At 44.2% G+C, this 1,153,433-nt stretch overlaps 2 protein-coding genes and 3 pseudogenes across 2 annotated transcripts; 2 read left to right on the top strand and 3 right to left on the bottom strand.

Annotated features, from left to right (window-relative positions):
• The first annotated feature begins 262,300 nt into the window (after positions 1 to 262,300).
• On the top strand, positions 262,301 to 262,418 carry LOC126428682 (5S ribosomal RNA; annotated as a pseudogene).
• A 10,540-nt stretch (positions 262,419 to 272,958) lies between these two features.
• Positions 272,959 to 273,076, top strand: LOC126428524 (5S ribosomal RNA; annotated as a pseudogene).
• A 20,561-nt stretch (positions 273,077 to 293,637) lies between these two features.
• On the bottom strand, positions 293,638 to 1,030,939 carry LOC126428287 (acetylcholine receptor subunit alpha-like). The gene is made up of 10 exons (XM_050090204.1): positions 1,030,812 to 1,030,939; positions 719,702 to 719,746; positions 626,724 to 626,833; positions 574,953 to 575,133; positions 419,438 to 419,553; positions 385,035 to 385,203; positions 349,316 to 349,452; positions 332,835 to 332,981; positions 305,933 to 306,221; positions 293,638 to 295,677 (listed from the first exon to the last, which is right to left on the bottom strand). The coding sequence occupies exons 2-10, from the start codon at positions 719,726 to 719,728 to the stop codon at positions 295,486 to 295,488; spliced, it is 1,368 nt and encodes a 455-aa protein (XP_049946161.1). The 5' UTR covers positions 719,729 to 719,746; positions 1,030,812 to 1,030,939; the 3' UTR covers positions 293,638 to 295,485.
• Positions 853,025 to 853,142, bottom strand: LOC126428593 (5S ribosomal RNA; annotated as a pseudogene).
• A 24,581-nt stretch (positions 1,030,940 to 1,055,520) lies between the features above and the next one.
• On the bottom strand, positions 1,055,521 to 1,132,743 carry LOC126427955 (proline-rich protein HaeIII subfamily 1-like). The gene is made up of 3 exons (XM_050089844.1): positions 1,132,635 to 1,132,743; positions 1,084,214 to 1,084,452; positions 1,055,521 to 1,055,565 (listed from the first exon to the last, which is right to left on the bottom strand). The coding sequence occupies exons 1-3, from the start codon at positions 1,132,741 to 1,132,743 to the stop codon at positions 1,055,521 to 1,055,523; spliced, it is 393 nt and encodes a 130-aa protein (XP_049945801.1).
• Positions 1,132,744 to 1,153,433: the final 20,690 nt, after the last annotated feature.

Here is a 1,153,433-nt window from a genome sequence, read left to right as displayed (position 1 = left end):
AACTTCTGAGGTCATCAGTCCCCTAGAACTTAGAACTACTTAAACCTAACTAACCTGAGGACATCACACACATCCATGCCCGAGGCAGGATTCGAACCTGTGACCGTAGCGGTCGCGCGGTTCCTGACTGTAGCGCCCAGAGCCGCTCGGCCACATCGGCCGTCACTTAGGAGACAATCTGAGCAACCGTCTTAGGTTGTTGCAGATGATGCTATCGTTTATCTCTAGTAAATTCGTAAGAAGATCAAAACAAATTGCAAAATGATTTAAAAAAGATATCTGTATGGTGCGTAAATTGGTAATTGACTCCAAATAATGAAAGGTGTCAGGTCATCCAGCTGAGTGGTAGAAGGTATCAGTTAAACTTCGGTTGTACGGTAAATCAGTCAAATTTAAAGCCCGTAAATCCAGTTAACTACCTAGGAATGAATATTACGTACAATTTAAATTGAAAAGAACACACAGAAAATGTTGTGGGGAAGGTAAATCAAAGGCTGCGACTTATTCGCAGAAAACTGAGAAGATGCAACAGATCTACTAGAAAGATTGACTACATTATGCTTGTCTGTCCTCTTTTGGAGTACTGCTGCGCTGTGTGGGATCCTTTCCAGTTAGGATTGACAGAGTACGTCGAGAAAATTCAAAGAAGGGCAACACGTCGTGTGCTATCACGAAATAGGGGAGAGAGTTTCACTCAAATGAGACAGGATTTGGGGTGAATATCATTAAAATGAAGGCGTTTTTCGTTGCGGCGGTATCTTCTCACCAAATTTCGATCACGAACTTTCTCCCGCGTATGCGACAATATTTTGTGGACGCCTACCCATACAGGGAGAAATGAGAATAAGGGATATCAGAGCTCACATGGAAAGGTGTAGGTGTTCGTTTTATCCACGCGCTGTACGGGATTGGGATAATAGAGAATTATTGTGAAGGTGACTCGATGAACCCTCTGCCAGGCACTTAAGTGTGATTTGCGGGCTGTGCTCAAAATATGTACAGACTGCGGAGAGCGCTATGAAAGTGTAGGTGTGACCCTTTCCCAAAGAAGATTTTAGCGTGTGATGAAACTGCGGTTCAAAATGGCGAGCCCGAGTCCAAAAGACAACGGAAGCACAAGAGTTCACCTATTGAAAGAAATTCAGAACTCAAGCATTAGCGAGGAAAGTGATGTCGACCGTGTTTTGGGATGCCACAGGTGTCGTCTTTTGAGGATTATTTGGAGGCTCAGCGTACAGTATGCAGTGCAGTCCACTCACACATGCTGAAGGGCAAAGTAAAGCCAGCAATGAGAGAAAAAGGTCGCGGATGTAGCAGAAAAGGCGTGGTATCGTTACAAGAAAATTCTCGCCCACAAAACTCTCAGGTGATTCAAGAAACCATGGGAAAAATGGGTTGCGAGACTCTACGCCATCCTCCCTATACTCCAGATTTGGCTTTCTCGTTCTTTCGCTTTATATATTCCTGACACTGTGCAGAATGAGGCTGTCTGCAGTGTAATAAACTCATAAGAAATACTTCAAAAAACCAACCTCGCTAGCAAGGCACTTATTTTCACCTGTTTGGTCCACTCAAGGAGAAATCACGTGGAAAAAAGGTTCAGTGACAACGAGGAGATCTAACAATTTCTGTTTCACAAAGAGTGACTTGTGGCATTAGGCACTTACTTAATTTGCATTTATTGGGAATCTCTCACTCTGCAGGGCTCCAAAATTACAGCAAAAAACCGCAGGTTACTCTTGTATACAACTGTCTCCGTAAGAGCTTGCAAAAATTTAACAGGACTAATCGAATGCTCCACTGAACAATTTAAGGTAGGGAACCTGTGGTCGAAGAAGCCACCTTAAGGAGATACGGAAATAAAGTTGCTTACCGCTTTGTATAGCATTACTATTTTCCAGCTTATTAACAACTAACATGGGTACAACTTCACACGTACAGTGCTGCATATTTACACTACTGGCCATTAAAATTGCTACACCAAGAAGAAATGCAAATGATAAACTGGTATTCATTGGACAAATATATTATACTATAACTAACATGGGAGTACATTTTCACGCAATTTGGTTGCATAGATCCTGAGAAATCAGTACCCAGAACAACCACTTCTGGCCGTAATAACGGCCTTGATACGCCTGGGAGCCGGCCGCGGTGGCCGAGCGGTTCTAGGCGCTTCAGTCCGGAACCGCGCGACTGATACGGTCGCAAGTTCGAATCCTGCCTTGGGCATGGATGTGTGTGATGTCCTTAGGTTAGTTCGGTTTAAGTAGTTCTAAGTTCTAGGGGACTGATGACCTCAGATGTTAACTCCCATAGTGCTCAGAGCCATCAGAACCATCTGATACGCCTGGGCATTGAGTCAGACAGAGCTTGGATGGCGTGTACAGGTACAGCTGCCCATGCAGCTTCAACACGATACCACAGTTCATCAAGAGTAGTGACTGGCGTATTGTGACGAGCCAGTTGCTCGGCTACCACTGACCAGACGTTTCCAATTGGTGAGAGATCTGGAGAATGTGCTGGCCAGGGCAGCAGTCGAACATTTTCTGTATCCAGAAAGGCCCGTACAGGACTTGCAGCATGCGGTCGTGCATTATCCTGCTGAAATGTAGGGTTTCGCAGGGATCGAATGAAGGGTAAAGCCACGGGTCGTAACACTTCTGAAATGTAACGTCCACTGTTCAATGTGCCGCCAATGCGACAAGAGGTGACCAAGACGTGAAACCAGTGGCAGCCTATACCATCACGTTGGGTGATACGCCATTATGGCGATGACGAATAACCGCTTCCAGTGAGCGTTCACCACGATGTCGCTAAACACAGATGCGACCATCGTGATGCTGTAAACAGAACCTGGATTCATCCGAAAAAATAACGTTTTGCCATTCGTGCACCCAGGTTCGTCGTTGAGTACACCAACGCAGGCGCTCCTGTCTGTGATGCAGCGTCAAGGGTAACCGCAGCCGTGGTCTCCGAGCTGATAGTCCATGCTGCTGCAAACGTCGTCGAACTGTTCGTGCAGATGGTTGTTGTCTTGCAAACGTTCCCATCTGTTGACTCAGGGATCGAGACGTGGCTGCACGATCCGTTTCAGCCATGCGCATAAGACGACTGTCACCTCGGCTGTTAGTGACACGAGGCCGTTTGGATCCAGCACGGCGTTCCGTATTACCCTCCTGAACCCACCGATTCCATATTCTGCTAACAGTCATTGGATCTCGATCAACGTGAGGAGCAATGTCACGATACGATAAACCGCAGTCGCGATAGGCTACAATCAGACCTTTATCAAAGTCGGAAATGTGATGGTACGCATTTCTCCTCCTTACACGAGGCATCACAACAACGTTTCACCAGGCAACGCCGGTCAACTGCTGTTTGTGTATGAGAAATCGGTTGGAAACTTTCCTCACGTCAGCACGTTGCAGGTTTCACCACCGGCGCCAATCTTGTGTGAATGCTCTGAAAAGCTAATAATTTGTATATCACAGCATCTTCTTCCTGTCGGTTAAATTTCGCTTCTGTAGCACGTCATCTTCGTGGTGCAGCAATTTTAGTGGTCAGTAGTGTATATGTACAATTTTTATTTCCTGCGAGGGAACAAGGACGAGAAGTCAGGGTTATCAGGATGTCATTATGCAAGTTTTGTTTACTTGCCCATAAGGTGGCTATGTTGTTCAAATCTAATGTTCAAATGTGTGTGAAATCTTATGGGGACATAACTGCTAAGGTTATCAGGCCCTAAGCTTACACACTACTTAACCTAAATTATCCTAAGGACAAACGCACCACCCATGCCCGAGGGAGGACTCGAACCTCCGCCGGGACCGGCCGCACTGTCCCACCGCTTTAGACCGCTCGGCTGATCCTGGGTATGTTGTATCGGGTATACACTGTCCCGTACAGAACGTGCTATGAATCAGCGAGAGACACATTCATTACTCACTGCTATTCACAGTACAATACGGCACAGTTTCGCAAAACTCACTAACTTGCACCTTGGGTATGGGGAAGCGCGTTGAAAAGCACTCACTGCTGAAACGCTGTACAGGAAATGATTTCGTAACAGGCATAGTCAGTGTTTAGATTATTTCTCTCGATTGACGAATGTGGGAGACCGGTTCACTGGAAAGAAGAAACGGGGGACCTGGCAACATGAGGACCACTCGCACAACCGATTTAGAAGAGGAGGTGCTGGAACGTGTTGCAGCGGATCCCACTACAAGTACTCGTCGTATAGCACGTGAAAGGGGTGGCACTGCACATATTATCGTGTGGCGAGTACTCCACTAAGAACTACTACACCTGTATCACCTACAACGAGTCCATGGAATGCTTCTGACTAACTTTCCACCAAGGGCCGCATTGTGTCAATGCCTGCGCCAACAATGGATTCATCGACCAGATTTCCTCCAAATCGTGCTGTTTACTGACGAGGCCTCGTTTGATCGTGCTGGTATTTCGAACGATAGGAACAGCCATGTCTGTGATGAGGAAAACACTCACGCTGAAGTAGAGCCTCATCATCAAGTACAATTTGCTGTGAATATATGGGGCGGCAATACAGACGACAATCTAGTTGGATCTTCTACCTGGCCGTCTGAATGGCCACCTGTACTTGAGATTCGTGCAAAGAGTTCCACCCGAGTTGTTGGCGGACGTACCCTTGACTGTGAGAGGATCTGGATACAACATGGCGATGCATAGCATTACTTCAATGTGGATGTGCGCAGTGGTATCAATGCTGTATATCCTTGTCGCTGGATTGGATGGGGAGGTCCTATTCCATGGCCTTCAAGGTCACCTGTTCTGAATCCCCTTGATTATTTCCTATGGGTATATCTAAAGTCACTTATGTTTGCGACCTCAATGGATACGGAGATGGAATTAGTTACTAGAATTGTAACTGACTCTGATGTGATTCAAAACATTTGTCAGGCTGCGTCAGAATCTTGTCCGCCTGTGTCGTACTTGCATTGAGGATTCCCTGATTAATCTGTCAAACAGGTTCCAGGTGCTGTCTGTGGCTGACACTGTCGCTGAGCCACATGTCCTGTTTCAGAGGAAACCTCTCAGCCTGCAAGATCTGCACAGTCACAGAGGGTGGGATTATTGATAATTGGGAGCTCCAATGTTAGACGCGTTATGGGACCCCTTAGGGTAATGGCTGCCAATGAGGAGAAGAAAGCCCATGTACACTGGATGGAGTCATTCCAGATGTGGAGTGGGTCCTTCTGGATGCCATGAAGAGTGTAGGCAGCAGCCAACTGCAGGTGGTGGCTCATGTCAGTACCAACGAACTGTGTCGCTTTGGATTGAAAGAGATTCTCTCTGGTTTCGAGTGGCTAACAGAAGTGGTAAAGGGTGCCAGTCTTGCTTTCGAGATGAAAGCAGAGCTGACCATTTGCAGCATAGTCAACACGACCGATTGCGGACCCTGGTACAGAGACGAGTGGAGGGTCTGAATCAGAGGCTCAGATAGTTTTGCGATCATGTAGGCTGCAGATTCCTCGACTTGCGCCAAAAGGTGGTTGGGTTTCGGGTTCCACTAAATACGCCACGAGTCCGCTATATGCAAGAGGCCGCTACACGGGTAGCAGGGGCTGTGTGCCGTGGACTGGGAGGTTTTTTAAGTTAGAGGGTATCGGGAAAATACAAGAAGGCCTTCAGTCTCAAATGGTGCAGGCCAAACATAGGAAGAACGTAGATACAGGAACCATCGGTATAACAGCTGCAAATTGCCGTACCTGTGTAAGGAAAGTACCATAGCTCCTAATAGAAAGCACTGATATGCAAATCGTTATAGGCACTGAAAGCTGGCTAAATCCACAGAAAAGTTGAGCCCAAATGTTTACGAAAAACCTAACGGTGTTCAGAAAGGATAAACTAAACACAGTTGGCGGTAGCGAAATTGAAGCAGATAGTTCCTGTGAGTTAGTACAGGCAGAAGTCATTCTTGGCAATCTGAATAAAATAATTGGATCCTTTTGCCGACCTCCAAACTCAGATGATACAATGGCTGAAAGGTTCAACGAAAACTTGAGTTTTAGTTTCAAACACATACCCAACTCATACAATTATAATTGGTGGTGATTTTAATTTACCCTCGATATGTTGCCGAAAATACGTGTCTAAATCTGTAGGCACACATACGACATCATCCAAAATTGATCCAAATGCATTCTCTGAAAATTATTTCGAGCAGTTAGTTCAATAGCCCAGGCGAATAGGAAACGCTTGTGAAAACATACCTGACCTCTTAGCAACAAATAATCCTGAGTTAATAACGAGCATCAAAACGGATACAGGGATTACTGAACACATGGTTGTCGCAGCGAGATTGAATATTATAACCCCCAAATCCTCCAAAAATAAATGTGCGACCCCCTCAGAAGACTTCCGCCGCCTGCTACGCCCCAGGGCAACCTTCCACTTGACCATGGGTGAGTGGTCAGCCTCAGTGCGAGCAGTAACTGGGCTGATCACCGGTGTGGACTGATCGGCGGACTCATCTGCTGGACGTCTGCTGGATTTGCACAGCCAGCCGACAACAGTGATGCCAATCCACTGCAGCTTCAAGCTGTGTAACCGAAGCCATCACAGCCTGGAGCTGAGAGCAAAGTGTCACCAACTCGCCTTGCATCTGTACACAGCCATCACAGTCCCTATGCATACTAAAGACCGAGGACAACTACACTATACATACAAAAATAACAATCGATTCACCCTGCGGAACTCTACAATAGACATGAAGGAAAACGCAAGAACTGTGTCCCCCCCATGAACCATGGACCTTGCCGTTGGCGTGCCTCAGCGATACAGATAGCTGTACCGTAGGTCCAACCACAATGGAGGGGTATCTGTAGAAAGGCCAGACAAACATGTGGCTCCCGAAGAGGGGCAGCAGCCTTTTCAGTAGTTGCAGGGGCAACAGTCTGGATGATTCACCGATCTGGCCTTGTAACACTAACCAAAACGGCCTTGCTGTGCTGGTACTGCGAACGGCTGAAAGCAAGGGGAAACTACGGCCGTAATTTTTCTGAGGGCATGCAGCTTTACTGTATGGTTAAATGATGATGGCGTCCTCTTGGGTAAAACATTCCGGAGGTAAAATAGTACCCCATTCGGATATCCGGGCAGGGACTACTCAAGAGGATGTCGTTATCAGGAGAAAGAAAACTGGTGTTCTACGGATCAGAGTGTGCAATGTCAGATCCCATAATCGGGCAGGTAGGTTAGAAAATTTAAAAAGTGAAATGGATAGGTTAAAGTTAGATATAGTGGGAATTAGTGAAGTTCGGTGGCAGGAGGAACAAGAATTCTGGTCAGGTGACTACAGGGTCATAAACACAAAATCAAATAGGGGTAATGCAGGAGTAGGTTTAATAATGAATAGGAAAATAGGAGTGCGGGTTAGCTACTACAAACAGCATAGTGAACGCATTATTGTGGCCAAGATAGATACGAAGCCTACGCCTACCACAGTAGTACAAGTTTATATGCCTACTAGCTCAGCAGATGACGAAGAAATTGATGAAATGTATGATGAAATAAAAGAAATTATTCAGATAGTGAAGGGAGACGAAAATTTAATAATCATGGGTGACTGGAATTCGTCAGTAGGAAAAGGGAGAGAAGGAAACGTAGTAGGTGAATATGGATTGGGGCTAAGAAACGAAAGAGGATGCCGCCTCGTAGAATTTTGCACAGAACACAACCTAATCACTGCTAACACTTGGTTCAAGAATCATAAAAGAAGATTGTATATATGGAAGAAGCCTGGAGATACTGACAGGTTTCAGATAGATTATATAATGGTAAGACAGAGATTTAGGAACAAGGTTTTAAATTGTAAGACATTTCCAGGTGCAGATGTGGACTCTGATCACAATCTATTGGTTATGAACTGTAGATTCAAACTGAAGAGACTGCAAAAAGGTGGGAATTTAAGGAGATGGGACCTGGATAAACTGAAAGAACCAGAGGTTGTACAGAGTTTCAGGGAGAGCATAAAGGAACAATTGACAGGAATGGGGGAAAGAAATACAGTTGAAGAAGAATGGGTAGCTTTGAGGGATGAAGTGGTGAAGGCAGCAGAGGATCAAGTAGGTAAAAAGACGAGGACTAGTAGAAATCCTTGGGTAACAGAAGAAATATTGAATTTAATTGATGAAAGGAGAAAATATAAAAATGTAGTAAATAAAGCAGGCGAAAAGGAATACAAACGTCTCAAAAATGAGATCGACTGAAAGTGCAAAATGGCTAAGCAGGGATGGCTAGAGGATAAATGTAAGGATGTAGAGGCTTATCTCACTAGGGGTAAGATAGATACTGCCTACAGGAAAATTAAAGAGACCTTTGCAGAAAAGAGAACCACTTGTATGAATATCAAGAGCTCAGATGGAAACCCAGTTCTAAGCAAAGAAGGGAAAGCAGACAGGTGGAAGGAGTATATAGAGGGTCTATACAATGGCGATGTACTAGAGGACAATATTGTGGAAATGGAAGAGGATGTAGATGAAGATGAAATGGGAAATACGATCCTGCGTGAAGAGTTTGACAGTGCACTGAAAGGCCTGAGTCGAAACAAAGCTCCAGGAGTAGACATCATTCCATTAGAACTACTGACAGCCTTGGGAGAGCCAGTCCTGACAAAACTCTACCATTTGGTGAGCAAGATGTATGAGACAGGCGAAATACCCTCAGACTTCAAGAAGAATATAATAATTCCAATCCCAAAGAAAGTACGTGTTGACAGACGTGAAAATTACCGAACTATCAGTTTAATAAGTCACGGCTGCAAAATACTAACTCGAATTCTTTACAGACGAATGGAAAAACTAGTAGAAGCTGACCTCGGGGAAGATCAGTTTGGATTCCGTAGAAATGTTGGAACACGTGAGGCAATACTGACCCTACGACTTATCTTAGAAGCTACATTAAGGAAGGGCAAACCTACGTTTCTAGCATTTGTAGACTTAGAGAAAGCTTTTGACAATGTTGACTGGAATACTCTCTTTCAAATTCTGAAGGTGGCAGGGGTAAAATACAGGGAGCGAAAAGCTATTTACAATTTGTACAGAAACCAGATGGCAGTTCTAAGAGTCGAGGGACATGAAAGGGAAGCAGTGGTTGGGAAGGGAGTAAGACAGGGTTGTAGCCTCTCCCCGATGTTGTTCAATCTGTATATTGAGCAAGCAGTAAAGGAAACAAAAGAAAAATTCGGAGTAGGTATTAAAATTCATGGAGAAGAAATAAAAACTTTGAGGTTCGCCGATGACATTGTAATTCTGTCAGAGACAACAAAGGACTTGGAAGAGCAGTTGAATGGAATGGACAGTGTCTTGAAAGGAGGATATAAGATGAACATCAACAAAAGCAAAACAAGGATAATGGAATGTAGTCGAATTAAATCGGGTGATGCTGAGAGAATTAGATTAGGACATGAGACACTTAAAGTAGTAAAGGAGTTTTGCTGTTTGGGGAGCAAAATAACTGATGATGGTCGAAGTAGAGAGGACATAAAATGTAGACTGGCAGTGGCAAGGAAAGCATTTGTAAAGACGAGGAATTTGTTAACATCGAGTATAGATTTAAGTGTCAGGAAGTCGTTTCTGAAAGTATTTGTATGGAGTGTAGCCATGTATGGAAGTGAAACATGGACGATAAATAGTTTGGACAAGAAGAGAATAGAAGCTTTCGAAATGTGGTGCTACAGAAGAATGCTGAAGATTAGATGGGTAGATCACATAACTAATAAGGAGGTATTAAATAGGATTGGGGAGAAGAAGTTGACTAGAAGAAGGGATCGGTTGGTAGGACATGTTCTGAGGCATCAAGGGATCACCTGTTTAGTATTGGAGGGCAGCGTGGAGGGTAAAAATCGTAGAGGGAGACCAAGAGATGAATAGACTAAGCAGATTCAGAAGGATGTAGGTTGCAGTAGGTACTGGGAGATGAAGAAGCTTGCACGGTATAGAGTAGCATGGAGAGCTGCATCAAACCAGTCTCAGGACTGAAGACCACAACAACAACAACAGTGTCCAATAAATTAGTTTAATACACAGAGATTCAAAAACGGAACTACCAAAGTACTCGGTGAGGCTAAATAATTTGCGCCTGATTAGGAACTTGCAACATGTCACAAAATCGATTTACTTTCCGACGCTAACGAGAACACAACAACTGAGTCTATCAGATATTAAATTAACATGCAGAAACTGAAGAAACGAAACTACCAAAGCACACAGGTGAAAGTGTAATATTTGCTCGGGGTTAGGAACTAGTCAAATGTCATAAAATCTTTTACCTCCCTGTGACTGCTTGTGTCTCGACCAGTTGCTGCTACCTTGCACTTGTCACTGATAATGTTATGAGCTGTGCCAACAACAACTGCAACGCCATTTTATGTATTTTCGACTGCATCACGTCGGTAGCACGTGCGGGTTTTAAGCGATGTAATCGACACTTTTTCTTGGTTCAAATGGCTCTGAGCTCTATGGGACTTAACATCTTTGGTCATCAGTCCCCTAGAACTTAGAACTACTTAAACCTAACTAACCTAAGGGCATCACACATCACCCATGCCCGAGGCAGGATTCGAGCCTTCGACCATAGCGGTCACGCGGTTCCAGACTGAAGCGCCTAGAACCGCACGGCCACACCGGGCGGCGATGACGTTTCTCATCAGTCAGTGAGGGTGCACTCTTCTAGGCACTCACCAAAAATTTCCATCGTTCGCACAGCTTGGACCATACTGCAAAATCGTTAGAGGAAATACGAGGGCGGTTCAGAAAGTAACCTCCGATTGGTCACAGTGCGGGTTGTGGGGGGTGTAGCGACGCCATCTGTGCGTTCACGCACTCAACAGGTCAGTCGGCATCAAGCCGTCGTCGAGTGAACGTCGTACCTGCGCTAGTTTAGTTTTTGTGCCAGTTTGAAATGTGTGCTGCAATAGAAAATCCCGCCAAATGTGAAGTGCGTGCTGTCATAAGGTTTTTTACAGCCAAAGGATATTCTGCGGCAGCTATTCATCGTGAGCTTTGTGCCGTGTACGGACCAAGAGTTATGAGTGAAGGACTTGTCCGTGAATGGGTACGTTTATTTAAAAGTGGACGAGAAAACGTTCATGATGAAGAGAGGAGTGGTAGACCATCATTGGTGACTGACGAACTCGTTCAGACAGTTGATGCAAAAGTTCGTGAAAATCGACGTTTCTCAATGTCGGAGTTGTCTACTGGTTTTCCACAGATTTCTAAGACTCTCTTGTACGAGATAGTGACAGCAAGATTAGGTTACCGTAAGTTCTGTGCACGATGGGTGCCCAAAATTCTTACCGACCACCACAAAACTCAAAGAATGGCCTCTGCATTAGACTTTCTGTCACGTTATGAGGACGAAGGAGAACCATTGTTAAACAGAATCGTGACCGGTGACGAAACCTGGATTAAGTACGTGAACCCTGAGACAAAAGAACAGTCAAAGATGTGGGCACATTCAAATTCGCCTACCAAACCAAGAAAAGCCTCGCAAGATTTTTCTGCCAGAAAACTGATGGCAACGGTGTTTTGGGATGCCAAAGGGGTGTTGTTGGTTGAATTCATGGAACGTGGTACGACCATTAATCAAGACGTGTACTGTGAAACAATAAAAAAGTTACGACGGGCTATACAGAACAAACGCCGTGGTATGCTGACTTCCGGTATCGTTTTTTTGCACGATAACGCCCGTCCTCACTCTGCTCGCAGAACAACGGCCCTTCTTGAGTCCTTCAAGTGGGACGTTATCAACCATCCACCTTACAGCCCAGACCTGGCGCCAAGTGATTATCACCTCTTCATGCATTTGAAGAAATGGCTCGGGTCACAGCGGTTTGATGACGACGAAGAGCTCAAAGATGCGGTCACAGGCTGGCTCCAGGCACAAGCGGGTGATTTTTATGCAGAAGGAATTTCAAAGCTTGTGAAGAGATACGATAAGTGCCTCAATCGCTATGGAGACTGTGTAGAAAAATAGTGCAAAGATGTAGTTGTAAGATGTATATATTAAATTATTTTTATTTAACTTGGTGTATTTTTTTAAATCAACCAGAGGTTACTTTCTGAACGGCCCTCGTATTTTAGCCTATTTTAGCCTTCAGAAAGCAAAAAGACGGATCGCTGAACGTTGCTCAGCTAATTTGGAAACTTCAACCAGACACCCCATTGTTAAAAGCAATACTGAGATTAGAAACAAAACAATTTTTGTTGGTTAGTTTCTCTCAGATCGTCCCAGTGATGCCATGAAAGTACAAACTCCTACAAACTATATCATTTCTATGTCAGTTTGCCTCTGTAAGTATGCCAGATGAACGAAATATGCAACGAACACAACTCTCCTAAGCTGCTAAACTGCTAAAACGTTGGCCATTTTCAGTTGCAGGCTGCCTACCTGACGGCTGCCAGGGGCATCAAAAATTTGTTTTCAGCATCACATTTAAAAATACTGAAATAGCGGATAAATTCTAGTGTCCGCTACCACTCGTTGGCTTTGACTAATGACGTCATACGTAAGGCAAAGATGCTGCAATGGACAATCTACGAATGGAACGTATCATACTCGTAAACAAACGAATGTAGCATGCCATATAATAATAAATTTAACGCGACTATTATTTACGCGCGAATTTCATTTAAACGTGTTGAAGATGACCGAAATAAATAAGAACACGAGAGCAATTACTAGAGCATATATTACATTATATTTTGCACACGTACTGTAAAAACGATCTAAATGATGAACCGTCGCACAGTTGGAATCGGTAACTAGAAGTAACCTATGTAGGAGGTTATTTCTAGTTACCGATTCTAAAAATCTTATAACATATCAGAAACGTGCTGAAAAAATGATCTTGTTAGTGAACTACAGAATACGACTAGACATTCAAAAAATGAAAATCTTTACACATATTACTGCACACGCAAAGAAATAAAACGCAAAAATGACCAAACCTTCCAACCGGTAACTATACCACCTATACGAAAGTTACACCAGCTACAGTAGCTCCAAATAACACTCAGTAAAATCGATACACCAGGAGTGACAGTAAAAATAAGAGAAGTGTAGCAGAAACGTCAAGAAGGAAAACATAAAAGTGGTTACATAAAAGGAAACTTACCGCATATGAACTTCCAAAGGAGTCAAAGATCGAGGCTGACAAGAACGAAATAAAGACATAACAAGAAATAATAACGTTAGGTCAAACTGTAACGAAAGAAGCAAAATCCAGAATAAAAAATGAAAAAACAGTAACAAACACAAACTGCCAGGCACGAATTAGGTACCACCCAAATGAGCTGTTCCCTACCACCCGCCCTCAATCAGACGCAAAATTTTAAAATAATGAAAAAAAAAAAAAATGAAACCACGAGTCAATCATTAAACCCTCCGGCAAAGACACAGCAATACCCCTCTGCCTACCATTGTAACCAGAAAATATTAAAATGACAGAAAAACCTTCCTCCAGAGAAACCAAAAAAGTAGCACTCGCACAATACAGTGTCATAAAAAAACGCAACGTAAAACAAGAAAAAAATATCAGACCCACCAACAACTAACTAACAAAACGAGGCTTGTACATTTTGCTGACAACTTTCATAAATGCAAGAAATAAACAATAACCTTCAGGAATACTCTTCCTCCAACAGTATTCATCTAAATGGCCGAGCAAAACTGAAATCCTTCTCTTTCCCCGCCCGACAACACATTTTACAGTCCCGCAATACATCTACATCTTCATCCACATTTATACTCAGCAAGCCACCCAACGGTGTGGCGGAGGGCACTTCACGTGCCACTGTCATTACCTCCCTTTTCTGTTCCAGTCGCGTATGGTTCGCGGGAAGAACGACTGTCTGAAAGCCTCCGTGCGCGCTCGAATCTCTCTAATTTTACATTCGCGATCTCCTCGGGAGGTATTAGTAGCGGGGAAGCAATATATTCGATACCTCATCCAGAAACGCACCCTCTCGAAACCTGGCGAGCAAGCTACACCGCGATAGTATTAGTACATGCCCCCGTCTTATAATCTTTAAACCGAATATTGCGATTCACGACTAAATGATGATAACCCCTTTCACCCAACCCTTTGTACGAAACAAACTCATCCGATATGACTACAGAACCTTCTTCCACATATTCTTCCATTAAAGATGTCAAGACTTCCTTTGTCCGATTTGGTACAACCATAAATACAACATCAGCACAATCTCCTCCCGAAACTATTACTCCAAAAACCCAAAACCTAATAACCTCGTGCCCACTTTAGTACTTTCTCTTTCCAAAATGTGACTCATCTACTTCAACTATAGCCCCTGACTCCCCAGATGACCCCCTATACTTTATAAATTCCCCGCAGACTTCTCTACAAAACGAGAATCAGTCGACTACAGTGACACACTAAACCCCTGCTTCGTGCAAGACACATTTGCAAGAATATTCATAGTAAAAATAGTAGGTTAGCATGACAATTACTTCTAAATTCAGCCTCGATCTTTCGAACCACGTCCCCCTGCGTGTGGATGTCCATATGTTATTTTTTCTGCGCCTCCACGTGTATTCGTCGGAAGTTCGTGATGACCCAACCTTCGTCAAAGCCATATAATTTCCACAGACAGTGCACTTGCAAAATTCAGCAATTACACCCAATGACTGCAAAAAATTTGTAGTTTATTTACGGTCACTCATTTTCTGAAGAAGAATTTTCGCAGTAAAAACAACTGACTCATCCACAACGAACAGCGTGAGAAATCAAGACCTTATAAATCACGACTATTTATAAATCACGACTACTTTCATTAACAAAAGATGCCGAAAAGAAATTACGAGACGAAAACTAAACGATCTACATCGAATTTTTAATACACGCGCGTAACGAGGAAATCCAGAGAAATCATTTGACGTTCATCGACAGCAATCTGCGGCACAAACAAAATAACATCGCACATTACGTCATTGGTCAAAGCCGACGGGTGGTATCGGACACTAGAATTGACCCGAAATGGCCATCGTCGTCTGCTTTCCCAGGATTAGGCCGCTGCATGGTCCGAACTCTCAAACAAAATTGTTCCCACGTCCGAGGACTTTCAATATCTCTTCTTGTAACATTATGTGATTTCCCTACCATTTTAAATAATTCACTAAGCGAGCAGTCGCTCGGCAATAGCTATAGTTAGCAAATAACGTTGTAAAAAAAAAAAGAACTTCCTATGACGTGACGTGTTTATTGTGACAGGGCCGTCAGAGATGCTGTGAGCTATTGACTTTGAAAGCCGCTGCACGAAACCCGGACAAACGAACATTTTTTACACATTCTTTTGTTGTACGAGACATTCTCGATTAACAGTTAGTCACTCTACTGTCTCTTGTAATTTGTGTCGGACACGCATGTCTTGCCACCGTATTATTATTGTTTAAAAATATTATTTTAGTGTAATGTGAAAGTGCCATAGTGCATAGCAGTATATTTATGTGAGAAGCTATATTGTGCGACGTGTATCTGGAAGTGTCAAAGCATGTAAGTTCGTTATCTATTGACTGCCATAAATTCAAAGTTAAATGGAACTTGTGTATGGACTAATTATTTAGTATAGAACCTACGTCTCACAACTTCATGACCATACGTATTTAATTTTCTTTAATGTCTCTGCAAAGTTTGATGGTTCACAGTCACGAATTGTGTCGTCGAAATCGGACGGAAGTTGCTTACGGCGAAATACACTCCTGGAAATTGAAATAAGAACACCGTGAATTCATTGTCCCAGGAAGGGGAAACTTTATTGACACATTCCTGGGGTCAGATACATCACATGATCACACTGACAGAACCACAGGCACATAGACACAGGCAACAGAGCATGCACAATGTCGGCACTAGTACAGTGTATATCCACCTTTCGCAGCAATGCAGGCTGCTATTCTCCCATGGAGACGATCGTAGAGATGCTGCATGTAGTCCTGTGGAACGGCTTGCCATGCCATTTCCACCTGGCGCCTCAGTTGGACCAGCGTTCGTGCTGGACATGCAGACCGCGTGAGACGACGCTTCATCCAGTCCCAAACATGCTCAATGGGGGACAGATCCGGAGATCTTGCTGGCCAGGGTAGTTGACGTACACCTTCTAGAGCACGTTGGGTGGCACGGGATACATGCGGACGTGCATTGTCCTGTTGGAACAGCAAGTTCCCTTGCCGGTCTAGGAATGGCAGAACGATGGGTTCGATGACGGTTTGGATGTACCGTGCACTATTCAGTGTCCCCTCGACGATCACCAGTGGTGTACGGCCAGTGTAGGAGATCGCTCCCCACACCATGATGCCGGGTGTTGGCCCTGTGTGCCTCGGTCGTATGCAGTCCTAATTGTGGCGCTCACCTGCACGGCGCCAAACACGCATACGACCATCATTGGCACCAAGGCAGAAGCGAGTCTCATCGCTGAAGACGACACGTCTCCATTCGTCCCTCCATTCCCGCCTGTCGCGACACCACTGGAGGCGGGCTGCATGATGTTGGGGCGTGAGCGGAAGACGGCCTAACGGTGTGCGGGACCGTAGCCCAGCTTCATGGACACGGTTGCGAATGGTCCTCGCCGATATCCCAGGAGCAACAGTGTCCCTAATTTGCTGGGAAGTGGCGGTGCGGTCCCCTACGGCACTGCGTAGGATCCTACGGTCTTGGCGTGCATCCGTGCGTCGCTGCGGTCCGGTCCCAGGTCGACGGGCACGTGCACCTTCCGCCGACCACTGGCGACAACATCGATGTACTGTGGAGACCTCACGCCCCACGTGTTGAGCAATTCGGCGGTACGTCCACCCGGCCTCCCGCATGCCCACTATACGCCTTCGCTCAAAGTCCGTCAACTGCACATACGGTTCACGTCCACGCTGTCGCGGCATGCTACCAGTGTTAAAGACTGCGATGGAGCTCCGTGTGCCACGGCAAACTGGCTGACACTGACGGCGGCGGTGCACAAATGCTGCGCAGCTAGCGCCATTCGACGGCCAACACCGCGGTTCCTGGTGTGTCCGCTGTGCCGTGCGTGTGATCATCGCTTGTACAGCCCTCTCGCAGTGTCCGGAGCAAGTATGGTGGGTCCGACACACCGGTGTCAATGTGTTCTTTTTTCCATTTCCAGGAGTGTATTTTCTCCGTACCTTATTCTACTGGTGAATGCATGATAAACTTCGGTCCCTTAGGAAATTCATGTTGAGCTATCGAAAAACAATTATATTTCCAATAGCCACTTCCGACTGATCAGACGATTCAACAAGAAACAACCGCAGACAGCAGAAAACACAGGCACGGTAACTGATGTTAAAATTTTATCCAAGTATTGCAGATGAGAAAATAGAATGACCAACAATCATGATGCTGATTACCTAGCTAACTACTCTGGAGTAAGTGGAGGAATGGAGGTAAAAGGTGTTGTGAAAATGTTCCAAGAATCGCTGCCGAAATAGTGCGGTAGAAGTATTATTTAGGAGACTGGGACATTGCTTCTTACCCTAAGGTTTGTGAGGCCAAACCATATGGTCCAGACTTCTCAATTGAGAAATTGGAATGTTGCGGTCACGTCCAGAAGCGGATGGGTAGTCACCTCAAGAAATTGAAACAGAAACTTAGGAAAACAAAACTTTCTGACAGGAAAACCATCGGGGTCGTGGCCGCCTTACTGGTGAGGCTACAAATCAATTACAACTATATTATGGTCTAGCTATGAGAAGAAATAAAACAAAAACTAAAGGACATGTAGGCAGCGGTCTGGGCAGAATTTTTACATTTGACAGCTACCAACGAAGACTATCTGGACACGGACTATGCCCCAAAGGTGAGACAAGCTGGTGCAAATTCCGAAAAGCCCAAGAGAAAAATGAACCTTATGACCACAATAACCACACTCATTTTCCTTTCGCTGTCATGGAACAAATGAAACCCATACTTAGAGACTTGGCCCATCCTGACCTCTTGCGTAAGTGTCTACATGATGGAACGCAAAATCCGTCAGAGTCGTTCAACAATGTTGTATGGTACCAAAAGCTACTTTTATTTTGATGACTATATTTCAGTTGGGAATGTACTATTACGAGTTTCAACGAAGGAAATTTAGCAAAGTGTAAAATTTTGAGTCATCTAGACATATCTCCAGGCAACAACTGTGTCAAGTTTTTGAAAAAGGACGACGAACTTCGGATTTAAAAAGCGGACAAAGCTGTCACAGAAATTGAGAAAAAGTGTCGCCAGGCCATACAGCAAGCAGGAAGAAAGATTGGGGACCAGTTTGAAGAACTAGAAGATCCAGATAGACCTTCATATGAAGCTGGAATGTACTAAAGAAAGAATAAAATCATTGTTTAATAGTCTTATCTTTATTTGCGTTTCCCCAACAATTGTGTTTAGGAACATTTTTCTTGGCTTCTATTAATGTTATCAACATGATTTTTTATTTGTTAGTTGTTGTATTAAACTGAGGAAACATGAAAATCTTTTAAAGAACTACGGTATAAATTTAATTAAAGTAAAAAATTGCAGTTTTCAGGGCTACTTTAAAAAATATTTTTTAAAATATAAGTTTTTATTATTTTTAAGACTTATCAGTTTAAAATGAAGATAAAGATATAATGAACACAACAAAAAATCATGATAATATGTCAGTTGGTTAGGGAGAAAAATGTTCCTAAAGTCATGTAATTTAACATGGCCGAGATGGAACGATCCGACTCCCCTTAAAACAATATTTAGCGTATATCTGTCCTGAGTAGAGTATCGTGTACAAATCTTAAGTAAATCTATGAATAACTTTTCGAGATTTTGACCAACAGCGTTGCCTTTTTTATTTTTGTATAGATTAATCTGTACCTTCGTCAGTTTTCAGTATTTGTTAAGTGTAATACCAATAGCTGTTTCAAGTGTGAATAGATAGGACGAGAATATTAAAAATATATGTCGCTTCACAAAAGCATTTAAATTAAATACGCTGTTTTGGCGGTTACCTTACTTCACTTTTGATTGGAGCGGTGGAAGGCGGCTCGGGAATGGTGTAACGTATTGTGTGTGTGTGTGTGTGTGTGTGTGTGTGTGTGTGTGTATTGTCCAGCATTTACTGTCTAATAGTGAAATACTCCAGATAAAAAACACTTCACAAATCTTTTTCGTAACTCTATCTAATTCCTTTTGCTATGAACTAGGGTAACAGGGTATAATAAAAGTGAAAGTAAAGGATAAATGCAAAAACAAAATAAGGAGTGTAAGTGTGACTACTCGTACAGCATAAAAGATGGCAAGTAATCGCATTGTATTACTATTCTTTACAAGAATCTTGCAGCACACTTAGAAGCTCTTCAGACTGTTTCTTACCACCTTGGACAAAGGGTACTAGTAAAGTTATGCAATACGACGCAACAATAAGTCGCAGGAGGCTGATTGTTGCTGTGTGTTCTGAGAATACTTCGTATCTGCATTGTAGTCGCATAGCCGAGTCTGTGGGCACAGTCGTTGACTATGAGATTGGTTAGTTTTGCGGTACAACCCACAGTCTATGTGGGTTCAACATAGACCAGTGCTTTGCAGAAATGACTCTTGCATTCGGTGATGTGTGTCCACATCGTACAACTGCATTCGGGTGGTACAGAGAATTCCAAAGAGAAAATTTCACTCTGCAGGACATTGAGAGGATGAGAAGGCCATGATCATCTGTTGCGGAGGAAAACGTTGATGCTGTGAGAAAGATGCTAGACGAAGACAGGCGAGTGACCTATAAGCAGATAGAGGATACCTTTCTGCTAAATGTACCAACAATTCTTTAGATTTTTCTTGATCATTTACAAGTAAAGAAACTTTGTTTTCTGTGGGTGCCACATAGACTGACAGAAGAACAGATGACACGACGTGTAACTTGGTGCTGGGAGATGTTAAAGAAGTTCGTGATGTGAATAACATCACGACAGGTGAATGGACTCGGCTGTATTATTATGACGTGCCGCTAAGACTCTTGAAAATGACGAGACACCAGTAACTGCCGGAATTTTTTTTTCTTTTCTTTTTTAATGGAGTGGAATTATGGAGCGTGTTGTTTCGGACACACAGAAGACATTCACAACTAAGTGGTACACTGAGCAGTGCCTGTCCAAAGTTATTTATTCTTTGAAGAACCTACGACTGAAGTCAAGAATGAACCCTTGGTTCATCGAGCACAACACGCCAAAGCATGCACCGAATATTTGCGGTGTACAGGACTGAAACTTTTAGAGCATTCCCCTTCAAGTCCATACCTTGCTCTCTGTGAATTTTTTATATTTTTGAGGGAAAAGGTTTATCATATGCACGTATATATCACCCTCTCTCACGCTGCCTCTCTTTTTTAACTTGCCGTAAAGCACTGATATACAACACAAACTGGAGTATACATATCACCAAAGGATAGCCCCACCCCTAGTTGTACGTGAAGACATCTCAATCAATGGGTATGCCAAAAATGTCGATTACATTCTAGCCTGTCATGTCGACAATCATTGCGACTATATTCATGTTGGCTTACTTACAAGGGAACCTCCCCATAGCACCCCCCTCAGATTTAGTTATAAGTTGGCACAGTGGATAGGCCTTGAAAAACTGAACACAGATCAATCAAGAAAACAGGAAGAAGTTGTGTGGAACTATGAAAAAAATAAGCAAAATATACAAACTGAGTAGTGCATGCACAACATAGGCAACATCAAGGAGAGTGTGAGTTCAGCAGCGCCGTGGTCCCGTGGTTAGCGTGAGCAGCTGCGGAACGACAGGTCCTTGGTTCAAGTCTTCCCTCGAGTGAAAAGTTTAATTTTTTATTTTCAGACAATTATTATCTGTACGTCCGTCCGATGCGAGGTAACTGCGCCGTAGTATGGGGACGCCACACCTAAACAAACATCGAAACACACAACGTCAGTCGACTACAGCGCACGGAAGAGAGAGTATTCCTGTTAACAAGGCTCCCTGGCTGGCAGTCGACTGTTCGCTACTTTGGACGAGAGTGCATTAAATTCGTGAGATGTGTTCCGTGGGCAATATGAATCCAGCAAATATAGCTCGCGACTTCAATAACAAGGTCAATGAATATTTTCAAAACTGTAAGTTTGCGGTGCGGTCGCAAAACACAGACATAACTTCGCAGTTGCTCACGATAACCACGGGACCACGGCGCTCCTGAGCTCACACTATCCTTGATGTTGCCTATCTTGCACATGGACTACTCAGTTTGTATATTTTGCTTATGTTTTTCATAGTTCCACACAACTTCTTCCTGTTTTCTCGATTCATCTGTGTTCAGTTTTTCAACGCCTATCCACTGTGCCAACTTATAACTAAATCTGAGGGGGGTGCGATGGGGAGACTCCCTAGTTAGATGTTTCGTATTATAACGTTCGGTATGACGTTTCAAGGAGACAGCGTATTGAAATGTATAGACATGGCACCCCTATCATTCAATTTCATTTAATAACCCATCAACAAGACGATCATTGCGTGAAGAAGCCATAGCGCAACGGTTAACGTACTGGGTTACAGAGTTAGGGAATGCAGTTTCGCATCCTGTAGTGTCAGATGCATTGCGTTGCATTTCTTTTCTTTTCCATTTTAGCGTTGTTGACACATTCTGGGAGTTTCTTATGAATTTAATACAGGTATGTTCTGCAATATTCGATGTCATTTAACATTTCACTTTGATTACAGAACTAAGGGTGATATAAAAAATCGGTTGTTTATTCCAGAATATGTGGCGATTTCCGAGTCTGTGGTTTATGTAGGAACCTAAGAGGACAGCTTTAAGTTGTTTCTAGGGAAACGGTGCGCAATAACATCCATTTCCTTGTCAGAAATATTTCACGCGTGTCATCTCACAAGACTTCTTGCGAAGCAGTGGCACGTCCGGTTGTTGTACAGGGCGCTCGGAAATTCTCGCTACAGACTTTTAGTACTTGTAGAGGGGAGTGAGTACATCGTATTTTGAATAGGAACCCATGTCCGGAAACGTCATCTAACTAGGCTACAGAGCGTCAAAGTTATAGGCGCGGGCGTCTGTAAATGTACGTATACACGGAGTGACTCCGTGATGACGTTACAGACTTTCTAGGATGATGGAGAACGATAAATGTATTAATTTGAACTGAGGATCCCTGTACCGGAAACGAACGAGTCGAAAGTTATAAACGAAAACCGTTCTGATACCTCTCTCTGACAGTTGAATACATGTACCGGTTGTTGTGTTGCGAAGTGTGGGGTTGGTAACTTTAAGTGGTGGTAGTGTGGATAAAAACGAGAAAATGTCCAATAAACGTGGGCTCTAAATTGCATACCTGAGGCGCTATGACCATTTGTTCATGTGTTCATAGCTGTTAATGTACGCACTTTAGAGCCCACGTTTATTGGATATTTTTCTCGTATTTGTCCACACCACCACCACTTAAAAGTTACCAACCGTACACTCTTCGCAACACAACAACCGGTACATGGATGCAACTGTCAGAGAGAGGTATCGGAACGGTTTTCGTTTATAGCTTTCGACTCGTTCGTTTCTGGTACAGGGATCCTTAGTTCAAATTAATACATTTATCGTTGTCCATCATCCTTGAAACTCTCTAACATTATCACGGAATCGCCCCGTGTATAAGTACATTTACAGACTCCCGCGCCTATATCTTTGACGCTCTGTAGTCTAGTTAGATGACGTTTCCGGACATGGGTTCCTATTCAAAATACGATGTACTCACTCCCCCCTGTAAGTCCTAGAAGTCTGTAACGGGAATTTTCGAACACGCTGTGTTTCGCCAAAAACCAAGCTGATCTCTCCCAAGGTCGAATTCTACCGGTTTCTAGATTCTTCTGTAAATAATTAATTATTTTGCAACCACTACGTATTAAAGGAAATACGATATTCCAGAGCCTGTGTAATTCCGAATGACGATGCAGAGTTCCTTTGGGCGTGCATGGGCGTCCAAAGGAACTTTCCATCGTCATTCGGGATAACATAAGACTGAAAATATGTATGGATGTCCGCAGCTCGTGGTCTTGCGGTAGCGTTCTCGCTTCCCGCGCGCGCAGTCCCAGGTTCAATTCCCGGCCGGGTCAGGGATTTTCTCTGCCTCTTGATGACTGGGTGTTCAGTGTCTTTCATCATTTCATCATTGACTAGCAAGTCGCCGAAGTGGCGTCAACTAAAGAGGAAGTGCAATACGGCGGCCGAACTTCCCCGCATGGGGTCTCCCGGCCAACAATGCTATACGATCATTTCATTTTTTTATGCATGGACGTCCGAAGGAATTTTGCATCGTCATTCGGATAGCACAGGCTCTGCAATATCCTATTTATTCGCCTACACCGATCTAGCGACTTTCAAATAAAATATCTGGCCTGTGCGGGAATGCATGTGGTAGATGTATGAGAACCTGTTGTAGATGCATGTTTGACGAAATGTGGAAATATGGAAATCGTGCACGGATAGCCAAATTGTGGGGCGGCAGGTGGAAATTAAAGTTATTATATACAGGGTGTTTCAAAAATGACCAGTATATTTGAAACGGCAATAAAAACTAAACGAGCAGCGATAGAAATACACCGTTTGTTGCAATATGCTTGGGACAACAGTACATTTTCAGGCGGACAAACTTTCGAAATTACAGTAGTTACAATTTTCAACAACAGATGGCGCTGCAAGCGATGTGAAAGATATAGAAGACAACGCAGTCTGTGGGTGTGCCATTCTGTACGTCGTCTTTCTGCTGTAAGCGTGTGCTGTTCACAACGTGCAAGTGTGCTGTGGACAACATTTTTTATTCCTTAGAACAGAGGATTTTTCTGGTGTTGGAATTCCACCGCCTAGAACACAGTATTGTTGCAACAAGACGAAGTTTTCAACGGAGGTTTAATGTAACCAAAGGACCGAAAAGCGATACAATAAAGGATCTGTTTGAAAAATTTCAACTGACTGGGAACGTGACGGATGAACATGCTGGAAAGGTAGGGCGACCGCGTACGGCAACCACAGAGGGCAACGCGCAGCTAGTGCAGCAGGTGATCCAACAGCGGCCTCGGGTTTCCGTTCGCCGTGTTGCAGCTGCGGTCCAAATGACGCCAACGTCCACGTATCGTCTCATCCGCCAGAGTTTACACCTCTATCCATACAAAATTCAAACGCGGCAACCCCTCAACGCCGCTACCATTGCTGCACGAGAGACATTCGCTAACGATATAGTGCACAGGATTGATGACGGCGATATACATGTGGGCAGCATTTGGTTTACTGACGAAGCTTATTTTTACCTGGACGGCTTCGTCAATAAACAGAACTGGCGAATATGGGGAACCGAAAAGCCCCATGTTGCAGTCCCATCGTCCCTGCATCCTCAAAAAGGTCTGATCTGGGCCGCCATTTCTTCCAAAGGAATCATTGGCCCATTTTTCAGATCCGAAACGATTACTGCATCACGCTATCTGGACATTCTTCGTGAATTTGTGGTGGTACAAACTGCCTTAGACGACACTGCGAACACCTCGTGGTTTATGCAAGACGGTGCCCGGCCACATCGCACGGCCAACGTCTTTAATTTCCTGAATGAATATTTCGATGATCGTGTGATTGCTTTGGGCTATCAGAAACATACAGGAGGCGGCGTGGATTGGCCTCCCTATTCGCCAGACATGAACCCCTGTGACTTCTTTCTGTGGGGACACTTGAAAGACCAGGTGTACCGCCAGAATCCAGAAACAATTGAACAGCTGAAGCAGTACATCTCATCTGCATGTGAAGCCATTCCGCCAGACACGTTGTCAAAGGTTTCGGGTAATTTCATTCAGAGACTACGCCATATTATTGCTACGCATGGTGGATATGTGGAAAATATCGTACTATAGAGTTTCCCAGACCGCAGCGCCATCTGTTGTTGACAATTGTAACTACTGTAATTTCGAAAGTTTGTCTGCCTGAAAATGTACTGTTGTCCCAAGCATATTGCAACAAACGGTGTACTTCTATCGCTGCTCGTTTAGTTTTTATTGCCGTTTCAAATATACCGGTCATTTTTGAAGCACCCTGTACTTTTATTATTTGTTTGCCGTTCTCAACACAGGCTCTCTAACTACAATGTTGGCAACCAGAAAGTGATTAGGAAAAACGTGATGCCTGTAATTAGAGTTCACTGTGCCCAAAGTTGTTGATTATTGAAGTTCATTACTCTGAGGATTTAGGATGATGTCTGGGATTAATAGAAAATGCAGTTTACTATAATCATTTTTAATATATTCTGAAAACGATAAAACGTAAAATTCCGTACGAATAATTACCCATATCAGCTATTGTACTATCACAGCTGTTCAGTCTATTGCGTGGATCGAACAAATAAATAATAAATAACTCATCTCGACAGCAGTTACTGCGGTTGCCAATATTGCGTGTCAGTGCGTTAAACCGTCAAGAAGAAAGGACCAATGAAAAATTTTTGCGACTGTTTGCATTCCTTTTCACTGAAAAGGTGTGATACGTCCATATTAATTAATTAAAAACCATTTTAATCTTAAGACCGCTGCGCCTGCCTCACTCCGCGTCATCGTCCTGCTGCTGCCAGTGCCAGGGTAGCAGACGACACGAAGAGGTAGCCAGTCGCCACTAGCGCAGGTGCCGACGACCGCGCCACCTCCTCGCCTCGGCTGTCTCCCTGGTAACGACAGCAGCAGGAGGATGTGGCCAACCGCCACTAGTGCCGCAGCGCTGCACTCGCACAGCCACCTCCTCGCCTCGGCTGTCACCCTGGTAACGACAGCAGCAGGAGGATGTGGCCAACCGCCACTAGTGCCGCAACGCTGCACTCGCACAGCCACCGCGCCATCTCCTCGCCTCGGCTGTCACCCTGGTCACAACAGCAGCAGGGGGATGTGGCCAACCACCGCAAGCCCCGGCTGCGCTGCGCTCGAAAAGCGACCGCGCCACCTCCTCGCGTCGGCTGCCACCCTGGTCACGACAGAAGCAGGCAGAGGCTACGGCGGCAGCACCAATCGCCCCCCCCCCCCCCCCCCCAGATTTTTTTCTAAGCCAAAGGCGGATATTTTTATTCGAATATGACACTATAAACTGATCAACGAACCTACTACGGTGTCGTAGCAGGCGGAGAGGTGATACTCCGATGTGGCGCGTCCCAGGTGGCGGATAGGGGGTCCTCACCGGTTTACCGGCGGACTTGAGCGAAATAAAATAGTTCTCGCGGACCAAACACTAAACAACCTCTACGGCTAACAACCGTAGTTGTAACTCGGAGCTTGCTCCATACAAGGTTGACTACCTTTGAAAGTCAAACATGGAAGGAAATCTTTCAAGGAATAATCCACCGCTTGGCAATAACCAAGGAAGACTGCACTCGGATACGGTGGGCAGTCACCTGAAAGATAACTTGGATGAGTCGGAGCATCTGAAAATACCCAAAACGGACAGACGACCAAAACTCAAGACAGGACAAATAAACTGCATTGCGACACACAATATAAATTCCCTCATACAACCAGGCAAACTCGAAATTCTGAAGGATGAAATGGATTGCAAGGGGATTCTCATAACCGGACTTCAAGAAATGAGAAATACTGATCAGGAGCCAATAGAATCACAAGGATATAGGATTTATAAGGGAATACCAGGGAAAAGAGTCATGAAACAGTGTCCACAATTTGGAACAGGATTCGTGGTGAGTCTGAAAATAATAGAGTCCATAATAGAATTTAAAGCACAATTTCCCAGGCTCTCAACATTAACTCTAAAAGCTGCAAATAAAATGTACACAATAATAAATGCCCATGCCCCAACAAATGATAAAAATAATTAAAAAAAACACAAAGAGGTAGAAAAATTTTGGGAGCTCTTAGATCAAACGACGAATAACATTAATAAAAATCACATCAAAATTTTAATTGGAGACTTCAGTGCCCAGTTAGGAAGGGAAAAGAGATATAGAGACATAATAGGGAAATGGACAGCACAAAGAAGAACAAACAAAAATGGCATAAGACTAGTGGAATTTTGCAGAAACCATGACATGATCTCAAAGTCGACGTATTTTAAGAGAAGACCAAGTAAACTAAAAACTTGGAAACATCCAGACTGGAAAAAAGGAGAATGGCAACTGGACCATGTCTGCATGGATAAGAATTACCACAAGGAAATTTACAATGTGAAAGTACTGAGAGGGACAGATACCGGATCAGATCATTACATGATAAAAATTAAAATTAAATTAACCCCATTAACAAAGAAAAAATCCCACCAGAAGAAGAAGAGAACCTATGACCCTCATAAACTGATACAAAATGAGGATTATGAAGCACAAACCAGGGATATAAAAATAACAGATGATCTGGAAGAAATAATTCCCAAATTGAAACAAATAGCTGAACAAGTTGCCCCTATAAATCCAAGGAAAAAACACCAGTGGTGGAACGATGAATGTGATGAAGCAGTGTTGGATCGACACCAAGCCTGGTTAAGGCATCAAAATGAAAAACCAGAAAAATCATATTTGGAACTCACAAGACAAAGGAAGACAACACAAAAAATAATAAGGAGAGTTAAACGTCAGTACCAAAAAGATATACTTCTAATGATAGAAACAAATAGTGAAAAAACAAACTCAAGAGACTATTACAAAATATTTGGCAGGCAATTACAAAGATATGATCCTCCAACATTAATGTTAAAAGATAAAGATAATAACCTAGCCCATTGCAATAGTAAAAATACAGAAATTCTAGCAGAAACATTTAACAAGTTACTAAATTGTGAAGATCCCCCAGAACTTCTTCAGATAAACACAGAAACCCCAATTAAAACACCAGCAGAAAATATAAATCCACCTACAATTAATCAGGTCTACAGAGCTTTGAAAGAACTCAAAAACCACAAAGCAAGTGGAGAAGATCAAATGTTTGCTGAACTTTGGAAATATGCAGCAGAACCAGTAAAGATAGCATTACACCAATGCATAGTAAAAATCTGCAATGAAGAGAAATTACCAGAAAATTGGACTACTGCTATAATACATCCATTACATCAGAAAGGAGAAAAATCAAATCCAGACAACTATAGAGGAATTTCCCTTTTGGACTGCACGTATAAGATCATGTCAAGAATACTATACAACCGCTGTAAAGATCAATTAGAACTGGAACTGGGAGAATATCAAGAAGGATTTAGATCCTGGAGAAGCTGCCCAGAACAGATCATCACCTTGAAGTTAGTTATAGATGTCTACAAAAGAAGGCAAAAACAACTAGTCATAACCTTTGTAGATTTCAAAAAGGCGTATGATTGCATCCATAGATCTTCAATGATGAAAATATTAAGGAATTTTGGACTTCATCCTAAATTAATAAAAATGACACAGTTAACCTTAACAAACACCAAATCCAAAGTAAAATTTAGAGGAGAAATATCTGAACCATTTACGATTAAAACAGGGTTGAGACAGGGAGATTGCTTATCACCATTGCTATTCAGTTGTGCTCTTGAATATGTAATGAGAGAATGGTACAAGGAAAATCCTATGAATATTAAAATTGGAACTAAGAAAGATAAAATAAACCTAAATTGCTTGGGATTTGCTGATGACCTAGCATTACTAGCTAAGCCACGAAAGCCGTATGCCGTGTCCGGCACAGACCGCACGCATAATGTTACATTTCGTTCAACTCCCTAAAACAGGCAAGCTATGGTATTCAGTGCACATACATGGAGCTGGTATCGGCGAGCTCTGCGAAAGTCGCACTACGTTTCGATTTTACTTTTATGTGCGACAACAAATTATTAAGATATTACAGACAGTATAAGAACATGCATCTTCTTGTGATGTTACCGAATTTTGGACATGCTGGGAATATTTTTGTTATTTAAGTTAGGCAAATGTATTGTTGTTGTTGTTGTTGTGGTCTTCAGTCCAGAGACTGGTTTGATGCAGCTCTCCATGCTACTCTATCATGTGCAAGCTTCTTCGTCTCCCAGTGCCCACTGCAACCTACATCCTTCTGAATCTGCTTAGTGTATTCATCTCTTGGTCTCCCTCTACGATTTTTACCCTTCGCGCTGCCCTCAAATACCAAACTGGTGATCCCTTGATGTCTCAGAATATGCCCTACCAACCGATCCCTTCTTCAAGTCAAGGTGTGCCACAAATTTCTCTTCTCTCCAATTCTATTCAATACCTCCTCATTAGTTATGTTATCTACCCATCTAATCTTCAGCATTTTTCTGTAGCACCACATTTCGAAAGCTTCTAATCTCTTCTTGTCTAAACTATTTATCGTCCACGTTTCACTTCCATACATGGATACATGGCTACACTCCATACAAATACTTTCAGAAACGACTTCCTGACACTTAAATCTATTCTCGATGTTAACAAATTTATCTTCTTCAGAAACGCTTTCCTTGCCATAGCCAGCCTACATTTTATATCCTCTCTACTACGACCATCATCAGGTATTTTGCTCCCCAAATAGCAAAACTCCTTTACTACTTTAAGCGTCTCATTCCCTAATCTAATTCCCTCAGCATCACCCAATTTAATTCGACTACATTCCATTATCCTCATTTTGGTTTTGTTGATTTTCATCTTATATCCTCCTTTCAAGACACTCTCCATTCCGTTCAGCTGCTCCTCCAGGTCATTTGCTGTCTCTGACAGAATTACAATGTCATCGGCGAACCTCAAAGTTTTTATTTCTTCTCCATGGACTGTAATTCCTACTCCGAATCTTTCTTTTGTTTTCTTTACTGCTTGCTCAATATACAGATTAAATTACATCGGGGAGAGGCTACAACCCTGTCTCACTCCCTTCCCAACCACTGCTTCCATTTCATGCCCCTCGACTCTTATAACTGCCATCTGGTTTCTGTACAAATTGTAAACAGCCTTTCGCTCCCTGTATTTTATTCCTGCCACCTTCAGAATTTGAAAGAGAGTATTTCCGTCATTATTATCAAAAGCTTTCTCTAAGTCTACAAATGCTAGAAACGTAGGTTTGCCTTTCCTTAATCCAAGATAAGTCGTAGGGACAGTATTGCCTCACGTGTTCCAACATTTCTACGGAATCCAAACTGATCTTCGCCGAGGTCGGCTTCTACCAGTTTATCCATTCGTCTGTTAAGAATTCGTGTTAGTGTTTAGCAGCCGTGACTTATTAAACTGATAATCCGGTAATTTTCACATCTGTCAACACCTGCTTTCTTTGGGATTGGAATTACTATATTCTTCTTGAAGTCCGAGGGTATTTGTCCAGTCTCATACATCTTGCTCACCAGATGGTAGAGTTTTATCAGGACTGGCTCTCCCAAGGCTGTCAGTAGTTCTAATGGAATGTTGTCTCCTCCGGGGGCCTTGTTTCCACTTAGGTCTTTCAGCGCTCTGTCAAACTCTTCACGCAGTATCGTATCTCCCATTTCATCTTCATCTACATCCTCTTCCATTTCCATAATATTGTCCTCAAGAACATCGCCCTTGTATAGACCCTCTATATACTCCTTCCACCTTTCTACTTTCCCTTCTTTGCTTAGAACTGTGTTTCCATCTGAGCTCTTGATATTTATGCAAGCGGTTCTCTTTTCTCCAAAGGTCTCTTTAGTTTTCCCGAAATCTTAAAATTACATGATATTTTCAAACTGGAACTCTGTAATAGTTTTCTAAAACGAGAAACTTTTGGTTAAATACGACGCACACTGGCCTGCTCGCGTGTCAAGTACGTAAGACGTCACCTGCGCTAGCGCTTCCGAGAAACAGATCGCTAGGTTTGTAATAAACCAGCTAGTAATTTTTCTGGCCTGCCTACGTATTCCTAAAAGAACAATATATAAGATTTATGCTGTGAGATGACGTGTTGATGAACATATGGAAATGATAGTAACACAGATGTTTGGTGCGTACCCAAACCTTCCCGTAAATCAGTCTGAAAAGTTGGATCTGCTAGCAACAAAAGTGTTTTAAGTTTCACCTCGCTTGAAAGGTCACCCCCCCCCCCCCCCCCTCTTCTTTCATCATTTTCTGGAAGGAAGTCCGCCTTCCAAGCGTAAATTCTGCCAGTTCTACCAAGAAGTCGGAAAACAGCCGAAGCTGAATACGCTAAGCTCGAAGTATGCTACAGAGCTCACATCATAAAACTGAGGATGTTCTTCGCTTGTGAGAAGCCCTTCTAATTTTATTCATATGAAGTCGGAGAACGTTCAGTGTTTTCAGCGATTTCGACCACCCTTCCACTTAACACTGAGAACATTTACGGGCGAAGTACATTCTCTGTCTCGCGTCATTTATACGAATCCTGGGAATGGTCTTCGAAATTTTCAGTATACAGTATATTCTCCGTTTTATTCATACATTGTCTCACAAAATACTGTCAGCTATGTAGGTAACGTTGGCTGCATCCATAAACAAATGACTGTCTACGAAGCCTGTCGACTTCTACCGATTTTCTGTCGTAAACTGGCATTGGTCCGTATTTATTTAATTATTCAGTTTTGGTCCTGTTACATCTTGTACAGATATAGGACAGGTCAATTAATGATACAGAAAGTTTAAAAATTACACACACACATACATATATATAATAAGTTCAATCCAATGCTGTGGGCTACAAATATCTACATTAATACAACATTACGCCGGCCGGAGTGTCCGAGCGGTTCTAGGCGCTACAGTCCGGAACCGCGCGACCCCTACGGTCGCAGGTTCGAATCCTGCCTCGGGCATGGATGTGTGTGATGTCCTTAGGTTAGTTAGGTTTAACTAGTTCTAAGTTCTAGGGGACTGATGACCTCAGAAGTTAAGTCTCATAGTGCTCAGAGCCATTTGAACCATTTGAACAACATTACATGTACAACTAGTACACTTTAATAAACAAATAATTGTCATAAATAATTTATTAATTTAACGTTATAAAATTCTGTTTCATTCTGAGAGGTATTCATTTACAGAGTAGAAACTGTGGTCCATCAGAAATGACTTCAGCTTTTTTTTGAACAAGCCATTTTGCTTTATCAACTTGATGTTCTTAGGTAGGTGGTTATACAATTGTGTGCCTCCATGAAGGACACTTTTCTGGTAGGCTGATGTCCTGCCATATGAGACATAATTTTATTTTGCCATTTCTTGTTGTGTAATTGTGCAGAGAGCTGTTCAGCTGATAGGCATTGGAGGTTCTTAAATATTCTCTTACAAAGACTACTGTTTCAAATATATATGGAAGGTCCAGTGTCTCTAGAGTAGGAGAAATAGAGAGACACGAACCTTGCCTCTTTATGTTGCAGATGATTCTGATAATTCGTTTCTGGGTTTTGAAAACAGATTGACTACAGGTTGCATTCCCCCAAAATATTATTCCATGTCGGATTGCTGACTGGAAATGTGCATGATGTGCCTGTATTACTATTTCTCTATTACAGCTTGTGCTTAGTATCTGTAGCACGTAACAGATTGATGATAGCTTGGTTGTAAGAGCTTTAATGTGTGTATTCTACTTGAGATCACTCTACAGATATATTCCTAGGAACTTAACACCATCAACTAATTTTACAATTTTGTTGTTTATTTTCAATCATGTTCATTTTGTTGTTTATAGTGGGATGTACGAAAATTCATGGCCACCGTTTTCCCAGTGTTAATTATAATTTTTTTTTTTTTTTCAAACCAGTGTGTTAGCTCCAGAAATGATGCATCCGTAGATAATTGAAGCTCTTTTTGGTCTGACCCTGTAATCAAAATACTGGTATCATCTGCAAATAAAGTTTTCTGTTTGGCATGGACAGTGTCAGTCAGGTCATCAATACACAAAAGAAAGAGGATAGGACCTAATGTTGATCGTTGTGGGACACCATATTTGATGGTAGTTTTTTCTGGTGTGTATGTTGTTCTTCTTGAAAAGTTTTCAGTTATTGTGTCATGTTTGAGAACAACTTTTTGTTGCTGGCTAGTAAGATATGATCTAATCCATTCATTTGGAATACCTCTAATTCCCTTTCTTTCCAACTTACGTAGTAGGATACCGTGATCTAAAATGCCAAATGCTTTGGATAGGTCCAAGAATATTCCAACAGCCATTTCCTTTCATCTACAGGTTGTAGAATGGATTGCAAATATTCATAGACTGCTGTGGTTGTGGATCTAGATTGCTTGAAGCCATAACTGTAGTGACGTGTACCTAAATTTTGGCTCCTTTTTGCAAAATGTATTGATGGGTTTCCGATCTTTTTGTAGAACGTAGGGACTTTTTGTCCAAGAAAGAAGAATTACAAAATAAGAAACTAAAAAAGTTGCGAAACTGTATACATTTTGGACATGGCATATATCTGTCACCACTGTGGACGGTCTATAAGGGACTACCTCAAGGACGAAACGAGTGGCAGAAGGGAACCATTTTTGGTCAGTAACTGGAGAGGGTACGTGGCAGGGGAAATGCTGACGTCTTTGTTGCTTAGCGCTCCTCGTGCCGATGAGGTTCCAAAGCAACAAATTTCACACGGAAGTGACATAGATTCGGGAATGTGCATTACGAGACAAAAGTTTTCAAACGCGTTACTTATTTGTAGCAAAGAAATTGAATTAAACTAAAGTAGTTTGCAGTATAACGCAATGGTTAGAAGAAAAATTGGCACTGTTGAGGACACACTGACGCTAACACCACTCGTGTATAGAAGACAATCAACTCACAGCGCTACGAATGGGGCCGACATGCGGCGACTGAAACCTGGGGCCCATCAGGAAATTTTTTAGAGCGTCTATTGTAATTTGTTAACATCGAGTATAGATTTAAGTGTCAGGAAGTCGTTTCTGAAAGTATTTGTATGGAGTGTAGGCATGTATGGAAGTGAAACGTGGACGATAAATAGTTTGGACAAGAAGAGAATAGAAGCTTTCGAAATGTGGTGCTACAGAAGAATACTGAAGATTAGATGGGTAGATCACGTAACTAATGATGAAGTATTGAATAGAATTGGGGAAAAGAGGAGTATGTGGCACAACTTGACAAAAAGAAGGGACCGGTTGGTAGGACATGTTCTGAGGCATCAAGGGATCACAAATTTAGCATTGGAGGGCAGCGTGGAGGGTAAAAATCGTAGAGGGAGACCAAGAGATGAATACACTAAGCAGATTCAGAAGAATGTAGGTTGCAGTAGGTACTCGGAGATGAAGAAGCTTGCACAGGATAGAGTAGCATGGAGAGCTGCATCAAACCAGTCTCAGGACTGAAGACCACAACAACAACATTGTAATTTCTGCACCATTGTTACTTTCACAATTATATTCTTAACTTCGCGCCGGCGATTGTGATTCTGTCTTTGTTGCGTGTTCACATACTGAAAATAAAGGATAAACAGCTCACGTTGATCATGCATGAGTAACTCTAGTATCAGTATTTTTTTATTATTATTGCTTCAGCACCGAAAATGAAAAGAGAGTTACAAAACAGTGATAGTCAAACCTGCAAACTGAAATTAAGGTTAAGTGTGGTAAGAGGAAGAACTGTGTAAAAGGTGGTTCACTTCAGATCCCAAGGACAGTTATCTGCGGGGCGTTCGATATTAGTTCTTGTGCTGGAAGAAGTGAACTCTTGAAACACGCAAATCGCGATTCGCACAAAAGTCTAGTGAAACGGTGTAGTAAACAACCAATGCTTTGCCGATAAAATTCTTCTGGGTTTGGATCCGCATTGTCAACTTTAAAATTCCGACGTCTCGGAGACTATAACCTTCCTCAGGGCGTATTGCTAACTGCTGAATGAATACAACCTGAGGAAGACGTCTTGCAATAGTCGCCGAGACGTCGGTTTTTTATAGTTGACAATGCGGCCCCAAACCCAGACCAAATTTTATCGACTGTGACAATGGTCGCGGAAGCCTAAGTTTACAACCTGTGCTTTCATTATTAGTGCATCGACCTGCTACACTACTGGCCATTAAAATTGCTACACCACGAAGATGACGTGCTACAGACCCGAAATTTAACCGACAGGAAGAAGATGCTGTGATATGCAAATGATTAGCTTTTCAGAGCATTCACACAAGGTTGGCGCCGGTGGCGACACCTACAACGTGCTGCCATGAGGAAAGTTTCCAACCGATTTCTCATACACAAACAGCAGTTGACCGGCGTTGTCTGGTGAAACGTTGTAATGATGCCTCATCTAAGGAGGAGAAAAGCGTACCATCAAATTACCGACTTTGATAAAGGTCGGATTGTAGCCTATCGCGATTGCCGTTTATCGTATGGCGACATTGCTGCTCGCGTTGGTCGAGATCCAATGACTGTAAACAGAATAGGGAATAGGTGGGTTCAGGAGGGTAATACGGAACGCCGTGCTGGATCCCAACGGCCTCGTATCACTAGCAGTCGAGATGACAGGCATCTTATCCGCATGGCTGAAACGGATCGTCCAGCCACGTCTCGATCCCTGAGTCAACAGATGGGGACGTTTGTAAGACAACAACCATCTGCACGAACAGTTCGACGACGTTTGCAGCAGCATGGACTATCACCTCCGTGACAATGTGTGTGGTTACCCTGCATCACAGACAGGAGCGCCTGAGATGGTGTACTCGACGACGAACCTGGGTGCACGAATGGCAAAACGTCATTTTTTTTTGGGTGAATCCAGTTTCTGTTTACAGCATCATGATGGTCGCATCCGTGTTTGGCGACATCGCGGTGAACGCACATTGGAAGCCTGTATTCGTCATCGCCATGCTGGCATATCACCCGGCGTGATGGTATGGGGTGCCATTGGTTACACGTCTCGGTCACTTCTTGTTCGCATTGACGGCACTTTGAACAGTGGACGTTACATTTCAGAAGTGTTACGACCCGTGGCTCTACCCTTCATTCGATCCCTGCGAAATCTTACATTTCAGCAGGATAATGCACGACCGCATGTTGCAGCTCCTGTATGGGCCTTTCTGGATACAAAAAATGTTCGACTGCTGCCCTGGCCAGCACATTCTCCAGATCTCTCACCAATTGAAAACGTCTGGTTTATGGTGGCCGAGCAACTGGCTTGTTACAATACTCCAGTCACTACTCTTGATGAACTGTGGTGAAGTGTTGAAGCTGAGTCGGCAGCTGTACCTGTACACGCCATCCACGCTCTGTTTGACTCAATGCCCAGGCGTATCAAGACCGTTATTACGGCCAGAGGTGGTTGTTCTGGATACTGATTTCTCAGGATCTATGCACCCAAATTTCGCGAAAATGTAATCACATGTCAGTTCTAGCATAATATATTTGTCCAATGAATACCCGTTTATCATCTGCATTTCTTGTTGGTGTAGCAATTTTAATGGCCAGTAGTGTACAAGCGGTGCTAGTCTTAAGCTCGAAGAGGACACCAAAGCTGTGATATAAAACTGTCGACAGCATTTTCTGAGCACTCACTATCCTTGTCAACAATGCGTGATATAGGTGAGGCCATGACAGACATTTTCGTCGATTCTGAAATTGCCTAAACCACTAACAGCAGCAACCTTCCCAATTACCACCGTGAATATTTTGTTTGAAAACAATGATCATTCAATGTACGAAATTGTTAATAAAAGGGAAATGCAACTACACAATACGTGATTAGCAATTTTTTTATCATCACTCTAGAACATATTTCGTCCGTAGAGACTTTCGATGTGAACGTAGGGACTTTTCACATGCCATGTACGGACGTGGTCGAGAATCAGTTTGCAACATTGATTTGGCCGTCGTCGGTTCAGGTCTAGGGAGATGATCGACCAACTTAAAGATGAGACTCGAAACGGCCGTTGAGTGCAAGTTTTTTTAGGACTTATAGCTGCATTTTTAAGGTCAATTAATTTTACAAGAGTGCCACTTAACTCGTGTAATGAACAGACTATATTGTGCGAAATACACTGAAGCGCCAAAGAAACTGATGTAGGCATGCGCATTCAAATACCGAGATATGTAAACAGCCAGAATATGGCGCTGCGGTCGGCAATGCCCATATAAGACAACAAGTGTCTGGCACAGTTGTTAGAACGGTTATCTCTGCTACAATGGCAGGTTATCAAGATTTAAGTGAGTTTGATTGTGGTGTTATATTCAGCGCACGAGTGATGGGACACTGCATATCTGAGGTAGCGATGAACTGGGGATTTTCTCGTACGACCATTTCACGAGTGTACCGTGAATATCATGAATCCGGTAAAACATCAAATCTCCAACATCGCTATGGCTGGAAAAAGATCCTGCAAAAGTGGGACCATCGACGGCTGAAGAGAATCGTTCAACGCGACAGAAGTGCAATCTTTTGCGCAAATTGCTGCAGATTTCAATGCTGGGCCATCAACAAGTATCAGCCTGTGAACCATTCAATGAAACATCATCGACATGGGCTTTTGGAGCCGAAGGCCCACTCGTGTACCCTTGATGACTGCATGACACAGAGCTTTACACCTCGCCTGGGCCTGCCAATACCAACATTGGACTGTTGATGACTGGAAACATGTTGCCTGGTTGGACGAGTCTCATTTCAAATTGTATCGAGTGGATGGACGCATACGGGTATGGGGACAACCATATGATTCCATGGACTCTGTGTGTCAGCAGGGGATTGTTCAAGCTAGTGGAGGCTCTTTAATGGTGTGGGGCGTGGGCAGCTTGAGTGATATGGTACCCCTGATACGCCTAAATACGACTGACAGGTGACACATACGTAAGTATCGTGTCTGTTCACCTGCATCCATTCATGTCCATTGTGCATTGCGACGGACTTGGGCAATTCCAGCAGGACAATGTGACACCCCACACGTCCAGAATTGCTACACAGAATTGCTAATACTTCTGCTGACCACCAAACTCCCCAGGCGTGAATAATGTGGACTATAACTGTGATGCCCTGCAACATGCTGTAGAGAAGAGATCTCCACCCCCTCGTACTCTTATGGATTTGTGGACAGCCCAGCAGGATTCATGGTGTCAGTTCCCCGCAGCGCCGCTTCAGCCATTGGTCGAGTCCATCCCACGTCGAGTTGTGGCACTTATATGCGTTTGCGGGGACTACACGATATTAGGCAGGTGTACCAGTTTCTTTGTCTCTTCAGTGTATAATCTGTTCCAGTGTAATTGGTATTTTATGTACCGATCCAGATAAGGTTTAAACAGGAGCCGGGTTTGAACAAAAAAAATTTTGACAATCCACCCCAAATCGCGATACGTAGGAACCCTGACCGTTCCCCACAGAAAAGGGTGAAGAAGTGTGTGACATCACTGAGTGGAAAAGTTCATGTAACTGACGTAATCGACAGGAACTGTGTTTCATTCGACTGAAAAAATCGGTTGAACGAAAAATAGATTGGCCAGTCGTTTGTTGAAAACAGTCAGTTATCCCATCACTATACAGGGAGAATCACCTAAAACTTGCACTGCAAGTACTGCGAAAATGGAAAGTGGTATTGATATGCGGTTTTCACAGAATGGATTGGTTGTCAGGGGCTCGTATTGTTAGGCAGTCAACAGATTGTAATATACATACTTAGAAAGTGTATTTTTTGTACAAAGATGCACTTTTTTGAAAGGAACAATGCCTATTGACAAGAACGACCTAAAAATATGGTTAATTAGAATGTCGGTGGTGTTTGTTGCAGGATTATAATGCGAGTCGCTTACGAGATATTGTATTTTGAAAAGTTTCATTTCTATACTTGTTTGTGAAATTTATCGCAGTTGCCAGGTACGATGTTGTTATATTTTCTTTCAGTGTGCTTGTGTGTTCCTTGAGTGGAATGCGACTTGTTAGTCAGTTAGTGCGCGATAGTCCAAGCAGTAGGTCGTGGGTAAACGATGGGATCTACCAGTGCAGAAAAAGCCGACAGGCTCATGGTCTATGGAGAGTATACAAAGAATGCAGTTCGTTCTTGTACGGTGTATACGGCAAGATATCCCACTAGAAAACCACCTCGGCAATTACACTCCTGGAAATGGAAAAAAGAACACATTGACACCGGTGTGTCAGACCTACCATACTTGCTCCGGACACTGCGAGAGGGCTGTACAAGCAATGATCACACGCACGGCACAGCAGACACACCAGGAACCGCGGTGTTGGCCGTCGAATGGCGCTAGCTGCGCAGCATTTGTGCACCGCCGCCGTCAGTGTCAGCCAGTTTGCCGTGGCATACGGAGCTCCATCGCAGTCTTTAACACTGGTAGCATGCCGCGACAGCGTGGACGTGAACCGTATGTGCAGTTGACGGACTTTGAGCGAGGGCGTATAGTGGGCATGCGGGAGGCCGGGTGGACGTACCGCCGAATTGCTCAACACGTGGGGCGTGAGGTCTCCACAGTACATCGATGTTGTCGCCAGTGGTCGGCGGAAGGTACACGTGCCCGTCGACCTGGGACCGGACCGCAGCGACGCACGGATGCACGCCAAGACCGTAGGATCCTACGCAGTGCCGTAGGGGACCGCACCGCCACTTCCCAGCAAATTAGGGACACTGTTGCTCCTGGGGTATCGGCGAGGACCATTCGCAACCGTCTCCATGAAGCTGGGCTACGGTCCCGCACACCGTTAGGCCGTCTTCCGCTCACGCCCCAACATCGTGCAGCCCGCCTCCAGTGGTGTCGCGACAGGCGTGAATGGAGGGACGAATGGAGACGTGTCGTCTTCAGCGATGAGAGTCGCTTCTGCCTTGGTGCCAATGATGGTCGTATGCGTGTTTGGCGCCGTGCAGGTGAGCGCCACAATCAGGACTGCATACGACCGAGGCACACAGGGCCAACACCCGGCATCATGGTGTGGGGAGCGATCTCCTACACTGGCCGTAAACCACTGGTGATCGTCGAGGGGACACTGAATAGTGCACGGTACATCCAAACCGTCATCGAACCCATCGTTCTACCATTCCTAGACCGGCAAGGGAACTTGCTGTTCCAACAGGACAATGCACGTCCGCATGTATCCCGTGCCACCCAACGTGCTCTAGAAGGTGTACGTCAACTACCCTGGCCAGCAAGATCTCCGGATCTGTCCCCCATTGAGCATGTTTGGGACTGGATGAAGCGTCGTCTCACGCGGTCTGCACGTCCAGCACGAACGCTGGTCCAACTGAGGCGCCAGGTGGAAATGGCATGGCAAGCCGTTCCACAGGACTACATCCAGCATCTCTACGATCGTCTCCATGGGAGAATAGCAGCCTGCATTGCTGCGAAAGGTGGATATACACTGTACTAGTGCCGACATTGTGCATGCTCTGTTGCCTGTGTCTATGTGCCTGTGGTTCTGTCAGTGTGATCATGTGATGTATCTGACCCCAGGAATGTGTCAATAAAGTTTCCCCTTCCTGGGACAATGAATTCACGGTGTTCTTATTTCAATTTCCAGGAGTGTATTTATCAGCCTCGTCAACCAGTTACGTGAAAGTGGTAGTGTAACACGTGGACAACGTAACAGAAGGGAACAAGTGACAACAGAAAAGGGGGAAATTAATGTTCTTGCTGCTGTTGCGATCGATGCGCACGTTAGATCCCGCGCAATGACACGAGGAGAGCATATGGACTATCAGACCAATTGTGCGATTGGTTTGAAGAGTTCTTAGATAACAGAACGCAGCATGTCGTTCCCAATGGAGAGAAGTCTTCCGAAGTAAGAGCGATTTCAGGTGTGCCACAGGGGAGTGTCATAGGACCTTTGCTATTCACAATATATGTAAATGACCTTGTGGATAACATCAGAAGTTCACTGAAACATTTTGCAGATGATGCTGTAGTATATCGAGAGGAGCATCTGCAACGAATTGACGCATGGTGCAGGGAATGGCAATTGAATCTCAATGTAGACAAGTGTAATGTGCTGCTAATACATAGAAAAAAAGAGCCTTTATCATTTAGCTACAATATAGCAGGTCAGCAACTGGAAGCAGTTAATTCCATAAATTATCGGGGAGTAGGCATTAGGAATGATTTAAAATGGAATGACCATATAAAATTAATCGTCGGTAAAGCAGATGCCAGACTGAGTTCATTGGAAGAATCCTAAGGAAATGCAGTCCAAAAACAAACGAAGTAGGTTACAGTACACTTGTTCACCCACTACTTGAATACTGTTCACCAGTGTGGGATCCGTACTAGATAGGGTTGATAGAAGAGATAGAGAAGATCCAACGGAGAGCAGCGCGCTTCGTTACAGGATGATTTAGTAATCGCGAAAGCGTTACAGAGATGACAGATAAACTCTAGTGGAAGACTCTGCAAGAGAGGCGCTCAGTAGCTCGGTACGGGCTTTTGTCGAAGTTCCGAGAACATACCTTCAGCGAGGAGTCAAGCAGTATACAGGGTGAGTCACCTACATTACCGCTGGATGTATTTCGTAAACCACATCAAATACTGACGAATCGATTCCACAGACCGAACGCGAGGAGAGGGGCTAGTGTAATTGGTTAATACAAACCATAAAAAAGTGCACGGAAGTATGTTTTTTAATACAAACCTACGTTTTTTAAATGGAACCACGTTAGTTTTGTTAGCACATCTGAACATATAAGCAAATACGTAATCAGTGCCGTTTGTTGCATTATAAAATGTTAATTACATCCGGAGATATTGTAACCTAAAGTTGACGCTTGAGTACCACTCCTCCGCTGTTCGATCGTGTGTATCGGAGAGCACCGAATTACGTAGGCATCCAAAGGGAACGGTGATGGACCTTAGGTACAGAAGAGACTGGAACAGCACATTACGTCCACATGCTAACACCTTTTTATTGGTCTTTTTCACTGACGCACATGCACATTACCATGAGGGGTGAGGTACACGTACACACGTGGTTTCCGTTTTCAATTACGGAGTGGAATAGAGCGTGTCCCGACATGTCAGGCCAATAGATGTTCAATGTGGTGGCCATCATTTGCTGCACACAATTGCAATCTCTGGCGTAATGAATGTCGTACACACCCCAGTACATCCGGTGTAATGTCGCCGCGGGCTGCCACAATACGTTGTTTCATATCCTCTGGGGTTGTAGGCACGTCAAGGTACACATCTCTCCTTTAACGTACCCCACAGAAAGAAGTCCAGAGGTGTAAGATCAGGAGAAACACGGTCGTCATCGTAAACATGTCCCTGCAGATGCTGCTCTCCGACCGTGGCCCGTGTTTGTTACAACACGCAACTGAACGTCGGAGGTTTCAAGCGTCAACTTTAGGTTATAATATCTCCGGATGTAATTAACATTTTACAATGCAACAAACGGCACTGATCACGTAGTTGTTTATATGTCCAGATGTGCTTACAAAACTAACGTGGTTCCATTTAAAAAAACGTAGGTTTGTGTTAAAAAACATACTTCCTTGCATTTTTGTATGGTTTGTATTAAACAATTACACTAGCCCCTCTCCTCACGTTCGGTCTGTGGAATCGGTTCGTCAGTATTTGATGTGGTTTACGAAATATATCCAGCGGTAACGTTAGGTGACTCACCCTGTATTTCTCCCTCCTACGTATATCTCGCGGAGACCATGAGGAGAAAATCAGAGAGATTGGAGCCCACACAGAGGCATACCGACAATCTTTCTTTCTACGAACAATACAAGACTAGAATAGAAAGGAGAACTGATAGAGGTACTCAAGATAGCCTCCGCCACATACCGTCAGGTGGTTTGCGGAGTATGGATGTAGGTGCAGATGTAGAAGAGGTGGCATGAGCCAGGCAAATGTCCTATGCATTCTCCACCGACAAAGGTTCCATCCGTATCACTTCTCTCTCCATCAAGAGCTGCATGGAAATGATGGTGAGAATTATGTTAACTTATGTATAAGGGCATTAAACAGGATATTCCAGAAGTACCATGTATTTTGTTCAGTGATGAAGCCACATTCACCACTCACGGCCAGGTAAACCTCCGAAACATGCACTACTAGTCTGATAACAATCTCCGTCAGCTTCGTCAGGTGGAATGTCCGCGTCCATGGAGAGTAAACATGTGTTGAGGGATAGTCAACCATGAGTTCATAGGCCGATTTCTCATAGACGGAACACTGAACGTGCAGAAGTAACACAGCCTCGTAACAAACCATCTTCCATGGATACTAGAAAGTAGAAGACTGGGAGGAACCTGTGGTACAACATGACAGCTCTCCAGCCCGTAGTGCACAAATTACTGCAGCATGTCTTCACTAGTTTTTTCCCATTCATGAGACTGGAGGCGCAGAGGATCTGTACCTTCGGTGGCCCATTACCCAGATTTGACGACTCCGGCTTTTTTATGTTAGAAAGCTATAAGACGCTGTCTGCAAGGACATACTAACTACACCTGATGATATGCAACAACTTATTACTGCAGCCTGATCAGACATTTCTGCTGAAATGCTAGCACGTGTGCAGCAGTCGTCACATACAAGACTGGAGTGTGTATCGTCACTGCCGGTTGTCATTTTGAACACAACTGAATGCACATAGCAACGAGGGGCGTTTGTAAAGTCCGTAAAGAGTCCGAGAGATGGCACCACCGGCGCGTATCGACATCATGTTTAGTTAGTAGCATCTTTGGAAAGAACACACACCAAGTTTCAGCCATACTGGTCTATTTCTTTGTGTTTGGCATTCGAGTGAATCAAGGAAGTCGAGTGATTGTCAAAAAATGAACGAAAAAGTATTTCGTATGATGATTAAACATTACTTTATGAAAGGCAAAACGCCTCAGGAGACTAAAGAGAAGCTTGGTAAACATTACGGTGACTCTGCACCTTCGATTAGAACAGTTTATAAGTGGTTTCAAAATTTTCGGAGTGGCAATATGGGCACAAGTGGTGCTGAACGTTCTGGACGCCCTGTGCACGTTATGACTCTAGAAATCATTGATAAAGTCCATGATGACAGAAAAGTTAAGGTGCACGAGATTGCTAGTGCTGTGGACATCTCGAATGAACGGGTACAGAATATTTTGCATGAACATTTGGACATGAGAAACCTTTCCGCAAGATGGGTTCCGCGATTGCTCAAGCTTGACCAAAAACGGAATCGTGTGAAGTGTTGCAAGGATGGTTTGCAGCTGTTCAGGAAGAATCCGTAGGACTTTAAGCGTCGTTTCGTCACTGTGGAAGAAACATGGATACATTACTATCCTCCTGAGACCAAACAACAATCTAAACAATGGGTTACCAAGGGAGAACTGCACCACAAAAGGCGAAGATCAGTCCTTCGCGGTTCTTGGTGCTACAGTCTGGAACCGCTCGACCGCTGTGGTCGCAGGTTCGGATCCTGCCTCGGGCATGGATGTGTGTGATGTCCTAAGGTTAATTAGGTTTAATTAGTTCTAAGTTCTAGGACACTGATGACCTCAGAAGTTAAGTCCCATAGTGCTCAGAGCCATTAAAACCATTTGAACCAGTCCTTCGGCTGGAAATGTTATGACGACTGTCATTTGAGATTCGCAAGGGATAACCCTCATCGACTATCTGGAAAAGGATAAAACTGTTACAGGTGCATATTATTCATCGTTATTGGACCGTTGAAAAACCGAGCTGCAAGAAAAACGTCCGCGATTGGATCGCAAAAAAGTCCTTTTCCATCACGACAATGCACCAGCACACACCTCAGCAGCTGTGGGCGCAAAATTAATGGAAATAGGATTCCAACTCGTTTCACATCCCCCCTATTCTCCAGACGTGGCTCCATCGGACTACTATTTGCTCCTGAGTTTGAAGAAATGGTTGGCGGGACAAAGATTGTATTCAAATAAGGTGATTGCAGCAACTAATAGCTATTTTGCAGCCTTCGACAGTTCCTATTATTCGGAAGGCATCAACAAATTAGAACGGCGTTGGACGAAGTGTATAAGTCTAAAAGGAGACTATGTCGAAAAATAAAAAAAGGTTTATCCCAAACACGTAAATAGTTTTTTTTTGCACGGACTTCTCAAACGCTCCTCTTAGTGTATGCACTTGTGTAGTTCTTCAGTGCGTACTGTCACAGATGGCGTACAAGTGTCGGTATGGGAATTTTTCAAAATACGATATCTCCTAAACGACTCGCACTAGAATCATGAAACAAACAACATTAACATTTCAATTTACTCTCCGTTTAGTCTGTTAATGTCAGTTGGCATTGTTCGATTTAAAAAAGCGTATGTTTTTACAAAAATACACTTTCTAAGTATTACTTCAACTTGTTGATTGGTAACAATAGATTCTTTGAAAACTGCAAATCAATAGCACTTTCGACTTCTACAATATTTGCGGTGCAAGTTTTAGTTGGTTTATCCAGTATACAGGGTATGAGAGAGACCTCTCCAACTGATGAATCTGCAAGGATAGAGTCTTCATTGACGTTATTTTGCAAAGTTTTTATCTGTGAGTGGTTGGTATTACAAAGTTTCGGGCGATTGCATAGTATTCAGACCATAAGCCACGAACACAGCTTTCCTAATGAAAAGGTTTTCTGTTAACACCGACTGAGAGGAAGACAACAAAATGGCGCATTGTTGTGTAGACAAAGTTCTTTAAAACTGTATATCTGGAGAAACAATATACAAGGCATCTCAGCAGAAGGAATGTTCAATATTCAGGAATAAGACTCGAACGAACATTCAAACGTCTGTAGTCTGCTCCACGAACGATGGCGGTCTACGAAAGTCGAGACAATGACGGGGATTGTATTGTTGTCGGTTCCAAGCGACAGTTGTGGTACGCGCATACACGTACTATGTGAAACTTCCTGGCAGATTTAAACTGTGTGCCGGACCGAGACTCGAACTCGGGACCTTTGCCTTTCGCGGGCAAGTGGTCTACCAACTGAGCTACCCAAGCACGACTGACGCCTCATCCTCACAGCTTTACTTCTGCCAGTACCACGTCTCCTACTTTCGAGAAGAAAAGGTGTGAGGACGGGGCGTGAGTCATGCTTGGGTAGCTCTCTTGTAGAGCACTTGCCCGCGAAAGGCAAAGATCCCGAGTTCGAGTCTCGGTCTGGCATACAGTTTTAATCTGCCAGGAAGTTTCATATCAGCGCACACTCCGCTGCAGAGGGAAAATCTCTTTCTACGTACTATGTGCTTTGTAAAAGCGCGCATCTCGCAAATTATGTCTCTCGATTGCTTCCGTGGAATTTGACGCTTACCACGACCATCAGCCGTGACAACCCGCAACAAATGGAATAAAAATCCACTGAGTACCTGGCTACGATCACGTTAAACGGTCGCCCAGCATACAACATTCACAGCAGAACGTTCAGTGCATTTCTGCTCTTTTGAACACTCGTTGGTTGTCGGAGAATGCGTAACGTAGACAAGCAGAACAAGCCTAAACTCGATTGTCAACGTTCGTGCTTCCAACTACTGTAAAATTGGACTCTAAAATGCACGCTATGGGCATTTGTTCAACTTCGCTACTGTGGAACACGTCTCTTCTACTGAGCAAATGCTAATAGCTTTTAAGATATGCGTCTTAGAGGCCATGTTTGCTATACTACAAGGGTAATCCCCAAAAGTAAGGTGTCCTATTTTTTTTTTATAGGTACAGAACTCTGTTTGTGTGACAGTTGGTCACACTGTTATGAAGAGTGCTTCATGCGCACTGAGGCACTCAGTCTTGGCTTGGCAGCCGTTGAGAATGGAGCTCGCGTTGGATGTTACCGCCAAGTGCGAATTGCGCGCAGTTATTCGGCTTTTGAACGCAAAGGGCACTGCGCCGATTGAAATCCATCGCCAATTGACGGAAGTGTGTGGTGAGTCGTGCATGTATGTCAAAAATGTTCGTAAGTGGTGTAGAGAGTTTGCAGCTGGTCGGACCGAAATTCACGACGAACAGCATGGCGGCGAGCTGGTATGCCATGGGCATACAAAAACTGCCACACCGTCTACAAAAATGCATCGACAGAAATGGTGATCATGTCGAACAATATCTAATAGCTGTAAACTGATGTAAACCATTGTAGAAATAAACAGGTCTATGTACTTATAAAAAAATTAGAAGACCCTACCTACTTCTGGGGGTTACCCTCTCACCATTTCATGTACCTCCTCGCAAAATATCATCAGCAAACACCTTCCTGGAGAACAGATTTGTTTCACAGCATCGAAGATTAATAATTGGTCATAGCCCTCAAGGCACGCATTTTACAGCCCTTAGTTACTACACTTTTTTCCTTCGAATAATCGCTCCTGTCAAATCCCTGAATATCGGCTATTCCTCCTGGGACGCCCTGTATATGACAGAAACAATTTGTCGGACGGCTGAAACGCCCTGCTATCGTAGTTAAAACAGTCTGCGAGAAAGAAAACGAAGCCACACATTTTTATAGCACAGCATGCGATTTTCGTAGTCGCAATCCGTTTTAACAAAGAACCTGTATCCACATCTACATCTGTACTCTGAAAAACATCCCGAGATACATCGCAGAGGATACATCCGATTCTACTAGCTACTAGGGTTCCTTCCTGTTCCATTCACATGATCAGCGAGGAAAGAATGATTGTTTGAATGCCTCTGTGCACGCGGTAATTAATTTTATCCTCACGATCCCTATGTGAGTGATATGTAGGGGGGTTGCAGTATATTCCTAGAGTCATCATTTAAAGCCAGTTCTTAAAACTTTGTCAGTAGACTTGTTCATGAGAGTTTCTGTCTATCTTCATGAGTCTTCCAGTTCAGTCCCTTCAGTATCTCTGTGACGCTCTCCCACGGATTAAACACACCTCTGGCCATTCGTACTGTCCTTCTCTGTATATGTTCAATATCCCCTGATAGTCCTATCTGGTATGAGTTCCACACACTTGTGCAACATTTTAGATTCGGTCACACGAGTAACTTGTCAGCAATCTCTTTTGTAGACTGATTGTAGTTCCCCAGTATTCTACCAATAAACCGAAGGCTACCACCAACATTACACACAACTGAACCTATGTGGTCATTGCATTTCATATCCCTACAAAGTGTTACACTCAGTTATTCGTGTCAGTTGGCCGATTCCAACAGTGACTCATTGATATTATACACTCATCATCATCATCATCAGTTATCTGCTATATTAGCAGGTCCTTTGCCTCTCCATTTTCTGCGATCCATTGCTTCCTTCTTAAGGCTGCTGTATGTTGTACCATCCATCATGTCATACAGTATCTGGAATCTCTTCCTTCCTCGCTTCCTTTTCCCTTCTACATAACCTTCTAAAACTGTTTTTATCAGTCCGTCATTCTTTCTTAATATATGCCCAATCCAATTTCTTTTTCTTCTCTTTATTACATCTAGTAACTGTCTTTTCTCTCCCACTCTTCTCAGTACCTCTTCATTTTTTACTCTGTCCATCCAACTTATTCTTTCCATCTTCCGCCATGTCCAGATCTCAAAAGCCTCCAGCCTTTCTCTTTTTTCCTCATAGTCCATGTTTCAGCGCCATATAGAAGAACACTCCATACAAGACATTTTATGAGTCTCTTTCTGAGTTCTCTGTCCAGACCGCTGCAGAATATTCTCCTTTTCTTATAAAACGCCTCTTTTGCCATTGCTATCCCTGTTTTAATTTCTGTGGTGCACTTCCAGTCGGTGTCTATCCTGCTTCCAAGATACTTAAAATTTTGCACCTGTTCTAGTGCTTCTCCATTCAGCACAATTTTTATTTCCTTATTCCCTCCTATTGCCAATACTTTTGTTTTATTTGTGTTAATTTTCATTCCATATTTTTTTCTGTTATTTGCAATGGTGTCCACCAAATCCTGTAATTCTTTTTCCCCTGTGGCTAGAAGGACCATGTCATCAGCAAATCTCAAGCACCCTACTCTTCTTCCTCCAATTTCTACTCCTTTGTCATCTAATGAGCATTGGTCAATCATATTTTCCAAGTACAGGTTGAAAAGAGTAGGTGATAAACAGCATCCTTGTCTTACTCCTTTCCCTAGTCTGATCCAGTTTGTACTTTCTCCTCTCACTTTAACTGAAACTTTTTGATTAAGGTACAATGAGTTTATAAGTCTTCTGGTTTTCCAGTCCACTCTCTTTTCCCTCATAATAGTCGCCAGCTTGTCCCAAACCACATTGTCAAATGCCTTTTCTAAATCGATGAAGCACATATATAGGTCTCTTCCTTTTTCAATAAACCTTTCTCCCAAGATTCGTAGGAGCCCTATTGCATCTCTGGTGTCCGTATTCCATCTAAATCCAAACTGCTCCTCGCCGAGATTCTCCTCTATTACTTTCTCAAGTCTTTTATTAATTATTCTTAACATCACTTTGGCTGCATGTGAAATGAGGCTGATTGTCCTGTGCTCGCTACATTTCTTGGTTCCTTGTTTTTTCGGTAATGGAATCATTACTGTTGTCAAAAAGTCCTCAGGCCATTCACCACTGTCATATATTTTATTACATAACCTCAATATTTCTCTTATTCCATTGTGGTTCAAGCATTTTAGTATTTCTCCCGGTATTGTATCTGTACCTACTGCTTTGCCATTTTTCATTGCGGCAATGGCAGACTTTACTTCTTCCATTATGATGGTCGGTCCTTTCTCTTCATCACTTACACTGTTGTGTGATTCAAGTTCCAGAGTTTCTGGTTTGCTATTTGTGTCATATAGCTCTTTTATATATTCTTCCCATCTCTGGAGGACATCGTCACGATCTTTGTACACTACCTCTTGTCATAGTCTTTACTCTGTTGTATAGTAAGTCGTATCTTCCCTTCCTGTCCAGTTCTTCAATTTCATCACATTCCTCTTTTAGCCATTTTTTCCTAGCCTGCTCTGTTTCTCTTCGCAGTTTGTTATTTAACCTTCGGTATATCTTTCTTGCATCTTCAGTGTTCTTGTTTTTCAATTTTCTTCTCTCCTCCATCTTGGAAATCATTTCTTGTGTGACCCATGGCTTTTTTGGCCTTTTCCCTTTTACATATCCTATATTTTGCTGTCCTGCTTTAATGATTCCTTCTTTCAGCATATTCCAGTACTCGTTGGCATTATCAGGTGCTTCTTTGTCTCGTAATACGTTTAGAAAGTACCGAGACAGCATTTCTGTAATTTGTTCTTTGTTGGACCTTATCTTCTCTAGATCCCACTTCTTCACCATTGTCGCCTTTTTCAGTTTTTTCATTCTTATTTCTATTTCTGCCATAAGTAAGTTGTGGTCACTATTAATATCTGCACCTGGTAATGTGTGCACCTTCTTGATTCCATTCCTGTATCTTTCTTCTACCAGTATAAAATCGATTTGGTTTCTATATTTATCCCCTGGTGATTTCCAAGTGTAGAGCCTCCTCCTAAGGTTCTTGAACCATGTGTTTGCCGCTATCAGCTGCCTTTCCCTGCAGAAGTCAATTAACCATTCACCTCTGTCATTTCTCTTTCCAAGGCCATGACTGCCTACTATGTTTCTCTCTTTCCCTTCTCTCACAATGGCGTTCCAGTCTCCCATTACTATTTTGCAGCATTTTTTATTTTCATCCATTATTCTCTCTATTACATTGTACGTTTCCTCTACAATTTGGTCATCATGTTCTGAAGTTGGCATATACACCTGGACAATCAGTAAATCTTTTTGTGCTCCTTTCAGCCTTACACCAATAACCCGGTCATTTGCATAGTCTACATATTCCACACATTTAGCAAATTCCTTTGTCGTAATCATTCCTACTCCATTAATTCCTATTACTTCTCCTCCTGAGTAGTAGAATACATATTCATCTGACTGCAACTCTCCATGTCCATTCCATCTTACCTCAGCAACCCCTACGAGGTCCATATGATTCTTTTCCATCTCTCTTTTAAGGTTTTCTAGTTTTCCTGCTTGTAGCAGAGTTCTGACATTCCAGGGGGACTATTTTACCTCTGGACACTGATTTAACATGAGAGGAAGCCATTTTTGTGCATAAAATGGAGACTGCATTATGCAGGGAAGATAATATGCGATGGTATTCCGTTGCCTTCCGCAGTTCTGGAGGCCGCCCCCAACATGGGATACAGACGCCTTTCGCAGTCGCCCGCTCTGGGTCAGACGCCGCATGAGAAGTATAGGCTGGAAAATGAAAGACCCCTAGCCCTCGAAACCTAATAGCGTCAGGGTCGGAAAAGAACAAGAGCTGGCCGAGGGTGGCCAGATAGGAAAGATAAAAGTGAGGAGCCTGGCATAAGTAAGTGGAAGCAATGCCAGGACTCAGCTCGGGGCCCCGTGGTCGCCAGCCACGTATCACTAGGTGTGACTCCCTGAGGACTACTGGCCATTAAAATTGCTACACCAAGAAGAAATGCAGATGATAAATGGGTATTCATTGGACAAATATATTATACTAGAACCGACATCTACATCTACATTTATACTCCGCAAGCCACCCAACGGTGTGTGGCGGAGGGCACTTTACGTGCCACTGTCATTACCTCCCTTTTCTGTTCCAGTCGCGTATGGTTCGCGGGAAGAACGACTGTCTGAAAGTCTCCGTGCGCGCTCGAATCTCTCTAATTTTACATTCGTGATCTCCTCGGGAGGTATAAGTAGGGGGAAATAACATATACGATACCTCATCCAGAAACGCACCCTCTCGAAACCAGGTGAGCAAGCTACACCGCGATGCAGAGAGCCTCTCTTGCAGAGTCTGCCACTTGAGTTTGCTAAACATCTCCGTAACACTATCACGGTTACCAAATAACCCTGTGACGAAACGCGCCGCTCTTCTTTGGATCTTCTCTATCTCCTCCGTCAACCAGATCTGGTACGGATCCCACACAGATGAGCAATACTCAAGTATAGGTCGAACGAGTGTCTTGTAAGCCACCTCCTTTGTTGATAGACTACATTTTCTAAGGACTCTACCAATGAATCTCAACCTGGTACCCACCTTACCAACAATTAATTTTATATAATCATTCCACCTCAAATCGTTCCACACGCATACTCCCAGATATTTTACAGAAGTAACTGCTACCAGTGTTTTTCCCGCTATCATATAATCATACAATAAAGGATCCTTCTTTCTATGTATTCGCAATACATTACATTTGTCTATGTTAAGGGCCAGTTGCCACTCCCTGCACCAAGTGCCTATCCGCTGCAGATCTTCCTGCATTTCGCTACAATTTTCTAATGCTGCAACTTCTCTGTATACTACAGCATCATCCGCGAAAAGCCGCATGGAACTTCCGACACTATCTACTAGGTCATTTATATATAATGTGAAAAGCAATGGTCCCATAACACTCCCCTCTGGCACGCCAGAGGTTACTTTAACGTCTGTAGACGTCTCTCCATTGATAACAACATGCTGTGTTCTGTTTGCTAAAAGCTCTTCAATCCAGCCACACAGCTGGTCTGATATTCCGTAGGCTCTTACTTTGTTTATCAGGCGACAGTGCGGAACTGTATCGAACGCCTTCCGGAAGTCAAGGAAAATAGCATCTACCTGGAAGCCTGTATCTAATATTTTCTGGGTCTCGTGAACAAATAAAGCGAGTTGGGTCTCACACGATCGCTGTTTCCGGAATCCATGTTGATTCCTACAGAGTAGATTCTGGGTTTCCAAAAACGACATGATACTCAAGCAAAAAACATGTTCTAAAATTCTACAACAGATCGTCAGAGATATAAGTCTATAGTTTTGCGCATCTGCTCGACGACCCTTCTTGAAGACTGGGACTACCTGTGCTCTTTTCCAATCATTTGGAACCTTCCGTTCCTCTAGAGACTTGCGGTACACGGCTGTCAGAAGGTGGGCAAGTTCTTTCACGTACTCTGTGTAGAAACGAATTGGTATCCCTGCAGGTCCAGTGGACTTTACTCTGTTGAGTGATTCCAGTTGCTTTCCTATTCCTTGGACACTTATTTCGATGTCAGCCATTTTTTCGTTTGTGCGAGGATTTAGAGAAGGAACTGCAGTGCGGTCTTCCTCTGTGAAACACCTTTGGAAAAAGGTGTTTGGTATTTCAGCTTTACGCGTGTCATCCTCTGTTTCAATGCCATCATCATCCCTGGGTGTCTGGATATGCTGTTTCGAGCCACTTACTTTTTTAACGTAAGACCAGAACTTCCTAGGATTTTCTGTTAAGTCGGTACATAGAATTTTACTTTCGAATTCACTGAAGGCTTCACGCATAGCCCTCCTTACGCTAACTTTGACATCGTGTAGGTTCTGTTTGTCTGAGAGGTTTTGGCTGCGTTTAAATTTGGAGTGAAGCTCTCTTTGCTTTCGGAGTAGCTTCCTAACTTTGTTGTTGAACCACGGTGGGCTTTTCCCGTCCCTCGCAGTTTTACTCGGCACGTACCTGTCTAAAACGCATTTTACAATTGCCTTAAAGTTTTTCCATAAACACTCAACATTGTCAGTGTCGGAACAGAAATTTTCGTTTTGATCTGTTAGGTAGTCTGAAATCGGCCTTCTATTACTCTTGCTAAACAGATAAACCTTCCTCCCTTTTTTTATATTCCTATTAACTTCCATATTCAGGGATGCTGCAACGGCCTTATGATCACTGATTCCCTGTTCTGCACTTACATAGTCGAAAAGTTCGGGTCTGTTTGTTATCAGTAGGTCCAAGATGTTATCTCCACGAGTCGGTTCTCTGTTTAATTGCTCGAGGTAATTTTCGGATAGTGCACTCAGCATAATGTCACTCGATGCTCTGTCCCTACCACCTGTCCTAAACATCTGAGTGTCCCAGTCTATATCTGGTAAATTGAAATCTCCACCTAAGACTATAATATGCTGAGAAAATTTATGTGCAATGTATTCCAAATTTTCTCTCAGTTGTTCTGCAACTAATGCTGCTGAGTCGGAAGGTCGGTAAAAGGAGCCAATTATTAACCTAGCTCGGTTGTTGAGTGTAACCTCCACCCATACTATTTCACAGGAATCATCCACTTCTACTACACTACAGGATAAACTACTACTAACAGCGACAAACACGCCACCACCGATTGCATGCAATCTATCCTTTCTAAACACCATCTGTGCCTTTGTAAAAATTTCGGCTGAATTTGTCTCAGGCTTCAGCCAGCTTTCTGTACCTATAACGATTTAAGCTTGGGTGCTTTCTATCAGCGCTTGAAGTTCCGGTACTTTACCAATGCAGCTTCGACAGTTTACAATTACAATACCGATTGCTGCTTGGTCCCCGCATGTCCTGACTTTGCCCCGCACCCTTTGAGGCTATTGCCCTTTCTGTACTTGCTCGAGGCCATCTAACCTAAAAAGCCGCCCAGCCCACGCCACACAACCCCTGCTACCCGTGTAGCCGCTTGCTGCGTGTAGTGGACTCCTGATCTATCCAGTGGAACCCGAAACCCGACCACCCTATGGCGCAAGTCGAGGACATGTGATTACATTTTCATGCGATTTGGGTGCATAGATCCTGAGAAATCAGCACCCAGAACAACCACCTCTGGCCGTAATAACGGCCTTGATACGCCTGGGCATTGAGTCAAACAGAGCTTGGATGGCGTGTACAGGTACAGCTGCCCGTGCAGCTTCAACATGATACCACAGTTCATCAAGAGTAGTGACTGGCGTATTGTGACGAGCCAGTTGCTCGGCCACCATTGACCAGACGTTTTCAGTTGGTGGGAGATCTGGAGAATGTGCTGGCCAGGGCAGCAGTCGAACATTTTCTGTATCCAGAAAGGCCCGTACAGGACCTGCAACATGCGGTCGTGCATTATCCTGCTGAAATGTACGGTTTCACAGGGATCGAATGAAGGGTAGAGCCACGGGTCGTAACACTTCTGAAATGTAACGTCCACTGTTCAAAGTGCCGTCAATGCGAACAAGAAGTGACCGAGACGTGTAACCAATGGCACCCCATACCATCACGCCGGGTGATATGCCAGCATGGCGATGACGAATACAGGCTTCCAATGTGCGTTCACCGCGATGTCGCCAAACACGGATGCGACCATCATGATGCTGTAAACAGAACCTGGATTCACCCAAAAAAAAAATGACGTTTTGCCATTCGTGCACCCAGGTTCGTTGTTGAGTACACCATCACAGGTGCTCCTGTCTGTGATGCAGGGTCAAGGGCAACTGCAGCCACAGTCTCCGAGCTGATAGTCCATGCTGCTCCAAACGTCATCGAACTGTTCATGCAGATGGTTGTTGTCTTGCAAACGTCCCCATCTGTTGACTCAGGGATCGAGACATGGCTGCACAATCCATTATCTTCTGTATGCACATCAGTTTTTTTATTTTAAATCTTACAATTAGTAAAACTTTAGAGTCACAAATCTTCAGGCCTATATGTATGGGTTTATATATATGCAGTTGTTGAATAAACACTTTATTTTTTTCAAGTGCACTGCTCCAGAAGAATAAAGACAACAAATTGTGAAATTATGAGTAATAATCTAACATTCTTTTCTTCAGCTGACCATAATGAGAGATGCTTCTAAAGGCAAAACTAACCATACTCAGCTTCTTGATTAGTTTATACTGAGGTGATAAAAGTCCTGGATAACTCCAAATATTGTGTCAGACCACCTTTTGGCCAGTCTAGTGCAACAGCTTGATGTGGAATGGACCCAACGAGTTGGAAGTTCCTTGCACAAATACTGAGCCATGGTACCTCTATAGCCATCCATAATTGCAAAAACGCTGCCATTGTAGGGTTTTGTGCATAAACTGACCTCTGAACTATGTCCCATAAATGGTTGATGGGATTCATATGGGTGGCTAGATCATTCACTTGAACTCTCCATAATGTTCTTCTAACCAATCACAAGCAAGCCTGCTGACTTGGCACATTGACATTGATAGAAAGTCCATCAGTGTTTCGGAAACACTGCATATGGTCTCAAAGTAACCAATCATAACCGTTTCCAGTCAATGATCAGTTCAGTTGGACCATAGGAGCCAGTCCATTCCATGCAAAACAGTCCACACCATTATGGAGCCACCATCAGCTTGCACAGTGCCCTGTTGACAACTTGGGCCCATGCATTTGTGCAGTCTGCACCACACTTGAATCCTACTATCAGCTCTTGCCAACTGAAATTGAGACTCAGCTAACCAGGTCACAGTTTTCCAGTCATTTAATGTCCAACCGATATGGTCACGAGCCCACAAGAAGCGCTGCAGGCAATGTCACGCTGTTAGCAAAGACACTTGTCTCTCTCTCATCTGCTGCTATAACCCATAACACCAAATTTCACCACTCCGTCCTACCAGGTATGTTTGTTGCATGTCCCACATTGATTTCTGTTGTTATTTCATACAGTGTTTCTTGTCTGTTAGCACTGACAACTCTACGCATACTCTGCTGCTCTCAGTCATTAAGTGAAGGCCGTCGGCCACTTTGTCGTCTGTGGTGAGAGGTAAAACCTGAAATTTGGTATTCTAGGTACACTTTTGACACTATGGATCTTGGAATACTGAATTCCCTAATGATTTCCTAAACTGAATGTCCCATCCATCCAACTAAAACTACAATTCCACGCTCTAAGTTTTTTAATTCCTGTTGTGCGATCATAACCACATCTGAAAATTTGTGTATGTATCACCTGAGTACAGATGACAGTTCTGCCAACGCAATGCCATTTTATCTCTTGTGTACACAATACCACCAGCATCTGTATATGTGCATACCACTATTTCATGACTTTTGTCATGTCAGTGTATTTGCGTGTTGACTCTATAGTAACTTATTATCCTGATGGACCCAAGAAGTTTTTCATAATGTACTTCACTTTTTTGTAAGACCATTAATGACTACTTCTGATGTCAGCAGGTTATTTTTGCTTGTTTGCAACCACATAATTTGAGTCTTCATGAGATTCGGACGAACTGTCTATTGTGAATTGGCTACGGGATTGTTCAGCTATCGTCTGCTAAGAATGACTTTGAATCATTATCACAAGCAAACATTAGTTTTAGAAATGCCCTTTCACATACCACAAAATGGGGTGACTTTGAACATTTTAAATTCATTTTTGTAAATTAAACAGAAACTTCTCAAGATATTGACATGAAACGTTTTGGGAAGTTGCAAGAGGTGCTACTGAATATGATAAAGCATATTATACATTTTTATCCTCAATGCTTAGTTTATTTTTTTTAATTTTTTCACTGTTCAGCTTCACCCCATGGGTTGAGTTCACTTTGAACATGGAAACATTTGAATATTCTATGGGAGTCATGTCAATTACTGTTAAGTGACACCCCTATCATATGAAACAGCATAATATTTTGTATATAAATATACACTTCTGGAAATTCAAATAAGAACAGCGTGAATTCATTGTCCCAGGAAGGGGAAACTTTATTGACACATTCCTGGGGTCAGATACATCACATGATCACACTGACAGAACCACAGGCACATAGACACAGGCAACAGAGCATGCACAATGTCGGCACTAGTACAGTGTATATCCACCTTTCGCAGCAATGCAGGCTGCTATTCTCCCATGGAGACGATCGTAGAGATGCTGGATGTAGTCCTGTGGAACGGCTTGCCATACCATTTCCACCTGGCGCCTCAGTTGGACCATCGTTCGTGCTGGACGTGCAGACCGCGTGAGACGACGCTTCATCCAGTCCCAAACATGCTCAATGGGGGACAGATCCGGAGATCTTGCTGGCCAGGGTAGTTGACTTACACCTTCTAGAGCACGTTGGGTGGCACGGGATACATGTGGATGTGCATTGTCCTGTTGGAACAGCAAGTTCCCTTGCCAGTCTAGGAATGGTAGAACGATGGGTTCGATGACGGTTTGGATTTACCGTGCACTATTCAGTGTCCCCTCGACGATCACCAGTGGTGTACGGCCAGTGTAGGAGATCGCTCCCCACACCATGATGCCGGGTGTTGGCCCTGTGTGCCTCGGTCGTATGCAGTCCTGATTGTGGCGCTCACCTGCACGGCGCCAAACACGCATACGACCATCATTGGCACCAAGGCAGAAGCGACTCTCATCGCTGAAGACGACACGTCTCCATTCGTCCCCCCATTCACGACTGTCGCGACACCACTGGAGGCGGGCTGCACGATGTTGGGGCGTGAGCGGAAGACGGCCTAACGGTGTGTGGGCCCGTAGCCCAGCTTCATGGAGACGGTTGCGAATGGTTCTCGCCGATACCCCAGGAGCAACAGTGTCCCTAATTTGCTGGGAAGTGGCGGTGCGGTCCCCTACGGCACTGCGTAGGATCCTACGGTCTTGGCGTGCATCCGTGCGTCGCTGCGGTCCGGTCCCAGGTCAACGGGCACGTGCACCTTCCGCCGACCGCTGGCGACAACATCGATGTACTGTGGAGACCTCACGCCCCACGTGTTGAGCAATTCGGCGGTACGTCCACCCGGCCTCCCGCATGCCCACTATACGTCCTCGCTCAAAGTCCGTCAACTGCACATACGGTTCACGTCCACGCTGTCGCGGCATGCTACCAGTGTTAAAGACTGCGATGGAGCTCCGTATGCCACGGCAAACTGGCTGACACTGACGGCGGCGGTGCACAAATGCTGCGCAGCTAGCGCCATTCGACGGCCAACAACGCGGTTCCTGGTGTGTCCGCCGTGCCGTGCATGTGATCATTGCTTGTACAGCCCTCTCGCAGTGTCCGGAGCAAGTATGGTGGGTCTGACACACCGGTGTCAATGTGTTCTTTTTTCCATTTCCAGGAGTGTAGTTTTGAAAGTAACTTATTTAGAAAAAAAAAACAGTGTATTTATGTTTTTTTAATCACCTGAAACTGTTTGTATGAATATGAGTTAATTTTGCTAATAATGGAAATGGGTGCTGAGCTAGTTATGAAATAAGAAAATTATTTAGAAACATATCTTTTCAAACCAGTCTGTATGACTCTAATAAAAGTAATGAAAAAAAGTTATTGCATTTTAAAGAAATACATCTGTAAACACTTTACAGGAAAGGAAGTTGCCATGAAAGAGTGTCCAATCTAGCAGATGCCATAGACATCAAATTTAAACTCAAAATGAAGCCTTCCCCTTCTATCTACCTTTGAATCAGGTAAAATCCTACAAATGTCATATTTCTCAAAACCTGACACATTGGTAACATTAGGCCACATGAAAAAACATCATCTGATTCCACCTTGGAGTGCCATTTCCTCAGAAGTGTAATTTCATCATCAGTGATAACATGTCAAACACATATTTTACATTTTTCTTTGAAGGAAACTTCACTAAAACATGTTTTCCATGGTGCTGATGTTTCAAAGAATACGGAAGGTGCTGTTCAAAGTCGCCCTTTGAAAGCAAGCCTTCACATTTTATTTTTTTACGTCAACAAAGAATAAATTTTAACATTTTATGCTTTCTGTAAATGTTCATTCAAGTGTTAACCTTGCCCATAAAAACTCGTTTCAAATTCTAAACTCAAAAATGTCTAATTATAGGCAAATGTCTTTGCAGTTGCAAAGGAACTTACATTTCCAGAAAATGATTTAATTTTGTGGTATTGGTATGTCATATTGACTGTCATATCATCAGAAAATATCAGTTATTGGCGAAATTTAACAACCTTGACCTTAGTACCATATTTACATACTAGAGTGGAGCATTTACTTCAAGAAGACGCTAAATTGCTGTTCAAAGTCACCCCACTTTATGGTAATCTAAAAATCATAAGAGTAGGATCCCACATGTTATGTTCTTCTGTTCTGAGGTTTGTTTCATCCCTGTAACAAGTCTGTGTGATTCTCTGCTTCCCGTGTGGAAGGTATGAACCCATGCATGGAGGAAGTGCATCATTAGAACCATAAATTTTAGTTTGCGGAATACAATTTTGTTATCCACAAACTCAAAGGCTTTGGCAAGGTCCCATAGCATACCATTGTGATAATTTGATATTTATCTATGACAGAACTTCATTTCTGAAGACTTGTACTGCTTCTTCTGTGGACAGACTTTTACTACATGCTATCTGAGAGGCAGTTGACAAGTTTTGCTCTGTTAAATGAGTGAATATTCTGCCATAGGTTACTTTCCCAAACAATTTTGAAAAGACCGGAAGGAACTGAATGGCTCTGTAATTATAAGTGGTTTGCTCATCTCCAGTTTTATAGATGGGTATTACTACAGAATATTGAGACCTGCTTCTGAGTCACTGATAGATACCTTAAGAGTAAACCTATCAAAGCCACCCTCAAATTTTAACATTTTATGAGAAACACAATTGTTTCCAGAATGAGATTTTCACTCTAAGCCTCAGTGCCCAAATATGTCACTGACCATGTGTATAGAGTTGTGTGTGTTTTTCTAAATCTGATGGCCTGCATTGCATAGCTTAGTGTATTTTGAAATATGCCTGTATGCTGCTCAGCATCTTCTCTATGTGCAGAGTAGCAGCCCATTATAAACCACATTGTAGTTACACAACTTGGCAACATGCTTATGGAAGAAACAGAGTTTTCAGTGACGAGAGAACTGGCTTTGTAAGAAGAGAAAGAGTTCATGTGAAGCACAGGCAGCAAGTGCAGATAACAGCAAAACTCGTTTCACATGACGAAGGCAGCTCAGGCAGTCATAAATGTACTGTATAGAAAATGGAAACAAATCAGAAGATCACCTTCAAACACATATTATCTTGAAATTTGTTTATGGCAGCAACCTGTAATAATTTTTTGAAATTGTATTATATTTTTGTACCAAACTTTGAATTTGTTTTGTCTCAACATTTTTTAATATTTTTGGGAGAGACTGTAGTTTTATGTATATTGTTTTGAGCCTCTTTTTTTGGGTGGTGGTTTTATTATAGCATACTTCACAGAGTCTGGAAGAACACTTCTTCAAAGGACTGATGAGCTATTGTGGATAGCGGCTGCACAATTATTTTAGAGATTTTTTTACACCTTCATTGACATTCCATCCCATCCTGCTGACGTTTTACTTTTTAATAATAGTATTGGATTTTCTGTGTCTTTTGGTGTAGTCTTGCTGAATTACTCACCTTCAGATTGCTCCGTGCCAAAGAAATTAATTACTTCAGCTGTGTAATTTTCGGTATTAATGTTTGTTTTGTTTAACATTAAATGTAAAATTTATAGATTTTATAAAAAATAATTAAAAAATTCTGAGATTGGAGCAGGATTTACAATTGTTTGTCTCATTTTATGAGACCAGTGCTCTACCACAGAGCTAAGAACCCAGCAGCTTTCCATTTGTGGGATTGTCATGTGATCATGCTGAATCTTACAAGCTACAATCACATACTGAATTAGGACAGAGATGTCCACATCATCATTTTTCAGCTCTCTTGACCATTTCATCCCCATCATCCATGTCAAGTGTGAGCAGAAATATCATGGCCTTTAGTTAGAAGCCCTGTTTCAGATGTGATCACTAACCATACTGCCTCTATGATTTGTTTCCACCATGTAAAACAAACATTTTTGAATCATTTTTGCTGTCTTTACAACGCTCTTAAAAATATCATAATTTTTTTTATGTAGGTACTGAAGTCAGGACTTCTGTTGTAATTTAGTTCCCTGTGAATCTGTCTTTTTCCAGCACCAGGAGCTTTTATTCCTTTGGTAATCTACTCTATTTGTTACTTTTTTATGGTCTTCAGTGAGAGGGAAAGTTTTATTAAAATGTGCAAAAAGTTTCCCAAGAATGGGTTCTCATGGTAGCTGTGGGTTTCCTTGCTTTTCTGATGTGCACTCTCTCTCATGTGGAATGGAGTGGGGAGGGGGCATATAATAATTTATTGTTGTCCATATATCATATTTTACAGTGATATCTGACACATCATTTTGCACACTGTATACAGAATAAACAATATTCTTTGTACAAATTAATCAGCTGACACAGAAAAACAAAATGTTCTACATAATAATAATAGTAATTATTATTATTAACATAGTAATGAAAAATTGGAAAACCACACTTAATATCCAAACAAATTCAAATAATATCACATCACAGCCAATACACATTAAGTGTGGAATATACCAAGGAGACTCATTAAGTCCTTTCTGGTTCTGCCTTGCTCTGAACCCACTATCCAACATGCTAAATAATACAAATTATGGATACAACATTAAAGGAACATACCCACACAAAATCACACATTTGCTATACATGGATGATCTAAAACTACTGGCAGCAACAAATCAACAACTCAACCAATTACTAAAGATAACAGAAGTATTCAGCAATGATATAAATATGGCTTTTGGAACAGACAAATGTAAGAAAAATAGCACAGTCAAGGGAAAACACACTAAACAAGAAGATTACATATTGCATAACCACAGCGACTGCATAGAAGCGATGGAAAAAAAACAGATGCCTATAAATATCTAGAATACAGAGAAAAAATAGGAATAGATAATACAAATATTAAAGAAGAACTAAAAGAAAAATATAGACAAAGACTAACAAGAATACTGAAAACAGAATTGACAGCAAGAAACAAGACAAAAGCTATAAATACTTATGCTATGCCAATACTGACCTACTCATTTGGAGTAGTGAAATGGAGTAACACCTAGAAGCACTCAATACACTTACATGATCACAATGCCACAAATATAGAATACATCACATACATTCAGCAACAGAAAGATTCACATTAAGCAGAATGGAAGGAGGAAGGGGATTTATCGACATAAAAAACCTACATTATGGACAGGTAGACAATTTAAGAAAATTCTTTCTAGAACAAGCAGAAACTAGCAAAATACACAAAGCAATCACTCATATAAATACATCGGCTACACCACTGCAATTTCATAACCACTTATACAACCCTTTAGATCACATAATATCAACAGATACAAAGAAAGTAAATTGGAAAAAGAAAACACTACATGGCAATCACCCGTACCATCTAACACAGCCACACATCGATCAAGACGCATCCAACACATGGCTAAGAAAAGGCAATATATACAGTGAGATGGAAGGATTCATGATTGCAATACAGGATCAAACAATAAACACCAGATATTACAGCAAGCATATTATTAAAGATCCCAATGCCACAACAGATAAATGCAGACTTTGCAAACAACAAATAGAAACAGTAGATCACATCACAAGCGGATGTACAATACTAGCAAATACAGAATACCCCAGAAGACACGACAATGTAGCAAAAATAATACATCAACAGCTTGCCTTACAACATAAACTTATAAAACAACACGTTCCCACATACAAGTATGCACCACAAAATGTACTGAAGAATGATGAATACAAATTATACTGGAACAGAACCATTATAACAGATAAAACAACACCACATAACAAACCTGACATCATACTTACCAATAAAAAGAAGAAATTAACACAACTAATCGAAATATCCATACCCAATACAACAAATATACAAAAGAAAACAGGAGAAAAAATTGAAAAATACATCCAACTGGCTGAGGAAGTCAAGGACATGTGGCATCAGGATAAAGTTGACATTATACCAATTATACTATCAACTACAGGAGTCATACCACACAATATCCACCAGTACATCAATGCAATACAGCTACATCCAAACTTATACATACAACTACAGAAATCTGTAATTATTGACACTTGTTCAATTACCCGAAAGTTCCTAAATGCAATGTAACATATACCGTACAGTTAAAAGGAAGTCACACTTGATCAAGGTCCGCATCACTTTCCATTTTTGACCAGACATAACATCTGAGAAAAGAAAGAAATAATAATAATTATAGTAGTAGTAGCAGTAGTAACAACAACAACACAGAACTACTAGTAACCAGATGTTGTAGATATAACAAAGAGAAAGAGAAAAAGAAAAAACAAAATTTTTAGCAATATATAAGGGTGATTCACACAACAATCTTGCAGACACAAGAAAAGGAGAGGAAGCTGCCATAATGCAGAAAAATACTAAACATTTATACAAGCTGAAAAACTATTTTAAAAATCATGTTTGCACAAAACCATAGGATCAGGAACACAATTTTTCGCATAATCTATACATCTTCTTCTGTATTTTCAGTACAACATCTGGTCATTTTTTTCCCTCCTCAGGAACTTAGTTATTACAAGAAGCGGTAGTGTTCTACATTAATTTTAAATTTACATTTGTTGAATGAATTTACCTGCAAGTATTGGTTCAACTTTACCAACATCCTGAGATGAGGTGTTTGTTCAGTTTTCTTCTGGAGGTGCTCAGTTCCTTTATGCTAGGTAGCAATCCATTAAAAAATAAGTTTCCAGTATTGCTAGGGTCCTTATTGCCATTTTCAGCCTTCTGGAGCAGATACCGTAATTTTCTCTAGTTCTTGTGTTGTGGTCATGAAAATCTGTTGAAAGGTCTATACAAAGTGTTATTGAAATAAGTGTTGTCTCACATATATACAGACTTCATACAGTTCATATTTTAAATTGTTTTGTTTCTGCAGGATTCCTGTTATGTTAATTTCTCTATGTGTCTGATGGTTTTCTTTTTAAGTTTTAAAATTATCTAAATGTGTATGTCTGCTGCTTCTCTCTGTACAGGTATGCAGTAAAATATGTATGGGAAGGATAAGTCCCTAGTATATTTTTAGCAAGATTTCTGTGTCTACTCCATAGGACATTTTCTCCATTAAGTATATATTTGCAATTTTTTGCAGAGATCTTATCAATGTGATTTTTGCGTATCAAAAATTTGTCTACCTCTATTCCCAGAATACACTATTACAGTTCCCTTCTTCTAGGTCTGCATCCCTGAAGCTTAAAAAAAAAGAACCTCTGAGATGTCAGTTGTTTTTGTTTGAAATTGAAATTTTATACATGTTGTTTTCCCCTGTTGATCAATAGATTACGAGGGGGGGGGGGGGGGGAAGAAAGAAAAACTGGTCTGTCCTGGGCAGAGTTAAGGATGTAAAAGAAAGGACCCAGGTTTTCAACTTACCTGGCAGCTTCAAAATAGTTTAAACCAAAACATCTTGACATATTTGCACTATTTGATGAGGGTGAGTCGAATGAAAACCTTAAATATTATTTATTGTGCAGAAGTGATACAAAGCTGTATCACTTTTCAATATAATCTCCTCCATGCTCAATGCATGACCTCCAGCACTCGATGCAAGTCCTCCAGCACTTACAAAGTGCATAAATTCCTTTAGAAAAAAATTATTTTGGTGGTCCGCGCAACTAATCATTCACCGCGTGGCATACCTCTTCATCAGAATAGAACTTCTTTCTTCCCATTGCATCTTTGAGTGGTCCAAACATATGGATATCACTTGGGGCAAGGTCTGGTGAGTATGGTGGATGAGAAAGTGGTTGGTGGAAGTGAACCCAGGTTTCATCCACAGTAACGATTCTTGCAAGGAAACCATCACCTTCTCATTCCATGTGCCGAAGTTGTTCTTCAGAACAACATCTGGTCCTTTTTCCCGTCCTGAGGAACTCAGTTGTTATAAAAAGCAATAGTGTTCTGCACACATCGTTCCCTCATTTCAGGAGCCAGCTGCCATGGCACCCATCTTGCAGACACTTTGTGAAACTGGAGCACATGATGCACAATATGATGTGCTGACCCATAACTAATCTGTAAACAGGCTGCAATGTCATTCAGTGTCACTCAGCAGTTTTCCTACAGTGTGGCTTCAACTGCTGCAATGTTCTGTGGAGTCACAACTAATTGTGTCTGACCTGGACAAGGAGCATCTTCCACTGAAGTCACACCATTTGTGAACTTCTTACTCCATTTGTTAGACTTGCTGTTGTGACAAACATGCATCACCACACTGAACCTTCATTCGTTGATAAATTTCAATAGGTTTCACACCTCCACTACACAAAAACCAAATAATAGAGTGCTGTTCTTCCCTGGTGCAAGTCGCAAGTGGAGCGGCCGTCTTTATACTGATATTTTGCGCAATGGTATGTATGCATCTGCACTATGATGCCACCTACAGGCCATTCTGCACGCTGTTTGTAGCACGCTTACCTACTTACAGGACAACAGCGTAAAATTTTGATTTGTTATTACGAATTTAAGGTTTTCATTTGACTCACCCTTGTACTTGAGTATTCGTACCCATGTCATGTAATATAATGCATCATATGAAGTAAAATAACATGATATACGATGTCATGTCATATGACATGACACATGGCATCATGTCAATCAATATGAAGTCTGTCATGTTGTGCAATATGACAACATTTAGGATGCATGCATGCCTTCTCTGTGATACTTCCTATCAACGGTGAAGAATTTAGTGGACTATTATATAATGACGTACACAGCGTGATATATGGAATTTTGGGTCAGTCCAGGGAGTGTACACAGATAGCCACAGTGGTGAAGGTGACTGCTTGCTATAAGAGGGAAATCCAGGTTTGAAACCTGCACTGACACAAATTTTCATCTGTCACTGTTTGGTAATAAATCTGCACCTAATACAGCTGAGTGTGGGGAAGGGAGTGTTGAGCAGGCAGAAAATTTTGTCATGCTGCCAACTGTAGTAATCTACACTGCATACTTTGGCTTTTTATGAATGTGTGCCATGTTCAAACAGCAGTTTGTCTGAATACATTTGTAATCAGGATCGAACTGACTTGAGAACTGGACAAATACTCAACAATATCATGCATTTCTGCAGCAGAGGCTAAAAGTCTATACCGGAGCTGGTGGTGTACATATGTGTTTCGTGCAGCAATGTTAACAATGTGCACCATGAGGTATGACAGGAACAGTAGGGAGTGTGTCAGCTGCTGATACTCTACAGCCTATGGGGGAGTGATGGGCAGATAATATGTTGGGAAACACGAGACATTGTATCGTTCTTATGTCAATATACAGCTGCATTCTCAGGTATCAACCTAACCACAATCTCACAAATAGCAATATGTTCAGAAGAAACAGCCAAATATTTGTGACAGTGAAATTATATCTTTGACAGCTGTCCTGTTAGTATGGTGAATATGATGATTAAAAATAGTGATACCACAGATGACAGGGTAAGTAAACGGAATAGGCAAGGAAGATCAAAATTAATGCAAACGGTTTCTTTTCGTTTATTTATCCTTATGTTATCAGAATGTAGACAATAAATAAGCGGCATAAGTTTAGAATATGTGTAATGTTAACTTTTTAGTTAATATTACACATATCAGCAAAAGTTTGTGAATTTTAAAGTCAGAATATGTTAAAAATTAAGTCTTTCTCATGGAGCCACTCAAAAAGAAGGGGGACATCTTATATTCAGAGACATCTTATACTTGGGTAAATATGGTAACTAAACTGAAAATCATTTAGCTTCTTTAAATGCTGAGTAAGTGTAGTTGGTTTTGGAAAAGTTTAAAATAGTGACAGTAAAACATAGAAGAAGATATCCTGCTGACTAAACAGCAATGTAATTGACATGTTGACCATCTGAAGGCTAACATGATAGCCTGAAAGTGTTTATAGCATTGAAATAGACCAATTTAAAAGTATTTGTAGCTGGTTGTGTTGTTGTTGTTGTGGTCTTCAGTCCTGAGACTGGTTTGATGCAGCCCTCCATGCTACTCTATCCTGTGCAAGCCTTTTCATCTCCCAGTACCTACTGCAACCCACATCCTTCTGAATCTGCTTAGTGTATTCATCTCTTGGTCTCCCTCCACGATTTTTACCCTCCACGCTGCCCTCCAATGCTAAATTGGTGATCCCTTGATGCCTCAGAACATGTCCTACCAACCGATCCCTTCTTCTGGTCAAGTTGTGCCACAAACTTCTCTTCTCCCCAATCCTATTCAATACTTCCTCATTAGTTATGTGATCTACCCATCTAATCTTCAGCATTCTTCTGTAGCACCACATTTCGAAAGCTTCTATTCTCTTCTTGTCCAAACTATTTATCGTCCATGTTTCACTTGCATACATGGCTACACTCCATACGAATACTTTCAGAAATGACTTCCTGACACTTAAATCTATACTCGATGTTAACAAATTTCTCTTCTTCAGAAACGCTTTCCTTGCCATTGCCAGCCTACATTTTATATCCTCTCTACTTTGACCATCATCAGTTATTTTGCTCCCCAAATAGCAAAACTCCTTTACTACTTTAAGTGCCTCATTTCCTAATCTAATTCCCTCAGCATCACCCGACTTAATTAGGCTACATTCCATTATCCTTGTTTTGCTTTTGTTGATGTTCATCTTATATCCTCCTTTCAAGACACTGTCCATTCCATTCAACTGCTCTTCCAAGTCCTTTGCTGTCTCTGACAGAATTACAATGTCATCGGCAAACCTCAAAGTTTTTATTTCTTCTCCTTGAATTTTAATACCTACTCCGAATTTTTCTTTTGTTTCCTTTACTGCTTGCTCAATGTACAGATTGAACAACATCGGGGAGAGGCTACAACCCTGTCTTACTCCCTTCCCAACCACTGCTTCCCTTTCATGTCCCTCGACTCTTATAACTGCCATCTGGTTTCTGTACAAATTGTAAATAGCCTTTCGCTCCCTGTATTTTACCCCTGCCACCTTTAGAATTTGAAAGAGAGTATTCCAGTCAACATTGTCAAAAGCTTTCTCTAAGTCTACAAATGCTAGAAACGTAGGTTTGCCTTTCCTTAATCTTTCTTCTAAGATAAGTCGTAAGGTCAGTATTGCCTCACGTGTTCCAGTGTTTCTACGGAATCCAAACTGATCTTCCCCGAGGTTGGCTTCTACTAGTTTTTCCATTCGTCTGTAAAGAATTCGTGTTAGTATTTTGCAGCTGTGACTTATTAAGCTGATAGTTCGGTAATTTTCACATCTGTCAACACCTGCTTTCTTTGGGATTGTGTTATTCACTAATAACTGGCTCAACTCCACAATTGTAGAGGTTCCCCTCCCCATTGGAATCTTAAAAAAACAATGCTCAAATGAATGATATTTTGAGGTGTTCATTGATACATTAGTGTCACTTACATAACATCATATTACTTCTTAGTAGTTTGATACAAAAACTGATTGGTAACTTACTTCAAAAGTCAGGGAGGTGTTAATGAATACTTACCCATTACCTTTCTTACCTGGCAGTTCACACCCAAGTACCCCAGAGTACTAGTCGGATATAAAAACAAGAGTAGTTGGTAACTTACTGTACAATTCAGACAGTTGTTAATGAATACTTACCCCTTTACCTTCCTCACCTGGCAGTTCATGACACAGTGCACCACAGCTTTTATCAGGTGCAAATCCAAACAGGGGGGGGGGGGGGGCAGTCTTTGCAGCCTCCCCCCCCCCCCCCCCAAACATTTTAATAAACAAGTTGCTATTTTTACATATATTAACTTCTGTTTTCCTGATCCATGACATCAGGTTACAGCTGGTAGTGTTTGAGGGCACTCCAATGTCACAACAATACCTCTCATGTGACAGTATAGCGATCCCATTTTTTCAATAAGACAGAGCTCATCCACACACGATGTGTCTTTATGAGCTGTTGGCAGGATGATGAGGTATTCTCACAGTTAGCAAGATCTCCATTTCTGACCTGATAGAACGTGTGGGACCAACTCGTACATCAACTCCATTGCTGTGCCAGTATCTGGGATATGAAGGCTGGCTTGCCTCAGGTGAAGATACAATAGCTTATACACCTTCTCCAACCAAATTTGTGCACACATCCATGCAGGAGGTGGTTTAACGTTATACAGGTAAGTGGGCTCATAATGGCAAATTCTTTACAAATTTGACTTGATTTTGTAATCACTGCAATGACATCACATACACTCTCAGCCTGTGAACTTCCATTTCATTTCCCCCTCCACTTCTGGATGTTTCACTTTGTCAGACAGTGTATATGTAATCCCCCCCTCCCTCCATAAACTGAACCCTATATGATCTACGTTTGACCCATACAGTGAACATTAGCAGCAATATGATCTGCAATTTCACACTCTGCCCCATTGCTCTGAATATACAGTGGTAGCCCCACCATGTGTGCAGGTTTTCCTCCTTTCTTCCCCCCCCCCTCCCCCCCCCCCCTCTCTCTCTCTCTACATATGCAGTATTATGTCTAGGTTTCATCTTCATGTCATCTAGAACACAACCTTGCATATTTTGCAAGAACTTCAATTAAGCTGTTTGTATATTAGTTATTTCCTTTAGAGGAAATCCATACATTACTGTAAGAAATGCCACAGTCTTGTGAAGTTTTAGCAGTGCATTCTTTCCAATTGTATTCCATTTTTTCAGTATACTGTGTCACATATATAGGGGATAGGTAACGTAATGTGAACAATGTTGGTAATGGGATGGTTGTCTTCGACAGTCAACAATGCAGGTAAGGCACATGTCGCGCTCGATTGTGTATGTTCAGTATGGACTAGACATCAGTGCAGGTTGTTTACGAGTAGTGCACACTCTGTATATGCATTCAGAGGCCGAGTCGACATGCAGTGAAAGGTTTACAGAATTCCAAAGAGGGCAGATTGTGGTGGCTTGCTTAGCTGGAGCATCAGTAGCCAAGACAGCCAACATATTGAATGTTTCAAGAGCAACTGTTTCAACAGTCATGACAGCCTACACAAAACAGAAAAAGACATCATCGTGAAAATGTAATAGTGGGTGCAAATCAAAAATACATGACAGAGATCATTATATGCTAATACAAATTGTGTCAAAACGATGCAAAACTGCGGCTGCTACAGTGTCTGCAGAGTTCAATAGCTATCTTTGAGACCCTGTATCTATCTTTTCTGCCAAGAACTCCATAAAGCAAATATTCATGGACAAGCTGTTATACTGAAACCATTAGTGGTGGCAACCGATGCAAAGAAGCGTAAAAAATGGTGTCAGAAGCATAAATCATGGACAGCTGATCAGTTGAAACATGTCATATGGTCTGATGAGTCAACATGTTTGTTATTTCCAACATCAGGCTGGGTTTATGTCTGGAGAACGCCAAAAGAAGCCTACAATCCCGATTGCTTGATTCCAACAGGCATGGAGGTGGAAGTGTGATGGTGTGGACAGTCATGTCATGGTATTCTGCTGGTCACATCATTACTTTCAAAGGCTGTGTTACAGGCAATGGTTATGTGAACATTTTAGATCATCAGGTGCACCCCATGATGCAATGATAGGTCAATAATGCACCCATTAACACAGCCAGGACAGTACAATTGTGGTATGAGGAGCATGATGCTGAACTGCTGTGTCTTCACTGGCCAGCACAGGCCCCGGACTTTAACATCATTGAACCATTGTGGGCGGTATTGAGTTAGAAGAGGTTCTGGTTGAAGAGTGGCATAACATTCCACTGGAGACTAGACAATCATTATACACCAATATTCCAAGAAGAATCACAGCTGTATTACTGGAAAATGGTGGTCCAACCCTTTATTAATAAACCATTCCCAAGTAAGTACAGGGGTTCACATTATTTTGCCTATTCCCTGTACATGGAAATTTATATATCTTATGTTGCTGCTTTCATTCCAGATTATGTCAAATGTAAGATAAATGAGCAGTTACACTTAGCGAAGGGCAGTCAACTGGTTTTTACAAACGATTCGTTAATCAATAGTTTTCTTGCTGAAGCTATTTTTTCAGTCGAATGAAACAACCATACGAAACTAGGCTATGTGACCATGTTGACTATATGTATGTTCATTTTCTACCCATGTGTGAGTGGTTTCACTTCTGTTAATGTAACATTACCAAGTGGCTGTTACATCTGTTATATGAATGTTTTCACTGGGTATCTCTGTAGTACTTTCATTAGCTGAATTAAAGCAGAGGTATAAAATTGGAGTTTACAAAACCACTGAGGGTAACACTAGCCCTGGAGGGGTGGTGGAGAGGGGGTGGGGGGCACACTAAACTTTTTTTGTATCATTTAAAACAATATATACAGGGTGATTCAAAAATGCAAACATCCTTTACAGCTCATAACTACAATACCTTTGCTTTCTTTTTCAGGTATGATGGCCTGGAAAAGGGCTGAAAGCAGGCTGAACCTTGAGCAACAAAAGTTGATTCTGATGTGCTACTGAAGGACTGAGAGTGTATGTGAAATGCAAAGACAGTTCAGAATGAAGCTTCAGTGAGATAAATGGGTTCTGACCATAATTTATTGGTCATGTGGTGACCAAACAATCAATTGCAACAAATTACTTCAACTGGGAAGTGTGTCATCTTTTTTATGCTTTTGATCTTTGATGTTCTCCTGGGATTTAGCACCTTTTTCTGTTGACGTTCAGAATTTGTGCTCTTGTAATTGACTGTAACTGAAGGTATGTAATACTATCCAGAGTTTTGTATCGAGGTAGCCACTGCACTAAAGCATTCATATAGTTACAAACTGCAGACTGAAATTGTAAAAAGGATGGAAATTAAGGATATGGGACCTGTATAAATTGTAGGAAGAAGGTATTGTTGAGAGTTTCAATGGGAGTACTGGGCAATAATTAAATGAAATAAGGATAAGAACATGATAGGAGGTGGATGGGTCACCTTGAGAGATGAACGACTGAAGGCAGCAGAGGATCAAACAGGTAAAAAGACACAGCTCAGTAGAAATCCTTGGATAACACAGTAAATATTGAAATTAATGTATGAAAAGAGAAAATATAAAAAAGTCATGGTTGACAAAAACAAAATGGAATACTATTATCTCAAAAACGAGACTGATAGAAATTTTTAGAGGGCAAAGATGAGGCTATAGAAACATGCATAACTAGGAACAAGATGCCACCTACAAGAAAATTAGAGAGACCTTTGGAGAAAAGAGAAGCACCTGTATTTGCATCAAAATCTCAGATGGGAAGCCAGATCTAAGTAAAGAAGCATGAAAATGAACTTGAAGGCAGTATGATAGAAAGATTGGAGGAAGTAGATGAAGATGATATGAAAGACATGATACTTTGAGAATAATTTGACAGAACACAGAAAGACCTAAGCTGAAACTGGGCCCCTTGGAAAGACTATATTTCCTCAGACTGATTGAGATCCTTTGGAAAGCTTACCATGACAAATTTATTCCATCTGGTGAGCAAGATAATAAGACAGGTCAAATACTCTTGTATTTCAGGAAGAATGTAGTAATTCCAGTTGCAAAAAAGGCAGATGCTGACATATTTGAATTTTACTGAACTATCACTTTATTAAAGTCATGGGTGCAAATTACTGACACAATAGAGTAGAAAAACTGTTAGAAGCTACCCTCAGGGATGAACCATTTGGATTCCACAGAAATGTAGGAACATGTGAGGCAATAGTGATCCGATGACTTACGTTAAGACGATAAATTGAAGAAAGACAAACTAATGTTAATAGCATTTGTAGTTTTAGAGGAAGAGTCTTGTCAGTGTTGACTGGAATACACTCTTTGACAGAAACATGGATAAACTATAGGGATCAAAACGTTATTAGCAACTCATACTGAAACAAAACTACAGCTGTAAGAATCAAAGGACATGAAAGAGAAGCAATAATTGAGAAGGAAGTGGGGCAGGCTTGTAGTCTCTCCCCGATGTTATTGAATCTGTATATTGAGCAAGCAGTAAAGAAACCAAACAAATTTTGAAAGGGAATTAAAATCCAGAGAGATGAAATAAAAACTTTGCTATTTGCCAGTGACATTATAATTTTTCTGAGATGTCATAGAACTTGGAAGGACAACCGAATGGAAGATGAGTATTAACAAAAGTAAGACAAAGGAAACGGAATGTATCTGAATTAAATTAAACCAGGCGATGCTGAGGGAGACCATAATAAAGTAGAAGGGTTGGAACTTAAATAATGGCAACTATTTATTCACAGCTGATACAAAAGAGTTACATGTTTGCTTTTTTTCTGAGGGGGGGTTAGGGCACAAAGCATCTAAGGTCATAAGCGCCCAGTATAGAATCATAGAATGCTGGGACCATGAGGGTAAAAAAACTGTTTCGGGACAAAAAAAAAAAAAAAATAAATAAATAAATAAAAAACTGAACCGTCAAGACATTATGGAAGAGTGTCTAAGAGACGTCGACAAGACACTGGAGCCACCAGGTAGAAATCAAATCTCTTGTCATATTACTGCTTTTTAAAATACTTAAAACACGAGCCACAGCTCGCACATCATCTGCTAAAATGTCCGGCAAAGCGGGCGGCAACCTGATCCAGAGACGTAAGTGGCTAAAATAAGGGCAGAGGATCAGGAAATCTCTGACTGTTAATGGCTGGCTGCAGAAAGGACAGCTGGGTGCAGGGTTGCCACTCAATAAGTCATGGTGACTAAAGTGGCAGTGCCATATTTGCAACTGAGCTAACATTACTTCCTCACGGTGAGATGGCCAGGAGGAAGTCGACCAGGCTGTTGGGAGAGATTTGACTTCTTTGAGTTTTTTTCCGTGAAGGGAGTATCAATGTTCATGCCAAAGTGACATGATACATTGATAGAGAAAATTATGAATATCTTGTGAGGGAACAGAGTAAGAGGCGGGCCGAATGAGATGGACTGCGGCCTTGCTGCTGCATCAGCAGCGTCATTCCCAGGCACACCAACATGGCCAGGAACCCACATGAATTTCACTTGGGCTCCCTCATCCGGGAACAAATGGAGGCAGTCCTGGATCCGTCGAATGATGGGTTGGACTGGATCTAGGTCATCCATACTCCGAAGGGCACTGAGGGAGTCAGAGCATCATGATACATTTTGCCATGCCGACTACACCGTTCCCTGGTCCAAACAGGAGGCAGTGACTAAAGAGATAAGAAAAATGCTCAAATTGGAGATAATCAAACCATCTTTATCCCCATATAGTAGTCCACTAGTTGCAGTAGCAAAAGCGGATGGTGGCATGTGACTTGTACTCGATGCACGGGATATCAATAAAAGAATATTTCAGAACCTAGCGAGGACGTGTAGTTTGTCAGAAAGTGAAACATATCAATCTGTCCACTGTAAGCAAACTTCATCCTATTGTACCCAACAAACTGTTACGAGTGGTTTCAATGGATATCCAAGGACCACTACCCATTGGGAGAGGAGGTGTAAAATATATCTTTGCAGTGTATGATTCTTTTTTCAAATTCTTAAAGTTATACCCAGTGAAAACTTCAACTGATACACCTCTCATTCAAAAGTTATGAACTGACTACTTTATAAAAATTGGTAAACCACCTATCATTGTATCAGACAATGCTACATACTTTACCGGTATGAAATGGAAAACTTTTCTGCCAGAACAGGGTGTTAAACACATTTTTGTATCTCACTTTTATCCAGAAAGTAGTCTGGTTGAATGTACATTTAAGGAACTGAACCAGTTCATGTGAACCTATATTCCTAATCGCCATACCAATTGGGTAGAGTACGTTTCGGCTTTTGAGGAGCTGCATAATAAGTTACCACACTCCCCCACTGAGTACACTCCGACAGAAGTCATGTTTAGTAAAAATGAGACTGATGGCTGGCTATCACCATTGCCAACTTTACCTCTGCAAGCTACACAACATGACCAAATAATAACTGAGACTTTCTGTAACCTAATGAGGTGTGCAGAAAAGAGGAAAGAGAAACATGACAATAAAATTAAAAAAGTAACGTTATATCAACCTGGTGACGTGGTGTTACTGAAGACCCACCCCCAGTCTTTTATGTTAGCTAAGAGAAATAAGAAATGGCAACCGGTATATGCCGGACCTTATAAAATAATAGACATACCTCATGGGTGTAGTTATTTGTGGGCGATGTCCAATCAGAGGAAGTAAAAGGACTACATCCGTATAAAGGTCTGAAAAGATTTTCCCAATAGAGCAGTGTTCAAATTTGTAAGTAGTAGATTAAGTTTGTAGTATATTTTTCATATGTAAATGTCATTTATTTCAATGTAGTATGTAAGAAAAGTTATGCACAAAGCTTTGTGTCATACATTTCTGTAGAGCTTAAAAATACCATTACCATGAAAATAATTTCAATTTTGAAGGAATAGTAAATATAGGTTAAAGAATGTTTTAAAATCGTATTCAAGAATATGAACAGTATACAAAAGCTGAATGAATTTCTATAGTGTGTATAAAACATTTTAATTGTAATAGTAATGAGGCTTGTAGAAGCAAATATTGTATATTGTGTTCTCAGTAATTATGTGTGTTCCAAACTTGAGACACAAATTGATCCTAATTTGCTATACAACATGGGTGTAAGATGTTTTAACACCAAAGGTTCCTCATGTTTGTGAGCAAAGAATAACTTATAATTAGTAAACGCGAGTAATTCTAGGCCCTGCTAAGTGCAGAGGTATTTTCGTGAGTTTATCGAGTAATTTCAATTCATAAGCAGCTGACAGCCTAGGAACTTGCACGTTAGGCCTAGGTTGCAAAATGAATAAATAATAACTTAGGCAAAGTTTTTGTAAAGTCAAGCCTGGCTCTGGAAGGCAAGTAGGCAATCTATAAGCAGACATGACATGGGACTTACCTCAGATCAGATGCAAATACAATGGTATTGTCAAGAATCTGATTGAAAGTATGAATATGTAAATGAAAGTTTGACTTGTGTATTTGGTGAAAGAAACTGGTAGAACACAGTATGAACTAAAAACCAGTTTGAACTAAGCTAAGTGTGTTAGTGCTTGTAAGCTAGCCGAGACCATTACTTTTGAACACTGTAAAATTGTGAAAGTGAAATTTTGATAACGGACAGTGAAGTGCAGATATTGAATGTTCAATAGTTGTGAACACACAAAACGACAATATTGTGCACAAGAAACTGTGAGTGTTATTATAAATGTGTAAATTTTTGACGCACAATGTGTCCACAACCCATGTTTTTTAGACAGACTGTTTTTTCATTAAGTCTAACAATATGAGTTCGGTATGCTATGTGCGGACTGCTATAAACACAGCGAACTCAGATGCAAAAAATATCTATGCAAAGAAGCGTACTCGTATTTGGATGCCCAAAAGTACCTGTGAGTGCAATGGAGAAATTAAAGTGATCTTAACAGAACCAAAGTTATGTGTAACCAAAACTGTGTCACATATAAACTGCATTTTAAGAGAAAGAGCCATGTCATGTTTTTCTGCTAAATAGTGCTTACTTGATACTCCAAAACTGGTGAAAACTTCACATCACCAGCCGAACTAATGAACTTTCCTATCCCACTAGCCATAACAGCTGCAGCAGGAAAGGAATATTACGTTGTGCCTGTATGTTGTTTCATGTACAATGCTGGAGATGTATTGCTGAGCAGAATCTTGTCAAGGAGGGGGGGGGGGGGGGGTCCTCATCCCACCCCAGCTGCTGACAAATGCGCATTGCCAGCTGTTCAGTGGATCAGCTGATCCCAATGTCCAATGCCTGCGGGTACCACGCCTACGCCATGTGGGCGTCGACCTCTCCATCGCCAGGTGGACGCAGACTACACCTACCAACACCATTGGGAGCTGAATGTCGTGGCATTGAACAACAACCATCACCACCACAACAAATGAAAACCAAATTGATAACAACCTACTGATCGATAGCAACATAAACTGTTGTAAAAAACAAACTGTCGTTTGCACAAAATATTGGTATGGTTTACCAACCGTCATTCTAACATACAACTCTCTTGCATGTTTTAACAAGCAATCACTAATTAACATACACATTTCACTGCTTTGCAGAGGTCATACAACAAGTATGAGAATGCGTCAAATGAAAACCTTAAATATTTTTTAAAAATATTATTTATTGTGCAGAAGTGGTACAAAGCTGTATCACTTTTCAACATAATCTTCCCCACACTCAACACAAGTCCTCCAGCACTTACAAAGAGTAAAATTACTTTAGAAAAGAATTCTTTTGGTAGTCTGTGCAATCACTCATGCACCACGTGGCATACCTCTTCATCAGAACAGAACTTCTTTCCTCCCATTGCGTCTTTGAGTGGTCCAAACATATGGAAATCACTTGGGGCAAGGTCTGGTGAGTATGGTGGATGAGGAAGACACTCAAAATGCAGGTCTGTGATTGTTGCAACTTTTGTACAGGCAATGTGGGGCATTGCATTTGTAACCTCCCCCTCACTTATCGACCTTAATGACAGTGAAAAATTAAACCGTGTGTACCTAATGGAAATTTGGGAAAAGCAATCGTCACCGAAGTTAATCTATCGGTAAAGAGGGAGGAAAGGGTTACATCTAAATGAAAGGAAAAATGCAAATGAAACTGGTGGAAATTAATTTTGAAAAGGGGTAAAGTTAATAAAGAAAGTAAATGTGCGGCCGTTACGTTAACAATTAACTAGCGGTAATTAGATATTTGAGATTTGGGGGAAACCACGGTCGCCAGTCCTAAGGACAATTACTATAGTAACTGAAAAAGAAAGGTTATTACACATATAATTAACACTAGAAGCGTGGTAACTGAAGGTTGACACGTGTAGTGTGAAAACTGAAAGTTTGTCAGAAGTAATAAATTTCACTACACTCTGACTTAATTTAGCAAAAGAATTAATAAAACTGGAAAATCGAAAGTTAATTTAGTGACTTAAGTTAATAGTGAGCTTTCTTTCTGAAGCACGTCGAAATTCAGTAAAATAAGGTTAGTCTTGGACTACCTCAACAATCATTTCAAAAGCTACTTGAATCTACGCAATTTAGAAATAAGAGAATTAACTTTGAACTTGAATTAAATGATTCTGAACAATTAACAATAGTAAAATTTAGTACGTACCAAGCTAAGCTGCAGTCACAGGTAACTAAAATACGGTAACAAAACTCGCACTCTTAATTTGTGCTTGTGCAATCTAAATATTGTAGCCAGCTGAACTTTGAAATTAAAGCAGTGAAATCGAATGGTGCTGGCGTTTGAATTTCAACGACCCTCGGGCTCATTTCGGAAAAGGAAGGGACCCTGCTTGGCAATGCAATTGGGACAATGGGCAACAAAGGTTCATGCTAAGTTGCTGTAATTTTGCGAGGCAAATGGAACAATTTGAAAAGCTGAGGTCTGCCATACAGTTCTGAAACTTTACGTGCTTTTAGTCTTCCTTGTTGGTTGATTGAAGGTTTGAAGCCGTCGATCGAGGAGGTGGCGACAGTCACTCATTGTCGGCCGTCGCTGTTGCAGAAGCTGGATGTTGGCGTGCTTTCTTCTCGACACGGTCACCAGGCGAAACGGGCTCTTGATGTGCGCCAGCTAATGCTTCCCGTCCGCGACACCTTGTCAGAAACTATCATCGCGAGTCGAGCGCAATTACATGCTGCCAAACCCCGAAAGCGCGGCAACTCGCGGGAGCGTCACACCACACACCTGCTCCACTCGCTACTCCAGCCAGACCCCCTCTTCTGCCCGCGCTCCACGCGGCAGAGTTAACACTACCAAAGATCCTACACACTTTGATTCTTTACATGACCTATCGATGTAATCGTTCGATAGCAGTTTTCCCTAGGCAAGACCCAGCGTAAAAATACAAATAATCTTTACGAAACAAACCAATTATACATCGACATAAGTGCATAAATATATATATATCCAAACAGTAAAGCAATTACAATATATAAAGAGACAGAAATGTCATATCTTGAGGTAGCAAAACAAGGAAAAAAATAATAGTACAATAGATGGAAATAGGAGGATATGCATTTCCGGCGTTACGCATTGCCATGTTGCAAAAGGACACCTGCTGACAGCAATCCACGTTGCTTTGATTTGATTGCAGGCTGCAAATGATTTTTTAGGAGATCTGTGTATGATGCACTGGTGACAGTGGTCCCTCTAGGCGTGTAATGCTCCAAAATGATGCCTTTTTTGTCCCAGAAGAGTCAGCATATCCTTCCCTGCTGATGGTTCTGTTCGAAACTTCTTTGGTTTTGGTGATGAGGAATGGCACCATTCCTTGCTTGCTCTCTTCATTTCCAGTTGGTGGAAGTGAACCCAGGTTTCGTCCCCAGTAATGATTCTTGCAAGGAAGCCATCACCTTCTCGTTCGAAGCACCAAAGAAGTTCTTCACAAGCATCAACACGTCATTCTCTCATTTCAGGAGTCAGCTGCCATGGCACCCATTTTGCAGACACTTTGTGAAACTGGAGCACATCATGGACAATGTCATTCAGTGTCAATCGGCAGCTTTCCTTCGCTATGGCTTCAACTGCTGCAATGTTCTGTGGAGTCACAACTCGTTGCGCCTGACCTGGACGAGGAGCATCTTCCACTGAAGTCACACCATTTGCGAACTTCCTACTCCATTCATTCATAGACTTGCTGCTGTGACAAAAATGCACCACCGTACTGAACCTTCATTTGCTGATGAATTTCAATAGGTTTCACACCTTCACTACACAAAAACCGAATAACAGAACGCTGTTCTTACCTGGTGCAAGTCGCAAGGGGGGCGGCCATCTTTACTTACAGGATAATGGCGTGAAATTTCGATTTGTTATTACAAATTTAAGGTTTTCACTTGACTCATCCTCATAATTAATTGAGGATAGTCAAAGTGAGTTAGTCTATCACTCCGCCTAGGTTTTCACCTGGTGTTTTCCTCTGGCCTTGCCGAGTGGAGAGCGAACAGCTAATATCCCTGGACTTTATAAATTTTCAACTAACCCATAATTGATTGCCTCCAAGCACCAAACAAGCTGCAACAGTCAAAAGCAAGCAACCAAAGCTACAGTATGACCTCTGTATAGCAATACAGCCTACACAGTGTTTGAAATTCCATGTTATAAAATGTCAGTTCAATGGCATACTATTTCCATTTGTACATGACTTCATTTGTATTGTTTTGTTGACCAACAACATAACTTAATGAAATTTTTGAGAATGATGATGATGTATGTGCAAAAGAAAGTGATCAGTCTATGTGATGCAGTGTTTAAATATATTTCGGTGGGCATTATGCCATCCCCAGTGAAAATATTGAAAAAACTTAAACACAAATATTAAAAAGATTTAATATGGACAAGAACTTTTATCTCAGTGCAAAATATTACACTGAGTGCAATACTGGCTGCACAGGTGCCATAATTTTTCTCATTTGTATTATTATTGTGTAAAATGTTAATGTCAATATTTGAGTGCAAAGATTACTAATTATGCACAATATAATCTGTGTAAGTTTAATGTGAGCACAATATAATCTGTGTAAGTTTAATGTGAAGAAGAACAGCAGTTAGTTCTACTTTTTTTTCCCTCTCTTGGCTGATGTGGTAGAGGTTGGTATGTTTGTTAATTGCTGACAAATGTAAACTCATTTCTGAGATTAATTCAACAATATAATAGTTTAAAGTTATTGTTCCCCTTTATTTGTAGAAAGTGAGCCCTGTGTCATGTTTATTTCCCTTTAAAATCGGTATTCTGAGTAATTTTCAGTTTAACAGTTGCAGCCTCCACTGCAGCAACAGACGCCAAGATGCCATTATGTGGCATTTTTAATTCACGAATTTAGCAGAAGCAAAGAGATTGCCCACTCGAAACATAAATATTTTTTCCACAGCCGCCTGATGCAGCAGAAGAAAACATAGTTTTTAAGATTTTTATTTTCAGTTACTCACCAAGATCTAGAGCCACAACTCGGAATTCAATTATTTGTTAACAGTGGTAAGAACAATTCTCTCACATGTGTGGGCAGTTGCAAATTATAAGAAAGAACTCATGCTTGTTAAAAATATTACCCTAGGCAAATACAAAAATATTATTTCAGTTTTCAATTTAAATGCAATGTGATTCTAGACTGGTTCATACTAAAGTAACTTTAACAAGAACAAAAAGTTTGCTCCTCTTAATCTTTATTGGGTTGGGTTGTTTTGGGGAAGGAGACCAGACAGCGAGGTCATCGGTCTCATCGGATTAGGGAAGGAAGTCGGCCGTGCCCTTTCAAAGGAACCATCCCGGCATTTGCTTGGAGCGATTTAGGGAAATCATGGAAAACCTAAATCAGGATGGCTGGACGCGGGATTGAACCATCATCCTCCCGAATGTGAGTCCAGTGTGCTAACCACTGCGCCACCTCGCTCGGTAAATCTTTATTAATCAGCCAGTTATTAAAAGCATTAACTCAAAAGTATAAATAAAATCTCAAAAATAATTTCAATTCAATTCAAATTCAAATCCAAATCACAATCATTGAAAAGTCTCACAGCCACACATTTTAAGGCATTGGAAACATGTGACAGCTGATGAAGAGGGAGGCTGTTTTAAGTTCTAAATGATAGAAAAACTTGACATATTCCTGATCCCTCATGTATTACTAAAAGACATGCACTATTGAAAAGGCAGTTTTATGTTTCTTTTGTCCCTACAACAATGGTGGAGCTCCACGAGTAAAAAATATAAAAGAAGCAACTCCGATACATGTGAATTTGCTTTCCCTCATGAACCATGTCAACAAATTTGCATTGTGCTGCTGAATTCAAACAAGTTCATTCGAAATGGAGAAAAATGAAGAACAAATGACAAATTGGTCAACAATTATAATCAGGGGTTCTGGAGTTCCAGACAAGCAATATGGACATACAATCTCATGAATCACATGAATCTATTGCACACTAAATTGTCAAGTGTAAAGGTAAAACCAGCAGATGTAAATGAAGGTGTACTTCAAGTAATTATCAAATTTATTGCAATGAAGTGTCATCACAAGAAAGCTTTTCAAACCATATATGCAGATTTTAAAACATTGCCAAGTTTCCACATCAAAATGTGTTTATCAGCCCTATGATCTGCCAGTTTTCAAGTTCGGGGAACTGCATGTTCCTGAATACAAGGAGGGGCAATCAGTGATGCCAAGTGGTGAGATTTGAGGATAAACAAACAATCAAACTTCGCTCAAACATACATGGGCCTATTAGAATTTGCCACAAATAACTGAGCCATTTTATGCAGAAAAGTGGGAAATAGTGAAGAAAGCATTGTTGCTGAAGAATAAGAGCAACCAGTGAGACAGAGATTCATCAAGCTGGCAAATGATACTAAAATGGTACTTATAAATGTGCCGGATGTCATATGAGTCCATTATTTCAACTGCTAATGGATTTGAAAAATTATTTCTATAGGCTGTTTGTACAATGGGTACCACTTTACTTGGAGGATGAATTTTGTGATGAACATAACAAATACAACGCCCTGTTTAAGATGTGACAAGATATCTGCTAATCTGTGTAGTAAGCATAGAATTAAAATTCGCCCCACCAGCCACTTGTAATAATTTGTGCTGTCACTGTCATACCTGGCACTAGGCAGAGCTTACTTTTGTAAATAATGCTTCAGAGGAAATCAGCTGTGTGAGAGACTTATTCAGATGAATGGTAAAGCTGAAATCAGTACCCGTTTTTCAGACTGACATTAAAGCTACCATGAGAATGTCACAAAACTTTATATTTTAAAATGGCACTGAACATATTAACATTTAGCATTTCTTCATTCAAAAAAGTGATAGAAGGAAACTTTATTGTTTAGTATGTATCAAAATTAGATCAATTAGCATAAAACATGAGGAAATCACTGACAGGACTGCTGTTTTTAAGTGATAAAGTTGGTCCCTCTTCAATGAGCCACATTAAATGTCTTTAATTACAGCTATTCCTTGTTCTCATAAAAACTCTTCCAAATATTATATGTAACATTTCCTGTAAGTAATAGAAGTAGTATATTTGTTTCATGTAATTCTCACAATTAAATCACTTCAGTAGACATATATGTAATTTTTGTTGAAATATAAAAGTTTATGGAACTTCAAAATCTCCACCACGGAAAAGAGGCTTGTTTTTATGAGGGACTGGTGACTAGGTGTTTCCACATGACAGTGATGCAGAAATGTTAAGCAAAGTACAAGTGTGGGGAGAGAAGAAGGTTGTCGCAGCCAGCTTATGATGACAATGTGCCGGTGGTCGAGCTGTCGGGATGTATCAAGTTGGTGTCCAGGGCTGATGTTAAAAGATAGAACAGGAAATTAGATCAAATGAAGAGAATATATTTCAATCTATGGGACACACAGGTTGCATGTAGGGTAGGAAGCTATCAGGCGAAGGCCAGTCTAGATTAAAACAACTAAAGTGAGCAATTGGTAGGGAGGCAGATCGTGCTAAGATAAGTTGGTGGCTGGCCGTTGGGCATAGAGCCAGAGACTCTTCCTCCAAAGAAACATGTCCTATTCAAGACCTGGTTCACAGGAGAAGCAACTGTGTTGTTCTCTGCAAAACCCTCCAGCATCCACATAAGTGACCTGTCTCCCACACAAGTTATTTGCCAAGATGACGGTGTGAATTCACTAGCAGTTTCAGCAGAAAGCTGGAGGTGTCTCTTGTCAGCAGCTTTAACAGGACAGAACAGCCTCAGTTCTGTTAAGGCAGGCAGCTTGTGTCAAGTAGGGAAGCTGAAGTTACTCTGGGAGATAACTTGTAACGAGTGGACTGTGGCCTTTGAAATACAATTTTTTTAAACCAATTCCATAAAATACTACTCGACTGGCTACCACCTTTTACAGCAAATTGTAATATTTTTTAATCACAGTTTTGTGTGAGAAACAGAACACTTTCTCTTCTGTTTCAGCAGGAATCCTAAAATTCTGTTTGTGTTCAGTATCTTTTATTGTGTTTCCCAAAACAGGAAAACATAACACCACATGACTACAATATCAATGAATTACAATTGGAAACAGTTAACTCGTACAAATACTTGGTTGTAAGAATAGAATGGGGTAACCTCATATGCTCAGCTGTAAGTAGAGCATGAGGCAAACACTCTGGTCCACTGGTAGGATCCTGGAGAAGTCAAATCCGTGGGGAAGGAGGTGTGCTTCCAGCACAAAGGCAATAACCATAAGTGGGTTGGGATCTTCCCTCACCATCTTGCTAGATCCTGCATATGACTGTAGCTCAGGCTTGGCAGTTAAATACTGCACAGTACCATGATGGTAGACTTATTGATAACATATATAGAAAATTGTAAACTTTCACATCCAGAAATGCCACAATTAATGAAATGTTCTGGGCTATTACCCGTGGTTAAATGGATTTCACATTAAAACCTAACTTTTCATTCCCATCTGTGGAGGATGTTTTCAAGGAGGACTGTAGCTTCTTTGAGTGTGTTTCGCACCCTGTAATTTAAGTCAGTGTTTTAATTTTTGATCCAATGGACCTATAGTGTAGAAGATATTTCTTAGAGACATATAATAAAATTGATAATGTCCTGGGACAAGAGCCACAATCTAGGATGTGAAAATACAATAATAGGCCCATATATAGAAAAGTTCACAGGCTTTACACATAAAGTATACATGTGAGAGTGGTTACTAGATGAAAAATAAAAACCAACCAAAATCTATTGTAGTTGGGGAACTATATGAGAAGGAAGTAGATATTTTTGTAGACACAAGCAGTGTGATTTCACAAGAGCTATTACAAATGATGAGAAATAAAAATCAGTATTCTACACTGTCTTTTACAAGTGTATGTATCTTAGGGATTGCTGGAAGTAAAGATGAGTTAATTAAATAGTAAGTAGTAATAATAATTATAGGAAATAGTCAATTTATGCAAACTTTACTAATAGTACCAAATGCTAATTTAAAAATATTATTTGCTGTATATTGGTTACTGAAATATAAAGTAACTTTAGATTTTGATGCAGAATTATTGTTCTGGGAAACTGATGGGTGCCTGACAGTAGTGCCCTTTAAGATGCATTCTGCAATGCGACACATTGGTCACAATATACACTTAACTGCAAATGCAAGGTTGATGAGCCAGGAAGAATCTAAAATTAGTATACAGATTGAAAACAACCAAATATATAGTACAGTTTATGACTATTTTCTTAGTGAATAAGCAGAAAAAAGAGTTCTGCAATACCCTATGGTAATATAGATCAGCATTTTCCAATGGACTATGATTAATAGGTGATTACTTTTGTCAATTTAAAATAAAAGATGAGAGTCCTTTCTTTTGTAAACTCTATCCGGAAGTTACTGAACACTGCGTGTCTACAACAATCCGTTGTTAGCAAAAGAGAGAGAGAGAGAGAGAGAGAGAGAGAGAGAGAGAGAGAGACAGGTGGAGTGCACCTGCTCTTTCGACACATGTATTCTAAAGAAGATAGCGGCCTATGTACATTGATGTATTGCACTCTAAGGTCTGAACCAGCCAAATATTTCAGTTCAGTGGCTCTGGTAGATGGATACAGGCAAGTAAAATTACATGAAAATTCGAACAATTATACAGCTTTCTTGTTTGATGGAAACTCCTGCAAATTTCAAGTGCAACCTTCTGGCTGAAGCAGTTCCAGTATTTATCAAAGCCTTAGAGGAAGCTTTAGGGAGATGATTATTGCAGAAAGTAATTATTTGTGTAGCTGACATCTTATTAGTATTTAAAACAGCGGAAGAGCATTGCACCTTATTAAAAAAATTCTACAGAAGTTTTATGAGAAAGGTACTACTATTGAGTTCTGGCAGGAAGGAACTCTAGTTCTTAGGATGCCTTGTAGGAATACATGGCATTGAACAAGATAGGAAAGAATAAGAACTGCATATAGCTGTCCAGAACCTCAGAACATAACACAATTACTCTCGTTCCTCTGGATAGCTGTATTTTATCACTGATACTAGGAGGTTCAGCTAATGAATGACCCTCAATTGTTATCATTATTAAAACAAAGATCTAAATGAATATGGGATGAAGAGGCAACAGAAGTTTTTTTAAGAATATTAAGTAAAACGCTAGTGCGAGTGCCTGTCTAAACTGAATTAGCCTTTGATGTATGAGTCATTAAGTTAGCAACAGATGCTTCAGGATATGGTGCTGGGATAGAATTATTGCAAAGACAATGGAATCCAGAAAATGGTGAACGTAAGTGTATCACTATCACAGATAGAAGCTTTAATGAGTAAAAATTAAATTATACAGCTACAGAGAAGGAGCTGCTAGCTACTGTTTGCAGCATACAAAAATTCCAGATGTTAATTTGGAAATTAAAATTGATTATCTATACTGACCATGAAGTATTACAATTACAGATTGGAAGTAGACTATTGCATAATGCTCTAATGAGGTGGGAATTGTTTTTAAAAAAATTCCAAAAGGAAATAAACTTACATAAAGTGTTCCAGTGTATTGACAAGCACTGGCATGAAGATGAAGATCACAAGATCAAAGAAGGCAGGGAGGCGATGTCAGCCAATAGCCCACCGACAAGGACCACACCACGACAGGAGCACCCTTTAGCCGAAGAGAAAATAGGTGCTACTCCTGCCAGCCTCAGCCACACAGTACTAGGACTGTATTCGCACAGGTCTAGGAGAGCACTATGATAGCAGTGACATGTCATCCATATCAATTGCTTACATGGATCTTGTAAACATCAAAGGGCTGTTTGCATGTCGCCCATTGCTTACTACACCATTGTAATTGAAGTTAAGTATTGTCAATTCTCTTATTTGTAATAAAAAAACTATTAATGTGATTTTGTTTTAATTGTTGTATAGCATTCCAAGGACACAGTGTCCTTTAATAATAAGTTTATTGCAGCCAACTAGCCATACAGATTCAATGTACAGTGATAATAATAAGATAAACTAGAAATTTCACATATTGTGGTTTGCATAGTCACTTATTGTTTGTGACCTTTTGGTACAGAGCTCTATATGGTAACGTTTGCAAATTTGGTGACACAGTTTACACTCACACATTTCGTTTGGTTCATGATATGACGTGTTGTTGCAAATAAGGTGATGGAAACCATGGACTGCCAATCTGGTGATCACGTGTCTCATTTCAGAGTTTCCCTTTGTCCATGTTCGGTCAATCAGGGCACCTGTGCTGTAAAATTCTAGAGGTATGTCTTCCCTTTTTTCCTTCAATGTTTTAAGTAGACTTTCCAAGGCGCTGCTATTGGGTAGCATCAGGATTGTCCGAAGGTCTTCAATGAGGAAGGGTTCCCTCGCCAGCAAGTATACAAGTCTCGATCGTGTTGTTTTGGACACTCCTATTGCTTTCTTTATATAGGTCGCCTTCACTCTTTCTAGTGTTGTTAGGTTGTTCACTGTAACATGTGGTCCAATAATTTATATGCCGTATGTCAGTAATGGGATGATTTTGTCTCTGAATAGTGCCATTGCTGTCTCTGGGCTAAGGGATCTGATGTATTGTATTTCACGTACTGCCATTATTGCTTGCATTGCTTTCTCTGTTACATGTTTTGTGGAACATTTTGCAGTTGTTTGTATTGTGACCCCTAGGTACTTGTAGTCCAGTACAATCTTCAGTTTTCTCTCTCATATGAAGATCTCAGCTGATGCAGGTGTTCTTCCTCCATTTCTGAGTACCATCATTTCTGTTTTCGCCACATTTATTTCGAAGCCGTGTTCGACACACCAATCTTCCATTTCGTTTATCGCTTCTTGTAACGTTGCAATATTCTTTGCACCTATTACAATATCATCTGCATATGCATACGAGACTACACCCTCCCTTTGGGGTATCCTTACAATTTCTTCCAGTGCAAGGATAAATAACAGAGGACTCAGTGGGTCTCCCTGTAGTATGCCATTTGATTGGAGTATCGGCTCTGATAGGGAGAGATTATCTGATATTCTTACTTTGTTCCATTGCAGTGTCCTTTAGGCACCCAATATGAGCCAAGTGGGCAGGATCCCACATAAATGGTTCTCAGAATCAAGTTCCTGATTGTTGTCGAGATTACCTTTAGATGTGAATTAATTGAAAGTAGTGGGAGACCTGAAGTCTTTTTTGCTTAATTTTTTAATTTTAAGTTATACCAATAATAATATAAGGATCATAGCTTTAAGAATAAAGCAAGGAACAAAGACAGCTGAATAATTGGGCATCAAATTCTTCATTGTACACATTCACAAATGGTACAGGAATTATGGTGAGCAGGAATTATCGATGGTTATTGATGAAATTTTGTTTTGGAGATTAAACAACACTGCACATAGTTGGAAACTATGCATACCTCAGAGTGAGGAAGAAAATCTAACATGGTTTATCTGTAAGGGATATGGACATTTCAGTATCCACAAGTGCATTAAGCACATGAGCAAATTTTATTACTTAAAGAATTTAACTAAGAAAATAGTAAACTTACTGCAAATACTGATAACAGCCATCTACAGTATAAGTTCTATCCTATAATACCAAAAGGATTACATGATTTTAACTGCTACTGGTTTTTTGGACAGTTAACTACAGGTCAAAGTGTGGTAACTTACATCTTGATAATACTGGAGTACTGGTTGTAGTACATCAAACTTTACCCTACTAAACAAGCCAACACGGATATAGTAACAAAATGTTTAAGATACTATTTTAAAGATGTGGGTAAACCTTAAGGCTCTTTACTGCAAATGGGTCACAACTTACTACTAATAATTTCAAGCCATTTTTAGCATTGAAATGTGTAGAACATGTAGCAATCTCAAAATATCGTTTGCAATCAAACCCTTGTGAATGTGTAATGAAGGAAATTGAATGTCTATGTAAAATTAATTGTTCTAAGAGACTATGTGGGCTAAATTGATTCCTGAGTTCCAGACTATAGTCAATGAATGTCCACAGGTCTAGCCCCAGCAGAAATTATGAACAGAGTTTTTATTTGTGAACCACTGTTAAAGCTGTTTAACTGGCTGCCTTCAGAATCTACGGAAGCAGAACAACTACAGAATATCATGAAAGGAAACTTATGGAAACAAGGAGAAAATTTCCATCAAACCTCATGGTGGCTTCTTCCACCATTGCTCTGCATTACACATTAACAGAATTTGTGACATTGTGACATGACATGCCATGTTTGTGTGTGACCCATAACTGAGCTGTAACAGGCAGTAAGTGTGGCAACACTGTAGTGGTAAGTGCCATACATTAACTATCAAGTAACTTTAATCAGACTATAGGATAGAAATCTGTAACTAATACTAAATCATTAATCAGCAATGCAGGTAATAATTGCTTTTTCACTGCATGTTAACAACAAATGCAGAGTGTGCTCAACGGAACATGAGAAATTACTAGATAATATATACAGTGGGTCTTGCTTTAGAGAAGTTAAGAACATAATATGTTATCATTAAAATGTCAGCTCCAAACGAATTTTCTTAGCAGGATCACAGTGTGACTGCTTCAATAATACAGTGCTCAGCCAGAACATTATGACTATTGACCTACTATCAATGTAAAATCAACTAGATGATAGCATCATCTGGTGAGGAATGACTGCTTAATCAGACACATGCACAATGCACGTATTATCAATGAGCATGCTGTCCATGTGTAGAATGGGTAAGGCATGCAATCGGAGTTTGACCGAGGGCAGATTGTTACGGTGTGGAAGCTCAGCACAAGCATTTCAGAAATAGCATGACTTGTCGGGTCTTTGAGGAATGCTGTGGTGAGTGTCTCCAATACTTGGTGAAGCCACATCCAGATGTCACGGGGTTGGGCGGGCACTCCTCATTATGGAACTCAGACATCATAGGTTGGGCAGACTGGTAAAACAGGACAGGCAGTGAACTTTGGTAGAACTAAAATCAGACATTAATGCTGTGCAGAGTACAAGTGTGTCTGAACACACAGTACACTGATCACTCCTAATGATGAGGTTCTGTGGCCAATGATTTGCATATGCCAATGTTAACACCATGACATCGGCAACTACTACTGAAATGGCACATGATCACCAGCACTGAACACTGGCATAGTGGTAGAGCATTGCATGGTCTGATGAATCCTGATACCTTCTTCATCATGCCAATGAGAGGCCACAATCTGTCGTCTATCAGGGAAACACTTCCCTGACAAATTTATTGTGGGATGCAAGCAAGCTGGTGGTAGCTCCATTATACTCTCGGGAACCTTCACATGGTCATCCACGGGTCCAGTTGATCTTGAGCAAGGCACCATGACAGCCATGTCACAATGTGTGGATGGATATGAGTGTGTGTGTGCGCGAGTGAATACCTGTCCTTTTTTTCCCCTCAGGTAAGTCTTTCCGCTCCCGGGATTGGAATGCCTCCTTACCCTCTCTCTTAAAACCCACATCCTTTTGTCTCTCCCTCTCCTTCCCTCTTACCTGATGAAGCAACCTTGGGTTGCGAAAGCTTGAAATTTGTGTGTGTATGTTTGTGTGTGTTTTATTGTCTCTATCAACATACCAATGCTTTCTTGTTTGGTATATATAAAAATAGAGGAAGACATTCCATGTGGGAAAAATATATCTAAAAACAAAGATGATGTGACTTACCAAACGAAAGCGCTGGCAGGTTGATAAACACACAAACAAACACAAACACACACACAAAATTCAAGCTTTCGCAACCAACGGTTGCTTCATCAGGAAAGAGGGAAGGAGAGGCAAAGACGAAAGGATGTGGGTTTTAAGGGAGAGGGTAAGGAGTCATTCCAATCCCGGGAGTGGAAAGACTTACCTTAGGGGGAATAAAGGAGAGGTATACACTCGCACACACACACACACACACACACACACACAAAACACACACACACACACACACACACACACACACACATATCCATCCAGATATATAACAGTAAAACTGGAGATATTGTTTCGAAGTGTCTCCAATGAACATCAAAAAGTAATAAGACTATTAGGTTTCCACGCATATCAGAAACTCAACTGGACAAGTCACACAGGAAAATAGTACTCAAAACTTGGAGTAATTTTTCTGCTTTACAAACTATGTAGTAATGTAAGCGAAAACCTACTAGTATATGTATATTTAGCATTTTTGCATTCCCATCTTACCTATGGAACTCTTCTATGGGGTAATTTCTCCAGCTCAAAAACTGTATTCAAGTGAAAAAAAGAAAAAAAAAATGTTGTGAGATGTACAGCAGCGGTGGATCCAAGAAAATCCTGTGAAGATCACTTCAAACAGCTCAATATTATTACAGTCCCAAGCTTTTATACGTATAGTTGCCTTCTCAGTGTTAAACAGAATTTAAATAATTTTAATCTTAAGATATCTGTACATGATCACAACACAGTATATGGACAATCAGTTGATATACCCTCATTAGGCTATCTAAGGTTCACAACAGTCACAAATGTCTGGGCCCCAGAGTTTTCAATAGACTCCCAAAAGCTCCCCATTCTGTTCCCTATAATACATTTAAGAATGTTCTAGCAGGCTGGCTTAAGAAGGAAGCATACTATTCCATAAAAGAGTATGAGGGATCAGATTTAAGTGTCATGAAGTTCTGACTACTGTCATATTAAGTAGTAATAAATTATTGGTTACATGTTTCCTGTTTATATAATTTTCACCTTATATGTAACAATATGTCACTTATGTAAATACATTTTCATGTTTTTATGTATCTTAGCTTTATATGTAAATAATTACACCAATAACATGTAAAATGTTTGAAGGTGAATAAATTCAGTCACCTTAAAAGACTCAGAGATAAATAACGTGAATTAACGTGCAGTATGTGTGGCACTTGAGATAGCATTATCAGACCTCATTATCATCACAATAATTTATATATTTCAATTGCCTCTCATGTAAAAATGATTGTGTCCAAGTGTTTCCTTATAATGCTTGGACAAATAAAAAAGGTGGCATCTCATTCTCTTAAGACTTGGAATGTAATTGTGATGCAAATACTAGGTGTGATGTCGTCAGTCATACGACCACACCGCCGCCTGAGAGAGCGATTTGCCGGATGTGATTCTCTCAATAAGCAGAACAGAAGAACGGCTGTGTTAGCCAAAGAGTACACAGCCAGTGGCAGTACTTACACTCGCCGCGGGGTGCCACGAGGCTGCTTCATGTGCAGCATGAGAGTAGTGCAGTTGTGCCAGTCTACAGTTCGTAGCCATGCTCAGTGATCAGCCAGTGCCGATGTTAGTCATCGTCTGCAGCTCAGTCATTGTTGCCATCAAGTCTTTGTAGCTCCATTCCAACTTAGTCTTCAAATTCACTGGAATCGACAATCAAGATTACGAGAGATTAATTTGTCACTGCAAGATTTGTGACTTGTAAATTATGTCATTCTACAGACACTTAGTCTGGTCACGTCTTCTATAATTGTCAACCAACTGATCATGGACTACAGCAAAGTTAAGTAATAAATACTTTCTTATTTTGTACTCCTGCTAATTAATTGTGTTTTCCTGTTGTAACTACCAAGCAGTCTTGGCATAGTAGAACCCACGTTCCCACCTCCTTGGCTACCTCATATTTGCCACCTCATGTTGTGGACTCGATTATGGTGGAAGATCAAGAGCCATCACTAGCAATCCCACAAACCTCCCTGATTAAACCAGCACTTTAGGAACCATGATCTACAGAGAAGAATTCCAGTGGGGACAATGCAACAGCTACAGTAGGTAAAAGGTAAGCAGGCCTCTGCTTAAATAACCAGTGAAACATCAAGTGCACACAATTATTGCAGGTTGTTACATGTAGTCCTCCACATGCAACTTCCTGTAAAGGTCAACTCAGAGAGAGAGAGAGAGAGAGAGAGAGAGAGAGAGAGAGAGAGAGAGAGAGAGAGAGAGAGAGATACAATGGTCATCATCAATGTTTGTATACCAGATAACTGGGTCTTGCAAACAGTAATGACTGCCCTGATCTGCTAGTATCCCTATAGAATTAACAAAAAATTATCAATAGACAATAAACACTGGTTCATTTTGGTGACACACACACACACCTGCTGAAACTAAACCCAATTTTCCATTACACAACAAATTTAGTACCACTGCCATCTCTTCTGTGCCGTTGTTGCTTCATCATATTTCAGACTCAGTATAGGCAGGAAACAGGTACTATTTTGCAAACCTACTGCTGAGAACACAATCAATGCTTCAGTGCCACAGTTCGTGTTGAGTACAATACCTGGTGCGTTCCACATGCACTTTTAGCAGAGAGGAATGTTTGTGAGTAACTGGTACAGATGTGTGGTCTGCACCAGCAACTGGGTTTCTCCAGCTATGTACAGGTAAAATTGTAGATGTATAGACCGTTCGACATTCAGCTGATGGCAGAATTTGATGCACTGCTGTAATCACCTGCAATAGATTAGGCTGTAAAGTGTACAGATGATGCATGCATATCAGTCATGTTACAGAACTAATGATGTACAAACTAATAGAAAGCCAAAATCTTGAATCTGGTATGTAAGTGTCAAGGGATAAACTCGAAACTTTGATACCACCCATTGACTCCGACCACTGACGTCATCACAAACTCCAAAATACAACACAAACCTAACTTCAAAATGGAGATCATCATATTAACTAAATGAGACACTTTTTTCACCATGTCTCGCAAACTTTATTATTACTGTAAATGTCATCTTTTCAATCTATTGATTCTTGGCTTAAATTAAAGATGTTACCTCTGATGACAATTCTGATGAATCACATATTTATTTACAGAATTTGTTAGGAAAGCATTTTCAATAGCTACGATTAAACATACATTGGAATAGAGCTATTGCAGAGGTATCGAATTTTTTGTTATGTGTGTGTGAAGGCACCTGGATTCTGCTATGTAGGGGTTGCAATGTTGTCTGAAAGGGGTGAATAATTGAACTGGGTTTGTTCATTCAATAATAAATTTGGGGTACAACATATCTGTTCCTCAATTACTAAAATTTCTAACTGAGTGAGTTTTGCATCCTTTCCCTCTATGAGCAGAACCTGTACCTCTATCACTATGAGGGTAAGTCAATTATTATATGCAAAGTAGTTATAAAATTTCGTTGTAATCAAATAAGAAACTTACAAGAACATAATTTTTCGACATAGTCTCCTTGCATTTCAATGCACTTGGTCCATCATTGTACAAGCTTCCTGATGCCCTCATAAAAGAAGGTTCTATGCTAAGCTGCGAGCCAAGAATGCACCACTTCTTTCACTGCTTCGTCTGAGGCAAATCATTGGCCCCTCAATGCCTGTTTGAGTGGATCAAACAAGTGATAGTCAGAAGGGGCAAGATTGGGACTATATGGAGGATGATCCAGTACTTCAAATTTGAGTTTCTGGAGCGTTTCAGCAGTGTGGGCAGCAGTATGTGGATGGGCATTGTCGTGCAACAACACAACACCTTTTGACAACAATACTCGGCATTTGCTTCGAATTGCAGGCTTTAGCCTGGCAGTAAGCATCCCACTGTAACATAAACTGTTTATTGTTGTGCCCCTTTCCCCATAATGTTTCAGAACTGGACCTTGTGCGTCCGAAAAAATGGTAAGCATCAATGTTCCTGTGGACAGTTGGACATTTAACTTTTTTTTGCATGGTGAATTTGGACGTTTCCATTGCAAACTCTGCCGTTTACTCTTCAGCTCAAAATGATGGATAAATGTTTCATCACCAGTACTGATACTGTCTCAGAAGTTGTCCCCTTCATTGCGATAGTGATCCAAATGTTTTTTTGCAGATGTCCATGCGTTTTTTTGGGACCCATCTGTTGTGGATGATTTCACATGCAGAACCATGACTAATTTGCAGATGATGTGCCACTCCATCAATAGTTAATAATCTAAGAGAATCATTTCACGTGGTTTCTTCATTTGTGGTGGTAAACAGCTGTCTGGCTCCTTCATCGTGTGTAACACTTGTGGGACCATTTCGGAATTTTTCAATCCATTTGTACATACTCCATTGTGGCAAAACACTGTTACCGTACTGTACCAAAAGTCTTCGATGAATTTCAGCCCTTGATATGCCTTATAACAAAAAATATGTATCACTAAACGGTGATCTTTGGTGCAAATAGACAGTGGGGCAGCCATGATTAACAGCATGGCAACAATAACAAAACTAACCTAGCAGCTTGAAAATTGCAAAGATATAACAACAAATAAACAAAGCATGTGTCATCAACGTAAAACAACAGTACTACCATAATAAAAAAAAAATATAACTAAATTGCGGATAATAATTGACTTACCACCGTATATGTGGTTTTCATTTATTCAATTTCAACAAAGGCTGAATATGGGTTCTTTAACCCTTTCACTGCTGTGGAAGTGTATACATGTCCAGAGACACTGTTCCTCACATGTTGTGGATATGTATACATGCACTGCTTAGATTTTTCTACAGTGCTACGGATTTTTTTCAGTACATCCATTGTAGATGAGAAACTGTGACTCCTTTAAATTGGTGATTTATCTGGTAATAAATATGCAACATGTTTTTGAGCCACTGCAGGCTATGTTCACAAATGTCTAAATACTTTGTATATTTGTGCACATAGCTTGATAATGTACATTACAGGAGCAGATTTGATACGGATATCACAAGGTGGCACACTCAGCATGAGCACAGCATCTACCTACTGCACTTGGTCCACACATAATGTTCTTGTTAACACCTCCACCTGATACTGAGGCTGCAGTGGCTCAAAAACATGTTTATGGCAGAGTAAATCATATAAAAACCTAAAAAAGTGACACATTGCATGTTAGTTACTAGAGTAAATTGCCAAAGTGCTATGGGTACCTCAATGCGCCCTGAGACGTTGGCTGCTCACTGCTGTGGATGAGTTTCTTCTATATGTCAGTGAATAAAACGTTTTGAGTAGTTCTCATACACCATATGTGCCAAATTGCATGCTATCATTTGTAAAAAACCTTGTTTCAATATCTTCAATAATTTATGAGATACAATAATTGTTATGACCACATAGTTCACGATGAACAAGGATGTGAAAGGGTATGTTGTGTGTGATCGTCCTTCGGATATAAAACCCAGTAACTTGAGAATGAAATGAGATCATCTTGCTCTAATTTTTAAATTTTCAGTTTGCTGAGCTAAAAATCAACCAAATGCAAAGCTTATGCAATGCGATTGTACCTCTGAAAATTCTTTAAAATTTCATGGAATATTTTGCTCAATTTGATTCTGTACAGTAAAAATGGTGGATAATGAAAAGAAATTCAAAATTGGATGGTAAGTATCCCTTATTGACTGGAATGTTATCTCTCAGCAAAGGCACCAATATTTTGACAAGCAGTACAGCCATAACGAAAGCCATCTCAGCATGGAATATAAAGAACACATATGTGACAGCAAAAGGTTTAATATGCAAAAAACTGGTGATATCTCAAAATGGAGAACAATCAAGAATTGGGGGTTGCAAGGTTTGGTCTTGGGTCCTCTGCTGTTCTTAATATATATTAATGTCTTGCCATTCTATATTCACGAAGATGCAAAGCTGGTACTTTTTGCCAATGATATAAGTATAGCTATCACACCCAACAGACAAGAATTAACTGATGAAATTGTAAACGATGTTTTTCAGAAAATCATTAAGTGGTTCTATGCAAATGGGTTCTCATTAAACTTTGACAAAACACAGTATATACAGTTCCACACAGTAAATGGAATGACACCATTAATAAATATAGACTTTGATCAGAAATCAGTAGCTAAGGTAGAATATTCAAAATTTCTAGGTGATGAGGGGTTGAACTGGAAAAACACATTGAAGATCTGCTGAAATGTTAGACTTCAGCCACTTATGCTATTAGGGTCATTGCAAATTTTAACGATATACACCTCAGTAAATTAGCTTACCAGCCCTATTTTCATTCTCTGCTTTCATATGGCATCATATTCTGGGATATCTTATCATTGAGCAATAGAGCGTTCATTGTACAAAAGCGTGTAATCAGAATAATTGCTGGAGCCAATCCAAGATCATCCTGCAGACACTTATTTGAAGAGCTAGAGATCTTCACTGTAGCCTTCAACCCATTACATGCAATCTCCCATCCTTCATCAAAGACACCAACCACTTTCTCGAACACCTGGAATCCCTACCCAGTCTGTTACCCCCGGAAACCATCCTTGTAACCACTGATGCCACTTGCTTATACACAAATACCCTGCACGTCCAGGGCCTCGCTGCGATGGAGCACTTCCTTTCACGCCAATCACCTGCCACCCTACCTAAAACCTCTTTCCTCATTACCTTAGCCAGCTTCATCCTGACCCACAACTTCTTCACTTTCGAAGGCCAGACATACCAACAATTAAAGGGAACAGCCATGGGCACCAGGATGGCCCCCTCATACGCCAACCTATTCATGGGTCGCTTAGAGGAAGCCTTCTTGGTTACCCAGGCCTGCCAACCCAAAGTTTGGTACAGATTTATTGATGAGATCTTCATGGTCTGGACTCACAGTGAAGAAGAACTCCAGAATTTCCTCTCCAACCTGAACTCCTTTGGTTCCGTCAGATTCACCTGGTCCTACTCCCATGCCACTTTCCTTAACGTTAACTTCCACCTTTCCAATGGCCAGCTTCACACGTCCGTCCACATCAAACCCACCAACAAGCATCAGTACCTCCATTATGACAGCTGCCACCCATTCCACATCAAACGGTCCCTTCCCTACAGCCTAGGTCTTCGTGGCAAACGAATCTGCTCCAGTCCGGAATCCCTGAACCATTACATCAACAACCTGAAAACGGCTTTCGCATCCTGCAACTACCCTCCCGACCTGGTACAGAAGCAAATAACCAGAGCCACTTCCTCGTCTCCTCAAACCCAGAACCTCCCACAGAAGAACCCCAAAAGTGCCCCACTTGTGACAGGATACTTTCCGGGACTGGATCAGACACTGAATGTGGCTCTCCAGCAGGGATACGACTTCCTCAAATCCTGCCCTGAAATGAGATCCATCCTTCATGAAATCCTCCCCACTCCACCAAGAGTGTCTTTCCGCCGTCCACCTAACCTTCGTAACCTCTTAGTTCATTCCTATGAAATCCCCAAACCACCTTCCCTACCCTCTGGCTCCTACCCTTGTAGCTGCCCCCGGTGTAAAACCTGTCCCATGCACCCTCCCACCACCACCTACTCCAGTCCTGTAACCCGGAAGGTGTACACGATCAAAGGCAGAGCCACGTGTGAAAGCACCCACGTGATTTACCAACTGACCTGCCTACACTGTGAAGCTTTCTATGTGGGAATGACCAGCAACAAACTGTCTATTCGCATGAATGGACACAGGCAGACAGTGTTTGTTGGTAATGAGGATCACCCTGTGGCTAAACATGCCCTGGTGCACGGCCAGCACATCTTGGCACAGTGTTACACCGTCCAGGTTATCTGGATACTTCCCACTAACACCAACCTATCAAAACTCCAGAGATGGGAACTTGCCCTTCATTAATCCTCTCTTCTCGTTATCCGCCAGGCCTCAATCTCCGCTAATTTCAATTTGCCGCCGCTCATACGTCACCTGTCTTTCAACAACATCTTTGCCTCTACTTCCGCCTCGACTGACATCTCTGCCCAAACTCTTTGCCTTTACAAATGTCTGCTTGTGTCTGTGTATGTGCGGATGGATATGTGTGTGTGTGCATGAGTGTATACCTGTTTTTTTTTTCCCCCAAGGTAAGTCTTCCCACTCCCGGTATTGGAATGACTCCTTACCCTCTTCCTTAAAACCCACATCCTTTCGTCTTTCTCTCTCCTTCCCTCTTTCCTGATGAAGCAACAGTTTGTTGCGAAAGCTTGAATTTCGAGTGTATGTTTGTGTGTCAATCAATCTGCCAGCACTTTCGTTCGGTAAGCCACATCATCTTTGTTTTTAGATATAAATTATTTAACAGTTACATTGCAGACCCATACACAGTCCCTGATACACTTACACATGGAATAACGTATCTGAAACCTAAAGATCATGCAGACACAGCAAACCCAGCAAAATATCGCCCCATAACATGCCTACCAAAAATATACAAAATATTAACTTCAGTCATTACACAGAAATTAATGACACATACAACACAGGACAAAATTATAAATGAAGAACAAAAAGGCTGTTGCAAAGGAGCACAAGGAAGTATAAAGCAACTGATAATAGATGCAGAGGTGACATATCAAGCTAAAACTAAACAAAAGTTGCTACACTAGGCATACATTGATTACCAAAAAGCTTTTAATAGTTTACCCCACTCATGGTCACTACAAATATTGGAAATATACAAAGTAGATCCTAAATTGATGCAGTTCCTAAACATAGTAATGAAAAATTGGAAAACCACACTTAATATCCAAACAAATTCAAATAATATCACATCACAGCCAATACAGATTAAGCAAGGAATATACCAAGGAGACTCATTAAGTCCTTTCTGGTTCTGCCTTGCTCTGAACCCACTATCCAACATGCTAAATAATACAAATTATGGATACAATATTACTGGAACATACCCACACAAAATCACACATTTCCTATACATGGATGATCTAAAACTACTGGCAGCAACAAATCAACAACTCAACCAATTATTAAAGATAACAGAAGTATTCAGCAATGATATAAATATGGCTTTTGGAACAGACAAATGTAAGAAAAATAGCATAGTCAAGGGAAAACACACTAAACAAGTAGATTACATCTTGGATAACCACAGCAACTGCATAGAAGCGATGGAAAAAACAGATGCCTTTAAATATCTACGATACAGACAAACAATAGGAATAGATAATACAAATGTTAAAGAACAACTAAAAGAAAAATATAGACAAAGACTAACAAAAATACTGGAAACAGAATTGACAGCAAGGAACAAGACAAAAGCTATAAATACTTATGCTATACCAATATTGACCTACTCATTTGGAGCAGTGAAATGGAGTAACACAGACCTAGAAGCACTCAATACATTTACACGATCACAATGCCACAAATATAGAATACATCACATACATTCAGCAACAGAAAGATTCACATTAAGCAGCAAGGAAGGAGGAAGGGGATTTATCGACATAAAAAACCAACATTATGGACATATCTAAAAACAAAGATGAATGTAACTTACCAAGTGAAAGTGTTTGCATGTTGATGGACACACAAACAAACACAAACATACACACAAAATTCAAACTTTCGCAGCCAACGGTTGCTTCGTCAGGAAAGGGGGAAGGAGAGGGAAAGATGAAAGGATGTGACACACACACACACACACACACACACACACACACACACACACACACACGCACACACACACATACATACAGACACAAGCAGACAAACTCTTTGCCTTTAAAAATGTCTGCTTGTGTCTGTATATGTGTGGATGGATATATGTGTGTGTGCGTGTGTGTGTGCGCGCGCGCGTGCGCGCGCGCGTGCGCGCGCGCGTGCGCGCGCGCGTGCGCGCGCGCGTGCGCGTGCGCGTGCGCGTGCGCGTGTGTGTGTGTGTGTGTATACCTGTCCTTTTTTCCCCCTAAGGTAAGTCTTTCCGCTCCCGGGATTGGAATGACTCCTTACCCTCTCCCTTAAAACCCACATCCTTTCGTCTTTCCCTCTTTCCTGATGAAGCAACTGTTGGTTGCGAAAGCTTGAATTTTGTGTGTGTGTCTATCAACATGCCAACGCTTTCTTTGTTTTTAGATATATTTTTCCCTCATGGAATGTTTCCCTATATTATATTCACTACATTATGGACAGGTAGACAATTTAAGAAAATTCTTTATAGAATGAGCAGAAACTAGCAAAATACACAAAGCAATCACTCACATAAATACATCAGCTACACCACTGCTATTTCATAACCACTTCTACAACCCTTTGGATCACATAACATCAATAGATATGAAGAAAGTAAATTGGAAAAAGAAAACACTACATGGCAAGCATCCGTATCATCTAACACAGCCACACATCGATCAAGATGCATCCAACACATGGCTAAGAAAAGGCAATATATACAGTGAGATGGAATTAGTCACGATTGCAATACAGGATCAAACAATAAACACCAGATATTACAGCAAGCATATTATTAAAGATCCCAATACCACAACAAATAAATGCAAACTTTGCAAACAACAAATAAAAACAGTAGACCACATCACAAGCGGATGTACAATACTAGCAAATACAGAATACCCCAGCAGACACGACAATGTAGCAAAAATAATACATCAACAACTTGCCATACAACATAAACTAATAAAACAACACGTTCCCACATACAAGTATGCGCCATAAAATGCACTGGAGAATGATGAATACAAATTATACTGGAACAGAACCATTATAACAGATAAAACAACAACACATAACAAACCTGACATCATACTCACCAATAAAAAGAAGAAATTGACACAACTAATCAAAATATCCATACCCAATACAACAAATATACAGAAGAAACCAGGAGAAAAAATTGAAAAATACATCCAACTGGCTGAGGCAGTCAAGGGCATGTGGCATCAGGATAAAGTTGACATTATACCAATTATACTATCAACTACAGGAGTCATACCACACAATATCCACCAGTACATCAACGCAATACAGCTACATCCAAATGTATATATACAACTACAGAAATCTGTAATTATTGATACATGTTCAATTACCCGAAAGTTCCTAAATGCAATGTAACATATAACGTACAGTTAAAAGGAAGTCATGCTTGATCAAGGTCCGCGTCACTTTCCATTTTTATCAGACATAACATATGAGAAAGAAAAGAAATAGAAATAAAACTTAATTTATAACAGGCATGAGCCTGGGGATGGAGAGCCTCTGTCATTACTTAACTGCATTTTGGAGAAAGTAGTATGAGAATGGAGACAAAGGAACAGAAGGTAAGGGAATAAATAAAGTGCAACTTGGAAGAAAGAGAAAAAAACCTCAAAACTGACTGCTTAGCTTTCGTTGTTGATTTAGAAATCCTTATCATAGAACCTACAAGAAGCAACAGAACTGTTTTAACATTCTGCATGAGGTAGCAGAAAAAAATTGATTACACATTTTCTATGAAGTAATTGTGACAAGGCCAACACTAAGGGTGCTGTCAAAACAATGGGAATCAGAATCAGGAAAAATAAAGGTTCAAAATTTGAATATGTAGAAGAAATTATTCAGCCAAATACTCTGAAGAAAGCGCGTAACATAAATACAGCCTTAGAAATGGAAATGGCATTCCACTTAACAGAGAACATGTAGAATAACAACTCCTATGAATTAATACAAAATTGAGGAATTAAAATGTGGTGATTAAAACTGGGTGTCTTTATGCCTCATCAGTCAAACAGTCACATAATTTGGAGAGGGAAGAAAGAAGAATAATTCAAAACATTTTGGGTCCATACTATGAAAATGAAATATGAAAACTTAGAAGCAACAAGCAGGTATATGAAAAAACTGAATATATGAGGTTTATGGAGAAATCACAAGATTGCATGCTATGGGGAAGGACACCAAGATTAATGGTTTATAGAAAGATATACAGGAGTTGGGAATAACAGACAAAGACATAGAAAACTGACATGAATTCGGGGAAAAAGATACAAGAATTCAGAGGTTTAAGAAGAAAACACAAAAGAAGAGAGGAGGTACATGGAGAGAGGCAAGAATTCTAAAAAGCAAGAATGAAGAATAATTGGGAACTAAAATAAAGGAAAAGTATCAGCTATTTCATCTGATCCTGAACTGGGCAAATTCTAACAATAACAAACAATGTTATGCACAAACCAAACAACCAGAATCTCCCCCACCACTTAACAAATAACAATAAAAATAAGAACGAGAATAAATTTGAAATATAAAGTAGTAAATATAAATCAAAACATAAAATACAAATAATGAAATAAGATACAAAACCCAAATCCACCCACTTTTGTTTGCTATTTGTTCAAAACATCTTGAAATATGTGTCCCTTGCTCCGGATTGGCTGAAATCTGTAGATGTCTGTCCACTTTGTACTAAATCTCTTTTGTATCCATATGGCCATCCAAAATTGGTGCTCCAATGCCATGCCAAAACATATGCACACACTTGTAGTACCAGCACTTTGTGAGGAAAGCACAAACGTTCCTCCTGAAGAGTCATTGTCCAGCCGCTGTCAACATATTGGGTTTCAGTGAGTGGAACAGAAAAATGATCAAAATGTTGTGAAACAAAGCAAATCCAGCTTACATAGTAGTGCAACCATCTGCAATACATTAAAAAAATAAGATTGCTAACATTCATTTTGTACATAACAAGTGTCACAGAAGTTTTGTAACAAAGATAATAGATTAAAATCACCTCGCTTCTCACACTAGACTGACCTCCACAAATTGTCACAGTGAAATCTTCACATATCACCATCGAATGACTGCTTTGAAAAAAATTTTGGTAGGTGCGTATTATCCCCACAGATAGAACATTAAAATATTCTCCAGTTACACCAGACATCAACAAGAATTTTACAGCTGACTTGAGCCTCCACCTCTTGCCACAACATATAACTGTTATACTTAGTAGAAGGCTCCATTTAGCAAAGAGAGGAAAAAACTGCACTGACTGAGATAATACTACTCAAATCAGACGTGTGGTATCAAAAACTGAAGCTGAGCTAAACCAGCTGCACTATGGGGGCCACCTGCAAAACAAAAAGGCCATTCAGTGTAATAGCAATGTATGTATCTCTCACACGTGATAGAATCATTGCCACAAGTTTCCAAAGTGATATTCCATGATGTCCAGAGATAGCTTCAGTATTTTTCCCTATTAAATTTTGTGGTCTGAGGGATAAATAAACAGATGCATTGACAAAAAAATGTAGGGACTTTATGAATATGTTGCTGACTCTCATTATGGATGAACACCAAGTTATTGTCTCCTTTACAGGATTTATGATCTGAAAGGTGCATAAAACAGTAAGGTATGTAAATAAAAGGTATTTTTAGTTAAAGGATTTCTGTGTTTATTAATGAGTTAACTCAAACTTCAAATTAGCAGCAAGTTTTTGCTCCTCACCCACGCAGGATTTATGAACTTTCTAGGTGAGGTAATATGTCAGACTGGAAAAGAAACACAAAAGGAATATTTTGTATAACATTAAAATTCCAAAAATAAAAGGATGACACTGGAATACATACAGTGACATGCCAAACAATACTCAGTATTTTGTCAAACAATAAGGAGTCCAATAAACAATTAAAACCAATAAATGAAAACCCCTTTGTGAAAGAAGCAATCTTTTCATCAATTCAACTCAGTTCAGTGGCCCTCTTGACCAGTATCCATGACTTTTTGGCCTTCCATTCGTTAAGTTTCTGGGCCATGGACCTTTGTCTAGCTCTCTTGGTTTCTTCGTCACCTTCACATCATGTCTGCTTCAATGCTTCGCCATATCGAACTTGAGTGTTACTATAGTCGAGAATCAGTCTTTAAAATCTTGAACATGGTGGAAGTCAGCAACTGCAGAATTATGGGAACCGTACAGGTAAGTAGTTCCGTGTCAAAAGTTTATTCAAACCTTTACCTAGTTTTCGACAGATATAAACCTATTTTTCTCAGAAGAAGTAATATATGCCACATATTGCATGGAAAGAGGAACCATGTCATAAGGATTCGTCAAAAATGAAATGATCCTTATAAATGCTATAGCATGACAATAAGGCTTAGTCACCAGTAAAAAAAAATCCCCGTAAAATCAAAGGCAGACATGTGGCATACACACAAATTTACCTATTTGTATTTGGTCCGAGCATGGGGCTCACAACCCGAACTACACACCACTGTTAAGCACTAATGAAGGACTGGGTCCCTTACTTCGATTGCACATAATTCATTAAGGTCAATCCAACACATTTATTGCAAGTAACATAAATGAGGCTACATTTGAATCTGTCTGACATTAAATAGGAATTAAAAAAATAATGATTTCAATATCAGCTGATTTAGTGCATGAAGTGTGAGTTCAGCCAATAACCAGATAAACTAAACAATTCAAAAGAAAGAGAAAAACAAAACTGAATCGATACACCCCACTGACAAATATCCAAAAAACCTTACAATACTACTCAAAAGAATACACTGAAGTGGGGAGCAGTCATTCACCCAACAGAACACTTCAAAATGAGTCAATAACACAGCTGTGTGCCGAGAAAACTGCAAGACATTAAATACACTTCATTTGAAGAATAACAAATACTCATTAACATTATGCCACTCCTGTTTGAACTGCAATGTCCTAAAGAAACAGGCACTTATTCTGAAAGAACAATTTTTTTATATGTTTAAATTACAGCCTTAAGGAATTCCAAAAGATGTCCCCGTTTCTAGGCGGAGGCTGAGCCAGAAACACAGAATGCCACAAAAACACAGTTTTGCTGTGAAATCTTACAGGACACCCAGAAGCAGTAACAGACAAGGGGTCGGCACCCACAAATAACACAGGCTGGGAGCACATCCTACAAGAACTTGTTCACATTATGCTCACCACAAACTGTAGACATTCCAGTTGAACATCCACTTGCGGTGGCTGCCAGAAGGATGAAGCAACCAACAGGCCCACGCTCTGCTTCTCACACAGGCACCTCAATTTGTAGAAACATCTAGGCCAACACCAACTCCGGACTCCCCTCTCACTGCGAGGCTCGGCACAGTTTATACGAAATGCCTTCCAGGCAACCAGTAACTTCTGCAGGAGTTTCACGAATAGCAAACAGCCCCAGCGTAACAGACATCATACATGTGCTTAGCTCGAGCCACAACTCCGCCAGTCTCACCGGCCGCCTCAAACCGACTGCCTCTTGCCGTCCCATGCGCCCCAGCCAAAAACGCAAAGATGCTCATGCCCAGGGATGCGCCAAAGATAACAAGCCGATTGCTGATGATCGACCTGTGATCTGGCTCAGCCTGCCCCCCTTAACGTAAAACCCCCAGGATGAGGTTACACAAGCAGGAACTTTGGCAACTACCCAACATTGCTATGCTGGATTTGTGATATGTGCACTCTTTTTTCCTGGCCATACTGTTGATACCGTACACGGTAGGTCACCGGGGTGAGGACTTGAAGAACCTGATAGGGGCCCTCAAAGCAAGGCTCAAATTTAGATGACGCTTTATATCCTTTCCCCCGTCCTGGCACATGCGTAACAAAAACCAGGTCGCCCCCTCTGATGTCAGCAGGACGATGCCTCTTGTTGTATCGTGCCTCCTCCCTCTTGTGGGCGAGATCTATATTGGCCCTTGCTCTCTGCCAATTCTCGTGGATAATTTCTGCTGATATCTCCTCTGGCCACAGGTCTGAGATCATCCACAAGTTAGCAAGCAGAGAATTTACACAATAGGCCAACAGTAAAGCGGCCGGGATGGTTTGATGCGAGTCATGGCGGGCAGAATTGATGGTCAAATTGAGTCACGGGAGGGATCTATCCCATTTGGTCTGGCTCTTCTCGTGATAAATTATCAAGGCTGATCTAAGGTTTTGGTTAAAATGCCCGGTCAATGAGGGCTGCGAATAATAGTGTGTCCTCGTGACATGAGTCACGGCTTGATGAAAACAAAACCTTCGACACTCTTCTGAAACAAAGCCATGCACATTATTGCTAACCAAAACCTTGGGCAGACCAAAAAAGGAGAAAATCCTCTTGAGATGAGCAATAGTATTCTTGGCCGTGACTCTGGTGCTCCGAAACATCCAGACAAATTGAGTGAAAGCATCAACCGCCAGCAAAATATATTTGTACCCAGCCTGGGTATGAGGCTGTTGGCACGTCAAGGATTCTCTAATCTTACTAATAGTTTTAAAGACCCCCAGATGTCCTCCAAGAACCGAACAGTGATAATACCTAAAGGTGGCTGGGATCAAGGATTTAGGCAAGCAAATCTTAAACCTCTGATCATGGAGAGAACAAAAACACAAAATTCCTCTCCTAAGCTCGTAACCCAAGATAGTATCTCCAGCTTCCAGCCACTCCCTGATCCTGGCCAACTCTGTGTCCTGATGCTGCTCCTCTTCCCCTAATACAGCAGCTACCAGAGCTTCTTCTCGCATGCCTGGTGGGAAACGTAGTTGATCCTTGTTAGCCTCTTCATCGGATTCCTCAAACATGCGGCTCAAGGTGTCGGGTAGCATATTTTTGGTCCCCTTGACATGCCAAACTACGAACTTAAAGGCTGACAAATGCACAGACCAACAGGCAATCCGACCCATTTTCCACGGTCATGCCAAAACCCAAGTGAGAGCCTGATTATCAGACTCTACAAGAAACTCACGATGCTCAAGTTAGAACTTGAATCGTTCGGTGGTGAAGAGCACCGCTAACATGTCCAACTCATAGGTGGAATACTTCATCTCAGTGGCAGTAAGGGCATGTGAGGCATAACCGATCGGTCGGCGCTCTCCGTCCTGTTCCTGAAGCAACACGGCTGCAATACCGGAGCCCGAAGCATCTGTTTGAAGAATGAAGGGCAAATCAAAATTCGGAATGGCCAGAATTGGGGCATTACTCAATGCAGTTTTAAGAGCATCAAAGGCATCTTGCTGGCTTTCAGTCCAATTGAAGGGCACCCCTTTCTTCCTCAGAAAGTTCAACGGAACTGCATGCTCCGCAAAACGGGAAAGAATTTCCTAAAAAAATTTACCATACCCACGAACCTAGCCACCCCCTTTTTACTCTTACATGGTCGACAGTCATGGATGGCATGGGTCCTCGAGTGATCAACCTTGATGCCAGTGCAGGACACCACATGGCCCAGAAGGTTTAACAGTTAACCCTGCCTGTTCCAAACGAGCTAGCATTCTATCAATATGTCCTAAATGCTCTTTGAAGGTCTTACTATAGATGACCAAGTCACCCAAGTAATTAAAAACAAACTGAAACTTTATGTCCCCCAAAACAGAGTCAAGAAAGTCTAGAGAGAACTGCGGCTCCGGTCGCTAAACCAAAGGGCATGTGGTTAAATTCGTATAGATTCTAATCTGTCGTGAATGCAGTAAGGGGCGTAGACTCCTCAGCCAGCGGAATCTGGTGGTAGGCTTGATTGAGATCCAATACAGTGAAGTAATGTGATCCCGAAGACCAAGTAAAGCTGTTGTGCAAATCAGGAAGTGGGACCGGTTCCAAGACCACCTTTTTGTTTAAGGCCCAATAGTCAACCATTGGCCTGTAGCCACCTCCATTACTTTTAGGAACCAAGAATATTGGGGAAGTGTAAGGCGAAGTAGACGGCCGAATAACCCCCTTTTCAAGCATGTCGTCAACTATCTGCCTCAACACCTACATCTTAGGAGGCGACAACCTATACGGTGCTTGCCTCACCGGTTGATTATTAGAGACACGGATACAGTACTGAATTTTATTGGTGAGCCCCAGCTCGTCCGTTAACACACGAGGGAACTTCTCCAAGACTTGCAATAACTGCACGGCTTGCTGCTTGGTAAGATGACTCAAGCTACAACCAGAGGCATTACTACTAGCACTACACACCCGAAAATCCCTTGTATAATGGTTACAAAACTGAAACTTGGTAACTGGAGAAAATCGAAAATAGAACACACCTCCCATGTAATGCAATACCAGGCCAGTAAGCTCTATAAAGTTACACCCCAATAGGATATCCATTCCCAAATCCCTCACTACACATACCTAAACAGGCCAAGAAAAATCGCCAACTCTGCACCCCACCTTCATTTCGCCAACCACATTGAAACGCTGGCCATTCACACCCCGATAGATTACCGAAACACTCCGCAGCACTGGGAACTTACAAATGGACTTACATCTTTGATACCACCGATAGTCGAGAAGAGATATATTACTGCCAGATTCAATCAGAGCACACACTGGCTCATTGTTCAAACTTATGCAAACGAATGGTAATCTAGCTTTCGACACCTCCCGGACTCTATTGCAGGCCCTAGGCATGGGACCGTGGCGACCTTGCCTGCATGCCAGCTGGTGTCAGATGTTCGACATTGCTCCCCCCTCGACCCTGCACTCATGTGAGAAATGTCCCAGTTGGTTACAACGGTAGCACACGACCTTAGCGGGAATGCTACTTGCAGGCTGGTAATTCCTTCCCTTTTCCTTATACCCACTGCTACCGGAAATTCCTTCGCATTCCTGCATGTCATCTGCTCGCAAAACCCTCCCACTTTCATGAACTAACTGTTCCAGGTCTGCGTGAGAAGTCGGTCTTTCACCGAACAATACACGACTCCAATCTTCCGGTTTCAACCACCGCACTATACTTGAAACATCTTCATGCTCCAGGAGGCGAGTGTGAAAGGCCAGCACTGCTGTTCGTACATCAATTATGTAGTCAGTCAGGGACTCCTGCTTCCTCTGTACTCTGAATACATATTTATTCACTAGGTGGCTTTTGTCCCAAGTGGTTAACCTCTCCTGCACGATATTTATTTGCAACCCACTCAAACTATCGTCACTCTCAAGAATGTATGCTACTAATTGAGTCAAGGAACCACTGGTCAAAGGAGAGAGCAACTGACACACCACCCTTCTGGTGCATTTAACACATCAGAAATCCTCTCCAACTTAACTAAAAACCACAAAAAGTGAACTAAATGCTCCTTGGATTCAATCGACAAGGACTCAACTCCTTGAAATATGGACACGAAGGGGTTTGGAAGTTTAGCAAAATAATTATCCCCACTAGTCTGATCTCGGGATCCGGTGCCAGAGGACTCCATTGGCAATTTCTACGAAGCGTCACCTCCCTGTTCACCCTCCACTGCAGCGCTTTCCCATTCCAAAGCACTCAACTGAACTTGCAATTTCAAAACCCGCTCCCACAACTCATTTGCCTTATCCTTGAAACCCGGGTGACAGCCACCTGAACAAGATCACTAAATCGGTTAATGAAGTGAGTGATTTGTACCTGCAGATGGTATACTTGTTAGTGGGAGGGAGAACAACCCATTAAGAAATCTAACTGAATCTGATCCAGTGAGGTGGCACAAGACAACAAGGCATCACCCACCTGACCTACGCGCTCCGCCGATACCTGGACTGGGAGTGCCATCGTGTCTCGCAGCCGTGCAGACAGCTCACTCATGCCACCATCATCAGGCTGCCCTCTAATCCATAACTTGTATTGCAATTGGTCCTTCTTCAGGCACCAACTCCCCATGACCAAACGTGCCAACATGACAATTCTGTAAAATACGAACAGCACACAGCAGAACAACAAATTTACGATTTAAAGACAATATCCATTAATTAAAACATGAACCATGTACAATAGCAGTAACCACAGAGCAACCACGCTCTGCTACCAGAACTGGTCTGAGCACGGGGCTCACAACCCAAACTACACGCCACTGTGAAGCACCACTGAAGGACTGGGTCCCTTACTTCGATTGCACATAATTCATTAAGGTCAATACAACACACATTTATTTCAAATAACATAAATGAGGCTACATTTAAATCTGTCTGACATTAAACAGGAATTTAAAAAATAATAATTTCAATATCAGCTGATTTAGTGCATGAAGTGTGAGTTAAGCCAATAAACAGATAAACTAAACAATTCTTTATAATTCAAAATCAAGAGAAAAACAAAATTGAATCAATACACCCCACTGACAAATATCCAAAAAACCTTACAATACTACTCAAAAGAATACACTGAAGTGGGGAGCAGTCTTTCACCCGACAGAACACTTCAAAATGAGTCAATAACACAGCTGCGTGCCCGAGAAACCTGCAAGACATTAAATACACTTCATTTGACGAATAACAAATACTCATTAACATTACGCCACTCCTGTTTGAACTGCAGTGTCCCAAAGAAACAGGCACTTATTCTGAAAGAACAATTTTTTTTTATATGTTTAAATTACAGCCTTAAGGAATTCCAAAAGATGTCCAATCCCTTTCTAGGTGGAGGCTGAGCCAGAAACACAGAATGCCACAAAAACACAGTTTTGCTGTGAAATCTTACAGGACACCCAGAAGCAGTAACAGAGAAGGGGTCGGCACCCACAAATAACACAGGCTAAGAGTCAGGCTGAGAGCACATCCTACGAGATCTTGTTCACACTATGCTCACCACAAACTGTAGACATTCTGGCTGAGCATCTGCTTGCGGCGGCTCCCAGAAGGACGAAGCAACCAACAGGCCCACGCCGTGCTTCTCACACAGGCACCTCAATTTGTACAAACATTTAGGCCAACACCAACTCCGGACTCCCCTCTCACTGAGAGGCTCGGCACAGTTTATGTGAAGTGCTTTCCAGGCAACCAGTAACTTCTGCAGGAGTTTCACAATTCGCAAACAGCCCAAGCATAACAGACATCACACATGTGCTTATGCCTGAGCCACAACTCCGCCTGCCAGTCTCACCGGCTGCCCCAGACCGACTGCCTCTCTCCGTCCCGTGCACCCCTGCCAAAAACACAAAGGTGCTCATGCCTGGGGACGCGCTAAAGATAACAAGCCGATCGCTGATGATTGATCAGCGATCTGCCTCAGTATTATTACTTCTTCTTAGGAAGGCAGGATTATACCAGTCAAAAGCTAGGTAAAAGTTTATTCAAATTTCTGATGTACTGCCGATCAGCTTTAACATTAACAAGAGAATGATCTTGGATAGAATGGGAATCAATTTTGAAGACACTGCACGGACAGACTCGGCCTGTGGGCAGATCGTGGAGACTACGTCTCATGGTCGGGACCTTAATGAGAAACAGCAAGCCTCAGATTCGTGAGCCATATCACCAGAGATAACCATGGAACTAGGCCACAGTTCTGGCCTGTTGCGGAAACCCACACATGTGTGGCCAGCTATTCATGCCCACTGTCATGAGTCAACCAGTGAGTTGATGAAATGAGACTGTGCACATCAGTCCATCCAACAGATAACTTTGGGAATACTGTTGAGATTCAAAATCAATCCTCACACCTCGCTGCCGCTCTGACAAAAGCTGCTAAGTGGTAGGAATTATGGAATAGGGATGGGGTTCATGGTATCCAGCAGCTACTAGGCTGCATTCAGCCAGCGACGATGCACGGAGTCTCCATAGACAAACCATTTCATCAGTTGAGCCAACAATGAGATTTTCCAGTTCTCCCCCCCACCCCCCCCTCTTCCCACCCCCACCCCCCCTTTCTTGACACATTTGAAATTCCCTGAGTTCCAGAATTTGTGGCAGCTCTGATATTCATACTGGGAAAGTCAAATTTGTAATTTTGTGTAAGTGTCAAGTGCTAAAATTGCTTGTATTTTACTGAAAGCTTTAGGCAAAATACAAATGCGGTTTTCACACTGTGTGTCCCATGATTTCTTCTATTATATCACTATGGTCTATGTCCATGTAAAGAAGAAAATGTCTGGTCTGTAGCGAAAGTCTGTGACAGGGCTACTGGCCTGCCTGCAGGCAGAATTCAACCTTCCTTCGCGACGTCACTAGAATGTGGTGGGTGGCAGGTTCATTGTCCTAGCCACCTTTTACCCTTAGAAAGGAAACCACAGTACTCATTTAATAGCAGGCTGAGTGAGTCTGGAGTTACCTTGGAGGGACTGGAACGAGGAAGAACTCCCAATCTTACTTGGGACCTATTTGGTCAGGACGAGTACCCTACCAGCTAGTACATCACAGCCAACTATGTCCCTGTACAGAATGAAATCATTATTTTTTTTATTTTGTTGTTTTATTTTTTACTAGCTGTACCCAGCCACATGTTGCCATGGCTTAGTCTGGTTAAATGAAGAAATTGCTAAATATTTATGGGAATTGGATATACATCATAATCTCCTCCTGCCCCCCCCCCCCCCCCCTCGTCTGAGTCCATCTCCTCCTGACCACTTCCTCTCTCTGTTCATCTCCTCCCCCCTCCCGCCCCTCTGTTCATCTCCACCTTTCCATTCCCTAGGTCCATCTCCCTCCCCCCTACCCCACCTCACTTTCTCTCTGACAGAGTCTTGTTTATTGTTACTGCAATTTCATGTTCTGTAGTAGTATTCTAATCATATACCAATAAGGCATAAATGCAAATTTCCTGTATGCTAACAATGTTTCACCATTACATATCTGAAATACATAATCTAAGTGTGTCCAAATAGTTATTACAGTAACATGTAAAACTGTGAAGTCAAATCAGTTGAGTACTTATGACATTTCTGGTAACAATGTTCCCCCTTTATATATTACATCTAAACATGTGTAAATTTTAAAGGTACACTACTGGCCATTAAAATTGCTACACCACAAAGATGACATGCAACAGACACGAAATTTAGCTGACAGGAAGAAGATGCTGTGATATGCAAATGATTAGCTTTTCAGAGCATTCACACAAGGTTGGCGCTGGTGGCGACATACAATGTGCTGACATGAGGAAAGTTTCCAACCGATTTCTCACACACAAACAGCAGTTGACCGGCGTTGCCTGGTGAAACGTTGTTGTGATGCCTCGTGTAAGGAGGAGAAATGCGTACCATCACGTTTCCGACTTTGATAAAGGTCGGATTGTAGCCTATTGCAATTGCGGTTTATAGTATCACGACATTGCTGCTCCCGTTGGTCGAGATGTAATGACTGTTACCAGAACATGGAATTGGTGGGTTCAGGAGGGTAATACTGAATGCTGTGCTGGATCCCAATGGCCTCGTATCACTAGCTGTCATGATGACAGGCATCTTATCCACATGGCTGTAACGGATCGTGCAGCCACGTCTTGATTCCCGAGTCAACAAATGTTTGCAAGACAACAACCATCTGCATGAACAGTTTGATGATGTCTGCAACGGCATGGACTATCAGCTCGGAGACCATGGCTGCGGTTACCCTCAATGCTGCATCACAGACAGGAGCACCTGCGATGGTGTACTCAACGACGAACCTGGGTGTACGAATGGAAAAACGTCATTTTTTCGTATGAATCCAGGTTCTGTTTACAGCATCATGATGGTCGCATCCGTGTTTGGCGACATCGTGGTGAATGCACATTGGAAGTGTGTATTCGTCATTGCCATACTGATGTATCACCCAGCGTGATGGTATGGGGTGCCATTGGTTACATGTCTCGGTCACCTCTTGTTCGCATTGTCGGCACTTTGAAAAGTGGATGTTACATTTCAGATGTGTTACGACCAGTGGCTCTACCCTTCATTCGATCCCTGCGAAACCCTACATTTCAGCAGGATAATGCATGACCGCATGTTGCAGGTCCTGTACGGGCCTTTCAGGATACAGAAAATGTTCGACTGCTGCCCTGGCCAGCACATTCTTCAGATCTCTCACCAATTGAAAACATCTGGTCACTAGTGGCTGAGAAACTGGCTCATCACAATACGCCAGTCACTACTCTTGATGAACTGTGGTATCGTCTTGAAGCTGCATGGGCAGCTGTACCTGTACATGCTATCCAAGCTGTGTTTGACTCAATGCCCAGGCGTATCAAGGCCGTTATTACGGCCAGAGGTGGTTGTTCTGGGTACTGATTTCTCAGGATCTATGCATCCAAATTGCATGAAAATGTAATCACATATCAGTTCTAGTATGATATATTTGTCCAATGAATACCTGTTTATCATCTGCATTTCTTCTTGGTGTTGCAATTTTAATAGCCAGTAGCATGTATAACAAAGAATATATAGTGCACGTCCATCTGGAAGTTCAAAATTTTTTAGTAAATCTGTCAAGAATATATATACAAAACATTTATTCAAATGTGTTGTGTCAAAACTTCAAATTCATCGACCAACTTCTTTTTGAGTTTTGCAGGCTTGAAGGTGCACACATTGAGTTTCTATGAACGAATATTTTTAAACATCTGGTTCCATAGGATGAAATTCAGAAGCAGATGTCCATGATCTTGGAACAAGTCAGTACATAAAATTAACATCAGAAAAGCTAATAGCAAAAAAAATAAAAAGTACTCAAATCCTATGCAGACAAACTATTGAATATACGCTAGCAGAATAAACAATGTGACACAGGAATTTCATTAATTTTTTTCCCTGGAACTCCCCAACAGAATAGAAATCATGAGCCATGAGGAAATACTTCAGTTTAGACTTGAAAGTGTATGGACTACTGGTAACATATTTTAGTTCTTGTGGTAGGCTACTGAAAATGTGTGCAGCAGAATACACCTTTCTGCATGTTAGTTAAGGAGGTACGATCCAAATGAGGACCGGTTCTCTGATTAGTATTAACTGTGTTAAAGCTGCTAAATTTATTATTTTATTGGAGATACTGTTCTAATGGTAAATATTGTGTCGTTCAATTTTTGAACAAGGTCCTGAACATGAGCTTTCTACGACAGCTCACCACCTATCTCAACACCCAGGAATTTGAATTTTTCGGACTCGCTAATTGTATACTCATTCTGTATAAGCAAAATGTCTGTTTTATTGAACTGGTGTTAGAAACTGTAAAACTAAGGTTTACTGTGGTTTAACATCAATTTATTTTATGCAGACCATGAACTTACACCCTGAACTGCTAAATTTGATGCACTGCCTATGGTGCACTCACCTCCTTGTATATCAAGCTTGTGTCATCAGCAAACAGAAATATTTTACAGTCATCTGTCATATTAGAAGGCATATCATTTTTGTGCCAGCACCTCCCTTTCAATCATGCCCCAATCAGACTGTTCCACATCATAACCATTCTCATAATGGTGAAGAAATACTTTTCCTGCCTGTTCATAAAGTATGAGATGAACCAATTGTGCACTACTTCTGTTATTCCATAGTAGTCAACTTCTGCAGTAATATTTTATGACTACCACCATGAAATGCCCTAGGTAAGTCAAAGGAGACACACAGCATTCGTAATTTTTTGTTTAAATCATCCATAGCCTAAAAAAGGAGAGACAATACAGTTTACTGAGGACAAATATAAATTAAACAGTGAAACATATCCTATTAATCCTGTCTGTATCTATGTACATGCTCTGCAGGCCAACATGTGGTGTGTCGAGAGGGTACCTTTTACCATTACTAGTCCTTTCCTGTTCCACTCGCAAACAGAGCAAAGGGAAAATGACTCTACATGTCTCTGTACAGGCCCTAAGCTTACTAATCTTCATCTTCATAGTGCTTACACAATACGTACATTGGAAGCAATAGAATTGCTTTGAAATCACAGCCTCAAATGCTGGTTTTCTAACTTTCTCAACAGCACAGCTCGAAAAGAATGTCACCTTACATTTGAGTTCACGAAGCATCTCCATAATACAGTACCTGCATGCTGTCTGACCCCACCAGTAACAAATCTAGCAGACCACCCTTGGACTGCTTCAATGTCTTCCTTTAATCCACCCTGGTGCAGATCACAAACACTAACAGTACTCAACAGTGGATCACACTAGTGTCCATTGTGCACTTTCCTTTACAGATGAACCACACTTCCCTTAAATTCTCCCAATAAACGAATGTTGTCTACATATTTCACTGACGTGATTGTGCCAAGCAGCACAGTACTAATGCTATAGTCAAACATAATGGGTTTGTTTTTTCCTACTGACCTGCATTGACTTACAGTATTATACAGAGTGAAAAGTATTTAAACTCTGGGAGGTTTTAGGGGACATCAAAACACATATTTTCTCCTAATGTCATTTTTTTCATATGGGGATTTTTTAAACTGGTGGAGGCCGTATTACACTCTTGAGTTGTTGGATGCCATATTACGATCTTCAGTTGTAGGCAACTGCTGTCCACCAGTGTAGTAGTGCATTGTCTCTGTTTATTAATGGAGCGATACACCTGGAGTGAGTACACTTACATGGTTGGTGCGTACTACATAGCGCACCACAACGGACTAGCTGCACAGTGGGTTTATCAACAACAATATCCTAATTGCCGTATCTTGCATCATACGGCCTTTGGTGCTGTGTACCAACATCTGCATGAGACCGGGTCATTTAGCAGATTACCTGGACAGGGGCACCATCGCACGGTAAGAACGCTGCAATTTGAGGAAGTTGTCTTGCAGCATGTGGAACGGGATCCTTCAATCAGCACTCATGCAACTGAACGTAATATGGGAACGAATCAGACAAATGTAAGAACAGTCCTTCAAGAGCAGTTGTTACGTCCATTTCACTTACAGTGTGTCCACAACCTGGAACCAGTTGATTATCCACCCAGAGCACAGTTTTTGCAGTGGTACCTGGAACAGTGTGAAATGCATCCTACATTTCCATCCTCTGTGTTGTTTACCGATGAAGCAACGTTAGGCTGTGATGGTATCTTCAACATGCACAATTCATATGTTTGGAGTGAGGATAACCCACATATCACAGTTACTAGTGCTCATCAAGTGCGGTTCTTCGTTAATGTGTGGGTCAGTGTTGTTGGAGACTTTACTTAGGCCGTATCTGCTACCTAGGCCATTAAATGGCAGGCACTATTACAATTTTCTCGCCAGAGCACTGCCAGAATTGCTGGAAGACGTCCCGCTCCCTACAAGACCACGCATGTGTTTCCAACATGATGGGGTGCCAGCACATTTCAGTCATTGTGTGCGTCGATTCCTGGACTGACAGTTCCCAGAAATATGGATTGGCAGAGGTGGTCCTGTACCACGGCCTGCTTGATCCCCAGATATGTCCCCTCTGGACTTTTTTTGTGTGGGGAGAGATGTGCAACCTCGTTTACACAACTCCTGTTACATCAGAAGAGGATCTGGTTGCCCAGATAGCAGCAGCAGCAGGAACAATTCAGGATACTCTTGGGGTTTTTTGCCCGTGACAGACAGAACATGATCTGACGGTGTAAGCTTTGTTTACATGTCAATGAAGGCATTTTTGAAAATCTACTGTAATTGAAATTGGGTTGTGTTAATATGTTGCCTCTTGGTCATAAAAAATTGGAAAAGTGTTTGTTGGTTTAATTAATTTGCCACCGGAGAACTCTTCCTCTACCGGTTTAAATACACCTCATGGGAAAAAATGACATTAGGGAAAAATATTTGTTTTGATGTCGCCTACAACCTCCCAGAGTTTGTCAGTTTAAATACTTTTCACCCTGTACTTTTAGAGCTAGCTGCCATTCGTCACACCAACTAGAAACTTTGTCTAAGTCATCTTGTATTGTCCTACAATCATTCAACAACAACACCTACCCATACACCACAGCATCACCAGCAAGCAATTTCAGACTGCTACCTACTCTGCTTGCCAGATCACTTACGTATATAGAAAATAACAGCAGCCCTATCACACTTCCTTGGGGCACACTTGACGATACCTTTGTCTCTGACGAATACTCGCTCTCTCTCCAACTGCAAAAATTGAGTCAGTGTAAGACAATCCCTGACAGCTGCAGTGGGCTCAGTGTACCTGCTTTGGCTGTCTATCTCAGTCAATCATGTAATGCAACTTTGTATACATCTCTATGGCAATGCCTCAGCATTATTGAGCTCTATTACAGTCTCCTAAAGTTTTCACATGCAGCCATCTGTGCTTCACAGATGAAAGCTGGCAACAGTGCAGCTTTCATCTGGTGACTCCACTATGAATCACATTTCTCTTGTCGCAAAATATGTATCATGTTACTGATTGAAAACTATGGAAATCAAAGTGCATACATCACACTATTCACAACTACATACTCAAACACTGACAAGCCTGGAGAAGGCAGGAAGGGGGAGAAAATGCATTGAATACTGGACATGACACATTGCAAAACAAACTATTCAATTCAGAAACAAACCCAACAATTAAGGCCTACAAGAGACAGCAGAAATCAAGATCTATTAATTCAATGGCACAACCTGTGACTGTACATGAAGGTGACAACTATATTTGACACAATATAGTTATTTGCTCAATGAGCAAGTTAACAGTACAAAGGAAGCCTCTTAATGAACTTACTGAATGGATACCAGATTGAGTGAATCAGTGATAAATATTAGTTGCCAAGGTTAGCTAGGAAGAAACAGAAAAAGTTGTCAAAGAACTAAAGAATACATATTGAGCAAGATGTTGCATCGTGTGACAGGGGTGTACAATCAACCTCCACACCTACGAAGAAAATCTTCACAAATTGAACACGTCATGGCCCAGTAGACAGGCAGATGCATCACTTTGAAGAAAGCAACATAAAATGGATATTAATAAGTAACAAGTGTACTCAGAGTCCAAAAATCTCAAAATTATTTAGACTTTCACTGCAATGGTAGCATGAGTTGCCCCCTTGCCTAGTTCAGGTCTTAGGTATGCTCTTGTCTCTCCCTCCAAAATATAATTTAGTTCATTATCACCAGGAAAATAAACAACACTCAAGAAAAGCTACCGTAATGAAATACCATTGTTTTATAATATGAAAACCATTAATGGTAAAAAAAAAGAGGGGGAGGGGGGAGTGTAGCAACTGTTTCATGGGTTAATTAAAGGATAGTTGTGAGTAACTGGAAGACAAAACACAGTATTGGATAATTACTAGACAATTATGAGACAAAGAGATTTAAAAGGTATGAACTTTTAAAACAGAAGTAGTATTTCAGAACCACACTTCATAGTTTTTGACATTACTGTAGAGTTATTTCACATCATCAACAGTTTTGCCATGAAAGGAATTAGGCCCTAACTGACTGTCTTGATTGCCCCAAACGACAAGGCAGATTAATACATGGCAGATTAATACAGGAGAATGGAAGGAATAATATGGAAATAAATGTGTGGGGTTGATGAGCAAAAACATTGCAGGGCAATGTTAGAATCCTGTTGAGGAGAAAGATGTCCCTCGAAACAGCACAAGTCTGATATTCTGGGTATACTATGTTACAGATATTGTCATATGCCTGAAGACCTCAGCAGTGAAAGGAAGAGAGAGAAGAAAAATACAAGGCAGTGGGAAGAAATTGCTGAGAAATAGTACTGGAATGAAGAAGATAGAAGGATTAACTAGGGAATTAGTGAAGAGGAACCATTACCAGACAGGACAGAGGAACTGAGGCTTAGATGGTACGAACGTAACAAGCAAATGGAGAAGAGGATCCTCTGGAAGATAAATGAAATGAAATGCAAGGGAAGAAAGACCAAGAGGGCAGAAAGATGCGACGGGCTGTATGTGAAATAATGGATGAAACTGGATCTGAGTGAAGACAGAGAGATGGGGAGACAGAAGTTGATGGAGCGAGCTGTGTTCCAAACAGACCCAACCAGTGGCTGGAAACTGAAAGAAGATGACGATTTCAACTTTCATCAGACACTTCAATGAACCACCTTCATGCTTTCTCTCTACCGTTCCACTCTCGAACGACACGCGGGAAAAACGAGCACTTAAATTTTTCTGTGCGACCCCTAATTTCTCTTATTTTATCGTGATGATCATTTCTCCCTATGTAGGTGGGTGCCAACAGAACGTTTTCGCAATCGTAGGAGAAAACTGGTGATTGAAATTTCATGAGAAGATCCCATTGCAACGAATAACGCCTTTGTTTTAATGATTGTCACTCCAATTCACGTCTGTGACACTGTCTCCCCTATGTCGCGATAATACAAAACGAGCTGCCCTTCTTTGTACTTTTTCGATTTCATCCGTCAGTCCCACCTGATGTGGATCCCACACCACACAGCAATACTACAGAATAGGGCGGATAAGCGTAGTGTAAGTACTCTCTTTAGTAGACCTGTTGCACCTTCTAAATGTTCTGACAATGAATTGCAGTCTTTGGTTTGCCCTACCCACAATATTATCTACGTGATCGTTGGAATTTAGGTTACTGGTAATTGTAATCCCTAAGTATTTAATTGAATTTACAGCCTTCAGATTTGTGTGACTTATCGCGTAATAGAAATTTAGCTGAATTCTTTTAGTACTCATGTGAATAACTTCACACTTGCCCTTATTCAGGGTCAATTGCCACTTTTCGCACCATACAGATATCTAAATCATTTTGCAAGTCGTTTTGATCATCTGATGACTTTACAAGACGGTAAATGACAGCATCATATGCAAACAATCTAAGACAGCTACTCAGATTGTTTCTTATGTCGTCAATATACACTCCTGGAAATTGAAATAAGAACACCGTGAATTCATTGTCCCAGGAAGGGGAAACTTTATTGACACATTCCTGGGGTCAGATACATCACATGATCACACTGACAGAACCACAGGCACATAGACACAGGCAACATAGCATGCACAATGTCGGCACTAGTACAGTGTATATCCACCTTTCGCAGCAATGCAGGCTGCTATTCTCCCATGGAGACGATCGTAGAGATGCTGGATGTAGTCCTGTGGAACGGCTTGCCATGCCATTTCCACCTGGCGCCTCAGTTGGACCAGCGTTCGTGCTGGACGTGCAGACCGCGTGAGACGACGCTTCATCCAGTCCCAAACATGCTCAATGGAGGACATATCCGGAGATCTTGCTGGCCAGGGTAGTTGACTTACACCTTCTAGAGCACGTTGGGTGGCACGGGATACATGTGGACGTGCATTGTCCTGTTGGAACAGCAAGTTCCCTTGCCGGTCTAGGAATGGTAGAACGATGGGTTCGATGACGGTTTGGATGTACCGTGCACTATTCAGTGTCCCCTCGACGATCACCAGTGGTGTACGGCCAGTGTAGGAGATCGCTCCCCACACCATGATGCCGGGTGTTGGCCCTGTGTGCCTCGGTCGTATGCAGTCCTGATTGTGGCGCTCACCTGCACGGCGCCAAACACGCATACGGCCATCATTGGCACCAAGGCAGAAGCGACTCTCATCACTGAAGACGACACGTCTCCATTCGTCCCTCCATTCACGCCTGTCGCGACACCACTGGAGGCGCGCTGCACGATGTTGGGGCGTGAGCGGAAGACGGCCTAACGGTGTGCAGGACCGTAGCCCAGCTTCATGGAGACGGTTGCGAATGGTCCTCGCCGATACCTCAGGAGCAACAGTGTCTCTAATTTGCTGGGAAGTGGCGGTGCGGTACCCTACGGCACTGCGTAGGATCCTACGGTCTTGGCGTGCATCCGTGCGTCGCTGCGGTCCGGTCCCAGGTCGACGGGCACGTGCACCTTCCGCCGACCACTGGCGATAACATCGATGTACTGTGGAGACCTCACGCCCCACGTGTTGAGCAATTCGGCGGTACGTCCACCCGGCCTCCCGCATGCCCACTATACGCCCTCGCTCAAAGTCCGTCAACTGCACATACGGTTCACGTCCACGCTGTCGCGGCATGCTACCAGTGTTAAAGACTGCGATAGAGCTCGGTATGCCACGGCAAACTGGCTGACACTGACGGCGGCGGTGCACAAATGCTGCGCAGCTAGCGCCATTCGACGGCCAACACCGCGGTTCCTGGTGTGTCCGCTGTGCCGTGCGTGTGATCATTGCTTATACAGCCCTCTCGCAGTGTCCGGAGCAAGTATGGTGGGTCTGACACACCGGTGTCAATGTGTTCTTTTTTCCATTTCCAGGAGTGTAGATCAGGAACAATAGAGGGCCTATAACACTTCCTTGGGGAACGCCGGATGTTAATTCTGTTTTACTCGATGACTTTCCGTCTATCACAACGAACTGTGACCTTTCTGACAGAAAATCACGAATCCAGTCACACAACTGAGGCGATACTCCGTAGGCACACAGTTCGGTTAGAAGACGCTTGTGAGGAATGGTGTCGAAAGTCTTCTGTAAATCTAAAAATATGGAATAAATTTGACATCCCCTGTCGATAGCACTTATTACTTAATGAGTATAAGAACGATATTTTTTGGATCCGTGCTGACTACGTGTCAATAACTCGTTTTCTTCGAGGTACTTCATAATGTTCGAATACAGTATATGTTCCAAAACCCTACTGCAAATCGACGTTAGTGATATAGACCTGTAATTCAGCGGATTACTCCTTCCATTTTGGGGTATTGGTGTGACTTGAGCAATTTTCCAGTCTCTAGGTACGGATCTTTCTGTGAGCGAGTGGTTGTATATACAATCATAACGCCAGACTTCCTTTCATTCAGCTTCGCTCACGGGACAAGTTCGTATTATTAACGATCTGAAGAGTTGTCTCTACTTCGTGATCGTCCGTCAATAGGACATCTACGTCGTCTGCATAGGCATTACAAGCAATGTTGTTTCCATTGATGGTTAAGCCTCGTAAACGTTGGGTCAGCATGGTAAGTGAAGGTTCAATGACGATTGCAAACAGTGCCATGGACATCGGACAACCCTGTCTCACTGTTACTGAGAATTCCATGTATTAAGTTGGCAAAACTGTAGTGGAAAACCTTATAGCACGCATGGTGCTTTTAATATACTAGTCATTATCTCTGTCGAATGCCTTTGCAAAATCAATTGTGCTTTAGTATCACTTGATCTTGCAAGCATCTGCAGTGGCAATGACATCTCTGTCCTGAAAGAAGTTGTGGATGATGTTTCTGGCAATACCGAAGCGCCAAAGTAACTGTTATAAGCATGCGTATTGAAATACAGATATGTAAACAGGCATAATATGGCGCTGCGGTCGGCAACGCCTATATAAGAACAAGTGTCTGGCGCAGTTGTTGCGCATCTCCTCCTTTTCCTCGAACAGATACGGATCCTCTACAACTCCTGTAACTTGATCCCATGCACCCGCTTGTCTCTCCCATCCTTTCCCACCCCACCTGCTCTCCATCTCTGCACTCTCCATACCCTCGCCCAAGGTGGCTTCCACCAACTCCCCCTCCCTGATGATGCTCTCATCCCCTCCATCCACCCCTCCTACCAACTTTGATCCTCCGCTTCCACACCCTGTGTTTTTTCCTTAGGGCACTCTCTTTCCCTTCTCTCCCTCCTCCCTTCCTCCCCCCTCTACCCCCAGGGCTTCCCCTAGTCACTACCTTCTTTCCTCCCATCTCGTCTGCCACTGGAATCTATATCCCCCCTCTCCCTCCTCCCCAACCTATCACCTTTTGGCAGGTCCCTGGACTCGTACATGTAAAGTGGAAAAGTGGACATTCGCGCACCGGAGATCGTAACCAGTGTTTTGTGTGTGCCATCGTGTTAGTGATTCAGTGTTTCGTCATTCACGTGTGCTCTTTCTGTCGTCTCTGTTAGTAACCGAGGGCTGAACGTTTTTTCTTTGGATGCTGCACTTGTGAACGACTTCATGTATTTTTAAATTTGTGTGTCTACTGTTGTCTATTCACGGTGTTGTTTCGTTTTTCGATGTCTCCACTTGTAATACGATGTGCATTCAAGTTCTAAGGCGTCCGACATTTTTTTCTCCAGACTGGAAAGAGATAGAAACATGCGCATTGTTTTAAAATGAGGCCGCGTTCATTGTCAATACGTCCCAGAGGTGGCAGCACTGTACAGCAGATGGAATTTTACCGCCAGCAGCGAGAATGAGAACTGTTTTAAATACTTAAAATGGCGACGTTTTTCTTACTTGAACAGCGTGCAATCATTCGTTTTCTGAATTTATGTGGTGTGAAACCAATTGAAATTCATCGACAGTTGAAGGAGACATGTGGTGATGGAGTTATGGATATGTCGAAAGTGCGTTCGTGGGTGCGACAGTTTAATGAAGGCAGAACATCGTGTGACAACAAACCGAAACAACATCGGGCTCGCACAAGCTGGTTTGATGACACGATCGAGAAAGTGGAGAGAATTGTTTTGGGGGATCGCCAAATTACTGTTGAACAGATCGCCTCCAGAGTTGGCATTTCTGTGGGTTCTGTGCACACAATCCTGCATGACGACCTGAAAATGCGAAAAGTGTCATCCAGGTGGGTGCCACGAATGCTGACGGACGACCACACGGCTGCCCGTGTGGCATGTTGCCGAGCAATTTTGACGCGCAACGACAGCATGAATGGGACTTTCTTTTCGTCGGTTGTGACAATGGATGAGACGTGGATGCCATTTTTCAATCCAGAAACAAAGCGCCAGTCAGCTCAATGGAAGCACACAGATTCACCGCCACCGACAAAATTTCGGGTAACCGCCAGTGCTGAAAAAATGACGGTGTCCATGTTCTGGGACAGCGAGGGCGTAAACCTTACCCACTGCGTTGCAAAGGGCACTACGGTGACAGGTGCATCCTACGAAAATGTTTTGAAGAACAAATTCATTCCTGCACTGCAACAAAAACGTCCGGGAAGGGCTGCGCGTGTGCTGTTTCACCAAGACAACGCACCCGCACATCGAGCTAACGTTACGCAACAGTTTCTACGTGATAACAACTTTGAAGTGATTCCTCATGCTCCCTACTCACCTGACCTGGCTCCTAGTGACTTTTGGCTTTTTCCAACAATGAAAGACACTCTCCGTGGCCGCACAATCACCAGCCGTGCTGCTATTGCCTCAGCGATTTTCCAGAGGTCAAAACAGACTCCTAAAGAAGCCTTCGCCTCTGCCATGAAATCATGGCGTCAGCGTTGTGAAAAAAGTGTACGTCTGCAGGGCGATTACGTCGCGAAGCAACGCCAGTTTCATCGATTTCGGGTGAGTAGTTAATTAGAAAAAAATCGGTGGCCTTAGAACTCGAATGCACCTCGTAAGTGTATTATCTGTGGCCGAAGAGCGGCGTAGTATTGCCGCTGCCGGCATAGCTCTGTATAAGGTGTCAAAAAAACAATAAAGGAAAAAAAGGGCAGTTGTTAGATCTGTTGCTGCTGCTACAATGGCAGGTTATCAAGATTTAAGTGAGTTTGAACGTGGTGTTACAGTCGGCGTACTAGCGATGCGACACAGCATCTCTGAGGTAGCTATGAAGGGGGATTTCTTGCACGACAATTTCACGAGTGTACTGTGAATATCGGGAATCCGATAAAATATCCAATCTCCGACATCGCTGCGTCCAGAGAAAGATCCTGCAAGAACGGGACCAATGATGACTAACGAGAATCGTCAGTGTAACAGAAGTGCAACCCTTCCGCAGATTGCTGCAAATTTCAATGCTGGGCCATCAACAACGGTCAGCGTGCGAACCATTCAACCATTCTTTGTTTGCCACCGACCGATTATTGTATGCTGCAATGTTTAAGATCTGTAGGAGATTATCTGTGCCATTATTTTATAGTCCCTGTTCAGTAACGTAAGCGGTCTAAAATCATCAGTAAAACTGCTTGCTGGGTATTTTAACCCCTGAACAGCGGTACCATTCGTCATCTCTTGGGGGACATAAAAATTCTGTTGCAGTAATTCACTATACATAGGCTTACATAGTAACTTGGGCTTCAGTTGATCTTGAGAGACATAATAAAATTCTGCAGCGAGGCCGTCGGGTCCTGGTGATTTATTTTCAGGCCTTAGTGATAAGGCACATTCAAGGTCCTCTTCACCGATTTCCTGCAAGAGGTCTTCGACTTCAGCAGCGCTTGATTTTCTGTGGTTGTTTTGCAGTAATTCTTGCTGTATTCCGTCGTCGGTATGTTTCACCACCAGCAGTTCTTCTAGATGTTGATGGATGGCGATTTTGATTTCCTTTTGCTGCAAGAGCGTGGTGCCATCACTTAGCTTGATGTGTGTTTTAATTTTCCTCTTCCCTCTCTTATTTTCACGGCTTATGTGTTGATTCTTCTTGCACTATCACATTCTGCAACCTCGACCTTATTTGGTAGCTTTTCGACTACTGTTACCTGAGTTTTAGTTTTTTTTGTCTGTAGGTAACTTTCTACTACCGATACACCCAATCTGTATAGATCTCTGAGACAAGTAAAATAAAATTCGGTTGTGTTCTTTTCCTATGAATACTTTTCCCTTGCGTTAATCTCGAACGTTTTCGTTATTTTTTTGGCATATTTTAGTTAAGATTCCGTTCCCGAGCTGTATTGTGCGGCTTTATTTTCGTATTCTCTCCAAGAGTATATTGTATGTCAGTAGAATAGATAATTCACAGGATGAAACTAAAAACATATGGCCAGTTGTGAAGGAAGTGTCTGGTCAGCAGTACAAGGTCGACGATGTAAAGTCAGTTCGCAGTAAAATTATTTCTGTTACTGCTAAGTCAGATGTATGTACAGTATTTAACAATCATTTTCTGAGCTGGTGAGTTAAATAAAAACAGTTTCTACAGGGAATCAGAACTCTCTTGGAAAATGCCTTGAGATTCATTGGGAGATGCTTAGAAAATGTAGTCCATCAACAAAGGAGGTGGCTTACAAAACACTCGTTCGACCTATACTTGAGTATTGCTCATCAGTGTGGGATCCGTACCAGATCGGTCTGACGGAGGAGATAGAGAAGATCCAAAGAAGAGCGGCGCGTTTCGTCACAGGGTTATTTGGTAACCGTGATAGCGTTACAGATATGTTTAATAAACTCAAGTGGCAGACTCTGCAAGAGAGGTGCTCTGCATCGCGGTGTAGCTTGCTCGCCAGGTTTCGAGAGGGTGCGTTTCTGGATGAGGTATCGAATATATTGCTTCCCCCTACTTATACCTCCCGAGGAGATCACGAATGTAAAATTAGAGAGATTAGAGCGCGCACGGAGGCTTTCAGACATTCTTCCCGCGAACCATACGCGACTGGAACAGGAAAGGGTGGTAATGACAGTGGCACGTAAAGTGCCCTCCGCCACACACTGTTGGGTGGCTTGCGGAGTATAAATGTAGATGTAGACTGATGTCTGAGGGAGATTGAGTCAATAATCAAATCACTGAAGAAATGTGCAGATGTGTGTGAATTCCTAAGGGACCAAATTGCTGAGGTTACCGGTCCCTAGACTTACACACTACTTACACTAACCTATGCTACGAACAACACGACCCATGCTTATGATGGGGTGCCTAGCATAATATTAAAGTACTGTGCTGCACATGTTAGCCCTGTATTTAACCATATTTGTAATTTTTCCTTTAGGAATGGTAAATTTCCTGTACGAAATGCTCAGTAGTAAAGCCGCTTTATGAAAAGGGAGAAAGGGATAATGTAGACAATTTTAGATCTACTTCTATGCCACTAGTGTTTGCTAAAGTTTTGAAAAGGCTGTGTATATAAGGTTAATTGATAATTTTACATCACACGATTTGCTGTCAAATGTACAGTTCGGCTTTAGAAGTTGTTTAACAACTTAAAATGCTATATTCTCTTTTCTCTGTGAGGTACTGGATGAGTTAAACAAAAGGTTTCGAACGCTAGGAATATTTTTTATTTAACTAAGGCGTTTGATTGTGTTGATCACAAAATATTGCTCCAGAAGTTGGACCATTATGGAATACAGGGAGTTGCTCAGAATTGGTTCACCTCTTACTTTAGCAACAGATAGCAAAACGTCATTATTCACCGTGTTGAGAATGGCTATGATGTAGGGTCTGAGTGGGGTACGGTAGAGGGGGGGGGGGGGGGTGCCCAAGGGATCAGTGTTGGGGCCGCGTCTGTTTCTTATTTATATAAGTGATGTGCTCTCTAGTATTATGGGTGACTCTAAAATATTTCTGTTTGCTGATGACACTAGCTTGGTAGTAAAGGATGTTGCGTGCAACATTGGCTCTGTTTCAAATAGTGCAGTTTATGACCTATGTTCATGGCTTGTAGAAAATAAACTAATGCTAAATCACAGTAAGACTCAGTTTTTTTCAGTTTCTAACACACAATTCAACAAAACCTGACGTTTTAATTTCACAGAATGGGCATATGATTAGTGAAACTGAACAGTTCAAATTTCTAAGTGTTCAGATGAATAGTCAACTGTCGTGGAAAGCCCACGTTCAGGATCTTGTTCAAAGACTTAATGCTGCTATTTTTACTATTAGAACGGTATCTGAAGTGAGTGATCGTCCGACACGAAAATTAGTCTGTTTAGATTATTATCATTCGGTTATGTCATATTGTGTTATGTTCTGGGGTAACTCTTCCCATTCTAAAAGGAGATTTTTGGCTCAGAAACGGGAGGTTTGGGCAATAAGTGGTGTAAGTTAAAAAAAAAAAAATTATATATATTTTCCTTACTGTCATTTCTTCTTAACAGTATTAGCTTATTCCCAAGAATAAGCAGATTTCACTCAGTTAGTACTCGGCAGACATCAAACCTGCATTTGGATCGGATTCCTTAACTCTTGTGCAGAAAGGTGTGCACTATATTGCAGCATCCATTTTCATTAAGATACCACTAGAATTTAAAAAAAATCTTAGGAGTAATTCACGCCCTTTCAAATCGAAACTGAAGAGTTTCCTAATGGGTCACACTTTCTATTCTGTCTAGGAGTTCCTTGAAAAGATGAGTTGATTCTTATTGTATTGCTGATAGCGTATACTAAAACTTATGGACAGACTTTTTTCAGGTTCATGGACATTTATTTTTATCTGTTATTACTTTTATGTTGTAATTTATTGTACCTACACGTTCCATGACCTTGGATATTCACTCCACAATTTGGTCCTACGGAACTTTATGTGCAATTAATAAAAATAAATAATAATAAATGTCGCAGTAATTACATTACTGGTCATTAAAATTGCTACACCACGAAGATGACGTGCTACAGACGTGAAATTTAATCGACAGGAAGAAGATGCTGTGATATGCAAATGATTAGCTTTTCAGAGCATTCACACAGGGTTGTCGCCGGTGGCGTTACCTACAATGTGCTGACACGACGAAAGTTTCCAACCGATTCCTCAGACACAAACAGCAGTTGACCGGCGTTGCCTGCTGAAACGTTGTTGTGATGCCTCGTGTAAGGAGGAGAAATGCGTACCATCACGTTTCCGACTTTGATAAAGGTTGGATTGTAGCCTATCGCGATTGCGGTTTATCGTATCGCGACCTTGCTGCTCGCGTTGGTCGAGATCCAATGACTGTTAGCAGAATATGGAATCGGTGGGTTCAGGAGGCTAATACGGAACGCCGTGCTAGATCCCGACGGCCACGTGTCACTAGCAGTCGAGATGACAGGCATCTTATAAGCATGGCTGTAACTGATCGTGCAGCCACGTCACGGTCCCTGAGTCAACAGATAGGGACGTCTGCAGTACAACAACCATCTGCACGAACAGTTCGACGACGTTTGCAGCAGAATGGACTATCAGCTCAGAGGCCGTGGCTGCGGTTACCCTTGACGCTGCATCACAGATAGGAGCTCCTGCGATGGTGTACACAACGACGAACCTGGGTGCACGAATGGCAAAACGTCATTTTTTCGGATGAATCCAGGTTCTGTTTACAGCATCATGATGGTCGCATCCGTGTTTGGCGACATTGTGGTGAACGCACATTGGAAGCGCGTATTCGTCATCGCCATACTGGTGTATAACCCAGCGTGATGGTATGGGGTGCCATTGGTTACACGTCTCGGTCACCTCTTGTTCGCATTCAACAGTGCACGTTACATTTCAGATGTGTTACGACCCGTCGCTCTATCCTTCATTCGATCCCTACGAAACCCCACATTTCAGCAGGATAATGCACGACCGCATGTTCCAGGACCTATACGGGCCTTTGTGGATACAGAAAATGTTCGACTGCTGTCCTGGTCAGCACATTCTCCAAATCTCTCACCAATTGAAAACGTCTAGAATGAGATTTTCACTCTGCAGCGGAGTGTGCGCTGATATGAAATTTCCTGGCAGATTAAAACTGTGTGCCCGACCGAGACTCGAAATCGGGACCTTTGCCTTTCGCGGGCAAGTGCTCTACCATCTGAGCTACCGAAGCACGACTCACGCCCGGTAGTCACAGCTTTACTTCTGCCAGTACCTCGTCTCCTACCTTCCAAACTTTACAGAAGCTCTCCTGCGAAACTTGCAGAACTAGCACTCCTGAAAGAAAGGATATTGCGGAGACACGGCTTAGCCACAGCCTGGGGGATGTTTCCAGAATGAGATTTTCACTCTGCAGCGGAGGCAAAGGTCCCGAGTTTGAGTCTCGGTCGGGCACACAGTTTTAATTTGCCAGGAAGTTTCAAGAAAACGTCTAGTCAATGGCGGCCGAGCAACTGGCTCGTCACAATACGCCAGTCACTACTCTTGATGAACTGTGGTATCGCGTTGAAGCTGCATGGGCAGCTGTACCTGTACACGCCATCCAAGCTCTGTTTGAGTCAATGCCCAGGTGTACCAAGGCCGTTATTACGGCCAGAGGTGGTTGTTCTGGGTACTGATTTCTCAGGATATATCGACCCAAACTGCGTGAAAATGTTATCACATGTCAGCTGTAGTATAATATATTTGTCCAATGAATACCCAATTATCATCTGCATTTCTTCTTGGTGTAGCAATTTTAATGGCCAATAGTGTATTACTATTAACGAAATGGCGGGTACATCATCGTTACATGACATATGAAGTTGTAAGTGAAGAAAAAACATTTTTTGTTTTTACCGAATAGCTTCTGTAAAATGGTTTGAGAAAGATTGCAGGGCATACGCCTCGGTTCTGCCATAACTGACAGGCCGAAACTTGTCGGCCTTTCCTTCCGAACATACAAATGAACTCAGTCAGCGCTTTGGACAAAAACTGATCTGTGTGCATCAGCCACCGTATACTGCATGGACTCTACCACGAATTTTCCTTAGTGGGAGGGCGGGTACGAGCTGCATTCAGCTCCCGTAGGGCCAACTGAGGACCTGCTGCACCGATGAGTTGTGGTTCCGAGGCGAAGAAACCCAACAATGGACGGGAGAGTGCGGTGTGCTGACCACAAGCACTTCCGTACTCATCGAATGACGTCATTCGCTTAAGGTGACACGGCGGTCAGTCGGAGTACCCGGAACTTTACCTTACCTTCATGAGCAATCACGGTGTGACAAAGTAATGAGACTGCTGTGAAAAAAAAATTTGCTTACCGTTTTAGTCAAGTTTAGTGTTGTCTCCTTCCAAGTAGTTCCCTTCTGATTGCACACACTTTTCCCAGCGCTTCTGCCATTGATGGTAACATTTCTGGGAGTCATCTGTAATATCCTCCAAGACCCTCGTTACAGCTTTTTGGACATCTTGTGTTGTTTGAAAATGGTGTCACTTGACCGCCGTTTTGACTCTTGGAAACAGAAAAAAGTCGCACGGAGCGACACCTGGTGATGGTTCAAATGGCTCTGAGCACTACGGGACTCAACATCTGAGGTTATCAGTCCCCTAGAACTTAGAACTAATTTAACTAACCTAACGACGTCACACACATCCATGGCCGAGGCAGGATTCGAACCTGCGACCATAGCGGTCACGCAGTTCCAAACTGAAGCGCCTAGAACTGCACGGCCACACCGGCTGGCTCATCTGGTGAATGAGGTGACTGTGGTAGTACTGAAATTTGTTTTGAGATTAAAAATTCCTGTACTGACATAGCAGTATGGGATGGCACATTGTCGTGATGCAGAATCCAATTATCAGCAACGTTGGCACGGACATGAAGAACTCTTATGCGAAGTCTTTTTAAAATTTCTTTGTAGTAATATTGGTTAACTGTTTGTCCAAGAGGCACCCACTCTTTATGAACAATTCCCTTGGAATCAAACGAGCACACAAGCATACATTTCACTTTTGACTTTGACATGCGAGGTTTTTTGGTCTGGGTGATCCCTTTTGAGCACCTTTGCGAACTTTGGCGTTTTGCCTCTGGATCGTACTGTAAAAACCAACTTTCATCACCAGTAATAACACGCCTCAACAATTCTGGATTGATTTCCGTTTGCTCTAAGAGATCGGCTGCCACATTTTTCCGTGTTTCTTGCTGTTGTGGGGAGAGATTTTTGGGGACCATTTTTGCACTAATCTTTCTCATACCAAGATATTAAGTTGTTATTATTAGACAAACCGTTTCTCGATTGATGTTCCGTTCTTTTGCACTCATTCTCACAGATAATCTTCGATCAAATCGTACGAGTTCATGTATCCTAGCCAAGTTGACATCCGTCCGTGAGGTTGATGGTCGTCCACTGCGGTCTACATCTTCAACATTCGTTCTGCCTTCACTAAACATTTTATGTCAACGAAAAACTTGAGCTCTTGACATAACCTCCTATCCAAAAGCCTTCTGAAACTTACCATAAGTTGTCGTCGCATTTTCACCCAATCTAACGGAAACAGAAATGGCATACTGTTGTGCAATATTAAGCGGTTCCATTTCCGTGACGAGAAACACAAACACATGTTAACAACTCACGACTGAGCAGTATCATCGATGCGCTGCTTGAACTAGAAGCAGCTTATAGACCAAGGTCAAAGATATTGTGCCTACGCAAGTCTGCAGGGTTGCCACATCTTGCAAAGAAAATGAGTCTCATTACTTTATTGTTGCATCTCGTATACCTCCTGAAGAGTGGATTATGGCAGCTATTAAAATTTTTAAAATTTAGTAAATAAAAGGCATTAAAAATCAGTTTTTTGTATTTTCTGGAAGCCGTTAGATTGGTAACCTCCAACTGGGACCATGCAACATGCACCAGGTCAGCCGTTTGGTACTGTAGATGTTCCTCGTTGCACATCTGCAGAAGGCCATAGCTTTTGTTCCCTCGATGTTTATGTCCGTCCTTATTTCTCGGGTATAATCTGTGTAAGTAGCCTGTTTATATATTCGCATGTTGGCAGCGCTTTAGAGTGCTTTAATGTCACTGACATCACTGTGTGCCCTGTGTTAGGGACTCTGTGGCTGGTCGGACTCACAGCTGGAAGGTAAGTACACTCATTCTCATAAATTATGGTTCAAATGGCTCTGAGCACTATGGGGCTTAACATCTGTGGTCATCAGCCCCTATAACTTAGAACTACTTAAACCTAACTAACCTAAGAACATCACACACATCCATGCCCGAAGCAGGATTCGAACCTGTGACCGTAGTGGTCACGTGGTTCCACACTGAAGCGCCTAGAACTGCACGGCCACACCGGCCGGCCATAAATTGTGCATAATTGCTGAATGTGGTGCCACACAACCTGGCACTACACCAAAACGGGTGCTAATAGCTTAGGCACGTAGGGAACACACACGACACACATCTGTAAGTCCCCGGTCTTGGTGGTAAGTTGAGTGAGCCGTCCCAAAACACATGTACTACAAAACACCACTGTTTCCTGCACATGTGCCCTGACATCAATATGGGAGATGATCACCACACACACGTACACAGGCCGCACAACGGGTTGGCATACTCTGGATCAGGTGGTCGAGCAGTTGCTGGGGTATAGCCTCCAATTCTTGCACCAGTGCCTGTCAGAGCTCCTGAAGTGTCCTACAGGTTTTAAGACGTGCAGCGATACGTCGACCGAGTGCATCCCAGACGTGCTCGATGGGGTTTAGATCTGGAGAACAGGCAGGCCGCTGCATTCGCCTGGTATCTTGTGTTTCAAGGTACTCCTCCACAATGGCAGCTCAGTGGGGCCGTGTGTTGTCATCCATCAGGAGGAAGGTGGGACCCACTGCACCCCTGAAAATGCGAACATGCTGGTGCAAAATGACGTCCCAATACACCTGACCTATTTCAGTTCCTCTGTCAAAGACATGCAGGGGTGTACGTGCACCAATCATAATCCCACCCCACACCATCAAACTGCGACCTCCATACAGGTCCCTTTCAAGGACATTAAGGGGTTGGTATATGGTTCCTGGTTCACGCCAGATGAAAACCCGGGGAGAATCACTGTTCAGACTATACCTGGATTCGTCCGTGAACATAACCTGGAACCACTGTTCCAATGACCATGTACTGTGTCCTTGACACCAGATTTTACGGGCTCACTTCACTGCACCTTGCAGGTCTCTGGGCGAATAAACCATGTCTCTTCAGTCGTCTGTAGACTGTGTGTCTGGACACAACTGTTCCTGTGGCTGTGATAAGATCCCGAGCAAGGCTACCTGCAGTACTCCGTTGCTGTCTGCAGGCACTGATGGTGAGACATCGGTCTACTTGTGGTGTTGTACACTGTGGACGTCCCGTACTGTAGCACCTGGACATGCTTCCTGTCTGCTGGAATCGTTGCCATAATCTTGAGATCACACTTTGTGGCACACGGAGGGCCCGTGCTACGACCTGCTGTGTTTGACCAGCCTCCAGTCGCCCTAGTATTCTACCCCTCATAACGTCATCAATATGTGTTCTTTGAGTCATTTTCAACACACAGTCACCATTAACACGTCTGAACACTTACTCGCTGCATCATACTCTGATATGCACCAACACACGTCTGCGTATGTGGACTGCTGCCAGCGCCACTGTGCGACGACCGCAGGTCAAATGCACCGCATGGTCAAACCCCGAGGTGATTTAAACCCGGAAATCGCCCACCTCAGCACTGTTTCAACATGTATCAGCATTATCCTTAATTTTTGAGCAGGAGTGTAGTTAGCAGTGATGGACGTTAGAAACAGTGTTAGCGCGAGCGGACAGTCTGAACGTGTGTCCGCCATGGAGATTTAATATTGGTTGGACATGGATTGTAAAATGTGGGTAATGGAATTGTTGACGATTATTTAATTTTTTGAACTGGTTGTCACATGATTAACGTAAAATTGCTAAAAACATTGTTTGTTTTGCAACAAAATCTTCCCTTTGCTAACCACATGCCTATTAGTAGTTAGAGCCTGCAGTAGTTAGAATATTTTTATTTAGCTGGCTGTATGCTTTCTGTATTTGCTGTAGTTCGTGTCATGAAGATTTTCTGTAAGGTAAGTGACTTATGAAATGTATGGGTTGTTGTTAGGATTTATTCTAATTCAGTGCCATTATTTTGTGTTGATTAATAGTCAGATTGCATTGTCCTTGTATGTTGTGGGTCATAAATGAATAGAACAAGTGTGAGCAGTATTTTTCTGGGAAAATACTGTAGGTCAGTGTTGAAATGATAAGGATATGCAATGTGACAGTACTTCAGTTTCACTTAGCAGTTTAAGAAGGCTCACATGCGTGCAGTCTCACGTAGCAGTTTCAGAATTAAATAAAGAAGTTTCATCTGTAAATTGTTTGCCGAGTGCTGCATGTCATCCCCTGGAGAAAGTAAAGCATCAGGCTTTGTTTCCGTTGATCTGAATGAAATCGTGTGGCATTTGTCCCCATTCTTGAGTGATTTTATTCTTAAAAATAACAAAAAAGAGTGTTGAAAAGATCGCACCTCTGTCGGGGTCCAGGATGTATTCTGCCTGACTCTGGTATTTTGTGCTCTCTCTCGACATGGGTAAATTTGTTTATCGACATCTACTAGAATCTGTGTTCACGTTATCTAAAACTGTTATGAAGTCGACAAAGGCAATATGTGTCTCTTGATGCCGTGGAGACTTGCGTCATACCAGTCTTCAAGATGACGACTACAACAACAACTACCATCTGCTCTAAATAAAACTAAGAAAAAATATTTCATGAAGTTGTGTGGCAACGAAACCTCGCTGCAACACGAAGGAAAATAACAGTAGCAGAGGTCATTTGTAAAGGAATCGTATAAAATACACATGGGCAATTGACATTTTTTGTCCGCGTTACTACTGTGGCTTCGTTATGTTTCCGACAACCGATGCGTGTTTCATGTAAATGAACGTTTGTGGGATGAAGAATTGAAATGCTAATTCGTTATCCGTGCGGCAAAAAATATGTAAAATGGGGGAGAGTAAAAGAGACGTATATATAGAGACGGCTTTTCATGCGAGGAATAATTACGAGCGACAACGCATTGATTTAAAAATGGAAATAACACGACAACGAAGCTGACCGGATTATTTACATTAGATGTAATGCGCAAGCAAAAGCTTGAGTACCAGATAGGAACGCGGCTGGTGCTAACAGGAGATTTACATGTTGGGAAATCTATCACATGATAAACTTGAGCCTGTGATTTAATTTTATTGAATTTGAAACGTCCCATTTGGAAAATTAATGAATTACTGTGCTGATAAACCTCTTACGTTATTTGATTTTCAAACAGCTGAGCAAAACTGAACGTACTCAGACATTTCTCTCTTTGCTTATTCTGATCAACACTAAATTGACACACAATATTTTTAGCGCAACGCAATCTGACTTTCAATAATCCCTACAAAAGAATGGCCCTGACTAACATTAACCTATACCTTTCACGAATCACTTACCTCACAAAAATCTTCGTTACTCGAACTACTGCAAAACAGCGAGCGCCACTACTGCCAGCTAAATAAAAGATGCTAACTACTGAAGGCACTAACTACTGATAGGTATACTTAGCAAATGAAAGATTTTGATAGAGAACAGACAATGTATTTACCTTAATAGTGTTCAAAAGTCATCATATATATATCAGTTCATGATATCCAGTATTACAAATTTACTCTTTCTGGCGGACACACGTCCAGATCATCCGCACTCAAAACTCCGCCATCTCTCTCTCTCCCCACATCCACCACTGCTGGCGGGTCACCTTCAACTGAGCAACGCTACGCGCTGTTCACATCCAAGTGCCCAACACTACAATAGCGAATATTACAACAATGCCAACCAGCCACAGACTTCACACAGCACAGAGCGCTACGTGGCGTTACCAACAAAAAAACCTAAACAGCCTACTTACAAATTCTCTGCACTTTTTGTGAATCAGAGTTCGATTGCGAGGACGCGATCAATAGCAAATCGATTGCTTCAAAACGGAAGCACATTATTCATCACAACCAATTTTTTTTTTTTGTTTGGTAAATGTCGATTTTGGAGTAACAGTTCACTACTGTAGTGCACGAAGTTGCCTCAAACTAAACGTCTCTTTCCAAATATATCTTTGTTCATGCGTTTATCAACTTTATTCGTAGGATTCAAGTTTTCGTATTTGATTTCTGTTTAAAAAATTATCAGCAGCATTACTGCCATTTATTGCAAATCAGCCATTGACGGATCCACAACCATGCTCTTGCACTTCCTCATGACTGAAATCGACGTCATCGCATATCTTTCTTCAGGTCGCCAAAGATATGAAAACCAAACGGTCAGAGACCTTGATGGTATGGAGGATGCTGCAATGTTTCCCGACTAAATCGCTGAAGTGTAGCCTTCGTCCGACTGGCAGTGTGGGATGATTCCATCTGACAGCATTGCTGGACGTTTTGTTTTTAAGGCAAGTCACGAAGTGTCTTCAAACCATTGGGCATTGATTGTGGTTCAATGCTCCAGGAACTTGACGAGCAGAGAGTCTCTGCAGTCGAAGGAGGTCATCATGACGTCGGACCTTGTGTGAACAGCTTCGGACTTCTTTGGCGAGGGAGATGTGGGATGTTTCCACTGTTGGCTTTGCCGTTTTTATCTCAGGTGGGTGGAATGCTGTTAGACTGAATTACCCAGTTGCACGATAACGCATGCTCCAGCATGCTAATTGGATGAAGGCTATGCCTCAGCGAATTGATTGGGAAACATTGCAAAGACTGGAAAGTTGCACAGGTCACACCAATATTCAAGAAAGGTAGTAGGAGTAATCCACTGAATTACAGGCCCATATCGTTAACGTCAATATGCAGCAGCATTTTGGAACATATATTGTGTTCGAACGTAATGAATTACCTCAAACGGTCTATTGACACACAATCAACATGGGTTTAGAAAACATCGTTCTTGTGAAACACAACTAGCTCTTTATTCACATGAAGTGCTGAGTGCTATTGACAAGGGATTTCAGATCGATTCCGTATTTCTGGATATCCGGTAGGCTTTTGCCACTGTACCACACAAGCGGCTCGTAGTGAAATTGCGTGCTCTAATATCGTCTCAGTTGGGACTGGATCTGTGATTTCCTGTCGGAGAGGTCACAATTCGTTGTAATTGACGGAAAGTCATTCAGTAAAACAGAAGTGATTTCTGCGGTTCCCCAAGGTAGTTCTACAGGCCCTTTGCTGTTCCTTATCTATATAAACGATTTGGGAGACATACCGAGCAGCCGTCTTCCGTTGTTTGCAGATGACGCTGTCGTTTATCCACTAACAGAGTCATCAGAAGATCAAAATAAACTGCAAAACGATTTAGAAGAAATATCGAAATGGTGTGAAAATTGGCAGTTGGTTGGTTGGTTGTTTTGGGGAAGGAGACCAGACAGCGAGGTCATCGGTCTCATCGGATTAGGGGAGGATGGGGAAGGAAGTCGGCCGTGCCCTTTTAGAGGAACCATCCCAGCAAAAATTGGCAGTTGACCTTAAATAACGAAAAGTGTGAGGTCATCCACATGAGTGCTAAAAAGAACGCGTTAAACTTCGGTTACACAATAAGTCAGTCTAATCTAAAAGCGGTAAATTCAACTAAATACCTAGGAATTACAATTAAGAACAATGTAAATTGGAAGGAACACACAGAAAATGTTGTGGGGAGGGCTAACCAAAGACTGTGTTTTATTGGCAGGACACTTAGAAAATGTAACAGACCTACTAAGGAGACTGCCTACACTACGCTTGTCCGTCCTCTTTTAGAATACTGTTGCGTGGTGTGGGATCCTTACGGGATAGGACTGAGTACATCGAAAAAATTCAGAGACAGGCAGAACGTTTTGTATTATCGCGAAATATGGGAGAGAGTGTCGCAGAAATGATACAGGATTTTGGATGGACATCATTAAAAGAAAGGCGTTTTCCGTTGCGACGGAATCTTCTCACGAAATTCCAATCACCAACTTTCTCCTCAGAATGCGAAAATATTTTGTTGACTCCGACTTACATAGGGATGAACGATCACCACGATAAAACAAGGGAAATCAGAGCTCATACGGAAAGATATAGTTGTTCATTCTTCCCGCTCGTTATACGAGATTGGAATAATAGAGAATTGTGAAGGTGGTACGATGAACCCTCTGCCAGGCACTTACATGTGATTTGTAGAGTATCCGTGCAGATGTAGATGTAGATGTAGAACGTGCAGATCTTCCAGTGTGTTATTTTCACATCTTTGGTGATCCGAAGAAAGACAGGCGTGAATGTTGGTTTCAACCAGGAGAGAAGGTGAGGTTGTGGAGCTGTCAGTGGGTGACTGAATTCCGCAAAACATGAATTGATCGTCTCGTCGCCCAATAGGATAATTGGTTGAACGTGTGTGGTGATTACTTTTGAATGGGACCATTCCATGGCGCTGTTGTGGCTGCTGTTCATTTCTCATTTGACTGCCCTTCATAATCAACTAAACTACCTCCTCTGCAGTAAAGAAAATGCATAACGTTCAGTTCACCCTAAGTGAAGCGAGTGCTGTTTTGACCATCGTGTTCGCCTCACATGTTCTGAGCCAAACAATCACAAAGGCCAATAGACACCTCTTGCCATCTTTGATACAACATGTGACATCAAAATGATGTCACAGTTACCTCATGTGCTGTGAACTGTGGCCTGTGTGAAATATGGGCCCCTGTAATGGAACTTGTGACGTCACATTAATTGCCTTGCCTGAGGTACATCGCGAACACAGTACTACTTATGGAGCCAAGAGGGAAATTAGTATTTGAATTAAAAGATACCCACTAAAGTCCTTAACTTTTTCATTTTTATCGCGAGCTTGTCTGTATTTAAACTAGCGGCTACAAAATATTAAATTGTTGTGAAACAGTAAGTCGTTCCCCTGAAGAAATAGCCACCACAGCTCGTATGACCTGTTGTGTCACTTGCTATGACACACGCCACTTGGGCTGTATATCTCGTTCTCCCCATTGTTAACCTGGCGTCAGACTGTCGCCACACGGAACGAGAGAGTGAATGCTGAAGTGCACGCAGACTAGATTTCCAGCTACACAACACACTGCAATGTCGGCACATGGCACGAGCTGGTTAACGTGATTTTGCTCTCTCAGCGCTCTCCAGTGGCAGTTGTCTGCTTTATTTGCCTCCCAAACCTCACAGTTCAAAAAAATGGTTCAAATGGCTCTGAGCACTATGCGACTTAACTTCTGAGGTCATCAGTCGCCTAGAACTGAGAACTAATTAAACCTAACTAACGTAAGGACATCACACACATCCATGCCCGAGGCAGGATTCGAACCTGCGACCATAGCGGTCACGCGGTTACAGACTGAAGCGCCTTTAACCGCACGGCCACACCGGCCGGCCCTCACAGTTCGTTCACGAAAATCAACGCTCAAAGAATTCCTATGCTGGCTCTATTAAAACGGACATTTCTTGTCTTGACCATATGCTAGTCGTGTTGTGCTGTCTCACATAAATAAAAGTTCAATATAAGTGAACGTGTAATAGGACAAAAATGAAAGGAACATATACACTATGTACGAGCATCAGCTTATAAGAGTTCAGCAGATCAAACAAACTCATTTGCTCTGCCTTGCCAACCGTATCCGCCTTCCTTTCCCCACACGGTTCCTGTATGACCTCATCCCCTTCCCCCACCTCCTCCTTTTCCTCCAACTTCTCCACAGGCTTGATCCCCACCCCCTGGTTTCCACCTGCCCCCCAACCATTGCCGCACCTCTATCGCTGTATCTCTCCATCTCCACACCCTCCATCTCCATCATCAGTGCAATTTCAAGCACCTCGCCCTCCCAGATGTTGAACTTTACTGTGGACATTAGTATTCGAATTAAAAGATACCCAATAAAGTCCTTAACTTTTTCATTTGTTATTGCAAGCTTGTCTGTATTAAAGTGTTGTGAAACAGTAAGTCGTTCCCCAGGTTATCCTAGCCTTCCAGAATGAAGTTTGGAAGGTAGGAGATGAGGTACTGGCAGAAGTAAAGCTGTGAGAACGGAGAGTGAGTCGTGCTTGGGTAGCTCAGTTGGTAGAGCACTTGCCCACGAAAGGCAAAGGTCACGAGTTCGAGTCTCGGTCCGGTACACAGTTTTAATCTGCCAGGAAGTTTCTTATCCTGGCCTTGTGCCCCGCCCCCCTGCCCAGGGCCCCCCCCCCTTTTCCTCTCCCACCTTCTCCCAGAGCGGATTTTCCTCCTTCCTCCCCCCTGAGTCCCTATACCCCATCCTCGCCTCTTTCCCTCCTATGTACCCTCCCCGGCCATCTTCGGCGCGCCCCATGACCGTCCCCCCTTCTCTTCCCCTTCCTCCCTTTTTTCCTTCTCCCTCATATGCTTGCACCTGGCAGATCTCGGTCCGGTACACAGTTCTAATCTGCCAGGAGGTTTCTTATCCTGGCCTTGTGCCCCGCCCCCCTGCCCAGGCCCCCCCCCTATTCCTCTCCCTCCTTCTCCCAGAGCGGATTTTCCTCCTTCCTCCCCCCCTGAGTCCCTATACCCCGTCCTCGCCTCTTTCCCTCCTATGTACCCTCCCCGGCCCTCTTCGGTGCGCCCCATGACCGTCTCCCCTTCTCTTCCCCTTCCTCCCTTTTTTCCTTCTCCCTCATATGCTTGCACCTGGCAGATCTCAGTCTGGTACACAGTTTTAATCTGCCAGGAGGTTTCTTATCCTGGCCTTGTGCCCCGCCCCCCTGCCCAGGGCCCCCCCTTTTCCTCTCCCCCCTTCTCCCAGAGCGGATTTTCCTCCTTCCTCCCCCCTGAGTCCCTATACCCCATCCTCGCCTCTTTCCCTTCTACATACCCTCCCCAGCCCTCTTCTGTGCGCCCCATGACCGTCCCCCCCTTCTCTTCCCCTCCCTCCCTTTTTTCCTTCTCCCTCATATGCTTGCACCTGACAGATCCTCATTTTTCCTCGTCGTCATCAGTGTGCTATGTCAGTGTTGGGTTTGGTGCTGTTCTCCTGTGTGTCGAGGGGTGTGATTTTAATTGTGTGCTGGACTTGTACATAGTGTTCCTGTCAGAAATTGTTATGTAGCACGCCGCCCGCTGATACTTTTATGTTTCGGTCATACTTCGCCATGTTTTCCTTTAATTGTCACAGTGTGTCGTTTTTTGTGTGCGCCACTTTTTTCGGTTTTTATCTCCATTTTACAGTCGCCACTTTTGTCTATTGTCTTCCACAATGTTCCCCCTTTTTTATATCTATGTACACCATGTTATCTCCTTTATGTTATTCTTAAATGTCTTCTATTGTTTGTTCTATGTCTTTCGGCTGAAGAGCAATGCATATGCTGCTGCTAGCCCGCACCGATGGCGAATTGAAATACAATAAAGAAAAAAAAACGAAAAAAACTCATTCCTGACAGAGAGCACACACTTATATTTACGTAACATCAAATATTACAGATATTATTTCTATTAATTTTATAGAAAACTCCTACAATACATAGGAAAACGCAAAGGTGGAAAAAAAGGCTTTTACAACAACATGGAAACCTTCGACCCATTGATCCTCAGTTCTGGAACGTCTCAACCAACTACGCTGTGCTGAAACTGAGCTTCTAGCAATCTCATGTTGTATACAGTCTTCTAAAGGTTTTAATCGCCAACATGTTATAGCCATTTATTCATAAAAAATCCTAATAAGAAAGACGCGTTTTCATAAATCTTCAATGGGTCGTTGCCTTAAAACGGCCTACTCTCATAACACGCGTAGTAACGAGAAAGTAACTAAATACAAAAATTCTTTAACCACCAGTATGACGTTTTCCATCATTCTATTACAACAGATCGTACGGACAGGGGCCAATCCGTTATCGGTTGTATCTTTTTTTCTACACCATTTTAACCCCAGTGTTAAAACTTCTCACAATTAGCAGTTCCCGAAATATTTGATTTTCGATTTTTTAAAGTCCTATTGTTCACTATAATAAACGCAGAAATGGAACAAAAATTGAAAAATTTTAACTCACCTCCAAGACAAATAGAATCAAAATATTAAATTAAGTTGGCGAAAAAAGCTTAGTCCATCCACCATTTGCTGCTTTTCTCGAAGAATGGTAAGTCGTTGAATAACACAAAAAAAATCACCGCTATTCTACTGTTGATTCTAATGTTTTGAAACTGCTAAAAAATCACATTGTAATCGGGGATCGCACCACTATTTGGGCACTGCTAAAGACTGAAAGCTGATGTTAAAGATATCTGTTTCTCGAATCAATTTGTCCGTTTTCATGTGTCACAAGCAGATAAGGTCATATTATGTAGACACAGGAAGCAGATCAGTTACTATCTATTTTACAGTATACTAAAACTGCTCGAAATAAGCTGTTTCTGAAATAACCTATGTACAGTTTTTGTTATGTTCATAATTTATCACTGTTACCACAGTTTCCTTTCTCATTTGTATGCCCCCCCCCCCCCCCCCCCCCCCCGTCACGAACCTAGGACCTTGCCGCTGGTGGGGAGGCTTGCGTGCCTCAGCGATACAGATAGCTGTACCGTAGGTGCAACCACAACGGAGGGGTATCTGTTGAGAGGCCAGACAAACGTGTGGTTCCTGAAGAGGGGCAGCAGCCTTTTCAGTAGTTGCAAGGGCAACAGTCTGGATGATTGACTGATCTGGCCTTGTAACAATAACCAAAACGGCCTTGGTACTGCGAACGGCTGAAAGCAAGGGGAAACTACAGCCGTAATTTTTCCCGAGGGCATGCAGCTTTACTGTATGGTTAATGATGATGGCGTCCTCTTGGGTAAAATATTCCAGAGGTAAAATATTCCAGAGGTAAAATATTCCAGAGGTAAAATAGTCCCCCATTCGGATCTCCGGGCGGGGACTACTCAAGAGGACGTCGTTATCAGGAGAAAGAAAACTGGCGTTCTACGGATCGGAGCGTGGAATGTCAGATCCGTTAATCAGGCAGGTAGATTAGAAAAATTAAAAAGAGAAATGGATGGGTTAAAGTTAGATATAGTAGGAATTAGTGAAGTTCGGTGGCAGGAGTAACGAGACTTCTGGTCAGGTGAATGCAGGGTTATAAATACAAAATCATATAGGAGTAATGCAGGAGCAGGTTTAATAATGAATAGGAAAACAGGAATGCGGGTAAGCTACTACAAACAGCATAGTGAACGCATTATTGTGGCCAAGATAGATACAAAGCCCACGCCTACCACAGTAGTACAAGTTTATATGCCAACTAGCTCTGCAGATGACGAAGAGATTGAAGAAATGTATGATGAGATGAAAGCAATTATTCAGATAGTGAAGGCAGACGAAAATTTAATAGTCATGGGGGACTGGAATTCAATAGTAGGGAAAGGAAGAGAAGGAAAAGTATTAAGTGAATATGGACTGGGGTAAGGAATGAAAGAGAATTTCGCTCACAGCGTAACTTATTCATAGCTAACACTTAGTTTAAGGATCATGAAAAAAGATTGTATACATGGAGGATACCTGGACACAATAGGGGATTTCAGATTGATTATATAATGGTAAGACAGATTTAGGAACCAGGTTTAAAATTTTAAGACATTTCCAGGGCCAGATGTGGACTCTGACCACAATCTATTGGTTATGAACTGTAGATTAAATCTGAAGAAACAGCAAAAAGGTGGGAATTAAAGGAGCTGGGACCCGGATAACCTGAAAGAACTAGAGGTTGTACAGAGTTTCAGAGGAGCATTAGGGAACGATTGACAAATAAAGGAGAAAGAAATACAGTAGAAGAAGAAAGGGGAGCTTTGGGAGATGAAATAGTAAAGGCGGCCGAGGATCAAGTAGGGAAAAAGACGAGGGCTACTAGAAATCCTTGGGAAACCGAAGAGATACTGAATTTAACTGATGAAAGAAGAAAATATAAAAATGCAGCAAACGAAGCAGGCGAAAAGGAATACAAATGTCTCAAAAATGAGATCGACAGGAAGTGCAAAATGGCTAAGCAAGGATGGATAGAGGACAAATGTAAGGATGTAGAGGTATATATCACTAGGGGGTAAGATAGATACTGCTCACACGAAAATCAGAGAGACGTTTGGAGAAAAGAGAACCACCTGTATGAATATCAAGAGCCCATATGGAAAACCAGTCCTAAGCAAAGAAGAAAAAGGAGAACGATGGAAGGAATATGTAGAGGGTCTAGACAAGGGCGATGTACTTGAGGGCAGTATTATGGAAATGGAAAAGGACATGGAAGAAAAGGAAACGGGGGATATGATACTGCATGAAGAATATTACAGAGCACTGAAAAGGCCCCGGGAGTGGACAACATTCCATTAGAACTACTGATAGCCTTTGGAGAGAAAGCCACGACGAGACTCTACCACGTGGTGAGCAAGATGTATGAGACAGGCGAAATACCCCCAGACTTCAAGAAGAATATAATAATTCCAATTCAAAATAAAGTAGGTGTCGGCAGGAGTGAAAATTACCGAACTATCAGTTTAATGGCACGAGTGCAAAATACTAACACGACTTCTTTAAAGACAAATGGAAAAATTGGTGGAAGCCGACCTCGGGGAAGATCAGTTTGGATTCCGTAGAAACGTTGGAACATGTGAGGCAATACTGACCCTACGACTTATCTTAGAAGAAAGATTAAGGAAAGGCAAACCTACGATTCTAGCATTAGTCGACTTACAGAAAGCTTTTGACAATGTGGACTGGAATACTCTCTTTCAAATTCTGAAGGTGGTAGGGGTAAAATACAGGGAGCGAAAGGCTATTTACAATTTGTATAGAAACCAGAAGGCAGTTATAAGAGTCGATGGGCACGAAAGGGAAGCAGTGGTTGGGAGGGGAGTGAGACAGAGTTGTAGCCTATCCTCGATGTTATGGAGCCGGTGCACTGAGCAAGCAGTAAAAGAAACAAAAGAAAATTTTGGAGTCGGGGTTAAAATCCATGGAAAAGAAATAAAAACTTTGAGGTTCGCCGATGACATTGTAATTCTGCCAGAAACAGCAAAGGACCTAGAAGAGCAGTTGAACGGAATGGACAGTGTCTTGAAAGGAGGATATGAGGTCAACATCAACAAAAGCAAAACGGGGATAATGGAATGTAGTCGAATTAAACCGGACGATGCTGAGGGAATTAGATTAGGAAATGAGACAAAGTAGTAGATGAGTTTTGCTATTTGGGGAGGAAAATAACTGATGATGGTCAAAGTAGAGAGGCTATAAAATGTAGACTGGCTATGAAAAAGAAAGTGTTTCTGAAGACGAGAAATTTATTAACATCGAGTATAGATTTAAGTGTGAGGACGTCTTTTCTGAAAGAATTTGAATGGAGTGAAGCCATGTATGGAAATAGTTTAGACAATAAAAACTTATGAAACGTGGCGCTACAGTAGAATGCCGAAGATTAGATGGGTAGTTCACGTAAGTAAAGAGGAGAAACTGAATAGAATTGGGGAGAAATTCGTGGCACAACTTGACTAGAAGAAGGGATGGGTTGGTAGGACATGTTCTGAGGCATCAAGGGATCACGCACCAGTTTAGTATTTGGAGGAAGCATGGAGGGTAAAAATCGTAGAGGGAGACCAGGAGATGAATACACTAAAGAGATTGACAAGGTTGCAGTAGTCAGAGAGGAAGAAGCTTGCATAGGATAGAGTAGCATGGAGAGGTGCATCAAACTAGTCTCTGGACTGAAGACAATAACAACAACAACAACAACAACAGAAATGGCAGACAAATCTTTAATCTCTTAAGCAAATGAAGCATTGTATTTCATTGCTATATCAGAATGCGGAAAGTGTGATTCTGCAGTACAATGGAGGTCTGGTCGGCGCAATTCTTGCAAAATGCACGTCCAAGCGTACCGTAAAATAAGTCACAACACACGGTAACAGTGGCATTGTTGTCCCAGCAACGCTGTACCAAGACATATTCTATTTCCTTGTTGATTGTTTCTGTCGGCATTGTTACTAAAATATAACTCATCACTTTTCTGGATTTTCTATAACAAAATAACCCAGTATTTCAAACCGATGCAATTTTTTCGAATAAAAATTACTCCTTTCTTAAGAAAAAGTTTATTTAAGAACGAAAAATTTCGCACTACTGCTATTGTTAATGTTATTAGAAAAACATTTAAACAGTCACGCTTTGCAACTGAGACCAAACAAATAGCTAGCTTATTCAGAACTACAAGGGTGACCCCAAAAGTACAATAAGATTTTCAGTTTTCTTAACAAGTATAAAGAAACATTATTTACAACAAATTGCGCATACTTTTGAGGCTCGAACATTTTCCTGTTTTCTCCAAATAATTGTCATTTCGATCGATGCATATTTGTAGGTGCTGTAGGAGTTTTTGTATGTCCACTTCATATCAGCCAACCGCCATGCTACTGAAGAAGCGCCGTCCGTATCTTTCACCTCATCGACGTCATTCAAACGCCTTCCAGCCAATTGTTCTTTCAACGTGGGAAACAAGTGGTAGTTACTGAGCGCTCCGGACTATACAGGGTGGTTCATTGATAGTGACCGGGCCAAATATCTCACGAAATAAGCGTGAAACGAAAAAACTACAAAGGACGAAACTTGTCTAGCTTGAAGGGAGGAATCAGATGGCGCTATGCTTGGCCCGCTAGATGGCGCTGCCATAGGTCAAACGGAATTCAATTGCGTTTCTTTTAAAAATAGGAACCCCCATTTTTTGTTACATATTCGTGTAGTGATATCAGATAGTGAAGGGAGACGAAAATTTAATAGTCATGGGTGACTGAAATTCGAGTGTAGGAAAAGGGAGAGAAGGAAACGTAGTAGGTGAATATGGATTGGGGCTAAGAAATGAAAGAGGAAGCCGCCTGGTAGAATTTTGCACAGAGCACAACTTAATCATAGCTAACACTTGGTTTAAGAATCATGATATAAGGTTGTATACATGGAAGAACCCTGGAGATACTAAAAGGTATCAGATAGATTATATAATGGTAAGACGGAGATTTAGGAACCAGGTTTTAAATTGTAAGACATTTCCAGGGGCAGATGTGGACTCTGACCACAATCTATTGGTTATGACCTGTAGATTGAAAGTGAAGAAACTGCAAAAAAGGTGGGAATTTAAGGAGATGGGACCTGGATAAGCTGAAAGAACCAGAGGTTGTACAGAGTTTCAGGTAGAGCATAAGGGAACAATTGACAGGAATGGGGGAAAGAAATACAGTAGAAGAAGAATGGGTAGCTTTGAGGGATGAAGTAGTGAAGGCAGCAGAGGATCAAGTAGGTAAAAAGACGAGGGCTAGTAGAAATCCTTGGGTAACAGAAGAAATATTGAATTTAATTGATGAAAGGAGAAAATATAAAAATGCAGTAAATGAAGCAGGCAAAAAGGAATACAAACGTCTCAAAAAAGAAATCGACAGGAAGTGCAAAATGGCTAAGCAGGGATGGCTACAGGACAAGTGAAAGGATGTAGAGGCTTATCTCACTAGGGGTAAGATCGATACAGGAAAATTAAAGAGACCTTTGGAGATAAGAGAACCACTTGTATGAACATCAAGAGCTCAGATGGAAACCCAGTTCTAAGCAAAGAAGGGAAAGCAGAAAGGTGGAAGGAGTATATAGAGGGTCTATACAAGGGCGATGTACTTGAGGACAATATTATGGAAATGGAAGAGGATGTAGATGAAGATGAAATAGGAGATACGATACTGCGTGAAGAGTTTGACAGAGCACTGAAAGACCTGAGTCGAAACAAGGCCCCCGGAGTAGACAACATTCCATTAGAACTGCTGACGGCCTTGGGAGAGCCAGTCCTGACAAACCTCTACCATCTGGTGAGCAAGATGTATGAAACAGGCGAAATACCCTCAGACTTCAAGAAGAATATAATAATTCCATTCCCAAAGAAAGCAGGTGTGGCCAGATGTGAAAATTACCGAACAATCAGTTTAATAAGCCACAGCTGCAAAATACTAACACGAATTCTTTACAGACGCATGGAAAAACTAGTAGAAGCCGACCTCGGGGAAGATCAGTTTGGATTCCGTAGAAATACTGGAACACGTGAGGCAATACTGACCTTACGACTTATCTTAGAAGAAAGATTAAGGAAAGGCAAACCTACGTTTCTAGCATTTGTAGACTTAGAGAAAGCTTTTGACAATGTTGACTAGAATACTCTCTTTCAAATTCTGAAGGTGGCAGGGGTAAAATACAGGGAGCGAAAAGCTATTTACAATTTGTACAGAAACCAGATGGCAATTATAAGAGTCGAGGGACATGAAAGGGAAGCAGTGGTTGGGAAGGGAGTAAGACAGGGTTGTAGCCTCTCCCCGATGTTGTTCAATCTATATATTGAGCAAGCAGTAAAGGAAACAAAAGAAAAATTCGGGGTAGGTATTAAAATTCATGGAGAAGAAATAAAAACTTTGAGGTTCGCCGATGACATTGTAATTCTGTCAGAGACAGCAAAAGACTTGGAAGAGCAGTTGAATGGAATGGACAGTGTCTTGAAAGGAGGATACAAGATGAATATCAACAAATGCAAAACAAGGATAATGGAATGTAGTCAGATTAAGTAGGGTGATGCTGCGGGAATTAGATTAGGAAATGAGACACTTAAAGTAGTAAAGGAGTTTTGCTATTTGGGGAGCAAAATAACTGATGATGGTCGAAGTAGAGAGGAAATAAAATGTAGACTGGCAATGGCAAGGAAAGCGTTTGAAGAAGAGGAATTAGTTAACATCGAGTATAGATTTAAGTGTCAGGAAGTCGTTTCTGAAAGTATTTGTATGGAGTATTTCCATGTATGGAAGCGAAACATGGACGATAAATAGTTTGAACAAGAAGAGAATAGAAGCTTTCGAAATGGGGTGCTACAGAAGAATGCTGAAGATTAGATGGGTAGATCACATAACTAATGAGGAGGTATTGAATAGGATTGGGGAGAAGAGAAGTTTATGGCACAACTTGACTAGAAAAAGGGATCAGTTGGTAGGACATGTTCTGAGGCATCAAGGGATCACCAATTTAGTATTGGAGGTCAGCGTGGAGGGTAAAAATCGTAGAGGGAGACCAAGAGATGAATACACTAAACAGATTCAGAAGGATGTAGGTTGCAGTAGGTACTGGGAGATGAAGAAGCTTGCGCAGGATAGAGTAGCATGGAGAGCTGCATCAAACCAGTCTCAGGACTGAAGACCACAACAACAACATATCTCACTGACATGTGTTCGCCATCTTTTCAGTAGCAAAAACCGCGTTGTAGCACTCGTGTCCTAGCGGAGCGCCAGTGTGGTACCAACACCACCATTGTGAGTTAAAACCATACCTATTTCGTACATACAAAAGATTCTAGCCTAAGCTAACCACCTTGACCCCGCCAAAAGGTGACGAGGGAGATCGGACGCATTGTGACCAAGTTTTCGGCCGATGTTATGAGGCGATCTCAGGCGGCGGCGTCTGACGACGGTTTTCTGCGCCAATGTGAACGCAGCGGCAAGCCGTTGGCACACGGGATGAGGCAGCTGATGTCCACATGCACGCAGGCGGGATATCCCACGTCACGACACTAAGCGCTACCGCCATACGACACGAGCTGGTTGAGGCGAATTTGCGCTCTCCGTCGGTGGTTGCCGGATTTATTTGGCTCGCAAACTATACGGTTTGTTCAAGAAAATGGATGCGCGTAGAATCCTGCCTTAGCTCTACTGAAACGAACATTTCCTTTCCTGGCCGTGTGCCAGCCATGTTGTTCGCTCTGTGGTACACATAAAAAATTTAATATCTGTGATCGTGTAATAAGACAAAAATGAAATATACATGTCCACTCAGGAAAGACATCAGCTTATAAAAGTTCACCAAATTAAAAGCCGTCACATCTGACGGAGAGCACACTCATATTTAGACTACTGGCCATTAAAATTGCTACACCACGAAGATGGCGTGCTACAGACGCGAAATTTAACCGACAGGAAGAAGATGCTGTGATACGCAAATTATTAGCTTTTCAGAGCATTCTCACAAGGTTGGCGCCGGTGGCGACACCTACAACGTGCTGACATGAGGAAAGTTTCAAACCGATTTCTCATACACAAACAGCAGCTGACCGGCGTTGCCATGTGAAACGTTGTTGTGATGCCTTGTGTAAGGAGGAGGAATGCGTACCATCACGTTTCCGACTTTGATAAAGGTCGGATTGTAGCCTACCGCGATTGCGGTTTATCGTATCGCGACATTGCTGCTCGCGTTGGTCGAGATCCAATGACTGTTAGCAGAATATGGAATCGGTGGGTTCAGGAGGGTGATATGGAATGCCGTGCTGGATCCCAATGGCCTCGTATCACTAGCAGTCGAGATGACAGGCATCTTATCCACATGGCTGTAACGGATCGTGCAGCCACGTCTCGGTCCCCGAGTCAACAGTTGGGGACGTTTGCAAGACAACAACCATCTGCATTAACAGTTCGACGACGTTTGAAGCAGCATGGACTATCAGCTCGGAGACCACGGCTGCAGTCACCCTTGACGCTGCATCACAGACAGGAGCTCCTGCGGTGGTGTACTCAACGATGAACCTGGGTGCACGGATGACAAAACCTCATTTTTTCGGATGAATCCAGGTACTGTTTCCAGCATCATGGTGGTCGCATCCGTATTTGGCCACATCGCGGTGAACGCACATTGGAAGCGTGTATTCGTCATCGCCATACTGGCGTATCACCCGGCGTCATGGTATGAGTTGCCATTGGTTACATGTCTCGGTCACCTCTTGTTCGCATTGACGGCACTTTGAACAGTGGACGTTACATTTCAGATGTGTTACGACCCATGGCTCTACCTTTCAATCGATCCCTGCGAAACCGTACATTTCAGCAGGATAATGCACGACCGCATGTTGCAGGTCCTGTACGGGCCTTTCTGGATACAGAAAATGTTCGACTGCTGCCCTGGCCAGCACATTCTCCAGATCTCTCACCAATTGAAAACGTCTGGTCAATGGTGGCCGAGCAACTGGCTCGTCACAATACGCCAGTCACTACTCTTGATGAAGTGTGGTATCGTGTTGAAGCTGCATGGGCAGCTGTACCTGTACACGCCATCCAAGCTCTGTTTGACTCAATGCCCAGGCGTATCAAGGCCGTTATTACGGCCAGAGGCGCGTTGTTCTGGGTACTGATTTCATAGGATCTATGCACCCAAATTGAGTGAAAATGTAATCACATGTCAGTTCTCGTATATATATTTTTCACTGAATACCCGTTTATCATCTGCATTTCTCCCTGGTGTAGCAATTTTTATGGCTATTAGTGTAATACAGTTCCATAACCAACTACGTTTTCTTTTCCATAAATGGTCATTGTATTTGTTCGAGGCGAATATCCCACGATGCTTGTTCAAGTTCATCGTTGATCCATTAAGTCAGTTTTTATTTATTACAGAGGGCACCTAACCCTCTGACTGAACACGGTGAGCTACCGTGCCGGCTAGGCTAAACTAACGTCCACCTAAGTCGCTGCCTCTTGTTATATTTTACTCTCCAAAATAGTATTGATTATTAGTTATGTAATAAATCTTAATAAGAACGACATGTTTTCATGAATCTTAAATGGGCCGTTGCTTTAAAAAGGCTTACTCTCACTACATCGAAATATAACGAGAAAATAACTAAATATTAAAATTCTTTAACCAGGAATGTGACTTTTCCAGTCGTTTTATAACCATTAACGACTCAGAATTTGACAGAGCACTGAAAGACCTAAGTTGAAACAAGACCCCAGGAGTAGACAACATTCCATGAGAACTACGGATAGCATCAGGTGAGCCAGTCATTAAAAAAAAAACTTCCATTTGGTGAGGAGGATGTATGAGACAGGTGAAGTACCATCAGACTTCAAGAAAAATATAATAATTCCAATCCCAAAGAAAGCAGGTGTTGACAGCTGTGGAAAGTTACCGAACTATCAGTTTAATAAGTCACGGTTGCAAAATACTAACACAAATTCTTTGCACACGAACCGAAAAAGGGATGGAAGCCGACCTCGGGGAAGATCAGTTTGGATTCCACAGAAGTGTTGGAACACGTGAGGCAATACTGACCCTACGACGTATCGTAGAAAATAGATTAAAGAAAGGCAAACCTACGTTTGTAGGCACAACTTGGCTAGAAGAAGGGATCGGTTGGTAGGACATGTTCTGAGGCATCAAGGGATCACCAATTTAGTATTAGAGGGCAGCGTGGAGGGTAAAAATCGTAGAGGGAGACCATGAGATGAATACACTAAGCAGATGCAGAAGGATGTACGCTGCAGCAGGTACTGGGAGATGAAGTTGCACAGGATAGAGTAACATGGAGAGCTGCATCAAACCAGTGTCTGCACTGAAGATCACAACAACAAAAACGAGTCACCTGCAGACATGCAACGTATTGGTGCTTAGAAATAGCATATAAAACCCATCGAACATGGGTTTCTGTTAAGCACGACAAGTACAATATGACATCTTACTTTTTGCTTCCTATTGGTTGTACTTTACGTGGCACGTTGCCGAAATATCGCAGAATTTGCTTCAGTTGCCAGAGGCTGTGATCATAAGTGTGTGATTTGCGTTTGCGTGAGCGTGTGTGTGTCTGTCGTTTATTTTTGACGAAGGCCGAAAGTTTATTTTGTGTCAGTCTTTTTGTTGTGCCTATCTGCTACTCAGCATCTCCGCTGTATGGTGAGTAGCTACTATCCTATTCACAATATTATTACATTTCAGCCTTGATTTTCCATTCTTTGATTTTGCAGAGCCTATTTAGTGTCTCGTGAAGAAATGGCTGCTCAAAGAGAAATAGCAGGAAATGACGTCATAAAACTCGAGTGCCTCGCCATCTTTAGCTAACACGTCCCGTGTGCAGACCATGGAGGTAAAAATAAGAGTTGTCATCACGTCACAAAATTGAAGCCGACCCATGTGAAGATCCGTCATGTTAGCTACCCCAAAACATTCGCTTCTGGTGTTTTGATTCCGTGTAGTCGTGAAGTGTTTTAATAAAAAATGCCGGCTTGCGTCGCTTATGGGTGTATAAATTGTTCTGATTGTAGTCTAAAGTTTAAACAAATCACATTTCATTCGTAAGTGGACTTATTTAAGCGCAATTTTCTTATATATACTTGAAATTTTGATGCACTGTAAAGCTTTACAATATGGTTTTATTTCTGTGATTTGACTTTAGATTTCCTATCAATCCAACGCGAAGAGCTCTCAGGAGGTGAGCAATACACTTGGTTTTCATTTTTTGTCTATTCCCAAGGAACTGAAAAGTCCTGGCAAGAAATATCCTGGATATGGGGTCTAATATTTTAAAATGCGATAATTTAATACAAAAGTAATGTAACTACATGTAGTTAATTAAATATTCAGTACTTAAAGCAAAGTTCCATATCTATGTCTAGGCTATTTAGACCATTATATTAACCACTGTGTTGTTGTGTTACCCTGTAAATTGCTGTTATCTGCCACACTCAATGTCACATGGTAGGTACGATTTGAAAACAAAGCAGATGTGTAAACTACAATGGGCCTGACAACCTTAAATTCCGTTCTTTATCTTCGTAATTTAACGAATCTTTCACTTTGTTGACATGACAGCTGGCTTGTTTATATCATTCCTGCATACGTCTATGGGACACCAAAGGAAATAAGGCAAGTTCTTAGCAAACTTGAACATTTAAAACTTGCATTTGACTTGAAAATGTAACGAACACAAATTGGTACCTCTAAACTATCATTGCGTTTGGAGTTGTGGCTTTATCAATTATCTTCACAAACTCAGTGAAAGTGGAAATGGATTACGAAAGCACGCTTTTCATAGCACATACTTCTCTTCTCGGTTATTCGAAGTGTATAAACAAAAAGGAATTATAGTACTGAGGCCAGAAGCGTCATATTTTCGTGTCGTATTACTGTATTGAATATGCGTTTAAGACCAGAAAAACGCTTTAAGTTGCGTTCCTTATGCTGTGTTGCTCACTAAAACAGTGTAACATTTACTATATTAAACAAATATTGCGTGCAACGACAGAAATATTTTGTGTTCAGACATAATGACTTTTCGAGACTCTGAGAAGCTCATCTGCAGAAACCAGCGCGGTTTTAGGAAACAGCGGTCATGCGAGACACAGCTGGCCCTCTTTGTGCATGATATACGAAGGCTCTAGATACCGGCTCCCAGGTTGATGCCATATTTCTCGAGTTTCGAAAGGCGTTCGACTCAGTTCCGCACTGTCGCTTGCTACAAAAAGAGCGCGCTTACAGCCTATCCAATGACATATGCAGTTGGATAGAAAGTTTTCTAACAGACAGGGAGCAGTATGTCGCCCTGAATGGGGTAACTTTAACATAAACAAGAGTAACTTCAGGTGTGCCCCAGGGCAGCGTAATAGGTCCTCTGCTTTTTACGATTTACATAAACGATCTGGTTGATGGTATTGGCAGCGGCCTTAGACTGTTTGCCGATGATGCTGTAATCTACAGGCAAGTAGTATCACACGAAAGTTGTGAACAAAACAATGAGGATTTGCAGAAAATAAATGCGTGGTGTAATGACTGGCAGTTATCTCTCAATATTAGTAAGTGAAACCAACTGCGTATAACAAGGCGAAAATCCCCATTAATGTATGAGTACAAAATAAATGCCCAGTCTTTGGAAGCTGTAACATCCGTCAAGTGTCCGGGTGTGACTATTCGAAATGATCTCAAATGGAATGATCAGGTTACACAAGTAACGTGCAAGGAGAACTCTAGATTGCGGTTTATTGGTAGAGTCCTGAAGCGATGCAGTCCTTCAACAAAGGAAATAGCTTACAATACATTAGTTCGTCCAGTCTTAAGAGTATTGTTCGCCTGTGTAGGACCCTTACCAGTTGGGTCTGATTCAAGATATGGAGAAGGTCCAAAGAAGAGCGGCAAAATTCGTGACTGGTACATTTAGCCATCGCGAGAGCGTAACAAATCTCATAGAAAGTTTGAATTGGGACACACTTGCAGATAGATGGGGCACTAAACAGAAGGATCTGCTCACTAAATTCCGAAATCCAGTTTTCGCCGAGGATGTAGTGCATTTATTATTACCACCAACTTTCGAATCGTGTAACGATCATCATTCAAAGATAATGGAAATAAGAGCTCGTACTGAGGCGTTCACAGAGTCTTTTTTCCCTCTCGCTATCCGCGAGTGGAACAGAGGGGGGGAAATATGACTCCGGCGCGAAATGTGCACTCCGCCACACACCGCTTGGTGGCTAGCGGAGTATACAGGGTGTTACAAAAAGGTACGGCCAAACTTTCAGGAAACATTCCTCACACACAAATAAAGAAAAGATGTTATGTGGACATGTGTCCGGAAACGCTTAATTTCCATGTTAGAGCTCATTTTAGTTTCGTCAGTATGCACTGTACTTCCTCGATTCACCGCCAGTTGGCCCAATTGAAGGAAGGTAATGTTGACTTCGGTGCTTGTGTTGACATGCGACTCATTGCTCTACATTACTAGCATTAAGCACATCACTACGTAGCATCAACAGGTTATCAAGGACGTGGTTTTGCAGTCAGTGCAATGTTTACAAATGCGGAGTTGGCAGATGCCCATTTGATGTATGGATTAGCACGGGGCAATAGCCGTGGCGCGGTACGTTTGTATCGAGACGGATTTCCAGAACGAAGGTGTCCCGACTGGAAGACGTTCGAAGCAATTGATCGGCGTCTTAGGGAGCACGGAACATTCCAGCCTATGACTCGCGAGTGGGGAAGACCTAGAACGACGAGGACACCTGCAATGGACGAGCCAATTCTTCGTGCAGTTGACGATAACCCTAATGTCAGCGTCAGAGAAGTTGCTGCTGTACAAGGTAACGTTGACCACGTCACTGTATGGAGAGTGCTACGGGAGAACCAGTTGTTTCCGTACCATGTACGGCGTGTGCAGGCACTATCAGCAGCTGATTGGCCTCCACGGTACACTTCTGCGAATGGTTCATCCGACAATGTGTCAATCCTCATTTCAGTGCAAATGTTCTCTTTACGGATGTTTCTCTTTACGTGATCAAATTGTAAATTTTCACAATCAACACGTGTGGGCTGACGAGAATCCGCACACAATTGTGCAATCACGTCAACACAGATTTTCTGTGAACGTTTGGGCAGGCATTGTTGATGATGTCTTGATTGGGCCCCATGTTCTTCGACCTACGCTCAATGGAGCACGTTATCATGATTTCACACGGGATACTCTACCTGTGCTGCTAGAACATGTGCCTTTACAAGTACGACACAACATGTGGTTCATGCACGATGGAGCTCCTGCACATTTCGGTCTAAGTGTTAGTACGCTTCTCAACAACAGATTCGGTGACCGATGGATTGGTAGAGGCGGACCAATTCCATGGCCTCCACGCTCTCCTGACCTCAACCCTCTTAACTTTCATTTATGGGGGCATTTGAAAGCTCTTGTCTACGCAACCCCGGTACCAAATGTAGAGATTCTTCGTGCTCGTATTGTGGACGGCTGTGATACAATACGCCATTCTCCAGGGCTGCATCAGCGCATCAGGGATTCCATGCGACGGGGGGTGGATGCATGTATCCTCGCTAACGGAAGACATTTTGAACATTTCCTGTAACAAAGTGTTTGAAGTCACGCTCGTACGTTCTGTTGCTGTGTGTTTCCATTCCATGATTAATGTGATTAGAAGTAATAAAATGAGCTCTAACATGGAAAGTAAGCATTTCTGGACACATGTCCACATAACATATTTTCTTTCTGTGTGTGTGAGGAATGCTTCCTGAAAGTTTGGCCGTACCTGTTTGTAACACCCTGTATATGTAGGTGCAGAAATAACGAACAAGAAGCAATTGGAAACAATCGTCTGCTAATGTTTTGGGGGATCCAAGATGGCGGCAGGCGCCGTCCACTGTCATGAAAACAACGTACAGCTTAAGTCTGTAGCGCCATCTCCCCCTCTTCTACGGGTAGCATTCATTTCACGCTAAGTGAGGAGAGCCCTACGTCATAGTGATGTAGGCACGCGTTACGTTTCTCGAGTTGTGCGATCGACTGTTGTTTGTATGCTGTATACATCGATTGTTGTGTGCCCTTTGATCTGCATTGCTATTTGTTTGTGTGGTTTCATTGTCCTCTTATACGGTGTTGCTTGCGGGGCGTCGTTCTGAACAACGTTTCTGCTCACATGAATTGTATACAATTAATTGGCTTTTATAAAAATACGAAACATTTTAATTTCTCCCTATTTCACGTTATTATCCACATGATTTACGCACGATTAACCGAATTTAAAGAAATGACGAGACACTTTTCTTAACTTTGGTTAAGTTTATGATTCCTTTATTCAGATATTCGTTGTGTTCGTGAAAGACATTAGTTTCTTTGGATTGCAGCTTAATACTTAATTATTTCTCGTTTCTGTCCACAAGATTTATGCACGATCCATCGGATTAAAAAAAAAGTCTTCTTTACGTTATGGTTCCTTCCCTCAGTCATTTATTATGTTCATGAAACACACACGTTTCTGAACACACAATTTTCATACTTTCGTTATGGTTCCTTCGTTCTGACATTCATTCAACTCGGATAAGCATATCACATAACTCCTGTCACTTCGATTGTACACATGTATTTACATTTAACTTTGACGTTATCGGTACAACTGCAAAGATCGATATACGTACTCATGTAGTCGATTTAGGTTATTTACGTCACGATGACGCGTACCTACGTCACTATGACGTAGGGCTCTCCTCACCTTGCGTGAAATGAATGCACCCCTATTCTACCTCCATGGTGCAGACGGCATTGCCCGCAGCCGTCACTGCGAACAGCTGAGCGCCGAACAAGACAGGTGACGGTGCGATGCGACGCCCGCGCCCCTGGCGGCCGCCGGCGAAAGCGCATCGGCGCGCGCTCCGCATGGCAGGCTGTGTAGCGAGGCAGCGCTGGTGCCGCTGCGAACAGCTGCTGCTGCTGCTGCGACAGGACGCGGCCTCGCTCCCCTGTGCCCGACTATCGATCCAGCGCGACGCCGCAGCATCCGCCGGTCCCTGACCCACATACAGAGGCGGGGCACACTGTCCAAGCACGCGGCGTTACTCTCCCCTCACTGCCTGTCTCTCTGGGCTCTCAAACTCCTCAGCATACTGTCCGTGGAGATTAAGTATTCTACACTACTGGCCATTAAAATTGCTACACCACGAAGATGACGCGAAATTTAACCGACAGGAAGAAAATGCTGTGATATGCAAATGATTAGCGTTTCAGAGTATTCACACAAGGTTGGCGCCGGTGGCGACACCTACAACGTGCTGACATGAGGAAAGTATCCAACCGATTTCTCATACAAAAACAGCAGTGGACCGGCGTTGCCTGGTGGAACGTTGTTGTGAAGTCTCGTGTAAAAAGGAGAAATGCGTACCATCACGTTTCCGACTTTGATAAAGGTCGGATTGTAGCCTATCGCGATTGCGGTTTATCGTACCGCGACATTGCTGCTCGCGTTGGTCGAGGTCCAATGTTAGCACAATATGGAATCGGTGGGTTCAGGAGGGTAATACGGAACGCCGTGCTGGATCCCAACGGCCTCGTATCACTAGCAGTCGAGATGACACGCGTCTTATCCGCATGGCTGTAACTTATCTTTCAGCCACGTCTCGAGCCCTGAGTCAACAGATGGGGACGTTTGCAAGACAACAACCATCTGCACGAACAGTTCGACGACGTTTGCAGCAGCATGGACTATCAGCTCGGAGACTGTGGCTGCGGTTGCCCTTGACGCTGCATCACAGACAGGAGCGCTTGCGATGGTGTACTCGATGACGACCTGCGTGCACGAATCGCGGAACGTCATTTTTTCGGATGAATCCTGTTTCTGTTTACAGCATCATGATGGTCGCATCCGTGTTTGGCGACATCGCGGTGAACGCACATTGGAAGCGTGTATTCGTCATCGCCATACTGGCGTATCACCTGGCGTGATGGTATGGGGTGTCATCGGTTACAGGTCTCGGTCACCTCTTGTTCGCATTGGCGGCACTTTGAACAGTGGACGTTACATTTCAGATGTGTTACGACCCGTGGCTCTACCCTTCATTCGATCCCTGCGAAACCCTACGTTTCAGCAGGATAATGCACGACCGCATGTTGCAGGTCCTGTACGGGCCATTCTGGATGCAGAAAATATTCGACTGCTGCCATGGACAGCACATTCTCCAGATCTCTCACCAATTGAAAACGTCTGTTCAATGCTGGCCGAGCAACTGGCTCGTCACAATACGCCAGTCACTCCTCTTGATCAAATGTGATATCGTGTTGAAGCTGCATGGACAACTGTGCCTGTACACGCCATGCAAGCTCTGTTTGACTCAATGGCAAGGCGTATCATGGCCGTTATTACGACCAGAGGTGCTTGTTCTGGGTACTGATTTCTCAGGATCTATGCACCCAAATTGCGTGAAAATGTAATCACATGTCAGTTCTAGTATAATATATTTTTCAATGAATACCCGTTTATCATCTGCATTTGTTCTTGGTGTAACAATTTTAATGGCCAGTAGTGTAAGTTTACCTAACCGAAGAAGAAGCACTCTAGAACTACGGCACCAGCTGTGAAAAAGAACGTGTTTTGGAGACTGTGAAGAAAGGGGGTATTTAAGAGGAAGATCGAATCGATAAAATGATGAGATGCATTAAACGCAAAATGCGGATTCAAGGAAAGTTTGCAAGGGTTGAGAAAGGAGCAAAAAAACTACGTTGTGATTCCTGCAAGAACTAAGATACGGAACATTTCCTGAACTTAGAGTAGTACGTATCTCTAAGTTCAAGGAAGTAGTTCATAACTGTGGTACAATTGGTGTACCCTTTGGTACAAAGTAGGAAAGCAGATTCCTAATTTGTACCACTTGCAGTATCTCTTTCCAACTATTTTTGCGATTTTATGCAAAATTTTGGTCTTCATTGTTCTCCGCTAGTACCCTTCATTATCCATTAGATGTACAGCAGTATTATCTCTGCCGCCGTCTCATTTCCATCTGTCTTGAAATAAAAGAAAACACTGAGATGCAAATGTTATTTGTCTCCCCCTGGGAGTTGTAAAGCTAATGGACCCAAAGAGAGGCGCGATGTCGCGTTTGCAATAGATATGCCAAAATAAAGGGTGACTCGTATTTATGTTCAAGAAGGAAGGACAAACAGGCCGTATTCAACAGAGCAAGGAAAACATTTCTTCCACCAGTCTCAGTTGAAAGTACTGTAAGCGGCAGTCAAATGAAAACGAGAAAGATGGGAAAGAAGTACATAAACTGTTTTTTCAAAAGTAATCGCCGTAACTGTTAATATATTCATCCCTCTGTGAGACTAGACGGTCAGTGCCTTCAAGGAGAAATGTTCGCGGTTGCCTACTTAATCATGACTGTAGCCAGGCGTGTGGAACGCCCGCTAAACCCGCTGGACAGAACAGGCGATTAGGATTGTGGAAAGGGCCAAGTAAGGTTGGGGTCAGTTTCACCTTAAAATTATAATTTATTGTACTTTAATAACACATTTGCAACCAAAGCGGCACGTAGCCGAACTTTTACAACTAAGAGTTTCAAACTCCAAATCTTTCATGGCTGAAAGCCTCCAAACAAGAAATCTTCAAAATCAACAAGGTAAATTTCAAGTGACTGAAGACACGCAGTTACAATTACAAATAAAATAATTAATATATCACAGCTAGGGTGATAGCCACAAGGCAAGGGTGGATAGACAAACATAAACAAGATGCAATACAAACGGCTGAAGAACCACAATAAAAATTTCAAGATTTTAAGGTAAATTACCATAATCTTTCAAAGGCAGAAGGCCGCAATGTTTAAGCTTGAAAGGTAATTTTAAGAGTGAGGTTCCAAGACTGGAGGCCACCAATTAATTTTCCAAAATAAAAAAACTAACCATAAGCCGTAAGTTTTAAGTAGATAAACCTGGACTAGAAGAAAAGACAACACAACGGCAATAACCTTTCAGCAAATATCCACTTGCCGCAATTCAAACTTTCTTATATAAAGCACAATAAAACCAAGAATTTTTTAATCATTGGCTATGACAGATTATAAACAGACAATTAAACACCGGTGAGAAAAACAGCAAAGACAACAGCACTCAGAAGCCTCCAGGGGGTCGGTTGTAATATTAGTAATTTTCGCCTCACAAACATTAATATACGCTCAATAGTAAACGCCTGATGGCCTAAAGTTATCGAACAATTGTAAAGTAAAAGAAATGAACCATCGCATAGCAGCGACAGAACTAATTATTCTTTATCTTTGCTGTTCTTGCGCGGTGCCTGTAAATCTCTATGTACATGTATCGATTAATGGTATAAAAAAGAATTCTGTTGTTTCAAGACAAATGAGGCTTTTGGCGCCTCACCTTTTACTGTTTGTATTCTATGAAAGGCGGACGCGGAGTTGCTGCGTTCCGCAACTGTATTTTATATTCTATGTGAAAATATTGAGTGAATATGCTAAATGTTATTTTTTTTAATCAGAAAAACATATAGTTTCTTGGAACCGATTACGAACAGACAGCATCAAGAGGACATTTTGACTGTTTGTATAAAGTATTTAACCACAACAGTCATCTATTTTAATTTAATATGAAAAGGTACGTAGAATTAAAAAAAAACTTGTGTTAAAGATAAGTGTGCTTATTTTAGTAAATTAACCTTGATGACTTCCATCTCCTCATTTACTTCAGTGTTAATTATTTTGTGTTAGTTCATCACCAGAAATTACGGTCACGGTGATGGGCCGAACGCAGCATGAGGCAGAAGGAACATTATCGTTTTCCTATTATTTCTGAACCAACTTTTATTGTGTAGTGTTGCATTTCTTTTAAAGTCTATAAATCTTCTGGTCCTTTAGTGTTGATCTGGGTATGACTACATCGCGACTATAAAAATGCACAGAAATGATAATGTTTCTTCCGAACGATCTCAAATATATATATATATATATATATATATTGGCAACAGAATCAGGGATTGATTACACTATTATAATAACATACGTTGAGCATTAAATACCTGAATAAGAGCAGCATATTTATATATATATATATATATATATATATATATATATGCTGCTCTTATTCAGGTATTTAATGCTCAACGTATGTTATTATAATAGTGTAATCAATCCCTGATTCTGTTGCCAAGTGGCCCACAAAAATATTCACTTTTTCGACATTTTTTTAAAAAAATACATATATAAAATAACAATTCTTTTTCTTTTCGTCCCCCAAGAGCAACGCTTCACGGTCTGCCCTCGTTCACTTAGGTGAGACAGGTAGTGAGCCCAACTACACTTGGTCCGTCGGAACCCAACCAAAGGACAGCCAGGGACCGACCGACAAACGACTTGCTTGCCACCAATCGGTACAGGAGAATTCGAACACAAAATGTTACAGGCGTGATCATACACTATCGAATATGTACATTTATTAAGCTGCCAAAACTACACACTGGGTTGGACAGTAACAACAGGTGAGGAAAGGACACTGCCTGAAATTATGTTAGCGGCCAGGGCAGGTTACCGGAACACTAACGGCCACAATTCCGCTGGTGCACTTGAATTGTAGTCAACCAATATAAATTCCACCGCATGGCGGCTAAATTTCAACAATAGAAACACTTTGTGTTGCTAACAGGAAAACGTTCCCAACAGCGAACCACCGAAACGAACCCCACAACATGAATGGACGTGGCTTAGGTACTTAAAACACCACTCAACTTTGACGTCCTGGGTCGGTGAACTACGAAGCTCGTAGCGACCGGACAGCTCCACACACGCTCCGACACTGCGCAGGGACCGCCAGCAGACCCAGCCGACTGCACCGCACGGAAATATCCTCTCTGGTCCGCACCACCAACTGCCCGCAGAATGCCGACAACATCTGAAATAGTCGTCAGTGGAAATAGCGCCAGCTACACACACAACCTGACAAACACTTGCTCGAAGACCCGAACGATACCCAACAGTAACTAAGCACGCACGAAGACAAATCGGGAGTCGATGCACACATACACAGACGACTCGTGAACGATCGGCGAGCCAAAACGCGTCGTCCGGTAGGACGACCGACCGACGATCCACCAAGACCGTGGCCCGGCTCAAGTGATGCGTGGCGGCAATGGTCGAGCGAGCCAGGTCGACGCAGACCTCACTGCTGCTCCAACCCGACTGCACTAGTGCCGCATTGCAACTCCCCGACTGGCAGGTCCGGACTGCGCTCCAGACACGATCCAACTGACTGGTAGACCCGAACTCGCGACCCACACTGCCCTACAACGACCGGGAAGTAATAGCAGTCGAGCAAAGACACTACAACAGGGGATACGTCGATACACCCTGCCTGACGCCGTTCACGGTCAGGCAAAGCAGCCGCTCAGTGACAGTAGGAATTTAAATTAACGTAGTGGGCTGCAAGTACGTTAAAAACAGGGTGTACAATACATGATGGCGGGAACACGAGCCACGCACGGCTCAGCGTGCACCTGTTCTTCCTAAGCAAATTGACGGCTATGAATGTCTTTCTCCAGAGCTCCAAAAATATGGAAAAGGCATGTGGAGAGATCGGGACTGTATGGAGGACGTGTTAAGGGGTTCTGCAGCGTAGTCGAAACCACCATGGTGACATGTTGGCGGACATTTCATTGCAACCGAATGCTGTCCCCGACAACATTCCCGGGCGTTAGGATTTGATGGAGCGCTTCAATTTTTGCGAAGTGTCCACGAGCCGCTGCGCCTTAATTCTGGCGTCGCGTTCCAGTATGTCAACCAGCAGCGAGTTTCGCTAGTTAAAGCGAAAGGTCATCATGACTTTCCTGGAACTGGCGTGCCCATCGTCTCGACTACGATGCCGCAGATAACATCCTCCATGGAGTGCCGATCTCTGCGGTTTCCATATTTTTGGAGCCCTGGCGAAATACATCCGGGGCCATCGATTTGCTTAGGACTATGAGGTGCTCGCTTGGGTACAATAATGGTTTCGTAGTCAACTGCAAACGTTTTTCCATGAGGACACTGACTGTCTTGTCTCACCGAGGGATAAATATATTAACAATTATGGTGATTACTTTTGAAATGGCTTGTTTATTTACTCTATCTCCATCTGTCTTTTTTTCATTTGACTGCCCCTAATGCACCATGTGTGTTATAGCTTGAGACAACTAAACGTCTGGTAAACCACGCATTGTACGAAAAACAAAGTAAATAAATAAATAAATGTGTAGGTGAAAAGTTAATATTAATAAGAGGCACATCTGTATGTGCTACAATTGGTCACCTCCTAACTACCGCTCTTGCGTGGGCGGGGTCAACTTTGTATTTTCAAATGTGAATGCCACATTTTCTCCATAATGCCGCCCTGAAGGAGGTGATAAGAAACGCAGATTTTCTGAAAAGGGGAACGATCTTCTATAAATCAGTCCAGATACTAGCCTATGCAGACGACACAAATGTAATAGCGAGAGCCCAAAATGCAATAGAAGAGACATTTGCAGCTCTCGAACAGGCTAGTAGGAGCATGGGGTTAATTATTAACGAACAAAAACAAAATATGTGGCAGCTGGAAAAGCACATAAAGGAAATATGCCAAATGCAACAACAATGGGCAATTATACGTTTGAGAGAGTTGAACATTTCAAGTACCTGGGCTAGACAGTTACATATCTAAATGTACCTCCTATGAAATCGAGCAGAGATTAATACTAGCCAATAGAGCCTATTTAGCCCTAACAAGACTTCTATCCTCAAGGCTCCTGACTTGTACCACTAAATTCACGATCTACAGAAAACCCTATATGACCAATGCTTACATATGCCTCTGAAGCCTGGACATTAACAACTAAAGATATTGAAATACTGGATGCATTTGAAAGAAAGGTACTTAGACGAATTATCGGCCCAGTCTGTGAAAGAGGAAGATGAAGGAGGAGATACAAACATGAGAAGTATACCATATACAAAGACCAACCCATCATAAGGTTAGTGAAATCAACCAGAGGTGGGTGGGACATGTGGCTCGCATCAATGTTACAAAAGTACCAAACAGAATATTACTTGGAAATCCAGGAGGCCAGAGAGGATGTGGTCAACCAAGAGCCAGATGGGAATATGGAGTAATCGAAGATCTTAGGAAGATGGGCTATAGAACCTGGAGGGTATTGGCAAAGGACCGAGAGAAATGGAAGGAAACTGTAGAAGAGGTGAAGCCTCATCATGAGCTGTAGAACCAAGAAAGAAGAAGAATGTGAATGCTACATTTTTGTTGCATATTCGGAGTCTACGCCAAAAAATATGTACGCTGTACTCAAAAGAATGTTCTCTATTCCTGGTACATGGCGCTGTAATCGAGAGTTATTAAGTGTGCCTGTTTTTGCAGTTTGATTCTACATTTCATTTACAATATAAATGTAAAAATTATCTTCTGACAGTTGATATTTATGTTCGAAATGTGCTTTAGCGCTGCAAATTTTATTGTACAGTACAATATCTTTAGCAATTTCAATGTTTAGCTTGACCTAGGAACTACAACGTAATTTTAATAGTTTTCTGTTCCCATCGTGATGTCTGATTTTGGTGAGTCCCCTTACCGCTCGGCATTTGTGTGCTTGATTTTGGTGAGTCCTGGCCTCTCGCTCTTGGTGTGCTTGATTTTGGTGAGTCATCTTCCCTCTCACGAGTGATGTGCTTGATTTCAGTAAATGCTCTTGCCTCTCACCATTGGCGTGCTTGTTTGCTGTGAGTCCCCTTGCCTCTCACCATTTGTGTGCTTCATGTCGGTGAGTCCCCTTGCTCTCACCGTTTCTGTGCTTGATGTTGGTGAGTATCCTTGCTCTCACCGTTTGTGTGCTTGATGTCGGTGAGCTCCCTTGCCTCTCACCGTTTGTGTGCTTGATGTCGGTGAGTTCCCTTGCCTCTTACCGATTGTGTGCTTGATGTCGGTGAGTTCCCTTGCCTCTCACTGTTTGTGTGCTTTATGTCGGTGAGTTCGCTTGATGTCGATGAGTTCGTTTGCCTCTTACTGTTTGTGTGCTTGATGTCGGTGAGTTCCCTTGCCTCTCACCGTTTGTGTGCTTGATGTCGGTGAGTTACCTTGCCTCTTACTGTTTGTGTGCTTGATGTTGGTGAGTTCCCTTGCCTGTCACTGTTTGTGTGCTTGATGTCAGTGAGTTCACTTGATGTCAGTGAGTTCGTTTGTCTCTTACTGTTTGTGTTCCCTTGCCTCTCACCGTTTGTGTGCTTGATGTCGGTGAGTTCCCTTGCGACTTACTATTTGTGTGCTTGATGTCAGTGAGTTCCCTTGCCTCTCACTGTTTGTGTGATTGATGTCGGTGAGTTCCCTTGCCTCTCCCCGTTTGTGTGCTTGATGTCAGTGAGTTCCCTTGCCTCTCACCGTTTGTGTGCATGATGTCGGTGAGTTCGTTTGCCTCTTACTGTTTGTGTGCTTGATGTCGGTGAGTTCCCTTGCCTCTCACTGCTTGTGTGATTGATGTCGGTGGGTTCCCTTGCCTCTTACCGTTTGTGTGCTTGATGTTGGTGAGTTCCCTTTCTCTCTCTGTTTGTGTGCTTGATGTCGGTGAGTCCCCTTGCTCTCACTGTTTGTGTGCTTGATGTCTGTGAGTTCCCTTGCCCCTCACCATTGCTGTGCTTGATGTCGGTGAGTTCCCTTGCCTCTCACCATTTGTGTGCTTGATGTCGGTGAGTCCCCTTGCTCTCACTGTGTGTGCTTGATGTCGGTGAGTTCTCTTGCCTCTCACCGTTTGTGTGCTTGATTCAGTGAGCTGCCTTACCCTTCACTGTTTGTGTGCTTGATGTCGGTGAGTCTCCTTGCTCTCACAGTTTTGTCTGCTTGATATCGGTGAGTTCCCTTTTCTCTTACCGTTTGTGTGCTTGATGTCAGTGAGTTCCCTTGCCTCTCGCTGTTTGTGTGCTTGATGTCGGTGAGTCCCCTTGCTCTCACTGTTTGTGTGCTTGATGTTGGTGGGTTCCCTTGCCTCTCATCGTTTGTGTGCTTGATGTCTGTGAGTTGCCTTGCCTCTCATCATTTGTGTGCTTGATGTCTGTGAGTTGCCTTGCCTCTCATCATTTGTGCGCTTGATGTCTATGAGGCCCGTTGCTCTCACCACTGTGTGCTTGATTTCGGTGTGTCCTTACCTCTCACCATGGGTGTGGTTGATTTTGTTAAGTCTCTTTTCGTCTCAACAGTAATGTGCTTCATTTTGGTGGATATTCATGGCAGGTGCACCTGTCACGTCTTGGACACTGTACCTTATTACAATCGTCGTGGTTTGTATTACACCAGTACCCACGCAGCGGCCAGGGCAAGAGTTACGGTAGTTGGATTGAAAAACACACCGAATTGAGTCACCCAGTTGATGGGGTTCGAGGGTGGCCACTGAAATCAAGCATTCTGATGGTTTGGGGACTCACCACTATCAAAATCACATGTAAGTCAACTAAATTACCATACAACGTGCTTATATGCCAGGAATATCGGCGTCTAGCCGTATTGCATGTACTGTACAATCTCATTTCCGACACTCAAGTAAAATTTAAACATCAGTGTCCACCGTTACAACACAAAGATTTACATTTACATCATAAATGAAATGTAGAATCAAATGCATCGTGTCTTAACTGCAAAAACAAGGACACTTGGTATTTGTCGATTACATCGCTATCTATAGGAAAATGCTGAAGATTCGAGGGGTAGATGGAGTAAGTAATCAGGAGCTACTGAATGAAACTGGAGAAAAATTATGGCAAACATGACTACAATAAAACTTCCTGGCAGATTAAAACTGTGTGCCGGACGAAGACTCGAACTCGGGACATTTGCCTTTCGGGGGCAAGTGCTCTACCATCTGAGCTACACAAGCACGACTCACGCCCCGTCCTCACAGCTTTACTTCCGCCAGTACCTCGTCTCCTACCTTCCAAACTTTACAGAAGCTCTCAGGCGAACCTTGCAGTACTAGCACTCCTGAAAGAAAGGATATTGCGGAGACGTGGCTTAGCCACAGCCCGGGGGGTGTTTCCAGAATGAGATTTTCACCCTGCAGCGGAGTGTGCACTGATATGAAACTTGGCAGATTAAAACTGCGTGCTGGACCAAGACTCGAACTCGGGACCTTTGCCATTCGGACGATTACAATAAGTGAACGGTTGACAGAAGAATCGTGTATTTGGTAATGAAAGGAAGAATGTGGAGGGTTAACATTGTAGAAGAGACCAAGAGATGAATATAGTAAGCTGGTTCAAATGGTTGTGGGCTGCAGTAGCTATGCAGATAGGGTTTGCACAGGGCAGACTACCGTGGACCGCTACACCAAAGCAGTCTTACCACTGGAGACCGTAACAGCAACAACATCTCGTTACATAAACAGAAGTGCATGGTAGAATACAGTTACTATGGTACATCATGTGAAGCTTTTTTCCCGTTCCAACTGTGTACAGATCGCAGGAAGAATAACTCCTTGAATGCCTCTGTGAGTGTTCTAATTAGTCCAATACTGTCTTGGTGATCCCTACATGAGCGATACGTAAGACGGTCAGTAACACTTCCAAATTCTAACTTTTTCACAGCATAACTAAAGTCTACCTTCAAGTGTCGCCTACTGTGCCAGTTTGGATTTTTCAACAGCTGCCTGACCTTCTCCTGCAATCCAAACCACCCTATGACAGTTTGTGCCGTCGTACTTTGTATACGTTCCTTATCCGCCGGTAATTGATACGTGACACACACACTGTGCGATATGGTAATACGAGGGGCGTTTGAAAAGTCCGTGCAAAGTCCGAGAGGTGGCACCACCGGCGCGTATCGAGGTCATGTTTAGTTAGTAGCATCTTTGGAAAGAAAGCACGCCAAGTTTCAGCCATATTGGTCTATTTCTTTGTGTTTGGCATTTGTGTGAATCAATGAAGTCGAGTGATTGTCAAAAAATGGACGAAAATGAATTTAGTGTGAGGATTAAACATTACTTTATGAAAGGCAAAACGCCTCAGGAGACTAAAGAGAAACTTAATAAACATTTGGGCGACACTGCGCCTTCGGTAAAGAACAGTTTATAAATGGTTACAAAATTTTTGGAGTGGCGATATGGGGACAAGCGATGCTGGACGTTCTGGACGGCCTGTGGAGATTACGACTCCAGAAAACATTGATAAATTCCATGATATGGTGAAGGATGACAGAAGAGTTAAGGTGCGTGAGATTGCTAGTGCGGTGGGCATCTGGAATGAACGGGTACATATTATTTTGCACAAACATTTGGACATGAGAAAGCTATCCTCAAGATGGGTTCCGCAATTGCTCACGCTTGACCAAAAACGGAATCGCGTGAAGTGTTGCAATGATTGTTTGCAGCTGTTCAGGACGAATCCGCAATACTTTAAGCATCGTTTCGTGACTGTGGATGAAATATGGATACATTACTATACTCCTGAGACCAAACAACAATCTATACAATGGGTTACCAACGGTGAGTCTGCACCAAACAAGGCGAAGACCATTCCTTCGGCCGGAAAGGTTATGGCGACTGTCTTTTGGGATTCGCAAGGGATAAACCTCATTGACTATCTGGAAAAGGGCAAAACTATTATAGGTGCATATTATTCATCGTTACTGGACCTTTTGAAAACCAGTGCTTACATATGCCTGTGAAGCCTGGACATTAACAACTAAAGATATTGAAACACTGGAGCATTTGAAAGAAAGGTACTTAGACGAATTATCGGCCAAGTCTGTGAAAGAGGAAGATGAAGGAGGAGATACAACCATGAGTTGTATACCATATACAAGACCAACCCATCATAAGGTTAGTGAAATCAACCAGAGGTGGGTGGGACATGTGGCTCGCATCAATGTTACAAAAGTACCAAACAGAATATTACATGGAAAGCCAGGAGGGCAGAGAGGACGTGGTCAACCAAGAGCCAGATGGGAAGATGGAGTAATCGAAGATCTTAGGAAGATGGGCTATAGAACCTGGAGGGTATTGGCAAAGGACCGAGAGAAATGGAAGGAAACTGTAGAAGAGGTGAAGGCTCATCATGAGCTGTAGAACCAAGAAAGAAGAAGAATGTGAATGCTACATTTTTGTTGCATATTCGGAGTCTACGCCAAAAAATATGTACGCTGTACTCAAAAGAATGTTCCCTATTCCTGGTACAAGGCGCTGTAATCGAGAGATATTAAGTGTGCCTGTGTTTGCAGTTTAATTCTACACTTCATTTACAATATAAATGTAAAAATTATCTTCTGACAGTTGATATTTATGTTCGAAATGTGCTTTAGCGCTGCAAATTTTATTGTACAGTACAATATCTTTAGCAATTTCAATGTTTAGCTTGACCTAGGAACTACAACGTAATTTTAATAGTTTTCTTTTCCCATCGTGATGTCTGATCTTGGTGAGTCCCCTTACCGCTCGGCTTTTGTGTGCTTGATTTTGGTGAGTCCTGGCCTCTCGCTCTTGGTGTGCTTGATTTTGGTGAGTCATCTTCCCTCTCACGAGTGATGTGCTTGATTTCAGTAAATGCTCTTGCCTCTCACCATTGGTGTGCTTGTTTGCTGTGAGTCCCCTTGCCTCTCACCATTTGTGTGCTTCATGTCGGTGAGTCCCCTTGCTTTCACCGTTTCTGTGCTTGATGTTGGTGAGTATCTTTACTCACACCGTTTGTGTGCTTGATGTCAGTGAGTCCCTTGCTCTCACTGTTTGTGTGCTTGATGTCTGTGAGTTCCCTTGCCCCTCACCATTTCTTTGCTTGATATCGGTGAGTTCCCTTGCCCCTCACCATTTGTGTGCTTCATGTCGGTGAGTTCCCTTGCCTGTCACTGTTTGTGTGCTCGATGTTGGTGAGTTCGCTTGATGTCGGTGAGTTCGTTTGCCTCTCACTGTTTGTGTGCTTGATGTCGGTGAGTTCCCTTGCCTCTCACTGTTTGTGTGCTTGATGTCGATGAGTTCCCTTGCCTCTCACTGTTTGTGTGCTTGATGTCAGTGAGTTCCCTTGCCTCTCACTGTTTGTGTGCTTGATGTCGGTGAGTTCCCTTGCGTCTCACCACTGTGTGCTTGATGTCGGTGAGTCCTCTTGCTCTCACCGTTTGTATGCTTGATGTTGGTGAGTTCCCTTGCCTCTCACCGTTTGTGTGCTTGATGTCGGTGAGTCCCCTTGCTCTCACTGTTTGTGTGCTTGATGTCGGTGAGTTCCCTTGCCTCTCACCATTTGTGTGCTTGATGTCGGTGATTCCCTTGCTCTCACTGTTTGTGTGCTTGATGTCTGTGAGTTCCCTTGCCTCTCACCATCTGTGTGCTTGATGTCAGTGAGTTCCCTTGCCTCTTACTGTTTGTGTGCTTGATGTCGGTGAGTTCCCTTGCCTCTCACTGCTTGTGTGCTTGATGTCAGTGAGTCCTCTTGCTCTCACTGTTTGTGTGCTTGATGTCGGTGAGTTCCCTTGCCTCTCACCGTTGTGTGCTTGATGTCGGTGAGTCCCCTTGCTCTCACTGTTTGTGTGCTTGATGTCGGTGAGTTCCCTTGCCTCTCACCATTTGTGTGCTTGATGACGGTGATTCCCTTGCTCTCACTGTTTGTGTGCTTGATGTCTGTGAGTTCCCTTGCCTCTCACCATCTGTGTGCTTGATGTCAGTGAGTTCCCTTGCCTCATACCGTTTGTGTGCTTGATGTCGGTGAGTTCCCTTGCCTCTCACTGTTTGTGCTTGATGTCAGTGAGTCCCCTTGCTCTCACTGTTTGTGTGCTTGATGTTGGTGGGTTCCCTTGCCTCTCATCGTTTGTGTGCTTGATGTCTGTGAGTTGCCTTGCCTCTCATCATTTGTGTGCTTGATGTCTGTGAGTTGCCTTGCCTCTCATCATTTGTGTGCTTGATGTCTATGAGGCCCGTTGCTCTCACCACTGTGTGCTTGATTTCGGTGTGTCCTTACCTCTCACCATGGGTGTGGTTGATTTCGTTAAGTCCCTTTTCATCTCAACAGTAATGTGCTTCATTTTGGTGGGTATTCATGGCAGGTGCACCTGTCACGTCTTGGACACTGTACCTTATTACAATCGTCGTGGTTTGTATTACACCAGTACCCACACAGCGGCCAGGGCAAGAGTTACTGTGTTGGATTGAAAAACACACCGAATTGAGTCACCCAGTTAATGGGGTTCGAGGGTGGCCACTGAAATCAAGCATTCTGATGGTTTGGGGACTCACCACTATCAAACTCACATGTAAGTCAACTAAATTACCATACAACGTGCTTATATGCCAGGAATATCGGCGTCTAGCCGTATTGCGTGTACTGTACAATCTCATTTCCGACACTCAAGTAAAATTTAAACATCAGTGTCCACCGTTACAACACAAAGATTTACATTTACATCATAAATGAAATGTAGAATCAAATGCACCGTGTCTTAACTGCAAAAACAGGGACACTTGGTATTTGTCGATTACATCGCTATCTATAGGAAAATGCTGAAGATTCGAGGGGTAGATGGAGTAAGTAATCAGGAGCTACTGAATGAAACTGGAGAAAAATTATGGCAAACATGACTACAATAAAACTTCCTGGCAGATTAAAACTGTGTGCCGGACGAAGACTCGAACTCGGGACATTTGCCTTTCGGGGGCAAGTGCTCTACCATCTGAGCTACACAAGCACGACTCACGCCCCGTCCTCACAGCTTTACTTCCGCCAGTACCTCGTCTCCTACCTTCCAAACTTTACAGAAGCTCTCAGGCGAACCTTGCAGTACTAGCACTCCTGAAAGAAAGGATATTGCGGAGACGTGGCTTAGCCACAGCCCGGGGGGTGTTTCCAGAATGAGATTTTCACCCTGCAGCGGAGTGTGCACTGATATGAAACTTGGCAGATTAAAACTGCGTGCTGGACCAAGACTCGAACTCGGGACCTTTGCCATTCGGACGATTACAATAAGTGAACGGTTGACAGAAGAATCGTGTATTTGGTAATGAAAGGAAGAATGTGGAGGGTTAACATTGTAGAAGAGACCAAGAGATGAATATAGTAAGCTGGTTCAAATGGTTGTGGGCTGCAGTAGCTATGCAGATAGGGTTTGCACAGGGCAGACTACCGTGGACCGCTACACCAAAGCAGTCTTACCACTGGAGACCGTAACAGCAACAACATCTCGTTACATAAACAGAAGTGCATGGTAGAATACAGTTACTATGGTACATCATGTGAAGCTTTTTTCCCGTTCCAACTGTGTACAGATCGCAGGAAGAATGACTCCTTGAATGCCTCTGTGAGTGTTCTAATTAGTCCAATACTGTCTTGGTGATCCCTACATGAGCGATACGTAAGACGGTCAGTAACACTTCCAAATTCTAACTTTTTCACAGCATAACTAACGTCTACCTTCAAGTGTCGCCTACTGTGCCAGTTTGGATTTTTCAACAGCTGCCTGACCTTCTCCTGCAATCCAAACCACCCTATGACAGTTTGTGCCGTCGTACTTTGTATACGTTCCTTATCCGCCGGTAATTGATACGTGACACACACACTGTGCGATATGGTAATACGAGGGGCGTTTGAAAAGTCCGTGCAAAGTCCGAGAGGTGGCACCACTGGCGCGTATCGAGGTCATGTTTAGTTAGTAGCATCTTTGGAAAGAAAGCACGCCAAGTTTCAGCCATATTGGTCTATTTCTTTGTGTTTGGCATTTGTGTGAATCAATGAAGTCGAGTGATTGTCAAAAAATGGACGAAAATGAATTTAGTGTGAGGATTAAACATTACTTTATGAAAGGCAAAACGCCTCAGGAGACTAAAGAGAAACTTAATAAACATTTGGGCGACTCTGCGCCTTCGGTAAAGAACAGTTTATAAATGGTTACAAAATTTTTGGAGTGGCGATATGGGGACAAGCGATGCTGGACGTTCTGGACGGCCTGTGGAGATTACGACTCCAGAAAACATTGATAAATTCCATGATATGGTGAAGGATGACAGAAGAGTTAAGGTGCGTGAGATTGCTAGTGCGGTGGGCATCTGGAATGAACGGGGACATATTATTTTGCACAAACATTTGGACATGAGAAAGCTATCCTCAAGATGGGTACCGCAATTGCTCACGCTTGACCAAAAACGGAATCGCGTGAAGTGTTGCAATGATTGTTTGCAGCTGTTCAGGACGAATCCGCAATACTTTAAGCATCGTTTCGTGACTGTGGATGAAATATGGATACATTACTATACTCCTGAGACCAAACAACAATCTATACAATGGGTTACCAACGGTGAGTCTGCACCAAACAAGGCGAAGACCATTCCTTCGGCCGGAAAGGTTATGGCGACTGTCTTTTGGGATTCGCAAGGGATAAACCTCATTGACTATCTGGAAAAGGGCAAAACTATTATAGGTGCATATTATTCATCGTTACTGGACCTTTTGAAAACCAGTGCTTACATATGCCTGTGAAGCCTGGACATTAACAACTAAAGATATTGAAACACTGGAGCATTTGAAAGAAAGGTACTTAGACGAATTATCGGCCAAGTCTGTGAAAGAGGAAGATGAAGGAGGAGATACAACCATGAGTTGTATACCATATACAAGACCAACCCATCATAAGGTTAGTGAAATCAACCAGAGGTGGGTGGGACATGTGGCTCGCATCAATGTTACAAAAGTACCAAACAGAATATTACATGGAAAGCCAGGAGGGCAGAGAGGACGTGGTCAACCAAGAGCCAGATGGGAAGATGGAGTAATCGAAGATCTTAGGAAGATGGGCTATAGAACCTGGAGGGTATTGGCAAAGGACCGAGAGAAATGGAAGGAAACTGTAGAAGAGGTGAAGGCTCATCATGAGCTGTAGAACCAAGAAAGAAGAAGAATGTGAATGCTACATTTTTGTTGCATATTCGGAGTCTACGCCAAAAAATATGTATGCTGTACTCAAAAGAATGTTCCCTATTCCTGGTACAAGGCGCTGTAATCGAGAGATATTAAGTGTGCCTGTGTTTGCAGTTTAATTCTACACTTCATTTACAATATAAATGTAAAAATTATCTTCTGACAGTTGATATTTATGTTCGAAATGTGCTTTAGCGCTGCAAATTTTATTGTACAGTACAATATCTTTAGCAATTTCAATGTTTAGCTTGACCTAGGAACTACAACGTAATTTTAATAGTTTTCTTTTCCCATCGTGATGTCTGATCTTGGTGAGTCCCCTTACCGCTCGGCTTTTGTGTGCTTGATTTTGGTGAGTCCTGGCCTCTCGCTCTTGGTGTGCTTGATTTTGGTGAGTCATCTTCCCTCTCACGAGTGATGTGCTTGATTTCAGTAAATGCTCTTGCCTCTCACCATTGGTGTGCTTGTTTGCTGTGAGTCCCCTTGCCTCTCACCATTTGTGTGCTTCATGTCGGTGAGTCCCCTTGCTTTCACCGTTTCTGTGCTTGATGTTGGTGAGTATCTTTACTCACACCGTTTGTGTGCTTGATGTCGGTGAGTTCCCTTGCCTCTCACCGTTTGTGTGCTTGATGTCGGTGAGTTCCCTTGCCTCTCACCGTTTGTGTGCTTGATGTCGGAGAGTTCCTTTGCCTCTCACTGTTTGTGTGCTTGATTTCGGTGAGTCCACTTTCTCTCACTGTTTGTGTGCTTGATGTCAGTGAGTCCCTTGCTCTCACTGTTTGTGTGCTTGATGTCTGTGAGTTCCCTTGCCCCTCACCATTTCTTTGCTTGATATCGGTGAGTTCCCTTGCCCCTCACCATTTGTGTGCTTCATGTCGGTGAGTTCCCTTGCCTGTCACTGTTTGTGTGCTCGATGTTGGTGAGTTCGCTTGATGTCGGTGAGTTCGTTTGCCTCTCACTGTTTGTGTGCTTGATGTTGGTGAGTTCCCTTGCCTCTCACTGTTTGTGTGCTTGATGTCGGTGAGTTCCCTTGCCTCTCACTGTTTGTGTGCTTGATGTCAGTGAGTTCCCTTGCCTCTCACTGTTTGTGTGCTTGATGTCGGTGAGTTCCCTTGCGTCTCACCACTGTGTGCTGGATGTCGGTGAGTCCTCTTGCTCTCACCGTTTGTATGCTTGATGTCGGTTAGTTCCCTTGCCTCTCACCGTTTGTGTGCTTGATGTCGGTGAGTCCCCTTGCTCTCACTGTTTGTGTGCTTGATGTCGGTGAGTTCCCTTGCCTCTCACCATTTGTGTGCTTGATGTCGGTGATTCCCTTGCTCTCACTGTTTGTGTGCTTGATGTCTGTGAGTTCCCTTGCCTCTCACCATCTGTGTGCTTGATGTCAGTGAGTTCCCTTGCCTCTTACTGTTTGTGTGCTTGATGTCGGTGAGTTCCCTTGCCTCTCACTGTTTGTGTGCTTGATGTCAGTGAGTCCTCTTGCTCTCACTGTTTGTGTGCTTGATGTCGGTGAGTTCCCTTGCCTCTCACCGTTTGTGTGCTTGATGTCGGTGAGTCCCCTTGCTCTCACTGTTTGTGTGCTTGATGTCGGTGAGTTCCCTTGCCTCTCACCATTTGTGTGCTTGATGTCGGTGATTCCCTTGCTCTCACTGTTTGTGTGCTTGATGTCTGTGAGTTCCCTTGCCTCTCACCATCTGTGTGCTTGATGTCAGTGAGTTCCCTTGCCTCATACCGTTTGTGTGCTTGATGTCGGTGAGTTCCCTTGCCTCTCACTGTTTGTGCTTGATGTCAGTGAGTCCCCTTGCTCTCACTGTTTGTGTGCTTGATGTTGGTGGGTTCCCTTGCCTCTCATCGTTTGTGTGCTTGATGTCTGTGAGTTGCCTTGCCTCTCATCATTTGTGTGCTTGATGTCTGTGAGTTGCCTTGCCTCTCATCATTTGTGTGCTTGATGTCTATGAGGCCCGTTGCTCTCACCACTGTGTGCTTGATTTCGGTGTGTCCTTACCTCTCACCATGGGTGTGGTTGATTTCGTTAAGTCCCTTTTCGTCTCAACAGTAATGTGCTTCATTTTGGTGGGTATTCATGGCAGGTGCACCTGTCACGTCTTGGACACTGTACCTTATTACAATCGTCGTGGTTTGTATTACACCAGTACCCACACAGCGGCCAGGGCAAGAGTTACTGTGTTGGATTGAAAAACACACCGAATTGAGTCACCCAGTTAATGGGGTTCGAGGGTGGCCACTGAAATCAAGCATTCTGATGGTTTGGGGACTCACCACTATCAAACTCACATGTAAGTCAACTAAATTACCATACAACGTGCTTATATGCCAGGAATATCGGCGTCTAGCCGTATTGCGTGTACTGTACAATCTCATTTCCGACACTCAAGTAAAATTTAAACATCAGTGTCCACCGTTACAACACAAAGATTTACATTTACATCATAAATGAAATGTAGAATCAAATGCACCGTGTCTTAACTGCAAAAACAGGGACACTTGGTATTTGTCGATTACATCGCTATCTATAGGAAAATGCTGAAGATTCGAGGGTAGATCGAGTAATTAATCAGGAGATACTGAATGAAACTGGAGAAAAATTATGGCAAACATGACTACAATAAAACTTCCTGGCAGATTAAAACTGTGTGCCGGACGAAGACTCGAACTCGGGACATTTGCCTTTCGGGGGCAAGTGCTCTACCATCTGAGCTACACAAGCACGACTCACGCCCCGTCCTCACAGCTTTACTTCCGCCAGTACCTCGTCTCCGACCTTCCAAACTTTACAGAAGCTCTCGGGCGAACCTTGAAGTACTAGCACTCCTGAAAGAAAGGATATTGCGGAGACGTGGCTTAGCCACAGCCCGGGGGAGGTTTCCAGTATGAGATTTTCACCCTGCAGCGGAGTGTGCACTGATATGAAACTTCGTGGCGGATTAAAACTGCGTGCTGGACCAAGACTCGAACTCGGGACCTTTGCCATTCGGACGATTACAATAAGTGAACGGTTGACAGAAGAATCGTGTATTTGGTAATGAAAGGAAGAATGTGGAGGGTTAACATTGTAGAAGAGACCAAGAGATGAATATAGTAAGCTGGTTCAAATGGTTGTGGGCTGCAGTAGCTATGCAGATAGGGTTTGCACAGGGCAGACTACCGTGGACCGCTACACCAAAGCAGTCTTACCACTGGAGACCGTAACAGCAACAACATCTCGTTACATAAACAGAAGTGCATGGTAGAATACAGTTACTATGGTACGTCATGTGAAGCTTTTTTCCCGTTCCAACTGTGTACAGATCGCAGGAAGAATGACTCCTTGAATGCCTCTGTGAGTGTCCTAATTAGTCCAATACTGTCTTGGTGATCCCTACATGAGCGATACGTAAGACGGTCAGTAACACTTCCAAATTCTAACTTTTTCACAGCATAACTAACGTCTACCTTCAAGTGTCGCCTACTGTGCCAGTTTGGATTTTTCAACAGCTGCCTGACCTTCTCCTGCAATCCAAACCACCCTATGACAGTTTGTGCCGTCGTACTTTGTATACGTTCCTTATCCGCCGGTAATTGATACGTGACACACACACTGTGCGATATGGTAATACGAGGGGCGTTTGAAAAGTCCGTGCAAAGTCCGAGAGGTGGCACCACCGGCGCGTATCGAGGTCATGTTTAGTTAGTAGCATCTTTGGAAAGAAAGCACACCAAGTTTCAGCCATATTGGTCTATTTCTTTGTGTGAATCAATGAAGTCAAGTGATTGTCAAAAAATGGACGAAAATGAATTTAGTGTGAGGATTAAACATTACTTTATGAAAGGCAAAACGCCTCAGGAGACTAAAGAGACGCTTGGTAAACATTACGGTGACTCTGCGCCTTCGATTAGAACAGTTTATAAATGGTTATAAAATTTTTGGAGTGGCCATATGGGGACAAGCGATGCTGGACGTTCTGGACGCCCTGTGGAGGTTACGACTCCAGAAAACATTGATAAATTCCATGATATGGTGAAGGATGACAGAAGAGTTAAGATGCGTGAGACTGCTAGTGCTGTGGGCATCTGGAATGAACGGGTACATAATATTTTGCACAAACATTTGGACATGAGAAAGCTATCCTCAAGATGGGTTCCGCGATTGCTCACGCTTGACCAAAAACGGAATCGCGTGAATTGTTGCAAGGATTGTTTGCAGCTGTTCAGGAAGAATCCGCAGGACTTTAAGCATCGTTTCGTTACTGTGGATGAAACATGGATACATTACTATACTCCTGAGACCAAACAACAATCTAAACAATGGTTTACCAACGGAGAGTCTGCACCAAAAAAGGCGAAGACCATTCCTTCGGCCGGAAAGGTTATGGCGACTGTCTTTTGGGATTCGCAAGGGATAATCCTCATTGACTATCTGGAAAAGGGCAAAACTATTATAGGTGCATATTATTCATCGTTACTGGACCTTTTGAAAACCGAGCTGCAAGGAAAACGCCGGCGATTGGACCGGAAAAAAAGTTCTTTTCCATCACTACAATGCACCAGCACACACCTCAGCAGTTTTGGTCGCAAAATTATTGGAAATAGGATTCCAACTCGTTTCACATCCCCCCTATTCTCCAGACCTGGCTCCCTCGGACTACTATTTGTTTCCCAATTTGAAGAAATGGCTGGCTGGACAAAGATTTTATTCAAAGAAGGAGGTGATTGGAGCAACTAATAGCTACTTCGCAGACTTTGACAATTCGTGCTATTCGGAAGGGATCGACAAATTGGAACAGCGTTGGACGAAGTGTACAAGTCTAAAAGAAGACTATGTTGAAAAATAAAGAAGGTTTACCACAAACACGTAAGTAGTTTTTATTTTTGCACGGACTTTTGAAACGCCCCTCGTATGTCGTCTTAGCAATGCATTATGGACTGCGACGGACAGAGCGAATCTGTGGTGGTTGTATATCAAAGCTGTTTACACTGACGTGTATTGTCCGTGTGAGCGTGGTGTAAATGTAAATGATTTTGTTGTTGTGGTGTTTGCCGGTGGCGGTTGCTGGTAACCTGTTGGAAGTGGTTCATTGATCTGTTAGTGGTAAGTAGACTCCAGTCCAGTGGTATGAACTCAGAATCTTTCTTGAAAGTACTGTGACATGGCCGTCACATATTGCCAAGCGATATGATTTTTTCTTCTCATTTGTTGGATATTTCTGAGGGGAGTACAGGGCTTAATAATGGGAAGAAGATTTCATATTATCTTGTTAAGAAACCAGTAGCCCCAGCTGTTCCTCCTCTGGTCTGACTGGACCACTGGAGGTCAGTCGCAGAGGCTCTACAGAAGGAAGTGGGTCTCTAGGACACTCCATCTCACGCAAGTGGTTGCAGGAAGTCCCCGATCCACACTTCGTCGGAAGACGCCATTTTCTCCTTCCAAGGCAGCTGCGGCCGACCCACTTGAAGCCCCTAGAGCAAGTCTGGCCAAACAGCACTCTGAGTTCGAGCGCTCCGACCCCGCTCTGCCTAGCACTCTGAATGCCGTGTGCGATTTGCATGGGGGGACGGAGGGGATTTCCCCCCCCCCCCCCCCTCTGCATCAGACCATCCCCTCCTCTGACTTTAGTTTATGCATCCCAACCTGGGATGTTTATTTCCCACGCACTGGAGTAAAACTTTACATATAATTTAAATTTGTGGAGCCGAACACTGAAAGTTTTTAATACAGTCTTACTATTCATACAATTAATATGTTTGCTTATTAATATGGAAAAAGTGTTATGTAGTAGTTAAGCATTTCAAAACATTTAGAACTAAATCACCATTCTCATGTTGTCATTGTTGCTTTCGTCTAAGGTCCGTCATCCGTTTACTTGCGAGGGAAGTAGTGTGGCAGTCATACCACAGCAGTCGTAACGCAGAGTTGGGTGAGCTGGGGGCTGAAAGTCCCACCCCGGGCCCTGACACAGGGTGGCGACCGGCCCTGTACCTGTGCGAACATTCACCGTTCGGCCACCTTTTGGCAACGGTATGGCGCGGAGTAACGCGCCTCGGACGAAAGCACACATTACTAAATAGCGCACCATCGTCTGCTTCTAATTCCTAGGATACTATTTCGTGGACCTTCTTTAAATACTCTTCTCTCCTCTTCCACCATCGTTTTCTTTTCCTTTGTATTTCATTTCCGTTGTTAGCTGCATGTGCAAGTACCAAGTACTGCCGCCGCGATACTTTATCATCCTTTATACTGCAATATCGACACAAGTGTGGCACAAATTCTGTTGCTTTGGTATAAATTAACCTGCCGCATGCAACATACGCCGCAAGATGTTGCCTGTTGTAGCATGCTACAAGACGACGCACGCCACATTTCCGTAGCATGCCACAATGTTGCAAGACGCCGCCCCAGCGTAAACGAGGCTTTAGAGCCAGGTCTGTATTGTATGGTGGATGTGACGTGTTGCGTACGAAACTAAAACCTGCAATCAGATCCAAACGTCGTGGAAAACTGTGAAGAGGTGTCATCCTGCAGCAAGATAACGCTCACCCACATTCTGCCAAACGGACAGCCGTCGCAATAAAGGAGTTGAGATTCGAGGTGCTGGAGCATCCACCATACAGTACAGACCTGGCTCCAAGTGATTTTCACATGTTTGGACCCTTAACGGAAGCACTACAGGGAAGAAGATTTGAAAGTGATGAAGGCGTCATTGCTGCGGTGCAAAATTGGTTACAGATGCAACCGAAAAACGTATTTTCTGATAAAATTAAAAAAAAACTCGTAAAACGTCGGGAAAACTGTATTGAAGTCCAGGGAGGTTACGTACAAAAATAACGCATGTTTCAGTTTTCTATCATCAGAATAAGTGCAGCTTTTCACAAATGTGCTTTACTTTTTGAATTCCCATCGTATACCTGTATGTTGATGATTTTGTGAATAAACTTTACCAATAATGTACTTTTAAAGATATAACAAGCGATAGCTTTTCTGATAGTGCACACGCGTGAATAGTGAGTTTCGGCATTAACATCTATTTATAAATAACTGTTTAACCATGGGTAACGCCACGGTCCAAGCTAGTAACATATATAATTATACTAACCCCCTAAGACATACCCCCCCCTCGCCCCCCCCCCCCCCCCACACTGGTAAAAGCACAAATCGCACACTGCTCTGAATGCAGTGGCGAATGTCGAGGGTTGAGGAGGAAGAGGGAAGCGAATGCCACATCCGGACGCCATTAGAACGAAGCATTAATCTTGTCAGGCGGCCACCCCTTACAATTAACCATGCCAAATCAGTACTTCATCCTGCCGACCATCCGCACAATGCGAGATGAAGGCGGTAACGAAAGAACTTAAATGTAACTCCAGTATTTAGTATGTGCTTATACATGTGTGTGGGTGCGTTGACGCGAGCGCCCCAGCCAATCACAGCGCTCGTGAATGGGGAGACTGGATGGGAGCATCGTTTCCGGAGAGGACGCGAGGTACTTCTGGAGAGTATGGCACAGCACACGGAAGGTGCTGGACGGCGCGACGGACGCGCAGTGGCGGGAAAGACTTGGAGTGGAGCAGTTTGCGCGTGGTCGCGAGAGACAGGAATATTTCTTAGTCCTGGCTTGTGCACTTGTGAGATTTCCGTGGCTTCTACAGTGACGACGTAGTGTGCGTTTTAAAGTGAATATCTCGCGAGCTGTGTTGTTCATAATTAATTACGTGCTGTAGGAATCTATTGTTTCCCTGCTATTCAACTTATATTTTATTTAATTGCTGGACCATCCACACCAATAAGTGTCACAAGATGCGAGATCGTCGCGAAAAAACAGTGACCCATGTATGTAATAAGTTTCCTTTAATTTACGTCTATGGTCACAAACTTTTTGTTAACAGATTACCGGTTTCTGTTGTTAATTACCATCATCAGATCTTGCAGGAAAAAAGGGAAAAAACATAAATACACTCGCAAACTGTCTACAGCTTAAGAACAATACATAGACCATAATGTAAAGTAGTACTGACAAAATTTACATTTGTGTGCTTTAAATATGAAGAGGCATACCTGTTTCATAAAAACAAAGTCCTAATGTGCTGCAGCCATAGTGGCATCGTCAAATGTTAAATGCGGAATCAGCACCAGCATCGTCAAATACACATAAATAACATCACATCCCTTCCCACGCCCGGGTTCCCGGGTTCGATTCCCGGCGGGGTCAGGGATTTTCTCTGCCTCGTGATGGCTGGGTGTTGTGTGCTGTCCTTAGGTTAGTTAGGTTTAAGTAGTTCTAAGTTCTAGGGGACTTATGACCACAGCAGTTGAGTCCCATAGTGCTCAGAGCCATTTGAGCCACATTACATCCACGAGTCATGTTTTCAGTAGCACTACTGTTCAAAACAAGCTGCCGTACAGAAGCCTTAAGATGTTTGCGTTGTTTATGTTATGTCCCCGCAAATAGAAAAATGTTTTAAAAAGTCCGATGTCAGATGTGGCTTTCAGGTTAATAATACCATAAAACTGCGAATAAAACATAAACTGAAAGGGAACTGTGATAAATTTGATGGCTCTGGAGTTCACGGGATTGACTGCAGTAACTGTGACAAATATTATATCTGTCAAACAGGCCGCTCTTATGAATTAATATTTAAAGAACACTCACAGCCACTGAACAGAACTGCTTTGGGACAGCATTTATCTGATACTGGTCATTCCATAGGGAGCTTTGAGAATTGTATGCGTATTCTTCACAGAGTGGAAAAAGGCCGTGTGCTTAATTTGTTAGGGGAGCATGAAATTTATAAAGCAAAAAATAAGGAACCAACTAAACTCCTTAACTGGCAAAATGACTTTGTGCTCAATCCCTACTTTACTTTAGTTGACAATGTTTTACACTAATCACTGCTTTTTTTCTTTATTGTGATTTCATTCCCCTGCCCCATATGGGCAGGGGAGGGCTGTCAGCGGCACAACCCGCCGCTCTTCAGCCGAGTGGCATGACAACTAAAAGAAGAAGAAATTGTTACATATATAAGGTGATAAAAAAAGGGGAACATAAAGTAATGGGAGAAAATGGAGGTAAAAATACACTAACATGGAGATATTCATGGTGGACAGTTAAAAAAGTCACCAGTAAGTTAAAAAACACAGTTGGCGATTCTTAAAACACAAAGAAGACACTAAATGCACATGCACAGGTTAAAAGTCGGTCACAGTATTAAAGACACTCCAGCACAATACACTTAAAACCCACTTGGAGCACACACGATGAAGAATAAAACTGCCAGATGGGACCTGCCGAAGGAAAGGTCAGAGAGGATGGAAAATGAGGGGATAGCAAAGAGCAGCAGGGGAGGTGACGGGATGAAGAGAGTGGGTACACTAAGAATCAGGAGACACGTGGGGGCAAGAGATGAAGAGGGAAGACAAGGCAGGAGGGAGTGCAGAGACACTGAAAGGAGGCACAAGAGAGGGAAGGGGAGTAGGAGGGGGAAGCCGCTCAGGAGGAGGGAGGGGGAGGGGAGGGAGCCCTGAGGAGTTGGTAGGGAGATGGGGTTAGAGTTGGTAGGAAGGGTAGATGTCAGGGCGAAGCTCATCATCTGGGAGGGGTAGATGTTGGAAGTTGCGTTGCGAAAGAAGGTGGAGGGTGTGGAGATGGAGAGAGGGTGGGACACAACGGTAAAGGTGCTGCAACGGGTTGGGGGTGGAGAGGAAGGGAGACACCAGGGGGTGAGGGGGTCAATGCGGTGGACAATATATAGTGTGCGGATGTGATCAAGGAAAAGGAGAAGGTTGGGAAAGGGGATGAGGTTGTAGAGGATGCGCATGGGGGACAGAAGGCGTATATGGAAGGCGAGGCGGAGTGCATGGCGTTCGAGGATTTGGAGGGCTTTATAGAACTGGGGAGGGGCAGAACTAATCACTACACGCCTCTGGTATATATAGTGTGTTGATTATTTCACCTAGTATTGAGTGCCTCACATATTTACTTCGTTTTCATACGTTTTACGCATGACTCTAGTATTTTCTTGTTCCTTCTCTACTCATTTCATAGACTGCATTAATCGGATAATGTGGGTCATCCACTGTTTCGAATTTTATCATTCTTTTCTTGCAATGGAGTGCTGCAGGGTAGGAGGAGCCCTCTGGCGGTCACGTTTCTTCAGCCACTTCCCGCCTGTGCGGAATTCTGGCGTTAGCGATAACAGAGGGCGCTGATTATGTGCAGTACTGTGTTTTCTTTCATCTTGGCTCTCTCAGCGATTTGTTTTATGGTTTTTTAATATTGACCGGTGCACTATCAACGGTGTTAAATACTTATGTCATTATCTAGAATATTGGCACTAGAGCACATGTCAACCACTGTTTCTTAACTCTTCCTCTTTTTAACAATCTCACTTTTGTTGTGTTCCTTTTATTGCTTTTTGTGACTGTAATGTCTTTTATACGTTACTGACGCCTCTGTCCCTCCCCTCGCACCTGGTTTCCAGTACTTGGACAACAGTGCACACACCAAACTCAATGCCTCTACCACTACACAGGATCTCATCGCTACACTCCGCACGAAACGCAACACCGCTCCTGGTCATGATCACGTCATCTATCGCCACCTTCGTGAAGCTCCTGCCTCTTTCCTCTCCACCCTGACCAGGCTCTACAATGTAGTCCAGTCCACCAGCTACTACCCCAACCTCTGGAAAACCTCCCGTATCCTGATGTTCCTTAAACCCGGTAAACCACCGTCCGCTGTCTCCTCCTACCGTCCTATCAGCCTTACCTCGGTCTTCAGCAAGGTCCTGGAATCCATCCTCATCTGATGCATCCACCAGCATCTCCACCATGCACTGCCTCCTTCCCGTTACCCAGCTTTCGGCCGTCATTCTCATCCGCTGACCTTCTCCTTCACCTCACTCATCTCCTCTCCAAACAGCTTAATTCCCGTCACTCTGCTATCTTCCTCTTCCTTGACCTTGAACGAGCCTATTACTGCGTGTGGCATTCCGGTCTCCTCCAAACCTTCGCCCTTCCTATTAACTACATCCGTCTGATCAGCTCCTTTCTTTCCCAATGTCCTTCCTATGTCACCATCCACAACACGGATTCCTACACCTTTTTCCTCTCCGCTGGTGTGCCCCAAGGTTCCGTCCTCTCCCCTCTTCTGTACCTTTTGTATACGGCAGACATGCCGAGGCCTTCACCCCCCCCCATCCACCTTCTCCACTACGCCGATGACACTGACTTCCTTGCCCTTGCCCCCACCCTGCAGCACTCCCAACACCTTCTCCAATCCCATCTTGACCGGTTCACCACTTGGTGCAACCAGTGGTTACTTAAGGTCAATCCTTCCAAAACCCGGGCGATCATTGTAGGCAAAACCACTCCTTTCTTCCGCCTCCTCGATTTCTACATCTATGGCCGTCCTATCGCCCTCACCCCCACCCTTAAGTACCTTGGTGTCACCCTAGTCCGTCGTCTCTCCTGGACCCCCCCATCTCCGGACGATCCAAGCCAAGGCATGCTCCTGACTGTCTCCTCAAGCTCCTTTCCGGCCGTACACGGAGTCTGGTCCCCTCCACCATCCTCCATACCTATAAATCCCTCATTCGCCCTATCCTTTGCTACACCCACCCTATATCGATCTCCGCTTCCCCTACCTTTTGCAAATCTCTTCAGATCCTAGAATGCCATGCTCTTCGCCTCGTCTATCGCATCCGTCCCCCCTCCCGCACGCGGATCCTGTATGACCTTATTCCCTTCCCCCACCTCCTTCTTTTCCTCGAACGGATACAGATGCTCTACACCTCCTGTAAACTTGATCCTCCTCATCTGCTGGTCTCTCCCATGCTCTCCCACCCCCGTCCGCTGCCGCGCCTGTATTCCCATGTCCCACCTGCTCTCCATCTTTCCACTCTCCATACCTTCTCTCAAGGTGGCTTCCGCCAGCTCCCCCTCCCTGATGATGCCCTCCTCCCCTCCATCTACCCCTCCTACCGACTTTGATTCTCCCTCCCTCTTCCTGTGTTTGTTCCTATGGGCACCCTCTCTCCCTTCTCTCCCCCTTCCCTCCCTCCTCCCTTCCTCCTCACTCCTCCCCCGTGCTTCCCCTACCACCATACCTCCATTCCTCCTCCCATCTCCTCTGCCGTCGGCATCTTTGCTCTCCCCTCTCCCTCCCCCTCCCCCTTCTACTCCTCTTGGCAGGTCCCCGGACTCGCACACGCTACATGGACATTCGCGCGCTGGAGATCATCGCCATCACTTTCTCGTGTGTGTGCCATCGTGTTTGTGTTTAGTGTTCGCCGTCACGCTCCAACGTTCACCTGTGCCGTCGAAGTCGTCAGTATTTGTGCGCCGTGCCGACAGTTTTTCGTGTGTTTCTCGTCGAGTGTGAACGGCTTCGTCTTTTTTGTATTCTGTGTCTACTGTTTTCTGCCCACCATTTTGTTCAGTCTATGTGTCTTCTTAATAGTTTTCGTTGTCAATCCTGAGGCTGAAGAGCAGCGTAGGATGCTGCTACCAGCCCGCCTGATGTACAGGTGTTTAAAATAACAATAAAGAAAAAAAAATTTATACGTTATTAGCTTATTACAGACTTCAACTATTGTATCACCCTTTATTTTCGCTGTTTCACTTAATTATCGAAAACTAGTGTATGCCGACATTAGCGACATCCGGTGGACATAAAACACAAACATCTTGTGGCTACTGTACGGCAGCTCGTTTTAAACAGTAGTGCTACTGACAGCATGACTCTTGCACATGACGTTATTTATATGTATTTGACGATGCTGGTGCCGATTCGGCATTTAACATTTGAAGATGCCGCTATGGCTGCAGCACATTAGGACTTTGTTTTTATAAAACAGATATGCCTCTTCATATTTAAAGCACACAAATGTAAATTTTGTCAGTACTATTTTTCATTATGGTCTATGTATTGTTCTTAAGCTGTAGACAGTTTGCAAGTGTATTTATGGTTTTTCCCATTTTTGCTGCAGATCTGATGATGGTCATTAAAGACCGAAACTGGTAATCTGTTAACAAAAAGTTTGTGACCATAGACGTAAATTAAAGGAAACTTACCAATAAGTGTTTTGCAGAAATGTACGGCATTCTCAAAAGTACTTCTGCTATCGTACTCGCCATTTAAAAGTCGTTAAAGTAGTACCTGCAGATTTTATTTAATTGCAATTTTTCATTTATAAATGTATATGTTACATTCATAATTCGCAATTGTCGAGTGATAGGAACCTTTGATCATTCGATTCATGTGTCTATTCATATTGTATACTGTAGTTTCAGCAGTATTTGGCCTGTAATGCGGCAACTACGTATCCCAGCCCCTATACAACGAAACCAGCCCAAACTTTTAATATTTCAACTCCGAGTCGAAGGGTGCGTAGTTGAGGGCCACCTCATTTCATCATTGTTGGAAAGCCCGCAGCCTTATTGCAGTCCACTTTCTGAGCAGCTCAGTTTTCGGGATTTGCGACGCAACTCGTGTTGCCTGGTAAATTGTATTGTTTAGTGGGACTTGGACTCGTTTACTTTGCATTTGCGAGCTGTAGAGATTAGGAAAGCTTGTAACGTTTCCCAGGCAGTCTTCCATGTAATTGAGACACTTCCCCCAGTGCTAGCGTGGCATTCGTAATTAAACTGAGTTCTAGAGAGCTTTTGTGTTTCAGTGTTCTATGTGACTCTGCGCTCAATGTGTTGGAGCAATTCTTCAGCCAGTATTACGAGACTTTATGTTAATTTCATTCGAAACTTCTTCTCTGTCATTTTAACGTGGTATGTGACGAGATCTTAGAGTAAATAAATGTCTTACTAATCTCGAACTTGATCTGAATCTCACAACCAAACCATTGTCCTACAATTGATCCTGGCTAGCCGGACCTCTAAAAACAAATATGGCCCTTGCATTTCTATTTGTTTGTCTCACTCCGATGGCGTTCTATTGCAAACCAGGAGCTGACCCTTTCTGTATAAGTATTACATACAAAAGTATTTTGATCCGTGGTAATGACTTACGATTTACAAGCATTGTACTGAGCTTGTCAAAGATTTACTAAAAACAGGTTAGAGAGACCAAGTGCGATACCTCCTTCCGTGTTTGGGACATCATGGTTTGATGCAAATGGTCTACTACTAAATGAGGAAAAGACCCAGAATATGTGGTTCAGTCTGTCAAAGACTACAAAAATAGAAAAACAAAAGGCAAAGTTTTTAGGTATCATACTTGACAACAAACTAACATGGAACTCTCATCTGTATCACATACTGGTCAGTTTGTCAAGAGTTATATATTTGTTGAAGATACTGATGTGTTGTGTGGCATTTGAGTACGTGAGGACAGCGTACTTTGCATTTTTTCAATCTGTTTTAAGGTATGGGTTAATACTCGGGGAAACAGCAGAAAAATAAATGAAATTTTGCTGATCCAGAAGAAAGCAATCAGAGTAATGGCTAAGGTAGATAATAGGACACATTGTAAACCATTGTTCATTAAATACAGAGTTTTAACAGTTATTAATTTATATATTCTTTACATCGTTAACTACATACTTGCTGAACTACTTAATTTAAGTGTAACAAATCAAAGGCATGACTACTTTACAAGAACCTGTACTTTTCTGCTGTTGCCACAAAATGGATTAGCTAAAACTAACATCTGTCACACGTATATGGCAATTAAAATATATAACAAATTGTCTAAGAATGCGTCAATCAAGCATGACAAATTATTTAAAGAAAATGTACATAATTTCTTGTTAACTAATCCATTCTATTCGTTAGAAGAACTTTTAGAAATGTCCAATATGAACTTAAATATGTAAAAATTTATTTTGTAAAATTAGTAGGTTAAGTGAACTGACGAAGTCTATTGCATGTAATAATGCTGAATGACCAATAAAGAATTTGAAAACCATCCCTAAAGTTAAAGATGGGCAATTCACTCAAAATTGATGAATTCAACAGATAATTCTTAACTGAGCGTTTTTCATCATGTATGGCATCGGCAAATGCATACTTTCCCAGAAATCGAAGAAAGGAACAGTAACAACAAGAGGGCCAATAAGCTAAGTAAATCAATAAGGAATAATAATAAGGCAGGCAAATAAATTTCTCAGGCCGCAGCTCGTGGTCGTGCGGTAGCGTTCTCGCTTCTCGCGCCCGGGATCCCGGGTTCGATTCCCGGCGGGGTCAGGGATTTTCTCTGCCTCGTGATGCCTGGGTGTTGTGTGATGTCCTTAGGTTGGTTAGGTTTAAGTAGTTCTAAGTTCTAGGGGACTGATGACCATAGCTGTTAAGTCCCATAGTGCTCAGAGCCATTTGAACCATTTTTTTAAATTTCTCAAACGATTTGGATATGAAAAGAATTAAAAGTTAGATCCACGTTGCATGGAAAGAATCCCAGGTAGAGTGCGGGGAAGGATATCTCTCGGTGCACGGTATCGCATAAGGAAGAAAAACGAACCTTTATCAAAGGTGGTTGTATACAGAAAATAATGCACTCGTATACGGCGCGGTGTTTCGTTACAGTGCATGGATAATCGTTGCCTAAAATTTTCCCGTGACTGGAAAAAACTAATGATTATTTTGGGCATGGGTTACAGAAGAGACCAATCGCTTAACCGACTCGTTAAGAAATGTTTACATCTCTTGCTGCAAACCTGGTAAATCGGTAAACTTACAAAACATATCTTGAGAACGTTTTAAAACCATATATCGCATGTGAGGTCCCCACGTCAGTCCAGTGGGCCGCGGCGTATAGCGAGGGGTAGTGACTTCGCGGTCGACACGAGAGCAACAGAAGTCAAACCACGACGTCAGTCTGGCCGGTGCGAGCAGCGACGCCGTGAGACGGGAGATCGGCGCGCCTTCCTGCGTCCGTTGAAGCGGCTGGCAGCGGACGGTTCGAGAGAGCGATTTGGGGGTGCTGCGCCAGGGCTTCTCGAGAAATCGCAGTTTATTAGAAGTTAAGTGTTTGGTGATATGTTGTGTGATTTACTGTTGTTAAATTCTACTTTTTTTTTCTTGGTGAGGTCACCAGGCGTTTTGCTTTGGGGTCGTCCCACCATTCTCCGTTTGCCCACCCTCGGGAAGGTGGTTCTTTGTAAATTGGGTGGTCCGTTTTTCCCTTGGGGAGTAGGGGCGAGTTAGAGCAACCTGCGGTTCGGGTTGTTCGGTAATCTCCCTGTCAAAGTACTGTACGTTAGTAGCTGCCTCTGTCAAGTTTGTCGGATTTGGTGTGTTAACGAATTTATTCAATGGTTCAAATGGCTCTGAGCACTATGGGACTTAACATCTATGGTCATCAGTCCCATAGAACTTAGAACTACTTAAACCTAACTAACCTAAGGACATCACACAACACCCAGCCATCACGAGGCAAAGAAAATCCCTGACCCCGCCGGGAATCGAACCCGGGAACCCGGGCGTGGGAAGCGAGAACGCTACCGCACGACCACGTGATGCGGGCTAACGAATTTATTGCTTGGAGTGTAACGGCCTAGTACCTGAAATATGTTTTGATCTTTGGAAACTTTGATATTATTGCCTATCATCTTGAGAGGCGGTATCTGTGTACTGTAGAGCATTTTAACTATTGTTTAGCCAACCTTATAGAATTTTATGTAAGATTGCATTTCATGGGCTTTTATTTAAATTATCATTTTAGTATATAAAGTTTCCACCCTTTCACCGTAACACTTTTCTTAGAAGTTAAAATCCAGTTGCACCTTCTGTGGCAAGATTAATATTTTAATTTTTAGTGTTTTGTACCATTTCCATCCCTCCTATGGAGGTGCAGAGTTTGTATGCTTGTGTAAATTGTTAAAACTCTTAGTTTAAAGTAATCTGGTGTGTTGCAGATTTGCACTAGTGTAGTCTTTCAGAGGCTGTTGTGAGCGATCGTAACTACGGCCGTTTCAAAAGGGAGCGGCAAGTTCTCTGCCCGAAAGCTCTTACAGTCAAAACTTGTTTCTTTCTGCCTATGAATAAATTGTAACAGTGATATTTAGAGGGTGCTTTCTGATTATAATTTTAAATCTGTTTCTTTAAAAAAAATGCTTGTAGGCACTATTAAAGTGAATAAAATTTCCATTCGTTAAAAGGAATTTGGTTATGATTTCATCAGTTACTCCCTGGCAACTACTTCCATGTTTACATAGTGTGATTAAATGCGTTAATGTTCTTGATGAACATTAGACAATGTTGTCGTATGCGTGGTATGCATCACAACTAATTCCCGAAAAAATTTTTTTTTTCAATATAAACCAAGTATGCTTTTCGCCAAATCTTCGAAAGCAAGGACATAACTGCGAAGATCGCATTCATTAGATGTTCTGTGTGCTGCGAGTACATTTGAATCGAATGTTTATATGAAAAGTACCACACATCTAGTCGTTCGCAAAAAATGGAGGACAGGTAACAATATGTGAAAGAGGCACTGCAAAGCAATCAGGACTACATTTTTATTTCTTTATTAATCAAAGTCATTTGAGAAATTTGTCTTTTTATTATTCCTTTTTCATTTACTTACCATATTAACCCTAGTATTTCTACCAGTCTCGAAATCGACAAAATACAAATTAAAAAATGCATGTCGGAATTGAACACAGGTTCTGTCCTCCCTAGCTAGACCCTAAGTCGCTATGGCAGCGGCGTTTTCGTTGCACAACGTTTAGTTTATGGGTACGTAACAGGAAATCTAAATTTCTGTCCTCGCTTTATAGAAAAACTAGGTTACCGCCCCCTGCTTCGCTCGCGCGGGCTGTACGGCCCGCGAAGATATTTTTGCTTTTCTTTAGTAGGATTTTCATGTTATTCACAAACTGCGACACATTCTAAACTTTTCACGCTAACAAAGGCCATACAAGCATGGTCTTTGCCGTACGCACTTCTGATAAAGAAGTGATTCTTATAGCTGAAGCCCAAGGTTTTTGTTAGTCATGGCTTTTGCGTTCTTGTGGCGATGTTTCCATGGAAAATATTATCCCGTAACATATTTTTTCGTTTCTGACCGAGAAGTAGAACATAAATTTTCATAGATTTATCTTTAAAATTTTTTTAGTGTAGTCAAATATTTTCTTAAAAATTTTCATATACTTTCTCACTCTGTTAGGTGTTGAATTTCGAAAAAGAGTGAAAAACAAATTTTTTATTTCTAATAGAGAAATTAAAGCATAGATTTAACTTTGTAAATGATTTCATAATGAAATAATTTTATAAAACTTTTCATTCCCTATTTCACTCCCTTAGGGGATTGAATTTCCAAAACCAAATCCAATAAAACATGTATAATATTTATTTTTAACTGAGAAGTCATTTACCAATTTTCACAGACGTAGCTTTAAATAATATTTTAGTTGTTCATTAATAATGATTTTTTTTTTAAAAAAACTTTCACCCATCAATTTACCTCCTTAGTGACCGAATTTACAAAAATGCTGAAACAAGAATTTCTTTTTTTAATTTCTGACTGAGAAAGCAAATACCAATTTTCGTATTTCTAGCTTCAAAATTGCCTTAATAGCGACATATTTTCAAAAAAACTTTCATTCCCTATTTCACCCCTTTAGAAGTGGAATTTCGAACAATCCCTTCTGAAGGTGCCTGCATAATATGGTCCACACCCTCTCCATTTCTTTTTTAGTTTTTATTCTTGGTGGTTTGGGCTGTGCAATGATGAATCTTGAATCATTCTGGCCCTATTTCATTTGAATTTCCAAAAACTGTAAAACACATATTTTTTTCATTCGCAACTGAGAAGACAAATACTAGTTTTCATAGATTTAGCTTTAAAAGTGTTTTCACACTGAAATCGTAAAATATTTCACCCCCTTATGACTGAATGTTCTAATACAATGAAATGTGTATTTTTTTATTTCTAACAGAGAAGCCAAATTTAAATTTTCATATATTTAGCTTTAAAAATGATTCCATACTGAAATACTTAATAAAACGGTTTCGTCCTCTATTTCACTCCCTTATGGGCTGACTTCCGAAAAACCCAGGAACACGTATTATTTTGGTTGTAACCGAGACGTGAAATACCAAGTTTCATGGATGTAGCTTCAAAAGTACGTCAATAGTTTTTTAATATTTATTCGGAAAAAGCTTTCACCCACCGTTTCACCCGCCCCCCCCCCCTTTCCGAAGGGGTTATATTTCCAAAAATGCTGAAATGTGTGTATATTTCTGACCGAGAAACCAAATTCCAACTTTCTAGCTTGAAAACTGCTTTAATGGCGACCTATTTTCACCCTAAGGGTGAGATTTCGAAAAGTTCCTTCTTGAACGATGTCTCCAGACTGACGCCCTCTCCAAATTTCAAGTTTCTATCCTTAGCGTTTTTGGTTGGATGAGTCAGTCAGGACATCGTCTTCGATATACATAGAGATACGCGTTTGCGCACCCCATATAGGATATCAGATGGTCAGTTTTTAATCATCTATCGACCCCGTGAAATCTGATTCGACTTCTCGTCATGAATTTTAGAGTTGGTTTCCTCAAAACCGGAAGAATGTTTTCCACTTTACGCTGTACACAAGTGAACTGCCAAATGCGATCGGAATCGTTTGGCCGTATCTGAGGTATTTCCCTTGCAAGCAGTTACACTTTCCCTAAAAGCTCCCCTACACGATCAAGTTGTTAATCAAGTTCTCACTTTTGGATCCAAGGCTTTGTCAAACAAGCCCGTCCATATCCCAACAAAGTTTCTCAATTTACCCTGACTTTTGAAACAGAGGCTCTTTGTGTCGCGAAGTATTTGGACGCTACTGGGAATGGATACCAATGCAGAGAGCGTTTTTAGCGTTAACATCAGCACTGTGTTTAAAGAAGAAGAAGAAGAAGAAGAAGAAGAAGAAGAAAACGAGATACTGATCCAGGGAAAGGCTGACATTGAGGGGTAAATATACGAATGAAAATCTGGTAAAGATAATATTACGCTAAAAGTTGATGATTGGTCTGAAGTGACAAAAGTCATGGAATACCTCCGAATATAGTGCCAGGCCTCATATTACACAGCATAGTGCAGCAAATCGACATGGCAAGGACTCAACAAGCGTTCGAAGTCCCCTGCAGAAATAAACTACTGGCCATTAAAATTGCTACACAACGAAGATGACGTGCTACAGACGCGAAATTTAACCGACAGGAAGAGGATGCTGTGATATGCAAATGATTAGCTTTTCAGAGCATTCACACAAGGCTGGCGCTGGTGGCGACACCAACAACGTGCTGACATGAGGGAAGTTTCCAACCGATTTCTCATACACAAACAGCAGTTGACCGGCGTTGCCTGGTGAAACGTTGTTGTGATGCCTCGTGTAAGGAGGAGAAATGCGTACCATCACCTTTCCGACTTTGATAAAGGTCGGATTGTAGCCTATCGCGATTGCAGTTTATCGCATCACAACATTGCTGCTCGCGTTGGTCGATATCCGATGACTGTTAGCAGAATATGGAATTGGTGGGTTCAGGAGGGTAATACGGAACGCCGTGCTGGATCCCAACGGCCTCGTATCACTAGCAGTCGAGATGACAGGCATCTTATCCGCATGGCTGTAACGGATCGTGCAGGCACGTCTCGATCCCGGAGTCAACAGATGGGGACGTTTGCAAGACAATAACCATCTGCACGAACAGTTCGACGACGTTTGCAGCAGCATGGACTATCAGCTCGGAGACCACGGCTGCAGTTACCCTTGACGCTGCATCACAGACAGGAGCGTCTGCAATGGTGTACTCTACGACGAACCTGGGTGCACGAATGGCAAAACGTCATATTTTCGGATGAAGCCAGGTTCTGTTTACAGCATCATGATGGTCTCACATCCGTGTTTGGCGACATCGCGGTGAACGCACGTTGGAAGCGTGTATTCGTCCTCGCCATACTGGTGTATCACCCGGCGTGATGGTATGGGGTGCCATTGGTTACACGTCTCGATCACCTCTTGTTCTTATCGACGGCACTTTGAACAGTGGACGTTACATTTCAGATGTGTTACGACTCGTGGCTCTACCCTTCATTCGATCCCTGCGAAACCCTACATTTAAGCAGGATAATGCACGACACCATGTTACAGTACGGGCCTTTCTGGGTACAGGAAACGTTCGACTGGTGCCCTGGTTAGCGCTTTCTCTAGATCTCTCACCAATTGAAAACGTCTGGTGGCCGAGCAACTGGCTCGCCACAATACCCCATAATTCCAATTGTGCGGTTACAATCACGTCGGAAACCTTTTCACATGAATCACCTGAGTACAAATGACAACCCCGCGGTACCACCACGTGCGTATATCGGTATCCGATGTCTCTTGCCGGCTCAGTGTACATCATCTTTGTCCGAATTGTCAGTCAAAGTTTTATTAATTGAGCGACTTTGCCGTCATGTTGAGAAGGAGAGGCCACTACTTTGAGATCACAAATTGACTTCAAACTTTGCACACCTTTAGTAGTCCATTAAAACAACATAATGTGCAAGTAGTGAGGTGTACTATTCTGGCAGTTCCGAGAAAATCGCAAGAGAAGTTTTACGCGTCTATTGCATAATTGATGTCCCTGGACGTAGGGGCCGAACGTTAGAAGTTAGCGGTGGTCAAGTTGTTAGCATTAGAGATACGTAAGAGGAACGGTACGAGGCGAACTTTCGACTCCCGCTCAAACCTTCAGTTTTGTACTACAAGTGTAAATTCTGTAATATTCAAAAAAATTTGCACTTATACTATTCGTTCTTGCTTCACACAGTTTGACTGCCAAATGGGGCTGATGCTGAGTCTGCAACGCGAAGCTTCGATGTGCAAAGTAGTTCCGGATACCTTACCAGACTGCATGTACAAGGGATTTCGCATATCACGACAGCCACATATTTTCAGGAAAGCTCTATACGTTTTTTCATTTACTTGTTGATCATCATCATCATCATCATCATTATTAGTGTTCTGCCAATAGGTAGGTTTTCACATGGTAGTTCTCCAGGCTGTCCGGTCTTCTGCCATCCTCTTCAGGTCTGCATAATTTCCTCTTCCCTTTATGTCGTCTATCATCTTGTATCTCCTTCTTCCTCTCAGTCTTCTCCCACAAATCAAAGCATCTGCTAGCAAGCACTCCCTTCTCAATGAATGTCCCAACCAGTTCTTTTTCCTTTCTCTTACAACCTTCAGCAGGTATCTTCTCTCACCAACCCTTTCCAATAGCCGGCCGCGGTGACCTTGCGGTTCTAGGCGCTGCAGTCCGGAACCGCGGGACTGCTACGGTCACAGGTTCGAATCCTGCCTCGGGCATGGATGTGTGTGATGTCATTAGGTTAGTTAGGTTTAAGTAGTTCTAAGTTCTAGGGGACTGATGACCTCAGAAGTTAAGTCCCATAGTGCTCAGAGCCATTTGAACCTTTCCAACACTCTTTCATTAGTCGCTCTGTCCATCCAGGTTATTCTCTCCATTCTCCTCCACATCCACATCGCAATTGCTTGTAACCTTTTTTCATCCTCTCGTCTCAGCGTCCATGTTTCTGCCCCATATAGTGCCACACTCCAGACAAAACATTTGCCAAGCCTTTTCCTTTATCTAATTTGCCACATAAGAATCTCCTCTGTCTGTTGAATGCCTCCTTCGCTATGGAAATTCGAGTTTTCACCTCCTGGTGACATCTCAAGTCTTCAGTTATTGTGCTTCCAAGATATTTAAATTCACTTACTTGGCTAATGGTAGATTGCCCTATTTTAAGATTGGACAGTCTGCGTCTTGTACTGATGACCATACTCTTTGTTTTTGCTATGTTTATTTGCATCCCATATTCCACACAAGCTTCATTCAGATCTTTGAGCATGTTATTCACTGCCCGCTCACTTTCTGCCACTAATACCATGTCATCAGCAAATCTTATACATTCTATTCTCTCTCCACCAATACATATTCCTCTTTTCCCATCTAAGCCTTTCGCAATAATCTCTTCAAGGTATACGTTAAACAACAGTGGGGAAAGGCAACAGCCTTGTCTTACACCTTGTCCAATGCTGCTTTCTTCTGACATTTCATTTCCTGTCCTTATCTTTCTGGTGTAAATATAGATTCTGTATCAGTCGTCTCTCTTTCCAATATACCCCTTTCCTCTTCAAAATATCCACCAGCTTGTTCCATTGAACTCTGTCAAAAGCCTTTTCTAAATCTATAAAAACAGCAAAGATTTCTCTACCTCTTTCCATATATCTTTCCCCTATAGTTCTTAACAGGCGAATAGCATCTCTTGTTCCTTTTCCTCTTCTAAATCCGAACTGCTCCTCTGTAATCCCTGTATCCAGCTTGCCATGTAGCCTATTTAACACTCTCAGCAAGACTTTAGCTGGTTGAGAATTTAGACTGATGGTCCGGTGCTCTTCACATTTTTAGTGTGTCTCTTTTTCTCTATTTCTCTGTTGGTATCATAACTGCTGCTAGGAAGTCCTCAGGCCATTTCCCTTTGTCGTATATCTAGTTACAGAGGCAGACTATTTCTTTTCTTGCCTTGTTTCCGAGAATCTTCAACAGTTCTGCTGCCAAATCATCAATATGTGCCGGAAGATGGAAAGGGATTCACAATGTTGGAAGCAGAAGTAGAAGTAGAAAAGGCGCTGAAGGAGATGAATAGGAAGATATGTGGAATTGATGATACCTGCCGGTAGTTACAAAAATGTTTAATCTAAGAATTAAATTTAATTAAAAACAGTAAGTAGTCAATTAACAATAATTCACGAACACTTTGTGGAAATACGAATGATTTTTTAATTCTATTACCTGTCAAGTGTCATCTAAATTAAATAATATGACCAGCGATGAAAAACATACAGATTGAAACTCAATTTTTAGCAGGTGTAGAACAGTCGCCTCATACATATTCGTTTTACGTAGCTCGAACGCTAACCACTCTTTTTTTCCATTTTGTACGTTATTGTTTCGTTGTATTTGTTCGGGGCGGACGTCCCATGACGCTTGTTCAAGTTCGTTGTTGATCGATTAACTCAGTTTTTTTGTTACAGAGGGCAGCTAACCCTCTGAACCCGCTGAGCTATCGTGCCGGCAACCACTTCAAAAAACACCGTGAATTCTAACGTCCGGCAGCTACGCACAGATACACCTGTTACATAATACACGCGTAAAACTTTGCAGTTTTCTCAGAATTGCCAGAGTAAATTACAATGAAATGAATACCCTTAGCTGCATACAGGCGTTGATATAAGTCAACGGGGACAGTTGAAAATGTGTGCCGCGGCCGGGACTCGAACCCGAGATCTCCTGCTCACATGGCAGACGTTCTATCCATCTGAGCCACCGAGGACAGAGAGGGTACGACTGCAGCGACTTACCTCTCGCACGCCTCCCGTGAGACCCACATTCGCAACTTATTGTCCCGCACTATATTCGTAGTGCCCCTGCCCATCTTACTTTACCGCCGATTCCCGTAAGAGTTCGGGCACAGTTTGTGCATCCGCACAGAATAAGATGGTCAAATGGCCGATGAGCCTTAACTAATATACAGGGTGATACAAAAAGTAACGGCCAAACTTTCAGGAAACGTTCCTCACACACAAAGAAAGAAAATATGTTATGTGGACATGTGTCCGGAAACGCTTATTTTCCATGTTAGAGCTCATTTTATTACTTCTCTTCAAATCACATTAATCATGGAATGGAAACACACAGCAATAGAACGTACCAGCGTGACTTCAAACACTTTGTTACAGGAAATGTTCAAAACGTCCTCCGTTAGCGAGGATACATGCATCCACCCTCTGTCGCATGGAATCCCTGATGCGCTGATGCAACCCTGGAGAATGGCGTATTGTATTACTGCCGTCCACAATACGAGCACAAAGAGTCTCTACATTTGGTACCGGGGTTGCGTAGACAAGAGCTTTCAAATGCCCACATAAATGAAAGTCAAGAGGGTTGAGGTCAGGAGAGCGTGCAGGCCATGGAATTGGTCCGCCTCTACCAATCCATCGGTCACCGAATCTGTTGTTGAGGAGCGTACGAACACTTCGACTGAAATGTGCAGGAGCTCCATCGTGCATGAGCCACATGTTGTGTCGTACTTGTAAAGAAACATGTTCTAGCAGCACAGGTAGAGTATCCCATATGAAATCATGATAACGTGCTCCATTGAGCGTAGGTGGAAGAACATGGGGCCCAATCAAGACATCACCAACAATGCCTGCCCAAACGTTCACAGAAAATCTGTGTTGATGACGCGATTGCACAATTGCGTGCGGATTCTCGTCAGCCCACACATGTTGATTGTGAAAATTTACAATATGGTCACGTTGGAATGAAGCTTCATCCGTAAAGAGAACATTTGCACTGAAATGAGTATTGACACATTGTTGGATGAACCATTCGCAGAAGTGTACCCGTGGAGGCCAATCAGCTGCTGATAGTGCCTGCACACGCTGTACATGGTACGGAAACAACTGGTTCTCCCGTAGCACTCTCCACACAGTGACGTGGTCAACGTTACCTTGTACAGCAGCAACTTCTCTGACGCTGACATTAGGGTTATCGTCAACTGCACGAAGAATTGCCTCGTCCATTGCAGGTATCCTCGTCGTTCTAGGTCTTCCCCAGTCGCGAGTCATAGGTTGGAATGTTCCGTGCTCCCTAAGACGCCGATCAATTGCTTCGAACGTCTTCCTGTCGGGACACCTTCGTTCTGGAAATCTGTCTCGATACAAACGTACCACGCCACGTCTATTGCCCCGTGCTAATCCATACATCAAATGGGCATCTGCCAACTCCGCATTTGTAAACATTGCACTGACTGCAAAACCACGTCCGTGATAACCTGTTGATGCTACGTAGTGATGTGCTTGATGCTGGTACTGTAGAGCAATGAGTCGCATGTCAACACAAGTACCGAAGTCAGCATTACCTTCCTTCAATTGGGCCAACTGGCGGTGAATCGATGAAGTACAGGTCATACTGACGAAACTAAAATCAGCACTAACATGGAAATTAGGCGTTTCCGGACACATGTCCACATAACATCTTTTCTTTATTTGTGTGTGAGGAACGTTTCCTGAAAGTTTGGCCGTACCTTCTTGTAACACCCTGTATATTATTGCCAGAGCAGTGCACCTTACTTCTTGCACATTACGTTGTTTTGATGGCCTGCCCGTCAGTTGTTGGCTTAGGCACATTCTTCACTGAAGCGCCAAAGAGCCTGGTATAGGCATACATATTCAAATACAGAGATATGTAAAGATGTAGAATAAGTCGCTGTGGTCGGCAACGCCTATATAAGACAACAAGTGTCTGGCGCAGTTGTTAGATCGGTTACTGCTGTTACAATGGCAGGTTATCAAGATTAAACTGAGTTTGAATGTAGTGTTATAGTCGGCGCACAGTAAAACCTAACAATGATAAGCAATGGGTAACTAAAGGCACAAAAATTTCCAGTGAGAGAAACAGATTTTTGGAGTACTGTTGCAAGAAATATAGAGTAACCCAAGAATTCGCAGATTATTCAAAAGCCTACAAAAAATCTATGGTAGAATAGTCAAAGAGGCAAAAATTATGTGGAATGACAATTTGATAAGAAACTCATCTAACAAAATGAGATCCACGTAAAGAGTTGTAAAGAAACAAACTTGTAGTTCAGCGCCAAAGAAAAAGAATGTGTCATTAACACTAGAAGGCTCAAAAGTCACAGATCCAAATTCAATTGTGGAAAAATTCAATGAATACTTCACCTCACTAGCTGAAGACCTCATTCAAGTACACTGTCAAGAACTAGTCCCAAGTTTCTCCAGCAAGTCGGTGATCTCGACTGCTTCTGTGTATGTTTATGAAACAAACCCCAATGGAATTACAAATAAAATTAAATCATTAAGCAATAAAATGTCAAGTGGTATTGATGAAGTACCTGATTTCATAATAAAAGCATGTGCTCACCACATAGCAAATCTCTTGGCAAATATTTTCAACCTCTCTTTAAAAACTGGTGTTTTTCCAGATATTTTTAAAGTAGCAAATGTTTCACCACTGCTAAAAAAAGGTTGTTCTGAAAAAAAATGAAACTACCGACCCATGTCAAAATTAAGCTCCTTCTCAAAAATTCAAGAAAAACTCTTCTATGACAGGCTTTTAAGTTTCATAAATAAATATGCACCTCTTACAGTACAATAACATAGTTTTAGAAAGTCTAAATCTATACAGACAGCAATTTTCGAATTCTTATACTGCATTTTAAAATCCCTTGATCAACATGAATTAGCTGCAGGTATTTTTTTAGATCTATCAAAAGCCTTTGACGTCCTCGACCATAACATTCTGCTCGAAAAATGAGGAAGACGAGGAGTTAGAGGTGTAGGACATACCTAAAAAAACCACAGGCAGAAAGTATCACTTCCGTATGAATTCAACAAAATGAATAGAACAAGAAACAACTTCTTTCTAGCGAATTACCAATAAAATATGGTATACCACAGGGCTCAATCTTAGGTCCACTACTCTTCTTGATTTATGTGGACGACTTTGTTGAATATATGAGTCCCACAAAAACTATCTTGTTTGCCGATGACACCAGCATATTGCTTACTGGATCCAGTCCAAAAACTTTGCAGTCCACAGCAGAAAGTTCTATGAAAATACTTTCTGAGAGGTTCACAAAAAACAAACTCATTATAAATATTGAAGAAACTGTATGTCGATTTTCATTTAATTCCTCCAACTAATCAAATGTCATTTCAAGTAGAATTAAAAAATGATCCCCTAGAAAATGTACATCACAAAATTTTTGGGTCTGTGGGTTCAGGAAGACTTAAAGCGGGACATACATATAAATAACTTGTGTAGAAAACTATCATCTGTGTGCTATGGCCTAAGAATTTTAAAGGCTACAACAAATAAAACAACAGTACTGCAGGCATACTATGCACAGTTCCACTCACTAGTCTGATATGGGATCGTTTTCTGGGGATACTCAACTCACAGTGTAAAGGTTTCTAGAATGCAAAAAAGAGCTCTAAGAATAATTTGTGGCCTTAAAAAAATGGAGTCCTGTAAATCCCATTTTACTGAGCTCTAAATGTTCCAAGTTTATTCATTTATGACACTATCTTGTTCACTAGGGACTACCTCCTGAAAACAGGCAAACTGCTACAGAACAAAAATGTACACAACTGTAGTACCAGAGGGAAATCAAATATACATCCAAAATATTACAGAAGAACCACCTATCAGAGGAGCGTAATTCACATTGGTGTAATACTACACAATATGATACCAGAGGAAATAAAAAATGCTACTCATCCAATATTTAAAGCTAAACTAAAGGCATATCTAATAAAGCACTGTTTCTATTCTGTCAGAGAATTTCTGAATACGTAACAAAATTAATTGTAATAGGTATCTATTTTTAATTTGCCTACTATTTTGCTAATTCTATGTATTATTGTAACTTATCTTTGATCTGTCCAATATCAATTGTACAATTTGTGCTGTATGATAAAACTGGACCAATAAAAAATCAAATCAAATCGAATCAAAGCGATGGGACACAGCATCTCCGAGGTGGTGATAAGTGGGGATCACACTAAATTTCTGACATCTCTGCTGTCGGAAAAATATCCTCCAAGAACGGGACCAACGACGACTGCAGAGAATTCATCAACGTGTCAGAAGTGCAGCCCTTCATTCAATGAAACATCATCCATATGGGCTTTCGTAGCCGAAGTTCCAGTCGTTTACCCTTGACGACTGCAGGACACAAAGCTTTACACTTCACCTGGGCCCATCAACGCCGACATTGGACTGCTGCTGACTCGAAACATGTTGCCTGGTCGGACGAGTCTCGTTTCAAATTGCATCTAGCGGATGGACGTGTACGGTATGGAGACAACCTCATGAATCCATGTCAGCAGGGGACTGTTGAAGCTGGTGGAGGCTCTGTAGTGGTGTGGGGTTTGTGCAGTTGGAGTAATACGGGACCACTGATACGTCTGGATACAGCTCTGAAAGGTGATTCACTAAGTGATCAAAAGTATACGGACAACCCCAAAAACATACGTTTTATATATTAGGTGCATTGTTCTGCCACCTACTGCCACGTACTCCATATCAGCGACTAGAGTAGTCATTAGACACCGTGGGAGAGCAGAATGGGGCGCTCCGCGGATCTCACGGACTTCGAACGTGGTCAGGTGACTGGTTGTGTCATACGTCTGTACGCGAGATTTCCTCACTCCTAAACATCCCAAGGTCTTCTGCCTCCGATGTGATAATGAAGTGGAAACGTGAAGGGACACGTGCAGCACAAAAGCGTACAGGTCGACCTCGTCTGTTGACTGACAGAGACCGCCGACAGTTGAAGAGGGTCGTAATGTGTAATAGGTAGACATCTATCCATACCATCGTACAGAAATTCCAAAATGCATCAGGATCCACTGCAAGTACCATGACAGGCGGGAACTGGGGAAACTTGGATTTCATGGTCGAGCGGCTGCTCATAAGCCACACATCACGCCGGTAAATGCAAAACGACACCTTGCTTGGTGTAAGGAGCGTAAACATAGGACAGTGGAAAAACGTTGTGTGGAGTGACGAATCACAGAACACAATGTGGCAATCCGATGGCAGCGTGTTTGTGTGGCGAATTCTCGGTGAACATCTACCAGCGTATGTAGTGCCAAAAGTAAAATTCGGAGGCGGTGGTGTTTTAGTGTGGTCGTGTTTTTCAAGGAGGGGGCTTGCATCCCTTGTTGTTTTGCGTGGCACTATCACAGCACAGGCCTACATCGATATTTTAAGCACCTTCTTCCTTCCCACTGTTGAAGACTTCAATGCGATATGCTTGCAATCGTTTCCACAACGAAACTTCGTCCCGAAACCTGGCAGAAATTCCAAATACACTCCTGGAAATGGAAAAAAGAACACATTGACACCGGTGTGTCAGACCCACCATACTTGCTCCGGACACTGCGAGAGGGCTGTACAAGCAATGATCACACGCACGGCACAGCGGACACACCAGGAACCGCGGTGTTGGCCGTCGAATGGCGCTAGCTGCGCAGCATTTGTGCACCGCCGCCGTCAGTGTCAGCCAGTTTGCCGTGGCATACGGAGCTCCATCGCAGTCTTTAACACTGGTAGCATGCCTCGACAGCGTGGACGTGAACCGTATGTGCAGTTGACGGACTTTGAGCGAGAGCGTATAGTGGGCATGCGGGAGGCCGGGTGGACGTACCGCCGAATTGCTCAACACGTGGGGCGTGAGGTCTCCACAGTACATCGATGTTGTCGCCAGTGGTCGGCGGAAGGTGCGCGTGCCCGTCGACCTGGGACCGGACCGCAGCGACGCACGGATGCACGCCAAGACCGTAGAATCCTACGCAGTGCCGTAGGGGACCGCACCGCCACTTCCCAGCAAATTAGGGACACTGTTGCTCCTGGGGTATCGGCGAGGACCATTCGCAACCGTCTCCATGAAGCTGGGCTACGGTCCCGCACACCGTTAGGCCGTCTTCCACTCACGCCCCAACATCGTGCAGCCCGCCTCCAGTGTGTCGCGACAGGCGTGAATGGAGGGACGAATGGAGACGTGTCGTCATCAGCGATGAGAGTCGCTTCTGCCTTGGTGCCAATGATGGTCGTATGCGTGTTTGGCGCCGTGCAGGTGAGCGCCACAATCAGGACTGCATACGACCGAGGCACACAGGGCCAACACCCGGCATCATGGTGTGGGGAGCGATCTCCTACACTGGCCGTACACCACTGGTGATCGTCGAGGGGACACTGAATAGTGCACGATACATCCAAACCGTCATCGAACCCATCGTTCTACCATTCCTAGACCGGCAAGGGAACTTGCTGTTCCAACAGGACAATGCACGTCCGCATGTATCCCGTGCCACCCAACGTGCTCTAGAAGGTGTAAGTCAACTACCCTGGCCAGCAAGATCTCCGGATCTGTCCCCCATTGAGCATGTTTGGGACTGGATGAAGTGTCGTCTCACGCGATCTGCACGCCCAGCACGAACGCTGGTCCAACTGAGGTGCCAGGTGGAAATGGCATGGCAAGCCGTTCCACAGGACTATATCCAGCATCTCTACGATCGTCTCCATGGGAGAATAGCAGCCTGCATTGCTGCGAAAGGTGGATATACACTGTACTAGTGCCGACATTGTGCATGCTCTGTTGCCTGTGTCTATGTGCCTGTGGTTCTGTCAGTGTGATCATGTGATGTATCTGACCCCAGGAATGTGTCAATAAAGTTTCCCCTTCCTGGGACAATGAATTCACGGTGTTCTTATTTCAATTTCCAGGAGTGTAGATTCTGCTCGCATGTGAAGTATGTTAGCAGCAAGAAACAATCAACACTTCCTCTGCGCGACAGCAATGAAGATGCTATCGAAGACAGTTCTGCCAAAGCAGAGTTACTAAACACAGCCTTCCGAAATGCGTTTACAATAGAAGACGAAGTAAATATTCCCGAATTCGAATCAAGAACAGCTGCCAACATGACTAAAGTGGAATATCCTAGGAGTAGTGAATCAAATTAAATCACTTAATGAAAGCAAGTCCTCTGGTCCAGACTGTATACCAATTAGGTGCCTTTCAGAGTATGCTGATACATTAGCTCCATACGTAACAATCATATACAACCGTTCGATAGACGAAAGATCCGTAGCCAAAGACTGGAAAGCTGCACAGGTCACACCAATATTCAAGAAAGGTAATAGGAGCAATCCACTAAATTACAGGCCCATATCATTGACGTCGATATGCAGCAGAGTTTTGGAAAATATATTGTGTTCGAACATTATGAATTACCTCGAAGAAATCCGTCTATTGTTCTTGTGAAATACTAGCTTTTTATTCGCATGAAGTGTTGAGTACTATTGACAAGGAATTTCAGAGTGATTCCGTATTTCTGGATTTCCGGAAGGCTTTTGACACTGTACCACACAAGCGGCTCGTAGTGAAATTGCGTGCTTATGGAATATCGTCTCAGTTATGTGACTGGATTTGCGATTTCCTGTCAGAGAGGTCACAGTTCGTAGTAAATGAGGGAAAGTCATCGAGTAAAACAGAAGTGATTTCTGGCGTTCCCCAAGGTAGTGTTATAGGCCCTTTGCTGTTCCTTATCAACATAAACGATTTGGGAGAAATCTGAGCAGCCGTCTTAGGTTGTTTGCAGATGACGTTGTCGTTTATCGACTGATAAAGTCATCAGAAAATCAAAACAAATTGAAAAACGATTTAGAAAAGATATGTGAATGGTGCGAAAACTGGCAGTTGACACTAAATAACGAAAAGGGAGAGGTCATCCACATGAGTGCTAAAAGGAATGCGTTAAACTTCGGTTACACGATAAATCAGTCAAATCTAAAGGCTGTAAATTCAACTAAATACCTAGGAATTACAATTCCGAACAACTTAAATGGGAAGGAACTCATAGAAAATGTCGTGGGGAAGGCTAAGTCAAGATTGCGTTTTATTGGCAGGACACTTAGAAAATGTAACAGACCTACTAAGGAGACTGCCTACACTACACTTGACCGTCCTCATTTAGGATACTGCTGCGCGGTGTGGGATCCTTACCAGATAGGACTGACGGAGTAAATCGAAAAAGTTCAAAGAAAGGTAGCACGTTTTATATTATCGCGAAATATGGGAGAGAGTGTCACAGAAATGATACAGGATTTGGGATGGACATCATTAAAAGAAAGGCGTTTTTCGTTGCGACGGAATCTTCTCACGGAATTCCAATCACCAACTTTCTCCTCTGAACGTGAAAATATTTTGTCGATACCGAACTACATAGGGAGAAACGATTACCACGATAAAATAAGGAAAATCAGAGCGCGTGCAGAAAGATATAGGTTTTCGATCTTTCCTGCTCTATACGAGATTGTAATAATAGAGAATTATGGAGGTGGTTCGATGAACCCTCTGCGTGGCACTTAAATGTGATTTGCAGAGTATCCATGTTATTGTAGATGTAGAAGAGCAATTCGGGGATGGTGATTGCATCTTTCAAAACGATCGGCCTGTGGTGGAGTGGTTACACGACAGTAACATCCTTGTAATGGACTGGCCTGCACAGAGTCCTGACCTGAATCCTATAGAACACCTCTGGGATGTTTTGGAACGCTGACTTCTTGCCAGGCCTCACCGACCGACATCGATACCTCTCCTCAGTGCAGTGAATGGGCTGCGATTCCCCAAGAATCCTTCCAGCACCTAACTGAAGTGCCTGCAAGTGTGGAAGCTATAATCAAGGCTAAGGGTGGGCCGACATCATATTGAATTCCAGCATTACCGATGGAGGGCGCCACGAAGATTTAAGTCATTTTCGGCCAGGTGTCCGGATACTTTTGATCACAGAGTGTACGTACGTAAGCATCCTGTCTGATCACATCCATCCATTCATGTCTATTGTGCATCGCGACGGACTTGAGCAATTCCAGCAGGACAATGAACCGCTACACAGTGGCTCCAGGAAAACTCTTATGAGTTTCGCTGACCATCAAACTGTCCAGACATGAACATTATTGAGCGTATCTGGGAAGCCTTGCTATGTGCTGTTCAGAAGAGATCTCCACTCCTCGTACACTCTACGAATTTATGGTCAGCCCTGCAGGATTGATGGTGTCAGATCCCTCCGGCACTACTTCACACATTGATCGAGTCCATGCCACGTCGTGTTGCGGAACTTCTGGGTGCTCGCGGGGTCCCCACACGATATTAGGCATGTGTAGCAGTTTCTTTGGCTCTTCAGTGTATATGCGCACACGTTCGTTTAATCCTTGGTCCTCATTTAGCTGTACTATTACGTCTTAATGTCTAAATGGAATTTATCTGCTCTCCACTTCCCATAACGCATTTCTGTGCCACACTGTAAATACCAAATCATTAAATGATTAATCATTTAGGATAACCTCATTAGAAAATCCACATCATTTCTAAAGATTACTTTGCACTATACACTAAACGTGTTTCTTAAGCTTCTCAAATTTTTTTATTTGAGCCGTTACAATATCGAAAACTCATAATGGTACGTTGTAGGCTAGGCTGCCACTTAGTTCTAGTAAATTTCCTACAAAGGAAACAACGAATACAGATTCGTGACCGTCTGGTAATTATTATTTCATGTATATTTACCCATAAATAGAACATTGTCTTAGCACTTACCTTAGAACAGTAATGCTGTTCCGTACTTGTATTTACAAGACCAATAACAAAATCAATGTTGTCTTCACAGTTTCTACTCCGAAATAAACAGAAGTTATAGCTGGCAATATGGCGCCAAGAAACAAATGGTTCCCACTGAACTTGCTGAATGTCCCGTAGTACAGGTAGTACTAATTTGATAGCAGTGCTACAGATTAGGAGGAGCCGTTGCGATGTAACTCTCTCCTACAAGCGAGAAAAGTAAAAACTAAAGAAGATCGAGGCTATGCGTCTCTTCAGCGGACGATGCACGCTTTATGCTCCCAGGTACTGATACCAAGTAGAAGGAAATAAATTTTCGCGTATTTGTGACTTCTGTCTCACAAGGAAAGGCTACGACGTTGGGATCATAGATTTATTTTAATCTTTGTACAACTGAGATAGGGCTACAAGTATACATAAAAGAAATATCGTCGAATCTGATGGAAATGTTGAATGTTTAAGTAGAAGTTGAAGGCATAGGCAAGGTGGCTGTGAGCTGACGGGTAGCCCAAGCAAAGGAGAAGAAACCTGGAACTACAGCTTCAATTGTGAAAAGGCAGGGTTGTGGAGACACCACTATGGGGATCGGGGGTATTTGCGAGGAAGGTTGAATGGATAAAATCATCGGATGCATGAAAGGGAAAGTGTGGATGCAAGGAAAGTCTGCAAGGGTGGAAGAAGGAACGAAAAACTGCATTATGATACCCGCAAATAGTTATCTAAGAACTAAGGTATGAAGCATTATCTTAAATTTAGAGTACTACATTTCTTCAAGCTCAGGGACATACACTACTGGCCATTAAAATTGCTACACCAAGAAGAAATACGGATGGTAAACGTGTATTCATTGGACAAATATATTATACTAGAACTGACATGTGATTACATTTTCACGCAATTTGGGGGATAGATCCTGAGAAATCAGTACCCAGAACAACCACCTCTGGCCGTAATAACGGCCTTGATACGCCTGGGCATTGAGTCAAATAGAGCTTGGATGGCGTGTACAGGTACAGCTGCGCATGCAGCTTCAACACGATACCACAGTTCATCAAGAATAGTGACTGGCGTATTGTGAAGAGCCAGTTGCTCGACCGCCATTGACCAGACGTTTTCAATTGGTGAGAGTCTGGAGAATGTGCTGGCCAGGGCAGCAGTCGAACATTTCCTGTATCCAGAAAGACCCGTACAGGAGCTGCAACATGCGGTCGTGCATTATCCTGCAGAAATGTGGGGTTTTGCAGGGATCGAATGAAGGGTAGAGCCACAGGTGGTAACACATCTGAAATGTAACGTCTACTGTTCAAAATACCGTCAATGCGAACAAGAGGTGACCCAGACGTGTCACGCCAGGTGATACGCCAGTATGGAGATGACGAATACACGCTTCTAGTGTGCGTTCACCGCGATGTCGCCAAACACGGATGCGACCATCATGATGCTGTAAACAGAACCTGGATTCATCCGAAAAACTGACGTTTTGCCATTCATGCACCCAGGTTCGTCGTCGAGTACACCATCGCAGGCGCTTCTGTTTGTGATTCAGCGTCAAGGGTAACCGCAGCCACGGTCTCCGAGCTGATAGTCTGTGCTGCTGCAAACGTCGTCGAACTGTTCGTGCAGATGGTTGTTGTCTTGCAAACGTCCCCATCTGTTGACTCAGGGATCGAGACGTGGTTGCACGATCCGTTACAGCCATGCGGATAAGATGCCTGTCATTTCGACTGCTAGTGATACGAGGCCGTTGGGATCCAGCACGGTGTTCCGTATTACCCTCCTGAACCCACCGATTCCATATTCTGCTAACAGTCATTGGATCTCGACCAACGCGAGTAGCAATGTCGCGATACAATAAACCGCAATCGCGATAGGCTACAATCCGACCTATATCAAAGTCGCAAACGTGATAGTACGCATTTCTCCTCCTTACACGAGGCATCACAACAACGTTTCACCAGGCAACGCCGGTCAACTGCTGTTTGTGTATGAGAAATCGGCGGGAAACTTTCCTCATGTCAGCACGTTGTAGGTGTCGCCACCGGCGCCAACCTTGTGTCAATGCTCTGAAAAGCTAATAATTTGCATATCACAGCATCTTCTTCCTGTCGGTTAAATTTCGCGTCTGTAGCACGTCATCTTCGTGGTGTAGCAATTTTAATGGCGAATAGTGTAGTTTATAAGGGCGGTATAATTTATGCACTGACTGATACGAATTAGGAAACCAGATCCCTTGTACCGCTTGAACACGTGTAGAAAATTAAGTATGGTGTGTCTACTTTACTCAGAATTTCCATTTTTAAAATTATATACCAAGAAGAACATGCTGCATTTGAGGATAGCGATATTTAAGTAATTTTATAACTTACTGTTTTGGCTGCAATAAACACATCTGAGAAGTGTTGAACTATAGGCAACTCTACGAGGTGTTATCAAAAAGCGACGGGAATTCTTTAATTTCGCGAACTTTAGACATTAATTTTCAACCCGCCAGGGTAGCCGAGAGCGCTGACGTGCTGGTTGCAGGAGTCGGGGAGGCGTACCGGACCCCGATCGAATCCGCCCGGCGGATTAACGAGGGCCCGTGTGCTGGCCAGCCTGGACGTGGTTTTTAGGCGGTTTTCCATATCCCGTTAGGTGAATACCGGCCTGGTCCCCATGTTCCGCCTCAGTTACACGGCTCGCAGACATGTGAACACATTCGCACTATTCCATGGATTATACTAGACTCAGACAGTTGGGGTACACTAATTCCTTCCTGGGGAGGTACGGGGTGGCGGCAGGAAGGGCATCCAGCCACCCCTTAAACATTAACATGCCACATCCGATTACCAACAGACGACCCTGCAAGTCGCGATAAATGCTTGGAAAGAGAGAGAGACATTAATTTTCAACTTTCTTATATTGTTGGTACACATGAACCTAATGTAAGTTTGCATTTTCAGCCGTTTGGAATATTTGGTTTATTGTTGACAGTCCAGAACGTTATACGTCTTTTCGAGAGCTCGGCGAATTTTTGCTTTGGAAAAATATGGATCAAGAATTTCCATTAAATTGTGCTTGTAAAAAAAAATGAAATAAAGTGCAACACCGCATGCGAAATGTTGACTGTGGCTTTTGGCCCATCTACTATGAGTAAGAAAGGACTTCACGAGTGGTACAAACGTTCAAAGAGGGTCCAGAAGAAACTGAAGACGACGGCTGCACTGGGCGTTCTAGCACCTCAGTTACTGAAGACAATGTGGAAGAGGTAAAGAAATTGCTTCTGGAAAATCGCCATGAGAGACTTTGCTGATGTTGTCGGTGTATCCTTTGGCTCATGACAAGCAATTTTTATCGGATGTTTTGGGCATGAAACGTGTAGCAGCAAAGTTTTTTAGAAAATTGTTGAATCTCGACCAATAACGACGTCTCGTAGACATCGCTCAGGAATTGCTGAATGAAGACGACAACGATCCAGAACGAAAGAAGTTTATAACAGGTGACGAAACATACAGGGTGGCGCACGAAATGTGTTACCATTTTGTTTTTGAATATAAACTTTGTCAATACAATCTGAAAGGAACGTATACTACAATGAAGAGCCGTCCATGGAGATTTGTTCTAACTCAGCACATGCTCACTCTGTCCACCATTTCGTTTCCTAACTTTCTTCAAACGAACACTGAAGTTAGTGATTACCCTACGCCACATGTCTTCCGTAATTTCACTGCAAGTTTGAAGAATAAGTCTTTTGAGCTCCAGTAAATTCCAAAGCTTCTTTCTACTGCCTTGCCCTTCAACACGCAGTGGTTCATGCAAGATGGAGCAAGGCCACATACTGCAAACACTGTGCTAAAGTTTTTCACGAGCATTTCGACATGCTGATCATTTCACTCAGGTTTCCGTCGCTTCAATGACGGACAAAATTGGTCCCTCAGTAGTCCAGACCTCAATCCATGTGACTTTTTTCTTTAGGGGTATCTAAAGGAAAATTTTTTCCCGAAACCTCCACGTGATTTAATGGAGCTCAGAAGACTTATTCTTCAAGCTTGCAGTGAAATTACGGAAGACATGTTCCGTAGGGTAATCACTAACTTCAGTGTTCGTTTGAAGGAAGTTAGGAAACGAAATGGTGGATATATTGAGCATGTGCTGAGTTAGAACAAATCTCCATGGACGGCTCTTCGTTGTAGTATATGTTCCTTTCAGATTATATTGACAATAAAGTTTATATTCAAAAACAAAATGGTAACACATTTCGTGTGCCACCCTGTAGGTATACGGGTATGACGTCGAAACCATGGCCTAGCCGTCCCAACGGAAACTACCTGAAGAGCCAACACGGAAAAAAATTTTAGGAGTCCGACCACATGTTAAGGTTCTTCTCACGGTTTTCTTCGATTACAGTGGGATAGTGCATTACGAGTTTCTGCCTTGTGGTCGTACGGTCCATATGAAATACTGCATGGAATTCATGCGCCGTTTTCATAAAGAATTGCAGCATAACCAGTCGTGGAAATCGCATCACGATTATGCTTCCGCTCATAACTCAATGCTTGTTCGGGCCTTTTTGGCAAGAAACAAAACTGTTACGTTGCCTCATACGTAGAATTCGCTGAACACTGCGACTTCTTTGTATTCACGAGGAGTAGGATTACCATGAAAGAACGTCGTTTTGTCACCATTGACGACATAAAAACATAATTGCTGAAGAAGCTGAACAACATAACGACGGGTAAGTTCTTCCAAGACTGGATAAAGCTCTGTCGCAAGTGAGTTACTGAAACGCCATGCAGGACAGGTAGTTTAAATTGTGGAAAAGGGCCAAAATAGTCGGCTGTCAGTTACACTCGAACATAAAACTTTATTTATTTGACCAAACATTACAAGAGCCAAGAAAATTAAAAAAAAATCAGTATTAATCTTAGGAACTTAATTACTGTCTGAATGCGCCATACAACCTCATGCCTTAAGGCCAAGACCACTTTAATTTAAAATCGGCTGAAAGCCAATAACATAGGACTGAAACCAAAATCAGAACTTTTAAAGGCAAAGGGCCTTATCTTAAAACAGTTCTTTAATTAGGCTGAAGGCCCAAACAATCTTACGCCTTAAGGGCAAAACAACCTTAATTTAAAATTCGGCTAGAAGCAATACAAATACAAACGACAAGAACAAACAAGAAAAGGCAATACAGGCAACGGCGCTCAGAAGTTTCTGAGGATCGGCCTGGAAAACAAACACCAGCGCTCGCTTAGGTGAGACAGGCAGTCGGCCCAACGATTCTCGATCCCACGGCAACCCAACCAACAGACAGTCAACGGACCCACCGACGAGGTAACTTCCGCTCCACCCGACCAGCACACAACAGGCAGTTCAATGGAACAACATAGAAAGTATTGGCGCCCACAACCAATTATACATTGAGCGACAAAACGATGAGGAAACTACACTGGCTGCATTTTCGTCAACGGCCAGGGCAGGTAATCGGAACGTTAACGGCTACAAGGCAGAAGATTCCGCTGGTGCACTTCAATTCAAAATAACCAAGTACAGTTTAACTCCACCGGAGGGTGGTTAAAATTTGCCAACTTGAAAACACACGTTGTTGCTCGCAGGAATGTCCCGACAGCCGATAACCGACACGATTTGAACAGTCTTGACTTGCTGGTAGATTAAGTCAAAACTCAACTTTCGTGTCCAGGATCGGTGATCCACGGACCTCGTAGCAATGGGAACAGCACCACACACTCCGACTGCGCGTGGACGCCGCCAGTGACCGCGGCCAAACTACGCGCCACGGAGAATTCCTCGCTGCTCCACGCCAACCGACCAACTGGTCGCACACACCACAGCCGGAAACTATAAGCGCCAGGCCAAAGATAGTACAAGGTGCGAATATCGATACACACGGCTGCTGCCACTCGCGGAGAGAGAGGATAACAGCATAATCGCAATAACCGCGGGAGACTAAACACAGAATATCAATCAAGGTTTAATCCAATGCATTACAATGAGCCAGCCACGGCTTAACCTCCCCCACTCAAACTTAACACAGGGAGGGGGTGATTCAACCTCTGAGCTATCTGAACTTAACTTGGCTAAGGTGAACCCGATATTGCTTACCTGAACTATTCTCCTTGACCAACAGGTTTACCGGGTCTAAAATACGCACGATAGTGCAAAGCCCCAGAAAACGAGGAGTAAATTTACTAAGATTCGCGCCAGGCACCTACCTCCCAGGAAATTGCGGACATAAACTTGATCCCCTGGCCTGCCCTTAAAGGTTTGTCGAATACGATTATAACGCTCAGTGTGGTGTCACCGCCAGACACCACACTTGCTAGGTGGTAGCCTTTAAATCGGCCGCGGTCCGGTAGTATACGTCGGACCCGCGTGTCGCCACTGTCAGTGATTGCAGACCGAGCGCCACCACACGGCAGGTCTAGAGAGACGTCCTAGCACTCGCCCCAGTTGTACAGCCGACTTTGCTAGCGATGCTACATTGACAAATACGCTCTCATTTGCCGAGACGACAGTTTAGCATAGCCTTCAGCTACGTCATTTGCTACGACCTAGCAAGGCGCCATTACCAGTTTATATTGAGATTGTAATTATGTATCATCAAGAGCGATGTTCTCCAATTATGGATTAAAGTTAAGTATTCCAAGAGCTTCGTACTTTATTTATTAGACTCAACTCCTTTAATTGTTCCAGACCTCACGCCAGTCTGCGTGAGCGTAAACGCGTGCATTTCGGCCTCCTCTAGCAACACGGCTCTTCTGCCAACACATCACTCAGCTTGTTTATTATGGGCTCTGAGTATATTACACCTGGTCCAGTTCCAGGTTTCCTTGATAACACGAGGACTAATATCGGCTGGAATAAGATCTTGAATTCCCCACAAGTTCGATAGAAGGGAATTAACCGGATAGGAAAGGATCAAGGAGGCGGGTGTAGTTCACAGGGCTTCATGACTGGCGGTATTAAAGACAAAACTAAGCCAGGGAAGACTGGAGTTCCATTTACCAGGGGTTTTCTGATGATAAATAATCAAGATGGACTTAAGATTTCGGTTAACTCTCTTCGCAAAGGACCCCTGAGGATAATACGGGGTGGTCGTGATACGCTTGACACCTTTCTGAAAACAGAAGGCCTTGAAAGGAAGCCGGTCGGTGTGGCCGAGCGGTTCTAGGCGCTTCAGTCTGGAACCGCGCGACCGCTACGGTCGCATGTTCGAATCCTGCCTCGGGCATGGATGTGTGTGATGTCCTTAGGTTAGTTAGGTTTATGTAGTTCTAAGTTCTAGGGGACTGATGACCACAGATGTTAAGTCCCACAGTGCTCAGAGCCAGTTTTTGAATCTTGAAAGGTGCCGAATGAAAAGCAGGATCATTATCGCTAACAAGCTGATTGGTTGGGCCAAAAACACTGAAGGCATTAATTAAATGATAAATAGTGGCGGCAGCGGTAATGTTATGGCTCAAGAGAAGCCAAGTAAATCTGGAGAACGAATCGATAATAACTAGTTCATATCGATGGCCCTTCTTAGTACGAGGTAAAGGTCCTAAATAACGAATATAGAGGAGCATAGGGCAGCACTCTCGTTCAGAACTCAACAAACCCTGTTGAAGAGCATTCTTGGGTTTGGCTGCATTACACAAGCGGCATTGTGATATCATCTCTCTGACAATGCAGTCCAAGGAGGGCCAAGTTAAATGCTGCTTGATTTTTTGGAGAGTCTTACTGAAGTGGACTGACAAGGCAGCCAGTCCACAGTGACGGGTAGCCGAAAGAAAGGCACGCTTACACACACACGCCGACGGGCGTCAAGTACTGGAACAGGCTACGTAATTAATGCTATGAAGAAAAGTACGTAGCTGGATTAATACTTATCTTTAATCAATCATTGTGGTACATCGCTCTTGACTATACACAGGAGACTTTAATTACAATCACTGTAAGGCTAATGGCGCCTTGCTAGTTCGTAGCCATTAACTTAGCTGAAGGCTATTCTGTCTCTCGGCTAATGAGAGAGAAAGGCTTCGTACATCTAGTCGCTAGCTAGGTCGTCCGTCCAACTGGGGCGTGTGCTTGTTCGTATCACGAGACCTGCCTTGTGGTGGCGCTAGGTCTGCGATCACACAGTGGCGACACGCGGGTCCGACATGTACTAAATGGACCGCGGCCGATTTAATCTACCACCTAGCAAGTGTGGTGTCTGGCGGTGACACCACACTTACAAATACCAGGTAGATTAAGTAAAAGCACCACACACTCCGACCGCGCGTGGACGCCGCCAGCAGCCCTGGCCAAACTACGCGCCGCGGAGACTTCCTCGCTGCTCCACGCCAACCGACCGACTGGTCGCACACAGCACAGCCGGATACTATAAGCGCCAGGCCAAAGATAGTACAAGGTGCGAATATCGATACACACCGCTGCTGCTACTCGCGGAGAGACAGGATAACAGCATAATAGCGATAACCGCCGAAGACTAAACACAGAATAACAATCAAGGTTTAATCCAACGCATTACATGAACCTGCTACGTCTCACAAGGGAACCTCCCCAACGCACCCCCCCTCAGATTTAGTTATAAGTTGGCACAGTGGATAGGCCTTGAAAAACTGAACACAGATAACTCGAGAAAACAGGAAGAAGTTGTGTGGAACTATGAAAAAAATAAGCAAAATATACAAACTGAGTAGTCCATGCACAACATCAAGGATAGTGTGAGCTCAGGAGCGCCGTGGTCCCGTGGTTAGCGTGAGCAGTTGCGGAACGACAGGTCCTCGTTTCAAGTCTTCCCACGAGTGAAAAGTTTAATTTTTTATTTTCAGACAATTATTATCTGTCCGTCCGTCCGATGCGAGTGATGGGAGTCATTATCACAGTCACAAGAAAACCTACATCGAGCAAGGTAGAAGAATCTTTTTACCCATTCGCCATACTTGTTACAAGTCACTGATGTAGTTGCGAGAGGCTAACGATGGCAGACCAATGCGATTAGGAAATAAGGCGCCCAATAGCATAGCGTTACCGTCAAGCACACGGCTGTATCCACGCCACAACACCTAGGCACGTCAGTCCACAACAGTCCCGAGCCGGCACAGTGCGACAGCATATCTGGTAGCTATGGGACGGCCATCGACTTGTGTCAACAACTTCAATGTAAGACGAGGACCCACAGTCCAATATACTTTTAATTCTGTTTTACTCTATGGATTTCCCAACTATTTGTGATGGTATTTTGTCTTTTTAGTCCGTTTAATTTCATGACATAGACTTTACAACCTGATGATGAGAGCATTGTCTCTTGAAACGCGTTGTTAAAATATATGTATAAGAATCGCGGTTGAATGCTAACAGTGATAACCAACATATTCCTGTCATGTGACGCACATGCCGTCACCAGTGTCGTATAGAATATATCAGACGTGTTTTCCTGTGGAGGAATCGGTTGACCTATGACCTTGCGATCAAATGTTTTCGGTTCCCATTGGAGAGGCACGTCCTTTCGTCTACTAATCGCACGGTTTTGCGCTGCGGTCGCAAAACACGGACACTAAACTTATTACAGTGAACAGAGACGTCAATGAACGAACAGACAGATCATAACTTTGCGAAAATAAAGAAAGTAAACTTTTCACTCGAGGGAAGACCTGAACCAAGAATCTCTTGTTCCGAAGCTGCTCACGCTAACCACGGGACCACGGAGCTCCTGAGCTCACAGTATCCGTGATGTTGCCTATCTTACGCATGGACTACTCAGTTTGTATATTTTGCTTATTTTTTTCAAAGCTCCACACAACTTCTTCCTGTTTTCTCGGGTGATCTGCGTTGTTTTTCAAGGCCCATCCACTGTGCCAACTTATAACTAAATCTGAGGGCGGTGCGATGGGGAGGTTCCCTTGTCAGTTAGATCTGAGGAGAAATACTATGAAGAGATGAAGTCGGCTTTGATGAATGAGTAAAAGTTCCTTAAGAAAAACAAAAATTTCCGTACTTTTTGATCACACCTCATTTAAGCTTTGGATGAAAGACGTAATACCTCTTCCATTTCGGTAATTGCCACTACTGTTTTGTTCTTATCCTTGATCACAGTTTGCACTTTTGTCAAAACCCGATGCAGTAAGATAATCTGTATTAATACTCTCTCAAACACGTCATTCACGCACTGTGTTTGACAAACGCGTCAAACAGCGCCGTACAGTGTCAAATGTATGTAGCAAATTTCTCTCAAATACGTCATTCACGCACTGTGTTTGACAAACGCGTCAAACAGCGCCGTACAGTGTCAGATGTACGTAGCAAATTTCTCTCAAATACGTCAAACACGCACCATGTTTGACAAACGCGTCAAACATCGCCGTACAGTGTCAAATATACGTAGCAAATTTCACTCAAACACGTCAAACACGCACTGTGTTTGACAAACACGTCAAACAGCGCCGTAAAATGTCAAATATACGTAACAAATTTCTCTCAAACACGTAAAACACGCACTGTGTTTCACAAACGCGTCAAACAGCGCCGTACAGTGTCAAATATACGTAGCAAATTTCTCTCAGACACGTCAAACACGCACTGTGTTAGACAAACGCGTCAAACAGCGCCGTGCAGTGTCAGATGTACGTAGCAAGTTCCTCGCCTTCGCAGATAGCAGAAATCCTGTTCCCCCACCCGTCCCCTCTCGACGCTCTCCTCGCTCGTCAGCTGTTCCGTGCATCCTGACGGTGTCAGCAGACGTTTCCGCCAGCACTTCCCCCGCTACACATCCGCCGGCCACAGGCGGAATGGATAGGCAACTGGGTCAGCGCCCCGGGAGACTCCCCCCCCCCAACCACTCCCTTCACTCCTCACCCCCTCCCCCCACCCACAGCTCTCCCTCCGCCACCCCATTCAGAGTCGCACGTCTCCAGGGATCGATCCCTGAGCCTCACACCGCCGCCCACAAACGATGTCTGCGCCCATCGAAAGTAATGCGGTGCCCGCTTGGCACCCAGCTACACGGCTCTCGTCTCTCGTCTCTCCTATCCACCAGGCCACAGAAGAACCACCACAGTGATCAATTATTTTTGGAAAAATGGCTGTTCTTCAGGAGATTCTTTGTACACTTAAAATTTTCATTGACGCAGTCACTAAGACAGTCTTTTTGCAAAAATTTCCGTCTGCAGGTTCTCGCCTGATGCTATGGCTCACTTTATTAATATTTATAATACAGAGTCATATCACCAACTACAGATACATTTTCAGCAAGTGCACTAATATCTTTCATACATACACTCCTGGAAATGGAAAAAAGAACACATTGACACCGGTGTGTCAGACCCACCATACTTGCTCCGGACACTGCGAGAGGGCTGTACAAGCAATGATCACACGCACGGCGCAGCGGACACACCAGGAACCGCGGTGTTGGCCGTCGAATGGCGCTAGCTGCGCAGCATTTGTGCACCGCCGCCGTCAGTGTCAGCCAGTTTTCCGTGGCATACGGAGCTCCATCGCAGTCTTTAACACTGGTAGCATGCCGCGACAGCGTGGACGTGAACCGTATGTGCAGTTGACGGACTTTGAGCGAGGGCGTATAGTGGGCATGCGGGAGGCCGGGTGGACGTACCGCCGAACATCGTGCAGCCCGCCTCCAGTGGTGTCGCGACAGGCGTGAATGGAGGGACGAATGGAGACGTGTCGTCATCAGCGTGAGGTCTCCACAGTACATCGATGTTGTCGCCAGTGGTCGGCGGAAGGTGCACGTGCCCGTCGACCTGGGACCGGACCGCAGCGACGCACGGATGCACGCCAAGACCGTAGGATCCTACGCAGTGCCGTAGGGGACCGCACCGCCACTTCCCAGCAAATTAGGGACACTGTTGCTCCTGGGGTATCGGCGAGGACCATTCGCAACCGTCTCCATGAAGCTGGGCTACGGTCCCGCACACCGTTAGGCCGTCTTCCGCTCACGCCCCAACATCGTGCAGCCCGCCTCCAGTGGTGTCGTGACAGGCGTGAATGGAGGGACGAATGGAGACGTGTCGTCATCAGCGATGAGAGTCGCTTCTGCCTTGGTGCCAATGATGGTCGTATGCGTGTTTGGCGCCGTGCAGGTGAGCGCCACAATCAGGACTGCATTCCACCGAGGCACACAGGGCCAACACCCGGCATCATGGTGTGGGGAGCGATCTCCTACACTGGCCGTACACCACTGGTGATAGTCGAGGGGACACTGAATAGTGCACGATACATCCAAACCGTCATCGAACCCATCGTTCTACCATTCCTAGACCGGCAAGGGAACTTGCTGTTCCAACTGGACAATGCACGTCCGCATGTATCCCGTGCCACCCAACGTGCTCTAGAAGGTGTAAGTCAACTACCCTGGCCAGCAAGATCTCCGGATCTGTCCCCCATTGAGCATGTTTGGGACTGGATGAAGCGTCGTCTCACGCGGTCTGCACGTCCAGCACGAACGCTGGTCCAACTGAGGCGCCAGGTGGAAATGGCATGGCAAGCCGTTCCACAGGACTACATCCAGCATCTCTACGATCGTCTCCATGGGAGAATAGCAGCCTGCATTGCTGCGAAAGGTGGATATTCACTGTACTAGTGCCGACATTGTGCATGCTGTGTTGCCTGTGTATGTGCCTGTGGTTCTGTCAGTGTGATCATGTGATGTATCTGACCCCAGGAATGTGTCAATAAAGTTTCCCCTTCCTGGGACAATGAATTCACGGTGTTCTTATTTCAATTTCCAGGAGTGTAGATTCTGGTCGTATGTGAAGTATGTCAGCGGCAAGAAACAATCAACACTTCCTCTGCGCGACAGCAATGAAGATGCTATCGAAGACAGTGCTGCCAAAGCAGAGTTACTAAACACAGCCTTCCGAAATGCCTTTACAATAGAAGACGAAGTAAATATTCCCGAATTCGAATCAAGAACAGCTGCCAACATGACTAAAGTGGAATATCCTAGGAGTAGTGAATCAACTTAAACCACTTAATGAAAGCAAGTCCTCTGGTCCAGACTGTATACCAATTAGGTGCCTTTCAGAGTATGCTGATACATTAGCTCCATACGTAACAATCATATACAACCGTTCGATACACGTAAGATCCGTACCCAAAGACTGGAAAGCTGCACAGGTCACACCAATATTCAAGAAAGGTAATAGGAGCAATCCACTAAATTACAGGCCCATATCATTGACGTCGATATGCAGCAGAGTTTTGGAAAATATATTGTGTTCGAACATTATGAATTACCTCGAAGAAATCCGTCTATTGACATACAGTCAACATGGATTTAAGGAACATTGTTCTTGTGAAATACTAGCTTTTTATTCGCATGAAGTGTTGAGTGCTATTGACAAGGAATTTCAGAGTTATTCCGTATTTCTGGATTTCCGGAAGGCTTTTGACACTGTACCACACAAGCGGCTCGTAGTGAAATTGCGTGCTTATGGAATATCGTCTCAGTTATGTGACTGGATTTGCTATTTCCTGTCAGAGAGGTCACAGTTCGTAGTAAATGACGGAAAGTCATCGAGTAAAACAGAAGTGATTTCTGGCGTTCCCCAAGGTAGTGTTATAGGCCCTTTGCTGTTCCTTATCAACATAAACGATTTGGGAGACAATCTGAGCAACCGTCTTAGGTTGTTTGCAGATGACGTTGTCGTTTATCGACTGATAAAGTCATCAGAAAATCAAAACAAATTGAAAAACGATTTAGAAAAGATATGTGAATGGTGCGAAAACTGGCAGTTGACACTAAATAACGAAAAGGGAGAGGTCATCCATATGAGTGCTAAAAGGAATGCGTTAAACTTCGGTTACACGATAAATCAGTCAAATCTAAAGGCTGTAAATTCAACTAAATACCTAGGAATTACAATTCCGAACAACTTAAATGGGAAGGAACTCATAGAAAATGTCGTGGGGAAAGCTAAGTCAAGATTGCGTTTTATTGGCAGGACACTTAGAAAATGTAACAGACCTACTAAGGAGACTGCCTACACTACACTTGTCCGTCCTCATTTAGGATACTGCTGCGCGGTGTGGGATCCTTACCAGATAGGACTGACGGAGTACATAGAAAAAGTTCAAAGAAAGGCAGCACGTTTTATATTATCGCGAAATATGGGATAGAGTGTCACAGAAATGATACAGGATTTGGGATGGATATCATTAAAAGAAAGGCGTTTTTCGTTGCGACGGAATCTTCTCACGGAATTCCAATCACCAACTTTCTCCTCTGAACGTGAAAATATTTTGTCGATACCGAACTACATAGGGAGAAACGATCACCACGATAAAATAAGGAAAATCAGAGCGCGTGCGGAAAGATATAGGTTTTCAATTTTTCCTGCTCTATACGAGCTTGTAATAATAGAGAATTACGGAGGTGGTTCGATGAACCCTCTGCGTGGCATTTAAATGTGATTTGCAGAGTATCCGTGTTGTTGTAGATGTAGAAGAGCAATTCGGGGATGGCGATTGCATCTTTCAAAACGATCGGCCTGTGGCGGAGTGGTTACACGACAGTAACATCCTTGTAATGGACTGGCCTGCACAGAGTCCTGACCTAAATCCTATAGAACACCTCTGGGATGTTTTGGAACGCTGACTTCTTGCCAGGCCTCACCGACCGACATCGATACCTCTCCTCAGTGCAGTGAATGGGCTGCGATTCCCCAAGAACCCTTCCAGCACCTAACTGAAGTGCCTGCAAGTGTGGAAGCTATAATCAAGGGTAAGGGTGGGCCGACATCATATTGAATTCCAGCATTACCGATGGAGGGCGCCACGAAGATTTAAGTCATTTTCGGCCAGGTGTCCGGATACTTTTGATCACAGAGTGTACGTACGTAAGCATCCTGTCTGATCACATCCATCCGTTCATGTCTATTGTGCATCGCGACGGACTTGAGCAATTCCAGCAGGACAATGAACCGCTACACAGTGGCTCCAGGAAAACTCTTATGGGTTTCGCTGACCATCAAACTGTCCAGACATGAACATTATTGAGCGTATCTGGGAAGCCTTGCTACGTGCTGTTCAGAAGAGATCTCCACTCCTCGTACACTCTACGAATTTATGGTCAGCCCTGCAGGATTGATGGTGTCAGTTCCCTCCAGCACTACTTCACACATTGGTCGAATCCATGCCACGTCGTGTTGCGGAACTTCTGGGTGCTCGCGGGGTCCCCACACGATATTAGGCATGTGTAGCAGTTTCTTTGGCTCTTCAGTGTATATGCGCACACGTTCGTTTAATCCTTGGTCCTCATTTAGCTGTACTATTACGTCTTAATGTCTAAATGGAATTTATCTGCTCTCCACTTCCCATAACGCATTTCTGTGCCACACTGTAAATACCAAATCATTAAATGATTAATCATTTAGGATAACCTCATTAGAAAATCCACATCATTTCTAAAGATTACTTTGCACTATATACTAAACGTGTTTCTTAAGCTTCTCAAATTTTTTTGTTTGAGCCGTTACAATATCGAAAACTCATAATGGTACGTTGTAGGCAAGGCTGCCACGTAGTTCTAGTAAATTTCCTACAAAGGAAACAACGAATACAGATTCGTGACCGTCTGGTAATTATTATTTCATGTATATTTACCCATAAATAGAACATTGTCTTAGCACTTACCTTAGAACAGTAATGCTGTTCCGTACTTGTATTTACAAGACCGATAACAAAATCAATGTTGTCTTCACAGTTTCTACTCCGAAACAAACAGAAGTTATAGCTGGCAATATGGCGCCAAGAAACAAATGGTTCCCACTGAACTTGCTGAATGTCCCGTAGTACAGATGGTACTAATTTGATAGCAGTGCTACAGATTAGGAGGAGCCGTTGCGATGTAAGTCTCTCCTACAAGCGAGAAGAGTAAAAACTAAAGAAGATCGAGGCTATGCGTCTCTTCAGCGGACGATGCACGCTATATGCTCCCAGGTACTGATACCAAGCAGAAGGAAATAAATTTTCGCATATTTGTGACTTCTGTCTCACAAGGAAAGGACACGACGTTGGGATCATAGATTTATTTTAATCTTTGTACAGCTGAAATAGGGCTACAAGTATACATAAAAGAAATGTCGTCGTATCTGATGGAAATGTTGGATGTTTAAGTAGAAGTTGAAGGCATAGGCAAGGTGGCTGTGAGCTGACGGGTAGCCCAAGCAAAGGAGAAGAAACCTGGAACTACAGCTTCAATTGTGAAAAGGCAGGGTTGTGGAGACACCACTATGGGGATCGGGGGTATTTGCGAGGAAGGTTGGATGGATAAAATCATCGGATGCATGAAAGGGAAAGTGTGGATGCAAGGAAAGTCTGCAAGGGTGGAAGAAGGAACAAAAAACTGCATTATAATACCCACAAATAGTTATCTAAGAACTAAGGTATGAAGCATTATCCTAAATTTAGAATAGTACATTTCTTCAAGCACAGGGACATGCACTACTGGCCATTAAAATTGCTACACCAAGAAGAAATACGGATGATAAATGTGTATTCATTGGACAAATATATTATACTAGAACAGACATGTGATTACATTTTCAATCAATTTGGGGGCATAGATCCTGAGAAATCAGTACCCAGAACAACCACCTCTGGCCGTAATAAGGCCTTGATACGCCTGGGCATTGAGTCAAACAGAGCTTGGATGGCGTGTACAGGTACAGCTGCCCATGCAGCTTCAACACGATACCACAGTTCATCAAGAATAGTGACTGGCGTATTGCGAAGAGCCAATTGCTCGACCGCTATTGACCAGACTTTTCAATTGGTGAGACATCTGGAGAATGTGCTGGCCAGGGCAGCAGTCGAACATTTCCTATATCCAGAAAGACCCGTACAGGACCTGCAACATGCGGTCGTGCATTATCCTGCTTAAATGTAGGGTTTTGCAGGGATCGAATGAAGGGTAGGGCCACGGGTGGTAACACGTCTGAAATGTAACGTCTACTGTTCAAAATACCGTCAATACGAACCACACGTGACCGAGACGTGTAACCAATGGCACCCCATACCATCACGCCGGGTGATACGCCAGTATGGAGATGACGAATACACGCTTCCAGTGTGCGTTCACCGCGATGTCGCCAAACACGGATGCGACCATCATGATGCTGTAAACAGAACCTGAATTCATACGAAAAACTTACGTTTTGTCATTCATGCATCCAGGTTCGTCGTTGAGTACACCATCGCAGGCTCTCCTGTCTGTGATTCAGCGTCAAGGGTAACCGCAGCCATGGTCTCTGAGGTGATAGTCTGTGCTGCTGTAAACGTCGTCGAACTGTTCGTGCAAATGGTTATTGTCTTGCAAACGTCCCCATCTGTTGACTCAGGGATCGAGATGTGGTTGCACGATCCGTTACAGCCATGCGGATAAGATGCCTGTCATCTTGACTGCTAGTGATACGAGGCCGTTGGGATCCATCACGGTGTTCCGTATTACCCTCCTGAACCCACCGATTCCATATTCTGCTAACAGTCATTGGATCTCGACCAACGCGAGTTGCAATGTCGCGATACAATAAACCGCAATCGCGATAGGCTACAATCCGACATTTATCAAAGTCGCAAACGTGATGGTACGCATTTCTCCTCCTTACACGAGGCATCGCAACAACGTTTCACCAGGCAACGCCGGTCAACTGCTGTTTGTGTATGAGAAATCGGTTCGAAACTTTCCTCATGTCAGCACGTTGTAGGTGTCGCCACCGGCGCCAACCTTGTGTCAATGCTCTGAGAAGCTAATAATTTGCATATCACAGCATCTTCTTCCTGTCGGTTAAATTTCGCGTCTGTAGCACGTCATCTTCGTGGTGTAGCAATTTTAATGGCCAGTAGTGTAGTTTATAAGGGCGGTATAATTTATGCACTGACTGATACGAATTAGGAAACCAGATCCCTTGTACCGCTTGAACACGTGTAGAAAATTAAGTATGGTGTGTCTACTTTGCTCAGAATTTCCATTTTTAAAATTATATACCAAGAAGAACATGCTGCATTTGAGGATAGCGATATTTAAGTAATTTTATAACTTACTGTTTTGGCTGCAATAAACACATCTGAGAAGTGTTGAACTATAGGCAACTCTACGAGGTGTTATCAAAAATCAACGGGAATTCTTTAATACCGCGAACTTTAGACATTAATTTTCAACCCGCCAGGGTAGCCGAGAGCGCTGACGTGCTGGTTGCAGGAGTCGGGGAGGCGTACCGGACCCCGATCGAATCCGCCCGGCGGATTAACGAGGGCCGGTGTGCTGACCAGCCTGGACGTGGTTTTTAGGCGGTTTTCCACATCCCGTTAGGTGAATACCGGCCTGGTCCCCACGTTCCGCCTCAGTTACACGGCTCGCAGACATGTGAACACATTCGCACTATTCCATGGATTATACTAGACTCAGACAGTTGGGGTACACTAATTCCTTCCTGGGGAGGTACGGGGTGGCGGCAGGAAGGGCATCCAGCCACCCCTTAAACATTAACATGCCACATCCGATTACCAGCAGACGACCCTGCAAGTCGCGATAAATGCTTGGAAAGAGAGAGAGACATTAATTTTCAACTTTCTTATATTGTTGGTACACATGAACCTGATGTAAGTTTGCATTTTCAGCCGTTTGGAATATTTGGTTTATTGTTGACAGTCTAGAACGTTATACGTCTTTTCGAGAGCTCGGCGAATTTTTGCTTTGGAAAAATATGGATCAAGAATTTCCATTAAATTGTGCTTGTAAAAAAAATGAAATAAAGTGCAACACCGCATGCGAAATGTTGACTGTGGCTTTTGGCCCATCTACTATGAGTAAGACAGGACTTCACGAGTGGTACAAACGTTCAAAGAGGGTCCAGAAGAAACTGAAGACGACGGCTGCACTGGGCGTTCTAGCACCTCAGTTACTGAAGACAATGTGGAAGAGGTAAAGAAATTGCTTCTGGAAAATCGCCATGAGAGACTTTGCTGATGTTGTCGGTATATCCTTTGGCTCATGACAAGCAATTTTTATCCGATGTTTTGGGTATGAAACGTGTAGCAGCAAAGTTTTTTAGAAAATTGTTGAATCTCGACCAATAACGACGTCTCGTAGACATCGCTCAGGAATTGCTGAATGAAGACGACAACGATCCAGAACGAAAGAAGGTTATAACAGGTGACGAAACATACAGGGTGGCGCACGAAATGTGTTACCATTTTGTTTTTGAATATAAACTTTATTGTCAATACAATCTGAAAGGAACGTACACTACAATGAATAGCCGTCCATGGAGATTTGTTCTAACTCAGCACATGCGCCATATGTCCACCATTTCGTTTCCTAACTTCCTTCAAACGAACACTGAAGTTAGTGATTACCCTACGCCACATGTCTTCCGTAATTTCACTGCAAGTTTGAAGAATAAGTCTTTTGAGCTCCATTAAATTCCAAAGCTTCTTGCTACTGCCTTGCCCTTCAACACGCAGTGGTTCATGCAAGATGGCGCAAGGCCACATACTGCAAACACTGTGCTAAAGTTTTTCACGAGCATTTCGACATGCGGATCATTTCACTCAGGCTTCCAGGTCGCTTCAATGACGGACAAAATTGGTCCCTCAATAGTCCAGACCTCAATCCATGTGACTTTTTTCTTTAGGGGTATCTAAAGGAAAATTTTTTCCCGAAACCTCCACGTGATTTAATGGAGCTCAGAAGACTTATTCTTCAAGCTTGCAGTGAAATTACGGAAGACATGTTCCGTAGGGTAATCACTAACTTCAGTGTTCGTTTGAAGGAAGTTAGGAAACGAAATGGTGGATATATTGAGCATGTGCTGAGTTAGAACAAATCTCCATGGACGGCTCTTCATTGTAGTATACGTTCCTTTCACATTGTATTGACAAAGTTTATATTCAAAGACAAAATGGTAACACATTTCGTGTGCCACCCTGTAGGTATACGGGTATGACGTCGAAACCATGGCCTAGCCGTCCCAACGGAAACTACCTGAAGAGCCAACACGGAAAAAAATTTTAGGAGTCCGACCACATGTTAAGGTTCTTCTCACGGTTTTCTTCGATTACAGTGGGATAGTGCATTACGAGTTTCTGCCTTGTGGTCGTACGGTCCATATGAAATACTGCATGGAATTCATGCGCCGTTTTCATAAAGAATTGCAGCATAACCAGTCGTGGAAATTGTATCACGATTATGCTTCCCCTCATAACTCAGTGCTTGTTCGGGCCTTTTTCGCAAGAAACAAAACTGTTACGTTGCCTCATCCGTAGAATTCGCTGAACACTGCGACTTCTTTGTATTCACGAGGAGTAGGATTACCATGAAAGAACATCGTTTTGTCACCATTGACGAAATAAAAACAGAATTGCTGAAGGAGCTGAACAACATAACGAAGGGTAAGTTCCAGAAGTTCTTCCAAGACTGGATAAAGCTCTGTCGCAAGTGAGTTACTGAAACGCCATGCAGGGCAGGTAGTTTAAATTGTGGAAAAGGGCCAAAATAGGCGGCTGTCAGTTACACTCGAACATAAAACTTTATTTATTTGACCAAACATTACAAGAGCCAAGAAAATTAAAAAAAACTCAGTATTAATCTATGGAACTTAATTACTGTCTGAATGCGCCATACAATCTCATGCCTTAAGGCCAAGACCACTTTAATTTAAAATCGGCTGAAAGCCAATAACATAGGACTCAAACCAAAATCAGAACTTTTAAAGGCAAAGGGCCTTATCTTAAAACAGTTCTTTAATTAGGCTGAAGGCCCAAGCAATCTTACGCCTTAAGGGCAAAACAACCTTAATTTAAAAATCGGCTAGAAGCCATACAAATACAAACGACAAGAACAAATAAGAAAAGGCAATATAGGCAACGGCGCTCAGAAGTTTCTGAGGATCGGCCTGGAAAACAAACACCAACGCTCGCTTAGGTGAGACAGGCAGTCGGCCCAACCAATCTCGATCCGACGGCAACCCAACCGACAGTCAACGGACCACCCGACCAGCACACAACAGGCAGTTCAATGGAACAACATAGAAAGTATTGGCGCCCACAACCAATTATACATTGAGCGACAAAACGATGAGGAAACTACACTGGCTGCATTTTCGTCAACGGCCAGGGCAGGTAATCGGAACGTTAACGGCTACAAGGCAGAAGATTCCGCTGGTGCACTTCAATTCAAAATAACCAAGTACAGTTTAACTCCACCGGAGGGTGGTTAAAATTTGCCAACTTGAAAACACACGTTGTTGCTCGCAGGAATGTCCCGACAGCCGATAACCGACACGATTTGAACAGTCTTGACTTGCTGGTAGATTAAGTCAAAACTCAACTTTCGTGTCCAGGATCGGTGATCCACGGACCTCGTAGCAATGGGAACAGCACCACACACTCCGACTGCGCGTGGACGCCGCCAGCGACCGCGGCCAAACTACGCGCCACGGAGAATTCCTCGCTGCTCCACGCCAACCGACCAGCTGGTCGCACACACCACAGCCGGAAACTACACTCCTGGAAATGGAAAAAAGAACACATTGACACCGGTGTGTCAGACCCACCATACTTGCTCCGGACACTGCGAGAGGGCTGTACAAGCAATGATCACACGCACGGCACAGCGGACACACCAGGAACCGCGGTGTTGGCCGTCGAATGGCGCTAGCTGCGCAGCATTTGTGCACCGCCGCCGTCAGTGTCAGCCAGTTTGCCGTGGCATACGGAGCTCCATCGCAGTCTTTAACACTGGTAGCATGCCGCGACAGCATGGACGTGAACCGTATGTGCAGTTGACGGACTTTGAGCGAGGGCGCATAGTGGGCATGCGGGAGGCCGGGTGGACGTACCGCCGAATTGCTCAACACGTGGGGCGTGAGGTCTCCACAGTACATCGATGTTGTCGCCAGTGGTCGGCGGAAGGTGCACGTGCCCGTCGACCTGGGACCGGACCGCAGCGACGCACGGATGCACGCCAAGACCGTAGGATCCTACGCAGTGCCGTAGGGGACCGCACCGCCACTTCCCAGCAAATTAGGGACACTGTTGCTCCTGGGGTATCGGCGAGGACCATTCGCAACCGTCTCCATGAAGCTGGGCTACGGTCCCGCACACCGTTAGGCCGTCTTCCGCTCACGCCCCAACATCGTGCAGCCCGCCTCCAGTGGTGTCGCGACAGGCGTGAATGGAGGGACGAATGGAGACGTGTCGTCTTCAGCGATGAGAATCGCTTCTGCCTTGGTGCCAATGATGGTCGTATGCGTGTTTGGCGCCGTGCAGGTGAGCGCCACAATCAGGACTGCATACGACCGAGGCACACAGGGCCAACACCCGGCATCATGGTGTGGGGAGCGATCTCCTACACTGGCCGTACACCACTGGTGATCGTCGAGGGGACACTGAATAGTGCACGGTACATCCAAACCGTCATCGAACCCATCGTTCTACCATTCCTAGACCGGCAAGGGAACTTGCTGTTCCAACAGGACAATGCACGTCCGCATGTATCCCGTGCCACCCAACGTGCTCTAGAAGGTGTACGTCAACTACCCTGGCCAGCAAGATCTCCGGATCTGTCCCCCACTGAGCATGTTTGGGACTGGATGAAGCGTCGTCTCACGCGGTCTGCACGTCCAGCACGAACGCTGGTCCAACTGAGGCGCCAGGTGGAAATGGCATGGCAAGCCGTTCCGCAGGACTACATCCAGCATCTCTACGATCGTCTCCATGGGAGAATAGCAGCCTGCATTGCTGCGAAAGGTGGATATACACTGTACTAGTGCCGACATTGTGCATGCTCTGTTGCCCGTGTCTATGTGCCTGTGGTTCTGTCAGTGTGATCATGTGATGTATCTGACACCAGGAATGTGTCAATAAAGTTTCCCCTTCCTGGGACAATGAATTCACGGTGTTCTTATTTCAATTTCCAGGAGTGTATAAGCGCCAGGCCAAAGATAGTACAAGGTGCGAATATCGATAAACACCGCTGCTGCCACTCGCGGAGAGAGAGGATAACAGCATAATCGCAATAACCGCGGGAGACTAAACACAGAATATCAATCAAGGTTTAATCCAATGCATTACAATGAGCCAGCCACGGCTTAACCTCCCCCACTCAAACTTAACACAGGGAGAGGGTGATTCAACCCCTGAGCTATCTGAACTTAACTTGGCTAAGGTGAACCCGATATTGCTTACCTGAACTATTCTCCTTGACCAACAGGTTTACCGGGCCTAAAATACGCACGATAGTGCAAAGCCCCAGAAAACGAGGAGTAAATTTACTAAGATTCGCGCCAGGCACCTACCTCCCAGGAAATTGCGGACATAAACTTGATCCCCTGGCCTGCCCTTAAAGGTTTGTCGAATACGATTATAACGCTCAGTGTGATGTCACCGCCAGACACCACACTTGCTAGGTGGTAGCCTTTAAATCGGCCGCGGTCCGGTAGTATACGTCGGACCCGCGTGTCGCCACTGTCAGTGATTGCAGACCGAGCGCCACCACACGGCAGGTCTAGAGAGACGTCCTAGCACTCGCCCCAGTTGTACAGCCGACTTTGCTAGCGATGCTACACTGACAAATACGCTCTCATTTGCCGAGACGACAGTTTAGCATAGCCTTCAGCTACGTCATTTGCTACGACCTAGCAAGGCGCCATTACCAGTTTATATTGAGATTGTAATTATGTATCATCAAGAGCGATGTTCTCCAATTATGGATTAAAGTTAAGTATTCCAAGAGCTTCGTACTTTATTTATTAGACTCAACTCCTTTAATTGTTCCAGACCTCACGCCAGTCTGCGTGAGCGTAAACGCGTGCATTTCGGCCTCCTCTAGCAACACGGTGTTGGCTCTTCTGCCAACACATCACTCAGCTTGTTTATTATGGGCTCTGAGTATATTACACCTGGTCCAGTTCCAGGTTTCCATGATAACACGAGGACTAATATCGGCTGGAATAAGATCTTGAATTCCCCACAAGTCCGAAAGAGGGGAATTAACCGGATAGGAAAGGATCAAGGAGGCGGGTGTAGTTCGCAAGGCTTCATGACTGGCGGTATTAAAGACAAAACTAAGCCAGGGAAGACTGGAGTTCCATTTACTAGGGGTTTTCTGATGATGAATAATCAAGACAAGATTTCGGTTAACTCTCTTCGCAAAGGACCCCTGAGGATAATACGGGGTGGTCGTGATACGCTTGACACCTTTCTGAAAACAGAAGGCCTTGAAAGGAAGCCGGTCGGTGTGGCCGAGCGGTTCTAGGCGCTTCAGTCTGGAACCGCGCGACCGCTACGGTCGCAGGTTCGAATCCTGCCTCGGACATGGATGTGTGTGATGTCCTTAGGTTAGTTAGGTTTAAGTAGTTCTAAGTTCTAGGGGACTGATGACCTCAGATGTTAAGTCCCACAGTGCTCAGAGCCAGTTTTTGAATCTTGAAAGGTGCCGAATGAAAAGCAGGATCATTATCGCTAACAAGCTGATTGGTTGGGGCAAAAACACTGAAGGCATTAATTAAATGATAAATAGTGGCGGCAGCGGTAATGTTATGGCTCAAGAGAAGCCAAGTAAATCTGGAGAACGAATCGATAATAACTAGTTCATATCGATGGCCCTTCTTAGTACGAGGTAAAGGTCCTAAATAACGAATATAGAGGAGCATAGGGCAGCACTCTCGTTCAGAACTCAACAAACCCTGTTGAAGAGCATTCTTGGGTTTGGCTGCATTACACAAGCGGCATTGTGATATCGTCTCTCTGACAATCCAGTCCAAGGAGGGCCAAGTTAAATGCTGCTTGATTTTTTGGAGAGTCTTACTGAAGTGGACTGACAAGGCAGCCAGTCCACAGTGACGGGTAGCCGAAAGAAAGGCACGCTTACACACACACGCCGACGGGCGTCAAGTACTGGAACAGGCTACGTAATTAATGCTATGAAGAAAAGTACGTAGCTGGATTAATACTTATCTTTAATCAATCATTGTGGTACATCGCTCTTGACTATACACAGGAGACTTTAATTACAATCATTGTAAGGCTAATGGCGCCTTGCTAGTTCGTAGCCATTAACTTAGCTGAAGGCTATTCTGTCTCTCGGCTAATGAGAGTGAAAGGCTTCGTACATCTAGTCGCTAGCTAGGTCGTCCGTCCAACCGGGGCGCGTGCTTGTTCGTATCACGAGACCTGCCTTGTGGTGGCGCTATGTCTGCGATCACACAGTGGCGACACGCGGGTCCGACATGTACTAAATGGACCGCGGCCGATTTAATCTACCACCTAGCAAGTGTGGTGTCTGGCAGTGACACCACACTTACAAATACCAGGTAGATTAAGTAAAAGCACCACACACTCCGACCGCGCGTGGACGCCGCCAGCAGCCCTGGCCAAACTACGCGCCGCGGAGACTTCCTCGCTGCTCCACGCCAACCGACCGACTGGTCGCACACAGCACAGCCGGATACTATAAGCGCCAGGCTAAAGATAGTACAAGGTGCGAATATCGATACACACCGCTGCTGCTACTCGCGGAGAGACAGGATAACAGCATAATAGCGATAACCGCCGAAGACTAAACACAGAATAACAATCAAGGTTTAATCCAACGCATTACATGAACCTGCTACACCTCACAAGGGAACCTCCCCAACGCACCCCCCCTCAGATTTAGTTATAAGTTGGCACAGTGGATAGGCCTTGAAAAACTGAACACAGATAACTCGAGAAAACAGGAAGAAGTTGTGTGGAACTATGAAAAAAAATAAGCAAAATATACAAACTGAGTAGTCCATGCACAACATCAAGGATAGTGTGAGCTCAGGAGCGCCGTGGTCCCGTGGTTAGCGTGAGCAGTTGCGGAACGACAGGTCCTCGTTTCAAGTCTTCCCACGAGTGAAAAGTTTAATTTTTTATTTTCAGACTATTATCTGTCCGTCCGTCCGATGCGAGTGATGGGAGTCATTATCACAGTCACAAGAAAACCTACATCGAGCAAGGTAGAAGAATCTTTTTACCCATTCGCCAAGTGTACAAGTTAGGTTCGTCGACAACATATTCCTGTTTAATATAATCCATTATGGAGTCGAAGTAGCAGTTGTCGTTATACTGATTATCACTGTTAGCATTCAACCGCGATTCTTATACATATATTTTAACAACGCGTTTCAAGAGACAATGCTCTCATCATCAGGTTGTAAAGTCTGTCATGAAATTAAACGAACTAAAGACAAAATACCATCACAAATAGTTGGGAAATCCATAGAGTAAAACAGAATTAAAAGTATATTGGACTGTGGGTCCTCGTCTTACATTGAAGTTGTTGACACAAGTCGATGGCCGTCCCATAGCTACCAAATATGCTGTCGCACTGTGCCGGCTCGGGACTTGTTACAAGTCACTGACGGAGTTGCGAGAGGCTAACGATGGCAGACTAATGCAATAAGGAAATAAGGTGCCCAATAGCATATCGTTACCGTCAAGCACACGGCTGTAACCACGCCACAACACCTAGGCACGTCAGTCCACAACAGTCCCGAGCCGGCACAGTGCGACAGCATATCTGGTAGCTATGGGACGACCATCGACTTGTGTCAACAACTTCAATGTAAGACGAGGACCCACAGTCCAATATACTTTTAATTCTGTTTTACTCTATGGATTTCCCAACTATTTATGATGGTATTTTGTCTTTTTAGTCCGTTTAATTTCATGACATAGACTTTACAACCTGATGATGAGAGCATTGTCTCTTGAAACGCGTTGTTAAAATATATGTATAAGAATCGTGGTTGAATGCTAACAGTGATAACCAACATATTCCTGTCATGTGACGCACATGCCGTCACCAGTGTCGTATAGAATATATCAGACGTGTTTTCCTGTGGAGGAATCGGTTGACCTATGACCTTGCGATCAAATGTTTTCGGTTCCCATTGGAGAGGCACGTCCTTTCGTCTACTAATCGCACGGTTTTGCGCTGCGGTCGCAAAACACGGACACTAAACTTATTACAGTGAACAGAGACGTCAATGAACGAACAGACTGATCATAACTTTGCGAAAATAAAGAAAGTAAACTTTTCACTCGAGGGAAGACCTGAACCAAGAATCTCTTGTTCCGAAGCTGCTCACGCTAACCACGGGACCATGGAGCTCCTGAGCTCACAGTATCCTTGATGTTGCCTATCTTACGCATGGACTACTCAGTTTGTATATTTTGCTTATTTTTTTCATAGCTCCATACAACTTCTTACTGTTTTCTCGGGTGATCTGCGTTGTTTTTCAAGGCCCATCCACTGTGCCAACTTATAACTAAATCTGAGAGGGGTGCGATGGGGAAGTTTCCTTGTCAGTTAGATCTGAGGAGAAATACTATGAAGAGATGAAGTCGGCTTTGATGAATGAGTAAAAGTTCCTTAAGAAAAACAAAAATTTCCGTACTTTTTGATCACACCTCATTTAAGCTTTGGATGAAAGACGTAATACCTCTTCCATTTCGGTAATTGCCACTACTGTTTTGTTCTTATCCTTGATCACAGTTTGCACTTTTGTGAAAACCCGATGCAGTAAGATAATCTGTATTAATACTCTTTCTCGTCAGCGGCGAAACAATACACACAACGTCCATCTTGTCAAATCTGCCGTCGATCAAAATTTCTCTCAAACACGTCATTCACGCACTGTGTTTGACAAACGCGTCAAACAGCGCCGTACAGTGTCAAATGTATGTAGCAAATTTCTCTCAAATACGTCATTCACGCACTGTGTTTGACAAACGCGTCAAACAGCGCCGTACAGTGTCAAATATACGTAGCAAATTCCACTCAAACACGTCAAACACGCACTGTGTTTGACAAACACGTCAAACAGCGCCGTAAAATGTCAAATATACGTAGCAAATTTCTCTCAAACACGTCAAACACGCACTGTGTTAGACAAACGCGTCAAACGGCGCCGTGCAGTGTCAGATGTACGTAGCAAGTTCCTCGCCTTCGCAGACAGCAGAAATCCTTTTCCCCACCCGTCCCCTCTCGACGCGCGCCTCGCTCGTCAGCTGTTCCGTGCATCCTGACGGTGTCAGCAGACGTTTCCGCCAGCACTTCCCCCGCTACACATCCGCCGGCCACAGGCGGAATGGATAGGCAACTGGGTCAGCGCCCCGGGAGACTCCCCCCCCCCCCCCATCCACGCCCTTCACTTCTCACCCCCTCCCCCCTCCCACAGCTCTCCCTCCGCCGCCCCATTCAGAGTCGCACGTCTCCAGGGATCGATCCCAGAGCCTCACACCGCCGCCCACAGACGATGTCTGCGCCCATCGAAAGTAATGCTGTGCCCGCTCGCTACCCAGCTACACGGCTCTCGTCTCTCCTATCCACCAGGCCGCAGAAGAACCACCACAGTGATCAAATATTTTTGGAAAAGTGGCAGTTCTTCAGGAGATTCTTTGTACACTTACAATTTTCATTGACGCAGTCACTAAGATAGTCTTTTTGCAAAAATTTCCGTCTGCAGGTTCTCGGCTGATGCTATGGCTCACTTTATTAATATTTATAATACAGAGTCATATCACCAACTACAGATACATTTTCAGCAAGTGCACTAATATCTTTCATACATAGATGAATGTTTTCATCATTACTAACTTTTCTACGGGAACGGGTACACAGAGTAAAAGGCATATTACTATAAACATAACTAGGTCTACTAGAGTTCTTCAGGTCGATTCCACAATGCCAAGTCTTGTAGGCGATGACATCTCGGTCGACGAGTCCAGGTAGCGAAGCGTTTTCACGGCGGACAATGGCGAGTGTAAACCACCCAGTGCCAGCTGCTCCGGTAGCGACATCAAGTGTGAAATTAATTCGACAACCACGAAAGAATATAGGTCCATTCAGAATAACAGACTGTGCAGTGCCATTTGTGCCGAGTTTATTTTCAAGACTGAGAATATGTATGTAGACTGGATGCGGTGGCGGCGTTGACGATACACACGTCGACGAGGCATAGTGCTTCAGTGCTGTTGCAGATAGAGCTAACAGCGGAATGGTTCCACTGGCGTGCACTGCCCGCTTATATAGAGAACGGGTGATCTTGGTTACCGTCTGATCCATGGCATAGGATACCTGTACCACTTATAACGCGCCAAAAGTATGGCATTCCTATGTCAAATATAATTTGTGATGTCAGTTTAACAAAAACTTCAGTACAATCTTCTTGGTTTACAAGCCGCGTTACTTCAAACAAAACACTTGAGCTTTCGATAGCTGTCTTTGCCTTTGTCGTCAGGAGTTAAAGTCACCGACTACCGCCACTGGGGCTGTGTTCTTCTTATATACTTGTAGATGCTACGGCAGTGTCTGGAACCTTCCAGAGAGGACTGAGATGATGCATGCGTAAATAATACACTCAGTCTTTCGATAGCTGGCTCCGCCATCATCATTGAAACGCCCGCTAAATCACGCAGGGCTAACAGGTAATTAATATTGTAGAAAGGGCCAAGAGAGTTGCAGTCGGATTCATTTCACAATTGTAATTTATCATCATTTAGTTCCCAAATACACTTTTGAAAGAATTAAATTTGCTTCGGGGCTGAAGGCCTCGAAACAAATGGTTTAGAATAAGTTCAATTTTGAAAAGACATGAAACACAGTTAAATTACGAGTAAGATAAATCGTATACATGTATGAGATCAGCATGCGGAGCGGCTGAAGGCCTCCGGATTAAATCTTCAAAATTCCATATAAACCGGGTGATCACAAAGTCAGTATAAATTTGAATACTGAATAAATCACGGAATAATGTAGAGAGAGATGTACAAATTGACATACATGCTTGGAATGATATGGGGTTTTATTAGAACCAAAAAAGTACAAAAGTTCGGAAATGTCCGACAGATGGCGTTTCATCTGATGAGAATAGCAATAATTAACGTAACATAGTAAGACAAAGCAAAGATGATGTTCTTTACAGAAAATGGTCAATATTTCCACCATCATTCCTCAACAATAGCTGTAGTCAAGGAATAATGTTGTGAACAGCACTGTAAAGCATGTCCGGAGTTATGGTGAGGCATTGGCGTCGGATGTTGTCTTTCAGCATCCCTAGAGATGTCGGTCGATCCGATACACTTGCGACTTCAGGTAACCCCAAAGCCAATAATCGCACGGACTGAGGTCTGGCGGCCTGGGAGGCCAAGCACGACGAAAGTGGCGGCTGAGCACACGATCATCACCGAACGACTCATGCAAGAGATCTTTCACGCATCTAGCAATATTTTTTTTTTTGGTTCTAATAAAACCCCATGTCATTCCAACATGTGTGTCAATTTTTACCTCTCTATCTACATTATTCCGTGGTTTATTAAGTTTTCACATTTATACTGACTTTTTGATCACCTGGTACTATATCGATTTCTGAAGGCAGAAGGCCATAGTGTTTTAAGATGCTAACAGGGCTGATATCCTACAAGGGGCACAGAAAGAGATAATCAAACGCAATAAGATGGCTGAAGGCCGCAAAGTTAAATTCTGCAAATTAAGTTAGAACTAATTAAACCTAACTAACCTAAGGACATCACACACATCCATGCCCGAGGCAGGATTGGAACATGCGACCGTAGCGGTCACGCGGTTCCAGACTGTAGCGCCTAGAACCGCACGGCCACACCGGTAGGCTGTAAATTAAGGAAATGTATATATTGCAACAATCGGTAAAACAATACATTAAGTTTAAAAATTTCCTTTCTGCAACACCAACGGCGGAAAGGCCACAATAATTTGTAAAATCTTTCAGAGGAAATTACAATTACCTTTCAGGAGCAGAAGGCGCTAATGTTTGGACTTGAAGGGAACTCTGAGAAAATGTTTTCACGGCTGAAGGCTCACAACTAACCTTGCCAAATTGAAAACATAAAATACAGTTAAATTACAACAACATTAAGACTGCCAAAAGGATAATTAGGAGACCGGCAGTCAGGAGTCTCCAGTGGATCGGTTTGCCCTCGTTCACTTAGGCGAGACAGGTGGTGAGTCCAACTACACTTAAATCATGCGAACCCAACTAGGGGACTGTCACGGACTGACCGACCAACCGCTTGCTCGGAGAACACGAGAATTCAAGGCATCCCAAAAAAATTAGAAGTATCACTATCTCCAAACAAACTCGTATGTGAACTGAGCTATCAAACCTACACACCATGTTGGGCAGCAACAAGAGGTGAGGAAAAGACACTGCCTAAAAACTACGTTTGCGGCCAGGGCAGGTAACCAGAACACTAACGGCCACAAGGCAGAAAATTCCGCTGGTAGACTTGACTATGGGTAAATTAATTTGACCAATTCGACCTGACGGCGGCTATCTCTAATACCTCACTCGTTGTTGCTCACAGGAAAACCTCCACAACAGCAACGCCGGAACCAACAACGTTATATTCAAAACCACTCAACCTTCACGTCCTGGGTCGGCGAGCGACGATGCTCGTACCGATCGGACAGCTCCAGACAGACTCCGACACTGCGCAGAGACCGCCAGCGGACCCAGTCAACCACGCCGCACAGAGATGTCCTCGGACGAACTGACCGACCAACAATCCACCAAAAGTCAGGCCCGGCTTAAGGGGCTCCGGAAAGGCTCAAAATCATGAAAAGTTCAATTTTTAGTTTTTTGCGTTTTCTGAATCTGCAGACTATTGTTTTTAGTAGATAAGGACCTGAGTCGAAACAAGGCCCCCGGAGTAGACAAAATTCCATTGGAACTACTGACGGCCTTGGGAGAGCCAGTCCTGACAAAACTCTACCATCTGGTGAGCAAGATGTACGAAACAGTCGAAATACCCTCAGACTTCAAGAATAATATAATAATTCCAATCCCAAAGAAAGCAGGTGTTGACAGATGTGAAAATTACCGAACCATCAGTTTAATAAGCCACAGCTGCAAAGTACTAACACGAATTCTTTACAGACGAATGGAAAAACTAGTAGAAGCCGACCTCGGGGAAGATCAGTTTGGATTCCGTAGAAATACTGGAACACGTGAGGCAATACTGACCTTACGACTTATCTTAGAAGAAAGATTAAGGAAAGGCAAACCTACGTTTTTAGCATTTGTAGACTTAGAGAAAGCTTTTGACAATGTTGACTGGAATACTCTCTTTCAAATTCTAAAGGTGGCAGGGGTAAAATACAGGGAGCGAAAGGCTATTTACAACTTGTACAGAAACCAGATGGCAGTTATAAGTGTTGAGGGACATGAAAGGGAAGCAGTGGTTGGGAAGGGAGTAAGACAGGGTTGTAGCCTCTCCCCGATGTTATTCAATCTCTATATTGAGCAAGCAGTAAAGGAAACAAAAGAAAAATTTGGAGTAGGTATTAAAATCCATGGAGAAGAAATAAAAACTTTGAGGTTCGCCGATGACATTGTAATTTTGTCAGAGACAGCAAAGGACTTGGAAGAGCAGTTGAACGGAATGGATGGCGTCTTGAAGGGAGGATATAAGATGAACATCAACAAAAACAAAACAAGGATAATGGAATGTAGTCGAATTAAGTCGGGTGATGCTGAGGGTATTAGATTAGGAAATGAGACACTTAAAGTAGTAAAGGAGTTTTGCTATTTGGGGAGCAAAATAACTGATGATGGACGAAGTAGAGAGGATATAAAATGTAGACTGGCAATGGCAAGGAAAGCGTTTCTGAAGAAGAGAAATTTGTTAACATCGAGTATAGATTTAAGTGTCTGGAAGTTATTTCTGAAAGTATTTGTATGGAGTGTAGCCATGTATGGAAGTGAAACATGGACGGTAAATAGTTTGGACAAGAAGAGAATAGAAGCTTTTGAAATGTGGTGCTACAGAAGAATGCTGAAGATTAGATGGGTAGATCACATAACTAATGATGAAGTATTGAATAGGATTGGGGAGAAGAGAAGTTTGTGGCACAACTTGACCAGAAGAAGGGATCGGTTGGTAGGACATGTTCTGAGGCATCAAGGGATCACCAATTTAGTATTGGAGGGCAGCGTGGAGGGTAAAAATCATAGGGGGAGACCAAGAGATGAATACACTAAGCAGATTCAGAAGGATGTAGGTTGCAGTAGGTACTGGGAGATGAAGAAGCTTGCACAGGATAGAGTAGCATGGAGAGCTGCATCAAACCAGTCTCCGGACTGAAGACCACAACAACAACAACAACATAATTTATTCAATTCCGAAGACTACAACTATTTTTAAATTTTTTTTGAAATGTGTTCTACATGGGCGTGACCCACTGTGGCGCTGTCAAACTGCTGTTAAATGGTGTTATTATTAACGTCCGTGTTCATCAGGTACATTTTAGACTGCCTCATGCAATAATGGAGGTGATAAAACCTATTTTCAGAGACTTAGCAGCACCTGAACTGTTGAAAAAGTGTATTCACGGAAAAACTCAAAACCCCAATGAAAGTGTAAATAGTGTTATATGGTCGAGAATCCCCAAGACTGTATTTGTTGCAATAGAAACACTTCACTTTGGTGCGTATGATGCTGTTGCGACTTTCAGTGATGGCAACATTGTAAGGTGCAATGTATTTAGAAATATGGGAATGAAGATAGGTTCTAACATGGTACGAACGATGCTTGCTTTAGACAAGGAACCCCTTCGGGCTGCAGACAGGGCTGTAAAGAGTCTAGAAATACAAGCAAGAGTAAACAGGAGGAGGAACAAGAGGAAGCTGGAGGAGGAGTTTGCAGAGGTTGAAGATAATCCATCCTATGGACCTGGAATGCACTAAAAAGTTAATCCAATCTTTGTCGCTCGATTCCCAAAACTTTTATTTTCTCATACTAATTACATGTTTTCTAAGGATCTTCCAAACATATTTGTTTCAAACTTTCAGTAAATGTTACACAGTACCTTCTGCATAATATAACACAGCCTTTTTCCAAAAAACTGTATATTTTTGAATATATAAATAAAAAATTGCAAAAAATGTTGTGAATTTACATTACAATTGAAAAAAAAATCATCTTTAATAACTGAACTAAAATTTTGTAAAATCCCTGTGTTGAGTTGTAGCCCATATTCCAATAAATAATCTGTAAAAAGTTCAACTTCCTACCTCAAATACTTTGTGAGGAAAGTTGTAATTTATAAGCGTTATTTTAACATTGCAAGTATAGGGCGTTCCGGAGCCCCTTAAGTGATGCGTGGCGGCAACGGTCGGGCGGGCCACGTCCACGCAGGGCTGACTGCTGCTGCAAGCCGGCGACTGGCTGGCCCGGGCTGCGCTCCAGACGCGCTGCAACTGACTGCCAGGGCCCAACTCACGATCCGAACTGCCGCCGTGAACTCTCCTCCTCGCACGATCCGACTCACCTCACGATGATGACAACCGGGAAGTCATAGCAGCCGAGCAAAGGTCCTGTCAGATGGGATATATCGATACCAGCTACTAGCGCCGATGACGTCAGGCAAAACAGTAACTCAGTAACGCCAGTAATTTAAATCAACGTGGTGACATGGAAATACGTTAAAAGTGGGTTTAAAATACCAAATGGTGGGACGGCGAGCCACGCACGGCTCAATCATCAGGAGATAGAATCACTCACTGCCTTGGGTGACAGTGTTCTGCTTATTAAGATGCAGTGGGAACCTGTCAGAGTGGGCTGGGAAGCTGCATGTGCAGAGGTCAAGTTGGGCAGTTTCTAGCACCTTCGTTTCACTGTGGGACTGGATACCGCAGGTGTTACGAGTGACAGCCGTCTCTGACAGGCAACAAGTAACTATTTCAAACGAGTTAAATAATTATTAACTTCGCATTTAAATGCACGTACACTCACGACAACACACGACGAGGTTAAGACTGTAAATAGGCTGTTTATGTTTTTATGTTGGTAATATGTACGTAGGCTGTTTAGGCCGGTATTACACTATCAAATTTCTTTGTCAAAGATTTGATCAAAGATGTGATCCAATATTCCGTCCAATATATTTGACAAAGATCTTTGACGTAGCGCTAGAATGGGTACACTGTCATCACATTTTTCGTCAAAGTTCAAGATGGCTGACAACAACTTGTTATTAACCGCAGCAGTTGTACGTACTCCAATTGTATTGTGTGCACATGCGGAAAAGAAGTGGGGGAAAAAATGGAACCATACATACGAGGTTGACAGTCTTAAAAGTCCTGGGATTACAACTTGATAATAAATTCAGTTGGGAGGAGCACACCACAGAACTGCAGAAAGGCCTTAACAAATCTGTATTTGCAATTCGAGTGTTAGCAGACATAGGCAACATAAAAATGAAGAAGCTTGCATACTTTGCCTACTTTCATTCCATAATGTCATATGGGATAATATTTTGGGGTAAATCTTGAAGTCAAACAAAAGTTTTCAGAGTCCAAACGCGCGTAATACGTATTATTTGTGGAGTAAATTCACGGACGTCCTGCAGAAACCTCTTCAAAGAACTGGGTATACTAACTACTGCCTCTCAGAATATTTACTTCTTAATGAAATTTGTCGTAAATAATATATCTCTTTTTCCAACAAACAACTCAGTTCATACATACAATACGAGGAACAAAAATGATCTGCACAAGAAACAATAGTTTGCCAGCATACATAAAAAAGCACTTACTTTAGTTCAAAAAGGGGTCCACTACTCAGGAACACTCATCTTCAATAATTTGCCAGGAAACATAAAAAATTTAGTTAGAAATAAAGATCACTTTAAAAGGAGCCTGAAAGACTTACTACTGGCCAACTCCTTCTACTCCATTGGCGAAATTTTTAATAGAAACAAATGATGTATTGTATTTATTCACACTATTAGTATTGTTATTTCAGCTTTTAAAAAAATCGACATGTTCCACATCCACGAGGATCTCCTCAGCACGGATCTATGGAACGAAAAACTAATCTAATCTGGGTGAAGCCATGGGTTTTACGACGACACGATAAAAGCATTCAACAAAACTTGTTACGTGAGCTTACAGTGGAAGACGTCAAGTCGTACATCAATTACTTAAGAATGGATGAGCATACATTTCTGTATGTGCTCAATGAAGTGTATCCTCATATCACAAAGCACAATATTCACTTAAGAACTGCTACATCTTCAGAAGACAGGCTCACTGTAACACTCCGATTCCTTGCTACAGGAGAGGGTTATGTTATGTTAGGTTAGGTTAGGTTAGGTCAGGTCAGGTCTCCAATCTTCTTATTCTATTTTTATGTTCAAGGTGACTCACGTTGTAAAGCGCCTCATCAGCTTCAGACATCTCTATTAATTTTGTAGTTGTCGGCAGACACCAATTGTATTTACCGGCAATGGTTATAAAAACACTATAGACGACAGAACGCTGCAGCGATGCTAGCGCTCCATGTGGTAACATGTCACATTGCAGTGATCAGAAGACAAGCGGTTTCTTTGATCAATTATACAACGAGGCCCTAGATTTGATCAAATATTGGACGACATTTGACAAAGTCCCTATTACACTATCAAATATCTTTGACAAAGATATTGGACAAAGAAATTTGATAGTGTAATACCGGCCTTAGGTTTTTATGTTAGTAACGCCACGTAGTGCTCTGTATGAAAATCGCTGACTGCGCTGTGTGCAGTCTGTGGCTGGCTGGACTCATTTTTGGAATATTCGCTCGTGTAGTGCTGGGCGGTTGGATGTGAACAGCGCGTACCGTTGCGCAGTTGGAGGTGAGCCGCCAGCAGTGGTGGATCTGGGCAGAGAAATGCCCGAGTTTTGAGAGGTTACTGTAAGCGGACGATCTGGACGTGTGTCCGCCAGAAAAAGAAAATTTGTAAAGTTGGATTATATATATAACTACTGGCCATTAAAATTGCTACACCAAGAAGAAATGCAGATGATAAACGGGTATTCACTGGACAAATACAGGGTGATTCAAAAAGAATACCACAACTTCAGGAATTTAAAACTCTGCAACGACAAAAGGCAGAGCTAAGAACTATCTGTCGGCGAATTAAGGGAGGTATAAAGTTTCATTTAGTTGTACATTTGTTCGCTTGAGGCGTCAGCGTCAGTTGATGCTAAGATGGCGACCGCTCAACAGAAAGCTTTTTGTGTTATTGAGTACGGCAGAAGAGAATCGACGACAGTTGTTCAGCGTATGTTAAGGAAATGGTGTTTCGGCCACATCTCCCAGCCACCATTGATGATTTTAAACGAGAAATAACAGCAGCTATCCAAACTGTTACGCCTGATATGCTACAGAGAGTGTGGAACAAGTTGAAGTATCGGGTTGATATTGCTCGTGTGTGTGGAGGGCGCCATATTGAACATCTCTGAACTTGTTTTTGAGTGAAAAAAAACCTTTTTAAATACTCTTTGTAATGATGTATAACAGAAGTTTATATTATGTTTCTTTCATTAAATACACATTTTTAAAGTTGTGGTATTCTTTTTGAATCACCCTGTATATTATACTAGAAAACTGACATGTGATTACATTTTACGCATTTCGGGTGCATAGATCCTGAAAAATCGGTACCCAGAACAACCACCTCTGGCCGTAATAACGGCCTTGATACGCCTGGGCATTGAGTCAAATGGAGCTTGGATGGCGTGTACAGGTACAGCTGCCCATGCAGCTTCAACACGATACCACAGTTCATCAAGAGTAGTGACTGGCGTATTGTGACGAGCCAGTTGCTCGGCCACCATTGACCAGACGTTTTCAATTGGTGAGAGATCTGGAGAATGTGCTGGCTAGGGCAGCAGTCGAAAATTTTCTGTATCCAGAAAGACCCGTACAGGACCTTCAACATGCGGTCGTGCATTATCCTGCTGAAATGTAGGGTTTTGCAGGGATCGAATGAAGGGTAGAGACATGGGTCGTAACACATCTGAAATGTAACGTCTACTGTTCAAAGTGCCGTCAATGCGAACAAGAGGTGACCGAGACGTGTAACCAATGGCACCCCATAACAACACGCCGGGTAATACGCCAGTATGGCGATGACGAATACACGCTTCCAATTTGCGTTCACCGCGATGTCGCCAAACACGGATGCGACCATCATGATGCTGTAAACAGAACAAGGATTCATCCAAAAAAAATGACGTTTTGCCATTCGTGCACCCAGGTTCGTCGTTGAGTACACCATCGCAGGCGCTCCTGTCTGTGATGCAGCGTCAAGGGTAACCGCAGCCACGGTCTCCGAGCTGATAGTCCATGCTGCTGCAAACGTCGTCGAACTGTTCGTGCAGATGGTTGTTGTCTTGCAAACGTCCCCATCTGTTGACTCAGGGCTCGAGACGTGGCTGAAAGATAAGTTACAGCCATGCGGATAAGACGCCTGTCATCTCGACTGCTAGTGATACGAGGCCGTTGGGATCCAGCACGGTGTTCCGTATTACCCTCCTGAACCCACCGATTCCATATTCTGCTGACAGTCATTGGATCTCGACCAACGCGAGCAACAATGTCGCGATACGATAAAGTCGGAAACGGTACGCATTTCTCCTCCTTGCACGAAGCATCACAACAACGTTTTACCAGGTAACGCCGGTCAACTGCTATTTGTGTATGAGAAATCGGTTGGATACTTTCCTCATGTCAGCACGTTTTAGGTGTCGGCACCGGCGCCAACCTTGTGTGAATGCTCTGAAAAGCTAATCATTTGCTTGTCACAGCATCGTCTTGCTGTCGGTTAAATTTCGCGTCTGTAGCACGTGATCTTCGTGGTGTAGCAATTTTAATGGCCAGTAGTGTATTTACAGTACGTGTTTCAATTCGCGTTTGAATCTTTAGATTCTTCGAAATAATATTGATACACAAAAATTGTGGATGGGGCAGCTGTGTGTTCCTCACCAAAAGGACCCGAATCTGTCAGCTGATTTCAAATTCAGTTATGACGTGTCAATCATCCTTTGTTTCGAGCGCTAAATGGCAGCTCACTACTCGTGGCGTACTTAGGATTTTCCGTATTGTAATGTGTTATACATTCTGATGAATCCCGATACCGTCTTCATCATGCCGATGACAGGGTGCGAATCGGTCTTTTTCCAGGGGAACAGTCCTTGAGAGGGGCGGAGACAAGCCGACGGCGGCTCCATTATGCTCTGGGGAATATGGATGTCCATCCGTGGATCCAGTGGATCTCGTGCAAGGCACCATGATCGTGAAGGAGTGCCGTACACTGGTTGTAGGTCACGCGCACCCCTACATGGCGATAATGTTTCCCGACGGCAGTGGCATTTTTCAGCAAGACAATGCGTCATGTCTGAAGGCCAAGAGTATGATGGAGTGGTTCGAGGAATACAGTGGCGAGTTCCAGTTGATGTGCTGGGCCCCTAACTCGCCCGATCGGGACCAGAGCGATGACATCTGGGATGTGATTGGACGTTGCCTCAAAACTCATCGCTCCCTCCCCGTAATTTACGGGAATTACTGTTTCCCGATGGCAGTGGCATTTTTCAACAAGACAATGCGCCATGTCTGAAGGCCAAGAGTATGATGGAGTGGTTCGAGGAACACAGTGGCGAGTTCCAGTTGATGTGCTGGACCCCTAACACCCCCGATCTGGACCAGAGCTAAGACATCTGGAATGTGATTCGACGTTGCCTCAGAACTCATCGTCCCCAACCCAGAATTTACGGGAATTAGGTGACTTGTGTGTACACGCGGTGCCAACTCCCTCCAGCGACCTACTAAAGTCTCAATGCTTCCATGCCAGGACGCGTCGCCGCTTTTATCTGTGCAACAGTTGGACATACCGTCTATTAGGTAGGCGGTCATAATGTTGTGGTTGATTAGTATGAATATCAAGCATAGTACGCTTTGCTTTCTCGAGAGGTCTCTCAACATGACAGATTCTACAGAACGAGTCCAGACTGTTTCTGCCATGTTGAGCAACTACACTCGTGCTCATAAATTAAGGATAATGCTGATACATAGTGAAACTACGCTCTGGTGGGTAGTTTGCCGGTTTAAATCATCTCCAGCGATGACCATGCGGTGCATGTGACCTGCGGTCGTCGCACGGTGGCGCTGGCAGCAGTCCACATACGCAGAGGTGTGTTGGTGCATGTCAGAGTACGGTGTAGCGAGTAAGTGTGCAGACGTTTTCAGATGTTCTAATGGTGACTGTGTATTGAAAATGGCTGAAAGAACACATATTGATGACGTTATGAGGAGTAGAATACTAGGGCGACTGGAGGCTGGTCAAACACAGCAGGTCGTAGACGGGCCCTCCGTCTGCCACAAAGTGTGATCTCAAGACAATGGCAACGATTCCAGCAGACAGGAAACGTGTCCAGGCGCTACAGTACGGGACGTCCACAGTGTACAACACCACAAGAAGACCGATATCTCATCATCAGTGCTCGCAGACGGCCGCAGAGTACTGCAGGTAGCCTTGTTCGAGACCTTACCGCAGCCACTGGAACAGTTGTCTCCAGACACGCAATGACCTGGCTGTCTGCTCTCCTCCCCCAGACAACCCAAACCCCAAACGAAACCGCTCTCAACGTCGATATGCAGCAATATGCAGCAGGATTTTGGAACATATATTGTGTTCGAACATTAAGAATTACCTCGAAGAAAACTGCCTATTGACACACAGCCAACATGGGTTTAGAAAACATCGTTCCTGTGAAACATATGGTTCAAATGGCTCTGAGCACTATGGGACTTAACATCTATGGTCATCAGTCCCCTAGAACTTAGAACTACTTAAACCTAACTAACCTAAGGACATCAAACAACAGCCAGTCATCACGAGGCAGAGAAAATCCCTGACCCCGCCGGGAATCGAATCCGGGAACCCGGGCGCGGGAAGCGAGAACGCTACCGCACGACCACGAGCTGCGGACTGTGAAACATAACTACCTCTTTATTCACACGCAGTGTTGAGTGCTATTGGCTAGGGATTTCAGATCGATTCTGTATTTCTGGATTTCCGGAAGGCTTTTGACACTGTACCACACAAGCGGCTCGTAGTGAAATTGCGAGCTTATGTAAAATCGTCTTAGTTATGTGATTGGATTTGTGATTTCCTGTCAGAGCGGTCACAGATCGTAGTAATTGACAGAAAGTCATCGAGTAAAACAGAAATAATTTCTGGCGTTCCCCAAGGTAGTGTTATAGGCCCTTTGCTGTTCCTTATCGATATTAACGATTTTGGAGACAATCTGAGCAGCCGTCTTCGGATGTTTGCAGATGACGCTGTCGTTTATCGACTAATAAAGTCATCAGAAGACCAAAGCAAACTGCAAAACGATTTAGTAAAGATATCTCAATGGTGCGAAAAGCAGGAGTTGACCCCAAATAACGAAAAGTGTGAGGTCATCCACAAGAGTGCTAAAAGAAACTCGCTAAACTTCGGTTACACGATAAATGTATAATCTAAAAGCCGTATATTCAACTAAAAAGGTATTACATTTACGAACAACTTAAATTGGAAGGAACACATGGAAAATGTTATGCAGGAAGGCTAACCAAAGACTGCGTTTTATTGGCAGAACACTTAGAAAATGTAACAGACCTACTAAGGAGACTGCCTACACTACGCTTGTCCGTCCTCTTTTAGAATACTGTTGCGCGGTGTGGGATCCTTACCAGACAGGACTGACGAAGTACATCGAAAAAGTTCAAAGAAAGGCAGCATGTTTTGTATTATCGCGAAATATGGGAGAGAGTGTCACAGAAATGATACAGGATCTGGGCTGGAAATCATTAAAAGAAAGTCCTTTTTCGTTGCGACGGAATCTTGTCACCAAATTCTAATCACCAACTTTCTCCTCCGAATGCGAAAATATATTGTTGACACCGACCTACATAGGGAGGAACGATCACTACGATGAAATAAGGAAAATCAGAGCTCGTACGGAAAGATACAGGTGTTCATTCTTTCCGCGCGCTATACGAGATTGGAATAATAGAGAATTGTGAAGGTGGTTCGATAAACCCTCTACCAGGCACTTAAATCTGATTTGCAAGGTATCCATGTAGATGTAGGTGTAGAAGAGCTTTAAAACCTTGTTGAAAACATTTCGTTCCTTTAAAAAACACATTTTCTTCAATATTTCGGTTTATACGAGCTGTAGATGGATTAAACATGTTACGAAATTACCTGCCCCCGTCGTACGTATCCTTATATCCAAAACCTCGTTTCTGTTCCTCGAAATGAAAGGGGTGTAAGTATTACGTGGTCCTCCTTGTGTAGCCCACGAGTTGTGTGAGTCTTGTTCGGCAGGAGATATGAAGACGTAAGCAAAGCCTGTACCGGAGTGAATATGCAAATAAACTCGACATATGGTGCGAAAAAGAGAAGCGCACAGAGTCACAAATTAAAGTCCGTCAAAGCAGAGGGGAAGAGGCGTATGAATATTTTGAGAGAACCGCACTCCATCAAAGCCGGGAACATCAGGAGTCGTGTGTTGTGTGTGCTCGCTTTGACCGGCAATGGCATCCGAGGGCCGAAGTAATTAACACTCGAGTTTCGTCTTACAGGCAGCCGCTGAAGAGCCACTGCTGCAGGGAGCGTAAGATGGGCAGTGGCCGCGATGTTATTCTGTCTGTAAATTGAACAAATAGTATAGGCAACCAAGGACAAATTTAGAAAGGAAGTTGTGAGAGACAAAATAAAAAAATAAAAAATAGAAGTTTGTAGCTGTCTCAATTCTGTCACAGATGGTCTCTGAGGTTCAGCAAAACGGAATGGATGATATTTTGAAAACACATGTGCCCTCGGAGTATTTGGCAGAGGTATGTCTGAATCTGTATATTGAGCAAGCAGTAAAGAAAACAAAAGAAAAATTCGGAGTAGGTATTAAAATCCATGGAGAAGAAATAAAAACTTTGAGGTTCGCCGATGACATTGTAATTCTGTCAGACACAGCAAAGGACTTGGAAGAGCAGTTGAACGGAATGGACAGTGTCTAGAAAGGTAGATATAAGATTAACATCAACAAAAGCAAAACGAGGATAATGGGATGTAGTCGAATTAAGTCGGGTGATGCTGAGGGAATTAGATTAGGAAATGAGACACTTAAAGTAGTAAAGGAGTTTTGCTATTTGGGGAGCAAAATAACTGATGATGGTCGAAGTAGAGAGGATATAAAATGTAGACTGGCAATGGCAAGGAAAGCGTTTCTGAAGAAGAAAAATTTGTAACATCGAGTACAGAATTAAATGTCAGGAAGTCGTTTCTGAAAGTATTTGTATGGAGTGTAGCCATGTATGGAAGTGAAACGTGGACGATAAATAGTTTAGACAAGAAGAGAATAGAAGTTTTCGGAATGTGGTGCTACAGAAGAATACTGAAGATTAGATGGATAGATCACATAACTAATGAGGAGGTATTGAATAGAATTGGGTAGAATTGGGGAGAAGAAGAGCTTGTGGCTCTACTTGACTGGAAGAAGGGATGGTTGTTAGGACATGTTCTGAGACATCGAGGGATCACCAGTTTAGTATTGGAGGGTAAAAATCGTAGAGGGAGACCAAGAGATGAATACACTAAGCAGATTCAGAAGGATGTAGGCTGCAGTAGGTTCTGGGTGATGAAGAAGGTTGCACAGGAGAGAGTAGCATGGAGAGCTGCATCAAACCAGTCTGAGGACTGAAGACCACAACAACAACAACATGGACATTATCATTTTCCGTTCGTTCTAAATTTGAGGTTGAACATAATGTTGCACTGGGGACACGCCCATCTGTCAGTTTGAAGTGCTGCTTTGTGAAGTGATGCTTTATTTTGTCCTTCCATTTTCTCTGTCGTTAGTTACGGGTCGTTAACAAAGGTGTATTCTAGTAGGCACTGACTCTCGGAACCAAAGTACAGGCATGTCTAGAAGGCTTTGGTTCGAATGCAAACAAAGATCTGATAATATATGATTTCGGAATTTCATACGCATGTGGTTTTGTAGTTATTGTGTGTTGTTTTGTTTCTGTGTGTGTGTTTTCTGTGCTACAAATGCCGAGAGTAAAGAAATTTAGCCCCAAACGAAAGTTTTGTGGCAACCAGTTCCAAACAGAACCGAATAATACACATCAGAAGCTTCAAAAGTCGCCCACGGAAACTGTGTCCACAGGCAGTGCTTCTAGACACAAACTTTCTGAATGTAGTGAGAACAAGTCTAGTAGTATTGTGAGCAGAAATTACGACTGAAATGTTATTGTGAATCTAAATATGCTGTCAAGACTTTCGGAGAGTGCTGTGAAGTGTTAAGTACTGCAATTGTGAAGGTAGTATTGACGTTTCTGAGGGCATTTCAGCAAGGAAGGATATTTCAAGTCGGTTAGTGATTGCCTGTAACTTGTGTAAGATGCACAGTGATACTATGACATCGCCAGTAACTGATAGTCGACGTTACAGTGTAAATATCCAGCTTGCTTATGCAATGCGATGTATTGGAAGGGGAAGGAGAGCTGCCCAGAGTTTTAGTGCAGTGATGGATTTGCCTCCACCTCCACTGAGATTTGACAGATACATTCAATGAAAAGAGCAGCAGAAGAAGCAGTAGCCTTGCCTGAGAATGTATACATTGTAGTGGCATTTGATGGATCTCGGCAGAAGAGAGGTCATACTTCTCTGAATGGGGTTGTAAATCCCACGTTTCTTGAAACTGGTAAGATACTAGATTATGAATGTCTAACGAAGCACTGCAAAGGTTGTTCAAGTAAATTTATTGGCACCCATATTTGTGTAAAGAACCTTGATGGCCGAAGTGGAAACATGGAAACATTTTTAAGAGATCAGTCGTGGTGTGAGGCATGTAGGCTACCTTGGAGATGGAGACTGTAAAGGACACACTACTGTTGTTAATGAAAGATCGTATGGGGGACACTCTGATAGAAAAGCTTGAATGTGTTGGGCATGTACAAAAAAGAATGGAAGCTCTGCTGAGAAAATTATGTAAAGACTTCAGTGCAAAAGAACTGTCTGACGGCAAACACGTTGGTGGTATGTGGTCCAGGTCGTCTTACAAAAAGTGAAATTGATTCTTTGACTCAATATTATGGGCTAGCAATAAGGAAAATGGAAATGAGCGTTTGGCGTCATTGGCCTTGCGGGGCAGGTCCGGCCGCCTTGGTGCAGGTCTTATTACATTCGACGCCACATTGGGCGACCTGCGCGCCGGATGGGGATAAAATGAAGATAAAGACAACGCAACACCCAGTCCCTGAGCGGAGAAAATCCCCGACCCAGCTGGGAATCATACCCGGGCCCATAGGACTGCAATCCGTCATGCTGACCACACAGCAATTGGGGCGGACAGCAATTAGAAGAAATGCAGGAGAGTTGGAGAACATGAGACGAGCTGTTTTGGCAAGATGGTTTCACAGAGCGTCAACAGACGAAATCGCACAGCATGGTTTCTGTCCAAAAGGGAAAGATTCGTTGCGCAAGTACTGGTTGAGAAATGCTACAGGCTTAGAATATGCCAACAAGCACTCCTTACCACTTGCTGTGATGGAGGCAATTAGGCGTATATATAGGAATCTGGCAAATAAAACTCTACTTAGGAAGTGTACGCATCGTCTCTCTCAGAATGCAAATGAAAGCTTCAACAGCTGTATATGGGAGAGAATACCCAAAACTGTATTTGATGGGCTGACAGTGCTGAAGATTGATGTAATGGATGCAATAATAACATTCAATGATGGTGCAATTACAAGGATCAATGTTATGCAGAAATTGAACATCCAACTCTAACTGCTATTAATAAGTGGCGGGTAGCCGAAGCAGAGACAGCTGCAGAAGCTGCTACCAAGGAGTCAAGGGTAAAGAAAGGAAGGAAGAGAAAGAGTGTGGGGATAAGGAAATAGGACAACTGGAGTATGCAGCTGGAATGTTCTAAGCGAGCATAGTGGTAAGTTAATAAATCTGTAAATCTTATTTTGCGATTTAATGAAAACTTGACTTTTCATCATTCAGGTACACTTTTTTCCTAAATGAGTAAACTCACAAAAATTATGGTAATTTTGTCTGTACTCTGACTCTTTTTTCAAGCAATGCAGTCAGTGGTTCCAGAGAAAATTGTAGCGCAGTGAAGCATGTTCCGTTTTTTATACTATTATAAATATAGTTGTCAGGACCAAAATGTAATAAATATCACAATGATTTTTTGGGAAATGCTTTGACCGATGACCTAATTGTGTGAGTCACAGTTGCACTATGAGGGTGAAGATAATGGTAAAAATGCAGCCCAATCAGGGGTGTGCACCCTTAAAGGCTATTAGGTGCTCTAGGGAAGGTTGCTGCTTATGTTGTTGGCCGACGCCCTTAAATTGCCTCAGCGACTTCTGGCGACCACCAAGGAACTATCTGTTCAAATGGTTCAAATGGCTCTGAGCACTATGGGACTCAACTGCTGAGGTCATTAGTCCCCTAGAACTTAGAACTAGTTAAACCTAACGAACCTAAGGACATCACAAACATCCATGCCCGAGGCAGGATTCGAACCTGCGACCGTAGCGGTCCTGCGGTTCCAGACTGCAGCGCCTTTAACCGCACGGCCACGTCGGCCGGCGAACTATCTGTTGCCGGGGTCACCCTAAAGAACGAGGAATCGAGTTTTCGCTTCAGAAACGACGGTTGTAGTGACCTGCTCAACGACAAAATCGATGGTACCATGTGGGGGAGATTCAACGGTGACAGCAGAGGTGAAGACTTCCCAGTCTGCCTTGTCTAAATCCTATCTGGGTAGGCGTCCATGGGCATGACGCTGGGGGAGTGACATGAAGATAGGGAAGTGGTCACTACCACACAGGTCATCATGTGCTCTCCAGTGGGTAGATAGGAGGAGTTCTGGGCTGCAAATTGATAAATCAATGGCCGATTAACTACCATGAGCCACACTGAAATGTGTGGTGGCCCCAGTAATTAAGAGGCAGAGGTCGAGTTAGGAAAGTAAATTTTCGACCTCCCTACCTCGGCCAGTAAGCATGGCGCCACTCCACAAGGGGTTATGAGCGTTAAAATCTCCCAAAAGTAGGAAAGGTTTAGGGAGCTGATCAAATAGTGTAGCCAATAAGTTTAGGGGTACTGCACCATCTGGAGGAAGATATACATTGCAGACAGCTATTTCCTGCGTCGTTCTTATTCTGACAACCACAGCTTAAGGAGGAGTTTGAAGGGGCACAGGTTTATTACATACTGAGTTCAGGAAATAGACGCAAACTCCACCTGACACAGTATTATATTCGCTAAAGTTCTGTAGCTGCAAAGGGCAGGGGTCCACATTGCTAGGAACCAGGTTTCCTGGAGGGCAATGCAGAAATCAGGTGTTAAGCTTAACAGTTGCCGTAGCTGAGCCAGGTGGTGGACAAACCGCCGCAATTCCACTGGAGGATTACGTGATTGTGATACTGGGAAGGCATGGAACACTCAATGAGTCAGCCCACGCCTCAGGGTCACCTGCTGCCACCGACTTATTGCCTGAGTAGTCTATATCCATTGTGTCTGAGGATCCAGTGAGATCTAGGTCCTCAGTGGACGCCAGAATCGCAACCTCATCCGCAGACGCCGAGCTTGTAGGTAGTGGTGGTGTGGGTGCTTTCACAGTGCCTTGGTTCTTGGGGGTCTTTTTATATTTAGGTTTCTCTTGCTACCCCTTAGGTTTGTGTGGCTGGGAGGGCTTCAGTGACTCAGTCTCCAGGACTGAGGATGATCGTGAAGCCCTACGATCGTCTGCTTTTGGACACTTCAGCCACTGGTGGGTGTCATCTTACCCACTAGCAGAAACCTGGGAGTGACCCAACGGGCCCCTTCCTAGTTAGAAGACTTATGCTCCAGCTGAGAAGTGGGGACTCGTGTCCCCAGTGGCTGGGGGACAGTGCTCCCAAGGTAGGTGGTGCTGGAGCATCAGGGAGGGAAGTGGCCCTCACCATCAAGGGGGCAGGTGTAGCTTTCCACCTCTGAGAGCCGACTGGAACTCGGGGATCTGATGGGGCTACAACTGTTCTCGTTTTTTTTATATTTTTTTTGGTCATCAGTCTACTGACTGGTTTGATGCGGCCCGCCACGAATTCCTTTCCTGTGCTAACCTCTTCATCTCAGAGTAGCACTTGCAACCTACGTCCTCAATTATTTGCTTGACGTATTCCAATGTAGTCGAGTTAAGTCGGGTGATGCTGAGGGTATTAGATTAGGAAATGAGACACTTAAAGTAGTAAAGGAGTTTTGCTATTTGGGGAGCAAAATAACTGATGATGGAAGAAGTAGAGAGGATATAAAATGTAGACTGGCAACGGCAAGGAAAGCGTTTCTGAAGAAGAGAAATTTGTTAACATCGAGGATAGATTTATGTGTCAGGAAGTTATTTCTGAAAGTATTCGTATGGAGTGTAGCCATGTATGGAAGTGAAACATGGACGGTAAATAGTTTGGACAAGAAGAGAATAGAAGCTTTTGAAATGTGGTGCTACAGAAGAATGCTGAAGATTAGATGGGTAGATCACATAACTAATGAGGAAGTATTGAATAGGATTGGGGAGAAGAGAAGTTTGTGGCACAACTTGACCAGAAGAAGGGATCGGTTGGTGGGACATGTTCTGAGGCATCAAGGGATCACCAATTTAGTATTGGAGGGCAGCGTGGAGGGTAAAAATCATAGGGGGAGACCAAGAGATGAATACACTAAGCAGATTCAGAAGGATGTAGGTTACAGTAGGTACTGGGAGATGAAGAAGCTTGCACAGGATAGAGTAGCATGGAGAGCTGCATCAAACCAGTCTCAGGACTGAAGACCACAACAACAACAACAACATTCCAATCTCTATCTTCCTCTACAGTTTTTGCCCTCTACAGCTCCCTCTAGTACCATGGAAGTCATTCCCTCATGTCTTAGCAGATGTCCTCTCATCCTGTCCCTTCTCCTTATCAGTGTTTTCCACATATTCCTCTCCTCTCCGATTCTGCATAGAACCTCCTCATTCCTTACCTTATCAGTCCACCTAATTTTCAACATTCGTCTATAGCACCACATCTCAAATGCTTCGATTCTCTTCTGTTCCGGTTTTCCCACAGTCCATGTTTCACTACCATACAATGCTGTATTCCAGACGTGCATTCTCAGAAATTTCTTTCTCAAATTAAGGCCGGTATTTTATATTAGTAGACTTCTCTTGGCCAGAAATGCCTTTTTTGCCATAGCGAGTCTGCTTTTGATGTCCTCCTTGCTCCGTCCGTCATTGGTTATTTTACTGCCTTGGTAGCAGAATTCCTTAACTTCATTGACTTCGTGACCATCAATCCTGATGATAAGTTTCTCGCTGTTCTCATTTCTACTACTTCTCATTACCTTCGTATTTCTCCGATTTACTCTCAAACCATACTGTGTACTCATTAGACTGTTCATTCCGTTGAGCAGATCATTTAATTCTTCTTCACTTTCACTCAGGATAGCAATGTCATCAGCGAATCATATCATTGATATCCTTTCACCTTGTATTTTAATTCCACTCCTGAACCTTTCTTTTATTTCCATTATTGCTTCCTCGATGTACAGATTGAAGAGTAGGGGCGAAAGGCTACAGGCTTGTCTTACACCCTTCTTAATACGAGCACTTCGTTCTTGATCGTCCACTCTTATTATTCCCTCTTGGTTGTTGTACATATTGTATATGACCCGTCTCTCCCTATAGCTTACCCCCACTTTTTTCAGAATCTCGAACAGCTTGCACCATTTTATATTGTCGAACGCTTTTTCCAGGTCGACAAATCCTATGAAAGTGTCTTGATTTTTCTTTAGCCTTGCTTCCATTATTAGCCGTAACGTCAGAATTGCCTCTCTCGTCCCATTACTTTTCCTAAAGCCAAACTGATCGTCACCTAGCGCATTCTCAATTTTCTTTTCCATTCCTCTGTATATTATTCTTGTAAGCAGCTTCGATGCATGAGCTGTTAAGCTGATTGTGCGATAATTCTCGCACTTGTCAGCTCTTGCCATCTTCGGAATTGTGTGGATGATGCTTTTCCGAAAGTCAGATGGTATGTCGCCAGACTCATATATTCTACACACCAACGTGAATAGTGTTTTTTTGCCACTTCCCCCAATGATTTTAGACATTCTGATGGAATGTTATCTATCCCTTCTGCCTTATTTGACCGTAAGTCCTCCAAAGCTCTTTTAAATTCCTATTCTAATACTGGATCCCCTATCTCTTCTAAATCGACTCCTGTTTCTTCTTCTATCACATCAGACAAATCTTCACCGTCATAGAGGCTTTCAATGTATTCTTTCCACCTATCTGCTCTCTCCTCTGCATTTAACAGTGGAATTCCCGTTGCACCCTTAATGTTACCACCGTTGCTGTTAATGTCACCAAAGGTTGTTTTGACTTTCCTTTATGCTGAGTCTGTCCTTCCGACAATCATATCTTTTTCGATGTCTTCACATTTTTCCTGCAGCCATTTCGTCTTAACTTCCCTGCACTTCCTATTTATTTCATTCCTCAGCGACTTGTATTTCTGTATTCCAGAGTTTCCCGGAACATGTTTGTACTTCCTCCTTTCATCAATCAACTGAAGTATTTCTTCTGTTACCCATGGTTTCTTCGCAGCTAACTTCTTTGTACCTATGTTTTCCTTCCCAACTTCTGTGATGGCCCTTTTTAGAGATGTCCATTCCTCTTCAACTGTACTGCCTACTGCGCTATTCCTTATTGCTGTATCTATAGCGTTAGAGAACTTCAAACGTATCTCGTCATTCCTTAGTACTTCCGTATCCCACTTCTTTGCATATTGATTCTTCCTGACTAATGTCTTGAACTTCAGCCTACTCTTCATAGCACTTCCGCCCTTTTTCGAGTCCGGATCCGCCACAAATGTTCACTGCCGTGATTCCATTCTATAACTGATGGCAGTCCTTATTCGCAAATGCGAATACGTTTGATACGTGACAGAGTGGGAAGTGCCCTTGTAAAGCAACCAGGATTAAATTTTTCTAATCCACGTTGTTTGAGAAATTGATTTCCCTACCTTGTTATTACTTCTCTTATTAACCTTCTTATTGCTGCCAAAGAAAAAAATATACATGGAAACATAAAAAAAACGTGCAGGATGCACCAGAGAATCGAACACAGGTCCCAGTCAGATGAGTGGCTCATTCGTTGAACGGCGTTTAGCTTATGGGTGCATTCATTGAGGGACAACGGCCTTGCCGTAGTGGTAACACCGGTTCCCGTCAGATCACCGTAGTTAAGCACTGCCGGGCTGGGCTAGCACTTGGATGGGTGACCATCCGGTCTGCCGAGCGCTGTTGGCAAGCGGGTTGCACTCAGGCCTTGTGAGGCAAACTGAGGAGCTGCTTGATTGAAAAGTAGCGGCTCCGGTCTCGGAAACTGACGTACGGCCGGGAGAGCGGTGTGCTGACCACATGCCCCTTCATATCCGCATCCAGTGACGCCTGTGGGCTGAGGATGACATGGCAGCCGGTCGGTACCTTTGGGCCTTCATGGCCTGCGCGGAAGGTGTAAGGTTTGGTTTTTTTTTCTTTTTTACGTTCACTGAGGTGACAAACAGTCATCGGATAGTGATATGTATATTCTCATGGCGGCTGTATCATGTACGTAAGGTATGAAAACGCAGTTCTTGGGCGTAGCTGTCTTTTGTACTCAGGTGATCCATGTGAAAAGGTCTCCGACCTGATTATGGCCGCACGACGGGAATTAACAGATTTTGGACGTAGACTGGATGTTGGAGCTATATGTGTGGGACACTCCATTTCGGAAATAATTATGGTATTCAATGTTCCGAGAACCATAGTGTCAAGACTGACGAGAATACTAAATTTCAGGCACTACCTGTCACCACAGAGAACGCAGTGGTCAATAGTCTTCACTTAACGACCGAGAGCAGCGGCGTCTGCTAGAGTTGTCAGTACTAACAGACAAGCAACACTGTATGAAATAACAGCAGAAATCAATGTGGGATGTACGACGAACGTATCCGTTAGGGCAGAGCGACGAAATTTGACATTAGTGGGCTATGGCAGCAGACGACCGACGTGAGTGCCTTTACTAACAGCACGACTCGACGGCAGCGCCTCTCCAGGGATCGTGACTATATCGGTTGGACCATAGACGACCGCAAAACCGTGACCTGGTCAGATGTTAACCAAAGAATAGCATGTCACTGGGCCACAACTGTTCGCAATTGGTTTGAAGAACTTTCTGGAGAATTTGAGCGAAAGATTTGCCCACCCAGATGACCCGATATGACTCGCATCGAACACTTGGGGGACATAATTGAGGCCGGTTCGCGCACAGAATCCTGTGCTTCGGCAACTCTTTCGCATTTACGAACTGCTACAGAGACAGCACGGCTCAATACTTCAGCAGGGGGATTCTACATCTACATCTACATCTACATCTACATCTACACACAACGGTGTGTGGTGGAGGGCACTTTACGTGCCACTGTCATTACCTCCCTTTCCTCTTCCAGTCGCGTATGGTTCGCGGGAAGAACGACTGTCTGAAAGCCTCCATGCGCGCTCTAATCTTTCTAATTTTACATTCGTGATCTCCTCGGTAGGTATAAGTAGGGGGAAGCAATGTATTCGATACCTCATCCAGAAAAGCACCCTCTCGAAACATGGCGAGCAAGCTACACCGCGATACAGAGCGCCTCTCTTGCAGAGTCGGCCACTTGTGTTTGCTAAACATCTCCGTAACGCTATCACGGTTACCAAATAACCCTGTGACGAAATGCGCCACTCTTCTTTGGATCTTCTCTATCAACCCGATCTGGTACGGATCCCACACTGATGAGCAATACTCAAGTATAGGTCGAACGAGTGTTTTGTAAGCCACCTCCTTTGTTGATGGACTACATTTTCTAAGGACTCTCCCAATGAATCTCAACATGGTACCCGCCTTACCAACAATTAATTTTATATGATCATTCCACTTCAAATCGTTCCGCACGCATACTCCTAGATATTTTACAGAAGTAACCGCTACCAGTGTTTGTTCCGCTATCATATAATCATACAATAAAGAATCCTTCTTTCTGTGTATTCGCAATACATTACATTTGTCTATGTTAAGGGTCAGTTGCCACTCCCTGCACCAAGTGCCTATCCGCTGCAGATCTTCCTTCATTTCGCTACAATTTTCTAATGCTGCAACTTCTCTGTATACTACAGCATCATCCGCGAAAAGCCCGCCGAAGTGGCCTTGTGGTTAAAGGCGCTGCAGTCTGGAACCGCAAGACCGCTACGGTCGCAGGTTCGAATCCTGCCTCGGGCATGGATGTTTGTGATGTCCTTAGGTTAGTTAGGTTTAACTAGTTCTAAGTTCTAGGGGAGTAATGACCTCAGCAGTTGAGTCCCATAGTGCTCAGAGCCAGAGCCATCCGCGAAAAGCCGCATGGAACTTCCGACACTACTAGGTCATTTATATATATTGTGAAAAGCAATGGTCCCATAACACTCCCCTGTGGCACGCCAGAGGTTACTTTAACGTCTGTAGACGTCTCTCCATTGATAACAACATGCTGTGTTCTGTTTGCTAAAAATTCTTCAATCCAGCCACACAGCTGGTCTGATATTCCGTAGGCTCTTACTTTGTTTATCAGGCGACAGTGCGGAACTGTATCGAACGCCTTCCGGAAGTCAAGGAAAATAGCACCTACCTGGGAGCCTGTATCTAATATTTTCTGGGTCTCATGAACAAATAAAGCGAGATGGGTCTCACACGATCGCTGTTTCCGGAATCCATGTTTCCGGATTCCAACGACTAGTGTAGTTTCGACACAGCGGCCAATAAACGAAGGTACGACATGTAACACAAACACAAACACAAACAGCCTGCCAAATATCAGCACAATCGGTTGCGCGTGTGGGGTCTTCACCTTGTGAACGTAGAAACTCCGATGGGGGGAGCCGCGCGAACCGTGGCAAGATTCCTAAGACCGCGCGGCTAATTCGCGTGGCGCAGCAACCTTTAATGACGTTGCAGGTATCAGGAATCATTTTGACATCCAAAAAACTGCGATCAATCTATACACGGTCAAGTATATGTTCATGTCTTGAAATAAGTTTCTTTCTTGCTTTCTTTCTTTCTTTCTTTCACTGGTGCCTTATTCCGCAGTTTCGCAGGGTAGGTGTGGTTAGGAACGGATTTGGCAAGGTTAGTTTAAGGGGTGGCCGGATTCCCTTTGTACCACCACCTTGTACCTCCCGGGATGTAAGTAGTGTACCCAAGCTGTCTGCATCTACTGTAATCCATGGAATAGTGGGAACGTGTTCAGATGTCTTCAAGTCGTGTAACTGAGCGGAATGTGTGGACCAGCCCGGTATTCACCTAGTGGGATGTGGAAAACCGCCTAAAAATGACATCCAGGTACAACGGCCGACGTCGTTAATCGATCCAGGGCTGGCGCGCCTACCTGAGTCCAGGAAGCAGCGCATTAGCGCTCTCGGCTAACCCGGCGGGTCTCTTGAAATAAGACAGTCTTGGTTGTAAATTATTTTATCTGTCTATTGGCAGTGACTCATTTCTCTCTTGTGGGGCATCTGCCAGTTAATCGAGGGGTGGAAAATAAGGTTAAGAGGTGTAACTCCATTGATGATGAGTCGTTAGCGTAGTACAAAGCAAAGTTCCAGGCATGCAGCCGTTTCTATAGCTGGCAATAGACGGCCCTACACACGCGCCAATCGATTGACCATCACATTGGACGTAGCTGTTTTGACTGACTGACTGGCAAAGTTCCCGGGATATTGGGTGGTAGGACCACACAACAACCTATCGTTCCCGCCCGCCTTCCCCCATCCCACCCCCGTGGCCGCCCTACACTTTCATCCGACAAATTGCGCCGCGTGTATTGATGCCGTGCTAATAGTCCGACAAAAATCCCTCTTTTACCATTAAGTGCGGGCGAAATATCAACAGAGATTCTCAAGAAATTCAAAGACTGAAGACGTTTGTGTGTGTTGTGTACGTAGTTCCGCGTAGTCAGCGTGTACACAACTTTCCCACTAGAGCGCCCCCCGCTAAGCACAACAGCGCAGGCGCAGCGCTCGTCCGTTCTGTGCACTACGAGATGGCGCTGCCATAGAGACGGACCAAATTCTGCTTTCGCCGATCCGCGTATTAATATGTAATGCAGCCAATGAGATTGCTGCTAACGTAGAACCTTTTCTCCTCACGGATCACACTCTCACACTGATACATGAACGCGCGAGGTATTATAACGAGTGTACAGACCTCCGATTACTCTGTACCAGTCTGCATTAGTCTGCACCAGTCTGCATTAGTCTGTACCAGCCTGTATGAGTTCTACATTTGTCTGTACCAGTCTATAGTCAAGTTTCAGTCTGCGCCTAGTACGATTACCATATTCCTGTACATAGCCATGAAGATAAATGTATAAACACTTTTGTCAAGTATCAGAGATATATGTGAGAATAAGATTAACATACCAATACCAAAGGAACTTCAGACTGTCAATTGTAAATAGCATCCAGAACCAAGTTAAGTAGTTTTTAGACTTGTTATTATTTTAATAAATGTGTGTGAAAATTAATTAAGTTCTGTTTAAAGTTGGTCACCGTCAATCTGCTACTCTAAGTGTGCAAGTGGCATTTCTATCGTCTAACTTAACGGCAGAAGATAAACACGCCACAATAAGACCACGAGACATATTGCTGACACTCGCCTATTTCATTAGAGTGACAAGTCAAATAATCTGATGGTGTGTGTACTGAAGGTCCTACAGTACGCACACCACAGTGTGACATATCGAGCGAGGAGTGTAGCAACAGAGATTCAACAAATGAAGCACCTGTAACATTTTCTGTAACTGGATCATAATGGTTTATGTGGAAAATAGAGTAAAAGATGTATATCTCTTGAATGAAAGTCTGTCGACCTTGTGTGTTTTGGTTTTCGGTTGGTTTATTTGCGGTAGGCGACCAACCCAGTGACGTCATCGGTCCCATCGGATTAGGGAAGCATGGGGAAGAAAGTTGGCTGTGCCCTTTCACACGAACCATCACGGCATATGGTTCTAAAGGCTCTGAGCACTATGGAACGTAACATCTGAGGTCATCAGTCCTCTAGAACTTAGAACTACTTAAACCTAACTAAGGACATCACACACATCCAAGCCAGAGGCAGGATTCGAACCTGTGACCGTAGCGATCGCGCGGTTTCAGACTGAAGCGCCTAGAACCGCTCGTCCACTCCGGCCGGGCCCGGCATATGCCTGAAGCGATTTAGGGAAAGCACAGAAAACCTAAACCAGGATGGCCGGACGCGGGTTTGAACCTTCGTCCTGCCGAAAGAGAGTCCAGTGTGCTAACGACTGCATCACCTCGCCCTGTTCGGTTTATAGTATTTCCATTTCCGATATGTATTGGAATTAAATCTTAAAAACCGAAATATACGAAAGCAATAGACGTTCATTCACACAAAGCTTACTTGCTTCACTGTTACAAGTTTTAAAACAGAAGTCCAACCTATATCCAAGCGTTCGGCTGTGAAGAGCAAAGCGTGGTTTTTTTTTTTTTTACAGCTTTAACAGGCTCTGAATGCTTTATTTCATATATATCTGTTTTGTTTACTAGATGATGAGCACCATCATTTGTAGTCTTTCTTCTTCTCATTTGAAATGAATTTCTTAAATTTACAGAGCCATCTTTTATGCTACATACATAAACAAATTAATAAAGTTTTCATAAACATCTTTTGTTTTATTTATTTTGCTTTCCTACGACGTATTTCCTTAGACAACTGTAAATTTTTACATTTCTAACTTACGATAAGGACAACACACACACCCATGCCCGAGGGAGGACTCGAATCTCCGACGGGGGGAGGGGGGGGGAACCGCGCGAACCGTGGCAAGATGCCTAAGACCGCGGGGCTACCCCGCTTGGCGGCAACTGTAAATCACGTTGCAAGTATCAGGAATCATTTTGATTAATTGTGGAGATACAATAGCAAAGATTTTCAGGTCCTCTTAACTTCTGCCAGTGGTTGCAAACCGCAAAGTAACTAACAGCCTCTCCTGGCAATTTACAGCCCATCTCATGACTAAATTCTTTTTCGTTAAGAACGTTTTGATGATGCTCAGCAATTCCGAAAAGCGTGTTTTATCCGTTTTTAGATAATTATGAAAATCATCGGCTCCCGGCTCCTTCGGTAAGAGAATATGCACGAATTTCTTTCCTCGTATTAGCCACCTATTTGCCCACAGCTTACTCTCACCTTTTATTGGCCTTGTTACCTCTAAAACTGCCAAGGCAAATACGTACGAATTTTTGTTTCTGTGCAAAACCAAAGGGGATTTCATAAAACCTAAGCACAATGAATTTAAAATAAACAAGTAACAACAACAGGGTGGAGCCGTAATCGGAGAGTGCTGACACGGAAAGGGACGGTCGGTCGGTCGGTCGGTAGGTCGGTCGGCTGATAAACTAATACATCTGTAGCAGCCTTAACTGAACTTACGTAGGAAGTAGAGAGGTGATCGAACATCCATCCTCTAATGTCAGAGTATGGAATTAATACAAGACTTACAACGAAACATCGTCCTATCGCCATTAGGAGAATAAAAGCATAAGGCACCTGAAACTCGGCATAAAGTACCAGAGTATAAATACGGTACCTAGTGGAAAGCGAAACTATGGAAAACCAAAAAAAAATATTTATTAGCTTACATAAGACGGAGCCAACCGCCTTCCGGCGTACACAGCATGAAGCGTTGCGTGCAGCGGACGAAACGTAAATGTAATGCGATCGAGAACACGAGGTAAGTCAGACCTTGCAGCCGGCCACACAAACATATAGGCGTAGAGACAAGGTCATACAACCGTAATAACAGACATCAAGGGTAGATGGCGTTGCTTAACCAACGTACTCACGAAAAGCGTTTTCACGGCTAAATTAGATATGAGGAAAAAAATAAATTAGATAAACAGATTTTTTTTTTTTTTTTTTTTTTGAGTACCATGGAAGTCATTCCCTCATGTCTTAGCAGATGTCCTATCATACCGTCCCTTCTCCTTATCAGTGTTTTCCACATATTCCTTTCCTCTCCGATTCTGTGTAGAACCTCCTTATCAGTCCACCTAACTTTCAACATTCGTCTATAGCAACACATCTCAAATGCTTCGATACTCTTCTGTTCCGGTTTTCCCACAGTCCATGTTTCACTACCATACAATGCTGTACTCCAGACGTACATCCTCAAATTAAGGCCGGTATTTGATATTAGTAGACTTCTCTTGGCCAGAAATGCCTTTTTTGCCATAGCGAGTCTGCTTTTGATGTCCTCCTTGCTCCGTCCGTCATTGGTTGTTTTACTGCCTAGGTAGCAGAATTCCTTAACTTCATTGACTTCGTGACCATCAATCCTGATGTTAAGTTTCTCGCTGTTCTCATTTCTACTACTTCTCATTACCTTCGTCCTTCTCCGATTTACTCTCAAACCATACTGTGTACTCAATAGACTGTTCATTCCGTTCAGCAGATCATTTAATTCTTCTTCACTTTCACTCAGGATAGCAATGTCATCAGCGAATCGTATCATTGATATCCTTTCACCTTGTATTTTAATTTCACTCGTGAACCTTTCTTTTATTTCCATCATTGCTTCCTCAATGTACAGATTGAAGAGTAGGGGGCGAAAGGCTACAGCCTTGTCTTGCACCCTTCTTAATACGAGCACTTCGTTCTTAATCGTCCACTCTTATTATTCCCTCTTGGTTGTTGTGCATATTGCATATGACCTGTCTCTCCCTATAGCTTACCCCTACTTTTTTCAGAATCTCGAACAGCTTGCACCATTTTATATTGTCGAACGCTTTTTCCAGGTCGACAAATCCTATGAAAGTGTCTTGATTTTTCTTTAGCCTTGCTTCCATTATTAACCGTAACGTCAGAATTGCCTCTCTCGTCCCTTTACTTTTCCTAAAGCCAAACTGATCATCACCTAGCGCATTCTCAATTTTCTTTTCCATTCTTCTGTATATTATTCTTGTAAGCAGCTTCGATGCATGAGCTGTTAAGCTGATTGTGCGATAATTCTCGCACTTGTCAGCTCTTGCCATCTTCGGAATTGTGTGGATGATGCTTTTCCGAAAGTCAGATGGTATGTCGCCAGACTCATATATTCTACACACCAACGTGAATAGTCGTTTTTTTGCCACTTCCCCCAATGATTTTAGACATTCTGATGGAATGTTATCTATCCCTTCTGCCTTATTTGACCGTAAGTCCTCCAAAGCTCTTTTAAATTCCTATTCTAATACTGGATCCCCTATCTCTTCTAAATCGACTCCTGTTTCTTCTTCTATCACATGAGACAAATCTTCACCCTCATAGAGGCTTTCAATGTATTCTTTCCACCTATCTGCTCTCTCCTCTGCATTTAACAGTGGAATTCCCGTTGCACTCTTAATGTTACCAACGTTGCTTTTAATGTCACCAAAGGTTGTTTTGACTTTCCTGTATGCTGAGTCTGTCCTTCCGACAATCATATCTTTTTCGATGTCTTCACATTTTTCCTGCAGCCATTTTGTCTTAGCTTCCCTGCACTTCCTATTTATTTCATTCCTCAGCGACTTGTATTTCTGTATTCCAGAGTTTCCCGGAACATGTTTGTACTTCCTCCTTTCATCAATCAACTGAAGTATTTCTTCTGTTACCCATGGTTTCTTCGCAGCTACCTTCTTTGTACCTATGTTTTCCTTCCCAACTTCTGTGATGGCCCTTTTTAGAGATGTCCATTCCTCTTCAACTGTACTGCCTACTGCGCTATTCCTTATTGCTGTATCTATAGCGTTAGAGAACTTCAAACGTATCTCGTCATTCCTTAGTACTTCCGTATCCCACTTCTTTGCATATTGATTCTTCCTGACTAATGTCTTGAACTTCAGCCTACTCTTCATCACTACTATATTGTGATCTGATTCTATATCTGCTCCTGGGTACGCCTTACAATCCAGTATCTGATTTGGGAATCTCTGTCTGACCATGATGTAATCTAATTGAAATCTTCCCGTATCTCCCGGCCTTTTCCAAGTATGCCTCCTCCTCTTGTGATTCTTGAACAGGGTATTGGCTATTACTAGCTGAAACTTGTTACAGAACTCAATTAGTCTTTCTCCTCTTTCATTCCTCGTCCCAAGCCCATATTCTTCTGTAACCTTTTCTTCTACTCCTTCCCCTACAACTGCATTCCAGTCGCCCATGACTATTAGATTTTCGTCCCCCTTTACATACTGCATTACCCTTTCAATATCCTCATCACCAGATTTGGCTTCAATACAACGTATACGGGTCATAACCGGACGAGCGTCATCCACAAACAGCATTAACCGTCCCTGTATTGGACCGACCAATTGCAACAGGCATAGAACTCCAGCCCACAATCTGACATCCGGCATATCTGTAACACAGTACATTCACACTAGCATGCTTGGATTCAACATTATGGCGGTTACACCGGTTGTTAATGCAACAATATTTAAGGGGAGGTTTACTATCTTTTCGTTCAAAAAATCTATTTTTTTTTAAATCGCATTTTTTTAATCCATAAAAGTGTTTAGAATCCACCCCTGGAACGGTTTTTCCGAATACGGAACGGAAAGCGGCCTTTCCTCCCACCAGTTTTTTTCTTTCGGAGGACGAGTTATTATACCGGTGCTTGGGAGGAAACATACAAAATTCAAATGGAAGTTTGAACGTGTGTGTTTGGAAGTTAGCCCCCAATCATTTGCTTTCTGGTGCAAAGACTGTGGAGATTGCGACTTTCCTGGCAGTGAGCAGCTTCAAGGAAGCTAAGGACCATGACAATTATGGAAGCCACCCTGGGACTGTATTCGACGCAGTTCGCTAAGCATTCGGACGACCACCGGATTCAAGCGGCCGAAAACCGCTTGTCACCGGCCGTACGAGCGGCTCTGGAGCAGTTCAGGATGGCCCAGATCGAGCAGAAGGCCCTCTATGAGGAAGAGGAAGGACTAGTTTATGGACGCGGAATAGCAGATTGAACCTACGTTGCATAATATTAGATTTATATGTAGTCAAAACTTCAAACGTGTTTGTCTCGAAATGACTTTTTTTTGTCGCGCGGTGTGGTAACTTCAAATCTACTGAACCGATTGGCATGATACTTTGTTTCCGACGAAGCTAACTAAATTGTCTAGGAGTTTTACCACTTTTATTCCGTTCCATCAACTATAAATATTTTTACTTGGCCGACGAAGTCGAAAAATCGATGAAAAAACCCTATTTTTTTCAAATAGCCGCCATTTTGTTTCCTATGGTCTAAATAAGCGAGGTACAACTCCGAAAGAGTCTTATATACTTCGCTGACGTCAACTCAATTTTGATTTCAGACGAGCCCGCTGACCTGTGGCATACCGCGCGAGGAGGTCTACATTAAAATTTAGTTTCGTTCCAACGGCACTTCCGCCATTTTTCGTGTCCGGATCCGCCACAAATTTTCACTGTCGTGATTCCATTCTATAACTGATGGCAGTCCTTATTCGCAAATGCGAATACGTTTGATACGTGACAGAGTGGGAAGTGCCCTTGTAAAGCAACCAGGATTAAATCTTTAATTCTTTTCTAATCCACGCTGTTTGAGAAATTGATTTCCCTACCTTGTTATTACTTCCTTCTCTTATTAACCTTCTTATTGCTGCCAAAGAAAAAAATATACATGGAAACATAAAAAAACGTGCAGGATGCACCAGAGAATCGAACACAGGTCCCAGACAGATGAGTTGTTCACTGAACCAGTGGCTGATTCGTTGAACGCCATTTACCTTATGGGTACATTCACTGAGGGGCAACGGCCTTGCCGCAGCGGTAACATCGATTCCCGTCAGATCACCGAAGTTAAGCGCTGTCGGGCTGGGTTAGCACTTGGATGGGTGACCATCCGGTCTGCCGAGCGCTGTTGGCAAACGGGTTGCACTCAGCCCTTGTGAGGCGAACTGAGGAGCTACTTGATTGAAAAGTAGCGGCTCCGGTCTCGGAAACTGACGTACGGCCGGGAGAGCGGTATGCTTCATATCCGCATCCAGTGATGCCTGTGGGCTGAGGATGACACGGCGGCCGGTCGGTACCTTTGGGCCTTCATGGCCTGCTCGGAAGGAGTTTACATTCACTGAGGTGACAAACAGTCATCGGATAGCCATATGTACATTCTGGTGGCGGCAGTATCATGCACGCAAAGTATGAAAACGTAGTGCTTGGCCGAAGCTGTCGTTTGTACTCAGGTGACCCATATGGAAAGGTTTCCGACGTGATTATGGCGGCACGACGGGAATCAACAGATTCTGAACGCGGGATGGATGTTGGTGCTAGACGCATGGGAAATTCCATTTAGGAAATAATTACAGAATTCAACGTTCCGAGAACTACAGCGACAAGACTGACGAGAATTCCAAATTTCAGGCATTACCTCGCACCATGGGGAACGCAGTGGTCAATAGTCTTCTCTTAACGACCGAGCGCAGCGGCGTTTGCGTGGAGTTGTCAGTACTAACAGACAAACAATACTGTATGAAATAACAGCAGAAATCAACGTGGGACGTACGACGAACGTCTCCGTTAGGGCAGTGCGACCAAATTTGACGTTAGTGGGCTATAGTAGCAGACGAACGACGGGAGTGCTTTTATTAACAGCACGACATCGATGGCAGCGCCTCTCCAGGGCTCGTGACCATAGCGGTTGGACCCTCGACGACTCGAAAAAGGTGGCCAGGTCAGATAGCATGTCACTGGGCCACAATTGTTCGCAATTGGTTTGAAGAATCTGAGCGAAAGATTTGCCCACCCAGGTGGCCCGATATGAATCCCATCGAACATTTATGGGACATAATTGAGGCCAGTTCGCGCACAGAATCCTGTGCTTCGTCAACTCTTTCGCAATTACGAACTGCTACAAAGACTGTACGGCTCAATACTTCTGCAGGGGGATTCCAAGGACTCGTGTAGTTTCGACACTGCAGCCAACAAGCGAAGGTACGACATGATACCAGGAGGCATCCCCTGCCTTTTGTGGCCTCAGTGTAATGTGGCAGTTGTAGAAGTTTCTTTTCTCGATTTATAGGAGAAGCGTTGCAGAACGCATGTAAGATGACGAAAAATGATGTTTTAACTGTCTTTAGATTCCGTCAGTTTGAAGTCTATCGGGCATCATGAACCTAAGGGGTGGTTTTGTCAAAAACATGGGTGTACTGAGCTGAAATATCTTAGCCTTTCGTTGCAGACTGTACACAAACAACCTGCCAAATATCAGCCCAATCGATTGGGCGCATGTGGGGTCTTCACCCTGTGAGCGTAGAAATTCCGATGGGGGGAGCCGCGCGAACCGTGGCAAGATGCCTAAGACCGTGCTGCTACCCCGCGCGGTGGCAACCTTAAATCACGTTGCAGGTATCAGGAATCATTTTGATATCCAAAAAACTGCGATCAATCTACACACGGTCAACGATATGTTCATTTCTTGAAATAAGACAGTTTCTTTCTTTCTTTCTTTCGTTCTTTCACTGGTGCCTTATCCAGAGGTTTCGCAGGGTCGGCATGGTTAGGAACGGATTTGGCAAGGTTAGTTTAAGGAGTGGCTGGAAGCCCCTCCTGCCATCACCCCATACCCCCTGGGATGGAAGTAGTATAACCCAACTGTCTGCATCTAGTGTAATCCATGGAATAGTGCGGACGTGTTCTGACGCCTGCGAGTCATGTAACTGAGATGGAACGTAGCGACCAGCCCGGTATTCACCTAGTGGGATGTGGAAAACCGCCTAAAAACCACACCCAGGCTGGCCGCTACACCGGCCAACGTCGGTAACCCGTCAGGCGGATTCGATCTGGGGCCGCCACGCCTACCCGAGTCCAGGAAGCAGCGCATTAGCGCTCTCGGCTAACCCAGCGGGTCTATTGAAATAAAACATTCCCGGTTGCAAATTATTTTATCTGTATATTGGCAGTGACTCATTTCTCCCATCTGGGGCATCTTCCAGTTAATCGAGGGGTGTAAAATAACGTTGCGAGGCGTAACTACATTGAAAACGAGTGGTTAGAGTAGTACAAGGCAAAGTTCCAGGCGTGTAGCCGTTTCTATAGCTGGCAACAATCGGCCCTGCACACGCGCTAATCGATCGACCGTCATATTGAACGTACGTTGGTACTTTGACCGACTGAATGGCGAAGTTCCCGGGATATTGGGTGGGTAGGACCACACGACAGACAATCGTCCCCCCCCCCGCCCCCTCGCTCCCCTCCCCCATGGCCACTCTACACTTTCATCCAACAAACTGCGCCGTGTGCAGTGATGCCGCGCCAATAGCCCGACAAAAATCCGTCTTTTACCATTAAGTGCGGGCGAAATATCAACAGAGTTTCCGAAGAAATTCAAAGACTGAAGAAGTTTGTGTGACATGTCGAGCGAAAACAACAGAGATCTAACAAATTAAGCACCTGTTTCATTTTCTGTAACGGATCCATAATGCTTTATGTGGAAAATAGAGTAAAATATGTATATCTCTTGAATGAAAGTCTGTCGACCTTGTGTATTTTGGCTTTCGGTTGGTTGATTTGCGGTATGGGACCAACCCAGTAACATGATCGGTCCCATCGGATTAGGTAAGCATGGGGCAGGAAGTTGGCTGTGCCCTTTCACACGAACCATCCCGGCATATCGTTCAAATCTGATTTTCACAGATTCAACCTCCGGCTGCAATGCAACTCGATGAAAGGTGACCTAGATCACTGATCATCACGAACAAACAAGGATCAACAGAGACAGAATGTCTGTGCAGCACTTTCTACTCCAAGTCCACAGACATCTACTCATTGTTATCGGCAGTTGACAGTTCAAAATGGTTCAAATGGCTCTAAGCACTATGGGACTTAACATCGGAGGTCAGCAGTCCCCTAGAACTTAGAGCTACTTAAACCTAACTAACCTAAGGACATCACACACATCCATGCCCGAGGCAGGATTCGAACATGCGACCGTAGCGGTCGCGCGGTTCCAGACTGAAGCGCCTAGAACCGCTCGGCCACTCCGGCCAGCCCCGGCATATGCCCGAAATGATTTAGGGAAAGCACAGAAAACCTAAACCAGGATGGCCGGACGCGGGTTTGAACCTTCGTCTGCCGAAAGAGAGTCAAGTGTGCTAACGACTGCGTCACCTCGCCCTGTTCGGTTTTTAGTATTTCCATTTCCGATATGTATTGGAAGTAAATCTTAAAAACTGAAATACACGAAATCAATAGACGTTTATTCACAAATCTTACTTGCTTCACTGTTACAAGTTTTAAAACAGAAGTCCAACCTATATCCAAGCTTTCTGCTGTGAAGAACAAAGCGTGGATTTTTTTTTTACAGCTCTAACAGGCTCTGAATGCTTTATTTCATATATATCTGTTGGATTTACTAGATGATGAGCACCATCATTTGTAGTCTTTCTTCTTCTCATTTGAAATGAGTTTCTTAAATTTACAGAGCCATCTTTTACGGTACATACATAAACAAATTAATAAAGTTTTCATGACGTGTTTCCTCAGACAACTGTGAATTTTTACATTTCGTAAATTTGTGGTAAGTTCCTGTGGGACCAAACTGCTGACGTCATCGGTCCCTTGGCTTACACACTACTTAATCTGACTGAAACTAACTTACGCTAAGGACAACACACACACCCATGCCCGAGGGAGGACTCGAATCTCCGATGGGGGGATGGGGGGGGGGGGCGGGGGGGTGAGCCGCGCGAACCGTGGCAAGATGCCTAAGACCGCGGGGCTACCCAGCGTGGCGGCAACTGTAAATCACGTTGCAAGTATCAGGAATCATTTTGATTAATTGTGGGGATACAATAGCAAAGATTTTCAGGTCCTCTTAACTTCTGCCGGTGGTTGCAAACCGCAAAGTAACTAACAGCCTCTCCTGGCAATTTACAGCCCATCTCATGACTACATTCTTTTTCGTTAAGAACGTTTTGATGATGCTCAGCAGTTCCGAAAAGTGTGTTTCATCCGTTTTTAGATAATTAAGAAAATCATCGCCTCCCGGCTCCTTCGGTAAGAGAATGTGCACGAATTTCTTTCCTCGTATTAGCCACTTATTTGCCCACAGCTTACTCTCAGCTTTTATTGGCCTTGTTACCTCTAAAACTGCCAAGGCAAATACGGACGAATTTTTGTTTCTGTGTAAAACCAAAGGGGATTTCCTAAAACATAAACACATCATCATCATCATCATCATCATCATCATCATCATCATCATCATTTAAGACTGATTATGCCTTTCAGCGTTCAGTCTGGAGCATAGTCCCCCTTATAAAATTCCTCCATGATCCCCTATTCAGTGCTAACATTGGTGCCTCTTCTGATCTTAAGCCTATTACTTCAAAATCATTCTTAACCGAATCCAGGTACCTTCTCCTCGGTCTGCCCCGACTCCTCCTACCCTCTACTGCTGAACCCATGAGTCTCTTGGGTAACCTTGCTTCTCCCATGCGTGTAACACGACCCCCCATCTAAGCCTGTTCGCCCTGACTGCTACATCTATAGAGTTCATTCCCAGTTTTTCTATGATTTCCTCATTGTGGACACCCTCCTGCCATTGTTCCCATCTACTAGTACCTGCAATCATGCTAGCTACTTTCATATCCGTAACCTCAACCTTATTGGTAAGGCAACCTGAATCCCCCGAGCTTTCGCTCCCATACAACAAAGTTGGTCGAAAGATTGAACGGTGCACAGATAACTTAGTCTTGGTACTGACTTCCTTCTTGCAGAAGAGAGTAGATCGTAGCTGAGAACTCACTGCGTTAGCTTTGCTACACCTCGCTTCCAGTTCTTTCACTATATTGCCATCCTGTGAGAATATGCATCCTAAGTACTTGAAACTGTCCACCTGTTCTAACTTTGTTCCTCCTATTTGGCACTAAATCTGTTTATATCTCTTTTCCACTGACATTACTTTCGTTTTGGAAATGCTAATCTTCATACCATAGTCCTCACATTTCTGATCTTGCTCTGAAATATTACTTTGCAAACTTTCAATCGAATCTGCCACCACAACTAAGTCATCCGCATATGCGAGACTGCTTATTTTGTGTTCACATATCCTAATCTCACCCAGCCAGTCTATTGTTTCCAACATATGATCCATAAATAATATGAACAACAGTGGAGACAGGTTGCAGCCTTGTCTTACCCCTGAAACTACTCTGAACCATGAACTCAATTTACCGTCAACTCTAACTGCTGCCTGACTATCTATGTAATGACCTTTAGTTGCTTGCAAAAGTTTGCCTCCTATTCCATAATCTCGTAGAACAGACAATAACTTGCTCCTAGGAACCTGGTCATATGCCTTTTCTAGATCTATAAAACATAGATACAATTCCCTGTTCCACTCGTAACACTTCTCCATTATTTGCTGTAAGCTAAAGATCTGGTCCTGACAACCTCTAAGAGGCCTGGCAACAATCACGTAAACACAATGAATTTAAAATAAACAAGTAACAACAACAGGGTGGAGCTGTAATCGGAGAGTGCTGACACGGAAATAGTCGGTCGGTCGGTCGGTCGGTCGATCGGCTGATAAACTAATACATCTGTAGCGGCCTTAACTGAACTGACGTAGGAAGTAGAGAGGTGATCGAACATCCATGCTCTAACGTCAGAGGATGGAATTAATACAAGACTTACAACGAAACCTCGTCCTATCGCCATTAGGAGAATAAAAGCATAAGGCATCTGAAACTCGGTATAAAGTACCAGAGTATAACTACGGTACCTAGTGGAGAGAGCAACTATGGAAAACGAAGAAAAAATATTTAATAGCTTACATAAGACGGAGCCAACCGCATTCCGGCGTACACAGCGCGAAGCGTTGCGTGCAGCGGACGAAACGTAAACGGTTGAGAACACGAGGTAAGTCAGACCTTGCAGCCGGCCACACAAACATAGAGGCGTAGAGACAAGGTCATACAACCGTAATAACAGACATCAAGGGTAGACGGCGTTGCTTAACCAGCGTACTTACGAAGAGCGTTTTCACGGCTAAATTAGATATGAGGAAAAAAGTAAATTAGATAAACAGTAAAATTATTAAAATTAAGTTAGTGCAGCTTGTGTCTTGGCACTTATTTTATCACTGTACCTGCACTAATTTAATTTTAATAATTTGACTGTTTATCTATGTTTCCCCCATATGAAATTTAGCTGTGTAACCGCTTTTCCTAAATGCTCACGCCTCTCAATGTTGTTTTACATCACTAGCTTAATCTGAATATGCCCCACAACGGTGAAACGCGACACTGCCGAAAAATAGACAACACAATTTGCAACCTGCCGGCCACTGTGGCCGAGCGTTCTATGCGCTTCAGTCCGGAACCTCGCGACTGCTACGGTCGCAGCTTCGAATCCTTCCTAGGGCATGGATGTGTGTTATGTCCTTAGGTTAGTCAGGTTTAAGTAGTTCTAAGTTCTAGGGGACTGATGACCTCAAATTTTAAGTCCCATAGTGCTCAGAGCCATTTTTTTTTGCAAGCAAGTCCGTCTTATCTAAAGAAATTCATAACCGTTTAATGTACCAGGCGTCCAGCCTAAAACTGAACCAGTTGTATTCCTTTATTTATTTCTGATTGCAAACTTTTCCTCGTTGACTGTAATTGTGTCTTGAAGCAGGTACCTGTCAGATCAGCACAACATTCAAAAATTTTACTAGAAGACGCCTTAATTACCACTGTAAATCCTTCATGCGCATAAGCTACGACTTTCACAATCTGTCATGTGGATGTTCCCCAGCAAAGGTAAAAGAAACGATATTGGTCCAGAAATACACTCTAAAGGAAAAAAAGACGCACCGCGAACGGAATTATCCGAATGGAACGGAAATCAGTAGATGTGTTGTACACGTACAGACAAGCTAACGATTACAGTTTCATGTTAACAGAATCTTCCGTCAGTTCTTGGTAGAACAACATTATAATAAAGATATAATAAAATAGATAGATACAATAAAATAATAAAGATACAATAAAATTTATTGCCACAGCCAATGGCTACAATCCAGTTCCTATTGACCATATCTTGCACAGGAAACAAAAACGGAAAATTATACCCCTTCTGTATGCCCCACACGCTTCCCCATCCTCCGCCTGCAAGAAATGGTGTACTCTACCATTTCTGGGTGAGGTATCACAGATTGTAGCCAAAGCACTGAAATCCTGGAGGTATAGGCTTTTCTACTATGTCAGGAACACGACAGCCCACTGTGTTTTTAATAGCAAAGACAAGATCCAGTTATTAGCCAACAGTGGGGTATAAAAAATCACCTTTTGTGATTGTGACAAATTTTACATCGGTCAGTCTGTCAGAGACATAGCAACTAGGCTGGCTGAACATGAACGCAGCTGGAGGTTGCAGAATTCTGACTCCGCATTTGCTGAGCATGTACTGAGTGAGGGTCACAACTACCAGCCACTGTCCCGTGTACTTCACTTAGCAAACAAAGGCCATAAACTCAGCCTGCTGGAAGCCCTGGAAATTAACAAACATCTAGCTCACAATCCAGATCTGACCCTAAATGAGCAGACACTACTCAACACTTCCTCTCACCTAAACTTCATATAATAATCTCTGTTGTTCTTTACTTCCCACGCTATTTGTCGATATACATTCCCATTTTCCTGTATTCATTAAGTTCTTTTGTTTGTTGAAGTTGTCTTCGTATTCCATATAGACTGTAGTTTCAATAGTTAAGGCTTTCTTTTAACTGGTACTTGTATTACTGTCCATGTTTAACACCCCTTGTAGTTGTATCATCAAATATTGTTCATATTTTACTTTGTTCATTTATTTAATGCAAACTGTTACACAGCCACTGTTTTGATTACAATGTTAATGTTAAAATGCAGTACCACCACACTCTCAAAGATTACATTTACTGTAGGTTCCCTCAAACGCTTCCATTTTCCTGCATTTACTTATTTCTGTTTACGTTATTGATATTGGTTAAGTTCCTTATGTATTCTGTAGTTACATTGATAATTGTCTCTTCTTTTAATTGGTTTCAGTATCACTCTCCATGTTTCATACCTCCTGATGTAGCCTTGTCCAGTGCTGATTTTATTCTATTTTATTAGTTTTGTTTATTAATAGAAACTGTTATGTAGGCACGCTATTCCTATTTTGTGTTAAAGGTTTTCCAGTCCACACCATCGTTATTTATGTACTGTTCAATTTTTACTTTTTCATTGTATTACCACCACACTGTCAAAGATGTTTCTTACTGTATGTTTCTACTTCAATCTAGACATGTTACTTCTCTCCCATTTTGTTTTTAAACATTGTAACTTCTTTGGTGATAATACTCAATAGACGTCTGAAGATGGCCGTGTAAGCCGAAAATCGGTTAACAGTAAAAGTAATATTGTAGAACAAAAGCAAACTAGTGCTTTCCATTTATGATTACAATTTCAGAAAAACTGGTGATGTATTCAAGTGATGGTGCTTAACAAATTGAGCAAGTAAATAACGCATTGGTCGACATCCAGATCTTGTGTAATCAGTTATTCGGCTTGTCACCGGTTGATGGAGTTGTTGGATGTCCTCGTGAGGAATACTGCGCCAAATTCTGTCCAACTGGCACTTTGGGTCGTCAAAATCCCGAACAGGTTGGAGGGCCATGTCCTTGATGCTCCAAACGTTCCCTAGCGGTGTGAGAACTGGCGACCTTCCTGGACAAGGTAGGGACTGCTAAGCACGAGGACAAGCAATAGAAACTCTCGCTATGTGCTAGCGGACATTATCTTGCTGAAATATAAGGCCAGGATGACTTGCTATGAAGAGTAGCTTAGTGGGGCGATGTGTTGAGCAGCGCCTATTAGATGGAGGGGGGTCCGACAGCCGATCAGTTCCAGTCATTCCACCAGGAAGGAGGTACATGGCTCTTGTTGTCTGAAGTTCAACCATGCCTAGATGGTCAATACTGCTGTTCGATCGTGTGGTGTGCGTACTGTAAGACGCTCGGTACACACACCATCAGATTATTTGACTTGTCGCTCTAACGAAGTAGGCGAGTGTCAGCAATATGTCTCGTGGTCTTATCGTGGCGTGTTTATCTTCTGCCATTAGGACAGACGATAGAATTGCCACTTGCACGCTTAGAGTAGCAGATTGACGGTGACCAACTTTGAACAGAACTTGATTAATTTTCACACACATTTATTAAAATAATAAAAAGCATAGACAGTACATAACTTGATTCTGGATGCTGTTTACAATTGACAATGTGAAGTTCCTTTGGTCTTGGTACGTTAATCTTATTCTCACATATCTCTGATACTTGACAAAGTGTCTATTCATTTATCTTCATGGCTATGTACAGAAATATGATAATCTTCTTAGGTGCAGACTGAAACTTGACTATAGACTGGTACAGACTGGTGCAGACAAATGCAGACTGACTAATTGGAGGTCTGTACACTCGTTATAATACCTCGCGTCTTCAGGTATCACTGTGTGAGTGTGATCCGCGAGGAGAAAAGGTTCTACGTTAGCAGCAATCTCACTGGCTGCGTTACGTATTAATATGTGGATTGGCGGAAGCAGAATTTGGTCCTTCTCTAAGGCAGCGCCATCTCGTAGAGCGGAGACGGACGAGCGCTGCGCCTGTGCTGTTGTGCTTAGCGGGGCGCGCTCTAGTGGGAAAGTTGTGTACGCGCTGACTATGCGGAACTATGTGCAAAACAGATCGTGTCCACATTGTTACTCTGTGACACGAAGGGCTCTCAACAAAGGAAGTGTCCAGGCGTCTTGGAGTGAACCAAAGAGATGTTTTTTGAACATGGAGGAATACAGAGAGACAGGAACTGTCTGTGACATGCCGCAGTCATGCCGCCCAAGGGCTACTACTGCAGTGGATGACCGCTACCTACGGATTAAGGCTCGGAGGAACCCTGACAGCAACGAAACCATGTTGAATAATGCATTTCGTGCAGCCACAGGACGTCGTGTTACTATTTAAACTGTGCGGAATTGCTGCATGATCCGCAACTTCACTCCTGATGTCCATGGCGAAGTCCATCTTTGCAACCACGACACCATGCAGCGCAGTACGGATTGGCCCAACAACATGCCAAATGGACCACTGAGTATTGGCATCAAGTTCTCTTGACTGATGAGTGTCGCATATGCCTCAACATCAGAGACGTGTTTGGTGGCAACCTGGTCAGACTGAACGCCTTAGACACACTGTACAGCGAGTGCAGCAAGGTGGAGGTTCCCTGCTGCTTTGGGGTGGCTTTACGTGGGGCCAACGTGCGCCACTGGTGGCCATGGAAGGTGCCGTAATGGTTCTACGATACGTGAATGCCTTACTCTGGCTGATTGTAAGAGTGTCGTGGATGGCAGCTACAGGAGCCCTGCTGTAAAAAGAAATAGCACCCGCGGCACCCCAGACCATTACAACTGGTTCTCGGAACATATGGCGGGCGACAGTCAGCTTGCTTTCCCACTACTGTATGGGCAGTCTCAAAACAAGACTTCACTGGTTGACGGGGTGGAAATCAAAGCGGGGCTCATGACTGAAGACAATTCAATCAACGAGATTTCAGGCCGAATGTGCGTGTAAGGGATTGCGTGAACTCAAACCCCTATCTGTGAGCCGCCTATTAATAATCCTTGTGGTCGCTGAAGGACCAAATGCACGTCGGGTTGATAATAATGACAAACCGGGGGCTTCGAGTGCCTCTCTGACGATTGCTCGGTTCTCATGTTCTGTCACCCCTCTAGGTCGGCCGTTCCCATCTCGACCCTGTCTTCGGCCATGTTTCACCAATTTCTGCCAGCATCGTCGAATGCTGCGATCGTTCCTACTCGAATGTCGAGCGATTCGCCGGTTGCCCCACCGGCGTCTTTGAGCCCAACTACACGTCCCCTCTCAAATGCTCACATCTGCGTATATTGTTCATGCGGCAGTTGGCATGGCAAAGTTGCTGTCGAACTGAGTACACCGAATGAAATTCGCGAAGGCTTTATGCCCAGGTATGGACACGTCCACCATTTACAGTCCATACCAGCTGCGCGATGAAATTGCGCTGCAGTGTCACACATTCACCTATCGCCTGTCAATGTTTGCACGCTTGCATTCAAATCCTGCAGTTGACAACTGTTATTCATGTACCAGTACTTCACACTTGCAATTGTTGATGTAATGCTTACAAAAACCAGTGATCTCGCAATGTTTATCACTTCAATATGTTACTTAGACAAATGTGGCCAGAAATTTGATTACTATACTTTACTTCTTTTTGTTGTTTTTTCCGTCGGTGTATACAGGGTGGTCCATTGATCGTGACCGGCCAAATATCTCACGAAATAAGCATCAAACGAGAAAATTACAAAGAACGAAACTCGTCTAGCTTGAAGGGGGAAACCAGATGGCGCTATGGTTCGCCCCCTAGATGGCGCTGCCATAGGACAAACGGATATCAACTACGTTTTTTAAAAATAGGAACCCCCATTTTTAATTACATATTCGTGTAGTACGTAAAGAAATATGAATGTTTTAGTTGGACCACTTTTTTTGCTTTGTGATAGATGGCGCTGTAATAGTCGCAAACATATGGCTCACAATTTTAGATGAACAGTTGGTAACAGGTAGGTTTTTAAATTAAAATACAGAACGTAGGTACGTTTAAACATTTTATTTCGGTTGTTCCAACGTGATACATGTACCTTTGTGAACGTATCATTTCTGAGAACACATGTTATTACAGCGTGATTACGTGTAAATACCACATTAATGCAATAAATGCTTAAAATGATGTCCGTCAACCTCAATGCATTTGGCAATACATCTAACGATATTCCTCTCAACAGCGAGTAGGTCGCCTTCCGTAATGTTCGCACATGCATCGACAATGCGCTGACGCACGTTGTCAGTCGTTGTCGGTGGATCACGATAGCAAATATCCTTCAACTTTCCCCACAGAAAGAAATCCGGGGACGTCAGATCCGGATAACGTGCGGGCCATGGTATGGTGCTTCGACGACCAATCCACCTGCCCTGAAATATGCTATTCAATACCTCTTCAACCGCACGCTAGCTATGTGCCGGACGTCCATCATGTTCGAAGTACATCGCCATTCTCTCATGCAGTGAAACATCTTCTAGTAACATCGGCAGAACATTACGTAGGAAATCGCCATTTAGATTGCCATCGATAAAATGGGGGTCAATTATCCTTCCTCCCATAATGCCGCACCATATATTAACACGCCAAGGTCGCTGATGTTCCACTTGTCGCAGCCATCGTGGATTTTCCGTTGCCCAATAGTGCATATTATACCGGTTTACGTTATCGCTGTTGGTGAATAACGCTTCGTCGCTAAATAGAACGCGTGCAAAAAATCTGTCATCGTCCAGTAATTTCTCTTGTGCCCAGTGGCAGAACTGTACACAACGTTCAAAGTCGTCGCCATGCAATTCCTGGTATATAGAAATATGGTACGGGTGCAATCGATGTTGATGTAGCATTCTCAACACCGACGTTTTTGAGATTCCCGATTCTCACACAATTTGTCTGCTACTGATATGCGGATTAGCCGCGACAGCTGCTAAAACACCTACTTGGGGATCATCATTTGTTGCAGGTGTTAGTTGACGTTTCACATGTGGTTGAACACTTCCTGTTTCCTTAAATAACGTAACTATCCGGCGAACGGTCCGGACACTTGGATGATGTCGTCCAGGATACCGAGCAGCATACATAGCACACTCCCACTGGGCATTTGGGTCACAATAGCCATACATCAACACGATATCAACCTTTTCCGCAATTGGTAAACGGTCCATTTTAACAGGGGTAATGTATCAAGAAGCCAACACTGTCCGCACTGGCGGAATACTACATGATACCATGTACTTATACATTTGTGGCTATTACAGCGCCATCTATCACAAAGCGAAAAAAGTGGTCCAACTAAAACATTCATATTTCTCTACGTACTACACGAATATGTAATAAAAAAATGGGGGTTCCTATTTACAAAAACGCAGTTGACATTCGTTTGACCTATGGCAGCGCCATCTAGCGGGCCAACCATAGCGCCATCTGGTTTCCCCCTTCAAGCTAGACGAGTTTCGTTCTTTGTAGTTTTTTCGTTTGATGCTTATTTTGTGAGATATTTATATATGGTATGTGTGTGTGTGTGCGTATGTGATGTATATTGCTAACATGGGACGTGCTCCTACGAGCTGAAATCTTTTGGAGAACTCAATCTTCCTAGTACCAAGCCCATACTCTCCCGTAATCATTTCTTACAATCCTTCCCATCAACCGCACTACAGTCCCCCTTGACTCTTAGATTGTTCTCATGTTACGCACTGAATCGTCATGTAAATTCTCTATCCCTTCAAGTTCGGCTTATGACGTCGGCATCTATACTTGAACCACCGCTGTCGGTGTTGCTTTGCTGTGGATTCTGATGAGACCAATCATATCACTGTACTGTTCACAGTAACTCTCTATTCATAACCAATCCTACTCCCGTTACATTATTTTATGCTGCTGTTGGTATTACCCTGTACCAGAAATCCTTATCTTCTGTCCAATTCACTTCACTGCCCCCCCCCCCCCCATTTATCTTGGCTGAGCCTCAGCATTTCCCCTTTCAGTTTTCTAACTTCCCTACCCCAGTCAAACTTCTCACATTCCACACACCGACTCATAGAACGTAACTCTCTCGTTGAGTATTCAATCTTTTTCTCATGGTCATCTCCCACTAGGCAGTCTCCTCCCAGAGATCTTAATGGGGGACTAGTCCAGAGTCTTTTGCCAGTGGAGAGATCATCATGACACATTTTTCAGTTGCAGGCCACTTGTGGATAAACATTATGTGTCTTTAATGAAGTGATTTCTGTTGTCTTCTGCATTCACACGCCGCTGATCATCACTGATTCTTCAGCCTTTAGCGTCAGTTTTCCACTCCAAGGGCAAAAGAGTGCCCTAAACCTTTTTCCACTCCTCTGCCCTATTTGACAAGGCTGTTTGGTGAATGAGGGGACCATGCCGGAAGTCTTTGCCCACCATTGCTGATGATTCTTATTCATAACTTAAGCAGTGATGGGGTTCGACCCCAGGTCTGAGGACGTTTTGGTTACTAATGAAAGAGCTACTCCTAGACCATGGGTGCAGGCTAAATAATGGACCATAACTTCAATTTCCACGAAGCTTGAGACAAGAGTGGTATAATAATAATAATAATCGAACAGTGCACAAGAGCTTTCTTCATGCCAACAACAAACCATGGGAAGTTGATCTTCCCCATAAGACATGGATTACACGAGCCAGGATACAGACCAACCATGGGAGATTCAGTAACCTGTTACACAGTTGGGATTTCCAAGAGACTGTCAGACACATTATGGAGGACTGTTCCAAAATTCTTACTCTGCAAACTCCTCAGACTTCATGGATACTACAGCAGATGCCACAAATTACACATATATAAAAAAGTTTTGCATCACCTCTGTTCCGAGAGTTGGAATAGAGATCAACATAAACATCTTTTCCACCCTTTTCATCACTCATAGAAACCATACATTGCATGTTGTACCACCATACAGCGAGACCTTCAGAGGTGGTGGTGCAGATGGCTGTTCACACTGGAACTTCTAATACCCAGCAGCACATCCTCCTGCATTGATGGATGCCTGTATTCCTAATGGCATACTATCCACAAGTTCATCAAGGCACTGTTGGTTCAGATAGTCCCACTCCTCAATGCCGATTCGGCGTAGATCCCTCAGAGTGGTTGGAGGGTCACGTTCGTCCATTAACAGACCTTTTCAATCTTTCCCAGGCATGTTCGATAGGGTTCAAGTCTGGAGAACATGCTGGCCACTCTAGTCGAGCGATATCGTTTGTCTTGAATGAAATCATCCACAAGATGTGAACGACAGGGGCGCGAATTGAATTGTCGTCCATGGAGACAAAAGCCTCGCCAGTATGCTGCCGATATGGTTGCCCTATTAGCCAGAATATGGCATTCACGTATCGTACAGCCATTACGACATCTTCCATGGTTACCAGTGGCGTACATCGGCCCCACATAATGCCACCCCACAGCAGCAAGGAACCTCCACTTTGCTGCACTCGCTGGACAGTGTATCTAAGGCGCTCTGTCTGACCGGGTTGCCCTCAAACACGTCTCTGGCGCCGGCCGAAGTGGCCGTGCGGTTAAAGGCGCTGCAGTCTGGAACCGCAAGACCGCTACGGTTGCAGGTTCGAATCCTGCCTCGGGCATGGATGTTTGTGATGTCCTTAGGTTAGTTAGGTTTAACTAGTTCTAAGTTCTAGGGGACTAATGACCTCAGCAGTTGAGTCCCATAGTGCTCAGAGCCATTTGAACCATTTTTGAACGTCTCTGGCGATTGTCTGGTTGAAGGCATATACGACACTCATCAGTGAAGAGAACTTGATGCCAGTTCTAAGCGGTCCATTTGGCATGTTGTTGGGCCCATCTGTACACCGCTGCATGATGTCGTGGGTGCGAAGGTGGATCTCGCCATGGACATCAGGAGTGAAGTTGCGCATCATGCAGGCTATTACACACAGTTTAAGTCGTAACACGATGTCCTGTGGCTGCACGAAAAGTATTATTCAACATGGTGGCGTTGCTATCAGGGTTCCTTCGAGCCATAATCCGTAGGTAGCGGTCATCCACTGCAGTAGTAGCCCTTGGGCGGTATGACTGAGGCATGTCATCGACAGTTCCTGTCTCTCTGTATTCCTCCTTGTCCAGACAACATCTCTTCGGTTCACTCCGAGACAACTGGACACTTCCTTTGTTGAGAGCCCTTCCTGTCACAAAGTAACACTGTGTACATGATCGAATTGCGGTATCGACCGTCTAGGCATGGTTGAACTACAGACAACACGAGCCATGTACCTCCTTCCTGGTGGAATGACTGGAACTGATCAGCTGTCAGATCCCCCTCCATCTAAGAGGCGCTGCTCATGCATGGTTGTTTACATCTTTGGGTGGGTTTAGCGACATCTCTGAATAGTCAAAGGGACTATGTCAGTGATACAATATCCACAGTCAAAGTCTATCTTCAGGAGTTCTGGGAACTGTGACAATGTAAAACTTTTTTTGTTGTGTGTATATAAATAATATGCTTGAAAATTTGTAAATTATGTATGTATGTATTCTATTTGTATTTCTAAAGTGATGAGTTATTGTCATACAATTTGTAATAATGTGGCTCTCAACATGTGGTGCACTGTTGATAATAATAAACGTATATTTCAGAAATTGTGGTCTGTGCAAAAGAACATGACTTCATAACCTTCATGTGCCACCTTTTATTGTAGTGAATGCTATCTGACTAATTAGCATCTACATGAAAGGAATATAGCATAATCCTGCTCTCATATTTAGAGTGAGGTGAAACATTTTTGCATTATTTTCTGGACTATTCACACATCATTTCGCACTAACCTACAATATATTACAGTAATATAAATGAGATTGTAGTTGCTACTCAATTTCAAAACTAAGATGACTAAGCACGATGAATTTAGTCACAATTGTTTCACTGTAGGTGTTTTGTTTTCATTCTTTATTCATTTTATTTGTCCACAGTTGGTAGTACCAAAAGGCTTCACAAGCAGATCTGAAAAATATTTTGTCACTTGACTAGTTGGTAACATTGGAAGTACCATATAATGTGGACCATTGTCATATGTGAGAAATTAACAACAAAAGGTAGTAAGTATGAAGTATGAAAATAATTTTTAGTAACAAGAAACAGAAAGAAATGAGTCATCATTTAAAATTTTTAAACATTGTTTGCATAAAATAGTGACCTTCTCGTATCTGGCAGATGTCAAAAGCCACATAAGCTGTTGTCAGATGTTATCTACCTTATGGAATGCTGTATTAATTTCATATGTTGAAAGGGAAACATATCAGCATAAGAATAAGTTTCCACATTTCCCTCTGATATATCACCAGACAAAATCTTCATGCTTGACACAAAGCAACAGACTGAATAATTTTACACACTTTCTGTTAGGGTGTAAATTAGGTATTTAAATAATTTGATTTATTTTACAGAAATGGTATGATTTAAACAAAATTTAAATATATTTAATCATAATTTTATTGTGAATTATTTACTTGCATGTTTATATTTCTACATTCTAATACAAGCCACACAGACACCAATAGAGTTAACCATAATTATTTTTCAACATTTTATTACTGAAATGTAATATTATAAAATCAAGCAACAATAACAATTATATCTATCACTTTCTCTGCTTCATAAAATCCTTAACAAATATTATTGTGAACTATTATTTGAACAAAATTCAGTTTTTTGTTCTATGAGTAAATACATCTTGCTTAAAATTATTTTGTTCCACTCTAAATGTTCTTTTACTTCAAAATAACGATTTTCTATTTTATGAAGTGAATTTTACGTTGAGGTTGTACTTCAAAATAAATTTAATGAAAGACCATAATATCAAAATTTAAAATAATAAATTTTCAGTAATGTAATTTTGGAAAACACTAGCTTAATTAATGAAACAGTATTTCATCAGTAACAAATTGTATTCATTACTATAAAATGTAGTTCAAATTACGCTGAATGTGCTTATGGCAAAATAACAGCTGCACACATAAAGCAAGATTTATTTATTCAGTAAACTTTAATGTCAGTAATTATGTTATTTTCTTTAGTATGCTACTAATTTTAACTAAATACTATCTCATAGACTATACAATCATGATTCCAAATGAAACAACATATTATATCATACAAAGTTTTCTTTTATCTTGACATGTAAACAAGTTGGAATTCTATATTACTTGTATAAATATCTGTTTGCTCCCTAGACATTTGTATGTACAAATATATAAACAATATAATTTGTATCTGACTCTGTCTTCATACCAGTAACATATATAAAGTAGTAAACAAATCTTATTTTTGTGCTTGAACTGTGCTATTCTTAGAAGTATATGTTTAAAATATGCTTTCTTGGTTGGAATAAAATGGCAGATGTCTGTTACTCATGATTATGAGAAATACTGCATCTATTTCACACATAATAGATACTGAGTTCCTGTGCTTCAGTGTCATTTCTTTGCTGATTTAGTGTATTTAACTCATTGAATAGAAACTCAACATGAGAAGTAATTGTAAGTGGCCCTGCTTACAGCTAAAATTTACACAAAATCTACGAAAGATGAACTTATTCATAAAAAAGGTAACATGTTAATTTTATCATGTAACATAAATGGTTCACACTAACATTCATTAGTCTTTATAAAACCATAGTTAGTTGACATCAAAAATGAAAGAATACAAATATTTCACTAACAAAATTCCATTCACAAGTCATTCACCTTCCTAGTTTTGTTTATAACTTTATGATAGTTGTATCACAGTATGAATCTACTACAAATTCCTTATTAAACATGTTCGTTTTCTTTGTAATTTCATGCTTCACGACTTTAATCAGTGTGATATTGCATTTTCCAGTGTTCGATTTTAGGACTCTTTTTTATTTCAGAGCAAATGGAGGTCTGTTTTTTGTAAACAAAATTTGTTTATTGGATTATCATATCCAGTACAAAAGTAGTGATGCTGAATAACTACTCTGGACCACTCTGGACTTAGATTCAGTTCAAATAACAAAAACTTAATCGAAAATACGCTAGTTATTCCTGTTTTTTATTGCATATTTTCAAAATAAATCTGTTTGTGTAGGGAAATGACATATAGGGAAATGTTTCAAGTTTAACACCCATAAGACAAATGTCACACAGAAATTTACAGAATGTTTTGAGATGTAGAAAATTCTGTCAGCAGTAAATTTTTTAAACTCTTAACCATTGTTAAGTTTAGATGCCATTGTGTATTACTAAGCCAGTTGGAGAAAAAGAAAGAAAATCTAAACAGTAAATGAATTTTTAACAGTTATAAGCATGAGTACATTACACATGCTTCACCATGTGTGTAAAACTATAAGGAATTTACTTCTGTTACTTCTAAACATTTAAATGATTCGTCACATGCACAATGGGCATCTGCTGGTCTACCATTCACACTTAACTGAAGCTGAGCAAACTGAGAGGTCAGAACTTTGATGCTGGATCCAGGAATTTACTAGCTGCAAAGATCCATTCTCCATCAGAGGGAACACTATCCAATTCTCAGTAGATATTAGGCCATTATTGAGAAATTTTCTTCTTTTCCTCTAAATAATTTGCCAAATACAAGCCTCAGAGGAACAACTATGCCAGAAGAAAGAAGTCAGTTTCGAAGACTGTGTTCACCCATCTGTTGCATGGATAGAGATCTCACAGTCCTACTTGCTAATATCCTTAGCTGTACCATGAAATGTGTGCAATTTCACCAATAGTGCCTTTAGTTAAGGTATTCCATAACAGACACTTTCCCCTGTAAGAAAATATCGTATTTTAGTTCAGCATCATTCAATTCATGCCAAAACATGCACATTTTTCTATGCTCTGTTTTCCTTTGTTGCCTTTCAATTTTGCATGCCAAATTCGTTATTTTAGTGCTACTCATTGCTGACTAAGTCATGCAATGGCTCAGCAAAATGTCCTGTTGCTTGTTCTTTTCCAGCACACTACATGCTCAGCTATAGTCATAGAAAGCACAGTGCAAAATATTAATAAGCTCAAGAATAAAAATAATGATACAGCCAATGACAATCTACATACCAATATTAATATTCTTTAAATGATTGGTATTATTAAGTACATAAAACCAATTTGGTAAATACTTTTGGGAGTTAGAAAAAAATTTTTAGTGCTAACCAAACTTATTAGTATTACATTTTATTTTGTTCACTTACTCATTGTTGTTGTTTTAAAACCATTTTGATGCTGAAATGAGTTTAGTAGCTACATCTGTTCATGCATATTAAAATTTTACATCGCCAGTAACTGGGATAGTATTTTGGTAACAGATTTCCACAAATCAGCATTTCATATTTTGCTTTGTTTTATGTATGTTGCTTCAAAAGTCATGTCTTTAGTTGTATTTATTTAATTAGTTTTTATATCATAATTTATTCACATATTTGGTATACATTCGATTTCTTTTACTTCAATCTGATTTTACAGTGGAATCAGAAATTATTCATAAAGTAATCACATACAATTTTACGTGCGTGAACTGACTACATTAACATAATATTTAATTTATGTTGTCTATATGTTGTTATTTAATGAAAATTATTAGACAAACTTGTATGAAGTCTAAACCAGAAGACAATGTTCATTTTAGTACATAATTATTGCTTGAATAGTTAAAATATTTGTATTTCTCTCTCTAATTATGCATTTTTATATTATTGCTTTAAGAGTAACACATAAATCATACTAAAATATAGGCTTAGTTGCCCAATGGAAGACACATGCTCAAAAAATGGAAGTAAATATCTGTATATGATAACATAGAACAACTGTACAACTAATATTACATAATTGACTAGAACACCAATGAATGTATATTTTCTGATGACTGACATTGTTGAATGTTAGTGGTTTGTATGAATATAATGTTCTTATATTTCTCATGTCATTTCAACTGATCACATGTAACATACCCCAAAACCAGTGTGAACAAGCAAGCAAGAAATTATAGAAGGCATTACTTATTCCTTCAAACTCGTGTTCATTTCTTATGCACATAGCTCTGTTACATACATGAAGAATGGTGTAAAAGCTTGCAGCTATGAAATATTGGGAAATAAAGGCACATTTTAAATATGTCTTGTAATGTTAACCAAATGGAGATGTGGGTAAATTTAACAAGCTTATAGTAATTGCTATAAACTGAATATGATTTTGTTGGAGTTGGCAACAAAATAAGAAATCTTATGGTAATGAGAATTCCTGTACCTCTTTTCCATGTAAAATTCACTGGTGATTGATTGCAAATACTTGTGATTATTTCTGAATGTAGTCTGCATAGTTGTCTAATTAGTTTGAATTATACTATGTAAAAAGGAAAGTTTTGGTTTTAATATTTGTAACTTAATCGTGCATACATTCCTCCACTGTCACTGTTACTAAACAGCTCTATTACTACAAATCTAAATACCATGGCTAAGGATGATTATTAGATAGATCACAGATTCACTAAAACAGCACATCACTTTCAACAATGCTCACTACATAAAACTAAGACACACAATAATTTGCCTACTTATCAACCCAGATAGCCAATAAATTATCTAATAGTTTGAGACTTGTCACTGAAATAACTTTGTATATTTTTTTGTAACTTTGATTTTACCCTGAGTTACAAGCATTATTTTCTTATTAAATGTGTCTTTATGTCAAGTAGCTGATGTAAGTTAAAGAAGCTGCAGAACAGTATGGTTTTTGTGATTTTATGTCTAATTAAAAAGTGCAACATAACGGGAATTGATGAAGGGTATGGGTACATGCCCTTTTCGGGTGTGAGTGTTCTGACTGATATTGTACATGAAGAAGCTTGACAGATATGCGGAGTAAGTCAGAAAAAATTGTCAAGTAAAGATCATATATTTGGATACTGAATATAAAATATATGACAATATATGTAAAATATTGTGTAAGTGAGAGGAAAATTAACTGAAGATGGAATTTCCAGAAAAATAAAAGATAATATATTTAGCAGAGTATTTTTATCAGTTTCTTGCAATCTACAAAATTTTTGTTACAGAAATATGTAGCATGAAATAGTGAAGTGTTGCCGACTGTGTTGTTCATAATAGAATGAAAGCAAGGTATGAATTTGTAAAGAAGAGGTGAATGAGTGGAAATATTGGAAGAATATTGGACTGGTTGACTATTGTGGTACAGTGCCAGAAAAACAGCGTCATTTTCTTGAAATGTCTGAGTACTGATAGTACCCATGGCTTTCTGATGAGCCTGCCAGTTGTGAATTTGGAGGAAGGTATGACATTTAAAGCATAGTGACCTACATCCCAGAAACTTGTCTTCAGTTGGAGGTTCTAATAAATTGTTAAACTTATAGGAATGTGGAGGCTGCTTTCAGACCCCTAACGAAGCCGTAGTCTTCGAATGAACCTAATAGCCGATAACAATGCCGATGAAGGACATGGGGGCGTTAGCGATGCTACTAAAAAGTCGTCTGCAGAATCAAGTAAACCGTTGGAGCTCTGCGCGTTGCACCTGCGTGTCGGGAGCAGGGATCGGGTACAATGCACGAGCCCAGCTGGCACAGTGTTCCGTGGCCTTCGTGGACGGGAGTATCGCAGGGAGAGGTAGGAGGGAGGCGGCCACCTACTGAGGAGGGCAGCGTACCACGGTGGTCGTGGCGAACTCGCTGAACTTCTTGTCGATGGGCACGCGGTCGTCGTAGAGCGTGGGGGCCTGAAGGATGATGCCTGCTGTGCCCACCAGCACGGCCAGTGTGAAGATCCACAGGAACAGCCGGTCGAGCACCATCGCCACGTACTTCCAGTCCTCCTTCACCTGTAACCAGTGGTAAACCACGTTGATCTTTCTATGCTGCTTAGCTGGAAGTGAACGACACGACCATTAACGTGGAAAGGATGAAAACACATGGAAACTATCACTCCTGTGCCACTGTCACGCACTTCCAATCCTCCATCGCCTGCAACCAACAGTAGACCACATTTAGCTGCCTAAGTGTGAGTTCATGGGCAAGAACAGCTGGAGGCAAAGGAAATGACCATCAATGTGAAAGGAATGAAGACTACTACTACTACGAGGCGCATTCAAGTTCTAAGGCCTCCGATTTTTTTTCTAATTAACTTCTCACCCGAAATCGATGAAACTGGCGTTACTACTCGACGTAATCGCCCTGCAGACGTACACTTTTTTCACAACGCTGACGCCATGATTCCATGGCAGCGGCGAAGGCTTCTTTTGGAGTCTGTTTTGACCACTGGAAAATCGCTGAGGCAATAGCAGCACGGCTGGTGAATGTGCGGTCACGGAGAGTGTCTTTCATTGTTGGAAAAAGCCAAAAGTCACTAGGAGCCAGGTCAGGTGAGTAGGGAGCATCAGGAATCACTTCAAAGTTGTTATCACGAAGAAACTGTTGCGTAACGTTAGCTCGATGTGTGGGTGCGTTGTCTCGGTGAAACAGCACACGTGCAGCCCTTCCCGGTCGTTTTTGTTGCAGTGCAGGAAGGAATTTATTCTTCAAAACATTTTCGTTGGATGCACCTGTTACCGTAGTGCCCTTTGGAACGCAATGGGTAAGGATTACGCCCTCGCTGTCCCAGAACATGGACACCATCATTTTTTCAGCACTGGCGGTTACCCGAAATTTTTTTGGTGGCGGTGAATCTGTGTGCTTCCATGAGCTGACTGGCGCTTTGTTTCTGGATTGAAAAATCGCATCCACGTCTCATCAATTATCACAACCGACGAAAAGAAAGTCCCATTCGTGCTGTCGTTGCACGTCAACATTGCTCGGCAACATGCCACACGGGCAGCCGTGTGGTCGTCCGTCAGCATTCGTGGCACCCACCTGGATGACACTTTTCGCATTTTCAGGTCGTCATGCAGGATTGTGTGCGCACAATCCACAGAAATGCCAACTCTGGAGGCGATCTGTTCAACAGTCATTCGACGATCCCCCAAAACAATTCTCTCCACTTTCTCGATCATGTCGTCAGACCGGCTTGTGCAAGCCCGAGGTTGTTTCGGTTTGTTGTCACACGATGTTCTGTGTTCATTAAACTGTCGCACCCACGAACGCACTTTCGACACATCCCCAACTCCATCACCACATGTCTCCTTCAACTGTCGATGAATTTCAATTGGTTTCACACCACGCAAATTCAGAAAACGAATGATTGCACGCTGTTCAAGTAAGGAAAACGTCGTCATTTTAAGTATTTAAAACAGTTCTCATTCTCGCCGCTGGCGGTAAAATTCCATCTGCCGTACGGTGCTGCCATCTCTGGGATGTATTGACAATGAACGCGGCCTCATTTTAAAACAATGCGAATGTTTCTATCTCTTTCCAGTCCGGTGAAAAGAATCGGAGGCCTTAGAACTTGAATGCAGCTCGCACCACTACTACTACTACTACTACTACTACTCCTACTACTAAGTGATCAGGCCCTGTGGACCGCACGCATCTACAAGTTTCCTCCTCCACTGTATTCTGTCCATTGTTGCTATCCGCCATTCGTCCACATCTATTGACACTTTGTTTAAATCTTCATGGAGTCCATCCCTCCAATGCTTCTTGGGTCTCCCTCGCGGTCTCTTTCTTGTAGGTGTGAAATCCAGGAGCTTTAGAGGCCATCTGTGATCCTCCATCTGGGCCACATGGCCGGCACACTGCATTCGTTTGGCCTTGACAGTTTCTGCTCTGTTGGGCTGTTGGTATAGTTCCTCAAGCTCTTGGTTGTATCTGATCCTCCATTCCCCTGTATCTGCATCCAGAACCGGACCGAAGATCTTCCGAAGCACTTTTCTCTCAAAAAGTCCTGTTTCCGGATACTCCATGTCTCACAGCCATCAGGCTGGATCAGGGTTTTGTACAGTCGAATCTTGAACTGTCTGGAGAGATATGTGGACTGAAGCAGTTGTGCTAGGCTGTGGTAAGATCGGTTTCCTGCTTGTATTCTGGCATTGATCTCTGCTTCACATGACGAGTCCTCAGTGAAAAGTGCCCCTAGTATTTGAGTTCTTGCACACTCTTGTAGGAATGGTGCCCAACCTGCAATGATTGTAGATGATCAGCAGTCTGTCAATGACCACGTGTCATAACGAGGTACACTTCGTTTATGGTTCAAATGGCTCTGAGCACTATGGGACTTGACATCTGAGGTCATCAGTCGCCTAGAACTTAAAACTAATTAAACCTAGCTAACCTAAGGACATCACACACGTCCATGGCCGAGGCAGGATTCGAAATTGCGACCGTAGCGGTCACGCGGTTCCAGACTGAAGCGCTCCTTTAGTGCTTTGGTCATTCACTCCAACTCCTCTTCCGACCTAGAGAGTAAACAGATGTCGTCTGCATAGGCTAAGTATGTCAGTCTCTTTCCTTCAATTTCAAACTTTTTTCTCTTGGAATGTCTCGCATACGATCTTCTCGAGGGCAAAGTTGAACAGGATAGGGGATAACCCATCTACTTGCCTGAGTCCTGTCACAATTTCAAACTCCTCAGTTATGCGATTTCCCATCTTTACCTTTCCACGTGTTTCGTTCAGACATATCTTTATCAGATTGATGAGTTTCTCTGCTGTGCCAAACTCCCTTAAACAGTTGAGCAGGCTCTTGCGATGTATGCAGTAATAGGCCTTCTTAAAATCAACGAATAAAATATGCAAATCTTTACTATATTCACACAGTTTCTCAGTGAGCTGCTGGAGACTGAAGATGTGATCTACTGTTGACTGTCCTGTCCGGAAACCTCCCTGGTACTCCCCAATCACCGATTCTGCTACTGGCTGAGTTATATGTATGAGGCAATTTGACAGGATCTTATACCAGACGTTAAGCAGGGCGAATCCTCGATAGTTGTTACATTTCAGTTTGTCGCCCTTCTTATGTATTGGACAAATCAGAGCTGTTTTCCATTCTCCTGGTAGTTCTTCTTTGGTCCATATTGCCTGTATCAGTTGGTGTATTTTTTCTGCAAGTTTCTCTCCTCCTGCCTGGATCATTTCAACCTGTATCCCATCTTCACCTGGACTCATATTCTGTTTAAGGTGTCTGATTCTGGTTTTTATCTCATCCAGGGGGTAATTGGGGGATAGTCTGCATCGGCTGTAATTGGGTACTGGAAATCAAACTGCAGTTCGGGTTCATCACAATTCAGCAGCTATCGAAAGTAATCTTTCCATCTCTCAGCTATGTCCCTATCGTTTGTCAGGATCTTATCACGGGAATCGTTGACAAATTTCTGCTTGGCCTGGTGACCTTTGCAGAGGTACTTCACCCTCAGAAACATTTCCCTAACCTTTTGTCCTCTGAAGTCTGTTTCTGGTTCAATGATGATATTCCTTATGTATTTGCTCTTCTCAGAATTGTTTGTGTAGTCTTTCGGACCTCCTCAAATTGTGCTTTGGCCTGTGCCAGATTTGTCCCCTTCAGCCACTTGTTCCTGGCTTCCTTTCTCCTTTCCAGGGCATCTGCACATTCCTTTCCAAACCAGATCTTCTTGCCCACTGGGTTTCCCATGAGTGTTTCCTTTGCTGTATTCCTAACTGAGCTCTAGATGTTTCCCCACATTACACATGGAAATAATCGCCTGAGCCTTATTACCACATATTTCCATTCCGCCTCCACCTGCAACTACCAGTACAAGTCATTCAGCTGTCATCCACTTAGTTTGGAGACGAGCTACATAATCAACAATGTGGATGAGGATAAAGACACATGAAAACAGACATGAATACCATTGCCATGTTAGAGTAGATAAAATCCTCATTTACCTACAATGATCAGTACGCTGTATTTAACTGTGATCAGGAGGTCACGCCAGACAAAACCTTTTGAAGGTCAGCAACATAACCAGCAACGTGGCAGTAGTGAAAACCCATGGAAACGTACCTCTAGTAATGCGTTACCTACAACCACTATCACACCAGACTGAACTACTGTTTAGTGGTTTGATGGATGAACAACTTAACTGCAGGGTGAGCTAAATGAACATCATCAACTTCACTGTGAAGATTTGCAGGAACATTCCGCTGAGCACCATCACCACATGCATACAGTCGCAAATCTGCAACCACCAGCAAGCAACATTTTGCACCCGATTCAGTAACCAGCCACGTGGGTGTTCAACTTAGCTGGAGTATGAGCTACACGACCACCACCCATGTGGTGTGGGTGAAGATTAATCAGAACAATGAGCACAGCATCACCATATATCTCAAAGCATGCTTGACATGCAGCTACGAACTGTCAGTGGGGAAATGGTCGAAAAATGCAGTTGAAGGATAAACTACTCACCACCTTGAACAGGTGAGGAATGAAAGAGACAATGACCATCAACACTGCTTTCTATTCACAGGTTTGTTATCGATAGTTAAGAATTTATTTACGTATTTAATGAGTCCCATGTTTATATGTTATATAGATAAAGCGGAATGTATGTGTGTATGACTGAATGTCCAGTATCTTTTTCGCAAACCCCTGGATCGATATCAAATAAATTTGGCACACAGACAGTCGGCCTCTTGAGTATCAGCATTGCGGGTTTTATAACATTCTATTTTCAATAAGAGTGGAGATGGGGAAAACGTTCTTTTTACAGTCTCTGGCGTATAGGCTGCCCTGAACAACAGACAAATGTGTGGGAATCGTATTAGCCTTCCAAATCTTACTACTTTTCTGGGCAGCCAACATGTCAGGGGCAAGAAATAGTTTATTGGGCTCTAACATGTAGACTGCCTGCATATGAGTGTGTTATGGTACAGTAGTATTGACCTTCTTCATCGGTCTGCTTTGCATGACAGCCTATATGTCAGGGGTAAATAAATGATTTTCAAGCCCCTGATGTGTGGCATTACATGTATGTTGTGGGATTAGTATCAGCTTGCTTCACTGGACTGCCCAGCATGGGCTACATGTGGAGATGGGCATGTCTACGGAGGGGAGAGGTGGAGATGGATAGATAAGGGGATGAACAGAGTGAGAGGGGACGTGGACAGAGAGAGGGGAAGACGGGGAGATGTGTGAGGCAGATGTAAGGTGTAGAGCGAGCGGTAGTGGGCAGGTGGAAAAGAAAGAGGATGAGGTGGAGATGGAAAGAGAGAAGGGGTGGAGGATATGGTCAAAAGGGGGGGGGCTAGACAGACATGAAAAAGATTATTTTTCGATTTCTTCACATTTTTGATCCAGCCATGTCGCCTAGTTTCCCTGCACTTCCTATGTATTTCATTCCTGAGTGACTAATATTTCAGTATTATTGAATTTCCCTGAACATTTTTGTACTTCCTTCTTTCATCGATCAACTTTAGTATTTCTTCTGTTACCCTTGGTTTGTTTGCATTTACCTTCTCTATACCTATATCTTTTTTCCAACTTCTATGACTGCCCTCTTTAGAGATCACTGTGGCTTTAGGAAAAGTGAAGGCACTGGGGAAGCAGTTCTGACGTTGCAGTTGATAATGGAAGCAAGATCAAAGAAAAATCAAAACATGTTCATAGGATTTGTCGACCTGGTAAAAGCGTTCGACTATTTAAAATGGTACAAGATGTTCTGAGAAAGGTAGAGATAAGCTGTGGGAAAAGACGAATAATATACAATATTTACAAGAGTTGAGAGGGAACAATAAGAGTGGAAAACCAAGATCGAAGTACTTGGATTGAAAATGGTGTAAAACAGGGATGTAGTGTTTTACTCCTACTGTTCAGTTTATACATCGAATAAGGAATGATGGAAATAAAAGAAAGATTCAAGAGTGGAACCAAAATTCAAAGTGAAAGGGTATCAATGAGAAAATTCGCTGATGATGTTGCAATCCTCAGTGGAAGTGAAGAAGAATTACAGGCTCTGCTGAATGGAATGAACAGTCTAATGAGTACATAATATGGAGTGAGAGTAAATCGAAGGAAGACGAAAGTAATGAGAAGTAGAGGACATGCGAACAGCGAGAAACATAACATCGAAACTGGCATTCACGAAGTAGATGAATTTTGCTACGTGGGTAGCAGAATAACCCATGATGGACGGAGCAAGGAGGACATAAAAAGGAAACTAGCTCTGGCGAAAAGGGCATTCCTGGCCAAGAGAAGTCTAGTAGTATCGAACATAGCCCTATATTTCAGGAAGAAATTTCTGAGATCGTATGTTTGGAGAACAGCATTGTACGGACGTGAAACATGGACTGTGGGAAAACCGGAACAGAAGAGAATCAAACAATTTGAGAAGTAGTGCTACAGAAGGATGCCGACTTGCAAGGTAAGGGGTTGGGTTGTTTGTGGGAAGAGACCAAACTGCGAGGTCATCGGTCTCGTCGGATCAGGGGAGGATGGTGAAGGAAGTCGGCCGTGCCCTTTCAGGGGAACCACCCCGGCATTTGCCTGGAGTGATTTAGGGAAATCATGGAAAACTTAAATCAAGAGGGCCAGTAGCGGGACTGAACCGTCGTCCTCCCGAATGCGAGTCCAGTGTGCTAACCACTGCGCCACCTCGATCGGTGCAAGGTAAGGAATGAGGAGGATCTCGGCAGAACCGGCGAAGAAAGAACATTATGGAAAATGTTGATAAGAAGAAGGGACAGGATGGTAGAACATGTGTTACAACATCAGGAAAAAATCTCCATGGTACTAGATGGTGCTGTAGAGGGCAAAAACTAGAGAGGTAGACTGAGACTGGAATATAGCCAGCAAATAACTGAAGACGTAGGTTGCGAGAGCTACTGTGAGATGATGAAGTTGGTACGGGAGAAAATTCGTGGCAGGCTCAGTCATATCAGCCAGAAGAGTGACATCAAAAAGAGCTGTACATTGCTCATATACAATATTTAACGGTTTTAAAAAAGCGAGCAGGCTCCATGCTGTGTGTACCTTCCGTCTCATAACGTACGTTACTACATGATTTGGATCTTTTATAGGCTATTTGTCTCCTGATTCCTTTTCCATCTTATTCTACATCTCTTCCATCAAGTTGCACACAAAATATTTCATTATTCCTTCATTACACATAAGTACTGAACTTTGTTGGACATATGTTTTCCTGAACTCGAATGTTATGAAGTATCTCGAAAAGCAGAACCTGCTCGACGCCAACCAAAATGAATTCTGCATACAGTGCCCAGTTTGAGCTTTCCTCACATGGCGTTCTGAATGCGTCGGCAGTCAGTTGGACGCAGTATTTCTTGACTCCCGAAAAGCATTTGAGTCGGCATCACATCCACGTTTACAGTCGGAAGTACAGTCATATCGGATATCAGAAGAAATTTGTGAGTAAACTCAGGACGTCTTTGTAGCGAGGATGCTGCGTGTTATCTCGGCTAGACAATCATTTACAGATGTAGAAATAACTTTAGCCGTGATCCAGGAAAGTGTGTCAGGCGCTAGCTGTTCCTGTTGTATATTAATAACCTAGCAGACACTATTAATGATAACTTCAGAAGATGATGCTCTAACCTATAAAGAAGTAAGGAGTGCTAGTTCTGCAAGGTTCGCAGGAGAGCTTGTGTTAAGTTTGGACGGTTGGAGACGAGGTACTGCCAGAAGGAAGCTGTGAGGACGGGGCATGAGTCGCGCTTGGGTAGCTCAGTTGGTAGAGCACTTGCCCGCGAAGGCAAAGGTCCCGAGTTCGAGTCTCGGTCCGGCACACACTTTTAATCTGCCAGGAAGTTTCATATCAGCGCACACTCCGCTGCAGAGTGAAAATCTCCTTCTATAAAGAAGTACTCTCTGAAAACAGCTGGAGTTTTGTTCACTTAGATGTTGATAAAACCACAGGACTTAACAACAAAATTGGTCTTGATATGTATTCTAACTGCTGGAAAGAATGTAACTTTCTATAAGTATACAAGAATGTAAAATTATGCACCCCTCAAAGTCGCGAAAAAGAGTTTCTGTGACTACAATTTCCATAATGTGGAAGTGAGATCATCCACCACATACAAATATCTGGGTGTAACAGGCTCAGACATAGATAAAGCAAGTGGTAGACTTTGGCTTAGTGGTAGAATACTACGCAAATGTTATCAATCTGCAAAGGAGATTGCTTTGCCGGCCGGAGTGGACGAGCGGTTCTAGGCGCTACAGTCTGGAACCGCGCTGCTGTTACGATCGAGGTTTGAATCCTGCCTCGGGCATGGATGTGTGTGCTGCCCTTTGGTTAGTTTGGTTTAAGTACTAAGTTCTAGGGGACTGATGACCTGAGAAGTTGAGTCCCATAGTGCTCAGAGTCATTTGAACCATTTTAAGCACTAGTATATTGCACAAATTTGGGGGACCGACACCAAATATAACTAGCAGGCGATATCCGCCAAGTATAAATGAGGCAAGTACAATTGGTCATAAGTTTGTTTGACCCACAGGAGAGCATCAGGGAAAGAATCCTGTTCCGGCAGCTGTTTGAAGAAGGACGCCAAATATCATATGAAAGCCTACATATAAGCTTTCAAGGACCAGTATTAATTGAAGAATCTAGTAGTACTTGAACCTGCTATTTACTGGTCTCATAGGACTGTAAAGACAAAATTAGATTAACTATAGCAAATACATAAGATCACCAGTTGCCAGAAAACCACTCAGGGTAATGTAGCATAGAATTTACTGAAAGGCTGCTGACAATCTACATCTACATCTACATATATACTCCTCTAGCCACCAAGCGGTGTGTGGCGGAGGGCACAATTCGCGCCATAGTCATATTTCCCCCTCTTTTCCACTAGAGGATCGCGCGAGGGAAAAACGACTGTCTGAACGCCTCAGTACGAGCTCTTCTTTCCCTTATATTTGAATGATGATCATTACGCGACTTGAAAGTTGGTGGTAATAATATATGCTCTACATCATCGGTGAAGATTGGATTTCGGAATTTAGTGAGCAGCCCCTTCTGTTTAGAGCGTCGTCTATCTGCAAGTGTATCCCACTTCAAACTTTCTATGAGATTTGTAACGCTCTCGCGATGGTTAAATGTACCAGTCACGAATTTTGCCGCTCTTCTTTGGACCTTCTCAGTCTCCTGAATCAGACCGAACTGGTAAGGGTCCCATACAGACGATCAATACTCCAAGACTGGAAAAACTAACGTATATTGTAAGCTATTTCCTTCGTCGAAGGACTGCATCGCTTCAGGATTCTACCAATAAACCGCAATCTAGAGTTCGTCTTACCCGTTACTTCTGAAATCTGATCATTCCATTTGAGATCATTTCTAATAGTCACACCCAGATACTTGACTGATGTTACCGCTTCCAAAGACTGATTATTTATTTTATACATTAATGGGGATTTTCGCCTTGTTATACGCAGTAGGTTACACTTGCTAATATTGAGAGATAACTGCCAGTCATTACACCACGCATTTATTTCCTGCAAATCCTCATTGATTTGCTCACAACTTTCGTGTGATACTACTTTCCTGTAGACCACAGCATCATCGGCAAACAGTCTAAGGCCGCTGTCAATACCATCAACCAGATCGTTTAGGTAAATCGTAAAAAGCAGACGAGTTATTACGCTGCCCTGGGGCACACCTGAAGTTACTCTTGTTTCTGTTGAAGTTACCCAGTTCAGGACGACTGTCTGTTAGAAAACTTTCTATCCAACCGCATATGTCATCGGACAGACCGTAAGCGCGCTCTTTTTGTAGCAAGCGACAGTGCGGCACTGAGTCGAACGCCTTTCGAAAGTCGAGAAATATGGCATCAACCTGGGAGCCGGTATCTAGAGCCTGTTGTATATCATGCACAAAGAGGGCCAGCTGTGTCTCGCATGACCGCTGTTTCCTAAAAACGTGCTGGTTTCTGCAGATGAGCTACTCAGAGTCTAGAAAGATCATTAAGTCTGAACACAAAATATGTTCCATGATTCTACAACAAATCGATGTAAGTGAAATTGGCCAGTAATGATGTGGTCATAGAGTGTTTACTGACATTAGCAGAGCCTTCAAGTACATGCATGTACTCGGTGATGAAGAGCGTGCTGTGGATGACGGGTGAAGATGATTTATTAACCTTACTGTAGGTCTGCTATAGATGACGGACAGTAACTTTACTGGAGTGCTACTGTTAATGCGTTTATCAAAGACTGGTGGCTCACCTTGGTGGAGTCCTCGAGCATGCGCGTGTGCTCAGCGATGAAGCGGACACAGAAGCAGGAGCGGTGCACCTCCGGGGGACAGCGAGAGTGGGGGAAGGCTGGGGGACTCCTCAGCGCCCCTTGGGGGTGTGGGGGCGCCGCCAGCCCCAGGCCCAGTGGAGGCAGTGGCGGCAGCGGGGGCGGGCTCTTGCACGCCTCCTCTGCGTCGGACAGTCTCTCTGCCTCCAGTGCCGCTCCCAGGGGGCCGTGCACCTGGCAGCTGCCACCCAGCAGCCCGCCGTCCAGCAGGCTGTGCAACACACCGGCACACTCACCACACTCCGCATACTCTCCGTTTCTACATCATGCGTCAACACATTTATCACTCTCCAAATATCTTACAGCGCTATGGGACACACCAACATAATCATTATACTCCACATCTCCTCCATTCTCACACAACACAGCAACACATTCATCACACTCCAAACCTCTTCCAGCGCTACAGCACACACCAACATAATTACTCCACATCTGTTCCATTCCCACACAACACAGCAACATAGTCACCACATTCCACATCTTCTCCATTTCCACAGAGAATAGCAACACACTCATCACACTCCGAATCTATATACTTCACACACCAACACACGCACTACCCTCCACATTATCTTTGTCTTCACACTACACACCAACAGGTTTGTCACATATCACATATCCTACATCTCCATACCACACACCAAGACTCCACATCTCCTCCATTCCCACACTTACAGCAACATACTCACCACATTCCACATCTTCTCTATTTCCACACAGCATAGCAACACACTCACCACAATCCAAATCTACATATCCACTTCACACACCAACACACACACCACCCTCCACATCATATTCGCCTTTACACTACACACCAACAGGTTCGTCACATGTCACATATCATAGATCTCCATACCACACGCCAAGACACCACAGTCTAGGTCTCCTCCATTCCCACACAACACATCAACACATTCATCATACCCCAAATCTCTTACACACCAACATAATCACAAACTCCACATCTCCTCCATTCCCACACATACAGCAACATACTCACCACATTCCACATCTTCTCCATTTCCACAGAGCATAGCGACGCACTCACCACAGTCCGAATCTACATATCCACTTCACACACCAACACACACACCACCTTTCGCATCATCATGATCATCATCTTTACACTACACACCAACAGGTTCGTCACATATCACATATTCTACATCACCATATCACACACTCAGACACCACACTCCAGGTCTCCTTCATTTCCACACAACACATCGATACATTCCACCACACTCTACAAATTCTCCAGTTCTACACCTCATACACAATCGCTGATCACACTCCACATTTCATCACACGACAATACACTCACCAAACTCCACAGTCCATCCATTTGTACACAACGGAGCACCACACTTACCAGACTGCACATCTTCTCCACCCACACATCACTGACCAACACACGCATCACACTGAGAGTGGCTATAGTTATCAAGCTGTTTGAATTAAAAATAATATAATGATATCATCATCATTCGATGTCTGGATAAACAGTAACTAATGACATGAGACGCATCATAGAAGCAAATGAAACAGTATGTTTTCCACATTATGTACAGAATGTGAAGCAATATTTTGTACTGTTACGTTTCTCCCCAACTGGTTCTATTGGGAAACAGACCTCGTTAACATTACATAAGAACTCTTCACATAATAACATTGGCAAAACACATAATTTATGTAACAAACGCCACTGGCACAGTCTAAGTACCAGGGGTACTGTAACTCGTCCACCTGCTGAAGCGATAGTTTCACAGTAAACAAATGGAAACATAGGGAAAATGCATATCAGTGAATCAATCAATGGTGTTCAGTTGAAGATGGTGTGGGTAGAGCGCACATCACTGGAGAGAAGGTAGAAATTCTACTCATCTATGAAGAACGTAAGCTAAAAAAACAGTAACTGCAATAATGTTTCCTTCTTTTCAACAGAGATACATACAATACAATACAGTAATACATTTCAACGCTATGCTGTGTACAGTATATTTTCGGAACGAACAAAGTTAAAAGAAAGACAATCATGCAAGTTAATGTCCCACTAGTACCTGAACAACATATGCTTGATACATTGTTTATCTTGCTTCTGGGCAAAAAGTTGTTTGGCGTGGCCAAGATAAACGGAACAAACACCCTTATGTTATGGTCCGTTTTCGTCTCATCTGCTGTCACAGTCGGCGTTATCAGAAACGTTTTCATTTGCTGAAAACTTGTCTATTAAGTACATTGGAGATGACTGTTAACCACTTGGTAAGGTATTTTTCGAAAAGAGTTGACGTTCATTGACAACGACAGATACGCTGTCTTCCTCTACGATTTTTACCCTCCTCGCTGCCGTCCAATGCTAAATTGGTGATCCCATGATGCTGATGAGAGACCAGATCAGCCAATCATCCAGACTGTTGCCCCTGCAACTACTGAAAAGGCTGCTGCCCCAATCCAGGAACCACACTTTTGTCTGGCCTGTCAACAGATACCCCTCCGTTGTGGTTGCACCTACGGTACTGCTATCTGTATCGATGAGGCACGCAAGCCTCCCCACCAACGGTAAGGTCCTTGGTTCATGGGGGAGAGGGGGGAGGAATATGCTGATGGAAAAAAATTGCAACACGAAGGAGGAGTTGTGTAACATAAACGAAAGTTGGTAGACGTGTTTCTACATTTGAAAGATGACGTATATTAAAATTTCATACCAGGTTCGCCGATGACATTGTAATTCTGTCAGAGACAGCAAAGGACTTGGAAGAGCAGTTGAACGGAATGGACAATGTCTTGAAAGGAGGGTATAAGATGAACATCAACAAAAGCAAAACGAGGATAATGGAACGTAGTCGAATTAAGTCGGGTGATGCTGAGGGAATTAGATTAGGAAATGAGACACTTAAGGGGCTCTGGAACGCCCTATACTTGCAATGTTAAAATAACGCTTAAAAATTACATCTTTCCTCACAAAGTATTTGAGGTAGGAAGTTGAACTTTTTACAGATTATTTATTGGAATATGGGCTACAACTTAACACAGGGATTTTACAAAATTTTAGTTCAGTTATTAAAGATGATTTTTTTTCAATTGTAATGAAAATTCACAACATTTTTTTGCAATTTTTTATTTATATATTCAAAAATATACAGTTTTTTGGAAAAAGGCTGTGTTAAATTATGCAGAAGGTACTGTGTAACATTTACTGAAAGTTTGAAACAAATATGTTTGGAAGATCCTTAGAAAACATGTAATTAGTATGAGAAAATAAAAGTTTTGGGACTCGAGCGACAAAGATTGGATTAACTTTTTAGTGCATTCCAGGTCCATAGGATGGATTATCTTCATCCTCTGCAAACTCCTCCTCCAGCTTCCTTTTGTTCCTCCTCCTGTTTACTCTTGCTTGTATTTCTAGACTCTTTACAGCCCTGTCTGCAGCCCGAAGGCGTTCCTTGTCTAAAGCAAGCATCGCTCGTTGCTGTGTTCGTAGATTTTGCTACCTTTTTCTTCAGTTGCAGTTACTGCAACACTGTTCCAAAAGGTGGTCATGTATGAACACTTATCACATTTCAGTTGTATTTCACTAGCAAGTCCTACGTGCTTTACTATGCAGAGTTCCAGACCAACTTCACTACAATGAATACATCTTACACAGTTTGAAAAAATTCCTTTGAGAACCGACATATCAAATATTTCATTCACATCCGATTCGCCCATAAGACATTCATAGTTTTCACTCATTGAACCAAGCTTCTTCTGTGAAGTATTTTCTTTCCCACTTTGACTGCTATGGGCAGGTGTATTTGAGAGGTTAGGTTCACTCACTTGGTTATCGTCTTTATTGTTTACAGTAATAACACATACCTTTGGCTTTCCAACATTTCTCCTTTTCTTAAAAGCCTTCAGAGGATTTCTAATAACTTTACTTTTACTCATTATTATACTTCAACAAAACAGAGACTCAAGAAACAGAATTAATTACGAATATTTTCGAGATAACGACAGAGTAAATAAACATGAAACAATCGACAATCACATCAGCGATATATATTGAACCATCACAGGTTAGCCACAACACATACTTTATCTCACATCACTAAAATGTCCCTGATGAACACGGACGTTAATAATAACACCATTTGACAGCAGTTTATCAGCGCCACAGTGGGTCACGCCCATGTAGAACACATTTCAAAATTTTTTTAAAAATAGTTGTAGTCTTCGGAATTGAATAAATTATATATCTATTAAAAGGTAATAGTCTGCAGATTCAGAAAACGCAAAAAAGTAATAATTGAACTTTTCATGATTTTGAGCCTTTCCGGAGCCCCTTAAAGTAGTAAAGGTGTTTTGCTATTTGGGGAGCAAAATAACTGATTATGGTCGAAGTAGAGAGGATATAAAATGTAGACTGGCAAAGGCAAGGAAAGCGTTTCTGAAGAAGAGAAATTTGTTAACATCGAGTATAGATTTAAGTGTCAGGAAGTCGTTTCTGAAAGTATTTGTATGGAGTGTAGCCATGTATGGAAGTGAAACATGGACGATAAATAGTTTGGCCAAGAAGAGAACAGAAGCTTTTGAAATGTGGTGCTACAGAAGAATGCTAAAGATTAGATGGGTAGATCATATAACTAACGAGGAGGTATTGAACAGAATTGGAGAGAAGAGGAGTTTGTGGCACAACTTGACCAGAAGAAGGGATCGGTTGGTAGGACAAGTTCTGAGGCATCAAGGGATCACAAATTTAGCATTGGAGGGGAGCGTGGAGGGTAAAAATCGTAGAGGGAGACCAAGAGATGAATACACCAAGCAGATTCAGAAGGATGTAGGTTGCAGTAAGTACAGGGAGACCAAGAAGCTTGCACAGGATAGAGTAGCATGGAGAGCTGCATCAAACCAGTCTCAGGACTGAAGACCACAACAACAACAACAACAACAACAACAACAACCAGTCACGTAAGAGTGGGACTGGTAGTGTCACTATGAGGATGAAAATCCGGGAGCTCCATGTTCAAATGTGTGTGAAATCTTATGGGACTTAACTGCAAAGGTCATCAGTCCCTAAGCTTACACAATACTTAATCTAAATTATCCTAAGGACAAACACACACCCATGCCCGAGGGAGGACTCGAACCTCCACCGGGACCAGCCGCACAGTCCATGACTGCAGCGCCTAAGACCGCTCGGCTAATCCCGCGCTGGTTTGGTTTAAATACACCCTGCAACGGTCGCGAGCGATAGTTTCCTTTGGGACTGGAAATTTTGAGTTGGTCAACAATGTCTTTAAGGCGATAAAGATGGCAATATCAGTGCCTCACTGAGTTTGATCAGACTCGTGTGGTAGGGCTGCGAGAAGTTGGATATTCCTTCTGCGATAGTGCAGAAAGACTTGGCAGGAATGTAGCCACTGTACATGATTGTTGCCAGCAGTGGTCACGGAAATGTAAGGTAACAAGAAGACTGGACCCCGGTCGGCTACAGGGCACTACCAAGGAGGAGGACCTTCGTGTTCGGCATATGGCTCTGGCGCATCATACAGCATCTGCTGCAGCAATTTGAGCACCAGTTGGTACCACAGCGCCACAACGAACTGTTACGAATCTATTACTTCAAGCCAGATGCTCCGTAAGCGTGCATTGCACTGACCCCAAACCACTGCCAATTGCGACTTCAGTAGTATCAAGCGAAAGTTTATTTGACGGGAGGGGGGAGATTTGTTATGTTTTCTGATGAAATCTAGATCTGTCTCGGTGTCCGTGATGACCGTGTACTGGTTAGGAGGAGGAAAACTGAGGCCCTGCCTGACACACCGGACCTACACTTGGAGTTATGGTCGGGGGTGGAATTTCCTATGACAGCAGGAGCACTCTCATGATTATCCCATGCAAATTTGTAAGTTCATCTGGTCTTGTGACTAGGGCCTCCCGTCGGGTAGACCGTTTGATAGGTGCAAGTCTTTCGATTTGACGCCACTTCGGCGACTTGCGCGTCGGTAGGGATGAAATGATGGTGGTGAGGAGAACACAACACCCAGTCCCTGAGCGGAGAAAATGTCCGACCCAGACGGGAATCGAACTGGGCCCTTAGGATTGACATTCTTTCGCGCTGAGCAGTCAGCTACCGGGGCCAGACAGTCCATCTGGTGATTCGATGTGTTGTGTTGCCATTCATGAACAGCGTTCGAGGGGGTGTTTCCAAACAGGATAACGCTAGCTCATACACCGCTGTTGCAACATAGTACGTTGTACAGAGCGTCGACACGTTGCCTTAGCCTTTTAGATCATCAGATCTGTCTCCAATCGAGCACGTATGGAACCTCATCGGACAACATCATCCACAAGCATCATTAACAATCCCTGTATTGATTGACCAAGACCAAAGGCATGGAAAGCCGTTCCACCAACAGACATCTGTCACCTGTGCAACGCAATGTATACACGTTTGCATGCTTGCATTCAACATTCTGACCGTCACAGCTGTTATTAATGTACCAGCATTTCACATTTACAGTAGCTTATCTCGCGCTTGCATTAACCTGTGATACTGCTGTGTTAATCACTTGTATACTCCTATATTACCTAGACAAATGTATTCCCGAAATTTTATTTTCTACATTGATGGTGTAGTGATTTTTTTCGTCAGAGGAATATAAGGTAAATAATTTAAAATTTATGTAGAAAAGTTGAGGCAAAATACACTCCTGGAAATGGAAAAAAGAACACATTAACACCGGTGTGTCAGACCCACCATACTTGCTCCGGACACTGCGAGAGGGCTGTACAAGCAATGATCACACGCACGGCACAGCGGACACACCAGGAACCGCGGTGTTGGCCGTCGAATGGCGCTAGCTGCGCAGCATTTGTGCACCGCCGCCGTCAGTGTCAGCCAGTTTGCCGTGGCATACGGAGCTCCATCGCAGTCTTTAACACTGGTAGCATGCCGCGACAGCGTGGACGTGAACCGTATGTGCAGTTGACGGACTTTGAGCGAGGGCGTATAGTAGGCATGCGGGAGGCCGGGTGGACGTACCGCCGAATTGCTCAACACGTGGGGCGTGAGGTCTCCACAGTACATCGATGTTGTCGCCAGTGGTCGGCGGAAGGTGCACGTGCCCGTCGACCTGGGACCGGACCGCAGCGACGCACGGATGCACGCCAAGACCGTAGGATCCTACGCAGTGCCGTAGGGGACCGCACCGCCACTTCCCAGCAAATTAGGGACACTGTTGCTCCTGGGGTATCGGCGAGGACCATTCGCAACCGTCTCCATGAAGCTGGGCTACGGTCCAGCACACCGTTAGGCCGTCTTCCGCTCACGCCCCAACATCGTGCAGCCCGCCTCCAGTGGTGTCGCGACAGGCGTGAATGGAGGGACGAATGGAGACGTGTCGTCTTCAGCGATGAGAGTCGCTTCTGCCTTGGTGCCAATGATGGTCGTATGCGTGTTTGGCGCCGTGCAGGTGAGCGCCACAATCAGGACTGCATACGACCGAGGCACACAGGGCCAACACCCGGCATCATGGTGTGGGGAGCGATCTCCTACACTGGCCGTACACCACTGGTGATCGTCGAGGGGACACTGAATAGTGCACGGTACATCCAAACCGTCATCGAACCCATCGTTCTACCATTCCTAGACCGGCAAGGGAACTTGCTGTTCCAACAGGACAATGCACGTCCGCATGTATCCCGTGCCACCCAACGTGCTCTAGAAGGTGTAAGTCAACTACCCTGGCCAGCAAGATCTCCGGTTCTGTCCCCCACTGAGCATGTTTGGGACTGGATGAAGCGTCGTCTCACGCGGTCTGCACGTCCAGCACGAACGCTGGTCCAACTGAGGCGCCAGGTGGAAATGGCATGGCAAGCGGTTCCACAGGACTACATCCAGCATCTCTACGATCGTCTCCATGGGACAATAGCAGCCTGCATTGCTGCGAAAGGTGGATGATGTACACTGTACTAGTGCCGACATTGTGCATGCTCTGTTGCCTGTGTCTATGTGCCTGTGGTTCTGTCAGTGTGATCATGTGATGTATCTGACCCCAGGAATGTGTCAATAAAGTTTCCCCTTCCTGGGACAATGAATTCACAGTGTTCTTATTTCAATTTCCAGGAGTGTACATGGTGGTAGGGATCGAGGTGATCCCTTCTTAAAGATGTTCGACAATGCGTTCAACATTAAGGACTCCCTTATTTCTGCTGCGGAAACACGGAGAAAGGTGGCACGTAGAACTCAAAAAAGAATTTGGAGAATTGTAGGACACAGGGATACTACTGGAGTGGATGACCGCTACCTGCGGATTATGGCCCGGAGGAACCGTGACAGCAACGCCACCACGTTGAATAATGCCTTTCCTGCAGCCACAGGACGTCGTGTTACGACTCAAAATGTGTGTAATAGACTGCGCGATGCGCAGCTTCTCTCCGACGTCCATGGCGATGTCCATCTTTGCAACCACGACACCATGCAGCGCGGTACAGATGGGCCAAACAACATGCCGAATGGACCGCTCAGGATTGGCATCGCGTTCTCTTCACCGACTAGTGTTGTATATGTCTTCAACCAGACAATCGTAGGGGACGTGTTTAGAGGCAAGCCGGTGAGACAGTATTACTTACACACACGCTCCAGCGAGTGCAGCAAACTGGATGTTCCCTCCTGTTTTGGGGTGGCATTATGTGGGGCCGACGTACGCCGCTGGTGGTCATGGAAGGCGCCGTAACGGCTGTACGATACGTGAATGCCATCCTCCGACCTATAGTGCAACCATATCGGCAGTATATTGGCGAGACATTCGTGTTCGTGGACGACAATTCGTGCCTCCATCGTGCACATCTTGTGAATGACTTCCTTCAGGATAGTGATACCGCTCGACTAGGGTGGTCAGCATGTTCTACTGACATGAACCCTATGCCTGGAACAGATTGAAAAGGGCTGTTTATGGACGACGTGATCCACCAACCACTCTGAGGGATCTATGTCGAATTGCCGTTGGGAAGTGGGCCAGTCTGGACCAACAGTGCCTTGATGAACTTGTGCACAGTATGCCACGACGAATACAGGCATGCATTAATGCAGGACGACAGTGCTACTGGGTATTAGAGGTACCGGTGTGAACAGCAATTTGGAGCACCACCTCTGAAGGCTTCACTGTATGGTGGTACAACATGCACTGAGGGATTTTCACGAGCAATAAAAATGGCGGTAATGATGTTTATGTTGACCTGTATTCGTATTTTCTGTACAGGTTTCGGGAGTCTCGGATCCGAGGTAATGCAAAACTTTTCTGATGTGTGTATGAATGGCGATCCAACGTATCATGAACCACTATCGTTCGCGATCGGTTTGAAGAACATTCTGGACAGTTCGAGCGAATTGTTTGTGCTATGTCTCTCGTACTTAGATCATTGAGAAATAACACGTTCCAAATCAACAAGAGAAAGATTTATAACAACATGACTGGATATTAGCTAAACAAAAAACTACTTCGTACAAAAGATAATATCAGCTCTCGCAGAAATCGGTGAGGTGCTCTCCTAGACAACAACAAAGTTAATTAAGATGAAAGGACGCAAAGGCTACTCTAACGAAGTTTCCTACTCGAAGGGAGCAGGGTGTACCAGCCAGCAGCTGGCCAAAGATACTTATCGGAGGCGACGTTGGAGAGGTCCAACGTCGCGCTGCGATGGTTCCAACCGAGCTCTGATTGTGGAGTTACTATTAGCGGGGACAATAGTTGGCCGAGAGCGTCAGAGGAGAACTACCGACGAGTGGAGTTGCACCGCTGTAAATAGCGGCTGCGCTGCGGCATCCTTCTGGATATACTTCCTCACACGTGACTCAGCGGAGGGAAGTACGAGGGTTATTCCAAAAGTAAGGTCCGATCGGTCGCGAAATGGAAACGACTATGAAAATCCGATAAAGCTTTGCACAGATGTGTTGGGTAGTGTCTCTAGTATAACCCCAGTTAGCATCACGTCGCTCTTCTCATTTCTGAGCTCGCAGTGAGTGCGTAAAGATGTCTAGAAAATAGTGTCTGCCGCCAAGTACGAGGGCCTGGTGAGAAATTTCGCCTGAAGCTATGCAGCCAACATTACATAACTGTCGTGCTGTTTCGTCTTCACGACAATTCTCAGCCGCATTCTGCAGGGGCAATGAAGATGCTCCTGCATCGTTTTCAAATGGAAATGTTAGATTACCCACAATACAGTCCGCAATTGTCTCCCCCTGAGTTTCATCTCTGGTCACATGAACCGCTGTCTTTGAAGACAACATTTTGACACAGACAACGAGGTGTAGGCCAGCGTGGAGAATTGGCGGAAAGCACTGGCGGCTCCCTTCTATGATGAGGCTATTGAAAAGTTGGTACAACGCTATGACAAAAGTCTAAGTCAGAACGGCGACTACGTAGAGAAGTAGCTGAAAGGTGTAGCTAATTGTTACAAGTAAAACATTTCTGATGTTCACTGTGGTTTTAATTTGGCAATCAATCGGACCTTACTTTTGGAATAACCCTCGTGGATCTCTAGCGAGGATGCCCCCACCCCCTCCCCCCGTTGTGTTAGCCCCGCTGTCTCGCTATGACGCGCGCCGGGCGCCGGAGCCCTTGTAGGAGACGCCTTACAGGTACGCATGTCCGCGATACTTTCCTGTAAGCCGGGTTGCCTGTGTGTCAGGCGTACTGCTGGTATATGACAGCTTGGCTACGCTGATCTCCCGACATGAATCCCATCGAACATTTCATGGGATATAATCGAGAGGTCAGTTCGTGCACAAAAGCTTGCACTGGCAACACTTTCGAGATTAAGGCGGCTGTATAGGAAACATGGCTAAATATTTCTGCAGTAGACTTCCAGCGACTTGTTGCGTCCATGCAACGTCGAGGAGGTCCGACACGATATTCATGCAGCTGGCACATCTAATCATTCTGTCTGATATTGATTGCAAATACCGTAATGTAGTTCAATTTTTTACATTAAATAAATGTAATATAATTGACAGTTAATGGTCCATCTCATATCATAACGTCTATCTCTTTCTTATACTTGTCAGAGCTGCCTGCACACTTCCCCTTGTTACACAGTCCTTTATTGAAAATTCTGTCTTTATTACTTCAATCTTCTTGTCTTTCATTATCTCTTCAGATTCATATGGCAGTAAACACGGCTGCAAATGTTCTAAAGTAATCAATATTTTTGTTGTTCTTAATGCCATAAATTATCGTCACTATTACTACTAGCATCATTGTAATTATTATTGTTATTGTTTTTATTATTATTACTGACAATTATTACTGTTCCATGTTAAGTGTGTGTGAATGGTTTTGTATGCATTGTTCCTGACTCCACGTAGGAGAAAGCTTCAAGGCCCTGAACCTGTTAGGCTAAACTATAAATAAATAAACTTATTAGTAGGATGAATAACGTAACAAAAGAATTAGTGCTAACAAATTTATAGAGCGAGGTTAAGAAAATGCTCTCTGAATGAATTGGCTTCACAAAGTGTGTCCCGACTTACTGCAAATTACAGCGTCTGTAAGTTGACTAGCGGGACTGTTGAAAGATGATGTTTAAGAAGTTATCATCCACAACAGTGAACGAACTTCTCTGTTTTTACCATCTCTGCTAGAAGTCAGCTGTTTAGTTTTATCTTATGATGCACCTACCAGTAGCCTGGACCATGGATCACTTTCATTTATTCGATAACTGCCACTTTAAGTAAAAATTACGCCTTACTAGATGCCTGGATTACTTCTGTGTCCATCCTCTGCTCATTTGCTGTGCTTCATGAAAGCGTATGAAACTGTCGACAACTGATATGTCTTTATGATTTAATTCAATCTGTTATAGTCACACCAATACCAATGAAAGGAAAAGGGAGAGATACGCTGAATTACAGAGCCACATCACAAATATCTGGAGCGCCGTCCGATGTCGTTTCTGAACACGGATTCCTACCTTCCGTTTCTTCCTGGAGACACCCTCTACAACTTCTCAAACTTTGTCGCAACATTTTTGGGGCACCTGGCACATTCCACATTATGTACGAATGTTTACTCGAGCATTGACAAGCACTTGCATGTCTCAAAGAATGCGTAGCTACTCTTCCATCTACTAGAGTAGCTTTGTCATTAGCTGAGCACATAGAGTATAAATATCCATGGAGCGAGCATAGTCTACTGCGCATGTTCTCAACATCAAACCGGGCCAGTCACGTGGTAATGGGACGTCGCCTCTTGTCCGCAATTTGTGGTAACGGCGAACCTTTAATATTACACGTATTCACCTGTTTTTACATACGTTTCTACACGTTTTAGAAGTAATAGCAGCCATGGTGCAGTATTGTTGTTGCTACGGATGTGAAGAGAAGTACGTCAAAGCAGGGCCAGTTACTTTAGACAGGTACGTACAACAAATCTCTAATAGTGCGTATCATATTGATGTGAGACGCTTTATATGTTTAAATATATCGAGACGCGTTATTGTAGTGTCTTGTATTGTAGAGCAAATTTCAGCGATTTTTTTCTGTCGATGTGTTCGTGAGAGAAATGCTAGATAAATTTGCAACTGTGTTTAAGCTGCCTGTCAGTGTTTACGTATTCGTGCTATGTCATCTACAGATCAAATTTATAAGAGAGAGTGTGATTAATTTCCTCCAGTTTATTCAGGTGAATAAGTGCAATAGAAAACCTAAAAAAATATTGTTGGGTGTCAAATAAGCAGGTGGTGTAAATTGCTTATTTATACCAAGAATTTCATTGCTACAAATGAGTTTTTACTCTCCTTCCTGTGATGCATCGGCGCCCAACACAGTGTCATTGTGATGCAATTAATTAGAATGGAGATTCGACAACATGAATAAGTGCAATAGAAAACCTAAAAAGGTAATCTTCGCTTAGAGTGACCATACGTCCCGATTAATCGGGATTGTCCCGTTTTTTGAGGCTCCAAAATCTGTCCCGACTTCTTTTTAAAAACAAGCAATTTGTCCAGATTTTCAAGGATTATTTTCAGACATTTACAAAGTGGTTAAAATATTTTCTGAGTGTCGATTTTATAAACTATCAATTGAAACTGACATTCCGTACGTTGGTACCCCCTGATAATGTACAGCTTAAGCACTATAATTGTTGCGTACTCTTATATTCTTTGCTTTTGCTTGCCATTGTTGTCAGTACTCAGTTTCGTGAAGTGCTAGCACGTCGTGGCGATGCCGAAACGAAAATCAAGTTTTCGGAAGAGCTTCAGAGGAAATTTCCTTGCTTCACTGCTACAGACAATGGCTGTTCAACAAAATGTAACGTATGTAACTGTGCTGTATCCGCGTCTCATGGTGGTGCTGCAGATCTCAAGCATCATATGGGATCAAAGAAACACAGGAAGAATCTTCGATCGGCAGGTTCCTCTCCAAAAATGACGAGATATTTGTAATTTCAAATACACAGGAACAGAAAACCTAGCTGCAGCAGAAGGAACCCTGTCATTCCATGTTGTTAAACACCACCAAAGCTATTGTTCTAATGACTGCAATGTTCAACTAAACGATTCCTGATTCTAAGATTGCAGAAAATTTTTCGTGTAGAACAACAAAGTGTGAAGCAATTATCAACAATATTATAGCTCCGCATTCCCAGAAACAGGTAATAGCTGCTGTAAACAGTGCAAAATACTTTTCAATATCTACTGATGCTAGCAACCATGGGCATCAGAAAATTTTTCCTGTGATAGTTCATTATTTTTCTGTAAGCGAGGGTGGACTGCAGACGAAATTGCTTGATCTTCATGAATTGCAGAACGATAAGTCCGAAACAATTTCCAATTATCTTTCTCATGTTATACAGTCATTCAGTATCATCTCAAAGTGTGTTGCATTTGGTGCAGACAATACAAACTGTAATTTTGGGGGGTTAATGAAGAAAGAGGGTAATAATGTTCACACACATCTGAAAAAAAAATTAAAAAGCTCTAACATTGTTGGCATAGGTTGTCCAGCACATGCTGCTCATAACAAACTTCAAAGTGCTTGTGATGTTTTACCTGTTGACATTGGCTGCATTGTCATGAAGTTGTACAACCATTTTCATATTTTTTCTATTCGTGTTGCAGAACTCACTGAATTCTGTGAATTTGTTGGTGTCACTAACAAAAATTTACTTTCCTTTTCCAAAACAAGGTGGCTTTCATTGTTGCCAGCCATAGAAAGGATCTTGAAAATGTATGAACCTTTGAAATCTTACTTTTTGTCACAGTCTAACTCAATGTGCCCTGCAATCTTAAAGAGTTTTTTACTGATCCTATAAATGAATGTTATTTAGTTTTTGTACATTCACAAATGAGTGTTTTCCAACAATCCATTCTGAGCATTGAGAAACAGAATAATTCCATATGTGAAGTATTAGAAGTCTTAAATAAAGCTTTGACAAGTCTAAATTCAAGGAAACATGAACATTTTGTACCACTAAGAGTAAAAAACTGCTGAATTATTGTGATGACCAGTCTGACATGGCAATATCATGATGCTTCAGTAGGATATTTATCCTCATGGTTACAGAGATAGCTGAGTTTTCTGTATTCTCATGGATGATGCTCGCAGAACCACCAGAATGGTTAGTAGTTGAAAATACTTTAATGTGGCTAAATGAAAAGGGCATTATAATAAATGACAGCCTCTTATTTGATGAAATAGTTCATATAGAGTCATTTGTAAAACAACAAGTGGAAACAAACAGTGAACAATGGAATCAGTTGATGGCACATGAAAAATAGTGTAGGTTTTTCAGATCTTGCCAGTGTAATGAACAGTTCAGAGAATCGCCTAATATAGCGCAGTACTTCTTTTCACTCCCTGCCCGCAATGCAAATGTTGAAAGAGTTTTCAGCTTATTATCGTCACAGTGGACAGATGAGAGGAATTGATTTACGGTGAGGAGCGTCAAGTGTATTTTACTGACCTGTTTAAACTTCACTAAATACAGCTGCACTGACTTCTATTCACGCCTATGAGGCAAACCTGAATTGCTGAATGAAATTTCATCTTCGAAGAAATATGATTGCAGTGTGGAATCCACAAAACCCTAAATTTCATGTGTTCACTAAGAACTTTTTTTTGTAGTGATTGTTACTGTATGTCTTTCTACATTCTGTGTTATAAATGTTACATTTCTTAATAAGTAAATTTCTGAAAACTTGAAATGTACTTCTTTCCAGTCTTTCCATTCTTTATTTGGTTTTGTACACACACACACACACACACACACACACACACACACACACACACACACACACACACATATCAATGAAGGCTATATTTGCAGAGGAAGAAGAAATGTTAGCATTAAAAGTGATATTTAACGAGAAATAAAAGTTGTCCAACTTTTTGGCCAAGAAAATGTGTGAAAGTCCCACTTTGTCCGAAGAAAATATGGTCACACTATCATCGCTGTCACTTCTTTTCTCGCATCCGAAAAAAACGTAAGTAAAGTGGAAGTGAGCTACGATACTGTAGCGAAAAAGAACAATACCCTTGCCCTTCACAGCTTTAAAACTATTTAAGTTCCAGGTATAAAATTGTTGAGATGTCTATAAAATGCATATACAGAGTTTCAGGATACTATCTGTCTGTTCTAGCGAAGTAATAACACTCAAAATACGCCAAACGCTATAAGGACAAACATCGTCGTCCCAATACCACGTGACTTGAGCAGCAGTAGAAGTTGCGGACAGCTTTCTTGTTCTGCGCATCCGAATGCTCATTCCATAGATACTTACACTCTATAGCTGAGAAGTATAAAAGCATGTCCTGAACAAGGCCCTCAAACAGATTAGCCAGTCAATCGTGTCGCCTGACACGGAGGGTCAGTCAGCAAAACTCCACGGCTTGTGGACAAAGACACGCCTCTTCGCTTCCCTGTTTGGTCGTGCCGGACTCAATAGTACAGACGCTTTGCGGTGTCGGATTGAAGTGCGCACACTGAACTGGCGTCGTCCAGCACTATGGTAACATGGTTACTTATTTCAGCAGTCTTTGCTTAGTTATACGTTGAGTCGTTTTTCAGATTTATTCACGCGAGGTACTTTGAAATCGCAATCTATGTGAGGATGCTAGTTCTTTGCCTGGTTTCACAACTTAGTTGGAACTCATGGAAATCAATATCCATTTTCTGTTCAGTCATATGGGTCTGCAAGTTGTTTATGCCATTGTTTTTCCTCTCATTAAATAATTTTACTGGCGTTAATATAATTATAGCGTTATTTTTCTGCCTTTTGTAAATACACTCCTGGAAATTGAAATAAGAACACCGTGAATTCATTGTCCCAGGAAGGGGAAACTTTATTGACACATTCCTGGGGTCATATACATCACATGATCACACTGACAGAACCACAGGCACATAGACACAGGCAACAGAGCATGCACAATGTCGGCACTAGTACAGTGTATATCCACCTTTCGCAGCAATGCAGGCTGCTATTCTCCCATGGAGACGATCGTAGAGATGCTGGATGTAGTCCTGTGGAACGGCTTGCCATGCCATTTCCACCTGGCGCCTCAGTTGGACCAGCGTTCGTGCTGGACGTGCAGACCGCGTGAGACGACGCTTCATCCAGTCCCAAACATGCTCAATGGGGGACAGATCCGGAGATCTTGCTGGCCAGGGTAGTTGACTTACACCTTCTAGAGCACGTTGGGTGGCACGGGATACATGCGGACGTGCATTGTCCTGTTGGAACAGCAAGTTCCCTTGCCGGTCTAGGAATGGTAGAACGATGGGTTCGATGACGGTTTGGATGTACCGTGCACTATTCAGTGTCCCCTCGACGATCACCAGTGGTGTACGGCCAGTGTAGGAGATCGCTCCCCACACCATGATGCCGGGTGTTGGCCCTGTGTGCCTCGGTCGTATGCAGTCCTGATTGTGGCGCTCACCTGCACGGCGCCAAACACGCATACGACAATCATTGGCACCAAGGCAGAAGCGACTCTCACCGCTGAAGACGACACGTCTCCATTCGTCCCTCCATTCACGCCTGTCGCGACACCACTGGAGGCGGGCTGCACGATGTTGGGGCGTGAGCGGAAGACGGCCTAACGGTGTGCGGGACCGTAGCCCAGCTTCATGGAGACGGTTGCGAATGGTCCTCGCCAATACCCCAGGAGCAACAGTGTCCCTAATTTGCTGGGAAGTGGCGGTGCGGTCCCCTACGGCACTGCGTAGGATCCTACGGTCTTGGCGTGCATCCGTGCGTCGCTGCGGTCCGGTCCCAGGTCGACGGGCACGTGCACCTTCCGCCGACCACTGGCGACAACATCGATGTACTGTGGAGACCTCACGCCCCACGTGTTGAGCAATTCGGCGGTACGTCCACCCGGCCTCCCGCATGCCCACTATACGCCCTCGCTCAAAGTCCGTCAACTGCACATACGGTTCACGTCCACGCTGTCGCGGTATGCTACCAGTGTTAAAGACTGCGATGGAGCTCCGTATGCCACGGCAAACTGGCTGACACTGACGGCAGCGGTGCACAAATGCTGCGCAGATAGCGCCATTCGACGGCCAACACCGCGGTTCCTGGTGTGTCCGCTGTGCCGTGCGTGTGATCATTGCTTGTACAGCCCTCTCGGAGTGTCCGGAGCAAGTATGGTGGGTCTGACACACCGGTGTCAATGTGTTCGTTTTTCCATTTCCAGGAGTGTATGTGGTCATGTAAGGTCACGAGTTCATTTAAGGACACTTGTCGGAAAGATATGACTATTTCTACTCTATTTCTATTCATTATCTTCACAGTATACAGGCTGGCGGTCGCAGCGCCGTTGTACACCACTGTAGTGGTGGGAGACGCTCACTGACCTGCCGGGGGAGAGGTCGTCCTTGGAGGTGGGCGTGCGCAGGCTGTCGCTGGAGGAGGCGCGCAGCCGCGCCAGCCCGCCCACGCCCACGCCGCCCCCGGCGCCGCCCCCGCCGCCCCCGCCGGGGTCGTCGCCGCAGGGCGCGCGCTCCTGGTAGGGGTAGAAGCAGGCGTGCGCCTGGCCCACCCCTTCCTTCCGCAGCGCCCCTATCGGCCGCACCAGGACGCGGCCGCACGCGAACCTGCAACACGACGAAGCGCCGGTCACCACACTGCCATCACGTGACACCCCGCTGGCAGGCAGCAGCACTGCGTTGCTTGGCACTTGCTGTGGAAGACTGCTACGGAACACCCTACCAGTGATACACTACTGGCCATTAAAATTGCTACACTAAGAAGAAATTCAGGTGATAAACGGGTATTCATTGGACAAATATATTATAGTAGCACTGACATATGATTACATTTTCACGCAATTTGGATGCATAGATTCTCAGAAATCAGTACACAGAACAACCATCTTTGGCCGTAATAACGGCCTTGATACGCCTGGGCATTGAGTCAGAGCTTGGTTGGCATGTACCGGTACAGCTGCCCAAGCAGCTTCAACACGATACTACAGTTCATCAAGAGTAGTGACTGGCGTATTGTGACGAGCCAGTTGCTCGGCCTCCATTGACCAGACGTTTTCAATTGGTGACAGATCTGGAGAATGTGCTGGCCAGGGCAGCTCTCGAACATTTTCTGTATCCAGAAAGGCCCATACAGGACCTGCAATTTGCGGTCGTGCATTATCCTGCTGAAATGTAGGGTTTCGCAGGGATCGAATGAAGGGTAGAGCCACGGGTCGTAACACATCTGAAATGTAACGTCCACTGTTCAAAGTGCCGTCAATGCGAACAAGAGGTGACCGAGACGTGTAACCAATGCCACCCCATACCATCACGCCGGGTGATACGCCAGTATGGCGATGACGAATACACGCTTCCAATGTGCGCTCACCGTGATGTCGCCAAACACGGATGCCACCATCGTGATGCTGTAAACAGAACCTGGATTCACCCGAAAAAATGACGTTTTGCCATTCGTGCACCCAGGTTCGTCGTTGAGTACACCATCGTAGGCGCTCCTGTCTGTGATGCAGCGTCAAGGGTGAAAGCAGTCACGGTCGCCTAGCTGATAATCCATGTTGCTGCAAATGTCGTCGATCTGTTCGGGCAGATGGTTGTTGTGTTGCAAAGGTCCCCATCTGTTGACTCAGGGATCGAGACGTGGCTGCACGATCCGTTACAGCCATGCGCATAAGATGCCTGTCATCTCGACTGCTAATGATACGAGGCCGCTGGGATCCAGCACGGTGTTCCGTATTACGCTCCTGAACCCACCGATTCCATATTCTGCTAACAGTCATTGGATCTCGACCAACGCGAGCAGCAATGTCGCGATACGATAAACCGCAATCGCGATAGGCTACAATCCGACTTTTATCAAAGTCGGAAACGTGATGGTAAGCGTTTCTCCTCCTTACGCGAGGCATCACAACAACGTTTCACCAGGCAACGCCGGTCAACTGCTGTTTGTGTATGACAAATCGGTTGGAAACTTTCCGCATGTCAGCACGTTGTAGGTGTGGCCACCGGCGCCAGCCTTGTGTGGATGCTCTGAAAAGCTAATCATTTGCATATCACAGCATCTTCTTCCTGTCGGCACCGTAACCTTATGAGGTTGTTTCGAACGAGACGGGTCTGTATTACTAAATGTGTAGCGATACTGCTATCGCGGTTCCTTAACAATAAACTGCCTGAAAAAATGCAACTCCCTCAACGTCAACATCATTTTACAAGATACTGTAGTGCATGCCTTTCGAAGGAATATGCAGTGCTGCGATTACGGCGGTTATGAAATGCATGAAACGTATTTGCACTTGCGGATACGGACACCCTTCAACTGCATAATGGAATGAGGACATTGATATTTTATGTAGATCATTTTACAGACAGGCTATGTGACAGGTAATCCATTATTGTAGGCGTGTAGGATAACAAATTCAGCCCAAATGAAACACTCATGTTGCGGTGAAGCCTGTCCAAAGAGACGCATTAATACGCAGCGCATCTCCCCCTGGCGACAACACGCGCGTTTATTCTCCCATGCAAACGATTACAAAAGTGTGATCCTTGAAGTTTTGCCGGCGTACTGAATATTCTATGAGGTTTCGGAATCGTAGACGGATCATGTTGACTTCTTGCTTCAATGTTTCGGCTGGCAGCCGTTCAGCCATCTTCAGGTGAGTCCCCGTCACCGTAGACTAGCAGTCTACTGTGGCGGACACTCACCTGAAGATGGGTGAACGGTTGTCACTGAGTGGCAGAGAAACCTACGCAACACGGAATTTCTACCACCTCGGCTGTATGGATTACCTAAGATCTATAACAACAACGTTCCACTAAGATCGAGTGTTAGCGCCCCTGGCTCACCGACGTATTAACTGGCAAAACACATGGCCTCTCTGCTCCAGCCACAAGTTGGGAAGACCGAAACATACGAGGGCCGTTCAAAAAGTAACCTCCGGTTGATTTAAAAAAAAATACACCAAGTTAAATAAAAATATTTTAATATATACATCTTACAACTACATCTTTGCACTATTTTTCTACATAGTCTCCATAGCGATTGAGGCACTTATCGTATCTCTTCACAAGCTTTGAAATTCATTCTGCATAAAAATCACCCGCTTGTGCCTGGAGCCAGCCTGTGACCGCATCTTTGAGCTCTTCGTCGTCATCAAACCGCTGTGACCCGAGCCATTTCTTCAAATGCATGAAGAGGTGATAATCACTTGGCGCCAGGTCTGGGCTGTAAGGTCGATGGTTGATAACGTCCCACTTGAAGGACTCAAGAAGGGCCGTTGTTCTGCGAGCAGAGTGAGGACGGGCGTTATCGTGCAAAAAACGATACCGGAAGTCAGCATACCACGGCGTTTGTTCTGTATAGCCCGTCGTAACTTTTTTATTGTTTCACAGTACACGTCTTGATTAATGGTCGTACCACGTTCCATGAATTCAACCAACAACACCCCTTTGGCATCCCAAAACACCGTTGTCATCAGTTTTCTGGCAGAAAAATCTTGCGAGGCTTTTCTTGGTTTGGTAGGCGAATTTGAATGTGCCCACATCTTTGATTGTTCTTTTGTCTCAGGGTTCACGTACTTAATCCAGGTTTCGTCACCGGTCACGATTCTGTTTAACAATGGTTCTCCTTCGTCCTCATAACGTGACAGAAAGTCTAATGCAGAGGCCATTCTTTGAGTTTTGTGGTGGTCGGTAAGAATTTTGGGCACCCGTCGTGCACAGAACTTACGGTAACCCAATCTTGCTGTCACTGTCTCGTACAAGAGAGTCTTAGAAATCTGTGGAAAACCAGTAGACAACTCCGACATTGAGAAACGTCGATTTTCACGAACTTTTGCATCAACTGTCTGAACGAGTTCGTCAGTCACCAATGATGGTCTACCACTCCTCTCTTCATCATGAACGTTTTCTCGTCCACTTTTAAATAAACGTACCCATTCACGGACAACTTCTTCACTCATAACTCTTGGTCTGTACACGGCACAAAGCTCACGATGAATAGCTGCTGCAGAATATCCTTTGGCTGTAAAAAACCTTATGACAGCACGCACTTCACATTTGGCAGGGTTTTCTATTGCAGCACACATTTCAAACTGCCACAAAAACTAAACTAGCGCAGGTACGACGTTCACTCGACCACGGCTTGATGCCGACTGACCTGTTGAGTGCGTGAACGCACAGATGGCGTCGCTACTCCCCCCACAACCCGCACTGTGACCAATCGGAGGCTACTTTCTGAACCGCCCTCGTACATAAAGGGCTCAGGACATTTCATTGAGAAGCTGAAGAAACGTAATCCTCGTCAGCTTTGATATCGTTTCCTTGTTTACGAAAGTGCCACTCAGTGACGCGCTGGAGTACATCGGTTCCATTTTCCCGCAAGACATGACAAAGCATGTCTCACCACGAGCTATTTCACGTGGAATGGCGATTTCTACGAACAGCTGGAAGGCGTCGCCATGGGTAGTCCAGTGGTGGCCAACTTCTTCATGGAACATTTCGAAGCACAGGCACTGGACTCGGCGACTTGTAAGCATAAGGTGTGGCGCAGATACGTTGATGATACTTTCGTTGTGTGGAGCCATGGCGAAGAACATCTCGGTGACTTCCTAACACACTTCAACAGCCTCCACGCCAACATGGAATTTACTGTGGAAGTACGAGGGTGAGTCAAATGAAAACCTTAAATTTGTAATAATAAATCAAAATTTCGCGCCGTTATCCTGTAAGTTGGTAAGCGTGCTACAAACAGAGTGCAGAATGGCCTGTAGGTGTCAGCATAGTGCAGATGCACACATCCCGTCGCAGTATCAGTATAAAGATGGCCGCCCCACTTGCGACTTGCACCAGTGAAGAACAGCGTTCTGTTATTCGGTTTTTGCGTAGTGAAGGTGTGAAACCTATTGAAATTCATCGATGAATGAAGGTTCAGTACGGTGATGCATGTTTGTCACAGCAGCAAGTCTACGAATGGAGTAGGAAGTTCGCAAATGGTGTGACTTCAGTGGAAGATGCTCCTCGTCCAGGTCAGGCACAACGAATTGTGACTCCACAGAACATTGCAGCAGTTGAAGTCATAGTGAAGGAAAATCGCCGAGTGGCACTGAATGACATTGCGGCATGTTTACAGATTAGTCATGAGTCAGCACACCACATTGTGCATGTTGTGCTCCAGTTTCACATAGTGGCTGCAAGATGGGTGCCGCGACAGCTGACTCCTGAAATGAGAGAGCGACTTCTTGATGCTTGTGAAGAACTTCTTCGGCGCTTTGAACGAGAAGGTGATGGCTTCCTTGCAAGAATCGTTACTGGGGACGAAACCTGGGTTCACTTCCACCAGCCGAAAACAAAGAGAGCGAGCATGGAATGGCGCCATTCCTCATCACCAAAACCAAAGAAGTTTCGAACAGAACCATCAGCAGGGAAGGTTATGCCGACTCTCTTTTGGGACGAAAAATGCGTCATTTTGAAGCATTACGTGCCGAGAGGGACCATTGTCACCACTGCATCATATACAGATCTCCTAAAGAATCATCTGCAGCCTGCAATCAAATCAAAGCGACGTGGATTGCTGTCAGCAGGTGTCCTTTTGCAACATGACAATGCAAAGCCCCACACTGCTCGTACAACAGTTGCAGTTTGCATTTTGCATTTTGAGTGTCTTCCTCATCTACCATACATGGACCACCAAAAGACGCAATGGGAGGAAAGAAGTTCCGTTCTGATGAAGAGGTACGCCACGCAGTGCATGAGTGGTTGCGCGGTCTACCAAAAGAAATTTTTTCTAAAGGAATTTATGCACTTTGCAAGCGCTGGAGGACTTGCACTGAGCGTGGTGGAGATTATGTTGAAAAGTGATACAGCTTTGTGCCACTTCGGCACAATAAATAATATTTAAAAAACGTAAGGTTTTCATTTGACTCACCCTCGAGGAAAAGGACAAAACAATCTACCATTTCTAGATGTGCTGGTCACAAAGGATGGCGAAAATCTGGGATATATCGAAACCCGACACAGACGGACCGATACTTGGACAAACTGTCAAGCCACCACCCGAGCCAGAAAAGAGGCACGATCCATACACTCGTAACGCGGGGCAGGACGAAAATGTGACGTGAGCCGCAGCACTTCAAACGCGAAATGCAACACCTGGAAAGTGTTCTGAGGAGCAATGGGTACTCCACAAATTATATTAGAATTGTAACAGAGCCAAACATTCGGCGAAGTAAGGAACCAGAAAAAGAAATGTCAGGTACTGCCTTTCTGACATATATTCCCAGAGAGTGTGACAAAATCGGCCGTATATTGCACGAACACGGCTTGAAGACAATTTTCAAACCGACAAGGGAGATCAAAGACTGTCTTAGATCGGCAAAGGATAAAAGCGACCCACTTGCAATGTCGGGAATATACCGCATACCATGCACATTCGGAAAAGTTAACGTCGGAATGACTGGACGATCAATCAAAACCAGGATCAAAGAACATGAGCGACATTGCAGGTTGGGGCAGGTGGAGTAATCGGCCGTGGCAGAGCACGCGCTGAGTGAGACCGACCACGTAATAAAATTCGCCGACACGGAAGTTCTGGCTGTAGAGAAGCACTATCACACCCGCTTATTTAGAGAAGCTGTAGAAATACACAAACACGTGAATAGCTACAACAAGGAAGAAGAAAGCCTTAAGGTAAACGGATCCTGGCTTCCCGTACTGCAGCGAACGACCGTCGCACGTAGCAAGAGGAGAACCGCAACGGAAATGACAGCGGAGAAGCCCTCGGACGTTGGCGCGCCAGGTACATATAGTCTGCGGCCGCGAGCTCGGCTCCAGTTCACCAACGGCAACGGGGGGTGAAGCTTTGACAACGCCAGCCACTCGTGCTGGCGAAACGTCAGAAAGATCATCAGACAAACGTCGGCCGAAGAGCCTGAGACAGAAGCAAATAAGCAAAACTATAAAACTGTGTCTTGTATAACGTGGAATTGGTATACAAAAAAACTTTTGCTTATTGTCTGGTGTTGAGATGACAAAACGGAGGTGGGGGTGGGGTAGGGGGAAAGGTTGACGACAGCATTGAAGGTCATGAGAACCCAGGGGGAAAATGGCTTGGGCGGTATTAATATAGAACTGATTAAACTTGGGGTACAAGTTGAACACAAAGTTCTGTTACACTTTTCAAGTATACGGAGTAGTCCATTGACCGCAACCGGGCCAAATATCTCACGAAATAAGCTCCAAACGAAAAAACTACAAAGAAAGAAACTTGTCCAGCTTGAAGGGGGAAACCAGATGGCGCTATGGTTGGCCGGCTAGATGTCGCTGCCATAGGTCAAACGGATATCAACTGCGATTTTTTAAATAGGAACCCCTATTTTTTATTACATATTCGTGTTGCACGTAAAGAAATATGAATGTTTTTGTTGGGCCACTTTTTCCCCTTTGTGATAGATGGCGCTGTAATAGACACAAGCATATGGCTCACAATTTTAGACGAACAGTTGGTAATGGGAATGTTTTTTAAATTAAAATACAGGACGTAGGTACGTTTGACCATTTTATTTCGGTTGTTCCAATGTGATAATGTGCCTTTGTGAACGTATCATTTCTGAGAACGCATGCTGTTACAGCGTGATTGCCTGTAAATGCCACATTAATGCAATAAATGCTCAAAATGATGTCCATCAATCTCAATGCATTTGGCAATACGTGTAACGACATTCCTCTCAACAGCGAGTAGGTCGCCTTCCGTAATGTTCGCACATGCATTGACAATACGCTGACGCATGTTGCCAGGCGTTGTCGGTGGATCACGATAGCAAATATCCTTCAACTTTCCCCACAGAAAGAAATCCAAGGATGTCAGATGCGGTGAACGTGCGGGTCACGGTATGGTGCTTCGACGACCAATCCACCTGTCACGAAATATGCTATTCAATGCCGCTTCAACAGCACGCGAGCTATGTGCCGGATATCCATCATGTTGGAAGTACACCGCCATTCTGTGATGCAGTAAAACATCTTGTAGTAACATCGGTAGAACATTACGTAGGAAATCAGCATACACTGCACCATTTAGATTGCCATCGATAAAATGGGGCCAATTATCCTTCCTCCCATAATGCCCCACCATACATTAACCCGTCAAGGTCGCTGATGTTCCACTTGACGCAGCCATCATGGATTTTCCGTTACCTAATAGTGCACGTTATGCCGGTTTATGTTACCGCTGTTGGTGAATGACGCTTCGTCGCTAAATAGAACGCGTGCTAAAAATCTGTCATCGTCCCGTAATTTCTCTTGTGTCCAGTGGCAGAACTGTACACGACGTTCAAAGTCGTCACCATGCAATTCCTGGTGCATAGAAATATGGTAAGGGTGCAATCGGTGTTGATGTAGCTTTCTCAACACCGACGTTTTTGAGATTCCAGATTCTCGCGCAATTTGTCTGCTACTGCTGTGCGGATTAGCCTCGACAGCAGCTAAAACACCTACCTGGGCATCATCATTTGTTGCAGGTCGTAGTTGACGTTTCAGATGTGGCTGAACACTTGCTGTTTCCTTAAATAACGTAACTATCTGGCGAACGGTCTGGACACTTGGATGATGTCGTCGAGGATACCGAGCAGCATACATAGCACACGCCCGTTGGTCATTTTGATCACAATAGCCATGCATCAACACGATATCGACCTTTTCCGCAATTTGTAAACGCTCCATTTTACGAAACAAATACCGTCCGCACTGGCGGAATGTTACGTGATACCACGTACATATACGTTTGTGTCTATTACATTGCCATCTATCACAAATCGAAAAAAGTGGTCCAACTAAAACATTCATATTTCTTTACGTACTACACGAATATGTAATAAGAAATGGGGGTTCCTATTTTTAAAAACGCAATTGATATCCATTTGACCTATGGCAGCGCCATCTAGCGGGCCAACCATAGCGCCATCTGGTTTCCCTCTTAAAGCTAGACGAGTTTCATTCTTTGTAGTTTTCTCATTTGATGCTTATTTCGTGAGATATTTGGCCCAGTCACTATCAATGGAGCACCCTGTATACTTGGAACTGAACAGGATGCACAGCACTTATCTTTCATGGAGTACCTCAGCAATGGAGGGACCAATGGTCACCTGGTACCAATGTATACACTATCTACAGCGATACACGGCGACCAATGGCTTCACTTAAGACGCTAACCAATATTTCGTAAATTTACACTGGAAACACCGTGAAGGAAGCAGTGGGACAGGTGTTGGAGTGTGGGAACTGTCACTCATGGGGGTATAGTGTAGGGCAGGACATAAAGATGGCTGGAATGGCCAGGGGCGTTCACTCACCTGGTGGCCTCGAACTGGTACTGCGGCCGGCGCATCACCAGCAGGCGGGGCAGGATGTGGATGAAGACGCGCTTCACCCAGGGCGCCATCTTGTGCGTCTGCGGCGACCGGAAGTGCACGTTGAGCACCACCACCGTCACGCAGATGCTGCGGCACACACACAGACACGGGAGGCCGCCATTAGTTGCCGGCCCTGCAACGCAGTCCCACTTCGGGAGTAATGAGTTCGGGGAAACAGACCTTCCAGTGGCAGCAGACAGCAAGTGACCTGATGTCGGTCACTGAACAAAATGCCCAGAATCTACACCATCTGACCAGAAGTATCAATGGATATTAATATGGGGTGTGTCCATTCTTCACCTTGATGGAGGCTTGAATTGTCTGAATGTCTGGACAGATGGCAGCCCATTTCTCCTCAAGAGCCGAGAACAGATAATGTTGGACGCTGGGGCCTGATGTCAGTCACTGAATGAAATGCCCAGAATCTACACCATCTGACCAGATGTATCAATGGACATTAATATGGGGTGTTTCCATTCTTCACCTTCATGGTGGCTTGAATTGTCTGAATATCTGAACGGATGGCAGCCCATTTCTCCTCAAGAGCCGAGAACAGATAATGTTGGACGCTGGGGCCTGATGTCAGTCACTGAATGAAATGTCCAGAATCTACACCATCTGACGAGAAGTATCAATGGACATTAATATGGGGTGTGTCCATTCTTCACCTTGATGGAGGCTTGAATTGTCTGAATGTCTGCATGGATGGCAGCCCATTTCTCCTCCAGAGCCGAATACAGATAATGCTGGACGCTGGGGCCTGATGTCAGTCACTGAATGAAATGCCCAGAATCTACACCATCTGACCAGAAGTATCAATGGACATTAATATGGGGTGTGTCCATTCTTCACCTTGATGGAGGCTTGAATTGTCTGAATGTCTGCATGGATGGCAGCCCATTTCTCCTCAAGAGCTGAATACAGATAATGCTGGACACTGGGGCCTGATGTCAGTCACTGAATGAAATGCCCTGAATCTACACCATCTGACCAGATGTATCAATGGATATTAATATGGGGTGTGCCCATTCTTCACCTTCATGGTGGCTTGAATTGTCTGAATGTCTGGACGGATGGTAGCCCATTTCTCCTCAAGAGCCGAGAACAGATAATGTTGGACGCTGGGACCTGATGTCAGTCACTGAATGAAATGCCCAGAACCTACACCATCTGACCAGATGTATCAATGGACATTAATATGGGGTGTTTCCATTCTTCACCTTCATGGTGGCTTGAATTGTCTGAATGTCTGGACGGATGGCAGCCCATTTCTCCTCAAGAGCCGAGAACAGATAATGTTGGACGCTGGGGCCTGATGTCAGTCACTGAATGAAATGCCCAGAATCTACACCATCTGACCAGAAGTATCAATGGATATTAATATGGGGTGTGTCCATTCTTCACCTTGATGGTGGATTGAATTGTCTGAATGTCTGCATGGATGGCAGCCCATTTCTCCTCAAGAGCCGAATACAGATAATGCTGGACGCTCGGGCCTGATGTCAGTCACTGAATGAAATGCCGATAATCTACACCATCTGACCAGAAGTATCAATAGACATTAATATGGGGTGTGTCCATTCTTCACCTTTATGGTGGCTTGAATTGTGTGAATGTCTGGACAGATGGCAGCCCATTTCTCCTCAAGAGCCAAAAACAGAGAAGATAATGTTGGACACAGTGGTCTGGGGCGAAGTCGAGGTTCTAACTCATCACGAAGGTGTTTCATTGGGATCAGGTCGGCACTCTGGACAGGTCAGTCCTTTTCAGGAATGCTTCTGTCCACAAACCATTGCCCCACACCTGCTGCTCTATGACAGGGTCCTGATACAGTCATCATCTCCGAGGTGTTCCCCTACAGCACGCAGTACATAATCCTGCAAAATGTGTTTATACTTTTCTACGAGGGGGAGTTCAAAATAAATGTGGGCAGAGTTGTGTGATATGGCGACAGACGACACGGCAGGTGAACGCGCACTTGCAAGACACCGATACATCACTGGGTACAGGTCGACCGCGATCAAGCAGATGGCGCTGTAGCAGTGCCTGCACAAAGCGGAGGCCAGCCGCTCACTCAGTCTTTTCCTGGAGCTATGGAGAGAAGGTGCGTTTTGGAGTCGGGGTCACAGGCGGAAGTGAGAGCTGATATCCGGTACGAATGGGCAGGTGGAGTATCAGGTACAGAAATTCATAACCGCCTTGTTGAGGTGTATGGGTCAGGTGTGATGTCGAGGCAAATGGTGCGGAGATGGTGCCAGCAATTCAATGATGGACGTCAGCAAGTGCAGGATATACCGAAAACTGGACAGACGCACGCGGCCACTACAGATGCAAATGTCAGAAAGGTGGATGACACGATTAAAGCGAACAGTCGTATCACCATTGATGGAGTGGCGGCAGAACTTGGAATCAGACATGAGCGAGCTGACGAGATCATCCACGACATTCTTCGATACAGGAAAGTATCAGCACGATGTGTGCCCCACCAGCTGACCCCAACACACATGGAACAACGCATGGCGTTCAACCTGGAACAGTTCGTGCGTTACCACGAATTTGGCAATGACCTTCTGTTTCGCACTGTGACGGGGGATGAAACGTGGGTCCACTATTACACGCCCGAATCGAAGGCCGCCTCCATGGAGCGGAAACATCCGTCATCATCTGTCCGAAAGAAGTTCAGAAGCACTCCGTCAGCAGGTAAAGTGCTACTCACCGTTTTCTGGGACGCCAAAGGAGATTTGCTGCTGGACTTTCTGCAGGATGCAACCATCAATGCTGTGCGGTACTGTCCCACTCTGTCGAAATTGAAAGAGGTGATTCGGAAAAAGCGGCCTGGCCCGGGCTATCCAGAAAGGCCCGTACAGGACCTGCAACATGCGGTCGTGGATTATCCTGCTGAATGTAGGGTTTCGCAGGGATCGAATGAAAGGTAGAGCCACGGGTCGTAACACATCTGAAATGTAACGTCTACTGTTCAAAGTGCCGTCAATGCGAACAAGAGGTGACCGAGACGTATAACCAATGGCACCCCATACCATCACGCTGGGTGATACGCCAGTATGGCGATGACGAATACACGCTTCCAATGTGCGCTCACCGCGATGTCGCCAAACACGGATGCGACCATCATGGTGCTGCAAACAGAACCTGAATTCATCCGAAACAATGACGTTTTGCCATTCGTGAACCCAGGTTAGACGTTGAGTACACCATCGCAGGCTCTCCCGTCTGTGATGCAGCGTCAACGGTAACTGCAGCCGTGGTCTCCGAGCTGATAGTCCATGCTGCTGCTAACGTCGTCGAACTGTTCGTGCAGATGGTTGTTGTCTTGCATACATCCCCATCTGTTGACTCATGGATCGAGACGTGGCTGCACGATCCGTTACAGCCATGTGTATAAGCTGCCTGTCATCTCCACTGCTAGTGATACGAGGCCGTTGGGATCCAGCACGGCGTTCCGTATTACCCTCCTGAACCCACCGATTCCATATTCTGCTAACAGTCATCGGATCTCGACCAACGCGAGTAGCAACGTCGCGATACGATAAACCGCAATGGTGATGGGCTATAATCCGACCTTTATCCAAGTCGGAAACGTGATAATACGCATTTCTCCTCCTTACACGAGGCATCACAACAACGTTACACCAGGCAACGCCGGTCAACTGCTGTTTGTGTATGAGAAATCGTTTGGAAACGTTCCTCATGTCAGCACGTTGTAGGTGTCGCCACCGGCGCCAACCTTGTGTGAATGCTCTGAAAAGCTAATCATTTGCCTATCACAGCATCTTCTTCGTGTCGGTTAAATTTCGCGTCTGTAGCACGTCATCTTCGTGTTGTAGCAATTTTAATGGCCAGTATTGTACACTCCTGGAAATGGAAAAAAGAACACATTGACATCGGTGTGTCAGACCCACCATACTTGCTCCAGACACTGCGAGAGGGCTGTACAAGCAATGATCACACGCACGGCACAGCGGACACACCAGGAACCGCGGTGTTGGCCGTCGAATGGCGCTAGCTGCGCAGAATTTGTGCACCGCCACCGTCAGTGTCAGCCAGTTTGCCGTGGCATACGGAGCTCCATCGCAGTCTTTAACACTGGTAGCATGCCGCGACAGCGTGGACGTGAACCGTATGTGCAGTTGACGGACTTTGAGCGAGGGCGTATAGTGGGCATGCGGGAGGCCGGGTGGACGTACCGCCGAATTGCTCAACACGTGGGGCGTGAGGTCTCCACAGTACATCGATGTTGTCGCCAGTGGTCGGCGGAAGGTGCACGTGCCCGTCGACCTGGGACCGGACCGCAGCGACGCACGGATGCACGCCAAGACCCTAGGATCCTACGCAGTGCCGTAGGGGACCGCACCGCCACTTCCCAGCAAATTAGGGACACTGTTGCTCCTGGGGTATCGGCGAGGACCATTCGCAACCGTCTCCATGAAGCTGGGCTACGGTCCCGCTCACCGTTAGGCCGTCTTCCGCTCACGCCCCAACATCGTGCAGCCCGCCTCCAGTGGTGTCGCGACAGGCGTGAATGGAGGGACGAATGGAGACGTGTCGTCTTCAGCGATGAGAGTCGCTTCTGCCTTGGTGCCAATGATGGTCGTATGCGTGTTTAGCGCCGTGCGGGTGAGCGCCACAATCAGGACTGCATACGACCGAGGCACACAGGGCCAACACCCGGCATAATGGTGTGGGGAGCGATCTCCTACACTGGCCGTACACCACTGGTGATCGTCGAGGGGACACTGAATAGTGCACGGTACATCCAAACCGTCATCGAACCCATCGTTCTACCATTCCTAGACCGGCAAGGGAACTTGCTGTTCCAACAGGACAATGCACGTCCGCATGCATCCCGTGCCACCCAACGTGCTCTAGAAGGTGTAAGTCAACTACCCTGGCCAGCAAGATCTCCGGATCTGTCCCCCATTGAGCATGTTTGGGACTGGATGAAGCGTCGTCTCACGCGGTCTGCACGTCCAGCACGAACGCTGGTCCAACTGAGGCGCCAGGTGGAAATGGTATGGCAAGCCGTTCCACAGGACTACATCCAGCATCTCTACGATCGTCTCCATGGGAGAATAACAGCCTGCATTGTTGCGAAAGGTGGATATACACTGTACTAGTGCCGACATTGTGCATGATCTGTTGCCTGTGTCTATGTGCTTGCGGTTCTGTTAGTGTGATCATGTGATGTATCTGACCCCAGGAATGTGTCAATAAAGTTTCCCCTTCCTGGGACAATGAATTCACGGTGTTCTTATTTCAATTTCCAGGAGTGTATATCTTATCTTTAATGTTTCATTCTCTTTTTTCCTTTTCACACACAACTCTCCACAGTCGACACGGGAAACTTATTTTCCTAGTCCCCCACGTACATTAAGCATTTCTTAAGCACAGTAAGACGAAGACATCCTAACCAAGAAAATTGGCCGCCAATACCGAACCCCACCTCCCTCATATTTCACTGTTGGCACCAGACTTGATGGCAGGTATTGTTCTCCAGGTACTGGCCTATCTAAACCTTGCCATCTGATTTTCACTGGCTATAGCGTGATTCATCAAACCACTCCTTTACAGTAATCCACTGTCCAGTGATGTAGCTCTTTACATCACCTTATCGGAACTTAGCACTGAGTACAGAAATGTATGACCTATGACCTCGACCATTGTACACAACGCATTTTGGGTCCCTACTCACAGTCACTGTGCTACATTCACTGCTGCCACAACTTTCGAACTCACGATTTCATACGATTTTTTTACAACCACCCTCCACGATGCTAGACGATCCCTGTCCGTCGTTTTAGTTTAGCTGCGGCTGTTCCTCCGCTTTTTCGTTTCGCAATCAAATCACGAACTGTCGACTTAGGAGGTTCTAGAAGGGTAGAAATGTGCCAGATGGATTTGCTTCTCAGATGACATCTAATGATTCGTCACTGAGCACTGCTGACTTATTCCCATGTTACAGCGTGTCTACTGACAACGCAATCCTACCTGCCTCCTTTAATACCCTCGGGTCTGCCTCTCGTGACATCAGATTGCATTACCATCGAGGTGTTCAGACGCTTTTGGTCAGATAATGTAGATCTAAATCCATATTCTGCAAGCCCCTGTCATGTACTTGGAACTGTATGATGACGACCGCCCTTCGTGGATGGATTACAAGAAAGCTGATTCAATGTTTGTGGTGAAATGAGTCTAGCGCTGTCTTTGTCGTATCTACAGGAGCAGTATATAGGGGACGCTAGACTGTTCCTTGATTTCTCATTCGGTATTGCTATTTAAACTTTGTAAGTAGGAATGATATTTTGACTCTGCAGTGGAGCGTGCGCTGATATGAAACTTCCAGGCAGATCAAAACTGTGTGCCGGACCGAGACTCGAAATCGGGACCTTTGCCTTTCGCGAGCAAGTGCTCTACCAACTGAGCTACCCAAGCACGACTCACGACCCGTCCTCACAGCTTTACTTCTGCCAGTACCTCGTCTCCTACCTTCCAAACTTTACAGAAGCCTTCGCAAGAGATCAATCTGTATATTGAGCAAACAGTAAAGGAAACAAAAGATAAATTCGGAGTAGGTATTAATATCCATGGAGAAGAAATAAAAACTTCGAGGTTCGCCGATGACACTGTAATTCTGTCAGGGACAGCGTAGGACCTGGAAGAGCAGCTGAACGGAATGGACAGTGCTTGAAATAGGGTATAAGATGAACATCAACAAAAGCAAAACAAGGATAATGGAATGTAGTCGAATTAAATCGGGTGATGCTGCGAGAATTAGATTAGGAAATGAGACACTTAAAGCAGTAAATGAGTTTTGCTATTTGGGGAGCAAAATAACTGATGACGGACGAAGTAGAGAGGATATAAAATGCAGACTGTAAATGGCAAGGAAAACGTTTGTGAAGAAGGGAAATTTGTTAATATCGAGTATAGATTTAAGTGTCAGGAAGTCATTTCTGGAAGTATTTGTATGGAGTGTTGCCATGTATGGAAGCGAAACGTGGACGATAAATAGTTTAGAGAATAGAAGCTTTCGAAATGTAGTGCTACAGAAGAATGCTGAGGATTAGATGGGTAGATCACGTAACTAATGAGGAAGTATTGAATAGAACTGGAGAGAAGAGACATTTGTGGCACAACTTGACTAGAAGAAGGTATCAGTTGGTAGGACATGTTCTAAGGCATAAAGGGATCTCCAATTTAGTAATGGATGGCAGCGTGGAGGAAAAAATTCGTAGAGGGAGACCAAGAGATGAATACACTAAACACATTCAGAGGGATGCAGGTTGCAGTAGGTACTAGGAGATGAAGAATCTTGCACAGGATAGAGTAGCATGGAGAGCTGCATCAAACCAGTCTCTGGACTGAAGACCAGAACAACAACATATTTATTGAACAAGATGCCGCACTGCGGACATAGACAGGTGTTGTTGAGCGTTAGTAGAGATAACCGAGTTCACAGGGTTGTAGACCTTTACTTTTATTTGTATGTAGACTTTAATCAGTCTGTCAGCGGGGAGGGGGCGGGGAGGGGAGAGTAACTGGCACCACCCCTATTGTTGCTTTTTTGCATAATATAATCTTATATTTTATATAAATAATATAATGAAAATGACAAATGTGTAAAATATACGTGGATCATCAAATATAAAAGTTAAAAACATACATGTAAATAAAATAATTATGCGTATAAAAATACAAAATATAACAAATATAAATATAAAAACTCCAAATGCAAAAACATAAACAACGTAATGTAATGTAATATACTTTCCCCCACGAAAACAGTGAAGTACCCACAAACCATGTGCAACTGCTTCAGGTACATGTCATTGGCGGATATGTGAGTGTTAAGAACTGCAATTCTCTGTGACTGATCGAATGGCCGGCAGAGATCATTAGATCTTTGTACGTCCAACCTTGTAATGGTTTCAAGGACTTCGGCTGTTCAATATGAAATGACAATTAGAACACCAGCAGCCGTCCTCTTGTATTTACTTTTTTAATATCTTCAACATTTTGCGGCCCTGTCAGCAACTGTATAAATATTAATTTTTAATTAACAACAGCCCCAGTTGCAATGTTTACCTAGATTTACCTTGGTTTCAGTTGGGATAACCCAACCTTCTTCAGAATAAAAGGACAAATCGTAGTTCCTCCTATTCTGAAGAACGTTGGGTTATCCCAACTGAAACCTAGGTAAATCTAAGTAAACATTGCAAGTGAGGCTGTTGTTCATTTAAAATTAATATTTAATTTTTTTTACGGAGTCAGTTTGGGACGGTGGGATGATAGAGATAACGTCATGTAAACCAGAGATCTGCAGACTCTAGTTGTGTAATATTGGCTCCTGTTCTGACTGCACACCAGACTGGGTCCCTCTCAGTTTACGTTGGTCAAGGATTGGCAAGATTGTGTAATGGAACATCGAAATCTGATGCGTAAATAAATTAAACGCAAAAGTGACGGCTGGAAGTGTTTGATTTTCATTTCAGAGTTCATTAGTGTTACCAGGACGGGTAGGATACATAAGGGGTATGAGCAGCGTTCTGTGATCACTATGTAGGATAAAGAAATGTGGCGTACTCGTACGAGGCAGCCTTATCAGCACATGACAATTTTAAGCGACCTTCCTTATAGTGGGTCTCCATTTCACCGACTGATGGTATCATGGGGCATTCGAATGTCGCAGTGGCCCGATGTTGGACTTAATGGATATGTGAGGGTATGCCTAATATTTTGGTCTGTCCAACAGAACGGAGGATCGCCATATTGTGCCCACAAGCTGACCCCTTCACATTTGCGCCTGCCTCCCAAGAACAAGTAATGGACTCCCTAATCTAGCCTGCATCGTTCCACTCAACTGGTCGGCAGCATGTGGACTGGGGAATTCCCGTCCAGCGCGTAGGCTGGCGCTAACGCCACAACACGAATGGCAGCATGTTGAGTGGTGCTGGGACAGGGAGGCACAGCCACTGATGAATGGCGTTGCATCGTGTTCAATGATGAATCGAAGCTCTGCACTACCCTGGATGACAATCATTGCGGCGACCTTGGGAGAGATGCCATCCTACTAACAATACTTTGGAGAGGGGCAGCGATGTTACTCGTGGGATCACGGTGGGATGTGACATCAGCTATGACTTCAGGTGATATCTAGTAGTATTAGAGGGAACTCTGACAGCACAAAAAATGGTTCAAATGGCTATGAGCACTATGGGATTTAACTTCTGAGGTCATCAGTCCCCTAGAACTTAGAACTACTTAAACCTAACGACATCACAAACATCCATGAACGAGGCAGGAGTCGAACATGAGACTGTGGCGGTCGCGCGGTTCCAGACTGTAGCGCCTAGAACCGCTCGGCCACCAAGGCCGGCTCTGACAGCACAATGGTACGTCACGGACATAATTTGTGTTACCTTTCATGCGACACTATTGTGGTGCCAGTTTTCAACATGACAACTCTCGCCAAAAATATCATATATCTCTATGAATTAACGGCGTGATGATGAGGTACTCTTATGGCCAGCATACGACTCCAACATAATATGTGTGGTGTCACCGCCAGACACCACACTTGCTAGGTGGTAGCTTTAAATCGGCCGCGGTCCATTAGTACATGTTGGACCCGCGTGTCGCCACTGTCAGTGATCGAAGACCGAGCGCCACCACACGGCAGGTCTCGAGAGACATACTAGCACTCGCCCCAGTTGTACGGACGACTTAGCTAGCGACGCAACACTGTTGAAGCCTCGCTCCTGTGCAGAGCAGATAGTTAGAATAGCCTTCAGCTAAGTCAATGGCTACGACCTAGCAAGGCGCCATTAGCATTACATTGCATGTATCTACAGAGTCTCACTTGTATCGTCAAGAGCGATGTACAACAATGATGGATTAAAGTTAAGTATTCCAGCAGCTACGTACTTTTCTTTATAGCATTCATTACGTATCCTGGTTCAGACCTCACGCCATCCTGCGTGAGCTTATAGCGTGCATTTCGGCCTTCTCTAGCTATACAACAATATGTGCACAACAGCACTGACGTGAACTCCGTCTTAGAATCAGTACACTGAATATCAAGGAAGAGTTACAACAGTAGTGTGCCGATTTGCCTCAGGAGACGATACGATGGCTTTATGGCTGAAATACACTCATGTTCTGAAAAAAAATAAAAATGATAGAACTAGAGATACCACGTTCATGTTCACAGGACGAGTACATTAGTATGTTCTGAAGAAATTATTACCATTTGAACCACGCCAGCCCGCGGATTCAAGGTCAACATCGTTATTGCGGGGCAACACGTCCCACCGGTAAAAAGTGCCTGCGGCTGTCGTTGTCGCTATAAATCGAACGTAACGGATCAGGGTGACTTAGCAGACGTATGCGCGAAACGTAACGTTAAATCAGTTAGTTTGAAAGAGGTCTCATTATTGGCATGAGAGAATGTGATGCATCCACCTGGGGAACTGCTGGGACAAAGTGTTTCGGCAGTGCAATGGGTGTGTGGAGAACCGTTCATGGAGGGTCGTAGAGCACGACGAAATGGGTCAGGACTCACCACCCAGACCACTCCTCGAGATCGACACCGCATCCGAACGGCTTTGCAGGACGATCTACGTCCCCCTCGGCTCTGGCCGAACAGTGGGACATGTCGCACTCTATCAGGGGATGACAGTCTGTAGCCGTTTATTAAGGCACGGGTTACATGCGCTTCGACCACTTCTCTGCCTACCTTTGACGAATGTGGAGAAACATGCTGGAGCGCAATGGTGTGTGGAACAATGACAGGGGGGACAGGTATGGCATCAGTTAATGTTTTCCGACGAATCCACGTTCTGTTTTTTTTGAAAATGATGCCGCATTTCGGCTCGCCATATACAGTGCCAACTTTAGGCCATATGGTATGACGTGTTACTGGACACAACCACAAATTCACAGCTCTTGCGTGTGCAGGGCACTGTAACCTGAGTGATATACATGTATGACATCCTGCGACCCGTAGCCATACCCTTTCTGCGCAACACAACAGCCGCAACTTTCCAGCATGACAATGCATGACCACTTGTTGTTGCACGAATATGTGCCTTCTTGGTGTCACTAGATGGCAGCCTTTTGCACTGGCCAGCCAGATCACCAGACCAGTGCCAGTCACTACAGATGTACTTTGGAACCAGGTGAATGCACCATGGATGGCTATACCACAGGATGCCGTTCGCGACTTATACGCGTCGTGCCATCACGCATGGAGCAGCTTATCAAGGTCCATGGCAGACGCTGTGTCTACTAGGCAACTGAACAAATGCTGAACCGAGGTGACTGAAATGCTAATTATTTCTGCAGAATGTAGCAATGTACATGTCCTGTGAATACGAACGTCCTATGTCTAGTCATTCAAGGTGTTTAGTTCTTTCTGAGCATGAGTTTGGTGTGTCATATCTGTCAACCTATGAAGTTTTCTGGAACCACGCGACCGCTACGGTCGCAAGTTCGAATCCAGCCTCGGGCATGGATGTCTGTGATGTCTTTAGGTTACTTAGGCTTAAGTAGTTCTAAGTTCTAGGGGACTGATGACATCAGAAGTTAAGTCCGATAGTGCTCCGAGCCATTTTTTGTTGTTGTGAAGTTTAACTACGTTCCCTCCTCCTTTTCTGGGTGCCTCACTTTTGCCGTTAGGCAGTGTAAAAATAACATAAAGAAAATATTTATACTGAAGACGTTTCTATACAGAGTACAGCTGAGAAGTGTCGAGATGTAGATGATGGGTTCAAATGGCCCTGAGCACTACGGGACTTAACATCTGAGGTCATCAGTCCACTAGAACGTAGAACTACTTAAACCTAACTAACCTAAGGACATCACACACATCCATGCCCGAGGCAGGATTCGAACCTGTGACCGTAGCAGTCGCGCGCTTCCAGACTGAAGCGCCTACAACTGCTCGGCCACACCACCTGGCTGGAGGTGATGATTTTTCTTCTGGCTGATACGAAGTGGACATGGTTCTGCATGAAGGTCAGCTCAGGGAACTGTGGCAAGGGTGGGAAGAGAGGTTGGATAGATTTGGACCAATGCGGATGTGTGACTACACGGGGTGTGTCAGGATGCGGATGGGTGTTCACTGGAAAGAGCTTGAGGATCAGTCACCAGATGGCAGAAAGAACAAGGCGGTGCAATGGTTGGGCTGTGCTCAGCGAAACGTCTCAAGTGCTGTGCTTCGTGGCGCACCATTAACATGAAGAGAGAGCTGCTGTCAGCAACTCAGATACGAGGGTCACTCCATAAAAATTGCACACCATTTTTTAAAAATCCATATTTTATTCTACATGTTTGAAAGTTTTACAATGTAGAGATATGTCCTTTAGGAACAATATTTTCATTTTCCCACATAATTTCCATCCCTCTCAACTGCCTTACGCCATCTTGGAACCAGCGCCTGTATACCCAAACGGTAATATTCTGGACCAACCTGTTGGAGCCACTGTTTGGCAGCGTGCACAAGGGAGTCATCACCTTCAAATCTTGTTCCACGAAGAGAGTCTTTCAATTTCCCAAAGAGATGATACTCACATGGACCCAGGTCAGGACTGTAAGGCGGGTGTTTCAGTGTTGTCCATCCGAGTTTTGTGATCGCTTCTACGGTTTTTTACTGACATATGGCCGTGCAACAGCAAAACATCGTGCTTTTGCCGATGTAGTCGAACACGACTCAGTCGAGCTTGGAGTTTCGTGAGTGTCTTCACATATGCATCAGAATTTATAACGGTTCCACTTGGCATGATGTCCGCAAACAAGAGTCCTTCAGAATCGAAGAACACCGAGCCATAACTTTTCCTGCAGAAGGTGTGGTTTTGAATTTGTTTTTCTTGGGTGAATTTGCATGATGGCATTCCTTTGTCTCTGGTGAAAAGTGGTGGAGCCATGTTTCATAATCTGTCACAATTCTTCGAAGAAATTCATCTCCACCATTCTCGTACTGTTTCAAAAGTTCGCTGCATACCGTTTTTCTTGTTTCTTTGTGAGCCACTGTCAATATCCTGGGAAACCACCTGGCACAAACCCTTTTCAACGCCAACACTTTCAGTATCCTGCAGACACTTCCTTCCCCTATCCCAAAGTAGCGTGACAATTCGTTCACTGTGATGCGTCTGTCAGCAGTCACCAATTCGTTAACTCTCTGCACATCGTCTGGAGTGTGTGCAGTACGAGGCCTGCCGCTGCGACGACAATCCTCAGTATTGCCGTGCCCGCTTTCATCACGTAACCTGCTTGCCCACCGACTAAATGTACTGCGACCGACAGCAGCCGTGTACCGCAAGTCTCTAGAGGAACGGAAGGTTCCAAATGATTGGAAAAGAGCACAGGTAGTCCCAGTCTTCAAGAAGGGTCGTCGAGCAGATGCGCAAAACTACAGACCTATATCTCTGACGTCGATCTGTTGTAGAATTTTAGAACATGTTTTTTGCTCGAGTATCATGTCGTTTTTGGAAACCCAGTATCTACTCTGTAGGAATCAACATGGATTCCGGAAACAGCGATCGTGTGAGACCCAACTCGCTTTATTTGTTCATGAGACCAAGAAAATATTAGATACAGGCTCCCAGGTAGATGCTATTTCCTTGACTTTCGGAAGGCGTTCGATACAGTTCCGCACTGTCGCCTGATAAACAAAGTAAGAGCCTACGGAATATCAGACCAGCTGTGTGGCTGGATTGAAGAATTTTTAGCAAACGGAACACAGCATGTTGTTATCAATGGAGAGACGTCCACAGACGTTAAAGTAACCTCTGGCGTGCCACAGGGGAGTGTTATGGGACCATTACTTTTCACAATATATATATAAATGACCTAGTAGATAGTGTCGGAAGTTCCATGCGGCTTTTCGCGGATGATGCTGTAGTATACAGAGAAGTTGCAGCATTAGAAAATTGTAGCGAAATGCAGGAAGATCTGCAGCGGATAGGCACTTGGTGCAGGGAGTGGCAACTGACCCTTAACATAGACAAATGTAATGTATTGCGAATACATAGAAAGAAGGATCCTTTATCGTATGATTACATGATAGTGGAACAAACAGTGGTAGCAATTACTTCTGTAAAATATCTGGGAGTATGCGTTCGGAACGATTTGAAGTGGAATGATCATATAAAATTAATTGTTGATAAGGCGGGTGCCAGGTTGAGATTCATTGGGAGAGTCATTAGAAAATGTAGTCCATCAACAGAGGAGGTGGCTTACAAAACACTCGTTCGACCTATACTTGAGTATTGCTCATCAGTGTGGGATCCGTGCCAGATCGGGTTGACGGAAGAGATAGAGAAGATCCAAAGAAGAGCGGCGCGTTTCGTCACAGGGTTATTTGGTAAGCGTAATAGTGTTACGGAGATGTTTAATAAACTCAAGTGGCAGACTCTGCAAGAGAGGCGCTCTGCATTGCGGTGTAGCTTGCTGTCCAGGTTTCGAGAGGGTGCGTTTCTGGATGAGGTATCGAATATATTGCTTCCCCCTACTTATACCTCCCGAGGAGATCACGAATGTAAAATTAGAGAGATTCGAGCGCGCACAGAGGCTTTGAGACAGCCGTTCTTCCCGCGAACCATACGCGACTGGAACAGAAAAGGGAGGTAATGACAGTGACACGTAAAGTGCCCTCCGCCACACACCGTTGGGTGGCTTGCGGAGTATAAATGTAGATGTAGATATACCTTTTTCAACCTCTTGTGGATCTTTCCCACTGTCTCGTTTCCACAGGACAGGAATTCTAGGACAGCACGTTGCTTGTGACGAACGACAAGTGTAACAGCCGTCTTGAAGACATGCTGTGACGGCGCGGGAAGGATGTACACTCTTGGAAACATATTGACACCGGTGTGTCAGACCCACCATACTTGCTCTGGACACTGCGAGAGGGCTGTACAAGCAATGATCACACGCACGGCACAGCGGACACACCAGGAACCGCGGTGTTGGCCGTCGAATGGCGCTAGCTGCGCAGCATTTGTGCACCGCCGCCGTCAGTGTCAGCCAGTTTGCCGTGGCATACGGAGCTCCATCGCAGTCTTTAACACTGGTAGCATGCCGCGACAGCGTGGACGTGAACCGTATGTGCAGTTGACGGACTTTGAGCGAGGGCGTATAGTGGGCATGCGGGAGGCCGGGTGGACGTACCGCCGAATTGCTCAACACGTGGGGCGTGAGGTCTCCACAGTACATCGATGTTGTCGCCAGTGGTCGGCGGAAGGTGAACGTGCCCGTCGACCTGGGACCGGACCGCAGCGACACACGGATGCACGCCAAGACCGTAGGATCCTACGCAGTGCCGTAGGGGACCGCACCGCCACTTCCCAGTAAATTAGGGACACTGTTGCTCCTGGGGTATCGGCGAGGACCATTCGCAACCGTCTCCATGAAGCTGGGCTACGGTCCCGCACACCGTTAGGCCGTCTTCCGCTCACGCCCCAACATCGTGCAGCCCGCCTCCAGTGGTGTCGCGACAGGCATGAATGGAGGGACGAATGGAGACGTGTCGTCTTCAGCGATGAGATTCGCTTCTGCCTTGGTGCCAATGATGGTCGTATGCGTGTTTGGCGCCGTGCAGGTGAGCGCCACAATCAGGACTGCATACGACTGAGGCACACAGGGCCAACACCCGGCATCATGGTGTGGGGAGCGATCTCCTACACTGGCCGTACACCACTGGTGATCGTCGAGGGGACACTGAATAGTGCACGGTACATCCAAACCGTCATCGAACCCATCGTTCTACCATTCCTAGACCGGCAAGGGAACTTGCTGTTCCAACAGGACAATTCACGTCCACATGTATCCCGTGCCACCCAACGTGCTCTAGAAGGTGTAAGTCAACTACCCTGGCCAGCAAGATCTCCGGATCTGTCCCCCATTGAGCATGTTTGAGACTGGATGAAGCGTCGTCTCACGCGGTCTGCACGTCCAGCACGAACGCTGGTCCAACTGAGGCGCCAGGTGGAAATGGCATGGCAAGCCGTTCCACAGGACTACATCCAGCATCTCTACGATCGTCTCCATGGGAGAATAGCAGCCTGCATTGCTGCGAAAGGTGGATATACACTGTACTAGTGCCGACATTGTGCATGCTCTGTTGCCTGTGTCTATGTGCCTGTGGTTCTGTCAGTGTGATCATGTGATGTATCTGACCCCAGGAATGTGTCAATAAAGTTTCCCCTTCCTGGGGCAATGAATTCACGGTGTTCTTATTTCAATTTCCAGGAGCGTGTCTACACACTGTAAAATTGTCACACATGCAGACTGAAAACTGTATTTTTACAAAAGTAGTGTGCATTTCTTTTGTAGTGACCCTCGTACATGGTGTTGGTGCGCCCAAACCGTCGGGCAAAGTAAGCAAGAGCGCGCGGCGTACCCACCTGATGGAGACGAGGATCATGGCGAAGATGAGGTACTTGCCGAGTAGCGGCACCACGAGCGACGTGGGCGGGATGATCTCGACCACCAGCAGGAAGAACACGTGCAGGCTAATCAGGATCGAGATGGACAGCGTCACCTGCGGCACACGATCACACCCATCATCAACTTCCCAGCGAGACGTGAGGAGGGACTGTTCCAAGACGAAGGTATTTTTGCTCCACAACAGACACCATGTGCAGAATGAGGGTTAATATTCAGCTCACAAAACGTAATGTTTTCCAAACAAGGCGTGAATAAAAATCCAATGTTTGACACCGTAATCAGAAAACCGACAATAAACAACATTAACTTTTACGCATCAGGTGTAGTGCCTTTTGGAAAGACAGTGTTGTTGTTGTTGTGGTCTTCAGTGCTGAGACTGGTTTGATGCAGCTCTCCATGCTACTCTGTCCTGTGCAAGCTTCTTCATATCCCAGTACCTACTGCAGCCTACATCCTTCTGAATCTGCTTAGTGTGTTTATCTCTTGGTCTCCCTCTACGATTTTGACCCTCCACGTTGCCCTCCAATACTAAATTGGTGATCCCTTGATGCCTCAGAACATGTCCTACCAACCGATCCCTTCTTCTAGTCAAGTTGTGCCACAAACTCCTCTGTTCCCCAATTCTATTCAGTACCTCCTCGTTAGTTATGTGATGTACCCATCTAATCTTCAGCATTCTTCTGTAGCACCACATTTCGAAGGTTCTAGTCCTTCTTGTCCATAGTATTTATCGTCCACGTTTCACTTCCATACATGGCTACACTCCATACAAATACTTCCAGAAACGACTTCCTGACACTTAAATCAATACTCGATGTTAACAAATTTCTCTTCTTCAGAAACGCTTTCCTTGCCATTGCCAGTCTACATTTTATATCCTCTCTACTTCGAACATCATCAGTTATTTTGCTCCCCAAATAGCAAAACTCCTTTACTACTTTAAGTGCCTCATTTCCTAATCTAATTCCCTCAGCATCACCCGATTCAACTCGATTACATTCCACTATCCTCGTTTTGCTTTTGTTGATGTTCATCTTATGTCCTCCTTTCAAGACAGTGACCCTTGCATAAAAAGTATTTATGTGCAGGGTGAGCTCAAAGTTATTCCTTGCCAACAAAAAACTGTGTTTAAAGAACTACGAGGGTAATCCCGTCTGTACTTAGAGAGCGCTCCCTTTCCAAAGAACAAGAATGCTTTTCTGGTTAACGGTGTTTTCGCGAGTGCGCACACACGTGATGAGGGCTTTTAGCGGTGAGAAGGTTTATTGTTTCTGAGACGTATGTTGACAGCAGGACGTCACCATTTCCAGGAAGGGAACACGTGGTGTCCCGTTAGGACCATCAGGAAGAATGCATTCGGTGTTATTCTGGGCTATTTTCGTACACACATCTTGTTAGGTCAGGAATTTCCATGCAGGCAAGCTGAGAGATTGCGAAAGCTCCTACAAAAGCGACAGTTAACTATTTCTGCAGTAGTTTACGAATTCTGGGAAGGGACTGAGTGCCTAGGTGAACACGTATTTCGACATTTCTCGGGTGCCAAGTGTTAAAGGGATGCCGCCCCCTCATTCTTGTGGGACCCGAACTGACACCTGCACGTGGTTCGGCAGCTGACGGCCACGTTGAAAGGTAAGTGGCCAACCTTGCCACATGGGAGAAAGACAGTGGTAGTGATGACTCAGTAGTATGTGGGCCCAGCTGACTGAATTGATGGCTCACCTACTCCCAACTGACATCCATCACAAATGGCTGCTGAGTTCTGTGGCCCAGGCCATGTAACTGAGGTGGCAACAAATCCAGAAGACACTACAGCTGGCACCCGTACAAATGTTCTGCCATACTGCAGCCGTTGACTGGTGTCGTCCTGTACATAGCCAGAAAACTTGACGACAGTCACTGTCTGTGGCAGTGGGTCTTAACATATCCACAAAGTAGATGTAGCTCATTTGAAGTTTATGGCACATTATGAAGTTTTGTGGAGAGCAAATTCTTCCTCTGTGAAGCCACCATGTAGGTGACTTTGCAACTTAATACTAAAAAAGAAATGTACCCAATTTCTTTTCTTCATTTGATTACTTTGTCAGTGTCCCTTTCAGAGAGTATTATTATTATTATTTTTCTTTGGTTTGATTTTTCATTATCAAAGGAAGTTAACTGATTTTGCACACTCATCTATTGGTCACTGGTATTCTGGAGACCAAACTGTTTTGCCGGCCGGTGTGGCCGAGTGGTTGTAGGCGCATCAGTCTGGAAACGCGCGACTGCTGCGGTCGCAGGTTCGAATCCTGCCTCGGGCATGGATGTATGTAATGTCCTTAGGTTAGTTAGGTTTAAGTAGTTCTAAGTTCTAGAGGACTGATGACCTCAGAAGTTAAGTCCCATAGTGCTCAGAGCCATTTGAACCAAACTGTTTGTTTTTGATTACTCTAGGTATGGTACGAAATGAAATGTCGTGTGGCTAGGGCCTCCCGTCGGGTAGACCATTCGCCTGGTGCAGGTCTTTCGAGTTGACGCCACTTTGGCGACCTGCGCGTCGATGGGGATGAAATGATGATGATTAGGACAACACAACACCCAGTCCCTGAGGAGAGAAAATCTCCGACCCAGCCGGGAATCGAACCCGAGCCCTTAGGATTGACAGTCTGTCACGCTGACCACTCAGCTACCGGGGGCAGACTTTAGATATGGTGAGAAGTAGTTTGTTCACTTCACATAATAAGTCTGATTGTGCTTGGTTAACCTTGTGAAATTACAAAATACACTGATGGAAAAAAATCACAAAACCAAGTAGGATTTGTGTAAAATAAATGAAGTTTGGTAGACACGTTTCTATATCTGAAAGATGATGTCTGTTCAGGTATCATACCCGTCACATAAGAGTGGCAATAGTAATGCCTCTAAAATGATGCAAATCAGGTTTGCTTTAGATACAAGTTGTAATGGACATGAGCACTAATTGCCCTTGGGATTAGACTTGGTGAGTCAAGAACCCTGTAAGATGACAAAGATGTTATTATCAACATGTCATTGAGCTTGATAAGGTCATGTAGTTGGACTATGAGAAGCTCTAAGTTCTTTCTGTGATACTGCAGAAAGGATTGGCAAGAATGTAGCCACTGTACATCAATGCTGACAGCGGTGGTCACGAGAACGTACAGTGGCAAGAAGACTGGGCTCCAAACAGTCACGTGGCACTACCAAGAGGGAAGATCATCGTGCTCAGCATATGACTGTGTCTGCAGCATCAATTTCAGTAGTAGCTGGCACGATAGTAACACAACGAACTGTTACAAATCGGTTACTTCACGTACAACTTTGAGCCAGATGCCCTGCAGCATACATTACACTGACCCAAACCACCGCCATTTGTAAGTTCAGTGTGAAAGGTATGTGCTGAGATTCGATCAGGATAGAGCCAGTGAAAAATGTCGATAGTTTCCCAACCGCAAGGTTGGACGAGTAGTACGTCTTCGAGTAGTAAGATCTTTGACAGCTAACAGAGCTAGGTGCACGCAGTAAAAGTTTGAGTAGTGGTGAGGAGATGCGCAGAGACAGCAGACGTGTTTCGAGTCGGAGCTAGATGCCTGCAGGAGGCAGCCGGGTCGTGACAGCATCAAAGTAAGAATTGGTTCTACGCACATAATAAGCTATATATTGAGCGAAACTCGGCACATACCCCTGGGGAAACTAGAAAGAATAATTAATAAAATAGGTTTTCTTTGGTTAAATAATGTCTAAAAGCTAGATAGAAATCCCATTGTTGATGCAATAAGCGTTTTGTGAAACTTTCTCGTAAATACATGATATAGAAGTTGTTTTTTAGTTTTTCACATGTGCCTTAAAAGTTTGAACAATAAATATTTTTTAGATAAAATTAGAGTTTCATCTCACACCTTATGTCGTTCTCCACATCCTGTGCTTGCATTGAACCAAAAGGTGCATTAAAGAAAAGTTCCCACGAGTAAAGCTAATAATTTCATTTATCAGAGCAAAATAATCGATATGCCATTGCACAGTTGGCAAATTATTCAGGACAGAATTTTTATTAAGTAACAAACAGGGCCAAAATGAGTAAAGTTATCTAGAATGACAATTTTATGCCATTGCACTACGGCTGAGTTGAATGTATGTTTTATTATCGGCTAAACGGGAAGGAGTGCACGAGCTAAGTCCGCAGGCGCAGTCAGATGCAGGTTGGTGACTTTCATTTATTTTTACCACTAAACTTTCATGCAGTCAGATGTGTCTTTTTGAGTATTAATTTTCCAACAATACAGGGTGATTCAAAAATAATACCACAACTTTAGGAATTTAAAACTCTGCAACGACAAAAGGCAGAGCTAAGCACTATCTGTCGGCGAATTAAGGGAGCTATAAAGTTTCATTTAGTTGTACATTTGTTCGCCATTTCAGCCAATAAAGTTTTTGGACCCTTTTTCTTCGAAGGTGCTACTGTAACTGGACTAGTGTATCTGGAGATGTTAGAGAATTGGCTGTTCCCTCAGCTCGAACAAGAAGCACAACAATTCATATTTCAGCAGGATGGAGCGCCACCGCATTGGTACTTATCTGTCCGTAACTACCTGAACGTCAACTACCCGAGGCGATGGATCGGCCGCCAGGCAGCCCGTGACAGAGCACGTCATCACTGGCCTCCAAGAAGCCCTGATCTTACCCCCTGCGATTTTTTCTTATGGGTGTATGTTAAGGATATGGTGTTTTGGCCACCTCTCCCAGCCACCATTGATGATTTGAAACGAGAAATAACAGCAGCTATCCAAACTGTTACGCCTGATATGCTACAGAGAGTGTGGAACGAGTTGGAGTATCAGGTTGATATTGCTCGTGTGTCTGGAGCGGGCCATATTGAACATCTCTAAACTTGTTTTTGAGTGAAAAAAAAACCTTTTTAAGTACTCTTTGTAATGATGTATAACAGAAGGTTATATTATGTTTCTTTCATTTACACATTTTTAAAGTTGTGGTATTCTTTTTGAATCGCCCTGGAACTAGGCCTAAGCACAATGAGAAACTCAGACAGGAGAGTACTGCAAATGTTAGAATAAGGAAAGATTCTCAGAAAAGTATAATTAAAAATAATGTAAGTATATTTCATCAAAATATTGGGAGTTTAAAGAATAAAGTAGATGAGCTTCTGGTTTGTTTAGAAGATTTAGAAGCTGAGAATGAAATAGATGTACTATGCCTGTCTGAGCATCACATTGTTACTGATATGGATAAGGTAAATGTAAGTGGATATAAGCTCTCTGCACATGTAATGAGAGAAAATATGGAGAAAGGAGGAGTTGCCATATATGTCAAAAGTTATCATTGTGCAAAAAGTATAGAAACAAAAAAGTTTTGTGTAGAGAAACATATAGAAGCATGTGCCTGTGAGCTTAAATTAAATAAAGGCACATTTATAATTGTAACTGTATATAGGTCCCCATCAGGAAATTTTCATCTATTTCTGAAAATTTTGGACTCCTTGTTGTGCTATCTGTCAGACAGGGGGAAGCAAATTATTATTTGTGGGGACTTCAATGTAGATTCTCTGAAAGAGGGTAATAGGAAAAATGACCTTGAAGTATTACTCGGTTCTTTCAATTTGACACCCGTTATTGATTTTCCTACTCGGGTGGTAAAGGATAGCAGCTCACTGATAGATAACTTCTTTATAGACCAAGATAAGTTTAACCAGATAAATGCTCAACCTGTTGAGAATGGTCTTTCTGATCATGGTGCACAGCTAGTTACAATAGATGACATAGCTCCATTCATCAATACCAAACAGTCCTCCAAAGTAGTGCGTTCAGTCAACGATTTAACAATTGCAAATTTCAGGGAAAGCCTACTGCAGATAGACTGGGATGAGGTGTACCATGAACCTGATGCCAATTTAAAATATAATTTATTTCATGACATTTTTGTAAATGCATTTGAAAACTGCTTCCCCAAGAAAATAGTTAAATATACTCGTAAGAAACCTTGTAACAAACCATGGCTTACTAAGGGTATAAAAATATCTTGTAACCGGAAAAGGGAAATGTATCTGACAGCAAGAAAGAGTAGTGACCCAGAAACTATCAAAAATTATAAAAACTACTGTGTTATATTAAGAAAAGTTATTAAAAAATCCAGGAGTATGTGTATCATGTCTGAAATCAGCAACTCTGATAATAAAATTAAAACAATTTGGAATATTATTAAAAGAGAAACAGGTCAACCAAGAGCAGAGGAAGACAGTATTACCATCAAATTGAATGAAAACTTTACGAACAAAAAGTCAGAAGTTGAAAATATTTTTAATAATCATCTTCTAAATGTTGTGGGTATAGTAGGATCCAGGTGTTCATTAGAAGATGCTACGCTGTTAATGGAAGAGGCCATACCTATGCAATTTGATACAATTGAAATCTCACCCACTTCTCCCTCTGAAATTAGGAAAATAATAAACTTGCTTAAAAGCACAAACTCACATGGAATTGATGGCATTTCCAGCAAAATACTAAAAGCTTGTTCTCAACAGATAAGTAAGATTCTCAGCCACCTGTGTAATAGCTCTCTGGAACAGGGCATTTTCCCTGATAGACTGAAATATGCTATTGTTATACCTTTGCATAAAAAGGGGGATAGATCTGATGTCAACAATTACCGTCCAATCTCCCTTCTAACAGCTTTATCCAAAATTTTTGAGAAAGTAATGTATTCAAGAGTAGCTTCACATATCTGTAAAAATGAAGTACTAACAAAATGTCAGTTTGGTTTCCAGAAAGGTTTTTCAACAGAAAATGCCATATATGCTTTCACCAGTCAAATTTTGAATGATCTGAATAACCGAACACCACCCATTGGGATTTTTTGTGATCTCTCAAAGGCTTTTGATTGTGTAAATCATGAAATTCTGCTAGACAAGCTCAAGTATTGTGGCATGAGTGGGACAGTGCACAAATGGTTTAATTCGTACCTAACTGGAAGAGTGCAGAAAGTTGAAATAAGTAGTTCTCGTAACATGCAAAGATCAGCACATTCCTCAAACTGGGGAACTATCAAGAATGGGGTTCCACAAGGATCAGTCTTAGGTCCTTTGTTGTTCTTATTATATATTAATGACTTGCCATTCTATATTCATGAAGAGGCAAAGTTAGTTCTCTTTGCTGATGATACAAGTATAGTAATCACGCCTGACAAACAAGAATTAACTGTTGAAATTGTCAATACTGTCTTTCAGAAAATTACTAAGTGGTTCCTTGTAAACGGACTCTCACTGAATTTTGATAAGACACAGTACATACAGTTCCGTACAGTCAATGGTATGACGCCATTAATAAATATAGACCTTAATCAGAAGCATATAGCTAAGGTAGAATATTCCAAATTTTTAGGTGTTTCCATTGATGAGAGATTAAACTGGAAGAAACACATTGATTCTCTGCTGAAACGTTTGAGTTCAGCTACTTATGCAATAAGGGTCATTGCAAATTTTGGTGATAAACATCTTAGTAAATTAGCTTACTACGCCTATTTTCACTCATTGCTTTCATATGGCATCATATTTTGGGGTAATTCATCACTGAGGAATAAAGTATTTATTGCACAAAAGCGTGTAATCAGAATAATAGCTGGAGTCCACCCAAGATCATCCTGCAGACATTTATTTAAGGATCTAGGGATATTCACAGTAGCTTCTCAGTATATATATTCTCTTATGAAATTTGTTATTAACAACCAAACCCAATTCAAAAGTAATAGCAGTGTGCATAACTACAATACTAGGTGAAAGGATGATCTTCGCTATTCAAGATTAAATCTAACTTTGGCACAGAAAGGGGTGAATTATACTGGCACTAAAGTCTTTGGTCACTTACCAAATAGTATCAAAAGTCTGACAGATAACCAACAAGTATTTAAGAAGAAATTAAAAGAATTTCTGAATGACAACTCCTTCTACTCCATAGAGGAATTTTTAGATATAAATTAAGGAAAAAAAGAAAAAAATATTTAAAAAAATAAAAAAATAAAAAAATAAAGTTGTTATATTAACTTAAGTATGTTGTTAAATTAACCTAATTATGTCATGTATTGGAAAATTTGACTCGTTCCACATCATTACGAAATATCGTATTCATGATCCATGGAACTAGTATTAATCTAATCTAATCTAATCTAATCATGCAGTCAGATAAAGTTCAGTTCAGCTAAATACGCAGTCAGATGCAAGTTTTATTAAAGACTAAAGCAGTCACATGCAGTTCACTCTAGTTCAAATAGAGAAGTTTTATTAACAACACTTTCAACTTTTACACTTCAGGTGTTTTGCCTTATGGAAAGACAGTGACCCTTTCATAAAAAATATTTATGTGCAGGATGAGCTCAAAGTTGTTCCTTCCTAACAGAAAATATTATCTAAAGAACTACGCTACGAGGATAATCCCAAAAGTAAGGTCTCCTCTTTTTTTATAAGTACAGTTGGTCACACTGTTATGAAGAGTGCTTTAGGTGCTGTGTGTAAACATGTGCACGCCACGCTGAGGCGCTCAGTCTTGGCTTGGCAGCCGTTGAGAATGGAGCTCCCGTTGGATGTTACGCCAAGTGCGAATTGTGCGCAGTTATTCAGTTTTTGAACGCAAAGAGCACTGCGCCGATTGAAACCCATCGCCAATTGACGGAAATGTGTGATAAGTCGTGCATGGATGTGAAAATGTTCGTAAGTGGTGTACAGAGTTTGCAGTTGGTCGGACCGAAATTCACGACGAACAAAGGAGCGGGAGACCGTCAGTTTCTGAAGAGACAGTGTTCAAGGTTGAGCAAAGCATGCGTGATGATCGGCGGATCATCCTGGATGATTCTGCACGTCGGTTCCTGAGATTTCCCGAAGCACTGCTCGCAGAATTGAACTACCGGAAGGTGTGCGCAAGATGGGTGCCACGCATGCTCACTCAGGACCACATGTGGCAACGAGTTGATGCTTCCCGCGCATTTCTTCACCGCCTTGCTGCCGAGCAGGACAACTTTCTGGACTCAATTGTCACGGGTGACGAAACCTGGGCATACCACTTTACACTTGGGACCTAGCAACAATCACGCCAGGGGCGGCATCCTTCTTCGCCAAAGCAGCGGAAATTCAAACAAACACAGTCTACTGGTAAAGTCATGGCAACCGTTTTTTGGGATCGGAAAGGGATATTGTTGGTCGACTTTATGCCCACTTGGACCACAATTAACGCTGACAGGTACTGTGAGACTCTGAAAAAACTCAAACCGGCAATTCAGAACCGGAAAATAGAAATGTTGAGCAAGGGCATACACATTCTCCATGACAACGCTCGCCCACATATCATTCAGCAAACCGTTGCTCTCCTGCAAACAATTTCAGTGGAACATAATCACCCACCCACCCTATAGTCCTGAGTTGGCGCCCAGTGACTATCACCTGTACCTTAGGTTAAAAGAACGTTTGGCCAGAAAGCGATTCAGCTCTGACGACGAGGTGAAAGAAGAGGTTCATAACTTTCTGAACAGCATGGCGGCGGGCTGGTATGACATGGGCATACAAAGACTGCCTCAGCGTCTACAAAAATGCACTGACAGAAGTGGTGATTATGTCGAAAAATAGCTAAATTTTCCAACTGTAAACTGATGTAAACCATTTTAGAAATGAACACGTCTATGTACTTATAAAAAATAGAAGACTTTACTTTTGGGATTACCTTCCTACAACCATGTATGCGTCTTGTTGCAAATGGTGGCTTAACTCATGTACTTTTTATGTGGATACTTCGGAACTTTATGTTGCACCTCAGTAAGAGTAACTTCAAGCAGGGGTCGTTGTTCCAACAGGTTGGTGCATGCACCATCACACAGGGGGTTACCTGTTTATACATTCTTAAATGGAGCTTTTCTGGACACATGGATTGCTAAAGTCGGCCAAACCTTCTCGTTCATCGGTCGTATGCTGTCTTGAACTTGTTTTGCTGAGTTGCGTTAATAATGACGTGCTCCGTTCACCAGCATTATACAGCAACTCGCCAACTGAAGATCGAAAGTCCCGATATCATTTAATGCACAAACCATTGGCGGAACTGAATATGTACAGATTGACTTGCAGGGTTCAACTGATATATCAGGATAAAGCTACAAGCCTTCTTTTTATATATAGTTGCGATATGGCGATCTTTTAACGACTAACTGCACAGGTGATAGTAATTACAATTATATGAGGAAAAGTACCAGCACAGCTGTATCTTGAGAATGTCTTTATTCTATCACACAACTAGTTTCGGTGGCACATTGCCGCCATCCTCAGGTCCCGTTTACTAAAGAACAGTATCACAATGCCAGTGCTTGAAAACAAAGCAACTATAAACCAACAATCAGCAGCAGCAGCATGGCCGAGACAGACGCCGCAACAAGTAACTGATTTTGTGACTTTTACGAGTTCTTAATCAGGAGCGAATTTTGTAATATCATCTGTGTGCTTTAATAGAATACTTTCTTGATTCTGCATGTTAATTTACTATCTAATACCCACAGTTCTCGCATCTTTGTTTCCGTCGGAAAGCAAACCGATTTTGTGACATATTACGAGTCCCTAATCAGGGGCGAATTATCTAGTTTCACCTGAATGCCTCGGTATCTCTGATTCTCTGTATATTAATCTAATTTATTAGACAGAGCTCCTGCGTTTTCATCTGTGTCTACAGTAAAGTTCCACAGCACTTGCTGACAGTCCTTTTATCTGGATAGTTTAGTTTACCACCCTCTTTAGTGTGGACAGGGACTGTGATTATTGTGTGCAGATGGTGACACTTCGCTCTCAGCTCCAGGCTGTGATGACTTCAGTTACACAGCTTGAAGCTGCAGTGGATGGGCACCACTGTTGTGGGCCTGCCATTGTGATCCAACGGATGTCCAGTATGTCCCAGTACTCCGATAGATCCTCACCAGTGGCCAGTCCAGTTACTGCTCACACTGAGGTTGACCCCTCACCTGCAGTCGAGTGGGAGGTAGCCCTGGGGCGCAGCAGGCGGCGAAAGACTTCCCAGGAGGCTGCACGTGAGGCCTGCCCAGTTAGTCGGACAAACAGGTTCCAGGTGCTGTCTGTGGCTGACACTGTCACTGAGCCAGATGCTGTCTACATCTACATCCATAGCGCGCAAGCCACCTGACGGTGTATGGTGGAGGGTACCTTGAGTACCTCTATCGGTTCTCCCTTCGATTCCAGTCTCGTATTGCTCGTGGAAAGAAAGATTGTCGGTATGCCTCTGTGTGGGTTCTGATCTCTCTGATTTTATCCTTATGGTCCCTTCGCGAGATATACGTAGGAGGGAGCAATATACTGCTTGACCCCTCGGTGAAGCTATGTTCTCGAAACTTCAACAACAGCCCGTACCGAGATACTTAGCGTCACTCTTGCAGAGCCTTCCACTTGAGTTTATCTATCATCTCCGTAACACTTTCTCGATTACTAAATGATCGTATAACGAAGTGCGTGCTCTCTGTTGGATCTTCTCTATCCCTCCCACTGTCATCTACACTCCTGGAAATTGAAATAAGAACACCGTGAAATCATTGTCCCAGGAAGGGGAAACTTTATTGACACATTCCTGGGGTCAGATACATCACATGATCACACTGACAGAACCACAGGCACATAGACACAGGCAACAGAGCATGCACAATGTCGGCACTAGTACAGTGTATATCCACCTTTCGCAGCAATGCAGGCTGCTATTCTCCCATGGAGACGATCGTAGAGATGCTGGATGTAGTCCTGTGGAACGGCTTGCCATGCCATTTCCACCTGGCGCCTCAGTTGGACCAGCGTTCGTGCTGGACGTGCAGACCGCGTGAGACGACGCTTCATCCAGTCCCAAACATGCTCAATGGGGGACAGATCCGGAGATCTTGCTGGCCAGGGTAGTTGACTTACACCTTCTAGAGCACGTTGGGTGGCACGGGATACATGCGGACGTGCATTGCCCTGTTGGAACAGCAAGTTCCCTTGCCGGTCTAGGAATGGTAGAACGATGGGTTCGATGACGGTTTGGATGTACCGTGCACTATTCAGTGTCCCCTCGACGATCACCAGTGGTGTACGGCCAGTGTAGGAGATCGCTCCCCACACCATGATGCCGGGTGTTGGCCCTGTGTGCCTCGGTCGTATGCAGTCCTGATTGTGGCGCTCACCTGCACGGCGCCAAACACGCATACGACCATCATTGGCACCAAGGCAGAAGCGACTCTCATCGCTGAAGACGACACGTTTCCATTCGTCCCTCCATTCACGCCTGTCGCGACACCACTGGAGGCGGGCTGCACGATGTTGGGGCGTGAGCGGAAGACGGCCTAAGGGTGTGCGGGACCGTAGCCCAGCTTCATGGAGACGGTTGCGAATGATCCTCGCCGATACCCCAGGAGCAACAGTGTACCTAATTTGCTGGGAAGTGGCGGTGCGGTCCCCTACGGCACTGCGTAGGATCCTACGGTCTTGGCGTGCATCCGTGCGTCGCTGCGGTCCGGTCCCAGGTCGACGGGCACGTGCACCTTCCGCCGACCACTGGCGACAACATCGATGTACTGTGGAGACCTCACGCCCCACGTGTTGAGCAATTCGGCGGTACGTCCACCCGGCCTCCCGCATGCCCACTATACGCCCTCGCTCAAAGTCCGTCAACTGCACATCCGGTTCACGTCCACACTGTCGCGGCATGCTACCAGTGTTAAAGACTGCGATGGAGCTCCGTATGCCACGGAAAACTGGCTGACACTGACGGCGGCGGTGCACAAATGCTGCGCAGCTAGCGCCATTCGACGGCCAACACCGCGGTTCCTGGTGTGTCCGCTGTGCCGTGCGTGTGATCATTGCTTGTACAGCCCTCTCGCAGTGTCCGGAGCAAGTATGGTGGGTCTGACACACCGGTGTCAATGTGTTCTTTTTTCCATTTCCAGGAGTGTATTTCGATATCTACCACTTTGTCATCTGTGCGACAATCTAAAGAAGGAACTACAGTTCAGTCTTTCTCTGTGAAACAGCTTTGGAAAAAGAGATTTAGTATTTCGGCCTTTAGACTGTCATCCTCTGTTTCAGTACCATTTTGGTCACAGAGTGTCTGGACAGATTGTTTCGATCCACCTACCGCTTTGACATAAGATCAAAATTTCTTAGGATTTTCTGTCAAGTCAGCACATATAAATTTACTTTCGAATTCATTGAACGCCTCTCCTGTCCTGTTTAGAGGAAACATCTCAGCCTGTAAGATCCGGGGAATCACAGAGGGTGGGATTATTGATAGTTAGGCACATCATAGGGCTCTTTAGGGACATGGCTGTCAAGAAAGGAAAGAGAACTAGTGTGCACTCCGTGTGCATACCAGGTGGTTTAATTCCAGACGTGGAACGGGTACTCACGGATGCCATGAAGAGCACAGGGTACAGCCAACAGCAGGTGGTTGCTCACTTCGGTACCAATGATATGTCTCACTTTGGACCGGAAGAGACTCTCTGGTTTCGAGCGGCTATCAGAAGTGGTAAAGGCTGCCAGTCTTGCTTGTGAGATGAAAGCAGAGCTGACCAATTGTAGCATAGTCGAAAGGACCGATTGCGGACTTCTGTTACAGAGCTGAATGGAAGATTTTCCAGGCGGTTCTGCGACAGTGTAAGCTGCAGATTCCTCGACTTGCGCCAAAGGGTAGTTGGGTTTCGGGTTCTGCTGAATAGGTCAGGTGTGCACTATACGCAGGAGGCGGCTACACGGGTAGCAGGGGCTGTGTGGTGTGGAGTGGGCGGTTTTTTAGGTTAGAGGGTCTCGGGAGAACACAAAAAGGGCTTTAGCCACAAAGGGTGCAGGCCGAACACAGGAAGAACGTAGAGACAGTGACCATCGGTGTAACAGTTGTAAACTGTCGTAGCTGTGTTGGGAAAGTACCAGAGCTCCAAGCGCTAATAGAAAGCTCTGATGCTCAAATCGTTATAGGCACTGAAAGCTGGCTAAAGCCGGATATAAGCTCAGCCGAAATTTTTGCAAAGAACCTAACGGTGTCCCGAAAGGATACACTAAACACGGGTGGCGGTGGGGTGTTTGCTGCTGTCAGAAATAGTTTATCTTGTCACTAAATTGAAGTAGATACTTCCTGTGAGTTAGCAAGGGCAGAGGTCATTGTTGGCAACCGAAAGAAAATAATAATTTGATCCTGTTACCGACCTCCCAATTCAGATGATACAGTTGCTAAAAGGTTCAAAGAAAACTTGACTTTGATTTCAAACACGTACCCGACTCATACGATTTTAGTTGGTGGTGACTTTAATTTACCCTCGATATGTTGGCGGAAATACTTGTTTAATTCCGGAGGCACACATAAAACATCATCCGAAATTGTTTTAAACGCATTCTCTGAAAATTATTTCGAGCAGTTAGTTCACGAGCCCACGCGAATAGTAAACGGTTGTGAAAACACACTTGACCTCTTAGCAACAAATAATCCTGAGTTAATAACAAGCATCAAAACAGATACAGCGATTAGTCAACTCAGGGTTGTCATAGCGAGATTGAATATTGTAACCCCAAAATCCTCCAGAAATAAAGGAAAATATACCTATTCAAAAACGCAGATAAAAATTCACTTGACGCCTTCCTGAGAGACAGTCTACACCTCTTCCAAATGAACAATATAAATGTAGACCAGATGTGGCTTGAATTCAAAGAAATAAAATCGACAGCAATTGAGAGATTTATACCAAATAAATTAACAAACGACGGAGCTGATCGTCCTTGGTACACAAAAGGGGCCAGAAAACTGTTGCAGAAACAACGAATAAAACATGCCAAATTTAAACAGAGTCAAAATCCCCAAGATTGGCGACCTTTAACAGAAGCTCGAAAATTGGCGCTGACTTTAATGCGAGATGCTTATAACAGCTTCCGCAACGAAACTTTGCCTCGAAACCTGACAGAAAATCCAAAGAGATTCTGGTCGTATGTGAAGCATGCTAGCAAACACAGTCTTCCGAAATGCCTTCACAAAAGAAGACGAAGTAAATATTCCAGAATTCGAATCAAGAACAGCTGCCAATATGAGTAACGTAGAAGTAAATATCCTTGGAGTAGTCAAACAGCTTAAACGACTTAATTGAAGCAAGTTTTCAGGTCCACACTGTATACCAATCAGGTTTCTTTCAGAGTATGCTGAGGCAGTAGCTCCATACGTAAGAACCATCTACAACCGTTCGCTTGATGAAAGATCCGTATCCAAAGAATGGAAAGTTGCACAGGTCACACCAATATTATTCGAACATTATGAATTACTGCGAAGAAAACGGTGTACTGACAGACGGTCAACACGGATTTAGAAAATATCGTTCTTGTGTAACACATCTAGCTCTTTATTCGCATGAAGTGTTGAGTGCTACTGACGGGGGATTTCAGATTGATTCCGTATTTCTGGATTTCCGGACACTGTACCACACAAGCAGCTTGTAGTGAAATTGCGTGCTTATGGAATATTGGCTCAGTTATGTGACTGGATTCGTGGTTTCCTGTCAGGGAGGTCACAGATCGTAGTAATTGACGAAAAGTCATCGAGTAAAGGAGAAGTGCTTTCTGGCGTTCCCCAAGGTAATGCTACAAGCCCTTTTCTGTTCATTATCTATATAAACGATTTGGGAGACAATCTGAGCAGCCGTCTTAGGTTGTTTGCAGATGACGCTGTCATTTATCGACTAACAAAGTCATCAGAAGAGCAAAAAATTTGCAAAATCATTTAGAAAAGATATCTGTGTGGTGCGAAAATTGGCAGTTGACCCTAAATAACGAAAAGTCTGAGGTCATCCACGTGAGTGCTGAAAGGAATCCGTTAAACTACGATTATGCGATAAATAAGCCAAATCTAAAGGCCGTAAATTCAACCAAATACCTAGGAATTACAATTACGAACAACTTAAATTGGAAGGAACACACAGAAAATATTGTGGGGAAGGCTAACCAAAGACTGCGTTTTATTGGCAGGACACACAGAAAATGTAAAAGACCTACTAAGGAGACTGCCTACACTAAGCTTGTCCGTCCTCTTTTAGAATACTGTTGAGCGTTGTGGGTTCCTTACCAGATAGGACAGACGGAGTACATCGAAAAAGTTCAAAGAAGGGCAGCACGTTTTGTATTATCGCGAAATATTGGAGAGAGTGTCACTGAGATGATATAGGATTTGGGGTGGACAAAGGCTTTTTCGTTGCGGCGGAATCTTCTCAGGAAATTCCAATCACCAACTTTCTCTCCGAATGCGATATTTTGTTGACACCGACCTACATAGGGAGAAGTGATTACGTGATAAAATAAGGGAAATCAAAGCTCATACGGAAAGATATAGGTGTTCGTTCTTTCCGCGCGCTATACGAGATTGAAATAATAGACAATTGTGAAGATGGTTTGATGAACTCTCTTCCAGGCACTTAAATGTGATTCGCAGAGTATCCATGTAGATGTATACTTGAAATAATATGGTAGAGAACCATAATTTTGTGTGTTCCTTGTTGTATAGTTGTTTAGCTTTCAAATATTGGCAATGTGTTATTGCTCCTTGGTAAGCAGGGCCTGAGGATGGCGGTAATAGTTCGTCAAACTAGTTGTGTGATAAAATACAGGAATTCACAAGATACAGCTGGAACGGTACTTTTTCTAATATGTATCATCAGCTGAACTCCCTCGTCCATGCAAGAAGATGGACAGCCAGAAGTTGCAATTGTGGTTGAACTGTTCTGGAGGGCCGGCCGGTGTGGCCGAGCGGTTCTAGGCGCTTCAGTCTGGAACCGCGCGACCGCAGGTTCGAAACCTGCCTCGGGCACGGATGTGTGTGATGTCCTTAGGTTAGTTAGGTTTAAGTTGTTCTAAGTTCTACGGGACTGATGACCTCCGATGTTAAGTCACATAGTGCTCAGAGTCATTTTTGAGCCTGTTCTGGAGGCTATCTCGTTGCAGTTAGATTTCGAATGATTTTTTTTTCATAATAATCACTTTTGTAATGACGTTCAGGAAATATGCTTCTGGCCATTCGACATAAAAATTTTTGAGAATCGTAGAGCGTCATGATGTAAAAAACTATGCTGGGCAAAGTAACGTTTCGGCGACGCTGTAGTCGTGGTCAAAACGTTGGTTTGTCCAGCACAGTATTTTACATTATGACGCAGTACAATATTCAAACTTTTATGTCAACTTAATCTGGCTGCGGAAGCCTATATAATTATACCTCTGTGGCCAGTTTTATTTTGGAGATCCCTTGCAATACCTATGTTAGGAGCACAAGTTGGGATTTGCGTCACAGTTTTTCGAAACCTATGCTGCTCTCCACGAACAAGACCACATCTTTCCGGGTGGGTCGTTATTTTTACGCTTCTTGTGTAGTCATGATTTTGATTCTCCTCGAAAAGCACCAATTTGCATGACAACCTTCATACATCACCCACCTGATGAACCGAGCGAAAAAGAGTCTTATACAGGGTGGTCCATTGATCTTGACCGGGCCAAATATCTCACGAAATAAGCGTCAAACGAAAAAACTACAAAGGACGAAACTCGTCTAGCTTGAAGGGGGAAACCAGATGGCGCTATTGTTGGGCCGCTAGATGGCGCTGCCATAGATCAAACGGATATCAACTGCGTTTTTTTAAAAATAGGAACCCCCACTTTTTTATTACATATTCGTGTAGTACGTAAAGAAATATGAATGTTTTAGTTGGATCACTTTTTTCGTTTTGTTATGGGTGGCGCATTAATAGTCACAAACATGTGGCTCACAATTTTAGACGAACAGTTGGTAACAGGTAGGATTTTTGAATTAAAATACAGCACGTAGGTACTTTTGAACATTTTATTTTGGTTGTTCCAATTTGATAAGCATGCTGTTACAGTGTGATTACCTAAGTACCACATTAATGCAATAAATGCTCAAAATGATGTCTGTCAGCCTCAATGCATTTGGCAATACGTGTAACGACATTCCTCTCAACAGAGTGTAGTTCGCCTTCCGTAATGTTCGCACATGCATTGACAATGCGCTGACGCATGTTGTCAGGCGTTGTCGGTGGATCACGATAGCAAATATCCTTCAACTTTCCCCACAGAAACAAATCCGGGGACATCAGATGCGGTGAACGACCAATCCACCTGTCATGAAATATGCTATTCAATACCGCTTCAACTGCACGCGAGCTATCTGCCGGACTTACATCATGTTGGAAGTACATCGCCACTCTGTCATGCAGCGAAAATCTTGTAGTAACGTCGGTAGAACATTACGTAGGAAATCAGCATACGTTGCACCATTTGGATTGCCATCGATGAAATGGGGGCCAATTGTCCTTCCTCCCATAATACCGCACCATACATTAACCCGCCAAGGTCGCTGATGTTCCACTTGTCGGAGCCGTCGTGGGTTTTCCGTTGCCCAATAGTGCGTATTATGCCGGTTTACTTTACCGCTGTTGGTGAATGACGCTTCGTCGCTAAACAGACCGCGTGCAAAAAATCTGTCATCGTCCCGTAATTTCTCTTTTGCTCAGTGGCAGAACTGTACACGACGTTCAAAGTCGTCGCCATGCAATTCCTGGTGCATAGAAATATGGTACGGGTGCAATCGATATTGCTGTAGCATTGTCAACACCGACGTTTTTGAGGTTCCCGATTCTCGCGCAATTTGTCTGCTACTGATGTGCGGATTAGCCGCGACAGCAGCTGAAACACGTACTTGGGCATCATCGTTTGTTGCAAGTCGTAGTTGACGTTTCAAATGTGGCTGAACACTTCCCGTTTCCTTAAATAACGTAACTATCCGGCGATCGGTCCGGACACTTGGATGATGTCGTCCAGGATACCGAGCAGCATACATAGCACAGCCCCGTTTGGCATGTTGATCACAAGAGCCATACATCAACACGATATCGAGCTTTTCCGCAATTGGTAAACGGTCCATTTTAACACGGGTAATGCATCACGAAGCAAATACCGTCCGCAATGGCGGAATGTTACGTGATACCACGTACTTATACGTTTGTGATTATTGTAGAGCCATCTATCAGAAAGCGAAAAAAGTGGTCCAACTATAAGATTCATATTTCCTAACGTACTACACGAATATGTAATAAAAATGTGGGTTCCTATTTAAAAAAAAAGCCGTTGATATCCGTTTGACCTATGACAGCGCCATCTAGCGGGCCAGCCATAGCGCCATCTGATTTCCCCCTTCAAGCTAGACGAGTTTCGTTCTTTGTAGTTTTTCCGTTTGATGCTTATTTCGTGAGATATTTGTCCCGGTCACAATCAATGGACCACCCTGTACATGTGAGGTGAAAGTCTCCATAGAGAGATTCGGTACGTGCCATGTGACATCATTCGGATATGATGCTGGAGGGGAATGTGCTCAGCACACTGCTCCTCCTCCCCCCCTCCCCCCTCCCCCTCAACTGGCCACTGCCAGCTTCTTCCTCGAGTAGCGCCTTAGTTGGCATGATGGCATGACACTATGTACACCCTGTCCCAGTCCTACCACCAAGGAAAAGCTGCCACGGTACCGGGACTTGAACCCGGGTCCTCCTCCCATGACAGGCAGGCGCACCAACCACTCAGCTACGAAGACGGAGAGGTTTAGTATCTGAGACAGTTTCGGCGCTATAAAGCAACTCTCCTCCCTCGACTAGCCGAATTTGTTTCACTACAGGGATTTAAATCAGTTACCGCGCAGTAACACTGCACTGTTTCATCCCGATCTGGCGATCTCAAACACTTACACGTGCGCCTATCTGTATATTGAACAATATTCTTTCCGAAAAAAAAGCAAATCACATGACGCTCTAAGGAATGCATATAGTTCATTTATATTCATGGAACCTATCTCAAAGCAATTTGCAGCTAAAACTCACCCCAGCATGGGAACGTAGGACAGCAAACAAAAAGTCTCCAGACCCATCCTATATAAACAGTACAATTTTGTCTTTTAGAAGTGCTGGCATCGGATAAGGTAGAAACGTGATTGGATTTTGTGTAAATTTTAAAGAAACGTTAAAAAGGTCGCCGGTGGTGCTATATACACTACTGGCCATGAAAATTCCTACACCACGAAAATGACGTGGTACAGGCGCGAAATTTAACCGACAGGAAGAAGATGCTGTGATATGCAAATTATTGGTTTTTCAGAGCATTCACACAAGGTTGGCAACGGTGGCGACACGTACAACGTGCTGACAAGAGGAAAGTTCCCAACCGATTTCTCATACACAAACAGCAGTTGACCGGCGTTGCCTGGTGAAGCGTTGTTGTTATGCCTCGTGTAAAGTGGAGAAATGCGTACCATCACGTTTCCGACTTTGATAAAGGTCGGATTGTAGCCTGTCGCGATTGCGGTTTATCGTATAGCGACATTGCTGCTCGCATTGGTCGAGATCCAACGACTGTTAGCAGAATATGGAATTGGTGGGTTCAGGAGGCTAATACGGAACGCCGTGCTGGATCCCAACGGCCTCGTATCACTAGCAGTCGAGATGACAGGCATCTTATCCGCATTGCTGTAACGGATATAGCAGCCACGTCACGATCCCTGAGTCAACAGATGGCGACGTTAGCAAGACAACAACCATCTGCACGAACAGTTAGACGACGTTTGCAGCAGCACGGACTATCAGCTCGGAGACCGTGGCTGCGGTTACCCTTGGGGCTGCATCACAGACAGGAGCGTCATTTTTTCGGATGAATCCAGGTTATGATTACAGCATCATGATGGTCGCATCCGTGTTTGGCGACATCGCGGTGAACGCACTTTGGAAGCGTGTATTCGTCCTCGCCATACTGTCGTATCACCCGGCGTGATGGTATGGGTTGCCATTGGTTACACGTCTCGGTCACCTGTTGTTCGCATTCACGGCACTTTGAACAGTGGACGTTACTTTTCAGATGTGTTACGACCCGTGGCTCTACCCTTCATTCGATCCATGCGAAACCCTACAATTCAGCAGGATAATGCACGACCGCATGTTGCAGGTCCTGTACGGGCCGTTCTGTATACTGAAAATGTTCGACTGCTACCCTGGCCAGCACATTCTCCATATCTCTCACCAATTGAAAACGTCTGGTCAATGGTGGCCGAGCAACTGGCTCGTCACAATACGCCAGTCACTACTCTTGATGAACTGTGGTATCGTGTTGAAGCTGCATGGGCAGATGTACCTGTACACGCCATCCAAGCTCTGTTTGACTCAATGCGCAGGCGTATCAAGGCCGTTATTACGGCCAGAGGTGGTTGTTCTGGGTACTGATTTCTCAGGATGTATGCGCCCAAATTGCGTGAAAATGTAATCACACGTCAGTTCTAGTATATTTGTCCAATGAATACCCGTTTATCATCTGCATTTCTTCTTGGTGTAGCAGTTTTAAAGGCCAGTAGTGGACAAATACACTGCCTGACAGGAAAATAGTAAGCACCCAGAAAACGTGTTAGAATGTCAGCGTAACTACACTTACACGCCATCGGCAGACACGTGAGTGATTTTAGTGGTAATTCTTTAGGACAGGTAGAACGGCAACCAGGGAGCATTTATAAAGTCCATGTTTTGTGTTAGTGTGTAAGCGGCGTCAGATGTTGAGTGATCACTGAGGAACACGGAAATACCGCGTAGTCGTGTGAGACAGCGTTATCAGCTCCTGCCAGAGCTTGAGAGAGGCCTCATTGTGCCCTGCCATTTGGTAGGATGGCCGAATGGTGCAGTATCTAAATTTCTGACAGTGTATTTGAATGTGACAGTGACCCGATGCTGGACTCTGTGGGAATGGAAGTGCAGATATCCTCGTCATCAATGTTCCGGTCGAATGCACCTGTCCAGCACAGGGGACGATCACTGTAGTGTGACCGTCCACATCATAAGCCCTTCACATCCGCGCCTGCCATCCGAGAACAAGTAACGGACTCCCTGAAGGTTTCTGTGCAATCCTGCAGGCTAGCGACTCCCGGGCTAGGGAATTACCGTTCCATATGTAGGCTGTCGTCAACACCACAACACAGTCGGCGGCGTTTTGTGCGGCTCTGTGTCCACGAAACGTGGACTGCTGATGAAGGGAGTTGGATCGTGTCAGCGATGAATCTCAGTTCCGTTCTATGCTGGGTGACAATCGTCAGCAAGTAGGGTGCCATCTCAGGCATAGGTCCCATCCTTCCATTGTTTTGGAGAGGGATCGTGTAGTCACTCCTGACGTCGCGTATGGCGAGCCATCAGATACGCCTTTAGGTCACGGCTGCTAGTCTGAGGGAACTCTGAGGACACAGCTGTACATCACAGGCATCCTGCGACCTCATATGTTACCCGTCATGCTACAGCACTCTGGTGCCATTTTTCAACAGGACAACGCTCGTTCACGAGTGGCGCATGTCCCTATGAACTGTTTGCATGATGTTGAGGCACTCCTGTGGCCAGCAGGATCCCCAGGTCTCTCCCCGACAGAGCATGCCTGGATCCACTCCCTCTCAGTGCCTCAGCAGAGGACAAGACTGCTTTATGCCACGCTTTCCAACCCAATGACTGCTTGCAGCCAGGACAGCGGGGCTGCAGCGTAGCACAGGTAAGTGGGCTCATTCCGCCAGGTTCCCTGTAAATTTGAGTCGATTCTATAATCACTAAAATCACATCATATACCTTCTCAAACCGTCACTTTTCATATCGTTTCCTCTTTTCTTTCCGGATGATACACTCCTTTTGTGCGGGATCTAAACAACATATGCTATGCAAGTAAAGTTACACTCTAAGAGAAAAAATGACGTACCAAGAAGGAATTACCAAATGGGACGAAAATCGATGAATGTGATGTACTTTACAGACAAAAAGATTAAAATTTCAGAAAATAGTCGAAACAAGGCCCAGGGAGTAGACAACGTTCCATTAGAACTACTGACAGCCTTGGGAGAGCCAGCCATGACAAAACTGTACCATGTGGTGAGGAAGATGTATGAGACAGCCGAAATACCCTCAGACTTCAAGAAGAATATAATAATTCCAATCCCAAATAAAGCAAGTGTTGACAGATGTGAAAATTACCGAACTATCAGTTTAACAAGGCACGGCTGCAAAAAAACTAACGCGAATTCTTTACAGACGAATGGAAAAACTGGTAGAAGCCGACCTCGGGGAGGATCATTTTGGATTCCGTAGAAATGGAACATGTGAGGCAATACTGACTCTACGACTTATCTTAGAAGAAAGACTAAGGAAAGGCAAACCTACGTTTCTAGCATCTGAGGACTTAGAGAAAGCTTTCGACAGTGTTGACTGGAATACTCTTTTTCAAATTCTGAAGGTAAAATACAGGGAGCGAAAGGCCATTTACAATTTGTATAGAAACCAAATGGTAGTTATAAGAGAAGAGGGCCATGGAACGGAAGCAGCGGTTGTGAAGGGAGTGAGACAGGGTTGTAGCCTCTCCCCGATGTTATTCAATCTGTATATTGAGCAAGCAGTAAAGGAAACAAAAGAAAAATTCGGAGTAGCTATTAAAATCCATGGAGAAGAAATAAAAACTTTGAGGTTCACCCATGTCATTGTAATTGTGTCAGAGACAGCAAAGGATCTGGAAGAGCAGCTGAATTGAATGGACAGTGTCTTGAAAGAAGGATATAAGATGAACGTCTACAAAAGCAAAACATGGATAATGGAATGTAGTCGAATTAAATCGGGTGATGATGAGGGAATTAGATTAGGAAATGAGACGCTTAAAGTAGTAAATAAGTTTTGCTATTTGGGGAGCAAAATAACTGATGATCGTCGAAGTAAAGAGGATATAAAATGTAGACTGGCAATGGCAAGGAAAGCATTTCTGGGAAAGAGAAATTTGTTGACATTGAGTACAGATGTGAGTGTTAGCAAGTCCTTTCTGAAAGTATTTGTATGGAGTATAGCCATGTATGGAAGCGAAACGATAAAAATTTTAGACAAGAAGAGAATAGAACTTTCGAAATGTGGTGATACAGAAGAATGCTGAAGATTAGATGGGTAGATCACATAACTAATGAGGAGGTTTTGAATAGAATTAGGGAGAAGAGAAGTTTGTGGCACAACTTGACTAGAAGAAGGGATCGGTTGCTAGGACATATTCTGAGGCATCAAGGGATCACCAATTTAGTACTGGAGGGCAGCATGGAGGGTAAAAATCGTAGAGGGAGACCAAGAGATGAATACACTAAAGAGGTTCAGAAGGATGTAGGCTGCAGTAGTTACTGGGAGATGAAGAAGCTTGCACAGGATAGAGGAGCATGGAGAGCTGCATCAAACCAGTCTCTGGACTGAAGACTACAACAACAAGATGATTCATTCAAGTGAAAGAGCTTCACAAACTCAGTAAGTCAATGACAGGTTGTTCCTCCTCAAGCCATTATGCAAGCAGTTATTCTTTTTCGTATTGGTTAACAGAGTTTTTGGATGTCTTCCTTAGCGATAAAGTGCCAAATTCTGACGGGCACATTAAATGATCAAAATTTCGAGCTCGTTGGAGGGCCCCGCCCATAATGGTGCAAACGTTCTCAGTTGAGGAGTGATCCGGCAACCTTGCTGGCCAAGGTAGGGTTTGGCAAACATGAAGATAAGCAGTAGAAACTCTCGCGGTGTGCTGGCGGGCATTATCTTGCTGAAATGTAAGCCCAGGGCGTGGAATACCGTCGACGTAGAGATTTGCTGTACGTTTGGTGAGCAAGACAACCAAAGGAGTACTGCACCCGAGACCACCACTCGTACTTATCGGGATGTACGATGGGCTTCAGTCAGACTGGCACCCCACTGCTGTCCAGGGCTTCTCTAGTCACTTCTCCATCCTGGAATCTCATTGACTGGAGCAGAATTGTCTTGAGTGATGACTGTCGCTTCGAAATGAGCCCCGATGACCAGTGAAGACGTCTGGAGATTCCCCGGACAGTGGTGGGACACCAACATGACAGTAATCCGCTACAGGGCCCGAGAAGCAGGACTGATGATCTGAGACACCATCTCTTTCCATAGCCGGACCACTTTGGTTGTGATCCGCTGCATCATCACAGCGCAGCGGTACGCCTACGATATTTTACATCCCGTTTTGTTGCCCTTCCTGGCGAGCCACCCTGGACTTTAATTTCAGCAAGACAATGCGCTTCCGCACATGGCAAGAGTTTCTACTTCATGTTTCCGTGCTTGCGAAGCACTACCTCGGCCAGCTTGGTCAACGGATCTATTCCCAACTGAAAACTTTTGAAGTTTGTGGGCAGGGCTTTCCAATCTGCTCGGGATTTTGACGCTCTAATGCGCCAACTCGACAGAATTTGGTACGATATCACTCAGGAGGACACACAGTCAGCCTACGCCAAGACGAAAAATTTCCTGCATAACAGCCAGCTGTGGACGAATGTGTGAGTTGCACAATTTGAAACCTCTTTATCTTCAATAAATCATCCAGTTTTTCTGAAATTTTAAACATTTGATCGTCTGTAAAAGTACATCACATGTACCGATTTCCTTTCCATTCGGACAATTGCTTCGTAGTCCGTCGTTTGTCTTTTGTCTTAGCGTGTACTTGAATGTGCTAAATAAGGCTAACGTAATGCTCGTAAACAGGCTGAAAGATCTTAGACCGTTTGACTACTCCGTTGGAGCCCCTTCACTGGAGTCAGTAATAACCATTAAGCATCCGGGAGTAATGGGCAGCGAAGATGAGAGGGATGGGGTGGCGGATGGGTGTGGTTAGGGTTAATGAATAATGCAATAATCTAGCTCTCATCAGCGTAGGTGCCAGTCTGTTTTTATTCGAGGAGTGGTAAAGAATTATAACTGCTCACGAAAGAGGTGGCTTAAAGTCATTTGTTTAGTTAATTATGGCACTGACATGCTAGAAAACTTGTCACAAAAGCTTGATTTTACAGGGCATGTGAAAAAAGCTTTTGTGTGAAGTCTAAAGGAGTTTTCGTTATTCGCTGAAGCGCCAAAGAAACTGGCGTGGGCATACGTATTCACGTGCAGATATATATATATATATATATATATATATATACAGGCAGAATACGGCCCTGCCGTGGGCAACGCCTATACAGGGTGTAGATTTTAAGTTGACAGACCAGAATAAATCGAAAAATAAGCATCATACGAAAAAATGTGTAGAATCCAAAGTTGATTATTTTCGAGGGGGACATCTGCTGGTGCTAAAATTAGCCCGCCACCCCAGCCCAATGGGAGTGGGGCGGGAGGCAACTTTAAAATTTCAAATCGGGACCCCCATTTTTTATTGCAGAATCAGATTCTACATTAAAAACTACGTACATTTTGTCTTAAGCATTTGTTTTGATTCTTGGTAGTTGGCACTGCAATTCAAGAAAATCCATGTTCTCATTTTTTCGTGGAAAATGGTTACAGATAAATAAAAAGTACATATTCACTTCGTAAACTTTGATTCGCTAAAACTAAAACTGTCGCTCTCCCCCATAGGTTGGGTGTGAGAGAGAGGAATGTTGACCCAAATACTGTATTAATTTTTTCCTCAGATTCGGATAAGTTTTGTTTGTTTCGCGGTCATGAGGCCGCACAACTTTTAATTGTCAAACAAAACATCTGACTAGCTAACTAACTAAAAATCCTACTTGTTATTTATCCGTAACCATTTTCCATGCAAAAATGGTAAAAACACAGTAATCATAAATGTACAACATAATGATATCATCAGTATCTCATATTAGGTCTGGTAGAACAAAATGTATGCCATTTTCGGAATGAGTAGCACCAAAATACCTAGAACCAATTCAAAAATTTCGTGGATTACGAAAACATTTTTTGCTGTTCTCCAGTGTTACTTGTAGGATATATTCCGATGTTCTTCTCCTAAAGTTTTTACCCTCAACCATGAGACTTATTCCGTGATAAATTTGAAAGCTTAATGATCTGACGTATGAGAAGCAGAGCAAGTACGCTCAAGTCAGCGATATACTATAAATAAATGAATGACGAATGTTTAAAAAGAAAGCAAAGAATTATTTTATCGAAGTTCAATGACGCAAAGTTTACTTTTTACGTAATGTTTTGAAAGGTAACATTGGAATTACAGTAAAAAAAATTAACAATCATAAACCAATACGCAAAGATTTACTTACGAAGGAATTCTGATTGTACTAAATCACGACTATATTTAAACTTTATTAGCAGACGTATCTCTAATCAGAGTATGTAAATAACTGTTTTTTGTTTCCATAGTAACCAATACATCTTTGGCCTGCGACGACAACTGCTTTATAAAAATAATTCACTGAATAACCTTTTACACATTTTGGAATGCGTAAGTGCTGTAATTAAGAAGTATGGTTAATTAACTAAATAATTTAATGCCAAGTACAACGTTTTCATTATTCGAGTAACGAGTTAAATGGTGTCGGTATTACGTCGTACGTACGTTAACCTCACTTATGTATCCTTTGTGGATTCACATTTTAATGTGCATCTGAAGATGGGTCACATGTCCTGAAAACGGGTTGTACTTTCTTTTTTAGAGGTAAATAACTTTTAGAACTGTAGCGGATTTTATCATTGGCTCTAGCATGGCTCAGACAAACGGTTTTTAAACAATCCCCTTTGTAGAGTGACTGCATTACCCCAGTATTCTACCAATGTAAGTTTTACCTACGCCTGAGCCTATGTAATCCATACATTTCGTATTTTTACAGATTGTTACATCCAGTGTCCACGCGTTGACGATTCTAGTTGCGACACACTATTATTTTCTACATCTACATCTACATCAATATGGTTACTCTGCAATTCACACATAAGTGCCTGGCAGGGGGTTCATCGAACCATTTTCGTACTACTTCTCTACCATTCCACTCCAGAATGGCGCGTGGGAAAAAGGAACACCTAAATCTTTCAGTTCGAGGTCTGAGTTCAATTATTTCATTATGATGATCATTTCTCCCTACGCAGGTTGGTGTCAACAAAAAATTTTCCTATTCGGAAGAGAAAGTTGGTGATTGAAATTTCGTAAATAGATCTCGCCGCAAAGAAAACCCACCGTCTCTATTTGAGTGACTGTCACCCTAATTTGCGTATCATATTAGTGACACTCTCACCCCCATTGCACGATAACACGAAACGAGCTGCCCCTCTTTGCACTTTTTCGATGTCCTTCGTCAATCCTACCTGGTAAGGGTCCCACACCGCGCAGCAATATTGCAGCAGAGGACGGACAAGTGTAATGTAGGCTCTGTCTCTAGTGGGTTTGTGGCATCTTCTAAGTGTCCTGCCAACAAAGCGCAGTCTTTGTTTCGCCCTCCCCACAATATTATCTATGTGGTCTTTCGAATTTAAGTTGCTCGTAATTGTAATTCTTAGGTATTTAGTTGAATTAACAGCCCTTAGATTTGTCCGATTTATCGCATATCCGAAATTTATCGGATTTCTTTTAGTACCCATGTGGATGACCTCGCACTTCGTTTAGTGCCAATTTCGCACCATACAGAAATTCTCTCTAGATCATTTCGTAATTGGAATTGATCGTCTGACGATTTTACGAGACTTTAAATTACAGCGTCATCTGCAAACAATCTAAGGGGGCTGCTCTGATTATCACTTAAATCATTTATGTAAATCAGGAACAACAGAGGGCCTATGACACTACCTTGCGAAACGCCAGATATCACTTCTGTTCTACTCGATGATTTACCGTCTATGACTACGAACTGTGACCTCTATGAGATGAAATCACGAATCCAGACACACAACTGAGACGATACTCCATATGCACGCAATTTGATTAATAGTCGCTTGTGAGGAACGGTATCAAAAGCCTTCTGGAAATTTAGGAATATGGAATCGATCTGAGATCCCTCGTCGACAGCACTCATTACTTCATGGGAATAAAGAGCTACTTGTGTTGCACAAGAACGATACTTTCTGAATCCGTGTTGGTTATGTATCAATAAGTCATTTTCTTCAAGGTGATTCATAATGTAATTCATAATGTAATGTAATTCATAATGTAATTCTCGAAAATCCTACTGCAAATTGAGTTCAGTGATATGGGTCTATAATTCAATAGGTTACACCTATTTCCTTTCTTGAATATTGGTGTGACCTGTGCTACTTCGCAGTCTTTAGGAACAGACCTTTATTCAAATGAGCGGTTGTATATGACTGCTAAGAAAGGCGCTATTGTGTCTGCATACTCTGAAAGGAACCTGATTGGTATACCATCTGGACCGGAAGACTTGCCTTTCTTAAGTGATTTGTTTCCCAACACCTAAGATATCTACTTTTATGTCACTCATGATAACAGCTGTTCTGGTTTCGAATTCTGGAATATTTGCTTCGTCTTCTTTCGTGAAGGAATTACGGAAAACTGCATTTTAGTCAATTGTTTCTTCTTTGTTTCGTTTCTTAAAGTGCGCAGTTTTATTTCTCTTTAAAGAAAATTGTCCATCTTCGGAACATTTTAAAATTTTGTAACGATCTAATTGAATATTGATACAACTTGAAGTTTGCAAGAATAGGCTAACTGATAGGAGACGCAGAATTGGCTCTATTAACATCGCTACGAGGGCCATTCGGAAAGCAATGCACTGTTTGCTTATTTTCGTTTATATTTTACAAGAAAAGTAAAAGCTTTATATACAGGGTTTAAACGGTATAAGGCGCCAAAATTATACAGATGGTACATCTCGGAGTGCTTGACAAAAAAGTCTAATGACATTTTCTTTACTTTTGTATTATTAAAACCCAGTGTTCGTAGGATAGATAGTATATGCATTTCTGTTTACGTGGTCAACCGACAGTACACGGCATACCGAGCTTATTGCGTACAAATGACGGGGCGGCCAGAGAAAGGCAACGAGCCGACCAGAGGATTGAGATCATTAGACGTGTACAACGACGTGGTGTGATAATCAGGTGATACCGAAAAAAAAAAATGTAAACGGTTTTCGGGTCGTCAAGAATGTGTAATTTGCTTTACGTGGATTGAATACAACCAGTCTGTCTCTCAACAAGTCGATAACGAAGGTCGTAGTAGTAATGACAAGCTAATATCAAACCCAATGTATTACCGTTAGTACAAATTCAATCAATCACCAAGTAGATAGTTGTGCATTAATTACAATCAACTGTTTCACCTTTTTACGGCAATGCCATAACGAATACTAAATTCACCTTATTTTCCTTCTGTACAACAACATCGCAACGAAAAGAAAACCCATTACTTCGTTTCCTCTTACACCAATACTACAATAAATGTTCGAAATGACCACCATTCGCTTCTACACATGCTTCATTACGGCGAACCCAGTTTCGTCGCACTCGTTCACACACATGCACATTGGCCTCTATGGTATTGGCAGCATCTAAAATTTTCTGCGTCAATTTTTCGACATTATTTACTGGTTCAGCATAAACAGGTTCCTTCATATGGCCCCAAAAGTAAAAATCCAGTGGATTTAAATCAGGGCTGCGTGCTGGCCATCGACGTGGACCCGAACGCCCGATCCATCGTCCTGGAAATAGACTATCCAAAAATCTGCGTACTCTGTGACCAATGTGGGGTGGAGCACCACGGTGGAGGAGCCACATGTTGTGACGTAGGCCTAACGGAATGTCTTCCAACAACGTTGGTAACAATGTTTCCTCTAGAAACGTTCGGTAATACACTCCTGGAAATTGAAATAAGAACACCGTGAATTCATTGTCCCAGGAAGGGGAAACTTTATTGACACATTCCTGGGGTCAGATACATCACATGATCACACTGACAGAACCACAGGCACATAGACACAGGCAACAGAGCATGCACAATGTCGGCACTAGTACAGTGTATATCCACCTTTCGCAGCAATGCAGGCTGCTATTCTCCCATGGAGACGATCGTAGAGATGCTGGATGTAGTCCTGTGGAACGGCTTGCCATGCCATTTCCACCTGGCGCCTCAGTTGGACCAGCGTTCGTGCTGGACGCGCAGACCGCGTGAGACGACGCTTCATCCAGTCCCAAACATGCTCAATGGGGGACAGATCCGGAGATCTTGCTGGCCAGGGTAGTTGACTTACACCTTCTAGAGCACGTTGGGTGGCACGGGATACATGCGGACGTGCATTGTCCTGTTGGAACAGCAAGTTCCCTTGCCGGTCTAGGAATGGTAGAACGATGGGTTCGATGACGGTTTGGATGTACCGTGCACTATTCAGTGTCCCCTCGACGATCACCAGTGGTTTACGGCCAGTGTAGGAGATCGCTCCCCACACCATGATGCCGGGTGTTGGCCCTGTGTGCCTCGGTCGTATGCAGTCCTGATTGTGGCGCTCACCTGCACGGCGCCAAACACGCATACGAGCATCATTGGCACCAAGGCAGAAGCGACTCTCATCGCTGAAGACTACACGTCTCCATTCGTCCCTCCATTCACGCCTGTCGCGACACCACTGGAGGCGGGCTGCACGATGTTGGGGCGTGAGCGGAAGACGGCCTAACGGTGTGCGGGACCGTAGCCCAGCTTCATGGAGACGGTTGCGAATGGTCCTCGCCGATACCCCAGGAGCAACAGTGTCCCTAATTTGCTGGGAAGTGGCGGTGCGGTCCCCTACGGCACTGCGTAGGATCCTACGGTCTTGACGTGCATCCGTGCGTCGCTGCGGTCCGGTCCCAGGTCGACGGGCACGTGCACCTTCCGCCGACCACTGGCGACAACATCGATGTACTGTGGAGACCTCACGCCCCACGTGTTGAGCAATTCGGCGGTACGTCCACCCGGCCTCCCGCATGCCCACTATACGCCCTCGCTCAAAGTCCGTCAACTGCACATACGGTTCACGTCCACGCTGTCGCGGCATGCTACCAGTGTTAAAGACTGCGATGGAGCTCCGTATGCCACGGCAAACTGGCTGACACTGACGGCGGCGGTGCACAAATGCTGCGCAGCTAGCGCCATTCGACGGCCAACACCGCGGTTTCTGGTGTGTCTGCTGTGCCGTGCGTGTGATCATTGCTTGTACAGCCCTCTCGCAGTGTCCGGAGCAAGTATGGTGGGTCTGACACACCGGTGTCAATGTGTTCTTTTTTCCATTTCCAGGAGTGTAGTTACCAGTCAAACGCGCAGGTAAAACATAGGGGCCGATAATGTAATTATCGAGCATACCCGCCCACAGATTTACGGAAAATCGTCGCTGAAAATGTGTTGCCACTACGTGGCGAGGATTATGTACACTCCACGTGTGCATGTTATGGAAATTAGTTATTCCGTCGCGAGTGAAACACGCTTCATCTGTGACGAGTATTTTGTTGACAAAATCGTGCTGCGCACTGTGTAACAAAAACCGCTCTGAGAATTCACGTCGTGGAGGGAAATCTTGTTCTTCAAATGCTTGTAAGCGTTGAATGTGGTAAGGCCGGAGACGCTCCTCTTGCAAAGTGCGATGAACGACAGTGTGCGATATACCCACGTAGCGGGCGATGCTTCTAGTACTCTGAGAAGGATCCTCCTGGATGCGGTCCAGAATTCCTTCATCAGCTTCCAATGTATGATCGGCGCGTTGTGGGCCTCTGCCTTCTGTGCGGGGCAGTAAAGAGCCAGTATCTCTCAATCTAAGGAAATTAAATACGTACTCGGCAGTTGTATTCTGTCATGATGTAACAAAAACGGAAAGCATATCAGAACAGAAGATACGTTTCGCATACGGACGAAAATTTACAAAGATGCAGATAACTACTGTACTTTATTAAGATGTAAATGCATAATAATCGCATACAAGTAGAGAATTACAATGACACGAACCTTTGGTGCACAGCAGCAAATGTCTTTCGTGCAGGAAGTCGTCGTTGTGGGAAGCGTTCTCGATAAATTTCGTACAGCTGCCCTCGCAACACCTTTTGCCTCGCCATAAATTAAATGCATATCGCATAGTTCAGCTATAGGAAATCTCCTTTCAATCCTAACAGTTAACAGAGTTGCAATAACATCTGCACAGGTTACTCGCCTACTGTCGTCGCTCGGTGTATTACAATGACGCAGCCACTCAGGCCGCAGTTGCCTATGTGTTTACGATTTACGCTCGCGATGTCAATACGTGCAGCGGGCAATAACAGGAACCGTACGTGCACGGCTAAGTATCTACTTTTCCAAAACCATTATCCTGAGACGAACTGTTTTTCTCTGGGACAATCGTAGGAAATACGCAAACATCTTGCTAGACTTTTTTGTGAAGCATTGCGAGATGTTCCATCTGTATAATTTTGGCGCCTTATATCGTTTACACCCTGTATAGGATGACAGCTACAAGTTTCCAGATTAAATTTTCCATTTATCACTTTAACAACCATCTACGCCTGCACTTCTTTTCCTTGAAACAAGAGGTGTGTGGTGAAAATAATGATCCTGCTTCCTATGCCACTAGCGCACAGACTTTCAAGGTCTCAACGACTTTGATGTCTATGTTCAGAATGAAGAAATTCCGATATCTGCCACTTTCGAGCAGATTTCGTTGGTAAAAAGTAAAAAATTCGAACGCGGGACTTCTGCTTGCTAGGCATATGAGTTAACGATGTACGACAACTTAACACAGTGGTTAGACAGAACTGCACGGACTACCCAAGAACACCTCCCTCTTTACTGCAAATTCCTATTTGCTGCACACTATCGAGGTAGCTTCCCCTACCCCTTTTCCCTTATTTTGGTCGTCGCATCATATGAAATCCCGCACGAGGTCTGGCGAAGATTGCTCTGCACTGCACCACTGAATGATCACTTCAGCTTTCGTGGTGCATATTAACCTACACTGCTGGCCAATAAAATTGCTACGCCGCGAAGATGACGTGCTACAGACGCAAAATTTAACCGACAGGAAGAAGATGCTGTGATGTGCAAATGATTAGCTCTTCAGAGCATTCACACAAGGTTGGCGCCGGTGGCAACGTGCTGACATGAGGAAAGTTTCCAACCGATTTCTCATACACAAACAGCAGTTGACCGGCGTTGCTTGGTGAAACGTTGTTGTGATGCCTCGTGTAAGGAGGAGAAATGCGTACCATCACGTTTCCGACTTTGATAAAGGTCGGATTGTAGCTTATCGCGATTGCGGTTTATCGTATCGCGACATTGCTGCTCGCGTTGGTCGACAACAAATGACTGTTAGCAGAATATGGAATCGGTCGGTTCAGGAGGGTAATACGGAACGCCGTGCTGGATCCCAACGGCCTCGTATCACTAACAGTCGAGATGACAGGCGTCTTATCCGCATGGCTGTAAAGGGTCGTGGAGCAACGTCTCGATCCTTAAGTCAACAGATGGGAACGTTTGCAAGACAGCAACCATCTGCACGAACAGTTCGACGACGTTTCCAGCAGCATGGACTATCAGCTCGGAGACCATGACTGTGGTTACCCTTGACGCTGCATTGGAGACAGGAGCGCCTGCGATGGTGTACTCACCAACGAACCTGGGTGCACGAATGGCAAAACGCAATTTTTTCGGATGAATCGAGGTTCTGTTTACAGCATCATGATGGTCGCATCCGTGTTAGGCGACATCGCGGTGAACGCTCATTGGAAGCGTGTATTCGTCATCACTATACTGGCGTACCACCCGGCATGATGGTATGGGGTGCCATTGTTTACACGTCTCCGTCACCTCTTGTTCGCACTGACGGCACTTTGAACAGCGGATGTTACATTTCAGATGTGTTACGAGCTATGGCTCTACCTTCATTCGATCCCTGCGTAACCCTACATTTCAGCAGGATAATGCACGACTGCATGTTGCAGGTCCTGTACGGGTCTTTCTGGATACAGAAAATGTTCGACTGCTGCCCTGACCAGCACATTCTCCAGATCTCTCATCAATTCAAAACGTATCGTCAGTGGTGGACGAGTAACTGGCTCGTCACAATACGCCAGTCACTACTCTTGATGAACTGTGGTATCGTGTTGAAGCTGCATGGGCAGCTATACCTGTACACGCCATCCAAACTCTTTTTCTCAATGCCCATGACTATCAAGGCCGTTATTACGGTCAGAGGTGGTTGTTCTGGGTACTGATTTCTCAGGTTCTATGCACCCAAATTGCGTGAAAATGTAATCACATGTCAGATCTAGTGTAATGTATTTGTCCAATGAATACCCGTTTATCATCTGCATTTCTTCTTGGTGTAGCAATTTTAATAGCCAGTAGTGTATATGAGTGGTGCCTATTCTCTCGGACATGTGCGAAAGAACAGACACCACTCTTATAGGTTGAGATGGAAGTCTGGTGGGGCAATGGTGGATGATTCGATCTCCATGCTGGATGTTGTGTGACGTCACTGCAGTCGCTGTCTGGGCACTCCGCTTCCAGTTGAAAACACCCATATTGCTAAGGTGCTGACGTCCACCGTAACGTCTCCAAACACCTTGTTCAGCGTTTCATGAACACAATTGACCGTTTCACCTTCTGAAGTAAGAAATTCTACTGCTGAACGCTGTTTTATACATACGTCAATTTTGGTTATTTTTTAAACATGAACAGTGCTGTCAACCGTTGATGTAGGACGCTGTTACAAGAGTGGGTTGTAGAAGAAAGTTTCCGAAAGTGGGCCAGATTCGGGAATCCTGAATTACCATGAGGGAGAAATAGGGTAGGAGAAATTACTTTCTGACTAGCGCTTGCTGCTGCTGTTGGTTTTTTTTAACACTTACCTTCTCCCCGCTGTCGGAGGGCAGGTAGAAGGTGAGCACGGTGAGGAACGAGATGCCCATGCAGGGGATGATGATGTTCACCGTGTAGAAGAGCGTCTTGCGGCGCATCGTGATGTTGAACGTGATGTCGAGGTACGGCTCGTCGCAGCACGTGTAGAACTTCTCGTTCCTGTAAGCGAACAGTCGATGTCACGGTCAGAAGTGCGCGGGGCCCAGTAGTTGGCAGGTGCCCATTTCGTGGCACTGAAACTACTGCTAATATTTGCAACAAATCTTAGTTGTGGTATGGCCGAAAAAGACCGCACAGAGTAAATGGGACAAGATGTTCCGTGTGCGTCATAATATGAAGATTGGAATATTACTAGTGGCAACACTGCCATACAGACGCAAGGCGATAAAATGTCGCTTACATTACATATTAATTTCATGTACCTACCTTATCTCTGTGCAAATGGGCCTTCCCTTTCCAGATCAGCCGCACGGAGTGGCCGAGAGGTCTAGGGCGCCATGTCACGGATTGCGTGGCCCCTCCCGCCGGAGGTTCGAGTCCTTCGTAGGGCATGGGCATGTGGGTTCTTCTTAGCATAAGTTAGTGTTAGTTTAAGTTGTGTGTAAGTCTAGGGACCGATGACCTCAGCAGTTTGGTCCCTTAGGTATTCACACACACTTCGTCCCACAGTAGGCGTATGCGAAGTTATGAGAAGAAAATCGATGGTTCAAATGGCTCAGAGCGCTATGGGACTTAACATCTGAGGTCATCAGTCCCCTAGAACTTAGAACTACTTAAACCTAACTAACCTAAGTACATCACACACATCCATGCCCAAGGCAGGACTCGAACCAGCGACTGTAGCAGCAGCGCAATTCCGGACTGAAGCGCCTATAACCGCTCGGCCACCGCGGCCGGCACGAGAGACAGGCCGTGTGGCGCACGTCACAGCATGTGACTTTACGGGTCTTATGACTGCTAGAAGCCGTGTCTGGCTGCGAGCAAGTAACTATTTCAGACGAATTTAGTAGTTCTTGTGTAAGACGTCTTTGTCTCCTGACGTTCATAGCAGACAGCGTTCGCCGGAGTGAAAGGAGGAACGACCCCGCTTTCGGCTTAAAAGCAAATTCCGCTACATTGTGTGGGAGCGGCCAGCCTACGCATTCTTTACAAACATAGCACACAGTTCAGAGATTTTCACAGGGAGACAGCAAACGCCAAACGCCGATACTACAGATTTCCAGATTGGTTGCCCTAAATGAAACGTCATTCTCCCGTTTTAGAAGAGCAATGCTGATTGGCAGACTATATTTCTGACACCTTGAGCTGAGGCAGTGATGAAAGGGACCGAAAGATATGCCCCTTCAAGTCTGGCGTGTAGAGATTCCGTTCCGTTGTCGCTCTTGGAGCGAGGAGCAAGTCTCTCCTCAGTACTTCACTGGGAGAGCACCTCTGTCGAGTGCGACTATATATTGAGTCCTTGCGATTAAGCGTTGTTTACTGTGTTGGCTGACACACTTATTGTGCGGTGTGAATGGACAGAGTTATAGTTAAACGCCTGCGAGCGAATTTTTGAGTGGCATCTCGGTGGACTGGTTATCTGACTGGTGTAGTGCGCCAATAGTTAGACGAGGGGTGAATAGGAATCCCTGACTTCATCAAGGCGTAGGGAGTGTTTGATTGGCGAAGGTCAATCCAGATAGAACGAGAGTTATCTTATTTGTCAGCAGCAAGCGGCGCAGACAGCAGTCATCACAGCTTACGGTATTGTGCGCTACAGCTATTGCGAGCTCCATATTGCCTCCACAACAGTACACTTCACTGCATTTCACACGCGACAGCCTCAAACGTACCTAGCAACATTCTAAAGGATAATTATTCAAGCTGAGTAGGTGCGCCTCTCAGCTATTCTGCCAAGCCAATGACCATCTTAAGCTTTGTATAGAAATTTCATTAGCTTCGCGATAATACAAAACGGGCTGCCCTACTTTGAACTCTTTCGATGTCCGGCGTCAGTCCTATCTGGTAAGGGTCCCATACAGCACAGCAGTACTCTAGCAGAGGACGGACAAGCGTAGTGTGGGCAGTCTCTATCTTTCGCCTCATCAAAACTGAGATCATTAGCTTCGATTCTCCGTGGCGCTTGTCTACTGGAAAGTCTGATTTCGCTCACAGACTGCACTGGAAGCTCTAGCAGCTTTCTGTCCTCGTCAGTCAGTTATTGAGCTGAAAATGGACGGAATTAGGCTAGAAACAGGGAATTGGAAGTTGTAACAACTGGCTGGACTTCAGACAGATGTATCGAGCAAAACAGCTCTATTTCAATATGGAGAAACTTTGGTGCGGAACCATGTATGATATGTAAGTACAAGGTCGATTTTGTTTAAGGGGAGTTAGAACGAAAAAAATTTTTTTTTACATTTTCGAATTTTTATCTCATTATAAAATTTGCAATTTTTCGAATAAAATTGTATATCTATCATAAACTCATATGGAAAGTATTGTATACAATTTTTAAATATTATTTACACCGGTTGAAAATGTTAAGAGGAGACTCAAAAGCACATAACAGTGTAGTAGCCGCTGAGCCTTATGGTGACAAGATTATCACAAAAGTGGATTGTGTTGGTCATGTCCAGAAGAGGATGGGCACCAGGTTGAGGAAGCTGAAACAAAGTTTGAGAGACAAGAAACTTTCTGATGGTGAAATCATAAGAGGCAGGCTGACAGGCAAAATGATTCATGAACTACAGCAGTATTATGAGATGGCCATTAGATATAATACTGAGAATTTGTTGAAAATGAAGCAGGCAGTATGGGCTACATTCTTCCACAGACTGTCAACTGATGAAAAACCGGTACACCACCTTTACCCTCCTGGACCTGATTCATGGTGCAATTACCTCAATGCCCAGTACTCAAACAGTTCACACAGTCATAAAAATTCCATACCAGCAGCAGTCATGGATATCATAAAAGCTATTTACAGAGACCTGGCAAATCCTGAATTACTGAAGAAATGTCTGCATGGTCAGACTCAATATGCCAATGAGTCGTTCAATAATCTTATATGGACTCGCTTACAAAGAAATGTTTTTGTTGGAATGCAGTCACTAAAGTGGGTGGTCAGTGAGGCTGTTCTTGCTTTTACTGATGGCAACATTGGTAGGGTGAAAGCGCTACAGCATATGAGAATTAATCCTGGAAAGAACTGCATCAGAGAACGAACGGATGCACAAGGTTCGCATCGATAAAGCAGAGTATGCAGCACAGTTGGCCACTAAGGAGTCCAGAAAGAAGAAAAGAAGAAAAAAAGATCAAGAGGATGATATACAGTATGGTGCAGGGTGCTTCTGAGTCACTAAAAATATAAAAAAAAAATTGATCATGTATTGAGTTACAGTCTTTTGAAATTTTAGGGGCCGTTCCTGAATATTTACATTTTCTGTTGCATTTTGCCATAAATCTCAGAAACCACTTCGAGTAGGGAATTCAAATTTTCAGGGAGTAATAACATACATGTACTGAGTCTACTGAACTAAAAGAAGAACATAATGTTATGAATAATTAAAATTATTTAGGATAAAATTTTAACCGGTTAATAAATAAATGGTATTTCCGCAAGCAGTGGCTGAAATGCAATTATTGTGGTTCAGTAGACTCAGAACATACATTTTAATGTACTGTAAAAGTTTCATGTCGATGGCTACAGTGGTTCCTGAAATACAAGGAAGCCAAGTCACTAAATTTAACATTATCGACATAGGGCGTTCCAACTCCCCTTTAATGTACTCGTATCTTTAGACTTTTCTATTAACTTCCTGCATGTTGGGTAATGAAACAGGAAACGACAGACATATAATTGCATCCACAGGGTTGCAATACAGGACAAAAGTGAAACCGAAGTTTTAAATGTCGTGTTAAAAATCATTCACGCAGGATGATCGTACTGAGTCTGAGCTCCAGACTAGTTCCCGTATGAAGAACACAGAAATTTAGGTGTCCCTGGCGTTGAGAAGTAGTTGAAAGAGTTAAAAGCAAATATGTCTCAAAGTCTGGTTGAGATCCCATTTCGGTTTCAGAATGTGTGCCCTTCCGCAATGGCTCCTTAATTATCTCGCAAATGTCGTGAGTCTCTCACCTAGGGGGAAGACCCAAGCGACTGGAAAAATGCACAGCGGCGTTGCTAATGAAAGAAAAGTAAAACAACTGATCCGATATTACAGACAACGCCTTTAACTTCGGTTTCAAAAAATGGTTCAAATGGCTCTGAGCACTATGGGACTTAACACCTGAGGTCATCAGTCCCCTAGAACTTAGAACTACTTAAACCTAAGTAACCTAAGGACATCACACACATCCATGCCCGAGGCAGGATTCGAACCAACGACCGTAGCTATCGCGCGGTTCCAGATTGTAGCGCCTAGAGCCGCTCGGCCACCCCGGCCGGCTAACTGCGGTTTGCTGGACATATCTCCAGCCTGTTCTACGTACGAATATAATAAATTACCTTAAGGGAGAAAAGATTATATCCACGAATTGATAAGGATTTAGAAAGCATCGCTCGTGCGACTTACCTTTTTGTCACATTTCATCGTGTGAACCTTGAATGAAGAATAACCAGATCTCAATTCCAAGATTTCCGGAAAACATTTGACATAGTGCCGTACTGCAGGCTGTTAAGCAAGATCCGAGCGTACAGAATAGGTTCTCAGATACGTAAGTAGCTTGAAGACTTTTCAAATAATAGAACGAAGTGTGTTGTCCTGGATGGCTAGTGTTCGTCAGAGACAGGGGTATCTCCAGGAGTCTCCCAAGGCACGGATCTCTGTATATATAAGTAATCATACCGGTAGACTGAACTGCAACCTGCTGATGAAGTTGTAGCGTACGGGAAAGCGTCCTGTTTCAGTGACTGTGGGCGGATACAGGCTGACTTGGTTCAAATGGCTCTGAGTACTATGGGACGGCATCTGAGGTCATCACTCCCCTAGACTTAGAACTACTAAAACCTACCTAACCTAAGGACATCACACACACCCATGCCCGAGGCAGGATTCGAACCTGCGACCGTAGCGGTCGCGCGGTTCCAGACTGTAGCGCCTAGAACCGCTCGGCCACTAAGACCGGCTCAGTATGGTGTTGGCCCACCCTTAGCCTTGATGACAGCTTCCACTCTCGCAGAAATACGTTCACTCAGGTGCTGGAACGTTTCTTGGGGAATGGCAGCCCATTCTTCACGGAGTGCTACACTGAGGAGAGGTATCGATGTCGGTCGGTGAGGCCTGGCACGAAGTCGGCGTTCCAAAACATCCCAAAGGTCGTCTGTAGGATTCAGGTCAGGATTCTGTGCAAGCCAGTCCATTACAGGAATGTTATTGTCATGTAACTACACCACCAAAGGACGTGCATTATGAACAGGTGCTCGATCGTGTTGAAAGATGCAATCGCCATCCCCGAATTGCCCTTCAACAGTGGGAAGCAAGAAGGTGCTTAAAACATTAATGTAGGCCTGTGCTGTGATATTGCCACCCAAAAAAACAAGGGGCGCAAGCCCCCTCCATGAAAAACACGACCACACCGTAACATCACCGCACCCGATTTTACTGTTAGCACTATACGCGCTGGCAGTTGACGTTCACCGGGCATTCGCCATACCCACACCCTGGCATCGGATCGGTACATTGTGTACCGTGATTCGTCACTCCACACAACGGGTTTCCACTGTTCAATCGTCCTTACGCCAAGCGAGGCGTCGTTTGGCATTTACCGGCGTGCTGTGTGGCTTACGAGCAGCCTCTCGACCATGAAATTCAAGTTTTCTCACCTCCCGCCTAACTACTTGCAGTGGATCCTGACGCAGTTGGGAACTCCTGTGTGATGGTCAGGATAGATGTCTGCCTATTACACATTACGGCCCTCTTCTACTGTCGGAGGTCTCTCTCAGTCAACAGACGAGGTCGGCCTGTGCGCTTTTGTGCTGTACGTGTCCCTTCACGTCTCCACTTCACTATCACATCGGAAACAGTGGACCTAGCGTTGTTTAGGAATGTGGAAATCTCGCGTACATACGTATGACACAAGTGACACGCAATCACCTGACCACGTTCGAAGTCCGTGAGTTCCGCGGAGCGCCCCATTCTGCTGCCTCGCGATGTCTAATGACTACTGAGGTCGCTGATATGGAGTACCTGGCAGTAGGTGGCAGCGCAATGCACCTGTCTGGGGGTGTCCAGATACTTTTGATCACAGAGTGTTCTTGGCGCGAAACACTGTTTGGAAAGATCAGAGAAGCAGTATTTGCAGCAGACTGCAGAACGATTTTACTGTCACCGACATGTTCGTCGCATAAGGGCCGCGAAGCCGAAACAAGAGAAATCAGGGACTGTATTGAAGTATATAGACAGTAATTTTTCCCTCGCTACGTTTGCGATAGGAACAGAAACCGGACGACCAGTAGTGGCTACTGATACAGGGTACGCCCCCCACCCTCCCCACATCCCCTGCCCCACCATGCACCGCACGGTGACTTATGGGCTTCTGGAGTACGTAAGTAGGTGCATGAACAGTTAAGAATAATTATCATACCATTGTTGTCTGGAACATACTGAGGGATCGATCCTGACAGCTAATCGAAGAATTTCCACAATGTCCTATATACACCAGCTGCGTCATCACGAGTGATGTCTTCTATGTCGGACATGTCCAGTAGAACGGACACTGAAGATTAAGACCGTGTGCCGCACCGAGACTCGAACTCGGGACCTTTGTCTTTCGCTGGCAAGTGCTCTAGCAGCTGAGCTACCCAAGCACGACTCACCTCCGTCCTCAAAGCTTTACTTCTGCCAGTATGTCGTCTCCTACCTTCCAAACTTTATAGAAGCTGTCCTGCGAACCTTGCAGAACTAGCACTCTTGAAAGAAAGGATATTCTGGAAACATCCCCCAGGCTGTGGCTAAGCCATGTCTCCGCAATATCCTTTCTTTCAGGATTGCTAGTTCTGTTAGGTTCGCAGGAGAGCTTCTGCAAAGTTTTGAAGATAGGAGACGAGGTACTGGCAGAAGTAAAGTTGTGAGGACGGGGCGTGAGTCGTGCTTGGGCAGCTCAGTTGGTAGAGCGCTTGCCCGCGAAAGGCAAAAGTCCCGAGTTCGAGTCTCGGTCCGGCACACAGTTTTAATCTGCCAGGAAGTTTCGGTAATACTGTGCATTGACGGTCTGGCGTGGAAGAACTTAATGCGTTAGGATAACATCATCACAGTCGAACAAGAGAATCACCATAACTTTAACTGGGGCTCCGACGCACTTTCGACTTTCGCGGCGATCCATAGTGACGCCATTCGTTAGATTGGCGTTTCAGTGTTGGCTCGTACGATGTGGCCCATGTCTCACCCAGTGTTACGATACGGCTTAAAAAAGCCTCTTCTTCGCGCTCATAGCGCTCCAAGTGCGTCTGAACAGAGTCGTAACGCACCCATTTCTGCATTTCCGTCGACTGATACACTCGCACACACGCACATATCCATCCACACATACAGACACAAGCAGACATGTCTGCTTGTGTCTGTATGTGTGGATGGATATGTGCGTGTGTGCGAGTGTATACCTGTCCTTTTTTCCCCCTAAGGTAAGTCTTTCCGCTCCCGGGATTGGAATGACTCCTTACCCTCTCCCTTAAAACCCACTTCCTTTCGTCTTCCCCTCTCCTTCCCTCTTTCCTGATGAGGCAACAGTTTGTTGCGAAAGCTTGAATTTTGTGTGTATGTTTGTGTTTGTTTGTGTGTCTATCGACCTGCCAGCGCTTTTGTTCGGTAAGTCACCTCATCTTTGTTTTTATATATATATATATGTATATATATATATATATACATATATATATATATATAAATGAATTATGTATGTTTGTCTACTATGCGCTCACAAACCATTCATCCGATTGCAGTGAAACTTTGGTGAGTTGTTCTCCGAACGCCCGAAAAGAGTAATGGACAATGTTTTAACAGTTAGGTCACTGTAGCATGCGTCAGTAGCGAGCCAGTGGGTGTGTTGGACCTTCCATCGAGCTACGGACCCCCTTGAAGATGTCTCCCGCAGTCGGAGACGAAACATTGGGAATTGACACAGAATTCAACCGACCACGGAATAACATCCCGGGCAATTATAATGGACACGTAGCTTAATTGTTTGCACATTCGTCTCTATACGCTAATTGGCCTCTGTAATAAAAAACTGAGTGGGAGGATCAACAAACGGACTTTAACGGATGTCATGTGACGTCCGCAACGACCAAACACATCCATCAACATCGAACAAAAATGAAGGAAAAGAAATTGTTTAGGTAAAGGCTTGCTATGCAGCGGACCCGGGGTCAATTCCCACTGCTCGCAATTTTTTATTTAATTTCGTTCCCCGCAATGTTAAACAATTAATTGTAAAATATAAATATACTTAAACAGGTCATATTACGTAACTGTCAGTCTCTCTATATATAAATGAATGTATGTATGTCTGCCCTTTGTGCGTTCCCAAACCATTCATCCGATTGCGATAAAATTTTGGTGATTTGTTCTCCGTACGCCCAGGAATGTTCCTAGCCGAAAAAAAAGTCACATTCTTGAGGAGATATGACGTCATAAACAATGAGATGCCATCGCGGGAAAATACACAAAAAATGGTTCAAATGGCTCTGAGCACTATGGGACTTAACATCTTAGGTCATCAGTCCCCTAGAACTTAGAACTACTTAAACCTAACTAATCTAAGGACATTACACACATCCATGCCCGAGGCAGGATTCTAACCTGCGACCGTAGCAGTCCCGCGGTTCCGGACTGAAGCACCTAGAACCGCACGGCCACCGCGGCCGGCGAAAATACACAGATTTATGCATCCACCATCTGAGAATGAGGGAACTTAGCGACTAGCAACAAACGTTACATACAATTTCAAACCTTTACGAAAATTTTTCTCGCTGACACCCCCCACAAAATAATGAAAGGAAAAAAGGTTGTCGCTTACTACATTTTCTCAGTACATACCGTAAATCTTCCGCAGTAGGCATGACGTTTTAATGTATCATTTCGTTACTATTAACTCCAATCGCAACAAATTTCACATACAGTGTCCACATACATCAGTAAATGCGCCGGCAAATTTATGTCTCTTTACGACATATAATTCAAGAGATATGACGTGGTAAAAATCGAGATGCGTGGAAAACTGCCGCGTCAGGCATGACGTTTTGTTCCATTATTTCCTCACTACTAACACTAATCGCAAACATGTTAAAAAAAGTATATAAAACCACGGGCGTATTCCTAAAAACCTCCCGAGATGAGCCAGCAACTGCCTCTTCACTCAATTTGATAATGTTTAGCACAACTGCACAATAAAAACACGCAGAACAGTACAGCGCAAAACTATAACGAAGCAGACGACATTGGCTGCCTTGTACAACACAGTCAGCTACGTAATGTTGGCAGCAGTCGAAACTGTACCGAAGCCTCCCGACGTTTACCGACTTCTACCGATTCAGGATTAGCGAGAGGTCTGCCATCTAAAAGTTTACACACTGTAAAGTGGAATGAGCACAGATAACAGATCGTAGGGAAAGTATATGCTAGGTTCAGATTCATTAGAAGAATCTCAAGGAAACGTAATCCGTCCACAAAAGCAGAAGCTTGCAAAACTTTCGCAGGTAGGACCGATGGAAGGGACGTGCAAGTAAGCGCTGCACAGGATCGTTTAGTCGGTGCGAGACCATTACGGAGACGATTGACGAACTTCGGTGGCAGCTGCTGTAAGAGATGCGTCGCGCATCGAGGAGAGGTTTACTGCTAATAATTTTTTCATAATGCGGGGCCACAGTCATAATATATTTCTTTAAAGTCAGTACCACCATTAGGCTGTTGGCCCGCATCTCGTGGTCGTGCGGTAGCGTATTCGCTTCCCACGCCCGGGTTCCCGGGTTCGATTCCCGGCAGGGTCAGGGATTTTCTCTGCCTCGTGATGGCTGGGTGTTGTGTGATGTCCTTAGGTTAGTTAGTTTTAAGTAGTTCTAAGTTCTAGGGGACTGATGACCTAAGATGTTAAGTCCCATAGTTCTCAGAGCCATTTGAACCATTAGGCTGTTGTTTATTTAATGTGTTACATTTACGCTTACACAATCATGAATTCGGTTTCAAAGTGTATTTTAATACGACAGTATGCCATCTTAGACAATTTATAACAGTCAAAACACTTGCTAATGGCACTTTGAAGCCGAATTCATGATTGTGTAAATGTAACACTGTAAACAAACAGCACTCTAATGGAGGTACTGACTTTAAAGTTTACTGTTAAAATTGCGGTAGCGTAAGTTCCAGACACACATACAGCACTTAACGTTTCCTCTAACATGCATGCGTCTCTAGGAATGATCACGACGATAGCATAGGAGCAATTAGAGCTCTTGCCGAGCTTTACCGACAGTCCGTCTCGAGAAGAACATGGAAAGAACCGTCCTCCAGACACCGCAAGGAGGGTTACGGAGTGTAGATACTGATGTGTATGGAAATTTAGAAGAGCAAAGTAAAAGCCACCCAGAACAGGAGTAAAGTAAAGTGTAATTAACATATAGACAGTAAAACTATATAAATGAAGTTACACTATTGGCCATTAAAACTGCTACACAAAGACGAAATGCAGATGATAAACTAGTATTCTTTGGATAAATATATTATACTAGAACTGACACGTGATTACATTTTCACGCAATTTGGGTGCATAGAGCCTGAGAAATGAGTACCCAGAACAACCACCTCTTGCCGTAATAACGGCCTTGATACCCCTGGGCATTGTTGAGTCAGATAGAGCTTGGATGGCGTGTACAGGTACACCTGCCCATGCAGCTTCAACACGATACCACAGTTCATCAAGAGTAGTGACTGGCGTATTGTGAGGAGCCAGTTGCTCGGCCACCATTGACCAGACGTTTTCAATTGGTGAGAGATCTATAGAATGTGCTGGCCAGGGCAGCAGTCGAACATTTTCTGTATCCATAAAGGCCCATACAGGATCTGCAACATGCGGACGTGCATTATCCTGCTGAAATGTAGGGTTTCGCAGGGATCGAATGAAGGGTAGAGCCACGGGTCGTAACGAAACTGAAATGTAAGTCCACTGTTCAAAGTGCCGTCAATGCGAACAAGAGGTGCCCGAGACGTGTAACCAATCGCACCCCATACCATCACGTCGGGTGATACGCCAGTATGGCGATGACGAATACACGCTTCCAATGTGCGTTCACCACGATGTCGCCAAACACGGATGCGACAATCATGATGCTGTAAACAGAACCTGAATTCATCCGAAAAAATGACGTTTTACCATTCGTGCACCCAGGTTCGTCGTTGAGTACACCATCGCAGGCGCTCCTGTCTGTGTTGCAGCGTCAAGGGTAACCGCAGCCATCGTCTCCGAGTTGATAGTCCATGCTGTTGCAAACGTCGTCGAACTGTTCGTGCAGATGGTTGTTGTCTTGCAAACGTCCCCATCTGTTGACTCAGGGATAGAGACGTGGTTGCACGATCCGTTACAGTCATGCGGTTAAGATGCCCGTCATCTCGACTGCTTGTGATACGAGGCCGTTGGGATCCAGCACGACGTTCCGTATTACCCTCCTGAACCCACCGATTCCATATTCTGCTAACTGTCATTGGATATCGACCAACGCGAGCAGCAATGTCGCGATACGATACACCGCAATCGCGACAGGGTACAATCCGACGTTTATCAAAGTCGGAAACGTGATGGTACGCATTTATCCTCCTTACACGAGGCATCACAACAACGTTTCACCAGGCAACCCCGGTCAACTGCTGTTTGTGAATGAGAAATCGGTTGGAAACTTTCCTCATGCCAGCACGTTGTAGGTGTCGCCACTGGCGCCATCCTTATGTGAATGCTCTGAAAAGCTAATCATTTGCATATCACAGCATCTTGTTCCTGTCGGTTAAATTTCGCGTCTGTTCGTTGTGTAGCAATTTTAATTGCCAGTACTGTATATTCAGTTGATAGACTGTTGCATTTGAAGTCGCTAAAGACAGTTGTTGGACGGATAGCGAAATAAATAAGTTCAGGGTATAATTGCTTGATTGCTTTTGGTAATCTAAAATGTATTTTGATTGCTTATACTGAACTATGTGATACTGTGTGTTGTTCAGAGTGAAACGGAGGGACATATGTGGGGAATTGTTAGCAGAGACACAAAGATAGGCTAAAGCCCAGGGAAGAGGATGGGGTGGAAGATGTAATTACGACTGTAATGAAAATTAGCTGTACGTTGCTTGGAAATGTAGAGAGGCGAATGGTTTCACCGAGGGAGTTCTTTGTTAGAGCCACAGAGACGGGAAAATACCAAACGATGACCTAATGGGTAACGCATACATGGCATCAGAGGACATGCAGGAGCAAAGCAACATAGATTAGCATAAATGTAAAAGCCCATACGAGGGCTATTTTGAGCTGTAGGTGCCGAGTGGCTGATTTTGATGGTGATGGTGACGATGATGATGAAGATGACGACGATGTAGTTAACATAAATTAACAGTTCAGCAAAATTACAAAATAGCCAAGCTAAGCCTGCAAGGTGTATTTACGTGTTTTGGTGAATGGACTTATACTTAAACCGCAACATGACTTAAATATGTGTGCACGTGAATGCTGTAACGCCCCAAGGACAGAAAACCCCAATTAACAAACTTTGTGGAAACTTAAAGTAGCGAAGTGAGTCAACTTGACAGTGACGGCAACTATTGACGATAAAATCTACACTGGTATTATTTTGATTAACACCTATATCATTCAAATACTGAGAATAGAGGAGATAAAAGAAAAGGATGATCCTAGATCCTTTATCAAACATCTATAGAATAAATTCAAAATCATATGAACGATGGTTAAATCCAAGAAAGTAATTCAGTAAAAGATAACGTTTACCATGGAAGAGAGTTCTATTCGCATCGAAAAGGAAATTCAATGCGACTAAAATGCAAAAGAAAAAAAAATGGTTCAAATGGCTCTGAGCACTATGGGACTTAACTGCTGAGGTCATCAGTCCCCTAGAACTTAGAACTACTTGAACCTAACTAACCTAAGGACATCACACACATCCATGCCCGAGGCAGGATTCGAACCTGCGACCGTAGCGGTCGCGCGGTTCCAGATTGTAGCGCCTAGAACTAAAATGCAACTCGAATTTGGAAATGGTCAGTTAGTTAGATGCTCTTGAGTCGCTCTAGAGTACTTTTGCGATAGTTGCCTGGACCCAAAAGCTATTAGATTCTTTCTGTTCTGTAAGTTAGATAATTCGTGAGATAGAGACTGAAGTTTTGCTCGGTCATTCGACTAATGAAAGTTAATCTTTACCGTTTCCAACGCGACGGTATAGTAAGACGTGTGTTAGACTTGGATTGAGTGATATTGGTTTATCGGACTTAGCCTTCGTTCTGATGAACAGTTACAAACCTTGAGAGCAATGGATCAACGACAGAAAAACAATTCGTAGTCTTGAGTAGGACACAATAAAACGAAGACACGAAGAAAGACAAGTACGCCGATTAGTCAAAAGTTGTCGTCAGCTTCACGATTACTGAACTGAACAGAAGTTAGTCTTGAATGACACATCGGTGAGCGTCTGTTGTAGGGACAAACAATTAATTGCAGAAAGAATAATAAAATCGGAGTCAAAAGGTAAATCTTACGTGTCATCTAACTCTTTAAACATTTTAAGTGACTAAGTGAGTACCTGAATAATGGAAAGTCAAGAGTGATTAGTTTAAACCAGTATTACGGCGTATAAAAAAAAAGAAAAAAAAACATTTACTCCGACGTACGTTATCTCTGGAGTTACGTCGGACCGTTGTTCAAATGATTCAAATGGCTCTGAGCACTATGGGACTTAACATCTATGGCCATCAGTCCCCTAGAACCTAGAACTACTTAAACCTAACGACATCACACAACACCCAGTCATCACAAGGCAGAGAAAATCCCTGACCCTGCCGGGAATCGAACCCGTGAACCCGGGTGCGGGAAGCGAGAACGCTACCGCACGACCACGAGCTGCGGACGGTCCGGTGTTAATAACTTGACGTAGCAACGGAATAGCAGACAGCAAATTCTCATCCTCGCTATGTATGATGTGAAAAACGACCGTAATGATGAAATCAAGAATCGAGATTTTATTTCATCACGGAACTAACCGGCCATAAAAATAAAAATAAACGACTGCAGTTTACCAGTGCGCACAAGCCGAGAAGACTGTTGCGGACAGATAACAGAATATTTGTAAACCACGCGAGGAGTTGTGTTCTTACGAAAGCTACAGTTTTGCTGTTCCACGTCATACCGACGGGGACGAACATCGTTACGAGTGGCGTCTCCTCTCGGCGAGTGAAGGAGGAGGGAAGGGACGTCACAATGCGGACGGCAAATATGACAGTCAGGTAGGGTGAAACATTGTTTGCTACATCCTGATGAACGTAGTGGACGCAATTGTGCTGTGAAGCAATATAAAAAAATGGCCAGTTGCGAGTAGACCTCATGCTCTGAGAGTTCTGTAAAAACTTTATTATGTATATTGACTGTCCGTCCATCCCGGAAATCGAGAAACTTGACAATTTTTGCCTATTACGATACTGATACAGGCAAAGTATCTGTTCGGGGGCAATCCGGAGCTTTTGACAATGTTTTAATTTTAAGTTTGAAGTCGGATGAGAAATAAAAAGACGAATTTTTTTTCGTATGATATAATTACAAATTAATAATTTTCTGACTTTATTCCTTTGCTTGTACTGTGAAACCTGGGTTCTTGCCAAATTTCACGATTCAACCTCAACGAGATGTAGCCTATAGGTTTTGAGGAGTCAGTTTTACAAGTATCAATAAATGTGACGTACGAGGGCGAGTCAAATGAAAATCTTAAATTTGTAATAACAAACGGAAATTTCGCGCCGTTATCCTGTAAGTTGGTAAGCGTGCTACAAACAGCGTGCAGAATGGCCTGTAGGTGGCAGCATAGTGCAGATGCACACATACCGTCGCAGTATCAGTATAAAGATGGCCACCCCACTTGCGGCTTGCATCAGGGAAGAACAGCGTTCTGTTATTTGGTTTTTGCGTAGTGAAGGTGTGAAACCTACTGAAATTAATCGACAAATAAAGATTCAGTACGGTGATGCATGTTTGTCACAGCAGCAAGTCTACGAATGGAGCAGTAAGTTCGCAAATGGTGTGACTTCAGTGGAAGATGCTCCTCGTCCAGGTCAGGCACAACGAGTTGTGACTCCACAGAACATTGCAGCAGTTGAAGCCATAGAGAAGGAAAACCGCCGAGTGACACTGAATGACACTGCAGCATGTTTACAGATTAGTCGTGGGTCAACACACCACATTGTGGATGATGTGCTCCAGTTTCACAAAGTGTCTGCAAGATGGGTGCCACTGCAGCTGTCTCCTGAAATGAGAGAACGACGTGTTGATGCTTGTGAAGACCTTCTATGGCGGTTTGAACGAGAAGGTGATGGCTTCCTTGCAAGAATCGTTACTGGGGACGAAACCAGGGTTCACTTCCACCAACTGGAAACGAAGAGAGCGAGCAAGGATTGGCGCCATTCCTCATCACCAAAACCAAAGAAGTTTGGAACAGAACCATCAACAGGGTAGGTTATGCTGACTCTCTTTTGGGACGAAAAAGGCGTCATTTTGGAGCATTAAGTGCCTAGAGGGACCACTGTCACCAGTGCATCGTACACAGATCTCCTAAAAAAATCATCTGTGGCCTGCAATCAAATGAAAGAGACCTGGATTGCTCTCAGCAGGTGTCCTTTTGCAACATGACAATGCAAGGCCCCACACTGCTGGTACGTTGCAACAATCACAGACCTGCATTTTGAGTGTCTTCCTCATCCACCATACTCACCAGATCTTGCCCCAAGTGATTTCCATATGTTTGGGCCACTCAAAGACGCAATGGGAGGAAAGAAGTTCCGTTCTGATGAAGAGGTACGCCACGCGGTGCACGACTGGTTGCGCGGACTACCAAAAGAATTTTTTTCTGAAGGAATTTATGCACTTTGCAAGCGCTGGAGGACTTGCATTGAGCGTGGGGGAGATTATGTCGAAAAGTGACACAGCATTGTTCCACTTCTGCACAATAAACAATATTTTTAAAAAATGTAAGGTTTTCATTTGACACACCCTCGCAAATAGCCGTATCTTTTGTCTGTACTGACTCAGAAGCCTCAATTTCATACACCGGCATGTAACTATAGGCCTCAACATGTGACATAAATTTGAACTTGACACGTACACCAGTTTCTGAGAAAAAAGCATTTTTCAAAGTAGAACAGACAGACAGACAGGAAGACAGACAAAGAAGTGATCCTATAACGCTTCCTTACGGTCGCAGGTTCGAATCCTGCCTCGGGCATGGATGTGTGTGATGTTCTTAGGTTAGTTAGGTTTAAGTAGTTCTAAGTTCTAGGGGACTGACGACCTCAGCAGTTAAGTCCCATAGTACTCAGAGCCATTTGAACAATTTTTTTTATATAACGCTTCCATTTTTACCAATTAAGGGGCGGAACCGTAAAAACATCGAAATTTCTCTCAGAGTATGGGAAATCGTGTTGTGTACGTGAGATATTTTTGTGAAAATGAGCAGAACGCAAGACGTGAGCGGAAAATGCGTGGGAGAAACGACTTCTCGGAGACAGGTGTCGGAACATTGGGGATTAGAAACAACAGAGTTAACGCCGTCATTGCTCACAAATATACACTCTGACGCGTCAAAAAAACTAAAAAACCGAAACTGGATAGCACTAAGTTAACCCGTAATTAAGGAAAATTTTTCACATCCAAGATACGCTTTTAGTCGGATCCACGGACGACAGCTAACATAATGTATGATTTGATTCAAATTTGTCATCATCTGACGTTTGAGGTCCAAAGTAGCGACGTTGTGCCCTAGTTGGCTACTATCTGCTGGCGGTCGCCACAGCACTGCACTCTCCGCTACGAAAGGAAATCACTTTAAATTCTTTTGTGTCTGTTAAGAAGACCACGTAAAAAAAATGAAATTCAACGTCGGTGTTGATCTCTACAGCCCATTTAAGCATTACAAAAATCTCATTAAAATATTTCTCTGTGCACTGTCGTGTCATCTTATAAAAGTTCTTAAAATGATACAGTTACTAAAATAACCGATTCTTCGCCCATTTTGTAGCGGTCATGTTCTGAGCAAAGAATAATTACTCGGAGAGTGGGTGTTTCAGTGCGTTGCGTTCCTAATGGTATCATAAGACCTCTGACGTACATTTCTTCCAATTGATTTGCCTAAAATAGCACTGGTCGGTCTTAGGAGAGAGGGAGAGCGTAAATGTCAGACTAGACCAGTCGTTCCCAACCGGGGGTAATTACCACCTGAGATGTAAAATGAAGTTTTCTGGGGGGTAAGAACTAAACGATAAGATTCTGTTTCATTCACGAAACTAAATTATTTTTTAAAGATCATTACTACTATCAGAATTTAGTAAGACCCTAATACTTATTATATATGTGGTCAATAATTACTTTTTCTGAATCAATAGCATTAATGCGCTGGATGTTACAGGTTTCTCACATAATCTGCCCACTGCATTGCTGTAGATTGCTGATGATAAAAGTGAGACATATACGTAACAAATATCTGAAGAAAATGTTTTCTCCAAATTGCATGTCCTACCTGAAATAGTCCAGAAATTGCTTCATTACTCGCTTCGAAAGAGAGAAATGAATTAGTTGTGCACCCTGACACAGCAGTAGCTACATAAGGGCTACTATAGTTCTGCACACCGTATTATTATTATTATTATTATTATTATTGTTACTATTACTGACTCTGGTCAGACCCAAAACATTACTAGCCTGAAGTCTTCCAGTTTCTGCCAGTTTAGAAGTAAAGACTGTAGCAATCAAGTGATTCACCAACAGTAATTATAGTGCACAAATTTGAACTTGGTTGATTTTAAATGGGGTTGCAGTGTGCAGGTCAAGTAAGTGCCATAATGGAGAGAATGTAATGCTGGGGAAGCGTGTTCTGTAACACGTGTCATCCCTCATTACGGATAGTTAGCTTTCTTATCTGAGAAGGAGTTGTGGGTAGCACTTGCGATGCACCACAAATTCTTTCACCATTCATTGTAACACACACACACACGCACACACACACACACACACACACACACACACAAGCTAAATATCATTCATCTTTCATCATTTTAAAAATAAACTTTTTCCAAGCATAGTCTTTTATTCTACAATTTAGTTACGTGCTGAAGTTAATGATAATGTTGGGGATGGGGGGGGGGGGGACAGCAGACGGCATGGGGGGGGGGGTGAGAGGGTGGTTTCTACCTAATGTCTGATACACTCCTGGAAAATGAAATAAGAACACCGTGAATTCATTGTCCCAGGAAGGGGAAACTTTATTGACACATTCCTGGGGTCAGATACATCACATGATCACACTGACAGAACCACAGGCACATAGACACAGGCAACAGAGCATGCACAATGTCGGCACTAGTACAGTGTATATTCACCTTTCGCAGCAATGCAGGCTGCTATTCTCCCATGGAGACGATCGTAGAGATGCTGGATGTAGTCCTGTGGAACGGCTTGCCATGCCATTTCCACCTGGCGCCTCAGTTGGACCAGCGTTCGTGCTGGACGTGCAGACCGCGTGAGACGACGCTTCATCCAGTCCCAAACATGGTCAATGGGGAACAGATCCGGAGATCTTGCTGGCCAGGGTAGTTGACTTACACCTTCTAGAGCACGTTGGGTGGCACGGGATACATGCGGACGTGCATTGTCCTGTTGGAACAGCAAGTTCCCTTGCCGGTCTAGGAATGGTAGAACGATGGGTTCGATGACGGTTTGGATGTACCGTGCACTATTCAGTGTCCCCTCGACGATCACCAGTGGTGTACGGCCAGTGTAGGAGATCGCTCCCCACACCATGATGCCGGGTGTTGGCCCTGTGTGCCTCGGTCGTATGCAGTCCTGATTGTGGCGCTCACCTGCACGGCGCCAAACACGCATACGACCATCATTGGCACCAAGGCAGAAGCGACTCTCATCGCTGAAGACGACACGTCTCCATTCGTCCCTCCATTCACGCCTGTCGCGACACCACTGGAGGCGGGCTGCACGATGTTGGGGCGTGAGCGGAAGACGGCCTAACGGTGTGCGGGACCGTAACCCAGCTTCATGGAGACGGTTGCGAATGGTCCTCGCCGATACTCCAGGAGCAACAGTGTCCCTAATTTGCTGGGAAGTGGCGGTGCGGTCCCCTACGGCACTGCGTAGGATCCTACGGTCTTGGCGTGCATCCGTGCGTCGCTGCGGTCCGGTCCCAGGTCGACGGGCACGTGCACCTTCCACCGACCACTGGCGACAACATCGATGTACTGTGGAGACCTCACGCCCCACGTGTTGAGCAATTCGGCGGTACGTCCACCCGGCCTCCCGCATGCCCACTATACGCCCTCGCTCAAAGTCCGTCAACTGCACATACGGTTCACGTCCACGCTGTCGTGGCATGCTACCAGTGTTAAAGACTGCGATGGAGCTCCGTATGCCACGGCAAACTGGCTGACACTGACGGCGGCGGTGCACAAATGCTGCGCAGCTAGCGCCATTCGACGGCCAACACCGCGGTTCCTGGTGTGTCCGCTGTGCCGTGCGTGTGATCATTGCTTGTACAGCCCTCTCGCAGTGTCCGGAGCAAGTATGGTGGGTCTGACACACCGGTGTCAATGTGTTCTTTTTTCCATTTCCAGGAGTGTATAACGAAGGAGTAATTATCTATGAAAGGTTTGGAACCACTGGACTAGACTGTTTGTGGATTGCACGGCTTCTTGGCAACTGGTACTTCTCTATGAATTAACCAGACACTGAACAAATGCAGCATGTGATAATCGGATGTCTCCTCTCGCCTACAGCACCAGACATCTTGATGCATGCATTTGAATAGTAGCCTTCAACTCCACAGAGTTCTACCCACGCTGTTGGTTGCGATACGTGCACGACCTGTTTCATCGGTTTGGCTGCATTGAAAAGCAGAGCTGCGTGAATTTTATCAGCATATTAAGAATGTGCACAAGAAAATCCACACCACGCTGGAACAGGGAAGTAACGGCGCAGTTATGATACTGCACGCGGAGGACCACCGAGCTCCCAATGGGAAACTAGGACACAATTTGTGTGCCGGAAACGCGTCCGCACATTATCCGGTACCTAAACGCCGAGTTCCACCACAATCCGTCTCAGAAATTTTGGTCTTATGTCAGAGCGGTAGGTGAAGTGGACTGACAAGGCAGCCAGTCCACAGTGACGGGTAGCCGATAGAAAGGCACGCGTACACACTCACGCCGACGGGCGTCAATTCTGGAACAGGATAACTATTGAATGGTAGCAAGAAAAGTACGTAGCTGCTTTATACTTAACTTTATTATTTGATGACTACAGCATTCTTCTTGAGACATTTATACTATAACTCTCAAAGTAGGTAAGGCTAATGGCGCCTTGCTAGGTCGTAGCCATGGACTTAGCAGAAGGCTATTCTAACTGGCTCTCGGCAAATGAGAGGAAGGCTTCGTCCGTATGGTCGCTAGCAATCTCCTCGTACAACTGGGGCGAGTGCTATATCGTCTCTCGAGACCTGCCTTGTGGTGGCGCTAGGTCTGCGATCACACAGTGGCGACACGCGGGTCCGACATGTACTAAATGGACCGCGGCCGATTTAAGCTACCACCTAGCAAGTGTGGTGTCTGGCGGTGACACCACAGTAGGTGAATCAAAACAAAATGTCCAGACACTCTGTGACCAAAATGGTACTGAAACAGAGGATGAGAAAGGTCGAAATACTAAACGTCTTTTTCCAAAGCTGTTCCACTGAGGAAGACTGCACTGTAGTTCCTTCTCTAGATTGTACCACAGATGACAAAATGGTAGATATCGAAATGAAGACAGAGGGATAGAAAAAAAATTAAAATCGATCAAAAGAGGAAAGGCCGCAGGACCTGATGGGATACCAGTACGATTTTACACAGAGTACGAGAAGGAACTTGCCCCCCTTCTTGCAGCGGTGTACCGTAGGTCTCTAGAAGAGCGTAGCGTTCCAAAGGATTGGAAAAAGGGTACAGGTCATCCCCGTTTTCAAGAAGGGACATCGAACACATGTGCAGACTTATACACCTCTATCTCTAACGTCGATCAGTTGTAGAATTCTGGAACACGTATTATGTTCGAGTATAATGACTTTTCTGGAGACTAGAAATCTACTCTGCAGGAATCAGCATGGGTTTCGAAAAAGACGATCGTGTGAAACCCAGTTCGCGCAATTCGTCCACGAGACTCAGAGGGTCATAGACACGGGTTCCCAGGTAGATGCCGTGTTTCTTGACTTCCGCGAGGCGTTCGATACAGTTCCCCACAGTCGTTTAATGAACAAAGTAAGAGCATATGGACTATCAGACCAATTGTGTGATTGGATTGAAGAGTTCCTAGATAACAGAACGCGCCATGTCATTCTCAATGGAGAGAAGTCTTCCGAAGTAAGAGTGATTTCAGGTGTGCCGCAGGGGAGTGTCATAGGACCGTTGCTATTCACAATATATATAAATGACCTTGTGAATAACATCGGAAGTTCACTGAGGCTTTTTGCGGATGATGCTGTAGTACAGGGTGATTCAAAAAGAATACCACAACTTTAGGAATTTAAAACTCTGCAACGACAAAAGACAGAGCTAGGCACTATCTGTCGGAGAATTAAGGGAGCTATAAAGTTTCATTTAGTTGTACATTTGTTCGCAATTTCAGCCAATAAAGTTTTTGGTCCCTTTTTCTTCGAAGGTGCTACTGTAACTGGACTACAGTATCTAGAGATGTTAGGGAATTGGCTGTTCCCTCAGCTTGAACAAGAAGCACAACAATTTATATTTCAGCAGGATGGAGCGCCACCACATTGGAACTTATCTGTCCGTAACTACCTGAACGTCAACTACCCGAGGCGATGGATCGGCCGCCAGGCAGCCCGTGACAGAGCACTTCATCACTGGCCTCCAAGAAGCCCTAATCTTACCCCCTGTGATTTTTTCTTATGGGGGTATGTTAAGGATATGGTGTTTCGGCCACCTCTCCCAGCCACCATTGATGATTTGAAACGAGAAATAACAGCAGCTATCCAAACTGTTACGCCTGATATGCTACAGAGAGTGTGGAACGAGTTGGAGTATCGGGTTGATATTGCTCGTGTGTCTGGAGGGGGCCATATTGAACATCTCTGAACTTGTTTTTGAGTAAAAAAAAACCTTTTTAAATACTCTTTGTAATGATGTATAACAGAAGGTTATATTATGTTTCTTTCATTAAATACACATTTTTAAAGTTGTGGTATTCTTTTTGAATCACCCTGTATATCGAGAGGTTGTAACAACGGAAAACTGTACTGAAATGCAGGACGATCTGCAGCGAATTGACGCATGGTGCAGGGAATGGCAATTGAATCTGAATGTAGACAAGTGTAATGTGCTGCGAATACATAGAAAGGAAGACCCTTTATCATTTAGCTACAATATAGCAGGTCAGCAACTGGGAGCAGTTAATTCTATAAAATATCTTGGAGTAGGCATTAGGAGTGATTTAAAATGGAATGATCATATAAGGTTGTCAGACTGAGATTAATTGGAAGAATCCTAAAGAAATGCAATCCGAAAACAAAGGAAGTAGGTTACAGTACACTTGTTCGCCCACTGCTTGAATACTGCTCACCAGTGTGGCATCCATACCATATAGGGTTGATAGAACCGATATAGAAGATCCAACGGAGAGCAGCGCGCTGCGTCACAGGATCATTTAGTAATCGGGAAAGCGTTACGGAGATGATAGATAGACTCCAGTGGAAGACACAGTGAGACATATCATTGGTACCGAAGTGAGCAACCACCTGCTGTTGGCTGCACCCTATGCTCTTCATGGCATCCGTGAGTACCCGTTCCACGTCTGGAATTAAACCACCCGGTATGCACACGGAGTGCACACTAGTTTTCTTTCCTTTCTTGACAGCCATGTCCCTAAGGAGCCCTGTAATGGGCCTAACTATCAATAATCCCACCCTCTGTGATTGCCCGGATCTTACAGGCTGAGATGTTTCCTCTAAACACGACAGGAGAGACGTTCAATGAATTCGAAAGTAAAGTTCTATATGCTGACTTGGCAGAAAATCCTAAGAAATTTTGGTCTTATGTCAAAGTGGTAAGTGGATCGAAACAAAACGTCCAGACACTCTGTGACCAAAATGGTACTGAAACAGAGGATGATAGACTAAAGGCCGAAATACTAAATGTCTTTTTCCAAAGCTGTTTCACAGAGGAAGACTGCACTGTAGTTCCTTCTCTAGATGGTCGCACAGATGGCAAAATGGTAGATATCGAAATAGATGACAGAGGGATAGATAGGGTTGATAGAAGAGATAGAGAAGATCCAACGGAGAGCAGCGCACTTCGTTATACGATCATTTGGTAATCGCGAAAGTGTTACGGAGATGATAGATAAACTCCAGTGGAAGGCTCTGCAGGAGAGACGCTCAGTAGCTCGGTACGGGCTTTTGTTGAAGTTTCGAGAACATACCTTTGCCGAGGAGTCAAGCAGTATATCGCTCCCTCCTACGTATATCACGCGAAGAGACCATGAGGATAAAATCAGAGAGATTAGAGCCCACGCAGAGGCATACCGACAATCCTTCTTTCCACGAACAATACGAGACTGGAATGGAGAACCGATAGAGGTACCCAAAGTACCCTCTGCCACACACTGTCATGTGGCTTGCGGAGTAAGGATGTAGATGTAGATGTAGAAGTGTTTCGTGCTACGAACGCTGACGGGTTCAGAGACAAAACCGAGAACTGAAAGAGCTGGATAACACTTTGCGAGACAACAAATACGACAATAAATGGGCAATAGGAGCCAGTAAGTTTAATAGGACAGCAGATACAAAGAATGAGATAAGAGAACAGTGCTAGCAGTGGTGAACTTACCATAGGTCAGTGGTATCAGTCATCGGGTAGACAATACGCTTCGCCGAGGACTCTTTTGCGTCCTTCTGGGCATAGGCAGAACACGCTTTATGACAGTGATACAGAGATCATGATCAAACAGGCGGTTTCCGTGGTCGATGACGGCGGAATTCACGAAGTGGACGGCGATCCAGAGTGTAGTGATAGTCGTCGTAAGCGTTTGGAAACAGTAAAGGGAGAGATGCGAATCAGGCAAGGCTAATCACTCTAGTGTTAATGGCACGCGTGGAAGGCTTCCTGCAGCACTCCGAACTGCGGGACAAATGCGGGCTGACAGTGTTTACGGACTCTGTCGCTTCGGTGGACCGGCCCACGTGACGTGCCTGCAACAAGCTGTGGCCGTGCTATGGAGTCATGAGACTCTCTGGATCTTTCCTGAATATGGATACTCGATCTGGGAGGGGAATCCGAATGATTGTCCAATTCTAAAGAGGCATCAATGCAGCTTTCCAAAGTGGCTGCGATATTCAGGATTGCGTAGTGTCCATTAAGAAAGCAGCAAAAGTCATCGACGATACGGGAGGTTTCGAGATACAGTCTGAGTTTGGTATCGCCTATACTGGGGAAACCGTAACGTCTGTTAACACATGCCGTGAGTTCAGCTGGAGTAGCAGGACCGATCCACACTAGCAGAGCACCATTCCGATTGAGGACCAGCTATAGACATCCAACAAACCCGACTCGTGCCGGGTGGTTTGGCCGAGCGGTCCTAGGCGCTTCAGTCTGGAACCGCGCGATCGCTACGGTCGCAGGTTCGAATCCTGCTTTGGGTATGGATGTGTGTGACGTCCTTAGGTTTGTTAGGTTTGAGTAGTTCTAAGTTCTAGGGGACTGATGACCTCAGATCTTAAGTCCCTTAGTGCTCAAAGCCATTTGAACCACTTGAACCCGACTGCGTGCGAGATAGCCGTGGGTATGCACATAAGAGACGCAGTCGAAATCCTGAAGCACCCTGAAAACATCCAACAGGCAACGTGACGTCCTGTTTGCCAGCGAACCAGATAGTATTTTCTTTTTCTGTCATCAGTTTCTGACTGCTTCGATGCTGCCCGCCACGAATTCGTCTCCTGTGTTTGTGCTGACCTCTTCATCTCAGAGTAGCACTTGCAACCTACGTCCTCAATTATTTGCCGGATGTATTGCAATCTCTGTCTTCCTCTACAGTTTTTGGCCTTTACAGCTCCCTCTAGTACCATGGAAGTCATTCCACGATGTCCTAACAGATGTCCTATCATTCTGTCCCTTGTCCTTACCAGTGCTTTCCACATATTCCTTTCCTCTCCGATTCTGCGTAGACTCCTCATCCCTTACCTTATCAGTCCACGTAATTTTCAACATTCGTATGATTCTCTTCCGTTTCGGTTTTCCCAAAGTCCACATTTCACTACCATACAATGCTGTACTCCAGACGTACATCCTCAGAAATTTCTTCCTCAAATTAAGGCCGATATTTGATACTAGCAGACTTCTCTTGGCCAGTAATGCCTTTTTTGCCATAGCTAGTCTGCTTTTGATGTCCTCCTTTCTCCGTCCGTCATTGGTTATTTTGTTGCCCATGTAGCAGAATGCCTTAACTTCATCTACTTCGTGACCATAAATCCAGATGTTAAGTTTCTCACTGTCTTCATTTCTACTACTTCTCATTACCTTCGTCTTCCTCCGATTTACTCTCAAATCATACTGTGTACTCATTAGACTGTTCATTCCGTTCAGCAGATCATTTAATTCTTCTTCACTTTCACTCAGGATAGCAATGTCATCAGCGAATCGTATCAGTGATATCCTTTCACCTCGTATTTTAATTCCACTCCTGAACCTTTTATTTCCATCATTGCTTCCTCGATGTACAGATTGAATAGTAGGGGCGAAAGGCTACATCCTTGTCTTACACCATTTTTAATACGAGCACTTCGTTCTTGGTCATCTACCCTTGGCTGTTGCACATACCGTATGTGACCCGTCTCTAGCTATAGCTTACCCCCGCTTTTTTTTTCAGAATTCCAAACATGTTGCACCATCTTACATTGTCGAACGCTTTTTCCAGGTCGACAAATCCTATGAACGTGTCTTGATTTTTCTTTAGTCTTGCTTCCATTATTAACCGCGACGTCAGAATTGCCTCTCTCGTGCCTTTACCGTTCCTAAAGCCAAACTGATCGTTATCTAACGCACCCTCAATTTTCTTTTCCATTCTTCTGTATATTATTCTTGTAAGCAACTTGGATGCATGAACTGTTTTAAGCTGATTGTGCGATAATTCTCGCACTTGTCAGCTCTTGCCGTCTTCGAAATTGTGTGGATGATGCTTTTCCGAAAGTCAAATGGGATGTCGCCATACTCATACATTCTACACACCAACATGAATAGTCGTTTTGTTGCGATTTCCCCCAATGATTTTAGCAATTCTGATGGAGTGTCATCGATCCCTGCTGCCTTATTTGACCTTAAGTCCTTCATAGCTGTTTTAAATTCTGATTCTAGTACTGGACTCGCAACCTCTTTTAAATCGACTCTTGTTTCTTGTTCTATCACATCAGACAAATCTTTCCCATCGTAGAGGCTTTCAATGTATTCTTTCCACCTATCCGCTCTCTCCTCTGTATTTAACAGTGGAATTTCCGCTGCACTCTGAACGTTACCACCCTTGCTTTTAATGTCACCGAAGGTTGTTTTGACTTTCCTGTATGCTGAGTCTGTCCTTCCGACAATCATTTCTTTTTCGATGTCTTCACATTTTTCCTGCAGCCATTTCGTCTTAGCTTCCCTGCACTTCCTATTTACTTCATTCGTCATAGACTTGTATTTCTGTATTCCTGGGTTTCTTGGAACATTTTTGTATTTCTTCCTTTCAACGATCAGTTGAAGTATTTATTCTGATACCCATGGTTTCTTTGCGGTTACCTTCTTTGTACCTGCTTTTCGTTTCCCAACTCCTGTGATGGCCCTTTTTAGAGATGTCCATTCCTTTTCAAATGTGCTGCCTACTGGACTAGTCCTTATTGCTGTGTGTATAGCTTTAGAGAAGTTCAACTATATCTCGTCATTGCTCAGTACATTCGTATCACACTTGTTTGCGTATTGATACTTCCTGACTAATGTCTTAAACTTCAGCCTACTATTCATCACTACTGTATTGTGATCTGAGTCTATATCTGCTCCTGGGTACGCCTTACAATCCAGTATCTACTTTCAGCATCTCTGTCTCACCATGATGTAATGTAACAGAAATCTTCCCGTATCACCTGGCCTTTTCCAAGTATACCTCCGCCTCTTGTGATTTTGGAACAGGGTATTCGCTATTACTAGCTGAAACTTGTTACAGAACTCAGTTAGCCTTTATCCTCTCTCATTCCTTGTCCCAGGCCCATATTCTCCTGTAACCTTTTCTTCTACTCCTTCCCCTACAACTGCATTCCAGTCCCCCTTTACATACTGCATTACCCTTTCAATATCCTCATACACTTTCTCTATGTGTTCATCTTCAGCTTGCGACGTCGGCATGTATACCTGAACTATCGTTGTTGGTGTTGGTTTGCTGTCGATTCTGATAAGAACAACCCCATCACTGAACTATTCACAGAAACAGATTCTCTGTCCTACCTTCCTATTCACAACGAATCCTACTCCTGCTATACCATTTTCTGCTGCTGTTAATATTACCCTATACCCATCTGACCAGAAATCCTTGTCTTCTTTCCACTTAACTTCAGTGACCCCTACTATATCTAGGCTGAGCCTTTGCATTTCCCTTTTCAGATTTTCTAGTTCCCTACCACGTTCAAGCTTCTGACGTTCCACGCCCCGATGCGTATAAACTTATCCTTCCTTTGATTCTTCAATCTTTTTCTCATGGTAATCTCCAACTTGGCAGTCCCCTCCAAGAGGTCCGATGGTATAGTCTGAGTGAAACCCGGTTGACAGGTGACGTCTGTCACTTGCCGCTACAGTGTTGCAACATCGTCTATCGGCTATCGCTCGAGTTCAGGCGACACACCTACACAGAGGGTCACTTCACAAATTCGGTACAATGTTGGAAGCGGCTGCCGAAAGATGTGTGGGAAATGCGAGGTTTTTCTGTCTACAGCTCATTTTAAGCGACCAATGACCGAACTGCCACAGACGATTCGTTTTATGGCCATGAATTTAAACTCCTGCCCAGAGATAACCACAACCTCGTGACGTGGTATACATCCGAGGAAACGGCGGTAACAAGCCGCAGCAGAACTGAAACCACTATTGCTTTGTTCACGATGGTTAAAACTAACCTCTATGAGTAAACTGAAGACAGAGAGAATTTAATTTCAGTGCTATAAACTTACTATAATTTCTTGCTGTCATTTATTCGTCACCTGCGACTGTCCTCATACTGATTACACCAACTGCCATGTTACCAACTGATGAGCAGTTATGGTTGGCATTTGGTCGCAGGAAGATTACACCCAAAAAAAGAACGATAGGAAGAAAAATAAATAAGAGGAAATACGAGGGCAGTTCAATAAGTAATGCAACACATTTTTTTTCTGAAACAGGGGTTGTTTTATTCAGCATTGAAATACACCAGGTTATTCCCCAATCTTTTAGCTACACAACACTATTTTTCAACGTAATCTCCATTCAATGCTACGGCCTTACGCCACCTTGATATGAGGGCTTGTATGCCTGCACGGTACCATTCCACTGGTCGATGTCGGAGCCAACGTCGTACCGCATCAATAACTTCTTCATCATCTGCGTAGTGCCTCCCACGGATTGCGTCCTTCATTGGGCCAAACATATGGAAATCCGATGGTGCGAGATTGGGGCTGTAGGGTGCATGAGGAAGAACAGTCCACTGAAGTTTTGTGAGCTCCTCTCGGGTGCGAAGACTTGTGTGAGGTCTTGCGTTGTCATGAAGAAGGAGAAGTTCGTTCAGATTTTTGTGCCTACGAACACGCTGAAGTCGTTTCTTCAATTTCTGAAGAGTAGCACAATACACTTCAGAGTTGATCGTTTGACCATGGGGAAGGACATCGAACAGAATAACCCCTTCAGCGTCCTAGAAGACTGTAACCATGACTTTACCGGCTGAGGGTATGGCTTTAAACTTTTTCTTGGTAGGGGAGTGGGTGTGGCGCCACTCCATTGATTGCCGTTTTGTTTCAGGTTCGAATTGATGAACCCATGTTTCATCGCCTGTAACAATCTTTGACAAGAAATTGTCACCCTCAGCCACATGACGAGCAAGCAATTCCGCACAGATGGTTCTCCTTTGCTCTTTATGGTGTTCGGTTAGACAACGAGGGCCCGGCGGGAACAAACCTTTGAATATCCCAACTGGTGAACAATTGTGACAGCACTACCAACAGAGATGTCAAGTTGAGCACTGAGTTGTTTGATGGTGATCCGTCGATCATCTCGAACGAGTGTGTTCGCACGCTCCGCCATTGCAGGAGTCACAGCCGGCCTGCACGCGGGAGATCAGACAGTCTTGCCTGACCTTGCGGCGATGATGACACACGCTTTGCCCAACGACTCACCGTGCTTTTGTCCACTACCAGATCACCGTAGACATTCTGCAAGCGCCTATGAATATCTGAGATGCCCTGGTTTTCCGCCAAAAGAAACTCGATCACTGCCCGTTGTTTGCAACTCACATCCGTTACAGACGCCATTTTAACAGCTCCGTACAGCACTGCCACCTGTCGGAAGTCAATGAAACTATACGAGACGAAGCGGGAATGTTTGAAAATATTCCACAAGAAATTTCCGGTTTTTTCAACCAAAATTGGCCGAGAAAAAAAATGTGTTGCATTACTTATTGAACTGCCCTCGTAAAAAGGGCAGTACGATGGTGAAAATAAAATTAGAAATAAAAAATTATGAGGGTAAGCCAATTATTATCCGCAAAGTAATTATAAAATTTTATTATAATCAAATAGGAAACTTACAAGAACTTTATCGGCATAGTCTCCTTGCATTTCAACGCACTTATTCCATCGTTGTACAAGCTTGCTGATGCCCTCATAAAAGAAGGTTCTCGGTTGAGCTGCGAGCCAGGAATGCACCGCTTCTTTCACTGCTTCGTCCGAGGCAAATCGACGGCCCCTTAATGCCTGTTTGAGTGGACCAAACAAGTTATAGTCAGAAGGGGCCAGTAACTTCAAAATTGAGTTTCTGGAGGGTTGCAGCAGTGTTGGCAGCAGTATGCGAACGGGCATTTTCGTGCAACAACACAACACCTTTTGATAGCAATCCTCGGCGTTTGCTTCGAATTTCAGGCTTTAGCCTGGCAGTAAGCATCTCACTGTAACTTACACTGTTTATTGTTGTGCCCCTTTCCCCATAAATGTTCCAGTACTGGACCTTGTGCGTCCCAAAAACCAATAAGAATCAGTATTCCTGAGGACGGTTGCGTCTTGAACTTTATCTTGCACGACGAATTTGGATGTTTCCATTCCATACTCTGCCGTTTACTCTCCGGCTTGTAATGATGGATCCATGTTTCGTCACCAGTAATGATCCTGTCTAAGAGGTTGTCCCCTTCGTTACCATATCGATCCAAATGTTTTTTTTGCGCGTTTTTTAGTGCAACTGTGTGAGTTGTTTTGGGACCCATCTTGCGCGAACTGTTGTGGATGATTTCGTAGGTGGAACCGTGACTAGTATGCAGACGATGTGCCACTTCGTCAATAGTTAATCGTCTATCCAAGAGAATCATTTCACGTGAACGCTGAATCGTTTCTTCATCGGTGATTGCTTGTACAGAGACGCGCGTGATGGATACTATATAGAGAGCAGTTTTTGGCTTTTTGGCTTGAAATTCTGCAGATAGACTTGTGAAAATCGTGAAATATGCAATACAGATTTTGACGGCTGTCGGGCGATCGTAAGGTAGTCAGACAGTTGTTCACGATTATGATTGAATACTGCACTACAGGCCGCAGTATCGGTTTGAAATTTTGAAAATACAGTTATGATCATCCGAAATTCAACGTATAAATTTAGGCAACCACTGATCTATCGTAATCCACCCACCGAGTTAGTCGAGAGCGTTAATGCGCTGTTTCCTGGACGCGGGCAGGCGCGCCAGCCCCGGATCGAATCCGCCCGGCGAATTAATGTTGAGGGTCAGCCTGGATGTGATTTTTAGGCGGTTTTCCACATCCCACTAGGCGAATACTGGGCTGGTCCCTACATCCCGCCGCAGTTACAACCTCACCGACTTTTGAAACACGTTCACACTATTTCCTGATTTACACTAGATGCAGACAGCTGGGGTACACTGATTCCATCCACGGGGGTACGGGGCGGAAGCAGGAAGGGCATCCGGCCTCCCCTTCCAATTAACCTTGCCAAATCCGATTGTAACCACGCCGAACCTGCGAAAACTGTGGGACAAAGGCATAAGTAAAAGAAATATTGGTCGATCCTAAGGTAGCCAAAGCTTGATTACGAGCATGATTGCATACCTTGCTACAGACCGCAAACATGCGTCTTTTCTTTTTAAATTTTCAAAATAGACTTGTAAACCATCCGAAGGTTCTTGCATAGATTTTTGACAGCTATCGGGCGATCATAAGGTGGCACAATTTCTGTTCACGAGTATGAGTGCGCCTCACGCGACAGGCCGCAGTTTTTGATGTTTTGGTTTCAAATTTTGAAAACATCCATTGCAGTGCAGATTTTGACAAGTACCATAAAATATCGATATGGGAATTACTGGATGCCACACTACAGCCTAAATGAGGCACTATGAATTTGCTGTAAGATTTGGACGATCTTAGGGTAGCTAAATGACTCTTCATGTGCAAGAATGCTGCTGTGAATCACTCGGAACTGGCTGTAAGGATTTTGGCGACGATTGAACTATCTTAAGGTAGCCAAATACCATGGCTCGAGGGTGACGGGTATAATCTTGTGGCTTCGTCATCGTTTCCCTCAGTCATTTTGTACTATAAATGTTAATACATCATATATTCTCGAATTACCGTGACAAAATGTTCGGCACAGACCCGTTTATAAATAACACCAAGTGTTTCACGAGTCTAGGTGGAACAAAGTACACTGATAAGTCAGAACATTATGAAGCACTCCATCTTCGGGCCACAAGTGGCCTCCGGGACCATCCGACCGCCGTGTCATCCTCAATGAGGATGCGGATAGGAGGGGCGTGTGGTCAGAACACCACTCTCCCGGTCGTTATGATGGTTTTCTTTGACGGGAGCCGCTACTGTTCGGTCCAGTAGCTCCTCAATTGGTATCACGAGGCTGAGTGCACCCCGAAAAATGGCAACAGCTCATGGCGGCCCGGATGGTCATCCAGCAAAGAGCCGGCCACGCCCGACAGCGCTTAGCTTCGGTGATGTGACGGGAACCAGTGTATCCACTGCGGCAAGGCCGTTGCCCAGAACATTACGACCATCTATCTAATAACCGGAATGTCCACTTTTGGCATGGATAACAATGGCGACACGTCACGGCCTGGAAGCAATGAGGCCTTGGAAGATTGCTGGAGAGAGCTGGCATCGCATCTGCACTCCCAAGTCACCTACTTCCTGTAAATTCCGGGCAGGGGGACGATCTCTGATGCCACGTTCAACCACATTACAGGTGTGTTGGACTGGGTTCAGATATGGCGAGTTCGGCGGCCAGCACATCAGCTGGAACTCACCACTGTGTTCCTCGAACCGCTGCAACACACTCCAGGCCTTGTGACATGGCGCATTATCTTGCTGAAAAATGCCACTGCCATCGCAGAACATGATCGTCATGAAAGGAGATACGTGGTCTGGAACCAATGTACGATACGAGCTCCGGCCGCCCTTGGTGGGCGAGCGGTTCTAGGCGCTTCAGTCTGGTGCCGCGCGACCGATACGGTCGCAGGTTCGAATCCTGCCTCGGGCATGGATGTGTGTAATGTCCTTAGGTTAGTTAAGTTTAAGTAGTTCTAAGTTCTAGGGGACTGATGACCGCAGATGTTAAGTATCATAGTGCTCAGAGCCATTTGAACCATTTACCTGAGGGTTGTATTGGACAAAATTTATCGTGCATCCCTGCACCAAGAAATCGATCAAAACTACATCCTCTGCATCCCACGATACTGTAGAAACAATTTTTTCCGCCAAACGCACAGTTTGGAACTTTTTCTTCTTCAGTCAGTTCGTGTGATGCCATTTCACTGACAGGTGCTACAATTCTGGTTAAAAAAAACCTCATGTTTCGTCCCCGGTTACAATTTTTTCCAGATACTCCTCTTCCCCTAAACGGCACAACGGCACCGCTGGGAGGGGTTAACATTCTTGGTAGCCAACCAGCACAAACCTTTGAGTACCATTATTGTTGAAAACTGGTCATCGTCCAGCCTTTACTGAGAGAGAGAATGCGACAAAAATCATCTGCAGCCACCCGGCAGTCAGCACGAATGATGTCTTCGACTCGCCGAATGTCTTGTGGAGTCACTGCTGTCACTGACCTGCCGCTCCACAGTTCGTCAGCCAAGGGGGCAACAACAGAAAGTACTTACAAAGACACAGAGAAACAAAATAAAAGAGTTAGATCGTTTTGGGCAGGTTCGTCAGTGTAATAAAACGAAGGCCACGAGCAGCTGCTCGAGCATCATCAGCTAACGTAGGACAACACGAGACTGAATAAAATGGGGACGGGACAACAAAATATGGTGCACCGTCAATGGATGACCACAGGGGCACTGCAGGGCGGAGTCACCGGACAACAGGTGGCGGTGGCTAAATCGGCAATGCCCAATCCGCAACCTGGCCAAAATGACCTCCTCTCGCCGGGAAGGGCGCGAGGACGTCGTCCGAGCCGTCGGGATCGGTTTGATGGCCCTAAACTTATTTTCATGGAGAGAGGACCAAGCCTCACGCCACAAAGATGAAAAGCGCCGACAAAGAACCCCACTAACATCAGTTGATGGGACAAAAAAGGAAGCTGTCCGAGGCAGGAGGACAGCAGCCTTCTCCGCAGCATCAGCAGCTTCGTTCCCAGGCTGTCTACTACGAACACCGATGTCGGCCATTTGGAAGTGACACTGGTACTGGTATTTGCTGATGCAGAAGGTTACTACTGAAGTGGTCTGGAGAAGAAACTTTGCCGAATAACGCAAAATTGAAATTTTTCACTTTTTCAATTAAGGAGAAAAAACTGGAGGCCCAGCTTTTTGACTGACCCTCGTTCTACCCCTCCTGTTTTGGTAAAAGAATGAATGTTCAACAGAGCAGAGTAGAGTGTGTGGAACGACTGTAATGTAACAACTTACTGACCTGACTGCAGGCACCTCCAGGATGTCCCACTCGACGGACATGTAGAACTCGGACAGGTCGACGCCCACTTCCACGACGTTGGAGCCCGCCTGCTCGTCCATGTGCCGCAGGTCCACCTGCGGAAAGGAAGGAGCCAGGCCGTCAGCGCGCTCGTCGCTACTCACACTGACGCAGACGCCGCGCGGGCTGGCGCAGCCGCCCGGGACCCTAGGATGCCCAGCTGGTGCACAGAGGATCCCTCGCTGGTTTCACTGGAACGCGTCTGTCGAAATGCCTCGTGGAGAGGTGGTAGACGGAAGCTCCAATACTGTACTCTGGTTGGGGTTGGGTTGTTTGGGGAAAGAGACCAAACAGCGAGGTCATCAGCTCATCGGATTACGGAAGGACGGGGAAGGAAGTCGGCTGTGCCCTTTCAAAGGAACCATCCTGGAAAGATTTAGGGAAATCACGGAAAACCTAAATCAGGATGGCCGGATGCGGAATTGAACCGTCGTCCTCCCGAATGAGAATCCAGTGTGCTAACCACTGCGCCACGTCGCTCAGTTACTGTACTCTGATGGAGGCCTACTTCACACAGACCCAATAATGCCAACCTGCGGCTTCTGATGCGCTGTCGACTGTCTTGCAGCAACATAATCGAAGACACATTGTTGACAAGTCGTTGGTAGCCCAGCCTTTTTCAGATGTATGGATAAATGAGCATGTTAAAATCCCTGAAATTGCTATAATGTCCTCAAGTTTATTCTTGGCATGTGTCTCACTGACAGACAAAAGAAGTGAATCACCATGAAGAAACAGTCGAGTGACAATGTCAGTACACAAACTCATCATTGGCGGCAATGTAAATGATTAGCGCTGCAGATCTCTGAAACAGGTAGAAGGGCCACTGGAGTGCATTCGTGTTGTTCCCCTTCAGTGTCTTTACTGGGCCTGGCAATATATACAACAGGTGTGATCACTCTGAAGGACTTGGACATGCCGCATAATTTTATGAGACAGAGTTGCCAACACTTGACAGCATCTGAAATGGGCCTCATTGTGGAACTCAATTTTGCCTGCTGCTCAAATCGTGGAATATCCACATCAGACTGAATGAGAACGTGAGGGTAGCCATACTTGCTGTCGAAGTTCTGGTCCACCACGCCTGAGCATCACAAGGGAGGGTCATCGCATTGTGCCATAAGCACATCGTAACCCTTTCACATCCAACAGCAAGTAATGAACTCCATACGATATTCTGTCTCATCCTGCACCATTGTTCAGACACTACCTGCAGCCAATTACTGTCCTATGTCCAGCCTGGCGTTAACACCACAAAACTGGTGGCTGTGTTTGGAGTGAGTGTTTAGTGACGAATCGCGGTTTTCTCCACGCAAAATGACCATCGGTGACGAGTATAGTCTTGTGGCAACCTTGGGAGAGGTCCTATTCTTCCAAAGTTTTCGAGAGAGGTGATGGTGTTACTCCTGGCGACGTGCGGGGAGCCATTGGGTATTACCTCACGTTACAGATGGTGATTTTTTAACAGGACAACGCTCGTCCACACATGGGGCATGTGTCTATGAACTGTCTGCATCATATTGAGGTACCCTTGTGGCCAGAAAAATACCCACCTCTGTCCCCATTAGAAGACATGCAGTACCACCTCAGACGTCAACCCTACTCCAGTGCTAGTACTGACCATGTCAAACACACTTACAACAGCGGTGGGCCAGCTTGCCACAGGAGAGGAAACAATGGCTACACCGTGTGTAGGTGTGTGCATCCAATCATGACTCAGGAACTGATAATACGATTTGCTTCACTTATCGCTTAATACCAGCAGAACATTGCAATGAGATGAGGCACACTTAGCGCCCCTTTTTGTGGGGACATTGGTGGGAAATTGTTGACACATTAGCATATGCCTGGTAAGTGTATAACTTACTATCTGAGAAAACATTCTTAGGGGGTTTCTGGAGCATGATCGAGGTGAAATGCGAAAATAATTGAATATGGACCATATTAGGATCGAATCCACAGTTTCTGGGGGTTACTGGTTTGATTGGTGACAGTCACGATGTGATTTCACTCTAAGAGATGACTTGGGGTTGGGTTGGGCTGAACTGAACCACAACTGGGACATGTGCTTGTTAAATGAATGAATCAAGTTAGCCGCATGGGGAAGGAGTGTGGCCACATGTAGCTGGCGAACCAAAGAGTGTAAGCAGCAAAGCAAATGTATTTTCAGACTGAAGCTGAGAAAAGAAGCTGAAGATCAAGTTTAATGTCTTATAAGCTGTTTTCTGTCTTTTAAAACTGAGAAATATGCTAGAGAAGGTTGCTGCCTTTCAGCTACTCTGTTTAATGCTGATATCTTTTAGTTCAAAATTTCTTTCAACGTAAGAGTGGTGTGACAGTAGGAGTAAGGACAGAAAAATGTATAAGGCTTGCTGTTGACATGGTATTACTAAGTGAACCTGAAATATCAATAAATAGTGTGTCATAAGAGGAGGACACTTGCTGCGAGGAGTATGGAAAGATGGTAAATATTAAAAACCTAAGGAAATGATTTTTGCGAGGCAATCAAGAAAGGTAAGGGAAAATTTGTAATGGGTTAGTGGGGCAGTGCAAATTAATCATCAATATTACCTGAATTCAAGAAACAGTGTTGAAAAAATAATGTTATACAGAGAGTTTATCATTTTCAGTGGTTTATTAAATAAAAAATTGAAGAGGAGACTGGTGTTTAGTATGGGGTGTGGATCTGAAGAAGAATGGAAGATCAAGCGGACACACAAAACAAGGACTGAGGTTCTGTTGTACAAGATGAACGAGAAAAGACAAATACTGGAACCAGTTAAGGCAGAGGAAAAGAAATTGGTTAAGAAACTGATTGAGAATTGACTGCATAATGAGGACGCACAAGAAGGAATGGTGACTGGGAAGAGGACTAGAGGAGGAAGAAGAAGATAGCATCCAACAAAACGAATGCTATTTTAACCACAGTTTTGGATTTAGCTTTACATATTAAACTCTCTGTAAAGTTTTCGAAAAGTATTTTTAAAATCTCTTTGACATCATGGTTGCTTCATTGTCATTTGTAGAGCATTCTACCATTTCGATTGCGTAAGTAGATTGCACACTGATGTCGGTAACATTAGATTTTAGTTTGTTGTAGGAAACTCGATGCTTCCGATCCGAAACTGATCGGTGTGACTATGTAGAACATATTACAATCTGCCTACCTGCTGTCGTTTCGCAGCTAATATCATTATGAAAGTAATGTAAGTAAGGTGGAGAGTTACTACCCACCTTCCCAACGGAGCACGTCCATATCTCACCACTGACTTCTAGTATCAGCCGCACGCAGTTGACGTCAACAAGTGTTGGGCCGAAGATGACGTTGTTACAACGTTGAAACTAGTTGCAAACATAAAATCGACACCTTAAATATCGTGCGAGAACGACACGAACATCCAGCTGGATTCCCGAATATCCAAGATGTCAAAAGATCACCGGGAAAGCATGAAGAATTACACCTTAAATACAGCTGGAGGAATTTCTTCATTTTTAGTATAAATTTATACCAGCTGACGTCCCACGGTCATCCATTTCAACTATGCATGTTCGAAGATGCCATCTAGATTGTGGCAACACTTAACAAATAACAACCATCTCTGACCTGTATCCACATGACAGTGATCCCGTCAACTAAGCGAAAGACGTTTTTCCATGGGCATTGAGACGGTGTCACGCACTGATCTGTTCAAAAGTCCACTCGAAATCCTATGAAACATCTTTGAATTATTCTGGAGACCAGCATCTTTTTACACCCAGAAAATGGGCATCCGCCACGCAACTAGTGCAGCGGAAACAGCGTACTAGGGATTCATGGGAGAAACTGTTCCCAACGAAGTATGCTGATGAAGGAAGGATCGTTTTGTTTTTAGCTACTTTGATGCGACCCTCCACCAGCCCCCCCCCCCCCCTCCCCCGATGAATTGGTCCCCAGCGCCAACTTTTTCATTTCAGAATAGCGCTTGCAACCTACGCATCAATTATTTGCTGGATTTATTCCAATCTCTCTCTGCCCCTACCGTTTTCGACCTCTACAACTCCCTCTAGTACCATGGAAGTCATTCTGTGATGCCTTTGGAGATGTCCCATCATACTGTCCCTTTTTCTTGTCATTGCTGTTTTCCACACATTCCTTTCCTCGCCCATTCTGCGGAGCACATCCTCATCCTTTACCAGTTCACCTAATTTTCAACAGTCTCCTGTAGCAGAACATCTCAAATTCTTCGATTTCTTCTGTTCCAGTTTTCCGACAGTCCATGGATGACTATCGTATACTGCTATGGTCCAAACGTACGTTCTCAGAAATTTCTTCCTCAAATTAAGCTCTATGTTTGATACTATTAGATCTGTTTTGCCCAGGAATGCCCTCTTTGCGAGTGGTGTTCAGCTCTTTACGTCGTCCTTGCTCTGCTGTCAACATAACAGAGTTCTACTTCGTGTTCATCAATTCTGACAAGTTTCTCGCAGTTCTCATCTCTGCTATTTTTCATTGTCTTCGTCTTTCTTCGATTTACACTCAAAACATGTACTTTATCCAGTAGACAGTCCATTCCATTCAACAGATGCTGTAATCCTTCTTCACTTTCATTGAGGATAGACATGTTATCAGTAATTCTTATCATTGATAGCCTTTCACCTTGAATTTTAGTTCCACTCTTAAGCCTTTCTTTTATTTCCGTCATTGCTTCTTCGATTATTATTATTATCGTATGCATCAATTACAGTAATACACATTTGGAAAAACAAAGAAATAAAAAAAATGAACATATGAAATTATATATCGTACACAAGTTTTAAAACGCCTCAGACTACACTCGGATGTTGATGGACTCGATCCAGCGGAGTGCCTCGTGGGATGCTTGACGGAGCTTCTCAATGCCACCAGGGAAGCGTCTGATTGGACAGTCATTCACAATGTGGCTCATTGTTTGGGTGTCACCACAGCCACACAAACTGTCACTTGAAAAGCCCCACTTGTGCATGTTGTATTTGCACCTACCCTCTTCAGTTCGATATCTGTTTAACTGCACCCACAACTCCCCTGGTTGCTGGAAGCCTGGAACTGGAACTGTTGAACTGTATACAAGTTCGTGATTTCGGGTTCTTGTAGCTTGCCACTCACGTTTCCACTCTGCGTCCTGGTCGAATCCTGTGGATAGCATTTGGACTCCCATTTCATATGCTGGTCTTCTTCGATGTATAGACTGAACAGTGGGCATGAAAGACTACATCCCTGTCTTGCATCCTTTTTAATCCTACCACTTCATTCTTGGTCTTCGAGTCTTATTGTTCCCTTTTAGCTCACGTGTGTATTTTGTACTACCCATCTTTCTCTATAGGTTATCTGTAATTCTCTCAGGGTTTCGAACATTGTCCAATAGTTTTTCCAGGCCGACATATGCTATGAACGTGTCTTGATTTTTCTTCAGTCTTGCTTCCACCATGAACCACTATGTAAGAACTACCTCTCTGGTGCCTTTACCTTTCCTAAAGCCAAATTGACTGTCGTCTAGTAATTTTCAATTTTCTTTTCCATTCTTCTCAACACCGGTCAGCCAGAACATTATGACCACCGACCTGCTATCGAAATAAACACTTCCAGGCTAGAGCAGCGTCACCTGGCGAGGAATGACTGCTAGTCAGAGACAACGGTGCATGTAGTACCACTGAGCATGCAGTCCGTGTGTAGAATGGGGAAGGCGCGAGCTCTATCTGAGTTTGATCGAGGGCAGATTCTAATGGCACGGAGGCTCGACACGAGCATTTCGGAAATTTCGCGATTTGTCGGGTGCTGTGGTGAGGATCTTCAGCGTAGCAAAAGCAAGATGGAACCATTCCCAGACGTAGTTGAGTTTGACGACCACCCTTCATTACAGCTGTCGGACGTCGTAGGCTGGGCAGACTGATAAAACTGGACAGGCGGCGAATTGTGGCGGTGTTAACATCAAACTTCAATGCTGGATGGAGTACAAGTGTGTCTGAAGACACAGTGCACCGAACACAACGTTGGGTGTCCCCAGCCGACAACCCATGCATGCGCCAGTGTTGACAGCACGACACAGCTAACTACTACGACTGAAGTTCCTTGACGTCCGGAAAGCGTTTGACTCGGTGCCCCACTGCAGACTCCTAACTAAGGTACGAGCATATGGGATTGGTTCCCAAATATGTGAGTGACTCGAAGACTTCTTAAGTAATAGAACCCATTACGTTGTCCTCGATGGTGAGTGTTCATCGGGGGTGAGGGTATCATCTGGAGTGCCCCGGGGAAGTGTGGTAGGTCCGCTGTTGTTTTCTATCTATATAAATGATCTTTTGGATAGGGTGGATAGCAATGTGCGGCTGTTTGCTGATGATGCTGTGGTGTACTGGAAGGTGTCGTCGTTGAGTGACTGTAGGAGGATACAAGATGACTTGGACAGGATTTGTGTCTGGTGTAAAGAATGGCAGCTAATTCTAAACATAGATAAATGTAAATTAATGGAGATGAATATGAAAAAGAATCCCGTAATATTTGAATACCCCATTAGTAGTGTAGCGCTTGACACAGTCACGTCGATTAAATATTTGGGCGTAACACTGCAGAGCGATATGAAGTGGGACAAGCATGTAATGGCAGTTGTGGTTCATTGGTTGAATATTGGGGAAGATGTGGTTCATCTGTAAAGGAGACCGCTTATGAAACACTAATACGATCTATTCCTGAGTACTGCTCGAGCGTTTGGGACCCCTATCAGGTCGGATTGAGGGAGGACATAGAAGCAATTCAGAGGCGGGCTGCTAGATTTGTTACTGGTAGGTTTGATCATCACGCGAGTGTTACGGAAATGCTTCAGGAACTCGGGTGGGAGTCTCTGGAGGAAAGGAGGCGTTCTTTTCGTGAATCGCTACTGAGGAAACGGAGAGAACCGGCATTTGAGACTGACTGCAGTACAATTTTACTGCTGCCAACTTATATTTCGCGGAAAGACTACAAACATAAGATAAGAGAGATTAGAGCTCGTACAGAGGCAGTCATTTTACCCTCGTTCTGTTTGGGAGTGGAACAGGGAGAGAAGATGCTAGTTGTGGTACGAGGTACCCTCCACCACGCACCGTATGGTGGATTGCGGAGTATGTATGTAGATGTAGATGAAATGAGAACGTGAGCTTCCGCACAGGACGTTGGTGCAGTGTCAGAGCATTGCAAGGTCTGTTGAATCCCGATACCTTCTTCAACACGCCAATGAGAGGGTGCAAATCCATCGTCTTTCAGGGGAACAGCTACTTGGCATGTGCACTGCGAGATGGAGACAGCTGGTGGCTGCTCTATTATGCTCTGGGGAACATTCATGTGGGCATCCATGGGCTCAGTGAAGCCCGTGCAAGGCACATGTCGGCCAAGAAGACTCGTACATTGGCTGCAGACCATGACAATCATGACAATCGTGTTTCGCGACGGCAGTTGCATTTTTCAACAAGATAATGCACTGTGTCACAAGGCCAGGAGTGTGATGGAGTAGTTCGAATAACACAGACGCGAGATCCATTTGATGTGCTGGTCCCCTAACTCGACAGATCTGAACCCGGTCGAATACATCTGGAATGAGATTGAACGCAGCGTTAGAGATCATGCCCCCGCCCCCCCCCCCCTATCCATAATTTACGGGCATTAGGTGAGTCATGTGTAGGTGTGGTGCCAGTTCCCTCCAGCGACGTACCAGTGCTTTATTGCTTTCATGCCATGATTCGTTGCTGCTGTTATCCATGCCAAAGATATACATAACGGTTATTAGGTAGATGGTGATAATATTCTGGCTGATCAGTGCATATTATTCCTGCCAGCAAATTAGATGCATGAGCTGTTAAGCTGATTGCACGATATTTGTCGCGACTTGTCGGCTCTTGCAACCTTCGGAATTGTGTGGATGATGGATGCCTATAAAGTTTTAATCATCACTTCCAAAAAATAAAATTCGTTAATAATTTTTTGTTTCAAGTGCTCTAGAAGACAAGGTACTGGCAGAAGTAAAGCTGTGAGGACGGGGCGTGAGTCGTGCTTGGGTAGCTCAGTTGGTAGAGCGCTTGTCCGCGAAAGGCAAAGGTCCCGAGTTCGAGTCTCGGTCGGGCACACAGTTTTAATCTGCCAGGAAGTTTCATATCAGCGCACACTCCGCTGCAGAGTGAAAATCTCATTCTGGGAACATCCCCCAGCCTGTGGCTAAGCCATGTCTCCGCAATATCCTCCTTTTTTTCACGTGTGATAGTGCTGCAAGGTCCGCAGGAGAGCTTCTGTTAAGTTTGGGAGGTAGGAGACGAGGTACTGGCAGAAGTAAAGCTGTGAGGAGGGGGCGTGAGTCGTGCTTGGGTAGCTCAGTTGTTGGAGCACTTGCCCTCGAAAGGCAAAGGTCCCGAGTTAGAGTCTCGGTCCGGTACATAGATTTAATGTGCGAGGAAATTTCATATCAGCGCACACTCCACTGCAGAGTGAAAATCCCATTCTGGAAACATCCCCCAGCCTGTGGCTAAGCCACGTCTCCGCAATATTCTTTCTTTCACGAAAGCTAGTTCCTAAAGGTTCGTAGGAGAGCTTATGTAAAGTTTGGAAGGTAGGAGACGAAGTACTGGCAGAAGTAAAGCTGTGAGGACTGGGCGTGAATCGTGCTTGGGTAGCTCAGTTGGTAGAGCAGTTGCCCGCGAAAGGCAAAGGCCCCGAGTTTGAGTCTCGGTCTGCCAGGAAGTTTCATATCAGCGCACACTCCGCTGCAGAGTGAAAATCACATTATTGAAAGAATTTTTTGTTTGTTTGGAGATACATGTCTGTAATCCCGTTACATATCGAATTCCCCACGCTACAGTACCTCGATACGCCGCTAGAAGAGCCAAAACAAAGTGGTACAACACGTTGTATACTGGAGTACCTTCTGGTATTTCGTCTCGTGCATTTGGACGAGAACAACGCCGGCAATAATCCGTGCCGAGTGGGTGCGAGTGTACGCAGACGGTGCACCAGTAAGTGACATAGTGATTAGGTTGCACAGAGGCTTCCAGTGTGGGCAGGCTGATTTACAAAGAACGACGTGGCAAACTTTGTCTCTTCCGAATGACCAGGAATCTTAAGAGCAGTGGAGGTCCTGGTGCTCCATGCCTGGCGAATGACAATCGAGACGATAGTGGAGAGAGTGGAGAAGTTGCACAATATTTTGAATGTGACCGCCTACTGTGTTCTAGGCTGCAATGGAAATAGTGTCGCAATATCAGCTTAATCCAGATGATCTCTTCAGTCGCTTCACAACAGATGAAACAGAGGAGCGAAGCAAGCTGTTCAGTCATATGAATTCACCACTGCAGCCACCATCTGGCCATGTGATGGTGAGCATTTTTTGAGACTGCTGCGGTTTGGGGTGCCATGTTACAAGTTTACGCTCATAAGAGGAAAACCTTCACAGGAACATACTACCAAAATCTCTTGATGAAGTTGCGTGAAACTGTAGAGATCAAGCTCCAAGAAAACAGTCTGGTGGTGTGTTTTTGATCCACGAAACTGCCCCAGCTCATTCTGAACTGGGTAGTCACACAGGCTGCTCCTTTAGGCTGTGAAATTTTGACTCAACCCTGTATTTTTCTGACATTGCACCTAGTTCCAAAAGATTGGAAATGGGCACAGGTCATCCCCGTTTTCAAGAAGGCACGTCGGACAGATGTGCAGAACTATAGACCTATATCTCTAACGTCGATCAGTTGTAGAATTTTGGAACACGTATTATGTTCGAGTATTACGACTCTTCTGGAGACTAGAAATCTACTCTGTAGGAATCAGCATGGGCTTCGAAAAAGACGATCGTGTGAAACTCAGCTCGCGCTATTCGTCCACGAGACTCAGAGGGCCATAGACCAGAGTTCCCAGATAGATGTCGTGTTTCTTGACTTCCTCAAAGCGTTTGATACAATTCCATACAGTCGTTTAATGAACAAAGTAAGAACATATGGACTATCAGACTACTTGTGTGATTGGATTGAAGAGCTGCTAGACAACCGAACGCACCATGTCATTCTCAATGGACTGAAGTCTTTCGAAGTAAGAGTGATTTCAGGCGTGCTGCAGGGGATTGTCGTAGAACCGTTCCTATTCACAATATATATATAAATGACCTTGTGGACAACATCGGAAGCACTGAGACTTTTTGTGGATGATGCTGTAGTACACCTAGAGGTTGTAACAATGGAAAATTGTACAGAAATGCAGGAGGATCTGCAACGAATTGACGCATGGTGCAGGGAATGGCAACTGAATCTCCATGTAGACAAGTGTAATGTGCTGCGATTACATAAAAAGAAGGATCCTTTATCACTTAGCTACAATATATCAGGTCAGCAACTAGCAGCAGTTAATTCCATAAATTACCTGGGAGTAGGCATTTGGAGTGATCTAAAATGTAATGACCATATAAAATTCATCGTCGGTAAAGCAGATGCCACACTGAGATTCATTGGAATAATCCTAAGGAAATGCAGTCCGAAAACAAAGGAAGTAGGTTACAGTACACTTGTTCGCCCACTGCTTGAATACTGCTCACCGGTGTGGGATCCGTACCATATGGGCTCGACAGAAGAGATAGAGAAGATCCAACGGAGAGCAGCGCGCTTCGTTACAGGATTATTTAGCAATCGCGAAAGCGTTACGGAGATGATAGATAAACTCCAGTGGAAGACTGCAAGGGAGACGGTCAGTAGCTCGGTACGGGCTTTTGTTGAAGTTTCGAGAAGATACCTTCACCGAGGAGTCAAGCAATATATTGCTCCCTCCCACGTATATCTCGCGAAGGGAACATGAGGATAAAATCAGAGAGATTAGAGCCCACAGAGAGGCATACCGACTACCTCTTTCCACGAACTATGCGAGTCTGGAATAGAAGGCATAACCGATAGAGGTACTCAAGGTACCCTCCGCCACACACCGTCAGGTGGCTTGCGGAATATGGCTGTAGATGTAGATGTAGTTGCTTCTTTCTCTTTCGTTTTCGCATTTCCAGAATGACTAAACTATGGTTCTCGAGGTGGGATGTGTTGTCAACAGGCAAAATGCAGAATTTCACAATCAAGTTCTTCGCAAAATCATCCATCATTAGGAAAGACGTTGCGGCTTCAGGGGTGAAAATGAAGTGTGACAATAGCAGCTTGACTTTTTCGACGTTAATAATTAATACAAGTGGCAGTCAAATGAAAACCGAACGCCCACCACAATGGGATCATGGAATACTTCCAGTCAAAAGTATTAAATCTCTATCCCAGCGGGACAAGAGGCGGTAAGTTCCCGATTCGTAGAACAGTTGATGGATCCACAACTACACGCTCACTTGCAGTTCCTCGTCCGACTGAAACCGACGTACAAGCACCTCTTTCTTCGGGTCGCCAACAGTGTGAAAATCACAAGTTAAAAGATCCAGGCTCTATGGAGGATTCTGCAGGTATTTACCAACCAAATTGCTGCCGCATACTCTTAGTTCGACTGGCAATGTTGGGGCGGGCGTTATCGTGCAACAAAATCATTCCGTCCAAAAGCATTATTACGAGTTTTAACTTCATGGCGAGCCACAGTTTCTGAAGTGTCCTCATGGCGGAGCGCATTGATTGTGGACACACTCTCGAGGAACTCGATGAACAAAGTGCCCTGCACCGAAGAATGAGGTCGTCGTGACCTTACTGGAACTTGAGTGAACAGCTTTGGATTCCTTTGGCGATGGAGATTTTGGATGGTTCCACTGTTGGCTTTGCCATTTGTGCTCGGCTGTCAGAGGGAATTATCCTGTTGCATGATAATGCCTGCATGCCCCCACACTGCCAACCAGAGAAATGCTACACTGGATCGATTTGGTTCACAATCACAGCAACGTCCTCCATACAGCCTGGATGTCCAACTGTGTGACTTTCACACCGTTGCCCACCTGAAGAATGACAAGAATGGATGTCAATTTCATCTGGATGAGGAAGTGCAATAGTGAATGCGGTTGTTGATCCGTCAGTGACAGAGAGAGTTCGACGAAACAGAAACTGATCATCTTCTTTCCCAGTGGGATACATGTCTTAATGTGTTTAGTGATTTAATATAATCGATTATGGAGTCGAGGTAGCAGTTGTCGTTATACTAGTCATTACTGTTAGCATTCAACCACGATTCTTATACATATATTTTAACAACGCGTTTCAAGAGACAATGCTCTCATCATCAGGTTGTAAAATCTATGTCATGAAATTAAACGGATTAAAAAGACAAAATATCATCACCAATAGTTGGGAAGTCCATAGAGTAAAACAGAATTAAAAGTATATTGGACTGTGGGTCCCCGTCTTACATTGAAGTTGTTGACACAAGTCAATGGCCGTCCCATAGCTACCAAATATGCTGTCGCACTGTGCCGGCTCGGGAGCTGTTGTGGACTGACGTGCCTAGGTGTTGTGGCGTGGTCACTGCCGTGTGCATGACGGTAACGTTATGCTATTGGGCGCCTCATTTCCTTATTGCATTGGTCTGCCATCGTTAGCCTCTCGCAACTCCGTCATTGACATGCTACAAGTTTAAAGTCGCATGTCTGCCCTAAAATAATTCTAAAAACCCGCTAAAAAATCTCATTTCTTTAAAGTTATCTTGTACATTTAGGATATTGCTTTGTTTCTTTTCATGGATAGCTATCTCGAATCCCTCTAGTAAATCAAGTTTCCTCCCTTTCTTTTCTACATGCAATATTTCTACGTTGTCTTCTATGCTATTAAGGGGATGGCCTGTTTCATATATATGGTTCGCAACAGCTGATTTGTCATAATTCCATAACCTGAACGCATCTTTATGTTCTTTATACCGGATGGCGAATGATCTTCCTGTCTGCCCTATATATTTTGCATTTAGTGATTAATTTTGATTGGAACCATTCAATGATCGAGTTGTGGCAAGTGTTTTGTTTTCATGTAACTGTCCTTCGTACTTTAGAACTACCCCCATCATGTTGGCAGGGGAAGACGTCCTGTACACTGCTAGTTACATGTTTGATGTCCATGGAACGAACGTAAGTTGTCGGAGTCCGAACAAGTTTGAATTCGAAGTATTTATCTTACGATTACAATGCGTTAATTGATGTCGCTGTGCTCCAGCCGGGGCGATGTAGGGTCCCGGTCAGCTGAGCGCGTTTTGTAGACGTATGGTACTTACCAGCAAGTGCATCCAGAACACGAGTCAGATAGTAGCTGCAGGGTGTTCTTCCTTGAGCAGGATCAGTCCTCGCCACCTTACCATATACGTCGCAGACGACGAGTTGGCTTCAAATTCACCACTTGAGCTAAATTAAGCCTTGAATACAATTTCTGTCATTCACAGAACATGACATGTAACGCCACATAGACGTTCAGTTTAACCATACACACACACACACACACACACACACACACACACACACACACACACACACACACATATGCTGATCCGCACACCCCTTGGAGTCTTCAGGGAAACAAATATCATTTTCGTAAAACCGATCTTTTATTGCGCGTGTAGATTACTTTAATTTTTCAAAATCATCGGTTTTGGTTCAGCATGCAGCATCCTCGGATTCCTGGATAAAAGTAAAATAACTAATAAACAGGTACTCTAAGGAAATCAGTCTTGCTATTACACATCACCATCAAATATCAAATACAACAGAACATAGCTCATTGTATGGATTACATCAGTAACCTATCAAACTTACTGGTCGGAAATTTTACATTCTACATCATATGCAAATAATAACTGAGGTAATCCACATCGTTCATATAGCCCACAAAGCAACTACCAACAAGTCCATGTTGTAAATGTGTCACATATAAATGAAAAACATATGCCCAACAGGAATTAATAATAATTTCTCTTTGTTTGATGAGAATACATTTTGGAACAGTTGACTAAAATTTGTGGTTTGTTAGGGCTAAAAAATTTGAATGGTAGAGTTCACCTGTACAAGACAGAATTCTCAACGAACTAACAAATATTATTATTAATTCAGTTTGGATACATATTTTTCATTCATATGTGACAAATATACGAGACGTCATTTGTTGGCAATTGCCTTGTGGGCTATACGTACATTGGGGAATTTACCAAACCACAATTTTCTCTTGTGACATAGCAAGTAAATTTTTCTGATAAATTTGACGGGTTAGTGTTGTAAGCAATACTATCAGGCACGTTCTGGTACACTTGATGTTCGTTGGTAGTAGCCACGTCGAAATTCGTAGAGTTCATGTTGAATAGTTCATTTATTTTTATCTATGGATTCGAGGACGCTTGATACTGAACCGAAGCGGAGCATTTTAAAAATTAGAGCAATCAAAAATGTCAATAAAAATGTGTTTTACAACAAGTGACTGCGGATCATATGCGAGGACATTATGCCAATTTTTGGAAAATCCTTTTCGCCCCAGCACGTTCTCTGCTGTCGGCTACCCACCTTCCACCAACAACTCCGTCGACTTCTTCGTATCTCTTGAAATCCAGCAGAACAACTTCCTGCAACTCAATACCCCACTCCGTTCCCCACCCATATGCATTACATTTCCGTTGAAGTCGTAACTACTTCATCCACTGTAGCCAGTTTCCAGTTCTGCATGTTTATTCTTCTCTCTTACCCAGTAGTTCGCACCGTCCATCACTCCATTTCTCGCGGACTAACCATTAGTTTTCGAACGGTCTTTACATCAGAAGTTCATCTTTGACCGTCGTAAGTCAGATGCGAAAGCATAGGCGACGACGCTCCATCTTTTTCTGTACAAGACAGTCGCACATGCCGCTTCTTTTGACTACCGAATTTTGAATGTTATGAACCGCACTGGCTGTAAAATACATCTGATTAAATGTCACGACCAGTTTCGCGTCAACTGAAGACACTTCCTCAGTAATGTATAACATTAGTAAGGAAAATTTCTTTTACAAAGAATCCTCAACAATCCCCCGAAGAATAAACGGTTACGGAAAAGTAATATAATATAGCAGTACTTGAAGAGTACTCAAAGGGATTCTTTTTAACAAATCAAAGCAGCAAAGTAAATGCTTTAGAACCATTACTCATCATTCACGTCACGTGATGTTTACACGTCGGTCACCTGATGATACGTTTTCAGTTGACGCAACTCCGGTCGTGACTTTTAATGAGAAGAAATTTACAGTCAGCGTGATTTAGCATCATTCAAAATTTGGAAATTTGGCTGCTGTTGCCCTCAACTTAAAACAACATTTCTGATTTTGCCTCAGCGCCTGTGTTCTTCTGATGTGGTGCCCAGCTACGTCTTCCTCTTTGCTCAGATGAAGAAACTGTTGGGTGCTAAGCATCCCGAATGACAACGACGTATTTTAGGGGGTACGTAATCTCAACAGCAAAAATGCGGACTTCTGCAGTCAAGGTGTTTGCCACGTCACTCGTCATTGGAAAAATGCGTCTCATTCAAGGGTGAATATGTACAGAATAACTAATGCCACCACCAGATTTCAAGATCACAGATTGATCCTTTTCGAGGTGACAGTTCAAACTTTAGGTGTACCCCGCTTTTCTTTCCAGTATATTGACTGCATATTCGGTTTACTCTTATTCTAATTTTCAGATTCTGAGATTAAAAAAAGGCAAGCATTTCTCTGACGTTGCGACGAGAACCACAATCCTAGCAGTCAGGCTGGCAACACCGCAAGCCACTACGGCACATTCCTCAGACAGGTGGACTCTCCGGGTTTAGCCGAAAATATTAATAAACTAGTCATCTCAGAGAGGAGTCCAAGAAAATCGTTGCGCCACTTAACACTTAAAACTGCTAGCAGAACTGGGCAACAAAACTCGCCCTGAAATCTTCCAAAGTAAAGTTAATGCATCGACTGACCAATTCAGAGTTGCTCGACATCAGTAACGTAATGGCTGTTGCGCGGCTCACGTTGGAGAGGTTGATACATAAATACTCTTCTTTCTTCTGGTGAGCATGGCTGCGTTTACTGGGACATTGAGTCACATGTCGTGAAGAGCAGATGAGGTATTCACTGATGCACTACCACAAGGAGTGAGGGTTGACACTGCTGTGTGATGGGAAAACATCAAAGTTGCATTGCAGTCCTATCTGCATCACAGATTGCCAGGTACCTGCGGACTCAACAAGTACATCCATTGTGAAAAGTGAAATGTTGTGACGGTCTGGAACTCCAGTGTGGGTTTATGGCTTTATCACGGACAGTTGGTTCAACTATTACACTATCTGACTGCGCATCAAGTTCTGACACAAATCTTCATTGTAAATGATGTCTCCCGCTGTTATTTCTGAAAACTGCACCCATTGGTTCTTGCAAGGGGTAAGTAAGATGGAGGATGGAGTCTGTGGATGTCGCTGCATTACCCTGCTGTAGAGATATCCTGATAGACTAATAGACTACAACCGAGAGGTAATAGATCCATGTTCCAGGACAAATTTACGTTCGTCACGACATATTCATTACCTTGGGGGTTCAATAAACTGACTGACAAAAACATGAACCACCCAGAAGATGTGATCAGACAACAATGTAACTATATACATGTGCATTCAAGCGGCGAGCATGTAAATAATTAGAGTTGAAGTTCTCTGTGACGGGTAGAATTGCCACCAAATGGATTACAGCTGTTTGAGTTTTGCATTGTTAATAGGCCTAATAGGGTATAGAATCGGAGTGAACAGGTCAGATGTTGAGTGAACACAGTGTAGAGCATGGAGATTCCGTGTACTAGTGTGAGATGGACCTGAGGTCTCCTTTTGGCAGGTTCGACTGTCGAGACATGTAGGGCATTTGGATGTGATAGTGACCTGATGTTGGAGTACATAGGAACGTGAGGGCAACCATACTCGTCATCAAGGTTCTGGTCATGCACATTTGACCACAGCAAGGTAGGATCGCCATACGGTGCAACGAGCACATCGTAGCACCTGCCTATCTGCAACTGCCATTCAGGAACAAATAATGGCCTCCCTACAACATTGTCAACCTGCACCATTGGTTGGAGACCAACAGCAGCTGGACTGGGGAATTACCATCTCATACACAGGCTGCCATTAACACAAAACCAACAGATGCTGTGGGAGTGGAGCCATGACCGGGAACCATGGACTGCTGTTGAATGTCGTCGCACGGTTTCCGATTCAAAATCGTAGTTCTGTTTTATCCTGGATGACCATCGCTGGCGAGTATGGTGGCGATCTGTAGACTGGTTCCATCCTTACTTTGTATTGAAAGGCACGGACTTGTTACTCCTCGCGTCATGATGAGGGGAACCATCGGAAATGACTCCATACCAGTGTGGGAAGCCATTGAGTATGACTTCAAAAAAATGGCTCTGAGCACTATGAGACTTAACTTCTAAGGTCATCAGTCCCCTAGAACTTAGACCTACTTAAACCTAAATAACCTAAGGACATCACACACATCCATGCCCGAGGCAGGATTCGAACCTGCGACCATAGCGGTCGCGGGGTTCCAGACTGCAGCGCCTAGAACCGGTCGGCCACTCCGGCCGGCTGAGTATGACTTCAGACCACAACTGCTAGTGACTGAAAGATCTCAGACGGTACATCACATGGATACTGCGTCCTCGTGCGTTACCCCTATGCGAACGTAAGACAATACCATTTTTCAAGCTGCACGATGTTAAGATGACCAGCAAGATCTGTTGCCAATAGAGTATATGTGAGACCAGCTCGGGCATCTGCTCTGTGTGAATGCCGTTATCCAGGATGTCTCGGACCAGTTACACCAGTTGTGGTCCAGGTTGCCACAGGAAAAGATACAACGACTTTACGACATCCTTCTGAATAGTGCATGCATCCAGGTCAGATGGGGTGCAACGCCGTACCGATAAGCAGTCTCCTACTGCCAACTTCATGGTACATTTGACAGAGTTTTGTAATCACTGTAGGGACTGATGACCTTAGCAGTGAAGTCCCATAAGATTTTACAAACATTTTTTTTTGTTGTAATCATTGAAATAACATCGCGTATTCTCTCAACTCGTGAAGTTTCATTTCATTTCCTCCTCCACTTCTGGGTTCTTCCATCTCCTGATCAGGCAGTGTAATTTCATAATTTCATGGCATTCCATCATTATGTATTTAATTTCCACTGACTGCTTTCATTTCACTTCAGTCAACTTAATAAATTTAATCGAAAAGGTGTTTTCGCTAGCAGCTTCCTTTCAGATAAGAGCCTGTGTGCTTTACCAAGACTTGAACCCAGTACCTTTGCCTTTCCTAGTTCGTGCCCATACAGACTGAGCTATCCAGGCAGGCCTCACGCTCCACTCTCACAGCCCTACTTCCCCTGTACGTCGTTTCCCAGCATCTCCAAAATGTTCAGATGTGTGTGTGAAATCTTATGGGACTTAACTGCTAGGGTCATCAGTCCCTAAACTTACACACTACTTAACCTAAATTATCCTAAGGAGAAACACACACACTCATGCCCGAGGGAGGACTCGAACCTCTGCCGGGACTAGCCGCACAGTCCATGACTGCAGCGCCCTAGACCGCTCGGCTAATCCCGCGTGGCCCCAGCATCTGAAACTTGCTGGATTAGCACTCTTGGAAGGAAGAGTATGATGGACAAACGGCTTGCAGAATTAATCTTTCACTAAGTAGTGAAGTCGTGAATATTACTGATGAGCCCAAAACATTAGAAATAGTGTGTTGGTGCCCCGTAAATTACGACCTGGTACTTTGTTGGTGGAAAGGTGGTGACCAATAACATTTAAAATGCCCAACATTAGGCCAATCTGGTGGCCAACACAAGAACGTGAGTTTACTTGTATGCTTGTAGAAACATGTGTAGCATGATCACTGCCCAATGACGCAGTTTTCCTGAAGGAAGATGTCACGCCACTGCATAAAACATGAAGCACGAACAGATGCAAGTGTTTCCCTGAATTTTGCTTTAGTGCCAAGTTGTCGTGGTGTCTTCGATTACTACCTGAAGTCCAATGGAAGCTATGGTGACTGTCAAACATAGCGTAAAACCGAGCGAGGTGGCGCAGTGGTTAGACACTGGACTCGCATTCGGGAGGACGACGGTTCAATCCCGCGTCCGGCCATCCTGATTTAGGTTTTCCGTGATTTCCCTAAATCACTCCAGGCAAATGCCGGGATGGTTCCTCTGAAAGGGCACGGCCGACTTCCTTCCCTAATCCGATGAGACCGATGACCACGCTGTCTGGTCTTCTTCACCAAAAACAACACAACACAACAAACATAGCATAATGGTGTCTCCACCGGCCTGCGTGATGATGAAAGTTCCAAACAGCCATTTGCCTTGAAAACGGCATATTCAGACACGATCATCGATCTTGTGCAACAAGAGACATAATTCATCCATCCAGGCGACACGTTCCCATTGATGACTGTTCCCACTGGAATCGTAATTTACGATATTATTGGGTCAACACGGGAACGCTTAACAGTCGTCTGCTGTGGAGACCCACATTCCGCGACGCGCGCTGAAGGACGTGGTCTGAAACACTTGTGCCTGCACCAGCGCTGAACTTTGTCATCAGATTTGCTACAAGTCGCCGCCTAATTTACAACCGTCACTCCAAATGAAATGCACACAATTTTTGGAAAAAAATACAGTTTTCATTCTGCATGTGTGAAAGTTTTACAGTGTGTAGATACATCCTTCACGCTTGTTTTCAAACATAGTTCAACCTGTTCCCGTGAGTGGCGCCGTCACAGCATGTCTTCAAGATGTCTGCTACACTTGACGTTCGTCAGAAGCAGCGTGCTGTCATAGAATCCCTGTGCTGTGAAAACGAGACAGTGGGAAACATCCAAGAGAGGTTGAAAAAGATGTATGGATATGCTGCTGTCGGTCGCAGTACAGTTAGTCGGTGGGCAAGCAGGTTACGTGATGAAAGCGGGCACGGCAGTATTGAGGATTGTCCTCGCAGCGGCAGGCCTCGTACTGCACACACTCCAGACAATGTGCAGAGAGTTAACGAATTGGTGACTGCTGACAGACGCATCACACTGAACCAATTGTCACGCTACGTCGGGATTGGGGAAGGAAGGGTTTGCAGAATACTGAAAGTGTTGGCGTTAAAAAAGGTTTGTGCCAGGTGGGTTCCCAGGATGTTGACAGTGGCTCACAAAGAGACAAGAAAAACGGTATGCAGTGAACTTTTGGAACAGTACGAGAATGGTGGAGATGAATTTCTTGGTCGTGCGGTAGCGCTTTCGCTTCCCGCGCCCGGGTTCCCGGGTTCGATTCCCGGTGGGGTCAGGGATCTTCTCTGCCTCGTGATGACTGGGTGTTGTGTGCTGTCCTTAGTTAGGTTTAAGTTGTTCTAAGTTCTAGGGGACCGATGACCATAGATGTTAAGTCCCATAGTGCTCAGAGCCATTTGAACCATTTTGAATTTCTTGGAAGAATTGTGACAGGTGATGAAACATGGCTCCGTCATATTTCACTAGAGACGAAGAGGCAATCAATGGATTTCAATCATGCAAATTCACCCAAGAAAAAAATTCAAAACCACACCTTCTACTGGAAAAGTTATGGCTACGATGTTTTAAAATTCCGAAGGACTCTTGCTTGTGGACATCATGCCAAGTGGAACCACCATAAATTCTGATGCATATATGACGACACTAAAGAAACTTCAAGCTCGACTGAGTCGTATTAGACCACATCGGCAAAAGCAGGATGTTTTGCTGTTGCACGACAGTCACATGTCAGTCAAAAAACCATGGAAGAGCTCACAAAACGCGGATGGACAACACTGAAACACCCTCCTTACAGTCCTGACCTGGCTCAATGTGACTAACATCTCTTTGGGAAACTGGAAGACTCTCTTCGTGGAACAAGGTTTGAAGATGATGACTCCCTTGTGCACGCTGCCAAGCAGTGGCTCCAACAGGTTGGTCCAGAATTTTACTGTGCGGGTATAAACGCGCTGGTTCCAAGATGGCGTAATGCAGTTGAGAGGGATGGAAATTATGTGGAGAAATGAAAATATTGTTTCTAAAGGATGTATCTGGCAACGGCCTTACCGCAGTGGATACACCGGTTCCCGTCAGATCACCGAAGTTAAGCGCTGTCGGGCGTGGCCGTCACTTGGATGAGTGACCATCCAGCTGCCATGCACTGTTGCTATTTTTAGTGGTGCACTCAGCCTCGTGATGCCAATTGAGGAGCTACTCGACCGAATAGTAGCGGCTCCGGTCAAAGAAAACCATCATAACGACCGGGAGAGCGGTGTGCTGACCACATGCTCCTCCTATCTGCATTCTCAACTGAGGATGACACGGCGGTCGGATGGTCCCGATGGGCCACTTGTGGCCTGAAGACGAGGTGCTTAAAGGATGTATCCACACACTGTAAAACTGTCAAACATGTAGAATAAAAGATGGATTTAAAAAAAATAGTGTGCATTTCTTTTGGAGTGACCCTCGTAGTTTACAGACGGAACTAGCTTCTGGCCTGCAAGTTGCGTGATGAGGACTAGACTCCCAACACCCTGTCGCTGAGTCTTGGTTTCACCATGTTTGAACCACTTTATGTAGATCCTAAACACAGCAGTACACGAACAGCCGAATAGGTCCCCGTTTCCGAGACGCTGTATTCCAGGCGCCCTATCGTCGCTGGAATAATTCCGTCTTCCTCTTTGGTGCACACATAGGTTTCCTGTACCTTGTCACGTGTCCGTAACGTAACCAGGCGGCATTCAGTATTGTGGTGGGCAGTGGCCATTGTATGTACTCTGCAGTTGGTTTTCTGTTTCGTACCATTTGTGGTACCTTTCAACCCTCCAGAGACGCCTTGCTGTTTGTCATCTAGTGGTCTGTGGGATTTTTCATGCCTGCCGATACTTTGTTCTGCAGCTGATAACGTTGCTTTTTCCGCAGTGGCAAGGGATTTTCTAGACGTAAGATGTGCTTTGACAGGTCCCTAAAAGCTTGCTAACTTTTCGTCGCATATGGAAAGGCATTAAGGTTTTACATTAATCAGCTTGCCTGGTGACAGGTTCAAAAAACGAAAAGACTGCAAGTCCAATAGTTCGCAACTCATTGACGACACGAATCTTCCGCAGTGAGAATCAAAGATTCATCACCAACACTTAGCTGTTGCACAAGGTGTGGTTTTATTTACACTGCCGAGCGGTCTGAGGCGCTGCAGTCATGGACTGTGCGGCAGGTCCCGGCGGAGGTTCGAGACCTCCCTCGGGCATGGGAGTGTGTGTTTGTCCTTAGGATAATTTAGGTTAAGTAGTGTGTAAGCTTAGGGACTGATGAACTTAGCAGTTAAGTCCAATAAGATTAAAATCACATTTTTTTATTAACACTAGTTGCCATTAAAATTGCTACACCAAGAGGAAATGCAGATGATAAACGGGTATTCATTGGACAAATATATTATACTAGAACTGATAAGTGATCACTGTTTCACGCAATTTGAGTGAATAGATCCTGAGAAATCAGTACCCAGAACAACCACCTCTGACCATAATAACGGGCTTGATACGCCTGGGCATTGAGTCAAACAGAGATTGGATGGCGTGTACAGGTACAGCTGCCCGTGCAGCTTCAACACGATACCACAGTCCATCAAGAGTAGTGACTGGCGTATTGTGACGAGCCAGTTGCTCGGCCACCATTGACCAGACGTTTTCAATTGGTGAGAGATCTGGAGAATGTACTGGCCAGGGAAGCAGTCGAACATTTTCTGTACCCAGAAAGGCCCATACAGGACCTGCAACATGCGGTCGTGCATTATCCTGCTGAAACGTAGGGTTTCGCAGGGATCGAATGAAGGGTAGAGCCACGGGTCGTAACACAGCTGAAATGTAACGTCTACTGTTCAAAGTGCCGTCAGTGCGAACTAGAGGTGACCGAGACGTGTAACCAATGGCACCTCATACCATCACGCCGGGTGATACGCCAGTATAGTGAAGACGAATACACGCTTCCAATGTGCGTTCACCGCGATGTCGTCAAACACGGATGCAACCGTCATGATGCTGTAAACAGATCCTGGATTCGTCCGAAAAAATGACGTTTTGCCATTCGTGTACCCAAGTTCGTCGTCGAGCACACCATCGCAGGCGCTCTTGTCTGTGATGCAGCGTCAAGGGTAACCGCAGCCACGGTCTCCGAGTTGATAGTCCATGCTGCTGCAAACGTCGAACTGTTCGTGCAGATGGTTGTTGACTTACAAACGTCCCCAGCTGTTGACTCAGGGATCGAGAAGTGACTGCACGATCCATTACGGCCATGCGGATAAGATGCATATCATCTCGACTGCTAGCTAGGCCGTTGGGATCCAGCACGGCGTTCCCTATTACACTCCTGAACCCACTGATTCCACATTCTGCTAGCAGTTATTGGATCTCGACCAACACGAGCAGCAGTGTCGTGATACGATAAATCGCAACCGCAATAGGCTACAATCCGACCTTTATCAAAGTCGGAAACTATATGGTACGCATTTCTCCTCCTTACACGGGGCATCACAACGAGGTTTCACCGGGCAACGCCGGTCAACTGCTGTTTGTGTATGACAAATCGGTTGGAAACTTTCCTCATGTCAGTACGTTGTAGGTGTCGCCACCGGCGCCAACCTTGTGTGAATGTTCTGAGAAGCTAATCATTTGCATATCACAGCATCTTCTTCTTGTCGGTTAAATTTCGCGTCTGTAGCACGTCATCTTCGTGGTGTAGCAATTTTAATGGCCAGTAGTGTCGTTCCTCTATGCTGTAGCAAAGCTTGGATGACTGCTCTGAATAAAACCCACAGGCAGTATTTTTAAGACATGACGGGTCTACCACACTATCAGCGGAAATCTACGCCATATCTCAAGCTTCTGCTGCTGCTCGTCAAGCAACACAGTGCTGCCCAGACTACGAGGAGCCAAAGTAAACCACGGATTCCTTTAACAAAAACAGAAAATATCTTTGGCCAGGCTCAAACTTTGTTAGGGGAGAGGACCAAGCATTGTTACTTGGCTGACATGTCACCCTGTGCTACGTAGTGTGATTCAGACGCGGCGTGAAAGGGCATATCGTCATCTGCTCTTTCCGTCGCCGTCGTCGTTCGAGATACTGGAGCCTCTACTCTCTATTGCAGTACCTCCGCAGTTGTCTTCAGAATTAGAATCACAAAATATACTGCTTGCGAAAAAAGGGGAACTCCCAGAAGGGGAGCAGTAAACGACACGAAACTTTCTCAGGCAGAGACAATATGTGATGATGATTTAGTGATTGCAAAATCAAGTCAAATTTACAGAGAACTTTCAGCCCCTCTGGCCTGTATGTTCACTAGCTGACAAGAGTATCATAAGGTCATTGTACCCGCCGTGGTCCTTGCTGCCCTGGATAAAGACACTACAAGGGAGTCGACATCCGAGCTGGTCACACAGATGTCTTGTCAGGACAGATTTGGCGATCTTGCAGGCCCATAGAGTACCTCAAACTCACGCAGACTGTTCATAGGCATGTCCTGTTGAAAAATGGCACTACGATGCTGTCACATGAGACGTAACATGTAAGGACACAGGCTATCAATGATGCACCGTTAAGCTATCTGAGTTCCGTAAAATAGTCATCACCTAGTCATAAGTCAAATCTGACGGCTGCCCAACCCATGACCACAGGAATAACACCGCTGTACCGCTCCAGAACACCGGAGGATGAGATATCTTTCCAGATTTTCACCATACCATGGTCACCTACGGTTGAAAAGAAGTGTGATCGATTGCTGAATATAATGCAACACCTTTCACCAGCAGCCCATGCTAGCTTGTCACGGTACCATTCCAAATGCAGCTGTATGTTTTATGATGTTAACACCAGCCTGTGCACGGGACGGTCCCATTGGTGCTAGTACTCGACCAATGGTGTGGGGTGACACAGAATATTGAAGGGTGCCTGGTACTTGTTCTCAAATGGCAAGCATCAATACGAAGTGTTTACAGTGCTCGGTGCGAAATGTGGGGATCGTTCACTGTGGTTATCAGATATAATCGACCAGAACGTAGACGACAAGTGTCCCTGCCCCCAAATTCGCATCGAGCCACTATCACATCCGAATGACACACAGATGTGGATATCACATAATTAGATCAGTTGGCCAAAAGAAGACCCACAATAAGACCCATTTCAAGCTCTGTCAGGTGTTGACAATACTGTCTCACACGAGTTCACCACAGCATCTAAGTGTCTGCCATAGTGATCAGTCAACATCTGAAGCTATTCACGCCCTGTACGTACCCTACTATATCTGGAAACGGTATTAAACAGAGCAATAGAAATGCACTCTAGTGGTCTTTGCTAACCTGTCACACGTAATTGTAATGGTAATCATTTACATACCTGTGTACATGTACGAAGTTACATTGACAATCAAACATGTCTTCTGGACGCTTCAATTTTTTTCCAGGAAGAATAGGCGAAGCAATTCTGCAACGTTCGAACCAGAAGAAGAAGACTACCATGGGCAAAAAGGGCATTCCTCACAAAAAGAAGTTTACTACTATCGAATGTAGTTTTGAATTTGGAAAAGACTTCATAGATTGTAGAAAAATTAGAAAGGAACAGATGTAGCGATGCAGAAGGATTGTAAAAATTAGGTTAACTGATAAGAAATGAAGAGGAATTCCACAGAATCAGCGAGAGTAGAAACATGTGGGAACACTGACAACAAAGAGGGTCAAGTGATAGGACATGTATTAAGGCATCCGTGAATAACTGCTATGGTACTGGAGGGTGCCACATATGGTAAACGTCTTGGGAAACTCAGAGATTGGGATGAAGATGATGATGACGACGTCCCATGCTCCGAGGAGCGTAGGGGGCGATGCGGGAGACCCGCACCGCCGACCAGGCAAGGTCGTAGCGGTGGTGGTTTGCCATTCCCTTAATTGGGATAGATCCAACAAATAATTGAGGATGGTGGGTGTTTATGCTACTGCAAGATGAGTAGCAAATCGTGGCAGATCGCATGAAACCAGTCAGGAGACTGATGAACCAAAACAATTACCTGTCTTTGGAATCAGTTACGAAGGACTGCATGATACAAGGGAGCAAACTTGAAACTTCCAGTTCACGTCTCAGTTACAACACGATATAAGCCATCAAGTAGTGGAATGTTGACTTAATTTTTCAGTTGCTCATATTTTTATGAAATTAACACCAAACACACTAAATTGTGCACCTATGTCATACGTCTTCATCTTGCAGAAGTGATCGCTGATTGTACAGATCCAAAGTCCTCAATACATCTTTCCGTTTACATCCTGATTCTACATTAATGGGTGCAGTTAAGTGCCGAGCAATCACGATTTTGTAAACAGCTTATGTAGCTCCCTCCTTTGTAAATATGAGCTCCTTTTAGGGCATCTGTCTACTAACTGGTGTGATACTTCCAGCCGGACCTTTCTATTTTGTGCTGCTCTTTCATCTTAGAGTAGCAGTTGCGACCTACATCCTCAGTTATCTATTGAATGTATTCTAGTCTCTACGGAAAAATCTTCTTGGGCTGACAGCCGAATCAATGCGTTGGTCACCGACAGCGTTTCAGCACGTTTCTTACTTGCCATCTTCAGGCGAAGTGTATCCTTGATGTCTCAACACACATTCTACCATTATGTCACTTTTTCTTCCAGTGATTTCCGCATAATATTTCCCTCAACAGGTCTTTGTGGACCGCCCCATTACTTGTCTGGTCAGTCCACGTAACTTTCAACATTCGTCTACAGAAATACAATTCAAGCACTACGATTCACTTCTTCACTGGATCCCTTAAAGTCAGTTATTCACTATATCATGCAATGCTTTTCCCAAAACGTACGTTCTGGGAAACTTATAATTTATTTCTCAAATTACGGCCTATACTTGGTAGCAGTAGATTCTTTTGACCAGGAATGCCCTCTCTGCCTGTACTAGTTTTCTTTTTATAACCTCCTGGCGTCACCCATCATGCATAATTTTGCTTCCAAGGCAGCAAAGCGCCTTCAATTTGCGTACATATTAGTTCCCAGTTGATTTGTTAAGTTAAATGCTAATCTCATTTCTGCTCCTCCTCATTACTTTCGTCTCCCTTCGGTTTATTCTCAATCTGTAGGGCGTGTTCATTAGACTGTCCAACTCTTCCTCACTTTCGCTGCAGACAGCGAATTTTATCACTGATATCACTTCACATTGAATTTGAATCTCCTTCCTGAAACTTTCTGTCGCTTCCGTCTTTGCTTCTTAGATGTATAGATTGAACAGTGGGGGTGAAAGGCTGTATTTCCGTCTTAAATCTTTTTCAATCCGAACACTTCGTTCGTTCTTATTTCTTATTATAGTCTTATTTTCACCTTTTGGATCTCATCTGTACTGCATATTACACAAATTTCCCTATAGCTCACACGTATTTTTCTCATAATTTCGAATACACTCCACCGTTTTACTTTTTCTAAGACTTTTCTAGGAGACAAATTCTCTGAACGTTTCTTGATTTTTCTTAAGTCTTGATTTCATTATGAAGTGCATGGTCAGAATTGACTCCCAAGTACCTTTACCTTTCCTAAAGCGAAACTGATCGTCATATAACACATCATCGATTTACAAATATCCACAGAATAATTAAACAATCCATGTCAGATTCAAATGTGTTTGCTATCATTTCTAATAATCGTCAAGAGACTGTCGCAATGTTCAGAATACTCAAGAACGTACATATATGTAAACTGTGGCTAAGACAGAAGCTGTTCTTTGGTCATTATAACACAGTACTGAGACAAGCACACAAGTAATTTCGGGTACGCATCTGTAAACGAAACACAAAAAATCGCATTATGGCCGGTGTTGTTTGCATGAGTGGGTGCAACATCTGAATGCACACTATTAGTCTTGATGAATGGAACTTCGTCGACAGGTGAACTAAAAAGTAACTGAATTCATAGTATCCGCTGACGAAGCTATTTTCAAACTCAGTCCCATCAAGAACAACCATTGCTCATGTTGGTGATGTGACAGAGAGCACGGTGAAATGCTATATTTTAAGTAAAACTTCTCCACAGATGCGATCGACTGCCTCCCACAAATGATAAAACTGTCATCATAACAAAACTGCAATGTGAAGTACTTTATTACTTTTTGTCAAGTCTTTGCTTACCCTGTAAAGTTTAGTATTTAGCTCACTCCTAGCACACTTCACACAAGGTGCTAATTTCTCCCACTGATTTCTGCATCAGATAGATGGCTGGTTGTCCATGTCATGGTCATTATGACATACACTGCAGCTTCACCTGCGTATGCATTTGATGCATATACTGTACACATCTCCTCCTCTCACTCACAATGACTACCTCATCCTCCCTCCTCTATTTGTCTCTTCATTTCACATCTCATCCTCTAACCTCTATCTGTCTCTCTACCTTATCCTCCCACCTCTATCTATCTGTTCACCTCATGTGTCATCCTCTATCTGCTATCTGCTTCTCTCTACACTCTCTGTCTCTCCTCCTCCTCCTCCTCCTCCTCCTCTCTATTTGTCCATGTCCTTCAATCCCTCTCTCTCATCACATCTTCCTTCCCCTCTCTCTGACCATATCGTATTCTCCCTTTCTCTTTCCTTCTCTACCTCCCCTCTCCTTTTTCCATATACCCACTACCCTCCACACTTGCTTCATGTATCTCCCATTTCTCCCCACTTTATATCCATAACCTCCTCACCTTCACTCTGTGAACCTTTCTCAATCTATCTCAGGTGACTCCCAATCATGCTCACTGGCACATATAGCATCTGCAATACAGTTCAATAAAGCAAGCTGATACTACTCCTACAACACACCTGTCATCCCTGCAAACTATCTTGCACCTGACATGGAGGCTGCCCTACAAAACAGGTTTAGTTGGCGGTTTGATTCTGTTCCTGCACAACATGGTTGTTATGCAAGATAGCCTATACAGCAGGGGTTGGGAAAACACATTTTGCCTGCATCTCCATTCCTGTTCAAGCCAGGAGACTGTAAACACCACAGTGCTGTTAATCTCGAGGCCTGCTGTTTTTCTGACATATCTGGTTAAAATCAGTTTGGGAGGTGATCGTGGACATACAAACACTCTGCTTTATACATTGTGTGTGTATGTATGTATGTGTGTGTGTGTGTGTGTGTGTGTGTGTGTGTGTGCGTGTGTATGTGTGTGGTGACGAAAATATGGACAGCACTATGCGATGCTACCTTTTTAGTACAGTTTCTCCACAGATACACGATAGGTATTTTACACCCTGATATATATGTGTGGTGATTTCGCTAGGTTGGAACAAACAACAGGAAACCATTGCTCAGAGAATAGGTGATCAACACTCAAAAAAAAAAGTCATCACACTGGAACCTCACTGCGAAGTATTCTATTATTTTTGTCAAGTCTCTCGTTAACCTCTCCAATTTTGCATGTAGCCCACTGCCTGTACTCTGAAGACAAGTTGGAGATACTGGAATTTTCCTACATGGAGACAAACTGCAGGAAAAGATTCTTGAGGAAGAAATCGCAAAGAAACTGATATGGCCATATGGCTCAAAATGTACCCAAGGGAGGTAAAACCACTTGAAGATGGAGATAAAATACATTCGACAGTGATTCCAATATCAGCTCCAAGCAGGTGGCCCACTAGCAAGGAGTAAGCCACTGGCCACATGCAACATTCTCCATGACAACTGCTGCTATCCATGTCACTTACAACATGTACGGGTCTTACTACTATGGGCTTGGTGCTACAATGACAGTTTTCTCGATGGTTCGTCGAAAACGTCACTATGGCATTTGAATTTCTGCCATCCATCCTATTCATACATGTTGCTACCTTACTGACGTGTGGGCTATGGAAAATCCCCATAGAATTGTGGCAGTACTTATCCAGCCTCAGTGTGTGGATGGGGATTATTGGCAACTGCCTCGTGAGATCAGTCATCCTTCAATGACATGTCACTGAGAGGCATATCTGCACTTTTTATGGGTGAACCCTCCTTCCCTGCTGGAAGATGTGCCTTTGATAGTACAAAGGTCAGTGTGAATACTGCATGATACTACTCCAGTTCATTTCCCTTTTGAGTGTGGAACTAAAACATGTACAAACAAAACATTCCCATTTGTCTGGTATTTTCTCTTATGTGCTTTCAATCACTGAAGACCACATTGTCAATTTTACCTCCACCTTCAAGTGGGTGTACCTTCCATGGAAAGCCTTTCTGGGCATATGCCCATTGCTCTTTTTTTCTTCTTATCTTCTGAGCTATGGTTTCCTGTTGTTTGTTCCAACTTATCGAAATCACCACACATATACATGGTTGTCCATTGATAGTGACCAGTCCAAATATATCACGGAATAAGCACCAAACGAAAGAACTACAAAGAACGAAACTCGTCTAGCTTGAAGGGGGAAACCAGATGGCGCTATGGTTGGCCCGCTAGATGGCGCTGCCGTAGATCTAACGGATATCAACTGCGATTTCATAAATACGAACCCCCATTTTTATTACATATTCGTGAAGTACGTAAAGAAATATGAATGTCTTAGTTGGACAACTTTTCTTGCTTTGTGATAGATGGCGCTGTAATAGTCACAAACATATGGCTCACAAATTTAGACGAACAGTTGGTAACAGGTACGTTTATTAAATTAAAATACAGAACATTTTATTACGGTTGTTCCAATGTGATACATGTACCTTTGTGAACTTACCATTTCTGAGAACGCATGCTGTTACAGCGTGATTACCTGTAAATACCACATTAATGCAATAAATGCTCAAAATGATGTCCGTCAACCTCACTGCATTTGGCAATACGTGTAACGACATTCCTCTTAACAGCGAGTAGTTCGTCTTCCATAATGTTCGAACATGCATTGACAATGCGCTGACGCATGTTGTCAGGCGTTGTCGGTAGAGTATGATAGCACATATCCTTCAACTTTCCCCACAGAAAGAAATCCGGGGACGTCAGATCCGGTGAATGTGCGGGCCATGGTATGGTGCTTCGACGACGTATAAGTACGTGGTATCACGTAACATTCCGCCAGTGGCGGATACATTACCCGTGTTAAAATGGACCGTTTACCAATTGCGGAAAAGGTCGATATCGTGTTGATGTATGGCTATTGTGATCAAAATGCCCAACGGGCATGTGCTATGTATGCTGCTCGGTATCGTGGACGACTTCATCCAAGTGTCCGGACCGTTCGCCGGATAGTTACGTTATTTAAGGAAACAGGAAGTGTTCAGCCACATGTGAAACGTCATCAACGACCTCCAACAAATGATGATGCCCAAGTAGGTGTTTTAGTTGCTGTCGCGGCTAATCCGCACATCAGTAGCAGACAATTTGCGCGAGAATCGGGAATACCAAAAACGTCGGTTTGAGAATGCTACATCAACATCGATTGCACCAGTACCATATTCCTATGCACCAAGAATTGCATGGCGACGACTTTGAACGTCTTGCACAGTTCTGCCATTGGGCACTAGAGAAATTACGGAACGATGACAGATTTTTTTGCACGCGTTCTATTTAGCGACGAAGCGTCATTCACCAACATCGGTAACGTAAACCGGCATAATATGCAGTACTGAGCAACTGAAATCGACGATGGCTGCGACAAATGGAACATCAGCGACCTTGGCGGGTTAATGTATGGTGCGGCATTATGGGAGGAAGGATAATTGGCCCCCATTTTATCGATGGTAATCTAAATGGTGCAATGTATGCTGACTTCCTACGTAATGTTCTACCGATGTTACAACAAGATGTTTCACTGCATGACAGAATGGCGATGTACTTCCAACATGATTGATGTCCGGCACACAGCTTGCGTGCGGTTGAAGCGGTATTGAATAGCATATTTCATGGCAGGTGGATAGGTCGTCGAAGCACCATACCATGGCCCGTACGTTCACCGGATCTGACGTCCCAGGATTTCTATCTGTGGGGAAAGTTGAAGGATATTTGCCATCATAATCCCCCGACAACGCCTGACTACATGCGTCAGCGCATTGTCAATGCATGTGCGAACATTACGGAAGGCGAACTACTCGCTGTTGAGAGGAATGTCGTTACACGTATTGCCAAATGCAGTGTGATTGACGGACATCATTTTGAGCATTTATTACATTATGTGGTATTTACAGGTAATCTCGCGGTAACAGCATGCGTTCTCAGAAATGATAAGTTCACAAAGGTACATGTATCACATTGGAACAACCGAAGTAAAATGTTCAAAGGTACCTGCGTTCTGTATTTTAATTTTAAAAAACCTACCTGTTACCAACTGTTCGTCTAAATTTGTGAGCCGTATGTTTGTGACTATTACAGCGCCATCTATCACAAAGCGAAAAAAGTGGTCCAACTAAAACATTCATATTTCTTTACGTAATACACGAGTATGTAATAAAAATCGTGGTTCCTATTTTAAAAAACGAAGTTGATATGCGTTTGACCTATGGCAGCGCCATCTAGCGGGCCAACCATAGCGGAATCTGGTTTCCCCTTCAAGCTAGACAAGTTTCTGAATTTGTAGTTTTCTCGTTTGACGCTTATTTCGTGAGACATTTGGCCCGGTCACGATCAATGGACCACCCTATATATCAGGGTGTAAAATACCTATGTATACATAATTTCAAATTCCACTGAGAAGATAAAAAAATAAACTTTTCTAATGTGACAAAAATAACACAGGTGCTGCATTTCACCACTAGAGGTCAATGGGGGTTTTGATGATAATGATGTTAAGTTACAGTGTTCAAAATGCTGTGTGATGAATATTCTTTCAGAGATGTTGCTGAAAATAACTGACACTTGTGAGCTAATTATTGTCTAACATACACAAAACAGCCAGATCTTTTATGAACAAGCAGCTCTTCTGGAGTATCTGTTAGAGCCACATACATCAAACACTTCATCTCGCCCCCCCCCCCCCCCCCGCCCCCCCACTCCGTCCACAAAAACCAATCCATAGGAGTGAGATTAGAAGAATTCGGTGGCCACACTTCTGACCCACCCCTCCAATGCAACCTTCAAGGGAAACATTTTCTACATGTTCTCTTACATCAATGGAAATTTGCGGTGGGTCCCAACCATGCTGGAACCATATTCATTGCCTGACTACTAGCGAGACATTCTCCTCCAGTGGTTCATTGCTATAAGAGTGTTGGGCAGGAGATATAGTCCAGTCAGGTGATTGTGAACTGTATCAGTCTACAAATTATGATAAATGGTGCAACATGCGAGTTTTCTTAGGATTTTACACCTCCCAGACATGGTTATTGTGGCTGTGGAATACTTCTTCTCGTTGTCAAAACAGCCTTGTCAGTGAACAAAACACTCAAAACACACTTTTGGAAATCAGGTATGTTTATAATTTCGTGTAGATACCAATGGCTGTCGACTATATGTTGGAAAAAGCCATCAGCTGATAAGTCTTAAACCTTTTGATACCTGAATGGTTGCATGCCCATCTTGTGTTGGAGGACATTCCACACACTGACACTAGAGGATTGTGGGCTGATGCTGGGTTTGTTCTCAATTTGTTGTGACGTAGCTTTCTCAAACTGAACAGTTCACACACTGGTGTGATTTCACAGCTATGGCCACCAACTCTGTGAATACGACATTATTTGGTAAATCCTCTGTGGAAATCGTTCTGCACACAGATGCCTTGCTGCTCGACTAATCAGCCATCAAAAACCTGTGAACATTACCAGAAACTGTCATGTAAAGACAACATAACATGAACAATAATAACGTAATTGTTTATCCAGGGACGTGAACAGTGCTAGCAATGATGAAAACTTACCCTTCCAAGCAGTATGATGTAACTGTATTGCGAATCACATTGCAGTGTGATAGTTGTTACATATGAAGCTGTCGAAAGAACTGTGAGCTTTGCCAAAGGGAAGTTCAGACTCAAAGCCTTGAAGGACTCGTGGCAAGGAAACTGTGCACCTGCGACATTTGTGTCACATAACAAAAGAATTTCTTTTTTTTACCTACAAAAACTCCACATGTTTGTACACCTAGCTTTTTACACCATGTACAAACAGGGTGTCCATAATTAATATTAAAGAATGATACATGCAAAAATACAGGATGAAAGAAGAAAATACATTCAAGTAAACATGGGTCCACAATAGAACCTTTTGTCAGATAATTGCAGATGTTTGGTTATGAACGCTGCAGACTTCAGTATGAAATGTTGCCTTAGCAAGTGTATTTGAAATGGAAATTTTCGATTAAGACGTATCTTCAGGCTGAGATTTCAGCCATGACCTACTTTAACAGATCATGTAACACTAATATAATTTACTGTACATTCGTACTTGTTAGGAGAAGTTCAACATGTTGTCCTCCCCTTTAAATGCAATACTTACAAATTCTTTCAGACAGCTCCAGATCACCTTCTATAGCTTGACAATGCTCTACAATTCGCTGCTCTGGTTGATCAACCATATCAACACAAGTGTTTCTGCTTCACTTTTGATGTGTACTCTGTCAGTAAAATACAGAGAACTGAGGTCATGTGACCCTGGAGGCTGTGGTACAGGCCCTGCTTGACCTGTCCATGGTGGACCAGACTCCCAAATTACATGTCATTTTACATCAGCAACAAAATGTGTTAATGACCCATCATCAATCATGCATCTATCACATTCAGCAACCATGAGTTAAGTGCAAAGTTTGAATGCAGTTGGACGAGAACTTGACCCAGCCAGATGTGGCTTCACGAGTATCAGCACTATATTCTATAACATCCAAGAAGAGCAGAGATACAGGCAAAAACGTGTTTTTTCATCCTATGGCATGTAGACTGCCCTGCATGACTGGTGGATTGTGTGGAAATAGTATCAGCCTGCCTTATCGACCTGATTTGCATGGCAGACTGTATGTCAGCAGCAAAAAAACTGTTTACAAACCCCTGAAGTGTATGCTGCTCTCCACAACAGGAGTATTGTATTGGTGTAGTATTGGCCAGCTTTATCGACTTGTTTTGCAGGAGCTGCATGTATGGATGGGCATGGCTAGTTGAATGCTGAGATGGCGAAATGAGGGATGGATAGAGAAAGGGTTGGGTAAGGGATGGGCAGAGGGAGAGGAGGAGATGTACAGAGAAAGGTGGAGCTGTACCAGAGTGGTAGGAGATGGAGATGCAGGAGGAAGGTGTAAGCGGTTAGTGGGCATGTACGAAAAGGAAAGGGCCAGGAGATGATGAACAGAGAGAGGGAATGGGGAGGAAGTTATGGTGATTTCTGTTATGCGTATCATTCACACAAAGCAGACAAAAATAGGAAAACAGTACAATGCAACGCTTCACCAAGCTTAACATGGTATAGGAAAACCATTCGCATTCAAACAGCTTCCAGTCATGTCGGAATGGATAAATATTGCGGTGAACGCACATTGGAAGCTTGTATTCGTCATCGCCATACAGGCGTATCACCTGGCGTGGTGGTATGGGGTGCCATTGGTTACACGTCTCCGTCACCTCTTGTTCGCATTGACGGCACTTTGAACAGTGGACGATACATTTCAGATGTGTTACGACCCGTGGCTCCACCCTTCATTCGATCGCTGCGAAACCCTACATTTCAGCAGGATGATGCACGACCGCATGTTGCAGGTCCTGTACAGGCCTTTCTGGATACAGAAAATGTTCGACTGCTGCCCTGGCCAGCACATTCTCCTGATCTCTCACCAACTTAAAAAGACTGGTCAATGGTGGCCGAGCAACTGGCTCTTCACAATACGCCAGTCAGTACTCTTGATGAACTGCGGTATCGTGTTGAAGCTGCATGGGCAGCTGTACCTGTACATGCCATCCAAGCTCTGTTTGACTCAATGCCCAGGCGTATCAAGGCCGTTACTACAGCCAGAGGTGGTTGTTCTGGGTACTGATTTCTCAGGATCTATGCACCCAATTTGCGTGAAAATGTAATCACACGTCAGTTCTAGTATAATATATTTGTCCAATGGAAACCCGTTTATCATCTGCATTTCTGCTCGGTGTAGCAATTTTAATGGCCAGTAGTGTACATAGCACACTGCTCTGGCCATGAATTACTCTTACAACGTGTTTATGGCATTTCATACGTGGCGTCTGTGCTCAAATAAAGAGCACAACCTGCATGCGTGGTTAGCATCTGCATTATATTCACGCACGCAGTTCCTGCGGGTTCGCCAGATTTTTATCCAACTCCTGCAGATGGCAGGATCGATGCATCCACTGATAATTGGACGCCTGTTTACACAAACTTTTTTCCACATTACCACCTCCTGAAATACTTACCAGTCCTTACCCAGACACACTGTGTATTATGGCTTCGAAGTTTCTCCACAGCAGCATCGATGCACAAATTTTTCTCCGGTGTTCAAGTCACATCATATTTGAATTAAAACTAGCTGTCAATGTTATCTATCGTCTCCTTCGTCAGGAGGCCACCTGGCTGACTGTTGGGACCAATGTGTGTGCCTCTCATATGGTAGAGGTCCAGCCTAGTAATGATGGAGAGACTGTAATCTCTTTTTTCACCTAGAAAATGTTTTGGGATTCTGTAGACCATAGTATTTTCTTTAGCTCATTAATCATCAAACTACAGGCATCAATTTTGCTTTAAATAGAATAGCAGAACTGAATAGAAAATGTTAGTGATGAAACTTCATTAAAAGTGTTTGCTGAACTGAGACATGAAATCAGGACCTTTGTCTTTCCTGAGTGAGTGCTCTACCAACTGAGCTATCCATCCACGACTCGAGATCCGTCCTCACAGCTTTACTCTTTCCAGCACATCATCTCCTACCGTGCAGTCTTCACAGAAGTACTCCCACCGCCTTTGCGGGACTAGCACTTCTGGAAGAAAGGATATTGCGGAGAAATGGCTTAACCACAGCCTGGGAGATATTTTCAGAATGAATTTTCACTCTGGAGTGGAGAGTGCGCTGATACGAAACTTCCCATGATTAAACGTGATTAAAACAGGTCTGGCGTAGAGTTCTAATCTGGTAAGAAGTTTTGTTTCAGCTCACACTCCGCTGCAAAATGAAAATTCATTCAGGAATATCAGTGATATAGCTCCTTGCACAGTATTTATGTTATAAGCACATGGGTCAAAATACACTAATCCAATAAATACAATAAATACACTAATACAAAAAGTAAATAAAAAAGCGGAAACTACGCACCATGAAGGAATTATCCGTATAAGCCAGAAATAGGTAGACGCGACACACTTGCAGAGACAAACAAATGGTAACAATTTCAGAAAAAATGGATAATTTATTCAAAAGAAAGAGCTTCACATATTGAGCAAATCAGTAATGTATTGGTCCACTTCTGGCACTTAGCATTCCGTCAGCAGGCCAGATGTGGCCCACCGGGATCATCCGACCGCCGTGTCATCCTCATATGAGGATACGGATAGGAGGGGTGTGTGGTCAGCACACTGCTCTCCCGGTCGTTATGATGGTTTTCTTTGACCATAACCGCTACTATTCGGTCGAGTAGCTCCTCAATTGGCATCACGAGGCTGAGTGCACCCTGAGAAATGGCAACAGCACATGGTGGCCAGGATGGTCACCCATCCAAGTGCCGGCCACACCCAATAGAGCTGAAGTTCGGTGATCTAACGGGAACCGGTGTATCCACAGCAGCAAGGCCGTTGCCTACTTCTGGCACAACCAGTTATTGGACTTGGCATTGATTAACAGAGTGTTGGATGTCCTCCTGAGGGATATCATGCCAAATTCTTCCCAAATGGCGCGTCAGACCATCAAAATTCCGAGATGGTTGGAGGCTGCTGCCCAAAACGCTTGAAACGTTGTCAACTGGGACGAGATCCGACGACCTTGCTGGCTGACGTAGAGTTTGGCAAACACGAGAACAAGCGTCAGAAACTCTCACCGTGTGCAGGCAGGCATTATCTTGCTGAAATGTAAGCCCAGGATGGCCTGCCATGAAGGGCAACAAAACGGTGTATGGAATATCGTCGACGAACCGCTGTGCTGTGACGGTGCCATGGATGACAACCAAAGGGGTCCTGCTACGAAATGAAATGGCACCTCAGACCAACATTCCTGGTTGTCAGGTTGTATGGCAGGGTCATGTTGGAATCCCACTGCTGTCCAGGCACGTCCATGCTGGTCATCTGGGTTCAGTTCGAAGCAGGACTCATCAGTGACAACAATTCTACTCCAGTCAATGCGATTCCATTCAGCTGATGACTGGTGAAGTGGACACATGGTTCGTCGACGACATTCAACCCCCTATTTTCTTGCCCTTCATGGCGATCGACCCTGGGCTGAAATTTCAGCAATATAATGCCCACCCACAAACGGCGAGAGTTTCTGATGCTTGTCCATTCTTGGCCAGCAAGGTCGCAAGATTTCTGACCAATTGAGAACATTTTGAGCATTATGGGTAGGACCCTCCAACCAACTCGGGATCTAACACGCCAGTTGGACATAATTTGGCACGATATCCCTCAGGAGAATGTCCAATAACTCTATCCATTAATGCCAAGCCGTACAGCTACTTGCGTAACGGGCAGAGACGAACCGACACGTTACTGACATGCTGAATTTGAGAAGCTGTTTCTCTTGGATTCTTTCTTTCTTTTGCTACTGCCTTGATCCTGCAATGTGCACAGGGTCGGCAGGGTGAAGTACGGAATTGGCATGGTTAATATTAGGGGGTGGCCGGATGCCCTTCCTGCCGCCACCCCGTACCCCCCTGGAAGGAAATAGTGTCCCCCAGCTGTATGCGTCTAGTATAAATCGTGAAATAGTGTGAATGTGTCGCAAATGTCTGCGAGTCGTGTAACTGAGGCGGGACGTGGGGATGAGCCCGGTATTCACCTAGTAGTATGTGAGAAACCACCTAAAAACCACATCCAGGCTGGCCGGCACACTGGCCATCGTCGTTAATCCACCGGGCAGATTCGATCCGGGGCCAGCGCGTCTACCCGAGTCCAGGAAGCAGCGCGTTAGTGCTCTCGGCTATCCTGGCGGGTAAGCTGTTTCTCTTGGATAAATCATCCAATTTTTCTGAAACTGTAATCATTTATTTATCTGTATATGTACATCACATCTACGGATTTCCAACCCTTTTAGGTAATTCCTCCATGGTTTGCTTTTTTCTTGGAGTATTGTCAAAAGTTACTTGAAGTGAAAAAGCTAGGCACCTCATTGTATACAGTCGCTTCACCAACACCAGTCTTCTACTATATGAGGGATACACGTCTATCCTGGAAGGCAGTCCGTCTCTAGACGAAGAAGAGGGAGAATATCCTGGAAAGTTCGAATATTAAATATGATGTGGCTTGGAGACAGAGAATATTTTACACACATTGTGCGCTGCTGACGGGAAAAGGAGCCGATGGAGGGTCGGCTAGGTTCCCACTGTCGAGCAGCAGTGAGGCAGCATTTCAGCCTACAACACTTTGCAAAATCGTATGAAAAACGAAGGAAAAAAAATCTGCAGTTTCTCACAAGCAGCCCAATCTCATCGTCCCTGGAACGTGAATCAATGACCGAGGTAACTTTTAAAAATTCGACATGATGATGAAATGGTTACCCAGATCCGAGGCAGCACCTGTAATCTGGAACAGCGGTACGTTCTTCGGCGCTGCAGTGTGTGGAGTACAGGGGAGAAACCCGTCTCCAGAGACTTTTCCATGGTGATACCTGTAGCGATGTGGTCGCAGCGAGAAGGTCCCTGTGGGGCAGCTACTCAGCTGACCGTGGCATCTCCACATACCAACACCACAACACGTCAACAGCGACTGCACGGTCTCGCATCGTGCTCATTACACCTTCGCGAGAATTAATGACGGCAGAGTGTGGAGAACAAGTCAAAAATCACCGGGGGCGCAAGAACGTCTGGGAATAGCCTCGTCTCTTGGCACGAGAGACTTTTTTTTATGTGTTCTCCCAAAAGCTGCTGTTAAACACAACTTTATTTTACTGCGATTAATTTCGACTATGTCTGATCATCTAGCAAACTTTACAACTTTAACTGGTACAATCCAGCAGGCCAGGTTCACACGGAGTTTAACTCAGTTATATAATCGCTACTGTGGATGCAAGTGGGCCGGGTGTATGGCATGACATCATCCAACACAAACAGATATGTAAACTGAGGCTCAATGCTCAGATTACTTATGTCTTGGACAGATTACGAAGAACTACCAATGTGCATAACATGAAGCACAGTAGTTCATAGGCTGAACACTAAACATATATCGTTGTTTATATTACTACGAAATCTTAGTACAGCACAGTGTATCAGAAGTGAAATTAGAGTGTCATAACACATTATATAATTTATGTAGTTAAATAAAATAAACCATATTAATAGTGGCCCATAAACTCTTAAATGTCACGCTGTAAAATCTACCAGCTGTAAAACCTACTTGTGTTCTTGTAAGAACCTTCTTCACAAAAAACTGGGCACAACCACTAGTTTCTGGTAACGCAAACACTGAAGTACATGACGTAAGAAGCATGATATCTTCGGCTGTTCAATCTTATCGTACATGGCTAGTGTTAGTGTTATCATAAGGACTTTCAGAGAATAATTAACCGTGCAAGGTATTATGATAATGCTAACACTAGACATGTATTGTAGCGGTGACCTTATCTAGATAAAATGCTTCTTACCTAATATGGTGTCATATTTACGACACAGTCTACTAATACACAGCAGGATAAAGTAATGGTAGTGTCAGGGTTTCTTAAAGAAAGTTTTCATAAGAAGATTGGTGCCTGGTAGATTTTATAGCAGCATATTTTAAATTCCATGTCATACAACTTTTAAACGAATTTTTTATTTAAAATCGTAAATATTACAAGAAGATAGGTGGCTAGAAGATTTTACAACATGATACTTTAAAATATATGTCAAACTGTTTTTGCAGTGAGTTTTTTGAAATCATACATTGTATCATATATTACAGCAGTCTAATCTCCATTCTGAAATATCACACAGTGAAACTATGCTGATATGATCAACGAAATATGTTTAGTATTGAGCATATTACCTTCAGTGCTACATGTAGTACACAAGTAGTTCTATATAATCTGTGCAAGACATAAATATTCGGAACATCGAGCCCCAATTCACTTTTATTTTGTTACTGCATGATATGGTGCCATATACCTTACCAACTTGCTTCTTCTGTGATAATTCTGTAACTGAGCTACATTATAATCATACACTCATTGTTGGCACCACTTTGATCTGTAAAGTCTGCCAGATGATCACGATAACTCGAAATAGGTCGGAGGAAAACAGTGCTTCAATTAACAGCAGCTTTTGAAGGCATGTATGAAAAAGTTCTTTCATACAACATATCAAAGTATATATTTAAGACATAAAGTATATATTTAGCGGAGACAAATCTTCAGATGTAAAAGTAACTCTATCAGGCAATTGTTGTTTAACTACCAGGGAACATTAACTAGTTTGACTGCCATTCTTGTCACTTTGTTTCATTGCCGATATTCAGACTCCGATAAGTTTTTTGAAACATCACCCTATATTTTTTTATTCTGTAATCCACTTCCCCTCCTCAAGACCTGTTCAAAAACGTATCACAGTTAGCATCGAGGTAATCATAACGTTGTTAGTAAAGTAACGCAGAACTGATTTTCACTTTCTTGTACACAGGTCAGGTATCCGGCGTAAAGTAACTCGTCCAAATGCTAAAGCTGACAATAAACAAATGGAAACACAAGAGAAGACCACAACGGTCATTCAATCAACGTCATGATCGCGTGGGACAGAGTACGTTCACTGTACCTTTACGAAATTTCAACAAGTTCTTAGTAATAGGGATTGCAACATGAATCTGAGTCCGATTCATAAAATGGTCCTTCCTTCCGAATAGAATGGGAGGCTGAACGTTAACAGTCTGCATCAGTAAAAATATGCAGGTATTTAAAAAGTGCAGCTATTGTCGTTCCCTCAAAATACTATGGACAATGCTGCCTGCGAGAGAAGAAAAAAAAACAAATAATCAATCTCGGTTGCAGAGATGTATTTATTATTTATTTACCAACGACGCTTTTCGCCTGATTCAGGCATCTTCACGGTTTTAGGTACATGCGATACAGAGCATAGAGATGGTCCCATATGCGTAACACCATCTAATATTCATCCAACCTGAAGATGCCTGAGTCAGGACAAAAGCGTCATTGGTAAGCAAATAATAAACAAAAAAATGGTTCAAATGGCTCTGAGCACTATGGGACTTAACATCTCAGGTCATCAGTCCCCTAGAACTTAGAACTACTTAAACCTGACTAACCTAAGGACATCACACACATCCATGCCCGAGGCAGGATTCGAACCTGCGACCGTAGCGGTCGCGCGGTTCCAGACTGAAGCTCCTAGAACCGCTCGGCCACCAGCGGCCGGCAAATAATAAACACATCCCTGCAACCAAGACTGTCTGTTTGTTTCTTCATCGTATATTTCTGGTTGTTGTACTATCCCTACCATGTGCCGGAAAACATTTTACAGATGAAGAAGTTATGTGTCATTTACACAAAAACCGTCTCTTCCACTCAGAATGAGAAAAATTACTCTTTGGGACATCTACTGACAAATTCGAAGTATCAACCACTAAATCTGATCATTGAAGGGAAATTAAAAAAAAAAATCTTGAAGAAACGAAAGAAAAAGAAAGTTGTGTCCTAAAACACACGGCAATGGAGAGGGTACTTGCTATTTTCAAGCAATGGATAGGCATCAAAAAGGAAGAAGAAGAAGAAGAAGAAGAAATTGAAACTTGTAGCTAAAGTATAAGAGAAATGAGCTAAAATTCAAAGGTAGGGCAACAGGAATTTGCTCACCTACATCTACGCACTGGAAGGCACCTTAGGGTATGTGGTGGAGTGTACTTTGTGTACCACTGCATCCGCCCCCCCCCCTTTTCTTTTCTGGTCGCGGGAAGGAGGATTGCCGGTAAGCCTCCGCGTGGGCTTCAATCTCTTTGATTTTATCTTCATAGTCTTCTCGCGAGCTATAGGAAGGAGGAAGCAATATATTGATTCACAGTTATATGAATATATGCTCTCGCAATGTTTATAGTTAATCATATCGTGATGCGGAACGCCTCTCTCGCAGCGTCTAGACACTGGACTTCGCTAAGCACCTCCATTAAGCTTGAATTCTTACTAAGTGGACCTGTAAAGAAACGAGCTGCTCTTCTTTGGATCTCTTCTATTTCCTCTATCAGTTGTATCTGTTAAGGCTCCCAGATTTACGAGCAATACTCAAGTACTTCTCGGACGAGAGTTTTGGAAGCTGCCTCCTCTGTGGATGGTCTGCGCCTTATGAAGATCTTCCAGTGGATCTCAGCGTGGAATCTACCTTGCCTGTGATTAGTTCTGTGTGGTCGTTTCACTTTAACTCGTTCTGCACACATATCTTAGATATTTTACGGATGTGACTGCCCCCAGTGACTGTTCTGAAATAGAGTAAACTCTCTCCTCCCGCACAGGCTATGAAAGCCCAAAGCAACCGACTGGCCGCCGTGTCATCCTCAGCCCACAGGCGCCACTGGATGCGGACATGGAGGGGCATGTGGTCAGTACACCGCTCTCCCGGTCGTAAATCAGTTTCCGAGACCGGAGCCGCTACTTCTCAATCAAGTAGCTCCTCAGTTTGCCTCACAAGGGCTGAGTGCACCCCGCGTGTCAACAGCGCTCGGCAGAGTGCATGGTCACCTATCCAAGTGCCAACCCAGCCCGACAGCGCTTAACTTCGGTGATCTGACGGGAACCGGTGTTACCACTGCGGCAAGGCCGTTGGAAGAAATCGAGTAATCTTACAATAATTAGTCTTTCTGCTTATTTATGCACAACATATTGATTTCTTTACGCTGAAGATCAACTGCTGATCATTGCACCAAGCATCGATCCGGTGCAGGTCTACCTGCATTTCGCTACAATTTTCTATCCTTGTGATAAATAGCAAATGATAATGGCGCCTTGCTAGGTCGTAGCAAATGACGTAGCTGAAGGCTATGCTAACTATCGTCTCGGCAAATGAGAACGTATTTTGTCAGTAAACCATCGCTAGCAAAGTCGGCTGTACAACTGGGGCGAGTGCTAGGGAGTCTCTCTAGACTAGACCTGCCGTGTGGCGGCGCTCGGTCTGCAATCACCGACAGTGGCGACACGCGGGTCCGACGTATACTACCGGACCGCGACCGATTTAAAGGCTACCACCTAGTAAGTGTGGTGTCTGGCGGTGACACCACATTAATTATCTCAATTTTACCACAGTTTTTAATAGGTTTGGAAAATTCTAGAGTGTCATACACCTTTAAGTATGGTTTGTATGCTGTGCAAAATTCATCGAAGAATCTCTCTTACTTATGAAGAAAAGTGTACCTATAGCAACAAATGCAGCCAATGGTAAGTGAAAAAAGGTGAAATACAAATGTCAAAAAAATAAATTATTTTCTGATATTTTTGAACTTCCACCATTATAAGTGTAAATCCTGAATCTTTTCTGGTCACTCTGACAAAGTTTTATGAATTTATTTTTAAAAGTATAGACAGTGGAAATTAAAATGCCCTGTGGTGTCTCTCCTGCTCCAAGTCGTCCCGTTTGACGTCCTACCCCCTTAAATACATTGTGGAAAGTAATGACCCTGTAACACTGTTTTGACGTACACCCAAAGTTCATTTTGCGTCTGAAGACTTAGCTCTGTTAAAATGAGATGACGGGTTCTTTCTGCTGGAAACTCTCCAGCTCAATCACACAGATTCTGTGATATTCCGTACGCTCGTATTCTGATCATTATGCCGAAATACGGAACCTTATAGAACGCAATTGGAATTCAAGCAGCACAACATCAACTTGCAAAGATCGCTTTTGGAGGTCTCATGCTGCTATTCGTCGTTCTTATGCGCCATATCTCAAGTATAAGGGCGTACATGCACGTTAAATTATTTTTGAAATCCCCATCCGATATGGTAAACGTTAATATACAAGGTGTGGGGGGTATAAATACAGATATTTCCATTAGTGTACTGATCAACATTATATCAGTATTTACGTCATATGTGCGCTAATATTATAGCTATTACAAGTCACATGTTTTTAGGTTGGGTAGTACCTCTAAGTACAGGGTGATTATAATTAAAGTTAAACTTTCAAAACGCTGTAGAAATAACATCACTGGTCAGAATGACGTCAAACTGCAACGGAATATTATCGGAGAAGGGGGAAAACGCATTGCGGAAGAAAAATAAATAGTGTAAGAATTGATCAATAGATGGAGCTGTATGTGTCAGAATACGTAAACGAAAACACCTGTCATGGTTGGTTCAAATGGCTCTGAGCACTATGGGACTTAACATTCGAGGTCCTCAGTCCCCTAGAACTTAGAACTACTTAAACACAACTTACCTAAGGACATCACACAACTCCATGGCCGGCCAGAGTGGCCGAGCGGTTCTAGGCGCTATAGTCTGGAACGGCGCGATTGCTACGGTCGCAGGTTCGAATCCTGCCTCGGGCATGGATGTGTGTCATGTCCTTAGGTTAGTTCGGCTTAAGTAGTTCTAAGTTCTAGGGGACTGATGACCTCAGCTGGTAAATCCCATAGTGCTCAGAGCCATTTGAATCATTTGAACACCTCCATGCCCGAGGCAGGATTCGAACCTACGACCGCTACGGTCGCGCGGTTCCAGACTGAAGCGCCTAGAACCGCTCGGCCACATCGGCCGGCACCTGTCATGCGCACGGCCCATTGAAGTTGGTATAAACACGCCGGGTACACGGCTTTTCCTCTTTTCGTGTCTGCGATGTTCGCCACGACTGTCTCTCCTTATAAAACTGTATTACAAGAATGATCACTGTGCACACGCCGTTGTGCAGAAGTTCCGGACACTGAAGTGTTTGAAAAAAGCTGTTGGTCCTATGACTGCCGTGGGTCTGGAGAAAATGGTTCGGAAATTCGAAAAGAGGAGTACTTTTGGTGTGCAACCTGGTAGAGAGAGAAAACGAAGTGATTCGACGTCAGTGGAAGCAGTGGTCACAGCAATGCAGGAGGAGACGAGTGGTGGTGTGCAATCTTGTAGTGCTCGGATAATTGCCGGAACATTCGACATACCCGTGAGCACGGTGCGTAAAATCCTACGGAAAATTCTTCTTAGCTATACATTCCAAATTAATCATGTGCACGAGTTGCTTCCTGTTGACCTGCCAGCAAGAGAGACCTTTGCTTTAGAATTTCTTGCTCGCATGGAAGTGGACAATGATTGGCAGTGGAAGATTTTGTGGACAGGCGAAGCCCACTTCAATCTGACAGGATATGTCAATACACAAAGTCATGTCCATTATAATTATTCGGGCTGTTATGCCGTGGTTGGTTGATGAATTCTGTGTCGATTCCCAACGTTTCGTCTCCGACTGCGGAAGACATCTTTAAGGGGGTCCGTAGCTCGATGGAAGTTCCAACACACCCACTGGCTCGCTACTGACTGCCGCTAAATTCCGTGTCCGCGCCGTGGCGTGACGTCACGTGTTTTGAAAACGTCAGTGCAATTGGCCGCTGTCCGTCGCCGTCGATCGCCGTTGCCATCACCCAGCATTGGACGGGTGGTACACATCTTCTTTAACACCGGCATCCATTTGCCGTTTAATTTCACGCCCTCCTCCTTTCGGTTGAAATTATTTGGGTGTTTAGCCATTTCGATTGCCTCCCTGTAGAGCCTTCCGTAATATCCGCTTGTGGCCGCTAGTACTTGCGTCTCCTCGAAACGAATATTGTGGTTCCCTGGCTGGAAAGCATGCTCCGCAACAGCTGATCGTTCCGTTTCTCCTCTTCTACAATTTCCCTTGTGCTCTTCCAAACGTTTAGAAACCGTTCTTTTAGTGGTACCGACATAAACATCACCACAGCTGCATGGGATCCTATACACTCCAGCTTTTTCCAATGGTTTGCGAGCGTCCTTGGTAGGCTTAAGGTATTCCTGTATCTTCCTGGTGGGCTTGTAAATTTCGGTAATATTCCGCTTCGTCAAGATCCTCCCTATTCTTTCCGTTACATTTTTAAAAAACGGCAGGAAAACCTTAGATGTTGCAGTAGCCTGTACGTCAGTATGATTTCTGCGTGGCTGCCTCAACGCACGTTTTATTTCGGTGGACGAATATCCGTTCTTCATTAGTGCATTGTGGAGATGTTCCATCTCAGCGTCGAGCAACTCAGGTTCAAAAATATTTCTAGCTCTGTCCGCTAACGTCTTGATAACACCCCGCATCTGTTGTGGGTGGTGGTTCGAATCCCGGTGCAAATAACGGTCCGTGTGCATGGGTTTGCGGTATACTGAGTGGCCCAAACTACCATTTTCGTTTCTAAAAACAAGCACATCGAGGAAATGTAGTTTGCCGTCTACCTCCTCCTCCATTGTAAACTGAATTCTCGTGTTTATACTGTTCAGGTGTTCGTGGAACCGGCTTAGTTCCTCCCTACCATGTCTCCACAGCACAAACGTGTCATCCACGTATCGGAACCATACATTTGGTTTTCTGCTGGCAGTACCTAAGGCCTGTTCTTCGAATTTCTCCATAAAGAAGTTTGCAATTACGGGACTTAGGGGGCTTCCCATAGCCACGCCATCCGTTTGCTCATAAAACTGTCCATTCCACTTGAAATATGTGGTCGTCAAACAACACTTATACAGTTCTGAAAAATTCGATCCAGCTGTTCCAATACATCATTAAGTGGAACCGTGGTAAACAGCGATTCCACATCGAAGCTGACCAATATGTCCTCCGGCTGGACCACTATGCCATTCAATCTGCTGATGAAATGTGTCGAATTCTTTATATACGAGTCCGAACGGCCCACGTGTGGTTTTAGCAGCGTAGTCAAAAACTTGGCTAACGAGTAGGTGGGCGAACCAATGGCACTTAGTATCGGTCTTAACGGCACAATTTCTTTATGAATTTTGGGCAATCCATAAAGCCTCGGTGGTAGCGCAACCGAATTGCAGAGACCTTTCTGTACACTCTCTTCAATGTAGGACTTTTTTATTAACCGCGGCACAGTTCTGAGAACGTTGTTAGTGGGGTCCTTCATTTTACACTCCTGGACATTGAAATAAGAACACCGTGAAATCATTGTCCCAGGAAGGGGAAACTTTATTGACACATTCCTGGGGTCAGATACATCACATGATCACACTGACAGAACCATAGGCACATAGACACAGGCAACAGAGCATGCACAATGTCGGCACTAGTACAGTGTATATCCACCTTTCGCAGCAATGCAGGCTGCTATTCTCCCATGGAGACGATCGTAGAGATGCTGGATGTAGTCCTGTGGAACGGCTTGCCATGCCATTTCCACCTGGCGCCTCAGTTGGACCAGCGTTCGTGCTGGACGTGCAGACCGCGTGAGACGACGCTTCGTCCAGTCCCAAACATGCTCAATGGGGGACAGATCCGGAGATCTTGCTGGCCAGGGTAGTTGACTTACACCTTCTAGAGCACGTTGGGTGGCACGGGATACATGCGGACGTGCATTGTCCTGTTGGAACAGCAAGTTCCCTTGCCGGTCTAGGAATGATAGAACGATGGGTTCGATGACGGTTTGGATGTACCGTGCACTATTCAGTGTCCCCTCGACGATCACCAGTGGTGTACGGCCAGTGTAGGAGATCGCTCCCCACACCATGATGCCGGGTGTTGGCCCTGTGTGCCCCGGTCGTATGCAGTCCTGATTGTGGCGCTCACCTGCACGGCGTCAAACACGCATACGACCATCATTGGCACCAAGGCAGAAGCGACTCTCATCGCTGAAGACGACACGTCTCCATTCGTCCCTCCATTCACGCCTGTCGCGACACCACTGGAGGCGGGCTGCACGATGTTGGGGCGTGAGCGGAAGACGGCCTAACGGTGTGCGGGACCGTAGCCCAGCTTCATGGAGACGGTTGCGAATGGTCCTCGCCGATACCCCAGGAGCAACAGTGTCCCTAATTTGCTGGGAAGTGGCGGTGCGGTCCCCTACGGCACTGCGTAGGATCCTACGGTCGTGGCGTCCATCCGTGCGTCGCTGCGGTCCGGTCCCAGGTCGACGGGCACGTGCACCTTCCGCCGACCACTGGCGACAACACCGATGTACTGTGGAGACCTCACGCCCCACGTGTTGAGCAATTCGGCGGTACGTCCACCCGGCCTCCCGCATGCCCACTATACGCCCTCGCTCAAAGTCCGTCAACTGCACATACGGTTCACGTCCACGCTGTCGCGGCATGCTACCAGTGTTAAAGACTGCGATGGAGCTCCGTATGCGACGGCAAACTGTCTGACACTGACGGCGGCGGTGCACAAATGCTGCGCAGCTAGCGCCATTCGACGGCCAACACCGCGGTTCCTGGTGTGTCCGCTGTGCCGTCCGTGCGTGTGATCATTGCTTGTACAGCCCTCTCGCAGTGTCCGGAGCAAGTATTGTGGGTCTGACACACCGGTGTCAATGTGTTCTTTTTTCCATTTCCAGGAGTGTAGTATAATACACAAAGTGTCGAATATCGGTAACGGGAGGTCCACACGCAAATCAACCAGTACCACTTCATCCTGAAAAGGTCGCTATGTGGCACGGACTTATGGCGTGATTTATCATAGGGCCATATTTTTTCGATGAAACATGTGCTCCCGATCCTGCGACCTCTACTGTCACTAGTAAGCGCTATGAGTGTCTTTTGCGCAACCTGGTCATTCCAGTACTCCAACAGCGTGAATGTGTGGGTGGGATCATTTTTATGCAAGATGGCGCACCTTTGCACATTTCAAATCCAGTTAAGCATCTGCTGAACCGCCATTTCGGAAATGCTAGACTTATCAGCCGCCATTTCCCTACAGCCTGGCCGTCCCGATCACCTGATCTTAATCCGTGCGACTTCTGGCAGTGGGGTTATATGAAAGATGTTATCTTCAGTGTCCCGACTGCAAACTTAGCTGCATTGAAGGCACACACTGCGCAGCACATTTTGAACACGACCCCGGAAACACTTTCATCTTTTGTGGGACATGCTGTTCCTCGATTTCAACTTGTTGCAGAAAACGGTGGACGGCATATTGAACATGTTTTCCGCCAATCACACTGAAATTAATAATCTGATTTGATTTTGCTTTAAGCTTTTTATGCGGGTTTTGCCCTCAGGACAGTTAAAACCGATGTGACTGATGTTTTTATGCGGTGTTTGGCCTCAGGACAATTAAAAACCGATTTTACCATCCAATGTGATATGACCTTGCCATGGTGTATGGACTTACGTAACTAACAGTATCACACCTGTACACCTATACACACTGAGTACTACAGTTTATTTAACGTCAAACGTACACCTTAGACATTGTTGTATGATTCATTTGTCACTTGTAGTCGACCATATTAAATTCTGATGCATACAACGCCATCTGTTGCTATATTTTGCATCTATTTATTTTCCTTCTGCCATACGTTTTCCCGTTTCTCCGATAATATTCCGTTGCAATTTGACGTAATTCTGAGCAGTGGTATTATTTCTACAGCGGTGTGAAAGTTTAATTATAATCACCCCTTATATGTGGTAGAAAGAAGCCATTACAGTTCGTTTTCCCCCAGGGCAGCAGGTCACGTACTGAATTGTGGATGAATGGGTGCTAAATGAGTAGTCTATACTGCCAGGCGTCATTCACTTTGCAGCCCAGCTATGGCCATGCAGAAAATATGAGATGGTAAAGTTTGTGAGGTGTTTGTTTGAAAACTATTCAACACAGAGTGGAAACAACCAACACACTGATGTGGATACATATCAAGGTATGACACACAAAAATATCTACACTTATACCCGTTACACTTACATATTTTCACATACAAAAGTCGTAGCAGCCTTGTATCTCTAACGTATGATACGGGGGAAAGAGAAAAATGTTTACCGTTAGTGGTTTTGCCCCTTTACTTCGATTCCCTTTACTCGTACCTATTTTACGGCTTAGACTGTTTATAGTGAAGAATCACCTACTTCTAATCGGGCGTGGTTCTAAGGCTCATAGTTGAAGTGTTACACTATGGATTCAATGGTATGCGCTTCCATGCTCGGCCACTTCTAGGATTTTTATTTGTCCCGTATCACTTCTTTTACCCATGAAAGTGTTGGTTAATGTGAAAAATGCCGAGTTGCACTGTGGGGTCACCGCCAGACACCACACTTGCTAGGTGGTAGCCTTTAAATCGACCGCGGTCCGTTAGTATACGTCGGACCCGCGTGTCGCCACTATCAGTGATTGCAGACCGAGCGCCGCCACACGGCAGGTCTAGTCTAGAGAGACTCCCTAGCACTCGCCCCAGTTGTACAGCCGACTTTGCTAGCAATGGTTCACTGTCTACATACGCCCTCATTTGCAGGGAAGACAGTTTAGCATAGCCTTCAGCTACGTCATTTGCTACGACCTACCAAGGCGCCATATTCAATTACTATTGACATTGTAAATCATGTACCTTCAAGAGCGACGTTCATCATTAATGGATTAAAGTTAAGTACCAAACTAGCTACGTCCGCTTTCTGAATTCTAATTCCTTGTCATGTTCCAGACCTCACGTCAGTATAGTCCTCCCTCCTCACGCCAGCCTGCGTGAGCTGAAACGCGTGCATTTCGGCCTCCACTAGTAACACGGTGTTGGCTCTTCTGCCAATACAACATGCACCGCGATTTGGTATTCACGTTAAATAATGAGTCCGCATATACACTCATGCTCATAAATTAAGGATAATGCTGATACATGGTGAAACAACGCTCTGGTGGGCGATTTGCGGGTTTAAATCACCTCAGGGTATGACCATGCGGTGCATTTGACCTGCGGTCGTCGCACGGTGGCGCTGGCAGCAGTCCACATACGCAGAGGTGTGTTGGTGCATGTCAGGGTACGGTGCAGAGAGTAAGTGTGCAGACGTTTTCAGGCGTGCTAATGGTGACTATGTGTTGAAAATGGCTCAAAGAACACATATTGATGACGTTATGAGGGGATGAATGTTAGGGTGACTGGAGGCTGATCAAATACAGCAGGTCGTAGCACGGGCCCTCCGTGTGCCACAAAGTGTGATCTCTAGATTATGGAAACGATTCCAGCAGACAGGAAACGTGTCCAGGCGCTACAGTACGGGAGGTCCACAGTGTACAACACCACAAGAAGACCGATATCTCACCATCAGTGCCCGCAGACGGCCACGGAGTACTGCAGGTAGCCTTGCTCGGGACCTTACCGCAGCAACTGGAGCAGTTATCTCCAGACACTCTGTCTATAGACGACTGAACAGACGCGGTTTATTCGCCCAGAGACCTGCAAGGTGCATTCCACTGACTCCTGGTCACATGAGAGACCGTAAAGCCGGGTGTCAAGAACGCAGTACATGGTCATTGAAACAGTGGTCCCACGTTAAGTTCACGGACGAGTCCAGGTACAGTCTGAACAGAGATTCTCGCCGGGTTTTTATCTGGTGTGAATCAGGAACCAGACACCAATCCCTTAATGTCCTGGAAACGGACGTGTATGTAGGTCGTGGTCTGATGGTGTGAGGTGGGATTATGATTGCTGCACGTACCCCCTGCATGTCCAGAGGAACTGTAACAGGTTACGTGTATCGGGACGTCATTTTGCACCCGTATGTCCGCCTTTTCAGGGATGCAGCGGGTCCAGCCTTCCTTCTGATGGTTGATAGCGCACGGACCCACCGAGCTGCCGTCGTGGAGGAGTACATTGAAACAGAAGGTATCAGGCGAATGGAATGGCCTGATTATTCTCCAGACCTAAACCCCATCGTGCACGTCTGAGATGCTCTCGGTCGAAGTATCGCTGCACGTCTTCAAACCCCTACGACACTTGCAGGAGCTCCGACAGGCACTGGTGCAAGAATGGGAGGCTATACCACAGCAGCTGTTCGACCACCTGATCCAGAGTATGCCAAGCCGTCATGCGGCCTGTGTACGTGTGCATGGTGATCATATCCCATGTTGATGTCGGGGTACATGCGCAAGAAAAAGAGGCGTTTTGTAGCACATGTGTTTCCGGACGGTTTTCTCAACTTATCACCGATACTGAGGACTTACAGATGTGTGTCGTGTGTGTTCCCTAGGTGACTATGCTATTAGCGCCAGTTTTGTGTAGTGCCATGTTGTGTGTCATCACATTCTGCAATTATCCTTTATTTATGAGCATGAGTGTAGATGGTTGGGTTAGTCATTTCGGAGGTTCGATGAAGGAAATGTCATATCACCTTCAGTAGGACCATGTCTAGTAGAACAACGTGTTTAAACCTAGCTTTTTCTTGCCTGCTTTACCTTTTTCTAGCGTGATAGAACAGTAATGGGTTTCTCCGGCTATTCATGCTCAGTTGAGTGATGATTTTCTGATCGAGGAGCTAAATAATTGTCTCTGAGAGTAAGAGAGAGAGTATAAAATGCAGACTGACAATAGTAAGAAAAACGGTTGGGGAAAAGTGAAATCTGCTGATGTCCAAAATATACTAATTATCGTTGTACGGAAGTGAAACGTGGACGATGAAAAGTTCACACAAGAAGAGAACAGAAGCTTTTGAACGGTGCTGCTACAGAAGAATGCTGAATATTAGATGAGTAGGTCGAATAACTACTGAGGACGAACTGAACAGAACAGGAGGAGAAAGAAATTTGTGGCACAATTTGACTAAACAGTAAGAAGTGGGTTGATGACACACATCCTGAGGCATTAAAGGACAGGCAGTTTGCTAATGGACGGAAGTGTGGGATGCAATTATAGTGAAGGCAGTCCACAGCTTGGTTACAGTAAGCAGGTTCAAACTGATTTATGTTGCAGCAGTTGTCAGGAGAAGAAGAAGCTTGCACAGGATAGACTAGAGTGAAGAGCTGCATCAAACCAGTCTTCAGACTGAAGTCAACAACAACAACAACAACAACAACAACTTTACATTTATTTATGCTTGGGGGTCAAATGTCAGTCCCTGCGCTTATTGTCGATTCTCTATTTTTCATACTCTTTCTTTAATGCACTAACTATTCTTACAGGCATTGGATGTAAATGTGAGTTATTCTGATAAATATCTTTTTAACGTGCTCACCGTCCTGTGCTGGGTTTAGATTTCACAGGTACAGTTCCTTGTCCATTTACTAAATGTTCATCTGCTTATCTCGGTGAGAATTCATTTGCTTATGCTTTATTGTAATAAACCTGATTGTTACAGTGACCACTTGTTTTTGGTATAGATGGATGATCTCTCCTCTTATTAATATACCCATATTTTCATGCTTGTTTGGGCCACCCCTATCAGTTATCACTCAATAATACATTTCCATTTATGCGAAAATATCATTTCCTTAAAATTTCTGTGATATTATGGGGAGTTTCCCTATAGGTCACCAGAGATTGGAGTCATAGCATCCTAGCGGTATGCTAAACAGCTCAATCAGCACACCAAAATAACGAGCTATTGTTGCATTATGCGAACATGGATTCTCAGGTTAAAATACACGGAAAGAATTATCCCATTATCTGGATCAGAGCCTCTTATCTGTAGGATATCCCTTCTCCAGAACTCCTGAAACTGTGTGATCTTCACAGAACTGCACTGGATAAGTATATTAACGTGCAAAGAAAAAAGTACCTAAAGCACAGGGGAGAAGTTGAAGCTGTGTGCAACCCGTTGCACTACTCCCACAAAGCAAAAATGCCTGGCAATACTAGGAACGGAACCTAGGTACTCCATATGATGGGCAGGCACTCTGGTTGCTCAGCTACAGAGGGCCTGAATTAATGAAAGTACGGATTTTACTATCAGAGTGAGTGTTATACACGTGGTCTCTCAATCCCCCTTACCCAATGCTGAAACTACCCCCAATGCCATCCACTGTATACATTAGAGCTCGCTACCATCTCCGTATTGGACACTAGTAGCGAGTTCTTTCACGTCGAGACATGGTTTTAAACTACGCAAACCTGTATCATATGTGGGGATGTCTCAGTTAGATGGAAGGGTGCCCTTCCTTAAGTGTCTAGCACACACATTGATCATCATAGATATACACTCCTGGAAATTGAAATAAGAACACCGTGAATTCATTGTCCCAGGAAGGGGAAACTTTATTGACACATTCCTGGGGTCAGATACATCACATGATCACACTGACAGAACCACAGGCACATAGACACAGGCAACAGAGCATGCACAATGTCGGCACTAGTACAGTGTATATCCACCTTTCGCAGCAATGCAGGCTGCTATTCTCCCATGGAGACGATCGTAGAGATGCTGGATGTAGTCCTGTGGAACGGCTTGCCATGCCATTTCCACCTGGCGCCTCAGTTGGACCAGCGTTCGTGCTGGACGTGCAGACCGCGTGAGACGACGCTTCATCCAGTCCCAAACATGCTCAATGGGGGACAGATCCGGAGATCTTGCTGGCCAGGGTAGTTGACTTACACCTTCTAGAGCACGTTGGGTGGCACGGGATACATGCGGACGTGCATTGTCCTGTTGGAACAGCAAGTTCCCTTGCCGGTCTAGGAATGGTAGAACGATGGGTTCGATGACGGTTTGGATGTACCGTGCACTATTCAGTGTCCCCTCGACGATCACCAGTGGTGTACGGCCAGTGTAGGAGATCGCTCCCCACACCATGATGCCGGGTGTTGGCCCTGTGTGCCTCGGTCGTATGCAGTCTTGATTGTGGCGCTCACCTGCACGGCGCCAAACACGCATACGACCATCATTGGCACCAAGGCAGAAGCGACTGTCAGCGCTGAAGACGACACGTCTCCATTCGTCCCTCCATTCACGCCTGTCGCGACACCATTGGAGGCGGGCTGCACGATGTTGGGGCGTGAGCGGAAGACGGCCTAACGGTGTGCGGGACCGTAGCCCAGCTTCATGGAGACGGTTGCGAATGGTCCTCGCCGATACCCCAGGAGCAACAGTGTCCCTAATTTGCTGGGAAGTGGCGGTGCGGTCTCCTACGGCACTGCGTAGGATCCTACGGTCTTGGCGTGCATCCGTGCCTCGCTGCGGTCCGGTGCCAGGTCGACGGGCACGTGCACCTTCCGCCGACCACTGGCGACAACATCGATGTACTGTGGAGACCTCACGCCCCACGTGTTGAGCAATTCGGCGGTACGTCCACCCGGCCTCCCGCATGCCCACTATACGCCCTCGCTCAAAGTCCGTCAACTGCACATACGGTTCACGTCCACGCTGTCGCGGCATGCTACCAGTGTTAAAGACTGCGATGGAGCTCCGTATGCTACGGCAAACTGGCTGACACTGACGGCAGCGGTGCACAAATGCTGCGCAGCTAGCGCCATTCGACGGCCAACACCGCGGTTCCTGGTGTGTCCGCTGTGCCGTGCGTGTGATCATTGCTTGTGCAGCCCTCTCGCAGTGTCCGGAGTAAGTATGGTGGGTCTGACACACCGGTGTCAATGTGTTCTTTTTTCCATTTCCAGGAGTGTATATAGCTGTTGGAAACCGACATTTTTCAGTTCACCCGTAAACCCAATGAAGACCACAACAGGAGCATCTCTTTCTTCCAAAATGAACAATGACTGTGACAACGATCAGTTCTGTCGGGGAATACTGAGGAGCGAACACACTGAACTTGCCCACGAAGTCGTTGAACTGAAGGCATTAAATGATCACTAGACCTATCTCAAAACTGTACCGAATTGTAGAGACAGTATGCAATAATTGTGACTTACTGTGACAGTAGTACCTGTATGTTTATGAACACAATATGTCACCAAATTATACAGAGTTTACCGTAGTGGTTTCAAGCCGTTAAGAATATTTGTGGTGTTGCATGTAGCAGACTGACTAGTTCGGAGTTCTGGTCTACCTAAACACATACAGGGGTTGGCACAATTATATGAACACTTATCCTGATATGGTGAATGTGGTGTCACCGCCAGACACCACACTTGCTAGGTGGTAGCCTTTAAATCGACCGCGGTCCGTTAGTATACGTCGGACCCGCGTGTCGCCACTATCAGTGATTGCAGACCGAGCGCCGCCACACGGCAGGTCTAGAGAGACTCTCTAGCACTCGCCCCAGTTGTACAGCCGACTTTGCTAGCGATGGTTCACTGTCTACAGACGCTCTCAATTGCAGAGACGACAGTTTAGCATAGCCTTCAGGTACGTCAATTGCTACGACCTAGCAAGGCGCCATATTCAGTTACTATAAGTACTATCTTCAAGAATGTCTTCTGAACAGATAATATTGTGACTCATGTATCGTCAAGAGCGCCGTTCATCATTAATGGATTAAAGTTAAGTGTCGAACTAATTATGTCCGCTTTCTGAATTCTCATTCCTTGTCATGTTCCAGACCTCACGTCAGTATAGTTCTTCCATCTTCACGCCAGCCTGCGTGAGCTAAAACGCTTGCATTTCGGCCTCCACTCATAACACGGTGTTGGCTCTTCTGCTAACACAAAAGTGAAAAGCTTTCTCATGTACCTAACAGACCGATATCCCTAACTTATGAACGCATACAAGTCCTGAATAACCCTCAATAGAATATTATGACCATGATATATGATCACCTATAATTCATGGTATTCACTCCGTACATTCAGCATGCAGGAAAATAAGCTAAGGAGAAGTTCGGGAAGGTAATTACAGTTCACCGAGTAAAAGTAAAAATATTTTAAGGTTTGTCGATGAGATGGTAATTCTGTCATCGACAGTGGCAAAGGACTTGTAAGAAATTGGAACGGAATGGCTAGTCCGTTAGGAAGAGAACATAAAATGAACTTCAGTAGAAGGGAAACCTGGGTAGCAGGAAGTAGTCGAATTAAGTCAAGTGATGATGGGGGAATCAGATGAGGAACTGGGGTGGTGCAAGTAGTAGAAGAGTTTTGCAGAATAGCTGACGATAGCTGAAGTGAAGGATATATAAACACTACACTAACACTAGTCAAATACTAAAAAGTCTTTTGTAGAAGTACTTGATTGGAGTTAAATCATACAAAAAGTGAAGGGTGGAAGAAAGATAGCTCAGAGGAAAAGAGTAGAACCCTTTGAGATGCGGTGTTACAGAAGAATACTCTATATTAGATAGCTAAATAGGGAAACGAATTAAGAGGTATAGAATTGAAAGAAAAAAAGAATATAGGGTAGCCTAGCTAAAAGAAGGGAGATGTCAACATCATAGGCTGGCGGGATACATTTAATTTGGTAATGTGGGGAAGAGTATGTGCGCACTAGATAGATTAGCATGGACAGCTTCATTCGTCTTCAGACTAATGACTGTCAGAAAATGAAGATTTTTCAATTTCACGCAAACTGTTCCGATTCCTCTTGTAACGGAGAAAATGTTTCGTATGTAGTATTAATATCGATCGATATTAGCAGAAGACATGTTATTAAATCCTCGCACGCAACACGCCATGGTCTTTCCCAGTCATTGTGTGGGATATTATCATCTTGGAAAATGCATTATACGTCTCCCTCTACGTCTGTCCACCTACTGGGACACGAGCGTTACTGAGAGTATCGAAGATGATCTTGCACTTGGCAAGCAAATCGCCAGTGAAAGTGGTAAATCATGCATGAGGCAGACGATGCTCACTGTGGAACACTGCTGTCGAACCATGAACGTCATACTCATGTATGGAGCCCAACAGTCACAGAACGTAGTCTACAGGAGACACATGGAACATAGTACGACTGCATTACAGTCTAGGCTTCATCTTCAGATTTCTGGGACCGCACCATGAAGGACTCTATTGAAATACGAAGCGGTGACGAACTAATGGACGGAGATGTGGGCCAAATCCTATGCAAGGCTTGGTGATTTAATGAGCACCGGGAACTATACTTTCAGCGTCGTGCAACTCTCAGATATTTAAGAAAATACTTTTTAAATGTTTGACACCACACTGCTGTTTATTTATTGGCTGAATAGTTTGGGACTGTGCCCATTTTCACAAGCCACGTATTACAAAGAACAAAACTTCTTATGAATGGACTTGTATAATGTGGATAATAAAGGTATCAATGATAAAATGGTTTATGTGATAACTACACTACTGGCCATTAAAATTGCCACGCCACGAAGATGACGTGCTACAGATGCGAAATTTAACCGACGGGAAGAAGATGCTGTGATATGCAAATGATTAGCTTTTCAGAGTATTCAGAAAGGTTAGCGCCAGTGGCGAAACCTACATCGTGCTGACATGAGGAAAGTTTCCGACCGATTTCTCATACACAAACAGCAGTTGACCGGCGTTGCCTGCTGAAACGTTGCTGTGATGCCTCGTGTAAGGAGGAGAAATGCGTAGCATCACGATTCCGACTTTGATAAAGGTCTGATTGCAGCCTATCGCATTGCGGTTTATCGTATAGCGACATTGCTGCTCGCGTTGGTCGTGATCCAATGTCTGTTAGCAGAATATGGAATCGGTTGGTTCAGGAAGGTAATACGGAACGCCGTGCTGGATCCCAACGGTCTCGTATCACTAGCAGCCGAGATGACAGGCACCTTATCTGCATGGCTGTAACGGATCGCTGCGTCTCGATCCCTGAGTCAACAGATGGGGACGTTTGCAAGTCAACAACCATCTGCACGAACAGTTAGACGACGTTTGCAGCAGCATGCACTATCAGCTCGGAGACCATGGCTGCGGTTACCCTTGACGCTGCATCACAGACAGGAACTCCTGCGATGGTGTACTCAACGGCGAACCTGAGTGCACGAATGGCAAAACGTTATTTTTTCGGATGAATCCAGGTTCTGTTTACAGCATCATGATGGTCACATCCGTCTTTGGCGACATCGTGGTGAACGCACTTTGGAAGCGTGTATTCGTCATCGCCATACTGGCGTATCACCCGGAGTGATGGTATGGGGTGCCATAGGTTGCACCTCTCGGACACGTCTTGTTCACATTGACTGCACTTTGAACAGTGGACGTTACGTTTCAAATGTGTTGCGACCCGTGGTTCTAGCCTTTATTCGATGCCTGCGAAACCCTACATTTCAGCAGGATAATGCACGACCGCATATTGCAGGTCCTATACGGGCCTTTCTGGATACAGAAAATGTTCGACTGCTGCCCTGGCCAGCACATTCTCCTCATCTCTCACCAATTGAAAACGTCTGGTCAATGGTGGCCAAGCAAATGGCTCGTCACAATACGCCAGTCACTACTCTTGATGAACTGTGGTATCGTGTTGAAGCTGCATGGGCAGCTGTACCTGTACACGCCATCCAAGCTCTGTTTGACTCAATGCCGAGGCGTATCAAGGTCGTTATTACCGCCAGAGGTGGTTGTTCTCGGTACTGATTTCTCAGGATCTATGCACCCAAATTGCGTGAGAATGTAATCACATATCAGTTCTAGTATAATATATCTGTCCAATGAATACCCGATTATCATGTGCATTTCTTCTTGGTGTAGCAATTTTAACGGCCAGTAGTGTACTTACATATTTGCATGCAGGATATCTTTGGTATGGACAGTTCTCTTTGTATAATCACACTTAATATACCTCATATCTGCGTTAGATGATTACCGTAATAGGTGAACATAATATGTATTTTCCTTAATTGTGGGTCCTTCATTATCCAGCATGAATTGATGCACTGATGAGCCAAAACGTTGTACTGACATGTTTCATTGTTTGTCAGGCGTTGGAATGAAATGCATCACTGGTTTTGGGTATCGGGGACCTGACAGTTCGTTGGTTGGTTTGTACAAATGTGTCTCATTAGACGATTACGCAGAGGTCATGTAATACGCTGAAATAGCGGACCGCTGAATTGCGTACGCAGTGATGGTGCCCGATAGTGACGAAGATGTTTTCAATAGGATGTACACATCGGGCGAATTTGGTCGCTGAGACACCTACGCGAGTTCACTATAATGCTCCTGAAACCACTAGAGCCCGGTTCTGCTCCAAGACACAGTTATACTGGTCGAAGATAACATGGCCGTCGGGGAAAACGTCAAGCATGAGAGGATGCAGGTGTGCCTTCGACTGCTGCTACAGGTCGCTTGCAAGGGAAGGAGAATGTCTCCCATAGCCTAAAACTGCTCCCGCCAGCCTGCGTCCGTGGTGCGCTACACGTTTCGAGCCGCCGTCCACCTCGATGACGGCGTCCGTGGAGACAGCCATCGATCTAGTGTAGCAAAAATGTGATCCACCCGAAGAGCCGACACGTTTCCAATGATCGACAGTCGAACCCCGATACTCCCGTGCCCACTGCAGTAGTAATTGACGATGTCGTTAGGTCAACATGTGAACACGCAGGGGTGGTCTGTTGCGGAGCTCCATGTTCAACAATGTACGGTGAACGGACTGCTCCGAAACCCTTGTGCGTGGACCGGCATTGTGCTCTCTCGGTAGAGACGCCACAGATCGGCACCTATCCTAATTCACAGAGCAGACAAGCCTCCGAACGCCACGTTCTGTAAAGGGTTGTGGACGTCCAACCATTTGGCACCTAGTGTTAGTTTCACTGTCCTACCACTTTCCATAGATGCTCACGACAGTAGCACGTGGACACTCCACCAGCTTCACCGTTTTCGAGATACTCGTTCACAGGCTGTGTGTAATAATAATCTAGGCCTTTTCCAAAGTCGCTTATTTCAATGGATTTTCCCATTTGCAGCCAATATCTTCACTAGGGTGGTCCCCCGTTTGTGTCTGGTCCGCTTACATACTTTTCTTACCGCGTCACGTGACCGCAACGTCACCAGGCGGTATGCAACATCGCTGTGGGCACTGGTCATAATGTTTAGGCTTATCAGTGAACGTACAATGAAGAACTTCTTGCTAGTGATTTACGCTCTGTGTAATTAAGAAAAATATGTGTTATGTGTACTGACCCTACGACTTAGAAAATAGAAATATCGGAACACGTGAGGCAATACTGACCCTACGACTTAACTTAGAAGCCACATTAAGGAAAGCCAAACTTACGTTTCTAGCATTTGTAGACTTAGAGAAAGCTTTTGACAATGTTGACTCGAATACTTTCTTTGAAATTCTGAAGGTGGCAGGGGTAAAATACAGGGAGCAAAAGGCTATTTACAATTTGTACAGAAACCAGATGGCAGTTATAAGAGTCGAGGGGAATGAAAGGGAAGCAGCGGTTGGGAAGGGAGTGAGACAGGGTTGTTGCCTCTCCCCGATGTTATTCTATCTGTATGTTGAGCAAGCAGTAAAGGAAACAAAAGAAAAATTCGGAGTAGGTATTAAAATCCACGGAGAAAAAATTGAAACTTTGAGGTTCGCCGATGACATTGTAATTCTATCAGAGACAGCAAAGGACCTGGAAGAGCAGCTAAACGGAATGGACAGTGTCTTGAAGGGAGGGTATAAGATGAACATCAACAAAAGCAAAACGAGGATAATGGAATGTAGTCGAATTAAATCGGGCGATGCTGAGGGAATTAGATTAGGACATGAGACGCTTAAAGTAGTAAACGAGTTTTGCTATTTGGGGAGCAAAATAACTGATGATGGTCGAAGTAGAGAGGATATAAAATATAGACTGGCCATGGCAAAGAAAGCGTTTCTGAAGAAGAGAAATTTGTTAACATCGAGTATGGATTTAAGTGTCAGGAAGTAGTTTCTGAGAGTATTTGTATGGAGTGTAGCCACGTATGGAAGTGAAACGTGGACGATAAATAGTTTAGACAAGAATAGAAGCTTTCGAAATGTGGTGCTACAGAAGAATGCTGAAGATTAGATGGGTAGATCACATAACTAATGAGGAGGTATTGAACAGAACTGGGGAGAAGAGAAATTTGTGGGACAACTTGACTAGAAAAAGGGATCGTTTGGTAGGACATATTCTGAGGCATTAAGGGATCACCAATTTAGTATTGGAGGGCAGCGTGGAGGGTAAAAATCGTAGAGGGAGACCAAGAGATGAATACACTAAGCAGATTCAGAAGGATGTAGGCTGCAGTAGGTACTGGGAGATGAAGAAGCTTGCACAGGATAGAGTAGCATGGAGACCTGCATCAAACCAGTCTCTGGACTGATGACCACAACAGCAAAACAAGTGTTATGAAAATAGCCTGCATTAACATATACTGTTAGGTATGAGACACATTTCAGTGTGATGACATAAATACAACCGCCCACAGAAAACGTATCCTACATGCAAATACGTAAGTGGTCACTATATGAACAATCCACACCAAACATATTCTAGATGCAATTAAAAGTACTTAGCTTATGAAACATTTTATCGCCGGTATCTTTATTATCCACATTCGTCACATCCACTCGTATCAAATTTTGTTCCATATAATTTTTTTCTTCAACACTGGCAAATGTCTTGCACGGTTAAGGCCATGTATTAATTTGATGAGCTAGTACAGAATAGGTGTGGAGAAGAGTAATCTGTTACAGACAGCAAGAAGAGTGCATGTCACACTTGGAAGGGGTCGAGACCGCCACTGCGTTTGTATAGGCCAAGATGAGGTAGCTGGGGGTCTAACATGTACTGATGATATAAAAAAGAACTCTGCAATCAGGCCCAGAGAACAAGTAAATGTCTCTGAGCACTATGTGACTTAACTTATGAGGTCATCAGTCCCCTAGAACTTAGAACTACTTAAACCTAACTAACCTGACATCACACACATCCATGCCCGAGGCAGGATTCGAACCTGTCGACCGTAGCAGTCGCGCTGTTCCAGACTGAAGCGCGTAGAACCGCTCGGCCACACCGGCCGGCGGAACTGAGATAATGATGTTCTGGAAGGTAGCGATGGGAATGTGGAACCATGCCGACACCCGGTCCATGGCCAGCTGTGCATTTACACTGCAGGCTGTGTGACATGTTGTGGTGTCCTTGTGGTAGACACCGTCATGCCGAAGAAAAACTAACAGTATGTAGGGGTCATGACAAATGCACACTTCTGTTCATCCACTGTGTCTTCCAGAATGACGAAAGCACCCACAGAGTGCCATGAAAACATTTCCCAGACGTAATGCTCCCTTCTCCAGCCTGGACCCTTCCACCCATCAATAATTATCTGTCAGACGGAACATAAAACGCGATTCACCTGAAAAGCTGTTTCACAGAGGAAGACCACACTGCAGTTCCTTCTCTAAATCCTCGCACGAACGAGAAAATGGCTGACATCGAACGAATAGAAAAGCAACTGAAATCACTCAACACAGGAAAGTCCACTGGACCTGACGGGATAGCAATTCGATTCTAAACGGAGTACGCGAAAGAACTTGCCCCCCTTCTAACAGCCGTGTACCGCAAGTCTCTAGAGGAACGGAGGGTTCCAAATTATTGGAAAAGAGCACAGGCAGTCCCAGTCTTCAAGAAGGGTCGTCGAGCAGATGCGCAAAACTATAGACCTATATCTCTGACGTCGATCTGTTGTAGAATTTTAGAACATGTTTTTTGCTCGCGTATCATGTCGTTTTTGGAAACCCAGAATCTACTCTGTACGAATCAACATGGATTCCGGAAACAGCGATCGTGTGAGACCCAATTCGCTTTATTTGTTCATGAGAGCCAGAAAATATTAGAGACAGGCTCCCAGGTAGATGCTATTTTCCTTGACTTCCGGAAGGCGTTCGATACAGTTCCGCACTGTCGCCTGATAAACAAAGTAAGAGCCTACGGAATGTCAGACCAGCTGTGTGGCTGGATTGAAGAATTTTTAGCAAACAGAACACAGCACGTTGTTATCAATGGAGAGACGTCTACAGACGTTAAAGTAACCTCTGGCGTGCCACAGGGGAGTGTTATGGGACCATTGCTTTACACAATATATATAAATGACTTAGTAGATAGTGTCGGAAGTTCCATGCGGCTTTTCGCGGATGATGTTGTAGTATACAGGGAAGTTGCAGCATTAGAAAGTTGCAGCGAAATGCAGGAATATCTGTAGCGGATAGGCACTTGGTGCAGGGAGTGGCAACTGACTCTTATCACAGACAAATGTAATGTATTGTGAATACATAGAAAGAAGGATCCTTTATTGAATGATTATATGAATGCGGAGCAAACACTGGTAACAGTTGCTTCTGCAAAATATCTGGGAGTATGCGTGCGGAACGATTTGAAGTGGAATGATTATATAAAATTAATTGTTGGTAAGGCGGGTGCCAGGTTGAGATTCATTGGGAGAGTCCTTAGAAAATGTAGGCCATCAACAAAGGAGGTGGCTTACAAAACACTCGTTCGACCTATACTTGAGTATTGCTCGTCAGTGTGGGATCTGTACCAGGTCGGGTTGACGGGGGAGATAGAGAAGATCCAAAGAAGAGCGGCGCGTTTCGTCACAGGGTTATTTGGTAAGCGTGATAGCGTTACGGAGATGTTTAGCAAACTCAAGTGGCAGACTCTGCAAGAGAGGAGCTCTGCATCACGGTGTAGCTTGCTGTCCAGGTTTCGAGAGGGTGCGTTTCTGGATGAGGTATCGAATATATTGCTCCCCCCTACTTATACCTCCCGAGGAGACCACGAATGTAAAATTAGAGAGATTCGAGCGCGCACGGAGGCTTTCAGACAGTCGTTCTTCCCGCGAACCACACGCGACTGGAACAGCAAAGGGAGGTAATAACAGTGGCACGTAAAGTGCCCTCCGCCACACACCGTTGGGTGGCTTGCGGAGTATAAATGTAGATGTAGATGTAGATGTAGTCCACCTGTGGACGTCCAGTTGCGGTAACTGGCGTGCAGATTCCAGCGTTCATCGCAGAGGAACAGCAGACAGCATTGGTGTAAGGACCAGGCGCCCGCTACGGAGGCCCATACGAGCAACGTCTGCTGAACGATCATTGAAGAGGCGCTGTAGCCCCTTGGTTAATCTGCGTCCTGAGTTGCTCAACAGTGGCACGTCTATTCACCCGTATACATCGCAGCAGCCGTCGTTCACGACTCTCATCTGTCGCCCATGGTGCATTACAGTCGTATCGCGGCAGTTTTGGATAGCGCCATTTTTCCATTTTAACCATGGCGGCATTCAAACAGTTTATGTGCAAACTTAGCCGCTTCGGAAATGCATCCACCCTTGACCTCATAGCCAATAACCATGTCCTCACTACGACAGCGCTTAAAATACCCTCCGCAGCTAGTGCTGCCACCTGTTGTCTGTCAGTGGTTACTGCACTTTGACGTCGTACAGAGCCGGTGGTAGCATTAAAGTGACTGGACTGTGCGGTTTAACAGAGCACTGTAAGCTTTGATTCACGTTGTTAAGAACGGTTTTTGATTAAGTATGAGTCTTGGTATTCTTGCATCATTCATTAAATACGAGGTTAATCCCAAAAGTAAGGTCTCCTATTTTTTATAAGTACACAACTCTGTTTGTCTGGCAGTTGGTAACACTGGTATGAAGAGTGCTTCACGCGCTGTGTGTAAACATGTGCACGCCGCGCTGAGGCGCTCAGTCTTGGCTTGGCAGCCGTTGAGAATGGAGCTCCCGATGGATGTTACCGCCGAGTGCGAACTGCGCGCAGTTACTCGGTTTCCGAAAGCAAAGGGCACTGCGCCGATAGAAGTCCATCGCCAATTGACGGAAGTGTATTGTGAGTCGTGCATGGATGTCAAAAATGTTCGTAAGTGGTGTAGAGAGTTTGCAGCTGGTCGGTCCGAAATTCACGACGAACAAAGGAGCGGGAGACCGTCAATTTCTGAGGAGACAGTGTTGAAGGTTGAGCAAAGCATGTATAAAGATCGGCGGATCACCCTGGATGACCTCTGCACGTTGGTTCCTGAGGTTTCCCGAAGCACCGCTCGCAAAATTTTAACGGAAACATTGAACTACCGGAAGGTGTACGCAAGATGGGCGCCACGCATGCTGACTGAGGACCACATGCGGCAACGAGTTGATGCTTCCCGCGCATTTCTTCACCGCCTTGCAGACGAACAGGACAACTTTCTGGACTCAATTGCCACGGTTGACACCTGAGACCAAGCATCAACAGTGGCGGGTTTTTTGGGATCGAAAAGGGGTATTGTTGGTCGACTTTGTGCCCACTGGGACCACAGTTAACGCTTGCATGTACTGCGAGACTCTGAAGAAACTCAAACTGGCAGTTCAGAACCGGAGAAGAGGAATGTTGAGCAAGGGCGTACATATTCTCCATGACAACGCTCGCCCACACATCGCTCAGCAAACCGTTGCTCTCTTGCAACAGTTTCAGTGGAACATAATCACCCACCCACCCTACAGTCCTGACTTGGCGCCCAGTCATTATCACCCCTAGGTTAAAAGAACATTTGGCCGGAAAGCGATTCAGCTCGGACGACGAGGTGAAGGAAGAGGTTCATAACTTTCTGAACAGCATGGCGGCGAGCTGGTATGACATGGGCATACAAAAACTGCCACAGCGTCTAGAAAAAATCATCGACAGAAATGGTGATGATGTCGAAAAATAGCATAATGCTCAAGCTGTAAACTGATGTAAACCATTGTAGAAATAAACAGGTCTATATACTTATAAAAAAGTAGGAGACCTTACTTTTGGGATTACACTCGTAGATTAGATAGTTGTGGAGTCTCACGGATGAAGGAGTGAGTGGATATGCCTTGAGTATCGCAGGGTTCATGGAAATGTACGCTCGTTACATGACATTTCCCGTTGCTAAAGTGGTGACGAAGGGGTCGTTGAGATGAGTACTGGCAATCTTGAAGAGTGTATCAACGAAAGAACGAAAGACACGACCATAACAAAAATAAAGGACACTGTAGTGAGAAGTTACAAGAACAGTGGTAAGATTTTGGAGTCCTGCGTATTGTTTAAGTATTACACCTCACAAGTGACATGAAGTGGGAGGAAAGCATGAGGTCAGCAACAGAGCGAATAGAGGATTATTGGAGGGTTCTAGTAAAGTGCAGTGGATTTGTAAAAGAGATCGCACAGAAGGCGTTCGTGTGGTCACGTCACGAGTTTAGGTCCGCCATCATCCACGAATCGCGTAAGAATCCTTTTGACAGGACAGGTCGATTTCCGTCTCTGGGCTTTCACTGTTGTGACTAACGACTTCCTTGTCCACAAGACGCTAAACTCTCGATGGAATAGGGTGACCACTCTGCGATACACAACACATCACTTGTAGCTTTACTAAAGAAACATTTGTGACAAAATGTACGGCTCTTCTTTGGATTTTCTCTGGCATCCCCATCTGTCCTGCTTATTGAGGATTGCAGACTGACGAGAAACATGAATTACATTTACGTATGAATTACATTTCCTTAATCTTTTTCCCAGCAATGCCTTCGTTACAACTGGTTATGAGGTGCGACAATAAAGTAATTACACTGAGTTTCTTTGCAAGATGTGGCAACCCTGCAGGCTTGTGTAGGCACAATATCTTTGACCTTGGTCTATAAGCTGCTTCTAGTATAAGCAGCACATCGATGCAACTGCTCAGTCGTGAGTTGTGCTGTAATAAGTTAACACGTGTTTGTGTCTGTCGTCATGGAAATGGAACCGCATAATATTGCGCAACGGTCTGCTATTTGTTTTTGCGTTAAATTGGGTGAAAACGTGGCTACAACTTACGGTAAGCTTCAGAAGGCTTTTGGAGAGGAGGTTATGTCAAGAGCTCAAGTTTTACGTTGGCATATAATGTTTAGTGAAGGCACAACGAATGTTGAAGATGGACCGCAGTGGACGACCATCAACCATACGTACGAATGTCAACTCGGCCAGGGTGCGTGAACTTGTACGATCAGATCGAAGATTATCCGTGAAAATGATTGCAGAAGAACTGAACATCAATCGAGAAACGGTTCGTCTAATAATAACTGAAGATCTTGGTATGAGGAAGATTGGCAGCCGATGTTTTTAGAGCAAACGGAAATCAATCCAGAATTGTTGAGCCGTGTTATCACTGGTGATGAAAGTTGGTTTCTTCAGTACAATCCAGAGACAAAACGCCAAAGTTCGCAATGGTGCTCAAAGGGATCACCCAGACCAAAGAAAGCTCGCATGTCAAAGTCAAAAAGTGAAATGCATGCTTGTGTGCTTCTTTGATTCCAAGGGAATTTTTCATAAAGAGTGGGTGCCTCCTGGACACACAGTTAACCAATATTACTAGAAATAAATTTTAGAAAGACTTCGTGAAAGAGTTCTTCGTGTCCGTGCCAACATTGCTGCTAATTGGATTCTGCATCACGATAATGCGCCATCCCATACTGCTCTGTCAGTACAGCAATTTCTAACCTCAAAACAAATTTCAGTACTACCACAGCCACCTTATTCACCAGATATCTTTCCGTGCGACTTTTTTTCTTTTTGACTTTCTGGTCAAGGGACACCATTTTTAAACAAGATGTCCAAAAAGCTGTGACGAGGGTCTTGGAGGATACTACAGACGATGAGTTCCAGAAATTTTACCATCAATGGCAGAAGCGCTGGAAAAAGTGTGTGCAATCAGAAGGAAACTACTTTGAAGGAAGCAACACTAAACTTGACTAAAGCGGTAAGTAAATTTTTTTTCACATCAGTCTCATTACTTTATTGTAGCACCTCGTGTATGTACTTGCTGCACTTTAAATACCTCTGGACACATGATTGTTTCTAGCGGCAGAGTACCAGTTTCTAAAACGAGTAACAACGGACTTTTTCGCCCTTTTTGTGTGCAATTTACTGCGTTGGTTTATGGTCAGAATGATCTTTCAGCCCGAAGTTTCGGTCGTCTGAGGTCATATTGCTCTATGCTACAGTTCTGAAAATGGCTCTGAGCACTATGGGACTCAACTGCTGAGGTCATTAGTCCCCTAGAACTTAGAACTAGTTAAACCTAACTAACCTAAGGACATCACAAACATCCATGCCCGAGGCAGGATTCGAACCTGCGACCGTAGCGGTCTTGCGGTTCCAGACTGCAGCGCCTTTAACCGCACGGCCACTTCGGCCGGCCCATGCTACAGTTCTCTGACACTGAAACTGCCCTATACACAGTAGAGTCATCCGTCAACAACTCCATGCAGATGATTTTTATACGTTGCTTACCTTAGGGTACTACCGAAGCCGCTTTCACATCTGACAGTTTCGCGCCATTAAGGGGAGGTTCAAAACATCGATTTTTTAAAATTGCATTTTTGGATCCATAAAAGTGTTTAGAATCCAACCTTGAAACGATTTTTCCGAATACGGAACGGAAATGTTTGTTATTCCTTGTTGAATATAAAAATGCACCTGCCTGAAATCGACCTTTTTCACACACCAGTTTTTTTTGGGAATTTCGACTTTGTAGCCGCGAAAAATTATTCTATTGACTTGCCCGAGGACCAAGTGATCAAGGAACTTACCACGTGCTACGCCTTGGCAATCCGACGACATTCCAATTCGGTGGGACAGATGAAGAAGGGAATTTGGGCAACGTATGTCCACAAGTATTCGACGGATGACCACCCACAACACAAAAATTGTCCGGCTGGGGAAACTGGTTGGTGCAAGTGGCGCGTTGCAGAGGCTGCCGGGCATCTGGACGAATACCAACACGACCAGCCACTATCCCAAGAAGTTCAGAAAGTGATTCATCGGATCTACGAGGCCCTTTCGGATGAGTTATTTTTCCGGTGCTTGGGAGGAAACACACAAAATTCAAATGAAAGTTCGAACGCGTGTGTTTGGAAGTTAGCCCCCAAACATTTGCATTATGGTGCGAAGACTGTTGAGGTTGCAGATTTCCTGGCAGTGAGCAGCTTCAACGAAAGCTATTCAGCAATTCTGAAGACCATGACAACGATGGACGTCACCCTGGGACTCTATTCGACGCAGCTCGCCAGGCATTCGGACGATCTCCGGATTCAAGCGGCCGAAAACCGCTTGTCACCGGCCGTACGAGCGGCTCTGGAGCAGCGCAGGATGGCCCAAATCAACTACAACGCCTTCTATGGGGAAGGACTAGTTTATGGACCCGGAATAGCAGATGAACGCAAGTTGCGTAATATTGCATTTATATGTAGTCAAAACTTCGAACGCGTTTTTCGCGAAATGACTTTTTTATCGCGCGGTATGGTAACTTCAAATCTACTGAACCGATTAGCATGATTCTTTGTTTCGACAAAGGTAACTAAATGTCTAGGAGTACCACTTTTATTCCGATCCATCAACTATAAATATTTTTACTTGGCCGATGAAGTCGAAAAATCGATGAAAAAACCCTATTTTCTTTAAAATGGCCGCCATTTTGTTTCCTATGGTCCAAATAACTTAAGCGAGGTACAGCTCGTAAAGAATCTTATATACTTCGCTAACGTCGACTCAATTTTGATTTCAGACGAGGCGGCTGACCTGTGACATATCGCGCGTGGAGGTGTACATCGTAATTTTGTTTCGTTCCGAAGGCACTTTCGACTTTGCTCTTCGACATTTCCGGTCGAAAAAATTCCCGTTTGTAGAGAAAATATCAATAAACATTTTGACCAAATTTGACATTTATATCTATAACACACCCAGAGCAAAAAAAATTCTCAAAGAACATGCTTTTTTCGGGTCAAAGATAGTAAACCTCCCCTTAAGAATAATTCGCTGTGTTCTACCTACAGAGTATTCCTGAACCTAGCCACAAAACTGGTTCCGTCTATTTCGTTAACTGAGTTGGTGAACTGACTAGCTTCCTGTTCCCACGACATAAATCCCATTAAAGGCACGTGGATGCATTAGCGAGACGTATTGCAGCTCGTTCACATAGACCAGCAAGAGCAGTTGTAAACCGTGCTTGTGCACCAATGGAGCGCCCTACCACAATAGTTCCTTAACAACCATGTGGTCAGCATGGGAGCACGCTGCAGATCAGTCCGTGGTGATCGCACACCCTATTAAGAACCATTTCCTGCCTTTTGTGATGTTCAGGGACCATCACGAATCTCGGTGATCTCGGTGAAATAATGTCTTTCAATAAAACTGTAATTTCTGTTAGCCCGATGGCGTTATTGTTTCATTTATCTTCTGTACTATACAGGAGCAGTTCTTTCTGCATACAACCCACGTCTCTTGGCAGTGACGCAAAAGTTACTTTATGTCATTAAGTTTTGTGCACCAATGTAGATTTCTTTTACTCACTGTTAACCACACGCAGTCGTAGCCTACACAAAATCGAATGCAAAACCTTTGTGCTTCACTTTGCAACAGAATATCAGATTTGCATACTACACGGATAGAAGCCTGTAGTCAGGATCACATATCACAGTGATTGTAAACCTGTCACTCCTACACGTTGGAAATGTGGCACTGCCAGCTCAGTGGAATTCCTCTGAACTCATCAGCACCAAGCCCCTGTTAACTGCTGCCCAAGGACCAATCAGAGTACATTCCTGTCACACGTCACTGTCTGATTACACCGAGCCCCGGCTGCCACACAGAACATCTGCCATGCAATATTCTGAATGAACAAAGCTGTCGCAGGTGTGCGAGTAACATCCTTACCATACATGGAGCTTTCTGTAGCTAGATTAGGCAGCTAGACAAAACACTGGCTATCTATTACAGTGTTTCGATGGTATGGTGATATTGTTTTTCACGCTACTGGAATTGTAACTGCAAGAAGAAAGGCACTAAAAAAACACAAAAAAACAAAAATCTCTACGGGTCCCTTATTGCTACACAAAAAGAAGGTGAGGGAGAAACTCTTTTATTTCTGTAAGGGAGTCCTGCCCTCATAAAAATTTAGTTCGATCCAGCATCGGACGTATTATTTGTATAGTAGGCACGATACAATAATGTGTTGTATCAATACGAGGGTAATCCCAAAAGTAAGGTCTCCTATTTTTTGTAGGTACATAGTGTTGTGTCGGTAGCTGGGCCGACACCGTGAAGTTGAGATGGCTGAAAATGCACGCTAGACTAACGCAGACGGGCGTGAAGTACTGGAACAGGCTACGTAATTAATGTTAAGAATAAAAGTACGGAGCAGGATTAATACTTATCTTTAATATCATTGAGGTACATCGATCTTGACGATACACAGGAGACTGTAATTACAATCACTGTATGGCTAATGGCGCCTTGCTAGTTCGTAGCCATTAACTTAGCTGATGGCTATTCTGTCTCTCGGCTAATGAGAGAGAAAAGGCTTCGTACATCTGGTCGGTAGCTAGGTTCTCGTACAACTGGGGCGAGTGCTCTCTCGTATCACGAGACCTGCCTTGGTGGTGGCGCTAGGTCTGCGATTACACAGTGGCGACACGCGGGTCCGACATGTACTAAATGGACCGCGGCCGATTTAATCTACCACCTAGCAAGTGTGGTGTCTGGCGGTGACACCACACATAGACCTGTTTATTTCTACAATTGTTTGCATCAGTTTAGAGCTTGAACATTTAGCTATTTTTCAACATAAGCACCATTTCTGTCGATGCATTTTTGTAGACTCTGTGGCAGTTTTTGTATGCCCATGTCGTACCAACTCGCCGCCAAGCTGTTCAGAAAGTTATGAACCTCTTCTTTCACCTCGTCGTCGGAGCTGAGTCGCTGGAACCGCAATTAACACTGACAGTTGCTGCGAGACTCTGAAGAAACTCAAACGGGTAATTCAGAACCGGAGGAGAGGAATGTTGAGCAAGGGCGTACACATTCTCCATGACAGCGCTTGCCCACACATCGTTCAGCAAACCGTTGGTCTCCTGCAACAGTTTCAGTGGAACATAATCACCCACTCACCCTATAATCCAGACTTGGCGCCCAGTGACTATCACCTGTCCCGTAGGTTGAAACAACATTTGGCCGGAAAGCGATTCAGCTCCGACGACGAGGTGAAAGAAGAGGTTCATAACTTTCTGAACAGCATGGCGGCGAGTTGGTATGACATGGGCATACAAAAACTGCCACAGCGTCTACAAAATGCATCGACAGAAATGGTGACTATATCGAAAAAAAGCTAAATGTTCAAGCTGTAAACTGATGTAAACTATTGTAGAAATGATCAGGTCTATGTACTTATAAAAAAAAATATGATGCCTTACTTTTGGGATTACCCTCATAGTTAGTTGAAGTACTGCTCAACCATAAACTGAATATCGTTTTCTCTTTCCATAGAGTTCCAGTGACAACTGCTGTTGGATAGCAATCACTTTGATCACATGCAGAACTAACTTTGAGCTGCTTTTTTATATTTTGTGAATCATTTACTGATCCAGATCTTTACAAACACTGTACGGTCATAAAAGCGTGATATTCTTCTTCTGAAACACACGTTTCAGCACAATGAAGGAATATTATTATGTATACAGTGTCTAGGACACGAGAAGATCCGTGACAGATGAACTGAGTCTGGCACAGCTCCTTCACATGCCTGCCACTTAACTCCAGTTTGTTTACATTTCGACGCTCTGCTGTGGCCTTGAGCTAATGCTGCAGCAACCATCTGCTCTCTAAGACTGAAATCTGGCAACAGCGCTGGTAGCTGCCACGGATCTTCTTTAGTCCCGCAGAGAATAGACTCTTTAGAGAAGGCTTTTACCAGTCTTGCGCCCAGTGAATGTTGACAGTTCTTTTCCACTCTGCACTGCTAAAGGAGGCGAGACTACGTGAGACTGTACCTCGGCAAGGTGAGAGAAACATCTAGGGTAAGCTTGGAGGGGCAGCAGGTCATCAGAGGGCAAGCGACTTTTTCAGCAGCACCAGGGAATCGGTTTCCACCAGATACCACACTGCGCTCATCTAAAGTAATCATGACAAACGACACGCTAGGAGTAAAATGTGGTGCACCAAAGTCAAAAGTAATAAACAGCTTAGTTATTAAAAGAGATATTTCAACAAATAACTATAAAATGGATGTGAATGTATATACATATGGTTGTATAAGCTTCTCATCAAACAAGCTCTACAGAGGTCAGTCACTGCCTTTCCACAATGTGCTCTTTACAGCCGATTGACAACAATAATGAGGGCTTGCTTCAATCAGATCCTTTGTTGACAGTGTGGGACTGCTGAAATTCAACACGAAAGTTACCTGACATATTTTTATTGTGTGAATTTCTATTGTGAAACCCCTGAATATTAATTGTGAAAGTTATGCAAAGCATATTAGTTAATTTCTAATCTGACTTCTAATGAAAATTATTGAAGATGGTGGGCTAGATCTGCATCCAGCCTCAATGCTTGTCAGGAAGGAGCTGGAATAAATCTTTAAGTTTGTGTCGCGAGAAGATGTAATACCTGCACTCCTGAGCTTCAAAGGATGTCCCACCTGCGAGCCAGAAAGGTCCTTCCACCTCTGTGACAACGAGTGTGCCTTTAGAAACGTTCTCAGGTATTAACTTAGGTGGTGGAATATTTGAGCCAACTGACATGTTACCATTTCATTTGTCTTCTTCACAGTGCCATCTTATATATTGCCTCTGTCCCATTGTTGAGCTCTGGTTTGTCTGCAGTTTGCGTTATCAGTTCCACTGCCAAGGTGGAGGGGGAAGTGTGCCGTCAGGATACGAGTTGCAGTTCCCAATCTCCATGCCACCACCATGGGGGTTGGAAGCCCTCAGGTGTCGAGGAGGTGTGCGAACATGGTGTGGTCTCAACTCTTTGGTACCATGAACATAACCCACTGCTATTGTGCTTTCAGCATGATGAAGGTTGGCTCCCAAAGCTTACTTAATTGGAAAGTGCTGGCATTATTTATCAACACATCATGTATCTGGATCTTTACTGATCCTTTCCAGCGTGCTCAAAGCACAATGACAGTCTGTGGTAAGATCCATTAACTCCACAGCAGATGAAGAACCCATCAGGGCTCCTCGCCAGCTGGGTATCTTTGATTGTGTTTTCACTCATGGGGTTTGAAGTTCAATGTCTCGACATGAGTTTCGTAAACAAGCATGACAAATTATCAAAAAACTATAAAAATTATCCTTCTAAAATTTCCAAACACTGATAAGTAGGTTTGTTATTTCTTATCATGAGCAAATGCGTAGCCCAACTGTATTTTAATTATAAAGTTGCTGGTGTGAATCTTGCTAGGTGCATTTTTTTAAAAAATCTATATTTATTAACGAATGATAATGTTACTTAACCAATATTATACCATATTTTTCAAGACAGATAATGTTTTAGTTTTGAATTACTGCTTGTATGAAAATAAACTGGTATACAGACATGCAAAATGCCATTTTTGCTAAATGAAAAAAATTAAATACATTGGTTATACTGTTCAATGCCTAGAAATCTCAAAACAAATATTTACTTTTCTATTTGATGTTTTGCATTTTTCCAAGAAATATCAATTTACTGCAAATTTTCACATTTGCACCCAAAAATAGTAATTAAAAATAATATGTAATAAAAAATAAAAAATTACTTTTATTGAAAGTTATCATACTGTATTTGTTAATTAACATTACTTCTTGCTTGAAATGATGCTATTACCAAGATTAGAACCAGTGACATTATAATTACAAATGTCACATTTTTTTGTACTGTCTTGTATTGCAATAGGAAACTAACATTTGTGCACTTATCTCTAAATGCTACAACATTGAAAAAAGTCGAATATGTAACGTTCCATTGTAAGTCAGTTGGGATGCAGTGTACATATCTCCTGATACACTTTTTTTGAGCTTTGACTGTGATGGAAAGAATCTGTAGATATCTGCCTACATGAGGAGATGATGAGCTGGTAAATAAGGACGACAGCATCCAACTAATTTGGGAACCAGTCTTAAGCAACCTCAGAGCATTTCAGGCGCCTGTTGGGACATCAGTCCATGGCCCACCAACTGAAGAGCTGAGATCGCACCACACAGGTGCGCTTGCTCCACATAGGTGGCGTCCCGACCGCCACAGTCGCGGTACAGAAACTGAGGACTGTGACTCATGTCTCAGCAGCACAGTACCCTTCCCCATCTACTTCACCAGTGGAATTGTCCCCTGGGACCCGCAGACCAACCAAAGCCCGGCAGTGGGAGGGGGGAGTTATATAAGACGGCGCTCAGTAGAAGACAAATCACTCATCAGGACCGCCCGACGATAACAACAACTCAGTTTGCAGAAATATTGCACCATTTGAACAACATTATCAGTCTCAATACCCGAGGACATTCCAAAGCCCTTACACGCAGAAGAAGTGTGAAATCAGGTTGTTGACACATACAATTTACCTATCACTGGAAAAAAGCTAATGGTAGAAACCCCACTTAAAGTGAATTGGACCGCATGTCTAGGCTCAGATCCAAAAAGACACCTGAGTGTTACAGAGAGCAATTGTGAGAGAAGCAAAGATGCATTTCATCTCTAGAAATTGGTAAGTTACTATGTATTGCAAAGAGTGATTGCGGATTGGATATATATTCCCATTTTTCAAATACAATGTTGTGCTGCAAGATATTTTTAGACTTATCACTTTACCCATTATGGACTATGCTGTGATGAGTACGACTGCTAATAGACAGGACAATCATACGTTAGATGAGCTGATAGAGGAGTCAAAACACAACTTTTTCAGTAAGAACGCATCGTCTTGGAAGTAATACGGAGCCAATGGAAGCTTTAGAATGTTAGGAACAAAAAGTACAATCAATGGACGTGCACCTTAAGTTCAGCAAAGATAATGTACTATTGTAGAGGCACATCAGAAACCTTGAGTATGTGATGACAGTTATAAAGAAAACTTGTAGCCAGGATACTTCAAGCATCTGATGAGGTTCATGCTACATCTGGTGCACTTGTTTGATGGCGCCAGAATTCTCTACAAAGATGTTATGCCTTTATTGAATGTTGTGGTCGTCATTTTGATCACCTTCTGTCATTCACAGTATTGTTGAGAAAACGGTACAGTATCTTTGCTGAACTTGAGGCGCATTTGCATAGATTGATCTTGTTGTTCCTGACATTCTAAAGCAATCACTGGCTGAGGATCATTTACAAGACGATAACTCTTCCAAAGTTGTTGCACTTAGATTCGTCTATCAGCACCGATCTGTGAGCTTTGTTTTGGAGGACCCTACAGAATTAAAAAAAAATTATTCATCGTCAATCACGAAGTTTTATTTCATGAACTGCTAGATTCAATGATAATTCACCATCATCATCAATTGGAAGTCATATTTGCATAGCTGCTCTTTTTTTAAGCAGTATATGAGGTGGCCTACAGGTTACTTTTATTTTGCATTGTGAATAGTTTAATGCTAACCGAAGGGCTTGTACACGAGGGACAAAATAAAACTGATCTTGTACAGATTTCATGCCGGTTTAGATAGGGAACCCATCTTACTTCATCTGCCCTGGGTGTGAATGATGTAGGGAACCCAATTCACTTCATCTGCCCTAGATACAGATGCTATAGGGAGCCCAACTTACTTCATCTGTCTCTGATATGGATGATACAAGAGGCCCAACTCACTTCATTTGCCCCAGACACAGATGCTATAGGGAACCCAATTTACTTCATCTGCCCTGTGTATGGAGGGTATAGAGAGCCCAACTTACATACTTCATCTGCCCTGTATATGGAGGGTATAGAGAACCCAACATACTTCATCTGCCCTGTGTATGGAGGATATAGAGAACCGAACTTACTTCATCTGACCTGGATTTGGACAATGTTAAATTGGGCTACCTATCATAAGATGCATGAAATTTTTTCTGAGTCAATATTATTTTGACTGCATTATAGGTGTGAATTAGTAGTTTAAAGATATAAAAGATACCAAGAGTGCAAGAAAAAGTGATAAAAATGTTCTATTACCGGCACCATTATGAAACACACAGTTCTCCTTGGACTGAAAGTACTTTTTGTATCTTAAAACAGTATACTACATCACATCTACAAGTTAAGCGACAAAGTCATCTAACTATTAACAATGCAAGACAGAACACAACCTTTCAGCCACTCATGTGCTGTTGACGCACGGAGTCGCCTATTCTTACCGCTAAGAGCATCTCTGTAAATATGCATTCCACACCACAATGATGGTTCAAAACGCCTACTGGAGGCAATAATACTTTATGCCTGATGCAGCATTATAGTACTTCTGTATTTTCATTAAAATGAGATACTGCAGTTATAATTAAGGTTCCTGGCATCAGTTGGTATATACAGACTACTCTGTCTTGTTTGATGTAATGGCTACTACATATGTAAAGTCTTTTCCCCACAACAAATTTTATAGCCTTTGCAGTGATTGCATCCATGCCCTTTTACAGTATTTGATTTGGAAGTCTGGTGTCCCTCAAACCAGAACACATAACAATTAATTTTTTTTTCTTTTTAATGTGGTACATTATGTCCTGAAGACACCGTATTGACATCACAGAACATTCTTGCCAGTTTACCACGTTAGTGCACTGAACTTTGCTCTGATATTTTTAAGATTCTCTCTGTTTCTCTGGAACCATTCCCAAAGTAATCAAGACACATTGTGGAAAGCGTTCCTCTCTTCATTTCATAGAGAAATAAATAAACCTGAAATGAATGTCATCAATGTACAGTTGCTTTAATAGGTAATAACAATGGTTCAAGTTGACAGCTTAATATGGTACAGGAATAAGCGATTTATGATACTGGTGTAAGGCTGAGAATTCTGTAGACACGGCGACTGCTTGCATAGCAGGGGCAAAGTTTGAACGGATTATCATACACTCAAAACCTGTGTTACACACAGAATTTTTGAGACGCGATGGAGGCTCAGAAGGTACAGAATGCTCAGCCAAAGCTAAGTCTATAAAGCTCTGGAGAAATTATACATGGTGAACACAAGTACTTATATAACGGTACAAGTTCGCAGCGCATTGCAAAAAAAGACAACTGGATTTTATTGGAACAAGAAGTGGGTCTTTTGAACCTCTCTGCTTTATGTGGTATCTGATGCTAACGGAAGCATTTAATTACTTCGCTCAAAAATAGAACTGGTCTTTGGAGGGGATGTTTGTTGAACAAATGTTACACTGTTTTTTATTTGCATTCACTGCCCATATTTGGAGATAGTATGGCCATGAGATTTAGTATTTTCGCTCCCAGAACATTATAGATGAAACCCAGTTGCCGTATTTTGCAGATAGTGCATTAGAAAAGATTCGCCATTCCACATGTTATGTTATTGAACGAAAAGTGATCAAGTATACATTTCTACATTTAAAAATGCATTACAAAGTAAGAGAGACTCGAAGAGTACACAGGAAAGACACATACGAGCGTGCAGTCCAAAACACTCAGATGTACGCAGTCGCAGGCAATAGAAGGCAGGGAGGCCATTAACAAGGGATCAGACGTGACGTCATGCGCAGGCGAACAAACGGCACATGCGCGAAGGTAACGGAGCAGCCGCTAGTGGTACACTGAGCTACGCTACGCTACACTACACTACACTAAACTACACTAAGCTACAGTACTTACTCTTGCAAGCCACACAGCAGGAATTGCTTCCACCAAAATCGAACCGCACTAAAATTTGCAGCTCAGGTTGGCAACAATAGAACCATAAACAATAGTTAGTTGCACTAGCTGATTAGAAGAACAGGCATAAAAAAAAGAAAGGAAAGAGATAGAGAGAGATTTTTTTTCATACTGATTTAGAGAAAAATTTTTTTAGTAACCTCTCGACGGTTTATATTTATATTTTTAATTCTGTTGACGTATTGTAGTGTTGTATGCACATCGCTTTAGAGATGCCAGATTTATCTCCGTTATAATTGGTTATTCATTTAAATCATTTACAAAATGTATTGGCTTAGAATGTGAGAGTCATCAACAGACGGATTAATCGGCGTCTAGGAAGGCTCCACACTTTGTCTAACTTTACGCTAGTACATCATTCTTTTTCCCTCTAAAAACAATTCCTGCCTTTTTCCACTAGTCTATAAATCTAAGCACCTAACACAGTCGACAGTATCTCCTAGTTCGGCTAAAGTAGAAACTGAGCTAGCTTGTTGTACTCCCAGCGTTTGACAGCTGGAGTGGCGAGTCTAGGCTAGTTTTGAGCGACGTCTCCTGAGCGCTCATAACCACGCGGAAAGCCACCGGCACTGCACCCACGCACATGGTTCAACGTCCGAGAAACATAAACAACTACAACTACCAACTCTACAGACTGTCTCCCACTAAGAGGCGTTTGTATCAGTGGTGTGGTTTCAGTGTGAATGTTACTGCTCCCAGCATTAAAGGACTGTGGTCGAAGGTCCAAATGACACGTGGGAAGGTCTCGTGTGTTTTTTTTCCCATTTACTGTACGTTTAGTTTGTGTTGCTGTTTATGGGGAGAATACACTGATCTACGCTCTCCACAGCTTTTGAACACCTAAGCCACACTTTCACAACGCCCCAACATCCCAACACTGCGGACAGTCGACTACTTTCACTGCACCTGGAACAAAAGCGGAGTCGAATCCTCATTATTTCCAATGAAAGCATCTTATTAATTCTACAACTAATTTTCTGAACAATGTCTTGAGACATATCCATCTTTAACCGCTCCTTACTGGGAAAACGTGTTTTTGCGAATTTCATCTCCGCAAATATTTGTGAAGATTCCCTCCTGCTTCCACCCACGCTTCAATAGTTAATTTCTTCTTAGGTCTGTTTATGTTATGAAGAAAACGGTTAATGGCTTTATCTGCGCCTTTTTAAACGGACGATTTGCTTAATGGAATTCTAATCATCTTGATTCTATGAGTGCGCTCATATAAAACATCTCAGAGTTCACATTGACAAGTTTCCAAAAAATAGGCGAGGAATGGCCTATATGCGATTCGTGTGAAAAATTTACCTCACATGTATCGTCGTACGAATGTTTCTACGAAGTATCGATTGTGGACATTGTATTAAAAAAAAAAAAAAAAACGCGTGCTCAATAACTGAAAAAGCTACAGCAGTTTTTGAGCATGTGCGTCACAAAGATTCCTTTTATTTTCTACGACCCGTTGGTTTTCGCTTCGAAAAACCATCCTCAGATCTGCAGCAGGAAAAGTGCCGTAAATCATTCGGAAAATTTTACATAATTTAATGCGTCATCATGCAGAATGTATATTAAAATATGCTTATTACATATTTGTCAGGTACATGTACCGTGGTATTACCGCTAACTCTTTTAATTGGAACTAAAACTATATTTAATGACTGCCCGCGCTCGGGGTCCTGGGTTCGATTCCCGGCGGGGTCAGGGATTTTTTTTTTTTTTGCCTCGAGATGACTGGGTGTTGTTGTGTCGTCTTCATCATCATTCGTCCCCATTACGGCGAAGGAAGGCAATGGCAAACTGCCTCCGCTAGGATTTTGCCTAGTAGGCGGTACGGGTCTCATCATACGCATTACATTTTCGGGCATTGTCAGTTACTGTAACTTTTAAATTCGTCAACTTAAGATAAAAGACAATATAATGTATTTGCATTTTATGCACAAAATTTGGAGCGACATTATGACCCTTCCTACTGTTATGATGCTGTTTCATGTAATGACTAAAGTGTAACTGAAGTGCGCCATAAAGCTTGTCGACAATAAAGTTTATTTCAAATCTGTGTATGGTTCAAATGGCTCTGAGCACTACGGGACTTAACTTCTGGGGTCATCAGTCCCCTAGAACTTCGCACTACTTAAACCTAACTAACCTAAGGACATCACACACATTCATGCCCGAGGCAGGATTCGAACCTGCGACCGTAGCGGTCGCGCGGTTCCAGACTGTAGCGCCTAGAACCGCTCGGCCACTCCGGCCGGAAAATCTGTGTACTTACGTTTGATTGGGCACTAATCACGTTAGCTGAATGAATATTGCAACGACTGCTATAGACATATTTTAATGTATATTGTACTTGATGACACATTTGAGTTACGTAAAATTCTCTGAATGATTATAGTATTTTACCTGATGCAGATATGAAGATGCCTAGCGAAGAGCACAGAAATCCATCATAGATAAAAGCAACCTTTGTGATCCATACAGTGAAAAAACTGTTATGGATTACACTAAACAAGTCGTAAGGTTTCTCGATGCAGTCAGACGTCCCACTTTTGCTTTTTTTTTTTATCGTTTGTTCCGAAACTTGTTTCTGTACCTAGGCCATTCATGTCATATTAGTAGCGTCGAAGCTATGTGCTTACGTTTCCTGTATTTTCGCAGAGAAATTACTCAGAAAATTTGAACTGCCAACAGGGGTGAAAACAGTAGTTGAATGATCAGAGAACAGTTGCAAAAACATCGTCTTCAGATTGTAGACTGTTCGGCTGTTTTCGCAAGAATAACCTTTCGTTTGATCGTATCACTGAAATAAATATAGTATTTAAACATCTTTTCTCAATACACAACAGCGTTCAAAATACAATGACTAAAGTATCAGAAGACTAGAAATGATTTATCTTTCTTTCTTACTATGTTCCCGTTTTGTATTTCACCCAGCCTTGAGGGATGTAAATTTCTGACAGATAGATGAACAGACAAATATTTATTTCCAAACAATTTGCAGTGGAAAGCAAATGTTTCTTTCCATATTTTTTCTCGTTCTCCATCGAGCTACCCCTTTGCTTCTGTTGGTGCGTTACAACAATGATGCGCATTTGCTAACAATGACGACAGCTTACTATTTTCTGAAAATATGAAATTCATCGTAAAAATTTTGAAAATAATTTTGTAAGTATGTTACAAATCTGGACGAGATGTGTTTACATTTTGTGTAGTGGTAAGTGCTTAAAAAAACGATATTTTCTTTATATGTCAATTAAACAAAATGGCCAAGTAGTGAAAAGTGAGTTAACAGTGACAAGGTTTGATTCGCAGTTCACCAACAGTGATATGGGCTGCCGCAATGCCTTGTTCGTTCAGCTTTGTCTCAATTTCTACAACAAAATTAGGAGTACTTACCATTCCAACTCCTCGTTTCTGTGGTAATATTCCGGAAACTGTAATTCATCTGTCGAAATTGTTTAGGTAGGAGGGAACCGTAGCACAAATATTTGGGCGATGAAAACTCGTTTTATTTAAATTGCTAAATGTCTTGTCGATAAAATTAAATTACGTATTCCTTCGACGCTTCTCACAAAGAATATCTATGAGAAGTTTCCATACAACTCGGGGTAAAGATACTGCTATTGGAGTGTTCTGATAGATACTTTCGAGTTTGAGTTTCCAACAAAATTTTCACCTTTTATTCTGTAGAAGTGACTGCAGATCACCACGCCAATATTCGTAACAATTGCTTAAAGGTTGGGTTAGAATTTATACTTGGGAATTTACTGAATATTTTAGGTAGGTTAATACTGTGTTGCGCATTGAAGTTAGATGTAAGTTTTGCCGAATTACTTCGGAAGACAGTGTTTTTAAATAAACGGCTAGTTAAAATTGTTGTTTATTGATCTCTTTGACAGTTTCACTGTGAAAATGTTGATAGCAATTAAACAGAGATAAAATTTTACAGTCATAGATAACCATAAATAATGAGCACTTATTTAGTTCCTTGAAGAGACCATTTTTTTTTTCCTCGCTGGGTGCTGAAGTGATTGCAGAAGATAACTGGTCAGATGACAATGAATTGATTCTGGGTTATTCGTTTCTTAGTATGGTGGATTATTCACAGGTATGAGTCGATATTGTTTTGTGTGGGAGCATGGAAACTTTCGTGAAGACAAGTTTAGATAACACCGCTGTATGATTCACAATTGTTTCTACAATTTAGGTTATTATAGTAATGATCAAATATTTTTGATGCGAAATGTGGATATTTAATTTTTGAGATAATTTTGGTTTTGATGTGTGTTGTGGGGAGCGGTGAGGTGGTAAAGAATTTTGACATTAGAAAACTGCGAATTCCTGTCACTTGGTAAGGGTGCAATAATTTTATACGGATTTAGACATAAATAAAAAGGGTGGGAATTATTGTAATGACGGCACAGTTTAACTTTTAATGGTTAGTGTTGAAGGAGAGAGTCTTTTTACTTGGAAAGGATTTACTGTTAGGATTGAGATATCGATTTGCTGTCAGCATTTAAGAGGAAGAGAAACTTTTGAGGATTGAAAGCTCACAGAACGCATCGGCGGGGAAATTTTGTTTTCCTGGCGCCGATGAGAAAGGAACATAAAGAACACAAAAAAGAACACTCATGATAAAACAGTCGACAGTCAGGTGAGCTTATGGAGAAAGCTGTGGCGAACACCGACAGGCAGGGCGATCCAGGGAGTCGGGTGTGGGAGGGTGAGACACACAGAACAGCCGGATATCTACGACATCGACAACCCAGGCGCTCGGCAAACCTCGTCAGCAAATTGTGGCGCCAACAAAAAAACACAACACACACGTTCACGAAAATTACTGGTCAGTAACGACTACAAAAAAAGCGCAATCTGCTCGAGACGTGTGAAGCTGTTTCATGTGGTGCCGTGTGGGGGCGTATCATCTGGAGTCCAAGCTGTGTGTTCTGTGTGGACCTCTGGTGTTAGTGGTGCAATACAGTCCCCGTGTCTGTCCAGTTATTCACAACAACGAGTTGACCGAAGGGACTAAATAAAAAATGCTTGACAGAACCACTTTTCGCACTTGTTTCTATGTATGAGCAAGGAATCTAGATGTGTGCTGGTAGTGTTTTTGAACGCGCCTCTACGTAATCACATAATCACTTTGATGCAGGAATGGGTAATGTTGTCCTTTTGTTTCCAGCTGCTGACCACAAAACTTTAACAGGTAATTAATTTTGGTCAGTAATCTCCATCTTCAGGACGGAAATAAAACAAAAGAAGCTCGTTTATAGAATACTCGCCGCTGTGCCCAGGTATGGAGGTGTATCGCTTGCGTATAATAATGACTTCTCATGTTATGTTTTGTAATCTGGTGTACAATATACACGGTCCTGTTCTTTTCCGAGGTACCTCTGTTCTATTTTCAGTCCGAAGATGGCTCTTACAGAACGAAATTAATTGCCTCATTAAATTTTCGTGATCAATGGCTGATAATCAAAAGAAAAACACAATTTATGTCCTTCCATTCACACTCTGCTTCAGTTTGTGTTAAAGTATGTCGAGTGATCTGAAATATAAACACATTTACATATTGCGTGTTCCGCCCATGGGATAAATTAAAAAAAAAACGCCTTTTTTCTAGCTATAAACAGTTCTCTGGCTTTCTAGCGTCATATGTACTTAAAACTTTGCCAGGACTTCACTCCCACTCTACGTATGGTTAGGTCTGAAAATATGTACACTTGTCAAAGCATTACACAGATTTATTCACTTTTATCGACTGTGTTATAGTGTTCTGCTTATGTCAAAAATTCGTCCCCATCCCCTACTAAAGCTGCACCCCTGATATCGCCTAAAATGTCACAGTTTAATCTTGGCCCTATCCCACTACGAAAGAGCGTGAGCCAGCATACTCATGGTTTCAAATTAGCAGATCAAATTGCAACAATTTGAACCGCTTGCTGACCCACACACTTACAAGGGAAGCGAAGCACTCCAACTCAAACGCCTAGAATCGAATACAAATGATTTTAAAATACGGAGCTGTGTCTTTTCTGCCAATCATAAAGGTCATTTATCTGGGAAACTTTGCACTCGCGAATAAGCGATATTTGAAAGTTAATAAGAGTGTGATCCAAAAGTCGTTGAAGAAAGAGTATTGTGCAACAGAAAATTATGACCAACGGGTTCATAAGAATCATACGTGAGACACTATTTGGCGAAAAGGTAAACATCAAACAAAGTAAACACTTGCAGTACTTCTACAGCCACGTTTCCCCAAGTGGAAATAGCTGTGTTGTATTTCTTTCCTTATTCGCCATCGACGTACAAAGGAAGAGATCAGGAAACAGCAGAAGATAATGGCACAGTATTTACACGTTGCTAGGGCACTGTATGAAAGTGCTATGTAATTTTGGGTGCTTCAGAACTACAGTAGTCCAATATTAAAAGCCACAGTTATCACATTGCCTAAATCGTGCCTCGAGCTGATCGATTCCACTGTCTATACATCACTGCAGTGTAGCTGCATATTTACACGTCGACGACGAATACGGGAAGGACGCAGAACAGGTCAGAAACATGTGTTTTAGAAAATACGATTCTGTGAGTACTGCGTACGTTAACATATGTTGGTCAAAGGATTAAATGGCGTCGATCATACAGGGTGTTTCAAAAATGACCGGTATATTTGAAACGGCAATAAAAACTAAACGAGCAGCGATAGAAATACACCGTTTGTTGCAATATGCTTGGGACAACATTACATTTTCAGGCAGACAAACTTTCGAAATCACATTAGTTACAATTTTCAACAACAGATGGCGCTGCGGTCTGGGAAACTCTATAGTACGATATTTTCCACATATCCACCATGCGTAGCAATAATATGGCGTAGTCTCTGAATGAAATTACCCGAAACCTTTGACAACGTGTCTGGCGGAATGGCTTCACATGCAGATGAGATGTACTGCTTCAGCTGTTCAATTGTTTCTGGATTCTGGCGGTACACCTGGTCTTTCAAGTGTCCCCACAGAAAGAAGTCACAGGGGTTCATGTCTGGCGAATAGGGAGGTCAATCCACGCCGCCTCCTGTATGTTTCGGATAGCCCAAAGCAATCACACGATCATCGAAATATTCATTCAGGAAATTAAAGACGTCGGCCGTGCGATGTGGCCGGGCACCATCTTGCATAAACCACGAGGTGTTCGCAGTGTCGTCTAAGGCAGTTTGTATCGCCACAAATTCACGATGAATGTCCAGATAGCGTGATGCAGTAATCGTTTCGGATCTGAAAAATGGGCCAATGATTCCTTTGGAAGAAATGGCGGCCCAGACCAGTACTTTTGGAGGATGCAGGGACGATGGGACTGCAACATGGGGCTTTTCGGTTCCCCATATGCGCCAGTTCTGTTTATTGACGAAGCCGTCCAGGTAAAAATAAGCTTCGTCAGTAAACCAAATGCTGCCCACACGCATATCGCCGTCGTCAATCCTGTGCACTATATCGTTAGCGAATGTCTCTCGTGCAGCAATGGTAGCGGCGCTGAGGGGTTGCCGCGTTTGAATTTTGTATGGATAGAGGTGTAAACTCTGGCGCATGAGACGATATGTGGACGTTGGCGTCATTTGGACCGCAGCTGCAACACGGCGAATGGAAACCCGAGGCCACTGTTGGATCACCTGCTGCACTAGCTGCGCGTTGCCCTCTGTGGTTGCCGTACACGGTCGCCCTACCTTTCCAGCACGTTCATCCGTCACGTTCCCAGTCCGTTGAAATTTTTCAAACAGATCCTTTATTGTATCGCTTTTCGGTCCTTTGGTTACATTAAACCTCCGTTGAAAACTTCGTCTTGTTGCAACAACACTGTGTTCTAGGCGGTGGAATTCCAACACCATAAAAATCCTCTGTTCTAAGGAATAAACCATGTTGTCTACAGCACACTTGCACGTTGTGAACAGCACACGCTTACAGCAGAAAGACGACGTACAGAATGATGCACCCACAGACTGTGTTGTCTTCTATATCTTTCACATCACTTGCAGCGCCATCTGCTGTTGAAAATTGTAACTACTGTAATTTCGAAAGTTTGTCCGCCTGAAAATGTACTGTTGTCCCAAGCATATTGCAACAAACGGTGTATTTCTATCGCTGCTCGTTTAGTTTTTATTGCCGTTTCAAATATACCGGTCATTTTTGAAACACCCTGTATATGGGCTTTGAGATGTATCAATAGTATCAATTTGTGCCCGACTAGGGCTCTAATCGCGTCTGTGTCCATCGACAGTGAATTTCATGTTCAAGTCCGAAACTGTTTTCTGAATGTTTGTACAGGGTGTATCTGATGTGGGATGTGGCCAGTATTTACATAGTAAGCGTGTGGGAAGTCGCCTAAAAACTACATCTAGTCTTAACAGCTCATCAGCATTCGTCACTAATCTGTGAGATGGATTCGATTCGAGGCTGTTTCACCTCCCTGAATACTGCTAAATGCTTAGCTACCCCTGTGTTTTACCTCTGTGCCAAATAACTCCTATTTATGGCTCCGTGGGTTTGATGGTCGTAATTGTCTGTTAGATGGTATTGTTTCTTAAGCGGCTTGTGCTCTGTGGTGTTCACATTCGTTAACTTTCAAACATCGATTGTTCACAAATGGAGCGCTTCACAGGTAGCTGACCCTGAAGGGGGTCAAGAACAGCAATATTTAGTTGTTTTAAAATATGTTTCTTTTAGTACTTCCATTGCTAGTTGGGATTTGGGCTCCACATGGAATCAGGATGCGTGACGGTTATAGGGAGCAGCAGTCTGAAATATGTCGCCAGCCCATCCCACAACATGACGTCATCAGCGTCAGTGGCGAACCGGAGTTTCCGGAAACCGTCTCACTCCCCTTCCCACGCATGCGAAACTTCGGCCGGTATAAACACACACTTGCAGTGGCTATCCTGCCGGTCAACAGTTTCAGTCCTGAAGACTATGGAAATGCAGCTGTCGAAAGCTTTCGAATGTTATTCGAAGTAGCGCTGCTTTTTATCGAGCAAGCGATCTTTCTTCAATATACTTATACATAACAGTAGTGATCTCACTATTTAATTACCCAAAATGCATGTACTATCAGTATGTAACAAATTTTAGCTATTTTTTACCTCTTACGCTCCACTACACGCTTTTCATCATGTGGTGTACCAAATTGAAAAATGACGAAATTAAGCTGGAGCTCGCTCGAACTGTTTACAGCCAAAGAAAATCTGGTTAAAACGTGTCAATATGCATATAAATCAGGTCACTGAAGGCATCTCACACAAATTGACGCAATGGTGACAGACGACAAATTGCTCTTATTCAGTTGCACATAGAGGTATTCCAAAATTAACGCTGACAAAACTCCTTATAGAGTAAACAGAGATCTATATGCTCTAAACAAAAATAGCCGTCCTAAAAACAGGGTGGGTCAGGAAAGACGACACATGGGTATGGATAAAAGGGATAGAAGGTGGTTGGCCACATTATGGTCTAAGTACTGGCCTCATAAGCCATGGATGGTGGAGATGTGGAAGTTGTTCTCTGGTTTCGAAAATATGTTACTTCAGGTCCCTGACTTGTCCTTTCCTCATATAACACTGACGGTGCTGGGCGTTTAATCCAAGGCCGCTGTGTGAAAGTCACGCAACTTAAACATCAGTTGGAAGATGGACAACCTAAATGTAAGCAAATGGTTTGTGCCTCAAGTCAGTACAATGATATGACTACCACACATTTAATATCTGGAATGAATAGGGATTACTTAGAAAGCTTGTGGTCGGACAATGCAATGACTAGCAGTTGTGGAGGCAGCCAACAAACACACCACAACCCAATGAATTCAGTTTCTTATCAGTTGATGGACGTTCAAGCTATAACACTGATCTATGCGGGGAAACGTGGACTTGTTTTGTGTTCTTGGAAAGTAACACAGATACAGAGTGGGCAAGTGAAATTTTGTCACTGATCTAAATTTCGGATCTATGAAACTGCGCTAATGGAATGAAATTAGAAATATGAGTGAGTGAAGGCGATGCAAGATGTGTGTCTGGGTGTTAGTCTTGATGAAATCCGGTACTACTGGTAGACTGAACGAAAGCACTTTGACATCTGCACTTGTTTTTTGCTAATATTTTTTGTTAGGAGTGCTCGTATTAAAAAGCATTAGATACTGTTGTTGTCATATACTGTACAACAGAAGAGGAGAGCCACTCGAATACTCTGAGGATTTAAACTGTCTGATGAATTATAAATTTGAAGTGTAAGCTTAACAAAAACAAGAGCATCTGAAGTATTTAAGAAGACTATAGAATTGTGTTTGACTGGAAAAATACTCTGTCACATGCGATATATTTTCAACTATTACCGAGTTGTAGTTTCTTCGAACTTGTAGCGTTCACAGACACCATCACACGAGGTGTCTTCAGAACGCAATGGCAATTTTTATTTCTTGGAAGGAAGTTTGTTTATTTGTCTACATCAATCATATCCCCTTCAGACAGCACCAGTTAGATTCTACATACGTATGCGAGCGCTTGCACTAATCCCCGAAACAGTTTTGGAACTGTCTTTCGGAAAGCTTTTGACCGTCTCTGAGATGCGGTATTAGCTTCATCAGTGCTTGCGAAACGATGGCCCTTTAATGTTTACGTTATTTTTGGGAAAAGAGAAGAATCATGTGAGACCATGTCTGGTGACTGTGGAAGCTGGGGTGTCATTACAGTGCTGCTTTCGCCAAAAATTCACGTAACAGAAATGAAGTGTGAGCACGTAGATTTTCGCACTGCGAAAGCCAGGAATTTTTTTCTCCACAAATCCAGGCGTCTTGTTTTATGAGATCCTTTCACGCAAACTGTGGTGAACTCGTTAGCAACTCGCAGTGACTATACAGTTAAAATCGAACGCACATTTCATGTCACTTGTTGAGTTTCTTTCGCTCTTGGCAACTCAGAGTACTTCCACTGCACCGATTGAGCTTTATTTTCGACGTAATTCCCGTAAATCCATGTTCATTAATTGTTATGCCGTGTTTCAGTGGCCCTGTATCGTTGCTGACTGCATCGAATTCGCTGCTGCTTCTATTCGAAATTCAAAAATTTGGAAACCATTTCATATCCGAAACATCGGAAAGATCATGAGCCAGTTATTATCAGCGGCTTCTCTGTTTCTAATTCGGCATTAAGTTATAACCACTTGTTGCACTTTTCCCATCCGTGATTTCACCGGTTGATGAAGTACTAGGATGTCGAGGGCACTCATCACTTTCAACCTCTTCAGGGTCTGCATCAAAACATTTAAACCACTGATAAACCCCTGTTTTACTCATAGCAGGCTCTCCAAAAGCGATGTTTAATATTTCTGAAGTATTGTTGCACTTTATTTCGTGTTTTTTTTTGTTGAGTTTCAGTCTTGTGACTGGCATGAAATGGCCCCTACGAATTCTTCTCGTGTACCAACCTCATCACCTCGGAGTAGCACGTGCATTGTACTCCCTCAGTTATACAGGGTGGTCCATTGATCGTGACCGGGCCAAATATCTCACGAAATAAGCGTCAAAACAAAACTCTACAAAGAACGAAACTTGTCTATCTTGAAAGGGGAAACCAGATGGCGCTATGGTTGGCCTACTAGATGGCGGTGCCATAGGTCAAACGGATATCAACTGCGTTTTTTTGAATGGGAACCCCCATTTGTTATTACATATTCGTGTAGTACGTAACGAAACACGAATGTTTTAGTTGGACCACTTTTTTCGCTTTGTGATAGATGGCGCTGTAATAGTCACAAACATATGCCTCACAATTTTAGACGAACAGTTGGTAACAGGTAGGTTTTTTAAATTAAAATACAGAACGTAGGTACGTTTGAACATTTTATTTCGGTTGTTCCAATGTGATGCATGTACCTTTGTGAACTTACCATTTCTGAGAACGCATGCTGTTACAACGTTATTACCTGTAAATACCACATCAATGCAATAAATGCTCAAAATGATGTCCGTCAACCTCAACGCATTTGGCAATACGTGTAACGACGTTCCTCTCAACAGCGAGTAGGTCGCCATCCGTAATGTTTGCACATGCATTGACAATGGCTGACGCATGTTGGCAGGCGTTGTCGGTGGATCACTACAGCAAATATCCTTCAACTTTCCCCACAGAAAGAAATCCGGGGTCGTCAGATCCGGTGAACGTGCGGGCCATGGTATGATGCTTCGACGACCAATCCACCTGGCATATAATATGCTATTCAATACCGCTTCAACCGCACACGAGCTATGTGCCGGACATCTATCATGTTGGAAGTACATCGCCAATGTCTCATGCAGTGAAACACCTTGTAGTAACATCGGTAGAACATTACGTAGGAAATCAGCATACATTGCACCACTTACATCGCCATCGATAAAATGGGGGCCAATTATCCTTCCTGCTATAACGCCGCACCATACATTGACCCGCCAAGGTCGCTGATGTTCCACTTGTCGCAGCCATGGTGGACTTTCCGTTACCCAATAGTGCATATTATGCCGGTTTACGTTACCGCTGTTGGTGAATGACGCTTCTTCGCTAAATAGAACGCGTGCAAAAAATCTGTCATCGTCCAGTAATTTCTCTTGTGCCCAGTGGCAGAACTGTACACAACGTTCAAAGTCGTCGCCATGCAATTCCTGGTATATAGAAATATGGTACGGGTGCAATCGATGTTGATGTAGCATTCTCAACAACGATGTTTTTGAGATTCCCGATTCACGCGCAATTTCTCTGCTACTGATGTGCGGATTAGCCGTGACAGCAGCTAAAACACCTACTTGGGCATCATCATTTGTCGCAGGTCATGGTTGTTTCACATGTCGCTGAACACTTCCTGTTTCCTTAAATAACGTAACTATCCGGCGAACGGTCCGGCCACTTGGATGATGTCGTCCAGGATACCGAGCAGCATACATAGCACACGCCCGTTGGGCATTTTGATCACAATAGCCATACATGAACACGATATCGACCTTTTCCGCAATTGGTAAACGGTCCATTTTAACACGGGTAATGCATCACGAAGCAAATACCGTCCGCACTGGCGGAATGTTACGCGATACCACGTACTTATACGTTTGTGGCTATTACAGCGTGATCTACCACAAAGCGAAAAAAGTGGTCCAGCTAAAACATTCATATTTCTTTACGTACGACACGAATATGTAATAAAAATGGGGGTTCCTATTTAAAAAAGAAAACGCAATTGATATCCGTTTGACCTATGGTAGCGCCACCTAGCGGGCCAGCCGTAGCGCTATCTGGTTTCCCCCTTTAAGCTAGACGAGTTTCGTTCTTCGTAGTTTTTTCGTTTGATGCTTATTTCGAGAGATATTTGTGCCGGTCACTATCAATGGACCACCCTGTATATTGGATGTATTCGAGTCTCTGTCTTCCTCTACGGTTTTTACTCTCTACAGCTGCCTCTAGCATCAACAAAGTTATTCCCTGATGTCTTAGTAATTTTATATCACCCTGTTTCTTCTTGTCACTGCTTTCACATATTCGTTTCTTCCCCGATTCTGCAGAGAACCTCTTCATTTCTTATCTCATTAGTCCAACTAATTTTTAACGTCATTCTGTAGCAGCACATCTCAAACCCTTCGACTCCCTTCTTTGCCGGTTTTCCCACAGTCCATGTTTCATTACCATATTACGCTGCGCTCCAGTGTACATCCTCAGAAACTGCTTCCTCAGATTAAGGCCGTTGTTTGACACTAATAGACTACGTCTGGCTGCTCTTATAGCAAATTCCGTGTTACATTATTACAAAAAGTTAATAATACCGATACTATCAAAACAGACGTAACTTTTTTGACAGATGACAAAATGCTAACATAATAAATATATTTTTTTCACGTATATTTATCAGCGTAATAACGAAAACATCCTGAAAGTCGGATAAATACAACACACGAAATTACAACGTTCCCGCAACTATTTAAAAACACCTCTATAACGTGCCATCACTTCAGTATGCAGGCTACAACAAAAAGACACAGACACACTTCGAGGAATCGCAGAGGAGGTCTTGAGTGATACATTCCCGGAAGCGTCACCCAGCGATTCTACAGAAGGTATGGGCCTAGGCATGAGTCAACACCCGCCACTAGGCAGCTGACATGGTTTTGCATCCAAGCTCAAAGTAAGCAGAGTTGTTGCGATATGTGTTGGTGTGTTCAGTGCCACAAACCGTTTTGAATACTGTCTGGTCCGTTGCGAATAGCCCCAACTGGGCGCTGTCAGCGTGTACTGCTGAAGGGGTGAGTTAGCAGCAGCCATTAACATGTCTAATTCCTATGCCTTGTACACTACTGGCCATTAAAATTGCTACACTAAGGAGAAATGCAGATGATAAACGGGTATTCATTGGACAAATATATTATGCTAGAACTGACATGTGATTACGTTTCCACGCAATTTGGGTGCATAGATCCTAAGAAATCAGTACCCAGGACAACCACCTCTGGCCGTAATAACGGCCTTGATACGCCTGGGCATTGTGTCAAACAGAGCTTGGATGGCGTGTACAGGTGCAGCTGCCCATGCAGCTTCAACACGATACCACAGTTGATCAAGACTAGTGACTGGCAAATTCCGAAGAGCCACTTCCTCGGCCACCATTGACCACACGTTTTCAATTGGTGAGAGATCTGGAGAATGTGCTGGCCAGAGCAGCAGTCGAACATTTTCTGTATCCAGAAAGGCCCGTACAGGACCTGCAACATGCGGTCGTGCATTATCCTGCTGAAATGTAGAGTTTCGCAGGGATCGAATGAAGGGTAGAGGCACGGGTCGTAACACGTCTCAAATGTAACGTCCATTGTTCAAACTGCCGTCAATGCGAACAAGAGGTGACCGAGACGTGCAACCAATACCATCAAGCCGGGTGATACGCCAGTATGGAGATGACGAATACACCCTTCCAATGTGCGTTCACCGCGATGTCGCCAAACAAGGATGCGACCATCATGATGCTGTAAACACAAACTGGATTCATCCGAAAAAATGACGTTTTGCCATTCGTGCACCCTGGTTCGTCGTTGAATACACCATCTCAGGCGCTCATGTCTGTGATGCAGCGTCAAGGGTAACCGCAGCCACGGTCTCCGAGCTGATAGTCCATGCTGCTGCAAACGTCGACGAACTGTTCGAGCAGATGGTGATTGTATCGCAGACGTCTCCATCTGTTGACTTAGGGATCGAGACGTGGCTGCACGATCCGTTACAGCCATGCGGATTAGATGCCTGTCATCTCGACTGCTAGTGATACGAGGCCATTGGGATCCAGCACGGCGTTCCGTATTACCCTCCTGAACCCACCGATTCCATATTCCGCTAACAGTCATTGGATTTCGACCAACGCGAGCAGCAATGTCGCGATACGATAAACCGGAATGCGATAGGCTACAATCCGACCTTTATCAAAGTCGGAAACGTGATGGTACGCATTTCTCCTTCCTACACGAGGCATCACAACTACGTTTCACCAGGCAACGCCGGTCAACTGCTGTTTGTGTAGGAGAAATCGGCTGGAAACTTTCCTCATGCCAGCACGTTGTAGGTGTCGCCACCGGCGCCAACCTTGAGTGAATGCTCTGAGAAGCTAATCATTTGCATATCACAGCATCTTCTTCCTGTCGGTTAAATTTAGCGTCTGTAGCACGTCATATTCGTGGTGTAGCAGTTTTAATGGCCAATAGTGTAGTATCATTGGATTACATTTCTGAACAAACGCTCGCGGAGTTAATATGTTCGTCAAGGCAGCTTCTACAACTCCTCGAAGTTTGTCACCATCGTTTAGTTACAAGCTGTAGTTTCACAACCCCCAGTAAAAGGGTCTCATGAAAGGGTGGACCTAAAGCACAAAGAATTCCTCCCCTAGGGGCTCCAAGGTCTGGGAAGAGAGGCGTCCTGGCTCCATAGCCGTCCTTACCGCATCCAGATGACGGCGCAAGGCAGAGGATGACATGGCGGCTGGTCGACATTGCGTTGGACTCAGGGGCTGATCATGGAATTACTTCTCAGCATCTCCAACGTCTGGGAACATCAACGTCCTGACGCCGTGTCCCTCCACAACGCATTTAAATGACGCCACAAGCCACACGACGGCATGCGGTCGGAATCATGCTAACCTCTTTGCCTGATTTTAGAGTTTCTCCCAGCAGTTCTACAGCCTGGAGAGCGCTATGACCCCATACCCCTCCATAATGCATCCAAAATTGCAGCCGTTGACACAGTGACTGGTTGGTGCCGCATTAGCCTTAGTGCCTGATCGCGGAGTTACCTTTTCTTGTAAGACTTTTCTCCTCACTGCAGTCTTAGAAGTGTGGATTCCGTGGGCGGATCGGTGGTTGCTTCTTGATGACTCTTTCCCACATCGTCCAACAATATCTCCACTCCTGCGAAACAGTTCATTTCGGCCCCTTGCATAGCTTGAACAATTCAGTCTATTGTGCGCTCCTATCCATGGACATTAATTTTTTATAATTTGAATGCCACCTACTGCGAAATTATTAACTTAATGCTTACCACTCCATCTAAATGTTCATCTACAAGACTACTCTGCAGCTCACACTTAAGTGCTTAGCAACTGGTTCATACGAGGGTGAGTCAAATGAAAATCTTAAATATTTTTAAAATATTATTTATTGTGCCGAAGTGGTACAAAGCTGTACCATTTTTTAACATAATCTCCCCCACGCTCAATGCAAGTCTTCCAGCGCTTACAAAGGGCATAAATTCCTTTAGAAAAAAATTCTTTTTGTAGTCCGCGTAACTACTCATGCACCGCGTGGCGTACCTCTTCATCAGAACGGTACTTCTTTCCTCCCATTGCGTCTTTGAGTGGTGCAAACATATGGAAATCACTTGGGGCAAGATCTGGTGAGAAAGGTGGACGAGCAAGACACTCAAAATGCAGGTCTGTGATTGTTGCAACTGCTGTACGGGCAGTGTGGGGCCCTGCATTGTCATGTTGCAAAAGGACACCTGCTGACAGCAATCCACGTCACTTTGATTTGATTGCAGGCCGCAGATGATTAATTAGGAGATCTGTGTACGATTTACTGGTGACAGTGGTCCCTATAGGCATGTACTGCTCCAAAATAACGCCTTTCTCGTCGCAAAAGAGACTCACCATAACCTTCCCTGTTGATGGTTTTGTTCGAAACTTCTCTGTTTTGGTGATGAGAGATGGCGCCATTCCTTGCCCGCTCTCTTCGTTTCCAGTTGGTGGAAGTCAACCCATGTTTCGTCCCCAGTAACGATTCTTGCAAGGAAGCCATCACCTTCTCGTTCAAAGCGCCGTAGAAGGTCTTCACAAGCATCAACACGTCGTTCTCTCATTTCAGGAGTCAGCTGCAGTGGCACCCATCTTGCAGACACTTTGTAAAACTGGAGCACATCATGCACAGTGTGGTGTGCTGACCTACGACTAATCTGTAAACATGTTGCAATGTCATTCAGTGTCACTCGGCGGTTTTCCTTCTCTATGGCTTCAACTGCTGCAATGTTCTGTGGAGTCACAACTCGTTGTGCCTGACCTGGACGAGGAGCATCTTCCACTGAAGTCACACCATTTGCGGACGTCCTCCTCCATTCGTGGACTTGATGCTGTGATAAATATGCATCACCGTACTGAACCTTCATTCGTCGATGAATTTCAATTCGTTTGACACCTTCACTACGGAAAAACCGAATAAATGAATGCTGTTCGTCCCTGGTGCAAGTCGCAAGTGGGGGCGGCCATCTTTATGCTGACACTGCGACGGTATGTGTGCATCTGCACTATGCTACCACCTACAGACCATTCTGCACGCTTACCAACTTACAGGATAACGGCGCGAAATTTCGATCTGTTATTACAAATTTAAGGTTTTCATTTGAGTCAGCCTCGTATAACCATTTTCAGACTATTTTTCCACCATTCCACTCCCTAATAGCATGTGGGAAAAATGAACAACTATATCATTTCGCAGAGCTCTGATTTCTCTCGTTTCAATATGATAGCATTTCTCCCGGTGTAGGTGGGAGGCAACATAATATTTTCGCAGTCGGAGGAGAATGTTCGTGACAGAAATTTCGTGGAAAGATGTCGCAGCAACGAAAATCGTCTTCATTTGAACGACTGGCAGCACGACTCCCCTATCACATCTGTGACACTCTCTCGCCTGTTTCGCGATATGTACACCACTGGCCATTATAATTACTACACCACGAAGATGACGTGCTACAGACGCGAAATTTAGCCGAGAGGAAGGGGATGCTGTGATATGCAAATGATTAGCTTTTCAGAGCATTCACACAAGGTTGGCGCCGGTGGCGACACCTACAACGTGCTGACACGAGGAAAGTTTCCAACCGATTTCTCATACACAAACAGCAGTTGACCGGCGTTGCCTGGTGAAACGTTGTTGTGATGTCTTGTGTAAAGAGTATATATGCGTACCATCACGTTTCCGACTTTGATAAAGGTCGGATTGTAGCCTATCGCATTCCGGTTTATCGTATCGCGACATTGCTACTCGCGTTGGTCGAGATCCAGTGACTGCTAGCAGAATATGGAATCGGTGGGTTCAGGAGGGTAATACGGAACGCCGTGCTGGATCTCAACGGCCTCGTATCACTAGCAGTCGAGATGACAGGCATCTTATCCGCATGGCTGTAACGGACCGTGCAGCCACGTCTCGATCGCTGAGTCAACATATGGGGACGTTTGCCAGACAACAACCATCTGCACGAACAGTTCGACGACGTTTGCAGCAGCATGGACCATCAGCTCGGACACAGTGGCTGCGGTTACCCTTGACGCTGCATCACAGACAGGAGCGCCTGCGATGGTGTACTCGACGACGAACTTGGGTGCACGAATTGCAAAACGTCATTTCTTCGGACGAATCCAGGTTCTGTTTACAGCATCATGACGGTTGCATCCGTGTTTGACGACATCGCGGTGAACGCACATTGGAAGCGTGTATTCGTCATCACCATACTGGCGTATCACCCGGCGTGATGGTATGAGGTGCCATTGGTTACATGTCTCGGTCACCTCTTGTTCGCATTGACGGCACTTTGAACAGTGGGCGTTACATTTCAGATCTGTTACGACCCGTGGCTCTACCCTTCATTCAATCCCTGCGAAACCCTACGTATCAGCAGGATAATGCACGACCGCATGTTGCAGGTCCTTTACGGGCCTTTCTGCATACAGAAACTGTTCGACTGCTGCCCTGGCCAGCGCATTCCCCAGATCTCTCACCAATTGTAAACGTCTGGTGAATGGTGGCCGAGCAACTGGCTCGTACAATACGTCTGTCACTACTCTTGATGAACTGTGGTATCAAATGGTTGACACGGCTCTGAGCACTATGGGACTTAACATCTGAGGTCATCAGTCCCCTAGAACTCAGAACTACTTAAACCTAACTAACCTAAGGACATCACACACATCCATGCCCGAGGCAGGATTCGAACCTGCGGCCGTAGCCGTCCCGCGGTTCCGGACTGAAGCACCTAGAACGGCACGGCCACCGCGGCCGGCACTGTGGTATCGTGTTGAAGTTGCATGGGCAGCTGTACCTGTACACGCCATCCAAGCTCTGTTTGACTCAGCGCCAGGCGTATCAGGGCCGTTATTACGGCCAGACGTGGTCGTTCTGGGTACTGATTTCTCAGGATCTATCCACCCAAATTGCGTGAAAATGTAATTTGGTGTCAGTTCAAGTATAATATATGTATTTCTCCAATGAATACGAGTTTATCATCTGCATTTCTTGTTGGTGTAGCAATTTTAATGGCCAGTAGTGTACAAACCGAGCTGCAATGCTTTGAACTTCTTCGATGTCCTCCATCAATCCTAAGGAGCCCATATCGCACAACAGTACTCAAGAAAAAGGTACTGTAGGCAGTTTCTTTGGTAGATATGTAGCACAGTCTAAGTGTTCTGACAATGACTCTCAGTCTTTGGTTCGCCTTCTCGACATTACCTATATGAACATTCCAGTTTAAGTTACTCGTAATTGCAATCGCTAAGTGTTTAGTTGAATACAGAACCTTTAGATTTGTGTGACTTATGGTATAACCGAAATGTAGCGGATTCCTTTTAGAACTCGTGTAGAGGATCTCACGTTTTTATTTTTTAGGTCAACTGCCACTTGCACGATAAAGATATCGTGTCTAAATCATTTTTCAAATTCTATTTCATGTTCTGATTACTACCAGATGGTAAGCGACAGTATCATATGAGTAAAATGTAAGAGGGGTGCTCAGATTGTTTCCTAAATCTTATACGTAGTTTACGAATACCAAATGGCCTGTAATAGCTCTTTAGGAAACCCCAGATATGACTTTGTTTCTATCAATGCCTTTCCATCTATTACTACGAACTGTGGCCTTGCTAACAGGAAATTGGACGCTCCTTGAGTAAAACCTTCTGGAAATCTAGAAGGATAGAATCATTTTGGCATTTCGAGTCTATAGTATTCAATACTTCGAGCGAATGAAAAGCTGTATGTGTTTCAAACGAACGATAATTCCTGAATCCGTGCTGGTTACGTTTCAGTAGATCATTTCCTTGGCGGTATTTCGTAGTGTATGAATACGATAAATGTTTGCAAAATCCTCCTGCAAGTCGCTGTCAGTGATGTGGGTCTACAATTTCTTGGGATTACTTCTATTTCCTTTCTTCTGTGCGCTACTGGTGTCACTGGACTCGCATTCGGGAGGACGGCGGTTCAAGCCCACGTCCGGCCATCCTGATTTAGATTTTCAATGATTTCCCTAAATCGCTCCAGGGAAATGCAGGGATGGTTCCTCTGAAAGGGCACGGCCGACTTCCTTCCCCATCCTTCCCTAATCAGATGAGACCGATGACCTCGCTGTTTCGTCTCTTCCCCCAAACAACCCAACCCGTTGCTGGGGTGACCCACCTAACTTTCCAGTCTTTGGGTACGGACACTTCCTCAGGTTAGCGGTGGTGTATGGTTGCTACAAAAAGGAGCGCTCTGCTCATTTATGACGCTGCACCACCTGACTGTTGATTTTATTATCTCAAAGTATAAGTTCAGGAGCGTAACAAAAAAACTCTGCAATCTGGTTCAGAGGACCAGGCAGAAGCAGTTCCTCAATTGGCGTCTTGGGACTGAGTGCGCCCTGCTCCATTCTCTGGCAGGCCTCGAACTGAACCCGATTCCTCTGGATGGTAGTGATACGCATAGAATGCTCAGCTATGGGGAGCCCATCCACACTCAGGCTCATAAATTAAGGATAATTGCAGAATGTGGTGCCACACACCGTGGCACTACACGAAACTGGCGCTAATAGCATAGGCACATAGGGAATACACACGACACAGGTCTGTAAGTCCGCAATATTGCTGATAAGTTGAGAAAACCGTCCCGAAACGCATGTGCTACAAAACGCCACTGCTTCCTGCTCATATACCCCGACATCAATATGGGATATGATCTACATGCACACGTACACAGGCCCCACGGTTGGCACACTCTGGATCATATGGTGGAGGAGCTTCTGGGGTATAGCCTCCCATTCTTGCACCAGTGCCTGTCGGAGCACCTGAAGCGTCCTAGGGGTTTGAAGACGTGCAGCGATACGTCGACCGAGAGCATTCCAGACGTGCTCGATGGGGTTTAGGTCTGGAGAACAGGCAGGCCACTCCATTCGCCTGATATTATCTGTTTCAAGGTACTCCTCCACGATGGCGTCTCGGTGGTCCGAGCGTTATCATCCATCATGAGGAAGGTGGGACCCATTGCACCCCTGAAAAGGCGATCATACTGGTGCAAAATGACGTCCCGGTACACCTGACCTGTTACAGTTCCTCTGTCAAAGACATGCAGGGGTGTACAATGTACATGCACCAATCATAATCTCACCCCACACCATCAAACCTCGACCTCCATACAGGTCCCTTTCAAGACATTAAGGTATCTGGTTCCTGGTGCACGCCAGATGAAAACCCGGTGCGAATCACTGTTCAGACTATACCTGGACTCGTCCGTGAACATAACCTGGGACCACTGTTCCAATGACCTTGTACTGTGTTGTTGACACCAAGATTTACCGACTCTCCTGTGACCAGGGGTCGGGGAAATGCACCTTGCAGGTCTCTGGGCGAATAAACCACATCTATTCCGTCGTCTGTAGACTGTGTGTCTGGATACAACTGTTTCAGTGGCTGCGGTAAAGTCCCGAGCAAGGCTACCTGCAGTAATCCGTGGCCGTCTGCGGGCACTGATGGTGAGATATCGGTCTTCTTGTGGTGTTGTACACTTTGGAGGTTCCGTACTGTAGCGCCTGCACACGTTTCCTGACTGCTGGAATCGTTGCCATAATCTTGAGATCACACTTAGTAGCACATGGGGGGCCCGTGCTACGACCTGCTCTGTTAGACCAGCCTCCAGTCGTCCTAGTATTTTACCCCTCATAACGTCATCAATGTGTGTTCTTTGAGCCATTTTCAACACACAGACACCATTAGCACGCCTGAAAACGTCTGCACACTTACTCGCTGCACCATACTCTGACATGCACCAAGACACCTCTGCATAAGTGGACTGCTGCCAGCGCCCCCGTGCGACCACCACAGGTGAGATGCACCACATGGTCATACCCGAAGTGATTTAAACCCGTAAATCGCCCACCAGAGCTTTGTTTCACCATGTATCAGCATTATCCTTATTTTATGAGCATGAGTGTAGTATCATCTAACGGCTCCACAATGTTGAAGCTGAAGGTACCTTTGTTTCTGTTTCCTCCAGAAACCGCTCTACTTGGCAGCAACATTTTATGGTTCCACTCATTGCAGCTGGGTGATAGGAAGGTTTGTAGCCACTGCCGTTTCAGTACTTGCGCAGTCGTACTCCCCAGGTCTGATTCGTTGGAATCACCTTGACTGGTATCGAGAGGGGAAAGCACTCTCAGGTGGTTCGCTAATATACTGGTCTCATGTTCCAGAAGAGGAGATGCCTCGCCTCGCCTCATCCATCGATATTTCTCCAGTCTGGGGGAGGTACGTATTGGGTCAGTTTCTTCAAATAGGACTCTTGCTAAATTATCAAAGTCATTCTATGTTTTCTGCTACTTGCTGAACACGTGTATTCATAGGTTTGAACATGCCACTACAAAGGTACGGCGATACAGGGCCTTGGTCGAATTTACATCAGCTTTCATTAATCTTCCTTGGGATACTGACAGGTTTGTAAATAAAAAAGGAAAGTCAGTAAAGGCATTTCGTTCGTGAAGAACTATTCTGAGTAGTTCCAGGGGAGGTTTTTAGGTCTTTAAATTGGAAAAACGAGGAAGGAATAAACTGAGGTGACAAAAGTCATGGGTCTCTCATAATATCGTGTCGGACAGCTCGATGTGGTATGGACTCAACAAATCGTTGGAAGTTCCCAATAGGAATACTGAGTCTTGTTGGCTCTATAGCCGTCCATAAAGGAGAAAGGGTTGCCGGTGCACGATTTTGTGCACGAACTGACCTCCCGATTATGTCCTGTAAACGTTCGATGGGATTCATGTCGGGCGATCTTGGTTTCTACATAATTCGCTCGAATTATCCAGAATGTTCTTCAAAGCAATTGTGAACAACTGTGGCCCAATGACATGATGTTGTTTGGGGACATGAAGTCGATAAACGGTTGCAAACGGTCTCCAGGCAGCCGAACATAACCATTTCCAGTCGATGATCGGTTCAGTTGGACCAGAGGACGCAGTCCATTCCATGTAAACACAGCCCAAACCGTTACAGAGCCACCCAGCTTGCACAGCGCCTTGTTGACAACTTGGGGCCGCGCGGAGTGGCCGCGAGGTTTGAGGCGCCATGTCACGGATTGCGCGGCCCTTCCCGCCGGAGCTTCGAGTCCTCCCTCGGGCATGGGTGTGTGTTGTTTTCTTAGCATAAGTAAGTTTAAGTTGTTTGTAAGTTTAGGGACCGATGACGTAGCAGTTTGGTCTCTTAGGAACTGACACACTTTAGAACATTTTCACAACTTGGCTCCGTGGCATCGTGGGATGCGTGCCATACTCTGATCCCACCATTAGCTCTTACCGACTGAAATCTGGACTCATCAGATGAGGCCACGGTTTTCCAGTCATCTATGGTCCAGCCGATACAGTCAGGAGCCCAGGAGAGGCGTTGCAGAGGATGTCAAGCTGTTAGCAAAGGCACTCGCATCTGTCGTTTGCTGCCATAGCCCTTTAACGCCAACTTTCGCCGCACTGTCCTAACGCATACGTTCGTCGTACGTCTGTTAGTACAAGCAGTGTTGCTTGTCTGTTAGCACTAACAACGCTATTCAAACGCTGCTGCTCTCGATCGTTACGTGAAGGCAGTCGGCCATTGTGTTGTCTGTGCTGAGAGGTAATGCCTGAATTCTGAGCACACTCTGCGCACTGTAGACCTCTGAATATTGAATTCACTAAAGATTTCCTAAGAGGAGCGTCCAATGCCTCTACCCCTACTACAGGGTGGCGCACGAAATGTTTTACCATTTTGTTTTTGAATACAAAATTTACTGTCAATACAATCTGAAAGGAACATATACTACAATGAAGAACCGTCCATGGAGATTTGTTCTAACTCGGCATATGCTCAATATGTCCACCATTTCGTTTCCTAACTTCCTTCAAACGAACACTGAAGTTAGTGATTACCCTACGCCACATGTCTTCCGTAATTTCACTGCAAGCTTGAAGAAGAAGTCTTCTGAGCTCCATTAAATCACGTGGACGTTTCGGGAAAATTTTTTCCTTTAGGTACCCCCAAAGAAAAAAGTCACATGGATTGAGGTCTGGACTATTGGGGGGCCAATTTTGTTCGTCATTGAAGCAACCTGGATATCTGAGTGAAATGATCCGCATGTCGAAATGCTCGTGTAAAAACACCAACGCAGTGTTTGCAGTATGTGGCCTTGCTCCATCTTGCATGAACCACTGTGTGTTCAAGGGCAAGGCAGTAGCAAGAAGCTGTGGAATGAACCTATTTCGAAGCATGCTCAAATAACGCTCGCTATTCACAGTTTCTTAAAAAAAAAAAAAAAAAAAGGTGCAATTAGTCCGTGACTGGAAATTGCTGCCCACGCTGTAATCCTGGGAGCATAATGTTGTCGTTCATGAAGCACTTGTGGGTTTTCAGTGGCCCAAAAGCGTACATTTTGTTTGTTAACCACACCGTCTAAATGAAAATGTGCCTCACCTGAAAACCAAACGTTGTTGAGAGTTTCTTCCCTATCCTGCGCCCACTGAGCAAACAGTAGTCTCTGCTGCTTGTGTTCTTCAGTGAGTTTCTGTGCACAGGTCATCTGGTATGGGTACATATGGAGGTCACTTTTAAGAATGCGTTGAACGGAGCGTCTGGATATTCCCAGTTGCAATGCTGCCTTTCTACACTATTTCCCAGGACTTCTCTGTACAGCAACTCGTACCCTTCAATATTCTCCGGCGAAAACAAAAAGGCCTAAGCCGAGGTCGCTTCGCTTCCAATACTGTTCCTTCCTGTACAAAATTATCGTACAACCTGTGGATGGTCTTCTTGCAAGGGACCCATCGTGTGTTAAACTGTTGTCGAAAACGCCTCTGAGTCAGAACAAGGCTTTTCGTTTCATGAAAAAGTAACACAATTGCTGATCGTTGTGTGTCGTCAGTCTTCCATTGTCAGCCATTGCTGCTTACTAGTCTCCTAGCGGCAGTATCGTGAATTACACGTCACTTCGTAACTCATTTGTTTTTCCAGGCTCAGCTGGTACTGCTGTAGAGATCCCAGCGGGCTATCTAATGTGCGTCGTAAATTGTGAAAGAAACAATTGGTAGCACATTTCGTGCGCCACTCTGTACCTTTCCGCATTCAAAGTCTGCTAATTCCCGACTTGAGGCCATAATCAGTTTGGAAACCTTTTCACATGAATCACCTGAGCACAGATGACAGTTCTGGCCATCTACTGCCCCTTTTTTTTTGTCTTGCGTACGTGGTACTACGGCCATTTGTATATGAGTGTGTTGCTATCCCATGACTTATGTCAGTTCAGTGTATGTCTTAGCAGAACATTCTGAACCTCTTTTGCTTGCTGATGGCATTGTACTGTGCTCCCCTAAAAATGGTTCAAATGGCTCTGAGCACTATGGGACTTAACTTCTGAGGTCATCAGTCCTCTAGAACTTAGAACTGCTTAAACCTAACTAACCTAAGGACATCACACACATCCATGCCCGAGGCAGGATTCGAACCTGAGGCCGTAGCGGTCACGCGTTTCCAGACTGTAGCGCCTAGACCCGCTCGGCCACTCCGGCCGGTCTGTGCTCCTCTAAAAGAAAAGTAACTCCTCCATCATGTGCAGATGACCAAGTAATTCCAGTAGGCTGCTGTGTCAATCTCAGTCACAGAACGTCATTCGGATGTAGCTTGGAGGGAAATGGAGTCAGCACAGCGTCTTCCAGGCCGTTGTCAGCGTCTCAGACGGTGGGAGCCGCTACTTCTCAACCAAGCTGTTCCTAAGCTGGCATCACGAGGCAGAGCGCATTCAGCTGAAGTCCTTCCACCGGTAAAGTATCTGTGGTAGCACTGAGAATCGAACCCAGCTCCTATGAATGGCAGTCATGCGAGTATTCCAGTTACGGTGGCGAAACTGTTTTCCTCTAGTTCAGACGTGCTTAAAAAACGAACAGTAGAACTTGACAGGTTAAGTTTCCAAGTAAGTTTCAAAATCAGTTCAAATGGTTCAAATGGCTCTGAGCACTATGGGACTCAACTGCTGAGGTCATTAGTCCCCTAGAACTTAGAACTAGTTAAACCTAACTAACCTAAGGACATCACAAACATCCATGCCCGAGGCAGGATTCGAACCTGCGACCGTAGCGGTCTTGCGGTTCCAGACTGCAGCGCCTTTAACCGCACGGCCACTTCGGCCGGCCAAAATCAGTTAATAACAATCTATAACCAAGACATAATGGGAAAATGGGAAGTTAACGAGTAAGTAAAAGAAACAATTGTCGGGTTTTTGTACGTATTTGTAGCAGTCAAAGTAAATCGCCAGACAGAATGGATTAGGAATAAACAGAATAATGAAATGTCCTAGAGTGCTTTTCAGCCGTAAAGTAAAATGTGCGACTGCTGTACATTATGAGTTTTCACCTATTACAGTGGAACATGGACTTTTAATGTGGGAACCATCTATACTGACAATGCTCAGTGACCAGTGGATAGAACCCTATTAGCACTTACAGGACATGAAGCAAACAAGTCGATCAGGGAAATCACTGAAATGGATGAAGTACACTACTGGCCATTAAAATTGCTACACCAAGAAGAAAAACGGGTATTCATTGGACAAACATATTATACTAGAACTGACATGTGATTACATTTTCACGCAATTTGGGTGCATAGATCCTGAGAAATCGGTACCAAGAACAACCACCTCTGGCCGTAATAATGGCTTTGATACGCCTGGGCATTGAGTCAAACAGAGCTTGGATGGCGTGTACAGGTACAGCTGCCCATGCAGCTTCAACACGATACCACAGTTCATCGAGAGTAGTGACTGGCGTATTGTGATGAGCCAGTTATTCGGTCACCATTGACCAGAAGTTTTCAGTTGGTGAGAGATCTGGAGAATGTGCTGGCCAGGGCAGGAGTCGAACATTTTCTGTATCCAGAAAGGCCCGTACAGGACCTGCAACATGTGCTCGTGCATTTTCCTGCTGAAATACAGGGTGTCGCAGGGACCGAATGATGGGTAGAGCCACGTGTCGTAACACATCTGAAATGTAACGTCCACTGTTACAAGTGCCTTCAATGCGAACAAGAGGTGACCGAGACGTGCAACCAATGGCACCGCGTACCATCACGCCAGGTGATACGCCAGTATGGCGATGACGAATACACGTTTCCAATGTGCGTTCACCGCGATGTTTTGCCATTCGTGCACCCAGGTTCGTCGTCGAGTACACCATCGCATGCGCTCATGCAGCGGCAAGGGTAACCGCAGCCACGGTCACCGAGCTGATAGTCCATGCCACTGCAAAAGTCTTCGAACTCTTTGTGCAGATGGTTGTTGTCTTGCAAACGTCCTCATCTGTTGACTCAGGGATCGAGACGTGGCTGCACGATCCGTTACAGCAATGAGGAAAGATGCCTGTCATCTCGACTGCTAGTGATACGAGGCCGTTGGGATCCAGCACAGCGTTCCGTATAACCTCCTGAACCCACCGATTGCATATTCTGCTAACAGTCATAGGATCTCGACCATCGCGAGTAGCAATGTCGCGATATGATAAACCGCAATCGCGATAGGCTACAATCCGACCTTTATCAAAGTCGGAAACGTGATGGCAGGCATTTCTCCTCCTTAGACGAGGCATCACAACAACGTTTCACCAGGCAACGCCGGTCAACTGTTGTTTGTGTATGAGAAATCGGTTGGAAACTTTCCTCGTGTCAGCACGTTGTAGGTGTCGCCACCGGCGCCAACCTTGTGTAAATGCTCTGAAAAGCTAATCATTTGCATATCACAGCATCTCCTTCCTGTCGGTTAAATTTCGCATCTGTAGCTCGTCGTCTTCGTGGTGTAGCAATTTTAATGGCCAGTAGTGTATTTATGACAGCAATGAAAATGAAACTAAAGTAGTACTTTCAACATTGTAGCCGAGTCAGCAATCGTGATAATCTAATACATAAGAAACTAGCAGCCTCGATTGCTGTAATGAAACCAACCTTTACCTAGGTTTCAACCCAAATAATTGAGCCTACTTCGGAAGATATACCTGAATCTATAATTTGTCTAAGAGGGCATGGTCTAGAAATAAAACTAAAACAGCCTGAATAGGCATAGTTACGTTTTCAAAATGCGGTATATAAGTTAAGTCTTGGTGTTGACTTAGTACGTATATACCGCATTTTTAAAATGTGACTACGCATATTCAGGCTGTTCTAGTTTTATTTCTAGACCCTGCCCTCTTAGACAAATTATAGATTCAGGTATATCTTCTGAAGAAGGCTCAATTATTTGGGCTGAAACCTAGGTAAAGGTTGGTTTCATTACAGCAATCGAGGCTGATAGTTTCTTATATATTAAACTAAAGTGGATCTTACATGGATATACTCAAATGAATGGCAAACCGATAACGAAAATTCTTTGGTGTATTCCGAGAGATAAAGAAAGAAGAAAACGACGAGCTAATGGAAGGTGGGTAGCTGCCAGAGTGAGGTGGGTGTGTAGAGCTGAGGATCACAATGCCTGTAGAAGTCTAGACTAGGCCATTATACAGCTTCTGGCTCAAATGCTGTAGCTAATGATGATTTTATGTTGTGTGTAGGACTTTATCATATTGATGAGGACTTTTCTCTTAGTTTGTCTACCCCTGCAAAAGTCTGTTTCGATCAGAGCTCTGAAACTGCCAGTTACACGCTTCCTTCCAAATAGTACGCACCGCCCCAAATATCCTTCTAACTAGTTCTCTTTACTCGGGCGTTGCCGGGATAATTTTCTAGGATACAGTATTCGGCAATGTCCCTATGGTTATGCAGCAGGAATGAACACATACTGGATCCATTTCTCACTTATCGACCCTAGCACTCAGTTCCACGTCAGGACCGTTCCAGAGGTCTTTGGTGGTCTTCCTTTTTGGGAACCAGCGCACAAGTCCTGTGTGTTATTTCTCAGTGGAATAAAGTGTTGTAGTCTTTACCACCTATGGGGACTCAGCTCGCTAGTTCGAGGAGTTTTCGACCCTAGATTACTTTCCACAGGCTATTATAGGCTTTGCCACTGTTAACTTTTGGAAGAGAGGTCTGATGATGGACTGGTCCTCACTGAGATGATGGGATACCGAAAAACCTTGCTGTTCAACAGCTCTATGTAGCTGTTGTAATTCAATATACGGTACTCAACACTTTTACTGAGACATCCACAGAACTTGAAACAGGTTCTTGTTTAGCTCACACAATGTCTCGTCGTGAAAGACTATGTTATCATTATTCAATACGGAGATAGTACGAATTGCCTGCTCCTGACTTGTAGCAGGTAGTGTTGGAGTCAGCTTACGGAATGGGGAATGATGATGAACAAGTGCTTAATAATTAAACTGAGGGTGATGGCATACATTAATCTAAGTGTACGGTGTTTCACGTACGACGACTGGGGAAGCCTATAGCTCACATGGCAGGCTTACCGCTATTTTCACCCTGCATCTGCTGCAAGATGGTTGCACGCACTTACATTTACGAGGAGAACACGACAAGTGCGATAACTCGATTTCCGGACAACTTCGCTCAGTGGGACTCAAAATAAGTGACCACTTGTCTCAGCGTATCTGTAGATACTGGACCGTTTCTGAGAAAACGGCCTTCGAAGTCTTTGACGTTCTTCAGACATCTTTTAGCGCATGCCAAGCTTGGCCCTACCGGTGGACAATGTATTCTCGCTTTCGCGTCCTGTGTTCGAAACCTGACTACTGTTTTTACTTTTTTTTCATTTAAATGCCAATGTTTGTAGAGGTTACTACTTGAATATTTTTTGTCAAGTTGGGGGATATATTGGCGGTACATTAATTGTAAAATTACAACGGGATTTCGCTATACATGTCATACACATATTATATAATATACATGTATGTCATTTTCAGGTTCGAATCCTGCCTCGGACACGGATGTGTGTGATGTCCTTCGGTTAGTTAGCTTTAAGTAGTTCTAAGTTCTAGGGGACTGATGACCTCAGAAGTCCCATAGTGCTCAGAGCCATTTGAATCATTTTTTTGTCATTTTCAAGGTTTACAATGTTTCTGAATTCTGGTATCCTTATATCTTATTCTTATATCGATCACAGTTCATGTATATTAGTCTTATAGGTATTCTCTAGGAAGGCTTAGTAGGTTCCCTTCGGTGACACCAATTGTAAGAACATCTGAAACATAGAAATTCCAAGTAGCGTGATCAACACGCAAAGGCAGGTCTGCCGCGGCGACATTTCTCTGTATCAGTCTCTGGCTGGTTCAAATGGCTATGAGCACTATGGGACTTAACACCTATGGTCATAAGTCTCCTAGAACTTAGAATTACTTAAACCTAACTAACCTAAGGACATGACACAACACCCAGTCATCACAAGGCAGAGAAAATCCCTGACCCCGCCGGGAATCGAACCTGGGAACCCGGGCGCGGGAAGCGAGAAGCGAGAACGCTACCGCACGACCACGAGCTGCGGACGTATAAGTCTCTCTCAGGGAAGATACGTCATTAACATTGCTGAAGATTTCAAGTGTTGGCAATAATTTCGCGGCAAACTGTACATAAAAGACAAGTTTTCAGAAGACTGGCGCTTGCAGCTGATCATGAATCGAGATACACCACAGGAATTTAATCGAAAACAGTTTCAAATTATTTTTCCATTCATTTATTATTTTTTTAATTTATTAAAAAAGCACTCCATCTTGAGGCCATAAGTGGCCAATCGGGACCATCCGACCGCCGTGTCACCCTCAGTGAAGGATGCGGATAGGAGGGGCGTGGGGTCAGCACACCGCTCTCCCGAACGTTATGATGGTTTTCTGTGACCGGAGTCGCTACTATTCGGTCGAGTAGCTCCTCAATTGGCATCACGAGGCTGAGTGCACCCCTAAAAATGGCAACAGCGCATGGACGTTGGATGGTCACCCATCCAAGCGCCGGCCACGCCCGACAGCGCTTAACTTCGGTGACCACACGGGAACCGGTGTATCCACTGCGGCATTGCCGCTGCAAATTGATTAATCATACATACAATTAGTAAACGAATAAGGACGACGTTATTTCAGTATACCAGGTGATCAAAAAGTCAGTATAAATTTGAAAACTTAATAAACCACGGAATAATGTAGATAGAGAGGTAAAAATTGACACACATGCTTGGAATGACACGCGGTTTTATTAGAACCACCCCATATTGCTGGACGCGTGGAAGATCTCTTGCGTGCGTCGTTTGGTGATGAACGTGTGCTCAGCCGCCACTTTCGTCATGCTTGGCCTCCCACGTCCCTAGACCTCAATCCGTGCGATTATTGGCTTTGGGGTTACCTGAAGTCGCAAGTGTATCGTGATCGACCGACATCTCTAAGGATGCTGAAAGACAGCATCCGACGCCTATGCCTCACCATAACTGCGGACATGCTTTACACTGCTGTTCACAACTTTATTCCTCGACTACAGCCATTGTCGAGGAATTATGGTGAACATATTGAGCATATCCTGTAAAGATCATCATCTTTGCTTTGTCTTACTTTGTTATGCTAATTATTGCTATTCTGATCAGATGAAGTGCCATCTGTCGGACATTTTTTGAACTTTTGTATGTTTTTGGTTCTAATAAAACCCCATGTCATTCCAAGCATGTGTGTCAATTTGTACCTCTCTTTCTACATTATTCCGTGATTTATTCAGTTTTAAATTTTATACTGACTTTTTGATCACCCGGTATAGTGGAGAGCATTCGATGCTGTAATCTGTTAAGGGCATGGACGGATAAATGAAAAACAGAAATAAAAATCGGGTTTCCAACATAGAGTGCAGAAGTTTGAAGCCGCGAAGCTAGTCACTGTGCCACCACTTAGGATGAGCTGTTTACGCGGTAAAAGGCACATAAAGTACCTTGAGATTATTCATTGCCGTTTTATCAGTAGCAGTGGAGTATCTAAGGCTAAGCCAAGACATGTGTTCGCTTATTTTGACCCTTCGTCCTCTGAATGAAGTTTCTGGGAAATCGGTTATAATACTTGTCGTGTTCTGCTCGTGAATGTTTCACGTACGATGCCTGCACTGAGTCTGGAGGTTCCCATGCCAGTATGTCGCTGGGCCCAGTCCTCGGACAAACACTGTGTGTGTGAATCCTATATTGTGCGATTGAGTTTACGGGTGTTTTGAGGTTTCTGGCGTATACCAAGGATCAACGAGTGTTTCTTGTGTTGACCTAAGCAAAATCAGAAATGTCAGCATGAATTCATTTGAAAATTTCTTGGTGTCCGCGTTCCCAGTGATTCGACGATACATAGATTAGTGACGAGTGACTGGATCCATGCTAGGCGAACGAAGGACTAGAGAACAAAATGTTTTAACTGAAGATAAATTAGATGAGGCAGAAGAGGCCTCGCAAAGTAGACTGAGAAAATTACTGCGCCTTTCAGCAATTCATAATGGTGTGGCAGTAGCACCTGCTGAAAAAACTGTGCATGATGGGGAGTTTCATACTGAAATACTGTTTTTCTCTGATGAAGCATGGTTGTATTTGATGTTCCTAAGACATATGGAGTCTCATCTTTATCTACGATAATGACATAGACTAAAGCAAAGAATTAAAATTTGTGCCAACACCAGGTCTCATGCTTACTAGGCACATGTGCTACCCGCTGTACCACACTGGCGAGTTTAGAAGGAGAACGGCAATGGGCTGAGGTGTAAATTGGAATTTTTATCAATGAGGGAGACATACTAGGATAGTCCATGAACCTGTGGGAATGTGTGGTGCACCAGATAGCGCATCTGCCTCGGAGTCAGACGATGTGGGTTCGAATCCTGGCGCCGGAACAAATTTTAATTCATTGCTTCAGCCTGTGTCACTATCGTAAGCATGACTACGCTTGTCAGGCTATTTAAATTCGCAAAAAAATCGACGTTGGAGTTGCGAAACTCCTCAGCAGTTACATCAACAGTCACTGCATGATGTTAAAACAGGAGTGTGGTGTGCAAATAGTAAGAGACGAATTATGGGGCCAATCTTTTTGCATGAAACAATGACTCCCCACAGATATGGGAACAGTACACTGCATCTTCTTTTAAGAGGACTGACCTCTAACCGAGAGACCTAGGATTACTTTATGTAGGACAATGCAAGACCACACACAGTCAATACCTCTATGGAAGTAATACGAAGTGTTTTTGATGGTAGGATACTTCACTAGTCTCCTGATTGGTTTAAATGGCTCTGAGCACTATGGGACATAACATCAGAGGTCATCAGTCCCCTAGACTTAGAACTACGTAAACCTAACTAACCTAAGGACATCACAAACATCAATACCCGAGACAGGATTCGAACCTGCGACCGTAGCAGCAGCGTGGTTCTGGACTGAAGCGCCTAGAACCGCTCGGCCACAGCGGCCGGCTCTCCTGATTGTACAGATTTACACCCATGTGATTTCTATTTTTCGGGTATGTTAAATGGTAAGGTATATGCAAAAAATTGCCGGAGTTAGTCATTTCTCAAGTGTTTGTTGATGTGCTCGTAAGATTCCTGGCTGCTCTCGTCGTAGAGGAAACTTCTTTTGAGCACCTGCTGTAAGTAAAGTTAAGGTTAATTTAGACAGATTCCATCACTTTTTACACTCAGCTCAGGGGATGTACTCCGAGCCGTCTTGCGGCAGAAGCAGGGGACAACAGCCTGTAATCTGCAGTGTGAGCTGTGGGTTGCCCCCCTGGCGTGGCACGTGAAACACCCTGAATATGAAGTGTATATGTTCTTCTCCATACTTTACCTATCTACGTGTATTATGCGAAGCATTCAGGTTCATTTCCCAGAACTCGCAGAGATTTTTCCTTGATTAGATGATGGAATAGAGTGGACTATAACTGAGCATTTACTTGAGAAGAACCGAAATCATAAAATGGTTCAAATGGCTCTGAGCACTATGGGACTCAACTTCTGAGGTCATTAGTCCCCTAGAACTACTTAAACCTAAGGACATCACACACATCCATGCCCGAGGCAGGATTCGAACCTGCGACCGTAGCGATCTCGCGGTTCCAGACTGCAGCGCCAGAACCGCACGGCCATTTCGGCCGGCCGGAAATCATAGTTCGGAAAGCTGACAACAGCATGGAGAGTGGTGTACTGATCTCATACCCCTCCACACCACATCCAATCACGCCATCTGACAGAGAATGACATTGTGGCCAGTTGGTTTCAGGTGGTTCACTGGGACTTAATGTGGAGTCATACACACTAACACAGAAAAAAAAAAAAATCCATGAGGGAATTGCCCGAATGGGTCGGAAACCGTTAGATGTGATGTACTTCAATGCGAGATGCTTTTAATAATTTCCACGACGAAATTCTGTCTCGAAATCTGGCAGGAAACCCAAAGAGATTCTGGTCATACATAAAGCGCACCAGTGGCAAGACGCAATCAATATCTTCACTGCGCGATAACAACGGTGAAGTCATTGATGACAGTGCCACTAAAGCAGAGTTATTAAACACGGTTTTCCAAAACTCCTTCACCAAAGAAGACGAAGGAAATATTCCTGAATTGCAATCAAGAACGACTGCCAAGATGAGAAACATAAAAGTAGATATACTCGGAGTAACGAAGAGCTTAAATCACTTAATAAAGGCACGGCCTCCGGTCCAGATTGTATACCAGTTAGGTTCCTCTCATAGTATGTTGATAAAATAGCTCCATATTTAGCAATTATATACGACCACTCTCTCACAGAAAGATCCGTACCTAAAGACTGGAAAATTGTTCAAGTCACACCAATATCCAAAAAGGGAAGTACGAGTAATCCGCTGATTTACAGGCCTGTATCACTAAAGTTGATTTACAGCAGGGTTTTGGAAGATATACTGTATTCAAACATTATGAAGTACCTCGAAGAAAATGATTTATTGACACATAGTCAGCACGGTTTCAGAAAATATCGTTCTTGTGAAACACAACTAGCTCTTTATACTTGTGAAGTAATAAGTGCTGTCGACAGGGGATGTCAAATAGATTCCATATTTTTAGATTTCCAGAATGCTTCGACACTGTTCCTCACAAGCGTTTTCTAACCAAGCTGCGTGCCTACGGAGCATCGCCTCAGTTGTGCGACTGGATTCGTGATTTCCTGTCAGAAAAGCCACAGTTATTAGTAATAGACGGAAAGTCATCGAGTCAAACAGAAGTAATATCCGGCATTCCCCAAGGAAGTGTTATAGGCCCTCTGTTGTTCCTGATCTATATTAACGACATAGGAGACAATCTGAGTAGCCGTCTTAGATTGTTTGCAGATGATGCTGTCATTTACCGTCTTGTATAGCCATCAGTTGACCAAAATGAATTGCAAAAAGATTTAGATAAGATATCTGTATGGTGTGAAAAGTGGCAATTGACCCTAAATAAGGAAAAGTGTGGAGTTATTCAAATGAGTACTAAAAGAAATCAGCTAAATTTCGATTACGCGACAAGTCACACAAATCTGAAGGCTGTAAATTCAACTAAATACTTAGGGATTACAATTACAATTAATCTAAATTGGAACGTTCACATGCATAATATTGTGGGTATAGCAAACCAAAGACTGCGATTCATTGGCAGAAAACTGGAAGGTGCAACACGTCTACTAAAGAGACTGCTTACACCACGCTTGTCCACCCTATTCTGGAGTACTGCTGTGCGGTATGGGATCCGCATCAGGTGAGACTGATGGATGACATCGAAAATGTACAAAGAAGGGCAGCTCGTTTTGTACTATCGCGAAATAGGGGAGATGGTGCCACAGACATGATACATGAACTGGAGTGGCAATCATTAAAACAAAGGCGTTTCAATCACCAGTTTGCGAAAACATTGTGTTGGCACCCACCTGCATAGGGAGAAATGATCAGAAATCAGAGCTCGCACAGAAAAATTTAAGTGCTCGTTTTTCCCGCGTGCCGTTCGAAAATGGAACGGTAGAGAGACAGCTTGAAGGTGGTTCATTGAACCCTCTGCCGGGCACTTTATTGTGAATAGCAGAGTAATCGCGTAGATGTAGATGTAGGCCATTCTTAATCCGCCTATCCCCATGATGAGTCAACATTTTATTATTACGTCATAGATACCTACGGTTTACCAAAGATATTTTTTTCCGTTCTTGGTAGATTGCTCTATAGTCGAGCAAATTCTATTTTTCTGGTTTTTTCAATTAAGAATCGGCTCACTTGATCTTCTTAGTTCTATAAATTGATACTGTTGATATAATTTGATTTTGCTTGTAAATCAGACAGTACAGTAAAACTTTTACGTCTTGATATTTTAGAGTCCGGCAAATTAGCTACAAATAACGTGACGTAATTTTCGGTTGATTTCGGTGGGGGCCAATTATCCTTCTCCCATAATGCCGCACCATACATTAACCCGCCAAGGTCGCTGATGTTCCACTTGTCGCAGCGATTGTGGATTATCCGTTACCCAATAGTGCATATTATGCCGGTTTACGTTACCGCTGTTGGTGAATGACGCTTCGTCGCTAAATAGAACGCGTGCAAAAAATCTGTCATCTTTCCGTAATTTCTCTTGTGCCCAGTGGCAGAACTGCACACGACGTTCAAAGTCGTCGCCATGCAATTCCTGGCGCATAGAAATATGGTACGGGAGCAATCGATGTTGATGTAGCATTCTCAACACCGACGTTTTTGAGATTCCTGATTCTCGCGCAATTTGTCTGCTACTGATGTGCGGATTAGCCGCGACAGCAGCTGAAACACCTACTTGGGCATCATCATTTGTTGCAGGTCGTGGTTGACGTTTTGGTTGACGTTTCACATGTGGCTGAACACTTCCTGTTTCCTTAAATAACGTAACTATCCGGCGAAAGGTCCGGACACTTGGATGATGTCGTCCAGGATACCAAGCAGCATACATAGCACAATCCCGTTGGTCATTTTGATCACAATAGCCATACATGAACACGATATCAACCTTGCCCGCAACTGGTAAAAGGTCCATTTTGACACGGATAATGTATCGCGAAGCAAATACCGTCCGCCCTGGCGGAATGTTACACGACATCACGTACTTATACGTTTGTGACTATTACAGCGCAATCTATCACAAAGCGAAAAAAGTGGTCCAACTAAAACTCTCATATTTTTTACGTACTACACGTATATGTAATAAAAAATAAGGGTTCCTATTTATAAAAAACGCAGTTGATATCCGTTTGACATATGACAGCGCCATCTTGCGAGCCAACCATATTGCCATCTGGTTTCCCCCTTCAAGCTAGACGAGTTTCGTTCTTTGTAGTTGTTACGTTTGATGCTTATTTCATGAGATATTTGGCCCGGTCACTATCAATGGACCACCCTGTATATTATTTTTTACCAACCAGTACTAATTATTTCAGTCGTTGCAGATGCAGACTATGCAGTCAGCTCGTTACTGAATTTACTGCCAAACCTGCAATATATGTTTCTCAAAATGGTTCAAATGGCTCTAAGCACTATGGGACTTAACATCTAAGGTCATCAGTCCCCTAGACTTAGAAACTATTTAAACCTAACTAACCTAAGGACATCACACACATCCATGCCCGAGGCAGAATTCGAACCTGCGACCGTAGCAACCTTGTGGTTCCGGACTGAAGCGCCTAGAACCGCTCGGCTACCGCGGCCGGCAATATATGTTTCTATTTCTCATTGGCCACCTGTCATCATAAAGACTGACGAGGAGAATCATAACACCACGAATGAAAAATACTGTTTTAGATAAACCGTAGGTTTGGCGTATGATACGAATCTGCAATAGAAAAGGAGATTTCCCATATTTTGAAGTAAAAATCTGCCCCTTCCCCATGGGGGTAAGGGGGATTTGGGGGCGTCAGTAGTAGCAGAGGTACATGTTCTCTTTGAAAATATTAACTTTTCCTCTGGATCATGGTTTTTCATACATTGCCTACATTTGGAGACATTTAGTTTTTCCAAGTTACAACAAACAACCTCTATATGTCTGGAATGTGACCTAACAGTTTCGCACTACTTTTTGCTGCAATGTGTGTGTGTACTGGTAAAAAAATGGTTCAAATGGCTCTGAGCACTATGGGACATCTGAGGTCACCAGTTCCCTAGAACTTAGAACCACTTAAACCTAACCAACCTAAGGACATCACACACATCCATACCCGAGGCAGGATTCGAACCTGCGACCGTAGCGGTATTGGATGAAGTTGAAACCGCACAGAGCAGTTAAGGTGACAAGATAACATTTATTATGCTTCAATGATCACTTGGAAATTATGCCTCATGAACAATTTAAAAGCGGCGATCAACAAATTTCCTGGTCGCCATAAATGTTCCTTTATTACAGTATTTCGAGTTGGCGAAACCCAAAGCAAGTGAAAGGATAGAAAAGAAAATTCTGCTCTTTAGGGACAGAGGATTGCGCAATGTCGACCGGTCACAGTGTCATCCTGTGTCATGTGACTCCATTGGGATACGTTATGGAGGGACATATGGTCAGCACATCGCTCTCACTGCTATTGTGGGATTTCTAGCTCTCGGAGGCACTAGTTGTCACTAATTTGCCATCAAAGCGTTGAGTGCACCCTGTCCAGCTCCTCGCACCGAGGAAAGTGCCTGGCAGTACTGGGAACTGAAGGAAATTCCAATACATGACATGCTGATCACTTAGATACGTAGGAAAACTGAGTAAGGCAACGGAGTGAAATATTTCAGCATAGCTAGTGACGAAAATCACCACCAATGACTATAACCCACAATACATATTTGTTGTATTCCCGTTGTTCCGAAGATTAGAAGCCCGTCCGAGTTGGAAAAGCTTTGTCGAAACGTCTTTGGGTGAAATGAAAATAGTGCTTCATGGTGGAGACGGCAGTTGTTATGGTGTCTCTGGCACAAAACGGACCATTTAGTACAAGAGTTGAAGCGGTACAGGGTGAATTACCAAAGCTGTTAACCAAACATATTTTAGGAACCATCACATTTCTTGAAGCAAGAATTCCAACACTTGATATTACACGATGTGGTGCGCATTACACGGAATCTTTAGTGGCCACAACAGTTTTGTCTGAACAACTTTGCAAAAGAAGCATTACAGAGTCCTTCGACAGAGGAATAGGATCCTTCGTACTTCTTGCATAAAGAAATTTTATAGAAAAAATAGGAGCATGAAACTATTTAAAAGAAAAGTAACTTCCCCATCTCTCTCTCTCTCTCTCTCTCTCTCTCTCCCCCCCCCCCCCCCTCCCGCCCCGTTATCGTTTATCTCAGGTTCTCTTTTTTCACGATTTGGCAAATCTGTTTTACTTTGCGTTAGAATGCCCTATCTCTTTTAACACTCGTCAGTTAACCTAAGGGAGCGAAGTCGTGTACTGGATATTGACTCCGAATCGTGCAATCTTTATTGTGTGTGCTATGATACTTTAACTGTTTGCGTATTGTTTTTTGTGAGAGAAGATTGGTAACCAGTTAAGCATTTGACTAAACGAGCGTGGTAAACCGCCTAAAAACCGCACGTCAGAGTAGCCGGTGTACCACATCATCGGTTGTTAATCTGCAGCGCAGGTTGGATCTTGGCCTGCCACACCTACCTCCGTCGCAAACTAGCATGCTACACATTAAGTGACACGGCCAGGTCTTAAAAAGAACATGATCAAATTTCATAAACCTCTATTGAGTGAATGTGTTAGCAGACAGGAATGTTACGAGATTTATAAGTAACGTATGTGTATCCAACGAGATTCGCTATTTAATTTTTTTGGAGAAATATTTCTAGGACATAGCTATTCATTTTCTGTAGCACTCTTGAGAGTTCGTATATCAAACCGCCTGGCCTACACGGTCGTGTCACCTACAGAAATACTGCCCACAGGAATGGATTAATGATCGCAGTTATTCCTGCAGCAATGTGTATCGCACTAGTTAAACTGAGCACATCTCAGGAAAAACATTGCAGCAGCTGAGTGTACAACAAAATTTCAGTATTCTCGCCCACCATTACTAACCTAAATCTTCTTTTCTAAATGTTGAATGGGTCCGAATATATTTCATGTTAACAGCTTTGGTACTTCACGCTGTATAATTGTTTTCCTGAAGCTTGAATGTTGTATCAGACGGTACCACTGAACCGTTTCTATGGAGCACCATTTTCAAGGATCTTCGTTGATCCGTTATGGACCATGGGACAACGGCTGGCACGTATTTCTTGATGCAATAATTTACCAACAGCCGTATGTATTGTAGAAATTTATTTCATGATTTTCTTATGTGCTACCAGTTTCGGCATTACACTGATGCCATCTTCAGGCCCCACACGTCATAGTCGTAAAATCGCTATACACGGAAGGAGCCATATAATTGGATCCGTGAATCAAATCGTTATGCAACAGCTCTTGGTGGTCAGCGATTTTACGACTGTGACGTATGGGGCCTGAAGATGGCATCCATGTAATGCCGAAACTGCTAGCACATAAGAAGTTCATAAAATAAATTTCTGCATACGGCTGTTGGTAAATTACTGCTTCAAGAAATTTTTAAGGATAGTTTAAACTGTTGGTGTAGGATTCCTGCAGAGTGTTAATAGTCGTGCCAAAATGTTGACGCTTATGCCAGTCGTATCATAATGTATCAATGAGATTTTTTTCTTATGGTACACGTGCTCATCATCATAAAAGGCAATTTTGACAGTAGGTGTAGAGCCCTGATGGGGCGTAAATGATCGTGGCGGGATATGGAGTGCATTGCTGTACCAGATGGTATCGCTGAAACGTTTCTATGGAGCAGTCACTCGTCATCATCATCATCATCATCATCAATTATTGTTTTGGTGCTTGATGTAGGACCCCTGTAGAGCGTCAATAGCCATTGTAACATACACAGTTTATTGGTGGAGTTTATGCAGACTGCATCAGATGGAATCGCTGAAACTTTTCTACAGAGCAGTTGATCATCATCATCATCATTATGATCATCATCATCGCAATCATGAAGGATGGTTCTCACTGTTGGATTAGGCCTCCCATAGGCAACGTCATAACAGAGTACGAACCTGACGCCTATTCATGTGGGCGAGATGGTACCTCCAAAACGTGACTGTGGGGCACTTGTTTATCGTCATCGTCAGGAATAGTTTTGGCTGCTGGTGTAGGATCCCTATAAGATGTTAATGGTGAAATGCAACGTAGCACTGACAGTATACATCATTACCTAAAGATGACGAAGCTGTGACATTTATTAGAACAGATGTACCAAAATAGCTAATTATAGTAACTAAACTTTATTCATGATTTTTGTCACCATTGTCAAGTAAGTCTAGACTGAAGTGACGTCCATATTACGTAGTTGTATTGTATGTTAACCGGGGGCCTAGAAACGACGGAGAGGCTCCGTCGCCACCACAGCCGCAGTGGTCCACAACCCCACGACGACTACCGCAGTCCACTTCACCCCTCTGCCACCCTACACCGAACCCACGGTTATTGTGTGGTTTAGCCCCCGGTGGACCCCCCCCCCCTGGCCCCCCCTCCCCCCAGGGAACGTCTCACACCAGATGAGTGTAGCCCCTATGTTTGCGTGGTAGAGTAATGGTGGGGTACATGTACGTGGAGAACTTGTTTGTGCAGCAATCGCCGACATAGTGCAACTGAGGTGGAATAAGGGGAACAAGCCCACATTCGCAGAGGCAGATGGAAAACCGCCTAATCACCATCCACAGACTGGCCGGCTGACTGGGCGGATTCGTTGTTGGTCGTTTTTGGGGAAGGAGACTAGACAGCGTGGTCATCGGTCTCATCGGATTAGGGAAGGATGGGGAAGGAAGTCGGCCGTGCCCTTTCAGAGGAACCATCCCGGCATTTGCCTGGACTGATTTAGGGAAATCACGGCAAACCCAATTCAGGATGGCCGGACGCGGGATTGAACCGTCGTCCTCCCGAATGCGAGTCCAGTGTCTAACCACTGTCCATTAGACCTCTCGGCTATCCAGGCGGGCATATTGGGTAGTTAGTGGACTGTCTTATAACTAGCCCACTAACGACGCAATATGAACGCCACGTGAATGTAGATGTACTTGACAATGGTGATAAATGCTGATGAAGTCTGCAGTGAATAAAGATTAGTTATTATACGCAGCTATTTTGATGCATCTATTGTAATGATTATTTGATTATCGGGTGTATACAGGGTGATCAAAAAGTCAGTATAAATTTGAAAACTGAATAAATCAAGGAATAATGTAGATAGAGAGGTACAAATTGATACACATACTAGGAGTGACATGGGGTTTTATTAGAACCAAACAAATAAAGAAGTTCAAAAAATGCCCGACAGATGGCGCGTCATCTGATCAGAATAGCAATAATTAGCATAACAAAGTAAGACAAAGCAAAGATGATGTTCCTTACAGGAAATGCTCAATATGTCCACCATCATTCCTCAACAATAGCTGTAGTCGATGAATAATGTTGCGAACAGCACTGTAAAGCATGTCCGGAGTTAGGGTGAGGCATTGGCGTCGGATGTTATCTTTCAGCATTCCTAGAGATGTCGGTCAATCACGATACACTTGCGACTTCAGGGAACCCCAAAGCCAATAATCGCACGGACTGAGGTCTGGGGTCCTGGGAAGCCAAGCACGACGAAAGTGGCGGCTCATCACCAAACGACGCGCGCAAGAGATCTTTCATGTGTTTAGCAAAAGGGTTTTTTTTGGTTCTAATAAAACCCCATGTCATCCCAAACATGTGTATTAATTTTTACCTCTGTATCTACATTATTCCGTGGTTTATTAAGTTTTCAAATTTACACTGACTTTTTGATCTCCTGGTATTATGCTGCTGGACCTAAAGGAGAACAATTTCTGTGACGACGTTAGATTTCGCCAACGATATTCAGAATCTCAGGAACATGGTTTAGTATACCTGGGAAACCTTTAGATGCAGATGCATTTCGATCATAATTCTCATTTGAACATGGGTTCTTTCGAGAAGCAATGGGAGTGGGGGGGGGGGGGGGAGCCTAACTCTGTTGAAGAAACGTATGGCTGCTGGAGAGCGGAAGTGTTGCGAGTGGTGTAGTGAGAGGTGTAGGTGTCAGTGTGTGTGTGTGTGTGTGTGTGTGTGTGTGTGTGTGTGGCGAGCAGCAGGCGGTGAGGAAGAGGCGTCACCTTGAAACCGTCATAGGTCCAACTGCCTAGCTTCAAGACACACGTCTGCACGTCGTAGGGAAAGAACTCAACATCGATAGAGCAGGAGGACTTGTAGACGGCCGGCGGCTGCCACATGACCAGCCCCGTGTAGTAGACGGTCGCCTTGGTCTTGATGGTCACCTCGTAGCTCCCGTCGGCGCTGCAACCGACAAAGCGGTCCCGCACCGCAGGGTCAGTCTCCGAGCGGTCCCCCAGGCTCCAGAAGGCGGTGGGGTGGCGACTGCACGGGACACCTGGAGGCTCCGGTCTGGCGCTCTGGACTCCTGCGGGCAGCGCAGCAGCGGCCACACACACACCCACACCCACACCCACACCAACCCACCCATTCACCCACACACACATGCACACACATCGCAGCAACGCCAGCACTATAAACTCCACATACATGTCTACGCGATGCCTCAGACGTGTTGTCATCCGAGGCTTGAGCCGTTTCAGCATTGACACTGGTCACATCTGCTGCGCATTGACCAGACCAATGAGTACCACCAGCCATACATAAACTTACCGCACTCGCAATGGACATGTAAAATTTTTACGTGGGAAGTATACAATAAATCCCAAACCAACCCGTCTTCCTTCCTGCCATACACCACATTTTAAAACTATCCCAGTGAAGCCAAAACAAGCACACAGTCTGCTCCACCAGCTCCAAACACATCAATTGGTGAAGTCGACATAACAATATACAATACTGAATGATAACACTACATTACTTACTCGAGTAAGCTTGCACAAAAATACAATTCTTTTTTCGCTACTTAAAATAAAAGAGAGAATGATAGAGAGAGAATGAGAATGAGAGAGAGAGAGAGAGAGAGAGAGAGAGAGAGAGAGAGAGAGAGAGAGAGAGGTGCAATAGAAATTAAATTTTATTTTTAAGTTACTGCTCAGCTGTGTTTAACATATTAACTGGCAGCAGAACCAACTTTTAATGCTGCCTGTAGCATGCAGATGGTTACAATACAATACCAGGTAATGGTTGGGATGACATATTGGTAGGATCGGAATGGAGTTCAGAATGTACCAGCCCACAGCATCCGTTGCGCCAGGGCTGCCAAAAGTCACTACATTGTGGAAGGGTATTGATTCTGTTACACACTGATTTTGACCTGTCCAATCTATAACGCTAATGCTGAGTAAGTGATTAAGACTACAAAACAGCGAAGGTCATTAGTCTGCTGTTCACCCCTCAGGACAGAAACAGAGCCGCATGTAATGTAAATTGTGTGTGCTAGTACGAGGAAGTGTTCAAAGTGTTTGCGTAGCGTGTAACCGAGGCGAAACGTGCGAACGAACACAAAAAAATGGCTGTGAGCACTATGGGACTCAACTGCTGTGGTCATAAGTCCCCTAGAACTTAGAACTACTTAAACCTAACCAACCTAAGGACATCACACACATCCATGCCTGAGGCAGGATTCGAACCTGCGACCGTAGCGGTCGTGCGGTTCCAGAGTGTAGCGCCTTTAACCGCTCGGCCACTCCGGCCGGCGAACGAACACAGTATTCACCAAGTGAGATGTGGGAAACCACCTAAAAACAACATCCAGGCACACCGATCCCTCGTCTTTAATCCACAGGGTGGATTCTATCCTGTGCCAGTGTGCCTCCCCGTCCCAGAAACGGTCATGTAACGCACGCGCCTATCCAGGTGGGTATAGAATCCCTACCATCACACACAGAGAGGCTCTGCTTTAAAGGCGAAGCAGACTACTGCCTAAGGCGCAGAGGTTTGGCAGGTGCCACGTTTTCGGACAAAAGCTGTGAAAAAGTGCAGCGCAGCGAGTGATTTTTCATAAATGTGTGTGAAATCTTATGGGACTTAACTGCTGAAGTCATCAGACCCTAAGCTTACACACTACTTAACCTAAATTATCCTAAGGACAAACACACACACACACACACACACACACACACACACACACACACACATGCCCGAGGGAAGACTCGAACCTCCGCCGGGACCAGCCGCACAGTCCATGACTGCAGCGCCCTAGACCGCTCGGCTAATCCCGCGCGGCAAATTTTGTTTACACATGGCAGTATGAGAATGCGTGGTTTATAGTTCGGAGGTGGTAGGAGTGAATATTTTGAGTTAAAGCTACATAATTGTTTTACCACATTTATTCAATTAAATATCTCTTAACTCAATGCTGATTCTTGTACTCCACTCAGGTGGAATTGGACAGTAACACAATACTCAGAGATATGGAAACAGCAAATAATAGTGTAAAATCCATATCGCTATGCTGATAACTTTTAACGCCTGCATTACTCGACTAAGTGGATGGTAGGCCGGATATGGGGAGACGTAAGTTGCTCACATAACTGGGTACAGCAAAACTGCAATTATAAGTACTGTGTGTTGTTGCCTAGCAAGCGAAGCCCTGAAAGTGATTGCGGAAATGGCTCTCGACGATGACAAAGAAAAGGGAGTTAAAGTACTGACGAAAAGACGACAGAGCCTGGGAGCAATATACACTGCCTGGAGAAGTACTCAAAAGAGGATGTGGAAACGAAATGAAACATCACTGGTTCACAGAGTTAGTGGCGTTATTTCAGATGTTACAGAATGAAGTAGCATTTACATGACAGGTTCAATTGGCTCTGAGCACTATGGGACTTAACATCTGAGGTAATCAGTCTCCTAGAACTACTTAAAACTAACTAACCTAAGGACAGCACACATATCCATGCGCGAGACAAGATTCGAACCTGGGACCATAGCGGTCGCGCGGTTCCAGACTGAAGCTATAGAACCGCTCGGCCACAGCGGCTGGCACTTGACAGAATAAGCCCACTTATGAGTGCGATGTTGCACCCAGTCTGGTCTGAGTGCCTGCACTGATGCGATTGGAAAGTGTTTCACAAAACCGCTTATCTTCTCCTGAGACAAGATTGCGCAGAACTGTTTCAAACAGTCCTTCAAATACTGGCACTCGAACGGAGTTGGCGGCGGAGATAGCCCACACGAGTTCCGTCGGGGACAGATTTGCGTATTTTCCTGCCCATGGGAGTATCTCAACATCACGCACACGGAGATAAACGTGCCATGTTTGGGCAAGTGTGGTCCTGTTGAAAAATGCGCATGAGAGGTAATGAAAGAGTACGCAGGACGTCCGTGAGGGATTGTTGTGCCGCCGGACGGTGTGGCCGAGCGGTTCTAGGCGCTTCAGTCCGGAACCGCGCGACCGCTACGGTCGCAGATTCGAATCCTGCCTTGGGCATGGATGTGTGTGATGTCCTTAGATTAGTTAGGTATAAGTAGTTCTAAGTTCTAGGGGACTGATGACCATAGATGTTAAGTCCCATAGTGCTCAGAGCCATTTGAACCATTTTTTTTTTGAGAACGATTATTTTGTCTAGGTTTATAAGGTACCAAAGTTTGGCCGTACCTTTTTGTAACACCCTGTTTAGAGCTTCTTAAAGACGTCTCACACACTCAAAACGTCAAAACTTTATTGACACAATTAATGTGAACACCCTCACTAAAACAGGCAAATTAAAGCAACTCACCAACATAATGGGAAAATTTGACCTGAAAATCAATACACCGCAAGAGACAAGCTTCATAGATGACGGACACTTTAACACAGAGAATTGCAGGATCTACAAGGGCAAGTTAGCCATCTGAAACGAGTTGTAGCATACACTGACGAGACAGCATATGTTAAGAAATCATGTTGAAATGATTCATCAGAATTCAGCTGTTCAGTGGTTCATTTATTCGAAAAGTGGATTCAGACACATTACTGAGTAAATGAATGTTGTCAAAGTGCGGGGACCGTATTGTTAAACAGAAATGTCGTTGAGTGTTTACTTGTAGCACTCGTCCGGCCGTACCCATGTAGCGTGTGACGAGACTCCACATGTAAGAAAACTGGACTGTAAGCTGTTACCACCTCCCTTCCGTGTCATTCGGGCATTAAAATTTATGGTGCTGCCTCTATGGGCAGGTGTTTTGTTTGCTTTGCCAGGCCGTAGATTTAGATGCGTATCAGTAATGTAAATTTACCATACAGGCCAATATCATTTCTTTTACAGTCACATTCCATCTTCTTCCACAGTGATTGTTAAAATTTATAAACAGGTTTCTGAGAGATAGCTAACAGTTACATATTATTATTATTATTATTATTATTATTATTATTATTATTAAACAGCAACAAATATTTTTAAAATACTTCATTTCAGCATCATAACTGGTCTCGTGCTGGCAGGACCAATTTCAGATGGCTAACTTGCCCTTGTAGGTCCTGCAATTCTCTGTGTTAAAGTGTCCGTCATCTATGAAGCTTGTCTCTTGCAGTGCATTGATTTTCAGGTCAAATTTTCCCATTGTGTTGGTGAGTTGCTTTAATTTGCCTGTTTTAGTGAGGATGTTCACATTAATTGTGTCAATAAAGTTTTGACGTTTTGAGTGTGTGAGACGGCTTTAAGAAGCTCTAAACAGGGTGTTACAAAAAGGTACGGCCAAACTTTCAGGAAACATTCCTCACACACATTGAAAGAAAATATGTTATGTGGACATGTGTCCGGAAACGCTTACTTTCCATGTTAGAGCTCATTTTATTACGTCTCTTCAAATCACATTGATCATGGAATGGAAACACACAGCAACAGAACGTACCAGCGTGAATTCAAACACTTTGTTACAGGAAATGTTCAAAATGTTCTTCGTTACCGAGGATACATGCATGGAATCCCTGATGCGCTGGTGCAGCGCTGGAGAATGGCGTATTGTATCACAGCCGTCCACAATACGAGCACGAAGAGTCTCTACATTTCGTACCGGGGTTGCGTAGACAAGAGCTTTCAAGTGCCCCCATAAATGAAAGTCAAGAGGGTTGAGGTCAGGAGAGTGTGGAGGCCATGGAATTGGTCCGCCTCTACCAATCCATCGGTCACCGAATCTGTTGTTGAGAAGCGTACGAACACTTCGACTGAAATGTGCAGGAGCTCCATCGTGCATGAACCACTTGTTGTGTCGTACTTGTAAAGGCACATGTTCTAGCAGCACAGGTAGAGTATTCCGTATGAAATCATGATAACGTGCTCAATTGAGCTTAGGTGGAAGAACATGGGGCCCAATCAAGACAACAGCAACAATGCCTACCCAAAGGTTCACATAAAATCTGTGTTGATGACATGATTGCACAATTGCGTGCGGATTCTCGTCAGCCCACACATGTTGATTGTGATAATTTACAATTTGATCACGTTGGAATGAAGCCTCATTCGTAAAGAGAACATTTGCACTGAATTGAGGATTGACACACTGTTGGATGAACCATTCGCAGAAGTGTACCCGTGGAGGCCAATCAGCTGCTGATAGTGCCTGCACACGCTGTACATGGTACGGAAGCAACTGGTTCTCCCGTAGCACACTCCATACAGTGACGTGGTCAACGTTACCTTGTACAGCAGCAACTTCTCTGACGTTGACAATAGGGTTATCGTCAACTGCACGAAGAATTGCCTCGTCCATTGCAGGTGTCCTCGTCGTTCTAGGTCTTCCCCAGTCGCGAGTCATAGGCTGGAATGTTCCGTGCTCCCTAAGACGCCGATCAATTGCTTCGAACATCTTCCTGTCGGGACACCTTCGTTCTGGAAATCTGTCTCGATACAAACGTACCGCGCCACGGCTATTGCCCCGTGCTAATCCATACATCAAATGGGCATCTGCCAACTCCCCATTTGTAAACATTGCACTAACTGCAAAACCACGTTCGTGATGAACACTAACCTGTTGATGCTACGTACTGATGTGCTTGATGCTAGTACTGTAAAGCAATGAGTCGCATGTCAACACAAGCACCGAAGTCAACATTACCTTCCTTCAATTGGGCCAACTGGCGGTGAATCGAGGAAGTACAGTACATATTAACGAAACTAAAATGAGCTCTAACATGGAAATTAAGCGTTTCCGGACACATGTCCACATAGCATCTTTTCTTTATTTGTGTGTGAGTAATGTTTCCTGAAAGTTTGCCCGTACCTTTTTGTAACACCCTGTATATAAAGTTATGAAAATTAGTTATTCCCGCATATGTGTTACTTTGATGAAACACGCCTTTGGTTCCAGCAAGGTTCGCGAGTGTTTTTTTCGTTGGCCGAGAAGCTATACGATAGGAAACGGTCCTGCCTTCTCCACGTCTTGTGCCAACAGCAGAAGGAAAACATGCTCCGGGTATCCGGCTGGTGGTAGAGGGGGGAGGGACGGGAGTGTTATTGGATGTGGAACGCGCTGACTGCCGCGAGGGGGGAATAGGTGGATGGCAGTGGGTAGAAAACTGGTGTGGACAGCAAGGGCGCATTCCGCTGTGAACTGAACTGCCCGATAGGCGGCGGGATTACGTCTGTTTGTGTGTGTGTGTGTCTGTGTGTCTCTGTGTGTGTGTGTGTGTGTGTGTGTGTGTGTGTGTCGGCACGGGGGAACGTGGGGGAGGAGGGGCCAGAAATCCCCGCTTACTGGCACACGGCGGATTTGACGGAGCAGGAATTCGGGACCCGGTGTTGACGACTGTGCGGCGGTCTGCTGTGATTGCCGATGCGACGATAACACGGACGCTGCCAGCTGTGAACCACAACGAGGCAGGCAGGTTGGTAGCACTGGCGACAACGCGAGTAAAGCCTCAGCGCAGGGCTTGTTCTTTTTCTTTTCGTTACAAAGAGAGGTCCCTATGGCTGGGGCTGGCTTTTTGAAACCATCTACATCTACATACATACTCCGCAATCCACCATACGGTGCGTGGCGGAGGGTACCTCGTATCACAACTAGCATATTCTCTCCCTGTTCCACTCGCAAAGAGAACGAGGGAAAAATGACTGCCTATATGCCTCTGTACGAGCCCTAATCTCTCTTACCTTACCTTTGTGGTCTTTCCGCGGAATGTAAGTTGGCGGCAGTAAAATTGTACTGCAGTCAGCCTCAAATGCTGGTTCTCTAAATTTACTCGCAAGGGAACCTCCACATCGCACCCCCCTCAGATTTAGTTATAACTTGGCACAGTGGATAGGCCTTGAAAAACTGAACACAGATCAATCGAGAAAAAAGGAAGAAGTTGAGTGGAACTACGAAAAAACAAGCAAAATATACAAACTGAGTAGTCCATGCGCAAGATAGGCAACATCGAGCACAGTGTAAGCTCAGCAGCGCCCTGGTCCCGTGGTTAGCGTGAGCAGCTGAGGAATGAGAGGGCCTTGGTTCAAGTTTCCCTCGAGTGAAAAGTTTAATTTATTTTATTTAATTTATGATTATGACATCCACAAGAAAACCTAAATCGGGCAAGATAGAAGAATCTTTTTACCCATTCGCCAAGTGTACAAGTTAGGTGGGTCGGCAACATATTCCTGTCATGTGACGCACATGCCGTCACCAGTGTCGTATAGAATATATCAGACGTGTTTTCCTGTGGAGGAATCGGTTGACCTATGTTTTCGGTTCCCATTGGAGAGACAGGTCCTTTCGTCTACTAATCGCACGGTTTTGCGGTGCGGTCACAAAAAACAGACACTACACTTATTACAGTGACCGCAGACGTCAATGAACGAACGAACAGATCATAACTATGCGAAAATACAAAAAGTAAACTTTTCACTCGAGGGAAGACTTGAACCAGTACCTCTCGTCCCGCAGCTGCTCACGCTAACCACGTGACCACGGCGCTCCTGAGCTCACATTATCCTTGATGTTGCCTGTCTTGCACATGGACTACTCAGTTTGTATATTTTGCTTATTTTTTTCATAATTCCACACAACTTCTTCCCGTTTTCTCGATTGATCTGTGTTCGGTTTTTCAAGGCCTATCCACTGTGCCAAGTTACAACTAAATCTGAAGGGGGTGCGATGGGGAGGTTCCCTTGTCAGTAGCGATGCATGAAAAGGACGTCTCCTTTCCTCCAGAGATTCCCACCCGAGTTCCTGAAGCATTTCCGTAACAATCGCGTGATAATCAAAACTACCAGTAACAAATCTAGCAGCCCGCCTCTGAACTGCTTCTATGTCCTCCCTCAATCCGACCTGATAGGGATCCCAAACGCTCGAGCAGTACTAAAGAATAGGTCGTATTACTGTTTTATAAGAGGTCTCCTTTACAGATGAACCACATCTTCCCAAAATTCTACCAATGAACCGAAGACGACTATCCGCCTTCCCCACAACTGCCATTACATGCTTGTCCCACTTCATATCGCTCTGCAATGTTACGCCCAAATATTTAATCGGGTGACTGTGTCAAGCGCTACACTACTAATGGAGTATTCAAACATTACGGGATTCTTTTCCTATTCATCTGCATTAATTTACATTTATCTATATTTAGAGTTAGCTGCCATTCTTTACACCAATCACAAATCCTGTCCAAGTCATCTTGTATCCTCCTACAGTCACTCAACGACGACACCTTCCCGTACACCACAGAATCATCAGCAGACAGCCGCACATTGCTATCCACCCTATCCAAGAGATCATTTATGTAGATAGAAAAGAACAGCGGTCCTACCACACTTCCCTGGGGCACTCCAGATGATACACTCACCTCCGATGAACGCTCACCATCGAGGACAACGTACTGGGTTCTATTACACGTTGTGTAGGTTAGGGTCCAAGATATTACACACCCTGCAGCCATTCAGCCTCATGCGCCCGCATTTGCAAGCAATTGCTAATAAATAAATAAATAAATAAAAAAAGAAAAATCGGCAACTTCGCATGATGCTCTAAAGCAGTGGTGGTCAACCTGGTTCCTATCGCCCATTTCTAGGCATTCTTGCTTTCGTGCTGGGTGTCAGGTGGTATAGATTTCAAAAAAACATTTTCATTAGTTTTCATAAAATTTTGTCATAAAACGTTTGGTAAGTAATGACACCATTAGTTGACTTGGTGCGATTCTGCTTTAAAATTTTGTAAAGTTGCTTCCTTACTTCATAAATCACTATTATAGTGGGACCGGCAGGAGTTTACAAAATTTTACTACTGACAGACACAAAAGTGGGTGGTAGGTAAAACAGAATGATTACTCCTGCTCTACAGCTCTGAAAATGGTGGGACTACACAGCATGTAATGGTTAATGTGCATTCTCCGTATATCGCCGGCTGGGGTGGCCGAGCGGTTCTAGGCGCTACAGTCTGGAACCGCGCGACCGCTACGGTCGCAGGTTCGAATCTTGCCTCGGGCATCGATGTGTGTGATGTCCTTAGGTTAGTTAGGTTTAAGTAGTTCTAAGTTCTAGGGGACTGATGACCTCAGAATTTAAGTCCCATAGTGCTCAGAGCCATTTGAACCAGCCATTCTCCATATACAGATGGTTGTGTGTTTGATTTTCTGGAGGTGTTTTGAAGTTTGTTATTCCTTACTGAAATGATTTTGAGAATTTTCAAAATGGTTCTAATGGCTCTGAGCACTACGGGACTGATACCTGGGACACCAACCCACATCACCATACAGATGGTTTTCAAAAGTTAATCACACCCATGAGAACGTCTCCTTGTGAACGTTAATTTCATCTACTGCAGGATCAACTATACTCAGAATCTGGCAAATTTATTTTAACTTTGCGCCAGTGTCTTTTCTCTCGCTGCAATCGTCAGTTGTCTAAAGGATTCTGTGGAAGAGGAGCTGATCGTGTTGAGCAATGTCAAAGTATCGAATTTCGCGTTGTGATACATTGCCATGCGTGGAAAGAAAGATCTGATAAGCCAGATTTTTGCTTCTAGACAGGCAAACGATTGACGCCACATGTAGAACTTAAGAGACGCCATATTTGATTGTCTGACACGGAGCTGAACCAAATATTTGATGAGTTTTGTATTATAACGTACGTGCAATAAATATAAGCTGTTTCAAAGCAAGGGCACATTGAGGATCTCTCGAAAACGCGTCGCTTTAGGTACGATTCCTTATAATAAAATTACAGAAAACTGCATATCGACAGTAAAAAAGACGTCTCGTATTTGCGGCTTTTTGTATTATATACTGCGCATTATGAAAGTGCACTCCTTCAGCAATATGTTTCAGTGATGACTATTCAAAAGTGTATCGTTTTTGGTATAATTTTTTACACTTAAATGTCAAATAATGACATCTACCATTGTAGCCTTTAGACATACATACAACTTAGATACCGGTGGTAGGTTAAAATTGTAAAAGTAACTGATAGAGTAGTGGAGTTGTGGGCTGTGAAACGAGACGTAGCAGGTTCAGAACTGCGTAGCTGCATATATTTTTTCACCTTTGTATTCTAATAGATGTTTAGGCTTTCTTATGAATTTGATACAGTTATCGTCTGCAACATTCGATGTGATTTATTTTAAGTAAGAGCGCTCCTAATGCAGGACAGAGTTTGTTCAATTTTGTGACTGTGTCAGGGAACATGGACCAATAAACTTAAGACTGCAATCTACATCACTGGCTCATTCCCTCCTACTCCGAGGATAGCTAACGAAGTTAATACACCGTATTTACGCTCGTCCATTTTCGTAAACAAATTGTGCTATTTGCGCACGAGGTGCAGCTGACATCTGCCACTGGAGACCGCTGTGGTTGCAAATCGTGTCGAGGAGCGTTCTCTGTGAGATGTAGCAGGTCGCTTCAGGGGATGCAGCAGCTGTGATAGACATCACATCTGATGTGCGTCATAATGGGAAACACTTACGGTATGAGGATAACTTAAGGGAAGGGAGAACCTTTGTCCTATTCGTGATCGTATTTAAAGTGTTTATTACATATCGCGCTCACGTGCTGATATTGGCGACCAGTCCAGCTTGTATGTGAGAAACCGCCTAAAACAACACTCAGGCTGGTTGATATACTAGCCCACAGATGTTAATCTGCAGCACAGGCTTTATGCGAGTATATTTCTCCTCCCTGTCTCGCAAACTCGTGCATTTCACATTATGTAATACAAGCAGGTTAAAAAAACTTCCTGGCAGATTAAAACTGTGTGCCGGACTGAGACTCCAACCTGGGACCTTGGTCTTTCGTGAGCAAGTGCTCTACCACCTGAGCTACCCAAGCACGACTCACGCCCCGTCCTCACAGCTTCATTTCCGCCAGTACCTCGTCTCCTAAACTTCACAGAAGCTCTCCTGCGAACCTTGCAGAACTAGCACTCCAGGAAAAAAAGGATATTTCGGAGACAAGGCTTAGCCACACTCTGGGGGATGTTCCCAGACTGAAATTTTCACTCTGCAGCGGAGTGTGCGCTGATACAAAACGTCCTGACAGATTAAAACTGTGAGCCAGACCGGGACTCTAGCTCCAAACCTTTGCCTTTCGAGGGTAAGTGCTCTACCATCAGAGCTATCCGAGCCTCTACACAAACAAACTGGAGAAAAGTAAGCCACTAATGACGTCAGAGCAGGTGTAGGGAAGTCAAACGGAGCAAAATTATCCAGATGGCTACAGACCGGAAATGCAGTGGTGTGCAGCTACAGTCATAAAACGACAGGCAATCATCGATGATTGAAGTTTGAGCAATAAGAGAATATATAAGTGGCAAAAGGAAAGTTTCTGTTTGAAGGCCAGCAGGACAGGACAGGTAGTTGGAATTGTGGAAAGGGGCCAAAATAAGTGGCTGTCAGTTACACTCGAACACATATAACTTTATTTATTCGACCAAACATTACAGTAGAAATTCTTGAACTTAGATATTGTCTGAAAACGCCACACTATCTTATGCCTTAAGGCCACAACCATTTTAGTTTAAAAAAGTGGCTGAAGGCCATTAACTCAAAATTCAGACGCCAAAAAGAATATTTGGAAAGCAGAAGGCCACACATTAAGTAAGTTCTATAATTTGGCTAAAGGCCCCAAAATCTAACACATGAAAAGCAACAACCTTAATTTAAGGACGGCTGAAGACCGATGATTGAAGACTCAAGGTAACATTAAATAAAAAGAAACACAAGGCAGAAGGCCTTACCTTCAATTAGGCTGAAGGCCCCAAACAGTCCGATGCTCGAAAGACCAAAATCCTTAATTTAGAAACGTCTGAAGGCTCCATGACTTAAAACTCAAGGTAAAATAAATTTAAACAAGAAGGCCTAATCTTAACCTAGGCTGAAGGCCCCAAGCAATCTCACAATTGACAAGCAAGGAACTTTAATTTTAAAGCGTCTTACGGCCCATGACTTAAAACACCACTAAAAATAATTCAACTTTGATTCAAAACCATCGGCTATGAGCCATACAAAAACACACAACAGAAAATAAGGAAAGGCAGTGCAGCTAACGGCGCTCAGTAGTTTTGGGGGGTCGGCCAGCACTTGAAATACTAACGACCACTTAGGTGAGACAGGCTGTCGGCCCAACCATTCTCGATCCGACGACAACCCAACCAACAGACAGTCAACGGACTCACCAACAAGGTAACTTCACGCCAACCGACCGACTCCTTAGAGCCAGTATTAAAATAACTTGTCAATCAAAATGACACACAAACTACACACAGTTTCAGGAACACTAGCATGAAGAACCAGACAATGCTAACGCCAGTGACTGTACAATAACAGGGACGAATCACGAGTCGGCACACACAGCCAGCCCACAAGCGATCGTTGGCCAACATACACGACGACCAACCAAAGTCGCCGCCACTCCAATCGTGTGTGTCGGCAACCGTCGGGCGAGTCATGGCAGTCCGGACGTCACTGCCACTGCGCCCCGACTGAACTTGTGCCCTGTGCCAACTCAAACACTTTTTCATTTCTTTCTTTTGCTACTGCCTTTATTCCACATTGTGTGCAGGGTCGGCAGGGTTAAGTGCGGTGTTGGCATGATTAATGTTGGATGCCCTTCCTGCCACCACCTCACTGCCACTGCGCCCCGACTGAACTTGTGCCGCGTGCCAACTCAAACACTTTTTCATTTCTTTCTTTTGCTACTGCCTTTATCCCACATTGTGTGCAGGGTCGGCAGGGTTAAGTGCGGTGTTGGCATGATTAATGTTGGATGCCCTTCCTGCCACCACCTCACTGCCACTGCGCCCCGACTGAACTTGTGCCGTGTGCCAACTCAAACACTTTTTCATTTCTTTCTTTTGCTACTGCCTTTATCCCACATTGTGTGCAGGGTCGGCAGGGTTAAGTGCGGTGTTGGCATGATTAATGTTGGATGCCCTTCCTGCCACCACCTCACTGCCACTGCGCCCCGACTGAACTTGTGCCCTGTGCCAACTCAAACACTTTTTCATTTCTTTCTTTTGCTACTGCCTTTATCCCACATTGTGTGCAGGGTCGGCAGGGTTAAATGCGGTGTTGGCATGATTAATGTTGGATGCCCTTCCTGCCGCCACCCCATACCCCCTGGGATGGAAGTAGTGTATCCCAGCTGTCTGCGTCTAGTGTGAATCGTGAAATAGTGTGAATGTGATTCTTGAGTTTCTCCCGGCGTATTTGATAATCAAAATATGCATGGGTGTGCTGCCGGTCTATAGTGTCCAACGGGCACAATATTTCGGCGAACGTACATGTCGCATCATCAGGTGAACTGACGGACTGATCTCCCGTGAACATGCCGGCACGGAGATCCGTACGCTATGGCTGCTCAGAGGGAACTGGGTTCGGTCGCGGCGGCGGCGGATTTAAATACCCTCCGCCCGCGGTATGCTCCCTCCGCCGTCCCCGCCCCGCGACACAGTCGCGCGGTGGAACAGATTGCGACGTCGTCTGAGATGACGTCGGTGTGATGGCTCTGTCCGCCGTGGTCGTCACAACCATACGTTTGCTCGATTTACTATTGATTAACCCAATCGCTGGTTCCCAAGCCTTGCTAAGATTATAGCCACAGTCACGGTTTTTGAGGTCGTCATTGGTGCGAATTTCTATGGCCTCTCTAACAACGCTGTCCCAGTATCTCGACGTCTGTACCAGAATCCTCGTGCGGTCATACTCCATGGCGTGATTTTCCGACAAACAATGTTCAGCGACCGCCGACTTGCTCGGATACTCGGGTACTCAGAGTGGCAGATTCAACGTGCTCTCCGCCCAACCACTTCAGCAAAACCTGTTGAGATGGATGAAGTCACGAGGGAGGAGGTAGGCACTGCATTTATTCCATACACACGCGCACTCTCGGGGAAAATCGCCCGCATTCTGAAGAAACACCGGGTCGGAACTGTGTTTTGTCCTCCAAATAACACTCGTGCACTGGTGGGGAGCGCCAAAGATGACCTCGGTTTGAGGAAGGCCGGCGTGTACCAGATTCCATGTCAATGTGGCAAGTCGTATATTGGTCAGACGATGCGTACCGTCGAGGATCGATGCCGTGAACACCAGAGGCACACTCGACTGATGTATCCGAGCAAGTCGGCGGTCGCTGAACATTGTTTGTCGGAAAATCACGCCATGGAGTATGACCGCACGAGGATTCTGGTACAGACGTCGAGATACTGGGACAGCGTTGTTAGAGAGGCCATCGAAATTCGCACCAATGACGACCTCATAAACCGTGACTGTGGCTATAATCTTAGCAAGGCTTGGGAACCAGCGATTGGGTTAATCAAGAGTAAATCGAGCAAACGTATAGTTGTGACGACCACGGCGGACAGAACCATCACACCGACGTCATCTCAGACGCCGTCGCAATCTGTTCCACCGCGCGACTGTGTCGCGGGGCGCGGACGGCGGAGGGAGCGCACCGCGGGCGGAGGGTATTTAAATCCGCCGCCGCCGCGACCGAACCCAGTTCCCTCTGAGCAGCCATAGCGTACGGATCTCCGTGCCGGCACGTTCACAGTGTGAATGTGTTTCAAATGTCTGCGAGTCGTGTAACTGAGGCGGGACGTGGGGACCAACCTGGTATTCACCTAGGAGGATGTGGAAAACCGCCTAAAAGCCACATCCAGGCTGGCCGGCACATCGGCTGTCGTCGTTAATCCGCCGGGCGGATTCAATCCGGGGCCGGCGCGCCTACCCGAGTCCAGGAAGCAGTGCGTTAGCGCTCTCGGCTACCCTGGCGGGTGGCGTGCCAACTCAAACACTGTGAGGTCCGAACTAACTGCTGGCACGTTTCAACTGATTCCTTGGCACACGGTGACAGGGAGGTAATAGCAGTCCAGCAAAGATAATACGGCAGGGCTTATATCGATAAGCGCTGCTGCTGTCGCTCACGGCCAGGCAAGGCAGCAACTCAGTGACACCAGTAATTGAACGAACATAACGAGGTGGCAGTAAGGCAAAGAACAGGATGTTAACTGAGAGATCGCGCGAACACGAGCCACGCACGGCTCAGCCTTGATGCAGCATATACGCAATATGACCTGACTCCGATGCGGGTATATAAGCATCAGCAGGTCAGCAACAAGTTAATGTGGCATTTGTACCTTTCTGATACGTATGCCATTAATCCAGAAACATGAATTATGGCATCGTTATGACAGAAACCAGATGGCAGTTATAAGAGTTGAGGGACATGAAAGAGAAGCAATGGTTGGAAAGGGAGTGAAACAGGGTCATAGCCTCTCCCCGATGTTATTCAATCTGTATATAGTGCAAGCAGTAAAGGAAACAAAAGAAAAATTCGGAGTAGGTATCAAAATCCATGGAGAAGAAATAAAAACTTTGAGGTCCGCCGATGACATTGTAATTCTGTCAGAGACAGCAAAGGACTTGGAAGAGCAATTGAACGGAATGGACAATGTCTTGAAAGGAGGATTAAGATGAACATCAGCAAAAGCAAAACGAGTATAATGGAAAGAGTCAAATCGGGTGATGCTGAGGGAATTAGATTAGGAAATGAGATGCTTAAAGTAGTAAAGAAGTTTTGCAATTTGGGGAGCAAAATAACTGATGATGGCGAAGTAGAGAGGATATAAAATGTAGACTGGCAATGGCAAGGAAAGCGTTTCTGAAGAAGAGAAATTTGTTAACATCGAGTATAGATTTAAGTGTCAGGAAGTCGTTTCTGAAAGTATTTGTATGGAGTGTAGCTATGTATGGAAGTGAAACATGGACGATAAATAGTTTGGACAAGAAGAGGATAGAAGCTTTTGAAATGTGGTGCTACAGAAGAAAGCTGAATATTAGATGGGTAGATCACATAACTAATGAAGAGGCACTGTATAGAATTGGGAAGAAGAGGAGTTTGTGGCACAACTTGACCAGAAGAAGGGATCGGTTGGTAGGATATGTTCTGAGGCATCAAGGGATCACCAATTTAGTATTGGAGGACAGCGTAGAGGGTAAAAATCGTAGAGGGATACCAAGAGATGAATACACTAAGCATACTCAGAAGGATATAGGCTTCAGTAGGTACTGGGAGATGAAGCAGCTTGCACAGGATAGAGTAGCATGGAGAGCTGCATCAAACCAGTCTCAGGACTGAAGACCACAACAACAACAACATTACCAAATGTGTCCCATAGGACCAACGTGCTGTTATTCCTTTCTTGGCTACCGAAGACGAAACACAGGTAGGCACCCATCGGCGAATGGAGAATGTGTATGGGACAGCACTGTTGTGGAATGGTGCGCCAAGTTCCGTGCGAGAGGGGGTGCTGCCGCTTCATGATAACACAGGTTCCCATATTGCAAATGTCGTGAAGGAAAAGTTGCGCTAAACGCACGTAGGAGACACTTGAACACCAGCCCTGTAGTGCTGATCGCTCCCCATACGGTTAACACACCTATAGTCCTGCACAAAAGGTCTCGAAGGGTCGACGATTCCTGTCGGACAAGGACTTGTAGCAGGCAGCTAAGGCCGTGGTGTTTTACGAAACTAGTATCGTCAACCTGGACTATCGATGGGATGGCTCACTCAGTGCTCAGGGTTATTTTGCCTGATCGGCATACCGATTCTGGACTGTACGATCTTCGAAAGGAAACTTTTTGATCATTTCGACGACGTCAACTTGGGACCTAATACGCTGGAGGCGAAATTACGAGATTTTTCAGTTGAGAAATTCACTACTGGCCATTCAAATTGCTACACCAAGAAGAAATGCAGATGATAAACGGGTATTCATTGGACAAGTATATTATAGTAGAACTGACATGTGATTACATTTTCACGCAATTTGGGTGTATAGATCCTGAGAAATCGATACCCAGAATGACCACCTCTGGCCGTAATAACGGCTTTGATGCGCCTGAGTCAGACAGAGCTTGGATGGCGTGTACAGGTACAGCTGCCCATGCAGCTTCAACACGATACCACAGTTCATCAAGAGTAGTGACTGGCGTATTGTGACGAGCCAGTGGCTCGGTCACCATTGAATTCAATTTGTCAGAGATCTGGAGAATGTGCTGCCCACGGCAGCAGGAAGGCCCGTTTAGGACCTGCAACATGCGGTCGTGCATTATCCTGCTGAAATGTAGGGTTTCGCAGGGATTGATTGAAGGGCACACCCACGGGTCGTAACACAGCTGAAATGTAACGTCCACTGTTCAAAGTGCCGTCAATGCGAACGAGAGGTGACCGAGTCGTGTAACCAATGGCACCTCATACCATCACGCCGGATGATACGCCAGTATGGCGATGACGAATACACGCTTCCAGTGTGCGTTCACGGCGATGTCGCCAAACATGGATGCGACCATCATCATGCTGTAAACAGAAACTGGATTCATCCGAAAAAATGACGTTTTGCAATTCGTGCATCCAGGTTCTTCGTGGAGTACACCATCGCAGGCGCTCCTGTCTGTGATGCAGCGTCAAGGGTAACCGCAGCCACGGTCTCCGACCTGATAGTCCATGCTTCAGCAACCGTCGTCGAACTGTTCGTACAGATGGTTGTTGTCTTGCAAACGTCCCCATCTGTTGACTCAGGGATCAAGACGTGGCTGCACGATTCGTTAGAGCCATGCGGATAAGATGCCTGTCATCTCGACTGCTAGTGATAGGAGGCCGTTGGGATCCAGGGCGGCGTTCCGTATTACCCTCCTGAACCCACCGATTCCATATTCTGCTAACAGTAATTGGATCTCGAAAACGCGAGCAGCAATGTCGCGATACGATAAACCGCATTCGCGATAGGCTACAGTCCGACGGAAACGTGATGGTACGCATTTCTGCTTCTTACACGAGGCATCACAACAACGTTTCACCAGGCAACGCCGGTCAAATGCTGTTTGTGTATGAGAAATCAGTTGGAAACGTTCCTCATGTCAGCACGTTGTAGGTGTCGCCACCGGCGCCAATCTTGTGTGAATGCTCCGAAAAGCTAATCATTTGCATATCACGGTATCTTCTTCCCATCGGTTAAATTTCGCGTCTGTAGCACGTCATCTTCGTGGTGTAACAATTTTAATGGCTAGTAGTGAATGATTTGGTAGAAAAAGAGAGTGTTTAAAATTTGATTTCTGTTTACTGTCTTGGTGAATGCTCTCTGACCTACTGTAAATGTTGGAATAACTTGTACATTAGCAAGAATTAAAACTTGTGTCCTTTACATTTAGTCATTAAAAAAGATTTATCGTGCAGTAAAGCATGTAGACAGCCACACTGCAGTGTACTCTTTGCACTACAGCTTAACAAATTAATGTCGTTGTGGTACTTTTAGCGTAATTAATACTCAAGCTTTACCCAGTAAACATCACGAAAAATTCACGTGTAATGTAACAAGCCATGGAAACGTGTATAAAAGTTTTCAAAACAAATTTCATTACGCCTAATGAGTAAAAGTGTGTGAACTGCCGATATTCATCCCCCGATTTAAAGTCGTGAATTCTTGAATCTTCTTTAGAGCTAATAGCAAATAAGAACTATTATTGGTCAGTCATACTGATTAGTGCTGCTACTGTGACTCCACAAAATAAAACTAATTAAAAGAACGAAAATGCAGATATATTTTTCAGAAACTCTGTTCCTCGTTTATAATCCGCTTATTTGTCTTTGTGGGATAAAAAATAAAGGACTGATTGAATCTATGTTAAGATTTCTTATAAAAACATTGATAAGAAAACAAGTTCATACATAAATTGATATTTAATTACAGCCAGAGTTAACTAAATGGGTCGGAAGACCCTTAGACAATGTGTCTAATAGTGTATTTCAAATACGACAGTACGACATCTTAGGCACTGTATAACATTAAAACACTTTAAAGCCGAAATCTTGATCGTGTAAATGTAACACTGCAAATAAAAAAACAGTCTAGTGGCGGTACTGACTTTAAAGAGATATTTACTACTTGTTAATTCTTTCAGCATATGTTCAAAATGTTTTAATGACACTTACATTGAAAAATTATGAAAAGTGAGAAACAGGTTCTGCACTCCACGACATTTAATTACATTTCTTATTCTACAATAAAGGATGTAGTATTTCCTTCGTGAAACACCTGTAAAATTTGACTAGTAGTTGTTTTGGTAAAAGGCACTACTAGTAATACCAAGTGCAATATGTTGCTGTTTGGGCATTTAAAGAAAGTCGATTAAAAAGTGTACGATTTAGGCCTTATTTATACAAACAGGGCATTAATCGGTATCCGCATTATAATCATGCAAACACGAAAATTCTTTTCAACGTATTTTGTTTTGTAGAAATATTAAAAGAGTAAATGAATGACGAGAGACTTCGATATCAAATATTTATAAACTTGAATGATAGTATTACTATATGGAATAAAACTAAACATTAATTTCTGGGTTCCCATACTGTCACAGTCACGGTGATAAAGACATATTACTGTGTCGCCTTTCAAGTAAACTGTTAGCGAAAATGTCCTACACAGTAAAGAAATAGACAATGGAAATCATTAAAAGTATGTTTAGTAAGCTGAATGCCAAATTTTGGGAGATGGTATCAATGTTTCAATTTTTAAGTTGTTTGAAGAGGGGCAGAATTATAAAGTATCCATTCTTGTTATTGCGAAAATAGGGAAGAACTCATCAGTTTTATCTCAAAATGAAATTGAAGTATTAACTCATTGTATTACAATTCACCTAAACCATCATACACGGTTCAATCAGATGCTTCAGAGGTTGTAAAAGGCGTTCTATCCTTCAGTCTATTTAAAACAAAGGATGCAAGGAGCTTAAAGTCAGTATTTTCAGCTAAACCTGACGAAAATGAAGATTACTCTTTATTTATGATATTTGACTATCAAATGATCGGTAAAACATGTGACAAATTTCCTCATTTAAAGAATTTAGCTGCTATTATCTAAACTTTTACAATGTTTATTCAGAATTCGTTATTAGCTTGATGAAAAATCCCAAGACGCAATTTGCGTCAAAATATTTATATTTCTCACAGATTTTGTCTGCCACATTAGAACCACTAGTCTGAATTGGGTTCTTTATCAGTGTGATGAAAAATGCCATTATAATGATTTCTGTCAATATTGATAGAGATCTTTAACTCTTGGTATGGTTTAAAAAATGCTACACCATGTAATCATGTGGCTACTATATAAAATAGAATTAATTTTGAAACATATTCCACTATCAGAACTCTCACTTTCTGCACAGCGCCTTTTATTCTGGAAGGTAAGTTGTGGAGTGTGAGCAGTGTCGTTACGGAACTCTGGTTGCTCATATCATTGTCCATGATGTGAACCGTGTGGTCTGGAAAAGAAGGCACTTGTGGACTGAGGTAAACACGAAGCGAGTCTCGCAATAACGGCGATGGGATGTGGAAGCCAGCCCGCTCTCAGGACATTGTACATAAAACGTGTGGACGCAGCGGGCTGAGCTTTAAAAATGGGAATAAAAGCCGTGAATAGAACCGCGGGAGATGGCGCCGTGGTTTTTGTTCCACGGCTCGCCTTCATAAGAGGCGCCATATCGCGCGCCATTGTGCGTCCGGAGCAGCGACGCGCGCCCCTAGCGGCCGCCGCGGCAACTGGCGCTGCTGCAGTCGGCTGTGCAACAGTCCGCCATTAAGGGGGGATTTCACAGCCACTGCCGGCAATAACCGGTAAATGAAGGCTGGGCGTCATGGCTTTAATTCTGACTCCCTTTCTAAGCATCAGCGCTACGCGTTAACTGAGGATCATTTCTCGATATCTTATTTTAAATATTGCGCTTCTACTGTAATGCGCATGGCTCACGTTCCCAGCATCCTTTGCGGCAAAAGTAGAAGCCATTTGCAGTACTACCGATGGTTTTCTTGCTGTCTAGTGGACGAACAGAATATTTGGTAAACTGGAGCACTGTGCTTTCGCTGACTGTTGCTTTTTAAATTGGGACTGTTGCAACCAACATCTCTACTCGATTCTGCTTACCGCTGTCTTCTTCTGCACAATTTACTCCCCTGTACCTTCCTCTGTCCCGAAACTGACGATTCCTTGATGCTCTAGAAAGTTTCCTATCAACCCATCACTTTTCTGCCACATTGTGTGAACAATTTATCTTCTTCCCTGCTCAATGTGCTACCTCTGCTTTAGTTATCCAATTTATTCATGCTGATTTCAACATTTTTCTGTAGCATCACATTTCGAAAACTTCTGCTCCCTTTGACTGCACTGTTCCTCACCCCCATTTTACTTCCATATAAGGCTACATTACAAATACACCCAGAAGAGTTCCCAACGGAAAAAACACATATTTGATTGCCAGTCTACATTTTATAACCACTCTTCTTTGCCTGTCATCAGTTACTCTTATTTATCTGCCCGTATGGTAAAATTCATCAACCACTATAGTGAGTTTGGTTCTTACATAATTATCTCAACATTATCTGATTTGGCGAGACAATAATATTTATTGAAGTATTTCGTAGTTTAATTCCTAAACTACTTTGGTACCAGCATCAACTGGTTTTACCCTCCGCACTGCTCTCCAATGCTAAATTTGTGATCCCTTGATGCCTCCGAACATGTCCTACCAACCGGTCCTTTCTTCTAGTCAAGTTGTGCCACAAATTCCAGCATCACATTTCGAAAGCTTCTATTCACGTCTTGTCCAAACTATTTATCATCCACGTTTCACTTCCATACATTGCTACACTCCATACATATACTTTCAGAAACGACTTCCTGACACTTAACCTATACTCGATGTTAACAAATTTCTCTTCTTCAGAAACGCTTTCTTTGCCATTGCCAGTCTACATTTTATATCCCCTCTACTTCGACCATCATCAGTTATTTTGCTCCCCAAATAGCAAAACTCCTTTACTACTTTAAATGTCTCATTTCCTAATCTAATTCCCTCAGCATCACCCGACTTAATTCGACTACGTTCCATTATCCTCGTTTTGCTTTTGTTGATGTTCATCCTTTCAAGACACTGTCCATTCCGTTCAACTTCTCTTCGAAGTCCTTTGCTGTCTCTGACAGAATTACTATGTCATTGGCGAACCTCAAACTTTTTATTTCTTCTCCATGGATTTTAATACCTACTCCGAATTTTTCTTTTGTTTCCTTTAATGCTTGCTGAATATACAGATTGAATAACATCAGGGATGGGCTACATCCCTGTCTCACTCCCTTCCCAACCACTGCTTCCCTTTCATGCCCCTGGACTCTTATAACTGCCATCTGGTTTCTGTACAAATTGTAAATAGCCTTTCGCTCCCTGTATTTTATCTCTGCCACCTTTAGAATTTGAAAGAGAGAATTCCAGTCAACATTGTCAAAAGCTTTCTCTAAGTCTACAAATGCTAGAAACGTAGGTTTGCCTTTCCTTAATCTTTTTTCTAAGATAAGTTGTAAGGTCAGTATTGCATCACGTGTTCCAACATTTCTACAGAATCCAAACTGATCTTCCCCAAGTTCAGCTTCTACTGTAGAGAAGGTCTAATATCTCTTTACATCATTCTCGCACAGTGTTCCTGTCCATAAATCGGGAAGGTCAGTCACATTAATGTGTCGACATCCTATGGTCGACCTCAATGTGCCATAACCACCCACAGATGATAGGTGGCAGCACTAGTGCTGGATGTTATATAAAGTATCTCAAAATATGGAATACTTTTTTTTAACAGCTTGTACAGCGCATGGCAGAGGGTAGTGTGTACTGGTATTAGCTGCCTTCTGTCCTGTCCCATTCAAGTATGTCCCAGTACCCGCCCTCATATCTCTCATCTTACTGGGATAGCGGCAGTAGAAACGCTGCATAGTCCTCATGGAACATAATTTCTGTAGATTTTAATGAAATCGACATTGCGAAAAAATACTACATTTTTCAAACACTCATTTTTAAACTGACTAGATTTTCTGTTACTCTTTCACATGGGCTATACAGTCCTGTAATTAAACTGACAATACTTCCCCGAGTCTATTCGTCTTTGGTTGTCATGTTCACTCCATATTATGTAGCAGTATTCTGGAAAGTGTGTGTTATGTCATGCTTACAGATGCACCACACTTTTATAGAAGCTGATGTGATACCAAATAATGAAGTCTTCAATAGCGGTATATTATGAAGTGAACGATACCAGTGGGTGCCTTACTCATCCTTCTTTTGAGATGAAAAGATGTAATATTATATTGCATAACACTAATTACTAAACAGGAGATCAGAATATATATTTTTTGTAACTACTAATGTATCGCTAACAGTCTATAGATAACTTTTTGAAAGCCAAAATTGATGAGCACAGACAATGGAACGATTGTATGGTTCACACAATTCAATTAGCGGAGGTGATCGAGGAGACTGGACTAGAACAGGAAATAATCAATGACTGGGTCTAAAAATCACGCTGAGTCTACTTTCTAACAAATAAAATTTTTTCTATAATAAGGGACTTAGCTCTTGGGCAAGTTTACACACTCTTTCATGCTTATGAAACAAGAAAGATTACGTGTACTGGAGACTTTAAGTATGAGTAGTAATCGACCAGATATCTAGTTAATAATTTTTGCAACAGATGAGTCTTTGGACAGATAGAGTTAAGACATAACGGAGCATGGTAGTTACAGATGAGAACAAAGAAATCACCAGTTATAAAAACAAGACTCGTCTGTGGCCATATGTAGATCTAAAGAGTGGACAATGATCGGTTAACCAAGAGTATTTGGAATTTATGATTCAAAATAAAAGAAAACTTAGCTGGTTTTATGCATGGATAAACGATCTGCAACAAGTTCATATCCCAGGAACATGGTGAGACCCGGAGATAGATGGCGACAGACTGCATGCAGCTAGCAGGAATTCTCAGTACAGTAAGCACCCAGAGAAGCAGGATGGAAGATGCTGTAGAAACCTTACCAAGGGGCTCAGACATTGATTGTTATTGCAAATGCAAAAAAGGTAAAATGCTGATTGTCAGGTACACGAGTATATGGTACGAGTGCAGCGATTTGTATCTTATTACAGGGCGTATCTTTCGAGTAAATGGGGCTTCCCGCAAGTAATCAAGCAGGTGTAAGGTGAGTCAGCTGTCCCTACCGATGTCGTTGCATGCAACTCCTAATTCTGTATCTGGCATTCAAAAACCACCACTTGCAAAAGTTGCATATTCTCTCGCACACACTGTGCGCGTGGTTAGCGTTAGAGAAAAATTAACAGGATCTTTTTGCACGAAATTTAATGTTCATTAATTCTGTGCTGGGATATGTTTTTGCTAGAGACCATAGCTTCGAGTTATTCAAGAAAAAAGTTCAAAAGTGATCTCCACATGCACCACCACTCCCAGACTTAGCAGTAACCAGTCAGCATTTATAGTATGTTATTCGTGGCACTCCCTCCTACCAATGTACAAAAATGTGCGACTGCACGAATTATTCCCCATATTCGACTTTTTTTAGTCATCGCTGTCTGACCTTATTACACCATTGGCTTAGTGGATCACTTATACATTGTACAATTGAGATTTGTGTATATGTTACCTAACAGTTTTGTGATTTTTAACATCATAAAATAAATATATCGTTGTATACGGCAGGCCTTCTGACTAGCGAAGCTACTGTGCTTGATATGGTGAAGTTTGGATCGAATTATCAACGTAATTAGTTTCAGCGTAACGCTTACGAATGTCCTTTATCAGTAATTACCCTTATGTGCACGTTTAGACTGATGATGTTAACGAAATAGCCCACTGTGCTGGTGGCATAGTAGTCCAGTCAACAGAGATCAAAGAGATCGAATATTGGGAATAACTCGTGTAGTCAGAAATTTTTGTACAGTCAAAGAAGGGAGTGCCACGAACAACATACTAAAAATTCTGACCGATGAAGGATGTGTGTGAGGGTGGAAGCGTATTTAGCTGTCACTTTTGTACGTTTTTCTTGAATAAATCGAAAACCGTGGCCTCCAGTGGAAATGTATCACAATAAAATATTTAACCACATTAAATTTCTTACAGAAAGATCCCGTTCATTTTTTCTGTGGGGCTAATAGTTTGAGTGTAGCGAGCGGGAGACTATGAAACATGTAACACGCCAGCCTCGGTTGTAAATAGAAACCAAACTTTACCCAGGTTTCAGCCAAAACAATTTGGCCTCCTTCAGTAGTTTAGTGTCACTCACTTCTGAAGAAGGCCATATTATTTTGGCTGAAACCTGGGTAAAGTTTAGTTTCTACTTGCAACTGAGGCTGCACAACGTTAAAAATTCTTAGACCATAAAAACGTCAAGTATGGTTCTTGAAGACCAGATAGGCCCTTTAACACTGCGGGTTGCATAAAACGACATTTGTAGGGGCAGCTGAATCACGTTTACATAAATTTATTTTTAGTTCAGCGAAGTTCTGGAATTTCAAGCGCTGTTGCAGTGTTGGGAAACGATTAAGGTTTGACAAGTGTCACACTGAGAGGTGGAATGAGTCCCCTCTCGTATTTCTCTGAGTAATTCGATTTTTCTCTCTAAGTGCATGCAGTGAAAAGTTGCTATTCCTTCACATGCGGACTTCCCACGCAGCGTCTCTCGTCACCCGGGTGGTCCAGTGACAGGCGAGTTCTGCTGAGCTTGAATGGGTTAAGCCGACGGGTGTGAGGGAGTCAAGTGGATGCTTTCCAGATGCCGACATTGTCATAAGAGCGGCGGCGACACGCCCGCAGAGGCCTGAAGGAGCGGCTGGGCTAGAGATTCCGTTACTTCACAGAAACTTAGTGAAAACACTTTCTGGCGGGCTACCAGCAAGGTGTGGGAATGACTTGTGTTCCCAGGCAGTCTTGGCGGGGGGAAGTTCCCACGTTTTCTGCAAAATCGTGATTGGCTTGCTCAGGGCATAGCTCCATGACGTAGCAAAATCGGCGCAGAAATTGGCGCCAAGAATCTCCATTGGTGGACTAGTAGTGCTTCGGCAATAGAGTGGAATTTTCCGCCGGTTTTCGAGTTGCTGATTGGAGTGTTTAACCATGGCCGCTGTCGTGGGGGCAGGAATGTTCTGGTTCGGCTTGTACGGGTGCTCTTGAGAGAGTCGGCTCTCACCTTTCGGTCAGAGGAGGTTTCAAGACTGAGCTCTTACTGCTCTGGACAGCCTGCCTTCGGTTGGCTGTCTAATATACTTTTATTTAATTGTAACTGTTTGACAAAGTTGCTGAAGTTCCGACTTCAGCGTAACTTTCTGTGTACAGCTGGCAATTGAGCGTTCTGCGTACAAGCAGCCTATGTTGTCTGTCTTGAGCAGTTTGGAGTTACTGTCTTACTTCGCTTGTTAAAATCAATCACTGTACCATCAGTGATTGTGTGGTGAGCCTTCTTCGTCTCCCTCAGAGGCGCATTTGTATTGCTAGGAAGTCTTTAGTCTGGAACAACCAGACCAGGATAATTTGTTTCAGGCTATACTCGCGACATTATCATCACCACGACGGGACGTTGAAGCAACCAGCCATCGCCTCCGGTACGCCAGATCGTGTTATTGCAGTTAAGAAGACAGCTTGGTAATGTGTGTCCGCAGCACTGGCAGATTAGTGATTTTCCTAGGTGATAATCAGAGCTCAGGAGAGCATGCCTGTTCATCTTTTTCTAACTTTGTTCTGTCTTGGTGCTGTCTGAGTTCTCACTACTGTAGCAGCAATTAATGTTGGGTTGGCTGTGTGTTTCTCTTAAGATTTGAGTTGCAAGCAATTGGCTCCACATACCACTTCGTCATAAATGTCACAATCTAGTTTAGGGACAACTTCACCTTCACAGCATTTATTTGAGTATCCAATTTGAGCCAATTTGACGTATTGTAAATGTTTCATGTGTTTTGTTTATTATTTTGAGTTTAGTCATAAAAAATCATATTGTTATTTTGGACAGAACTGTCATTCTGTTAATCGGTAGAGCAACCCTTTCATTGTCGGCCGCTGTGGCCAAGCGGTTAAAGGCGCTACAGTCTGGAACCGCGTGGCCGCTACGGTCGCGGGTTCGAATCCTGCCTCGGGCATAGATGTGTGTGATGTCCTTAGGTTAGTTAGGTTTAAGTAGTTCTAAGTTCTAGGGGACTGATGACCTTAGAAGTTAAGTCCCATAGTGCTCAGAGTCAACAGCCAACCCTTTCATTTCTCACTACGTTAATGAAACTTTCCTTTATTTAACTTATTTATCAAATTAAATTATTGCAAGTGCCAAACTCTTTTCTACTCCACTTGCAGGGTTGATTACAGTCAGTTCGCATTTCTTTTTAATCCATGTGCAACAGCAAAAGTCGGAGTTAGAATAGGGGGGGCTTAGAGCATCATTTATATATGAAGATTCTAGAAGAATTTAGTGTTAAATACACTGCTAGCCCCAGCAACTCGCAACACACATCATCATCTGGTGAAGTATGGTGTAATATTTATTTGTTTAAAAATATACTGCTCAACAGCGATGAAGTCCTTCCAGCAGCTAAGCTATTTACATAAACTGTTACCTTACGTTTATGCAAAACAGTATATTTTAGAAAAGTGAACTGACAAAGCTAGCTTGAGATTTTCTTCAATAGTGATCAAATTAACAAGGGAAGAACAAAATATTGTCTGGCTTCTTACTATTTTCACAGCTCCCCGTGTCATGCAGTGGCCAAATGCTGGACTGCTACCTGTGTACGGACACTGGAACAGCAAACGAAGATTCTACAGATACGAGAATGGAAAAAAAATGGGAGTGGAAAATAGCGACATCTTGGGGGAAGGTAGTTTTACAGGCATTGTCAGTGAAGTGTTGTGACCTGTGAAGTTGAGATATACTTTATGCCTTGTTTCTGTTCTCGTTGTTACACCACTCCACTCAGCTGTGCAAACAGATATGTAGCATTTGACAGCGCTCTATTTGTAAGTGTGTGGGAGTGTACAGCGGTACTATCTAGCCGAGCCCACCTCCGTTCTCAAGTATAAAAGTGATGTTGCTGCCAGCCTGGCCAGGTAACCAGTTTGCCTTGCCGACAAATCTACGGGGTAAGTCAGCTGCCCCTACCGATCTCGTTGCATGCAACCCGCAATGTTACAGGACCTATCAGGCCTTAAAAAACCACACACGAGGTTTTCATATTTTCTCACTAAAAAAAAAATGGTTCAAATGGCTCTGAGCACTATGGGACTTAACTTCTGAGGTCATCAGTCCCCTAGAGCTTAGAACTACTTAAACCTAGCTAACCTAAGGACATCACACACATCCATGCCCGAGACAGGATTCTAACCTGTGAGTGTAGCGGTCACGCGGTTCCAGACTGAAGCACCTAGAACTGCACGGCCACACCCACTGGCTTCTCACTCACTATGCTCAAATTATTAGTCCTACAGAAAAAAAATTATCAGGCCTTTTTTTGCAGGAAATTTAAGTAGGTAAATTTAGTATTGTGATACGTTTCTATTGGAGGCGACGATTTTGAGTTATTCAGGAAAGAAGAGACGAGAGGGACCATCAAATGCACGTCCACCCCTGCACTCATTCCTCATCATTCAGGAATTTTAGTGCATTGTTCATGGCACTCCCTCCTTCCACTGTATAAAAATATTTGCCTTCTTCAGTCCCTATTGATCAGACTATTACGCCACCAGTATAATCGGCTACTTCGTTAATGTCATTAATTTAAACTTGCCCATGAGGCTAATGAAAAAATAATGACTTTCGTGAATGTTATACTAAAACTAATTACGTTGAAAATTCTATCCAAACTGTAACCTTGCAAGTAATGTATGTTGTCGGCCCAGTTGGCCTTGCAGTCTAACTCACGACTTTCCGGGTTGGAAGGAGCTCCTGGTCCCCGGCACGAATCCGCCCGGCGGAGGTCCGGTGAACCGGCCAGTGAACTGGCCAGTCTGTGGATAGTTTTTAGGCGGTTTTCCATCTACCTTGGCGAATGCAGGCTGGTTCCACTTATTCCGCCTCAGTTACACTATGTCGGCGATTGCTGTGCAAACAAGTTCTCCATGTATACGTACACCACCATTATTCTACCACACAAACATAGGGGCTACACTTGTCTGGTGTGAGACGTTGCCTGGGGGGTCCACCGGGGGCCGAACCACACAATAATCCTTGGTTTGGTGTGGGGCGGTGGAGGGGTGAAGTGGACTGCAGTAGTCGTCATGGGGTTGTGGACCACTGCAGCTGCGGTGGTGACGGAGCCTCTCTGTCGGTTCTAGGTCCCCGGTTAACATACAATACAATAAAATAGAATGTATGTTCGTAGGCAGAATGCCTGCCAAATACATCGACATACTTGCTTTTTTTTTATGCTATTAAAATTCGCAAAGGTAAAATTTACACAAATGTCAGTTTTACAATCTGTAAGTGCTCGACTAAGCTTGTGGTGTAGTAAGGACAGTCAGTGAAGACCAAAAAAGGTCAAACGTGGGAAATAATGCGTGCAGTCGCAAATTTTTGTTCAATGGTAGGAGGGAGGTCTGTCTAGGAACAGTATACTGGAAGTCCTGACTGATGGGGCTCAGTGTGGAAGTGGGGATTGCACGTAGCAGACACTTTCTTACGATTTTGTTCAACTACTTGAAACTACGGACTCTAGTGAATACGTATCCAGGTCCAAAATTAAACTACATTAAATTTCTTATAAAAAGGTGTTGTTCTTTTTTTTTCTTTTTGACTGACAGTTTGCGTGTAGCGAGCGAGATAATATGAAAATCTATCTGGCACATGGTTTATAACTGTAACATTATGACATCAGTAGGAGAAGTTGGATCATTGTGTATATGTGTATGTTAATAAATACATTCCGCTGTGGTGAATCCTTTAATGTTGCCAAGATGTTGTAAGAGGTCCATGACTAACGGATGTATTACTAGAGCACTCGAGCAGATGTAATTTCGATGGGTTGCTCACGCGCTGCCTGCGATATGTAAGCTATAAGAGAATCTCAGACCAGAGGGCAGTGTTGTCAGCAGTAGGAACTGTGTGTCAGTGGGAGTAAGTAGTAGCGAGCAGGCGTGTGTATGGAGTTGGCTGGGCCGGTCGTGGGGAGCGATAGTGGTGCCTGAGTGACGTAGTATAAGGTAAAAGCACCCTCACGCATCTGTACTATTGTTATATCAAGTCCCATGTAAATGTTTTTAAAAAAATATCTTAATAATATTCTTTCTTACAGAAATTAACTTTTGACAATCATTGATCTCAATTTAAAGAATTTACTGATTTCTCCAATCCATGGTCATCCCGATTATTGTAAAGAAAAATCAGTTGTTTCCTTTGATACATGACAAATCTATCGGCCAGTATTGCACTGGGCTATGCCAGAAAAATTTCTTCCAGGAGCAGATATATATGCGTTATCCGACGACCTTATTAAGGTAAGAATTTTCAATTTACTCAGAATGATCTTTCAGGGCAGCACTGCTGACGTCCAAAATTTACCAGTTCAAATTCACAGTCAATTATTGAAAGGTTATAAGTGAGCCACAATTTTATTGAGAGATTAGTCACGTTATTATTGGTAGGTTACAGAATAATAAACTGTTGCTAGGTTACACTAAATGTCAATGCTATAATGTTTTCACTGTTGGGTAGTTATGCTAAATGTGAATATCATTTATATTATTTTATTTGTTGGGAGGTTACAATGTTACCGACTCTCAAGAAAGAGCTTTGTCTGCAAAGGATGCTGTGGAGCTGGGGGTGACTCGTGTGTAGCACAACTGGAAGTTTACAAAATTAGGCTATTTTAAATATGGGGAAACTGGCAACTGTACCACTGGCGAGCACAGCCCAGTCACCTGAAAAGAAAACTGAATGGTGGGGAAGGTAGGAGGGGAGGGAGATCGACCGGAGGAAGGAGAGTGGGAGAGTAAGCTTACCTTAAACCCGTCATAGGTCCAACTACCGAATTTGAGCACGCACGTCTGCTCGTCAAACGGGAAATACTCGACGTCGATCTCGCAGGAGGACTTGTAGATGGCGGGCGGCTTCCACTCGACGAGGCCCTGGTGGTAGATGGTCGCCTTGGTCGCCAGCGTCACCTCGAAGTTGCCGTCGGCGCTGAAAGCGGCACGCCTGCAGCCTGCGTTCCGCGCCGCGCAACACGCACTGCCCACGCACCACCCACGCGCACCGCCCACGCCGTGTGTCGGTCGCGCCGGTGCGACCCAGCCAGCGCCGCAGTTCAGCTGTTGACCGCCGGAGGGCGCGCGCGTAGCGGACAGTGACCATGTTGGGCGCGACTGCACCAGGTGCATGTGCTCAAGCAAACACCGACGGGGGGGGGGGGGGGGGGGGGGGCGGGGGGCAGATGCCGACACTGGGTTACAATGATAGGGCTGTCAGTCTCCACACTCTGTACCCATGTCAAGCAATCCAGTCTTTTTTCGATTCTGCATTATTACTCTCACAACTGGTTTGATGCGGTCGACTGCGACGTCCACTCCAGTGGCGATCTCCTCCTCTCAGTTTCTCACTTACACACAATATCCTAAATCACATCATGACTGGATGTATAACTGGCAGTCAAATGTAAACATAAGACCCGAGAATGGTACCAATCAAAATAATCACCACACACTTTAAGATGTTTATCTCGCTGGGAGACAAGACAAACAATTGAAACTTCCTGGCAGATTAAAACTGTGTGCCCGACCGAGACTCGAACTCGGGACCTTTGCCTTTCGCGGGCAAGTGCTCTACCATCTGAGCTACCGAAGCACGACTTACACCTGGTCCTCACAGCTTTAAGGTAGAGCATTTGCCCGTGAAAGGCAAAGGTCCCGAGTTCGAGACTCAGTCGGGCAGACAGTTTTAATCTGCCCGGAAGTTTCATATCAGCGCACACTCCGCTGCAGAGCGAAAATCTCATTCAAGACACAAAAAATTCCTAACTTTAATTTTAACAATCAACAGTCTCACTTGCACCGTTTCCCTAGAATTTACCAAGGTTTCAGTTGGGATAACCCGACCTTCTTCAGCATAACAGTAACTACCGTTTGTCCATAGTGGATATCGTCAGGCTAAAACTACAAATCCACAAATTATCGTCAGACTGTAAAAACATATCTGAAACTGCCTCGGCACCACTTCGCGACCGCGATGCGGCAGCCATGAGTGCTGTACTGGAACTGACCGTAGTATCATGAGGCCCGCCTACGTGGACACACTACCTTGTGTCTGCGCATAAACTGTGTGATACGTACTTGTTGGGACAAGACGCGAGCTTAACTCCTAAACTTGAATTTACTAGTAAAGTGTAAACAAAAGGTATAGCTGAGGAAAAGGGCGTATATGTTACCCTGTGAAAAACGTACTTAGATCGACTTCCTTAACATTTATGAAGTATTCGTTGGTCATGATATGAGGAAGACATCATGTGCGTACAAGGTACTGCCTATCTAGGAAAATATTTGTTCTTAAGCATGAAGTTTAATCACCTAAAAAGAACTTGGGTGTGGGAAGGATAATATAAAACCAACATCGTCATTATTACCACTGGGTCTAGAAAAATTTTTTAAGACGTATTTGTTAAGCACTTGCTTAGCTATGGTTACAATGCATGAACATCCTATTGACTTAGCAACCAAATAGTCATGATTGAACTTGTGACCAAGTCTATATCTAATCTGTAACATCCGGCAATATGGGCCATATAAATTAGATGGTCATTATTCAAGATTAGTATATTTGACCTGATATGGTCTAGAATCAAGTCAAAAACTAATGTACGTGCGTGATTGAGCTTCTTGGCGGAGTTATGGTTATGAATGGCGGAAAACACTATAGTAGTCAAATATACTAATCTTGAATAATGACCATCTAATTTATATGGCCCATATTGCCGGATGTTACACATTAGATATAGACTTGGTCACTAGTTCAATCATGACTATTTGTGTGCTAAGTCAATAGGATGTTCATGCATTGTAACCACAGCTAAGCAAGTGCTTAACAAATACGTCTTAAAAAAAATTTCTAGACCCAGTCGTAATAATGACGATGTTGGCTTTATATTATTCTTCCCACTCCCAAGTTCGTTTTAGGTGATTAAACTTCGTGCTTAAGCACAAAAATTTTCCTACGTAGGCCATACCTTGTAAGCACGTATCTTCCTCATATCATGACCAGTGAATACTTCATAAATGTTAAGACAGTCGATCTAAGTAGGTTCTGCACAGGATAACATATACGCCCTTTTCCTCAGCTATACCTTTTGTTTCACTTCACTAGTACATTCAAGTTCAGGAGTTAAGTTCGCGTCTTGTCCCAACAAGTACCCATCACACAGTTTATGCGCAGGCGGGCCTCATGACGCTACGGTCAGTTGCAGTGGAGCACTCGTGGCTGCCGCATCGCCGTCGGGAAGTGGGGGCGAGGCAGTTTCAGATACGTTTCTACAGTTTGTGGATTTGTAGTTTTAGCCTGACGATTTCCACTATGGACAAACGGTATTTACTGTTATTCTGACTGAAACCTAGGTAAATTCTAGGGAAACGGTGCAACTTAGGCTGTCGATTATTAAAAATAAAATTATTATTTATACAGCTGCTGACAAGACCACGAAATGTTGAAGATACAAACAATTCCTTTTACGTAGAACGTGGTCGGCCACTGACCAATCCACAATCATTCTCACTCTTGCACTTCCTCATCTGACAACAGCTCGTCTTTCTTCAGGTCGCCAAAGAAGCGAAAATCCGACAGTGTAAAATACAAACTGTACTAAGGCTGCTGCAGTGTTTCCCAAACAAATCACTGCAGTGTGGCCTTCCTCTGGTTGACAGTAAAATTATTGTGCAACAGTATGATTCTGCCCAACAGCATTCCTGGGTGTTCCAACTTTATGGTGCATCACAGTTCCTTCATAGCATTGCATGTTGATTGTGGTTCCACGTTCGAGGAACTCAATGAGCAGAGCGCCTTTGCAGTCCTCATGACCTTACCAGAGCTTATACGAACATCTTCGGATGGCTTGGATTTCTTTGGCAAGGGAGGTGTGGAATACTTCCACTGTTGGCATTGCTGTTTCCCCTCCAGCAGTCAGACAGAACATCCTGCTGCATGATAACGCCCGTCCCCACACTGCCAATTAGACGAAGACTACAGTTCAGAGAATTCGTTGAGAAACACTGCATCATCCTTCGTAGAGCCTGGATCTTTCACTTTCATATATTTGTGTACCTGAAGAAAGATATGATGGGCGTCTGTTCCAGTCGCACTACGAAGTGCAGGAGTGGATGCAGTTGTGGATCCATCAGCTGACGACCACCTTCTACGAAACAAGACCTGATCACCATGTTTCCCAATGGGATAAATGTCTTAAAACCCATGACGATTACTTTTGATGGAAGCATTACATGGTCCCATTGCAACAGGTGTTTGGTTTCCATTTCACTGCCCTTGATATGACAATCTTTGCCTTTCCCTACAGTTTCTACAGCTCCCCCTAGTACCATGAAAGCTATTCCCTAAAATCTTAACACATGTCGTATCATCGTATCCTCCTCCTAGCCTGTGTTTCCCACCTAGTCCTTTATTAGCCAGTTCTGCAAAGGATCTCCTCATTTCTTACCAGTCCACCTGATATTCAACACCCTTCTGCAGCACCACACCACAAACGCTTCGATTCTCTTCTTTCCCACTTTCCACTAATGCATGATTCACTATCATAGAGTACTGTGCTCCAGACGTATATTCTCGACAGTCTCTTCTTCAAATTAAAGCCACTGTTACATACTACTAGACTTATTCTGACCAGCAATGCCTTCTTTGCCTGTGAAAGTCTGCTTTCTATGCACTCCTTGCTTTTCCTGTCATACAGTATTCTCCTTCCAAGGTATCAGAAGCCTGTAGCATCGTGTACTCCTTGAACACCAGATTTTATTTTAACTTCCTCACTATTCTCGTCTCTGTTACTCCTTATTTCTTTCGTCTTCCTTCAGCTTATTGTCAATCCATACTCTGTAGTCATTGGGCCATTCAACAGATGTTATAAATCTCCTTCTCTTCCATTGAAGACAGTAACGTCATCAGCGAGTTTTATCGCTGATATCCTTCACCATGACTTTCAGTCCCACTCCTGAACCCCTCCTTTACTTCCATCGTTGATTTTTCGATGTATATATTGAGTAGTAGGGGGTAAATGTTACACTCCTATCTTACACCCTTTTTAATACGAGCACTTCAGTGTAGCTCTTTTATTCTCAATGGTTCTCGTATGTATCGTATATTATGTGCCTCTTCCTATAGAGAGACTTTTGAATATGTTACACCACTATCGAAGGCTTTTTCTACGCCGAAAACTCGTATGAAGCTCTAGTCCTATCATTTTAAAAAGAAACTCCCTAGTCTCTGCCTCAAGCTACTTAGGGATACGACAGGTATCCTACACCTGGACAGATCGGTTGGGTTTGAACGCTGTACTTCTGATTGTGGGTGCCAGTGTCATCCTAATTGGCATCTCTACCTAACTAGTTCCCTTTGACTGCCCTGGATACAAAAAACTATCAACTGCTTCTAATGTAAATATGTACACATTTTTATGTGCTGTTTATATATTATTTTGCCATATTATTGTTGATTTTTAAGTATACTTTCAAAAATAGTAATGTTAAGTTTATCCAATGTTTTTCAAAGGTAATCTTGACTATTAGCAATCAAAGAAGTTTAACTACTGAGGTCAAATTTTTTTTAATTTATCGGTAATTTTGACTGGCAGTTCCGTTTTTTCAACCAGTTTCAAACACTTCTGCAGTCCAGGAATCATGAACGAGATTAAGTACTTGACTCCTTTCGTATGAAAGTGGCAGAAATGACTGTCAAAGTTAGGAATAAATATAGTTTTTTTTAGAACATTCAGTGTACTTTATTGACCTCTCCAAATAAATTAAATCAGCTGAGGACAAAGAAGTAGCAAAGTTAATAATAAATACTCAGTAGAAAGTAAAACATGGTCGAAGTAAATCACCTGGAACTAACACTAGATCAAACAATTTATTACTATTTACGAAACTTCAAGACGGAGAGCTACAAAAGACAAATAAAACTACTAAACCGCTATACAAAAAAGCCAATGACTGACTTTCTGCATAAGGCGATTAAAGCCTGTCTCCTCAAGGACACGTACAAGACTAATCACCACGAATGCAAAAGAAGCAAAGGTTTACACTCCTACAATGTTTCACTTCTCTGAAGCCCTGAATTTCAGGTACTCTTTCACTCTGTCGGTATCCACCTTACATCTCTCACTCAGTGCATAAAGTTGTTGCACTTTGTCAGATACCTAGAATATCTTCATCTGACCAACATCTCCAGTAAACTTTAATGCCAATTACTCATTGTACCTCTGTCACTAGAGGCACACTGCAATTTTGGTTTGACGTGTGGGGCTGTGCACATTTGGGGAGACCCTGTAGGCCAAAATATTGCCTGTCATCAGAAAACACATGACCCCTATCCTAGAGATGTGGATTACACACTCTGTCATATGGGAGCAACACACGTGTATCGACAGCAGAGTACCTCATAATCGTCAACAGTGATTAAGCAAATTCTGCTAGAATAATCTTGCTAATTTAAGTACTCCAATGTAAGCACCTTGTGTTCCACGCAGTCTAGATGAAAACCTGACATACCCTATGTTCTGTAACAGGTAGATCAGCCCAACTTGGGCAGTGAGTCCACTCTCATCGTCCAGACGTGAGTGGGTAAGTGTGGGAAGCTGAGAAGTAGGTTCAGTCTCACTGTGTGGAACTGAGAACCTGGGGTGGCATGTGCTTAATAGGGGGTAGCATTGACCAACTCAGAAAATGGGTCCACTCTCACTGTACACATTCTGAGAACCCTAAAGGACACTGGTTCAGTTGGGCTGGTCTGGTTAACTCAGGAAATGAGTCCACTCTTATAATGTCCAGATTCTGAGAGCTGGGGTAACCTTCGATCAACAGTACACAGGTCTGGCCAACTCATGCAGTGGGTCCTCTCTCAGTGTCTGAATTCTGAGAACCTCCAATGAAATAGACTTAACAGTGGGTATATCTGATCAACTTGGGCAATGAGTCCACTGTTATTTTATGGAGGCTGACAGCCTGGGAATACGTGGGCTTAACATAGTTGTGGCCTTGTCCTGCATTCAGCAGGACGACGGTTCAATCCCACGTCCGGCCATCCTGATTTAGGTTTTCTGTGATTTTCCTAAATCGCTCCAGGCAAATGCTGGGATGGTTTCTTTGAAAGGGCACAGCCGACTTCCTTCCCCGTCCTTCCCTAATCCGACGAGACCGATGACCTAGCTGTTTGGTCTCTTCCCCCCAAACAACCCCCCCCCCCCTTGTCCTGCAGTGAGTCTGCTGTCGTTGTATGGATGCTGAAAATGTGCTGTCAACAGAAGTTAATGTCTTTGGTCGGACAGTATGCTTAACATTGTAAAGTACTGTTGGTGATTGATAGGTAATGTATGAGACAACAGACACATGTGTATACGATAGATGCTACAACTCAAAACAATTGAATGTTTTGCTACCGAGAACATTTTTTTACTCTAAATGTATCTGTGACGAACATGATTGCTCGACCATAAATAGTTGTCTGTGAATGAATATTTATTACAATAGCTCTTGGTGATGCAATGATGCAGTTCTTGCAATTCACTGAATTTGTGCAGCTAGAGGAAATGACTTTATCTAGTTACTGCTCTGTTTCTATCCACGGTTATTAATTTCTTCCACTTGGTATGATGCTTCTTGCAAAAAATTCCTTAGTTGTCCAGCGAAACCCAACAATAGTAGATTCATTTGCCATTATGGACACTGTATGTTGCTACACTTTTCGTTGAATGCATGTTTGAAGGGTCCAGTAACGAACAACGTTCAGTGCTGGACAACTGCACAAGGCTCCCATAGCTGCCGTCTCTAACGCAAGCCAGAATGCTGGCGCTTGGCTCAGAGGTACCTGGGTGGAATCCTGATCGCGGAAAAAGAGCTCACCACCAGTACATGCCCAGCAGTAGGAGGAGAGGAGAGGAGGTGGCGTTGAGTTCCAAATCACCAATCTTTGCGCAAGTGTACTGGACTACATTCCGAACCTCCCTGCAGTGTATTAGGCCCTGAGACATTCTTGAAGGTGATCTGCCTATTGGTTGGGAACAGTAAGCTTGGCGGCATCTTTGGTGCCATTTGGGAAGGGCAAGCTGTGTGCTGACGGTGGGTTCCACTTTGCCCACTCCATCACCAACACAAGCTTGATACTAGTCTTGACATGTACCCATTACAATCACCTACATGCACTGGATACACTTAACATTTTTTTTTTTTTGGTCATCAGTCTACTGACTGGTTTGATGCGGCCCTCCACGAATTCCTTTCCTGTGCTAACCTCTTCATCTCAGAGTAGCACTTGCAACCTACGTCCTCAATTATTTGCTTGACGTATTCCAATATCTGTCACATACAACTCTCAAAATATACTGAGGAGAGAGGCCATTGTGGAAATAAGTAGGAAACGCTTTCGATTAGGCCACTGAATTTACTCTTTGGGGTCACCCTGTGAACAAAGCCATGTGAGTTTTCCTTTTCTGATAACCAGTCAGGACCTGTCAACGATAGCAAACTCCATATTGGACACATCAAAAACGACTGTTTATTACTTTCCAAAGAAGCTTCACCAGTGTCGAGGTAGCAAGATGGATCTTTGCAATTGATATGTGATCCACCTACTGGCAAGTGACTCTCACCTGCTGCCCTTTCAAGATGAGAAATATTCATTTCTGCCAGTCCCAGAGCTCAAACCACTCTCTTTATGATCCCCTATCGCTTTACTGTTTAAGGGTGCCTGTCATGTGGCTACTTTCAAATATTTGTCACGTTCTTCCTTTATCTCTCTGAACAGTCTTTGCAAATACTTCGTAACGACGTTTCTGTAACCATCATCGACTACAGACAATCGTAATGTTTGGGATCTCTCTCTCTCTCTCTCTCTCTCTCTCTCTCTCTCTCTCTATATATATATATATATATATATATATATATATATATATATATATATATAGAATCTCCCTAATGTTTGGAAAGATTTGGGCACTCGTTTGCGGTAAACTGGCCCATCAGTGCTTAAGCTATTTGGAAGCATACTGCTTTCAAAGACAATTGGGAAAGGGGCTTCGTCGAGACAACCTATAAGAAGTTGCTAACTACAGTACTTCAATTGCAGATGACATAATTGTCTTGAGAGATTCAGCAACTGTTTAGATAATTAATATAATTCTCATTTATTGTTCCATCTCAGTTGCAGCTGAAAGAACAATAAATGGGAATTATCCTGACAGTTCAATTGTTATTAGGATCTTGTGATTGATTTTTAAAGCTTAACACTACTCATTTTCTTATTCTATGCATAGTACGAGGGTCACTCCAAAAGAAATGCACACTATTTTTGTAAAAATACAGTTTTCATTCTACATGTGTGAAAGTTTTACAGTGTGTATATACATCCTTCCCGCTTGTTTTCTTAGTTCAACCTGTTCCCATGAGTGGCGCCATCACAGCATGTCTTCAAGATGGCTGCTACACTTGACGTTCGTCAGAAGCAACGTGCTGTCATAGAACTCCTGTGCTGTGAGAATGAGACAGTGGGAAACATCTACAAGAGGTTGAGAAAGGTGTATGGAGATTCTGCTGTCGATCGCAGTACAGTTAGTCGGTGGGCAAGCAGGTTACGTGATGAAAGCGGGCACGGCAATATTGAGGATTGTCCTCGCAGCGGCAGGCCTCGTACTGCACACACTCCAGACAATGTGCAGAGAGTTAACGAATTGGTGACTGCTGACAGACGCATCACAGTGAACGAATTGTCACGCTACGTTGGGATAGAGGAAGGAAGTGATTGCAGAATACTGAATGTGTTGGCGTTAAAAAAGGTTTGTGCCAGGTGGGTTCTCAGGATGTTGACAGTGGCTCACAAAGAAACAAGAAAAATGGTATGCAGCGAACTTTTGGAGCAGTACGGGAATGGTGGAGGTGAATTTCTTGGAAGAATTGGGACAGGTGATGAAACGTGGCTCCATCATTTTTCACCAAAGACGAAGAGGCAGTTAATGGAGTGGCATCATGCAAATTCACCCAAGAAAAAAATTCAAAACCACACCTTCTGCTGGAAAAGTTATGGCTACGGTGTTTTTCGATCCCGAAAGACTATTGCTTGTGGACATCTTGCCAAGTGGAAGAACCATAAATTCTGATGCATATGTGACGACACTGAAGAAACTTAAAGCTCGACTGAGTCGTGTTCGACCACATCGGCAAAAGCAGGATGTTTTGCTGTTGCACGACAATGCACGGCCACATGTCAGTCAAAAAACCATGGAAGCGATCACAAAACTCGGATGGTCAACACTGAAACACCTGCCTAACAGTCCTGACCTGGCTCCATGTGACTATCATCTCTTTGGGAAACTGAAAGACTCTCTTCGTGGAACAAGGTTTGAAGATGATGACTCCCTTGTGCACGTTGTGGTCCGGAATTTTACCGTGCGGGTATACAGACGCTGGTTCCAAGATGGCGTAAGGCAGTTGAGGTGGATGGAAATTATGTGGAGAAATGAAAATATTGTTCCTAAACGATGTATCTACACACTGTGAAACTTTCAAACATGTAGAATAAAAGATGGGTTTAAAAAAATAATGTGCGTTTCTTTTGGAGTGACCCTCGTATCTTTCCATAGCGACATTAATTTAGGCGTATGCTGCTCATGTTGTTTTCTTTTCACGTACTGAAGTCAGACTGACTTAATAAATATGTTACGTGAGTCGTTACTGGGCTGTTATAGGGCATAGTCTGTTTAAATCACAGCAAGAATGGTTTACTTCGGTAAAGTTTACCCGAAGAGAGCACGCCAAATATTTGTGTATTTCCAGACATTCTGAGAGAACGCGAATGGTCGTAACATTCTGCTCTACGCGTATCAAGGAATGTCAAGCAATATTGACAGGGGTGGATGAACTGCGCTCGTAAGGGCTCCTGCCCATCTCAGTTCTCCACCTCCTACGTTCTCCTTACAATCTACCAACTCACAGACACTACGCAGCGTCGAGTACTGCCATCGTTCTTATTCATAAGCATGTCGACATGGCGTAGTGGACAGTGGTAACTCACTAAGACAAATCGATTATCAGCTAAATTAAATACGAGGGTGAGTCAAATGAAAGCCTTACATTTGTGATAGCACATCGAAATTTCGCTCTATTATCCTGTAAGTTGGTAAGCGTGCTACAAACAGCGTGCAGAATGGCCTGTAGGTGGCAGCATAGTGCAGATGCACACATACCGTCAAAGTATCAGTATAAAGATGGCTGCCCCATTAGCGATTTGCACCAGGGAAGAACAGCGTTCGGTTATTCGGTTTTTGCGTAGTGAAGGTGTGAAACCTATTGAAATTCATCGACGAATAAAGGTCCAGTACGGTGATTCATGTTTGTCACAGCAGCAAGTCTCGAATAAAGTAGGAAGTTCGCAAATGGTGTGACTTCAGTGGAAGATGCTCCTAGTCCAAGTCAGGCACAACGAGTTGTGACTCCACAGAACATTACAGCAGTTGAAGCCATAGTGAAGGAAAACCGCCGAGTGACACTGAATGACACTGCAGCATGTTTACAGATTAGTCATGGGTCAGCATACCACATTGTGCATCATGTGCTCCAGTCTCACAAAGTATCTCCAAGATGGGTGCCACGGCAGCTGACTCCTGAAATGAGAGAACGACGTGTTGATGCTTGTGAAGAACTTCTTCGGCGCTTTGAACGAGAAGGTGATGGCTTCCTTGCAAGAATCGTTACTGGGTACGAAACCAGGGTTCACTTCCACCAACCGGAAACGAAGAGGGCGAGCAAGGAATAGCGCCATTCCTCATCACCAAACCAAAGAAGTTTCGAACAGAACCATCAGCAGGGAAGGTTATGCTGACTCTCTTTTGGGACGAAAAAGGCGCCATTTTGGAGCGTTACATGCCTAGATGGACCACTGTCACCAGCTCATCATACAAAGATCTCCTAAAAAAAATCATCTGCGACCTGCAATCAAATCAAAGCGACGTGGACTGCTGTCAGCAGGTGTCCTTTTGCAACACGATAATGCAAGGCCCCACACTGCCCGTACAACAGTTGCAACAATCAAAGACCTGCTTTTTGAGTGTCTTCCTCATCGACCATACTCACCAGACCATGCCCCAAGTGATTCCCATATGTTTGGACCACTCAAAGACGCAATGGGAGGGAAGAAGTTCCGTTGTGATGAAGAGGTACGCCACGCGGTGCATGAGTGGTTGCGTGGACTACCAAAAGAATTTTTCTTCTAAAGGAATTTATGCACTTTGTATGCGCTGGAGGAATTGCATTGAGCGTGTGGGAGATTATGTTGAAAGATACAGCTTTGTACCACTTCTGCACAATAAATAATATTTTTAAAAAATATTTAAGGTTTTCATTTGACTCACCCTCGTATAATCTAATGACCAGTGTGAGAGACATGATACAGAACAAGTTGTGAGGATCCTGCATTCTCCCACGTCCGGATATTTGCTACACACCCTAAGAATGAAGAGAAACCGATGCATCACGACGTAGTTATGCAGGTTGGTCGTAAGCTGATACTCATACAGGTATCGACGGAAAACGCAAAACTGTAAATTTTGGCGGCTGGTGGATGAATGTATGACATTACAGCGCAGCTTCACCGCGAGTTTGGCAAGGATGGCATGGGGGGGACATGTCGATACCGAGCCATGAGACCTTTGCGAATTTCTTTCTACTCAGTTGGACAGTAACTATGCTTGGCAAACAGGTGCATCAATAATATACGCAGATGAAACTTCCTGGCAGATTGTGTGCTGGACCGAGACTCGAACTCTGGACCTTTGCCTTTCGCGGGCGAGTGCTCTACCAACTGAGCTACTCAAGCACGACTCACGCTCCGTTCTCACAGCTTTACTTCTGCCAGTACCTCGTCTCCTACCTTCCAAACTTTACAGAAGCTCTCCTGCGAACCTTGCAGAACTAGCGCTCCTGGAAGAAAGGATACTGCGGAGACATGGCTTAGCCACAGCCTGGGGGATGTTTCCAGAATGAGATTTTCACTCTGCAGCGTAGTGTGCGCTGATATGAAACTTCCTGGCAGATTAAAACTGTGTGCGAGACCGAGACTCGAACTCGGGACCTTTGCCTTTTGCGGGCAAGTGCTCTACCATCTGAGCAACGCAAGCACAACTCACTCCCCTCCTCACAGATTTACTTCGGCCAGTACCTCGTCTCCTACCATGCTCGCGAAAGGCAAAGGTGCCGAGTTCGAGTCTCGGTCCGGCACACAGTTTTAATCTGCCAGGAAGTTTCATATCAGCGCACAGTCCGCTGCTCATTCTATATACGCAAATGTTCAGCGTTTGGGAGAGGACGTGTAGTTGGGCTCAAAGAAACCGGTCGGAATATTCGACGAATCGCCTGACATTAGAACAGGAGTGATACCAGTATTCCACGATTTTAGCAGGAATGGGTAAACCATGGAAGAGCACAGTGTCAAGAAGTAAGCAGTCGCTCCTGGAATCTCATTGCGTGGAGTGGAATTGTCTTCAGTAATGAGCTCCGCTTCGAACTGAGCCCAGATGACCAGCGTGAACATGTCTGGATATCGGTGGGAGACGAACATGACTGTTACCCACCATACAGCCCGACAACCACGACTGATGGTCTGGTAGGCTATTTTATTTCATAGCGGCACCCTTACAGCACACGGTAAGTCAACGATATTCGACGCCTCGGTTCGGCGCCCATCATGGCTTACCCATCAACAAGATGACGTCCGCCCAAAAACTGCTTGTCTTCGTGCCTGCCAAACATTACTTCGGCCATTCAATGAATGCTTTACGACCGGTTGTTTCGGCTGCTGAGAATTTTTCCAGGTTGTATGGCCGTGGTCCACGGAACTCTTCAATCCCTGTCGTTTCGTCCAAGGCTACGTTGGACACCTTCGGAGGTGCTCTTGATTGTACTGAGTCTTGCCGACTGCCGAGTCGGACGTCGAAAAGCGGCCTAGATACTATGGAAAGTGGGCGTGGTCTGGATTTCTCGTGATACGAGACGCCAGGGATAGAAGAGTTCTATGGACCACGGCCATACAACCCGGAAAAATTACCTCAGCCGACAAGATCGCCAGATCTCACCCCACCCGAGAACGTTTGGAGCATAATGGGCAGGGCCCTTCCACTGTCTCAGGATTTTGACGATCTAACGCATCAGTTGGACAGAATTTGGCACGATATCCCTCATGAGGACACCCAAGAACTCTATCAATGAATGCCAAAGCGAATAACTGCCTGCGCAAGGCCCTGAGGTGGACCTACGCGTTACTGATTTTCTCAATTTGTGTAGCCCCGTCTCGTGAATAAATCATCCAGTTACTCTGAAATTGTTAAAATTTGTTTGTCTGTACATGTACTTCACATTTACCGATTTCCGTCTCATTCGGATAATTCCTTCGTTGCGCGTCGTTTCTGTTTTCTGAGAGTGTAGCTGCACCAGCCACTCCGCGCCGCAGTAAAACTGATGGAAAATTAACAATATTTTACTATGCGTTCCACATTCGTCTCGCCTTCAGACCAAGTAGAGCGCTGGTGTTAACTTGAATTTTCTGTTACTCCCTCGAAAGAATATGGAACATACGAGGGGCGTTTGAAAAGTCCGCGCAAAGTCCGAGAGATGGCACCACCGGCGCGTATCGAGGTCATGTTTAGTTAGTAGCATCTTTGGAAGGAACGCCCACCAAGTTTCAGCCATCCTGGTCTATTTCTTTGTGTTTGGCATTCGTCTGAATCGAGGAAGTCGAGTGATTGTCAAGAAATGGACGAAAAAGAATGTTGTGTGGTGATTATACATTATTTTACGAAAGGCAAAACGCCTCAGGAGACTAAAGAGAAGCTTGATAAACATTACGGGTACCCTGCACCTTCGATTACAACAGTTTGTAAGTGGTTTCAAAATTATCGGAGTGGCCGTATGGGCACAAGTGATGCTGAAAGTTCTGGACGCCCTGTGGAGGTTTTTTTTTTTTTGTTTTTTTTTTTTTTTTTTTTTTTTTTTTTGGTCATCAGTCTACTGACTGGTTTGATGCGGCCCGCCACGAATTCCTCTCCTGTGCTAACCTCTTCATCTCAGAGTAGCACTTGCAACCTACGTCCTCAATTATTTGCTTGACGTATTCCAATCTCTGTCTTCCTCTACAGTTTTTGCCCTCTACAGCTCCCTCTAGTACCATGGAAGTGATTCCCTCATGTCTTAGCAGATGTCCTATCATCCTGTCCCTTCTCCTTATCAGTGTTTTCCACATATTCCTTTGATTCTCTGATTCTCTGTAGAACCTCCTCATTCGTTACCTTATCAGTCAACCTAATTTTCAACATTTGCCTGCAGCACATCATCTCAAATGCTTCGATTCTCTTCTGTTCCGGTTTTCCCACAGTCCATGTTTCACTACCATACAATGCTGTACTCCAGACATACATCCTCAGGAATTTCTTCCTCAAATTAAGGCCGGTATTTGATATTAGTAGACTTCTCTTGGCCAGAAATGCCTTTTTTGCCATAGCGAGTCTGCTTTTGATGTCCAGTTTACGACTCCAGAAATCATTGATAAAATCCACAATATGATGATGGATGACAGAAGAGTTAAGGTGCGTGAGATTGCCAGTGCTATGGGCATCTCGAATGAATGGGTACATAATATTTTGCATAAACATTTGGAAATGAGAAAGCTATCAGCAAGATGAGTTCCGCGATTGCTCACGCTTGACCAAAAACGGAATCGTGTGAAGTGTTGTAAGGACAGTTTGCAACTGTTCAGGAAGAATCTGCAGGACTTTAAGCGCTATTTAGTCACTGTGGATGAAACATGGCTACATTAATATACTCCTGAGACCAATCTAAACAATGGTTTCCCTAGGGAGAATATGCATAAAAAAGGCGAAGACCATTCCTTCTGCTGGAAAGGTTATGGCGACTCTCTTAAGGTATTCAAAAGGGATAATATTTATCGACTATCTGGAAGAGGGTAAAACTATTACAGGTGCATATTATTCATCGTTATTGGACTGTTGGGAAACCGAGCTGCAAGAGAAACGCGGGCGATTGGCCCACAAAAATGTCCTTTTCCATCACAACAATGCACCACCACACACGTCAGCAGTTGTGGTCGCAAAATTAATGGAAATAGGATTCCAACTCGTTTCACATCCCCCCTATTCTCCAGTCTTGGCTCCGTTGGACTACTATTTGTCCCCCAATTTGAAGAAATGGGTGGTGGGACAAAGATTTTATTCAAACGAGGAGGTGATTGCAGCAAGTAGCAGCTATTTTGCAGACTTGGACAATTCCTGTTATTTGGAAGGGACCAAGAAATTAGAACAGCATTGGACGAAGTGTGTAAGTTTAAAAGGAGACTGTGTCGAAAAATATACAAAAGGTTTACCCCAAATATGTAAGTTGTTTTTATTTTTGCACGGACTTGTCAAACGCCCCTTGTATTCAGTTTAAAGGTGGTGTATCGAGCTGCACACTCCACAAGCCCTGCAAAATGGTGGGTCCCCTCGCCAGAGGACGACTGCCGCTTCATTCCGCCTCCGTGACTGGAAGGCGCAACGCCACAGCCAGACAGCTGGTTTCACAGAGAGCAGCTCATATGGCGCTACTTCCAGCCACTCTGTCCCAACAGCTTACGACTTTCTGGATCAGATGCGAGGAAACGGTTCGCATTGTGTGCTTGGTCACCTTCCTTGATTGACGAATCAGCTTTCCTGTTATCTTTGATTCTGACGTGCCCTGGTACCCAGCCATGGCAGCTTTGTTTCCTTGGCCATGCGGATGCGTTAGTGTGTCCTCAAGCGTCTGAAGGAAGTCGGTGCACATGAGAAAATTCTTTCACCCCAGTAGTACCACCAATGCAACCTTACAAATGCATAACAACGACACGCCTTTGAAACACCTCTCAATTCCACGGCACACGCAAAATCTCCCTCTAGTCCGGTTCTTCTTACTTGTCCCACTGTAAACCAGCACTAAGGTCGGTCTCCAAACTTTCCCTACATTATATACACGCCAACAAGCCAGGTGGCGCATCGGTAAGGACACTGGACTTTCATTCGAGAGAACAGACCTTTAAATTGCCGCCCATCAAGTTGGATTTAGTTTTTCTGTGGTTTCCCTAAATGAATTAAGTCAGTTTCGAGGATGGTCCTATCTCCTGCGAAGAACCTAAGCTCTCAGTAACAACGGTATCCATTTCATATTATATGCCCTACGTGGCGTGCTGTTGATCAGAGTTATCACTATGCCTACTAAAACAGCTTGAGGTCACCTCTGATGACACATCAGTTTTGTACTTTTGAATTACAACAAATGGAAGGAAACTTCCTCTGGATCCTGTTCTCAACCGTTCTCTTCACAAGGGCACATTATCCTAATTTTTCTCCCTGAATCTACTCCTGTAGGAGATCCTAAATGAAGAACACCACCAGGCTCCATATGGTCCTTTGTTTGTTAGAACAACTGACATCATGGATCCTAATCATGGTCTCAGTTATAAGGCTTTTGAATTACGTTACAGTTTTTTTTGTCAAGTCCTAAGATTTTCGGTTACAGTATTTTTTCAAAATAACCTCCACTATGGAGGACTTAAATGTACTCTGCGTAGTTGAATGAAAAGCCATTTTTTTCGAAACCATGTAACTGTCTTCCACTGCTATGTAGAGGTTTGCAATTTGGCTAGAAGGTGCCTTCCTCCGTATCAGTAAGGTGTCGACACATCCAAAAGAAAAGGCGAGAGCTCAGAAGCTCATGTGGCGTTAAGGTGGATTAGTGTTATCGCATGGGCACCAAATTTCAGCCCAATTCCGCCCAGTTCCACCATGGACATAGCACAGGATGGGAAGTTTGAGACATCTCCTTCTACCCACATTCGCCTCTTCTTTTGACGTCCCTGCGACAGAGATCAGAATCATGATGTCCAGCGTTGAAATCGTCCGGTTTTCTTATAGGCAGCCGAGGAAAACATTTCAGCCACACCACCGCTCAGAACCGACGATCAAAGTCCTCAGGCTGCGGCATGAAGTGCGTCAATGAAACCAACCCTTTCCTTGGGGCGTTGGTTTTCACACATTTCATGGTCAAAAACCACAGTTCCCATTGCCATGAGCAGCAGAAAGACATTATTCACAACCTTTGATACTCCTGAACATTTCAACCCTTCACTGAGGGCAATGTGGGGCCACATCACCACTCAACGTGGTCGCGTCCATTTGAAGTGCAGTGCGACTGCAATTTTTGTTCTTGTGTGCAAGTTGGAACACTAGGGACTGTTCATAACCATTCGACGAAATGTGAACGTGATCCAAAGCAGAAAAGATTGCTTGCGCATTTTCAGCTGTCCTGTCCTGTGCCCCCCTGTGGCGTGATCATAGGGGGTGGGGGCAGTGCATCATTGATGTATGTGTGAATACAATGGCAAAGGGTCACTCTAAGACCCCCAGTTTGGCAACACCCTTGCTGGCCCCCAGACACGTTTACTGAGACTTTTAAAAATGGGCCTTTGCAGAAATAACCTGTTAAATGGTCCTCAGCTGCTGCACCAGTAGTAGGACAAAGGGGCCATCAGCGCACTTATGGGTTGCCTACATAAGGGACAAGTGTACATTCAGGGGCAAACCTATTGTTCTCTTTTGACTGACAGGTGCTTACCCTATAGTTCTGGTAAGAGAATTAAGATCCCCTGGGGATAATCCTCTTAGCAGAATGATAGGTTAAAGACCTGTCAATCAAAGGAGAACAATAGGTTTGCCCCTGAATGTGTACTTGCCCCTGATGCAGGAAACCCACAATGTGTGACGATGCCCACTTTGGTCTACACTGACAACCCTCTGATGCCAGTTGCCTGACTGCAGGTAATTATGGCTACTTTACAGGTTGTCTTTTAAAAGGCACATTTTTAAAATTCTCAGTAAATGTTGGCGTGTGCAATTGAGAGTATTTCCAAAATGTGGGGCCTTACAGGGGCCCATCACCATGAGTTTGGTAAAGTTGCCACCTGAGTTCCCAGAAATATATATTATTCCAGAGTTCTTCACAGGCAGGCCATGGATGTAGAGTTCCGCGTACAAAATTTAAAGAGTTCTTCAGAAATTCGCAAAGAAAAGAATAATAATTGGAAAAATTTCATTTAATCTTGTAGAAAAATTAATTGCTAAATTTGCAAAAAAATAATAATCACAATTCTGAATGTGTCTCGCTAAATGTTGGAATATTCCAGTATGCACCAAACAGTGAAGTAACAGACGTTCTTCAAAGCATATCTTGAAATCTAGTGCTTAATTGTACGAAAGAATATCAAGTTGAATTAAAGTTATTGTAATACAGCACAATAATTAAACAAAAAAATGGCAACTACAGGTAGATTGCTGGGGTTGTCAGCCATCGGATACATAGCGACATGTAACAAGGTGTGCACTGACTTGTACCCGCATCCACTTACTACAACTATGGCAGCGAAGCTCAGCCTCCAAACGAAAAGCTATATGCTAGTGAAGTGGATCCCACATTATTACAATTATAAACGATTACCTTCTCAAGAAATTACACAAGGTTTTTTGATAAAACTCCTAGGGTGTTACCCAGAACTGCGATCATAACTGTCTTATGAACTCTAGTGCTATTTCATGTATTTTCTGTAGTGAAAATTGGTTCCTCATTATTGTAGTTATCTAATAACCTATTATTTGCACAAAAATATCATTAAGCTCTTGGGGAGCTATGCAGAATTATGATCAAAATTTTATTTTCGCAAACTGGTATAAAATTTTATTTTACATTAAAATTTTTCGATTACTAGTGTTTTCTTCTCCGAATTCTGCAGAAATATTCAAATTTAGTACGGAGCACTCTAGAACTATACCAGACATGCCAAGAACTCTGAAAAAAATGTATGTTTCCTGAAATTCGGGTGCCAGTTTCATATAACTGTGGCAATGGGTCCCTCATTATTACAGTTATCTCAGACTTTTATCAGCATGAAAAAATGTCATTAGGGTTTTCCATATAACTCTTGCAGAGGTATTATGAACTGTGATTATTATTTTTTCTTTCGCAAATCTGGCAGTTAATTTTTTTTACAAAACTGAAAATTTCCCAAGTATTATTTTTTCCTTCGCGAAATTCTGCAGAACTATTTAAATTTTATACAGAGAAACCTACAACTATGGTATACCTGTGAAGAACTCTGAAAAAAATGTATATTTCTTGAAAGTCGGGTGCCAGCTTTACATGACTTTTGCCATGGCTTTCAAGCATGTGTCAACTATGCATACCTGTGTAACCATGCCGCAGGAGGGTGGCAAACCAGAAGGGCTGAAAAAGCATAAGCACTTCTTCCTGCTTCAGATCGCTTTTAAATTTCGTGGAATCGTTTAGACCATCGCTACTGGTTCCAACTTGTAAACGAGAGCAAAAATGGCGGTCGGTCTTAATTCCAAAGGGGAACGATCACGTTCTGTGTGGATGCAGAACTACAGTGTCCTTAGAGTGGGGGTTGGAATGATTTGTGCCACTCTCTGAGGCCTTTCTGTCGGGCTGGGCTAGCGCTTGGATGGGTGACCATCTGGTCTGCCGAGCTGTTGGCAAGCGGGGTGCACTCAGCCCTTGTGAGGCAAACTGAGGAGCTACTTGACTGAGAAGTAGCGGCTCCGGTCTCGGCAACTTACATACGGCTAGGAGAGGAGTGTGCTGACAATGTGCCCCTCCATATCCGCATCCATTGACGCCTGTGGGCTGAGGATGACATGGCGGCCAGTCGGTACCTTTGGGCCTTCATGGCCTGTTTGGTAGGAGGAGGAGTCTGAGTCCTTTACGTGTCAATTCTGAGCGGCGGTGTATCTGAAACACCTCCATAGGCCACCCATAAGAAAATCATGTGATTTCAAGTCTAGATGTCCTCGTTCTGACCTCCATCGCAGAGGCGTAAAAGAAGGGGGTGGAATGTTGCTAAGACGACGTTTGACGACCTTCTCATTGTGTCACTCGCCCACAGAGGCGGTGGGCAGAATTGTGGTGTAATATGGTGCCAGAATGACATCATTAACCTGCTTACAAGTCACATGAACTTTCAGCTCTGGCCTTGTTTGAAACGTCGTCTTGCCTGAGAGTGATATCAAAGGTCGTCATAGTTTCTCACCTTTACAGCCTAATTTCAAACCTCTGTGTCACAGCAGGAAACAATTATGGGGTTTCCAAAATTCTTATTCTGTTGTGCAGTGTAGTTATGGGCGGCCATAATCATGACATCATAGATCAGTCACGGAGCACTGTGGTATTCAATTGATGGCGAAAATTTCAGTGCAGTGTTCCTAATAGGTACTTTAACTCCTTGGCTCTTGTAGTATCCAGTCTTCACACAACCATCAGTGTTACATGTCGATAGTTAAATACGCTGGTTGATTCGGTAAGAGTGACTGGCCTGTTTGCCCTGGACAGATGCACATAACTGAGACGTCTTTCTGGGTATTGCAGAGTGGTATCTGAAGGCGTCATTCAACTGCCGCCGCCTCAGTATGCTTTCTTATTTGTAACTGTAGTTTGATCAAGTGTGGCATTTATCAGTGTAAACTCCTATGTCCGTGCTGTACAGGCGGTCTCCAGCGATATTATGTGAGCTGGCTGCAGAATGATTGATCTGTCACCCTTGCCTGCTTTCTTACAATTTACATCCTGTAGCCCCAAAACTTCCCTCTGCCTCTGAGGGAGACTTTCTCCCTTACTTTCTGCATCATCCTATCGTGGTGGCGCAGGCTGATTCATTCTCTGTATCTGTCTTTCTATCCTTTTATTTTACACTCTCTCATCCCATACAGTCCTCTCTCTGTTGCAGTTGGTCTCATGCAGCTATGTTTGCTGTTCTTCCGTAATCCCCCTGATCACTCTCTCTCTCTCTCTCTCTCTCTCTCTCTCTCTCTCTCTCTCTCTCGCCTCTGCCTCCCTCTCCTATTTTCTATCGCTCTTCTTTTTCTGATCTTGTTACTTTACTCTACCATTGTCACTTTGTGATATTCAGGTTAATGTTTTCACTTTTCCTTTTTCTTTTCTTCTCTGCCTCTACTTTTTAGGGTCGTGCTTTCCTAGCCATGAAAATAAGATGAGTATTTGTTAAAAATTTTTAGTTGAATTTAAAAAGACTCTTTCCATATCCCTCAGTTTTACTTGCTGCATTTATGTTGAAATTAGATGCAACACATAAAAGAGGGATCATCATAATATTAAGAAGATGAATAAATGGTTTTGTTGTGGTCTTCAGTATGAAGATCGGTTTGATGAAGTTCTCCATATCTGAGTATTCTGTTCAAGTAGCTGCTCAACTAACTACAACCTACATCCTTACTGGAGTCAAGCAGTGGTCTCCTTCTACAGTTTTCATTCCCCACACATCTGATTATTATCAAATGAACTACTGCCTGACCCCTAAGGAAATGTCGCATTAGTTTGCCTCCTCTTTTGCTCAAGCAACACCAAAAGCTTTTTTCTCAGTTTGATTCAGTACCTCACCATTAGTTATCCTATCTCCTCATCTTATTTGCACCGAACTCCTGCAGCCCAAATTTCATAATCTGTTATTTGCTGCTTGTGTGTACTGTCCAAGTTTCACTTCCGGATAAGGCTACACTGTTGACAAATAGTTTCAAAAAACACTTCTCAACACTTAAATTTACACTTCATGTTAAGACAGTCATCTTTTTCAAAAAAGTATTGCCAGTCTATATTTCCTATCTCCTGACTTCTGCTACCCAAGTATCAGAACTGATGCTTCTACTTTTATCATCCTATGTTCTCATCTAATTCCCTTAGCATGTCCTAAACTAACACAAAGCCTGGAGCGCTGCAGAGAGTGGTGTGTTCTCTTCACGAGGCTTGCTTCTTTACCTACACAGGAGCAGAGAGAGGAATCTCGCTGGAACGTAATAGAATAAAGGATCAGAGGAGCCACCCAGAGGCGCTGGAGTGCTTTCTGTCAGCCACTGGAGGCCGTGTCTGGCTTCACAAGGACAAAGAGCAAAGTGGGGACTCGAAGGCGGCTGGAGGCGCACGCTTTCTCGCACTACGGCAGACGGCGCCCAGCTGGTCACTGTCCGCTCCTAAGGGATCGCCTGTCTCTGATATTGTGCGCTACGAATTGGGCGCCCAAAGGTGCACGGTGCTTCATCCGGGGAAATCTGGCCTGCAAGGAGTCGCAAAGCGAGGAGCGGATGAGGGAATCGCACCGCACTGCGGATCGACTTCTTCCTTTCTGGGCAGCTCTCCAACACTGTGGACAGTGTCAGCAGATCAGTTATAAACGCTCCAACTGGTCCTCTGAAACATTAAAGAAAAGCTTGGAATCCTGCCGGTGGAAACGGGTGGTGCGACGCCAGCAGCTGTTGCCAGACTGCAGTCCTCGGCTGGTGAACCACCGCTCTCCGACTGTGGAAATAAATGGCCACCTGATTTCACTTTAATGCGTTCCAAAAGTCCTTCATACTTGTATATGCTCCCAGAACTATGTGACACCCCCACACAGTAACGTGATGTAGGCAAACGTTCTGCAACAGGATAATTAATAGAGACATATAACATTCAGAACTGTACCTTGTAGATCACCTTTAGGTGTCCAAGGGTAGTATGTGGAGCGCTACCTTTATGATCCCTTACTCCTCACACGAACATCTTGCCCCTCTACACAACTCTAATTGCAAAGAGTATTGTAGTCTTGCCTCACCAAGAGTCTGAATTTGCTTGTTATTATCAGAATGGTCATTTCATGAGAATGTCAAGGGAGGAACTTTGCCATTACATTTACAGGAATGAGTCTACACACAGGATAAAGCAGGTAAGACATTGTTGTTGTGGTCTTCAGTCCATAGACTGGTTTGATGCAGCTCTCCATGCTACTCTATCCTGTGTAAGGTTCTTTATCTCCCAGTACCTCCTGCAACCTACATCCTTTTGAATCTGTTTAGTGTATTCCTCTCTTGGTCTCCCTCTACGATTTTTACCCTCCACGCTGCCCTCCAATACTAAATTGGTGATCCATTGATGCCTTAGAATATGCCCTACCAACCGATCCCTTCTTCTAGTCAAGTTGTGCCACAAATTTCTCTTCTCTCCAATTCTATTCAATACCTCCTCATTAGTTATGTGATCTACCCATCTAATCAGGTAAGACATGGCACGAGAAATACATCCAAAACAAGCAATCACGTTTGTACGCGGTTGTTGCTAAGTGAACAATGTGGTGAATTATTTGAAGTATACACATGTACGGTATAGCATTCGAAATACGACGAACTTTTTTTTTTTGTAAACAGAACTATACCACAGCCCCTCCCCTTCCCAGCTTCGCACAGATAGCACAAAGTATCTGCAGCTGGACGACTTGCCTGGCATAGTGGTAACGGATAATATACAGAGATTCAAAGTCTTCGCATTAAACGTTTAGGGACGGTAGATCACATCATAGGGAACTGTTTTATCAAAGACAGAATGTGTATCCAAGCTTCCTTGCGATGCTAGGGGTCGTTTTATTCACTTCGCTGGCTCTGGGACAACGAAATTTTACTGAACTACACACTACATATCCCAGTATATTGACAGAGTGATTTATAACAAGAAAACCTTAAGAATGAGGTCTCTGATTGGAGAAAGATATTTTAGAAACTCCGTCTATCCCTTTCCATGCAGAACAGGTAACTGGATCATAGGCAACCCACACTGCAAATGGAGAACACCGCAGACTGCCTACGTTCTGCTGTATCTCACTGGCATAACTAATTGTAAACGATGCCTAGCTTCGCCTGTAAGCATCAGTGAACATTTTGGTCCTAACAAAAATTATTCCCCGTGACGTGTTTTATCAACCATAACGATTAATGCAAAGACTTTGAACCACCTAGTATACACAAACCTTCCACGTAAATCAGTTCACCTATGAGTGAAAACCGTATCAAAACACCTACAATAGTTTCTGAGGTCAGTTTTCGCATGCAGACAGTTTGAACGCGTGAGTTGGGTCAGGCAAAAGAATGATCTGCAATTAGTACATTTCAACACACTTCATCTTTTAAACATTTCACTTCAGTAGCTTCAAAATTGGCCACAGTTCTCTTATAAGTGTCTATGGAAACTGCGAAGTGATGTAGCGTTTGCATATAAGATTCTGAGATACTCTTAACAGATGAAGCATGAAGCCGTGAAACCATGGACAAATGGCGCTTCGGGAAACGCATTAGTGAGCAGCTGAAAATCCCAATCTGGCGGTCGTAAGTGCATAAACAACGATCTTCGTCTGTCAACGTCAATCGTGGGCTTTTCAAGGGCCTCCTCATGGGTTCTTGTTTCACTGATGAGAATAAATAGTGTCACGCATGTACAGTTCCAAAGAGATACGCTAGTGAACTTACTGGAAATGCATACCACTGTACAAAAGGTAGGCATTGAGTTATGAACATGACAGATGTCCCGCCAATTCCACACATGTAAATAAAAACCTTCTTAACAGAACGTTTTGAGACCACTAACCCTGATGAAAGTCAATGTGCAATACTGTCTATCCAGAAGCAAATTATATTATGTATCAATGTTCAAAATTATGAGTCGATATTTGTTATCGACCATATCCGAGTCACGTGTATACCTCAAATTTGGGATAATAAGGTAGAAATTTGTGAAACTCTCTATCTTGTCAGTGGGACACTGATTTACAGCATTGGTATCCTATTACTGTTAGATCATGTTCCACACGTGCTGCACCAGTGAAGACGTCTCCAAAGCGTCTTTCCAGAGTTAAAGCAAAAAATATGTACACTCGTGAAGCATAAAATTATGACCACTGCCTGCCACAGAACTGAATGCCACCTGGTTCTGTTGCAGGGACGTGACACAGATACGGATGTATACAGGGTGTAATAGGCATAAGAGCAGATTTTCTTATATGTGGTACCATAATATGTACCCTCATCGGTGTGTTGGTTGATTTCTCTGCATCTAACAGCCTTCGCACAAACATGTCACAAAATTTACAACCTGATCTCGAGCTGGTGCAAGCTCTCGCCAGCACACCAGTCGGCAAAGATGTAGCGCGAAGATCGATATTAGGGGCTAGATCCAGTGCGCCTGTCACGAGAGAGGCCAGAGACACACCGACATGCAACAAGCCGCCAACGTCCTCTCGACAGCAAGTATTTAGGCTGCCGCCGCCGCTGAGCGGAGAGCTACACTGGTTAACTCTTCCAGTTTTGTGTCTGTCAGTTAGTTGCAGTGAGGGTTTAGTTCACGTCTCGGGTTATGACAGTCCATTGTGATTGCAGGGTTACTGACATTGACTGCACAAGGACTATTACTGATGAGCTTGCACCACAACACATGAACTCTTCAAGATAAATAAATGTTCATATAAATAAAGAACCATATTAATTCACATGTGAATTAGAGTTGTAGAGAGAGGATACTGGCCACACATAACAACATCCTCTCCCTTGTTTCCTTGTGGTTCAAGACTCTATAGATCTTCTCTACACAGGCATAGTGCACCAGTAAGTGGGTGACACCTGTCAGTATAGGCCAACCATTTTGTGTCCATGTGTATACTTCAACACCCGATCTGCACCGCCTAGGGTAAATAAGCGTTAGTGGCTTGCTCTTGCCAGATAGAGAAACTAACGAACCTAAAAACATATGTATTGTAATGGCTATAACAATTACTCTGTAAATGATGGAAGTACTGATGTAAAGTTTTTCAATACACCGTCCTCAGTAACCAATAGAAATATCTCACTTACAACTGTTACACCATGTACAAGGGGACCAGAATGGGGTAACATCCTAACGACGATATGGGCCATGAACAGGGAAACACACAGTCATAAGTGACTTTGACAAAGGGCAGGTTCTCATGGCCCAGTGCCTGCTAAAGAAAGTCTCGGAGACAGAGAAGCCAGTTGGGCTGATCACGTACTATTGTCATGAGAACCTATGGATTATGGTTGAAGAACGGTGAATCGACGCCGGCCGCGGTGGTCTAGCGGTTCTAGGCGCTCAGTCCGGAGCCGCGCGACCGCTACGGTCGCAGGTTCGAATCCTGCCTCGGGCATGGATGTGTGTGATGTCCTTAGGTTAATTAGGTTTAAGTAGTTCTAAGTTCAAGGGGACTAATGACCACAGATGTTAAGTCCTATAGTGCTCAGAGCCATTTGAACCATTTTTTTGGTGAATCGACGAAGAGGTGACAAGAGGCTTGTCTGCTCTGTGTAACAGGGTAGGCTGTCATCTGAGGCAGATATGAAGAGACAATAAGATGCTGGTGCTGGCAAAAGTGTTTCACAGCACACCGTTGGGTGCACATGGGTCTCACTTGCGTTCCCGTGTTGATATGATGAAATCATGAATTACGACTGCAGTGGTTCAAATGTGTATGAAATCTTATGGGACTTAACTGCTAAGGTCATCAGTCCCTAAGCTTACACACTACTTAACCTAAATTATCCTAAGGACAAACACACACACCCATGCCCGAGGGAGGACTCGAGCCTCCGCCGGGACCAGCTGCACAGTCCATGACTACAGCGCCTTAGACCGCTCACCTAATCCTGTGCAGCGACTACAGTGGGGAGTAGGTCGTAGAGTCTCGATATAAATCCTGAAAACACTGCAGGATCGAATCGATGGATGTGTGTGGCTATGCCATCATCCAGATAAATAGGTGCTTGAAACACGCACTGTGCTATGGACGCGGGCCTGTACGGGCGGTATTGTGCTATTGTTCACCTGGCCTTGAGAGTACCTGGATGTGGTGCTAATCAAAGGAACCATGACAGCTGTGGACCATGTGTGCATACATGTACACTGAACTGCCAAAGAAACTTGTATCGGCATGCGTATTCAAATACAGAGATACGAGAACAGGCAGAATACGGCGCCGCGGGCGGCAACGCCTATATAATACAGGGTGATTCAAGAAGAATACCACAACTTTAAAAATGTGTATTTAATGAAAGAAACATAATATAACCTTCTGTTATACATCATTACAAAGAGTATTTAAAAAGGTTTTTTTCACTCAAAAACAAGTTCAGAGATGTTCAATATGGCCCCCTCCAGACACTCGAGCAATATCAACCCGATACTCCAACTCGTTCCACACTCTCTGTAGCATATCAGGCGTAACAGTTTGGATAGCTGCTGTTATTTCTCGTTTCAAATCATCAATGGTGGCTGGGAGAGGTGGCCGAAACACCATATCCTTAACATACCCCCATAAGAAAAAATCGCAGGGGGTAAGATCAGGGCTTCTTGGAGGCCAGTGATGAAGTGCTCTGTCACGGGCTGCCTGGCGGCCGATCCATCGCCTCGGGTAGTTGACGTTCAGGTAGTTACGGACAGATAAGTGCCAATGTGGTGGCGCTCCATCCTGCTGAAATATGAATTGTTGTGCTTCTTGTTCGAGCTGAGGGAACAGCCAATTCTCTAACATCTCCAGATACTGTAGTCCAGTTACAGTAGCACCTTCGAAGAAAAAGGGACCAAAAACTTTATTGGCTGAAATGGCACAGAAAACGTTCACCTTAGGCGAGTCACGTTCATACTGAGTTGTTTCCCTCGGATTCTCAGTGCCCCATATACAGACATTGTGACGGTTGACTTTCCCGTTAGTGTGGAAAGTTGCTTCATCACTAAACACAATCTTTGAAACGAAAGATTCATCTGTTTCCATTTGAGCAAGGATAAAATCACAGAAATAGATTCTTTTAATCTTATCAGCTGCAGACAGTGCTTGAACCAATTTCAGACGATAAGGTTTCATAACTAACATTTTTCTTAGGACTCTCCATACAGTTGATTGTGGAATTTGCAGCTCTCTGCTAGCTCTGCGAGTCGATTTTCCTGGGCTGCGAACAAATGCTTGCTGGATGCGTGCTACATTTTCATCACTCGTTCTCGGCCGTCCAGAGCTTTTCCCTTTGCACAAACACCCATTCTCTGTAAACTGTTTATACCAACGTTTAATACACCACCTATCAGGAGGTTTAACACCATATTTCGTTCGAAATGCACGCTGAACAACTGTCGTCGATTCACTTCCGCCGTACTCAATAACACAAAAAGCTTTCTGTTGAGCGGTCGCCATCTTAGCATCAACTGACGCTGACGCCTAGTCAACAGCGCCTCAAGCGAACAAATGTACAACTAAATGAAACATTATAGCTCCCTTAATTCGCCGACAGATAGTGCTTAGCTCTGCCTTTTGTCGTTGCAGAGTTTTAAATTCCTAAAGTTGTGGTATTCTTTTTGTATCACCCTGTACAACAAGTGTCTGGCGCAGTTGTTAGATCGGTTACTGCTGCTACAATAACAGGTTATCAATATTTAAGTGAGTTTGAACGTGGTGTTATAGTCGGCGCACGAGCGATGGGACACAGCATCTCCGAGGTAGCGATGAAGTGGGGATTTTTCCGTACGATCATTTCGCGAGTGTTCTGTGAATATCAGGAATCCTTTAAAATATCAAATCTCCAACATCGTTGGGGCCGGAAAAAGATCCTGCACGAACGGGACCAACGACGACTGAAGACAATCGTTCAGCGTGACAAAATTGCAACCCTTTCGTAAATTGCTGCAGAGTTCAATGCTGGGCTATCAACAAGTGTCAGCGTGCAAACCATTCAATGAAACACCATCGATGTCTTTTGGAGCCGAAGGCCCGCTCGTGTACCCTTGATGTCTGCATCAGACAAAGCATTACGCCTCGCCTGGGCCCGTCAACACCAACATTGGACTGTTGATGACTGGAAACATGTTGCTTGGTTGGACGAGTCTCGTTTCAAATTGTATCGAGTGGATGGCCGTGTATGGGTATGGAGACAACCTCATGAATCTATGCACCCTGCATGTTAGCGGGGGACTGATAAAGCTGGTGGAGGCTCTCTAATGCTGTGAGGCGTGTGCAGCTGGAGTGATATAGGTCTCCTGATCCGTCTAGATATGACCCTGACAGGAGACACGTATGTAAGCAGCCTGTCTGATCACCTGCATCCATTCATGGCCATTGTGCATTCCGACTGACTTTGGCAATGCCAGCAGGACAATGCGACACCCCACATTCTGGCAATTCCAGCAGGACAATGCTACACCCCACACCTTCAGAATTGCTACAGAGTGGCTCCAGAAACACTCTTCTGAGTTTAAACACTTCCGCTGGCCACCAAACTACCCTGACAAGAACACTGTTGAGCATATTGGGGGTGCTTTGTAACTTGCTGTTCAAAAGAGATCTCCACCCCCTCGTACTCTTACGGATTTATGGACAGCCCTGCAGGATTCATGGTATCATTCCCTTCAGCACTACTTCAGACATTAGCCAACTCCTTGCAACGTCGTGTTGCATCACTTTTGCGTCCACACGAGGGTCCTACACGATATTAGGCAGGTGTACCAGTTTCCTTGGCTCTTCAGTGTAATTGATACGCCTCGAGAGGCTATGAATCCTCAAACATCAGTGCAGACGCATATTTACTTTCAGTCTCCAGTGGGAATTTAAAGTTATCAAGCAGTGAGGACATGGAGATGGGCTGCTGGTAAGTGGTAGCAATAGTGGAAATACCGGTCAGCTGAGGACAGAGCCGAAACAGTATACGCATTTGCAATTAGCACTGTGTCCGGGTGGCACAGTGGATAACTCAGCTGCCTGGTAAGCAGGAGATCCTAGGTTCGAGACCTAGTCTGACACACATTTTCACTCGTAGGCGCTCGTCCCAAAGTTCCCAATGCAGATGAAATCGTAAGTTCCTTACCTTTCCTTTTCTTTCTCTCCACTCCATCTTCAGTTTACTTAATATGTGAGCATTATTGCTCACTGCCTGCGTTCCCATTCATGCTTGATGCCTTTTCTTACGGCGATGGCATCTTCCAATACTATAACTCTTCATGTCATTCTGCCACAAACGTGCTACTGTGATTTCAGGAGCATGACAGTGAACTCAAGCTGATTTTTGGTCACGAAATTCGTCTGATCTGAACCTGATTCAACGCATCGATCGAAGACGCTAGTGGGCGCCAGCTGCAGGTCCGTAAACCACCCTAACCCCCCTACCCCCTCCCGTAATTTGCGGGAAGTGAGTTACCCTTGAGTCGGCATCTTGTGCGACCTTCCACCAAAAACCTACCAAGGACATATCGAGTCCATGCCATACACAGAATCTCTGCTGTATTGCTTCTCTACAGATAGACTAATAAAATATTAAGGTACTCATTATGTCTTCGCTCATCAGTATTGTTCCGTAACATAAGACTGTAGTTGTCATAATCGGCACCTATTAACGATCAAAGCTACTTTCGTGCGTTACAAAATTCAATTGTCCACTTTAACTTAGCGAAAACCGCTACAAGGTACACTACTGGCCATTAAAATTGCTACACCATGAAGATGACGAGCTGCTGACGCGAAATTTAACCGAAAGGAAGAAGATGCTTTGATATGCAAATAATTAGCTTTTCAGAGCATTCACACAAGCTTGGCGCCGGTGGCGACACCTACAACGTGCTGACATGAGGAACGTTTCCAGCCGATTTCTCATACACAGACAATAGTTGACCGGCGTCGCCTGGTGAAACGTTGTTGTGATGCCAATTGCAAGGAGGAGAAATGCGTACCATCGCGTTTCCTACTTTGATAAGTGTCGGATTGTAGCCTACCTCGATTGCGGTTTATCGTATCGCGACATTGCTGCTCGCGTTGGTCGAGATCCAACGACAGCAGAATATGGAATCGATGAGTTCAGGAGGGTAATACGGAACGCTGTGCTGGATCCCAACGGCCTCGTATCACTAGCAGTCGAGATGACAGGCATCTTATCCGCATGGCTGTAGCGGATCGTGCAGCCACGTCTCGAACCCTGAGTCAACAGATGGGGACGTTTGCAAGACAACACACTATCTGCACGAACAGTTCGACGACTTTTGCAGCGCCATGGACTATCAGCTCGGAGACCATGGCTGCGGTTACCCTTGACGCTGCATCACAGACAGGAGCCCTGGGTGCACGAATGGCAAAACGTCATTTTTTCAGATGAATCCAGGTTCCGTTTATTCCAGCATGATGGTCGCATCTGTGTTTGGCGACATCGCGGTGAACGCACATTGGAATCGTCTATTCGTCATCACCATGCTGGCGTATCACCCGGCGTGATGGTATGTGGTGCCATAGGTTAAACGTCTAGTCACCTCTTGTTCGCACTGACGGCACTTTGTGCACTTTGCATTTCAGATGTGTTACGACCGGTGGCTCTACCCTTCATTCGATCCCTGCGAAACCTTACATTTCAGCAGGATAATGCACGACCGCATGTTGCAGGTCCTGTGCGGGCCTTTCTGGATACAGAAAATGTTCGACTGCTGCCCTGGCCAGCACATTCTCCAGATCTCTAACTAATTGAAAACGTCTAGTCAATGGTGGCCGAGCAACTGGCTCGTCACAATACGCCAGTCACTACTCATGATGGACTGCAGTATCGTGTTGAAGCTGCATGGGCAGCTGTACCTGTACACGCCATCCAAACACTGTTTGTCACAAATCGTGCAACCCTTTTATGTATTGCATTGATCTCACATGTTAGGGAAAACGTACTGAAGTATAATATTCAAGACTGGTTGCTTCAGTGTTTCCTAAGAGACTCTCATAGGGTCTAAATTATAGATTGTTTAGATTTTTGCAATTTATGTAGCGTTCGCGTTCGTATTCCCCACGATTAAATTTACTACATACTGAATGTACCTAAATTCGCTTTGGATGGTCAGTTGTACGTAATTGCTGGTTATAAGTGGTAGCAGCCATGAATCAATTAGATAGTAGATGGAAACTTCAGAAAAACTTAGAAGCACAAAAACTGGCTGTTATGGTGGGATGCGTGGAAGAGGTTAAAAATAATTACCAATTTTAATAAACTTCAGTATCAACTGTTTTTTTTTTGTGTCGAATCCGAAGAATTATGGATCACACACACCAATTACTGATAACTTCTTATATCTGATAGTCTTTCTTTTTCGTTCTTCCTAAAACTTTTCCAGTATATCACTCTACTGTTTCCTCTGCTCCTCGCTTAAAATTCTTATTCATTTGTTTCTTTTGTTTCTTTTTTCTTTCTCTGGAAAACTCTCTATGTTCTTAATTTTGATTCCGAGCATTTCTCTGTCGCCTTCCAACAAAACATTCATTTAGTAGAGGTATTTCTGAGTTTGATTGATTAATTTACTTTTGTTGTTAAAGTAAGGGTACCTTTGTTTATTTTGTCTGTTTTGAGCCATTTGTTAAACATCCCAGATATAATTTACTAAAGTATAAATGATTATAAAAAATTCATTTTGTTATTTTTATATTTTAAAAGTTTTTATCAGAATACTATTAATGAAAAGGAAGAAAAATTTTGAAAAATATAAACAGGTTGGTCCATTGATAGTGACCGGGCCAAATATCTCAAGAAATAATCATCAAACGAAAAAACTACAAAGAACTCGTCTAGCTTGAAGGAGGAAACCAGATGGCGCTATTGTTGGCCCGCTAGATGGCGCTGCCATACGTCAAACGGATATCAACTGCATTTTTTTTTAACGGGAACCCACATTTTTTATTACACATTCGTGTAGTACGTAAAGAAATATAAATGTTTTAGTTGGACCACTTTTTTCACTTTGTGATAGATGGCGCTGTAATAGTCACAAACGTATAAGTACCTGGTATCACGTAACATTCCGCCAGTGCGGACGGTATTTGCTTCGTGATACATTACCCGTGTTAAAATGGACCGTTTACCAATTGCGGAAAACGTCGATATCGTGTTGATGTATGGCTATTGTGATCAGAATGCCCAATGGGCGTGAGATATGTATGCTGCTCGGTATCCTGGACGACATCATCCGAATGTCCGGACCGTTCGCCGGATAGTTATGTTATTTAAGGAAACAAGAAGTGTTCATCCGCATGTGAAACGTCAACCACGACCTGCAACAAAATATGATGCCCAAGTAGGTGTTTTAGCTGCTGTCGCGGCTAATCCCCACGTCAGTAGCAGACAAATTCCGCGAGAATCGGGAATCTCAAAGATGTCGGGGTTGAGAATGCTACATCAACATCGACTGCACCCGTACCACATTTCCATGCACCAGGAATTGCATGGCGACAACTTTGAACGTCGTGTACAGTTCTGCCACTGGGCACAAGAGAAATTACGGGACGATGACAGTTTTTTCGCAGGGGTTCTAATCAGCGACGAAGCGTCATTCACCAATAGCGGTAACGTAAACCGGCATAATATGCACTATTGGGCAACAGAAAATCCACGATGGCTTCGACAAGTGGAACATCAGCGACCTTGCCGGGTTAATGTATGGTGCGACATTATAGGAGGAAGGATAATTGGCCCCCATTTTATCGATGGCAATCTAAATGGTGCAATGTATGCTGATTTCCTACGTAATGTTCTACCGATGTTACTACAAGATGTTTCACTGCATGACAGAATGGCGATGTACTTCCAACATGATGGATGTCCAGCATATAGCTCGCGTGTGGTTGAAGCGGTATTGAATAGCATATTTCGTGACAGGTGGATTGGTCGTCGAAGCATCATACCATGGTCCGCACGTTCACCGGATCTGACGTCCCCGGATTTCTTTATGTGGGGAAAGACGATGTATATTTGCTATTGTGATCCACCGACAACGCCTGACAATATCCTTCACCGAATTGTCAATGCATGTGCGAACACTATGGAAGGCAAACTACTCGCTGTTGAGAGGAATGTCGTTACACGTACTGCCAAATGCATTGAGGTTGACGGACATCATTTTGAGCATTTATTGCATTAATGTGGTGTTTACAGGTAATCACGCTGTAACAGCATGGGTACCTTGAAATGATAAGTTCACAAAGGTACATGTATCACATTGGAACAACCGAAATAAAATGTTCAAACGTACGTACGTTCTGTATTTTAATTTAAAAAACCTACCTGTTACCAACTGTTCGTCTAAATTTGAAAGCTTATGTTTGTGACTATTACAGCGCCATCTAGCGGGCCAACCATAGCGCCATCTGGTTTCCCCCTTCAAGCTAAACAAATTTTGTTCTTTGTAGTTTTTTCGTTTGACGCTTCTTTCGTGAGATATTTGGCCCGGTCACGATCAATGGACCACCCTGTATTTCGTTTGTTCATGTGTTCAGTACGCAGTTTGTCCTTTCCGAGTCTTATTTCTTAGCGTGGTACGTATTTGGGCTGGACCGTTCCACGACCGAATTTTGGTGTGTCTGTACCAGCAGGGGACAGGGGGGGTGGGGGGGGGGGGGTGGAGGAGGGAGATGAGTAGCGTGTGAGGCTTTTATATCCCGCTTGCTTTTACGCATTCCTATGAGCAGCTTTAAGGTCTCTTAAGTGATACAACTGTGCTTTATCACATGTCAAAATCTAAATATCTTCTGACATGTATGCATGTCGTCGTCGTATCCTTGTCTCGGGTCTTATAATGCTGTTAACATCTTTAACGTGAATCACACCGAGTCACTAGTATTGTATACTGTGTACATGACAACTGCTAAAAATCACCAAAATATTGAACCATGTATTCTTCCTAACATACTGCACTGGCGCAATAATTTTAATATCCTGTCATTCCTGGCATTGCAATTTTAACGCACTTCTGTAATGTCCTACGGGTCATGTGGTCAGTCACTACAGAATATCCATTGATGAATATTTGACCATCCAAGGTTGAATGTTCTCAGTGTAGTACTACTTCGATGGAGCTGTAAATACCTTGTTCATGAGTTGTATCCCATGTTTTGTATAAGAGGAAGGCTTATTATGGTATTTTATTTGCTGTGGGCAAGACAAACAAGGTCAATATTTTGTGTGTGTGTGTGTGTGTGTGTGTGTGTGTGTGTGTGTATGTGTGTGTGTGTGTGTGTGTGTGACAGTGTTATGGCCATCAAGAATTAGCAGGAGAGGATCTTCTTTCGTAGCTTGGTCGTCATAATTAAGATTCGAAAGCAGTCTGTAAATAGATTTTCTTGAACCCACCCACGTGGAGCCGCTCTCATTAAAATGCCTAGCAGGTTTCTCATCGTGAAAATCATTAGTGGTGGGACAAAAGTTCCTCCCGGACTCATTCAACACTCAGCAGTAATGATAAGACCTGCTTCCCCTCTACTCCCCCTTTCACCCCACTCGATGGTATCTGAAGCAGCAACGCGGCGTGTGCCTCTGAGAACGGCGGTCAATCGAGGGAGCTAGCTTTATTCGATGGACAATCCTGACTCGTGCTAACTAATTATAACATTCGGCTGATTGGGATGTTCATCGAGCTCACGCTTCGGGAAACTAAATTCCTGAAAGCATGAGCGCAATAAAGCGGAAGTTGTTGAGCCAAAACACTTCTGTGGCGGCATATGAGATTGAGTACTTAACACTTTCTTTCACGCAGTGACAGAAAACGCCTTATGTCGTTTTTCATCATACTGACAAAGAATTACTTGGTGACCAACTGCGACTGTTTTCAGTACGTACATTATTTCCATGATAAAATGTTATTTTTTTGTGTAAGTTTCATGAAATCGCCGAATTTGATCTTGTAACTTTACCAATGAATGCATGTGGGATTCCATTTCTCTCACATGACTGCCATAACGAACACTGCGGATGAACTCATCTGAGCTCATAGAATATCGTTAGCATCACATACTTGACAAGTTTCTCTTCCTTATCATTAAATAGAATAGACCACTTTCAGATTCCTGTACTAACTTGATCGTTCGAGAGAGAAGTTCAGACCAAAAAGCGTTGGTATAGTGGTTTTAGTAGAATAAATTACTTTCACAAATTAGGAACAAAGAAATTAATGGAATTGTTGAGAAACCTTTTCGAAAGATGTTTAAATGGGGAAGATGTCCCAAATGATTTGAAAGTAGGATATATTTCAGTGATACATAAAAAAGGAGCGAAAGATGAGTGTAAAAATTATAGGGGAATAACAGTGACCAATACCTTCAGTAGATTATATGGAAGAATTATTAAATATTTGTTAGAACAAGAATACAAAGAAAAGGAGGCTGAAGAACAAGCAGGTTTTAGAGCTGGAAGATCAACAATTGATCATATCTTTTGTCTACAACAAATTATTGAACAAAAAATGGTTCGGGCACAACCTATTCATAGATATAGAAAAAGCCTATGATAGTGTGCCTTTATCCAGTTTATGGAAAGTTTTAATATCAATAGGAATAAATCCAAGAATAATTGAAGCAATTCAAAATTTATATAAAAATTCTATTTCAAAAATAAAAATTGGTAAATATCTATCACATGGATTCCAAGTCACAAAAGGATTACGTCAAGGATGTAGCATCTCACCTACATTGTATAAAATATATACAGAAGTAACTTTACAGAATTGGAAGAAAAAATGTCACGCTATGGGAATACCAATAAATGATAGAACAATATACTCGTTACAATTTGCAGATGACCAACTGATTATAGCCGAAGACTATGAGGACATAGAGTATATGACCAGAAAATTGATTCAAGAATATAAAAAATCAGGTCTAAATGTGAACATGAATAAAACAAAGTACATGGTAATTGGTGGAGTGAATGGAGACTTAATATTAGAAGAAGGGATGGGAACAATAACAGCTACTGAGGAATATAAATATTTAGGTGTGAAAATTACAAATGATGGGAAACAGGACAAAGAAATTAGATCAAGAATAAACTCTGGAAAGACGACAATCTCTTTATTGAATGGAATTCTCTGGGACAAACACATAACAACTGATAACAAAATAAGGATTTTTAAAACAATAGTTAGGAGCATTATTACGTATGGTTCAGAAGTGTGGACAACAAAATGGCAACTGAAATCAAAATTATTAGCCACAGAAATGGATTTCTGGAGACGTTCAGCAAGAATATCAAGACGAGAAAGAATAAGAAATGAAGTAATCAGAGACAAGATGAAATGTAAAAATTCAATTATTGATTTCATCGAGCACAAACAACTTAAATGGTATGGACACAACAGACGAATGGAACAGGAAAGGATACCAAAATGCATAATCGACTGGGTACCAATTGGAAGAAGAAAAAGGGGACGACCACCTGATACATGGATACAGGGAGTTCAGTCAGCAGTGAGGAAGAACAACATTCCTGGAGATTTATGGACAAATAGAGAAGAGTGGAGAACAATAATTAGTGACTTACTGTAATCTAGAATAGGTGCTGGAAAAATGTACTCACATTGTAAACCCAGAATAATAATAATTACTTTCACAGCATTTAGGGAGATGTGTCTTTTTACTGACAGAACCTGTAAAGCATTAATAATGACATTTTTATTCCAAATCTTCCTTTTTACGTTCTGGGAGTTACGTCGTTACGAGGCATACACAAATCCGATCAGAAGCTCCACAGGGATTGCAATTTGTGTTGTTTCCTATTAGAGGCACACACTGCAATCCTAAAATTTCTCATCTAACTCTAAACACACAGCACAAAATTAATACCTGATCGTAAAAATCGATAAGGATACGATGATGATAAAGTCCCATACTGTGTAACAAGGCGTAGGGGACGATGCGGGAGACCCGCACCGCCGTACTAGACAAGGGCCTAGCGGAGGTGGTTTGTCATTACCTTCCTCCGACCGAAACGGGGATGAATGACGATTGTGAAGACGACACAACAGCCAGTCATCTAAAGGCAGGTTAAAATTCCTGACCCCGCCGGGAATCGAACGCGGGACCCCATGCTCGGGAAGCGTCAACGCTACCGCGAGACCACGAACTGCGGGCGATAAGGATATAACATAAGAAAAGAAATGGCCGGTCATAAGAAGTGAATTGTAAATACTATAAATTTTAATTAATATTTTATAGAAACATAATACTTTTTTAATGATGTAAGGTATGCTTACTTTTTACCGATCTGTTTAATAATATACCTTCAAAAAATACGAAATAAAAGTTTGGCGTACTTCGTGTCAGATTAAGACCTTATGGCGCGACACATTCTCACTACTCGCCGAAAAAGTCATATCAAAACAACAGGTTTAGAAATTAACTCTCTCTTTCATAAATTTCTGCCGGTGCCCATGTCAGTAGCTCACTGGCTCATTGGCTGGCAGTCAGATGGAGCTGCTACCTAATAGAAGTACTTGTAGTTACCGTCATCTGCAATTCAGAGACTGGTTTGACGCATCTCTATATGCTAGTCTACCCTCTGCAAGTTTCCTCGAATGTAACTAGCTTAACCTACATCTATCTGACTCTGCTTACTGTATTCATCTCTTGGTCTCCTCTACAATTTTTACCTTCCTCTCTCCCTCCATTACCAAATTGATGATTCATTGATGCCTCAGTATGTATCTGGTCAACCGATACCTTCTTGAGTTAAGTTGTGCCACAAAGTTCTTTTCTTCCCAATTCTATTCAGTACCTCCCTATTAGTTACTCGATGTATCCATCTTATCTTCACCACCCTTCCACACCACACATTTTAAAAGCTTGTAGTCTCTTCACTTTCGTACTTGGATATTCTCCAGATTAATATCTCCAGAAGAGACGTCGTAACACATTTGTATAAAATGTTAACAAATTCCACTTTTTCATAAATGTATTCCTTGCTCTTGCGAGTCCACATTTTATACTCTCTCCATTTCGATCGCTAGTTATTTTTTCCCCACAAGCAACAAAACTCATCTACTATTTCCAGTATCAGTTTCTGTTTCTGTCTCGGCAACGCCCAATTTAATTCGACTACATTCCATTCTCCATGTTTTACCTTCGTTGGTCTTCATTTTATAACCTCTAGCTTAGACGCTATCTATTTTGTTGAACCGGCTCTTCCAAATTCTTTATCGACTCTTACAGAATTACTTAAACTACGTCACTAGCACACCTCAATCTTTCTATTACCCCCCCCCCCCCCCCTTATATTTTACTTCAATTCCCAAATTTTCTCCTTGATTTTATTCACTGCTTGCTCAGTCTACACATCTACACAATAAAGAACGTCGAGGATGAGCTACAAACCTTTCTCACTCCCTTATCCACTACTGCTACTGCTTCTCGTTCACGCCTTCGACTCACAACTACAGTATAGTTTCTGTAGAAGTTGTGGAAACTTTGATTTCTGCTACCTACAGAGTTTCGAAGACTGTACTCCAGCAAATTTTGTTCTAAATGTAGAAATGCTATAAATGTAGGTCCGAGTTTTTTCAACCTCCAATCTACAAAAAGTCGTACAGTCAGTACTGTCTCGCGTGTTCCTACATTTCTTCAGAACCCAGACTCATCTTCCCCGAGATCGGCTTCCACAGCTTTATTCATTCTGCTGTAAATGATTCGTAACAGTGCAGCAGCAGTAATAGCATCGAAGGAAACAAACACAGCGTGAGAACATGGCCGGAGCAAAAAAAAAAAAAACAAAATACGTGTCGCCTGGAACAGGATTCACTTTTCTCCTGCTGCTGCACCTCCAGACAGACCTAGAAGAATCACGAACGGTGTTGAGAACAGTTGTACACAGTTGCAGCAGACAGCTGTCCATGGCTGCACCTGCGAAAGTGGACAGAAACAGTGTGTCACATGCAGTGCACAGAGTTACAATTCCAATGTAGTTTCCTCCAAGTTCTGAAATGGTCGAAATTTCAAACTGCAGCAAACAACAATGCGAAATGCAGTGAAACGTCGTGAACTACTCTACGCAATGGCGGCTGCAACAATTTACACACTTCACTTCACACGCTGACGCAACAGTCAGACCTCATGCAACAGTCATCACAATAACAGCGGTACATTAGCGTTTGTTATGGTTGCGTCTGCTCATTGAAACCACGGTGCTGCGAGAATGTACTCTTCCGCAATCGTAAGCTACAGCGTCTTTGCTTACGCTCAATAGGCCCTAGTAGAATTACCGACGATGCAGTTCATGTGTTGACTTCCAAGGCCGGCAAATACCAAAATACCTTTTTTTTGTGTTCTCTGCTGTGTAGTCAAGTGCTCGAACATGAAGCTATATTAATAACGACTTATCCTGAAAAAAATGGAAATTTGCAGTAGGAATAGTGGAGATTGCTCTGAGCACTATAGGAGGTCATCAGTCCCCTAGAACTTAGAACTACTCAAACCTAACACATCATACACATCCATGCCCGAAGCAGGATTCGAACCTGTGACAGTAGCGGTCGCACGGTTCCAGACTGTAGCGCCTAGAAGCGCTCGGCCACCCCGGCCGACAATAGTGGAGATAACAGCAGTTTTGGCGAAGAGTTCTCGGGCTTCCAGCCGGGTGGCGGTGTCTTCAAACTGCGACGTTTCGACGAGTGACATACTCATCATCTTCTGGCGAAGTGCCGAGACTTTGCGGATGCCGGTCCCTTTATACATGCGGTGTGCCCCCCACCACCTGGCCGCGGGAGGCTGGGTCCAGAGGTGCCGGCGGGCTGGGTGGAGGGGGAAGCGGGTGCGCCGTTCGTGTCTCCGTCAGAGCATTCTGATCGCGTCTCATGAGCTGAACGGTTCTTGTTGCGTTCCCGGCGTATCGCGGCTAATGCAGGATTCCAGGCTGCGCTCAGTTGATAGCTTTCGTCCCTGCTCACAAGATTCTCGTGGACCCGTATCTCTATTGATTCCTCAATGACGCCATCCCAACAGCTCCCGGCTCGGCACAGCACCCCGGCGTTTTCGTAATCAAAGGTGTGGCTTTCCCCGATGCCATGCTCAGCTATAGCAGACTTCTCCATCCGTCCAAGTCGAACATGCCTGATGTGTTCCTCGCACCCCTCAGAGATGCAGCGCTGCGCCCGACCGATGCACTGCACACCACACGCGCAGGCAACGCCGCATATACCAGGTGTGCTCAGCCTGAGTGGGTCCCCAGCTGAGCCCAGCAGCCCTCCCGTCCTCGGCGGTGGTCGGAAGACGGCATTTACGCTTGCTTCTCCCACCCGCACCCGCTTCCCCCTCCACCCCGCCCGCCGGCTCCTCTGGACCCAGCCTCCCGCGGCCAGGTGGTGGGGGGCACACCGCAGGTATAAAGCGACCTGCATCCGCAAAGTCTCGGCACTTCGCCAGAAGATGATGAGTATGTCACTCGTCGAAACGTCGCAGTTTGAAGACACCGCCACCCGGCTGGAAGCCCGAGAACTCTTCGCCAGCTGTATACGCTGGGAAAGCATACATTCACAACAGCAGTTTTATTCGGCATTTACTATCGATAAGAGAGAGGTAATACCATTTGCAGCGCATTTCGTCATCCAAGGTGTCATGATGGAGACAGTGGAAGGAAGGATATTTGGCTCGCTTTACCGCTAACATCGCCAAATCCAATAGTCAACATGCCGATCCCATAGAGATAAAGGATAAAGGCCAGGAGAAGAAAGAAGAAAGAAGAAGACGTGCCAATTGTTTGGCTGAAATTGGAGAGACATACATGTGAGGAATGTGGAGTATGATTTGATATATTTTGAGTCAAGATTTGATTTTATGGTTGATATAAATTGGAATATAATCTAACTTGTACGTTACCTATTGTCGTTATACACTACTGGCCATTAAAATTGCTACTCCACGAAGATGATGTGTTACAGATGCGAAATTTAACCGACAGGAAGAAGATGCTGTGATATGCAAATGATTAGCTTTTCAGAGCATTCACACAAGGTTGGCGCCGGTGGCGACACCTACAACTTGCTGACATGAGGAACGTTTCCAACCGATTTCTCATACACAAACAGCAGGTGACCGGCGTTGCCTGGTGAAACGTTGTTGTGATGCCTCGTGTAAGCAGGAGAAGTGCGTACCATCACGTTTCCGACTTTGATAAAGGTCGGATTGTAGCCTATCGCAACTGCGGTTTATCGTATCGCGATATTGCTCCTCGCGTTGGTCGAGATCCAATGACTGTTAGCAGAATATGGAACCGGTGGGTTCAGGAGGATAATACGGAACTCCGTGCTGGATCACAACGTCCTCTTATCACTAGCAGTCGAGATGATAGGCATCTTATCCGCATGGCTGTAACGGATCGTGCAGCCACGTCTCGATCCATGAGTCAACAGATGGGGACGTTTGCAAGACATCAAGTGTTGTGGTTGGCAGGAGAACCAACACCGTGTTACTAGAGGAAGCCGAAAGGCACGCGTTTTAGCTCACGCAGGCTGGTGTGAGGTCTGGAACAGGACAAGGAAATTAGAATTTAGAAAAAACGGACGTAGCTGGTGGAATACTTAACTTTAATCCATTAATGGTGAACGTCGCTCTGGACGGTACATTATTCACAGTGTCAATAGTAACTGGTAGTGGCACCTTGCTAGGTCGTAGCAAATGACGTAGCTGAAGGCTATGCTAACTATCGTCTCGGCAATTGAGAGCATATTTTGTCAATGAACCATCGCTAGCAAAGTCGGTTGTACAACTGGGGCGAGTGCTAGGAAGTCTCTCTAGACCTGCCGTGTGGCGGCGCTCGGTCTGCAATCACTGATACTAACGGACCGCGGCCGATTTAAAGGCTACCACATAGCAAGTGTGGTGTCTGGCGGTGACACCACATCAACCATCTGCATAAACAGTGCGACGACGTTTGCAGCAGCACAGACTATCAGCTGCGAGACCATGGCTGCGGTTACCCTTGACGCTGCATTACAGACAGGAGCGCCTGCGATGGTGTACTCAGCGACGAACCTGGGTGCACGAATGGTAAAACATCATTTTTTCGGATGAATCCAGGTTCTGTTTACAGCATCATGATGGTCGCATCCGTGTTTGGCGACATCGCGGTGAACGCACATTGGAAGCGTGTATTCGTCATCGCCATACTGGGGTATCACCTGGCGTCATGGTACGGGGTGTCACTGGTTACTCGTCTCGGTCATCTCTTGTTCGCATTGACGGCACTTTTAACGGTGTACGTTACATTTGAGATGTGTTACGACCCGTGGCTTTACCCTTCATTCGAATCCCTACATTTCAGCAGGATAATGCACGAACGCATGTTGCAGGTCCTGTGCGGGCCTTTCTGGATACAGAAAATCTTCGACTGCTGCCCTGGCCAGCACATTCTCCAGATCTCTCACGAATTGAAAACGTCTGGTCAACGGTGGCCGAGCAACTGGCTCGTCACAATACGCCAGTCACTACTCTTGATGAACTGTGGTATCGTGTTGAAGCTACATGGGCAGCTGTACCTGTACACGCCATCCAAGCTCTGTTTGACTCAATGCCCAGGCGTATCAAGGCCGTTATTACGGCCAGAGGTAGTTGTTCTGGTTACTGATTTCTCAGGATCTATGCACCCAAATTGCGTGAAAATGCAATCACATGTCAGTTCCACTATAATATATTTGTCCAATGACTACCCGTTTATCATCTGCATTTCTTGTTGGTATAGCAATTTTAGTGGCCAGGTCCGCAGCTCGTGGTCGTGCGGTAGCGTTCTCGCTTCCCACGCGCGGGTTCCCGGGTTCGATTCCCGGCGGGGTCAGGGATTTTCTCTGCCTCGTGATGACTGGGTGTTCTGTGATGTCCTTAGGTTAGTTAGGTTTAAGTAGTTCTAAGTTCTAGGGGACTGATGCCCATTGATGTTAAGTCCCATAGTGCTGAGAGCCATTTGAACCATTTTTAGTGGCCAGTAGTGTAACTTGTACGTTAGCTACTGTCGTTATACTTATGGACGTGAATTATTAACAAAAGTACACTGAGGGAAAAAAATCGCAACCCCCAAGGAGGAACTGTGCGACATAAACCTAGGTTGGCAGGCGTGTTTCCACATCTGAGACATGATGGCTCTTCATATTTTGCGCCGGTCACATAAGATTGGTGTTAGTAGCTAAACAAGGAGACTGCGCATCGTGTTTTTGCTTTATATACACGCTGTAACGATCAGAAGCGTTAGTTACCTTTGCGACAGTACGTGGTGAGCTGGGGGTTAGTCAAGAATGCCTCTAAGGCGACGAAGTAATCATTATCAATCCGTCACTGAGTTTGAACGAGATCGTGTAATAGGGCTACGAGAAGCTGGATTTCCCTTCTGCGTTATTGCAGGAAGACTTGGCAGGATGTACATGATTGTTGGCAGCGGTGGCCACGACAATTTACTGTCGCAAGAAAATGGGGTTCCAGACTGCCATGTGGCACTACCGAGAGGGACGACTATCGCGTTCGACTCATGGCTATGGAGCATCATACTGCAGCAATTTCGGCAGAAATTGGCACAACGAACGACGATCTACTGCAAATATGTTACTTCAAGGACAGGTCAGAGCAAGATGTCCTGTAGCGTTTGTAACGCCGGAAATGCATCTCCTCCTATTTCCATCTATTGTACTATAATTTTTTTCCTTGTTTTGTTACCTCAAGATATGACATTTCTGTGTCTTTATATATTGTAATTATTTTACTATGTGTGTGTATATATATATATATATATATATATATATTGTAATTATTTTACTATGTATATATATATATATATATATATATATATATATATATATATACATAGTAAAATAATTACAATATATATATATATATATATATATTTATGCATTTATGTCGATGTATAATTGGTTTGTTTTGTAAATATTATTTGTATTTTTACGCTGGGTCTTACCTAGGGAAAACTATGCTATCGAACGAATACATCGATAGGTTGTGTGGAGAACCAGAGTGTTTAGGATCTTTGCAGGTCCACTTTGAACAGTTGACTTACATTTCAGTTTTGTTACGACCCGTGGCTCTACCCTTCATTCGATCCCTGCGAAATCCTACATTTCAGCAGGATAATGCACGTCCGCATGTTGCAGATCCTGTATGGGCCTTTGCGGATACAGAAAATCTTCGACTGCAGCCCTGGCCAGCACATTCTCCAGATCTCTCACCAATTCAAAACGTCTGGTCAATGGTGGCCGCGCAACTGCCGCGTGGAGCGCGGGTAGAGCAGACAGAGTCTGGCTCGAGTAGGGCAGTGGAGCAGGTGTGTCGTGTGACGCTCCCGCGAGTTGCCGCGCTTTCGGGGTTTGGAGCATGTAATTGCGCTCGACTTGATATGATAGTTTCTGACACGCTGTCGCGGACGGGAAGCATTAGCTGGTGCACATCGAGAGCCCGTTTGGCCTGGTGACCATGTCGAGAAGAAGGCACGCCAACATCCAGCTTCTGCAACTTCTGCAACAGCGACGGCCGACAATGACTGTCGCCACCTCCTCGATCGACGGCTTCAAACATTCAATCAACCAACAAGGAAGACTGGAAGCACATAAAGTGTAGTGGACTGGCAAGAGAGCCAATCCACTAGGAGGAAGCCGAAAGGCACGCGATTAAGCTCACGCAGGCTGGCGTGAGGTCTGGAACCGGACAAGGTATTTATAGTAGCAAAGAACGTACGTAACTACTAGAATACTTAACTTTAATTCATAATTGGTGAACATCGCTCTTGACGGTACATGTTTTATAGCATCAATAGTAACTGGTAATGGCGCCTTGCTAGGTCGTAGCAAATGACGTAGCTGAAGGCTATGCTAAACTATCGTCTCGGCAAATGAGAGCGTAATTTGTCAGTGAACCATCGCTAGCAAAGTCGGCTATACAACTGGGCGAGTGCTAGGAAGTCTCTCTAGACCTGCCGTGTGGCGGCGCTCGGTCTGCGATCACTGATAGTGGCGACACGCGGGTCCGACGTATACTAACGGACCGCGGCCGATTTAAAGGCTACCACCTAGCAAGTGTGGTGTCTGACGGTGACACCACATAAAGTTTTAGAACTGTATGGCAGACCTCAGTTTTTAAAACTGTTGCATCACAAAATTACAGCAACTTAGCTTGAACCTTTGTTGCTCATTGTCCCAATTGCATTACCAAGCAGGGTTCCTTCTTTTCCGAAATGAACCCGAGTGTCGTTGAAATTCAGACGCCAGCATTAAAGTAATATCATTCCATTTTACTGCTTTAATTTCAAAGTTCAGTTAAGGTATTCATAGCTGGCTACAATATTTAGATTACACAAGCACAAATTAAGAATGCGAATTTTGTTAGCATATTTTAGCTTACCTGTGACTGCAGCTCAGCTTGTTACGTACTAAATTTTACTATTGTTAATTGCTCAGAATCATTTAATTCAAGTTCAAAGTTAAATCTCTTATTTCTAAATTGCGTAGATTCAAGTAGCTTTTGAGATGATTGTTGAGGTAGCCCAAGACTAACCGTATTTTACTGAATTTCGATGTGCTTCAGAAACAAAGCTCACTATTAATTTCAGTCACTAAATTAACTTTCAATTTTCCGGTTTTATTAATTCTTTTGCTAAATTAAGTCAGAGTGTAGCGAAATTTATTACTTCTGACAAACTTTCAGTTTTCACACTACACGTGTCAACCTTCAGTTGCTACGCTTCTAGTGCTAATTATATGTGTAATAACCTTTCTTTTTCAGTTACTGTAGTAATTGCCCATAGGACTGGCGACCGTAATTTTCCCCAAATCTCAAATATCTAATTACCACTAGTTAATTGTTAACGTAACGGCCGCACATTTACTTTCTTTATTAACTTTACCCCTTTTCAAAATTAATTTCCACCAGTTTCAATGGCATTTTTCCTTTCATTTACATGTAACCCTTTCCTCCCCCTTTACCGACAGATTAGCTTCGGTGACGATTGCTTTTCCCAAATTTCCATTAGGTACACGCGGTTTAATTTTTCACTGTCATTAAGGTCGATAAGTGAGGGGGGAGGTTACACGTTCATTCCAGTGATCCCAAAGCACCGCTATTTGCGACTTCAGTGGTATCAAGAGATCTCACTGGAGGGCAGGATGGAGGTGGTTGTGTTTTCGGATGAAAGCTGGTTCTGCCTCAGTGCAGTGATGGCCGAGTTGGTTAGGGGGCTAATTGAGGGAGTGCAACCAACCTGTCTACGGGCAAGAGAGACTGGACATACATCTGGGGCTATAGTCTGAGGTGCGATTTCGTATGTCATCAGGAAAGCTGCCGTGGTTACCTAATGAAAAAAATGGAACACGTTCAGCGGTCCTTACGATGTTGCGTGGCTACCAGCTTCGGTGCTTCAGTGCTTCTAACTGACGATGAGAGTGTTATCTCCAATCGACAGTAGTCAACATCTATGAACTGTAGCTGTAACAACGGTGTTGTGTATTCAACCGTAAACTACCTAAACGGGTAGGCATACAATAAATAACATACACTACTGGCCATTAAAATTGCTACACCAAGCAGGAATGCAGATGATAAACGGGTATTCATTGGACAAATGTATTATACTAGAACTGACATGTGATTTAATTTTCACGCAATTTGGGTGCATAGATCCTGAGAAATCAGAACCCAGAACAACCACCTCTGGCCGTAATAACGGCCTTGATACGCCTGGGCATTGAGTCAAACAGAGCTTGGATGGCGTGTACAGGTACAGCTGCCCACGCAGCTTCAACACGATACCACAGTTCATCAAGAGTAGTGAGTAGCGTATTGTGACGAGCCTGTTTCTCGGCAACCATTGACCAGAAGTTTTGAATTGGTGAGACATCTGGAGAATGTGCTGGCCAGGGTAGCAGTCGAACATTTTCTGTATCCAGAAAGGCCCATACAGGACCTGCAACATTCGGTCGTGCATTATCCTGCTGAAATGTAGGGTTTCGCAGGGACCGAATGATGGGTAGAGCCACCAGTCGTAACACATCTCAGATGTAAAGTACACTGTTCAAAATGCCGTCAGTGCGAACAAGAGGTGACCGACACGTGTAACCAATGGCACCCCATCCCATCTCGCCGGGTGATACGCCAGTATGGTGACGACGAATAAACGCTTCCAATGTGCGTTCACCGCAATGTCGCCAAACACGGATGCGACCATCATGTTGCTGTAAACAGAACCGGGATTCATCTGAAAAAATGACGTTTTGCCATTCTTGCACCCAGGTTCGTCGTTGAGTACACCATCGCAGGCGCTCCTGTCTGTGATGCAGCGACAAGGGTAACCGCAGCCACGGTCTCCGAGCTGATAGTCCATGCTGCTGCAAACGTCGTCGAACTGTTCGTGCAGACGATTGTTGTCTTGCAAACGTCCCCATCTATTGACTCAGTGACCGAGACGTGGCTGCACGATCCGTTACAGCTATGCGGATAAGGTGCCCGTCATCTCGACTGCTAGTGATACGAGGCCGTAGGGATCTGACACGGCGTTCCGTATTACCCTCCTGAACCCATCGATTCGATATTCTGCTAAGAGTCATTGGATCTCGACCAACGCGAGCAGCAATGTCGCGATAATATAAATCGCAATCGCGATTGGCTACAATCCCACCTTTATCTAAGTCGTAAACGTGATGGTACGCATTTTTCCTCCTTACACGAGGCATCACAATACCGTTTCACCAGGCAACGCCGGTCAACTGCTGTTTGTGTATGAGAAATCGGTTGGAAACTTTCCTCATGTCAGCACATTGTAGGTGTCTCCACCGGCGCCAACCTGTGTGAATGCTCTGAAAAGCTAATCATTTGCATATCACAGCATCTCCTTCCTGTCGGTTAAATTTCGCGTCTGTAGCACGCCATCTGCGTGGTGTAGCAATTTTAACGGCAAGTAGTGTAGGAAGTACGGATGTAAGCGTTCAATTTTTTTTGACATAGGTGAACGACTCTCAGACTCCCAATAAGAAGGGTGGACATACAAAAACTGTCGTGGTTATCCCACGCACCTTGACTGCAAATTCGTAGTCAGTCTGATGATTCGACCTGTTGTGCTGCCATCATGAAAAGCATTCCACAGGGCGTTTTCCAACAGGATACCACTCGCCCAAGATTACCAATTGTCACGTGTTGCCTTGATCTGCTCAATCAACAGCTCTGGCTCCAAACGACCCCAAATGGGACATGATTGGACATGAACTGCTTCGTCATCCACAGACTGCATTAACCAATCCTGTATTGACCGAGCAAGTGAAACAGGCATGGTACTCCCTTGCACAAACTGGCACCAGGCAGCTGTAAAACACAATGATGCACGTTTGCATATTTGTGTTGAACATATTGGCGGTTACACCAGTTATTAATGTGTCAATAGTTCACATTTGCAACTGCTTATTTCGCGTTTACATTAACCAGTGATCTTGCTGTGATAATCACTGAAATATCTAACCTAGACAAAAGTATATCCAAAAGTTCATTAGTGTACATTAATTACTTTTTGCTGTTGTGATTTTTTTCGGTCGTGGTACGTTAATGTAAATAATTACTATTATAGCTGTAACAATCAGACAGCTCTTTCTTCTTTGTGGCAGTTGTTGCTAAACAAATATTACGTGTTTTTAAGTGAGACGTGTTTGTTAAGTAAGTACCGTTTTGAAATTAAAAAAAAGACATGCTAAGATAAAAATTTTATTTTTACATGAAAGCCTGTACCTTAATCTACTTTTCTACATAATTTCCGTCAATATCGAGGCACTTGTCATTACGTTGTACCAGTTTTTGAATACCCTCGTCATAGAAGTCTGCCGCCCGACTTGTTAACCACTGCATCACCACTGTTTTGACTTCGTCATCGTCTTGAAGACGCTGACCGCCCAGGTGTTTCTTCAAGAGCAGGAACAGATGGTAGTCACTGGGTACAAGATCGGGGCTGTACGGAGGATGATCTACAGTTTCCCATCGAAAAGATGTGATGAAATCTTTGGTCTGATTCGCCACATGCGGACGGGCATATTCTTGCAGCAAAACGATGCCCTTGCTCAACTTGCCACGTCTTCTGTATTGAACGGCGCAGATTGTGCAATGTCTTACAGTAAACTGCTGCAATGATTGTCTCATTACGAGGCAGAAATTCCACGAGCAATACTCCTTTTCTGTCCCAAAAAACTGTGCACATGATTTTCCGGGCAGAAATTGTTTGCTTAAACTTCACTTTTCTGGGTGAATCTGAATGCCGCCATTCCATGGACTGTTGCTTTAATTCTGGTGTGACGTAGGCCACTTATGTTTCATCTTCAAGAAACACCTGGGCGGTCAGCGTCTTCAAGACGATGACGAAGTCAAAACAGTGGTGATGCAGTGTTTAACAAGTCAGGCGGCAGACTTCTCTGAGGAGTGTATTCAAAAAATGGTACAAAGTTATGACAAGTGCCTCAATATTGACGGATATTATGTAGAAAACTAGATTAAGGTACAGGCATTCATGTAAAAATAAAATTATTGACATATCTTATCACGTCTTTTTTTAATTTCAAAAGCGTACTTACTTAAAAAAAACACGCCTTATATCATTTTAATTTTTTCAGGCTCTTATTTATAACTGAATTTCGTTCACATTAGTCATACAAGTAACATGGGGCAACTGAGGAAAACAGAAACGTCCAAGTAGTAGATTTTTCGTAATTTACTGTGTTTTCATTACAAATTGTCTGTAACAAACCTTGCCGCGCGGGATTAGCCGAGCGGTCGGGGGCGCTGCAGTCATGGACTGTGCGGCTGGTCCTGGCGGAGGTTCGAGTCCTCCCTCGGAAATGGGTGTGTGTGTTTGCCTTAGGATAATTTAGGTTGAGTAATGTGTAAGCTTAGGGACTGATGACCTTGGCAGTTAAGTCCCATACGATTTCACACACATTTGAACATTTTTTTTATAACAAACCTTCCTATTTTTGGACTAGCAAAAGTTGATTTCCGGGTTGGGTTCAAATGGTTCAAATGGCTCCGACCACTATGGGACTTAACTTTTAAGGTCATCAGGCCTTTAGAACTTAGAACTACTTGAACCTAACTAACCTAAGGACATCACACACATAGATGCCCGAGGCAGGAATCGAACCTGCGACCGGCCGGCGGTAGTGGTCGAGCGGTTCTAGGCGCTACAGTCCGGAACCGCACGACCGCTGCGGTCGCAGGTTCGAATCCTGCCTCGGGCACGGATGTGTGTGATGTCCTTAGGTTAGTTAGGTTTAAGTAGTTCTAAGTTGTAGGGGAGTGGTGACCTCAGATGTTAAGTCCCATAGCGCTCAGAGCCATTTTTTTTTAACCTGCGACCGTAGCGGTCGCGCGGTTCCAGACTGTAGCGCCTAGAACCGCTCGGCCACCCCGGCGGGCCCAGGTTGGGGTTTCATATAAATCGAGTGAAGCTTTTATCGCTATCAAACGAATGCAAAGTATTCCGTTGCAATGGCTGTAGGTCGTAAGTACGGCATGAATGATAATCTTTGGGGGGATCTGGAGAGTAAATTGGAGTGAATGAAGTGCACGTTGTTGTACTTTGCTGTGTGTTGATCAAGAAGTAGCTGTAAGGGTATTGGTTACTTCTGGAACAGAGAGAGTTGGTTCTTGGGTTGGGGTATCGTATAATTGAATCCTTTTACGGCCACCTACCGAACGCCAAGCGTTGCATTTCAGGGCCTGTAGATCGTGTAACGTACGCTTGCGGAAGGGTACTCGAGGTAGCTGCGCAGTGCGTGGCGCCGCAGGCGGGCTTGGCGGCTGGCGCGCTGTGTGGCTGGCGAACTACTCACTTGTTGTAGAGGACAATGTCTGGCCGCCAGATGTGGTCCGAGGGCACGTGCAGCATGTGGACGCCGCCGTACTCCTTGGGCTCCCACCGCAGCTTGTAGTCGTACCACGACTGCCAACACACAGAGCAGTCGAGACAGGCGCGTCAGGACTGTCACAGAGACTGGAGACGGCGGGGTGCTGGGCTGGGGGGGAGTGGGGGGGGGGGGGGGGACGCTACTGGGGCAGGGGAGGGAGCGGCAGGGAATACACAAAATAAGGAAAGCAGTACAACGCACTTCCCGAAACTACCTCACAAAATCGACATCAAAGACTTGAAAATGGTAGGCGTGTGGAGTGTCCAGTATACAGGGTGGTCCATTGATAGTGACCGGGCCAAATATCTCACGAAAAAACAACAAAGAACGAAACTCGTCTAGCTTGAAGGGGGGAACCAGATGGCGCTATGCTTGGCCCGCTAGATGACGCTGCCTTAGGTCAAACGGATATCAACTGCGTTTTTTTAAAAATAGGAACCCCCCATTTTTTATAACATACTCGTGTAGCTGAGTGGTCAGCGCGACGGACTGTCAATCATAAGGGCCCGGGTTCGATTCACGGATGGGTAGGAGATTTTTCTCCGCTCAGAGACTGGGTGTTGTCCTAATCATCATCATTTCATCCCCATCGACGTGCAGGTCGCCGAAGTGGCGTCAAATCAAAATACTTGCACCAAGCGAACGGTCTACCCGACGGGAGGCCCTCGCCACACGACATTATTATTTATTCCGCCAGTGCGGACGGTATTTGCTTCGTGATACGTTACCCGTGTTAAAATCGACCGTTTACCAATGGCGGAAAAGGTCGATATCGTGTTGATGTATGGCAATTGTGATCAAAATGCCCAACGGGCGTATGCTATGTATGCTGCTCGGTATCCTAGACGACATCATCCAAGTGTCCGGACCGTTCGCCTGATAGTTACCTTATTTAAGGAAACAGGAAGTGTTCACCCACATGTGAAACGTCAACCACGACCTGCAACAAATGATGATGCCCCAGTAGGTGTTTTAGCTGCTGTCGCCGCTAATCCGCACATCAATACCACACAAATTGCTCGAGAATCGGGAATCTCAAATACGTCGGTGTTGAAAATGCTACATCAACATCGATTGCACCCGTACGATATTTCTATGCACCACGAATTGCATGGCGACGACTTTGAACGTCGTGTACAGTTCTGCCACTGCGCATAAGAGAAATTACGGGACGATGACAAATTTTTTGTACGCGTTCTATTTAGCGACGAAGCGTCATTCACCAACAGCGGTAACGTAAACCGGCATAATATGTACTATAGGGCAACAGAAAATCCACTATGGCTACGACGAGTGGAACATCACCGACCTTGGCGGGTTAATGTATGGTGCGGCATTTTGGGAGGAAGGAAATTGGCCCCCATTTTACCAATGGCAATCTAAATGGTGCAATGTATGCTGATTTACTACGTAATGTTCTACCGATGTTACTACAAGATGTTTCAATGCATGACAGAATGGCGATGTACTTCCAACATGATGGATGTCCGGCACATAGCTCGCATGCGGTTGAAGCGGTATTGAATAGCATATTTCATGACAGGTGGATTGGTCGTGGAAGCACCATACCATGGCCCGCACGTTCACCGGATCTGATGTCCTCGGATTTCTTTCTGTGCGGAAAGTTGAAGGATATTTGCTATCGTGATCCACGCCTGACGACATGCCTCAGCGCATTGTGAATGCATGTGTGAACATTATGGAAGGCGAACTACTCGCTGTTGAGAGGAATGTCGTTACACATATTGCCAAATGCATTCAGGTTGATAGACATCATTTTGCGCATTTGTTGCATTAATGTGGTATTTACAGGTAATCACAGTGTAACAGCATGCTTTCTCACAAATTATATGTTGTGTCTAGACAAGACAGCCTAGACACAATGAGAGGAAGCCGAAAGGCACGCGCTAAGCTAAAGCTGGATGGCGAGAGGTCTGAAACAGGATACGTAATGAATGCTATAAAGAAAAGTACGTAGCTTCTGGAATACTTAACTTTAATCCATCCTTTTGGTACATCTGGAGATTGTGGCGATACAAGTGAGACTCTTTAGATACATGCAATGTTACTAATGGCGCCTTGCTAGGTCGTAGCCATTGACTTAGCTGAAGGCTATTCTAACTATCTGCTCTGCAAATGAGCGAGGCTTCGTTAGTGTGCATCGCTAGCTACGTCGTCCGTACAACTGGGGCGAGTGCTAGTCCGTATCTCGAGACCTGCCTTGTGGTGGCGCTCGGTCTGCGATCACACAGTGGCGACACGCGGGTCCGACATGTACTAATGGACCGCGGCCGATTTAAAACTACCACCTAGCAAGTGTGGTGTCTGGCGGTGACACCACATTATAAGTCCATAAAGGTGCATGTATCGCATTGGAACAACCGAAATGAAATGTACAATCGTACCTACGTTATGTACTTCAATTTAAAAAACCTACATGTTACCAACTGTTCGTCTAAAATTGTGAGCGATATGTTTGTGACTATTACAGCGCCATCTGTCACAAAGTTAAAAAAGTGGACCAACTAAAGCATTCATATTTCTTTACGTACTACACGTTGATGTATTAAAAAATGGGGTTCCTATTTAAAAAAAGAAAAAAAAGAAAAAAACCAGTTGATATCCGTTTGACCTATGGCAGCACCATCTAGCGGGCCAACCAAAGCGCCATCTGGTTCCCCCCTTCAAGGTAGACAAGTTTCGTTCTTTGTAGTTTTTTCGTTTGACGCTTATTTCGTGAGATATTTGGCCCGGTCACGATCAATGGACCACCCTGTGGAGACGTTGGTAGTAAAAATCTAGGAGTTCATCACAACTTACTTCAAATTTTTACACGATGCACTAATAAACATTTGGACAGACATAGGCTACATATTTCTAATATATATAATATTGTAATATATAGACACACACACATATGATGTGTAAAGGGGCGTAGATCTCGTAAAGTTCTTGACTGCTTAATTCTAAGTTTTCACGATCTGCAATAACATCATGATTATGTAGTGCATTAACAACCTTTTTTTCACGAAACTCAAAAATTGTCTAAGGTTTCGGGACTGCAACCGGATGATGTTGACTTCCTGCCGCGATATTTTGGCTGGCAACTGTTCAGCCATTTTCAGGTAAGTGTCTGCCACTGGAGAATGTTAGTTCACGGTGCCGGCTCTACAGCAAAAATTGGCGTGGAGGCGCTTGCGCGTTGGTGGCCGTCACAGGGGCACCCTCTATCGAAATCCGCGCCCTTTGCAAACATTGTTCCATCTGTAGCGCGCAGACGCATGCGGAAAGGGGAAACTGCGGGTCCATCCTCTGTCGGAACACGCGCTCGCAGCGCTAAAAAAAGAATTATGTCGCCAGACGTGTCATTATGAATAAAATATTTTCTCTAAAAGGAAATTAAAGAGATCACCGGATCCCAAGCCTTGGCCAGCTGAAAGCCGCCATCATTATTTATGTTTGTGCTAGCCGTATGTCCACAGATTCTTTAATTAACGAATCCAAATAGGATCTCGCCGGGGCCACGATTTTGGTGGCAGAATATTACACAGCGTGTCCTGTGGTAATACAATGCTCAGCTACGGTCGACTTACTGGACTGCGAAAGTAGAGTGTGGCGCTCACGTTTTACGCACCTGCCATGTACTGTGCGTATCGTCTGACCTATGTAAGCTTTGTCCCACTGGCGAGGCATTTTATAATTCCGGCCTTCCACAGTCCCAGATCATCCTTTCGCGCACCGATAAGAGCTCTGATATTCACCGGTGGCCGGAAGATTTGCTTTAATTTTATATTTCCTTAGCGTCCTGTCTACGTTAGACGAGAGCCTCCCGATGTATGGAATAAAAATAAATGTGCGGACGAATATAGGCTACATATTTTTAAGACATATGTTAAATCGCATATAAAGGGGAATCGTTGTTTGGAAAAATCTCCAGACCCGGCCGCGGTGGTCTAGCGGTTCTAGGCGCTCAGTCCGGAACCGCGCGACTGCTACGGTCGCAGGTTCGAATCCTGCCTCGGGCATGGATGTGTGTGATGTCCTTAGGTTAGTTAGGTTTAAGTAGTTCTAAGTTCTAGGGGACTGATGACCACAGATGTTGAGTCCCATAGTGCTCAGAGCCATTTGAACCAAAAATCTCCAGAATTTATTAATCCATTTACGTCACGATTTTACATGATACTCTAATAAACATTTGGGCAGACACAGGATATAACACTCAGGTACCTTCATTCGTTAAAATTAAACTATGCTTTGAGCCTTTATCCACAAGAGTTGATAAACGAACATACTGGAAAGACGTATTGTCCCGGAGCTAAAAATCAGTGAAAGAAATACGCAACGAGACTGCGAAAACAGCAACAAGTGAATTAGGTTATCACTAACCTTCATTAAAACGAATAGCTATCAGACCCTGACATATTCTGGTCGTCCGACTTTTGGGCATATCCCACATTGTATGGTGCGAGGGTAAACGAGCAAATCGAAAAACGACTTTAAGGCGAGCTTTGTTGAGATTGTTAAACAGATAACCGCTGTCTCAATATTTATCGCAGCAGAAGTCCGCAATAATGCACTTTAAACTACAGTGGAACCGAGGACGTAAAAAATAGGACAAGTGCGAATAGGAGTCGCACTTCGAGGGTTCCGTACATTCTTAATTATGTATATAGATCCATGTATATGTAAATAAATCCATACCGTGAATCGAGAAATTCGACGATTTTTTCCCTGTTATCGAGATCGATACTGGCACGATATCTGTCCGGAGAAATCCAAGACTTTTGACAATCCGTTAACTTTAAATTTTTTGAGTTATTTCGCATTCGCTATTGTAATTTTTCATTTATTTTTGTTCGATTAACATGTTTTGCTAACTAGCAATTTGAAGATGTGTTGACTGCCCTAGTCTCTGTTGCGGTTACTTGAAAGTGACACACACAGTGGTTACGGTTACTACAAGCCACACCACAAGTTGGGAAACGGGGCCAAATTTCTTGCAGTTAACTGTCGAGTTGAGATTTTCACAAATGTTTTATTCGTATCTTACAGAAACTAGCAGTACGGCAACAAACAGCTTTTTAAACAGGCCGCTAACGGCAATCAAGTAATTTATAGCAATACAATAGTTTAAAAAGAATATTTTTTTAAAAAAAACCAGAAGCTAGCAGTACAGCAATAAACTACCTTTTCAAATACGCCGCTAACGCCAATCAAAGTAATTTATAGCAATACAACAATTTTTTTTAAAAAAAATGTAACGAACATTAGTAAACAGGCTACTAAAGTAAATACAGAACTTTGTTAATAAAGTACGGTGAGGTAGTGAAGCTAGCAACACCGTCATTAATAAAAATTAAACAGGTCTCAGCAAACATACGATTAATGGCAATAAAGGGAATTTACAAACTTGGAGGAATTTAAAAAAAACTTAAACAAAAGTGTCCTGGAATATCATTAGAACATAGTAGATATGACGGACCCGTGTAAGGCGGACACAAATCACCCACGCAGGGATGCTCAGGCTAGGCAGAATACTGACCAATTTAAATACGCCGGCAAACACAATTGCCACTCCCAGACTGGTCACTGGACCGACTTTTAGCCAGCGAAAACTTGTTATACGATGGCTTAACTTGCTGACAGAATTAGAGCTAACCTCGTGCAAGGAAACATTACACCACACAGTCCTGAATGAGCGACCACATGATCAACCAACAAAAGGCATGAATTTACTCATAACACTCGACAGAATAGCGAAACAATTAAACTGCCAAAACTACACCTCCCATCGGACAGTAACGAGAGGAGGAGGAAAGGTCACTGTCTTCAATTACACCGGTGCCAGAGACAGGAAACCCGGTCGCCGGAGGCCACAAGGCAGAAGAGACGCTGGTTACACAAAATTATTACTTAATGATTAAACCTTCCACGAACTTAACTTGCAGTTATGCTCGAACAGGCAGTACACGATCTCCGATGGCAAGGATCCACACATCCGTCCGCGCACGCGTCGTCAGCGTACCCAACACGCCACGGTCACGCGACAACACGCTCTGTCACCGGAGTTCACGTCTTCACTGCATTGTTGACGGGTAGTGACTGCTCCTTCACGTTAGGTGTCTCCTTTTAAGCTCCAGTGTTGAAACGGAGGATTTAAAGAAGCTTGTTAACGTCCCACCAAGGCGAAATGAACAGCAACTACTCGTGGGGCGATTCAGTATACAACCTACACGCAGGGAGCTCATTCGTCAACTCGACCCGCTCGTTACACGCAACCGACATACATCCCGTGGCGACTTGGTACAACCCACCACGCCTGCTTCGCGCTGGAGAGCCACACTGCCCTCCCGTCTCCACCACACTCTCTCTGCGCGCAACGCCCCTACTTCCGCGGCACCACACGAGGTTACAACCGGTCAAATCTCCCACTTCCTCCATAGCAATTTCCCGGAAGCAAAAACGCAGATATCGATAGCAGAGGGAAAAGACAACCAAGCAGCCACTTAATGACAGACAACATATCAAAGAAACATGTCAGGGGAAGAAAAGGAGAACCAATGCAATCTAAACTCAATGTGTAGCAGGAGTCGATACACGGCTCAGAAAGATTTGACGGAAGCCAACAGAGAAGTGAAAGATACATCCGGCCATAGGGCTCTTGTTGTTACGCGAATTGTTCTGTGGAACGCTTCAATGGATATGTAGTAGGCTATTGATACCTCGTCCCAAACAATTAAGTCCGATCGTGCATCAGTTACGAGTATTACTTTGCTTTGAAACGTTACACATTCTGGACGTATCGTAAGCGTAGAGTGTCGGGGAATGTTTGTAAGGAGAATGAGCCGGCATTGCGCCTTACGCCTGTCATCGCTAGATGGCAAAGACATTGTTTTCACAGCGACGGAGAAATTCACTTTATCGCAGCATGAAATATGTGTAAATTATACACAGAGAGCCACCTCGTGAATCACCGGACCTATTACTGAAACCGAGATAAAACTCTCTACAATAGTTCCTGAAATTTTTAACAGATTGCGAATACCATGTAAGTTTCTATTCGCGAAAAAGTATTTTTGATGTCATATAATTACAGATGAACGATTTTTTCCTTTATTTGCACTGTGTGAAACTGTGGTGTGCGTACTGTAAGACCTTCCATACACACACCATCAGATTATTTGACTTGTCGTTCTAATGAAGTAGGCGAGTGTCAGCAATATGTCTCGTGGTCTTAATGTGGCGTATTTATCTTCTGCCGTTAGGTCAGACGACAGAAATGCCACTTGCACGCTTAGAGTAGCAGATTGACGGTGACCAACTTTAAACAGAACTTGATTAATTTTCACACACATTTATTAAAATAATAAAAAGCATAGACATTACGTAACTTGATTCTGGATGCTGTTCACAATTGACAATCTGAAGTTCCTTTGGTCTTGGTATGTTAATCTTATTCTCACATATCTCTCTGATACTTGACAAAGTGTCTATTCATTTATCTTCATGGTTATGTACAGGAATATGATAATCTTATTAGGCGCAGACTGAAACTTGACTATAGACTGGTACAGACAAATGCAGACTGGTACAGACTGGTGTAGATAAATGCAGACTGACTAATCAGAGGTCTGTACACTTATTATAATACCTCGCGCATTCAGGTATCACAGCGCGAGTGTGATCCGTGAGGAGAAAAGGTCCTACGTTAGCAGCAATCTCATTGGCTGCATTACATATTAATACGCGGATCGGCGGAAGCAGAATTTGGTCCGTCTCTAAGGCAGCGCCATCTCGTAGTGCGGAGACGGACGAGCGCTGCGCCTGCATTGTTGTGGTTAGCGGGGCGCGCTCTAGTGGGAAAGTTGTGTACGCGCTGACTACGCGGAACTATGTACACAACAGAAACCTTACTTCTTGCCAAATTTTATGAGTCTTGGTGACCGGGACGTAACTTATAGGTTTTGATGAGAGAGTTTCTGAGAAACAGAAAACAGGTGTATCTTTTTATTGCATTGCCTTAGAGGCTTAAGTCTTTAGACTGCCAGGAGAATGTAGATCTTATTATGTGACATAAATTTTATCTTGATACTGCCACCCTTTCCTAAGAGAAAGGGGTGTTACTAATCGAACGGATACAGACAACAAAGTGATCTTGTGAAGGGTTCCGTTTTTACCGGCTAAGGTACAGAGCCATAAAAATGATGTCGAATGTATTCCTGAAATATTGGAAAGCATTCACAATTTTATGTCAATGGTCTATTGTTTCCAGTCCTTTAAAAACCGCTCAATCGTGAAAACATATTCGTACAGTGTTTTTATTTTAAAATTTTTATTTTAAAATAACAATTGCGTCATGTCCTTGGTGATCATAGTCTGGAAACGAGCTCGTCTAAAATGGTTCTGATACCTCTTGACAGTGGAATACATGTACTGGTACTATTGTTGATGAAACTGTGGGGTAGGCAACTTTCATCAGTCGTGGTACAGACCAAAACAAGGCGCTGCAGTCATGGATGTGCGGCTGGTCCCGGCGAAGATTCGAGTCCTCCCTCGAGCATGTGTGTGTGTTTGTCCTTAGGATAATTTAGGTTTAGTAGTGTGTAAGCTTAGGGACTGATGACCTTAGCAGTTAAATCCCATAAGATTTCATACACATTTGAACCAAAACAAGGAAAAAAGGTTATTAAACATGAGCACTAAAACTCATATCTCAATAACTACAAGCAATTGTTCCTTAAAAGTGGTGTGTAGCCCAGTAGAGAAAATGATCATTGCTCTAACATTCGACTCTGCCGCTTCTGGGTCCCTTACCTCAAATGTAAACATTTATCCTCCTCAATCATTTCTGAATGTCTGTAATTTTATTACCGTTTAAAACTCACCAAAGCGACGTAGATAAAAATTTGGAAATTTGTAGTAAGGTCTTATGGGACAAAACTAATTAGGTCATCGGTCCATAACCCTTACATTACTTAACCTAACTTGAACTAACTTACGCTATGGACAACAAACACACCCATGGGCGAGGGAGGACTCCAACCTCCGACGGGGAGAAGTTTTTATTTTAAATTCAGATCTCCTATCGGCTCATTTCTGCATGGAAAACTAGGCTTTGGGGTGTGTGTCCTACCAAAGCGTGGTCATAAGACGTGGCATACAGTTAAACGATCTCGTGTAACAAGAAGAAAAATCTACAAGCGCATGTCAGAAGTCGACAACTGCAGGACTGTGGCCTGTTATGGCTGTCGTTCTGAGGCTGCTGCTCGTACTCGTCGAGATCGGAATGTTTGAGACGGGAATAGGGTATAGAAGGGTTCAGGAGGGCCGCCATACTGAACGCTGTATGGAATCTTAGCGGCCCAAGCGACTAGCGCCCGAGGGGACTGACATGTTGTTCAGTCTGCAGTGCAGGATCGTACAGCCACATCATGTACAGCGAGGAAAGGGGTTTGTCTCCAGTAAGACGAGTATCCACTCAGACAGAGGGATAACTTCTGTCCGACTGTCAGTACGTCAACCACCGCCCAGGCTTCGCTTCAAGCGGCAGTAAGAGAAGGTGTGTAGACAGTGGCGCCAAATCTTTGCGTACATCTCGGTGGTCGTATCAACATGTGGAGGGTCGGAGCAAATCAACGCTGCCAGACGTCGTACAGATCCAGTGATGGAATAGTGTACCACTGGGTACTGTTTTTCCATCAAGAAAGTAAGGGAACAGCAGATCGAAATTTTCTAGGATCCGACAGACGGCGTTGGTGAAGCACACGGAAGTATCGACAAGAGGCAACCGCTACCATAAACATTTCGACAAATGCCCTTTTGGATGACTTCAGAAGTTCACTGAGGCTTTTTTCGGATTATGCTGTGGTATACCGAGAGGTTGAAACAATGGAAAATTGTACTGAAATCCAGGAGGATCTGCAGCGAATTGACGCATGGTGCAGGGAATGGCAATTGAATCTCAATGTAGACAAGTGTAATGTGCTGCGAATACATAGAAAGATAGATCCCTTATCATTTAGCTACAAAATAGCAGGTCAGCAACTGGAAGCAGTTAATTCCATAAATTATCTGGGAGTAGGCATTAGGAGTGATTTAAAATGGAATGATCATATAAAGTTGATCGTCGTTAAAGCAGATGCCAGACTGAGATTCATTGGAAGAATCCTAAGGAAATGCTATCCGAAAACAAAGGAAGTAGGATACAGTACGCCTGTTCACCCACTGCTTGAATACTGCTCAGCAGTGTGGGATCCATACCAGATAGGGTCGATAGAAGAGATAGAGAATATCCAACGGAGAGCAGCGCGCTTCGTTACAGGATCATTTAGTAATCGCGAAAGTGTTACGGAGATGATAGATAAACTCCATTGGAAGACTCTGGAAGAGAGATGCTCAGTAGCTCGGTACGGGCTTTTTTTGAAGTTTCGAGAACATACCTTCACCAAGGAGTCAAGCAGTATATTGCTCCCTCCTACATATATCTCGTGAAGAGACCATGAGGATAAAATCAGAGAGATTAGAGCCCACACAGAGGCATACCGACAATCCTCCTTTCCACGAACAATATGGGACTGGAATAGAAGGGAGAACCGATAAAGGTACTCAAGGTACCCTCCGCCACACACCGTTAGGTGGCTTGCGGAGTATGGATGTAGATGTAGATACTGTTAGTCGTTCACAAGACTGCGACACCATCACTTCTGTGTATGAGTGTGAGCAATCTGAGCGGAAAAGCGTTAGACGAGTGCAGACCAACCTGCCGCCATTACTCTCCTGACATTATGCAAGAAATGCTAAGGAGGAAGCAGAAACCTATATCAGGGGTTTGACGAACCAGATAGGACACTGAAACAAATTTGTTAAAATCTTTCTAAAGGCAGGATCGCATAAAGGTATTTCTTTATTTAAAACAACCGCTTTCGACAGACTTTAGTTGTTATCGTCAGGTCTTAAAAAAACCTTCTTCTTATGAAACGTCTTCATTTTAAGCTGGACCTCACGCCAAGTTGTCATGTGGATTAAAAACAGTATAATATAAAAGGTTGGGCTACAAATTTCCTACTAGAAAAGGCAAACCTGTAGATTATCTCCCCATTACTGCTCAATACGGGAAAGTTGCAGAAGCTGCCCACTTCAGATATCTGGGAGAGAGAATTCAACCATCAGGGCTGAACTCAATAGCCAATAAAGATAGAATCTCAACATTACAAAACGTATATACACTCACTTGGAATCACTATAATAAGAAATCTATTTCTGACAATGCGAAACTAAGGCATTACAACACAGTAGTCGTACCAGGAGCACTTTATGCTGCAGAAACTACAGTGATTCATGGTCATACGAAGATGAGAGAGATTGAAAAGCAGGAAAAAAAATTCTGAGGAAAATATATGGACCAGTGTTTCGGTAAGAAATTTGGATGAAGAGGTCAACGAGAGAGATTTACAAAGACATAGTAACAATAACAGACACCATTAGAAAGAGAAGGATGAAATTTTATGGACATATCAGCAGGATGAATAAAAGCAGGCTCACAAGACAAATCTTTTAGATAGTAAACAAGAGCAAAAACAAGACAAAGTGGATCACTGAAGCAGAAGATGACATTAAAGAACTGGGGATCACACAAGACAACATAAACAACAGAGAACAGTTTAGAAACATCATAAAGAAACACACTCTTGAACAAGAACATACGGAGAATAGAACGGGAAAAAGATGGTCGGAAGAACGCAGGAGAGAACGCAGCGAACGTATGAAGAGAATTTGTGAAGAAAAAAGAAAGAAGAAGAAATCATGACTACTCAAGTTCATACGCTCTCTTAGAAGGGAATGATCGAAAATATTATTACGAGGGCAGTTCAATAAGTAATGCAACACATTTTTTTTCTGAAACAGGGGTTGTTTTATTCAGCATTGAAATACACCAGGTTATTCCCCAATCTTTTAGTTACACAACACTATTTTTCAACGTAATCTCCATTCAATGCTACGGCCTTACGCCACCTTGAAATGAGGGCCTGTATGCCTGCACGGTACCATTCCACTGGTCGATGTCGGAGCCAACGTCGTATGGCATCAATAACTTCTTCATCATCTGCGTAGTGCCTCCCACGGATTGCGTCATTCATTGGGCCAAACATATGGAAATCCGACGGTGCGAGATCGGGGCTGTAGGGTGCATGAGGAAGAACAGTCCACTGAAGTTTTGTGAGCTCCTCTCGGGTGCGAAGACTTGTGTGAGGTCTTGCGTTGTCATGAAGAAGGAGAAGTTCGTTCAAATTTTTGTGCCTACGAACACGCTGAAGTCGTTTCTTCAATTTCTGAAGAGTAGCACAATACACTTCAGAGTTGATCGTTTGACCATGGGGAAGGACATCGAACAGAATAGGTCTATAGTTCTGGCTTTAAGCTTTTTCTTGGTAGGGGAGTGGGTGTGGCGCCACTCCATTGATTGCCGTTTTGTATCAGGGTCGAAGTGATGAACCCATGTTTCATCGCCTGTAACAATCTTTGACAAGAAATTGTCACCCTCAGCCACATGACGAGCAAGCAATTCCGCACAGATGGTTCTCCTTAGCTCTTTATGGTGTTCGGTTGGACAACGAGGGACGCAGCGGGAACAAACCTTTGAATATCCCAACTGGTGAACAATTGTGACAGCACTACCAACAGAGATGTCAAGTTGAGCACTGAGTTGTTTGATGGTGATCCGTCGATCATCTCGAACGAGTGTGTTCGCATGCTCCGCCATTGCAGGAGTCACAGCTGTGCACGGCCGGCCCGCACACGGGAGATCAGACAGTCTTGCTTGACCTTGCGGCGATGATGACACACGCTTTGCCCAACGACTCACCGTGCTTTTGTCCACTGCCAGATCGCCGTAGACATTCTGCAAGCGCCTATGAATATCTGAGATGCCCTGGTTTTCCGCCAAAAGAAACTCGATCACTGCCTGTTGTTTGCAACGCACATCCGTTACAGACGCCATTTTAACAGTTCCGTACAGCGCTGCCACCTGTCGGAAGTCAATGAAACTATACGAGACGAAGCGGGAATGTTTGAAAATATTCCACAAGAAATGTCCGGTTTTTTCAACCAAAATTGGCCGAGAAAAAAAGTGTGTTGCATTACTTATTGAACTGCCCTCATATTAATATTAGGTTGTCATAAATAAAATTTAAAACGAATACGTTTCGTAAGGAAAAGTTTGTTAACACCTGAAGATAATGGCAAGGTCTATCGAAATCGGTTGTTTTAAATAAAGAAATACTTGTGCCATCTTGGCTCTAGAAGGTTTTTAGCAAATAGAACAGATCGCTTCTTCTTCTGTCTTCTCAAAGTGAGAAAATTCAACTGAAACAAAGTAGGATTATACAGGCAGCCGGTTGGTCATAACTGGTAGGTAGATTGAGCTATGTTTCGACACCTACTAGGGGCGTCTTCATCAGAATGAAAATATGGTAAGTCGAAAAATTACATTGCTAAAAAGGAACGGTCAGAAGTTAGAGTAACTATGCCCATGAAACAAAGCAAGTGGAGCAGAACAGAAGACCACTGACAACTCATAAAGAGCAGGACTGATTTGGTCATGACATATGACCTCAAAAAGCAGAGTCTCTCATCAGCGCCATAAAACTCTCAGGCTAGAGTCAGGCGATCAGTAGGATCGGTGGCGGTCGTGTTATTCGAACTGGGTTCAAATGGTTCAAATGGCTCTGAGCACTATGGGACTCAACGGCTGAGGTCATTAGTCCCCTAGAACTTAGAACTAGTTAAACCTAACTAACCTAAGGACATCACAAACATCCATGCCCGAGGCAGGATTCGAACCTGCGACCGTAGCGGTCTTGCGGTTCCAGACTGCAGCGCCTTTAACCGCACGGCCACTTCAGCCGGCTCGAACTGGGTTCTCCAATTGTTTTACGAGGTGCATTTAATTTCTAAGGCCTCCGATTTTTTTTCTCCGGACTGGAAAGAGATAGAAACGTGCGCATTGTTTTAAAATGAGGCCGCGTTCATTGCCAATACGTCCCAGACATGGCAGCACCGTACGGCAGATGGAATTTTACCGCCAGCGGCGAGAATGAGAACTGTTTTAAATACTTAAAATGGCGACGTTTTCCTTACTTGAACAGCGTGCTATCATTCGTTTTCTGAATTTGCGTGGTGTGAAACCAATTGAAATTCATCGACAGTTGAAGGAGACATGTGGTGATGGAGTTATGGATGTGTCGAAAGTGCGTTCGTGGGTGCGACAGTTTAATGAAGGCAGAACATCATCATGTGACAACAAACCGAAACAACCTCAGGCTCGCAGAAGCTGGTCTGATGACATGATCGAGAAAGTGGAGAGAATTGTTTTGGGGGATCGCCAAATGACTGTTGAACAGATCGCCTCCAGAGTTCGCATTTCTGTGGGTTCTGTGCACACAATCCTGCAAGACGACCTGAAAACGCGAAAAGTGTCTTCCAGGTGGTTGCCACGAATGCTGACGGACGACAACATGGCTGCCCGTGTGGCACGTTTCCCAGCAATGTTGACGCACAACGACAGCACGAATGGGACTTTCTTTTCGTCGGTTGTGTCAATGGATGAGACGTGGATGCCATTTTTCAATCCAGAAACAAAGCGCCAGTCAGCTCAATGGAAGCACACAGATTCACCGCCACCAAAAAAATTTCGGGTAACCGCCAGTGCTAAAAAAATGATGGTGTCCACGTTCTGGGACAGCGAGGGCGTAATCCTTACCCACTGCGTTCCAAAAGGCACTACAGTAACAGGTGCATCCTACGAAAATGTTTTGAAGAACAAATTCCTTCCTGCACTGCAACAAAAACGTCCGGGAAGGGCTGCGCGTGTGCTGTTTCACCAAGACAATGCACCCGCACATCGAGCTAACGTTACGCAACAGTTTCTTCGTGATAACAACTTTGAAGTGATTCCTCGTGCTCCCTACTCACATGACCTGTCTCCTAGTGACTTTTGGCTTTTTCCAACAATGAAAGACACTCTCCGTGGCCGCACATTCACCAGCCGTGCTGCTATTGCCTCAGCGATTTTCCAGTGGTCAAAACAGACTCCTAAAGAAGCCTTCGCCGCTGTCATGGAATCATGGCGTCAGCGTTGTGAAAAATGTGTACGTCTGCAGGGCGATTACGTCCAGAAGTAACGCCAGTTTCATCGATTTCGGGTGAGTAGTTAATTAGAAAAAAAATCGGAGGCTTTAGAACTTGAATGCACCTCGTATTATAACATCTTGTGTATGAGCTTGTTACAGTTCTGGCCAAACTCCTGCCACCTTACGGGATGACCACTGAGCCGTGGCCACAGATGATACGAGACAAACTCCAGTAGCAGTGACCACTGATGAGTAGTCCAGAGACCGTTAAAAATGGTTCTAAGCACTACGGGGCTTAACATCTCAGCTCATCAGTCACCTGGGCTTAGAACTACACTACTGGCCATTAAAATTGCTACACCACGAAGATGACGTGCTACAGACGCGAAATTTAACCGACAGGAAGAAGATGCTGTGATATGCCAATGATTAGCTTTTCAGAGCATTCACACAAGGTTGGCGCCGGTGGCGACACCTACAACGTGCTGACATGAGGAAAGTTTCCAACCGATTTCTCATACACAAACAGCAGTTGACCGGCGTTGCCTGGTGAAACGTTGTTGTGATGCCTTGTGTAAGGAGGAGAAATGCATACCATAACGTTTCCGACTATTATAAAGGTCGAATTGCAGCCTTTCGCGATTGCGGTTTATCGTATCGCGACATTGCTGCTCGCGTTGGTCGAGATCCACTGACTGTTAGCAGAATATGGAATCGGTGGGTTCAGGAGGGTAATACGGAACGCCGTGCTGGATCCCAACGGCCTCGTATCACTAGCAGTCGAGATGACAGGGATCTTATCCGCACGGCTGTAACGAATCGTGCAGCCACGTCTCCATCCCTGAGTCAACATATGGGGACGTTTGCAAGACAACAACCATCTGCACGAACAATTCGACGAAGTTTGCAGCAGCATGGACTATCAGCTCGGAGACCATGGCTGCTGTTACCCTTGACACCGTATCACAGATAGGAGCGCTTGCGATGGTTACTCAACGACGAACCTGGGTGCACGAATGGCAAAACGTCATTTTTCGGATGGATCCAGGTTCTGTTTACACCATCATGATGGTCGCATCCGTGTGTGGCGACATCACGGTGAACGCACATTGGAAGCGTGTATTCGTCATCGCCATACTGGCGTATCACACGGCGGGATGGTATGGGGTGCCATTGGTTACACGTCTCGGTCACCTCTTGTTCGTATTGACGGCACTGAACAGTGGACGTTACATTTCAGATGTGTTACGCCCCTTGGCTCTACCCTTCATTAGATCCCTGCGAAACCCTACATTTCAGCAGGATAATGCACGACCGCATGTTGCAGGTCCTGTACGGGCCCTTATAGATACAGAAAATGTTCGACTGCTGCCCTGGCCAGCACATTCTCCAGGTCTCTCACCAACTGAAAACGTCTGGTCAATGGTTGCCGAGAAACAGGCTCGTCACAATACGCTACTCACTACTCTTGATGAACTGTGGTATCGTGTTGAAGCTGCATGGGCAGCTGTACCTGTACACGCCATCCAAGCTCTGTTTGACTCAATGCCCAGGCGTATGAAGGCCGTTATTACGGCCAGTGGTGTTGGTTGTGGGTGCTCATTTCTCGGGATCTGTGCACCCAAATTGCGTGAAAATGTAATCACATGTCAGTTCTAGTATAATATATTTGTCCAATGAATACCCGTTTATCATCTGCATTTCTTCTTGCTGTAGCAATTTTAATGACCAGTAGTGTACTTAAACCTAACTAACCTAAGGACATCACACACATCCATGCCCAAGGCAGGATTCGAACCTGCGAGCGTAGCAGACGCTTGGTTCTGGACAGAAGCGCCTAGAACCGCTCTGCCACCGCGGCCTGCAACACCGTTCCACCCTATGGCACTGTCCGCCTCGATAGCTTAGTGGTCAGCGTGACGGACTGCCGTCTTAAGGGGTCCGGGTTCGATTCCCGGCTGGGTCGGTGATTGTCTCCGCTCAGGGACTGAGTGTTGTGTTGTCTTCATCATCATTACACCCTCATCCGGCGCGCAGGTCGCCCAATGTGGTGTCGCTACTAGTAAGACCTGCTCCAAGGCAGCCGGACTGCCCCGTAAGATCCTCCCGGCCAATGACACCAAACGCTCAGTTCCAATTTACCCTACGGCACCAGCGTGGTTTTGGACAGAGAACCTACCCATCCGGAGGCCGGGACCAGCATCCAACGCCAGTTCAGAGCATCCAACATCGCGGTCCATCCAGTGGGCAGGATTAGATTACTCAGAGGACGGCATGTGACACTCAACACACACGCGCCATTTCCCAGCAGAGCTTCCGGATGGCAGCGCCTTCCATACCACGGGCGGCAATGGCTCTTACTTGAGTCACCGGCATGAGCACAGGGCTGACGCAGAGAGATACGGCAGCCTCTGTCTGCAGCAGATTACTCACCGGCTTGCGAAGCCTCCGGCCGCCGCCAAAGATACGACAACGAGTTGCATACAGAGACAAAAATAAAGTCTTATTTAACTATATTTTACTGCGTCTAGCGAAGCCGCGCAGATTCCTCTGCATTCATCCTGGCGAAACAGTACGGGTTAATGATAATTAGTTGAAACCCTCAGTTGCCGACAGGTGTTGTTGGTATACCTCAATGGCGACACCAGAAAATGTGTGCCCCGACCGGGACTCGAACCCGGCATCTCCTTACATGTCAGACGCTCTATCTATGCGGTACATTACATATGTAGATTGTGGACAGTTGGGAATGTGGGTCTCACGGGAAGCGTGCAAGGTATAAGTCCCTGCAGTCGCGCTATTCATCTGTGTCCTCGGTCGCTCAGATGGGTAGAGCGTCTGCCATGTAAGCAAGAGATCCCGGGTTCGAGTCCCGGTGGGACACACATTTCCAGCTGTCCCCATCGCGGTATATCGACAACACCTGTCGGCAGCTGAGGGTTTCAACTGATTATCATTCATCCTAGAGAAGCTACACGGTCATCAATGGTGTTTGTTCTTTCGAGAACAGTTACTATCTTCATATATACAGTACGGGTTTCCTGGGTTGGAGCGGACACCCTTTACAGTACACAACACGATCAGCTCCGATTCACACAGCTGGTAACTTGGACAATAAGATTTGCATTTGTGACATACCAACCTTAGCTGATTATGCCCTACCTTCAACATGTCGACATGAACTGATCTTTCAATAAGATAACGCAATACTGGATGTCGCCTGTGTTCTGCAGATCTATCGTGAAACAGAGGGTGTTCGATTGCTGCCCTGGCCAGTAAGTGCTCCACATTTCTCATCCACTGAAAACATCTGGTCGTGAGTTACTGAGAGAATGCCAAGGGACCACTCGCCAGTTAATTAACTTTGCATAGAGTTAAATCATTACGGTAATCAACTGAAACCCTCAGTTGCTGACAGGTGTTGTTGATATACCTCGGTGGGGACAGATGAAAGTGTGTGTCCCGACCGGGACTTGAACCCGGGCTCTCCTGCTTAGATGGCAGACGCACTATCCATCTGATCCACCGAGGACACAGATGAATAGCGCGACTGCAGGGACTTACCTCTTGCACGCTACCCGTGTTCTCTCGAGAACAGTTACTATTTTCATATACATAGTTATAGGCTACCCGGCCATTGGCCTTTGTTTGTGCGAATGCGCACAGGTTGGCCGAACTCTTACGGGAATCGTCACCTTAGTGTGCGCGAGTAATGAGTGGATGGGCAATTATCTATTAGGTACATTACGTATGTAGATTGTGGACAGTTGGGAATGTGGGTTTCAGCCGGCCGCGGTGGTCTAGCGGTTCTAGGCGCTCAGTCCGGAACCGCGCGACTGCTACGGTCGCAGGTTCGAATCCTGCCTCGGGCATGGATGTTTGTGATGTCCTTAGGTTAGTTAGGTTTAAGTAGTTCTAAGTTCTAGGGGACTGATGACCACAGATGTTAAGTCCCATAGTGCTCAGAGCCATTTATCCATTTATCAATGTGGGTCTCACGGCAGGCGTGCTATTCATCTGTGTCCTCGGTGGTTCAGATGGACAGAACGTCTGCAATGTAAACAGGAGATCCCGGGTTCGATTCCTGGTCGGGGCACACATTTTCAGCTGTCCCCATCGAGGTATATCAACAACCACTGTCGGCAGCTGAGAGTTTCAATTAATTATCGTTTATTCTAGAGAAGCTGCACGGTCATCAATGGTATCTGTTCTTTCGAGAACTGTTACTATCTTCATATATAAATCATTACGGGATTACATACCCACATCAATCACGTATGCTCATTTGAACCCAATGCCTACCAGGGTTAGAGACATTGCCGCTCTCAAAGTTGGCATCTAAGCACTAGAATTCACGCCATGAACACCCCCCAAATCACCTACAAGTTTAATCAGATGTTCTTCCTACTATACTGTATACACAAATTCGTCATTTTGTTTCAATTTAAATGGAATGCAGCGTACTGACATGCGAGCAAACAAAAAATGGGCCAGGAAACATACCAAGGTGTAAGTTCTAGTTATGACCGTATGACAAAAGAGCGAATGATATACATGTGGACGCAAATTCGTTGCTACTGATACAAGGTGGTTCCCCGCTGGAATCCATGTTGTACGAAAAGAGCAAAGGTGAGTGGAGGTGGGCGAAACAAACTTTCTGAGTAACCCATGGCCACTTCCCGATGCGTTGCCTGTTCGTTCTCATCCCAGCATCTTGGGCCGAAGATTCTTTTGTGGTTTTTCTGACTATTCGCCAACTCGGAGTGGCTGGCATTTTCAGAGATTCACCCAACAATACTTTTAGGGTTCCCTACCTCAATCTGTGCCAACGACCTTGTCGCAGTGGTAACACCGGTTCCCGTCAGATGTCTGAAGTTAAGCATTGACGGTCAGGGCTAGCACGTGGATGGGTGACCATCCGGTCTGCCGAGCGCTGTTGGCAAGCGTGGTGCACTCAGCCCTTGTGAGGCAAACTGAGGAGCTACTTGATCGAGAAGTAGCGGCTCCTGTCGGAAACTGACATACGGCCGGTAGAGCGGTGTGCTGATCCTCCATATTATCATCCAGTGACGCCTGAAGGCTGAGGATGACACGGTGGTCGGTCAATACCGATGAGCCTTCCTAGGCCTGTTCGGATGGAGGTTTTATTTTCCATGGGTGGTCTGTGAGAGGATATAACTATCTCCATTTCCTAACAAATATACTTTTGCAGTTGATGGCAGATATTCCTCTGGACAGAAGGCAAGCTATGTGATACCAACATCACAGAGGTCCTACCCATTCTGCACACATAATAGCATACCTCCTTCACACAAGACGCCTTTATGGCCTATTCGGATGGGCCCTAATGGCCTGTTCGGACGGATTTTAGTTCTTTTTACCTCAATCGGTAAAAACGGAATTTTTTGACCATCTAGTTGTCTGTCTGTCTATTCCACTGTTAATAATCCTTTTTTATCAGTAACGGACACACGTATCAAGTTGAAATTTATGTCACATACTGAGGCTTACTGTCATGTAAAAAGGTACGGTTCTAAGTCAGGGCAGAGATAGTGGCATTTACGTCACGTATTTTCATACTCGTCGATTAAAACAATGAATCACGAAATTTGGCACGAAACAAGGTTTCAGAGCACAGGTAAGCGTAAAAAAATCTGAAAATTGTCTATTCTTAATTATGTCACACGAAAAAATATTTCTTTTGTTATTTATTGTCCGACTTCAGACTTAAAATATTCTCGAAAGTGTCGGTATTCCTTGGACGGGTATGTTGCCAGTATCGACATTGATAACAGAGAAATTTGGTCGAAATTCTCGATTCACGCGATGTATGAACTGTCTCTATACATACTTGATGTTGCACGGAACCCTCACTGCCCGAGTACTACTCCGGCACCACACTGCCACACGTGTAAAATGATGTTGTTGTAGTCTTCACTCCTAAATCTGGTTTGAAGCATTTCTCCACGCTAGTTTATTCTCTGCAAATTACTTCATCTCTGCACAACTGCTAGAGCCATCAACCATTTGAACTGGCTTATTGTACTCATGCCTTGGTATTCCTGTGCCGTGTTGATATCCCCCCGCACCTCCCAGTATTACCAAACTAAGTCAAGATGCGTCTTATAACCGAGTACTGCTTGTATTAAAATTTTGATACATGCCTCTTTTCTTTCTCAGTGCGGTTCGGTATCTCATCGTAAGTTACTAGCTTCACCGATGTAATATCCAGTATTCTTCTGTAGCACAACAGTTCAAAAGCTTCTATTCCGTTGAAATATGAACTGCTTACCAACCACATTTATCTTCTGTAGACGGCTACAGTCCAGACGAATACCATTATAAAAGTTTTCTTGTAACTTAAATTTATGTTAAATGTTAACAAATTCCTCGCTTTCATGAATACTGTTCTTCCTATAGCCTGCATACTTTTTATATGCACTATAATTCTCAGGTCGTCAGTTGTTTTGCTGACTGAACAGCAAACATCAATTACTTCTTTTAGTATCTCACTTCCTAATGTAATCCTTCACTTTCACTTGATAAAACTCCACATTTCGCTACATTTGGTGATTTTCATCTTATAACTTCTATTCAAGATATTATCTGCATCATTCAATTGCTCTTCCAAGTCATTTGCTGTGTTCTCAACCACTGCTTCCCTTTCATCTCCGACTTTTGCATATGGACTTTGGTTGTATGTATGTATTGAACTGGGGGTCAAGAAACGACACGGACGCTTCGTTCAGCCGTAGCTCTCAGTGGTTCACAACCCCAGAATAGGCCACAGCAGTCCACCCACCCCAACGCCGCCTCATACCGACCCAAAGGCGATTGTGCGGTTCGGCCACGGTGGACCCCTCCCCCCCTCCCCCGGGAACGACGTACGTGGAGACAGTGCTTGCGCAGAAATCGTCGAAATAGTATAACTGAGCCGGAATGAGGGGAACCAGCCCGCATTCGCAAAGGCAGATGGAAAACCACCTAAAAACAATCCACAGGCTGGCCGGCACACCGGACCTCAACACTAATTCGCCGGGTCGGCGCGCCTTCCTGCTCGGGAAGCAGCACGTTAGACCGCGCGGCTAGCCGGGCGGGGTTTGGACTGTGGTTTCTCTACAGGTTGTAAATAACCTTTTTCTTCTTGTATTTTATCCTTGCTACCTTCAGAATTACAATGACTGTCGTGCAGTCAACATTATGAAAACTTTCTCTACCAGGCGTAGAAATATGAAACCGGAATCTCCCTATATACGGAGCCAACCGTCAGTGTAGGGCCCGTGAGACCGCGTCTGCAGCGCCATCTGCTTTCTGTAACGGCTGGCGACGAATGTCAATACACAGTAACCCAAGTTCCATACATCGGTATCTGTTTCAAACTCGTAAACATCGCGAGATTTGTGCCTACGAACTACGATTTGCGGACAGCATCGATTTTCTGTTGTCGTTTGAAGAAAGCTGCTGCAGAATGGCATCGAATGCTTGTCGAAGCTTTCCGCGAACATGCTCTTGGGAAAACACTGTGTTTCGAGAGGTTCGAAAAGCTCAAAAGTGGTGTTTCTGAGGTGAGAAATGACGAGCGCTGGAAACCGCCGAAATGGTTCAAAATGGTTCAAATGGTTCTGAGCACTATGGGACTTAACATATGTGGTCATCAGTCCCCTAGAACTTAGAACTACTTAAACCTAACTAACCTAAGGACATCACACACATCCATGCCCGAGGCAGGATTCGAACCTGCGACCGTAGCAGTCCCGCGGTTCCGAAACCGCCGAAATGTTCGAAAACAACGAATTGCAGGCCTTACTCAAACTGAAGGGGAACTCGGGGAAAAATTAAATGTGACACTAAATCCGTTTCTCTTCGATTGAAAGCTATGGGAAAGGTACAGAAACTGGAAAAATGGGTTCCCCATAAGCTGAATGAAAGACAGCAAGCAAATCGAAGGAGCACTTGTAAAATGCTGCTTACCAGATCCAAAAGAAAGTCGTTTTTCCATAGAATAGTGACAGGTGATGAAAAATGGATATATTTTGAGGATCCTAAGCGTCGAAAGTCGTGTGTTAATCCAAGAAAACTATCGATATCCCCTACACGACCAAATCGCTTTGGAAAGAAGAAAATGCTCTGTGTTTGGTGGGATCAGAAGAGCGTCACGTGTTACGAGCTGCTATAACCTGGTGAAACCGTTAACACTGATCTGTACCAACAGCAAATGATCGATTTATATCCAGCGTTACGTTAAAATGACCGGAATCTGGAAAACGGCAACACGAAGTCATATTGCTCCGTGATTACGCCCCATCACACAAAGCAAAACGGGCCAGGGAAACGATCGAGACGTTCAGTTTGGAAATACAAGGGCATGCGGTTTATTCTCCAGACTTGGCTTCGTCCGATTATCATCTGTTTACATAACAGGGACACACTCACGCTGGACGACGGTTCAATCCGTATGAAAATATACGAAAATGACTCCATGACTGGTTCACTTCAAAAGAAGAACTGTTTTTCTGGCGTGGCATTCATAGCCTGCCGGAGATGGTTCAAATGGCTCTAAGCACTATGGGACTTAACGCCTGAGGCCATCAGTCCCATAGACTTAGAACCACTTGAACCTAACTAACCTAAGGACATCACCCACTTCCATGGCCGAGGCAGGACTCGAACTTACGAACGTGGTTCCGGACTGAAGCGCCTAGAACCGCACGGCCACAACAGTCGGCTCCTGCCGGAGAGGTGAGAGAACTGTATAAATAGCAATGGAGGTTATTTTGAATAAAATAATGTTTGTCAGTTTCAAACAACAGACGTGTAATTATTATTGCAACCAAATTCCGGTTTCGTACTTCTACACCAGGTAAATCTACCAACGGCATAACTGAAAATTTCCCTTTTCGGAGCTGTATTCTATAGGGTCAGAATAGACTCCGTGTTCCTAGATTTCTCCGGAACCCAAACACATCCACCTTAAGGTCGGCTTCTAACATTATTTCCATTTCTTTGCAGATAATTCGTTTTTGTGTTTTACAAATGGTTCAAATGGCTCTGAGCACTATGCGACTTAACTTCTGAGGTCATCAGTCGCCTAGAACTTAGAATGAATTAAACCTAACTAACCTAAGGACATCACACACATCCATGCCCGAGGCAGGATTCGAACCTGCGACCGTAGCGGTCGCTCGGCTCCAGACTGTACCACCTAGAACCGCACGGCCACACCGGCCGGCTGTGTTTTACAACTAATACTTAGTAAACTGCTAATATGGTAATGTTCACACAGTTCAGCACATGTCCTATTTGTAATTGGAAATATTATATTCTGCTCTAAGTTTGAAGGCATTTCGTCTGTCTCATGTATCTTGCACACCAGATGTAATAATTTTTTCGTGGCTGATTCTGCCGATATCAATAATTCATTGTACAGTGTACAGATATGCTGATTAAAATGTTCTTCAAGCGTATCACATGACTTGCACAGTTAATTTGTATCGTTTGCAAATATAAGCGGTGATCAAATTCTGTTCGAAGGCCGCACAGTCTAGAATCGGTATGTCAATCATGAAAAATCGCCGTGAGCGTTGAGGCAATCATTACATCGACGCACCAGTTTGAAGATACCCGTTTGGTAAAACGCAGTGTGCTACTGCGTGAAGAAGTCAGTAAATGCCTGCTGTACATCTTCGTCTGTCAGTACTCTTCATGGCCCTTTCAAATGAAGCGATGATGTGATAATGGTATGGGGAGATATAAAGATTATGGGACGGGTGCATTTCCTGCATGTCGGTGCTCGTATACCCGCGTAGGAAGCGAGCTAATTGTCTATAGGCTACAGCAACGCCAACAAACGGAAAATTTTTGGCCGCGTTATGATTTAAAATGATGCGGCCTCTGACACATAGACTACCCTTCACTCACGGTAGGTAACCGGGTCTGCATAAATGCCAGGCGCAACTAGTAAGCCGTTAGTAGAGGTCGGCAAAGGCGGAGGTCAATGTTTCACGTCACCCGTCACGTGACGTGACGTGACGTTATTTAGCCGGCAGAGAGTGAGTGTGCGTAATCCACCGGAGAATTATCCAGTAGTGAAAATCTTAGCAGCAGCAGCCGCTACTGCTCCAGCCATACTATGCGTCAGGCCGAGGAGGAACTATCTCTCTTCGACAGTGTTTATAAGAATATAGAGACTGCGTTGTGTATTGGACTTAATCGCTAACAGCACTGATACGAAATCGTTCAAATGGCCCTGAGCACTATGGGACTTAACAGCTGACATCATCAGTCCCCTAGAATTTAGAACTACTTAAACCTAACTAACCTACGGACATCACACACATCCATGCCCGAGACAGGATTCGAACCTGCGACCGTAGCGGTAGCGCGGCTCCAGACTGAAGTGCCTAGAACCGCTTGGCCACACCGGCCGGCCGGCACTGATACGGACTTGCACTGTGGGAAGGATATTCAAACAATAATGATCACAATCTCTTTATGATAATAATTTATCGCTGTAGCATTTCATCTTCTGATAGCTTTATGTATAACAAACATGCCCTACGAGTGTAATTTCATTGTTAGCACTGCTGGTTACTTCCTTTGAGAGACGGGCAAGCTAAGACATTTTCAGTACCGCCTATCGCCACAAAGGAGATGACACGCGATGAACAATTTAAGGCTTTGAAATTGTGCTGTTGTCTCGCCAAATCTTCGGTTTAGGCCTGTGGCATGGTACAGGAGGCCTATGGGGGGTCTGTTCTTCCCTACAGAACAGTTAGAATATGGTGTAGATTTTTTAATGAGGGGTGACAGTCGTATCTGGTGCTGCAGTCACACTGCTCAGGAGAGAAAACATAAATGCCGCTGGTGTCATTGAGAGGGAGGCTCGACGAATAACCTTACGAAGGTTTCTGGAACACTGAAAATTTCATTGGCTGCCAACCACATGCTGAAAACAGAATACTTACGATCATTCTTTATTGAACATCCCTCGTACACCACTGTAAAGTTGAGTACTTGTGCTCTTTTCATAAAATTCTGTCTTTGGAACCTTGTATTATAATGATTTCGTATATGCTTGCCATTATACAGCTACTGGGCGCAATCTGTTATATTATTCTGAAATATCAGGTACGCCAAGATCGACTGTAAATCTTTTTATTGATTACCGGTTTAACAGATCCAATGATGACAGCACAGATCAGTCGAAAGCGGTGATCAATAAGATTTTCCATCTACACTACTGTCCATTAAAATTGCTACACCACGAAGATGACTTGCTACAGACGGGAAATTTAACAGACGGAAAGAAGATGCTATGATATGCAAATGATTAGACTTTCAGAGCATTCACACAGGGTTGGCGTTGGGGGCGACACCTACAATGTGCTGACATGAGAAAAGTTTCCAACAGATTTCTCACACGCAAACAACAGTTAACCGGCGTTGCCTGGTGAAACGTTGTTGTAGTGTCTCGTGTAAGGAGAAGAAATGCGTACCATCACGTTTCCGATCGCGATTGTGGTTTATCATATCGCGACATCGGTGCTCGCGTTGGTCGAGATCCAATGACTGTCAGCAAAATATGGAATCGGTGGGTCAGCAGATGGGGATGTTTACATGACAACAACCATCTGCACCAACAGGTCGGCGACGTTTGCAGCAGCATGGACTACCAGCTCTGAGACCATGGCTGCGGTTACCCTTGACGCTGTATCAGACATGAGCGCCTGCGCCGGCAGAAGTGGCCGTGCGGTTAAAGGCGCTGCAGTCTGGAACCGCAAGACCGCTACGGTCGCAGGTTCGAATCCTGCCTCGGGCATGGATGTTTGTGATGTCCTTAGGTTAGTTAGGTTTAAGTAGTTCTAGGTTCTAGGGGACTAATGACCTCAGCAGTTGAGTCCCATAGTGCTCAGAGCCATTTGAACCATGAGCGCCTGCAATGGTGTACTCAACGACCAACCTGGGTGCACGAATGGCAAAACGTCATTTTTTTCGGATGAATCCAGGTTCTGTTTACAGCATCACGATGGTCGCATCCGTGTTTGGCTACATCGCGGTGAACGCACATTGGAAGCGTGTATTCGTCATCGCCATACTGGCGTATTACACGGCGTGATGGTATGGCGTGCCATTGGTTATACGTCTCGGTGAACTCTTGTTCGCATTGACGGCACTTTGAACAGTGGGCGGTACATTTCAGATGTGTTACGACCCGTGGCTCTACCCTTCATTCGATTCCTGCGAAACCCTACATTTCAGCAGGATAATGCACGACCACATGTTGCAGGCACGACCGCATGTTGCAGGTACTGTACGGGCCTTTCTGGATACAGGAAATGTTCGATTGCTGCCCTGGCCAGCACATTCTCCAGATCCCTCAGCAACTGAAAACGTCTGGTCAATGGTGGTCGAGCAACTGGCTCGTCACAATACGCCAGTCACTACTCTTGATGAACTGTGGTATCGAGTTGAAGCTGCATGGGCAGCTGTACCTGTACACGCCATGCAAGCTCTGTTTGACTCAATGCCCAGGCGTATCAGGGCCGTTATTACGGCCAGAGGTGGTTGTTCTGGATACTGATTTCTCAAGATCTATGCACCCAAATTGCGAGAAAACGTAATCACATGTCAGTTGTAGTATAGTTGTCCAACGAATACCCGTGTATCATCTGCATTTCTTCTTGGTGTAGCAATTTAAATGGCCAGTAGTGTATTTATGGCCGAGGGCAGCAGTCTTCCTAGCAGCCATGATGGCTTCCCGTTTCCCATTCCTTTCCCGATCGCCAGGGTAGCACGTGGTGTCGTTTGAACGTTCAGTAGTGACCGAAGTTTCTCTTTGTCTCAGTTCCCCAACCTGCCTTACCAACCTTGTAACAGCTATTTCTGCTCCGTTTTAACGTCGCGAGGTCGCCTCCCTTTGATATTCCGGACTTCTGATTGGTCAGTTCAGGTGCGCGCCCGTTTTTCGCGGGTGGTCGCCTAGCGCCATCCGCTGGTGGATAGTGGACAAAGGGGCAGTAAGTCAGTTCTAGTGTGATTGTGCCTGCGACTGGAGGTGGTGCTTCCAGGACATGAAGTTTCGGTAAGCACGAGCGCCGACGTGTACTGTAGCTTGGCGCACTGCCGCCCAGAGGGAACCTTAAAGGTCATTTTGCTGGTGTGCGTTTCTTAAATTACTTTTTACGGGTTATAAGACTGTAGGTTTTCCTTGTAGAGTTGGGCATAATGTGCTCGATAGGTTGGTTAGTAGCAGTTCGGCACTAAAGTGCATACCTTCACGCTCACGTTTCCGCTTTGTCTGGCAGTAGCTCTTTCAGTTCTCCCGTGTAAAATTTGACTTAGAATTTAGGTCTTCCTAGCTTGAAAACTTGTGCCCTTTGTCCTACGCCACGTGGTGAGCATCTGGCGCCAATCGTACCAGGACGTCTTTCGTTTTCATTCAAGACATCCTCAACAAACAGCGGTACTTCGACGATATTCTACGCCCCATTCGGTTGCCCTTCATGGTAAGCCATCCTGCCCTTACATTTCAGCAAGATAATGCCTGCCCGCACACGGCGAGTGTTTCTACCGCTTGTCTTCGTTCTTGCCAAACCGTACATTGGGCAGTGCGGTAAGGTAACCGGATCTGTTCCCAAATGAGAACGTTTGGTGCATTATGGGCAGGGCACTCCAACCATCTCGGGATTTTGACGATCTAACGATCCAGTTGGACATAATTTCGCATGATTTTCATCAGGATGGTTCAAAATGGTTCAAATGGCTCTGAGCACTATGGGACTTAACATCTGAGGTCATCAGTTCCCTAGAACTTAGAACTACTTAAATCTAACTAATCTAAGGACATTACACACATCCATGCACGAGGCAGGATTCGAACCTGCGACCGTAGCGGTCGCGCGGTTCCAGACTGAAGCGCCTAGAACCGCTCGGACACACCGGCCGGCAATTCAGCACTTAAATGGAGATGATAATCTAATAGTCATAGAAGACTGGAATGCGGTTGTAGGGGAAGGAGTAGAAGAAAGGATTACGGGAGAATATGAGCTAGTTAGTAGGAATGACAACGGAGAAAGACTACTTGGTTTCCGCAATAAATTCCAGCTAGTAATATCGAATGGTCTATCTAGCAATTACAAGAGATATACTCGGGAAAGGTTGACAGATACAGGAAGATTCCAGTTGGCTTGTGCCATGGTCAGGCACTGATTCCGTGATCAGATAGTGGATTATAATGAGTACAGGTCACAGTTTAGGAATGATGAGATTAGTGAAGAAGGATCAGTGAACAAAGAAATCGAATACGAAAGTACGAAGGAATGAGGAGATACGCATGAAGTTCTCTGATGCTGTAGATACTGCGATGATGAATAGCTCAACAGGCAGTTCAACTGAAGACGAATGGATATCTCTGAAAACGGCAATCACAGGTCTTGGACAGAAAACCGTAGGTAAATGGAAAGTAACTGCGAAGAAACTATGGACAACAAATGTAATACTTAAATTTATTGACAAAAGAAGGAAATACTCAGGGAAAATCGAATAGAAACACAAATCTCTTAGGAATAAAATTAATAGGAAGTGGAGCGAAGCTAAGGCGAAATGGCAACATTTGTGAAGAAATCGAAAAAGAAATGATTGTCGGAAGGACTAACTCAGCTAATAGAAAAGTCAAAACAACGTTCGGTGAAATTAAGCAAGGGCGATAGCATTAAGAGTACAACGGTAATTCCACTGTTAAATGCAGAGGAGAGGGCGGATAGGTGAAAAGAGTACATTGAAGACATTTAAGAGGGGAATGATTTACCTAATGAAGTGACGGAAGAAGAAACGGGAGTCAACAGGGAAGAAATAGGGGATCAGAATTTGAAAGTGGTCTGGACGTCTGATAATCAAATAAAGAAGAAAGATATAAAACTGCATAGGAATTTATAAAATCATTGGGGCAAGCGGCATTGAAACAACTCTTCGCATGGTGTGTAGGAAATCTAAAAACACCATCAAAATAATTCTGAAGATAGCAAGAGCCGACAAGTGCGAGAATTATCGCACAATCACCTTAACAGCTTCTGCACCCTAGTTGATCCAAGTTGCTGACATGAATACTATGGAGAAATACGGAAAAGGAATCCGAGTATATATAAGATGGCGATCAGTGAGGCTTTAGGAAAAGTAAAGTTATGAGAGAATCAGTTCTGACGTTGCGTTTGATAATGGAGGCAACAACGAAGAAAAATCAAGACATGTTCATAGTTTGTCGACCTGCAAAAAGCTTTCGACAATGTCAAATGGTGCAAAATTATTTGAATTCTGAGAAAAGAAAAAGGGTAAAGTGCAGGGAAAGGCGACTAATATATAATATGTGCAAGAACTAAGGAACTGGAAGAAAAAGAATGAAGTGTGTCAGAGAGGAATGCAGTCTTTCTCCTCTACTATTCATCTCACACGTCAAAGAAGCAATGACGGAACTAAAAGAAAGGTTCAAGGCTGAAATGAAAATTCAGGGTGAGCGGATGTCAATGGTAAGATCTGCTGATGACATTTTTATCCTGAGTCAATGTGAAGAAGAATTACAACATGTGTTGAATGGAAAGAACAGTCCAAGGAGTACACAATCGAAGAAAGACGAAAGTAGCGAGAAGTAGCGGAAGTGAGAACAGCGAGAAACTTAATATAAGGATTCGTGATCACGAAGGAAATGAAGTTAAGCAGTTAAGGAGTTCTGATATCTAACCAGCAAATTAACCACGACGGATGGAGCGAGGAAGACTTGAAAAGCAGACTGGTACTATGAAGGAGGGCATTGCCGGCCAAGAGAAGTCTAATAGTATGAAACTGAGCTGGGGAAGACCGTAAATCGAAGCATTTGAATTGTGGTGCTACAGTCGAATATTGAAAATTAGGTGGACTGATAAGAGAAGAAATGAGAAGGCTCTGCACAGAATCGGCGAGGAACAGAATATACTGAAAACACTGAAAAGAAGAAGAGACAGAATGATGGGATATCAGGGAATAATTTCCATGGCACTAGAGGGGGTTGTGGAGAGTAAAAACTGTAGAGGGAGACAGAGATTGGAATATGGAATACATCCAACAAGTAATTGACGATGTGCGTTGCAGTTAGTTCTCTGAGAGGAAAAGGTTCGTACAGAAGAGGAATTTCTGACGGACCGCATCAAACCAGTCAGAAGACAGATGAGAGGGAAAAAATGCATCGAGGATTCAACAGCGGTTTAGGGAGATTCTTAGTGAATTTGTGACGTTCATCTGCTTTATTTCTTCGTTGATAGTCCTCGGTGTTGATGTACTGCGTTGCTGTGTTTTTATGCTTGCTGAAAAACGGGAGGTGGGAGGCGGGGGGGGGGGGGGGGGGTGTAAGTTCAACACTGAGTACTGTAACACCGTTATACGGCCAGTTAACTAAAGGTAAATGTTGATAAGCCTCATTGATAGTTTGCAGCCATCCATCAGCATACTGCTACAATAGTTTGCAGTTGAACATCTATGAGCAGTAAAATCCTAACCACACATTTCATAGTCTTTCAAATAAATTGAACAGACACTGTCAATGTTTAACACACGGCGTATTGGTTTAAGACGTATTTCACGATTAAGCTGATGCATTGTTGTTCTCCTAACCGGCACGGATTTCTCGTCTGAAAATCGGCCATGAACTGTCTGACCCAGCCCAAAAATTGAGCCTTTATCTGTCCTCACAATAATAGGTACTGATAGTATACATTGTTCGATGTTTAATTTACAGAAATTACAATTGAAACATACTTCATTCAATTAACTGATTATATAGGAAAACTCCACCTTTTTAACAGTTTCTTCTACTACGAGAGTTAACCTGTATTATTTGTTTAAATCATGAAATTAACTGATATACACTCCTGGAAATTGAAATAAGAACACCGTGAATTCATTGTCCCAGGAAGGGGAAACTTTATTGACACATTCCTGGGGTCAGATACATCACATGATCACACTGCCAGAACCGCAGGCACATAGACACAGGCAACAGAGCATGCACAATGTCGGCACTAGTACAGTGTATATCCACCTTTCGCAGCAATGCAGGCTGCTATTCTCCCATGGAGACGATCGTAGAGATGCTGGATGTAGTCCTGTGGAACGGCTTGCCATGCCATTTCCACCTGGCGCCTCAGTTGGACCAGCGTTCGTGCTGGACGTGCAGACCGCGTGAGACGACGCTTCATCCAGTCCCAAACATGCTCAATGGGGGACAGATCCGGAGATCTTGCTGGCCAGGGTAGTTGACTTACACCTTCTAGAGCACGTTGGGTGGCACGGGATACATGCGGACGTGCATTGTCCTGTTGCAACAGCAAGTTCCCTTGCCGGTCTAGGAATGGTAGAACGATGGGTTCGATGACGGTTTGGATGTACCGTGCACTATTCAGTGTCCCCTCGACGATCACCAGTGGTGTACGGCCAGTGTAGGAGATCGCTCCCCACACTATGATGCCGGGTGTTGGCCCTGTGTGCCTCGGTCGTATGCAGTCCTGATTGTGGCGCTCACCTGCACGGCGCCAAACACGCATACGACCATCATTGGCACCAAGGCAGAAGCGACTCTCATCGCTGAAGACGACACGTCTCCATTCGTCCCTCCATTCACGCCTGTCGCGACACTACTGGAGGCGGGCTGCACGATGTTGGGGCGTGAGCGGAAGACGGCCTAACGGTGTGCGGGACCATAGCCCAGCTTCATGGAGACGGTTGCGAATGGTCCTCGCCGATACCCCAGGAGCAACAGTGTCCCTAATTTGCTGGGAAGTGGCGGTGCGGTCCCCTACGGCACTGCGTAGGATCCTACGGTCTTGGCGTGCATCCGTGCGTCGCTGAGGTCCGGTCCCAGGTCGACGGGCACGTGCACCTTCCGCCGACCACTGGCGACAACATCGATGTACTGTGGAGACCTCACGCCCCACGTGTTGAGCAATTCGGCGGTACGTCCACCCGGCCTCCCGCATGCCCAGTATACGCCCTCGCTCAAAGTCCGTCAACTGCACATACGGTTCACGTCCACGCTGTCGCGGCATGCTACCAGTGTTAAAGACTGCGATGGAGCTCCGTATGCCACGGCAAACTGGCTGACACTGACGGCGGCGGTGCACAAATGCTGCGCAGCTAGCGCCATTCGACGGCCAACACCGTGGTTCCTGGTGTGTCCGCTGTGCCGTGCGTGTGATCATTGCTTGTACAGCCCTCTCGCAGTGTCCGGAGCAAGTATGGTGGGTCTGACACACCGGTGTCAATGTGTTCTTTTTTCCATTTCCAGGAGTGTAGTTACGCAAACAATACTTCCGACAAAACTGGTAATCACTTTGCTAACATGTTTTCGAATAGATACATACATACAGGCATACATTAATCCTTGTTCCATAGATCACGAATACGACATTTGATGTGGAATGTGTCACTTTACACAAAATAGTTAATTTATTTTTTTACAGTTACTACTTCATATATAAGAATTCATCTATTGAGTAGGAGGAGTTGTCATTCAGAAATTTTTTAATTTGCTTTTAAATGTTGGTTGGCTATCTGTCAGACTTTTAATACTGTTTGGCAAATCACCAAAGATTTTCGTGGCAGCATAATTCACCCCTTTCTGTGCCAAAGTGAGATTTACTGCAGAATCGTGAATATCATCCTTTCTTCTAGTGTTGTAACTATGCACTTCGCTGTTATTTTTGAATTGGGATGGGTTATTAATGACAAATTTCGTAAGTGAATATATGTATTGCGAAGGTACTGTGAATATCCCGAGTTCCTTCAATAACTGTCTGCAAGGTGATCTTGGGTAGGCTCCAGCTATTATTCTGATTACTCGCTTTTGTGCAACGAATACTTTCTCTCTTAATGACGAATTGCAGCAATATACGACGTCATATGAAAGCAGTGAATGAAAATACGCATAGTAGGCTAATTTACTGATATGTTTATCATCACAATGTGCAATAACCCTAACATCATAAGTAGAAGAACCTAAGTGTTTCAGCAGATCATCGATGTGTTTCTTCCAATTCAATTTCTCATCAATGCACACACCCAGAAATTTTGAGTATTCTGCCTTAGCAACAGACTTCCCTTCATAGTCTATATTTATCAATGGTATTACGCCACATACTGTACAGAATTGTATAAACTGCATTTCTCAAAATTTACTGAGAGTCCATTTGCACAGAACCACTTAATAAATTTTTGAAAGACATTATTTGCAATTTCCTCAGCTGATTGTTGCTTCTTGGGTGTGATCACTATATTTGCTTCTTCATGAATATGGAATGACAAGTCGTTAAGATATATTAAGAACAATAAGGGACCCAAGACTGAACCCTGTAGGACACCATTCTTGATACCTCCCCAGTTAGAGGACTCTGTTGGTATTTGAAGATTAACTGTACTGTTAATTTCAAGCTTCTGCATTCTTCCAGTTAAGTATGAATTAAACCATTTGTGCAATGTCTCACTCATACCACAATACTTAAGCTTATCTAGATGAATTTCATGATTTGCACAATCAAAAGCCTTTGATAGATCACAAAATATCCCAATGGGCTATGATCGGTTATTCAATGCATTTTATATTTGATCAGTGAAAGCATATGTAACATTTTCTGTTGAAAATCCTTTCTGAAAACCAAATTGACATTTTATTAGTACTTCATTTTTATAAATCTGTTGAATATATTAATTTTTTGAAGAATTTTGGATAAAGCTGTCAGAAGTGAGATTGGGCAGTAGCTGTTAGCATCAGATCTATCCCCTTTTTTATGCAATGGTTTAACAATAGTGTATTTCAGTATTTCAGTCTATCTGGAAAAATTCCCTGTTTCAGTGAGCTATTACATATGTGGCTGAGAATCCTACTTATTTGTTGGGAACAAGCTTTTAGTACCTTGTTGGAAATGCCGTCAATTCCATGTGAGCTTTTACTTTCGAGTGAATTTCTTATTTTCCTAATTTCAGTAGGAGAGGTGGATTGAATTTCAATTTTATCAAAATTCATAGGTACTGCCTCTTCCATATACTGCCTTGCATTTTCTAATGAATGGATGGATCCTATTTTCTCTAGAAGACTTAAAAAATGATTATTTAAAATGTTTTCTACTTCTAACTTATTGTTAACAAACTTTTCATTGTGTTTGATAGAAATACAGTCTTCCTTTACTCTCAGTTGCCCTGTTTCCCTTTTCACAATATTCCACATTGTTTTAATTTTATTATCAAATGTGCTAATCTCTGACATAATGCACATACTTCTGGACTTTTTAATAACTTTTCTTAAATATAGTGTCAATGTTTAGGGATCATTACTCCTCCTAGCTATTTTAAGATACATTTCCAATTTCTGTTTACAAGATATTTTTATCCCTTTAGTAAGCCATGGCGTTTTACATGGTTTCTTACAATTATATTTCACTGTTTTCTAAGGAAAACTGTATTCAAATACACTCACAAAGGTATCATGAAATAGGTTAAATTTTAAATTAGCATCATGTTCCCTGCACACCTCATCCCAGTCTAAATGTTGCAAGCTTTCCCTAAAATTTTGAATTGTTAAATCATTAATGAATCGCACTATTTTGGAGGACTGTTTTGCTTTACCGTATGGAGCTATATCATATACTGTGACTAGCTGTGCATCATGATCAGACGACGATTCTTAACAGGTAAAATTTTTGTTTGATTAAATTTATCGTTGTCTATGAAAAAGTTATCTATCGGTGTGCCAAATAGATTCTTTAAGAATACTATTAGTTGTTCTCCCAAATGTTTATAATTAGTACATAATTTATATTTGTTTATATGTCAACAATAGAATTTAAGTTACGAAACAATTACTGATTTCACCCTATAACAAAAATATTAACTAGGAATAGTGGAAATAAATTAGAAAATCAATTACATACATAAAACTAAGCACAAAACTAGGTTTGGTGGTAAGTTCTTTAAGACTGATCGCCAACCTTTCTCTTTTATGAAAATGCATATTACACTTATGTTAATGGTAATTAGTTAAGAAGCAGAAAAGAATTTTAAGGAGGCAGATGGCAAAACAAGAGGGGAAGTAAAAATATCCAGGCTTGCTTCGTCACAAACTATCGCAGCAACTCTCTCTCTCTCTCTCTCTCTCTCTCTCTCTCTCTCTCTCTCTGTCTGTCTGTCTGTCTGTATATAAGTGTGAACATTAATGAAACCGACAGACTGCAAAGACGGATTCCTGACTGGAAAAGCAGGACGAAAGGCCCAATAAACCTGTGCCAGGAATTGCATCTTTGCCACGGTAGATAGCGCCAACGAATGAAAGTTTCCAGTCCCTGCAGTTTGGCAGTTTTATGAATCTTCACCCTGTGAATAGAGAGAACATAGAAATGGGGATTCATGGCGTCGAAAAGCAGCTGGAACAGATGAAAACAATGTAAGTCGTCAAGTCCAGATGCAATCGCAACTACGGCATTGGCCTCTTATTTCGCTTGCATTTATCGCGAATCTCTCTCCCAACGCGAACTCTCAACGAGTTGCGAAAAGAAAAAAAAAAGGTGGCTTCCGTATCTAAGAAGCGTGAAAGAACGGATCTCCAAAATTACAAATATATCTAACATCGTTTTGATGTAGAATTTTCTTAGTCAGAAGAAGAGCTGACGGTACACTGGGACACAGCGTCCATCGCAAATCAACTCATACAGAGTTATATTTGCAGGCCACAGGTTGCCATTATCCTGCGCAGCATCCTATGCTCTTTGGTGCATAGAGCACATGTAGTCTCAGATGCCGACAGCCTACCTGGTGGGCTACAGCACCTGAGAACGGCATTCCAACAGAATGGCTATTCCGAAAGGCAGATACGCCATGCATTCCGTTCTCAGCAAACTCGAAGCAGGGATGTAAGTGAAGATGCGGAGGCACCCACTGCAACAGCGTTCTTGCCCTATTTTGGCGGCATGTCTTCGAGAATAGAATGAATCCTCAAAAAAGCACGACGTTAAGTGTGTTTTTAGGCCACCAGCAAAACTGAGGAATTTATTGTGCTCTGTCAAAGACGACCTTGGCCTCAGAAAAGACCTTGGCCTCAGAAAACGTGGCGTGTACAAAATCCCAAGCCAATGTGGAAAATCTTATATTGGACAGACATGCCGAACCGTGCAAGATCGTTGCGTCGAACATCATCGTCATACACGCCTGGGGCAACCTGATTAATCAGCGGTTGCGGAACATTGCCTAGACACGGGACATCATATGCTTTACGAACAGACGGAAATTTTACCCCCAGCGTCATCTTTCTGGGACTGTGTTATTAAGGAAGCCATACATATTCGCACGGCGGACAATCTTATCAACAGGGATGCAGGTTTTCAACTGAGCGCCGCCTGGAATCCAGCTCTGACTGCCATTAAATCAAAAACAGGGAAAACAAGTGTGGTGTCACTGCCAGACACCACACTTGCTAGGTGGTATCCTTTAAATCGGCCGCGGTCCGTTAGTATACGTCGGACCCGCGTGTCGCCACTATCAGTGATTGCAGACCGAGCGCCGCCATATCGCAGGTCTAGAGAGACGTCCTAGCACTCGCCCCAGTTGTACAGCCGACTTTACTAGCGATGGTTCACTGACAAAATACGCTCTCATTTGCCGAGACGATAGTTAGCATAGCCTTCAGCTATGTCATTTGCTACGACCTAGCAAGGCGCCATTATCATTTATCTTGTGATGCATGTACCGTCAGACCGATGTTCACCAATTATGGTTTAAAGTTAAGTATTCCAGAAGCTACGTACTACTTTGGCTACTGTAAAGACTTTGTCCTGTTTAAGACCTCAGCCATCCTGCGTGAGCTTAAACGCGTGACTTTCGGCTTCACCTCATAGTGGCTTGGCTGTCTTGCCAAGTCACAACAACAAGGACTTCCGCTTCCTGAAGTGACGCAACGCGTAGCTGAGGTTTAGTTCAGACTGTAACCGCAGGAGCATCCGGCAGCACAGTTATTGCCCATAGCGCACGCGCGGATGGCCGTTCTGCAGCTCCCAGTAAGGGGCACCAGGAGCGCGCTTCCTCCAACTACACTCCTGGAAATTGAAATAAGAACACCGTGAATTCATAGTCCCAGGAAAGGGAAACTTTATTGACACATTCCTGGGGTCAGATACATCACATGATCACACTGACAGAACCACAGGCACATAGACACAGGCAACAGAGCATGCACAATGTCGGCATTAGTACAGTGTATATCCACCTTTCGCAGCAATGCAGGCTGCTATTCTCCCATGGAGACGATCGTAGAGATGCTGGATGTAGTCCTGTGGAACGGCTTGCCATGCCATTTCCACCTGGCGCCTCAGTTGGACCAGCGTTCGTGCTGGACGTGCAGACCGCGTGAGACGACGCTTCATCCAGTCCCAAACATGCTCAATGGGGGACAGATCGGGAGATCTTGCTGGCCAGAGTAGTTGACTTACATCTTCTAGAGCACGTTGGGTGGCACGGGACACATGCGGACGTGCATTGTCCTGTTGGAACAGCAAGTTCCCTTACCGGTCTAGGAATGGTAGAACGATGGGTTCGATGTCGGTTTGGATGTACCGTGCACTATTCAGTGTCCCCTCGACGATCACCAGTGGTGTACGGCCAGTGTAGGAGGTCGCTCCCCACACCATGATGCCGGGTGTTGGCCCTGTGTGCCTCGGTCGTATGCAGTCCTGATTGTGGCGCTCACCTGCACGGCGCCAAACACGCATACGACCATCATTGGCACCAAGGCAGAAGCGACTCTCATCGCTGAAGACGACACGTCTCCATTCGTCCCTCCATTCACGCCTGTCGCGACACCACTGGAGGCGGGCTGCACGATGTTGGGGCGTGAGCGGAAGACGGCCTAAGGGTGTGCGGGAGCGTAGCCCAGCTTCATGGAGACGGTTGCGAATGGTCCTCGCCGATATCCCAGTAGCAACAGTGTCCCTAATTTGCTGGGAAGTGGCGGTGCGGTCCCCTACGGCACTGCGTAGGATCCTACGGTCTTGGCGTGCATCCGTGCGTCGCTGCGGTCCGGTCCCAGGTCGACGGGCACGTGCACCTTCCGCCGACCACTGGCGACAACATCGATGTACTGTGGAGACCTCACGCCCCACGTGTTGAGCAATTCGGCGGTACGTCCACCCGGCCTCCCGCATGCCCACTATATGCCCTCGCTCAAAGTCCGTCAACTGCACATACGGTTCACGTCCACGCTGTCGCGGCATGCTACCAGTGTTAAAGACTGCGATGGAGCTCCGTATGCCACGGCAAACTGGCTGACACTGACGGCGGCGGTACACAAATGCTGCGCAGCTAGCGCCATTCGACGGCGAACACCGCGGTTCCTGGTGTGTCCGCTGTGCCGTGCGTGTGATCATTGCTTGTACAGCCCTCTCGCAGTGTCCGGAGCAAGTATGGTGGGTCTGACACACCGGTGTCAATGTGTTCTTTTTTCCATTTCCAGGAGTGTATTAGCGTCTTCCCGCGCACGCGTATTGCCTGCTCCCGTCATGATAAATTCCGACGCCGGCGCGCTATTATCATCGGTCGCGCCTTGCAGCACTGACAGCAGCAGCTACCACCAACTGATGATGTCGAGTAGAAATATTGTGCGATTTACACAATACGATCCGGCGGCAAACCCGAGAAGCGTATTTGCAACAGATCCGTCGGGAAATCATGGAAAGTCACATATTTTAAGGACTATAATAAACTTCCCTGAGACAGAAAACGTTCTGTCCACAACTTCAGTACTGATTTGGAAACCATCGCTCATGAGAAATTCAGGTTTGCCTTTTCTCACACTATATCCTGCGAACTATGGACGAAGGGCAAGAGTTACGTTCCACGTTCCTAAGTTTCCAGAAAGCGTTTGACGCTTCACTACCTCACTGCATATTGTTAACGAACGTACGACGGAATAGCTTCTCAAATACGTCAGTTGTTCGAAGACTTCTCGAGTAATAGAACCCAGTACGTTGTGTACGGCGAGTGAATCGTCTGAAGTGATCCAGGGAAGTGTGGTAGGGCCGCTCTTACACAAAGACTATCTGATGGAAAGGGCGAACAGCAGTCCTTGGCTGTTTGCTGATGACGATGTAGTGTAGGGGATAATGTCTTTGCGTGACTGTAGGAGGATATGGTATGGCTTACACAAAATTTCTAGTTGGTGTGGTGGATGACAGCTATCTCTGAGTGTGGTACAATAAAAGTTAATGAAGATGAGTGCGAAAAACAATCCTGTAATGACGTATCTAGGTGTATCATTGCAGAGCGACATGAAACGGAATGAACATGTATCGACTGTTGTAGGAATAGCGAATGTTGGCTTCCGTGTATTAGGAGAATGTTTAGGTAAGTGTGGTTCATTTGTGAAGGTGACCGGGCACAGACCGCAAGGACGACCCATTCTTGAGTATTGCTCAAGTGTTTGGGATCCTCGCCAGGTCGGATTAAAGGAAAGTACCAAAGCAATTCAGAGGCATGCTGACCGACTTGTTATAGTACGTTCAATCAACAGGCGAGTATTGCGGAAATGCTACGCCAAATCAAATGCTATTTCCTGGAGGGAAGGACACGTTCTTTTCGCTAAATCCTGTTGGGAAATTTAAGAGACCCGGCATTTGCGACAGACTGCACAGCAAAGACAGCAAGAGAAATTAGGTGTCGTACGGAAGGATGTAGATGTCTTTATCTTGCTACATTTGGGATTGTACAATGTAGTGAGTGGTTAGTGGTCGTACACGATACCCTGCATGATGTATCTGTGGTGGCTTGCAGAGCAGCTACGTATGTGTAGAGCTAGTTTCCCTACATTCATCCTATTTAACACATCCCATTATTTTCACTTTGTACACAAACTGAGACTTGTGGAGTGCGTGTCTATCGCTGTGGGTCTGTATAATTCACTGACACCGTTGACTTGCGTTTGTTGCGCTGTATTTTGAATGATTATATGCTGTTGGAAACAAAATTTGTGAGTGAACTGAGGAATTTTTAGTAGGAAATAGTCAGCACGTTATCTCATCGACAGACGTAGAAATATATATGTGGTGTTTTCTTTCTAAGATGTCCAAAAGGACAGACAAATGGTCCAAATGGCTCTGAGCACTGTGGGACTCAACTTCTGAGGTCACCAGTCCCCTAGAACTTAGAACTACTTAAACCTAACTAACATAAGGACATCACACACATCCATGCCCGAGGCAGGATTCGAACCTGCGACCGTAGCGTTCGCGCAGTTCCAGACTGTTGCGCCTAGAACCGCTCGGCCACACCGGCCGGCGGCAGGATTCGAACCTGCGACAGTAACGGTCGCGCGGTTCCAGACTGTAGCCTAGAAACGCTCGGCCACCCCGGCCGGCAAGGACAGACACCACATATATATAATTAAGGCGGTAACAGAAACAATCCCTTTTTACTTCACAACCAAAGTCAAACACCTTACGGGAATCGGTGAGATGCTGCGAGTAATGAGGCAGGGACACTACATCAGCAATGTGTGGTACAAGTTGACACAAAGGAATTTATGACAGTGGGCATTTATTTATATCAATGGGGTATGTTGAAATTATTCAGATTGTGAAGGGAGACGAAAATTTAATAGTCATGGGTGACTGGAATTCGAGTGTAGGAAAAGGGAGAGAAGGAAACATAGTAGGTGAATATGGATTGGGGGACAGAAATGAAAGAGGAAGCCGCCTGGTCGAATTTTGCACAGAGCACAACATAATCATAACTAACACTTGGTTTAAGAATCATGAAAGAAGGTTGTATACATGGAAGAACCCTGGCGATACTAAAAGGTATCAGATAGATTATATAATGGTAAGACAGAGATTTAGGAACCAGGTTTTAAATTGTAAGACATTTCCAGGGGCAGATGTGGACTCTGACCACAATCTATTGGTTATGACCTGTAGATTAAAACTGAAGAAACTGCAAAAAGGTGGGAATTTAAGGAGATGGGACCTGGATAAACTAAAAGAACCAGAGGTTGTACAGAGATTCAGGGAGAGCATAAGGGAGCAATTGACAGGAATGGGGGAAATAAATACAGTAGAAGAAGAATGGGTAGCTTTGAGGGATGAAGTAGTGAAGGCAGCAGAGGATCAAGTAGGTAAAAAGACGAGGGCTAGTAGAAATCCTTGGGTAACAGAAGAAATATTGAATTTAATTGATGAAAGGAGAAAATATAAAAATGCACTAAGTGAAACAGGCAAAAAGGAATACAAACGTCTCAAAAATGAGATCGACAGGAAGTGCAAAATGGCTAAGCAGGGATGGCTAGAGGACAAATGTAAGGATGTAGAGGCCTATCTCACTAGGGGTAAGATAGATACCGCCTACAGGAAAATTAAAGAGACCTTTGGAGATAAGAGAACGACTTGTATGAATATCAAGAGCTCAGATGGAAACCCAGTTCTAAGCAAAGAAGGGAAAGCAGAAAGGTGGAAGGAGTATATAGAGGGTCTATACAAGGGCGATGTACTTGAGGACAATATTATGGAAATGGAAGAGGATGTAGATGAAGATGAAATGGGAGATATGATACTGCGTGAAGAGTTTGACAGAGCACTGAAAGACCTGAGTCGAAACAAGGCCCCCGGAGTAGACAATATTCCATTGGAACTACTGACGGCCGTGGGAGAGCCAGTCCTGACAAAGCTCTACCATCTGGTGAGCAAGATGTATGAAACAGGCGAAATACCCTCAGACTTCAAGAAGAATATAATAATTCCAATCCCAAAGAAAGCAGGTGTTGACAGATGTGAAAATTACCGAACTATCAGCTTAATAAGTCACAGCTGCAAAATACTAACACGAATTCTTTACAGACGAATGGAAAAACTAGTAGAAGCCAACCTCGGGGAAGATCAGTTTGGATTCCGTAGAAACACTGGAACACGTGAGGCAATACTGACCTTACGACTTATCTTAGAAGAAAGATTAAGGAAAGGCAAACCTACGTTTCTAGCATTTGTAGACTTAGAGAAAGCTTTTGACAATGTTGACTGGAATACTCTCTTTCAAATTCTAAAGGTGGCAGGGGTAAAATACAGGGAGCGAAAGGCTATTTACAATTTGTACAGAAACCAGATGGCAGTTATAAGAGTCGAGGGACATGAAAGGGAAGCAGTGGTTGGGAAGGGAGTAAGACAGGGTTGTAGCCTCTCCCCGATGTTGTTCAATCTGTATATTGAGCAAGCAGTAAAGGAAACAAAAGAAAAATTCGGAGTAGGTATTAAAATTCATGGAGAAGAAATAAAAACTTTGAGGTTCGCCGATGACATTGTAATTCTGTCAGAGACAGCAAAGGACTTGGAAGAGCAGTTGAATGGAATGGACAGTGTCCTGAAAGGAGGATATAAGATGAACATCAACAAAAGCAAAACAAGGATAATGGAATGTAGTCTAATTAAGTCGGGTGATGCTGAGGGAATTAGATTAGGAAATGAGGCACTTAAAGTAGTAAAGGAGTTTTGCTATTTGGGGAGCAAAATAACTGATGATGGTCGAAGTAGAGAGGATATAAAATGTAGGCTGGCAATGGCAAGGAAAGCGTTTCTGAAGAAGAGAAATTTGTTAACATCCAGTATAGATTTAAGTGTCAGGAAGTCATTTCTGAAAGTATTCGTATGGAGTGTAGCCATGTATGGAAGTGAAACATGGACGATAAATAGTTTGGACAAGAAGAGAATAGAAGCTTTCGAAATGTGGTGCTACAGAAGAATGCTGAAGATTAGATGGGTAGATCACATAACTAATGAGGAAGTATTGAATAGGATTGGGGAGAAGAGAAGTTTGTGGCACAACTTGACCAGAAGAAGGGATCGGTTGGTAGGACATGTTCTGAGGCATCAAGGGATCACCAATTTAGTATTGGAGGGCTGCGTGGAGGGTAAAAATCGTAGAGGGAGACCAAGAGATGAATACACTAAGCAGATTCAGAAGGATGTAGGTTGCAGTAGGTACTGGGAGATGAAAAAGCTTGCACAGGATAGAGTAGCATGGAGAGCTGCATCAAACCAGTCTCAGGACTGAAGACCACAACAACAACAACATGTTGAAAATTTGTGCCAGACTGGGATTAGAACCTGGGCCTCCTGTGGCTCACGTTGTGGATCATTAATGATCTTGCAGACATCATTAATGGTAACCCCAGAGTTTTTGCGAGAATGGTGTCATTTATAATGAGAAAAAGCTTCGCCAAAGCACTGCATAACAACAATGTGGAGTTCCCAGAGGGGAAATAGTAAACGAAATTAAACTGGTGGAGACAGTATATGGTATTATTGCGGCAATTAAAGAGTCAAGTCAGATTAGAAACAAGATGGCATTGTGAGCCCTCTTGCCACTGTGATGTTGCACCCTCTCTGGCCTGAACGCATCCATTGATTCGGCTGGGAAGGGTCTCATAAGACCGTTGTATCTTCTCCTCGTCATGACGGTTCACTGCTATTACAAACGGTACTCGACGTGATCGCAACTGGCACATGTGCGGTCCCATCCATGTTCTGTCGGGGACAGGGGTAGGGATCTTACTGCCATGGGAGTACTTTAACATCACGCAGGCAGTTCACAGAGCAACGTGGGATGTGTCGAAGAGCATTGTCATGTTGAAAAATGGCACCACCATACCGTCATGTCAGAGGTAACACTGAGGACACAGGATGTCCAAGATGTACCGTTGCGACGTCACGGTTCAATCAATCATTGTCTGTCACGTCCTGAGTTCATGCGCAATGGCTCCATACACCATAGCGGTAGGAATAACACAGCGGTGAGCCACATCGGGTAGCCGCGCGGTCTAGGGCGCCTTGCCACGGTTCGCGCGGCTTCCCCCCCCCCTCCCCCCACCCCGTGGGAGGTTCGAGTTCTTCCTTGGGCATGCGTGTGTGTATTGTCCATGCGTAAGTCACTTTAAGTTAGATTAACTAGTGTGTAAGCCTAGAGACCGATGACCTCAGCAGTTTGGTCCCGTAGGAACTTCCCACAAGAAACACAGATGTGGATCTCCAAAACACTGGAATAATGGGACCTGTCTTCAAGTTGCCACTACATATGCTGATGATCGACATATATGTTAGTTCAGAACCAATAGTTAATCGCTAAAGACTGCGTGGCGCCATTTATCATCAGTCGATGCTTCCTGGCCACGTCACTACTCCAAGCGCAAAAATGGTTCAAATGGCTCTGAGCACTATGGGACTTAACTTCTGAGGTCATTAGTCCCCTAGAACTTAGAACTACTTAAACCTAACTAACCTAAGGACATCACACACATGTATTTCCGAGGCAGGATTCGAACTTGCGACCGTAGCGGTCGTGCGGTTCTAGACTATAGCGGCTAGAACCGCTCGGCCACCACGGCCGGCACTCCAAGTGCAACAGTTTGTGTTGTGGTGTTGACGGAAACCTACACAGGTTACGGTAATTCCATCATCCGGCTGCTGGCAATTTCGACCAATGATGCGAAACTACACAGAATATCGTAGCTAGCCCATTACTTGATCTCTGATAGCAGGCGCAGATGTGACAGACATTTAGATGTGCTTGGTGTACAATATGGTAATCCTCCCTTGTGGTGGTCGGACGTGGTCAACCGGAACTTTCATGAGGAGTATGCCTGCTCACACGTTCCCATGAAGTCCAATATTGAGCCACTGTTACATTCAAATGCACCACAAATTTGCGCTTTTCACCATTGTCCCAACTGGCCAAACAGACCCACAATGAAGCCTATTCAAATATCAACTGCTCATAAGGCCATATCACACTTGCATGTCTGCCCCGATAGCTGAATGGTCAGCGTGACAGACTGCCGTCCTAAGGGGGCCGGGTTCGATTCCCGGCTGGGTCGGGGATTTTCTCCGCTCAGAGACTGGGTGTTGTGTTGTCTGCATCATCATTTCATCCCCATCCGGCGCGCAGGTCACCCAATGTGGCGACGAATGTAACAGGACCTGCACCAAGGCGACCGGACCTGACCCGCAAGGGGCCTCCAAGCCAATGACACCAAACGCTCATTTCCATTTCGTCACACTAGCATGCGACGCTTCGTTGTCTTACACAGTGATCACTCAGCATCTGACACTATACACGCCCCTTACATAACATACCACGCCCGGTATCAACACTAAACACGAACAACACCAGTGACCTCTGGTGGCCGTTATACCTGTCACAGAGAATTGCAATCGTTTACATCTACATCTACAGGGCACTCCGCAAGCCACCATACGGTGCGTGGCGGAGGGCGGCCTCTACCACTACCAGTCATTTCCTTTCCTGTTCCACTCGCAAACAGAGCGAGGGAAAAAACGACTGTCTATACGCCACGATATGAGCCCCGATGTATCGAAACTTATCTTGGTGGTCCTTACGTGCACCGTACGTTGCCGGCAGTAGAATCGTTGGGCAGTCAGCTTCAAATGTCGTTTCTCTATATTTTGTCAGTAGTGTTTCTCGAAAAGAACGTCGTCTTCCCTCGGGGGATTCCCATTTCACTTCCTGAAGCATCTCTGTAACACGTGTTGTTCGAACCTACCGATAATAAATCTAGCTGCCAGCCTCTGAAATGCTTGGATGTCTTCATTCAATCTGGCGTGGTACGAATCCCAAACACTCAAGCAGTACTCTAGAATAGGTCACACCAATGTCCCATATACAGTCTCCTTTACAATTGAACCACTCTTCCCTACAATTCCCCCAACAAACCGAGGTCGACCATTCGCCTTTCCTACCACAGTTCTCAAATGCTCGTTCCATTTCATATCGCCTTGAAACGTAACGCCCAAATATTTACTGGACTTCATTGTGTCAAGTAGGACACTGTAAAACTTACGTGTTGTTGGAACCTACCGATAATAAATCTAGCTGCCAGCCTCTGAAATGCTTGGATGTCTTCCTTCAATCTGACCTGGAACGAATCCCAAACACTCAAGCAGTACTCTAGAATAGGTCGCACCAGTGTCCCATATGAAGTCTCCCTTACAATTGAACCACTCTTCTCTACAATTCCCCCAACAAACCGAGGTCGACCATTCGCCTTTCCTACCACAGTTCTCAAATGCTCGTTCCACTTCATGTCACCTTGAAACGTAACGCCCAAATATTTACTGGACTTCATTGTGTCAAGTAGGACACTGTAAAACTTATGTGTTGTTCGAACCTACCGATAATAAATCTAGCTGCCAGCCTTTGAAATGCTTGGATGTCTTCCTTCAATCTGACCTGGTACGAATCCCAAACACTCAAGCAGTACTCTAGAATAGGTCGCACTAGTGTTCCATATGCAGTCTCCCTTACAATTGAACCACTCTTCTCTACAATTCCCCCAACAAATCGAGGTCGACCATTCACCTTCCCTACCACAGTTCTGAAATGCTCGTTCCATTTCATGTCGTCTTGAAACGTAATGCCCAAATATTTACTGGACTTCATTGTGTCAAGTAGGACACTGTAAAACTTACGTCTTGTTCGAACCTACCGGTAATAAATCTAGCTGCCAGCCTTTGAAATGCTTGGATGTCTTCCTTCAATCTGACCTGGTACGAATCCCAAACACTCAAGCAGTACTCTAGAATAGGTCGCACTAGTGTTCCATATGCAGTCTCCCTTACAATTGAACCACTCTTCTCTACAATTCCCCCAACAAATCGAGGTCGACCATTCGCCTTCCCTACCACAGTTCTCCAATGCTCGTTCCATTTCATGTCGCCTTGAAATGTAACGCCCAAATATTTACTGGACTTCATTGTGTCAAGTAGGACACTGTAAAACTTACGTCTTGTTCGAACCTACCGGTAATAAATCTAGCTGCCAGCCTTTGAAATGCTTGGATGTCTTCCTTCAATCTGACCTGGTACGAATCCCAAACAATCAAGCAGTACTCTAGAATAGGTCGCACTAGTGTTCCATATGCAGTCTCCCTTACAATTGAACCACTCTTCTCTACAATTCCCCCAACAAATCGAGGTCGACCATTCGCCTTCCCTACCACAGTTCTGAAATGCTCGTTCCATTTCATGTCGCCTTGAAACGTTACGCCCAAATATTTAACGGACTTGACTGTGTCAAGTAGGACAGTAGTAATACTGTACCGAACCACTGCAGGTTTGTTCTTCCTACCACCCTCATTAACGTACATTTTTCTACATTTAGAGCAAGCTGGCGTTCATCACACGAAATAGAAATTTTGTCTAAGCCTCCTTGTATCCTCCTACAGCGATTCAACTTTGACACCTTACCCTACACCACTGCATCATCCACAGACAACCACAGACTGCTGCCCATGCTGTCAGTCAAATCATTTATGTATATGGAGAAGAATAGGGGTCATACCACACTTCCCTGGGGCACTTCTGACGATACCTTGGTCTCTGATGAAAACTCGCCGTCGAGGACAACATACTGGGCTCTATTATTTAAATAGTCTTCGAGCCACTTGCTTATCTATGAAAATATTCCATATGGTCGTACCTTCATTAACAGCCAGCAATGGGGCACGGTGTCAAACTATTTCCAGAAATCCAGAAATAATATTCCTGTGGCCCTCCATGGATAGTTTGCAGCGTGTCATGTGAGAGATGGGCAAGCTGAGCTTCGCTCGAGCGATGCTTTCGAAAGTCAAGCCGATACGTTGACATAAGATTATTAGTCTGAAGAAAGTTTATTTTATTCGAACCGAGAATATATTCAAGGTTCAAAAATGGTTCAAATGGCTCTGAGCACTATGCGACTTAACTACTGTGGTCATCAGTCCCATAGAACTTAGAACTACTTACACCTAACTAACCTAAGGACATCACACACATCCATGCCCGAGGCAGGATTCGAACCTGCGACCGTAGCGGCCGCTCGGTTCCAGACTGTAGCGCCGAGAACCACACGGCCACTCCGGCCGGCTATGTTCAAGGATTCTGCAATAAACCAAAGTCAGGGACTCTGGTCTGTAAATCTGAGGGTCGTTCTTTTACCATTCTCATACACTGAAATCACCAGCGCTTTTTTCCAGTCTCTTGGGACTTTATACTGGGCGAGAGATTCACGATGCTTGGAAGCAAGGTAAGGGGCCAATGCTGTAGCCTTTCCATCTGGACCTGATGATTTATTTGGTTTCAAATCTTTGAGCTGTTTCTCTATGCCAGGGACGCTTATTACTATGTCGTCTTTACGGGAGTCTCTCCGACAGTCAAATGACGGTACGTTTGTACGATTTTCCTATATGAACAGTTTTTTGAACGTGAAATTTAAAACTGGAGCTTTCGTCTTGCTATCTTCAGCTGTCACACCAGACTGGTCAAGAAGGGACTGTGTGGAAGCCTTAGACCCGCTTAGTGATTTTACATAGGATCCATTGACAGTGTGTACATGTATGCAGACACGCTGGCATCCGGCCATGTCTCTGGGTGCTATCTCAGCTGGGGTGAGCAATACACTGATACAGTTGGCTAATAGGAAATGGGGAGACGGACTAAAGGTGTTGAGAACCACAGCCCAAGCCGACGCTTTTCACAGCAGAATATACATGCTCGGCGTGGTCCATATCCGCACATGCCAAAAAAGGTCAACTTACACTTAACTCGAACATGCCAACTGATAAATGATTTGGCAGAGCGGTTCTAGGCGCTTCAGTCTGGGACCGCGCGACCGCTACTGTCGCAGGTTCGAATCCTGCCTCGGGCATGGATGTGTGTCATGTCCTTAGGTTAGTTAGGTTTAAGTAGTTGTAAGTCTAGGGGACTGATGACCTCAGATGTTCATAGTCCTTAGAGCCATTTGAACCATCAAGACAAAAATACACTCCTGGAAATGGAAAAAAGAACACATTGACACCGGTGTGTCAGACCCACCATACTTGCTCTGGACACTGCGAGAGGGCTGTACAAGCAATGATCACACGCACGGCACAGCGGACACACCAGGAACCGCGGTGTTGGCCGTCGAATGGCGCTAGCTGCGCAGCATTTGTGCACCGCCGCCGTCAGTGTCAGCCAGTTTGCCGTGGCATACGGAGCTCCATCGCAGTCTTTAACACTGGTAGCATGCCGCGACAGCGTGGACGTGAACCGTATGTGCAGTTGACGGACTTTGAGCGAGGGCGTATACTGGGCATGCGGGAGGCCGGGTGGACGTACCGCCGAATTGCTCAACACGTGGGGCGTGAGGTCTCCACAGTACATCGATGTTGTCGCCAGTGGTCGGCGGAAGGTGCACGTGCCCGTCGACCTGGGACCGGACCGCAGCGACGCACGGATGCACGCCAAGACCGTAGGATCTTACACAGTGCCGTAGGGGACCGCACCGCCACTTCCCAGCAAATTAGGGACACTGTTGCTCCTGGGGTATCGGCGAGGACCATTCGCAACCGTCTCCATGAAGCTGGGCTACGGTCCCGCACACCGTTAGGCCGTCTTCCGCTCACGCCCCAACATCGTGCAGCCCGCCTCCAGTGGTGTCGCGACAGGCGTGAATGGAGGGACGAATGGAGACGTGTCGTCTTCAGCGATGAGAGTCGCTTCTGCCTTGGTGCCAATGATGGTCGTATGCGTGTTTGGCGCCGTGCAGGTGAGCGCCACAATCAGGACTGCATACGACCGAGGCACACAGGGCCAACACCCGGCATCATGGTGTGGGGAGCGATCTCCTACACTGGCCGTACACCACTGGTGATCGTCGAGGGGACACTGAATAGTGCACGGTACATCCAAACCGTCATCGAACCCATCGTTGTACCATTCCTAGACCGGCAAGGGAACTTGCTGTTCCAACAGGACAATGCACGTCCGCATGTATCCCGTGCCACCCAACGTGCTCTAGAAGGTGTAAGTCGACTACCCTGGCCAGCAAGATCTCCGGATCTGTCCCCCATTGAGCATGTTTGGGACTGGATGAAGCGTCGTCTCACGCGGTCTGCACGTCCAGCACGATTGCTGGTCCAGCTGAGGCGCCAGGTGGAAATGGCATGGCAAGCCGTTCCACAGGACTACATCCAGCATCTCTACGATCGTCTCCATGGGAGAATAGCAGCCTGCATTGCTGCGAAAGGTGGATATACACTGTACTAGTGCCGACATTGTGCATGTTCTGTTGCCTGTGTCTATGTGCCTGTGGTTCTGTCAGTGTGATCATGTGATGTATCTGACCCCAGGAATGTGTCAATAAAGTTTCCCCTTCCTGGGACAATGAATTCACGATGTTCTTATTTCAATTTCCAGGAGCGTATAAGTAAACCGTTTAACTCCGTTGTGTGAGTTTGTTACTAATTTGATAGACTGCTGTAGAACCTTTGTTCTCCATTCCTGTTGCCTGGAGCATAGCTGTGCAATAGTAGGAGCGAGGAATTGTCTTAGCGGTGTACTGCACCAGAAACCGTTTCACCAGCCCACAACTCAGCCTGCCGTAACAGTGACAAATCGGCCTCCACAGTAGTAATGACAAGGGCTTAATAAATCTGGCGATGAGGGTTTACAGAACACAGTATGCATGTAGATGCAGAAGATTGACAGGGCGAATGCGAGTCGTGCAAACGGCTGGTAACTTTATCAACGTGATACATGTAGCTTGAGAACAAAGTCATCCGCCAATGCTGTCACGATCAAGAGTCCGATTCGAAATCAGTGAGAGAGCACACTGAAAAAGCCGGTATTCAAGCACCGAGAATAATATAAAACTGGCGTGGGGCTTTAAAGATTCATGGAAGGAAAGGTGGCTTGCGAAACATTTGTTCGACAGATTCTTGAGTATTGTTTATTTGTCTAGGAGCCTAACGAAGTTGAATTAATGAGAGAGATGGAAAGACCATTCGAAGAGTGGCGCCTTTCCTTCACGGGAAAGTGCTCAAGAAACTGCATTGGCAGGTGCTACAAGAGATGCACTGTGCATCACGGAGAGGTTCGATGTGCAAATTCAGGGAAACTGCGTACCAGATATTACAGATATTAAGTCCCATAGAGCCATTTGAGCAATTTGAATAAATGATTGAATGAAACACTCTACAAACTGTGAGAAGCGCCAGCGTTAGGGTCACTAATTACCTAAGGGGCGGTCACGAACGCACTGAGAAGATCAAGTATAACTTCGAAGAACGCCAGACCCTATTTGGAGATACCTGTGAACCTAGGGGTCTCAAACTATGAAAGAGACTCTCCAAACGACTACCCTGGAATGCAGGAGATGCCCAGCGGTGACAAACTGATACGGAAGATTTGGAGGAGCCTGAATTGCGTCACAATATACCGTAACACTAGCGAGTGCTAACGTGACAACGTGGGACCTTCTGGGTGAATACGACAGACGGCTCATGTGATGGCAGCGAATACACTACCGGCCATTAAAATTGCTACACAACGATGATGACGTGCTACAGACGTGAAATTTAGCCGACAGGAAGAAGATGCTGTGATATGCAAATGATTAGCTTCTCAGAGCATTCACACAAGGTTGGCGCCGGTGGCGACACCTACAACCTGCTGACATGAGGAAAGTATCCAACCGATTTCCTATACACAAACAGCAGTTGACCGGCGTTGCCTGGTGAAACGTTGTCGTGATGCCTCATGTAAGGAGCAGGAATGCGTACCATCACGTTTCCGACTTCGATAAAGGTCAGATTGCAGCCTATCGCGATTGCGGTTTATCGTACCGCGACATTGCTGCTCGCGTTGGTCGAGATCCAACTACTGTTAGCAGAATATAGAATCGGTGGGTTCAGGAGCGTAATACGGAACGCCGTGCTAGATCCGAACTCCCTCGTATCAGTAGCAATCGAGATGACAGGCATCTTATCCGCATGGCTGTAACGGATCGTGCAGCCACGTCTCGATCCCTGACGTTTGCAAGACAACAACCATCTGCACGAACAGCTCGACGACGTTTGCAGCAGCATGGACTATCAGCTCGGAGACCGTGGCTGCGGTTACCCTTGATGCTGTATCACAGACAGGAGCGCCTGCGATGGTGTATTCAAGGACGAACCTGTGTGCACGAACGGCTAAACTTCATTTTTTCGGACGAATGCAGGTTCTGTTTACAGCATCACGATGGTCGCATCCGTGTTTGGCGACATCGCGGTGAACGCACATTGGAAGCGTGTATTCGTCATCGCCTTACTGGCGTATCACCCGGCGTGATGGTATGGGGTGCCATTGGTTACACGTCTCGGTCACCTGTTGTTCACGTTGACTGCACTTTGAACAGTGGACGTTACATTTCACCTGTGTTACGACCCGTGGCTCTACCCTTCATTCGATCCCTGCGAAACCCTACATTTCAGCAGGATAATGCACGACCGCATGTTGCAGGTCCTTTACGGGCCTTCCTAGATACAGAAAATGTTCGACTCCTGCCCTGGCCAGCACATTTTTCAGATCTCTCACCAATTGAAAACGTCTGGTCAATGGTGCCCGAGCAACTGGCTCGTCACAATACGCCAGTAACTACCCTTGATGAACTGTGGTATCGTGTTGAAGCTGCATGGGGAGCTGTACCTGTACACGCCATCAGAGCTCTGTTTGACTCAATGCCCAGGCGTATCAAGGCCGTTATTACGGCCAGGCGAGGTTGTTGTGGGCATTGATTTCTCAGGATTTATTCACCAAAATTGCGCGAAAATGTAATCTCATGTCAGTTCTAGTATGATATATTTGTCCAATGAATACCCGTTTATCATCTGCATTTTGTTCTTGGTGTAGCAATTTTAATGACCAGTAGTGTAATAGGATATGAAACAGTTCCTGGTCTGTCCTAGTTCACCTTGTAATACACCATCAAATAATTATGAAAGGGTAGCAAGGAAACATTAGAAGTAGCCCAGTTCTGAACTGAGAAACTTTGACCTCCGGAAAAATGAAGAAGTAAGGAAAGATAGGATCTCGGGGACGGCTCCGCTTCTGGAGCGTTCGGTGGCAGCCGCACTTGAAGAGTATCGACGTTTATGTCAATAGGGCGGAAGGGAGAACTGCTGAGCGAGCAGCGAACTACCACTGGAGCTGCCAAGTGTCTCAAGAGATTGGGAAAAGGGGCCAGTCGTTGCAGCCTTCATGGACGCTCGTCGCGCACACCCACACAGCTGTAGCCAGATGTACCTGACGTGAGAACACGTTGTGACGTACCTGGTCAATTTGTAGCTCCTCTGTGGCACCGATCACAGCGAAAAATTGGTTGTAAATATGTGGGGGTATAGTAATATCTACGCTCATGCTCATAAATTAAGGATAATTGCAAAATGTGGTGCCACACAACGTGGCACAACGAAAAACTGGCGCTAATAGCATAGGACAGATCTGTAAGTCTCCTCCATTGGTGAGAAGTTGGGAACATTGTCTCGAAACACATGTGCTACAAAACGCCGACATCAATATGGGATATGATCACCATGCACACGTACACAGGCCGCATAGTGGGTTGGCATACTCCGGATCAGGTGGTCGAGCAGCTGCTGGGGTATAGCCTTCCATTCTTGCACCAGTGCCTGTCGGAGCACCTGAAGTGTCCTAGGGGGTTTGAAGACGGGCAGCGAAACGTCGACCGAGAGCATCCCAGACGTGCTCGATGGGGTTTAGGTCTGGAGAACAGGCAGGCCATTCCATTCGCCTGATAGCTCCTGTTTCAAGGCACTCCTCCACGATGGCCATGTGGCCGTGCGTTATCATTCATCAGGAGGAAAGTGGGACCACTGCACCCCTGAAAAGGCGGACATACTGGTGCAAAATAACGTCCTGATACACCTGACCTATTACAGTTCCTCTGTCAAATACATGCAGGGGTGTACGTGCACCAATCATAATCCCTCCCCACACCATCAAACCACGACCTCCATACAGATCCCTTTCAATGACATGAAGGGGTTGTTATCTGGTCCCTGGTTCACGCCAGATGAAAACCCGGCGAGAATCACTGTTGAGACTATATCAGTGAACATAACCTGGGACCACTGTTCCAATGACCAAGTGCTGTGTTCTTGACACAATGCTGTAGAGGCTCTCCTGTGACCAGGGGTCAGTGGAATGCACCTTGAATGTCTCTAGGCGAATAAACCATGTCTGTTCAGTGGTCTGTAGACTGTGTATCTGGAGACAACTGTTACAGTTGCTGCGGTAAGGTCCCGAGCAAGGCTATCTGCAGTACTCGTGGGCGTCTGCAGTCACTTATGGTGAGATATCGGTCTTCTTGTGGTGTTGTACACTGTAGACGTCCCGTACTGTAGCGTCTGGATACGTTTCCTTTCTGGTGGAATCGCTGCCATAATCTTGAGATCACACTTTGCGGCACACGGAGGGCCCGTGCTACGACCTGCTGTGTTTGGCCAGCCTCCAGTCGCCCTAGTATTCTACCCCTCATAAAGTCATCAATATTTGTTCTTTGAGCCATTTTCAATACACAGTCACCATTAGCACGTCTGAAAACGTCTGCACACTTACTGGCTGCGTTGTACTCAGACATGCACCAACACACCTCTGCGTATGTGAACTGCTGCCAGCGCCACCGTGCGACCACCGCAGATCAAATGCACCGCATGGTCATACCCCGAGGTGATTTAAACCAGAAAATCGCCCACCAGAGCGTTGTTTAACCATGTATCAGCATTATCCTTAATTTATGAGCTTGAGTGAACATCCAATAACGTGGTCGACACACATTCGGTTAACAGGTTTTAACTTACATAAACATCAGCCCCCCTACTAAATGAAGTAGTTATGACCAGTCCGTGTCACGATTAGGTAGTTAAGTCTCATTTTTCAGTTACCTTGTAACTGCACAATAGCAGTCACTGGGCAGTATACCATAACCAAGCACTATGTCTCCTCGCATGTAAAATACATGTGACACTTTTGTATTAATCTGCAATCATTGTTAACTGTCCAGCTTCACCCTCCACTTTCTTATTCGCAGCAACACACCATTACTCCATTATATTATTACGGTTGTGACTGCCACGGGTTGCACTCTCGAAATCTCGAGACAGACTGACTCTAAAATGGCTTCAGGCCTAGTGCTTATATAGCTTGGCAAAAATGGCTACTGAAGTTTGACGCTACTAAATATGTAATTTAGATCATTTACAATTATAATTGTACGTCTTAAGTTAACTGAATAGTGCAGAAAAATTGATTTTGGTCTGATCTCTATGTTACAATAAGATTTACAGATGAAATGCGCCTTCTTGATAACGAAACCCCAAAAAAAGGGAAGTAAAGAATACCTTAGATGCAGGTGTTAAATACCCACAAACTAATTAAGTGTTGATGTTTGTACCACGTTTTGAAACTAGGTACAAGAATATTTTAATAATTTCTATGGGTTATTTTTCTAGCTTCGTCAATAATATAGAAGTTACATCCATCTACACGTCAACAATGTGACTGACATAGGGAATAACTACTGTTAGTTAATTGAACTGAGTTTTAGCAGCCGGCCGTTGTGTCCGAACGGTTCTAGGCACTTCAGTCCGGAACCGGGCTGTTGCTACGGTCGTAGTTTCGAATCCTGCCTCGGGCATGGTTGTGTGTGATGTCCCCAGGTTAGTTAGATTTAAGTAGTTCTAAGTCTAGGGGATTGATGACCTCAGTCCCATAATGCTCAGAACCATTTGAAGCATTTGAGCTTTAGCAAAATTAGTTCCTCGAAATGCTTTAAACTAATTACAAACTATTCAGGTTAATGTAATTTAGCAAACTTGGGCCTGGTCTTATACTCGGAATTAATTCAAAATGGCTCTAAGCACTGTGGGACATAACTTCTGATGTCATTAGTCCCCTAGACTTAGAACTACTTAAACCTAACTAACATAAGGACATCACAAACATCCATGCCCGAGGCAGGTTTCGATCCTGCGACCGTAGCAGCAGCGAGGTTCCGGACTGAAGAGCCTAGAACAGCTCGGCCACAGCGGCCGGCTCGGAATTACTGAACGACAGCTCTACCTTGTTGCACATCTCTCACTAAGATAATTAAGAAATTATATATAGACACCCCCCCCCCCCCCCCCATGAACCATGGACCTTGCCGTTGGTGGGGAGGCTTGCGTGCCTCAGCGATACAGATAGCCGTACCGTAGGTGCAACCACAACGGAGGGGTATCTGTTGAGAGGCCAGACAAACGTGTGGTTCCTGAAGAGGGGCAGCAGCCTTTTCAGTAGTTGCAAGGGCAACAGTCTGGATGATTGACTGATCTGGCCTTGTAACAATAACCAAAACGGCCTTGCTGTGCTGGTACTGCGAACGGCTGAAAGCAAGGGGAAACTACAGCCGTAATTTTTCCCGAGGGCATGCAGCTTTACTGTATGATTACATGATGATGGCGTCCTCTTGGGTAAAATATTCCGGAGGTAAAATAGTCCCCCATTCGGATCTCCGGGCGGGGACTACTCAAGAGGATGTCGTTATCAGGAGAAAGAAAACTGGCGTTCTACGGATCGGAGCGTGGAATGTCAGATCCCTTAATCGGGCAGGTAGGTTAGAAAATTTAAAAAGGGAAATGGATAGGTTGAAGTTAGATATAGTGGGAATTAGCGAAGTTCGGTGGCAGGAGGAAAAAGACTTCTGGTCAGGTGACTACAGGGTTATAAACACAAAATCAAATAGGGGTAATGCAGGAGTAGGTTTAATAATGAATAGGAAAATAGGAATGCGGGTAAGCTACTACAAACAGCATAGTGAACGCATTATTGTGGCCAAGATAGATACAAAGCCCACACCTACTACAGTAGTACAAGTTTATATGCCAACTAGCTCTGCAGATGACGAAGAAATTGAAGAAATGTATGATGAAATAAAAGAAATCATTCAGATTGTGAAGGGAGACGAAAATTTAGTAGTCATGGGTGACTGGAATTCGAGTGTAGGAAAAGGGAGAGAAGGAAACATAGTAGGTGAATATGGATTGGGGGACAGAAATGAAAGAGGAAGCCGCCTGGTAGAATTTTGCACAGAGCACAACATAATCATAACTAACACTTGGTTTAAGAATCATGAAAGAAGGTTGTATACATGGAAGAACCCTGGAGATACTAAAAGGTATCAGATAGATTATATAATGGTAAGACAGAGATTTAGGAACCAGGTTTTAAATTGTAAGACATTTCCAGGGGCAGATGTGGACTCTGACCACAATCTATTGGTTATGACCTGTAGATTAAAACTGAAGAAACTGCAAAAAGGTGGTAATTTAAGGAGATGGGACCTGGATGAACTAAAAGAACCAGAGGTTGTACAGAGATTCAGGGAGAGCATAAGGGAGCAATTGACAGGAATGGGGGAAATAAATACAGTAGAAGAAGAATGGGTAGCTTTGAGGGATGAAGTAGTGAAGGCAGCAGAGGATCAAGTAGGTAAAAAGACGAGGGCTAGTAGAAATCCTTGGGTAACAGAAGAAATATTGAATTTAATTGATGAAAGGAGAAAATATAAAAATGCAGTAAGTGAAACAGGCAAAAAGGAATACAAACGTCTCAAAAATGAGATCGACAGGAAGTGCAAAATGGCTAAGCAGGGATGGCTAGAGGACAAATGTAAGGATGTAGAGGCCTATCTCACTAGGGGTAAGATAGATACCGCCTACAGGAAAATTAAAGACACCTTTGGAGATAAAAGAACGACATGTATGAATATCAAGAGCTCAGATGGAAACCCAATTCTAAGCAAAGAAGGGAAAGCAGAAAGGTGGAAGGAGTATATAGAGGGTCTATACAAGGGCGATGTACTTGAGGACAATATTATGGAAATGGAAGAGGATGTAGATGAAGATGAAATGGGAGATACGATACTGCGTGAAGAGTTTGACAGAGCACTGAAAGACCTGAGTCGAAACAAGGCCCCCGGAGTAGACAATATTCCATTGGAACTACTGACGGCCGTGGGAGAGCCAGTCCTGACAAAACTCTACCACCTGGTGAGCAAGATGTATGAAACAGGTGAAATACCCTCAGACTTCAAGAAGAATATAATAATTCCAATCCCAAAGAAAGCAGGTGTTGACAGATGTGAAAATTACCGAACTATCAGCTTAATAAGTCACAGCTGCAAAATACTAACACGAATTCTTTACAGACGAATGGAAAAACTAGTAGAAGCCAACCTCGGGGAAGATCAGTTTGGATTCCGTAGAAACACTGGAACACGTGAGGCAATACTCATCTTACGACTTATCTTAGAAGAAAGATTAAGGAAAGGCAAACCTACGTTTCTAGCATTTGTAGACTTAGAGAAAGCTTTTGACAATGTTGACTGGAATACTCTCTTTCAAATTCTAAAGGTGGCAGGGGTAAAATACAGGGAGCGAAAGGCTATTTACAATTTGTACAGAAACCAGATGGCAGTTATGAGAGTCGAGAGACATGAAAGGGAAGCAGTGGTTGGGAAGGGCGTAAGACAGGGTTGTAGCCTCTCCCCGATGTTGTTCAATCTGTATATTGAGCAAGCAGTAAAGGAAACAAAAGAAAAATTCGGAGTAGGTATTAAAATTCATGGAGAAGAAATAAAAACTTTGAGGTTCGCCGATGACATTGTAATTCTGTCAGAGACAGCAAAGGACTTGGAAGAGCAGTTGAATGGAATGGACAGTGTCTTGAAAGGAGGATATAAGATGAACATCAACAAAAGCAAAACAAGGATAATGGAATGTAGTCTAATTAAGTCGGTGATGCTGAGGAAATGAGGCACTTAAAGTAGGAAAGGAGTTTTGCTATTTGGGGAGCAAAATAACTGATGACGGTCGAAGTAGAGAGGATATAAAATGTAGGCTGGCAATGGCAAGGAAAGCGTTTCTGAAGAAGAGAAATTTGTTAACATCCAGTATTGATTTAAGTGTCAGGAAGTCGTTTCTGAAAGTATTCGTATGGAGTGTAGCCATGTATGGAAGTGAAACATGGACGATAAATAGTTTGGACAGGAAGAGAATAGAAGCTTTCAAAATGTGGTGCTACAGAAGAATGCTGAAGATTAGATGGGTAGATCACATAACTAATGAGGAAGTATTGAATAGGATTGGGGAGAAGAGAAGTTTGTGGCACAACTTGACCAGAAGAAGGGATCGGTTGGTAGGACATGTTCTGAGGCATCAAGGGATCACCAATTTAGTATTGGAGGGCAGCGTGGAGGGTAAAAATCGTAGAGGGAGACCAAGAGATGAATACACTAAGCAGATTCAGAAGGATGTAGGTTGCAGTAGGTACTGGGAGATGAAAAAACTTGCACAGGATAGAGTAGCATGGAGAGCTGCATCAAACCAGTCTCAGGACTGAAGACCACAACAACAACAACAATATAGACACACACTGACGTTCCAAAGAAACTAGTATAGGCCTGCGTGTTCATTTACAGATACGTAAATAAGCAATACGTGTCTTGTGCAATTGTTAGATCAGTTAGTGTTGCTACAATGGCAAGTTATCAAGATTTAAGTGAGTTTGAATATGGTGTGTCATAGTCGGCGCACGAGCGATCTGCGACGTAGCGATGAAATGGGGATTTTCCCGTACCACCATTTCAATAATGTACCGTGAATATCAGGAATCCGGTATAACATCAAATCTCCGACATCGCCGCGACCGGAAAAAGATCCTGCAAGAACGGGACCAACGACGACTGAAGAGAGTCGTTCAACGTGACAGAAGTGAAAATTGCTGCAGATTTCAAAGGTGGGCCATCCACAAGTGTCAGCGTGCGAATCAGTCAATGAAAGATCATCGATATGGGCTTTCGGGGCCGTGTAGCCTTGGTGACTGCACGACACAAAACTTTACGACTCGCCTGGGCCCGTCAACCTCGACATTGGACTGTTGACGACTGGAAACATGTTGCCTGGTCCGACGAGTCTCATTTCAAATGATATCGAGCGGATGGATGCGTACGCTTATGGAGACAACCTCATGAATCCATCAGACGCTGCATGTCGAGAGGGCACTGTTGAAGCTGGTGGAGGCTTTTGAATGGTCTGCAGCGTGTACAGTTGGATTGATATGGGACCTCTGATACGTCTAGATACGAATCTGACAGGTGACACGTACGTAAGCATCCCTGTCTGCTCACCTGCATCCATTCATGTCCATTGTGCATTCCGCCGAAGTTCGGCAATTCCAGCAGGACAATGTGACACCCCACACGTCCAGAAATGCTACAGAGTGGGACCAGAAACACTCTTCTGAGTTTACAAATTTCGACTGGCCACCAAACTCCCCAGACATGAACATTATTGATAATATCTGGGATGTCTTGCAATGTGCTGTTCAGAAGAGATCTCCACCCGTGGTACTCTCTAAGGATTTATGGTCAGCCTTGCACGATTCATGGTGTCATTTCCCTCCAGCACTATTTCAGACATGAATCGAGTCCATGAAACGTCGTTCTGGGGCGCTTCTGCGTGCTGGCGTAGGTCCTACACGATATTTGTCACATTTACCAGTTTCTTTGGCTCTTCAGTGCATATATCATTTAAGGAGGCACATAAAAAAACAAAATGGAGATGGGTCCCAGTTTGCTTTGCTACAATGTTTTATGCTTTTGTATTACGACATTTCTGGAGATGGGAAACCACGTGCTTAAGAATCAAAATGGACTCCGCAAACAACGGGGCTGTGAAGCCTAGCTCCCTCCGTCGTCCACGAAATACGGGAGACAATAGACGCGGATTTCCTAGACTTCTAGAAGGCGTTCAAAACAGTCCTGCGCTGTCGCCTACCGAGCAGAATACTTGCATACGAAATATTAGAGCAGCGTCGTGGTTTTCCTTTGTGGGACACGTACCTCAGTCCTTGCAGTCTAGCTCTCCGGACAACGTTCGGCTTGTGTTTTTCTTCATGTCTCACTCCACGGTTACGATTAGGATTAGGTTCCTCACCTGAACTGCAGACATGGTTTAAGAACTGCACACTACTTAATAATCACTAAACACACCAACATTTCCACTACGAACACACATTCGATCACTCCGTGTTTATTACCATAACAACAGACTCGGTAAAAACAATAGAAGGGTCACGAAACACGTAATCCTAACAGGGCTACCAACCGTCCTAAGTGGAGAAATGAATTTACCGCAGAAAAAACCTAAGTGACTGTGCTTGGGTTCTTTCTGAAATACATTATTTACACAGCTGCCTAATAGCAGTCTTTATATGGAACATAAGCTCTTTCTGCAATAAACAATGTGTCACGAAATACACTACCGGCCATTAAAATTGGTACACCAAGAAGATATGCAAATGATAAATGGGTATTCATTGCACAAATATATTATACTAGAACTGACATGTGATTACATTTTCACGCAATTTGGGTGCATAGATCCTGAGAAATCAGTTCCCAGAAAAACCACCTCTGGCCGTAATAACGGCCTTGATACGACTGGACATTGAGTCAAACAGAGCTTGGATGGCGTGTACAGGTACAGCTGCCCATGCAGCTTCAACACGATACCACAGCTCATCAAGAGTAGTGACTGGCGTAATGTGACGAGCCAGTTGCTCGGCCACCATTGACAGATTTTTTCAATTGGTGAGAGGGCAGCAGTCGAACATTTTCTGTTTACAGGAAGGCCCGTACAGGACCTGCAACATGCGGTCGTGCATTATCCTGCTGAAATGTAGGGTTTTGCAGGGATCGAATGAAGGGTAGAGCCACAGGTCGTAACACATCTGAAATGTAACGTCCACTGTTCAAAGTGCCGTCAATGCGAACAAGAGGTGACCGAAACGTGTAACCAATGGCACCCCATACCATCACGCCGGGTGATACGCCAGTATGGCGATGACGATCACACGATTCGAATGTGCGTACACCGCGATGTCGGCAAACATGGACGCGACCATCATGATGCTGTAAACAGAACCTGGATTCATCCGAAAAAATGACGTTTAGCCATTCGTACACCCAGGTTCGTAATTGAGTATACCATCGCAGGCGCTCCTGTCTGTGATGCAGCATCAAGGGTAACCGCAGCCACGGTCTCCGAGCCGATAGTCCATGCTGCTGCAAACGTCGTCGACCTGTTCGTGCAGATGGTTGTTGTCATGTAAACATCCGCATCTGCTGACCCACCGATTCCATATTTTGCTAACAGTCATTGGATCTCGACCAACGCGACCAGCAATGTGGCGATACGATAAACCGCAATCGCGATAGGCTACAATCCGACCTTTATCAAAGTCGGAAACGTGATGGTACGAATTTCTCCTCCTTACACGAGGCATCACAAGAACGTTTCACCAGGAAACGCCGGTCAACTGCTGTTTGTGTATGGGAAATCGGTTGGAAACTTTCCTCATGTCAGCACGTTGTAGGTGTCGCCACCGACGCCAACCTTGTGTGAATGCTCTGAAAAGCTAATCATTTGCATATCACAGCATCTTCTTCCTGTCGGTTAAATTTCACGTCTGTAGCACGTCATCTTCATGGTGTAGCAATTTTAAAGGCCAGTAGTGTAGTAAGATCCCATCGAAATCTCCATTTTGTTAGAAGTGTCACTTAGGTGGTTGAAGAGTCAACCAACAAATTGCTTCCCCCCCCCCCCCCCCCTACCTAAGAGACCAGGAAGGTAAAGTCAGGGAGACTGTAGCTCACACTGCGGCTTACCAAAAATTTTTCTTCCCGCAAACCATACGCGACGAACAGGAAAGGAGCGAAGTGAAACTGGTACAAAAAGTTCCCTCCACCATATACAAAGTGGCGTGTGGAGAGTAGCTGTAGATGTACAGGAGGTGGTAGGTCGAGGTGTCATCTAGCTTTCTTGATTGTTGTCCGCTAGGATACGAATAGCTGACCGCAACGTGTCATGATACGGTGGATGCCTTCTCAGCGTCCATGCGAGGCACTTTTTATGCTGTTCTCGTGAAATGGACGTACATGGAAGGAATAACTACAGCAGCACTAACTTTAACAGTTCTCTGCTTGTTCCACACACTTAGGAAACGAGGGCTGTTTATCTGTAAGCAGGTTGGTTTTTGTGGTGGCACCACCAGACACCACACTTGCTAGGTGGTAGCTTTAAATCGGCCGCGGTCCATTAGTACATGTCGGACCCGCGTGTCGCCACTGTGTGATCGCAGACCGAGCGGCACCACAAGGCAGGTCTCGAGATACGGACTAGCACTCGCCCCAGTTGTACGGACGACGTAGCTAGCGATGCACACTGACGAAGCCTCGCTCATTTGCAGAGCAGATAGTTAGAATAGCCTTCAGCTAAGTCAATGGCTACGACCTAGCAAGGCGCCATTAGTAACATTGCATGTATCTAAAGAGTCTCGTATCGCCACAATCTCCATATGTACCAAAAGGATGGATTAAAGTTAAGTATTCCAGAAGCTACGTACTTTTCTTTATAGCATTCATTACGTATCCTGTTTCAGACCTCACGCCATCCATCTTTAGCTTAGCGCGTGCCTTTCGGCTTCCTCTCATTGTGTCTAGGCTGTCTTGTCTAGACACAACAATTTTATTCAGATTTCAATGTACAATATTATTCCCCACCCTTTTGGCTACAAAGCCCTATTTTTCAATATAATCTCCGTCAAACATGATGGCCTTACTGCTAGGGCCTGTATGCCTGCATGGTACCACTCTACGTGTTAACGTCGAAGCCAGTACATTGCTGTATCAATAACATCACCATCGTCCAACTACTCCTTCCCGTGGAATGCGTCCCTCGTTGGGTCAAACAGATGGACGTCTTCTCTTAGGCGGCGAGGAACCGCAACTGGTGGACGAGTGTGTAACAGTATTGCCAACACAGACATAGAGTGGAGCAACGACGTGCTTGATTGTGATCCGTAGATCACCTCGAATGAGAGTGTCCGCACGTTCCAACATTGGAAGGGCCGGCACGCGCGAGATCGGCCAGATTTGCGCGACCTTGTTGCAATGAAGGCAGACGCCTCGTCCAACGACTTAACTCCGTTTTGTTCATTGCCAGGTCTTCGTAGAGATTCTGTAATCGCCCATGAATATCTGTGATGCTCTGATTTTCCGCCAAAAGAAACCCAGTTACAGTTCTCTATCTGGAACTCATCTCCGTTGCAGAGGCCATTTTGAAGGCTACGTATAGCACCATCACCGATCGGAACTTCATGAAACTATACGGGCTGAAGCGGAAATATTCCACGATGTCCCTCAACAAATTCCGCTTCTTTTCAACCGCAACTGGCCGATAAAAAAGAGTTGTTTTAGTTGTTGTACTCCCCTCGTGTATTGGCACACGTCACATGTCATCAGTTAGAATGACACGTGGCACAATGAACAACTGACACCGCAGCCCTATCTGAGGAAGCAGTAAGGTGATGGTGGTAACAGAATTGTCTGCAAATGACGTGGAAATCTTTAGCGTCTATACTGAAGTCTTGGGAGACGGATGTGTTTAAAATGAGTTGTTGTTGTTGTTGTCTTCAGTACTGCATCTCTCCATGCTGCTCTATCCAGTGCAAACTTCTTCATCTCCCAGTACCTACTGCAACCTACATCCTTCTGAATCTGCTTGGTGTATTCATCTCTTGGTCTCCCTCTACGATTTTTACCCTCCACGCTGCCCTCCAGTACTAAATTGGTAATTCCTTGATGCCTCAGAACATGTCCTACTAACCGATCCCTTCTTCTAGTCAAGTTGTGCCACAAATTTCTCTTCTCCCCAATTCTATTCAATACCTCCTCATTAGTTATGTGATCTACCCATCTAATCTTCAGCATTCTTCTGTAGCACCACATTACGAAAGCTTCCATTCTCTTCTTGTCCAAACTATTTATCGTCTATGTTTCACTTCCATAAAAATACTTTCAGAATCAACTTCCTGACACTTAAATCTATACTCGATGTTAACAAATTCCTCTTCTTCACAAACTCTTTCCTTGGCATTGCCAGTCTACATTCTGTATCGTCTCTAATTCGGCCATCATCAGTTATTTTGCTCCCAAAATAGCAAACTCATTTACTGCTTTGAGCGTCTCATTTCCTAATCCAGTTCCCTCAGCATCACCCGACTTAATTCGACTACATTCCATTACCCTCGTTTGCTTTTGTTGATGTTAGTCTTATACCCTCCTTTCAAGAAACTGTCCATTCCGTTCAGCTGCTCTTAGAAGTCCTTTGCTGTCTCTGACAGAATTACAATGTCGTCGGCGAACTTTAAAGTTTTTATTTCTTCTCCATGGATTTTAATACCTACTCCGAATTTTTCTTTTGTTTCCTTTACTGCTTGCTCAGTATACAGATTGAATGGCATCGGGGATAGGCTACAACCCTGTCTCACTCCCGTCCCAACCACTGCTTCCCTTTCATGCCCCTCGACTCTTATAACTGCCATCCGGTTTCTGTACAAATTGTAAATAGCCTTTCGCTCACTGTATTTTACCCCTGCCACCATCAGAATCTGAGAGAGAGCATTCCATTCAACATTGTCAAAAGGTTTCTCTAAGTCTACAAATGCTAGAAACGTAGGGTTGCCTTAGTGTGTGTGTGTGTCAAAAAATAACAGAATAACAAAAAATATTTTTTAAAACTTCTCTTGGATAAAAAGAAACAAAACCAATAGTCAGTCGTCATGAGCTGGATACTAGTTCGATAATCTGAATATGGAAACAAGAAAACTCGTGACAGTTCCTCGTGGACTCCACCCACGAAGTGAAGTCGACAAGCTGTAGTTGCCCACAAACCCTGGCGGTATTCGACCCACGCAAGTGAAACTCGCTGTGGAAGAAGATAAGCACTCACCGGTACACTACGTGAAACGTAGCAAAGAAGCAGCCGAAGCCAACAACAGACAGCTTCTGAAGGCGCGGCATATCAAGAAGCAATATCGAAAAAGCCATACACAAGTGCCGGACTGGCAGTATGCTCAGTAAAGCACTGCATGGACAGTTTTTGAAGAAGATTGGAAGCAAAATAGACTCCAACACAAAAAAGTTGCACCATGAAGAAGTTACGTAAATTGGCCCTACAGGTGAGGACGGAAAATGCGAAATCGTTAATTACACCAGCCGATGGGGCAATGTGTGACGCTGCAGTACAATTTCAGCGCGCAGGTGGCAAGGCTGGGGAATTGGAGACATGTCAATAACAGGGCATAGAATCCGTATACTCTGACAGTATCTATGCCTCGCAAATGTGCCGAGCGGTTCTAGGCGCTTCAGTCTGGAACCGCGCGACCGCTACGGTCGCAGGTTCGAATCCTGCCTCAGGCCTGGATGTGTGTGATGTCCTTAGGTTAGTTAGGTTTAAGTAGTTCTAAGTTCTAGGGGACTGATGACCTCAAATGTTAGGTCCCACAGAGCTCAGATCCATTTGAACCATTTTTATGCCCCGCAAACAGGGTGTGATCAATACATGAAAACGTGGGGATGTATAGTCGGGTTCATAGAAGCTGATTGGAGTAATCGGCGAATCGCCAGGCATTTGGATAGAAGCGATGTCACTATCCGACGATGATGGTATGAATGGGTGAACCACTACCGAACACAGTGTCAGAGAGGAAGCGGTCGACCTAGATGGACGACATAACGTGAGGATCGAGCAATCGTCAGAGAGGCACTCCAAGCCCCAGATTCATCATCATCATCATCATCATCACCATCATCATCACCACCATCACGATCATCATCACCACCATCACCATCACCATCACCACCACCATCACCATCGATCCGACGTGCAACTGGTGCTTCAGTGACCACAAAGAACATTAATAGGTGGCTCAAACAATGGGGACTGATTTCATGGCGATCCTTGCGCCGACTGCCATTGGCTTCTCCACACCAACAAGCCCTGTGGCAGTGATACCTGCCACATTCGGTCTGGAGTCTCACTGACTGGGCAAGAATTGTCTTCAGCAATGAGTCCCGCTTCTAAGTGGCCCCGATGGCCAGCGAACAAGTATTGGAGATGGCCCAGACAGCGGTGAGGTACCAATCTGAGTGTCGTCCATCGTACGGCCGACAACTAGGGGTGATGGTCTGGGGTGTCATTTCATTTCATAGAAAGACCTCTGTGTTTGTGATCCGCGGCAGCCTTACAGTTCAGTGGCAAGCTATCCTGGCTCTACATTCCAGCAAGATAATGGCTGCCCACACACGGCGAAAGTTTCTGCTGCTTGTTCTCGCGCTTGCTTGCGACGTCACCCAGTCTCTCCCCAATCGAGAACGTTTGGACCATCACAGTCTGGGCCCACAAACCAGCTCGGGATTTTGACGATCTAAGATGCACGGTAACCTGCGATAGGGCTACGACGTCAGTTGTTAACTGTGCCACGTGTCATTTTAACTGACGAAGTGTGACGTGTGCCCAATACACGAAGAGAGTGTCCACTCCCTACTATGCGTTTTCGTGAACTTGGCTGTCTATCTGTGTTTGGTTTCCCGCCCTTGTTGCGGTTACATCGTGATTCTTCTTCCTTCTGCGGGTGGCAGCAGCAATGTGCATCGATATTTGCACCGTGAACCAGCTTTGGTTTTGTGCATCCAGTTTCCGGCTAGGGGGTCTGTGGTGAGTCGGTCGATTGCTGCGGCAGGGAAGTTATCTCCACGTGGTGCAGTCGGCTGGGGCCGCTGGCAGCCCCTGCGCAGTGTCGGAGCGTGTGTGGAGCTGTCCGATCGCTACGAGATTAGTGGTTCGCCGACCCAGGACGTCAAAGTTGAGTAGTGGTTTCAACTACCCAAGCCACGTCCATTCATGCTGTGTGATTCGCTTCGGTGGTTCGCTGTTGGGGAGGTTTTCCTGTGAGCATCACCGAGTGTTTCTATTGCTGAAATTTAGTCGCCATGCAGTGCAATTAACTATATTGGTTGACTACAATTCGAGTGCACCAGCAGAATTTTCTACCTTGTGGACGTTAGTGTTTTGGTTACCTGCCCTGGCCACTGACGTAAATTCAGGCATTGTTCCTTTTGGGTGAAGTTAACTACATTACCGTATTTCAAATTAAATTGTACCAGCGGAATTTACTGCCTTGCGGCTGTTAGTAAAATGCGTTTTTAGACAGGTACGTGCCGAGTAAAACTGTGAGGGACGGGAAAAACCCACCGTGGTTCAACAACAAAGTTAGGAAACTACTGCGAAAGCAAAGAGAGCTTCACTCCAAGTGTAAACGCAGCCAAAACATCTCAGACAAACAGAAGCTAAACGATGTCAAAGTTAGTGTAAGGAGGGCTACCCGTGAAGCGTTCAGTGAATTCGAAAGTAAAATTCTATGTACCGACTTGACAGAAAATCCTAGGAAGTTCTGGTCTTACATTAAATCAGTAAGTGGCTCGAAACAGCATTTCCACACACTCCGGGATGATGATGGCATTGAAACAGAGGATGACACGCGTAAAGCTGAAATATTAAACACCTTTTTCCAAAGCTGTTTCACAGAGGAAGACCGCACTGCAGTTCCTTCTCTAAATCCTCGCACAAACGAAAAAATGGCTGACATCGAAATAAGTGTCAAAGGAATAGAAAAGCAACTGGAATCATTCAACAGAGGAAAGTCCACTGGACCTGACGGGATACCAAATCGATTCTACACAGAGTACGCGAAAGAACTTGCCCACCTTCTAACAACCGTGTACCGCAAGTCTCTAGAGGAACGGAAGGTTCCAAATGATTGGAAAAGAGCACAAGTAGTGCCAGTCTTCAAGAAGGGTCGTCGAGCAGATGCGCAAAACTATAGACCTATATCTCTGACGTCGATCTGTTGTAGAATTTTAGAACATGTTTTTTGCTCGCGTATCATGTCGTTTTTGGAAACCCAGAATCTACTCTGTACGAATCAACATGGATTCCGGAAACAGCGATCGTGTGAGACCCAATTCGCTTTATTTGTTCATGAGAGCCAGAAAATATTAGATACAGGCTCCCAGGTAGATGATATTTTCCTTGACTTCCGGAAGGCGTTCGATACAGTTCCGCACTGTCGCCTGATAAACAAAGTAAGAGCCTACGGAATATCAGACCAGCTGTGTGGCTGGATTGAAGAATTTTTAGCAAACAAAACACAGCACGTTGTTATCAATGGAGAGACGTCTACAGACGTTAAAGTAACCTCTGGCGTGCCACAGGGGAGTGTTATGGGACCATTGCTTTTCACAATATATATAAATGACCTTGTAGATGGTGTCGGAAGTTCCATGCGGCTTTTCGCGGATGATGCTGTAGTATACAGAGAAGTTGCAGCATTAGAAAATTGTAGCGAAATGCAGGAAGATCTGCAGCGGATAGGCACTTGATGCAGGGAGTGGCAACTGACCCTTATCATAGACAAATGTAATGTATTGCGAATACATAGAAAGAAGGATCCTTTATTGTATGATTATATGATAGCGGAACAAACACTGGTAGCAGTTACTTCTGTAAAATATCTGGGAGTATGCGTGCGGAACGATTTGAAGTGGAATGATCATATAAAATTAATTGTTGGTAAGGCGGGTACCAGGTTGAGATTCATTGGGAGAGTCCTTAGAAAATGTAGTCCATCAACAAAGTAGGTGGCTTACAAAACACTCATTCAACCTATACTTGGGTATTGCTCATCAGTGTGGGATCCCTACCAGATCTGGTTGACGGAGGAGGTAGAGAAGATCCAAAGAAGAGCGGCGCGTTTCGTCACAGGGTTATTTGGTAAGCGTGATAGCGTTACGGAGATGTTTAGCAAACTCAAGTGGCAGACTCTGCAAGAGAGGCGCTCTGCATCGCGGTGTAGCTTGGTCGCCAGGTTTCGAGAGGGTGCGTTTCTGGATGAGGTATCGAATATATTGCTTCCCCCTACTTACATCTCCCGAGGAGATCACGAATGTAAAATTAGAGAGATTCGAGAGCGCACGGAGGCTTTCAGACAGTCGTTCTTCCCGCGAACCATACGCGACTGGAACAGAAAAGGGAGGTAATGACAGTGGCACGTAAAGTGCCCTCCGCCACACACCGTTGGGTGGCTTGCGGAGTACAAATGTAGATGTAGATGTAGATTCCAGTTACCTGCCCTGGCCACTAACGTAATTTCAGGCAGCATTCTTTCCTCACGTGTTGTCGCTGTCCAACATGGTGTGTAGTTTTGACAGGTAATACATATTTCCTTGTGAATAATCACGTTGGTAACTTTTGTGTTTGAGTTCTCTTGTATCGATTGGCGCCAAGCAAGTCGTTTTTTCGGTCGGTCCGTGGCTGTCCCCTGGTTAGGTTCCGATGGATCAAGTGTAGTTGGGCTGACCGCCTGTCTCACCTAAGTGAACGAGGGCAAACCGACCTCCCTGGAGGCTTCTGAGTGCCGTTTCCCTTATTGTCCTACTCACCAGCGTTTAATTGTCTGTTTATAATCTATCATAGCCAGTGGCCTTCAGCCACTTAAATTCTTATTCTAAAATAAAAAGCAACATTGCGGCCTTCTGCCTTTGAAAATTTTATTATGGGCCTTCAGCCATTTCTATTGCAGGCTCCCAGCCTCACTATGTATATAAACCATTTTATTTGCAATTTTAACTGCATGTTTTTACCACTTCAGATTTATCTTGTTGCTTTAAGATTTCTTGTTTGGAGGCCTTCAGCCGTGAAGTAATTGTTTCTTTGAAACTCGTAGTTCTAAAGCTTCAGCTATGTGCCTTTTTGGTCGTTTTGGTTTAAAAGTGTTATTAAATTAGAATAAATTACAATTTTGAGTGAAGCTGACCGACACCTTTCCACAATCATAATCATCTGTTGTGCCCAGCGGGTTTAGCGGGCGTTTCAAATGCCAAGCCGAATAACTGGTTGCATAATAGCATGAGATGGACTTATGCATTACTGACTTGCTCGATTTGTGAAGCACCCAATTCCTCTGAAACTGTACTCATCTGTTTGTCTGTACATGTACATCACATCTATCGATTTCCGGCCCATTACAATTGCTTTGATGGTGCATAATGTTTTTGTCTTAGAGCGTAGATAAAAAAATTCCTAGTCATGGCTGACCAACTGATTTCTGCCGCGACGGAAAAAGGCATCACAACTAACGCCATCAAAGCGAAAATCGAGAATCCAGAAAAATCCCCAAAAAGGAGACTTTGCAAGGAAGCTGATGAAAATATTTTTAATATCTCAAGCTGTTGCAAGAAGATGGCTCAGACTGATTACAAGTATGGCGACAGTGCTGTGGTGTGTACGAACAACTGGGACTTACGCCAAAATTACCACCTGCCTATGGCAAGCAACAACCAGTTGTCGAAAAACGAAAATGCCAAGTTATTATGGGACTTCGTAATTCAGTCAGATCTAATACCAGAACACAAAACTCAAGGCGTCACAATTTTAGAGATAAAAAAAAAACTGTGGGCCATTGGCATTGCCACCCCAGTTGATAGCAGAATCAGCAAGAAACAACTTGAAAATCGAGCTACAGCGACCATGGCGTAAATAACTCAAGATGGTCCAACTGAATCTCGGCGCACTGAGGGCAGTGCCAAAAGATCTTGGTGGGAAATTGAAAACCGTTTTATTGATAAAATATCTTTCTGGTAACTACAAAAAACCGTGCTCTAGGATCTGCACTATTCGCCAGTGTATGACTTCATAGACGCTTATAAACTGTCCGAGCAGTCATAAAATAGGAAATTCAGCATAGCTAACCCATCTGTTGTGTCTAGTGTTGTAATAATAAGAACAACAACAACAACAATAATAATAATAATAGATGAGATTCAGCGAAGGCAGATCCTGAGCTCTACTATCTCTAAGTACTGATAGAAGCTTTCCAACACGTAAAGACAGGCAAACCCAGCATTCATATTTTCTGATAAGACGTTCAGCAACAGGGTACGAACTTTTTAGTTTATTAGAAGGCAGAAGGACGTGAAAAGTAGTCAAGAAAACATTAACCATTACCACTCCGAAAGCTAAATTTTTAGTGAATGTTTGGGAAACTATTGTTATTATTTTCAGCCGTAATGGCTATGTTTGTGAACCGTGACTTTGTTTTGATATTTATGTAACTCTGGGACGGTGTTGCTTCATTGAGAGCAGAATAATGTGAGTAAAGGCAATAATTACCATGGATTACAGTTGCTGGAGACAGAAGTGATGACACTTTCTGCAGGACCTGACCATCATTTTGCAGGGCAATGCTCAAGCACGTATAGTGCAAGCTTTTACTGATGGGGCTACTAAGTGCTACACCACCTAATACACTGCCCTGACTTAAGCCCTCGTAAGTTCAACTCGGTTTCTAAACTGAAGGAAACACTTCACGGCATTCGCTTCAGAACTGCTACAAAATTGTCGGGCAATAGACCGCGCCGCTCGAACTGCCAACACAACTGGCACTGCTAAGAGTATCCTACGACTTCCACATCGCTGGCAACCGGTTATACACAATGCTGGTGACTACTCTGAAGGTCAGTAAAACTTTGAAACACGTATCTATTTTGTACGAGCTGTAAATTAATTGTTGCCACTATTAAAGGTCCAACCCTCATATATAACCGCTATTAGCGTGAGCGTGTAAATAGTGTCACTGACATCCGATCATATGTTCTAGCTACACTCCTGGAAATTGAAATAAGAACACCGTGAATTCATTGTCCCAGGAAGGGGAAACTTTATTGACACATTCCTGGGGTCAGATACATCACATGATCACACTGACAGACCCACAGGCACATAGACACAGGCAACAGAACATGCACAATGTCGGCACTAGTACAGTGTATATCCACCTTTCGCAGCAATGCAGGCTGCTATTCTCCCATGGAGACGATCGTAGAGATGCTGGATGTAGTCCTGTGGAACGGCTTGCCATGCCATTTCCACCTGGCGCCTCAGTTGGACCAGCGTTCGTGCTGGACGTACAGACCGCGCGAGACGACGCTTCATCCAGTCCCAAACATGCTCAATGGGGGACAGATCCGGAGATCTTGCTGGCCAGGGTAGTTGACGTACACCTTCTAGAGCACGTTGGGTGGCACGGGATACATGCGGACGTGCATTGTCCTGTTGGAACAGCAAGTTCCCTTGCCGGTCTAGGAATGGTAGAACGATGGGTTCGATGACGCTTTGGATGTACCGTGCACTATTCAGTGTCCCCTCGACGATCACCAGTGGTGTACGGCGAGTGTAGGAGATCGCTCCCCACACCATGATGCTGGGTGGGCCCTGTGTGCCTCGGTCGTATGCAGTCCTGATTGTGGCGCTCACCTGCACGGCGCCAAACACGCATACGACCATCATTGGCACCAAGGCAGAAGCGACTCTCATCGCTGAAGACGACACGTCTCCATTCGTCCCTCCATTCACGCCTGTCGCGACACCACTGGAGGCGGGCTGCACGATGTTGGGGCGTGAGCGGAAGACGGCCTAACGGTGTGCGGGACCGTAGCCCAGCTCCATGGAGACGGTTGCGAATGGTCCTCGCCGATACCCCAGGAGCAACAGTGTCCCTAATTTGCTGGGAAGTGGCGGTGCGGTCCCCTACGGCACTGCGTAGGATCCTACGGTCTTGGCGTGCATCCGTGCGTCGCTGCGGTCCGGTCCCAGGTCGACGGGCACGTGCACCTTCCGCCGACCACTGGCGACAACATCGATGTACTGTGGAGACCTCACGCCCCACGTGTTGAGCAATTCGGCGGTACGCCCACCCGGCCTCCCGCATGCCCACTATACGCCATCGCTCAAAGTCCGTCAACTGCACATTCGGTTCACGTCCACGGTGTCGCGGCGTGCTACCAGTGTTAAAGACTGCGATGGAGCTCCGTATGCCACGGCAAACTGGCTGACACTGACGGCGGCGGTGCACAAATGCTGCGCAGCTAGCGCCATTCGACGGCCAACACCGCGGTTCCTGGTGTGTCCGCTGTGCCGTGCGTGTGATCATTGCTTGTGCAGCCCTCTCGCAGTGTCCGGAGCAAGTATGGTGGGTCTGACACACCGGTGTCAATGTGTTGTTTTTTCCATTTCCAGGAGTGTAGTTCACCATTTTTGTCAGCAGTGTAGCGGAGCTAAGAAGAAGAAGGAAGAAGAAGAAGAAGAATGATCTAAATTATACCACTTGAAAAAGTTATTTAAAAAATTCACAATCCGAGATTTAACACGATGGAATTAGAGCCCCATAATTGATACTGAAACTCCACACAGATCGTAAATGATGTTTATTAGAATGTTAACTGGAGTGTAAACGCATGGAATTATTATAGCATTGTGTGAAAGTCTCCACCATTGGCAGGAAGAAGCTGTTGAAATTTTATGAGCACGTAATAAGCGTGAAGAATTCCATATTAAGAGAAACATTACTCAAACGTCCCCTCTTGAAGAAAAGTTAAGGACAACGTCTTCTTAAAATTGGAAGAAGCTCTCAGGAAATACAGATCAAAACCGACATTACATAGATAGGTACAAAATTCTAACCTTATAATTCACGATATCCGAACCAAGAAAAGGATAAACAGCAGGTTTATCAAACGGGGAAAAGCCGGCCGCTGTGGCCGAGTGGTTCTAGGCACTTCAGTCCGGAACCGCGCTGCTGCTACGTTCGCAGGTTCGAATCCTGTATCGGGCATGGATGTGTGTGATATCCTTAGGTTAGTTAGGTTTAAGTAGTTCTGAGTCTGCTCAGATGTTAAGTCCCACAGTGCTTAAAGCCAATTTCTTCAATCGGAGAATAGAAGAAACTTGAAAACTGTAGCGAAAACCATTTTGTGAGATGGACAATACATAATCGCTTTCTTACGCACTGTACCGAGAGGTTAATCTACTCAAGAGGTCTCGTTTTCAACAGACTTATAGAAAACGGGAAAACATACACTGGTAAACACCATGTACGCAAGTCCACAGCCCATAATTTAGTTTTTCGTATTTTATTAACACTTTAATTCTTCACATTATAAACTTTTGTAATGAGCATTCTGTAAACAAAATGAAGCTCTACTGCGCTCCTCAGTTCGGCTTAATGGTGCAAGCAGCAATAAACTAAAATCTGGAAACTTGACCCTTTTTTCAAATTCTCTCTCGCTTCCCTCACTTTGTCTTATTAGCCCGTTCCTAAGCTACGAGCAGCAAATGTATTCTTCTTTAGATGAAGTGGCAAACTTACGCCGGTTCTGACGCAATCTGTGAATTATTATCTCTCGCAAGCGTTTCACACAGTTGGAAGTTATATCAGGCTAATGTCTTATCAGAGCAGACGTTAATTGTCTTGCTCAACTTACGTCTCACCCGATCGATTCTCTAATTAACTGAGTAGCGAAGCTTGAGGACCGCCTTTCCTGTAACTGGCCACCGAGTTGTGGGCCCCTAGTTAACCAGGTTTAGGCGCTGAAAATACACTCTACAGATGTCAACAACATTTCTGCAGCTAATTTTTTTTCTGTCGTCAATCTACTGACTGGTTTGATGCGGCCCGCCACGAATTCCTTTCCTGTGCTAACCTCTTCATCTCAGAGTAGCACTTGCAACCTACGTACTCAATTATTTGCTTGACGTATTCCAATCTCTGTCATCCTCTACAGTTTTAGCCCTCTACAGCTCCCTCTAGTACCATGGAAGTCATTCCCTCATGTCTTAATAGATGTCCTATCATCCTGTCCCTTTTCCTTATCAGTGTTTTCCACATATTCCTCATTCCTTACCTTCTCAGTACAATTAATTTTCAACATTCGTCTATAGCACCACATCTCAAATGCTTCGATTCTCTTCTGTTCCGGTTTTCCCACAGTCCATGTTTCACTACCATGCAATGCTGTACTCCAGACGTACATCCTCAGAAATTTCTTCCTCAAATTAAGGCCGGTATTTGATATTAGTAGACTTCTCTTGGCCAGAAATGCCTTTTTTGCCATAGCGAGTCTGCTTTTGATGTCCTCCTTGCTCCGTCCGTCATTGGTTATTTCACTGCCTAGGTAGCAGAATTCCTTAACTTCATTGACTTCGTGACCATCAATCCTGATAAGTTTCTTGCTGTTCTCATTTCTACTACTTCTCATTACCTTCGTCTTTCTCCGATTTACTCTGAAACCATACTGTGTACTCATTAGACTGTTCATTCCGTTCAGCAGATCATTTAATTCTTCTTCCCTTTCACTCAGGATAGCAATGTCATCAGCGAATCGTATCATTGATATCCTTTCACCTTGTATTTTAATTCCACTCCTGAACCTTTCTTTTATTTCCATCATTGCTTCCTCGATGTACAGATTGAAGAGTAGGGGCGAAAGGCTACAGCCTTGTCTTACACCCTTCTTGATACGAGCACTTCGTTCCTGATCGTCCACTCTTATTATTCCCTCTTGGTTGTTGTACATATTGTATATGACCCGTCTCTCCCTATAGCTTACCCCTACTTTTTTCAGAATCTCGAACAGCTTGCACCATTTTATATTGTCGAACGCTTTCTCCAGGTCGACAAATCCTATGAAAGTGTCTTGATTTTTCTTTAGCTTTGCTTACATTATTAGCCGTAAGGTCAGAATTGCCTCTCTCGTCCCTTTACTTTTCCTAAAGCCAAACTGATCGTCACCTAGCGCATTCTCAGCTTTCTTTTCCATTCTTCTGTATATTATTCTTGTAAGCAGCTTCGATGCATGAACTGTTAAGCTGATTGTGCGATAATTCTCGCACTTGTCAGCTCTTTCCGTCTTCGGAATTGTGTGGATGATGCTTTTCCGAAAGTCAGATGGTATGTCGCCAGACTCATATATTCTACATACGAAAGTGAATAGTCGTTTTGTTGCCACTTCCCCAATGATTTTAGAAATTCTGATGGAATGTTATCTATCCCTTCTGCCTTATTCGACCGTAAGTCCTCCAAAGCTCTTTTAAATTCCGATTCTAATACTGGATCCCCTATCTCTTCTAAATCGACTCCTGTTTCTTCTTCTATCACATCAGACAAATCTTCACCCTCATAGAGGCTTTCAATGTGTTCTTTCCACCTATCTGCTCTCTCCTCTGCATTTAACAGTGGAATTCCCGTTGCACTCTTAATGTTACCACCGTTGCTTTTAATGTCACTACAGGTTGTTTTGACTTTCCTGTATGCTGAGTCTGTCCTTCCGACAATCATATCTTTTTCGATGTCTTCACATTTTTCCTGCAGCCATTTCGTCTTAGCTTCCCTGCACTTCCTATTTATTTCATTCCTCAGCGACTTGTATTTCTGTATTCCTGATTTTCCCGGAACATGTTTGTACTTCCTCCTTTCATCAATCAACTGAAGTATTTCTTCTGTTACCCATGGTTTCTTCGCAGCTACCTTCTTTGTACCTATGTTTTTCTTCCCAACTTCTGTGATGGCCCTTTTTAGAGATGTCCATTCCTCTTCAACTGTACTGCCTACTGCGCTATTCCTTATTGCTGTATCTATAGCGTTAGAGAACTTCAAACGTATCTCGTCATTCCTTAGTACTTCCGTATCCCACTTCTTTGCGTATTGATTCTTTCTGACTAATGTCTTGAAAAAAATGGCTCTGAGCACTATGGGACTCAACTGCTGTGGTCATAAGTCCCCTAGAACTTAGAACTACTTAAACCTAACTAACCTAAGTACAGCACACAACACCCAGCCATCACGAGGCAGAGAAAATCCCTGACCCCGCCGGGAATCGAACCCGGGAACCCGGGCGTGGGAAGCGAGAACGCTACCGCACGACCACGAGATGCGGGCACTAATGTCTTGAACTTCAGCCTACTCTTCATCACTACTATATTGTGATCTGAGTCTATATCTGCTCCTGGGTACGCCTTACAACCCAGTATCTGATTTCGGAATCTCTGTCTGACCATGATGCAATCTAATTGAAATCTTCCCGTATCTCCCGGCCTTTTCCAAGTATACCTCCTCGTCTTGTGATTCTTGAACAGGGTATTCGCTATTACTAGCTGAAACTTGTTACGGAAGTCAATTAGTCTTTCTCCTCTTTCATTCCTTGTCCCAAGCCCATACTCTCCTGTAACCTTTTCTTCTACTCCTTCCCCTACAACTGCATTCCAGTCGCCCATGACTATTAGATTTTCGTCCCCCTTTACATACAGCATTACCCATTCAATATCCTCATACACTTTCTCTATCTGTTCATCTTCAGCTTGCGACGTCGGCATGTATACCCGAACTATCGTTGTCGGTGTTGGTCTGCTGTCGATTCTGATTAGAACAACCCGGTCACTGAACTGTTCACAGTAACACACCCTCTGCCCTACCTTCCTATTCATAACGAATCCTACACCTGTTATACCATTTTCTGCTGCTGTTGATATTACCCGATACTCATCTGAGCAGATATCCTTGTCTTCCTTCCACTTCACTTATAACATCTGTCACTTCAAATGGTTCAAGTGGGTCTGAGCACTATCAGACTTATCTTCTGAGGTCATCAGTGCCCTAGAACTTAGAACTACTTAAACCTTACTAACCTAAGGACATCACACATATCCATGCCTAAGGCAGGATTCGAACCTGCGACCATAGTGGTCGTGCGGTTCCAGATTGTAGCTCCTAGAACCGTTCGGCCTTTCCGGCCGGCCATCTGTAACTGACATATATTGAAGATAACAGGTGTTTCCTTTTATATGACAAAATAAATTCATTTTATGTACCATCCAACACTGTGGGATTAGGTACAGACCTCTAGTTCGCTTACTACCTAGCAAGTAGAAAGCAGAAGGCTGTTCTATAAACAAGGTGGGAGGTTTTGAACGTTGGTGCACTTCAGCAACTGCACATCCAAGAGCTTCGATGGATTATAACTAACAGCCAACCAGTTGCAAAATACAGGTTTAGTAAACCGTGACCATGGTTTTATAACCGTCTCCTATGTAGGACATAAAATCACATTGTCTATAGTCAATTTGGGAGTCGATGATTCTGACATTTAACAACCACTTAATATTTATTATACAAAAGTAGTAGCCGTCCACTGTAAGATTATCTCTTAAGATTTCAGAATTTTTTTAAAAAATGTCAGATCTGACGCTGGATACAACAACATATGCACACACCAAAAAAAGTTTTGCAACACCCCGGTTCCCAAAACTCCTGAAGATAGATGTTAACTGTGGATATTGTATCACAGACACAGTCCATTTGACTGTTCAGGGATGTCACTAAACCCGCCCAAACATGTCCTCGTAAACAGCCATGCATGAGAAGCGGAGGGGGTCCGACAGCCGATCAGTTCCAGGCATACACCAGGAAGGAGGTTCACGGCTCATGTTGTCTGTAGTTCAACCACGCCTGGACGGTTAGTGCCGCGGTTCGATCGCGCCCGCATTGTTACTTTGGGCCGGGAAGGGCTCTCAACAAGGCAAGTGTCCAGGCGTCTCGGAGTGAACCAAAGCTATGTTGTTCGGACATGGAGGAGATACATAGGAACTGTCGATGACGTGCCTCGCTCAGGCCGTCCAAGCGCTACTACTGCGGTGGAGGACCGCTACCTCCGGATTATGACTCGGAGGAACCCTGACAGCAACGTCACCATGTTGAGTAATGCTTTTCGTGCAGCCACAGGACATCGTCTATGCAGCGTGGTACAGATTGGCCCTACGACATGCTGAATTCACTGCTCAGGACTGGCATCACGTTCTATTCACCGATGAGTGTCGCATATGCCTTCAACCAGATTATGTGTTTGGAGGCAAGTGCAGCAAGGTGGAGGTTCCCTGCTGTTTTGCGGTGGCATTATGTGGGTCCAATGTACGCCGCTGGTGGTCATGGAAGGCGCCATAGAGGCTGTACGATACGTAAATGCCAGCCTCCGACCGATAGAGCAACCATATCGGCAGCATACTGGAGAGGCATTCGTCTTCATGGACCACAATTCGTGCCCCCATGGTGCTCGTCTTGTGAATGACTTCCTTCAGGATAACAACATCGGTCGACTAGAGTGGCCGGCATGTTCTCGGACATGGACCCTATCGACCATTACTGGGATAGATTGAAAAGGGCTGCTAATGGACGACGTGACCCACCAACCAGTCTGAGGGATCTACGCCGAATCACCGTTGAGGTGGGGGACAATGTGGACCAACAGTGCCTTGATGAACTTGTGAGTAGTATGCCACGACGAATACAGGCATCCATAAATGCAAGAGGATGTGCTACTGGGTATTAGAGGTACCGGTATGTACAGCAATCTGAACCACCACTTCTGAAGGTCTCGCTTTGTGGTGGTACAACATGCAGTTTGTGGTTTTCGTGAGCAATAAAGAGGGCGCAAATGATGTTTATGTTGTTCGCTATTCCAGTACCTGTGCAGACAGGTTCTGGAACTCTCGGAACTCTCGAGCTGATGCAAAACTTTTTTTGATGTGTGTAGTATGCTACTTAAAACATTTGTATAAAACTGATATTTAAATATTAAACGTGGCATCAGAGCTTATGGGCGTAAATATTTCACGTTCAGAACTAGTGACATGTGCATTCGGCAAACTGAGTTTCGCACAAGCGATGCTTTGTAAGTCGGTGCTGATTTGTGGACAGGGGCTTTTCCGTCTCTGGGACATTTATTGTACTCGAAGAGGCAATATGTTCAAGAATTCTGCGGCAAAGCGATGTTAAGGATGTTGGTCTGTAATTTTGCGGGAACGTTTTTTTATCCTTCTCGTACGCAAGAGTCACCTACGCTTTTTTCCCAGCCGCTGGGTATTTTTAGCTGGGCGAGAGATAGATATATCTCAATAGTCTACACATGACAAAGAATTGTAAAAATTCTCCTTTGAAGATGATAAATGTGTCATTGTAAAAGACGTGGAACGTAACATAAATGATGCAGCTAAAGGGCAGTTGATAACCTGAGCAGGTGGCTTTCAGAGAACGGATTAATGCTTAGCTGCAACAAAACGCAATGCGTATTTATAGATTCTGAAAGGGGACTCTTGGAAAAGCGAAATTTTACTGTCACAAGGTGGTCTAAAAGTCGACCATACTAATTTCTTGGGACTGAGTGTAGATGGAAGAATGTTGGACGTGACGCATTCTAGATTTTGTACAGAAACTGAACGCTATAAACATCGTTTACTTCCATTGTCTTGCCTCATACGGTGTTGTGTTTTGAACCAACTCTGTTCACTCCGCAAGATTAGTGAGCAACAATAAAAGAGTTATAACTCTGAACAGTTTAAGTAGAGTATCCTTTCGAATGTTGAAGTTTCATGTTCGTCGCATTGTACCAGAAAAATGCTTAAACCTTTAAAGTACATTATAACATCGTCTGTTTTGTGTTTACTTGAAATGATACCTCAGATATTTAAATCCACTTCTTGCTTCCACTACTTTTTTCTTTTACTGTAATTTTTGCTCTGATTGGGTCTAATCCTGAAAATGCTGTCAATTTAGTTTTCACTTCTCATTCGATGTGCCTCAGCAGTCTGACTGAATTTCAATACTGCTGTATGTGTTTCATTTTCGGCACTGCCTGCTACGACTTGGGCTTCAGTAAACAAGAGGGTTGTGAAATTCACGCATTTAAGGACAAAAGTGCAGTTGCGGTGTAAAGCGTATTTCTTACGACTATTATGGTGCGTGGATGAACGTCATTGTGTGACTCCTCGATCAATGACTCATGATACTGTTTCACGTCTCAGACGATAAACCTTATTGTTACCATTCGGGCGCAGAGATTGAACGTGACCAACATTTCCCAGGACGGTGGATAGTTCATCAGCATCACCATACCTCACAACTCGTTATGGGGAGTCACTGATGCGCAGGTATCTGCACGTCGTTATGCTACAGACGAAGAACTGCACAATGCCATTGAGGACTCACTTCGCTCTAACACCAGATATGCTCAAAAATAAGTCAAGAAGAACACGGATCGTGTTTGCAGCATGATGGAGAACATATCTATATATTGGACACTTAACACATAATTAAGTATATGTTCTAAAACAAATCAAATCAATCGGCATTCGGTATTAGGGATAGACGGCCCATGTGGCCGAGCGGTTCTAGGTGCTCCAGTCCGGAACTGCACTGCTGCTACGATCGCAGGTTCGAATGCTGCCTCGGGCATGGATGTGTGTGATGCCCTTAGGTTAGTTAGGATTAAGTAGTTCTAAGTCCAGGGCACTGATGACCTCCGATGTTAAATCCCATAGTGCTTAGAGCCATTTGAACGATTTTTTGATATTAGGGGTACGGGGACTTATCGCCCAAGCTGTAGACATTGGCTTATGACTTTCCTTACACAGACGATATTCAGGATCAGGCAACGTGCACGCGACATCTGGACATATATCCAGAACGTCTAAACACAGTGGTGAGTCACAATTACATGTCTGCCTGCTTAATGGCGTGCGGGTCCGCCTTTGGAACGCAGAAAGTGTGTATTTGACAGTTCCTTGACAGGTTTCTGGAGGTATAGTACTGGCCATTAAAATTGCTTCACCAAGAAGAAATGCAGATGATAAACGGATATTTATTGGACAAATATATTATACTAGAACTGACATGTGATTACATTTTCACTCAATTTGGGTGCACAGAGTCTGAGAAATCAGTACCGAGAACAACCAACACGCCTGGGCATTGATTCAAACAGAGCTTGGATGGCGTGTACAGGTACAGCTGCCCATGCAGCTTCAACACAATACCACAATTCATCAAGAGTAGTGACTGGCGTATTGTGACGAGACAGTTGCTCAGCCACCATCGAGCAGACGTTTCTAATTGGTGAGAGATCTAGAGAATGTGCTCGCCAGGGCAGCAGTCGAACATTTTCTGTATCGAGAAAGGCCCGTACAGGACCTGCAACTTGCAGTCTTGGTCGTGCATTATCCTGCTGAAATGTAGGGTTCCACAGGGATTGAATGAAGGATTTCGTAACACATCTTAAATGTAACGTCCACTGTTCAAAGTGCCGTCAATGCAGACAAGAGCTGACCGAGACGTGTAACCAATTGCATCCCATACCATCACTCCGGGTGATACGCCAGTATGGCGATGACGAACACACGATTCGAATGTGCGTTCACCGCGATGTCGCCAAACATGGATGTGACCATCATGAAGCTGTAAACGGAACCTGGATTCATCCGAAAAAATGACGTTTTGTCATTCGTGCACCCAGGTTACTCGTCGAGTACACCATCGCAGGCGCTCCTGTCTGATGCGGCGTCAAGGGTAACCGCAGCCATGGCCTCCGAGCTGATTGTTCATGCTGCTGCAAACGTCGTCGAACTGTTGGTGCAAATGGTTGTTGTCTTGCAAACGTCCCCACCTGCTGATTCAGGGTTCGAGACGTGGCTGCACGATCCGTTACAGCCATGCGGATAAGATGTCTGTCATCTCGACGGCTAGTGATACGAGGCCGTTGGGATCCAGGACGGCGTTCCGTATTACCCTCCTGAACCCACCGATTCCATATTCTGCTAACAGTCATTGGATCTCGACCAACGCGAGCAGCAATGTCGCTATAGGATAAACCGCAATCGCGATAGGCTACAATCTGACCTTTATCAAAGTCGGAAACGTGATGGTAGGCATTTCTCCTCCTTACACGAGGCATCACAACAACGTTTCACTAGGCAACGCCGGTCACCTGCTGTTTGTGTATGAGAAATCGGTTGGAAACTTTCCTCATGTCAGCACGTTGTAGGTGTGGCGACCGGCGCCAACCTTGAGTGAATGCTCTAAAAAGCTAATCATTTGCATATCACAGCATCTTCTTCCTGTCGGTTAAATTTCGCGTCTGTAGCACGTCATCTTCGTGGTGTAGCAATTTTTAAGGCCAGTCGTGTATGTGCCACGAGATGCCTACACCCGTAAATTCTAGGAAACTGGTTTTTGGGTTTCTAGCTGACACCGGATGTTGTCACACATGTGTTCTACCGGGAGCAGATCAGGCGAACATTTTGGCCAGGACTGTAGCACTCTAGCACGATTATGATTTTATGATACATGGAATTATCCTGATGGATGGTGTCACCGGCATCGGGGAAGACATCAGGCCTGACGGTATGCAGGTAAATCGTAACAGCGTCCAGGCAGCTCAAACAAGACACGATGCTTTCGATTACTACCAAGCACCCAGGGGTGTTCAGGTGAACGCCTCCCACACCATAATACGGCCCAATAAACTTGCTTATGTGACACACTACATATGTCGGACAGCTGCTCGCTGGTTGACATGGCCATCCAAATTGTGCGACAAAATACCACGTGATTACAATTAAAGTGCAGCTACTCAGAGAGGGAGCAACGGGCTTGCCTCAGTGGATACACCGGTTCCCTTCAGATAACCGAAGTTAAGCACTGTCGGGTGTGGCCGGTACTTGGATGGGTGACCACCTGGACCGCCATGCGCTGTTGCCATTTTTCGGGGTGCACTCAGCCTTGTGATGCCAACTGAGGAGCTACTCGACAGAATAGTAGCGGCTCCGGTCAAACAAAACCATCATACCGACCGGGAGTGTGGTGTGCTGACCACACGCCCATCCTCATCTGAGGATGACACGGCGGTCGGACGGTCCCGATGGGCCACTTGTGGCTTATTTACTCAGTGGCCCAGTGTGGGCTGTAACTATCGTATGGCGGCTGTAACTACCGTATGGTCGATGTACTAATACTTTAATGCAGAACCAATTTACGCTCGAAAAACAAAGTTCCAATTTTGGCACTCAGGTTGGTGCTGTTCACTGTTTGTATGACGGTATGACACCCATGCTGTCATCTGGAGAGAACAGTGTGGTTATCGAGCAGAGAGACCGTGCGCTGTTTGCGAAACTGTTTTATGTGAACGGCAGCAATCACAGTTCTGCACTGAGAGAGTATCGCCTGACTGAAAGATCTGAGGAGAGGCGCCATGTCATTAAGGTGGGACATTGATGAAAAACACACAATATTTCAAAAATAAAGTAAAAATGTTTGTAGGTGATGGATCGGAATAAAAGTGGTACAACTCCTGAACACTTTGGTTAGCTTTGTTGGAAACAAAGAATCATGCCAATCGGTTCAGTAGATTTGAAGTTACCATACCGCGCGATAAAAAAAACGTCGTTTCGAGAAAAATGGGTTTGAAGTTTTGAATATATATAAATGCAATATTATGCAACGTACGTTCAATCTGCTATTCTGGGTCCATAAACTGGTCCTTCCTCTTCCTCAAAGAGGGCGTTCTGCTCGATCTGGGCCAACCTGCGCTGCTCCAGAGCCGCTCGTACGGCTGGTGACGAGCGGTTTTCGGCCGCTTTAATCCGGTGGTCGTTCGAATGCTTGGCGAACTGCGTCGAGTAGAGTCCCATGGTGACGTCCATCGTTGTCATGGTCTTCAGAATTGATGAATACCCTTCGCTGAGCTCCTCACTGCCAGGAAAAGTCGCAATCTCCTCAGTCTTCGCACCAGAATGCAAATGCTTTGGGGCTAACTTCCAAACACACGCGTTCAAACTTTCATTTTAATTTTGTGTGTATCGTCCCAAGCACCGGTACAATAACTCGTTCTCCGAAAGAAAAAGAAAAAATTGGTGCTTGAATAAGGCCGATTGCGGGCAGGTGCATTTTTTTGTTCAACCGCGAATAACAAACATTTCCGTGTTGTATTCGGAAAAACTGTTTCAAGGGGGGATTCTAAACACTTTCACGGATCCAAAAATGCAATTTGAATAAAAACCGATCTTTTTAACCAAAAGATAGCAAACCTCCCCTTAAACCAGAAAATTAAAATTTCTCGCAAATGACGAGAATATTTGGCTTGTAAGTTGACATATTCAATCGTGAATAACTTTATGATGCAATCACAAATCGACCAATTATTTTGGTGGCACTATGTTTACAAAAGCCTAAGCTTATTGGATGACACTTATGACTTACCACCTGCACTGGCACTTTCCGATACTGCCATCTATAGGAAAACGGATGAAGCAAAATTGTATACGGTTATAGCTTTTCAGTGCCTCCAACTTGAGTTGACAGATGAGTATGGTGTATCCGCACTCCGCATCCATGTTCTCCACGACCGCTATCTTTAGATTCCCAGTGGAGATCGAACTCAAGCGTCCATCCGCACTGAAGGTTGTGAATTCATTGCCCATCGAGGCCAATCAGCCATATGAATGTGTGGTGTTTGTTCTTCCGGATACGAATTCGTATAACGTCTTCCTTAGTTTCCAATGTGTGCTGCTTTTAGTGCACACATCTCACTCACACACGAGTTCTGAATACCGCTGACCAGACTTGGTTGCTCTCGTAGAGCCCCAGCTTGCTCCAGAAGCACAAATGGTGGCCAAGCATGTTATAGACTGATTCAGCATGAAGGAAGTTGGAGACTAAAAAGTTGGCCAAGCGCGAGTACAATTCGCGCATTGAAGGTTCTATTTAAACTTAATTCCATATTCAGATAGTTTATCCACTTTGTGAATCGAAAGTTTCGACGATTTTTGACCGCCATCGGTAGCGATACTGGCAACACAATGGTCCCAATAACTCCAGGAGCACATCGGAATCTCTACAGTGTAAGGTGCAATATTCGTGGTTTACTTATTCTAGGAGTTGAAATGACATGTTTAATGTCGCAATATTAGCACAAAAATACACGATTTTAGGCAGTTCTCAACATGACAACAAAAAACTTGTCAGGATAACGCATCTCGTCAACATCAAAAAGTGAAATAATCCTAAACACAGCAATATTAAATATTAACTCTCAGAAGGTTAAATTTTCCTAAACACGACAATATTCAAGTTTATCTAGAAATTTCTTTACAAAATGTTTCCTACACTTACGTTATGATGTTGGTCAGCACTACGAAAATCGTTCGATTCCGGTTCGAAGTTCGGTGCTATTTTTAGGATGACAGTCAAGTCTTCGGTGGATAGTTTGTTCGTGACAAATTGAGCAAAAGATTACCCAAGGTCGCCCGAGTTTACACTGGACGCAAGCTGGTGAATCAACAAGTTTACACCTCTGCACATGAGCTGTCGTTTGCTAGGCCGCTCTCTTCCGCTGAAATCCCTATAAAACTAATTACACCTTTGCTGAATTTTCCAGCAGAAACTTTGCCTATGTTTCTCGTTATGCGAGAGGACACGTACTCATTCCTAGTCTTAGAATGTGGCGATATACACGCGCATGCTTGGAACAGAGTGCAAATTATAATGCCCTTTCAGTTCTCGCAAGAACGAGTAGCTAATTGGCTGGTTCGTTTCTCCACAGTTGAAGCTAAACGATGCTACAGCTAATTTCTAGCTGGATATCAGCCGCTGTGAACACAAATTACTGATCTGTGTCGTACAGAGCATTATGCGCTCCATTCTGCAATTCTGCATTCAACGCCAGTTCAGAGAAGAGTCGCCGAAAATTTCAGTCTTTTCTTATGCATAGCGGAACTGTCTCCCCACCTGGGTTCTTTCTTTCTTCACGTCACGGATTTTTTCGACCAATAGAAGCGTTCCTCTTATTTTGAGGAAACTCTCCCTACCATAAAATGGCCTCAAAACTTTGGCTCTTTTCTCCTTCCCAGCGCGTTTCCGCCAATCGGACGTTTTGTGCCCATTCCAGATGCCTAAATGCGTACATTGACTCTTTCATGTGTGTACCACTTGCCAGACATGTTATCGAAAATGCGGTACTGGTCTTGTTCGTATCCATATGGAATTCCGAAACGCAGTTTTCTAAAAGCGTTCTTTCCTGTCCTCCCTCAGACCATTATACGGGCTCTCCCCACCTGAGTCACCTGGTCGGTCGTTGACTTTCCGCCTGGGACACCCCTTTAAGTGGTTTCTATGGTACCCCCCGGTAGCGCAGCCTTGCCTCTGCCCTCGTCCCTCTGAATTCCAGACTAAAACACCTCTCGCTGCTTGTTTCACCTTCCGCTCAAACATGCATTATAGGAACGGTGTGTTAATTACTGTCGATTGAGTGTCATCCCTTTTTGCTCTACATACTGATAGGCAAATTTGCTCATTACCACCAAATTAAGTTAGGTGTCATATTCACCTTCCCGTTACGATGTATAAATCTCTCATGTAAGGTGCGAATCTGACCTTCATTTATCCTGCCACCTTACAACAGTATCCTTTTAAATCGCCTCCAGACACTTTCAGAGACTATACTACCTGAGTCTCAATACGGGTTTCGACCTTCAAGAGGGACAATTGACATGATCTTCTGTGCACGACAACTACAGGAGAAGTGCAGAGAACAGCAAAAGCCTTTACTACATGTTTTCTACGATCTAGAAAAGGCCTTTGATACAGTTCCCAGAGAAACCATGTGGATGGTCTTAAAACGCTTCGGCTGCCCTGAACATTTTGTTGACCTGATTGAAGCTCTCCACGTTGATATGACTGGACAAGTCCTCTGCCAGAATGAAATGACTGGTGAATTCCCAATAACAAGTGGGCTTAAACAAGGATGCATTCTTGCACCTACATTATTTGCATTGTATCTGGCAGCTATGCTTTACGAGACAACCGTAAACAATGCAGGAATAGAACTAAAGTACAGGTTTGATGGAGGATTATTCAACCAGTCCAGACTCCATTCAAAAAGGTTCACCAGTACCACTCGTGTGACAGAGCTGCAGTATGCTGATGACAATGCCTCTCCAGCTCATTCACCTGCAGAGTTGCAGCTGTCAGTTGATTCCTTCAGCAGGGCGTACGAACGATTTGGTCTCTCCATCAATATTCCAAAGACAAAGGTGATGGTGCAGCCAACTCCTGGCTCCTCCGTTCCTGACTTCAGCATATCCATCTATGATACACTCTTGGAACAAGTGGACCATTTCCTCTACCTGGGAAGCATACTGTCATCCAACTGCTCATCTGGAAAAGATGTGGAGAATAGATTACGTGCTGCACATGTAGCATTTGGTCGTCTTACAAAGCGTGTCTTCCTGAATAAAGACCTAACACTGTACACCAAACTGATGGTGTACAAAGCTGTAGCCATTTCCACCCTGCTATATGGTTGCGAAACCTGGACGTTATATCGCTGCGATCTGAAGAAACTAGAACGCTTCAACCAACAGAAGCTAAGATATATCATGAACCTGAAATGGGATGACTTCATATCCAACACGGCTGTTCTAGAGAAAGCAAAAATGCATAACATGGAAGCTCTTATCATTGGGCATCAACTCAGATGGGTCGGACATGTCCAGCGGATGAAAAATGACAGACTTCCACGCCAAATGCTATACAGCGAAGTGAGCACAGGTAAAAGGCCACGAGGTGCCCCTCTCAAACGTTATAAGGATCAGTACAAGAAAAATCTGAAAAACTTGAACATCGATCCGAGTAAATGGTCCACAATAGCAGAAGACCGAAGTCGCTGGCGCTCAGTTACCTCAAATGCTCTTCAAAACTGAGCTGGAACGTCGAAGAATGGAGAATGACAAACGCCAGAGACGTAAACTCCTCCAGGCTCAGCCACGTCCTCCACCTTCCATCAGCTGTAATGTCTGTGGCCGCCTGTTCCACGCTAGGATTGGATTGCTAAGCCATCAACGACACTTCCACGCCTGAACCGTGGCAAAGGAAATCTCAGGAGAGAAATGAAAACTCGGATACGAGTATCAGCCGACGACGACGACAACAGTAATTCCTCAGATTAGTCCAGACAAACAAAAATAAGCGAGCAGGGATTTCCAGTTTAAATATGTAGCGAAACAAGCTTTAATAAAGTATCTTCATTTACATACTAAAACGTAAATACGACTTATATGATACTTTTGCAAGGATTGATGTTCGTCTATTATGCTTCTCATTGATGATGAATGGAATATATGTTCAAATGCCAGAAGACAATTTTTATTTGATATATTAACAATTTACAAAGTTTCAGAATTAGTATTGTGTCAAGGTTCGGAATGGTATTGTGTTTGTCAGCGGCACTCTTTCTTCAGAGATCAGCCATTAGTTACATCGTTGGTGAATTCTTCGTTGAAAAAGAAAGAACCGCAGTACACTTTTGGCCAGGATATTACAAAGGTAGCTCATCTAACAAATGGTAACTGATCTTCCGACAATCTCCATCATATGTAGCGCGATGTACCATCCATTGTTCGTTGTCAATTCGAGTGCGTATCCCAGGATTGAAAAGGTAAATTTTTTCTAATCTGTCCGCTGCGACACAAGGTGTAAATCTAAAGCTGCACCGCGCATTACACAGTATTCACATGTACCACCCAATGTACCTGTAACGTTATAAGATTGTATAATACATACCTCATGGGATGTGACATCATAAAGACGAGGTGCGTCTGTTGCTTAAAACGAGTCGCAAATTACCCAAATTATTCTCAACCATCGTTTCTTAAGAAGACCACTTAGCGACTTCCAACTAATTTGAAAATAATTGCAAACCATTTCTAAACTATCTCTCACTTACATTAACTATTTTTTAAAGTAATCAGAACTTTTCAGCTGTTTTATACATGGGAGCTCGATTCTTTAAAGAATCGGGGTTTAATCGTACAAATAGGTTTACGCATAAGTAATTCAAATGGTCTTTTTGCTTGAGGGAAACCAAGGATGCATCAGTTACGTTCACTATTTTCTTTTATGTCACTATTTAGTCAGTCTTCTCATTAACAGCTGCATAACGAAATTGAGGAAGTGTGAAATATTGAAATGTGTGATCAGAAGATTGCTCATCAGGAAAGCACAAATGGAAAGCCTAATAGGGAATATGTTGTGTTGCTCTGCTGATGCTGCTGTTATGTTCGTAATTCTGAATTATTAGTTTGACGCAAGCCTCTACGGTAATCAAATCTGTGCAGCCTCCTGATCTATGCCTAAATACAGCAACCTGCAAACATTTGAACCTGTGAGTTGTAGTCACACCTTGGTCTCCCTCTACAATTTTTACCTCCCATACTTCCATCTATTACTAAACTGACAGTTCTGTGGTTCCTCTGGGTGTATCCTTTCACCCTGTCCTTTATTTTAGTCAGGTTGTGCCACAAATATATTTTCACCCCAATTTCATATTACCTATTCGATCTGCCCAACTAATCTCCAGCTTTCTTCTGTACTGTGACATTTCCGTCTTGGGTGGATTGTTTATCTTCCACGTTTCAGTTCCGTACAAGGCTACATTTCAAACAAATAAATTCAGAAAATAGTTTCTAATACTTAAATTTACGTTTAGTGTTAGCAAAATTTCCTTTTTCAGAAACGCATTGCCTGCTGTTTGCATTCGTGGTTTCTACCTTTCCAGTCATCAATTATTCTGATGCCTAAATAGTTAAATTCATCTTTCAGTGTCTCATTTCCTAATATGATTCCCTCACCATCACCTAATATAATTCGACTATACTGTGAACTATGTTTTGTGTTTCTTGACACTGGTCTCTTATCAAAATGGTATCCATTTAGTTTTACAGTTCTCCCAAGTCCTTCGCCGACTCTGGCAGTATTATAGTTCCATCGTTAAATCTCAGATTTCATATTTCTTCTCCCTTGAACTTAAATTAGCTTTCTGAATTTCTTCTTTGTTTTCTTTTAGCTTTCTAAATTTCTTCTTGGTTTTCTTTACTACTTGTTTCCACTTTCACTGAATATCATCGTAGTATGTCTCACTCCTTCCTCAATTTACTGCTTCCCTATCGTATCCCTCGGCTCTTATAACTGCAGTCTGGTTTCTACACAATTTGAACATAACTCTTCGCTCCCCGTATTTTTTCCTTGTCGTCTTCATGATTTTAAAGAATGCCAGTAACATGAGAATACTCAAATGGTTACAGTAGGGACAGGAACTGACAAAAAAGCATAGTATTTGTATGATGTTTACGCATCGAAAGGGCACTGTTCATAAAGACAGTGTGACAAGCTATAAGATATGATAGAGGAAAAGATGAAGGTTTACACTCACCTGCTCGACCCACAAGTTCGTCGTCATTATCTGGTTCTTCAGATTCTGGAACAAACAAAATAGCAGAGTTACAAAGAAGCACACCCTAGCAGGAAAGTAAAAAAGTCCTATGCAGTGTTTGAACAAAGCGATATGAGTCACCACCAAACATAGCCCGATATCAGATTTTGGTCTCTCAGTTATTTGTGAAGTACTGCTGAAGCCTTGTGTGCAAAATATCTTCCGAAGCATTGTAACTAACTGGTTCGTCTGCGAACTTCGTGATGGTGTAGTAGTAATAGCATTAGTGGTAGTTTTATTTTCCCGTGGATCACAAGGATGTTGGACGTGCCGCGATTTTACAGTATTAGAATCCCATATCCATACTAATATTACAAGTGCGAAAGTAACTCCGTGTGTTATGCTTTCTTGACTAAACCGCCTGCACCGATATTAATGAAATCTGGTATGGAGATATAGCCTGACTGCTTAGGAAGAACATAGCCTACTTTAGAAAGTGTATGGTAGAACATGTGTGTTTTCTTTAAAGAATATAACGGAAAATATGTAACAATAATTTTTTTTTTGAAAAAGCTATTAACTCTTCGGTTTTAGAACTTTATCATGTTTGTGAAAATGCTTTTATTGTTTGATATGTCCTACGCAATACGATTCAATGTAATTAATACATTGTTTACACTATCCTGAAAGTGTTTATCCATATCTCATTCACGTCCGATGCGTATTAGGCTCTGAACGTCATGCATATCTTATAGCTGCTATAACGGCTGAAGGTCCGCAGCGATGGTGTCATTTAAATGCTATACTGCAAATTGACGTCATGGATTTACATGCAGAAAGAGGTAACGGGAACACACGTGAGTGCAAGTGGCGACGTTACATGCACGAATACCATTAAAGTTCCGTTACACCGAACTAGTAATTGCTTGTTTTCTTTCTTCATCGAATTAGTATGTTTGTTACTCTCCCACGGTGAATTGGTTGTACAGATTTGGATGAACTTTGAGGACAGTCTATAGCCCGAATTACCACATAGGCTGCCTTTTATTCCGAAGAAAATCATGTTTCCGTGGAATGATCAACGTAACTATTGCTCCCGTGGAATCTGTAACGCGACTGAGAAGTCATTCATGTTCATTAAATGAATGAGTTAAGTTTATCGTGGAGATTAGTTTTTAACTGTTTTGACAAATGAGAAAAGTACGTACATAAATGTAGAAGAGTAGAAATATTCCTGTAGGGTAAAATCATCACTAGACTCCATAACAATGTAACACGTGCACACGAAATGTATTCCGCAGTGTATTGGATAGTGATATTATAAGGAACATTAAGGGAGGGTGTTCACTATTTAAAAGACGCATCAAATCCACAGTTGTGTAGATAGTGCAATGAAATTTTGTACCCTGCATTAACACATTTGCCGTTAAGTTCTTGGATTGTGTGTATTTAACTTTTTTTATATGGAATTTAAAAAAATTATTTAAAAATGTATGTACCTTTTTCTCAGAAAGTATTCAAGAGATGTCTGCAAAATTTTCTCTGTTTAATCCCTTTGCTTACAGCAAGCTTTCTTCATGAAGCTTTTTTTTTGTACCGAATAGGAAAATTTTAATAAATTTTTAATTATAATTCTGTAAGTATAACATAAAATTCGTGCAAAATTCCACGCAATTTGCCCAGAATCTCAATTTACACTCAGAATTTCTACTCTTTAGAAATCAATTGGTTTTATAGAAGTAAGTGTACAAAATTGCATAATTCTAGACTTCATAGGTTCTGAGGAAGAGGTAAATACACTTTAAGAAAACATATATTTCAGGAATTGCAATTTAAAATTCCAGCGAATTTTTTTCATTATGTTTCTCTTCAGAAGGCCCCAGATTTGTACTCAAGGTCCTAATTCCCTTCAAGACTTCTCTTCTTTTTCTTTTCTGCCTTCTTCTCTTTACCAGGCCTTCACCTGACTTTTCAGCTGCAGAGAGGCACAGTAAATCAGTTTTTCTCAAAATTTCTAGAGCGAAATTTCCTATCTTACAGCCCATTTTCTCTAATACGTTCCCATCATTAAATGCAAGAACGGCATTGTAAGTTGCAATTGTGACAATTGTAGCAGATGAAATTCGGTAGCAGAATGCAAGACAGGAATAGCTTCTTCATTAACCAGGACAGACTGATGGAGTACATCGAAAAAGTTCAAAGAGGGACAGCACGTTTTGTATTATCGCGAAATATGGGAGAGAGTGTCACAGAAATGATACAGGATTTGGGCTGGACATCATTAAAATAAAGGAGTTTTCCTTGCGACGGAATCATCTCTCGAAATTCCAATCATTAGCTTTCTCCTCCAAATACGAAAATATTTTTTTGACGCCGACCTACATAGGGAGAAAAGATCACCATGATACAATAAGAGAAATCAGAGCTAGTACGGAAAGATGTAGGTGTTCGTTCTTTCCGCGCGCTATACGAGATGGGAATAATAGAGAATTGTGAAGGTGGTTCGATGAACCCTCTACCAGCCACTTAAATGTGATTTGCAGAGTATCGTTGTACATGTAGATAAACAAAGCAGGTAGTTTGTTACCATTTCTAAGATACAGAACAGAGCCACATGTGATCTATAAAATGAAAGAGTATGTATCACAGTTTTCTATATGCGTCCCATGAAAGTTGGCTTGAAAGTAATCCAAGAAATCGTTGTTCATGGAGTTAGTATTGAAGCGTAGCTTAAAAAAATGGGCTTGGCAGGAGAGTCGTGTCACACATTTAATTATTTTTCAGCCACTTTGGATGTGATCTCATCATTGAAACTTTGCGAACTTATTGTCCCTGAGTTCTACTAATAAATAAAATACAAACTGAAAATAAACATTTTCGGTCAATGCTAAGAACGCTAGACCTTAAACTCTGACTTCGAATTTTTTTATGTTGATTTCGTCTGCTTCTGGTGTCTCGATGGTTCAGAAGAATTAACGTCGAGAACTGGAAATTGAGTTGTGAGGGACAAGAATTCTGTCAGATTCTCCCATCGTCTCAAAATCTGATTTCTTTTTTTTTCGATGTCGCATGGTTCGCGGGAGCACAACTATCTCTCGCCTCGGCAACACCAGGGGACAACTTTACTGATGGCGCATAAGCGTGAGTAGTAAATAATATTTCTTTATGAATAACTGTTTAACAGCGAGTAACACCGTGGGGTGTAGCTAGAAAAATAAAATAAAAATAAAAATGGTCAGTCTACGGCGATCTACATTGAATGATATCTGAAGGAAACTTAACAAATCAAGATCGCTAAAAAAGCATTTTATTGTGTGACTGGTTTCGACTGATCTATACAATCATCAGGGAATCTTATGCTTTTGAATTTTTACAACATATTATCCAGCAGTACTTGAGGACAATATTATGGAAACGGAAGAGGATGTAGATGGATATGAAATGGGAGATATGATACTGCGCGAAGAGTTTGACAGAGCACTGAAAGACCTGAGTCGAAACAAGGCCCCGGGAGTAGACAACATTCCATTAGAACTACTGACAGCCATGGGAGAGCCATTCCTGACAAAACTCTACCATCTGGTGAGCAAAATGTATGAGACAGGCGAAATACTCTCATACTTCAAGAAGAATATAATAATTCCAATCCCAAAGAAAGCAGGTGTTGACAGATGTGAAGATTACCGAACTATCAGTTTAATAAATCACGGCTGCAAAATACTAACGCGAATTCTTTACAGACGAATGGAAAAACTGGTTGAAGCTAACCTCGGGGAAGATCAGTTATGATTTCGTAGAAATATTGGAACACGTGAGGCAGTACTGACACTACGACTTATCTTAAAAGAAAGATTAAGGAAAGGCAAACCTACGTTTCTAGTATTTGTAGACTTAGAGAAAGCTTTTGACAATGTTGACAGTCATACTCTCTTTCAAATCCTGAAGGTGGCAGGAGTAAAATACAGGTAGCGAAAGGCTATTTACAATTTGTACAGAAACCAGATGGCAGTTATAAGCATCGAGGGAAAGCAGTGGTTGGGAAGGGAGTGAGACAGGATTTTAGCCTATCCTCGATGTTATTCAATCTGTATATTGAGCAAGCAGTAAAGGAAACAAAAGAAAAATTCGGAGTAGGTATTAAAATCCATGGAGAAGAAATAAAAACTTTGAGGTTCGCCGATGACATTGTAATTCTGTCAGAGACAGCAAAGGACTTGGGAGAACAGTTGAACGGAATGGACAATGTCTTGAAAGGAGGATATGAGATGAACATCAACAAAAGCATAACGAGGATAATGGAATGTAGTCGAATTAAGCTGGGTGATGCTGAGGGAATTAGATTAGGAAATGAGACACTTAAAGTAGTAAATGAGTTTTGCTATTTGGGGAGAAAAATAACTGATGATGGTCAAAGTAGAGTGGATATAAAATGTAGACTGGCAATGGGAAGGAAAGCGTTCTTGAAGAAGAGAAATTTGTTAACATCGAGTATAGATTTAAGTGTCAGGAAGTGGTTTCTGAAAGCATTTGTATGGAGTGTAGCCATGTATGAAAGTGAAGCATGGACGATAAATAGTTTGGACAGGAAGAGAATAGAAGCTTTCTAAATGTGGTGCCACAGAAGAATGCTGGAGATTAGATGGGTAGATCACGTAACTAATGAGGAGATATTGAATAGAATTGGGGAGACGAGACGTTTGTGGCACAACTTGACTAGAAGAAGGGATCTGTTGGTAGGACATGTTCTAAGGCATCAAGGGATCAGCAATTTAGTACTGGAGGGCAGCGTGGAGGATAAAAATCGTAGAGGGAGACCAAGAGATGAATACACTAAGCAGATTCAGAAGGATGTAGGTTGCAGTAGGTACTGGGAGATGAAGAAGCTTGCACAGGATAGAGTAGCATGGAGAGCTGCATCAAACCAATGTCTGGACTGAATACCACAACAACAACATCCTGCAGTGTAGAAGTCGCTTCACATTGCATACATGAGGTGACAATAGTCATGGGACAGTGATATGCTCGTATACAGATGGCCGTAGTATCGCATACGCAAGGTATAAAAGGACTGTGCATTGGTGGAGCTTCCGTCTGTACTCGGATGATTCATGTGAAAAGCTTGCACAACTGTTGACAACTTGACTTCACGGCTTCGAGGTATGTGCGCCACACTTGAACCCTACCATCAGCCCCCACCACCTGAAATCGGGACTAATATGGCAAGGCTACAGTTTTCCAGTCATCTGTGGTCCAGGACAGCTGTAGGCGTTGTCGCGTTGTTAGGAAAAGCAGCCGCGCCGGTAGTCAGCTGCCGTTGCCCATTAACGCCAGGTTTCGCAGCACTGTCATAATTTATACGTTCCCCGCACGTCCAACATTGATTTCTACTGTTATTTCACGCAGTGCTGCTTGTCTGTTAGCACTGACAACTCTACGCAAACGCCGCTGCTCTGAGTCGTTGGCCGACCGACACCAGTACCTCTCCACAGTGCAGCACACCGTGAAGAATGGGCTGCCATTCCGTAAGAAACCTTCCAGCACCTGACTGAACGTATGCCTGCGAGAGTGGAAGCTGTCATCAGGGCTAAGGGTGGGCCAACACCATACTGAATTCCAGCATTACCGATGGAGGGCGCCACGAACTTTTAAGTCATTTTCAGCCAGGTGTCCAGATACTTTTGATCACATAGTGCAGCCGTTCACTTCATGGTAGCAAAATATGGGAGATGAATTAAACTGGTTTCAATTTTTGGAAGTATGGATTTCTTACAGGAATTCTAAGATACAGTTTCAGAGCAATTGTATGGTACCTACCTAATCTAATCAATGGAGAGGTCTTCCGAAGTAAGAGGGATTTCAGGTCTGCCGCAGCGTAGTATCGTCGGATCGTTGCTGTTCACAATATATATAAATGACCTTGTGAATAACATCAGAAGTTCAATGAGGCTTTTTGCGGATGATGCTGTAGTATATCGAGAGGTTGTAACAATGGAATATTGTACTGAAATGCAGGCGGACCTGCAACGAATTGACACTTGGTGCAGGGAATGGCAATTGAATCTCAATGTAGGGAAGTGTAATGTGCCTCGAATACACAGAAAGAAAGATCCTTTATCATTTAGCTACAATATAGCAGGTCAGCAACTGGAAGCAGTAAACTTCATAAATTATCTGGGAGTAGGCATTAGGAGTGATCTAAAATAGAATAATCATCCAAAATTAATCGTCGGTAAAGCAGATGCCAGTCTGAGATTCATTGGAAGAATCGTAAGGAAATACAGTCCAAAAACAAAGTAAGTAGGTTATAGTACACTTGTTCGCCCACTGCTTGAATACTGCTCACCGATGTGGGATCTGTACCAGATAGGTTTGATAGAAGGGATGGAGAAGATCCAGCGGAGAGCAGCGCGCTTCGTTACAGGATCATTTAGTAATCGCGAAAGCGTTTCGGAGATAATAGATATACTCGAGTGGAATACTCTGCAAGAGAGACGCTCAGTAGCTCGGTACGGGCTTTTGTTGAGGAGTCAAGCAGTATATTGCTCCCTGCTACGTATATCTCGCGAAGAGACCATGAGGGTAAAATCAGAGATATTAGAGCCCACACGGAGGCAAACCGACAATCTTTCTTTCCACGACCAGTACGAGACTGGAATAGAAGGGAGAAACGATAGAGGTACTCAAGGTACCCTCCGTCACACACCGTCAGGTGGCTTGCGAAGTATGGATGTAGATGTAGATGTAGAAAGGAACTACCATTACTGGATTGTTGTCTTGTGTATAAGAGAGAATGTAATTCACTCGATATAAATTTAAGGTTAGGGTTAAAGGATTTGTTGATAGGTGTCGCGATCTACTTTGCATCGATGATCTTTCATGAAATTGTGAGATACATGCATTTCAAAGGGAGGAAATCCTCACATGTGTTAATATCCTAAGTATCCTCTGCCGTGCACTTTGCAGTTGTGTGAAAGGTATTGGCCGTAGATATAGATACGCAGCAGCTGTTGTCCGATCATTTTAAAAGCGAGCAGCACGTATTCAGTTTCCCGGGATTCACGTGGCGGGGGCGGAGATGGAAGCAATGCTCTTGCCTGAGCGTCAAGGAACCCGGCCATGCCCACACAGACTTTCACGGCATCGCCTTACCGGCTGGGCGAAGCTTTCAGCCGGCGCGCACCCCTGAGGCCGGGATCATGTGTCTGCCGATACCGCCCCGGGGCGCACATCTCCTTGAGTGAACACGCTGAGACGCCACAGCTATTAAATAACCGCCTTCATCTCGTCTCAGGTCGAGTATCAGTCCTACTGCCTTGTATAGGACGCGGAGAGAAATCTTCAGACGTAAAATGTACTTAGGGTGCAACGCACAGGAATGTTCTCGACCATAACTTTTAACAAAATACGGTGTGTTAACTAACGTATGGCAGGTCTCTGGTGAGATGACTTAAAAGAAGAAAAGAAGTTCAGATATACATATGGTCAATTTTTTATTTATTTTCCTACTTACAGACACTTTTTCGTTCTTAGATACACCAATGGCCATTAAAATTGCTACACCAAGAAGAAATGCTAAGGATCGGGTATTCATTGGACAAATACAGTATACTAGAACTGACATGTGATTACATTTTCACGCAGTTTGGGTGCACAGATCCTGATAAATCAGTACCCAGAACCAACTAACTCTGGCCGTAATAACGGCCAAGATACGCCTGGACATTGAGTCAAACAGAGCTCGAATGGCGTGTACAGGTACAGCTGCCCATGCAGCTTCAACACGATACCACAGTTCATCAAGAGTAGTGACTGGCGTATTGTGACGAGCTAGTTGCTCGGCCACCATTCACCATACGTTTTCAGTTGGTGAGAGATCCGAAGAATGTGCTGGCCAGGGCAGCAGTCGAACATTTTCTGTATACAGAAAGGACCGTAGAGGACCTGCAACATGCGGTCGTGTATTATCCTGCTGAAATGTAGGGTTTCGCAGGGATGGAGGGTAGAACCACGGGTCGTAACACATCTGAAATGTAACGTCCACTGTTCAAAGTGCCGTCAATGCGAACACGAGGTGACCGAGACGTGTAACCAATGGCACCCCATACCATCACGCCGGGTGATACGCTAGTATGGCGACGACGAATACACGCTTCCAATGTGCGTTCACCGCGATGTCGCCGAACACGGATGGGACCATCATGATACTGTAAACAGAACCTGGATTCACCCGAAAAAATGACGTTTTGCCATTCGTGCACCCAGGTTCGTCGTCGAGTACACCATCGCAGGCGCTCCTGTCTGTGATGCAGCGTCAAGGGTAACCGCAGCCATGGTCTCCGAGCTGATAGTCCATGCTGCTGCAAACGCCGTCGAACTGTTCGTGTAGGTGGTTGTTCTCTTGGAAACGTCCCCATCTGGTAGGGATCGAGACGTGGCTGCACGATCCGTTACAGCCGTGCGGATAAGATGCCTCTCATCTCGACTGCCAGTGATACGAGGCCGTTGGGATCCAGTACGGCGCTCCGTATTACCCTCCTGAACTCACCGATTTCATATTCTAACAGTCATTGGATCTCGACCAACGCGAGCAGAAATGTCGCGATACCATAAATCGCAATCGCGACAGGCTACAATCCGACCTTTATAAAAGTCGGAAACGTGATGGTACGCATTTCTCCTCCTTACACGAGGCACCACAACAACTTTTCACCTGGCAACGCCGGTCAACTTGCGTTTGTGTATAAGAAATCGATTGGAATCTTTCCTCATGTCAGCACGTTGTAGGTGTCGCCACCGGTGCCAACCTTGTGTGAATGCTCTGAAAAGCTAATCATTTGCATATCACAGCATCTTCTTCCTGTCGGCTAAATTTCGCGTCTGTAGCACGTCATCTTCGTGGTGTAACAATTGTAATGGCCAGTAGTGTATTTGCTTCGTTTCTGTCATTTTGCATTCGAATTTACAGCTTGGTTCCATAGGTATGTTTCTTTCCGAATCTTGTCTCCTAATGACAATGAATGGCTCAAAATGTTTAATATTATGTCTACCACAAACTGCTTAAGGCCGCATCACGGCTTCTCTTAATTGCTTTCACATTACGAATGTCTACTGTGTCTGCTGGATTCCTTGCTAAACACGCTGACTAAGAATATCAACTTTCGCAACAGGTCTTGAATACTCAATGTCTTAAATGTCACCAAATGTAAAAATCAATGTATTGAGCTCAGGAGATCGAGCAGGCCAAGTTTTTGCTGTTCCACGACCTATCCTTTTATTTGGGAAACACAGACTAAACTTGGTCTTGCTTGCGCAGCACGGTCAGATGGTGCCCCGTAGTGTATGTTCTGACCCATGAGTGATAGAACGTCTTCCAGCCACTGTACAACATGCTTCCCCTGCAAACTGTGTTCATTTATTAGCAGCGTGGCAACGCATGTAAAGATAAAAGTGCTTTGATTTGACACTTTCCAAAACAAACATCGTGTGAAAAGACGTTATTTAAATGTAAAACTTTTTAATAAAGATGTTCAGGTACTAGAAAGTATAAAAGAATTTCTCCTAGCTCCTTGCAAACTGATAACGCAAACAACAGTCCTGAAAATTTGTGCTTGTGAATTTTTAATTGCTGTGTTAATACTTGGGAATTTCAAAACGAAATATGGAGGGCCCATGCAATAGATATCCCACACATGAGCAGAATGACATTTTCACTCTGCAGCGGAGTGTGCGCTGATATGACACTTCCTGGCAGATTAAAACTGTGTGCCGTACCGAGACCCCAACTCGGGTCCCGAGTTCGAGTCTCGGTCCGGCACACTGTTTTAATCTGCTAGGATGTTTCACACATGAGGAATTCATCTAAGTCGCTATCATGTGTATTGCACAGCAGATGATATCGACTATTATGTGATTTTTTTCTTAAGGACATCTACTCCCTACACTCCTTCCTGTCATTTACTTCATGCTCAGGACGGTTTTGTTTTTAAATTTAACAAGGATTGTCACAGTGTAAATAGGCTGTTTAGGTTTTTATATTTTTAACACCACGTAGCGCTCTGTATGAAAATCACTGGCTGTGCAGTGTGCAGTCTGTGGCTGGTTGGCATTGTTGGAATATTCGCTATTGTAGTGTTGGGCAGTTGGATGTGAACAGCGCGTAGCGTTGCGCAGTTGGAGGTGAGCCGCCAGCAGTGGTGAATGTGGGGAGAGAGATGTCAGAGTTTTGAGAGCGGATGATCTGGACGTGCGTCCATTAGAGAGAGTAAATTTGTAAGACTAGATGTCATAAAGGGCTCTGAGCACTATGGGACTTAACATCTGTGGTCATCAGTCCCCTAGAACTTAGAACTACTTAAACCTAACTAACCTAAGGACATCACACACATCCATGCCCGAAGCAGGATTCGAACCTGCGACCATAGCAATCACGCGGTTCCGGACTGAGCGCCTAGAGCCGCGAGACCACCGCGGCCGGCAGACTGGATGTCATGAACTGATATATACACTCCTGGAAATGGAAAAAAGAACACATTGACACCGGTGTGTCAGACCCACCATACTTGCTCCGGACACTGCGAGAGGGCTGTACAAGCAATGATCACACGCACGGCACAGCGGACACACCAGGAACCGCGGTGTTGGCCGTCGAATGGCGCTAGCTGCGCAGCATTTGTGCACAGCCGCCGTCAGTTTCAGCCAGTTTGCCGTGGCATACGGAGCTCCATCGCAGTCTTTAACACTGGTAGCATGCCGCGACAGCGTGGACGTGAACCGGATGTGCAGTTGACGGACTTTGAGCGAGGGCGTATAGTGGGCATGCGGGAGGCCGGGTGGACGTACCGCCGAATTGCTCAACACGTGGGGCGTGAGGTCTCCACAGTACATCGATGTTGTCGCCAGTGGTCGGCGGAAGGTGCACGTGCCCGTCGACCTGGGACCGGACCGCAGCGACGCACGGATGCACGCCAAGACCGTAGGATCCTACGCAGTGCCGTAGGGGACCGCACCGCCACTTCCCAGCAAATTAGGGACACTGTTGCTCCTGGGGTATCGGCGAGGACCATTCGCAACTGTCTCCATGAAGCTGGGCTACGGTCCCGCACACCGTTAGGCCGTCTTCCGCTCACGCCCCAACATCGTACAGCCCGCCTCCAGTGGTGTCGCGACAGGCGTGAATGAAGGGACGAATGGAGACGTGTCGTCTTCAGCGATGAGAGTCGCTTCTGCCTTGGTGCCAATGATGGTCGTATGCGTGTTTGGCGCCGTGCAGGTGAGCGCCACAATCAGGACTGCATACGACCGAGGCACACAGGGCCAACACCCGGCATCATGGTGTGGGGAGCGATCTCCTACACTGGCCGTACACCACTGGTGATCGTCGAGGGGACACTGAATAGTGCACGATACATCCAAACCGTCATCGAACCCATCGTTCTACCATTCCTAGACCGGCAAGGGAACTTGCTGTTCCAACAGGACAATGCAGGTCCGCATGTATCCCGTGCCACCCAACGTGCTCTAGTAGGTGTAAGTCAACTACCCTGGCCAGCAAGATCTCCGGATCTGTCCCACATTGAGCATGTTTGGGACTGGATGAAGCGTCGTCTCACGCGGTCTGCACGTCCAGCACGAACGCTGGTCCAACTGAGGCGCCAAGTGGAAATGGCATGGCAAGCAGTTCCACAGGACTACATCGAGCATCTCTACGATCGTCTCCATGGGAGAATAGCAGCCTGCATTGCTGCGAAAGGTGGATATACACTGTACTAATGCCGACATTGTGCATGCTCTGTTGCCTGTGTCTATGTGCCTGTGGTTCTGTCAGTGTGATCATGTGATGTATCTGACCCCAGGAATGTGTCAATAAAGTTTCCCCTTCCTGGGACAATGAATTCACGGTGTTCTTATTTCAATTTCCAGGAGTGTATATATTATGACTTTTGAACACTATTAAGGTAAATACGTTGTTTGTTCTGTATCAAAATCTTTCATTTGCTAACTATGCCTGTCAGTAGTTAGTGCCTTCAGTAGTTAGAATCTTTTATTTAAATGGCAGTATTGGCGCTCGCTGTATTGCAGTAGTTCGAGTAACGAAGATTTTTGTAAGTGATTCATGAAAGGTATAGGTTATTGGTGGTCAGGGCCATTCTTTTGTAGGGATTATTGAAAGTGAGATTGCGTTGCGCTAAAAATAGTGTGTGTCAGTTTAGTGATGATCAGAATAAGTAAAGAGAGAAATGTCTGAGTACGTTCAGTTTTGCTCAGCTGTTTGAAAATCAAATGACATATGGGGCTTACCAGCACAGTAATTCATTAATTTTTCTAAGGGGACGTTTCATAAAAGCTATTAAAAATTAACGAACAGCTTTTCAGGAATATCTGTATGGGATTAGGAATCGGCATGAGGCTAGGAGAAATTATTATATACTTTTTTAATCTATGTTAAAAACGTTTCATACTAAAAAGTCTTTATGTATGTAATCACTTTGTGCTTTTTAGTTTTTTGTGTGTTTTTAAATTTTGAAGCGATTTCAAACATTTTGATCAGATTACAACAGAGACACGAGTTAAATTTATGTTTTGTTACAATTTGTCTTCACTTGACTCAACCACTATATTGCTCCCTCCTGTGAACAGGATGGCCTAGAGGGGTTGTAGCGAGTGTCTTGAACAAATCGGGGATAGGAACGCGTGCCCGAAAACGTCAGCCAACGGCGATACGAAGCGTCGAAATTCCAGGCATCGGCGCTTTCCACTGTGCCACCCGATAGGCAGCAAACGTAATTTTTTAAGCTGACGGAGCTTAGGTGGAAGACTCGCTATGTTGTTCGTTATACAATGATCGCGACCGGCTGATTGACATTATTGCCAGTGGAGGTCAAGTAAGTAGCTGCTGAGTAGAAAAGCCTTGTGTCCTATGAATGCAATGCTTTGTTGCCTCAGTGGATGGCGGTTTCAGACACAGGTTTCCATTCAGAGTTTATGTTTGTCCTGGAAACTCTAAAATCCCTAATTTTTTTTCGGTATACAGGAGAAATCAAAATTGCGAATGGAAACGCATGTCCAAAACCGTCATCCCCCAAGGCAGCAGCGCATCGTATTTATTTGAGACAAGGCCTGTCTCATGAAGTAATAAGTGCTATCGACAGGGGATGTCAAATTGATTCCATATTTTTAGATTTCCAGAAGGCTTTCGACACCGTTGCTCACAAGCGACTTCTAACCAAACTGCGTGCCTACGGAGTATCGCCTCAGTTGTGCGACTGGATTCGTGATTTCCTGTCAGAAAGGTCACAGTTAGTAGTAATAGACGGAAAGTCATCGAGTACAACGGAAGTAATAACCGGCGTTCCCCAAGGAAGTTTTATAGGCCCTCTATTGTTCCCCATCTATATTAACGACACAGGAGACAATCTGAGTAGCCGTCTTACATTGTTTGCAGATGATGCTGTCATTTACAGTCTTGTAAAGTCATCACGTGGCCTGTAATTGAAGAAGTGTCATGATGACCTCTCCATTGGCAAAAGATTCCGGAATAGTCCCCCATTCGGATCTCCGGGAGGGGACTGCCAAAGGGGAGGTTACCATGAGAAAAAGATTGAATAATCAACGAAAGGATAACGTTCTACGAATCGGGGCGTGGAATGTCAGAAGCTTGAACGTGGTAGGGAAACTAGAAAATCTGAAAAGGGAAATGCAAAGGCTCAATCTAGATATAGTGGGGGTCAGTGAAGTGAAGTGGAAGGAAGACAAGGATTTCTGGTCAGATGAGTATCGGGTAATATTAACAGCAGCAGAAAATGGTATAACAGGTGTAGGATTCGTTATGAATAGGAAGGTACGGCAGAGAGTGTGTTACTGTGAACAGTTCAGTGACCGGGTTGTTCTAATCAGAATCGACAGCAGACCAACACGGACAACGATAGTTCAGGTATACATGCCGACGTCGCAAGCTGAAGATGAACAGATAGAGAAAGTGTATGAGGATATTGAAAGGGTAATGCAGTATGTAAAGGGGGACGAAAATCTAATAGTCATGAGCGACTGGAATGCAGTTGTAGGGGAAGAAGTAGAAGAAAAGGTTACAGGAGAATATGGGCTTGGAACGAGGAATGAAAGAGGAGAAAGACTAATTGAGTTCTGTAACAAGTTTCAGCTAGTAATAGCGAATACCCTGTTAAAGAATCACAAGAGAAGAAGGTATACTTGGAAAAGGCCCGGAGATACGGGAAGATTTCAATTAGATTACATCATGGTCAGACAGAGATTCCGAAATCAGATACTGGACTGTAAGGCGTACCCAGGAGCAGATATAGACTCAGATCACAATATAGTAGTGATGAAGAGTAGGCTGAAGTTCAAGACATTAGTCAGGAAGAATCAATACGCAAAGGAGTGGGATACGGAAGTACTAAGGAATGACGAGATACGTTTGGAGTTCTCTGACGCTATAGGTACAGCAGTAAGTAATAGCGCAGTAGGCAGTACAGTTGAAGAGGAATGGACATCTCTAAAAAGGGCCATCACAGAGGCTGGGAAGGAAAAGATAGGTACAAAGAAGGTAGCTGCGAAGAAACCATGGGTAACAGAAGAAATAGTTCAGTTGATTGATGAAAGGAGGAAGTACAAACATGTTCCGGGAAAATCAGGAATACAGAAATACAAGTCGCTGAGGAATGAAATAAATAGGAAGTGCAGGGAAGCTACGTCGAAAAGGCTGCAGGAAAAAATGTGAAGACATCAAAAAAGATATGATTGTCGGAAGGACAGACTCAGCATACAGGAAAGTCAAAACAACCTTTGGTGACATTAAAAGCAACGGTAGTAACATTAAGAGTGCAAGGGGAATTCCACTGTTAAATGCAGAGGAGAGAGCAGATAGGTGGAAAGAATACATTGAAAGCCTCTATGGGGGTGAAGATTTGGCGGCTGTGATAGAAGAAGAAACAAGAGTCGATTTAGAAGAGATAGGGGATCCAGTATTAGAATCGGAATTTAAAAGTGCTTTGGAGGACTTACGGTCAAATAAGGCAGAAGGGATAGATAACATTCCATCAGAATTTCTAAAATCATTGGGGGAAGTGGCAACAAAACGACTATTCACGTACGTGTGTAGAATATATGAGTCTGGTGACGTATCATCTGACTTTCGAAAAAGCATCATCCACACGATTCCGAAGAGGGCAAGAGCTGACAAGTGCGAGAATTATTGTGCAATCAGCTTAACAGCTCATGCATCGAAGCTGCTTACACGAATAATATACAGAAGAATGGAAAAGAAAATTGACAATGCGCTAGGTGACGATCAGTTTGGCTTTAGGAAAAGTAAAGGGACGAGAGAGGCAATTTTGACATTACGGCTAATAATGTAAGCAAGGCTAAAGAAAAATCATGAGACTTTCATAGGATATGTCGACCTAAAGAAGCGTTCGACAATATAAAATGGTGCAAGCTGTTCGAGATTCTGAAAAAAGTAGGGGTAAGCTATAGGGAGAGATGGGTCATATACAATATGTACAACAACCAAGAGGGAATAATAAGAGTGGACGATCAAGAACGAAATGCTCGTATTAGGAAGGGTGTAAGACAAGGCTGTAGCCTTTCGCCCCTACTCGTCAATCTGTACATCGAGGAAGCAATGATGGAAATAAAAGAAAGGTTCAGGAGTGGAATTAAAATACAAGGTGAAAGGATATCAATGATACGATTCGCTGATGACATTGCTATCCTGAGTGAAAGTGAAGAAGAATTAAATGATCTGCTGAACGGAATGAACAGTCTAATGATACACACTATGGTTTGAGAGTAAATCGGAGAAAGACGAAGATAATGAGAAGTAGTAGAAATGAGATCAGCGAGAAACTTAACATCAGGATTGATGGTAACGAAGTCAATGAAGTTAAGGAATTCTGCTACCTAGGCAGTAAAATAACCAATGACGGACGGAGCAAGGAGGACATCAAAAGCAGACTCGCTATGGCAAAAAAGGCATTTCTGGCCAAGAGAAGTCTACTAATATCAAATACCGGCCTAAATTTGAGGAAGAAATTTCTGAGGATGTACGTCTCGAGTACAGCATTGTATGGTAGTGAAACATGGACTGTGGGAAAACCGGAACAGAAGAGAATCGAAGCATTTGAGATGTGGTGCTATAGACGTATGTTGAAAACTAGGTGGACTGATAAGGTAAGGAATGAGGAGGTTCTACGCAGAATCGGAGAGGAAAGGAATATGTGGAAAACACTGATAAGGAGAAGGGACAGGATGATAGGACATCTGCTAAGACATGAGGGAATGACTTCCATGGTACTAGAGGGAGCTGTAGAGAGCAAAAACTGTAGAGGAAGACAGAGATGGAATACGTCAAGCAAATAATTGAGGACGTAGGTTGCAAGTGCTACTCTGAGATGAAGAGGTTAGCACAGGAAAGGAATTCGTGGCGGGCCGCATCAAACCAGTCAGTAGACTGATGACAAAAAAAAAAAAAAAAAAAAAAAAAAAAGTAAAAAAAAAAACTTCTTGGATGATTTAGGTAAGATATCTGTATGGTGCGAAAAGTGCCAATTGACCCTGAATAAGGAAAAATTTGAAGTTATTCACATGAGTACTAAAAGAAATCAGCTAAATTTCGATTACGCGATAAGTCACACAAATCTGAGGGCTGTAAATTCGACTAAATACTTAGGGATTACTATTACAAATAAGCCAAACTGGAACGATTACATACATAATATTGTGGGTACAGCAAACCAAAGCCTGCGATTCATTGGCAGAACACTTAGAAGGTGCAACAGGTCTACTAAAGAGACTGCTTACACCAAGTTGTCCGCCCTATTCTGGAGTACTGCTGTGCGGTGTGGGATCCGCATCAGGTAGGACTGACAGATGACATCGAAAAAGTACAAAGAAGGGCAGCTCGTTTCGGATTATGGCGAAATAGGGGAGATAGTGCCACAGACATGATACGTGAATTGCAGTGGCAATCATTAAAACAAAGGCGTTTTTCGTTGCGGCAGGATCCTCTCATGAAATTTCAATCACCAGTTTTCTCCTCCGATTGCGGAAACGTTCTGTTGGCACTCACCTACATAGGGAGAAATGATCATCACGAAAAAATAAGAGAAATCAGGGCTTGCACAGGAAAAATTAAGTGCTCGTTTTTCCCGCGTGCCGTTCGAGAGTGGGACGGTAGTGAGACAGCCTGAAGGTGGTTCATTGAACCCTCTGCCATGCATTTTATTGTGAATAGCAGAGTAATCGTGTAGATGTAGATGAACGCAGCAGCAAGTTCAGTCTTCTCCACTGCCGATCGTGGAAATCAGTCACAATCACTGAATAGCGAACAACATTGCGAGACGTTCCGCCTATGATCCGACAGCGTACAAAGTCATGTTCGCTGCCGTAAGGGTGGTCTAGCAGCAGGCGCCAGCATCTATAACTTTGACGCTCTGCAGCGTCGTTGGCTGACGTTTCGGTACACTGGTTCCTATCCCTGATTTGTTCTCAAGACACCCTCTACAACCCCCCAAAGGTGGCCACGTCATTTCTGGGACACCCTGTATATCCCTCAAAAATACCATGGAGCTAAAAATTACATTTGACAATTTTAAACATGGCTGACAGAAGCAACTGTAAATAAATTTTCAATATGTAAACAATACAGCCTACCCACTGCGTAAGTTTAATACAAAAAAACTTAACCAGTTCTTCAGAACTATAATGTTTGAACATATTATAAAATAAATGTCTAAAACACTTGACCACACTGAAAAGGAGAACATGGAATAGAAATAGTACTTACATAAATTACGTGACGTTAAAATTGTAAATATACGTGATGAGCTAAGGAGCTCAATGCAAATGGCAGAAAATGTGAAATGAAGTGCTTTATGGAGACAATAAAAACTGTTACAACAGGTACACCATATTACAAGAGCAGATATTAGACTGAACAGTTAGTAGTTAGTTGCGATGCTGGGTGAATGTGATCTAGAGCGCATCATTTACTGGGTGCAAGCAAGTGTGATAACCGCTCCACTGTATGAAATACATCAGTATGATACATATTTGGATGCCAGAGAGAAATTTTCACTCTGCAGCGGAGTGTGCGCTGATATGAATCTTCCTGGCAGATTATCTGCAATATCCTCTCTTTCAGGGGTCTAGTTCTGCAAGGTTCGTAGGAGAGCTTCTGTAAAGTTTGGAAGGTAGGACACGAGATAGTGGCAGAAGTAAAGCTGTGAGGACGGGGCGTGAGTCGTGCTTGGGTAGCTCAGATGGTAGAGCACTTGCCCGCAAAAGGCAAAAGTCCCCATTTCGAGTCTCGGTCCTGCACACAGTTTTAATCTGCCAGTAAGTTTCACATAGTTGGATGTTAAACAAAGCGATATAGAAAGCGATGTGTCTAAAATAATTTCTCCCTCTACACCCAACTGTATCATTTTCTTCTTGTGCCACTACCCTCCCTACACACCATTGCTACTCCTCACCCACTGTCCTTCCCATTATCTGTATTCCCATTACCTGCTTCTCCTCCTATGTATCATATCCATAGTTTCCCCACCTAACAGAACCCTGTCTCCTTACCTTCCCCTTCCCCCATACCTCTATGGAACATATTCTCTTCAACCAGAATACTTGTTCACCCTATGCAGGTTCTTCAGACATTAAGTGAAAGTGCATTGCTGCAGTTTTTTTATTCAAGAATTTCACCTCATCGCAACGGGATACATTCTTTGCCCTTTTAGCTGTTCTGTTTGCCATTAGACTTTTGAACTTTCAATGTAATCAGTGCTCATACATTTATTTTGCTATCGCTTCTGTTCTCTTTTTAAGAGCAGTCTTGGCTGAATAGTGGAGTACTGTACTGTTGACACTCTACACCCCGCCCACATGTGGCAGAAGGGAGAGGGGGGTTGAAATAACAATAAAGAGAAAAAAAGTGTTCCGAAATGGCAGTAAATGGAAACATGATGCAAATCACCACAAAACTGCGAGCTGTGGCTTACAGGCGTTAAAGAAGCTTCTGTCAGGTAACTGCTTCTGTCTGCTTCTGTCTGTTCGTCTGTTCGTTTAAGATGAGGCCATCATTCCTGACCATGTGTCTAGTGATCTCAAGTTATTCTAAGACATGATGCTTCAACCTTTTCTTCTCCCTATGCAGTATCGTCGTTTCGTCGATTTTTATTAATAAATGTTCTGCGAATGTAGAATTATGAACATTAGTACCTTTCCTCCATAACAAGTGTTGCTTATATTTTGCTTTAAAAGCCTCCAAGTTTTTTTTCTGTGTATAACACGGGGCAACTATGACAAGTGATTTTTGTAAACTCCTGAGCTACATCATAACGATGTGTTACTGTAAAAGTTACGTACTTGATACAGTTGAGCGTTTCTTACGCTACTAAGGCCCAGTAAAGTGACGTGCACTACACCAAATTTCAATACTGACCTCGATGCACTGTCAAAATGGGCACAGGACATAGGTCTAAAACTAAACCCATCTAAAACCCAAGCGGTACTTGTTGGTCACTCTAAGCTCATTAGCCCAAAACATCGGGAATCCGTACCACCTCTTATCCTAAATGGAACAATTAATAACTTCTCGCCCTCAGCAAAGAGTTTGGGAGTAATAATAGATGAAAATCTAAATTGGACAGAGCACGTAACTGCAGTGTGCAAAAAAGCATCAGCATCCCTTCATGTCCTACAAAAATATAAAAAACTCTTCCCTTTCGATCTGAAAAAGAAATTAGTACAAACGCTTATACTCCCAATCATTGACTACAGCGATATTATCCTACAAGGCCTCTCTCAGGAAAATTCCCGACGTCTAGAACTGGTCACGAATGCCTGCGTCCGATGTATCTGTGACGTTCGACTTTTTGATCACATTTCACCAGCATATGCAAAATTGTCCTGGCTGCGTGCAGACAAACGCAGAGATTTCCATACACTCTGTCTCATCTACTGCCTTATAAATGTACACTGTCCCTCATATCTCTCCTCGTCCCTAACACTCATGTCGGAACAACATGACAGAAACACACGTTCCCATCATAATAAAATCCTCTCCGTTCCACTGCATCGCTCAGTCACCTTCTCCAAGTCCTTTACAGTAGCGGGAACCCGACTCTGGAATAACCTCCCTCGTTATGTTAGAGAACTTAAAAACATGACCGGCTTCAAAAAACAGTTAATGACGTATCTACTTAAGCAACAGTAATGCCTTCCTCTGTACATGAGTGCACTTCACCTCATTACTTCCCTCTCTCCCCCTCCTTAAACCTCCCTTACCCAAAACTCGCTATACTAGTAAACATCTACTTTACACATCAAAATATTAATGTACATCTGCACAAACCTTCATTACTATTGCGAATCTTTCTCATGTTTGTCATTATTATTTGATTTTTTTTACTGTTATTATTATTGCTTTCACCATAATCTGTATGTATAGCACCTGATGTAAAAATACTGCCAGCATTTACTTTATTAGATCTTAGTCATGTTTATCATTATTATTTGATTTTTTGTTTTACTGTTATTATTATTGCTTTTATCATAATCTGTATGTATAGCAACTGTTGTAAAAATACTTCCGCATTTACTTTATTAGGTCTTAGTCACTAGTCTTTATTCATATTGTCACTAGAGTAAGCTAATTTTCTCATTTAAACTATGTTCATGATGTTACTCTGATGTGTGAAATGCTGCATGTGTGGAACACTGGTCCGATGTAAGAGAGGGCCTGATGGCCCTAATCTGATCAGGTTAAATAAATAAATAAATAAATAAATAAATGTTTACCTGGCACCGCAACTAGTGCCCAAAAGTTCAGTCTAATGTGTGCTCTTTTAACATGCTGTACCTGTTGCAAAAATTTTTATTGTGTCCATGGAGGACTTTTTTTCATATTTTTTATTATTTATTGTCTTATAGTACCTTTTAACATTATAGGTGACTTCTGTCTGAAGAAGCTACCATTAGTATTATCGAAACCAGGCTAAGGTTTTTACATTTAATTTATGCAAGCGTTTGGTTGTATACCTTGTATATTGAAAATTAAGTCTGAGCTCACGCGAAGGCTTATCAGCAATTGTTCTCAGCGCGGAACATTCGCGACTGGAACAGGAGAAATGGAACAGAGTAGTGGTGCACTAAGTACCTTGCGCCACACACCGGACGAGGAAGCGAGTTAGTATTGCATCGTCAGTCGGATCTGAGATGTATTGAGAGTTTTAATTCTCTAGCTAATCGAGAAGTTAGTTTAAAATCAATTGCAAAACTTGCACTGACCAAACAAGCCGGCCGCTGTGACCGAGCGGTTCTAGGCGCTTCAGTCTCGAACCGCGCGACCGCTACGGTCGCAGGTTCGAATCCTGCCTCGGGCATTGATGTGTGTGATGTCCTTAGGTTAGTTAGGTTTAGGTAGTTCTAAGTTCTAGGTGATTGATGACCTCAGAGCCAATTGAAATTCCGGCTGTCTTAAGTTTTCCGGTAGTATTTCTCAAAACGAACGTCGTCTTCCTTCCAGCCTTCATGTGGGAGTCTGTGCGACTATCGAATGATGGTATATCTGTTCGACCCTCCTGCCATAATATTTTTTCAAACGCCAATTTCGAAATTTCAGCCGTCCCTTTGCTGCCTTTTATTGCCACGCAAGACTGAGTGACGAGTGACCGGAGATAAGCCTTCGACCGGCTTAGCGATTTTGTAGGACAGGAATTTTTTCAGGTCCTTGGCAAAATATAACGGAGGAAATTATTATATACTCCGTGGCAACGTTATTTTTATAAACGTACGAGTTTCTACTAACTTTTGACTGTCGATATTTCTGCGCTTTTGTTTAAGCGAGGCCATTTTCTTTTTTTAAACCACGACGCGCCATCGCCATCCATAATCCGCTTATTCGGAACGTACTTCTCCAGACTGAGATTTACTATTAGTTTAAGTTTCCCCATAATTGCTGTAAGTCCGTCATATTGGAACATTTTCATCTCAAGTCAAGAGAATAATTGAAAGCTTCTATTACATCGTCAACTTGGTACACTGGTGCCAAAAGTGAATGAGTTCAATTCATCTTTTTGTTTTGCTGTTCTTGCATTTGCAGTTTTTGCAGATAAAATTACTGGATGTAACGTCAGCTGTTAAGCTAAATACCGTAGTGTTCATGTAGACCCAAATATGTTTCAGCACCTTTGTGCCATGGTCAGTCGGTTTCCTTTACTCAAAGCTGTAAAATGTGGACTTTTCAAGTGGTTTGCTGTCGTCAATACCTTGATATGTTGCAGTTGTATATGCTGTTGTGCTATCCGTAACACTGACCTTAATTTGCAGTACGATTTTGGAGCATATACTGTACTCGAGCATTATGCATCACCTTGAAAAAAATGACTCATTGACACATAACCAACACGGATTCAGAAAAAGCCGTTTCTGTGCAGCACAGCTAGCTCTTTATTCCTATGAAGTAATGAGTGCTGCCGACAAGGCATCTCAGATCGACTCCATATTCCTAGATTTCCAGAAGGCTTTTGATACCGTTCCTCACAAGCGTGCATATGGAGTATCGTCTCAGTTGTGTGACTGGATTAGTGATTTCCTCTCAGAGAGGTCACAGTTCGCAGTGATAGACGGTAAATCATCGAGTAGAACAGAAGTGATATCTGGCGTTCCGCAAAGTAGTGTCATAGGCCCTCTGCTGATCCTGATTTATATAAATGATCTAGGTGATAATCTGAGCAGCCGCCTTAGATTGTTTGCAGATGACGCTGCAATTTGTCGTCTAGTAAAATCACCAGACGATCAATGCCAATTACAAAATGATCTAGAGAGAATTTCTGTACGGTGCGAAATGTGGCAATTAGTACTAAACAAAGAAAAGTGCGAGGTCATCCACATGGGTACTAAAAGAAATCCGATAAATTTTGGGTATAGGTAAAACGCACGAATCTAAGGGCTGTCAATTCGACTAATAACCTAGGAATTACGATTACGAGCAACTTAAATTGGAAAGACCACATAGATAATATTGTGGGGAAGGCGAAACAAAGACTGCGCTTTGTTGGCAGAACACTCAGAAGATGCGACAAACCCACTAAAGTGACAGCCTACATTACACTTGTCCGTCCTCTGCTGGAATATTGCTGCGCGGTATGGGATCCTTACCAGGTAGGCTTTCTTTTGCGGCGAGATCTATTTACGAAATTTCAATCGCCAACTTTCTCTTCCGAATGCGTTAATATTTTGTTGACACCCACCTACGTAGGGAGAAATGATCATTATAATAAAATAAGAGAAATCTGGGCTCGAACGGAAAGATTTAGGTATTCCTTTTCCCACGCGCCATTCGATAGTGGACTGGTAGAGTAGTAGTATGAAAATGGTTCGATGAACCCTCTTCCAGGCACTTAAGTGTGAATTGCAAAAAAATGGCTCTGAGCACTATGGGACTTAACATCTTAGGTCATCAGTCCCCTAGAACTTAGAACTACTTGAACCTAACTAACCTAAGGACATCACACAACACCCAGCCATCACGAGGCAGAGAAAATCCCTGACCCCGCCGGGAATCGAACCCGGAAACCCGGGCTGTGAATTGCAGAGTAACCATGTAGATGTAAATGTACGTCTGCAAGTCGACTACGATTCAGTAGCCATTAGTGCAAGATGGATGGCACACCCACGAATTCAGCATGTAAAACACCAAACAATATATTCTATACTCAAATAGAATCCAACGCAGCCGTACACCTGTTCAGTTGATATTTATTCACACTGCTATGTAGTAATGCAACTGAATTTTACTATCAACGAAACAAGAATTTCATTAAATTCATATTATTAAAAATGACTAAGCTAAAAAAAATGTGAGAAATCTTATGGGAATTAACTGCTAAGGTCATAAGTCCCTAAGCTTACACACTACTTAACCTAAATTATCCTAAGGACAAAGACACACACCCATGCCCGAGGGAGGACTCGAACCTCTGCCGGGATCAGCCGCACAGTCCATGACTGCAGCGCCTTAGACCGCTTGGCTCATCCCGCGCGGCGTGACTAAGCTAACTCTCAAGATTAAAAGAAAACAATATACTTCTCGTAATGGCATTTGTATGACACTCGAAACACATTCACAATGACATTGAAAATTTTTTATTAGGGTTGCCTCATCACAATGTTTTGGAGGAAATGATTGCGTGAGAAAAGTTATTTCCATATACCAGTTTATTTGGTCTCAATCACTGTGATTTAAATGGAGGTTCTACTGATTCACAATTACTTTCGTCAAAAACGTGGACAGCAATATGCTACCCATTTCTAGGTTTCTCTGGATCATCAACAAGATAATATTCAAATGAGTGCAAACTGCATCTGTGTAGAAGACATCTGAATGCTCCCTGGAAGAGCGCAGATTGACATGAAAATCACAATCTGAAGTTTAGGCAACTCACAAAATGTACATACACTGGAAACCATCGTCTCTAGATCCCAGTATGATAAATAAATAACGATAAAACGCAGTCATCAGTTGCGAAACAGAGTCGCAAATTGTGAGCTATGCGATTCAAAGAAAAATGCAAACGCTAAACGTGACACTTACTATAAAAAGCGTGACACGTACCCGAGAACCGCAAAGTTGCGCCAAACTGCGGCCATGCACAAAACAGTAGCTCTCCATTGAACGAGACATGCGCAGCCACCTTGCGTTCACCTAAAAATAAACACCTGGCCACTCCAAGCGAACCCTGTCTAGGCTTTGTCCCTCACACTTCTCAGACTTACGGAGGGGGCAAAAGTCCAGGGTTTTCCATAGTGACAACTGAAAATCTCCCTCTGTCTTCCTGTGTACACGGAAAGCCACCACAAATTTCTCATCCAGCATTTGTTTTATTCGCTGTCAACGAACTGAAGTTAGCAGAATGCCGGCCCTCGCTTCATGACTGGAGGAAAGCTATAAGGGCCCATAAAAGCAGCTTGTTTCACAAGCTGTTAATGGGAATCTAGTGGTGGCCCTGGCTTTCTGCTTCCGTCTTCTGCAGCAAATGGCTCTGAGCACTATGGGATATAGCATCTGAGGTCATCAGTCCCCTAGGACCTAAGGACAACACACACATCCATGCCCGAGGCAGGATTCGAACCTGCGACCGTAGCAGCAGCGCGGTTCCGGACTGATGCACCTAGAACCGCTCGGCCACAGCGGCCGGCGTCTTCTGCACCGCCTATTGGCTTTATTCATCCCTCTCAAAACCTCTTGTGGCTAGCAAGCGTCTGAAAGGCACTTTTGTGTGCCTTAAGAGACACTCAAATCGGCTTGCTCGCGTGACTGCTGCCAGTGAGAACATCTGTTGAGAAACCTCACGGAATTCCACTATTGTTAACCCACTGCCGAAGATTTGCAGTGCCGCGCCACACCACATTCCACAAACTGAGAAAAAACACGAGCTAGTATGTCAGAACTCACGAGACTTGCTTTTCCATTCGCAAAGTTCATGAGAATACTACGTATAATGATTATATGTCTATACACATTGAAGAGCCAAAGAAACTGGTACACCCGCCTAATATCGCGTAGGGCCCCAGCGAGCACGCAGAAGTGCCGCAACACGACGTGGCATGGACTCGACTAATGTTTGAAGTAGTTCTGGAGCGAACTGACACCATGAATCCTACAGGATCTCCATAAATCCGCAAGAGTACAAGGGGGTGAACATCTCTTCTGAACAGCACGTTGCAAAGCATCTAACAAGTGGCCACGAAAGCCTTAACAATTTTTCATCGCAGATATGCTCAATAATGTTGGTGTCTGGGGAGTTTGGTGGCCAGCAGAAGTTTTTAAGCTCAGAAGGGTGTTCTTGGAGCCGCTCTGGAGCAATTCTGGACGTGTGGGATGTCGCAATGTCTTCGTGGAAATGCCCAAGACCGTCGGAATACACAGTGGAAATGAATGGATGCAGGTGATCAGACAGAATGCTTAAGCACGTGTATAAGTCAGAGTTGTATCTAGAGGTATCAGGGGTCCCATATCATTTCTACTGCACATGTCCCACGCCATTACAGAGCGGCTTGAACACTCCCTGCTGACATGCAGGGTCCATGGATTCATGAGGTTGTCTCTATAATTGTACACGTCCATCCGCTCAATACAATTTGAAACGAGACTCGTCCGACCAGACAACATGTTTCCAGTCATCAACAGTCCAAGGTCGGTGTTGACAGACCTAGGCGAGGCGTAAAGCTTTGTGTCGTCTAGTCATGAAGGGTACACGAGTGGGCCTTCGGCTCCGAAAGCCGATATCGATGATGTTTACTTCAATGGTTCGCACGCTGACACTTGCTGGTGGCCCAGCACTGAAATCTGCAGCAATTTGCACTTCCGTCACGTTGAACGATTCTCTTCAGTCGTCGCTGGTCCCGTTTTTGCAGGATCTTTTTCCGGCAGCAGGGATGACGAAGATTTGAGGTTTTACTGGATTCCTGATACTCAGAGTACACTAGTAAAATGGTCGTATGGGAAAATCCCCACTTCATTGACACCTCGGAGATGGTGTGTCCCATCGCTCGTGCAGCGACTATAACACCACGTTCATACTCACTTAAATATTGACAACCTACCATTGTAGCAGCAGTAATCGATCTAACAACTGCGCCAGACACTTGTTGTCTTACAGAGGCGTTGCCGACCGCAGCGCCATATTCATCCCTTGTACATTCCTCTACATTTGAATATGCATGTCTATAACAGTTTTTCAGTTTTTTTGGAGCTTTATATATATATATATATATAATCACCACAACCTTAATTTTAGATTATAGGGTTATGTTATTGGGTACTGTTAGCTTGTCATCTGCAAGTGAATGACTTTAATGCGAACTTTTGGGCAAGTTAATACAGCATTTATGTCTAAATATGGTGTCGTTGAGCAAAAATATTTCCCCACTGTATTAGCGGTTACTTACAGTCAGTTTTCGCAAATCCTTTTTCATCAGCTTTCCCATGAGATGTTGAGAAGCTTACATAAAAACTATACATATTTTGCAGCATTTCATATGTAAATAACACAACTTTGCTAAAATACATTGTAAATGCTGTTGTTTTGTGTCCAGTTCCAGTTGGCGTTCACTTGTTCTCAAACAGAAATGGTTCAAAACAATGTTCGTTTTGAGAAACACTAACGGATAACTTAAGACAGCTTGAATTTCAAAAGGCTCTGAGCACTATGGGACTTAACTTCTGAGGTCATCAGTCCCCTAGAACTTAGAGCAACTTAAACCTAACTAACCTATGGACATCACACACATCCATGCCCATGGCAGGATTCGAACCTGCGACCATAGCGGTCGCGCGGTTCCAGACTGTAGTGCCTAGAACCGCTCGGTCACCTCGGCTGGCTGTTCTCAAACAGGTTTGTCACCATATTTGAATTCTGTTTACCTCTCTCTCTCTCTCTCTCTCTGTCTCGCTCTCTCTCTCTCTCTCTCTCTCTCTCTCTCTCTCTCTCTCTCTCTCTCTGTCTCTTTCTCTTTTTATGTGTGTATGTGAGTTTATCAATTTGTGTTGTCTTTCCTCAACAGTTCCTTTAATGTGTGAAGTACTGTCTTATGGCATTTGGTTGCACAATTTACTACATAACCCTTTAACGTAATATTAAGGTAATGACAACAACAATGCCTGATTATCATTTAAAGCATATTGATATTCTATGGATTTGAATAGAGAAAAGCCACTGACGATGGCACAAAGGCGCTGAAACGTGTTTGGATGTGTATGAAGAAAGTGTTTTGCCTAACATGTGGACTTTAGTTCCAGTAACTGAGTCAGTTCTTTGCATCGGAGGGGAGAGGAGACGAGAGGACATTTACGGGGACAGCGCTGAGCGGCGCCGTGTAGAGCCGCCGTGGGGCGCCTCTGCGCTAATAAACGTCCTGGCAGGGTCGCCAATAATTCAGCAGCTAAACGGCAGCTGCTCGGGTTTTAATGGCGCCCGGGGGCCGAGGTGTGGGCCGCCATAGGCCTGACAATGGCGTGCTTTGGGGAGCGCTGCGCTCCTAACAGCACAGTGTAGTGTAGTGTAGTGGGGTGTGGCATGGCACACGATGTGACAGTCACCTCTTGTCCTTCCCCCTCACCATGGGACACCTCACAGCTACTCAGTGGCTGCCGACCTGACGTTCCACAGTCCCCAGCTAATGTCAACGTTCACACAGCCTTCCGCTCACCACTGAGATCAGATGTGAAAATCTGTTACACATCACAACCTGACAAGAAGAGTGACAAGACAAAAAACGACAATTTTTGAGTTTTTGTCGAAAAATTTTTGTGTTAAGTGTCTCAACGTGCACAGAAAACTTCACATATCTCTATCGCTGTTTCTCCACTTCAGGACAGTTGTATCAGTTTTGTTGTCGGCTACTTCACGATGCGTTATGGTAAGAACAGTATCATTTCAGCTTTGCTATTGGCAGGTGTTCACAACTCGTTCAAGAAGTGCGCCACACTCTGAATTGTGTAACTTTTCACATATAAGGTAAGTTGAATGTAATTTTTAATATAATTGATTACTGTAATGTCTGTGATTATACAATGTCTGTATCTTACATTACAGTGTCCTTCAGATATGCATCCATCCATGTCTGAAGGAACAGACACTGTTTTGACGATGACACGTATCGTAAATATTACGAAATTTCGTTCGTTCCAGAGTACAAGAAGAAAAACATGGAAATTTCTGCTACGAAGAAAGCTCATATTGGATTGCTTTTCTCGGTGAAAATTATTCCTGTATCATTTAAGCCCATTCATAATTCTGTTTTTCCATAAACTATTTTCCTTAAATCGTAGATAATTGATTTTCGTTATTAACTTGTATTCAGTTTCATAAATTACACATTTTGTGTTTTTCTAATACAACAACTTCAACTTTTTTCAAATTTTATTTTTACAGAAGTACCGTACCAGTTTTTCCTGATGGAGGTTCGACTGTCGTATTACATCACAGTGCGTAAAAAAAATGTATATTCCTTGGAATGAAAAAGTTGCAAAAGCATTACATGAGGGCATAAAGAAAACAATTGAAGTGTTTAGGAGATCAATAAAGGTTACACAACTCAAAGATTTAATTAATAATTAAAATCGCACAAAAGAGGAAAGGCCGCTGGACCTGATGGGATACCAGTTCTATTTTACACAGAGTACGCGGAGGAACTTGCCCCCCTTCTTGCAGCGCTGTAACTTAGGTCTCTAGAAGAGCGTAGCGTTCCAAAGGATTGGAAAAGGGCACAGGTCATCCTCGTTTTCAAGAAGCGATGTCGAACAGATGTGCAGAACTATAGACCTATATCTCAGTTGTAGAATTTTGGAACACGTATAATGACTTTTCTGGAGACTAGAAATCTACTCTGTAGGAACCAGCATGGGTTTCGGAAAAGACGATCGTGTGAAACCCAGCTCGCGCTATTCGTCCACGAGACTTAGAGGGCCACAGACACGGTGGGTTCCCGGGTAGATGCCGTGTTTCCCACAGTCGTTTAATGAACAAAGTAAGAGCATATGGACTATCAGACCAATTGTGTGGTTGGATTGAAGAGTTCCTAGATAACAGAACGCAGCATGTCATTCTCAATGGAGAGAAGTCTTCCGAAGTAAGAGTGATTTCAGGTGTGCCGCAGGGGAGTGTCGTAGGACCGTTGCTATTCACAATATACATAAATGACCTTGTGGATGACATCGGAAGTTCACTAAGGCTTTTTGTGGATGATGCTGTGGTATATTGAGAGGTTGTAACAATTGAAAATTGTACTGAAATGCAGGAGGATCTGCAACGAACTGACGCATGGTGCAGGGAATGGCAATTGAATCTCAATGTAGACAAGTGTGATGTGCTGCGAATACATAGAAAGAAAGATCCTTTATCATTTAGATACAATATAGTAGCTCAGCAACTGGAAGCAGTTAATTCTATAAATTATTTGTTGATCGTCGGTAAAGGAGATGCCAGACAGATTCATTGGAAGAATCCTAAGCAAATGCAATCCGAAAACAAAGGAAGTAGGTTACAGTACGCTTGTTCGCCCACTGCTTGAATACTGCTCAGCAGTGTGGGATCCGTGCCAGATAGGGTTAATAGAAGAGATAGTGAAGATCCAACGGAGAGCACCACGCTTCGTTACAGGATCATTTAGTAATCGCGAAAGCGTTACGGAGATGACAGATAAACTCCAGTGGAAGACTCTGCAGGAGAGACGCTCAGTAGCTCGGTACGGGCTTTTGTTGAAGTTTCGAGAACATACTTCCACCGAGGAGTCAAGCAGTATATTGCTCCCTCCTACGTATATCTCGCGAAGAGACCGTGAGGATAAAATCAGGGAGATTAGAGCCCACACAGAGGCATACCGACATTCTTCCTTTCCACGAACAATACGGGGATGGAAGAGAAGGGAGAACCGATAGAGGTACTCAAAGTACCCTCCGCCACACACCGTCAGGTGGCTTGCGGAGTATAGATGTTGGTGTAGATGTAGATGCGTGTTTTCCACTGACAGTCAATACCGTCACTGCGCGATAGAGATGGAAATATTACCGATGATGGTGCCACTAAAGTGGAGTTACCAAATACAGTTTTCCGTAATTCCTTCACAAAAGAAGCCGAAGTAAATATTCGTGAATCAGAAACCAGAACAGCTGTTACCATGAGTGACATAAAAGTAGATATCTTAGGTGTTGCGAAACAACTCAAATCACTTAAGAAAGACAAGTCTTCCCATCCAGATGTTATACCAATTAGGTTCCTTTCAGAGAGTGCAGACACAATAGCGCCTTTCTTAGCAATCATATACAACCGATCACTTGACGAAAGGTCTGTTCCTAAAGAATGGAATGTAGCACAGGCCACACCAATATTCAAGAAAGGAAATATTAGTAACCCATTGAATTACAGACCCATATCACTGGCCTCAATTTGCAGTAGGATTTTGGAGCATATGATGTACTCAAACACTATGAGTCAACTTGAAGATAATGACTTATTGATACATAACCAACACGGATTCAGAAAATATCGTTCTTGTGCAACACAGCTAGCTCTTTATTCCCATGAAGTAATGAGCGCTGTCGACAAGGGCTCTTAGATCGATTCCATTCTCTTAGATTTCCAGAAGGCTTTTGATACCGTTCCTCACAACCGACTATTAATCAAAATGCGTGCATATGGAGTATCGTCTCAGTTGTGTGACTGGATTCGTGATTTCGTCTCACATAGGTCGCAGTTCGCAGTGATAGACGGTAAATCATTGAGGAGAACAGAAGTGATATCTGACGTTCCACAAGGTTGTGTCATAGGCCCTCTGCTGTTCCTGATTTACATAAATCATCTAGGTGAAAATCTGAGCAGCACCCTTTGATTGTTTGCAGATGACACTGTAATTTACCGTCTAGTAAAATCATCACACGATCAATTCCAGTTGCCGGCCGGGGTGGCCGAGCGGTTCTAGGCGCTACAGTCTGGAACCGCGCGACCGCTACGGTCGCAGGTTCGAATCCTGCCTCCGGCATGGATGTGTGTGATGTCCTTATGTTAGTTAGGTTTATGTAGTTCTAGGTTCTAGGGGACTGGTGACCTCAGCAGTTAAGTCCCATAGTGCTCAGAGCCATTAGAACCATTTTTCAATTCCAGTTACAAAATGATCTAGGGAGAATTGCTGTGTTGTGCGAAAAGTGGCAATTGGCGCTAAACAAAGAAAAGTGCGAGGTCATCCACATGGATACTAAAAGAAATCCGATAAATTTTGGGTATACGATAAATCGCACAAATCTAGTCAGTTCGACTAAATACCTAAGAATTACAGTTACGAGCAACTTATATTGGAAAGACCACATAGATAATTTTGTGGGGAAAGCGAAACAAAGACCGCGCTTTGTTGGCGGAACACTCAGAAGATGCGACGAACCCACTAAAGAGACAGCCTACACTACACTTGCTCGTCCTCTGCTGAAATATTGCCGCGCGGTGTTGGCTCCTTACCAGGTAGGATTGACGGAGGACATCGAATAAGTGCAAAGAAGGGCAGCCCGTTTCGTGTTATCGCGCAGTAGGGGGGAGAGTGTCACTGATATGGTACGCGATTTGGGGTGGCAGTCACTGAAACAAAGGCGGTTATCTTTGCGACAAGAGCTATTACTCAAATTTCGATCACCAACTTTCTCTTCCGAATGCGAAAATATTTTGTTGACACCCACCTACGTAGGGAGAAATGATCATCATTATAAAATAAGAGAAATCTGAGCTCGAACGGAAAGATTTAGGTGTTCTTTTTTCCCACGTGCCATTCGAGAGTGGAATGGTAGAGAAGTAGTATGAAAATGGTTCGATGAAGCTTCTGTTAGTCACTTAAGTGTTAATTGCAGAGTAAGCATCCAGATGTAGACCCGAAACCATCGCCATCTGCGACATGAGTGGTGTCAAGCGACAGCTGATTGGAGGGCAGTGTAGAGGTTTTTGTGTTTTCTGATGAAAACCAGATCCGCCTCGGTGCCAGTGGTGGCCATGTGTCGGTTAGGTGGAGAACAACTGACAGCCTGGAGCCAACCTATCTGTGTGCCAGACACAATGGACATCTATCTGGAGTTACGATCTAGATGGTGATTTCGTATGACAGTAGGAGCACTGCCGTTTCCATATCACGACTCCTGACTGAAAATTTGTACGTCAAGCTGGTGTTCAACCTGTTGTCCTGCCATCCATAATTTTAATGTGCTGACAGTTTCACCACTCAGGAGTATTGAAAAGAATCTAATGTTCGACAAAATAGTGAAGCCAAAGCAATACAAAAAAAGATATTGGTACAGATGTGTAGAGGATATAATCTGACCAATAGATGAAGCACAGGCTCTTATAAAAGCTCTTCATGAGGACATAAACGCCGTCTACCCATAAATACAGTTCACCATTGAAACACAAGCAGATGTACGAGGGGCGTTTTAAAAAGTTCGTGCAAAAATAAAAACTATTTAGGTGTTTTTCGTAAACCTTTTCTATTTTTTGACATTGTCTCGTTTTAGACTTACACACTTCTTCCAGCGCTGTTCTAATTTGTTGATCCCTTACGAATAATAGGAATAGTCCATGTCTGCAAAATAGCTGTTAGTTTCTGCAATCACCTCCTCGTTTGAATAAAATCTTTATCCCGCCAGCTATTTCTTCAGATTGCGGAACAAATAGTAGCCCGAGGGAGCCAAGTCTGGAGAATAGAGGGGATGTCAAACAAGTTGGAATCCTATTTTGCGACCACAACTGCTGATGTGTGTCATGGTGCATTATCGTGATGGAAAAGGACTTTTTCGCAAACCAATCGCCGGCGCTTTTCTTGCAGCTCGGTTTTCAAACGGTCCAATAACGATGAATAATATTCACCTGTAATAGTTTCACCCTTTTCCAGAGGGTCGATGAGGATTATCCCTTTAAAATCCCAAAAGACAGTCGCCATAACCTTTCCTGCTGAAGGAATGGTTTTCGCCTTTTTTGGTGCAGATTCTTCCTTGGTAACCCATTGTTTAGATTGTTGTTTGGTCTCAGGAGTATAGTAATGTATCCATGTTTCATCCACAGTAACGAAACGATGCTTAAAGTCCCTCGGATTCTTCCTGAACAGCTGCAAACCATCCTTGCAGCACTTCACACGATTCAGTTTTTGGTCCGGCGTGAGCAACCGCGGAACCCATCTTGCGGATAGCTTTCTCATGTCCAAATGTTTATGCGAAATATTATGTACCCGTTCATTCGAGATGCCCACAGCACTAGCAATCTCACGCACCTTAACTCTTCTGTCATCCATCGCCGTATCATGGATTTTATCAATGATTTCTGGAGTCGTAATCTCCACTGGGCGTCCAGAACGTTCAGCATCACTTGTGCCCATATGGCCACTCCGAAAATTTTGAAACCACTTATAAACTGTTCTAATCGAAGGTGCAGAGTCATCGCAATGTTTATCAATCTTCTCCTGAGGCGTTTTGCCTTTCGTAAAGTAATGTTTAATCACGACACGAAATTCTGTTTCGTTCATTTTTTGACAATCACTCGACTTCCTTCATTCACACGAATGCCAAACACAAAGAAATAGACCAATGTGGCTGAAACTTGGTGTGCCTTCTTTCCAAAGAAGCTAGTAACTAAACATGACCTCGATACGCGACGGTGGTGCCATCTCTCGGACTTTGCACGGACTTTTCAAATGCCCCTCGTAAAACTCAATTTCTTAAATGTCACCATAGATCAGAGAAACAACAAACATGAGCTCACAATTTATAGAAAACCTACTATCACCAGCACCCTTATTCATAACTAACCCAGTAATCCCATAAATTATAAAGAACCGGGATTCAGGTATTTATTGCACAAACTGAACAGTAGACCCATGAACAAACATGATACAGAAGATCTGAAGACAATAAAGCAAATTGCACAAGAGAATGGGTATGATACAAAGACTGTAGATAAATAAAAACAAAGTACAAAAACAGGCAACACGTAATCATGAAGAACAGACACACACACACACACACACACACACACAACAAATTAGCAGACATTAAGCAACAAATGGCATACAATCACTCACAACAACGAAGTCACACAGGGCGATATACTAAAGAGAAAATATGCTTAACATACAGAACCAACAACACAATACCGAATAGACTTGGATGAAACACCACCAATGCTGGCAAATACAGCTAGTCTGGAATATATCAGCTAACTTGCAACTGCTGTCAATGTGTATATATGAGTCAAACATGCGGGAATTTTAAAATCAGTTATGCAGAACATCTTAGAGCATTGAAAAGCAATAGCTCACACTCAACATTTGCTGATCAACTAACGGCACAGAATCACCACCCAACCAACATAGAAACTGAACTGGAAAATCCTTAAAATTACCAACAGTCTATACTACAAATTAACAACAGAATAGAACTATCACAGCGGAAAATCAATAACTCAGAGAAAGAAACTAATAAACGAACACAAATCACTGGTCCCTAAATATGCGTCAATTTCTAGATGAAAAGTTACCGGATAGGTGGGGTGGGTTGACCGAGATGGTCCAATTCGATGGCCGCTACGATCCCCTGACCTTACATCACTAGAAATCTTCCTGTGGGGTTTTGTAAAGGTTGTGCTGTACCGAACTAAGGTTAGACGCTACAGGAGTCAAGGCACGCATTTTCAGTGCATCTGAACACGTCACCGTGGAGTAGGGTGACCAACTTTTCTAAACGAAAATAAGGGAGATTCTTACATCCTTAACAACAAATAAGGGAGATTAATAGCAAGGCAAAATTTCGCCAAAAATCAAAGCAGTATTTGTAAAAGTAGAGTGTTTATTTACACATCACAATTACTTATACATATTTTGCAACATACGAGGGGCGTTCAGAAAGTAAGCTCCGATCGGTCGCGAAATGGAAACGACTATGAAAATCCGATAAAGCTTTGCACAGATGTGTTGGGTAGTGTCTCTAGTATAACCCCAGTTAGCATCACGTCGCTCTTCTCATTTCTGAGCTCGCAGTGAGTGCGTAAAGATGTCTAGAAAATAGTGTCTGCCGCCAAGTACGAGGGCCTGGTGAGAAATTTCGCCTGAAGCTATGCAGCTAACATTACATAACTGTCGTGCTGTTTCGTCTTCACGACAATTCTCAGCCGCATTCTGCAGGGGCAATGAAGATGCTCCTTCATCGTTTTCAAATGGAAATGTGAGATTACCCACAATACAGTCCGCAATTGTCTCCCCCTGAGTTTCATCTCTGGTCACATGAACCGCTGTCTTTGAAGACAACATTTTGACACAGACAACGAGGTGTAGGCCAGCGTGGAGAATTGGCGGAAAGCACTGGCGGCTGCCTTCTATGATGAGGCTATTGAAAAGTTGGTACAACGCTATGACGAAAGTCTAAGTCAGAACGGCGACTACGTAGAGAAGTAGCTGAAAGGTGTAGCTAATTGTTACAAGTAAAACATTTCTGATGTTCACTGTGGTTTCAATTTGGCAATCAATCGGAGCTTACTTTCTGAACAGGCCTCGTATTTTGCCTAAGTAGTTTTACATCATTTTTAGCAAATTCAAAGAATTCACTACACGAATAAGGAAAATTCATGGCAACTTGTAGTTGAGATTTGATTAAGTTTGTGCTACTTGTGTTCCTTACATCAGTCCACTTCTTACTCGTAAGAGAAAATACTATCTCAGTGTGAGCGTTACTTCCTGCTATACTCATAACAAAACAAACCAGCTTACCCAAGTTTTCAAAATTAGCATTATTTGATTTCAAAGCTGTAAAAACCTGTATCCATTTCTGGCTAACATTACCATCTAAAGAGACAGCACAGATTAGATTAGATTAGATTAGATTAATACTAGTTCCATGGATCATGAATACGATATTTCGTAATGATGTGGAACGAGTCGAATTTTCCAATACATGATATAATTAGGTTAATTCAACAACATACTTAAGTTAATATAACAACTTTATTTTTTTGTGTTTTTTTATTTTTATTTTTTTAATTTTTTTTTATTTTTTTAATATTTTTTTTCTTAATTTATACCTAAAAATTCCTCTATGGAGTAGAAGGAGTTGTCATTCAGAAATTCTTTTAATTTCTTCTTAAATACTTGTTGGTTATCTGTCAGACTTTTGATACTATTTGGTAAGTGACCAAAGACTTTAGTGCCAGTATAATTCACCCCTTTCTGTGCCAAAGTTAGATTTAATCTTGAATAGTGAAGATCGTCCTTTCTCCTAGTATTGTAGTTATGCACACTGCTATTACTTTTGAATTGGGTTTGGTTGTTAATAACAAATTTCATAAGAGAGTATATATACTGAGAAGCTACTGTGAATATCCCTAGATCCTTAAATAAATGTCTGCAGGATGATCTTGGGTGGACTCCAGCTATTATTCTGATTACACGCTTCTGTGCAATGAATACTTTATTCCTCAGTGATGAATTACCCCAAAATATGATGCCATATGAAAGCAATGAGTGAAAATAGGCGTAGTAAGCTAATTTACTAAGATGTTTATCACCAAAATTTGCAATGACCCTTATTGCATAAGTAGCTGAACTCAAACGTTTCAGCAGATCATCAATGTGTTTCTTCCAATTTAATCTCTCATCAATGGACATACCTAAAAATTTGGAATATTCTACCTTAGCTATATGCTTCTGATTAAGGTCTATATTTATTAATGGCGTCATACCATTCACTGTACGGAACTGTATGTACTGTGTCTTATCAAAATTCAGTGAGAGTCCGTTTACAAGGAACCACTTAGTAATTTTCTGAAAGACAGTATTGACAATTTCATCAGTTAATTCTTGTTTCTCAGGTGTGATTACTATACTTGTATCATCAGCAAAGAGAACTAACTTTGCCTCTTCATGAATATAGAATGGCAAGTCATTAATATATAATAAGAACAACAAAGGACCCAAGACTGACCCTTGTGGAACCCCATTCTTGATAGTTCCCCAGTTTGAGGAATGTGCTGATCTTTGCATGCATCAGTAGAACTACAAAACTCCTCATATAAGTCATATTCATTAAAACAATCCAGCTTAAGATATTCTACAACATGCATGTCACTGAATGTCAATTCCCTTTTTAGACATAGTGGGATTAAACTCTTTAAATTATTATCAAATTTACTACCTGAGTAAGAATATAAACAATCATAGATGTCAATGAAGTTGTTCTCACTACTAGATTTCAAATTTAAATCAAGAACAGAGGATAATAATTTATGAGTACCACTACCAAAAAACCTATCTTCGTTTCTCTGTCTAAAATATTTTTACATACCGGTACGTGATAAGAAAAGTTAAAGACGGGAGATATATGGCCACTGAGCCTGAAAATACGGGAGCCTGGAGATTATGAAAAAATTTCTCTAAATACTGGAGATCCTGGGAAATACGGGAGAGTTGGTCACCCTTCCCTGGAGATCTTTAATCGTTCATGAAGAGAAATAGAATGTAGACTATCCGTTATCCACGCTAATAAGGACGCACACATTGACGTGTATGATTGAGGAAAATAAACTTTATGAGTTACTTCACCAGATGTTCAAAACCATTTCATAATACCTAGTACAATTTTGAACGTATTAATGTGTTAAGTTGTAAAAATAATTTATGTACACCTTGTACAACACGAACAGCGAGGAAATCGACATATTTCCCTGGGGAACGCCTGTCGATAACTCATTATCGCTAATATGATCTTGCTTCCTCCTTACCAACAATTCCTCACACAAGTTCCAAAATGAGCTCGATACGCCATTCCAGTGCACTCTCGATAACAGGCGAACATGTGGTACCGAGTCTCGCGTAGCGTTCTCGCTCCAGCAGAACCGCAGGGAGCCACAAAACCGGATCCAGACCTGCCTCGAGGCTGTACAAAGCACGGCACACAGCGCTGGGTAAAGCTGCTGAAATATTTCACTCCGGCAGCCGCACTCAATCCATAATACAACGAACACGAACGTGGGAACAAATACGGGTTGTAGACTGTACGGAGCAGGCGAAGGTCTCCGTGAAGTCGGGACTGCAGAATGCCTGAATCCAGAATCACCACGATGACACACACCACGCTCCTTTCTACACTACTGGCCATTAAAACTGCTACACCAAGAAGAAATCCAGATGATAAACGGGTATTCACTGGACAAATATATTATACTGCAACTGACATGTGATTACATTTTCAGGCAATTTGGATGCATACATCCGGAGAAATCGGCACCCAGAACAACCACCTCTGGCCGTAATAGTGGCCTTGATACGCCTGGGCATTGAGTCTAAAAGAGCTTGAATGGCGTGTACAGGTACAGCTGCCCATGCACCTCCAACACGATACCACAGTTCATCAAGAGTAGTGACTGGCGTATTGTGACCAGCCAGTTGCTCGGCCACCATTGACCAGACGTTTTCAATTGGTGAGAGATCTGGAGAATGTGCTGGCCAGGGCAGCAGTCGAACATTTTCTGTATCCAGAAAGGTCCGTACAGGACCTGCAACATGCGGTAGTGCATTATCCTGCTGAAATATAGGGAAGTTTATAGTTTGGAAGGTAGGAGACGAGGTACTGGCAGAAGTACAGCTGTGAGCACCGGGTGTGAGTCGTGCTTCGGTAGCTCAGATGGTAGAGCACTTGCCCGCGAAAGGCAAAGGTCCCGAGTTCGAGTCTCGGTCGGGCACACAGTTTTAATCTGCCAGGAAGTTTCATATCAGCGCACACTCCGCTGCAGAGTGAAAATCTCATTCTGGAAATTTACTCTTTTCCTTCATTCCTGAAATTGTGGCTCGTAACAGTAGACAACAGTAAATTTGTTCCTACATTTGATCTGATATTTAATTAGTTGACTAAATACGTGAGAATAGGTGGTTCTGACTGTCCAATGGACAACAATCCAGCAAGCAACCACTTTGCCATCATCGTGTGCACTGGCAAACCAATGAATTGGTTAGCTATTTAGATGTTCCGTAGATAATTTGAATGACCCGTTTCTCAAAATTATGTGCAACGAATCAGTTTTACACTATTTGATCAAAGGTATCTGGACACCCTCAAAAACATACGTTTTTCATACTGGGTGCATTGTGCTGCCACCTACTGCCAGGTACTCCATATCAGCGACCTCAGTAGTCATTGGACATCGTGAGAGAGCAGAATGTGGCGCTCCGTAGAACTCATGGACTTCGAAAGTGGTCAGGTGATTGGGTGTCACTTGTGTCATACGTCTGTACGCGAGATTTCCACACTCCTAAACATCCCTAGGTCCACTGTTTCAACGGTGATAGGAAGTGAAAACGTAAAAGGACACGTGCAGCACAAAAGTGTACAGGTGGCTTCGTCTGTTGACCAACAGGGACTACGGACAGTTGAAGAGGGTCGTAATGTGTAATGTGCAGAGGTCTATCCAGCCCATCACAAAGGAATTCCCAACGGCATCAGGATCCACTGCAAATACCATGACAGTTAGATGGAAGGTGAGAAAACTTGGATTTCATGGTCGATCAGCTGCTCATAAGCCACACATAGCGCCAGTAAATGCGAAACGACCCCTCGCTTGGTGTAAGGAGCGTGATCATTGGACGATTGAACAGTGGAAAAACGTTGTGTGGAGTGACGAATCACGGTACACAATGTGGCGATCCAATGGCACCGTGCGGGATTAGCCGAGCTGTCTAAGACGTTGCAGTCGTGGGCTGTGCGGCTGGTCTCGGCTGAGGTCCGAGTCCTCCCTCAAGCATGGGTGTGTGTGTTTGTCAGGATAATGTGGGTTAAGTAGTGTGTAAGCTTAGGGACTGATGACCTTAGCATTTCAGTCCCATAAGATTTCACACACAATTGAACATTTTGATGCGATGGCAGCATGTGGGTTTGGCGAATGCCTGGTGAACGTCAACTGCCAGCGTGTGTAGTGCCAACAGTAAAATTCGGAGGCGGTGGTGTTATGGTGTGGTCGTGTTTTTCATCGAGAGGGCTTGCACCCTTGTTGTTTTGCGTGGGCCGACCGAAGTGGCCGTGCGGTTCTAGGTGCTGCAATCTGGAACCGCGAGACAGCTACGGTCGCAGGTTCGAACCCTGCCTCGGGCATGGATGTGTGTGATGTCCTTAGGTTGGTTAGGTTTGAGTAGTTCTAACAAGGGGAGGCCGCCAATTGTGAAATTCAGATTCGATTCATACTGCGCATAATAAAAGCTCATGGCCAGAGGTGTAATGTGGCAAAGCACCAAGATGCACTTCTCAGCCGTTGTCGAGAAAATCGACAGTTAAAAGAAACCGTTGCGGTGGAAAACTCTCTACGATTAATAATATTCTACAGCGTCGTGGCGCAGCGGTAAGCGCTCGGGTTCGTAATCCAAAGGTCGCCGGATCGAATCTCGCGCCATGCAATTTTTTTTGTTATTAGTTTTTTGTAATTCAAACATATATATATATATATATATATATATATATATATATATATATATATATATATTAATGAATTGCTTATGCATGTTGGTGGAGGCGGATCGCTCTCCAATTGTACCGCCTCCATTTTTCCGCTTTTTTTTAACAGGGTGTACCAAAGCCCTCCCGTCAGCACTGATTTTCGACGATGTTATAAGTTGCGCTAGGGACCGCATCTACCTTCTTTCGAAGTTAGCAGGCAACTACGCTGTTATGCGGCGGCTCGTTTCGGCCCATTCAACATCTGTCCTCCAAGTGTAACGAGCGAGCAACGGAGTTTATATTTCATACCTGCCACGGCAAATTTGTGTTCGTGGAATCTCTATTCTAATTCGAACGTTTGACTTACGCTATACGTATTCGTTTCGGAATCTCGTTTCTACGTCTTCCGTTAACTATACGTGGTTAACATTATGAAGACAATTAATAACATTTGTGAAATATAGATATATATATGTATATATATATATATATATATATATATATATATATATATATATATATATATATACATTTGAATTACAAAAAACAAATACAAAAAAAAAGGTTGCATGGCGCGAGATTCGATCCGGCGACCTTCGGATTACGAACCCGAGCGCTTACCGCTGCGCCACGACGCTGTAGAAAATTGTTGATCGTAGAGAGTATTTCACCGCAACGGTTTCTTTTAACTCGATTTTCTCGACAACGGCTGAGAAGTGCATCTTGGTGCTTTGCCACATTACACCTCTGGCCATGGGCTTTTATTATGCGCAGTATGAGTCGAATCTGAATTTCACAATTGGCGGCCTCCCCTTGTAAGTTGTAGGGGACTAATGACCTCAGAAGTTTAGTCCCATAGTGCTCAGAGCCATTTTGTTTTGCGTGGCACTATCACAGCGCAGATCTACATTGATGTTTTAAGCACCTTCCTGCTTCCCAGAGTTGAAGAGCAATTCGGGGTTGACGACTGCATCTTTCAACACAATCGATCACCTGCTCATAATGCAGGGCCTGTGGCGGAGTGGTTACAAGACAATAACATCCCTGTAATGGACTGTCCTGCACGGAGTCTTTGGGACGTTTTGGAACTCCGACTTCGTGCCAGGCCTCACCGACCGACATCAGTACCTCTCCTCAGTGCAGCACTCCGTGAAGAATGGGCTGCCATTCTGCAAGAAATCTGATTGAACGTATGCCTGCTAGAGTAGAAGCTGGTATCAGGGCTAAGGGTTGGCCAACACCATACTGAATTCCAGCATTACCGATGGAGGGCGCCACGAACTTTTAAGTCATTTTCAGCCAGGTGTCTGGATACTTTTGATTACATAGCATACGTGATTAATGTTGACATTCAAATAACTTATGGGTTTGCTGCCGTGTGACGTCGTCGACCACTGCTGATATTTCGATAAGAGCTCACCCTGCCATTCTAAAGGCAGAACTCCAAGGAGGAAGCAATGTGCAAGGGAATTTAATACCTCGTTTCACAGACGAGAAAGAAGGAAGATACCACACACCATAACAAGTAACCGCAGAGTCAACAAACTACCAAAGATAACCAACATCAGAAATATCGATAGTGACTATTAATCAACAGATGAGGTAGCACTAATTCTGTCCCTCTGTTTTTTTATGAGAGGCAGAGCCGGATTCCAAGCAGCATTCAAACAAAGTCCACCATCTGTGTTTATAAGGTTGCTTGATAGTTTGATTTCAAACGCTACCTTAATAACACTATCCCAATAGCTGGACGTGAAGCCAGAATCTCCCTGTTGTATTGCATAGGATGACCGGTGTCAAGGCAATGTTGTGCAATAGCGGATTTGCTCCGCTGTTGTAAGCGTGTGTGACGCTTACGTTCAATACACCGGTCTTCCACAGTCGCCGGCCGGAGTGGCCGAGCGGTTCTAGGCGCTACAATCTGGAACCTCGCGACCGCTGCGGTTGCAGGTTCGAATCCTGCATCTGGCATAGATGTGTGTGATGTCCTTGGGTTAGTTAGGTTTAAGTAGTTCTAAGTTCTAGGGGACTGGTGACCTCAGCAGTAAAGTCCCATAGTGCTCAGAGCCATTTGAACCTTCTTCCACAGTCCTGATTGTCTGACCAATATATGACATGCCACAACTGCAAGGAATACGATAGACACCAGCCTTACGCAAACCAAGATCATCTTTACGGACGCCAACAGGGACTTAATCTTAGAAGGTGGTCGAAAAACACATTTCACATCAATTTTCGCAAAATACGGCCAATCCTGTTGGAAATGCTTCCTGCGTAAGGCAAAAAGGCCGTAGACTTAGGTGCCACTTCGTTACTATTGCCACTCACCCGTTGCACAGAAGGCTGATAGCGCAACACACCTTTGATCTGCCTCTCACTATAACCATTCTGACGAAGGGTCACTTCAAGATGTGATAGCTCAGCTGCCAAACTTTCAGGGTCATTTCGTTTAAATGCTGCTTGGAATCCGGCTCTGTCTCTCATCAAAAATTAGTGGTACTTCACCTGTTGCTTAATAGTCACTATCGCTATTTCAGATAATGGTTATCTTTGGTTGTGTGTTGACTCTGTGGTTACTAGTTTTGGTGTGTGGTATCTTTCTTGTTTCTCCTCTGTGAACCAAGGTATTAAATTCCCTTGCACGTTGCTTGCTCCTTGCAGTTGTGCATTGAGAATGGCAGGGTGTGCTCCTGTCGAAATTTCAAAATGGTTCAAATGGCTGTGAGCACTATGGGACTTAACATCTGTGGTCATCAGTCCCCTAGAACTTAGAACTACTTAAACCTAACTAACCTAAGGACATCACACATCCATGCCCGATGCAGGATTCGAATCTGCGACCGTAGCAGTCGCGCGGTTCCGAACTGAGCGCCTAGAACCGCTAGACCACCGCGGCCGACTGTCGAAATATTGGCGTGGTCAACGACGTCACCCGGCAGCAAACCCATAAGCTATTTGACATTCAATTCGCCAGGAGAAGATCTCACAATGTTGACATTAATGGACATATTTTTCGTCATGCACTTTACAAGCTATTTGTTGAAAATTAAAATTTAATGATTACACTGGTCAACACTCATTTTCTTGCCAAGGATATTTGAGTGGCTTTAGGATGGGTTAGTGGTGCTGAGGACGAATATAGCAACCATTTATGCAGTTTGGCTCTAGTTTTTGAGATAATGCATGATTTATTCAAAAAATTAGAAAAAAATTGCTAATACTGAACTCGAGCGCTACAAACTACAATGAAAAAAGAAAATAATCTTTATAAATAGCTTCTATGAAAACCTGATAGGCATTTGTCCACGTAGAAAACATAATTGAAAAGTTTCTCTATATCATTTTCTGTCCATGACGAACCGCTTCCTGCACGCTTTCCTTTTATAGGTCTCTTCAGAACAGTCACGTTGCAGATTCCAGCAATAATCTGCCATCATATGCCTGTCCCATCTTCCTTTATATCTTTCCTCTATTCCTTTCATATCTTGATGGAACCGCTCTCCTTGTTCCTCACTGAAATCACCTAGATTACGAGGAAATCGATCCAAGTGGCTGTGAAGGAAGTGCAATTTTATGCTCATGTTAGCTCCTAAGTTTTGAAAGTTAGTCAGCATGTTTTTGACCAGTTCCTCGTAATTGGGAGCTTTATGATTGCCCAAAAAACATTTTACAACAGCGACGAAACTGTTCCAGGCCGATGCTTCAGTGACAGTCATGACACTTGTAAAATTGGTATCGTTGATGAGCCTGCGAATTTGAGGACCATCAAATATTCCTGCCTTAAGTTTTTCACTACTGAGTCCAGGGAACGTATTGCAGATGTATGTGAAGCAATTACCATTTCTGTCTAAAGCTTTGGTGAATTGCTTCATTAGTCCTAACTTAATATGTAATGGTGGAAGAACAATCTTGTTCCTACTAACCAGAGGTTCATTAATGATGTTTGCTTCACCAACAGCCATATGTTCCCTTGGAGGCCATGTTTTCTGCTTCCAATGTTCGTGCTTTGCCCTACTATCCCACATGCAGATAAAACATGGGTACTTTGTGTATCCACTTTGTTGTCCAAGCAAGAAGTTCACCATTTTCAAATCAACACAAATCAACCACTGGTGCTGCATATACTGAATTTTCTGCAGAACCATCTTGATGTTAGCATATGCTTCACAAAGTTTTGTTGAGTGGGCAATTGGAATAGATGCGTAACGATTGCCATTGTGTAGGAGAACACATTTTAAACTTCTAGTGGAACTGTCTACGAAGAGACGCCAGTCCTCTGGTCTATATTCCGGCAGCCCCAATTCAAGTAAAAGTCCAGGTATATTGCTGCAATACACTATAACCTCTTCTTGGTTGAAGTATGGAAGAAGGTTTTCTTCTCTCGTCCGGTAAGCTGTTATTTTAACACTTGGATGAAGACAGTTCTTTTCCTTAAGCCTGGATGCTAAGAGTTCTGATGCTTGCTTTGAAAGATTGAGTTCTCGTATCAAGTCACTGAGCTCCTTCTGGTCGAACTGCTGGGGTTGTGTCTCACGTCCTTCGTATTCCGAACCACTACTTGTACATTCCTCGCCGTGCACATCGTCATCTGATGATGTTAGCGTGGGTAATGTTGTGAAGGTTGGTACAGGAACATCGTTGCTGTGCACCACCGGTCTTCTTGCTGACTCCAAATCGGGATATTCCCACTTTCGTTTTTTGAACCTATTAAAACCTTTCACATTAACAATGCAAAAATAGCAATCATCTGTATGGTTCTTCTGCTCTCGCCATACCATAGGCACTCCGAAGTTTAAGCTTTTCCTTTTTCGTTTTGTCCACTGCCGTAAGCACTCCACACAGCATTTACAAACTTTATGGGGTGCCCACGCCTTGTCTTGATCTCCAAGTTTAATTTCGAAATATGCCAGATACGCTTCCTTCACAAAAGAAGTGATATTCTTCCTGTTCTTTTGAAGAACGTATTCACCACAAATGTAGCAGAACTCATCTGGATGGTTCACGCAAGGACGGCGTGAAGAACTCATGTTTTCCTAAAACAAATTGCACAAATACTACATATTATGCAGAACTTTCTTGTATTTGCATGTCAAACACATCCAAGAAACATCATTAATTGTTTTGTGTGAAATGAATACTCACCTCTTATTTGCTACGTCACGATGAAAAGGTTCTATCTCCTTGAAGCTGCACTGCACATGTGTGTGACTTTCGACCATCACCATTTTTCTTGTTTACACTGAACGCTACCTATCGGCTGTTGCGGGGATTACCTCGGCCAACAAATGAATGTCGAGTACCGCCGAATTCAAATCTGCACAACCCTCAATATCTTCAACACACGCACCGCACAACAGGACTGAACACATGCTGACAGTGTGATTTTTGCATGATGTAATCCTCAACCACACAGATGCACTCCCTGAGCACAATTGTTTAATAAAGATAGTACAATATCACTAATTAAAAAACAGGTAGCAAATACATTACACCATATATGGACCCTGCAGTCGATATTATCCACATGAAACTCTCATTTCCACAAATAACCTATATCTCAAAAACCAGAGCCAATTTGGAAAAAGTACAAATATACTCGGAATGAGTATCATAACAATATCCCATTTTCGTTCAAACTTCCCTGGCAACGAAAAAAAAATTTTATTTTGTAGAGCTGTGTTATCCTTTCATGCTTGATTGATGGAGGCGATGAGTTCTTTGTGCCATTTTAAAGCTCTTTGCATTCCGTGTCCAATCCCCCGCACTCACGGCAAAGTAGCGCAGTGTTTCGCCAGACCAGGCAGTAACGGCAGCTGCTCGCTCGCCCACGAGTCCTTGGCCCCCGCTGGGAAGGCCAGGCGGGAGGAGGCAGGCGCAGGCGGCAGAGATTTTTCCTCGCCCGCCGTGGCGGGGCTTCCCCCCCGCGTGTCGCCGCCGTGTCGGGGGAAGCCCCCGCGGCGCTGCCAACCCCTCCCCGTGCCGCTAATCTGGCGCGCTGCGATCCTCAGGGAGCGGCCTTAACCTCAGCCCGCCTGGCTGTGAGTTTCAACAGGACTGGAGGCGGCGCGTGGAAGGCAGAGATGACTTCACTTTGCACTCTGCTCTGTTCTGCGCCCCCTCTGTTATCTCAGCCCAGCGGTGGGGTTGGGTTGGGTGGACTCAACTGTTAATTCTTCTACACTGCCGGAGCAGACCGCCTCGTGTACACTTGGCGTAATTAGCAGAGCCCACCTCTGTTTGACCAGCAAATCAGAAGTAAACCGAACCAGAGACCAGTTCTTACTTCTGTTTACTTTTCCTTTCAGGCGGCTGTCTGGCTGTGTCTATGAGTTGTAAGTTAGTTAGTTACATTTTGTGTAGACCATTTGAACTATTCTTTTATCGAAATGAATTGGACCGAGTCATTTTACAGGGTATATTTACTTGTTTGGTTGTAGTATTAATGAACATGTTATTCATGGACGTATTTTCCATCTTTGCAACTACTTTTAAGGCATTTTAATGCAGACTGTAAATGGCAAGGAAAGCGTTTCTGAAGAAGAGGAATTTGTTAACATCAAGTATAGATTTAAGTGTCACGAGGTCGTTTCTGAAAGTATGTGTATGGAGTGTAGCCATGTACGGAAGTGAAATAATGGACAATATTTTGGACAAAAAGAGAATAAAAGGTCTTTAAGTGTGATGCTACAGAAGAATGCTGAAGATTAGATGGGTAGATCACATAAGTAACAAGGTGGTACTGAATAGAATTGGGGAGAAGAGGAGTTTGTCGCAGCATTGGAGGGCAGCGCGGAGGGTAAAAATCGTAGAGGGAGACCAAGAGATGAATACACTAAGCAGATTCAGAAGGATGCAGGCTGCAGTAGGCACTGGGAGATGAAGAAGCTTGCACAGGATAGGGTAGATTGGAGAGTTGCATCAAGCCAGTCTCAGGACTGGAGACCACAACAACAACATCAACTTTTTGCCATAAGAGTTTCGCTTCTTTTATTTATAAAGCATCTTCAGTGGCGATTTACAATGTTTCTAGTCTATGCGTGTCATTCTGGAGATGAGTTTTTTCTCACATTTATACGTTAGTTTCATTGACAAAGTGATGACTCATGGCTGTGACATGTATCACACTAAAGCTACGTTTCATGTTCTGTTTCGAGAGAGAGAGAGAGAGAGAGAGAGAGAGAGTTGAGTGTGTGTGTGTGTGTGTGACAGAGAGAGATATTTTCTCTCTGTATACTGTTGAGTGGTACTTAAGTAAATAAATTAGTGAAATCAAAGTGAACTAGAAATTAGAATATAAATGGAAAACTTGGTTTAGTTTAGAGAGTTACATACTCGCATTCAGTGGGCAGAAAAGCAGAACAGAAGAAACAATGACCGTGAAGTCAGCAGTTCCACATAAGCGGGCGCTGTCGATTCAGCCGTCAGGGCTTCGCCCGACCGGCTCACGTGTTTCTCAGTTGTCGCATGTGAGCAAAGGCACTCGCCTACATTCCAAGAGCCAATGACCGACGTTAAGAAGATTCTTCGAGAAGCTTTTCAACGTGACAGAAGAGGCAATGGCCGTGAAGTCGTTCACCTCCAGTGAACTGAAGTGAATAAATACGCGAGACGCGGTGGGCCTGACAGTTGAAGACAGATGAAGACAGAGGAAGACGGATGAAGACAGATGAAGACGGGGACGAAGACGAAGACGGAGACGGGAACGGAGACGAAGACGAGAGACGAAGGAAGAAAAAAAGAGTAGCAGTAGTTTTCAGTCAGTTTCGGTGCTGAAGACCGTCATGCAAGAAGAGACTGCATCATGCACAGACGCACTAAGTCCGCCGCTGTAATGGAATAGCAAGCAGCAGCCGCGGCGCCAGAAGACAGAAGTTAAAAGGTATTTGAAGTCTGATTTTTACGTACCCAGGTGACTCGTGAGGACGGGAAGGAGACGGCCTCACATCAGTAGTCACCTGTGAGCTGGGATGAAGAGCTGACAGCCGAAGACTGGCAAGCTGGAGTCCGTGGTTCGAGTCCGCTACACTGGCCTTCTCCCGCCGCACCGCTCCGCTGGCCGACGCAGAACACACGCGGCCGCTTAGAGACGAGAAACACTGGGACGCCGCACCCAAGGTATCATCCGATGCACGATTTCGCTCGCAATAATTAAACGGGCCACCTCGCGCTGCGCGTCTCCCGTCAGCTGGGCGAGACGGCGACACGAGATTCACACCGCTACACGTAATCAGACGCCGCCGCCGCCGCCGCCGCCGCCGCCGCCGCCGCTGTCGCAGCAGAAGGCTACGCAAACGACACGGCTGCCGCTCTCCGAACCAGAACGTCCCAGTAAGATACAGTTGTACGAAACTTTCAATAAAAGTTATCTTATGTAAAAATGATGTTTCATTCGACCTCATACCCGAGCCAAGGGAAAACCCACCCTGCCCACATGTTGTAAGAGAGAAAAGTTAATTTATTTAATATTTTCACCCTGACAGAATGCTTTAGAATGCTCATCCTGACAATTGACAGCATCAAAAGAGAAAACCCAGTTACATTGAGTGACAGAAGTGTCACATTTAGTAACACAACCGTTACATTTGATGTCAGAAGCCGTTACAGTTGTTACAATTGGTGTCAGAGAAAAAACCCTTGGCTCAATATGAGGTTTGAATGACAGTCACTAAAGGTCCACAGTTAGTATTGTTTAATGTGTGAAAGGATAGAGGTTTGCATAGCAGTCGTAATATTTTCTTTGTTTAGAAGTGTATTTTCTCTCATAATTTTAAGAGTTTCTCAAAAATATTTAAACATCTTTTGAATTCAGTGTGGTAATATTGTGTAACTAATAGTTTGTAAAATGATGACACGAAATCGTACAAAGTCAGAGTCAGCACCACAAGCGGTTTCTACTGATGAAGCTATTCAGAGCTTAGTTAATCAAATAGCACATCTTAAAAACGATAACAATGCATTATTTAAACAGTTGAGTGAGGTTAGGCAAACCAGTTTAATCCCTCCCACCCTAGATTCCTCAGCAGCAGCCTTAGTAACTCCTTTTTCAGGTAAACCTGGCGAGGACATAACAGCCTTTTTTGATGATTTAGTAGCAGCTGCAAAGTTAGGATCATGGTCAGATGAACAGCTCTTACAAATGACAAAGTTAAGATTGACAGGAGAGGCTAAAGCACACGTCTTGTACCATGAAGCATTACGGAATGCTCCAACATTTGAGGAATTGAAAAAAGGATTGCTTAAACGTTTTCAAAAACAGAACAGCTGTAGATTTTATAGGGAACAGTTAAACACTATCACTCAGAGGCAAAACGAGTCGTTAGAAAGCTTTGTAGATAGGATTAGAAAAGTTAATATTAACACCTATCAGTTGACAACTAGTGATGAAGCAAATAAAGTTATTTTACAAGAGGCAGAAGATAGAGCTCTGGATACATTTTTACGTGGGTTACCTCCTGAAACGTCCCGTCGTGTCAGGGCAGAGTTTCCTAAAAATTTAGCAGAAGCTGTATCTGTGGCGACAGCTTTTGAAGAAATTGACATTGCCACCAGATACAAGGAGAAGCGAAATATATTTTCAGCAGGAGTACGATGTTTTAGGTGCGATCGACAGGGACATATAGCAAAAAACTGCAGACAACCTCAATGCACTAATTGTCAAAGAATAGGTCACACATTCAAGGAATGCAGGTCTAAGAAAGTTTTTGGAAATTGAAATCAGTTAAACTCAAACGGGAATGTCGGAGCCGCCGCCAGGCGTTCCCAATAAAATTTCATGCCGTTAAGGCGAATGTGAAGGCGGAATGCTGGTTATCTGCTACCATACAGGATAAAGAGGCAAGGATACTAGTTGATACAGGCGCAAACGTATCAATAGTGAGTAATAAATGTATTGGAGAAAAGAAATATGACCCTCCAAGGTATAGATTGAGTGGAGTAGGAGGAGGTACAGTGAAGTCATTAGGATGTACATCACTGATTTTCTATATTCACGGTGTACAATTTCAGGAAGATGTCGAAGTGGTAACAAAGGTAACTGACGGGTACGACGCGATCCTAGGGTTGGATTTCCTGAATAAACATCACGCTAAAATCGACCTCAGACAGGAAACTGTAGAACTTAGCGGAATAGTGTTTCAGCTAGGTGACACCGCTGCAAAGGGCCCTCTGCCGCAAGATTTCCCTAACCGGAAGGCGAAATCAACTATACTGCGTGCAACGTCCTTGAAGGTTGATTCGCGGGATCAGATACCATCTGGCTCAGGAAAACTTCTCTGGATGACCGTTGACCACGAAGTACCTACAGATACAGTGTGTCTAATAGAGCCTTTAGAGGAAAATGAGGAATTAGATGTATCACATTGTTTTGTACGTAGGAGTGTTGTACGGGTTCAAGACGTTGAGGGAGAAAGAAAAGTACCGGTACATATTGACAATTTCGGAGTGGAGGACAAAGAGTTGCATAAGGGAATATTAGTGGCTACAGTCAGTACTTTTGAAGAAGAAGATTTCATTTGGTCAGATATTACTGATGGTCAGAAACCAGACGCCTACAAAACCGCATTGCGCCAGAAGATTGAGCATTTGAAAGGAAAGGATAGAGACACGATAGAAGCAGTTTTAGTTGAGTTCCAAGATTTATTTAATGCAGAAGGTCCATTGCCAGCAACAGACATCACACAGCATAGGATCCCAACAGGAAATAGCCCCCCAGTTTATAGGAAGCCTTATAGAGTTCCGCAGACTTACAGCCAGTACTGGATGAATTTATAGAACAGCATCTAAAAGATGGAATTATAGAATATTCTGATTCGCCTTATAATTCAAATATTGTAATTATTCCAAAGAAGTCTCCCGACGGTACGAAACGATGTAGATTTTGTTGTGACTACAGACACCTTAACAAACAAACTATCTCAGATGTTTATCCTCTTCCAAACATTACAGATATCATTGACAGTTTGGGTAACAGTAAATACTTTTCAACAATCGATCTACGTAGTGGATATCATCAATTGGAAGTTGCTCCTGAAGATAGGCATAAAACAGCATTTGCTACTCCTGGAGGCCACTGGCAATTTAAAAGAATGCCTTTCGGTTTGAAAAATGCACCAGCAACTTTTCAAAGACTACTCGATGGAGTATTGCGAGGACTCAAAACTCAGCAATGTTGTGTATATCTAGACGATATTATTGTATTCTCCAAAGACATTAATGAACATGCTGTGCGTCTGCGTAATGTTTTTCAGAGACTTAGAAAAGCTAAATTAACATTAAATATGGAAAAATGTAGTTTTGCATTGACAGAGGTTACATACCTAGGGCATGTCATTAGTGAAAAAGGAATTAAAACAGATCCTCGATTAATTTCGGCAGTTAAGGACTTCCCAACACCACAACGCGTTAAGGAAGTACAAAGTTTCATTGGTCTCGCATCGTATTACCGAAAATATGTTCAAAATTTTGCTGAAATTGCCCGACCCTTAACCCAATTGTTGAAAAAGGGTGCAAAATTTCATTGGTCTGAAGATTGTGAATCAGCATTTCAAACCCTTAAAGATAAGTTAACACACAGTCCAGTATTAGCCTACCCAGATTATAATAAAGAATTTATTTTATCCTGTGACGCAAGTGGTCATTCAGTAGGAGTTGTTTTGAGTCAGAATATTAATGGCGCGGAACACCCCATAGCCTATGCTTCGAGACAACTAACAACGGCAGAAAGAAATTATTCCACAACGGAGAAAGAATTGTTAAGTGTTATTTATGGTATCAAATACTTTAAATGCTACTTGTATGGTAGAACATTCAAGGTTGTTACAGACCACGCAGCTTTAAAATGGTTGCTTGGATTAAAGGATCCATCTAGTCGTCTTACCCGTTGGGCCCTATGTCTTTCCGAAATGGATTTCGAAGTTATCCATAAACCAGGCAAAAAACACACGAATACAGATTGCCTAAGTCGGAAAATAGCACTTTTGGAAGCAACAGGCCGAGATACTGAGGACTGGAGAAAGGCACAAGATGAGGATACAGAATGTAAAAAATACGCAACTCAAAAACAATTTTGCTTTGAAGATGGTGTATTATGCCGTAAAACAAAACTTGGACCGCGAATTGTTGTTCCCCAACACCTTAGACAAGAAATAATGGCAGAGGCCCACGATCATATCCTTGCAGGACACGGTGGACAGCGGACAACCGAAAGACGAGTAGCAGAGCGATTTTGGTGGCAAACCAGAAAGCAGGATGTTGCGCAGTACGTTCGTAATTGCATTGCGTGCGCACAAAGAGCTGAACTTTCTCGTTCAAAAATACCCTTACAGAGGCTCCCCGAGGCTTCATGTCCATTTCAAATCTGCCGAGTCGATCTCTACGGGCCATTTCATAAAACACCTGCTGGTAATAAGTATGTTCTTACAATTATCGATCACTTTTCACGCTATCTAGCTATGGTGAGTCTCCCAGATCAGCAAGCAAATACAGTTGCCCAAGCTTTAGTTAACAACTGGATACTTCAATTTGGAGTACCTGAAGCTATTATCACAGATCAGGGATCTAATTTTATGTCTGAATTAATGAAACAGCTATGCCACTTATTAAAAATACGCAAATTACGCACAACTCCATTACACCCTCAGTGCAACGGGCGCACAGAAAGAGTTCATCGGACAATTGGCAAGATGCTTAGTTATTATATTAACGAACAACATTCTAATTGGGATACGTATTTACCAATAATCGTGTCAGTATACAACGCCAAAACGCATGAAGCAACTGGCATGTCACCTTATGAAGTGGTCTATGGAAAAAAAATGCCGTCCCCTTTTGATGTAATCAGGCAGAAAAACGGAAAAGTCGGAGAAACAGTAAGAGATTTCAGTCGAATGATGAAGGATGTATGGAGAAAGGTTCAAAAATCTAATACAAAGGCTTTGGAACGACAGGAAAGGTTAGGTAATACCCAAGCTAAATATCCAAATTACAAAATCGGTCAGTGGGTTATGCTTTCAACTCCTTACATAGCTAAAGGAAAAACGAAGAAATTTGTAACAAACTACAGAGGTCCTTATCAAATTATTGAGATCACGTCACCAGTCAACGTTAAATTGCAACTGCCCACCCGAACTACCATTGTCCATGCAAGTCGTTTAAAACCTTTTAAGGGCGCTCCAGATGTAATTCCTTCAACAATAGTGTCTGCTTTTCCGAAGGGTGGAGGAAGTTCCCGTAAAGGAAAAAGAGTGGCCACGCCAGCACAACATACAGACATGGCACCATACAATCTTCGTTCAAGGGTGCGAATGTCCTAGTTGAATCTTAGTAGACTGTGGACAGTATACAAATGTAAATAATTAATAAATTATAATGGTTTATTTTTTAAGAAAGAAAAGTTGAACGTAGAAACATGTAGATCTTGTAGTTAACAATGTATTCCTTCTTTTCTTTGTTTTTGTTTTTACTAGGTTGGTAGGTTCATAACCATGTTGTTTGCTTTTTTCAGAAAACGCCATGCAAGCATTTCCTACACAAAACCTATCCTACCTCAATGACTCCCTTTACAGTTCCCTTCTGAAGTCATAAACTCACAGCAAAGCAAAATTGATGCCAATGTTATGATGCAACATGTCTTAAAATTAAAAGGTGAACACAAAACTAAAATTATAATGCTAGGAACGGGTATATCTGGAACCTTTGTGTTGGTGTTTCTGCTTTGTACAGTTTTATTTAAGACGAAAAAATAAGCCAAATAATAATATACCACTTCATCAAATCCCTGTTAACTGGATACCACACTCTTAACTGGTGTACTTCAGCAGTTACTTTTGAGCATTAGTGTATTAATTTTATTTCTTGTACTTCATTCTTTATTAAACAGTCTCTTGTTAAAATAAACAATACCGTAGAATAGATATTCTTGTATTAGTATAGCGTAGATTAAACAGCTGTTGCTCTGTAATTTTCTAAGTGCAAAATCTATTTTTTGTTTATTCATTGTCATCAAGATTTGTTACACTTATTACAACCATTTATGTAAGAACTATGTGATTCATGACCGTACAGTGCTTTTGTAAAGTGATAAAGTATTTTCCACATACTTAATGTGAAGCGTGTGTAATCTTCTAACTCGAGAGTTTTCAGTGTTTGTGTTTTTTCCGTGTGAAGAGTGGAGGAATGTTGAGTGGTAAATTCGAGGGCGAATTTCTCCGAAGGGTGGAGGAATGTTGAGTGGTACTTAAGTAAATAAATTAGTGAAATCAAAGTGAACTAGAAATTAGAATATAAATGGAAAACTTGGTTTAGTTTAGAGAGTTACATACTCGCATTCAGTGGGCAGAAAAGCAGAACAGAAGAAACAATGACCGTGAAGTCAGCAGTTCCACATAAGCGGGCGCTGTCGATTCAGCCGTCAGGGCTTCGCCCGACCGGCTCACGTGTTTCTCAGTTGTCGCATGTGAGCAAAGGCCCTCGCCTACATTCCAAGAGCCAATGACCGACGTTAAGAAGATTCTTCGAGAAGCTTTTCAACGTGACAGAAGAGGCAATGGCCGTGAAGTCGTTCACCTCCAGTGAACTGAAGTGAATAAATACGCGAGACGCGGTGGGCCCGACAGTTGAAGACAGATGAAGACAGAGGAAGACGGATGAAGACAGGTGAAGACGGGGACGAAGACGAAGACGGAGACGGGAACGGAGACGAAGACGAGAGACGAAGGAAGAAAGGAAGAGTAGCAGTAGTTTTCAGTCAGTTTCGGTGCTGAAGACCGTCATGCAAGAAGAGACTGCATCATGCACAGACGCACCAAGTCCGCCGCTGTAATGGAATAGCAAGCAGCAGCCGCGGCGCCAGAAGACAGAAGTTAAAAGGTATTTGAAGTCTGGATTTTACATACCCGGGTGACTCATGGGGACGGGAAGGAGACGGCCTCACATCAGTAGTCACCTGTGAGCTGGGATGAAGAGCTGACAGCCGAAGACTGGCAAGCTGGAGTCCGTGGTTCGAGTCCGCTACACTGGCCTTCTCCCGCCGCACCGCTCCGCTGGCCGACGCAGAACACACGCGGCCACTTAGAGACGAGAAACACTGGGACGCCGCACCCAAGGTATCATCCGATGCACGATTTCGCTCGCAATAATTAAACGGGCCACCTCGCGCTGCGCGTCTCCGGTCAGCTGGGCGAGACGGCGACACGAGATTCACACCGCTACGCGTAATCAGACGCCGCCGCCGCCGCCGCCGCCGCCGCTGTCGCAGCAGAAGGCTACGCAAACGACACGGCTGCCGCTCTCCGAACCAGAACGTCCCAGTAAGATACAGTTGTACGAAACTTTCAATAAAAGTTATCTTATGTAAAAATGATGTTTCATTCGACCTCATACCCGAGCCAAGGGAGAACCCACCCTGCCCACATGTTGTAAGAGAGAAAAGTTAATTTATTTAATATTTTCACCCTGACAGAATGCTTTAGAATGCTCATCCTGACAATTGACAGCATCAAAAGAGAAAACCCAGTTACATTGAGTGACAGAAGTGTCACATTTAGTAACACAACCGTTACATTTGATGTCAGAAGCCGTTGTAGTTGTTACAATACAGTATTTACATTTAAATCATTCCTTTATAACAATTTCCTTCTGTATACCACGAGTGGGGACAAGTGACATTGTAAATCACCACTGAAGATGCTTCATAAATAAAAGAACCGAAACACGGATGTCAAAAACCAAACTGCCTTTCCTTTAGTTGCAAAATCAGAACATGTCACCACTAATAGTGAAGGAATCAAGGAACGACGGAATGCGGAAAAATGATAGCCATCATGTTTTAGACTTGTTTGTGCAACTCCGCTTAATAAGGAGACTTTGTACAGCCTACCAGTTACAAAACAAGAATTTGTCTGTGCCATAGCAGGAGTTTTCTGGAAGAAATGATTTTAGGTCAGATTTAAAACTTTCTTTGGTACATGTCAGACTTATATGTTGCAGGGCAAATGATCGAAAATTTTTGTTGCTGCATATTGAACTCCCTTCTGAGCCACTGGCAGTTGTATTGATGGGTAATGAGGTCTTCTTTGCCTCTAGTGTTGTAGGCACTGTCTTGGCTATTCTTCTCAAATACATTTCTTATCACGAATCCCACTAGCGAATATACTTGGTATTTCACAATTTCCTATTACAGGGTTCATGGAAGTCATGTCCGGAAATGTAGCGTTTGGATGTCAAACAGGTTTCAGGACTGGATTACTTTCAAATCTCTCACTTCACGGTAGCACACAACAGAATCGATGAGAACTGACCCGTGTGTCCGACATGAGCCCACGCCACGGACAGTATTAGCGATACTCGTCTTTGGATAGTCTTCTACGTGACGAAGGATGTCCTCTTCCAAGTCGAGAGTGCGGAGCGTCCGTGGAGCACCGCAATTAGCCCTTCTACCTGCCAGATTCTCGCAGCTGTTGTTACAGGATCAAAAATGGTTCAAATGGCTCTGAGCACTATGGGACTCAACTTCTGAGGTCATCGGTCCCCTAGAACTTAGAACTACTTAAACCTAACTCACCTAAGCACATCGCACACATCCATGCCCGAGGCAGGATTCGAATCTGCGACCGTAGCGGTCGCGTGGTTCCAGACTGTAGTACCCAGAACCGCTCGGCCACTCCGGCAGGCGCTAAATCAGAACTTTCTTTCTAATATATGAACTATACCTGGCAAATTATTGCAAAATATGGTAGGATGTTGATTCGTTTGCTTGCAAGACTAGCAATTATGAGAGGAGCGAAAGTAGCTGAACTATAGACCTATATCTCTAACGTCGATGAGTTGTAGAATTTTGGAACACGTATTATGTTCGAGTATAATGGCTTTTCTGGAGACTAGAAACCTATTCTTTTTCGAAAAGGCGATAGTGTGAAACCCAGCTTGCGCTTTTCGTCCACGAGACTAAGAGGACCATAGTCACGGGTTCCCAGGTAGATGCCGTGTTTCTTGACTTCCGCAAGGCGTTCGATACAGCTCCCCACAGTCGTTGAATGAACAAAGTAAGAGCATATGGACTATCAGACCAATTGTGTGATTGGATTGAAGAGTTCCTAGATAACAGAACGCAGCATGTCATTTTCAATGGAGAGAAGTCTTCCGAAGTGAGTGATTTCATGTGTGCCGCAGGGGAGTGTTGTAGGATCGTTGCTATTCACAATATACAGGGTGTCCGAAAAGACTTTCCCTGATTACATAAATTGATAACTCAGACTAGAAGAAAGATACAAATATGAAACTTGTGTCGAATTGTTTACAACTATCAAAGTTTTTTTTCTGTTTTTGGTTCGCAGTACGTAAGTAGTGGATGAGGTGCAGTGCCCAAGAAGCCATGTTGACCAATCAGGAGAAGGCACAATGTGTCCTGTGGTACATGAGTTACGATCACCAACCACAGTGCAGAGACACTTCCAGACAACATTTGGAAGGAATCCATCTGATGTCAAGAGCATTAGAGCCTGGTATGAGAGGTTCAAGAACACAGGATCGGTTGCTGACCTTCCGAGGTCCGGTCGACCAAGAACCTCAGCAGACAGGGTGGAAGCTGTAAGGCAGTCTTTTCTGCGAAGTCCGAAGAAATCGGTGCGCAGGGCCTCATGTGAATTACAGATGCCAAAAAGCTCTCTCCATGACATTTTACAAAAACGTTTATTGTTTCGTGCATACGAAGTGCAAATCGTTCAGTCCTTGTTGTCCAATGACAGTACACGTCGATATGACTTTGCGGTCGAAATGCTATCACGTATTGAGGACGATGATGGTTATCTCAGACGAATTGCCTTTTCCGACGGAGCGGCCTTTTTTGTCAGTGGAGTAGTGAATCACCATAATGTGCGCATTTGGGGTTCTCAACCCCCTGGCGAGGTCATGGAGTGCACCAGAGGCAGTCCAAAGGCGAATGTTTGGATCGCGCTATTGCACGATCGAATTATCGGGCCATTCTTCTCCACTGAGGCTACCATCACATCTGCAGTGTATCTGGACATGTTTCAACTGTATGCTGTTACTCAGCTGCTTCAGTATCACCCCGATGTCTTGTTTCAGCAAGACGGTGCACCGCCTCATTGGGGTTTGGACGTCCGTGCCTATCTCGATATGACCTTTCCTGGGCGATGGATCGGCCGTGAGGCGCCAACGGTTTGGCCTCCACGCTCTCCTGGCATAACACCATTAGACTTCTTTTTATGGGGTTATGTCAAGGACGAGGTCTACCGAACACGTGTACCAGATCTTGAAACCCTGCGGCAACCACAGTCGTGGAATCGATCCCTCCAGTGATGTTGGGTAATGTGTGGACGGAAATTGAATATCGCCTAGATGTGCTACGTGCTACCAAGGGTGCTCATGTGGAAGTTTACTGATGTGCTAAAAAAACTTTGATAGTTTGTAAACAATTAGACACCAGTTTCATATTTGTATCTTACTTCTAGCCTGAGTTATGAATTTATGTAATCAGGGAAAGACTTTTCGGACACCCTGTATGTAAATGTCCTTGTGGATAACATCGGAAGTTCACTGAGGCTATTTGAGGATGATGCTGTAGTATATCGAGAGTTTGTAACAATGGAACATTGTACTGAAATGCAGGAGGATCTGCAACGAATTGACGCATGGTGCAGGGAATGGCAATTGAGTCTCAATGTAGACAAGTGTAATATGCTGCGAATACATAGAAAGAAAGACCCTTTATCATTTAGCTACATTATAGCGGGTCAGGAACTGGAGGCAGTTAATTCCATAAATTGTCTGAGTGTAGGCATTAGGAGTGGTTTAAAATGGAATGACCATATTAAATTAATAGTCGGTAAAGCAGACGCCAGACTGAGATTCATTGGAAGAACCCTAAGAAAAAGGCAGTTGGTTACAGTACACTTGTTCGCCCACTGCTTGACTACTGCTCACCGGTGTGGAATACGAACCAGATAGGGTTGATAGAAGAGAGAGAGAAGATCCAACGGAGAGCAGCGCGCTTCGTTACAGGATCATTTAGTAATCGCGAAAGCGTTACGGAGATTATAGATAAACTACAGTGGAAGACTTTGCAAGAGAGACGCTGAGTAGCTCGGTACGGGCTTCTGTTGAAGTTTCGAGAACATACCTTCACCGAGGAGTCAAGCAGTAGACTATATCGCTCCCTCCTACGTGTATCTCGCGAAGAGACCATGAGGATAAAATCAGAGAGATTAGAGCCCACGCAGAGGCATACCGACAATCTTTCTTTCCACGAACAATACGAGAATGGAATAGACGGGAGTTTGATAGAGGTACTCAAGGTACCCTCCGCAACACGCCGCTTGCGGAAGTATGGATGTAGATGTAGAACTTAACTGTTTGAACAGCTCATTAATATGTATCTTCCAGCTCGAGTTCTCATCACTAGGTATATCCAAAAATGTTGAGCGCTCGGACGTGTTTGCTGACTTCTCTTCATGTGCTACATGAATTGCTGGTACGAATAATTGTTTTCAGAACTTAATTTAGCATATTCTCTGAAAATTGAGAGAGAGTCCATTTTCAGATTACCACTTAATTTATCGATCTTCCCCGTTCTGTCAAACGCTGGGGTGCCTTTCCAATGTCGGAGAGCCCTGGCAATAGTAACAACTTACGGGAGAAATAAGCAGAAGATATGAACTGAAGTTTGTGTTGGGGAGGTCACTCGACTTGGGCAGTTTGGCAGACATGTTAGCGCTTGTGCTGTGGTAGTGTAATGGTCAGCATTTCTACCTAGTCAGCAAAAAGACCCGAGTTCGAGTCCTGGCCATGGCACAAATTTTAGCTCATTTCTTCAGCTTCCAGCATTATCTTAGACCTAATTTATTCTTCAAAAACATTAACAATCTCCTCTGCTGCTTTCTGCATAGTGAGATTTATTACTAATAACACTCGCGTCGTCCGTACAAGATACCAATTCTGAATTGTGAAAACTAAGTGACTAGGCTTTATGATATCTTAATAATTGGCAACCAATGCTGTACAAGCGCAACAAAGTCATGAGATGTTCAATTGACTCTTATTAGAACATGTTACGCGTTTCGGAATTACACCCATCTTCAGACATCACAAACTTCAACTCCTTCCTAATCAACCAGGCGTACAGCCTTGACAACTCTGCTTCAAAAAAATGGTTCAAATGGCTCTGAGCACTATGGGACTTAACAGCTATGGTCATCAGTCTCCTAGAACTTAGAACTACTTAAACCTAACTAACCTAAGGACAGCACACAACACCCAGCCATCACGAGGCAGAGAAAATCCCTGACCCCGCCGGGAATCGAACCCGGGAACCCGGGCGTGGGAAGCGAGAACGCTACCGCACGACCACGAGATGCGGGCTACTCTGCTTCAAGACTGCTTGTGTCGCAGTCATATGTTATTCAACACTTTCTTTGAGTTGTCAAGGCTGAACGCCTGTTTGGTTAGGAAGGAGTTGAAGTTTGTGATGTCTGAAGATGGATGTAATCCCGAAACGCCTACCATGTTCTAATAAATGAGTCAATTGAACATCTCATGACTTTATTGCGATTGTACAGCATTGGTTGCGAATTACGAACATAAAAATGATCGCAGGCCTCAGACGGGATTTTATGTCCCGTATATATCATAAAAGCACTGCGTCTTCAGGCCACGAGTGGCCTACCTGGACCATCCGACCGCCGTGTCATCCTCTGTGGTGGATTCGGATGGGAGGGGGGGTGGGGTCAGCACACCGCTCTCCCAGTCGTTATGATGGTATTCTTGATCGAAGCCGCTACTGTTCGGTCGAGTAGCTCCTCAATTGGCATCACGAGGCTGAGTGCACCCCGAAAAATGGCAACAGCGCATGGCGGCCTGAATAGTCACCCATCCAAGTGCCGACCACACCCGACAGCGCTTAACTTCGGTGATCTCACGGGAACCGGTGTATCCACTGCGGCAATGCCGTTGCCCCTGTATGTCATACCTTATGATGTGTACTACATTTGTGTGACAGAATAGACCGGAAGTCCTACAGATTATTGAAAACACAGAATGTCTGGAAATTAGTATGTGGATTGATGTGAAATGGCATAGACACATACGTTCCATCTATTTACATGCATCGAATTATGTTATTTTTTCCACACTGGATCACGCTTAAGGCCGCAGCCGTTAAGGCAGGGGACCGATGACCGTAGCAGTCTGGTCCCTTCAATCCTACAAAGCAACCAACCAACGTTAAAGCAGGCGTTTTAACTGCGTTCCAAATAAAGCAGCATCTTCCCCAACTACGTTATGCCCCTGTCTTTAGACATCGAAACTAATTTCTCTATTCGATAGGCAGACTGCGTCAGTGGACACACAATTGGGTGGTTTTTCTTCCAATTTCACCCAGCTGAAGCTGTAAGTAGGCTGTTCATGTTTTCTCTATGTAAGTAGGCTGTTTATGTTTTCTTATTGGCAACGTTACGTAGCGCTCAATATGAAAATCACTGGCTGTGCTGTGTGCAGTCTGTGGCTGCTTTGCATTGTTGTAATACTCGCCATTGTAGTGTTAGGCAGCTGGATGTGAACAGCGCGTAGCGTTGCGCAGTTGGAGGTGAGCCGCCAGCAGTGGTGGATGTGGGGAGAGAGATGGCGGAGTTTTGTAATTTTTCATGAACTGCTATATTTATACATGATGATATCAAGGTAAATACATTGTTTGTTCTCTATTAATATCTTTCATTTGCTAACTATCCCTATCAGTAGTTAGTGCCTTCCATAGTTTGAATCTTTTATTTAGCTGGCAGTAGTGGCACTCGCTGTATTGCAGTAGCTTGAGCAGCGAAGATTTTTGTGAGGTAAGTGATTTGTGAAAGGTATAGTTTAATGTTAGTCAGGGCCATTCTTTTGTAGGGAATTTTGAAAGTCAGATTGCGTTGCGCTAAAAAACATTGTGTGTCAGGTTAAGCACAGTCATGTATAATTGTTCAAAGGGGACGTTTCATATGTCGACCCTTAGCCCAGGATACCTCACTGGAATCTTCTGATTTTTTCTTGTAGTTTGTGTATTTAGTGTAGCTTTTGTTTATTGCTAGCGCGTAATTGTAGAGAGAATCCCCTTTGTAGTTGTAGCCTTTCATTGTTGTACAGTAAAACAGTTGTGGCATACATATAGATTTGCACCAGGTATTTCGCAGCTACGCTTGCAATTAACTAGATATTATTTTCAGTGCTATGTTAATGTGTTCTCCTATTTTTGCACTTCAAATTGTGCTTTTCTGTGTTATCGTGTGAAATATTGTGACAATTATGGCGTGTGAAAAACGTAACACTAGGCTCCAAACTAAACTGAGAAATAATATTGACGACGAGCGTAGCTTATCAGCGCCGCAGAGTAATGAATTTACTAATGTTCAAAGTAGTAATTTGGTAACTGTGCACAGGGAAATGGAGCGGGCGTCAAACAATGGCGTGGACAGTGAAACAATTAGTGAAGAGGGAAGCATTATCGATCGATCGGTCGGCAATAGCTTGCCTCAGGAAGCCGAAATGACACGACACGATCTCGCAAATACTGTAGATTCAGGTTTTGGATCCTCACCGTTTTCTCAAATAAGTCAAGACACATTTTCTGCTTGTCAAAATGTGAATGTTTCCGGTGTAAATTCACTGCCGAAAAGCACTGAGGAACATGTTTCAGACACCAATGCATTGTTATTACAATTAATACAACAAATGGGACACACACAGCAAAAGCTTCAAAAGTTAGACACAATGGAACAAAATCAGAGACAAACACAGCAAAAGCTTCAAAAGTTAGACACAATGGAACAAAATCTTAAAAAGTTAGACTCATTGGAGCAAACTCTTGAACGAACACTTGAGGATTTAACTGCTGAGTTACATCACATTGAATCGAAATGTCAGAAAGTCTGTAATGACGTAAAAACACAAATTTGTGAGCATTTCCAACCTATTTTTTCGCGTCATGAAAATGCACTACAGAATCACGAAGCAGCCATGAAAGAACTGCAAACTATTGTTCATGAAAATCATGAGACCTTGCAAGCAAAATTTGACTCAGTTGCATCTACCGATACGGTTATGCAACTTGCAAAAACTCAGGAAAACTTAAAGGTCACAGTAGACACGATTTCAACACAAATGGACACTCTGAAACTTGGTTCAGAAAAACATAGAGAGGAAATGATTTCACTATCGGATAAAGTAGCCGAACTTTCAGATCAGTTCACTAACTTATCTACAAAGGTAGATGATGATCTGAATGACACAACACCTGTAGCCTTCACTGACATAGAAGAGTATGAACAAATTAGGAAATTCAAACAAAATCAGAATCAAATTAATACGCAACACCAAAGAGAAATCCGGGAAGTACAAGATCAGCTGACACAGGTAATACAAGAATTACGTATTTCAGAGGACACTCGCGCCCCAACACGGGAAGAGGGACTTAGAAATACGGAAAAGCCGCAAAATAATAACACAGGGCATTTCGCAAGTTATGAAAGAAACTGGCAATGTGCACCGAATTTCGATATGGAACCGCCGACACGACGTAACAATGACCGATATGCTACTCGCCGACACGATGATTTTGACTATAAGCTGTTCATTACTACACGTAAATTCAAAACATTTAAGAATTCTGGCAACGACATTCATCCACAAGCATGGCTCCATCAATTCTCTCATTGTTTTCCTCCCAACTGGTCATTGGAGCACAGATTAGAATTTATGTGTGGCTACTTAGAGAATGAACCAGCTGTAAGAATGCAATCGGTCATTCACGATTGCCACAGTGAAGGAGAATTTTACCATGCCTTCCTCTCAGCATATTGGTCTCAAGCTACACAAGACCGTGTAAAACATGGCATCATAATGATGAAACATTTCGAACAATCTGAATTCTCCAGTCTTGTGAAATATTTTGAAGACATGTTGCACAAGAATCAGTACCTGTCAAACCCATACAGCCCCTCAGAACTCATCCGCATTTGCTTACTCAAATTGCCTGAACATTTACGACATATTATTTTGGCAGGACGTTGCAAAGACGACATTGAAGCTTTTCAGGGACTGTTACAAGAACTAGAAACTGACACTGACAATTGCGGAACGCGAAAACAGGAACACAACAATCACTACAGGTCACATCCGTCACAATTCCGTGACGACAGAAACAATAACTGGACACGACAAGTCTATTCTTACAACACAAATCGTGACCAAAACAGACACCACCCTTACGACAACCGGTGGCAGAATAATAGTTACAGAGAAAGATCGCATTTCCGTAGTATTGAATACGACAGAGATAACCATAGAAACAGACAATATGGTAACCAGAACTATTATTATCAAGGGAGACAGAATAATTTCAGACGCAACAGTTCAGCGCGCAGTTACGATTCAGGGAGAAATTCTCCACCGCGTGACGGACAAGGAAGAAACTACGGAATCTACCGACATGACGACAGACGATATATTCGTAACGACAGACCTGAATTGCACCAGAACTGGCGGGATTCAAACACGGCAGGGCCTTCTCGTCAGAGTGAATTTGTAGAAGTTAGGTCTCCTAATCCCAATAACGACGCGCGCCAACAAAGGGACAGACAATGACTCGCACAGCAGGCAGCTGCGTGCGGCCGCTGGCTCAGGGAAAAATAACAAAGACGCTAGCCTTGAGAAAAGATTTAGCATTCTTTACCGATGTATACCACATGATAATTGCGTTGAAGTTGAAAGTCTGCGTACTAGGAAGAGTAAAGGATTGCACCACACTTCACATGTAAAACCGCTTACTGAGAGATAATCTGCTTTTTTAACTTTGTCTTTGCCATAAAACTTTTCACTTTACATTACTAGTATGCTTTGAAAGACTTAAGAAACTGTTAACATGCAACAATGTTTGAAGTTAAATATCCAGTCTAGAACCAAGAGAACTTATTTAAATAGAAATTACGAATGCATTGTTATAGTGAACAGACTACACAGCGTTGCATTTGTACATTCTTGCTTGTTAGTTGCACGATTACATAACGACTATCAGGCTTAAATACTTAGGACACATACTGGTACTGCTAATGAGATTTTAATGTAACATTTTGGTTTACTTGAAAAGACATTCTTTATTTCAAGTACTTTTTGTGGGATTAAATATGAGTTAGCACTTGGTTTCTTTGACAGCTACACGATTTTTATCACGACGCTACTAATGAGTGACAATTTACAATGTTGCTTTTGCGGTGTATCTGTTTTATATCTGCACAGTTTTCTGAATTCTTCTAGGAAGAAAAACATGTTTTAGTAGTAACTTTTGTGGTATAGCAACAATGAGACAGCCTTTTTCGTGGCATAACAATACGTTACTGTACAGTACTTTCCTCAACACAACAATAAGCGTAATAACTAAGATATCTATACGCAAAGCATTTCACTTTCGTTTATCATGAGGTAAGTACATTGTCTTCTGCAGAACTTAGCTTTTGGAGGACGATAACTACGACAGTTCCACAGAATTATATTACAGCAAGACGCGCATTTAGCGCTACAGGACACGCATTTGAGTGATTAATCTTATACTTAAAACACTTATTTTCAAAGATTTTTTAATTACAAAGAAAGTTTTCCGTGATACATTTCATTCCATTGCTGTAATTTGTAACACCTGAGGGTATAATTACATTAATCCTCAGGGGGGTACACGCTTGCTTTGTGTACCATGTGTGTGGCAACCACAAGGAACCCTAGCTAATATGGTATTTTGCTTATACAACTTTACACATCGGTACCATATTTCTCTAAAACACAGAATTACACAGCTATCTGATTATTTAACTGAGAGAGACAAACATTTATTTTACTACATCAGTGACACATGTTTACGCAATTATACAGTTGGATAACTTCACACTTATGAAACTGTATTTTGTCTGTACTTTGTAAACTGTTCATATTTTTTCGGAATCATTGTGATACTATGAGAGCTTTGAATGATGTATTTGGTATGAGATCATGATTTTTAAAGTACGTTTGAGGTAGATGACACTATTTAAATGAGCAGAGAATTCTTTTTAGGCTTAGAAATTATTGGAGGAAGTTACGACGATTTTGAGATTTGACTGAAGTTTTATGATGTTATTATTATGACGACGATGTGTATTATGTTGTTGAGGAATGTTTATTATGCTACGTATTTCTCATGATGAAATATTGAAGAAGTGTCGACGAATATGTATATGTAATAAGGTAAGGAATAATGAGTAGTGGTGACTCTGATTTGTGGAAAAGGTTATTGGAAACCAAGAATCGTACTTTAAGAGTTATGAAATGTGTGACTGTATCACAATGCTGACCAATATTTTTTTTGGACACTTATATTTATAGGATTTTGTTTCTACAGATTTGCAACGCTAATTCTTTACCTGTGAAATATTTTTATATGAGACTGCCACGGTAGCAGAAACTGCTGTCGTAAATATTTCCGTACGAAAGTTAAGTGACCACCTGCACGTAATGCGTCGCGGGCACCCAGCTGTGTCAGACGCCTGGAGAAAAAGCCATTATTGCGAGCCCTTTTCAGCGGCACAGGTAGAACAAAAAAAAGGGGAGGCCATTATCCTTGGAAATATTCTTACATCTGCAAACCTGATAATGACAAGTGTCTTTCTACGAGAATTGAGAGCTACTGACTTACGAAATGCCACATAGCTATTGAATGATGTTTTTATGCTTTGGTTTGCGTAATTGCTTATTTCATTTGATATCTGGTTTCCAGCTGTGTTGCAGCATTGCTTTTATAAAATGAAATGCATTTGCTAATGTGAACACTTTCTGTCAACAGATCTATTAAATAATTATTTTATGATCCACATTCTTTAAAAAAGGAGCACTTGGAAAGGAAAGAACAATAAGAAGGAACTAGTAACAGTAACACATAATTTTCTTTTCAAGTACATGGTAATATTTTTTTTTTACAATAAGTTGTTGTGGTGCACCACTTTAATTAGTTAGACATTAAGACGTGATTATACATTTCCCTTATCTGCATTGTTATCTTTAGTGTACTATTTTTTCTGCTTGAGCTATGTCATGTTTAGGTATAAGTTACTGCTGTTTGCCAGGCATAGTGTTACTGAATTTGACTTTGCGTTACGCTGCTAAGCCAGTTTTACTACTCATTTATTTTTATTGTTGCTGCACATTGGCTCATATTAGTTGTAATGTTACATTGCTTGGTAATTTAGATTTACTGTAGCTTGCTTTGCAATTTTCCAATTTTTTGGTCATTGCTGTTTGTGTTACTTATTTTGTGCTGCTGCGTTGCCTCGTCCCTTAGTTTAGCATCTGAGCTCAGTAGATTTAAGTTAGCTTAAGAGGGGGTAGCCTCTAAGAGAATGAGTTGCGATGAATTGGAAGAAATGCATTCAGAAGTTATACAAAAAAAGTACAGAAAACAGGTTTAGGTAGAATTTTCTTGGAAATAAATGTTGAGGTAAGAAATGTGTGAACATATAAATACAGAAAGCATGCTTAGATAGAATTTTTTTTGGTGGAAACAAAGGATGAAATAAGAGGAAAGATATATGAAGTTTTGGGTTGGACTGCAGTACCAAATGTTACACTGAAAACGAACCCTGTCCTTTCCCATTGGTGTTATCCCACTATGTGTTTGTGTACCCTTGAGTATTTGTTTTCTTCCTGTCTCTGTGTAGTTTCATAGAATTTTTTCTTCTTGTAATATTAAGCTACATTCACTATGATGAGGAATACTGTTATCCTCGAATATAATTGGCATTAATAATATGTTATTTACTTTGTAAAGATGTTAGACATTATTAATTCTGTTCTGTTTCATGCTCATGTGTGAAATTGATGTTTCAAAAGTTATTCTGATCTTTTATGTATTTACTAATGTCATAATTCCTGTAACACTGATGTATATGTTATTTCGATTCTTTTGTAAAGCCCATATTACTACAAATGTTTTCTGTATTGTTATGTTTTTAATGATGTATTTTGTACCTTTTGTAATTATATTTTCGTGTTATAAAATTGTACTTGACACCAGTTCATCAAATTAAGTAACTTGTGAGTTACATTTCACTGCACACGTTTCTGTTGGTCATAGTATATGGACAATATGTGAGAAGTAGGGACTGATAGTGTTTGCATGTGTGTTAATGATTCAGCAAGGGACTGGATAACAGCATTGCTGGTTCTAAGGACAATTAAAAAAAAACTTTGTGAGTGCACAAGTGGTGGTTTATGGACTTGCTATATTCTCCGCAAGACTCTTCGATGGTGAATGTGCACCTGCACAATCGCAACAGATGGCTGCTGGCAATCTCTACAAGGACTACAGTGGGTCTGCACCTCTGGTGGCCCACCAATACCATTATCTCTGCAAGGACTACAGTGGGTCTACATCTTTGATGATCCATCAATACCATTATTTCTACAAGGACTGCAGTGGGTCTGCACCTCTGGTAGCCCACCAATATCGTAATCTCTACCAGGACTACGGTGGGTCTGCTCTGTGATGACCTACCTACCAATATTCGTCAGAACTGCGAATGACTCTGCTGTGGGTTTGCTCTGTTGTGGACCATTACCTGTATGCATGTCAAGAGTCAGCACTGTCTTTCCGTTGGAAGGACAACACTACTTCTTCAAGACTGCATGGAAATCCACTACTTCCGTGTGCATTTTCTTTTACTGCTCAGACTTTGAGAAAAACACTGCTGTTTTACTGTGATGAATCAGGACTATCTTTATGGACTGTGAGAAATTTTTAGCTTTTGACCAACATTATATCAATAAGTGTGTGCATATGATATCTTTGTTATTGTAATTATGAAAAATTTTTTCAAATCTGTATTGGGCATTGCCCAAACCAATTTGTAAAAAATTTTTGTGGGGAGCATGGGGGCTATGTAAGTAGTGTTGTCCTTCCAACGGAAAGACAGTGCTGACTCTTGACATGCAGACAGGTAATGGGCCACAACAGCGCAAACCCACAGCAGAGTCATTCGACGTTTTGAAGAATATTGGTAGGTAGGTCATCACAGAACAGACCCACTGTAGTCCTGGTAGAGATTACGGTATTGGTGGGCCACCAGAGGTGCAGACCCACTGCAGGCCTTGTAGAAATAATGGTACTGGTGAGTCAGCAAAGGTGTAGACCCACTGTAGTCCTTGTAGAAATGGCCAGCAGCCATCTGTTGCGACTGTGCATGTGCACAATCACCATCGAAGAGTCTTGCAGAGAATATAGCAAGTCCATAAACCACCACTTGTGCACTCACAACGTTTTTGGAATTGTCCTTAGAACCAGCAATGCTGTTATCCAGTCCCTTGCTGAATTATTAACACACGTGCAAACACTGACAGTCCCTACTTCTCACATATTGTCCACATACTATGACCAACAGAAACGTGTGCAGTGAAATGTAACTAACAAGTTACTTAATTTGATGAGCTGGTGTTAATTACAATTGTATAACATAAGAATACAATTACAAAGGTACAAAATACATCATTAAAGAACATAACAATACAGATAACATTTGTAATAATATGGGCTTTACAAAAGAATCGAAATAACATATACATCAGTGTTACAGGAATTATGACATTAGTAAATACATAAAGGATCACAATAAGTTTTGAAACATCAACTTCACACATGAGCATTGAACAGAACAGAATTAATAATGTCTAACATCTTTACAAAGTAAATAACATATTATTAATGCAAATTATAATCGCGGATAACAGTATTCTTCATCATAGTGAATGTAGCTTAGTATTAGAAGAGGAACAAATTCTATGAAACTACACAGAGACAGGAAGAAAACAAATACACAAGGGTACACAAACACATAGTGGGATAACACAAAAGGAAAGGACAGGGTTCGTTTTCAGTGTAACATGTGGTACTGCAGTCCAACCCAAAACTTCATATATCTTTCCTCTTATTTCATCCTTTGTTTCCACCAAAACAAATTCTAACTAAGCATGCTTTCTGTGTTTATATGTTCACACATCTCTTACCTCATTTTTATTTTCCATTATCTTACCTCATCATTTATTTCCAAGAAAATCCTACCTAAAATACTTTTTTTTTTTTTGGCCAAACCATTTTCTTATAGCGTCTAAATGCATTTCTTCCAATTCATCATAGTTAGTTTCTTATATAGTCTACCCCTCTTAAGCTAACTTAAATCTACTGAGCTCAGATGCTAAACTAAGGAACGAGGCAATGCAGCATCACATAACACTTAATACAAACAGCAATGATAAAAAATACAAAAGGCAAAGCAAGCTACAGTAAATCTAAATTAACAAGCAATGCAACATTACAACTAATATGAGCCAATGCGCAGTAAACAAAAAATTAATCTGGCTTAGCAGAGTAACACAAATTAAAATTCAGTAACACGATGCCTGGCAAACAGCAGTAACTTATACCTAAACATGACATAGCTCAAGCAGAAAAAATAGTACACTAAAGATAACAATGCAGATAAGGGAAATGTATAATCACATCTTAATGTCTAAGTAATTAAAGTGGTGCACCACAAGAAGTTATTCTACCAAAAAGTTACCAATTACTTGAAAAGAAAATTATGAATGCAGTTACTAGTTCCTTCTTATTGTTCTTTCCTTTCCAAGTGCTCCTTTTTTAAAGAATGTGGATCATAAAATAATTATTTAATAGATCTGTTGACAGAAAGTGTTCACATTAGCAAATGCATTTTATTTTATAAAAGCAATGCTGCAACACAGCTGGAAAACAGATGTCAAATGAAATAAGCAACTATGAAAAGCAAAGCATAAAAATATCATTCAATAGTCATGTGGCATTTCGTAAGTCAGTAGCACTCAACTCTCGGAGAAAGACACTTGTCATAATCAGGTGTGCAGATGTACGAATATTTCCCATCAATTCATAAGCATTTCAGTAATTAGCACAAAGTGCGAGTAATCATATGTTTTCAAGTAACGAGGGTGTCGCATTAGCGATGAAAGGCACACCCTAATGGCTTGTTCTCCAGGTGTTTGACACAGCTGTGTGCCCACAACGCATTACAAAAATCATATGTTTTCAAGTTCGACCATGTCGTTTTTGCGATGCTTTCTACAAAGGATGTAAGTAGGCTGTTTAGGTTTTTTTATTGGTAACGCCACCTCTGTATGAAAATCACTGGCTGTGCTGTGTGCAGTCTGTGGCTGCTTTGCATTGTTGTAATACTCGCCATTGTAGTGTTAGGCAGCTGGCTGTGAACAACGCGTAGCGTTGCGCAGTTGGAGGTGAGCCGCCAGCAGTGGTGGATGTGGGGAGAGAGATGGCGGAGTTTTGTAATTTTTCATGAACTGCTATATTTATATATGATGATATCAAGGTAAATACATTGTTTGTTCTCTATTAATATCTTTCATTTGCTAACTACCCCTATCAGTAGTTAGTGCCTTCAGTAGTTTGAATCTTTTATTTAGCTGGCAGTAGTGGCGCTCGCTGCATTGCAGTAGCTTGAGCAGCGAAGATTTTTGTGAGGTAAGTGATTTGTGAAAGGTATAGTTTAATGTTAGTCAGGGCCATTCTTTTGTAGGGAATTTTGAAAGTCAGATTGCGTTGCGCTAACAAAATATTGTGTGTCAGGTTAAGGTCAGTCGTGTATAAATTGTTCAAAGGGGACGTTTCAAAGCCTCAACGTCAAATTCGAGCAATGTTTTTACATGTAAATTTATGGACCGTATCCGACCTTATGGTGTGTGCCGGAGAGTTATTTCTGTTCCAGCCTCATTTCCCCACTCCCTGTTTGAATCGCGAATGGTTCAAATGGCTCTGAGCACTATGGTCCCCTAGAACCTAGAACTACTTATACCCAACTAACCTAAGGACGTCTCACACATCCATGCCAGAGGCAGGATTCGAACCTGCGACCTTAGCGGTCGCGCGATTCCAGACTGTAGCGGCCACCACGGCTGGAGAGTCGCGAATGGTTCGCAGAAAGAACGACTGCTGGTTATTCCTCCGTGTGAGCTCAGACATCTCTAATTTTGTCCTCGTAGTCTTGTTGCGAGATATACGTAGGACTAAGCAATATATTGGTAGATTCTTCTGGGAGTGTACGCTCTCGACATTGCGATGCAGAGCGCCTCTCTTACAGCGTCCGCCGCTGGAGATTGCTGAGCATTGCCGTGAAGTTTTCGTGCTCACTAAACGAACCTTTAACGAAACGCGCTGCTCATCTTTGGATCTTCTCTACTTCCTCTATCAGTTGTATCTGGTACGGATCCCATACTGACGAGCAATATTTAAGAATTGGTCGAACGAATGTTTTGTGAGCCACCTCCTTTGTTGATGGTCTATATCTCATGAGGATTCGTCCGCAGCTCGTGGTCTCGCGGTCGCGTTCTCGCTTCCCGAGCACGGGGCCCCGGGTTCGATTCCCGGTGGGGTCAGTGATTTTCACCTGTCTCTAGGTGACTGGGTGTTTGTGCTGTCCTCATCATTTCATCATCATTCATCAAAGTGGCGAGATTGGACTGAGCAAATGTTGTGAATTTGTACGGGCGCTGATAGCCGCGCAGTTGAGCGCCCTGCAAACCAAACATCATCATCATGATCCTCTTAAGGATTCTTCCAATGACTCTTAGTTGCGATTTCTTTTATGTGGTCGTTCCATTTTAAATCTCTCCGTACTCATACGCCAGATACTTAACGGAAGTGACTGTTTCCACTGATTGTTCTGCACTCGTGTAATCATACGATAATAATGGGTCTTTCTTGCTATCGATGCACAATACGTTAGATTTCTTTGTATTGAGGCTCAACTGCCAGTCCCTGTATACAACCGTATCATCCTATATATGGAAAGTAATCGTTCCGTAACCTTCCCCTGGATACGCTCGAAGCTAATTTTACGCCTGAAGATTCAGCTATGTTGAAGAATTATATGCAGAACTGGCAAGTGCTCTAGTACTCCATTCTTCCAGGAGTGCCAGTTCTGAAAGGTTCGCGGGGTGAGCTTCTGTGAAGTTTGGAAAGTATGAGACGAGGTGCTGGTGGAAGTAAAGCTGTGAGGACGGGCCATGTCTGGTGTTGGGTATCTCAGTTGGTAGAGCACTTGACCGCGAAAGGCAAAGGTCCAGAGTTCGAGTCTCGGTCCGACACACAGTTTTAATCTGCCAGGGAGTTTCATGGTGAAGTTGTTATTACTAAACTTTTGACACCGTAACCCAGAGAGCTCTCCAACTACTAAATAATCTGATCTCTATAGCACATAAAAGATTTCATCTCCTCCCTCATCTCATAAAACTCTACCATAATAGTATTCTAACTTAGGCCTGGGCGCACAGACTCACGAGGGTCGTTCCTGCCATGACAGTGAGAAGGGTCCAGAGAAGCATGATTCTGAGATCTGTGGGGGCTTACAGAACATCTCCGGGGGGAGCTCTGTTAGTCATAAAGGGGCTCTGCCCGTTAGACACCAAGATACGGGAACAAGCGGCGTGGTATTGGGCCAAAAAGGGGAATATGAAGAAAATAACAGAAATTATGGGGGTAAGCTATAGGGAGAGACGGGTCATATACAATATGTACAACAACCAAGAGGGAATAATAAGAGTGGACGATCAAGAACGAAGTGCTCGTATTAAGAAGGGTGTAAGACAAAGCTGTAGCCTTTCGCCCCTACTCTTCAATCCGTACATCGAGGAAGCAACGATGGAAATAAAAGAAAGGTTCAGGAGTGGAATTAAAATACAAGGTGAAAGGATATCAATGATACGATTCGCTGATGACATTGCTATCCTGAGTGAAAGTGAAGAAGAATTAAATGATCTGCTGAACGGAATGAACAGTCTAATGAGTACACAGTATGGTTTGAGAGTAAATCGGAGAAAGACGAAGGTAATGAGAAGTAGTAGAAATGGGAACAGCGAGAAACTTAACATCAGGATTGATGGTCACGAAGTCAATGAAGTTAAGGAATTCTGCTACCTAGGCAGTAAAATAACCAATGACGGAGCAAGGAGGACATCAAAAGCAGACTCGCTATGGCAGAAAAGGCATTTCTGGCCAAGAGAAGTCTACTAATATCAAATACCGGCCTTAATTTGAGGAAGAAATTTCTGAGGATGTACATCTGGAGTACAGCATTGTATGGTAGTGAAACATGGACTGTGGGAAAACCGGAACAGAAGAGAATCGAAGCATTTGAGATGTGGTGCTACAGACGAATGTTGAAAATTAGGTGGACTGATAAGGAATGAGGAGGTTCTACGCAGAGGAGAGGAATATGTGGAAAACACTGATAAGGAGAAGGGACAGGATGATAGGACATCTGCTAAGACATGAGGGAATGACTTCCGTGGTACTAGAGGGAGCTGTAGAAGGCAAAAACTGTAGAGGAAGACAGAGATTGGAATACGCCTGAAATACTTTGAACCTGCACGAGGACTCATTCACTTTCTCACTGGCCATGGACGCTATTATACTTATGTCGGTTTGGGAAGAGGGCAACCCCCGCGTGTGACTGGCGCGGCAGAGGGTACTCCAGACCATGTGGTTTACGAGTGCCCCCTCTTCAATGATGTCACGACAACACTCCGGGACAGACTTCAAAATCACGACATCCAGAAGACATCTGAATGCATTGGCAGATGGGATATCACGAGAAGTGTTAGTAGAATACCTGAGGGACCTAGATTAGATATCAACTTGTAGACCAAACCAATTGAGACCAGAGCCCATTCCCATACCGCCTGTGCGTGGGCTGGCCGACTTCCATCATAGTTGGAATCCGCCATGTACGGGACTAGGGGGGGTTGGGTCAACACAATCGATCAAGACAACCACCGGATACGACGTAGGTTAAGTTAGTTTTGTAGGACTTAGATTAGGACACTAATTTAGGGAATTGCAGCGATTACTTACCTTTGCCAGACTAGTGCCAGGGGCATGCTCTTCGGGCTTAGGTCGTTGAGCCTGGCTATCCTAAGTAGGTTTATATACAACTGGCACACCTGTGGCGCTGCAGGTAATAAGAAATGGTCATAGTAGATCAGTTAAGTAAAAGGTAGTTAGATCAAATTGCCCATTGCCATAGTAAGCTGAAACTAACACATTTTAGTAGTAAACCGTAGCTCACTAACACAATTGTAAAAGCTGCATTGTAATCTTGTCTATGTATAATTATTATGACCCACTAATCGTCTTATGAGGTGGGTTAATATTGTATAATTATTATTGATTATGAAATAAAGAATTTAAAAAAAAAGACTTTTAGTTTGAAATTAGCGTTTGTTTTTGCAGAAGACAGAATCGCAGGTTAAGGTGTACTCACTCGTCACACTCCCTTGAACCCAGTGATTCAAATATGCCCTTCCATATAAAGTGACTGCGGTTTCCCGTGAGGCTTGTATTCGCTATAAGTATCGACAAGGGACAGGGCCAATCACATTATGCAGCAGATATTTGACTTCGACTGAAGATGACAAAATGTAATATGGCGTTTGAAAAGGTACGCTTGTGACGTAGAGCGTCACCTTGCGTCTTATTGGTCACGTTCCTGTCCACGAAGCAAAATTATGATTTGTCATTTCCAATGCTTCGCGCCACGGAGTGCTGTCGACGTCACAACAGCCGACCAACTCCTCGCTGTCGAACGCTTTCATGTTCCGTGGCAGGAGGCCGGCTTAGCCGACAAGAACCATAGCCGAGTGTGACGCCTTGTCGATTGCAGTCGGTCTCCGAATCGACACGAACCGGCGCTGTCTGTGAACGCAGGTCCACCTCGACCAGTTTCCGACCGGAGATTGCGGAGGGAACTGCATACAGTGTACGCGTGGAGTCGGGTACCGAGCAGAAGGCCGTTTCTCACAGCAGAGCTGCGTCTTCCGTGCGCAAAGCAACACTGAACCTCGACAGCAGCCGACTGTAGGCGTGTTGGAACGCAACATTTTGTGTCTTCTCAAATGACACAAGTCGTCGAGTTCAGCGACAGCTCAGTAAGATGTATGAATGCAGAGTCTCGCGCCGGCAACATTTTATTTAATGTTCTCGGGTTTCCAAGCGCGTCAATTGCTTAAAACTACAGGAGCTTTCGGCCAAGCACTCCTTGGCCATTGTCAAGTGGTATGACTGCCGGTGGGCTGTTGGTGCGTCCTTATACAGGGTGTTAATAAAAAAGGTGCGGCCAAACTTTCAGGAAACATTCCTCACACACAAAGAAAGAAAATATGATGTGGACATGTGTCCGGAAACGCTTACTTTCCATGTAAGAGCTCATTTTAGTTTCGTCAGTATGCACTGTACTTCCTCGATTCACCGCCAGTTGGCCCAATTGAAGGAAGGTAATGTTGACTTCGGTGCTTGTGTTGACATGCGACTCATTGCTCTACAGTACTAGCATCAAGCACATCAGTACGTAGCATCAACAGGTTAGTGTTCATCACGAACGTGGTTTTGTAGTCAGTGCAATGTTTGCAAATGCGGAGTTGGCAGATGCCCATTTGATATATGGATTAGCACGGGGCAATATCCGTGGCGCGGTACGTTTGTATCGAGACAGAGTTCCAGAACGAAGGTGTCCCGACAGGAAGACGTTCGAAGCAATAGATCGGCGTCTTAGGGAGCACGGAACATTCCAGCTTATGACTCGCGACTGGGGAAGACCTAGAACGACGAGGACACCTGCAATGGACGAGGCAATTCTTCGTGCAGTTGACGATAACCCTAATGTCAGCGTCAGAGAAGTTGCTGCTGTACAAGGTAACGTTGACCACGTCACTGTATGGAGAGTGCTACGGGAGAACCAGTTGCTTCCGTACCATGTACAGCGTGTGCAGGCACTATCAGCAGCTGATTGGCCTCCACGGGTACACTTCTGCGAATGGTTCATCCAACAGTGTGTCAATCCTCAATTCAGTGCAAATGTTCTCTTTACGGATGAGGCTTCATTCCAACGTGATCAAATTGTAAATTTTCACAATCAACATGTGTGGGCTGACGAGAATCCGCACGCAATTGTGCAATCACATCATCAACACAGATTTTCTGTGAACGTTTGGGCAGGCATTGTTGGTGATGTCTCGATTGGGCCCCATGTTCTTCCACCTACGCTCAATGGAGCACGTTATCATGATTTCATACGGGATACTCTACCTGTGCTGCCAGAACATGTGACTTTACAAGTACGCCACAACATGTGGTTCATGCACGATGGAGCTCCTGCACATTTCAGTCGAAGTGTTCGTGCGCTTCTCAACAACAGATTCGGTGACCTATGGATTGGTAGAGGCGGACCAATTCTATGGCCTCCACGCTCTCCTGACCTCAACCCTCATGACTTTCATTTATGGGGGAATTTGAAAGATCTTGTCTACGCAACCCCGGTACCAAATGTAGAGACTCTTCGTGCTCGTATTGTGGACGGCTGTGGTACAATACGCCATTCTCCAGGGCTGATGCCCTCGGTGGCTCAGATGGATGCCGGCACGGTAGCTCAGCGTGTTCGGTCAGAGGGCTGGTAGGCCTCTGTAATAAAAAACTGAGTGGAAGGATCAGCAACGAACTTGAACGGATGTCATGTGACATCCGCAACGAGCAAATACAACGATCAACAACGAATAAAATGCAAAAAAAAAAAAAAAAAAAAAAAAGATAAAGCGCTTGCCATGTAAGCAGGAGATCACTGGTTCGAGTCCCGGTCGGGGCACACATTTTCACCTGTCACCGTTGATATATATCAACGCACATCAGCAGTTGAAGGTGTTAATATAATTCTAATTTCACTCAGTTAGATGTTTAACCCACGGTGTATGGAGAATGAGGTGCAGGCCGTAGGTGGTACTCTTATGTTTTGGGGGTGTTTTTCGTACCAGGACTTCGTCCTGCTCTAACAGGTCACTGTCAGCGCAAACCGCGATGTTTATCGTAACATTCTCGGTTACCAAGTGTTGCATTATGAGTATCCTGTAGACACACACATATTTCAACAGCCGTGTTAACAGAGCTACACTCGTATGCTCCCAGAATGACGAACATTCGGGAACCATATCGCATTCCGTTTGTTCCGCTAAACCAACTGTTCTCAAAATCCCACAGAAAATATGTGGAAGTATTAGGAAAAGTGGGTGTGGTTTCAGTCTACGAGAGCGTGCTGAAAAGTAAAGCCTCTCAATATTTTTGTGTGAAAATTCTTACAACCTTTTAAATAAAATAAACCCCATTAACAGTCTGCATCTTTATTATTCAATTCTACCTATCTATTTCTCAGTGAAGTCACATTGGTAACGACCACAGTCCTCCCAGGCCGTGCTGCAGCGTAACATTACCAACCATTTGGGTAAACTCTACTGTTCGATTCCACTCGCCGGCACTGAGCAATGGCGTCATGTCAGAGTCAAGGACGCTACATAGAAGCAATCTTTGAAAGCAGCAGAGGGTATTCGTAAACAAAACAATCTGGCATACAATAAAATCACAACCACAATTCGCGCGATATTTTTTACTTAGCGACAAATTTTATCGAAACTAATTGAAGATAAAAAAGGGAGAGAAATATATGTGTAAAATAAATTAATGTTGTAATTTATGCGAGTAAGGAAAGCACAGAGAACCTGTGAGTTCCATTACAGCAGTGCGCGTGGTGGAGTCGAAACATTATAAAATAGCGGTAATTTTTGTAATTATCGAATCCTAGGGGATTACCGCGGAATGGTTGAGGTTTTGGTCGTGGAGAAACTGAAATGCAACACAATAGTGGGAAATAATAACAAATATGAAACAATTGAAAGAAAACAGCCCTCGGTCGCTATTTTTAACGAATTAACCGGGTTTCAACACTGCTAGGAGTGTCTTCCTCAGAATTCAAATCAAAAAATGGTCTATAACATGGTCACAGAATTATGACTAAAAACGTATGATACCGAGTACAAGTACGGCATTATCGTGAAAGAGTGGCAGTACTTATATGTTACACTCCTGGAAATGGAAAAAAGAACACATTGACACCGGTGTGTCTCTCCTGCGAACCTTGCAGAACTAGCACTCCTGAAAGAAAGGATACTGCGGAGACATGGCTTAGCCACAGCCTGGGGGATGTTTCCAGAATGGTTCGCAGGAGAGCTTCTGTAAAGTTTGGAAGGTAGGAGACGGATACTGGCAGAAGTAAAGCTGTGAGTACCGTTCATGAGTCGTGCTTCGGTAGCTCAGTTGGTAGAGCACTTGCCCGCGAAAGGCAAAGGTCCCGAGTTCGAGTCTCGGTCGGGCACACAGTTTTAATCTGCCAGGAAGTTTCATTAAAAAAATATAGTTGTTTTTTAAAAAAATTTGAAGCTACACTCCTGGAAATGGAAAAAAGAACACATTGACACCGGTGTGTCAGACCCACCATACTTGCTCCGGACACTGCGAGAGGGCTGTACAAGCAATGATCACACGCACGGCACAGCGGACACACCAGGAACCGCGGTGTTGGCCGTCGAATGGCGCTAGCTGCGCAGCATTTGTGCACCGCCGCCGTCAGTGTCAGCCAGTTTGCCGTGGCATACGGAGCTCCATCGCAGTCTTTAACACTGGTAGCATGCCGCGACAGCGTGGACGTGAACCGTATGTGCAGTTGACGGACTTTGAGCGAGGGCGTATAGTGGGCATGCGGGAGGCCGGGTGGACGTACCGCCGAATTGCTCAACACGTGGGGCGTGAGGTCTCCACAGTACATCGATGTTGTCGCCAGTGGTCGGCGGAAGGTGCACGTGCCCGTCGACCTGGGACCGGACCGCAGCGACGCACGGATGCACGCCAAGACCGTAGGATCCTACGCAGTGCCGTAGGGGACCGCACCGCCACTTCCCAGCAAATTAGGGACACTGTTGCTCCTGGGGTATCGGTGAGGACCATTCGCAACCGTCTCCATGAAGCTGGGCTACGGTCCTGCACACCGTTAGGCCGTCTTCCGCTCACGCCCCAACATCGTGCAGCCCGCCTCCAGTGGTGTCGCGACAGGCGTGAATGGAGGGACGAATGGAGACGTGTCGTCTTCAGCGATGAGAGTCGCTTCTGCCTTGGTGCCAATGATGGTCGTGTGCGTGTTTGGCGCCGTGCAGGTGAGCGCCACAATCAGGACTGCATACGACCGAGGCACACAGGGCCAACACCCGGCATCATGGTGTGGGGAGCGATCTCCTACACTGGCTGTACACCACTGGTGATCGTCGAGGGGACACTGAATAGTGCACGGTACATCCAAACCGTCATCGAACCCATCGTTCTACCATTCCTAGACCGGCAAGGGAACTAGCTGTTCCAACAGGACAATGCACGTCCGCATGTATCCCGTGCCACCCAACGTGCTCTAGAAGGTGTAAGTCAACTACCCTGGCAAGCAAGATCTCCGGATCTGTCCCCCATTGATCATGTTTGGGATTGGATGAAGCGTCGTCTCACGCGGTCTGCACGTCCAGCACGAACGCTGGTCCAACTGAGGCGCCAGGTGGAAATGGCATGGCAAGCCGTTCCACAGGACTACATCCAGCATCTCTACGATCGTCTCCATGGGAGAATAGCAGCCTGCATTGCTGCGAAAGGTGGATATACACTGTACTAGTGCCGACATTGTGCATGCTCTGTTGCCTGTGTCTATGTGCCTGTGGTTCTGTCAGTGTGATCATGTGATGTATCTGACCCCAGGAATGTGTCAATAAAGTTTCCCCTTCCTGGGACAATGAATTCACGGTGTTCTTATTTCAATTTCCAGGAGTGTATATAGGTGGTCAGTTCTTGTTACCGATTCCAACCGTTCCGTGATTCATAATTTTGAACATGTTTGTGGTACTTGTGCGAACTGTGTTTTTTTTTATGATTTCTAGTGTTCCTACTAATCTCTGAGCCACTCCGAAAAGCTAGCAAATATTGCAGGTATGGATTCCAAGCATTTTTCATATTAGTGAGAAGAGTAAAACCAAATGTAGGAATCCTATAACACAAAAATACACAAAGGTTGCAAAAACGGTCTAAATGGTGAACTATACAATGGCTGGAAACGGTAACTAGAATTAACCTATATAGTTTAATTCCCGTTACCGATTCCTATATTTGTTACTTTTTTTGAATTTTCGTTACTTGTGTTCAGGCTTTTCTTTAACGTTTCTGTGCAGGGTTTTTCACATTTCAGTCTAATGTTTCATACATGTTGTTATTCGAGTGGCCGAGGGGTTCTAGGCGCTACAGTCTGGAACCGCGCGACCGCTGCGGTCGGAGGTTCGAATCCTGCCTCGGGCATGGTTGTGTGTGATGTCCTTAGGTTAGTTAGGTTTAAGTAGTTCTAAGTTCTAGGGGACTGATGACCTAAGAAGTTAAGCCCGATAGTGCTCAGAGCCATTTGAACCATTTGAACATGTTGTTATTTATTTCATTTTCCCGCTGTCGTGTGACATTTTAGTTGCTCTTGCCAAAAATCTCATCTTGCCCCGGCAGTCCTATAAGATTTAATAATTATTATTAACAATTAACGCTATTTTAAAATATTACGAGTTCACAATGGGCAGTACTGTAATGGAATTTACAGGCACTCTGTGCTTTTCTTCATCGCACAAATTACGAGAATAATTTATTTCAGACGTGCGTATTTTCCCGATTAAAACTTTGTGCTGGACCTAGACCCTAACTCAGAACCTTTGTCGCGCGTTAGAGTCTCTGTCAGACGCACAGTTTTAATCTGCCAAAAATTTTCATGTACATTCCTCTTTTTCCGTTCTTATTTTTTTGTTGCCTTCATTTCTTTCCGATATAATTGGTGGGTAAGTAATTAATCACATGATCTGTGATCGTAATTTTATCGTATGCTACACTCGTTTGTTTACAAATATGATCAGTTGCTTTCAAAGCGTGGCCAGCGATGAATACAGGCCTAAGTGTACGTCTTTGTGACGTCATAAATGTAGTTCTAACAGTAGGCCGAAGAAAACGCTGGGTTTGTCAAAGATTTCGTCGAATATTTTTGACCAAACTACTTGACTGGAGCTATTACACAATCGGAAAATTTTTCTTCGTAGGTGCTTGGGAATGATTGCCGAACAGGTAACAACAGCATGCGTTCGTAGCAAGTGCCCTGCTTGAAAAGAAAGAGAATTGGCACGATAGTGGGTGAAACCGTGGACAGCGGAAGGAGACGCTCGAAGTGTTCGTCAGAATTAGCTACGTGAGCTACAGTGCGAGGATGTAAAGAGCAACGAAAATTATTTGAGAATAGGCGAACAAACTTTTCAGTTTGTCCTCATGAAAGTGGCCCCTTATATTTGCATATACAACAGTCCTTTAAGAAATGCCATTCTAAATTTTATTCATCATAATCGATGTTTCTGGAAGGCCTGCAGCTGCGTAATTGTTGGTTTAAATAGTGAAATGCTGCACTAGTTACATATTTTTTCATGCATGATATGACGCTTTTCGAAAACTTATTCTCATTATCAAATGGGAATATTCACATTAATATTTTATGCGGTGTTAATATATGTCTTGTTCTGCCCCTCTTGCCCTGCAGTTGTGTTTATGGTTTACTGCAGTCAGACAGACTTCTTTTTTCCGATTTTCCGAAACATAAAAAAAATACCTTTGCATGTATCTGCAATTGGTCATGAGAATAAGTTCTAGTACAGCATCGTGCAAAAATACGTAATTTATTGGTACAACGTTTTATTGTTTGAATCATGAATGCTCTTTCCGCTAAGGATTGCCTTATGACTAAGTTAAGATTTTTAGCAAAAGGAGAAAGCTATTCCGGATTGCAATATAGTTCTCGAATATCCTTGTACCATTTTAAATAATGTTCCAGAAACATGTGAACGAATATTTAAATCACTTAATGAGAAATTCATGAAGTTTAAATTCGGTTATTTACAGAACAAATAAATACATTTATTTCACTTATGTACACTTTGAATACACTTGGCCTTACACATCTCTATCTCCATCCACATCCATTCTTTTTTATATGTAATCTTCAACTTCGAATGCAGCTGATTGCTGCAACTATTTCTTTCTAAGATTCGAACCGCTTGTTACTTTTTCTGTAATCAGCGTGCGTTGTGCTATAAAGAATTTCGTATTCTTGACACTTTGCAAAGATCAGTGTGATGGTAGCTACGCACAGAAAATACATTTATAAATTAAATGCGCCAAACCAAGCTAATCGACATGTAAACAACAGTCCTCGTACTAATGTTTATCAAAGATCTTTGATAAGAGCTTCCCTACTGTACTGTCACAGGTTTGGCCAACGAGCTTTGGTAAATATTTATCGCTGTCCAAGAACACTGCATTGCTGACGTCACAGCGATGTGCGCTTAGGCCTGTATTTATCGTTGGCCACGCTTTCAAAGATTGCCTCTATGTGGCATCTTTGCCTTAGATATGGCGTCATTGCTCAAAGCCGACAGGTGGAATCGGACAGTAGCATTGACCCAAATATTTTATTTCCCGCTCCATTCTACATCTACGCCTACACTCCTCAAGCTACCTTATACTGTGTGGCGAGGGTATTTTGTGTACCCATGTAACTTTCCCCCTTTCCTGTTCCTGTGGCGAATTGTTCGTATATAAAATGACTGCCGGTAAGCCTCCGTGCGGCCTCGAATCTCTGTAGTTTTAACTTCATGGTCTTTTCGTGAGACAACGCGGCTCTTTTTACCTTCCTCCCAACTCAGATGATACAAATCCTCAAAGGTTTAAAGGAAACTTGAGTTTCATTTCAAACACATGCGCGACTCATACAATTATATTTGCTGGTGACTATAATTTACCCTCGATATGTTCACGAAAACACATTCCGGAGGTACACATGAAACATCGTCCGAAATTGTGGTCAATGCATTCTCAGACAATTATTTCGAGCAGTTACTTCATGAGCCGAAGCGAATAGTAAACGGCTGTGAAAACACACTTGACGTCTTAGCAACAAATAATTCTGAGTTAATAACGAGTAACAAAACGGATACAGGAATTAGTGAACACAAAGTTGTCGTAGCGAGATAGAAGAATTAAATCCCCAAATCCTACAAAAATGAACGAAAAATATACCTATTCAAAATAGCAAATAAAAATTCACTTGACACCTTCCTGAAAGATAACCTCTACTCTTTTCGAATTGAAGATATCAGTGTAGACCAGATGTGGCTTGAGTTCAGTGAAATACTAGCGGCAGCAACTGAGAGATTTATACGAAAAAAATTAACGAACGACGGAGCTGATCCTCCATGGTATGCAAAACGGGCCAGAACAGGGTTGCAGAAACAACGAAAAAACATGCCAAATTTAAACAGACCCAAAATCTCCAAGGTTAGCTATGTTTTACAAAAGCTCGAAAATTAGCGCGGACTTCAATGCGAGATGGTTATAATGGTTTCCACAACGATAGTTTTTCTCGAAAGCTTGCAGAAAATCAAAGAAGATTCTGGTGGTATGTGAAGTATACTAGCGACAAGATACAATCAATGTATCGTCGAAGCAGAGTTACTAAACACAGCCTTGCGAAATGCGTTCACAAAAGAAAAAGAAGTATATAATCCAGAATTTAAATCAAGAACAGCTGCCAACATGAGTAACGTAGAAATAGATATTTTCGGAGTAGTGAAGCAATTTAAATCACTTAATAAAAGCAAGGCTTCTGATCCAGACTGTATACCATACTTAACAATCATATACAACTGTTCGCTCGACGAAAGATCCGTACCCAAAGACTGGAAAGCTGCACAGGTCACACCAACATCCAAGAAGGGTAGTAGGAGTAATCCACTAAATTACAGGCCCATATTATTAACGTCGATGGAACGTATATTGTGTTCGGACATTATGAATTACGTCGAAGAAAACGGTCTATTGACACACAGTCAACATTGGTTTAGAAAACATAGTTCTTGTGAAACACAACTAGCTATTTATTCACAGGAAGTGTTGAGTGCTATTGACAGGGGATTTCAGATTGATTCCGTATTTCTGTATTTCCGGAAGACTTTTGACACTTCACCACACAAACGGCGTTTGCTAAAATTGCATGCTTCTGGAAATCGTCTCAATTATGTGACTGGATTCATGTTTTCCTGTTAGACAGGTCACAGTTCGTAGTACTTGACGGAAAGTCATCGAGTAAAACAGAAGTGATTTCTGGCGTTCCCCAAGGTAGCGTTTATAGGCCCTTTGCTGTTCCTTATCTATATAAAACATTTAGAAGACAATCTGAGCATCCGTCTTCGGTTATTTGGAGATGACGCTGTCGTTTATTGAGTAGTAAAGTCATCAGAAGATCAAAACAAATTGCAAAGCGATTTAAAAAAAAAATCTGAATGTGCGAAAATTGACAGTTGACCGTAAATAACGGAAAGTGTGATGTCAGCCACATGAGTGCTAAAAAGAATCCGTTGAACTTCGGTTACACGATAAATTCGATGTGGGATACTTGCGAGATAGGATTGACGGAGGACATCGGAAAAGTTCAAAGAAGGTCAGCACGTTTTGCATTGTCGCGAAATAGGGGAGAGTGTGTCACTGATATGATACAGGATTTGGGATGGTCATCATTAAAACATTGGCGTTTTTCGATGCGGAGGAATATTCTCACTAAATTGGAATCACCAGTTGTCTCCTCCGAATGCGAAAATATTTTGTTGACGCCGACCTACATAGGGAGAAACAATCACCATGATAAAATAAGGGAAATCAGACCTCGTACGGAATGATATAGGTGTTCCCTCTTTCCGCGCGGTATACGAGATGGGAATAAAAGAGAATTGTGAAAGTGGTTCAATGAACCCTCTGCCAGGCACTTAAATGTGATTTGCAGAGTATAGATGTAGATGTAGATTAGAAAGCAACACGTTTGCTCGCTCTTCTAGCACTGCACGCTCTCGGAACATTAACAGTGAAACACACCGTGATGCAGAATTCATATCTGCCTCTGGAATTGGTTGATCATCACGATGTCGCTTTCGCGCTTAGTGAATGGACCTGTAACGAAACACACTGCTCGTCTTTGCATCTTCTCTACTTCCTCTATGAATCCTGGAAACACTATGAGTCTCAGTCTGGCATCTACAATATTTTATGTAAGTAACTGCTTCTGCTGATTGTTTCGTAATGAATCTCGCTACGTATTTTGAGGGCCAATGGCGACTTCCTGCACCAAGCGCTTATGCCCTACTGCTCTTTCCTCATTTCACTTCAATTTTCTATCGTTGCAACTTCTCTGTATTCAATAGCAACATCCGCGAGAAGCCTCATGAAAGCTCTGGCGTTATCCAGTCGATCATTTATACAGGTGAGTTCGCTGAAAAGTAATCCACACATGCTTGTAGAACGCAACTTAACTGATCTTGTGGCAGTTGGGAGGTAACTTGCGCAGTTTGAATGCGTTGCTGTCTTCCAATATATTTTGAGTAGCGAAAGTCTGGAAACATGTTCTAGTACTGCACTACTGGCCATTAAAATTTCTACACGAAGAAGAAATGCAGATGATAAACGGCTATTCATTGGACAAATTTATTATACTAAAACTGACATGTGATTACATTTTCACGCAATTTGGGTGCATAGATCCTAAGAAATCAGTACCGACAACAACCACCTCTGGCCTTAATAACGGCCTTGAGACACCTGGGCATTGAGTCAAAAAGAGCTTGGATGGCGTATACAGGTGCAGCTGCCCATGCAGCTTCAACAAGATACCACAATTCATCGAGAGTAGTGACTGCCATATTCTGACGAGCCAGTTGCTCGGTCACTATTGACCAGACGTTTTAAGTTGGTGAGAGATCTGGAGAATGTGCTGGCCAGGGCAGCAGTCGAACATTTTCTGTATCCAGAGAAGTCCGTACAGGATCTGTAACATGCGGTCGTGCATTATCCTGCTGAAGTGTAGGGTTTCGCAGGTATCGAATGAAGGGTAGAGCCACGGGTCGTAACACATCTGAAATGTAGCGTCCACTGTTCAAAGTGCCGTCATTGCGAACAAGAGGTGACCGAGACGTGTAACCAATGGCACCCCATACCACCACGCCGGGTATAAGCCAGTATGGTGATGAGGAATACACGCTTCCAATGTACGCTCACGGATGCGACCATCATGATGCTGTAAACAGAACCTGGATTCATCCGAAAAAATGACGTTTTGCCATTCGTGCACCCAGTTTTGTCGTTGAGTGCACCATCGCAGACGCTCTTGTCTGTGATGCAGCGTCAAGGGTAACCGCAGCCATGGTATCCGAGCTGATAGTCCATGCTGCTGCAAACGTCGTCGAACTGTTCGTGCAGATGGTTGTTGTCTTGCAAATGTCCCCATCTGTTGACTCAGGGATCGAGACGTGGCTGCACGATCCGTTACAGCCATGCGGATAGGATTCCTGTCAATTCGACTGCTAGTGAGTGATACGAAGGCCGTTGGGATCCAGCACGGCATTCCGTATTACCCTCCTGAACCCACCGATTCCCTATCCTGCTAACAGTCAATGGATCTCGACCAACGCGAGCAGCAATGCCGCGATACGATAAACCGCAATCGCGATAGGCTACAATCCGACCTTTATCAAAGTCGGAAACGTGATGGTACGCATTTCTCCTCCTTACACGAGGCATCACAACAACGTTTTAGCAGGCAACGCCGGTCAGCTGCTGTTTGTGTATGAGAAATCGGTTGGAAACTTTCCTCATGTGAGCACGTTTTAGGTGTCGCCACCGGCGCCAACCTTGTGTGAATGCTCTGAAAAGCTAATCATTTCCATATCACAGCATCTTCTTCCTGTCGGTTAAATTTCGCGTCTGTAGCATGTCATCTTCGTGGTGTAGCAATTTTAATGGCCAGTAGTGTACATTAACGCGAGTCAAACAGCGTGCTAATATCGAATTTTTAACTGCTGAAAAACCGACTTCCAGTGATACTCGTCGTCGCTTATAGGCTGTTTATAGTGACGCTGTTGTTGATAACTGTACTGTAAATCGATGGGTAATAAAATTTCGTGGTTGCGAACCTGGAAAAGCCGTAACTGTTGATGAAACACACAGCGCACTGATCACCGCCACAGACGATAAACATCGATTTGGTTCAAAATGACCGGCGAACCACTCGAAAGCGCACAAAAAACCACGTTGGAATATCCGAGGAACGTGTCGTCTTCATTACTGAACAGAGTACCGTAAAATCTGTGCGCGATGCGTACCACGCCCTCTCACGGACGAGAACAAGCAGCATCGATGGGAAGGCTCCCAGCAACTTTTCTTGCGCTATCATCACGAAGGAGACGACGACTTCCTTCTGAATACTGTGACGGGAGACGATTCGTGGGTCATCATTACAATCCAGAAGAGAAAAGCACAGAGTGCTGATATCGTCTTCTCCTCAGGCGAGTACTAAACACACCCATCCGAAAAAAGGAAAGATTACCCTGACTGTGTTTTCGGATGTTCACCGAGTTTAGGTGACTGATCATCTGCACGAGGACCAACGGCAAATTTCTCTCAGTACGCTAAGTGTCTAAAACACGTCCGATGGCGCGTTTGTCGTGCTAGAGGCAGATAGACGCCAATTATCTTCCAACATTACAACGCTCGTCCACGCACCTCATCCGCAGCTGAAGAGGCCGTGCCAAGGCTGACATTTGAACCGATTCCAGACCCACCCGTACTCCCCAGACCTTGCACCTTGAGATTTTTATTATTTTTTCCTCTACTCAAGAGACCCCTCAGAGGTGATCATTACACCTGGGACGATGAAATCGACAATAGTCGAAATAATTTCCAAGTGACGGAATGAAAACACTTGTTACACTACGAAAGAAATGTGTTAGCCTTAACGGTGACTATGCTTATAAAAGAAATGTCATTTTGAACCTTGCGAATTTTACTTTAACATACTTTTTGATCGATCTTCCTAGTTTTGTTTTTTCTTCCATCTCTACAAACATGTGTGCATCTTCAACTTACCCTCGTATATTGTGAACGGTAACTCCGTTGGGTTATTTTTGCGTCGCTATATTTCTCTCCCTTAAACGCCTTGTTCTGTTTGCAAGAAACTATTCAATCCACTTACACTTGCCACTAAACAAAGATACGTGCGAGGTCATCCACATGGGTACGAAAAGAAATCCGATAAATTTTGGGTATACGATAAATCGCACATATCTAAGGGCTGTCAATTCGACTAAATACCTAGGAATTAAGACTACGAGCAACTTAAATTGGAATGACCACATAGCTAATATTGTGGGGAAGCCGAAACAAAGACTGCGCTTTGTTGGCAGAACACGTAGAAGATGCGACAAACCCACTACAGAGATAACAGTTGTCCGTCCTCTGCTGGAATATTGCTGCGCTGTGTGGGATACTTATCAGGTGGGATTGACGGAGGACATCGAAAGGGTGCAAAGAAGGGCAGCTCGTTTCGTGTTATCGCGCAATAGGGGTGAGAGTGTCACTGATACGATACGCGAGTTGGGGTGGTAGTCACTGAAACAAAGAGGGTCTTCTTTGTGGCGAGATCTATTTGCGAAATTTCGATCACCAACTTTCTCTTCCGAATGTGAAAATATTTTGTTGACATCCACCTACGTAGGGAGAAATGATCATGATAACAAAATAAGAGAAGTCAGAGCTCGAACGGAAATATTTAGGTGTTCCCTTTTCCCATGCGCCATTCTAGAGTGAAATGGTGGAGAAGTAGTTTGAAAATGGTTCGATGAACCCTCTGCCAGGCACTTAAGTGTGAATTGCAGAGTAACCATGTAGATGTAGATACAGTTGGCCTGATATTCCGTTCATTAGGTGACAGTGTGAAGTCGTACTGGACGTCTTACGGAAGCCGAGGAATGCGTTATCTATCTCGGCGGCTGTATTTAATTCTTTCCGGGTCTCGTGGATGTATGGAGCGAGCTGAATTTCAACGACCGTGTTCTTCGGAACCCTTGTTTACTACAGATGGAATTTTCGAACTCCAGCAAAGACATAATAAGCGAGCATAAAACATGTTCCAAAAGCCTACAACAGACCGACGTCAGACAAAGGTCTACTGTGCACCTGTTCGATGACCCTTCCCGTGAACTGGAATGACCTACGCTTTTTTTCAATCATTACGAAGGCTTCTCTCCTCCAGTGACCTATGTTACAGTGCTGCTAAAAGTGGAGCAATTTCTTTCATACCCTCTATGTATTCGAGTATGAGTGTTGGGAAAGTGGCTGTTATATGTCTCTGTCCGCGTCCTAATCTCTCGTACCTCACCCTTATAACCGCTACTTAAGGCATGCGGTGGTGGATGCATAATGTTTGCACAGTCTTCAAAATCTACGTCTACATCCATACTCCACAAGCCACCTGACGGTGTGTGACGGAGGGTACCTTGAGTACCTCTATCGGTTCTCCCTTCTATTCCAGCCAGCCGGAGTGGTCATGCTGTTCTAGGCGCTACAGTCTGGAACCGCATGACCGCAACGGTCGCAGGTTCGAGTCCTGCCTCGGGCATGGATGTGTGTGATGTCCTTAGGTTAGTTAGGTTTAAGTAGTTCTAAGTTCTAGGGGACTTATGACCACAGCAGCTGTGTCCCATAGTGCTCAGAGCCATTTGAACCAACCTTCTATTCCAGTCCCGTATTGTTCGTGGAAAGATGGACTGTCGGTATGCCTCTGGGCTGTAATCTCTCTGATTTTATCCTCACGGTCTCTTCGCGAGATATACGTTCTGCTTGATTCCTCGGTGAGGGTATGTTCTCGAAACTTCAACAAAAGCCCGTACCGAGCTACTGAGCGTCTCTCCTGCAGAGTCTTCCACTGGTGTTTAGCTATCATCTCCGTAACGCTTAATCGATTACTAAATGATCCTGTAACGAAGCGCGCTGCTCTCCGTTGGATCTTCTCTATCTCTTCTATCAACCCTATCTGGTACGGATCCCACACTGCTGAGCAGTATTCAAGCAGTGGGCGAACAAGTGTACTGTAACCTACTTACTTTGTTTTCGGATTGATTTTCATTAGGATTCTTCCAATGAATCTCAGTCTGGCATCTGCTTTACCGACGATCAACTTTATATGATCATTCCATTTTCAATCACTCCTAATGCATACTCCTAGATAATTTGTGGAATTAACTGCTTCCAGTTGCTGACCTGCTATATTGTAGCTAAATGATACGGGATCTTACTTTCTATGTATTCGCAGCACATTACACTTGTCTACATTGAGGTTCAATTGAAGTATTGCTTAGTTAGATCAACCGAAGAGGGTTCCGGGGCAGTTACGTTCGCTCTCTTCAGTGGATTCCCATTTGTTTTTCCCGAATATCAGTCTGACATTTTCGTATGCGCAGTAACGATGTATTACGATCCTACGGATTTTCTCGTGTCTACTGCAATGCCTACAAACACTGGAAGAATACTGGCACCCAACTTTTCGAGAACACTCCCCTCATACTGCTTTTTCGTGTTGATACCCCTAAATAAGCACAATGGACAGTAATTAGTCGCCCTTAGTAGACTTGACATTAATTCCGTGTAACAGAATGGGAATGGCCTCAATTCGGTGAGGAAGTGAGTCAGAGTGTTTCTTCAGGATTGCCATATGCAGCTGAATCCAGTCATTGGTGATTCCACACTGCAGAGCCAGCAAAAAGGAAGGGGTGTTCACTAAAATACACTCCTGGAAATGGAAAAAAGAACACATTGACACCGGTGTGTCAGACCCCCCATACTTGCTCCGGACACTGCGAGAGGGCTGTACAAGCAATGATCACACGCACGGCACAGCGGACACACCAGGAACCGCGGTGTTGGCCGTAGAATGGCGCTAGCTGCGCAGCATTTGTGCACCGCCGCCGTCAGTGTCAGCCAGTTTGCCGTGGCATACGGAGCTCCATCGCAGTCTTTAACACTGGTAGCATGCCGCGACAGCGTGGACGTGAACCGTATGTGCAGTTGACGGACTTTGAGCGAGGGCGTATAGTGGGCATGGGGGAGGCCGTGTGGACGTACCGCCGAATTGCTCAACACGTGGGGCGAGAGGTCTCCGCAGTACATCGATGTTGTTGCCAGTGGTCGGCGGAAGGTGCACGTGCCCGTCGACCTGGGACCGGACCACAGCGACGCACGGATGCACGCCAAGACCGTAGGATCCTACGCAGTGCCGTAGGGGACCGCACCGCCACTTCACAGCAAATTAGGGACACTGTTGCTCCTGGGGTATCGGTGAGGACCATTCGCAACCGTCTCCATGAAGCTGGGCTACGGTCCCGCACACCGTTAGGCCGTCTTCCGCTCACGCCCCAACATCGTGCAGCCCGCCTCCAGTGGTGTCGCGACAGGCGTGAATGGAGGGACGAATGGAGACGTGTCGTCTTCAGCGATGAGATTCGCTTCTGCCTTGGTGCCAATGATGGTCGTATGCGTGTTTGGCGCCGTGCAGGTGAGCGCCACAATCAGGACTGCATACGACCGAGGCACACAGGGCCAACACCCGGCATCATGGTGTGGGGAGCGATCTCCTACACTGGCCGTACACCACTGGTGATCGTCGAGGGGACACTGAATAGTGCACGGTACATCCAAACCGTCATCGAACCCACCGTTCTACCATTCCTAGACCGGCAAGGGAACTTGCTGTTCCAACAGGACAATGCACGTCCGCATGTATCCCGTGCCACCCAACGTGCTCTAGAAGGTGTAAGTCAACTACCCTGGCCAGCAAGATCTCCGGATCTGTCCCCCATTGAGCGTGTTTGGGACTGGATGAAGCGTCGTCTCACGCGGTCTGCACGTCCAGCACGAACGCTGGTCCAACTGAGGCGCCAGGTGGAAATGGCATGGCAAGCCGTTCCACAGGACTACATCCAGCATCTCTACGATCGTCTCCATGGGAGAATAGCAGCCTGCATTGCTGCGAAAGGTGGATATACACCGTACTAGTGCCGACATTGTGCATGCTCTGTTGCCTGTGTCTATATGCCTGTGGTTCTGTCAGTGTGATCATGTGATGTATCTGACCCCAGGAATGTGTCAATAAAGTTTCCCCTTCCTGGGACAATGAATTCACGGTGTTCTTATTTCAATTTCCAGGAGTGTATTTCACACGCTGTTCTAAACAGTCCCAGACATTTTCTACACAATACATATCGTGTGATTTACATGGTCAGTGAAGGGGCGACTGGGTACAAACCAGCAGCGCTGTGAAGAAAGATGTTATCTTCTAAAACTAGTCATGAAGATTTGGTACAAAGAAAACAGCTGATCATCGAGAATGATGAAAAGACATCCTGGTTCATGGTAACGGTAATCGAAATGACTTTACCCAAGTCACGGTGCGAACCTCACCCCAAAGCGTCACAGTACGAGAGCCCACGGCCAAAACGGTATAAAATACATGTTCCTAAATCCGACTGGTGGGCAGTAACGGTCAAAGACATCACAGTTCAAAATGGTTCAAATGGCTCTGAGCACTATGGGAGGTCATCAGTCCCCTAGAACTCATAACTACTTAAAACCTAACTAACCTAAGGACATCACACACATCCATGCCCGAGGCAGGATTCGAACCTGCGACCGTAGCGGTCACGAGGTTCCAGACTGCAGCGCCTAGAACCGCACGGCCACTTCGACTTCGGCCGGCCATCACAGTTCCACAGGGTCAATTTCCACTATGGGGAAAAAAAAAATTGCTCGTAACATTTGGCCTCAGTGCTTTTTAAAAAATTTCGACTTAGTTTATCGAACTGTACCATAGTGACCCGGTTACCTTTATTTTTAAAAATTAGATTGGTTATAACGATTACCAAAATACTGCCTTGGGGCACTTTCTATGTCAATTACACTTCCAAAAAGGAAAAGAACGTTCCAGTGCTTGCTAGCCTTCCATGTTAACAAGTGATATTTACAAGGTTAAATCCTTATTCTTCGATACACATCTTACGAACGCAGGAAGTCAGAGCTTCTCATTTCGCGAAAGAATTGAGAAATATAAAATGCAATTAATTTTGAATTAATAATTGGCCACAATAGGGAATGGCGCAAATTATCACGAAAAAACCAATGTATGAATGTATTAATCACGACTTGTGCTATGAATATACTGGCGCAATATGGTAGTGCTAATCAAACCATTAATGCAGATCTAAGTTGTCACAAACACAAGGAAACAGATACTAAGATTGTTTACCATGTTTGTCACATTATTTAGGAGGTGGAAATCCTGTTCAGTATTCTACACAGGCATTCCAATTATGAGCTTGGGAATATGAAAAAGTTCCAGAAAGATTTGGATGAATGTTGGCATTAGTAATTCCTGTCGTTACGTTGGTGTTCCCCGTCTCGATGAAACAATCGGATCGCTCTAGCGAAATCTTTAGCTGCTTTTCACACTATTACCGGCTGTTCTTACAGTCCCCATTGTACCGCAAGGGGAAAAGGATATTGACAATGTTGAAAAGTTCTACACGACACCGAAAGGCTTCCACAGATTCAGGCAAATATACTATTGACACTGGAAATGTATTGAACGTCGTAGAAAAATTCACGTGGATATTCCATAACGAAAAATATTAATGACATCGAGTCGGTTAAGTTAAACAAGTTTACACATAGATATAAAATGAAAAGTGAACTTACTTCTACATATCTAAATCTGGATTCATCTCATTTTGACACCTGCTATCTCCTACCGTGTAAAACAGGAATGAAATAGCCTTTGTTGAGAACAAAATATGTATCGCAAATATGGAGCAACGCTCGTACGAAAAATGTAGCAGGTCTAAATCCCACAAATTTCTGATGGTATGGCAGCGATGGTATTACTTTTAAAGTAGGACAAAATATGGACGTCGACGTTGCGCCAGCAGAATGGCAATCGATTACTCTTAATCGAGAATGATGATGCTTTCCAAAGACAGGCGTACCGTCGGCATCACGTGACGAATGTTGGTGCCCTCTATGCGCTCTGTAAATGCGAGCGTACCTGGAGCCTCAGTGGCAGTAGCCGGACGACCTCAGAAGATGTCTCCCGCAGATGGAGACGAAACGTCAGGGGGAAATTTTATACATCGACCGTTGAAGACAACACCGGCCGTGAAAGCATACATTGTATGGCATAAGTAGTTTTTATTTTTGCACGGATTTTTCAAACGCCCCTCGTAAGTAGATGTAGGTGGTCCGTTGTCCGCCGGCAGCACGTGTGCGGAGCCAGCGCCGCGGTTCTGCATTCTGCGGCGGAGGGGCCGTTCTGGGCCGTCGGCGCCGCCTCGCCACCTCATGAATGTATTCATCCGCGCCGCAGTCTATCGCGCCCAGATCCCCCGCAAGCCGGCGGCTGGCGCCAAACAAAGTTAGTCCGCCAGTTCATGAGGCTGCGACACAGGCGCGGGGTAGCTGGCACCAGTCTTCGCTGCAGCACTCTTTCTGCTGGGACTCGTCGCGGCCTTCTGCCTTTATGCAGCTCTCTACGCTGTCCTGTGCAAGCCTCTTTATCTCTGCATATCTACTACAGGCTACATCCATTTTTTTTCCTTTATTGAATTTCGATTCCCCCCGAAGGGGGCGGGCTGGCAGCAGCTTAGTACGCTGCTCTACAGGCTACAGACTTTTTAAAAACGTGTCCGCAGCTCGTGGTCGTGCGGTAGCGTTCTCGCTTCCCGCGCCCGCGTTCCCGGATTCGATTCCCAGCGGGGTCAGGGATTTTCTCTCCCTCGTGATGACTGGGTGTTGTGTGATGTCCTTAGGTTAGTTAGGTTTAAGTAGTTCTAAGTTCTAGGGGACTGATGACCATAGCTGTTAAGTCCCATAGTGCTCAGAGACATTTTTTAAAAACGTAAGAAGAAAAGAAACAAGAAAAACAGGCGATAAAACGGTGACTTAAATTGGAAAACGGCGGAAAATTGTCGAAAGTTGGAACAGAAAGCAAAGGTGTTGGCAATGTTAATAAAATACACAGGAATCAGATAAGTAACATAGTAGATACACAATTAAAAAAACATGGCGACAGTCTGGTTCCTGTTCGCAAGAGATAATAATCACACCCAGCGACAGTATGATGGCCGTTCGCAACACTTCCCAGAAGACCCACAACGCAGAACACTCACTGTAAAACACTGCACGAAAATGTCGGCACAAAGATGACACTCCCTAGCCAAGGGCAGATGGTGGGGGGGGGGGGGGGGGGAGGGACATGGATGAGGGGGAAAACAAGGAGGGAGGAGAGGAAGAAACGAAAGGGGGGGACCAAGGGAGGGAGAGGACTCATAAGGGGGAGAGGGGCAGGGCAGACGTGAGAGGGAATGGGAAAAGGCAGAGGAGGGAAATGCAAAAGGACTCGGGGGAGAGGTTAGAGAGAGGGTAGGTGGGGAAAAAAGAGGATGGAAGGGGGGAGAGGGAGCCCAAGAAATGGATGGAGGAAAGGAGGGGGGGTGAGGATCAGAGTTGATAGGAGGGATAAATGGAGGGAGAGAGGGCATCATCTGGGAGGAGGAGTCGATGGAAGCCACCTTGGGAAAGATGAGGGGTGTAGAGATGGAGGGTAGGGGCGACACAACAGTGAAGGCCCGGCAGAGGGCAGGGGTTGGAGAGGAGCAACCAGGGGGTGAGGGGGATCAAGGCGGCGGGAGGTGTAGAGTATGCAGATATGTTCGAGGAACAGGAGCAGATGGGGGAAAGGAATAAAGTCATAGAGGATCTGCGTGGGGGATGGGAGGCGTATATGGAAGGCGAGGCAGAGAGACGCTCAAGGATCTGGAGGGACTTATACAATTTGGGGGGGGGGGGAGAGGCGATATCCAGGCGGGACTGGCATAACAGAGGATGGGACGGATTAAGGATTTGTAGGTGTGGAGGATGGTACAGGAGTGCAGTCCCCCTACATCCATTCACACCTATTAGCTATGTTTAAACCTTTCTTTCACTCGACGAATGTTATCCCAGCAACAACCATACTATATTCTTTAATATCCCATCAATTTAATGCACCTGCTTTCATATGTGTGATTATACAGGGCTGTCCATTGATAGTGACCGGGCCGAATAGCTCACGAAATAAGCGTCAAATGAAAAAACTACAAAGAACGAAATTTTGTAGTTTTTTCGTTTGACGCTTGAAGGAGGAAACCAGATGTCGCTATGGTTGGCCCATTAGATGGCGCTGCCGTAGGTCAAACGGGTATTAAATGCGTTTTTTTAAATAGGGACCTCCAATTTTTGTTACACGTTCGTGTAGTACGTAAAGAAATATGAATGTTTTAGTTGGACCATATTTATCGCTTTACGATAGATGGCGCTGTAATACTCACAAAAGCATGGCTCACAATTTTAGACGAACAGCTGGTAACAGGTAGGTTTTCTAAATTAAAATACAGAACGCAGGTACGTTTAAACATTTTATTTCTGTTGTTCCAATGTGATACATGTGACGTTATCATTTCTGAGAACGCATGCCGTTACAGCGTGATTACCTGTAAATACCACATTAATGCAATAAATGCTCAAAATGATGTCCGCCAACCTCAGTGCATATGGCAATACGTGTAACGACATTCATCTCAACAGCGAGTAGTTCGCCTTCCGTAATGTTCGCACATGCATTGACAATGCATGTTGTCAGGCGTTGTCCGTGAATCACGATGGCAAATATCCTTCAACTTTCCCCGCAAAAAGAAATCCGTGTACGTCAGATCCGGTGAACGTGCGGACCTTGATATGGTGCTTCGACGACCAATCCACCTGTCACGATATATGCTATTCAATACCGCTTCAACCGCACGCGAGCTATGTGCCGGACATCCATCATGTTGGAAGTACATCGCCATTCTGTCATGCAGTGAAGCATCTTGTAGTAACATCGGTAGAACATTATGTAGGAAATCAGCATACATTGCTCCATTTAGATTGCCATCGATAAAATGGGGGCCCATCGTCCTTCCTACCATAATGCCACACCATACATTAACCCGCCAAGGTCGCTGATGTCCCACTTGTCGCAGCCATCGTGGATTTTCCGTTGCCCAATACTGCATATTATGCCGGTTTACGTTACCGCTGTTGGTGAATGACGCTTCTTCGCTAAATAGGACGCGTGCAAAAATTTTGTCATCGTACCGTAATTTATCTTGTGCCCAGTGTCAGAACTGTACACGACGTTCAAAATCGTCGCCATGCAATTCCTGGTGCATAGAAATATGGTAGCATTCTCAACACCGACGTTTTTGAGATTACCGATTCTCGCGCAGTTTGTCTGCTACTGATGTGCGGATTAGCCGCGACAACAGCTAAAACACCTACTTGGGCATCATTTGTTGCAGGTCGTGGTTGACGTTTCACATGTGGCTGAACATTTCCTTAAATAACGTAACTATCTGGTGAACGGTCCCGGCAATTGGAAGATGTCGTCCAGGATACCGAGCAGCATACATAGCACACGCCCGTTGGGCATTTTGATCACAATAGCCATACATCAACACGATATCGACCTTTTCCGCAATTGGTAAACGGTCCATTTTAACACGGGTAATGTATCACGAAGCAAATACCGTCCGCACTGGCGGAATGTTATGTGATACCACGTACTTATACGTTTGTGACTATCACAGCGCCATCTATCAGAAAGCGAAAAAGTGGTCCAACCATAACATTCATATTTATTTACGTACCACACGAATATGTAATAAAAATGGGTTCCTGTTTTAAAAAACGCAGTTGATATCCGTTTGACCTATGTCAGCGCCATCTGACGGGCCAACCATAGCGCCATCTGGTTTACCCCTTCAAGCTAGACGAGTTTCGTTCTTTGTAGTTTTATCGTTTGATGCTTTTTTCGTGAGATATTTGGCCCGGTCACTATCAATGGTCCACCCTGTATATGCATGGTTCGCATCAAAGTAAGAGCAATGTTTTTGAATTTAAATGAGCTGAGTTTCCTAGTAGCGCATTTTATCTCCGGAATATTTTACCCAAGAGGATACCATCGCCACCAAGCCATACAATATGGCTTCATGCGGTTGAGGAACGTAAGGGCTGCTTGCTGTAGCAGCAAAGTAAGGCCAGGTTGGCTAACGTTCCAAAGGCCAGATCAGTCAATCATCGAGACGGCTCCTCCTGCACCAACTGGAAAGGCTACCTCCTCTCTCCAGGAGGCGTAGTTCAGTCTGTCCTATGGGTCTACTACTACATTGTGCTGCACCAACACTACGGTTGTGTGTAGCCCTGAGGTGTCGCTCTAGCGTAGCTAAAACCGGACCTGCTCACGAGTGATTCAGCTTGCCTAGTACATAAAATAGTGCCCTTCATTTTAACTTAGAATATTCGTTCTGGTAAAAAAGAATGACCATTCCGTCTGTTAAGAAGAGTATCATAAGCCTGATATAAACACATGCGGGGTGTTGCTGTTGTTGTTGTTGTTGTTGTTGTTGTTGTTGTCTTCAGTCCTGAGACGGGTTTGATGCAGCTCTCCATGCTACTCTATCCTGTGTAAGCTTCTTCATCTCCCAGTACCTACTGCAGCCTACATCATTCTGTATCTGCTTAGTGTATTCATCTATTGGTCTCTCTGTACGATTGTTACCCTCCACGCTGCCCTCCAGTTCTAAATAGGTGACCCCTTTGTGCCTCAGAACATGTCCTACCAACAGATCCCTTCCTCTAGTCAAGCTGTGCCAAAAATTTCTCTTCTCCCCAATTCTATTCAGTACCTCCTCTTTAGTTATGTGATCTACCCATCTAATCTTCAGCATTCTTCTGTAGCACCACATTTCGAAAGCTTCTATTCTCTTCTTGTTTAAACTATTTATCGTTCACCTTTCACTTCCATACATGGCTACACTCCATACAAATACTTTCAGAAACGGCTTCCTGACACTTAAATCTATACTCGATGTTAACAAATTTCTCTTCTTCAGAAACGCTTTCCTTACCATTGCCAGTCTACATTTTATATCCTCTCTACTTCGACCATGATCAGTTACTTTGATCCCCAAATAGCAAAACTCCTTTACTACTTTAAGTGTCTCATTTCCTAATCTAATTCCCTCAGCATCACCCGACTTAATTCGACTACATTCCATTATCCTCGTTTTGCGTTTGTTGATGTTCATCTTATATGCTCCTTTCAAGACACTGTCCATTCCGTTCAAGTGCTCTTCCAAGTCCTTTGCTGTCTCTGACAGAACTACAATGCCATCGGCGAACCTCAAAGTTTTTATTTCTTCTCCATGGATTTTAATACTTACTCAGAACTTTACTTTTGTTTCCTTTACTGCTTGCTTAATATACAGATTGAATAGCATCGGGGAGAGGCTACAACCCTGTCTCACTCCCTTCCGAACCACTGCTTCCGTTTCATGTCCCTCGACTCTTATAACTTCCATCTGCTTTCTGTACAAACTGCAAGTAGCCTTTCGCTCCCTGTATTTTACCCCTGCCACCTTCAGAATTTGAAATAGAGTATTCCAGTCAACATTGTCAAAGGCTTTCACTAAATCTACAAATGCTTGTTTCATACGTGTAGCTCTCCAGATGGTATAGTTTTGCCACGACTGGCTCTCCCAAGGCTGTCAGTAGTTCTAATGGAATGTTGTGTACTCCCGGGGCCTTGTTCCGACTCAGGTCTTTCAGTGCTCTGTCAAACTCTTCATGAGTATCATATCTCTTATTTCATCTTCATCTACCTCCTCTCCTCTTCCATTTCCATAATATTGTCCTCAAGAACATCGTCCCTGTATAGACACTATGTATACTCCTTCCACCTTTTTGCTTTCCCTTCTTTGCTTAGAACTGGGTTTCCATCTGAGCTCTTGATATTCATACAAGTGGCTCTCTTTTCTCCAAAAGTCTCTTTAATTTTCCTGTAGGCGGTATCTATCTTACCCCTCGTGAGATAAGCCTCTACATCCTTACATTTGTTTTCTAGCCATCCCTGCTTAGCCGTTTTGCACTTCCTGTCGATCTCATTTTTGAGACGTTTGTATTCCTTTTCGCCTGCTCCATTCACTGCATTTTTATATTTTCTCGTTTCATCAATTAAATTCAATATTTCTTCTGTTACCCAAGGATTTCTACTAGCCCTCGTCTTTTTACCTACTTGATCCTCTGCTGCCTTCACTACTTCATCCCTCAGAGCTACCCATTCTTCCTGTACTGTATTTCTTTCCCCCATTGCTGTCAATTGTTCCCTTATGCTCTCCCTGAAACTCTGTACAACTTCTGGTTGAGTCAGTTTATCCATGTCCCATCTCCTTAAATTCTCACCTTTTTGCAGTTTCTTCAGTTTTAATCTACAGTTCATAACCAATAGATTGTGGTCAGAGTCCACATCTGCCCCTGGAAACGTCTTACAATTTAAAATCTGGTTCCTAAATCTCTGTCTTACCATTATGCAATCTATCTGAAACCTTCTAGTATCTCCAGGGTTCTTCCATGTATACAACCTTCTTTCATGATTCTTGAACCAAGTGTTAACTATGTTTAAGTGAAAGCCCACAAAATACCGGTTATTTTCGAAGTACAGGGTGTTTGATTTATCTGATGACTGCCTGGTCGGGGTATTGCAGGCCGGCCTCGCTTGCCGCGCCTACCGGTCGAATGGGTCCCATGGGACCGCACTATGCCCCCTGAGCTGTGGAGAGACTGGCGCCAAGGATATCTTTGGCTTAGGCACTATCGATTTCCTCAGGCAGAAGTTGGTCTTTGGAGCCTGGGCCGGCTCAGGACATAGGGGGCACTACCGAGTGGAAAGGGGGTTGGTGGGGTGGGGGAACAGCTTTTGGGCAGCGCACGCCGATGTGTGTGATGTCCTTAGATTAGTTAGGTTTAAATAGTTCTAAGTTCTAGGGGACTGATAACGTCAGAAGTTAAGTCCCATAGTGCGCAGAGCCATTTTGTCTTCCAAGTGGATTATCAGACTAGTTACCCACGGATTTTAGTGAGTCTGAGCTGTTTTGTAGATGGACCTGTTCCAGTATCTGTCCAGCGACTTTTCATGCGACGGCCCCTAGACTCCGAGAAAATCGCTTTTGATGTTTTGTGCGTACCTCCTATACCTGTAAGGTTAGTCACATTTCGACAAAGTGAAAGCAGCGCAGAGGCTAAGGTTCACAACTATCATGAGGAAAATAAAGATTCAAATACTACTTGTGTGCTTTATTTCACTTCCATTGTACAGAATGCCATTAAAGAGTATATGTCCTGCAAAACTATTCAGATATAGTTAAAAGGAAACCCTAATTCTAGTGGGGACTGTTTAAATGATGGAGAAAGGTGGCACAATTTTAGTGTTAAAACAACATTTATTTTTTCTAAAAAACAGACATAAATTATGCTAAAGAAGCTACTGATTGAATACCGTAAACAACTAACAGCTGGTTTAAGTCTACACTGGACAAGGACCCTGGGTCGGCAAAGACGGTTTAACTCTGGTCCTAAAAATGTGGATAACGCAATCTCAATTGATATGCCGCTGGGCAGACTTTGACTGATTAAATGTACTGAAGTTTCTCTATATAGATGCAGCTGAGAGTAAGCGGCGATTGAAATCTGTAGGCCCGGACAATTCCGGAGTGGAGGTACGTTACCCTGTTTGCTTTGTGCGGCGATGTAAATTGCAGCTGGCGAGATATGTGCGGTGGCGGTGAGACGTGGAGGCGGCACCTGTGAATCGATCGTGGCCACAAAAATGCAAAAATCTCATGGTCTAGGGATCGGGCAGATGGATCGCAATTTACTCTCTTCCAGAGCTATGAAATCAGGGTAGGTTTCTGTGTGTGACACACCCGTTCACTTGCCATACCAAGGACCAATTTGTCTCACTTACACGACAGAGTGCAGAAGGATACCAAACGTGAAGACTCGTAAACCAAAACGAATAAGTGTGTCCTCGGCAAACGAGTAGTCCGGGAGACACTGTTGGTACAGTAAGAACTTCACCACAGGCTCCCTAGTCTTAACTTCTTGCAGGAGAAGCCAGTCTCAGGACAGTTCCCAAGTACCAATTACACATGCTATAGGCTCGACTAGAAGTGCTTACATACCAATGTCCCTGCACATGAGATGCTTCACACCTTTCCAGAAAAAAAATTCCGTTTTCCTGCAAAGTGCATGAATGACATCGCAAGCACCCCATCTTCAGCCAATCACAGGGCTCTTGAGGTGTTAAATCTCCCCTCCCAAACGACTGCACACACTGATGTCGAACCAGGGGAAGGGTTAAGAAAGCTGTTTCTCTGAAAAAATAAAAAAGAAACCGCCAATTACTAGCTCTTTCAAGTTTTCGCAGAGGGAGAAGACCTGATTTTCTCTGAAGTCATGTCGTTTCCACTGGCAAGAATGGAAGAGATACAGTCATAAAGATCTTTATCTAAATTGCCTGTGCCTTGGAGCTTGTTAGTCCTAGCTATGGGTTGTAATAAAGATTGTATCTTTAAATGTTTCCCAGACGCAGGATTGTTCTTATACAATCGAGGCAGCTGGGCAAGTGGTTCACTGGCCTCTTCGCACTTTCGGTGAACTTGAAAACTTGTGACTTTTTTTATTACACATAGCTCTGCACACAGTGCCTTATTTACGACTCCACTGTGTAGACGCATTCCTTCAGACCGTCGCCACCAGCCCAAGCTTCGGCTAGCGCAGTAGCAGGTATCGCGGCATTGTTCTGGTGGAGACCTGTCTCGACGAGGGGCTGCCCTGTCTGCCCTGTACGGCTGTGGGCCTGTCCGGTAAGATTTACTGAGGAATGGGCTCGCCACCAATTGCTTTCACGCGTGACTGCTACGGTCGCAGGTTCGAATCCTGCCTCGGGCATGGATGTGTGTGATGTCCTTAGGTTAGTTAGGTTTAAGTAGTTCTAAGTTCTAGGGGACTGATGACCTCAGTAGTTAAGTCCCATAGTGCTCAGAGCCATTTTTTGAATTGCTTTCAACTAACAACATGCTATTGCTATCAGCTAAGAACCATAAAAATACCTCATGCTCTTAGCGCCCTACCAGGCTCCATCAACGTCTACTCAGGCCATTAACTTTCTAGAGTCTCGCTCAAGGTGCGTCAAGTTGTAACAAAATCTTTAATAATTTTCCTTATGCAAAAAACAGGTGAGAGAGTAACTTGTCCTCCTTCATAGTCATCTTCGCCACCATAATTTCATGAATAAATCAATCTTTACAGCATACTTTCTTCCAATTCCAGATATTTCGACAACATTCTCTTGATTCGTGGGGAGGGCAGATTTATCAGCCACTTTACGATCAAATCTCTGCAGACGAAAGAAAGCATGCACCTGCACAGTAAAAATTTTTTCACCCAAAGATACTCCACATTGGTAACACTGGGATGTTCATTTTTACAGGCACGTTAAAATATTCAGGAAAAATATCAATGTTCCCAACTTCCTAGACGCTAATAGAGAAATCGGTTCAAGAGAATATTCCATAAATAAATGAATGATCACTCTGTCTTCAGGCCACGAGTGGCCTACCGTGACCATCCGACCACTGTGTCATCGTCAGTGGAGGATGAGGATAGAGGGGGGGGGGGGGGGGCGTGTGGTCAGCACACCGCTCTCCCGGTCGCTATGATGGTATTCTGGACCAAAGCCGCTACTATTCCGTCGAGTAGCTCCTCTATTGGCATCACGAGGATGAGTGCACCCCGAAAAATGGCAACAGCACATTGCCGACCACGCCCGACAGCGCTTAACCTCGGTGATCTCAAGGGAACCGTTGTATCCACTGCGGCAATGCCGCTGCCCCATAAATAAACGAATATATTCTTTGATCTTGCATCACTTTTATGCGTCTGCTTTCATACGAGTAGTTCACATCAAAGTAAGAGCAGTCTTTTTGGATTTAAATGATCTGAGTTTCCCAGGAGCGCTTCAGAATAATCTGTGGGTACAAGGGAGTAGCTTTAATTAAATATGCGTGGTGTTCTACGAGTTTGTGATTCGGTTGCCTCTACGATAAATACCATCCGGAATACTCCTCTAGCACCTCAAGTCATGCAAGCGATCGTGAGCAAGGCGATTCTGTAAGCTATTCCAAAACAAGCAGAATACACTTTTGAACAAAGTTTGCTGTAATGCTTGATTTATTAATGGAATCACTACAGTGAAGATGACTACTATTGAATAACTTGGATGACAATTACTATTTAATGATTTTATGTGTGAAGAGGCTGAAGGAAAAGGAAAAGTACATGGGCAGAATCTGAACCTCTACCACTAGCGTGACAGCCGTGAACTTCAGCCGCTGCTCTACTTTGACTTGTCGATATGCGACGAACGCTGCAGGTCGAGAAGGTACCAATGGAATTTCAACATCGATTTTCTCGGAAACAGGAGGCGGCCGTGTGAAAAGCAGCAAGTCGGGAATTCAGCATAGATCCCTCAACAGTGTACCTAAGGCTCATGACGTTCCATGTTTAACTGATCTGATTGTCCCCTTGTCAATAGTGTTGTAATTTGGGTTGATGATAACTAGTTAGTATTAGTTCATTTTCGAAACTTTACCTACGTTAAAAGTTCATGATTATTCAAACTGTTAAATCTAACTAGTGAAATAGACAACTGTTTTCTTACACATCCCCCAGGTTGTTGCCAAGCTATGTCTCTGCTGTATACACAGATCAAGAAAAGTACTGCATCACCTCGGTTCCGAGAGTTCCGCAATCTGTACAGAAAATTGGAAGAGAGATCAACATAAACATCATTTCCGCCCTTGTTATTGCTCATGAAAACCACACATTGCATCTTGTACCACCATACTGAAGGTCTCGGAGGTATTGGTCCAGATTGCTGTACACAGCGGTACCTCAATAGCTAGTAGCACATCCTCTTTGATTGACGCATGCCTGTATTCGTCGTGGCAAACTATCCACAAGTTCGTCAAGGCACAGTTGGTCCAGATTGTCTCACTCCTCAACGGCAATTCGACGTAGATCACTCAGAGTGATTGGTAGGTCACGTTGTCCATAATCAACCCTTTTCAATCTATCCCAGGCATCTCTGATAGGGTTGATGTCTGGAGAACATGCTGGCCACTCTAGTCGAGCGATATCGTTATCCTGAAGGAAGTCATTCACAAGATGCGCACGATGGGGCTGCGAATTATCGTCCATGAAGACGAATGCCTCGCCACTATGCTGCCGGTATGGTTGTCGGAGGATGGCATTCATGTATCGTACAGCCATGACCACCAGCGGCGTATGTCGCCCAACGTAATGCCACCCCGAAACAGCAGGGAACTTCCATCTTGCTGCACTTGCTGGACAGTGTGTCTAAAGCGTTCAGCCTGACGAGGTTGCCTTCATACACGTCTCCGACGATTGTCTGGTTGATGGCATATGCGGCACTCATCGGTGAAGAGAACGGGATGCCAATCCTGAGCAGTCCATTTGGAATATTGTTAGGCCCATCTGTACCGCGCTGCGTGGTGTCGTGGTTGCAAAAATGGACCTCGCCATGGACGTGGCACGTCGGGAGTGAAGTTGAGCATCATGCAGCCTATTGTGCAGTCGTAACACGACATCCTGTGGCTGTACGAAAAGCATTCTTCAACATGGTGGCATTGCTGTCAGTGTTCCTCCTAGCCATAGTCCGTAGGTAGCAGTCACCCACTTGGGCGGCCTGAGCGAGGCATTTTATTGACAGTTCCTGTCTCTCTGTGTCTCCTCCATGTCCGAACAACATTGTTTTTTTTTTTTGCACTCCGAGACGCCTGGACACTTCCCTCGTTGAGAGCCCTTCCTGCCACAAAGTAACAATGCGGACGCGATAGAACCGCGGTATTGACCGTCTAGTTATGGTTGAGCTACAGACAACACGAGCCGTGTACCTCCTTCCTAGTGAAATTAGGTGGAACCATCGTTCTTCCCACGAAGCATACGCGACTGGAACAGAAAAGGGAGGTAATGACAGTAGCACGTAAGGTGCCCTCCGCCACACACCGTTGGGAGGCTTGCGGAGTATAAATGTAGATGTAGATGAAGATGTAGACTGGAACTGATCGGCTGTCGGACTCGTTCCGTCTAATAAGAGCTGCTCATGCATGGTTGTTTACATCTTAGGGCGGGTTTAGTGACATCTCTGAACAGTCAAATAGACGGTGTCTGTGATACAATATACACAGCTCTGGGAACCGGGGTGATGCGAAACATTTTTTATGTGTGTACTTCCGGTCAGGAGTGCTAGTCCTGAAATGTGTGGAACGTTATTTCTGTGAAGTCTGGAAGGCAGCAGACGCCACATTGGCGGAAGCAGAGCGGTGAGAGCGGGTCGGAAGTCGTGCTGGGGTAGCACTATCTGTAGAGCATCTGCCTGCGAAAGTCAAAGGTCTCACGTTTGAGTCCCGATGTGGCCTACAGTTTTGAACTGCCAGCAGGTTTCGAATCAGCCATCACTCCACTGCAGAGCAAAAATCAATTCTGGAAACTTTTTCTCTTCACTCACAGTATTTGGTTCAAAAAATGGTTCAAATGGCTCTGAGCACTTTGGGGCTTATCATCTGAGATCATAAGTCCCCTAGATCTTAGAACTACTTACACCTAACTAACCTAAGAACATCATCACACATCCATGCCCGAGCCAGGATTCGAAGCTGCGACCGTAGTGGTCGCGCGGTTCCAGACTGAAGCGCCTAGAACCGCTCGGCCACACCGTCCGGCTACAGTGATTGGTGATGACAACATTAATGATGACTTCAGTCTTCGCCTTCCAAACCTACAACAGTTGTCGGATCTGCCTCTGATACACAGCAGTACAGATAGGATTACTGCTGAAGAGTTGGACGGTATCCATCTCATATACGGGTTCACTGAATGGAATGGAAGGGCCACACAACGCCAATATGCTCAGCTGTTCCCGCAAGCGACGGTAACTACATCACAGTACTATTGCACCCGAATGCGAGTTGTTGCATAACTCTGTGTGTTGTGCCGTACGTTTTGGTGATTGCATATTATAAGAATTACAGTTTTAGGTATTTTGACAAAAATGGAAAAAGCTGGGGTAGCAAACCTAATAAATCATAACATTATTACCCCGTAACGAGCCGCCGGTGACCTGAGATCCCTTGCACCAAAATACTCTTAAAGTATTACAAAAAATTATTTATTTTATCCTACAGTTGCACCTTTGTTTTGTCTACTGACTAGGTACCGGTGTCGATATCGAGGACCATCATCTTGCCATCCTACGAACAGTACACATTCATTCGTCCCTACAATACGTCTCTTCAATGCAAATAATTTTATTTTCAGTTTTTAGTGCTATTATGGCAGACAGTACATATCTGCTTAGACCATTTATGATGGGATTGGTGTTTAGCAGCTGTTTCATTCGTACATATTGTTGTTTATCCGTTTTCCATATTTTAAGCTAATTTTATTTTTAGATGTCTTTTACATTGTGCTTCTTTTTTAACCCTTTGAGCCTCAGGGGTTTCTGCCTGAAACCAACACATTATTTGATCAAGTACCAGTACCTTTCGCATGAAACCACCGATGCTATTGCAAGACACAGACTTCTAGTCATTAACTGAGATACTCCTACGAATGTAGTACATTGCAGGAGACACTGACATGCGGTTCTTTTTTATAGCGGCCACATTAAGGAGATAGCTGACAGAGAAAGTAAGGGTTTCTACAATTATCGTAATGTAAAAGCCTCTGGGACAGCCGGCCGCTCTGGCCGAGCGGTTCTAGACGCTTCAGTTCGGAACCGCGCAACCACTGCGGTCGCAGGTTCGAATCCTGCCTCGGGCATGGATGTGTGTGATGAACTTAAGTTAGTTAGGTTTAAGTAGTTCTAAGTGACTGATGATCTCAGATGTTAAGTCCCATAGTGCTTACAGGGGAACCTCCCCATCGCACCCCCCTCAGATTTAGTTATAAGTTGGCACAGTGGATAGGCAGGCCTTGAAAAACTGAACACAGATCAATCGAGAAAACAGGAAGAAGTTATGTGGAACTATGAAAAATTAGTAAAATGTACAAACTGAGTAGTCCATTCGCAAAATAGGCAACATCTAGGAGAATGTGAGCCAAGGAGCGCCGTGGTCCCGTGGTTAGCGTGATTAGCTGCGGAACGAGAGGTCCTTGGTTCAAGTCTTCCCTCGACTAAAAATTTTACTTTATTTTCGCAAAGCTATGATCTGTCCATTCGTTCATTGACGTCTCTGTTCACTGTAATAAGTGTAGTGTCTGTGTTTTGCGACCGCACCGCAGAACCGAGCGATTAGTAGACGAAAGGACGTGCCTCTCCAATTGGAACCGAAAACGTTTGATCGCAAGGTCATAGGTCAACCGATTCCTCCACAGGAAAACACGTCTGATATATTCTATACGACATTGGTGACGGCATGTGCGTCACATGACAGGAATATGTTGTCGGCCCACCTAACTTGTACACTTAGCGAATGGGTAAAAAGATTCTTCCTTCTTGCCCGATTTAGGTTTTCATGTGGATTTGATAATCACTCTCAAAAAAGTGATGAAAACATAAGAGTTTGTCACATAAACTGAAAATAAAAAATTAAACTTTTCACTCAAGGGAAGACTTGAACCTAGGACCTCTCGTTCCATAGCTGCTCTCGCTAACCACGGGACCACGGCGCTCCTTGACTCCCAGCATCCTTGATGTTCCATATCTTCGCATGTACTACTCAGTTTGTATATTTTACTAATTTTTTTTTAGTTCCACACAACTTCTTCCTGTTTTCTCGACTGATCTGTGTTCAATTTTTCAAGGCCTATCCACTGTGCAAACTTATAACTAAATCTGAGGGAGGTGCGATGGGGAGGTTCCCTTGTTAGAGCCATTTGAACCATTTGAACCTCTGGGACAGTATATAGTCCTGATACAAAATGTATTAAATATTTGGGCCACTTTTTCTTCTCATTTAGGAATACAATTTGTTTTTGGCGTTATAAAGTCATAGAAGATTCGAGATGTGGGATTTTCTATAGGGAAAAATGCGAATTTACCTTTAAATGTATCAGATGAAATCATGGGTGGTTGGAAACTGGATGCCCTAGTGGTTCCAAAGCGAAACCATCTACTTAAAAAAAACTGATTGTTTACTTACCGCCATTTTCTTCTTGAATTCGTTGCTGAACAAAAACTGATTTTGGTAAAAATCTTAGATTTGCATTACAAAGTGCAACCACATCCCTAAATTGGCAAAAAGTAAATAATAAATTTTTTTCTTCTTGTATTCGGTGCTTTAACGAAATCGTCGAAATGAATGGGATTGATTTGAAATTTCGTTAAAGAAGAATAATAAATTTTATCTTTTGCTTTTAAGTTAATTTTCTTTCGTGCGAACTTTGTTGCAGAACCACTCTCTTATTTTCGTGTGGTAATAAAAATTTTTACTTTCTTAAGAATTACGTATATTTAAAGAAAAAATAATATTTACGTGAACTCATATGAACTGGTTAAGAATATTAGGTTGAGAATTGAGTCCTTTAAATCATTCGGCCTTGGCATACACCTTCCAGATGCAGTGGGTTTTTTTTGTTAAATATTTTTACTGAATTTTATCCCGGCACTAGCCATAGAACACAAGATTACCTCTATTAGCAGAAAATGTTTTAATTATTGCCAAGCCGACATTTATCACTGATCAAACCTACTTCATTACACATTTAAGATATTTTGAAAGAACCAAACTGTTTAAATTTCAATGTTAACTAACATTAGCTATCCGCCTACGAATGCACAAACGTATAATTAATTCAAATTTTATCAGCCACAGGACCACTGAAAAAGAAGAACAATTTCTTAATTCACCATTGATTTTTATGCATCTGTTCCCGATTTACGGGTTTGCTATTGTTGGTCGCGGCACAGCCCAGCAACACCGCTAAAAAAAATGCTGAAAAATTCTTAAAGAAATTTTATAGATGACGTGGGCAAGCTAATTTACATAAATAATTCACACTTTTGATAAACTAATATATTTAGATCAAACAACAATACAACTCACATTAATTCGTAACGCATCGTCTAATGGCGGCTAAGTCCAGACAGAGACAAAAGAAGTCTACCCATTCGTAAAAACTCTTTCACAGTGTCCTACCGCAATGACTTCTGAACAGAGAAGACCAAAGAATACATAATGCATTGTGCTTAAATAGTATTGCTGACTATTAACATTTCTTTGCAAATTGACGATATTATTCTCTTCTGGCAACATATCTCTGCTATCGCAAATACTGACACATTTTACAATCACATAATAAATACAGAAAAATTCCTATCCTAAATACAGAGAAATATTACAACAAAAAATATAAGGAGAATAACAAATGTCTTTTACACCACATTCAGTAATATTTTTGTTCAATAATTACGATATATACAACTTGCCCAGAGCGGCGTATATGGTACAAATAAACTCTTGTTTTTTTGTTTTTTTTTTTTATAACGTGAGTTTGCCAGGGAACGTTACAGTGCTTATCGTGAATAAGAAACGTTAAATTTTGTGAAAAAAATTTAAAATTCGATTTGTTTCTTATTTTTGGGATTCAAAGCGTTAAGAGGGACGAAAACTTTATTCACAAGGAGCAACTCATGCCACTTGGCAGCGATTTGTGTCTATTTAAAGCTGAATATTGACCTTCACTATACGACTTACGTATTTAGGTAAGCAAGCGTGACGGCTGAGTGCCGGGGGTAAGGGACTGCCTAGACAGAATGTTACACAAATCTATTACTGACTGCTGTAGGTTATAGGCGGGACTTAGTAATTGACGTTTTGATGAGGAACCCACGTCTGGAATTTTACCGCTCTACAACCCCTGGAGACCTGTGCCAGGAATAGTGAAACGCCCTACATTTTAACTTTATACTTTATACCACAGTCTAGGAATTACAGAGAAAAAAGTATTTGGAAATGTATCTTAAATAATATTTAAACTATGTACCGGGTGATCAAAAAGCCAGTATAAATTTGAAAACTTAATAAACCACGGAATAATGTAGATAGAGAGGTAAAACTTGACTCACATGCTTGGAATGACATGGGGTTTTATTAGAACAAATAAATAAATAAATAAATAAAGTTCACAAAATGTCCTACAGTACATCAGTACTGCGCATGACAATCGCATATAAAAGGAACTGTAATGAGGGAGAGAATCAGATGCGCCAGCAGTCGCAGCATGTTGACGTTACCTGAAAAGTCGCTTTTAGTGAAGCTGTATTATCAGAAAGGGGACTGTGCTAGTTCAACGTTACGATCCTATCGCCATAGGAAGGGGATTCGAACGGGTAAAGGTCCGTTGACAAATGCAGCTGCGGCGAGAATGATTTCGAAGTTCGAAGCCACGGGTTGTTTAGACGATAGACCTCGTAGTGGCCGACCGAGCACAAGGCGTAATGCTGCTGGACAGTTCAGGAAGAAATGGAGATTGTTCGTCTATGCACGGGGAACTCAGCGCTCGTGCAGCCGCACCGGCATTCCATACACTACTGTTTGGTTGGCACTTGGGCGTGCCCTCCGATGCTATCCGTACAAAATCCATCGGCATCTTGAACTGTTACCTGGCGTTTTAGTGAAGCGGAGGGCATTTGCGGTGTGGGCGTTTCAAAAGATGGCGGAAGATGACGATTGGTTCAGTAACGTGTTGTGGACCGACGAAGCTCATTTCACGCTCCGAGGGTCTGTCTGTCAACGCCCACAACTGCAGAATTTGGGCTACCGAATATCCTAGAACTGTCATGGAAACTCCATTGCACGACGAGGAAGTCACGGTATGGGTTGGATTTAATACATCTACCGTTATCGGGCCTTTTTTTCTTCGAGGAAATGCGTGATTCTGGTTTTGTAACTGCTACCGTGACGGGTGATAGATATGCCGATATTTTACAGAATCGCATCATCCCCAGCCTGGCTGATAAACACCTGCTGGAACGTACGATGTTTATGCAGGACAGCTCTCCACCCCATGTTGCTAGACGTGTGAAAGATCTCTTGCGTGCGTCGTTTGGTGATGATCGTGTGCTCAGCCGCCACTTTCGTCATGCTTGGCCTCCCAGGTCCCCAGAGCTCAGTCCGTGCGATTATTGGCTTTGGGGTTACTTGAAGTCGCAAGTGTATCGTGATCGACCGACATCTCTAGGGATGCTGGAAGACAACATCCGACGTCAATGCCTCACCATAACTCCGGACATGCTTTACAGTGCTGTTCACAACATTATTCCTCGACTACTGCTGTTGTTGAGGAATGATGGTGGACATATTGAGCATTTCCTGTAAAGAACATCATCTTTGCTTCGTCTTACTTTGTTTTGCTAATTATTGGTATTCTGATCAGATGAAGCGCCATCTGTCGGAAATTTTTTGAACTTTCGTAGTTTATTGTTCTAATAAAACCCCATGTCATTCCAAGTATGTGTTTCAATTTGTACCTCTCTACCTACATTATTCCGTGATTTATTCAGTTTTCAAATTTATACTGACTTTTTTGATCGTAGAATGATCTGAATATACGACTGTAGACTAAAGCAAATTATTTTTTTTTTCCTGATTGAGTTTGTCACGTTCACAAATGACAGTATGCTATCAATATGGGAATACTCCTGGAAAGTCTCCGAACTTTTTCGGTAAAGTTCGTGCTCACAGCGAATAACGTGCAGGTCGTAAAGCAGCGAATGGGATTTTTGTGTTCGACTTGATTGAAGAATCACGGCAGAAATAGGAAGATGTATGGCGGAACGCGACACAATGCGCCACCCACCGAACAGGGACTCGCCGTGTAATAAGGGAGGATCGCGGTCGCTCGGAAACGAGCAACGTCCGCGGCGCTTGGCTGCAGTGGCTGAAGCTCAGCCGCTGCGGGGGCGGATGTCCCGGCGGCGGCGGAGGCGGCGGCGCGGTCGATAGCGCCGCAGCCACAGCGCCACTGACGCACACCTCGGCTGCGCCCAGCGCCCACCGCTGTCTGCCGGCCCGCAGCTCGCGGCCCCTGCCGAGTAGGCAACCCATCCGAGGGTTGAGTTCGGCGGCATGCATAATTTACAGGCGCAATAAAAATTTTGTCGTATTTATTTTTTGTAGTGTCACAAACTTGTTTGCGACAGTCATTTTTCGCAATAGCCGATCAAATGTACGTTCCATACATTTTAACAATGTTTATTACGTTTTTAATTAATTAGATAATATGTTTATTATGTAAATACAAAACTGTATTTTGTTTTCACGTAACGGCTGATAACTCGAACAACGTGAGACGTTTCTGACGATGGAGCCATTAATGACCAGCTGCAGTGCGTCGGAGGTCATCAATCCTCACAGAAGGGGTCGCTTATTTGCTCTGCAATCATCGATCGCTGTTGAAGCATCAGAACCTTTACTACCAAAAACGAATATTGTTTCTGCTGAAATGAATGTTATCACTAATTATGGGTATTTTATTTACAAAAATATCATATTCGATCATCCCCACTTCTTGCTTAGTGACCAAACTCATTTTAAAATTGAAGATTCTTGGATAGCTTGTTTATTTTATGCGCTAATGACACAAAGTAACATGGCAGAAGGATGCATTACCTTCTTCCATCGGATGTAGGTTTACTGCTCTAACATTCTGTACAGAAACATATGTACTCTGATTTTACAATCAGACTGTTTTATTTGATGACAAGGGAGAATCTTATGCGTCACCACTTTTTACTTTCATCTTTATTTATTTTTAGAATATCGTAAGTGATGTATCAGGTCTACAACTCTGCTTCCGCCGTTTTGCAATAGACGGCAGTAGCGGCAAATGGGTTTCGTTTGGTTGGTCATAGGTGTAATACAGTAAGCTTAGGCATCTGCAAACACAGTGCCACAAAAATATTAGTCAATTTATGATTGCATCATAAGCTTAATTTCGATTAAGTACGTTAATTTACGTACCAATTTCTCGTCATTTGCGGAAAGTTACTTTTCTGCTTTAACATGAAGAAATCTGCGGCTGTGGCTCTTAAAATGCTGGATAAGACCAATGGTGAGGGAACTATTAGTGTAAGAACGTGCAGAGAATGTTTTCAATGCCTTAAGAACGGTGATTGTGATGTCGAAGACCGGCATGACGGTGGAAGACAGAACGTTTTTGTACCTACTGAAACAGAGGAAGAGAGTCACAAGACATCATTATCGAAAGCAATTGCTGCTGCAGAGTGAAAATCTCATTCTGGAAACATCCCCCAGGCTGTGGCTAAGCCATGTCTCCGCTATATCCTTTATTATCGGAGTGCTAGTTCTGCAAGGTTCGCAGGAGAGCTTCTGTGAAGTTTGGAAAGTAGGAGACGAGGTACTGGCGGAAGTAAAGCTGTGAGTCCGGGGCGTGAGTCGTGCTTGGGTAGCTCAGTTGGCAGAGCACTTGCCTGCGAAAGGCAAAGGTCCCGAGTTCGAGTCTCGGTCCGGCACACAGTTTTAATCTGCCAGAATGTTTCACGTAATTTTGTAGCAGGTCAGTGCTCGACCCCATTTCGCAAAACCCGTAAAAATGTACATGGGAACGTTGAAATCAGAAGTCCTGTCCCTCCCGCCGTTTATTTGTCAAGTAAGACGTATTAATGTGAGTTACAAAAAGATGCAATTCATATTCAACAAATGCTTATAAATAAACATCGGCTCCACAATCCTTACCATCAAGAGCAATGTAGTAATTCATATTCTAAAGAAAACAAGTGGTCAACTGTGTCCTATGACTTGTCGAAATGCAGCATCGGTCTCGGCGGCTTCGTCTACAGCGCTATGGATCTCATGGGGGAACAGAGGGAGCTGAGCTTCGCAAGATCCCTGTTTGCAGGAGACATGTTACGGAACACCGACACGAAGAAAGTCTTGGTTCGTTCTTACGTGTCCAAAATCGACTCCATCGAGCAATATGAGAATTCGTATACCGTAAGATGTTTCCCACATTCGTCCCTATGTTATACTTTATTCAAACAACTCCAAAAAATTTCCGAAGCTCGTTTTGTTAACTTTTTATCACGTCAGTCGACAATAATATAAGGCATGAAAATAATGCAATAAATCCGTTAACATAGTCAGGTGCAAAGTCTGTAAGTAAAAAAGGATGTTGTAGATGGCAGCAAAGTATAAAAACCGTTATTTAAAAGAGCCAGTCATGACAAAACGGTTCCACACAGCACGCAAGATACAGTATATGGCAAAGGCAAAATAACCCTCGGGCTTCAAATAAAAAAAAGTAATAATTCCAGTTTCAAAGAAAGGTAACCGCTGAACTTGTGAATGTTATCGAAGTATGAGTTTAGCGAGTCAGCTTGTAAAACACTGACACGAATCCATCAATATTATACAGGGTGTTACAAAAAGGTACGGCCAAACTTCCAGGAAGCATTCTTCACACACAAAGAAAGAAAATATGTTATGTGGACATGTGTCCGGAAACGCTTACTTTCCATGTTAGAGCTCATTTTATTACTTCGCTTCAAATCACATTAATCATGGAATGGAACGGAAACACACAGCAACAAAACGTACCAGCGTGACTTGAAACACTTTGTTACAGGATATGTTCAAAATGTCCTCCGTTAGCGAGGGTACATGCATCCACCCTCCGTCGCATGGAATCCCTGATACGCTGATGCAGCCATGGAGAATGGCGTATTGTATCACAGCCGTCCACAATACGAGCACGAAGAGTCTCTACATTTGGTACCGGGGTTGCGTAGACAAGAGTTTTCAAATGCCCCCATAAATGAAAGTCAAGAGGGTTGAGGTCAGGAGAGCGTGGAGGCCATGGAATTGGTCCGCCTCTACCAGTCCATCGGTCACCGAATCTGTTGTTGAGAAGCGTACGAACACTTCGACTGAAATGTGCAGGAGCTCCATTGTGCATGAAACATATGTTGTGTCGTACTTGTAAAGGTACATGTTCTAGCAGCGCAGGTAGAGTATCCCGTATGAAATCATGATAACGTGCTCCATTGAGTATAGGTGGACGGAAATAAAATGAGCTCTAACATGGAAATAAAGCGTTTCCGGACACATGTCCACGTAACATCTTTTCTTTATTTGTGTGTGAGGAATGTTTCCTGAAAGTTTGGCCGTACCTTTTTGTAACACCCGGTATAAGCGTATGAATGTATGTTCCGCAGTTGCCACTGGATCAATTTCCGAAGCTTGATACACATATCACTTACATAAGAGTTTGTTTATATGTTCGTCATCTCCTACGAAAACACTGGATCAATTTCCGAATGTTGGTACACATAAAACATACTGCCGGACAGAACCAACTACCTCTCAAAGGGGTCGGGGTAGGCGAGAACAAGGCGCGTAGCTCAAAACATGGTTCAAATGGCTCTGAGCACTGTGGGACTTAACATCTGAGGTCATCAGTCCCATAGACTTGGAGCTACTTCAACCTAGCTAACCTATGGATGTCACACACATCCATGCTCGAGGCAGGATTCGAACCTGCGACCGTAGCAGTCGCGCGGTTCCAGACTGAATCGCCTAGAACCGCTCGACCACTGCGGCGGGCGGACATAAACAAAAGGTGAGGAGATGGACAGAGAGAGAGAGAGAGAGAGAGAGAGAGAGAGAGAGAGAGAGGAGTAAGGAAGAAATATACAAGGTTGGCTGGTTGGTTGTTTCGGGGAAGGAGACCAGACGGCGAAGTCATCGGTCTCATCGGATTAAGGAAGGACGGGGAACGAATTCGGCCGTGCCCTTTGAAAGGAACCATCCCGGCATTTGCCTGGAGTGATTTAGGGAAATCACGGAAAACCTAAATCAGGATGGCCGGACGCGGGATTGAACCGTCGTCCTCCCGAATGCGAGTCCAGTGTCTAACCACTGCGCCACTTCGCTCGGTAAATATACAAGGAGGGGGGTGGATAGGAGAGGGACATTGAGTGGAGGAGAAGGAGGAGGAGGAGGACATTGATGGAGAAAGGAGAGAGGAGGTGATACACAGAGAGAGCGACAGACACAGATGGACAGAGTGTGGGTTGAGGAGTTAGACGCAGAAAGCAGGGGAAGAAGAGTTGGACAGAGAAAAGGGAAGAGAAGAGAGGAACTAACAGAAGACTGGAAAATCAGGTGACTCAACAAAAGCTGTCCTATGTTCACAGAATTTTGTAGATTTATGGCTCTGGCTCTGAGCACTATGGGACTTAACATCTATGGTCATCAGTCCCCTAGAACTTAGAACTATTTAAACCTAACTAACCTCAGGACATCACACAACACCCAGTCATCTCGAGGCAGAGAAAATCTCTGACCCCGCCGGGAATCGAACCCGGGAACCCGGGCGTGGGCAGCGAGAACGCTACCGCACGACCACGAGCTGCGGACTTGTAGATTTAGAGAAAGCTTTTGTTAGCGTTGACTGGACTACATTTTTGAAACTATGAAGGTAATCGGTATACAACACAGAGAGAGAAAAGTTATATGCAGTTTGCCCAGAAACCAGACATTATTTATAAAAATCGTAGGAATTGAAAGAGACGGAGTGGCTGAGAAAGCAGCGAGACAGCTTTGTAGCCTCGATGTTGATGTACCTGAGCACAGTGCAAAGAGAAAAGGAAACCGAGGAGAAATTTCGAAAAGGAGTTAAGAGTTCAAGGACCAGAAATGAAAACTTCGAGGCTGGCCGATGCGACAAAGGACTCTGAAGTGTTGAACGGAAAGGATGGTTTCTTGAACAGAGGTTATCACACGAATATCAACAAAAGCAAAACAAAGATAATGGAATGTGATCAAACTAAATCAGTCGATGCTGAAGGTATTACAATAGGAAATGAGTCACTAAAACTAAGAGATGAATTTTTGTATTCTATGAATTTTTCTACGTGGACAGGAAAATCTGACGAAGGCCAAAGGAGAAAGCGTGTAAAGTACTGATCGGCTATAGCAGGAAAAGCATTTCTGAAGGTATCTGTATAGAATGTAGCCTTGTACGGAAGCGGTAGACTGAAGACCACAACCTCAACAACAACCTCAGCAACAACAACAACAACAACAACAACGCTGATCCACAACGCCTCTCTTGTAGCGTCTGCACTGGAGTTTGTTGATTACCTCTGTAATGCTCTCTCTCTCTCTCTCTCTCTCTCTCTCTCTCTCTCTCTCTCTCTCTCTCTCTGTCTCCGATCACTCCTACCTGGTACGGGTCCTACATTTATGAATAATACCCAAGAATCGGTCAAACAATAGCCTTGCAAGCCATTTCTTTAGTGAACGAATATCATTTACTGAAGATTACTCTTATGGATCTCAGTCTGGCTTCTGCTTTTCCTGCTATTCATTTTATACTGTCATTCCACTTACCGACACACTTCATAGTATGTACTGACTTGGCAGAAAATCCTAAGAAATATTGGTCTTATGTCAAAGCGGTAGGTGGATCAAAACAAAATGTCGAGACACACTGTGACCAAAATGGTAATGAAACAGATGATGATAGGATAAAGGCCGAAATACTAATGTCATTTTCCAAAGCTGTTTCACAGACTGCACTGTAGTTCCTTCTCTAGATTGTCGCATAGATGACAAAATGGGAGATATCGAAGTAGATAACAGAGGGATAGAAAAAAAATTAAATTCGCTCAAAACAGGAGAGGCCGCTGGAGCTGATGGGATACCAGTTTAATTTTATACGGAGTACGCGAAGGAACTTGCCCCCCTTCTTGCAGCGGTGTACCGTTGGTCTCTAGAAGAGCGTAGCGTTCCAAAGGATTGGAAAAGGGCACAGGTCATTCCCGTTTTCAAGAAGGGACGTCGAACAGATGTGCAGAACTATAGACCTATATCTCTAACGTCGATCAGTTGTAGAATTTTGGAACACGAATTATGTTCGAGTATAATGAATTTCCTGGAGACTAGAAATCTACTCTGTAGGAATCAGCATGGGCTTCGAAAAAGACGATCGTGTGAAACCCAGCTCGCGCTATTCGTCCACGAGACTCAGAGGGGCCATAGACGCGGGTTCCCAGGTAGATGCCGTGTTTCCCACAGTAGTTTAATGAAGAAAGTAAGAGCATATGGACTATCAGACCAATTGTGCGATTGGATTGAAGAGTTACTAGATAACAGAACGCATAATGACATTCTCAATGGAGAGAAGTCTTCTGAAGTAAGTGATTTCAGGCGTGCGGGAGGGTAGTGTCGTAGGACCGTTGCTATTCACAATGTATATATAAATTACCTTGTGGATTACATCGGAAGTTCACCGAGGCTTTTTGCGGATGATGCTGTACTATATCGAGAGGTTATAACAATGGAAAATTGTACTTAAATGCAGGAGGATCTGCAACGAATTGACGCATGGTGCAGGGAATGGCAATTGAATCTGAATGTAGATAAGTGTAATGTGCTGCGAATACATAGAAAGAAAGATCCTTTATCATTTAGCTACAATATAGCAGGTCAGGAACTGGAAGCGGTTAATTCCATAAATTATCTGGGAGTAGGCATTAGGAGTGATTTAAAATGGAATGATCATATAAAGTTGATCGTCGGTAAAGCAGATGCCAGACTGAGATTCATTTGAAGAATCCTAAGGAAATGCAGTCAGGAAACAAAGGAAGTAGGTTACTGTACACTTGTTCGCCCACTGCTAGAATACTGCTCACCGGTGTGGGATCCGTACCAGATAGGATTGATAGAAGAGATAGAGAAAATCCATCGGAGAGCAGCGCGCTTCGTTACAGGATCATTTAGTAATCGCGAAAGCGTTACGGAGATGATAGATAAACTCCAGTGGAGGACTCTGCAGGAGAGACGATCAGTAGCTCAGTACGGGCTTTTGTTGTAATTTCGAGAACATACCTTCACCGAGGAGTCAAGGACTATATTGCTCCCTCCTACGTATATCTCGCGAAGAGACCGTGAGGATAAAATCAGAGAGATTAGAGCCCACGCAGAGGCATACCGACAATCTTTCTTTCCACGAACAATACGAGACTGGAGTAGAAGGGAGAACCGATAGAGGTACTCAAGGTACCCTCCGCCGCGGAGTATGGATGCAGATGTAGATAGTTACTTATAGATGTTTTAAGGTAGTTATTGTTTCCAGCAACTCGTCTTTAATAGTATAGTTGTACAGTACTGGATTTCTTTTCCTATGTGTGCGTAGTATGCTGCATTTACGTACTTTCAGGGTCAGCTGCCAGTGCCTACATCATTGGCCAATTCTCTACAGGCCATTCTGCAAATCTATACTGTTTTCTGGCGTTGCTACTTTCAGATAGACAACAGCATCATCTGCGAACAGTCTTAAAGATCTTTCGACGATTTCTACTACAATATTTGTATACACAGTAAACAGTAGCGGTCCTATCACACATCCTTGAGGTACTCCGGAGATTAACTTCACATTTGTTGATTTTTTTTCTTTAAGAGCAAAGTGCTGAGTTCTCTCTGCAAGAAAGTCTTGAATCCAGTCACAGAACTGGTCCGAAATTCGGCAAGCTCGTATTTTCCCACTAAATGGCAGTGCGGGGTGGTACCAGGGAACTCGGTATCAACCTGTGCGCCATTATCAACAGCGCAAGGGATGTCATGGACGAAGAGAGCCATGTGAGGTTCGCAGAATCTCTGTTTGTGGAACTCAAATGATTCAAATGGCTCTTAGCACTATGGGACTTAACTTCTAAGGTCATCAGTCCCCTAGAACTTAGAACTACTTAAACCTAACTAACCTAAGGACATCACACACATCCATGCCCGAGGCAGGATTCGAACCTGCGACAATACCAGCAGCGCGGTTCCGGACTGGAGCGCCTAGAATCGTTCGGGCACAGCGGTCGGCTTTGTGGAAATCATGTTGATTTTTATAGAGCACATTTTATTTCTCAAAAAATTTCATAATACATTAGCAAAAAACTTGTTCCCTAATTCCACAAGAAATTGTCGTCAATGACATACACCTATAATTACGTTCGTCTATCCTACGATGCTCCTTGGAAACGTGAGTGACTTGCGCTTTTTTCCAGTCGTTCGATGCCCTTCCTTGCCACAGCAATTTACGGTAAACTGCATCTAGGACGGGAGAAAGTTCTTTGAGTAATCTCCGCAAAACCTTACAGGTATCTGACCTGATCCTGGCGTCTTTCCACAATAAATAAATTGGAATTGTTTTTCATCATCGAATAAACGTTAAACCTTTTACCTTTCTTCATATAAAATGTAGACTGGCAACGGCAACAAAAGCGTTTCTGAAGAAGAGAAAGTTGTTAATATTAAGTATAGATTTAAGTGCCAGGATGTCGTTTCTGAGAGTATTTGTATGGAGTGTAGCCATTTATGGAAGTGAAACATGCACGATAAATAGTTTGGACAAGAAGAGAATAGAAGCTTTCAAAATGTGGTGCTATAGAAGAATGCTGAAGATTAGATGGGTAGATCACATAACTAATGAGGAGGTATTGAATAGAATTGGGAGAAGAGGACTTTATGGCACAATTAGACTAGAAGAAGGGATCAGTTGGTAGGACATGTTCTGACGCATCAAGGGATCACCAATATAGTATTGGAGGGCAGCGTGGAGGGCAAAAAGCGTAGAGGGAGACCAAGAGATGAATACACTAAACAGATTCAGAAGGATGTAGGTTGCAGTAGGTACTGGGAGAAGATGAAGCTTGCACGGGATAGAACAGCATGAAGAGCTGCATCAAACCAGTATCAGGACTGAAGACCACAACAACAACAACAACAACAAGTTGTACCTCCTGTCTTGGATCGGTAGACTGTATCGCGGAGAGCTCATTTTGTATTATCGCGAAGTGTGAGGGAGGCTTCCACCGATGTAGTAAGAGTTTGGTTGGCAGTCCATAAAACGAAGCTGTTATATATTGTGGCGAGATCTTCTTGCGAAATTGCACTCAGCAGCTTCCGCCTCCGAAAGCAAGAACCTTCTGTTGATAGAATGAGATTACTCACTCTGCAGCGGAGTGTGCGCTGATATGAAACTTCCTGGCAGATTAAAACTGTGTGCCGGACCGGGACTCGAACTCGGGACCTTTGCCTTTCACGGGCAAGTGCTCTACCAACTGAGCTACCCAAGCGCGACTCACGCCCCGTCCTCACAGCTGTACTTACTTACTCGGTCTGGCACACAGTTTTAATCTGCCAGGAAGTTTCACCTTTTTTTGACTTTCACCTACCTAGGAAAAAATAATCACAGTTACGAAATAACAGAATTTAGAGCCAGCACGGAAAGACTTAGGTGTTTATTTGCCTGGCGTGATTTTCGAGGGTGGAATGGCCGGAAAATTGTCTGAAAGCGATTATATTAACCCTCCGCTAAACACCAGTGAATTGCAAGATAGTCATGGAGTTACAGACGTAAATGTAGATAGTACAGTTTCTGTCCGGTCTGTGGAAAATCCAAATGTTCCCCCCCCCCCCTACCTTGGAAAAGTAAAATCTCGAATGTCTCGAGCGTACCTTATTTTAGAACTTTTTACTATGCGGCTTTCTTGTGTTTCTTCAGTATAAATTTTGCAAATGATTTTAAATTTATTTCCTGATGAGCCACAGAATTGAAACTGTCAAATATAGCTCAGAAATGGGTGACAATGCAATATTAACTCGCTTTCTCGTCTGGTGTGTGGCAGAGGGTACTTTGTGTACCACTGGTGTTTTTTCTGTTTCACTTGCGAAGGTTTCGCGGTAGGTACACCAATGTATTGCATGACTCAAGTGAAGAGAGACTAATGTTAGTCCTCAAATTCACAAAATGTCTCTCTTATAATCTCTTCGAGGTGTCTGAAATCGATTGAAAAATTTGAAACACGCAAGACTAAAAACAGGAAATGATTGTTTAAATAAAAATCTGTACTATAACGCGTTTCTAAAACGAATTAACTATAGTTTTGTTTATAAATAAATAAACCTGCCGCTACCAGTAACGATTTTGCTTTATTTTACTTTTCGCACTACGCGTTTCGAAAAATAATTCCCATTTGCAAGTGCGTTCTTTGTGTGTATTAAGCGATTTCTATTGGTGTTGTCAATTTGTGGGAGTCTGCTTCATTTCGTTGACTTTTACTGCAAGCATAACAAAAACGCGATCTTTTAGTTGGGTATCAATTCTTTTGGTGAAGTTAGTGGCGAAATTGAGAAGAATTTGTACTTGCGGTTTTCTAATGGTCCATTTGGGCAGAGTCTCACACACACTAAACATCGCACACAACTTGTTGTACACTTTACACATCGAAAATATCTTATATAAACAAAACAGTTACAAAGATCTTCTTCCAGGTATTCCACAGAGATAACATTATAGGTCTTCCACAGATTATGCTGGTGTAGAAATTTCGGCCTGTTTGTCCTAGGTAGAACATGGAGCATTCCTGGCATGTTACCTTGTATATTCCAGGTACACAGAGCACGTTAGTTCATACACACACAACAAACACACATCATCAATAGCAACACACATACATAATACAGGACACCCATTTGGTAAAATAGAGCAAAATGTCAAAGTACCCCACCGACTAAATAAAGGAAATAAAATGGATTTGCTAGAAGAACTGGAGATATATTCACATTACAGAAAATATGAAGATGAAATATTAAATGAAAAACTTGAAAGTGAATCAGTGAAATTCTTCAGATGTTTCGATAATATACTTAAATAAAAATAGTAAAACATAGAAATAAGAACAATTGTAAAATCAATATAAGTAATTTATGAGCCAAATTGTTAAGATAAATAACCTCTGTAAAAAGCATAACATAATCTGTGGAAGACCTATAATGTTATCTCTGTGGAATACCTGGAAGAAGATCTTCGTAACTGTTTTGTTTATATAAGATATTTTCGATATGTAAAGTGTACAACAAGTTGTGTGCGAAGTTTAGTGTGTGTGTGAGACTGCACAAATGGAACATAAGGAAACTAAGTACAAATTTTTCTAAATTTCGCTACTAGCTTCACCAAAATAATCGATAGCCAACTAAAAAATCGCATGTTTCTCATATATTGCAGTAAAAGTCAACGAAATGAACGAAATGAAGCAGACTCTCACACATTGACAACACCAATAAAAATGGCTTAATACACACAAAGAACGCACTTGAAAATGGGAATTATTTCTCGAAACGCGTCGTGCGAAAAGTACGTGACTAGTAGCACAAGATTTATTTATTTATAAACAAATCTATTGTTTCTACAGTCGTAGGCTTTCAAAAACCATTTATAATGGATCAAATCAGACGGATTAACTACTGTAAAATAATTTTCCCTAGCTCTATACAGGCTCCCAGCCCATACAAATAGTCCTGAAAATTTATGTACGGTATGTGAGTTTTTACTAACTATGAAAATACTTGTAGAATTTAAAACGGAAAACAAGGGGTGAATGCATTACATAACTGATGCATGAAAAATCCACTTCCTTTCAATATTCGTTTCACACGTCTCACGTTGTTCGTTTTCAATTCTACTAATATATTCATAGCTATAAAAAAATTCACAAGCGCAAATTTTCAGTTCTGTCTGTATGGGTTTAGAAGTCTGTACAACGCTAAGAGAAATAATTTTCAAATTGGTTCAAATGGCTCTGAGCACTATGGGACTTAACATCCGAAGTTATCAGTCCCCTATAACTTAGAGCTATTTAAACCTGACTAACCTAAGGACATCACACACATCCATGGCCGAGGCAGGATTCGAACCTGCGACCGCAGCGGCCGCGCGGTTCCGGACTGAAGCGCCTAAAACCGCTCGGCCACAGAAATAACTTTTTACTTTGTCAGTTTTAAAAATGTGTTACACAAATGTTTTTTTTTATTTTAACTATTATCTCGTTATTTCGTTAATACGTCACGCTACACCAGCAGTTACCGACTACGATACCGGAACAGCCAGGTGGAGCCCAACTATTCTTTTTTTGTGATAGCAGTTACAGTAATAATTATTTTTCGATACCAGTTATTTATAACGGCTATAAGTAACTGGCAATTATCTGTGCTGTAATTGGCTGATGCAGAACAGGGCGAGCAGCCTCAATACTGATTTCAAAATTACGAGGATGGTGTTTTTCGTATTGCAGCCTAGGCGCATCGATAAAATTGTTTTCAGTCCCCGACACATCCTTGCCAAGGTAGATTCTAAGGCTCGTGGTAAAGTTACCATTTACTACACCGACACACATTTCTTGGTTCCCCTAGCCTTATCAGATACCATCTTCTAACATGCTGAGGGCAAAATACACTCCTGGAAATTGAAATAAGAACACCGTGAATTCATTGTCCCAAAAAGGGGAAACTTTATTGACACATTCCTGGGGTCAGATACATCACATGATCACACTGACAGAACCACAGGCACATCGACACAGGCAACAGAGCATGCACAATGTCGGCACTAGTACAGTGTATATCCACCTTTCGCAGCAATGCAGGCTGCTATTCTCCCATGGAGACGATCGTAGAGATGCTGGATGTAGTCCTGTGGAACGGCTTGCCATGCCATTTCCACCTGGCGCCTCAGTTGGACCAGCGTTCGTGCTGGACGTGCAGACCGCGTGAGACGACGCTTCATCCAGTCCCAAACATGCTCAATGGGGGACAGATCCGGAGATCTTGCTGGCCAGGGTAGTTGACTTACACCTTCTAGAGCACGTTGGGTGGCACGGGATACATGCGGACGTGCATTGTCCTGTTGGAACAGCAAGTTCCCTTGCCGGTCTAGGAATGGTAGAACGATGGGTTCGATGACGGTTTGGATGTACCGTGCACTGTTCAGTGTCCCCTCGACGATCACCAGTGGTGTACGGCCAGTGTAGGAGATCGCTCCCCACACCATGATGCCAGGTGTTGGCCCTGTGTTCCTCGGTCGTATGCAGTCCTGATTGTGGCGCTCACCTGCACGGCGCCAAACACGCATACGACCATCATTGGCACCAAGGCAGAAGCGACTCTCATCGCTGAAGACGACACGTCTCCATTCGTCCCTCCATTCACGCCTGTCGCGACACCACTGGAGGCGGGCTGCACGATGTTGGGGCGTGAGCGGAAGACGGCCTAACGGTGTGCGGGACCGTAGCCCAGCTTCATGGAGACGGTTGCGAATGGTCCTCGCCGATACGCCAGGAGCAACAGTGTCCCTAATTTGCTGGGAAGTGGCGGTGGGGTCCCCTACGGCAATGCGTAGGATCCTACGGTCTTGGCGTGCATCCGTGCGTCGCTGCGGTCCGGTCCCAGGTCGATGGGCACGTGCACCTTCCGCCGACCACTGGCGACAACATCGATGTACTGTGGAGACCTCACGCCCCACGTGTTGAGCAATTCGGCGGTACGTCCACCCGGCCTCCCGCATGCCCACTGTACGCCCTCGCTCAAAGTCCGTCAGCTGCACATACGGTTCACGTCCACGCTGTCGCGGCATGCTACCAGTGTTAAAGACTGCGATGGAGCTCCGTATGCCACGGCAAACTGGCTGACACTGACTGCGGCGGTGCACAAATGCTGCGCAGCTAGCGCCATTCGACGGCCAACACCGCGGTTCCTGGTGTGTCCGCTGTGCCGTGCGTGTGATCATTGCTTGTACAGCCCTCTCGCAGTGTCCGGAGCAAGTATGGTGGGTCTGACACACCGGTGTCAATGTGTTCTTTTTTCCATTTCCAGGAGTGTACACTGAAGCGCCAAACTGCTATAGCCACATGTATGCAAATGCAGAGATATATAAACAGACAGAATACGGCGCTGCGGTCGGCAACGCCTGTATAAGACAACAAGTGCCTGGCGCAGTTGTTAGATCGGGTACTGCTGCTACAATGGCCGGTCATCAAGATTTCAGTGAGTCTGAACGTGGTATTATAGTTGGCGCACGAGCGATGGGACATAACATCTCCAAACGCAGCAATGAAGTGGGGATGTTCCCGTACGACCATTTCCCGACTGAACCGTGAGTATCAGAAATCCGGTAAAACATCAAAAACGGGTCCAACGACGACTGAACAGAATCGTTCAACGTGATAGAAGTTACCTTCCGCAATTGCTGCAGATTTTAGTCCTGGGCCATCAACAAGTGTCAGCGTGCGACCCACTCAACGGAACGTCGTCGATATAGGTTTTCGGAGTCGAAGACCGCTGTTACTTTCTATGTGCATAAATGATACGGCGGACAGAGCAAGCGGCAGTCAGTCTGCATCTGTTCGCTAATGGTGCTGTGGTGTTTGAGAAGTTGTTGTCGTTGAGTGATTGTAGGAGGATACCAGTTGACTTAGAGAAAGTTTCTAGTTGGTGTGATGAATGGCAGCTAGCACTAAATGTAGGAAAAAAAGGTAATTTAAACCGGTTGAGTAGGAAAAACTAACCTATAATGTTCGAGTACAGCATTAGTAGTCACGTAGTTTATGTATCTCGGCATAATGTTGCCCAATGACATGAAACGGAGCGGACATATAAGGATTCTTATAGTGAAGGCGAATGATTAACTTCGGTTTACTGCTGTGTAAAGTAGACTGCATATAAAACTTTCCTGGCAGATTAAAACTGTGTACCGGACCGAGACTCGAAATCGGGACCTTTGCCTTTCGCGGGCAAGTGCTCTACCAACTGAACTACCCAAGCGAGACCCACGCCCTGTCCTCACACCTTTACTTCTGCCAGTATCTCGTCTCCTACCTTCCAAACTTTACAGAAGCTCTCCTACATACCTTGCAGAACTAGCACTCCTGGAAGAAAGGATATTGCGGAGGCATAGCTTAGCCACAGCCTGGGGGATGTTTCCGGAATGAGATTTTCCACTCTGCAGCGGAGTGATGTAAATCACTAAAAAGCACCTGAAGATGAACCTCCAGGACTCTAAATGCATAGTGCAGTAAATAAACGCAACTTGTGATTGAAGGCGGTTTGTTCTTCATTTTACGGAAGTAAAACAGTCGCGGACGAAACAGTGTAAAACAATGGATAAAATTAAAATTTAGAGAACCGGCATTTGAGACTGACTGCAGAGGGAGTCTATTGCCGCCAATGTACACGTCGCGTAAGTACCACGAAGATAAGATTACAGAGAGAGATGATGGTACGTACCGATGCATATAGACAATCGTTCTTCTATCGCTCTATTTGCGAGTGGAACAGGAAACGAAATGAGTGGTAGAGGTAAGGGGTATCCTCCGCCACGCACCGTTTGGTGGTTTTCAGAGTGTTGTGTCGTCAGAAAATGACACAGCCATGGAAAAAGCACCACAGGTGCAAAAATGCGAGCTGGTGCCATTTCCATAGAGACTCGCCACTTGCGCGAGCTCCACAAGTACCACGAGTGGCGCTGAGGTTCGAGATATCGACTTCGCCTCGGCCAATTGCCGGCCGAGTACAATCGACCAATGACAGCACGACAACAGACAGAAGTCTACTCGGAAATAGAAAAGCAGCTCTCACTCACTTGCTTACAGATCATCGTCCGTCGTTTAGTGAACTCTTAGAAGTGAATGGACAGTAGTTATATATTGCAATTGCTGTATACTGTCAAGTCTACCTACGATTATTTGCATTTAGCAGTTGAGGGTCTATTTTATTTTATATTACAAGTAGTGTTGCAGACATCTTATTCGTCAAGACACAAATACAGCGTGTTACAAGAAGGTACGGCCAATCTTTCAGGAAACATTCCTCACACACAAATAAAGAAAAGATGTTATGTGGACATGTGTCCGGAAACGCTTAATTTCCATGTTAGAGCTCATTTTAGTTACGTTCTTCCACCTACACTCAATGGAGCACGTTATCATGATTTCATACGGGATACTCTACCTGTGCTGCCAGAACATGTGCCTTTACAAGTACGACTCAACATGTGGTTCATGCACGATGGAGCTCCTGCACATTTCAGTCGAAGTGTTCGTACGCTTCTCAACAACAGATTCGGTGACCGATGGATTGACAGAGGTGGACCAATTCCATGGTCTCCACGCTCTCCTGACCTCAACCCTCTTCACTTTCATTTATGGGAGCATTTGAAAGCTCGTGTCTGCGCAACCCCGGTACCAAATGTAGAGACTCTTCGTGCTCGTATTGTGGACGGCTGTGATACAATACGCCACTCTCCAGGGCTGCATCAACGCATCAGGGATTCCATGTGACGGAGGGTGGATGCATGTATCCTCGCTAACGGAGGGCATTTTGAACATTTCGTGTAACAAAGTGTTTGAAGTCACGCTGGTACGTTCTGTTGCTGTGTGTTTCCATTCCATGATTAATGTGATTTGAAGAGAAGTAATAAAATGACCTCTAACATGGAAAGTAAGCGTTTCCGGACACATCTCCACATAACATATTTTCTTTCTTTGTGCGTGAAGAATGTTTCCTGAAAGTTTGGCCGTACCTTTTTGTAACAACCTGTATAAGTAAATCCTGCAACACATTTATGTGACTTTCTTACTCGGAGTAGTGAAATCACTTAATAAAAGCAAGTCTTCTGGTCCAGACTGTATACTAATTAGGTTCCTTTCGGAGTATGCTGATGCATGAGCTCCATACTTAACAATCATATACAACTGTTCGCTCGACGAAAGATCCGTACCCAAGGACTGGAAAGTTGCACAGGTCACACCAATATTCACGAAAGATAGTAGGAGTAATCCACTAAACTACAGGCCCATATCATTAACGTCGATATGTAGCAGGATTTTAGAATATATATTGTGTTTGAACATAATGAATTACCTCGAAGAAAACGGTCTATTGACACACAGTCAACATGGGTTTAGAAAACGTCGTACTTGCGAAACAACACTAGCCCTTTATTCATATGAAGTGTTGAGTGCTACTGACGAGGGATTTCAGATCGATTCAGTATTTCTGGTTTTCCGGAAGGCTTTTGACACTGTACCACACATGCGGCTCGTAGTGAAACTGCACACTTATGGAATATCGTCTCAGTTATGTGACTGGATTTATCAGAGAGGTCACAGTACGTAGTAATTGACGGAAAGTCATCGAGTAAAATAGAAGTGATTTCAGGCGTTCACCAAGGTAGTACAATAGGCCCTTTGCTGTTCCTTATCTATATAAACGATTTGGAAGACAATCTCAGCAGCCGTCTTTGGTTGTTTGCAGATAGCGCTGTCGTTTATTGACTAATAAAGTCATCAGAAGATCAAAACAAACTGAAAAACGATTTAGAAAAGGTATCTGAATAGTGTGAAATGTGGCAGTTGACCCTAAATAACGAAAAATGTGAGGTCATCCACATGAGTGAAAAAGGAACTCAAACTTCGGTTACGCGATAAATCAGTCTAATGTAAAAGCCTTAAATTCAACTAAATACTTGGGTATTACAATTACGAACAACTTCAATTAGAAGAAACACATAGAGAATGTTGTGGGGAAGGCTAATCAAAGACTGCATTTTGTTGTCAGAAAATGTAACAGACCTAGTAACGAGACTGCCTACACTATGCTTGTCCGTCCTCTTTTAGAATGCTGCTGTGCGATGTGAGATCCTTACGAGATAGGACTGACGGAGTACACAGAAAAAGTTCAAAGAAAGGCAGCATGTTTTGTATTATCACGAAATATGGGAGAGAGCGTCACAGAAATGATACAGGATCTGGGCTGGAAATCATTAAAAGAAAGGCGTTTTTGTTGCGACGGAATCTTCTCACGAAATTCCAATCACCAACTTTCTCCTCTGAATGCAAAAATATTTTGTTGACACCGACCTACATAGGGGGGGGGGGGAGGGGGGGGGGCGATCACCACGATAAAATAAGAGCTCGTACGGGAAGATAAATGGGTTCATTCTTTCCGCGCGCTGTACGAGATTGGAATAATAGAGAATTGTGAAGGTGGTTCGATGAACGCTCTGCCAGGCACTTAAATGTGATTTGGAGAGTATACATGTAGATGTAGATGTTGGAGTGGCAAATGGCTCTGAACACTATGGGACTTAACTACTGAGGTCATCAGTCCCCTAGAACTTAGAACTACTTAAACGTAACTAACCTAAGGACATCACACACATCCATGCCCGGGGCAGGATTCGAACCTGCGACCGTAGCGATCGCGCGGCTCCAGACTTTAGCGCCTAGAACCGCTCGGCCACTCCGGCCGGCTGATGTTGGAGTGTTCTAGAATCTTCGTTCTCCTATACTGTTACCCGACTCTGGGCATAGCTGTGTAACAGTAAAGTCACTCCGTCGTCAGGCCACTCGTGGCCTACCGGGACCATCCGACCGCCGTGTCATCCTCAGATGTGGATGCGGATTGGACGGGCGTGGGGTCAGCACACTTCTCTCCCGGTCGTAAGATGGTATTCTTGACCGATGCCGCTACTATTCGGTCGAGTAGCTCCTCAATTGGCATCACGAGGCTGAGTACACCCCGAAAAATGGCAACAGCGCATGGCGGCCTGGATGGTCACCCATCCAAGTGCCGACCACGCCCGACAGCGCTTAACTTCGGCGATCTCGCGGGAACCGGTGTATCCACTGTGGCAAGGCCGTTGCCTCTGTGTAACAGTGGCAGCGAGAAATTGTCTTAACGGTGTACTGCACCAGAAACCGTTTCATCAACTCACAACGGCCTACCGTAACAGTGACAGTTCGGCCTGCACAATAGTAGTGACAATGCCTTTCTAAAACTGGCGATGAGGGTTTACAGAATAGGGTATGCATGTAGATACAGAAGTTTGACAGGGCGCGTGGGACTCGTGCACACGACTGGTAACTTTATCAACCTGATACACCTAGCTGGAGGACAAAGCCATCCGCCAATGCTGTCACGGTCAAGAGTCCGATTCGAAATCGCTGAGAGTGCAAACTAAAAAAGCCGGTATTCAGGCACAGAGAATAATATAAAACTGGCGTCGGGCTTTACAGATTCAATGAACGAAACTTGGCTTACGAAACACCTGTTCGACAGATTATTGAGTACTTCAAGACGTTAAACATGGCTGAAACTACTGACTACTGACAATTGTTTTATATATCTCCACTGCAGGATGTGATTTTAGTGTGTTTTACTTCTGATAAAGGTATATTTAAATATACCGAAACCGTAGTATAGAATTTTAATAAATCTTTATCCTGTAACTGTGGCTGTTACCATTTACCGTCGATTATTGAGTACTTCAATCTGTATATTGAGCAAGTAGTGAAGGAAACAAAAGAAAAGTTCGGAGTAGGTATTAAATTCCATGGAGAAGAAATAAAAACTTTGAGGTTCGCCGATGACATTGTAATTCTGTCAGAGACAGCAAAGGACTTGGAAGATCAGTTGAACGGAATGGACAGTGTCTAGAAAGGTGGATATAAGATGAAAATCAACAAAAGCAAAACGAGGATAATGGAATGTAGTCGAATGAAGTCGTGTGATGCTGAGGGAATTAGATTAGGAAATGAGACACTTAAAGTAGTAAAGGAGTTTTGCTATCTGGGGAGCAAAGTAACTGATGATGATGGAAGTAAAGAGGATATAAAATATAGACTGGCAATGGCAAGGAAGGCGTTTTTGAAGAAGAGAAATTTGTTAACATCGAGTATAGATTTAAGTGTCAGGTAGTCGTTTCTGAAAGTCTTTGTATGGAGTGAAGCCATGTATGGAACTGAAACATGGACGGTAAATAGTTTAGACAAGAAGAGAATAGAAGCTTTCGAAATGTGGTGCTACAGAAGAATGCTGAAGCTTAGATGGGTAGATCACATAACTAATGAGGAGGTGTTGAATAGGTTTGGGGAGAAGAGAAGTTTGTGGCACAACGTGACTAGAAGAAGGGATCGGTTGGTAGGACATGTTCTGAGGCATCAAGGGATCACCAATTTAGCACTGGAGGATAGCGTGGATGGTAAAAATAGTAGAGGGAGACCCAGAAATGAATACACTAAGCAGATTCAAAAGGATGTCGGCTGCAGTAGGTACTGGGAGATGAAGAAGCTTGCCCAGGGTAGAGTAGCATGGAGAGCTGCATCAAACCAGTCTCAGGACTGAAGACCACCACAACAACAACAACAACAACAACAACATATTGAGTACTGTTTACTTGTCTGGGACCCTAACTTAAGTTGAATTAATGGAAGAGATGGAAAGACCATTCGAAGAGTGGCGCTTTTCGTCACGGGAAGTTGCTCAGGTAACTTCAGTGGCAGGTCCTACAAGGGATGCACTGTACATCACGGAGAGCTTTACTGTTGAAATACAGGTAAAGTGCATACCAGATATTACTTATTCGCACACACGTCTCGTGAAATGACCGTAACCAGAAAATAAGAGATATTATAGCTCATACCAAAGTTTGTCGAAAGTTGTTCTTCGAATACATCTTGAAATATTGAGGAGGGTGGGGTAGGGGGGAGGGGAGCAGAGAGGGGGGCGAAATATAATGCTTGCAGAGGTACCCCTCCGTTACATTCGCGCAGCGTGACTGCATATTCGATGATTGAAACTTTAATAGTGGCAACTATTTATTCACACCTCGTACAAAATAGATATGTGTTTCAAAGTTTTCTGACCTTCGAAGTAGTCACCAGCATTGTGCATAACCCGTTGCCAGCCATGTGGAAGTCGTAGAATACTCTTAGCAGTGCCAGTTGTGTTGACAGTTCGAGTGGCGCGATGTATTGCCCGACGAATTTGTAGCAGTTCTGAAGCGAATGCCGTGAAGTGTTTCCTTCAGTCTAGAAATCGAGTTGAACCCAGGAGGACTTAATTCAGGGGAGTGCAGCAGGTGGTATAGCACTTAGCAGCCCCACCATCCAAACAAATCAGGAACAGTTTGCACTGCACGTGCTTCAGGATTGTCCTGCAAAATGATGGTCAGGTCCTGCAGAAAGTGGCATCACTTCTGTCTCTATGCTGTTCATTTCTGAAACACAACCTGCGACCAGTTTAGAGACAGAAGTGATGACACTTTCTGCAGGACCTGACCATCATTTTGCAGGACAATGCTCAAGCACGTACAGTGCAAGCTGTTACTGATTTGTTTGACTGATGGGGCTGCTAAGTGCTATGCCACCTACTGCACTCCCCTGACTTAAGCCCTCGTGAGTTCAACTCGATTTCTAAACTGAAGGAAACACTTCACGCCATTCGCTTCAACAGTGCTACAAATTCGTCGGACAATAGACCGCGACGCTCTAACTGTCAACACAACTGGCACTGCCATGAGTATCCTACGACTTCCCCATCGCTGGCAGCGGAATATACACAATGCTGGTGGCTACTTTGAAGGTCAGTAAAACTTTGAAACACGTAATTATTTTGTACGAGCTGTAAATAAATTGTTGTCACTATTAAAGTTCCAAGCCTCGTATATGCATATACACTCATGCTCATAAAATAAGGATAACTGCAGAATGTGGTGTCACACAGCGTGGCACTACACAACACTGGCGCTAATAGCATAGGCACATAGGGAATACACACGACACAGATCTGTAAGTCCACGGTATTGGTGACAAGTGGAGAAAACCGTCCCTAAACCCATGTGATACAAAACGCCATTCTTTCCTGTGCATGTACCCCGACATCAATATCGGATATGATCACCATGCACACGTACACAGGCCGCACAACGGGTTGGCATACTCTGGATCAGGTGGTCGAGCAGCTGCTGGAGTATAGCCTCCCATTCTCGCACCAGTGCCTGTCGGAGCTCCTGCAGTGTCGTAGGGGTTTGAAGACGTGCAGCGATACGTCGGCTGAGAGCATCCCAGACGTGCTCGATGGGGTTTAGGTCTGGAGAACAGGCACGCCACTCTATTCGCTGTTTCGCCTGTTTCAAGGAACTCCTCCACGATGGCAGCTCAGTGGGGCCGTGCGTTATCATCCATCAGGCGAAAGCTAACACCCACTGCAGCCCTGAAAAGTCGGACATACTGGTGCAAAATGACGCCCCGATACACCTGACCCGTTACAGTTCCTCTGTCAAAAACATGCAGGAGTGTACGTGGTCCAATCATAATCCCACCCCACACCATCAAACCACGACCACCATACAGGTCCCTCTCAAGGACATTAAGGGGTTGGTATCTGGTTCCTGGTTCACGCCAGATGAAAACCCGGCGAGAATCACTGTTCAGACAATACCTGGACTCGTCCGTGAACATAATCTGGGACCACTGTTCCTATGACCATGAACTGTGTTCTTGACACCAGGCCTTACGGGCTCTCCTGTGACCAGCTGTCAGTGGAACGCACCTTGCAGGTCTCCGAACTAATAAACCATATCTGTTCAGTCGTAGACTATGTGTCTGGAGATAACTGTTCCAGTGGCTGCGGTAAGCTACCGAGCAAGGCTACCTGCAGTACTCCGTGGCCGTCTGCGGGCACTGATGGTAAGATATCGACTTCTTGTGGTACACTGTGGACGTCCCGTACTGTAGCGCCTGGACACGTTTTCTATCTGCTGGAATCGTTGTCATAATCTTGAGATCACAGATTTTGGCACACAGAGGGCCCGTGCTACGACCTGGTGTGTTTGACCAGCCTCCAGTCGCCCTGGTATTCTACCCCTCATAACGTCATCAATATGTGTTCTTTGAGCCATTTTCAACACACAGTCACCATTAGCACGTCTGAAAACGTCTGCACACTTACTCGCTGCACCGTACTCTGACATGCACCAACATACCTCTGCGTATGTGGACTGCTGCCAGCGCCACCGTGCGACGACCGCAGGTCAAATGCACCGCATGGTCATACCCCGAGGTAATTTAAACCCGCAAACCGCCCACCACAGCTTTGTTTGACTATGTATCAGCACTATACATAATGTATTTGTATGATTGCAGATGTAAATGTAAATTACCGTCTGGCTATCCAGATTAGTTTTTTTAAGATTGCCCTCAGTTGTTTAAGGCACATGCTAGGATGATTTCCACGTATTTGAAGGCCGTCGTCCTTCACAGTTTACCATCGCGAGCTTCTGGTCCCGCTCTAATGACCTCGTCGTAGACGGGACATTATACGCTAATCCTTCTCTTGCTCGGTTAGAGGACGGTCCAACCAACTCGCACAGCTGTTTTGAAAGGCAAATTTGCTTAGCGTCAACTCCTCCCCATCTGCATCTCCACCCACATCTACAATTATTCCAGAGCCTAGCTTACACAGTCTCCATATTCGCTGCTCTGAAGGTCGTTACCCTCTGACATTTGAAAGGATCTGACTCCCCTAGCGGCGATAAAGTCAGCCACAAGTTTGATGTTTGTTTTTAATTGCTTTTTTACTTAATTTATGGATTAGCTATTACCAGTAATCCCTTCACACTCGATTCTTTAATGAATCGAACTCCGATGTATAAAACTGCTTCAAACATTTGATTACTGTACAAACTAATTAATACGGTAAATATTCGACGTTCAGAACGTAAATCCTTTATAGTTGTAAATTCAAAGCCCTGATTATGTTGCTTTTATTAGTTTGGGGTTACTCAGCCATGACTAACGGAACTTACACGTAATTTCCAGAAAACTTAGTTTTTCTACCCATCTCAATGTAATGACGTCATACAGGGTGACAGTTATTGAACAAATTGGTTAGTATCTACGGGGTGCACACATTTATTCAAGATGTAAGCGTCAATACAGATATTCGGATTTAGGTTATGACATGTTCAATATGCCTTGCCATCCTTGACGATGACGTGGCGTAGACGAATAGCGAAATTCTACACGACCTGCTGAAGTGTCGGAACATCAATGCAGTCAGTAACTTGCTGAATGGCTGTTTTCAGCTCAGCAATGGTTTTGTAGTTACTGCTGTGCACCTTGCCTTCAATACAGCCTCTTAGAATGGAGTCACATTTGTTCAGATCCGGAGAATATGGCGGCCATTCTAAGCCCATGCCAGTGGCCTCTGCGTACCCCACAGCCAGAATGCGGTCCCCAAAGTGCTCTTCCAGACTATCAAACACTCTCCTGCTTCGATGGGGTCGAGCTCAGTCTTGCATGAACCACACATTGTCGAAATAAGGGTCACATCGTATAACGGTAGTCACCGTGCCGTCATGGAATATCGCACCGATTATTCTGTGACTGGACATTCCACATCACACAGACAGCCGTTGGGGGTGAAGAGACGTCTCGATCGAGAAATGCTGATTTGAAGTCCCCCAAATGCGCCAATTTTTCTTACTGACCCCATCCAAATGAAAGTGGTCTTCGTCGCTAAATCAAACCATGTATGTGCGTACTAATTCCCATAATGCCCCGCCACCAATCGTGCAGTTTGAACGCGCTAACGCTAGCCGTTAAGAAGTTATGACGGTTTTATTTCTTATAATTCAATAATTGTCATACTGTATCTCCCTAAATGTCTCTCGTGCGATGATATAATTTTGTATATATAAGGGAACTCGGGCCGGAACGGGATACTTAATGTTTAACAATTTCTATAAAATAAGGGAACACAAGGAAACATTTCTTAAAGTGAAGTGATAAAAAAACACCTTGTAGTGTAACCTAATGTACCTCATTTTAAAATCACTTAAAATAGTACATTTTCCATCTTTTATAATTTTTCAAAAAAGTCTTGCAGATTTCCCATTCCGCCCCACTCACGGGGCAGAATGGGATAAGGGTATTTTTGTTAAATTATTGCATAAACGTTGAATTTGAATTACGAATATCGTATTAAACTATGACAAAATGTTGTATAACAGGCATTCAGACTAAGGAATTTGTAATTTAAACAATTAAAAAGTCGTTCTTCAAAATAAGAAAATATTTTAATGTCATTCTGAAAAATGTATAATGCTTAATAACCACCAAACCACTAACTACTAGTCTTTTCGACAATAGTCTCAAATCAGTATTTCCTCTTCATCTTCACTGTCCATGCCAGCTCATGAATTGTGTGCCCACTCTGGCATGCGACCCAGCCCTAATTAGAAACGGACTAGAAGTCCCCACAGTAGAGACACTCAGCATCCTCTCTCTCTCTCTCTCTCTCTCTCTCTGAATCTCTCTTCTCCATCATCCTCTTCCTTTTATTTTACTTAAGGTCTTTGATGTCCTCTGTTTTGGTTTTTTTGGGTGTACAGTCTGATATTTTTGCCTTAAGTTGCATTGCACCTGACGTCTCTGTCCTGACATTGTTTATATTTGTGCACCCTCCTCTTTTCTGTAGGCCTACTTTACGTGCGACAGCATTCTGCAGTTCCTTCTTATAAGGAGAATCTGTTAATACGATGGTTTTTCCTTTTTGTAGTCTGCCGAGTATTTTGACAGATTAGTGGGATTGGAATGACAGCCTCGGGCGATATCTGAAAAGCTGAGTTGTTCGGCAAACATAGCTGGTTGGGAGAGTCTGGCATCCATGAACATCCAGTCTGTGTTTGCTTTCTATTTGCATCAAAATATGACGGGGCAGAACGGGACACTATGCCGTTCCGCCCCAAGAGCACTTTTGAGGTTAACAACTTTTACGGAGTGTAATAACTGACGTATTTAAACACATTAAATAACTAAAGTTTAACAAATGCCATGCACTTTAAGGGAATGTGTCATTTTAGGGTATACAATTAACAATTAACAGTTTACCTGGCGTTGAAATTCACCAAACGTTAGAACAACGCAAGCGGTAACGTGACGGACAACAATTCACTTAGATCTCGCGCTTCAAACGAAATCGAAATGGCTACCGTGACTTCTCTTCCATTCGGAGAAATAGTTACATGCCCGAAGAACAGGTAGCAACACTGTCCAGTCTAGAAAAGAGCAATTTCCCATTGTGCCCCGCTATCCCGTTCTGCCCCGAGTTCCCATATATATATATATATATATATATATATATATATATATATGCAAAATCTGTTGTGAATAGAGTTAATAGTATAGAGGTAATACATTAAAACATCTTGCAAGATGCAGAAGTCTCTCACTGACCAGCAATATCTCGTTTCTCTTTGGCTTCCACTGCCACTGTATACATCTCCCTTTCTTTCTCTTCCACTGCCACTTTCGGTCTCCCACCATCACTGTCTCCTCTCTCTTTCTCTCCCACCGGCCTGTCTCCTCTCCCTTCCACCGTCTCTCTCTCTGCTCTCTCTGCTACTCTCTGCTCTCTCTGCTACTCTCTTCCAGCACCAAAAAATGTTAATGAATCTGTCTTATAACTACACCATCATTGTGTCCGAAATTTTACGGTAGATTAATGGAAAGCTGGGTTCCAAACTGACCGGAGTATCATGTATAGGACGTTTAGTTACTGGTTAATCCGTGTGCTGGGCATGAATGACTCTTTTCCATATTTTTTTCAAATCTGTAACGTTTAGAATTCATTATTTATTGGAGTTTATTTATTTTGTTACACATTAGTTCCGGCTTGCAAAACATCAAATAAGACGTTATTGAGAAGGAAAAATCTCCAAAATCTTGGAGAACGAAATTATCATCTTGCTGTGGTGGTCGCCTTTAGTCAGAAGACAGGTTTGGTTCAGCTCTCCATGCTACTCTTGTGCCAGCTCGATTGACTCCGAATAACTGCTGCAGTCCACATCCTTCTGAATCTGCTTCATCTCGTGGTCTGGCTCTACAACTTTTACCCTCCACATCTCCCTCCAGTACTAACTTTGTGAACCACTGATGTCTCAGAATGTGTCTTATAATCTGACCCCTTGTAATATGTGGTCCCGGGTTCAATTCCCGGCCGGGTTCCGAATTTTCTCTTCCTGGGGACTGGGTGCGTATTATCATCATTTCACCACCACCACCACCACCACCACCACCACATTCATCATCATCATCATCATCATCATCATCATCTGTGACAATGGCTAGATTGGACTGTGTAAAAATTGGGACTGTGTAAAAATTGGGACTGTGTACAGGCGCTGATGACTGCGCAGTTGAGCATCCCACAAACCAATCATCATCATCATCATCATCATCATCATCATCACCACCACCACCGTTCTTCTAGTCACGTTTCCTCACAAATTTCTTGTCTCCCCACTTCTATTCAATACCTCGTCATCAGTTACGTGATCTTCCCATTTAATCTTCAGTATTCTTCTGTGGCACCATATTTTAAATGCTTCTGTTCTCTTTTTGCATAAACTGTTTCTAATTCATGTTTCATTTCCGTGCATGGCTACACTCCATACGAATTCTATCAGAAAAGACTCCTAACACATAAATCTATACTCGATGTTAATAAATTTCCCTTCTTCAGAAACACTTCTCTTGCCACTGCCAATCTACATTTTATACTCTCTCTATTTCGACCATCATTAGTTATTCTGCTGTTCATATAATAAAACTCATCTAGTACTTTCAGAGTCACATTTCCGAATCTAAATCCCTCTGCATCACCAGATTTGATTCTACTATATCCTGTTATCGTTGTTTTGCTTTTGTTGATGTTCTTATATCTTCCTTTCAAGACACTGTCCACTGCGTTCAACTGCTCTTCTAAGCCCTTTGCCATCTCTGCAGAATTACAATGTCATCGGCAAACATGAAAGTTCTTATGTCTTTTCCCTGAAGTTTAATTCCTAGACTAAATATTCTTTTGTTTCCCTTATTGCTTGCTCAGTGCAGAGTTTGAATAAATTCGGGATAGGCTACAACTCTGTCTCACACCTTCTCAACCACTCCATAATGACTTCTAATATACAAGGAGTAGTAGAGTCTTCTTCTCTGTTGCTGTCATCTGGCTTTGTTATCTTGTTGAAAAGAGAAATTAGTCGACTCCAATATAACGTTTTTAGCAAGCTCGCCCGCTTGACAGCTTTAGGAAGTCGGTTCTTTACTTCCTAAACAAGGACGCTGTTTATTTTGGTCTACTTTGAAACTAATTGTCAGGAGCATTAAAGTGACGGAAAAAATTCTGCAGTAATTTGATCTTTGACGCAACTTGCAATAGCGCTGGAGTCAGTCGACAAGTGAAACGATGTGCCCAACAGTAGTAGAAAACGTGTTTCTCACTCTGGATTGCAATCCATTCAAGTTCAAAAATGGTTCAAATGGCTCTAAGCACTATGGAACTTAACATCTTTCATATTCTTTGCGGTGACTAATGTGGAGCACTGTTATTCTTCTGTTACTAAAAACTAAACTCCTCCCGAACAGGCCATGAAGGCCCAACAGTACCGACCGGCCGCCGTGTCATCCTCAGCGCACAGGCGTCACTGGATGCGGATATGGAGGGGCATGTGGTCAGCACACCGCTCTCCCGGCCATGTGTCAGTTGCCGAGACCGGAGCCGCTACTTCTCAATCAAGTAGCTCCACAGTTTTGCCTCGCAAAGGCTGAGTGCACCCCGCTTGGCAACAGCGCTCGGCAGACCGGAAGGTCACCCATCCAATTGCTAACCCAGCCCGACAGCGCTTGACTTCACTTGAGTAATAGTGCTCCACAGAAATTAACGGAAAGAACATGGAAATTGTGAAAAGAGAAGTTCGCAACGTGAAAAGGTGCTGTAAAAGTTGTTGTAAATGATGTTTTGCTGTTCGTTACAGTCAGTGAGAAGATGTGCAAGTTGAACAAAGTTGCATTTATTAAGCTTTTGCACATTAAGGCATCATGACAGCCAATTGTTACTATTGTAAAAATGCATATTGAACCATTATATTGAAGATTTTTACTTGCGTTGCATGATCCAGTTGTAGGTCTACACAGTTGTGCCACAGCTGCTGATCGGTTCGAGAAGAGTGCATCCGAGCGTTGCCAGTACACTACTGACAGAAAAACAACTCAACATTCCCCACCCCCTCCACCTTCCACCACCCCCTTCGACGCGTAGGTTATGTCATTCCTTCTCCACTGCTCGAATTCCCTTGAGCGAGATCGCCTTTTTTCCTTAGAAGCACGAAGCGAAGAAAGATTATATGTCGACAACAGTATCCATTACTACACGAAATCTTTTCGAGATCTGTCGGTAGTACCTCGCGGGACTAATATTTACAACAGTGTTCACTGACGGAACATAGGGGAGAAAAAGGTGATCAATAGGAGAGCCGTAAAGATTAATATATGTGGCTATAATACGAGAGTTCCCGCGAAATACGGGCAAACTGGTCATCCTACAGTTACCTAACGTTCACGTGGCGCTTACGAGTTTTGTAACGTCACTTCCTGCTATTACACGTTAAGGAGCTGTTGTGCCTGACAATTCGCAATTTTTCACAAAAATAACTTTTATTGATGTAAGTTCACAAGGATGATGACTGAACAACAAACGAAAGGTAAAATAACGATGCCAGTAAAAGTCTCCTAATGGCGGCAACAAAATTTCCACTTCTAATTTTCCACAAAGTTTCGTGGTAACACACAAACACACACTAGTAACAGTCCTATTCAGAGACGAAGACGTAATCTTCAATGGTCGCAGTACACAAGGTCGGCATCCGGAGTGAACTGAACTTCGGGGTTGGTTCTAGCCCCTAAATAGCTGTCTCCAGCCAATCAAGTTTTGGCGTAGTAATACTTCCTGCAGGCCGTGGCTCCTTACCCCCCTCCCCCCCCCCCCCCCCCATGCAGGAAGTAATTCTCGGAATGTCTGTTTCCATTATCTTGTATATAAATAGCCGGTGTTTACCATAGTGCTTTTGGTACGCCTTTGGCATAGACTGCGGTGTAGTAAGGGTTGCCGGCCCTCAGGGGCTAGTTTGGCTCCAGTATAACAGGAGCCGTTTCATCGCATGAAACACAAAATACGTTCTGCGATATTTCGACAAAGTGACGCATAATCTAGAACCTGTAGGAAGCAGGAATGGCCCCTACGAAACAAGCAGCAAGCAAGTCGCCATACTGTAATTTTCGAGTGCAGTAGAAACCCATATTCGGTGGGTTTTATGTTATACGATACAACCCAGCACATTCAATGTCTCGGCAATGATTTGTTATTTGTTGTAATAAAATTACGGAAAACGACATATTGATGGTTAAATAATTTTCATATTTTGTTATTTTCACGTTATAACTCGCGTGTTATGAGATTAAGCTGTTTTAAGGCAACGATCCACTGAAGATTCATGAAAACAAGTCGTTCTAGTTAGCAATTGTTTTAATTAATTGTTATTTATTCTTGCAGCGGAAGAAATTGTAAGAATACCTCAAAGGGAGGGTGCAGTTCAGCATGGATATAGACTCTAAGGTCATTGCGAAGTTACGAGGAATGACAAATGATACGTAAAATTGGTGCGTCGAACAAGGATTCCAAATAAATGCGACAAAAAAATAAATGACGGTGTTCAGGAACGGAGGACGAGCACTTGCATCGACTGAAATCTTCCTACAGGAGAGAAAACTGAAAATCGTAACAGATTTCAAGCACCTAGGCGTCACGATATAAACACCTGAATAATGATCCACAAAACGTGTAATAGAGAAATCAATGCAAGAATGAAACAGAAGACGTTATATTCTTCCACCTATAGACAGCAGTGGTACTATTCAGATCTAAAATCTTATCACTATTGACACATGGCATAGAAGTCATCGGTCCACATCTCACAACGAAAAATCGAACGACACTACAATGAGTAAAGGCGACCTATATAAAGAAAGCGATCGGATTACCCAAAACAACACGATCCAGACTCGTGAACCTGCGAGCAAGGAATTCCTTCATCACTGAAGACCTACAGGTAAACCTGATGCTACCCAACGCCAGCGCTCCGTAAGGTCTACGAAAGACACGGAAGGAAAAAAAGGGAAGAAATATCTTAAAAATTCTACAGCATAGGTGCCATGATTTACCGAACATGGACAAAGGAAAATTTCGAGATGAGACATGTGATCACCAGAACGGCAGTCCATGGTTTCCACCACCCTATTTGCGACAGCGCTTCATATCATGAACCAAATGGAACGTGTGAGTGTAAACTGTGTCCTCAAATACGAAGACGTTACAGGAATCTGTACAAAAATGACACGGTCAACAACTGGCTATGTAAACCACAATACGTAAAATTTCTAATTTCGTGTACTATTAGAATTGTACTTTCTACTTGTATGGCTTTTTGGCTGCAATAAAATTATAATAATAATTATATGTCAATTAAAGCGTATAGATAACTGTATCATCCAATATGAGGTCACAGAACACTCAGTTTTAGCTTAGTGTAGCTGGACAAAAATCGAGAGAGAATAGGCAGAGGATTCGCATCCTGGTGTTTATTAATGTTTTTCACCCTCGCATTTTTTTAAAGGCGGTGGGACTCTTGCATGAAAATAATATAACTAGTTTCTGTAATATTTGATGTTTTGAAAAATAAATGCATTCGCTGTCAGTAGTGAGTTTGTTCGATTTGGTGGACTTTCATAAGCTGACGTCCTTACTGGGACATACATCTTTCATTTTTGTCTTTTTATTACACGTTCATGGTTATTGAAGTTTTTATTTATGTATACTGCAGATAACAAATACATGACTAGCATGCAGTCAAGAGAGGAAATAAGCGTTTTAATAGAGCTAATGTACGAATTCTTTGCGCGTCCACTTTCGTGAACAAACTATATGGCTTGCGAGGCAAACTGAGCCGACAACTGCCGCTGGAGAGCGCTGAAAGCACAAAATCACGTTAACTAACTCGTGCCGTCTGCTGACGGCGCTGTGTCTCGTGACACAGAATACGCCATCTGCGTGCATGTCAACGTTAGCTAACCCGTCCGGTGTGGTGACAGCTCAGCTTTCGCGCTAACAACAGCATGCAGATGCCATGGTTATTATAACCTGTTAAGGTTATTTATGGCGCCGAATTAACGTCAAAGTACACTGAAAGGCCAAAGAAACTGGTGCACCTGCTAGTATCGTGCAGGGCTCCCTCAGGCACGCAGAAGTGGCGTGAACTCGACTAATGTCTCAAGTAGTGCTGGAGAGAATCGACACCATGAACTCTGCAGCGGTCTCTGTACATCGGTAAGAGTATGAGAGGGGGGGGGGGGGTGGAGATGCTCTCCTGAACATCACACTGCAGGCCATCCCAGACATGCTCTATAATGTTAATGTCTGGGGAATTTGGTGGCCACTGGAAGCGTTTAAACTCAGAAAAGTGTTGCTAGAGTCACTCTTTAGCAATTCTGCACGTGTGGGGCGTCGTACTGTCCTGCTGGAACTTCCTAAGTGCGTCAGAATGCACAGTGGACATGAATGGATGCTTACGTACGTGTCACTTGTCAGAGTCGCATCTAGGCGTATCAGCGGTCCCATGTCATTACAACTGCACTCGCGCCCACCAGCTTTAGCCTTCCCCTGCTGACACGCAGGGTCCATGGATTTGTGAGGTTGTCTCCATACCTGTACACGTCCATCCGCTCGATACTATTTGAAACGAGACTCGTCCGACCAGGCAACATGTTTCCAGTCGGTGTTGACGGGCCCGGGCGAGACGTATGGCTTTGTTTCTGCAGTAATCAAGGGTACACGAGTGGGCCTTCGCCTCGGAAAGCCCATGTCGATGATGTTTCGTTGAATGGTTCGCACGTTGTCACTTGTTTATGGTCCAGCATCTGCAGAAATTTGTGGAAGGGTTGCACTACTGTCACGTAGAACAATTTTCTTCAGTCGTCCTTTGTCCCGTTCTTGGAGAATCTTTATCTGGCCGCAGCGATGTCGGAGATTTGCTGTGTTGCCGGATTCCTGATATTCACGGTACACTCATGAAGTAGTCGCACGGAAAAATCTCCACTTCATTGCTACCTCCAAGATGCTGTGTCCCATCGTTCGTGCGCCGACTATAACACCACGTTCAAACTCTCTTAAAAACTTGACAACCTGGCACTGTAGCAGTACTAACCGATCCGACAACAGTGACAGACACTGGTCTCAAATAGGCGTTTCCGATCGCTGTGCCATATTCTGCCTGTTTACATATCTCTGTATGTGGATAGGCATGCCTATACCAGCTTCTTTGGCGCTTCAGTGTATATACCACATACATAATTAGTTTTTCACAGTAACTGCAGGTAAGTTTACTGTATTAACAGAAAATAAATTGAAAATTTCTAACTTCACACCGAAGTCCGCAGCCGGCTGACTGAAGGATCTGGTGGCCGAATTTGTCTGGTAGCCACACTTACAGTCGCTTCAGCATCCTCGTGTATAACCGATTAAGAAAGCCTCCCTTCATACATGTATAGTGCGTAAGGACTTATGAATTTAGCTGTGAATCATGAAGAATCTGCAACACTAGTCCGAAACTACTGTATTTTATAAGATCTCTTGTCAGTCCATGTAAGGAATGTTGTTAGCCTTCATAGTTGTCATTATTTTCCCCTTTGTTTCCATATAACACTACAACGCAGTACGTCACACCTTGCTACAGTATTCCTTTCGTATTTTTCAATGATTCTTAGTCAAGAATGCGTACAGGATTTTCAGACACAGTCTGAAAAGCTTGTAAAAAATTGTAGCGTAGAATCTCCTGCGGAATAACTGTTATGAAAAAAAAAAAGACGTTGCGCCGTTTCCGAATTAATTAGCGAACCATGCCACTTCGCAATCAAATGTAGGCGGCCGCCAGAGACGGTGTCACCAAACGTCTTCTTCATCTGGTTTCCTGAAATCATATAAGAGAGCGATACAAAAACTGGACACTGGATAATAGTAAGAATCGAAACTACGCCAAAGGCTAAGTAGTCTCATACGTTATCATCTACGATATGACAACAATTCACACAAATTTTATGTGGTGTGCCCAAAAGCCTTATTGGATAACTTCAGTGCTAATTAAATGAGAAACGGCGCAACGTCTTGAATTGTTTTCCTTAACAGATATTCCTCAGCACATCCTACCTTGCAGCATTCTTACAAGCTTTTCAGTCTGTTTCTGACCACCTTCTATACTTTCACCACACACATTGTCAGTTACACTGAAGAGCCATAGAAACTCGTACACGCGCCTAACATCGAGTAGGGCACCCGCGAGAAAGCAGAAGTGCCGCAACCCGACATGGAACGGACTCGACTGATGTCTGAAGTAGTGCTGGAATTAATTGACACCATGAACTCTGCAGGGCTGCCCGTAAATCCGTAATAGTGAGTGGGGTTGGAAATCTTTCCTAAACAGCACATTGCAAAGCATCCCAGATATGGTCAATAACGCTCATGTCTAAGGTGTTTGGTGGACAGTGTAAGTGTTTAAACTACGAAGTATATTCCTGGAGTCACTCGTAGCAATTCTTAAGTGTGGGGTGTCGCATTGTGCCGCTGAAATTTCCCATGTCCGTCGGGGTGCACAATCAGCATGAATTGATGCAGGTGATCGGACAGGATGCTTACGTCGATGTGACCTGTCAGAGTCGTATCTAGACGTACCAGGGGTCCCAAATCACTGCAACTGCACACACCCCACGCAATTATAGAGTCTCCACCAGCTTGATCAGTACCCTCCGAACATACAGGGTCCATGGATTCAAGAGGTTGTCTCCATTCCCCGCACACGTCCATCCGTTCAATACAATTTGAAACGAGACTCGTCCGGCCAGGCAACATGTTTCCAGTCATCAACAGTCCACTGTCGGTGTTGACGGGCCCACAGGAGGCGTAAAGCTTTGCGTCGTGCAGTCATCAAGGGTACACGAGTGAGCCTTCGGTCCGCAAAGCCCATATCGATGATGTTTCGCTGAATGGTTCGTACGCTGACACTTGTTGATAGCGCAGCAATGGAATCTTCTGCAGTTTGGGGAAGGGTTTCACTTCTGTCACGTTGAAGGATACTCTTGAGTCGTCGTTGGACCCGTCCTTGCAAGATCTTTTTCCGGCCGCAGCGATGTCGGAGATTCGATGGTATATCGGATTACTGATATTCTCGGTACACTTGTGAAATGGTCGTACGGGAAAATGCCCACTTCATCGCTGCCTTGGAGATGCTGAGTCCCATCGCTCGTGCACCGGCTATGACACCACGTTCAATCTCTTAAACCTGATAACCTGCCACTGTAGGAGCAATAACCGATCCGACAACAGCGCCAGACACGTATTGTCTCACATAGGCGTTCCCGACCGCAGCGCCGTATTCTGCCTGTTTACATATCTCTGTATTTGTATACGCATGCCTATAGCAGTATCTTTGGTGCTTCACTTTTTAACCAACTGTAATTCTATAGAATAACTTACTCGTAAATGGTTGAAGACGTTTTCATTCATAAGTGGACACGCTGGCTATGTCAGGGATCGTGCAAGTTGTAAAACCAAAGATGTACTGCCGTCTGACTGTGGCGTGCAAGACTGGAGGGAAGAAATTCTCAAATTAACTGCGATAAGGCTGCACCTCTCCCTCCCCCTCAAAGCGCAAGCGAATCAATGTCTTTGTCGACCTAATGGTGGTAATGTATCTAGCAAGGCTTGGTGGAAATAAGACTCACAATGAGAGATAGTAGAGTACCACAGTAATGGTTAGTATACCATGTTCAAAGATTGAGCAGTCAGTAAACCTATCCTCTCCACACCACAACAGCTGGTCAATCAAAACAAACATGTTCGAGAATGTGTTTCCACCGCTCGCCATTCGAGCACTACTCAGACAAACTGGTCTCATAGGAGAAGAGCATGAGACCCATTTTCCCACTGGTCCAGTCCCTGCGGTCTTGGCACCATTTCAATTCTTGCCGCCGATGGGTGGCTGTTTACGAAACACAATGCACAGGTCAGCGGACTGAAAGACCACTTCATACAGTCGCCGTACCATTGTGAAGCGAGAGATTCAGTACCTAAACAGGGGCCCACACCGTGGTTCAGGTCGAAAAAAATCCATTTGCGGTTTTCATCATATTTCGATAGATTAAGGTTTTATTTACGTACTCTGAAAAGGATATTTCCGAAAAAAAATTTTTTTCTAGGATTTAAAGAGCATTTTCCTACCACGTGTGTTTATGTGCTAGGCCCACTTTTCTGTCATCCCTTTTCTGTATATATTTTAGATGTTTATATCCCATACATAGCACGTTAGCGCTTTTTTTTTACTCCCGAGTGTGTTGGCTATCCTTGGAATGCAATGGTCGGTATTCTTTTTGTGGTGTCACCGCCGGACACCACACTTGCTAGGTGGTAGCTTTAAATCGGCCGCGGTCCATGTCGGACCCGCGTGTCGCCACTGTCAGGGATCGCAGACCGAGCGCCACCACAAGGCAGGTCTCGAGATACGGACTAGCACTCGCCCCAGTTGTACGGACGACGTAGCTAGCGACTACACTGACGAAGCCTCGCTCCTTTGCCGAACAAATAGTTAGAATAGCCTTCAGCGAAGTCAATGGCTACGACCTAGCAAGGCGCCATTACTAACATTGCATGTATCTAAAGAGTCTCACTTGTATCGCCACAATCTCCAGATGTACCAAAAGGATGGATTAAAGTTAAGTATTCCAGAAGCTACGTACTTTTCTTTATAGCATTCATTACGTATCCTGTTTCAGACCTCACGTACCCTGCTTTGGCTTAGCGCGTGCCTTTCGGCTTCCTCTCATTGTGTCTAGGCTGTCTTGTCTAGACACAACACTTTTTTTTCTGATGTTTGTAAACAACACGCTTTCAAACACGCGGTTAGTTTTGTTCAAGTCTGATCCCTTGCTCAAGATCCATCCTGCGCAGAAAAGAAAGCACACTTTCAAGAACTCAAGCAGAAATGTCAAAGTGAAATACGAGTAATCAAGAACAAATGGTGGCAACAGAAAGCCACAGAACTCCAAAATCTTTCTGATGCAAGGAACCTGCGTGGCTTTTACGCTGGTATTAAAGAGCTGTATGGACCTATCCGCTCCTCATCAGGAGCACTGAAAGCTGCTGACAACTCCACCATTCTTACTGAAAGTCAGGACATCTTAAATCGTTGGAAAGAGCACTTCAGCTCACTGTTAAACAGCCCTTCTACTGCCGCTGGAGATTTTCTCAAAAATGTCCCACAGCACCCTCCAAAACCCTGGCTGGCTGATCCTCCAACTTTTCAAGAATTTTGCAAGGCACTCAAGAGTGTGAAACCTGGGAAGGCTCCTGGACCTGACAGCATCCCGATGGAGCTTATTGAGGGTGGCGGCTTGCCTCTAAAAACTAGACTCTTCTCACTTATTATATTAATGTGGGAAACCCGCAAGGTACCAGCTGACTTGAAGAACTCCACAGTTGTCACCATCTTCAAAGAGGGCGACAGAAGCGTCTGTGGTAAGTACCGGGGAATATCTCTACTCTCTGTCACTGGAAAATTTTTTGCAAGAATCCTTTTAAATCGCCTCCAGACACTTTCAGAGACTATACTACCTGAGTCTCAATACGGGTTTCGACCTTCAAGAGGGACAATTGACATGATCTTCTGTGCACAACAACTACAGGAGAAGTGCAGAGAACAGCAAAAGCCTTTACTACATGTTTCCTACGATCTAGAAAAGGCCTTTGATACAGTTCCCAGAGAAGCCATGTGGATGGTCTTAAAACGCTTCGGCTGCCCTGAACATTTTGTTGACCTGATTGAAGCTCTCCACGCTGATATGACTGGACAGGTCCTCTGCCAGAATGAAATGACTGGTGAATTCCCAATAACAAGTGAGCTTAAACAAGGATGCGTTCTTGCACCAACATTATTTGCATTGTATCTGGCAGCTATGCTTTACGAGACAACCGTAAACAAAGCAGGAATAGAACTAAAGTACAGGTTTGATGGAGGATTATTCAACCAGTCCAGACTCCATTCAAAAAGGTTCACCAGTGCCACTCGTGTGACAGAGCTGCAGTATGCTGATGACAATGCCTCTCCAGCTCATTCACCTGCAGAGTGGCAGCTGTCAGTTGATTCCTTCAGCAGGGCGTACCAACGATTTGGTCTCTCCATCAATATTCCAAAGACAAAGGTGATGGCGCAGCCAACTCCTGGCTCCTCCGTTCCTGACTTCAGCATATTCATCTATGATACACTCTTGGAACAAGTGGACCATTTCCTCTACCTGGGAAGCATACTGTCATCCAACTGCTCATCTGGAAAAGATGTGGAGAATAGATTACGTGCTGCACATGTAGCATTTGGTCGTCTTACAAAGCGTGTCTTCCTGAATAAAGACCTAACACTGTACACCAAACTGATGGTGTACAAAGCTGTAGTCATTTCCACCCTGCTATATGGTTGCGAAACCTGGACGTTACATCGCTGCGATCTGGAGAAACTAGAACGCATCAACCAACAGAAGCTAAGATATATCATGAACCTGAAATGGGATGACTTCATATCCAACACGGCTGTTCTAGAGAAAGCAAAAATGCATAGCATGGAAGCTCTTATCATTGGGCATCAACTCAGATGGGTCGGACATGTCCAGCGGATGAAAAATGACAGACTTCCACGCCAAATGCTGTACAGCGAAGTGAGCACAGGTAAAAGGCCAACGAGGTGCCCCTCTCAAACGTTATAAGGATCAGTACAAGAAAAATCTGAAAAACTTGAACATCGATCCGAGTAACTGGTCCACAATAGCAGAAGACCGAAGTCGCTGGCGCTCAGTTACCTCAAATGCTCTTCAAAACTTTGAGCTGGAACGTCGAAGAATGGAGAATGACAAACGCCAGAGACGTAAACTCCTCCAGGCTCAGCCACGTCCTCCACCTTCCATCAGCTGTAATGTCTGTGGCCGCCTGTTCCACGCTAGGATTGGATTGCTAAGCCATCAACGACACTTCCACGCCTGAACCGTGACAAAGGAAATCTCAGGAGAGAAATGAAAACTCGGATACGAGTATCAGCCGACGACGATCCCGAGTAATTGTTATACTTACGTTTACAGTGCTTGTTTACAAATGTATTCACCTCTTTCAAAGCTATTTATATAGAAGTTCCTGCAAGTTAAGCCTATACCTAACGTCCTCTATTGATGATAAGTTATCTGATGGATTGTGTCCATCAGGAGAAAATTCGTGGTGCAAATACAACAGGGCTCAGGCAACTGGAGAATCTTACTCTGACCAGCATTCTCTTCCTGTTGCTGTTATTCCAGCAATTAAACCTATTTTCAGAGACTTGGCTCATCCTGACCTTCTAAGGAAATGTCTGCATGGGCAGACACAGAACCCAAATGAATGTTTCGGCAGCATCATTTGGAACCGCTTTCCTAAAACTGTATTCGTAGGCATGCATACAATGAAACTAGGAGTTCATGATGCCGTCATTACATTCAGTTGTTGTAATATTGGAAAATGTTGGGTACTGAAAAAGCTGGGAATTAATCCTGGTGAAAATATGATCGCTGGGCTGCAACATTGCGATAAAAAGAGGATAGTCGACGCAGACAGGTGTGCATCTAATATGGCCAAGAAAGCAAAACAAACATCCAGAAAGATGAAAAAGAAGCTGGAAGACCTGCTAAAGGCCAAAGAGAGGCTATCATATTCAGCAGGACAGTTTCAATTAACTGTAAATAACAAATTTCAAAAGTTTTTTCTTTAAAGTCAATTTCCCGCAAACTATAATTTTCAGTACATATGCCCCATTATATAAGAAACTATTGTAGATAAGTGAATGAAATTTTCAGAGACTCTGCATAAAATAAAAAGCCACCTCTGCTACTACATTCATTAATATTCCCCCATTAGGAAGCTAACAAAAAAATATTTTCTGCAGAAAACACTTAATATTTTTTGTTAATAAATTTAAAAAAGTATTTCTTAAAAACTATACAATAGAAAAGTAGATTTTAGTACAGTTGACTTTACTAGCATAATGTAACAAACAGTAAAAATATGAAGGTCCTGTATAAAGTATTTTTTTTTCAGAAATGGGTCAAATACTTGCCTAAACTAACGTGGGTTAGATAGGCAGGGTGTGGTCCCCTTAAGTGTGGCTGCCAATGCACCCTCTGTTTGACGTGCATCTCTGCCGCACAGTGCCATCTGTTGCTGCAGTTGACCGCAGCGGATCACCACCTCGCCTTCAGACTGCAGTGCCTGTGGTTCTATACGCTTTCCATGCCCGCGAAACAACGCTGTGAGCAATACCAAACCCCTGGGCTACATTCGTCACACGGTGTACTTTTTCCATTTTCCCTATGTTTCTTCTCCGTATGAAGTCCTCCAGATATTGTAATGAGGAATACCACGGCAGTGCATCGTGCTCGCTGTTTGATACGCACAGTCTTTTTCCCGTTTCTTCATCCGCTTCGTCTCCTGGGACCAGCCTCATCTGGCGCCCTAGTCTTGCTGACCTTGAGCCATGTGAAGCCAAGCGCGACTGGGAGATCTGTAGTAACATGCTTCCGCACTTCTATTCATTTCCAATGAGTCGTTAACATTTTACGAAGGTCACTCCAAAAGAAATGCACACTATTTTTTTTAAATCCATCCTTTATTCTACATGTTTGAAAATTTTAGTGTGTAGATACACCCTTCAAGAACAATATTTTCATTTCTCCACATAATTTCCATCCCTCTCAACTGCCTTACGCCATCTTGGAACCAGCGCCTGTATACCCGCACTGTAAAATTCTGGACCAACCTGTTGGAGCCACTGTTTGGCAGCGTGCACAAGGGAGTCTTCATCTTCAAACCTTGTTCCACGAAGAGTGTCATTTAGTTTCCCACAGAGCAGACAGTCAAATGGAGCCCGGGTGTTTCAGTGTTGTCCATCCGAGTTTTGTGATCGCTTCCATGGTGTATTGACTGACGTGTGGCCGTGCATTGTCGTGCAACAGCAAAACATCCTGCTTTTGCCGATGTGGTCGAACACGACTCAGTCGAGCTTGAGGTTTCTTGAGTGTCGTCACATATGCATCAGAATTTATGGTGGTTCCACTTGGCATGATGTCCACAAGCAAGAGTCCTTCGGAATCGAAAAACACCGTAGCCATAACTTTTCCAGCAGGAGGTGAGTCTTCGAATTTTTTTTTCTTGGGTGAATTTGCATGATGCCACTCCATTGATTGCTTCTTCGTCTCTGGTGAAAAATGATGGAGCCATGTTTCATCACCTGTCACAATTCTTCCGAGAAATTCATCTCCACCATTCTCGTACTGTTCCATAAGTTCGCTGCATACCGTTTTTCTTGTTTCTCTGTGATCCATTGTCAACATCCTGGGAACCCACCTGGCACAAACCTTTTTTAACGCCAACACTTTCAGTATTCTGCAAACACTATCCCAACGTAGCGTGACAATTCGTTCACTGTGGTGCGTCTGTCAGCAGTCACCAATTTGTTAACTCTCTGCACATTGTCTGGAGTGTGTGCAGTATGAGGCCTGACGCTGCAAGGGCAAACCTCAATATTGCCGTGCCCACTTTCATCACGTAGCCTGCTTTCCCAACGACTAACTGTACTGAGATCGACAACAGCATCTCCATATACCTTTTTCAACCTCTCGTGGATGTTTCGCAACACAGGAATTCTATGCCAGCACGTTGCTTCTCACGAACGTCAAGTGTAGCAGCCATCTTGAAGACATGCTGTGATGGCGCCACTCACGGGAAGAGGTTAAACTAAGTTTGAAAACAATCGGGAAGGATGTATCTACAGACTGTAAAACTTTCACACATGCAGAATGAAAACTGTATTTTTACAAAAATTAGTGTGTATTTCTTTTGTAGTGACCCTCGTATGTTACTTTATCTATTTCGTAGTTATGTTTTTGACAGCAGTGTACACTGAAGTGACAAAAGTCATGCGATACTTCCTAATATCGTGTCGAACCTCTTTTCTCTCGGCATAGTGCACCAAATCGACATGGCATGGACTCCCTATGACATGACGCATTGTCATCCATAAACATTTCATCGTTGTTTGGGAACATGAACTCCATGAATGACTGAAAATGGCCATAAGTAACCAAACATTACCATATCCAGTCAACGACCGCAAATGGACCAGAGAAGTCACTCCATTCCATGCAAAGACGGCCCACACCATTATGGAGCCACCACCAGCTTCCACAGTGCCTTGTTGACAACTTCGGTTCATGGCTTCGTGGGGTCCCACCATACTCTACTACTGCCATCAGCTCTTAAAAACTGAAATCGCGGCTCATCTGGCCAATCCACGATTTTCCAGTGTGGGGTCGAACCGATATGTTCTCGAGCCCAGGAGAGCTCACGCAAGTCATTTTCTGTTAGCATAGGCACTCGCGTCGGTTGTCTGCTGTCATAGCCCATTAAAGTCAATTTTCACCGCACTGTCCTAATGGATACATTCATCGTACGTCCCAGATTGATATCTGCGGTTATTTCACGCATTGCTGCTTGTCTGTTAGCACTGATGACTTTACACAAACGCCGCTGCCTTTGGTCGTTAAGTGGAGGCCGTCGGCCACTGCATTGTCCGCCGTGCGAGGTCATGTCTGAAATGTGATATTGTCACCACACTCTTGCCACTGTGGATCTGGGAATATTGAATTCCCTAACGATTTCCGAAATGCAACGCTTCTAGTTCCAACTTGCACTCCCCGTTCAAACTCTTAATTCTCGTCGTGCAGCGATAATCATCTCGGAAACCTTTTTGTGTGAATCACCAGAGTAGAAATGACAGCTGCGCTAATAAACCGCCCTTTTATACCTCGTGACCGTGATAGTACCTCCATCTGTGTACGTGCACATCCCTACCCCTTGACTTTTGTCGCTTCCGTGTATAAAATGACTTTTATCTTAATAATATGAATATTTATATATGTGTTCGGAGAGAGAGAGAGAGAGATTGATTTTTGATTGAGATTTTTACTTTAAGTCGTAACTGGTACCTGAATTTTGGTTGCTGCCTCCTTCAATGATCAGCTTCTGCACCAGATGGTGACGTATTACAGTTTGAATGAAGTTGTTGTTCAAAAATGGTTCAAATGGCTCTGAGCACTATGGGACTCAACTGCTGTGGTCATAAGTCCCCTAGAACTTAGAACTACTTAAACCTAACTAACCTAAGGACAGCACACAACACCCAGCCATCACGAGGCAGAGAAAATCCCTGACCCCGCCGGGAATCGAACCCGGGAACCCGGGCGTGGGAAGCGAGAACGCTACCGCACGACCACGAGATGCGGGCAGAAGTTATTGTTCTTTAAGGTTTAAAATACGACTCTGTTAGGTACTTGGCCGTATTGCGGATAGCTTTGAGCCCAAGTTTTTACAGCTTTTCATGCTTAAGGGACCACTGTTGTAAGTAAATAAGATCAAACAGAAATCTGCTTTTCGTGAGAAAAGGAGATTGCTTGGCGCACAAAATTCCTTCTAACTACACGTCCTGCTACATGAAAATTGGTCAGTCGAGTTCAGCACCATACTATTGTACAAGAACATAATGCAATTACTGTAATTAAGAAATTATGAGACGTTGTTAGTTATTGAATGAAAACTATAGAGAATGCATTTGTTTTCCTATATTTTAGTGAACTTTGTACACTTACAATTCTGTCGACTGATAGACGGCGACGACAATGAAGTTCACCTCCTTTTCCAAAAACAAGATATTTCTATTCTTCACCTCCAGAAAATTTGTATACATAAATGTTTGGCAACTCTTACGCACACTTTACTCGGTTTTATCACTAAAATATCAATTTTCATTAAATGTAATAGTACGTTCTGAGCGACGGCCTAGCAACACGCCCTCTTTCCACAAAATAGAGATTAACAGTCCTCTTTTTTGTTAATAAATCAATTGTCTTTTTTAGAGTCCATACTCAAAGATTCACAGCTACTATCGTTGCGAGAACTGCGCACTAAAGAGTTTGTTGCTGTCCAGCTGCGCTTCACTTCAAGTACTTCTTGAATCAAATTTACATTTACGGCATTTACATACATTACTGAGTTTCTCAGAATAAAATCAGGCACAAATTACCTAAAAAAAATGCAGTGAGGCACACATAACGTTACAACTGTATCTTGTCCAAAAAATGACAATGGCAAGTTTTTCACTGTTATTTACTAAGATCATGCAGTGTTACTGTCGGTAAAGTTGGTGGTGGGGCGATACATTTCGGCGGTAAGAACTACTTAGCGAAGGTTCTCCTTTCTCCAGATGTGGATAAAATTGTAATATGCTTTGGTCACATGGTATTCTTCCCACAATTGTTTCCTTGGAGCTTCACTGCACTACATGTCCGCCCCCGGTAGCTGAATGGTCAGCGTGACGGGTTGTCAATCCTGTGGGCCCGGAGGGTTCGATTCCCGGCTGGGTCGGTGACTTTTCTCCTTCCAGGAACTGGGTGTTGTGCTGTCCTCCCCCTCATCATCATCCTATCATCCTCATCGAATGCAGGTCGCCGAAGTGGCGACAAATTGAAAGACCGGCACCCGGTGAATGTTCTGCCAGACCGGAGACCCTAGACACACGATTAAATAAATTACACTACGTTCTACTATGGTCCAGAAACGGCAGTGGGATTTAATTTTAAATAATAAAAAAATATTAGTAGAATGGTAATCGAATATGAGCTCCAGCAGACCTAGTGATCGTTGTCGCCAATGTACGTATCACTAATTGTTATATAACTTCCAAATTAATGTAATGCAATCAGTATTAAAACTATTGGAGACCGTGTAATCCCATCGTATAATTAAATTTTCTCTGGATTCTATCTGCATAATTAGTAACAAGTTCCCCTAACTGCCATAAATCAATATTTCTAATTAAACATGTTTTTATTTTATAATTATTGGCGCATCTTATTCATATGTACTAGATGTACACTTGCCCACATGTTTCGATTTATATTCTTAGAAACTGATCCCAGTTCCTGTAGCTGGGTACATTTAATCAGGGCTAATTGCAAATGTACTGAAGAGTGAACGACGGTTACAACTTCTTTTGTGGATGAGTTATAAGGGCTAGTGGAATGAAAACGACACAAATTGAAAAAAAAAAGGAAACTGTTTCTTTTCTCAAGAGTAATCGCCATAATTTAATACATTTATCATACGACAGGACAAGCCAGTCAGTGTCTTCACGAAAATATGTTTGCGATTTACTGCAGAAACATGATTGTACCCTGGCATGCACCTGTAGATCCGGAGCAAATCGACAGCCACAAATCTCTTTTTTGGGGCTCCAAAAGTATGAAAATCGCATGGGGAGATATTGCGACTGTAGTCGAAGCAACCTTGGCACAACATGTGGGCGGGCATTATCCAGCAACTTAATGATGCCGTCCATCAAAACTGCTGGGCGTTTGGACTCTATGGCACGCTTCCATTTTTACAGTGCGCTCACGTACCGTTGTGCGTTAATTGTGAGGTCGTATTCCATAAAGTCAATGAGCACTGGGCCCATGGGGGTAAAGAGAAAGGTCATCATGACTGTGTTCCCCCCCCCCCCCCCCAGTTGCTTTCCCTGTTGTTCCGGGACAACAGAAGTTTCAAAGTTTCACTGGGGAGCCCTTGCACATCCTCCACACAAACCAACACCCTACCTGTATTATTTCCATGTTTTTGGTGCCCCAAAGAAAAACATTCATGGCCATGGATTTGCATCAGACTAATAGGTGCACACTTGGGTGCAATAATGGTTTTGTTTATCAACATGCTTTGCATGGTTGACTGTATGTTAGAGGCAAATGAATGATTTTCAAGCCCCTGATGTGTAGACTGCAGTGCAGGACACGTGTGCTGCAAGAGCAGTATCAGCCTTCTACCTTGAACTGTATTGCAGGGGCTACATGTGCTGATCAGTGAGGCTGGGCTAAAATGGATAGAGGAAGGGATGGATGGAGTGAGTGGAGGTAGGTGAGAGGCTTGTGGAGGGTATAGAGGGGTGGGGGGAGGGGCGCAGGTGGAAAAGGAAGGAGGGGAGGAGGAAGACAGACGAGGATGACATGGTCGGTCATGTGGAGAAGGAAATACGGTCAGAGAAAAGAGGGTGGAGGAAATGGACAAAGAAAGGAGGAGGAGGAGGATATGAACAGAGACATATTGGAGAAGAGGAGATAGACGGAGGTGGGAGGATGCGGTCGATGGAGAGGGGGAGGAAGACACTGTAGTGTTGGCAGAAGAGCCAACAGCGTGTTACTAGAGGAGGCCGAAATGCACGCGTTTTAGCTCACGCAGGCTGGCGCGAGGAGGGAAGAACTATACTGACGTGAGGTCTGGAACATGACAACGAGATAGAATTCAGAAAGCGGACGTAAGTAGTTTGATACTTCTTTAATCCATTAATGATGAACGTCGCTCTTGACGGTATATGATTCATAATATCTATCAATAGTAACTGAATATGGCGCCTTGCTAGGTCGTAGCAAAGGACGTAGCTGAAGGCTATGCTAAACTGTCGTCTCTGCAAATGAGAGCGTCTGTAGTCAGTGAACCATCGCTAGCAAAGTCGGCTGTACAACTGGGGCGAGTGCTAGGGAGTCTCTCTAGACTAGACCTCCCGTGTGGCGGCGCTCGGTCTGCAATCACTGATAGTGGCGACACGCGGGTCCGACGTATACTAACGGACCGCGGCCGATTTAAAGGCTACCACCTAGCAAGTGTGGTGTCTGGCGGTGACACCACAGACATGAACACAGAGAGGGGGAGGAGGACATGTGTTAAATATTTGTGTCAAGCGCATATGCAGGATCATCTACAGAGAAAATGCTAGTACCAAAGCAGCCCTCTCAGACTGTACGCAAATGATGCTGACATTAACGTCTTGTAATGCCATCAAATGATCAAAACCAATTGTAAAACGATGTAGTCAAGGTATTTTTGTGATGAGAAAAGTTGTAATTGACACTAAATAAAGGTGTGAAGCCAACCACATGAGTATTAAAAGGAATTGTTCAAATGGATCAAATGGCTCTGAGCACTATAGGACTGAATATCTGAGGTCATCAGTCCTCTAGAACTTAGAGCTACTTAAACCTAACTAACCTGAGGACATCACACACATCCATGCCCGAGGCAGGATTCGAACCTGCGGCCGTAGCGGTCGCGCGGTTCCAGAATGTAGTGCCTAGAACCGCTAGACCACCTCGGCCGGCCTCTTTCAAAATACGATGGTCGTTCAATAAGTAATGCCCAAATTTTTTAAAAATAAAAACCCCTTATTATACACTCCTGGAAACTGAAACAAGAACACCGTGAATTCATTGTCCCAGGAAGGGGAAACTTTATTCACACATTCCTGGGGTCAGATACATCACATGATCACACTGACAGAACCACAGGCACATAGACACAGGCAACAGAGCATGCACAATGTCGGCACTAGTACAGTGTATATCCACCTTTCGCAGCAATGCAGGCTGCTATTCTCCCATGGAGACGATCGTAGAGATGCTGGATGTAGTCCTGTGGAACGGCTTGCCATGCCATTTCCACCTGGCGCCTCAGTTGGACCAGCGTTCGTGCTGGACGTGCAGACCGCTTGAGACGACGCTTCATCCAGTCCCAAACATGCTCAATGGGGGACAGATCCGGAGATCTTGCTGGCCAGGGTAGTTGACTTACACCTTCTAGAGCACGTTGGGTGGCACGGGATACATGCGGACGTGCATTGTCCTGTTGGAACAGCAAGTTCCCTTGCCGGTCTAGGAATGGTAGAACGATGGGTTCGATGACGGTTTGGATGTACCGTGCACTATTCAGTGTCCCCTCGACGATCACCAGTGGTGTACGGCCAGTGTAGGAGATCGCTCCCCACACCATGATGCCGGGTGTTGGCCCTGTGTGCCTCGGTCGTATGCAGTCCTGATTGTGGCGCTCACCTGCACGGCGCCAAACACGCATACGACCATCATTGGCACCAAGGCAGAAGCGACTCTCATCGCTGAAGACGACACGTCTCCATTCGTCCCTCCATTCACGCCTGTCGCGACACCACTGGAGGCGGGCTGCACGATGTTGGGGCGTGAGCGGAAGACGGCCTAACGGTGTGCGGGACCGTAGCCCAGCTTCATGGAGACGGTTGCGAATGGTCCTCGCCGATACCCCAGGAGCAACAGTGTCCCTAATTTGCTGGGAAGTGGCGGTGCGGTCCCCTACGGCACTGCGTAGGATCCTACGGTCTTGGCGTGCATCCGTGCGTCGCTGCGGTCCGGTCCCAGGTCGACGGGCACCTGCACCTTCCGCCGACCACTGGCGACAACATCGATGTACTGTGGAGACCTCACGCCCCACGTGTTGAGCAATTCGGCGGTACGTCCACCCGGCCTCCCGCATGCCCACTATACGCCCTCGCTCAAAGTCCGTCAACTGCACATACGGTTCACGTCCACGCTGTCGCGGCATGCTACCAGTGTTAAAGACTGCGATGGAGCTCCGTATGCCACGGCAAACTGGCTGACACTGACGGCGGCGGTGCACAAATGCTGCGCAGCTAGCGCCATTCGACGGCCAACACCGCGGTTCCTGGTGTGTCCGCTGTGCCGTGCGTGTGATCATTGCTTGTACAGCCCTCTCGCAGTGTCCGGAGCAAGTATGGTGGGTATGACACACCGGTGTCAATGTGTTCTTTTTTCCATTTCCAGGAGTGTACATAGACAAACGTCCTAGTTGGTGCTTCACATTTGATGTTTGTTCTGTACGCTGGTGGCATTTCGAACCGTTTTGGCAGCGTCTAACTGGCGTCTACATACGACTCACGTTACAAGCAGCGTGCTGTTATTGAAATCTTGTGTGCAGAAAAAGAAACCGCGGTGAACATCCATAAACATTTGTGTGCAATGTATGGCGATGCTGCAGTTGCTAAGAGTACAGTTCGGCGATGCGCAAAGAAAGTTACAGCCTCGGGAAATGCAGAAACAGAGCTCCATGATCAGCCACACTCGGGACGTCCTATTGAAACGTCCCCATAGAAAAATTTATGAATTACTGTGCTGATAAACCTCTTACGTTATTTGATTTTCAAACAGCTGAGCAGAGCTGAACGTACTCAGACATTTCTCTCTTTGCTTATTCTGATCAACACTAAACTGACACACAATATTTTTAGCGCAACGCAATCTGACTTTCAATAATCCCTACAAAAGAATGGCCCTGACTAACAATAACCTATACGTTTCATGAATCACTTACCTCACAAAAATCTTCGTTACTCGAACTACTGCAATACAGCGAGCGCCACTACTGCCAGCTAAATAAAAGATTCGAACTCTGGGGGCAGAAGCTGTGGTTTATGAGCCCATAGTTAATGTCTGGATTTTGTAGGGTCAATTATGAGGAGCCACAGAATGCCCCAGGAGGTGGTCATTGTTAAATTATTTTGCTTTATTGTATTTCGATTATGCCCCAGAGGGGCTGCGGGCTGGCAGCAGCGTAAAACGCCACTCTGCAGCCTACAGATAAAGTTGAAAAACATATTGAGGAGATACAACAATAAAAACAGGTGATAAAATGGTGACTGCTTAAAACGAACATGGTGAAAAGTTGCTAAGAAAATATTAAAAAAAAGGGTGGGCTATGGTGATGAAAACACACAGGGGGATGCACAGCACTAAACACTCATGGACAACACTGCACTATAGAGAGTACAAATGCAGATTGGGGGGGGGGGGGGGGGACCTAGACAGAGGAGGGTGAAAAAAGGAGGGGAGGAGAGGAAAAGAAAAAAGGGGGGAGACAATGGAGGGAGAGGACACAGAAAAGGGGAGGGGCGGGGAAGATGTGAGAAGGAGTGGAGAAGGCGGTGGAGGGGAAAGCTAAAGGTGTCAGGGGAGAGAAGGAAGTCAAAGAGAGGGTAGGCAGGTAAAAGGAAACAGGATGGAGGGGAGGGGGAGAGGGAGCCCAAGAAAAGGACAGAGGGGCAGGTGAGGATCAGAGTTGATAGGAGGGATATATGGAGGGAGAGAGGGCATCATCTGGGAGGGGGAGATTGTTAAAATTTTTTCTGTACTGTTATTTTAATACCAGCAGTGGCCTATCTACGATGCTCTTCAACCACAGAAAAACACACTAAACACGTAGACAGAAAAACAGACATACATCAGAAATGACATGAAGGCTTTCGCGGAAGGCACTGGTTATACAAGTTAGTTCAGCAGTGTGCACAAACGTAACAAACAGTTTCACATGCAAATGAAGGAGCACACTGAAGAAGGACACTGACACACCTAGACGAAGAGAACACTGTGGCACTTTGGTGATGATACACACTGAGGAGATTGGGGGAGGGGGGGCTGCCGCTGGGTGCAGGATATGGGCAGGGGGGAAGGAGAGGGGGGGAAGAAGCCAATAGGGGAGAGAGGGGGTGAGGCGATGGGAGGGGAGGGGCGAGGGGAGGGGGGGCAGGGTCGAGTGTAAAAGCCCAGGGATGGGTGGAGGAAGTGGGAAAACTGGGAGAGGGGAGGCGGATTGTTAAAAATTTTTTTTTCTTTATTGTATTTCAGTTCCCCATCGGGGCGGGCTGGCAGCAGCATATGCACTGCTCTTCAGCCGAAAGACATAGAACAAAACAATAGAAGACATTTAAAAACAGCAAAGGAGAGAATAAGGTGAACATAGATACAACAAAGGGGGAACATCATGGAAGGCAATAGACAAAAAAACGGGGTGACTGTAAAATGGAGATAAAAAACTGTTTAAAAGTAGCACACACAAAAAGCCACACACGGCGACGATTAAAAGAACACAAGGCACAGTATGACTGGAGCATATGGTATCGACGGATGGCGTAGCACATAACGTAACACTGATGGCGGACCTCAAGGCAATACACAATTAAAATCACACCTCTTGACGCACAGGAGAAACAGCACTAAACACAACACTGATGATGCACACTGATGATGATCCATACAGAGGATCTGCCAGGCGCAAGGAGATGAGGGAGACCTGAAGAAGGGAGGGAGGGGATGGGGGAGATGAGCGGGGGGCGCACGGAGGAGGGCCAGGTAGGGAGGGATGTGGGAAGGAAAGAGGCAAGTATGAGGTGCAGGGCCTCAGGGGAGAGGGGAATGGAGGAAAATCCGCTCTGGGAGAAGGAAGGAAGAGGAAAAAAGGAGCCCTGGGGCGGGGGAGGGGGGGGGACAAGGCCAGGTTACAGTTGGAAGGAAGGGTACATGTCATGGCAAAGTTCGTCATCCGAGAGGGGGAGGTGTTTGCCCTGATGAGGGAGATGGAGGGTGTGGATGTGTAGAGAAGGAGGGATACAGCGATAGAGGCGCGGCAACGGGCGGGGGGTGGAGAGGAAGGAGGAAACCAGAGGGTGGGGGGGATCAAGCCTGCGAACAATGTAAAGGATGCGGAGATGTTGGAGGAACAGGAGGAGGTGGGGGAATTGTTAAAAATTTGTGTCTTCGGTGATATAAACTTGATGTTCTGTAAGTAAAGGCGAGAACATTTCCGTGATATGTAGATTGACTGGCAACTTGCATGACTTACTAACAATGTATGGGTGTGAAATAAAACGTATGATCAAATCACGGGTTTACCACCAGTTACCAGAGTGCCACTTAGACACAAAAACGAAATGTAAACCTGTGATTTGGTCATCCATTTTATTTCCCAGTCTTATCCTTTTAATAAGTTACGCAAGTCACCAGTCAGTTAACGAATCACACACAGTTTCTCTCACTTACTTGTGAAACATCAGTTTTATATAATGCAAATAAGTATTTTGATGACGTTCGATATTTTTTTTAACACTTGGAAATGGCCTCAGGGTGAAAGTTAGATCGTGTAATGATGCATATCATGCAGACAAAGGGCGGTTGTATCTTTCCGTAACTCTTATATGACGGTGGTTCCGTATGAAGGAAAAATCATCTACTGCTTTCACGAGGAAAGCCGGTGTAGCGCGCCCCGTGACGGACCAGATCGCTGCCGAGCGCGCGGCAGGCCCGCTGCAAACCACGTCGAGAAACGCGGCCCGTGTGAGGAGCGCCCCGCGGCGCCGACTCGACTCGCAGAGGCGCCTCGTCAGCCAGCGGGGGTCCGGCCGGCCGTGTCTGAGAGGAGAGGAGCGACCGCCATTGTGCCGCCCCCGACGCCCCCGCTGCCCGCGGCAGTCAGCACTTTGCGGCGCTTTGTGTCCGCCTAGGCCGGCCCTTTCAGCCGCGCCCGCGGGCGGCGGCCGGAGGCAGCGCCTCCTCCACGCTGACAAAGAGGCGCCGCGCCGCTAACCAGCCGGCAGGTCACCGCTAACAGTCAGCAACAGCCCGGGCGCGGGGGAGGACCCCAGCTACACAATGGCCGGCCAGGGGGCACTGCACGCCGGCTGCGGCGCTAACCCCGGCTCCCAAAAAGTGAGCAGCAGCGTGGGCTTCCAGACACGACAGCACCTGCTCGTGAATAAATCTCTTCTACCCAACCCGGCAATGCTTCGCAGTTGCTAAATACACTCCTGGAAATTGAAATAAGAACACCGTGAATTCATTGTCCCAGGAAGGGGAAACTTTATTGACACATTCCTGGGGTCAGATACATCACATGATCACACTGACAGAACCACAGGCACATCGACACAGGCAACAGAGCATGCACAATGTCGGCACTAGTACAGTGTATATCCACCTTTCGCAGCAATGCAGGCTGCTATTCTCCCATGGAGACGATCGTAGAGATGCTGGATGTAGTCCTGTGGAACGGCTTGCCATGCCATTTCCACCTGGCGCCTCAGTTGGACCAGCGTTCGTGCTGGACGTGCAGACCGCGTGAGACGACGCTTCATCCAGTCCCAAACATGCTCAATGGGGGACAGATCCGGAGATCTTGCTGGCCAGGGTAGTTGACTTACACCTTCTAGAGCACGTTGGGTGGCACGGGATACATGCGGACGTGCATTGTCCTGTTGGAACAGCAAGTTCCCTTGCCGGTCTAGGAATGGTAGAACGATGGGTTCGATGACGGTTTGGATGTACCGTGCACTATTCAGTGTCCCCTCGACGATCACCAGTGGTGTACGGCCAGTGTAGGAGATCGCTCCCCACACCATGATGCCGGGTGTTGGCCCTGTGTGCCTCGGTCGTATGCAGTCATGATTGTGGCGCTCACCTGCACGGCGCCAAACACGCATACGACCATCATTTGCACCAAGGCAGAAGCGACTCTCATCGCTGAAGACGACACGTCTCCATTCGTCCCTCCATTCACGCCTGTCGCGACACCACTGGAGGCGGGCTGCACGATGTTGGGGCGTGAGCGGAAGACGGCCTAACGGTGTGCGGGACCATAGCCCAGCTTCATGGAGACGGTTGCGAATGGTCCTCGCCGATACCCCAGGAGCAACAGTGTCCCTAATTTGCTGGGAAGTGGCGGTGCGGTCCCCTACGGCACTGCGTAGGATCCTACGGTCTTGGCGTGCATCCGTGCGTCGCTGCGGTCCGGTCCCAGGTCGACGGGCACGTGCACCTTCCGCCGACCACTGGCGACAACATCGATGTACTGTGGAGACCTCACGCCCCACGTGTTGAGCAATTCGGCGGTACGTCCACCCGGCCTCCCGCATGCCCACTATACGCCCTCGCTCAAAGTCCGTCAACTGCACATACGGTTCACGTCCACGCTGTCGCGGCATGCTACCAGTGTTACAGACTGCGATGGAGCTCCGTATGCCACGGCAAACTGGCTGACACTGACGGCGGCGGTGCACAAATGCTGCGCAGCTAGCGCCATTCGACGGCCAACACCGCGGTTCCTGGTGTGTCCGCTGTGCCGTGCGTGTGATCATTGCTTGTACAGCCCTCTCGCAGTGTCCGGAGCAAGTATGGTGGGTCTGACACGCCGGTGTCTATGTGTTCTTTTTTCCATTTCCAGGAGTGTATGTTGTAATCACCTCATATGTCTGTTTCCTCTCCACTCCACGTGGCGCTCTGTATGAAGATCACTGGCTGTTCTGTGTGCAGTCTGTGGCTGGTTGTCACTGTTGGAACTGTTGCCACTGTAGTGTTGGCCAGTTGGATGGGAACAGCGCGTAGCGTTGCGCAGTAGTCTTGCGCATGATAGTTCGCAACTGGGAACGTTCAGTTTAGTTCGCGGTTCTGTCGCGAACTAGGTCGCTCTTTTAGTTCGTTAGCTCCCATCTCGATTTCCAGAAAGACAGTTCGCTCGCGTTGCTACTGCTGCTGCACACGCTCTTTTATTCGTTATGCTAGTCTTTTAAAATAACGACCAGTGTTGCTAATGCCTGTATTATTACAGTTTTATGTCGAGTAATTAGACTTCGAAAGGGCAAATAAAGCAGTTATTTACACAAATGGGTAAAATGGGGTAGTACTTTACATACAGTGCACTCTTAGTATTGTAATTTTAAAATGTATTTATTTATTTACTGATTAGTTCATTGTACGAATATTATATTTTGCCTAAAATTCAGTCTTGATCACATCATTTATGTTTTAATGATATAGGTAACCGGTTTCGGTTCTTTTTACAAAACCATCATCAGACCTGTGGATAAATTTTAAGAAATACTAGATACCAGTGTTTAAATAAAATGAAAGTGTCTAATGATGTCAAGATTTCAGAAGGAAAAATAAAATTAATTATACCCATGGCTGCCTTAGGATGGTAGGCAGAGCTCTCCTCGCTACTACGCAGTCTGACTGCGTAGCAGCGAGGAGAGCTCCGCCTACCATCCTAAGGCAGCCATGGGTATAATTAATTTTATTTTTCCTTCTTAAATTTTGACATCATTAGACACTTTCATTTTATTTAAACACTGGTATCTAGTATTTCTTAAAATTTATCCACCAGCCGATGATGATTTTGTAAAAAGAACCGAAACCGGTTACCTATATCATTAAAACATAAATGATGTGATCAAGGCTGAAATTTAGTCAAAATATAACAATCAATTGATCACTGTTTTCCAAAAATGTTTACCAAAATAGTACGAATATTACTTACAGAATATGCTAAATGCGTTTTTTGTGAATAAAAATACACCTTCATAAATAATCGACTTTTTTAAAGTTTTGGAAATAACCAGCAAAAAATATTTCTGCTTTAGGACAGGTTAAGTACTATATGGCACAAACAATAATACCTTTATCATTAACAGAAGAAACGCTAACACTTATAATTTGTTACCAGACAATTAGACATAGAAAAAATAACTATGACCCCTGAGTGAGATCATATTCTAAAGCATACTTTTTGTGCTTTGCATTATCATTCTTTAAATAATCAGTCTTCTAATTTTCAAGTGAAATGTTACAAGAATTTACATATTATTATGTAAAAACATTAATTTGAAAACTTTGTTCACTGATAACAGTGTTCTTCGTTCATTAAGGATTTGTCCCGTTCGCAGGGCACTGATGTCGCAACTATGCAGAATCTCTTTAACACGCTTGCATATACCTGAGGATATAAGTGACGACGATCGTGCCACCACTCTAGTGGATCTTTTTTTCGATTTAAATACTCTTCATTTAGTTATTTATCGAATTCGCGATTACCAGCAGCAAGTTGGTTATCTGGTCTAGTGATTTTTCTTATTTCTTGGACATGCTCGTTCCATACAGAGTCTTTTCTGTTTCCGTTACTGCTGCCACTAGAACAAGACGCCGAAGGGTCGCTAGCAGTAGGATCAGCCACTAAAATATCTCGATTCTCCCTCTGAAGTAACTGCACTCTGACAACTTTATTTTTGAGGCGTTGTATTGCAACTTCAAAAGCTTTTTGATTTCTAAATCCTCTCTGTCTAAATAGGGAGTCCAGAATAGCACACTCAGCGTATAGAATGTTATTCTCTAAATCTTTAAAACGGTCTTCCATGCCTTTCTTGAGTACTGATTGCAAAGCGACAATTTTTTATTGTTACAAGCATGCTTCTGCAGAAAACTGTTGAGCAGGTTACAAACCACAATAACTTTTAAAAGAGTCATATTTCTTACGGCACTTATTTCTACCGTAATTTCATAGAATAGACTAGGTAAGGGCAAAACTCCTATTATTTCCCAGTCACTTTCTTTTATTGTTAGGTGAGAGCGCAGAAGTGCTAACGTAACAATCACTGCATCCTTTACCTTCATTATTCGCTGAAGCATGTCAAAAGTAGAATTCCAGCGGGTCTGGACGTCCTGTTTGAACTTGAGGACAGGGAGATCCATTTGCTGTTGAGTAGCAATTTGTTGGCCTTGTGTACTACGATTGAAAAACTCGACAATATTTTTAACTTGCCCCAAAACGTTAGATATTTAGTAGCTTCTTGTACAACAAGATTTAGAGAGTGGGCGAAACATGAGACTGATCACCACTCACCAAGTCTGACAGCAGATAAGATATTTGCAGCATTCTCGCTAACAATAGCAGCAACTTTGTGGGAAATATGCCAGTCTGTCATAACGTCTTCCATGAAACTGCACAGGTTTTGGCTGGTATGCCGCTCTTTATAATTAATACTACCAAGTAATGCCGACTGAAGTTTAGTCTCTTCATCTATAAAGTGGGCTACAATGGCTATATAACTTTCATTATTCCTCGACGTCCAACCATCAGTACTGAGAGATAACGCAGATACAGCTTGCACCTTCTTTTGTACTTCATCCATTATGTCATTGTGAACCCTTGATATTAAATTTTCCGATAACGTTTTTCTTGGTGGAAGTTTGTAGTTTGTGCAACGAGAAACTAGTTCTATCAGTTTTCCACAATTCGTAGAGCGTGATGCCCTTTAGCTACCATCTTGACAACTTGTCTGTCTATTTCTTCAGCCTTTCGGACTGACGGTGGTCTTCGAATATATGGGTTCATTGATTGTTGGGAGGCTGACACCGAAACAGCATTCTGCAATAAGGATGTACGAGGGCAGTTCAATAAGTAATGCAACACATTTTTTTTTCTGAAACAGGGGTTGTTTTATTCAGCATTGAAATACACCAGGTTATTCCCCAATCTTATAGCTACAGAACACTATTTTTCAACGTAATCTCCATTCAATGCTACGGCCTTACGCCACCTTGAAATGAGGGCCTGTATGCCTGCACGGTACCATTTCACTGGTCGATGTCGGAGCCAACGTCGTACTGCATCAATAACTACTTCATCATCCGCGTAGTGCCTCCCACGGATTGCGTCCTGCATTGGGCCAAACATATGGAAATCCGACGGTGCGAGATCGGGGCTGTAGGGTGCATGAGGAAGAACAGTCCACTGAAGTTTTGTGAGTTCCTCTCGGGTGGGAAGACTTGTGTGAGGTCTTGCGATGTCATGAAGAAGGAGAAGTTCGTTCAGATTTTTGTGCCTACGAACGCGCTGAAGTCGTTTCTTCAATTTCTGAAGAGTAGCACAATACACTTCAGAGTTGATCGTTTGACCATGGGGAAGGACATCGAACAGAATAACCCCTTCAGCGTCCCAGAAGACTGTAACCATGACTTTACCGGCTGTTGGTATGGCTTTAAACTTTTTCTTGGTAGGGGAGTGGGTGTGGCGCCACTCCATTGATTGCCGTTTTGTTTCAGGTTCGAAGTGATGAACCCATGTTTCATCACCTGTAACAATCTTTGACAAGAAATTGTCACCCTCAGCCACATGACGAGCAAGCAATTCTGCACAGATAGTTCTCCTTTGCTCTTTATGGTGTTCGGTTAGACAACGAGGGACCCAGCGGGAACAAACCTTTGAATATCCCAACTGGTGAACAATTGTGACAGCACTACCAACAGAGATGTCAAGTTGATCACTGAGTTGTTTGATGGTGATCCGTCGATCATCTCGAACGAGTGTGTTCGCACGCTCCGCCATTGCAGGAGTCACAGCTGTGCACGGCCGGCCCGCACGCGGGAGATCAGACAGTCTTGCTTGACCTTGCGGCGATGATGACACACGCTTTGCCCAACGACTCACCGTGCTTTTGTCCACTGCCAGATCACCGTAGACATTCTGCAAGCGCCTATGAATATCTGAGATGCCCTGGTTTTCTGCCAAAAGAAACTCGATCACTGCCCGTTGTTTGCAACGCACATCCGTTACAGACGCCATTTTAACAGCTCCGTACAGCGCTGCCACCTGTCGGAAGTCAATGAAACTATACGAGACGAAGCGGGAATGTTGGAAAATATTCCACAAGAAATTTCCGGTTTTTTCAACAAAAATTGGTCGAGAAAAAAAATGTGTTGCATTACTTATTGAACTGCCCTCGTAGTTTGATTTGCTTGCAGTGCGTTTAAAGTAGACATTATCGGTGGTTGTCTTTCCATCGTTATTGGTATTAAAGCGTGTTTTGTTTTCATACGCAGGGTTAAATTTCCGTTTGAGCCTCCTGCAATACTTATTACTGTTGAACAGTGGTTACATTTTGCTTTTCTTTTATCTGTGTCTTCAGTGAAATGTGTCCACAAGGAATTATGTTTCCTTTTTGATGACATCCTAATATACAGCCTAAAACAAAACATAGTAACCCCGATACGCATTACCGAACTGCACATCATAGCATTGTAGAAGTCCTTTGTTAGGTGATGATAGTCATTTTTCATTACACATTTTAGGTACTGTACTTACCTAACGCTGTGTACGATTTTACTTCTTGACACTATGCTTATATGTCAGACACTGCAGTGCAGAATACCGTAAAACAGAATATTCGCAGCACTGAACAATGTAACTGCAGCTGAGCTGGCAGACGCTCAGCACGATATGACGCTCATTGGTGGTCGGAGGGGGCGATGAGGCGCGGGAGGGGGGGGGGAGCACGTGTTTTTTTAAAGCCTACTGCGGGCTCTCGCTCCGTCTCGCCATTTTCCGTCGGTCTTCGGAAAAGAGCGAACGAACTAAGTAGCGAGGTTAGCCGTGAACTAGTTCGCGTAGTTCGGCTGTGGGAGTGCTCTTCCGAACTAGTTCGTTCGCGAACAACACAAGACTATTGCGCAGTTGGAGGTGAGCCGCCAGCAGTGGAGGATATGGAGAGAGATGCCAGAATTTTGAGAACGGACGATCTGGACGTGTGTCCGCCAGAAAAAGGAAATTTGTAAAGATAGATGACATGAATTGATACATATACATATGATGACTGTTGAACATTATTAAGGTAAATACATCGTTTGTTCTCTATCAAAATCTTTCAATTGCTAACTATGCCTATCAGTAGTTAGTGCCTTCACTAGTTACAATCTTTTTATTTAGATGGCAGTATTCGCGCACGCTGTATTGCAGTAGTTCGAGTAGCCAAGATTTTTGTGACGTAAGTGATTCTTGAAAGGTATAGGTTATTGTTGGTCAGGGTTATTCTTTTGTAGAAAATATTCAAAGTCAGATTGCGTTGCGCTAATGACAGTGCTGGTAAACCTCTTACGTTATTTGATTCTCAAACAGCTGAGTAAAACTGAAAGTACTCAGACATTTCTCTCTGTACTCATTCCGATCAACACTAAACTGACACACAATATTTTTAGCGAAACGCACAGAATAAGCGAAGGAACTTGCCCCCCTTCTTGCAGCGGTGTACCGTAGGTATTTAGAAGTGTGTAGCGTTCCAAAAGATTGGAAAAGGGCATCCTCGTTTTCAAGAAGCGACGTCGAACAGATGTGCGAAACTATAGACCTATATCTCTAACGGCGATCAGTTGTAGAATTTTGGAACACGTATTATGTTCGAGTATAATGACTTTTCTGGAGACTAGAAATCTACTCTGTAGGAATCAGCATGGGTTCCGAAAAAGACGATCGTGTGAAACCCAGCTCGCGCTATTCGTCCACGAGACTCACAGGGCCATAGACACGGGTTCCCAGGTAGATGCCGTGTTTATTGATTTTCGCAAGGCGTTTGATACAGTTCCCCACAGTCGTTTAATGAACAAAGTAAGAGCATATGGACTATCAGACCAATTGTGTGATTGGATTGAAGAGTTCCTAGATAACAGAACGCAGCATGTCATTCTCAAGGGAGAAAAGTCTTCCGAAGTGACAGTGACTTCAGGTGTGCCGCAGGGGAGTGTCATAGGACCATCACTATTCACAATATACATAAATGACCTTGTGGATGACATCGGAAGTTCACTGAGGCTTTTTGCAGATGATGCGTGGTATATCGAGAGGTTGTAGCAATGGAAAATTGTACTGAAATGCAAGAGGATCTGCAACGAACTGACGCATGGTGCAGGAAATGGCAATTGAATCTCAGAATCTCAATGTAGACAAGCGTAATGTGTTGCGAATACATAGAAAGTAAAATGCTTTATCATTTAACAACAATATAGCAGGTCAGCAACTGGAAGCAGTTAATTCCATAAAATATCTGGGAGTAGGCATTAGGAGTGATTTAAAATGGAGTGACCATATAAAATTAATCGTCGGTGAAGCAGATGCCGACTGGGATTCATTGGAAGAATTCTAAGGATATGCAGTCCGAAAACAACGGAAGTAGTTTACAGTACACTTGTTCGCCCACTGCTTGACTAATGCTCACCGGTGTGGGATACGAACCAGATAGGCTTGATAGAAGAGATAGAGAAGATCCAACGGAGAGCAGCGCGCTTTGTTACATGATTATTTATTAATCGCGAAAGAGTTACGGAGATGATAGATAAACTCCAGTGGAAGACTCTGCAAGACAGACGCTCAGTAGTTCGGTACGGGCTTTTGTTTCAATAACATGCCTTCACCGAGGAGTCAAGCAGCATATTGCTCCCTCCTACGTATATTTCGCGAAGAGACCATGAGGATAAAATCAGAGAGATTAGAGCCCACACAGAGGCATACGGACAAGCTTTCTTTCCACGAACAATACGAGACTGGAATAGAAGGGACATCCGAGAGAGGTACTCAAGGTACCCTCTGCCACACATCGTCAGGTGGCTAGCGAAGTATGGATGTAGAGATATGTAATTAATGATATGGGCTACATCGGTAGTTTGTTGGAATCAGTGGTGACGAGTGAAGATATGTGTCGGCCCAGGACTCGAATTCGGCATCTCCTGCGTACTGGGCAATTGCGCGAACCACTGCGCCACCCGGACACAATGTTTATCTGGAAATGCACGGACTACGTCGGTACGCTGCCCGAAGGACTCCCGTTCCCACATAGCGCGATCCATCCGCAGTCCCCGTACGTGTAACCCATGCTCGCTGATTTTCGATTCCTGCTGGAGATAGAACGTGAATGTGCATCCTCATTGGAGATTGTGGATTCATTGCCCATTGAGGCGATGGTGATGACGATGACGATGACGATGGTGGTGGTGGTGGTGGTGGTGGTGGTGGTTGTGGTGGTGGTGGTGGTGGTGGTGGTGGTGGTGGTGGTGGTGTCTGTTTTGTGGGGTGCTCAACTGCGCGGTTATCAGCGCCCGTACAAATTCCTAACCTCTGCTCAGTACAAACTTGCCACAGTCATGAATGATGATGAAATGATGAGGGCAACACAAATACCCAGTCATCTTGAGGCAGGTGAGAATCCTTGACTCTGGCGGGAATCGAACCCGGGACCCCGCGCTCGGGAAGCGAGCACGTGACCTCGACGCCACGAGCTGCGGACCATTGAGGCGAATCAGTTATACGAATGCGTGGTGTCTGTTGTTTCGGACATGTCCGGAAGAATAGACACAGCGTTTTAGTATCAAATACATACTAAATTTGGCTTCTTTATATCCATGAACAATACACTGAAGAGCCAAAGAAACTGGTAGCGTGTAGTACCTCCGCGAGCACCCACAAATGCCGCAACACGACGTGGCATGGACTCGTCTAACGTCTGAAGTAGTGCTGGAGGGAACTGACACCATGAAACCTGCAGCGCTGTCCCTAAATCCGTAAGAACACGAGGGGTTGACGTCTCTTCTGAACAGCACGTCGCAAGGCATCCCATATATGCTCAATAATGACCATGTCTGGGGAGTTTGATGGGCAGCGGAAGTCTTTAAACTCAGAAGAGTGTTCCTGGAGCCACTCTGTACCAAGTCTGGACGTGTGGTGTGTCCCATTGTCCTGCTGGAATTTCCCAAGTCTGTAGGAATGCACAGTGGATATGAATGGATCCAGGTGATCAGACAGGATACTTACGTAAGTGTCACCTGTCAGAGTCGTATCTAGACGTATCAGGGGTCCCATGTCACTCTAACTGCACACGCTCCACACCATTACAGAGCTTCCACCAGCTTGTATGTACCTGACTTACCAGCAGTGACCACGGGAAGGTACGATCGCAAGAAGACCGAGCTCCGAACGGCCACATGGCACTATCGAGAGGGAAGACGGTCGTTTTGGCGTATGGCTCTGGTGAATCATACTGCGTCTGTAGCAGCCATTTGAGCAGCAGTTGGCAGCACAGTGACACAACAAACAGTTACAAATCGATTACTTCAAGGACAGCTCCTACACAGACGTCTCGTAGCGTGCATTGCACTGACCCCAAAACATCGTCATTTGAACCTTCAGTGGTGTCAAGAGAGACCTCACTGCAGGGGAGGCTGGTGGTCTGTTGTGGTTTCTGATGATTCTACATCTACATCTAAGTGATTACTCTGCTATTCACAATAAAGTTCCAGGCAGAGAGTTCAATAAACCATCTTCATGCTGTCTCTCTAACGTTCCACTCTCGAACGGCACTAAAATTTTTCTGTGAGAGCCCTGATTTCTCTTATTTTATCGTGATGATCCCCCCCCCCCCCCCCATGAACCATGGACCTTGCCGTTGGTGGGGGGCTTGCGTGCCTCAGCGATACAGATGGCCGTACCGTAGGTGCAACTACAACGGAGGGGTATCTGTTGAGAGGCCAGACAAACATGTGGTTCCTGAAGAGGGGCAGCAGCCTTTTCAGTAGTTGCAGGGGCAACGGTCTGGATGATTGACTGATCTGGCCTTGTAACATTAACCAAAACGGCCTTGCTGTGCTGGTACTGCGAACGGCTGATAGCAAGGGCAAACTACAGCCGTAATTTTTACCGAGGACATGCAGCTTTACTGTATGATTAAATGATGATGGCGTCCTCTCGGGTAAAATATTCCGGAGGTAAAATAGTCCCCCAGTCCGATCTCCGGGCGGGGACTACTCAAGAGGACGTCGTTATCAGGAGAAAAGAAAACTGGCGTTCTACGGATAGGAGCGTGGAATGTCAGATCCCTTAATCGGGCAGGTAGGTTAGAAAATTTAAAAAGGGAAATGGATAGATTGAAGTTAGACATAGTGGGAATTAGTGAAGTTCGGTGGCAGGAGGAACAAGACTTTTGGTCAGGTGATTACAGGGTTATAAATACAAAATGAAATAGAGGTAATGCAGGGGTAGGTTTAATAATGAATAAAAAAATAGGAGTGCGGGTTAGCTACTACAAACAGCATAGTGAACGCATTATTGTGGCCAAGATAGACACAAAGCCCATGCCTACTACAGTAGTACAAGTTTATATGCCAACTAGCTTTGCAGATGATGAGGAAATTGATGAAATGTAGTGAAGTAGAAGTGGATAGTTCCTGTGAATTATTATGGGTGGAGGTTACACTCAACAACCGAGCAAGGTTAATAATTGGATACTTTTACCGACCTCCCGACTCAGCAGCATTAGTGGCAGAACAACTGAGAGAAAATTTCGAATACATCTCACATAAATTTTCTCAGCATGTTATAGTCTTAGGTGGAGATTTCAATTTACCAGATATAGAATGGGACACTCAGATGCTTAGGACGGGTGGTAGGGACAGAGCATCGAGTGACATTATACTGAGTGCACTATCCGAAAATTACCTCGAGCAATTAAACAGAGAACCGACTCGTGGAGATAACATCTTGGACCTACTGATAACAAACAGACCCGAAATTTTCGACTCTGTAAGTGCAGAACAGGGAATCAGTGATCATAAGACCGTTGCAGCATCCCTGAATATGGAAGTTAATAGGAATATAAAAAAAGGGAGGAAGGTTTATCTGTTTAGCAAGAGTAATAGAAAACAGATTTCAGACTACCTAACAGATCAAAACGAAAATTTCTGTTCCGACACTGACAATGTTGAGTGTTTATGGAAAAAGTTCAAGGCAATCGTTAAATGCGTTTTAGACAGGTACGTGCCGAGTAAAACTGTGAGGGACGGGAAAAACCCACCGTGGTACAACAACAAAGTTAGGAAACTACTGCGAAAGCAAAGAGAGCTTCACTCCAAGTGTAAATGCAGCCAAAACCTCTCAGACAAACAGAAGCTAAACGACGTCAAAGTTAGCGTAAGGAGGGCTATGCGTGAAGCGTTCAGTGAATTCGAAAGTAAAATTCTATGTACCGACTTGACAGAAAATCCTAGGAAGTTCTGGTCTTACGTTAAATCAGTAAGTGGCTCGAAACAGCATATCCAGACACTCCGGGATGATGATGGCATTGAAACAGAGGATGACACAAGTAAAGCTGAAATACTAAACACCTTTTTCCAAAGCTGTTTCACAGAGGAAGACCGCACTGCAGTTCCTTCTCTAAATCCTCGCACAAACGAAAAAATGGCTGACATCGAAATAATTGTCCAAGGAATAGAAAAGCAACTGGAATCACTCAATAGAGGAAAGTCCACTCGACCTGACGGGATACCAATTCGATTCTACACAGAGTACGCGAAAGAACTTGCCCCCCTTCTAGCAGCCGTGTACCGCAAGTCTCTAGAGGAACGGAGGGTTCCAAATGATTGGAAAAGAGCACAGATAGTCCCAGTCTTCAAGAAGGGTCGTCGAGCAGATGCGCAAAACTATAGACCTATATCTCTGACGTCGATCTGTTGTAGAATTTTAGAACATGTTTTTTGCTCGAGTATCATGTCGTTTTTGGAAACCCAGAATCTACTATGTAGGAATCAACATGGATTCCGGAAACAGCGATCGTGTGAGACCCAACTCGCTTTATTTGTTCATGAGACCCAGAAAATATTAGATACAGGCTCCCAGTAGATGCTATTTTTCTTGACTTCCGGAAGGCGTTCGATACAGTTCCGCGCTGTCGCCTGATAAACAAAGTAAGAGCCTACGGAATATCAGACCAGCTGTGTGGCTGGATTGAAGAGTTTTTAGCAAACAGAACACAGCATGTTGTTATCAATGGAGAGACGTCTACAGACGTTAAAGTAACCTCTGGCGTGCCACAGGGGAGTGTTATGGGACCATTGCTTTTCACAATATATATAAATGACCTAGTAGATAGTGTCGGAAGTTCCATGCGGCTTTTCGCGGATGATGCTGTAGTATACAGAGAAATTGCAGCATTAGAAAATTGTAGCGAAATGCAGGAAGATCTGCAGCGGATAGGCACTTGGTGCAGGGAGTGGCAACTGTCCCTTAACATAGACAAATGTAATGTATTGCGAATACATAGAAAGAAGGATCCTTTATTGTATGATTATATGATAGCGGAACAAACACTGGTAGCAGTTACTTCTGTAAAATATCTGGGAGTATGCGTGCGGAACGATTTGAAGTAGAATGATCATATAAAATTAATTGTTGGTAAGGCGGGTACCAGGTTGAGATTCATTGGGAGAGTGCTTAGAAAATGTAGTCCATCAACAAAGGAGGTGGCTTACAAAACACTCGTTCGACCTATACTCGAGTATTGCTCATCAGTGTGGGATCCGTACCAGATCGGTTTGACGGAGGAGATAGAGAAGATCCAAAGAAGAGCTGCGCGTTTCGTCACAGGGTTATTTGGTAACCGTGATAGCGTTACGGAGATGTTTAATAAACTCAAGTGGCAGACTCTGCAAGAGAGGCGCTCTGCATCGCGGTGTAGATTGCTCGCCAGGTTTCGAGAGGGTGCGTTTCTGGATGAGGTATCGAATATATTGCTTCCCCCTACTTATACCCCCCCGAGGAGATCACGAATGTAAAATTAGAGAGATTAGAGCGCGCACGGAGGCTTTCAGACAGTCGTTCTTGCCGCGAACCATACGCGACTGGAACAGGAAAGGGAGGTAATGACAGTGGCACGTAAAGTGCCCTCCGCCACACACCGTTGGGTGGCTTGCGGAGTATAAATGTAGATGTAGATGAACGTATGACGAGATAAAAGAAATTATTCAGGTAGTGAAGGGAGACGAAAATTTAATAGTCATGGGTGACTGGAATTCGTCAGTAGGAAAGGGGAGAGAAGGAAACATAGTAGGTGAATATGGATTGGGGGGAAGAAATGAAAGTGGAAGCCGCCTTGTAGAATTTTGCACAGAACACAACTTAATCATAGCTAACACTTGGTTCAAGAATCATAAAAGAAGGTTGTATACCTGGAAGAAATCTGGAGATACTAAAAGGTATCAGATAGATTATATAATGGTAAGACAGAGATTTAGGAACCAGGTTTTAAATTGTAAGACATTTCCAGGGGCAGATGTGGATTCTGACCACAATCTATTGGTTATGAACTGCAGATTGAAACTGAAGAAACTGAAAAAAGTGGGAATTTAATGAGATGGGACGTGGATAAACTGAAAGAACCAGAGGTTGTAGAGAGTTTCAGGGAGAGCGTAAGGGAACAATTGACAGGAATGGGGGAAAGAAATGCAGTAGAAGAAGAATGGGTAGCTCTGAGGGATGAAGTAGTGAAGACAGCAGACGATCAAGTAGGTAAAAAGACGAGGGCTAATAGAAATCCTTGGGTAACAGAAGAAATATTGAATTTAATTGATGAAAGGAGAAAATATAAAAATGCAGTGAATGAAGCAGGAAAAAAGGAATACAAACGTCTCAAAAAGGAGATCGACAGGAAGTGCGAAATGGCTAAGCAGGGATGGCTAGAGGACAAATGTAAGGATGTAGAGGCTTGTCTCACTAGGGGCAAGATAGATACTGCCTACAGGAAAATTAAAGAGACCTTTGGAGAGAAGAGAACCACTTGTATGAATATCAAGAGCAGCTCAGATGGCAACCCAGTTCTAAGCAAAGAAGGGAAAGCAGAAAGGTGGAAGGAGTATATAGAGGGTTTATACAAGGGCGATGTACTTGAGGACAATATTATGGAAATGGAAGAGGATGTAGATGAAGATGAAATGAGAGATATGATACTGCGTGAAAAGTTTGACAGAGCACTGAAAGACCTGAGTCGAAACAAGGCCCCGGGAGTAGACAACATTCCATTAGAACTACTGGTGGCCTTGGGAGAGCTAGTCATGACAAAACTCTACCATCTGGTGAGCAAGATGTATGAGACAGGCGAAATACCCTCAGACTTCAAGAAGAATATAGTAATTCCAATCCCAAAGAAAGCAGGTGTTGACAGATGTAAAAATTACCGAACTATCAGTTTAGTAAGTCACAGCTGCAAAATACTAACGCGAATTCTTTACAGACGAATGGAAAAACTGGTTGAAGCGGACCTCGGGGAAGATCAGTTTGGATTCCGTAGAGATGTTGGAACACGTGAGGCAATACTAACCTTACGACTTATCTTAGAGGAAAGAGGTATATACAGATTTGCCGAAGTCTTTATTTGGAATTTCACACACATGATATGTGCGATAGGCGATTATGTCTCGGTCCACGAAACTTTCCAGTCCTGATACATTGGGCACGCCTGTACCACCTCGAACAACAGCGACAGTCAGCCAGCCATTTCCATGGGAAAATGTGTCATTCAGATCAATACTGAAGTTAAGTCTGCATCCACAGAAGACAGATGGTCCGTCGAGTAGAGAATGTGCAGCGACAGATTTTACAGTATTCTGAGCGCTAAGTCCGCGGCTGGCGCGCTGCCAAGATGGCCTTGAGCCGCCTTATCGTACTGAAGTTAAGACTGCATCCACAGAAGACAGATGGCCCGTCGAGTAGAGAATGTGCAGCGACAGATTTTACAGTATTCTGAGCGTTAAGTCCGCGGCTGGCGCGCTGCCAAGATGGCCTTGAGCCGCCTTATCGGCGGGGTCAAAGTCCAGGCGCTTGGAGAGCTGACGTAACATGCTGTTTTCGCTCTATGGCCGACAGGTTCTGGTTGTACGTTCCCCAGTAGTGAATGTGCAGCGACAGATTTTATAGTATTCTTTTTCTTGTCAGCAGCAGATGTTGTCATTTCAATGTCTTCTATTGTTTTATATATTGTCTGTCTTCTGTAGTAGTACATGAAAAGTTAATCTTGCATCCAACAAATGTGATGGGTCCAGTCAGTAGCTCTTCTTGAGAAACATTGTTAGGAACAAAACTGAAGGTATCCACTGTCTTGTACACTGGAAGTCTGCTTCTGTGGATGCAGACTGAACTTCAGCATTGATCTTAATGACACATTTTCACATGTTAATGGCTGGCTTACTGTCGCTGTTGTACGAGGTGGTACAGGCGTACCCAATGTATCAGGACTTGAAAGTTTCGTAGACAGAGACATCATCGCCTACCGGACCTACCATGTTTGTGAAATTGCAAATAAAGACTTCGGCAAATCTGTATATACCTCACCCTCATCCTTTTCCTTGTATACTCGTAACAGACGTAAAATATCTGCAAATCAAACTGTATTTATTTGGATTAAAGGTAAAGGTACTTGTGAATATGTAAAGTTTGTTGGAGATTGTACATTGTATTTTCATAAATAAATTGATCTGTAGCGTAGCTGAGAACTGGGGAACGTACATCTAGAACCTGTCGGCCATAGAGCGAGAACAGCATGTTACGTCAGCTCTCCGAGCGCCTGGACTTTGACCCCGCCGATAAGGCGGCTCAAGGCCATCTTGGCAACGCGCCAGCCGCGGACTTAGCGCTCTACGTTTCTAGCATTTGTAGACTTAGAGAAACCTTTTGACAATGTTAACTGGAATACTCTCTTTCAAATTCTGAAGGTGGCAGGGGTAAAATACAGGGAGCGAAAGGCTATTTACAATTTGTACAGAAACCAGATGGCAGTTATAAGAGTCGAGGGGCATGAAAGGGAAGCAGTGGTGGGGAAAGGAGTAAGACAGGGTTGTAGCCTCTCCCCGATGTTATTCAATCTGTATAGTGAGCAAGCAGTAAAGGAAACAAAAGAAAAATTCGGAGTAGGTATTAAAATTCATGGAGAAGAAATAAAAACTTTGAGGTTCGCCGATGACATTGTAATTCTGTCAGAGACAGCAAAAGACTTGGAAGAACAGTTGAACGGAATGGACAGTGTCTTGAAAGGAGGATATAAGATGAACATCAACAAAAGCAAAACGAGGGTTATGGAATGTAATCAAATTAAATCGGGTGATGCTGAGGGAATTAGATTGCCCGCATCTCGTGGTCGTACGGTAGCGTTCTCGCTTCCCACGCCCGGGTTCCCGGGTTCGATTCCCGGCGGGGTCAGGGATTTTCTCTGCCTCGTGATGGCTGGGTGTTTTGTGCTGTCCTTAGGTTAGTTAGGTTTAAGTAGTTCTAAGTTCTAGGGGACTGATGACCATAGATGTTAAGTCCCATAGTGCTCAGAGCCATTTGAACCATTTTTTGGAATTAGATTAGGAAATGAGACACTTAAAGTAGTAAAGGAGTTTTGCTATTTATGGAGTAAAATAACTGATGATGGTCGAAGTAGAGAGGATATGAAATGTAGACTGGCAATGGCAAGGAAATCGTTTCTGAAGAAGAGAAATGTGTTAACATCGAGTATAGATTTAAGTGTCAGGAAGTCGATTCTAAAAGTATTTGTATGGAGTGTAGCCATGTATGGAAGTGAAACATGGACGATAACTAGTTTGGACAAGAAGAGAATAGAAGCTTTCGAAATGTGGTGCTACAGAAGAATGATGAAGATTAGATGGGTAGATCACATAACTAATGAGGAAGTATTGAATAGGATTCGGGAGAAGAGAAGTTTGTGGCACAACTTGACCAGAAGAAGGGATCGGTTGGTAGGACATGTTATGAGGCATCAAGGGATCACCAATTTAGTATTGGAGGGCAGCGTGGAGGGTAAAAATCGTAGAGGGAGACCAAGAGATGAATATACTAAGCAGACTCAGAAGGATGTAGGTTGCAGTAGGTACTGGGAGATGAAGAAGCTTGCACAGGATAGAGTAGCATGGAGAGCTGCATCAAACCAGTCTCAGGACTGAAGACCACAACAACAACAACAACAACATCTGACCCATTTCTGAAAAAACTATTCGATGATGATACTAATAGAGTCAACTGTACTAAAATCTACTTTATCCATTCCATAGTTTATAAGAAATAATTTTTTAAATTTATTAACAAAAAATATTAAGTTTTTTCTGCAGAAAGTATTTTTTTGTGAACTTATTAATGGGGGAATATTAATGAATGCAGTACCAGGGGTGCCTTTTTATGTTATGCAGAGTCTCTGAAAATTACATTCATGTATCTACGATAGTCTCTGATATAATGGGGCAGTACCAGGGGTGCCTTTTTATGTTATGCAGAGTCTCTGAAAATTACATTCATGTATCTATGATAGTCTCTGATATAATGGGGCATAAGTACTGAAAACTGTAGTTTGTGGGAAATTGACTTTAAAGAAAACAAGTTTTGAAATTTGTTACTTACAGTTAATTAAAAGTGTTCTGCTGCAGATGATGGCCCTTCTTTGGTCTCTAGCAAGTCTTCCAGCTTGTTTTTCACCTTCCTGGATGTTTGTCTTGCTTTCTTGGCCATATTAGATGCAGACCTGTCTGCATCGGCTATCCTCAATTTATCGCAATGCTGCAGCCCAGTGATCGTATTTTAACAAGAATTAATTCCCTGCTTTTGCAGTTCCCAACACTTTTCAATATAACCACAATTGAATGTAATAACAGCATCATGTAATCCTAGTTTCATTGTATGCATGCCTAAAAATAAAGTTTTAGGAAGGTAGTTCCAAATTATGCTGCTGATACATTCATTTGGATTCTGTCTGCCCACTCAGACATTTCCTCAGAGGGTGAGGATGAGCCAAGTCTCTGAAAATAGGACGAGAATGCTGTTGAGAATAAGGCTCTCCAGTTGCCTGAGCCATATTGTGTTAGCACCACGAATTCTCTCCTGATGAACACTCAATGACATGGCTTTCATCATCAGTAGAGGAAGAATATGGCTCAAACATCTCTCTTCATTGCCTCCAGATTTTCTTTAATTCTCCTCATTGCCTGCCCATAGCATACCTGCAAGTTTTCTATACCAATTACTCGCAATCGCACATGAACAAAACTAACCGCGTGTTTAAAAGCAGGTTGTTTACAATCAGCAGAAACAAAAGAATACCGATCGTTGCATTCCAAGGATAGCCAACACACTCGGGAGTAAAAAAAAAATCCTTAACATGCAATTTATGGGATATAAAGAGCTAAAATACATGCAGAAAAGTGGGTGACGGAGGCGGCGGGGGTGACGGAGGCGGCGGGGGTGACGGAGGCGGCGGGGGTGACGGAGGCGGCGGGGGTGACGGAGGCGGCGGGGGTGACGGAGGCGGCGGGGGTGACGGAGGCGGCGGGGGTGACGGAGGCGGCGGGGGTGACGGAGGCGGCGGGGGTGGCACATAAACACACGTGGTAATAAAATCCTCTTTAAATGCTCGGATAAAATTTTTTCAGTAAAATCCTTTTCAGAGTATCTAAATAAAATCTTAATATACAGAAATGTGATGAAAACCGAAAATCGATTATTTTCGCCCCGAACCACGCTCTCCCACATTCCGCTGCTGTAACCCAACATGCTCTACAAAGTGTCGACATGTTCCTTTTGCCCACTCGATCACCAGATCAGTCTCCAGTCGAGCACATATGCGTCATCATCGGACGACTCCAGCGTCATCCACGACCAGCATTAACTTGTCTGATGAAGTGCAGCAGGCATGGTACTCCATCCCACAAACTGACATCCGGCACCAGTACAATACAATGCACGCACGTCTGCATGTTTGCATTGAAGATTCTGGCAGGCAGCTTATGTGTGATAGGAGAGACGTAAAGTGGGGGGCGCCAAAAAATATAGGGCCTGAATGAAATTTTCACCCTGCAGTGGAGTGTGCGGAGATAAAGTTCCGGGGCTCGAACTCCGGACCTTTGCCTTTCACGGGGAAGTGCTGTACTATCTGAGCAAAGGTCCCGATTTCGAGTCTCAGTCTGGCGCACAGTTTTAATCCGCCAGGAAGTTTCAATATAGCGGCTGTGTGGAGAAATTGGGCAGGCGTGAGTAGAAGTTAAGCACTTAGTATCCATACATACAAGGGTGAGTCAAGTGAAAACCTTAAATTTGTAATAACAAATCGTAATCCTGTAAGTTGGTAAGCGTGCTACAACAGCGTCCAGAATGGCCTGTAGGTGGCAGCATAGTGCAGATGCACACATACCGTCGCAATATCAGTATAAAGATGGCCGCCCCACTTGCGACTTGCACCAGGAAAGAAAAGCGTTCTGTTATTCGGTTTTTGCGTAGTGAAGGTGTGAAACCTATTGAAATTCATCGACGAATGAAGGTTCAGTACTGTGATGCATGTTTGTCACAGCAGCAAGTCTACGAACGGAGTAGGAAGTTCGCAAATGGTGTGACTTCAGTGGAAGATGCTCCTCGTCCAGGTCAGGCACAACGAGTTGTGACTCCACAGAACATTGCAGCAGTTGAAGCCATAGAGAAGGAATACCGCCGAGTGACACTGAATGACACTGCAGCATGTTTACAGATTAGTCATGGGTCAGCACACCACATTGTGCATGATGTGCTCCAGTTTCAAAAAGTGTCTGCAAGATGGATGCCACGGCAGCTGAGCTGACTCCTAAAATGAGAGAACGACGTGTTGATGCTTGTGAAGGACTTCTTCGGCGCTTTGAACGAGAAAGTGGTGGCTTCCTTGTAAGAATCGTTACTGGGGACGAAACCTGGGTTCAGTTCCACCAACCGGAAACGAAGAGAGCGAGCAACCCAGACCTTGCCCTAAGTGATTTCCATATGTTTGGTCCACTCAAAGACGCAATGGGAGGAAATAAGTTCCGGTGCATGAGTGGTTGCGCGGACTACAAAACGAATTTTTTTTCCAAAGGAATATATGCACTTTGTAAGAGCTGGAGGACTTGCATTGAGCGTGGGAGTTGAAAAGTGATGCAGCTTTGTAGCACTTCTGACACATAACAAAAAAATTTTAAAAATATTTTTAAGGTTTTCATTTGACTCACCCTCGTTCTTATTGTGTAGGGACCTATAAGGTTAATCTGCATATTAAGTCATACAGGAGGCAGTTGAATGCGCCAAAGATATAATAATTCATATTACGCGGCATTGAGGAGTTAGAACGGAAAAATTTTTGTTTCACAATTTCCGATTTTTATCTCATTATAACATTTGCGGTTTTCCGAATAAAATTATATATATCTCACTTATAAACTCACATGTGAATTATTTTATTTTTTTCAATATAATCAACACCGGTCGAAAATGTTAAAATTTTTACTTGCATTACCTCAAGATCTAATAAAATCGGTATTTTTTTTTTGTATAGAAGGCTGTGGATTCCTGTGTTATAAAGAGCATGTCATGAAGAGGATGGGCACCAGGTTGAGGAAGCTGAAACAAAGTTTGAGAGGCAAGAAACTTTCTGATGGTAGAACCATAGGAGGCAGGCTGATCGACAAAACGATTGATGAACTACAGCAGTATTATGGGATGGCCATTAGAGATAGCACTGAGAATTTGTTGAAAATGAAGCAGGCGGTATGGGCTACCTTCTTCCACAGACTGTCAACTGATGAAAAACCAGTGCACCACCTTTGCACTCCTGGACCTGATTCATGGTGCAATTACCACAATTCCCAGTACTCAAACAGTTCATACAGCCATAAACATTCCATCCCAGGAGCAGTCATGAATATCGTAAAAACCTATTTACAGAGACCTGGAAAATCCTGAGTTACTGAAGAAGTGTCTTCACAGTCATACTCAAAATCCCAATGAGACGTTCAATGATCTTATATGGACCCGCTCGCCAAAAAATGTTTTTGTTGGAATGAAGACACTAAAGTGGGGAGTCAGTGATGCTGTTATTGCTTTTAATGATGGCAACATTGGTAGGGTGAAAGTGCTACAGCATATAGGAATTAATCCAGTAATCCTGGTGCAAACTGCATCAGACAACTTGAACGGGTGGACAAGGTTCGCACTGATAAAGCTGAGTATGCAGCACAGTTGGCCACTAAGGGATCCAGAAAAAAGAAAAAACTTGGAAAAAGATCAAGAGGATGATAGTATGGTGCTGGGTGCTTCTGAGTGACTAAAAATTAAAAATTAAGCGTGTATTAAGTGAGTTACAGTCTTTTGAAACATTAGAAGCTTTTCTTGAAAATTTACGATTTCTGTTGCATTTTTCCCTGAATCTCAAAAATACTTCGAGTAGAGTATTCAAATTTTCAGGGAGTAATAACAAACATATCTCGAATCTACTGAACTGAAAGAAGAACATAATGTCGTGTATAATTAAAATTATTTAGGATAATGTAGAAAAAGTACACAAAATGTTAATTATGTAATTAAAAATATGTATTTCCGAAAGCAGTGGCTGAAATGATGTTATTGTAGTTCGGCAGATTCAAAATATACAGTTTAATGTCCTGTAAAAGTTTCATGTCAGTGGCTACAGTGGTTCCTGAAACACAGGGAAGCCAAGTCACTAAATTTAACATTGTCGGCATGGGGCGTTCCAAGTCCCCTTGACGTAATCTGAAGGGGCGTCGAAAAAATTATAAACGATATACACTCCTGGAAATTGAAATAAGAACACCGTGAATTCATTGTCCCAGGAAGGGGAAACTTTATTGACACATTCCTGGGGTCAGATACATCACATGATCACACTGACAGACCCCCAGGCACATAGACACAGGCAACAGAGCATGCACAATGTCGGCACTAGTACAGTGTATATCCACCTTTCGCGGCAATGCAGGCTGCTATTCTCCCATGGAGACGATCGTAGAGATGCTGGATGTAGTCCTGTGGAACGGCTTGCCATGCCATTTCCACCTGGCGCCTCAGTTGGACCAGCGTTCGTCCTGGACGTGCAGACCGCGTGAGACGACGCTTCATCCAGTCCCAAACATGCTCAATGGGGGACAGATCCGGAGATCTTGCTGGCCAGGGTAGTTGACTTACACCTTCTAGAGCACGTTGGGTGGCACGGGATACATGCGGACGTGCATTGTCCTGTTGGAACAGCAAGTTCCCTTGCCGGTCTAGGAATGGTAAAACGATGGGTTCGATGACGGTTTGGATGTACCGTGCACTATTCAGTGTCCCCTCGACGATCACCAGTGGTGTACGGCCAGTGTAGGAGATCGCTCCCCACACCATGATGCCGGGTGTTGGCCCTGTGTGCCTCGGTCGTATGCAGTCCTGATTGTGGCGCTCACCTGCACGGCGCCAAACACGCATACGACCATCATTGGCACCAAGGCAGAAGCGACTCTCATCGCTGAAGACGACACGTCTCCATTCGTCCCTCCATTCACGCCTGTCGCGACACCACTGGAGGCGGGCTGCACGATGTTGGGGCGTGAGCAGAAGACGGCCTAACGGTGTGCGGGACCGTAGCCCAGCTTCATGGAGACGGTTGCGAATGGTCCTCGCCGATACCCCAGGAGCAACAGTGTCCCTAATTTGCTGGGAAGTGGCGGTGCGGTCCCCTACGGCACTGCGTAGGATCCTACGGTCTTGGAGTGCATCCGTGCGTCGCTGCGGTCCGGTCCCAGGTCGACGGGCACGTGCACCTTCCGCCGACCACTGGCGACAACATCGATGTACTGTGGAGACCTCACGCCCCACGTGTTGAGCAATTCGGCGGTACGTCCACCCGGCCTCCCGCATGCCCACTATACGCCCTCGCTCAAAGTCCGTCAACTGCACATACGGTTCACGTCCACACTGTCGCGGCATGCTACCAGTGTTAAAGACTGCGATGGAGCTCCGTATGCCACGGCAAACTGGCTGACACTGACGGCGGCGGTGCACAAATGCTGCGCAGCTAGCGCCATTCGAAGGCCAACACCGCAGTTCCTGGTGTGTCCGCTGTGCCGTGCGTGTGATCATTGCTTGTACAGCCCTCTCGCAGTGTCCGGAGCAAGTATGGTGGGTCTGACACACCGGTGTCAATGTGTTCTTTTTTCCATTTCCAGGAGTGTAGCTTCAAATTTTTTTTAAAAAACAACTATATTTTTTTTAATGCTTATTACGTAGCCTCCTGTTCTCGTCGCCGTGGTGTACGGATGTATTTTGTCCTATATGTGTCTAACAAAAAGTGGAGATCTCATGGAAGAGAAGTATTTTATTTCTACAAGCTTCAAGAACACCTGTTCAGCTCTATTAGCATTATGAACCATTGCAGCAAGTATTCGGGTTGCACAGGAAATCTTCAAGAAGACGACCGTCGCATCCTCATGGGAATTCTCATAATATGAAAGAGGTAACTATCATTAATAGGAAGAGAACTTCCAGGACTAATGATTTCTACACTGAAGAGCCGAAGAAACTGTAACACCTGCCTACTATCGTGTAGGAATCCCGCGAGCACGCAGAAGTGCCGCAGCACGACGTGGCATAGACTCGACTAATGTCTGAAGTAGTGTACATGGCCAGTGAGAGGGAAGAAGGTGTTGGATCCGGCTTACGGCGACAACGTACAGCGGGTGGAGCGGTCAGGACTTTTAAGTGGGCATCAAAGGCTGACGTTAAATGGCAGAACAGGAAATTAGTTACAATGAAGTGAACATGCAAGGGGCGTTTGAAAAGTCCGTGCAAAGTCCGGGAGACGGCACCACCGGCGTGTATCGAGGTCATGTTTAGTTAGTAGCATCTTTGTAAAGAACGCAAACCAAGTATCAGCCATATAGGTCAATTTATTTGTGTTTGCAATTCGTGTGAATCAAAGAAGTCGAGTGATTGTCAAAAAATGTATGGAAAAGAATTTCGTGTGGTGATTAAACATTGCTTTATGAAAGGCTAAACCCCTCAGGAGACTAAAGAGAAACTTAATAAACATTACTGTGACTCTGCATTAGAACAGTTTATGACTGGTTTCAAAATTTTCGTAGTGGCCATATAGGCACTTGTGATGTTGAACGTTCTGGACGCCCTGTGCAAGTTACGACTCCAGTAATCATTGATAAAATCCATGATATGGTGATTTATGACAGAAGAGTAAAGGTGCGTGAGTTTGCTAGTGCTGTGGGCATCTCGAATGAACAGGTACATAATATTTTGCATAAAAATTTGGACATGAGAAAGCTATCCACAATATAGGTTCCACCATTGCTCACGCTTGACCAAAAACGGAATCGTGTGAAATGTTGCAGGGATGGTTTGCAACTGCTCAGGAAGAATCGGCAGGAATTTAAGCGTCGTTTCTTCACTGTGGATGAAACATGGATACATTAATATACTCCTGAGACCAAACAACAATCTAAACGATGGGTTACCAAGGGAGAATCTGCACCAAAAACGGCGAAGACCATTCCTTCGGCCGGAAAGGTTATGGCGACTGTCTTTTCGGATTCGCAAGGGTAATCCTCACCGACTATCTGGAAAAGGGTAAAACTATTACAGGTGCATATTATTCATCGTTATTGGACTGTTTGAAAACCGAGCTGCAATGAAAACGCCGGCGATTAGACCGCAAAAAAGTCATTTTCCATCACGACAACGCACCATTACACACCTCAGCAGTTGTGGTCGCAAAATTAATGGAAATAAGATTGCAATTCGTTGCACATCCCCCCCTATTCTCCAGACTTGGCTCCCTCGGACTACCATTTGTTCCCCAATTCGAAGAAATGGCTGGCAGGACAAAGATTTTATTTAAACGAGGGGGTAATTGCCGCAGCTAATAGCTATTTTGCAGACGTGGACAATTCCAATTATTCGGAAGGGACCAACAAATTAGAACAGCGTTGGACGAAGTGTATAAGTCTAAGAGGAGACTATGTAAAAAAATAAAACAGGTTTGTCCCAAACACGTAAGTAGTTTTTATTTTTGGACGGACTTTTCAAACACCCCTCGTATTTCAGCGTACGGTGTGTAAAGGGCGCGCCTAGCGTAGGAAGTTAACAGGTTTAGGTCAGTCTAGGTGGTCTAACAACTAACTGAAGAGGGCACGGAAGGGGTGGCTGGTCATGTAACGCAGAGAGAGAGTGCTCTGCGATCCAAAAACACGTTTCTTCTGCTCGAGGCCTAGATCACAAGAGAGAGGAACAACAGTGTTCTGCAGTGCAGAACGCTCCAGCGTCGTCACACGTGACCTGTATCACGCTATTGGCTATAACCGATAACGTGAATTCACTACCAGTTTTAGCGTATGGCTCAAGGCATCTCTTGTCAGTAGTTTTAACTCGACAGAACTGCCTCGGTTCTGAAAGATAGGCAACTTGTGTCACGTAGGCACAGCGTTAAGTTGCTCTGTGAGAAAACTTTGCCTGCGCTTTTGAAATAAATTTTTTGAACCAATTCCCTAAAATATTTATCGATAGGCTACCACCCGGTACATTAGTGCTGGAAGGAACTGATACAATGAATCCTGCAGGATTGTTGATAAATCCGTGAGAGTACGAGGGGGTGAAGATCTCCTCTGAACAGTACGTAGCAAGGCATCCCAGATGTGATCGATAATATTCATTTCTGGGGGGGTTGGTGGCCAAACTTTAAACTTCGAAGAGCGTTCCTGAAGGCACTTCGTAGCAGTTCTGGACGTGTCGCACGCATTGTCCTGCTGGAATTGCCCAATTCCGTCGGAATGCACAGGTGATAAGCCGTATCACAGGTCTGTTACTACTCCAACTGCATACGCCCCACACCATTACAGAGCCTCCACCAGCTTGAACAGTCCCCCGCTGACATGCAGGGTTCATGGATTCATGAGGTTGTCCCCATACCCGTACACGTCCAGCCGCTCGATACACTTTGAAACGAGACTCATCCCACCAGGCAACATGTATCCAGTCATCGACGGTTCAATGTCGGTGTTTACGGACCCAGGCGAGGGGTAAAGCTTTGCGTCGTGCGCTCTTCAAGGGTGCACTAGTGGGCCTTCGGCTCCGAAAAGCCATATTGCTGATGGCCCAGCATTGAAATATGCAACAATTCGCGGAAGGAAAGATGAAAGATTTTCTTGGGTCGTCGTTGGTCCTGTTCTTGCAGGATATTTTTCCGGCCACAGCGACGTCGGAGATTTCATATTTTACCGGAGTCCTGATATTCACGGTAGACTCGTGAAATGGTCGTACGGGAAAATCCCCACTTCATCGCTACCTCGGAGATGCTTTGTCCCATCGTTCGTGCGCCGACTATAAAGCTACATTTAAACTCACTTAAAACTTGATAACCTGCCATTGCAACCAGTAACAGATCTACCAACTGCGCCGGACACTTGTTGTCTCGCCGGCCGGTGTGGCCGTGCGGTTCTAAGCGCGTCAGTTTGGAACCGCGTGACCGCTACGGTCGCAGATTGGAATCCTGCCTCGGGCATGGATGTGTGTGATGTCCTTAGGTTAGTTAGATTTAAGTAGTTCTAAGTTCTAGGGGACTGATGACCTCAGTAGTTAAGTCCCATAGTGCTCAGAGCCATTTGAACCATTTTGAACTTGTTGTCTCATTCAGGCGTTACCGGCCGCAGCGCCGTCTTCTGCCTGTTTACATATCTCTGTATTTGAATACGCATGCCTATACCAGTTCCCTTGAGGCGTCAGTGTAGTTTATTTTGCAGCAGATTGAAAGCAGTATCCTTCGTCTGGTCCTGAATGGTGTTTGTGTAAGATAAAAAACTTTACCAATCAATAGGCTCCACTTTTTATGACAGTGTCGTCATACCTTTCTCACTCGCCAAATTTATTGTATTTTTGTACATTATATATAAGAATATTCCTCCATTCCAGGAATCGAGAATCTTGACGTTCTTTACTTGTTATCGACATTGATACAGGTATTCCAAGACTTTCAAGAATGTTTTGACTTCAAATTTTAAGTCTGATAACAAAAGTCAAAAATATTTTTTGTGTGTGATATAATTACAAATTATCGATTTTCTGATTTTTTTGTTTACTTGTATTGGAAACCTTGCTTCTAGCCAAATTTCATGATTCTACGACAAGGGGAAATACCGTACAGATTTTAATGAGTGAGTTTGAGAGTATCAAAATATGTCTCATAAATGGCCGTGCCTTTTGACTGCAGTGACTCAGAAGCTTTTTACTTCGCTAATACGCTCAGCACATGATCAGCCCTTCCTTATACCCTCTTGATATTTCGCCAACTGCATATTTGTTTAAACTTCCTGGCAGATTAAAACTGTGTGCCGGACCGAGACTCGAACTCGGGATCTTTGCCTTTCGCGGGCAAGTGCTCTACCATCTGAGCTAACCAAGCACGACCCACGCTCCCTACTCACAGCTTTAATTCCCCCAGTACCTCTTCTCCTAACTTCCAAACGTCACAGAAGCTCTCCTGCGAACTTGGTAGGGGATGAGGTACTGGCGGAATTAAAGCTGTGGGGACTGGGCGTGGGTCGTGCCCGGTTAGCTCAGATGGTAGAGCACTTGCCCGCGAAAGGCAAACGTCCCGAGTTCGAATCTGGGTCCGGCACACAGTTTTAATCTGCCAGGAAGTTTCGTATCAGCGCACACTCGGCTGTAGAGTGAAAATTTCATTCTGTAGATTTGTTGTTTCAGCCTATTCTGTAGAGCTATTGTGAGGACCTTGTAGTTGTTAACGACTGTTCTGTCCCCTGTATAATGTAGTGATTGAATTACGGCCAGAGTACGGCCACTTTACAAGTTTTGCGCTTTTTCAAACGTATTCCTTTTTCTCGGATGGGGAAAATACGGACCACGTGCAGTTTCAGTTCCTTACTGGCAGGAAGAAGAGATAGAAGTGAATGGTGTGAAAAAGAAAGCAAACATAAGGAGGGGAGTACTGCAAGGATGCTTATTATCACCATATTTGTTCAACTTATTTGCTGAAAAAAACCATTGAAAAATTGAAAAGAATAACATAGGAATCAAAATTAACGGGGAACGAATAAACTGTATCCGTTTTACACGTGATATAGTAGAACTTGCTGACTCAGTAAAGGAAGTGGGGTTTATGGTGCTAAAATTTGCCTAAATCCTAAGAGAATTTAATCTAAAAATAAATAAAAAGAAAACAAAAACTACGGTAGTAGCGAAAACAAAAGAAAATGGTAAAGTTAATATTAAACTAGAAGATGATGTTCTAGAGCAGGTTAAGAACTTCTGTTATTTGGGGAACAACATCACTGACGACAAAAAATGTATGACAGATATAAAGAGAAGAACAGTCTTGGCAAAGCAAGCTTTCTAAAATAAAAGGAATTTACTGACAGACAGTCATATAAGCCTAGAAAGTAGGAACAAGTTTGCCATAACTTTTGTCTGGAGTCTCTTAACATACAGATATGAAGCGTGGACTCTGGGAAAGGCAGAGAAAAAGCGACTGGAAGCAATGGAAATATGGATATGGAGAAGAATGACGAAAACAAGCTCTTAAAGAGAAGTGAAAGAGAACGGAACGCTGCTAAATTATGTATGAAGAAGAAAATAAAAAAAATGATAGGGCACATAATGAGACAACCAGTTCCTAAAGTATGTATTTGGAGGGAAAGTTTTAGGGAAAAAAAACCAAGAGGCAGGCCGAGAGCAACGTACCTTAATAACAACAAAGAAGATATGGGGATAAAAATGTATGAAGAATTGAAGAGCATGACAGACGGACGTGGCTAAGTCGACAAGGCATAGCCTTTAGTTTACGATGATGATGATGAAGGGACCGTACGTCTTAATATGTGACCTAAGTGTCATCTTGACACGTCTATTAGTTCCTGAATAAAAGGGCTCTGAACAGCAGGACATCCAGACAGACGGACGAAAGGACAGGTAAATGATCCTGTAAGAATTTCGTTTATACGAGCTGCAGTACGAATTGTGAAAGTGGAGTGACTGGAACGCGACATTACGTGTCGCTTGCGTGGGGAAACGTTCTCGAACCAGCCCTGTTGACGATGTGATATTAGAAAGTGTTTTCAAAGGACAAGAGGAACCAGAACCAGAGTGACGAAGAATTTTTTTTGTTTTTTTTTCCTTTATTGTTATTTTCAAACCCGTACAAACAGGCAGGCTGTCAGCAGCATGGTACGCCGCTCTTCAGCCGTAGAGGAGATAAAGAAAGAACAGAAAGAATACACAAATGTGACATAACGGTGGGTAATAAAACAGTAGACACATAAAGACAAACACGGAGCCGTTCACACTCGACGATAATTCACTACAAACTGTTGTCACGATGCACTAACACTGAAGATGGCGATGGCACAGGTGAACGATGGAGTATGACGGGAACACTGAACACTAAACATGACGGCACTCACAAGACACTGATGGCGATGATCTCCGGCGCGTGAATGTCCACTCAGCGTGTGCGAGTCCGGGGACCTGCCAAGAGGGGAACAGGGGTGAGGAGGGGGAGAGGGGAGGAAAAGAGGATGCCACAGCTTAGGAGACGGGGACAGGAGGATAGGGACAGGGGAGGGGAGGCCCGGGAGAAAAGGAGGAGGGAGAGAAAAGGGAGAGAAGGGAGGGAGGGTGCCCAGAGGAGTTTGGGAGGATCAAAGTTGGTAGGAGGGGTAGATGAAGGGGAGGAGGGCATCATCAGGGAGAGGGAGCCGGCGGAAGCCACCTTGGGAGAGGGTAAGGAGGGTGGAGAGATGGAGACTGGGCGGAACGTGGGAATACAGGCGCAGCAGCGGGCGGGGGTGGGAGAGGAGCGGGGAGACGAGCGGGTGAGGAGGATCAAGTTTACGGGAGGTGTACAGGATCCGTATCCTTTCAAGGAAAAGGAGGAGGTGGGGGAAGGGGATGAGATCATACAGGATCCGTGTGGGGGAGGGGAGACGGATGTGGTAGGCGAGGCGGAGAGCATGGCGTTCCAGGATTTGGAGGGATTTATAAAAGGTAGGGGGAGCGGAGATCCATGCTGGATGGGCATAACAAAGGATAGGGCGGATGAGGGATTTATAGGTATGGAGGATGGTGGAGGGGTCCAGACCCCAAATGCGGCCGGAGAGGAGCTTGAGGAGACGGAGGCGGGAACGTGCCTTGGCTTGGATTGTCTGGAGATGGGGAGTCCAGGAGAGGCGACGGTAGTGACGAAGAAGTCCTACAACTCACATCTCTTGGGCTCAGGCTCCTACAACCTTGAGAGGGAACAATAGAGTGACGGTCGAAAAAACTAAATTTCTTTATTACCGCATTCGAATGTATACAGGGTAGTCCATTGATAGTGATCGGGCCAAATATCTCACGAAATAAGCATCAAGCGAACAAAACTACAAAGAATGAAACTCGTCTAGCTTGAAGGGGCAAACCAGAATGTGGTATGGTTGGCCCGCTAGATGGCGCTGCCATAGGTCAAACGGATATCAACTGCGGTATTTTAAATAGGAACCCCAATTTTTTATTACATATTCACGTAGTACGTAAAGAAATATGAATGTTTTAGTTTGGCCACTTTTTCGCTTTGTGATAGATGGCGCTGTAATAGTCACAAACGTATAAGTAGGTGATATCACGTAACATTCCGCCAGTGCGGACGCTATTTGCTTCGTGATACATTACTCGTGTTAAAATGGACCGTTTACCAACTGCGGAAAAGGTAGATATCGTGCTGATGTATGGCTATTGTGATTAAAATGCCCATCGGGCGTGTGATATGTATCCTGCACGGTATCCTGGACGACATCGTCCGAGTGTCCAGACCGTTCGCCGGATAGTTACGTTATTTAAGGAAACAGGAAGTGTTCAGCCACATGTGAAACGTCAACCACGACCTGCAACAAATGATGATGCCCAGGTAGGTGTTTTAGCTGCTGTCGCGGCTAATCCGCACATCAGTAGCAGACAAATTGCGCGAGAATCGGCAATGTCAAAAACGTCGGGGTGGAGAATGCTACATCAACATCGATTGCATCCGTACCATATTTCTATCCTATTGCATGGCAACGAATTTGAACGTCGGGTACAGTTCTGCCACTGGGCACAAGAGAAATTACGGGACGATGACAAATTTTTTGCACCCATTCTATTTAGCGACGAAGCGTCATTCACCAACAGCGGTAACGTAAACCGGCACAATATGCACTACTGGGCAACGGAAAATCCACGATGGTTGCGACAAGTGGAACATCAACGACCTTGGCGGATTAATGTATGGTGCGGCATTATGGGAGGACGGATAATTGGCCCCCATTTTATCGATGGCAATCTAAATGGTGCAATGTATACTGCTTTCCTACGTAATGTTCTACCGATGTTACTACATGATTTTTCACTGCTTGACAGAATGGCGATGTACTTACAACATGATGGATTTCCGGCACAAATCTCGCGTGCGGTTGAAGCGGTGTTGAATAGGATATTTAATGAAAGGTGGATTGGTCGTCGAAGCAACATACCATGGCCCGCACGTAAACCGGATCTGACGTCCCCGGATTTCTTTTTGTGGGGAAAGTTGAAGTATATTTGCTATCGTGATCCACCGACAACGCCTGACAACATGCGTCAGCGCATTGTCAATGCATGTGCGAACGTTACGGAAGGAGAACTACTCGCTCTTGAGAGGAATGTCGTTACAAGTATTGCCAAATGCATTGAGGTTGACGGACATCATTTTGAGCATTTATTGCATTAATGTGGTATTTACAGGTAATCACGCTGTAACAGCATGCGTTCTCAGAAATGATAAGTTAGCAAAGGTACATGTATCACATTGGAACAACTGAAATAAAATGTTAAAATGTACCTACGTTCTGTATTTTAATTTAAAAAACCTTCCAGTTACCAACTGTTCGTATAAAATTGTGAGCCATATGTTTGTGACTATTACAGCGCCATCTATCACAAAGCGAAAAAAGTGGTCCAACTAAAACATTCATATTTCTTTACGTACTACGCGAATATGTAATAAAAAATGGGGGTTCCTATTTAAAAACGCCGTTGATATCCGTTTGACCTATGGCAGCGCCATCTAGCGGGCGAACCATAGCGCCATCTGTTTTCCTCTTTCAAGCTAGAGTAGTTTCATTCTTTGTAGTTTTTTCGTTTGACGCTTATATCGTGAGATAGTTGGCCTGGTCACGATCAATGGACCACCCTGTATACATTGAAGAATTATTCCCCAAAATATTGTGCCTGAACCCCATTAAAAAACGGTTCTGTGAGCTTATCAGGTGAAAGTAGCAGAAAGCGGCCATCCACTAACAGGGGCGATAGTTATTATGAACCAGACACCGATGATATCCCTCAAGTTTGAAGCTTTGTCCCTTTTTTACGTGATAAATATTTGTCAATAAATATTTGTCAAACATTAAAGCGTTTTTCTCAAAACCATGCTTTTCGGCATCGTTGTCGTCGCCCACGTTACAATTTTCATCCGATTTTAGTGAATTCTCTTCAGTTCATCGTACCCGATTTTTTTATGTTGGTATTTCGAATTTTTCTGCCCAAAAAGAGAGGTCCGAAAATGGTCATTCTTTTCAATTGTCTATAATTTCGCCAAGAATTTTTTTTTCATATTCCTACGATGATCTATAATTACATCTGTATCGATGCACCTCGGGCGTGGATGTGTGTGATGTCCTTAGGTTAGTTAGATTTAAGTAGTTCTAAGTTCTAGGAGACTGATGACCCCAGAAGTCCCATAGTGCTCAGAGTAATTTGAACCCTTTTTGTAAGGATGAAGGTGATAAGTTAATTTCATTTTTCACGTAACGCCAACCAGAGTTGCAACGGCAACCGTCGATCTATCTCCTTTCACAGTTGACTCGGGCAAACCCTAATTACACAGTGGAGATATTTACGTTTTTCAATGAAAATAGCAACAAAAACATCAATGTATGCTTTATTAATTTAAACAAATCCTATTTGTCTGCTACATTCCAGTACGGCAAACAAATCGCGAATTTGAGCAAAATTGTCGGTCGGCGCCCTGTCCCCCCCCCCCCCCCCCCTCTTATCACTTTCGTGAAATTCGATGAAAGTAACCACCGACATAATGCTTTTGAAGTTGTGAATCTGTATATAATATAAAACTGTGTTTGGCAAAAAAAGATCTCAGTCCAAGGAACACTGTTCCAAAGAACTTAGAAGAAAGTTTCAGCTAGCCCATCAGTGGTAGATATCAGTCCGACATATTCCGCACCCTCGACAACGCCAGATATCTGTGCTATTTCTGAAGACAGTGATTCCAGGTAAACTGCACCAAATTCTTGGTGACAATTTTGATTTATCAGCTTGTTATTGGTCTTTTCATATCAATGGTGCATATTTTACTTCGTACCTGTCGTGAAAAAGAATTATTTATGTTTGTTAAGCTTCTGACGCACGCAAGCCTTCCGCCAACGGCAAGGTCCATGGTTCATGGTTCATGGTTCATGAGGGGGGGGGGGGGGGGAGGTGAAAATTACCGAAGTATCAGTTAGTTTAATAAGCCACGGCTGCAAAATACTAACACGAATTCTTTACAGAGGTATGGAAAAACTGGTTGAAGCCGACCTCGGGGAAGATCGGTTTGGATTCGGTAGAAATGTTGGAACACGTGAGGAAATATTGACCCTACGACTTATTTTAGAAAATCGATTAAGGAACGGGAAACCTACGTGTCTAGCATTTGTAAACTTAGAGAAAGCTTTTGACAATGTTGACTGGAGTATTCTTTCAAATTCTGAAGGTGACAGGGGTAAAATACAGGAGAGAAAGACTATTTACAATTTGTACAGAAACCAGAAGGCAGTTGTAAGACTCAAGGGGCATGAAAGGGAAGCAGTGGTTGGAAAGGCAGTGAGACAGGGTTGTAGCCTATCCCCGATGTTACTCTATCTGTATATTGAGCAAGCAGTAAAGGGAACAAAAGAAAAATTCAGAGTAGGTATTGAAATCCATGGAGAAGAAATAAAAACGTTGAGGTTCGCCGATGACATTGTAATTCTGACAGAGACAGCAAAGGACTTGGATGAGCAGTTGAACTGAATGCACAGTGTCTTGAAAGGAGGATATAAGACGAACATCAACAAAAGCAAAACGAGGATAATAGAATGTAGACGAATTAAGTCGGGTGATGCTGAGGGATTTAGATTAGGAAATGACACTTAAAGTAGTAAAGGAGTTTTGCTATTTGGGGAGCAAAATAACTGAGGATGGTCGAAGTAGAGAAGATATAAAATGTAGACTGGCAATGGCAAGGAAAGCCTTTCTGAAGAAGAGAAATTTGTTAACATCGAGTATAGATTTAAGTGTGAGGAAGTCGTTTCTGAAAGTATTTGTATGGACTGTAGCCACGTATGGAAGTAAAACGTGGACGATAAATAGTTTAGACAAGAAGAGAATAGAAGCTTTTGAAATGTGGTGCTACAGAAGAATGCTGAAGATTAGATATGTAGATCACATAACTAATGAGGAGGTATTGAATGGAAATGGAGAGAAGAGAAATTTGTGGCACAACTTGACTAGAAGAAGGGATCCGTTCGTAGGGCATATTCTGAGGCATCAAGGGATTACCAGTTTAGTACTGGAAGCAGCATGGAGGGTAAAAATCGTAGAGGGAGACCAAGAGATGAATACACTAAACAGATTCAGAAGGATGTAGGTTGCAGTAGGTTCTGGGAGATGAAGCAGCTTGCACAGTATAGAGTAGCATGAAGAGCTGCGTCAAACCAGTCTCTGGACTGAAGACCACAACAAGAACAACAACAACAACAAACTTCTGGGCCTTAAACTGATGTAATAGAGTAGTATGGTATTCAGTTTTAAGTTACATTTGGTTTTACTGGAATTCATGCCTAAATCAGTAAAAACGGAACCGTTAAGCCTATAATATCGATCTGTGGGCCATCCATCTTCCTGTCTGTCATTCAAACTGTAAAGACTCCTTTTTTATCAGCAACGGCTAGCCGTATAAAGAAGAAATTTATTTAGGTCTATGGTCTCTGGGCGATGTAAAAAAAAACTAACTTTCTAATTCAGGGCAGTCAAAGGACACGGCAATTTATGTCACATAACCTGATATCTTGAAATTATCGATATCATGTCAAAATCTTTGAAATTCCCGATTTCCAGGACCGGTAACCTTTCTATATGCATGATATCGTTCATGCGGACCCCTTGGTACGCCAGTCCTCCTTGCACTTACCCTGATTTTTTTTTAATACGAGGGTTGTCCAGAAAGCAAGTTCCAATCGGTCCCGAAATGGAAACCACAGTGAAAACCAGAAACGTTTTATTTGCAGCAGTTAGGTACACCTTCCACCTACTTCTCTACATTGTCGCCGCTCCAACTTCGAGTGTTGTCGTAGTGTTGTATCAATTTTCCAGTGTTCTCGTCATAGAAATTAGCCACTTGTGCTTCCGGCCAGTTATCTGCACTGGTCTGCAGTTCGTTGTCTTAGGAAAAATTTTGTCTTCATAGCCAGTGGTTCTGGTGAGCAGAGATGAGACTCAGGGGGAGAAAATTATGGACTGTATTTTGTGTGATCAAACACTTCTGATCGGAAACGCTGCAGGAGCGTCTCAATTGCCCCTGCAGTGTGCAGCGGAGTACTGACAAGACGAACGAACTGCTCGACAGTTGTGTTATGTGGGCTGCACGACACAGGCGAAATCTCTAACCGGGCCCTCATACTTGGCGAGAGACGCTATTGCCTACGCATCTTCACGTGCTCACTGTTCACTCCGTACTGAAAAGAGCGACGTGACACGATTGACGGGCATACTAGAGACACTGCCCAACACGTCTGTGCAAAGCTTTACCACAGACGTGTAAACTACTTCTAAATAACGCACTACCAACAACTCCTAATTACCGAAATAATTTCAGTACAAACATACAAACTACTCCTAAATAATGCAGTACACAGGCTCCCAGGTAGATGCTATTTTTCTTGACTTCCGGAAGGCGTTCGATACAGTTCCGCACTGTCGCCTGATAAACAAAGTAAGAGCCTACGGAATATCAGACCAGCTGTGTGGCTGGATTGAAGAGTTTTTAGCAAACAGAACAGCATGTTGTTATCAATGGAGAGACGTCTACAGACGTTAAAGTAACCTCTGGCGTGCCACAGGGGAGTGTTATGGGACCATTGCTTTTCACAATATATATAAATGACCTAGTAGATAGTGTCGGAAGTTCCATGCGGCTTTTCGCGGATGATGTTGTAGTATACAGAGAAGTTGCAGCATTAGAAAATTGTAGCGAAATGCAGGAAGATCTGCAGCGGATAGGCACTTGGTGCAGGGAGTGGCAACTGACCCTTAACATAGACAAATGTAATGTATTGCGAATACATAGAAAGAAGGATCCTTTATTGTATGATTATATGATAGCGGAACAAACACTGGTAGCAGTTACTTCTGTAAAATATCTGGGAGTATGTGTGCGGAACGATTTGAAGTGGAATGATAATATAAAATTAATTGTTGGTAAGGCGGGTACCAGGTTGAGATTCATTGGGAGAGTTCTTAGAAAATGTAGTCCATCAACAAAGGAGGTGGCTTACAAAACACTCGTTCGACCTATACTTGAGTATTGCTCATCAGTGTGGGATCCGTACCAGATCGGGTTGACGGAGGAGATAGAGAAGATCCAAAGAAAAGCGGCGCGTTTCGTCACAGGGTTATTTGGTAACCGTGATAGCGTTACGGAGATGTTTAACAAACTCAAGTGGCAGACTCTGCAAGAGAGGCGCTCTGCATCGCGGTGTAGCTTGCTCGCCAGGTTTCGAGAGGGTGCGTTTCTGGATGAGGTATCGAATATATTGCTTCCCCCTACTTATACCTCCCGAGCAGATCACGAATGTAAAATTAGAGAGATTCGAGCGCGCACGGAGGCTTTCAGACAGTCGTTCTTCCCGCGAACCATACGCGAGTGGAACAGGAAAGGGAGGTAATGACAGTGGCACGTAAAGTGACCTCCGCCACACACTGTTGGGTGGCTTGCGGAGTATAAATGTAGATGTAGATGTGCAGTCACTCGTAAGCTGTCCAAATAACGCATAGCACAGCATACAGACCTGCTTGCAAAATAATGCATCGGACACGCGAACAACGGGCACAGATGCCACCTGCCGCTTCCTGTCCACTGGACCGCACAGGAATCTACTGCACACACTCCCACAAGTCGAGACGCACCAGAAGCTGTCAAACCACGCACAGGAAACCCGCAAGCATGAGGTGGCGACATCCCTTTCATACTGGAAACCTGAGAAATTCCTCTCAAAATATGTGATCACCTCTGCACCGTTGCTGACGCGACTGGACGGGAGTGAAGACCTATTTGCAGAGCGCAGACGCTCCAATTTGACATTTGCTGTTTTCTGCTCCATAATGTACTTAGGACTTTCCTGAACATTTTGGTATGTGATACATTTAAACCAGACAATTGTGACATCTTCAAATAATATTTTGAATCTTGACATGTGACAGTCAAGTTTCACGGCTACGCATATACTGCCACAGTTGAACATTCATTTTTTGGGAACTACACGGTCTAGAACGCTGTGAATTGCTTTGTTTTAAATAGAACATGTCAAGAAAAGGATGGGAACATGTCTGCGTAACCCAAAAACCTACCTAGGAAACACAAAACTGTCTGATGCGAAGACAATGAAATGTGTTTAAAGACTAACAAAGTAATTGATGAGTTACACCAATATTATGGGCAGGCCATTAGAGAGAACTGTGACAATTTAGAGGAGATGTAAAGAGCTGTGTGGAGCACTTTCTTTCATTGAATATCAACCGATGAAAAGCCATGTCATGCTTTGTGTCCACCTCCACCAAACAGTTGGGGTAAATACAGGCAAGCTGAATTTTCTGGTACCCCACATGAATTTACCCGTAAACATTCTCTTCCTTTGGCAGTAATGGAGGCAGTCAAACCTATTTGCAGAGATTTGGCAAATCCTGAACTACTAAAGAAGTGTTTACATTGGAGAACCAGAATATGAATGAGTCCTTCAATAATGTTGTGTTATGCCGTGAGCCTAAAAATGTATTTGTTGGCCTTAAGATTCTGAAGTTAGCAGTGTCTGATGCTGTAATAACTTTTAATGGTGCAAACTATGAAAGACTTAAGGTTCTGGAGAAATTAGGGGTAATATTTGCACAGAACACAGCTAAAGGACTGCGGGAACTGGATGAGCTTCACGTACGTGAAGTAGAGTTAGCTGCTCAGCAAATGATAGTAGAAACAAGGAGCCGGCCAGAGTGGCCGTGCGGTTCTGGGCGCTACAGTCTGGAACCGAGCGACCGCTACGGTCGCAGGTTCGAATCCTGCCTCGGGCATGGATGTGTATGATGTCCTTTGGTTAGTTTGGTTTAATAAGTTCTAAGCGACTTACGACCTCTTGAAGTTAAGTCGCATAGTGCTCAGAGCCATTCGAACCAAGCCAAGAAGCAAGAAAGAAAAGGAGGAGACTGTAGTGACACTGCAGAAGACGCAGACTAAGGGCCAGGGCAATTCTAGTGCATAAAAAACTCAGAACTGTAAGTCTGTATAAGAATTTGTAATAAAAAAAAGTTTTTAACCTCAGTATCTATGAACTACATTTTTTGAAATAAATGAGGCATTTTCTAAAAATGGTAGAGACATGAAATTTTTACAGCATTCCAAGTATGAGACTCAACACATATGGAACTAGAATAATCAAAATATCCTGAGTTGTTTTGTTTTTCATTTATTTACAATATTCTGTCAAAAATTGAGTATTTGAAAAAAGAAGATAACATGCCCCACAATACAATTTTAGTAATAATTCTAGTTCAGTGTATCTAGAAATGTGCATTCAATAATTATGGAAAATTATAAGTTGGTGTATCAAGAAGTTTCCACAATAATGGTTCACAAAATTCTATAATTTAAGTGGTTCAAATGGCTCTGAGCACTATGGGACTTAACTTCTGAGGTCATCAGTCCCCTAGAACTTAGTACTTAAACCTAACTAACCTAAGGACATCACACACATCCATGCCCGAGGCAGGATTCGAACCTGCGACCGTAGCGGTCGCGCGATTCCGGACTGTAGCGCCTAGAACCGCTCGGCCACCCCGGCCGGCTGTAATTTAAGTGATTAAAACTCTTATGGGTGTTATGCCGCGTCATTGCTAAAAACTAACAGCAATAATAAACTAAAACCGACGTTTCGGCCGAATTGCAATGGCCTTCCTCAGGGCACGACTTATATCTTTAATTTAACATTGGCGGCATAGGACATACAATGTCCGCTTCAGTAAATGTTTGCGTTCATGTAAATGAAGAAACGTATTAATCCACGTGTACATTTGTGTTATAACAACGGTCTCTCCCTTGCTTCCTTGCGATACAACACTCTACACTTGTGTTCATACATTGTGCCATCCAGAATTACAAGATCACCCAGGGAATGCCACGAAAATATATGCCAAGCCATGACATTCCCTCCTCAGACCCGAACACTTGCAATGATTGCTGCAGGATATTTACAGGGTGTTTCAAAAATGACCGGTATATTTGAAACGGCAATAAAAACTAAACGAGCAGCGATAGAAATACACCGTTTGTTGCAATATGCTTGGGACAACAGTACATTTTCAGGCGGACAAACTTTCGAAATTACAGTAGTTACAATTTTCAACAACAGATGGCGCTGCAAGTGATGTGAAAGATATAGAAGACAACGCAGTCTGTGGGTGCGCCATTCTGAACGTCGTCTTTCTGCTGTAAGCGTGTGCTGTTCACAACGTGCAAGTGTGCTGTAGACAACATGGTTTATTCCTTAGAACAGAGGATTTTTCTGGTGTTGGAATTCCACCGCCTAGAACACAGTGTTGTTGCAACAAGACGAAGTTTTCAACGGAGGTTTAATGCAACCAAAGGACCGAAAAGCGATACAATAAAGAATCTGTTTGAAAAATTTCAACGGACTGGGAACGTGACGGATGAACGTGCTGGAAAGGTAGGGCGACCGCGTACGGCAACCACAGAGGGCAATGCGCAGCTAGTGCAGCAGATGATCCGACAGCGGCCTCGGGTTTCCGTTCGCCGTGTTGCAGCTGCGGTCCAAATGACGCCAACGTCCACGTATCGTCTCATGCGCCAGAGTTTACACCTCTATCCATACAAAATTCAAACGCGGCAACCCCTCAGCGCCGCTACCATTGCTGCACGAGAGACATTCGCTAACGATATAGTGCACAGGATTGATGACGGCGATATGCATGTGGGCAGCATTTGATTTACTGACGAAGCTTATTTTTACCTGGACGGCTTCGTCAATAAACAGAACTGGCGCATATGGGGAACTGAAAAGCCCCATGTTGCAGTCCCATCGTCTCTGCATCCTCAAAAAGTACTGGTCTGGGCCGCCATTTCTTCCAAAGGAATCATTGGCCCATTTTTCAGATCCGAAACGATTACTGCATCACGCTATCTGGACATTCTTCGTGAATTTGTGGCGGTACAAACTGCCTTAGACGACACTGCGAACACCTCGTGGTTTATGCAAAATGGTGCCCGGCCACATCGCACGGCCGACGTCTTTAATTTCCTGAATGAATATTTCGATAATCGTGTGATTGCTTTGGACTATCCGAAACATACAGGAGGCGGCGTGGATTGGCCTCCCTATTCGCCAGACATGAACCCCTGTGGCTTCTTTCTGCGGGGACACTTGAAAGACCAGGTGTACCGCCAGAATCCAGAAACAATTGAACAGCTGAAGCAATGCATCTCATCTGCATGTGAAGCCATTCCGCGAGACACGTTGTCAAAGGTTTCGGGTAATTTCATTCAGAGACTACGCCATATTATTGCTACGCATGGTGGATATGTGGAAAATATCGTACTATAGAGTTTCCCAGACCGCAGCGCCATCTGTTGTTGAAAATTGTAACTACTGTAATTTCGAAAGTTTGTCTGCCTGAAAATGTACTGTTGTCCCAAGCATATTGCAACAAACGGTGTATTTCTATCGCTGCTCGTTTAGTTTTCATTGCCGTTTCAAATATACCGGTCATTTTTGAAACACCCTGTACTTTCAGATGTTTCACATCATACACGCTAACGGCCATCTGACCGATGGAGCATAAAACGTGGTTCATCTGAAGAGGTCGCAATTCTGTGAACGTCCAGTCGCGGCACTGGCGTGCAAATTCCAGCCTCGTTCGCTGGCAGCGAGCACGGCTGCATGGACCATGCGCCTGCGGTGGAAGCTGATACGCAGCATCGCTCGCTGAACGGAGAAACCGCTCGTAGCCATCTGGTTCATCTGGCCAATCGGATGGTCAGCACGTGCACGTCGTTTCCCCGCACACACGTCCGCAGTCGTCCTTCACCCCTCTCATCTATGCCAGTAGTGCACCACAACTGCCTATTTCGGAAATGCTTCCACCCTTAAGGTGAAAGCCGGTGATCATGCCCGTTTGGACGTCAGATAAATCGCTCCGTTTCCCTTACGACTTCGACTGCACTGATTTCCGCGTCGTCCGGACACGACTGTACATCCTCCACTGTTAGTGCTGCCATTTGCCGTGTGGGAGTGGTTATTGAACTTTGACGTCGACCATAGGTGGTAGTCACAATAACGTACCCGGCCGCGTATAGCAAGCTGCATGAGTCCTGCGTGTATCAGGTCTTGTTTAACACCTCTAATCCACTTTATTTTTGCAATTTCAGCTCCACTGTGGTTCTTTTTAGAATTCCAAAAACCATCTGGTCGATCTGATTCGATCCACTTGTTTACTGTACCTTTTTTAATCTCTGTTTTTCATAGCCGCATAAATGTTGGTATACTTTTCAATATCTACGCATCCTCTTAGGGCGTATGTTCCTTCTTTAGTATTATTTGCACCTAAATTTTTCATTACTTTTCGTTCCCCTTTTTAAGATTTCATTTCCTCTCTTTGTATTAAAAAATCAACTTGCAAACTGCGATTATGGTCCTGCATTGGCTGTAAAATATTTCAGAACATGAATTAAGTCCAAAAAGCTGCTGCTTTTTTTAAGGTTTTTATTTAATGACGACAGGCCTGTTTCAGCACTATTGATATCATCAGGAGATCTGAAAGTAATGGTTTTATTATATACTATTTTCTAGGGTAGATGGTAGCCTACTTGTCATATATGAGATCGACAACCATACATTCAGGGAATTCTTAACTTACCTATAACATCGCTGGTTAGTCACTCAAGCGTTTTTCTTACGTCTTTTAAAGTAATTTTGTAATTTAGCTTTCATAGGCTATATTTGTTGGTAGTTATGGCCTGAATTTTATTTGTTGTGTGTGACAAATTTTTTGTTTTGACGTTTAACCAACGATGTTATAAGTTTACATCAGGGCAGTTACTTATCGATATCCCTTAGTTACCGTGTTATTTATTTTTATCCGTGAATGTGCTATTCGTCTGGCTTAGCTTATGTCTTTGGTTGTTTATCCGTTTTCATGACCGATGATTTCAATAAAGTTTTCTATATAGTGTTTATATTTTAGATCTAATTGCTCGTTCAGTATTTGTTGTGGATATTTGTGTGCATGTGTGTAGATTTCGACCTTTTCCAGAATATTGAGTAAGCGACCTTTAGGTGTTCTATGCAAAATTTTGATTGCTTTTTCTACATTGTCTGTGGTATATGGTTCTATCTTCAGGTGTTGAAAGAAGGTTGATGGGTTGTGTTCGGTGTTTCTAGTGTGTTCTCTGTATCTGATATTAAAGTTCCGGCCTGGCTGACCTATATAGAACTTATCACAATCTTTACAATGAATTTTGTATATACCTGGATACGAGTATATGGATAATTTAACTTTTCCCGATCTAATTTTTAATTTTTCTTTGGTGTGGTATACGAGGGGTACATTTGTTTTCTTTAACATTGTGTTTAGTATGTTCGATATGTTGCCTATATATGTTGTCGGTATATATGTGAATTTCTGTTGGATTTGTGTTTCTCGCTGAAGTGTTATTTCATTACGTATTTATGAATGCAAAAATAAAATTATTGAGATATCTTAGCACGTCTTTTTTTTTAATTTTAAAACTGTACTTACTTAAAAAACAAGCCTCGTAGCTCTAGGGGACTGATGACCACAGATGTTAAGTCCCATAGTGCTCAGAGCCATTTGAACGATTTTTTGAATCCGACGGCATTCCAATTCAGAGGAACAGATAAAGAAGGCAATTTGGGCAACGTATTTCCACAAGTGTTGGACGGATGACCACCCACAACACCAAAATTGTCCGGCTGGGGAAACTAGTTGGTGCAAGTGGCGCATCATCCGATGTATGAGGTCCTTTCGGAGGACCCTATCTTGTACCGGTGCTTGGGAGGAAACACACAAAATTCAAATGAAACTTTGAACGCGTGTGTTTGGAAGTTAGCTCCCAAGCATTTGCATTCTGGTGCGAAGACTGTGGAGACTGCGACTTTCCTGGCAGTGAGCAGCTTCAACGAAGGGTATTCAGCAATTCTGAAGACCATGACAACGATGGACGTCGCCCTGGGGCTCTATTCGACGCAGTTCGCCAAGCATGCGGAAGACCACCGGATTCGAGCGGCAGAAAACCGCTTGTCACCGGTCGTATCAGAACGCCCTCTATGAGGAAGAGGAAGGACTAGTTTATGGACCCGGAATAGCAGATTGAACGTACGTTGCGTAATATTGCATTTATATGTAGTCAACAAACGCGTTTTTCTCGAATTTTTTTTCTATCGCGCGGCATGGAAACTTCAAATCTACCGAACCGATTGGCATGGTTCTTTGTTGCCGACGAAGCTAACTAAACTTTCTAGGAGTTGTACCACTTTTATTCCGATCCATCAACTATAAATATTTTTACTTGGACGATGGGGGCGAAAAATCGAAGAAAAGAAAACCCAATTTTTTTCAAATAGCCGCCATTTTGTTTCCTATGGTCCAAATAACTTAATCGAGGTACAGCTCCTAAAGAGTCTTATATACTTGGCTAATGTCAACCCAATTTTGATTTCAGACGAGCCGGCTGACCTGCGACATACCGCGCGAGGGCCTACATCGAAATTTTGTTTCGTTCCGACGGCACTTCTGCCTTTGCTCTTCGACATTTCCGGTCGAAAAAATTCCAGTTTGTAGAGGAAATATCAATAAACATTTTGACCAAATTTGACTTTGATATCTATAACACATCCCGAGAAAAAAATCTCAAAAAACATGCTTTTTTCGGGCCAAAGATAGTAAACCTCCCCTAAATGATAATCTGCAATTAGAGAAGTAGTTGCCATTTCTCAGTTTATCGTCGAGGTATCAACCACATCACATACTTTCTTTGACTTTTTGTAAGACTGTTTCTTATCGACTGTCTCTAAACACTGCTTACAACAGAGGTTGTCAATATGCAAGCTACTATCATCGCTGAGACCGATAGTTACATTAGCGTATATCGTTTCTATTTTGCTTGGCTCACATTTGGTAACGGTTGGAGCCAAGGAGAACAAACACTAATTGGTAGTTGGCTGGATCACGCGATGGACTTGCTTAAGAATCAGGACGTGAGAAGAAGTTAAAATCGTGGCAAAAATGTAATTAAAGATGTGCTTGCGCATGTGCATAAACAGTAACGGAAAAGGTGGCTCGCGAAATGAGTAAGCTCAAATAGAATTGCGATAAATGCTAGTTAATGCCCATATGCATCTCTCGTGAAGGATGAACGGAACCATTGCACCAGTCAGATTGGTACGAGCATCGCTTTGGTGAACTGCAGTCATTGGAAGAGGGGGTTGGGTTGTTTGGGGGAAAGAGACCAAACAGCGATGTCATCGGTCTCATCGGATTAGGGAAGGATGGGGAAGGATGGGGAAGGAAGTCGGCCGTGCCCTTTTAAAGGAACCATTCCAGCATTTGCTTGGAGCGATTTAGATAAATCACGGAAAACCTAAATCAGAATGGCCGGACGCGGGATTGAACCGTCGTCCTCCCGAATGCGAGTCCAGTGTCGCATTGGAAGTGAATAGGACTCAAACAAATATTATGTTCTAACGTGTGAATATTGTAGCCATACGAAGGACAAAAGCCAATTATCAGATCAAGTTCCATCTCACTCATGTTACGTCCCCTCTGCAGTTACCTGATTACTGTAGCAACCTTCCAGCTTTCGTTGCAGATACTGCAGGGAAAGAAGCGAAAGATAGCTCGACATGCAGATGAGTGGAACAGGCACACTGTCGTTAAACATGTTCACCCTCCTCTCATCCCCCTGTCCCATATCAGTTCGCTCATAACATCGTTAATTAAGTCCCACCAAAATCATATTATCCTCATGCAGTCTGGGAAACCAGAGCCCCCAGGAACTGGGACATTGAGGAACTGAATGTAGCCCACACACCTCCAGTTCAGTGGACAGACAACTGCACTGTAGAAGCCCTTGATAGTACTCTCCAAAGCGCACCACCCACTCTGTTACGCGGCGTTTCTTTTCTCGTGTTTACCACTACGCTGCTGACGGACTCATTTAGCAGTCTGAAGAGCCCACCTCTCCAGGCAGATAGCTGGACAAAGGCCGGGCATACCACTGCTGGACAGGTGGAAAGATTAGCCCGCGTGCAACTGAAGGGGTCGAGGGGGGAGAGAGGGGGTGGCTTCTGGATGAAAGAGGGTGAAAGCAAGCCTCGGCTGCAAACGGCGGCATTCCGACAAAGCGCGGACACAACGGGAAGCAGGGGTGGAGAGGGGTAGGGACGGTAGAGGGGTTCATTACGCGGCTGGACGGTCTGCCTGCTGGAGCCTGAAGTGGCTCTGACCACGCTGCTGCTTTGAAGACTCAGGATGGCCGAAACAGCCCCAAACAGTCCGTCGGCCAATTTTAGTACATAGCTCGATACATCACTTAAGAACACAACCTATTACATCCATACACACATTTTTTTTAACTTTGCATGTTCAGTTCCGCAAGACCAGATTGATGAGAAAATCTCCATAGTCCTGGAAGGAATCAGTACAGGACATTATCATTAATAAAATAAAATGCAAACGAATTCTATGTAGAAGACAATCTACTAGAATATGCCCTCTAAGAAAGAGAAGTAATGCACCACGAAGGAATTATTTGAATGAGACGGAAATATGTACATGTGACGTACATGAACTGAGAAACAAATGATTACAGTTTCAGAAAAATTGGATCACTTGCTCAAGAGAAAGAGTTGCACAAATTGAGCCAAGTCAATAACACGTTACCTCCGGATCTTATGCAAGCAGTTCTTCCGCTTGGTACTGATTGATAGAGTTGTTCCATGTCCTCCTGAGGGATACCGTACCAAATTATGCCCAACTGGCACATTAGATCTTCAATATCCCGAGCTGATTGGAATACCCCAACCATAATCCTCCAAATGCTCCCACATGGGGAGAGATCCAGTGACTTTTCTGGCTAAGGTAGTGTTTGGCAAGCTCGAAGACACAATAGGAACTCTCAGTTTGACCAAATGCAAGCAAGCTTTGTCATGATGTAATGTAAGAATGGCTTTCCACAAGGGTAAGTGTGTCGCAGATAACAACCAAAGGGTTCATGTTATGAAAAGAGATGGCACCCCACACCATCACTCCTAGTTGCCGGGAGTACGGCGGCCGACAGTCAAGTTGGTATTATACCGCTTTCCGATGTGTCCCCAGAGACCTCGTTCGTCATCAGGACTCAGTTTGAAGCGTGTTCCTGCCATGAAAAGAGATGGCACCTCACACTTTCACTCCTAGTTTTCAGGGAGTATGGCAGCCGACAGTCAAGTTGGTATTCCACCACTTTCCGAGGTGTCTCCACACACCTCGCTCATCATCAGGACTCAATTCGAACTGGGTTCTTGACATAAAAGGAGATGGCACCCCACACCATCAATCTTAATTGTTGGGGAGTATGGCTGTCAACAGTCAAGTTGGTCTCCCACCACTTTCCAATGTGTCTCCAGATATCTCGCTCACCATCAGGACTCAGTTCGAAGCGGGACCCACCACTAAAGACAGTTCACTCCGTTCAGTGAGATCCCAGGATGAATGTGCCCAACACCACTGCAAATGGGCTCTTCAGTGTACACAGGTAAATGGTAGTCGGCGCGATGGACACCGTGAGCTCAACCCCCTTTCTGTGAGCCGAATGTTAATGGTCGTGTGGTCACTGAAACACCAGCTCCACGTCCGAACGATGATGATGATGATGAATCCTGGACTGAGTGGTTTACTGTCGATTTCTCGGTCCCTTTTTTTAAGCGGTGGAGCCCTTCCACGCCCACACCAGCGTGATGGCCAACTCAAAATGTCTGCTGCCATCTCTGCATAAGGGTCAGTTTTTACTGAAGTGAAGTGTCCAGGATGTGGGTACTGCGATGTTTGCGTACTTCTGGTTAAGGTTAGCCATTTATACCCTTTCATCTGGAGATAGATTGGGTCGAAAGTCGAACAAAGGGTAGCCGTTTAAGGGCAAAGGGAGAAAAGTACCAAGGCAATCTGCTGCGGCTCTGGTCTTTCCGTCCCTTTACGACGGACCTGCACCTACCTGTGAACATTGTCTCAGCATATCATCAGTAGGGAAGCCGAGTGAAACCTACTGTACTTCGACGTGAACCAGGCTGCAATTAAAGTCACTAATCTACGTTTCGGGAGAAAGTTTTCACACAAAATGAAAGTTTGGAAATTTTGTCCTCAATTAATATATTCTGACAATTAGGTGAACAAGTATCACTGCCAAGCCCGTGCTAGTCTTAACACAGTCACTCACGATCCCTTTCACTCACGTTAGCAAGTTTATGGTGTTGCATTTTCAGAAAACGTAATGGCTACAAAAATACTGATTGTTTTTGATTGAGAATGCTCGCCAAATATTACGTCTGTCGGTACCAAATGCAGTCTCAGTTTTAGCCACCGACCTGCTCAGTACGCCACGCGGAATATATGTCTTTTCTCATCGCAAAATTCACTTAAAAATTCCGAAATTTCTACACGCCCATCGGAATTATTATGCCGTCACTTTACAACACTTTTGATGTATGAAAACACTGCTGGATCCGGAAACTTCTCATTTCTAGCGGAAGTAGAACTACACATGTCCGAACTGTTTCATGGCTAGGCTTCGACTCCTCTTCCCTAGAGTACTCTAAGTTTCTTTACCAGCAGAGAAAGGCGCGCGAAGAATATTGCTTTACTCAACAGCCAATAGCAAAACAACGTTCTCCGGCGTCAATCCGCGCTTTTCATCAATAACCAAACGCAAAATAGTAAACCTAACGACTGGACTTTTAACCGACAAAATTATCTAATATGCTGAAGTTTTTCTTATGCATAAAGTTATTTACTATTGTTATTTATACCTGAATTAACTTTCGCTTTACCATAAACTTACTTTACAAATCTATTCTACAAAAATCCCCTTTGTCCACATCCATACTTCTTCGAAATATTCCCACACTAAATCCCACTACATAACTCGTTAAACAATTATGTTCATATTAACCTTAAATCACCCTCACGCATCATTCATACTGCTAAAACACATTTATAAAATTTTACATACAGAAAAAGACTTAATAACGCTTTATGAAAATACTAGAACAGTTTATGAAAAACATTCTATTACTTTAGTGTACTCTAGTGGGCACAATCGAAACTAAAATCACTGTCCCCCTATTCAATATTGTCCTCTATCGGCTGATACATAAACTACGTGCGCGTCCAGTCTCGCATCACCATCTGTCACTCTCCAGCTCTGAGACACATTTCCCACGAAAGCGCCTCCAAGGCAGGATCAGTATATGGCGCTACGCCTCAGTGCCAAGGGGAATAACCTCTGCGGTAGTTAGGTCGGGTAGAAAGAGCAGTAGGAGATGTCTTGCTGACTGTGATAAGACATGCAAGGACGGGTTAAGTTAGAAACGGGTATGATGCATGCAGATACTATGTCAAGCCGTATGTTCGTCATAAGAGATCAGTACGTGACGGTGCTGCACCACGGTGTGCTGCGGTTTAGGCTGAGAGAGCCCCCTGTCACGCTGCGTCAGTGGTGACTTGGCGCGGTGGAAGGCCCAGGTCTCCCATCGGTGTCTGGTGGGCGAGCGTCGAAGCCAAGCGCTCCGAGATGTTCAAAATGGTTCAAATGGCTCTGAGCACTATGGAACTTAACTTCTGAGTTCATCAGTCCCCTAGAACTTAGAACTACTCAAACCTAACCAACCTAAGGACATCACACAAATCCATGCCCGAGGCAGGATTCAAACCGGCGACTGTAGCGGTCACGCAGTTCCAGACAGAAGCGCCTAGAACCGCTCGGCCACACCGACCGGCGCTCCGAGATGTGCGGTCGCATAGTGGAACCTACCCTCTCTCAACGCTGCGCTGACAGGCTCAGTGAGGGCCGCGGTTGAGTCATCTCCGTGTAGCGTATGACGTAGCCCTAGCCCTTGATTGTCCTCATCGCTCTGGTAGCCCACTCTTTCGAGCAGAGCTGCTTGGAACTGACGGGCTTCGGCGTTCCTGCGGCGGTACGCGAGCTGTTCTTCGGCGTGTCCGCCACGTTGTGGTTTCCCGCCGGCTGCGCCATAAGGGGAGCGGCAGCAGGTTTCTTCTGTTCGCCTGTGGTGTCCACACAGATGTCGTGCGCCAGCTGCGAGCGCAATTGCCGCAGTTGGCTGCATGCCTCCTCTGTCCCTGCAGACAGGGTGGCCTTAAAAGCTGCCCTATCCGCGTCCGTGGCGGCTCTAAAGGCCGCAGTCGCCTCCTGCTCCGCGGCAACCAGCATGGCGTTCATGTCCTGCACTTGCGGCGCCTGCTGCGCTACCGCCGACAGCCGGTCCCTCGCGCCCCTCACACTGGCTCAGTATTCCGGCTGCCTGCAGACAGCGGGAGCTGCCTTCTCGCCTTTCCGTTGTATCTTCGTTCGGTGGCGCTTGCGGCGCCGTCGTCGCGTCTTCTCGGTTTCCACCTTGTCTCCAGCGCAGCTGTCGCCGGCGAAAGCCGGACAGCCACGCCAGTTTTCCACGTGTGGCCCGCCACAGCGAGCTCAAGTAGGCACCTCTTCTCATCGCCTGTCACAGGCGTGGGTGTCGTACGCAACGGCGCGCTTTACGCACCGCGACCAGTTGCGGCAGTATCTAGCCCGTGTCCTTCAGCTTAGCTCCTGAAGCACTGTGGCTTAGGGTCCATGCCTAGGGGGAGACCTTCGACAGTCACAGGAAAGCCTAATAGCTTCCTCATCTCCAAGCTGCCATCCGTCGCAGTTTCCACTGCGACGATGTACAGAGGAGGCCTCTTATTGTTCGTACGGTAGTGCAGCTTACTGGCCATTAAAATTGCTACACCACGAAGATGACGTGCTACAGACGTGAAATTTAACCGACAGGAATAAGATGTTGTGATATACAAATGATTGGCTTTTCAGAGCATTCACACAACGTGCTGACATGAGGAAAGTTTCCAACCGATTTCTCATACACAAGCAGCAGTTGACCGGCGTTGCCTGGTGAAACGTAGTTGTGATGCCTCGTGTAAGGAGGAGAAATGCGTACCGTCACGTTTCCGACTTTGATAAAGGTCGGATTGTAGCCTATCACGATTGCGGTTTATCGTATCGCAACACTGTTGCTCGCGTTGGTCGGTATCCAATGATTGTTAGCAGAATATGGAAGCGGTGGGTTCAGGAGGGTAATACGGAAAGCCGTGCTGGATCCCAACGGCCTCGTATCACTAGCAGTCGAGATGACAAGCATCTTACCTGCATGGCTGTAATGGATCGTGCAGCCACGTCTCGATCCCTGAGTCAAAAATGGGGACATTTGCAAGACAACGACCATCTGCACGAACAGTTCGACGTCGTTTGCAGCAGCATGGACTATCAGCACGGAGACCATGGCTGCGGTCACCCTTGAAGCTGCATCACAGACAGGAGTGCCTGCGATGGCGTACTCAACGATGAACCTGGGTGCACAAATGGCAAAACGCCTTTTTTTCAGATGGACCCAGGTTCTGTTTACAGCATCACGATGATCGCATACGTGTTTGGCGACATCGCGGTGAACGCACATTGGAAGCGTGTATTCGTCATCGCCATACTGGCGCACCACCCGGCGTGATGGTATAGGGTGCCATTGGTTACACGTCTGTCACCTCTTGTTCGCATTGACAGCACTTTGGAAGTTACATTTCAGATGTGTTACGACCCGTGGCTCTACCCTTCATTCGATCCCTGTGAAACCCTACATTTCAGCAGGATAATGCACGACCGCATGTTGCAGGTCCTGTACGGGCCTTTCTGGATACAGAAAATTTTCTACTGCTGCCCTGGTCAGCACATTCTCCAGATCTCTCACCAAATGAAAACGTCTGGTCAATGGTGGCCGAGCAACTGGCTCGTCACAATACGCCAATCACTACTCTTGATGAACTGTGGCATCGTCTTGAAGCTGCATGGGCAGCTGTACCTGTACTCGCCATCCAAGCTCTGTCTCAATGGCCAGGCGTATCAAGGCCGTAATTACGGCCAGAGGTGGTTGTTCTGGGTATTGATTTCTCAGGATCTATGCACCCAAATTGCATGAAAATGTGATCACATATCAGTTCTAGTATAATATATTTGTCCAATGAATACCCGTTTATCATCTGCATTTCTTCTTAGTGTAGCAATTTTAATGGCCAGTAGTGTAGTTGCTCCACGGAATGCGGCACGTGACAGCCCCTCTTGGACCGTCTTCTCATCACAGATCCAAGGCACCCCCTTGATCAGGGCCTTTGACTGCTTCTCGCGCTGTTTCGGCTCGGTCGTCTTCTCGACAGTAGGTGGATCAAGAATGTCGGCGGCCACAGCTCTCTTCAGTGTTCGGTGGTCGGCAACGCTCTCTGTATGCAGCTGTACGACGGCGTCTGAGTCCAATGGACTCTACGCCTACTTCTTCGCTGCAGCAGTTGGCTATGATATCATACATCTCTGCCCATGACCATCTACTGCACTGAATGTACAGAGGGGGAACAGGTGTACGACGTTCGTCGCGCTTCTGTTCCGCATTCCTGCTGGGCTGCGATGTCGAAGAGCTTCTTCCCCGTGTGTGCATTCTTCTTCTGCTCCTTTCTGCACATTCTGTGACTCGAGGACCTGACAGTTTTGCTGTGTGTTAAATTTGCTTAGCGTCCCGACACAGTCCACAGCTCTTCTTCTGACCAAGCACAGGCAGCGCCTCTGCTGTTCGAGCGCATCTTCCTTGGTCCTCACATTCTGTCGTCGCTTTAGGTCGACCTCTTCCTTCTTTACGCTGTGTTCTTCCACGTTTCACCCATTCCTGCCAACAACGTCGAATAGGGGCATCGTTCCTATTCAAATGTCTAGCGATTCGCCGATTACTGCAGCCGGCCTCCTTGAGCCCAATTACAACTCGTATGCTAACATTGTTCACGTGACAGTTTGCGAAGCAAAGCTACTGTCCAAAGGAGTACAAGGGAGTGAAATTCGCAACGATATTGTTTAGTCGTATCGCCATGTTCCCTGTTTACTACCCTCGGAATCCGCACGGTGAAATTGCGCTGCAGCATCACACATTCACCTCTCAGTTGTCAAAGTTTCCAGTTTTGCATTTTCCATCGATACCTATATGAATATCAGTTTGTGACCAATTTGCGTAACTCCTTCGTGGTGCCTCTCTTTTCATTGCCTTAGAGTGTTTTACTTTAACCAATAGTACATCACAAGAATTAGCTTAATTTTTCCAGTGGCTTGCCTACAGGAGTGATCCACGAGAAAATTCTTCAGTTTAGACTAGCATGTGAGAGGATTACTCCTTTCTCTAGAAGAGTCGAGTGGGTGTGGTCCAAATGCCGATTAATTTCTGGCAAGTATTAAGTGAGTGAGAGCTATTAATTCGTGGAAATAATTTCATATTGCCGGCCGAAGTGGCCGCGCGGTTCTGGCGCTGCAGTCTGGAACCGCGAGACCGCTACGGTCGCAGGTTCGAATCCTGCCTCGGGCATGGATGTGTGTGATGTCCTTAGGTTAGTTAGGTTTAACTAGTTCTAAGTTCTAGGGGACTAATGACCTCAGCAGTTGAGTCCCATAGTGCTCAGAGCCATTTGACCCAATTTCATATTACTATCAAAAAACGACATTAAACACAATAAATATTGAGAGGCGAATGCCAGAATTCCCTGACTCTTGAGCAGAGGCCAACAAGTAGGTCTCGAAATTACAGCACATATTGCTCCAACCGCCCATTTCTGAGCCAAAAATACCCTTTGTGGATGGGAAGAGTTGACCCCAGAATTCAATGCCGTATATCACAAGCAAATGAAAAGCAACGTCGACTAATGTTTTGTTGGCCACTCACAGATTGCAGATACTGTTCTAATGGTAAATGTGGCAGCATTCAGTTTTAGAACTACATCCTGAACATGGGCATTCCATGACAATTTACCTCCAATCTGAACACTTAGGAACCTGGACTGTTAAGACTCACTGACCATACGGGCAGTTTTACCTTAACTGTGTTTTAGAAACCGTAAACGCTGAACGTTACTGCGATTTAGCACTAATTTATTTTGTATAAGCCATGAACTTGTTTCCTGAACTGTATTTTTTGATACATTGCCTACGTGGAACTCATTATGCTTCACTATCGTGGGCAATGTCGAAATTCCGGGTAGTTATACCTAAAGTGCACGGTTGACTGTAATTATCGTATAGCAGCGGTAATTGGTAGACTTCTACCACTAATGCGGAACCAATTTACACTGGAAAAGACTTAGTTCTAATTTCGGTCACCAGGTGCAAATCTGCTTCTGTGAATGCTAGGAAGAGGTATAGATACGTTTCTACGTGTAATGGACAAGGAACTGGATGTGGACAGAAGAGGTCGAATATGTAAGAAAGACACAATGCTGAATTTATAATTCACCGCTGCACCGGAGACGTCGAAGACAGGCATATCTCGCAGCAGTTCCGGTGGAATCTGAGCAACATGTATCTGTATACTTACATTATGATCAGGTAGAGACCAAAAACAGGTTCTTTTAGATATCCTCACAGCCAAAACTCACATGGATTCAGATCAGGTGATCTTGTATCTGGAAAAACCTGTGGAGATAATACATTCGTGGGACGTTGCATTACGCAGATCTTTCACTGGGCGAAGACACGATAACAGTGATTTCCACACAGCTGCGCTCTTCCAAAGCATGAATCACAGGCTGTACAAGGTCGTCTCGATAACGTGCAGACGTCATAGTACGTGTAACAGGTCCTCTGGGTGTACTCTCTTCAAAGAAGAACGGGCCTAAAATAAAGGTCCTCGTGAATCCACACCACCCAGTCACATACAGGAGGCAGATTAACCGTATCCCAAATTCTGCAGTTGTATGTATTCACTGCCACCTGTAGTGTTAACTGTACCTCGTCACTCCACAGAATATTGCTCAGCCACATGTCATCAACTTCGATCCGTTTGCCAGAAACTGAAGAGCAGACCATGAGATTTCACTTGCTGCAATGCCTGGATACTGTACGGGTACCAGCGTAAAAGAAATAGCACAAGTTTCCTTACAGTTAACGACCCGACTGACAATTCTCGTGACACTGCATGAGAAATAGTGCAACCCGGGGCATGCGCTGTATGGTCATCTAAAGCAACAGCAACCTCGCCAATAACTTGCACCGGGGCGGGACGCCTTCCTCGTCTAGGTGCTGTAGCGCCGGAAATGCATATCCTCCTATTTCCATCTATTATACTATAATTTTTTTCCTTATTTTGTTACCTGAAGATATGACGTTTCTGTGTCTTTGTATATTGTAATTGTTTTACTATTTTTATATACATGCATTTATGTCGATGTATAATTGGTTTGTTGTGTAAAGATTATTTGTATTTTTACGCTGGGTCTGGCCTAGGGAAAACTATGCTATCGAACGATTACATCGATAGGTCGTGTGGAGAATCAAAGTGTTTAAGATCTTTGATAGTGTTAACTCTGCCGCATGGAGCGCGGGCAGAGGGAGTCTGGCTGGAGTAGTGCAGTGGAGCAGGTGTGTTGTGTGACGCTCCCGCGAGTTGCCGCGCTTTCGGGGTTTGGCAGCATGTAATTGCGCTCGACTTGCTGTGATAGTTTCTGATACGGTGTCGCGGACGGGAAGCATTAGCTGGCGCACATCAAGATCCCGTTTCGCCAGGTGACCGTGTCGAGAAGGAGGCGCGCCAACATCCAGCTTCTGCAACAGCGACGGCCGACAATGAGTGACTGTCGCCACCTCCTCGATCGACGACTTCAAACCTTCAATCAACCAACAGGGAAGACTGGAAGCACGTAAAGTTTTAGAACTGTATGGCAGACCTCAGCTTTTCAAACTGTTAAATTTTTCTCACTAAATTACAGCAATGTAGCATGAACCATTGTTGCTCATTGTCCGAATTGCATTAGCAAGTAGGGTCCCTTCCTTTTCCGGAATGAACCCGAGTGTCGTTGAAATTCAAACGCCAGCATTAAAGTAATATCATTCGATTTCACTGCTTTAATTTCAAAGTTCAGTTAAGGCATTCATAGCTGCCTACAATATTTAGATTACACAAGCAGAAATTAAGAGTGCGAGTTTTGTTACCATATTGTAACTTACCTGTGACTGAAGCTCAGCTTGGTACGTACTAAAATTTATTATTGTTAATTGTTCAGAATCATTTAATTCAAGTTCAAAGTTAAATCTCTTATTTCTAAATTGAGTAGATTTAAGTAGCTTTTGAAATGATTGTTGAGGTAGCCCAAGACTAACCGTATTTTACTGAATTTCGATGTGCTTCAGAAACAAAGCTCACTATTAATTTCAGTCACTAAATTAACTTTCAATTTTCCGGTTTTATTAATTCTTTTGCTAAATTAAGTCAGAGTGTAGCGAAGTTTATTACTTCTGTCAAACTTTCAGTTTTCACACTACACGTGTCAGCCTCCAGTTGCCACGCTTCTAGTGCTAATTATGTGTGTAGTAACCTTTCTTTTTCAGTTACTATAGTAATTGTCCATAGGACTGGCGACCGTAATTTCCCCCAAATCTCAAATATCTAATTACCGCTAGTTAATTGTCAACGTAACGGCCGCACATTTACTTTCTTTTTTAACTTTACCCCTTTTCAAAATTGATTTCCATCAGTTTCATTTGCATTTTTCCTTTCATTTAGATGTAACCCTTTCCTCCCTCTTTAGCGACAGATTAACTTCGGTGACGATTGCTTTTCCCAAATTTCCATTACGTACACGCGGTTTAATTTTTCACTGTCATTAAGGTCGATAAGTGAGGGGGAGGTTACATTGCTACACTAATCTCACCCGCACTTCTAAATTTCGCTATCTTCACCTTCTTTAAGGGAAGGTTTACTATCTCTCGGTTCAAAAATCGATTTTTTTAAATTGCGTTTTTTGATCCATAGAAGTGTTTAGAATCCACCCCTGAAACCGTTTTCCCGAATACCGAGCGGAAATGTTTGTTATTCGCGGTTGAACAAAAAAATACACCTGCCTGAAATCGGTCTTTTTCACGCACCAGCTTTTCTTTCGGAGGACGAGTTATTGTACCGGTGCTTGGGAGGAAACACACAAAATTCAAATGAAACTTTGAACGCGTGTGTTTGGAAGTTATCCCCCAATCATTTGCATTCTGGTGCGAAGACACTGGAGATTGCGACTTTCCTGGCAGTGAGCAGTTTCAACGAAGAGTATTCAGCAATTCTGAAGACCATGACGACGATGGACGTCACCCTGGGACTCTATTCGACGCAGTTCGCCAAGCATTCGGACGACCACCGGATTAAAGAGGCATAAAACCGCTTGTCGCCGGCCGTACGAGCGGCTCTGGAGCAGCGCAGGATGGCCCAAATCGAACAGAACGCCCTCTCTGAGGAAGAGGAAGGACCAGTTTATGGACCAGGATTAGCAGATTGAACGTAAGTTGCATAATATTGCATTTATATGTAGTCAGAACTTCAAACGCGTTTTTCTCGAAAGACGTTTTTTAAATGGCATGGTAAGTTCAAATCTACTGAACCGATTGGCATGATTCTTTGTTTCCGACGAAGCTAACTAAACTGTCTAGGAGTTGTACCACTTTTATTCCGATCCATCAGCTATAAATATTTTTACTTGGCCGACGAAGTCGAAAAATCGATGAAAAAGCCCTATTTTTTTCAAATGGCCGCCATTTTGTGTCCTATGGTCCAAATAACTTAAGCGATGTACAACTCCTAAAGAGTCTTACATATTTCGCTAACGTCGACTCAGTTTTGATTTCAGACGAGCCGGATGTCCTGTGACATACCGCGCGTGGAGGTCTACATCGAAAGTTTGTTTCGTTCAGACGGCATTTCGACCTTTGCTCTTCGACATTTCCGGTCGAAAAAATTCCAATTCGTAGAGAAAATATGAATGAACATTTTGACCAGACTTTACGTTGATATCTATAACACATCCCGAGGGAATCTTAAAGAACATGCTTTTTTCGGGCCAAAGATAGTAAACCTCACCTTAAACGATTTAATGGTATCGGCTCTATCAGTCTTCGAAACTCTTCTTTTGCAGCACTGTAATTGCTGCCGTCCACATAAAACAGCATCACTGACAGCGCATAGTCTTTCTTCTCGATAGCGATTCTGTTGGGGTGGGTTGGGTTGTTTGGGGAAGGAGACCAGACAGCAAGGTCATCGGTCTCATCGGATTAGGGAAGGACGGGGAAGGAAGTCGGCCGTGCCCTTTCAAAGGAACCATCCCGGAATTTACCAGGAGCGATTTAGGGAAATCACGGAAAACCTAAATCAGGACGGCCGGACTCGGGATTGAAGCGTCGTCCTCCCGAATGTGAGTCCAGTGTGTTAACCACTGCGCCACCTCACCCGGTAGCCATAATGTGTGCACTCACTTCATAGTTTGCCAAATTACAGCGTCGATGTCGTACCGTGATAATGTGTGCAGCGCCCAATTTCCACCTGGCAGCCACAGTTCGAATTAATGTGGTTTCTAGCGTAAATCGGTACAGCACTAACGCATTAGCATATCTACGAACTTCCGCTGCCATACGAAAATTACAGCTCAGGCTGGAACTTCATCAGTAGCTGCACCTTAGTTATACCCACCCGGTAATTACAAACTTTGAATAACAAAGGGTTAGTTTCGGTAATAACTAGATCAGACAGAACTAATTACAAATGCAAAATTACGTGTGTATAAAAATTCAAATTAGAGAGTAACTACATTATTAATGAAACTAGTAAATGTTTGATAAAACTGTATTAAGGGGGGTAGGACGTCAAACGGGCCGACTTGGAGCAGGAGAGGCATCGCAGGACATTTTAATTTCCACTGTCGATACTTTTACAAATAAATTCATAAAACTTTGTCAGCATGACCAGGAAGGATTCAGAATTTACAGTCACAGCAGTGGAAGTTCGAAAACATAACAAAATATTTTTTTTACATGTTAAATTTCACCTTTTTTCACTTACTAATGGCAGCATTTGTTGCTATAGGCACACTTTTCTTCTTAAGTAAGAGAGATTCTTCGATAAATTTTGCACAGCATACAAACCACACACAAAGGTGTATGAAACTCTAGAATTCTACAAATCTATTAAAAACTGTGGTAAAAATTGTGGTAATTAACTAGAAAAATTGTGTTTTTTCTAAACATGACGTTTAAAATGTAACAGATCATTCGTTTTTTCATAAATTAAATAAATTCTAGAGCTTCATACACCTTTGAGTATGGTTTGTATGCTGTGCAAAATTCATCGAAGAATCTCTCTTACTTATGAAGAAAAGTGTACCTGCAGCAAACAAATGATGCCATTAGTAAGTGGAAAAAATGATGAAATTTCACATGTAAAAAAAAATTTATTTTGTTTTGTTTTCGAACTTCCACTGTTGTGAGTGTAAATTCTGAATCCTCCTGGTCATGCTGACAAAGTTTTATGAATTTATTTGCAAAAGTATAGACAGTGGAAATTAATATGTCCTGCGATGCCTCTCCTGCTCCAAGTCGGCCCGTTTGACGTCCTGCCCGCCTTTAAGGAATATGTTTAAGCGGAGTCACTCAACCAATCATTATTCATTATTAACATTAATATTACCTTTGGGCAACCTGCGATGCGCATTTTTGGGGTTCCTTATCTTATTCGGTACAAACGGAACTCTTATGTGACCACCGTGTTGTCTATCTGTATGACTGTCCATTTGTGTGTTTAGACCTTTTTCTCCGGAATGGGTAGCCGAATCAAATTTAAATTTATGTCACATATTAAGATCTACGGTCCTTGGCGCTATGAAAAAATTAAGTTTGTATGTCAATGAAATCTAAAGAGATGGTCATTTATGCCACATCTTTCGATACTGGGGCAACGGCCTTGCCGCAGTGGATACACCGGTTCCCGTCAGATCACCGAAGTGCTGTCGGGCGCGGTCCGCACTTGGATGGGTGACCATCTGGGCCGCCATGCGCTGTTGCCATTTTTCGTGGTGCCAATTGAGGAGCTACTCGACCGAATAGTAGCGGCTCCGGTCAAAGAAAACCATCGTAACGACCGGGAGAGTGATGTACTGACCACACGCCCCTCCTATTCGCGTCCTTATCTGAGGATAACACGGCGGTCGGATGGTCCCCATAGGCCACTTGTGGCCTGAAGACGGGGTGCTTTTTGATACTGGAAAGCTGACTCGTCAAAACCTATAGAGTATCTCTCGTTTATCTAGAATCGTGATCTTTGAAAGCCGCGCGGGATTAGCCGAGCAGTCTTGGGCGCTACAGTCATGGACTGTGTGTAATCTTAAGGACTGATGACCTTAGCAGTTAAGTCCCATAAGATTTCACACACAGTTGAACATTTTTTGATCTTTGAAAAGAAACAAGATTCCGCAGTAGAAGCAAAGGAAAAAATTGGAAGTGTTAATTTGTCATTATAGCACACATTTTTTTTTTCCATTTGTTATTCGACTGCTTGCCTGTCCGTTTGTTGAGACACCTTTCGTTTCCTCAGCAATCACAAAACGAAAAGCGAAATTACACAAAAAGTTTTCGCTTAAAACTTAAAATTAAAACGTTCTGAAAAGTCTTGGAATTGCCGAGACTGAAAGCTTGCCAGTATCGACAACGACAACGGGTAAAAATCGTATTGTTCAGAACCACGGGAGTTGGCCTGTGTTTTGTCGTACGTGTTCAAAAAAAAAATGTTTCAAATGTCTCTGAGCACTATGGGATTTAACTTCTGAGGCCATCAGTCCCCTAGAACTTAGAACTACTTAAACCTAACTAACCTAAGGACATCACACACATCCATGCCCGAGGTAGGATTCGCACCTGCGACCGTAGCAATCCAGCGGTTCCGGACTGAAGCGCATAGAGCCGCTCGGCCACCGCGGCCGGCCGTATGTGTTCGTACACAGGCATGGGTAAGGATTTGCACTGATTTGCACTTACGATATGGCGCATATTAAATTGTGGACATCATAATTGAAGAACTAACGCCGTCAAACTATTTATTTAAATACATGAACTCGGAAGAACTGGATTCTTTCGGCGTAAAAGACGAAACTTTATAACTGTACCGAATTTGACAACGCCCAATTAAGAAGTTAAGACAACAAAATAAAAGCACAAGGCTTATTATTATTTTATAATTTATCTGAGACAGGAAATTTCTAATGTTAACCGTGAGCTATGCGCTTCTTGGAGCCACATTCTCAGTTGTGTATTGAGCAACAGAACGTCCGAAGACCGCGTTGATTTTATTCTAGTTTTCATCTAACATTTTGAATCACTGGCGAAGACGATTATTGTTACAAGGTAAATGGCAACATAATGTATTACTCATGGATGATGGATGAACATACACGAAATGACCATAGTTCACAGACAGTCATTAACACGTGTTCCTTGTAGCTCGTATGTAGGAATTTTACAAAGACAAAATGGCGACGATGCCCATAATATACCACTATAAGCTAATAGACCACGACCGTATTTTTTTAAGTCCTCAGTCTTCTAACTAATCTGATGCGGTTCGCCACGAATTCCTCTCCTATGCCAAGCTCTTCATCTCAGAGCAGCACTTGCAACCTACGTCTGCAAATATTTGTTGGATGTATTCCAATCTCTGTCTCCCTCTACGTTTTTACCCTTCCAGCTCCCTCTAGTACCATGGAAGTTATTCCGTGGTGTGTTAACAGATGTGCCACAATCCTGTCCATTCTTCTTATCGGTGTTTTCCTTATATTCCTTTCCCCACCGATTCTGTGGAACCTTCGCACCCCTTACCTTATCAGTCCACCTAATTTTCAACCCTTTCCTGTAGCACCACGTCTCAAATGCTTAGATTCTCTTGTTTTCCGATTTTCCCGCAGTTCGTGTTTCATTATCACACAATGATGTGACCAATGTACATGCTCAGAAATTTCTTCCTCAAATTAAAGCCTATGTTTGATACTAGTAGACTTCTCTTAGCCATGAATGCCCTTTTTGCCAGTGCTAGCCTGCTTTTAATGTCCTCCAGCGTCATGAGATGTTTAGCTGCACAGGTAGCAGAATTCCTTAACTTCATCTACTTTGTGATCACCATTCCTGATATTGAGTTTGTCGCTGTCCTCATTTCTGCTACTTCTCATTACTTTCGCCTTTGATTTACTCTCAATCCGTATTCTGTACTCAGATATTCACTACATTCAACACATCCTGTAATTCTTCTTCACTTTCAAATGTCATCAGCAAACCATGTCACTGATATTTTTCAGGTTGAATTTTAATCCCACGCTTGAACCTGTCTTTTATTTCAGTCAGTGTTTCTTTGATGAATGGATTGAACGGGAGGGGAGAAAGACTAGGTCGCCAGGTTATTCCCTTTCTAATCCGAGCACTTTGCTATTGGTCTTCCACTGTTATTGTTGCCTCTTGATTCTTTAACATATTGTGTATTACCCGTGTACCACTATAGCTTATCCCCTTTTTTTCAGACTTTGGAACATTTTGTATCATTTGACATCGTCGGACGCTTTCTGCAGGTTGACAAATCCTATGAATGTGTATTGATTTTTCTTTAGTCTTTCTTACAACATCAACCGCAACGTCAGAACTGCCTCTCTCGTGCCTTTACTTTTCCTAAAAGCACACTAATCGTCATCTAACATATCCTCAGTTGCCTTTTCCATTTTTCTGCATACTATTGTTGTCAGAAACCTGGATGCATGAACTGATAAGCTGATAGCAGAATAATTCCCTCCGTTTCAATCTTCGAAATTACGTGGCTGATATTTTTCCGAAAGTCTGACGGTATATCGCCGGTCTCATACATTCTATACACCAACGTGAACAGCTGGCTTGTTGCCAGTTCCTCCAATGATTTTAGGAATACTGATTGAATTTTTCTATCCCTACTGCCTTATTTGATCATAAGTTCTCCAAAGCTCTTTGAAATTCTGATTCTAGTAGTGGATCCCCTATCTCTTCCCAGTGGACTTCTGTTTCTTCTTCTATGACGTCATCAGACTCATTCGTCTCACAGAGGCTTCCAATGTACTCATCCACCTGTCCGGTCTCTGCTCTACATTTAACAGTGCAGTCCCCATTGCAGTCTTAATGTTACTAGACTTGCTTTCAATTACCCCGATGATTGTTTTGACTTTTCTACAGACTGAGTGAGGTCTTCCTACAATCAGTTCTTTTTCAATTTCTTCCCCTTTTCATGAAGGCATTTCTTCCTAGCCTCCCGATATCGTACCAGTGAAATTCAAGTATCTTACTCGTGAGCTTTAACACATGCCTTTAGCAATACTACAGCAACTCAATGTTTAAAAATTATGTGAATTTTCTAATGTGTTTGTTGTCATTATTTACTTATTGAATAATAATTTTTATTGCAGTCTAACAAAATAAACGCGTTATGGAAAAAGGTACACAGATGAATTTCATTTAACAATAACAATTTATCTAAATGTGGACCATAGGTTAAATTAAAGTGCACTTGTATAAAATGTGCCTGAGTCAACAATTAGGAGGCTTGCTCAAAATAAAAATAAAAGTTTAAACGGTGAAATAGAAATTTTTGGCGTAGTAAACTTCTCCCAACTTAAAACTTGCCTTTGGCGTTAAAGGGTGAAAAAATTGCTCCATAATTTCAGTGCAGAGGAAGCCATGGCACACGAAGAGAGGGATGAAGGTGCCCATCCGTTAAATATCGCCCAATCCACGAGAAATTATGAAACATCCAAGAAGAAGTTAAAAGTCTAGCCAAAGTGCCTGTAAAATGACGTGTAATACAGGCAAAATAAAGCTCACTGAAGCCAAGGTCTAGAAATCTGAAACTACAGTCCCCGATGTGAAAACCAAGTGTTTTGTACACTCTGCAGGGAATCAGTAACAGAAACTCATTCGTGAAACAGAGGTATGGTGTAGCTAGATGTACGGGGAAGATAGACTGGAAGAAATGGTCAGGTGAACGGAATGCAGAATGTATACATCCAAAGTGAGCAGGGGTGGAAGGAAGGCAGGAAAAAGTTATATTGCTTTCAAATAACGTAAGCACTAAAATGTTGAACGTTCCCTTAAACTAAGACTACAACACATCTTTAAACTCAGGGACACGGTTCATAAGGGTGGTACAATTTACGCACCCACTGAATCAAATTAGGAAATAAGACTTCTAATTCTTACCACTTGCAGATGTTTCGAAAATTAAGTATACTTTGTTTATATATCCCAGAACTGTCCTTGTGTCAATCATATGCAAAGAACAACATCCTGTAGATGACGTTGATTAAATAATTATGTAACTTATTATTTAGGGTATAGCAAACATAATTTCAGAAAACGTGTAGTTTGGGAAACTTTGGCATACTTCAAAGTTCCCAATATCTGTTTGACATTTAATCTACATTTAAATAACTATCAGTGCCCTTCATAAATAAATCTATATACTATGACTATTTCATTTGCAAGGAAAAACTGAGAGTGGAGTTGCTTGTCAGGTGTGTTTTGAGAAAGACTATTTTTTCTGATGTGTGTCTATGTACTGCTCAGTTTTAGCAACCATGTTGGAACTATAATGAGTATAAAACTTAAGTGGGGCAAGAAGTAACAGTAAACAGTGAACAATGGAGATTACTACAACTAATGCCCTTTCTTAACTTGCTTCGATTCATTTCACAAAACTATTATGTAACATTTCTCTAGTGCTGCTCCAACGAACCTGGAGATACAAACTACGCATTTCCTGCTTTCAAATGGTTCAAATGGCTCTGAGCACTATGGGACTTAACATCTGAGGTCATCAGTCCTCTAGAACTTAGAACTACTTAAGCCTAACTAACCTAAGGACATCACACACATCCATGCCCGGGGCAGGACTCGAACCTGCGACCGTAGCAGTTTCGGGGTTCCAGACTGAAGCGCCTAGAACCACTCGGCCCCACCGGCCGTGTTTCCTGTTTTCAACGAGAAAAATTGTAACTCAAATGCAGTTACTCACGCAGGTCGAATGTGGGCTGCAATTATTGTACGGCAGCGAAACTTAGTGCATACAATAATGCACTGTATCAGTATCGCTATCTGAAGAGTGATAGGATGTCAGTAAATGGTCTAAAGAAGATGATAATTAAATTCGAAAACAGGAGTGAGCTCTGCACGGAATCTGGAAGAGAAAGCCGTTCTATCCCGGTGGAAGTTATTGCGGAGGTTTCTGTTGCTGTAACTGGCCATTCAGCACGTGTCCCGGGTAATCCTGGTGCTCGTGAAGTGTCAGGAGAATTGTCCGTCCCATGGTCAACAACACAGGAAGTCAAATATTTAAATGTGTGTGAATTCCTAAGGGACCAAACTGCTGAGGTCATCGGTACCTACACTGTTAAGTTTCCATGCTATTGAGACCTCCCTGTACACCACACGATTCCTGCTTTGGAAGAACTCAGCTGTGTTGAAACGACTGTTTTCGTGCAAGAGGGGGCAACGCCTCATGTCGCTCGCTCAGTAAAGCATTGTTTACCACATCCTTTCACGAATGTGTCATCTCCAGAAGTTTTCCCGTATGCATGTCTTACAATATCACCTGATCTCATTCCGAGTGACTTCTGTCTCACGGGATATCTAAACGAACGCTCTTACGTTCGGTCTCTACCCGATCTGAATGTTAGTATACAGCAACATGTACATCTACGTAATTACTCTGCTATTCACAATAAAATGCCTGGCAGAGGGTTCAATGAACCACCTTCAAGCTGTCTCTCTACCGTTCCACACTCGAACGGCACTCGGGAAAATCGAGAGCGTAAATTTTTCTGTGCGAGCCCTGATTTCTCATATTTTATCGTGATGATCATTTCTCCCTATGTATGTGGATGAGAACAGAATGTCTTCCCAATCGGAGGAGAAAACTGAAATTTCGTGAGAAGATCCCGTCGCAACGAAAAACGCCTTTGTTTTAATGATTGAAACGCCACACCACGTATCATGTCTGTGACACTATCTCCCCGATTTCCCGATAATACAAAACGAGCTGTCCTTCTATGTACTTACTCGATGTCATCCGTCAGTCCCTCCTGATGCGGATCCCACACCGCACAGCAATACTCCAGAATAGGGCGGTGAAGCGTGGTGTAAGCAGTCTCTTTAGTAGACCTGTTGCACCTTCTAAGTGTTCTGCCAATGAACCGCTGTCTTTGGTTTGCTCTACCCACAACATTACCTATGTGATCGTTCCAATTTAGTTTATTTGTAATTGTAATCCCTAAGTATTTAGTTGAATTTACAGCCCTCAGATTTGTGTGACTTATCGCGTAATCGAAATTTAGCTGGTTTCTTTTATTACTCATGTGAATAACTTCATACTTTTCCTTATTCAGGGTCAATTGCCACTTTTCGTACAATAAAGATATCTTATCTAAATCGTTTTGCAAGTCGTTTTGATCGATGATGACTTTACAAGACGGTAAATGACAGCATCATCTGCAAACAATCTAAGACGGCTACTCAGATTGTCTCTCATCTCGTTAATGTAGATCAGGAACAGTAGAGGGCCTACAACACTTCCTTGGGGAACGCCGGATATTACTTCTGTTTTACTCGATGACTTTCCGTCTATTACTACGAACTGTGACCTTTCTGACAGTAAATCATGAATCCAGTCGCACAACTGAGGCGATACTCCGTAGGCACGCAGTTTGGTTAGAAGACGCTTGTGAGGAACGGTGTCGAAAGCCTTCTGGAAATCTAAAAATGTGGAATCAATTTGACATCCCCTGTCGATAGCACTTATTACTTCATGAGTATAAAGAGCTAGTTGTGTTTCGCAAGGACGACATTTTCTGATTCCATGCTGTGTGTCAATAAATCGTTTTCTTCGAGGTACTTCATAATGTTCGAATACAGTGTATGTTCCAGACCCCTACTGCAAATCGACGTTAGTGATATAGGCCTGTAATTCCGTGGATTACTCCTACTTCCCTTTTTGGGTATTTGTGTGACTTGAGCAATTTTCCAGTCTTTAGGTACGGATGATTTTGTGGGCGAGTGGTTGTATACAATTGATAAATATGGGGCTACTTTATCAGCATACTCTGAGAGGAACCTGACTGGTATACAAACTGGACCGAAGGTCTTGCCTTTATTAACTGATTTAAGCTGCTTTGTTACACCGAGGATATCTACTTCTATGTTTCTCAAAATGGCTCTGAGCACTACGGGACTTAAATCTGAGATCATCAGTCCCCTAGAACTTAGAACTTCTTAAATCTAACTAACCTAAGGACATCACAAACATCCATGCGCGAGGCAGGATTCGAACCTGCGACCGTAGCGGTCGCTGCGGTTAAAGACTGTAGCGCCTAGAACCTCTAGACCACCCCGGCCGGCTATGTTTCTCATCTTGGTAGTTGTTCTTGATTGGAATTCCGTCGGAACTGCTGCGATCAACTGTTTATCACGTTGTCCTACGGATGCAGCATCTTGTCAACGTCCCCGGTGCTCACACAGAATGCACTGTGATGATGATCGGTTTATTGGAGGCTCAACTGCGCGGTCATCAGCGCCCGTACAAAGTCCCAATTTTTTCACACAGACCAATTTTGCCACTGCCACGAATGATGGTGGCAATGATGATGAAATGATTAGGGCAACACAAACACCCAGCCCCCGGGCCGAGAAAATCCCTAAACCGGCCGGGAATCGAACCCGGGACCGCGTGATCCAGAGGCAGCAAAGCTAGCCACTAGACCACGAGCTGCAGACAGAACGCACTGTGTAAGTGGCGGTTAATAATAAAATCAACGTTATGCGTTTCTCACTTGTTTCCGTCCACGTTCGTAAACCATTACACACGGGAACTTTTATATTCGCCTTTCTTGCATGTCGAGCGCCAGATAAGCACCTGGTGACCACAATTGGAACCATTCTTTTTTTAAGCGTCAATCGGTTCTGCATTAACGCATTAGAATATCGACCAAGTTTCTCTGCCGTACGATAATTATAGCCCACAGTGGACATCCGTGAGTAGCTGCGCTTTAATTATAACCACGTAATATACTGTGCCACCGAACTTGCGTGGCCATAAAGGAATGTATAGTGCTGTACTTGAGTGAACTGCAACTACCGATCCGCATACCACATAGAATTGGAGAGGAGGGCAGCCGGTGCACATCCATTCCACTTTTGCATCACAGTCTTGGGATGCTGAGCAAAGCATGTAGCAACATGGCAGTACAACTAACTGTAGCTTCGATACGCCACGATTCCTGACATTTACAGACTTTTATCCTTCTTAGACGATGTTTAACGCGGCCCTATCGCAGACAACCAAGAGCCATCTGCGATTTCTGAATGAGAAACCCGATGTGTTATTCCGTATGTGCTTAATGGAAATGGTATTACACTACTGGCCATTAAAATTGCTACACCAAGTAGAAATGCAGATGATAAACGGGTATTCCGGTATTCATTGGACAAATATATTAAACAAGAACTGACATGTGATTACATTTTCACGCAATTTGGGTGCATAGATCCTGAGAAATCAGTACCCAGAACAACCACCTCTGGTCGTAATACGCCTGGGCATTGAGTCAGAGCTTGGAGGGTGTGTACAGGTACAGCTGCCCATGCAGCTTCAACACGATACCACAGTTCATCAAGAGTAGTGACTGCCGTATTGTGACGAGCCAGTTGCTCGGCCACCATTGACCAGACGTTTTCAATTGGTGAGACATCTGGAGAAAGTGCTGGCCAGGGCAGCAGTCGAACATTTTCTGTATCCAGAAAGACTCGTACTGGACCTGCAACATGCGGTCGTGCATTATCCTGCTGAAATGTAAGGTTTCGCAGGGATCGAATGAATGGTGGAGCCACGGGTCGAAACACATCTGAAATGGAACGTCCACTATTCAAAAGCCGTCAATGCGAAGAAGAGGTGGCCGAGACGTGTAACCAGTGGCACCCCATACCATCACGCCGGGTGATACGCCAGTATGGCGATGACGAATGCACGTTTCCAATGTGCGTTTACCGTGATGTCGCCAAACACGGATGCGAGCATCATGATGCTGTAAACAGAACATGGATTCGTCCGAAAAAATGACGTTTTGCCATTCGTGCACCACGGTTCGTCGTCGAGCACACCATCGCAGGCGCTCCTGTCTGTGATGCAGCGTCAAAATGGTTGTCTTGCAAACGTCCCCATCTGTTGACTCAGTGATTGAGACGTGGCTGCACGATCCGTTAGAGCCATGAGGATAAGATGCCTGTCATCTCGACTGCTAGTGATACGAGGCCGTTGGGATCCACCACGGCGTTCCGTATTACCTTCCTGAACCTACCGATTCCATATTCTGCTAACAGTCATTGGGTCTCGACCAACGCGAGTAGCAATGTCGCGAAACGATAAACCGCAATCGCGATAGGCTACGATGGGATCTTTATCAAACTCGGAAACGTGATGGTACGCATTTCTCCTCGTTACACGAGGCATCACAACAACGTTCCACCAGGCAACGCCGGTCAACTGCTGTTTGTGTATGAGAAATCGGTTGGAAACTTTCCTCATGTCAGAACGTTGTAGGTGTCGCCACCGGCGCCAACCTTGTGTGAATGCTCTGAAAAACTAATCATTTGCATATCACAGCATCTTCCTCCTGTCGGTTAAATTTCGCGTCTCTAGTGCGTCATCCTCGTGGTGTAGCAATTTTAATGGCCAGTAGTGCATTTAAGCAAGTCTTCCTTTTCAGATTCTATACCGGCTGGATTCCTTTCAAACTATGCTGATATAATAGCTCAGTATTATCATATGCAACCATTCGTTCAAGGAAAGATCCGTACCTAAGGACTAGAAAGTTGCACAGATCACACCAACACTCAAGAAAGGAAATAGCAAAAATCTGCTGACACACAGACCCATATAACTGACGTCCATTTTCTGTAGGATTTTGGTACATATACTGTGTTCGAAGATTATGAATTTCCTCCAAGATAACGGTGTATTAACGGATTGAAAGGAATATCGTTCCTCTGAAACGCAACCAGCTTTTTATTCACACAAAAAGTGGAAGAAATGAGTGCTACAGTCACGGGGTCTCAAACTGATTCCACATTTTTAGATTTTCAGAAGCCTTTTGATATTGTTCTTCACAAGCGACTTATAATGAGACTGTGTGCCTATGGAGTATCATTTCGGTTGTGCGACTGGATTCGTGATTTCCTGTCAGAGAGGTCACAGTCTGTAGAACTTGACAGAAAGTCATCAAGCAAAACAGAAGTAATATTTGACTTTCCCCAAGGCTGTATTATAGGTCCTGTGCTGTTCCTCATCTACAGAAACGATGTAGGAGACAATCTGAGTAGTCGTCTTAGACATTCTGAAAGTGTCGCTGTCATTTAACATCTAGTTAAGTCACTGGAAGATCAAAACCAATTCCAAAATGGTTTAGAATGACATCAGTATGGTGCTAAAGGAGCAACTAATTTTAAATAATGAATAGTGCTATGTCGTCGACGTCTGGGCTAAAAGGAATCCTCTAAATTTCGGTTACACGATGAATCATAGGAACCTATAGGCTGTTAACTAAAGTACTGTGTTTTATTGGTAGAACACTCAGAAGGTGCAACAAATGCACTAAAGAGACTGCTATACCACTGCCGTTCGTCATCTGTTAGAGTATTGGTGTGACGTATGGGACCCCTGCAAGCTAGGATTGACAGAGGTCATCGGAAAAGTTCAAACAAGGCCAGTATTATCACGAAATAAGAGTGTCACTAACGTGATACGCGAGTTGGGATGGCAATCATTAAACAAATGCGTATTCCTTCGCGGCGAGAAATTTTCACAAACTTTCAATTTCCAACTTTCTCCTCGGAATGAAAGAAATATTTCGTGGACAGCCACCTACAAGGGGAGAACTGTTCACTGTAATAAAATAAGAGAAATCAGAGTTGACACGGAAAGATTTAAGTGCTCCTTTTTTCCGCGCGCTGTTCGAGAGAGGAGCAGTAGAGAAACAGAGGGAAAGTGGTTCGATGAACTCCCTGAGAGGCACAGAAGTGTGAATTGCGAAAGTCGCCATGTAGGTCCGGATGTAGATTGGACACGGCGCTACAACAAGTGCTTTCAGTCGACTGAGGCAAACGGGCGTTGTGTTCCGCTGCCAACACCTCGTTCTTGAACGCGGTGCTACCAACTCCGAGCATCACTGGCTCCCTACTCCTACATTCTGGACATGCCTCGTGTCGAACCATGTAGTACACTCCATGCTAATATGACTTTTGTTGCATGCAGCTTCTTGGCGCTGCAATTTCTATTGGTCAGCAGTGTACGAAAAGTCGCTTGTACCACGTAATTCTTGCTTTATTTTCGACGTGTTTATTTTTCCGTCTAGATCAGAGGTTTAGCGGTGTGCCTTATTCCAGCGATTGCTGTGCCAGTAATCACCACTTCTGGGGTCATTTTATTAAATCATAGGTTTTGGCGACACTGAATAGCAATATCTTCCTACCACCAAAGTTTTAAAACCAGGGGCAGGTTTATTTGTGTTTTACAAGATCGGTACTCTTCTTAATCTATTAAAACCAATATTTTCTATTATCACTTCTTTATTAATTTATTTTGGCAGTGTTTACGTTTTAATACATTGATTATTCCTTGCTGCTGTAGTGTTATCTTGAAGCTGTGAGGAAGGAGGACAGACGTCCCATGCCGCGGAAGCCGAGACGATGCTGAAGGCAGACGAAACTAGGAGAGATATTGTTACCTGAAGTAAACCGTAAGGGGAGAGCCTTGCGAAAATGCAGACGCCCCCAGAAGCGGTCCCAGGGCGTCAGTTACTCTTCAAGGAATTAACATGTAACTTCATATGTCGTCTAGACGCTGTGGTAGGTTGTCATCGTAGAATTTTGTAACCAACAGGCACGTACTAGCGTATAAAGCCAGCTTGATACCAGCCCTGAGAACAGTAGGCTCACAATGGTTAGAAAGAGAGCGAAAACGCCAAAAACTGTTGACCCAGCAGTCCATACCCCGGGGAGCCCGAGGGGCGGGACTAAATGATGTATATATAATGTTGCAAGCCTTATTTGGCAGAGCAGTTACGTTTAGCTTTCAACTGACCTATGTTGATACCAAATTCGGGCGCCGGCCGGAGTTGCCGAGCGGTTCTAGGCGCTACAGTCTGTAACCGCGCGACCGCTAAGGTCGCACGTTCGAATCCTGCCTCGGCCATGGATGTGTGTGATGTCCTTAGGTTAGTTAGGTTTAACTAGTTCTAAGTTATATGGGACTGATGACGTCAGAAGTTAAGTCCCATAGTGTTCAGAGCCATTTGAACCAAATACGGTCTTAGTTCAACTGCATTAACATCCCCGCCTTAGGAGCAGTAGACGGGACCTGACTAAACCGTGATTGGCGGGCACCTGCAATAGACCTGAGGGTTTGGCTGGGTGGTTGTAAGTCGGAAAAACAGTGCCCCCACGCGACTCTTTAAAACCACTAGATTCCGCATTTTGGCGGAGTTCTCGGTCAGACGATCTGGACGCCGAATCCGCGTCCGTCGACTCCAGCCTCGGACCAGCTCCGCAGAAGTCTGCTCTCTGACTTGGACTGCCTCAGTGAACAGTGTCACATTCAGTATGTTGTGTTTTGCAACCTACTTGTTGACTTAAGATGCTGCTAGTGTTTGCTACTGTGGTTAGCATCCACTCCTGGGTCTCCTGCACTGGCTTCTGTTGTAACAGTGTTACTCGTGCTTTTTCTAACCCTAGAACTAGCCTCCAGTGTATTAGTTAGTTCTTCCTGGAATAAACAACTATTTCAACACCCTGTTTGTCCGAGAGTCTCCACAACGAGTTCCCTACCGAGTCTCACCACCTGCATTTCTAGTAAATGTCTGTGCTAGTGTTGGCTCAGATGGAAGAAAACAATCAAATGCCTTCACTGTGAATTGTCCTTCTGCCTTCTGCTCTGTACCGCTCGCGAGCGCAGAGTGACCAGTAACCCCTTCTTTCCCCTTTCCCACGTATGTCACGACACGACAACGTGTGTTATTCAGAAGATTATTACTGACAATGTTCTACCATTTTTCGGGAGTGCATGTTGTTCCAATATTTGGACCGACAACCTTTCAGCCACTCTCAAGGTAAGTCGCTTGCAAGGTTTTTAAGTGCATCGAAAATAGCACTACTTGAAACGAGCACGAAACATCGTCAGTCATAGATAAAATTTTACGCTGTTGGGAGTAAATCAAAACAAGTTCAGAATCAGCAAATGCACAGTGTCTAGGAAGTATTTATTTGATTATTATGAATGGCTTATGTTGGAACGCCAGGCAGTGAAAAAGTAGTACAAAATTTCTTTTAAGAGCGCAGACATGAAATTGGAGGCTGCCATGATTTAGCAAGCTGGAAAGCCTCGTCTCGTTTGAGAAGGTTGTCTCCTGATTGTATTTTCGTAGCTTCCTTGACTGCTGAATCCCAGTATGGTAAAGCTGCGGCCAGTAACTTCAATTTCCCGTAATCCCTGAATGGACCATAGAGTAGAAATACCAGTGGAGAGAGCATTCAGATGCACAGAACAGATTTTGCTTTGTCAACATACATTGCCATCGTCATCACGCGATCTTGGAACAGCGTAGGTTTTTCCGTAATGCGTCCTATAAATTTTGAATCTCATATCAATCGTACAGATGGAGACCTTTCGTACATGATGTGAATTTGCTACCTGGTATAAAGTGGGCTCTTAGCTTTAAAGAGCAAAACGAACGGCCATCACGTCATGGTACCGTCACGTCAGCGGTTATTCACATTGTTCATCAGGTCATCTCACGTCTGTTCGCTTAGCCCAGTACTGGTCAGTTACGCTATGAGGAACCATCCGTGATACTAAAAGTCGGAGTATAGTATCAGAATTGAGGAACTACAAAGCTTATTAATGGCAAAAGGAAACTTCTCAATGTGTGTTCTTGATCAATTTTGTTTGGTAAAATTGTGAGAAGTGAAACAATATTCCGAAACATCTAAATGTATTTGTTAGAAAAAAATATACGTATACATTAAAAGACATCAAAAAATTCCAGTAAAGGATTAAATGGGCCTTTTTACCTCAGCCATTTTTTTCCTTAGAAGATACTAACCTCTTAAGCAAATGTTATTTTCTTCTTCATTAAAGCTGACCGTTCGCTTAAAATGTAATGAAACGGAAGTTACTTCGCGAACTTATGTTCTTATTTACATGCATTGTTATGTTATCGAAAACTCCAAACAATTTTTCGCATTCAGATATGTGATGTCGCTTGTGTAAGAACACTTACTGGAAAAAAATTAAAGTCCTTATGGAACATTTGCAATTTACCGCAAGAACAAGGCATAAAAGTAAAATAAAGATTACGAAGACACAAAAGCACAAAATCAACTGTATTAAAAGATTGAGCGTGGCGATAATATAACAACTTTTGATGTTAGACGACGATACTGTCAAAACATTCTTCCCCACAAACCTTGACGTGATGTGACGTGACAGTCTGTTGACTACATGTGTAAATGCCGCCATCTGAAATGGATTGTGGAATGTTTTGATGTGGCGTGACGGTCAATGTGAAATGGCCTTAAATAAAGAACGTCGTCCTTACACCCAGATTAATGTTGACAACTTGCGCAGAATGCAATGCTCGCAACAGAGATATTTCTACTCTACGGAATGACCAGGCGAGTGTATCGCAGTGCGTATTGAGATCTGTTGAGCTTAGAATATATTGTTCTCTCTTTCATTGCGTTAATTCTTATTTTTCCCAGCGGTGTCAATCAAGTACCGCGTGCCAGTTTTAATTCCTTATTCGTTGTTGATTTCCTTTCTTTCTGTTCACTATTACTTTCTCTTCCCGTCTTCTGACCGCTACACACAAGTTTCTTTTGACGTTCAATAATTACGCTAAAACATCTGTCAGTTGCTTCACTAGCTTTTATCTTCTTTTTCTGGTACCCGTTTATACCCCGAGGATCCAATAACTTGTTGACTTTTTTAATCCAAAAATATTCGCCATTTCTTCTACGTTATCTACTGTCCTGTTTTCTGTATAAATATCCCAAAAATACAGCCAGCCATCTTTTCTCATTACTTTTTATAAGTTTTCTACGTTCAGACAAATTTCATCGTTCATAGCTTCCCCACCTTCCATAGTTTTTCGTCGGTTTAATATTTTTCTAACGACTTGCCTTTCTAGATTTTCTTATTCATTTAAATTATAGTTTAAACCTAAACATTCGATTGCATATGGACACTGTGACTTCACTTCTGTATCGTAATAACTTGTTTTTGCATTTTTACACAGGATTTTTTCATTGTAAAGGCTTTAGTTATAGCAGGTGCCTTTCCCACTTTGTGTATCCTTTCTTCTGTTTGTACAAACTACACTCCTGGAAATTGAAATAAGAACACCGTGAATACATTGTCCCAGGAAGGGGAAACTTTATTGACACATTCCTGGGGTCAGATACATCACATGATCACACTGACAGAGCCACAGGCACATAGACACAGGCAACAGAGCATGCACAATGTCGGCACTAGTACAGTGTATATCCACCTTTCGCAGCAATGCAGGCTGCTATTCTCCCATGGAGACGATCGTAGAGATGCTGGATGTAGTCCTGTGGAACGGCTTGCCATGCCATTTCCACCTGGCGCCTCAGTTGGACCAGCGTTCGTGCTTTACGTGCAGACCGCGTGAGACGACGCTTCATCCAGTCCCAAACATGCTCAATGGGGGACAGATCCGGAGATCTTGCTGGCCAGGGTAGTTGACGTACACCTTCTAGAGCACGTTGGGTGGCACGGGATACATGCGGACGTGCATTGTCCTGTTGCAACAGCAAGTTCCCTTGCCGGTCTAGGAATGGTAGAACGATGGGTTCGATGACGGTTTGGATGTACCGTGCACTATTCAGTGTCCTCTCGACGATCACCAGTGGTGTACGGCCAGTGTAGGAGATCGCTCCCCACACTATGATGCCGGGTGTTGGCCCTGTGTGCCTCGGTCGTATGCAGTCCTGATTGTGGCGCTCACCTGCACGGCGCCAAACACGCATACGACCATCATTGGCACCAAGGCAGAAGCGACTCTCATCGCTGAAGACGATTCGTCCCTCCATTCACGCCAGTCGCGACACCACTGGAGGCGGGCTGCACGATGTTGGGGCGTGAGCGGAAGACGGCCTAACGGTGTGCAGGACCGTAGCCCAGCTTCATGGAGACGGTTGCGAATGGTCCTCGCCGATACCCCAGGAGCAGCAGTGTCCCTAATTTGCTGGGAAGTGGCGGTGCGGTCCCCTACGGCACTGCGTAGGATCCTACGGTCTTGGCGTGCATCCGTGCGTCGCTGCGGTCCGGTCCCAGGTCGACGGGCACGTGCACCTTCCGCCGACCACTGGCGACAACATCGATGTCCTGTGGAGACCTCACGCCCCACGTGTTGAGCAATTCGGCGGTACGTCCACCCGGCCTCCCGCATGCCCACTATACGCCCTCGCTCAAAGTCCGTCAACTGCAAACACGGTTCACGTCCACGCTGTCGCGGCATGCTACCAGTGTTAAAGACTGCGATGGAGCTCCGTATGCCACGGCAAACTGGCTGACACTGACGGCGGCGGTGCACAAATGCTGCGCAGCTACCGCCATTCGACGGCCAACACCGCGGTTCCTGGTGTGTCCGCTGTGCCGTGCGTGTGATCATTGCTTGTACAGCCCTATCGCAGTGTCCGGAGCAAGTATGGTGGGTCTGACACACCGGTGTCAATGTGTTCTTTTTTCTATTTCCAGGAGTGTATTTCCTTCGCTTATCTCCCAAAATATTTAATTTTTTAACCTCATCTGTTTGGCCAATATCATTTTGCAGGATTTCGGTGCCTTGTACTATTTCTCGAAAATGTTTTGTTTTTCTGTAGAAATTCTCAAGCCGTTTCTACTGGTTATATCTTCTAAAAAAATTAATTTATGTTACCGCAGATGTCAGATTTCCAGGAAGTGCAACAAAGTCATGTGCGTACGTGACACGGCTTATTCCAGTACTTTTGTTTCCTCTTTCCAACCTTACTAGTGACAGTACTTTAGGTCTTTCTATGTGGTTTCTATAATTCGTTCCCATAATCTTTATATTTTAATTTTTTGCTTTTCTTTATGTTAACAGATTCATTTACAACTATTTTCTTCGACCCTCTTTGTTTACCAAATTATACTTTATGATTGGCTCATTCTTTGATGTTTCAGTATTTAGTTTTTGGATTTGTTCTTTAATAACTACTGCCAAATGCTCAGCCATTTATCCTTTTTTTGTTTTGATTTTAATTTTAGAGATTACCATGTGTTGCTCATTTGCTAGATTCAGTTTGTTATCTCTTTACATTTTTTAAGGCGACACTAGTTCCCAGATTACTTTTAGCTTTTCGTTGGATTTTTCAACCTGAGTGTCTTCAGTCCGATGTATATATAATTTTTTACACTTCAGTTGTTTGGTCACCTTTAGGCCATTGATCACGCAGAACTAGTTAATGTTCACGCTTTTATAATACTATAATACTCTTATTTCTTTTGTTGTTGGATTCGGCATCATCTTTTACAAACAACTTATGGGAATTCAGCCAGGTAATATGTACAGCGACCGCCGATATTTCGGCGGGAGGACAGCCCGCCATTTTCAAGGCACAAATATCGGCGGACGCTGTAAATATTACCTGGCTGAATTCCGCTACTTGTTTGAAAATTGTATACACCAGGAGGAACTTAGGTCTCACAGGATCTTCTTATTTAATTTCAGCTCTTTACTTGCGATGTCAATACCTTTCTTTCATCTCTGACTATCTGAGGCTCACATGCTCCGGATAGAATAATTAGTGCTGGTGTTCGATTAATGGTAGGCGGTTATCGTATTTTTCATGTAATAAGCGATATTTCTTGTCTGGGACTAAGGTTTAATTGTTTTCGGTTATCTTTGAGTTGATCAGGATGTGTTATGGCAAGATTTATTTCTTTTCCCCCGGTTGATTTAAAGACTTTAATTGCTTATCTTCCTGTCGCTCATATGGGAATGGTTATCGGTGAGTTAATAACTGTAAATTGTTGAGGTCGTATGGGTTCACTATCTTTAATGATCGGTCCCGTTTTATGTTCGCTACGCTGCTTCTGCTGCTACATGCACTGTTCCGCTCGCCCGCGGGAACTGGTTCGCCTGTCGATGCTGCAACCCGGCGCGCAGCCGTGCATTGTGGGAGGCCGGCAGACAGGCGCACCGGCTATCGGAATCCGATCGCGAGGATTGTCCCCGTAATGACATCGCGGCCACGCCACGCCTCAACTCGTTCGCGCTTCCTCCCTCCCCTCCCCTCCCCTCTCACCACACCCGTTGCAGACTGCCAGCAGCCAGACTGCCCGCTAACACCGTGCCCTGGCACCGACCTCCAAAATAACCCTCCAGCTGGCCGCATTAGCGGGAAGGCGAAGGGGCACAGTTATTGTGTTAGCAGTACAGGTTGTTCCAAAAAGGACTTTACAACTTTAAAAATTCATATAATTTTGTTTAAAGAAGGTATAGGGCTGGGTTTAGTGTTATTTTGTTGGGAAAAACATCAAGTTTTTCGCCTTAAACTAAAGATGATGAGATTTCCGTTGGTTATCCTACACACATACCTCGAAAGTCAATTTCTTCCCCAACTCGCTGTAGCATTGCAGGTGTAACTTGCTCAGTGGTGGCGTAAATTCTTGCTCTGAGTTCAGGTAGACAAGCCGGCATAGGAGGTACAAACCCGATATCGTCCCATAAGAAAAAATCGAGTTGTATCAGGGCTGGAAAACCTGGGGGCCATGCAACTGGCGCATTACAGCCAATCCATTGTCCTGGAAAGCGGTCAATGAGAAAATTCCGGACGTCATTCAGGGAGTGGGACGGTGCACCACCTTGAATGAAGTAGACATTTCGTTCCTGGTCATCCTCATTAGTCTGTGGTATCAAAAATTGTTGTAACATATCCAGGTAAATTCCCACGTTGATGGCACTCACATGGAAAAATAGAGGCCGTACACTTTGTTCTTGCTCAATGCACAAAAACGTTCAGTTAAGGACTATAACGAACATGTTGCAATGTTTGATGTGGATTTTACTGCCCCAAATTCTGCGATTGTGTGTGTGAACCTTGCCACTTAAGTGATAAGTCGACTCGTCAGAAAAGATGATTTTGTCCAAGAAATGTTCATCCTCATGTAATCGATTTAACGTATGCGCACAGTAGTTCTTGCGAGCAATTTATCAGTGCCTTTTTATTGCTTGTACGATCGTCAATCTGAACGGTTTCAGATGCAAACGGTATCTCAACATACGACAAACAGTTTTATGTGGGATTCGCAGTTCGCAAGATGCACACCGGGTCGACTTCGTAGGGCTGCTGACAGAACGTTGTCTCATTCGCTCAACAATGTCGTCAGATGAGGTTGGACAACCTGATGACAAAACTCGATGTATTTCCTAAAAAATGACACAGCAATCACCTGTGGGGTTACTATGAATTAATTTATATGAATTTTCAAAGTTGTAAAGTCCTTTTTGAAACACCCGATATAAATTCAACTAATCCATATACAATCATGTTCATAAATTAAGGATAATGCTGATAAATGGTGATACAACGCTCTGGTGGGCGGTTTGCGGGTTTAAATCACCTCGGGGTATGACCATTCGGTGCATTTGACCTGCGGTCGTCGCACGGTGGCGCTGGCAGCAGTCCACATACGCAGAGTGGTGCATGTCAGAGTACGGTGCAGAGACTAAGTGTGCAGACGTTTTCAGACGTGCTAATGGTGACTGTGTGTTGAAAATGGCTCAAAGAACACATACTGATGACGTTATGAGGAGTAGAATACTAGGGCGACTGGAGGCTGGTCAAACACAGCAGGTCGTAGCACGGGCCCTCTGTTTGCCACAAAGTGTGACGTCAACATTATGGCAACGATTCCAGCAGACGTGTCCAGGGGCTACAGTACGGGACGTCCACGGTGTACAACGCCACAACGATATCTCACCATCAGTGCCTGCAGACGGCCGCAGAGTTCTGCAGGTATCCTAGCTCGGGACCTTACCGCAGCCACTGGAACAGTTGTCTCCAGACACACACAGTCTACAGACGACTGAACATACACGGTTTATTCGCCCAGAGACCTGCAAGGTGCATTCCACTGACCCCTGGTCACAGGGGAGCCCGTAAAGCCTGGTGTCATGAACATAGCACATGGTCATTGGAACAGTGGTCCCAGGTTATGTTCACAGACGAGCCCAGGTGTAGTCTGAACAGTGATTCTCGCCGAGTTTCCATCTGAGTTTCCATGTCCGCCTTTTCAGGGGTGCAGTCGGTCCCACCTTCCTCTTGATGGATGATAACGCACGGCCCCATCGAGCTGCCATCGTGGAGGAGTACCTTGAAACGAAGACATAAGGCTAATGGAGTGTCCTGCCTGTTCTCCAGACCTAAACCCCATCTAGCACGTCTGGGATGCTCTCGGTCGAAGTATCGCTGCACGTCTTCAAACCCCTAGGACACTTCAGGAGCTCCGATCGGCACGATCGGCACGATCAGAGAACATGCGCAGAAAACAGTGGCGTTTTGTAGCACATGTGTTTCGGGACGGTTTTCTCAACATATCGCCAAGATTCTTCTAAATATTCACCTGTAGCCCTCATAACAGCGCCAGAAACCCTTGGCATTCTGGAGACAAGATTTTGTTGTGTGTTTTTTTTCCGGTTATTGCAGTCCAACACTTCTGAAAATTATTCCACCTTCAACCCTAGATAACCTCAGTTTTCTAGCCTCCCTATCAAATTTATCATATAAGAGTTCAATACAATTTTATTCAGTTGACAGACTTGTCCAGATCATATCCTTCACTTCCCGACATTTCTCTTTTCTATTGAAAAACCCTCTGCACAATTTAGAAGCACGTTTGGGATCATTGTGCTGCTGCAGAACAAACCCAGGAACAATAAACCTCTTACCAGACCGAGCTACATTGTTTCCCAGTTTTCTGTGATATGCTTCCTTGTTTAATGCTCCATTAATCCTCAGTAGATTTCCGACTTTATCACCGGCAAAATAGCCCCACACCACGATCGACCCTCCACCACGCTTCAACGTTGGCGTCAAAGACTGACTCATCATACGTTCTCCTCGAAGTCGACCGAAAACCATTCGACGCAGTTTTTACGTTATAGTGCCCACTGTAGTCGTTTCATTTTTTTTTTTTTTTTTGCGTAATAAAAGGCTTTTTGGGCACTATGCACCGCTTTAACCATTGTTGACGTAGACGGCATTTTTAACAAAGATAGGAGCTGCTCCCATACTGTTTACTTCCTCGCGAAATCGAGGTGCAGTACAAATCCTCTGATGTTTTCTCTGCACATATATGAACTGATATTCCCTGTATGGTTGTACTCAGGGTCTTCCAGATCGCGAAACAGTTGCGTTGGCACCAGTCTGCTTGAACCGATGCAATGTACAAACTCCTATAGATTGGGCTACGCCAGCTTTTGTTGCTATTGTATTACTACAATTGCCTTCCTGATGCAGAGATAGAATTATAGCACGTCTTTCCGTTTCAGTCTCCTGCTTTCCTCCGATTAGGAGGTAATACTGTATGAAGCTGATCAGTCATACGAACACACTGGCATATGCACAAAACGTACTGTAAACTAATGTGAAGCGATTACTGCACAGACAGATGAAGGAATGAAGCGTATTCGAATGGAACCATCTTTAGGGCAGATTTCGGACAAAACAGCAAAAAAATTAAATTTTTTATTTTGCTTTACTTAATAGATTGATGCTTCTAGTGTGACTTCTCAAAGTTTCGTAATCAAAAGCCTGTCTAAAAATAGGTTTTTAAAATTTTTCTTTGGTCACTAGCACTTAGTATGCCCCCTTTTCACGAACTGTGGTCCGTGCCTTCCCTATGCTAGACTAAGTTTTTCGTCACACGAAACAAACTGCAGATGTAGGCTGTGACAAAGACTATAACTACCGTTTTCTTTGTTTACAAATTACTAGTTAGAAGATGGAAAGCGACTCTGCGAGATGCTAACGGATTGACGAAAGAATTCACACACTGCAAATGTATTATGGAAAAGCCATCAGGACTATATCCACAGCGTGCAATCAATTCAGCAAGCAGTGTGGGCAATGCCGTTCCACACAATTTCCTCAGAACAGAAAGCTCGGCACTTTCTCTTTCACACATAGGGGTGCAAATATCTTCAGACAGAAACCAATGAAAGTCATACTCCAATAAGGATATATTGGCACTTGTTCTTTTAAATGATGTAGAGTTGACTCCCAGATACCTAGCCAACCGTGGACAGCGGAAAAAATTTGTACATCGAAAAACACAAAATACGAATGAGAACTACGACTACCTTAAATGGATGCATTGTTCAAAAACAGTGTATGTGCCAGCAAATGTTGTGAAGGTACTTGTCTAGTGCTTTTGGTGGAAATGTATCTACGATTAGATGCCTGCAGAGGTTAGGCTTCCATTCAGGTGCATTCACACTGAAGATACTCGGAAGCATCGAGGAAGCACGACCTGACACAGCTCATGCAGCAGAAGAAAAAACGCAAAAGTTGGCTAAGCAAATGAAGCAGCGGGAGATATTACTCCTGGAAGACAAGGAACAGAAGAAAGATTATGAGATATGGACATAAATAGTGACTGGAGATATGACAGTATTCTTAAAAATTGAAATAAGAACTTTAAATGAGAATTACCATACAGTGATTTTTGAGATATAATGCACGTGTTCTCAGGAACTAGACAAGCTAGAATCCTGAAATTTGAAAATTCTTGAAAATTACTTACTGAATAATCCTATGCAGCAAGTTTTCTTTATCTTGTGTCTGGGGGAAAAAGTTCATGTATACTGTATGAGAAAAGCAGAGCAGTCTCTGTTCACGTAAAACTGAAAAATTAATTTGAAAGTAACGGTGAGGTGAAACAAAAATCTGTTACACACGTTTCACCAGCCCTTTATGCGTAAATGTAAGCTGTAAAGTTTTACCTTTTATGCTTCATTGGTTTATGAGACAAGGTATATTATATGTACAATGATAATTAACAATTCAGATCCTTATAAAATGAACATCGATGAACATTATCAAACAAAAACTGTACAATCTATCGTGCACTATGCTCTACATAAAATTCTCAGATTACAACATTTTGACGGAACAATTATAGGCGATATCATTGTTTAAATTTAAGTATTCATTTTCGTCTACGTCTGCCGTTAAGAAAATCTCGTCAGTGTTGTTATGAATACCCATCAGCTCCCCTCTAAGTGAACAACCAGTCAAATACACAACACGGGCGCACAGTCATCCCATGTTCATACTTCGTTTATTATCAAAACGGAGATGTGATAGAATACTCAAAACGAAATTCCTGTTTTAAGCACAAATCCATGATGAAAACTTTTTACCGCTGGTGTACATACTACACTGAAGAGCGAAAGAAACTGGTACACCTGCGTAATATCGTGTAGGGCTCCCGCGAGCACGCAGAAGTGCTGCAGCACGACATGGCATCGACTCGAGTAACGTCTGAAGTAGTGCTGGACGGAATTGAGACCATAAATTCTGCAGGGCTGCCCATAAATCAGTAAGAGGTACGAGAGGGTGGAGATTTCGACTGAACGGCACGTTAAAAGGCGTCAAACAAATGCTCCATAATGTTCATGTTTGGGGAGTTCGGTGGCCAGCGGAATTATTTACACTCAGAAGAGTGTTCCTGTAGACACTCTGTAGTAGTTCTGGACGTGTAGGGTGTCGCATTGTCCTGCTGGAATTGCAGCAACCAGTCCGAATGCACAATGGATGCAGGTGATCAGACCGGATGTTTGTAGATGCGTCACCTGTCAGAGTCGTATCTACATCTACATTTATACTCCGCAAGCCAACCAACGGTGCGTGGCGGAGGGCACTTTACGTGCCACTGTCATTACCTCCCTTTCCTGTTCCAGTCGCGTATGGTTCACAGGAAGAACGACTGTCTGGAAGCCTCCGTGCGCGCTCTAATCTCTCTAATTTTACATTCGTGATCTCCTCGGGAGGTATAAGTAGGGGGAAGCAATATATTCGATACCTCATCCAGAAACGCACCCTCTCGAAACCTGGACAGCAAGCTACACCGCGATGCAGAGCGCCTCTCTTGCAGAGTCTGCCACTTGAGTTTGTTAGACATCTCCGTAACGCTATCACACTTACCAAATAACCCTGTGACGAAACGCGCCGCTCTTCTTTGGATCTTCTCTATCTCCTCCGTCAACCCGATCTGGTACGGATCCCACACTGATGAACAATACTCAAGTATAGGTCGAACGAGTGTTTTGTAAGCCACCTCCTTTGTTGATGGACTACATTTTCTAAGGACTCTCGCAATGAATCTCAACCTGGTACCCGCCTTACCAACAATTAATTTTATACGATCATTCCACTTCAATCGTTCCGCACGCATACTCCCAGATATTTTACAGAAGTAACTGCTACCAGTGTTTGTTCCGCTATCATATAGTCATACAATAAAGGATTCTTCTTTCTATGTATTCGCAATACATTACATTTGTGACGTATCAGGGGTTCCGTATCACTCAAACCGTACACGCCCCACACCATTACGAAGCATCGTCAAGCTTGAACAGTCCCCTGCTGACATGCAGGGTCCTTGGATTCATGGTATTGTCTCCATACCCGTACACATCCATACGCTCTACACAATTTGAAAAGAGACTCGTCCGACCAGGCAACATGTTTCCAGTCATTAACAGTCCAATGTCGGTGTTGCGGGTCCAGTCGTCAAGAGTACACAAGTGGGCCTTCGGCTCCCTATATCTACCATGTTCCGTTGAATGATACGCACGCTAACACTAGTTGACAGTGCAGCACTGAAATCTACAGCAATTTGCTGAAGGGTTGCGCTTCTGTCACGCTGAACGATTCTCTTCAGTCGTCGTTGGTCCCGTTCTTGCAAGATATTTTTCCGGCCGAGGCGATATCGGAGATTCGACGTTTTACCGGATTCCTGATATTCGCTGTACATTCGTGAAGCAGTCGTACGGGAAAACCCCACTTCACCGCTAATTCGGAGATGCTGTGTCCCATCGCTCATGCGCCGACTATAACACCACGTTCAGACTCACTTAAATCTTGATAAACTGCAATTGTAGCAGCAGTGACCAATCTAACATCTGCGTCAGACACTTTTTGTCTTACATAGGCGTTGCCTGCTTACATACACTATGTGATCGAAAGTATCCGGATACCCCCAGAAACATATTTTTTCATATTAGGTGCATTGTGCTGCCAACCGTTGCCAGGTACTCAATACCAGCGACCTCAGTAGTCATTATACATCGTTAGAAAGCAGAATGGGGCGCTCCGCGGAAATCACGTTCTTCGAATGTGGTCAGAGAATTGGGTGTGACTTGTATCATACGCTTGTACGTGATCATACCACACTCCTAAACATCCCTAGGTCCACTGCTTGCGATGTGATAGTGAGTATAAACGTGAAGGGACACGTACAGCACAAAAGCGTACAGGCCGACCTCGTCTGTTGTCCGACAAAAGTCGCCGACAGTTGAAGAGGTTCGTAATGTGTAATAGGCAGACATCTATAGAGACCATCACACAGGAATTCCAAACTGCATCAAGATCCACTGCAAGTACTATGACAGTTAGGGGGGAGGTAATAAATGTTGGATTTCATGGTCGAGCAGCTATCGGAAGCCGCATATCATGCCGGTAAATGCCAAACGACGCCTCGCTTGGAGTAAGGAGCGTAAACATTGGACAATTGAACAGTGTAAAAACGTTGTGTGGAGTGAAGTATCACGGTACACAATGTGACGACCCGATGGCAGGGTGTGGGTTTGGCGAATGCCCGGTGAACATCATCTGCCAGCGTTTGTAGTGCCAACAGGAAAATTCAGGGGCGGTGGTGTCATGGTGTGGTGGTGTTTTTCATGGCGGGGGCTTGCGCCCCATGTTGTTTTGCGTGACAATATCACATCATAGGCCTAAATTGATGTTTAAGCACCTGCCCATTGTTGAAGAGCAATTCGGGGATGGCGACTGCATCTTTAAACACGATCGAGTACCTGTTCATAATTCACGACCTGTTACGGAGTGGTTATACGACAATAATATCCCTGTAATGGGCTGGCCTGCACAGAGTCCTGACGTGAATCCTTTGGGATGTTTTGGAACGCCGACTTCGTGCCAGGCCTCACCGACCGACATCGATACCTCTCATCTGTGCAGTATTCCGTGAAGAACTGGCTGCCATTCCCCAAGAAACCTTGCACCCCATTTCTGAACGTATGCTGCGAGAGTGGAAGCTGTCATCAATGCTAGAGGTGGGCCAACAACATATTAAATTCTAGCAGTACCGATGGAGATCGTCACGAAATTTAAAGTCATTTTCATCCAGGTGGCCGGATACTTTTGATCACATAGTGATTCTCTGTATTTGAATACGCATGCATGTAACAGTTTCTTTGGCGCTTCAGTGTATATCAAGTCTCTGTGAATTAAGTGTGTGAGCAAGCACACAATGAGCACGTCATGACTGTGCTGCGAACACTACGAAGTCAACGCAGAATCGAAACAGTTCGTTGCTGTGACGTGACAGTCCGGTCACTCATCCACGTGGTAATTGTCGCTCATCCGCCCACTTCGATCTCTAAGATCCCGCTGGCCGGACCAGTGGGTAGTCGAGTGTGACAAACACGTCACAACACTTCCCACTTCGACCAAGCCGAGATACACCAGCTAATACGCACCGTAACCACTTCGTCTCTTACATCACGAGCGTAAGGAACATCAGTTTCTCGGTCCCGACTCCACCAACTGCGTGTTATTAACGAAAATCTTTTTAAAACAATACTCTACCACTTATCCAGCTATTGTACATTAGTGACGAGTTTTCTGAATTTCAGTGCAGTCCTGACTATTCGGAAAGTAAGGAGCGATAGGTCGCGAAATGGAAACTTCAGTGAAAATCAAAACTGTTTTGTTTACAACGGTTAGCTACTCCTTCCAGCTACTTCTCTACACAGTCGCCGCTCAGACATCTGTCGTAACGTTGTACCAACTTTTCAATTCTCTTGTTACAGAAGACAGTCGCCAGCGCTTTTCGACAATTTTCTACTCTGGACTGCAGCTCGTATGTGTCAAAATATTGTCTTCATAGCCAGCGGTTCATTCGAGCAGAGATGAACCTCAGGGGTAGCCAATTACGGGCTGTATTGTGGGTGGTCAAACACTTCCCATCGAATACATTGCAGGAGTATCTTCATTGCCCCTGCATACTGCGGCCGAGAATTGTCGTGTAGATCGAACCGAATGACAGCTATGTTATGAGGATTGCATAGTTTCAGGCGAAAGCTTTCGCCAGGCCCTGGCACTTTGCAGGAGACGGTAATTTCTAGCCATCTTTAGGTACTCACTGTGAGCTGAGCACTGAAAAGAGCGACATGACGCGATCGATAGACGTACTAGAGATCGTGCCCAACGTATCTGTGCAAATCTTCATCAGATTTTCACTGTATTTTCCATTTTGCGAGCGATCGTTCCTTACTTTCCGAATAACCGTCGTACACTCCTAGAAATTGAAATAAGAACACCGTGAATTCATTGTCCCAGGAAGGGGAAACTTTATTGACACATTCCTGGGGTCAGATACATCACATGATCACACTGACAGAACCACAGGCACATACACACAGGCAACAGAGCATGCACAATGTCGGCACTAGTACAGTGTATATCCACCTTTCGCAGCAATGCAGGCTGCTATTCTCCCACGGAGACGATCATAGAGATGCTGGATGTAGTCCTGTGGAACGGCTTGCTATGCCATTTCCACCTGGCGCCTCAGTTGGACCAGCGTTCGTGCTGGACGTGCAGACCGCGTGAGACGACGCTTCATCCAGTCCCAAACATGCTCAATGGGGGACAGATCCGGAGATCTTGCTGGCCAGGGTAGTTGACTTACACCTTCTAGAGCACGTTGGGTGGCACGGGATACATGCGGACGTGCATTGTCCTGTTGGAACAGCAAGTTCCCTTGCCGGTCTAGGAATGGTAGAACGATGGGTTCGATGACGGTTTGGATGTACCGTGCACTATTCAGTGTCCCCTCGACGATCACCAGTGGTGTACGGCCAGTGTAGGAGATTGCTCCCCACACCATGATGCCGGGTGTTGGCCTGTGTGCCTCTGTCGTATGCAGTCCTGATTGTGGCGCTCACCTCCACGGCGCCAAACACGCATACGACCATCATTGGCACCAAGGCAGAAGCGACTCTCATCGCTGAAGACGACACGTCTCCATTCGTCCCTCCATTCACGCCTGTCGCGACACCACTGGAGGCGGGCTGCACGATGTTGGGGCGTGAGCGGAAGACGGCCTAACGGTGTGCGGGACCGTAGCCCAGCTTCATGGAGACGGTTGCGAATGGTCCTCGCCGATACCCCAGGAGCAGCAGTGTCCCTAATTTGCTGGGAAGTGGCGGTGCGGTCCCCTACGGCACTGCGTAGGATCCTACGGTCTTGGCGTGCATCCGTGCGTCGCTGCGGTCCGGTCCCAGGTCGACGGGCACGTGCACCTTCCGCCGACCACTGGCGACAACATCGATGTACTGTGGAGACCTCACGCCCCACGTGTTGAGCAATTCGGCGGTACGTCCACCCGGCCTCCCGCATGCCCACTATATGCCCTCGCTCAAAGTCCGTCAACTACACATACGGTTCACGTCCACGCTGTCGCGGCATGCTACCAGTGTTAAAGACTGCGATGGAGCTCCGTATGCCACGGCAAACTGGCTGACACTGACGGCGGCGGTGCACAAATGCTGCGCAGCTAGCGCCATTCGACGGCCAACACCGCGGTTCCTGGTGTGTCCGCTGTGCCGTGCGTGTGCTCATTGCTTGTACAGCCCTCTCGCAGTGTCCGGAGCAAGTATGGTGGGTCTGACACACCGGTGTCAATGTGTTCTTTTTTCCATTTCCAGGAGTGTATATGCTAATGCACCAAATAACCGTCCAGTCAAATTAATATGGCAACCGTCTATTTTCGACATCACCATTCAATAAACACTTGCAGATACCATGTGGCAATGCTAGCTGTGGAGAGTATATAAAGCGTGTCGGGGGGACCCAGAAAACAGTACAGTCGTTGTCGCAGTGCAGGAACGGAGCGATTTATCTGACGTCCAGAAGCGCATGATCATTGCCGAAGGGCGGAAGCTCTTCCCCAACTGCTAGGTTTGTAAACAGTTCGCGTGCCGCCATGATTAAAGTACACCGTTACTAGTAAAATCGCCTATCCAAAACGGCGCCAAGGCAACTTGGTGCCTCACGGGTCATTGATGAAAGGAGTGAGCGACAGCTGCACTTACTTGTACAAGCGAATAAACGTGCAATTGTTGAGCAACTGGCAGCGTAAATGAGCCAAGGGGTGAGCAACAGCTTCTCCTCAATGGCTGTACAGTGAATATTGCTGCTTATGAGTCTCTGCAGCAGGCGCCTGTCTCATGCATACAAAATGAGTGCTGTTCATCGGCAACGATGGCTGGCATTTACGCGGCTTTACCAAAACTGTGTTCCCTGAGTGACGACAGGTGGCCTTTTCATATGAATCAAGTTTCACGCTCCAGCAGACAGATGGCGATTGGTGTGTACGGCATAAAACGTCTAGAATCAAACGAGAGGGGAGCGTTATGGTCTGGGGAATGCTTTTGTAGCATTTCCTGGATGAAATGGCTCTGAGCACTATGGGACTTAACATCTGTGGTCATCAGTCCCCTAGAACTTAGAACTAATTAAACCTAACTAACCTAAGGACATCACACACATCCATGCCCGAGGCAGGCTTCGAACCTGCGACCGTAGCAGTCCCGCGGTTCCGGACTGAGCGCCTAGAACCGCTAGACCACCGCGGCCGGCATTTCCTGGATGATCTCGTCGTTCTGGAAGGCACACTGTATCAACACAAGTATGCACGTATCCGAGAATATTGTGTCTGTTTTTCTTCGGCATTATGGCATCCATCAGCACAACAATGCAAACTGTCACACAACTCGCAGTGTACGTGCGTGGTTCTAAGGGCACCAGGGCGGGTTTACTGTACTCCCTTAGCCACCAGACACCCCGGATCAAAACCCAATCCAAAATCTGTAGGACCCCCTCGACCGGGCAGTTTGCACAATGGATCCTCAACTGGAAAACCTAGCAGAGCTGTCGACAGCACTGGAGTCGGCATGGCTCCACATTTCCATCGGTGCCTTCCAGAACCTCTCTGACTCCCTTCTTCTTGGTCTCCCAGTGGTCCACGCTGCAAAAGTCAGACTTCTGACAGGTGCTCACATTAATGTGACTGGACAGTGTACAAAGGACGCCTGAAAGTTTTTGCACAGTCGTCTCATTTTTTTTCAGGAGGAGAATGAATTGGGACGTTCAGCTATAATGTTGGTGTAGAAAAGTATTTTCTTTTATTTACAGATGAGCCATTATGGACCGTGAAGTCTCTTCAAGACCATCGATTACTGCCACATCCATTCACAGGAAGTTGCTCCCTGCTTATGGGGAGGACACAGTGGATCGGAGCAGTATCCGGCGGTGGTTGCAGAGGTTTAAAGAAGGTGTTTTCTCTCTATTGGACAATCCACGACGCGGTAGACCATCGACGGCAGTGATTCATGTGAGTGAGACCACTGATCAAATCATCCAAAATGACAGATGTGTGACGACACAGCAGCTTGCTGAAATGACTCGTTTGTCATTGGGTAGTGTGGTATCACTGGCATAGTCACTAGGGAACAGAAAAATCTGTACACGTTGAGTGCCTCGATTATTGACAAACGACGATGGAGAGAGTGTGCCACGGTCTCATGAAAACCTTTACTGAAGAGTGGAAACAGCGTTTTGACGGCGCCATTACCCAGCATGAAACATGGTTGTTTTTGTTCGAACCTGAGAGCCCAATCCATGGAGCTGCGTCGCGTCATCCAGGATCCCCTCGGAAGAAGAAACCAAGACTTTCACGAACAGCAGGCCGAAAGCTGATGTCCTACTTCTGGGATCAGTTTGGTTTCATTTTCATTGACTTTCCACTGGACAAGCTGCGACGTGCCATCAAGACCCAAAGACCACAGCTTCAGGGTCAGCTCATCAGACTACACCACGACAATGCTAAACCCCATACAGCCCTTATGGCGCAGGAGAATATCAGGAAAATGGGCTGGAAAATTGTTCCTCATCCTCCCTACAGTCCGGACTTGGCTCCGTCTGATTTTTTACCTCTTTGGTAATCCATGCCAGACAGACGCATTGCTGTATTGCGTTTTGAAGTTGGACCAACAAAACCACGGGGTCATATAGTTCGGGGATTTGCTGCTGTGCCCACTGACAGAACTATAAGCGATTCTCGAAATCATTCCCATGCAATTCTTGATGTAGGTGTACATGGTAATGATGGAACCGGTGACGTGTAAGAATACAAGAATCGATGTACACTGGTTTTAGGAATTCCAATCTTGTGTTCAAGCTGTCGTGTGCTCACATTTGGATTCATAGCAACGGAAGCGAGAACAGTAACTTCGGCAGCTTCGTCCGTGCGAGTGCTACGACGATTGCGTTGTCGTGGGTTGAAACTTCCAGTTTCCTGAAGTGTCACAATAAGACGTGAAAACATCCGTCGGGAAGGTGGGTTCTTGTCAGGATATCGCTCTCTGTACAGTTCCGCTGCCTGCGTAGCATTTCGCCTACCTTCAACAACAACAATAAAAAAATGTTGTGTCGATACAGTTTGTAAGAAGAACAGCCTTTACTGTATGCGTACTCTACACAACAGTATTTAAAAGGACTAAACTACTGTACTAAATGTACTTGTTCATAAGAAAACAGTATTGCAATTACTGTTCTGCTAACTTACTTTCTCCATAGATAAGTAGCATTTCTACCTTCTCTTCGTTGGTGTACATTCTACACAGAACTCTTCAACTCACGATGGTTGAAGGAATGGTGGGTGTGCATTCTACTTATGCTTACATTTGTCCTCTGTCAACGTCAGCACGTGGATGTGTTCTATTACCCCTAGTACCTGCACTAAGCGCCTGGAGCGTCAAATGTCAGTATTGTGTTATGTAGTTAGTAACGTTATATTTCAGGGAATAGTACACTGTGATACATTTTTGAATAGATCTTTAGGAGAGGAAATTAATAGCGAATAAGAGATACAGGGTACCATTTAAGAAAGTCATACCGCTGTTCATATCTTTGTAAAAAAACAAAGCCACAACGAAGGCAACCATGCTGATTGATGTCCCCCTGACGGCTAAAGAACATTTGCTTGAAACATTTTGTACTTTGTATCTGCACAAACAGTTATTTAGGGTGGTCAAGATAAATGGGACACACTGCATATATAGGAATGGAGGTCATAAATAGTCTGAAAAGCTTTAGCAAAAAACTCGAAACGTTGCGCCTTTTCTGAGCAATTTAGCATTGACGTTAGCCAGTCAGGCTGTCACTTGCACAAATTCAAGCAGCCTGACAGAGACGCTGTCGTCAAATGTGGTCTTCGTTTTCTTTCGTCAAGTGAATTAATCTACCTCAAATTTAACACTTCCGAAAATTCGCATATCATCTTATAATGAGCATTTTAACAAGTGGTAACTCAAGGACCCACAGATGTCTGTGCGTTGTCACATTTAAGTGTATAGAAGTGCTTGAATTTGCGCGTGCGAGGTTCTCCTTGGCTAACAACGCTAAATAACTCTGAAACGGCGCAAGGTTTCTGAGCTCCATCGATATATATACTATGAGGTGACAGAAGTTTTGGGATACCTCCTAATGTCGTGTCGCATCTCCTTTAGCCCGAATGGGTGCAGCAACTTGACGTGCAGTGGCCTCAACAAAAAAATGGTTCAAATGGCACTATGGGACTCAACATCTGAGGTCATCAGTCCCCTAGACTTAGGACTACTTAAACCTAACTAACCTAAGGACATCACACACATCCATACCCGAGGCAGGCTTCGAATCTGCGACCGTAGCGGTCACGTGGTTCCGGACTGAAGCGCCTAGAAGCGCCCGGCCACAGCGTCCGGCTGGAAGTCCCTTGCAGGAATACTGAATCATGCTGCCTGTATAACCGTGAACGAATTGACCTCTCTATTGTGTCCTATAAATGTTTCATGAGATTAAAGTTGGGAGATCTGGGTGGCCAAACAATTCGCTTGAATTGTCCAATATGTTCATCACATAAGTCATGAGCAATTATAACCCGGTGACACGGCGCATTATCTTCCATACAAATTGCGCCGTTGTTTGGGAACATGACGTCAATGAATCTCTCCAAATGGTCTCCAAGTAGCCCAACATCCGGAGGATCCAGTCCATTCATTGTAAACGCAGCCCACACCATTATGGAGCCAACATCAGCTTGCACAATGCCTCGTTAGTAACCTGGGTCCTTAGGTTCGTGGGTCTCTGCCACACTCGAACTTTACTATCAGCTCTTAACAACTGGATTTGGGACTTATCTGGTCAGGTCACGATTTTCCGGCCGTATAGGATCCAACTGATATCGTCGCCAACTCAGGAGAGGCGTTGCAGGCGATGTTGTGCGGTTCGGTCTTCTGCTGCCATTAACACTAAATTTCGTCGAACTCTCCTAACTGATGCCTTCGTCATACGTCCCACATTGTTTTCTGCGGTTCTTTCAGGCAGCGTTGCTTGTCTGTTAGCACTGACAACTATACTCATATGTCGTTGCTCTCGGTCGTTGAGTGAACGCCGTCGGCCGCTGCGTTCTCCATGCCGAGAGGTAATGCCTGAAATGTGGTATTCTCGACTTTCTTGACACTGGATCTCGGAATATTGAATTCCATAACGATGTGTACAGAAGCCAGATGGCAATTATAAGAGTCAAGGGACATGAAAAGGATGCAGTGGTTGGGAAGGGAGTGAGACAGGATGTATCTGTATATTGAGCAAGCAGTAAAGGAAACAAAAGAAAAATTCGGAGTAGGAATTATAATCCATGGAGAAGAAATAAAAACTTTTAGGTACGCCGATAACATTGTAATTGTCAGGGAGAGCAAAAGACCTGGAATAGCAGCTGAATGGAATGGACAGTGTCTGGAAAGGAGGATATAAGATGAACATCAACAAAAGCAAAACGAGGATAATGGAATGTAGTCGAATTAAATCGAGTGATGCTGTGGGAATTAGATTAGGAAATGAGACGCTTAAAGTAGTAAATGAGTTTTGCTATTTGGGGAGCAAAATAACTGAGGATGGTCGGAGTAGAGAGGATATAAAATGTAGACTGACAATGGCAAGGAAAGCGTTTCTGAAGAAGAGAAATTGGTTAACATCGAGTATAGATTTAAGGGTCAGGAAGTCGTTTCTGAAAGTAGTTTAGCCATGTACGGAAGTGAAACATGGACGTTAAATAGGTTGGACAAGAAGAGAATAGAAGCTTTCGAAATGTGGTGCTACAGAAGAATGATGAATATTAGATACGTAGATCACATAACTAATGAGGAGGTATTGATCAGAATTGGGGAGAAGTTGTGGCACAACTTGACTAGAAGAAGGGATCGGTTGGTAGGACATGTTCTGAGGCATCAAGGGATCACCAATTTACTATTGGAGGGCAGCGTGGAGGAAGACCAAGAGACGATTACACTAACCTGATTCAGAAGGATGTATGTTGCAGTAGGTACTGGGAGAATTGCACAGGATAGAGTAGCATGGAGAGCTGCATCAAAACAACAATTTACTAAATGAAATATTCCATGTGTGTATCTCCAAATACCATTCTGCAGTGAAAGTCTGTTGATTCCTGTCGTGTGGGTATAATCACTTCGGAAACTTTTGACATCAAGCGTCTGAGTACAAATGACGGCCCTGTCAATGAATTACCTCTCTATATGTTTATGTACGCGATACTACTCCATATGTACATGTGCGTATCGATATCCAATGACTGTCACCTCATTCTATACAACTTTCTATGAAGTTAACAAAAGTATGACAATGCTAACGGAATATACTCTAACTAAATCAGGCAATACTGGAGGAATTACAATTTGAAATGATGTTGTTGTTGCTGTTCTGATCTTCAATCCAGAGACTGGCTTGATGCACCTCTCCATGCTACTCTATCCTGTCCAAGGTTCTTCATCTCTGGATAACTACTGCAACCTACATCCTTCTGAATCTGTTTACCGTTTTCATCTTTTCGTCTTCCTCTACGATTTTTACCCTCCGCGCATCCCTCTATCACTAAATTTGTTACCCCTTGATGCCTCAGAACATGTCCTACCAACCGATCCCTTCTTCTAGTCAAGTTGTGCCACGAACTCTTCTTCTGACCGATCCTATTCACTACCTCGTCATTAGTTACGTGATCGACCCATCTAATCTTCAACATTCTTATGTAGCACCGCACTTCGGAAGCTTCTATTCTCTTCTTGTCTAAACTATTTATCGTCCATGTGGTATGGCCACAATCCATACCACTACAGTTAGAAAAGACTTTCTGACACTTAAATCTATACTCAATGTTGACTAATTTCTCTTCTTCAAACGCTTTCCTTGCCATTGCCAGTCTACATTTTATATCATCCCTACTTCAACCATCATCAGTTATTTTGCTCCCCAAATAGCAAAACTCCTTTACTACTTTAAGTGTCTCATTTCCTAATTTAATTTCCTCAGCATCACCTGATGTAATTAGACCAAATTCCATTATCCTCGTTTGCTTTTTTTGATGTTCATCTTACATACTCCTTTCAAAACACTGACCATTCCGTTCAACTGCTCTTCCAGGTCCCTTGCTATTTCTAACAGAATTACAATGCCATCGCCGAACCTCAAAGTTTTTATTTCTTCTCCATGGATTTCAATTCCTACTCCGAATTTTTCTTTTGTTTCCTTTACTGCTTCCTCAGTATACAGATTCAGTAACATCGGCGATAGGCTACAACCCTGTCTCACTATCTTCCCAACCACCGCTTCCCTTTCATACCCTCAAGTCTTATAACTGCCATCTGGTTTCTGTACAAACTCTAAATAACCTTTCGCTCCCTGTATTTGACCCTTGCCATCTTCAGAATTTGAAAGAGGCCATTCTAGTCAACACTGTCAAAAGCTTTCTCTGAGTCTACAAATGCTAGAAATGTAGGTTTGCCTTTCCTTATCCTATTTTCTAAGGTAAGTCGTAGGGTCAGTGTTGCCTCACGTGTTCCAAAATTTCTATGGATTCCAATCCTCCCTGAGGTCGGCTTCTGCCAGTTTTTCGATTCGTCTGTAAAGAATTCGTTTCCAAAATTTCTATGGAATCCAATCCTCCTTGAAGTCGGCTTCTACCAGTTTTTCGATTCGTCTGTAAAGAATTCCTGTAAGTATTTTGCAGCTATGACTTATTAATCTGATAGTACAGTAATTTTCACACATGTCAAACATTATGAAACGAAAGACTAAAACTAGTGAGGAAGCTTTGTTACTTGGGCAAGAAAAGTTGTAAGAATCGTTAATTTACACAGGACATAAAATGCATATAAGCAATAGCAGGAAAAGCTTTCCTGATAAAAAGAGATGTGATAATATAGTCTTTTCTGAAGGAGTTTACCAGAGCATACTCTTGTATAAAAGTGACATGTGGGTAATAAAGAGTTCAACAAGAAGAGCTGAAGCAGAAGAATACTGAAGATTAGATGGGTAGATCCACTGACTGTTGAGAGGGTGCTGTGTCGGCTTGTGAACAAAAGAATTTTGTGACAATGGGACTAAATGAGGGGAGGGGTTGTAGAGTCATCCGGAGATATAACGGAATAAATTTGGCAATGGAAGCAAGTTTTGAAGGTCGAGGTAAAAATTTGCAAGGCAGACCAAGGTATGACTCAGAAAAAAGGAAAATGTGGATGAAGACTGAAGTAGGTGTGCAGTGATTAGGAGTATTGTGCACGATAGGCTAAAGTGGAGAGGAGCATCGAACCCATGATTGTTGATGATGATTCTAGTAAGAGAATGTCATTTTGGCCAAGAACTATGCAGTTAGGTGTGGGGTGCAGATGTTTTCGCATAGTGAAGATATGGAGGTCGCTGACGTCATTGGTATGGAGGCAGCCATGGGAAGCTGGGAGCCGCTCCTTGGCTCGGCTCTGGGGAACAGCAGAAGAGCGGCTTGCAACACTAGCGCTGCCACGCGGCGGCGACGGCTGCGCGGTCGATGCTGCCCGCTTTAAAGTCGATAGCAGCGTCGACCGCCGCGCCAGAGACATCTGCCGGCGGTCCCGACATAGCCAGCGGACTCATCGCTGCTGTGAAGTCCGGTACTTCCAACGATATTACGTACCAGCGAATCCGGCAATGCTTCGCAATTGCTACACATGCATGGCAAGTGGATATACGTCGTTATCTCCTCCTCTTCACCCTTCTCTCTGATCATGATCCTTGTTTATCGTCATTTCAGACGAAACCTTGATTGGGAACTGAAGTCCCTTAAAATGAGTGGTGGTATTAGGAAGTTCCGGCCGATTCATATTACGTACTACTATTCTAGTCATAGGTCGCTAAGCTGTAAATACAAGTTGCACGTTTCCTGTGAAGCTAACAGCGAAAACGAATAGAAACAGCACACTATTGTGTATACAGCTTTTATCGGAAATTAGATATACAGATAAGGAATATTCTATTGGAGAAACAATTTGGGTAATGGTTTAAGTGCCCTCCTGTCGTCGTTATAACTGATTGCGAAAAAAATAGTTCAAATGGCTCTAAACATTATGGGACTTAACATCTGAGATCATCATTGCCCTAGAACTTAGAACTACTTAAACCTAAGGACATCACACACATCCATGACCGAGGCAGGATTCAAACCTGCGACCGTAGCAGCAGCGCGGTTCCGGACTGAAGCGCCTAGAGCCCCTCGGCCACACCAGTCCGCACTGTTTGCGAGAAAGGAAACGAAAACACACGTTTTAACAGAACAGCACAGCATTTTCTTTCTCGCAGTAGGTTTTATCAGTAATCCCGTAAATCGTATAATTAAAAAAATATGTCCATGTCTGTGCGAATATTTAGTATCGTCTAAAAATTAGAACTAAATCAGTCAATAACTTTTATATACACTCCTGGAAATGGAAAAAAGAACACATTGACACCGGTGTGTCAGACCCACCATACTTGCTCCGGACACTGCGAGAGGGCTGTACAAGCAATGATCACACGCACGGCACAGCGGACACACCGGGAACCGCGGTGTTGGCCATCGAATGGCGCTAGCTGCGCAGCATTTGTGCACCGCCGCCGTCAGTGTCAGCCAGTTTGCCGTTGCATACGGAGCTCCATCGCAGTCTTTAACACTGGTAGCATGCCGCGACAGCGTGGACGTGAACCGTATGTGCAGTTGACGGACTTTGAGCGAGGGCGTATAGTGGCATGCGGGAGGCCGGGTGGACGTACCGCCGAATTGCTCAACACGTGGGGCGTGAGGTCTCCACAGTACATCGATGTTGTCGCCAGTGGTCGGCGGAAGGTGCAAGTGCCCGTCGACCTGGGACCGGACCGCAGCGACGCACGGATTCACGCCAAGATCGTAGGATCCTACGCAGTGCCGTAGGGGACCGCACCGCCACTTCCCGGCAAATTAGGGACACTGTTACTCCTGGGGTATCGGCGAGGACCATTCGCAACCGTCTCCATGAAGCTGGGCTACGGTCCCGCACACCGTTAGGCCGTCTTCCGCTCACGCCCCAACATCGTGCAGCCCGCCTCCAGTGGTGTCGCAACAGGCGTGAATGGAGGGACGAATGGAGACGTGTCGTCTTCAGCGATGAGAGTCGCTTCTGCCTTGGTGCCAATGATGGTCGTATGCGTGTTTGGCGCCGTGCAGGTGAGCGCCACAATCAGGACTGCATATGACCGAGGCACACAGGGCCAACACCCGGCATCATGGTGTGGGGAGCGATCTCCTACACTGGCCGTACACCACTGGTGATCGTCGAGGGGACACTGAATAGTGCACGGTACATCCAAACCGTCATCGAACCCATAGTTCTACCATTCCTAGACCGGCAAGGGAACTTGCTGTTCCAACAGGACAATGCACGTCCGCATGTATCCCGTGCCACCCAACGTGCTCTAGAAGGTGTACGTCAACTACCCTGCCCAGCAAGATCTCCGGATCTGTCCCCCATTGAGCATGTTTGGGACTGGATGAAGCGTCGTCTCACGCGGTCTGCACGTCCAGCACGAACGCTGGTCCAACTGAGGCGCCAGGTGGAAATGGCATGGCAAGCCGTTCCACAGGACTACATCCAACATCTCTACGATCGTCTCCATGGGAGAATAGCAGCCCGCATTGCTGCGAAAGGTGGATATACACTGTACTAGTGCCGACATTGTGCATGCTCTGTTGCCTGTGTCTATGTGTCTGTGGTTCTGTCAGTGTGATCATGTGATGTATCTGACCCCAGGTATGTGTCAATAAAGTTTCCCCTTCCTGGGACAATGAATTCACGGTGTTCTTATTTCAATTTCCAGGAGTGTATTTTCGCTAATAACGTTACCGTGTAACAATTTGTAGTAAATCGGTGAACAGCTTTCAGAGATTTTTGGTCACTTCGTCTCCGCATTATATGTTATATACCGTGTAAATCAAAAGCCGTGTCGCATAATACCTATAGGGCGACCGAAACTTCATCGACAACTTTCAAAAATGCTTACCTTATAAGTATGACCACTTGTGCATCTTCGCTACGCTCAAACACATCTCTTAGCTCATAAGGTATTCATTTCAGAGCTCATGTTCACTGTACACTTTTTGATTGTTGTAGTCCACACTACCACATCTGAAAATTGCCGGTGGAATTCTGGTCAGCCTGTTCGTCCTATGGACATGACTTGAATCGGGCTGTATGTATGTTATATATATCAAAAAATAAATAGCATACGTGCCTTCGAGTGTTTACTGGAGTATCGTGTAAAAATGTGATGGAAATCGGTCAAGAAATTCCCGAGATTTTTGATGACAATTTCTTGTTTTTTATATAGTAGTATAGAAGTACATATTAAGACTGGATCCCATTGCATTCAAGTTTCGAGCACGGTAAGAGAGACTGCTTAAATGCCTCTGAACACTAGCAAATAATCTAATCTCGTTTCCGCTGCTAGTAAAGGGGATGTAGTATATTCATAGATTCTTCACTCGACACGCTTTCTTGTAACTGTGTAGGTAGGCGCTCTGGGAACAGCTTGCGTCTCCCATGGGTCGAAAAAAAAACCTGTGACCATTCGTGCTGCTCTTCTTTGTATATATTCAATATCCCCCGTCGGTCCTAATACAGCTCACACACATTTGAGCAACATTGTACGGTGTGGTGCACTACAGTTCTGAAACCTGTTTCCTTTCTAAACTGATTACACATCCCAGTATGCTACTATCGAAGCGAAACTGAAACGTCATTAATCGACAGCTGTGTTATTACACCATTTCGTACTGCACAGAAAATTACGGACACAAATCTTTCTACGAGTCAACTAATTTCAGTTGTGACTTATCAAAGTCCTCTTCGTGCGCTTCCGTATTTCGCAAAACGTACAAGGTTGCGGTTCTGGTTATTGAGAGCAAGTTGTCAGTACCTCCACTACTTTGAAATATTATCACGACCTGACTGGATGTTAGCCCACCTTTTTTCAGACAGTACTGCAATATAGGTAACTGCATGGTTTGCATTTAGTCTGATTATATTACACTACTGGCCATTAAAATTGCTACACCAAGAAAATATGCAGATGATAAACGGGTATTCATTGGACAAATATATTATAATAGAACTGACATGTGATTACATTTTCACGCAATTTGGGTGCATAGACCCTGAGAAATCAGTACCCAGAACAACCACCTCTGGCCGTAATAACGGCCTTGATACGCCTGGGCATTGAGTCAAACAGAGCTTGGATGGCGTGTACAGGTACAGCTGCCCATGCAGCTCCAACACGATGCCACAGTTCATCAAGAGTATTGACTGGCGTATTGTGACGAGTCAGTTGCTCGGCCACCGTTTACCAGACGTTTTCAATTGGTGAGAGATGAGGAGAATGTGCCGGCCAGGGCAGCGGTCGAACATTTTCTGTATCCAGAAAGGCCCGTACAGGACTTGCAACATGCGGTCGTGCATTATGCTGCTGAAATGTTTCGCAGGGATGGAATGAATGGTAGAGCCAGGGGTCGTAACACATCTTAAATGTAACGTCCACTGTTCAAAATGCCGTCAGTGCGAACAAGAGGCGACCGAGATGTGTAACCAATGGCACCCCATACCACCGCGCCGGGTGATACGCCAGTATGGCGACGACGAATACACGCTCCCAATGTGCGTCCACCGCGATGTCGCCAAAGACAGATGTGACCATCATGATGCTGTAAACAGAACATGGATTCATGCGGAAAAATGATGTTTTGCCATTCGTGCACCCAGGTTCGTCGTTGAGTACACCATCGCAGGCGCTCCTGTCTGTGATGCAGCGTCAAGGATAACCACAGCCACGGTCTCCGAGCTGATAGTCCGTGCTGCTGCAAACGTCGTCGAACTGTTCGTGCAGATGGTTGTTGTCTTTCAAACGTTCAGATCTGTTGACTCAGGGATCGAGACGTGGATGCATGATCCGTTACAGGCAAGCGGATAAGATGCCTGTCATCTCGACTGCTAGTGATACGAGGCCGTTGGGATCCAGCAAGGCGTTCCGTATTGCCCTCCTGAACCCACCGATTCCATATTCTACTAACAGTCATTGGATCTCGACCAACGCGAGCAGCAATGCCGCGATACGATAAACTGCCACCGCGGTAGTCTACAATCTGACCTTTGTCAATGTTGGAAACGTGATGGTACGCATTTCTCCTGCTTACACGAGGCATCACAACAACGTTTCACCAGGCAACGCCTGTCAACTGCTGTTTGTGTATGAGAAATCTGTTGGAATCTTTCCTCATGTCAGCACCTTGTAGGTGTCGCCAGCGGCGCAAATCTTGTGTGAATGCTTTGAAAAGCTAATCATTTCCATATCACAGGATCTTCTTCCTGTCGGTTAAATTTCGCGTCTGTAGCACGTCATCTTCGTGGTGTAGCAGTTTTAATGGCCAGTAGTGTAGATATGCAGAACACAGCATCGCAACACTTCGCCAGAAGATGACGGGTACGAAACTTATTGAAACGTTGTGACAAGACGACGCCACCATTCGGCTGATAACCCGAGACGAATTCATCATTGTTTCTCCCTTACTTGTCCAACGGCGAGGGTATCCGTTGATCTGATGCACGTTAATAATTTGCAAAATTTGGCGTCCACAAGAATTTATTAGAGTTGTAAGGGCCGCAATACTATAAAATTTTTCATATAAATGTTATTATTATTTATATAAAGATTAGTACTATTACACTGTAAGTAGGCTGTTTAGGTTTTTTATTGGTAACGCCACCTCTGTATGAAAATCACTGGCTTTGCTGTGTGCAGTCTGTGTCTGCTCTGCATTGTTGTAATACTCGCCATTGTAGTGTTAGGCAGCTGGATGTGAACAGCGCGTAGCGTTGCGCAGTTGGAGGTGAGCCGCCAGCAGTGGTGGATGTGGGGAGAGAGATGGCGGAGTTTTGTAATTTTTCATGAACTGCTGTATTTATATATGATGATATCAAGGTAAATACATTGTTTGTTCTCTATTAATATCTTTCATTTGCTAACTATCCCTATCAGTAGTTAGTGCCTTCAGTAGTTTGAATCTTTTATTTAGCTGGCAGTAGTGGCGCTCGCTGGATTGCAGTAGCTTGAGTAGCGAAGATTTTTGTGAGGTAAGTGATTTGTGAAAGGTATAGTTTAATGTTAGTCAGGGCCCATTCTTTTGTAGGGATTATTGAAAGTCAGATTGCGTTGCGCTAACAAAATATTGTGTGTCAGTTTAAGCACAGTCGTTTGTAACTGTTCAAAGGGGACGTTTCAACACTTATGTTCAGAAAGAACAGAACACCTTCAACGGCTAGAGACAGGACGTTCCTATTCACAGGACATGTAAATTAGCACGTTCTGCAGAAATTATTAGCATTTGAAGCATGCCGGCCCGCGGATTCTAGGTCAACATCACCATCTCGTCGTAACATCACCTATCGGTAAAAACCTGTCTGCGGCTCTCGTTGTCTCTATAAACCGAAGGCGATGGGTCAGTTCGAATTGAGCAGGCGAGCAGGATGCCTCACAGACGTATCCGCGAACCGTAACGTCAAATCAGCGAGTTTGAAAGTGGGCGCCTTATTGGCATGAGAGAATGTGATACATCCATCCGAGAAACTGCAGCTCGTGTTGGACGAAGTGTTTCGCTAGTGCAACGGGTGTTTGCAGAATGGTTCGCGGAAGACCGTAGAACACGATTACCTTGTTCACGTCCACCACCTAGATAATCCCCCCCACCTCCCCCCCCCCCCCCCCTTCCCCGATCAACCGAATGGAACTGCAGGACACATGTGCGTCCTCCTTGACTCTGGAGCTATTGTGGAACACACGGTAACTGTCAGGGCTGACAGTCCGTCGCCGTTTATTACGACATCTGTTACGTGCGCGTCGTCCACTTCTCCACTTACCTTTGACAAATGTGCAGAAACGTGCTGGGCGGCAATGCTGTATGGACCGCCGTCACTGAGGATACGAGTGCCATCTGTGTTTTCGGACGATTCCTGGTTCTCTTTGTTTGAAAATGGTGGTCGCATTTTGGTTCGCCGCAGACAGGAGGAGCGGCACGTCAATGACTGTTTTCACGCAAGACAAACAGAGCCAACTCAAGGCCTTATGGTGTGGGGAGCCCATAGCTCTTAAGGTAAGTACTTCCGGGTCCATGACGCAGACATCATAACACGGTCAATAACAGCCCTGAAAAGCTTTTACGGCCTTAAGTCAAGCAAGATTGGTCTTGTGAAAAATTAAGATAAAACCAAATACAGTACTGGCCATTAAAACTGCTACACAACGAAGATGACGTGCTAGAGACGCGAAATTTAACCGACAGGAAGAAGATCCTGTGATATGCAAATGATTAGCTTTTCAAAGCATTCACACAAAATTGGCGCCGCTGGCGACACCTACAACGTGCTGACATGAGGAAAGTTTCCAACAGATTTCTCATACACAAACAGCAGTTGACCGGCGTTGCCTGGTGAAACGTTATCATACCTCGTGTAAGGAGGAGAAATGCGTACCATCACGTTTCCGACTTTGATAAAGGTCGGATTGTAGCCTATCGCGATTATGGTTTATCGTATCGCAACAATGCTGCTCGTGTTGGTCGAGATCCAATGACTGTTAGCAGAATATGGAATCCTTGGGTTCAGGAGGGTAATACGGAACGCCGTGCTGGATCCCACGGCCTCGTATCACTAGCAGTCGAGATAACAGGCATCTTATCCGCATGGCTGTAACGGATCGTGCAGCCACGTCTCGATCCCTGCGTCAACAGATGGGGACGTTTGCAAGACAACAACCATCTGCACGAACAGATCGACGACGTTCGCAGCAGCATGGACTATCATCAGCTCGGAGACCGTGGCTGCGGTTGCCCTTGACGCTGCATCACACACAGGAGCGCCTGCGATGGTGTACTCAACGACGAACCTGGGTGCACGAATGGCAAAACGTCATTTTTTCGGATGAATCCAGGTTCTGTTTACAGCATCTTGATGGTGGAATCCGTGTTTGGCGACATCGCGGTGAGCGCACATTGGAAGCGTGTATTCGTCATCGCCATACTGGCGTATCAACTGGCGTGATGGTATTGGGTGCCATTGGTTACACGCCTCGGTCACCTCTTGTTCGCATTGACGGCACTTTGAACAGTGGACGTTACATTTCAGATGTGTTACGACCCGTGGCTCTACCCTTCATTCGATCCCTGCGAAGCCCTACATTTCAGCATGATAATGCACGACCGCATGCTGCAGGTCCTGTACGGGCCTTTCTAGATACAGAAAATGTTCGACTGTTGTCCTGGCCAGCACATTCTCCAGATCTCTCACCAATTGAAAACGTCTGGTGAATGGTGGCCGAGCAACTGGCTCGTCACAATACGCCAGTCACTACTCTTGATGAACTGTGGTATCGTGTTGCAGCTGCATGGGCAGCTGTACCTGTACACGCCGTCTTAGCTCTGTTTGACTTAATGCCCAGGCGTATCAAGGCCGTTATTACGGCCAGAGGTGGTTGTTCTGGGTACAGATTTCTCATGATCTATGCACCCAAATTGCGTGAAAATGTAATCACATGTAAGTTGTAGTATAATATATTTGTCCCATGAATACCTGTTTATCATCTGCATTTCTTCTTCGTATAGCAATTTTGAAGGCCAGTAATGTACATGGCCTGTGGGAAAGCATATCAACGCAATATGCTGTCAACTTTCGGTGTGAATAGATACACATTTGAAAGAGTTAATAGTTACAATTATCATGGTTCCACAGTCACTTGCTTTAATAACTTCTCAACTGAAATTAAGCTTAGGCTGATACCAGCAAAATGTCATATTTCGCCTTGAGTAATTAATTCCGGTCATGAATCCTCAGCCGCCCAACAAAATTCACTATTTATAAAATCCTTGTTAGACCAGTTCTCACTTATGCTTCGGAAACATGGCCCTTGACGGAAACCGTTGCAAGGCTGCTCGACGGATTTGAAAGTTTTGCGGAGAATAATTGGCACTGCGTATGACAGAGAACAATGGAGGAAGAGGTGCAATGCAGAATTTTACACTATGTATGCCCATGTTCCTGTAACAAAAATCATACGAACATGAAGGATATAGGTCCATTTAATATAACTGCTTGGGCTGTTCCATTTCCTCCAATTTTATTCCCGAGGCTATTAATATTTTTGTAGACAGGCATGCGGTGGCGGCGTTGACGATGCACACGTCGTCGAGGCATAGTGCATCACTGTTGTTGCAGATAGAGCTCACAGCGGAATGATTCCGCTGGCGTGCACTGCCCGCTTTTATAGGAGACAAGTCACCTTGATTACGTAACGGGTTGATAAAGGACTTACGACTCTGGAGGCACCAGCAGAAAAGAGTTACCCCGTACGCGTGCTGTAGTAGAACTCGCAGCACGCGTATCCTGGTGCGCCGAGATAAGTCGGGCGGGTTGCGTCACCAACTCGCTAGGCGCCAGTTTTCGAATTGTTTCAAACTGTTGCATCCTTCAGCCCACGGTTCGCGATGTACCCTCCCAGGTTACAGGGTCACGGATCACACTTTATTAATAATTATAGTACAAAGTAATGTCTCCATTTACAATTACATTTTCTGCAAGTACATTGAGTCCTTTCATCCATATGTGTATTTTTTCCATCATTACTAACTTTTCTACAAGAGCGTGTATACAATGTCAATGTGGTATTGACAGCGGCGTTAGACTGTTTGCCGATGATGCTGTAGTCTACAGGAAAGTAGTATCACACGAAAGTTGTGAACAAATCAATGGGAATTTGCAGAAAATAAATGCGTGGTGTAATGACTGGCAGTTATCTCTCAATATTAGTAAGTGTAACCTACTGCGCATAACAAGGCGAAAATCCTCATTAACGTATGAGTACAAAATAAATTATCAGTCTTTGGAAGCGGTAACATCAGTCAACTATCTGGGTGTGACTATTCGAAATGATCTCAAATGGAGTGATCAGATTACGCAGGCATGCGGTTTATTGGTAGAATCCTGAAGCGATGCAGTCCTTCAACAAAGGAAATGGCTTACAATACGTTAGTTTATCCTGTCTTGGAGTATTGTTGGTCTGTGTGGGACCCTTACCAGTTGGGTCTGATTCAAGAGATTGAGGAGGTACAAAGAAGAGCGGAAAGACTCGTGACTGGTGCATTTAGCCATCACGAGAGCGTTACAAATCTCTTAGAAAGTTTGAAGTGGGACACACTTGCAGATAGACTACGCACTAAACAGAAGGGGCTGCTCACTAAATTCCGAAATCCAGTCTTCACCGAGGATGTAGAACATATATTATTACCACCAACTTTCAAATCGCATAATGATCATCATTCAAAGATAAGAGAAATAAGAGCTCGTACTGAGGCGTTCAGACAGTCGTTTTTCCCTCGCGCGATCCGCGAGTGGAAGAGAGGGGGAGAAATATGATTTTGGCGCGAATTGTGCCCTTCGCCACACACCGCTTGGTGGCTAGTGGAGTGTAGATGTAGATGTAGATGAATAAGATAGACAGGTCATGTGGCAAGAATGGACGAGTGAGGTGATGAAGATTCTCTTTGGTAATCCGGGAGGACAAAGAGGGCGAGGTCGACCTTGAGCAAGGTGGCTCGATGGAGTGAAACAAGACCTACGGAAGCTGGGATGTACAAACTAGAGGAGGGCGGAAGCTCATTCAAATTCAAATGTTCAAATGTGTGTTAAATCTTATGGGAATTAGCTGCTAAGGTCATCAGTCCCTAAGCTTGCACACTACTTGACCTAAATTATCCTAAAGACAAACACACACACCCATGCCCGAGGGAGGACTCGAACCTCCGCCGGGACCAGCCGCGGAGTTCGTTGGGAAGTCCAAGGTTCATCCTGGACTGTAGCGCCACATGAGAAGAAGTTTTATGGACGACGTTTTCGTATATTATCAACTCTGAAAGTTGCCTACCTTTAGAATCCTAGCAATAGTAGTGGTACATGTGTTCCACTGCCAGAACCATTTTCGCTTCATCTACATCTACATTGATACTCCGCAAGCCACCCAACGGTGTGTGGCGGAGGGCACTTTACGTGCCACTGTCATTACCTCCCTTTCCTGTTCCAGTCGCGTATGGTTCGCGGGAAGAACGACTGTCTGAAAGCCTCCGTGCGCGCTCTAATCTCTCTAATTTTACATTCGTGATCTCCTCGGGAGGTATAAGTAGGGGGAAGCAATATATTCGATACCTCATCCAGAAACACACCCTCTCGAAACCTGGCGAGCAAGCTACACCGCGATGCAGAGCGCCTCTCTTGCAGAGTCTGCCACTTGAGTTTATTAAACATCTCCGTAACGCTATCACGGTTACCAAATAACCCTGTGACGAAACGCGCCGCTCTTCTTTGGATCTTTTCTGTCTCCTCCGTCAACCCGACCTGGTACGGATCCCACACTGATGAGCAATACTCAAGTATAGGTCGAACGAGTGTTTTGTAAGCCACCTCCTTTGTTGATGGACTACATTTTCTAAGCACTCTCCCAATGAATCTCAACCTGGTACCCGCCTTACCAACAATTAATTTTATATGATCATTCCACTTCAAATCGTTCCGTACGCATACTCCCAGATATTTTACAGAAGTAACTGCTACCAGTGTTTGTTCCGCTATCATATAATCATACAATAAAGGATTCTTCTTTCTATGTATTCGCAATACATTACATTTGTCTATGTTAATGGTCAGTTGCCACTCCCTGCACCAAGTGCCTATCCGCTGCAGGTCTTCCTGTATTTCGCTACAATTTTCTAATGCAGCAACTTCTCTGTATACTACAGCATCATCCGCGAAAAGCCGCATGGAACTTCCGACACTATCTACTAAGTCATTTATATATATTGTGAAAAGCAATGGTCCCATAACACTCCCCTGTGGCACGCCAGAGGTTACTTTAACGTCTGTAGACGTCTCTCCATTGATAACAACATGCTGTGTTCTGTTTGCTAAAAACTCTTCAATCCAGCCACACAGCTGGTCTGATATTCCGTAGGCTCTTACTTTGTTTATCAGGCGACAGTGCGGAACTGTATCGAACGCCTTCCGGAAGTCAAGAAAAATGGCATCTACCTGGGAGCCTGTATCTAATATTTTCTGGGTCTCATGAACAAATAAAGCGAGTTGGGTCTCACACGATCGCTGTTTCCGGAATCCATGTTGATTCCTACATAGTAGATTCTGGGTTTCCAGAAATGACATGATACGCGAGCAAAAAACATGTTCTAAAATTCTACAAGAGATCGACGTAAGAGATATAGGTCTATAGTTTTGCGCATCTGCTCGACGACCCTTCTTGAAGACTGGGACTATCTGTGCTCTTTTCCAATCATTTGGAACCCTCCGTTCCTCTAGAGACTTGCGGTACACGGCTGTTAGAAGGGGGGCAAGTTCTTTCGCGTACTCTGTGTAGAATCGAATTGGTATCCCGTCAGGTCCAGTGGACTTTCCTCTATTGAGTGATTCCAGTTGCTTTTCTATTCCTTGGACACTTATTTCGATGTCAGCCATTTTTCCATTTGTGCGAGGATTTAGAGAAGGAACTGCAGTGCGGTCTTCCTCTGTGAAACAGCTTTGGAAAAAGATGTTTAGTATTTCAGCTTTACGCGTGTCATCCTCTGTTTCAATGCCATCATCATCCCGTAGTGTCTGGATATGCTGTTTCGAGCCACTTACTGATTTAATGTAAGACCAGAATTTCGTAGGATTTTCTGTCAAGTCGGTACATAGAATTTTACTTTCGAATTCAATGAACGCTTCACGCATAGCCCTCCTTACGCTAACTTTGACATCGTTTAGCTTCTGTTTGTCTGAGAGGTTTTGGCTGCGTTTAAACTTGGAGTGGAGCTCTCTTTGCTTTCGCAGTAGTTTCCTAACTTTGTTGTTGTGACTTTAGACTCGATCGTTTCCGGACCAACATACTTTACCTCAAATCGGTACATTCAGACTTCTCCATCATCCCTGAAAGTGTGTAACGTCATCACGGAATCACCCTGTGTACATATACACGTTTTTACACAGGCGTAAACTGTGTACAGAAAGGATGGTTGAAATAAAGTAGGTGTTGGTGTGTTTGAGTCTGCTGGTAGTAGTTTATCTTTTAGTGAAGTTGAAATAGATAGTTCCTGTGAATTACTACGTGTAAAGGTTATACGCATTCGCTGTACCAAAATAATAATTGGCTCCTTCTACCGATCCCCCGGCTCAGATCATGTAATAGCTTAACGGTTCAAAGAAAACTTGAATCTCATTACAAATAAGTACCCCACTCACATACTTACAATTCGTGGAGCCTTCAATCTACTCTCCATTTGTTGACAAAAATACATGTTCAAAGCCGGTGCTAGACAGAAAACATCATCCGAAATTATACTAAATACTTTCTCTGAGAATTACTTCGATCAATTATTTCACGAGCCCACACGAATTGTAAATGGTTGTGAAAACACACTTGACCTCTTAGCCACAAATAATCCTGCTCTAGTAGACAGCGCCATGACGGATACAGGAATTAGTGAACACAAGGTCATTGTAGCGAGGCTCAAAACCATATCAACCAACACCACTAAAACTAAACGCAAAACAGCAGATAAAAATTCGCTTGATGCCTTCCTAGGAGAGAGTCTCCATTCCTTCCAAGCTAATTATGGCTCAAATTCAAAAAAAATACAATATCGACAGCAGTAGACAGATTCATACCGCGTAAGTTAATAAGAGACGGGATTGATCCACCATGGCACACAAAACACGTCAGAACACTGTTGCAGAAATAACGATAAAAGCATGCGAAATTCAGAAGAACGCAAAACCCCTAAGTTTCACAGAAGCTCGAAATTTAGTGCGAACGTCAATGCGAGGTGCTTTTAACAGTTTCGACAATGAAAAATTGTCTCAAAATATGATAGAAAACCCAAAGAGATTCTGGTCGTTGGTAAAGTACACCAGTGGCAAAAAAAAGCAGTCAATACCGTCACTGCGCGATAGCGATGGAAATGTTACCGATGATGGTGCCACTAATGCGGAGTTACTAAATACAGTTTTCCGTAATTCCTTCACGAAAGAAGACGAAGTAAATATTCCAGAATTCGAAACAAGAACAGCTGTTAGCATGAGTGACAAAAAGGTAGATATCTTAGGTGTCGCGGGACAACTCAAATCACTTAAGAAAGGCAAGTCTTCCGGTACAGATGGTATACCAATCAGGTTCTTTTCGGAGTATACGGACACAATAGCGCTTTTCTTAGCAATCATATGCAACCACTCACTTGACGAAAGGTCTGTTCCTAAAGACTGGAAAGTAGCACCGGTCACACCAATATTCAAGAAAGGAAATAGGAGTAACCCATTGAATTACAGACCCATATCACTGACCTCAATTTGCAGTAGGATTTTGGAGCGTATACTGTACTCGAACGTTATGAATCACCTTGAAGAAAATGACTTATTGATACATAACCAACAGGGATTCAGAAAATATCGTTCTTGTGCAACACAGCTAGCTCTTTATTCCCATGAAGTAATGAGTGCTGTCGACAAGGGATCTCAGATCGATTCCATTATCCTAGATTTCCAGAAGCCTTTTGATACCGTCCCTTACAAGCGACTATTAATCAAAATGTGTGAATACTGAGTATCGTGTCAGTTGTGTGTCAGGATTTGTGATTTCCTCTCAGAGAAGTCACAGTTCTCGGTGATAGACGGTAAATCATCGATTAGAACAGAAGTGATATCTGGCGTTCCGCAAGGTAGTGTCATAGGCCCTCTCCTGTTCTTGATTTACAAAAATGATCTAGGTGATAATCTGAGCAGCCCCCTTAGATTGTTTGCAGATCACGCCCCAATATACCGTCTAGTAAAATCATCAGACGATCAATTCCAATTACAAAATGATATAGAGAATTTCTGTATGGTACGAAAAGTGGCAATTGGCACTAAACAAATAAAAGTGCGATGTCATCCAAATGGGTTCTAAAAGAAATCCGATAAATTTTGGGTATACGATAGATCGCACAAATCTAAGGGCTGTCAATTCGACTAAATATTTAGGAATTGCAAATATGAGCAAATTGGGAAGACCACATAGATAATATTTTGGGGAAGGGGAAACTAAGACTGCGCTTTATTGGCAGAACACTTAGAAGATGCGACAAACCCACTAAAGAGTCAGTCTACATCACGCTTGTCCGTCCTCTGCTGGAATATTGCTGCGCGGTGTGGTATCCTTACCAGGTGAGTGTGGTGTCACCGCCAGACACCACAGTTGCTAGGTGGTAGCCTTTAAATCGGCCGCGGTCCGCTAGTATACGTCGGACCCGTGTGTCGCCACTATCAGTGATTGCAGACCGAGCGCCGCCACACGGCAGGTCTAGAGAGACTTCCTAGCACTCGCCCCAGTTGGACAGCCGACTTTGTATTGCGAATACATAGAAAGAAGGATCCTTTATTGTATGAGTATATGATAGCGGAACAAACACTGGTAGCAGTAACTTCTGTAAAATATCTGGGAGTATGCGTGCGGAAAGATTTGAAGTGGAATGGTCATATAAAATTAATTGTTGGTAAGGCGGGTACCAGGTTGAGATTCATTGGGAGAGTCCTTAGAAAATGAAGTACATCAACAAAGGAGGTGGCTTACAAAACACTCGTTCGACCTATACTTGAGTATTGCTCATCAGTGTGGGATCCGTACCAGATCGGGTTGACGGAGGAGATAGAGAAGATCCAAAGAAGAGCGGCGCGTTTCGTCACCGGGTTATTTGGTAACCGTGATAGCGTTACGGAGATGTTTAACAAACTCAATTGGCAGACTCTACAAGAGAGGCGCTCTGCATCGCGGTGTAGCTTGCTGTCCAGGTTTCGAGAGGGTGCGTTTCTGGATGAGGTATCGAATATATTGCTCCCCCCTACTTATACCTCCCGAGGAGATCACGAATGTAAAATTAGAGAGATTCGAGCGCGCACGGAGGCTTTCAGACAGTCGTTCTTCCCGCGAACCATACGCGACTGGAACAGGAAAGGGAGGTAATGACAGTGGCACGTAAAGTGCCCTCCGCCACACACCGTTGGGTGGCTTGCGGAGAATAAATGTAGATGTAGATGTAGATGCTAGCGATGGTTCACTGACAAATTACGCTCTCATTTGCCGACACGATAGTTAGCATAGCCTTCAGTTACGTCATTTACTACGACCTAGCAAGGCGCCATTATCATTTGCTATTTATCTTGTGATGCATATACCGTCAGACCGATGTTCACCAATTATGGATTAAAGTTAAGTATTCCAGAAGCTACGTACCTTTTTGGCTAGTCTCTATTCCTTTAGCTGTTCCAGACCTCACGCCAGCCTGCGTGAGCTTAAACGCGTGCCTTTCGGCTTCCTCTCCTAGTGGCTTGGCTGTCTTGCCAAGTCACAACAGTGGGATTGACGGAGGACATCGAAAAAGTACCAAGAAGGGCAGCTCGTCTCGTGTTATCGCGCAATAGGGGTGAGAGTGTCACTGATATGATACGCGTGTTGGGGTGACAGTCACTGAAACAAGAGGCGGTTTTCTTTGCGGCGAGATCTGTTTACGAAATTTCAATCACCAACTTTCCCTTCCGAATGCGAAAATATTTTGTTGAGACCCACCTACGTAGGGAGAAATGATCAGTATAATAAAGGAAGAGAAACCAGAGATCGAACGGAAAGATTTAGGTGTTCCTTTTTCCCAATGCACTGGATAGAGCACGGCAAGAAAATGGTTTTCTCGTTTTAAGAAGGATCGTTTCGACATTCGAGGCTCCCCACGATCAGGAAGACCTACAGGGTTTGATAAAGATCTTTTAAACGCATTAATCCACAATTATACACGTCATTGTACTCGAGAACTGACAACTGAGGTGATCTGTGATCACCATCCTGCGGTATTTGCACGCAATCGGGAGGGTTCACAAATCGTGTGTATGGGTATCGTATGCTCTAAACGAAAACCACAAAAATCAGCGGGTAGTCATACGTGCATCTCTGCTTGGTCGTCGTCAACTCTCTTGTGAACAACACCGACCGTTCTTTTTCCCATTTCCTTTTTATTTTGTATGTCATGTTCCGTAGGAGCAAATCGAGGACGAACTTTCCATTTCTATCCCATATAGTTACTGGTGAAGAGAAATGGTGTCTTTGTGCTGACATAAGGAAAAGAAAGGAATGGTTAAACCCAAACGAAGCAGCAACTCTCCGTACGAAGACCTGCGCGCATACACAAAAGAATGTTATGCATCTGATGGAACAACCGCAGTGTAGTGTATTACGAATTGCTTCCTGCGAGGTGTAACCATCACAGCTGACATTTATTGTGAACAACTGAGACGTCTTGCAAACGCAATCCAAGAATAACGACCAGGAAGACTGCGTGTAATGAACCGCATAGATACCCCATCAGGCCACCTGACGTCCTCTTTCTTACAAGGGGAGGCCGCCAATTGTGAAATTCAGATTCGATTCATAGTGCGCATAATAAAAGCTGATGTCCAGAGGAGTAATGTGGCAAAGCACCAAGATGCACTTCTCAGCCGTTGTCGAGAAAATCGACACTTAAAAGAAACCGTTGCGGTGAAATACTCTCTACGATTAATAATTTTCCAGAGCGTCCTGGCGCAGCGGTAAGCGCTCGGGTTCGTAATCTGAAGGTCGCCGGATCGAATCCCGCGCCATGCGACTTTTTTTATTATTAGTTTTTTGTAATTGAAATATATATATATATATATATATATATATATATATATATATATATATATATATATATATAAATTGCTTATGCATGTTGGTGAAGGCGGATCGCTCTCCAATTGTACCGCCTCCATTTTTCCGTTTGTTTAACAGGGTGTACCAAAGCTCTCACGTCCGCACTGATTTTCGACGATGTTATAAGTTGCGCTAGGGACCGCATATACCTTCTTTCGAAGTTAGCAGGCAACTACGCTGTCATGCGGCGGCTCGTTTCGACCCATTCAACATCTGTCCTTCAAGTGTAACGAGCGAGTAAAGAAGTTTATATTTCATACCTGCCACAGCAAATTTGTGTTCGTGGGGTTTCTATTCTAATTCGAACGTTTGACTTACGCTATACGTATTCGTTTCGGAATATCGTTTCTACGTCTTCCGTTAACTATACGTGGTTAACATTATGAAGACAATTAATAACATTTGTGAAATACAACTTTGTTTGCGGAAAACATAATGATGTTTGAAGTCGCCAGTTTTTCCACGACAAACGACTTTCAACAACTTATTATATGCATAATTGTTGCAACTGATTGCCGGGAATTATATATATATGAATTACAAAAAACAAATACTAAAAAAAAAAAGTTTGCATGGCGCGAGATTCGAACCGGCGACCTTCGGATTACGAACCCGAGCGATTACCGCTGCACCACAACGCTGTAGAAAATTATTAATCGTAGAGAGTATTTCAGCGCAACGGTTTCTTTTAAATGTCGATTTTCTCGACAACGGCTGAGAAGTGCATCTTGGTGCTTTGCCACATTACACCTCTGGCCATGAGCTTTTATTATGCGCAGTATGAATCGAATCTGAATTTCACAATTGGCGGCCTCCCCTTGTTAGTGATTTTAGTTGTTTTTCTATCCCATGGTCACTTACTTCGATAGCAGGAATTTTGTAGTTCGTGCAACGATTTGAAGGTGGCGCTTAGTTACAGTGCCATTATTGTCACACAACGACTGCTGCATTGATGGCTACGATCTGTTTCCTGATTTAACATCAGACCGAAACTTCTTAGGATTTTCTGTGAAGTCGATAGACAGAATTGTACATTCGAATTCGTCGGACGCTTCACGCATGCCTCTCCTTACGCTAATTTTGACTTCCTCTAATTTCTGTTAATCTGTGAGGATTTCACTACGTTAGTCTTTGCAGTGAAGCTCTGCTTTCGTCGCAGTTTTCTAGCACGGCTCTCGAACCTCGGCGGGTCTTTTCCGTTCCCCACAAATCTGCTCTATCATTAAGGCGCCTTTGCCACCGACTTCAGTGCCTTTTTTATCTTCTACGAATACCATTACTGATGTAATTTTAGTCCTTCCTATTTCAAATTATACCTGTTTAAAATAGTCTGTAGTCGACTATTATTTCAGTGGAGTGGTGCTAACCATTTCTGACCTTAATGGGAGACGGTCATGAAATTCACCGACAATGTCAATTTTCAGGTTATTTTTTATTTATTAGTAGAACTCACAGACAATAAGTTCCCGAAGTTTCGCATCCAAAGTCTCTGAAAAAATAGTTAAATGACGCGACCTTCCTGCCTCGCTCATCTTTTGAAGAAACACTTCAGTACTAGCTTGGTGAACGACGATTCCGTTGATTACTTTATTGCAAACTTGCACTGGATACATCTACAAGCCTCTGATATATACTGTTTGGTTTTGTAGATCATCTGTGACTCTCTCTGTATCTTAGAAAAAATAACAAACCAGCTGCTTTGTTTATGAAGAAGCAATTCTTGTTTGTCCTTGTACTGCTGGCGCAAGTGTTCGATGATTTCATCATTCAATAACGCGACGGTTTTGTATTTAGTGATGGGAACGCAGGGAGGATGAAATATTGCAGACAATGGGCATCAAGATAGGAAATTTCCCTCAAGACATCTTGAGAAAAATTGATTTACAGCGCCTCTGCAGCTGAAGAGTTAGTCTGAAGACCTGGTAAAGAAAAGAAGGCAAAAAACAAGACACCAGAAGAGGAGCCTTGAAGGGAAAAGGAGGACACTGAGTAAAATCCTGGTGCCTTCTGGAGAGGTGACATAAAAAAGCGTTACGCCTAACTTCAAATTACATTCCCTGAAAATTATGTACCTTGAAGTTTATGTACCTGTTTCGCAAAATATATGAAGTCTAGAATTACGATATTTTAGTCACCTATTACTATAACCCCAATAAACGTCTGAAGAGTAAATTTTGAAATTCTTAGTGTAAGCTGAGATATGGGGGCAAAGTGCTTGAGATTTTGCATGAATTTCATATTATACTTACAGAATTACAATTTAAAAAATTATTAAATCGTGGTAGAAGCTCACTATATGCAAAGAAATTAAACAGAGAAAATTTTGTAGCAATATCTTCAATAATTTCTGAGAAAAAGGTATATATATTATCTTTTTAAATCCAAATTTTTGAATTCCTTAAAGTTAAATAACATAATCAAAGGAATTTGACAGTGGGTTTGTCAGTTTCATGTTAAGCATGATACAAAATTTCATTGTCGTATCTTCAAAATAGTGGACAGGGTGCGTCTTTTGAATAGTGTATGTTTTTCATGAACACCCTCCCTTAATCCGTAATCACTTCGGATTTACTCTCGTATCATGCAGACATGGTCGAATCACGCCTGCAGTATGAAGTGAACTCTGTGCCTTAGGCCCGATTAGGACAGAGGGGCAGAGGGGCGAGGGGGGGGGGGCGGTGAGAAGGAGGGTAGTGAGTGCGTTTCCAAGACACACAGCTTCTACACAAGCCACCGTCTCACAACAGGACTTCTTCGCTGGGAAACAGGATTTTCTCTTTTGTCCAGATATTCTCGTGATATGACACGTGGTGACGTCTTACTCTTTCCTCAGATGAGGAAGCCATTGCGTCGCAGACATTCAGGAACCCACCGGATGATTTTCTGGGTGAAATATCTGAACAGCGAAAATGCAGACTTCTGCAAATAAGGTATCTGCCAGGCCATCCATCGTTGAGAACAATCTGTCGCATTGAAGGATGAATAGCTAGAGAAGGACTAACATTATTACCAAGTCGTATTCTTGCAGCTCCATATTTTTGAAGTGCAAAATAAAATTTTATACGTGATTACAAATACGATGTTGATAAAATGTGTGCGTGTGTGTGTGTGTGTGTGTGTGTGTGTGTGTGTGTGTGTGTGTGTGTGTGTGTGTGTGTGTGTGTGTGTGAGAGAGAGAGAGAGAGAGAGAGAGAGAGAGAGAGAGAGAGAGAGAGAGAGAGAGAGAGAGAGAGAGTGTGTGTGAGAGTGAGAGAGTGTGAGAGTGTGTGTGAGAGAGAGAGAGAGAGAGAGAGAGAGAGAGAGAGAGAGAGAGAGAGAGTGAGAGAGAGAGAGAGAGAGAGAGAGATTTATAATTTAATTACTTTCACGGTTATACATTTTTAAAAACTTGGATCATAAATGATTTTCAAATGGGAACTAAAGACCTGGCTTTGATGTGACCAAGGAAAATCGTTATCCTCATATTAACTGATTCTTCCATCGGTTCGCGGTGGAACAGCATCTTAGTACATGAAAAACGTTACATTGTTTATATTCTACAGTATTAATTTAATGAGTTAACCGGTTTTCGGCTTACACAGACATCATTAGACTAACTGACTACCGTCGCAAAGAAGTAAACAACATTGAAAAAGCTGAAACTTCCTGGCAGATTAAAACTGTGTGCCGGGCCGAGACTCGAACTCGGGACCCTTGCCTTTCGCGGGCAAATGCTCTGCCAGCGCACACTCCGCTGCAGAGTGAAAATCTCATTCTGGGATTGCAAAAGATGTTACACACATTATAGGCTGAGGCACAAACACAGAGTAAATGTCATCTTTGACATTCATATTTATTTATTGTCCAACATTTTATCTTTTAATTTATGTTAGCACCACACCCTGCGAGACGTCATTTACTGAAACTTCCGGGCAGATTAAATCTGTGTGCCGGATCGAGACTCGAACTTGCAACCTTTGCCTTTCGCAGGCAACAGCTCTACTGACTGAGCTACCCAAGCACGACTTACGACCTGTCTTCACAGCTGTACTTCTGCCATTAACTCACTTCCTACCTTACCAGCGAAAGGCAAAAGTCCCATGTTTGAGTCTCGGCCTGGCACAAAGTTACTGTTTGCCACGAAGTTTCATATCAGCGCACACCACACTGCACAGTGAAATTTCATTCTCGAAAGATCCTCGAAGCTGTGGCTGAGCTATGTCTCCCCAATACCCTTTTTCCCAGGAGCACTAGACCTGCAAGTTACGCCGCAAAGGTTCTGTGAAGATTGTTTGTGGCTCAGAGATCGTAATTTCATTGGCGATGGTAGTCGCTTAAACTCTGATGACGGCCTTCTATTCCAAAAACTGGTTAGCTGGTTCAAATGGCTCTGAGCACTATGGGACTTAACATCTGAGGTCATCGGTCCCCTAGAACGAAGAGCTACTTAAACCTAAGGACATGACACACAGCCATGCCCGAGGCAGGATTCGAACCTGCGATCGTAGCGGTCGCGCGGTTTCAGACTGAAGCGCCTAGAACCGCTCGGCCACACCGGCCGGCAGTTAAATTAAACCCGTAGAAAATAAGCAATATAGTGTTTTTCGTTTGTCTTCGCGAGAAAATTTGCTGCCTGAGGAAGTTTCCGAATAAACCCGTGATTATTGGAACATGTACCACAAAATCCCGGGCAACAATATTCTGCCCAGATAGCAGACAACTGATGTGAAACAAGCTTTGCTGATTGCGCGTGTTTGTAGGGGCTCTGCACCCTCCCGCAAAACAGGAATGTATTACGGGTGGCATACACCGCCAGCTGCAGGGGACATGACAGCGACCACCAGCACTGAAACTCGGATCGTACGTCTCGCCTGCAGTTGACAGCAGGCTCGTCACAAGAGGACACTGTCCCCGTGGACCTGCTTCCTTCCACAGGGTCACGTACTCTCAAATAGGTCGGGCTGTGTCCTGGCGCCTCCTCCGTATTAAGGCGGGCAATCAGCAGTACCAGACCAGTTGCTCTGAACCAGAAATCTGTGTTTGGCTGGGTCGTCATTAGACAGAGTAACCTGGAACAGCTGGCAGCACACGAGAATACTTCTACATCTGTATCTACAATTATACTCCGTAAGCCACCCAACGGTGTGTGGCGGAGGGCACTTTACGTGCCACTGTCATTACCTCCCTTTCCTGTTCCAGTCGCGGATGGTTCGCGGGAAGAACGACTGCCGGAAAGCCTCCGTGCGCGCTCGAATCTCTCTGATTTTACATTCGTGATCTCCTCGGGAGGTATAAGTAGGGGGAAGCAATACATTCGATACCCCATCCAGAAACCCACCCTCTCGAAACCCGGACAGCAAGCTACACCGAGATGCAGAGCGCCTCTCTTGCAGAGTCTGCCACTTGAATTTGCTAAACATCTCCGTAACGCTATCAAGCTTACCAAATAACACTGTGACGAAACGCTCCGCTCTTCTTTGGATCTTCTCTATCGCCTCTGTCAACCCGACCGGATACGGATCCCACGCTGACGAGCAATACTCAAATATGGGTCGAACGAGTGTTTTGTAAGCCACCTCCTTTGTTGATGGACTAAATTTCCTAAGGACTCTCCCAATGAATCTCAACCTGGCACCCGCCTTACCAGCAATTAATTTTATATGATCATTCCACTTCAAATCGTTCCGTACGCATACTCACAGATATTTTACAGGAGTAACTGCTACCAGTGTTTGTTCCACTATCATATAATCATACAATAAAGGATCCTTCTTTCTATGTATTCGCAATACATTACATTTGTCTATGTGAAGAGTCAGTGGCCACTCCCTGCACCAAGTGCCTATCCGCTGCAGATCTTCCTGCATTTCACTGCAATTTTCTAATACTGCAACTTCTCTGTGTACTACAGCATCATCCGCGAAAAGCCGCATGGAACTTCCGACACTATCTACTAGGTCATTTATGTATACTTCCGACTCATTGTGGAACACATGCAGTTCCCGCCTGCACGCTAAGCTCAGTGGGTTCGCTCAGAAAAGCTGCTCTGGCTCCGCCCGAGGACGGCCTAAATAAGGAGGAGGGCCCAGAATACAGCCCGACCTACTTGAGAGCATGTGTCCCTGCGGAAGCAAGTAGGTAGGTTTTTCAGGCCATCAGCTGGAGGAAATGGCGATGTGACCCCATTAGCCGGACACACACATGGGAGTCACAATTATGAAGTCCGTGGGTTTTCTTGTGGTTTCCACTTGATGGCTAGTTGCTTTAAGAATGGCGAAGGGGTCGATCAATGACCGCATTGAAATATGCGTACAGCTATGGTGTGAAAAACCTTATTTGTGGAAAATGGCCCATGAACATTACACGAACAGAGAGTATAAAGAGATGGTCTCAATATTTGAAAACGATATTGAACTGTTCACCAAGATGTAATACACTACTGGCCATTAAAATTGCTACACCACGAAGATGACGTGCCCCAGATGCGAAATTTAACCGACAGGAAGAACATGCTGTGATATGCAAATGATTAGCTTTTCAGAGCATTCACACAAGGCTGGCGCCGGTGGCGACACCTACAACGTGCTGACATGAGGAAGTTTTCAGCCGATTTCTCACACATAAACAGCAGTTGACCGGCGTTGCCTGGTGAAACGTTGTTGTGATGCCTCGTGTAAGGAGGAGAACACATATCCGACTTTGATAAAGGTCGGATTGTAGCCTATCACGATTTCGGTTTATCGTATCGCGAAATTGCTGCTCGCGTTGGTTGAGATCCAATGACTGTTTGCAGAATATGGAATCGGTGGGTTCAGGAGTGTAATACGGAACGCCGAGCTGAATCCCAAAGGCCTCTTTATCACTAGCGGTGCAGATTGGAGGCATCTTATCCGCATGGCTGTAACGGATCGTGTAGCCAAGTCTCGATACCTGAGTCAGAAGATGGGGACGTTAGCAAGACAACAACCATCTGCACGAACAGTTCAATGACCCTTGCAGCAGCATGGACTATCAGCTCGGAGACCATGGCTGCGGTTACCCTTGACGCTCTATCACAGACTGGAGCGCCTGCGATGGTGTACTAAACGACGAACCTGCGTGCACGAATAGCAAAACGTCATTTTTTCGGATCAATCCAGGTTCTGTTTACAGCATCGTGATGGTCGCATCCGTATTTGACGACATCGTGGTGAACGCACATTGGAAGCGTGTATTCGTCATCGCCATACTGGCGTATCACACGGCGTGATGGTATGGGGTGCCATTGGCTACACGTCTCGGTCAGCTCTTGTTCGCATTGACGCCACTTTGAACAGTGGGCGTTACATTTTAGATGTATAACGACCCGTGGCTCTACCCTTCATTCGATCCCTGAGAAACCCTACATTTAAGCAGGATAATGCACGACCGCATGTTGCAGGTCATCTACGGACCTTTCTGGATACAGAAAATGTTCGACTGCTGCCCCGGCCAGCACATTCTCCAGATCTCTCACCAATTGAAAACGTCTGGTAAATGGTGGCCGAGGAACTGACTCGTCACAATACGCCAGTCAATACTCTTGATGAACTGTGGCATCGTGTTGGAGCTGCATGGGCAGCTGTACCTGTACACGCCATCCAAGCTCTGTTTGACTCAATGCCCAGGCGTATCAAGGCCGTTATTACGGCCAGAGGTGGTTGTTCTGGGTACTGATTTCTCTGGATCTATGCACCCAAACTGCGTGAAAATGTAATCTCAGGTCAGTTCTAGTATAATATATTTGTCCAATGAATATCCGTTTATCATCTGCATTTTTTCTTGGTGTAGCAATTTTAATGGCTAGAAGTGTAAAAACTGAGCCACAAAATTTGAGGTCAAGGTTCAGAAATGATGTCGGCAACGGAGATGTCTCTGAAAGAAGCGGAAAAAGTATTAATTATATAAAACCCGTGCTACGTTCACAATAGTGTTAGGCATTACCATGTTACGTCCATTACTTTCCCAGTAGGCTGTTACGAAACTTCCTCGCAGATTAAAACTGTGGGCCCGATGAAGCCTCGAACTCGGGAGCTTTGAGATGAGGTGCTGGCGGAAGTAAAGTTGTGAGTCATGAGACGCGCTTGGGCAGTTCATTGGTAGAGCACTTGCCCGCGAAAGGTGTAAGTCCCGAGTTCGAGTCTCAGTCTGGCACACACTTTTTACCTGTCAGAAGCATCATATCAGGGCTTACTCCCCGGTGCAGAGTCAAAATTCATTCTGGAATCTTTATCCAGAGGACCCAGAAACGCCTCTTTCTGACGAGCGAAAAAGTATTATATTTGGTATTATAGGAAGTACCCTCTTCCACGCACTTGAGAGTTGTTTGCAGAGAATGGATATAGACGTAGATGTAGATCTACGATACGAGGGAAAAGCATAAACGAGGATCAGTTCTCTAAAGAATGGCACTGTTGGAGTAACTTTGAAGCAGCCAATCACGGCTCAAGTTTCAGGAAGGCGTGCGATGGTCGCTGCTCGAAACACAGACACGCCTGAGATTCTCGTCTGGAGAGGATCGTAGAGAGTAGACATGGTGCAAGCGGCATGCGCCTCTAAGACTCGGTGGGCCTGTTTCAACGTCGCCGTGTCTTGCTGGCAACGTGCGAGCACCGAGGCTGCAGCATAAACACGCCCTGAGGCCGTCATCACACAGGATGAGAAAACGTTCGTGGACGACGAGCTGGTCGAGTATTGCGACGTCACAGTGTGGAGTTTGACGTTTCACAGCACACCTTGGTGCCAGAGACTGAGTAATACTGGTCAGATTTTTGCGTCTTGGAGAGGAACATGGCCAATTAGATGCTTGACCGCATTCTACGCCGCAAGCAGATCTGAGGAGATGTCATACTGGATTTCGTCTTTATAAGTGGAAGGCCCCCCCCATGAACCATGGACCTTGCCGTTGGTGGGGAGGCTTGCGTGCCTCAGCGATACAGGTAGCCGTACCGTAGGTGCAACCACAACGGAGGGGTATCTGTTGAGAGGCCAGACAAATGTGTGATTCCTGAAGAGGGGCAGCAGCCTTTTCAGTAGTTGCAAGGGCAACCGTCTGGATGATTGACTGATCTGGCCTTGTAACAATAACCAAAACGGCCTTGCTGTGCTGGTACTGCGAACGGCTGAAAGCAAGGGGAAACTACAGCCGTAATTTTTCCCGAGGGAATGCATCTTTACTGTATGATTACATGATGATGGCGTCCTCTTGGGTAAAATATTCCGGAGGTAAAATAGTCCCCCATTCGGATCTCCGGGCGGGGACTACTCAAGAGGATGTCGTTATCAGGAGAAAGAAAACTGGCGTTCTACGGATCGGAGCGTGGAATGTCAGATCCCTTAATCGGGCAGGTAGGTTAGAAAATTTAAAAAGGGAAATGAATAGGTTGAAGTTAGATATAGTGGGAATTAGTGAAGTTCGGTGGCAGGAGGAACAAGACTTCTGGTCAGGTAACTACAGGGTTATAAACACAAAATCAAATAGGGGTAATGCAGGAGTAGGTTTAATAATGAATAGGAAAATAGGAATGCGGGTAAGCTACTACAAACAGCATAGTGAACGCATTATTGTGGCCAAGATAGATACGAAGCCCACACCTACTACAGTAGTACAAGTTTATATGCCAACTAGCTCTGCAGATGACGAAGAAATTGAAGAAATGTATAATGAAATAAAAGAAATTATTCAGATTGTGAAGGGAGACGAAAATTTAATAGTCATGGGTGACTGGAATTCGAGTGTAGGAAATGGGAGAGAAGGAAACATAGTAGGTGAATATGGATTGGGGGACAGAAATGAAAGAGGAAGCCGCCTGGTCGAATTTTGCACAGAGCACAACATAATCATAACTAACACTTGGTTTAAGAATCATGAAAGAAGGTTGTATACATGGAAGAACCCTGGAGATACTAAAAGGTATCAGATAGATTATATAATGGTAAGACAGAGATTTAGGAACCAGGTTTTAAATTGTAAGAGATTTCCAGGGGCAGATGTGGACTCTGACCACAATCTATTGGTTATGACCTGTAGATTAAAACTGAAGAAACTGCAAAAAGGTGGGAATTTAAGGAGATGGGACCTGGATAAACTAAAAGAACCAGAGGTTGTACAGAGATTCAGGGAGAGCATAAGGGAGCAATTGACAGGAATAGGGGAAATAAATACAGTAGAAGAAGAATGGGTAGCTTTGAGGGATGAAATAGTGAAGGCAGCAGAGGATAAAGTAGGTAAAAAGACGAGGGCAAGTAGAAATCCTTGGGTAACAGAAGAAATATTGAATTTAATTGATGAAAGGAGAAAATATAAAAATGCAATAAGTGAAACAGGCAAAAAGGAATACAAACGTCTCAAAAATGAGATCGACAGGAAGTGCAAAATGGCTAAGCAGGGATGGCTAGAGGACAAATGTAAGGATGTAGAGGCCTGTCTCACTAGGGGTAAGATAGATACCACCTACAGGAAAATTAAAGAGACCTTTGGAGATAAGAGAACGACTTGTATGAATATCAAGAGCTCAGATGGAAACCCAGTTCTAAGCAAAGAAGGGAAAGCAGAAAGGTGGAAGGAGTATATAGAGGGTCTATACAAGGGCGATGTACTTGAGGACAATATTATGGAAATGGAAGAGGATGTAGATGAAGATGAAATGGGAGATACGATACTGCGTGAAGAGTTTGACAGAGCACTGAAAGACCTGAGTCGAAACAAGGCCCCCGGAGTAGACAATATTCCATTGGAACTACTGACGGCCGTGGGAGAGCCAGTCCTGACAAAACTCTACCATCTGGTGAGCAAGATGTATGAAACAGGCGAAATACCCTCAGACTTCAAGAAGAATATAATAATTCCAATCCTAAAGAAAGCAGGTGTTGACAGATGTGAAAATTACCGAACTATCAGCTTAATAAGTAACAGCTGCAAAATACTAACACGAATTCTTTACAGACGAATGGACAAACTAGTAGAAGCCAACCTCGGGGAAGATCAGTTTGGATTCCGTAGAAACACTGGAACACGTGAGGCAATACTGATCTTACGACTTATCTTAGAAGAAAGATTAAGGAAAGGCAAACCTACGTTTCTAGCATTTGTAGACTTAGAGAAAGCTTTTGACAATGTTGACTGGAATACTCTCTTTCAAATTCTAAAGGTGGCAGGGGTAAAATACAGGGAGCGAAAGGCTATTTACAATTTGTACAGAAACCAGATGGCAGTTATAAGACTCGAGGGACATGAAAGGGAAGCAGTGGTTGGGAAGGGAGTAAGACAGGGTTGTAGCCTCTTCCCGATGTTGTTCAATCTGTATATTGAGCAAGCAGTAAAGGACACAAAAGAAAAATTCGGAGTAGGTATTAAAATTCATGGAGAAGAAATAAAAACTTTCAGGTTCGCCGATGACATTGTAATTCTGTCAGAGACAGCAAAGGACTTGGAAGAGCAGTTGAATGGAATGGACAGTGTCTTGAAAGGAGGATATAAGATGAACATCAACAAAAGCAAAACAAGGATAATGGAATGTAGTCTAATTAAGTCGGGTGATGCTGAGGGAATTAGATTAGGAAATGAGGCACTTAAAGTAGTAAAGGAGTTTTGCTATTTGTGGAGCAAAATAACTGATGATGGTCGAAGTAGAGAGGATATAAAATGTAGGCTGGCAATGGCAAGGAATGCGTTTCTGAAGAAGAGAAATTTGTTAACATCCAGTATTGATTTAAGTGTCAGGAAGTCATTTCTGAAAGTATTCGTATGGAGTGTAGCCATGTATGGAAGTGAAACATGGACGATAAATAGTTTGGACAAGAAGAGAATAGAAGCTTTCGAAATGTGGTGCTACAGAAGAATGCTGAAGATTAGATGGGTAGATCACATAACTAATGAGGAAGTATTGAATAGGATTGGGGAGAAGTTTGTGGCACAACTTGACCAGAAGAAGGGATCGGTTGGTAGGACATGTTCTGAGGCATCAAGGGATCACCAATTTAGTATGGGAGGGCAGCGTGGAGGGTAAAAATCGTAGAGGGAGACCAAGAGATGAATACACTAAGCAGATTCAGAAGGATGTAGGTTGCAGTAGGTACTGGGAGATGAAAAAGCTTGCACAGGATAGAGTAGCATGGAGAGCTGCATCAAACCAGTCTCAGGACTAAAGACCACAACAACAACAACAAGTGGAAGCCCAGATTTCGTGTGTATTATATTCTTCCGTCCTAGAAATAAGCTGGCCGCTGACGGCGAGCGGTTCTAGGCGCTTCAGTCCGGAACCGCTCTGCTGCTACGGTCCCAGGTTCGAATCCTGCCTCGGGCATGGATGTGTGTGATGTCCTCAGGTTAGTTAGGTTTAAGTAGTTCTAAGTCTAGGAGACTGATGACCTCAGGTGTTAAGTCCCATAGTGTTTAGTGCCATTTGAACCATTCTAGAAAAATACGCTGTTTCAAAATATCAACACGTTGACGATCCCTCGAATACACGCCCTTCTCGATTAGTTGTGGGAAACGGTACATTGGTGGTTAAAGAATATTCGTATTTTTTTGTTTTCGCATTATAGCTTTCTTTCATAGCTTTCTTTTCCCCATCTCCCCCTCCCCCGCACGCTCCCTCCTCCCTCTATCTACCTCCCCCCGCCCCCACCCCTCTTCCATATGCACAGTTGCTAGTGGCGTGTTTGTTGCTGTTAGAAGTAGTTTCTGGTATAGCAAAATTGGACAGTTCCTGTGTGTCAATATGGGTAGAGTCATAATAATTGCATCCATTTAACGATTTCCTAACTCAGGTATACAATTGCTAACAGGTTCAAAGAAAACTTGAGTCTAATTTCAAACACATACGCGACTCCTACAATAATAGTTGGTGGTGACTTCAATTTACCCTCGATATGGTGCCGAAAACACATGTTTATGTGCTGAGGCACGCTTAAAACATCGCCCGAAATTGTGGTAAACGCATTTTCTGAAAATGATTTCGAGCAATTAGTTCATGAGCCCACATGAATATTAAACGGTTGCGAAAACACGGTTGATCTCTTAGCAGCAAATATTCCAGAGCTAATAAAGAGTATAAAAACGGATACAGGGATTAGTGAACACAGGATTGTAGTATCGCGACAAAATACCGTAACCCCCAAATCCTCCAAAAACAAACAAAAATACACCTATTCAAAAAAGCAGATAAAAATTTGCTTGACCAGATTGTAATAACAGATGTAGAAAGGTGATGGGAATAATCCACAATTCCAAATTAACGATACAAATGTAGACCACAACTGAATTCAAAGAAATAGTATCGACAGCAGTTGAGTGATTTATACCAAACAAATTGAGAAACAACGGAACTAAAAAAAATGGTCAAATCTGTGTGAAATCTTATGGGACTTAACTGCTAAGGTCATCAGTCCCTAAGCTTACACACTACTTAACCTAAATTATCCTATGGACCAACACACACACCCATGCCCGAGGGAGGACTCGAACCTCTGCCGGGACCATGACGGAACTGATCCCCCTTAGAACGCAAAACAGGTCAGAACACTGTTGCAGAAACAACGAAAAAAAAATTAAACGAACACAAAATCCCAAAGATTGACGACGTTTTGCAGAAGCTCGAAATGTAGCACGGACGTCATACGAAATTCTTATAATAGTTTCCACAACGAAACTTTGTCACGAAACCTGGCAGAAATTCGGAACAGATTTTGTTCGTATGCAAAGTATGCTAGCGGCAGGATGCAATGTCTTCTCTGCGCGATGACAATACAAATACTATTGGTGCCAGTGCTGCTAAAGTTGAGTTCTTCACCAAAGAAGATGAAATTCTTTCAGAGTATGCTCACACAGTAGTTCCATACTTAACAGTCATAACAACAGCTCGCTGTACGAAAGACCAGTACCCAAAAACTGAAAGTTGCACAGGTCACACCAATATTCAAGAAAGGGTGTTCGTTCTTCACGCACGCTATACCAGATTGGAATAATAGATGTAGATGTAGAAAGACGATGGGAATAATCCACTAAATTACAGGTCCACATCATTAACGTCGATAAATATATGTTGAGTTCGAACATTACAAATTACTTCGAAGAGAGCGGACTATTAATACACAGCCAACACGGATTTAGAAAACATAGTTATCGTGAAACAACTAGATCTTTGCTTACACGAAGTGTTGAATGCTATTGACATGGGATTTCAAACTGATTCCGTATTTCTAAATTTCCAGAAGGCCTTTGACACTGTACTTCACAAGCAGTTTAATCAAATTACGTGCTTATGAAATATCGTTTCAGTTATGCGACTGGCTTCGTGATTTCCTGTCACAGAGATCACAGTTGGTAGTAACTAACAAAAAATCATTGAGTAAAACTGATTTCTGGCGTTACCCAAGGTAGAGCTATAGGCCTTTCCCCATACCTTATTTATGTAAACGATTTAGGAAAAAATCTGAGCGGCCGTCTTCGTTGTCTGATTATGCTGTCGTTTAACGTCTAGGAAAGTCATCAGAAGATCAAAATCAATTCAAAAACTATTTGCGCAAATATGATATCTGTACGGTGCGAAAATTAGCAGCTGATGCCAAATAATGGAAAGTGTAAGCTCATGGAGATGAGTGCTAAAAGGAATCCACTAAACTTCGAATACACGATAAATCAATCTAATTTAAAGGCGTAAATTCAACTAATAACTTAGGAATCACAATTACGAACAACATAAATTGGAAAGAACATACATAAAATGCTGTGAGGAAGGCTAACCAAAGACTGCATTTTATTGGCAGAACACTTAGAAGATGCAACGGACCTACTAAAGAAGCTACCTACACTGCGCTTGTCCGTCTTCTTTTGGAGCACTACTGTGCGGTGTGGGTTCCTTACCAGATAGAACTAACGGAGAACATAGATGAAGTTCAAGAAAGAGCAGCACGCTTTGTAGGGGAGAGTGTGTCACTGATATGATACAGGATTTGGGATGGGCATCATTAAAACAAAGGCGTTTTTCACTGCGGCAGGTTCTTCTCATGGAATTTCAGTCAGCAACTTTCTCCTCCGAATGCGAAAATATTTTATTGGCGCCGACCTACATAGGGAGATACGATCATCATAATAAGGGAAATCAGAGCCTACATGGAAACATGTATGTGCTCTAGGATGGAATAATAGAGAATTATTGTGAAGGCTGTTCGATGAACCGTCTAAGAGTCACTTAAGTGTGGTTGGCAGAGTGTCCATGTAGATGTACATGTAGATGAAATGTAGCAAGGAGTATTTCGTTTAATGCTGTGGCCTTCTCCAACAGACATCACGGCGCCTAGAGTATCAGCAACCAAACTGACAGCCTGCAGCCGCGGGTTGCCCGCTCGCAGGCACACCGAAGCACTACACAACCGACAGGCAATATTGATGAACGGCCACAACAACAACACCACAGCAAAGACACCAGCGGCCACCAGGGGCCACTACTGGCCCACATAAACATAAGGAAGAGGTCGCTGCAGATCCCGGAACTATTTTCACACGTCAAACCACGTGATGGAAAATAGTTCCCAGGTACTCATCCGCCAAAGCGCTATGAAGGCCGGCGCTCGGCCGCACATCGGTAGTTCATCGACCGCCAGCAGATGTGGATAGCTGCCGCCCCGGCAGCCCCGTTTGGATCTTCACGCTGATCTCTGGATTAGGCTTGGTATATCGAAGAAGTTTCTGGCGGAGACTAGTAAAAAATTATTTCAGTTGTTTTCTATATTATTCTTGTATGTAGTTGTGATTCGAAGACGGATCACTGTTTTGTGTTGGTGTTATGCTTGGAGAATTTGTTTTGCTTAATGAAACAGTCCAATAAATTGTATTAGGACTTTGATAATTAGTTTCTTCTGCTTACGCTGACACACCACTTAATACTTTGATTCGTGATTTCGAAGTAATATTTCATCTTGTCGGGCCACTGGTTGCGAAGGAAAGTACAAGTTCCAGAGACGGTATAGCAGTGGTGACACGACTAGTTCTAATACTTGAAATTATCGCTACCAAGGCAGTTATCCAAGCCTGAAGTTCCAGTTCAAGGCGTCTCTTGAATCTAAATGTATCATCGTCTCACCGTTTTTCAGGCTCTGATCAAATTCCTGGAAAACCACACTAACCTAGGTTGATGACCACTTTACGTTTGTTTCTCTGCAAAAAGAAAAAATTGTTTTACAGTTCACGTTTAAAGCCAATAGTCCAAAAAATATGCAAATATTTATTTTTGGATGAGGTGCACTGTAGAGGGTCATTCTATAAGTAGTGAAATTTGTTTGCTCGACCAATTTTGATGGAAAAAATGCGAAATTTGTTGTTGCACGTCGTGAAATGAAACTTCCTGGCAGAGTAAAACTGTGTGCTGGACCGGGACTCGAACTCGGGACCTTTGCCTTTTGCTGGCAAGTGCTCTACCAACTGAGCTGCCCAAGCACGACTCATGCCCCGTCCTCACAGCTTTACTTCTGCCAGTAGCTCGTCTCCAACCTTGGTCGCGAAAGGCAAAGGTCCCGAGTTCGTGTCTCGGGCCGGCACACAGTTTTAATTTGCCAAGAAGTTTCATATCAGCGCACACTCCGCTGCAGAGAGAAAATCACATTCTGGAAACGTCGTGAAATATTCCCAATCCAGCCTCTATAGTTCCGATAGATAGCGGTGCTATGCGTAGCCTTCAAAATGGCGTCTGTAACGGAAACACGTCCCAACTAGAGGGCTGTCGCTGTTTCTTTTGGCGGGAAACCAGAGCATCGCAGATATTGGTAGGCGCTTGCAGAATGTCTATGGAGACCTGACAATAAGCAAAACCTCGGTGTGTCGTTGGACGAGGCGTCTGTCATCTTTGCAACAAGGTCGCATCGACCTGTCGGTTCTCCCACGTGCCAGCCGACCGTGGAAAGTGTGACCCCTCAACTGTTGGAACGTGCGGACACTCTCATTAGAGGTGATCGACGGATCACAAACAAACCCCTCGGTGCACTACTGGATGTGTCTGTTGGTAGTGCTGACATATTCGTCCACCAGCCGGAGTACTCAAAGTCGTCTGCCCGCTGGTTCCTCGCCTGGATCTCTCACCTTCCGATTTTCGTCTGTTTGGCCCAATGAAGGATGGAGTCCAGGGGAAGCAGTATTGAATGACGGGGAGGTTACTGATGCAGCAAGACCACTGACTCCAACGTCGACCAGTGGACATACGGGCCGTCCCATTAAGGTGACGTAAGGTACCCGTATTGATTGGAGTTTGTGTTGAAATACAGGGTATTGCGCCTAAAAGAGTGGGGAATAATGTGGTGCGTGCGTGCATGCGTGTGTGCATGTGCCCGTGTGAGTGAGGCGTGGGATTGGGAAGCCTGCTATTTTATGAAAAGCGTTTAATTACACAAGGTGGTCCATTGATCGTGACCGGGACGAATATCTCACGAAATAAGCATCAAACGAAAAAACTACAAAGAACGAAACTTTTCTAGCTTGAAGGGGAAATCAGATGGACCAATGATTCGCCCGCCAGATGGCGCTGCCATACGTCAAACGGATATCAACTGCGTTTTATTTTTAAATAGGAACACCCATTTTTATTACATATTCGTGTAGTACGCAAAGATATATGAATGCTTTAGTTGGACCACTGTTTTTGATTTGTGATAGATGGCACCGTAATAGTCACAAACATAAGGCTCACAATTTTAGACGAACACTTGTTAACAGATAGGTTTTTTTAAATTAAAATACAGAACAGTGCCGACGGTATTTGCTTCATGATACATTACCCGTCTTAAAATAGACCGTTCACCAACGCCGGAGAAGATCGATATCGTGTCGATGTATGGCTATTGCGATCAAAATGCCCAACGGGCGTGTGCTATGCATGCTGCTCGGTATCCTGGACGACATCATCCAAATGCCCGGACCGTACGCCGAATTGTTAAGTTATTTAAGGAAACAGGAAGTGTTCAGCCACATGTGAAAGGTCAATCACGACCTGCAACAAATGATGATGCCCAAGTTGGTGTTTTAGCTGCAGTCGCGGCTAATCCGCACGTCAGTAGCAGACAAATTGCGCGAGAACCGGGAATCTAAAAAACGTCGGTGTTGAGAATGCTACATCAACATCGATTGCACCCGCACCATATTTCTGTGCGCCAGGAATTGCATGGCGACAACTTTGAACGTCGTGTACAGTTCTGTCACTGGGCTCAAGAGAAATTACGGGACGATGACAGATTTTTTTGCACGCGTTGTATTTAGCGACGAAGCGTCATTCACCAACAGCGGTAACGTAAACCGGCATAATATGCACTATTGGGCAACGGAAAATCCACTATGGCTGCGACAAGTGGAACATCAGCGACCTTGGCGGGTTAATGTATGGTGCGGCGTTATAGGAGGAAGGATAATTGGCCCCCATTTTATCGATGCCAACCAAAAATGGTGCAATGTATGCTGATTTCCTACATAATGTTCTGCCGATGTTACTACAAGATGTTTCACTGCATGACAGAATGGCGATGTACTTCCAACATGATGGATGTCCGGCTCATAGCTCGCGTGCGGTTGAAGCGGTATTGAATAGCATATTTCATGACAGGTGGATTGGTCGTCGAAGCACCATACCATGGCCCGCATGTTCAGTGGATCGGACGTCCCCGGATTTCTTTGTGTGGGGAAAGTTGAAGGATATTTGCTATCGTGATCCACCGACAACGGCTGACAACATGCGTCAGCGCATTGTCAATGCATGTGCGAACAATGCGGAAGGGGAACTACTCGCTGTTGAGAGGAATGTCGTTACACGTATTGCCAAATGCATTGAGGTTGACGGACATCATTTTGAGCATTTATTACATTAATCTGGTATTTACAGGTAATCACGCTGTAACAGCATGCGTTCTCAGAAATGATAAGTTAACAAAGGTACATGTGTCACATTGGAACAACCGAAATAGAATGTTTAAACGTACCTACGTTCTGTATTTTAATTTAAAAAACCTACCTGTTATCATGGCAGCGCCATCTAGCGGGCCAACCATAGCGCCATCTGGTTTCCCCCTTCACGCTAGACAAGTTTCGGTCTTTCTAGTTTTTTCGTTTGATGCTTATTTCATGAGATATTTGGCCCATTCGCGATCAATGGACCACCCTGTATTTTCTGTTTTCTTTTTTTTTTTACGTGCAGCCTCAGAAATTTCCAGGACTGTTTGTGAGGTTTCTAAAGCAAACATACGGTTCTGCACCATCCGAAGAATACTGGCAGCAAAATTTCCGTTATAATCATACTTCAGCATTTTTTTCGTTGCTCACCTCGGCACAAACTACTTGTTTATGAATGAAAGCGTCTCCAAAAGAACCAGGCTGTCATCGGCCCATCGAGGACACTTGAATGAATCCTTTTCTTCATATTTATTCGTCGAAAGTATGAACAAGAGCTTTCTATTTTAGTAAGGTTTATTTTGTCGTTTCGAGTTTGTTCTTATTTGTAAGTAAATGCAGACAGTCATTTCAGTAACCCTGTATTTATAATTTGCGGGAGTAAGGAGCCACAGAAGAGTAAACGCGTTATAATACTCTTCAAAAATTCCACCCACTTCTCGTTGGACTCTAGGTACAATGTGCTAACGCAACGGCGAATTTGAATGCGTGCGAAAATTGAATTTTAACAGCAACACGTAATAACACAAAGTTGTAAGTCTATTCGCCCAGACACATCCCTGGTGAGTGGTGCACCACAGTTGCTTCGGCGCTGGTTTTGGACAGCGTCATTTCGCCTTGGGCGGTATACTTTAACCCGGCGGCACTCTAACAGCTTACTTTCGCCCGAAAGCCTATGACCACGCCCTTCCGGTCGTCAGATAAATCGCTCTCCGCATTACGACAGTGACTGCACTGTTTCATGTGTCCCCAGACACAGTTCATACACCCTCCACCTCTAGTTTGCTACCTGCCTTCTGTGAGCGGCTATTGCACGCTGACCTCAGGCGTACTTATTAAAGAGACTGCCGTGTGAATAAGACTCCTATTAAGTCGGTCATATTGCGACAACTACACTACTGGCCATTAAAATTACTACACCAAGAAGAAATGCAGATGATAAATGGGTATTCATTGGACAAATATATCATACTAAAACTGACGTGTGATTAGATTTTCAATTTGGGTGCATAGACCCTGAGGAATCAGTACCCAGAACAACCTGGGCATTGAGTCAAACAGAGCTTGGATGGCGTGTACAGGTAGAGCTGCCCATGCAGCTTCAACAAAATACCACAGTGCATCAACAGTAGTGAGTGGCGTATTGTGACAAGCCAGTTGCTCGGCCACCATTTACCAGACGTTTTCAATTGTTGAGAGATCTGGAGAATGTACTGGCCAGGGCACCAGCCGAACATTTTATGTATCCAACATGCGGTCGTGCATCATCCTGCTGAAATGTAGGGTTTCGCAGGGATCGAATGATGGGTAGAGCCACGGGTCGTTATACATCTGAAATGTAACGTCCACTGTTCAAAAGTGCCCTCAATGCGAACAAGAGGTGACCGAGACGTGTAACCAATGGCACCCCACACCATCAATCCGGGTGATACGCCAGTATGGCGATGACGAATACATGCTTCCAGTGTGAGTTCACTGCGATGTCGCCAAACACGGATGCGACCATCATGATGCTGTAAACAGAACGTGGATTCATCCGAAAAAATGACGTTTTGCCATTCGTGCACCCAGGTTCGTCGTCGAGTATACCATCGCAGGCGCTCCTGTCTGTGATGCAACGTCAAGGGTATCCGCAGCCATGGTATCCGAACTGATAGTACATGCTGCTGCAAACGTCGTGGAACTGATGTTAATCAGTGCAAACACTCAGAAAGCTGTAGCTAAAAAGCAAGTAAATAATATACAGGACATATCCTAAAAGCTTTATAATCAGTTTTAAAGTCTTCCTTCCACATTTATGCATCGGTCACCGCTTCACCTAGCCGACACTGGAATGCGCCATCAGGAACATCCTTAAGGCGGTAGGTCGTTGAGGCCTCTCTTACGCTCTCCAGCGATCCATCACGGTGCCCCTTCAACGTTCTCTGTATTCCGAGAAACAAAAAAGTCCAATGGTGCTAAATTGGGGCAACGTTGCCGCACCCTTCCTACCGAGAAGCATTTTGCATACTGACGGTGGTGCAGCATGGTGCTTAATCGTGACAAAAATCCCGTTCTGACACATTTTACTTCATTTTGCAATCAGGTGAGAATTAGAGTGTGAAACTCTTTACTGTTGGTTCTTGAAGCACAAATTTATTGTGAATCACACCTTTGGAGTCAAAAAATTGTCTTAACTTTGCATTCCCTCATGTCTATCTTCTTTGGGTGGGGTGAATTTTGGGTGTGCCACTTGTCGCTTTATCGTTTTGATTTGGGGGTAGTACTCGAAGATTCATGACTCGTCATCTGTCACTTTTCTCTCCCACAATGCGATCCTCACTCGGTCACTACCTGGCAATTGAGTCACGTGTAAATCGTTAGCCATGACCTCTCACTATCACGCCTGCCGGAAACCGCTTCACTGCAGCTCTTCTGATTAGCTGCAGGATTTTATTGTCAATACTTTTTGGACGAAAAGGTGTACACTACTAGCCATTAAAATTGCTGCACCATGAAGATGACGTGCTACAGACGCGAAATTTAACCGACAGGAAGAAGATGCTGTGATATGCAAATGATAAGCTTTCCAGAGCACTCACACAAGGTTGGCGCCGGTGGCGACAGCTACAACGTGCTGACACGAGGAAAGCTTCCAACCGATTCCTCACACACAAACAGCAATTGACCGGCGTTGCCTTGTGAAACGTTGTTGTGATGCCTCGTGTAAGGAGGAGAAATGCGTACCATCACGTTCCCGACTTTGATGAAGGTCGGATTGTAGCCTACCGCGATTGCGGTTTATCGTATCGCGACATTGCTACTCGCGTTGGTCGAGATCCAGTGACTGTTAGCAGAATATGGAATCGGTGGGTTCAGGAGGGTAATACGGAACGCCGTGCTGGATCCCAACGGCCTCGTATCACTAGCAGTCGAGATGACACGCATCTTATCCGCATGGCTGTAACGGACCGTGCAGCCACGTCTCGATCGCTGAGTCAACATATGGGGACGTTTGCAAGACAACAACGATCTGCACGAACAGTTCGACGACGTTTGCAGCGACATGGACTATCAGCTCGGAGACCATGGCTACGGTTACCCTTGACGCTGTATCACATACAGGAGCGCCTGCGATGGTGTACTCGACGACGAACCTGGGTGCACGAATGGCAAAACGTCATTTTTTTCGGATGAATCCAGGTTCTGTTTACAGCATCTTGATGGTCGCATCCGTATTTGGAGACATCGCGGTGTACGCACATTGGAAGCGTGTATTCGTCATCGCCATACTGGCGTATCACCCGTCGTGATGGTACAGAGTGCCATTGGTTGCACGTCTCGGTGACCTCTTGTTCGCATTGACGGCACTTTGAACAGTGGACGTTCCATTTCAGATGTGTTACGACCCGTGGCTCTACGCTTCATTCAATCCTTGCGAAACCCTACATTTCAGCAGGATAACGCACGACCGCCTGTTGCAGGTCCTGTACGGGCCTTCCTGGATACAGAAAATGTTCGACTGCTGCCCTGGCCAGCACATTCTCCAGATCACTCACCAACTGAAAACGTCTGGTCAATGGTGGCCGAGCAACTGGCTCGTCACAATACGCCAGTCGCTACTCTTGATGATCTGTGGTATCGTGTTGAAGCTGCATGGGCAGCTGTACCTGTACACGCAAGCCAAGCTCTGTTTGACTCAATGCCCAGGCGTATCAGGGCCGTTATTACGGCCAGAGGTGGTTGCTCTGGGTACTGATTTCTCAGGATCTATGCACCCGAATTGCATGAAAAGGTAATCACATGTCCGTTCTAGTATAATATATTTGTCCAATGAATGCCTGCTTATCATCTGCATTTCTTCTTGGTGTAGCAATTTTAATGGCCAGTAGTGTATAATGTAAACATTGTTATTTTCAGCGAATACTTTTTGAATCATCAGTCTTCTTACTGTCAGAACCGTTTCATCCCACAGCAGCAGTTCCTCGGCGTCCTCTTTTACACTGAGATGCCAGAACATTATTACCACTGCCCAGCGGGACGTTGGATGCCGCCTGATGGGGTTGCGGGCACGTGACGCGGTAACAAAAGTATATAAGTGGAGCAGAGAAGGACGGGGGATCACCCTAGTGAAGATATGGGCGGCAGATGGGAAAATTCATTGAAATAAGCGACTTTGGCAAAGGGCAGATTATTATTACGCAGAGCCTGTGAATATCTGGGAAAAAAGCGGTGCTGGTCGAATGTTCACGTGCTACTGTCGTGAGCATCTACGGAAGGAAATAGGACAGTGAAACTACCAGTAAGCGCTTAATGGTTGGACGTCCACGACTCTTTACAGAACGTGGGGTTCGGAGGCATGTCTGCTCTGTAAAGTAGGACAGATGGTGATCTATAGCATCTCTGCCGAAAGAGGATAATGATGGTGCGAGCACAAGTGTTTCGAAACACACCGTTCAACGTACCTTCTCGAACATGGAGCTCCGCAGCAGACCAGCTCTGTGTTTTCACGTGTTGATCCAACGATGTCAATTACGACCGCAGTTGGCACGGGAACATCGGGATTCGACCGTACCTCAATTGAAACGTGTCTGAGGGGACTGATGACCTCAGATGTTAAGTCCCATAGTGCTCAGAGCCATTTGAACCATTTTGAAACGTGTCTGTTTTTCGGGTTAGTCCCGTTTTTGCTACATTACGTCAATGGTAGTCTCCACAAACTCCGTCAGGGAGGTTAACGGCGACTCAGAACGCACAACGCGCCGTAGATGCAGGCTGGTGGGGGGGAGTATTACGCCATGGGAGACATTCCCCTGCAGACCCGCCAGGATAGCCGAGAGCGCTATCGCGCTGCTTCCTTCACTCGGGTAGGCGCGCCGGCCCCGGATCGTATCCGCCCGGCGGATTAACGACGACGGCCGGTGTACCGGTCAGCCTGGATGTGGTTTCTAGGCGGTTTTCCACATCCTACTAGGTGAATACCGGGCTGGTCCCCACGTTCCGCCTCAGATACACGACTCGCAGACATTTGACGCACATTCACAGCAGACAGCTGGGGTACGCTACTTCCGTCCCGGGGGTATGGGGTGGCGGCAGGAAGGGCATCCGGCCACCACTTAACATTAACCATGCCAATTCCGTACTTAACCCTGCCGACCCTGCGCACAATGCAAGATAAAGGCGGTAGCGAAAGAAAGAAAGACATTCCCCTGCGCTTGAATAGCGCCTGTTGTAGTAATCGAAGACACCTGCATTCTTTCATACTTAATGGCTTCCTCGCCGGCCAGTGTGGCCGAGCGGTTCTAGGCGCTTCAGTCTCGATCCGAGCGACCACTACGGTCGCAGGTTCGAATCCTGCCTCGGGCATGGATGTGTGTCACGTCCTTAGGTTAGTTAGGTTTAAGTAGTTCTAAGTTCTAGGGGACTGATGACCTCAGATGTCAAGTCCCATAGTGCTCAGAGCCATTTGAACCATTTTTTTGTTTTCCGCAATAGCGATGTCATTTTTCAGAAGTATAAATGTCCGTGTCTCGGAGCCAGAACCGTGCTACAGGAGTTTGAGGAGCATTACAGTGAACTCAAGTTGAAGCCTCGGCGACCAAATTCGCCCGATGTTAATCCTGGGGGAACACATCTGGGTCGGGATCTGGCGCCATCACCGCGTACGCAAATCAGCGGTCTGTTATTTACGCGAGTTAGATGACCTGTGAGTAGACAGCTAATGCCACATACCTCCATAACCCTACCAACAAACTGCCGGATCCCTGACACACAGTATCATTCATCTACGTCGTTACAAAGACGGACAGACAAGCTATTAAGCAGGTGCTCACTATGTTCTGGCTCATCGGTATATTTGCTGGATTTAGTCCAATCTGTGTTTTCCTCTCAAGTTTTTACCCTCCACAGCTCCCTTTAGTATCACGATAGTTATACCCTGATGCCTTAACACATCTCCTATAATCTCCTCTCTTCTTCTTGCCAGTCTCTTCCATATGTTACGTTCTTCGCCGAATCTATGGAGAGTCACTTAATTCCTAATCAAAATTAGAATTATATTAATACCTTCAGCGGCTGACGGGCGTTGATATATATCAACGGGGACAGTTGAAAATGTGTGCCCCGACAGCGACTCGAACCCGGGATCTCCAGCTTACATGGCAGACGCTCCATCCATCTGAGCCAGCGAGGGCACAGAGAATAGTGCGACTGCAGGGACTATCTCGCGCACGCCTCCCGCGAGACCCACATTCTCACCTTGCACGTCCACACATTACATTCGTAGTGTCCCACCCCAACACACACATTAGTTGTGGAAGACATTCTTAGCGGGTCCCGTAAGAGTTCGGGGAATATGTGTGCATCCGCACAGAGAAAGGTCACGGCCGGTATTGCCAGAACTATATACTTATATGGATAGGGTGTCTGTTCTTTCGGACTTTTCAAATGGTTCAAATGGCTCTGAGCACTATGGGACTTAACTTCTGAGGTCACCAGACCTATAGAACTTAGAACTACTTAAACCTAACTAACCTAAGGACATCACACACATCCATGCCCAAGGCAAGATTCGAACCTGCGACCGTAGCGGTCGCGCGTTTCCAGACTGTAGCGTCTAGAGCCGCTCGGCCACCCTGGCCGGCTATTCCCTTTTCCATTTCTCCCAAAGCTCACTGATAAAGTGGCATAAAATGCGTTTTCTTAAAATGTGAAGTGTAATAAAAAAATTCCATTCCTGCTATAACTGTACACAACCCACCAAATCTGTTTGCTTCCGTACTCGTTGTACAACACGAGGAGAAATTTATTTTATCGACATTTCTGAATCAGCACAACAAATGGCATATAACTTTGCAGATGCAAGATGCTGCGTTTTGAAAACACTGTTTGCCGATGTAACATTTTCACATTTGCAATTATGTAGCTGTTTTCGTTTTCTTCAGTTTCTAGACAAAGTGATGTACAGGAATCAAAGTTAGTTCGGTTCAACACGTGATATTCAGATCCAACATATTAAATAGTCTGGGCTGTGGATCTTCGTGACAGATCCAAACTTTGTGGAGGACTGGGATTCGAACCATAATTATTCCTGCTTGCGAGCCGTCGTCTTAACTACTGAACCATGCAGTTGATACTTACGACCCGTCTATAAAGCTTCAATTCCGATATTCCGACTCTTTAACTTTCTAGAACCTACAGAAATATTCCTGCATATCTCGCTGGAATAGCACTCCCTGCGACCGTACTGTAGAAATTTCGAAGTCAAAGGGAGCCGACTAGATTATAGTGTGATAGTGCTGTCGCCGTCACCCTCCTCCCCTCTCCGCAACTTCTTTAAAAATATTGGTTCTTCTGACCCTGATCTATAGCGTACTCAGATATCTAAGCGAGATTGGAAAGTGAAATTTTGGTTGACTGGACGGAGCCAATGAATGTTCACACTAAATCAATGTTATGGTCACTGACCGATATGTAGCGTAGCTCATGGCCTACGTTCGCACTTCGTGTAACGCACTTTCAGTTATAAATAGAACTCCAAACTAAATTCAGCTATTTAAACAACAGGAAAAGCTACAACGAGTATTTTGGTGCACATTATAAACACTAATTTTGTAGGTACAAAATATGCATGGAAATGCGGTAGGAGGAGATGTACGTAACTCTTTCGCTGTGAAAATCACACAGTGACCATCTTGTGAAAAAAAATTGTAGACGATAAGTTTTTTCATACCAGATGTGTTAGCCACAAATTTACTAACAGAAAATTCAATTTTCCATTTTTTGCTCTATTACGATTACAGTCTTTAAATTCACACGATCAGCTGATCACGGCGATGTGCCACTTTCAGAAGCTAAGTCGCAACTTGTACGTCTTTTATTTAAATGTGTAATTATTTACGAAATACTACAGTCGTAGTGGTGTACGGATGTAGGCGTAAGAACTCACAGTATACCGATAGAAAATTGCTCTCCACGGGTTGATTGGCAATTTCAGTTGACGAGCTACGATGTAATGTATTGAGATCACAGGACCATGACTTGGTAATGAATCGAAGTTGGCAACGACGCGATTTGTGTGACCTGAACCTGAAATACATAATAAACAAATTCTTACGTACTCGCTGTTCCACAGATAAACACAGTGGGAGTGTTACAGCAGGGCGCACTCCACTGCAGAGTGAAGAGTGTTTTCCGTAGTCTGGGCTGCAGCGTATATAGATTACAGTTTCCATTAGCACGCTTCCAGAACACGGATGTGTGCGTTTTTACTATTTGTTTGTTTATCTGTACAGAGCGCATAAAGAGACAGAAAATTCAATGCCGGCGTCTACGCCAGAGGTGAGATTCAAAGTCGCTATATGATGTAGCAACGTTAGTCTGTGATCAAAGCGGCGAGCATCAACTTCATGAACATAACGGACAGGTCTCCTCATCAAAGAAGAGTATAACATTTTATCACGTTCTCAGCGCTAACAGCTTCAAATGCCATTGATACTGTGCGTAGCAGCTCAAGAGTTAGATGCACAAAAGATGACAACGATAACGGTGAGCGTAATTTACGTCATTTTAATGAAGTACGTAGGTTACCTACTTCTAAAATTTTAACATGTGCTGAAGCATAATTTTCTCAGTACTCCGGTTGATAACAGCCACACCTCTGCAATCACTGTAGTGCTTTTTTTTCTGCTGTGAAGACACTGCACAACATACCTGTACCAAGGATCCGACGCAGCATACGTCCGAACGTGCGATTTATTTAATTCAAAGCAACAAGCTTCGGGAAGACATGATCCCATTACCAAGACTACATCACTAGGCATGGTAAAAAAATAAGAAATCAGGAAACAAGCGCTGTCAAATGTATAATGGTATGTTGGTGTTGTTGTGGTGTTCAGTCCCAAGAGGGGTTTGATGCAGCACTCGATGCTACTCTGTCATGTCCAAAATTTCTTGAATTCATGTGAGCCGATATCCACTGAAATCTGCTTTCTGTGTTCATCCCATTGTGTCCCTCTGCGATCTTTATCCTCCTACGCCTCCCTCCATTAGGAAACTGAGTATTCCTCCACGCCTCAGGCTGTCTGTTATCTCTTCTTCTCAGAAATTTCTTTTCTTCCCGGATTCGATTCAGCACACCATTGTTAGTTACTCGATCTACCCATCTAATCTTTAGCATCATTATGTAGCACCACATTTCAAAAAGTTATTTGCTTCTCTTGTATGAACCTTTTTCCGTCCACGGTATGGCATGGTGTGGTATAACGTAAATAATTACTGGTATCTCTTAACACTCACGTAATTATGTTTATTAGCTGACTGACTGACGATCAAAAAACAGTGTTGCGACAGACTGGTAAGCATGACCAGGAATTACTAATGCTATATGTTGAAACTAAAATCTTATCTCCTCATAAGAAATACCCCATACTCTCAAAGATGATAATAAATAATGCACCACTTGAGCAGGTTCCCACTTAAAATTTTTAGGATGCGACGTAAGCTACTACATGACAAGGACATATAAAATAAAATTAACATATCAGTGAATATGCAGAATGATAATCAAAACAGTCCACAATGAAATACGGAAGGAAGAAAAACTTCAATTTTATAAGACCATCGCTTCACTTATATTGCTATATGGAAATGAGATATGAATCCAAAAATAACGTGATAAAACAAACTGGAAGCAGCAGAAATGAGATTTCTTAGGAAAGTGGGAGGTGTTACCTGAGAAGATTGTATAAGAAATGAAAATATTTGAAATGAACTAGGTATTTATGATATTGATGAAAAGACTGAAAAAAATAATACATAGTACCCCACGTCTGGCCGGCAGAACAGATATAGGGAGACCCAGATTTAGGTGGCGGTGAAAAGAGACGACGGAACAGGCACAAGTGCGTAAGCCTTAAAGAGCGGAAGCAGAAGAAGAAAATACCCTGCACAATACATATAAGAGAGTCATATTTCTGACAATGTACGTTCGTTGGCTACTAATTTTTTACTATGACTGACGGCACAATAATTTTAAGAACCCGATATAGGGGTCATCTTCATGTGTACCAGAAACATATCGTATTTTGAATTAAATAAATAGCACATTTGGACAACTTGTGCGTTGCAATGCCCGTACCGATGTAGTGGATTTTATAGTACGGTGAAAAGATTTACAGTGGAAGGCGATCATGATGTCCTAAATTTTCTCTGCGACTGTGAATCCCAGCCACGAAAAGGTGCGAATGGCCGAGATACGGGAGAGGGTAGCGGATAGAGGACTCACCACGTCGATGAGCTGCGACAGCTTGAGCTTGATGCAGACGCGCAGCACGTCGGACGTGTTGACGACGGGCCGCACGAGCTTGTTGTAGGAGCTGAGCAGGTCGTCGTAGAGGCGCTTGGCGTCCGGGTTGCCGGCGACGGCGCCGTGCACGACGAGCGCGGACAGCAGCCAGGCGCGCAGCGTCTCGCCGGCGGTCGGCGCCAGGCGCCGCGCCCACAGCGCCGCCGCGTGCATCGCGCCCGGCGGTCGCAGGCGCACTGGCCGCGCCGCGGGGAGACAGCTGCCGCGCGGCGCGGCACGGGCAACGCTCGCGCGCCGAGCCGAGCCGGAAACCGCCGAAGTACGGCGACAGCTGCCGACGGGAAAAGGCGGCGGCCGAGCTCGGCCGAGAACGCCGACTACCCGAGCTAGGGATGGGAAAAAGCGGTCGGCTACGACCGATACCGGTATTTTACCGGGTGATCAAAAAATAATCCACGGAATAATGTAGATAGAGAGGTAAAAATTGACACACATGCTTGGAATGACATGGGGCTTTATTAGAACAAAAAAAAAAAAACAAAGTTCACAAAATGTCCGACAGATGGCTCTGGACAGCAAAACGTCAGTGACTGCGCATGACAATCGTCTATAAAAGGAGCTGTAATGAGAGAGGGAATCTAAAGCCCGACCCCCTCCAACCACTCCTGAACTCACCGTACCTGTCCGTCCTCTGGACGTCCCCACCCCTCCTGGCAATTCCCTTCGTCACCCCCCCCCCCCCAACGCTGAGGACATCATCAGGTTCCTCACAATCGTCCTTCAAAATGTTCATCCCTTTCAGCACCCCCACACCCTCCAGCAGATCTCCCTCGCCGCCCGTTCCATATTCCAACTCAAGATGTATGCCACATACTCCAACAACCAGGCCCATTTCACCTTCTCCCGCCTTGACACCCTTGTCTAAATCCCTGTCATGGCGCGACAGCAACGTATCCTTTTCAACAACATCCGCTCCCTTACCGCCAACAAGAACCTCTTCCTGCACACCCTTGCTACCCACCGCGTGGATGCCTTCCTCCTTAATGAAACCTTCCTCCAACCCCACCACACCATCCACACTTCGCCCTATCTCCTCCACCGCTCTGATAATCCCTTCCCAATTGCGATGGCGGAGTTGCTATTGGTCACCGCCGCCAGATCCCCGTTCGGCTCCAACCTCTCCTTCCCGACCCCACCGAACACCTGATCCTTAGTCTCTTCTTCCCCGGCCTTACTGTTGCCTGCGCCACCATCTACGTCCGCCGCAATGCTCCTCTTCCCTTCGACTTCCTCTCCCTCGTCGACCGTACCTTCTCCTCCTACGTGATCGCCGCCGACCTCAACATCCATAGTCGTTCCGCTGCCCAGTTACGGCGGTGGCATCGGTTCCTCTCCACCCTTCAAGGCGATCTCATCCCCATCCCCCAGCACACCCGTCCTGAATCCAACTCCACTCCCGATGTTATTTTCTCCTCCCCCAACCTCCTTGGTCGCATAACGGTGGATGTCCTGGAGCCCATTGGTAGTGACCATCTCCCTGTCCTCATCACCGTTTCAGACGGACGTCGCCCCCGACCCGACCCTCGTACTGACCCTCCCCCTAAGTATGTCCATGACTATTCCCGTGCTGACTGGAATGCCTACCGGGATACCCTCTCCACCCAGGTCGATAGCCACACCTTCACCTACCGCCACCCTGCCGATGTCACCCATGCCGCCTCCTTTCTCCAGCAGACCTTGTCTGAGGCCGTGGAGGCCCACGTCCCTACTGTCGCCATCCACACCCACCGTCCTACCTTACCCCCACAAGCCATTCTCCTCCTTTGTGAATCCCGTCGTCTCTACCATGCCTTCCTCCGCACGCATGGCCCGGACACACTACGACGCCACCGGCAAATCCAGCGACACATTCGTAATTTGCTCGTGGCTAAGAAACGCCGGGACTGGTGACAGACATGCACCCGTTTAAATGCTACCCTACCAATCAACTCGTCCAAGTTCTGGTCAGCCTTCCATCGCCTTACCGGAAATAAACCCTCCCCCTATTATCCTCTTATCCATGATGATCACCCTTTCCCTGACACCCTTAGTAAGGCCAATCACTTTGCCTCCTACCTCTCCGATGTATTTTCCATACCTGATGATCCCCAGTTCGATTACTCCCTCTTCCTGGATATCCGCAATCGAACTGACACCTCTGTCCCTCCTGGTTTCCAGTACTTGGGCAACATTGCACACACGGAACTCAATGCCCCTATCACTACACAGGATCTCATTGCTACACTCCGCACCAAACGCAACACCGCTCCTGGTCACGATCGTGTCACCTACCGTCACCTTCGTGAAGCTCCTGTCTCTTTCCTCTCCAGCCTGGCCAGGCTCTACAATGTAGTCCTGTCCACCGGTTACTACCCCGACCTGTGGAAAACCTCCCGTATCCTCATGTTCCTTAAACCTGGCAAACCGCCGTCCGCCGTCTCCTCCTACCGTCCCATCAGCCTTACCTCGGTCTTCAGCAAGGTTCTGGAATCTCTCCTCACCCGCCACATCCACCAGCATCTCCGCCAGCACCGCCTCCTTCCCGTTACCAAGTGTGGTTTTCGGCCGACCTTCTCTTCCGACGACCTTTTCCTTCACCTCACTCATCTCCTTTCCGAACAGCTTAATTCCCGTCGCTCCGCAATCTTCCTCTCCCTGGACCTCGAACATGCATACGACCGCGTATGGCATTCCGGTCTCCTCTTCAAGCTCTAAACCTTTGCCCTTCCCATTAACTACGTCCGTCTGATCGGCTCCTTTCTCTCCCGCCGTCCTTCCTATGTCACCATCCATAACACAGATTCCTACACCTTTTTCCCCTCTGCCGGTGTGCCCCAAGGCTCCGTCCTCTCCCCCCTTCTGTACCTTTTGTACACGGCGGACATGCCGCCGCCGTCACCCCCCCCGTCCACCTTCCCCAGTTTGTCGATGACACCGCCTTCCTTGCCCTTGCCCCCACCCTACAGCGCTCCCAACACCTTCTCCAATCCCATCTTGACCGGTTCACCGCTTGGTGCAACCAGTGGCTGCTCAAGGTCAATCCCTCCAAAACCCAGGCGATCATTGTAGGCAAGATCACCCCTTCCTTCCGCCTCCTTGATTTCTATCTCACCATCTATGGCCGTCCTATCGCCCTCACTCCCACCCTTAAGTACCTTGGCGTTACCCTCGACCGTCGCCTCTCCTGGACTCACCACCTCCGGACAATCCAAGCCAAGGCACGCTCCTGACTCAGTCTCCTCAAGCTTCTCTCCGGCCGTACGTGGGGTCTGGACCACTCCACCATCCGCCACACCTATAAATCCCTCATCCCCCCTATCGTTTGTTATGCCCATCTGGTTTGGATCTCCGCACCCCCTACCTTTTATAAATCCCTCCAAATCCTTGAATGTCATGCTCTCCGCCTCACCTATCGCATCTGTCTCCCCTCCCCCATGTGGATCCTGTACGATCTCATCCCTTTCCCCCACCTCCTCCTTTTCCTTGAAAGGATACGGATCCTGTACACCTCCCGCAAACTCAATCCTCCTCACCCGCTCGTCTCCCCGATCCTCTCCCACCCCCACCCGCTGCCACCCCTGTATTCGCACATCCCACCCGGTCTCCATCTCTCCACCCTCCTTACCCTCTCCCAAGGTGGCTTCCGCCAGCTCCCCCTCCCTGATGATGCCCTCCTCCCCTCCATCTACCCCTCCCACCAACTTTGATCCTCCCGCCCTCCTCCTGTGCCTGCTCCTCTGGACTCCCTCCCTCCCTTCTCTCCCTTTTCCCTCCCTCCTCCTTTTCTCCCCCCTCCTCCCTCGGGCCTCCTCTCCCCTGTCCCTCACCTCCTGCCCCCATATCCTCAGCCATTGGCATCCTTTTTCTCCCCTCACCCCTGTTCCCCTCTTGGCAGGTCCCCGGACTCGCACATGCTCAGTGGACATTCGCGCGCCGGAGATCACCGCCATCAGTGTTTCTTGTGTGCCATCATGTTTAGTGTTCAGTGTTCACCATCACACTCCATCGTTCACCAGTGCCATCGTCTACTTCAGTGTTTGTGCGTTGTATCAACAGTTTGCAGTGTGGATTATCGTCGCTTGTGAATGGCTCCATGTTTGTCTTTATGTGTCTACTGTTTTATTGCTCACCGTTCTGTAACTTATGTGTCTTCTCAGTGTTTCTTCTCTTTGTGTATCCTCTGGCTGAAGAGCGGCGTAGAATGCTGCTGACAGCCTGCCTGTTGTACAGGTTTAAAATAACAATAAAGAAAAAAAAAAGAGAGAGAGAGAGAATCCACCTCTGGCGGTACTCCACAACGTTACCGCCCTTCGATTGTGCCATTCCAGCACTAATCGAAGTGCTAGGTTTTTCAGGTGCCAGCCAGCCAGCCAGCCGAGCAGCAGCAGCAGCAGCAGCGGTCCCGGTCCCGGCCAGCAGCAGCGGTCCAGCCGGCAGCAGCCAGCCAGTCCTCCTCCTGCAGCGGCGGCGGCGGCGACGGCGGCGGCGGTCCAGCCAGCCCAGCAGCAGCAGCAGCCCCGGCCCCCGCCATCGCCGTCGCCGTCGCCGTCGCCGTCAGCGCCAGCATCGTGGGACTCTGGTCTTCCTCCGTCTTCGTCTGTCCCCAGTTTTTGTCCTTTCTTTTTCGTCCTGTGCGTTTTTGTTTCTCCCTGTCGTCATGTGAGCCCCCACTACCACTGCCACCACTACCACCACAGCCATAGTTTATACTTCCCCCTCCACCGCCACTACCACCATAACATGGTGTGCCCAGTCACACCCTCCTCTTTCCATCCCACCTCTTCTCACTCTCCCTTCGCCCTCGCTCTTTGTCACCCCCTCTCCCGCTTCTTCCTCCCGCTCCTCTCCCTCTGATCCTTTCCCCACACTCCCCCGGCCTGTCACTGCAGCTCCAGCTAGGGTGGTGGCCCGCCGGGCCACTGCCCATGCCCAACTCTCCCCTTCGCCTTCGCCATCACTGCCACCACTGTCGCCATCGCCATCACCGTCGCCTTCACCATCACCAGCGCCAACTGCTGCGTCCAGACTGGGACCTGCCCCTTCCCGTCACCTCCCTATATCTCCCTCCCTCATATCACCACTCACATTTCTGCCACTGTTAAACGCCCTAGTGGCACCACCACCTCCTCTGCTCCCAAAAAGGCCCTGCCCCATCCTCCTTCCCCCCCCCCGGATGCCATGGATGTCTCACCGCCAGGCCCTGCTCCCTCCGCCTCCTCCTCCTCCTCCTCCTCCTCCCCCCCACTTTATACAAATACCTCCTCTCCTGTCCTGATCCTTCCCTTCTCGAGGCCCAGAATCTCTCCCTTGTCCTCCGCCAACACTTCCCTGGTGCCACCATCTCTCTCCTCACTCCCAGATGGGATTCTCATCTCCTCCCCCAGCCCAACCCTCCATACTGACGTCCTTTCCCGCCTCCCCATCACCCATTTTGGCCCCAACGCCTCCCTCACACCTGCTCCTTCTCCATCCCCTACCCACCAACCCCAACACCCGCATCACCCGCTGACCCTCACCGCTGTGCGCATCCTACGCTGGACGTGCGGGTGGTCTGCCGCATTTTCAACTCGGCCAGCCCCACCTGCCTTATGCGGGTTTTCTCTCAGGACGCTCCACCCATTGACCGTCTCCTGTAGGAGGGTGCCCTCCTCTTCAACCAGCGCTACAGGGTCGACCCCTCCCGTTCTCCTCCTCAATCCCTGTGCTGCCAGAGGTGTCTGCACTATAACACACACCCAACAGCCGAGTGCCGCGAAGCCCCCACCTGCCCGCATTGTAGGCAGGCGCACTTCCTCTGGCAGTGCCCTAACCTTCAATCTCCTCCTTCCTGCAATACCTGCAACCTCCCCCATCCCACCTACTCCCAAAAGTGTAAAGCCCGACCCCCTCCGACCACTCCTGAACTCACCGTCCCTGTCCGTCCTCTGAACGCCCCCACCCCACATGGCAATTCCCTTCGCCCACCCCCTACCGCTGAGGACATCATCAGATTCCTCACCATCGTCCTTCGGAATGTTCATCCTTTTCAGCGCCCCCACACTCTCCAAAACTATCCCTTGCCGTCCGTTCCATTTTCCAACTCAAAATGTATGCCACCTACTCCAACAACCAGGCCCATTTCACCTTCTCCCGTCTTGACACCCTTGTCTAAATTCCTTACATGGCGCGACAGCACCGTATCCTTTGCAACAATATCTGCTCCCTTCCCGCCAACAAGAACCTCTTCCTGCACACCCTTGCCACCCACCGTGTGGATGCCTTCCTCCTCAATAAAACCTTCCTCCAACCCCACCACACCGTCCACACTTTGCCCTATCTCCTCCACCACTCCGATAATCACCTCCTGATTGCACGTGGCGGAGTTGCCATTGGTCACCACCGCCAGATCCCCATTCGGCTCCAACCTCTCCTTCCCGACACCACCAAACACCTGATCCATAGTCTCTTCTTCTCTGGTTACCTGCTTTACCTGCGCCACCATCTATGTCCGCCCTAAAGCCCCTATTCCCTTCGACTTCCTCTCCCACATTGACCGTACCTTCTCCTCCTACGTCATCGCCGCTGACCTCAACATCCATAGTCGTTCCGCAGCCCAGTTACGGCAGTAGCATCGGTTCCTCCCCTCCCTTCAAGGCGACCTCATCCCCATCCCCCAGCACACCAGTCCGAAATCCAACTCCACTCTTGATGTTATCCTTTCCTCCCCCAACCTCCTTGGCCGCATAATGGTGGATGTCCTGGAGCCTATTGGTAGCGACCATTTCTGATGGTCGTCACCCCCACCCCAACCCTCGTAATGACCCTCCCCCTAAGTATGTCCATGACTATTCCCGTGCCAACTGGAATGCCTACTGGGATACCCTCTCCATCCAGGTCGATAGCCACCCCCTCACCTACCACCACCCTGACAATGTAACCCACGCCGCCTCCTTTCTCTAGCACACCTTGTCTGAGGCCATGGAGGCCCACGTCCCTACTGTCGCCATCCACCCCCACCGTCCTACCTTACCCCCAAAGACCGTCCTCCTCCTCCGTGAATCCCGCCATCTCTATCGTGCCTTCATCCACACGTGTGACCCAGACACACTACGATGCTACCGGCAACTCCAGTGACACATTCGTAATTTGCTCGCGGCTAAGAAATGCAGGGACTGGCTACATACATGCACCCGTTTAAATGCTACCCTACCTATCAACTCGTCCAAGCTCTGGTCAGCCTTCCGTCGCCTTACCGGAACTAAACCCTCCCCCTACTGTCCTCTTCTCCATGACGATCACCCCGTCCCTGACACCCTTTGCCTCCTACCTTTTCGATGTGTTTTCCATCCCCGATGGTCCCCAGTTCGATTACTCCCTCTTCCCGGATGTCCGCGATCGAACTGACACCTCTGTCCCTCCCCTCACACCTGGTTTCCAGTACTTGGACAACATTGCACACACGGAACTCAATGCACCTATCACTACACAGGATCTCATTGCTGCACTCTGGACAAAACGCAATACCACTCCTGGTCACGATCGTGTCACCTATCGCCACCTTTGTGAAGCTCCTGCCTCGTTCTTCTCCACCCTGGCCAGGCTCTATAATGTAGTCCTGTCCACAAGCTACTACCCCAACCTGTGGAAAACCTCCGGTATCCTGTATTCCTTAAACCCAGTAAACCGCCGTCTGCAGTCTCCTCCTACCACCTCATCAGCCTTACCTTGGTCTTCAGCAAGGTCCTGGAATCCATCCTAACCTGATGCATCCACCAGCATCTCCGCCAGCACTGCCTCCTTCCTGTTACCCAGTGTGGCTTTCGGCCGTCCTCCTCTTCTGATGACCTTCTCTTTCACCTCACTCAGCTCCTCTCTGAACAGCTCAACTCACATCGCTCCGCTGTCTTCCTCTCCCTCGACCTCAAATGTGCCTATGACCGTGTGTGGCATTCCAGTCTCCTCTTCAAGCTCCAAACCTTCTCACTTCCTATTAACTATGTCCATCTGATCGGCTCCTTTCTTTCCCAACGTCCTTCCTACGTCACAATCCATAACAAGGATTCCTACACTTTTTTCCCCTCTTCCAGTGTGCCCCCAAGGTTCCGTCCTCTCCCCTCTTCTGCACCTTTTCTATACGGCGGACATGCTGCCGCCTTCACCTCCCATCCACCTTCTCCAGTACGCCAATGACACTGCCTTCCTTGCCCTTACCCCCAGCCTGCAGTGCTCCCAACACCTTCTCCAATCCCATCTTGACCAGTTCACCACTTGGTGCAACCAGTGGTAGCTTAAGGTCAATCCTTCCAAAACCCAGGCGATCCTCTATTTCTATATCACCATCTATGGCTGTCCTATCGCCCTCACCCCCACTCTTAAGTACCTTGGCGTCACCCGCGACCGTTGCCTCTCCTGGACTCCCCATCTCCGGACAATCCAACCTAAGGCATGCTTCCAGCTCTACCTCCTCAAGCTCCTTTCTGGCTGTACATGGGGTCTGGAGCCCTACACCACCCTCCATACCTATAAATTCCTCATTCATCCTATCCTTTGCTACGCCCACCCTGCCTGGAACTCCGCTCCCCATACCTTCTACAGTTCCCTTCAGATCCTTGAACGCCATGCTCTTCACCTCACTTATCGCATCTGTCTCCCCTCCCCCACTTGGATCCTGTACAACTTATTCCATTCCCCCACCTCCTCCAATTCCTCAAATGGATACAGATCCTCTGCACCTCCCGTAAACTCGATCTTCCACACCCGCTTGTCTCGCCCGCCCCCATCCGCTGCCATGCCTGTATTTCCACATCCCGCTTGTGTTTGTTCCTATGGGCATCCTCTCTCCCTTCTCTCCACCTTCCCTCCCTCCTCCCTTTCTCCCCACTCATCCACCGGGCTTCCCCTAACCCCGTATCTCCATTCCTCCTACCATCTCCTCTGCCATTGGCATCTTTGTTCTCTCCCCCCCTCACCCCCTTCTTCCCCTCTCGGCAGGTCCCCGGACTCGCACACGTTAAGTGGACATTCGCGCGCCGGAGATCATCGCCATCAGTTTCTCGTGTGTGTGCCATCGTGTTTGTGCTTCAGTGTTCTTCGCCGCCACGCTCCTTCGTTCACCTGTACCATCTACGTCGTCACTGTCTGTGCGCAGTGCCGACAGTTTTTTTAGTGTGTTTTTCGTCGAGTGTGAACGGCTTCGTGTTATTCGTTTCTGTGTCTACTGTTTTTTGCCCGCCACTTTGTTCAGTATCTTCTGTGTCTCCTTTGTATTTTCATTGTCAAACCTGTGGCTGAAGAGCAGCGTAGTATGCTGCTGCCAGCCCACCTTATGAAAAGGTGTTTAAATAACACTAAAAAAAAGAGAGAGAGAGAGAATCAGATGCGCCAGCAATCGCGACATGTTGACGTTACCTGAAAAGGCGCTTTTAGTGAAGCTGTACTATCATAATGGGGAATGTGCTGGTTCAACGTTACGATCCTATCCCCATAGGAAGGGGATTCGAACGGGTGAAGGTCCGTTGACAAATGCAGCTGTGGAGAGAATGATTTCGAAGTTCGAATCCACGGGTTGTTCAGACGATAGACCCCGTAGTGGCCGACTGAGCACAAGGCGTAATGCTGCTGAGACAGTTCAGGAAGACATGGGGACTGTAGCGGGTTCGTCTATGCACGGTGAAGTCAGCGCTCGTGCAGTCGCACGTCGCACCGGCATTGCATAACTACTGTTTGGTTGGCACTGAGGCGTACCCTCCGATGTTATCCATACAAAATCCTTCGGCGTCATGAACTGTTACCTCGCGATTTAGTGAAGCGGAGGGGATTTGCGTTGTGGGCGTTTCAAAAGATGGCGGAAGATGACGATTGGTTGAGTAACGTGTTGTGGACCGACGAAGCTCATTTCACGCTGCAAGGGTCCGTCAATGCCCACAACTGCAGAATTAGCGCTACCGAAAATCCTATAACTGTCGTGGAAACTCCATTGCACGACGGGAAAGTCACGGTATGGGTTGGATTTATCAGATCTACCGTTATCGGGCCCTTTTTCTTCGAGGACATGCGTGATTCTGGTTTTGTAACTGCTACCGTGAAGGGTGAGAGGTACGCCGATATGTTACAGAATCGTATCATCCCCAGGCTGCCTCATAAACACCTGCTGGAACGTACGATGTTTATGCAGGATGGCGCTCCATCCCATATTGCTAGACGCGTGAAAGATCTCTTGCGCGCGTCGTTTGGTGGTGATCGTGTGCTCAGCCGCCAGTTGCGTCACGCTTGGCCTCCCAAGTCTCCAGACCTCAGTCCGTGCGATTATTGGCTTTGGGGTCACCTGAAGTCGCAACTGTATCGTGATCGACCGACATCTCTAGGGATGCTGAAAGACAACATCCGACGCCAATGGCTCACCATAACTCCAGAGATGCTTTACAGTGCTGTTCACAACATTATTCATCGACTACAGCTATTGTTGAGGAATGATGGTGGACATATTGAGCATTTCCTGTAAAGAACATCATTTTTGCTTTGTCTTACTTTGTTATGCTAATTATTGCTATTCTGAGCAGATGAAGCGCCATCTGTCGGACATTTTTTGAATTTCTGCATTTTTTTTGGTTCTAATAAAACCGCATGTCATTCCAAGCATGTGTGTCAATTTGTACCTCTCTATCTACATTATTCCGTGATTTATTCAGTTTTCAAATTTATACTGACTTTTTGATCACCCAGTATCTCTGAATAACTGGTGTTTGTTTGTTTCGTTTACATAAGATAATTTTTTAGTCGTAACTGGATAAAAACCAGTGTTTCAATTTGCCTAAACAGTCAGTGGTGCTAAAATTTAAGGTATTAAAATATATTAAAAAAAACGAGTAATGTTTATTCGTTGTTAATATAATTGCGTAGGCTTCCGCGGCCAGAGTCAGTCGACATATAGGTTTTCTGGGTATGGTACCGCGTCATAATGTATAAAACTACTGCTGCTGGAGGAAAACCAACGTTTCGACCACGGTTGCAGCGGCCTTCTTCTGGGTCTAATGGTGCGTTCTAGCTATGCAGTGTCCTTTATATTTTGTTGTTACTGTGAACAGCGCATGCCATTATGTCATTTATTCGTTGTTGTTGTGGCCTTCAGTCCAGAGACTGGTTTGATGCAGCTCTCCATGCTACTCTATCATGTGCAAGCTTCTTCATCTCCAAGTACCTACTCCAACCTACATCCTTCTGAATCTGTTTAGTGTATTCACCTCTTGGTCTCCCTCTACGATTTTACCCTCCACGCTGCCCTCCAATACTAAATTGGTGATCCCTTGATACCTCAGAATATGCCCTACCAACCGATCCCTTCTTTTAGTCAAGTTGTGCCACATATTTCTCTTCTCTCCAATTATATTCAATACCACCTCGTTAGATATGTGATCTACCCATCTAATCTTCAGTAGCTCCACATTTCGAAAGCTTCTATTCTCTTCTTGTCTAAACTATTTATCGTCCACGTTTCACATCCATACATGGTTACACTCCATACAAATACTTTCACAAATGACTTCCTGATACTTAAATTCATACTTGATGTTAACAAATTTCTCTTGTTCAGAAACGCTTTCCTTGCCATTGCTAGTCTACATTTTATATCCTCTCTACTTCGACCATCATCAGTTATTTTACTCCCCAAATAGCAAAACTCCTTTACTACTTTAGGTGTCTCATTTCCTAATCTAATGCCCTCAGCATCACCCGTCTTAATTGGACTACATTCCATTATCCTCGTTTTGCTTTTGTTGATGTTCATCTGATATCCTCCTTTCAAGACACTGTCCATTCCGTTCAGCTGCTCTTCCAGGTTCTTCGCTGTCTCTGACAGAATCACAGTGTCATCGGCGAACCTCAAAGATTTTATTTCTTGTCCATGGATTTTATTCGTGAAATTTTTATTTCTTTGAAATATTGGATTATCATAAAAAATGGAAGTCAACAGCTTTCACATAATGGTAACACCAATTTCCGTCAGACCACTGATGTTAACCATTGAACAAACATGCCTATGTATGAAGTGCTGCGTCAACCACAAATAACATTGTCTTATACAGGGTGTCAGTATGTAACTGTTCATAATCTGGCGTATTAAAGTCGTGGAAGGTATAAGAGATGCTGGAAGTGATCCACTTGAACTTGAAGACACAGTCGCACACGTTTCTGCATGTTCTTCAAGACATGCAGTACATCGGGAGTGATGTTCCGAATGTGACACGTCAGTGCAGCTTGGAGTTCTTCTATGGTGAACATACGAGGTGCGACAATAAAGTAATGATACTGATTTTCTTTGCAAGATGTGGCAACCCTGCAGGCTTGCATAGGCACGATATCTTTGAAGTTGGTATAAGCTGCTTCTAGCGCAAGCGGTACATCGATGCAACTGCTCAGTCGTGAGTTGTGCTGTAATAAGTTAACACGTGTTTGTGTCTCTCATCACGGAAATGGAACCGCATAATATTGCGCAACGATATGCCCTTTCTTTTAGCGTTAAATTGGATGAAAAGGCAACGACAACCTACGGTAAGCATCAGAAAACTTTTGGAGAGAAGGTTATGTCAAGAGCTCAAGTTATTCGTTGGCATAAAATTTTTAGTGAAAGCAGAACGAATGTTGAAGATGAAGACCGCAGCGGACGACCATCAACCTCACGGGCAGATGTCAACTTGGCCAGGGTGTGTGAACTTGTATGATCTGATCGAAGATTATCCGTGAAAATGATTGCAGAAGAACTGAAAATTAATCGAGAAACAGTCCGTCTAATAATAAATGAAGAACTTGGTATGAGAAAGATTTGTGCAAAAATAGATCCAAAAAAATCTCACACCATAACAGCGAGAACGTGGAAAAATATGGCAATTTTTAACCTCAAAACAAATTTCAGTACTACCACAGCCACCTTATGCACCAGATATCGCTCCATGCGACTTTTTTCTACTTCCAAGAGTGAAAACAGTGGTCAAAGGACACCATTTTCAAACAACACAAGATGTCCAAAAAGCTGTGATGAGGGTCTTGGAGGATATTACAGAAGATGAGTTCCAAAAATGTTACCATCAATGGCAGGAGCGCTGGGAAATCTGTGTGCAATAAGAAGGGAACTACTTTGAAGGAGACATCACTAAATTTGACTAAAACGGTAAGCAACTTCTTTTTCACATCAGTCTCATTACTTCATTGTCACACCTCATATTTTTTAAAAAACGAGTAAAGTTTATTGGTAAAATTTTATTTCTTTGAAATATTGGATTATCATAAAAAACGGAAGTCAACAGCCTTGACGAAATGGCAACGCCGGTTCCCGTCAGACCACCGATGTTAACCACTGAGCAAGCATGCCTATGTATGAAGTGCTGCGTCAACCACAAATAACATTGTCTCATACAGGGTGTCAATAAGTAACTGTGCAGTTCATAATTTGCCGTGTTAAAGTCGTGGAAGGTATAAGAGATGCTGGAAGTGATACCCTTGAACTTGACTACACAGTCGCACATGTTTCTGTATGTTCTTGAAGACTTTGTGCAGAAGCTCCAAGGCGCGGAAGCAGGGACGATGCTGAGGGGAGACGAGACTAGGAGAGATATTGTTACAAGAAGTAAACCGTAAGTGGAGAGCCTTGCGAAAATGCAGACGGCCCCAGACGCGGTACCAGGGCGTTAGTTACTCTTCAAGGAATCAACATGTCACCTCTTATGTCGTCTAGACGCTGTGCTAGGTTGTCACCACAGAACTTTGTAACCAACAGGCACGTACTAGCGTATAAAGCCAGCTTGATACCAGCCCTGAGAACAGTAGGCTCACAAGGGTTAGAAAGAGAGCGAAAACACCAAAAACTGTTGACCTACCAGTCCCTACTCCGGGGAGCCCTAGGGGCGGGACTAAATGATGTATATATAATGTTGCAAGCCTTATTTGGCAGAGCAGTTACTTTTATCTTTCAGCTGAACAATGTTGATACCAAATACGGACTTATTTAGTGCAACTGCATTAGCATCCCCGCCTTAGGAGCAGTAGAGGGGACCTAACTGAACCGTGATTCGCAGGCACCTGAAATAGACCTATGGGACTGGCTGGGTGGCTTAGAGTGGGAAAAACAGTGCCACCATGTGACTCTTTAAAACCCCTAAATTCCGAATTTGGCGGAGTTCTCAGTCAGACGAATCCGCGTCCGTTGACTCCAGCCTCGGTCCAGCTCCGCCTAAGTCTGCTCTCTCACATGGAGTACCTCAGTGAACAGTGTCACATTCAGTATGTTTGTTTTGCAACAAAGTTGTTCCCTTAAGATGCTGCTAGTGTTTGCTACTGTGGTTAGCATCCACTTCTGGGACTTCTGCACTGGCTTGTGTTGTAATAGTGTTATTCGTGCTTTTCCTAACCCTAGAACTAGCCTCCAGTGTATTAGTTAGTCCTGTCTGGAATAAAAAGCTATTTCAAAACTCTGTTTGTCCAAGAGTCTCCACAACGAGTTCCCTACAAAGTCTCACCACCTGCATTTCTAGTAAATGCCTGTACCTGTGTTGGCTCAGATAGAAGAAAGCAATCAAATGCCTTCACTGTGAATTGTGCTTCTGCTTTCTGCTCTGTACCTATCGGGAGCGCAGACTGACCAGTAACCCCTTTTTTCCCTCTCCCACGTATGTCAGGACACGACAAGTAATCCAGTGGAGCCACGGCGGGTGTACGCGGAGGCCAGATCCCTCGAGACATGATACGGTCAATGAAGATGTCCTTTAAAAAGTTCATCGCCTTTTGGGCGGTATGTACAGTCGCCCCATCCTGTTGGAACCAGGCATTCTCAATTTCGTGCTCATTCAGTTCACCGAGGAAGGGTTCCAGAATGCAGATGCAGTACTGCTCTGTAGTTATGGTACTCTGACCACCAAACACATTTTCATCATGCAGTGGGGACACCTTAAATTTTGATTCTCCATAGCCCACACACGACTATTCTGGCTATTCACGTAACCATAGAGGTCGAACCATGCCTCATCCGCGGAAAACGTTGTCAAGAATACCCTCATCATTGTCCTGCAGGAAGGACAGAAACCAGTTGCAAAAGTTCACGTGTGTGGAGCGATCGTTGTCTCTCAGTTCATGCACGGCCGACATCTTCTACGGATACATGGACAGTGACGTCTGGACAATCTTGTGAGAGGAACCCATGAACACGTGTGCCTGAAGAGCTAGTCGTCTAACCGATTTCTTTGGATGCGAAGACAGTAACTTGTTCTCGAAAGAACAGTTACTGTTAATGACCGTGCAGCTTTTCCCTGGAATAAATTATGACTAACTGACAACCTCAGCTGCCGACAGGTGTTGTTGTTATACCACGATGTGGACAGGTGAAAATGTGTGCCCCGACCAGGACTCGAACCCGGGATCTCCTGCTTACATGGCAGACGCTCTATCCATCTGAGCCATTGATGGATAGAGCGTCTGCCATGTAAGCAGGAGATCCCGGGTTCGAGTCCTGGTCGGGGCAGACATTTTCACCTGTCACATGGCAGACGCTCTATCCATCTGAGCCATTGATGGATAGAGCGTCTGCCATGTAAGCAGGAGATCCCGGGTTCGAGTCCTGGTCGGGGCAGACATTTTCACCTGTCACATGGCAGACGCTCTGTCCATCTGAGCCATTGATGGATAGAGCGTCTGCCATGTAAGCAGGAGATCCCGGGTTCGAGTCCTGGTCGGGGCACACATTTTCACCTGTCACATGGCAGACGCTCTATCCATCTGAGCCATTGATGGATAGAGCGTCTGCCATGTAAGCAGGAGATCCCGGGTTCGAGTCCTGGTCGGGGCACACATTTTCACCTGTCAGATGGCAGACGCTCTATCCATCTGAGCCATTGATGGATAGAGCGTCTGCCATGTAAGCAGGAGATCCCGGGTTCGAGTCCTGGTCAGGGCACACATTTTCACCTGTCCACATCGTGGTATAACAACAACACCTGTCGGCAGCTGAGGTTGTCAGTAAGTCATCATGATTTCTTTGGACTTTGCAGCATCATGTCTTGCACCTCCACCACCAGGTCTTCGGATGTGGATGTGGATGGCCTGCCTGATTTTTGGGCATTATGAACGCTTCCTGTCTTTCGAAACTTGGTGGTGAGATACCGTACTACATTGCCGTCAGGCATCTTCACTCCCGGTAACTTTACTGTAAATGCAGCTTCTACTGTGGAGGTAAACTTGTCTCCATAAGAAACACTTTTTGTTCAATCGTCAGCATGATCTGGATGACAATTATGTATCTCCAATCAAACCGGACCTGCGAACAAATACATATATCTGGTCAAATACGGTTCAAATATGTTAAATAATGGACAATGTTGTATTAATAATAGACAATCATGTCAGTCATTAATTAGCACACCACAGCACGACGCCGGCCGGGGTAGCCGAGCGATTCTAGGCACATCTCTACGGTAGTTCTGCGTGCTCACGGGAGGCCTGGAGGGTATCAGGCAGGTGTATGGGTGTCTTGACTCTTCAGTGTCCACTTGTACATTACGCCTATTTCTTTGTACGACTGTTTCATAATTTCAAAAAAATGGCTCTGAGCACTATGGGACTCAACTGCTGTGGTCATCAGTCCCCTAGAACTTAGAACTACTTAAACCTAACTAACCTAAGGACATCACACACATCCATGCCCGAGGCAGGATTCGAACCGGCAACCGTAGGAGTCGCACGGTTCCGGACTGCGCGCCTAGAACCGCGAGACCACCGCGGCCGGCTCATAATTTCAAAGTTGTTTTCTCGAATCCACGGAAATGAAATTTTTTCGATACTTCACTACAGACACAGTTCATTTTTCCTTTCAGTTTCTGATAGGAAATTGGCAAAATGAACACCCAGGCAATGCCGGCATTGTCAGACAGTAATATCAGTAAAAAACGGAAAAGCAGTTATTTCAAAACTGCACAGTTGGAGAGGTTTTGAATCCTGCCTCGGGCATGGATGTGTGTGATGTCCTTAGGTTAGTTAGGTTTAAGTAGTTCTAAGTTCTAGGGGACTGATGACCACAGATGTAAGTCCCATAGTGCTCAGAGCTATTTGAACTATTATTTTTTTACTTTAGCAGATCGATCATAATAACACATCCACCCATATTTCGCATCTGATTCAGACTCTACGAAAGATTCGTACCCAAAGACGCTAAAGCTGCACAGCTCAAAACAATATTCAAGAAAGGCAATAATAGTAATCCACTAAATTACAGGCTCATGTGATGGACGTCTATATGCAGCAGTATTTTCACACCTATATTGTGTTGGAACATTATGCATTAGCTCGAAGAGAACGGTCTATTGACACATAGTCAACACGGATTTAGGAAACATCGTTCTTGTGAAACACAACTATTTACTCAGACGAAGTACTATGGACAAGGGATTACAAATGGATTCCGTATTTCTAGATTTCCAGAAGACTTTTTACATCGAACCTCACAAGCAGTTTGTAATAGAATTGCGTGCTTATGGAATATCGCCTCACTTATGCGACTGGATTCGTGATTTCCTGTTAGAGTGGTGACAGTTCGTAGTAACTGACGATAAGTCCTTGGGTAAAACAAAAGTGATTTCTATCGTTCCTTATATAAACGATTTATGAGAGAATCTCAGCAGCCTCTTCATGTCGCTTGCATTTTGCTGTCGTTTATCGTCTAGATAAAAACAAATTGCAAACCGATTTAGAAAAGATACCTTATGGTGTCAAAATTGGCAGTTGACCCTAAATAAAGAAAAGTGTGAGGTCATCCACATGAGTGCTAGAAAGAGTCTACTAAACGTCCATTACACGATCAATTAATCAAATCTAAAGGCCGTAAATTCATGTAAATACCTAGTAATTACAATTGTTGTTGTTGTCTTCAGTCCAGAGATTGGTTTGATGCAGCTCTCCATGCTACTCTATCCTGTGCAAGCTTCATCATCTCCCAGTACCTATTGCAACCTACATCTTCTGAATCTGTTTAGTGTATTTATCTCTCGGTCTCCCTCTACGATTTTTACCCTCCACGCTGCCCTCCAATACTAAATTGGTGATCCCTTGATACCTCAGAATAGGCCCTACCAACCGATCCCTTCTTCTAGTCAAGTTGTGCCACAAATTTCTCTTCTCTTCAATTCTATTGAACACATCTTGATTAGTTATGGGATATACCCATCTAATATTCAGCATTTTTTCCCAAGAGGACACCATCATCATTTAACCATACAATAAAGCTGCATACACTTGGGAAAAATTACAGCTGTAGTTTCCCCTTGCTTTCAGCCGTGCACAGTACCAGCACAGCAACGCCGTTTTGGTTAGTGTTACAAGGCCAGATCAGTCAATCATCCAGACTTTTGCCCCTGCAACTACTGAAACGGCTGCTGCCCCTCTTCAGGAACCACACGTTTGTCTGGCCTCTCAACAGATAGCCCTCCGTTGTGGTTGCACCTACGGTACGGCCATCTGTATCACTGAGGCACGCAAGCCTACCCACCAACGGCAAGGTCCATGGATCATGGGGGCATTACAATTACGTACGAGTTACATTGGAAGAACACATAAAAATATTGTAGGGAAGCCGAAGCAAAGACTGCTACTTATTGGCAGAACACTTGGAATGTTACAGCGTAAAGTGAACAGCCGGCACGCCAGTCGGGAAAGACAGAGAAGAGAAGGCGGTGAGAAGAAGTCAGCCAATTGCACGCTGACCGGATTTCCCACCACGACGACGCTGCCATGGCAGCTGCTCCTACGTAAAGAGGACATAAGCGCTGCGACCTACTGTTGATGGCCCAGTTGAACAGCAGCTTGAAGATTAGCCATTTGTATAACACACTGAGCGCTAATCATTTCGCTTGTATTCTCTATGTAGCACAGACTGGGAATTGTCTATACTGAATGGTTATTCTTCCAATGCAATTCTTCTGTCGCGGAGCACAATTACATTTCTTTGTCATTTATGGGCAACTTTAGTTATGAACTGGCAAAACTTTTCCGGGGAGTGGGCTCTCGTATAGTATTTTCCACGGCTACCAATCTCCAGTTTATGTACATACATAATGAATCACATAAAAAGAACAACCTTTTGGCATCTGGGGTATATCTGCTGGAGTGTCGTGATTGTGGTGTAGGATATGATGAACGAACAGGCAGAACCTTCCAAATTAGATTACAGGAACATCTTCTTAATAGATGAGAACAGAGCTCTGCCTTTGCCCAACACCTTAAAGCCAGTGGCTGTAGTCCTCCACAAGGACAAAATCTTAAGATTTTGCATTTTGCGCAAAAGGGTAAGAAGTTAAACATCTTGGAAGAAATTGAATTATTGAGCCATATGGAAGACAAAGATTTGTCTCTCCTTAACGGCCAAATCTTTGGCGCCAGTCAGGCCTTTTTAGAAGTTATGAAATCGGTGTTATTAATGTAATCCTGGAGCTCTCGTAATTCTGCCTAAATATGAGCCCTGTTTCTCTCTGGTCTTATGTCGTCTTCTTAGCCAAGCCATTAGGGTTTTTTGACTCAAACAGGATACTTGCGAGTTTGTGGCTTTAAATGATGACGCATTTTACACATTTCCATATAGCTATAAAAAGGGGGAGGGGGGGCGGAGTTTACCCGCATAACGTCCGTCTTCCACGTTAGTATGTATTTTTTAAGCCTAATAATTTTACTTGTATTTTGTAAAAAAAGTTTTCTTGCCAGAAGTTCTAGCTCCGAATGACGCAGTATTGAGTGTTATATGGGCGGCCTCTTTATCTGAGATTACGGTCCTATGTTTTTAATGTTCTCGTTCTAGTGGTATATGATACGAAAAATCTGTTTGTGTACTCCGTCTGTGTGTTGTATTATACACCTTGTTTCCTCATATTAAATTTACCGCCTTCATTTATATTTTACTTCGTCAAAATTTTAGGATAAGTTATTGTACAGGTGTTGCCCCTAGTAATTCCATCTTATCAATGTTTTATGTGCATTACATTTATAAAGTTTTAGTGGGTATGTATACCCAGTTTACGATCTCTCATTCTTATCACTCCTGAGTCGCAGCGCCACCTATTGAGATGATTCTGTATTATGCGTCAGTACTGGCACACGACGCTATGGTGCATTATGCTTACTACCTGAGCCCCCATCTTACTTTGTTACTCGCTCCTGTGAACGGGAACGCGTTATGCAGATCTTGGTGCCTCTCGCGTCCATCTAGAAAAGGTAATGATGTTACTGTTTTATATTTCTAGTTTTTACTGAGTTTAACGAAGGCGATATTGGCCTGATATATTCGACGATGCACTTTGGCTGCACGGACTAAAGGGTTCTTCTAAGAAATACCAAATTATGGTATTTGCTCTATCAATATTTGATCTGTTTATACATGCTTATAGGTTATCCAAGCCTGCACTAAGCGACCGCGATTCTTAAATAGATGTATTTGTTTTCTGTTCCCTATGTAGATAACCTGAAGATGCCTAAATAAAGCGAAACGCGTCGTTGAAAAATAAAAAACTAAAATTGCAACCAAGACTAGTTTTTAACTAAGACTGGGTATTTTGTATGTCGCCCTTTGCTTGCGACACATCTGTGTTATTGCCGAAGTTAAGTATTGTATCTTTTGTTTTTGTAATAAAACTCGTCAATACCATTTGTTTGAATGTTTGTCTAGCGAACCGAGTACGCAGGATTCCTAGACACCACATAGAAGATGCAACAGATGTACTAAAGGGACTCCCTGCACTACGCTTGTCCGACCTCTTTTGGAGTACTGCTGCACGGTCTGGGATCCTGGATCAATAGAGCACATCTAGAGAGTTCAAAGAAGAACAGCACGTTTTGTATTATTGAGAAATAGGGGAGAGTGTATCATGGACTTGATACAGGGCTCTGGGTGGACATCATTAAAACAAAGGCGTTCCTCGTTGCGGCGGGATATTTTCACGAAATTTCAATCATCAACTTTCTCCTCTGAATACGTAAATATTTTGTCGATCCCGACCTACATTGGGAGAACCGATCACCATATTAAAATAAAGGAAATCAGTGCTGGCACTAAAAGATACAGCTTTTCGTTGTTTTCCGCAGAATAATACGCAGTTATTGTGGAGGTGTTTCGAGGAACCATCTGTCAGGCACTTAGATGTGATTTGCAGAGTAGCGATGTAGATGTAACTTTCTCGTCAGAAACAACATTCATGTGGTCAGGCTTCCTAATCCCTAGAAATGGCTCCATGCGACTATTCGCTGTATACCGAAGTGAAAATTCCTCTGAAAGGAACACTAGTTGAATCCGGAAAAAACGCCATGGGGAACATGGCTGCCTGGTTGATGGCTGTTCCCAAAGTGTTTCCGAAAATGGCGAGAGCGGTGGGAAACTGGAAATTTGTGGTAAGTTCCTATGAGACCACACTGCTGATACGATCGGTCCCTATGCTTACACACCACTTCAACTGACTTAGCGAAGGACAAAACACACACACACACACACGGGGGGGGGGGGGGGGGAGCCGTGCGAATCGTGGCAAGGCACCCTAGACCATGCGGCGACCTGCACGGCATAGCGATGGGAGATTTGCGGAAATTACAGAGGAGATTACTTTCAAGGGGATTGTCGTTCTGTACATACCATGTTTTTGGCCTTCGGTTCGTCCACGTATAATGGTGTGTAAAACTGAAGGACAAAAATAACTTTCACATGACAACAACTGCCACAGTATAGTACAAGAAGCTAAATGAACAAATATGCATTGAGATAAACGGAAATGACACTTGTATTGAAATATTACACTGAAGTAACCACGATTCATGATGCCTATCTGGACGTCACAAACGGCGGGAGCTGTATGTTAATAAGGTGTGTAATCACCATTGCAGTGACAGCGTCTGCCACCGAATGTATCAGGATGACCAAATGTACCAGGAAGACACCTAATGTAGTGGATGGGTGCCAGGAGGTGCTGTATTAAAACTCAGTGAGAGTTTTCCAAATGATTTATTTGCTTCCAGTACAGTGCTCCATTCACCTCGGTCTGCATCGCAGGGCCCTGCATTACTGAGGAAGCACCCCATCGGCCTGTGTATTGCAATGCTGTGTCGTGCCAGCCTTGGCTGGCCCGCTGAGTTCCAATAATGTCAGGACGACTGCGTCAGCAGCCGACTCAGCACTTCTTGGTGTGAGCTGCAGGTGGCCAGCTGCGTCCTTTTACTCGCCTGCATGGCATAGCTGAGATCACAGCCATGAACAAGCGCCCACTACCTGGCATTCGAACCTGTGGCCCTCACCTCGGGAAGTCTCTGGCATGTGTCAGGAATGCCCGCAGCAGTGAGCTGGCAGCCGACTCAGCACTTCTTGGTGTGAGCTGCAGGTGGCCAGCTGCGTCCTTTTACTCGCCTGCATGGCATAGCTGAGATCACAGCCATGAACAAGCGCCCACTACCTGGCATTCGAACCTGTGGCCCTCACCTCGGGAAGTCTCTGGCATGTGTCAGGAATGCCCGCAGCAGTGAGCTGGCAGCTGACTCAGCACTTCTTGGTGTGAGCTGCAGGTGGCCAGCTGCGTCCTTTTACTCGCCTGCATGGCATAGCTGAGATCACAGCCATGAACAAGCGCCCACTACCTGGCATTCGAACCTGTGGCCCTCACCTCGGGAAGTCTCTGGCATGTGTCAGGAATGCCCGCAGCAGTGAGCTGGCAGCTGACTCAGCACTTCTTGGTGTGAGCTGCAGGTGGCCAGCTGCGTCCTTTTACTCGCCTGCATGGCATAGCTGAGATCACAGCCATGAACAAGCGCCCACTACCTGGCATTCGAACCTGTGGCCCTCACCTCGGGAAGTCTCTGGCATGTGTCAGGAATGCCCGCAGCAGTGAGCTGAAGAGTGGCCCGCCGCTGGCTGGCTGCAGACCCCGCATTGGCCTCGGAGTCTCGAAGCAACGACCCGCCGTGGACTGGGGCACTAGTTCCCCATCTGTTGCTGTGTGTAGCCCGGTGGTGTGAAACTCCCCGCCGGCCTGATTGGCCGAGCGGTTCTAGGCACTAAAGTCTGGAAATGCGCAACCGCTCTGGTTGCAGGTTTGAAGTCTCCCTCGGGCATGGTTGTGTGTGATGTCCTTAGGTTAGTTAGGTTTAAGTAGTTCTAAGTTCTAGGGGACTGATGACCTCAGTAGTTAAGTCCCATAGTGCTCAGAGCCATTTTGATACGCCCGCCGTCCAGGAGAACTGCCATACTTAAATGAATCTTGTTAGAAAATGGCATCTATTTGATACGTCGTGGTATGGGAAAACTTAACCAAAATGTAAGGTAAGCAGAGCTCAATGGCTGCAGGGAGTGAAAGTGTAGAAGCAAATGAGGTTACAGTTTCAAACACAATTTAATTGTATTAAACATTAAAAAGCACTTTTTCACTGGTGTTTTATAGTTCTATACAACAGTGATTCTTCCAGAAGCAATCTATGCAGCTGAAACAATGGTGATTGATGGTCATTCAAAAATTAAGGAAATAGAAAAGCAGGAAAGAAAAATTCTCAGGAAGATTTACGGTCCATTCAACAAAAATGGCATTTGGATGAAGAAAGATCAACATAGCAACAGATGAAATCAGAAAGCGCCGGGCCAAATTTTATACACACATCTACAGGATGGAAGACTCCAGAACAGCAAAGAAATTATTCAATATTATAACAAGGAGTAAATGTGGCACAGAATGGCTGAAAGAAGTCCAGAGGGATCTACAGCAGATCAACATATAAAATCTCGAAGATCGCACCGAGTGCCGGCATAAAATCACTAGTGTGAAGTTTGGGGAAAGAACATAGCGTCAGCCTGGTAAAAAATGGACAGAGGAACGGAAGAAGGAGCATTCTGAGAGGATGAGGAGGTTTTGGGAAGCAAAGAAGAAAAAACATCCGAAGATGAAATTATGAATTCAAGTTCGATCGCTCTCCTAAAGGGGAACAATCGTTATAATATAATAATATAATATATATTGTTCTTATGGTCTTCAGTCCTGAGACTGGTTTGATGCAGCTCTCCATGCATACAATAAGGCTGCATGCCCTCAGGAAAAATGACGGCTGTAGTTTCCCCTTGCTTTCAGCTGTATATATATAATCACAAAACACAATAAAATTTTCTAAACTCCAGGACTGAAGGGCCACTGAACATTCACAACTGTAATGTCAGAATGACAATCTTAAGATTCAAGATAATCACGGTCTGAAGGACCCTACACTTTTGATTAATTATTGACCAATACAATTAGTTACTGAAGGGAATGACTTTAATGATTCGGCCAGAAAGGCCAATCAAATATAATCACAAATGCTGTTTTGGTAATGCTATAAGAATGCAAAACCAACAGTTAATTTACTTCGTCCAAAGGAGCAGTAAAGACCAAACGACAAATTCATATACCAAAGGTGTTTTTTTTTTTAATGAAACAAGCTAACAAGATAAAATTAATAACCAAAAGGGGGAGTGACGTCGCCACTCGGCCCGAGGGACCTGAATATCAGTAGTAATAAATATTTGAGAATGGTTGAAGTTAGTGAGTTAGCACATAAAACCACCACTAGGAAAAATTTACAATCAGCTGTGCTAGGACTGCCTGCTTTACCAATATGGCGCAGACCAGCAGAACAACTAGAAACTTCACCAACTTGGTGAATCGTCCACATAGGGCATGACAGCAACTCCCTATAACACATAAAATAAAAATTACTAAACATTGAAACACGTGGTTTAAAATATAACGCCAATCTAGGCAGGAACTGTTAATGATGCCCACAGGCCTTCGTAAATCTTTGACTTAGTAAATGTGATGGCCAGTAGTAAATAATAATATCACTCAAATTGTAAAACACAAGATCTTTATTGCACTTGGGTCAGAATAAAATTTCAGCCACAGATAATATTTTAGGTTCAGTTATTAAGGCACAGAGTTAACACTCTTTCCTAGTGATAGTTACACTTGACAATATAAGAACAAATCATTGAACCGGGATTTCGGGCACACCAGAGCCTACTAAAATTGCGAAACACCATAACGCACGACCTTGGAGATAAACACACCCGACGACACAGACAGAAATTGAGTGAGACACATCAAGTGAAGAAATTTTCACCGTTATTCCGGAAGGCAGACAAGCATTCAGCGACAGGTTGCAACCAGCACCAACTCGAGTTATGTCAATCGCCCCAGTTCCGCCATAGCAACGCGGACACGCCGCGTCGACAGTTGCCACGCCGAGCTTCCTTATCACACAGCCCGTCCAGAACGACTGCCCCCGTCCCGAGTACACAAGCTCGTAGCAATCACGTGCGTTCACTGGAAGTCGCACCACCTTTCCCGCAACATTGCGCTGCCACACAACCAGAAACTAAACTCCCCATCTCAGTCCGGCAGCAGCATTCAATACTCTCGTTGTCAGCAGGTCTCTTCCTAGAACGCCGTGGCCTCCGAAATTTAAAAGCAAACAGACCAATCGCGGCAGAGCAAAGCTAAGGCTCCGGAAGACGACACACCACACCTAGGCAAAGGTGAAGATGATACGGTTCACTGTTTATACTCGGCTGTGCGCCTCTGTTTTGCCGAGTGCACCGCTTCGTGTCACGTTGGCATAACACTTAGGTTGGCCAGTGGCCCTCTTCTGCCTGTGACTTGTGCCATGGAAACTGCTGTTCGCGCCCTCTCTGGCATTTCCATGCCCCTGTGGCCTCTATTTGCCTTTGCAACTGCTGGTATGCGTAACTTACTGCAATCGGCCCGCAACTGGCTGTAACTCATACTTCGCACAGAACTAACTTTCCCTATCCTAAACGATGGTGCCGCTATACCATGGATGGCAGTGCATGCTCTGCAGAATGTTCTCATGCTGGCCACAAGATGGGTGAGGAGGTCTCATGTCAGAGTGTTCCATTACTCCATCATCATGGTCAACAAACACTGGATGGTCGTTAGTGCATGTTGACATGTGTAATATCTTTCGCCAATGCATTCCACAGGTGCTCAATGGGATTTAAATCATTGAATCAAATAAACAGGCATGCCAGTCCATTAGCCTAACATTCTCTTGTTCCAAGAGCCCCTCGACATGCACTGTTCGATGCGGTCACACATTGTCATCCACAAAAATGAATTCACGGCCAAATGTACTCCTGCAAAGATGCACATGAGGAAGGAGTACAGTGTCACAACAACGTTGCTCAATGATTTGGAAGCCAGTACGCCCATGGAACGTCATGCTTCCCCACACTATAAAACTGGACCACCAAAATGATCATGTTCGACAGCGCTAGATGTATCTTCTGTTGAGTGGTACTTAAGATAAGTAAATAAATTAGAGAAATTAGAAAATAAATGAAAAACTTGGTTTATTTTAGTTACATACTGGCAAACAGCGGGCAGAACAGCAGAGCAGAAGAGACAATGACCATGAAGTCAGCAAGTTCCACATAAGCGGACGCTGTCGATTCAGCCGTCAGGGCATCGCCCAACCAGCTCACGTGTTTCTCAGTTGTCACATGTGAGCAAAGGCCCTCGCCTACATTCCAAGAGCCATGACCAACGTTAAGAAGATTCTTCGAGAAGCTTTTCAACGTGACAGAAGAGGCAATGACCGTGAAGTCGTTCACCTCCAGTAAACTGAAGTGAATAAATACGCGAGACGCAGTGGGCCCGACGGACGAAGTAAGAAGAGAAGAGTAGCAGTAGCTTTCAGTCAGTTTCGGTGCTGAAGACCGTCATGCAAGAACAGACTACATCATGCACAGACACACCAAGTCCGCCGCTGTAATGGAATAGCAAGCAGCAGCCTCGGCGCCAGAAGACAGAAGTTAAAAGGTATTTGAAGACTGATTTTTATGTACCTGGGTGATTCGTGAGGACGGGAAGGAGATGACCTCCCATCAGCAGTCACCTGTGAGCTGGGATGAAGACCTGACAGCCGAAGACTGGCAAGTGGGAGTCCGTTGTTCAAGTCCGGGACACTGGCCTTCCCCCGCCGCGCCGCTCCGCTGGCCGACGCACAACACACGCGGCCGCTTAGAGATGAGAAATACTGGGACGCCACATCCAAGGTATCACCATCCGATGCACGACTTTGCTCTCAATAATTAAACGTGTCACACCGCGCTGCGCATCTCCAGTCAGCTGGGCGTGACAGCGACACGAGATACACACTGCCATGCGTAATCAGACGCCGCCGCCGCCGCTGCCGCAGCAGAAGGCTTCACAAACGACACAGCTGCCGTTCTCCGAGCCAGAACATCGAGTAAGGAAACAGTTGTACGAAACTTGCAATAAAAGTTTTCTTATGAAAAAATGCTGTTTCATTCTACCTCATACCCGAGCCAAGGAAGAACCCACCCTGCTGACATGTTGTTAAGAGAGAAAAATTAATTAATTTAGTATTTTCATCCTGACAGAATGCTTTAGAATCAAATGCCCTTTGCAGTAATACTCATCCTGACAACTGACTAGCATCAAAAGAGAAAACCCAGTTACATTTAGTGACAGAAGTGTTATACTTCATATGGCGAGAGGTGAGAACACATAATGCACCCAGCAGCTACCATTGGCAGGTGAGTATGTGTGTGTGTGTGTGTGTGTGTGTGTGTGTGTGTGTGTGTGTGTGTGTGCGTGTGTGCATGTGTGCATGTGTGTATGCATGTGCATGTGCGATTCGAGTCTGCTCATCATGTAGTAACTTAATTTTGTGTCTCATCGATTATATGTACAATTTATCTCAATGATGTGGAAGGAGTTATTTTACATTCATATTGCACAAGTGTTAAGCGGAGTAGGGCGTCAAACGGGCCGACTTGGAGCAGGAGAGGCACCACAGGACATTTTAATTTCCACTGTCTATACTTTTACAAATAAGGTCATAAAACGTTGTCAGCATGACCAGGAAGGATTCAGAATTCACACTTAACTACATCCACATTTACATGGATACTCTGCAAATCACATTTAAGTGCCCGACAGAGGGTTCATCGAACCACCTTCACAGTTCTCTATTATCCGAATCTCGTATAGCATGCAGAAAGAACGAACACCTGTATCTTTCAGTACGAGCTCTGATTTCCATTATTTTACCGTGGTGATCGTTTCTCCCTATGTAGGTCGGTGTCAACAAAATATTTTCGCATTCGAAGGAGAAAGTTGGTGAATTTCGTGAGAAAATTCCGTCACAACGAAAAACGCCTTCCTTTTAATCCTGTATCATTTCAGTGACACTCTCTCCCATATGTGGTTCATGGTGTGGGTTCCTGTAGTCATGTCCTAGCTCATGAACCACGGGCAACGTATGAGTGGCCAAGTAAGTCGTCCCGACACTCGGGGTACCAGTTACTTTGGAATAAGGCTGGGCATCTCGGACATATTCTGAGTCGTGGTCACCTTTCTGCTCATACGGCAAAGACTACCAAATCCACCGGTTAGTCCCTCAACCGTTAGGGGTAAAACCCAATGGGACTCGGGGCAAGTAAGGCTAGCAACCTGCTTCCCTGGTACTATAAATATGATGCTGGCAACAATCAGAGCAAAATGCCTCGGACCTTTGGAGGTGACGGAGTCCCACCTCTAACTGACAAACCAGGGACTTCTAAGATACGACTTGGCAAACAAATGGTAATGAGATGGGGAGCTATTAATATCAATGGGGGCTACTCTGGGAAGAAGGTAGAGCTGGCAGAGGCTGCAAGTAAGATAGGGCTGGACGTTTAAGCTGTTAGTGACATTCGGGTAAGGGGTGAGAAAGAAGAGGAAGTGGGAGAATACAAGGTCTACCTGTCAGGAGCCAAAGCAGGAATAGCACAATGGGGTGTAGGGCTTTACATCAGGAAAGAAATGGAACCCAGCGTAGTTGCAATAAGGTATGTAAACGAACGACTGATGTGGATGGATTTGACAGTGTCTAGCAAGAAAATTAGGATTGTGTCAGTATATTCACATTGTGAAGAGACAGATCAAGATAAGATGGATAGTTTTTATGAGGCACTCAGTGATGTAGTTGTTAGAGTAAAGGACAAAGACAGTGTTCTGCTCATGGGTGATTTTAACGCCAGGGTTGGAAATCGAACAGAAGGGTATGAAAAGGTTATGGGTAAATTTGGAGAGGATATGGAGGCCAACAGGAACGGGAAACAACGCTTGAATTTCTGTTCCAGTATGGGCTTAGTAATCACAAACTCCTTTTTTAAACATAAGACCATTCACGGGTATACTTGGGAAGACAGGGGAACCAGATCTGTCATTGACTATATAATAACAGATCAGGAATTCAGGAAGGCTGTGAGGGACACACGTGTATTCAGGGGATTCTTTGATGACACTGATCATTATTTAATCTGCAGTGAAATTGGGATTGTGGGGCCGAAAGTGCAGGAGGTCAGGTCCATATGTAGGAGGATAAGAGTGGAGAAACTTCAGGATAAGGAAATCAGGCACAAGTACATAACAGCGATCTCAGAAAGGTACCAGTTAGTTGAATGTAGTCAATTACAGTCATTGGAAAAGGAATGGACAAGGTACAGGGACACAATACTAGTAGTGGCTAAAGAATGTCTTGGAACAGTAGTGTGTAAAAGCAGGATGAAGCAAACAGCTTGGTGGAATAACACAGTTAAGGTAGCCTGTAAAAGGAAAAAGAAGGCGTATCAAAAATGGCTACACACTAGAACTCAGGTAAACAGAGAGAGTTATGTTGAAGAAAGATACGAAGCCAAACAGATAATTGCAGCATCCAAGAAGAAATCTTGGGAAGACTTTGGAAACAGCTTGGAGACTATGGGTCAAGCTGCTGGAAAACCATTCTGGCGTGTAATTAGCAGTCTTCGAAAGGGAGGTAACAAGGAAATGACAAGTATTTTGGACAGGTCAGGAAAACTGCTGGTGAATCCTGTGGATGCCTTGGGCAGATGGAGGGAATATTTTGAAGAGTTGCTCAATGTAGGTGAAAATACGATCAGTAATGTTTCAGATTTCGAGGTAGGATAGGAATGATGATGGAAATAGCATCACATTTGAGGAAGTGGAGAAAATGGTCAATAGATTGCAGTGCAATAAAGCAGCTGGGGTGGATGAAATTAAGTCGGAACTCATCAAATACAGTGGAATGTCAGGTCTTAAATGGCTACACAGGATAATTGAAATGGTCTGGGAGTCGGGACAGGTTCCATCAGACTGGACAAAAGCAGTAATCACACCAATCTTTAAACATGGAAGCAGAAAAGATTTTAACAACTACAGAAGTATCTGTTTAATCAGCGTTGTGGGTAAAATCTTCTCAGGTATTGTTGAAAGGAAAGTGCGAGTATTAGTTGAGGACCAATTGGATGAAAATCAGTGTGGGTTTAGGCCTCTTAGAGGTTGTCAGGACCAGATCTTTAGCTAAGCAGAAGATGTCGAAGCACCAAGAGTGCCGTCCACATTTACAAGTGTTTTGTAAACAAGCAATCGTCGGCGACGACGATAACAACGTTTACGAACCATTGTAAGAAGCAGTGCCTCAGTGGCTATTCACTCACACAAGAGTGAATGCGCTAGACAGGACAGTGTGCTCCTTATATAGCATCAGTCCTGGCGCACGCAGCGGATGTGGACTGCTGGGCGCCCATTCATAAGCGCGCCGGCAAATAATGGAGAAGTGTTAAGAGTGGAAAAGGGAATTGTATCTATGCTTTATAGATATAGAAAAGGCATATGACCGGGTTCCTAGGAGGAAGTTATTGTCTGTTCTACGAGATTATGGAATAGGAGGCAATCTTTTGCAAGCAATTAAAGGTCTTTACATGGATAGTCAGGCAGCAGTTAGAGTTGACGGTAAATTGAGTTCATGGTTCAGAGCAGTTTCAGGGGTAAGACAAGGCTGCAACCTGTCTCCACTGTTGTTCATATTATTTATGGATCATATGTTGAAAACAATAGACTGGAGGGGTGAGATTAAGATATGTGAACACAAAATAAGCAGTCTTGCATATGCGGATGACTTAGTTGTGATGGCAGATTCGATTGGAAGTTTGCAAAGTAATACTTCAGAGCTAGATCAGAAATGTAAGGACTATGGTATGAAGATTAACATCTCCAAAACGAAAGTAATGTCAGTGGGAAAGAAACATAAACGGATTGAGTGCCAAATAGGAGGAACAAAGTTAGAACAGGTGGACGGTTTCAAGTACTTAGGATGCATATTCTCACAGAATGGCAACATAGTGAAAGAACTGGAAGCGAGGTGTAGCAAAGCTAATGCAGTCAGCGCTCAGCTACGATCTACTCTCTTCTGCAAGAAGGAAGTCTATACCAAGACTAAGTTATCTGTGCACCGTTCAATCTTTCGACCAATTTTGTTGTATGGGAGCGAAAGCTGGGTGGATTCAGGTTACCTTATCAACAAGGTTGAGGTAACGGATATGAAAGTAGCTAGGATGATTGCAGGTACTAGTAGATGGGAACAATGGCAGGAGGGTGTCCACAATGAGGAAATCAAAGAAAAACTGGGAATGAACTCTATAGATGTAGCAGTCAGGGCGAACAGGCTTAGATGGTGGGGTCATGTTACACGCATGGGAGAAGCAAGGTTACCCAAGAGACTCATGGGTTCAGCAGTAGAGGGTAGGAGGAGTCGAGGCAGACCAAGGAGAAGGTAGCTGGATTCGGTTAAGAATGATTTTGAAGTAATAGGTTTAACATCAGAAGAGGCACCAATGTTAGCACTGAATAGGGGATCATGGAGGAATTTTATAAAGGGGCTATGCTCCAGACTGAACGCTGAAAGGCATAATCAGTCTTAAATGATGATGATGATGATGATGATGATCTCTCCCATATTTCGCTATAATACAAAACGTGCTGCCTTTCTTTGAACTTTTTCGATGTACTCCGTCAGTCCTATCTGGTAAGGATCCCACGTCGCGCAGCAGTATTCTAAAATAGGACGGACAAGCGTAGTGTAGGCAGTCTCCTTAGTAGACCTCTTACATTTTCTAAGTGTCCTGCCAATAAAACGCAGTCTTTCGTTGGCCTTCCTCACAACATTTTCTATGTCTTCCTTTCATTTTAAGGTGTTCGCAATTGTAATTGCCAAGTATTTAGTTGAATTTACGGTCTTTAGATTTGACGCATTTATCGTGTAGCCGAACGAATACCTTTTACCACTCATGTGGATGACCTCACACTTTTCGTTATTTAGGGTCAACTGCCACTTTTCGCACAATTCAGATATCTTTACTAAATCGTTTTGCAATTTGTTTTGATCTTCTGATGACTTTATTAGTCGATAAACGACAGCGTTATCTGCAAACAACACAGATCGTTTATATAGATAAGGAACGCCAAAGGGATTCTAACACTACCATGGGGAACGCCAGAAATAACTTTGGTCTTACTCGATGACTTTCCGTCAATTACTTAAACTGTGACCTCTCTGGGCTGGCCGAAGTGGCCGAGCGGTTCTAGGCGCTACAGTCTGCAATAGCGCGACCGCTACGGTCGCAGGTTCGAATCCTGCCTCGGCCATGGATGTGTGTGATGTCCTTAGGTTAGTTAGGTTTAAGTAGTTCTAAGTTCTAGGGGACTGATGACGCTAGAAGTTAAGTCCCATAGTGCTCAGAGCCATTTTTTGACCTCTCTGACAGGAATTCACAAATCCAGTCACATAACTGAGACGATGGAAGTGGAAGTTCGAAAAAATAACAAAATAAATTTTATTTACATGTGGAACTTCATCATTTTTTCACTTGTTGTTGGCTGCATTTGTTGCTATAGGTACACTTTTCTTCAGAAGTAAGAGAGAGTCTTCGATGAATTTTGCTCAGAACACTAACCATAATTAGAGGTGTAAGGAACTCTAGAATTTATTTAATTGATGGAAAAATGAATGAGCCGTTACATTTTAGACTTCATGGTAAGAAGAAACTCAAATTTTATTTATAATCATCTTAATTTTTACCACAGTTTTAATTAGATTTGGATAATTCTAGAGTTTCATTCACCTGTAAGCATTGTTTGTATGCTGCGCAAAATTTATCCAAGACTATCTCTTACTTATGAAGAAAAGTTTACCTATAGCAACAAATGCAGCCAATAGTAAGTGAAAAAATGATGAAATTTCAAATGTAAAACAATTATTTTGCTGTGTTTTTGAACTTCCACTGCTATGAATGTGAATCCTGAATCCTTCCTGGTCATGCTGACAAAGTTTTATGAATTTATTTGTAAAAGTATAGACAATGGAAATTAACATGTCCTGCGGTGCCTCTCCTGCTCCAAGTCGGCCCGTTTGACGTCCTACACCCCTTAATAAATAGAGAAACATGCTGAGCATAAACGAATTTTCGTTTAATAAAGTCAGTAACTTGTACCCACGACATTTGACACGTTGCATGAAAGGGAATTCTTCTGCAGAACAGAAGATATTCTCAAGCAGAATAATCTTAGTTTTCAGATTTAACTTAACTATCTGTGAGACTTTGTATATCACTGTGGGGAGTCATCAAAATTTTTGGTGGCAGCATTGTGCACCAACTTCCCGTGTTAATGGCCTTACTGTGGAATAATGAATATAATTTTGTTTTCCTGTCTTCTAATTATGTGCAAAATCGTTGCTTTTGGACTTAAACGGCGTGTTACAATAAACGTCATCAGGGAATAAAAACACTGACGACCAGTACTCAGCATGCCAAATTCCTTAAAAAGATGTCGAAAAGGTGGTCACAAATGAGCACCACATATTATTCATACAGCAATAAGGCATGATTTTGAACAGTGAAAATTTACCATCCAAAAGTTGAACAACCGCACAATGTTTTTCAATACGCTGTGTTAAGTAACTGACTAGTCTCTCCGCGAGATTTTCAATGTTTCGAAGTTCAAATGTCACTGTAGTGAGTTATTCCAGAAGTTCAAAAAAGGAGTTATCTACTTAAATTCTCGCAATAATCACACCTAAAATTTATTAATTTCTGCCTTAAGATATTTTTTTTTCGCCATGTGTTACATTTAAAACTGGTGTAGCACCTGTATATGTGAAGCACTAGATAATCTATCGTTCTGAAATGGAGAGTGAGACCATTTGCAGAAAACCATTTACTAATACTTTTAAGAACATTATCTGCTAGTTCTGTTGCTGTACGTATCTATGGATCGATTACAATACTAGTGTCATCTACAAAAAGAAATAACTTTGCTTGTTGCATGTTAGACAGAAGGTTGTTTACAGGTAAGAAAAAAAATATCTCTGAGCGCTATGGGACTTAACATCTATGGTCATCAGTCCCCTAGAACTTAGAACTACTTAAACCCAACTAACATAAGGACATCACACAACACCCAGTCATCACGAGGCAGAGAAGAGCCCTGACCCTACACGTAAGAGGTACAATAGTGGACCTAAAACTGAGCCTTGTGGAAACCATTAAGTGACTTCTCCCAGTTAGTATAACCTCCCCTGAATACAGTGGTTGCATTACTAAGCAGAACTTTCCGCATTCTTGTGGTTATATATGACATTAACCATTGGTTGTCTATTTCATCAGTTCCATAAAACCTTAGGTTACATGGAGGGTATCGCGATTAAAAAAGGCCACAGACAGGTCACAAGAAAAAGCAACCAGTGCTATTTTGTTCTTTAACGCTTGTAAAATTTTGTGGACGAACACGTGAACGTCGTTCTCAATTGCGCAACCCTTTCGGAATCCAACGTGTGATTTACTAAAAATATTACTCTCACTCATGTAGTATACTATTTTAGAATACATCATCTTGCAGCGTCAGAATAAAGTCGAGCATTTCACCCCTATTCTAACGCATTTCCCAGAAACAAGATGCGATGTACGGCTGGGCAAGAAACACGTCACAAAATGACTGTGCTGAGCACGTCCCGTAAAACTTTTATGTCGCCGTTAATGTCAGAATCTCAAAACTATTATGGCCTGTTTTATGGGTTTGCGTGTAAGAAGCATGGATCATACCCATGCGGAAATTCTCGTATAATGTTTATGTTGACAGGACTCAGTGCGTGTTTTTTGCAGGATATGAATCACATGTGGGCTTACGCTGCATAGCACAGCGTTGTTAGTGCGCAATAAAATGCACGCTATTGACATAAGTTCGACAAAATTTGAATTAAACAGAAAGGAGGCAAAACAACATTTGGGAGCATGAACGTAAACAACAGTACACTCACTAGTGCTAATAGAAGACTTCAGGTCGTCAAGCTGCGAAACAAAAGAACGAAAACGTGTATATTGAATATCCCACAACATAGAGTTTTTGGCCACTGCTGCAGTTAAACTATAATAGTTAGTGCAGCAAGTTTCAAAGTAGATCTAAAAATCAGTTGCAATACACTGAGGAGCTAAAGAAACTGGTGCACCTGTTTAATATCGTGTACAGTCTGCCAAAGTACGCAGAAGTGCCGCAGCACGGTGTGGCATGGACTCGACTAATGTCTGAAGTAGCGCTGAAGGGAACTGACAGCACGAATCCTGCAGGGCTGTCCATTAATCCGTCATAGAACGACGGGGTGGAAATCTCTTCTGAACACCACGTTGCAAGGCATCCCAGATATGCTCAATAATGTTCATGTCTGGGGAGTTTGGTGGCCAGAGGAAGTATTTAAACTCATAAGAGTCTTCCTGGAGACACTCTCTAGCAATTCTGGACGTGTGGGGTGTTGCATTGTCCCGCTGGAATTGTCCAAGTCTGTGGGAATGCGCAGTGGACATGAATGGATGCAGGTGATCAGAAAGAATGCTTACGCATGTGTCACCCGTCAAAGTCGTATATAGATGTATCAGAGGTCCCATATCACACCACCTGCACACGCCCCACACCATTACAGAGCCTCCGCCAGCTTGAACGGTCACCTGCTGCCTACTGACACGCAGCGTCCATGGATTGCCGGCACGGTAGCTCAGCGTGTTCGGCCAGGGAGCTGGTTGGCCTCTGTAATAGAAAAACTGAGTGCAAGGATCAAACGAACTTGAACGGAGGTCATGTGACGTCCGCAACGACCAAACACAACGATCAACAAGGAACAAAATGCAAAAAAAAAAAAAAAAAAAAAAAAAAGAAAGGATTCATGAAGTTGTTTCCAGACCTACACGTCCATATGCTCGATACAATTGAGACTCGTCCGATCAGGCAACATGTTTCCGGTCATCAAAAGTCCAATGTCGGTGTTGCCCAGGCGAGTCGTAAGACCTTGGGTCGTCCAGTCATCAAGGGTACACAAGTGGGCATTCGGTTCCGAAAGCACACATGGATGATGTTTCGTTGAATGGTTCGCAGACACACTTGTTGATGGACCAGCACTGAAATCAGCAGCTATTTGCGGAAGGGTTGTACTTCTGTCACGCTGAACGATTCTCTTTAGTCGTCGTTGGTCGCTCTCATGTAGGATCTTTTTCCGGCCGCAGCGGTGTCAGAGATATGATGTTTTACCGGATTCCTGATATTCACGGTACAGTCGTGAAATGGTCGTAAGGAAAAAATTTCCTCTCATCGCTACCTGGGAGATATTGTGTCCCATCGCTCGTGCGCCGACTGTAACACCACGTTCAAACTCACTTAAATTTTGATAACCAGCCATTGTAGCAGCAATAACCGATCTAACAACTGTGCCATAGACTTGTCGTCTTATATCGGCGTTGCGGACTCCAGCGCCGTATTCTACCTGTTTACATATCTCTGTATTTTAATACGTTTGCCTATGCCAGTTCCATTGGCACTTCAGTGTAAGAAAACAATAACCTACAATCAGATTTTTTTCTTTTGGATCATCAGTCTACTGACTAATTTGATGCAGCCTGCAAGGAATTCCTCTCCTGTGTCAACTCATCTCACCGCAACACTTCCACCCGACTTCATTATTAGAAAAGGTGCCACTTGCAGTCCGTCTACATACGTAGTTCCATCACGATGGAGCAACCACACACTTCATTCGAGATGCCAGAAACCAGTTCGGTCCCATATTTGGGGATCGGTGGACTGATCGAGGTGGCCCTGCAACTTGGCCTGCTCGGTCGCCTGACCTCAACCAGCTGGCTTTCTTCCTGTTGGGACGTCTGTAGAATCTGGTGTAAGAAACACCGCTGGATTTAGCGGAAGATGTAGCGGAGAGGCTGCATGCAGAGTGTTAGGTTGCCCACACCATGTCCAGAATCTTTGTGCGAGTACGGCAAACAGTAATATGCAGATGTCAGGTATGCTGTGACGCTGGAGGGAGGCATTTTAAGCATGTCAATTCGTAAGTGGTGAAAACATTGTTGCCAGTAGTACCAGTGATCTGATAGACTAACAAATGAAGAAAACAGTCATGAACACATTGGAACATCTACACCCATGCTCATAAATTAAGGATAATGCTGATACATTGTGAAACAACGCTCTGATGGGCGGTTGCGGGTTTAAATCACCTCGGGGTATTACCATGCGGTGAATTTGACCTGCGATCGTCGCACGGCGGTGCTGGCAGCAGTCCACATACGCAGAGGTGTGTTGGTGCGTGTCAGAGTACGGTGCAGCGAGTAAGTGTGCAGACGTTTTCTGTCATGCTAATGGTGACTGTGTGTTGAAAATGACTCAAAGAACACATATTGATGACGTTATGAGGGGTAGAATACTAGGGCAAAAGGAGGCTGGTCGTAGCACGGGCCCTCCGTGTGCCACAAAGTGTGATCTCAGCATTATGGCAACGATTCCAGCAGACAGGAAACGTGTCCAGGCGCTACAGTACGGGACGTCCACAGTGTACAACACCACAAGAAGACCGATATCTCACTATCAATGCCCACAGACTGCCACGGAGTACTGAAGGCAGCCTTGCTCAGGACCTTACCGCTGCCACTGGAACAGTTATCTCCAGACACACAGTCTACAGACGACTGAACAGGCATAGTTTATTCGCCTGGAGACCTGCAAGCTGGATTCCACTGACCCCTGGTCACAAGAGAGCCCGTAAAGCCTGGTGTCAAGAACACAGTACATGGTCATTGGAACATTGGTCCAAGGTTATGTTCACGGACGAGTCCAGGTATAGTCTGAACAGTGATTCTCGCCGGGTTTTCATCTGGTGTGAATCAGGAACCAGATACCAACCCCTCAATGTCCTTGAAAGGAACCTGCATGGGGGTCGTGGTTTGATGGTGTGGGATGGAATCATGATCAGTGGGTCCCATCTTCCTCCTCATGGATGGCGCCATCGAGCTGCCATCGTGGAGGAGTACCTTTAAACACAAGATATCAGGCGAATGGAGTGACCTGCCTGTTCTCCAGACCTAAGCCCCATCTAGCACATCTGGGATGCTCTCGGTCGACGTACCGCTGCACATCTTCAAACCTCTAGGACACTTCAGGAGCTCCGACAGGCACTGGTGCAAGAATGGGAGGCTATACCCCAGCAGCTGCTCGACCACCTGATCCAGAGTATGCCAACCCGTTGTGCGGCCTATGTGTGTGTGCATGGTGATCATACACCATACTGATGTCGGTGTACATGCGCAGGAAACAGTGGCGTTTTGTAACTCATGTATTTCGGGACGGTTTTCTCAATTTATCACCATCGACTTATAGATCTGTGTCGTGGGTGTTCCCTATGTGCCTATGCTATTAAAGCCAGTTTTTTTTGTAGTGCCACGTTGTGTGGCACCACATTCTGCAATTATCCTTAATTTCTGAGCATGAGTGTAATTTTTAACATTCGTTTCACATGTTTTTTACTTTGTACAATGTATCAGTTTGAGATAGGACAAGTCATTCACTTTCATGTTCAACTCTATTCTTTAATGTTGTTATTACACCCCAGACATCATTTTCTGTGAGATGACAGGAAGTTACCGTCATGAGTAGGTACTGCATGTACATTGTTAATGCATGCAGTATCTTTACGGTAGCTCTCTTTCGTATAGTACGAGGACTATTCGAAAAGTAAGAAACGATAGGTCGCGAAATGGATACCACAATGAAAATCAAAATTGTTTTATTTGCAACAGTTAGCTACAACTTCCAGCTACTTATCTCTATAGTAGCCGACCCGACTTAGACGTTTGTCGTAGCGTTCTACCAACTTTCCAGTACTGTCGTTTTAGAATTCAGCAGCCAGTGCTTTCCGCCAGTTCTCTACGCTGGCCTACAGCTCGTTGTCTGTGCCGAAATGTTGCCTTCATAGCTAGCGGTTCATCTGGGCAGAGATGAAACTCAGAGGTAGTCAATTGCGTGCTGTATTGTGGGTAATCAAACATTTCCAATTGAAAACGATGCAGGAGCATCTTCATTGCCCTTCAGAATGCGGCTGGGAATTGTCCTGAAGAAGAAAACGCACGACAGTTATGTAATGTTGGCTGCATAGCTTCAGGCGAAATTTCTCACCAGGCCCTCGTACTTGGCAGGAGACACTATTGTTCTAGGTAGCATTATGTGCTCTCTGTGTGCTCAGAACTGCAGCCCATATCCTCCACACTCGCTACTTTGAGATTCCCGCAGGAAGGCGAACGTGATTGTGCATTCGGACTGACGGTGGAGGAGTCACTTCCCATCGAGGCGATTCAGGTGCATGAATGCGTGGTGTCTGTAACGACAGAACGACGCTGTCGGTCACCATGTAGTCAAGGATTGATGAATAACGATCAGAATTGAATCTTAAGAGGTATGAAACCTAAAATTAAATACTAAAACAGTATGACTGGTTAAGGAATGTTTGAATATATGTCAAATCGTTACACTTAAAACGATAAAAAAAACGGCACTGACAAATAGTGCAAAAGCACCAAATGTACAGAGACAAGCTTATGACTTAATTACATGATGTAAACGATGTCATAATTACCACATTTATAGAGTAAAATCAGTAATATAAAAGTATAAAAGAAAGAGGGAGAGGATGGAAATTACAGATGATTTAAAACAAGAGAAGTAAAAGAGACATGCATTACAGCAGATCGTCAAAAAGATCGAAGAAAATTTTATCCTTAAAGCTCAGTTGTTCATTCGATAGGGTAATGGCTGTCTTTTATAACAGATATAGATTTCAACCTCATCCAAGTGGTCTAATAAGAGCTCTTTGGGGGCGTTGTGTAGGATTTTTAAATTCTCTTAGATAAGTCTGAGCCATGCTGTGGATTGCGTTGGTGCTGTTTGTAGGTTTCTGCCCTCTGTCGGAGGCCAGACGGTATCGTTTAGTTGGCATGGTTGCAGTTGTTTGTCTTCTTGTGTTGACTGGGGCCACTCGGTTCCTCAACCGTTGCCTGTCCGCTAGTGGCAGCAGCGGTGGTTATCGGTATGTAGTAACTGTTGCCCTATCTTTGCGGAGACGTCCTTGTTTTTCCGGGTCGTGTGAGTGGGTCAGTTAGGTTGGGGACTCAGGAGGAGCCAGGTCTGCGCAGTGTGCGAACACGCCGGGCCCGCTGGTGGCACGCATGGACTGCCGGATGGAAGGGCTGTGGTCACGAGGGTGCACGACCTCGTCGTAAACCGGATCCAGCAAGCTTTAAGATGAGAGCATTTCAATCCAAGTAGAGAAGCCTCCACCATTGTGATATCTCGCGATTCTCCAGTGACTTGGGTTCGTTTTGCTGTTCACAGTATCGCCGAGGCGAAGAGCAGCGAGTGGAGTACTTGGGAAAGGCGGATCAGATTAGCTTTCCTCGACTTCTTATTACTACACTCCTGGAAATTGAAATAAGATCACCGTGAATTCATTGTCCCAGGAAGGGGAAACTTTATTGACACATTCCTGGGGTCAGATACATCACATGATCACACTGACAGAACCACAGGCACATAGACACAGGCAACAGAGCATGCACAATGTCGGCACTAGTACAGTGTATATCCACCTTTCGCAGCAATGCAGGCTGCTATTCTCCCATGGAGACGATCGTAGAGATGCTGGATGTAGTCCTGTGGAACGGCTTGCCATGCCATTTCCACCTGGCGCCTCAGTTGGACCAGCGTTCGTGCTGGACGTGCAGACCGCGTGAGACGACGCTTCATCCAGTCCCAAACATGCTCAATGGGGGACAGATCCGGAGATCTTGCTGGCCAGGGTAGTTGACTTACACCTTCTAGAGCACGTTGGGTGGCACGGGATACATGCGGACGTGCATTGTCCTGTTGGAACAGCAAGTTCCCTTGCCGGTCTAGGAATGGTAGAACGATGGGATCGATGACGGTTTGGATGTACCGTGCACTATTCAGTGTCCCCTCGACGATCACCAGTGGTGTACGGCCAGTGTAGGAGATCGCTCCCCACACCATGATGCCGGGTGTTGGCCCTGTGTGCCTCGGTCGTATGCAGTCCTGATTGTGGCGCTCACCTGCACGGCGCCAAACACGCATACGACCATCACTGGCACCAAGGCAGAAGCGACTCTCACCGCTGAAGACGACACGTCTCCATTCTTCCCTCCATTCACGCCTGTCGCGACACCACTGGAGGCGGGCTGCACGATGTTGGGGCGTGAGCGGAAGACGGCCTAACGGTGTGCGGGACCGTAGCCCAGCTTCATAGAGACGGTTGCGAATGCTCCTCGCCGATACTCCAGGAGCAACAGTGTCCCTAATTTGCTGGGAAGTGGCGGTGCGGTCCCCTACGGCACTGCGTAGGATCCTACGGTCTTGGCGTGCATCCGTGCGTCGCTGCGGTCCGGTCCCAGGTCGACGGGCACGTGCACCTTCCGCCGACCACTGGCGACAACATCGATGTACTGTGGAGACCTCACGCCCCACGTGTTGAGCAATTCGGCGTACGTCCACCCGGCCTCCCGCATGCCCACTATACGCCCTCGCTCAATGTCCGTCAACTGCACATACGGTTCACGTCCACGCTGTCGCGGCATGCTACCAGTGTTAAAGACTGCGATGGAGCTCCGTATGCCACGGCAAACTGGCTGACACTGACGGCGGCGGTGCACAAATGCTGCGCAGCTAGCGCCATTCGACGGCCAACACCGCGGTTCCTGGTGTGTCCGCTGTGCCGTGCGTGTGATCATTGCTTGTACAGCCCTCTCGCAGTGTCCGGAGCAAGTATGGTGGGTCTGACACACCGGTGTCAATGTGTTCTTTTTTCCATTTCCAGGAGTGTATTTACTGCGTTCAATTTGTTACAATTTGTTCAACCAGCGGAAAATTTCCTTGCCTGGTGGCTACTAACGCCCCAGTTACCAGCCCTGGGGGTTAGTGTATGTGACGGCAGTGTACATTTCCTGACCTTGCCACTGCTGCCAATAAGGCGCGTAGTTTTGACAGCTTTCTTGATTGTAGGCCGATTGGTGTTTCTTCTACTCTGGTGGTAGTGATTCCTTTCTCGTTCCGGGCGCTCTAAGCACATTATTCTGGGGACGTAGTGCAGACTGCCGGTTCCGGCTTTGCCGTATTGTTTCGTCGTTGAATTTGGCTTATCGGACTTCAGGTAGCTTCAGCAAGATTATCATTAGCCATTCGTTATACTGCCACTAGTCTAAGCTACCATCTTGTGACGTGAATGCAACTCTTTGCTGCCTATCTCATCGACCCGCAAAAGTGTTTGTTGCCGGACTTTCTCAGAGGTCGATTCCTGGAGCACCGTCTGTGGCCCTTTGGTTCTTGTAAGACATGTGTGTTCCAAAAGGAGGTCTGATGGCCGTTAGTTCAGTGTAACGCTCTTTCAGACCACGCCTGCTGCTGGTATAATCGGGCTCAGTACCCTTTAAGGAACTTATGCACTGGTCCTTATATTTTATTATTGTATTATTTATTCCAGTACCTTGTAATGCCTACATTAAATGTTATATATGTCTAGTTAGTAGTTCTGGTCGCCGTCTGGAATAAATATAGCAGTGTAGTGTTCAGTGGATGTTATGAGTTGTGTTATAAAGTTCACAATCATCTTATTTCACCCGTTTGGTGATCAGTTGCTTGTATTTTAATTAATCTTTGCTATTGTACTTGCTGTTATAGAGCAGGTTTCTAAATTTTTATATTATTGCCGCTCCTGGTGTGTATGGCCTTCAGCTGTGATTGTAGTTATTTGCCTTAAAATTCTGGTATTTGTATTTATGCAGTAAGCCTTTAAAACCTTATTTACTGCCATTCCTGGTGTCTGATGCCTTCCGCTGTTTGTGGCGACTTGCCTTTAATATTTTCAATACCTGTAATTTGTAAGTTGCAGCGAGTTTTAAACAATTCTTAATTTATTGCCATTCCTGGCGTGTAAGGCCTTCTGCGCACGTCACAGTGGCTTGCTTTCATAACATTACCTGCTGTATCTGAATTTGATGGTCATTTGCTAAATTGTAACTCACTGAAACACTATTATTTACGCAGTTGTTTATTCCTTCATTAATAACTTGTGGTATTTTTATTTATTGTTTAGTCTGTAATTACTGGTTTAAAATAAATTGTGTGTAACTGTAAAAGGCAACCAATAGTAATTCATTACCGCCCGTCCACAATCGTGACCCAATCCTGTCTTCCCTTGACATCAGGTTTCAAAGTCTCCCTCTATGTTCATCATGCAGATGAAGTGCGTGACAAAGAATATTAATGGTTAACACTTCAGGGACATATCTTGAAGATAATTTTTCATAAAATGGAAATCAGATACCATGTGGTTATTAGTTTTCAATAGATCCTTGCTATCAAGCTCGATCAATATTTTTATTATCTCTCAGATCGTTGTTAATTTCGAATAATACGTTTTCAAAAGTCAGTTTTTGTGTGTGTGTGTGTGTGTGTGTGTGTGTGTGTGTTCGCTCACGTGTGACTGTACATTTATTCTGATACACTGTATTGTCAAATTAAAGTAATAATTCTACTCGTGTGGTTCTAGGCGCTTCAGTCCGGAAGCGCAGGACTGCTACGGTCGCAGGTTCGAATCCTGCCTCGGGCATGGATGTGTGTGATGTCCTTAGGTTAGTTAGGTTCAAGTAGTTCTAAGTTCTAGGGGACTAGGGGACTAGTGCTCAGAGCCATTTGAACCAATAATTCCACTGTTACCGTTGCCAATGTCTGTAACTGATCAGCCACACTTCTAGGACTATTCTTTGGTGATACTGTCAATTCTTTTGATAAATGGAGCTACCTATCTTCAATATCTTCTTCTGCATATCTGAGCCTTTTTTCTGTCTGATGTCGAGCTATGAATATGTGAGTGGTCATTCCTGTTACTGCTTCGACACAAATTATGTTGTACTCATAATACAGATTATGTTTATTTTAAAGTACTTTACCTTACTCGTTTCCTGATTAATGAATATAAAATTTATACGTATTCCTCTATTTTTCCAGTGGACATACCGAAAAGATTGAAGGCAGATTGTTGCTTGATATAAAGACCGGATACTTTAAGTGCTATATCGTTATTCATGCCTTATACAAACCAGAACTGCCCTGAGACTCATTTGCCAATAGTTTCCTCATTCTCACGCACATTTTTTCGTAAGAACTTTGTTGAACAATCGGCCAACTACCACAGAACAATGACGAGCCTATTTTCTCAATTTTCTGCTGTCCACAGCCCCAGAATTTAATTTCGACAAGGAATTTTTTTCATAAATGTATGCTGACTCATAGTCATATACGATATTGCAGTGGCTATGTTATTCCGAATGTAAAGTTCCTTTGGACATGCATGCATGCACTGCGTCTACTACAGACGTTATGAAATACGTTAAACGTATTCGCAATTGCGAACATGGACAGCAACTTGAAAGTCGTGACTTTTCAGGCTTTCCCGGTGGATCCGTTGCAAACACGATTATCTTGTTTGCCGCCGAATCGTATTGTGTAAATCCCACAATATTTCATCGATGCAACTGTTCCACATCTTCATGTGGTGGTAGTTGCTTCTGTCGTTGGTGCAGTCGCTTCTTGCAGCGGTGGGTTTTACACAATACGATCCAGCGGCAAACCCGAGAAGTGTATTTACAACTCGAAAGTCACTCACTCGCTGTCAGCGGATATCGTATTCATCCGTTGACAGCGGGCAAGTGACTTTCAAATAAAACGTCTCGTCTTAACTGGAATATACATAATGGATGTACGAGTACAAGTTTTCGACAAATGGTTGGCGGCATATGGGAGTTTGGGTCTATCTGTGAGATGTGCTCGGATATCCAAACGGTAAGACAACGTTCGCGACAAGCAGGAAATTCCGGTTCGAGTCCCGGCCTGGCACAGATTTAGATAGCCCATCATTCCATTCTACAGTACATGGTAGCCACCTTTCTCATTGGGATACTTAAGTTACACAAAACTGCTGGGTATTAATAGTATCTTCATCTCGTGACTTATTGAGAAATTTTTTATTAAAATACCTAACTCCTGTGGAGAAGAGGAAGAACGCATCGGTCTTCATTATACACATGAGATCGGGCTGAAAAGTAATGCCTCCGAATTTTTTGTGTGAAAACTGTTAAAGCTACAATGAGATTTTCACTCTGCAGCAGAGTGTGCGCTGATATGAAATTTCCTGGCAGATTAAAACTGTGTGCCAGACCGAGACTCGAACACGGGACCTTTGCCTTTTGTGGACAAGTACTCTACCAACTGAGGTACCCAAGCACGACTCACACCCCGTTCTCACAACTTTACTTCCGGCAGTACCTCGTCTCCTACTTTCCAAACTATACAGAAGCTCTCCTGCGAACCTTGCAGAACTAGCACTCCTGGAAGAAAGGATATTGCGGAGACATGGCTTAGCCACAGCGTCGGGGATGTTTCCAGAATAAGATTTTCACTCTGCAGCGGAGTGTACGCTGATACGAAACTTCCTGGCAGATTAAAACTGTGTGCAGGACCCAGACTCGAATTCGGGACCTTGGCCTTTCGTGGGCAAGTGCTCTACCAACTGAGCTACCCAAGCACAACTCACGCCCCCTCCTCACAGTTTTACTTCTGCCAGTACCTCGTCTCCTACTTTCCAAACTATACAGAAGCTCTCCTGCGAACCTTGCAGAACTAACACTCCTTAAAGAAAGGATATTGCGGAGACATGGCTTAGCCACAGCGTCGGGGATGTTTCCAGAATAAGATTTTCACTCTGCAGCGGAGTGTACGCAGATACGAAACTTTCTGGCAGATTAAAACTGTGTGCAGGACCCAGACTCGAATTCGGGACCTTGGCCATTCGTGGGCAAGTGCTCTACCAACTGAGCTACCCAAGCACGACTCACGCCCCCTCCTCACAGTTTTACTTCTGCCAGTACCTCGTCTCCTACTTTCATAACTATACAGAAGCTCTCCTGCGAACCTTGCAGAACTAACACTCCTGGAAGAAAGGATATTGCGGAGACATGGCTTAGCCACAGCGTCGGGGATGTTTCCAGAATAAGATTTTCACTCTGCAGCGGAGTGTGCGCTGATACGAAACTTCCTGGCAGATTAAAACTGTGTGCAGGACCCAGACTCGAATTCGGGACCTTAGCCTTTCGTGGGCAAGTGCTCTACCAACTGGGCTACCCAAGCACGACTGACAGCCCGTCCTCACAGCTTTACTTCCGCCAGTATCTCGTCTTCTACTTTCCAAACTTCATAGAGCATCTCCTGCGAACCTTGCAGAACTAGCACACCTGGAAGAAAGGATATTTCGGAGACTTGGCTTAGCCTCAGCCTTGGGGATGTTTCCAGAATGAGATTTTCACTCTGCAGCGGAGAGTGCGCTGATATGAAACTTCCTGGCAGATTAAAACTGTGTGCTGGAGAGAGACTCAAACTCGGGACCTTTGCCAGTACCTCGTCTCTGGCGGAAGTAAAGATGTGAGGACGGGGCGTGAATCGGGCTTGGGTAGCTCAGCTGGTGGAGCACTTGCTGATGAAAGGCAAAGATCCTGAGATCGAGTCTCGATCTGGCACACAGTTCTAATCTGACAAGAAGTTTCACGGTTAAAGCTTTTAAAATAAAACAAACGTTATTAATATTCTACATCCTTATTTTTCATGTCTACGTATTTATAGCTCAACTTAGTCAACTGAGAAACCATTTCTCCCAAGGAGAGACTAGTTTTCTGATGCCATTACTGTAGAATGTTTGACTTTGTCAACGGAGCTACAATCTCACCTCTGCTTGTACCTTTTCGTCACTATCAAAGTGAAGTCCTCACATGTGTTCTCTAAGTTTTAGAAACCGATGAAATTCGAATGGGGCCAAGTTGAGACTGTATCGAGGATGTCGATCACAGTAAACCCAAGGCGTCAGACTGTTGCAGGTGTCAAGCGCTTTTGGGTGATCTAGCATTGTCAGGCTGAGGGAGAGAGAGTTCTATGTATGGACGAACTCTTCGTATTCGAAACTTGATTATAACACGTTGTTTCTCACTGATCGACATAGGTACGTTACATACCGCCATGTTACACACTAGAATTGAGACCAATCTACTGGCAGGTATGTAGGTATGTAGATAAGTAGAAATGAAGAATAAAGATCTAAAATGTTAATGACATTTGTTTTATTTAAAAAGCTTTAAGGGTTGTCACATAACAAAATACTGGGGGCATTATTTTTTATCACACCCTTGTAAAAGAGTGGATGAGTGGGGACACTCTTGTCTAACGCTTGGTTAATTTCATCTACATTTTGTCTGCTGTTCGCTGCTTTTATTACAATTTTGTTATTCACAAGTAAATCGTTTACTTCTTCTATAAGATGAAATTGGATCTCTCTGTTTCTTCAGATTTTCTAGTTTGTTTCGATTTTCTTTATTAAACACCATTTCGTAGTCAGTGAAGGCAAGGAAAGTTGGCAAATTTGTAAGGTTTCAGTATTGTGAGACATGGTAGTTTTCTGGAGGGTTCGTCTTTGGATACCTGAATACACGGGTGATATGCAACTCTGCGGTTATCAGAGGTTATGTTAGGAGCAGATGACGTCACTGTCATTCTGCCGCAAGCAGTCAGTTTTCGGTGGACGGTGAGAGACCAACGTGGATGGCGGACGTATAGGATAGAAATGCTTCTTCTTGTGAACGAACATTTAGAAAGAGATTACATGGGCAGAGTTCTAGTTTCCTGCGAAAGTTTGTTGTAATAATAATGCAAACTGCTTTGGGCACATTTAATCTTCCTCAAATTGTCGCAATATAAAATCTAAAATTCCGCCCAACAGTCTATACTTTGGTATCCACTTCAAAATCGGCAATCGTGTGTTCAGGTTCCTGATTACTATTTCGCACCACCCATCTTTAAAAGCGTTTCAAAAGAAAAGTAAAGAGAAAATGTCATGTAATTTAAGTACTGACCGTTCTTTAGTTTCCAGTGAATGAGTTTCGTTGTTTGCAACACTTCAGGAGATTATACAGTTCTCACGGTAATATAATTCGAATTCTTTGTGGTTACAAGTGGCAGTATAATTTCAGTTCAGAACAACCGTTTTCTTTATTTGTACTCAGTTTGTTACGCTTTCCTCATACTGCCTGAAAATAAAACTTAACGTAACTTTGCTGACACGCCTTGCACTATTGTGCGGCCAGCTAGCAGCAGTCCTGGAAACATAATGAAACTTTATTTCCCGAGCAGTTAACATAATTTTCTAATCTATCAGCGCAGTGCTTTCTTACAGGCACATGTAGTTCAGTGACTTATTTTCATGCATTAAAGCAGAACATCGGTTCCCATTCCGCAAGTATTCATGGGACCAAGACGAACGTTTGTGAGATAGAACCAGCAAATTGTATTCATTCGCAAATTTCCTATATGGTTCAGAAGTTACATCTATAGCTACCTACACATTTAGCAGGCCATAGTTGAGCATTCTATCTCCTGATCATTGATGAGGAAGTCATTCAGTGTATATAGATAACTACTCTTGGTATTCAATTATTAATCATTTACAGTTTGTGATTGTAAGTTTAGAGTAATTAAATCTCACATGTTATACGAAATTTGTAGAGATGATGTTGTTCATATTCAAAAGTAGTATAGCTATGCAAGGGCACCAAAACTATAGTTTGTAGTGAGTGGAGGGGAGAGGGAAGGGGCTAGTTCGGAGAGTATGGAATATTTTTAATATTTTGGAAGAGAATGACGACTTGGGATTTCTAAACTTGTTACTTGTGTAATATCGACGTTTACATCATTATATCGGAAGACAAAACCCACTACACTATACTTTTTCTTTTCGTGAGAGAAAGGGGAGGGGGGCACCTTGCCCCTCTTGTAATTACGTCATTTCTAGGTCACGGCATACTGGCGATACAGAATCAGAATTTGTTCTAATTCTGTTTCCTAATAGTACACTAACACATGGTATTTTTTCCAGTAAACCATCATTAATTTTTTTGAGATATAGTTTAAAGGAGATGTTTCAATTACAGTTGCAGCATTCTATCTTATATTTTCGAATCATTATGCAACTACAAAAGAACTCTGAAATAGTTTTCAGACAGAAGCATAGTATCAGAGACTATGCACGTGCTATAGTATAACAGACTGTACAGTAATTGTAATAAGTTGTACACTAAAGTAGGAATTAAACATGGCACACTATTACACTCCCACCAGCAACTTTCACTAAGAGTCTTCGTCATAAAGTTTCCAAAGAGAAGTTTGACCATAAAAAATTTCAAATGGAATTCAAAGTGGCTTTATGTTAGTTGTGTCATACTGAAGTTCCAGTCCGAACGTGACCGTCCTTTGACAACATAGTTTCAACGACTGGCGATAGACGTTTTGCTAAAATTCTAGTATACAAAATATAACAAGCAATTAGTCTGTAGTCGTGACATTCACGTCTATTTATTTTCTTATAAATTGGGCAGATCTAGGCTGTACCCCGTTCTTCATGTATACGAGGGTGAGTCAAATGAAAACCTTAAATAACTTTTAACATATTATTTGTTGTGCAGAAGTGGTACAAAGTTGTATCAATTTTCAACATAATCTCCCCCACGCTCAATGCAAGTCCACCAGCACTTACAAAGTGCACAAACTCCGTTAGAAAAAAAATTATTTTGGTAGTCCGCGCAACCACTCATGCACCGCGTGGCGTACCTCTTCATCATAACGAAACTTATTTCCTCCCATTGCGTCTTTGAGTGGTCCAAACATATGGAAATCACTTGGTGATGAGGAATGGCGTCATTCCTTGCTCGCTCTCTTCGTTTCCGGTAGGTGGTAGTGAACCCAGGTTTCGTCCCCAGTAACGATTCTTGCAAGAAAGCCATCACCTTCTCGTTAAAAGCGCCGAAGAAGTTCTTCACAAGCATCAACACGTCGTTCTCTCATTTCAGGAGTCAGCTGCCGTGGCACCCATCTTGCAGCCTCTGTGTGAAACTGGAGCACATCATGCACAATGTGGTGTGCTGACCCACGACTAATCTGTAAACATGCTGCAATGTCATTCAGTGCCACTCGGCGGTGTTCCTTCACTATGGCTTCAACTGCTGCAGTGTTCTGTGGAGTCACAACTCGTTGTGCCTGACCTGGACGAGGAGCATCTTCCACTGAAGTCACACCATTTGCGAACTTCCTACTCCATTCGTAGACTTGCTGCTGTGACAAACATGCATCACCGTACTGAACCTTCATTCGTCAATGAATTTCAATAGGTTTCACACCTTCACTACGCAAAAACCGAATAACCGAACGCTGTTCTTCCCTGGTGCAAATCGCTAATGGGGCGGCCATCTTTATACTGATACTGCGACAATATGTGTGCATCTGCACTATCCTGCCACCTACGGGCCATTCTGCCAACTTACACGATAACGGCGCGAAATTTCGATTTGTTATTACAAATTTAAGGTTTTCATCAGACTTTGCCAGCACATGTTCATAAAATCCAATGTTTATATTTTTTAAGTATTTGGTGCATACTTTATTGATACTTTCTTGATTTTATCTCATTATGCTGTCTTCCTGTTCCTAGTGAAAGTTATTGCATCCTATAGTTCCTCCAGCGTTATTAAATCTGCATTCCTATCTGCTTCAATACCTTACACATCAGCCCTGAGTGCTATATAGTACCTGTTTCGGAAATTGTGTTCATTTCTAGTTTGTGCTTATCTACTTTGTTTCGATATGTCATTATTTTACATGCTTTGTCTTTTCTTCCTCGTCTATATCTGCATCTACATCCATACTCCGCCAGCCACCTGACGGTGTGTGGCGGAGGGTACTTGAGTACCTCTATCAGTTCTCCCTTCTATTCCAGTCTCGTATTGTTCGTGAAAAGAAAGATTGTCGGTATGCCTCTGTGTGGGTTCTAATCTCTCTGATTTCATCCTCATGGTCTCTTCGCGAGATATACGTAGAAGGGAGCAATATACTGCTTGACTCCTCGGTGGAGGTATGTTCTCGAAACTTCAACAAAAGCCCGTATCGAGATACTGAGCGTCTCTCTTGCAGTCTTCCACAGGAGTTTGTTATCTGCGTAACGCTTTCGCGATTACTAAATGATCCTGTAACGAAGCGCGCTGCTCTCCGTTGGATCTTCTCTATCTCCTCTATTAACCCTATTTGGTACGGATCCCACACCAGTCAGCAGTATTCAAGCAGTGGGCGAACAAGTGTACTGTAACCTACTTCCTTTGTTTTCGGGCTGCATTTCCTTAGGATTCTTCCAATGAATCTCAATCTGGCATCTGCTTTACCGACGATTAATTTTATATGGTCATACCATTTTAAATCACTCCTAATGCCTACTCCCAGATAATTTACAGAATTAACTGCTTCCAGTTGCTGACCTGCTATATTGTAGCTAAATGATGAAGGATCTTTCTTTCTATGTATGCGCAGCACATTACACTTGTCTACATTGAGATTCAATTGCCATTCCTTCATGTCCGATATCTGAAACTATGATTTCTAACTTGCTTGACTTCCCGTTTCACAAGAGGTGATTTTCTGTTATAATGTAGTCTCAGATCATGTCACCTGAGGAATCTAACATTTTTCAGTAGGCATGTTCCTTAATTTTAAGTAAACTACGTATTTTATCACTGAAGTGTCGCAGATCCCTTTCAAAAAATCTCTTTTTTGTGCCAAGTGATTTTGTTTCTGCTTTAATTAGTGCTTTATACTATAAGGGGAGATCAAAATGTATCTGTATGCCAATGAGGCAAGATCGCCGTAGGAATTGAGGCAACCATCCCACCGACTCACCAGGCTGAAAATATCCATTTCATGTAACACCGTGGTTTTCTGCGCGAAGAAGTCCGTAACTGCCTCCTGAACATCCTCGTCCGACAGGAATCGGCGACTCTTTTTTTAAGAGACTGAAGGTGTGACAGACACGGGGAACAGATCAGAAGTATAGGGCGAATGCTAGAGTGTCTCCGACTTGCGTTGGCGTATCTTCTAAGTTACGCCATTTGTGATATGGGGATGTGCGTTATCATGAAGCAGCAGCACTCTTTTTCTGAGGTTTTGCCGGACGTTTCACCTTAAGGGGACCACACCGTGGTTCAGGTCGGAAAAAATCGATTTTCGGTTTTCATCATATTTCGATATACTACGTTTTTATTTAAGTACTCTGTTTTGTGGCGGTGTTCGTAGCGACAAACAATTCACTGTAGAAACGGCTTACGAAGTCACCGCCACACTTTTAATAGCGGGCCGACCGGTCCGCTGGAACAGTGAACAGAAAGATGAAAACCCAAACACTCTGATTAAATAAAAGTCGGCACTTATCTTTATTTATGAAGATACAGCATCACAGTAGTGAACTCCGTGTCTACAGAAATCTGTCTAGTTAGAGTCGGAGCGGCTAGGTCAGCGTCGGCTGACGACAAACAACAACTCTGCTGCGATGAACACACAACTGACTAGCAAGTACACAATTCGGTGGCGAGTATACAACTGAGCGGCGAATACAGAACTGTCCTAGCGCTCGCGACTCCAGCGCTTAAGAAGCCAGAAGCCAGCGGTGGCGCGCGCAGACTTGCGGCGATTTCCTGTATCGCTGGCGCTGCTTATGCGGACGGCGTCCGGACTTTGACGCTGCCAACATTTTGGCAGCGGGCTCGGGTGGCATCACTGGCTAGGATATAACACTCCTCCCCCCCAAATCGCCGCACCGTCGTTGAAAAATGACGTGGCGAGCGTCGACGGCGGGGGAGGGGTCTGGCCGCAGGCGTAGCAGAAGAGACCGGGGCGGAGACTTGTCGGTGGCAGTCCCCGGTCCGCACCCCAGCATTGGCTGCGCGGGGCCTCGGGAAACACCGACTGAAAACCGAGGTCAGGATGCACGCCTGTGACCACGGGCGCAGCTTCTGGTACTGGACGCGGCGAGGCGTCGGGACCCACGAAGAGAGGCAGCGTCTCCTGACGCTGCGTCGACGGCTGCTGAGTGGGCGCCGGACAAGGCGCTGCGGTGTCAGACTCCTTGGGGGTGCCCAAGGAAAGCGGCTGCAGGACAGGCTGCACAGCCACCGCTTGGGAAGGCGGCCCGGCTGAGGGGTCGACGTCCATCAGCTCCGAAGGCGGTGGCGACTGAAGAGGGACCGCAGGCGCCGGAGCGACCACCGGGGGCGCTCCCGGATGAAGCTGCGCGGGAGGCATCAACGGGACGGGCTGTCGGCGTGGTAGCGGCGACGGCTGCTGCTGCTGCTGCCGCCCTGGGGGCGGCAGCGAAGTCGGAAGGCGCGGCTGGAACCCGCCGCGGACCAAATCTGTGGACAAAGAACGAGCGGCAGAATCCGGGCGGCCAGCGCGGCGCAACTGGTTCTGATGCCTCCTGTGCACCCCAGTAGCACCTTGAACAGTATAAAAACCGCGACCCTGGACACTTATCACGGTACCACGTTCCCAACGACGGCGACCGTGATAAACTCTGAAAAAAACGGCGTTGTTGCGCTGAAAACGCGTGCGATGCTCAGAAGCGGCGGGTCGATCCGGGGGGTGCAACAACCGTAGTAGGGTGCGATGACGACGGCCGTGGAGAAGCTCTGCAGGCGAAGGGCCGTCGCGTGGCGTGGTCCGGTACGACGACAGGAACGTGATGAGGGCCTGCTGACGAGAGTGCGTAGCACGAAGGCGGTCCATATGATCCTTGAATGTGCGTACAAAATGTTCCGCTGCACCATTCGATTGAGGGTAGAATGGTGGAGTAAGAACATGGTGAATGCCATTGGCAGAACAAAAACTTTCAAATTCAGCAGAGGTAAATTGTGGACCATTGTCAGACACTAAAACTTCTGGAAGACCCTCAATACAAAAAATTGAAGTCAACGCCTGTATAGTTTGTGCAGACGTTGTAGACTGCATGGGCACAACAAACGGAAATTTACTAAATGCATCTATCACGATGAGCCAACGAGAATTCCAATATGGACCAGCGAAATCAATATGTACTCGCTGCCAAGGACCGGCAGGGCGTGCCCACTCAAAATAACGTTGAGGCGGAGCAGCTTGGTGTTCGGCACACGTCGAACAATCTGTAGACATCTGCGTAATCTGCTTATCAATGCCGATCCATGTACAATGACGGCGGGCAAGCTGCTTGGTGCGGACCACTCCCCAATGACCTTGATGCAACAAGTCGAGGACCTTGGATTGGAGCACTTGGGGAACCACTACACGAAGCTGGTCATTCTCGGTGCGTAACAGCAAAACTCCGTGCGAAACAGACAACAGATGACGTTGCGGATAATAGCGACGAACCACAGGATCCGATATGTCCTTTGCCTTGGACGGCCAACCACGTTGAACAAAACGTAATAGTAAACTCAGATGAGGATCCGTAGCTGTCTCACGTGCCACCTGACGATAATCAATCGGAAAATCCCGGAGGGATTGATGCTCATCGGCGTCAATCTGATGGCAGGAGTCGTCAGAGGAATCGAAGACATCATCCGCAGCAATCGGCAATCTAGAAAGCGCGTCAGCGTTTGCATGCTGAGCTGTGGGGCGATACAGTATCTCATACTGGTATTGTGATAACAAAAGAGCCCAACGTTGTAGTCTCTGAGCTGTCCGCTGAGGAACTGGTTTAGACGGATGAAACAGTGACGTCAGGGGCTTGTGATCTGTTACTAAATAGAATGGTCTACCATAGAGGTAGTGATGGAATTTTGTGACACCGAACACAATAGCCAACGCATCCTTGTCCAATTGGCTATAATTACACTGAGCTTTGTTTAGCAATTTAGATGCGAACGTAATAGGACGTTCGGTGTGACCGACTCGGTGAGACAACACAGCACCGAGGCCGAAAGAAGAGGCATCACAAGCTAACCACCAGAGGCTTGTTAGGGTCGTAATGGACCAGACAACGATCATTCAATAAAGCCTCTTTAAGCTGCTGAAAGGCTGATTGGCAATCAGCTGACCACACAAACGGAACATTCTTACGGCGGAGACGATGCAACGGTGCAGCAATCTGTGATGCATTAGGTATAAACCTAATATAATATGTCAATTTGCCAAGAACTGCTTGCAATTCCTGCAGATTGCGAGGGGCGGGCAAATCACGAATAGCTGCTAAATGTGACTGGGAGGGATGAATGCCTTGAGCATTAATAACATGTCCCAGATACTCCATCTCCGTAAGGAAAAATGAACATTTATCGATGTCGCAACGTAGGCCTGCCTGAGACAACACTTGAAACAAACACTCCAAATTACGGAAATGTTCAGCAGGCGTCCGACCGGACACAACAATATCGTCTAAATAGTTGCAACACGATGGCACATTAGCCAGAAGTTGTGACAAAAAACGCTGAAAAACAGCTGGAGCTGACGCACAACCAAAAGGCAAACGCAGAAAACGGAACAACCCCAACGACGTGTTTATGACAAAATACTGTTGTGATTGCTCGTCGAGGGGCAATTGCAAATATGCTTCACGGAGATTAATTTTGGAAAAGAAACGAGCTTCCCCTAACTTATCCATCAGCTCGTCCGGTCTAGGCAAAGGAAAAGAATCAATGACAGTCTGAGGATTAACTGTCGACTTAAAATCAGCACACAAACGTAACTTGCCACACGGTTTCTTTATAATAACTAAGGGAGAAGCCCACTGGCTCGCTGAAACGGGTTGAATAACACCGTTGTTTTGCCAACGACGAAGTTCATCTTCTACAGGTGCCCGGAGGGCGTGAGGCACTGGACGAGCACGACAAAATCGAGGCTGAGCATTATCTTTTAACGTAATATGAGCGGCAAAGTTCGCAGCACAACCTAGTTCGTCTTTAAATATGTCACTGTATCGTTTACACAAAGCTGTCTTGAGGAACAACAACAGAATTAATTTGCAACACATTGTCTTGGATAGACAGGCCAAACAAGTCAAAACAGTCTAATCCGAAAATGTTTACACTGTCTGTAGCGCGGAGCACTGTGAATGAAACTGTTTTTGTATTGCCACGGAATGTGGCTGGCACGCTACATACACCTAACACAGGAATTTGTTCTCCACTATAAACAGCCAAAGAATGTTTTGCCGCTGCAAGTTTAGGGCGGCCGATAGCCGCATACGTAGCACTATTTATGAGAGTCACAGACGCACCAGTGTCTAATTGCAAATTGAAGGTCTTATCCTGGATGCGTAGCTTCACAAATAGTTTATTACACTGTCTCTGGATCGGTTCAGTGGAGGCGGAAGACAAAATCAGCGCGTTTAGCGCGTGTTCGCTGCTTACGACAACTCGTGGGTTGGGCGGGTGGAACAACAACTCCCGCTTCACTTGCAGTCTGTACATTACGTTTTACAGCGTTTGAATTACGCTTGGGTCGCATAGCAGAGGGCTGGGCGGGTGGCTTATTGCGAACAAGTTTATTACCCACACGAACCGTGGAAGAGTCTTTAAACGCGACCTTCTGGGCGGGCTGGCTTTGAAGAACATGAATATCCATGGGCTGGGCAGCATTAGAATTGTTCTTGCGTTTACGCAAACAAACAGTCTGGATGTGTCCTTTCCTTTGACAAAAGTGACAAACCGCGTTTCTTAACGGGCAACGTTCACGAGGATGAGCAAGAACACACTTAGGACAAGACTGAACTCTATCATTTTGCACACGCGGCTGACGAATGTGTTTAACATGACGCGGCCGGCTAGTGTTTACAGTCTGACTCTGCCGGTGGGGCCGCGGGCGTGACATAACTTGCTTAGCACAGGCAATTTGAGAAATACATGGCTGATCTAACTCACACTCAGCATAGTCAAAAGTATCTTGGGCTTCAATGATGTTTATCACAGTCTCTAATGACGGGTCAGGCAACTTTAAGATAGCAGCACGAATACGAGAATCTGCAATGTTTTGAGTAATAGCGTCTCGTAACATGACATCACTGTAGGAAGCTCCACACACACACAATTAAATCGGCACTGACGGGTGAGGCCCCGTAAATCTGTTAACCACTGTTTATTAGATTGATGTGGCAGTTTCTTTAATCTGAAGAACTTGAATCTGGCTGCTGCCACATGAACTCGCGACTCGAAATACTCAGCAAGCTTGTTAACAACAACGTCATAGTCTAAAGCTTCTGGCTTGGATTCCGGGAACAACTTACAAAGTAGTCGATAGACTTCCACGCCTGCAGTGGAAATTAAATAAAGCTGCCTCTCAGTACCTGTGATTTTGTAGACTGTCATGTGCGCCTGCAACTGCGCGAAATATTCTCGCCATTCTTCTCTTGATGCATCAAAAGCACGGAACGGTGGTGCTGCCTGTGCTTGTTCCTTTTGTGTTGGAGGATTAGCCGCTTGTTTGGCGATCGCTTCCACCAGACTATGTATTTGCTGACTCTGTAACAAGATCAACTGTTGTAATTCGGCAGACATAGTGAACACAAATTAAACCAGCCCCCAAAATTCTATCGCTATAATTAGTATAACCAGAAACAAGTTGAACCAGCCCTGCACACGAGTTCGGAAATCCTCGTCGCCAGTTTTGTGGCGGTGTTCGTAGCGACAAACAATTCACTGTAGAAACGGCTTACGAAGTCACCGCCACACTTTTAATAGCGGGCCGACCGGTCCGCTGGAACAGTGAACAGAAAGATGAAAACCCAAACACTCTGATTAAATAAAAGTCGGCACTTATCTTTATTTATGAAGATACAGCATCACAGTAGTGAACTCCGTGTCTACAGAAATCTGTCTAGTTCGAGTCGGAGCGGCTAGGTCAGCGTCGGCTGACGACAAACAACAACTCTGCTGCGATGAACACACAACTGACTAGCAAGTACACAATTCGGTGGCGAGTATACAACTGAGCGGCGAATACAGAACTGTCCTAGCGCTCGCGACTCCAGCGCTTAAGAAGCCAGAAGCCAGCGGTGGCGCGCGCAGACTTGCGGCGATTTCCTGTATCGCTGGCGCTGCTTATGCGGACGGCGTCCGGACTTTGATGCTGCCAACATTTTGGCAGCGGGCTCGGGTGGCATCACTGGCTAGGATATAACACTCTGAAAACGATTTTGCTGAAAAAATTTTTTTGCAAGTATGTAAAGAGCATTATCCTACCACTTGTGTTTATGTGCCACGCCCACTTTTTTCTCACCCACTGTCAACCCACCCGCTGTCAACTCTAAGCCATAATAACAGTAACAGTAATAACGGCTCCAGCAGAGAAGACCAAAAAATGGAAAGGGTGGCAATGCTCGAGAAAAACTGAACAACATGAAAAATTTCATCTACATCTACACACGTACTCCAAAACCCACCATATGGTGCGTGGCGGAGGGTACCTCTTACCACTTCTACTCATTTGCTTTCCTGTTCCACTCGCAAATAGAGCGAGGGAGAAAAGATTGTCTGTATGCTTCAGTACGAGCCCCAATATCCCTTATCTTATCTCCGTGGTCCTTTCGTGAAATGTACGTTGGCGGCAGTAGAATCGTTCTGCAGTCAGCCTCAAATGCCGGATCTCTAAATTTTCTAAAAAAGTGTTCCTAGAAAATAACGTCGCCTTCCGTCCAGGCATTCCCATTTGCATTCCCGAAGCATCTCCTTAAGGCGGCCACACCGTGGTTCAGGTCGAAAAAAACTGATTTTCAGTTTTCATCATATTTCGATAGATTGTTTTACTGAAGTACTCTGGAAAGGATTTCGCTGAAAAAAATTTTTTTCGAGCATTTACAGAGCATTTTCCTACCATGAGTGTTTATGTGTCACGCCCACTCTTCTGTCACCCACTTTTCTACATACATTTTAGATCTTTATATCCCCTAAATTGGACGTTAGGAGTGGAAGAAATGATGGATGTTCGGATATTGCAGTTGCACTTGATGGATGTTGGCAGAAAAGAGGACATACTTCTCTGAATGGAGTAGTGACTGCCACGAGTGTAAACACCAGTGAAGTGTTAGATGTGGAGATAATATCTAAATATTGCAAATGTTGTAAAGTCAATCAACATAAAGAACACAACTGGGTGGCTAATTTTAGAGGGACAAGTGGTGGTATGGAAGTTCATGGAGTACAACAAACATTTCATCGCTCCATACAAACAAGAGGTGTACGGTACACCAAATATTTGGGCGACAAGGCGTAGAACAATGTGGTGAAGTCTACGCCATATGAAGATGCCATTATTAGCAAAGTAGAATGTTCGAAAACGTTTGGGAACAAGGCTGAGAAAACTAACTGTTGCTATGAGATAAAAAAAATTAGAAGATGGAAAATTGTTGACTGGACAGGGTAGGTTAACTAAAACTTAAATAGAAAACTAACAGGTATACTATGAGCAGGCAATTAGGAGAAATAAAGAAAATCTGGAGGCAATGAAGAGAGATGTTTGGGCCATATTCTTCCATAAGTCCTCTACTGATGATAAGCCATGTCATGGATTGTGTCCATCAGGAGAAAATTCGTGGTGCGAATACAATAGGGCTCAGGCAACTGGAGTATCTTATTCTGTCCAGAATTCTCTTCCTGCTGCTGTTATTACAGTAATTAAACCTATTTTCAGAAACTTGGTTCATCCTGCTGCTGTTATTACAGTAATTAAACCTATTTTTAGAAACTTGGTTCATCCTACATGGGCAGACACAGAACCCAAATGAATGTATCAACAGGGTAATTTGGAACTGCGTTCCTAAAATTGTATTTGTAGGCATGCATACAATGAAACTAGGAGTTCATGATGCTGTTATTACATTTAATTGTGATAATATTGGAAAGTGTTGGGTACTGAAAAAGGTCGAAATTAATCCTGGTAAAAATATGATCACCGGGCTGCAACATTACGATAAAATGAGGATAGCCATTGCAGACAGGTCTGCATCTAATATGGCCAAGAAAGCAAGAGAAACATCCAAGAAGGTGAAAAAGAAGCTGGAAGACCTGCTAGAGGCCAAAGAAGGGCCATCGTATGCAGCAGGACAGTTTTAATTAACTGTAAGAAACAAATTTCAAAAGTTCTTTCTTTAAAGTAAATTTCCCGCAAACTAAAATTTTCAGTACATATGCCCCATTATATCCGAAACTATCATAGATAAATGAATGAAATTTTCAGAGACTCTGCATAACATAAAAATACACCTCTGGTGCTACATTCATTAATACTCCCATATTAAGAAGTTCACAAAAAAAAATATTTTCTGCAGAAAGAACTTAGTATTTTTGTTAATAAATTTTAAAAAAGCATTTCTTAAAAAACTATAAAATGGATAAAGTAGATTTTAGTACAGTTGGCTCTATTAGCATCATGTAACATACAGTAAAAATATTAAGGACCTGCATCAAATAGTTTTTTTCAGAAACGGGTCAAATACTCGCCTAAATTAACATGGGTTAGATAGGCAGGGTGTGGTCCCCTTAACCACATGCCGTAATTTCTCCAGCGTTGCGCAGTACCGTTTCCCAGTGCTAGAGACACTAGCTTCCTTTAAATCAATTTTCAATGAGCCCTGATAATCAAATAACATGGTGAACATCACGCTCCCAGCAGATGGCGGGCTCTTGCAATGTTGGGGCGAGAAGAATGTGGATGATGCCACTTTCCCATCGATGACATTGACTCCAGCTCCCAGTGGAGGCGCCAGCTTTAGTGGATTGCAACTGCTCTCAAGGAACGTGTTGCATTCAACACTGAAATGCATCAGGCGCCTCAGGCAAACAGCCATTTATATTTGCTTTTTGTTTCGCATTCAACATGGGCGGCATCCACTGGCTGCATATTTTACGGTAGCCAAACTCCTTTTGGATGATGAGTTACACACTGCCGAAGCTGCTGTCTAGTTCCTTAGCTATGGCACGAATGGTTATGCGCCAGTCCGCCTTATTCGCATCACCAGCCACCTGCTTGTTGTCCATAATGGGTGAGGCTGGCCATCCAGATCGACCGGCGTCTTGGGTCAAATCGCGACCAGCATGGAACTTGGCGCACCGTTCCACAACGATGGCTTTCGACATACATGCTGCCCCATAAACATTCTTTATTCTCTGATGGAAGTCTGCTAGCGTCTATCGTTCGGCAGCCAAGGAAACAATAGCAGCATGTTAGTATAGTTGAGATGCATTTGGTAGTAATGTCGCCATAGTTCACATTTTCACATTTACAATGCAAATGCCATGCAAATCCTTGCCTACGTATTAGTGCTTATATACCAGTATAGAAGTTGCGTTATGTTGCGTATAGGCTGTAGCAACGCCCTGAAATAGGAATTTTTTATCACTCTTTATATTGTATTCCTGATTTTTCTGTTGAGATGTCCTAGTAAATATTTTGTGAATTTAGTTCATTTTCCATTTATGCTGCTTTATCTCTGATACTACTGATATTTGAAGTAGCCACTCTGAATTCACTTCCATTCCAAGTACTTTGTTCCTGTTGTATATGAAGGTCCTCTTCAATTTATCCATCTGGCTTACTTCCTCCCAATGATTCTGTATAATATTGTAATTCCCAAGTTATAAGCAAGTAGCCAGGGCAACTAGGTGATGTGGCTGTTACATGTACATGACTCTTCTGTTATCCACACTTAATGGGTCATTTAACATGAAATTCATTGAAATTTGACATTTCTTGTTTTCTGAAATCACTTAAATGAATAATTTACTTTAATTTTTGTCAATACTTGGTTGTAATAGCTAAGAAACTAGCAAATGTCAGAATGATGGATTTAATGGAAGCAGATGTAAGTATTAAACCTGTAAATATTAGAAGTTTAAATTTAATACATGTACATAATCTTATTGTTTATTGACTGAGGATCATTAAAATTAATGAAACTCAAGTTTTTCTAATTACATTTTTGTAATGTGTTTATCTGAAATGTTCCATACCCAGAATGATTCCCTCTTTTATCGGTCTATGGAATGAATAATCTAATCTAAACTAATCTAATTGCTAGTTTCCCGAACATTTTGATATATAATACAGTAAAATGAGATAGTTGTGAGACCTTCAAATAATATTTCGAATGTTGACATGTGACTGTCAAATTTTGTGGCTACGCATATACTGCCACAGCTGAGCAGTCATGTCTTGGGAACTACACAGTTTAGAAGGCTGTGAATTGCTTTGTTCTGTACCTACTGCTACGTCTCGGAAGTTAGCATTACGAATAAACAAATCAGTCCTTTGTTTCTGATACTAGTTTTCGTTGAAAGTAGTCTGATTGCTGGCTATTTTTATAGTAAGCTAACTTCTGTTGCTTTTTATAAGTAAATAAAATGACTAAGCGTAAAAGTAACTTCAAGAAATGCAAGATGATAAGAGCTGTGTGGAGCACTTTCTTTCATCAAATATGAACCGATGACGAGCCACGTCTTGCTTTGTGTCCACCTCCACCAAATACTTGGTGTAAATATAGGCACGCTGAATTTTATGGCACCCTGCATGAATTTACACATATTCTCTTCCTTTGGCAGTAATGAAGACAATCAAACCTATTTACAGAGATATGGCAAATAATGAGCAACTAAAGAGGTGTTTACATGGGAAGACCCAGAATGTGAATGTGTCCTTCAATAATGTTGGGTGGTGCCGTGTGCCTAAAAATGTATTTGTTGGCCTTATGACTCTAAAGTTATCACTGTCTGATGCTGTAATAACTTTTAATGGTGGGAACTATGAAAGACTTAAGGTTCTGGAGAAGTTAGGGGTATGACTCGGATAAAATACAGCTAAAGTACTGCGGGAACTGAATGAGCTTTGTGTACGTGAAGCAGAGTTAGATGAACAGCAAATGAAAAAAGAAGCAAGAAAGAAAAGGAGGAGGCAAGTTGCGACACTGAAGAAGACGCAGACTATGGGCCAGGGCAATTCTAGTGCATAAAATACGCAGAAATGTAAGTCTGTATAAGAGTTAGTAATAAAAAAAGTTTTAAACCTCATAATTTCTCTGAACTACAGTTTTTGTTTTTGCAATAAATGACTCGTTTTGTAAAAAGTACTGATGGTAGAGACATTAAATCTTCACAGCATGCCAAGTTTGAAATTCAACACATATAGAATCAGAATTATTAAAAAAAACTGAATTGTTTTGTTTTTATGTTCATTTATTTACAAGATTCTGTCAAAAAACTGAGTGTTTGAAAAGAAAAAAGATAACATGCCACACAATAAAGTTTTAGTAATAATTCTAGTTCAGTGCATTCAATACACTGAAAAAATTTCCGAGATAATGGGTCACAAAATTCGATAATTTAACATTGAAATACAATGTCCCCTTCAGTGTCTGGCTGAAGGTTTCTCTACCGTTCCACTCCTGAACAGCGAGTGGGAAAAACGACCACTTACATGTTTTCGTGTGGATTTTGATTTCTCTTATTACAATTATCATTTCCCCTACGAGTGTGGGGTCAACAAATATTTATGCATTCCAAAGAAACGATGGGAATTGACATTTAGTGAGAACGTCTTGCTGAAACGAGAAAAGCCTTTGTTGTAAAGATTGCCACCCAAACTCGCGTGTGATATCCTTGACACTTTCCCCTTCTGCGACAATACAAAACGAGCTGCCCTTCTTTAGAACATTTTTTTTCCCCCAGGAAATTTCGTGAAGCGAGACATGCTGCAGCATTGACTTATGCCACTATTACAGCAAGTCAGTAGAGATTTTGTTTTATAACAAGATGATGCTCCACGACATTTTCTTTCAGACGTTCATGATCACCCAGCGCCAAACTGTCTGGGGGTTAAATTGAACATGTTTTCCATCACGACTCTGCTCTTCTTCAGTGGCCCATACCATCAATTGACTTACCCCAATAAGTAGAAACGCCATGAAATTATGTGAAAGATCGTTTGTTCCTGTCACCACTGTCATTTAATTTTCAATACTTGCAAGGAAAGACAATTGCTTATGGTCGCTGATACTTACCATGATGTTCAGATATACATGGCAAGAGTTTGATTATCGTATTGATGTTTGCTGCATCACAAATGGTGCCTGTATTAGCACCTCTAATGTGAGATAAAAACTTCGGGACATGCCTTACCAACTGACATGTGTCTATTTTCTGTATGTCTCACAGTCATCTTCTGAAACCATTGAGATACTGATGAAGGAACATGCGTAAATGTATTGATATAGATTAAAAAATACCTCATGTGTTACCATCACTAACTGCAGAGTAGCTGTGGTATGAGTCAGAGCTTATTCTGCCGAGTCCTTTAACGCGGCAGGCACCATGAGCCTCAGAGGAATGCGGTAGACCCCAGCCACCTCGCTATCGCAGTTGGCACCGCTTTTGGGATTCGCTCGAGCCAGTGGGAACAATGGTGCCGGGGAAACCCCGGCGTGGCGGGACGCAAGCATGACGGAGCGTGGGCCTGCGAGATTGCTTGCTGCCTTCCGCTCGGTCCCTGGGCGCGAATTACTGTTTGATTGTCTGCTACTGCTCATTGTTAGGCAGTCCGAAATTACTCACAGGCGACACATATTCATATGTGATCAATCTGAAAACAGAGCAGCAGTCAACTGCCAGTGTCTGAACTCTTGTGTAAAACATATAGTTACACTACCTCCTTTGCCGTTTCAAAAATTTTTCTGCATTTTGACTATGTTCCACTGCGAAACAATAAAAGAAAAACGCAATTAAAAACTGAAACACACTGAAACTTATTGTTGTAGGTCTATATTTAAAGGCACTGCATTCTTTCAGCTCCTGACTTTAAGTAAAAGGTATTGTGAAAGTAATCCCTGAAATATAAGTACTTTCAGAAAACTCGTATCCATTAGTAGACTGCTCTTGTTTTCAACATAAATTTTAGCTCTCTGCTTCAGAGTTAATGTCTTTTCTTGTTCTCATCCTGCGTAGTTTACAGTTCACCCATCCCACTCTTGGAGGCTCCTGGAGTCCATAGCTTTCTTCTCATCTGTCACACATTTTCCAGGATATCGAAATTTTTTAAGTTTTTGCTCATGGATCCCCCTCCATACCTTCTTTGCAACATCTGTTATCATCAATTAGTTCTGAAGACCCATACAATAGCGACCTCTTCATTTCAATATCTTGTGTACCGTTCCACTTTAATTAATTTTTCCAACATCTTAATTTCATAACATTCCACTTCCATTAATTTTTATAGTCTCTTATTACCACTGTTACCAAATCTTGAGAGTCCAGCGCTTCATCTCCAGTAATCCACTACCACAGATAGCAGTTAAATTTGGTCTATCTTTTTGGTTTCCAAATCTTCTTATACATATAATTACATGCTTCGTACTATTTGTTTCTATACACTAATTTTAGTTTCATTTCATGTTATAACTCCAAAGCATTAAGTTTAAGTGTGCGTAGTCTTATTTTTGATATTTTCAAACAGCTCCCTCAGCAAATAACTAGTCATCGCTGTCTTCAGCAAGTATCTTTCTTCATCTGTGAACTGGAAAGAGAGCAGTTTATCTTTATCCAGAGCCTCTAACCCTCACTTCTCCTTCTCCCTACCAGCTTCCCATCCTCCAGTACCGAGCGGGGTGGCGCAGTGGTTAGACACTGGACTCGCATTCGGGAGGACGACGGTTCAATCCCGCGTCCGGCCATCCTGATTTAGGTTTTCCGTGATTTCCCTAAAATCACTCCTGGCAAATGCCGGGATGGTTCCTCTGAAAGGGCACGGCCGACTTCCTTCCCAATCCTTCCTTAATCTGATGAGACCGATGACCACGCTGTCTGGTCTCCTTCCCCAAACCAACCAACCAACCAATCCTCCAGTAATGTCGCAACATAACACAGGAAATTGCCAAGAAGCATAAAAGCGGTGACTCGTTTTTTTTTCTGGTTACTATCCCTTGCTGTAAGGGCTGTGATTTTTTATTATTTTTTTTTCTAAACCAACAAGGTAAAACAGAGGCCACTACTTCCACCACATCAAGTGGATTTAGTGCTCACGTCCTCACACTGAGCCGTGAACACTTCCCAGTTTATCAATGGGGGATAATGGAAAATTATTACTATTATCGGTGCCATGCGTGCAATGGTCGTGTCAGGAGCGCGATATTGAATCTTTATCCTATCATTAATGGCGCGAGACCTGCACGACCTTATGGCAAACGTTATAGTTCTGCGTTACTCTACTGTGACACTAAGGATGATTTCACGTAATGAAAGGGAGAATGTAAAGATTAAAGGACTTATTTATTTCACAGTTGAATACTGAACAATTATACAATCAAATTGCGGTGGGGGAAGAAAGAATTGAGTTCAGCAGTCTGCACCAACGCTCGTTCATTATAAGCCACGATAGCAGGAGAAAAGGAATTTTAGGAACGATCGCCGCATTACCAAATGGATTCTAATTTACTAAAGGAAGATGTTGCTGGCATGCAATGACCACACCCATGAATGCTACCAAAGACTAAGAAAGATGCTACTGTGTGTGAATCGCTAAGTAGCCTCCTGTGCTAAAAGAATAAAACCAGCAAGACGCGAAACTATTCATACGGGTGATACTAGACACCTTGGCTCGCGGCCCGACTACGTTAACGAAACATAAAGGGGCGCCAGACCTCACCACGTGGCGTAGGACAAAGGGCACGTTTTCAAGCTAGGAAGACCTAAATTCTGAGTCGAATTTTGCACGGGAGAACTGAAAGAGCTACTGCCAGACGAAGCGGAAAAGCGAGCATGAAAGTATACGAGGTGTGGCTAGAAAAAAACCGGACTAGTACTGGTGAAACAATAAAACGAATGCAATAAGGCTGAAAGTCGCGTGGCCTGTCACGTGACTCTCGCTCCGCCTACTGCTCGAGTTTCATCTGCCTCCTGCACTCAGTCTGCCCGTGGCGTCTGTTTTAAGTAGTCGACGTTTTGTCTGTGCGTCGGAAAATGTTGAGTGTACAGAAAGAACAGCGTGTTAACATCAAATTTTGTTTCAAACTAGGAAATTCTGGAAGTGAAACGTTTGTAATGTTACAACAAGTGTACGGCGATGATTGTTTATCGCGAACACAAGTGTTTGAGTGGTTTAAACGATTTAAAGATGGCCGCGAAGACACCAGTGATGACACTCGCACTGGCAGACCATTGTCAGCAAAAACTGATGCAAACATTGAAAAAATCGGTAAACTTGTTGGACAAGATCGCCGTTTAACAATCAGAGCAGCGTCTGAGTTAACAGGAGTTGACAAGGAAAGTGTTAGGCAGATTCATCATGAAAGTTTCAACATGAATAAAGTGTGTTCAAAAATGGCTCCAAAGTGTCTCACAATTGAACAGAAGGAACGCCGAAGAATGATTTGTTCTGACATCCTGGAAAATATTGAAAGTGATCCCACCTTCTTACAAAATGTTATTACTTGCGATGAATCGTGGTTTTTTACTTACGATCCCGAAACTAAACGCCAATCGATGCATTGGAAAACTACTGGTTCTCCACGACAAAAAAAAGCACGAATGTCAAAATCGAAATTCAAGGCAATGATGATTGTTTTTTTGACATCAAAGGGATTGTGCACATTGATTGGGTACCAGAGGGACAAACAGTGAATCAGCATTACTACATTAGCGTCCTGGCTACCCTACGTGAGCGAGTACAGAGAAAACGGAACGATTCGTGGAGAAAAAAGTCATGGATCCTTCACCAAGACAATGCCCCAGCTCACAGTGCGTTGTCAGTGAAGACGTTTTTGGCAAAACGCAACATTCCCATCTTAGATCTTCCACCCTACTCACCTGATTTGGCCCCCTGTGACTTTTTTCTTTTCCCTAAAGTCAAGTCAGCTTTGAAAGAAACTAGATTTGAGACTATTGAAGCAGTAAAAGAAAAAGCGACGGAAGTAATGTATGGACTTACCGAAAATGATCTGCAGCATTGCTATGAACAGTGGAAAATTCGTATGGAGCGGTGTAGAGACCGAGGAGGAGAGTACATTGAAGGAGATAACATGAAATTGTAAATAATTGTAAATAAATGTTTTTTCCAGCATCAGTCCGGTTTTTTTCTAGCCTCATCTCGTACACTTTAGTGCCGTACTGCAAGCTAATGTGACTAACCGACACATCTCGCACATTATGTCCAACTGTACAAGGAAAACCCACAGTCTTATAACCCGGAAAAATTGCGTAAGACGTAATTTAAGGAACGCACATCAGTAAAATGGCCTATAAGGTTCCTTTTGGGCTACAGGGCGCGAAGCTACAGTGCACGTCGGCGCTCGTGCCTACCGGCACTTCTTCTTCTGGAAGCAGCACCTCCAGCTTCAGGCGCTGTCACACTAGAACTGCCGCTACTGCCCCTTTGTCCACTATCCAGCCGCGGAGGGCTGTTGGCGTCCACCCGCGGAAAACGGGCGCGCACCTGAACTGGACAATCAGAGGGCCGGAATCTCACAGAGAGGCGACCACGCGACGTTAAAATCGAGCAGAAATAGCAGTTACAAGGTTGGCAAGGCAGGTTGGGGAACTGAGAGCAGGAGAAACTTTGCCCACTACTGAACGTTCAAACGACATCACGTGCTACCCTGGCGATCCGAAAAAGGATGGCGAACGGGAAGCCATCATGGCTGCTAGGAAGACTGCTGCCCTCGTCCATAAATAAATTCCTAGCGCCAAGCTCCTCTCACAGAGCAGTGTGAGACAAACTGTGAACATCATCAAATAAATTAGGCGACCCATAGAAATCTTTAAAAGGGCCTGAATTATTATATTACCGAATACCATAACGCTGGGATTAGAAATACACTCCTCGAAATGGAAAAAAGGGACACTGTTGCTCCTGGGGTATCGGCGAGGACCATTCGCAACCGTCTCCATGAAGCTGGGCTACGGTCCCGCACACCGTTAGGCCGTCTTCCGCTCACGCCCCAACATCGTGCAGCCCGCCTCCAGTGGTGTCGCGACAGGCGTGAATGGAGGGACGAATGGAGACGTGTCGTCTTCAGCGATGAGAGTCGCTTCTGCCTTGGTGCCAATGATGGTTGTATGCGTGTTTGGCGCCGTGGAGGTGAGCGCCACAATCAGGACTGCATACGACCGAGGCAAACAGGGCCAACACCCGGCATCATGGTGTGGGGAGCGATCTCCTACACTGGCCGTACACCACTGGTGATCGTCGAGGGGACACTGAATAGTGCACGGTACATCCAAACCGTCATCGAACCCATCGTTCTACCATTCCTAGACCGGCAAGGGAACTTGCTGTTCCAACAGGACAATGCACGTCCGCATGTATCTCGTGCCACCCAACGTGCTCTAGAAGGTGTAAGTCAACTACCCTGGCCAGCAAGATCTCCGGATCTGTCCCCCATTGAGCATGTTTGGGACTGGATGAAGCGTCGTCTCACGCGGTCTGCACGTCCAGCACGAACGCTGGTCCAACTGAGGCGCCAGGTGGAAATGGCATGGCAAGCCGTTCCACAGGACTACATCCAGCATCTCTACGATCGTCTCCATGGGAGAATAGCAGCCTGCATTGCTGCGAAAGGTGGATATACACTGTACTAGTGCCGACATTGTGCATGCTCTGTTGCCTGTGTCTATGTGCCTGTGGTTCTGTCAGTGTGATCATGTGATGTATCTGACCCCAGGAATGTGTCAATAAAGTTTCCCCTTCCTGGGACAATGAATTCACGGTGTTCTTATTTCAATTTCCAGGAGTGTATGATATAGGAGCATTGAATGGTGAATGAAGTGTACGTCTTTCAAGGATTATAGTTTAGCTACGTACAGAGTATCTCTTTTCCATCAGTCCGACGTGGCCCACCATAATTCCCCTCCTATAGCATGTGTTCCCAGTTTCTCACTTCTACAGTTTCCTCTAGTACCATGGAAGTTATTTCTGGACATCTTAACAGATGCCCTGTAATCCTATCCTTTTTATCAGTGTATCATGCTTGTTCCTCTCCTTGTCGATTCTGCAGAGGAAATCCACATTGTTTATAATATCAGTCCACCTAAATTTCAACTTCTATCAATCATACCCCATTTCAAATACTTCAGTTCTCTTCTTTTCCATTATTGCCACAGTCCATCAGACACTTCCATGCAGAGCTGCATTTCAAATGCACTATGAGGTTGTAATTAAAGTTACAGTGTTCTGAATGTTGCAGTGCATGTTATACACATTACATGACGCTGAAACACGTAGGTATGTTCATTAATCGATGTGTGCGCTGTAAGCAGTCCGAAAGTGGTGCGGGTACAAGAAAAGGAGGGAAACGATCGAACACATGAGAATTGTGGTTCTGGGATATTTATCACGATATGGCCATAATTTATAAATTCAGCAGCATTCGTAACGCTGCATGGTATACAATTGCTCGTAGGGTATCCAGTGTAGTCAGAGTGATATGTCGTTGTTTGCTATCCTTCAGATCAGGAAGAGTCCAGGTACATATGTGACAGACACGAACTTTTAGACATCACTACAACTACAAGTCACGTGGATTTAGGTTTGAGTATCTGGCAGGTCACACAAAGTTTCCAGATGATGTGGTCGTTACTGAAGATTTCTCGAAATTTTTTACCTGGCAAGAGATGACTGGTGTCACCACATCTTGCGTGAAAATAGTGGTATGCGTTCTAGCAAAGTTGGAATCACATGTTTCCCAAGCGCATCCTAATAATGTCGTATCCTCGACGAAAAATGAAAATGAGAGAGGTTGTGAAACCTCAGCACACAGTCATATAAGCTGAGTGCTATTCCTGCAAAATATGTGATGGAGAAGGATCCCGTATGCAACAGTGCAGAGTGAAATGTCCCACGTCCATCGAAGTATACCTGGCTACATGTCATCCATTTCCACGCGCGTCAAAATATGAAGAGCAGAGTCATTGTGTTTTAGCCTATCATGGGGCTTATTTGACGTGCGTTCTGAATCTTGTAGTGTAAAATGCGCCACAAAACCTTTTGAACTATTGACCAATGGAGAGACGAATCCCGCGTTACAGTTCGGGCAGTGGCTGCAGAATCATGTGCTGCCATGGGAATGGGGCACATCACTCTCCCCACTGCAGCACCAAATTTACCTGTTTCTTCAAACTTCTTGATCATATTCTTTAGCCCATTTATTGATGTGCATCCATTCTGTCTACGTTATTTTCGCAATGCAGCGTTCCTATTGCTGCCGTTGTGATACATTAAGTATACCAGCACTACACAGTCTTTCTTGCTCGTAGCCATTGCGTTTCTTATGGAAAAGTGTACCTTCTTAACCCTTTACACCAGAAGTCGCTTAAAGAAGAAATTAAGATACGTCGCCAAGTGACAAACAGTACACGTTGAAACAGGAACATTTCAAATTCTGACTGCCTACAGCGCCATATTTTCACATGGTGGCAAAAAGGAGAAATATTAAATTTTTTAGCATACTGGTTACTGAATGTACCTATGATGTTTCAGTAACGATCAACGAATATAGCCCATATATATGTACTGCTGGCCATTAAAATTGCTACACCTAGAAGAAATGCAGATGATAAACGGGTATTCATTGGACAAATATATTATACTAGAACTGACATGTGATTACATTTTGACGCAGTTTGGGTGCATAGATCCTGATAAATCAGTACCCAGAACAACTGGCCGTAATAACGGCCTTGATACACCTCGGCATTGAGTCAAACAGAGCTTCGATGGCGTGTACAGGTAGAGCTCCCCATGCAGCTCCAACACTATACCACAGTTTATCAAAAGTGTGACTATCGTATTCTGACGAGCGAGTTGCTCGGCCAGCATTCACCAGACGTTTTCGGTTGGTGAGAGATCTGGAGAATGAGCTGGCCAGGGCAGCAGTCAAACATTTTCTGTATCCAGAAAGGCCCGTACAGGACCTGCAAAATGCGGTCGTGCATTATCCTGCTGAAATGTAGCATTTCACAGGGATCGAATGAAGGGTAGAGCCACGGGTAGTAAGACATCTGAAATGGAATGTCCACTGTTCAAAGTGCCGTCAATGCGAACAAGGCGTCACTGAGACGTGTAACCAATGACACCCCATACCATCAAGCCGGGTGATACGCCAGTATGGCGATGACGAATACACGCCTCCAATGTGCGTTCACCGCGATGTCGCCAAACACGGATGCGACCATCATGATGCTATAAACAGAACCTGGATTCATACGAAAAAATGATGTTTTGCCATTCGTGCACCCAGGTTCGTCGTTGAGTACACCATCGCAGTTGCTCCTGTCTGTGATGCAGAGTCGAGGGTAACCGCAGCCACGGTCTCCGAGCTGATAGTCCGTGCTGCTGCAAACGTCGTCGAACTGTTCGTGGAGATGGTTGTTGTCTTGCAAACGTCTCCATCTGTTGACTCAGGGATCGAGACGTGGCTGCACGATCCGTTACAGCCATGCGGATAAAATGCCTGTCATCTCGTCTGCTAGTGATACGAGGCCGTTGGGATTCAGGACTGCCTTCCGTATTACCTTCCTGAACGCACCGATTCCATATTCTGCTAGCAGTCATTGGATCTCGCCCAACGCGAGCAGCAATGTCGCGATACGATAAACCGCATTCCCGATAGGCTACAATCCGACCTTCATCAAAGTCGGAAACGTAATAGTACGCATTTCTCCTCCTCACACGAGGCATCACAACAACGTTTCACCATGCAACGCCGGTCAACTGCTGTTTGTGTATGAGAAATCGGTTGGAAACTTTCGTCATGTCAGCACGTTGTAGACGTCGCCACCGGCACCAACCTTGTGAGAATGGTCTGAAGAGCTAATCATTTGCATATCACAGCATCTTCTTCCAGGCGGTTAATTTTCGAGTCTGTAACACGTCATCTTCGTGGTCTAGCAATTTTAATGGCCAGTAGTATATATATGCGTATCATAAATCAAAAATGTTTCTCCCACTCACATTTCCTCTGTTACCACAGATGACGTGTCACTGATGTCATTCGCATTAAGACTGCAGTACACATGAGGTGCCTAGTTACTCCCACCTGAGTGGAATGCATAATTTCTGAATAATATTCACTAGCCTGCAGTCTTCTGTAATTTTTGCCCCCTTCGCAGAAAACAACGCCTAGGTAGTGAATCCTTTATCTTGAGACTGTAAAGTACTCTTAGCGAGGAACTGTTATTATAGTTTGTTTGTATGGGATGCCACTCGCTTTTTATTGGCAGAACACGAGAAACCACACAATTACATTCCGCTATGGAGTCACAAATAGTTTCTACGTTTCAACAAATGAATGTACTGCGTATTTGTGTAATTACAGCTATCACATTTACAAACTAGATATCGCAAGTTAAGTGTTAGCTGATACCGCAGCTGACAACACGTCTGTCCTCCGAGACTGCCAGTCCAGCTCTGGTCTTACAGCCGAACCACTACGCCAGCCATCCAAGTTAAGCGCGATCCGAAGATCACCGAAGTGCTTCGTCTGCCTTTTCGTTGTTTATTGTTCTGCTGGTTATTAATTCCCGTGGAATATGGAATGATAACAAGCTATTGAGAGATGCTTTAATTTGAAATGCAAGTAAGTTCAGTGTTAGTTGGTATAATGTCAATAACAAGATTATCATTTTGGCGCACAACTTCCGAATGCAGCAGCCAATCGCGGTGCATGGCCACAATTTAGGCGGTCTTTCTCACTATACCCGAACCGAACAAACCATCTGTCATCGGTACCTTACGCCACATTACGTCATCTTGCCACTTCTGCCTTCTCAGCTGCTCTAAGAAGAGCGCCTTGTACCTGAACATGATGACTGCAAAGCCAGAAACATTGCAAGCACTCGTAGCACTGTCACTTTAATTATAACCACCCAGTATAGCCTAAGAAAATTCGTCCTCAGATTAAGGACTGTATTTGATGTCAGTGAACTTCCTCTGGCCATAAATGATCTCTTTGCCTGTCGTAGTCTGCTTTTCCTGTCGTCTTTCTTTCAATTTGTCTGCTTATTGGTTGCCAACTTAGATTTTAAGTCTCGTCTTGGTCTCGTTTGCTGTCAGTCTACACTCCTGGAAATGGAAAAAAGAACACATTGACACCGGTGTGTCAGACCCACCATACTTGCTCCGGACACTGCGAGAGGGCTGTACAAGCAATGATCACACACACGGCACAGCGGACACACCAGGAACCGCGGTGTTGGCCGTCGAAAGGCGCTAGCTGCGCAGCATTTGTGCACCGCCGCTGTCAGTGTCAGCCAGTTTGCCGTGGCATACGGAGCTCCATCGCAGTCTTTAACACTGGTAGCATGCCGCGACACCGTGGACGTGAACCGTATGTGCAGTTGACGGACTTTGAGCGAGGGCGTATAGTGGGCATGCGGGAGGCCGGGTGGACGTACCGCCGAATTGCTCAACACGTGGGGCGTGAGGTCTCCACAGTACATCGATGTTGTCGCCAGTGGTCGGCGGAAGGTGCACGTGCCCGTCGACCTGGGACCGGACCGCAGCGACGCACGGATGCACGCCAAGACCGTAGGATCCTACGCAGTGCCGTAGGGGACCGCACCACCACTTCCCAGCAAATTAGGGACACTGTTGCTCCTGGGGTATCGGCGAGGACCATTCGCAACCGCCTCCATGAAGCTGGGCTACGGTCCCGCACACCGTTAGGCCGTCTTCCGCTCACGCCCCAACATCGTGCAGCCCGCCTCCAGTGGTGTCGCGACAGGCGTGAATGGAGGGACGAATGGAGACGTGTCGTCTTCAGCGATGAGAGTCGCTTCTGCCTTGGTGCCAATGATGGTCGTATGCGTGTTTGGCGCCGTGCAGGTGAGCGCCACAATCAGGACTGCATACGACCGAGGCACACAGGGCCAACACCCGGCATCATGGTGTGGGGAGCGATCTCCTACACTGGCCGTACACCACCGGTGATCGTCGAGGGGACACTGAATAGTGCACGCTACATCCAAACTGTCATCGAACCCATCGTTCTACCATTCCTAGACCGGCAAGGGAACTTGCTGTTCCAACAGGACAATGCACGTCCGCATGTATCCCGTGCCACCCAACGTGCTCTAGAAGGTGTAAGTCAACTACCCTGGCCAGCAAGATCTCCGGATCTGTCCCCCATTGAGCATGTTTGGGACTGGATGAAGCGTCGTCTCACGCGGTCTGCACGTCCAGCACGAACGCTGGTCCAGCTGAGGCGCCAGGTGGAAATGGCATGGCAAGCCGTTCCACAGGACTACATCCAGCATCTCTACGATCGTCTCCATGGGAGAATAGCAGCCTGCATTGCTGCGAAAGGTGGATATACACTGTACTAGTGCCGACATTGTGCATGCTCTGTTGCCTGTGTCTATGTGCCTGTGGTTCTGTCAGTGTGATCATGTGATGTATCTGACCCCAGGAATGTGTCAATAAAGTTTCCCCTTCCTGGGACAATGAATTCACGGTGTTCTTATTTCAATTTCCAGGAGTGTATATTCTATGCTCATGTCCTGAAATTCTCCTCACTTTCACTGAGAACAGCTACGTTATCAGTGTATCTTATCACTGATATCCTTTCATCCCGAATTTTAATCCCATTCTTGAACCTTTCTTTTAATACCGTCATTGATTATTTGAGTGTACATTACCTCTTTCCCTATTTTTCTTGGAATTTCGAATTTCTTTCGCCATTTTACATTTTAAAGAACTTTTTATAAGTCGGTAAATTGTACACTGAAGCGCCAAAGGAACTGGAATTGGCATGCGTATTCAAATACAGAGATATGTAAACAGGCAGAATACGGCGCTGCGGTCGGCAACGCCTATAAAAGACAAGTGTCTGGCACAGTTGTAGATCGGTTACTGCTGCTACAATGACAGGTTATCAAGATTTAAATGAGTTTGGACGTGGTGTTACAGCCATCGCACGACTGATGGGACACAGCATCAGTGAGGTAGCGATTTTCCTGTGCGACCATTTCACGAGTGTATCGTGAATATCAGAAATTCGGTAAAACGTCAAATCTCCGACATCGCTGTGGCTGGAAAACGATCCAGCAAGAACGGGAGCAACGACAACTGAAGAGGATCGTTCAGCTAGACAGAAGTGCAACTCTTCTGCAAATTTCAATGCTGGGCCATCAACAAGTGTCAGCGTGCAATACAGTCAACGAAACAATAATCGATATGGGCTTTCGGAGTCGAAAGCCCACTCGTGTACCCTTGATGTCTGGATGACATAAAGGTTTACTCCCCGCCTGGGCTCCTCAACACCAACACTGGAATGTTGATGACTGGAAACATGTTGCCTGGTCGGACGAGTCTCGTTCAAATTGTATGAATCCTTGGACACTGCATGTTAGCAGGGAAATGTTCAAGCTGATGGAGAGTCTTAAAGAGCGTGTGATATGGGACCCTGATACGTCTAGATAGGTCACTGACAAGTGACACGTACGTAAGCATCCTGCCTGATCACCGGCATCCATTCATTGTGCACTCCGACGGACTTGGAAAATTCTAGCAGGACAATACGACGCCTCACACGTCGAGAATTGCTACAGAGTGGCTCCAGGAAAACTCTTCTGAGTTTAAACACTTCCAGGGGCCACCAAACTCCCGAGACACGAATATTATTAAACATATCTGGGATGATTTGTGTGGTGTCACCGCCAGACACCACACTTGCTGGGTGGTAGCCTTTAAATCAGCCGCAGTCCGTTAGTATACGTCGGACCAGCGTGTCGCCACTATCAGTGATTGCAGACCGAGCGCCGCCACACGGCAGGTGTAGTCTAGAGAGGCTCCCTAGCACTCGCCCCAGTTGTACAGACGACTTTGCTAGCGATGGTTCACTGCTTGCTACGACTAGCAAGGCGCCGTATTCAGTTACTATAATTACTTCAAGAATGTATTCTGAACAGATAATATTGTGAGTCTTGTACCGTCAAGAGCGACGTTCATCATTAATGGATTAAAGTTAAGTATGAAACTAATTACGTCCGCTTTCTGAATTCTCATTCCTTGTCTTGTTCCAGACCTCACGTCTGTATAGTTCTTCCCTCTTCACGCCAGCCTGTGTGAGCTAAAACACGTGCATTTCGGCCCCCACTCGTAACACGGTGTTGGCTCTTCTACCAACATAAAAATTTGCAAAATGGTTCAAATGGCTCTGAGCACTATGGGACTTAACTTCTAAGGTCATCAGTCCCCTAGAACTTAGAACTACTTCAACCTAACTAACCTAAGGACACCACACACATCCATGCCCAAGGCAGGATCAGAACCTACGACCGTAGTGGTCGCTCGGTTCCAGACTGTAGCGCCTAGAACCTCTCGGCCAGCTGATGATTTGCATCCTGCTGTTCAAAAGAGATCTCCACTTCCTCCTACCCTTACGGATTTATGAACAGCCCTGCAGGATTCGTAGTGTCAGTTCCCTCCAGCACTACTTCAGACATTAGTCGAGTCCATGCCACGTCGTGTTGCGGCACTTCGGCGTGCTCGTGGGGGCCCTACACTATATTAGGCACATGTACCAGTTTCTTTAGCTCTTCAGTGTATTTGCGTGTCTTGATTTTTCTAAAGTCTTGCTGCAATTATCAAACGTAACGTTCGAGTAGCCTCTCTGGTGCTTTTGCCTTTCATAAAGCCAAAATGGTGGCCATCTAACAGATCCTTAATTTTTGTTTCCTGTACCCCTGTTGTGAAGGCAATTATATTTTCAGCCACGGGTGAAGAATGAAAAAAATAGTCTCCGTAATAGTGCTGGATGATGGTCATTATTTATCATGCTGTAAGTGAATCAGCCGTAGTGATGTAGCACGTTGGCAATGCAAGGTGAGCAGGAGACGGCGTTGGGAGAACTTATATACTGCACTCCACTCTGCTCCAAGGCGAGTGACGTGTCCCCGGAGGCGTCGGTGCTGCTATCTACGCCTCCCTGGGGAACACTGCTGAGTGCAGCCACAGACACCTCACCACGTGAGCGACGTCCCCTCCCCCTCCCCCTCCCCCCCCCCCCTGCTCCAGCTATCATGGCGGAAGCTTCTGGTGTGACTGTCTGACGAGATAGCTCCAGCGACCATAACACATACGGTTGCGACACTCGCTGCTGTGCATGTTGTTACTATCTGGTAGTTGTGCACACACTAGCGCCCCTGGCGGCAAAAAGCCATTCTTCATTTAACGTCATATGCACCATAAGTCTAATGTTTGTTTTTAATTCGTTATCTGCTTAATTTACGAAATAGTTATTATGGTTTTGCTTCTCAAGTGTTAGTAAAATATCAAAAGACATGACTAAAAGTAAAATAAATGTAATCAGAGCCAAGACTCATGAACGTAATGACATAAACCAAAAAATTATCATGAAAAATATTCTCGAAACAGCATCGAACTGCAACATATCCAAATAAAAGCAAGTGAATATAAAGATTCAAATGGCTCTAAGCACTATGGAACTTAACATCTGAGGTCATCAGTCCCCTAGACTTAGAACTACTTAAACGTAACTAACCTAAGACAGACACACATCCATGCCCAAGGCAGGATTCGAACCTAGCAGCTGTGCGGTTCCAGACTGAAGCGCCTAGAACCGCTCGGTCACAACGGCCGGCCGAATATAAAGAGTGTATTTCATACAGAAGAAGTAAATATTTCTTTTGGTACCTGTTCTTCTACATCTATATCTACATTTATACTCTGCAAGCCACCCACCGGTGTGTGGCGGGGGGCACTTTATGTGTCACTGTCATTACTTCCCTTTCCTGTTCCAGTCGCGTATGGTTCGCGGGAAGAACGACTGCCGGAAAGCTTCCGTCCGCGCTCGAATCTCTATAATTTTAAATTCGTCATCTCCTCGGGAGGTATAAGTAGAGGGAAGCAATATATTCGATACCTCATCCAGAAACGCAACCTCTCGAAACCTGGACAGCAAGCTACACCGCGATGCAGAGCGCCTCTCTTGCAGAATCTGCCACATCTCCGTAACGCTATCACGGTTACCAAATAACCCTGTGACGAAACGCTCCGCTCTTCTTTGGATCTTCTATCTCCTCTGCCAACCCGACCTGGTACGGATCCCACACTGACGGGCAATACTCAAGTATAGGTCGAACGAGTGTTTTGTAAGCCACCTCCTTTGTTGATGGACTACATTTTCTAAGGACTCTCCCAATGGATCTCAACCTGGCACCCGCCTTACCAACAATTAATTTTATATGATGGTTCAAATGGCTCTGAGCACTATGGGACTTAACTACTGAGGTCATCAGTCCCCTAGAACAGAATTAAACCTAACTAACCTAACGGCATCACACATATCCATGCCCGAGGCAGGATTCGAACCTGCGACCGTAGCGGTCGCGCAGTTCCAGACTGTAGCGCCTAAAACCGCTTGGCCACACCGATCGGCAATTTTATATGATCATTCCACTTCACATCGTTCCGTACGCATACTCCCAGATATTTTACAGAAGTAAGGGCTACCAGTGTTTGTTCCGCTAAATAATCTTATAAGTGAAACTTTCTTCGAATCTCAACGTTTTTGCACAAAGTCTAAATATTTGCTCAATGTTGCACGGCAATTGACAAACATTTGTTTAGCGTAACTCCTTCTACGTCAGACGACCGCTGCGTGGAAAAATTTTTATGTGAGTGGCTTTGATGTAGCAACAATTGCGAAACTGGTTACTTTTGAGTTGGGTAAAAGTTTTACTGTTTTTGTTTTCGTTCATTACAAGCTTGTGCGGTTGTTTTCTCTTCAGCTACAGTTGTACTGCCTTATCTACTATGTTAAATAATCTATGTGCTGCATCCCATACCATTTCGTATTTTCATCATTCAAAAACTCTTTTGTTTCGAAGTGCAGTTGCAGTATGCATTAATATTTTGGATTTTTGCTTAGTAATCTGTATATTGAGTAAGCAGTGAAGGAAATGAAATAAAAATTCGGAGTAGGAATTAAAATCCATGGAGAATAAATAAAAACTTTGAGGTTTGCCGATGACATCGTAATTTTGTCAGAGACAGCAAAGGACCTGGAAGAGCAGTTGAACGGAATGGACAGTGTCTTGAAAGGAGGATGTAAGATGAACATCAACAAAAGCGAAACCAGGATAACGGAATGTACGAGGGTAATCCCAAAAGTAAGGTTTCCTATTATTTTTTTATAAGTACACAACTCTGTTTGTCTGGCAGTTGGTCACACTGGTATGAAGAGTACTTCACGCGCTGTGTGTAAACATGCGCACGCCGCGCTGAGGCGCTCAGTCTTGGCTTGGCAGCCGTTGAGAATGGAGCTCCCGTTGGATGTTACCGCCAAGTGCGAACTGCGCGCAGTTATTCGGTTTTTGAACGCAAAGGGCCCTGCGCCGACTGAAATCCATCGCCAATTGACGGAAGTGTATGCTGAGTCGTGCATGGATGTCAAAAATGTTCGTAAGTGGTGTAGAGAGTGTGCAGCTGGTCGGTCCGAAATTCACGACGAACAAAGGAGCGGGAGACCGTCAGCTTCTGAGGAGACAGTGTTGAAGGTTGAGCAAAGCATGTATAAAGATCGGCGGGTCACCCCGCATGATCTCTGCACGTTGGTTCCTGAGGTTTCCCGAAGCACCGCTCGCAGAATTTTAAGGGAAACATTGAACTACCGGAAGGTGGGGGCAAGATGGGTGCCACGCATGATGACTGATGGATGATGAATGGATGGAGAGGGTTTTATGGGCGCACGACGGCAAGGTCTACAGCGCTCGCTCAGTAACAGATTGAGACGATTGTCAAGAAAAGACTCAGAACAATAAGATAAAACAAAACGTAAGACACAGGTAACAAGCTTGGAAAAATATGTGCCTACCCACACCGAAGCTTGGGACGAAGCATGCCGCCAGCAGTAAAACATGGACAACACAGGAAGAAGTAGACGGAGCTAAAACAATATAGCAGAGGGAAGTGGCTGGCTGACCGCAAGGAAAAAAGGGAGGAGCCAGCCACTTTGCTATACACTAAAACCTCCAGCCTAAAAGTTGAGGACCATATGCAGCAGTGAGTTGATGCTTCCCGCGCATTTGTTCACCACCTTGCAGCCGAAAAGAACAACTTTCTGGACAATTGTCATGGGTGACGAAACCTGAGTATACCACTTTCCACCTGAGAAAGAAGAGGTTCATAAACTTCTGAAAAGCTTGGCGGCGAGCTAGTATGACATCGGCATACAAAAACTGAAACAACGTCTACAAAAATGCATCGACAGAAATTGTGATTATGTCGAAAAATAGCTAAATGTTCAAGCTGTAAGGTGATTTAAACCATTGTAGAAATAAATAGGTCTATGTACTTATCAAAAATAAGAGACCTTACTTTTGGGATTACTCTTGTAGTCGAATTAAGTCGGGTGATGCTGAGGCTAGTAGACTAGGAAATGAGACACTTACAGTAGTAGATGAGTTTTGCTATTTGGGGAACAAAATTACTGATGATGGTCGAAGTAGAGAGGATATAAAACGTTGACTGGCAATGGCAAGGAAAGCGTTTGGAAAGAAGAGAAATTTTTTAACATCGAGTATAGATTTAAGTGTCAGGAAGTCGTTTCTGAAAGTATTTTTTATGGAGTGTAGCCATGTATGGAAGTGAAACGGGGACGAAAAATAGTTTGGAGAAGAAGAGAATACAAGCTTTCGAAGTGTGGTGCTACAGAAGAATGCTGAAGATTAGATGGGTAGATCACACAACTAATGATGAGGTATCGAACAGAATTAGGGAGAAGAGGAGTTTGTGGCACAACTTGACTAGAACAGGGGATCGGTTAGTCGGATACGTTAGTATTGGACAGCAGCGTGGAGGGTAAAAATCGTAGAGGGAGACCAAGAGATCAATGGACTAAGCAGATTCAGAAGGATGTAGGTTGCAGTAGGTACGGGGAGATGAAGAAGCTTGCACAGTATAGAGTAGCATGGAAAGCTGCATCAACATAGTCTCTGGACTGAAGAACACAACAACAACAATTGATTACTGACGCTCCAAAGCACTATCGACCGTGCTCTCACATTAATTCACCCATTTGTCAGAAACCTGAATAAGCATGTCTTGAAGAGCCAGTCTCCACGAGACGTGGAGGTAGAGTGTCAGTGAGGTTCCCGAAGGTACCAACAGGAATGTGGAGCCGTGCCGAATCTAGTGCCGTGGGCAGCTAGGCTAGGATGCATGGCGCGAACAGTCCGTGGGAAGTGATCCCACAGACTCTCGACTGTGTTTATACCCACGAAATTTGGCGGCCAGAGAAGAATGGTAAACTAATCCTGGTGCTCCTCTAACAGCACATGTACTCTGTGAGTTGTATGTATTCTCCTGATGGTATATGCCATCGTGCCGAGGAAAAATAAACTGTATGTAGGGGTGAACATGGTCCGCAGTGATGCGTTGATCCATTTTGACTTCCAGAATGACGAGATCATGCAGGGGGTTGGGTTGTTTGGGGAAGAAGACCAGACATCGAGGTCATCGGTCTCGTCGGATTAGGGAAGGACAGGGAAGTAAGTCGACCGTGTCCTTTGAAAGGAACCATCCCGGTATTTGCCTGGAGCGATTTAGCGAAATCACGGAAAACCTAAATTAGGATGGCCGGACGCAGGATTGGTCGTCCTCCCGAATGCGAGTCCAGTGTCTAACCACTGCGCCACCTCGCTCAGTGAGATCATGCAGGGAATGGTATGAAGAAATTCCCCATACCGCTATGTCCCCTCCTCTGGCCTGAACCCTTCCGACGATCGCTGCAGGGCCGTACACCCTAATGGCCATCTGCTCGATGGAGCATAAAACCTAATTCATCAGAAAAGGTCACCTATCGTCACTTAATGGACGTCCAGTTGTGGTACTAGAGTGAAAATTCCAGCGTTCGCCGCTGATGAACAGCAGTCGTAATGAATGCATGAATTGGGGACCTGCTGTGGCCCATAGGCAGCAACCTTCATTGAACGGTCGTTCAGGACACGCTGTTGGTAGGCTCTCGGTTCATTTGGGTGGTCAGTTGCTCAACAGTTGCACGTATTCTCCTGACGGTAGATGCCATCGTGCCAAGGATAAATAAACTGCATGTAGGGGTAAACATGGTGCCCAATGATGCATTGATCCATTTACACTTCCAGAACGACGAGATCATGCAGGGAATGCTATGAAAACATTCCTCAGACCGCTATGTCCCCTCCTCTGGCCTGAACCCCTCCGACTATCGTTGCAGGGCTGTACAGCGTATTAACTGTAAGACGACAGAGTTGTGGGGGGAGTGCGGGGAGAGGAGCCGTTGGGAGGGGGGGGGTTGGGGGGGGGGGGGGAAGGCACGCCTAGCAGTTGCAGTGGTGGCACTACAAATTTCGCGTCATGCTTACACGAAAGGTTTGGAAGTAAAACTCGCTTTAAATGTTGTTTGTAATCGAAACTGAAATCGTCATGTACATTAAAATCTCTCTCTCTCTCTCTCTCTCTCTCTCTATATATATATATATATATATATATATATATATATATATATATATATATATATGTCTGGCGGTGACACCACCTATATACATATATATATATAGGTGGTGTCACCGCCAGACACCACACTTGCTAGGTGGTAGCTTTAAATCGGCCGCGGTCCATTAGTACATGTCGGACCCGCGTGTCGCCACTGTGGGATCATATATATATATGAGTGTATGTATGTTTGTCTACTATGCACTCACAAACCATTCATCCGATTGCAATGAAACTTTGATCAGTTGGTCTCGGAACGCCCAAAAAGAGTAATAAACAATGTTTTAAGAGGTAGCTCACTGTAGCATACGTAGCGCAATTGATTAGGTACCGTCTGTGATAAAAGAACTTAATGAATGGATCAATAACGAACTTCAACGGGCGTCAGGTGACGTCCGCCATGAACAATTGAAACGAACAATAACGAACAAAATGAGATTACAAAAAAAAAAAAAGGTAAAGGCTTGTCCTGCAGCGGACCCGGGTTCGATTCCCACTGCTCGCAGTTTTTTTCATTTTATTTCATTCCTCGCAATGTTAAACTATTAATTATAAAATTTAAATATACTTAAACAGGTCATATAGTACAACGTAACTGTCAACTGTTTTGTATACAAAAATGAATGTATGTATGCCTGCCTTCTGTACGTTCCCAAACCATTCATCCGATTGCGATGAAATTTTGGTGATTTGTTCTCCGTACGCCCACGAAGGTTCCTAGCCGAAAAGAAAAGAAATAAGGCACATTCTTGAGGAGATATGACGTTATAAACAATGAGATGCCACCGCGGGAAAATACTCAGATTTATGCTACCACTATTTCAGAATGAGAGCACTTAGCGACCAGTAACAAACGTTACATACAGTTTCAAACCTTTATGAAAATTTTTCTCGCTGACACCCACCACCCGCTTACTACATTTTCTCAGTACACACCGTAAATCTGCCGCAGTAGGCATGACGTTTTAATGTATTATTTCGTTACTGTTAACTCAAATCGCAACGTATTTCGCATACAGATCCACATATATCAGTATATGCGCCGGCAAATTTATGTCTCTTTACGACATATAATTCAGGAGATATGACGTGGTAAACATCGAGATGCGTGAAAAAGTGCCGCGTCAGGCAAAACAATAACGAAGCAGACGACAATGGCTACCTTGTACAACATAGTCAGTTACGTAATGTTGGCAGCAGTCGAAACTGCGTGCCTACCGAAGCCTCCCGACGTTTACCGACTTCTACCGATGCAGTACTATGGAGAGGTCTGCCATCTAAAAGTTTACCAACTGTACACCCTAAAGGCCATCTACTCGATGGAGCATAAAACCTAATTCATCGGAAAAGGTCACCTGTCGCCACTTGTGTGGTACTAGAGTGAAAATTCCAGCGTTCGCCGCCGATGAATTTCAGTCATCATGAGCACATGATTTAGGTTCCTGCTGTGGAGGCCCATACGCATCTATGTTCGTTGAACGGTCCCTCGGGAAATGCTGTCGGTAGGCTCTTCGTTCACCTGGGCAGTCACTTGCTCAACAGTTGCACGTCTCTCCGCCCGTAACCTTCTCCGAAGCCGTCATTCACTGCTGTCATCTATGGTCCTCGGTCAACACAGTTGCCTTGGCGTCGGTTTTGCACAGTGCCATTTTGCCACGCACGGTTTACTTTACCCACGGCAGCACGCTACCAGTTCACAAACTTACCTTGAGCCGTGTGTGGCTCATGTTCATGCCATATCTCATTTGACATCCTGTTTTTACTGTACTACCATCAGTCACAGCTGCAAAATACTAACGCGAATTCTTTACAGACGAATGGAAAAACTTGTAGAAGCCGACCTCGGGGAAATCAGTTTGGATTCCGTAGAAATGTTGGAACACGTGAGGCAATACTGAACCTACGACTTATCTTAGAACAAAGATTAAGGAAAAGCAAACCTACGTTTCTAGCATTTGTAGACTTAAAGCTCTTGACAATGTTGAGTGGAATACTCTCTTTCAAATTCTGTAGGTGGCAGGGGTAAAATACAGGGAGCGAAAGGCTATTTACAATTTGTACAGAAAGCAGATGGCAGTTATAAGAGTCGAGGGACATGAAAGGAAAGCAGTGGTTGGAAAGGGAGTGAGACAGGGTTGTACCCTATCTCCGATGTTATTTAATCTGTATATTCAGCAAGCAGTGATGGAAACAAAAGAAAAATTCGGAGTGGGTCTTAAAATCCATGGAGAAGAAATTAAAACTTTGAGGTTCGCCGATGACATTGTAATTCTGTCAGAGACAGCAAAGGACTTGGAAGAGCAGTTGAACGGTATGGACAGTGTCTTGAAAGGAGGGTATAAGATGAACATCAACAAAAGAAAAACGAGGATAATGGAATGAAGTCGAATTAAGTCGGGTGATGCTGAGGGAATTAGATTATGAAATGAGACACTTAAAGTAGTAAATGAGTTTTGCTATTTGGGGAGCAAAATAACTGATGATGGTCGAAGTAGAGAGGATGTAAAATGTAAATTGGCAATGGCAAGGAAAGCGATTCTGAAGAAGAGAAATTTGTTAACATTGAGTATAGATTTAAGTGTCAGGAAGTTGTTTCTGAAAGTATTTGTATGGAGTGTAGCCATGTATGGAAGTGAAACATGGACGATAAATAGTTTAGACCATAAGATAATAGAAGCTTTCGATTTGTGTTGCTACAGATGAATGCTGAACATTAGATGGGTAGATCGCATAAGCAATCAGGAGATATTGAATAGAATTGGGGAGAAGAGGAGTTTGTGGCACAACTTGACCAGAAGAAGGGATCGGTTGGTAGGGCATATTCTAAGGCGTCAAGGGATCACAAATTTAGTACTGGAGGGTAGGGTGGAGGGTAAAAATAGTAGAGGGAGACCAAGAGATGAATACAGTAAGCAGATTCAGAAGGATGTAGGCTGCAGTAGGTACTGGGAGATGAAGAAGCTTGCACAGGATAGAATAGCATGGAGAGCTGCATCAAACCAGTCTCAGGACTGAAGACAGCAACAACAACAACCACCTCGTTATGTTAATTTCAATTATTGGTGTCACCGAGTTGCCGCCCTGCCTGCCTGTGAGTGGCAGCAGCGGCGCTTATCGATAAGCAGTGGCGTATTATCTTTACTGACTGCTATTACTTCCCGGTTGCCGTGTGTTCAGAGTTAGTTCAGATCTGCTAGTGAGTTGGGAGGCACTAGCAGTGTAGTTCTGACCTGGCAGTGTTTGACTTAGGCACGGCTGCAGTGAGGTCCAGACAGCCATGATTCGCCCGATGGTTGCACTTGAGTGCGGACCACCTTGGTTGGTCGTCCGTCGGTCGTCTTGTTGGACGACGTGTATGTTGGCCGGCGATCGCTTATGGGTTGCCTGCGTGTGCCGGCTGGTGATTCGTCCTTGTTATTGCACAGTCGCTGCCTGCAATCCCGTGCTGATGTGTGGCAGTCGGTCGGTTGGCATGCAGCAGTGAGGAAATCCCCGCGGGGTGTAGTCTGGCCGGACCCACTGGCGGTCTCTACGCATCGTCGGAGTGTGTGGTGCTCTTCCCACTGCTCCGAGGTCCGTGGCACACCGATCCTGGACACGAAAGTTCAGTTTGGATTTAATTTACCAGCAAGTCAAGACAGAAACTTCCTGGCAGATTAAAACTGTGTGCCGGACCGAGACTGGAACTCGGGACCTTACCTTTTGCAGGCAAGTGCTATACCAACTGAGCTACCCAAGCACGACTCACTCCCCGTCCTCACAGCTTTACTTCTGCCAGAGCACTTGTCCGCGAAAGGCAAAGGTCCCGAGTTTGAGTCTCGGTCGGGCACACAGTTTTAATCTGCCAGAAAGGTTCATATCAGCGCACACTCCGCTGCAGAGTGAAAATCTCATTCTGTAAACGTCCCCCGGGCTGTGACTAAGCCATGTATCCACAATATCCTTTCTTTTAGGAGTGCTAGTTCTGCAGGTTTCGCAGGAGAGCTTCTGTAAAGTTTGGAAGGTAGGAGACGAGATACTGGCAGAAGTAAAGCTGTGAGGACGGGGCGTGAGTCGTGCTTGGGTAGCTCAGTTGGTAGAGCACTGGCCCGCGAAAGGTAAAGGTCCCGCGTTCGAGTCTCGATCCGACACACAGTTTTAATCTGCCAGGAAGTATCATATCAGCGCACACTCCGCTGCAGAGTGAAAATCTCATTCTGGAAAAGTCAAGACTGTTCACATTGTGCCGTTTGGTTCTCGTTGTTGGCTCTTGGGACATTCCCGCAAGCAACAACGTGTGTGTTCGAGTTGGCAAAGGTTTAGCCGCCGTCCGGTGGAGTCTAACTGTATTTGGTTATTTGCAATTGAAGTGCACCAGCGGAATTTTCTGCCTTGCGGCCGTTAAAGCCGGCTGGGGTGGCCGAGCGGTTCTAGGCGCTACAGTCTGGAACCGCGCGACTGCTATGGTCGCAGGTTCGAATCCTCCCTCGGGCATGGATGTGTGTGGTGTCCTTAGTTTAGTTAGGTTTAAGTAGTTCTGATGACCTTAGAAGTTAAGTGCCATAGTGCTCAGAGCCATTTGAACCATTTGGCCGTTAACGTTCCAGTTACCTGCCCTGGCTGGTATGTAGTTCGACAGCTAAATGTATGCTTGGTTGTGGTCGTCCGTGCCTTTTACGTTTGCATTGAACTCCCGGTTTGTGCTGATCGCGTGGAGCGCAAGTTATCTTGTTGGAGGGTCCGTTGACTGTCTGTTGGTTGGGTTGTCGACGGATCGAAAATGGTTGGCCCGACTGGTTGTCTCACCTAAGTGATCGTTAGTATTTCAGGTACTGGCCGACCCCCGAAACTTCTGAGCACCGTTATCTGCACTGCCTTTTCTTATTTTCTGTTGTGTGTATTTCCATGGCTCATAGCCGATGGTTTTGAATCAGAGTTGAACTGTTTTTAGTGGTGTTTTAAGTCATAGGCATTCAGCTGCTTTAAAATTAAAGTTCTTTGCTTTTGAAGTGTTAGATTGTTTGAGCTTTCAGCGTGATTAATATATTCTGCCTGATAAAAATTATTTTCGTCGTGTTGTAAGCCATGGGCTTTCAGCCATTTTAAAATTAAAGTTCCTTGCTTGTCAAGTGTTAAATTGTTTGGGGCCTTCAGCCTAATTTAAGATAACGCTTTGTTGATTAAATTTATTTTACCTTGAGTTTCAAGTCATCGGCCCTTGAGCCGATTCTAAATTAAGGATCTTTGTATTTCGAGAATCAGACTGTTTGGGGCCTTCAGCATAAGTGAAAATAATGCCTTCTGCATTGTGCTTTTTACTTACTTTTACCTTGACTATAAAATCATCGGCCATCAACCGTCTTTAGATTAAGGTTGTTGCTTTTCAAGTGTTATATTTTTGAATCTTCAGTCAAATTGTTGAACTTACTTGTTGTGTACATAATTTCGCGTAGTCAGCGCGTACACAACTTTCCCACTAGAGCGCGCCCCGCTAAGCTCAACAGCGCAGGCGCAGCCCTCGTCCGTCTCCGCACTACGAGATGGAGCTGTCTTAGAGACGGACCAAATTCTGCTTCCGCCGATCCGCATATTAATATGTAACGCAGCCAATGAGATTGCTGCTAACGTAGAACCTTTTCTCCTTGCAGATCACACTCGTGCAGTGATACCTAAATGCCTGAGGTATTACAACAAGTGTACAGACCTCTGATTAGTCAGTCTGCATTAGTCTGCATTTGTCTTCACCAGTCTGTACCAGTCTGCATTAGTCTGCAATAGTCTGTAGTCAAGTTTCAGCCTAATAAGATTATCATATTGCCGTACATGGCCATGAAGATAAATGAATAGACACTTTGTCGAGTATCAGAGATATGTGAGAATAAGACTAACGTACCAAGACCAAAGGAACTTGAGATTGTCAATTGTAAACAGCATCCAGAATCAAGTAAAGCAAGGTTTATGATTTTTATTATTTTAATAAATGTGTGTGAAAATTAATCAAGTTCTGTTTAAAGTTGGTCACCGTCAATCTGCTACTCTAAGCGTGCAAGTGGCATTTCTATCGTCTGACCTAACGGCAGAAGATAAACACGCTACGACAAGACCACGAGACATATTGCTGACACTCGCCTACTTTGTTAGAGCGACAAGTCAAATAATCTGATGGTGTGTGTACCGAAGGCCTTACAGTACGTACACCACATTACTTAACGTGAGGCCTTCTGCCTTATAAATATTCTTTTTGGCGTCTGAATTTCGAGTTAATGGCTTTTAGCCGTTTTTTCAATTAAAGTGGTTGTGCCCTTAAGGTATAAGATAGTGTGCCGTTTTCAGCCGATAACGTAGTTCAAGAATTTGCACTGTAATTTTTGGTCAAACAAACAAAGTTATATGTGTTCGAGTGTAACTGAAAGCCGCTCATTTTGGCCCCTTTCCACAATTTGTCGTGTCCTGCGGGTTTAACATGGCGTTTCATAGCTGTTTCGGAAATGCTTCCACCTATGGCCCGAAAGCCGATGATCGTGCGGTTCTGGACGTCAAATGAATCAGTCTGTTTCCGCATTATGGCAACGACGGCACTGTTGGCAGCGTCCACTCGCTCTCTCGCTGTAAAACACTGGCGACATATGTCAGGTGTAGAGGCAGTATAAGGAGCGGAGTTGCTGTTCCTGCGCTCGCCTATGGTGTTGGCAATGGGACCTGTCTTGACGAGCTGTCCTCAGCATGCGTCCCCGGCTATAGGGACGCTCTTTGTATCTTCTTCGGTACTGCGGGAGAGAACTACTCCCGCAGTAGGTCGGGCCAACGTGTTGTCGGCCTGCGGTGGACCTGTCGGCCCAGCCCACGAATTAGACCGCTGTCAGAGTGTTCCGCGTTGTTGTAGAACACCCTGGCGATTTGCCAGAAGCGATCCCACAGGAAGAGGATGCCTGCTTCGTCATGGAGCAGCCTCGTGGGGTAGCGAGGCCTCTTCTGTGTCGCTGCTGCATTGCCCACACCACGGCCGCGTATTCCAGAACCGGCCGTACCGAGGCCAGCTACACGGAGAGGCAGTGGCGTGGAGGTAGTGTGGACGAAGGGTTGAGCAGCGCACGTAGTCTCCCCACTGCTCGCCCTCTGACGTCGCGGGCGTCGGGCAGCCACGTCAGGTGCCTGTCCAGTGTGACCCCGAGGTACGAGACGCATTCAAGTTCTAAGGCCTCCGATTTTTTTTCTCCGGACTGGAAAGAGATAGAAACATGCGCATTGTTTTAAAATGAGGCCGCGTTCATTGTCAATACGTCCCAAAGATGGCAGCACCATACGGCAGATGGAATTTTACCGCCAGCGGCGAGAATGAGAACTGTTTTAAATACTTAAAATGGCGACGTTTTCCTTACTTGAACAGCGTGCAATCATTCGTTTTCTGAATTTGCGTGGTGTGAAACCAATTGAAATTCATCGACAGTTGAAGGAGACATGTGGTAATGGAGTTATGGATGTGTCGAAAGTGCGTTCGTGGGTGCGACAGTTTAATGAAGGCAGAACATCGTGTGACAACAAACCGAAACAACCTCGGGCTCGCACAAGCCAGTCTGACTACACGATCGAGAAAGTGGAGAGAATTGTTTTGGGGGATCGCCGAATAAGTGTTGAACAGATCGCCTCCAGAGTTGGCATTTCTGCGTTCTGTGCACACAATCCTGCATGACGACCTGAAAATGAGAAAAGTGTCATCCAGGTGGGTGCCACGAATGCTGACGGACGACCACACAGCTGCCCGTGTGGCATGTTGCCGAGCAATGTTGACGCGCAACGACCACGTGAATGGGACTTTCTTTTCGTCGGTTGTGACAATGGATGAGACGTGGATGCCATTTTTCAATCCAGAAACAAAGCGCCAGTCAGCTCAATGGAAGCACACAGATTCACCGCCACCAAATAAATTTCGGGTAACCGCCAGTGCTGAAAAAATGATGGTGTCCATGTTCTGGGACAGCGAGGGCGTAATCCTTACCCATTACGTTCCAAAGGGCACTACGGTAACAGGTGCATCCTAATAAAATGTTTTGAAGAACAAATTCCTTCCTGCACTGCAACATAAACGTCCGGGAAGCGCTGCGCGTGTGCTGTTTCACCAAGACAACGCACCTGCACATCGAGCTAACGTTACGCAACAGTTCCTTCGTGATAACAACTTTGAACTGATTCCTGATGCTCCCTACTCACCTGACCTGGCTCCTAGTGACTTTTGGCTTTTTCCAACAATGAAAGACACTCTCCGTGGTCGCACATTCACCAGCCGTGCTGCTATTACCTCAGCGATTTTCCAGTGGTCAAAACAGATCCCTTAAGAAGCCGTCGCCGCTGCCATGGAATCATGGCGTCAGCGTTGTGAAAAATGTGTACGTCTGCAGGGCGATTACGTCGAGAAGTAACGCCAGTTTCATCGATTTCGGGTGAGTAGTTAATTAGAAAAAATATCGGAGGCCTTAGAACTTGAATGCACCTCGTATTTGCCGGTCCGCAACCGTGAGATAGGGCGCCCCATGGTCGTGACCGGGGGCAGGTCCGGAGGTAGCCTCTTCCTGCTGAAGACGACAGCCTGGCTCTTCGCAGCGTTGTACTTTAGGCGCCACTTCGTGGACCAGGCGCCCAGGACATTACATCCGAGCTGCAGGCGGCAGCGCATCTCGGCCGCATTGGTGCTGCAGGTGAACAACTTCGTATCGTCAGCATAAAGCGCTAACTCCACGCGTGCCACCCGCAGTGCGTCCGCGGTGTTCAGGGAGCACAGCAGGGGGCCGAGAACCGACCCCTGCGGAACTGCCGCTCGAATCCGCCGGTCGGTGGAGATGCCACCGTCTGCTCGGACGTGGAATGTGCGGCCTGAGAGATACGAGCGTAGTAGGACCACGTGCGACGTCGGTACCCCGTATACAAAAAGTTTGTAGAAGAGGCCGTCGTGCTCAAAAATGTGTGTGTGAAATCATATGGGACTTAAGGCCGTCGTGCCACACGCAGCCGAAGGCCTTGGAGAAGCACCGCCCCTAGGTACTCCCGCGTCTCCAGCGCTCGCGTCGCCTGATCCACATGGCGCAACAGCTGCTGGGTGATTGAGTGGCCTCTCCGAAATCCGAACTGCTCCTCGGGAATGAGTTGCTGCTCCGTGATGTGGCGTAGATATGTTGTTATCAATGGAGAGACGTCTACAGACGTTAAAGTAACCTCTGGCGTGCCACAGGGGAGTGTTATGGGACCATTGCTTTTCACAATATATATAAATGACCTGGTAGATGGTGTCGGAAGTTCCATGCGGCTTTTCGCGGATGATGCTGTAGTATACAGAGAAGTTGCAGCATTAGAAAATTGTAGCGAAATGCAGGAAGATCTGCAGCGGATAGGCACTTGGTGCAGGGAGTGGCAACTGACCCTTAACATAGACAAATGTAATGTATTGCGAATACATAGAAAGAAGGATCCTTTATTGTATGATTATATGATAGCGGAACAAACACTGGTAGCAGTTACTTCTGTAAAATATCTGGGAGTATGCGTGCGGAACGATTTGAAGTGGAATGATCATATAAAATTAATTGTTGGTAAGGCGGGTACCAGGTTGAGATTCATTGGGAGAGTGCTTAGAAAATGTAGTCCATCAACAAAGGAGGTGGCTTACAAAACACTCGTTCGACCTATACTTGAGTATTGCTCATCAGTGTGGGATCCGTACCAGATCGGTTTGACGGAGGAGATGGAGAAGATCCAAAGAAGAGCGGCGAGTTTCGTCACAGGGTTATTTGGTAACCGTGATAGCGTTACGGAGATGTTTAATAAACTCAAGTGGCAGACTCTGCAAGAGAGGCGCTCTGCATCGCGGTGTAGCTTGCTCGCCAGGTTTCGAGAGGGTGCGTTTCTGGATGAGGTATCGAATATATTGCTTCCCCCTACTTATACCTCCCGAGGAGATCACGAATGTAAAATTAGAGAGATTAGAGCGCGCACGGAGGCTTTCAGACAGTCGTTCTTCCCGCGAACCATACGCGACTGGAACAGGAAAGGGAGGTAATGACAGTGGCACGTAAAGTGCCCTCCGCCACACACCGTTGGGTGGCTTGCGGAGTATAAATGTAGATGTAGATGTAGATAGTCTGAACAGTGATGTAGATGTAGCAGCCGCTCCCCGTACCTGTCAAAGACCTTTGAGAGGGACGGAAGCAGGCTGATCGGCCGGTAGTTCGCTGACTCACGTGGGTCCTTGCCGCTCTTGGGGATGGCAACCACTTCTGCGTGTTTCCACGCGGAAGGGAAAGTCCCAGAGCGGAGGATACTGTTGAAAATGTCCGCCAGAGACTGGTGTACCTCTGGCGGTAGCAATCTCAACAGGCAGTTGGTGACACCATCCGTGCCACCCGCCTTCTTGGGGTTGAGGCGACGGAGCTGCAGACAGATTCCTGCAGCCGCGATTTCCTCTATCGTGTAGTCATCCTCGCGCGCAATGAGGAAAACAGGGAGGCGGTCCTCCACGAGGCCTCGAACACGCCATCGGCGGGCTGGAAAGTTGCCGCGAACGTTGAAAGTTTACCGTCTTACCTCCTTGACTAGGGACGCCAGATGAAAGTTGATGTCGTCAAGCCCTGAACCAAAATTGCGCAACGGATAACTGGGAAGGGGAGCTTGAGAGCGCTACCTAGAGAGCGTGCCCTTTCTGTACGATACTAGGCAAGGGGCTCGAGGGCTCACACGCTGATGTGTGGGTCCCTGCATTCTATAGCTTTTATTTTAAATTAATTCCTTTAACTTGACTTCTTTGTGAATTTTAAGGTATGTTAAAGATTGATTTCCTATTTATTTTAAACATTATCACTGGACTTTACAGAGATAGCAGCAATTGTTTCAGTTTACAGATATTACAATTTTACAACTTATAGCTCGGGTATATTATATACTAATCTGCACGCACATTTCTACAGGTAATACGGAAATGCGTTGGCCAAATGTATACCACCAAAGTCTTCCAATATTTTACATATGACATTCGCTATGTGAGGAGGATAACAGGCAAACTGGCGACCAGATACATTCACACAGGGGGTCAAATTTCCGAAATTAAACGAGCACATTCATTTCCTTACACAATCCGAAGATGGAAATAAAAGAATTAGTACAAATATTCAAACACCTCTCTTCAATGCTTGAACATTGAGACAGACGCACTGAGGGCACGTCTGCTCACTTACCCGTCTTCTGTAACACTCCCCAATATGGCGGGCACCCGGAGGTCTTCCTGGGCCCCTGTGGAGGGGGTGGTCGAACCACTTGCCCGTGACCAACCTCTCCACCCCAAATCTTGTGACACTGGAAAGTCTTTGACTTTTACCTGCCTGTGCTGTCTCTCTGATCCCCTAGCCAGGAGTAAGGTTGGCACTACTATACTACAGAACTACTCCCCAACAAAGATTTGGCCACGCTTTACGGAAAGGTGTGAGGAGGATTAGGAAAGTCCATGTGCAGATTCACATCCACGTACAAGAAGTGCATAATACACGACACATATAAATACGTATTATGAAGCCTGACACATTTCTGTCCAACCGTCCACAAGGGTTCTGTTGCACCCGCGGCCGGCCGCGTCGTGTAATAAAATTGGCTGCGGAGCCGCCTCTGTTTCTATTTCCCGGTACGAGCGAGCAGCGAAACCTGCTGCTTATAGAGCGGAAACTACTGTAGCGTTTCAACGTGTCCGTGAGGATGTGGCTCGCAGACAATGTTCGCACCCACGCGGAGGGCCGGGACTCGCTGGTGACGGCGGAGGAAGCGCCTGGACGTCCGCCGAGCACTGCCATCTGTCGTCGTTAGAGGAGCCACAAGGCCCGCCCAGTCACGATGCCGGCGATCAGCTATGGCGGCCCGAATCTCGCGCCGCGCCCTGTTTAGGTGGCTCTTCGTCTCGGCCAGCCGCGTGAGCTGCTGCTCTCGAAAGAGGCGATTTTTGTGTCAGATCGCCGCCGAGATGTGCGACGAGAGTTGGCGTGACATTTCTCGCCGCCGTCCCGGCCGCCTGGGAGTGGCAGCCCCCTGCTGCCGCGTGAAGAAGGAATGCTGCGACGGCTCCTTCTATAGTGTGTTAACTGTAAGACGGCAGAGTTGTGAGGGGAGTGCGGGGAGAGGAGGAAGCAAACAAACATTGGCTGGCGATGGGGTAGGAGCCGCTGGGGGGGGGGGGGGGGGGGAGAGACAAGGCACGCCTAACAGTGCTGGCACTACAAATTGCGCGTCATGCTTACACGAAAGCAAACGAAAGGCTTGGAAGTAAAACTCGCTCTAAATGTTGTTCGTAATCGAAACTGAAATCGTCATGTACATTAAAATCTATGTATATAAAAATGAATGTATGTATGTTTGTCTACTGTGCCCTCACAAACCATTCATCCGATTGCAATGAAAATCAGTTGTTCTCCGAACGCCCGAAAAGAGTAATAAACAATGTTCCAAAAGTTAGGTCACTATAACATACGTAGCGCAATTGAGAAGGCCGGCATGGTAGCTCTGCGTATTCGGTCAGAGGGTTAGCTACCCTGTGTAATAAAAAAACTGAGTCAATCGATCAACAACGAACATAAATGGATGTCTTACGACGTCCGCCCCGAGCAGATGCAGCGAACAGAAGCGAACAAAATGAGAAAAAAAAAGAAAAGTAGTTAGAGGCTTGTAACGCAGGGGCTCCCACTGCTCGCAATTTTTTTTTCATGTTATTTCATTCCCCGCTATGTTAAACTATTAATTATAAAATCTAAATATACTTAAACAGGTTATATAGTATAACGTATGTCAATCTCTATATATAAAAATGAATGTATGTATGTCTGCCCTCTGTGCGTTCCCAAACCATTCATCCGATCGCGATGAAATTTTGGTGATTTGTTCTCCGTACGCCCACGAAGGTTCCTAGCTGAAAAAAAAAGAAATAAGACACATGCTTGAGGAGATATGACGTCATAAACAATGAGATGCCACCGCGGGAAAATACCCAGATTTATGCTTCCACTATTTCAGAATGAGAGCACAATTTCAAAACTTTACAAAAAATTTTCTCGCTGACACCCCCCACAAAATAATGAAAGGAAAAAAGGTTGTCGCTTACTAAATTTTCTCAGTACATACCGTAAATCTGCCGCAGTAGGCATGACGTTTCAATGTATTATTTCGTTACTATTATCTCCAATCACAACATATTTCGCATACAGTATCCTCATATATCAGTAAATGCGCCGGCAAATTTATGTTTCTTTATGACATATAATTCAGGATATATGACGTGGTAAACCTCGTGATGCCTGAAAAAGTGCCGCGTCAGGCATGACGTTTTGTTCTATTATTTCTTCACTACTAACACTATTCGCAACACCTTTCGCAAACAACACAGTCAGCTACGTAATGTTGGCAGCAGTCGAAACTGCGTGCCTACCGAAGCCTCCCGGCGTTTACCGACTTCTACCGATTCAGGACTAGGGAGAGGTCTGCCATCTAAAAGTTTACACACTGTACATCCGGGGCGGGCGCGCCTTCGAGGCGATCTAAGATCTCGGCACGAAATCTGGCCTCACCGATGCTGCGGAAGTCGCGGCGCTCGATCGGCATAGAGGCACCGCTGACGTCAGTGTCGACGACCACCGGGAGATGGTCGGATGACACGGCGCATCCAACGTTGGCAGACGTGAAGTGGCCGGCACCTTTCAGTACGGCAATGTCGAGCGCGTCAGGCTGGCCGCGTTGGGGGAAGACGGTGTGGTCGTAGGGCCCCAGTACTATCGCGCCGTGCCGTTGAGGAGGCGGCAGCCGCTGGCGTTCGTGATGCGGGAGTTCCATTGGGTGTGGCTCTGAGCACTATGGGACTTAACATCTACGGTCATCAGTCCCCTAGAACATAGAACTACTTAAACCTAACTAACCTAAGGACATCACACAACACCCAGTCATCACGAGGCAGAGAAAATCCCTGACCCCGCCGGGAATCGAACCCGGGAACCCGGGCGTGGGAAGCGAGAACGCTACCGCACGACCACGAGCTGCGGACTCCATTGGGTGTGCTTGGCGTTCCACGTCGCCCGCAATGAAGATCTTCCCGGGCAACGCCAGCAGGTGTAGTGTCCCTTTTGCAATATTCACCATTATCGAGGTGAAACATAAATAAAAATGACTGTATGTGACTCAAAATGAATTGCAAACATCGATTTATCTGCGAAAGGTAATAACACTAAGTGTAAAAATATGCAATATAGCTCGATAGATGCAGAAAAGACATTATTTTTATTGTGTGAGATTATAATGTGTAAGTAATTAAAAGAAGTATTATCATCTTTGTAAGAGTATAAAACACAATGCAATGTTCATTCTTCTGTCTAGTCTGTTTTGTTCTGTTAGTTCTGTTGTTAGCTGGAATAAGGTACGCAAGCAATTGTGGTGCGCTAGTATTTGTTTCTGTCGTAACGTAATTGCAAATATTTAATGGTGTAAACTGCGTCCTAGTAAGAATATATTAGAATAAAGTGATCTCCGTGTAGTATTTCAAGAACCTACGCCACATTTATCTTATGAAAAGAATATTTAATGAAAATTATTTATCATGTTTCCAGCTGCTGCGGAGCGAGTAACAGTGATCTCTGACTGTTAACAATTAGCCTCCATTACGCGGTACATTTAAAAATATTTTTTCACTGCACAATGTCTGATAGCCGGAGCGGAAGAAATTATGTAAAAATATTGTGAGATTAATTGAAGGAATCCAGTGAAATAATTTTATTAAAACTCGTCTATTTTCTGTGATAGTGAACTGGAGCTGAGTAATACTACGCTATTGCATTTACAGTAATTTGTAGGGAGCCTGGCGCTCGATAAAACAAGATATCATACGTAATTGGCAACCTACGAAATTCATTATTTTACTTATTATATCTCTTTTGTATTTTTTTGAAAGCTAAACTTAAAAACTAACTTCACTAAAAATCAGTAACATATCGCGATAAATCAAAGGGCAAACAAATTTACTAGGAGAGTGTTTCCTCTAAATAAATAGTTATACATTTTCTTAAGAGAGATAATACAGGGCGTCGAAGTCAGCCTCCTGGAGCAGTCCCCTAGGTGGCCTGTAGGCCGCAACGAAGTTGATAACTCCCGCCGTAGTGGTGGCAGCAACAGCGGCGTAGAAGACGACTGCCGTAGAACATCGGCAGCTATAGTTCAATTCTTTTATCTTGGCGGTTCGCGCATGCCCGCCCAGACGCGGGAGATTGCTGCGTTGCCAGTTGTACGCGCCAAGAGAAGCAGTGCCATAGTATATAGTTCGCAAACTTACGTTTAGGGGGGAGCGCGCAATTTATGAAGTAAAGCCACCACAGCCGCATTAACCGTTTCGCTGCTACAGAGACTGGCTCCCCACATTCCGCGATGTGCGCGATTTTGTCATCATTGCACTGTTCGCCTGTGCAGACACATGGTGTTTCGACTGCTTTGACACACTTTATCATTCGATTTCACAAAAACTATTTGGCCCTAAAGTTTGATTTTTACACATCTTCTTGACTGATACCTACCCTCCATAAATGACTTCATTTTGTTTTGACGTTCAACGCAGTTATTGTGCAGCATTAGATGTAGTAAACCATTGCACGAAATTTTGAAGAGTTTGCAGAGGTAAAAGTCCATACCGTATACTTTCCGTATGGTCGATTTTAGTTGCCACTAGAAATTTCAAAAAATTACATTTAAACGAATAAAATTCATGAAGTAATACACTTTGATATTGTTTTTAAAATAAAGAAAATATGAACCACTGATCAAGATTTGAACTCCGAACCTTTCGCTTAGCAGCCAAACACTTTAACCACTATGCTAACGCAGCTCATCATTAAATGTTTCTCCTGGAGGACTTTAAAATATCATGCAAAATACCGACAAACACTGTTGGTATGATTATGAATTATTCACGTTTCGTCGAAGTACAATAGGAAATAAACAATTACCGCTCTTCTTTATTGCGAAAAAGCGGTTAGTGACAATGATACAAACGCTTTTCCTTGCTATCGCCTGAATTAGGAGGCTTATGGCTTGTTTGGTTTAATTAATTAATAGAATATGAAGCAATTGGTATAAAGAATCCTTTTTCCAAACTTTCTATAAAAGAAAGTCTGCTATCAAGACATTGCTTTTGTTCAATTACTTTATTTTTGACTGAACATTTCTAAAACTGAAGACACTCGTCTGTGCTCTGCACTGCAGTCCAGCTCTGGCAACGTCGTTCTCTGTTCATTGGCTGACTGTATTCTGTGACGTCAGATGCGCAGAACGAACCTAAACTCGGCCGCCGTCATAAATGACGAGCACTTTAGTTGCACTGGCGGCGCGGCACGAGTTGCCGGCTGCTGCAGCAGCAGAGTGTCGGCGGCAGTTCGTTGCGCAGCGGCAGGGATGGCCCGGCCCAAGCGCCGGCGACGCCTGCGTGGGGCCGCATCCCGCGCATCAGGCGTGTGTGCAGCGGTTGCCACCAACCCAGGCGAGGCCGTGGACGGAGCAGGCGGCTGCTGCCGCTCGCAAGCGGCCTGCTCCGATCGCTGGGTGGAGGAGGCAGGCGGTCCGCCCTCGGTGGCGGCAGCAAAGCTGGTGGAGGGGTGCACTTTACGAGAAGGAGCAGCCCTGCCCCGTTGCTGGTTTCGGCCCCGTTTGAAGGCCGAACAGCCTCTGTAACTGGCAACGTGCGGCCCCGCCGCAGGCGCAGCACGTCGGTTTTTCTTCTCGAGTGAGCCTGCAGGATTTGCTCCTGTGCTGTCCCGCGCACTTTACGCAGCGGGGCAGCACGGAGCAGTAGCTGGAGACGTGGTCCAGCCTCTGGCACGAGAAGCAGTGGGTCCTCTTGCCTTTCACCCTAAGTGGTTCCACTTCGACCTTGACATGGCCGACCCGCTGCACCTGAAAAATCTTCCGGTTTTCCAGGTTGTCAACGAGGACAACCTGGTACAGCGACATGTCTCGGTGAGTTCGAGGGGACCTCATCAGGCCGGTGGACCGGATGCCAAAGCCCTTGTCCTCGAACTCCTCTCGGAGGTTTTTTTTTTTTTTGGTCATCAGTCTACTGACTGGTTTGATGCGGCCCGCCACGAATTCCTTTCCTGTGCTAACCTCTTCATCTCAGAGTAGCACTTGCAACCTACGTCCTCAATTATTTGCTTGACGTATTCCAATCTCTGTCTTCCTCTACAGTTTTTGCCCTCTACAGCTCCCTCTAGTACCGTGGAAGTCATTCCCCCATGTCTTAGCATATGTCCTATCATCCTGTCCCTTCTCCTTATCAGTGTTTTCCACATATTCCTTTCCTCTCCGATTCTGCGTAGAACCTCCTCATCCCTTACCTTATCTGTCCACCTAATTTTCAACATTCGTCTATAGCACCACATCTCAAATGCTTCGATTCTCTTCTGTTCCGGTTTTCCCACAGTCCATGTTTCACTACCATACAATGCTGTACTCCAGACGTACATCCTCAGAAATTTGTTCCTCCAATTAAGGCCAGTATTTGATATTAGTAGACTTCTCTTGGCCAGAAATGCCTTTTTTGCCATAGCGAGTCTGCTTTTGATGTCCTCCTTGCTCCGTCCGTCATTGGTTATTTTACTGCCTAGGTAGCAGAATTCCTTAACTTCATTGACTTCGTGACCATCAATCCTGATGTTAAGTTTCTCGCTGTTCTCATTTCTACTACTTCTCATTACCTTCGTCTTTCTCCGATTTACTCTCAAACCATAGTGTGTACTCATTAGACTGTTCATTCCGTTCAGCAGATCACTTAATTCTTCACTTTCACTCAGGATAGCAATGTCATCAGCGAATCGTATCATTGATATCCTTTCACCTTGTATTTTAATTCCACTCCTGAACCTTTCTTTTATTTCCATCATTGCTTCGTCGATGTACAGATTGAAGAGTAGGGGCGAAAGGCTACAGCCTTGTCTTACACCCTTCTTAATACGAGCACTTCGTTCTTGATCGTCCACTCTTATTATTCCGTCTTGGTTGTTGTACATATTGTATATGACCCGTCTCTCCCTATAGCTTACCCCTACTTTTTTCAGAATCTCGAACAGCTTGCGGAGGTAGTCCGCGCCAAACTTGAGGGGAAGGTGGCGGAAGACCACCTTCAGAAGTCTGAGCGGCTCGGAAGGGTGCGTGTAGCACGGGAGGCCATCCGTGTCCATCATCGCGAAGTACTCTTCATTGGACGTGATTGTGACCTTGTAGAGGTCACGACCGGCGGCCTTGACAGTAGAGGACGTGGCCACCCTGTCAAGTTTCTGCTGTAAATCCTTTTAGACGCCGTGCCACTGGACGACGATAGGCGGTGGATTGTTCGGGGGCGGTGCGAGAGGCGCGTCGCCGTCCTCCGGCGCGTCTACGCTGGCGCCCACAAACGTGTTGGCGGTCGGCAGCGGCTGCGTTTGCTGCATCGCAGCAACTCTGGCGGTGTGCCGCCTGGGTGGGGCGGCAAAGCTGCCCGCATCAGGCTGCCGGGTGGCAGCAGGCGAACGAGGGGGTCGCTGCGTCTTCGTAGCCGGTCTCGGCTTGGCGGTGCTCCGGGAGGAGCCCGCGACGGTCTTCACAGCCTATGTGATGGAGGCGCGGAAGGCCCTAGATGCCTTGTTCCGCGGCCTCGCGGTGTCAGAGGTCAGGGAGGAGTTGTCGGAATCGTCGTGCGTCCCCCTCGCCTTCTGGGCGAGCGGGCATCGTCAGGGTAGACGTCGCGACGCTCTGTGTCGGCAATCGCCTCAGCGAGATTTTTTTTTTTTTTTCCTACATCTACATTTATACTCCGCAAGCCACCCAACGGTGCGTGGCGGAGGGCACCTTACGTGCCACTGTCATTACCTCCCTTTCCTGTTCCAGGCGTATGGTTCGCGGGAAGAACGACTGTCTGAAAGCCTCCGTGCGCGCTCTAATCTCTCTAATTTTACATTCGTGATCTCCTCGGGAGGTATAAGTAGGGGGAAGCAATATATTCGATACCTCATCCAGAAACGCACCCTCTCGAAACCTGGCGAGCAAGGTACACCGCGATGCATAGCGCCTCTCTTGCAGTGTCTGCCACTTGAGTTTATTAAACATCTCCGTAACGCTATCACGGTTACCAAATAACCCTGTGACGAAACGCGCCGCTCTTCTTTGGATCTTCTCTACCTCCTCCGTCAGACCGATCTGGTACGGATCCCACACTGACGAGCAATACTCAAGTATAGGTCGAACGAGTGTTTTGTAAGCCACCTCCTTTGTTGATGGACTACATTTTCTAAGCACTCTCCCAATGAATCTCAACCTGGTACCCGCCTTACCAACAATTAATTTTATATGACCATTCCACTTCAAATCCTTCCGCATGCATACTCCCAGATATTTTACAGAAGTAACTGCTACCAGTGTTTGTTCCGCTATCATATAATCATACAATAAAGGATCCTTCTTTCTTTTGCGTCCAGCAGTTCGATAGCGGCCATCTCGGTGGCCTCCGCAGCTGACTGTGACCCCGTCCAGACTGCGGGGTTTCCCTAGCGCAGGACCGAATATCAACTAGCGCAGCCACGGGCTCTTCCTGTGTCTCTGGGACCAAAGGGATAATCGGGGGCACATCGACCTCTCGAATGGTAGAGTCCAGCGGCGCAACACCCGCCGAGGCCGCCGCCGCCGCCAGGCTCCTGCAGTGCGACCGGCAAGGCTCTCGGTGACACACCTGACTCTTGCTGCCTCGTTAGGATAGTGCAGCAGCCTTCCGAATATTACAGAAGGCGAGTATGGCCGCTTCATCGTCTGCTCGGCCAAGGTAGGAGACCCCGTGGGCGAGCCTGTTCATAAGAATCAACGCTCGGTCACGAGAGTGCAAGTCAGAAGTAAAAGAGTTATCCTGGTGATAGCCAGTAGTCGGTGATGAGTGGTTCGTCATAGAGGGGGGGGGGGGGGGGGTCGGATGAAGCCGCCACCGGGATCAGACCAGTCGCATCAGTTGACCCCGACGGACGACGATCCGCCACACCCTTCGCATCGAATGACACCTCTCTCGTCGACATCTCGAGCAGCACTCCGCGTGTTGGCAGCGTCCCACCCAGGCACGCTTTACATACCCTCCACTGCAAGTACTGCCACCTGTGAGTGGTTACTTTGCGCTAGGCGTCGAACATAGGAGGTGGTAACAATGACGTGACTGGATCGTGTGAAAACCACATTTTGAGAGTGTTTACATATTTTGCAAAAAAATGGTTCAAATGGCTCTGAGCACTATGGGACTCAACTGCTGAGGTCATAAGTCCCCTAGAACTTAGAACTACTTAAACCTAACTAACCTAAGGACATCACACACATCCATGCCCGAGGCAGGATTCGAACCTGCGACCGTAGCGGTCGCTCCGTTCCAGACTATAGCGCCTAGAACCGCTCGACCACTCAGGCCGGCACATATTATGCACAAATTTTGAGTTCTGTGTGTTCTTTTAATACGATGGCTCTTCCGAAATACGTATCTTCTACACTCCTGGAAATGGAAAAAAGAACACATTGACACCGGTGTGTCAGACCCACCATACTTGCTCCGGACACTGCGAGAGGGCTGTACAAGCAATGATCACACGCACGGCACAGCGGACACACCAGGAACCGCGGTGTTGGCCGTCGAATGGCGCTAGCTGCGCAGCATTTGTGCACCGCCGCCGTCAGTGTCAGCCAGTTTGCCGTGGCATACGGAGCTCCATCGCAGTCCTTAACACTGGTAGCATGCCGCGACAGCGTGGACGTGAACCGTATGTGCAGTTGACGGACTTTGAGCGAGGGCGTATAGTGGGCATGCGGGAGGCCGGGTGGACGTACCGCCGAGTTGCTCAACACGTGGGGCGTGAGGTCTCCACAGTACATCGATGTTGTCGCCAGTGGTCGGCGGAAGGTGCACGTGCCCGTCGACCTGGGACCGGACCGCAGCGACGCACGGATGCACGCCAAGACCGTAGGATCCTACGCAGTGCCGTAGGGGACCGCACCGCCACTTCCCAGCAAATTAGGGACACTGTTGCTCCTGGGGTATCGGCGAGGACCATTCGCAACCGTCTCCATGAAGCTGGGCTACGGTCCCGCACACCGTTAGGCCGTCTTCCGCTCACGCCCCAACATCGTGCAGCCCGCCTCCAGTGGTGTCGCGACAGGCGTGAATGGAGGGACGAATGGAGACGTGTCGTCTTCAGCGATGAGAGTCGCTTCTGCCTTGGTGCCAATGATGGTCGTATGCGTGTTTGGCGCCGTGCAGGTGAGCGCCACAATCAGGACTGCATACGACCGAGGCACACAGGGCCAACACCCGGCATCATGGTGTGGAGAGCGATCTCCTACACTGGCCGTACACCACTGGTGATCGTCGAGGGGACACTGAATAGTGCACGGTACATCCAAACCGTCATCGAACCCATCGTTCTACCATTCCTAGACCGGCAAGGGAACTTGCTGTTCCAACAGGACAATGCACGTCCGCATGTATCCCGTGCCACCCAACGTGCTCTAGAAGGTGTAAGTCAACTACCCTGGCCAGCAAGATCTCCGGATCTGTCCCCCATTGAGCATGTTTGGGACTGGATGAAGCGTCGTCTCACGCGGTCTGCACGTCCAGCACGAACGCTGGTCCAACTGAGGCGCCAGGTGGAAATGGCATGGCAAGCCGTTCCACAGGACTACATCCAGCATCTCTACGATCGTCTCCATGTGAGAATAGCAGCCTGCATTGCTGCGAAAGGTGGATATACACTGTACTAGTGCCGACATTGTGCATGCTCTGTTGCCTGTGTCTATGTGCCTGTGGTTCTGTCAGTGTGATCATGTGATGTATCTGACCCCAGGAATGTGTCAATAAAGTTTCCCCTTCCTGGGACAATGAATTCACGGTGTTCTTATTTCAATTTCCAGGAGTGTATTTATGTGAAGCGCTAATACATAACATACATCTTAAATGCACAGCTGTCGATTATTTTTGTAAATTATTTTCTCCACTCGTCACATCGTGGAAAACGTTTTCATAGCGTTCTACCGCCTCTGACCTAAGCACTGCTTTGACACTCACTTGTCGTCATCTCAGACGGCTGCTACCTTACCCACACTCACTTTCTCTGATATTATTGAACAGTGAGTGACGGTGCAGTTAAATGGTTTTCTTGCTAACAAAAATGGTTTACTATTGCCCATTTCTGAGTTAAACTACACGGTGTTTCAAAATTACATTGACACTCACTTGTCGTCGTCTCAGACGGCTGCTACCTTACCCACACTCACTTTCTCTGATATTATTGAACAGTGAGCGACGGTGCAGTTAAATGGTTTTCTTGCTAACAAAAATGGTTTACTATTGCCCATTTCTGAGTTAAACTACACGGTGTTTCAAAATTACATTGACAAACTTCGAAGAGATGTAGAAGGTGTCTTGAGGAAAAAAAAAAAGGATAGGAACCCGTGTCCGTAAACGTTGTCCGAAGACGCTAAAGAGCGTCGGAATTACAAGTGCCGGCATCTGTATCTTGTACGACGGGGAGATGGAAAATAAGTTTCCCCTGTCGACTGTGGGCAGAGTTGTGTGATGTGGGCGAAAGACGACACGACAGGGATTGCGCACGTGAAAGACACCGATACACCATTGGGTAGAGGTCGACCGCGATCAAGGAGATGGCGCTATCGCAGTGCCTGCGCAAAGCAGAGGCCAGCCGCTCGGTCTTTTCCCGGAACTATGGAGAGAAGGTTCGTTTTGGAGTCGTGGTCAAAGACGGAAGTGAGAACTCTTATCCGCTATGAATGGGCACGTGGAGTATCAGGCACAGAAATTCATAACCGCCTCGTTGAGGTGTATGGGTCAGGTGTGACGTCGAGGCAAATGGTGCGGAGATGGTGCCAGCAATTCAGTGATGCACGTCAGCAAGTGCAGGACACACGGAGACCTGGACGAACGCGCACGGCCACTACAGATGCAAATGTCAGGAAGGTGGATGGCATGATTAAAGCGAACCGGCGTATCACCATCGATGGAGTAGCGGCAGAACTTGGAATCGGACACGAGCGAGCTCACAAGATCATCCACGACATTCTTCGATACAGGAAGGTGTCAGCACGATGGATGCCCCGCCCACTGACCCCGACACACGTGGAACAACGCATGGCGTTCTGCCTGGAACAGTTCGTGAGTTACCACGAATGTGGCATTGACCTTCTGTTTCGGATTGTGACGAGGGATGAATCGTGGGTCCACTATTACACGCCCGAATCGAAGGCCGCGTACGTGGAGTGGAAACATCCGTCATCACCTGTCCGAAAGGAGTTCAAAAGCACTCCGTCTGCAGGGAAAGTGCTACTCACCGTTTTCTGGGACGCCAAAGGAGCTTTGCTGCTGGACTTTATGGAGGATGCATCCGTCAATGCTGCGCAGTACTGTGCCACACTGTCGAAATTGAAAGAGGTGCTTCGGAAAAAGCGGCCTGGCCATCTCAGATCTGGCCTTCTCAGCTGTTTCATGACAATGCGAGGGCACACAGGGCGACGGCAACGCAAAACCATACTGTAAAAAATGGCTCTGAACACTATGGGACTTAACATCTGTGGCCATAAGTCCCTTAGAACTACTTAAACCTAACTAACCTAAGGACATCACACACATCCATGCCCGAGGCAGGATTCGAACCTGCGACCGTAGCGGTCACACGGTTCCAGACTGAAGCGCCTAGAACCGCACGGCCACACCGGCCGGCTAAACCATATTGCAACTCTTGGTTGAGAGCGCTACACCATCCCCCTTACAGTCCGGTTCTCGCACCAAGTGACTTAAATCTGTTTCCTGCTTTGAAGAAGACTCTCGGCGGAAGGCGCTTTGGCAGCAATGCTGACGTCAAACAAGCCGTTCAATGCTTCTTCCGTATGCAACGCCCTGATTTTTTCCTAGAAGGCTTTTTGAAGCTTATAAAGCGGGATGACAAATGTCTCAATGAACTTGGAAATTATGTAGAAAAATAAAGATATGTCGTATCTTTAATGTCTCATTCTCTTTTTTTTTCCTTTCACACACAACTCTGACCACAGTCGACAGGGGAAACTTATTTTCCAACTCCCCCACGTATATGTACACACGGTGATTCCTGAGGACGTTACAAACTTTCAGGCACGATAGAGAAGGCTGAATGTATCGATCTGAGGTAAAGTATCTTGGTCCGGAAACGAACGGTACGAAAGTTACAAGCGAAAATCGTTCTGATACCTCTGGCAGTGGAACACATGTACCGTTACTGATACTAGGGTTCTAAAGGTAGGCAACTTTCAGAGTTGGTAATACGGACCAAAACAAGAAAATGATGTCCAGGAACCTTCTTCTTTCTTCTGTGTCGCTACAGTCCAGGATGAACCTTGGCTTTCACAACGAGCTTCCGCCATCCATCCCTGTCACGTGCTACCCTCCTCTAGCGTCTGCATCCCAGCTTCCGTAGGTCTTGTTCCACTTCATCCAGCCATCTTGCTCGAGGTCGACCTCGCTCTCTTTGTCCTCCTGGATTACCAAAGAGAATCTTCTTTACACCTCAGACTCCTCCATTCTTGCCACATGATCTGTCTATCTCATCCTTCCTACTCCTATGATTTTTGCTGCAGGGGCATCGGCACATATAGTGTACAATTCTGCAGTGTACCTTTTCCTCCATTGTTCTCTGCCATACGCAGGAACAATTATTCTTCAAGGTAAATGATAACAGCCAAACAGTTGCAGAATAAAGATTTATTTAAATCCTTGACCACGGTTTCGGTATATCTAAATATACTTTCATCAGAAGCAAAATACACCTGTTTTCAGGATTTTAAATGAGATGTCCATGTATTTCGAAACAGCCTTTGAAACCTGGGAAGGTACATATTTCAAAATCCAGCCGTGTTTAAAATTTTGAACTGTGTACCTGCCCAGGTTTCAAAGGCTGTTTCGAAATACATGAACATCTCATTTAAAATCCTGAAAACAGGTGCATTTTGCTTATGATGAAGGTATATTTAGATATATCGAAACCGTGCTCAAGGATTTCAATAAATCTTTATTCTGAAACTGTTTAGCTGTTATCGTTTACCGTGAAGATTTTCAACAGTTGCTGCTTCAGCCATGTTTAACATTTTGAAACAATTATTCTGCTCAAAAGTTTCCTCTCAAATCCGTTTAGCAGCCTTGCAACGGTTTCCGTCTAGGGCCATGTTTCCGAAGCATAAGTGAGAACTGGTCTAACAAGGTTTTATAAATAAAATTTGTTGGACGACTGAGGATTCTTGGCCGGAATAAATTACTCAAGGCGAAATATGACTTATTTGCTGATATCAGCCTAATCTTAATTTCAGTGACTGTGGAACCAAGATACTTGTAGCTTTTAACTCTTTCAAATGTGTATCCATTCACACTGAAAGTTGACAGCATATTGGCTTGATATGCTTTCCCACAGGCCTTTTCAGTTAGATCACTCATGGTCAGACAGAGATTCCGAAATCAGACACTGTACTGTACCCCGGAGAACATATAGACTCAGATCACAATATAGTAGAGATGAAGAGTAGGCTGTAGCTTAAAACATTAGTCAAGAAGAGTCAATAGGCAAAAAAGTGTGACACGGAAGTACTACGGAATGACGACATACGCTAGAAGTTTTCTATGGCTATAAATACAGCAATAAGCAATAGATCAGTAAGCAGTACACTTGAAGAGGAATGTACATCTCTAAAAAGGGCCATCACAAAAGTTGAGAAGGAAAACATAGGTACAAAGAGGATAACTGCGAAGAAACCATGGGTAACAGAACAAATACTTCAGCTGATTGGTAAAAGGAGGAAGTACAAAAATATTCCGGGAAAGTCAGGAATACAGAAATACAAGTCGCTGAGGAGTGAAATCAGTAGGAAGTGCAGGGAAGCTATGACGAAATGGCTGCAGGAAAAAATGTGAATACATCGAAAAAGAAATGATTGTCAGAAGGACAGACTCAGCACACAGGAAAGTCAAAACAATCTTCGGTGACATTAAAAGCAAGGGTGGTGACATTAAGAGCGCTACGAGAATTCCACTGTTAAATGCAAAGGATGGAGTGGATAGGTGGAAAAATACATTGGCAGCTTCTATGAGGGGCAAGATTTGTCTGATTTGATAGAAGAAGAAACTGGAGTCGATTTAGAAGAGATAGGGGGTCCAGTATTACAATCAGAATTTAAAAGAGCTTTGGAGGACTTAAGGTCAAATGAGTCAGAAGGGATTGATAACATTCCATCAGAATTTCTAAAATCATTGGGGAAGTGGTAACAAAACGACTATTCACGTTGGTGTGTAGAATATATGAGTTTGGCGATATATCATCTGGATTTCGGAAAAGCATCATCCACACAATTCCGAAGACGGCAAGAGCTGAAAAGTGCGAGAATTATCGCACAATCAGCTTTACAGCATCCAAGTTGCATACAAGAACAATATACAGAAGAATGGAAAAAAAAACAGAGGATGCGCTACATGACGATCAGTTTGGCTTTAGGAAAAGTAAAGGCACGAGAGAGGCAGTTCTATCGTTGCGGTCAATAATGGAAGCAAGGCTAAAGAAAAATTAAGACACGTTCATAGGATTTGTCGACCTGGATGAAGCGTTCGAGAATGTAAAATGGTGCAAGTTGTTCGAAATTCGGAAAAAAGTAGGAGTAACCTATAGGGAGAGACGGGTCATATGCAATATGTACAACAACCAAGAGGGAATAATAAGTGTGGACGACCAAGAAGAAGTGCTCGTATTAAGAAGGGTGTAAGACAAGCATGTAGCCTTTCGCCCCTACTGTTCAATCTGTACGTCGAGGAAGTAATAATGGAAATTAAAGAAAGGTTGAGGAGCGGAATTAAAATTCAAGGTGAAAGGATATCAATGATACGAATCGCTGATGACATTGCTATCCTGAGTGAAAGTGAAGAAGAATTACATAATCTGCCGAACGGAATGAACAGTCTAATGAGTACACAGTATGGAATGAGAGTAAATCGAAGATAGACGGAGGTAACAAGAAGTAGTAGAATGAGAACAGCGAGAAACTTAAAATCAAGAAGCAGATGAAGTTAAGGAATTCTGCTACCTAGGCAGTAAAGTAACCAATGACGGGCGGAGCAAGAAGGACATCAAAAGCAGGCTAGCTATGGCAGAAAAGGTATTCCTGGCCAAGAGAAGTCTACTAATATCAAATATCAGTCTTAACTTGAGGAAGAAATTTCTGAAAATTTACGTCTGGAATACAGCACTGTATGGTAGCGAAACATGGATTGTGGGAAAGCTGGAAAACAAGAGAATCGAAGTATCTGAGAGGTGGTGCTACAGACGAATGTTGAAAATTAGGTGGACTGATGAGGTATAGAATGAGGAGGTTCTACGCAGAATCGGAGAGGAAAGGAATATGTGGAAAACACTGATAACGAGAAGGGACAGAATGATAGGACATCTGAGGAACCATGAGGGAATGACTTCCATGGTACTAGAGGCAGCCGTAGAGGGCAAGAACTGTAGAGGAAGACAGAGATTGGAATACATCCAGCAAATAACTGAGGACGTAGGTTGCAAGTGCTACTGTGAGATGAACAGGTTAGCAAATGGAGGAATTCGCGGCGGGCCGCATCAAACCAGTCATAAGACTAATGACAAAAAAAAAGAGCTAGTTGTGTTTCCCAAGAACGATGTTTTGTAAATCCGCGTTGATTACTTCTCAATGCATCGTTCTCTTCGAGGTAATTCATAATGTTCGAACACAGTATATGTTGCGAAATCCTGCTGCATATTGACGTTAATGATACTGGTCTGTAATTTAGTCGATTACTCCTACTGCCTTACTTGAATATTGGTGTGATCTGTGCGACTTACCAGTCTCTGGGTACGGATCTTTCGTCAAGTGACCGATTGTGTATAATTGTCAAGTATGTAGCTATTGTATTAGCATATCTGAAAGGAACGTAACTGGTATACAACCTGGACCTGAAGACTTGGTTTTATTAAGTAATTTAAGGTGCTTCACTTCTCCGAGGATGTCTACTACTAAGTTGGCAGATGTTCTTGATTGAATTCTATAAAATAGTCCAAGAAAAACAATTTCATCCTGGTCATAATATTTATAATGTGGAGGAATCCATTGACAGTTCAGTTCAAAAACCACAAAGAGTTGGCACTAAAACGGAGACGGTATGGCGGTGACGTTAGTGTAGTCGAAAGAGTTTGTTGTCCACTCTAGGAGTATATAGGTCAGCAGCGGCCGATTTTACTCCGTTCGACTGGCGAAAGTGGCCACTACATCAGGCTTAAGCAAAAATGTATACGCAGCAAAATGGGAAAATGTCACCTTCTTTTAAGAAATAAATTATTTCTACGAAAATTAATTTCTTGTAATACCTGTTATTATCGACATTATATTGATGCATAAAAGAACAAAAATTAATGAAATGCAACACATACAACCGACTTCGGCACGAACAGAACGAAATTTCGGTTCCTAGTGTGTAACTGAAAGCCACTTCACAATACAACTACATTGCAATTAGTGCAGTCCAGAAATTGTTCGCATTAACAGCAATCGTATAACAGCAATTTGATCTGGTGGCCTTACCTTTCGATGAGCAGATGAAATGCTTCCAAGATTCGAATGGAATGACGCATTATTGGGTCCGCTATGCACCACACACTTTTCGTAACGGATAGCAGGTGAAACAAGCACTGACGATTACGAAAATAAGTCGAAGCAATCGAATTTCAGCTCTTTTACTGATACCTACAATAACAGTAGCCGTAAAACATCGTTGTGTGGAAACCGCAAACGAGAGACGAAACGGAAATCGGCAATTGCAGCCACGAAACTATGAATACGAATTACGAGCGCGTAACGTGACCACGACACAATTTAAACGGTCGCCGGCCGGAACAAGTGAGGTGCGATTCGCGAGGGGTGACGTCACAGGGCCATCTCGTAAGCGCCAAATGGGGTTCTAACGCGATGCACAGTTGTTTCGCGTATGACACGACATAGCGACGTGGTAGAGGGGGAGGGGAGGGGGTTGCCTGGCGTTAGGCACGCTTGAAAGCGTGGCTGAGGAGAACTACACACAGAGTATTACAGCAGCAAAGTGCTATTAATTTTTAAAAAAATCACTGACCATAATGGCACAGACTAATTGACTTAAGTGGACGATCTCCGTGATATAGTGTATTTCACACATAGCCAGACAGTAAACTACATGAAATATTTTCTCTGTCCCTCAAAGAAAAATACTCGAAAGATAGTAAAAAATTTACACCACCGTTTTTCACTTATAAACTAGAAATGTGGCAAAATACCGCATGGAAAGCCTCTTCGGATATTTTCTTTCGAGAAACAACGTTTTATTAAATCATGTCAAACGGTTCGTGTTAATGCCTGCTAATGAAGTGTACAGATTATTCAGTCAACGAGAAAACGAGCGATTCTCGTAGCTCATTGGTTGATAAAACAAGAGAGGCAACCCCAGTTTGCTACAGAAGTAGAAAGTGGAAAGTAGCGTGTGTTAAATCCACTACTGGCCATTAAAATTGCTTCTCCACGAAGATGACTTGCTACAGACGCGAAATTTAACCGACAGGTAGAACATGCTGTGATATGCAAATGATTAGCTTTTCAGAGCATTCACACAAGGTTGGTGCCGGTAAAACACCTTGAACGTGCTGACATGAGGAAAGTTTCCAACCGACTTCTCATACACAAACAGCAGTTGACCGGCGTTGCCTGGTGAAACGTTGTTGTGATGCCTCGTCTAAAGAGGAGAAATGCGTACCATCCAATGACTGTTAAGAGAACATGGAATCGGAGGGTAATACAGAACGACGTGCTGGATTCCAACGGCCTCGTATCACTAGCAGTCGAAATGACAGGCATCTTATCCGCATGGCTGTAACGGATCGTGCAGCCCCCTCTCGATCCCTGAGTAAACAGATTGGGACGTTTGCAAGGCAATAACCATCTGCACGAACAGTTCGACGGCGTTTGCGGCAGTATGGCTGCGGTTACACTTGATGCTGCATCACAGACAGAAGCGCCTGCGATGGTGTACTCAACGACGAACCTGGGTGCACGAATGGAAAACGTCACTTTTTCGGATGCATCCAGATTCTGTTTACAGCATCATGATGGTCGCATGCGTGTTTGGCGACATCGCGGTGAGCGCACATTGGAAGCGTTTATTCGTCATCGCCATACTGGCGTATAACCCGGCGTAATGGTATGGGGTACCATTAGTTACACGTGTCGGTGACCTCTTGTTCGCATTGACGGCACTTTGAACAGTGGACGTTACATTTCAGATGTGTTACGACCTGTGACTCTACACTTCATTCGATCCCTGCGAATACCTACATTTCAGCAGGATAATGCACGACCGCATGTTGCAGGTCCTGTACGGATACAGAAAATGTTCGACTGGTGCCCTGTCCAGCATATTCTCCAGATCTCTCACCAATTGAAAACGTCTGGTCAACGGTGGCCGAGCAACTGGCTCGCCACAGTACGCCAGTCACCACTCTTGGTGAACTGTGATATCGTGTTGAAGTTGCATGGGCAGCTGTACCTGTACGCGCTATCCAAGCTCTGTATGACTCAATGCCCTGGCGTATCAAGGCCGTTATTACGGCCAGAGGTGGTTTCTCTGGGTATTGATTTCTCAGGTACTATGTACCCAAATTGCGTGAAAATGTAATCACATGTCAGTTCTAGTATAATATATTTGTCCAATGAATACCCGTTTACTATCTGCATTTCTTCTTGGTGTAGCAATTTTAATGGCCAGTGGTGTATAACTCGAGCTGTAGGAATCCGAGAAACCTGTCAGCATACAGAATAATGATGTGGCATTTATTATAGACAGAGCTGTAAAACTACCATAGGTTGCTGCAGACAACCACAAGTAAGCGTAGAATAAGGTAGTTTTCCCAGTAGCTCTGATCAGCTAAGATAGTAGTCGCGTATTGTGAACGTTAAGTGTGTCGCATACTAATCAGGCGTTACCTATTTTTCGATCGCTTTGTTTACGAATGCGATCAGTGTCTTGCTAGATTCCTTTAGAAACGGGAAACGTTGAACAGTCCTTAAAGTAAGAGAAGATACATAAAGTCCAGATAGCCTACGAACATTTTTGTTCTGCGTGGTTGTGCTTCAGTCTGTTACTTAAAAATTAATAGTTTCTGTAGGAAAATTGAAATAACCGACAATTACTTCAGGATTTATTAGGAAACTGCTGGTTTGAAACTGGAAACATAGGGGTGTTGTAGAACAAACAAAAAATAATACAGATTTATCTTACAGCGCCACAAAATGCAATTTCCTAAAAAAAAAGGTAAAACTGAAAAAATCGCAAAACAAAGGCTTACCATACATCTCTACAATACTTTGTCGAACTTATATAAAACACGTTTCTCTTATTTATAAACAACTTTCGCGGTTATCAATAATTACAGGAAATCCTTGCTTGTGACTAAGATGGAGAACTTCGTGTTGGGTGTAAAAAACAACAGTAACAATATAGAATTTTTTGTATGTAAATTAAAGATGGAGAGGGTAAGAAAGGAAAGGAAAGTGATCACTATTGTCAAGAGCATCGTGACATTACACGGAATCAGCGGCGACGAGTGAAAATGTGTACCCTACTGGTACTCGAAACCGAGATCTCGTAGTTAGTGCTCTGGGGCGTTGACCACTTCTTTTTTTTCATTTTTTAGCGCCTAGAACTCCTTTTTTCTGACAGTTATAAAATAAAACATGTCTGTGGAAGGTAAATAAGTGGACTTTTTTTACATGATGGTGTAACAATAACAAACAGAAACTGCTTCTATAAGCTTTTTTTTTTGTATACAAGACGATGACCTTTAGAAAATAAAATATATCTGGGGAAACGTAAATAAGTGGACGTCTTTTAGATAATAGTGAAAAAATATCCTGCTTCTCTCAGTACAAAACAATAACGGACCACGTTCCTCTTCTAATCCCGTTGTTCAAATGGTTCAAATGGCTCTGAGCACTATGGGACTCAACTGCTGTGGTCATAAGTCCCCTAGAACTTAGAACTACTTAAACCTAACTAACCTAAGGACATCACACACATCCATGCCCGAGGCAGGATTCGAACCTGCGACCGTAGTGGTCGTGCAGTTCCAGGCTGTAGGGCCTTTAACCGCTCGGACACTCCGGCCGGCTAATCCCGTTGTACCTCGCGTTGGTGCCGGATACGTCTTTACGTGTAGTGGTGGATCCTCTCCACAGTCCTGATCGTCTCTTGTTCTGATACTTATAGGCAATAATTACATTCTCCTACCCGGGACACCCCAACTGGGTGGAGGATCAAGCAAGGTACTCCCTAAGAAATTTGCGTAATACACTCCTGGAAATTGAAATAAGAACACCGTGAATTCATTGTCCCAGGAAGGGAAAACTTTATTGACACATTCCTGGGGTCAGATACATCACATGATCACACTGACAGAACCACAGGCACATAGACACAGGCAACAGAGCATGCACAATGTCGGCACTAGTACAATGTATATCCACCTTTCGCAGCAATGCAGGCTGCTATTCTCCCATGGAGACGATCGTAGAGATTCTGGATGTAGTCCTGTGGAACGGCTTACCATGCCATTTCCACCTGGCGCCTCAGTTGGACCAGCGTTCGTGCTGGACGTGCAGACCGCGTGAGACGACGCTTCATCCAGTCCCAAACATGCTCAATGGGGGACAGATCCGGAGATCTTGCTGGCCAGGGTAGTTGACTTACACCTTCTAGAGCACGTTGGGTGGCACGGGATACATGCGGACGTGCATTGTACTGTTGGAACAGCAAGTTCCCTTGCCGGTCTAGGAATGGTAGAACGATGGGTTCGATGACGGTTTGGATGTACCGTGCACTATTCGGTGTCCCCTCGACGATCACCATTGGTGTACGGCCAGTGTAGGAGATCGCTCCCCACACCATGATGCCGGGTGTTGGCCCTGTGTGCCTCGGTCGTATGCAGTCCTGATTGTGGCGCTCACCTGCACGGCGCCAAACACGCATACGACCATCATTGGCACCAAGGCAGAAGCGACTCTCATCGCTGAAGACGACACGTCTCCATTCGTCCCTCCATTCACGCCTGTCGCGACACCACTGGAGGCGGGCTGCACGATGTTGGGGCGTGAGCGGAAGACGGCCTAACGGTGTGCGGGACCGTAGCCCAGCTTCATGGAGACGGTTGCGAATGGTCCTCGCCGATACCCCAGTAGCAACAGTGTCCCTAATTTTCTGGGAAGTGGCGGTGCGGTCCCCTACGGCACTGCGTAGGATCCTACGGTCTTGGCGTGCATCCGTGCGTCGCTGCGGTCCGGTCCCAGGTCGACGGGCACGTGCACCTTCCGCCGACCACTGGCGACAACATCGATGTACTGTGGAGACCTCACGCCCCACGTGTTGAGCAATTCGGCGGTACGTCCACTCGGCCTCCCGCATGCCCACTATACGCCCTCGCTCAAAGTCCGTCAACTGCACATACGGTTCACGTCCACGCTGTCGCGGCATGCTACCAGTGTTAAAGACTGCGATGGAGCTCCGTAGGCCACGGCAAACTGGCTGACACTGACGGCGGCGGTGCACAAATGCTGCGCAGCTAGCGCCATTCTACGGCCAACACCGCGGTTCCTGGTGTGTCCGCTGTGCCGTGCGTGTGATCATTGCTTGTACAGCCCTCTCGCAGTGTCCGGAGCAAGTATGGTGGGTCTGACACACCGGTGTCAATGTGTTCTTTTTTCCATTTCCAGGAGTGTATGTTCGATATCTCGGATGTCTCACAAGCTGTGAGTGATGTTCTTGTAGTAAGGCCCAAAATTCGAGTACATTCTTACTGCCGTTTTGGAAAAGATGACGCACAGTCAAACCTCGAATCAAAGTCACTGCGTTTGTCTTTGTTCGAGGATAATAGGTCATATATGGTAGTATCCGTGGTTCTATTGCTTACGGCACCCCCCGAAGGAGGAAGGCGATCATTTTTTGGACCAAACACCACACGTCCGCCGAAGGCCCGCATATCAGGCGATGCTCCTCTGCGTCTATAACATTGCACTGCGGACACAGTGGCTCGTCCGCCATATGAATTGTATGCAGCCTGGAACGAGTCACGTATTTCTCATTTACCACCTGATACCACAGTGCGCGCGTTCCCGTATCAAGGTGTGGGTGGTGCACTGTACGCCATACCACTGACCACGTAACTGTTGGTTGGCGGCGCTCTACGGCATTATTCGGCCTTCGTCGAGTCAAGATGTGATATATATCACGTGCCCTTGCCGTCGTGGTAGTTCCATATGTACATAACTGTGTTCCACAATAAAGGATCGCATATGGGCAAGCGGTGGTGAGATGTGAGACACCGCTACCGGAGCCGAACGAGAAGGTGGAGCGAGTTCGTCTATCAACGTTCCCGTCAGACTTGTTCGGTGTCGTGTCCACGTCTTTATCATCGTGTGTACGTAAATAGCCACTGCTCGGTTTCGTATGTGGACTAGTCCAAGACCTCCACGACTATGGGGAAGGGTGAGGGTTTCGTATCCGACCTTAAAAAGCAGACCAATGCTCACAAAATATCCTAATGCCTCCAGGATTCGTCGCTCCGACACCATCGGCATAGGAAGAACTTGTGCCATTTGGGGGATACACTGAGCCATCTACGACACAGCGTTACTGCGCGGACTATCTCAGCACGTCTCACGGCCGCTCGACATTCCCACCGAACGTCGTCTCTTTGCAGTCCCTGTCCATGTGCTCCATACTCGCTACTCTGAGATTCCCGCGGGAAGTCGCGCGTATTTGTGAATCCGCATTCAAGGCGGTGGATCCATTGCCCAGCTAGGCCAATCAAATAATGTGACTGCGCGGTGTCTGTTCTTTCAGAGATGCCCGATATAATCTAATTTTTGTTACTTATAAAATGCAATTTATATTTTGTAAGGTTGTAAAATACGCAGTGGACTAACACTGAACGATGTGCGGTTGTAATTAAGTACAAAAGAAACAAAAAATAAAAAAAGTTGTCGAATCCCAGTTTCTCTCTGTCACACATTCATTTATGATTCTTTCCCAACCAATGCTACCAATACTAACGGTAATCCGACCATTTACATCATTTATGTACTGTACCAAAACGAGCGCAAATCCAGTTGTAGCTGCTATTACTAGCTGATACCCACGGCTACGGTCGCATCTGAGTAGTTTTGCTATGACGAGCAATAGTGAATGAGTAAGCTAGCAATTCATATATGTCTTTGTATAAAGTGGTGTAAGGACGAGTGTTTAAAAAATGTGCCGGTATGAAGGTGCTAAACGAATCTATAATACAGGGTGTTACAAAAAGGTACGGCCAAACTTTCAGGAAACATTCCTCACACACAAATAATGAAAAGATGTTACGTGGACATGTGTGCGGAAACGCTTACTTCCCATGTTAGAGCTCATTGTATTACTTCACTTCCAATCACGTTAATCATGGAATGGAAACACACAACAACAGAACGTACCAGCGTGACTTCAAACACTTTGTTACAGGAAATGTTCAAAATGTCCTCCGTTAGCGAGGATACAAGCATCCACCCTCCGTCGCATGGAATCCCTGATGCGCTGATACAGCCCTGGAGAATGGCGTATTGTATCACAGCCGTTCACAATACGAACACGAAGAGTCTCTACATTTGGTACCGAGGTTGCGTAGACAAGAGCTTTCAAATGCCCCCATAAATGAAAGTCAAGAGGGTTGAGGTCAGGAGAGCGTGGAGGCCATGCAATTGGTCCGCCTCTACCAATCCATCGGTCACCGGATCTGTTGTTGAGAAGCGTACGAACACTTCGACTGAAATGTGCATGAACCACATGTTGTGTCGTACTTGTAAAGGCACATGTTCTAGCAGCAGAGGTAGAGTATCCCGTATTAAATCATGATAACGTGCTCCATTGATCGTAGGTGGAAGAACATGCGGCCCAATCAAGACATCACCATCAATGCCTGCCCAAACGTTCACAGAAAATCTGTGTAGATGACGTGATTGCGGATTCTCGTCAGCCCACACATGTTGATTGTGTAAATTTACAATTCGATCACGTTGGAATGAAGCCTCATCCGTAAAGAGAACACTTGCACTGAAATGAGGATTGACACATTGTTGGATGAACCATTCGCAGAAGTGTACCCGTGGAGGCCAATCAGCTGCTGATAGTGCCTGCACTATTGGTTCTCCCGTAGCACTCTCCATGCAGTGACGTGGTCAACGTTACCTTGTACAGCAGCAACTTCTCTGACGCTGACATTAGCGTTATCGTCAACTGCACGAAGAATTGCCTCGTCCATTGCAGGTGTCCTTGTCGTTCTAGGTCTACTGTAGAGCAATGAGTGGCAGGTCAACACAAGCACCGAAGTCAACATTACCTTCCTTCAATTGGGCCAACTGGTGGTGAATCGAGGGAGTACAGTACATACTGACGAAACTAAAATGAGCTCTAACATGGAAAGTAAGCGTTTCCGGACACATGTCCACATAATATATTTTCTTTATTTGTGTGTGAGGAATGTTTCCAGAAAGTTTGACCATACCTTTTTGTAACACCCTGTATACAGGGTGAGTATTAAATGAGGAAAAATATGTCGTGCAAATTGTCACACTCCGAGCTACAAACATTAAATCGTTTTCCGCATGTTCCTATGTTAATAAATGACAATGCAATTGAATGGTAAAAATTCGGAGATATGAAGTGGACTATTGGGTGTTACTGTGCGTAGTCATTGGCCAAGGGGACAGGTCGGCAACAGGGCACGACATGCGAGTGTTGCACGTAGTCTAGCCACTCACGAGAAGGCGAGGCATGCGGCGTCAAGCGACGGTCTGCGTGACATTGCGAGCAATGACAGCGCCCACACCTATTATTGTGTTGGCAGAAGATCCAACACCGTGTTAATAGCGGAGGCCGAAATCCACACGTTCTAGCTCACGCAGGCTGGCGTGAGGAGGAAGAACTATACTGACGTGAGGTCTGGAACGTAACAAGGAATGAGAATTCAGAAAGCGGACGTAATTAGTTTGATACTTAACTTTAATCCATTAATGATGAACGTCGCTCTTGACGGTACATGATTCACAATATTATCTGTTCAGATTATAGTAACTGAATATGGCGCCTTGCTAGGTCGTAGCAAATGACATAGCTGAAGGCTATGTTACTGTCGTCTCAGCAAATGAGAGCTTATGTAGACAGTGAACCATCGCTAGCAAAGTCGGCTGTACAACTGAGGCGAGTGCTAGGGAGTCTCTCTAGACTATTCCTGCCGTGTGGCGGCGCTCGGTCTGCAATCACTGATAGTCGCGACACGCGAGTCCGACGTATACTAACGGACAGCGGCCGATTTAAAGGCTACCACCTAGCAAGTGTGGTTATGAATCGTCCCCTTAGAAAAATTAATGAATTACTGTGCTGATAAACCTCTTACATTATTTGATTTTCAAACAGCTGAGCAGAACTGAACGTACTCAGACATTTTGCTCTTTACCTATTCTGATCAACACTAAACTGACACACAATATTTTTAGCGCAACGCAATCTGACTTTCCAAAATCCCTACAAAAGAATGCCCCTGACTAACAATAACTTGTACCTTTCATGAATAACTTACCTCACAAAACGTTACTCGAACTACTGCAAAACAGCGTAAGCCAATACTGCCAGCTGAGTAAAAGATTCTAACTACTGAAGGAACTATCTACCGACAGGCATAGCTAGCAAATGAAAGATTTTGATAGAGAACAAACAATGTATTTACCTTAATAGTGTTCAAAAGTCATAATATATATATCAGTTCATGACATCCAGTCTTACAAATTTACTGTCTCTGATGGACACACGTCCAGATCATCCGCTCTCAAAACTCCGCCATCTCACTCCCCACATCCACCGCTGCTGGCGGCTCACCTCCAACTGCGCAACGCTACGCGCTGTTAACAGCCAACTGCCCAACACTACAACAGCAAATTCCCACCATGCAAACCAGCCACAGACTGCACACAGCACAGCCAGTGATTTTCATACAGAGCGCTATGTGGCGTTACCAATATAAAAACCTAAACAGCCTACTTACATGGTGTCTGGCGGTGACACCACACCTATCTCGTACAGGTTACGCTGGCCGGTATTATGTATCGTGGCTGGTTGGCATAGGGAAAGGAACGGGAGGAGGGGCTCCGCTATTGTATATGCTTGTTTTATAATTTGGTTTTTGTGTCCCAGACTTACTTTTTAAGAAACGAGAACATAGATGGAGAATACAAAATACAACTATACAGGTATGTGGCAGTTAATACAAACGAATACAATACAGCTGTACAAATCGAAAATAACGTAGAAACACATGACCAGAAGCTGCAGTGGCGGTTTATAAACACTGTTCGAAATGACGACCACGATGTGTGTGGCAAAGTTGAGCTCTTCACAGGAAGGATTGCTGAACACGATCCAACATGTCTGTATCTCTTTAGGTAATATCACAGGCATGTTGTATTCTACGTTGGAGAATGTTGACATCAACAACCTCTCCTTCATAAATCACAGATTTCAGATGGCCCCGCCGCGCGGGATTAGCCGAACGGTCTAAGGCGCTGCAGTCATGGACTGTTCGGCTGGTCCCGGCGGAGGTTCGAGTCCTCTCTCGGGCATGGGTGTGTGTGTCTGTCCTTAGGATAATTTAGGCTAAGTAGTGTGTAAGCTTAGGGACTGATGACCTTAGCAGTTAAGTCCCATACGATTTCACACACATTTCATTTTTTTTCAGATGGC

The sequence above is a fragment of the Schistocerca serialis genome, chromosome 12 (assembly GCF_023864345.2).
Source record: "Schistocerca serialis cubense isolate TAMUIC-IGC-003099 chromosome 12, iqSchSeri2.2, whole genome shotgun sequence".
NCBI classification, from domain to species: domain Eukaryota; kingdom Metazoa; phylum Arthropoda; class Insecta; order Orthoptera; family Acrididae; genus Schistocerca; species Schistocerca serialis.
Note: the sequence above shows the minus strand (reverse complement) of the source record. Positions and strands in the feature narration are given on the sequence as shown.

Excerpts from the sequence above, each read along its gene's own strand:
- LOC126428287 (XM_050090204.1), bottom strand. The coding sequence starts at position 719,728 with ATGACGACGAACTTGTGGGTCGAGCAG. Across the intron at positions 626,834-719,701 it reads CGAACTTGTGGGTCGAGCAG|TCGTGGTACGACTACAAGCT; the intron begins GTGAGTGTAAAC and ends GTGTGTTGGCAG. Across the intron at positions 332,982-349,315 it reads ATGATCCTCGTCTCCATCAG|CATCTGCGTGACGGTGGTGG; the intron begins GTGGGTACGCCG and ends TGTGTGCCGCAG.
- LOC126427955 (XM_050089844.1), bottom strand. The coding sequence starts at position 1,132,743 with ATGATGGACACGGATGGCCTCCCGTGCTACACGCACCCTTCCGAGCCG. Across the intron at positions 1,084,453-1,132,634 it reads GTTTGGCGCGGACTACCTCC|ATTTGGTCCGCGGCGGGTTC; the intron begins GCAAGCTGTTCG and ends CTTTGTCCACAG. Across the intron at positions 1,055,566-1,084,213 it reads CCGGGCCGCCTTCCCAAGCG|GGAGTTGCTGTCATGCCCTA; the intron begins GTGGCTGTGCAG and ends TATGTGTTATAG.